Source organism: Zonotrichia leucophrys, chromosome 2 (genome assembly GCF_028769735.1).
Source record: "Zonotrichia leucophrys gambelii isolate GWCS_2022_RI chromosome 2, RI_Zleu_2.0, whole genome shotgun sequence".
Lineage (NCBI taxonomy): Eukaryota > Metazoa > Chordata > Aves > Passeriformes > Passerellidae > Zonotrichia > Zonotrichia leucophrys.
Window position 1 is genome coordinate 149,858,800 of NC_088171.1, and position 1,102,311 is coordinate 150,961,110.

At 41.5% G+C, this 1,102,311-nt stretch overlaps 1 protein-coding gene across 7 annotated transcripts; it reads right to left on the reverse strand.

Moving 5' to 3' along the window:
* Positions 1 to 448,803: 448,803 nt before the first annotated feature.
* On the reverse strand, positions 448,804 to 920,696 carry TSNARE1 (t-SNARE domain containing 1). Of its 7 annotated transcripts, none has more exons than XM_064703641.1 (15): positions 920,644 to 920,696; positions 905,433 to 905,526; positions 876,062 to 876,112; positions 837,155 to 837,237; positions 819,130 to 819,251; positions 765,363 to 765,440; positions 757,860 to 757,929; positions 706,355 to 706,445; positions 702,920 to 702,994; positions 700,881 to 700,937; positions 669,933 to 670,100; positions 634,197 to 634,269; positions 622,322 to 622,404; positions 509,232 to 509,347; positions 448,804 to 449,702 (listed from the first exon to the last, which is right to left on the reverse strand). In XM_064703641.1, exons 5-14 carry the CDS (start codon positions 819,212 to 819,214, stop codon positions 509,252 to 509,254), a joined length of 876 nt encoding a protein of 291 aa, XP_064559711.1. In that variant the 5' UTR covers positions 819,215 to 819,251; positions 837,155 to 837,237; positions 876,062 to 876,112; positions 905,433 to 905,526; positions 920,644 to 920,696; the 3' UTR covers positions 448,804 to 449,702; positions 509,232 to 509,251. The 7 variants fall into 7 exon arrangements, with proteins under 7 accessions (XP_064559711.1, XP_064559709.1, XP_064559708.1 ...); XM_064703639.1 differs by having other exon boundaries at positions 905,428 to 905,526; XM_064703638.1 differs by lacking the exon at positions 837,155 to 837,237.
* Between the last annotated feature and the right edge of the window lie 181,615 nt (positions 920,697 to 1,102,311).

Consider the following 1,102,311-nt stretch of genomic DNA (forward strand, 5'->3'; position numbering starts at 1 on the left):
TGGATGTGCTTCAGTTTGGGACCCAACTATTCTGGTCATTGCTTCAACACAAAAAACAGACAGACTCCAACCTCCTGGCCTCAGTGGTTCTCTCCATATCCTTCAAAGGCACCCTCTTAACATATAACTCCCTTCTAAAATTATGTTTCTTACCCCCTTTTCAAAGATAGTTGTTCAATGACCGTGGTTGACTTAGGAGGATTAAAGAAAATTTTATACATGCACCTGAAACTCTCAGACATAGCTGCTTATCACCACTCAGAGACCAGCCATCCACAAAGATAATTTTGGAGTGACTGAGAAATATTTTAGCTTTGTAAGGAATAGCTGATCCTTGTTGCTTACTTTATGTTTCTTTGATCATATAATGTCTGTGGCCAGAGCTTGTTAAAAATATTCAGAAGTCTGCATTCATAGAAGCCAAGCCTATTATTCATATTTTCAAGTCTCTGAATTATCTCTCCATAAAGTGTAGATACAGAGTCTAAGGATTTTTTGTTCACATTCAAACACTGAAGCCACTGTGGTTCTTGGAGATTTTAATTCCTTTTATGTTCTCAGATGAATAATCCACTCTAAATCAATGTGTTTGCTCTGAACCAGAAACCAGTGAGAGAAATCCTCTTTCTGTTAGACAACCTCAGCTGTGCAGTGTGGCAGACAAATGCCATTAGATATGCTCTGTGTAGCCTTCCCATTAAACAGAAGCCAATGGAATGGGATTATCTCCCCAGCTAAGGGTTAAAAACTACTGATGGCTGAAGATACCAGTGACTCAAGAACTCCTGGACACTTTTTCCTCCAGCCTTTCCAGAAGAAATGTAGTGATACCTCAGTCACCAGGCTGTGAAAGTGGAGGATATGGATGTACAGACAGGGCAGCAATTAACATCCAAAATCCAGGGTTCTGCTGTAACTTGAGGATCATTGGAGGATCCAACCTAATTTTAAACACTCTCTATTACATAAACTCAGCTATTTAAGATGGGCCTGACAGATATGCCAGAGGACATGAGAGATGTGGTTTTCTGGAATGGCAGGTGGAAAGAGGAATTAATCCCTTACAGCATCTACAATGGCACTGCACATGTGTGTGTAAAGCCACTGAATTTCATCCATTGGAGCTGGGCAGGTCATTCTGGATACGGAATCAAACTCAAACTCCTCCAACATCTGGCAGCTGTTTTAGGTCAACTTTGCTGAAGATTTTTACCAGTCTGTGGTTTGAAGACCTCAGCAGGTGAAATGTGTCTCCCTACCTTCTCTGGGCAGGAGTGCCGGGAAGGTCTCACCTGACTCTGTGTCATGGGTTATAAGAAGTATGAATTCTATCTCTTCTGTTAATTGGGCAGTTTTCTTTATCTCTTCCACAACCAATCCTCCCTCCAGGAGATAGCTGCTGTTAATGGCTAGTGAGTGTCCCTGCATGGCTGATAAAATTCCATCATCCCATTGGGAGAGGCTCCACCCAGGGGGAGGAGCCAACCATTCCTAATTGGATATAATCTGAGATTTTTGGACACCACAGCAGCCTTTTTCCCGCTGGATTCCTAGAGGAACAGCCGCCTTTTCCACTGGATTCCCAGAGGAAGACCAGGCCCATCTACACTACTCCTGGATCTGCAGAGTAAAAGTCCACCCTTCTACAGGATCCCTGCTCCAACAGAACCACAGCTGGCACTGCTGGAAGGCTGAGCCACCATGGAATGGGACTGCTGCCACCACCCTGACCCACAGGGTGTCAGGGCATATTCTGACTCTGTCAGTGTTGTTTTGTATTACTGCATTTTTAATTTTATTTTTATTTTCTTCCCTAGTAAAGAACTGTTATTCCTACTCCCATATCTTTGCCTGAGAGTCCCTTAAGTTCATAATTATAATTATTCAGAAGGAGGGGGTTTACATTTTTCTATTTCAGGGGAGGTTCCTGCCTTCCTTAGCAGACACCTGTCTTTTCAAACCAAGACACCCTGGGATATATTTTAACTGCCCAAAATCCTCAAGATGATCTTTATTAACTTCAAAACTTACAAAGATTTCTGTTTTCATTATAGACTATTCCCTAATGGATGATGTAATAGCAATATTATGGACAGGCCTGATCTTATGCAACACAGACCATTCCAAAATATTGGCAGATGACAGGAGAAATTAAAGAGCACTGAGAGAAGCCCACGTGATGCTTAGAAGAGCAGACTGTGAGACTAAAGAATTTGCCCACAGAAATGGTGTAGAATGTGAGTGAAATCTTAATGTGCCAAGAATTCAGATACCAGGGTGATAAGTGCAGTGTAAAAGTGGAACCAGAGCACAAAAAAGTGTAGCTTTTCATGAATCTCTGAAGTCTTCTACTAGACTTGCAAGCAAAACACATACTAAACTGCATTTCAAAATTGTTATTTACAGTAAAAAGTACCAGATGAATTTGGCTGTTAGTTGTTGTAGATGCACTATGCTGTGCCAATTTCCCATATTTTTTTGAAAATAAAGAAAATTTAACCTTTGACTCCTGACATTTTTATGCTGTATCTTGCCAGATGTGTTACTTATACATTCATTTTTACCTCCCACCATCAACAACACAAGACTGTGACCTCCTCAGATGAGAATTATATCTTTTAATTTTTTTTTTTTTTCTGCTGTGGAAGGATTTTTCTTGTTTTCCTTCCATGAAGGTTGTAGTTATAGCTTAGTCCTTTCATGCTAGTGCTGGCACTTGTAATGTGTGCCCCCTGAATTTATGTGGATCTAAATGAACAATTGCACTGAAGCATCTCATAAGCTTCTATATTTTCATTTCAGATTTACTACTGGTAATTACATGCCATGCATATAACAGAGGATCTAAAATCAATTGTGCGCTTTACATTTTACTGGGTACTTATTAATTTCAATATCTATCTCAATTTAATTGACATTTCCTGCATAAATAAATGAGCTTTTTTTTCTAGGATGCAGCAATAATCCATTAGTGACATTTATGAATATTTTTTAAATGACTGGTGGTGCCATGAAGTGAAAAATATAAGGAAATATGGAATGATTGATGAGGCACGCATCGCCTTTGAGAACTGACCTGTCCCCGAAATTTCTTACTTCCACTATTTTTACATTATGAGCTACAGAACAACATGAAATGCACAAATGATGTTTTCTTTATCAGGGTGTGGAGTCCCCCCCTTTGCTTTCGTTTTGCTGTGTCTGAAGAATTTTGCCTGATGCTGCAATGGAATTGCTGAAGGTCCTGATAAGTCAGGAGGAGGATGATGTGTTTCACCACATGGCCAGGAGCTTTCTGTGGCAGTGCAAGGGACATCTGGGAATGTCCCACACACTGGTGACCACTGTCCTGCACAGGACACCCCAGCAATCCCACCCTGTGCCTGAGAGCATTTTCCAAACACTTCTTGAGCTCTGCTGGGCTTGGTGCTGTGACCACTGCCCTGGAAATTGTTCCAGTGCCCAGCACCATCTGGGTGAGAAAATTTTTCCTAATATCCAACCTGAACCTCCCCTGGCACAACTTTAGGGCTTTCCCTTGAGTCCTGTCACTGTCATCTCAGAGAGGAGATCAGTACCTGCCCCTCCTCCTTCTGAGGATGTTGAAAACCTCAATGAGGTCTCCTCTCAGTCTCCTCCAGGCTGAACACTCCAAGGGATTTCAGCTTCTCCCTGTCCAGTTTCCAATCCAGACCTAAACTGCTCAGAGTTTAACTCAGCACCAATGTCAGCTGCCCGCAGTAGATGGGGGTGACATTCCTCATTTCTTTGTTGAGGTGTGTGCCTGTTTGCTGTCTCGGGGGGATGGATGGATCCATCTGAACATAGGTTTGGATTTGTGTTTAATTGACATTGAGAACATAAATGTGATTCTTTGAGTCTCAATTAAAAGAGAAGCATTACAGTGTAGTAGGAATTGTAAATCATTAACAGCAATTCACTCCAAGAGCCCCTGAGTGAAGTGTGTATTTCTTTCTGGGCACATTTTTTTTCATAGATTCAGAGAACCATAGAATAATTTGGGTTGGAAGGGACCTTCAAGATCATCCTGTTCCACCCCCTGCCATGGACAGGGACACCTTCCACTAGACCAGGTTGCTCAGATCCCCATCCAACCTGGCCTTAAACACTTCCAGGGATGTGGAGTCCACAGCCTCTCTTGGCAAACTTTTCCAGTGCCTCACTATGCTTATAGTAAAGATTTTTTCCTAATATCTAATTTAAATCTCCCATTTGTTAGTTTAAAACTGTTTCCCTTTGTCCTTTTTCATTATCTGCCCATGTGAAAAGTTGCACATATGAAAAGTTGCCCATATTTTTCCTAGGAACTTTTCAGCTATTCAGGTAGCATTCAGGCCAAGGAATGCTATTACTCTTGCCAAGGTCTTCCCCCAAGTCTCTCCTGTTTTTCAGAGACCACCACACCACTGAAACATGGGCAATATCCAGACATGTGGCACCTGGGAGAGCTGTGTCTCATGGGAAACTGTGGCATACACATTCTCTGAAAAAAATCCTTTCACCCAGGATTTTTCTCCTAGGAAGCTGAGAGGTCTCAGAGAAAAAGGAAAACAATTCTTATCTCATTTACTTCTCCTGTGATGTGCTCATGTGGAGAATGTGTTTGGAGATTGTTTATCCACAGGTGATTGTTTTATTGGATTCTGGTGTGAGTTGTTTTGACTCATTGCCCAATTATGGCCAAGCTGTGTTGAGACTCTGGAAAGAGTCATGAGTTTTCATTATTATTTTTTTAACATTCAGTAAGTATCCTTTCTGTATTCTTTAGCATAGTTTAGTATAGTATTCTTTAATATAATATAGTATAATAAAGTAATAAATTAGCCTTCTGAGAACATGGAGTCAGATGCATCATTCCTGCCTTCCTCAGGACAATCCCAGCAAATACAATAGGAGACCACAGTGGGCTTGTCACACTGGGTGACCAATTGTCCCTCTCCTCAAGTGTGTAGATGTAGCACCAGTGGGTGTGGCTCATCTGCTTTAGGACAAATACAGTGTGGAAATGGAGCCTTATCACACTCCCCTTCTAATCACTTGTATGGGAAAGACTCTACAAGGTGCTATTTACCTGGTCTATTTTAGACATCTGCTGCTGATAAAAAGCTGAGTGATGCTGTTGACACACCTGAAGGATGAGATGCCACCCTGAGGGACCTGGACAAGCTGGAGAAATGGGCCCATGGGAATCTCATGGGGTTGGCTCCCAGTTCCTTGTCTGCAAAGAGGGTCAGTGCAGGTAAGTCAGGTGTAGACATCCATATTTAGCAGACAAATCCTGGTCTAAATGATGTAAGCAAGAGCACCCCTAGTTCTGTAACAGAGTCATAAAGTGAAATAATTTGTTCCACTGTCTAGATCTGGAAAGTTACAAAAATAACTATTTTATGTTTTATTCCCATGTCAGTAATTAAGAGATACATCAAATACGTTAATAATACCCGCTTTTCTAATTAAGTTGTCACAGATGACTGTAAGTCTACCTTCTCTACTCTTACACAAGATCAGTGAGATGATCTTTCACTCTTTGCCAAAATTATAGCTGTTCAGACTTTCACCTGCTATTACCAGGAGCAAGGGGTAGAACCTGTGAATTTTGTGGGGGGGGGGTGGAAATTCAAGCACTCAGATTTTGGAGTGGTTATTCTCAGCCAATTATAATTTTTGGCTCTTATTTCTTGTGGTTTTGTATTTTAATTTTTCAAATATTTGAACTCAGTTGCTTTAATGGCTGCAGAACACTTGCCACATGCATTCTGAGGTCTGGTCTCCCTACAGAAAATTCAGTAATGGCTGGCAATCCAAGCAAGTTCAGCTGAGGAATTATTAAGTTACATCTCAATTAGTCATTCATTAAAAAGCTGTCCTTGCCTCTCACTTAGCAGAATTAACAGAAGTCATTAGTTTCTTTCAGCTGTGGCCATATTTCCCAGCATATGTGGATGATACACAGTTGGCTTCAGAGGGAACTCACCAATATGAAAGTCAAGAGAAGGAAAATTTTTCCTGCAGAAATGGGGCAGCATCACACATCAGACAGGTCACATTTTCACTGATAGCAGAGAAGAGACTGAGAGAAATGGGAAATTTGTAGGTGTTAACCCTTATCTGCAAATTCCCCCTTCCCCTGTCCTGTTCTACCACTTGTTCCAGCCAAAGTTTGGGAAATCTTCACTCAGGAGGCTGAGGGGGTGAGCAGCAGCACTTCAAACACAGCGGGGATAGAGCCAATGCCTGTCTCAGCTGTTGGCCCTGCTTTGTGGGGTGCCCTGCATGGGCCAGAGGGGTGGCAGGACATGTGTGAGCCTCAAGACCAGGTACAGGTAGCAGGTTACTGCCACATCTGCTTCCTGGAATGAGGGAAAACCACAGGGAATGCTGCATCTTGAAAACCATCACTGCCTGGGCCACATGGACTGCCCATGTTCTAATCTCACACACTTCAGCAATTTGTGTGTGTGAAGTTCAGGAACCCAACTTGGAGCTCAGTTTGGGCAATGAAGGGCAGGTGTTTGAGGCATTATGGTCCTCTAAACAAAGACTGATTTTTTTTTTTTTTTTTTGAGAGAGGAATTAAGCTCTCAAATCTGTATAATGTTTTAGACAACTCCTTAAAATTGCTCCAACATCAGCTTGTCTCTTGGCCTCCCAGGCCTTAATCTCAGCTGAAACAGCTCAATATTTTGGTAAAAAAAAAAAAAAAAAACAACAACCATAATCAAGAATGTTTCACTCCAAACCAAGATGTCAAAGCCTGGTCATTCACAGGTAGTCTCCAGACAGCACCAGTGAGCTTCTTGGAGTATGACAAATACCACTGTGATTTCGGGAGCTGAGATCTCATTTATTTCAATTTACTGCCCAGCTCCTGAAGATCAGACACTGCTTGACTCCTCACTTTGTCAGGCAGCTTCTCTACTTGAAATTGTCCAGTGGGGCTTACCACAGGTTATCCAAAAGTCACTCTCTGAGGCTTTCATTTTAATCTTGATTTAGACAGAGAGACAGAGCATTGTCTGTGACCCACTTTGCTGAGTGGAGAGAGCTGGAGATACCCTTCATTGTGGAGGGAAGTGCAAAGGAACTGGAGACAGAGAATGGTTTCAAATTGAAACAGAGTAGGGTTAGATTAGACATTAGGAAGAAAGTTTTTCATGTGAGGGTGATAAGACCCTGGCAGAGGTAGCCCAGAGAAGCTGTGGATGCCCCATCCCTGAAACTGCTCAAGGTTGCAGAGGGCTTGGAGCAACCTGGGATAGTGGAAACTGTGACAGCCCATGCTAGGGGCTAGGATGAGATGATCTTGAAGGTCTGTTCCTACCCAAACCATTCTGTGATTCTATGATTCTGTGATTCTGCGACTATATGATTCTATGATTCTGTAATTTTGTGATTCTGTGTTTCTATGATATACATCTACACACAAATATGTTTATATATAGATATACACACATGTTGCTCTGCTGCAGGCCTGAAAAGTGCATGGCACTGGTTTAAAGCTGTCACTGTTGCAGCTTGATTGAGAAGTTCTTTTCTACTCAGAGACAGCAGAGTGACTTCTTACAGGAAAAGCAGAACACCAAAATGAGAGCTTTCCCTGTGTATAATGAGTTTTGTCTCTGTAAAGCAGGTTGCTATTTCTGTCCTGCTGCTACATCTGGAAGCCAAAAGTATTGCCAGGCATTGGACTTGGTGTTCCTTGTGTGTCCCTTCCAACTCTGGATATTCTATTCTCTGATTAAATGATCTTCTGTTTTGGAGGGCTGACAAACAGAGCATCACAAAACCCAGAGAAAGATACACAGCCAAGGGTCAGAGACCAGAACACAAGATATTTGCTGCTCTCTGGAAGCAGAACACAGAGAAAACCAGCCAAGTCATTGAGGGAAGGACTTTGTCATGGCTTGAGAGGTTGAATTGGGTGGTTTCTCCATTTCAGTCTTATGGAGTTGTGCAAGAGCATGTCACAATTGCCAATGGATGCAAAAATTACAAAAAGAATGTAGAATCACACTGGAAGTTTCCCTGGTACCATTTCTGCTGGTGAGTACCACCTACTCATTCCTTTAGGACTTGCCATCAGTTTTCACCTTTCTATTTCCCTCCTGGGGCACAACCCCAAACTTTTGCTGCCACCAGATCCAGGTTTGGATCAAAGCTGCTTAGCAACTCTGATCTGTGTCTGCTGCCTACTGTGAACAGCTCAGTTTGGGGAGAATCCAAGCTCAGCTGTGGTACCAGGCAGCCAAAACTCCACCAGAGGAATGTGGCAGGTGATGGTGGAAGATCTCAAGAACAGGCTCTGAGCAGGTCAGCACTGCAGGACTGACAGACCATTGGGAATATGCTGGCTCACAGGATTGTGCTTTTACAAGGTCTTTTAGTTGTTCTCATCACTCTCACTTCCAGGAGATTCATGGATTTGTCCTCACAAGTTCTCAGTGAAGGTTGTGGCATGTGCTGCTACCCCTATTCAGCAGGGGAACCAGGAGAGGCATTTTGTGGTGGAGAGATTTAACTGAGGTCACAAAATTCATTAAAGCCAAGCCCTGAGATAGAAGCTGACGTTTTTGCATCCTTTTAAAATGATTCCTTGAGGCTGACCCTGCAGAATCTGCTATCAAGGTTGTAAGATTATATATTTAAGCTTTGTACTGAAATGTTCCTTAAAAAAGAGAATTGTCACCAATAATTAAATCATCTTTCACATCAAGACATGCACGGCTGAAGACACGGAGCTAGTGCAAACATCAGGTGCCCAAATTTTGCAAATATAGGTACTTCTTTAATAAACTGAAAAATATGTTCTCATTATAAACCTAGGACTCTAAGAGTTTCAATGTATAAAATATTTCCTTTTGGGCAAAAAGAAATTTTATGAACAAAACCCCTTCCTTTTTCAAGGCAGAGTCTGATAGAGTTATGAGCAGGACAAAATGACCTGGTGGCAGATTAAGTGGGCAAGGAGAACATTTCCACTTGGAATGGTTCCTGTTTCTGTGCATGCCTCCTTCTGTTTCTGTGATCTGAAGAAAAAAAAGGAGAGGTACTTATCCATTGGCACCCCAGTGCCTTCATTCTTAAAGATGAAAAAAAGAAAAAAATTTTGGAACCTTTAAAAAATGTATTGTGAAAAGTTGAGATTCACTTCTGTCTATTTTTCGTTCAGCTAATTTAGATGTTGGAAATTTCTGAGAAAAAAAGCAGTTGTATCTGAATCCTGTCCTAAAAATAAAAAATAAAATTTTAAAAAGAAGGTATTAGTGCACTTAGTTCACTAGAAAAACATAAATTGTTTTAAAAGCAGTGCTTTTTTTTTTGTGTCAGCTTGAAAATGAGAAATGGAGAAATCTTTCCTCTTCTTTTGGGTAGTATGGAAAGCTCAACTCAGCAAGACTGAGCTCAGTTCTCAGCTTTGTTCATCTATTGACTCGTCTCTTAGCACTTCTGGGTGTCTTTTCCCCATCTGTGGAATTAGAAAAAAAAAAAAACCCTACCCTTCTTTTCTTGATGTATTTCATCTGCAACCTCCTCCAGGCAGGAATTTTTCTTACTTCTGTGGTTCTGTAAGTAGTAAATGGCTGGAGTTGCTTCCCCAAAGAGACATTTTTAACCCAAAGATTTACCTTTCATTTTGTACATTTCAACTATTTTATATAATTATTTTATTATATAATTCAAATATAAGTCTATGGGAGGAAAAGCCTGTGGTGGATGAGCCAGGCTGTAGCTGGAATTTGGGGGTGTATTTACCAGTCTGTCCCAGTATGGCAGCACCAGCTTTCTCCCAGTCCAAGATGTCAGGCATGAAATGTACATTAGCAATTTGAAGATGAAAAGCAGACAAAGCAAACCAGCCATAAATATGGAATGAATATGGAACAGCCTGGTTACATTTCAGACTAAAATAAAATTTCACCTGCTTTTCAATGAATCACAAAGTCAAGCCATTCCAGTAGCAGTCAGGAGTGACAATGAGAGAGCATCTCATGTTTGTCCAGGAATATTGCATTTTATGACCACAGCAATTTTTAATTTTTTTTCCAAATGGAAAATCAATGTTTTTCCATAGAGCTGATGGGACCCAGCCTTCCTGCAGAGATGCTGGGGGTGCACAAGAGGCTCTGAACACAACCATTCCCTGCTGACACACCCTCTGCCTCTTGCCATGCAGTGACTCACACTGGGATTTGCACTCATCAGTCCTGGCTGGTTTCACATCCATCTCTGGATGGGAGAGGGAGGGATCCCTCTGACAGGTTGATTTTGAGTTGCTTCCACAGCCTGGGCTGACACTTAGTTCCTGAGCCGGTTTATACAGTAGCTCAGTGAGTGGAAGCAGGTTTATAATGCAATCTGGTCTAAAATGATTTTCCTTGCATCTTGAGGTGAGCACCCATCCATCAATGCACTCAGAGTCACTCTGCTGGCCACTAAAATTGTTCCTGGCAGGTATCTTTGCTATGAGGCTTCTCCATCCTATTCATACATATTTTTCTAAACTGTTGAACTAGAATTACTTAGAATGCCAAGTTTTCAGTTGAAAACGCTCATCACAAAGGAACTTGGCTTCTGAATTCTTCTGGAGATGCATATTATCTGCTAGGGAAATCAGTGGAATGATATTTTTTGAAGTGTTTTAGGATGTCAAGGTGCCTCATCTTTGTACTAATTTTACAGATGTGCTCACAGGGAGAGATGGGCACAGAGTGAGACTGAGCAGGGACCTGGCTCTCAGAAGTGTTAAAACTTCTGCAAAGCCCAATGGATGTTAGACATTTGAGTCTATATTACATCTGAATGCATTTTTACAGACTTTCTTTTTCTTCTTTCAGAGAAAGATAAAAGTGAAATCAATATGTCTGAGCATGAAGATTGTAAGGTTACTTCAAAATCAACCAATTTACAGTGTGGTTGTTCTGCAATGATTACGGCCTGATGGAGTTCTTGTTGGCCATTGCTTTCAAGTAATTTGTGAGCATTTTCAAACTGAGTGTTTTCTAGGAAGGCATTGTCATGACAGAACATTGTCCTTGAACAGAATGACTTAGAGTTTAAAAAATAGTGAGTAAAAGAGATGGAATAAAAAAATAAATAAATACTCTCACTGTAAAGGCATCTTGTTGGAGTAAGTTCTGAGGAGACCATAAAGAGTAGAGGGATGGAATACCTCTCCCATGAAGAAAGACTCAGAGAGTTGAGATTGTTCAGCCTGAAAAAGAAAAGGCTATGGGGAGGCCTTGGAACCCATTTCAGTGCCCAAAGGGTTTAGAGAGCTGGAGAGGCACTTTGGACAAGGGTCTGGAGTGACAGGAAAAGGGGGAATGGCTTTAAACTGACAGAGGACAGGTTTGGAATAAATATTGGGAAGAATTGCTCCCCTGTGAGAGTTGTGAGGCCCTGGCACAGGTTTCACAGAGAAGCTGTGGCTGCTCCATCCCTGGAATTTTTCAGGGCTGGGTTGGATGGGGCTTGGAGCAACCTGGGATAGTGGAAGGTGTCCCTGGCCTTGACAGGAGGTTGGAAATGGATGATCTTGAATGTCCCTTCCAACCCAAACCATTCTGTGACTCTGTTATTTCTGTGGAACACCTGCCCTGCCAATGCTCATCTCAGCTGGGGTGGGATGCAATGGAATTTCACCAAGATCTGTGCATGGCTCCAACCACAAATATCACAGATTCCTGTCATCCTCACTGGATTTCTCATGCCCACTGAAGACTGGCACTACTCTTCTGATTCTTTGGGATCAAAATGCTCCTCCAGACTTGGCACTGAGCACACTGAAACTCCACACCTTAACTTCAGTTAAAAATGTGATGGTGAAAAGGTGAGAGGGAGCCTGGATAGTGTGAGATGAGTAGGAAAAAATTGTGCAGTATCTCAGTTTACCAAGAATTGAGGATGGGAGGAAATACAGATTAAAACAAATATTTTTTATGGTGCTTGAGAAATGTTGAAGCGCTGTGTTGAGGCAGGTACTAATTTGCTGTGCCAGGCTCTAGTTAGGGCAGAATTACATCCTCTGGCTGTGTGGAGAAGAAAGTCACTTTTCATGCTCGTGCATCAAGGGCTTCAGACTTGTGTGAGTAAGCACAGGAGGTTTACCTCTCTCACAGAGCTCATTTTGCACACAGAGCTCCCTGGCTGGGGCTCAGTACCTCCCTCCATTGTTACCTCAACAGGAAGAATCAGGGAAATATCCTTGTTCAGTTTTGTAGAGACTTTCACCAGATTGTAAGAAAACCTTTCTCAGGCCCTTTCTGAGCACTGTGGTTGTTGAGAGGATTGATGATTCTCCCTGAGAGATGCTGCTCAGTTTGTTTTGAAGATGAGGGGCATTTTATCTTTTACTTTTTACATTATTAGGTATTGTTGGCTGGGGGCTATGTACAAATCATGAACAGGATGGGATTGCTGAGGAATGTGCCTTGAGCTGTTTTATTTTCTAGCATCAGTCTCATTACATGGTTATGACAATGGGAAGATGCCGTCAGCTCACATCCCAGGCAGCAGACAAAGAACTTAATGTTATAACTTACTTTATAAGTTTTTTGACCAAATCACACAGAGAAAAAGCATATTGACAGTAGTTCTATCCAACTACTATAAGCACATGTACGTTTGGTTAAAACAATGCTTGCTTATTTCATGTACAATACCTGCTTGTAAGACTTAAAACACCATGCACAGAGCTCTATTATTAAGCTTAGAACTTCCTAATATCTCACTAGATAAACTTTTCTGCAACCTAGGGAGTTATTGTAGACAAGCGTTAATACACAGACCATTGTTCTATTTGTCCTTACTTTTCTACTTTTTAAATAATTTTTCTGCTGACCTATCTCATGGCGGCTGCTTAGCTCTAATCACAGTTCTGCTGTCTCTGAGTCCTGCCTTTTGCAGCTTTCCCAAACCCTCTGATTTTATGGATTCTCACATTAGGAAGATTGGTGCCCATTCACACTTACAGGAGATAGTTTAATCAGCACTTGTTGGCTGGGTAGGTAAGACTGACCAAGGTGTCTGGATGTCTTTCCCCAAATAAACTCAGATCCAGTGGAGGATGTGGCACAGTCACATTTTTCTCACTTCAGTGTTTCTGAATATAAGGTCACTGACCCCTTTAATTTTTCTGTATTCTCCAAGGTGGGTAACCCCAGGGAGCTGTTTGTACTTCCCACAGACTGAACACACAACTGGAAATAGAAAAGACAAAAAAAAAAAAAAAAGGAATAAACAACTCCCCACCAACACAGCAAGACAGTCAGGAAAAGTCAGGAACTGAAATTCATATGGCTAAAGCTCAGAGTCAGGACCATGTGTGGGAACAGACAAAATACTCAACTGCCTTGAGAAAACACTGCCAGAATAGCAGTGAAAATGAAATCTCTCTCTTTTTCTCCCTTGTGGGGGTCTGAAGGGGCCATTTCTGCAGCAGATGTCTTTTTAGTCTTCATAATTTATCCTGTCCCTGGTCCCTGTGTGGACACAGCTGGGAGGAAGCTGAGCTCAGTCCAGTTCCAGGGTAGAAAGGGCAGCTGTCACTTGGGATGATGCCTGCAATTATTCCTACCTCCATAGCTCTGCTTGCTCGTGAAGAACTTGCTTGAAAAATAATTTGTAATTATTCTTCTCCTGGCTGCTTGTGCTGTAATTATTAATCAATCTTCATTTTTATGTGATCTGTACTTGCTACCTCGTTAATATTTTAAATTGATATTGTGTTGTTTTTGTAATTATTAATAACGATATTGTTATTTGAGCATGATGACTGTGATTAGAGGTAAATGCAATTTCCCAATGGAAAATTATTAAGCTAAAAATACCAGCTTCATCAATTTCTATAATTTACAGTGGCATCTTTGCAATTAATTCAGAAAGCAATACTTCAGATTAAAATACAGGATTTATGTTCCAGCATTTTGCCAAGCATAAACCTCCCAATATATTCAGAAAATCTGGAGGAATGGTTAAGTGCACTGTTTTAAGATCAGTTAATTGGTCAAACTTTGGCTCACTGTTGCTAACTGATGTGCCTAATCATGTTTCTTCTTCAACAAAATAAGTTCCTAAAAGAAGCATCAGCATAGAGAGCAGAAAACTTTGGTGCACACAGCTCAGGCTCCGCCTTCTTTCAATTTTTTTACCACACTCTGGACCATCTGTGTGACACTCAGCATCGGGCAGTGACATCTCGTGTCTGGAACACGTACTGCAAACAAACCTCTGACAAATGTCTGCCCAGGACATCTGGAAAAGACCAGAATAATCACGAATCACAGGATGGTTTGGGTTGGAAGGGATTCCTTCAACAGTATCTTCTCCTATCCCTCTGTCATGGGCAGGGAAACCTCCACCATCCCAGGTTACTCCAAGCCCTGTCCAACCTGGCCTTGGACACTTCCAAGGATGGGGCAGCCACAGATTCTCCAGACAAAATGTGCCAGGGCTTCCCCACCCTCACAGAGAAGAATTTCTTTCTATTATCTTATTTAACCAACTCTAATTTTAATGCCATTCCCCCTTATCCTTCCAGTTTGCATCAAACTTGCCATGAAAAAGGAGAAAAGCTCAGAGCTCAATGCTCTAAATTAATGTTGCCTCCCAATACTTCAAAACTTTGTGTAAAATACCTTCCACCCATTGCAGACGCTATTTCAGGTGCTATGATTTACTCACCTCTAAGTCTCTGAGATACACAAAATATGCTTCACATTTTTGGGTCAAAGTACCCAAAGCTTTGGACAGCCCACACTTGGAGGAGTAATTAAAAGTAATTTTGAAGAATCTTCCTGGGTTGCTTGGAAAAATGTGATTTAAAAGGCAGAAGAGATGCAATATCACAAAATTATGGAATCACAGAACCATTTAAATTGGAAAAGACCTCCAAGACCATCAAGTCCAACCTTGGACTGAACACTGTCAAAGTCCACTAAACCATACTGTGAAGTGCCACATTGTCACCATCATATTTTCTGAAAAATCCCTTCACCAGGATTTCTTCTCCTGGGAAGCTGAGAAACCTCAGAGAAAAATGGAAACAGTAATTATCTGATTGATTCTCCTGTGTTTTGCTGCTTTGGAATATGGTTTGGACATTGTTTACCAACTGGTCATTTTTTGATTGGTTTCATGTGAATTGTTTTGATTTAATCACCAATCACAGTCCAGCTTTGTAAAGGCTCTGGAGACTCATGAGTTTTTCATTAATATCTTGTTAAGCCTTCTGTACGTATCTTTTCTCTATTCTTTAGTATAGTTTTAATATAATATAATATAATATAATATAATATAATATAATATAATATAATATAATATAATATAATATAATATAATATAATAATAAATTAACCTTCTAAGAACATGGAGTCAGATTCATAATTTCCTTCCTGCCATGGGGAACCCTGAAAATACCACACCACATCTACTCTTTTTTTGAATATTTCCAGACTTGGTGACTCCACCACTTCCCTGTGCAGCCTGTTCCAATGTTTAAACACTTTTTCAGTGAAGAAAATGTTCCTAATAGCCAACTTGGACTTCCCTTGAAATATGTACTCACGTGAATATAATTTAAATATTTAGAAAGTAGCAAAGACATCTGGCTGTTCTTTATATTGTGGAGTAGTTCTGCTGTAGTATGAAACAAAGATGAGGACCCACTTGGGACCTCTTGCAGAGACAACTACACGAGTACAATGTGCAGCTTTCCACCTTCTCAGAGGAGTTTGGAATTGAAATGGTGAGGCTTAATTAGTAGGCAAAGAGAAATCATGGTTCATAGAATAAATTATGTGCCCCATATAGAACAGGCAGATTGTTTTTGTCATTTGTGTGTAAAGATTAAAGTTTAGTTGATATTCACTGGCAATTAGACTTAGAAAATTCTTACATATTCCAGATTTTGTGGTGTCTTTCATAACTCCCAGGCCCTGAGTGGCTATCCTGGCTCATTCCAGAGGTCTGATTCACTTGAAGATAATCCTTGTTCCCTTCTCCTTCTACTTCATATTTGTATTTAATATTTTATAACAATTGACTATGAGCAAGTTTAAAATTTCCCCCTGCCACCAGCAGAATATATTATGTTTTCATTTAATGTGTCAATTAGCCAATTCTTTGCTTCATCAATATGCATTTTTCATCAGTGACGTTCATTGAGCCAGACCAAAACACAACAAGGACACCAAATGTCTAGAGAGTCTTTCAGCCTTGCAGCTGCTTGGGTTTTTTTTTTTTCAATTCCCCTGTAGGAAGCTTAGACAACATATTAGAGAAATTGGTTAATTAAAACATAATTCCCAGATCCATGGCAATAGATACTCAGCCTTGCTGTGCTACTTGTGCTTGTTGGGTTAATAAATCACTGAAATGATATAATTGTTTTCCTCAGCATGTGCAGAGCTGAAATGACTTCTGTGGTAGATTTGCTGAGAATTATTGCAGCAGAACACAACTCGCTTCCTTTGAATCCCAGGAACTTCCATTTCCAGGCACTGAACAGGAATAAAGGAAATTATGAATCTCATTTGGTCTTGTGAATGGAGGCAATATCTTGGAGAGGGGGTGAGGTTGAATTTATTGTGTATAACCGATTGTGTGATGCAACTACTGACACAATTGCTTTTTGTCAGGAGAGGGTGGTCTGGCTTTATCCACCTAATCTTCATTCAGAAACCTGCTGGAAGGATCCCCAGCATGCATAAGTAGCCTTTTACATGACACTTTCAATGTTTAGGTCTCTCATCCACAATTTATCACCTCCAAAACCCCCCACAACAAATGAGTAAAGACAATGCCTACCTTTACAGATGAGAGAAATGAAGGCATTGAAGGCAAAACAAGGACCCTAAAGTTGTTCACTGATAAAGCAGGAGAAAAGAAAGCAACTTATTTTTCTTGCTAAAAAGTAAATTCTCCAAAACCCCCACCTTTTGTGGTGACCGTAATTATTAGTGAACAGATTGACTTCGGCAAACATTACAGCATTCAAAATGTCTAAGGAGTAAAATAGATAATACAAATAGATAATACATGTAATTTTCACAGCTCCTGAAAGAATCTTTATTTTTACTTTTTAGCCAAAAATTATGTTTTCACTTAGGAATTGATTATTTTCTCCTAGAAAGAAAGGAAAACAGTTAAAAATAGTCTGAACATAAAATGCCATATTCCAATTTTGATCAAAAGGAACATCTTGTTCCTTCTGGCAGAAGAATATGTCATTTCATTTAGATTTTGTTAAGAAACAAAACAAAAGCTTTCTTATCCCTAAACATCAGCTTGAAAACAACATTTCATTATTTTTCTTCTTGTAACAACTCTTGCTCCATCGAAAGGATTGCTGAATGACAAGTTCAATGCTTGCTGCTAACAGCAGAAAAACAGATAATTCTTTTTTATTGTAATCTTCAACTTGCATCATAGAATGAGGGAATCATTAATGATGAAAAACCTCTAAGAGCACTGAGTCCAACCATTGACCCAGCACTGCCAAGCCCACCTTTAAATCATGTCCCCAAGTGCCACATTCACATACTTTGTGAATGGTTCCAGGGATGGTGGTTCTGCCATTTCCCTGGTCAGCCTATTCCAATGTCTGACCACATTTTCAGGAAAGAAATTTATCCTGATATCAAGAGAAGAAATTTTTTCTAATATCCTTCTAATATCCTAAACTTGAAACCTTCCATTGATGCAACTTGATGCCACTTCCTCTTATCCTATTACTTGTTACTTGAAAGAAAATACCAATTACCTTGCTAAAACCTCCTTTCAGGGAGTTGTAGAGAGCAATAAGATGCCCTCCAAGACTCCTTTTCTCCAGGATGAACCCTCCCAGCTCCCTCAGTTGCTCCTCATCAAACTTGTGCTCCAGACCCTTTCCTGACTTTCCCCATTCTGAAATGCAGAAGTGGATAAATTATTTCCACCTCTATTCTGTCCAGATTATCAGTTTATAGAGATGGATAATTCCAAGTCCTTCTTATTGGGTTGCTAACCCCTTAATTGCAAGCCATGTTTTTGTGTGCTGCCCTCACCAACCCCATTCCTGCCCTGGTCCACAGCAAGGTCTGTAATTCACAGATAAAGGTGTTCCATAATTCAGAGATAAAGATGTTCTATAATTCAGAGATAAAGGTGTTCAGCTGACTTAATATGCATGAAGGAGGCAGCGGGCAGATATTCATCTTGGCACTGACCAAGCGTGCAGCTGGGCCTGGCTGATCCAGCAGCATGACACTTTATTATTATGGATGAAACATGAATTATCCATCTTTCCCCTTCCTTCTGGTTCACAATTCAGTAACAAGGCTAGTAATGTACTAGAAGGGCTTGTCATATTTGCATGACCAGATGCCTTAATAGCATTGGGTGCACCTGCCTGGATTTTATGTTCATCCTCTTTCCTCTGTGTGCCTCTGGGGTATTGACCTAAAAATATATATATTTCTCCATCTTCTTTTCACTGTTTCTTTCTTCACATGCTTGGTTCTGCAAGAATGTGATTGCATGGGGAGATCTCTCCTGTAGATTAGTAAAGCTTTTCCAACATTTATTTATTGCCTATGACTAGAAGTTCCACAGATTAACCATGTGAAGAGCTATGTGTTGTTGTTGGATTTTTTCTTTCTTTTTTTTTTAAATCTGCCATTTACTATCTAAATTAAATGCTTCCTGTTGCTTTTACTGAAAAGAAAAGTGAACATCTCGTCCTTGCTCCCCCTCCCCATGTCACCCCTAATTTGAGGGGCCTACAAGTTGGTTGATTAGGAAAATAAGATTGGGTCTGTGTTGTTGTACACACAAGTGCTGTGTAATAGACCTATCATCCCAGGAGTGTGTCACTTATACCACTAAACATCCTTTTAACCATCCACATAAATAATGGAAAGCCTCAGAAGCTGCAGCCTGCTAAAGGAGCAGCACAAGAAACTCTGTAAATACATTAATTACTGAGCTATTTTGCTGATGTTATTCTTGACAGTGTGTTTTTGTCTGGGAGTTGTCACATAAGTGTGGCTGTGGCAGGGAGATGTACAGAATCCCTGCCAACCTGATTAATCTACCACGATTTTGGTGACAGGAGGTTTTTCTGATGTGTTTCCAGTTTCTTCCTTTTCCATTCTCCAAAATGATAGATATAGAACTAACCCCATAGACTGATGGATGCTGTAACCATGGAGTGACCGTTGTTCATTTTGACAGACTTATTCTCAGTTTATTTTTCTGAACTCATATTTCAAGCCCATCAATTAAAACCTGCTCTGCCCAGGGAGCCCAGGTTTAGCACGGTGGGTACAGATTTACCAGCCAGGCAAAAGGAGATGCAAGATGCGGAAAAAGTTCCACAGGTGAGCAGTGGCTTTGTGTGGTCAGAAGTTATAACAAACTTTGAGCAGCCATGCACAGCAGAGCTCATTTACAGAGGCAAAAGAGTGTAAAAAACCCTCATGACTATGCTACAGATTACTGAGGGACAGGAGAGTTTTGATCATTGGCCCAGTCCTCCCATATGAAATGGACTCTGTCATTTGCTTCTTTTTTGCCTTTGGGCATAATTTTTCTCTTCCTTGTAAGCTCTTAGTTGTTAGAAGTGTTAGTCAAAACAGTTTCTGTATGATTTTGTTTTATATATCCCTTGTCTGCAATTTTCTCTGGGAGATTAAATAAGGCCCATGGGAAAAGGCAATTCTGGTCACAGGCAGAGTGATGGGGGAATTACCAATGTGAAGCTTCACCTTGAGTATGCAGATGTCTGGGAGAGACATCACACTCTGCCTTACTACACAGAGTTTCAAAAGAACAGCAAAACTTCTTCTGAAATGAGGGAAATCCAGCAAATGGTTTTCTTTGGGTTAGGTGACATTTTCCAAAACAATGAAAAACTTCATTTTTGTGTTGTGCAAATGAGCCTCCATAGTGTTTCATTCTGAAGCAGCTCTTTTTCATGTGAAAATATACTGAAAAAAGAAAACAAAAGAAAGGGGAGGAGAAAAAAAGGAAGGAAGTGGTGGAAGGAAGTGGCGGAAGGAAGTGGCGGAAGGAAGGAAGGAAGTGGCGGAAGGAAGGAAGGAAGTGGCGGAAGGAAGGAAGTGGCGGAAGGAAGGAAGTGGCGGAAGGAAGGAAGTGGCGGAAGGAAGTGGCGGAAGGAAGGAAGGAAGTGGCGGAAGGAAGGAAGGAAGGAAGGAAGGAAGGAAGGAAGGAAGGAAGGAAGGAAGGAAGGAAGGAAGGAAGGAAGGAAGGAAGGAAGGAAGGATTAGATGGGAAGGTGAAAATTTTGAAAGAGAATTGAATGACCTGAAAATTTGGCTGTGAATGAATCAAAGAAGGACAAATCATGTTGATAAGCCATCCATTGTCCCTTATTTTCCATGAGACTCAATGAATTGCCCTTTCTTTTCTTCTGCATCATCCTTTGCTCTTGGCCAAGGATCATGACATTGTTTCCATTCCAGCATGGCACTGTGAAGACCCAGAGCAGGACACAGAACTCACTCAGCTAGAAAACAAGGCTCTGTGCATGACTTTGAGCTACAAACTTCTGTCTTTTTCTGTGGGATCTCAGGATCTGAGTCCTGAGATGCCGGGCCACCGAGACCACCCTTGGGGGGCCCGGGAGTCCTGGAATGTTGCCAGAAGTGTCTGGTGGCAGGACTTTGACCCTACACGGGAGACGACACCTGTATGAAGATAAGAGGACTTCACCGGGGTGAATGGCGAAAAGATCAGCTAATTAGAGGGTGAGACACAGGGTTTAGGATTTATGTACAGGGGGGTTTAGAGAAGTAAGATGGAGGAATTGGGGTGTGTCCTGTCCTTCTTCTTCTTCTTCTTCTCCTCCATCTTCTTTGGCCATGGTGGCACTTTTGGATTGGTTATTACTGAAAGTGCACCCAACAATAAGAATAAATGGTATTGGGGAAAAATGATAAATATTGTACACGTAACAATGGGTATAAAGATACGTGGCTGTCCGGAGGACGGCACAGTGTGCTCATGGCTGACTGCTGAGCAGATCTCTGTTCGGCTGAAAGAACATCTTTTAGATAAACAATTAATAAACATAAAAACCCAAAGAAGAACTGAAGCCTCTTCTCGTCCTTCGATACGCGGGCTGTCCCAAGGCCACTCCGGGCCTTTCTAGGCCCCTCAAACAGCCGAGAAAACCAGACATTTTTCCCCATTGTAACTCAGTGAACCACTAAATAATCTGATATCCAATATCAGCATATGATCTGACATTTGGCATCCCACCCACTGGAACTCCAGGAAGTGAGAGGCATTTCCAGCTCCTTATCCTTCTCAAAAAGTGCTGCTAAAATCATAAATATGTGGTAAAGTCAGGGAAAATACAACCATGAAATGGCTGGGTTTGAGTCTGTAAGCCTGGGGGAAGGGTCATCACTTAATCCTGGAACATGATGCATATTGGAAGGTCCCCCAGATCCATCAGCAGAAAACACTCATGATGTTAATAAACTCCTGTTTTCTCCTTGTCAATATGGCTTTAGCAAAACCAACAGCACGGGGCATGGAGCTCCAACTGTAGTGTGTAATAAGGGGGTTGTACATTGCATAAACATTATGATTTATTTTCAAAAGGAGAGAGATGCCACAGATCTTTGTGCTCTCAGGGACTCTAATTTATTGCCTAATTAAACACTTGCTGCCAAATTGTCCATCCTGTCATTTTTAATTCCTGGTCTAATATCCCAGACAAGAGAACACTTAAGGAGGCTCCCTTCTACAAGTGAGGCTTAAATGAGGAAAGATGTTAATGCGTGCTTCCTAATCAAAGTCAATAGGCTATCAGGAGCAATTATTCTTCAGCAGGTCTGTTCTTCTGACACCATGTAATGTGTATGAGTCTGCCAAGGTCTGGTGACACTTTATCCCCTTGCTGTGGAGGCAGAAGGCAAAGCTAGCAGCTCAAAACTGAGAGAAACCCTTGGGAAGACATGCAGGCAACAGGGAGAAGCAGAACATGTTTCTTTTTAGCCTAAAACTAGATTTTTTTCCTTCTAGAAGTGTTGTTTGGAATGAATGCAAAGGCATCTTGAGGCAAGAGAGACCTGAGGATATTTTATCTTAGACTACCAAGTGCTCTCACTGCCTTGTATATTTTTCCCTTTCCTCATTCCTCTGAGATGGGAATGCTGGGCCCTGTTGCTGGTAAAATGGGGGCTAACCCTGAGTTTTACAGATTCACAGGACTTCTCTAGGTCTGTCCTAGAAGTCTTACACAGGACTACAAAAAAGTAAATTTTGAGAGAGAAATAGATTTGAAAAATTCAGCCTCTCTTGATTGGAACCCCAGCTTTGTCCCTGTAGGTTGCTGACACGCTGCTTTTAAGTCCCTTCAAAGTCTTGATTTCTCCAGGCTAAAGCATCCATGCTCTCTCACCCTCTCCTCAGCAGCATGTGATGATTTTCTTGTCCTTTAGGTGTCTGGAAATAAATTGTATGAAGCTTTCCTCTGTAGTTTTCCCAGAAAATAATGCTGATCATCTTGTAATTCCCTGCATCCTCCTTCTTGCCTGTTTTGAAGGTGGACATAAGACTTGACAGCCTCTCGTCTTGCCTTTCCCTTCACTGCGCATCCCTTTGTTCAGTGTCTCAGTGGGTAATTGGGTTGGATTTGCCATGGTTTTGGTTGGAGGGTGGCTGCTGTGGTGTCCTCCTTGAGAGCCTTGCAGAAGCTTCCCTTTTGTCTGACATGGCCATGGAGAAATGAGGCCATGCCAGGTTTGCTGGCAGAACTTGTGGATTTGTGATGGATCTGTGCTCCTGAAGGGCTGACCCCATGGGAGGGACCCACAGTGCAGCAGTTTGGGAAGAACTGAAGCCCATGGAGAGGGCTTGTGTTGGACAAGTTCCTGGAGGACTTTCTCCCATGGGAGGAACCCCACATGGGGCAGGAGAAGAGTGTGAGAAGTTCTACCTGTGAGGAGGAAGCAACAGCAGAGAAAATGGGATGAGCTTACCATAACCCCCCTTTCCTTTCCTCTACAGCACTGAGGTGAGGACAGGTAGAGAAATCAGGAGGGAAGCTGAGGCTGGGGAGAAGGGAGAGATAGGGGGAAGGAATTTTTAAGGTTTTGTTATACTCCTCTGCTCTGACTGATAATAAATTCAATTTCCTTGAGTGGACTCTGTTTTGCCCATGACAACAATTGCTGAGTGATCTCTGCTTGTCCTTAACCCGATCCAAAAGTCTTTGTTATAATTTATCTCCCCTGTCTACCTGAGGAGGGAAGACAGAGAAGTTTTTGTGGGCACCTGTTATCCAGCCAGCACAATACTGCATCCAGGATGTCAGAAAATGTGTGCTCAGTTTCTGTGCCTCCAGATGTTGGTTATGCACTGTGAAAACCTCTTCACAGATTCTCCCACCTGAGCAGGAAAGTCTGGCAAGGTCATGGCCATGGCCTCATTTCTGTTTGGATCCAGCAGAACACAGCAACAGGGAAAAAAAAAATTGCAATGCTTATGAAAATGTCAGCAAGTTCAAGGACAGCAGAGTTGCAGGTAACTACTCAAATGTTAGGTTTTTGTGAGGCATTCATCTCCTCTGTCTCTTTTCTTATTCATTCCTCCCTCCTTATTTAGCTTTTGCTGTTTTATCCCTCAAATCTGTGACATGATGCTTCCTGTCTCTGCTTGACAAGCCAGCATGAAAGCTGAGAATATGCAGATGTGGTGTAAACTGTTATTATCACCTTTAGATAATCTCATGTCAGAATTTATATCCCTTTATAACCAATCTCTTTTCATAGAACCTCTTAACAATTGCTGTCTGTAGAATTTTTTGTCACAAAGGTAAGCAAAGTCATAAATATATATATATTTATTTATTTATATTTATATACATATATAAATATATATATTTGTGTCTGTCTATGAATTGTATATGTGCACATAAATACAAGTTATTTATCAGGTTTTCTTTCCTGTAATGACAATTCATTATATAATAAATTATCCCTAATATTTATGTTATTCTTTGTGACTTTCCCAATAAAAAATTGTTTCTTTTTTTAATCTTTTTTTTTGAAGCAGTATCAGAAAAAGCCAATACCACCATTACCTTCCTCACAAATGTCATACAAGGAATTGTTGAAATAATTCTTTATTTTGCTGAGAACTTTGGACATCCCTTTAGGTTATCAGTCTTTGTGGTCTCTTTCTGGAGTAGAACTCTGCAGTTTGTCCTGACCCATCCTGTTACCCCACATCTCCCTCCACCCCTACAACATTTAGATACAGGCCCTTCTGTTTGGACCTCTGTTTTATTTATGGACATAAGGTTTATGATTATGATGTTCTGTTCTATTCTAAAAAGTCCCTACAGATCTGTGACACAGCAGAGCCTTGACTTTAGGTGGCATTTCTGTAATAGACACTTTTGTGCCCATCTGAGTCTTTGTTTTTCCCAATATCTTCTCTGGCTCAGTGCAAGCTCCTCTGTTTGCAGTGAGGAGCTCATGAAACAAGACTTGACTTGTCTGCCTTGGGGACAAAAAGGTGCTATTGAATGAAAAATAGATTTTCACAGGGAATTTGTTTTAGCTTACTTTGGGTCAAGTGAATAAAGAAACCCAAACACAAACTCTTTTCCTTCAGCCCTGAGGACCTCATCCAGCAAGTTATGGAGAGACCAACTCTAAGGACATGCAGAGGAATTAACTGGGGAATTGTAAAGGTCAAGGTGAAAGAAGGGGTGCCATGGGGTTGGAGATAACCAGAGGAAGGTTACTCTGTCACTGTGTGACTTTATAGGAGCATTTCCCTTTGGATCAGCCTGCCATTCATTGAAATTTCAGTAGCTGAGTGCTCTGTATGGTTTGATTGAACCATTGCCTGTGCATCCCAACCAGCCCCTCGGCAAATGCTCCAAAAGACACCCGTGAAGTTCAGATGTTTCCTTCTCACTCCTTTTTCATGACTGTTGCTGAGAAATGCACTGAGCAGACACAGAGGTCCAGCCCTAGAGTGGATGGATGGATGGATGGATGGATGGATGGATGGATGGATGGATGGATGGATGGATGGACGGACAGGAGACTTCTGTGCCAATTTTTGCATCTTGCTGAAATTCCAAGCTGCCTTTAAAGCTGTTCCTTTCCCCACAGATGGTTGTCTCTGTGTTTGCACTTGCTATGACCTTCCTGCCTTCATCCTTCCCAAAAAGAGGTGCTAAAATCATAAATATATGGTAAAGTCAGGGAAAATACACCATGAAATGGCTGGGTAAGAATATTTGAGCAACCCCATCTCTGTCTGAAAGGTGCTGCATTACTCCATGTACATGAAGATGTGAATGGGATGGTATTTATATTCCCCAAATTCAGGTGCTTCCAAAGTGTACATTACATCATCCTAAATTGCCAGGGCTCCTGTTATAGCAAATAAAAGGACAGTTAAAATACTGAGTGGGGTTGGGTTCAAGGCAGTTTACCAAAATGTGTCAGTGTGAGGATCAGGGCTGATGTCACTCACTCTGCTGGATCTCTTGATTTGCTGTCAGATTTCCTCAGGTGGAAGAGCCAGCATTGCAGACCCCTGCATTTAATCAGTCACATCTTTCATAATGAATACACCCTGAGGTTTGATTTAGAAGGTGATGAAGACATGAATTCACCTGGAAAAGCCAGATGAATTTTCCTGACACCTTGCTAAACCCTCACAAGAGGGCTTTTCCTTCCCTTTATTGTCAGGTTGTGCTGGAAGGCCAAGATCTGCTCCTGCTGTGCAGTCCCTGAAGGAGAAAGAAATCCTTGCAGTGCACTGAGAAAAACCATCTTTCTTCAATTTAGCCAACTCTTTATGGTGTAACTGTCTTTTTTTCTTCATTCCTCAGACACAGCAGTTGGAAAAGGAATGCCTAAAATTGCCACTAGAGCCTGAAGTTTGTTTTTGTCTGGAGTACAGAGACAGGGAATGCTGCAGGCACCAGCTTCACTCTCTTATAAATGATCACTATTGAGAACTACATATTTTCCCTTGATATTTTTACCTAAATGATGGTCTTGAGGATAGGGACAACAGTTAATATTCTGGTCTGTTCCTCTAATGGCAGAAATGATGCTCCATAGACTTACAAGAAATAGGATAACATGAATTTTATAAAACAGCCAGAGTGCATGAAAGAACTGTGAAAATAGGTACATTAGGAGTTGTGAGGTACTCAGGAAAGAAAAGCAGCCATAGAAAGCCCCAAAGAAAGAAGGAGGAGGCTAAATTAGAATTGTGGTAAAACCTTTTTTTTTTTTTTATTTCAGGAACCCAACTGCCTAACAGTGAGAAAACAGGAGTTATTAGTTTAACTTACTTTTGTTTTATCTGTCCAAAGGAAATTCTTTTGTGCTAACAGATTGTTTTCATTCGGGACTGCTACAATAATTCACAAAAGTTTTAAGTATTGAAAAGTGATGATATAAACGAGATAATCAGAAATATTAATGGGGTCTAGAGATAGACATACAAAAGCAGGAAGGAAAGACTCAAGAGACAGCAATGTGACTGGAGAAATTAAGCAAGGGTATGGAAGTCTGCAGAAAGGGTAGAAAAGAAATTTGAAGCATTTGATATAAGATGCAGAGCGAGTAGCAGTAAATTAAAAAAAAAAAAACAAAACCAAAACTGTGTGTAATTGATAATTTTCCTTGGGAAATGCTAATTCTCTGAGCCACCCCAAAGACTCTCTCCCTCCTTCCAGTTCACATTGAAGTCCATCATCATTGACATCTCCTCTCCTCCCCACGGAGTTTCTCATTCAGGATTTCTTCCTGATCTATTTCTTCCCAACACTTTGAATCACTTGGCCTTTAAAACTTGGTTCCGTGCAGACTTTGGGGTGAATTTTTACGGATGTAAGAATGGGACTCTCACACACTTCACATCTTTGCAGTGACATTTTTAGACAGAGCCTCTCCAGGAGCTTGGCCAGGCACACTAGCAGGGGTAATTAGCTGATAGCCAGGCTGGAGAGCTCAGGTGCTCATAAACTCTGTGCTGACACAGTTTTGCCTCTTCAAGCCTGGAGTTAATTGGCCAGACCTTTCCCAGTGCCCTTTGGATCCCCAAGGCTCAGACATCTTTGCAGATTCCTTTGCAATGAAAATGACTGCACGGTGAAGATCTATTCCATCCCTTTTTCTTTGGTAGGAAACATCAGAGTGTGGGAAGTACCAGACTGGGCTTAAGGCAGTGGTAGTTTGTGCTGTGTCCTAGACACAGATTTCCTCCTAATTTCTAAACCAGGAGCTGGCCTTGTGTATGCTCTTGATTGTGCATTAATGATGATGATTTTCACTCATTAATTGAAGGACTCCTGAAGTATCTCCCAGAGTACTGCTAAGACAATAGAAAAACTTACATTTATTGCTTACAAATCAATGTACAGAAATTTGAAACCTCAACTGGCACTGTAAGAGGAGTAAAAAAGATCTTCTGGCACTATTCCTCCTGACTGACAAGTGCCACTTTATGATTCTTCATACAATAACCCTGGATTTCTCAGTTTTAGCAAATTCTCAGTGAGATCTTTTTTTCTACCACAAACTTTTGCAGACCACTCTTGAGCAGTGTTAGATAAAGATCCTGACTCAAGAAAAAGCCTCTTTGCCAGTCTGTCATGGAAGGAAAGCAGGTTTTGAGGCTTGTGGATTCAAACCACATCCTACCTTCACCTGAAAGCCCCATTTGGCAAAGCACCAGATTGGCTCCCAGCAGCTCTGGGTGCAAGCAGCCTTTGAGACCTCTCCTGACAAGTGGAGGAGGGCAGATTTCTCAGGTCCAAACCCCATTTCTCTGAAATCACTGACACGACAGCCCTGTGATAGCTGAAATGATGGCTAACCCCAATTTTGCCATGAAAATGCCACTCATTACACTCTACCAACTTCAATTTTGTGCTTTGTTCTCAGAGGCACGATGTGCCAGGGTCCATCTCTGCTGTGAAGAGCAAACAGTGCCATTACCTCCTGGCTGAAAATGAGAAGAAAATGAATAGAGGCTGAAATATGAAGTGCCATTATAGGAAATTGGTTGGTTATTAGACTGTATTTGCTGCTGCAGTTGCAGAGCTCAGTTCTGTACAAAAACAAAACCCACAAAGCCCAGAAACAGCTCGTGGCTCAATTTTCAGATGCATGCTGGCAGCCTTTGGTACCCCTGTCATTGTCAGCCAAGTCCCTGTGGACCTCCAGCCTTGGACTTCCTTGGCAATAACTTGGCTGACCTGCAGGCACTGTGGGTTGACTTTGATTTATGTGACTCTGGTTCAGTCCTTAACTTTGTAAAATAAACATTTTCTTTCTTTTTCCTGCGAAGTTGAAAAGAAGCTCCCTCTTTTGTTCAGAAGTTTTTTGGGACAAAGAATGTTTCTCATTGTGTAGTGAGTGCCACAGGCATTGATCTCAGATGGTGACTTGCTTTAATACAGTAATTAATGAAACAGTAACGATATTTCCTTTGTGCTGAGATCTGTGAGCAGGTTTCCCTGGCAACAGCCCATGCACAAGCTCCTTGCCTGTAGCAAATGTGAAGTTATTTGAATCATTCACATTCTTTTAAAGAAAGAGGGCTGCTGTGACTCAAATTAACTCAGATTTACTGCAAGATGAAAGTACACACAGGGGCAGCTACCTCAGGTCAGCTGATGCACAGGAACCTTTTACCCTGCACTAACTCACTCGTGTGTCTGAACCTTCCATGCTACCATAGGAGCTTTTGTCTCAGAATCATAAAATAGTTTTGGCTGGAATAAACTTTCAAGGTCATCAAGTCCAGTACAGGAAATATATGTATTTTCCTTAACTTTGGTTTTCTCTCTCCAGCCATTTTCTGCCAACAGAATCCATTCCATTTTATACTAGGATAGAATCAGATCTTCATCTTTATAGTCTTGAGAGGGAAGGAAAACATATTCTGGCCTGAATTCTTTTACAGCCTTTATTTCCCATAACCAGCTCCAGTGATAACAACGAGTGGTGGAGGTTAGGGATGTGTCTGTGGTGATGGATCCAGCTCAGAGTGGCTTAGAGGGAGACAAATAACAACACAACAGCCAAGGATTGGCAATGCTCCCTCACCCTCCCAGACATTGTGCTGGTCAAGGCCTGGCTCAAGCCAAGTGTGGGAGAAACTAAATTCTGTAGTCTGTGTGCAAATATGGAAATCAGTTATTTTCTGCCACAAATAGTGGACAGCTCAGAGCTTTTTGGGCTCTCCTGCACATCATGTCTTGGCCAAGACATGCAGGGTGCATGTCTTGGCTTTCTCTTGAGCAGGGACTCTTCTCAAGGTTACTCCTCTAAACTGGAGAATCTTTATTTTGTGAGACACTCAGTGAGTTTGAAATAAAAGCACTGAAACTGTGAAATCTCAGCTAAGTGTTGTGAAAGTCTAATTATGTACAAGTAGGGCTTCAGACATAAACAACTGACCCTTCTAGAACATAAGGAAGTCCTCTCTGAACCACATGGCTTAAGGGGAGGGTGTTCTTCACAGTTTTGTCTGACCTTGTCCTCTGTGCAGTAAAAAATCAAGAATATCTCCTCACCCAGTCTTGTTAAGCCACCATCCCATTTACTATCAAGCTCTGTTAAATTCCTGGTTTATAAAGATAAATATATTCCTATTCCTGTTAGTGAAGTGTGTCACAACATCCGTGACAAGGACACAGGACCCCAAGCAGCATGATCCCTTTTTGTTGCTGATCCCATATTTCTCTTTGCCAAAAGAGATGATCCTTTTGAGCATAATGGTGGGGCAGTTCCGAAGGAGAAAGTTTGGAATGGAGAGAAAATATTCTAGACCAAAGTTTTTTATAATTTATTTGCTGTATCAGTGAATCCTTGAATAGTGAAAGAGAGTCAAAGAAGTAAAAGCCTTCTGGAGCAAAGGAAAAGTATTATTTATCTTGCAGATCTTTTAGGTTTGCTCTTCCTAATGCAGGAGGAAGTGCCTCAGCAAATCAGGAGACAGACAATATCAATAATCACTTGCCTTCCTTTCCAGGGGAAAGTTGTGGTGAATTAATCTTTAAAAGGCTTTGCCATCAATTTTTAAGGAAAAAGATTAGAGGAAATATTTTATTCCAATGATATTTTCTAGGCATCACAGCCTAGAGCTGTTGCTTGGCTTTATGTTTAAGGCCTGTATGGACCTTACCTGATTCTTTGTGCAAATCCAAACTGCAAGGATGTGAAACATATCGGAAGTGGAATATTAACAAAATTCATAATTAGGACCTGGTCTGAGATAGAATATTAGACTTGGGCAGTCTAATACTTTTCATTGGTATCTAAAACAATAATGTTGGTTTAACACCTCGGCAACTTGGTGGAAGAAGGTAAGGACATTTTCAGCTAAGTATTGAATTTAAAAACAGATTTAGAAGAGATCAGAGAGGGACTTTTGAGAGTATCAGTTGATTTCTCCTCTGTGAACTGTCAAGGTCTCTTTTACACCTCTTTTGTCCCAATGCTTGAGTACAGATCACTCCTAGGGACAAGGCAGTGGGATAGAAGGACAGTGAAGCCAAACTATTGGACTCCTTCTTCACCTATGCAGTCTGGAAATGTGGCCTACTAAATCTAGGCCTGGAGAAGATCCATGTTGCAGAACCCCTAAAAAACCCCAGAAACCTGAGTTACTAAAAAGCTCAAGCATTCTTTGTTTTTCCAGTCTAAAAATACTTTTATATAAAAGACTTCAAACTGTTTTCTGTGCTAAACACAGAAATGGAAATCTCACTGCACTGCACACATTATATCACTAAAATAAATATTGTTGTCTTTAATATTTAAAGAGATTTTTGAAACAGCCACAGAGGATGAAAAATACAAGCCAGCAAAACCTTTCTGTGTCTCGGCGCCCTACAGAGGTGTTATTTCAATTCTCCTGCTTTAATTTCTTTAGCTCTCAAGGAATTCCAAGGCCTCTGAAATGGCATGCTGGGCATGGAAAAAGAGCTGTTCTCCCCAGGGTTCCTCTGGCTCTTTATTATTCACCATCACAGGAATTTTTCTCCAGTATGGGTTGAGGACCTGCATCATGCACACCTCAAAGCTGTTGGAGTGGCAAATACACAGAACCCAGTGCATCCCAAACACCATCAGGTACCTAAGGTAGGACAGGGGACATGGGGTTTCCTTAATTCTGACTGTGCTACCAGGGCTGAGTTCAGCCTCTTTGGAAGTTTTAGTAGGAACTTTGCTGTTGGTTTTTTGGGATGAGGAGAATTGACGTGAGCAGAAACTCTTCCCTCTGATTCCAGATGAAGTTCCTTGCCTTGTCCCTGTCCCAGAGCTCTGTGTCTGACCCTGTTCCTCCATTACACTCAGGACAAAGTCCTGCCATAAACAGCAAACTTGTTTTCCAAACATTCCTCCCTCCTTCTAGGTGGATTCCCTGGGACACTCAGATTTTCTGAGTGTTGAATTTTACAGGTGCATGATGAGTTTAGAAAGTTGTGAAGGAAAAACACAAACTAATTCTCAAGCTGGAGATGTCAGGCCAAATCCAGAGTGATACCAAGTGTTTTTGGTCACAGTTACTGGGACCAGAAGTGTGAGCAGAAAAGCAGTCACTTGTTCTCTGTTGGATGCCTTTAATTCATTTAACCACAGAAATTCCTTTGCCTGTAGTAAAGGGAGGGAGAAATTACCTAATGATGATTCTAGAGAGGGACTTATTGCAAGGACATGCAGTGACAGGACAAGGGGGAATGGTTTTAAGATGGAAGAGGGTAGATGCGGCATTCACATTCTCTGAAAAATCCCTTCACCCAGGATTTTTCTCCTAGGAAGCCGAGAGGCCTCAGAGAAAAAGGAAAACAATTCTTATCTCATTTGCTTCTCCTGAGTTTTGCTCATGTGGGAGTGTGTTTGGAGATTGTCTACCCAAAGATGATTGACTGAGTGGATTCTGGTGTGAGTTGTTTTGACTCTTTGGCCAATTGGGGCCAAGCTGTGTTGAGACTCTGGAAAGACTCATGATATTTCATTATTATCTTTTTAACATTCAGTAAGTATCCTTTCTGTATTATTTAGTTTAGTATAATATAGTATTCTTTAAAATAATATAGTATCATAAAGTAATAAATTAGCCTTCTGAGAACGTGGAGTCAGATGCATCATTCCTGCCTTCGTCATGGCATATCCCTGCAAATACAATAGGTAGATTTAGATTTGATATTAGAAAGAAATTCTTGCCTGTGAGGGTGGTGAGGCCCTGGCACAGAGAAGCTGTGGCTGCCCCATCCCTGGAATTGTCCAAGGTCACTCTGGATAGGTCTTGGAGCAATCTGATCATGTGGAAAGTGTCCCTGCCCATGTCAAGGGTTTGGAACAACATGGTCTCTTAGATCCCTTCCAGCTAAAACAATTCTATGATTCTGAATAGGTGAACTATAACAGCTTCTAGCATCAGAAAAAATCTGTTATATTGGAGACTCATCAAGTCAGGAATACTCACATGGCTCAAGTTCATGGATACATCCACATTTCTACATGTGCCTGGCCATTTCTGAATTCTGCATTTCTGGATTAATATTTTGAGATCTGACTTTTCTACTGCAGTATCCCAATATAACACTGGAGTCATGCTGGGATCAATCAGATCCTTTCTGTGCACAACACACACAATCAAACATAATTCAGATGTCATATCCAGTGGACTTAGGGCTGCAGTTCAATGCCCATTTAAAGCAGAATTCAGATGCCAGATGTTTATTCCCCAATTTTTGCATTTAATTGTAGCAGAGATTATGTATATTTCCTATGTCTGGCATCACAGGCATTCCTAAGGGTCATTTTGTATTTTCCTCTCCTATTCAACTGGGAAAGTTTTACTCTGTAGACCAGAGGAAAGATTGTCAACAAAGGCTCATGGGGACTGTTCTTCTTTATTTTCAGTGGATTTACACTTTTACAAAATCTCATCTTACAGCCAGAGAAAAGAGGGTTGACAGGCTCCTGGCATGATTATCTGCTCCATCACCCTGCCCTAGGGCAGGGTAGATTTTTATGGACTGGTTAACCACCCTTTAGTGTAAATTTTTCATAGAGTTTCATCACATGGAGCCAAGAGTGCCAAGCACACACTCCCTAAGTCATTCCACAGACACCTTCACCCTTTCCAACCCTTTGTAGGTTCTCCAGGCTACAGGGACACTCAGAAATCACACCTACCTAGAACCTTCCTCAGAGCACAGCTGGACAATGGCTGATACCCTCACCATGACCAGTCCAGCTGCCCAAAACAGAGTTGATGCAGCCAAGCTGCCTGTTGGGAACACAGTCCCTGTCTTGTGCCAGTGCTTCTGAGCTGTTTGGGAATTGTGCAGGATAATGAGCTACTCCAGCTGCAGCAGCACCAGGGACTGGTTTAGCAGAATAGGTAATTAACTTTGAGTGTTTAGCAGTGGCTCTGCCACTGTCTATTGCTAGTAGAGGTCCAGCTTTGGAATTTTCCTTCATTACATGCTGAGCTTGGTCCTCACATCATCATGCTTGGAGCAGTGCTGAGCTCACCCATATTAAGTCAGTGTGTGGCTTGGAAATGCTCAGATTTGATGGCTTCTCAGGTAATTTATGTTAAGAAATGCTAGTTTTCTTTATAGTTCTGGCCACATTCAGCTGATCTGATTTTTGCTGTGGGAAAAAAGGAGAGGTGTTCACTGTAAAACACCGTTTGAAAGGAAATTCTGTGGTTAAAAAAGCTGCTGTTTATTGGGATATTTGTGGCTGCCCTGTGCAATGATACAACACAAATTCTGACCTGATTACCCTGAAAAGGAGTATTTTTGCTGAAGATGTGACAGAAAACTTGGCCTTTTTAGGGCTGGAGATGTCCAGGCTCTGTCCCTTGTGCTGCAGCAGCAGCAGCAGCTCTCTGGCATGCAGAGTGCTCACTGAACCCTTTCTCAGTGCTTCCTGCATTACTATTTATGCTTTACTATTTATACAGCAGGCATGGCCCTGTCTCCTTGCCATTCTTCAATCCTGCTGCCACAAAATAATGCCAGAGTGGGGCTCAACTGGTTATTAAAAAACCACTTCGCAGTTTTTCTTTCCCAGCCTTCACCTTTCGTTTTAAAGGGGCCCCTCTGCTCTTGCTGAAATGCAATTAAACCTCCTCAGCCATCTCCTGACTGGCCTCTTGGTGGTACTCTTAACTCAGCATATTCACCCGCTGCTCTGGCTGCCTTTAAAGGCATCAATCGCCAGCCTGCTCTAGAGAACGTTTTTAAGTAGATACTAAATATATACAAACTTTATGGACACAAAGCACGATTTTTTAAAGGATTTGCCAGAGATACAGAAGCTCAATTCACTGATCCACGCTGACCTACTTCAGGGCTTCACCTGTTACACAAAGCCCAGTGCTGAGATCTGATATCCCTGGAGCACAGATGTTTGGATCCAGTGCTTACACTGGGGAATGAAGGCAAAATGAAAAGGGAGGTTGTCATTTGCATTCCCAGCAGTTTTTCTGGTGCCAGGCAAAAGAAAAGGGTCCCACTGCTGTCAGGAATGTGCTACAGTGAATATTGAGGCAGGTTTAATTCACTGTGTGTTCCCAAATGGCCAAGGAACATCCCCACAGAGGGAAACACTGTGTGGAGTCTGAGAAATTCAAGGTGCATGAGCTTTCCTGCAAAGAGTGACAAAATAGGGTTAAAACCTATCATCATATTTAGAAAATCCCCAAGAAGCACTTAATTAGGGGGAAACTAAGGATACTTTCAACTGGAGTGGTTAGAGTCTAAATCTAAGCCTGGGATCAAAAGTAAGAATTCCAAAATCATTAAGGGTGGAAAAGAGCTCTGAGATAATCCAGTCCATCCATTAACCCAGCACTGCCAAGTCACCACTAAACCCTGTCCACAAGTGCCACATTTACACATCTTTTAAATACCCCCAGGGATGGTGATTCCTCCCCTCTTCTGTGCAGCCTGTTCCAACACTTGACAACAATTTAGATGCAGAATTTTCCCCCAGTATGCAACCTAACTCTTCTTTGGCTTTATACAACTGACCCAAGCTTGGGCTCTCGATCACCAAGAAATTATTGGCAGACAAGCTGACCTCAAAGGTTAGTTCATTTGATCAGAAATAAGTAGAATTATGCATTGAAAATTAAATTTTCTAGTAGTCAGAATGACTTAATTTTCCCACTGTAGACCAGCCAATAAATTATCCTGCAAATAATTTATTTTGGTTTTGTCAATGGCTTTAGAGCCAATTCATAGCATGGATCTGCTGACAGCTCTCTTTGCTGACTGCCTTGGGTGCTCAGACTACACACAGATTCTGCTCTGCACTGGGTTGAATGAAGGATTTTTGAAACAGGAAACAGTTACTAAGGAGATAGCACATAAAAAAATATATACAGATATATTTGCTAAATACTTATCATGTACTGAAGATATTTATTGCAGCTGCATTTAGGCAAAGGGAAGAAGAATAAAAAGAAAGACAAGGTGGTGGCAAGAGAGAAAGGAATGAAGTCAAACATGACTGTAATGAAATAAAATCTTCACAATTACAGAATTAGAAGCAAAGAACACTACAAATATACTGCAGTTATGTCCAACCCCTTCTCTATTCCCACTGTCCCCATCAGGCAGAGGTTTAAATGAAGATAAGTGGTTCTTATATTCTTTGCCATTCTCTGAGACCACTAAAATAGAAAATGTCCAACACCTGCTGCAAGCATATTAATAATCAGATGAAAAATTAATGCCTACAAATCCTCAGAGTTAACTCTTCCCTTCAGACATCAGCAGTCAATAAGAAAAAAGAATGCTGCAGGAAGGAAACAGATACAAAATACCTGCTCTGGGAGGTCCCCTTAGGGATCAAAATTGCTGGCTGGGTAATGATTAGGACAGGAAGGGTAGTCATGAGGACATAGGGATTTTTGCTGGCTCCTCAGTGGAGCTTGGAGTGCTGTGTGTGAAAACACTGCTCTGTCCCTAGGAGAGGGACCAGGAGTGCAAAGGGGCTGCAGAGGGGCTGCAAAGACCCTTCTCCTTTGTGCATGGAAGGATGAGCCACCTCAGTAGCCCAAACATCACAAAGGGAAGCCAGGAGACCAGTTTCTTGTCCTCATTTTGTCCCTGGCTGGGTCAGGTTGATCAGTTGTCACATCCCGTGTCTGTGCCTCAATTTCGTTTGCTGTAAATGCCTCGGCTAGGACACAATTTTCTGTAAATGTCTTGAATAAGGGAGATTAAAGCAGCTCTCTCTGAGGCTTTGCCTCTATTATTTATCATAATCTATAAAAAGAAAATCAGTATTTTTGCTGGTCTTCTGTTGATTCTTCATTCTTCAGCCCATTCAAGCCTGCAATGTTTTAGCATGAGGCAAGCCCACAGGGTGGCTGTGCTGATTCCAGGGAGGATCAGGCCCTGTCCCCCAGGTCTGTAGGACACAGCAGAACCCCAAACATCACCTCCCCTCTCAGGATCCTCTTTCCTTCCTCCCACACAATTGCTGGCTGCACACATTTCCCCTTGGAGAGAGAAAGAACCATGGTGAGGAAGGAACAAAGCCACCAGGATCAGCTCAGCATTCCCCAAGGACCTTTCCTTATCTGCTGCCTCCAGTCTGCCTCTCCTGCCTTGGCACACCTTAGGCTGTCCAGAAATCAACAATGGCAGCTGGAGAAGGTGCCAGGGAGGCCTTAGAGCCCTTTCCCATTCCTGAAAGGATTCCAAGAGAGCTGGAGAGGGATCTTTTACAAGGGCATGGAGTGACAGAGCAAGGGGGATGGCTTCAAACTGATAGAGGGGAGATTTAGATTGGATATTAGGAAGAAATTCTTCCCTCAGAGGGTGGTGAGGAGCAGGCACAGGTTGCCCAGAGAAGCTGTGGCTGCTTCATCCTTGAAAATGTTCAAGGCCAGGTTGGAAGTGTCCCTGCCCATGGCAAGGGAGTGGATTAGATGGCCTTGAATTTCCCGTCCAACCCAAACAATTCTAGGATTCTGTGATGCCATTGGAGAAAAAGAATAATTTTTACTCAATTTTTTTCCTGAGATAAATCTCTTATTACTTAGAGCTTGTCATTCTCTTCTATATCTCTGAAACATAGAAACAGTTTGGAGAGGAGTTTAAAAGTACAGCCCAACTTTCTTGGCTTTTCCCTTGCAAGGACAACAGGGCAGCAACTCTCTGGGGCATCACTGGGAGTGAGAAAGGGCCTTTTGCAGAACTGGTTTGTGAGCAATATGGGACAGGTTGAAATCCAGGGACTTTGTCCAGCTGAACACTTACAGAAATGAAAAGTTAATCACACCTTTTTTCTTGATTCTCCCCTTCCACTTCTGCTGCAACCTTAGAGCTGAAGAAAATTGGTGCTATTTTGTGCTCCAGGTGATTCACAGTGACAGAAAGGAAGGGAACTGTCCATTAAGGGTTACAATTGCTGGAATACCAGAATAACAAAATGTTATTTTGCTCAGGTACCTGCTATCCCTCACTTTGTGGCAAAGGTGAGGTGGATATTTCCCTCCAGACTAACCCATCAGACAGCCTTTCTTCTCCATAGGCTGCAGAATTTTGGTTCAGGGGAGCAACAAACTGGCCCTGGCTGGCTTGGGATGCTGCTGGCAGCTGCCACTTGCATCTAAGCAAAATTAAAGGCAGTGAAGAGTTTCCTTAATCCGAGTGGGTGCCTGCTTTGCTGTCTGCAAATGGGATGAACTGTCCACATTTAGTTCTTGTCTGTCCTACAAAAATCTTTCTCCAACTTGGTAAAGGCAAGTGCCTCAGTTTGTGTCTTCTGTAGCACAGAGGTTTCTCCCTTAAAAAAGAAAAAAAAAGAAAAAAAGAAAAAAAGAAAAAAGAAAAAAGGAAAAAAGAAAAAAAGAAAAAAGAAAAAAAGAAAAAAGAAAAAAAAGAAAAAAAGAAAAAAAAGAAATAAAGAAAAAAAAGCAAAAAAAGAAAAGAAGAAAAAAGGCAATAATTCCCCCACAGTTTGCTGGAATGCTTTTGAAAACCCTTTCAGAGCATGAGCTGTGACTGTATCATCACAGGACTCCCTGTAACTGAGGATTTTTTGTTGCTTTGCTCTGTACTAGTTTTTGACTACAACAGTAGGAATTTCACATGAAGCCCGATTCCAAGAAAAGCATTATTCCAAGAAAAGCATTATTCCAAGAAAAGCATTATCTGTGATTTAGCTCACATTGGTTGGAAATGCAGTCTTGGAAGGTTCTGCCTGCACTGTACACTTTTCAAGTATTGTTATTTGGATGGATAAAAACTTTGCTGAAGGTAGGTGCAGCTCTGCCAGCAAGGTAGGGCCCTTAAACATTGCAACACTATTTTATTTTTTGTTCCTCAGCAACACTTAAATGCATTTTGTGGCCTTGGTTATGAGCTGCTGTTTGAAAGAAAAAAGAAAAATATTCTTATCCATGGAAATATAATTAAAAAAAATCAAAATTAAATAAAAAAATCAATAGCATAAAAAAATAAAATATGCAACAGACTAAAACATTCAACAGTGTCCCCGTTTAGTGATCAGCAGAGAAATCTCAGTGATGATAAGTCTTCCTTTTATGTTTGGTCTACTGCACTCACTGTATACACACACATAACTATTACCATCCAATTATAATCCATTAAATCAATTAAATCATCTTCTCTGGTATTTCCCATTCAGGGAAGTAAACCACTTAATCTGCCATGTTAACTGTTGAGAATATTGATCAACCTGTGCAGGGAAGACATTCCCTTATTCAAAAGATGGAAAGATTGTCACACTTCTGGGACTCACTGGCTTCTTTATCCCATTAATTCCCCCACTTTTGGGTCTCCAGAGGAGGAGGGTGAGTCCTTGCAGACTTCTAGGAAGGAATAGATCAGAAGAGCAATTCTGTCTGAGATTTGTGCTTTAGTGTGGGACGAGCCCTGGCTCAGCTGCTCGGTTGGCGATGCCCAGCCCAGCGGAGCAGTTCTCTCAGCAGGGTCCTGCTGCCTGATGTCAGAGGCAAACACAACACCCTGGGCTTGGCTGGCAGTTCAGGAGAAGCAGTACTGAAGGACATTCAAGCTTCTGGTGTCTGGCCCAGAGTGGGAGCAGCCATACTTTCTTCTCCTGTGCACATTCCAGTGACATTGACAGCCCTTCCTCCTGCAGACAGACCGTGATGCCCAAACCTGTTCCTGCTACACTCTGTGACATTTCTGTCCATCTTGACTTCGACTGCAGTCAGGACTTCCTCTTTTAGGTAAAGGGCCTTTGGATGAACCAAGAAAAATTTTATTTTACCCTAGTGCCATTGTCAGCCCCTGCTGACTCACAATGTGACCAAGGGGATCTGAACCCTCTGATGTTTCCTGCTTCAGCTCTTTCTCTGTGCCCTTGCCCAGCCATGGGTGAGGGAACAGGGTAAGAATTTTTTGCAGGCTTGATGACCAGCAAATTGGAGAATTGTCATCAATGGCAGCAGCTTCTGTCTGCATGGGTAGTGAAAAAGTCACGGCAGAAGGTAATTTGGATTCCATCCAAGTGTCCCACATGCTCTATGACCCTGCAACCCCCAGAAGGAGTGACAACCTTTCTAGACCAAAGGTAAAGAAGATTATAAAGTGGTTCAACTCCAGCATGGAAGATTGAATGCAGCTTGTCCCAGAAATGCATGTCCTGGCAAAATGTTTCTTAGGATGGGTTGGGATTCCATGAAGATAATGAACTTTATGTTCATCCCTCATCCTGACTACTGCATGGACAATATCTGTTTTAAATTATGAGGGGTTCTGGGACCTCTGTTCCAAATATTTATCTGAAAAATTATCCCTGGGATGGCCCCACAGATTTAGCAGTGATGCAGTGACAAGCTGTATTTCTGTCCTTACAGAGAGAATTTTTGTGATCCAACATAAAGCGAGATCAGTATAAAGTGTGATCCAGTCTAAAGTGTCTCCTGTGTTGGACCAGAACATGGAAAAGGAAGATGAATTCTTCAATTTAAAAGGCTGATTTGGCACCAGCCAGTTTAGTTATATTGGACACAGGATTTTTTTTTTCCATAAAAATGTGATGATTTCTTCACCCAAAGATTCATAAAGATTTTAGAAGGGAATAATCTTCCCTGTGGAGACATCCACTTGCCTTACTGACCATGGCAAGGAGCTGAGGGCAGCTTTTCCAAGAGTCTATTGCCAGGTGAACCTTCTCTGGATGGCAGGGTTATATATGTGCTAAAAAAACAATTTTAAAGCCTCATGGCCCCTAATTGTTAGGATCTGGTACTTCAGGTGATGTTTAGATGGCATCTTCTGAAGATAAAATGCAGTTCCTCAGCTCTTTTCAGGGTTCAGATAGGAGTGATTTGTTCCCTCTGCCTATTTTGATCTTCTTTTGGGTTAAGAAAAGTCTCCCCGTACAAGGAGCTGGGACAATGTCTCTTCAGTGCTCATGGTCACAGCATAGAGCCAGGGAAAAGGAAAAAAACATTATTCTTGGCAAAATTACAAAATCTGCAAGGACAGGATTAGGTCTGTGCTAAGTAATGCAGGCCTGGGTCCAGCTGTCTCTCATGTGCTGCTTTAGCTGTTTCTGGCTATTCTTTGCTTTTAGGTGGCATGCTGGTTATGATAAAGGTTTATCCTGTCAGCAGCAAGTAAAACTCTTAGAGCTTTTAAGTGCTTGGGTTTGAACGACTACCAAACTCCTCATTTGTTTATGTCCTTGTATTCTACTATTTTTAAAAAACATTTCTGCAGTCTTTGATGAATCTGTTTTTATTGCAGATACCAGTGATTTCTGTGATAGTTGTGTGTCCTGTTTTCCCCTGAATACCACAAAGCCATGAAAAATGGCTCAAATAAATTGTCCACATGACACATATGCAGATAAACTGGCCTGGCCTTCAACACAGGCAGGGAGAGATTGTGTAATTTAAAGGAAACTCAGAAGTTACTTGTAAACCCAGATGGATGCAATAACCACCAGCTAAAAGTTCATGTGCTGTTTGCACCTGGGAATTGTCAGTCACCACAGGCTGCTGGTGGGGTCACATGTAAGAGGGCTGTTTATATGCTATTTTCTTTTTATAGCTTAAATCAATAAGCTGATTGAGCTGAGCTGGATCGATCCTCTTGAGCTTTATTTACAATTATCCTCTAAGGGCTGATACAGTGGTGCTCTGAACATGCTACAGCAATTCTTTTTTGAGGCAATATATCTTCAGCTCAGTCTGAATCCTGCTGGACTCAAGGCGTTTGGAGCAGTGTAGCTGTGCTAAAGATCTTTCTAAACTGGGGCTGATGCAAGGATTTGCAAGATGATGAAGGTTAGTAACAAAGGCTGTGTTAGTCAAGGGTGAACAAAGACATGATGTTCCCTCAGTGGATGGAGATACATCCTCCTGCACAGTGCAAAGGTGATTTTCCAAAGGGAATTCCATTTGTTATTGTGCGACTATCAGAAAAATCCCCTGCATCCAAGCTTGGCCTTTTGTGATCACCCTTTTTAGCAGGCAGCCTCTCTTTAACAAACAACCTCTCCCCTCTTTTTGTGACCTCCTGCCCCATTTATCATAGAATCCTAAAACAGTTTGACTTGCAAAGGATCTTTGAGATCATTTAGTTCCAAAGCCCTCCCATGGGCAAGGACACCTTCCTCTAGACCAGGTGACTCAAAACCTTTTCCAACCTGGCTTTGAAAACTCCCAGAGATGAGGTGTGACAGTGTTCACAGGGGTTCTTGGATGAGGGAAGAGACGAGAATGTTGACTCCATGTTCAGAAGGCTTGATTTATTATTTTATGATATATATATATTACATTATAACTATACTGAAAATAATAGAAGGAAAGGTTTCTTCAGGAGCTAGCTAAGCTAAGAATAGAAAAGAAAAGAATGATAACAAAGGCAGCTTTCTCAGACTCTGTCTGAGATAACTCTGTCCTTGATTGGCCATTAATTATAAACATCCAAAATGGGCCAATCACAGGTGAACCTGTTGCATTCCACAGCAGCAGATAATAATTTTTTACATTTTGTTGCTGAAACTCAGCTTCTCAGAAGTAAAAATCCTAAGAAAGGATTTTTCATGAAAGATGTCTGCGACTATGGGGATTTTCCCAATTTTCCCAAAGCCACCCATTCCTGCAGTGCTGTGTGGAGATGACAGCAGTCAGGGACAAGAGTGCTGATGAGAGAAGGGCATCAAGAAGCAGTTGTCCTTTCCAAAGGTCCCCATTGCTCTTGGCACCACAGAAGAAGCTGTCCAGGATGTTTCTTGGAAAGGCTTTGGTGGAAGGTCTGGTGGAAGGTGTCCCTCCCCATGGCAGGGAATTGGAACAAGATGATCTTTGAGGTTCATTCCAACCCAAACCACTCTACGGTTCTTCACGTCACAATTTTAAAAATTGTCCTAATGTAGCCTTTATTTAGTAAAGTGCTAAGGCAGTAATATATTCCAAATTACAAAAAATTAGGTTCTGATCTCAGTTCTGTGCATTTAAATCAGAGATTCACCCACAGCTCTCAGTTCCATAACCATATCCTAGAGATAGGAACAGTGTCTGAACTCTCTAGATGAGTGAGGAAGATAATTGCCTAATGAATTTAATTAATATCCACCTACTTTTAAGAAGCCTCTAATTCCTCTGAAGGTTTAAACCAGTTTATTCATCCATGCTGTGAAAGCACAATAACACTGAGATATCAGGTATCAGAACCAGAGGGTTCCCTCATCACAGAGAATGAAACTTCAGTCTAATGGAAAAAAGAAACAAACCTCTTTAAGTTTCCAGCTGGAATTATATTCCCTTTTCCCAGAGACTTTAAGCTCCTTGCCAGGTAAAACTTACAAAACAATGTCAGCCAAGAAGAGACTCAGAAAGCCCAAATGTTGGGGTTTTTTTTCCTTTTTTTCATTAAATGTGATGTATCTCAGCAAAGGTGAAGCCATTCTTTATTTTTAGAGTGGCAAGAGAGATCAGTCTAAAATACAATTAAATCAAAAAGAGTCCAACACTCAGTGGAAAAGTTCCTGGTAAAGCCCAATCAAATTAACAGATGAGGGGGCTCACAGTGGTTAATGAATGTTTCTTGGCAAATGTGAGGGCAGTACCAATCACACTTCATGGCTTTGTATAGGGGAGGACTTAAAGAAAATCAACCTTGGTCGTAGTCCTGATGAATTCAGTGAGGAGAAGAAAAATCCCACAAAGGAGAACTTTCCCCTTCTGTTTCCTGAGAGTCCTAGAAGAGAATGTGCTAACTATATTAAAGTTTACAGGATGTTAATAAAGATTTACAATAACACAGATACATTTAATTTTGTCTTCATCATGCCATATAATACTTGAAACTACAAAATCAGGGCTAGAAAACAGCAACTCCTTTTTTTTAAAGAGTTGAATCTTCGCAGTTTGTTTTCAATTTTGCATCTGAACAGATGGCAACTTTTGCTGTTACAATTTTTCATCACAAAAGACTGATTGATTCTCTAGTTGTAGGGGCACTTACCTCTTATGGGGAAAACTTAAGTTCAGATTCCTGCTTTGAATCAAATATGGCAGTTTTTTTTCTATGCTAACTCTAAGCTATCATTTTTTAAAATGCTATTGATTTTTTTTTCTGAGCTGGCATCCATCTCTATTAAAGTTCTGTCCTGCATGTGAAAAACATTTCTTGAGAAAAATTTGACTGAATGTTGTCATACGCAGTCTGAAATTCCAATAATGGCTTTTTCTGATCAGAGGGTTTTGTTTTGATGATCATGATCCTCAGACCTCTCCACCTGTTTAATTGAAACAAAATCAAAATCAAAAATCTGCTCAATTCTATCCCACTTTTCCTTTTCCAATATCCAGAAAATAATTGCTTTCAATAAAAACGAATTTAAACATGATAACTATGTAGAAGGATTTCTGGCCAACAAGTAAGTTCCACTCTTTAATGTCTGCCAGCTCCCAGACCAAGGTCTGGAACTTATTAAATCTGGCAACTGGAGCTGAAAGAAAAAAATGGAAAGACCATAGCCAGCAAAATCTACAAGTGTGACTTTTTAATTTCACTCACTGTAACAGTTTCTTGGCTGTTATTTGGCTTTTAACATGTGAAATATCTGGTATTTAAGACCTAATATTACAAGAATTCTTTTGTCTGATGTTATAGCAAGTATTGTTGTCCTTCTGATGTTTTTCCAATATTCCTCTACTCTTTCCCTAGAATTTCTTCGGCAAACACTGAATTTTCAATTATTATTGTGTGCGTGTGTGCATGCAGTGACATTTTCACAGCTAAATATCACAAATTTACTTCAGTTCTTTCTTCCAAATACACCAGGAAATATTGAAATCATTTGCTCTTTCTATCTGCTGCATATTTAAGCAATTATTAATTCAATTTCTGAGTGTATTTGCAATCAGAAGAGCTAGAAATAGATTTTTTTCCTATTTGTAAAAGACGACAGAGATTCTTTTATAGCAATGTGGTTCATGGGAGCTGGGGTTTTATGAAAGCAATAAAGCCAAAGCCAACAAGGTAAGTCTTTCTACTGAGCTGAGAGAGATGCTAAAGCTGCAGGAATCTTTTCTTAACTGCTTTGGAATTCCTCAATATGTTCAAGATCCAATCTTTCTAAGAGAAGTTGTGTTCTGTCTTCTGATGCCTTTTACATAAATTGTCTAAAAAATCTGATCTATTGAGGAAGAGCCAGTGGAAAAGCCATTGGCAAAATTAATCCTTAAGGTCAGCTTATTTATTTTTATTTTTCCCCACTTCCCTTTGCTTTCTGGTAGCACAAGGAGTAAGATACAAACTTTCCTTCTAGAAAACAGCATTTAAACCTTGGATCATGTTTTTAAGCCACAAGGGACTGGTCTGACATGTGCTGAAGTCAGATTTTTCTTTGACTGAGCCCCTCATTGATGTGCAATTGCTTAGAAGCTGAGCAAAGCAGAGTCTGCCTCAGAGCATCTCCAAGAGGATCCTATTTCCTGACAATCTTTCAGGACACTCTGGAGGAAGCAGTTTTCTTTTTGATATCCCTGTTGTCTGATATTTTCAACACCATGCATAAACTGCCACTTGCTTCCTTGTTTATTTTTGGAATCTCTCGATGCATAAACATGAAACAGGACTGAGCACATGTGCAGATAGAAACCCAGTGGGGTAAAAACCTGCAATTTTTGGCAAGTTTATCTAAGTCACTTTTCAAGAGATTTTACTGACTCTGAAGTGTTGTTTCAATGGTTTTAATATGGTTGTACAAAAAAGAAAAAAAAAAGGAAGGAAAAGCTGTAAAGCTGTGCAGTCTGCAGGTAAACTCGGGAGATTCTGCCCTGTTCAAATGGAGAAAAGGAACATTTTTTACTCCTGGTTCCTGCCCTCTGATGAAATCTCCTTCACTGAGCTGCAGTTTTCCTGTGTGTGGAAACAACCTCACCTCAGACAGGATGAAGCAGCCTCTAATTCCTCCTGTTTAATTCTTGAGGAATTAATCTATATTTTTGTATTCCAGAGAGAAGGAAGGAAATTTGGGATGAACGCGTGCTTTTGATATGCAGAAATGGTAGGGAAGGCAGACCAGTAGGTCAGGCACCAGAAAGACCTCAAATAGGACCAAAGAATAAAGGAAAGTAACTGAGGGATTCTGAAGGTGTTGTTTCCATAGTTCTTCCATCCAATGACTCTTTGAGGTGCTTTGGGATTACAGCAATTCACCTGCCAGAGATTTGGGCTCAATACAGAATCATAGAATGGTTTAGGTCAGAAGGGACCTTAAAGATCATTCCAAGCCCCTGCCATGGGCACTCACCTTTCCCTATTCCAGGTTGCTCCAAGCCTCATCCAACCTGGCCTTGGACATTTCCAGATGTGAGGCTTCCTTTTGGGAATCCCTCTTCTTCTGGGCCTCCTGATATGTGTGTGAAACCAGCAGACTACACCTTCAACCACAAATCTGCTGCCCCCACCAACAATGGGACATTTCCTTTTGTGAGTAAATGTGAAGAATTGCAGGATATAACTCCTGGGTCATTTTTAATGCAGTCAATAAATCCATCCCTAGTGAACTTATTTTCTTCATCTTTACACATTTCTTGTGAAAGGGTTGTAATCCCTGTTATCACTTTCATCTTGGTTTTCTGTGGGTTTAGATCTTGGTGTATGAGGAAGCAGAAGTGAATCTAATTGACTGTACCAATAAATAGCAATATTATTTTTTTCCTGCGACACTATCCCTGGAAATGGTAAAAATGGTTGATCTGTGTCAAAAATTCCCTGGAATTTTATCATTTGTTTGTGGTTTTTTTTGACACAGATAATTGGAAATCTCAGATAATTTCTCCCAGCAATAACTTTACATAGTGGAAGTTAAGGTGTTTCTTGGTGCTAAAGAGTCTACTTTGTCACTTTTAAATGCTTTTTTTCCCCCACACTGGTGTTTTCCAAAGTGAAGCCACAGCTGAAGTTCTCTCCTTATTCCATTCTTCTTCATTTTTAGAGTTTAGTCTTTGATTTGGGTCTTTGCAGGTCTGGTCCCACATCTGACCTGTTTCTGCAATTGTGGTTTGTCATCCTTGAGGAACTCCTGATTGCATTAAAGATGTCTCTGATCCTTTTGGGGCCAAGACTTTACCCTTTCTGCCCTGTGAATGATAAAGCATGTGGACCCTTTTATCTATTCACTCTTTCACTGCTATGTGTGTGAGACCAAGTTCTGAGTTTAAATGAATTTAAAACGAAAAAGTTACTTCTAAAAAGAAGAAAACAAAAAAAGAAGAAAACTTTGTGCTTTTTTTTTAATTCCCTGATTTATAGAAAAGATTTTCCACTTTTGCTCTTTTACTTATCCTGTGTCAGATGTCTCTTCTTAGCCTTTCTTCTTCTTTAAGTCTCCCAGTGCAGCCCTGTGAAGTGCCATATGCCATGTGCAGAGCCATCAAGTATCATGTATTTAGCATAAAGTGTCATAATTCTCACTTTACTTGCTTGCTAACTTAGTGAATACAGATGGCTAAGTATAAAAAAGTGAACCCTTGCTAGTGCTTCCCAAAGAAAACTGCAAAGTGAATTCAATGTGCATAAACCAGAACAGAGTCAAGGCAAGAGACACTTCTAACCCATGCATTCATTTTATGGGACATGAGAAGAAATGTAACCACAGGACAGACATTTCTTTGTGAATCCCTTTCAATGAAACTTCTACTTTCATAGAAATATAAGGTTTTAGTTTTGCCTTTTTTTTAATTAATGAACATTGCTTGCTCTTGAACATTTTCTCAGCGTAAATGTTGCAGTGTTTTGCTCAGATTTTAGGAATTCTGAAATTGTTCTCTGGCTCCAGCTGCACCAGCTGAAGAGATAATGCCTTCAGCTGCCCCTTTCCAGGGTTTTCCATCTCCTCTTTTCTGCCAGATGTGTTGTCGGAATATTTGTAATCTTTTTCTAATAACATGTGCAGTGCAATAAAAGATGCTTTTAACCAATCTAGGGCTTTTAAAACAAAAATTTGTAGAGGAGCAGTCAAGTTAACTACTCTGTCAAGAGGTGGTTGGGACAAGGTGTCCTATGATCTTTGGGGCACCACAAAGCAAACAAGAGACAAAAGTGTGAAATACATTCCCACATAACGAGTTTGTGGTACTCAGACTGAACTCACTGAGGGATTATGGCTGAATGTGTTCCAATAATGTGCTGAATATCACTGATTAATCCCATTTCTTTCCCATTCACTACTGCAAGCAGCTAAAAAAAACCCAAAACAAAAGGGTTTGGATTATGATAATCCAGGCTGGAAACCAGGACAAGGTCGGGTGCAGGAGTAACAACAACTGTGAACATCTCTCATCAAATCCAGACTCCTACCCTATGCTGTTCTCAGAGCATCAGCAACAATAAAATTGAGCCAGACACATCTTCTGTAGCTCCGGTAACTGTTTTCTGCACTGGCCCTCTGAGAGCCCTTGCTGGAAAGCACAATGTATGTTTATCCTGTTTTAAATCCATGGGGAGAAATCTTGCTGATCCCTTCAGGATGTGGCCTCCTTTTCCTGCCTGTGATGCTATGTGAGACTTTGGATGTTGAAATAAAGGCTGCCTGTTGGATGCTGGCACAATCAGCTTCAAAGACTGATCAAGCTTATTTGCCTCCTGCTTAGAGGCTTATCCAAAAATGCCAAGAATTAAACTCTGGGATTAGGAAATCTGCCATTTCCAAGATTTGTGGCACCAGCAATTGACATCATGCCTTGGTGAGGAGCAGGCTGGAAAAGGATTCACTCATGTGTCAGCTCTAATTGTTTGTCAGGGAAAGGATTGCCTCAAATCTCTGTGAAAACCAGACAAAATATCACAGTGGACCAAAGCCTTGATTCAATCTGTGCCAAGGAATGCTCCAACACCCTCACTGATTATTGGATGCTCCTCATGCACATGGTGTTGTACAAAGACCAGTTTAATAACCTTCATGCCACATTTGTGAGACATTTTTTACTGTAATTTTTGGGAACCCATTTCCAGCACAGTGGGGCAGAGAGGTGCAGGATGAGGAAAGAGTGAGTTTAGCTGACAGGCAGTGGGTTTAGGTGCCATTGATGTGGTGACAGCCCTGGGCTGGGATTTAACTGCATTTCCTGCTAGGCCTTGCCAGCACAAGATACCCCCTGTCAGATTTTCATGGCAGCACTGCAGAGTTCCTTTGGACAGGACACTGGGTAGGAATACCCAGAGGAATTTTGGATGTCCCAACCCTGGACGTTTTCATCACAGCCAGGATGAGGCTCTGAGCCTCCTGCTCTGATAGTGGAAGGTGTCCCTGTCCATGGCAGGAGGGTGGCATTAAATCATCTTTAAGGCCCCTTCCAACCCAAATATTCTGTGATTTTTATGTTATATCTACAACCTCTTCTTGTCTTCTTCCTCCTTTTACCTAGCTCCTGCATCTCTTAGGCCAATCCTTCCTGTTACCTTTGATTGCACAAAGGAAAGGACTAAGAAAGGACATTTTGCTGACAGTTCCTCAGAGGAAGCTTTGTGCAGAACTGACAAGGACACCACGGGTTTGGTGGGCTTCAGAAAACCACTGAAATTGTGGGAGGTGGTTGGTTGAGGAGTTATTCTGCTCAGACAGCCATGGGGGAAACACATCTGAAGTCATATAAAGTCATATATGAACACAGAGGAAGGCAGCCTGCCCTTCTGCACAGGATTAGGCTGTGGAAAGAGGTTGGTGCAGCTGAATAACACCCCAAGTATGGAGCTGGCTGCTATAATTAGCAATTTCTGACATAGGCTTCAACCTACCCTGCATAACAAGGACGGTGTGTATCTCTCCATGAGATTATCTTACAAGGAAATAACTTTTGCTTATGTTTGTTTGGCCCCCTGAGTTTTATTTTATAGCAGAACCTCAGCAGATAAAAGTTAGCATAGTCCCACTGTGATGCTGGTTTACATGAAAAATTCTTTGCTCACATCCTCAGGGAAATATTTGTCCAAGGACAATAATACTCCTCATTCTCAAGGTTATTTTGAGGTGGAAATCGCTGATTGTAAAATTGTTTGAAGCTATGGAGTGAATTAGTGATGTCTGATTTTATGCTGTTTATTATACCTTGCATCCATTCTCTCTTGAATTGATGCATTTTACTTTTTCCAGTGAAAGCAAAAACTGGAGAAGGGGCTGAGGAGTGGGCTTGGATGTGGTGGTGGTAAAAATTGCACCAGAGTGAAGCCAAAGTGGACTTTAATAAATGATTTCAGTAAGAAAACATGAAGGGAAAGTTTGTTTGTGATATATGTGCCCAGTGTAGCCCAACCTCCCTGTACATAGCAGTAGATACACAAATCAATTTCTATTAATTTAATTGCTTTCTGCAGAGAATTGAACAACAGCGACAACAACAAAAAGAGTCAAAATGAAACAAACTACAAAGGAGGACAGAATAAATGTCTCCTAAACTGAGAGCCACTGAGAGTTTTTCTTCTTGTCTACACTGTGCGATATTTTTCTCCACGTTTTCTGCTCCGATTAAGAACACTTTCATCTTCTGTGAGGTCAGCAGTGCGTGGACCTGTACAAAAGCATGCACACAAATGAAGACTAAAGCTTCATCTCTGTTCTGCAGCACTGGCAATTTACCATCAATCCTGTTTCTGTGTAACATAGAGAGAGGGACAAGAAGAGATGCATCTTCTCAGCAATTCAAGGCGTATGCTTTCAACGCTCAAGTTAAAAGAAAGGCAAAGACATTAAAAACCTGGATCAAAACAAAAAAGACTACAAGCAGAAATTCAATCCAAAATCTGTGCATTGAATACTCTTACTAAGGTACAGAATCATTGCAGTTTCCTGTCATTATGTGATAATGTCTAAAGCTACATAAATACCTGGAATTTTAATTTAGAGACATAATAAAACACTGCAGCATTGATGTGCCTGTGTGCCTCATCCATCTGCTCACACTCATGACAAGTGGGACCTCAAGGGTGAGTGCTTTGCACCTTCACCTCGTGGGCGTCTGGGATTCCTCTTCTTGTGAGTCACTGGATGAAATAAGAGCAAGAACCAGGCTGGAAAGCCCTCCTAAACTCCTGCTTTTAGAGTGCTCACCCATTAAGAAGAAAACCAGCCTCTACCTTCACTCCAGCCTCCCAAGGGAGCACCTTACCAACGCTATAATTTAATTACTTGCCTCTTAGACACAGCTGATTAGGGAGAGAGTGGATTGTTCAGATTGAAATTGCCAACCTGCCTAGAGCTTCTTGTTTGCATCCCCTGCAGAAGGCCAGGAGTTGTGATTGCTCAAGGCATAGTTATACATCTAGGAGCAAAGAGGACATCCTGGCCTACAAGTCAGGGGAAAGCACTGGAAAACACTTGCTTGGCACAGTAGATGAGCCACTTATTTAGTGTTCCCTGGGCTGCAGAGCTAATGGGAAAACAGTGCTAATGAGATTTGGGTGCACAAAAGACAAGCTGATGTTGTTTCCCCACCCACAGCTGTGGCAATGAGGACACCAGCTCTGGAAGTGATGTCCAGACATGATTTGTAGTCTGAATTTAAGACTGGGCACTGACCAATGTTAAGTACTCAATTTGTTTCAGTTTGTGAAAGAAAAAGAGGGTAAAAAAAGCCTGGAAAGTGCTTTGTACGCAAGGTATAAAAGGCTTTTGTCAAGACAAAATAGTGGATAGTAAAGAGCACCTTCAGCCTACCAGAAAAACACATTTCAAGAAGGAGCAACAGGCAGAGACAGACAAGCAAACACTAATAACTGGCATTTTTTAGCAGTAGGGGCTATTAGTCACTGCAACAAACAAGCAAGGGAAGATGTGTGTTCCCTGTCTTTTAGTATTGTCAAATCGAGTTTGAACATTTTTGTGGAAAACACATTTTTGTCATGCAGAAGCACAAACCAATTCAAGTTTAAAGAAAAAAAAAGCCCAAATCAACAGCTAAAAAGGATGCAGAGGAGGACAACTTACACTGCTGATGGAAAGGAGAAGTTGCTTCATGGAGAGACAATGTAAAGTTGGGGAATCTTCAGTTTGGAGAGGAAAAATGTGAGGGTGGTGTCCCCAAGATTATTGTAATAAGAATGGTGTTGGATGAGATCAATTCAATACAATGAGCAGGGAAAACTCCTTGAAACTACAGATGGGTTTAAAACACACAATCAAACAAAAGAAAGTGCATAAATGATGTGATTCAGCTCCTCTACTGCACTCTCATGAGACCCCACCTGTAGAGCTGCATCCAACTCTGGGTTCCCCTACAGAGGAAGGAAATGGAGCTGTTGGAGCAAGTCCAGAGGAGGCCATCAAGGTGATCAGAGGGATGGAACAAAGGCGGAGAGAACTGGGATGTCTCAGTCTGGAAAATAAAAGGTTTGGGGATGATCTAATTGTGATCTTCTGGTGCCTGAAGGGAGCAGACACAAAAAGATGGAGAGGGGCTATTTACAAGAGCCTGGAGTGACAGGACAAGGGCTTCAAACTGGTAGAGGGTAGGTTTAGATTGGATATTAGGAAGAAATTCTTCCCTGTGAGATTGGTGAGAGACTGGAACAGATTTCCCAGAGTAGCTGTGGCTGCCCCATATCTGTAAGTGTCCAAGGCCAGGTTGGATGGGGCTTAGAGCAACCTGAGATAGGGAAAAGTATTCCTGCCATGGCAGGGAGTTGGAATGAGATGATCTTTAAAATCTCTTTCAACCCAAGGTATTCTATGATTCTATAACTCTATATGTATGTCCGGTTTATCTCGGCTGTTTGAGGGGCCTGGAAAGGCCCAGAGGTGGCCTTGGGGCAGCCCACGTGTCGAAGGACGAGAAGAGGCTTCAGTTCTTCTTTCTGGTTTTAATGTTTATTAATTGTTTATCTAAAAGATGTTCTTTCAGCCACCAGAGATCTGCTCAGCAGTCAGCCATGGGCACACTGTGTCTGCCCTCCGGGCAGCCACGTATCTTTATACCCTTTGCTACGTGTACAATATTTATCATTTTTCCCCAATACCATCTATTCTTATAACTCGGTGTACTCTTAGTAATAACCAATAGAAAGGTGCCACCGTGGCCAAAGAAGATGGAGGAGAGGAGGAAGAAGGAGGAGGACAGGACACACCCCAATTCCTCCATCTTGCTCCTCTAAACCCCCCTGTACATAAATCCTAAATCCTGTTTCTCACCCTCTAATTAACTAATCCCTTCACCATTCACCCGGTGAAGCCCTCATCCTTGTCGTCTCCTGTGTAGGGTTAAAGTCCAGCTACCAGACACTTCTGGCAACATTCCAGGACTCCCGAGACCCCCAAGCTGGTCTCGGAGGCTCAGCATCTCAGGACTGAAATCTTGAGATCCGACATCTCCCCCTTCTGTTTGCCCCAAGAAAACCTCTTTTACAATCCGATTCATGGCATCTGGGACGACATGGATGAGGACTAGGAGAATTATTACAACATAAAATCCTACCCTTAAAATTCTTCTCCAAATGGGAGAAATGTCAAAGAAATCTGCCCTTAAAATTCTTCTCCAAATGGGAGAAGTGTCAAAGAAATCTACCAGCTGATCAATATATGATCCTTTGTCAGTTTTCCCTATAATAGGTAAATTTACTCCATTGCCTATTGCAATTCAAGATCCCAAGGAGAAAACCCCCCAGTCTTTCGTTCTTATACAGAAATATTCAAGACCCCAAAGAGAAAAAACCCCCCAGAGTCTTTCGTTCCTCTTGTTTCTCTTCTGAGTTGTCCTTTGCAGTCTGAGTCCCGACTTTTGTCTGAGTATTCGTTTCTTCTTATATCTTGTTGAGGAAAATCGCTGCATAGTTGCAGACTTGTTACGAAATGATGCTGTAGCTCTGCTGACAACTGCCTCTTTGTTCCGCGATTGTTGCTGTTTGCAAGCTCACTCAGGGGTTACCTAGTTTTTGATTCAACTGACAATAGGGTTAGAAAACACACGCCTCCCCGGGAGGGGAGAGGCTTAGGACTCCACGAGGGTTTTTTACCAAAGGCACCAAGTCTGGAGAGGGCCCCTCCTCGCCCGAGACGTTACCGTGGGTCTGGCCCGCCCCCGCCCGCGCTCTTTACTCTGCGCATGCGTGCTTTCCGAGCCGCCCTCTGTCTCTCCCGAGGTAATTTTTTCCTCTCCCTTTTTGTTCCGCCTCTGAATTTTCCCCCTTCGGTCTGCCTCTGACTCTCTCCTCCTCCTCCGACGCTGTATGTGTGTGGCCTTTCGTAGGTGTGTGCGGCCCCCCCGCCGGCACCCGCGCCCGCCGCGTCTCGCTCCGGGTTTTTTGCGTCACAACCGCGCGCCCCCTGCGTCCCTCGGCAGCCTTTCTGGGATTGCGCAATTTCCCTAATTTCGCTGCATGGGTCAGATGCCCCGGCTTTGGTTTGTGGCTTCTCCCCCCCCCGGGTTTTTTGCGAGTTTTGCCAGCCGCGCGCGTTTCTGCTACCTTGCCGGCCCCCGGGGCCGCTGCACCCCCCGGCCCTGAGCTTAGCAAAGCCGTATCTGAACACGCGTCTCTTGTTTTTTCTTCAGCCGCGCTCCCCGCCTGCTCCGCCGCTGCCTGGCTGCCGCGAGAAAGCGCCTCCCCCGATCCCTTTTTCTTCCCCCCCTGCTCTCCCCCCTCCATGCTCTCTGGACTTTTTGGACGCTTTTGGGGTTTTCCAGGGTTTTTGGGTTTTGAGACCGGGTATTTTAATAATATTTCTTGCTCTTTTTCTCCAAGAGCATTTTCCTCTCGGCCTTTTAAGGCCAGAGCTAATAATTTTTTCCTGGAGCCTTGCTCCCCCCTCTCTCTCAGAGAGCCCCCCCCCCCGACATCTGCTGCGTCTGTTGGGTTATTTCTTCCTGGCCTTTTAAGGCCAGAGCTAATTTTTTCCGGAGTCTTGCATTGCTCCCCCCTCTTTTGAGGGCCCCCCCCCCGGACGTCTGCTGCGTCTCGGGGGTCTTCCTTCCTGGCCTTTTAAGGCCAGAGCTAATTAATAATTTTTTTTTTTGTATGTTTGTGTCACACCTTATAAGGTGGACAAAATTTCCCGTTGTTCCTGGGAAGGTGTGCCCCCATGTTCTTATTTTTCAGGCTTTCTTGCTTTCTTACCAAATCTGTTGTTCAGAGCAGTCTGGACGTCTCGATCTGTCCAGCAGATCACGAGAGGTGGACCCAGGGCGCCTTCTGGTTCCAGTCCGGGCTGTTCTGCCACGAATTCTCTTCGGCAGAAACTGAGAGATGGAATTCTCAGTGACTGCTGGTTTTTTGCAGTCTCTGTTGGCTTTTTTTTTTCTTCTTCTCTCTTTTTCTTCAGGGCTTTGAGGGTGGTGGTGGTGCCCCCCCCCGAAAGGTTGTGGTGGTCAGAGCTCACCCAGTGGAAGCCAAATGTCCGGTTTATCTCCCCCGAAAGGTTTTGGTGATTCTGGTCCGTCCAGGGACGCCAAGTGTCCCGTTTATCTCCCCGAAAGGTTGTGGTGGTGGAGCCCAGCCAGGGAACGCCAAGTGTTCGGTTTATCTCAGCTGTTTGAGGGGCCTGGAAAGGCCCGGAGGTGGCCTTGGGGCAGCCTGCGAATCGAAGGACGAGAAGAGGCTTCAGTTCTTCTTTCTGGTTTTATGTTTATTAATTGTTTATCTAAAAGATGTTCTTTCAGCCAGCAGAGATCTGCTCAGCAGTCAGCCATGGGCACACTGTCTCTGCCCTCCGGGCAGCCACGTATCTTTATACCCTTTGCTACGTGTACAATATTTATCATTTTTCCCCAATACCATCTATTCTTATAACTCGGTGTACTCTTAGTAATAACCAATAGAAAGGTGCCACCGTGGCCAAAGAAGATGGAGGAGAGGAGGAAGAAGGAGGAGGACAGGACACACCCCAATTCCTCCATCTTGCTCCTCTAAACCCCCCTGTACATAAATCCTAAATCCTGTTTCTCACCCTCTAATTAACTAATCCCTTCACCATTCACCCGGTGAAGCCCTCATCCTTGTCGTCTCCTGTGTAGGGTTAAAGTCCAGCTACCAGACACTTCTGGCAACATTCCAGGACTCCCGAGACCCCCAAGCTGGTCTCGGAGGCTCAGCATCTCAGGACTGAAATCTTGAGATCCGACATATGTATATTTAAACAGAGTGGCTGTGAAAGTCTGGAGCTTTATTGCCACAGGACTTGTGAAGACTGAAAATAGAAAAATAACATGGCCAAAATCATGTCAGGGAATATTTGGGAATGCAGTGAAGAGGCAGGAGTTATCTTCTTTACCATCTCTAATGAATTAAGTATGGAATTTGTGACACTACAGAAGGAAAGGACTGCAGACATTGGCCATGTTTGTGTTGCCTCCTTATTTGCATCTCTTCATACAGATTATTGGACCCAGTCTCTTTGATGTGTTTTATGTTCATATGTTCTTCTTTTAATTAGATGACAAAGCAATTAGTGGGGATTAATAGTGGCTTAATCCTATTTTCCTATTCCTACATTTCCATTCCACATTTCCTATTCCTATTCCTACATGGGGTCAGATGATGCCAGACCTCTGGAAGTGCTGGTTTTTTGGCCAGATCAGCAGAGTGAGGCTGAAGCAGCCCACCTGCCTCCTCAGGCTGTGCCACTGGCCTTTGTGCTGGGAGAAATTGTCTCCATACTGGGGCAGACTGTGTCATTCAGAGCAGAAGTGGGAATACTGATGGCTTGGTGCATGGATTTGGGGGAAGCTGCATGATGTGCATCTTCTAAAGGCAGCAGTGAATCCTGTGACCACCATGGGCTCCATCCTCAGGTGTTTCCCTCCTGTGAATCTGCTTCATCTTCAGAGGAGCTGTGGGTTAAACGAGTCAAAGGGAGGGACCCATGTGGGAGGAGATCACTCCAGGACAATGAATTCAGGAGACAGAAGGAAGGAGGAGAGGGAGGCAAAAGCTCTGTGAGGAACCAACCACACTTCTGCTTTAGATGCCAAAACCTCTTTCCAGTAACTCATGCTGAGAAGCAGATTTATTCCCTCACGTCAGTCAGAGCAGACTCTCAATTCCTTGCTAGTGTACAAAAGCTGTATCCTCATGTAAGGATTAAGGATTCCTTCTGATTTATAACTATACATTTGTATCTCTATAGAACTGAGGAATGGAGAGCTTTGTTGTGTGTTGAAGTCAGATACAGCTGGGAAGAGTTAAGGCATTTCCAGGTATATTTCTTTTTTTCCTTAGAAAAACCCATGTGGACCAAAAGAATCATGAAAGCAGAGGGTGTTCTTCTAGAAGTACATATCCCTGCAAAATTACATTATTCCTGAAAGTTTTTCTCTGTATTGTCTGCAGAATTTCAAGCACTGTTTCCTCTCAACTTTCTCATAAGCATCCAAACCCATTTCAATTTTGTTTCAAAGTCCATCAAGCCCAAGATTCACTGATGTTGTACCAGCACTGTGACATGTGAGGTTGGGATTGTTCTCTTTTGTCTGCCACAGAGCCATCGTGTCACATTTTGCTTCATGTTAAATCACTGAGATGAAAAATGAATGTTCCTGTGGATTAGAACAGGATGTAGCCCCAGGAAATGTTGGCTCAATTCCCATCTTGGTCACATAAGCAGCAAACCCATCACAAGCCCCTTGATCTATCTGGAATCAAATTCACTGGCAGAAGAACAGTGAAACCTGCAGGTCTCATTTCCCTATTTGTTAATGAAATGGTCATGATATCCAAGTCTCCTGCTGAGTTTGAGGATTATTTACCCAAACACCCAGAATACAGTGATATTTCCTCTATTGAGTATTATATAAGAATCTGGAGGCAAAAGCTAATCATACATGAGGGAAACAAGTAGGCAATGGATTATATGAGAGTAATTCCATGTGCAGCATAGTCTAATAAAATTAACATTTGAGTGGTGACAAATAGGGAGCCTTTGGGGATGAGTGTGCTGGAAACAGGGAAATAATAAAGAGATTTCTAAGAGGTGAGAAATAAAATGAGATCTGTTTTTGCTGCCCACCTGATGCTCTTGCATTCAAGATTTCCTTTCAGGTGCTGAACAATAAGTGATGCAGACAATACCATCTGTGTCTGTGCCAGATTTTATTAAATGCTGATCATAGAAATAAATAGACACATAAAGGAGACAGAATGGTAAACTAAATACAAATCCCTGAATAAAAGAAATGGCATTTTTTCATTGGCCACATCACAAGAGGTAGTTTCCTGTCTGGAGTGGTAATGAGAGCACTGACATCTTGACTTCAGATGTTTGTTTCAGTACAAAAATCCCACAAATTGACTTGTAGGGGAAGAGGGAGATTTCCTGGAGTCAGAGACCAACAAATACAGAAGGAGTTGTTGGAGGTCACTGGATGTGAGCTCACATTTGCGAATGGGTTTTGTGGATATAGAAGGAGAGGATAAACACTCCTTGCAGCAGTGTCAATTCTTGAAAAAAATTCCCTTAAAGACCTTCCCAGAAAGTTCTTGTCATGTGAAAATAATTTAGGGCACAGAATGAAGAGGTTAAGCCCTGATCCTACTTGAAGAAGAGCAGAACTTCCAGCGTGGTCAAGGCTGGCTGTGAAAATGGCTGTGTAAGGAACATTTCACAGAAACCATCTCTCCCCTGTTCTGTGCAAGGTCAGGTGCTGCCCAGAATGGAGAATTGTCTTCTGCAAAAAAGGTGAAGGCATCAAGGTTTGGTTTAGTTCCATATTAAAAATAAAGGAGCACCATTTGAAGTCTTGGAGGGAAAGGACAGTTTGGCAAGAAAATGCCAGTTCCCGTCTCCTTGTTAGAACAGGAAAGACTGCATTTCCTCCAGTGCTCAAACACTGTCTCTGACTAATCTGGAGTGCATTTAGACTCATTTTACAAAAAATAAATCCCTGAAACATAATCTTTTCCCATTTTCATATTTCATTAAAACATAACTATCTGAAGGAAGAAACAACCAAATAGACCTTTATGAAATTGGCATTTCTATCAAAGCAGAATTGACCAGTGCTGTACTGCCCTGTATCCTGCACTGACCTTGTGGTTTTGTCTTCGCCTTAGTTAAGTCATCTTAATTTATCTAAGCTAAGCTACATGTCTTTAAGAAGCTCCCCTACTCCCTGTGCAGCTTTAAATACCCTGAGGGGCTCCAGCAAGTCTCTGCTCCCTGCTGAGACATCTCCGAGCACAGAAGGAAAAATGCATTATCTGATGGGAAGATATTAATAGTGCAGAAAAAGGTAAAATTCTTTCAGCTCTACCGTAACATATCCAGGCTGTTTGGAATATTTGGCTCTGACTGTGTGCGTGTGCCCAGTGAAGCATTTACTTTGATCAAGTCATTATGGCAACAATCTCCACTGATAAAATGTGCTTCTGTTAATGAGATCACCTGGGCCAGTGACTGGAGAAATGACAACTGTGTATTCCTTCCTAGACTGTTCAGATATTCCCTGCTTTGTGCTCTGCCTCCAGTCACAAAGTCAAAGTAAATATCCATCAACTCCACAACACTTCTTTGCTGACTTTCCCCTTGAAATCACAGTTTATTTGCATTGGACAACTTGGCAGCAAATAAGATATAAGACAAGCCAGGGGAAGAAAATGTGCAATGTGCACTGTACCTCAGATTTCTCTTTGTGACACATGGAATAAATGAACTTGAAACAATCACTTTGATTCAGATGCTGATAAAATTAAGGTCATTATTTTACCTTTCCAAGGGGTGGGGAAAAACACAGGATATTCAAGGCCAAGAGAAGCTAATTCCCCATAATCTCACTTCTGTACAGGTTACAGGCCAGTTGAGAGTGAGAACAGCTTGGATCATCATTTAGAGCTGCTCTGAATTATGTCAGCAGCCATCAGAAAGCTCACCAGCAGCTGGGAATGAGACTGAAATAGAAATGCCAGTAGAACTCTGATTACAATGTTTACAGCAAGAAAATTGCCAGAAGGACGATGTTAGTAAAAGGTTTGACTCATGAAGTTAAACTCTTGGAAATCCATTCTGCTGCTTTAATGTTTGTGTTGTTACAACATCAGTACAACCCCTAGAAGTGTATTAAGGGATATAGTTCAGTATTAATAATATCTGTGGTGCTGGTTTCCTTCTATCTATTGTCCTTTTCCAAGAAGAATTCTATAGGCAGCCCAGAATTTCCTCCAAAGGCTCAATTGATTTTCTCCTGTATTTTTGTGGAGGAGGTCTGTGTTTTGAGAACCCTGAAAGGCACTTGGGGATTCTTATGCCTTGGTGGAGATCATTCCACAGTCCTTGACCAGATCTTCTGAAACCTCTGACTTTATTTGCATGAGAAGGTGAATATTGACTCAGGTTTTCTCCACCTCATGCTGTGCCAAGCCAGCAGTCCAGGCTCCTGGTGCTGAGCTCCTGATGAGGATCAATAATCCTGGAAGGGAAGACAAAAAGCTTTGGTTTAGCATGGCAGATAATAAGGATCTGATGTTTTCAGCTCAGCACCAGGGTAGATTGAGCCCATTTCTGCCTGTGAGTTCTTCTCCCTAAGTAAACTAGAAATTCTCCTAGTTACTACATAGTGAAATCATCAAGTATATTCCCTTTTATCGTGTACTGGATTTGCTGAGCTCCCCTCTGGAATTCTAGATATGAAGATAAAGACCTGGGAAAATGACAGCCGTTAATCTCATTCAATCTTATAAGAATAATGAGAATGCTATGATAGTTTTGTGTTACACAGAATTAATGCTGCTGCAACTGAGTCTCCAAATCCATTTTCATTTCTCTACTTTTTTTTCCCAGGACTTCAGGTTGGCAGAGATTTTCCATTCTAAATACTGATTGTTTATTATCTACAACAACCTCTTATTCTGAGGTCAACATTTCCCCTCAGCAGTTGCCTTAGCAGATTGTGTCTTTATTTTTGGAAAACTTAATCAAAGTGGGTTTGCCCATTTTCAGGAGTCAGGTTAGTAATATATTTCAGTTGCTTCAGCATTTCTGAAAAATCATGGGGATTTTCTATTCCTTTTGCTTCCAGTAAGCATTCCAAAAGAGCTTTTTCATCCCTGAAAAACCAATTTCAATCTGAACAAAATGCTGGTCCTTGGAGATTGGACTAACACTGAAAGTAGAATTCCCAAATCAAAAGCTGAGTGGGATTTTCTTTGCACTAAGAGTTCTGGAATGTAGCACGTTGAATACTGCAGATGAAGAGTTTTAATTGTGGTTTAAAACATAGAGTCTGTGGAATCTATAGGCCTGAGGAATGTGGGATCATGTTTTGCAGAATGGAAAGGGCTTACACAGCTTTAGATCCCAATATGAAAAAAAATATGGCTCAAAGTCTCACTGTTCTCCTCTCATCATCAAAAAATATATATGTCATCAAATACCAAGTTTCCTGGTGGAGTTTCCCAGAGATGAAAGCAAAAAGATATTTCTATGGTTAAAAACTATATGAATAATAGCATAAGTGTATGTGGGATCTAAATTATGTTGCCAGATTGGATTAATAAGTCACTAACAGTTAAAATCCATTGTAGCACTTCCAAAGCTGTGAGTGCTTGAGTTAGTAACTGTATCAATGTATTTTTATTGGGATTTTTTTTGGTGTGTAATTATACTGTAGGCAGATGGGAAAACAGGAATAAATGAGAGTTGTTGTATGATTCTTGTTCCTGCTGACCTCATTGATTTGCTTCATGGTGAGCAGAAAAACAAGATTTCTGTTCTCCTATTTTGAATTATTTCCTAGCATATAAATATATTTTCTTACAGACACGTAAAGGTTGTTTTCTATTATTTGTATTTAGAATGCTCCTGACCAGGACAGGAATTTAACATTTTAATAATGTCAGACATTAATACAGAGTTTTCGCTGTCTGTGTTGGGAAATGCAGTGAAGGACACAGAGAGGTGGTGAGATATTTCCACAGCTGGGTTTTTCCAAGCAGTGCCAGATCAGGATAATTCAGGTGTCCTGTCTGCCACCCTCACCCATGTACCCACCACATGATCTGATGGAACTCTGAAAGTTTGTCTTCAGTGGTTTCCTTCATCCCTGGTGGTTGATGAACGCACTGCATTTGGGCAGACTAAAAACATCTCTGCTTTTGCAATAACACTTATTTCTTCACAGAAAGGGCTGTCAAGCACTGGACCAAGCTGCCCAGGGCAATGGTGGAGTCACCATCCCTGGAGGACCTTAAAAGACACAATGATGTGGCACTTGGGGACAAAATTTTGTGGTGATTTTGGCAGTGTTGGGCTAATGGCTGGACTAATTGACCCAGCCTAAATGGTTCTGTGACATTATTTCCCCCTCAAGTCACACCTTCCCCTCAAGATAATTCTTCTCAGGAGGCTGGTAGGTTACTGCCAGTGAAGTTGGAAGCCTTTGTTTCCTGGTCTGAGTCACCAGCACAGCAGGTTTGGACTGTTCAAATACCTCATTATTCTCATAGTGCTCATCATCATCATCATCATCATCATCCTCATCATCCTTTTTTGCTGGGAAATTCAATAAGTGAATGTGATCCTGGGTCTCCTTCATGGAGTGCAGGGTTGTTCCCTGGCAGATGTAGGAGAGAAAAGGATTTCTTGGATATCCTTGTGGCTCCTAGCCCTAAAATAACCCTGTTGAGGGAGGGGGATGCAGGGAGAGGGGTCTGAGCATCCTGTCCGAAATATTTCTTCCTTGTGTCCAGGGTGGTGAACTGCAAACTAAAGTTGGATGATGTGTTCATTTGTAATATGAGAGAAGTAAAGTGATATTCCCTTGGCTTCTGGAGATAAAAGTCCTTGGGGGAGGATGAATCAGCCCTAGAAATGTTCTGTCTGCATATCAAAGTGAAACTATCACTGCTTCAACCAGTGGTGCTCCATCTGCATTTGTGGCAGACAGGAAGCAGCTGGAGAATTTGCAGAAGGATAAGGTTTCCTAAACTACAAGAGAGCCTGGGGAATCCTTAAAATCTGCTGAGAAGCTTCTGCAAAACTTAATCATAGACAGAAAAACCTTGAGTGACAGTGGGAAAAAATGTTTAAGGAGGTTGTCAATTCTGAATAGAAACTGTCAGATGGGAGAAGGGCTCCTGACCTTGGATCCCAGCACAGTGGTGTCCCACAGAGCAATCCAAAGTGGCAGCTAGAAAAGGAGCCACTGTAATATCTCTTCACCTTTTATTGGTTTTTGTGTTTCTCTGGTTATTTCCAATTTTGCTATCATGTTCCTAAAGCATTTTTGTTTTGGGCTAAGATAAATCTCTTATCTTCCTTGTGTTTGTCTGCTGTCAGGAGCAATCTCAGGTGAATCTGAAAAGCTCAAGGCCTTTCAGGAACTAGAAAAGAAAACCCAAGAACTGACTGAACAAACCCTCAAAGGAAGCCTTCTCCAAACCTTTCTGGTAGGATATGTTTGAGGCTGACAAATCTGGGGGAGAGATGTTCACTGCTGGGCATAAACCAATGGTTTTACAGTCAGTGCTGCTCTTATTGTAGTAGGCACATTCTAACCTAAGAAGAATTTCCAGGGCCTGAAACATTAGAGTCAGGGAATAATTTCCAGCTTAGGCAAAATCAGGAAACCCAGGAAATTATTGATTCATGGAAGCACTGCAACTTCAACACAACCACTTCAATAGATGTGCTTTTCATTCTCCACTTAAAATATTTTTTGTTCAGGTTTAATTGCAAACAAAGAATCAAGCTCTTGGTGTGGAATAAGGAAATCCTGACTGTGTGTCTGCTTCTGAAAATAACTCCCAGAGCCTTGAGCTCCTTCAAAATGTGGGGACCAGAAGAATTTCTCTGGGGAATAAGGATTTCTGATTAAACACCCTGGAGGTTTGCAATGACCAGCAAGCCTTCAGGAAAACATGAATTCCCAGCAGTCAGACAATATATGAAAAACCAGTGTGTTTTTCATATATTGTGCTAGAATGATATAAGTGAGACAAATAAGTAGAGTTATTCAGAAATTAGTTTCCCAGAGCTAATGGGGCACCAGATATTCCAGCTTAGCATTATTTTTTTAGGGAAAGAGTGTTTCAGAGCTCTCTTTTTGTCCCCCCCTGCATTTTTTTTTTTATTTTTTTTAATCTTCCTGCTGTTCTTTTCCCATTTTTTCAGTTATTTTCCCTTAGGACAACAAAATCTACAAAAATAAAGAAGTATTTTTCAAACTTCTTTTTTTTCACTGTTGTTCTTCTATCCATTAACTGTCTGTGCTGAGTGTCAGAGGTTTTATATTGTGTATTGTTCCTTGATTTTTCACCTGCACATCTTTTGTGTCATATCCTGATTCACTTCTTACCTTCTTACTTCAGGTTCTTGTCCATGCTTTGTTGCAGTGTGGCTTTTTTCTGCGGAATCAAAGTATTTCTGCCCTGGTTTTGTTTTACACAGAACAAGGACTGCACACAAAAAGGGGTATTTCAGTTCACTGACTGACCTACAAACAAATAAACAATTTCATTTCAAATTGACCAGAAATGAACAATTTTTCATCCCTGTAGAAATGTCTGTGTATCCTTATAATCGGGACAAAGTTAAGATAGGATCAGCACACAGGATAAATTCCCTGGATCAGACAAAGGATTTTAATCCCTGTTTCACATGAACAAGCTTCACATCCTCTTGTTTTGAAGGATATAATTTTCCATTTGCATACATGAACTCAGCCATGCACATAATTTCTCCAGCCAATATTCCTGAAGAATTTAACCTAGAATCATAAGTAGTCTAACTTATCCATTCCCAAATATATTGAGTTAGAAAACCAAAGATACTGAGATGGTATTTGAGCTCAGTCAGAAGAGTTACAAATTTAATTTCCAGAATGCCACTTGAATTGAACAGCTGTTGATTAACCTAATCATTTTTCTAATTAGTAAGTATGTTTTTTTCTAATTAAAATAAGTCTCAAGTTTGGAAAAATGAAAACAGAGTGATTTAAATAAGATAGAAGCAAAAGACACTTCAATTTTTAAGTCATGTGCTTAATGTGCATAAGCTAATCTGAAGATATGGCTTAAATTCACTCTTTCCATCTCTTTCTTTCCAGCTCTAAAGATGAAAATTTATTTTCAAGGTGGATATGGCACAACATTTCCATTTCACTGTGCCAAAGAGACTAGAAGAACAAGTCTGTGAACAAAGAAATAATTTGACTCTGAAATATGTAAGTATAATTTTTCAACAATCTGTGCATCAATTTCAGTTGGTAGTACCATCCACACCAAGATGTGTGTACTGGTTTAGGGCAAATTTGTTAAAGAATCTGCAAAGGAGGGCCCCTCAGAAAGCGAAACCCACACGGCCCTCCCCCCAACCGGTTCGGAAAAAATTCTCGGAGAGAGGTGGAAAGAACCTGTTTATTTGACTGGCCCCGCACCCCCCAGCACACAAAATGAACAATACCGATGACACCGCTCTGAGAAGATGGCAAAATCAGAAGTCTCTTTCGGGTGTTGCTCTGTTCTCAGTCCCTCCGGCGCTGGCCAGCCGCTGCAGCCGAACCCTTGGTGTTCCCGGTCCCAGTCCGGAGCAGGTTCGAGATGGTCACAGAACAGAGAGGAGAAATAGTCCAGGAAGCAATGTGGACTGTTTAGCTAGAACTAGCTAATAAGCAGGGCAGAAAGCAGAGCAGAAGCAAGAGCAGAAAAAGAGAGCAAGCAAAAGCAGCAAGCAAAAGCACAAGCCCAAAGCTGGAAGTAAAAAAAACCAGCTCTGTCTACGCTTGTCTCTGTGTCCTGATAAGAGAAACACAAACAAAACTTCCACTCTTCAGTGCCGTCTTAAGTACAGAACAGATGAATGGGGATATACAAGCATCATAACGTCACCCCAGGACAATGTGCAGTCTTTATCAGACTGATTTTTGAGGAATAAGTCAACGGAGAAGTTGGGAATATTGAGGACATGGTGTGTACTCAGCAGCATGAGGTACAATGGACGAGCTCCATCTCAGCTGCTCCTTGTCCTCAAGTGCCATGTGCCCTTACAAGAGGTGAATCACAGCCTGGAGATTCCTCAGCAACTTCTCTGACCACCTTCTCCTTTTACTCACACCACAATCAAACACTGCAGGGATTTTTGAGAGGAGTTCTGAGGTGATTAAAAGATCATAGAAAATGAGAACAGTTTGGGTTGGAAGCAACCTTAAAGATCAGTTAGTTCCAGCCTCCTGCCATGGGCAGGTACAGCTGTCACTACACCAGGTTCCTCAAAGCCCTGGCTTTGAACATTTCAAGGGATGGGGAATCCACAGCTCTTCTGGGCAGCATATTATCTTGCTATCAATCTCCCCAGATTCTCTTCTCTTCTCTTCTCTTCTCTTCTCTTCTCTTCTCTTCTCTTCTCTTCTCTTCTCTTCTCTTCTCTTCTCTTCTCTTCTCTTCTTCTCTTCTCTTCTCTCTTCTCTTCTCTCTTTCTCTTCTCTTCTCTTCTCTTCTCTTCTCTTTCTTCTCTCTCTTCTCTTCTTTCTCTCTCTCTCTTCTCTTCTCTCTCTTCTCTTCTCTTCTCTTCTCTTCTCTTCTCTTCTCTTCTCTTCTCTTCTCTTCTTTCTTTTCTCTCTCTTCTCTTCTCTCTCTTCTCTCTCCTCTCCTCTCCTCTCCTCTCTCTCCTCTCCTCTCCTCTCCTTTCCCCTTCCTCTCCTCTCCTCTCCTCTCCTCTCCTCTCCTCTCCTCTCCTCTCTCCTCCTCTCTCTCCTCTCCTCTCCTCTCCTCTCCTCTCCTCTCTCTCTCTCCTCTCCTCTCCTCCCTCCTCTCCTCTCCTCTCTCCTCTCCTCTCCTCTCCTCTCCTCTCCTCTCCTCTCCTCTCCTCTCCTCTCCTCTCCTCTCCTCTCCTCTCCAGTGACAGCAGCTCTGCAGAACAAGAGGAAATCTTCCAGCCTTTTCATCTGCTATGGGAATCTGTCCTGTTCCTCCTCTAGATTGGCAAATGAGGAGATCCTGGAGTCGAATTGCTCTGAGTTGTGAGTCAGCTCACAGCATAAATACAGCTGGAATGTACACAAACGATTCTGCTCATTCCAGTGGTGCAATTTCCCATTATGCTAATTAAAGTTTCCTCTGAAGAGATGAAAGCTTGTGTTCCTCATTGCTACAAAGGGAGTTGTGTATAGATGGGGCTGCCCTGATCCCACTGAATACATTTGGTCAGGCACTTCCCTTGCACTGCACTGTTCCCTTTCCAGGGTCTTGCTTGCTCCACGTGAGCAGTTCTTCCTCACATCACTTGTGTGCAGTGGAATTCCTAAGGTGAGTCCTTGTGTACTGTAAGGTTTGCAGCATTTCCTTTCCAAAGTGTGATTTGGTGAGGGGATGAAATGAGGAGAGAGAGAGGTTATGACTGGGACTTCTGATATATCTCTTGCTAAACAAGAAACCCCAAATACTTCTCTAGCAAGACATTCCTTGATTCTTGGTGTTGTATGAAATGGACTCCTTCAGAGAAGCTGACTTTCTTCATCCAGGTCTGTTTCTCATGATACACTTCGAATCAGTTCAACTGTTTTTGCTCATTCCTCTCCTTTCTGACACAGAAATACCAGACTTAGAACCACAGAATGGTTTGGGCTGGAAAGGACCTTAAAGAGCATCCAGCTCCAACCCCCTGCCATGGGCAGGGACACCTTCCACTATTCCAAGCCCTGTCCACACAGCCTTGAACATTTCCAGGGATGGGGCAGCCACAGCTTCTCTGGGCAGCCTGTGCCAGGGCCTCATCACCCTCACAGAGCAGAATTCCTTCCTAATACCCAATCTAACCCTGCCCTCTATCAGTTTACAAACATTCCCTGTTGTCCTGCCTTGAGCTCCTTGTGCAAAGTCCCTCAGCATTTCTGACACTGGATTGGTCTCTGAGGTCCCACTGGAGCCTTCTCTTCTCCAGGCTGAACAGCCCCGACTCTCCCAGCCTGGCTCAGAGCATCTTCACGGCCTCCCACACTCATCCTCATTCTATGAAGGTTCTGTGCTCTGTCCTGCCTTTTCAAAACTCACTGAGGCCTTACATTTTCCACACTGCCCCTGAAAGCAGCAGACATGGCCTCAAGATTCCCAATGGCCACTACTACAATGCCTCCCTCGGATTATTTCTGAGGACAAGGATATCAATTTCACCATTATTGGAAAAAACAGACTCTGTCCAGGTTGTACCTTTCGTTTTCTGCTTGGGGTAAAGACCCCAAGGAAAAGACAAGGAAAAATTATTGCCCTTTCTTCAAGCATTGAAGTAGTAATGATTTTTTTTTCTGTAAGGAGCTGTTGAGCATCTTGCTGATTGAAGTGAGAGCATTTAGAGATGAAAGTGTGATGTGCTGTTTCTGCCTTGCCAGGGCAATAACAGATCAAACTCTGCAAATCAGGAACACAAAGAAAGGTTTTGCAGAGCAATCCGTGGCAGGGACTGCGGGAGGGCTTAGCTTGCTGTGCATATCAAAGTTTCCCTGGTTTATGACTTGTCTCAGTTGCAGCTTTAAGAAATTCCTGAGGAAGAGCCTCTGCCTTAATAGGAAGTTGTACCACTTTTAAAGCTGCATTTGTATCGCTCACACAGCAAGAGCTCTTGTCACATGGAAGCCATCGAATCAAAACACTGACATGGCAAGAGAATAAGACAAGATAATGAAATGAGAAATTAAGAGCATGAAAAGTAAATGCTGTGGAAAAGCTGACACTTCATAATACTCCTACTGAACACTTGCCTGTATTTCAAAGTCAACCGATAAGAAATTATTTGCTTTTCTTATATAACAGAAATAGATAAAGGATTCCTTTTGGATAGGAGAAGATTCCACTAGGCTGCAATTTACGTATGAATGCTCAATATTTAAAGGAATTGCTTCTTTCACTTTGTCAACTGGCATAAATATATGCTAAAGAGGGATTCATTAGAAAAAGCCGTGCAATGCATGAGCTCAGCTCCAATAATCCTGATCTTGCCAGGCAGGTGTTTTACATCCTATTAGGATATGGCACATGGAGCTGCCAGGCAGGAGGCTTGCCACATGGGTTCTGATCTTCCTTTCTGGAAACACAGCAAGAGGATCTCACCTCTCTCCCTTAATGCAAAACTCCATTTACTCTCTGTGTGCTCATAGTGGAGATAGTCCGGTGGATTATCCAGAGGGAAATGCCTTCACTTTGTACCCCTGAGAATGAGAGATGAGCTGTGGGCTCCTCTCCTGCATTCTGACCTTCTCTGCCGCAGAGGGACTCAGCCATGCTGGGTCTGCCTGCAAAGCTGGGGCATCACAGACCTGCACTTTGTCATGGCTGGATTGCAGCAAACCTGCACCTGAGAGCAGCACCTCCACCCCGAGCTTGCCATGGCAAATGATCTCACTGACCTGCTGTCCTTGTTTAGCCCAGCTCAGGGTTTGCACTGTGCTGAACAGACACACCTCCCAGCACCCTGGCTGTAAATCAGTGGTAATTCTTCCTTACCTTGCTAGAGAACTGCAAAAAATAATGAGATATTTTCTGTAATGTCCCTTGTGCTAATATGCTTGTCATCTGCTTTCCTATGGTTGCTTTGATATAACAATTAACCCATTTTAAATCTCAGAATAAGTATTCCCCAAAACATGCTTATTTTGAAGGGATGTAGAAGTGAGTAAAACTCAAACCCAAAGGTTACACCTACTTTTCTTCCAGGAACAACAATATGAGAGACTGTGTGCTGCCTAGGTTGGTTAATCAAAAGACTCAAGAACTTTTCCCTTCTTCTTTTCCTCGTGTCCTTGCTTTCTCAAGTGAAGTTTATCATTCATGCTTGCTTGGGATTTGACCTGCTACATCCCTTGACAGTTGAAATACAAAAATTTCCATTAAAACCCCAATAAAAATTTCCAGCCATTCAAGGCACCTGAACTCAAGCGGTGGGATTTGGAGTACAAATATATATACATAAATATATATGTTATCGTGTTACTTATTTGTTGTGTGTTTTTCTTCTATATTTAGCACACATACTGCCTTGCCAGGTAAAGAATAATTATGTTTATTTTTTGGCTGCTTTCCTCTATATTTAGCATAGATACTGGCTTGCCAGGTAAAGTATAATTCACTCTCATCACCCAATCTCAACTGCAAGCTACCTGAAAAAGATAAAACATTTATTTGCCTATATTCCTGTGCATTGCATGTAAAAAATCCTGACCAGACCACTGGGGGCTTTTTAATTTGCTTTTATTTTTTTTCTTTTGCTTGGTTTTCATGGTATTTTGGTGGTTTTGGTGCATGGTTTGTTGTTTGTTTGGGTTTTTTTTTGTTTTGTTTGTTTTTTAGGTTTTGTTGTTTGTTTTTGTGGGGGTTTTTTGTTGTTTTTGTTGTTGTTGTGGGATTTTTTTTTTTGATTTTTTTTTATTATTCCATGCTTGCTTGACAGCTTTGGAAGCTGAAGATAATAATGACAAGGCATAAAACTTCCCATCTACTCCAAAGCTTCATGTTCTTCTTAATTGGTTTAGCATGTTCTGGATTGGTTGACAGGGAGAGAGGGAGGCTGAACGGGTGCCTTGCATGCTGGTTTATATTTTTCTTTATTGCACAGCCTTTCCTGGAGTTGTTCTCCAAGGGATCTGAGTGCTTGTTTACCAAGAGGCAGCTGTCCCCCATTGTAAAGGAAAAGCAAGAGAGAGACCACTTTAAATTCATTCATTTCCAACAGAAAGGACACAAACAAAGGATAGAAAGAAGCTCTACCCTGTCGGTGCACCTGTTTGCAAACAAAGAGTCACTTTTCAGAAATACCTGGAAAGTGAGTACATTGCTCTGAGAAAGTCAAGCAGGTGTGCCACAAAACAGTTGTTTATGCACTGTATTAGTATTGAGAAGAATTGAGTAGCAAAGTAGATAGGACTGGATTTTCAAAGGTGGTATTTCTAAAAGGATAATGTGCAGAAAATCCTAGTTATCAATAAATAATATTCCCATGTCTGTTGTTATGCATTCAAATGGGCTGCAGGATAAATGAGCATAGGAAGGCTGTTTTGAATGCTGCTGCAAGTCTCCCAGGATGAAGTGTCCCCTTGGTTTGACTATTCCTGAGCAAAACAGGAATTCTCTTCCCTCCAGTCTGAGAAGCTGCAAATAACCTTTGTACACTTGGAGTGCTGCAATCAGGAGGAATTAAAAATAAACATAGAGATCATAGAATAATGGAATAGTTTGGGTTGGAAGGGACCCCAAAAATTATCTAGAAATGTTGAAATAGATGTGGCATTTCCAGCAATCATCTCATTGGAAAAATAAATCTTGAAATTATTTATTTATTTTAGTTTATTTTTAATCTGAGTTTCTATCTCAGTATTTCAGGTTCTTTTCTTTCTTTTTTTTTTTTTTTTGCTTTCATCTTCTCCCTCTGTTTATTATCTGGATATCATGCTTTGCACTGAGCTGGGAAGTGAGAAAGCTGCATTTGACAGACCTTTCCAAGTGTGTGTGTTTGCAGCTGATGAAGATTTTTCAGGAAAACTATTTCCCCTCATTCATTCTCTCTCAGGGTTAGATCCAATATCACTTTCCAGCTCTCAGTCTTCAGGAGAAGTTACATCTCTTTGAATTTCTGATGGCTGTCAGCTTTGTGTAGATGCTGAGAAAATGAACACGGGGAAGTCAATGAGAGAATCATTTAAGGGTCTTGGAAACGAGAGACGTGTGAGTGTCAGGAAGTAATTTGTTTTCTCAAAGCATAATAAACCTGCAGGATAAACTTTCATCTCCAGCGATCACAGCAAGGTGGTGGTGGTGGTGGTGATATCTAAGAATAGACAAGCAGATTTCAGTGTAACAGCATTGCTGGGAAAGCTAAATAAAAAGAAATACTTGGCATTACCATCGAGGCCAAATAACAGGCCAGATCTTCACTCAGCTGCAAAGGCAGCAGAAGCTTTGACAGGTGCAACTGGAGCTAAAGCTGAATATTTATGTGTTTTATTCAGTTTGATTCTCTGCATCTCTCTGGTTTGCAAAAGCCATGGCTGAACTCTTAAAGGAGGCCTACATATACCATAAAGGCCTCTGTGCACATTTCTAGGGCTTCTACTAAGATGTTTCAGGGAAAATACCAATTCATCAACCCTGAAGTGTTTCTTCTAAATCTTGTTAGGCTTGATGAACTTAGCTGAATTCACGACAGGGTTTCCATGGAAACTTCTCTGTTTTATTTTTCATCTGTGCTGCTGAGGAGCAAAACTCTGAGGGAAATCATCCCTGTGGTTTAACCAAGGGCTCTTTCCCAGAATCAAGGAATGGTTTGGATTGGAAAGCATCCTAAAGATTATCTTTGACCCTCCCTGCAGTGGGCAGGGACAAGTTTCACTACCCCAGGTTACTCCAAGCCCCATCCAAACTGCCTTGAACTCTTCCAGGGTGAGTCATCCAAAAAGTCTCTGAGCAACCTTTTCCAGTGCCTCATCATCCCCACAGGGGAGAATTTCTTCCTAATATCTCATCTAAACCTGCCCTCTGTCAGCTTAAATTTTTTTGACCCTTATCCTTGTCTTTACAGGCCTTGTTTCAAAGCCTCTTTATCAAAAAGTCTTTTCCTTCGGGGTCTGAAACTCAGGGAGATGCCATCCCTCATGGAGGGTTTTGGGATGGAGAAACCAACTTTTTCTGGGGCATTGAGCTGTTGCAAAGTGTTGGGAAGGCATTTTTACTGAGTATAAGTATAGATATGGGAGTCAGGTAACACTTGTGGACTGGAAATAAAGTGAAAAATTATAGTCCCAGATCACCTTTGCATCCATAAACTTTACTGAGACATCTAAAATTTCACTTAGGTCATTCAGTACACGCAGTGAGGTCCTGCTCTCATCCAAATTTCCACAAGGTTGACTTTCCCAATCAGTGTTTGTCCTGGTGACTTTTCTCAGTATTAAGATTTCCAAATGAAAGCACAGACACTGAAAATAATGATTAAAAATATTAGTGATTATAGGTCAACTGCATTTGCAAATATGTACTTATTCTATGTATGTGTTAAAAACCAAAAATCCCATTTTTATCAGGCTATAATAGAGTCCTGGAGTCTATACAGAGCAAAAAGAAAATTCCATGGTAGAAATGTATTTCAATTTCCTCAGGAGAATTCATCCTATAAAGTCTTTCATTTGATGAAAAACTTTGAAGACTCCAAAGAAAAAGAGCAAAAAACAAAAATCTGCAGGAACAGAACACTTCTGAAAAAACAACATCAAATTTTTGCATCAAAGACAATAATTAGATTAAAGTGTCTGATCTGAGAAAATGCAAGTAAATGAAAATAGCCCCAAATATTTCTGTGCTTAATTTTTTCCTTATGTTCACTATGAAGATAAAGAGCTAATATCACATTTTACTCCTCAGTTATTAATTTGCTTTAAAATCTATTAGATTATAGTATTTTAATCTAAATATATATTTATATATAAATATATTTATATATATTTCTCCTTGTCAAGTTATAGATATTTCATAGTTTCAGTAGAATTGTGTCTACTTTGGATGTCTCTCTGATATTACACTAAACTCTATTGCAATTAGATTTGCATAAATAAATATTGAGGATGAGATTCCACTGATTTCCTTTTTTCATCCAGTTTAACCTGGACACCTCTCTAAGGAACATGGACATCCAAGGATCCGCAGGAGTCAGTGAAAGCAAATATTTCCAGTGATTGTAATGTCTGTCTACTGCCCTAATCACAGACCAGGAGCTGACCCTGCCTCTCATAGACAGGATAAATTCAGGATATATTTTAAAGGATCAACAGTGCTTAATGATATGTTAATCCATATGGAAATTTTAATCAGATTGTGTAAGTACCCCCAAAACTCACAATATCCCATTTGCCATGACATTCTTATGCTCCACTGGAAAGTGAATGATGACATTCTCAAACTGAAAGAGAAAAATAAACCTTTGAGTCTCCCTTGCACTATTTTGCCTGCTGGAAACAATGCCAGCGACTGACAGGGGAGTGATGAAAATTCTATTGATGTTCATTAAAATTGAATGTTAGAAGGATTCTCTTATCTTCTGAAAAAGGAGGGGACATGATTTGGATATTAAAAAAAGCCACACTGACTCAGGAAGTTCATTTTGCTCTTGTAGATACTGCACTCAGTAGCATAGAGGAGCGTTACTGGAGCAAGAGAGATTTTTGAGGATTCGTTTTTCCATTGAGGCTGCCATATATTTTCTCTTGGTCCAGTTCACTGTTAAGACCCAAAAACTTTGGTTTGGCAAAGCTAAAAAGCTGCTGTGTGTCAGTGGGGTGGAAGGAGAAGTAAAAAGTGGGGTCAAGAAAAATCTGAGTTTCACAAGATGTGAGGGTGGTGAGGCCCTGGCACAGATTCCCAGAGAAGCTGCGGCTGCCCCATCCCTGGAAGTGTCCAAAGCCAGTTTGGACAAGACTTGGAGCAACGTGGAATAGTGGAAGTTGTCCCTGCTTGAGGGGGTTGGAATGAGATATTTTAAGGTCCATTCCAGTCCCAATTATTCCATGACTCTCTGATATGTTTCCATGTTGCTATGATGCAAGAAAACACAATTACTCTTTTTCATTTTTATATATATACACATCAAAGTTCTACTGTGAAAAAGTAAATTGATGTGAATACTATAGGTACATCAGACTTTAAATTTCTGAAGATTTCTACTTTTTAATACAATGTCCAAAAAGTAATAGTAAAAAGGGAAAAAAATGGACTAAAACCTGTCATCTGATTCAATTGACGTCAGAGCCATTTTCCCAAGAGGGTAAAGATCACCACAAGGCCAAAAGCCAGCTGAAGGCTTAGCATCACTTCAAATCCCTCCAGAAAATGAAATTTCACTGATGGGTAAGTCTCAGAGCAGGCTTTTACACAGTGGGGATTTTCACAAATGTGGAGATTTTTATTCTTTTGTGCTTTCTCGGTGACCTTTGAATAAATGTGTCTTTTCTGCAGCAATCAAGCAACATTAGGAATAAAACAAGGAAGATAAAAAGCACCTTGAGAACATTTGTTTTTATTGCAATGTGTCCCATTCCCTGCCATCCTGGGGAAATGAAGCCTGGGAGGGATAGCAGTAGAAGCAGCACTTTATTGAATTGGCTCTTCCCACTCCCATTTCATAACAATGAGGGATGAGACACAAATTTTTAACACCTAGACAATTCGTTTTGGCATAAGTACACAGCTTTAAAAATTAATAACAAAGCTATATCAATTATAAAAGTGATTTACCAAGCACAATAAATTTTGTCACCTGTCACTTTTATGCTTGCATACCTGCTCTCTCTCTCTCTCTCTCTCATTGACTTTTATGCTTCCTGTATGCTTAATACTCTCATGATACTACAATAGACTTCACAGGGTTTGACAGCCAGAAAATTTTGTTGCATTATTTTATTTTTTTCTCTTTTTTTGGTTGCTGTTTAGGGAAATAATTAAACTCTCCATTTTATTCTGCATTTATTTACTTACATTCACAGTCAGTCACCTTGGATACTTGTCTTGTTTATTATTTATCATCACATGTGTGGTGATGTCTAAAGCCAGAAGCAGAGATGGGTTTGCATTTGCCTTTTTCACACACAGAATAAAATGTCTTAGTCCTTTTTCCATAAATACTGTAAATTTGAAGCTAGATTGAACTCCTGCGTGATAAAATTCATCTTTATACAGCTTGAGTGTTCTGTAATACTCCTCAATCTCAGCACAAATGATTTTGATCTTAAATTTTTGCAAACGGCTGCCATTTTTGGGTTTTTTTGCATTTATTTCAGTTTTGCAAAAAGAGGAATTTGGGGTGTTAATATTACATTGAGAGCTATTTTTTTCCCCAATAATGGAGCTAAGTGGTTTTGATGCTGGAAACTGTTCTCCCCGCCAGACAAAGCTTTAGTGGAATTTAATGGGGAAAAATTATATTTTTAAAATTAAAAATAACTTCTAGAAAAGCATCAGATAAGCTTATAAAAAATAATACCCCTACCATTAAACAGTGTGATGTTGAAATAAAAATCATATATGTTATAAAAATTATAGAGACCTTGACAGAAGTCATATTCATGGATATTTCCTCATCCTTAGTTGTGTCTAATATTATTCAAACTATGCAAGCCCAAACTCTGACTTTCTGTTTTGAGAAAACGATTTAGGAGCAGCAACAGCCTCTCTACTGTCTGTTAGGGATTTCTCAGCCAGCCCTGGCTGATGTCTCAGTGCCATTCCCCAGGATCTAGTTACCCAGAAGAGAAAAGTTCCATATGGAGCAGAGGTGCAGCAAGACCCCTTTGATGAAAATCTCATCTGAAATGCAGAAAAGGCATGGAAAAGTGTTCATAAGTGACAGGCTTAACAATTTCCTGGGTTCCAAAATTCTGAAAGCAGCCTGGAAGAGTTTCACCATTGCTGGATGAGCCAGTGAACTAATGGAAGCTTTTCCCAAGATGGTGCTCTCCATATCGCAGAAAACTTTAATATATTGGATGCACCAGGCTGTGCTTGGAGCTGGAATCTGCTTCCACCCTTGGATGCACCTTTTTGGGTTAGATATGGACAGGTGGCTCAGCATCAGGAATTCAAACGTGTCCTCATGTTGTCCTTTCTCATCCTCTCCTGCATTTTGCTCCCCCTCCACACTGCATTGCACCCCTGCATGCGAATTTGTGCATCACAATTCCAGCCAAAATCTTTGGATTTTGTTTAAAAAAATACCTGAAAGAAAATGTGAGATCCTGGAATCATAGGATGGTTTGGGTTGGAAGGGACCCTAAATGTCATTTAATTCCAACTCCTCTGCCATGTGCCTCATCCAACCTGGCCTTGAACACTTCCAAGGATTGGGAATCCACAACTTCTGTGGCCAACCTGTTCCAGCTCAGTTCAACCACTGCTAAGTAAATCCTCTCCTCAGCTTTTGTCTGTGCAGAGGTTTTCTGCCACAGAAGTTTGACCACCAAAAATTAGTCTCCAAACTTCATCAAAGACAGCTTGATGCAGTGCAAATTTTGTCTGTTTTGTTTCAGCTGCCTGCTTAATCCTAAGAGAGGCTGGGAAAAAGTGTATCTCATGGTATCACTTCCATAGCGTGACTTTAATTGTACCAAACCTCAAGGGATTAAATTCTAAATACTGAGTGCTGGAAGGAGACATTGACTGAAGGGAATCTGTACAAAACAAATACACCCCCCTGATAAAGAGCACTCAAGTCAATTAAAGGTTCTCATCACAGTTAGAGTTAAATTGATCATGTCCAACATATATTTTTGAGTCATTAACTTAAAAAAGATGGAGCAGGAAAGAGAAGATCATTTAGTCCTGGAGATAAAGGAAAATATTTCAAGACATGTTAACAGCAAAGAAGATGCTGCTCTTCCTTTGCATCTTTCTAATATCATTTAGGCATTAAAATTGACTAAAACTCAGGCACTGAGACTGATGAAGTCTGAACTTGGTATGTCAGCAGTGCCATTGAAGAAGATGGCGCTGCAGTGGAGTGGGACAGACCTAAATCCTTAAGCTTCCAGCACTGCCATCAATTAACCTCAGGGGATGAGATTAAAATGTAGGAAACTCTGGAAATTGGGTATTTTTCTCCCAAGCTTCACTGCAACTGCTCTTTGGAGGATGGCTCCCTGTGTGTTCTGAGGACAAGGATGAGGGGTGACAAGGACAGGGGTGAGGGGTACCATGCACAGGTTCTCAGATCCCATCTTCACCACCTGTGGTGAAATTGTGAGTTTAGAAAACTTGTGTGATCCTATTGGCTTGGATTCAATTGGTCTAACATTAACCATTTATAAAACTTACATTCAGTTACCAATAGCTTTCACACAGGCCTTTGGAAATTACAACTTGTTTATTGAGCAAGACAAATAGAGAACTAAGGAAGCAAAACACAACCCCTAGTTTTTTCCAGTTTTATATTTATAGATGTAATATATAATAATGGGAACAGTTCTCTGAAAGCTGACACCTGAATCTAGTGCACATCTGTGCTGAGATTTTCAATTTCCATAATATTTCAGACAAAATAAATTTTGCATGGGACTGTGGTAACCACTACAGCAGGAGCAGGAAGGTGTTATAACAGGTGATTTTTTTCAGGATCTTTATTTCTTAGTGATATTTAAGAACCCAAATATTTAAAAATGGGATGCTATTACAGTCTAGATTGGAATTTTTGTAGGACTTCTCTTTTTCATCCCGAGATATCTAGTGTTTTTACTCTGGACATATTTCATGGATGACATTAGCACTGCTTAGGCTACGAGACTCTCCAAAATTTTGTATTTATTCTAGTGATAGGTTGTAGATTTTCCATTAGAATCAACCTATAATGAATAGTAAACACCTAGAACTTACCTGAAGAGCAGACAGGGTCAAAGATGAGATGCCCTTATGGGTAATTAACTCATGATGAAATCATGAGCAGCTCAGGTCTCACTATTTTACACATTGGTCCTTTTATTTCTTTCCTGAAATAAACATTGTGAGTTTTTAATTCCTCAAAATAAGTCAGTGTGACAGTCAACTGCAGACTTCAGGCCAAAAATATTTTTGGTTTCTGTGGGTGTAGCCCCTGCTTTGGGGGCTGTAAAAGAACTTTTAGGCTGGTCCTGATCTCCTGAAAAATTTTCTCTGTGGTATTTTGCCAGACAGACTGCGGACCGTGGCTAGTGTCACAATAATAAATGCCAGACATTTCTCGTGCAGATAGCGTCTCATGGGAACTCTTTAACAGGAAAAAATGAAAGTCTAAATGCATGGGCACTTCAGCTGAGGGCAGGGGTGTTGATCTCCAGCAGAATACAAGGTGACTCTGCTTTTCTGATGGAAGTGGAGATTGGAGGGAAGCAAAGTGCTTTTCTCTTGGTTTTTCCCTTTTTTCTGATTTTTGATCTGCGTTTTAAGGCTGCAGTTCCAAGGCAGAAATGTAATTCTTGTGCATTTTCCACATGATTATGTGCTTCAATATAACCACAGATTTCACTAAATAGAAGCCATGTTCTTCAAATTGCAGCAATTTGGCAACCTTTCCCAAAATACTTTCTGGCAAGGATGAAGCAGAGGCTTTTAAGATTTATTATGAAATGTATTACCAAAAGGCACTTAGTACTGTAGAGTTTTGCTCCAGGCACACCTGAATCTGTGGAAAAATAGGGCTGCTATGAGGCTTTTATGATCTTAGAGGACAGAAAAATCTACAGCCAGAGAAACAGTGACTACAGATGCCTTGACAAGTAAATACCCCAATAAATACCATCAAGGTTTGTACTTTGTAAACATGTGCCACATTTTGTAACATGTATTAACACCATTTATTTATATTTTCTATAGTTTAATGTTCTTAGAGGAAGTTTTTTTGATCAAGATATAAAAGTGAGGTCCTAGCACAGTGAATTATTTTACTCTACTGTAGTTCCTGTAGGCAATCTAGGGGATTGTTGTCATCTTTGAGTAAATACTTTTTCAAGTTTGAAAAACTCTGCTGTGTAATATAGAGGAGTTTAATGGTTTCACATTCAGCCCATGGACAGACAGTACACAGCCACAGGAAAAAACAGTGTCTAAGATTATAATAGGACGAAGACATAAAAGAAGGATTCAAGCAAAAGGAAAAATGTTTAGCGTAGACACCAACATAATGATTACAACACCTACAAGAATGGTTCCTACCTACAAGTCATTTGAGTTATATTTCAAAGAAAATTGCATTTCTCCTCATCCCTCAAAGCAGAGCTAGGCAGGAAAAGAAATTCCACTTAGAGGAATTCCATAATTTCCAACCATTTTACCATTTGGAAATGCAGCAAATATATTCAATTTCAATAAAACTTCCAAGGAAATGAAATGGTAAAAGAAAAAACTTGGTTCAATATATGCTAACTTTTGGAATTGCTTTTTAAAAAATTCATTTCTTCTGCACCAAAAGCGCATTTCCAACTGTTTCATTTTCCCTTTCCAAACAGAATTTTAACTTCCTTTTTTTATTTCAAAATGTTTTCATTTAAATGAAAATTAAAGTGTATGATGAAAACATCTTATGACTAAACAGGCTAACCAACTTTTTCCGAGAACCTCGTTAAGGCTTTTGAAGGTTTTGTTCCAGCCCACACACTTGAGGAGCTTTGTATGAGCTCCATTTAGAGGAAGAAATGAAGAGCTTGGGTGAATAACAATAAATGAGATTTCTAAGCCCACATGTTTGCATCTTTCTCAGTAGGTTGAAACTATTTCTTCCAGAACCTGGTCCTTTCAGTCAGATCTCTGTTGTTGCAAAATGCTGCCTAGAGAGCTTTACCTTCCTATTAGCCAGAAAGTAAATCTCTTTTGAAGGAAACATAAAACTCGTGGTTGAAATGCAAGGCTACATCAGGATAATTGGAGGACTGTGAGTGCAAAAGTCTCTTCTGCAGTTGGAGATTCCTCGTCCCTGTCTGAGCCACAGCCTTATCTTATCACAGGGTTGTAGACACGAGTAACTTCCATGTGTTTGAAACAAATCATAGAAGTACAGAGAGGTTTGGGTTGGAAAGGACTTTCAAGATTATCTCATTCCTACCCCCTTCCATGGGCAGGGACCCCTTCCACTCTCCCAAATTACTCCAAACCCATCCAACCTGGCCTTGGACACTTCCAGGGATGGGGCAGCCACAGCTTCTCTGGGCAACCTGTGCCAGGGCCTCACCACCCCAAAATACCTCTTCCTAACATTTAATTACAATCCCTCCTCTTTTAATTGAAAAACCATGCTAAAAAGAGAGGTGTAGTAATCCAAACAAGGTCAGTGTGTCGTTTTTAGGAAAGTGTTACTTTTTATTAGACCTTGTGATAGTTGAGCCCGACTGGACACGCAGTGCCCAACAAAGCTGCTCCATCACCTCCTTCCTCAGCTGGACAGGGGAGAGGAAGAATAATGAAAGACTTGTGGGGTGAGATGAGGACAGGGAGAGATCACTCACTGATTGCTGTCATAGGCTAGACTGGGGGAAATTTATTTATATTATTACCATTCAGATCAGACTGGGAAAATAAAAAACAAAACAAAATCTTAAAAACTCTTTTCATCTTCCCTTTCCTTTTTCCTGGTCTCAGCTTTACTCCAGATTTCCCCTATCTCCTCCTCCCCAGTGGCTCAAGGGGGCAGGGAATGGGGGTTACAGTAAGTTCATCCCACATTGTCTCTTCTGCAGTTGGCTCCATCTCGCTTGGTAAAGGTGGAATGAAGTTTAGGGGTTCTTGGACATCTGGAATCCTGTGTTAGGACTGAGATGCTCAAGCATCACTGACAGAAGATGGGAAGTGTAATGAGGAGTGATTTTATTTAAAGTTGCCATCATGCACAAGAGGAAACCACATTAAGCAAAATCTGAGCTCCAGATTTATTTCAAGATGCTGACCAGCAGTGAGATCTGGCTTTAATATCTTGGATTTGCTGACCCTCCATTACATAGAAAAAGCATGACATGGAAATTCAGTTCCTGAATGGTCAGTGATGAGACAACCCACATATAAACTTTTTTTTTTTCTAGATTGCTGTTGCTTCCATTGATGAAAGTGGTGTTAAAAAACTCAGGAGTTTTTTTAATCATATGCAAAATTTTTTGAAAGTAGCAATTTATCAGAATGGAGACACATGAAAATTCTCAGAAAATAAATCTTTTGTCCAGGATATAATAAAATTCCATCAAGAGAGAGAGAGAGAAAACCATTGAAGGAAAAAAATGAAGGTGTATTTATCTCTGGGTCCTAAGCCCATTCCCTGTATTTGTATAAAATAGAATGTGTGAGATAAAAAGCAATCAGGAAAAAAATCCAGGGTAGCTGGGTTGCCTTTCCTCTCAAAACCAGCTCAGAGGGTGTCCAAATGAGGATTTGAAATCAAACCCCTCACAATCCAAGTAATTTAACAAAAAGTTCTCTTAAGCAGGACAGTGGCATTTTCTCATCTCTCATGTTCTAAACAGCAGATTGGCAGATATAAAATCAGTGAGCCACACCTAATCTCATCGTGTTTTCCAGTCTAATTTTTGCCTTCTTTAATGTATCAAGGGCTATTTTTATCTTTTTCCTCTGCAAAAGTATAATCCTGCCTGGCTCTGGGTCTGGAATGACACCCTGTAAAACAAAATAACGAGGCACTTCCTTCCTCTGCAAACTGTGCCCCGGTGGGAAACTCTTCTGCGATTTCAAAAGATTGAAATAGTGGAATAGTATTATTTTTCTCATACCTTTGTATGAGCCAGAGACTCTGCTTTAGGGACTTAAGCCCAAATGCTGATCTCCTCAGTCAATCTAATGATAGCTTCAAGTTCAAAGAGAGTTGCTCATTTTATTACCAGTCTTACTGCCACTGTTATAATTATTTTGTTCATCTCACAGTCTCTAGAAAATTTCTGACTTGTTATTAATATCTCAGGACACATCTAAAACCTCCATCAGCTTCATTTGAGAGGAAAAGTGAGGTTTTTGTTTTGCAACCGAGCCTGCCATCCTTTTCCATTTGGGTTTTAATTTCACTAGAAGGTGTTGGGTTGCCATGGCAAAGCTCATATCTTCCCTTGCCTCTCTCAGTAGGTGCTTTGGAGGGGGAGGTGGTCAGAACAAGAGGTAATTTGTGCTAACAAACAGCTGTGTCCCAAGAACGTGCTCATACAGCACTCACTTTAAAGTTCCTCCAGAAAACACCCCCACAATCAATCCAGCAAATTCACAGCCAAGGGGATGCACAGAATTGTATAGAAACTAAAGCCAGGCAGTAAAAGGCTTGGATTTGCTTTTCCATGTTCCAAGCTGGTAATGGGAGCAATAAACATGAGAATCAACAGACCAAACCCTTAAATCCTCACTGGTCTTTCCCTGAAATTAAGGGAAGAGCCTGTGCAGGACACTGAGCCATGTCAATGATCAGAGTTTAATGGTTCAGTGATGCAAAGGAAAAAATCCTTGATGATACTGGGTTCATGTGGAGTCCTTCTTGGCAGAAGTTTTGGAGTTGGAATTACATTTTTCAGTGTAAATTCCAGGATGCAGCTGAAAAGAGAAAAACATCAAACAACTTATTTCACACTTAGGAGGAACATCTGGGTAATGATTCAACTTATCATGTGAAATAATTCTGTGCTACTATTAGGTTATAAACTCTTGAAGGCACAGAATTGCATTTAGAACAAGGAACACAGAAATTTATGTGTTTTTTCATAGAATGGTTTGGATTGGAAGGGACCTTGAAGATCATCTAGTTCCATTCCCCCACATCATGGACAGGGAATATTTTGCTTTCTTTCAATAAAAATTTCCACAGTCTTGTTTTGGTCATTCAAAACCTGCCCTAAAACCATGGAAAATGAGGAGGCTCCAATGAGTCATAGGTTGGATTTGATGATCTCAAAGGTCTTTTCTAACCTGGTTAATTCTGTGACTCTGTGATATAAATTATTGCCTGTTCTGAGGATAACTTCAGAAGAATTTTAGAGGTGAAATGGGGATTTGTAGCAAAACTTTCTATTTAGGCCTATTTTTCTCCACTTCCTGGGTTGCCTTTGTTTCATTCACGGCTACAAGTATCAGGATTGTGAGCAGAAAAATATGTTGAGGGAGCTTTCAGACAAGTGGTGCCACTGCTATGAATGAAGTGCCAAATTCTAAGTAATGTTTATTTGCTGACTTACTCTGCAGGCCAGTGAGGAATCAAAGAATCACTTTGGTTGGAATGGGTATCTGGAGTTCCCTAATTGAAACTTATGCTGAAGACAGGGCTGATTTCCAAGGTAAACCTCCTTCCCCTTGGCTGTGCAGCAAAATCTTCAAGTATTTGAAATGTCACAGGCTCTCCAACCCCTAAATGTGTACTTAAACATTCTGCTGATTAAGAATTTTTAGCATATTTCCAAACAGCCAAAATTTGTGACTGCCTTTAGTGGGGCACCTCTGAAAAAAAACCACCTTTATCTACCTTTGCTCTAATACCACTAAATTTTGGGGAGATTGGAGTTGGTTACCCCTTAGCCTTCCCTTCTGGCTAAACAGGTCAAAATGTAAAGTCATCACTGTATATGAAGAATATTAAGCTATTAGAGTGTGTCTGAAGGAGGGTAAAGAAAATGATGAAGGGTTTGGAGGTGAAACCACAGAAGGAGCAGCTGAAGTCTGTTCAGTCTGGAGAAGAAGAGATTGAGGAGAGACCTCACTGCAGTTGCAATTTCCTCCTGAGGGGAAGAAGAGGGGCAGGCACTGATCTCTGCTCTGTGGTGACAGTGACACAACTCAAGAGAATGGCCTGGGGAGGTTTAGGTTGGACATTACAAAAAATGTTCTTCACCCAGAAGGAGGTCGAGCCATGGAATGGGCCCCCAGGGAAGTGATCAGAGCGCCAAGCCTGACAGAGTCCAAGAAGAGTTTGGAAAATGCTCTCAGGTACATGGTGGGATGTGGTATTTTTGGGGTCCCTCACAGTGGGGAGGAAAGATGAATCTGACTCCATGTTCTTAGAAGGCTAATTTATTTTTTTATTTTTATTTTATATAATATATATATATATTTTATATATATATAATTTTATATATATAATTATATATATTTTTTTATGATATGATATGATACATGATATAATATTGTATGATATTAAAGAATACTATACTAAACTAAACTAAAGAATAGAGAAAGGAGGCAGACAGAGGGCTAGAAGACAATACTGAAAAACTCATGACTCTCCCTTCAGAGTCCGACACAGTTTGGCCCTCATTGGCCAATAAGTAAAAAGAATTCACATGTTGGATAAACAATCTCCAACCACATTCCAAAGCAGCAAAACACAGGAGAAGCAAATGGGATAATATTGTTTTCCTTTTTCTCTGAGGCTTCTCAGCTTCCCAGGAGAGCAATCCTGGGAAAAGAGGATTCTTTCAGAAAATAAGATGGTGACAGTGTGACTCTTGGAGTTGTCCTGTGCAGGGCCAGGACTTGGACACTCGGTGATCTCCATGGGGATCACTTCCCACTCAGATTTTCTGTGATTTTTTAAGTCTCTTTTAGCTTCTCCTCATAAGGGAGCTCTGTTGGCCCATCTTCAGCTTGTTCCCCAGAAGAACGAGGTGAGAGAAAACAACCCTGCTGCCATCCTCTCTTTCTCTACAAAATGCTCTGTCCATCACAGTGCTCCAGCCCTGTGAGCTTCCTCCAAATCCCTGTAATTCCAGTGCCTCAGCTCTGCACCTGCACATGGCTTTCTCATTCCTCCTGTGTGTTTGTCGTGCTGGGTGTGTTCAGGTACTCAAGGGAGAGTCTTATCCTCCTCTGCCCTGTGCTTTGCTTGCTTCCTCTCATCCATAGTTTCTGATTACCCCAGGGTGCTGCTGTTCCCAGCCCAGCAAGCTGAGTTCAAGCTCCTCCTTGCCAGGTTAGCAAGTTCCTTTCCAAAATTGCTCTGCTCTGTCCTCACTTAAGCAGATCCAGTTACCACAGACTCTCAGCTGTTTAAGGAAGATTTTTTTTCCCTGTCTTTTTATAATTAAACCTCTCTAAAGTGCCCATGCAATTTCAGACAGTGGGGCTGAAGTGCAGTCATTAATGACTAATGAGGAACTGAGGGCTGACCTGCAGGAAACCTCCAAATTGAATATTTTCTTTTCAGATTTAGCATGATTAAACAAATTGCTTTTGTGTCCAATCACAAGCTTTATGAGAGAATTATTTTCCTGCTGCTCTGTCCAAACCCACAGAGACTAATTTAGATAGCATTAATTGGTAATTTCTCAGATCAAAGCCTTTAATCAAATCAATAACGATACACACTCTGCAGTGTGCTGATTATCATTCATAGACATAAAATATTATTTGTCATGTCTACCTTGATAATGACATCAGAGCAATACCAAGACCAACAAGGATAGATGTCTTGATACCTTATAATATATTGATTATGCAAATGGTTTTCCTAAATTATTTGCTTGCCAGGGCATGGGGGTTGTCCTTGCTGTAGGCTTCCTTTAGCTCCAAGATTTATTGGTAGCCTAAACATATATAAATTACTGTCAACACCCTCAGTGATTTTTTTTGGTAAAAGTTGCAATTCCTATGGAGACATTTCAGGAATGTCATTAATAATTATACCTTCTTGGAGAAAGGAGAGGGGCTAAAACGCTCAACAAGCAATCATTGTTTATTTTAAGAGTGAGTGCTGTGAAAAGTGACTCAATTTGCATGGCAGGACCAGCTGTATAGCTACATGGTTTTCCCATGTCAATTCCAAATCCTGATTTTTTCCTTTTCAAAGGAGAAAATTTGATCTAAAAGCTTTTGGTTTACTGCTTCTTGATATAAACACCAAACAGTTAATGAGATGATCCAACCCTCCAAGGCTTTTAGAGGAAAGTGAGTAGAGCTGTAGAGAAGAAAACAGATGAAAGCCATGTTTGCAACTGACCTATCTTTTCTGACTCCTTAGAGCTCTATTTTCCCACATTTATTCTTCCCAAACCACCTTTCCATGCCTTAGGGTGTTTCTCACCTCTAACATACTGTGACACAGCAGTGGAAGTTGTCCCTGCCCGGGGCAGGAGGGGTGGAATGGGGAGATCTTTAAGGTCCCTCCCAACCCAGGCCATTCTAACTCTGTGATTCTATGATAACGTCTTTTTCTAGATCCAACATCAACCATAATTCCTAGGGAATTATCCCATAATTCCTAGGTCCCAGAGATTGCTTTTCACCTGTGCGTCTCAAAGCACATCCAGAAAACTCCAACATCGAGAAACCAAGGGAGGGAAGAAGAGTATCTCATCCATGACACAAATCCTTAGATCCCAGCTCAACAAACCCACTCACACTTTTCATCATCCAGTTATCCATTTTTCTTATTTCTAGTCTCACATTTGTGAACATGTCAGTGAAATTCCCTGTTCCTTTGGCAAACCTGCACCAGTGGAATGAAATGTATTTTCTGCTTTGTTTTGCTTTGTTTGTGCACTCTACATTTGGGAACAGGGTGGGGAGAGCAGGGAATCAACAGCTCTGTGAAGACCAGCTGCTTGCAACATGCTTCCCTTGCAGCTTTCCATCAGGAATCTGACAGCTTTAGTTATTGTGATGGAGAAATAATGAGGTGAGAAAAGAGCTGTCAAAAAAAAGATCGGATCTCTCCTTCCAAGGAAGTAATTTACTTTTTGTGTGTTCTGCAGTTCCCAGAGACAAGAAGATTTAAGGACACCAGTTATAGGGAAAAAATTATGTATTTTCCTAAACCAAGGAAATTACCAAAATAAATCAGAAAAAAATGATGAATTGTCTACAAAAAAAGAGAGGCCTATTAGTTTTGTTATGATTAATTTAATTAAATGTGGGTATTAACAGCACTTGGGATAAGTGATTAGAGGTGATGAGATCACCATGGGTGCTTTTATGGTTAAAGGGGAAAGAATTAGCAGTGTTAATGGATTGTAAGGCTAATTCACCTCATCCTAAAACTAATTCCTCTACTTGGCCAGCTGAATTTCTCCCTAAATTTCCCTCTAAATTAAGCACCACATTAATCACCTCTATTAATCACCACAGATATCTGATGCCAACTAAGTCCTTTCATTGGGAAACTGGCAGATCTAGCAGGATCTCTGCACTACTAACTGAATCCAGGAGGGATACCCTAACACATCAAAAATGGAACTAAATCTTGTGTTTATGCATCTGAAACATGCACAAGTTCACAGCTTCTAAAGAAACCTGATGCTGCCTTGAATATATATATTTCTTTATCCATCCAGCCTGGCACCACAAGGACAGAAGTTTCAGGACCTAGGATATTTCCTGTGGATGTTTTTTATACCTCAGACATCCACAAGAGGAACCTCAGGGCATCTCACACAGCACCAGGTCACCTTTGCTTCGACAACTGAACCTCCCTCAGCTGATGCAGAGTTGCACTGGAGAACATTTCAGGTGCAGCGCTGCAGGTGGGGTCTCACCAGAGCAGAGCAGAGGGGAGGAATTACCTCAAAAGCAGATTTTTAGACACATTTATTATGTCCCTAGTGGTTTTCCAGATTACTGGATGCAGTGGGCTGCTCTGACTGATTAGTTCTCCACTGGCTACAAAAGACATTTAAGCACTGATGTATATCTACAGGTCAACATTTAAGTTTCAGCTAAGTGGGTTTCACTTAAGGTGAATTTAAACATTGAAAATTAGTTGAGATCACCCACACTATACATGACTGGAACAGCTGATTCACCAACACTTCACATGGCTAAAGAATTGTGAAATGCTTTAAAATTCCAGGACTAAATTTTAGCCACAGTCAAGTCAGTAAAACAGTCCCTTGATAAATCTGGTCATTTACATGTCTTAACTCTGGGATTCTCCCTTGAGAAGATGGAAATATAATTTTAAAGAAATAAGTCATGGTCTTAAATGGTGCTTGAATGTTGATTCACCCTCCATTGGATCATTACTGCTCCGTGAAATGATGATGATACTGAAGGTACTTAGAGCCACATTTGAATAGAAGGTTCAACTCTTTTTTAGATTTTGCAGCATTGGAAGTGCAAGACAGGCAGAGTTTTGGGGATTTTTTTGGATCCTCTCAATTTGACATGTTGCATATGGAAAGAAGATGCACTTTTCATTTGCAAATGAAGCACAGGCACCTTTGAACGTGCACGTTCTCCTACATATGTGCCTGATTTTTGCACAAGCATGATTAGCAGAACGAATCCACATTCCTTATGCTTTGCACACAAACCTGAGGCTCCCTCTTGAACTGCAAATATTCCCTGAAGCAGTATTTACACTTGTAAGACAAGGGAATTGTCACTCTCCTCCAAGCCTTATCCACAGTCAAGGGATCATGGCCAGTGGAAAGAATAAAATTGCTTCCTGTGCTCCACTTGCATGATAAATTCTGACTTGTATTTTCAGCTTCCTCCTCTATTTGTTCCCACACCCTTGAACTTTGTTTGGAAGCAAAATTCTACCCCTTTTTCTATTTTATTATCTTTTTCCTTCTTCATATATAATGTAGCAAAACAAAACATTGGTACCTATCCATTGGAAAGCCACTTGTGTGGACAATTTGTTGCACTGCTGGTGACATTTTTATCTCCAGTTTTTGCTTTTGCTCCTCCCCAGGTTCACTTAACTGCATTTTTGGAATATGTGTAATGAGCACAGGAGTGAGAGATGCCCTTAATATTCCAGCATCCTGCCTCACCACCCAGCAGCACAGCTTTAAGTGATATGACACTGTAATCACATTAGCAGCCATATTAGATGCTCATTATCATGCCTTAATTGTTCAATAATTTTGATCAATGCCTGATTTCCATGGTGCTGGCTGTTGTGACTGCAAAATGAAAACACAGTTTAGGAGCTGTTGTGAGTACATCTGCTAAGTGATTCCTTCACTTGTGCACAAATGTGTGTTTGTGTGTGAGAGACAGCGTGAGCAGTCAGGGCAGCTGCCTGCCAAAATGTTCCCTGCTTGCAGCTGCAGGGAACTGACAAAGGAGCCCTGGATAATCTTGCCTCAGTGGTTTAAGAAGTCACCTCTGTCAGTCACCAGCCTGTGATCAGATCTATCCCCTGGCTGGCAGCCTAGGGGATGGATGCCTGTGTCAGTGTGAAATCTGGTGATTTTGCTTTGCTCCCTCTGAAGGGCTACAGGATGGGCTCTGACAGAGGCTTGTACTGCAAACCTGTGCTCCTCCTTGTCAGCCCTGCTCTGGGTGCAGAGTGGCAGAGCAAAGGAGTGACAATCTGCTGCAGGAACAGCTGCCAGGACTTATCTGTCAGTGTCTGTGGCCTTCCCAGGGAAAGGACTCTGTTCATTTGCTGTGCTTACATCCAGGGAAAACCACTGACAAGCCAAGGGAGGAATGGGTGGCAATCACAGAATAATTAAAGTTGGAGATGACCTCCAGGGTCATTGAGTCCAGCCTTTGTCTGATCTCCAACTTCTCAATGAGATCAGAACACTGAGTGCCACCTCCAGCTGTTTCTTCAACATCTCCAGGGATGGGGACTCCACCACCTCCCTGGGCAGCCCCTTCCAATGTCTGAACACCCTTTGGGTGAATAAGTTCTTCCTGAGGCCCAGCATGAACCTCCTGTGGAGAAGCCTGAGGCCATTTCCTCTCATCCTGTTGCTTGCTGCCTGGGAGAAGAGGCCAAGCCTCACCTGGCTACAACCTCCTGTCAGGGAGTTTTAGACAGGGGGAAGATTCTCTGAGTCCTCTTTTTAGGCTGAACAAACCCAGCTCCCTCAGCTGCTCCTCATAGAAGTTACTCTCCAGACTCTTCACCAGATTTGTAATGAATAATAAATGAGAGTAGACACTGTAATAGGATAGACACAGGACATTGACATGGAAAGACAAGAGAATCAAGCAGGAAAATTGGTTCAGATTCATTTACACTCTTTCAAAGGTGAAGAACACAAAGAATGCACGAATTGTCACCTGTTACATACAGAAAATCAGTGGTATCCACTGCATTGCAGGATATTCAATGGCAACAGAGCTTGAATGCAGCTTAAAAAGCATTCTTTCTTTCACAGCAGCACCGAAATACCACTCAGGGTGATGTTTGGCAAAGGAATACCACGCCTTGATTAAAAGATCCCACTTCCCTTTAAACTGAGGAGTCATCACCAACTTCTCAATCCACTTATTAGAGCTGAGAAAAATTCAGAATATCCTTTGTATGATAAATGATGATTTGCTTTGAAGAAAAACATCATTCCAGACTGGAATGAATATTTACAATGAGAAGTAAAAAATCCACAAGGAAAAAGAAAGTTTTGAAACTGTATGGCTTTTATTTTTTTTTCAATTTCAACTTTCCAACATGATAAATTATATCCTTACATGTGATAGATTATAACGAGCAGCACACATTTCAAAATGAGAAGTAATTAAAAAACAAAAACAAACAAGCCCTGCAATGAGCTGTTAAAGCTGAAAATCTCCCAGCACAGCGTTTTCAAACAGCTGTACTGCTAAATTGCCTGTTCCCTTGATAGCAAAGAACAGACAGAAAACTCCTGCTAGAGAGTTCAACTAGTACAGCCTCAGGTAATGTGCAACCACCAGAGAGAAAGTGGGAGAGACAGAGCTGCAGGAAACAGGGCAGGCTGTTCAAAACATGGATTGAGGTTCAGGTGCATGGGGATTTCTGGAGAAGTGAAATTCAGCACAACAAATGGATCCATGTAGGAAATCCTTTCAGGGAGGACATTACTGATATGCATCCAAAGATAAAAACAGCAGCTGATATTATAATTTTCGTCCAAGAAAAGGACATTTCTGGGTCTGTATTATCAATGGTGGTTTCCCTGTGGGTAAGATTTGATCTTCAGACCTCAGGCAGGTGTGCACCACCATAGCTGAGGATAAATCCCATGTTGGATATCCTGTTGCAATGACCTCATTTACTACAGGCCAGGAGTCTGAGCATCCTTTCTCATTCCAGAGTCCCCGGAGAACTCTGCTCAGGCACCCCAGCTCTGTTTGCACCATCAGGATTTGTTCTTGTGCCCACAATCCAGAAAATGCCAACACCATTTGGAGCACAGGTCTGATGAGGAGCAGCTGAGGAGCTGGAGGGGCTCAGCCCAGAGAAAAGGAGGCTTGGGGGAACTTATCACTCTCTAAACCTACTGAGAGGAAGTTATAACCAGATGAGGGTCAGTCCCAGGTAAGACGTGAAAGGGCAAGAGGAAAGAGCCTCAAATATTGCCAGGGGAAATTAAGATTGGATATTAAAATTTAAAACAAATCATCACTGGAAGGGTGGTCAAGCATTGGAACAGTTGCCCAGGGTAGAGTCACCATCCCTGGAAGTGTTCCAAGAATGTGTAGATGTGGTGTTTGGGAACATGGTTTAGTATTGGACCTGGCAGTGCTGGGTTAATGATTGGTTTTGATGTCCTTAGAGCTCTTTCCAACCTCAGTGATTCTGGGTTCCTGTGATCAGAACAAGTTTGATATGAAGAGGTTTGGTGGAAAACACCGAAGCCAATAAATGAGGGAGAATTAATAATGCAAAGACACCTGAGCTGGAATAGCTTCCATCAAAAACAGAGAGGGAGAGAGAGGGAAATCAAATCTTTCATTTCTATTGTCTCCCTTGGCAGAACCTCGGTTTTCAGCATGGGTTAATGTGACAGGCAATCGATGTAATGACTTCGTGGAAGATTATTTTCTTTACAACAACAACAATAAAAAAGAGGAATGTACAAAGAATGAGGGCTAAATTTTGCACAAAGACTCTTTGATTCATTTGCTGTTCAGGTTGTATTCATTCTTCTCCTCCATGAAATCCTGACACCTTTTAGGTCTTGCAATTCCTTCTCACAAGTCTGTTCATAATTTTCTGGTTTGTTTTTGATAGACTCATCCTTTGTTCTTCAGGGGTTCTCTCAAGTCTCCAAATGAGTTCACAGGATTCATCTGGCCTCTCTTTCCTTGGGCATTTCCACACCCAGTCACAGGAATCTCTTCTCTTTTCTTGGATTATTTGAAATTTATTACTCAAAAGATCATCCCCATGCTGTCACACAGCTTGACACATCCTTAGCCCAGCCCATCCTTGACATTTCCCTTTCAATTTCCAGCAACTACATTAAAATCACTAATCTCAGTTCTTTATTTATTTTATTTTTTTTTCACTTCTACTACTGATAAAAAATGACATTATAGTTACCCAAGACAACAAATCAATTATTTGGGTTCTGATTTTCTAGGAAAAGAAAAATGAAAATCTCACAACTATTTCCTCTGTTGCACTTTCATTAACAGCCTTTCTTATGTGTCTATATATCCTCATTTGTTTTCCCACCATAGCAACATTTTGCCCATAACAAACAAATCTCAGTGGAAAACAATTCTGGGGAATTAAATTTTCAGCCTAAAAATAATAAAGTTCAAGGAACTAATCTGGACTTTCCATCATTTCCTTGTGATTGATGTATTATTTTTGATATAATTATAATGGTCTATTTATAGATTGTATGAGACCAATGTACATTAGTGCATTATCAGAACAGGTTCACTTCTTTCTTGACCAAGTGAAAACAAAATTGATCTGCCTTTATCTCCTGATCAGGTTTCATATTTCCCATAGGTCACACACTGCCTAACTTTGTCCATATTTTCAGTACTTTGCACATTCTGGTCTCCAGCCAGGACAGATGGCAAGGTCTTGGAGTTCCTCATGATATGAAAATTCAGTTTTACCACCACATGAAATTACAGTCTTCTCTTTGACCTAACTATGTGGCACTTTGTCCTCTCAGCTTTCCTTAGACCCTACAACACCTCATTGCTCTGGTTTTCTTACCTCATTAGAGTTATGAAGGACCCTTACAATGTCCCCTGACTGTTTTCTCTCCATATCATTTCACCTTCTATTTGTCTTTGTCTCCAGTCATTCTCCATAAGATTCTCACCCCAATGCTGACAATAATCTCCCAGATTACTTTTGAGGTCTTTTAATTTTTGTACTTTTGCCTTTAGGTATTTACTCCTGTGGGAAAAAATAATAAAAATCTCAAATACAACTAACAAAGAAAAACACACGACTGGGATCACATTTTGAGGTAGTCTTTAATTGTGTGATCCCATTCACCCTCAGATTCATACTTTATTTTGTGCCCAGAACATAATGATAATTTAGGAAGAAGACAGGCGATATGTTGTTTCTGTTTTCCTGTTCAGTGACTGCAGCAAGTTTATCCCAGTTTATCCTTGAACCTTACTCAACCCTGTTCTAAAGATGAAACTAAAAATACCTTCTTGGGCTCTTCTCTTATGCTGAATATTGTGTCTTCTGAGGGTTATTCAAATTTTTAGGAGCCAATTCTCAAATGTTTCAGTTTCTGGGATCATGCTGACTAGAGAGGGAGATCTCTGATTTACATAATTAAAGGCAAATGTTTCCCCCAATTTTTGGGTGCTGAATTTCAGTGGCCCTGTTTTGACAATAAATGCAGCTGGGAACACAAATTGAGAGGATTTTCAGAAGAGCCTTATGGTGCCCCAATGATAAAATAGTTGATTCCTCTTGGATTTGTAGGATCCATGTAGAGAGCTGGCCCCAGAACCAGAGCTTAAGGACATTGGATGTGTCCCTTCCAATGAAGATCTCTTCCACTTGCTGGAACATCTCTGATATGCAGAAAATATGAGGTTATATCCATTAATCTCACAAACAGTGGGAAGGATTTATTATGCTGGGAGTGAAAAATCACCAGCACCTTGCTATTTGCCATGTCAAACTTTGGTTAAGACCTTGACATTTAAGGGCAGGTGAACCTTTCTCTGTCCTGAGCAGCTGAGCAGCATTTCAGATAAATGTTCCTGTCTGACCTCTGCAGGTGTGGTTTTGCCCTAGTTGGTTTATTGATCCCAGATGGGTGATGAATGAATGTCCACAGTGGCAGTATTTTGGTGCTGGTGTTCAGAAAGTTCATCCTTGGATTTTCTGGGTTAGCTTTCTTCATGGGAAGCTAGAATCACAGTCTCACATCCTTGGGAGGAGGAGTTGGAATGCCACTTGTGGATTTGCATTCTCTTGTCTTCAATAGATCCTAATGGATTATACACAAAATTTGAGCCCAGGCATATCACTTCATCCAATGACAAATCTAGAGCTTGAAATTTTCTTTTTTCAAATCACAATCTGAAGAACACTCTAAGGGGGAAGTCCCTGAGAAGAGCTCCCCTCATTTTTATGCCATTTTCTTTTCTGGAGGAGGTCCCCACTACCTTGTATCCCACATTGGTAAATCCAGAGGAAATTTCCCTAAACTTCAGTGCCATTCTGCAACCCCTGAGAAAGCTGAACTTTTCATAGTTCCAGTCCTTTGATATTCTAAATGCAACAGCTCTGCTGTGGTTTCAGTAACTGATGAAAATAGACAATTTGCAGCTTCTTGAGAGAACAATAGAAGGAATGAAAAGACTAATGACAACAGCCAAGATTTGTGGCCCAGGGAAAGGAGGGTGACATCATTTTCCCATATTCAAAGTTGGAAAACATGAATCCAATTTTCTTCTTTTCATCATCAGCAAATAATTCGGATGTTTCCGGTCCCTTAATTGGGCCTTTGTTTCAGTGATGAGGGGAAATCATTACCGTGGAAATCTGTTGGCTAAATTTTTCCCACATCTGTGGAGTTTTTCACCAAACGAGCCATTTGTCCATTTGCAGGCTAATGAACAGGAGGAATTTCAGATTCCTGAGATGGAGCCTACACTGGGAGGTTGGGAAGCATCATATTTCAGAAAACAGCTTGGGCTGGTCTAGGGGAAAGATTTTACAGATTCTGACAAAATATGGGCAAATGATGACAGACTCAGTCTTTGTGAATTCTGGGGGGGTAAATATCATGTGTTTTCAGGACCATGAGATCTTTTTGTTCCAGTTCTCACAACAGGTCATGACACCATTCCCTGTTGGAATAAAAGCCCTGAGGATTTCCCTTGGCTGTCACTTTCTTAAGGCTGATAGCCCCACTCAGAAAATCTTTGAACAGCCAGCACTGTAAAATATTTTCACAGCATCTTCTGCACTGGTGGTATCCAAAACAAATGTCTGCAGGTTTCGTTTTGTTCACCAAGGTTTGTGCACACAATAGCTTCTCATTTCTTTACTCTGTGACAAAAAGCTGCCTCGAGGTGAAATTTTGGGAAGCTGAACCCTGCAGCCCTTTGATTTTTATTCTCAGAGCTGCTGGAGAGACTTAGGAGAACACAGTATGAAAAAAAAAAAATTAAAAATCCGTAACCAAGAAGACTCAGGGAATTTGTTGTTAAATATTCTTTAAGGAGTTGAAGCTGTTCACATCCCAGACTTCAGGAGGAGGAACGTGGGATGAAATTGGGCCACTGGCCAGGCAGAGGGGTCACAGCCTGGGTGATGGGTGAGACATGTTCCTGTGGAGAGGAGGAAAGCACAGCCCTGGCAGCTCTGTGGTCCTTTACTGGCCAACATGGGGATTACACATTCATCACAGCTTCTTTTACAATTTTGGAACAAAATAACTCCTGATATATTTTGATTACTGGCCAAATTAGAGCTTCAGTGAGAAGGTCCCTTTCAGTCTTCTTCTCTTATCTGTCCACAAGCACTTCCATGTTGCAATCCATGTTGTGGGTTGCAAATAAATCACCAAGATATGCATCAGTGTGCTAAAATTGGAGGGATCAGGTCAGTCTCTGGACCAGAGTGATACAGGGATAGAGAAAACCAAGATTCTCTCTGGGATTGCTTAAAGCAGACAGAATTTGGTCACTCTTTTAAACTGTTTCCAAACCTGAATCAAAACCCATCATGGTTGAAAACCAAGGCAATAAACAAACTCTGTGTGAATTATGTTGTTCTGTGTTCTTTTTAGGGTGGTAGGTGGCTTTGAAGTCATAATAACAGGAATTAAGAATTCAAATGGCAAATACTCAAAAAACATCATCTCCATCTTCAAATGCCTGTATTTATTTTTTAGTCCAGGGAGAAAAAGGAGTATTTGCTGCAAGAAGATACTATGCCAGCCCCCTGCACGTGGCTTTGCAGCTTGGGTTACACACACTGATGTTATATTCTGATATTCTCTACAGGATATTGCAAATGTTTCCTGCTAGGTTTTTAATATACTAGGATATCTTGTATATGATTTCCCCCTCCTCTTTATAGACCTTGGGTATGTGTTTTCTCATCTCAGAGACTTGGATTGACATTTCAGCCAGGAGGGAAAAGTCATGGGAAGTCATTCATTCCAGAGGGAGTAAACTAATTTCCTTGCTGTTTCAAATTTCTGAGGCTCTTTTCAAGAAACCTCCCAGCTGATGTGCCATTTTTCAGGCTGCAACAATTCCTTTCAGGCATGTCTGGTCTCAGATTTGCATCTTGGTCAGGATTTGAACCTGGATGCCTTTACTGCATCACTGCCATAAAATTGAGAGAGCTGCTTTGCTCCTGTGGCTCACAGGCTGCTGTCCTCCAGCAGATTGATCACCAGAACTAACTATGCCACTCACTCTCATCATCTGCACTCTTAAATACATTCATCCTGATAAATCTCTTAGTGTTTATCTTTAAATTTAGAAATGGCAATATTAAGATCCTGGTTAGCAAGTTTTATAACAGAAAAAGAGAGGTAGAATTCAAGATTCGGTTCAACATCCAAGAGGAAATTTCATTTCACTATAAAAAGTCCCATTGCAATTTGAATGTGTCTTCCTGCATTTAGAAAAAGGAAGTCACAACTGTTTGAAGTAGCCTAATGCACAGAAATCTGAACTTGGTGGTACAGGGTTTGGTGGATCCAAGCAGTAATGGGAACATTTCAAGTATACAGAATTTTTTTCCTCTTCTTCTCAGGACACCTCAGTTCATCACAACTGGCATTATACAGAGTGTGAACACAGCCAAATGGCATCAGAACTGCTCAGCAGTTCTATGGTTCTATCCCCAAAAATCTGTCCCAAATGGAGGTCCTCAAATGACATTTCATTCTAAGGAAAATTATGAAAGAGTTTAGAATCATGGTTTTTTCTCATATTTTAAAAGAGACAATTGGAAAGGACATGATTAATGAATGAGGTGACAGAGTTTTATAAGCTTATGAATGATGGACAGAGTTATGATCAGGAAATAATTATTCACTGTCTTGCTCATTGCAAGTGGTGGAGTCACCATCCCTGGGAGCGTTCAAAACACTGAGCAGATGAGGCACTTTGTGGTATGGTTTAGTGAGAATGGTGTTTTTTTGGTTAAAGGTTGGACCTGATGACCTTTGAGGTCTTTTCCAACCTTAATGATTCAGTAATTCTAATTTAGGTCTGGGCAGTGGAACAGTCAGACCAAGCAATTTCTCAGGCAGTGACTTTATGCATTTTTATTCCCCAAAATGCAGAGAAATACAAAAAAAAATTCAAATCATTTTGAAGGGAAATGAAAAGACTCAGATAAATCTCTGACTGGCTGCTAAACACTAAAATCTCGATGTGAATTGTGCATGCAGGAGTGACCTGCCAGAAGGTAAGAATTATCCTGTTATTTGCCTGTTTACTGTGTGTTTTATCAAAACAGCCATTCCTGCCTTGTTGAAAGCATCCTGCCTAGCTGGACCATTGGCCTGTGAAATAATTTTATTTTTCGATGAGATTCATTTTGTCCAATGTGAATGTCTCCTACAGACAGGGATCTTCAGGAGCCACTGATGGGAAGTGTTGGACATCCACAACCACTGAGCCATTAAATTGTTCTGCTCTCTGGGGGTGAAGAGGCCAAACTTTCATTTCTATGACCTCAAAATGCTTGGAAAATATTCTGATGTGTAAAAGAGGGGGAAAGAAATGAGGCTGAGGAAAACAAAACTCGAGTTCCTCTGTCACTGGGAGCTAAATCATAATCATTATCATTAACTATCAGTACTTACTAAGTACTTACTTAGTAATGAATCATTTTATCAGGAGTGTTAGTGGGACGAATGGCTGAATGGTAACAGATCTTAAATGTGAACATCTCCACCTGTTCTGCAGTTGCTCCTTCCAGATTAGGTTGGGCTGCAGCTCCTGGCCATGCACCTTTGCTGCTGATAAACAGCAGAATTCTCCCTCCAGGGCTGTCAGTCCCAGGTCTTTTAAGCAGCATTGCATTAATTTAAATTAAAAAAAAAAAAAAAAGTAAAAAGGCCTAGAAGCTAAATCATGAAAGATAACAGAGAGGAAATAAATGTTTGGAGATGAGATGATTAAGTCAGGAAAGAAGAATCTTTGTGAATGTGTAGCCACCACTGGAAAAATACATGCACAAACACACAAACACACAAATAAATCTGAATTGCTTAAGGAATATGAGTGTTAATAAATGATATTTTATAGTGCACCAAACTGCCAGACATGCCATAACCCTGTGAAAACCACTTAGGCTTTAATGGCTGAAAGGAATAAAGCTGACAGAAGAATAAATTCCTGGTGCACTCTGACACCCAAATCCATCTCCTATGGAAATAGTGATGTTTTCCTCATTGACTTCAAAAAGCCACAGTATAGGGATACCTTGTGTAGAAAAGTTTGGTTTGCAGGTTCTTGGGATAAAATCTGAAAATGTAGAAGCTGAAATTCGAATTTATTCACACCAAAATAGCAGAAGGGTCTGTTCTGCTTACTGTGTTCAACCTCCTCTGCTTAATGGAAATTCTGCCATGGATGTTGGGTCCTAGAAAATTCACTGTGTGAACCCCCACATGCCACAAGACATGAAGTAGAACTTCCAGTGCTCATTACAAGCTAAAAAATTATATATTTAAATATTTTAAAAGACAAAGCCCAACACAAAACCAAAATGTCCAAGGGAGCAAGAAAGAGAGACTGAGCATGTTGATTTTGTACCCTCATTTTCAATAACTGGAGATTTGTAGGGTGGAAAATGGCCAGGTGGTCCCAGGATGTGGCTCTTGTCCTAAGGAAGAAGGTCACCCCTTCTTTCCATCTGTTCCTCAAAACTCAGTGTTCTTTGGTGTATGGTATGGACTTGAGGTCATAACAATATGGGCAGAGGAACAAAGGACATCTCTGCTTAGAAAAGAATATTCTTCAAATCATTAAACATTGACATCCCCATTAACCTAAGCTCTCCTGACAGACAAGGGAGTGATAATGAATATAATCCCTTGAGCTAAGGATGAGAGTCCTGTCTTCCTGAGGTCTAACACAGGTCACAAGACAGATGAATGGAACCCTTAAAACCCCTATTTCTGTCCATTTAGTACAGTCGAGGGTGATAAGCTCAGCAATAGATCCAATAATCCAGGCATCTAAACTTAGGTGAGATGAATCATACAGTAAATGCCCTAACAGTGAGGACACTCATTATTCTTACATGGAATAATTGACCATGGAAATGGGGAGGAACATCCCCATTGCTTCTCACCTTGCCTGGCAATAAAGCTGCAGACATCTACTGTACCATCTAGGTTTCCTTGATCTCTCATTTTTATTCCACTGTCAAAGCAGGTGAGACACTGTGTTGGCATTATATGAGCCCTACACATTGTTCTTCATATTTCCATCATTCTTGTGTCAGCTGAACCAATGCTGACAGGACCTGAATAAAAGGCATAACACAGTGTCAATTCACACTGAGGTAAACCAGCTGTAAAAAGGTTTATATATGTTTATACTTGCAGTGCTTCTTTGATCATCATGAGCCCTTGAATGTTTCTGTCACTGGGAAGATCTTATTTGGGATTATTTTATACCGTTCTATGTGAGGGCAGACTTCCTAAGTAATCCTGCCTGAAGTAAGAGTGTTTAAAATCTTGGCTTCACACATTCCCTGGCAGAGGTATCAGTGCTGCAGAGAGGAGCAGCAACAAAGCAGGAGGTGTGTTTTCTCCACCAGAAATGCACAACCCAGTCCCTCTTCTGATGAAAGATGCAGAGCCAGCACATCAGCACCTGCGTGGCTCCAGGGCTCTCCTCCTGCCATTCAGACTCACTGAGATTAAGAACACTGCCAAAAAAAACCCCAAAACTAAAGGCTTAAAACAGCCTTCAAGGGACTGAGCACACTTCTTTAATCAGCCCTTTTTGCCTTTGTCTTTCTAGCTGCAGGTATTACCCCTTTATTCATCTGTTCTCCTGCCAGGTTCAGGATGCTCACATCCCAAACTGAGGTTCTTATGTGGAATGGCTGTATGGATATCATGATTGGTAGAATAAAGCTTGATTTTAAGCACAAGACAGGAGACCTCAAACATGCCACCCTTTCCTTTTCAGTCTCTGGTGGGAAATGTGGTTTATCCTAAGAGAATCAGGTGGGAATTGCAGGAGGAATGGTCTGGATGCATAATTATTGAATTACAGAGATGAGGTAGCTGAGCTGTTGGTGCACATCAGCCTGAAAAGGGGATAAAATGCTGCTGGAGGCTGGGCCAGCTGGGCAAACTGGTGCCTCAAGGTTGCAGGTGGATCCTTCCCCTGGCAGAGATGCCCAGGATAGATCTGTGCTGAAGATGGGGCAATACTTTTGGATAGATAATAAAAAATCACTAAAATCCAGTCAAATATGGAGATAAAATATTAAAGTATCACCAAAGGTTGCTTTGTAATTGTGAATTCTGCTAGTCCAAAGACTGTAAACCTGTACATTTCTACCTGAACATGTTGTATTGTAACCCTGATCACCTTATCAGTGTGAGGGAGAACTGGTGAAGGCTGCTTGAAAATTGCAAGGGATCCAGGACCTAACAAAAGTGAAAATATGGCTTTTCTACAAAGCAAATGTTTTTACTTTTTTGGGATATGGACATTTGAGGTGGGTTATAGCAAAAAGGAAAGAGGTAAAGGAATAAGGAAAATCTTCCCATTTTAGTCAAGGTTCAGAGTGGATCCTCTTGCCAGACTCAGCCCCAGACTTGGGTTTAGACTAAAGGTTTAGTCCTAAAGGTTTCAACAGCACTTAAACTCAACAACACTTAATTTATAGCTTAAACTAAACAATTTAGCTCAATATTCTATAGAATTTACATTAAGCACAACCATAACTCACAAATCTCATGTGGTCAAGAGTCTATGAGGAGGTTCACTGTAATTTGCTATAGCATATTCACACAGCATGCACACAGACCTCAAGGAGTAAATACAAGGTACAAACCTGTGAATAATACCTCTCAAAGTCAGGGAAGGACTCACATTTGATGCTTTTACATCTTCTCAATAGGTGAAGAGTTGAGCTTTGGAGAGTGTGAGGCATCAGACCAGAATCCATCATTGTTCACTGGTCCTCTAAATACAGCAAACTTGAGAATTCACTGGCTTTGAGAGGTGTCCACTCACATGGAGATGCTGGTCACAGCCCTCTGTGGCCCAGGAGAACTCAAAAGGTCTCACTCTGAACCTCTCTTTATAGGGCTGCAGGAAAGAGGGTTTTAGCCACAGCAGTTTTCCATCCTGGCCATAATTTTCCATCCTGGCTGTGATTCACATCAGCAACTTTTCAAAGTTCCATAAGAAAAATGTTGTTCCACTCAGGTTGTTATTCAGGCAAGAAAAATAAGTTTCCAAGGCAGTTCATTAAAAAGCAGAGCTCATTAGGCAGCACAAGTTCCTAGGAGCAGTCTGTACTTCTGATAAGCTCAAGAGAAGCTCAGCCCAGGTGCTGTTTGTCAGTGCCAGAAGCTAATGAGGATTTCAGATCACTTTGGTCTGAGGAGGGTGGGATGCACCACCACAGCTACATACTGGCCTTTTAAAATTATTTTTTATTTCATTTTGAATGATCTAAACTCACATACAAAAAGCAGGGTGGGGAAATAAAATGTTATAAGAGGACCTGGAAGATAAATAGGATTGAACAAATGAGATATTCTGGAAGGAATTGAGATTGAAAGCAGGTTTGATATAAAAAAACCCAGACTATACAGTTACAGTAATCACTCAAAACAGACCTGGGAAATGGTGCCAGAGTACTTTAAGGGAGATTTCTTTATAAAAGCAAGCACTGAAACCTTAGAAAGGTTTTTCCTTCTTCTTTCCTGATCTCTCAGAAGAAGAATCTTGTAATGAGAAGTGAACCTCAAAGAGATCTTGGCTGAGTTATGGCACTGTGAGTTCCCACAGTAATTAGGGCTTTACAAACTTTCAGAAGTAAGACCCAGCTCACCTTTCATTTTCCTTTTCTCCTATGCAGTACCATTGCTACCAATGCTCCTAAAATTTCTCCTTTTTTTTTTTTTCCTGTCAGAGAACACTGATGAATTCAGTGACATAAAATAAGTGGCTGAGTGAAGACTGAAGGAATCAGAGAAATTTAAGGTTTCATTGAGGCAAGTTTCCAGTTATTGAGATACATTATGGTATTTTTGTGTTAGTGAGGCTCCTTCCTTCTCAGTTTTTCCCACTCAATTTTCCTCTCCATTTACTAAAAGGCTGTATTTTCAGACTTCTTTAAGAAGCTGAGACTGTTAGAATGTCAACATCTCTTGATTCAGTGTAAGCTAGAGATCCATGGAACAGTTTCCTGGTGGAGAGCTCTGCCTGCTGCAAATGATATTTCATGATAATACAATCCTCAAAAACCAGTTATGTCCATTCTGTAACTTTACTTCTGTAAGAAAACCTGTATTTTTCAGAATGAATGCTCATTCAGTGTATTGGGAAGAGTAGTGAACTGATACTTTTACACTTGCTGAAATATTGCAAGACTTGGTGCTATACAGAAAATCATTGTGGTATGAAGACACATCCTGTTTTCCTCCTGCATGAAAATGTGTCTTGCTCTGAGATAACAGGTTAATTCCATTCCTGAGGCCATGTTTGTCTGGAGAGCAGTGACTGAGGAAGGCACTGGCTTGGAGAACAGGCTGGAGCATTTTCCTGTGGGGCTGCATTGACAGAGCCAGAGAGGCTGGATAATGGGATGATGCTATCTCTGAGGATACCCAGAGAACGACAGAAGGGTGAGAGAGCCCATGCATCACTGTCCCCTGACTGCCAAACAAAGCCCTGCTCCAGAATTAGTCAGCAATCCTTGTTTTTAGTGTGGGTGACAGAAAGAAATATGGTTTGCTTTTATTCAGCCTCATGAATAGCAGTGGTGAAGATGACAGCCAGGACCAGGGCAGATCCCTGTGTGACGTGTCCCCCTGCGTCCCTACTGTGCTCAGCCATCCAGCAGCTAAATGAGTGTGGAGGAGGAGGGAAATCCTGCCTTGCTGAGTCTTTTACCTTCTCAGGGTCATGGGCTGCACACCACTCTTCCCTCTGAGGTGTTTGGTGTTGAGCAGAGCTCAGCTTTTGTCAAGGCTGTTTCAGACTGTGACAAATTTGTTCCCTGGATCCACACTCTTTTTAATCTAAATGTCAGGTAGGAAATTAAAGCCCTGCTGAAACGGAGTGTATTACCAGCATTTTATTAGATCACAAACAATTTAATAACCAGATAGAGGGAGAAGGTCATTTTGTTGTCAGTCCAGCTTATCTCATAAATTAGGCATCAGGTTTTGCACAAAAGCATCTCTCAGCAAATAAAATTATCTGGTTTGATGAAGAACCTCTGTCCATGGAAAACACATAACCCAGATTAAAGAGGGAGCCCTGTAATAAAATTATGATCCAGAAATGTATGAAAGGGAATGGGTTCTTCAAAATAACTTTTCACACATTTGCCCTATTAACAGCAAGTAAATGCCAAAGCAGCAAAGGATGTGCCTTCCTGATGAATCCATGTGAAATTCTTTCAAGGTCAGTAAACAAAAGGGTTGGCAGATGAAATATGGATGATAAATAGGGTAGCTCTTAGTGACCTCAGTGGCTGAAAAAGGAAGAAACCCAGAATATTATCTCTTCACTAGAAATATTTATAGCCTAGAAATTACACTTTTCTGAGCAGGAGCAGGGCAATGAGTGATGCAAAGCAACATGGCATCAATTCCAACATATCACTCCACAAATCTCTCTCTGGGATGAGGGAAAGGAGTGACAAGGAAATGGCTTGGTTGGAGCAAAATTTATTTCTGAGAATATTATGAATGTCTGGTCTTGCTGGGATTTGTCTTCCTGCAGTTCTCTGAGGCACAGCAATTTCTACACCCCTTTCTGTCTCCAACTGTGTTTTTTTGTTTAGCCCTCATTAGAGTGAAATTAGACTTGTGCATTAAGTGTCCCACTGCAGTGAGGGCAAATTGTGGGGCTTTATGTCCTGAGAGATGCTGACTCCTGAGACAAACGTGCAATGACAGCAGCAGAAGGTTCATGAAAACATTCATAGAATCATTGAAGTTGAAAAGGATCTTTAAGATCATCAAGTCCAACCATCGACACAGCCCCACCACCACGTTCATCACTAAACCATGTCCTCAAGTGCCACATGTTTTTTTAGTACTTTCAGGGACGGTGGCTCTACCAATTCCTTGGGCAACCTGTTCCAGCTCTTGACAACAATCTCCATGAAGAAATTTTTTCTGATATCCAATCTGGACCTTCTGTGGCTCAACACAAGGCCTTGTCCTCTTGTTCTGTCACTTGTTCCCTGGGACAAGAGATTGACACCCACCAACTTCCCACTTAAATTCTGCTGCCACCATCCAGCTGGAGAAACCAGCATAGTGAGAGTTGAATGGAGCCTTTCCCTTGTGTGAGAGGAGCTGACTTTTCTGTGCACAGTGTGACATTGACCTCTCCTCAAAACGCAGCCGCACAGATCTTCTGCCCCTTTTCCATGTGTGCATAGGGATGCTTCAAAAATGAGTGATTGAAACAAAGTTCTGCAGCAGAATGAGTTTTTAAGGATTCTATCACCCCAGTGGGTGGGTGGCAGCATTTCAGCAAAGCAGTGTTTGTGTTGGAAGGTTCATGGTGTCTGTTTCAAAGAGCCAGATCTGGTTCATGTCTGCACGGCCCTGATCTGGCTCTTGGTCATGGTCTCTAAAACTCCCTGACAGGAGCTGTAACCAGGTGAGAGTCAGCCTCTTCTCCCAGATAATAGGCCGCAAAACATAAGGAAATGACCTCAAGTTGTGCCAGGAGAGGTTCAGGTTGGATATTAAGAAAAACTTCTTTACTGGAAGAGTGATTAAGCATTGGAAGAGGCTGGCCAAGGAGGTGGTGGAGTCACCATCCCTGAAAGTTCTCAAACAAATGAGTAGACATGAAGCTTCCTGGCATTATGGTATTTGGTTAATCATTGAACTTGATGGTCTTTAAGGTCTTTTCCAACCTTAGTTGTTCTGTGTGTGCCAAAGCTCACAGCTCTCTTGATAATGCCACTCTGCTGTGATTTTATCCGCCCAAACTAAAGCTCTGACCATACCTGGGAGTCTAACCACATGCAATAAAGTGGTTCAGCCTCAGTTGCTACTCCTCCGTTAATGAACTGCCTCTGTTCCTCTTTCTAATTCTGCATGTATTCCTGGCCGTCCTTGCCTAATAATCACTTAAAACAGATTAAAGAGACACACACAGAGTCAGAGAAATGTTATAAAGAAAAAGAGAAGCCTTTCCAGTGCATCAGTGCATCAGTGTGGAACCAAGGTGTTCCAAACTCTCTGACTCTCTGTCTGTGCAGACAAATGTGGGACATAAATGCATGTGGTATTTTATGGGGTCTCCCGTGGCAGGAAGGAATGAATCTGACTCCATGTTCTTAGAAGGCCAATTTATTACTCTATGATCCATATTGCGTGGGGGCGTGAACGGCCCTGGAATCCGGCTATCTGGTGAGGGGCGAAGGCCAGGGCCCCTGCGCATCAGAAAGCAGCCCCCCTCGGCGTCTTGGCCTTGGGCTGAGCTGGGTGATAGCTCGGAGCAGCGCGGTGAGAGACGAATTAGGAGGCGACCACTTGCTGGGGGTAAACTGTCGGTTTATTACAGAAGAACCAACAAGGAGGGGAAACACCCAGCAAATGGCCCCGAACAAGGGGCAGGAGAGGGTTTTAAGGGAAAAGGGGGGAAGAAGGCAGGGAAACCTGGCTATCCAATAGAAATACATAATTGGAGGTACGAAACATAACTGATATACCAAAGTAACCAACTGTTATAAATCATAGGAGGGGCTCCGGGGCTACAGCCAACCATAACTCCCAGAGAAAAGAAAATTCTCGAAACCTGGGAGGAGAAAAGGAGTGATTGACTGACCCCAAGGAGGAAACAACTTTCACTTTATAAGAGAAACCAAGGGAGGAGCAGTTTCATTTCCATAGCAACCTAACTGGCAGGGTAGCAGCAGGAAGTAATACAGAAAATGGGGGGAGCAAACTAACAAACTTAAGAACACACCACAGCACCATATTATATTAAAGAATACTAAACTAAACTGTACTACAGAATAGAGAAAGGATACAGACAGAAGGCTAAAAGATAATAATGAAAACTCGTGACTCCTTCCAGAGTCCCAACACAGCCTGATCGTGATTGGTCATTAAGTCAAAACAATTCACATGTTGGATAAACAATCTCCAAACTCATTCCAGATCAGCAAAACACAGGAGAAGCAAATGAGATAATTATTGTTTTCCTTTTTCTCCGAGGCTTCACAGCTTCCCAGGAGAGAAATCCTGGCGAAGGCATTTTTCAGAAAATATGATGGTGACAAATGCATTCCTAGAATCTGAGAATCACAGAATAGTTTGAGCTTGGAAGGGAGCCTAAAATCATCTTATTCCAATACTCCTGCCATGAGCAAGGGTGAGAGATGAACTTGGTTTAACTTTCTGGTTTGGAGAAATAAAGCAGAAGAAATTTATTTTTTTTTAGAGAGGAAGAGTATTGTTAATTCTGATGTGATAAGGGCATACAGACTACTTGATGAGTAAATAGGAGAGCTTAACTCACAGCTTCTTCTTTGGATAGTGGATTTCCAGTTTGACTCCTGGCTGAGAAAACAGGAGCTGAACCTACAGCTACCACTGGGTTTCTAATGCTGTTGACCCAATGCCATCCTAATTTTGTGCTGCTAGTAAATTACAGCCTTGCTCCTCATAATAGTTTGGACATGATGTATGGATTAATGGGGTGCAGAATACCAGATTGTTTATTCACAGAATATGGGATCTCAGGATTTTTATTGCCAAATGAAAAGGGATTTGCATTCCCAGGACATGGAATGGTTTGTGATTCTAAAATGAAAGGAAAGCCATGTCTCAAGAGAGATTTATGGACCATTCAAGGTTAAAACCAAGAAGAGCACACAGCATGGTTTTACAGCTGAACATCTAATCCAATGTTTGGATTTATTTACTGTCTTTGTATAGATTATTTTAACACTGGTGTCAGCAAGGCTCTAGACTTCCACAAGACTTTATAAACCTATTGCTGATGAAGTGAGTGGTTTAAAAAAAGACTTCTAAGAAGAAAGTAAAGATTAGGATAAGGCACTTGTGTAGTCTGGATCCATTGATAGGTAGAATTCATGTAAAAGTGATTTAAGATCTCCAAATGCTGAATCCTGCATGTTGGCAGCACAAATACAACCCTTGCTGGATGGACAGGGGTCAGCACAGTTTCCCAGGAGAGACTGAGGCAGGTTGCTGTGGTTTAACCTGGAACACAGCTAAACACCACAGAGCTGTTCACTCACCCTCCCCTAGAGAGAACAGGGAGAGAAGTGAGAGAAAAAAAAGGGTGAAACTTGTGGGTTGAGAAAAAGATAGCTTAGTAGAGCAGGCAAGGTAGGGGAAATGATAATAACAATGGTAAAAGAATATAAAAAATAAGAGATGTGTAATGCAATTTCTCATCACCTGCTGACTGATGCCCAGCCAGTCCTTGAGCAGCGTCTGCCACCTAAGTCCTGCCGGTTTCATTGATTAACATGACATCACATGGTCTGGAATGTCCCTTGGCTCACTTGGGATCACATGAACCAGCTCTGTCCCCTCCCCGTTTCTTGTGCACCCCCAGCCTTCCTCTCCAGAGGAGTGTGAGAATTCCTTGACTTAGTGCAAACACTGCTCAGCAACAACCAGCAGCGTGTCTTGAGCATTATTCTCATCCTAAATCCAAACCACAGCACTCACCAATCACTAGGAAAAAAAATGAACTCTATCCCAGCTGAAACATATAAATGCACATTATATATTATTAATATATAATATTAATTATATAATTAATATTATATATCAATAATATATATTGTGCATTCCACATTATGGAATAATGTGGATAGCACATTATATATTATTAATTGCCATAATTATGAATATGGTATTTCTAAAAATAACCCAAATACAGAAAAACAACAACAAAACACTGAAAAAAACCCCTAAAAAAAATCAGCTGCTGTAAATAAAAATGTGGAACAAAATATGTTCCCAGTCAGATGGTGATTGAAGGATAACATCATCCATGGCTTTCTTGAAAAAGTTTGCTTAGTTGAGGTAGAGAGGGGACTTTACTGTGTTCTATGAAACTGCAGATACTGGGATGTCACAGTTCTGGGTTGCCAGGCAGTCATAAAGGATGTGTAATCATGGAGAAAATGCATGAAGGAGTCACAAGGTGTTTCTCTCCAAGTGAATACCAGTTAATACCTGTAAATACCAGTTGGCTTATTGCAAAGCTGGTGAGAACTGACTTGATGGTACTGGGCAGAAAACAGCAGGCTTAATAGGGATGCTTAAGCCATGGAAAAATCCACAATTTTCATATCAGATGGCTTCAACAGAGGGATACACTTCTTTTTGTAAAGCGAGGAGGATTTGTTCCAGTGGTTAAATCACTACAGAAAGCAATAAAATTTCCATTTCTTGATATCTTTTCAAAAAGAGTGCAGCTTTCCTATGGGGCTGTGCTGCAGCTAAACACCTACTTGCTTTTCTGCAGAAGAAACTTGGCAAATAGCTGTGCACGGTGTGATATGTGAGGTTAGATTATGTTGTCAGTGTGTGCTCCTTCTGGCATTAAAATCTCTGCTTCTAAAATCATTGTCTGATCCAGGACTACTGACTCTACATCCCACAGAGTGTGATGCAGCAGGAAACATCCCCAGAAGCTCATCTTGTGTGAAACAATTCCTGTTCTTCCCCATGTTATCACCTTGGCAGGACATCATACAGTTCTATTATCCTGGGTTTACTCATATTTTCCTTTATTTCCACATTTTTCTTTATCTCCACATTTTCCTTTATTCCTTCCTAGTTTTTAAAATAATTTTTTAAAATTTATTTCTCTGTTGGATGCAGCCATAAAGGTGGTAGATAATAAGGTATTTAAGCAGATGACTAAGCTCTAGTCTGGCATTAGCTGAACAGACTAGAAAATTTGGGCATGACATGAGAAATTGCAAAAATAAAACAGAGTGAGAAACTTATAAAAGTTACAGGGAGCATCATGATGAATGGCTAGGTTTCACAGGTGGAGTTAAGTAAAGGACAATCTAAGTTCAGCACTAATTGGAACAGAATTCTGGAGACCTTTGGGACCTTACAAGGCCAAGAGATCCATATTAGTAATATTAAAGAAGGCTGGGATTATACAGGTGAGAGTGTCAGAAATATCAAATTTGAGTGTGGCTTTGGTCAGACTGGGACAAATGGAGAAAAAAACCCTTAAGGGTGAGTTGTTTATCTGTGAGGGCACAAGGGCAGAGAGAAGAAGGGGCCAGGATGGATTGGGAAGAAAAAACATTGGAGAAAGGAGAAGAGGTGAGGGTGAAGGGCTGTCATCTCTCCTCTTGTCCATCACAGTCTGCTCCTGATTGTTTTCCTCTCTGAAGATGCATTTGTGGGAAGCAGTCAATAAGTCTCAGAGTACCAGAGAAACCTGTGTACTAGAGAAACCAGAGGTCTTGGAGTGCATATTTTGTGGGGTTTTTTCAAGGACATTAAGCTGGGTCATTGAATTCAGCCCTCAGCTTTCATCTAGAACAGGAAATGTAAAGAAAAAAATCCTGTGAAAAATGTGAATTCCTGTATTCTGAACATGAAATCAGATGCGTTGACAGAAATCTGCATCAGTCTTTTTTACAGCTTTTCTGAGGAAGAATTCAAATAAAACCCAGCCACGAGGTCACCTAGAGCCAGTTACAACCACAAATAATCTTCAAGTCAGATGCCAATATCCAAACCCTGACAGTTTGGGAGAATTTTAATCCATTAAGCAATTAGGTCATTTCTCTAATTGAAACCAGGCCAAGATCCAGTGTCTGACATTGCATAATATTGGGAAAGGCTGTGTTCTGACCAGTCACAAGGGCCATCTAATTAAAGGCTAATCAAAGTAATACTGATGAAAAGTTTTTTATTTGTTCTACGACTTTGGGCAGCACTTTGATTTAGCATAGTTCCAGTAGTGGAGCTGGTTAATCACTGGGGTTATTGCTACAGATGCTTGATGGAAACAGAAGGCAGAACTTGTGCTGTATTTATGAATTACTCCTTCACTGTTTTTGAAAGATAAATACAGGAAAAGATAAGGAAAATATGGCTGGATGATATTTAATAAAAGAGCCTTTTCAGAGACCTGAATATCCATTACTGTGGAGGCAAGAGTTAACAGGATCAACAATTCAATCCATCTCAATCTGTGCACTTAGGCAGAGCCATATCCCTGTCACTATTTACCTGCTCAAATTTATCTTCTCATTTGCCTTCTTATTGATACATAGATCTCTCTCTCTCTCTCTCTCTCTCTCTCATGTTTCCAGAGCTCTTGGCACCCTGTGGTCTGATTGCTCAGCTTCTGGTTTTATGGTCATCCTGTGCAAAAGGGACACAGAGGCTCTGGAAGTGATGGCTGGAAGGGAAAGCTCCATGATGCCAGTAGAGATGAATCTTCAAAAGAGAGTTCTGAGGGTGTTTTAAGCTTGGGATCCACAGGATTAAAGGAAGGTGTGAACCCTGGGGTCATGTTCAGTCCTTTCTGTGGCAAACACAGCAGAGAAACCCCTCCAAAAGTGAGCAAGCACCAGCAGAAAACTGGGAGCTGGGGACTGGAAATCTACAGAGAAGCTTTGCTTTAATATTCAAAAACATGACCTGTGCAGTGTGCTCAGGCTGCAGCTCTCTGCTTTTGTCTATCTCCACTCTCTTATAATCTTATCTGTCTAGTTATGCATTCATCTGTTTGGTTTTTTTAAATCGCCTCAGCAATTGTATTCTCCTGTGATCTCATGACTGTTTTTCTTTTCTTTAAATACTTTCTTCCACTACAGAGACAACTATTTATCCACACAAGTACAGCTCAAGGAGGAGGGAAGTTTCTTTCTGCATTTATTTGCCTAAACAGTTTGCTTCAACTATCAAGTGAAAAAACATTACAGGTTGGTTAATGGGATAAGTAGATGAAGCCATCAGGCATCTCACTGGTGTTTTGTAGCAGAAAAGGCACTTTATAGTCATGGGAGCTTCTTAATTTGCCTCACTATGGTAGGCTGCAGTATTCACCTCCAAAATGACATTTTTGTGCATCTGAATCTCAAAAGATAACCCAGAGGAGGTCTAGATTCTTTATAAAAGGTTTATGGTCATCATTGCCTACTGAAACTTCCCTTTGGGGTCTCCTTTTATCACTCAACCCAGGCACCAGATTAATTCTCTCCTAAATGTAAAATCTGATGATATTTTTTCCATAAATCAAGACAGTCAGAGGATTTACTCCAGGGCAATGTCTTTCTCATTTTACAAAGATTTTAGTTTAGAAAGGGTTCTAGCAGAACCTGACTCTGCCCCCAAAACCTTTCAGCTGCTGGAAGGCAGTGCCAGTGAGATGCTGTGCATGGCAGTTTCTCCACAGCTGTTTTTAGGGTGAGAAATGAGAACAGATGGAGCAGCTGTGGCAGAAACAAAATCTCCAGGGTGGCAAACTCATGTCTTCTTAGTGAGAGATGATGAGCTGAAGCTGATGTTTGTGAGGGATTTTTCTCTGCTGCATAGGTAGAATCAAGCAGGGGATATAAATATGCAGTTTCCCAAGGAAACCACTGAAGTACCAGATAAAAAAAATGAAGATGGAGCAATGGATTCAGATGATGTGGTAAATATCACTTTTAGGCAGTGTCCTAAATACTTGAGAGGATGTTTTTGGATTTTTATGGATGTCCTCACCTTGGAGCCTCAGCATTGCTGTCACTGTGTTCATCCTCACTTGTAGAAAGTGGAAACACATGAATGCTTTATTGAGCATGAAGGTTTTACAAGAAACCTGCCTCCTGAAACATTCCATTTGATAAAACAGAGATGATGGACAAGTTTTCAGTGACTCCAGTCTTCTGCTATCATTGTTCTGAAGGACAGATCTCTTCTAGGAATTGCTGCAGCTGTGAGGACAAGCACAGCTGGGGAATATCCTGGTGGCTGCCTGTCTCCATCTGAGGATAACCAGTTTTGCAACATTGCAGCTCTCACCCAGGAGGAGCAGAGTGCCTGGGACAAGGAATTATTCAGCCTGACAGCCTGTGGAAGCTAATTAACTCATACAAATCTTTGAAATTACATTTTTTATGGTCAAATCCATTAATGCCCTATGTACTTCCATCTTACCCTGTACAAAAGATGCTGTACAGCAGCATCACCCCAGGAGAGCAAAGCTAGCATCCTCACCCCTCATACAAGTATTGCTTTTTGTTTCCCCCAGCTGACACTGATTTCCCACTCGTTTCTGGTTTATGAGTGATGGAAAATTTGAAAAGAAGCAGAGTTGTGCCAAGCAGAAAGAAACTCCCTGTTCTTTTTAGTTGGGCTGATGTCCCATGAGGGCATCCCTGGGTTTGAAAGGCTGGGCCTCATCAGCTGACCGTGTCACTGAGAGCAAACTTAGGTTTGTAGTGAGTTATTTCTGGGGTATATTTCATCCAGAATAGGTAAATATACTCCCAGAGCCACCATTACTCAATATTCTGACATCACACAAAGCTGTGTTCAAGCTACCACCACTACTAAAGCAAAAATTAAAGAAACACAAGAAGAACTATTTGAGGAGGAGGAAGATTTCTGACTCTTGTTTGATGTCAGCACCAAATAAGTGTCTGTGATGAGCCAGAATGCCACAGGACAGGAATGGGAGCTGAAATGTGATTGCCAGAGCAGGTTGTGTCTGGTTGCTTCAAGTTCTCATGACTCCTACAAGCAAAGCTGAACTGTCACTAGCCCAGCTACCAAAACTCATGGCCAGGGAACCTGATAATTCAGTGTATTTTGCTGAAGAACAGCTGACATGAAGGGATCTTAAGGCAAATTAGTGTTCAAATACAAATCTCAGCAATTTCAGAACTAAGAAGGAAGTTTTGTCTGTGTCAACTCCGCCATAAACAAAAAAGAGGAAATGCCTGCAGTTATAAGGAATTTTTTATTTTTATGGTTGCTAGAGAAGGATAAATGTTTCTTTCTGGATATATTAAATGTTATTTTAAACTGATGAAGTTAAGGAAGGTAGTTAAAGAGAAGGATTTATTTCCAAAAAATGAAGAAAGTCAACCTCCAAAATAATTTTTACAAGTATGTTACAAAGATCTAGAACAAATGCAGTAGAATGAGCATTTTCTAGAATATCACTGAAAGCACAAGCAAAATATCTGGGATATGATCTTAAGTACAAAGTGATTATCAATTCCTTTTATGTTTCAATTATCTCAGACTCATTTTCTCCATGATGCCTTTAGAATAAATGTACTAGGTGAAAGTCTTCTGGGATTTAATGAATCTTGAGATCAACTAATGTCTGTAACGAGTGTTTTCCTTTCAGGACCACCACCATGGGCAAAATTCATAGAACTGAAGAAGGGAAACTGAGTTTTGTTAGAGGAACTGGTCAAAGAAGATAACACATTCACTTTGCAAAAGTAATGAGGAAATAAAATAATTAGTGGTATGTGGAAATTGAGGAAGTAACACAAGTTCAAGTGTAACCACTTGCAAATGACATTTCCCTAGAAGGATTTAGATGTGCAGATAGAGCAGTGTTGAGATGGAAGGAAAGCAGGTGGCTTTCAGAGATACTGGTGGCAACAATATTGATGGATGGATTCATGGATTCATCTCTGATTTCTGTTAGTGTGACAAATAAGATACCTTTGCATGGTCACAAAATTATAAAATTAGTTGGGTTGGAAGGGATTTAAAGATGTCATTCCACACCTGAGTTGTGGGCTGGGACACCTTCCACCTGATCAGGTTATTCAGAGCCCTCTCCAACCTGGTTTTGGACACTTCCAGGGATGGAGCAGCCACAGCTTCTCTGGGCAGACCTGTGCCAGGGCCTCACCACCCTCACAGTAAAGAATTTCTTTTAACACCCAATCTACCTTCTTTTAGCTTAAAACCCTTCCCCTTTTTCCTATCCTGTGTGTCCTTGTACTTTGTTGCTGCAACCAAACTTGTGCCCAACTTCTGCATCGTGTGTGTCCAAGGCAGCAATCCATCTTTGAGGGCTCTGCTGGATTAGAGTTTGTGATTCCCACATGAAAAGCACCAAATGAAAAATTTGTTACATGAACTGTCACAGTGTAAACTCCCATAATTTTGTCAATCAAGAATTTACAGCTTTGTTAAATCCCAGCTTTATGTAGGACTTTTAATCACATTCAGGAAAAATTTCAAGGTTTCTTCATCACAGTGTGTTTAGAGAAACGTTTATTTGGTATTTGGTGGGAAAAAGAAGACAGAGACTCTAAAACAGGATTTTTCAAAACAGCAGATTGATGACATCTTGTCTATAAATGGGCAAAAGCTTCTCTTGAATTAAAAGCTCAGACAAAGCAGGAATTAAGAGATGCTGCCTTTCTTGGATGCCTTGAGAGGATATTTTATGTATTTAAAATCTACCCATTTACAGCAGGACACTGGCCCTGGCTTTCATAACTTGGGATCAGGGAGCAGATGCAGGATGCAAGCTAAAGGAAATAAGTAGTAATTAACTTTCCACTTGGGTAGCGCTATTTGGACTAATCTTTCGTATTGGGGAATTTTTTTCTGTCCCAAGTATTGCTTTAATGGATGCAAATAACAGGAACTAAACTCCTTCTCCATATTTGTGAAGTATTCCCTGGTAATGTGTTTCTCCTGCTACCCTCAGAACCAGGATAATTTCTTTGAAAATCTAAAATGGAACTGATGGTGCAAGGAGTGCATCCATGTGACAAAGGATATTCTGGTGGCTTGATTTCTCTGGCTCCTCAAGGGAAAGAAAGAAAAGAAAAGAAAGAAAGAAAAAGAAAGAAAAAAAGAAAAAAGGAAGAAAAAAAGAAAGAAAAAAAGAAAGAAAAAAAAGAAAGAAAGAAAGAAAAAAAGAAAGAAAAAAGAAAGAAAGAAAGAAAGAAGAAAGAAAAAGAAAAAGAAAGAAGAAGAAGAAAAAAAAAGAAAAAGAAGAAAAGAAAAGAAAAGAAAAGAAAAGAAAAGAAAAGAAAAGAAAAGAAAAGAAAAGAAAAGAAAAGAAAAGAAAAGAAAAGAAAAGAAAAGAAAAGAAAAGAAAAAATTATTTCCATTCCCATGACAAACTGTAAAATATCAGTCATTGAGGCAGACAGAATACACTTGGGAACAATTTGGATCAAATCTTAAAGCTTGGCAGTCCATGTACTCTCCATTTCCTACCTCAACTGAAATACACACTTTGAAGGAGAAGGGGTTAAATCTTATGGTTCAAAAATAAATGAATATGATCTCAATATATTTTTTATCCCACCAAAGTGGATAACTGGATGGGAAATGAATTTGCAGAGGGTTGCAACAAAAGAGCTTTTGGGTTGAGGGTTTTTTGGAGTCCAGAAAAGTTGGGGTGTTTTCTGAGATCCACATCTCAAACCAATTTTATTTCTTTTTTGGAAAAGCTAGCATTCTTTGATTTATCTTTTTATTATCTCTCTCTTTACTGAAATTGTAAAAGATGCATTCTGCTTAAAAATTATGACCCACAGCATAGGTGATTTAAAGACTGACTTTGATGTTTGGAATGGGAATGATTGTTACAGCTCAGGGATGGAAATTTTATTCCAGTCCTCCCCTCCCAACATGGACTATGTACTAACAAACCCCTCATGCTTTTGTGTTTTTTGAGAAAACTTTGCAGAAGCATAATAAATGAGTGTCATGATAATAATAAGTAAACAAAGAAAATGAAACATCTGACAACTGTGCACCATGGCTTTTGAAAATAAAAAAAGCCTTCAAATAGCCCAGGCTTCAGCTGCGTTATTTCTGTCAAGAAAAATTCTGCCCTTCTCTTTCACCTTTCTTTTATTAAAAGGAAACTGAAGTGCATATACACCCAGATAAACATTTTCAAAAATCTTTGTCTTGCTAACTCTGTTTTTTAAGGTTTTTCTTCTCTGTCCCACATGCAACAAAGTGCTTTGAGAGACTTAAGTATGTTCTTGAAGTTAAGTGTGTCTTAAATGGAATTGTGCTCAAAGGAAGGGAAATAAACTTGTGTTCATGCTGTCTTGAATTGGATCTTTGACTATCCATACAGCAGTGTAAAGTAAAAATGTCATTTTTTACAGAGTGCGAAATGATTAGCAATTGGGAAGAGGGTAAGGGTAGGAGAGGGGATCTGTTATAAATTACCAGTATATAAGAAATAACACATTCCTTTAAAGCATTTGCCTCTAAGACAGCTCCAGCTTCTCATTTTCTAAGAATCTTACAGGGAAAAAAGCCTATTTGAAAAACAACAGAAGCAGAAAGAAATAGAATAAGGAAAATAAAGATCTCCTTTTAGATTATTAATGTTAGTAGGATAAAAAAGTGCTTGGAGACATGCTTTGAAATGCTGTTTCACTACCTGCACTGCCTGCTTATTACCTAATCCATGCAGTTATTTATCTGGATTTGAAAGAAGCTGACAAACTCAAGGCAATATTAGAATGCAACAACACCCCAATTAGCCCTGACAACATTAATAACAATGATGTGCCACCCATATCTGTTACATATTTTGCCATTTTAGATTAAGTTAATTGAAATTTATCAGCAGCACAGTAAGGTTAGCAAAATCTGTGAGAGATTTTTTAAGGTCTGTGATGGATTCATGCACTCACAGACTTCAGCCAAGAACAAAGCATGCATCTACATATACATGAAGTGACCCAAGACAATTAAGAGCCAGGAAAACTTTGTTTTTTCCACTTGTTTTAATAAGATGTAGAAAGAAACATGGATAAATTGTGCAAGAATTGGATTGATTGCTTCCATGCAGCATCCCGAGGGAGCTGACTATAGTATCTTTCTATCCACCTGCATAAATATAAATATCCAGGAAAGAAAAAAACATTTGTCTGTGTCAGAACTTAATTAATGTCAGCCCTGGATAGCAAAATAGACTGCTTTGTTCTCCAGATTTTACTGGGCTGTGCATTTTGAGCAGGGATTTTCTTCCCCATCTTTCTCAGCAGCTGACACGTGCTGCTAATGGATGCATTTTGCATGATGTCTCTCTTCCATTCAGAAAGAACATCTCTTGGCTAAGACCTCTTAGATCATAAATTCCAACCATTAACTCAGCACAGCCCAGCCCAGCACTAAACCATGTCCACAAGCACAACAACCACATGGATTTTTAATCAGGGATGGAGATTCCACCAATTCCCTGGGCAGCCTCTCCCTCATTTTACATGTGGAAGTTCCTAGACTCAGCATTATCTGTCTTAATTAAATTACGGACCACAACCTTTAGAGTCAGAACTGGAGCTTTTCAACCTCTTTTAACCTGTTATGTCAGGACACTGATCCCAACCTAAAAATACCAGGCCAAAAAACCCCTAAAGAGTGACTGAAAAGAGAAATTAGAATTGCAGTAACATTCTTATTGGCTTTATCCTGATGCCTCTTATTCTTCTGTCTCCATTTCATCTATTTTAAAAAGCTGCACATGAACTTTGGCTCAGTCTATTTTAAGCAGCCACGTGTGCCAGCAGTGTGAGTGCTCAGGTCAGCAGAGGAGCCTTTCAAAACTGACATGGTGAACTCTAATGAGACCATCAGAAGCAGCTCCACTCTCTCCTGCTGATGTACAGCGTGCTCAGCTGAACTCGACATGGATTACGAGGTTGTAATTCATTTTGGTGTTGATCAAGGGGTGATTTCCAACATTTAGAGAAATAAATCTTCGGAAATTTGAAAAATATCTAACATAAAGCCAGCAAGGCATGAAGGAATGTTTGTGTGCAAGTGGATATAGTTTAATCAGGGTGGGGATGCCAAATATCCAACTGGCCTGGAGCAACAGTACTCTCTAAGTTGGTGTGACTTCGGGGAAAGAGTAAAAAAATATCCATATTGATTTTTAATAAACCCTGTGAAAGATGTTCTTGGAGCTCCATCCCTCAGCACGCTTTCCCAGAAATAGATTCAGATGTTGGGGTTTCACTTGTTTGTGTCTGAAGGCCAATATGTTCTTGAGCTAAAAATGAAACACTGAGCAGATGCTGACTCGAAGTGACACGTTCCTAAAATCAGGAGAGTTGGATGTTGTCAGCATTCGGTAAAACATGCAAACAAGAAAAGAAAAAAAAATATATGAAGGAAAAAAGGAAAGACACTGATTAGACATTACACTGTTTGACAGGCCATTTATGAGCATGATTGATTTAACAGATATTATTAACTCCTCACACCCAGTTCCCATTTCCAATTTACAACACGGCACTAATCAGTGTCACCACATCCCCACTGCGGGGTTGAGATGTTTGCCCTCCACCCCGTCCTCTGTACACCCAAGTTCTGTAGGGATTTTCTTCTTTTCCACTGAGCAATACCCAGATTTACAGAATTATAGGATCACAGAATGGTTTGGGTTGGAAGGGACCTTAAAGATCATCTTGTTTCAAACCCCTGCCATGGACAGGGACACCTTCCACTATCCCAGGTTGCTCCAAGCCCCATCCAACCTGGCCTTGAACACTTCCAGGGATGGGGAGCCCACAACCTTTCTAGACAACCTGTACCAGTGTCTCACCCCGCTTGCAAAGTATTTCTTCCTAATATACAATCTAAATCCTTCTCCAGTTTAAAGCCATTCCTCCTTGCCCTTCCTTGTCCTTGTGAAAAGTCCCTGTCCAGCCCTGGGTGTTGCAAACCTGTGGCTGATGCATGTCAGGGAGTCAGAAATCAGATCCAAAATACAGCAAGAGCCCATTGTATAAATAGACATAGGAGAGAAATGGAAAGAAAGCAAAAAAACAAAATTAAACCAGGGAATGATTGTTTCGTTTTCTTTCCTTCCTGCTGGGTTTTCTTCTCATTTCTGTCTTGATGGGAGGATACTTTTTTGGACACAAGACCTTTCTCCTTTTCCTTTTTCTGAGCAGTGAACTGTACAGGAACAGTGTGGGCACAGGGCATCAAGGACCAGGTGGTGTGAAATAATCTCCTAATTGTGAGATTTTGGAAGAGTTAGTATCAGAGGGACAAAAAAAAGGACATGAATGTCATAAAAGCAGATTTTGTAAAAATTCATATTGTTAAGGATACCTAATAGGAAAATTGGAAGGTATGTGAAGCTCTCTTGCTTTTTTCCTTTTATACTCTTGCAAATTTTGTTGATGCAATAATTTCAGACCACCTGTGTGAAAATCACCCGACATCTCACCTATTATACACTTCTAAAGGAATTTTCTTCCAGGGACTGCTATTAGTTATTTTTAAAGATTAGTTTTCCTCTTTTTCAGGAAAAATCTTTTGCTTAGGTGGTTACTATATTTTCTTATCTGCTCAGTATAGTTTTTATGTAAGCTTTATATAAGCTGTATAGTTTTATATAAGGAAGACATTGTACCTTCAAGGAAGTTAAAATTTTTATGAACTTTTGTGCTTTTAAAAATCTATTTCTATTGCAATATAAATTCTTCCCTTTTTGTTTGTGTCTTAGAAGGTAAGTGAACAGAAGAACTCTGATTAGTCTGAAATTTGTTTATTCCCTGAATGTCGGATCTCAAGATCTCAGTCCTGAGATGCTGAGCCTCCGAGACCAGCTTAGGGGTCTCGGGACTCCTGGAATGCTGCCAGAAGTGTCTGGTAGCTGGACTTTAACCCTGCACAGGAGACGACAAGGATGAGGGCTTCACCGGGTGAATGGTGGAAAGATTAGTTAATTAGAGGGTGAGACACAAGGTTTAAGATTTATGTACAGGGGGGTTTAGAGGAGTAAGATGGAGGAATTGGGGTGTGTCCTGTCCTCCTCCTTCTTCCTCCTCTCCTCCATCTTCTTTGGCCACGGTGGCACCTTTCTATTGGTTATTACTAAGAGTACACCGAGTTATAACAATAGATGGTATTGGGGAAAAATGATAAATATTGTATACGTAACAAAGGGTATAAAGATAGGTGCCTGCCCCGGAGGGAGACACAGTGTGCCCATGGCTGACTGCTGAGCAGATCTCTGGTGGCTGAAAGAACATCTTTTAGATAAACAATTAATAAACATAAAACCAGAAAGAAGAACTGAAGCCTCTTCTCGTCCTTTGACACGCGGGTGCCCCAAGGCCACCCCAGGGCCTCTCCAGGCCCCTCAAACAGCCGAGATAAACCGGACTCCTGAATCTCATCACTATAGCATTTTCTAGCAAATGTGTATATACAGAGAAGCTATTTTTCTTTGTGCTTTTTTTTTTTTTTAATTACTTCAGCATTGTTAGCGTTTTGTGTCCCCATGACTTCCTGTAATTATACCAGGGAAATTTAATTCCATGAACTTTTTTTTAAAAGAAGGTATTTATATAATTTGAAACAACAGCCATCTTTACTTGAAAGAAGAAAACTCTACAATTTCTGACTGATTTTCTCAAAATCTTTAACATCTCTCAAAAGCCTCTGTAAACCTAATTCTGATATGTTGAATTTTGGACTCTTCTCTAAGGAAAGAAAAGGATCAGAACTGTTAGATTAGTTTTGAAAACAAAGATACTCTTATATAAGCTGGTAAAATTATCACAAATTTCTTTTGAATTCATTGTCAAAAGTGAAATCCAGCAGAAAAACTTTAATGTTCTGGACATCTTTAGAGAAAAGGAACAACAAGGTGTGAGATAAATATGTCCTAGGATCAGACATGCTTAACTCTTCTGTATAAAAATTATCCACTTTCTTCAGTTCTTGCACACTCAGAAAAATTTTGGATATATTTGGGCATAGATGGCATAGATTGAGCAGTTTGTAGCTTGCTTACAACAGCAACAACAGAATTTCAAGGACTGCACATATAATTAAATACAGAATCACACAATGGTTTGGGTTGGAAGGGACTTTAAACATCTTCCATTTCCACCCCCTTTCCATGGGCTCCTCTAGAAAATCATACTTGACCTGTTTATCATGGTCAGTCGTTCTCTTTTGTACTGGGGCTGGTGCTGCAGAAAGGAGTTTGGGGAATCCTGGATGATGGAAAGTTGAATGTGTGTCAGCAGTGTCCTGGCAACCAGGACCAACCCTGTCCTGGGGCCATCAGGCACAACATCACCAGGTGGGCAAGGGAGGGCATTGTTCTGCTCTGCTCTGCTCTGCTCTGCGGTGGCCTCACCTTGAATATTGCGTGTGGGTTTGGGTACCACAATATAAAATAGAAAGCTATCAGAGAGCAACCAAAGGAGGGTAATGAAGATGCTGAAGGGCTTTGAGGAGACAAGGAATAGAAGAAATGGCTGAGGACACTTGGTCTGTTCACCTGGAGAAGACTGAGGGGACACCTCATTGCAGTCTACACCTTGGGGATGGGTATCTCAGGATAGTGCCTGAGATGACTTTGGGATGGAGATGTGTGTCAGCCCAGAGGGATTTGTCATGATTGCTGATTCAACAGCAGAACATCCTCCTTTGTATGCCTTGGTTTCCAGCTGCTGTGTGTGGTTTATCAGCTCCCTCTCCTGCAAGGGACCAGAGTCTGGCTGTGGTGTCTCCACTCTGCTCCACCTCTTGTTGAGGATTGTGTTCTTCCCCCTTAGATTGTGTTTGTGGGAGGTTGGGTGTGCTGACCCTGCACCATGCAGGGAATACAAACTCTGTTTTCCACTATATATTCTTCTCTTTTTATCCCCAGTCCTTTTGCCACATGCTTCATGCCTGAAGAAGCCTCTGGTATCCAGACCAATGCCTTAGATTCTTATATAAAATTTTTGCCTTTCCATTAAATTGCCTCCATGGTTTTTTGGAGACAGGTGGGTGGCAGGGGAGGAAGAGACAGCAGGAAGGAGGTGAAGTCAGGAGACACACACAGACAGTGAGGAGAACAGGATTATACTGATTTGGCAGCAGAGAGTTAGTGAATTGAAAGAAATGGCATTAAGCACGGATTGATTAATGGCAATGACAACAGAGACAAACAGCTTACAGGCTAAATCCTCTCCTCTGTGCATTTCACTGCTCTGTGCTGCACAGAGCGGGGATGTCACTGCTTCTGCCTGGTGGGTCTTTTTTGCCTCCTTTTCAGCTGAAGAGATAGCAGCTGTAGGCAGAGACAAAGTGGCAGCAGTCACTCAGCAACAGCTCCAATGTCCATGTCACCATCAGAAGGATTTTGAAGGGCTAGACTGTGTCCAGAGAAAGACAAGGGAGCTGGGAAAGGGTCTGGAGCACAGACTGGGGAAGAGTCTGGAGCACAGGATTGATGAGAAGCAGCTGAGGGAGCTGGGGGGGCTCAGCCTTGAGGAAAGGAGGCTCAAGAGGGACCTTGTCACTCTACAGGTGGCAGGAGGGTGCAGCCTGGTGAGGGTCTGTGGGTTTCACATTCTCTGAACCTGAGAGAAACAGTGAAAAGAATGATCAAAACAATTCTTCTCTCATTTTTTGCCCCTGTGTTGTGCCAAAGTAGAATGCAATATGGGAATTGTTTACCCCAAGTGATGGTGTTTTGTTCCCTTGGCCTATCAGGGCCAAGCGCACGTCCAGACTGTCGGTCAGGAGACAATCACGAGATTTTGTTCAGTTGAGTGCTTGTGCAGTTTCAATTTAAATGTAATGTAATATGATATAAAATAACATAGTGTAATAAAGTAATTAATTAGCCTTCTGATATCATAGGGTCCTCCTCATCATTCCTCGCACCAATCAAGTGAAACTTCACCGGTAGGGATCAGGCTCCACTCCCAGGTAACAAGAGATGAACAAAAGGGCAAGATCCTAAGCTGCACCAAGAGGGATTTAGATTGGCTGTTAGGAAAAATTTCCTCACTGAAGGGTGATCAAGCATTGGAACAGGCTGCCAAAGAATGTGGTGGAATCACCACACCTGGACATGATCAAAAAACATGTGGATGTGTCCATATGGATGGTTTATTAGTGAGCATGGTGCTGGGTTGGCACTTGGACTTGATGATCCTAAAGGATTTTTCCCAACCTTAACAATTATGATTCTGTGATTCTATTCTCCACAACCACCTTCACATCCAAAGGAGTGGTGGAAGAGGATAAATAAAGTCATAAATGGGAAAAATCACATGGAGCCTTCCAGTGTCCCCCTACTAAAAATATATTTCTGTTGCACTTTGATTTTGTCTTTTTCTTTGAAATTTATGATGCAGTAGCTTGAAAAAAAGAGAAAAAAATTTCTAAACCATAGAATGTATCAGAGGGAGGAGGTGCCTCCAGCTTTTCAGCTCAGCTGCAGGTGGAAAGGTATCTCTACCTGCATCAGACACATACATGTCCATGTTTATATTCATAACTGCATTAGATATTTATAAGTAGCAATAATAATAATAATAATAATAATAATAATAATAATAATAATAATAATAATGTAAAGGATATAAGCTATACACACCTAATGCGGTTGCTAAAATTAATGTCAATAAATATAAATATATAAAAATATAAAAATATGTAAATATATAAATACATAAATATATTTAAAATTTCCTAATTATTTAATTCCTGCACCCATAATGCATTTCACTGGAGTTTAGTTAGAGTGTGTTGCATTTTTCAATCTAAAAACCACTTATACTAATATTGAATCAGGGGCTATTTATCACAAAGTAGTCTGGATAGCTATAACTGTTTATTACATTTGTGGTATTGTGGCTTAGAAAAAAATAGTTAACATCAAGTCAGGATAATATTTAGAAATTAAATTATTCATTAGAAGTCAGCAGAATATTTAAAATCCCTGAGAATTCTAATTCTGGGCAAGATCTCTCAGCAGGATTCATTTAATTAATTTTGGCAATTGAAAAGTAGAGTGTCTCTTGCAGCTACTTGTCCTCACACCTTTGGTAAAGAGACATAGAGATCTACAGATCAAATTCTGCTGTGTCCTTTCTGTGGTTATAATGTAAAAATTAATTAATTTTAAAGGCTACATTAGTTGTAGTACCTCATTTTCAGAGTGTTAAGTAGTGGTCAGAAAAATCCTACCACAAATGAGGAAAATGAAAAAACCAAACACCAAAACACCCAACCCCTCAAGTTTTAAGTTCTATCTAAAGAAATTATTTGAAGTCATAACAATTTTCTCTTAATAAAGTAGTTGAATTTATGTACCTGGAGTTCAGTTTTCTCAGCACTCACTCTGTATTTTCTGTGAGTCCGCCACAGTTTAAAGAACTGCCATTTTCCATGGCCGTTTATGGAAGCATGTGGAGATTTTTCTTAAGAATAAATTTTCTTAAGAATAAATAATTAAAAAGGAAAAAGGAAATTTAAAATCCATCTGGCCTTATTGCCTCCTGGAGCTCCTTGAGCTGAGAAACATTTCTGCTTTGTTTAGGAGCCTTAGACTTTAACTATTTAAAGGTCCAGTCAAACAGATCCATGGAAAAAGGACAACAGAGTTAGACAAATTCCAAACCCAAAATGCTTTAATGTTGAAAACACTATAAAAATTAAATTATGCTGAAGAGAAAAAAATAAAAAACCACAACATATTTTTGGACATTCTAAATATTTTAAATATCTATAAATATTCATTATGCATCCATCCCCAACACATATTTTAAACCCAAAGTCTCTGCTTTCATTAACTGAATGCGACTGGAGATAAAAGTATGCTTAAAAGAAACAGGACAATTATCATTGGACCAGCTGTGGTGATAAATCACAGCCAGGCAGAGAGATTAGGTTCCAAAAATGGAAATAAATGCACATTCACACTGGAGTTCCTATGGAGAAAGGAAAGCAAGGCAGAGAACAGAGGTTTGAAGTCCAGTGCTGCTCAGCTAAAGAAAAGAAAGCAGAATTGCAAAATGATGGACAGATTCTCCTTCAGGCTGCTTTGGACTTTGACATTTTTGCAAACAGAAAGGGAGGACAACAGTTTAAATTAATTAGCCCTTTAAATTACAATAGCAGCTCAGGGCTGCAGGCTATGCACTGTGAATCCCTTTCTTGTGACAGGGATTTTTTTTCCCTTTCCTGCCAACCACTGTCTCTTGTGGGAAAGTAATTTGCTGGCAGTGCCCTTTGTTCTGTGTTAGAAAAGAAAACTTTCTAACCCACACACGAGTTTCTGAGTAATCACCACTTAGTAAACTTTTCACCACTTTCACAATACTGATTAAAAGTATGATATTTGTAAAAAAGAAGAAAAAAACCAAACCCCTGATGCAAACAGAAACACGGCTGCTAAACATGTTGGAAACCACGGAAATTTGTCTCAAAATCATGATTCTTCCTAACCATCTTTTTCTCTGCCAAAGTTTCCACTTCCCACAAGCTCCTTTAGCCTTTTTCATGGTGATCTTGGTTTGTGTTTGATAAGGTGCAGGTTATTTGATGATCACATTATCTAAACCAAACTGTGGTCACAATATGTGTAAAGCATGTACAGCAAGGCGCAGAGTTGTCCGAATAATGATCATGTCTACATCAAAGAAAAAACAACAGTAAAAAAATTTATGGATTTGGTCCACTGAACCTCCCAAAAGATGTGGCCAACAGATGCAGAAGTTGGTGTCAAAGGACGCAAAGAAGGAGGAAACTTTGATTGATTGTGGTGGCTGGGAGCTGTGCTGAAAGACCAGGAAAGAAAATATCATGCTTACCTTCAAAAAGGGTAAAAAGGAAGGCCTAGGGAACACTGTGTTGGCCAGCCTCACCCCAGTTCCTGGGAATGTGGTGGAGAAGTTGATCCTGAAAAGCATTTCAGGCAGATTGAGGAGAGGGAAATGATCAGGGGGAGAGCATGGCTTCACCAGGGAGAAGCTGTGCTTGATAAAGCTCTGTGATGAAGAGGCTGCCTGAGGAGCTGAGGGGAGAGCAGTGAACAGAGGAGGGAGGAGAAAAAGCACATTGCCTACCTTGGAGGCCAGTGAATCTATCTCACACCAGATCCTCCCAATAAAGGTGTTGATACATGGGCAGAGACGTGGATTGGAAACTGGCTGAGTGGATGTGGAGGGTGGTGGTCACTGGGGTAAAATCTCATTAGATTGTGGGTCCAGGCCTGTTTAACAGCTTCATTAATTACCTGGAGGATGAGGAAGTGTCCAGCCAGCACATTCAGCAATGACACCAAACTGTGGAGTTCACTATTTAGTTTCTAGTCATATCTAATAACAAATACCTAGAGAAACATAAATAAAGTTATATTTCCCTCTATACTTCAGCAGTTTCTTGGCACCTGCAACTATGACACTGCTTATTTTGGTGAAATTCAGATATCGAGATTTCCTTTAAATCTGGGCCTCATTGGTTTCTTGAAAAGGACTTTGGCCATGAATTTGATTCAGGAGTATGAGTTGGAAAGGCTCAAAATGACACAGTGCAGATTTATCAGCTCACCTCCACTTCTGGGGATCTCCATCATTTATGGGATCACTGGGATCTCCATCATTTACGGGAGAACTGACAAGTTTAGGAAGTGCCAGAGAAGCAAATGACTGTGAAGAAAAAAATCTGGAAAAGTGCTTTTCAAACTCTCTTGACACTTGGATTCCCAAGTTACAAATTTTATTAAGACACAGTGAAATGCTGTCACAGAGGATTAAAAATAAATAGCAGTTTTCATCAGGGCAGTTCTCTCTCAGAAGTTATGATTCAGATGGACTGATGTTTCTTTTCTAGAACCTAATTACTATCATTAATGCTAACAATGATAATTAACAAGCAATTTTCTCATCTATCTAATAGATTTTTGCTGCATCTGGAGATACTGTGAAAAAATCAAACCATTTTTGAAAGCAGACAAAGGTCATCTGTAACTCAAAAGTACATGTTTAATCAGAGTATTTGGGATTTTTGTCCTGATCAGATATTTTTAAAACACTTGATAGTATTAAAGGCTTATGATAAGCACCTTAAAAGTTGTGGCAATATGGATTGCATCCTGAATATTATATTAGGCATGTGATAGGTCAGTAAATAAATATATTAAGAAATATAATCAAGTAAATGTTACTGTAAGGAAAGGAGATGTTGAACAGCTTGTTAAAGAAGTACAGGCTGCTGGTTTCTTTACAGGAAAAAACACTGAGCAATATTTTTTCATGGTAAAAAAATAAATTTCCACGTTCCAAATCAAATAGAAGCAATTCCAGGAGGTTCATTTTCTTATGTCAAGAATGGCTTGAAAGCTACAAAGTTAGTAATGCTTGAGTTCCTTTTTTATTTTCTTGATATCATAAGAATCCTCTATTTGCCATATTTTAATATCTTTCTCTTCAGAGATTCGTTCCTGACACACATAATGGAGACCTTGAGAATTACTGTCATAGATAGTAGGGTTAAAAAGTGAAATAAGGCGTCTCTTCATACAATGCTAGGAAATGAGTGAGTCCGATTTCCCTTAATGAGAATGTTCTTTTTAAGCCACAAAATAAACACCTGCTGCCAGGTGTGACTCTGACACCATCAAAAATGATGGAACATCTTGTTGGCCTCCAGTGGTCCCTGTGGTGCTGGCCATGGGTCCTGTGGGACAGGGGAATGGGATTGGCAGTGCTGGCCACGGGTCACAGACTTTGGGCAGCCTTGGTTTAGGTCCTTTAGCTCTAACACCAATTATTACCTGGCCAGGTGTCTGTGGCTGGTCTGATCTTCAAGTGTTTGTCTCTGCATGGAGCAACCTCTGTTCTGAGCTTGGTGATGGTCAAAGTCCTTCTGGATGCCATCACTTCCCTCAAATCCCCTGCTCCAGGTGGTGTTTGCAGGGTTGTAACATGTTGGATTTACTCCCAACAAATAGAAATTTGTGGTTCTGTTTTGTTGGGTTCTGGGGGAACCTTGTAGGTGCCTCTTTTCTCTGAGGATTGTTCATTTTGGGGGATGTGAATCCTCTGCAATGAGACCACTCACTGAAAGGTGAGACTATCCTTTACTGAAAAGAATGTGAAGACATTCTAGAGCTTTCATTGCAGAAATAAAAGCAAAGCCCAACCAGTCCTGGACTGTTAGCAAATATGGCAACAAAAAATTCTGCTGCCTTTGCTAAATTTTCCCATCCCCAAATATATTTCTGTCAGATTTGGGGTATATTTTAATTTATACATCTGTTCTCTCTCAGAAGTACTTGTGCAACTGCAGAAGTTGGCTCCTTGTAATGATCTACAGTTGCACCTTGTGAAAATACATTTTCAATTTGGCTCCTGAAACATGGATCAAGTGATCCTGCCAACACAAATATCCTTTGCTGTCAAATATTTTCATCCTCTGGAGGGTGGAATACCTGCAGAGCCACCCAGGGGGGGAAAAAAAGCTTTGTAGTGGTGTTGCCTTTTGCTTTCAATTTTTCACTTAAATTTCATTTAGCAATTAGTTGAGACAGCCATAAAATACTTTTAAATATTGGCATTATGTATTAATTTGTACATTCAGGGGCAAATTCCCAGCTGGTGATTTACACCTGCTGGATGAGTGGCCTTGGGCATTGTCTTATTAAAAGGTTCTTGTCATCTATTTCTAGATCTGTGGTCTAGAAAGGGATGACAAGAGCCTTTTAATAAAGTCCTTTGACATAACCCCGGCTGGCAATGTGCCTCCTCCTGGCTTTGTGCTGAATCAGAGACTCAGGTTAGTGACAGAAACCAGGAATGTTGAGAAACACTGTGAGAATTGCAAGTGATAGTTGTGAATTCCCAAATTTTTTTTCAAAATTAAACCGTAGGGCAGCCATATGTAAACTCCTGATATGTGAGCTGTAACTAGTGCACCACTCAGCTCTCAGACTTGGAGGGCTCTTCAAAACAGGTGAAAAGAAGGGATTATGAAATATGATAGATCAAAAGCCCCTATGGTGAGAAAATATTGGTTTATTCTCACAGAGAATTCCTTATTTTGCTGGAGTTTTATTTATTGATGTGCTATGCATGATATATGTATAGATATGTGTATCTACATATGCGCACAGAGACACATTAGTAGTATATTATATAAAGCAATATTAGAAATAATTTAGTATGTTATTTATATCTTATGGTGTATACCTGGTGTATGTATGACAGAATCTAGAATGACCGAATCTAGAATAACGGAATCACAGAATTATATAATGTTTTGGATTGGAAGGCACCTGAAAAATCATCTTATTTCAACCCTCCTCTATAGGCAGGGATGTCACCAACTTGGTCAGGTTGCTCAGGGACCCAAACAACCTGGACTTGGAGGTGCATCCACAGGGATGGAGCATCCACAACTTCTCTGTTCCCATGTCTCACTGCCTTCCTGCTCTGGGACTGCAGGGAACAGATCCAGAGCTGTTGGTGAAACTGGAGCCAATATCCAAAGGAGAACCAGGGAGGGGTGGATTATACAAAAAGGATCTACTCAGTGCTAATTTTTCCACAACCATCTCTAAATTGGGTAGGATGAGGCAGGCTGGGGGGCTGCAGGACAATATCACAACCCATAAACCTTTAAATGGGAGCAGGGCTGTACACACATAACCAAAACATGCCTTTATTAAGAGATTGGTGGGGGCTGGTGGCTATTGTCCCTTCAGTTTCCTTGACAAGGAGACAGGAGTTGGATTTTGATGGTTCCTGTGTGTCCCTTCCAACTCAGGAAACTCTATGATTCTGTGATTACATGAAAATGTTTGTCTTGAAAGTTTATTTTGCCATCAGGAAAGACAGAATAGCACTTTGCTATAATATCATGTAAACATTGAAGACTAAATTCTCAACTCATGAATATTTAGTTAGGTTCTCTTCCATGCCTGAAAGTTCTCTGTGGCAAACTGGATTTAAGTGATTTCTAGCTTTCCCACTCCCAATCATTTCTTCCTGTCCAGGACTGTATTTTTCAAACTTATTTTACTTTTGTCAATGCAGCTATAAAACAAGTCAATGAAATAAGCTGGCTCTGAAAATCAGAGATTGCTGCATTTGTAGGGAATATGTGGGTGGGTATTTTGCTTGTTTTTCCTCCCTTGCAGATGTTTAGTTAACTCAGTTTGCAACATGGCTCCATGAAGAATGAGAATTAATGTGCTGCCTGCTGTCTGAAGAGACAAGAAATTCTGCCTTGTGAGGGTGGTGAGGAGAAGTTGTGGCTGCCCCATCCCTGGAAGTGTCCAAGGCCAGGTTGGATGGGGCTTGGAGCAACCTGGGATGGTGGAAAGTGTCCCTGCCCATGGCAGGACGTTGGGATGAGATGGTTTTTAAGGTCCCTGCCAACCCAAACCATTCTGCGATTTTAGGTTTCTCTGTAGAGACATGGGTAGGATTTTTTAAGATGTTGTTCACGTCTCCTTTCTGCCCTTTACTTCAGCTTTTGAACCACAGTCACAATCCAGCCCCTTCAGCAGGAAGATCTACCCCAATAACCTGGGCCTTTCAAATCCAGCAGTGATGATCTGTTCCTGTTGGAATCAGGTGCTGCAGGCTTCAAGTCTTCACTAAACTTGTTCTGCTTGATTTCATTATCTCTATCTGATTTCTCATCTCTTGTTACAACACCATAAAAATGTTCAAAATTTTTCCTCATCTTCTATTCAAGCTGTGCTGTGGCATTACTGACTGCCCAAAAACATCCTGCAGAACTAATAGAGAAAAATCAACATTACACCCAATCTGCTGTTGTTGGGAAATAACATAAAAAATATTGAGTGACACTATTGGATCTTGGCCTTCAGCATCCTGCTCCTGAAGCTGATCAGTGCCAGTGGGTTGGGCAGGAATTTAAGGAGAAATTAGTCCTTAGAAAGTGCTGGTTTTCCATACATTTCCTCCCTGTCTCTAGTGGCTTGTAGCTCTTAGACTGCCTGAGGAGAAGCCTCCTGTGGATCTTGGTAGATGTATTTTTCATAAAATAGATTCACAGAAAGCAATCATAGAATCCCTGGAGTTGAAAAAGACCTCCAAGATCATCAAGTCCAACTTTTTATTAATTTCTCCTTCTTTCTGTTAAAGATGGCAAAATGGACATTCACCTGTGTACACAGCAGAAGCTTTCATTTGATGGAAGGTGACTGAAATAAAACTGAAGTTTAAATTATTTTTCTTGAGTTTTTCTCTATCTTCACTAGTTATTTCCTTGCTTAGGGAACAGACAATTTCCTTTCAAAGACAGGGTTTGACTGTCACAAAAACATCATCCTGACTGTTCTGGCTGCTCAGGCTAACCTAGAGCAGAGGCAGTGGATTTCAGGGGGAAGTGAGAGAGAAGGTGAGCCTTTCATACTCATTAAACTTCCCCCAGCCTCCTGGATCTGACATAAAATCCCATTAAGAGTCACCCTACACACACCAAACCAGGAAATCAGCATCCCTGCTGCCTCCTGCAGCCAGGTGTCCTTGAGGAAGGTCGTGGCTTTAGACACTCATTTAAAGCTGTTTTAATGATATTTTGTGCTCCAGCAGCCCAGGAAAGCTACACCCTCTCTGCTCTTCCCAGCACTCCCAGTGGTGAGGAACATTTTGCTGAATAAACACCAAGGATGGATTCCTGTTAAACACAAAGGCTGTCTCAAGCAGAGGAGATCAAACCCAGCTCCTTCAGCTCATGACTGGATACAGACTGATAAGCGTGAGCAGTAAGGAGAAATATTGTAATTTGCAGTAGATTTCTCCTTCCCTTTACCCTGTAGCTTGGAGATATATTTAAAACAAATAAATTTTTGTTGTTGTTGTTGTCTTTAATTACACTGATTCCCAAGGGCTTCTGTTTTACTGAAAAATGGCCCTGCTTTGACAATGGAAGCTTAATAGACTGGTGGAACAGATTGCAAACCATTTCCATGCCTGGTTTAACTGCTTGACTGCCAGTCTGTGGAAATAATTTTCAGGAGAATTACTTGTACAACTGTCTAGTTTCCCCTTGCTATTGGGCTGCAATGACGTCAAAGGAAATGTTTTGGTTATTGCTCTGCACAGGCACAGATGAGACACAGGGAGAGGGTAAGTGACTGCAGAGAAGATGGTTTTGGCACTCTTCAAGTGGAAAAAGTGTGAAAAGATAGGAATTAAAGCAAAATAATACTAATAAAACACCAAACCAAAGCGTGTTGTCTTAATTATTGCTCATACTTCCACATTCACTGAAGGAGGTAGAAGCAAAATGTCAATTATAAGGAACAGGTTTCATGCAAATCTCTTGAATTTAGGTTCATTACATTGAACTTTGGTCAGGTGAAAGATACATGGCCTGACTTAAACCTTAATTTAGTCCTCAGCAGCAGCTCACTGAAGGATAAGAAGGCTTCAATGGGGGAAATAATGTGTTTTCTGCTGTCTCTCTGCTCCAGAAGTGACTGTCTCTCCCCACTGACATTTGTGGGAGTTTCAGCTGCCCAAACACTTTGCATGAAATATTTTAGTTCTGCTAAAGTGAAGGGAGCTGAAAGTTTCTGAAAGTTTCTATGATCACCTTGTGCAGCTGGGTAAGGGAGAGTGAACTGGCAGCAATAGCCCAGCCTGCTCCTGGAGAAGCACCAAGCTTCATCTTCACTGCTGTGCTGTGGAAATTGTGTCTGCCTGTTGATTTCAGAGTGAAAGATGAGAAACAGGTCGACATGGTGGTGGAGAAGTGATTCTGGCTGGGCTGGATGTGTCAAGAAACTGATATTTGGTTTATTATCATAAAAGCAGGGCTGATGTCAGGGATGGTTTAAGAGTATGTGAAACTTTCTCTAAACTCTCTGATGTTCTGTCTATCACAAAACTTTTTATTTTTAAAAAGTATGTATGGATGTATGTATGTATGGGTGAGGCTTAGATTTGGACAGAGGCCACACTCGTGAAAACCTTACACAATATTACAGCAACTTGATGGAGACAACAATGAGAGGGATTCTGTGAAACTATTGCTTTTGAGGAGGAAAATAAAGTTGGGTTTGTCATCTTCTCTCAGAGTACTTCTCTTCAACTCTTTCTTCTTTTGTCTTCTCAAGGACAGCAAAGTTGAAGTCAGAGGAGGTAAGAAAATCTAACTGCTGTGCTGTGTGAATGAGGTGATGCTAATACAGATTTCCTTTGGTTTTTCAATAAAAGAAAATATTCTTGCTCTATTCCACTTTCCTCAGCACCACAGCACCTCTTAGGACCTTTATCATGGATGGCAGAATGCTGGTCTCTGAGAAGACATCACTGAAACATGATATAAAATTTTGAAACCCACAGGTTCTTAAGTCCCTTATCAATTGGTTTCAAACCCTCCAGCATGTGAAATGTGAGCACATGAAGCAGGAAGAACAATAATTTCTAGTGTAAAAATAATCAGAAACAAGGTGAAAATGAACAAGAGCAATGCACAAGTGTGCGAGCAAAGTGTGTGTCAAGGGAAATTTCTGCTTTCTGATACCAGCCCCAAACAATCCTTCCATTAGCTGTAAACACTCCAGCTCCAACAACTCTCAATTTGTATTTATTTGTTTTCATTCTTCCTTGTGCCCAGAACTAGGAGAATATAAATGCAGCATGTCCTTTTGCTGGGTCTTCCCAGTGCAAAGCTGCTTTCTGGGTTATTTTCTTTTTTTATTTTCTCTACCTAGATATTGCTTTACCTTCAATAACCTCCTTAGTGTTCACTGCTTTTTTTCAGGACTATAACAGGCTTTTTAAAAACCTGCATAATGAGAAGATACCACTGGACATGACATACACAGCTATCATGACTCATGGATTTAAGCTGAAGGAGGGTAGATTAAATCAGATTTTAGGAAGAAACTCTTCCCTGTGAGGGTGGTGATGCTCTGGCACATTCTGCCCAGAGAAGCTGGGACTTTCCAATCCTTGAAAATGTCCAAGGCCAGATTGTATGGGGCTGTGAGCACCCTGGGACAGTGGAAGCTGTCCCTGCCCATGGCTGGGAGTTGGGGGTTGGAATCGGATGATCTTGGAATGGAGGTTGGAATGGGATTCTTTCCAACCCAAACCATTTTATGCTTCCAATTCATCAACAGTTTCCAGAGACTGAACATATCATAAAAGCAGGGCTGATATCAGGGCTGGCTTAAGAGTGTGGAAAACTTCCTCTAGCCTTTTTTATGTTCTGTGTACCACAGAATTTTTATTTAAAAAAAAAAATATATACAGGTATACAGGGCTGTGGTTTAGATATGAATCACTTTGTCTGGAAATATAAATAGGGCTCCTAACTCCTAAAGACTTGAGATTTTAAAGGAACTGTCTGGATCCTATGAGTTGAGCAATGAACTTCTATACATCTTTATGAAAATCTAGAACTCCCCAAGGATATAAATTATTGTCAATATTGCCTTTGTTACGTCCCTGGCTGCAGGGCTCAGGTGAGCTGCTGCACTTCTCTCAGCTTGCACACACAAAACTTCAGAAGGCTACTGCCTCAACTTCTTACTTTTAAAACTTGCAAGAAATTATAAATGAAGATGACAATATCTCTTCCTCAAAGGATTATATATTTCTCGTTAAACTTTAACTTCATTTAAAATCCATCCTTGATCCTCTTAAAGTATTTGCGTAAGTGAATGAGGGCTGTAAAACACGACTGAAGCTTTCCTCCTTGGGGAAGCAGCTTGACCAATTTACATATTTATTAAATATTTTATATTTTACCAGATTGTATGCACTTCGAAATGTCACATCTTATTTTTGGTCTGAGCACTGCATAACCATAATGGCTATTTCCAGTCCCAGAAGAGAAAAAGAAAATAATCTGCATCTTTTAATTTGACCACTTCTTAAGGATTTAAGTTTTTTATTTCTATGTTTTATTCTGTTCTGCAAAATTTTAACTTTTACTGTTATGAAGTTTTACTAGTTCTGTGCAAATTAATCTCTTGTGAGGCTACATGACCAACCTCTCATTTTTCCTCTGGAATGAGATTCAGCTTTCTAAGCATCCAAACTGAACTTCTGAACCTGTTTGATGGTTCTTTTAGCTTTAAAGAAAATAAACACAAGGCTGTTGCAAACCAGAAATGTACATGAACTGCTTTGTGGTACAAGGATCTATCAAAGCAGAGCTGATATTTCTGGTGTAATTCCTCCCCTCCCTCACCCTCACAGTTCAGTTCCCAGCATCTGGAGCAGAGATTTTTCCTTTATAATGATGCACAAGACCAGAGTATGCATGAGATGTCATTACTGGGGTTTCCTGTGAGCACTTTGGATCTGGAGACAATGGATTAAGGCTCCAACAGGATGCACAAGATGAAGGCACTTGGCCAGTGCTGGATTCCTGAGTGCTGAGAACAAACCCCTTTCCTCTGCATGTCCCCATTTCTGATGGAGCCAGCCTCCCTCACAGGATGTTTGAGGTCTAGCTGCTGAGAAGAGAGTTGGAAAAAACCCCAATTTTATTTAGAAGCCACGGAGAATGTCCATTACTCTCTTTTCTGGTCACCTCTAAAATGCATGACTTCCATGGGCAGAACTCTGAACCACAGAATCATTGAATCATAGAGTCATAGATTCATAGAAACATAGAATAGTTTGAGCTGGAAGAGACTTTCCAGATCAGATTGTTCCAACCCTCTGCTACAGGCAGGGAACCTTCCCCTATCCCAAGCTGCTCCAAGCCTTGTCCAATCTGGCCTTGAACATTTCCAGGAACGGGCCAGCCACAGCTTCTCTGGGAAATCTATGCCAGGGCCTCACCACCCCCAAAGGGAAGAATTTCTTCCTATTATCTCATTTAAATTTACTTCTTTTCAGTTTAAAGCCATTTTCCTTTGTTCTTTCAGGCCATGCCCTTGTCTAAAGCTCCTCTCCAGCTCTCTTAGACCTTTAGGCACTGGAAGGGTCTCTAAGGTCTTCCTGGAGCCCTGGAGCCTTCTCTTCTCCAGACTGAACATCCCAAACTTTCCCAACCTGTTTCCATTGCAGAGGAATCCCAGTCATTGGATCCACCTCCTGTATCTTCTCTGGACTCACTCCAACAGATCCTTGTCTTTCTTGTGCTGGGGATCCCAGAACTGGGTGCAGTGCATTATGTTTTCAGGATACATTCTTTAGGGAAAAGGAAATAAAACCCAAAACCACAACACACCAATAGACAGATTTGTAGATGAAAATGTCTGATGAGAGAGAACTTGCCACACTGTCCAAGTGATCAATTATTGTAATACCACATTGCCCTTGTCTACATTTTCAGGCAATGGTTTTTTTGCATTATCCTCCCTGCAGAAGTCAGCATTACTATCATAATTTTTGGCCCCATTTGAATTTCTGCATGGCCCTGTTATGCCATTGCTTTCCTTTTCTTGACAAAATAAAAAGACCAAGTTGCTCCTTGAAGGAAAAGCCAGGCAAGGGTGAGACCCCATAACTGTTTCTTTGGCCTGGGTGAAGTAGGGAGAAATCTTTTTCAGAGTCATATCTTCCCTGGGGAGAGTCCACATAATTCATCCTTTCCTCTTCATAGGTCCTCTGACAGCCTTATCAGTAAGAATTTCTTCCAGGTCACTGCACAATAAGCACAAGAGACAATCTTTAAGACTCCACTAGAAGCAGACCATACTAAAAATAATCCTGCATCCTAATTGCTGGTAGGAACAATCTACTGACCAACAACTGCTCCATCTGATCTGTGCCGTGTTGATTTCTTATTAAAATATTAAATATCTTACAGGAATTAGATAGGGGTGTGCAAAAACTCCTGAAGGCTGATATCAGTGTGCATTCAGCCCAGAAGTGTGTCTTTAACAGAGGCTGATGTAATTCCAACACCTATTGGAGATTAAGCTCTATTAATTTTCTCAGGTTATGACCTCACATTAAATTGATGGTATTTCTTTTCCATAGATTTATGGCTTTGTTATGGCTCATCTTTAACTACAGGTGCTGCATGACTGTGACTGGAGCTGACATGCATCTTTTAGTGCCACTGTTAGCCAGGTGTGGATACACACCCATAGCTTCTTCCAGCAATAAAAACAAATTATATCCAACTGGGCACAACTGGACACTCTCACAACACCAGAGCAAGTAAAAGAAAAGAGCATTTCAGCTGTTCCTTTGCATCACCCCTTAATTTCCTTCAAGCTGATATGATGTGTTGATTCCAGGAGATGGCAAAGGACAGGATGAAAATTTACATCCCTTTTGAGGGCATGAAGTAATGAAGCAATTTTTGTAATGAGGAGCCATGCAGGTACTTGAAGGGTCTTGTGAGTAGTTAGAAATGCTGTTTTCTAAATGCCATCTCTGTTTCCAAGTCAGTATAGAGAGAAGCACAGTCAGAAGGGGATATTGGCAAAGATCTCCTCCTGGGCAGCACCTGTGTGGGAAAGGCTTAGAGGAAAACTGCTGCCTTCCTTTTGGAGGAGAGACTACTGCTGTTCTGAGGTTAAATTACCCTGTAATTGTGTTCTGCACCCTCCAAACACATAAAAAAGTTCTACCATGGAGATTTATTGTTTTGGGTTTTTGTTTTGTTTTGGAGTCTTTGTTTAGTTGGGGTTTTTTGGGTTGTTTGTTTGTTTTGGGGTTTTTTTGTTTGTGTGCATTTGTGCATTTTGGTTTTCTTTTGGGGTTGGTTTTTTTTTTTTTGGTTGTTGTGTTTATTTGGTTGGTTGGTTGGTTTTTTTGTCTGTGGCAGTTCCAAAAAGGTCTCTTCCAACATATCTGTCCACCATGCTTAAAAATCCTTCCCATATGATATTTCCAGCCCACTCCGTGGGCAGGGGTGACCAGGTTGCTGAGGGCCTCATTTGACCCAATCCTTCATTGTTGAGGAGCTGACAAAATCATGGGCAGGATGTGGATAAATGGCATTTATGAATCTTTGGCCTCCCCTCTCTGACAGAGGGAGCAGCCTCAGCCTGTGGGCTCAGGACAGGCACCACAGCACTGCTGGAGTCAATGGAGCTTCCCCTGGTGCTGTCTGAGAGTTTTTCCCTTTGCACATAATGTCAATAAAGGAGGTGTAAGGATGGATTTTCTTTAATTGCTGAGCATGCAGACAGCACAGTGTCTCAGTGAGCTGTCATTGACCTTGTCCCTGTCCATAACAGGGACAAGGTCACATCTGAATTGTGATCCTCCCTGGTGCTACATTTGGCACCCAACACTGACAAAAGGGGGGGAATTTGTCTCTGATGGATTTTTTATGGCTCCCATACAGGATTATTTGTGCCTCTTACTCAGAAGATCCTCAAAAGGTCCTGACCTACCAGCCTTTGTGTGTGGAGTGTTACTGATTTTTCTGAAAATCAGCATTTATTGAGTCACATTTGGATATTTGAGACATCTCTGCAAGGCTGCAGGTGGAACAAGGGATGCAAGAGAGAAAAATCCTTCCGGAGCACCAGTAGGAAGAGAATCAGGAAAGCTGGAGAGTAGATATGAAAATAGTGTATAAAACATAGAATTATTGAGATTGGAAAAGATCTCCAAGACCATGGAACCATTAACCCAACACTGTTAGGTCAACCACTAAATAATTTCTCAAGGCACCCTGCTTAGATGTTTTTTAACATTTCCAGGTTGGTGATTCCATCTCTTGCCTGGGCAGCCTGTTCCAAAGTCTGATCACCCTTCCAGTGAAGAAATTTTTCCTGATATCCATTCAAAACCTTCCCTGGTTCAAATGGAATCTATTTCCTCCAATCCTGTCTCGTGTTATCTGGGAGAAAAGACTGACTCCCCACCTGTCTATAACCTCCTTTCAGGTATTTGTAGCAGTAAGAGTTGTAGCCATACTCAGAAGGGATGAAAATCAGTGTGGGAGTAATATTGCACCACTTTGTACACCTCTGATGGGATTCATTTCAAAATGAGGGTGTTGGAAGTTTATTATTTCCATCAGCTGCTTCTTTAAAATAACTAAAACCCCTTGTGAACTTGATCCAGAGTAATCTTAGTACTCAAAACTCAGCACTGTTATGTGGCTGATGAACCCAAAGTGCTGCCTTTACTGGAAATAACATAAAACTTTGCAACCTCAGGAATGATAAAGTGATCAGAGCAAGTACTTAAGGTTGTTGCTGTGATTCATGGCTCCCTCTTCATTTACAGCAGCAGAAACCTAACTCAGGTTTTAGATTTTACACAGCTGGCATTGAAACTGTTCTGACTAGCAGTGACCACAGGCTTTAAAAGCAGAAAAAGCAGAAGAAAGCCCACAGAGGTACAATATATCAATAGTAAATTAAATTATAATCCTGAGTTAGGAGAACCATTTATACACTTGTGTGACAACAACTGTGCTGAAATGCCTGAAAGAGCTGAATTAATCTAAAAAGTGTAAAAGCATGATCAGCATTAGTTTGGTAAACTATCTTCTCTACTCTCAGAAGCTTTATTTGACTTGGATTTCTCCTGCAGACAGCAGATTTCTCAGATTCTTTTCCTGACTGAGAGGTTTAATTAAACTTTGCCATGTTTTCCAGTAGAACAATGACACATTTACACCCAATGGTGGAAGATACAAACTCCCCTTAAGTTCCCCAGGTATTTCTGGATAAATAATACAAAGAGATCTTGTATTTCCTCTGGCCCTGGAGAGCACATGAATCAAATGTCAGTATATCATTTGATATTTCTTCACACCCAACAGAATGAGAGAAAAGGCTTTGATAAAGAGATCATTGTCTGCTGTATGAGGCCTCTTCAAACACTTCAACCACGAAGTCAGGGGATATAAACAGCATGAACTATTTATCAAGCCTCACTATTAGCCTTGAGGAGCAAAACAAACTTGTGAATATTAGGGGTGAAAATGTTCTTGCCTTCATAGCAGCTCTCAGATTCTATGGTGCTGTCCTGAGGTGCCCCCAGGCTAAGTCAGATTTCCTTCACAAGCTACTCCTCACCAGATAAACCCTTTTGCCTGCTTCATTTTGCCTTTCTTTCAGGCAATGAAGTAGAGATCAACAAAATAAGACTGGGAACTTGATCCTGTTTTAGCTAGATTTGGGACAACAGTTTCTTCTAGGACTCTCTTTAAAGTAAACATAATATTCTTGAAAAATACAGTGCCCTGGTAGCTATTCTTACCTAGAATGTTTTAAGATACCAGTGTCAATTATTTCTGTGTATCTGTGTCTTTTTTAAATTTAAGCTAAATCCAAAATTTGCATCCCAGTTTCATTGCAAGGAGTGCTCAATTATTCCTGTGTATCTGTGTCTTTTTAAATCTAGGCTAAATCCAAAATTTGCATCCCAGTTTCATTGCAAGGAGTGCTTTTTGTGCCTGGAAAGGCCACGATGCAGAGGTGTTAATGCTCAGAAAATGTGCATGCAGGGTTTTATATGTGTGTGTTCAGAAAACTGGCCCCAGATATTCTCAGAGTGATTAATCTGCCTGCTCTTCTCAGTTTCTTTAGTAAATGTTCTGTGACACACTCAATTAAATCTGGTGATAAAACATCTTCCACTGGGATGTCTGACATGCTTGAAGTTAACCCCACACTGGAGAGTTTCTTCAGCTCATGGACCTGTTACAAATTCATGATTCTGAGAGTTTTCCTGTGATAGGTGCAGGAGCTCAGTATTTCTTCTCATGTGGCTCCTGGCATTTAGAGATGCACAATAAACACCCCTAAAAATGAAACAGAAGTTACCCCATAGCAAAACACTCCCCTCACTAACATCACTAAGCCATGTATTTCAATCCTCAGTCTAGTCTGGGATTGTTTCTGCCAGAATATCCCCTGGGCTGTGTCCAGATCAGTTTTAAATGCTTTAAGTGGTGATTGCTCACTGCTTCCATGGGACCATCATCATTCAGGCTGATAGATCAGTCTAATAGTGCCTAATGCCTGTCAGCATAAGCCTTGCTCTCAGTTTCTCAGCCTTATCTCTGCTGGAAAAAATAAAAAGTACTTATCCTTTTGCCTTGCTAGTGGTTGACAGAAAGCTAATTAGAGCGAGGAAAAAAAACCCAACTTCTTCCACAGAAAGTTCTACCAGAAGTGGTTTTGGCTGAGGAGTCAGGCTAAAAAGCACTTTTAACACTGTCCACACAGGCAGAAGTGATGAAGTTTCTGATACTCATATTTTTGAAGGAAAGCTTCCCTTTCAAAATTAAAATGTGCATGAAATTGCACGTAGCACCTTGAGTCCTCCAGGAAAGCAGGACTCTGCAGAATCACTCTTCACACAGCAGCATGGCTGAGGCTCAGGTTATTTCATCTGCCTCTTCCAGCTGCTGAATTGCATTTTTAAACTGTACATTCAACTCTTCAACTCTAACCAGTTGGGTTGTGAGCTTCATGCTGACACTGCAAGTTGTGGATGAGGAACTCAGCGTGACCTGGCTGTGTGCACTTGCAGCCCAGAAAGCAAAAAATGTCCTGGGCTGCACCCAAAGCAGGGTGGGCAGCAGGTGAGGGGGGATTCCACCCCTCTGCTCTGCTCTGGTAAAACCCCAAACACCTCTTGGGCTCCCAACACTGGAAGGATGTGGAATTGTTTGAGCAGAAGGGCCACAAAGATTTTCAGAGGGATGGAGCAGCTCTCTGGAGACTGAGACAGCTGGGGCTGCTCATTAGTTGGTCATGCATGGAGGATGGATCCATTTTCATGACATTATCTGAACTTTTCATAGACTTGGAGCTTGCCCAAGTCACTCAGTACCTGGATTTGTATCCCAGCAAAGGTACAGCAACAACGTAATTTTCTTCTTGTCTGTTTTAAATGGTTTCAAAGTATTGTGTCCCAAATAGAGTTTTATACTAGATACTTTCACCATGGATGTTGTCACAGAGCAGAACAGAGAGCACCTCTCTCCTAGGCACTAAAACAACCCTGATGCAACACCTCCACTTTTGGGGACCATGTACACCCTCACTGGAGATATTCCAGAACTGTGTGGACACAATGCTGTGTCTGTGCTCTGGGATGGCCCTGCTGGAGCAGAGGTGGGGCCAGATGACCCCACAGTGGTCCCTTTCAAATTGGATCATATTGTGGTTCTGTGATCCTGCAGCTGAGAATAGTTCTGCCAAACTGAAAAAAACCATTATGTGATAGGTATAAAATAGGTAAAATTCCCATGAATTAGTATTGTATTTGCTGGGACCCCCGTGGCAGGAAGGAAGGATGAATCTGACTCCATGTTCTCAGAAGGCTAATTTATTACTTTATTGTACTACATTATATTAAAGAATACTTTACTAAACTATACTAAAGAATACAGAAAGGATAATACAGAAAGCTAAAAAGATGATAATGAAAACTTGTGACTCTTTCCAGAGTCCTGACACAGCTTGGCAGTGATTGGCCAAAGAATGAAAACAACTCATAGCAAACACCAATCAAACAATCACCTGTTGGATAAACAATCTCCAAACACATTCCACATGAGTAAAACAGAGGAGAAGCAATTGAGATAATCCTTGTTTTCATTTTTCTCCGAGGCTTCTCAGCTTCCCAGGAGAAAAATCCTGGGCAAAGAGGTTTTTCAGAAAATGTGAATGTGACAAATTAGGAGAGTGTAAGATGTCCTCATCACACAGAGATGCCACCCCAGGGTACATTCAGAGGTGTTGTGCTGCAATCCTGGGTTGCTTCTCCCAACAGATCTGCTTTATTAATTGTCACCAATGGGGACGAGGGCTGCATTCCCTTCACTTCTCCTGAGGAAGTCTGTGATCACCTAGGGAAGCATGGATAGTTCTGGGAGCTTATAAGATAAAAAAGGTCCCCGTCAGAGTTCTGACGTTAAAGACCTTCCCATGGTGGCTATGCAACCTCCATGACGGCGAGGGTCCACCTGAGGCACATCGCCCATGGTATCTTGCTCTCATTTTAGGCGGATTATTACTTACGGTTTCACTTACCCCAGTCGGTCAGCGGACCACAAAAGGACTGTTGGGTATTTTTCATACCCCCCATCTCAGTGTCTTCCCTATGTTGTAAGAGAGCACAGCCTCGGGGGAAGGGTCCACCTCACCCAGCCAGGCTTTTTACTAATACAAAAGAAGAGATAAGCCTTAACGACCCAGTATTACAATAACAAAGCACTAAGAATCCTGGCAGCGCCTGAGACCTGGCTGCCCCCCTGCAACTCTTTCTCACAAAAAAAAATATTAACTGAATTTTTGTTCATAACATGCTGCACTCCTGGGTTGCCTCTCACCCAACAGATTCTAGCTGCTTCCATTATTTGCACCAAGGGGAAAAGAGCTGCGTTCCCTTCACTTTCTCCTGAGGAAGTCTGGATCACCTGAGGGAACTGGATATTTCTGACAAAGAGAAGAAAATTACTTATAAAATAAAAAAAAATGTCATGACAGAGGCATCAAAATGACAGTTAAAGACCTTCTCCATGAAGTGGTCTAATGCAACCTCCATGCCTGGTGTCACCTGAGGAAATGCCACTGGTACCTGTTCTGATTTTAGAGGCAGGGATTATTACCTTACCGCATCAGTCACTCTACCCCAGTCTGGACTCAGCTGAGACCAAAAAGGACTGTTGGGGATTTTTTCCCCCCATTCTGAGATTTAAAGACTTTTTTAGCTCTTTATCACTTTCCCAGATAGAAGAAATATCAAAGTAATTGTAACATAAATCTCTGAACAAAATATTTAGGTCAGCTCCTGATAAGCACCTGACAATAGACTTGTTCCCTAATGGGTGGTGTTTGAAGCAGGTTTCCAGTAGATTTCCTGAGTTTCAAATAAGATACTGGACAAATTTAGTACTGTGGATTACTTTCTGTGCTGGTTTGGGAGGAGAATGCAGATTGGTGTGTGGTTGAATAACCCAGATCCAACTGATGGATTCACTGGTGACCCAGAGAGAGCCAAGGCACCAACACTGATATTTAGAAGTTCAGGATGAAAAAAATAAAAGGACAAAAGAAGACACGCATCTTCCATGTGTTCTGGCTGGAGATGAAGCTTCAAGAAAGTTTATTAAAGAAGCCCTGATGCTGGGTTATGAGTTGTAGAGAGGATTCCCTGGCTTTCTAAACTCCTCTCCAGAGAGAGGAACCTGGGGGCTGCTGGATCTTGTCTTGGCCTCAGACTGTCAATGGTTGAAGTTTTGAAGCTTTGTCCCACAGTTTTTAATGATGGCAGATCAGATAAATTAGTATAAAAATGACTTATTGTGATAAATGACTAGACGAAGAAGATCTCAATCAGAATTATTTACAACACAGTACGAAAGCTAAAACCACCAGTAGAGAATAGCATAATATAATGAAGTATATTAAAACAATTATATTAAAGTAAATATGCTAAAGCTAGCAAAACAAAAAATTAGGTAGAGATTGATTTAACTCACCATATCAACATTTGTGAGCAGGTCTTTTTCTTTTCATTTTGAGAAGTATCCCTGGTAGGTGTCTCCAAAATCCAAGAGAAATATCTCCACACACTCCAAGAAGGAATATGTTAGAAGAACATAACAGTATGAAATAGGACCAGAATTCAGTAGTCTAGAGGGGTTGACTGCCAGTCATGTGTCCCCAGGTCAGTTTAGCAGCCCATCTGCCAAATCTTTGCCTGTTTATCAGGATGTTCATTCAGGGTTCGTTGCCAGAATTTTAGAATGATCAACACCAAGCCCAGCTCATGGTGCCCCTGCTCAACCCAGACCTGCAGACAGGACATTGTCTGAGCTGCTTGACCACATTCCAGAGCACCCAGGGTGAAGCATCCTGACACACCTGTGCAGGGCCAGGAGCTGGACTGGGTGGTCCCTGTGTGTCCCTTCCAGCTCAGGATATTCTGGGATTCTGCAGCTCTCTGCATGTGACTGTCCCATTTTAGCACATGTTTAGTTGCCTCTTGGTCCCCATGCAGACAGGCAGAGATTGGTGAAAAGTTTCTGTTCAAGCGTTTTTTCTTACATTTAAAAAGCACTTTTGTTGAAACACTGTAATTTTGAACTGTAAAAACAGATCAAACCCTGACACAATTTATTTTTATAAGGGTTGTTTCATTTTGCTAAATGATTTTAATTGTTCTAAATTTGTCTCAAAATTATATTTAACATAATTTCTTTTTCTGGATTAGCTGTAATATTCAATTTTGCAAATTGAAATGTTTGAAGGTTGAAACATTTTGGATGGGCAATTTAGACCATGGGGTAAATTTTGAAATTTTCTTTGACAAATGAAAACTGCTTTCTGAGAGGATAAAACTTCCCAGAGGAAAAAAATTCTATTTCCCAGAAACCTCTGGAGGAAAATTCATGTGAAAATGACATCTTTCCCTGCACTGTAATAAAACATGGTCTCAGCTGAGTGCTATTTATGGCCAAGCCTACAAATTATAATTATTTGAAAAGCATATATAGCATCAAAAAAAAACCCCAAAACTCTCATTTCCTTAAAAGTGGAAAATTTACTCCAAGTGTTTTGTGGTTTTTTAATAGAATAGAATTTTCTTTTTTAAAAGAAAATTCGTGCTCTGATGTGAATGAAACTTTAATTCCCCTGTATCTAGTTTAACTGTGTGAGATGATCATCGAATCATAGAATGGTTTGGGTTGGAAGGGACCTTCAAGATCATCTAGATCATCCAAGATCATCTTCAAGATCATAATTCCAATTCCCCTGGAATGGGCAGGGACACCTTCCACTAGACCAGGTTGCTGATGGAAATTAATTTCAGAAAAATGGCCTTACTTAGGTCAGATCATGGACCTCAGTTTTGTCCAGTTTTCAACTTTTCTCTGACATGGGCCAGTAGTAGCAGCTCCAGTAGAGCAGGGAGCTGGAGATCTTAGAATCACAGCATGGTTTGGGTTGGAAAGGACTTTAAAGATCATCCAGTTCCAACCCCGCCACTTTCCACTATCCCAGGTTTCTCCAAACCCCATCCAGCCTGGCCTTGAACTCTTCCAGGGATGGGGCAGACACAGCTTCTCTGGGCAGCTTGTGCCAGGGCCTCAGCCTCTTCACAAACAAGAATTTCATCCTAACATCCAATCTAAACCTTTTCTCTGTCACTTTGAAGCCATTTCCCCTTGTTCTGTTACTCCAGGACCTTGTAAATAGTCTCTCTCCATCTTTCCTGCTGGCTCCTTCAGATACTGGAAGATGGATGGCACTTAAGTCCCCCCAAAGCTTCTCTTCTCCAGGCTGAGCAATCCCAATTTTCTCACCCTCTCTTCAAAGCAGGGCTGATCCATCCCTCTGATCAGCTTAGTGGCCTCCTCTGTACTTGCTCCAACAGGTCCATGTCCTTCCTGTGCTGGGCACCCCAGAGATGGATGATGAAAGCTTTTCAACCTTCTAGCAACAACCAGTGACTTGCACCAAAGTTAAACTAAGAGAAGTTAGAAAGAACATCAAGAAACTCTGTATCTTCTTCCTTTCCCTGAGCTCCAGTTGCTTTATTTCTCTTTTTTACGCCCTTTTGGGGTGAAACACTTAGTGGAGAACAGTTTCTTACCTTTATTGGTACAACCCCACCATTTAAGGCTTCACTTCAGAAGGTGCCTAAACACCTACTGAGGTCCCAGTTGTGTGCTCAGAGTGGAGCTCCTGCTCAGAGAAGGTTTCTCTGAATGCTGCTCAAAACAGAGGGAACATTCATTACAATCTCTGAACTAAAAACAAAGTCAAGAAGGGATAATAACAAGAAAATAAATGCAGAGACAATGTTTGTAGAGGAACAAAAAACGACTAAACTGCCCATGAATAAATTTAGGCTGGCAATTAGAAGAACATTCCTAATCATTAACACACTCATGTTCTGGAAACTGATTTTCTTCAGTGGGAACAATGAGGTAAAAAGGAGCCAAAATGGGGCTTCATGAGGCTTGATAAATACCTACAAGAGGTTGGGTGATACAGGCTTGCACCAAGAGAATTAGATTCTGCTACCCTGAGGATCTCAGGAAACTGCCAGAAACTTCACACTAAAGCAACTCTTGAAGCAAATCAAGGTGGTGCAATGTGGTATCTCAGTATTGAATGTGCATCAGGTGAACCAAATCTCAGCGGAGCTCTAAATGGTGACAAATCACACAAGTTTACAACAGCTGAGGGTCCGATTCTACAACTCGAGAGTTTACAGATCCAGTAACAAGTGCATTGAAGAAGAAATATGTGGAAGATATTTTGAATCTTTATTGATCTGCAATGTTTCTAAATTCAGTGGCCAGTAGAAATATCTCCTTATTGACAAACACAAAAGAAATCAAAGGTGGTTTCTTGCTCAACTGTACTTTCTTAGCTCTATATAAGAAACCTTTGAATCCCATAATTTACCTCCCAGGCTGGCTCTCTCTGAAGTCAGTGATATTTTTTTGGTCAATGTCTTCTTTCCCCAGGTATGGGACAGTAAGGAAGAAAAAGTGTCATTTGGCTTCATTTGTCATATGCCTTTAAGAATTGAACAAGGATTTTCAAAGCATAAAGATAAAACACTGGGGTTGGAGGTTTGCCTAATGACCTGTCAAAAAATAGCCCACTCCTGTTTCCTCATGAAAGGGAAACAAAATAAGGGTGGTTGCATGATTTCCATTAACAGTAGAGTTTACAAAGCCACAAAAGAATGGGCAGATTGAGTAAAATCTGTTCAGCTTATTCCTTTGTCTCTGACAGCATCAGAGGAGCACACACTTGAAGCTGTTTCTTCTCAGGAAATAGTATTCAGGTTCCATGGAATGTTGGAACAAGTCCAGAAGAGGCCACGAGGATGCTCAGAGGGCTGGAGCACCTCTGCTGAGGAGACAGGATGGGAGATTTGGGGGTGTTCAGCCATCTTCCAGTACCTAGAGAGGCTCCAAGGGAGATGGAGAGGGGACTTTTCCGAAGGGTGTGGAATGACAGGACAGGAGGGAATGGCTTCAAACTGACATACAGTAGGTTTAGAATTGGATATTAGGAAGGAATTCTTTATGGTGAGGGTGGTGAGGCCCTGGCACAGGTTGCTTAGATAAGCTGTGGATGCTCCATCCCTGGAAGTGTTCAAGGCCAGGCTGGATGTGGCTCTGAGCACTCTGGGGTAGTGGCAGTTGTCCCTGGTCATGGCAGGGTTGGAACCAGATGGTCTTGAAGGTCCCTTCCAACCTAAACCCTTCCATGATTCTGTGACTTGCCATATGGAATGTGGTTTCTATTATGTATGCACTGCTTCAAAATTGATTATATGAATCTTTTGTAGTGACATCCTATGTCAGGCCATACCTTTGAAGAACAAGGTATGTATGTAAAGAGGGCAGTGTCTGGTTAAATTAACACAGTGCCCCAGTCCCAAACTCAATCTCTGACCTGAATTTCTCAGTGTGAATCTCTCAACAATTTTTTTTCCAGTCGTTCACCATTAGAGAGTTTGTAAAGATTCATTTTTGTTACCCTTCAGAGAGTCATAGAATCATCAAGGTTGCAAGATCATCAAGTACAACTTTAAAAGTTTTATGTGCAACATTCCTGGGGTCCAGATGTCTTAATGGTGCTGTTTTAGATTCTCTACTTTTTCACAACCCATGTAGTCAAATGTCTGGTAAAAGGGAGTATGGAGAGATTTTAGAAGCATCTGATCACACTGCCCTCAAAGTGACTGGAGATCCATTATAAAATCTACCACAGAGGGTCCTGCCCCAAGTCGCTTAATGAGCCTGAGGAAAAACCCTGCTGCAGGCCAGGGCTTTGTCCTCATTGCTGCAGCCTCTTTCTCTGCCATGAAAAATCATTTTGTTCAGGATTAGAACTAAATCCCAGGGTTGTGTGGAATAAAGCTGTCAGGATCACAAAATGAACACAACCTTTGCTTAAAATCAAAACCATAGCAGGTTTCCCCAGAATGGAATTATTTTACAGGAAAACACAGTACTGGATAAAACCTAGAAATCCCTGTAGCCTCCCTAGCATAGTTTAGATATAATTTCTCTGCTGATTAGTAGAGTTAATAAAAAATAAAAATGTCTTCCTTTAATGCAGTGAGAGACTCACATACTTGAATATACCTATCTCCAGGATAAAGTTTTAATTACCTTGAGAAAAAGTTGGAAGAAGGATGAAACTCAGGCACCTGTTACAGCTGGGAAGAAGGCAAAGAGGGCCAGCATGCAGTAATTAAATCTTTATCACCCAGAAAGGAGCCTGCAGCCTGCGGTGTCTTCCTGGTGAATATCACCATGTTTATTTTTAAAACTGTTCCCTGCCGGCATGTCCCAAAGTTATTCCATATACACAGCTGGCTGGGAAGAGGCGGGCTGGAGCTGGGAAAAGCAAGATCTAAAAGGAGAAAGACAGAGGCTAGCAAAAATTTAGCAGAAAAAGGGCTGGGATGGAAACCCTTCCAAGTCCAGCAATAGGTGACCTACATTTACAAATCTCTTTGAAAAAGTCAGGTCTTGGTGTCCCTCTTTCCTGTAGGTGCTGTGTTTACAAACTCTGTGCTTTTCAGTTCTGGAAATCTTACTTTTCCAGATATAGTGATAAAATATGGATTTAAGGACTGAGCCCTCCGAAAGGAGAAGCAACATGGCCACAGCTGGTGAGTTTTGTGAATGGTGGAAAACTGGTCAGAGACCTTTAGCCACAACTGTGAGGGATGGCAGCGGCAGCTCAGTGCTGCCTTCCCCAACCCTCTAATCACCCCTAAAAATCCACAGGGTTTTGGTCTGTTGGTGACCCTGGGCTGGTGAGGGGCGAAGGCCAGGGCCCCTGCGCATCAGAAAACAGCCCCCCTCGGCGGCTTTGGCCTCGGCTGAGCTGGGGGATAGCTCGAACAGCGCGTGAGAGACGAATCAGGAGGCACCACTTGCTGGGGGTAAAACTGTCGGTTTATTACAGAGAAACAACAAAGAGGGGAAAACACCCAGCAAAATGGACCTGAACAAGGGGCAGGAGAGGGTTTTAAGGAAAAGGTGGAAGAAGGCAGGGAAACCCGGCTATCCAATAGAAATACATATTTGGAGGTACGAAACATAACTGATACACTAAAGTAACCAACTGTTTAAATCATAGGAGGGTCTCCGGGTACAGCCAACCATACCTCCCAGAGAAAGGAAAATTCTCGAAACCTGGGAGGAGAAAAAGAGTGATTGACTGACCCCAAGGAGGAAACAACTTTCACTTTATAAGAGAAACCAAGGGAGGAGCAGTTTCATTTCCATAGCAACATAACTGGCAGGGTAGCAGCAGGAAGTAATACAGAAAATGGGGGGAGCAAACTAACGAACTTAAGAACACACCACAGCACTGGGCCATCCCAGTCTCTCTGGGCTTCATTTGTAAAGAAAATCAAACTGTGGCGAATTATTGTGGTGTTGATGTGTGTAAGGATAAGTGAACAGGCATTACAATTACTTATTTATTCATTTATTTATGCAGATGTGTCCATCCATGCTCAGATGTATGAATTTATGTCTGTGTGTACATTGATGTGTGCAAATATTTATTAACTTAAAATCACTGCTGGAAAAGTCAATCAGCTGCAATAAATAACCAAATACCTCTCCAAAGGGACAGAGTATTCCCTTCTGCCTGTATTTAGGTCTTCTTATGGAATCAAAATGTAACAAAGAGGGATTTGAGCTGCACAAAACCTCAATGGTGTCCCTACTCCATGTGACACGTTGAACCAGAAACCTCCAGAAATCCCTCACAACTTAAGCAATTTGAGTTTCTGGCTGTTTTTTTATCAAATAACTCTGTAATAATCACAAGAGGGACCCTCATGAATCTTCATGGGCTGGAGGGACTGCAGAGTAACTCAGGATTTCCTTGGAGAAAGATGCACCCATGGCCTGAGCATTGGAATATCAGCCAAGAAATCAAACCCTAATTCCTTCCTTCCTTCCTTCCTTCCTTCCTTCCTTCCTTCCTTCCTTCCTTCCTTCCTTCCTTCCTTCCTTCCTTCCTTCCTTCCTTCCTTCCTTCCTTCCTTCCTTCCTCTCCCTTCCTTCCTTCCTTCCTTCCTTCCTTCCTCCTTCCTTCCTTCCTTCCTTCCTTCCTTCCTTCCTTCCTTCCTTCCTTCCTTCCTTCCTTCCTTCCTTCCTTCCTTCCTTCCTTCTGCCACTTCCTTCCTTCCTTCCTTCCTTCCTTCTGCCACTTCCTTCCTTCCGCCACTTCCTTCCTTCCTTCCTTCCTTCCTTCCTTCCTTCCTTCCTTCCTTCCTTCCTTCCTTCCTTCCTTCCTTCCTTCCTTCCTTCCTTCCTTCCTTCCTTCCTTCCTTCCTTCCTTCCTTCCTTCCTTCCTTCCTTCCGCCACTTCCTTCCTTCCGCCACTTCCTTCCTTCCTCCACTTCCTTCCTTCCTCCCCTTCCTTCCTTCCTTCCGCCACTTCCTTCCTTCCGCCACTTCCTTCCTTCCTTCCGCCACTTCCTTCCGCCACTTCCTTCCGCCACTTCCTTCCGCCACTTCCTTCCGCCACTTCCTTCCTTCCGCCACTTCCTTCCGCCACTTCCTTCCTTCCTTCCTTCCTTCCTTCCTTCCTTCCTTCCTTCCTTCCTTCCTTCCTTCCTTCCTTCCTTCCTTCCCTCCTTCCTTCCTTCCTTCCTTCCTTCCTTCCTTCCTTCCTTCCGCCACTTCCTTCCGCCACTTCCTTCCGCCACTTCCTTCCGCCACTTCCTTCCGCCACTTCCTTCCGCCACTTCCTTCCTTCCGCCACTTCCTTCCTTCCTTCCTTCCGCCACTTCCTTCCTTCCGCCACTTCCTTCCTTCCGCCACTTCCTTCCTTCCTTCCTTCCTTCCTTCCTTCCTTCCTTCCTTCCTCCCTTCCTTCCTTCCTTCCTTCCTTCCTTCCTTCCTTCCTTCCTTCCTTCCTTCCTTCCTTCCTTCCTTCCTTCCTTCCTTCCTTCCTTCCTTCCTTCCTTCCTTCCTTCCTTCCTTCCTTCCTTCCTTCCTTCCTTCCTTCCTTCCTTCCTTCCTTCCTTCCTTCCTTCCTTCCTTCCTTCCTTCCTTCCGCCACTTCCTTCCTTCCTTCCGCCACTTCCTTCCTTCCTTCCTTCCTTCCTTCCGCCACTTCCGCCACTTCCGCCACTTCTGCCACTTCCGCCACTTCCGCCACTTCCTTCCGCCACTTCCTTCCTTCCTTCCGCCACTTCCTTCCTTCCTTCCGCCACTTGCTTCCTTCTGCCACTTCCTTCCTTTCGCCACTTCCTTCCTTCCGCCACTTCCTTCCTCTTTTACCTCACAGCTCCACCACAAGATGCCTGTGTTGGGTTTTGGTGGGATTTGGACAACCATTTCTGTATCTTCCAAACAGAGTGGTAAAATTGAATATTTTTAAATGTATTTAAAAAAAAGCAATGGGCAATTTACAACCCAGAGGGGTTTGCTGCAATCCTGAGTGTACATGTCAAGAATTCAGTATGTTTTTAAGTGTAGCTATGTTGCTTCATTCTTTATCTTTCACTGTGTGTGTTTTGCAGGGATTAGTCATGGATTCACAAAATGGATTTTCTCAGAAAAAATTCTTTTTGAGACTTATTCTTTTGATACAACTTCAACATCTTTTTCAGTATAATTTTTTCTCCTCCTCCCCTCTGTACATTCGTGTGTCTGTGCTGTGGGTGTGTATAAATATGTACATATATTCTGGTTGGCTGGAAGTAGAAAAATTCATTTTCTTTAACAGTCATATCTCTGAGAAGCAGACTTACAGGAATGCTTTTAAATACTAAATTAAAATACTTTAACTGCTTGGCTTTTCTGGTCAGCTTCTCCTTAATTCTTTTCTTTCTCCCTCTTGCTCTCTCTCTCTCATTCTTACCCCTGTACTGAGTTTTTTGCTTAATTAAAGGGAAAGGGAATAGTGACATCAAGTCAAGGACATAATCTCTTTCCTAACAGGCAAAGTCAGAGTTTAATCCTCCTGGCATAGTCCTGTCCAGGAAAAGGAAAAGTCTCTCCTAAAATATGAAATTGAGCTAGGTCCTGATGCAGCACCTGTTGAAAACTGAAAATTTTTGTGGGAATCCATAAAGTCAGAGGGTTTTTAGGAAATGGTTAAAAAGGAGTATTTAGGCCTCAGGATGTGGCCCGAAGTTCCGTTACAGCAGAAAAGTTTCCCAAGCAAGCAGAAAAGTTTCCCAAGCAGTAGACGTGACAAATAACAATAGGACTTTGAAGATTTGGCTTTAGGATGGCAACGAGTTTATTTAATGTATATCTTTAGAAGGTTACCGTGAATAGAGCTCTGTTCTTTGTTTCTTATGAAACAGTCTTTGTTTTAACTACCATTACATATGTTTTATAAGGTTGGATGGAAAGCTTGTCAATATGTCTTGTTTTTGTGTGATTGGCTGAAAGCTAAACTGAGATGATTTTATGTCATTCTGTTTTACCCCACCTTCGGGGGGCATTTCCCATTAGGCCAGCATGCTGTTAACATCTAACAATGTTCTGAGGCTGATGTAATAATAATAAAAAAGGCTGGTCTAAATTTGTCCAGTGTGGTCCATATTTGGATTTTTTGCCGCGGCAAGTGGGTTCCTCTCTTAAGACGTGGGTTCCTGACACCATTGGATCTATAGCTACCCTGGTGCCCCGACAATTTTTCCTGCTGTTTCTGTGTTTTGCTTTGGCGCTGGATCCCTTTGTCTGTGGTAAAAGTCTCTGGAGGCTGAGGATTGCCACAGCCAGAGGTTTTTGCTGAACTGTCTGCAGGACCTTGGGATCAGAGGGCACATTTCTGACTCAGGAGATGATTTCCCTTAAGCAGACTGATAAAATGCTCCATGATTCAGCCACCCAGGGCAGGAACATAATTCTGTGTGGTTCCCTGTCTTCAGAGTCAGAGACAGCTTTCATCACCATTTACTCATGCTGTCCTACAGCATAACCTTTATTTCATTTTAAAACCCCATTTATTTCATTTTATTGTTTTGATTCACTTTCTAGTTTTCTCCATTCTGACTATAACTCACCTCAGCTGCGTTCAGCATCTTGTATAATTTATCTACAATAACTTCAAGGGTATTCATATATTCATGTTGTTAGGGACCCCTTTTTGGGAAGGATTGCTTTGCTGATGGAGTTTTGCTCTCCACTGATGGCAGAGTAGGTCTTCAAACCTACTTCAGATGCAGATCTTTTAATTGCTTACCATCAGACATGGTGCTGCCACTCTGTGAGAGAAAAAACTGTGCAGATGAGGAGTAGAACTTCCAGCTTGAATCTCATGGAGGCAATCTGAAAAGGCACAGGGAGATCTCCTCTCATCCTGCTCAATGTGAAGCAGACTCAGCTCCTGTGACAGGAATCAAAGATAACATCATGATGCACCTTATGTTTATAGAAAAACATTTTTTTTCTGAAGTTTCATGGCCACTTTGCATTTTTGAATCATTCATTATAACATTTTATCCTAGAGGAAATTTGTGATGTAAGCTGTCAACTCTACTTACCTCTAAATTCCTTGCTGCAAGCTGTGGCAACCATCAGATGCCCACCTACAACAAATGACTGCAGTTGTTGTTTTGTGAAATGCAGTGCATTATTCCTCATTCTTCCTATAGAAATCACCTTTTTTGGCATATTGAGGGCTTCACCCAGGTGCACACTGGGAGCAGCTTTTGGAGTGTGGATTGGCCTCAGGTGTGCAGTGGGGAGTCTGAATGACGGGAGTCTACAGAAAACACTCACTTGCACTAAAATGCAGCTATTTCCTGCCTGCAGTGTGGCAGCTGAGATCATGGAGCAATTGTTTCCAGGCAGGGAAGTGTGGAACAGTGTCTCCAAATGAAATTATAGCTTGAGGAAAATATTTCTTTGAGGCAAGACGGAATGTAATTACCCAAGTTGGACTTCTGCCAGGACAGTGATGTTTAAAACACTTCCAGCTCTTGTGGAAAGTGCCACAGGACCTTTTAATGACTGCAAAGGAATGGGCTTTGGAATTTATTTTTTTAATTTTTTTTTTTGTTTGAGCATCTCATCCAAAAGGCAGGATAATAAAATGAGAAAGAAAAAACTATCAAAGAAAGAGCTAATCTTTGCAAAGTGTTGGAATATGTAAATCCCACTTTGAAATGGTAATTTATTAACTTCTTTTTAAGATAAAAATGCAATTAGTTCATTCTTTCATTTCCCTCATCCCCGAAAAATGCACATATATTGTTATCATGTCTTTTGCTCCTGTGTCAAATCTGTATCATTTAATTTTGTTGCAGTGAAACTCGTGGGTTTTATAAAAGGTTTTGGTGAGGGTTTTTTCCTGCCTTGTTTCAATCCTGACTGTAAATAAAAGAATACATTACTATATTCAGAAACAATTGCTGTCAAAAATCTTCACTTTGTTGAATTTTATAAAAGCTATGGGCTATTTTTGTATTAGATGCCATATCAGTAAAGAATAATCAGAGAGTGAAAGGGACTTTTTATCATTCTCAGTTTATTCCCAGAAATACTCTCTTGAGCTCTGAAGGAAAAGAAATTATATATTATCTGTGATAGAATTGTAAGCTTGCCTTATTTTTCACTTGATCATTTTTGGGAAGGGAATGAATGTAGCTGCATGTCTATCTATGCATCTCTATCCTCAGCACATGATTATTCCTGGCTAGGCAATCCAGCATAACTTTTCTGATTCCATGGCATTTTTATCACATTTAATTAAGATTATGTAAAGCTGGATTTAACTGGCTGGTCATCTAAATTTAGGTAAGTACCTGTAAATGTCAAGCACAATATAGAAATAAATAAATGTTAAGTGAAAGAATTATTGTAGCTGTGGCAGACTTTATTTGATACCAGTGAAATCTGGATATGGCAGTGCATATTAATACACAAATTTGGATCTTCATGGAGGGTGTTCATGGAATTCAAACTATTCAAAACACCCCATGCTACTCCAGCTCTCATGAAACTTGGCAGAGCTGCTTCATGTTGCTTAAAATATTTAAATATGTATGAGTCTAAGAGAAATAGAGTGAGAAGGAGTCACTTCTAAAGAATGAATAAGATCCTTTGGCAGTGAAGATGAGAGGGTGGGATTCACCTCCCGTTTTTAGGTGCCTTTGGAGTAAATGCCTCCATCTGGATTATGTGGGAATCATAGAATTATAGAATATTCTGAGTTGGAAGGGATCCACAAGGATCATCAAGTCCAGCTCCTGGCTCTGCACAGGACAGCTCCAAAAATCCCAAAAATTTGGATTTTAAAAGCACCAATGGGTGCTCCAAAAATCCCAGAATTTGGAATTTAAAAGAACCAGTGGGTGCTTTATACTCATTGCAAAGATAGATTTGGATGTTGTACGTGGTGATGGAACTGTGGTGATGGAGCTAAAGCTGGAAATGTGTCTGTGGTCAGAAAGAAACAACACATTGAGGTACAAATTAAAGATTTCTTCCCCGTCCTCTGGAGGTGTTGTGTCATCTCATGAGCAAAGGAACCCCTGGAGGATGGTTTAGGATGCACAACACCTCTCAGGAAGAAACCACACCAGATTCAAGTCTTTAGAGTCTCTATTCCCTCAATTTCCCTCCATGAAGTGGAAAATCTGCACCCTCCAATCCATCGTGCTGCTGCTGGAATTTCCTGATCCTTCCAACCTAACACATCCTCATTGCCATTTCACAGGCAGGATTTTTATCTTTCCTCACCATCTCAGCACCTTGCTGGCTTTCAGTGCTGAATTTCAGGCAGCAGAGGAGGAGTCTGGGCATGGAGGGTGCAGTGATGATCCCCAAACCAGGAGTGAATCAGCTCCACTCCAAGGGCTGTGCTGGTATTTCAGCAGTTGCCTCGCTGAACTGGAGATGGAAGCACACTTCTCGAGCAAGGATACAAATCACTGATTATCCCTCCAGCCCTGGTGATGATGAAATCCTGGGGTTTGGGCTCGCCATGCCCATGCCCAGCACTCCTGGTAACCATGGTGTCCAAATGTGTGCATCCAGAGCTCCTGACACGCTGCCTGCCGCACCAGCAGCCTCACCAATTAAGGATTTGCCATGGTGAGCAGGGATTAAACACTTTTCATTAGCAAGTTTAGAGATTCTAAAGCCCTGTTACAGACATCTGCCACCCACACTGAGAGGGGAACAGCTGTACGAGTGATTATAAAGCAGGAAGATGAAGTGACATTTTGGAACTTTATTGTCTCCATACCCTGAGCCCTAAAATCCCATGGAAACAATTTTCTTTAATACAAAGCATTGCTGTTACCTTCTGGGTGGGTGGGCTATATCTCCCTCTCCCCACAGAGGTCAAAAATAACAATGCATGGCTCACTTTGTACTCTGTTAAGATTACCTCACATTTCCATCACATTCACAACAAAAAAATCACATAGAATATTCATAATATTGTGCTATTTAAAGCTCACCACGCAGGAGAGAGCTGAATTGTTATTGTATATTTTCGTTATTTAACAATTATCACCATGAGAGTTTCTAGAACATAATTTTGTGGAGGAAAAAGAAGAAATAAAATAAGCAGCCACATTCTTTCAAAGTTTGACTCTGCAGAGCTTTAATTCCAATCAGCTATAACAAAACTGATGACAGAAGGGGCTTTCAGCATGTTAATAGCATAGCAACATTCTGGGTGCACTTGCAAATCCATTTGCTCTGAGATGCTTTGATCACTTAATGTTCTACATGCAAAAAAAGCAGTGTTTTTTGAAGGCAACACCCAGTGTGTCATGCATCTATAAAACAAAATCACCTCCCTCATTCCTCAGAAATTCTCCATTTGCCTGACAGAATTTACAAGAGCTCCTGGAGCCCAGAGTTTTGTAAGAATCAGAGGCCAGCACTGCTTCTTTTGCATGAAAACTCAGCTTGTTGTTGTAACCACTGTAAAATATTTATTTACAAACAAATGTGGAGTGTTAGAGACCACCTGCTACCAGGGTGTCCAGAGCCCAGGTCCCCACACAGTGAGGCCATAAAGGGACTACTGCTACACTAGGAAATAAAACTGTGTTAGGAAACACTGTTGGGCACTGGAATTTGCTGATAAACATTTTTACAATGATCCCTGGTGGGGTTTTCAGCTAGGCAATGACTTTACAATTCCTGGATGCTGATGGATAGCTGGCAAAGGCCCAAACCCCTTCCCAGTGGTCAGTCTGGATGCAGCAACTTCAAGTCCCAGTATAAAAAAGGTTTAGTTGTACAAACATAGCTCATTTCTGGCCTCAGAGCTGGAAAATGCCCTCAGATCTCCTTAATTTATTTGTGGGGATGCTGTCTTATCATAAAAAAAAAAAAGTGGTTACTGGTTTAGCTGCATGCAGGACACAGTTTTATCTCCAGCCTTTGGCACCAGGGTGTGCAAAGTCATTACAGCTGGAGCTGGCACAAAGGAGGGGCTGTAAAGTGGCTGTTTCCTGGCAAAAGCCAGGGTTCAGCCATGGATGTTGGAAAAATGATCATTTACTCAGTGCAGGGTCACAAGAGGAGCCTGTGCTCACCCTCACAGCCGTGAGGGGTTTCTCAGCCAGGTTTGTTAACTTGGGCTTAGCGATGGCAACGTGGGGGGAACCCAAAAAAGAGCTGACTTGTGTTTGACCAGCCTGCCGTGAAGTAAAAATAAATACTCAGTTCTCAAGAACTGGAGTCTTAAATTAGCCCAAAGCAGGACTTTTTACAGAAAAGCTTAAGCATCTCATTTTAGATGTGACACAGAATGTTCAGAAGGTAGGGAGAGATCTCAGCAGTTCATCCTGTTAACCAAAAGACCAAGTTTTAAAGGGTTTTATTCTTAACCTCCTTAGTTTTCCATTTCTGTGGTCATATAACTGCTCAGAAGACTCATAATGTTCTTTATTTTTATAAAGAGAATCACAGAATAGTTTTGGATGGAAAGGAACCCAAAGATTATTCAGTTCCAACTCACTGCCATATGCAGGGACACCTTCCACTGTCTCAGGTTGTTCCAAGCCCCATCCAACCTGACCTTGGACACTTCCAGGGATGGGGCAGCCACAGCTTCTCTAGACAACTGTGCCAAGGCCTCACCACCCTCATCATAAGAAATTTCTTCCTAATATCCAATCTAAATCTACCTTCTTTTGGCTTGAAGCCATCGCCCCTTGTGCTGTAACTGCATGCTCTAGTAAAAATCCATCTCCAGCCTTCTAATACAAATAATCATTGACAATAATATAATTAATCACTAAAATCAATCTAGATTTTTAGAATCAAATACATGTAACATGTATAATGCATCCTTTGCAAAGCCTCAGAGCTGGGACATCTTGATCTCTGTAAATATTTCCTTGTTCCTTATGTAAGGGGATGGGTAACACTCATAATCTGATTTGAGGTGTCTAAATCTAAGTTCCCATTTTAGTTATGATTAATTAAATCACCAACAGGGTGATTTTATATCTTGATAACACATGCAGAACTACTTATGGAAACCAGGAATCTCTCTCTGGTCCCTGCTGATGAAAAGGGTGGACTTCAGTTTGCTGTTGGCTGATCCTGAGGGGTTTGTGGACATTGATGATTTTGCTGCAGACACCACATGTGGTCATGTGAGAAACAGCCAAGGTCCTAAAACTGTGCCCAGATGGCCACAGCTGCCTGAGATGGATTTTACAGAGACTGAAAGATCACTAATTCAGTACCAGCTTGGCTTTGCATCATGTGAGAGCAGCAGACATCAGCGTGGCCCTCTGGGTGCAGCACTCACAAGGCTATCCCTGCCTGTGGCTGGTGAACCATACTGGGGGAAAAATGTGTGGAAAACAAGATATGTTTTTAGTATAACATTCCTTTCCTAGTGTAAAACTCCCAGCTGCTGCCTGCAAATGGCTTGGAAAATTGTGAAGATAATGATTTCCTTCAGAATGTGGGGTTTAAGGGAGCCTATTTAACTTGCCCTTCACCATATTTCCTTTTTTTTCATCCAGACATGGATATAAACTGATTTTTGTCAGCCCAAAGATGCACAGTAACATATGTTGTGTCCTTGTTTAGAGGGGTAGTAACACTGACTGCTGGCAAAAATTTTAATGCTGTGAAAACCATGATTGTTCAGCCTGGAGAAGGCTTCTGGGGTGATGTTATTGTGATCTTTCAGGACCGGAATGGGAACAAGAGTAATGTTGAAGAGGCACTTTTGACATGGCAATACAGTGATAAGACAAAGGAATGGCTTTAAGCTGAAGGAGGGTAGATTTGGATTTGATACTTGGAAGAAATTCCTCCCTGTCAGGGCGCTGAGGCCCTGGCACAGGTTGCCCAGAGCAGCTGTGGATGTCCCAGCCCTGGAAGTGTCCAGAGTTAGGCTGGACAGGGCTTGGGACGACCTGGGATGATGGAAACTGTCCCTGCCCATGGTAGGGAGTTGGAATGAGATGATCTTGAAAGTCTCTTCCAACCCAAACTATTCTATAATTCCATAGTAAGGAGAAGATCATGGGAATGAGGGAAGATGGGGTGGATTTTGAAGCAAGATGAGGGTCAAAGGCTAACAAAGACAAACAAATATTTTGGATTTTATTCTTTCCCATCTTTCTTTCTGCTCCTAGAAATGCTCTTTCTTCAAAATCTCACTTCCACATTTGACATCATTTCCAGTGCCACAGGGACCTCCTTCATCAACAGATCAGTTATAAAATACAAAAATATGTCTGTTTGTCGAGTCATTTTACACAAACACTTTGATTTGTTGGTCTTTCATTGAGCTGACTTCAGAAATCAGAAATGCATGGCCTTAAATGCCAGGATTATTGACAGAGTGCATGGGGCTGGAGGCAGGTGCAGGGTTACACCTGAGTGTTTGCTCTTGCTCTCAGCTTGAGTTCAGTGTCCCTGGGTAGAATGTGCCCGGTGCCTTCACTGTGTTTGCTTCTTACTTTGTGCAGCAGCATTAAAGAAAGCAGTCAATACTTCAGCAAATAGTTGGGAAGGTTTGCAGTACTTGCAATGTGTCCCATTGCAAGAACAAACGGGTTCTATCCTTCACTCTGAGAGTTTAAACAGTGGATCTACACTTTGGGTAGATAATATCTCAGTTCAACATTATTATCTGAATTTTGCTATCATTGCAGGCATTGTCTGTTGTGTTGGATGCAATACTGATAAACAAGGAGAAAAAAAGTAACCTGTGCCAGGAAGGTTATTTCCAAAGGCATTTTCACTATTGGAAATCACATTCTGAGTTATTTCCATCCAATCAGAGGACACAGGTAATGCCATGTTAAGCGTGCTATTGATAAAAACAAATACCTGATCCTCTCCCAGCCAGTCACATGAGCCTGAGATGTCACTATCAGCAAAACTCCACAGATAGTTACACCACTGCAGCACACAGAGCATGAAAAGGCTCTGAATTATTTATAACAACTGTGTCAGCTTCTCAGCAGGAGAAAACTGGCAGAGCTAATTAACTGATATCCCCCAACTGATCTTCCAGCTCGTCTTTAAGGAATAACTCCAAATAATTCACAGAAGTCAGGAGCTGCTTTGCCTGCCACAGACAGTTTTGCTCCCGAGCTTGCAGGAGGAGCACATGGCAGAATGTACAGAATGAGTTTTTTGAGTGGTTTGTAACCAAAATGTGCATGTGTGATTCCATGCTGGAGCAAAATGGGATATATCCCATTTTCTTTCCTTGCCCCACTAGAGAATAAACCTCAAGTGCTGAAATAAAGGCCATATTTTATGGCAAGTATAGCGTGAGGGTCATTAGCTTTCCCATTCAGCTTCATCAGATGGCTACACAGCAGGATGCATTCCAAATTTATTTGATAGCTTGTCAATAAGCAGCTGCCTTTTAATAGCTCTTAACTTCATGGACTTGAAAAACAAAATGCCTCATGCTCACATTAAACCAAGTGGTCCATCACAGGGATCTCAGCTTTTTCTGATGTAGAAGGCAGAGCAGAAAATGACCTCTGACTGCAGCTTTCGCTGTAATTTTGTGAACACTCATCACCAGGGAACAGAGTCAGGGAGAGTTGCTGGGCTGGGAATTACAGTGAGGAGAAGAGAAGTGAATCCTGCTGGCTGTAGCTAGGGAGGGATGTAGGAAGGGCATCAGCAGGGAGCAGGGGCAGCAATGGGGACTCCAGTGTGTCCCCTCTCTAAGTAGGGACAGAGGGTAAAGTGATGAGCTTGTCAGAGGTAATTCTAATCAGCAGTCAGCTGATCTTAGAGCTGCTTCTGCTTGGCCACCTCCTGCATATTCTGGAAACGCTTAAGGGTGATCAAAACTCAGTATTTCAAGGGAGGATGGAAAACTCCACTGTATCACACCCAATCATAGGAAAGAGAGTCTATTCTGCAGGCAATGCTGGGCTGAGGTGCTGGAGCATCACAGGCATCTTATCAGCTGGGAACTCATGACCAAGGGTCAGTCCTTATGAGATCAAAACACAGAATCTCAGCAGTTTGTTATAAAAAGGCCAAACACTTGCAGACCAGTGCCAGTATCATTGTAAGATGTACTGCTTGCAGGCACTTCTCAGTATTAAATTGCTTCCTTTTGTTGTCCCTCCAGTCTCTGATTTCTTTGAAGACACAAACTTCTACTGTTATGCAATAAAAAAATCTCTATATTGAATTTTTCTCCTTATTTTACCTCCAGAAGAACCTGACAGATTTCCCATCTGTGTGATTGTCCAATCTCTGTCACCAGAGTTTTACCATCCTCACACATCTCATGGAGAAGAAGCAACACTTAATTGTGTCACCTAAAAGCTGTGGAAGTTCAGCAGCATAATTTAATTCAGTGTTGCTTGGTCCTACAGGGAAGGCAGGGACACCTTCCTCAGGACTAAGATGCTCAGAGCCCTATCCAACCTGGCCTTGAACATTTCCAGGCATGAAAAGCCCATAAACACTCTGGGTATCTTCCCTCTACCCAAATGTGCTTGGCCAGATTTTCTCCATCCCACTGATGCAGCTTCTTCCATCTGCAAAGACAACAATTCCTCAAAAGCCATTTGCAGTCAGCCAGAAGGGAATACATGGCCACAAATCTGTGATTTTCAAGTGCAGATCACATCCCCTTCCAGTGGTCTCCAAAAATCCCTTATTTTCTCCAGAGGTTCAAGGACAGTGTGGTGTGACCTGGTGGTGTGGGGCTGAGTGAGGCCTTGGCAGGTACAGAAGTGAAGAAATAAACTTGAGGGTGGAATTCAGGATACTGATGAAACCAGAGGAGGGGAATTACCAACATCTTGTAAAATGGTCAGTGATTGTTCTTTTTGTTCCCCCTAAATCTTCACCTAAGATTATACAGATTGTGTTTTTCTTCTTAGCCGTCCCTCACCCCAATTTCATTCTACTTATTCTCTCTTTTTCTACCGTGAACTTTATTCAGCCTGTTAGACTGACACTGAATAGTGTTTAGCTGAGGGTCTAAACTTCTTACCTATGGATTTATTTGTAGCTGTATTTTATAACTCAAAGCATCAGTAAATAAAACTCAAGTTTCAAAACAAAGTCTGCTGTCTCTTCTGCTTTGGTCAACTCTCTTTCCAGTCCTTGAGACACACACAGAAGCAACAGGGACTCTCTTGTTCTGTCACCAGGCTTAATTTAACTTTTAGTTCTAATGGAATGATAGAAGAAGAATCATATCAAGAAAGTAGGCACTAACAAAAGAAGAAAATTACAATTATTAACTGCAATTTACACCATGTCTTACTCTTTTGAGAGGGTAAAACCCAAGCCAGGCACCAGATACCCACTGTGAAGAGGGGTTAGAGGAACTTTTTGCTTGAAATCAAACTCATTACTCCTTCAGCTGTAATGGCTGGAGGAAAATGAGAAATATTCTCATTAAATTTCCATCTAGAAGCAGAGGTTGACCATGGGATTTTCCCTCTACATTGTGACACAGGCAACACAGGGAGGCATCGTTGAGCTGCAAAGTGGAGTTCTCAGAAGGCCCTGCCAAAGAGAAAGGGATCATGTCAATATTTATTAGACTTTGCAGCAGCTTGTTAAGTCAGTAGGAGAGCTGAATCCCAAACAACCTCCAATTAGATTTAGTTTCAAAGTGAAGATTTCTTCCTAAACTATCCAACAGGGAAATGTCACTGGCACTGGTGTGGGCTTCTCTCTTACTTCTGTCTTAACTCTTTGTAATCTGGCATTATCCCTTTGGTCAAGGTTTTTGATGGTGCTGGTATAGGGAGCATTGTTCTCCAGAAATGGAAAATGTTGGGCAAACACTTATAAAGTGTTTGTGTAAAATGCCCCTATTATTTATGTAATTTTGGCAAAAGATAATGTTTGTGTTGAAAATGAGCAGAATGAGGGTAGATGTAGATTAGGTATTAGGAATAAATTGCTTATTATGAGAGTGGTGAGGCCCTGGCATAGGTTTCCCAGAGAAGCTGCCCCATTCCTGGAAGTGTCCAAGGACAGTTGGATGGGGCTTGGAGCAACCTGGGATGGTTGAAGGCGTCCCTGCCCATGGCAGGAGTTTTGGACCTCAATAATTTTTAAGGGCCCTTCCAACCCAAACCATTCCCTGGTTCCATGAAAATCTCTTCTCCCAAAGAGGAAAAGCAATTTCTCCATAGATGGTGATGGGTCTCATGGTGGCAAAAATCCTCACAGCATCAACTTCAGCTGATTCACTCAGAATGAATGAGCCTCAAGGCAACCAAAATGCCCCTGGTTTTGAGGGCAACTCAAGTGCAATCCAGAAACGTTTAATATGAATTCCTTTTCTGGTCCTACAAGGGGCAAAGCATCTTTCCTGGAGATGTATTTTTAGTGCATGATGGAGGAGTGGAGCAGGGAAGTGGTGGAAGGAAGGAAGTGGCGGAAGGAAGGAAGTGGCGGAAGGAAGTGGCGGAAGGAAGTGGCGGAAGGAAGGAAGGAAGCGGCGGAAGGAAGGAAGGAAGGAAGTGGCGGAAGGAAGTGGCGGAAGGAAGTGGCGGAAGGAAGGAAGTGGCGGAAGGAAGTGGCGAAGGAAGGAAGGAAGGAAGTGGCGGAAGGAAGGAAGTGGCGGAAGGAAGTGGCGGAAGGAAGTGGCGGAAGGAAGTGGCGGAAGGAAGTGGCGGAAGGAAGGAAGTGGCGGAAGGAAGGAAGGAAGGAAGGAAGTGGCGGAAGGAAGGAAGTGGCGGAAGAAGGAAGGAAGGAAGGAAGGAAGGAAGGAAGGAAGGAAGGAAGGAAGGAAGGAAGGAAGGAAGGAAGGAAGGAAGGAAGGAAGGAAGGAAGGAAGGAAGGAAGGAAGGAAGGAAGGAAGGAAGGAAGGAAGGGGAGGAAGGAAGTGGCGGAAGGAAGTGGCGGAAGGAAGTGGCGGAAGGAAGGAAGTGGCGGAAGGAAGGAAGGAAGGAAGGAAGTGGCGGAAGGAAGGAAGTGGCGGAAGTGGCGGAAGTGGCGGAAGTGGCGGAAGTGGCGGAAGGAAGGAAGGAAGGAAGGAAGGAAGGAAGGAAGGAAGGAAGGAAGGAAGGAAGGAAGGAAGGAAGGAAGTAAGTGGCGGAAGGAAGTGGCGGAAGGAAGTGGCGGAAGTGGCGGAAGGAAGTGGCGGAAGGAAGTGGCGGAAGGAAGTGGCGGAAGTGGCGGAAGGAAGTGGCGGAAGGAAGTGGCGGAAGGAAGTGGCGGAAGGAAGTGGCGGAAGGAAGGAAGGAAGGAAGGAAGGAAGGAAGGAAGGAAGGAAGGAAGGAAGGAAGGAAGGAAGGAAGGAAGGAAGGAAGGAAGTGGCGGAAGGAAGGAAGTGGCGGAAGGAAGGAAGGAAGTGGCGGAAGGAAGGAAGGAAGGAAGGAAGTGGCGGAAGGAAGGAAGTGGCGGAAGGAAGGAAGGAAGGAAGGAAGGAAGGAAGGAAGGAAGGAAGGAAGGAAGGAAGGAAGGAAGGAAGGAAGGAAGGAAGGAAGGAAGGAAGGAAGGAAGGAAGGAAGGAAGGAAGGAAGGAAGTGGCGGAAGGAAGGAAGTGGCGGAAGGAAGGAAGTGGCGGAAGGAAGGAAGTGGCGGAAGGAAGTGGCGGAAGGAAGTGGCGGAAGGAAGTGGCGGAAGGAAGTGGCGGAAGGAAGTGGCGGAAGGAAGGAAGGAAGGAAGGAAGGAAGGAAGGAAGGAAGGAAGGAAGGAAGGAAGTAAGTGGCGGAAGGAAGGAAGGAAGGAAGGAAGGAAGGAAGGAAGGAAGGAAGGAAGGAAGGAAGGAAGGAAGTGGCGGAAGGAAGTGGCGGAAGGAAGTGGCGGAAGGAAGGAAGGAAGTGGCGGAAGGAAGGAAGGAAGTGGCGGAAGGAAGGAAGGAAGTGGCGGAAGGAAGTGGCGGAAGGAAGGAAGGAAGGAAGGAAGGAAGGAAGGAAGGAAGGAAGGAAGGAAGGAAGGAAGGAAGGAAGGAAGGAAGGAAGGAAGGAAGGAAGGAACTGGTGTGAGACATCTTTCTGCAGCACTTGGGAGATCTGGAGGCAAATGTGAGATGTATGAAGATCCTCTTTGCTTGCAGCTGGGGTGGGGCAGGGATTATAACCCAAATTCATTTATTTTGGAGACCACTGCAGACTAATTTGCAGAGGAAAAAGTTGTGGAAAACAGGAGAGAGAGATGAAAGCAGCTGCTCCATGAAGATTTATCCCCAGAGAGAGCTTCAGGGTGAAAAGTTCCCACTTTGCTAAGGAACTTGGCAAAAGTAACACTTTTCCCCTGAGTACTCAAGAGGCAACCTGGGCTTCCCTGGGGAAAACAATAAAATAAAAACATTAATTCAGATCAGCAGGCATTTCCTCTGATCCTGTGGATCTTGTCACTAAACCCTTATTAAGTGCACATCAATAGTCAAAGATATTCCAGTGAGAATTCCATGACTCACTGCCTAAAGAAATAATATTTTCTGCCTAAAAACTGCCTAGAACCTGCAAAACTGCCTAGATTAGTGCCCCTACCTATTTTTTTCCCTTGGGGGTTTATCCCTAAGTTGCTTTTTAAAGTAAAATTCTGCCAATTCAGCCACAGGACCTTGCATTGCCATGAGGAACTGTTTACACAGTGGGCACTCCAGTCCCTCACACTAAACACAGACCAGGGATCTCTATTCAAACTCCTCTTTTCCAGCCTTTCATTTACATTCCTATATCAAAACCACTGCTGCAAAATAGAATAAAAACCTGTATTTCTGTTCCAATGCTCCCATTTTGCAATTCAAGACAGTTTTACTTTACCCCGGGAGCAAGTATTTAAAACCAGATTGAAAACCATTTGTTTGAAGTGTGCTTGTGGAGATTGCTTTACTCTGTTCCCTTTCTGGGAGCACAAATACAGAATATAATCCACCTGGGAAAAGAAGATTTCTATTGATAGCTTTATTTACCAGCCCTTTTTGCAAAAAACCTACTTCTTTTACAAATCAGGTCATGCTCTTTCATGAAGTTTCCAGTTTTTATGTTCAAAATTCTACATGTGTAAATAAACAAACGAGGGATTTTTACTTCCTCATGCTCTTCATACTTCTCTTTTCCACCTCTGACCTTTTCTTGCCTACAAATGTGATTATTGAAAAAACCTTATTTAAGTACACTATTTCCTCATAATAGTAAGGTTATTTTTAAGAGGAAATTTCCACATAATGTCATGTTCAGAGCAAAGAAATTACTGTACTTCCTCCCCCTTTGGACAGAGATTTGTGAAGATAGATGAATAGGGAAAAAGTAATATGACATAAGTCTTTCTGGAAAGAAAAACAACAGGCCTGTAATCCTGGTACCAATCTAGTAAATCTGAATTCAATTTAGCAGTTCCAGATATTGCCTGTGGGAAACATCAGGTTGAATTTGAGCTGCTTGATGGAGTGAAAACCCAGATTACCTGCTCTCTAAGGTTATTTTAGCCTAAGTTAAGATTTTTTTTCCTGTTCCTCATAGCGTTCATGACCTATGAAAATTCATCTCTGGCATGGCAAAACAGAAGACAGCAAATAACAGAGCTTTGCCAGCTTTTCTATAGGGGCTAATCATTTTTCCTACTATCACCTTCTACTTTTGGTACATTTATTTCCTCTCCAGGACTTTTGTCCCATCTTTCACTACTGATTTCCCTGAAATATTATAGAGCCTGGTAAGTTTTCTTTCTGTATTCTCAGTCTGCATCCCCTGCATCCCCAAGGGCTCGCTGCAGCTTGAGATGGACTGGCTACAACCCTCAGAGCACTGACAAAACACAGCTTGAGTAATTTGAAAGTTGGCTAAGGTCTAGAAGAGTCAATAAATTATTCCAAGATAGACTCAAGAGAGAGAGACAAAGACAGAGGTGCAAAACCTGGCACAGAGGAAAAGCAGAACAGCTGATGAGGAAAGCAGCTGAGTTGCAAAACTCCTGAAGGTCCCAGAACTAAACCAGCAGTGAAACTGTACAGAGAATTGCAGCCCCCTACTGTATCAAGTTACAGAGTTGCAAAAATAAATATTGAAATACCCCTACAATATGTTTGTGCTAGGGATTCACACCATGGTTTGGGTTGGAAGGGACATTAAAGAAATTCAGTTCCACATCCCTGCCATGGGCAGGGACACCTTCCACTATCCCAGATTTTTCCAAGCCCTGTCCAACCTTGCTTTGGACACTTCCAGGGATGGAACAGCCACAGCTTCTCTGGGGATCCTGTGCCAGAGCCTCATCACCCTCACAGGGAAAAATTTCTCTTTAATATCCAATCTTAACCTGCTCTCTTCACCTTAAAGCCATTCCCCTTGTCCCATTACTCCATGACTTCGTAAAAAGTCCCTCTGCAGAATTCTTGTAGCCCCTTTCTGGTTTTTTATCAGGTGATTTAAGTTTCTGGAGGTGTTTAATCAGAGTATGATGCTATTAATTATCTTGAATGCTGTAAAGTTTATCACTCTCATTTGAAATGGGCAAAGAACCTGTGTCAGCTCAGCAGCATAATTCTGCAAAGCCAGGATTGATCCTCCTTCCCCATGGAGCCCAGGACTTAGCAAAATCAATTGTTTTGTTTTTCCAATTGGCCATGGCTGTGCCAAGCTCTCAGCATGGAGACTGACCACTCCTCTAGGCTGCAGCACAGGGGCACAAGAGGAGCCCACCTGGAGAGCAGCACACTGAATGGATCTAAGGTAGATGATTATAATTTGCTATTTGCTCAGCACTATAAATAGCATGACATTTTTCAGTAGGTAGCTGAGCAATAATCAGCTCCCCACTCTGAGCTATTGTAGCTCGTGCTGATACAATGCAAAATTATGTTCATCTATTTATTTTTTTGTTGTTCTGACAAATGTGTGACCCCAATCCAAAGCATCCTCTGGTGCCTGATTCTCCATGTGCTGTTGGCTTGTGGGATTTCTTTTCCAGTGTGCATGAGGGGGGTGCCAGCCCTGGGGACCTGCTGTGCACATGTAATAAAAGGCTGAATAACTCACCTGAGACCTGACCTGGGAGTAGAGAACAGAGCCAGGAATCAGAGGGAAAACTAACAGCAACCACAGTGTGGTTTCCTCTGGGCAATGTCCCAGGTTCTCAATTGACCTGTGCAGGTGAGGTTTGCAATGCTGAGTGAGTCCAATGAGGGTTGTTTTGGCATGCTTTGCTGAGATAGAAATATTTAACACAAGCAGATGTAGATGTGGATAATTTGTATGCTGCAAATGTACATGGAAACAATTATTCCCTGTGTTTCTACCTAAGCAGGATTGTGTAATAATGGAGAAATTGACCCTGAATGTGCATTTTCACTCCAATGGGCCACCCTGCAACAGCAAACTGGTGACATTTGTGAAAGAGCCCCAGGACTTTACTGAGGTGGTCCCAAAGAAGTTCAGCCCCATAATGGATGCATCAAACACTTGGGGACACAGAGCTCCTGGGAGTCACAGACAAGGTAAAACACAATGGTGCCATGCAGATGCCACTTTCCATCCCAGATTTGTGCCCTCTACTGTTTAGTAGGGGAAAGTAACTTTATTCTTTATCTGGGGGAAATAACTCTCTCTCTACACTTGAAAAGCAGTTTCTTTGAGCTTCAAAATTCTTCACTCCTATGAAACTTGAAAAATTTGACATGAGGAGTTTGTCAGCACTTTATAAATCTCCTGTCTCCAGATAAACATTGGCTTCTCATCCTTCCCTGGTCTCCATCTCTACTTATTTGTCTTTTATTACCTACTTAGTCTATTTAATTCCCAGGACTGTAACCTTCTTTTCAACTGGTGATTGTAGAGCATCTTGCACAAAGACTTTGTCCCAGGGTTGGGATTCTGAGTAAGTGCAGATAATTTCTCTTGTTTATTTTACCTGCAACATAAGGGATAAAAAAGGATTTGCCTCAAGACATGCATTAGCTGTGAACTTTGCTCATGATACAGTTCCTCACTCCTTCTCCACAGCAGACATTTATTGGTAAATTCCAGATAAATGAATTAACATTACAGTGGAACTGTTTCCAGTTCTGGTCTGGCCAGCACAGAGGGAAGCTCTGCATATCTCCTGATGTATTGATTTGCTATTGGAGATAACTTGGAAATAACATTTTTTTTTCTTCTTCAATGTGTGTCAGCAAAATAATTCCCTGAATTCATCATTTTCTGGGGGAAAGAAGTGCCTTTTTGGGCATCAAACAATAAAAGTTGGTGTAAAATGTTTTTATACAGATATTTTCAGTCAGGTTTATCTCATTTAGGAGATTTCTGCTGAGCCATCCAGTGTGGATATCTGAGTCTGTAAAATTCTGTTTTGGGATATCCCTGCCTTCCATCTGTAAGTCTGGAGAGGGAGAGAGCACAAGAGAAATATTTGGCCACAGAGACTTTTAGAGACATAGAATCGTTGATAATCCCTCTAAGATTATCAAGCCCACTTGATCATCAAGCACTGCCAATCTGCCATAAAACCATGTCCCTAAGTGCAACCTAAACACATCTTTAAAACCCTCCAGGGGCTCTCACTCCACCACTGCTCTCAGGCAGATCTTCAGCCAATCTCCTTTATTTTTTTTCTTTCATCTTGCTGCTGTTCCCTGCTGAATAAATTGAGCTGAAGATTGTCTGATCAGAGCAGGCTCAGAACTGCTAAGGCCACTCTGCTCATGGCAAAAAGATTCCAAATTTCACAACAAACCTCTTGGGATAAAGGCTCAGACCTTAATTAAATGTGGTTTTGTCAATGAAATAATTAGACTTATAAAAGAATTTCTAAAGAAATATTTAGAAATAATAGTATTAAATTGTTTCTTTCTACTTGTTTTTTTCAGCTTAATTTTTTGTAAGAAATTAGAAGAATCTTAAAGATGAAAGTGTTTTGCAGTTGAGAAATTGTCATTAACTTTGTGAGGATAAGATCACAAAAATGCTACTTCAGAGAATAAGGTTTCAGTTTTGTTTTACACTTTAGGTACTGAGCATTGGTTTGATTTCCTTTGTCACCTTTGCTGATGAGGTGACTGCTTATGTGACTGACTTCAGGTATCAAACCAATTAATGTTCAAAATTAAAAAATTGCAGATTTTCAGCCCTCTGCCTCAGACTTAAATTCAGAGTCAGCATTAAAAGAGAGATGTTCAGAAAGCTAGGAAAAGATACTGCACACCTAATTGTAACATTAACCAGTGAAATATTAGCAAATTTATTGAGCTTTTTCTACTCGAAAAAAAAATTTAAAGGAAGTTCATTATGCTCTGTAATCCTGCTTAAATATTCATCATGTTGTTAATGAACCACATTCATTTTTAAAATGTTCAACCTGAGACGCCGTCTAGCATGATTTGATAATAATATAATTTCTGTATAAGCGTAAAAAGGGACAAGAACAGTAAAAATAATTGTATCTCTAAACACCCTAACCAGTTTTCTCCTGACTAATGAGCAGCTGTTTTTCATTAGCAGCATGGTTTTATCTCTTGCCTATCAACCTGCACAGCTGGGCATATTAGAAATAGCTCAGTGCACTGTGGAACGTATGTTTCCAAAACTGCAGAAACAAATGAGAAGGAGAAAAAATAATTTTTTTTCTTTTTTAAAAAAAAATGTTTTGGAGCTGTTTTCTCTCACACTATTATTCACCATGGTGTCATATCTGGAGGCTTGATGTGGGAATGGGATATTACTGCTCTGCCTGCTGTACAGTTGCAGAAAATAGTTCATACCTTGCAGAACTTGTGCTACAATGAGCAGAAATTGAGTCACAGGGAGCTGAAACCTTTTGCTTGCGGTTACAAAGCAAGGAAGGAGCAACAGCTAAAGCAGAAATTTCCAGCCCTCTAACTTGTCCCCTACTCTGGATCAGACAGGAATCCAGCTGAAAGATGAACAGTGGGAGAGTTTGGAATATGAATGGTGCAAAATAAAACAGACCCTGATCCTAAATATTTCTTTGTGATCTTGCAACTGTCAAGGCAGTTGCAACTCCAGGCCAATAGATATGAACTCAGTTGGATTTTTGACTAGTTCTCAAAAAATACAGAAATAAAGCCTAGAGTCAAGCTTAAGATGAGGAAAAAATATTTTTTGAAGCAAACAAAGTTAGGAGATCATAGAATCATTAAGGTTGGGAAAGACTTCCAAGATTACCGAGCCCAACCCTCAAATTCCACAAATCCACGAAACCATATTGTAAAGTGTCTGCTTGGTTTGTTTTTGTGGTTTTTTTTTTTCTTTTTGAACACTCATATGAAGATGCTCCATCACTGTTATTTACTTCATTTATATTGTATTAATTTGAGAATCACAGAATGGGTTGGATGAATCTTAAAGCCCATCCAGTTTCACCCACCTGCCATGGGCAGGGACAACTTCCACTATCCCAGGTTGCTCCAAGCCCTGTCCAGCCTGCCCTGGAACACTTCCAGGGATGGGACAGCCACCAAAGCAGATGTTTTGCACTGAATGAAGTGGAATAAATCCAAATAAGTGGAATAAATCCATAAAAATCCACCTCATGCCAGCGTGGATGTGATTCTTCTGTAGATCACAATGTTCGAGGGAATCATTGGGACTCAGGAATTTAGATTAAAGAACTAATGCTCTGTTTAGAAGCTACATCTGGGTATTCCTAGTCATGTTTAAAATAGGATTGTAGCCAATACCAAGTGTGGAGTCAGATGTAGACAGGGAGGGAGCCTTTCCTGTCCTTCCTGCAGAATGAGGTACACTTATTTTAATTGCAGTGCCAAACTGCAGTATTTGGGTCCAGAACCAATACACAAGTCATCTTCCCCATTAAAATAAAAAAAATTATCTCTTCTTAGCAGGCTCTACTTGTTTATTGCAGCTCAGTGTGTGAAGTTAAGGCCTCATTATTTACTTAAGCATCACTTGGTATTCCTATCTTTAAAGATAAATGCAATTAATGAAAACCTTGAAATAGGTCTTGTGCTTTCACTCACAAGTATAATGTACATGTCTCCCTGTACACTCCCCTGCTGTAGGAAAGCAATCAAAATCCTATTATACTGACTTAACTACCTGCTGCCAGCTTTGTTGACCTTGTTTGTTTGGAAATTAAAAGGGAGGTCATGGCAGAGCTGAACTGCACAACCTGGCAGCACAGAGAGACAGAAGAGAGGTGCTCTGCTTATTTGCAGGGCGTCAGGCAGATTACACCACACTTAGGCATCAATTTTGGATGGGAGCAGTCTTTGAAACTTCTTCCAAATGCAGAAATCTTGAATTTTTGTGTGCTTTGAATGATTTAGATTCGTTTTGTTTTGTTTTCCTGTTTTTCCAAAGAACTTGTGAAGCTGGGTTTCTGCTGGGCTTTATTAGTACCCACTGGTGTATTTATAGATGGATAAATACACGTTCTGCTGCTAGATGTCAACAGCTAAAGCAGCTGCTACACTTCCACTCTCAGGAGAGAAATGCACACAGCTCCTTGAAACAGTGGCTCCCAGAAAGTCACAACACTGTCTTGAGAATGGGCAACTGATGTAGAAAGGAGATTTAAGGAGGTAATTTATCATGGTAAAGCAGGATAGTTAAGAGCATCCATAACTTACCCTGACATAAGAAATTATCTTCTTTATTTTGTGGGGAAAAAAAGAAGAAGTTGCCTTGATTTACAACAAAGAATCCACAGTGTCTCCTGAAAGGAAATACAAATCCTAGGGTGGATAAGGTATTAGTTTGAGATAGAAAGAAAAGAAATTTGGGTCTGTATTGATTAACCCTTCACCCACCTTGTCTTGGGCCATTTCCCATTGGGTAGGACACATGGATTGGTGTAGGGCTTTTCTACTTTTCAGGGATCCTGCTCAGAAAATTCCTGGCTCATCCCTGTCCCAGGACCCCAGTCCTAACCCTAGCCCCAAACCTGGCTAAAAACTTGCCACAAATCCACCAATCTCTACAGAAGACTAATTTGAATGAAGTGAAATAGGGTAAAGCAAAGAGGCAAAACAACTCATATAATTCTACTCTTTCCCCTCCTTTTTCAAATTTCACATTTTATTTACCATACAGCAACAAGAGCCCTTTATGCAGAAGACTCATGCCAGCCAAAATTCCTCCCAAGACCACTGTAAATGGCTTTCTGTCCATCTGTCCTTTACTCTCTCCAGTCACATCCATCCAACTAAATGTGGAATTCAGTAAGTGATCTGGAATCTGATTCCCTTTTTCATGGAATCATGGAATAATTGAGGTTGGAAAAGACCTTTAGGATCATCATATCCAACTGCCAATCATGTCTCCATTGAACCATGTCCTCAAGTGCTACCTCCACATGTTTTTGGAACACTTTTTGTCAGAGAGGTGCAATGATATGAAATTCATCCCAGTTGAAAGTCATTGTGAAAAAGAGTTCAGCCGAATTTCACCCTGAAAGAGCAAATTTCTCTCTGTTGCTTCATAAAATGAATCAGGGATGACTGGGTCAAGAGGAAATATCTGTATATATTCATATATATATGTATATATAAAAGCAAAACTGTCCTGTTTGGTTTAAGTGGAGGAGAGGAAGACGGCTCATACCTAAAGATAGAGGGAGGGAAATGAAGCAATACATCACAGAATGAAATCTTTCTGGAAGAGCAGTTTCTCCTAAAAATCTGGAATGATATTTTCCAACTGAGACTCAGAAGATTGGCTAAATCCTCCTTATAACTCCCACACTCGTTTTTCTTTTAGATGAATAAAACTTTCAGTACAGGAAAAGCTCAATGATTAAAAATTACAAATGTACTGAATATGCAGCACTTTGATGCAAACATCTTTGCAGTAAAAGGCCAGGTGTTATATTAAACAGTGTTTTTATCTGATCTCTACGGAAATATTCCCTCTGGAAATGTGGCAAATCTTTCATTTTAAAGGAATCTGTGAATTCTGGGGCATTACACAGTTGCAAAAAGTGCATTCAAATGCTAATACAGCTTTGGATAAAGCTGTGGAACTGCCTCCTGCTTGACAAGTTTACATGGAGAGGAATTTTCTTCCGATTTTTCAGAATTCCTGACAATAGCTGAGTACAAAACCTGAAATTCAGCACTGGTTGGATTTGTCCAATGATGATTGGTTGGAGGTGATGTCAGCTCAGTCTTGGCTGGAAGAACTGATCATATTTATATATATGGGGGCTGAAACTGGCAATGAATCTGTTCATTGTTTGAGATAATTCTGTCCTTTTGGTTCCACCACATGTGCATTTTACAGCTGTACCTACCAGAAGAGCAATTGCCTCAAGCAACAACATGAATGCTCCACAAAAGATCTTTCTAAGTGAATTACATCAAAAAGCAGAGTAATTTATGATAACTTCTTATGACATGTTGCCTGGATGGCTTGCTTAGCTTCAGAGAAATGTAATTTTCTTGCCTTATTTTCTTTTTCTTTTCTCTGTTTTCCCTCCATTTTCTTGTCAGTAATTCAGAGCTAAGATTGGCAGAGGAGGGAGAAGGAGGCAGAGGAAAGCTCAGCACCATGGCTCTGTCTTTTGAAAGGCCTCCTCTAAGCAGGGCCATTTTTCTTATTTGCTCTCTTTGGGTTTTGCTCCCCTCTATTGCTCGTCACTAAAAATGATCAAAATTCAGCAGGCACGATGGATCTGATTGCAGCATCAGCTGTGAAGCTGGGACTGATTGCAAAATCATCATGAAAACCTGGCTGGGGACTGACCTGTCACCATCAGGAAGGCTTTGATCTCCAGACTGTGGCAAACATTTGGAGGGAGATCACATTTTTAGTAATTAGTCAGAGGTCACTGCTGAAACCCCTCTCCATCAGTCCTGCTTTGCACTTGTCTGCCTGATTCCCCATCAGAGCTGATCAAAATGTAAAATTAGTGACATCCAGCCAGTGACATTCAAAGGGACACCACAGCAGCCAAAATCAGCCAGGATTTAAATCATAGAATCATGGAATGGTTTGGGTTGGAAGGGACCTTAAAGATCATCTCATTCCAACCCCACTGCCATGGGAAGAGACACCTCCCACTGCCCCAGGTTGCTCAGGGTTCCTGAGGTGTTTTTAATTAGCAAGAAGATCTTTAAATAACAGAACCTCTTTAAATAAGGAGGTTCAATCACCTCCCCACACATGCAAGGAGGGGAGACATGCATGCTAAATAAGAGAAAATCCTCTCCTCTTTAATTGAATATGATAGTAGTTTGCTTTAAAATTTAACTAAATAAGGTGTTTTTAATGATTTTCCTTTAAATTTATTAAAAGAAGAAAAAGCTATAAAGATCTGCTTTTTTAATATGTGGGTGTTTGGGGATTTTGTTATTCTTTTGGATTTTTTTTTTTTTTTGGTTCATTTTGGAGATTCTCTGGAATATTTTTTTTTGTCTGAAGTGTCTGAAAACCTCTTGTCTTGCTGCCTTCTGAAGTCAGTCACTCGGAGGGAGATCCAGGCTTTTGGAAAGTCTGCTTTTCCTCAGCAGCTCTTATCTCCAATTCCCAAACTGAGGCACAGGCTCTGCAGCCACACAGATTGCAAGGGAAGGTGAAGCACTTCCTGATCCAGTGGAGGAACTCCTGGTGCAGATGTGCACATATTGTCTACTTTATTCCTGGGTATGTTCATAAAGGCTTTTCAACTAAGAGCTCACATAGGTGGAACTTGTCTGCTTTTAACAGCATTTTAGCAGGCTTAAGAAAATTAATTCAGTTTCACTCTTGGAAGTGAAGTGACAGATGGTAAAAGAGCAGGAGGGTTAGCAGGAAGAATATTGTGGGAGTCTGTGCAGATATAAATACTTAACTAATAAATAAGGTGGAGGTAATAATGCCTGTGAATATGTACATATATATATGTAAAAATACAACAAAACCTGGAAGCAAGCTTGTTGATATCTCTCTTCTTTTTAATAATGATTCCTAAATCTAGCAAAGCACTTTTTGAGAGTGTATTTGATGGAGGAATCACTGTGTGTTGCCATGGTGTTAGGTTTTCTTTTTCAGAGTGGAACCACACATTTTAAAAAGAAACCTTTACCTTGTTGCTATGCAAACACAACTTGGTGTTATTACATCCCCAGAAAGCAGAACAACAAGAAAGTCAATATTCTGATAAGATAAATGCTCCCTCTCTTTGCCCTTTCACTCAAATGCAATGCTGAAGTAATACTTAAATCTGATGAATTCTCTGGAGGCCAGGCTGCAAAATCTCCAGTGTGCTTGTAATTTCTGTAAAAAAATTGCCCACTAATATCCTACCCATGGCTCTATTCAGACCCAAACTCCAACCTTGTGACATAAAGGTCTGCTCCCAAGCAGAAAGATTTAGTTCAGGCTTGATAGGATTTTGTTCCAAGTGATTGGGAAGCATCTCTTGCTAAAAAGGGATCAAAAGTCCTTTTTAAGTTTTGTGTTTATGCCACTCAATGCTACAGCTGCCTATTTAATCCTACAAGCAGTGATGTGGCTGCTGCCATATCCATCATCTCAGGGTTCCTCTTCCATCCACTGGAATGTGTGCAGTGCAGGCAGCACCTGGTTCTGACTGAGTCCTGATTCCCTTTTCCTACAGCCCAGTTCTGCTGAAAGATAAAAGATAAAGTCAGTGATAACAGTGATAACAGCTTGGGCAGCTTTTCCACTAAAAAGGTCCAAGAGAATCATAACTGTGGAATCACCACATGATTATTTGAGTTAGAAAGGCTCTTAAAGATCATTTCATTCCAACCTTCTGCCATGGGCAGAGACCCCTTCCACTATCCCATGTTGCTCCAAGCCCCATCCAACCTGGCCTTTGACACTTCTAGGGATGGACCAGCCACAGCTCCTCTGAAAAACCTTTGCCAGGACCTCAACACCCTCACAGGGAAGAATTTACTCATAACATCTAATCTAAGCTTCACGTCTTTCAGTTTAAAGCCATTCCTCCTTGTCCTGTCACTTCCCATTTGTTCCATAATTCCTTGTCCCTGGTGCTGGGGAGGTGGGTGCCTGTTCCAGTTCCTGGGATGGAGATCACTGTCTGAACAAGGACTGTTGAAGCAGATGTAATTGAACCCCATCCTCATTTGGACTCAGCTGCATTATTGCACCTTTAAGCTCACACAGATGAGAAAATTATTTGCAGATTGGTTCAAATTCTTAATTATCAGAAATGTAGAATGGCAACAAACATGCAGTATCCATACAAAGAAATCAATTTAGCACAGATACAAGAAAACAACTCCAAACATGATCACAGGATAGTGCTTCCAGCAACCTTTTGTGACCAGAACACAATGGAAACTGGAGCATTTCTTCCTTTTGTCCTTATAACATCAAGAGCTGTGTCATACTATGATTGTGGTAATCCAGCACTGTGCTACATCACAATGTGTCTGCCAGGGCAGCCTGTCACAAAACCTGCCACCAATTAGCCCAGACACTAATTGCATTTTTGCTCTTGCTTTGCACAGGGTCTATAACCAGGCCATGAAAAGAAACATCTCACCCTGGTTTAGTAGTTAAAGCAGTGAATGAGATTGGTTCCACAGCCAATCTCCTTTGATTTACTTCATTAACCAATGAACTAATTAGATTTCTGGCTCCTCAAAACACTTTCTGAGAGTCTTATTTTGGCAGTTACAAAGTCTGACATGAATTTTTCTGTGAATCTTTAACCCATTTAATAATGGATTAACATTGAAAGGACAGGAAAGAATAATTAGTGCTTAAATGTAAAGTATTTAGAAAAAACTAATCAGCTCTAAAACTTTAAAGCTTGTGTTTCATCCAACTCTTATTTTTTTTACCTTCAGGGTAAATGTTTCCACTTTGATGTGTTTATTTCTTTTTCACATTCCTCTGAAGTGTCTGTTCAGACATATCATCAGGTTGTTGGGCTGCTTTTCTGAGTTTAAGTGGCAGCTGCTTTCCTAGAATAAAAAGATTGCAAAAAATTATAGATTGAACTTAAACCTCTGAACTTCTCAATGTCTAGATCAACTCTCTTTTCAAACAGGCTGCATCTTGCCAGTCCTCAAATGAGCTACTCATTAAAATGGTACTTCCAGGAACAGCATCCCAGGGACCATCCCTTCGGGTAATTTCATGCTAGAAAAACGTTCTTGGAGGTCATTGCTGTTGACAGCTCAGAAATTCTGAATTTGAGACAAGAGCTTCAATTTCTCCCAGCTGAAAGCAAGGGCAAGGCACAGCTTTGGTGTGTCTGGAAGGGCTCGTTCAGCCCTGGAGCCAAAACTCTGTCTTGGGGAACTTTGTATTTACAGGGATTCAGAAGAGAGGCCTCAAAATTCAGACAGTGCCCTCCCAACCCAGCTGGGCACTGAGGGAATTCACTGCAGGATATGTGGTGGCATTTAACCCAAGACATTTCAGTGTCTTGTTTTTCCCTGTTAGGACACTTACAGTGGTCAATATCCTCAAGCAGATGTCTTGGGGCAAATTTTATCTCTATAACTGAAAAACTTTTCCAAAGATACCTCCTTCTAGTCCAACGCCAACATGATCATCAGGCAAAGAGATTTTTAGTCACATTATTCCAGGTGGTATCTACTTCTTTGGTGAATATTCAATATTCAACACTTTTTTTTTTTTTTTTTTCCTGTGGGTGGAGAGTTTTGGAGTTACTTTTCCTGCCTGCATTTAAACTAAATTAACTGCTGGGAGATGATGAACACCAGAACACAGCTGCTTTGGTGTATGCTATGCATTGCAGTCTGAGGAAGAGAAATAGCATTTGAATGCGTTTTTACAGTCATCCATGTATTAATCTCTCTGATAATTTCTGCTCAATATTCTTGTAATATTCTACAAGGGCCCTTCTCTTTCTTTTCTTCTCTTCCTACAAGCAGCCTGTCCTGAGAAATTTCCTTTCACAAGGAATGCAGAATGCTTTAAGTCTTGGATATCTTCCTAAACTGAAATAATCTATCCAGAGAGAGTGTGAAATAAAATTTCTCTTTATCTATTTTTAATAAACAATTTAGAACTTTCATCTGGGCTGCCTATAAATTCAAGGTTTAATTTCATGGTCTCGATTCCCTAAACTTACTGGAAGATGAACAATTATGACTGCTTTCTAAGTTCATTTCTTTCTTCAGGACAAGTTCTTTTGGGGACTGTTTCTCTTGTGACATTCTCTCTGTTTGCCCTAACAAAGTCATAGATCTCATATTGGCTCTATGAAGTAGCAGAAGGGGTTAGGGTTAAGATCAGTATAAGAAAACAAAAGCAAATGCTCTGAACCTCAGTTCTACTTCTGTGTCATTGAAAACAAACCTCCTTGAACAGGTCCCAGCAGAATCTCTCTGCAAAGAAGAAACACCCAAATGCACAGAAAATCTCTAAGTATGGTGAACAGTTGAATGAGCTCAGCAATTTCCTGAGCTTTTCTAAAAGAAATAGCTATATAAATGTAATTGTGATCAAATCAGACAAACTTTTGAAGTTCTTTTAGGGATTCCCTAAAAGCCAAAAAGCCAGTTCAGTCAGGTTTTCTTCTAGAGTTTTCTTATGTGCCACACCAGCACTTCTAATGATGGTAGCTGTTTCTATCCTGATGCTTTATTTTTTAATCACTTTAATCATCCAGTTGAACCTTCTTTGCCAGAGTAGAACAGAAATACCACCCAGCAATTAACAGTTTACCCTTTCTGTGGGAAGATTGGAGCAAAAAGATCCTTGTATATTGATGTTCTTGAAACCTGTGATATCCATCACTGTGGGCAGCAAATACCCATCAGTGATGATCAACCCATTAATGGACAGAATGAATTTTTACACTACTTGCATCTGATAGCTGAAGGCTAAGATCACTGCAGCTGTGTTTTTAAAAATCCTCCAAACCTGTCATATGAGATCCTTTGCTCCAAGCAAAAGGACCCTCCACTCTGTTGCAGACATCTTTTATGAAAAATCCTTTCCTTAGGATTTTTCCTCCTGAGAAGCTGAGAAGCCTCAGGAACAAAACGTAGACATTGATTATCTGCTGCTGTGGAATGCAACAGGTGCATCTGTGATTGGCCCATCTTGGATGTTTATAATAAATGGCCAATCACAGCCCAGCTGGCTCGAACAGAGAGTCCGAGCCATAAACCTTTGTTATCATTCTTTCCTATTCTATTCTGAGCTTAGCTAGCCTTCTGATGAAATCCTTTCTTCTATTCTTTTAATATAGTTTTAATATAATATATATCATAAAATAATAAATCAAGCCTTCTGAAACATGGAGTCAGATCCTTGTCTCTTCCCTCCACCTAAGCCCCCTGTGGGCACCATCACACCACTCCTTGCAGCCATTTTCCTCTTTGTGATATTAAAAAACATTTTTCTTCCTGGAATGTGGAAGGGCATCACTGGATAAGCAGAGCTACATTTAGAGGAGCAGATTTTAGTACTGTGGCTCTATTTACAGGACCCTGTGACCAGGCACAGAGGTTCCCAGTGCTGTGTGAGAATGCAATATCACAGGATTGCTACTGCACATAGAGAGAGCTCCCATCCCCAGTCTGTTCTATCAGACACAGTGAACTCAAATGCCCCAGCTCTTCATCCTAGTAAACCTTCCTTATGCTGGCTGCTAAGAGATCACATCAATCCTGCTTTTACTGTTGTCACACATGTAACCATCTGGCACCAGGACAAGTGCCAAAACATGACTTGCATATTTGCTGGATTGGGGGACAGACGTGTTTGACTGTGAGCTGAACCAAATTTTTTGTGATCTGCACAAATATTGCTTCTCCCCACAGCTTGGAGAACACAAGTTTTCACAGAGCTTGTTAACTCCAGTCCTCATCCCCTGCTTTCTGCCCCTGCTCTGAGCTGTGAAAAGTCTTTATGTTTGGCAGGTCAGTAAAAACCAGAGCATCATCCTGTTTATTTTATAGCTAACTTCATTAGCAAGAAACAGCAAGGACTGAAATAAAGGGCTGTAAAAGCCCAGCTTAGGTTTATAACGAAATGTTATTCAAGTAATTAGTCCACTTAAACTTTCTAATGCAGTCTCTTGGTTTCCAAAGTGCTAAAATGCTTTTTAATGGCTTTTCCATAGTTTTTTCATTGCTTTGGCATTCTTGTTCAGCATGAAAGAACAGGCCATATCTTAATATCTCTGCTCTTTGTGCCAGGATCTCAGATGGTACATGGTGACGTGACACCCATGGAGCCAGCTGAAATATGTCACTTTTCACCAGCTGAACCCTGCCGTGCTTTTCATTAACAAGTCTCAAAGAATTCAGATGTACTTCCAGTTCAGTCTTCATTTTTGCCGAAAGATAAGGAAAAAACCCCAGACAACTAAAGAAACAGGTTCATAACTTTACAGTGAATTGCTTTACACTTGTGTTGTGCAGCTCCTCTTCTTGTGCTTGACCGATCTGAAACTAAGATCTCTCGGGGCTTCACCTGCAGAGCTGCCTCCAGCTCTGGGGTCCAGCACAGGAAGGATGTGGAGATGTTGGAATGAGCCCAGAGGAGGCACCAGGAGGGTCAGAGGGATGGAGCAGCTCTGCTGTGAGGAAAGGCTGAGAGAATTGGGATTGTTCAGCCTGGAGAAGAGAAGGTTTCAGGTTGACCTAATTGTGGCCTTCCAGGATGTGAAGAAGACCCTGTAAGAAAGATGGAGAGGGAATATTTAGAAGCACATGCAGTGACAGGACAAGGGGGAATGGCTCCAAATTGAAAGACAGCAGGTGTAGATTAGATATTGGGATGAAATTGTTTACTCAGAGGGTGGTGAGGCCATGGAACAGGCTGTGCAGAGCAGTTGTAGTGGCTCCATCCCTGGAAGGGCTCAAGGCCAGGTTGGATGGAGCTCTGAGCAATCTGGTCTAGTAGAAGTTGTCCCCACCCATGGCAGGGGGTGGAACTGAATGATCTTGAGGAATATTGGACTCAGACCACGTATGCTAAACATTCTGAGGCCTACTTTCATATTAGAAACCATAATTCTAGCTTTCTTCTGAGTTGTTAATGAGTTAAAGGATGATGGAATCACAGAATAATGAGGTTGGAAGAACCTCTAAGATCATGGAGTACAACCTATGCCCTAACACCTCAGCCAGACTATAGCCATGTCCAGACTTTCTTTAAACACATCCAGAGATGGTGATTCTACCACCTCCCTGGGAAGAGCATTCCAGTACTTTACTATTCTTTCCATGAAAATTTTTTTCCTAATATCCAACCTAGACCTTCCCTGATGTTGAATATGTTCTTTGATGATTTTTTCCCCTGATTTTCTTATGCTGTTTCCTTAAAACTGGACAGAAAACAATTTCCATTCTGTGGGGGAAGGGCGAAAAAAACAACAAAGCAAAGGCATTTTATTTTTAATCGGATTGAATCTCATGGCAATCGTATGCAAAGCTTGATAAGAAATGTTAATGTAGCCTAGACAACTTTCCCAGAAAGAAAACTAATCAGATAAATGTTTTCTGTATCAGAAAAACCCTTAAAAGTGTTAAAAGCAACCTTTGTTGACTTTGAAAAAGTATGTGTAACTTTTAGACAAAAATTTGTGAAAAGTTTGCAGAGAATTCATGTCACTTAGCTTTATCAATGAGGACAATAAGTCTCTAAGCTAAATTGAATTCTCCTTCCAGAACACAATGTTATCACTGCCATCATGCTGGTTTGGAGACATAAGCAAGACAGAGTTTGCAAGGAGAGGTAATATTTTTTTTTTTGTTTTGTTTTATACAGTTGGAAAAACCTAAACACCTCGTTCAGTTGCTCACACTTGAGATCTGAAACTGAAGATGGAGAAGCAAATGCACTTCTAGTGGGTGATTCATCCCTTCTTAAGATAGATTGGGTGACTCACCCTCTGTAGGTGCCTATTCATCTCTATTGACCAGAGAGGGATTCTGGCTGACAAGGAACAGTAAATACCTAACTTTGAGACAGAAAGAAAAATAGAATAGATGATATGGGCTCCACCTTGCAGTTATAAGGGTTTATCACATGAACTTCATTCTTCCTCCCATTTTTTGCATTGATTCATGTGCAAGTTCTGAGTACAATTACAATTCTTATTTTTTAGATACTCACAACCCATACATTGTCCTGTGAAGACCAGTCAGAAACATTTTGGGGCTCAGAATTATTAAATTATCTATCCCCAGGAAGGCATTTTTGCTCTCTAAATAATTCAGAGCACTCCTGGCAAACAGATCTAGGAAACTTCAGGGATTACAATATCTCACATTAATAACTGGTTGATTTTAGTTGATGATGAAATAACAATGTAGTATTGGTATGGAATGTTGTAGAAAAACATCCAGCAGCGGCTGAATGTGTTCTCTTTGTCTCTCTGAAGTTCTCAATACATTATCCCACATTTTCCATTTGACATAAGCATACAAATACCTTTTCCTATTTTGGTCTCCCACTGTGATTAACAGTGAATTTTAATAATAACCAGTGTAATTAAAGGTCAATACTTGCTGGAGACCATTTCTAAATCATTCTGGTAAAGGACAAGTGTTCATAAAGGGTAAATAAATACATCAATGTGCATGAAATGCCAATCTAACTGCAGACTTCTGTGTGTGAGGTAGGGCCACCCAAGACTGAGTGACAAGGTGGGATGTATTGTCAGAAATAGTATCAGTTGTTCATTTAGTTGGGATAGACACAAAAATTGATCAATTTTCTCTCTCTGATGGTGTTGGGCCTTCTGTAAAGAGTAAGGTCAAGAGGAAGAGCCCTCCAGCAAGGCCGAGAAAGAGCAACACAACTCTGAAAAAAGACCAAAACCATCTGCCAGGCACGTTGCCCACAGGCATCTTTAACAAACCAGAGTGGCCTCCAGAGGCAGATCAGGCTGAATTGATTCAGGAGAGACTGGATATCGAAATACAGTCCTTGAAACCTGGAAATTTACATCTTACCTCTGTTAAATCATGGGACTTTTCCCCTGTGACCATTTCTGCCCCTGGCTGGTGAGTGAACACTAACAGCAACATCCTCTGAAGTCCCAGCAATTCTTTTACAAGATGCTAGGTGGGTAATTGCCTTACACTGCTTTGGGTCCCTTCCAGGTGTCTTTTCCTACTCTGGACATGCACAACAGAGACAAAGACAGAAGCCTGGGGAGATGACTTCCCTCTGGATGAGAATGAAGACTGGATTGCATTTGCATAGATGCCACTGGAGGGGAGAGAGGCCAAAGCAGAGCAGCCAGAGTTCTGTTTCTCCTCATCTCTCATGAAAGTCAAATATCTCCACTCTTCCAAGCACGCTTCCTGGTGTGCATTCCCTCCAGCTGATGAGGTTCATCCACCCTGACTAATGGACCTGCTGAGAGGAGCCAAATGCTGCGGAGCATTATGTGGCTCGCTGGAGAGCCAGGACTGGCATGCTCTGCCCATCCTGGACCCGTTTGTAATTTGCTTAATACTGTGAATGCTGTGGATAACTGCCAGGTGATTGCTAGAGGTGCACATATATTAGAGGCTGACGAGGGTACGGATGAGAAATTTGTGAAAATTCAGTTAGATTTTGTCTTATGTTCTTTATAATTATAGAATTTACTACTAGGTACCCTGATAATTGCTTTTATTTTTTTTAACATTTTCCCACCCTTTCCAGCAAGCTATTAAACTCTGAAATGGCTGAATTTTGCTTCTTGTGTGAATTTCCATAATGTTTAGACTGTGTGCTTTGCCAGGTGTTGCAGAGGCAAGCAAATCTCCAGGGAAGTTATGCAAATGGTGGGATGCAGAGCGTGGCTGGGAGCACATGACTGTGTGGATACAGCTCTGGCCGTGGTCTCAGCAGGGTATTAGTGCTAACCTTGATTTCTTTCTGCTTTGTGATTATTGGCACATCACTCCAGGCTGTCCTCTGTACCCAAAGCAGTTGATTGAAAAGTATATATTTGTCTAAGCTGTCTCTACTCTCTTCATCTTATTTTCACAGAATTCACAGAATGACTAAGTTGGAAGAGACCTACAAGATCATTGAGTCCAACCCATGCCCCAACACCTCAAATAAACCATGGCACTTAGTGCCACATCCAGTCTGTTTCTAAACACATCCATCACATCCCTGGGCAGACCATTCCAGTACTTTATCACTCTTTCCAAAAAATACTTTTTCCTAATATCCAACCTATATTTCCCTTGGTGTAGCTTGAGACTGTTTTCTAGTTCTGTCAGAACCTGGTGAAAGAGACCAACCCCCACCTGGCTACAATCACCTTTCAGGAAGTTGTAGATGATGAGGTCACCCCTGAGTCTCCTTTTCTCCAGGCTGAGCACCCCCAGCTCCCTCAGTGGTTCCTCACAGGGTTTGTGTTCCCAACCCCTCTCCAGCCTCATTGCCAGCTCTGGATGTGCTCGAGTGTCCCAAGGTCCTTCCCAAGCTGAGGGGCCAGAGCTGGACACAGCACTGCAGGTGTGCCCTCACCAGGGCCCAGAGCAGGGGCAGAATGACCTCCCTGCTCCTGCTGGCCACACCATTCCTGACCCAGGCCAGGAGCCATTGGCCTTTTTGGCCACCAGGGCACTCTGCTGGCCCGTGTTCAGCTGGCTGTCAACCAGAGCCCCCAGGTCCCTTTCTGCCTGGGCCCTGCCCAGCCACACCATCCCCAGCCTGTGCAGGGGGCTAGTGTGGTCAAATCCTCTTATATTCAGTAGTTTCTTGTCTTTTCCCTTTTTTAGTACCCATATTATTAAGCAATCCCCTCTTACCACCACCCAAATCAGTGTAATATTTTCTGCACTCCCCACAGGCTCTCAATGCATCCTCTTTCTCCTGCAAAGGCCGTATAAGTGGCCATGGCCTACTTGTGCCTACTCCTTTAGGCCTCATCCTAAAACCCAGGGACAGGATTAATCGATTTGTTCCACTCATGACCTTCTTTTCCACAGATTTCAGCCTTTTCAGGCTGGGAGTCCTCTTTACTGTGTGCAGTCACCAAGTCTTGCATAGATTAAATTCTTTTATGTAAGTGAAAAGTCTTATAAGATATCTCATCTCAAGCTTCATGTAGATAAAATTAGAGTTTAGGAGTTGGATCCTTTGCTGAAGAAATTTAACCTTTCTCCTACTACACCCATTTATCCTTTTTCTATTTACTCACTTAACACTATCAAAACTCCCACTTTCTCTGTGTAGACTATGGGAATATAAGGCAAGTGATAACAAAAAAAAAAATACATATAAATGGGAAAAAATTAGGAAAATCAAGCCTTCTGGGTTTTGTGTCCTCCAGATTAACTTTCAGTTTTGAATAAAATCCATGAAAAATCAATATCTACAATCAAGTTAGCAAAGACCAGTCTTAAATTCTCTCTGGCTTCTTTCAGAGACTCCCTTAAGTTGTGCATTTCAATTCACATTTGGACAGAAAGTCCAGATCTCATGGACAACTACAGAATCCTACCTTATCAATGTTCATTAAAGCTGAGGGCAAAGCCTCCACCTGGGGACAAAGTCAGATTACTACAATTCACTGATCTGCCCTTTATCCCTCCATCATCCCAATGAGGTCACTGCTCAAACGTGTTTTGGGTCCAGAGAAATGCAAACCCCACTCATGAATTTGATCCTGAACATCCTCCAGAGGATCAGCCCCTGTCAGCTGAGGACTTGTTTCCTGCAGCTCCTGTGTTTGACAGAGACTTAGGAACACATAATTTGTGTTGGATGGGGAAAATGTTGATAAAACATGGATAATTTATTTGGGTTTTTTTTTTTGCCCTAAATCAAGGATTGTTCGGTTTCCTGTGTTCTGCACAAGGAGCTGAGAAGAAGAAGGTCCAGGATAGCTGACCTGAGCTGGCCAAAGGGATGTTCCACACCGCACAACACCACACAACATCACTCCCAGTAGATAAAGTGTGGGGGAGCTGGCCTAAAGGGGTCAATTGCTGCTTGGGATGGTGAGTAATTGTACTGTCCACCATCTGGTTAATTTTTATTGAGTTTTATTGTTATCTTTTTAATATCTCCTTTCATAATTATTATTATTAATTATCATCACTTTGTTTCACTACAATTATTAAACTGTTCTTTTCTCAACCCACAGGTTTTACCTTTTTCTGATTCTCCTTCCCCATCCCACCCAAATGGGATGAAGAAGGGAATGAGCAGCTGCTGGTGCTTAGCTGTGGTCTGGAGTTAAACCTTGGTACCATAGAGGGAAAAAAAAAACAACATAAAGACCCCATCCTAATATTTTATGAACTCTTGAGCACCAGTTTGAAAAACACAGAGATAAGGCAAATAAATGGTTAGATGCAATGGTTAAATGTATGCTATGCAGAGTTTTGCCTGCTCTTATGGGTACTTGCCTGTACCAAGGAATATTGATTTTTGACCCAGCCAGACCATCCCTTGACACTTGGACTTTCTTGCCACAGGGATCTGGAACAAAGAGATGATCTTGAAAATCAGGAGTGCAGGGCTGAAATGGCTGTTTGAAAGGCAGAGAATGAGAGAGCCCTGAACAGAGAAACACTGACCCTGACTTACAGAGACAGAAGTTGCTACAAATTTCTCAATGTCCCAGGACCCAGCTCTGACAGAGGCTCAGTGACCCTGGTGTCATGATTTGAGTGCACTGCACATTATAAGGGAGGTGTTCTGCTCCTTTGATTTGGCCCTCAGGCATGACAAGCAAGAGAAAGAAAATTATTTTATTTAGAGACATCTGTTCTGAGATATTAACTAGTAAATAATGCATAAGTTGGGAGGATGCTTTGGCACCACAGGGCTGTGTAGCTGATTAAAACAGATAAGAGAACCATGAAGCAATACTGAATTTTACACTTGGTCCATTTCTTGCTGGATAGAGCTAAATAAGTCTGGAAGACTATAAGCAGAGGGGAAACAGAATTTTGTTTGGGGTTTTTTGTTTGTTTCCTTGTTTCCCCAAGGTTAGTATTTCCCTAAAGCAGTGCATGGTCATTCCCACCAAGCGATGTGAAGGTTGTGCTCTGTCTGGTCAGGGGGGAATGAGACCATGGTGTGGCTAATGGAAAACAACCCTTGACTCAACCATCCTTCCCTCCTTTCCTGCTGTGCAGCTCAGTCATTTCTAAGTGGCTTCAGACACCAGCAAGAATTCCAGGAAAGTCTTCTCTGATTTTGGATTACATGGAATTTCTCTGCTATAGCTGGTGGAAGTTCAACCTTATCATTAACTCAGCTATTCATCCACTGGGAAGGAGGAAAAGGTGAGGAGACAGTTGGAAGAAACATCCCCACCTTTCTCTAGCCAAAATGTAAATCAACATTTCTTTTATTCCATTTGTTTTGTGCAGGAATAAACTCACTCTCTTTGCAGGAACTAACATTTCATCTCCATCTCCTGTCTTGGCAGGGGGGTTGGACTAAAGGATCTTCAGAGGTCCCTTCCAATCCTAAAATATTCTGTGATTCTGTGATCTGTGTTGAAGTCACCAACTGGCTCAAATGGACATAGCGTTTAATTTTGGATCAGTTTTTTAGTCAGGAGGAATGAAAACTTCACCATGTTCCCTTAAGAATTTGGAACTGAATGAAAATCTGGGGGAATTGTTGAGTTCCACAATGTTGTGTAGAACCCAGATTTGGTTGTTTCCATGCATTTTAAGGCTGTTTTGCAAACTTACTGAAGTGAGCATGTCCCAAAATGTGGCTTCCATAAAGATTTTATCTTTTGTCTCTCTGAAGAACATGTGAACATCTAATAATGGGAGAGGATAGGCTTTTCTACCTGTAATTCAAGGAGAGAGAGCTCAAAGAGAGAGCAAAGAGGGGTCAGCAAAGCAAGACTAGGAACTGATTTTTAAACCAAAGTTGGCTTCCCCAGGGCACATCAAAGGCACAGACACAACTTAGAATGGATGAAACTCCAAGATTCACACTCCTCATTGTAGCTGAGGGAGGCCCTGATGTGTGTTTTGCACAGGCTTTACTGGGTATTAATTAATTATTGATTTATAAGGAGAAATTCTTTCCTGTGAGGGTGATGAAGCACGAGAATAATTTGCCCAGAGAAATATTGGATGCCCCATCCCTGGAAGTGTTCAAGGCAGGCTGGATGAGGCTTTCAACAAAATGGTCTGGTGGAAGGTGTCTCTTCCCATGGAAGGCAGTTGGGATTAGATCATCTCTAAGGCAAACCATACCATGATTCTGTGATTCTGTGTTTTCATCATTCTGTGATAGGACAGAGTAGAAATATTAGCAAGTTCATTAGCTGAACATTTTATGTCAGATGTTCATCTTGATCCAGCAGAAAATTTGAACATTGATGATGATGGTGGAAGCTGGGAAATTTTCTTTTCAACCATTGTTCAGTGGTGTTTCTCAGCTCAGAGACATTGTCTAAATCTTGTCTGAATGGATTTCATTCAGGTATCCATAAATTCATAGAGGTTGTCATTACAGAAAAAACCTGTTCAAATCCCCAATATTTCTAAAATAGGCACAGTGTCCCACCCCAGAATATTCAGTTAAACCTCTAGAGGCAGGTTTAAGGTCACAGTGAAAAGGAAGAACATCACAAGTTCTTAACTCCAGTGAGACACTGATGTCATGCTAAATGTTATTTATTTGAGATTTTTGTCCTGTATTTGTAAATAGTTGCCTTTCACTACATTATATCAATGTTTATAAAATCTGATGGGCTTTAAAACACGCAAAAAAGGATTAAATGAATTTAGCAGAGATCTGAAGAGTATTTAGCATTTTGTACAGACTTAATATATCCCCCTGTGTTTAGCATCTCTCATCCAATACCAATGAAGTTTCTACTAGAATTAGTAAATCTCTTTCATTTACTTACTTAGAAGAAAATATTTAATAGATGCTACAGGAATTTTGCAAATTGCTCTAGTTCTGGTTCTGATTAATAGGAAACCATGTCAAATGTATAAATAATTTAAAGTCTTAAATTAGTGCTCTTTCATACTTAAATCTTGGGAATAGATGTAGACTCAGAATATTTCATTATAACTGTTTTAGTCATACTTATTTCTCAGTTGAGCTTCATATTAAGGTGAAATAGAAGCATATTTAGGATGGAGATAAGAGTTTCATTGTCATCATCTCTAAAGGACAAAATTTTTCTAGTCTGTAAAAGTATTTAGTCAATCTCAAGTTGCCTTGATTAAACAAAAGTCTGACAAATTATTTTAGGCTTAAACACCTAAAATCAGAGGATGAGGAAAACAATCTATTAAACTTAGTGTGAAGTCTTAGTGTGAAGTGGAATATCTCCTAACTGTGACTGAAGGGTGACCAGTTAGTCATTTTCTGCAATGAGTTAGAATTTAAATTAAGAGCTTGTTCCTTTGGAGCTTGATTCATCTTTAAGATTACCTGAAATATATTTTAGAATTTTTTAAGAACAGCTGCTTTTTATCTTGGTGGTGCTTGAGGGCATTTACTTGAGTCATTTATTGCAATCATATTGATGCTGTGGGCAACATTTACTGAACTTGAGTTGAGAGATAAGAAATTTCATCAGAGGCATCTGATTCAAGCCCAGCCCAGACCTAAACAGACTCAGAATATTTATCACACATCAACTTTTTCACTGAAACAAACCTAGGAACTGCAGGAGAAATATTCACAGCATAAAAGCTGCAACTGTAAATTGGCACATAATTATCCTCTTGTTGGTAGTCTCAGCGCAAAGGTGAAATCCTAACTGTGGAAATGGTACTGAATTTTTGTCCACTTTGTTTACAACAGGCTCAGACACTGGTGGGGCATAAATGGGAGGTTTGATTGCTGTTGCAAAAAGCCAGTTATTGTGAGGACAGTTTTTTAGATTTTTCCTCAGGATTGCTAATTTTCTTCCAAGACCACAGAAGGAGAAAGTTATTTGAGATCAACTATAAGGCCTGGTAAATCCTTATTTACTGAAGATATCTGGTAGTTTTTAACCTCTTTGGGAAAACACTCCAACAGGATCTGCTGCTCCCTTCCTGGTGAGCTGTCAGGTGCTATCAGACATGTCCATGGTCAGTTTATTTCTAAGGAGAGGATGAGAGAGTAAAACACAGATCTTTCTATCTGATGCAATCCCTTTGAGCTTGGAAGGATTGCAGGCAATAGTAGGATGACACACATGTGGCTGCAGCCCATAAACGTTCCCCTTTAGGTGGACAACAATTCCCAACAAGTTGTTCAAACCTCCTCAGCCATCACACAGGAGGGAAACTGTGGGGAAAAATGCCAAAAATCTTACAAAAACATTTTTAGTGTTAGGGAACCAAGGCACTGCGTTATTCTGGCCAGGATGTGCAACGGAAATAATTTCATCCACACATTGCCTGGGTTGTGCAGAGAAAATCCTTCCATCACACATGAATTTTAGTAGGTTTTTCACATATTTTACACAGTCAAAATCCTGAGAAATTCACTGGTTTGATGTTCATTGATCCTAAGTAGCTCAGTTCCTAATGTTTGGGTTCCTATTGGATCCAGATTCCTTTTCCTTCAATGTTAATCAGATTCTCATTTGTATCTCTCTTTACCCAGACCAGATGTCTCCAGCCATGCCAGGGGTGATGTTTGGAGTTGATGTTCATTAGTGGTCATTAATGGTCATTACTGTATCTTCTGTTCTACCCCAGTCTGTTGAGATGTCCAGCTCATCAGACCTCGCCTGGTGGAACAGTCCTCTGAAAAGGAACTTGAATTCCCTTCCTCTGGGGCAAAGAACAAAACTGACTTGAGTTACATAAATAAAATTAAATTTTATATAGTTTCCAACAAGTAGAGTGAACTCAGGCTGGTGGTTGAGACAAATCTGCATCCTAAGGTGCAATCAGGAACTCAGGGATAACAGGAAGCAGGGACATTTCACAACATCAAACCTCACTGTTGATCAGCAGCCAGTGCTTAATTACTCCAAAAAGGGTCTGCAAAACTTGCACAAAAAGATGCAATTTCAGAAAATAGGTTTTCCCAGTTGGTGAACAAAACCGCAAATATCCATATATGTACACAGAGGCTCTTAGAGTACACCATTAATGTGGCAAAAATCCCCCTCCACCCAAAAAAAAAAAAAAAAGCAACTTAATTATTCAATCTGATGTCTGAAGTTTGGACATCAGGAAAACTTGTTCACCACTCTTAAGGACTATTAGTGAAATCTAGGGATTGAGATCTAATCTATACTTCTGTCACTTCCAGTTACTCATACATTTCTTTGTGTTCTCCTCTAATTTCATATTAAAAAATGAACCCATTTGCTGCAAAGCCTTTTTTCCAGATAATGAAACAAGCTATGGTTAAGTTTTCTTGCTGTTGGTCATAAAATTCCCTTTAATTTGTTTTTGTTCTTCATTATTCACTACAGAGTAAAGGATTATTCCAATATTTTACAGTCACTATCTAAAGTAGAGTGATTTGTCTGTCTCACGACATGCCATCAATCATCCAAACAGTCCAACTCCTCAGGTATTCTGTCTGAATGTGAAAATAATTAGTGCAAATAAAGTTATATGGGTAAAAGTTACATGGAGTGAATTCCAACTCCAGGTTTTATATCTTTTCTTTTAAAGTTAGCAGCAATATATTCCATTTAACTATGTAAAATATATTCTGGTGGACGCCTACAGTTAATGGCAATATTACATATATTTTTTTACTATGTTAACTCTTGTTATATTAAGATTAGTCATCCTGTTCCTGTGCCTGTGAAGACATTTCTCAGATGACAGGATTACCTGATTCATCTCTGAAGTCTCTCCACTTTTAGCAGTCAGAGTCACTGAACTCATACAAACATAAATGGATTTTCTGCACTTTTTTGGCTCTAATTGCACTGCTCATCTTTGCTGCTGAATGGTTTCGTCTTAGAAAATCTTTTCTGACTGTAATAATGTGGCCTTTGAATCAGTTCTCTTGCCCACTTTTCACTCAGTACTCAGTGTACTGTGCTTGATCTCCCAATGTCCAAAATTTGTGGTTTGAAGACAAATAGGAAACAGAAACAAATGATAAGCTTCAGATGAGACAACAAACCACTGAAGGAAATGTGGAAATCTTTATTTCTGTGCACATCTCTGGGCATCCAAACTTCTCTGGGCAATCTGTGCCAGGGCATCACCATCCTTTAAATAAAAACTTTTGTACGTAGATGTTTGAAATGCACTTTATACAAGCTGAGAAAATACTTGCTTTCTTCCTTTTCCCTCTTTTGTCTAAAGCCTGTTGAATCTAGCAGCCTTTACAACTTTACATAAGAGAGTTTGGTATTGTTGCTGCTTAAATAGGAACCATTTAATCATCAGCTCTATTAGGAGACTAACTGGAACTTGCTATTCTTTAATTTACTTGCAGACTTTTTGCTCTTGCTAAGTGTTTTTGGTTTAGTGTTCTGGAACTAAATCATTAGCAAATGTGCTCAGTAAGGCCTGGAGGAACAAATTACCTGTTGAAGTAATTTGAATGCAATTTTTTAATGCTTTTTATTTGTGTGTAGGAGGATGTACTAAGCGGGGGCTTTTAGGAGATTTACTTACTCCTGAAAGTGTCACTGTTTGACTGTTTGGTCTCAGATAAATTATTTCAGCCAATATTTTCTAATTTGCATGACTAAATCAAAGTATGTAAAAAGGGCTTTGTTGCTTCAGGAGTTCAAACACTGCTGTTCTTACTTCAGCTAAAAAGTAATTAATCCAGGAAAAAGTGTGACTTGCAGGAGAGGAGACCAATGGTGTGATTTTATGTCTCTGTGTGTGCCTATAGTGTATAAAGTCAGGGCTACAAGCTGTAATTCTTTCTTTAAACCCCAAAACCTACAGGATAAGCTACACTTTGCTAAAAAACATGCCCAAGTTTAGAAACATTTCTATCACTTCAAATTCAACCTGGAATCCATCCAAACCTTTTCAGTTTTGTAAAACTGATGTAAAGCTGTTTTCTACTGTTATTTTTCCCTGTTAGATGCAGTTGAGTTTAGGATGCTTGGAGATGTTCTTACACACCAAAAAGAAGAGTGGTTTCCCCTAAACACCTTACCCAGCAGTACCAGAATTATAACTCTCTTTTGATTTCCATGCCCAAGGGATTCCAGCCAGAATAAACAAACATCTTAGAAGGTATCTGTGCTAAAATTGTGTTACAGATTCAGCTGGCAAATTTAAATGCACCCAAACTGCTTCCATCCTTTTCTTCCTGGTGTGTGCAGCCTGCTCTGCTTGTTTTCCCAGACAACAGAGATTCCATTATATTACAGTTTTCACAGCTCTGAAACCCTCAAAGACATTTAGTAAATCATAATCTCCACATGGCAAAAATGGGCTGCATTTCTGTAAGAAGAGTGAAATCCACCTTAGGTACAGAAACTCATTGGACAGAGAATTAGATGTAAGATTTAGATAGGGAAAATCAATCTGGTAGCACTGAATGGGCCAGCGAGGGTCTGAGCCTTGTAACAGGAATGTCTTGGTGTTCTTATTTGTATTCCAACCCTGAAAACAGTTTAAGGGTTAGTTGGGTGCATTGTTATGGGCTTATCTGAGTGAAAAATGGAGGGACAGAAATAACAGGAGGTGCCTCAGAGTTCCAGGAAACAGCCTGAATAGGGGCCTCTAGGGTGCTAGACCAGTGTATTTACTGTACAGTCATAAGCCCACTCATTAAAAGGCCATTAAGCAAATTAGAAAGTGGGTAACCACTCCTCACAGCCTGTTGTTTATTTGCAGGTCAGTGCAGGCTAATAGAGCTTTTTGTTCTTCACAAACACTTCTCACGACATTAACAGATTTCAGTAAAAATCTACTTCATTTATTACCATTTCAGGCTCACTGGAAGAGATAAATAGGACATTAAACATGTACAGAAGTTTAAATTAGCAAAATCCCATCTGTTCTCATCCTTCCTCTAGAAAAGCAAGAGCCTACAATCCATCAGTCTTGTGGCACCAGCCAAGCAATTAAGGCTGCTGACACAGTCCTTTCAGAGTGACACGTTGGAGCTGAATGCAAAGTGAGATTTGGAGTGCAGTGCACGCTCTGGGGAAGGGGGATGGAACCTCACAGAATTTTTTCAGCCCTTTTCCACCTCAATAGAGCATTGAAATGGCAGTTGAGAGGCAAGGAAGATGCTGGCTCACCCCAAAAATCCAAAATTACCCAGTTTTATAGCTGAAGCCAACTCTGTTGCAATAATAATGACTTTTCTATGGAAACATAATTGTGGGGTAAAGTAGTTAATATTCCCGACATTATAAACCACACACCAAAATTATCATATGAATGAAACCCATGTGTCAGGTATCACACATGAAGGAGGGTTCAGGACTGAAACAGCTGCAGGAATGGTTTTAAGATGGGCTCTGATAATGATTTACTGCAAACCCAGCAGTCCTCAGAGGGATTATGCAAGATTTGAGCATGCAGCAAAATCTCAAGGAGAATAAACCACGTCCATGGTATCAGGTCCTTGTTGGCTTAGTTTTTCTGACAGCTGGGAACTGGGATTGACCATCAGCACCTTTCCAGCCCTTGAGAGAGTCTCAGGAGCTGAACTTGAACAGCTCAAGTGCTAATATATTTCATTTCAGTCAGGAAACAAGCAGTGTCACGTAGAATTATGATTTCTCAGAATGGGAGCCTCTATTTCACATTCTATGGAAATTTTGATGTATTCAATTAAATAGTCTTTTCCTAAGAACAGGATTATGGATCCTAATGCAGTTCTGTTAAGAAATAAATTATATCAAGATGATCTGATTTGCATAGATCTGATTTAATTTAGATATTTTACTTCCTCCAGTGTTTTGAGGGAGGACTCAAAATCTAGCAGGTCACCTCTGTCAGAGATTTGCCTGCATTTCTCAAAGATGAATTAAATTATAAGTCTTTAGGTATTAGGACAAAATGAGAGGAGATAACCTTGAGGTAGGACAGGCTTAAAAGCAGAAGAGGACTAGGAGAGTCTGGGGGAGATGGGCCTGGTGTAAATCACAATAAATTTCATGTGGAACTGCAGTGACAGGACATAAGAAATGGTCTCAAATTGAAAGAGAGTAGGTTTAGGTCAGATGTTAGGGAGAAATTCTTCTCTCTGAGGGTGGTGAGATTCTTGCATAGGCTGCTCAGAGAAGCTGTGGCTGCCCCATCCCTGGATGTACCTAAAAAATTAAGATGACACTTGCAACATTTGAAATACCTGTAATTTTTTTTTCATAAAAATAAATTTTATGGTAGCCCCATTGTAAAGGAATGTCAAGGTCAATAGTCAGGGATTTAGTAGCTGTCAGTACCCCAATTAGTAGTGCTGCTGGGGTATTTTTCTCTTCTGAATCTGTTTCATGATTTCCTCAATAACACAGTCACGATGTTGGTTCACTCTCTCCAGTGCTTTCTTAAAAAAGGAAAGTTGGAAACAGAGAAATCTCTGACTGTTTCCAGATCTTTTATCCTGACTCACATGAGAGAATGATAATTCTGCTATTTGGATCTTTCCCCCTCCAGAAGTTCCAACTATTTTACAGTCCAGCAAAGAGAGAAACAGTTCCTCTTTATAAAACACCAATAGAAAAGTCAAAATTTCATGGACCAAAACTACTTTGGGCCACATTTGAATTGCCATTCAACAGAATGATTGTTACAACAATGATATAAGAGGAAGGCGGTGAGTAAATCAGGTTGTCTTGATAATTAAAACAGACAAGCTTTGTCTACCTGCAGAGGAAAGGGAATGGGAGAGAGTAGAAGGCATTTTATTAAAGAATCATGGAAGAATTGTAATTTTTTCAACTTCACCCCTATTCACAGGAAGTATTAGGAAAATATCCATCATTCTTATTAAGCTACACACATAACTTCCATATTTTTTCCTCTTTGATAGATTGGAGAGAAAGTAACATCCCTATGGGAAGTGGGAGATACAAAAACTTCAGTCATGCCCTGACAAAAGATGTGACAATATCTCTGATGAAGGAGAAGGTGAAACCCATTTTTTGAAGCCTTTCTACATCTGAACCAATCACCCATAGCTGCATTTATTGCCACTGAAGAGCTGGAGTTTAAATCAGTTGTGGAAGCACTGGCACCTGGTAATAATGCCCTAAAGTACCCGAGACCTCAGATTGATAAAAAACCAGGCCCTTAAGAGACCCAAGATCTTTTGGACCACCAAATAGACCCCCGAAGGGCTATTCCAGGGCATCCCCAGCTGCACTGAGGTTTTTGTTGAGCTGCCTTAGTTGGGGTTGTACACAAGAGAATCGATAGACTTAATGTGTAATTCAAGTCCTCCTGAGGCAGGGAGTGAATCAGAGGAATTGTTCTGCTGCCATTCTGTGGACACAATGCCCTCCAGCTACAGCAGAATCTCAGATCACTCGGTTCAGCACAGACACCTGCACTGTAGGCATCTGAATTTAGTGTGGATGAGCCCTGCTAGGATTGAATTCAGGCACCTTGAATTGCTGAGTGATGGTGGAGCTCAGCTCTAACACCGCCATCCTGGCTCTGGCCTGCTGATATTGGGCTCCTTTGTTTTTCTTATTGCCTGTTATCCTTGGTGGATATCCTGTGATTAATATGGAAGAGTATAACCACTGCTGTGATTAACTTTTCCAATTCTAAGGTTTGGCTCAACAGTATCAGTTTTTCTGCCAGCCCCAAGCAAATATAAAAGGCGTGCTGGAAATGATGACATAGCCCATAAAATACTGGGCTTCTGTTTCATATAAACCACATCTGAATTGAAAATATTGGTCTTCTTAGATAGACACCATATTTCTTCCCTCTGCCTTGTCACAGGCAGGCTCAGGGAGATAATGACCCTGGCCTTAGAAGGCCACATTATTCACCTTGAACAGTAGCAAGTAATGCAGTTTCAGTTTGCTAACAGTACTTTTTCCCAGGCTGAAATTACCTGGCAAACATAGATGGATGAGCAAATGGTCTTCAGCAAGAATTGATTCTCCCTCCTGGAGCTTTGCATATTTGTGTCTTTGCGTGTTTGACTCTTCCTTCTTCCCACTGATTACTGAAAAAAACTCTTTTTCCCTCCACACAATGGCACAGTTCTGCAATGAAGTGAAAGATGGATACCTAATCTAAGATGAATGCAATGCTAAAGGGAAAAACCTTCTGATTATTTTGTGGAAGGAGAGAGAAATGATTGAGAGTGTCAGAGTCCCTTCTCTATTCCCCCAAGAGCAGGTTAAAAAATCCATACTCCCTTACATCATTTGAATGCATTTTTTCCAAGACTTTTTCTGGTATTCCCACACACTTAAAAAACCCAGAGCAAGAACCAAAATAGTAAATAGGGCTGAAGAGAAAGTTTGGAAGGGGATGCAAACTTAGGAATTTCACAACTTGCAGGCACTTTACATTTCTGTGCATGCACCTCAAATACACAGACTGTTCTTGGAAAAGTCAGGGCCTGAGTAAGTAATGATAACAACAATAACAATAACAATAACAATAATAATAATAATAATAATCATCATCATCATCATCATCATCATCCATTAATAAATGGTTCTTATCCCAACCCTTTACCTTTTCCTGATAATCCCCATCCAACTCTGAGAGAGAAAGTAAGCAAGTGACTGACTGGTAGTTGTGTCTGGGATTAAACCACGGCAATCAATTCTTCATTTTTCTCCTTCATAAGTAGAAATATGCAAAGAAGCATCTTCCATGATGGCACTTATTTTTGGCAGCTTGCCAGGCAGCTCTGAGACTGCAAAGCAGGGTCTGCACACTGTGAAAGCAGAACTCCTCATGCCAGTGCTCTCAATCCTCAAAAAAAATCATAATTCCCAACAATTATGCCCAAGTTGCCACCCAGCTCACCCTTGGCAACTCAGACTTGCAGCAGGAGTTAAATGCCCAGCCTGCTCAGAGGTTGGTTTCACTGCTATAACTCAATGATCTTTTCATCACATTTATTGCAATTGTCTCCTTCAGATTTTCTCTAAAAATAATGAGAACCAAATTGAAAATACAATGAGAGTTGTGGTTGTCAGAACATCCCTCTTATCTGAGAGCAAGCAGTCCTATGACTACAAAATCTGATGTGTGTTGAAAACCCAGTGATTTTATTTATAACTGGGGGTATCCATATAAATCCCTGGCTCCAATAATGTTCAGATAAACAGCTTGAGGCTGCATTATTTTATTTTTAAAGACATGGCTTTGCTGTTCAAACACAACCATCAAAACCTGTCCTTGCTGCTTGATTTTCCTCCTTTAACTGCCAGGAATGTTTTAGCAGGGCTCATATTTGGATTGCATTTGTTATGGGGGCAGAAGGAAAGGAGAGGGCTGAAGAACAGTCTGGGAGCACTTTTAGAAGACTGAGGTGAAATGTCTGTGCTCTCTCCCTTGCTGTGAGAAGCAGAGGAGCCCAGCACATGTTGCATTAACCTTTCAGTGCTGCTGGTTGAGCCTTTTGCTCTTTACATGGGAGGAAAAGCACCTCTGGCATGGAATCAGAGAATCTCGGGAAAGACCTTTAAGACCAAGTGCAAACAGCACAGCACCAGCTGCTGTGCCCACACATGTTTTCAACATTTTCAATGATGATGACTCCAGAACTTCTCTGCACAGCCGGTTCCAATCCTTGAAGTTTGTTCTGAAATCCCATCCAAACCTCCCCTGGTGCACCTTGAGGCCATTTCCTCCCATCCTGTCACTTGTCACCTGGTAGAAGAGGCATCCTCCAGCAGCGTGTTGGTTCATACCTGCTTAACACCACTAGCAGATCAAACCCCAAGCCTTTTTTGCCGGAATTTCAACATGGGAAAGTTTGATATCTAAAAATGAAAAAAACCTGTAGATTTTTCCACATGAGATAAAAACACTGTCAAGTACTATTAGTTATATTTCATTAGTGTGAAGTGTATTTTATTCAATACTTTCTGCACAATAGTAAGGACTCCATACAATGGTAATGTTAAGATATTCATTTAGAGAGAAATTTAAAGGAGTGTTTTCTTTATTGAAAGGAAAACATTTTGACTTTGTCAGAACTATAAGATGAAGTGATGATAGTTCATTTTATCATTTTCATGTTAAAAATGCCACAGAAATAGGGCACATTTCTTTGAAGTGTTTAGATTAAATTGCACTTTCTGCTGAAAAATTGTCTTGTCAATTTTACTCATGGCTGGTTTTTCTCCTCCTTTTCATCTTTTTGTCCTATGTGTGTAAGGTTGCCAAACCATCCTTTCCACTTAAAACTATCCAGTTTTGGGACATGGATTTCAGGGGGGATAAAGGAATTGTTTCTAGTGCTGTGACTGACAGAGCAGCACATTGCATGATGTGAGCAAAGACTTGTACTCTGCTTATCCTCACTAAATTTTATCAAATTCTGGGCAAATAGACCAACTCAGATTCTTAATTTACAGTGCCCTGACGTGGACCAGGAGCTGAGACTCAAAATAAGAATCACAGAATATTTTGGGTTGGAGAGGGCCTTAAAGATCACTTGGTTCAAACTCCTGCCGTGGGCAGGGACACCTTCCACCATCCCAGGTTGCTCCCAGCCCTGTCCATCCTCGCCTTGGACACTTCCAGGGATCCAGGGGCAGCCACAGCTTCTCTGGGCAACCTGTACCAGGGCCTCACCACCCTCACATGGAAGATTTTCTTCCTAATATCTAATCAGAACATTCCCTCCTTCATCTTCAGGCCAATGTAATCTGTAAATAATGTTGTTTATACCCACTTCAGCCATATTTGCAATATGGGCCAATTTCAGACAAATTTAACAGAGAGGCAGAAGTCACAAACATTATAATCTTAAACACTTTGTGAAAATAGCCTAATGAAAGAGAGAGAATTGTTAATGTCCCTGCTCAGAGAGAAATTGCTCCATTAACTGAATGCTTTGCAGACACCAAGGGATCCCTTCAGGACCCATAAGTCCAGGAGGAACCTTTGGCACTTTGGTTTTTTACGAACCATTTACCAAAAATCATAAGACAAAACAGTTCCCCAGATGCTTCTATTTATACAGCAGACAGGCTGGCTAACCCTCAGAGTGTCAGGAATCTCCTATTTGCATTTCCACAGTTGCAGAAGAATATAATTAATATTGAACTATAAAGTTAAACAATAACACATGCCTAAAATTGCCTGGAAAATTAAGGTATTGCAAACAACATTCACAAGTCCATTATGGAAAGTTAGGGAAGCCTCAAGGGTGCCAAATAAACTTCAGGATCTTTCCAATATTCACAACCCTTCCAGATTCACCAGGATACCAGTTCATCCAGTGAGATCCTGCCATGACCAGCACCCCTCAGTGCGTGGAACACCTGCCGCACCCTCACTCTGATGAGTTAAAGATGCATAATTTAGCAGATCAATATTACTTTGTTTGCCCAGGCAAACTGTGTGAACCATGATAATGGAAAATCCCATTAATGTGCCAGAACAAGACTATGGCATTGCAAGAGTAATATAAAATTACAGAGTGGTTTGGGTAGGAAGAGACATTTAAAGATTGTCTAATCCAACTTCATGCAATGGGGGTGTATAAAATCATAAAATCTTAGAATATTCTGTGTTGGAAGAGACCCACATGGATCATTGAGTACAAATCCTGCCCCTGCACAGACAGTCCCAATAATTCCTCCCTGTGTCTGAGAGAATTGTGAAGGCTGTGGAGTTGTGAGGTCCCCAGGATGAGTTGAGAGATTGGAATTTGACTCCATATCCTTAGAAGGTTGATGTATTACGATATGATATGATATGATATGATATGATATGATATGATACGATACAATACGATATGATACAATATGATACGATATATATTATATTATATTATATTATATTATATTATATTATATTATATTATATTATATTATATTATATTATATTTATTATATTATATTTGTTGTATTTATTATATTTATTATATTCTAAAGCTGTACTAGAGAAAGAGAAAGGATACATCAGAAGGCTAGAAAAGAATGAGTAATAAAAACCTGTGACTGACCAGAGTTTCGACACAGCTGGACTGGTATTGGTCATTAAATTAAAACAATTCACATGCTGGGTAAACAATTCTCCAAATCACATTCCAAAGCAGCAAAATATGGAGAAGCTGAGGCTTCTCATCTTCTCAGGAGAAGAAATCCTGGTGAACGGATTTTTCAGAAAATATCATGATGACAAAAGGCTTCTGATATGAACCATAGGAAAATGAAAGTTGATGGGCAAAGAACAGTTGAAGGTCAGAAATCTTTGTCCACTGGAGCAGATGCGTTTGTTCACAAAAGGGAGTTATGGAGCTCAACAGATTGTTCTAGGTTTCCTGGAATATTCTGAGATTGCAGAGGGATGGCACCAAGACAAAAAAGTGGGTGAGAAAGCATGATAGAAAGTCCTAATTTTAAATACATTTCATGCACATCACTCACAGGACACACACTCCCAGGAAATCCCAGTGCAGATCTCACAATGGCAAAAATCATCAGACATTTCTGCATGTACTTGGACATAGCTCCCCTTCTCTTGTGTGCAGGTTTCTCCCTCACTTTGGCATAAATTCCTAAGTGATCAGGCAGCAGACCTCAACAAACTGAAAGAATTTCACGCAGTTTTACATAAAATGAATAATTTACATAGTTTTACATGAGATGCATGATTCAGTTCTGGAGTTCATCATCAGAGGCTGTTATGTAAGGCAAATGTACATAGAGACTCAGGAAGAGTTAGGACCAATTCATAGAGAAAAGGTGATTCAGGAGTTGTGAAGTCTGGTGACTCAGATCAAATCAGCTTCTTGAGCAGGTGTAAATCTCTGATTTATACAGAGGGTAACATTAATCAGTACTTGACTTGTTTCTGATGCTGTTTCCATCAGCATCTACAACATTCTGCTCCCAGAGACTGAATGATGGGCAAGAGGGACTGCTGCCTGATCCAGTTGAGCAGCTCTCACAGTTTTATTTGCAAATGCAATCCTTGGAATTAAGAGGAAGAAGCAATTTTATGAGCAGAGGCAGCATGACAGCACTAGGAGCAATTGTGAAATGTTTTCCACTAAAACACTGAAAATTAAGAGCTCTGTTGTTTGCTTTCTAGCAACTAAATGTTCACATTTCAGTTGGAAGCTAATTAAAGACAAAAAAAAATCAATACAATTTTGCTGGTGAAACAGTTGTTTTCCAAAAAAACACACATTGTCCCAAAATAAATAGCTTTTTCTTGCATAAAATAGGAAAGCCCAAATCAAATCAAACCAGAAGAACTACCACACACATATTTTTCATGTAAATACCATAATGAAGTGATGGCAAACACACACTTCACGCCCCTCTCTAAATGAATGTTGAGAAAATATGCAAAAATTGCATAATCACTTTTTCCAGGCAACAGGGAGGTGATGAGAGACAGCCAAAATGGCTTCATGAAGGGCAAATTGTGCCTGACTAATCTGGTTGCCTTCTTTAATGGAGTGAGTGGAAGATAAGGGAAGAGCAGCTGATTTAATCTGCCTCAGCTACTGTGAGGCCTTTGCCACAGTCAAACACAGATTCCTCACCATTAAACTGGAGAGATTTGAGTTTGGTGGATGGGAGTCTGAGTTTGAGGGGTTGGGAGCTGCCTGGATGGCTGCATCCAACTGGAATGGGTGTCCCATGAAGAAAGGTTTGGGAGCTGGTCCTGTGCCCTAGAATGGAGAAGGCTCCAGGGGGACCTTATTCCATAGAGTCATAGAATAATACAGTCATGGAATCATAGAATTATGGAATCACAGAGTCATGGAATCATGGAGTCACAGAGTCATGGAATCACGGAATTATAGAGTCATGGAATTATGGAATTACAAAGTCATGGAATCAAGGAGTCATGGAATCAGAGTCATGGAATCACAGAATCATGGAATCATGGAATTACAGTGTCATGGAATCATGCAGTCATGGAATCATGGAGTCATGGAATCACGGAGTCATGGAATCACGGAGTCATGGAATCATGGAGTCATAAATAGGCTGAGTTGGAGGGCACCCATCAGAATCAGCAAGTCCATCCCCTGGCCCTGCACAGGACAATCCCAAGAATCCTGCCATGTGCTTGAATGTGTTTTCAAACACTTCTTGAGCTCTGTCAGGCTTGCTGTAGTGACCACTTCCCTGGGGAGCCTTTTCCTGTGCCAAAAAACCCTCTGAGCGGAGAAACTTCTTGTAATATCCAACCTAAACCTTCCCTGACACAACTTCAGGTCATTCCCTTGGGTCCTGTCACTGTCACCACAGAGCAGAGATCAGTGCCTGTCCCTCCTCTTCCCCTCAGGAAGAAATTGTAACTACAATGAGGTCTCCCCTCAGTCTTCTCCAGGCTGAACAGAACAAGTGTCCTCGGCCACTCCTCATGTGGCTTCACCTCTTCTTTGAAGATGTGAAGGTGTGAAGATGAAGGTGAAGGGCCGTCTTCTTTGCCTTCCTTTGGATGCTCTCTGAGTTTGATGTCTTTTTTACATTGGGGTGCTCAAAACCTCACACATATTCAAGGTGAGGCCACCCCAGAGCAGAGCAGAACAATGCCCTCCCTTGCCCAGCTGGTGATGTTGTGCCTGGTGGCCCCAGGACAGGGTTGGTCCTTCTGCCTGCCAGGGCATGGCTGACCCACATTCAGCTTTCCATCTATCAGGAACATTCTCACTGGTCTTTGGGATATCTCAGATCTCTCTTTTGCCTTTCAAACAGCACCTACTGACTCTGCTAAAGAGCCATTGACCACCTCAGATACTCACAAATTTTTTTCTATATAAGTAGTGTTATAGAGTTTCTCCATTATAAAGGAATTGATGCTATTTGGGGTGCAGGGAAGAGAGTGGATGTTTAAACTGGAAGCACCTTGATTGAAAGTGAGCAATTTTTATTTTCTAGATGTCTGGAAGAAAACAGAATAATCTTTTAACAATTTCTATGTTCTTTAAAACTTTCCAAAAGTCAGCAGCCAAAGAAGCCATCCTAGGAATTATTCAAGCTCAGATGCCAAAGGCATCCATTTCAATACTTAGTGAATCTCATTGTTTAGGAATTTGCTCAGGACTTTGTGCTTAATTCTGTATGAGTAAAATGCACAAGAAGCAAAGGCTGTGCTGGACTCCTGCTGAGGTGGAGTTTTACAGAAGATGGATAAAATTAATAGCTAACACTGTGTAGCTAAAATGACTTGATGAAGAAGCATAACTGTGGGATCTCAGAGGCCACACCAGATAGAAGCATTCAACCACCCAGTTTGACAATTAGTAACCTAAATTTTGCATGTTTTGCACACTCACAGACAAGATAATGCTGCAATGACAACAGCAGAATTTTTTTTTAAGTCTCTCATCATATGGTTTCCCTATCTGGTCCTTGCTCTTTCTACACTGATGCTCAGTTTTAACCTGCCCATGATTTAACATGCCCCAACATCCAAATTCCTGGAAAATATTTTTCAAAGAGAGGCAATTTTCATGTCTCAAAGCCTGCTGAAATCTAAACCTGTGTCTCTGTGGAATGCCAGGCTCACTCCAAGATTAATCACTGTCATTCCTAGACATGGACTAACATAGAAAACAGAGACAAACATGGGAAACATGAACAAACAGGCTATGCCTAGAGCAGGGAAGCTGTTGAAGCTTATTTTCTACTTCATTTGGGTCCTAAATTCTTGGTTATCTAATACAGCATAAGGGCTGATGAAGTCTTTTTTTTTTTGATGTTTGGGATTTTTACAAAGCCCCTTCCCTGCATGGATTCTCTAATTAAGAATGAAAACATATTACATCCTTTTCTGAACAGGGACACTGATAGGGTCTCTCTTCTCTCTTGACACATTTTCCTGTGAATTTTTGAATGCCTATCATTTTGGCCTCTTTGTCAAATATGTCTGGCCAAATTTGTTAATTGTGGAAGTAAATTGGTCAGGAAGACAGAAAGAGGAGAATTAGGGATACTTTTCCAGCCTTATCCTTGGTGTTTCCTGATTTGTGGAGGTCTGAATTTGAAAGAAAAATATTTCTTCATGGAGTAGATACCTGAGCTGATGCACAAGATCTAGCAAGAGTCAGACATGGAAGAGGAAAGCTGATGGAGCTGGATTCCTTAGGTGATAAATTCACATTGTTCCATTAAAATCAGTAGTCTGGGAGCTTCTAGCTGTGAAACCTTAATATAACTACTAACTCCCACATGCCCAACCATCTGACAAAACCAAGGAACAATCTTTCTTTAAGCTTTGGGTGCATTCCCAGCACACTCTAGGAAATAAAGTAAGATGTCTAAGTTGGTTGCCTCTCTGTCAGGCATCTCCAGAGGATAACTTAGATCAGCTGTGCTAAAACACCTGCTGGAAGTGCTTTTCTTTCTCCTCTGAGTATTTGGGAAACCTAGGTAACTAATTTAGGCTAGGCACATCAAAATTAGTTGTCCAAAGTTAGGTGAGACAGCTCTCTCCTAAAGCAGTCCCCGTTTTATAACAAGCCACCTTAGTATGCACAGGAATGTGGATCCTTCAGGGCAAGAAATTCAGTGCAGGTGCTAAGAAAAAACAATTTATCAGCCTGTTATCTGTGACTTAGAAGGAGTGAACGTTGCTATTTGTGTCTGAGTTCCCCTGAAGAAAAAATTTATAAGCAATTTATTTTGTACAGGGAGAAGTGGTGTCCTGGCACAGCTTGAGGGGATGACAAGGATCGTAATATATAAATAATACAATCTATAAAGATGAAATATTTAGAAGGATTAAAAATGCAATAAAAGCCCAGAAATAGCCATTTTTCGGGCGTGAGATGGGAATTTTGCATTCACCTTTTTTATAGATACAGATTAAATGTGAAACCTGATTCACCACCCAATTACTGAGGTTTTAGTCTCCTGTTGAGTGGAGTCCTTTAGCACGCGGTGAAGTTAAGAATGTGCGTGATAGTACTGATGGAAAGAGGCTCTTGTGTCTTTATACTGAATCTAACCTTGCAGAAAACAGGTTTAAAAGGCTGCTCAAGGTGTCCTGTAGTCCAGACATGTTGTTCAGCCTGTGGACTCTGGTTTCTGACAACCTTTTTTCTGAAAAACAAACACAAGTAGTTTAAACACTACTGCAGACCCTCCTGTACACAAGGAAACAGAAAAACAGGCCGAAGGGAAAGAATATAAAAGTAATAAATGAACATTTAATAATAACACATCCTTAATTGAGTGGATTGATAAAAAACTTTGGCAACACAGCATAAAGAAAACTCTGCTTCGCTCCCCAGAGAAGAAAATCCTCCAAAGGCATCACTGAACTGTTCCACCTTATGATCTCATAACCAATTTTTATGTAGATACCAAATTTATCAAAATCACCAGTGATCAAGATTCACCTTATAGGCAGCATTCCCTGGTACTTAACTGTCCTCAAAACCTGCAAGATTTCATTTAGGTCTGACTAAATTTTTGCTATCACATCTTTTCTCGTGATTCTCCTGATTTTTAGCAAAACCAATTCCATCTCTTTCAATGCTCCCTTAAAGGCTGTGTGCTGTAGACCTCTGATCACTTCTGGTGCTGCCTCCTGGCCCTTCTCCAGTTGATTTACATTTTTATTGGATTTCAGTGGCCAGAAATGAATGCAGATGTTCACCTGACAGCTTTCCAGTGCTAAGGAGAATGGAAGGACCAGCTCTGATGTCCTCCCTTCCTTGTGACAGCCTGAAACAGACTCCTGTTAAGCCCTTGATCCACTCTAATCCCCCAATCCTTTGCTGACAAACTGCTGCCCAGAGTTTCACTTCTCTACTTATATCTCCTAAATCCTAAACAATGGAAATTATTCACTCTGTCACCATCAGCTTGAGAGCAGACAGAACCCAACATCTGCTTTAACAAGCTTCATCCTGGAAATACCTTCCCATTTTAAAGGCCTGCTGTTCCTTCCTACAACAAGTAACTGAAGTGGGAACGTTGATTCAGCTCCTGGAGGAGTCAGTGTTCATCTGTTCCAAGGGATCCAGATGATCAAATGAGACCAAAACCTTCACCCTCTGGAGATTTAGGCAAGGTCAGAGCTAAATCCAAACTCAACTGAGTTGTTTTGTTCTCACTGTGACAGTGCTCACAGGGGTTCTTGAATGAGGGAAGAGTTGAGGATCTGACTCCATGTTTCAGAAGGCTTGATTTATTATTTTATGATATATATTACATTAAAACTATACTAAAAGAATAGAAGAAAGGATTTTATCAGAAGGTTAGGTAAGAATAGAATAGGAAGGAATGATAACAAAGGTTTGTGGCTCGGGGCTCTCTGTCTGAGCCAGCTGGGCTGTGGTTGGCCAATAATTACAAATATCCAACACAGATCCAATCACAGCTCCACCTGTTGCATTCCACAGCAGCAGATAATCAATATTTACATTTTGCTCCTGAGACCTCTCAGCTTCTTGGGAGGAAAAATCCTAAGGAAAGGATTTTTCAGAAAAGATGTCTGTGACAGAATCACATCCTTTCTTTCTGGTGCTGGTTCACACCAAAGGGATTTGGAATTCTAATATTGGTCTCCAAAGTATTTCCACCCTGATCTTAGGAAACTTGCTCCATTTTAAACCAACCAACAGAAGAAATGGTCAAAGCTGAATGACAGACCCAGCAGATGACTACAGTCTGCACCCTTTGACTTTGATAAAGAATCACAGCTACCTCTTTCCACTCTGCAGCAGTTTGATCAGGGGTTCTCCAGGGAGAGGAACATTTCTCTGAGCTGATCACACAACAAATAAAAGTTGACTGCCCAGGATACACCCTAGAAATGCTTTTGCTCTCTCTGTCTCCTTGCAGTTGACGCCTGTGGCAAAGGGGAGTGTGCATATCATAAACACAGTGCCCTGGATTTAAGCCCTCCACAAACAATGCTGTTCCTTTAGAAGGGAAAATAATAGCCTTGCCACTGTCAAACATATGTATTTTAAACCAGTCGCATAGAAATAAATCTCACTTTATCAATCCTGGAGTCTTCTCCTGTGGCACTCAATCATGGCCCTGTGGCAGCTCTGCCAGCACAAGGGCTGCAGAGCTGGGCCCAGGGATGGCAGGCACAGGTTGGTGCTGTTCTATTATTCATTTTTAGGCAGTCAGTAAATTACAGAGGAGAGATAGGAGCCCCATTTTATAAAGCAATAACAGCCTGGATTTTAGCACAGAACAAGTCACTTTGTCTGGATTTCAGGCAATAAATCAAGGCCCAGTTGTTCAGCTATTATTTATAGTATTTTATGGATATTGCCAAATAATTCAAAAATGTGATTAATGCAACCCACTCCAGAAGCTCCACATTGTGCCAGAGCAAATTATCAAGGTTCTCTTTGAGCAGGGAAAGATGACACAGGAGGCATATCCATACACCATTTCTGCTTTCTAGGGTAATAGATCAATCTTAAATATCCAAGTCTCCTTGCATGTTTCTTCTTCAAAGGATACTCCATCCAATAGTCCTAAAAAAATTGGAATTCTCATGAAGACACTGGTCAGACACCTACTGAATATTTGGCCTTAGAAGTTAATTTTATTTGACTTTGAAGTTATTTCTGCTTTGAGGGAGTAACTAATTCTGTTGCTTCCAGTGGCACACAAGAGGTGTGCATCTTTTCCTCAGCCTTCCTCAAATATGTTTGCAAGTGTCATAATTCCAGTCATTCTTTTTCTAGCAGAACTTTCAGTTCTGGAGAGAAGTGCAAAATTTATTCCAAGTCCCAAACACACACATGCACAGGGTGATAAAAATCTTGTAGAAATCATGGGCAATCAGTCTTGCTGCAGACGACAGCAATACCTGGATGAGAATATCCTTGGATGATAGAAGAACTACCCTTTATTTACTGCTTGAAACTTGCAGATCCAGGATAAATTTTAGCAAACTGGCACCTGGTCTGTCTTCTGTCAAAATGTTTAGAGAGTTCTGCTTGGATATGTTTTATAGTCAGTACCCATTTGACCTCTGAATTAAATATTTTTGTTTTCACTTCCCAGTTCACCTCAAAATGTCTTCACTGCTCAGATATGCACAGATTTTTATCTGCAGGAAATATTACTTTAAAGACACTTTCCACAGCCACTACACTTACTATTTTTTAGTGAATACTTCTAAGAGGGAGTGCTCTCAGTGTTAAGGCTTGTGCATTGACTGAAAATGCCATAATTACAGCCAGTAAGTAATTCCTTTCCCTTTCCTCTGTTCTTCCTCTTTCCTGATTCATAAATCAGAATAGACAATTTCTTGATTTAAAAATTTCCCATGTAAAAGAATCATTATTTTAATTCAGTGTTTTTATGGCCCCTCCATGGTGCTGGAAATGTGGAGGAGAACCCAAATGGAAAAATAAGGATTTCAGGCACATCCTGATGCATAAGTCTACCTCATTATCAGAAAGTATCACTTCAAACAGGTAACTTGAACAATTTGAAAAGTTACCCATTGTTTTTCTCCCTTTTAGTCAATTTAAGCAAAGCAGTCTCCCTGTCCTGCAGCAGGGACTGTGATCCCTCCTTGGCCACTGAGGAGGAAATCAGCAGCTGGAAAACAATTTCCCTCTGGTTGTTTGGACATTCTGGAGAATAAACTGGCAAGATAGAGGGTGTCCAGAGAGGCTCCAGAAAATCCTGGTTTTTGAGGAATTGCAGTCACTCACTATTTAAGGTACATAAATAAACAAGACATTCCTACTTTGAGTGCATGAAGTAGTTTTATTCAGATTAAATTTAGCCAAAATTAATCAAAACTAGATCAAGTATCTGTCTCACATGATACTCACTTCAGTTTCTGAAATATTACAGAAGGGAGTTAAGAAGATGGGATTTTTCTCTGTGAGTTATAGATATGTATAGATATGTATATCTATATATAGATATATGTATGTATACATTTTAGATTCTTTACAATTATGTATATATCATATATAAAATAGTCTATGTATTGCATATAAGTATACATACACATTATGTAACATTGATATATTCTAAATGGAGATGTGATATAATTATATATAATATATTATACAAACATACTTAAGAGTATTCATGTTATAGATGTGTATTTTTAAAGAATCATAGCATATTTTATTAGTTTATTGCCTATTAGAAGCTTTTCCCTTGGAGCATTTTTCATTTTTGTTTATTTAGGTAGATATGAAAATAAATATTATTATTCCTGATGTTAAATTCCTGCCTGCATTTTTCCTCTAATCAGGCTAAACACAATCATCAGTGCAGGGACCCCATGGCACCAAAGCCTGCAAAGAGAATCGAAGCCTTTAGCAAGAGTAATTACAGTTGTTCCACATTTCCCAGCTAATGGCTTAATTGAGTGCCTGGAACATGTGATGCTTACAGGAAAAATCATCATTCTTACAACTGACTTTTCCATCCAACTCTTTCTCTCATTTTGTGTGTCCTCCTGGGCACAGAAGTGGAAGTCACTGCTTTTTGTCTTGCAGAATTCTGTGCCATGTTTAAGCAACAACTGCAGATTCTGTTTCTGTTGGAACTGTGTACCAGTTGTTAGCATTGTCCTAAAATTACAGACATGAAATAGAATCACTGATTTTTGCCTTTACTTATCAGCATAGAAGAATTCTGGTATGCGAGGTGATTGGCATTTTCCCCTAATTTCATACACATGGGGCACATGGTTTCTTTTGAGCAAGTTTGAGCTGCACTAGCAGGAGTTTGTCTGCCTTCCTCTGAACACCTAAACTATCTGTACATAACAGATAAATGTCCCAGAAAAGACAATTTTTCTTCAGAGATACTTTCATTGACTCCCAAGAAGATTTAGGCATTCAAATCAGTCCTTTTCTCAATTTTTAAATTTTCTTCATTTTCTATCTTCTTTTGTTTTGCTTTCACCATCCATTCAGTTAAAAGAGAAAGTGAATAACAGGGGTTCGAAATTTTCTGATGGAACAATTTTCCATTTGAAAATGACAACACAACAGAATGTATATGGAACTGTAACCACTATAGCTATTTTTTACAGGTTATTACCTACATGCTTTGTAACAGGATTTTTGCTTTGACTATAATAGAGGTGCCTTGGGCCCTGACCTAATATTAACCAGCCAAGCCTGTTTTTCCTTGTGGATTGGAGCAGATGACCTCATGAGATTTCTGTAACCGGAGTTAATATAGATATATCCAAGTTTTATGCTATTGCAATAGGAAAGCAGTTAAAATATTGGAAGGGTTTTCTCTGGAGTCATAGGATTTTGATTTTTCAACGGATTACTTTCTTGAAGCTAAATTTGAAAATGTCCTAATCCTTGTGGTACTCAAAATCCATATTGAATAGGTTTCATAGACAAAGCTAGTGCTCTTTTATTCTTTCTGGGTATTATTCCTAGCATAAATAGACAGATGTCATTTAGCATTAAAGGATTTAGGGTATGGTTTATCATGACCTTTGAGAACATTCACAAGGAGAAAACACAGGATGTTAGATTACATTTTAACCTAACAGAAAGCAGCAAAACTCAGTGCACTGAATGGACATCAACAACAAGAAAATTGAAGCTGTACCAGGTAAATGGAACAAAAATGTATGATACTGGTATTTAACAATATTCATAACTTCCACAGGCTGTGGATTTCAGCACCATTCTGTGCCCTTAAACACAGATCATATATATTTCTGTTTAAAAATACTTCTTCCACCTTAAACTCATACTGGTGGGTTATACTCAAGAACTATAATATTTTATTTTTTATGTATAATATATTTTGCTGTATGATGTACCAGAGAGTGGCTACTTATGATTATGATCTCTGTTACCTCCACAAAGTGCTTTCTCCTTGAGACATAAACACCTATTTGCTCAAATACATGGCCACCATTCATCTATCTGAAAAAAAGTTCATGCAAAAAGAAGAACACTTTGGGGGTTTTTTTGAGCCATTTCTCCCACAACAACTTCTCTCTTTTTATAGCCTTTCTTCTGCTCCAAGTTATTATTATTCTCACACCGTGTTGTATTTCACACCACATCGTGTTTATTGGCAGTCATGTGTAATGTCCCAGGCAGCACAGGAATCCACAATTTACTGACTCCCTTTCCCTCCAGTGAGCATTAAAAGATGTCCCAGTTCATCTCACGAAGTTCCTGGGTGGATTTTGGGCTGACCTGAGTGGCACCTTGTCCTGTGGATTACCTGAGGTTCAGGGTAAAACACCAAATTGAACTTGTCCAAAACTCTCTGGTCTTTTCTGGAACTTTTAATTTATGTGTGCTCTGCGCAGATTGTGTCCACACTTGGGAAAAACTCTGACTTTAATCCTGAGTGCCATCCTCAAGCTATCAGGTCGGTTGCCTATTTATATAAATTCTCAGGGAGCCCCTGCAATCAGAATCTCCCAGGGACTCTGATGATGCTTTCAACCTTCTGATTTTGCAAATGGTTTTCCCCAGGACCACTTGGTGGAAATGGGTTCAGAAAGGCTGGTGTGTCTTGGGTAATTTAGGGACTGGTGAGGCTGTCTCAGTGATAGGGAAATTCAAATATATCTCCTGTCCCCAGAAGCTGTCAAGGTCAGAATTCAGTCCAGGTGAGCAGGCAGTGACTGTATGCCCAGGGCAGAGCTGAAGTGTCTCCTGGACTCTATCTGATCTATCATAACTTATTGCAAAAGAGCCATGAAGGTGATTAGAGGGACGGAACACTTATATGAAGAAAGGCTGGAAGAATTGGGATTTTTTATCCTGGAGAAGAAAATTATTCAAGGCCAGGTTGGGCAGGGCTTTAGGCAACCTGGTCTAGTGTAAGGTGCTCCTGCTCACAGCAAGGAGGTGAAATGAGGTGACCTTTTCAGTCCCTCAAAGCCCAAACCATTCTATTATTCCATGAATCTACACCCTTGAGGGCAAGACTGGAAGCTCAACAGGACAGCACAGGACATCAATGCAGTCCACAGGAGAAAAAAATTCCTCTGACTAAATGCAGGCATCCCGCATGAGATAAGATAAACTGCACCTACAATTTGATGATTTCACAACTCTCTCTCCTTAACTCTAAAAAGGAGCACATAGAAACTTGTTTAAAAATGGTGCTCAACAGAGAAAACACCCACGTTAAACCCTACCTTGGAGCTCTCCTTGCAGGCAGAGAGGAGAGACCGACACCTTGCCTGGGACTGGAACACGCAGCCATCTGGAAGGGCTCATCTTTCTCTGCATTGCCTGCAGAGACAGCCTGGAAACTTTCTTAGACTTTATCCATGGTTCTAAATTAGACAAGTTAGACTTCACCAGCAAAAATACTCTTTTTTTAGTATCAGCTCTCCCATTCTGAATCTATTAGAAGGATCCATGTCCTTAAGGTAGATCAAATCCTAGGTACAAGGGTAATGCACTTCACCAGACAGATGAATTTTAACATGCTAAATGTACATGTAATGTAAGAAGATATTTAATGTTTTTCTTCCCTATATAAATATCCTTAAAATTTAGCTGTATTTCCTTGCAACATTTAGATTGAGAATATTGTGAAACACCTAGAGATGTCTATTAAAAGTATCAAAACCCAGTTCTGATCAATGGGGTATCACTTGAGATAGAGGATTTTCTGAGCAACTTAAAAAATCCTGAACATTTTGTGTCAAATTATGAATATTGATTGCCATAACTGTTAGGGTTACTTTAGAGGTTTGTGTACACAGCTGAACTATCTTGTCCAAAGAGCAGGAAAACCTAAAGAAAAGTGGTAATGTTAATTTAAGAGAATGTTGAATGATTTAAAATTCCTTTTATCTGTTATGCTGACAAATATTTATCCTTAAGCACAGGACTGTGAAGGAGTAAAGAAAAATCAATTAAAAAATGACAGCATCTGTCTTGGAGAAACTTCTTTCTGTCCTTCTATTTTATACTGTCTTCATCATGTGTGCTTTTCCTATTAAAAGTGAAGTAATATTATTTTTATTTGGCTTGTGGTGTTGTCTAGCCTAAATTTGCTTTTTTTGGTGGTATTCCCACCAAAACTGTGGGATTTTCAGCTATTTTTCAGTTCTATTCACATAGAATTTAGAATACAGATTTTACAAACTGTACAAAGAGATAGTCTCTGGAAGTATAAGCATCACTAACATTTTATGCAAAACGTTCAAGGCCAGGCTGGATGGGGCTTGGAGCAACCTGGGATAGGGAAAGGTGTCCCTGCCCAGAGCAAGGGGGTAGGAATGATCTTTAAGGTCCCTCCAAACTCAAACCATCCTGTGATTTTATGATAATTGTATGAATTCAACTTCATTCTTTATATCTCTGACAGTAAAACATTTGTACTCTGTTTACATGTATTGCTATAAAATTATCTGTATATATGGTGTAAGACTATCCCATATTTTTCTTAAGCTTTGATAAGCAGATTATATTGACAGTACCTCATACAATGAAATTCACAGCTCAGATATGCATTGAGTAAAAAATGTACTTGATCAGTTCTAAATTTTATAGCTTTCAGTCTTCTGAAAATTTTCCTGTCACATATGGTGAAGTAAGAAAAATAAACTACCACTGTCTGCCTTCTGCATAATGTTCACAAGCATATTTCATCACTTTTTCCTCTCATATTTGTCATATTTTAGAGTAAAATAAGGATTAGGGCATGTTTCTCAGTCTTCCATGTGAATTCTGCTCTGTTCTTGCACTTCTCTGTCCACTGATCTCTGTATCATAAATATCTCTGTTCCAGAGTGCAGCTGCTGACTGCACTGCTCTCTTGTGCTTGAGTGGAATTTATGTTTCTTCCCCTCACTGGAATGGAAGGGAGGGAAACACAAAGGGAATTCCCATCTCCTCCTTGATGGTCACTGTATATCTTTGCACCACTTCATAAATTAAACAATAAATGGTTTTTTCAAGTACAATTGTTTATTTTCCCAAAATTTGATACCAATACTAGAGACTTGGGATGCTCATTATTAGTCAAAGAGTGATTTTTTGAGGGGTCTATAGTGATCTGCATTCACCCAGTTAAAGAATCCTGACGTCAAAAGACAAAGGGCAAAAAGAAGCATGGTTAGAAGCATTCTAACCCAGTTTAGATAACATGATTCAGACCAATTAATCTTGGAATCTGACAGCTGGAAATGTGATGTTGCACCGTCAGATATTGGTGGGGTACTGGCCTTTACTATGCAGACAGAAAGGGTTGAATTATTTGTCAAATGCAAATGTGAGAAGCATTTTTCTGTGGAGAACATGATAGAGCTAATAGATTAATTTCCTTGCAGTTTCACATATCCTTTCAGTAACATGTAGATTTAATCCAGAATTTCTATTTTCTGCAACCTCCTTTGCAGGCACTGGATGGCTCCTGTAACACACTAACTTCTCCCTTCTGGTTTTGGTTTGGTAGGAGAAAGAAGAAAAAAATTCTAGTCCAACTTAGCTCTTTCAAGATGAAGATTATCTCCAATCTAATCAAACAAAGGAGGATAAATTATCTATTTTCTTGCAAAGTTCATATTTTATAGCCTCTGATATCTAAAGAAAGGAGCTCTTAGTGATGTGGTGAGCTACTGCATGATTTGTGGCCACAGATGTTTATTAATTTAGGGACTGTGAAAAATTGTGAAGTTCTTGTTTTTCCTTTATCTAACAGAGCTCCTTCCTTGGCCAGGAAACAATATTCTCAGCTCATCAGACACAGAAAACAAACATTAGCTTATAGCTCCCAAATTTCCTCATTGATAAAGAGAAGATTTGTAAGTATTCATTTACTCCTTTTATGTCTGTGTTTTGTGTCTATTCCCATTGTACATGGAAAAAAAATTGAAACAATTTGTCTGATAAGGAACAGTTCTGTAAGAGGTCTGGAACCCATTTGCATCTTGTTTCACAGCATGTTCTCAGAAAAGCCAGATGTCCCCATGTATTGCAGCAGTTCTTGTCTGCAGCTTCTCTATTTCCCTCTTATCTAAAATAAATTATTTGAGGGACAGCCAAGGTGCACATGGGAACACAGCAACATCTCAGGGAGGGGTGAACTAATACAGATTTGGGTAACATTCACAATTGCACAGCAGAAAAATCCTCATTGCTTTGGAAGAGGATGGGATTGATATTCTCCACTGTAGTGGGACAGGTTTTCAAGGTCAGGTTGGTTTTAAGGCCAGGTTGGATGGGACTTGGAGCAACCTGGGATAGTGGAAGGTGTCCCTGCCCATGGCAGGGGGTTGGAACAAGAAGGGCTTTCAGGTCCCTTCCAACACAAACCATTCTATGAATCATTCTATGACTCATCCTGTGATTTTACTACTCCATCAGCCAATATCTGTATCAAAAAATGCCTGGGGTAAAAAAAAAAAAGTCTGAATACAACAGCGCAATAATTTCTCCCCAGAATGCCCACAACAGTCACAGCTACTTTGCACATGTAGCACATTCACTTTTCCAAATCATTGTCCATCTAAACACAGGTTGGCGCTATATTTTCTAGCAGTAGCCACTTGGTCTCTTTCATTTAAAACACTTTTTCATTCTTAATTGAATTTATTAGAGCCAGAGGTTTCTTCTGTGCCACAGGCTACTGAGTCCATGAATCAACATTAACAAGGATACTGAAATTCAGTTTAATAATTGCCACACTGTAAGAATCCTGTTTTTTTACTTCATCAGTTGATATAAATCACCATGGCTGGTTTTTAGATTATGCTAAATATATACAAAGTCAAATATCTTTCTTCCCACCTCCCACTCATCTCCCTCAAGAAAATCATTATTTCCTCTATTCACTCTGAGCTGCTGAAAGACCACTTAGGTAAAAGTTCAATGAAATTTTATTGCCTTGATTATTACAACAATGCAATAAATTTATGTAATGTTGATCCCTAGTGTGCTGTATATTTTATCATTTTTCTCAGTTCAGATCAAAGTTGTTTCACACACATTAGAATTTTACCTTCAAAGTGTTAACCAGTTATGTATGGAAAATATAGTGACATCTCTATACTTCATTGATGTCCAGCAGTTGTCCCAGAATAACTTCTTAATTATTTTTCTGGCAATTATCTTGAAATCTAATTATAAGATTTAATTTGCTGAAGTTACAGAGCTGCTATTATTTTCAGAAAGAAAATCAGGCTGGCTGGTAAAATTCTAATGACAGATGAACTTATCAGAAATTTCTCAGTTACAAAAACACAAAAAATAAAAACAAAACACAAACAACAAAAAACAAACCCCCAAAACTCCCTCCCCCAAAAAATCCTAATAATTCTGAAAATTATCTAAACAATTATTGAAGTGTATAGTCCTTACTGCACATTGAAAGACACTTGAGAGGAAATTTCTGAACGATGAATAGGAAGTTAGTTTTCAGAAGAGAAAGCTGTTACACTATTCTTTTAAATCATAGGGAATTTCCACTGCTTAGGGCATTTCAGACTGGAACCTTCACACTGCTTTTCTTAACCCCAAGCATGGAAGTGGGACCTGAGTTAAAAGATCAGGTTCACCTCCTACCACCAGCTCTGGAAGTGGAGTTGAAGCTATTGCTGGATGCAGACTTAGAGTGTGGGAGAAAAAGAAGAAAAATAGGCTTGAAAAGAGGAATTTCCTTCCCTTGTGACTGTAAAATCCTAAAATGCTGTGAACTCCTACATCTATAAATCTGTGCATTTTGCTGAAAGGTGGTGTTTGCTCTCTGTGTGGTGTGGGTGGGTTGGGGTTTTTTTTGTTTATTCATTTTGTCTTCTATTTCTGTGACTATTTTTTAAAATTTTTAATTTTTATATTTTCATGGTGATATGTAACCAGGAACTGCTTTGACAAAGTTGTGGGCTTGAAGTCTGTTAGCAAAAATCTCTCTCTGAACATTTAATCAAGCCCACTCACAGGGACTGAAATATTACTGTGCAGTCTCCAAGTTCTGAAAAGAGGCAAAACCAGCACACTGAGTGTACAGCTAAATGGCAAAATAAAAATCTATTTCATAGGAAAGTTTTGTGTTGTTTTTTTTTCCCCCTGTTTTTATAAAAAGGCAGCTGCTGGTGCTTTCTATTTTAAACCAAAAAAACCAAACCAAACAAAAAAACCAAACCAAATACTAAACCAAAAAAACACACAAAAAATAAACAAAACCCAAACCAAACAAATAAAAAACAAAACAAAGCAAAACAAAACAAAACAAAACAAAACAAAACACAAAAAAACCCCCAATAAAAACAAAAAAACGCAAAGCAACAACGACAACAAGTTATATAAAGAAGGGGAATAAAATCAAATGACTTTCTGAACCCAAACTGAAAATGGCTATTTTAGAGTACTGCAGAGGTATTTATTTTTTGAGTGGCCCCTCGTGACAACCTTTAGCAGGCAGGTAATTCATCAGCAGAGGTCTGTGCTTGCAGCAGCACGTCCATGCCAGAGATTGCTTTGGAGGAGCAGAGTAGAGGAGGGAGTCACAGCCATCAATTACAGCTGCTCCCAAGGAGTCAACAGGCTCTCAACTGAGATTCCTTGGAAAGTCACAGTGGGAAAAGCTCCACCAGCTGTAACTTCAGTGCCTTTTACACAGCAGGAAAAAAATAGAATTTGCCCAAAGTTTCTTGCTGAAGGCCAGCATTAATTATGCAATGAAATACATTTGTTACTTTTAATATGACTAAACATAAATTTGAGATGATGGGTTTTAGTGATATGAAAATGGAGAGTCTTGCTTTGCCTACAACCTTTGATGTGTTTTGGCATAATTCTTCACTTCCCTAAGGCTTCCTGAAATTTGTAACATTATTTATGTTGTGGGGCCTCAAGCAATACAATATTTTCCTAGACAGAGCACAAGCCCTGAGGAGAAACCAGGCATATCTGGGGAGATGTGAGTGAGGAAAAGGGAATTTGACCCAAAGCCAGTTGAAGGCTGTGGAATGACAACTCTCCCCTCTAAGTTTTGGGTCATGTCTGTGGCCAGTTCAGGTCCTTTTGTGCCTCCCAGCCCAGGGAATGACCACTGGAATGTCTGTGATGGTGGCAAAAAGTTGAAATTCTAGTCCTTAATGAGGCAAAAGTATTTTTTATTAAGTTGGATATTCCTCTAACTGCAGTGAAACTCCAGCTTTTGGCACTAGAATAAAGGATACATTTTATTCTAATGAAAGCAATCTTAGTGAAACCAGAGTGATTATTATTTGAATTAAGAAACTCCACCTTTCATGAAAAAAATGCCTGAATTAGGTGCAGGACATGCTGAAATCCCCTGCTAAGTCACCTGGATTTTGCACAGTTGGGAATTCCAGTGCCTTTTAAAGCATTTCAGCTCTGCCTTTCAGGTCTCAGCCTCTGAGTGGCTGGAGACAATGCTGAAGAATTCAGCATATACAGAATTGGAATTTGTGAGTGCTAAAAGAGCCACTCAGAAGACATTTAGAACACGATCTCTGATGAGTAAGGAGAATTTGCAGCTAGACAAAGCTCAGAAAGCCTCCCACCATAAATATGAAAAACTCATCCCAACGTGAGCACCACTGTGGCTGATCATTCTCTGAAATAAAAGCTGTGTTCTCCCATTGCTTTTAATGGAACCAACTCAGAGGATCAGAAAGTCAGAACTTTCCACTTTACTTTAACCAGCAGGACACTCTGGAATGAGCTTTTAAGCTTAGCTGGAATGAATCTACAGAGAAATTTTCATTTTACTCTGAATTACCAAGGCACCCGTGCTTCAAACACCATTCCCTTCCTGGTGCATGGTAAAGCAGTTTTCCTTGACTTATTGAAAAGCTCTGTGCTCCCTGCATGCACTGGAAGGCTGATTGAGATGACCTTACATATCTGCAGCCCATCAGTCTTTTCTTCTTTCTCCCAGGAAGGAGAATTGTTTATGAAATTATGTTTTCTATAGCAGTAGCAGGCAGAATTCTGATCAGCAGAGTGGTTTGCCCCTTGGAAAAGGATGATGCAGGAGCCAAAGTTTTAATTGCATTGGCAATTTTCCCCATTCATAAATGTTCAGGAGAAAGAAAGATTCAGGGCAGGGTCATGTGCAAGTGTGCTGTGCATGTGCAGAGCAGTTGTGCACTCTGGTATTTAACAGACTATTGTAAAGTCCTTTATTTTTGGGGTGTGTGCACTTGTATTACAAGAGAAAGCACTTCAGTAATCCAGCCACAGAGTAACCAGTTATTCTCCAACATTTTGCTCAAGAAGGTGAGCATTCCTGCCCTTCCATGTATTCCAGATGAATGAGGCAAAGTGAAAATTTTCCAGGATAGAAATCCATTTTAATTTAGGTGAAATGTACATTTTTGAGTTGAGTCTGTGGTTAGAAACCATAGTTATTTAGCCAGACTGCAAGGCCTAAGCTCAGTGAAGTTACTTCAGTGAAGGACAGAGATAGAGTGGGGGAGACAGAAGATGATAGAGAGAGACAGGGACTGCTGTAAGGGCAAGTCAACCTGACCTCAGAATTTTTTCTGATAAAAAGGAACTAGCGGTAAATGTCACTCGAAACCCACAAAAATGAATATGTATGTACCTATTGTGAAACTGTATGCATATGTATTTGAGAGAGAGATAAAAAGAGACCTGAAGTTCTCAGAAGTACGCATGCCTTTTTTGAGGAGAGCCATCTCCGCATGCGTCCAGCGCTGTAATAAACATACCGGCTTTACAACTTTCACAGAGTTGTGGAATACTTTTTCTTTTCTCCGCAAATCATGAACATGGGTGATTTAGCTGAGACGAAAACTCAACTCATACATTGTGTTGTGCAACACTGTCCTATTTCAGAATATCAAGTCTGTTAAGGCAGCTATGCCAAAAAAGAAGGTGGGACAAATGGAGAAAGAAAATGATTCATAGAACTGTAGAATCAAAGAATACCCTGAGTTGGAAGGGACCCACAAGGATCATTGAGTCCAACTCCTGGCCCTGCACAGGACTCAGCAAGAATCCCACCATGGATCTGAGAGTGTTCTCCAAACACTTCAACTCTGGCTGGGGCTGTGACCATTTTCCTGTTCCAATGTCCAAACACTGCAGCAGAACTTTCAGACTTTAGGCATCCAGCATCTCCCTTGAAACCATGATGAATCAGTGAATTACTGCTGCACTTGCTGTTATTAATAAAACATCAACAACCAAGCATCATTAGATAAGGTCTGAAAGCAGCAGAGTGTTTTACCCTGACATGAAGACTCCAGTTATTTACAATATATTTAAGATTCCAACATGGGGCCTAATGCAATTAGTCAAAATCATTTTGAAAATAGCTGGGAATCCCTAGGATGCCTCAACAGGCAAAAAGGAATATAAGTAGAGCTAAAAAGATGCTACTAATGACCCTGCTGTGATGGAATAAAATAGAAGCTGTTACTCCTTGCTAAGCAAATGAAACCAAAGATATACTACTGATCTCTGCTTCCATGGACTTAATTCCCAGTGGAAATTTTCTGATTTCCTTTCCCATAAATACATTTTCCTCCAGGAATCTGATATACATCCTGAACAAATGCCAGATTTCTTCAAATAGCTCAGTGCTGGGTCCAGGTTTGTCTATAATTCAGTCAGAGCTGATATAAATTCCACTGGGTATTTTTCTAAGTTTTGTAAAACGAAAACTTTATTTGTTGCTGTATAAATTTGGGTAACTGAAAATGTCACACATTTTAAGTATTTATTGTGAGGGTAATTAGGGAAAACAATGTTGTGTGCTATGTTCATTTGAGAGTAGTCTAATGGATCAATTTATAAAAACATGATTAAGGTCATTAAACACATTACATTGTGTACTGCATTTGAGTTTTTTTAGTGTCTTTTTAAGATTTCTATTTAGTGTGGAGGTTTGGGAGGTTTGGTTTTGGCTCATTGATTTGCTTTTTCTGGTTGCTGTTTTGCTTCTCCAGATCTCTACCTCAAGATGAGATATTTTGTTTTGTTGATTTTTTCTGGTTGGTTTTTTTCAGATTTTCACCTAAGAATGCAATAATAATTTTAATAAAGGAGGTTGGGCAGAATGCATTCTATTTTTTCAACATTAAAAGAAAGATAAAGTTTTATTTCACTGCTAACAGGTTTTTGCAATCTTTTTAGGGGCTTGGAAGTTGCCAGGAGTTTTGCTGATTTCGTATTTGTGAATTTCACTTGAAAGCCCATTGAAAATTAATTATGTTCAGACAATTTCCTAGCTGCCCTGGAGGAGAAGAAAACGGACAGGTGCTCCATTTCCACCGAGTCAGCAAATCCTCACAATCCCCACATGAACATCAATGAGGTTGCAGGTGCCCTTTTCATATAATTATTACGAAAAAACCAGAAAATAGTATTTTTTCTGTGGTTTTCCCAATATTTTGGTGGCACCCAGCTCCTAGAAGAAACAGAAAGAGTCATGAGTAGGAAAACCAGAACTGGAGAGGGATTGGATTAAGTTTGGGGGTACATCAGGGACAGGTATTAATGCATTTGCTGTCTGTAGCATCTTTGTGGTATTATTTAGGTGCACAGGGTAAGAGAGAGGCTGACTTTCATGTACAGGAAAGTGGAAGATACCCTGAAGGACAGAATATTCCTCCTGTCTGTGAACCTGAGCTCCTCACTTGAATTGAACAGTCACTGCTGGCTGCATCTTCATTTTCTGAGTGGAGGAGAGTAAGACATCCAAGGAAAGAAATGCTTTGGATTGAGCTCTCCCAGCCACAACAGGAGCCCACTGGAATTTGTCTCTGATTATAGCAGAGCACCAAACACCCCGGAAAAGCAGTGTCAGCTTCCCAGGTCCATTATGACAGTGTTGTGTAATTTTATAAGTATTATATTAATATTATATTTTTATAAGTATGATAAAAATAGTCCATTCCCCCTTTGCTCAGAAGGGATCTGGGGAGGTGAAGTCAGGAATAGCTCTGAGAAGCTGCTGAGTGGAGGGGAAAGGAGTTAAAATGAGCACAGGATCCATTCAGTGAGGAGGAACCAGGTAGGCTAAGCCTTTGCCTCACCCTTGGTTGCCAGAGAAACATTTCAGGATGTGAGATCTGTCAAGTATTTAGTTACAGAAATATTTGGGTCTGCCAGCACAAAAAGTGTCCCAAATATCCCCCAAATCCACATCCCATATCCCACCCTGTTCTTCTCTTTCTTTGGCTCTGCACTCTTTGTCTTGTCCTAAACTCCTTTCCCAAATTCCCATCCATTTTTCTGCATTTTTGACCTGGAAACAACATCCCCATCACCAGTTCTGGCTCAGGATGAACTCTCTCCCCATTTCAGTCATCCAGGAATTCAGGCCACAGATTCATGTGTGTGCCAATTGTTTCTCAGTAATTGCCTCCTCTGGAGTGTTACATGTCTTTCAGCAGAATTAACAATATTTCCTGGGAGCCTGTAGATCTTCCAGCAGAGTCAGCTCCTTCTCAGGGTGGTTTTCTGTCTTTTATCAAGTGTGGGACAGGTTTGGTGCCACGATGGCAATGCTGGGAATGCTGAAAGGGAAGAGAGGATGCCGGGGGAAGCCACATCGCTGTGTTTTCATATTAAACACCAAAACACCACCCAATACTTTGTTTCTTTTATTTCTCTTCTTTTTTTTGTTTTTTTTTTTTCTACCATTTCACTCACCAAGTTAGCAGGAAGGCATAAAAACCTTTAAAATGTAATCAACTCACTAATTCCAGGGAAGCTTCAGCTTCTTGTGTTTTTCACTTCATGATGCCTGTAAGGAGAAGGCTGTTTTGGGTGCTGTTGTCTCACAATGAATAATGGAGTGAATTTGTAAATTCAGCTGTCAGCTGGAACTTGGCTGTGACTCCCACTGAACCCTGGATCCAAAGGTGGCAGTAAATAACCAGCTCCCTCTCCACTTTTTTTGTCATTTCCCATGAGGAGCTGTCCTCCTCATGGTTACAGGACCCTACTTTCCATCACCACAAACTCCCCCTTCCAGTTTCCAGGTTCTCCACATGCAAATATCAATGTACAGATGAGCTTCTTCCTTAATATTTTTCCCTTTGTTTGCTCTTTATTTTTTCTCCCACAGGAAGCTCAATGGCTTTGGAGCCTGGAATCCCAGAATTTGTGCCCAGTGAACAATCAGTGGTTAAATTTTGATGTCCTGGATTTATTTTTGTGAAGTACCTCCTTTAAATCCTCCTGTTTTTGTAGCAAACCCCTGATTTCCAAAGCCATTAACCTGGTGATCAGGAAAGGAACTTTCATGGACAAGCAGCCACAAACAAGCTGTTCCTAAAATGGTTCTCCAATTTATCATCCATGTCTCTGACTATACTGACTGTGTATAATCCCACAAGGTAACAATGCTACTGAAATTATATAAATACAGCTATCTGAATTGGTGCATTATGCTTTTCTGACCACACTTCTGTTAGTGTGAAAACATCCATAATGCAGATTAGCTTTTTGCCACTTTCTCCTCTTTGTAAAATCACCTCATGGACAATGGGGATATTTCAAAAGTCTCTAAAAAAAATAAAAACAGATTAAAAGAAAGTAGGGAGAACAAACCAATGATTTTAGAAAGGACAGTGTGTAATCCAATTTGTATTAAAACTAAGAAGAGTTCAGAATGGAGAAATAAAATAATAAAACCTCAGAAACAGCTTAGAATAAATGAGCAGATTAGGCATCTTCAGCCTGGAAAATAAGTGACTGAAAGGAAAAATGATACAAGACTGCAGACACATGAGTGACACACACAAAAGTTGTGGAAGGGATGAGAATGAAATCTGAGGATTACTCTGTTTCTTTTGTCCAAGGACCAAGTGAGTCCTCTGGAACACTTATCACCATTTGTTTGCCTGATCCAGGTTTGTGATAAGGGCAGAATTAAAAAAAAAAAAAAACAAAAATCATAATATCTGTGAAAGAGATGTCAGTAGGTACTGACCACTTCTCACTGATTTCATAACCAGAGGGAGGAGACATTTACTGAATTTAGACATTTACTGTAGATATTTCCAGTGAAAGTGGCTACATCTGAACTGTGTCCCTCCAAAATTTCCTTTATAGTGATGGAGAGTGAGTCAATCAACTTAATGAAGTCTAGAACTTCCTCTTACCTTAAAAGAGATGAAAGAGACCTGACTGATTGCAACCTCCACAGGCCTGTGTCGTTCCATGGGCTGCAGAACAGAGACCAAGGTTCAGGTGTAGAAATTTACACTACAATTAAAATAGTGAGATCAACCTTTCCATTTTGTCTGGCAGCCCTGGAGATTGATTTTGGAGACCGATTTATGTGGCTTTCATTGGCTGCTTGGCAGTGATTCCACCACTTCCCTGGGCAGTCTGTTCCAAATCTTGACCATCTTTTCAGAGAAGAAATTCTTCGTAATGTCCAACCCAACTGTGCACTGAGGCACACTTGGAGTGAAGCTGACAATGACTTACCCAGCTTCACTTGCAGCATGGCAGCATCTCTGATCTTTGAGTAACTTGTCTGTATTTTGTGTCTTTTTAATGTATGTGTGAGCACAGCTGAAAAAAACTAGTCGAAAGCAGTATCAGCACCAGAGGGAAGTGACCATCTGCTGTCTTTAGAGAGAAATCTGTCTTGAAAAATATTATAGAAACTGCTTCATATGTGTTCTGGACAACTTAAAAAGCACAGAAACCAAATGTTTTTGAGTATACACTCCTGGTAGGTAAGAAATGTGCTGCAAGAAATTGTCTTGTAAAGGCTTGTAAGAAAGACAGAGAGACTTTTTACCAGCTCTCTCGTGGCAGAAAAATGGATGATCATTTTAAACTGAGAGTAGATGTAAATTGGAGATGATTTTTTTTGTGGTAAGGGTGGTGAGGCCCTGGCACAGATTGCCCAGAGAAGCTGTGGCTGCCTCATCCCTGGAAGTGTCCAAGGTCAGGTTGGATGGAATACTTGGCTTGGACAAACCTGAAATAGTGAGAGGTGTCCCTGCCATGGCAGGGGGTTGGAATGAACAGCATGAAGGTCCCATCCAACCCAAACCATTCTGTGGTCCTATAACATTATTTTTCAAACCTTGGCTTTGTCTAATTCCATGTCTCTGGGCTTCTCTCCCAAAAAGACAACAGATTTGCCCAAGAGAGGATATCTAAGGTACTGAATGACTGCTGTGAAGTGGAAGCAGTGTCTGGTATCAGACAGTTTAGCTTCATAGCAGAGCCCAGTTCTGACAAATGGTTTTTTTCTCTTTTCAGGGTTTTCCCAATAGGATTGAGTAGACTTAGTTCCCAAACAGGTCAGGACCATAATGAACAGGAGCTAACAAAATCCCAACCCTTCTCTTCCAGAGAAAGGATGATCAATTTTTAGTCAATTTACCTATTAATAATTTCTTATCTTTTATTGAAATCATAAAATCTTAAAATTATTTGGGTTGGAAGAGTCCTTGCATACCATCCAATTCCAACCCCTGCCATGGGCAGGGACACCTTCCACTATCCCAGGTTGCTCCAAGCCCCATCCAGCCTGGCCTTGAACACTTCCAGGGATGGGGCAGCCACAGCTTCTCTGGGCCACTTGTTCCAGTACCTCACCAGTATTACAGTAAAGAATTCCTTCCTAATCTCCAGCTCAAATCTATCCTTTTTCAGTTTAAAGCCATCCTTCTTATCTGTGATGCCATGACCAGAGAAAAAGAATAGATGGCAAGTATCTAACTTTTAATTCACTTAATGGACACCATTATGTGCTCATTTCAGTGAATGAAGGACTCAGGTTCCACAATATCTGAAAGCTCCTCCACCCTGCACTGAATATTTTGAGGATGGAAATGTTGCAGTATTAGGAATCAATGACGTATTGCACTGACTGTTCCCTGTAAAAGACTGCAATGATGGATCCCCAACAGCTTTTTCATTTAATTCATCCTGTTCTGAGGAGGAGGAATGATATACTCTGAGACACTTTTAAAAATAAACTTCCAATATGCTGAAGCCTCAGTGCCTTTCCAAACTTTGAAATTAGTAAAGCTGTGTGCAATATAGTAGCTCTCATATCTACTCTAAAAGCCTTTTCTCACCTCAAATTAGTCAATAATTGCAAAGTGTCAGACAAAATCACTACCTGCTTTTTCTGACACAGCCTCAAAACAAAGCTTTCAAGCCTGGTAATTTGTGTTAATGGATGATGAATGGAACCACTGGGGCAGATTTGTGCCTGGTGGAGGTTTCAGTCATGCTTCACTTGATTTACACCTACTGAAGTTCTCTTCTCCATGCCACAGATGGGTTCCAAACTTTTCTGAACATGTCTGGAGTGGGTGTCTGAACCCCAGAGTGGAGCTCAGTGCTTTATTGGCCCTAATAGATGGAAGTGAATGACTGTGGTATTTGTTTGCTCCTGAAAATCTCTAAAGAAGATTCTCCTTGAGAAAGATTGAGAAGATTTCTCCTTGAGAAACAGCATCCCTGTTTTTTGGGATCTTCATTCTCAGCATGTCATAATCATAAAAGTGGGGAGTTGCCTTTTTCTTTTTTTTACTTTTTTCTCATGTCTTTCTTTTTTTTTTTCCTGTGTGCCACCTTCCTCCACTGTGGGGGTTTTCCCCATCCAGAGAAAATGCTTTAATCTCTTATCCCAAGATGTGATCTAGATTGTGTGTTAGATTTCAGCATATATTTTCATATATTTTCATATCTTTTCAGCTACGTTCAGACTCTTCCTAGAGGAAGATGATAACAGTTGATGAGAATAGTTTAAGACCATATGTTGCTACAAACCAGAAGAATTAGACACAGCCCATACAACTGTGCTGCATGGAGTGCAGGCTGAAAATAAAAACTGAGGTATAGCCCCAGACAAAAGCTGCAAATACTGATTAGCATTCCCTAGGAAAAACAGACTTTTAGCTGTTAATTGTTAACCATAACTTGCCTAATGGTCACTACATGAGGAAAAGGGAATATTGGAAAATTCAGGCTTGTGATACCCATATGTATTGGAGCAGTGTGTCCAAAGCTGTTGCATTCAGTAAGAATTTCATCCTCCTTAAGAAGAACAAGTTTTGGCCTGGAATCTGTGGGTTGCTTTGCTAAAGAAAACACCAACAGAAGGCTGCTTCCCATTGTGGGAGGAGCACGAGGGGGACATTTCACAGTTTAGGCACCATTTAAGGGTCATTCCTCCAGGTTCCACTTCTGCCCTAGCTCAGCTGCAACACTTTATCCTGGTTGTGCAATGCATTTTTAACTAAACAGGTGTCTAAAAATATTAAAAAAAAAAAGAATCACCCTATAGATCTTAACAGGCCTTGGGTCACTCTATTTTAACATTGAATAAATGTGTATGCAAATTGTTATTATTAACATTAAATCTGGCATCTTTTAATTAAGTATTAAGAAGCATTCAAGTGTTTGTGGCAAGTCCTTCTGTTGTGTTTCTTTTCTTTGATTTAGAATTTATTATTCAACCAGGCGTAAATCCTTTTTTGTGTGTCTTGTTCTGCTCTTAAAGAATCATGGATTGGTTAACTTGGAAAAGACCTGCAAAATTAACCAGTCATTAAAGTGACCCTGCCAGCTCCACCACTAAACCATGACCCCAAATGTCACATCTACAAACTCTCTTTTAACATCTTTTAAACCCTCGAGGGATGGTGACCCCACCACCTCCCTGGACAGCCTGTTCCAACCACCCTTTCAGTGAGGAAATTTTCCCTAATATCCAATTCAAACCTCCCCTGGAAGGAAGCATTATGCATTTTTCCTTTGCTGCTTTTTTCCTCCATTTAAAAATCCTGGAAATATTGAATTTGCCTGGGAAAATCAGTATAATTTCACACATTATCCTCTGTAGAGATGAATCTATTTCTTTTTCTGTGGCTGTGTCATTAACAGTAAAATATTTTGTATTTCTCACTGTGTGTATATATAACATAGATATACTCCCCAGCTCTCTGTAGTTATAAAAAGCTCCACTTGCCCCATGTGACCTTGTCACCACAAATTGCTTTTAGATTCTGTGCCATTTAAACAAACACAGCAATTCAATTTCATGTTCTTGTAACTGCTAAGAAAGGGGGAAAAAATTGAAAAAGGGGGGAAAAAAGGAAAAAGGGGAGGAAAAAGGGTGCTAGAGTATGCAATGTATGTCCAGGCTCATTTTCACTTTGACACACACTTTTCTTCACCTCCCTTTGAGGCTGAAGTTCAGGAATTCATGCCACTGACATGGAACAGTTTCTATTCAATCACACTTACTTGGAAACGTGTTCTGCTGGGGCTCAGAGGATGAGCTGAGCTGTGCTCTGGGAAGGAGAACAGAGGTGGATTTGCTCTCAAGTGAAGTTATTTCAGTGAACTGGTAAATGAAAGGGCCCTGAACAGAGCAGTTACATCCCTAAACTGAAAACGAGGCCTTCAATGTCTTGTTTTTCTGTCCAGACATCTCCTTGGACATTTGTAATATACTACTAGGGAATTAGGAATTTATAATTTACTACTGGGAAATATTAGGAAACAGCTTTCCCAGATAAATTGTGGCTGCCCATCCCTGGAAATGTTCAGGACCAGGTTGCAGAGGGCTTGGAAAAACCTGGTTTGGGGGAAGGTTTCCCTGTCCAAAGCAGAGGATTGGAATGAAATGATCCTTAAAATCTTTTCCAACCCAACACATTCTGTGATTCTATGACAGAGAGGATGGACCCAGACTTCTCAGGGGTGTATTATGAAGGACTGCAGGTAATGGATAAGAGTAGTCAGAGGAGAAATTTCTGTTTGGTATAAGGGTAAAAATTCTCTTCAAATACACAGTCAAATATTGGAACAGGGGCCCAGGAGGCTGGGGTCTCATCTCATTTTCCTTGGAGATTTTCAAAACCGAGCTCATGAGACCCTGAGTGATCTGATGTATGAACTCAACCAGGCTTTCAGTAGAGGATTGGTCCAGTGGGGTCAAGACAATTGCAATTATTTCAGAATTCTGCATATTAGGAGAAATTAATACCTTTACTTAAAAGCACTGGCTCTAGGGCAAAATGGACCTCTCCATCAGCCGGAGGTAATAAATCTCCTCAAGACTTGGAGAGGAAATGACCCTTCAAGGAAATGTTTCTCCATTATGCTTCACAAAAGTGAAATGGAGACTTCAGTCAGGGAACAGCTTCCCTGAGCACTGAGGTAACACCTGATAAACCACCATCTTATCACACAACACGCTGGATTCTTCTGGCTTTCCTGTCTGTTCCTTGAATTTCCGTCAACATGTGATGTCCTTACAGGCTGGTTTGTCACTCTAGTTGTATGTAAACTCTCTTTGTAAAAAATTACTTTAAATATATTTCAGAATTCATCAAAATAATAATCCAAAACCCTTCTTCCAAGTTTTCTTTCAAATAAAATTTAAGGGAACGATATCGCTTAAAACACTGCTATAAATAAAAATCTATTAAAAAGTCTTTCTGGAATTGGGCTTTCAAAGCCCATGACAAAAAGAATTCTGGCAGGTATATATTGCCTAATTTAGAGAAAAAGAAATATTTCTTTATGCTCATGCAGCCATAGGGTGTCTGTTTATACATCCCTGCTGTGTGGATGTTGGAAACTGGAATTGGGTTGGGCATCAAAGATCTCCTCCATTGTCTTATGGAGAAAGTGCATTAATTCCTCATCTAGGAAAAAAACCACCTTTTCTGGCTAGAACAGTTTCCCTTTGCCTATTTTTCTGGCTAGAATTTTTAAATTTATACTCCAAGAGATGCACACCAGGGTTTGAGTCTTTCAATTTTCCCACCATAGTTTAAAATATTCATGGTCTCCCCTTGTGATTGCACCTTCCTGCCTCAGGCAAAATTCCCTCTTTTGATTATTTTCTGGCCCTTTAGCACTCAGGGGTTGCAAAAAGGGTGAAGTTCAGCCCCTGTTTTTGGGATGAGACATAGAGCTACAGGTGCTTGAACGAGGCAAAGCCAATGCAGATGCACCCAAGAGTATCCTGTGGCTCCCATCAATATTCTGTCTAACCCTATACTCTCTGTGAAAGGGGAAATAGGAAATGATATCTAGGGAAAGCACATGTCTGGGTACTTTTTGTCATTCATTCCCCTTGAATTCTCTGAGCGTGATCTGTTAGTGATGCTAGAGGGTCTGTCTCTGCCTAATCTTTTTAGTATCTATTTATGGACCTGCTGTCCATCAATTTATTTAATTTGAATTTGAACTTCGGGTCCTGTCTGCCTCTGTTCTGTGGCAACAAAGTACAGAATTTCACTACCCTTTGAATAAAAAAAATATTTTGTTTTACACAGTTTCCATTGTTTTATTGAGTGTCCCCACTCTAACATTATGGGATCTAACATTATGGGATTCAGCTTATCCACCACCTTTATGGTTTTGTAAAGGTGAATTTTTTCCCTTATCTGCCTTGTGTGTTAGAGAGAGAAGGATTCTGGGCTTTATAATCTCTCTTTTTAAGGCATCTATCTCTGCAAGGCTTCATTCTTTTATCCTTTCATCTCCTGTTCTCTGTGCTTTCCTCAGCTTCACTGAGATGCTCAGACAAGAATCAGAGGCTCAGAGTAGGAGGAGAGGGAGGCACAAGGTTAGAAATTCCTCTGTATGCCCAGTGAAGACCTGGTCCCCCTGCAGCCCATGAAGAACCATGATGGATTCAATACCTGCTCATTCCAAAATCTTCTCTTTTCCAGGCTGAATAAACTCAGTTTTCCCATCCTTTCCTTGTGGGAGAGCTGCTCCATCCCTCTGATCATCTTGGTGGCCCATAAATGGTTTAAAAGGTAATTACAAATGGGTCTACCCTAAACACAGTTAAAAATATCACAGAAAGAGACAAAAATGTTATGAAAATCAAAACCATTTGAATTTTCAGCAATTTCTTTCATACCAGTGCAAACCCAGAGAGGATTCCATGTTCTGAGCCCTTGGATGAGGTAATGATTAGTGCTTCAAAATAATCATGCTGAGGGAAAATCAAATTTAAATGCAGGCAAGCAGTGGGCAATGGAATGCTCATACCATGAAGGCTGATAGAGGAATTAGCCATGACCAGCAAGGAAAAAGAAGAAAGATCAGATTGTGCAAAAGAAAGTTAAGCCCCATCTTTTCCATTTTGTCCTGTTTCTTCCCATCATCTATCCACTGCTCTCTTTTCTTTCTTCCAAGGCTTACCTCTAGCTCTTATTCCAGTTTTTTATTGTAGGACAGAAATATATTTCATTACAACTTGAACTCATTAAATAGGTCAGGGAACATAAATGATGATATAAATTCTAACACCCACCCAGCCTGCAAAAAAACCAGTTAATTTGCTTCTCATCAGCACTTAACACCTGAGGATTGTTGTAGCTAAAATTCTGATATTGGAGACTAATCTGGGAGCCCTTGATACTACCCTAATTCGACTTAATTTAAGTAGAACCTGTCAACTTTTTTGAGCATTAACCTTTGACTCTGTTAACATAGTTAATTGAAATATGAATGCATGGATAAATCTCTATGGAATAATATTTAGAAAAAAATAAAGAGATATTTTTAACCTTCTCTAATACACCAAGAAAATATCTGGATCATGTTGTCCCTATGTTATTTCTGAATTTTCTAGGAGCAAGGACATTCTTATGGCTCATTGTGGTGGCAAGTGAAAGGATGACCACTCTGTGCTGGACCAGATTCCCCACATCAAACTTCACCTTTGATGTGAATATTTTTGTAAAACCAGATTCTCTGGCTCCTCAGTTACAGCAACACTTGCAGCTCTATGACAGAAAAAGGCAACAAAATAAGTAATTATTTGCTAAGATTGCAGCTTGGATTAAAAATTAGGCTCTGAAATTTATTTAAAAGGTTGTGAAGAACTGAGGAATTTTTCTAGAGAAGGTTCTCTCCACATATGCGCTCTGCTTATACTCACTTTCTAAAAATCAGCAGCTTTCTAAAAATTCTCTCTACCTGGAGATTAGGTTGAGTGCATCTTCAACCTCCCCCAGAATTCCTGGTATTGCTCTAACTTCAGGACAGCTTGTGCTTCTTGACTATCTTAGGAATGTGTCAAGGATAGAAGTTTGAGCAGAGAAGAGCACACTCTCCAAACTGTCATACCCAAAGGAAAATGGATTTACTCTGCAGTCTTGTCTCAGATGTGCATATGAAAAGTGTTCAGAGCTGTTGAGACCAAGAGCAAGTCTGAGGAAATATTTAGAGAGTTCCCCATTTATTTAAGAGTGGGGGCCTGGAATGTCACTGCTCTAACTCCATTTTAACCTGTACCTTGAATTTCTCTTCTAAAATGTAAAATATCCTACTCAGAATATTGTGTGTGGCAGGAGGGAAACTGAAAACATCCCCAGATTTTGCCATCCACCCTTGAGGTGAATGCCCTCCTCCCTCCTCAGTGGAGGATGGAGAGGTGGTATAAAGTCACATTATTAAATTTCTGCCTAAAGTTGTTCTTTAGATACCTTCCTCACTTTTGGAAATATTTTGCACATTTATTTTTTGGGGTGTTATTATGAATATTTTTCTTATCTCTCTGTCCGTGATATCAGCTCCCCTCACAGCCTTGAAAATTGTACACAGTTCCAGGAAATGGAAATGTTAACCAATAATTTTTACAAAACAGTAAAAGCTGCCTCATTTTCTTATCTGCATCTCTAAACAACCTTAAAACAAATTGTGTAGCTATAGAATTAAGGGGTGCGGGATCTGCTTCTCTGTAATTCCTTTCCAATGTCTTCTTTCATCACCTGTCCTTTTTTCTCTTTGATCTCATTCTTTCTTTTATTTCTTTTTAAACTCTAAGATTGCATTCATTAGCCTTGTAAGTTAACTTAGGATATTTGTCCAAAAATTGTTGTGTAGAATATGATGGCATTTTTCTACAGTCTTAGTGTGCACAGAACTTCATTACATGATTTATAGACATAACATTACAGACAATTTCAAATCCAAGGCCTATTCCAAACCTTTTTGTCATTTATGATCTTTTTAGGAAGCAATGTGAAGTTTGATTGAAAATGACAAGGACACAAAGCTTTGATCAAAGGGCTTTATTTTTCATTCTTTTAGTCATCAGAAAATAAGGGTTTAAACAGATTCCATTTCCCAATCCAAAGTTCTGATTTAAGCAGCAACTTTTTCTTGTTTGTGATGGCTAATTTTGTGTTTTTTCTTTGACTGTTTTCTCTTACTCTCCAATCCCTCAGGCAGGTTCTTGGCAGGAACACAAAAACCCCAGATACATCTTCCTTACAGGTGTTCACAGATAATCAGTGTGTCAAGCTGAACAAAAGACAGGAGTGTCGGATGGATCTGTGCAGACCTGCTGGGCAGGGAAAATGAGGATGCTATGAAAATCAGAAAAGTGGGAAATGTTCAACATGGAGCTCTCAGCTGATGGGAAAGTGGCTCTAAGGTATCAGACCCGTCCTCAAGGGAGGGACAGTCTCCAGCTCATTCAGGGTTTGTACAAATGACTTCAGAGAAGTGTCCTTGTCTCTGGTGGGACTTAATTTCCTGCAGGTGAAGTTGAGATAATAACATAAAATCTCTTCCTTTCACATGGCCATGTTTGTTTGAGTATCTTTAATTACTAAACATTCATTGGCACACAGCACACTTGGGCTGCAGTTTCTCTGGGAAGGAGCAGTGAGATTCTTCTGTGTCGCCACAACAAAAACAAGTAAAAATGAGTTATTTTAGTTAAGTACTAAAGATACAGTAATTTGATCTCCATGTGGAGGCCCAAATTCTGTCGGGAAAGCCAAGAGGAAATGGCTTTAGGATGAAAGGAGGTAGGTTTAAATTTGACATAAAGAAGAATTTTACTTTTTTTTGGTGAGTGTTGGTAAGACACTGGCACAAGTTGCCAGAGATGTTGTGGATAGCCATCCCTGGGAATGTTCAAGGTCAGATTGTACATGGATTGGAGCAAGCTGGTGTGGTAGAAATTGCCTCTGCTCACAGCAGTGGGGTTGGACTGGATGATCTTCATGTCCAAAGAAGAGCAATGAAGCATTGAGAGAAAAAGGAATCATGAGGAGAGGCTGATGGAGCTGGGAGTGTTTATCCTGGAAAAAAAAAAGAAGTTCAGGGGAAAGCTTCTTGCTCTCTACAAATACCTGAAAGGAGGGTGTAGTCAGGTGCAGGTCGGGCTCTTCTCCCAAGTAACAATCAACAGGACAAGAGGAAATGGCCCTAAATTGCACCAAGAAAGGTTTAGATTAGATTTAGGAATATTTTCTTCATTGAAAGGCACTTTAATTAGTTTTAATTAAGCATTAAAACAGGCTGCCCAGGACAGTGGTGGAGTAATTCTATGATTCAATACATTACAAACTCTTCTAGCCTAAACCATTTTATGATTCTACAATTCTATGATGTCTCCCTAATGTTTGTTTTCTAGAAAATTACAACAAAATCTATGTGAAATCCCCCATTCTGCTTTGTTTGCTGGCCTAAATCTCAGGGCTGGCATTGAGACAGGATTTCTTCTTGTTCCAGTCCTTTTAACCTTTTTTAACCTTTAAAACTTATTACCTCACCGACCATTTCCTGGATTGCTGCAGTGATTAAAGTCAATTTGGGGAATATAGGATCATGAAACATGTGGAAGAATGAGAGAGTCAGGACATGGTCACAAAGAAATTTTCTTAGATCAAGGCAAGGAAATTGAAGATTATTTTAATATGTGGAGGTAGCATTGGGAACTACTCCTTGCCATTCTCAGAAGCCCCAAACACAGACAAAATAGGGATACAGAAGAAATGAAAAATTAAGCTGAAAAGTCTTTTGTGATGCTGTGGTGAGACAGAAGTCTGAGCAGAGGAAGATAACCCTGTGTTATCTGAACCTTGAGGGGAGTGTTTCAATGAATGTAAAGCTCCAAAACCAAAGTATCACTACCTGGAGTGTGATATATTTGTCTTGGTTTGAAAAGACAGGTGTCTGCTTAAGGAAGGCAGGAGCCTCCCCTGAAATGGAAAATGTAAACCCCCTCCCTCCAAATTATTTTAATTTTGAAATGAAAAGGCTCTCAGGCAAAGATATGGGAACAGTAAAAACAGTTCTTTACAAGGAAAAACTAAAAATATAAATGCAATAGTACAAACAGAAAAACCCAAAACACTGACAGAGTCAGAGTATGTCCTGACCTGTGGACCAGGGTGACCCTGTGGATCAGGGTGTTGGCAGCAGTCCCGTTAAATGGAGTGAATTAAGTGCAGCCCTCCTGCAGTGCCAGCTGTGATTCTGTAGGAGCAGGGATCCTATACAAGGGTGGAGTTTTCCTCTGAAGATCCATGGTGGTGAAGATGGGTTTGGTCTTCCTCTGGGAATCCAGTGGAGAATAAAGCTGCTCCTCTGGGAATGCAGTGGGAAAAGGCGGCTGTGATGTTCCAAAACCTCAGATTATATCCAGGTAGGAATGTTTGGCTCCACCCCCTGGGTGGAGCATCTCCCAATGGGATGATGGAATTTTATCAGCCATGCAGTGACACTCACTGGCCATTAACAGCAGGTATTTCCTGGAGGGAGGATTGGTTTGTGGAAGAGATGAAGAAAAGCTGCCCAATTAACAGAAGATGATTACCCCACATCTAACAGATAGGAACAGAATACACACTCCCATTTCCGACCTAAGACAGTATGGAAAAGCCATTTCCAAGGGAGTAGTTTTAAAGCTGATTGGAATCTGCATAATTCCAGTGAAATCAAGGTAGTGAAATGCTGAGGAGTGAGAACAAAGCCTTAACCTTCCCTAAGAATAAACAGAATCTTTAAGGTTGAAAACGACCTCTAAGATCATCAAATCCAACCATTAATCCAGTGGTGCAAAGCTGAAATAAGCTTCTCTTTCTTTCTGCAGAAACTGAAAATGTTTGGATGCATCAACATGTGATCAGGTACCCCCTGGACCTGCTTTGATATTTGGAGACTGAATTTCCTGCAGGAGCAGAGAAATCAGAATTAGTTGGGGGAGCAGAGGCAAAGCCCTGCGTCTAACAGGCAGCTTGGGGCCTCATGGACTGGGATTTCAGAAAAAAGGAAAGGTCAGTTTAATTCTAACCCTGTGTCCCTCACTTACAAACAGACCTTTACAGAGGGAGAGGAGGGTGGGAGTGCTGCCTTCTTCCCCTCCAGTAAAAAATTCATCAGTGGGGATTGAGGCCCTCTGCCAGCTCCTCTGCCCTATCAGAATTGTGCTGACAAAAACTCACTTTTAAAGATACTGACTAAATAATTTAAAATTTTCCATTGGCTTAAATTTCTTTTAATACCTTTCTTCTTCTGAGGCACTTCCTAATTCCTGAGCTTACAGGACTATGTATTGTAGCATCAAATGTAATGTTCAAATGTCTGGAACACAGGATTTTCCATACTGGATCAGGCCATGAAGTCACACCAGTCCATATCCTGCCCAGTGGCAGGGCCATTATCTCATAGTTCAGAGGAGGAAGAAACCAGGCAGAAAATCTAAATGCTGAATTTCCTTCTTGCCTGGAAACAGCATGGACTTGCCTCTGGGCTTTGGAAGTGGAAAATATTTAGTGATATTTTGCTTGCCACTGCTTTTGAATTTCATTATTACCTATCTTCTTCAATTCCATTATTAACCATTTAGCAAAACAAATTAAAAAATAAAAGTTTTCAACTCTTTTTTAATGCTCTGAAATTGGAAAACATCCAGTGACATTTTGCTCATGACTGCTTTTGAATTTTTATTATTACCAATCTTATTCAATAAAAATTTTATACTTGAGTGTAAAATTGAAAGTTTATTATACTCATATATGTAGATATATGTATGTGTGTATGTTAGGTAACTCTCATATGGATGTTTCAGTAGCCTCCTATTTCTTTGATTAGTTTCTATGTTGGATGCTGGGCTATAAACATTTAATATTGCAATAACTATAGAAAAATACATAGTAAAATATGAATATGTGCATGTCTGTAGGTGTCTATGATGTCACTACAAAATCTAAAGCTGTGTTTCCCAGTTTTAAAACCAGTATAGAGTATCCTGGATAAAATATATTTATTTTCAAAGAAATATCACAGGGATTTTGCTCTTCTAGTCACTGCCTTTGAAGGATGTAAATATTTACTTACCAGCTGTGGGGCTTGAACAGCAAGAAAGCATTTAAATGCTTTGTCAAGTTGGGATACTGATTTGATGTTAAAAAAGTAAGTAGGCTAAAAAAGAAAATTAATGAATTTATACAAGATTAAGATGTTGTAGTGTTTATTTGTAATGATCTTCCTCTTTCAAAAGTTTTTATCAACAAATCAAGAAATAAAAACCCCACATCCCTTTGCCTGTGGTAACCATTCACATGGAGAGCAAGTACTGGCAGGAAACAGCACCAAAAAGGAAGATGTTCCTTTGCAAATATGATCCAGGAAACTTCCTTTTCTGCATAAACCCTCAGTGTACAAACAATTCTTGTATAATTTGGTCTGACCCAGACTCAGCTGAATTGTGAGGGTTGGGACAGTCAGCCCTTGTCAGCTTTGCTGCTGCCTCTGACCACATGGGCAACTCCAAGCAGCCAGGCAGTAAAAAATAAAGCACATTAGTTTGAATCTCAGGGAGACAGAATCGAGTACAGTGAGTCATGAGGCTTTGTACAAGCAACAAGGAGTGTCCTTAATCAGTTTTCCAGGCTCAGCTAACACTCAGCAACTTGCTGAGCTGAGGTTATTTGAAATATTATTATAATTAAAATCCAAGTGATCCAGACTTTAAAAAAAAAAAAAAAAGAAAGTGTGGGTATAAGAAACCCTTTTTTTTCCCAATGAGGACACTCAAGCAGAGGAACAAGATATCTAAAGTGGTTTTGCACTCTCTGTTACAGATTTTCACTGCTCAAAGCTCTGAGCACCCAGGTCTGGTCTCATCACTTACAGGGTTTGAGTAGGAGTCCTGTTTATTTATACAGCACTTTTTCATTGTTGTTTTTTTTGGGTTTAATCTTGCAATGCACTGAAAAAAGTTCTAGCAGGAATGGTATGAATCTGCAAAGTTACACTAAAGTCAGTAGAGAGGAATCATTTTGCATGAATTGAAACTCTTTCCCCTTAATTTAATTTCCATATGCATTTATGAAGTTCTGTGCATGTCTGTTATATTTTTAATTCTTTTCTGGAATAAAAAAATTTGCCTGGTGTGTTTTCATTAAAATCCAATATTCTGCTTCTGTCAATATTAGTCTTTCAAAAGCTTATTGATATTTAAAGTTACTGTCTTTCTTCTCTTTTTAATTGACTCAATTTAGAAAAATGAATTAAAAAAATAGAAGTTTCTAACTCTCTTTCTTGAGAAGAAAATTGTAGTGCACAGGGTATTTATTTAGTCAAATACTGCTATCAGCTAACGCTGCCACTGAGAAGAGGTGGCTACATCTACTGTGGAAATTTCTTCCCTGATGGATGTGACCTTTGTTTCAATTTTGTTCAAGTCAAAAGAAATAATTCTTGATTGTTCAAACCAGCAGTGGCCAGAGGTTGGCATTAATGACACGTGGTGGTGCAGCTCTGGAGAGCACCTTGCTGTACAAATGGAGCACAGTTGTTAAATTATTGAATTTCCTGTATTTTACCAGGTTCAGCTCAAAGTCACCCCTAATATCCACCACAGGTTGCTCTGTGGGCTTGAATCCAGCCCTCATCTCCACTTCCAAAAGAGACTTATTCAATTATTTTCTTAAAAACTGCCCTGATTTCAAATCCTGAATTAAAAACCCAGTGCCTCAGGCTTGAAAACTGAAAGGTGTCTTCCACTGTTCTGCTTTCTCTATCCCAGTGTTGACTTAACAATTAAATCCTGCTCATAATTCTTGCCAGATGCACTTAGACAGTCTTGGCTAAGCCTGATCAACTCTCAGCTTCCCTGCAAAGCTCTTCAATAGGTTTCTCTTTTTCTCTTTTTCTCATTTGTTGAACTCCTATCCCTTTCAGGATAAGTTCCATGATTTTATGGGGCAGTCTTACTCACTGCAGTTGAGTGGCATTAGTTAGGTACCCTGAGTCTTATGCTATAAAATGAAAGAAATAAAATAAAATAAAATTAAATAGTAAAATAAAATAAAATAGTGTATTCAAGCTGCATACTGGGAACAGCTTAGGTCAGTCCAGAATGGTCATTGCTGATGATTTTCTTTGAGAAAATTGATTTTTTTTTCCTTATGACTAATTAAATATGGTACTATGAAGATCTCCACAGCTTTGCTATTTCTTTGATCCACAGCTGAAAGTTTTTTGTTCCTACTGCTTGAAGAAGTAACATTTCTCAAAACTGTCTTTCTCCAGGCAGTGCCAAGCATGATGCCCAGATTTGTTGCTCTCCCTGAATCCTCTTCAGCTTTCCTTTGTCCAAGACCAAGTGTTGTGAACTGAACATGATATTTTCTCCCTGTGCACTTCTTGCAGACCGACTCTGCCCTTTCTCCTGTTCCGAGGTCCCATGGGTAATGTTATGCATTATCTGGACTCATTCTTAATTAATATGGTCTCACTTTCCAAATTGTTTCACATCTTTAGATGATACGAAGCTTCTTGAACACTGTCTCATCCCAAGATCTTGAAAAGCAAAAAAACCTTTTCCTGATGCTTGAGAATGCCCAGCACTCCACAGAAAAAAACAGTGCTAAAGGATTGATTCATTTCCATCTGCACCCAAAATACCAGTATCCAGGCAGGAGATTGGGTATTTGATTATGTGAAGGTTATGTGAGAGACTATTTCAGTATGAAAATTGCAATACAAATATATTATTATCTATCTCAGAATACACTGGAATAGTCAGTCCCACACTCATCACACCACAGTATCTGAACACCTCAGGGATGATATAATAATCTAATTGATCTAAAAAAAGGCAGTGTAATTATATAATTATACCTTTGCTGCTATATTTCTCACTTAGAGACTATTTATAATGAATACTCTTTTACTTTTGAAAGGATCTATTTTCTTCAATGGGAGACAGTGGAGTAATTAATAGACAGGAGAGGTCTTTGATTGGAGGAAGTATTAAACCTTAAATGAGAAGCTCAGTGTTTGCATTTGAGCAATTGATTGCCTCCTTGCACCTCAGGGCTCCTCAACAAGAAAAAAGAATGAGGCTTCTTCTTACCCTATTGTGTCTTCTCTGGGGGGATGCTCAAGAGAAATGATCATTATTTGGGTGTTCTTTACCCAAATTTAGCAGCAAAAATGCAAACTTTTAGTCTGGCATATTCATCCTGGCTCTTCTGCAGTCAATAGGAAGAAACTGGAACTACCAAGAAGAATAATTTATACCACCAAGGGTGTCTGATGGGTGGGACAACAGACCATTACTGGAATTCTTTAACAATCAACAGATCCATGGAATCACAGTCATGGAACAGCCCCAGCTGGAAGGGATCCACAAGGACCTTCAAAGCTCAGCTCCTGGCCCTGGACAGAACAATCCTAGGAATCACACCATGTGCCTAAATAACCTGACTAACCAGTTCCTGCTGGTTCTGGATGAGCTCTTCCCTACACTTGTGAAGTTTGGCTGTCATGTGTTAGGGCACAGATTTCCCCTCCAGCACTGCATTTTCTCTTACTTTATATGAAGCCCAAAATACCTACAAATTCCATGTGGCATGAAAGCACAATTTTATACTTATCTCTCCGTATATATAAATATTTATAGATAAATGGTATAATCGCTATTTATAGAAATAAAGTTATGCTACAACACACAAACTGGTCTGGCATTGCGGTGCTGAAGGCAGCACAACAAAACTTCTGCATCTTAAGCAGCAGAAACAAAAGAGAAACAGAAATTCCTTAGCACATAAATATGTACCTCTTTCTGCTGTTTACCTGGGATTTTTTTTTTAAATTAGGGAAAAAAATCTTCAGTACAAGATTAAATCCTTTTTAGGGAAGTATTGAATGAAGGGATTTTTTAATGCATATATTTGAGTCTTGCTGCCTTCAAGAGGACTGAGAAACCCGCTAAAGTTAAGTAAATGTCATCATAGTAAAATAATGCATCTCTTTAAATTGGGAAATGTGAAAGGATGGCTGTAATTGATTGGACTTCTCTCAAAGGTCAAATGCTGCCAAGAATTGGTATTTGGGGTTTTTCTTATTGCTGTTTCTTCAATTGACTTTCCTTTCTGTAACACAAATGTTAAAAATTTCTTTGCAACATTTTAATTCACAAATTTAATTATAGCTCAAACACCTGCAAGCAGTTATTAAAATTTCCCTTTAACCATATTCTCTTATATGATCTTCATGCGCTCACAAAACCCTAATTAAATTTTGTTTGTTTTCATGCCTAATTTGCAGTTTCTGATTTTCCCTTTCTTCATTAATTAGATAAGGAAAAAGTGATAGGGTTTTAATTACTCAAGATATGCGTGAACACATCTTCATTTTCAATTAAAGGTGAGATAGGATGCTTGAAGAGAAATTAACTAACACAGTAATTTTTTTTTATATTATCGTGACAGAAAACATACATATCACGAGATGCTATCAGCAGGCCTGTTTACTCTTCTTGGGAATCTCTAGGGTATGTTGTAAATGGAAAGAAATTCAATTATAGGAGGAAGAAATAAAGGTCTAAATCTCCAACAAAACCAGTGAATGCAGCACCTCTGACTTCTTTTAGCAGGATCATTTCCACTTAGGCATTATCTAATTTCTCCTGAGGATTTTACTGGAGCAATGTGGCTCTTGGTGTACCAACCCTTCAGTGAAGAAAATTGTGATTTCAGGGAGTTCAAAGTCAGATTTAAAACACCTGGTAGTCCACCTTCCTAATTTTATGAGCAAAATATGCATATGAATTGCTGTTAAATGATGCTCCTAAAGGGAAGGAAAAGTCAATGGAATGAAAAATGCCAGTGAGTAGAGCATAAATACACTGGGAAAGACCACAGGCAAATCAATAACTCACTGCTCATGCTCAGTACTAAAGAAATGAATGACTTGGGTGGGTATCTAACACACCTTTGATAAAGACAGCTCCTAAATCACCAAATATCAGCTGCAGAGTCTCCTAACTCACCCTTGGGCCCTGAAGAGCTGCAGCAGGCAATGGTGGCCAGTCCTACAGTGACTGCTCTTAGCCATTTGTCAGGAATGACAATGCCTCTGCCTTGTCTTCTTGTCCTCTTATCCCCAGTGCTGTGCAAAGCCCTTCAAACCTGTCATTTGTTCTCTGCTCTGAATAATGTAGAAATAGATGTCTGAACCAAGGTTGTCAGAAACATTTAGAGATAAATAAACTACAGCATAAAGGGAACTATTTGTGTATGCTTTGGATTAGCTTAACCTGGTTTTAGGAAATTGCAGATATACCCAGGACATTAAATATGTTTTCTTCCTTATAAATTATGCAAAGAAAGTAATACCAACTTTAATGGAGACATTTCTCCAAAAATGAAGCAATCTCAAATCATCAGCTCTGAGTATGTCCCATTGGTCCCTGTGATTTCATCACATTGCAACATTGGACTGACAGTCTGCTTCAAAATTAGATGTGCTAAATCACAGAACCATGGAATCACTGATGTTGGGAAAGCCCTACAAGATCATCAAGTCCAAACATTAACCCAGCACTAACAAGGGCATGACCAAACTATGTCCCAAGTGCCACATCTACACATCATTTAAATCCCTCCAGGGATGCTGACTCCGCCACTGCCCTGGGCAGCCTGTCCCAGTGTTTGAGAGCCCTTCCAGTGAAGATCTTTTCTTTATATCCTATCAAAACCTGGTGCAACTTGAGGTTGCTTTCTTTTGCCTCATTACTTGGGAGAAGAGACCAACCCCCACCTGGCCACAACTTCTCTTCAGGTGGTTGTAGAGAGTGGTGAGGTCCCCCTGAACCTCCATTTCTCTGGTTTGAGCCTCCCCAGCTCCCTCAGCTGCTCCTCCTGGAATTTGTTCCCTGCTGAAGGACCTCAAAGCAAACACCATAGACATATTTATGAAGCTGTCACAGTTTGGAGCAATCCAAGGGCCCCTGCTGTGTAAAGAAGCCATTGTTCTATAACTGTGTGGGCTCTGGATATTGCTCCAATCCTTCTAAATTGTGACTGAACCTGAGAACTACTCTTGATTCTAGGTTTTAGCTAAAGGCAGCCCTGTTGCCTACACAGTACTCAAAAACCCAATATTTGAAACAGCCAAGACAGAAAATTCTAACCAGTAGCACATTTCTTAGCTTTCTGTTGTCACTGTAGTCCAAAAAGATTTAGGATCTATAAAGTCTTAAGGACAACACTGGTCAGGACACAAAGGCTGTGTAAATTTAACAGTGTTTGGGCACAGACCCAAGAGGTGAAGTGCACCATTGACACTCTCAAGAGTCCTTGGCAGCCTTTGGGTCTCATGTACCTTGCAGTCTTTTAAATAACAGTAAGGCAGAGCTCCAGAATTAACCCAGTCCCAGGACTAATTGGAAGTTTGGAAGTGACCATCATGTTGAAGGCTTGGAGAGTTTAGTAGGGTGCATGTGGCAAGATTATTTGAGTGGATATCAGCTGGAGGCCAGGCTGTGTGAAGTCCTTAGCTGAGGTGTAACTGGGGCAGTGACAAACATTTAATTCTGTCTATGCTGGACACTTGCCTTGGATCACAGAATCACAGAATGGTCTGGCTTGAGTGGGATCTTTGAGATCATCCAGTTCCAACCCCTGTGTCTTGGGCAGGGACAAACACATCAGGGTGCTCCAAGCCCTGTCCAACCTGGCCTTGAACATTGCCAGGGAAGGATGGGAATTCTTCACTTTGAGGAGTGCTTGGCACTGTCAGCTGACCCTGGGTGGTTTGCTCAGACTTGCCAGGTGTGCTGAAGGCCAAGGATAAAGGGGGCAAACAACACCACTTGTAGAATTCCTTGGGTCATCTTGCACAAATCCTTTAGACTTTGTGTCATACATTTTCCCTGCTTAATGGAAAGGGAGACTCTCTGGCAGAATTTACAAATGTCTGGGTTTAAAGGGTTATGAGGCTTTGCTGTGTCTGTCATTGCTGCTTTTTAAAATGGTTTGGGTTTTTAAAGATCTAAATTCCAGTAGAGATAATTAAAGCTTTTTCAAATCTAGTTCAATAGCACTGTGCTACCAGTCCTAAAGGCTGCTTTTGCAATGAGGAGAATATTTTGCCTAAATTTCCTTCAATAGTTCTGAAATCTCTAAGCAGTCACCTAAAATACGTGTCCTGCTTCTGAAAGGAGTGGGCATTCAGCACTGCTGCTTAAATGAACTGCTGAATCCTCTGTGCCATGGGAAATGAGACCACTTGTTTGTCAGGAATTACTTTGGCTTTGAAGAACCAATGAACCCAGGCTTTCTGGAGTGATTTTATGTGCCTGGATTTGTAAGGTGGGGTATTCAGACCCAGACATGACCAAGGATGTTGAATTGTGTAAGGTACCACATGGCAGCTCTAAGAAAATGAGATCTTTTTAAGGTGTTCCAAGCTAGACATGCAAAATGAAAGGTCACATTTAAAAATTAGCAATGATACCCCCAGGCAATTATTGCATTCAGAATTCTACAGCTTTAATTAGCAGAGAATGAATCATTCCATAGGGGGTGAGTCAAAAAACAAAGAGTTGCACGGTGGGAGCTGTGGGGAAATCAAACTAAATTTCAGCAATAGACAAATACTAGTTGAGGTCCAGGAAATATGAAATGAGACCCAAAGTGAAAGATAATGACACAATGGAAGTTGTTTTCTATAATGATTTTTAAACTTTAGGTAATCAAAAGCTTCTTTTCTCTTTCTGTTTTTTTTTCTTCTCTTAATTTTTTTAACAAGGCAAATATATGAACTGCGTGCTTAACTATCATTAAATGCTGTAAAAAATACATATGGATTCATTTGGCAGTTAACAACATGGCCTATAGCAATTAATATTTTTTATTTACAGAACTCAGTGCTGATAATGGAAAACTGATAGGCATGTTTAATTGGCTTTTAACTACCAGTGTCTTTTTATAGTATTTTCTTCTTTGCCCAATGGCAGCAATATTCCTGAGGATTTCAATGTGAGTTTAATATGTTGCTGATTTTTAATTACATTTTTATTGCTTATGCAAATGCGTGCTCATTTGTATGGCAAGCCAGGGGTCAGTAATCAGGACAGTTTTGTCACATTTCCCTATTCAGGGCCTGCACTCAACAGCATTGCAGCTTCTTCCTGTTCAGTTTTTCCTAAGTGTGGGAGAATTGGCCCCTTCTCCAACTCCTTGCAGGAGAGTTCATGTCAGGAGTGCAGATACCCTGACTGGTGGATTGTGATCAAATCTTTTATTGAATTATCACTCCAAAAATTGTTCTCTTTGCAGGCAGCAGCCCTAAAGGAAATCTGGCATCACCTGGAGTTACCAGTTTGTGTTTATGAACTTTCCTCTTGCTGGGGGATATTGACTCCTCATCCCTGGAACTATCCAAGGCCAAGTTGGAAGGGGCTTGGAGCAACTTAGGACAGTGGAAAGGTGCTGGAAAAGAAAGCAACAGGAAGACCTTTAAGGTCCCTTCCAACTTACCCATTTCTGTAGTTCCGTGAAAATTTTTGGCCACACAGAGGCAGGAGCTCCATGGAAATGGATTGTACATTCTGGCCTCGGAGATGGAGGAACTAGCGCCATCATTTTGGAGCTTATTTCTCTCTCCTTTTTCCCTGCTTTCTTGAAAATAGAAATATCACTGGAGACAGCATAACTCAAACAGCAAACTATACAGAGAACCAGTTTCATAGAATCACAGAATCATTAAAGTTGGAAAAGCCCACAAGATTAACAAGTCCAATCTTCTACTGAGCACTTCCATGGCCACTAAACCACATTGCAAAGTGCTGCATCTAATCTCCTTTTACCTGATTTATGTCTCCAAAGCCTTTGAAATGTTTCAAAAGCTTGGACACAGAGCCAGAAGGGAGAGAGAATGAAAGTTTAATATGTAACAGGCCATGTTTGGGAAGCTGAGTCAGGGATCTCCATAGCCATGAGAAGATTCAAGCCAGCTGTCTTGTCTCCTACTCTCTGCAGTATGTACTCTGTTCCTGGGAACCAGATTGTCAAAAATTCTTCCAAGGGACCTGTCATCAGTGATCCTAAATAATTTAAGGAAAAAAATTACTTGTTCTGACGTCAGTAGATGGCACTGTTTCTATGAACTATCGACTCACACCCCCAGAAATGCAGCTGCATCTCCTGCATATTCTACACAGGGAGAAATCGAAACAAAACCAAGCAAACTAACAAAAAAAAAAAAAAAAAAACAAAAAAAAAAAAAAAAAAAAAAACCCAAACCAAAACCACGCTCCCAGAAAAAAAAAAAAAAAAAAACAAAAAAAGAAAAAACAGCAAAATAACATTTTAAAATGTAAGATTAGTACCCTGAAGTTCAAAAATGCCTGAATTAATGTTACTCATTATATTTTATCTTACCCTTGCAGGCTTTATGCAGTGTGATATAGTCTTCAGTCATATGCTCATATTTTCCATTTCCAGAGGACTGCTGCCTTAGTTAATACGAAGAATAGAGCTGATTTGAAGATAAGACAACTGTGCAGGATAAAGAAAAATATCCTTGATGAAATTCCAAGCTTCAGTAGTCTTATGGGTGGAGGCACAGCATTTGTGTCTGAGAAAGGAGGTGTGTGGATGGTCACTGAGTTACACATGAAGAACCTTCTAGTAACTAAAAGGGACTTACCAAAAGGATGGAGGGAGACTTTTGACAAGGGTATGTAGTGATGGGACAAGGGAGCATCTCTAAACTGAAGGAAGGTAGATTTAGATTTTATATTAGGAATAAATTATTTACAATAAGGGAGGCAAGACTCTGGCACATGTTGTTCAGAGAAGTTGTGGTTTCCTTATCTTTAGAAGTGTCCAAGGCCAGGTTGGATGTGGCTTGGAGCAATCTGGGATAGTGAAAGGTGTCCCTGCCCATGGCAGGGGGTGGCACTGGATGATCTTTAAGGTCCTTTCCAACCCAAACCATTCCAGGATTCCATGATGATTCTGTGATTCTCTGATAAGAGTGAACTTGTTGTACCCAAGGTGTTCTGAATGTGTTGATGCAGTGACCACTCACTTGGCTATCCAGCCACACTGAAAATATCTGGAAAAATCCAAATAACCAAATTCCTGAAGTGCACACTGAACAAAGTTTCTGCACAGGACACAAATGAAGGCACATTGACAGAACGTTTTGATCTCATGGACATCCTTGACAGCAACACTTGACAAGATCCATCTCATTAAGATATCTGTGGAATGGCTTCAGGGTACCTTACTTATAGTCAATTCATGTGTTTTTAAAATATGATTCCCTTGTTTGTTTTTGAGTCTATACAGCAATACAGAACAAACACATATTGAACATCTGTCATGCATCTCCCTGATCCTGGTGATGCTGCTATTTTCGTCAAATTTGTCAGTTGTCATCTTGTCTTTTTTTCTTAATTAGTCCTGATCCTTACTTCCTAGCTCAGTTCCTTGCCTCTGTCACATTGTCCTGCTAAATTCAATCCCCCTTTGCTAAAACTTGTTTTTCCTTCCCACTGAATTTTCTTAGTTTTAAACTTCCCTCTTTCAGCAGCATTCCCCATCCTGTTGTCTACATGTCTTACACCCCTCTATCCTACCAGAATGTTATTTCACCTCACACTGTAGTCTCGGTTGAACTTGTTATTTACAACTTATCCCTCCCAAAACTGGTTTTACTTCCAGTCTGTCCCAGCTTAATGTATGCACCCAGTTAGTCACTCTCATCAACCCCAGTCTGGTATTCTTCACTCCTCTGTACATCATCAAATTCTGTTTTAACCAACTCTTGTGTGTATACAGTTTTATTCTTCCCTTTCTCATCCTTGGTTTTTTGTTTGGTTAGTTTTTTGTACTCTTGCATCACAGTTTTGTCCATTCTGTGTCTATTCCCTGCTATTTCTTGGAAGTGTACAAGGATGGATGTCAAGACAACATGAGAAGTATGGGCATTGGTGTCTTTTGATATGTCCCTTTTTCCTGACATGAAAAAGTGTCTCAGAAATACATGAACCATTACTTACAAATTTTCTATGATTATCAAAGGTAGATAAGTTGTAAGACAAGTTGTAAATATTTGGCAAATGAGAAACTTAGACAAAGTCACCAGCAAGCAAAAAGTGTAACTTTGAATGGAACAAGACAGGCTGCCTTATTATAGGTAGAATTATAATTTTCTATGGAAAATAGTAATTTCCTGAACTTTAAAAATCTTCCCAATTTCTTATAATAATTTTTCATGCAATTGAAGTAGCAAAACCAGGGATACCACAAGGACAGATAGAATGATACTCTCCTGCCCTTCCCCTCACCAGTTGTCATTCTGACTCCTGTAAGCAGCAAAATTACTTCAACCTCAACATTTAAACCTCTAAAGTGTCTCACTGGAAATTCCTCTTTTCTTTAACCTGTACAGTGACAAGGAACTGGAGAGAAATGAGTCACTTCACCTGCTGGCTTCCAGCCCTGACATTCAAAGGTTTCTAAGGGTCAACAATTTTCTATTTATCTTTGGCATCCCCTTTCTGTTTTCTGGGCTTGCTTTGAGGTGCTGGCAGCCCCTTGAGGAAGTGTTTCTCTGGAGAGCCACTATCACAACCTGGAGTGATCCCAACTATTCCTGGCATCCCAGAAGGTACAGATCACCTCTGCAGGAGCCTCTGTGAAAGCTGTCACAGCTCTGCTGTCAGCCTTTTTCCAACTGAGTTAAGGAAATCACATCAGGAAAAGGAAAGGAAAGATAAATCTGAAGTCCTTGGTGATAGCTTTGAATGTGAGTTCCCATCTTTGCTGACAAAGCAAGAGCAGAACTGAAGTGACACCACACAGGTTTGCACTGTCTGTATGGTCCAAATTCCTTCAGGCTCCTCAGACTCCTGGGAGACCCTGAATCCCTGCTGGGTAACATGCTCAGAAGCCACCACAGAAAATATTAGATTGAAATTATCAACCTGGTTAATTTTTCTAGAAAAAGCACTTCTGATTGCAGAAGAGATTGAACACAATCTGGGGAAATGACATTTGCCTGCTTTCATGTGAGGATCAGCTCTGGTTTTCTCCACTAAACTCAGAGGAAGTTATTGCTTATAGTTAGATAAAAAGTAAGTGATTAACCTGTGGTTATTACCAGTATTTATTAATCTCAACCCAAATCTTGCTCCCCAGAAACCCCTGAGGCTTCATATATTGTACACTTGATGCACAAAATAACTGTGAGACTGTACTTCCATAATATCTTACTTTAAATAGTGCTTGAAAGCACTCTGGGGTTTAATAAGTTTTCCTGTAGAAATGGAATATTAAAAAAATAAAAATTGTGACCACTGTATTGAATATTGCAGTGGCCCCTTTTTTTTTTGCATTTTTAAATACAAACTGAAAGAAGGCAAAGCTCTGTATTTTCCACAGTGCAACAGACTTTGGAATTTATGGATTTACAGAGCTGTTGCAGAGCTGAGTATTGCTATTATCACTGTGGATTGTTATCAGGGAAGTTATCATGTAACTGATCTCTTTTTAATGTTGTTGTGCTCAATTACTACCTACTCTTGTCTTTCTTCTTCCTGTGTTTCTATTTCTGGATGTGTTCAAAAAGAAGGTGTGGGTCTAGGGAAAGGAAGAGGCATTTTCCCTGGTAAATCAATTAACTTCTCCAGTCCAGCAAACTGTGAAAAAATACAATAACTCTCTTTAAATGTTCCATTAGGGTCCAGTAACAGCTCATTAGATTATACAAGGTATGTGTAATTGCCCAGAAAAGATGCACTACCTTCCTGCAATGCTTAATTTAACCTCCACTCTTTACATACAACTATAACCACCCACTAAACAAGATTCATGGCCTTGTGCTAGATGCTATGTGTGTATGTGTCTAAGTTGTAAACCTAAGAATGTGTTTAAAAGTCAGAACTAGCATGGCTTTTTTTCCACTTGCTCTCTATATTCTTACAAAACAAGGCTGTGGAGGTTAGGCATTGTCTTTACAGAACATTTTCCACTTGGTTGGAAACATCTCACCGTGTTTTGTGTTTGTTGCATGGAGGGATTGATGCCCTGTGCTGGGCATGGGGAGGCCACATCTTGACATCTTGAATACTGGGGTCAGTTCTGGGGCCATCACTACAAAAAAGACATTGAGGTGCTGGAGTGTGTCCAGAGATGGGAACAGAGCTGGGGAAGGGGCTGGAGCACAAGGCTGATGAGGAGCAGCTAAGGGAGCGGGGGGTGCTCAGCCTGGAGAAAAAAAAAATCTCAGGAGCATCTTCTTTCTGTCTACGGCTCCCTGACAGAAGGAAATTGGTCTCCCCTCCCAGAAAACAAATGGCAGAATCAGTGGAAAAGTCATCAAGGTGCAGTAGGGGATGTTTAGATTGAATATTAGAAAAGTTCCTTCACTGAAAGCATTTCCAAGCACTGGACCAGGCTGTCCAGGGAAATGATACAATCACTGTCCCTAGAAATTTTCAGAAGGTGTGTGAGTGTGACGCTTATGGACATGGCTTAGTGATGGACTTGGTGGTGTTGGCTTGGACTCGATGATCTTAGAGACCTTTACCAACCATAAATTATTCTGAGATTCGCTGGGAGGTCTTGAAGTCACTGAGCTCTACTGGTAAAGGACAATAAATCGGTGAAAATAACTGTTGTATGTATAATTCTACTATTGATGCAATAGAAGTAAATTTTTCTTAGCTGTCATGGTAGAAGATGCAGCGACTTGAATTTCTCCCACAAAGCCTTGGCTTTTTCTGTGTGCTTTCCCTTAGTATTACAAATGAATTACTAAATATCCTTCCCTTCTCCTCCAGCTCAGAAATGTGATCCCCATGAGCAGCTCTGCCTCTGTTCACCTCTGCAGCCTTCACAAGTGAGTGCTCGAGCACCCCGGAGTCCTGCCAGGGCTGTTCACTCTTCCATGCTTGAGAGTTGCCACACCTCCTGAACCCTGATTACTCAAGTTCTGCCAGGGGAGGTTTAGATTGAATATTAAGGAAAAAAAATATTGAAAATATTTCTAAGCATTGGAACAGACTTCTCAATGATGTGGAGGGATTACCAACCCTGGGACTGCTCAAAAAACTTGTGGATACAGCACTTGAGGACATGGTTTGGTGATGAACATGGCAGTGGGTGTAGGTTAATCGTTGGACTTAATGAATGTAAAGGTCTTTTCTAATCTTAACGATGTTATGATTCTGTGATTCAGTCTGAGAGGGGTCATTGGGATGAATTCCTGTTTTTCCAATATTAATAATTCTTTCTTCATCTTCAGGTGAATCAGGATAGCAGGCAGTATTTTGTTCATTATTATTACAACTATTTTCACTTTTCTGCAAATGGAAGTGCTCAACCAGCTTGCTCAGCGAAGTTGTGGCTGCCTCATCCTGGAAGTGTCCAAGGCTAGGTTGGATGGGGCTTGGAGCAATTTGGGATAGTGGAAGTTGTCCATGACCATGGCAAGGGGTTGGAACAGATGACCTTTAAGGTCCCTTCCAAATCAAAGTTTTCTATGATTCTATGAAATCTCTCACAAGAAAATCTGTTTTCCTATGATTAGATGATAAGAAAAGGAGAAACAACTAAAGCTTTGGATTTCCTCTATTTCTGCACAATTTTTTTTTTTAAAGTAAACATATTTTTTAAAAGTAAGTATATTTTACTAAAAAAAGCCTTCCCCCTGCTCCCCCCCTCCCTTTCATATTTGACTATAGCTATAAAGAATAATTTTTTTTTAAAACCTCATTGGTAAAATTTTGAGTGGTCTGAGCTCCAAGTCAGCAAAAGATACTGGAAGGGATACAGCACTGTCTTTCCAGTCCCAGGTCTCTAAAAAGTGTCTTCTCTACTGCTCTGCATGATTCCACATTTTTCCTTTCCTGATAAAAGGCCATTTTTCTTTCTGTGCCAGACTGTACAGCACATCAATTCTTATTTGTAGCTCCCATGATTTCCAGACTATTGGTTTACAACAAACAAATAGAGGTTTCAAGTTCTCCCTGATGAAGCGCCAATTGGACAGCCATTGATTTTGCTGGGATTAAGGAAGTTAAAATGGCACTAGGGCAGAAAATACAGAGCTTTCCAAAGTGACATGGTAGGCACAGATCAGACACACAAGTGGGGCAAATTAAAACAGGCCAGAGAACATTGTTTCACTGCCTGCAAAAATAATCCCGTGGAAGCTTATACTCATCCTACATTTTATCATGTAGTGATTTGCCCTGGAGTTTTCACCATGAAAAGTTTCTTCTGGATGGTTGAGATTTTCTGAAACAAAGTGAAGCACCTGGACAGTAGTACACACTCCAGTTGAATTAAAGCAAAATGGAGTAATTTTGCACCTGGAGTAAAGATGAACACTTTATTATTATATATTATTATTATTATTATTATTATTATTATTATTATTATTATTATTTTATTTTATTTATATTCATGGCTCTAGCCATGAATATTACCAGATACTTCTGACATTTTAATCAATGTTGAGAGGTAAGACATAAAAAAGAGGCTGACTTATAGACTCTTGTTTTTATGTCTGGGAATCTCAAAAATTTCAGATAGTTCAGCAAGTACAAATGTTTTTAAACCTCCAGTCAAGCTGAAAATATTGGAAAATAGAGAATATATTGAAATAGACCCCTGAAATGAAAAGGCTTTGCTGTTAAACAGTCCCACAAAATGAGCTTCCTGGTTTCACAGAACATTTTTGTTTGACTCCAATAGAAGCATCTGGGTTTAGTGTTGTTTTGGAGTTGGTAAGTTTTTAAGTTAATTTCGGAAGGAAAAATAATTTCAGACGTAAATTACTGAAGAACTTCATTATGAAAGTTCTTCTTTTCCTTCCTTCCTTCTCTTCATCCTCCTCCCCTTCCTTTTATTCTTCCTCTTAATTTCTCTTTCACTTTATCTCTTTCCTTTGCTCTTTCTCTTAATTACTATAAATTTGTAAGATCAACACAGAACTTTTCAGCCAAACTAATATGCAACAGCAAAATGCTCTGTGGTATTATGTGGAAGATAATTTACAAACTCACATGCAATGCCAAAAAACAGAGCCAGTAAAATTCACAGAGTGAAAAACAGAGAGGCTCAGTTCTTCCCAGTTCCAGATCTATATTTTCCTGCACCTCTTTTCACCATTTCTACACAGTGCAAAAGCAGTATGGAGACCACTCAAGTGGGGTATAATTTTGGAAATTAGGTTTTTTGTGTCTGCAGAAGTAAACTCCCTAAAACTGCACAAGATGAGATAAATGACACTTATAAGTGGAACTTGTCTCTGTATGAAGATGGTGAAGGACACTGAGGAGAAGCCACTGGCAGAATGACTGAGGGTTCTTGGTTTGCACAGCCTGGAGAAGAGAAAACTTAGGGGAGACTCATCAGGGTCTGCAGCTTCCTCATGAGGGGAAGAGGAGGGGCAGGTCCTGGTCTCTGCTCTGTGATGACAGTGACAGACCCAAGGGTCTTGAGTTGTGTCTGGGGGGGTTTAGGTTGGATTTCAGGTAAAGGTTCATCACCCAGAGGTGACTGGACTCTAAACAGGCTTCCAGGGCAGCGGTCACAACACCAGCCTGACAGAGCTCAAAGAGCATTTGGACAACACTTTCAGGCAAAGGATGGGATTGTTGGGAGCTGTCCTGTGCAGGACCAGGACCTGAACTTTGAGTATCCTTGTGGCTCCCTTCCACCACAGGGGATTCTATCAGTCAATGATTCTATGTAATTTTTTTGCTACAACACTCTCCAGAAATCACTCGTGCCTAAGAAGTCCCCAGAGTGCCTCTCCACAGGGTTACCAGAGAATTTCCACTGGAATCACGTAGTGCCCACAGGTCTGCTGTGATGAAGCATTCATGAATGCCTGTGCTGTAAAATGCAGAGTTACAAAGAGATCTTACCTAGTGGGAGCTTGAAAATTCAGATATCACTGGGATACAGGAGAAGGCAGTTTTTCTATTCCCAAGTGCCATGGCTTTACTGGGCTTAGTAACAGATATGCAGCTTCCATGAGATGTGTGGGTCTGAGCAGGTTTCTGACCCTTGCATTCTTGGCCCTGGAGAAGAGAAGTAGAACCAATTCCTATTTCTTTGAACAGTGGAGGTATAAATGGCTCCAGAGATCATCCTTTTTTCAGTCTATGTTTAAGCATATTTTTTAAAGGCAGCAGAATCAGACAAATGTTAAATTGGCAATGAAGTGAGTGAACGCCATAAGAAATAACAGAATAGTTTTCTTTTTTTTTTAATTGAGTTCTTAATTAATACAATATTTTAAGTCTCCTCACTAAGGCATAGATATGATTCTACTGTGTAAACTGATTTAACTCCCACCTGACCTCTTTGAAAGGCCAAGGTTACTCTGTCTAGGCCAAGCTTTGGCAGTTTGATACTGGTTACAAAATCACTCTTAATTTAATCCTGGGCAAATGTAAATCTAATTTCCTGTAGTGGATGTTAGTGGTATTGTTTCACACCAGCCCAAGTCTCATCAGAAGTAATCAAGCACAGCAATGGAGAGATTGTTCTCAAGAAGACAAGTGACAAGCAATCTCTGAACAAAACTTATATTTCCATGCTTCGTATAAAAACACTATGATGAAAAAATGATAAATATTGGGAGCACAGTGGTAGCAAATTGAACTGCATTAGGAGTTAAATGGTGGTGAGAAACGGGAACTGACACAATTTAAATGAAACTTTAAATACAGGTTTATTCACTGTGAGAGGTGTTGGGACATAAACCACTTCTTTCATCTTATTTGACATCCCCCTCCCTCTGAAAATTTTTGAGAGTGCTATTTTCCACTTCTGTGGGAGCATAAAAATGCAAAGGTAGTTGTGTGCAGAAGAAAAATTTACATCTGTGTTTAAGCAAAGTGTTCTATATCACCTCAGCAACTTAATCATTCATCCAAGTGTGAATAAGCGGTATCTTCCCTTTTTTTTTTTCTTTTTTTCTTTTTTTCTGGGCAGAAAACAAAACCCATACATGCTGGTGATTTGAAATATTATTTGACCTAGGTTGAATGGACAGATGAACAAACTACCTTATGGGAGCAGTTCTAACAATTACTGAAACTTGTAACCATTCTTCATAATAAGCCCTATCATCTACTACTAATAATACTAATACAAGCACTCAGGGAAATAATATCCCAAATTTAATAAGAACGCAGCAATCGTAGTTTGCTCTGTGTGTGTGTTCCAGCCACTTTACATACATTATCAAGTCATGGATCATTTGAGAGTGCCTCAGGGAAAATAACATGGTAAATGTTGTATAAGTATTATCTCCAAGCTCTGGACCCATTTGCTATGAGCTGATGCCACTTGCAGCTCCAACTGAAACTTAACTGTTAAAAAAATACAAGAACAAAGAATTTTAAGTGGGACTTGCATTACCCTGTCTGGGTGTGCATGTGCAATTTGGACACATAATTAGAGCACAGGAATGCCACAAGTGACCCTTGTCTCATCAGCAATGCAGACATCTCCGTGTTAAACATGAAGCCCTGGCAGTATTACTCCCCAGTGAGCCAAGTGCACATATTTCAAATCTTACTAAAAAACATTGTTCCAGACGTAGAATACCTTTGAGGTAGTTTAATCACAAATTGTGATGAGAAGAAAAGAGAAAATCCAAGCTTCAAATAAAACATTTGAATTGGGATTTGTTGCTATATTTTGTGTAGGTAACTTGTGAGGATGGGAAAGCTCAGATATTTCAAAGAGGGCAACAACACTTCCAGGGCTGTGCTTGGGTGACAGTCCTGAAGGGAGATCTGCTGGGGTCTTCATCAGAAACAGAAAATTCTTTTTAGCATCAGTGGAGAGCAGGGAGTTCATTACAAATGTGTGGCCCAGATCTCCCAGCCCTTCACTCAGTACATCAATTACAGGAACAGGGTGCTTAAGTCAGTCCAATTATTTCCATTGAGGTCCTTGAGCTTGATTAAGATCTGAATTATTATTTCATGCCTTGTCTGCTCAGTGGGGGAGCATTTAAACAATCAAGACCGGCCTTCAAGAGTAAATGGATGATACTGTGAGAGTGGAGACTGCTTTGCCTGGGGAGTGGTCTGAACCCTGAGTCTACAGTACATGAACTACTGTTCTATGCTCTGTGATCTCCTCCAAGTGGCATGGGTGCAGAGGGAGCAAAGAAAAGCATTTCCCACCTTGGCTGTAAGCTGTCCTTCTGGAGTGGGTGGGGTTTAAGTCCATGAACTAACAGGAGAATACAGACAGAACAAAGCTGGTCCAGCAGCATGGATTTTGCATTTGAATGTGTTTAAAAATAAAGCTTATCATTGAATTCAGGGAGGACCTTGCTGTGTCTTGGCTGTGTTCTGAGGAATTCTGAGGTGCACAAGTCCTGTTTTGGATCTGACCCTTCCTTTCCAGCTCATCTCAGGACCAGGAGATGGACTTGATGATCCTTGTGAATCCCTTCCAACTCAGTGTACTCTGTGTTTCTCTGGTCTCCGTAAGTAATCTTTCTGTTCAATTTCTAGCAAAATTGTTTGAACAAAAATTTGTCTCTGGACTGAGGTGCTAAATGTATTTGCAATCTTTCTCTTGACAGTTTGCATCAAACTTTCATTTTAGTTTCTCCTTAAGTGCAGATGAGGGCACAGAGGGTAACCCAAACTTGTGAATGGGGCTGTGAATAAGCTTTTTGACCATTTCACACACTCTTCCCATTCTAATTTAACTAAACACTGCATTTTCTGATTGGCTGCAAAGCTGGTCTCTCTCTCCAATCTATCCATGTCTTACTGTCCTATCCCTGCAAATTTAGATGTTATTTGTTTGCTTTAGGGTGTTTTGGGCTGGTTTTGTTTTATGTTAACCTGAAGAGAATTCCTCTGAGTTAACCGAAAGTTCCAAGGAATTTCATCCATGTCTGGGGCAGAATTCAGGTGCCTACACAGAAATGTCTAGAGGCAATTTAAAAGTCCTTGGTGTCAGTGAGTAGACAAGAGTATGGAAACTGCAGTGCTGTGTTGAGGTTGAGTTTGAGCTTGCAAATGAATGTCAGGCAGGATACACTGAGATATTTCAAATGGCACCAAAAATTAAAGTTGTGGCACTCAAATTGCTTTCTTGGAGGAACAGACATAGAATATAAATTTCTGGTTGTTTGAGGAAAAATAGAAATAAAATTAGTGTTTCCAGTAAAATGTGGGAATTATTCCCATGGCAGTGTTGTCTGTAAGAGTCACAGAGAAGACAAATTTAATGAATCCTACAGCTTTGTTGTTTGAGAAGTTCATTGGAAAAGTAGACAAAGTGAAATGCTAGGGAATGGCTTAATTCCCTGAAAACAGGTGACAACTTTAAGGATAACCAGAACTAGTTGCTCTGGTTATTTAGTCCACATAAGCAAGTTTTCCCATCTTGGAACAATTAAATATCCAATATTTAATTTCATTAAAGACAATCTGATGCAGATTTTGCCTGCAGAACCTGGAATCTACCTTGTTGTGATCTGTGACCCAAGCTCTGCTCTCTGACTGGCTGAGTTTTGGGTTCAGGGTGATAAGCTGTAACCACTTCATGATCCTTGCCTTTTTTACATCAAGTAGCAACAGTTCCATCAGGCAGTGAAGTATTTATTTGTTGGTTAAAAGAAGGCAGTGATAAGAATAGAAGTGTTGGAGAGTGGCATGGTTATTGAAGGAGGTTTTCCCATAGGATTTATTTGTTTCTTTGTTTGTTTACTGTTGCAGAAACCTTTTGTGAGACAAAGTGAAAGCAGCTAGAAATGAAGAGCTGGAACGGGGTGAGCATTCCTGGAAATGCCACAACCACTTAGGATGACAAGGTCAGTTTATGTGTGCTCCCTTTCTCCTGTTTTTGCTCTGATCTAATCAGCTGAATCTAGGCAAGGGGAAGGAAAACATCCCTGCCACAAACACTCAGTCTGTAAACTCCTCCATTTTCCCTGAGCCAACAGGAATGCTCTCTGAACTGATCGGGACTTTTCCAGATGCCAGGAAGCATTTTGTCATTGCAAGGTTTTAGTTTTCTTTTGTCCCATTTTTATGGGGAAAAAAAGAATGGAGCATAATGAATGGAAATATGATAGAGATGAGGAGCCCTCAGTGCTTGACTACAACCTTGCTTTCTGGAAGTCAGAAGATATTGAGATTTCTGCTCAGACCATGGTAAAATGCAACTTGTTCCTATTTTCACCTTGTAAAGCACAGTTTTAGAGAAGCTGGGCAAGCAATGGGCAAGCCCATTTGAACTTAATCGAGTCACTACTGTGAAAGACTTGAAAAAGAATTATAGCAAAAGAAAGCCAAGGAAAATTTCCATTCTTAACTTACTAGGAGGGGAGTGGGTAGAATTTTGGTCAGGAATATGCCAGCGGCATCCTGGTATTCTGGGTCAGCAATAGTGTGGCCAGAAGGACCAGGACATTTATTTTATTTCTGTGCTGGGCACTGGTGTGGCCACACCTCGGGTGCTGTGTACAGAAGTGTGCCTCCATTCAGGTGTGACTAGTCAGAAATGCCTCTGTGTGAATGAAGGTGCTCAGGAGATCATCTACAAACATCAACAACTGGGATTTTATTTAACAATAAATATGGGCTAGAGAGATAGAAAGGGGTAGGAAATAGGGAAGTGGGAAGGGGGAAGATGGGGTGGGGAGGGGAAGAGTGGGGTTGGTGGGTTGTGGGGAACAGCACGGCTGGAGTGGGGAGGTGAAGATATCTGATAGAGGACAGTCCAAGATGCTTGATGGCCGTGGTATCCTGTCTGTCCTTCCCCTCTCTGCGCTTTTCTGCACTGGTGTCCCAGTGTTTCTTGTAGAGCTGAAGACACCAAGTCAATCATCTGGAATTAACACCTTTGTCCAGTCCATGTTACAGGTATCCAGGCAGGTGTTTTCCTATTTGCAATGTGAAAGAAGAATGGGTTTGCCTTCATTTACCTGCAAAGCTGAGGCCCAAATGCGGCCGGAAGAAGGGTGGGGATGCACCCTCACAATGCAGCCTGGGCCTCAAGTCAGCTTCTGTGGGATTATAAAGTGCAGTGTTGTCATCCTTCCTCAGCCAGCTCTCCCTGACCAGGCTGCCTTGCTGGTGTCATGGGCTGAGGGGCTGGGGCCAGCATCAGGGCCTACCTTTGGCAAGTGGTTGCCTTGGCCACCATCCACCCATCCATTCATGCATCCTGCCTTTTCATCTCCCTGGAGCCGTTCCCTCTGGGACCTGCCACTGCCCCAGAGAGGAGCTGGGTGTCCCCAGGGTGAGCCATGGCATCTTTGGCCATCATCCTGCTGCTGGCCCCATGCTCACTCCTCCGGCTGCCCCCTGAGGCAGCTGAAGGAGAAAAGGCGGCGCAGAGCCCGCCGGGCCCTCTTGGCCATGGAGCGCCATGGCGCCGGGGGCTGCGGGACAGCTGCGCTGCCAGCGGGGCAAGCAGGAACGCTGCGTGCCAGGGGCTGGGCAGGCACCGGGCAAGCTCCTGCTGGCGGCTCATCCCCACAGGCCTTTTCCTGGGGAGGAGCGGCGTGGGTACGCCCAGCCTCCATGCCTGCTGCCTCGGCCTCATCCGCAGCACTGACAGGTGAGGGGCAACCTGCAAACCCCGCTGGCTCTTGGGGCAGTGCCCTGGGCTCGCTGTGCTCCTGGTCACTGAGGTCACTGTCTGGAGGAGTAGGTGCTGGTTCCAACTCTTCATCTCGCGGCGGAATGGACAATGGGCTCTCTACCTCTCTGTCCCACTCTCCTGCCTCTTCTTCTTGCTCCCACTTCTCCAGGAGCTCATTCAGAAGTGTGTTCAGGGACCGCGAATCCTCAGAGTCAGACCCCGAGTCTGCCAACAGCTCAGGAGACAAAGGCTCTGAGTAGTTTTGTGCATCTCCTGCAGCCTCTTTGACCATGCTACAAGTGCTGAGTGGCACTGAGGGGTCTGCAGCTGGTTCTTGGCTGGCAATTGATGGATCCCTGAGGACGCAGCTGGATGTCATGGGGCTTTCTTCGCTGTTCATGGAGGAGAAGATGTCTCCATAGAGTTCTGCATACATTTTCTCTTCCTCCACCTTCTCCAGCTCCTTTCTCTTTTGGCGCATAAGATGAAGCAAATTTTCAGGCCTCACCCACTGCTGCTTGTGAAGTGCAGTGTGCTCAGCTGGATGACAAGTTGCCTGCTCCTCACACGGACCTCCAGACAAAGGAGAAGCTGAGAAACCTGAGGTTTCCTCAGGCTCTGGTGTGGAGAAAAGCTTGTTGCGCCCCTCGTCCCAAGGATCTCCAACCAGGGCACAAGCTTCTTCCTCGTTCTCCTTCAATGGGGCAAGCGACGCGCTCTGCAGGTCTTGGCCCCACTCTCCTGCAGCCTGTGTTTCTGGGAGCTCTTCCTTTTCCTGCTTTTTCTCCAGCTCCTTTACAGAAGTGTCCACAGGCTGTGGGTTTTCAGAGTCATGGCACCACACAGGCTTCCAAGCTGACCATGTCCTGGTGCAGAGCGGCATACTGCATGCAGATGCCATGAGTGGCCGTGGATGCGCTTGCCTTGCCCCTGACCCCTGCCAGAGCCCTTCCATTGTGCTCTCCAGGGAAGGTGTTCCCTGGGCTCTGCCCGCAGCCAGAGTGCCCCATGGAGGAGATGGCATGTGCTCTGGCTGGCCCCTGGCCATGGGGCCCACAGCATGAGCTGTGCCTCTAGGAGAAGACCCAGAGGCTGCTGATGCTGGCAGATGGGGCAACTTAATGCAATCAGTGGATGCTCTTGATATTTGAGCACTGCGCTGGCTTGGAGGAGCCAGTGTCAACTGGGGGCCATGGAGAGGTGGCAAGTCCCACACAGACAATCTCTGTGGATCTGTGACACGGCTGCAGGGCACTGAGCGCCCGCCCTCCTGGCTGCGCCTGCGTGTGCAGGACATGGTGGGGCTCCGGGACGGGATGGGGATCAGAGAGGGCCTGTCCCCAGGGATGGGTGTGATGGTGTTCCAAGTGACCTGAGGTGCCGCCTGTGACTGCCTGGGGGTCACCTGTGGGAAGCAGGAGGAGGCACAGGATGGAGGTGGCTGTGTGAGCACAGTGTCCCCCATGTGCCTGCAAGGCCGGGCCTGGCCCCAAGGCAGGTGCTGGCCACAGCAGCCAGGCTGGGCCGGGTTCCCAGCTGGGCTCGCTGCCTCTGGGCCATTGCTGTGCCTGGGCCATCCTTGTGCTGGGCCCTGCACAGAGCATGGCCTGGTGCCAGGCCTGGCTGTCCCTGCCCCAGGGCTTTCCCCAGGTCTCACTGCAGGCTATGCCTCCTTCCCCAGCCCTCACCTGTTGCCGCCGCCGGTACAGCAGTGGCTGCCCCTCACGGGGCAGGCCATGAGCATTCTCCTCCTGCTTGTTCGACATTGTGGGAGTGCTCTGATGACTGCTGGCTACAACGTCCCAGGTGAGCTGCTGCCTTCAGAGAAGCTGCTGCCTCTTCAGAGAGCTGCTCTCCTGGGAGTGGCTACTGCAGGGTATTTATAGCCCCAAGGTTCATGACATGCACCAGCATCACAATGGTGTCTGGGCACGATATCACTGATGGTCACAAAGGCCTGGTGGCCATGGCTGCCCTTTCTTCCAGAGGCCTGGTGCTTGCTGTGCTGATGTCCCTGGTCCCAAATAACTTTTTAAATGTCTTTTCCCCTCAACTTTCCCTACGCTTCTTCCTCTCCCTTTGATCTGCAGTTTTCTCTTGTCCCACCTTGTGTTCCTCCCCTAAACATCTCCAAGGAAGCCCTGTGCCAAAGTGCCAAAGTGCTTTGTCCACCCACATCACCATGTGGCCCCGACCTCATGTAGAGAGATCATCAAGAAGGCGAAAACTCCATTTGAATTTAATCTGGTGGGTGCTGTGAAAGATTATAAAATGTGTGTTTTTTAAAAGTGAATAATATCAAAGGATGGCCAAGGAAAATATCCATTCTTTGCTTCAGCACTGGGAGGTGGGCAGGATTTTGCACAGGAATGTGTGGGCATTTGCCTCCTGCTTCCTTGACATTGTGGGACCGCTCTGATGAACACTGGCCACAGTCACCCAGTGGAGCTGGTGGCGATTATTAGAAGCCTAAATTCGTATTGTTTCATGGCTCAGTTCATGGAAATTTTGGACCCTAGTTTCCATATGGAGCCTTCCCAACAAGGAGGGTTGAGATTAAATACCAGGTAAAAGTTACTCACTGAAAGGGTGGTCAGGCATTGGAGCAAGCTGACCAGGGAAGTGATGGACTCACCATCCTTGAAAGTGTTCAAAGAACATGTGGATGTGTTGAATGTATCTCTGCGGGGTGAACTGTCTGACTTGATAATTTTTGAGATCTTTTCCAACCTAAATAGTTCCATGATTCTAAATCCAGCAGAACTGACTTTTCACTGTCTGTAGGAGATGATGATGAACTCCTGACCTTATATTTCCTATCTTAGGTTAGTCACAACTAAAATAAAGCTATTCTGTGTTGAAGATATCATTTACAGCAATTAACAATTTATTTTTATAAGGTCCATGAGTAAACAGGAGATGAGGGCTCAGACATAATCCTCTTCCTTCAGGCAAGCACTGATTCTGCCAACTCATGTCCTTTAATATCCTTTAATACCTCAGCCTCCATCTTGGGGGCCCCACCTTTGGTACCACATCATTAGCATCTTTTTTGCATGTGAGGGGTGACCTCAATTTTCTGATCAACCTGCTTCAAAAGTCTGAGTATAAATTCATGCTTTCTTCCCACTCAGGTCTTGGTCCCCACACCAGATTCACAGCCTGTATGTGAGTTCACTCCCTGGTTGTTTTTGCAGTAGACAAATTATTTTCCCCCAAAAGAAGGGCCTACACTGGTTGTGGGAATAGGCAGCTCTAGGGACCCTTTATTATAGGTACTGTAGTAAAGCTTGCACCAGTTATAGCTCTTACACCTCTGTAAAATCCTCCAAAACTAATCCAAAAATTTGCAGGTCTCCCAAATACCCACCAGATCCCTTCATGCCCAACTCTAAGGCAAGCACCATGTACTTTTTATGTCATGCTACAATAATGTCTGTCTAGTAGGTTGTGACATATTTTTACACTATCACAGGCACTTCCAACAGGAAAACCATACACACACACATAAAAATATCACTTTATTTGAGTACCAGAGGTATGCAACTATTTGATGGTCAGATGAGACACTCATCTGCATGTTTATGTCTCACTGTTTTAGAAGACAAACCAAAACCTTGCATTAAAATGTTTACATTTTACTATGAGTATGCTCAACTAAACAGGATGAACTGAGAGAAATTGATAATGCATCTATGCAGAAGACTCCTCTGGCATACCATGGGTACTGCTTGTAAAGAATGAGCATGTCCGCCCATGGGAACTTTGTGATTACAAACAATGACAGGCACAGAGACAACCTGGTGAACAAGAGAATTCAATGTCCTGGGAAGATCCAGAAACACTGGATCTGAATGTTGGAGCACCATCTAGTGAACACAGGAGCTCACCTTGATTCTGTGTTGGTGTCTCACTTAGCAGAAGAAAAAGATGTGTAAGCAACAGCCCAAACTGTGCTGAATCCCCAGTTTATGCTAACTTCTTGCAAACTGCAAATATTCAAGAGAAAGAAATTCTCCTCTTAATGATTCTTTTGGATACTGGAATGTCTTAAAAAAATCTTCTCTTCTTGTTCTATACAAAATATTTGGGAAGGTTGTCTGCACTCTGAGGGTGGTGATGGAGAGACCTTTAGAAGGAAACTGATGTTAGACTACTAATACTAAATGCAGAAGCCAATATATGAATTCCAAAATAATTCTCTCTGAGGTATAAGGTACCACTCTGCTCATGAAGAATTTCTCTGTAACTCTTAGATGACCAGATTCTGTAAGGTCTAACCCTAATCTATAGAGTTTTCTCCTTTTCCCCTCCTTACCTTAGAGATGTAGAATTTAATTCCTTGTTCTAGATAAGTTGAAAAGAACATCTGGAGGTGAACTAGGATAAAATATGAGCAACTTCTCAAAAGTTGAGCAACTTTGGATTTACACTACATTGGTCTGGATTTATCTAGTCAGTCTTTTAAAAATGCTTCCAAGACAGTCTGTGCCTCAAGAAGAAAAATATAAAGTTAATAACATCCTGATTATGGATTCTTGTGTCAGGATCTTCCACCTAGTGCAGGTTATGAGTTAGTCATGGAGACCAAAACTGAAAAATAGCAGTAGAGAGTTGTTCTAGAGGAGTCTCTTCCTCACAATTAATTCATGAATACCTTTTCCTCTCCTACACAAACACCTTAATGAAAGATGACAACACTACACCTCAACCACTGGAACAGGAGGTAGGGCAGATGGCACTTTTGGAAGAAAATAAGAAGAACTTGAGTAGCAGAAAGATGAGCTTTACATCCTATTCCAAAACATGAGGATGTGAGAAAGTTTGTGCAGGTAAAGGTGGCTCAGCTACTGTGTGAGGTAAAAAAAATCAGAAATACTCAAGATGATGATGCAACAACTACAGTACAAGAGTGAGATTCAGCTCTTACTTCAGGGTTGGGATTTGCCTGATTCAATGAAGGCATTGATAGCACAGACTTGAACAGGTCACTATGGATTCCCTTTGCAGTCAGTAAGAGTTTAATTAATAGAGTAAATGCAGTTTAGGATATGATTTGTGTCACCATACAGAGAATCCACACTTGGTCAGTTGAAGTCTAAGTAGCACAGATCCTGCCCCCAAGAGCAGGACTGGACAACCTGACACCCCAGAGACAGACATTTATGTTGTAAACTAATAAAATATATTAATTATAGAAATAATATTTAATTTAGACTATCAATGGATACAATTAAAATAAATTTCTTGATCTATACATAAACTGTGCTCCCTTTCTGCACATGAAAAAATTTTAAGATCCACATATTGTATGAAAGATTTGCTAGATTTTTGCCAGTCTTCTTTTCTTAAATAAGATGTTTTGGAACAATTGCTGACAATTTTCATCTTGTTCGTTGATCAAATAGCACTAAATCTTAAGATATTTTTGGGCTCCCTTACTGATTTAATTGCAGCCTCCCAAAATCTTTGCCATTCTGCCTGCCTCATTCTTCTCACACTTTGACTCATGTCCTCTTCTCATTGTCTGTTTTGTGCGTTTAGGTAATCTTATGTCAATCTTTCCCCTTTTTTTTTCCTTACACTCCTCCATCATAAACCCACAGAATAATTTGAGTTAGAAGGGAGCTTAAGGATCCTCCAGTTCCAACCTCCTGCCATGGTCAGGGACACCTTCCACTAGAACAGGTTGCTCAGAACTTCTTCCAGACTGGCCTTGAACATTTCACTTCTTCCAGACTGGCATTGAACATTTCCAGGGATGGGGAAGCCAAAGCTTCTCTGGGTAACCTATGCCAGGGCCTAACCACCCTCACAGAAAAATATTTCTTCCTAATATCTGATATAAGCCTACTCTCTCTCAGTTTGAGGCCATTCTGCCTTGTCCTGCCATTCCAGGTAAATAATCTCTCACCATCCTTCTTGTAGGCTCCCTTCAGGTATGGGAAGGACAATTAGGACACCACAAATCTTTTCCAGGCTGAAGAATTTCAATTCTCTCAATGTTTCCTCCTAAGAGAGCTTCTCCATCCCTCTAATCATCTTGGAGGCCTCCTCTGGACTCACTCCAGCAGTTCCATATCCTTCCTGTGCTGGACCCCCAGGCTGGACCCAGCTCTGCAGGTGGGGTCTCACCTGAGCAGGATCCCCTCCCTTTTCCTGCTGCCCACACTGCTCTGGATGCAGCCCAGGACACAGAGGTTTTCTGGACTCTGAGTGCACACTGACAGCTCATGTCCAGCCTGTTATCTTCCAGCACCACCAATTCCCTCTCCCCAAGGCTGCTCTTGATCTGCTCATCCTGATGCCTAAAGAGTTTTGCTTTTTATGTATTTTGCATATATTCATGGCTCGTAGAATACTATTACATGGTTATGTAGCTCCTAATATTTTCTTACCCTTTCTCTTAGATTTTAGAATAATAAGTTAACTTTCTAATACATTCCTGAAATACTGTTTAGTCTTATTTTCAAGAAGAGAACCTAGAAGGAGTACAATCTGTTTTCCAATCAGAATGTGAGAAGACACAAGAAAATGGGGCAAATAAGCCCTGGAACAACTCCAATTGGGCAGTATCCTGGGAAAAGTTATCTAACCAACTGCTCTTCGAATTAGACAATATCTGTTAAATATGCTAATTTTTTAACTAATAAAATTGTAGAAATCCAGTGCTGTATGTGCCCATGACCACTGGGACACTTGGAACCTTCCAAATAAAGATCTGCTTTTTATTTTACTGTTTTTATTAACACTGTAGCAAGACTTTTCCCTTTGATATTGGACAACAATCCCCTCATCCTGAAGTGACACCAGGGTTTGCCCTGACCCAGGTACAGAACCAGCACTTGGCCTTGTTAAACCTCATGAGATTCCCATGAGCCCATTTCTCCAGCTTGTCCAGGTCTCCATGGATGGCATCCTGATCCCTTTGGATCATCCTGAATGACTTCTTCTCCACGTGACCTCAAGAAAAAGCTTCTAATCCTGAGCTCCTCATCAGCTGAGAATCCCATAATACCACTGACCAGGACAACTAAATACAGCACAGGGAACTCTATGAGCCATTCTAAGTCATCATAAATGTATTAGTTAAACTCATAGTTTCAATGTCTTCATGGCATTGTTGTCTAGATGATGTGTGGGATAAACAAGGCCATATTTTAATCCCTGTGACAGCATTAAAGAAACTGAAATGTAATTAGAAGAGAGTGAGTTATCAGCAATTCAGGCTGCTGCTAACAACAAAGGGCAATAAAAAGATGGCTTTGATTGACCTGATGGAGAAGAGAGGACCCATTTTACATGTGTTATGTAAATGCCACCAGTAAAGATGAGAAGGAATGAGGAGACAGACTTCCCTAAGGTTCTCAGTTTACAAAAATTAAAAGGAAGAGACACATTCATGAGTCACGTTTGGTGGAATGAAGTGGAAAGGATCAGATTTCCTGTGCCATTTGTGTATTTTCAGCTATACTTCACAATACTTAAGTTTTCTGCCTAAATAAATCATTTTGGAAGTCCCAACAGCAGGAGAGTGATGAATGGGAAGGCAGAAGGAGAGTGAAAATGAGCTAATCTCCCCAATACATTAGAATAATAACTCTTTGTCAGGCCTAACATTCAATGAAAAATGACTCCTGCTAGCGCGTTAGTCTGGAGAAGAGGTTTTGATAATACCGTAGTGGAAAGCAAAGATTCATCTCTGAATCGAAGGGAAGTGAGGGGATTAGAGGATTGCTCAGAATAATTCAGAGGCACAGAAATACAGTTCATGGCAAGAGAAGCCCTAACACAATAGTCCCAATCAAATAGGATTTAGGCACAGTTAGAAGTAGTACTCTAATTACTGGCAATTGATTTAGCTGAAGAGCTTCCTGCAACTCTGTAGGAGTGAAAGAAGGGATTTATTTGGGTTTTTTTTTGGGTTTTTTTTTTTTTTTACAATGAAACCCATGCTTTTTCAATGGTTTTTTGGTTCCAAGGAAGAGAACTAATAGTTCAGCTGGGAAGTTTTTATGGAATGAATTAAAGATACTTTGCCATCATTAAACCATCAGGCATGGAAATCTGTTTCCTAGAAAGTGGCTTGAGATTGTGTGTGAACAAGAGTGTCCTCAAATGTCAAATCAGTGTTACAATGAAGATAAATGGAGTATACAGACTGGTTTTAGCCACTTTAAATCTCTTTTTTTTATGTAACACAAATTCATGGAACAAGGTTGGGTGTTGAGACAACTTCCCAGAGATTAAGTGACTTGAGTCAGGATTTTGTCACTGCTGACAAAAAGTCCCCTGAGTTGTAGGAATTCCTCCAGGAAATATAAAATATCTACAGGGAGACAGGCAAGAAAACTGGAAGCCTAATTGTGTAGATCTTAAACAAACATGTCTTGCTTGATTTGTGGGAGCCAGGCTGATGCAGCTGTAGGTCCTCACCACGAATAAAGCAGTGAATCTTCCAGAAAAGGATAGGGTAGCAAACAGCTGTGACACTTTCACCTCCATCCTGTGTCAGCAATAGTGCAGTCAGCAGGGCCAGGACAGTGATTGCACCCCTGACTCAGCACTGGTGAGGCCACATCCCAAATCCTGGGTTCAGTTTTGGGTTCCTCTCCACCAGAAAGATCTTGAGGTGTCCAGAGAACAGCAACAGAGCTGGGGAAGGGTCTGATGAGGAGCAACTGAGGCAGCTGGGAGGGGGCTCAGTCTGGAGAAAAAGAGGCTCAGGTAGGACCTTCTCACTCTCCACATCTCCCTGACAAAGGGTGCAGCCAGCTGTGTCATTCTCTTTTCCCCGGTATCAAATTACAGGATGAGAGGAAATGTCCTCCCATTGCACTAAGGGAGGTTTAGGGTGGATATCAGGAAAAACTTTTCACTGAAAAGGTCATCAAGGATTGGAAAAGGCTGTCCAGGGAAGGGGTGGAATTGCCATCTCTGGAAGTCTTCAGATAACACACAGATGTGGCGCTTAGGAACAGAGTTTAGTGCTGCCCAGCTGAGGTAAATATCTTGAAAGTACTTTGCCTAGAAGCAGAATTTTAAACACCTGGAGCATTATGAGCTATGAAACCACAATAGTAGTTTTTACACAGATATAATAAGAGTTATAGGATTTGTTGTGTGTACATCAGATCATGGAGTTACCAAGATAATCAACAGGATGTGTCTCCTTGAGCTCCATTTTCACTGGTTTTGCAAGCTCTGTGAGTTTTGGTGATTTCATCCTTGGGAAAGGCACTTTTTGCTAATCAGCCTTCATTTCAGATTGGCTGTGGTTTTTGTCATTGGAAGTTATAACAGCCACTCTGCACTCAAAGAGTTGCTCTGTCAGTTACCCCTCCAAATCATTCCTCTGCCAGAAGCCACATAAAAATGGCACCATTTCAAGGCTTATATTAACCTTAAGTGTTTCCTTTTAAATAGATAGGGAGGTAGGTAGAAGAGATGGGCATCTCTACTTTGAACACAAGATGAAGTAAAGATCAAGATAATTTCTACATTGTTCTAATTTCATGCCTCAGTGCTTTAAAGGAGCCCTTTAGAGTCAATTGACTCTTTGATCATTGACTAAAATCTAATAACTTTGGCAGCAAATGAGGTGTGAAATGCTGTCAAAATCACTTCAATAATACCTGTGTGGTACTAAACATTTTCATCTCTGTGGTAACAGTTTGTAAAAAAAGCCACAGTTAAACAATTGGTGGCTCTAGAAATCAGCATGCTTTTGCATTGAAAAATATTTGCAATGTCCGCCTTAGATTTCAAGTCCAAATCAAGGGAGACTCCTACATGGTAACAAAAATATTGATGGACTGTTATCAATACCCAGAATATTGTATGTAGACTGTAATGAAGCTGTTAAAATGCTTTGTAAATGTCATATTCTTTCTATTTAAGAACTTCTAGATAGATTTTTAGAGTTGACACTAATAGGTCAAAATTTTTTGCTTTACTTTTCATTTAAAGTAGATATTTAAATGTTTTTTTTTTCCAAAAGAGGTACCAGGTAATGGTCTGTAGGTAGCAAATTCCATGAGCCTGTTTCCAAGTTTTGCTCTAGAGCAGAATTACCTCTTGGGGCTGCAGCAAACAATGTCAACCTGCATGTAGTGTGGAGGAAGATTGATTTTTGTATTCAGGACTCCTACATTCTTTCTTTGACCTTTTCCTCAAATTTTATGTGTGACTTAGTGCATTCTCAGATACAACCAGTTTTCAAAATCTCTGTAAACTGACAATGACAATGTTCTTTTGTGAATTAATTGGATGATGTATATAAATACAGATGATTGCATGCTTTCAAACAGATAATGTTTCAAAATCAACATTTTTGTATGTCCTTCAAGTTTAAAATTACTTTTTTTCATTCAGAACAAAACCATACTTTTTTATTTTTGTTTCCACTGAAATGAAATACTGTCTCCTTTCTGAAGAACCAAAATAAAATATGGTTACAAATTTACTTCCTTTTCCACTCTTCTTTTCATTTTATATTTCCCCTCCTTTTATACAGGTCATTAATACTTTATGCCTCATTCTGAATTACTATGAGATCTTTGAATGTGAGGCACAATGTAAGCATGAAGTACTAGCTCATGTATATTACAATTACAGATCCAGGCAGAACTCAATAAGCAGAGGGCATATCTGATAATGTCTCATATTCTGTCAGAATAAGGAAAAAGTACATGATAAAAAAAGCTTAGAGGTGACCCACAGGGAAAGTAATGACTTCTAACAAATCTGGCATTTTTTCCCAGTAGAAAAATAATGAAGTAAAGAGAAAGATGAAGAGAAATGAAAGAAAAAAGTTATGTCGTGTAAAATATTTAGAGAGACAAGTTCAATTGATAGTAAAGCAGACAGGCACATTTCGCAAGACCAGAATTGTTCTCTTAGTCTTTGGTTTCTATTCAGATAAAACCTGGAATTACAGGATGAACAGAAATCATATTTCTCCCTCTGTCAGCAAAGGCAACAGAAATTTTGCGACGGAAATTGAAGCATAACTGGGGGTTTTTCTCCTCTTTAGGTAGTCTCCATATCTGAATGAATTTAAATGGTAGGTTTTGGAAAACACTGAACAGTGCATTTCTTTTTGTATTGAACATGATCAAATATGTCCAAATCAAGATGAGAGATAAATGGTACTGCTGTGCAGACCAGCCACTCATTTTATGGGCTGTATTTCAGTCCATGGACCTGGCTGCCAGCATTCATCCTGTTTTGACAATCCTACTCAAATCACCTTGAAATGGGGTTTCAGCATTTTTCATCCCTATTATTGGTACATTTTGAAGTTGATTCAGCTCATGCTTTGCTTTTGAGAAGCTGGCAAGTTTATTAAGAACCGTTCTGGCGCACTAGATAGAAAAGACCCTTTAGGTCAGGCTGTCCCCTCCTGTTTCAGTTTCCCAGGTGGTTACACTGTCACTGATTTTCCAGTGAAGATGTTTTATAGTCTTCAGATCCCTATCAGGAACAATTCCCAAAATTTAGGTGACATTTTCTCTGTTCCAGATTCCTATCTCTGATTCCTTTTTTATTTCTATTCCTATTTCTAATGCATGACTTTTTTTTTAATATAGCTGAAATAATTTGTGTCTCTTTCTCTCTGGTATATTCCCCTCTCAACTGAGTAGCTTTGAATGATTAATCCATTACACATACTCTGGTTTTGATCTTGCTAAGCAGTTAAGCTACAGCTTGCATATGAGAACATGAATAGTTGCCAGATCTTGGAATGTGAATAATTTCTTACAAGCCTGGTTAAATTTACATTCTGAGGTGAGAACTACTAATTTAATTTTTTTCTCAGAGATAACCTCTTTTTTCCTCAGAGATAAGTGCTTTTTTCTAATAGCTTTTCTTTTATTTTTCTCTAAAATCCCTTTATTTTGATTTTTTTTCAGATAGACATCTCAGCCTGTTTCCTTTTATGCAATCTGTTCAAAATTTTGTAAAGTGGACTTTCCCTGTGTCAGACACAAATTAAAATCTAAAACATAGCATGAAAAATATCATGTGATCCCATTGTAATGATGGAAGAAAGATCTTCTAACACTACCTGACTCCTGTATAACTCTTATTTTTGTTGCTGCCCTGGGGGCTGCAAACTCCTGCATCTGCTCTTTGCTTTTCCTTCTTAACCTTTTGAATTCCTTGAATGGTGCACCTGTCCTGATGGAAAATGTGTGTTCACCTCCTGTATACCCATTGGTCAACAAAATTGTGCTGTTTGCTCTTCTATCTCTTCCTCATAAAGTGAAGTAGAAAATAAATAAAACAGAAATAACAGAAATTTTTACACTGTTCATTAAATGCCTCCCCATAATCTGACACAAAGGGGACTCACCAGTGTGAATGTTTTTTTGGCTGTAAGGTGGTAGTGAGACACTTTATTAAGCATGAAATAGGACTGCTTATCATGCTTCTCTCATGCATGAACATACACCCAGACAATCCTGTGCCTGAATAACTTATACCTCTCTCAAAGAAACATTTAGTCACTCAGCCATGCATTGCTTGCTACTGTTCACATTTGTCATGTGAAGGCTGGTCTCTTCCTGAAGGTCTCCTCATGAAAACCACCAGCCATGGCAGTGTTTTACTTTATTATGAGTTTATTTTTGCTTTACCTGTGTGCAGTACTCTGTTTTAAAAAGAGGCGCTGGAGATAAAACTTCCCTGAACCTATTGGGCGACTGATCTCATTTTTTTACCATTACTCAACTTTTGTAAACCTGTCCTCCACAACACAGGAGAGAGTGAGGAGCTGTGCTGGACTCTGCCTCCTTGGAAATGTAATTACTTTGTCTTTCCAATTTCTCTAGCAAGGGTTGTCTCTTCTCTTTTGAGATTAACTCCTGAAATAGAGATGTCTGCTGCTCCAGGTTGAGAATTACTGCCTGCAGAGTTATTGACATTGCTCCACAGGAGCTGTGGAAGGGTCAGCACAATGCCAGGAAAGAGGGTGCATGTTAAGAATTGTGTGAAGTAATAATTTTAATTATATGGTTTAACTAACTTGTTCATCTTGAAGAACCTCACGTCACAGCCTACACCTTCCTCAGGTGGGGCAGTGGAGGGGAAGGCGCTGATCTCCTCCCACCAAGGGGCACATGGAATTGTTCTGAAGCAGCATTGGAAAGTTCAAATTGGGCATTAAGGAAAGATTCTCCACTGAGAGAGTGGTCAGCCGGTGGAACAGACTCCCAGGAAAGTGGCATTATTATGGCACTAATGAGCTCCAGGATGATGCTCTCAGTCACAGGGTTTAGTTTTAGGAAGTCCTGTGAGGAGCAGGGAGTTGAACTCTGTGATCCTTGTGGGTCCCTTCCAACTGGAGATTTTCTATGATTTTATTTTTGTTGCTTTATCTGTACATAAGCACTTCACCCATGATTTTGATTTAGACTGTGAATTATTTGACTGTAAGTTAGATGTAAATCCCACCAACTAACTGTTGGTATTTTCTAATCTATATGTAAGGTGTGCTTCCTCTCTGCCCATATGCAAAACTTTGAATTTAACAACCATGGCTGGTCTTCAGACTTGAATATCACGCCATAACTTCCAGGAGACACATATAAGGTAGGCAGCCAGTTTGGATTTGGGCCATAAAGCATCTCAGAGACAATTCCATAAAACTCTTGCACAGCTTGGTATGTAGCAAAATATTTGTGTAGAGAGTAGAGGGAAGGTTTGATGTCATCACAGTATTTTGTGTTCCTAAATGAGGGGTTTAGTTTGAATCAGGAGAAGGAGAAAGATCAGTTAGTTTGAATCAGAAGTGCTGAGAAGGATCTCACAGTAATTCTCATGTGTTGCTCTTTGTTTTCTGTCACAGAGCTTGGCAGACACCAAACTCAGCTCCATTTAGAAGGAATTAATTAAAGTCTGGGGTTCACCCAAACCAATCAAGATGTAAGTCTGCAATAAGACCACATGACTAGGTTAGGTCCAGTATTAAGTCAAAAACTTGTCTATAGTATGGATACATGATCTTTAAAACATGCAACTGCTCTTCTTTGGTGCAGACTCACTGCTGCTGGTCTGAGTTAATTCTTAAGGTAGGAACAGCCTTTATTTCTGAGGAAAAATGGTGAGCTGGGAATCAGAATTTAGATAGTCTGAGTTGGCACAAGGAAGATTTCCCAATGAGTCAAGCTGCAAAGTGACAATGGAGCATCTCTCACCAGCGCTTGAAGGCTGTGCTGATACTGGAAGAAGTGGAGAATCTTTCAAACCTTCAGCCATGCCAGGGAGTCCTAAAAGCCTCTCCATGTTCCTAGAAAGCTGGATACTTTCAAAGTAACACTAGTCATGAAAGTTCAGCTTGAAAAACAAAACCCCCGGGTTCCTGAGATGGCTTTAATTGTTTCCAAAACAATGTCAGCACTGCAGCACTTTGCAGAGGAGTAGAATATTCCCCATGTAAACTTTCTCATGAAAACATTCTGCCAAATACTCTCTATTTGATTTCAATCTTATCTGAAAGCATTTTTAAGCTGCAGTGTTTTGGAAAGGGAAAATATCACTGCTCTGACTTCAGCGATCGAAATTACTGTTTTGCCATGGGGATAAAGAAAAGAGGAACTATTTCTAAACACACAGTGGAAGTAGGATGCAAACGTTGCTTTGCCAGTAATACTCAATAATTTTCAGAAGTTTCTTGAAAAAAAAGGAAAAAATGTCTCTGAAATAGAAAGAGAAATGAAAATGTCACTAAGCTTAAATTAATTTTCAACATTGTAAAGATAAAAAAAGTAACAATGAAGAGGCATAATTATGTTAATTCCATCAAACTCAGACCCCACAGATCTGGCCCCAGAAAGCAGTGCACATACATCTACCCTGAATATGCATTTGAGCAAAACATTTTTATATATGTTGAAAACCAAACAGCATTAGGACATGTTGTCATTTTGAATAATATTTCTTGCGAAATACCTTGAAACTTTCTTTATCTCTGACTGTTTATAAACTTTTCATTATCCTCCATTCAAAAGAAATTGTTAAGTAATAAATTTTATATTTGCTATATTAATTTTGTAATGTGAAACATTAATGCTTGGGGTTCTTTTTTTTTAAATGCATAGATCAAACCAGTTTCTTACAAATATTTTCAGGCCTTTTATTCTTGTAGGTTTGGTGCATACATGTCAAAGTGACCAAGAAATCTATTGATACAGTTGTGTTTGCCTTACATGCCAGTTAAATTCTCTTAATCCAGCTAAATTGTTATATGAATAAAGAATGGGAAGTTAAATTGTTGATACAGAGGAGCTAAGCAGAAGACACTAAATATTTAATGCATTGGCAGAAGGACTTTGGTAACATTTCCTTCATTGAACAAACAAGCTGGCCCACCCCATATGGAATCACACACATAATTATTTCTGAAAAATCTGTTGCAAACTTCTGATTATCTGCATAGCTCTTGGAAAGAGCTGCTGGGGAGATCTTAGGCTAGAAGTGTCCCGCTTCATCCTCGTGTCTGGAAGAAAGCCTTGTGCTCAAGAGGATGATGAATATCAGAGATTTCCCAAAACCAGTCCCTAGTCTGTCTTCCATGGGCTGAAATTTGCCCTTCAGATTCCTCTGGTCACATGAGTTGTACTGATGGACATTTTGGGAGATTAGATCCCATGTTTCCGCTCTGTGAGCTCAGTTAAAAGCTCGATATGAATTCCATCTCCTGAGCCTCCCCTCAACCTGAGGAGCACCGAGTGTGTTCCAAACTGAAATACTTTGGGTCACACAGCATTGTTCAAGCCCTGTGGCAGCACCTCTACATTGAGGTTAGATGCAAAATAATGGATTAATGGTCTGATCTGCTGCAGCCCCAGATGCAACACATTTTGATCTCAGTGTGGAAAATGCACAAAAATTCCCCAAGGCTGATGTTTTCCCATCTCTGCATCAAAGCAGTGATACAGGATCTCCTGGGAATTTCAATGCAGCTGCCTCATATTCTCATTATCTTCTAGATGATGGCTGAACCATCCAGACTGCAATTTCTACACTGCTTAGAGTTTCTTCTGGGGTACTTTGTGGGAATCCAGCAGGTGCTTTGCACCCAGGAAGAATTTTTTTGGCATTGAGTAGCTGCCAGCAGGATGCCAATTCCCTTGGTTGTGCAAGCACCTAAGTTGGGACCTTATCAATCCTTCGAGGTTTGATCTTTTTTTCTCTTGCTGGTATTTATTATTCAATAAGTATGTGCATGTTCAGACAGTTTGCATTCTCCTAGTACTATCATTTTCCCATAAATATACATTATTGGTCACTGCCAGAGGCAGGAACTATGGGCTGGATTAATATTTCATCCAGTCTTAGTATTTATGCAGTTACAGCTCTGAAGTTTCACAAATCTGACATCTGTACCTCTCTTCAAAGGTGGTAAAGTCACATCTTTACCATAGCTCAGGTTCTGTATCTTCTCTGAACCTCTTCCTACAGCCAGAAGTGAAAGGAGAATGTTTCTTTTTGTGTAGGCTTTCTTTGCACTCATTTTTGGTTTTTTATGAGTAAGGGTGAGAGGACAAATAGAATTATGTTTTGTTTGGAGCAGAAAATGATGAGTTTTGTGTGTGTTTTCTGTCAGCAGCATGTAATCCTGAAGAAATGTGCCATGATTACTGAGTGCTCATCAATCTGGATCTCTGGTAAGGAGTAATAAAATAAATCATCATGAAGTATAGCCACATTAGTCCTGACTGTGTTAGTCTTTAATGATAACAAGAAAAAATGCAGCATTTTCAATTAATTAGACCAAGAAAGGTTGAGTTTCTACATTTTGGTGGACACCTTATGGATTGTGTTCCAATGAAGGTTTTGGATAAAGTTTTCCTTATCGTTTCTGGAAGTTCTGTAGGTATTTAGGATCAATGCCATTAAATAACTGGCAAATTGGGAATTAAACTTTCATCATTAGATATTTAGGGACATGAGACTCCTACCCAAAACACCTGAATTGGGCTCACAAAACTAACAGGCATTATGAAAACATCCAAAGCAGTAATTCTAAACCACAGGCTTGTGTAAATACTCTTACTCTGAAATCAGTGCTCTTTAATTTCCACTTCTCTCTAAACTCTTTTCTAAATGACACAAACCAAGCTGAAAAAACAATGTAATTTTCATGCCAGAATAAAAGCACCTATTAGCATAATTATCCTGCTTTCCTGAGAAACCAGGGCCTGAAAGGGAAGATGAAAATGTCCAAAAGACAGAGAAAAAATTATCAGCCATGGATTTGTGGGTGTTCATGCTCTCTCTTGTCACAAGCAGGTGAAGGTGCTGCTCTAAACAACTGCACTGGATAGGCCTCAGAATAATTTATATTCAAATGTTTTTTTGTTCAAAGATTTCTTGTGTAGAGGATTATGCAAAGTAGGTCTGTGCCTTTTCTTCACTGAGTAAATAGGTTATGTAAAATTTCAGTGATATTTCACTATGCATTCCATTTTGCTGACCAATAACGGGAGTGCATGTGCATATTTATTTGGAAGAGACCTGAGCATATTGTCATCCAAAATAAACTCTGCTTTGCCAGGAAGAGACAAAGAAACATTTTCTTCCTCAGTCGTGACTTAAACAGGGGGAAAAGGACCCCAGTAATTTGTAGTCTTTCATCTCAAGGCAGTAAATGAACTTGACATTTCTTGTTTTTTCTTGCATTTTTGTCTACCTTTTTTATCCTGGAGAATAAAACTGGAACAAATCTTTCTACACAAAACTTCACAATATATTGATTCAATGGCTTGACATATAAAACTTGGATTAAAACAGAATTTCAAAAAGTTTTGAAAGCTAGTTAAAACTGTATCCTACCTCCACTGCCAAGCTGATAATATCAGTTTGGGATCCCATTCCTGGAAATCAGTTATCTGAGGCAGGTTTTGCTTTATTTTTAAATGGACATTTGTAGTCTTCCCTTCGTGACTTGACTGAGCAGTGAAATACTTCATATTTTGACTTGACTTTGATTTTCTCACTCTCAGTCATTGATCAAGTACCAATGAGGAGACATACAGTAGTTTTGTTTTCTGGACATTATTTCAGCCTCTATTTCACCAGGTTGTCCAGAGAAGCTGTGGAGGCCCCATCACTAGAATTTTTCAAGACCAGATTTGATGGGGCTCTGAGCAGCCTGTTCTAGTGGGAGCTGTCCCTGCCCATAGCAGGGGTTTGGAATGAAATTATCTTTAATGTCCATTCCATCCAAAACTATTCTGTGATTCTGTGATTCAGACACCTGGTTGAAGTGGCCACAGCCAGTGGTTGAAGTCTGATATTTCCCCACCAGTTCAAGCCTGGGACATCATCCCTGTGCTGGGAGCTGTGATCTTACATCAGAACATCAACACCACTGTGAGGAAGGGCCTGGCATTTGGAGCACAGTGAGTAAATAACCTCATATCAAGTTTTTTCAGAGAATTTAGATGGATGCACCTTGTTTGTCATGCTGTGTGCAGGAGCATACAAAAGCCCATAAGCAAGTATTGAACCAATACTTGAAATTATCTGAGAAAAGTTATTTGGGATTCTGAGCTGTGGCTGCAGCTCCTGACCCTGCCACAGACACTTCACAGAACTTGGGCAAAGCTCTCTGTACTCTGCAGCTTAAAATGGAAATATTGGATCTTCATTTCCTTTCTGTTTGTCTTCTTTCCCTCCACAGAACAGGAAGATTTTTTATGATTCTGCTCCACAATGTCTGAAAAGGAGATTAAGGTTTTTCATGGAGCTGCCTGTCTGTTGTGAACCGTAAATAATAAATACACAATTCTGTTCTATGAAACAACAAGCTTTATCTTCTATATTATATTGCTGTTCAAAAAGTCCTATTGCTATTTCAGCTGGAAAAAGCAAGCATCAATTTTCTCTCACTAGTGGGACAGGAAATTTTTCTGCATTTTGAAAAAAAAAAAAAGGGAATATGTGGCACCCTAAAGCCACCTGCACATTTTGATTACTGAATGATTTGGAATGTGCATTGACAATCTCCAAAATACTCTTCTACCTGCTAGGCTAACTATGTGCAAGAAGGCCATAAATGCTGAGGTTTAGATAAATCCATGACATTTCCAGCTTAATGGCAGTGTTCAGCTTGCTGTTCCCACTGCCAGCAGTACTTCTGGATTTAATTGTTGAAGTGCTTCTGCTACTGAACAACTGATGTGAAGTGACATGTAAAATAAGAACTTTGCAGATGGGGAAGGTTTCATTTTGTATTTATTTCCCTCCCCACACACTAAGACTATCCTAATGAATGTGGTACCAAAATTCAAGAGCTGTGAATTTCCTCCCCTCTCGGAATCTCTGCTGGTCAGAGTGACCCTGAGATACGTACAAGTCTCTTTTCCCAGCCCAGCGCTCAAAGAAGGAGTTAGAGCTCTTCAGTTCTTGGTCTCAAGGTTGTTTATTGTTCCTTATCTATAAAATTTTTTTCCTTGGCCAGCTGAGGTCTGCTCAGCAAGACAGTCTAAGGCATTCTGCTTGTCCCTGGATAGTGTTATCTTTTTATACTAAAAACTACATGTACAATATTTACAATTACTTTACTATAACCTATGTTAGACTGTGAGCTTCTACTCTAAACCAATCTACAAGTGCCAACATCACAGCAGAAGATGGAGGCCAAGAAGAAGGAGAAAGGCTGGACATGCTCAGATTGTTCCATCTTGCCTCCTGAAACCCCATTCTAAAAACCCCAAAAATCTATTTTTCACCCTGTAATAAATTCACTATCATTCTGCTTAAACTTTCGTGGCTTTTAATCCTTCATATAAAGGTTAGTAGCTATTTTTTCCAAGGGCTAAATCGAAGGCACGGGGTCTTGAGCTCTGTGCTAAGGTCTCCAAGCCCCCTGAACAGGGCTTTGAGTCCTCCAGGGCAACCAGAGGAATTTCTTGGGTTCCCACACCCCCCAGGATTTTCCAGCTGGACAAGAGGACTGCAGGATACCCAGCTCCTGCTTAGAGGACACAGCTCTGCAATTTTACACCTGGTTTCCTCTCCCTCCTTCCCCCACAAACACATGGCATCAGTTCATGCTTCTCTTCATACTCACTCCTCCCCAGCTCTGCAATTTAAAGACTCAGAAGTTTAACTGAAAGTTGCTCTGAAGCTTTTTGCTGCTCAAACTATCAACTAGCTTTTGTCCAGACCCAAGTCTAGACAGAGGCATTTGGAAACGCAGGGCTGTGCTGGGCTGGAATTCTGTCACAGTCAGAGCTGAGCTCAGCAGGAGAGCAGAGGAGCCATCCAAAGCTGTCACTCTGGCCATCCTGAGCTCACTGAAGAATTATATACTTTATTTGCCTCAACCAGCAGCTCTCTGCACATGCTTGATACCAAACTCCCTAGAAATTTCCATGGCAACACTTGGAGATGTCACAGTGAATTCAGCAGCCACCTGTGCCTAATTTTCTTTTTAACAGAGAGAGCCTCACTTTACACTGGTGTTGCCTGTCCCTGAGCATCCCTGGATCAGCACATGGTTGGGGGGGAATGGAATATTCTGCATGCCACAGTCAGGAGGAATTGAGCATTGCTTCTGGTGCTGCCACTGGTTTCTGGGGTGATTGGGACCAAACTTATTTGAAGACAAAATCATTAGTGTTGAAAAAGACCTCCAAGATCATCAAGCCCAATCTTTGAAACACCTTTTTGTCAACTAGACCATGGCACTAAGTGTCCAGTCATTTCCTGAACATTTCTGGGGATGGTGACTCCACCACCCTTCTCTTCCAATACTTAACCAACTTTTCACTGAAGAAATCCTTCCTGATGTCCAGCCTGAGCCTCCCCTGGCACAACATGAGGTCACGTCCTTTTGTAGTGTCACTTGTCACCTTAGAGGAGACACCCACCCCCATCTGGCTACAAGCTGATACAAGCTGATATCAGGGAGTTGTAGAGTGGGATGAGGTCCTCCCTGATCCTCTTCTCCAGGCTAGGACACAATAAAAATTATTTTATATTATTAATGCAAATTTATGTTATAGTTAATTTATAAATTAATGAGCTATTGTAACATTATTTCATATTAATTCCTGACAAAATCTGAAGTTCTCTAGGGCAGTGGCTCCCAGTTCCAAAAATATGTGCACATCCTATAGGACCTTTGTCAGGTCTTCCAAACCCCTGTGAATGTCTCAAGTACCTTGGGGTATCTCAAATCACACTGGGTGCATCATTAGGCAAATGAACTAAGCTCTGCTTCTCTGTTTTCCCTGCTGGCTTCAGCCTGATCAGCAGAATGCCAAGAACTACAAAATGCTGCTGCAAAGCACATAATAAGGCAAGGATCAAATGCGTTTCTTCAGGAAAAGTTGCATGCATCAAGATATTAGCTCAGCCTTGTCTCCATCCATCTAGGATTAATTATTCTCATTTGTGTACTTGTCATTGTTGCACGCAAGATTATTTTCCTTGAAAATGGGACCACATAACTGCTTCTCCTTATCCCTTCTCCTCTTAATGAAAGCCTTCCCATCCCCTAAAGCTCCAGAAGAGAAAATAATGCCATAGCATCTGGATTTTATTGGTGGGAGTGACAACATGCTCCAATCTTTCTTTACACTCAATTGCTCCCTGACAATTAAAAAAAATAAAAACAGGATTTCTGCAGCAAACAGGCAGTTTGACTGTGAAGCAAAATGCACTTGTGAGAGAACAAACTCACCTGGATGATTATCCCTTTTCCAAGAAAGGATTCAATCAGGGCAAAGAGAACTGAATTCTTTTCCAAAAGGAACCAAAGACAGAGGCAGAACCAAGGCTGAACTCATGTTTTAGAGTGTGCTGATATAGTTGAACACAGTTTGTGTATTTGTGTCACATTTAAAATGTTTTAGAGAGACGCAAGGTTTGTTTTTTCTGTGAACAGTTCCACATGACCAGGGAAGTTTGTGGGGTTTTATTCTCCCAATGCCCCATCCTTCAAGAACAAGCAAAGTTTTGGTTTTGTTTTTGGGTTTTTTGAGGTGTTTGTTTGTTTGCTTTTTTGTTTGTTTTTTATGGATGCATTTCAACCATAAGGCAGATCTTGCCAGTTGTAGGAAAATTCATTTTCAGAAGGATCTCCTGGAGCTCCCATGTACCCCTCCAGGGAACACAGAAACAACAGTTTAACAATACCAGATATAGATTGAATTCTCAGGTCTTTATAAAGGGTTTTCTTGGTCCTAAATATGCTCTGAAATTGAGCATTTCTTGGTCTCAATATTCTAGGTTATGTCCTTTATATCTGGAATATTACCTGTCTTGTGGTGATATTTTATTCCATTATTTTTCATGTAAGTATTTATCATAGCAGGAGAAGATTTATTTATTCATTTATCTATTTATTTATTTATTGAAATATAGTGCAAGGTAATTAGGAGAACTTTTGGTTTAAAATTATTTTTATATTGAAAATAGGGAAATGAAGACTTAGAAAATGAAATGTGTTTCAGAAGACTGATATTTTCCCCCAAACCACCCACCAGCTGGATTTTAGCTGAAGTGTTTTTGTAGTATGGAAACTTAAATGCAGTTGGGGAAGTCATGGAGCAACACAGAGATGATGCAGAAGAAGGGGTTTGGAACTACAGCTTCTGCCATGGTGTTCTACAGCTTCAGATGTGTTTGGAGGGGTGAGAACACACAAAAAAAATCCACCCATTCCCCTGCAGCAGCCAACTTTTCTGTGTGGTTCAGAGCATGAGCCTTAGAGCAGCTCAGACCTGTACTCCTCTTCAAGCTGAGAACAAACTGCCCAAGGACACACACATACTGCTTTTTACTGGGGTTTCACATTCCCCAGGTAGTTATGCTACAGTCTTCCCAATCAGTATTTCCATATTGGGAATTAAATTCAAGAAGAACCTAAGTTAGTGCCAAACCAGGGTTTTATCTTGTGACAGAGCCTGTCTTTATTTCATGGATGTTGTGGGCACAAGTCCTGATCTGAGGTGTGAGATCTGGGATATCACAGTGTTGTAATATCTCCATTGCAATTCCTGCTGCTCATTTCTGCTTTCCAATGAGGATTCACCAGGAGCAAAAGGAACCTCTGAAGAAAACAACTTTCCCTGGTTGTTAAATAAGAATATAAGTGCTTCTCAGTAATTCTCTTACCTATATTGTGAGTTTAAGCAGCTTATGTTGTTCCAATTTGTTCCTATGCAGTCTGGATTTCTGAGTAGATTTTTGGGAACATTATACCTATATATTATACAGTTTACTAATTATTTCTGTAACTGACACCTGCTTCTGTTACACTGTTTCTGGGTCAGAAAATATAATTACTGCAAATATTATAAATTTAATTGGAAATGTACAGAAAGTCATGCTGTGAGAAGCCAGTGTCCATAAAGGAGACGGAGAAGTCCTGCAAGTTTATTTGAATGAAGGGAGAGAGTCCACCAGGGCATAGCCCCCGGGGTTTTCTCTCTCTTGTTTTGGAGGGCACAGCCTCCTTTTTTCCCAAATTCCCAGCTAAAGGAAAAAATCACATGAGATTCCATTTTCTTCATGGTGGAAAAAGCCCCTTCTTTACTGACATAACTCATTCTTACACAGTTTAACAGACCTCATGTGTGACTCCAATTGGTTAGTAGCTTTCTTGCCAGTTACTTTATTGATTAGTTAAAGGTATTTTACTTGTCCATCAAATCTCTCTTAAATTGTTTACCCATTTTCTTCTCATGGGACAGATTTAATGTTTCTGCGGGTGCTGGTTGTTTTTCACCCAGGAATAGATTGTTATGTTAACAAACTGTTCGCACCAGGATCAATTTCACATGGGAACTTGCAAAGTGCTAGCTTGACAAGGCCAGCCACTGATAGAACAGAGAAGGTCTGATTTTATGAAGCCTTTCTTTTATAATTTTTCTACCTTACTGCAACTTCTGGCTGCATGTTGCACTCTTCCTTTCCCCATTGGCTGAGGTACCAGGAAGGTGCAGCCTTCTCAAACCACCTACCCCATATTCCCCCTTGAACTTGGCATTTTACCCAAAGTTCAGAAACTCAGGCTTGTGCAGACCCCCTTGTTTCAGGAGTCAGTGTCTGGGTTCTGTAACAATCCTTGAAGTTGGTAGAGACATTAAGACCCATTCCAAAGATGTAACATCCATCCCCTCATCCATGCCATTTCTCACATTTGTAAAGGCATTAGCACACATCTTTCTGATCAAAATAATAAAAAATATTCAAATAAGGTAAATATGTTAAAGAGAGGTGACAGTACATCAGCAAGATTGCTTCAGATACAAACCACCAGGATCAATTTCTCTTACCAGACTCGGTTTTCCTTTTATCGAAAGTAGTGATTGGCATTGTTAGTGATAGACTGTTTTTCAAATGCTGTTTGTCCGTTTTCTAGGCAAGAAATTCACCATGGTGGAGGCAATGGGAGCAGCTTATTAAATCACTGGATGTGTGTTCAGATCCAAATAGTTCACTGGTGACTATGCTTGGGAGAGGGCCCGGAGCCCAGATCTCTCATGAGCAGGGGTAATAATTGTTGAAACATTAAATACAGGCAGACAAGCAATACCAGCTCCTCCCTCAGTGTTATTTTGTATAATGTCCCTCCCCATAGCCGGGGATTTGAACTAGGTAATCTCTAATGTCCTTGCAGTCCAAACCATTCCATGATTCTGAGTTCCTGAAGCTGTTTACTCGGAAGAAAAGACAGATGTTGGGATCTAAAAACTACAGACAGAAGAAAAGACTCATCTTGAGACAACTACTGGAAATTAAATGCTCCCAGCATTCAGGTAATTCTGGCCTTGTGCACTGCAGACCCGTAGGAGGAGCCTGAAACCTGGGTGAAGTCTGTGCCTTTTTGCTTAACGTCAGATATCCCAGGCTATCTGGCTGTCCCTGGGCAGAAAAAAGGGCTTTGGCTTTAAGCAGTTCTAGGCAAGACTCTTCATCATAAGAAGTTTGTGGTAATTCAAATGAATCACAGTCTAAATGTGCTCCTCAATTCATTACAAAACCAATTTGGGCAACCAGTTCCAGTGCTGAACTCTTGTTTAGTGCATCTCTTATCTGAGACATGTGCCTGATTGCTCGCTGTTTTCAAAGCTTCAAAAACTTCCAGGGTTACTCAGTGGCAAATCATAACCAACAAGGCTCTTAATTCCACTTTCAGTTCTGTTGAAATGGTAATTTGGCCACTGACAATCTCCCACGTCCTTTCATGTACCCAACTCCTGGTCTTTCAAAGCTTAAGCTTTTGTTAGAATTATTAAAATAATCCAATAGTATCCAGGACCAGAAAGATGCTGTGAAGATAGTTACAGTCAAAACTGAAGGTGAATAACTGCACTACAGAAATGGAATCATGCCTTGAATGCTTTAGATCATCAGTAAACAGTTTGTTCTTCAAAAACATTTATATGATGTCCTGGAAAATCCTTGTGGACATCCAAAACGTGACTTTGGTCTTTTCCCTCTGGCTCTCAGTCTCTTTTAAGACCACATGTGCTCTGCTTGTTCACTGCTGAGCACTGAACTAATTTATTCCAGCCTGCCAGTTCCATCATCATGCCAGTTTCTTTCTCATCCCAAGTCCCTTAATTATTTTATGCAAACTGGGGTTGCCCAGTGGAAATACTTTATTGAATCAGGCCACCTAGACATGTCATCTGCTTTGAATGTGCTTTGTCAGGAAGTAAAGAGAGAAAACTGGGACCAGAATTAGGAAAAAAAGAGAGAAAAAAAAAAGCATTCATATTGCATCTGGTTGATTTTGCAATAATGTAAATGAGAAGGAATTAAAAGGGCTTTTTACTCGTAAAGGGGAGAATGTGAGAGAAGGTCATGTGCTGTTTCACGAGTTCCTGTTTGTCATTAGCACTGCACTAATTTCTTCTCTCTCTTTTAACTTTGTGTTTGCTGTTAGCTGCTCCCTCAGCTCCTCAGACTGCAGCAGTGGATGATGGACACGTTTCCCATTTAGTCATGAAAGACCTGTGTCTATCTCCCATTAGATTAATGTTTTCCAATCATATTGCACGGAGTAATAACCATCAGCCTGCTGGTAGCTTTTACACATTTTAAGTAATTTTTCTCCCTTGACAAGACATCAGATTAACATTGCGAAGGAGAAAGTTAATGCCCATGCAATATTTAGACAGACAAAGAGAGAAATTACATCTAATCAGGCCTAGTGTGAGTGATTTAATTAATTCCTGTTCTAAGAGTTCCAGATTTTTTATGTTGTCAATCATTTATTATCTTTTCTGTTAATAAACAAGTTAATTTGCTCTGGTTTTTCACCTCTTCCAGGAGCACTGACACCTTTGAACTACACTACTCTCTATGAAAAAAATCCCCTAAAATCTGCTTGAATTAATCACCTGTGATTTTTAGAATTTATTCCAGACAAAGTGCGCAACAGAGAATGCAGACCACTGCAAATTCGTGGAATCACAGGATGGTTTGGGGCTCCAAACCCCATCCAACCTGGCCAGAACAAATTGGTAAGTCACTTCTATAATGTATATTAATATAAAAATACCTTCAGATTAATATATAAATAGTGTTGATGGAGGCTTACAACTGTGGGGCACAATATGCTGAAAGCAATTTAGGAAATTCAGCTGTTCACAGCTGTCTAAGACATTTCTGCAGTATCTTAACGAGGTTTGGGAATCATAGAATCACAAAATCACAGAAAAGACCTCTGAGAACACTGAATCCAGCCTTTGAAGATGAAAACAAAAGTGTAAAACTGTCATTTAAAAAGGACATTTAAAAACAACATCTGAAACAATCTGCTGGATGCTCCAGAATTCATTATTCATTGCGTCTCAAGGTAATAAATTTTTTGGCAGAGACAGTTGGAGTTTTCATTTTTCTCCTTGCACTGTTCTCATGTTGTCCACTTCTTCCCTTGAGTCATTTCTTTGTTTTTCCCCATTCTTTCCAAGGTCACCTGAAGGTTTTCCCAGCTGATGCAATAAATTAATTCACTTTGTTTTATTTGTTCCCTCAAAAATAGCCAGACCAAGACTACTACATCCAGCAATCAACTTGTCCCTTCCTTTATCCAGACTGAGAAGCAGAGTTGCTCAACAAATAGCTCCAATTTATGTCCATCATCCTCAGTGTAAGGTAGTTGTCAGTGTGGGAGAAGATGATATAATACAGCTCTGTCTGCTCTGCTTCCCCAGCTCCAGGGGCCTTTTTGTGGTGCTATTGACCTTGGCAGAGCTGGGAAGTTTTATTTAGTGTTGCTGTTTTTCTTCACTGAAGTTTACATATTTTAACTGGCATGGGAGATGTGTGTGTGTGTGTGTGTTCAGACAATAAATGACTTCAGGCATTCTGATTCTATCAGTCAGTGAGATCTATCTTCCTCTGCTCTGAAGGCTACCACATTTTATACTGAAACAGCTGAAGATGTACTATTGAAAATGCATATTATTTCAACTTTTTTATTTTATTTTATGAAAACAACTTCATCATTTTGTTGATACTTTGGAAGCCCTGCTTTGTGAGACTACATTGACTCAGTGCACAAGTTTAATTCTTAGAATTAATATGCTGAAATTTATTTTTGCACTAAAGGTTTGTAATATTAAATGCTTAACCTATAATACTTTTTTTGGTCAAGGACTGGAAAAATAAAATTTAAAAAAAATAAATACAAGAAAAGAAGTGTTTGTGTGGAAAACATCTCTAAAATAACAAACAACTGAATGCTAGAGGTGAATGGTGCAGCCATCTCCAAGAAAATTCTTGTAAGATTCAGCCAGAAAACACTTTGTGACAATGGTTTGTAGTAACACTTTAAGATTTAGAAAATCTGAACATAAACAGAGATGAATATACATAAAAAATAAGTAGTTACCTAAGTAAATAAATGAAAAATTGTTGCAGTATTTGTGTATCATCTCTGCAAAGAAATATCCCAGTCAGAGAAAAACATGAGATAGTTATCTGTAGATCTTGGATGTCTTTCTATAAAATCTCTTGTATTCTTAGGTGTCACATCAGAGATTTACCAAGTACTGAGCACAGCAGATCTGGAATGGCTTTGAGAAAAGCATTTGTTCCAAAACATGAATGTGACTGAATTAACATTTCTGAAAGAGGAAGGGCTTTTGTGGCTGATTTTCTTAGAGCTGTTGGCAAATTATAACTTCCCAAGCTGTTTGCAGGCTATGAAATGCACAGTGAAAATAATCAGGAAATGGATAACGGTTAAAATATTTCTTTTTGTTTCTTCTTGATTTTTCACAGACAAATGTTTGGTGTGTTCACGTGTGAGCCAATGAAAGACCAAACAAACACAAGCATTTAAGCATTCTTTTCTTCCTGTGCAAGCATGATTTTGGTTTGATTATAATGAGTGCATTAAAAATTGTCTGAGGCAAACATTTCGACCTTTTGTGACAGGTAGCATAGCTCACAGCAGAATTGTCACCTTTCCTAAATTTTTATCAGAATATTCACCTTTGGGGATCATTATTTCTGAAGAGGAAAGATGGTAGAGATTTTGCAAGGAAAAATTACTGTTCTGACACTTGTACAGGTCCTTTTGTAGCTGTGAACAGAAGTGAGGCAAGGTCAGGGGAAATAGGAAACATCTTTTATGATATCCTTGGAAAAAAAAAACCAAAACCACCACAGGTGCTTTTAACACCTTTCTTCAAATCTCTGATAGAAACAGCAGCTTTCAAAATAAAATCCAGCTTGAAAACAGTTGCTTTGAATTTCCCTTGATCTTTCATTTCTCAGAGTCTCCAAGGCTTTCCTGTGTAATTGTACATCATACCTGGAGAGAGACATGGTACTCAACAGTTTTTTACTGTAAAAACTTTGGGGTAAAGGTCTGTTTTTCTTTTGACACCCAGGGCAAAGGGTTTGATATTTGAGTGCTTGGATGCTTCTCCCACGTTTAGTTTTCTCTGTTTACTTGACAACTGGAAACACATCTCCTTTCACTTTCTATTTCTAGGGCACTGATGTTTCCATCAGAGCTGAGTCATCTCAGACAAAGCAGAAAGAATGGGACTTTTGGGTGCAAGCCTTCTTACTTGGATGTTTCTTTGGGGATGAAATGAGTCACAATTGATGGGTCCTATTTTTCTCCATTTTTAGAGGGAGTTCAGGGAAATTTATCAGATAGAGGAGTCAAGATAGAAACATGTTTGACTACCATCCTAGGTTTCTTATCTATCCCTTCAGATCTGGGGTATTGAATTTGTTCAGTGATCACTCTAGAGGACTCAAGAAGCCATAATGCTCAAGATTCACTTTCAGGAATTGGGAGAAAATGCAATTTATTTTTTTTTATTTTGAATATTTTATTTGTTACTATAGAACAAATGATAAATATTATTCACTATCTGCTTAAAATAAACTACTCATAGTATAGAATGGTTTGGGCTGGAAGGGACCTTCAAGATCATCTCATTCCAACCCCTGCCAAAAGCAGGGACACCTTCCACTAGAATAGGTTGCTCAGAGCCCTGTCCAACTTGGCCTTGGGCACTTCCAGGGATTGGGGCAGCCACAGCTTCTCTGGACACCCTGTGCCTGGGCCTCACCACCCTCACAAGGAAAAAAATTTATCCAAATATCTAATTCAAACCTCCCCTCCATTAATTCCATTAACCAGGAGATTTGCTAGTGGCAGGTGCAAGGCAGATCCCATTCAAAACATTCCATGATGTGCTCAGCTCTATCTGTGAGCCAAAGAATCTTTGGAGATGTTTCCTAAGTAATTTCACCAGTTTGTGGATCATCCTAACACTTTTTGGTAACACAGATCATGATGCAGCTGAAGGAGTTCTCAAGATGCCTTCCAAAAGTTTTTCCCCTTTCCTGTCACAGCTGTTTCTCCACGATTATTGACTCCCTTGTCCCTCACATCCCACAGTAAAATTCTGAGCATCCAGAGGTCAGATGGGCTCCCAAGCACTACACATGATTAAATTTGCAATTCAAAAGAAACTATTATGTATCCAACTGTTGTTAAGAATCAGGCCAAGGTTTAGAGCTTTCCAGGATGGGCCACAATAGCAGGAACCAGATCCCTGCTGGGTAACTTGCACATCTTTCACCTCCATTCCCAAGCCTTTATTTCCTTAAGATCTTGAGATAATGTTACTTCTTAGCTTTTTATCAGACTGTTTGTGAGGACTGGAGGAAATGTTTTGCTATTAAGGCAGCATCTGATGCTTAAACACTCTCAATCTCTCCCAGGGAAAGAAGAGGGGAACAGATGTTAACATCTGCTTTGTGGAATCTGGCCTACATTTTCTTGTTGCCAACCCTCTCTTCTCCTCCCCACAGTGTATTGCAGTAACATCCTGCCTGACAAAAACCATAAAATTTCATTCTGCAGTTCTTCTGCTGAAATCAGAAACCTGTAATTGGAGCACAGACTATCTCTAGAACAGAAAGAAAGATACAACAACAAACCCCTCAACTCCAAATTTGTAAAGTTCATGTGACAAAGTACTTCAGGCATCTGTTTCTCTGGCTAACTTACTGCCAGTGTTACCTTCCCAAAGATTAAATAAATAAATAAAGATACAAAAAGGGCAAGAGTTATTTTCATCATGAATTCTGCTTGCTCTGCCTCCCCACAGCTCAGTTTTGTACAGGAGCTGTCTGCTCAGTAAAGAGCCTTGCACCACCATCTCAGAGAATATCTCTCCTAGATCCAGATTTTGCTGTAAATCTTTTAGAACTGCACACAGCAATGACATGCTTCATCCCAGATTTTAGCAGCCCACAATCTTGATGTTATGCTTTAATTGAACTGAAATTACATTTAGTCAGAGCCTGAAATTTCTGATTTACTCAGATGCCATTGTTTTCACACACAAAGCTCTTGCTCTGTACTTTTTTCCCCTCACCCTTTCCCTCTTGAATTATTTAACACTTAGAAAGCTGAGCTTTGCCACTTTTATTTCCATCCCCAGTTTTATTGCTATCTAAGTGATTTACAAATCAAGCCTTGCATCTAATGGCGCTGTGTATTTCCATTTCCAGTGCTCTTTTTTACTGTCGACTCTTGTTGGATGGGGCAAACCTCAGACACAAATAACTGAAATTAATGTCAAGTTGCATCATGTGCAGCTTGAATTTCAATTATGGGATCTGAGTGAAAATGCATGTTTTCAGCAAACAGCAATAACGCTGCGACTCGCATTACTAGAAAGCATCACACGCAAGACAAAGACACAGGAGCTCAAAAGCTTAAAACAAATCTGCTTGGCATTTAGTTAAGACCAATAAGCTGAGAGAATGAGCAGTCATTCCCTGCCCTGTGATATGTCTGTGCCTGTTTAGAGCCTGGAACTGCAATGTTTTCTTCCAGAATAATAGGAAGTGAGCAGGGATTAATTTACACTCCTAAGCCCTAGTGCATCCTAAATAAATGGTGGTTTGAGGGCAAGGCAAGTGGCTCAGCCCATCTTTAATTCTGTATTCAGAGACCTGAGGGTGCTGGCAGTGGCTGAACATGATCCAATGTGTGACAAATGGGCAAGGAGGCCAGTGGCCTTCTGGCTTCTGTGTCAGCACCAGTGTGGCCAGCAGAACCAGGGCAGGGATTGTCCCTCTGCGCTGGGCCCTGGGGAGGCCAAACCTCAAATTCTTGGGTCAGTTTTGTGCTCTTCATGACAAGAAGGACATTGAGGTCCTGGAGTGTGTCCAGAGAAGGGAACAGAGCTGGGGAAGGGGCTGGAGCACAAAGCTGATGAGGAGAAGCTGAGGGAGCTGGGGGGGCTCAGCCTGGAGTAAATGAAGCTCAGGGGGACCTTATTGCTCTCTACCTTTTTCAGGAGGGTAGAGCCAGGTTGGGTGGATTTTATCTGCCATGTCTTAAGTGAAAGGATGAGAGGAAATTACCTTAAATTGCACCAAGGGAGGTTCAGATTATGTATCAAGAAAAAAAATCCACTACGGAAAATGTGGCTACTCATTAGATTAGTGCCTAGGTGTTGGAGTCACCACTGCTGGGAGTTTCCAGCAGGCTTCAGAATGTGGCACCTGGGGATATGGGTTAGGAGTGATTGTGGTGGTGCTGGTTTGATGGTTGTACTGGATGGTCTTGAAGGTCTCTTCCAGCCCTGATGATTCTGTCACTCTCTGTATTGCCCAGAGTGTAAAGGCTCAATGGGAAGACAGTTTTCTCTCATTTGTTTGTGATCCACCTGGTGATACAAAGCTCAGCTTTGTTTAGTTTTCTGGAATGGCTGGAGGAAAGAATTAAAGGTATTGAGGACAGATATATTTCATATTCATGAAGATGTTGAAGTGGGTTGAAGGAATCACATTCTCCCCTGCCTGTTTCTCTCCATTGTCTTCATGTTGAGGCACAAGGTTTTATTTAGTCTACAAAGTGCAGTGCCCTGTCATTGCTGAATTTTGTGTGGCTTCAAAAGCTTCAGCCAATGGAATGGCCAATATATCCCCTCCAAACAGAGGTGTGGCAATGCAGCTGCATGTTTTGCCTCTTGTGGAAGAGAATATGTTCCTTCCATTAGAGAGTGACTGCAACATTTGGACATTCTACCCAGGAGTAAAAAGCCATCATATTGCACCCCTGCTGTTTTGCAAGCACTTCCCTCAAAGAAAGAAAAAATAAACTTCTAATAGCCTAAAATAATATGATTTTTTTTTAATGCTATAGTCCAAGTGAAGCTAATGAACGTGCCCAGATGGCACTTCAAAAAGCCAGATAGATACCATTTAACTTATTTCTGCTAAAACCATCCAGAACCTGATGTCCTGGCTAAAATGACAGCAACCTGGAGTATTGGAAAGCTACTTGTTTATAATCTGGTGCAGTTCTTGCTGTCAAGATCAGCTCTAAACAGAGACTGAAGAGCTACTCAGTGCAATATTAATCAGGTGAACTTTAAAAGAGTTATGACTTTAAAATACAGAGAGCTTGTGAGGACATTTTTCTAGGGGACTGGGATGTGGGTTTGTGTTAGATTCTTAGTGATTATACCTTCCCTTTATCTGCATAATAGAAAGTGCAAAGATGGATTTCTATAATTATTCCTCTGAAAATACATTTTAAGCAGGAAAGAGATAGCAAGTTATCTTTCACTGTTTCTGCTGCTTCCCAGCTAAGGGTGCTGGCTTTGGTCAGACACTCAGATCCAAACTGAGGTCACAAACCCCATTTTTATGCCCCAACAAATGCTTACACGACTGAACTGTTAATCAGGGCTTTAGAACTTGAAGGGATGAGCCAAGCCAATCCTCCTATCCCTGTAGACCCCACATCACCTGTGCTGATGCTTCTGACCACATTAGGAGTTCCCAAATGTAAAATGTCGGCACCCCCACCCCCTGACAGGGCACTGAAATTGCTTTGGATGAACTTGGGTAAGATGCAGCTGCTCCTATTAGGGCTGTGTTTCAGGAAGCAGATTGTTTTTCATTGACTGTATCTGCCCCAAAATAATGTGCTCAGTCTAAGCTGATGATTTAGGCTCCCTTTGTAGCTGCTGGACTGACAGATTGAGCACCAGAAGTCACTTCATCCCATTGGGAGGCAGAGCTGTGGTGTCTCTAATAAATATAAAGGAAGTTTAGACATCTGGCTCAGATTCAGCATTGAGCTTTTAGATAGTTAAGTTAGGTGGAAGCAAATTCAGCTACACTATGAGCCTGAAAAGTTGCTGACAACCAAGATTAGGCATGTCAAACTCAAGGCATGTAACTTAAACAAAGAAGATCTTATTTTGGAAGAGTTCCTGCAGAAAAAAAAATACAAGATGCAGTCCTTTGTGGGGGAAGATAGAGGGGGCAAAGCAATATGTGAGAGCTCTTTTCCATGGGCAGATAAAACCCAGTGTCAAAGGTAAAACAAACCATTTATATTTCTGTCAGCTTCCCTGGTTTATTGTGTGCAAAAGCTTTTGGAAGTCAACAGAAAGGTCAACCAGCAGGGTGGAAATGTTATTAAAAATATTTAGACTGGCTTTTATTGCCAAATGTAAATGGAAACCAACTAGATAATCAAACTAAAAGTAGACAAAGAAATGGCATTAACACTCCCAGAATGTAATGATCATTGCTAAGGATGGGTTTTGTCCAATTACTTGCCTTTGGTGGTGGTGGCAGGGAGAAATCAATTATGTTTCACCTTTTAACTGCCTTTTAGAGCCTTGCAAGATGATTTCATACAGCATCAAAGATCCAGCAATAAAACAAGGAAAAAGTGGATAAGAGAGAAAGGATGATGTAAACAACGTGTAAATGCTGGCCTGCAAAATACCCTAAAAAAACCCCAAAAAACCATGGGGAAATGGGTTAAATAGGTACTACTCCATTGCAGCCATGAGTGCAAAAGAAAATTATTGTGGCAAAGCTTTGTATCCATGGGGTGAGAGCTGGGATTCCTTCAGCTCCCCCTATGGAAAACTTGGCATTTGTATTTGCAACAAAAAAGCAATTAACATCTTCAGCTCGTGACCACCCAAGTCCAAGCCATAGCAGTCAGGCCATCACAGGGTTGTGACTGAATCATTGAATTACAGAATGGTTTGGGTTGGAAGGAATTTAAATTCATCCAGTTCCACCCCCTGCCATGTGCAGGGACACCTTCCACTGGACCAGGCTGCTCAAACCCCCATCCAAACAGGCCTCAAACACTTCCATGGATGGGGTGTCAGTAACCTCTCTCATCAACCACTTCAAGGGCCTCATCACCCTCACAGGAGCAATTTCTTCCCTGTATCTAATCTAAACCTACTATTTTTCAAATTAAAGACATTATACACGTGCAGCAATGGTGTGTGATGGTGTTCACAGGGGTCTTACGTTGAGGGAAGAGACAGAGATCTGTCTCCATGTTTCAGAAGGCTTGATTTATTATTTTATGATATATATTACATTAAAACTATACTAAAAGAATAGAAGAAAAGGTTTCATCAGAAGGCCGGCTAAGCTAAGAATAGAAAGCAATGATAACAAAGGCTTGTGTCTCAGACTCTCTGTCTGAGCCAGCTGGGCTGTGATTGGCCATTAATTACAAACATCCAACACGGGCCAATCAAAGATCCACCTGTTGCATTCCACAGCAGCAGATAACCATTATTTACATTCTGTTCCTGAGACCTCTCAGCTTCTGAGGAGGAAAAAATCCCAAGGAAAGGATTTTTCATAAAAAGATGTCTGCGACAATGGTGTACTTTGGGTTAATCCCCTGGGAGCCCTTCGTGTCTTCTGCATTTTTTGCACAGATAAAGGTAGACAAGATAAGTGGGGTTCAGAACCTGGTGTGTTCCTCCCATCCACCTGTGAGGCTGCTGTGACACTGTGACCCCAGGTCCAGCAGAAAAGAAGCTGAACATGTGTCCCCAAAAAGGGCACACACAAATACACACACAAACAGAAACAAAGAACACAGAGAGCACCTCATAAACTCACCCAGCACTCACACAAACATGAACATGCAATGCCTTCCTCCTCCCCAGCCAACTGGGGTGGAATTTGCTACAGGAATAGATACAGTAGGGATTTTTCCAGCAGCTGGACTAAGGCAGATTTTGGAACAGCTGGTCTTGAGGTTGCAGTCCTTGCCTGAGGTTTTTACCAGGACTCTCAGGCCCCTGGTGACACCAGTCTGGCACCAGAGCTCCCATCCTGCTCACAGCCAGCCTGGCTTGCAGCCCATCACCTTTATGTGCTGGCTCACAACAGCGAGTTCACTGGCACAGGAGAAAGCAGCAGGGTTTGGGAATAAGACAGGGTAAGTTGTGGTGAATGGTTCAGCCAGACAAACATCTTGCCCAGCAGACAGTTTGCCAATAACCCTTTTTCATCTATTTTCCCATTCTTTTTTTCTTCCTGGTCCATCTTGATCCCTCCCTTCTGTTGCCTTTGCTCCTGCTAAACATTCAATTTTTGCACATGCCCTCCTCCTTTCTGCTTCTGTCCCCTACAGTAAGTCCTGATCCTTCTCAGGCAGGAGCCCCTCCAGTTTTCAGGGCATTCCTGAGAAATTCTGATTCACTCATCTGGACTGGATTCACTGATCAGCTTACAGGGACACAGACTCATCCCTGAGTCTCTGAGTTTGGAAAAATGGCCCTTAATCACATAACCCCCCAAAAAGCACATGACATTCCTTTCAGACCTCTTCCCGTGCTTTATTTCTTCTTTTCACTTGCCCTTTGTTTTGTCCTCCATTCCCTGCCTTGTCTGCCAAATAATAACCAAATGTCAGCAGTTTCTGCAGCAGGGAAAAATTTCCACACTGGTTAGTCCAGAGAGAGAACTTTCCCCCTGTGTCATGGATCATTGTGACATCCAGTTTTGTCTCTTCAGCTCATGAAGTGGTGCCATTACCCCATAATGCCATATTTTGTTGTGGCTTAGGAACCGAGGGAAATATATTTTGGCTATTGGAAGCATCCCCTACAACAGTAACTCATTTAGATGAAGGCACATCCAAGTGAAATTGGAAAGTTGGAGAGAAGTTTGTGAAATGTCACAGGGTGCTTTGTGTGGATCAATGAGATTACCTTGGTCCCTCAGCTCTGGCCTTATGAACTGCCAGCACATCAGCGAGGCAGCTTGGCTGGGCAGGACCCCAATTGCACTCCCAACTTTTCCCAAAGAACAGGAAGGGTAAGGAAAATGTCAATCTCTACTTTGTTGTGATTTGGAGCCTGGTCTGGCCTCCAGACTGGGGTAATCCGTTCCGCTCTATTAAAGCAAAGGGAAAATCCATTCCATTCCCACTAATACATTCCATCCCTTTTAAAAGAAATAAAAACTGGTTAAACAGGAAGATTTTTATCTCTGTCTGATATGGAGCTCTTAGACAAGCTTCTTACTTTGGCCTGGGGTAGCACACTGAAAGGTGGGTTCTGTTATGTTTCACACTCCTTTTTTCCTTCTTTCCAGTGCTTATAACTGCATGGAAATCCTGTAACATCATGTAGTTAATGGCAGTAAAGAATATTGGTACCAGTGTCGCTTTAAATCATGAGAGCTCTGCTTAAACAAATTATCATCTTCTACTCTTCAGAATACATGTGGTGCCTGATGAAAGGTCAAAGACAAAGCTTTTAAACCAAAATAGAAAGCAAATTTAAAGACAGTGCAACCCTATTCCTTTCATATTACCTTTGACTTGCTTTATAGGCGACATGAAGGATGCAGGTCAACTCTGCAGTCTGAAAGAGTCTTATCATGTCTGATTGCCTTTCAAACCCTTTCATTTGTGCAGAGTTATTTAATTTAGCTAAGAAATCCTGTAAAATTTCTGCGAGCCATAAGATTCTTTCACATGGAAAGAGAGTCTGGCTCATCCTGTGCATCCCATCCTTCATTCCTTCTTGTCCTGTCCAGGACTAACTGAACCTTTCCATGTGTTTCTCCTAAATGCTCACCCTAAACAACAATAAATCTAATTATCTTCAGTGCTTGGGAACTTCACTGCTGCTGCTGGAGTTTGCCTCTGTTTCTTATAAGAACTTAGCTTGAAAACATCCTTCTTCTCTTTTCTCATACCATTACAAGTTGCATTCTCTACAAGGCAGTTAAGACTCTCAGGGGCAATTAAAACACAAATGCAGAATATTTCCATGGATCCACTTTTATTTTCCTGGAGACAGTAAAACAAAGCTACAGCCCTAAAGGCTAAAGAGAATTCATTACTGTGCATGTTGTTATCCTCTAATGTCACCATAAATTAGTTGGAAGACTCTCCTCCCAAAATAAGGATCACAAAGATCCTTTGAGGTTAAAGTTTTGTTACAGCAAGAAGATGTCCTGAAAGCATCCTCATATCAGAGACACTGCAGGCTTGGAAATACTCATACCTTGGAGGGTCTCATTTTGAATCATGCACATTTCCTTAGGCAGTGGGGAAAATAAATCAGTATTATTGAAAATGTCCTTTCTCACCCTATTTCTAACTATGTTCCTACTGATGAGGAAGGAATTTGGAGAGCTCATCTTCTTCCTTCTATACCAAATACTCATCTATTATAATGCTTTACACCAATTTAATAATTATAATAATAAAATATTATAAAGCACATACTTATTGTAAATTTCCTGAGAATTGATTTAATTTTCTGTTTCACATCCCCTGCATTGTCTCTTTCACTCCATGTTCTTTAACATTTTGGACCCAAGGAATGAGGTGTCATAGCTACAGAAAATCCTTTCTCATAAAGGCAAATAATCTAAGAAGACAGAGGTCAGAAAAGGACATTATGAGCATTTCCAAGAGCCAGGGAATATGAAAAACTGCCAGATTACCTGGTGCTGTTTGAAGCCTTCAAAGGAGTCCCACCTGAGCTCCAGCCACTGCTCCAGGAAGGAGAGGCTCCCTCCAGGATCCACTGTTGTGTTTTCAGCCCTATGGAGACATCCTGGACAGCCTGGAATGCACCAGATACAACTGGGAAGGGAAATTTCCCCTTTGGTGAGGTGAAATTCCACTTTAATATCTCTAAATGTAGCTGTTTATGTGAAGTTACCTTGTGAAATCTGGTCAGTATAGTCAATAATAATTCAGCTACAAACCTCTAGGTATTTATTTAATGATAAATACAACTTTCAATACAACTTTCTTTAGTCCTTGTTGTTGATTTTTCTATTTCTTTTCCTCTGGGACTTTATTTTTTTTTTTCCCAAGTCATTAATGTCCTCATTTAAGTCTGTGTCTAAAATATGATTTTGGAGGTGGGGAAGTTTAAACCAATCATTTCAGTTGCACCATCTGCTATATTTTTGGGTAATTATGACACCCAAAATATACTAATTTTTCAGATGTTTTTCAGCTGTTATTAACAATCTAACCCCTGAATGTGTGAAGGTCATTTTAAAGGACTGATGGTTTGTTTTGCTTCTGATGGTTTTCTTTGGTACTTTTTTTTCAGTTTTTTTTTTTTTTTTAATATATAATGTAAAGCAATTTAGAGAGATCTGATTTTCAGAAAGAGTGTGAAATCCATCCATGTCTCCAATTTTGATAGCAGCATTATTATCTTGCTGAGATCTTTGATGGGCCCAGCATATCAAAAAGGCACTGAAAGAGTTTCCCATGCTTCCCATTGGCTCAGGGGATATTGGCATTCACTTATTCTGAGGAGTGTTTCTGTTCTGAATTAAGATCTTTTGCCTAGAATTTCAGATAATATCTCCAACTGAAGATAATTTTTTATCCCAGAAAATGTCTTTAGGGTTACAGTTTCAGATCAGGAACTAATATAGAGGATAATGTACTGAAAAAACAAAGATGAGTTTTCTGCAGCTGTATCAATCACATGAACAAGGAACTTCTTCTAGACTTTCACTCGGGAATCAGAAAGGTTTTTTTTACTTTTTTATTTTACCTTTTTTGCTGTTGTTGCTATTGGTGGTGGGTTTTTCCTTTCAAATTTGTGAGAAATGCAATATATTGTGATCAACCCCTAGAGAAGTAATTTATTTCTTCTGAAATACTGATAGGAAAGGTAGTACAATTAGCTTCCAGGTACTCCTATAAATAATTGATAGTGTTCTATGACATCTGTAAAAAAAATTCTCCTTCTCCTTCTCCTTCTCCTTCTCCTTCTCCTTCTCCTTCTCCTTCTCCTTCTCCTTCTCCTTCTCCTTCTCCTTCTCCTTCTCCTCCTCCTCCTCCTCCTCCTTCTCCTTCCTATTTATCAATTATTATTATTGTTGCTGTTATTATTATATAAGGTCTCATTGCTATCACTTTATTATAATGTATAAATCCTTTGGTCCCCCAAATCCATGTTCAGGCACCAGAAATTTAATTTTCAAGGTGTCTGGCTACTGATGATCTTGCTAATAATGCCCCAAGTTCGGATTTCTCCATGATGTTAGAAAAGAATTATCAGAAGCTCTCCCATCAACTTTTCCTACAATGCCCTGGCACTGTATTTGAAGAAACTCCAATATCTTGGACAGAAACAAGGGATTCAAAATGGTTCATATGCCTGGTAAGGAAAACATGGATCTTTTATAGTTTTCCATAATTCTCTGCTTTGTAGATTAATTCAACTCAGCATCTGCTGGACGTCTGAATCTATTATTGCCACATATGCAGAATAAATCAACAGAATAAGGCAAAATTACTTGTAAATTAAGAATGCTTTTTTTTCCTGCTTCAATACAACTGCATATTTCTGAGCTACAAACCCAGATTTGTACTCTTTTCCCAGAATCAAAGGAATCAACAGAAAGAAACAGACATTTCTGGGATGAGATATATCTGACATCTAAAATAGATCAGATGTGCCACGTCTGTTCCTATCCAGTGACTCCATAAAAGGAAGGGAGCTGACTTCTCAGGCTCCTGCACTGCAGAATTTGTTTCAACTAATTTGGCAGTGTAATCCATTTTGAGATGCAGTGAATTATGGGGCTGTGGTACCATATCACAGTGAAGTTGGGGGTGTAGGGTAAGGGAAAATCTTATATAAGAACACCAGATTGGGAAAAGACAAGACTTTCTGCATGTTCCCATTTTTAGGCTTGCAGCAGAAGCAGCAAACTCCAGGCTAAAGAATAAATTGCTGTGACAACATAATTCTGTTAATCAATTAGACAACTCAAGAGAGAGAAAAAAGGTGATTACTGAAAGCTGACAATGAGTTGCCTGCAGAGGAAGACATAAAAGCAAACAAACAATCCCGCCTGCCAATTTAGCCTGGAGGGAACACTCACATTCTCCTCTGACCCCAAATCTAAGCAGCAGTTGAACTTTGAGCACAGCAGCAAGAGCTGCTTTCCATTCCACACAGGGTTTCGCTGTCCAGCCTACTGCCTCCAGCCTGAAAGATGTGAGGATGTGCTTCCAGCAGTCATTCATCAATTTTTCTACTCTGCTGCAGGGATGCACAACAGGCTGGAGGTGTGTCATTTTTATTATTTTTATTTTTTTATTCCATAGCTACCCAAAATAGAGAGAACGAATGAGCTTTGTTCAGCATCCATCCTGCCAGAACACCAACCTGGCCCGGCGTTGTGACGATGAGAGACAGTTATAAAATAACACATTTTGGCTGTTGTTTACCAGATAATAGAAGCCATCAGGGAGAGAGGAAATTCCGAGTGGCACTTTGCTGACAGCTCATCCCTGGCAAGCTGTCAGGTGCAGGCTGAGGAGCTTCCCCGAGCAGAGCAGAGCCCAGCACACCCCAGGAGCTGTTCAGAGCCAAATCCTGACCTGCAGGACAGGCTCCCATCGACCAGCCTGATGTGTGCTAATTGTGTACCAAAAGGATTAAATTAGCGAGGCAATCGTCTGCCATTTGCTTTTTCTCCTTCTCCCTCTCTCTCTCTGTTTCCTAATTTGCTTGAATCATGCACTCGAGAGGAATTTTTAGACTAGGAAGCTTGTTAGCTAAAATATACTTCTCCATTCACTTGATTTCATCTGCCAAAAGCCTCAAGCAAAAGTGCAAGTAAGGACAGATAAAAGGGTAGTAATTAGAGCATATAGTGATTAATTTTTTTAAAAAATCATTTGTGTGATAACGACTGCGTTTTTGTTGCCACTTATCTTTCATTATGGAAATTAGTGAGGAATGAATCCATAACTTCTGACCTCAGGTGCATGAAGACTGCAGATCCTTCTCCTTGGTGCATTTCCCCTTGTGATGTTAATGAAATAATTTTACTGTCAACTGTTCTCTCAGTTGTTGAAGAACAGGGCTCCAGCAGTGAAACAAAATTTCCTGTGGATTCAGAAAAATTTTGGATCCTCTTCCATCCTTTCTAGAATCAGATCAGAGACACACCAGTATTACATTATGGTGCATGCACAGCAGACTTTGCATATATATCGTATATAAGTTTGTGTATATATATATGTGAAGTTTCCAGTTACAATCTTAATTTTGTTGCCTTTCTTATTTGAAATTCCAGATGAATATGGATTCTTCCACAGATAAATGAAATGCAGTGGAACAAGAATATTAACTTAAATGCAAGCAAATATATAGACTTGGAAATCAAAAAGGAAGAAGAGAAAAAACTAAATTTCATATTTGTAAATAGACCTCACACCCCTTGATTCACTGTCTTGATTCACAGTCTCCTACCTGTGGGGTAAAGAGTGATGCTGAAATGCTCCATTTTCCCTGTAAAAAAAAGCATAAGAGGGAAAATGAAGTGAAATCAAAAGGAAAGAATCCTTCTCTTGATACTTTAGCTATTTTGTCTAGCTCAAATTTGATGAGAGACTCTCAGTAAGCAGAGTCTGGAGTACTTGAAGCACAGAGACTTTTATTTGTGTGGAAAACAGCTGTGAAACACTGAGAGCAGCCTGGGCTGGAAGAGTCTTGTCTGAGACACTGCTCCCTGCATTCCACCAGGGTTTTTTCACACATCCAGCATCAGAAAAGCAGATCAGCACTGGGAAGATGTGCAGGGACTTTCTGAATGGTGCTGGTCAGAGTTTATTTATACAAATCCCAGAGGGGCCAGTCAGGGTTGATGCTGTTCTTGGACTGGGAAGAGTTGCTGGCAACTGTGGCCACAGAAGTGAAGATGAGATGATTGAGTTGATGGAGTGGAAGGCTGGGAAGGAAAGCAAAAGAGGCAAGAGTGAGTTTAGGAGAGCAGATGATGATTCCTGGCAGAATTCCCTAAGAAACTTCAATAGGAAAAAGGTAAGAGTCAGAAGATCTGCAAAGAAATCTGAGGAACAGGTGTTCCATTATGTAGGAAGTTTGGGAATTCCAGCAGGAGACACTTTCCAATGACCAAAATCCATCCTTGAAGGTTTTCAAGGCTTGGTCAGAAAATATCATTCTGTCTCTACCTAGAGAGTATTCTCTTGGGAGTATGCTGAGAATATTCCAACTTCCAGTGAGCTGCTGGACAGGAGGCCTCCACAGGTCCCCAGTTAGAAATTTCTAAGGAAAAAGAATCACAGAATCTTTTAGTTTGGAAAAGACCTGTATGATTATCAAGTCCAAGTGTCAAGTCCACCATAAACCATGACCCTTAATGTCACATCTACATTTGTTTAAAAACCTCCAGGGATGGAGACTCCACCACTTCCCTGGGCAGCCTGTTCTGATGCTTGACAGACTTTTCAGTGAATAAATTTTACTAACATCCAATCTGCCCTCCCCTGGTGTAAATGGGGGCCTTTTCCCCTTGTACTATCACTTGTTACCTGGGAGAAGAGTGTGACCCATTTCCCTTGAGCCTCCTTTTCTCCAGGCTGAACCCCTCAGCTCCCTCAGCTGCTCCTCGCCAGCCTTGAGCTCCAGAACCTTCCCCAGCTCTGTTCCCTTCTCTGGACATTTTCCAGCACCTCAAAATTTTTCTTATAGTGCGGGACCCAAAACTGAGCCCAGAATTGGGGCTGAAAACAACCCAAAATTAGTGATGCAGCCTCAGAAGTGCCAAGCACAAATAAAAGATTATTTTTGTTTCTCTAGTGTTGGTGTTAATGACAGCACTAATTTAATATTGGAAAACCAGGAAGACATCCAGAAAATATAATTTACATTTTTGTGGTTCTATAGGAACACTAGATTGATAACTGTGTTGATTAAGATAAAAGAGAAGTAGATCTTTAGACATTTTATATGGATAAAAGTGTGCCTATGGTTTTTCTTTATTTGCTTAATCCTCAGTAAATTGTCCTATAGTGGAACCATGGTGTAATCCTGAAAATCCAGGGCACAGCTCAGGACAGAGGGTGTTCAGTCAAGCTTCTCTCCATCTGCATAACACAGAGTGTCACTGTACCTGGAACTCTGGTTGCCTTTCAGCAGGCAATTATTTGGTTCAACGAATGCTCCTTGGGTTGAACATCAGGGAAAAAACCTTCAGCCAGCCAGAGGAGTCACCCCTGCACTCTGCTTTTGTGAGCATGAAATCTCCTTCTGCCCTGGCTGTGAATGGGAGAGTCAATCACACGTCAGGAATGATTTAGATAAGGTTTGACCCTGCCTTACGTCAGAAACCTGGCAGAGATGGTTTTTGATTCCTCCTCCAGAGAGCTGCATCCATGAATCTCAGTTTCCACCATTGCATTCCTCTGATTTTCTATGAATATTAAACTGCTATCGAGGTCCAAGGCATCTTGAGATAAAACATGACATTCCTGGAGGGTGATTCAACCCATCCCAAACAGGTGAGCATTTTTCTAGAGGAAGTGGGTGAGGGGGAAGAGATCTGAAAAAGGTTCCCCAGAAAATTGATTTCTCAGTTCATTTTAGCAGGAAGCCATGAAGATGGATTAAAACATTGGGATAAGTTATTTTTTGTTTTTTTACCATTGCAAGTCTTTTGATGTACTGAAGATAAAAAAGGGGCCTTGTGACTAAGAAACTTCTCCCAAAACAATGAATTCTCAGGCAGCAGGAAGGGTGGGAGCTCCACAAAGAAAAAATAAATCAGTGTTCGTCATCTTCAAAATAATGAAATAGTGGGTTTATGGTATTAGAATTACATATTAGTTTGGATTTTTCAGAAACAGAATGTTTTATATCTCAAGTTTTAACAGTTTCTCTGGTAATTGATTATAGATGTCCACATAATTTCACATTTGGGTTAGCTCTTCACCTAGAATTTCTTCTTTTAAGCTTTTTAAACATGTCTAAAATAACCTAGTTCTTTTAATTATTATTAAAAGGAAAGAAGAAGGTGACACACACAAACAGAGTTATCTGCCACAGTGTTTATTGGTTAGATTTTCTTTACAACACAAAGCAAAGTCACATTTTGACACCATAAGAGAGAGGTTATATGCCAGAGTAGGAAAGGTACCAGCAGTGTCCTTACCAAACACAGGACTCATGTAAAATATTACTCAAACTTCTATGATGATTTTTACTTTCTTCAGCAATGAAAGATTTGCATTGCTTTAAAAAGATTATATTCTCAGAAGTTTCTCCTCCCAGACTAACACCTTACTATCATTCATGCAAAAGCAGTTTTTAAATAAGGCAGTCCATTATTTCGGGGTGCGCAAAACTAATCTGCCACTGCTTGTGTAAGAATAATTCTATTTTGAACAAGTTGAAAAATCTTTTAAGAATTTTGCCTTGCAAATCCAGCTGCTGCCAGTCCAGGTGCCATACAAGTGAATTTTGTGGTGCAGCCACCAAGATATTAATAATTTCTGTAAGTATAAATAACAATCTCTTAAATTTCAAAAATCTATGAATAATTTTTTAATGGATGTGGACTCAAAAAAAAAATCTTTCAGCAGCTACATCTGTGTATATTTGTTTGGTCTTTGAGAAATGGTGTCAGACTCTCCCTGCAGTCAGAGCAGACACAAAGGGACATCTAGAATGGAATATTTCATTTTCCAAAAAGCTGCTAACAAAGATGTGGTGAGGAGTTGGTCTATAAGTCAGGGCAAAGGTATTTTAGAGGAACTCCAGCTTTGCCCCCAGTTCCATTTGGTAGCTACTGAGGCATCAGGTGGAAGTGGGAGCAGCTGGATGGGAATATCTGCAGAGAGAAATGTCCCATCTGTGTGTTAACTTCAGGCTCCTTGAGCTCTGGGACTTGTAAACACACTGGAAATAAATTCCTGTCTTAGACACTAATCCCTGGCATTATTTCCCTTGTATTATCTTGTCTGGAGTGTAAAACTCAATCCTCGATTTTTTCTCCCCACTTGGAGAATATCATTAATGCTAATTGTGAACTTGGCTGTGATTGCATATTGCTTAGTGTGATGCTAATGAATTTGAATAGTAATTTGTACTATATTGAATTAGCATCATATCTCAGAGACCATGGAGAATTGAACCCTAAAGCTTTCATCATCCCTTTCTTCTCCTTTTACCAGCCAGGCCTCGTGGCTTTTCTGCTTTTTGAAAATCATTTAACAGGTTGCTCACTGCCCAGGTGAGATGAGATCAGCACTGCTGACAAGAGCACTCTAATACCTTATTACCAGCTAAATATAGACTGGTTTGAAATCAGAATGAGTTAAGGTTAGTGATATCTTTTAGGATATCTATTTTTTGTTATTTTTAATTAATTTATTTACTTATTATGTTATCACAGAATGATGAGGTTGGAAGGGACCATAGTGGGGTCACCTGGTGCCACCTCCCTGCTCCAGCAGGGTCATCCCAGAGCACAGGCTCAGGATTGTGTCCAGACAGTGCTGGAAGATCTCCAGGGAGGGAGACTCCACACCCTCCCTGGGCAATCTGTTCAGTGTTAAAATATAGATCATGCACAGAGCTCCAAAACCTCCCACGTCCTCTGGGCTGCTGAAGCCAAATCCAAGTTAAGTGCAGAGAACATCAGAACAAAATCAGTGTAAAGGCATTTTCCAGTGAAGGAATGAGACCTCCATGCACACACCAGTAGTAACAAAAATTCCATGCTTTGGTTGGAAATTTTAGAAGCATAAGGGAAAGAAATAATTTGGTAATTTAAAGATTTTACTCTTTTATTTTAAACCTAATTATCTACATGAGAATAAAAGCTTAGTCATTTTGATCTGTGACCCTCTACAGGTTTAGGTGAAGAAGAAAATTTGACAAAGATGAGAATATATAAAAATCAATTATAATCAGATATAATTTACAAAATTTCAATATAAATTTCAGTATCTCTGCAAGATCTTGGCAACAGAAAACCCAAGCAACCCTAGCTTTCAAGATCCTAAGGAAGTAGACTTAATTATTTGCAAATAAATATCTTCAGAAGATCGTAAATACTTTTTCAGAAGATCTTATGATTGTGTCACAGTAACATAAATGTAAATGTACACAGTAAATGTACTTGAATTTGAATTATATGTATTTGAATTTTCACAAATGAAAATAAGCTCTGATTACAATTTAAAATGTCAGAATAAGATTTTAAATATTTTGGGTTTTTTTTCTTTTTTTCCCTGAATTAATAATGTAATTCATTATACACAGATTCATACACTCAGTAATGTAGTATCTAAAATATTTTCTACAAAAATCAAAATATTTTATTGTCTTGCTATTTAACATTTTCTAACCCAAACCTTTCTGTAATCCCAAGATGGTTTCTTTAGGTCTCACAGTCCTACTGGAGAATTATCTGTTCCTCTTTGCCTTTGTATGCAAGGACATGAATATTTTTGAACAATTCCTTCCTCACTGTTTTCTCAGATATATGGGACATTTCATACATGAATATTCTACAGGTTTCTCTGATATTCTCTTTGACAGAGAGGAGCTTGAAAATAAGGCAAAAGAAATTTACTGAAGGGGTTAAAGCCATTTTTGTATCATATATATATGTGTGTAGATTTTTAAACAATTTTTTCTACTGGCTAGAAAATAAAGAAACCTATGGGCACTGGTGAGATCTGTGCCCATTCCTTGCTAAAAGGGGGATTTATTACAGAGTCAGTGCTTTCTCCAGCTTCACTTGCCTTGCATGGAACACACCATGATATTCATTCTGCATTCCCTCACCCTGACTCCTCCACCTGACTTTGTTTTATGACCTTGAACCAGTCTAAACAGTCTCTGACAAGCTCATCAGTGATTTGTGATTATTCCAACAGAAGTATAAATAGCAGCTTAGTAAAAAACTGAATTAAATAAGTAAACTATGCAATACTTTCCCAAGCTTGAATTGCAGCAGCAGGCTGGAAAAAATACACTTTATTTTTCTAAAAGCTCCTACAAAATTCCTGATATAAACAGTAAAATTCAATATGACCAAATGACCTGTGATGTTACTGTAAATTTCTCCTGCCTAGAATCACATAACTCATTGAATTAAACCTTCAAAGGATGAAAACTGAATTGAGCTATCTGAGAATCTTGCTTACATACCCCATGTGAGTTCAAACATCCTCCTGAACAGCATTTGGCTGTTTTAACCACAAATATTTGATTCTGGTGCTGTGAGCCTGAAAACTGAGTAGGACCATTTCAGGGAAGGGGATGGAGTTCAGGGAAAAAGGATCTAAAACCAAGAGAGGAATGAGGGTTCCTCAAAGGTCTGATATCAGGTTGATGTCCCCAAGCCATTCTGTCAGAGGGGTGTGGAGGTGTTACCTATGGGCTCAATAAATAAAATTCTGATCGATGAGGGACTTGCAAAGACCCACAAGAAAAATGAATTTGCAATGCAGCAGCTCCATTATAAGAGGTGGGAAATGCTTTGGTCCCTCCAAACTCTGCTTGTCATCCGCATGGAGTTTCAGACCACCCCTTCAGCTAAATGTAAACTGATGTGTGAAGATATTCTGAATTGCCTTTTCCCATTTACCCCAATTACAACACCATTCTCTCTTATTCTGTGGTGCAAAGGGGTTGCTGGACATTTCTGTGGTGGAAAGTGGGGTGATGTGTGCCCAGGTCCAGCCCTAACACAAATTCCCAGCCTGGCTGACACATGTGCCCCCAGAAAGCAGAGAAGACATCCTGAATCCCAAAGTTTAGGAATATTTTTGTGTTGTTGACAGTAGAATTTGCTCCTACCCTGATCAGCCATCCCTCCCTTTCCCGATTTTACAGCCCTGTGAATTGAGTCTGAGACATATATGCCAATTCCCCACAATAGTCTTGCCTGAGTCTTTCATATTAAATTTTCCAATATGATTCTCTTACCTACTTAAACGACTTTCAAGGATTACGATTCTTTTTTTTTTTTTACTTTGCTTGTGTCTCAGTTCTGTCTCAGTAAAAATGGGTGACAGTATTGCCTTGCTTTGCAGGACTGTCATGAAGATTACTAAGCTGAAGTGTGTGAAGACATATTTAATGTATCATAAATGTGTTCAGAGCTCGTGCTAATTTAGGATTGGGGAAATTAACCTGAAGTGCAGAGCACATCTGCTTTGCCCTGATCTCCAGTCAGCACAGCTCACCAAGTCAGACTGCAATATGGTGATAAATATAATCACTGGAGATGTCAAACAGCAAACTGCTATTAGCAATACAGAGATAATGTGGAAGCACTTCTGAAACCCACACTGAAGAAAAAATTAGATTACTACAAAGGGCTTAGGAAACATTAATTCAGCTTCCTCAGAGTGTGAAATGCATTGATATGTTAAAGAGGAGATTAGCAAGGAACTTAATTAGGGTCTATGTGTAAGTTTAAAGATTTTTTTCACTGGTAAGAGAACAGATTATTGATAAGTGACAGCTTGGTACTGCACTCAACTCAATGGAATAGTCAAATGTAGGAGCTGTTATTTGAAACAAGATAAATTCAGATTATAAATAAACCCCAAATATTCAACAGGGAGAACAATTTACCACATGCAGAGATGCAATCAACTCACCTTTACATGAAGAGATCGGTAATGCACACTCTCAGGAGCAGAATGGGGATATAAGCACCCTGGTTTGTGTTATACAAGAACACAACTTAGATCAAAACGATCCTGACTCATAAACATAAATATCCATTGCCTATCAAGACCATTTATTGTCACCTGTAACAGGGAAAAATGCAGAAATCCTGTTCAGGATTGGGATCCCTTCCTTCCAGGCAAGCACCAAACCCTTGGCCCTGCTCCTGCCACCAAGGAATGTCCCTCTGGAAAAACATCTTTAAACCCAAGTGGCATCTTTCTGCTGCAGATCTCCTGCATGGAAGAACAAGAAGTTTTTCTCTGATACATTTCAGACCCAAACATGAGATTAATCTCAGCTGAGTCTCTGTCTGCAGGCGCATTTCAGCGATTTGACTGTGTATGCCTTTTGTCAAATACATTTGTCATAAGATGGTATTTTCCACAAACCTTCCAGAATAAACTTATTTTGTTTACAGAAATAGCCTTGGGTTTAAAGAAAAAAATACCCTGATACTTTGTTTTCAATATATTTTTTAAAAAAGAACATTTTTAACTGTTGGAATTTTCTGTAAAAGCTGCATTTTCAAAAATAGCAAGTTGCAAAGAAACCTTGTAAATTGTGCTTTGACATAATACTCAGGAAAAATTTGGAAATCCAAGCCACGAAGAAGTGGTTTTTTCTTAACTCACATCCCAGTTAATCTATAATTCTGTCCTAAACCAAATAAAACTCCTAAATTCTTCAATATAATGAAAAGAATAAGAAGAAATATTAAGAGATGCAGATAATTTTAAAAGGTATTTAAAGAAATGCAAAACAAGAGAATGGAATATGTCTGTATAAATAAGTCTATCAGAATCAAGGTCAAAATTTCATCTGGGTTTAAACCAATAAAATTTGTCATTTTCCACACCAAAGAAGTGGTGGGTCCATCTGGTTCAGATTCCCAGGGAGCCACGTGGGGATGCAAACTCTGTGGCTGGGCCTTGATGCAAAGCTTAAAACTCCTGTTTCCACCTTTCAGCTGAGATCTCCGAAAGCATCTTCAAATACATCCTCTACTTTCAACATAGGTGTAAAATCACAGAGAAATCTCTTTCTATTCATCCATTTATCACACACCTTTACTCAGTGACCCACCTGCCATTGTCAATATAAGGTGAAGGAAAAAACCCAATTCTTTCAAATTAAAATTAAATGTGTTCTCTACCATTTTTTTTAACCCTGGGTAATGTGATCAGACATGAAAGCACCACACACTCTCAATAAATAAATTATTGTTGACTGCAGTTTTCCATGACTGTAAGACATTGAGATTGTTCCTTAGGAGCACCCAGTTGCCATCCATCAGTCTGTGGCTAGGTCATGAATCACTACAGAAATGGATGTGCAGAGTTGTCTCTGTTCAATAGATGTCCAAGATTTCAGATGTTCCCTCATGTGCTGTGGACTTTATTATGATGGTAAAGCATTTATCAACAACGACCAAAATAAAAAATCACTTTCGAGTGGACTTCAAGGCTGGGTATTCACAAGCAAAAAAACCCAGCTCATAAATCACCTTTTAAAATATCACCATTCTTCTGAGAAATAATTTCTTTTCTTGATGTATCCAGGGAACTTGTTGACTTCCTTTTGCAGAGTTGCAAGAGAAATATTGCACACTCCTTTGTCAAAGTGAGAGTTTTTACTGGAATGAGTTTCATAGGAGACACTTGAAGCCAGGGTGTTGATTTGTTTCTGACTAAATATATTGGGACCACATAAAATATTCCTCAAAAAGACCATCCCATCCAGTGATGCCCTAATGCAAATCAGTAGTGCAGCATCTGTGGGTCAGACCTTTCAACTGGCAAAATAAAGACAGAAACTATTTATATAAAGAGTGGGGGCTGGGCTGAACCAGTGAGAATGATTAAAGGACTGCAAAAGCAGTTGCATACTGGAAGTGAAGGAAAAAAAATAAAATATACCAATATAAAAAAAAATTTGAAAAAAAATTGTTGAATGCAGTAGATATTCAGGAAAATAATTAATGGCTTAGAGAAGGCAGATGTGTTCTGTTCTCATCTTAGACTGTAAGAAAGAAGGCAGCAGAGGGAAATAAAAATAACAGTTTGTTCTTTTCTTCTTATCTCAGATGCTCCTAGAAGTTAAGTCCATTCATTCCCTGGTTCTGCTGTGGAGCTCTCACTAAGTAACTCCTCAGGGACAGAAAGTTACAGGATTAGACATACAATTGTAATTTGTAAAACAAATAGCTTCAGCTAATTAATGGCACTAATTCTCAATTGCTGCAGCCATAAAGCTCAGGAGACAATCTGGGCTGGTATTTTAATACACTGGATTCACTCTGTTTGGCACTGTTGTGTTGCTGAAGAGACAGGGCTTGTTTTTATGTAAATGCAATTTCCTTACCCATAAATTTAGTACAGCAACAATAAGGAAAATTCCAACTTTTTTTAACTAGGTTTTTCTGACTGCTGCTTTCTGCACTGCCATGCATGTCTGTCTTATTCTGAGCTCAGAAAGTTTGAGCCACATCTAGCCAAAACATGCACAAAATTAAATAACATTGTGATGGATTTAATGGTCTATTATTTTCTCTACGGAATGGAGCAACCTGGTGAAACTTCTCAATATTGGTTAAAGCATCTCTTCCTCATCCCCACTTCATCTTGCTAGTTTCTCCCCTCTTTACCGGTCTCTCCTCTGATTTTCCTGCAGGTTGACCACTGGAATTTTCTAGCTCTGTGTGTCAATGCCATAGGAAATTCATGCAATGCAGTAAAAACAATTCTTCTTGCAATCAAAAGGAGCCACTTCTTCCTGAGTCAAATGGAAAGATCTTACAGATATCCTAGGGGAAAAGTATGATCATAGAATCCCAGAATCACCCAGAATGGTTTGGGTTTGAAGGGATCTTAGAGATCATCTCATTTTAACCCTGACATTTATGCTTTAGGTTTTAGCTTTTATATTTTTCTGATTCTGTACTGCTTTATTGTGAAGTTCTGAGCTTCATATGAGGGGATGGTGAGCTCTCTTCACAGAGTAGGGAGAGAAAACAATTCCTTGTCTTGCTGGGGACCAAGGACAACTGATCCAAATCTCAGGCCCAAGAGCACAAACAATGTGGAATGAAGAGAGAAAAACAAGAAGGATGGGACTTCATAACCTAAAGGTGTAATTGGACAATTAACTCCAATATGCAAATGGATCAAAACTTACAAAAGTGTGAGACCTCGTGACCAGTCATGCATTTTGTGACCATTTTGGTTCATCTTGGGTGTAGCCCTGGCTGAGCTCTTGTCCTGCCCAAGGTGTATCCATTATGCCTTCTAATAAATCCCTACTTTATTATTTAACTGCATCCAGTCTCTGTTCTAGGCCAGACTTCACAAGGCATCAACATGGACAGGGACACCTCCCACCAGACCAGGTTACTCAGAGCTCCATCCAACCCAGCCTTGAACACTTCCAGGGATGGGGAGCCCACAACATCTCTGGGCAAGGAAGTGGCAGGAAAATTGAATTCCTGGCTCTCTTTCCCAGCTTTGTCCTGTATGTCAGAATGCAAACAGGTCCTGGCTAGCAGAACAGGGAGTTCTGAATTCAGCCACTACATTTCTTCATCCAAAATCAATGGGGATAATTAGCAGATGAAAGATCCACTGGAAACGGCTAATTTTCCGTGTCAGCAGGTAGATAAGGAATCAATGAGACAGTCTTGTTCCTCTCATTTCACTGAATTTGTTTCTATTATAGGTTGTAGCATGTCTAATGAAAAACATGTTTGTTTGTTTGGGATGCTCCTGTCTGTCTCCTAGGCAAAACCACACAGGATAAAATATGTGGAACAAATGGGACAGCTTCCTGGACATAAATGCTCACTTTTCCAATTATCCCAGACCAGGAGTCTGGTCCAAGATTCACTACTCAGGCATATCCAGCAGCCTTAAAACAGACTACAGACTGGGGAATGTCCTTATTTCTTCAGCAGAATCTCATTCCTGAGAGCTTCCATTGTGGCTTCCATTGGAGCTACAAAAGACTCAGTCTGAACTCACAACTAGATACCTAGAAGAAAAATGTCTCCAAGTGTTCCAAAAGCATGAATATTCATTAATCCTCTTTGGAAAGTTGCAGTGGAATGGCCACAGGATGGCAAAACAAAGGTTTTGGCTGAGCTTCAGAGGAAGTTTTTTGAGACTTAATTAACCCAATGAGCCCAAATGGGTGTGGCAGCTGATGTGCTGCAGCAGTGACAGGAAGAGGCAGAGGAAGAGCAGTAAAGGAGCTAGAAATCTCAGTGTGGGATGGAGAAGGATTTGGTACCTAAAAGTCAGGGATGGGGTAAATTGAGAGTGTGACATAAACAGGATGAACTGGGGCACTCTTCCCTGGTCAGCTTGGTTGTGATTTGGAGGAGAATTTCCTACCATTTGTTACTTTTTTGGCACTTCCTCTCTTCCTTCTCCATCCCTTCTCAATCCTCTCCTTTACCTGAAAGAAATGTTTACATAAGAAGTTTAATGTATATTAATCCAAGCACTCAGTGTTTCTAGTCATTAAAGCAGGCTTGGAAACAAAGCTGTTCAACTAAATTTGAGCAAGTTTGACTCCCTTTTGTGTCTGCAATTCCATTTGAAGTATGAATTTTGTTAGCCCATAGAAAGTGGTCCTATCTCCCTGCATCACTGCTCTAACTGCAGTTCTCTTTCATTGATCATAAAAAGCTCAACTTATATATATAGTATATAAATAATTTAAATAGTCGAAGATGCTTTGTGTTCACAGTTATCCTTTGCCTTTGCAAATAGGTTTCTTGTATATTTAGTCCCTCTTTTTTCTCCCCAAAGCAACACATAAATACTTAAATAAAGGCATATGTTTATTAAACGGTTACCAAAATCAGATTTTAAAAAAGACCTATTTTGCAGTTCACTCACAAGTTTTTAGAAAGGTCACAGGAAACATAACTTGTTATTATTATTTATTTATTTTCATTCTGTATTATTGCTACTGCCAGAAGAACAGAGCTTAATTGTGATTGTCATCATTACAAGCAGCAAATTTAAGCATGCATATGCAATGTATTTAAATTTACATAAATTGTTTATTAAAAGAAATGGAAAGTCTGAGTATGTGTCTCATTTTCTCAAAGTAAGCCCTGCCCTACTCTTCTTCAGCAAGGACTTTGCAAATAATCATGAACCACTATTTATAAAAAGTCTGAGCTCACAATTCAATCTCCCTCTGTGACTTAAAGGCAGAAGATATTTTCTGGTCAATAAAAATAATTTTTTAGTTAAAAGATTATGTATTTTGCTATGGCCCTTGCTCTTTCAAGGCTCATCTTGACCTTTATGCAAAACTCAACTCTTCTCTTCTCTTCTCTTCTCTTCTCTTCTCTTCTCTTCTCTTCTCTTCTCTTCTCTTCTCTTCTCTTCTCTTCTCTTCTCTTCTCTTCTCTTCTCTTCTCTTCTCTTCTCTTCTCTTCTCTTCTCTTCTCTTCTCTTCTCTTCTCTTCTCTTCTCTTCTCTTCTCTTCTCTTCCTCTCTCCTTCCTCTTCCCTTCCCTTCCCTTCCCTTCCCTTCCCTTCCCTTCCCTCCTTCCCTTCCCTTCCCTTCCCTTCCCTTCCCTTCCCTTCCTTCCCTTCCCTTCCCTTCCCTTCCCTTCCCTTCCCTTCCCTTCCCTTCCCCCATGCCCCTTCCTTCTTCCCTTCTTCCCTTCCCTTTTCCCTTCTCTTTTTCCCTTTTTTCTCCTGTATCCAGGTCTGGAGTTCCCAGCACAGGAAATACATGGACCTGCTGGAGAAGGTCCAAAGGATGCCACAAAGTTGAGGATTGAGCATCTCTTTTGTGAAGACAGGCTAAGAGAGCTGGGGTTGCTCAGCCTGGAGAAGAGAAGGCTCCAGGCAGACCTGACTGGAAATTTTCAGTGCTTAAAAGGGGACTACAAAACAAATGGGGACAAATTTTTTATACAGCCTGTTGCAATAGGACAGCCCAACAGCATTTTTAAACTAAACCAGGGGAGATTTAGACTAGATAAAGGAGGATTTTTTTTTTTATAATGAAATTGTGAAACACTGGACCAGGCTGTCCAGAGAGGTGATGGATGCCCCATCCATGGAAACATCCAAGGTCAGGTTGGATAAGGCTCTGAGGAACCTGGTCCTGTTGAACTTACTGGGAGTTTTGGACTAGAAAACCTTTGAAGATCCCTTTCCCAACCTATTCTGTGATCTTATGATACATCTGACAGGTTTTTCTCATCATTCATGGTACCAGACACCTTCTTATATCAGCTGTAATCTGTTAAACTTTAAGGTAACCCATAAATCTTGTGTATTTAGCAGTGCATCTCCGTATGTGGATACCTGGACCCCTAACATTCATTTAACAAGGATAAATTCTTGCCTTTTTCATAGATCTTTTTCATCAATCAGGAAAAATTCTTGCTTGTTGCATTAGAGCCATTTGGTGGGATCTGGAAGGGACCAAAAGAGGAGAAATAAAATGTTTGTGAATGGAAAATTACTTATTTTTTATTACAAACACACAGCATGTTTAATGTTGGTCAGTACAATTTATTATGATCTAGAAGAGGAAATGACACTATTTAGCTAAATTGAGCAGGTTGGTTGTTTTTGTGGGGTTTTCTTTGTTTGTTTTTCCCGTTTGTTTGTTTGTTTTGTTTTGTTGGTTTGGGGGGCTTTTTCTGTGTGTGTGTGTGTGTTTTGTTTTGTTTGGTTCTGTTTGTGTTGTTTTTTCCCCTGAGACTTGATCTGGAATTGTATTTTAACTCCTGATGACCATTTTAAAAACCCCATCATGCTAAATAAAATACATGCTGGCCAAACAGCAGGCCTGTAAATGAAATTGGGGCTGCTTTTCCATAGTGGGTGGATGAATCACAGGAGCAGGAACTTTTTGTGCTTGTCAGGAGCAAAACTGGCTTGAAATATTGGCTACAAATATCTCTGCAGGACATTTTCCATATAAATGCCACTCCAAGAGTTCCTGTCCCTCCCAGTAAGGCACTGGGCAGCAGCTGAGGTTGATGATGAGCTCAATCCAGCATTGGATCCACTGTGTCCTTACATCCAGAACAGTTATTTCACATTCCAGAAATAGTAATGACTGTTGAAACAAACCTATTGACTTTTAATCAAGGCACAATCTGATGGCAGTCTTGCATAGTCATGTTTTAATTTTTTTAAATGTAATTCAGAACCCAATGAATGATTTCTCTACTTTAAATGAAACACTTATTCAATATGCTTCATTTAAAATTGCTCATGCAGTTTTTTGTTCTCCCCCTGCTGGATTTTGCCCTTTCACTGGGAGTATGAGCTGTGCTTTCTGCTTACAAGTTGGTAAATTTGGACTGAGTGGAAGAGATTCTGCAATTCTGATAAATATTATGAGTCCCAAAGTGGGTCTGACAAGGTGCTCTTAATGCAGGGATATGAGCTAATCTAAGCTGAGCCTTTGACATTAACTCTGGTGGAGACTAATGGCTAGAAAAATGGTTTCTGTAAAATTAAATTTTAATTGGAAAATTCAGCAAATTAGATCAATCCAAGTGTTTCTATTCAAAGCAGAGCAATAAAAAAGGGTAATTTAGATGGTTCTCTTAGCCTTGACAACCCAATACTGCAGTGTTGAGAGATCTGACGATCAGAGAGTGAAACTGGACACAGAACAAGCCCAAAAATAACAAGGCAGTGCCTTGTTTGAAACTTCAATATGGAAATGAGAAACTGAGTCGATGAAAAAGAATTATCAGAGTATTTATTTTCTAAACAGCTTCAGTATTTTAGTGCACTGCCTGGTTGGCCAGGAAAACACACAGCTGTACATATGGATGCGGAGCAGAGAGAAAAAACCTGTTCCAACCATTGAGTGAAGCCTGCTGAGTTCTGCTCCCCTGCTTACAGCAGCTCTCACCCCTCACAAACACAGACACATTTGTCTCCATCTTCCTTCCATCAGCCCAGGTTGTCAAAACTTAGATTCAGGCTGTGGTGCTTGGCACTTTCTGTGCAAGCACACACATTCCACTGCTTTGTGCTTCACTTCCCTTACCCCCTTCCACATTTATGTCAAGAACTCAACAATCTGTCACTGGAGTTGTCAGTCATTATCCTGAAAAAAAAAAAAAAACCAAACCCAGCTTGTTCCTATACTTGTAGTGAGTTGCTGGGTAGAAAGGACAAAAAGTTGTCACAGGAGCTCCTGCAGCAACAGCAACATTTCACCAGAAGCTCTTTGGGCACTGTGTGAGCTCTGCAGAGTGTCCAAGCTGTGCTGAGCCCTGTCTGCCTGGGAGGAGGCACCTGGAGACCTGGGAAATGCCTGAAAGTTACTCTGACTGAGAAGAGACTCTCCTAAGATAACATTTCTGCCCAAGAAGTCTGACAAGATGCAGTGGCAGGTCTGAGCAGGTTGTCAGAGAGCATTTCTGTGGCTTGCTTGCCTTTTACAAGGAACATTCTTATACTTGCAGACGTTCCCTCAGAATCCTCTTCGAGCTTCTGGGCTTTTTGCTGATAAGTGCAGCACAAAGGAGCAAGCAAAAAAAAAAAAAAAAAAAAAAAAAAAAAGAGAAAATAAAAAAGAGATTGTCCCCAAAGCTTGTTCAATGCAAAAACAGACAGGCACAGATGGCGGAAGAGACAAGGCTGACACCACGACTCAGCCCAGCTCCTGGAACTGAGAAGCAGCAGAGCTGAAAACAGACCTGTGCTTAAAGAATCACTTCACTGTCCTACCCTGGGCACATCTTCACCTCCAGAGCACCATCCCCTGGTATCTCAGCCCTCCTGGTGGCCCCAGCCCAACTTCTGACACCCCAGTTCTGCACTGCGGAGCACTCATTGCCATTTTATCTGTGTGATGGGCAGTGGCGACTGTGCTGTTCTGCACCAAGGGACACCTGTGCAATGTGTTATGCTTGTTCCATGAGGAAATAAAGACTCCTTCCTCCAGAGTTTCTTTGTTTTTAGTCCTTTTTTTAAGAATAAAAAAGAAAAAAAAGAAAAAAAAAAAGAAAAATATGCATTTCCAGCATCAGCTCTGATACTCAGACAAGGTTTGTTAAAATAACCCTTGGTCCACACCTACAGGCACAAATGAACATTTCTAAGACAAGCAATAGATTTGGTGACTGGCAAGATTTGTTTCATTTATTTTGGGCTTGGCAAGCAGCAGCAACAAGAATGACACAGTGAAGTGAGTGAAGAGTTCTTGATTTTCAAATTCTCTCCTGGCTGAATCACAGAAGGAAAGGAAGAGAGAAGAGAAGAGAAGAGAAGAGAAGAGAAGAGAAGAGAAGAGAAGAGAAGAGAAGAGAAGAGAAGAGAAGAGAAGAGAAGAGAAGAGAAGAGAAGAGAAGAGAAGAGAAGAGAAGAGAAGAGAAGAGAAGAGAAGAGAAGAGAAGAGAAGAGAAGAGAAGAGAAGAGAAGAGAAGAGAAGAGAGAAGAGAGAAGAGAGGATTCTTTCCCCTGACAGCAGGTTTCATTTTTAATAATATTCTCCCAGGCTGTGATTACCATCAAACTTTGGATAGGACTCTTCCTGAATTATTCAGGGCAATTTGTACTGTAATCATATGCTTGTTAATATGGCTGCTTGGAACTTTAATTCAAAAGAATTTTTCTTCTGTGCCCTGGAGCTGCTGCCATCAAGGTTAGAGATAGTCTCTGTTTAACAATCTGCTTCTCAACATTGTGCAGAAAGCTGCAAGATGCTCTGGAATTTGCTGTTCAGAGAAAGATCAATAAAACCCCTAACAAGATATGGGCAAATGTCAAGAAATTCCCTTTCCATGTTCAGGAATGTAGGGGCATTTGTCATATTGGATCACTATAAATTTTAATTTTAATTTTAATGAATGACCTTTGGTTGGTAATCAAAGACAGGGGATACAGTTGGTTTAATACCCCCCAAATGGGCAAGGATGGAGGTTTGATCAGTCGCTGGAAGTGGAACCCCTCTGTAATACCCTTACAAACCATTCTACACCCTTCTCCCTCTGTAGAGTCAAGCAGGAATTGACCCAAGGCTGCCCAAATCTTGATTCTGTCCTTGTCCTTATTACTTGTCCATCTTCAGGACAGGGACTGAGGTGAAACATTTCGTAACTCAGAAGATTGCTAAAAAGCATTCCATTTGTTAGGGTGCCTTTAGCAGTTCCTCGAGAAGTCATTTCTCTCATTGGCAGTGGCTCTGCATCCTCATCCTCATAAAATCCACGAGATGTGTAAAGGAAACACCGCAAAGATTTTCAGTCTTGGAAGAAAGGGCAACTTTTATTTTTTTTTCTTTCTGATCAGAGGCATATATTATAATTTAATTCTATTCACTTGAGGAGTGATAGAACACAGAGCCCTGCAGCAACCTCCAGCCATTCATTTTACCCCATATTTTCTGCTGCTGTAATCCACCAGCAGTTGACACAGCCAAGCTTATAAAGCCCTGCACGATATTTTGCAAATCTAAATTGTTGAGCCACACAGGGAGCAAAGCTCCCATTGAAATGTCAGCACACTGAAATTACAATTTAATGAGTAGCTTTCCAGCAGCAGCTTTCACATATCACTTGTGCCTCACAGCAATAACAGAGAGTGGGGGAAAAAAATATATATTAAGAAATCTGTGTCTGTTTGAGATAAAGGTCAACTGCCAGGTGACACTGAGTGATGCCTCCTAATCGGTTTTGGTTCCCAGGCACTGTGTTTATTATTGCTCCTCTCACTATTTTACTATTTCTGCTGCAGAAGTAGTTAAAGATTCTACTTGAGATTAGGGAGCCATTTCTTCAGGGGTTGGCAGAAATTCTTAAAAAAAATCAGTTCTGATCCTAAGAATTTACAGTCCAAGGAGATTAAGAAGCAGAAACAGAGAAGGTGAAGTGATATCTCCCAAACCTCTGCATGACTCCAAGATAAGAATTGTGCAACTAATGGAACATCTGGTTTGGTGGACAAAATGGAGAAAAACCCACCCAAACCCACCAAGAAGCCACATTATCCCAACGCACACAAGTAAAACTAAATAATTTAAATAATTTGGGGTCCAATTGTTCATATTCAACTCATGTATTTCTTGATGAAACAAATTAACACAATGAAAAAGTTTTAAAAACTGTTTGTAGAAAAACATGTTATTATCTATTATCTGTCATAATAGATAATGCTAATTATCTGTTTTTAAAAAAAACTTAGTTTATGCTCACTTCAAAGAAGAAGAAACATTTCATAATGAAATATTTTGAGCATTTTTGTCCAAAAATAGTTTTCCCAGCTTATTTTGTGTACAGGGTTTTCTTTAAACACTTTTCCTTGTGTGACCCCCATAATTTTCATATTTTACAAACCTCATGTGTCGTACTCTTCCAAACACAATTTTAATGCCCTATGACATCTTTGGAATTCTGATGACCTTTGACATAAATGGTCATAGAAAATACTTTTAAACTTTGATTTATTTATTTCATACCTTAAGTCCCAAACAGAGCCTTGTCTTTGCAAAACTTTCACAACAAAAATAGCAAATAAAGAAATCTGCTGTTGCTTTGGGAGAGCAAAATCCTGTGTTGTGTTTGAGCTTTTTGTGACCATAAATGTACAAATAGATAAAGGAGGGTTGAGCTGGCTCAGACTTACTGTCTCTAAATACATTAGAAATATTGTAAGGCACTGTTCCACATTTGGAGACACTCTGAGTTATCAAATTATCTGCTTTGTTATCCCCAAATCAACAGATACTCCTGGGTTATATTGGATATTGAAAGCTTTCTCAGGCTTGCTTACACCATGGCTGGGTTTGAGGTGATTTCTCAGCATGGGCAGAATACAGAGGTCTGTTACAATTCTTTTTTTTCTGGCTTTTGGTTTATAGTTCAGTATCTATAGAATGAAAATGGCCTCAAAAATCATCTTGTTGCCATGGGCAGGGACACCTTCCACCATCCCAGGTTGCTCCAAGCCCCATCCAACCTGGCCTTGGGCACTTCCAGGGATGGAGCAGCCACAGCTTCTCTGGGAATCTGTGCCAGAGCCTCACCACCCTCACAGGGAAGAATTTCTTCCTGATATTCAAGATAAATCTACCTTGTTTCAGTTCCAAGCCATCTTTATGGTACATATTTTTTCCCTCCCTGTATCTTTCTCATGCTGCAGATTACATGACCTGTTTGTCCATGGCAGTCAACAGACACAATAAATTACTGAATAAATGAACCAGTTTTATGTCTTTCTGTGTATAATTTATGCACAAGAGAGGACCAGACCTTAAACTAGTGTAGTAAAGGATAAAGATACCTTTATTCTTATGGGTAAAATGGGGGGGGGGGTGTGTGCTTATTTTTATTTTCCTTGAAAAAAGAAACAAGTAAATGAACAAAACTAAAAATATCCCCTAGTTTCCCCCTCAGAAAAAATAAAAACTAAACCAAACTAACAACAACAACAACAAATACACACACACAAAAAAACAACCCAAAAAGACCAAACATCTGTGAAAAACCTGCAGATTTTTCTGGAAAAAGAAAAAGGAAAGAAGGAACAAGAAGTCACTGCCTTGTTCTTGGCAGGAAAAAAAATTCCTCCTAGTATTTAATCTAAATCTACCCTCCTTAAAAAAATATCCCAATTTTAAACACTGTTTTCTTCATTTTAGTTTTTCTTTTTTCTTTTCAATTGAAATAATGTGACCAGAAATTAAATGAAGAGATTTTAAGGGGTGGGGAACATAGAGAGACCTTCAAAACAAAGTGCAGAACCACACAAGTGTTCAGTAGGTAATATATATTTAAAAATCTGATTGCTATTAAGTCCCATTAATTTTAATGGCTTATTCATTTAGATGGGAATTGTCAGCTTAAATGTGCTTGAACATCTCTGCCTTTGAACTTTGGCCCATGGGTCAGGAATAGTCCTGTCTTATTTTAGGGAAGGATTGTCTGCTCCTGCCCTGGCAGTCAGGGCAAAGTCACCCAGGTCCTTTTTTCTGCTCTCCAGATCATGATGTGTAACAGGGATCTTTCACTGAAGGGCAGCGAGGACAAATGCACACAGACAGCAAAACATGTTTTATTCATGGCACTTCCCAACAGATAACCTCCATTATTTGGCATTTAACTGCTTTTTAAGGCATTCCTACAGGCAGCAGGGTGAATTGTGTTTCCCCCTGCTCAGCCCATCAGTTACCTCAAAAGTAAAAGTGGAGAGGGACTAGATGGGGTTTATCAGCAGGAATTCTTGGCTCAGGTACCTCTCCTGGTGAGGCTTGTCTGTGTAGGAAGGTCGTGAAGCACCATCTGTGATGGGAGAATCTGATGAGGCTGCAGTGCTAGATCTTGGTGTCTGTTCTTACACATTTACTCTGGTTTAATGTCTGCTTGGCACTTCATGGCTTTTACAGTTCAGTAATTTCTTCTCCTCTTTAGCAAATCACGAAATCATCTCGCCCTGTGCTGTCACATTGTTCTTGTCAATCAGAGCTCTCTGAAGGCCGAAGGTTTCCTCTTGCTGCTTGAAACTGAGTCTGCATTTAGCTTGGGAATTACAGAATGATTTCCTAATTTTAGTGCCAGCTAAAATATGAACTTAAGAATCAGGGTATACTGGATACTGGAGCAAATGGTGCTGGAAGGACTTTGTAGCAGCCAAAGGCTGCATCCCACAGGCCATTTATGGACTGCAAAATTTATCAGATTTGTTTCTGAGTCTTGCCATTCAAGTCTGTGACTGAAAGTACATTTTTTTTCCAAAGATATTGATTCCAAGTGAAGTGGTAACTTTGACAGAATGAGATGTTTGGGCATCCTGTCTTGTTAGGGCTGTCTCAGGTCGGGTTACTGGAGGTCTAGAGGAACTACAAACCCTTGAATTTGAGGTCTCACTTTACTTTCTAAGATGCAGTGATTTCTGCTCCAAGAGAAAGACTGGACACTTGAATTTATTACACTAAGCAGGACTTTTTTTTTTTTTCCCCAGGTGCAGCTGTGATTTTGTTTTCAGTGAAAAGAAACAGGAAAAGATTACACTGGAAAGTGAGACCACTGCCCTTTGCCAGCAAGGTCCCCACTCCCAGTGGCAGCTTAAATGACACAGTTTGGAGAGGCAAATGCTCAAAAACTCTCTCTGAATTCTCTGCATCATTCCTGCGCTGATCTCTGTGTCCTTTGCAATCATTGGATACAAGATAGAACTTTTGTTGGAAAACCTGTCATTAGCAATTAGGCATAAACATATCTGATTGATTTATCAATTTACCTGATACTCTCAGTTGATTCTTCTTTCTCTCACTCAGCCAAAGAGGCATCAGAAGAAAATTTTAAACCCCAGATGGCTACTCAGTTATATCCTCAAGTCTTTTATTTTGTTTTCATCTGCAGCAGGATCTCTGCGCACATAAAAGCTCCATAACTTTCAAATTTCAAGGTCGACCTCCACGTATCCAAAGAGCTCAACATTTCAGTCAGGCTTATTGATGGATAGCTTTTCTTTTGTTCTGCCACATGTACATCTATACTTACATCTGATGCTCAGATAGGTGATCTTTTCTCCCACAAATAAATACATTGCCCTAGGCTCCCATTTGCAGCACTCTGGAGGAAGCAGAAAATTTTCCTGGGACACAGAACTGACAGTGCTGCATAATGTTATTTGAAATTGAGACATACTTGAACCTTGCACTAAAGTACACAATAATATTTGCTTTTTGATTATACAATTTTTTTTACCATGTCAGGATTTATTTCCTCTTGGCAGCTAAGTCACACACAAGGTCTCACTCCCTCCACTCTTCCTTGGATGGGTCAATGAAGAAAATGGGATGGTAAATGTAGTACAACTTGTGGGTTGAGATAAAGACAGTTTAATAGGGAAAAGAAAAGCTGTGCCCACCAGGAAAGGAAAATAAGAAATTCCTTCCCACTTGACAAGGGCAGGAAGGTGCTCAGCCACCCCAGGGAAGCAGAGGTCCATCATGTGTGGCAGTGACTTGGTAAGACAAATCCATCACTGAGAACATCCCTCCTTCCTTCCTCTTCCCCCAGTTTCCTACTCTGAGCCTGCCATGGTTTCTCTGGAATATCCCTTGGTCACTTGGGGTCAGCTCTCCTGGATGTGCCTGTCAGATTTCTTTGTGCCCCTGCAGTGAGCGGCAGAAGAGGCTTTGATGTTGTAAAAGCACCAACACAACTTCCACCACAAATCCAAAATGCAGCCCAATATGAGCATTGTGAAAAAAATGTAACTGTATCCAAGCTAAGTCCAATCTACTCCATCATCATGCTTGATTAATGTCCAGATTTGTTCAATAATTGCTTCCTAATAAACACATCAGAGGAGCCTATTTGCCTGCACAAAGCATTGATGGTAAAAGCAGATGAGCTTCCCAGGATGGTGATTGATTTCCCAGGAAAACTAGATTATATTTTAAGAATTCTGTGTAGTTAGTGTAGCAAATACTAATCTGATTGGAGCAGAAAGGGTATTTGGGAACTGCAATCTGTGTCAAGCAAGGGTTTGAGTACTTTGAGATAGTTTTGTGTATGCCATAAAGTTGCCACACAAAGAAGGCCAAGAGATTGCAGAGACAAAGGGGGAGAAGAGAGTGAAGCATTGACACTTCCAGTGACAATAATTGATGTGGTTCTTTCCCAATTCATGGCACTTGAACTCCTGAAGGTTGAGCCTTTTTCCTGTAGAAGAAAGGCACGAGATTAGAAAGACAACAGCAGTGGTGGCAAATTAAAACCAGAAGACCCAAGGGTCAGAGAAGAGGTTCTCTGCAAATAACTCAAGCCAAGGAAATGCCAAATGTAATTTAGATGGATTTTATTGCTTTTTCCAGCACAGTTCCTATCACTGAGGTTTGTTTCCAGACTCCTTGGGCTTCTGTCTCTGCTTTGGGTGTTACTTTTCCAAGATTCAGAAAAAAAACATTTCTCTCCACATCCTCATGCACATTTCTTAACAGAGGTACAATGACAATGACAAACCACTTTTGTATGCTAAGCAATTAGCTGGAGAGAAGTCAAAGCAGTTTGAGAGGCTGCTCAGTGGGACAATCTTGCCCAGGAATTTCTCCTAACTTGGCTTCTCTGCTGCTAAAGGACACAGAGTCCCTTTGTGAGGGCTGAGCCTGGTGTGACTGCACTGTCAGCTCCTGGTAAACTCATATATATTTAAGTGCATTAAACATCTGCTGAATTAGTTCTGGGAGGGCTGCTCTGGCAGAGGAGCCCTCCTGCCCTTGAGAAGGAGATCAGGAGGCAGCCGAGCGCTGACGTTGCGTGAGAGCAGAGGCAGCATCGAGGAGAATCCATCCTCAGGAACAAACTGCTGACATTCCCTGTCCCAGGCAATAGAACGAAGCCTTAACCTTGCAAAGCTGCTTCCCCTGTGATCAGAAACAGATCCAATTCAACCCAGCTATGCCCTCCCTTCTGGTGAGGTACTCCTGAGCTAAGCATTTCTCTTTCCCTCAATCCTAGGTGGAAGTGAGCTACAGAGGATAATTTTGGCAAAGTGTTTCCCTGCCTGGGAGCACTTGAACAGCCCTGGAGATGCATTCATTGCTCCAGGTCTGTTTAAACCTACAAGGCTGATGTGTGGATTGCCAGGACACAGCCTGCTAGAGAGTGGCTGAGAGAGTTGAGGAGAAGAGGAGGCTCCAGGGAGCGCTCAGAGCTCCTTCCAGTTCCTAAAGGGGCTCCAAGAGAGCTGGAGAGGGACTTGGGACAAGGGTATGGAGTGACAGCATGAAGGGGAATGACTTCAAGCTGAAAGAGAGTAAGTTTAGATTAAATATTAGGAAAAAGATATATTTCTTGTGAGGGTGGTGAAGGCCTGGCACAGAGAAGCTGCCCCATCTCAGAAGAGGGACTTTGGACAAGGGTATGCAGTGACAGCATGAAAGGCAATGACTTCAAACTGAAAGAGGATAGATTTAGATTAAATATCCGGAAAAAGATATATTTCTTATGAGGGTGATGAAGGCCTAGCACAGAGAATCTGTGGCTGCACCATCTCAGGAAGGGTTCAAGGCCAATCTGGACAGGGCTTGGAGCAATCTGGGATAGTGGAAGGAGTCCCTGCCCATGGTAGTGGGGTGGAACTGGACAATCCTTATGGTGCCTTCCAACCCAAACCATTCTGTGATTATTCCATAACATTGTTCCTCATTTCTGGCTTATTGTTCCTCAAGAGTGATGCTGGATAGATACTTTCAGGACTTTCCAAGTTTATTCCTGTGGTTCGTGAGACACAAAATTCTCATGAGGTGTTCATAGACATGGTGGAGCTGCAGCTGGCAGAGAAGTGGCACCAGCTGGAGGCAGACCAGGCAGGACAGAGGAGGGCAAACCAGAACTGGGGGTACTGAGGGGAACATGGCAATCACTGAGAGTTATTTTACATCTGCATCCTATCACAGCAAAAAGAGAAGTTGTGCAGGATGATAAAATTAACAGCTGGTTGAGATTCCTTTGATTGAGAGGGCAGTGGCTTGCCAGCTGTTTCCAACATCTGCACATTCTTTAACAGCTGACAATTGAAGGCCTTTTTTAAAAAAACTTAATATTTCCAAAAATAAATTATAGAATTAGTTTTCCTTATTGTTTTTTTTTTTTTTCTGTAGAAAAAAAGCTAATTTTGGGCTCTCTTCAGGACAGGCCATAAGTGCATATGAATATTCCATTGGTAACTCCTTGCAAAATTCATCTTTACACCCACAAAACACCCACAGAGGAGCAACTGGGGGTAGGTGACCCCAAAAAAACCCTTCCCTGGCTGATCCCAGGAAAATCTCCCCACACACAGAGGAGTCAAGAGGAAAATGGCAGTGGTGGAGCTCTCAGTGATGGGTCAGAACCAGCCCCAGGCCCATGGGTGGGTGTGGGGACACCCCCTCAGTGGGTTGGGGGAGGATCCACTCACACACTGAGAGGGGTCAGTGCCTTAGGGAAATGGGAAAGGTCATGGGATGGAGTAAGAGAGTATTATGTGATTCCACAAGGATTATTATTGGATGTGGAAGGGAGAAAGCAGTGGCAGGGAAAGGAATAGGTTTAAGTGATTTGAGAGGGAGCAAGAATTATGAAATAGAGGGAGCAGGGGTTAGAAAGGTGTGTCTGAGTTACCACACAATTCACACTCTGGGTGTGTTTTTGTTGTGGGACACTGTGGCCTCAAGGGTTCATCTCTCCTGGTGCCAGCAACTGGGAATGCCATGACCCAGGGGAGTTGGATCCACACTCTGCAGTTATAGTTATAGTTATAGTTATAGTTATAGTTATAGTTATAGTTATAGTTATAGTTATAGTTATAGTTATAGTTATAGTTATAGTTATAGTTAGTTATAGTTATAGTTATAGTTATAGTTATAGTTATAGTTATAGTTATAGTTATAGTTATAGTTATAGTTATAGTTATAGTTATATGTGTATTTATATTTATATTAATACCTGTATTTATATCTATATCTATAGCTATATTTATAGTTATAAAATTAATATATTTATATTTATTATGTATAAATAAATATAATATTTAGAAATGAATCTATTATATAAATATATAAATTTTATTTATATTTTATTTATATTTATGATTTTATATATATGTGTGTGTTTGTTTATGTATGTATGTATGCATGTATGTATGTATGTATGTATATATGTGCACACACATTTATCTAATTAAACAAATAAAGAAATATCCCTCTCATTAACAGATCTTAATTCTGAGATTCTGAGCTGCCAAACAAGGGCAGCAGGACAAGGCTATGAGTGAGGATGTGTCTCTGGATCAGTGTGACCACCATGGATAAATGGATTTATGAGCTCTCTATGTGCCTGCTGGGAATATCTGCTCAGTTTCACCACTGGGCATTTTTTGGGCTAGTGAATTTGCCAAGTCCTAAAAAGTAATTAGGGGGCTCCCAAATTTCTCTGTAAAAGATTACAAAGACCATACTAATATCTGTCTCAAATTATTCAGTGCGTTTTCCTTTCCTCATGTCTTCAGTCTATTATTATCTATCTGAAAAGAGAAAGCCCAAACTGGATCATTGTTTTTTTATTTTTTTTTCCTTTTTTTATTTTTCTTTGGTAAGAATGAGAAATATTTGTCTTGTCTTTGGCCTGAGATCTACTATATTCCCTAGATCCTCTGCAGAACAATTCCCACTTTCCCAAATTTTACCAAAATTGAGAGCATGTGCCAATCTAGAAAAATATGTAGCCACAATTTTCAGACTATTTCTCACACTTGTCAACACTTGTTGTGTCTTGCAAAATATGAATGGTCCTCAAAAACTTGACATGAACAAACCTAATCCCAGTTTTGGCACTGTGAAAAATGCATATTTTATGATTGGCTTTTCACAAATATTAAAATGAATATTATATGTGTTATGTTAAAAGTTTTGCTGTATTAATTTTTTTAAGTAGTGTGCTAAATATAGTTTAGGTTACAACATGAAGTTAAAATAGAAACTAGGTATGTGAGATATTTTTTAAGAAAGGAATGAGGTACTCACACCAGATAGCAGCCACAGGACACCTAAATCTTTCAGAGAAATGGAACTTATTTTTTTTATTTATTTTTCATTTTCATTTTTTTCATTTTTATTTTTCATTTTCCTTTTTCATCAATTTATTTTTCATTATCAGAAGAAACGAATATTTTTCCGCCTTGCTCAGAACTTCTTCCCACCTTGCTCAGCCATTAGGATTAAGAGGAAGAAGTTGATGATGACCAGACAGAATCCTGAGTTTGAATGGAATTTATGCATCATGTATGAGGTGTATGAATATGCAACAGGTTATTGTTTTTAAGGGTTAATCCTCTGTTAACGTGTGTCCTTTTTCGGGCCAATGGTGTCCAGAAAAATGTGCCCGGACGTCCATAACTCTTTGTTTCTATTGTCTCTTATTGTCCTAATCCAAACTGTCCAAATTATTATTACTCTAATTATATCGCTATTTTTATAACCATTTTATTACTATTAAACTTATAAAATTTTAAAAACAAGTGACTGGCGTTTTTCACAAGCACTGAGGATATAAAGCGAGCTCTGCCCAGCACAGAAATCTTACAAACCTGATTTGATACAACCTTCACTTGTCAGCACAAGTTTGTTACATGGTCTGGACAGAAGTTATTGTCAGGTTTGCCTTCCCTCAGAGTAATTTTGTTTAGTTAATATTTATTTTAGTGATGGGATTGTCATGTCCTACAGTGACAGAGCTTCACTGCAGACAGGGACTGAAGGCTTTTCCCCCTTTTACCATGCTCCACAATGTTTATTATCTTGCCATACAAGGAAATCACATTGTGCTGCTCTTGACAAATCCATCCCCTTGTCACCCTGTTTGTTTAAATGTTGTCTGCTCAATGTTGTTCACTAGGGACTGAATATTTATTTGTGGTTTGTTCTTTTTTCTTTTCCATTATAAGACATCTTTTGTGGATTTTTTCTCTTCCAATTTCCTTTTCTTCCACAAGGTCTTGAAAATCTGAGATAGCATTAGCCAATTAAATAAATGACATAGGATGAAGTTAATTGGAAGAAGGTATATTTTAGTTGATGACTATTCAATGTTCTCTTCCTATTATAATCTGTGAGTTTGGCTTCTCATATTAGTATTTTTTGGACCAGTTATTTCTCATTGAAATTTGTTATGAACCCTGATAACACAATAAGGATCACCCTAACTTTTCTAACAATTTTTCCATGCCACAGAGTGATTTGAGCCCACTGAGTACCTCACTTCTCACCAATGATGCACTCTCATGGGGTTTCTTTTTTCCCCAGAATGTTCTTTGGAAAATTAGCTCAGTTTATCACTGACCTTTTCCATTTACCCTCCATATACTCACATCACAAGGAGTCAGATTGCCTGAGTGGTGTCAATACTTTTTCTGTAATAGTTTTATTTCAATAATTTTCTCACAAAATTTGATTGTCTTTACTGTTCTTTCTGCTGTGCTTAGTAATGTGTCCATAAGCTCATCCAGGCCTTGCTATTACTGGCATTTTCTATTCCCATACTAGAAATCGAATATGAACATATTTTGCCTGAAAAATGGTCAGAGCTCCTTGCAAGGAGGGACAAATTAACATCAGAGTATTAAATTAAATACCAGAGTGTTAAATTTGTTCCTTAATGCTGTTGTCTTCATGGACCATGCAAGATCTCTGAGGCCATGGTCAGGGAGGAGCATGCAAAGAACTCTTTTATCTCTATTTGTGCTGGAATTAATTAGATTTATTTAGTGGCTTGGGAGAAAGGAAAGTCTCTTCGGGACTGAGCTGATGGGAAGATGGGATGTGATTCATCTCATCATGTCCTTGAAGAATGAATTTCCCTGAGGAGTGAATTCATTATCAAGCATCATCACCAGAATAGAGATGTTTTATTATTTGAAAAACTTGATGGTCAAGACTCCACTCTTGAATCGTGATATGAGCCTCCAAATGGTGCCTGTCCCTGACTCCAGTTATAGGGAAGGAAAACTGGAACTTGGGGGTTTGCAGTTTGGAAAGATCTTCCCAGGAAAGCACAATACTTGGGATGCTTACCTTGTAGTATCCATAATTATTACTACAACCAAAAGAACTGTAAAATCCTAGGTCATGGCCAGAAATTTGAAATGTCATAACAAGACAATAAAAACAGGAAAGACAAGTTATTATGTATGTTAGGCTTAAAAAGATACAAATAACAATGAGACTTCAAAGTGTGAAGAACATGAAACCAGATTGATTGATGATAAAAAATGATCCAATATGGATGCTTAGAGGATGGCAAGTAAACCATGATATTTCCTCAAATACCTCTCCCAAACTCCAGCAATTTGCAGCTTGTGAACTCCCTGAGCCAGAGGTCATTCTTCTGTGTTTATTGGTCCTTGGTAAGTTATGATTCTATGAATAATTTGAGATACTATTATTGCTCTGCATTGCTACAGCACAGCAATATTATTTATTAATAATAAATGTTTATTCTTCTTGACTCATCAACAGAGATTCTGTAAAACTACACAAATGACTATGTATTATAAAAAATAATGTCCATGTAATCATTTCCATCACATTTTGTTTCTTAGCAGGATGTGGACAAAGTGCCTATTTTATAGAGATGTTGTTTAGAGAGAAAGAAAGAGCGGGATATGTTTCCAACCAATCTTTTAGGCTTTTTCCTGTAGCACTCAATTCAGATTTTGTGCTACTCTTGTGCTAATAAATCATGGCCCACATCCCCTTCTCTCCACCAGAAAATCTTGCAAAGACCAATCACAAAAGTACATCCAAAAACCATCTTTATTTCTCCTCGCCCTGTAATCATTTGACAAAAGAGAACATTTCATATTGATTCAAAATCATCCTTAGAACTCTATTTTGTCTGAGCAGAATCTGATGCATTTTCACATAAAATTGATTCTTTTCCTAAACAAAATGAAAAGTCAATCATTGTTCATGCAAAAAGAGTTGACTATTTTCAGATCATCTATAAATGCCTCAGCTTATCTGGGAAGGGAAAGTTTTTCATTTTTTTCTTTTTTTTTTTTTCTGGCATTGCACAGAGTCTGAAGAATCTTCTTGTTCTTCCCCAGGAGACCTTGAAAGGCTGGAGGGATGAATTGTCCCCAAACACACAATACATGTCACAAGTTCAATGTGCACAGTGTGTGCAAAGGGCACAGCAAAAGGATTAATTTGGTTTTGTCAGAGCTACTCACCATCAACAAGTTCTGAGAGCCCAAGGAAAACTCTCCAGAACCTCACTAGAAATTTTGAATGTAGAAAATCCATGGAAGTGTTCCAGGCCAGACTGGATGGGCTCTGAGCAACCTGGTCTAGTGGGAGATGTTCCTGCCCATGGCAGGGGGGTGGCACAAGACCATTTATAAGGTCCCTTCCAATTCAAACCATTCTACAATTCTATGATTCTATGCAAATTCCATGGCTGCTTTATCTCCAACATCACCACACAATTCCAGTTAATCCTGCCATATCTTCCTTCCAGGCTAAGTCTTTTTTAATTTCATACTCACTATTTTACAGGACAGAAGGACTGGGTTCTAGTCTGATGGTTTTCTCCAGTTCTGATCTCTGGATGTTCTCTGGTTTTAAACTATTTCACAGACTCTGCACTCCCATAGCTGATCCCAAAGGAATTCATTCCTGATGCATTTATGAGCAGCTGATGCACTTCGCAGCAAGTCAGTGAGAGCATGGCTTTAAGATCTCACAGACTTTTGTTTCTTCTGCTTAATTTTCCCCGTTTCCCTCAGCCCATATTAAAATGAGTTGTTATTTTCAACAGTGAGCAGACAAGCAGGAGTAAAAGAGGACTGGAAGCTGAGGAGGATCAGAAAGGGAAGGAATTAAATAGGACTTGGTGACAGGCAATAAATGAGCATCAGACAGGAGTCATCCATGAGGGAGAACTCATTTTGGAGTTTGCACCTAGTCTCCTCAGACAAGGGGTTGTCATTCCTCCTTCACAGAAAAGGTTGAAGACACCCACTAGACAAAATGCTTTTAAGCCCTGAAATCAGTGTGAGAAAACAAGAAATTGTGTGTGTGTACTTCCACCATCCCACCAGCTCAGCACCACTCATTTTCTTGGGAATGTCCTCTCTCCCATGTGGTGTTTGTGCTTCATTCTGGCTTTGTTAGGCTGGGAAGGCAAAACCACTACATGATTATATGGGGAGTGAGGAAAAACTGAACACCAAAGCCAGAGGAGGAGGAGCAGGTTTAGCCCACCTTAGCCACAGGCAGCTGCCAGCCCTGCACCTCACTGTTCTCTCACTCCCACTCAGGTTGGAAAAGGTGAAGATAAAGGCTGAAAACCGTGTCTGACACAGGGGAAATCCACTTTCTTCTCCCTGGCTGCCCTGCAGCCCTCACTGCCAGCACCTGGGCACGGCCAGCGTCAGTCACCAAAATACGGAATTCACAGGTCTTGCAATGCAAGAAGCCAAAGGAGTCTGAAATAAACACGGGCAGGAGATCTTTCTACATTTTAACACCTTTATTAAAGGTGATCAGCTTGGGTGGGGAGAAGCGACAGGTCGCACTCACGCCACCCCTGCTCCCAGGAATAAGTTAGAGGAGGAAAAAGAGTGCAGCTTTGTCTGCTGGTCTGTGGGCAGAGCTGGAGATTCCATCCTCACAGGAACATCAGAACATCCCTTTATATTCCAATTTAGTATTTGAGCTACACTGTCTAGCCAACTCCTTTAGATTATGGTGAGGGGGCAAAAAGGATCTTAGCAGATATTAGATTCTGTTCCTCACATCTAGACATCATTTTGATTTGTCCATTTCGTGTTGGCTCATTGTTTTTAGGGGCTTTTGGCTAGATTTGGTGAGGGGTTTCTCCCGTTGCATGCTGGTTCTGAGGTCATTTGCATGCTAACTCAGAGGTCCCCTCCTCTTCACCATCTGGGTGCCATCCTCCAGGAAGCAGCAGGGTGTCACTCACAAAAGGGGGAATTCTTAACCATCAACAACAGGTAGTTAATGAAAACCACAGGTGCTTACAATAACAAACAGTTAGAACTCCGCCCTGGCAGCAACTGGCCCAACCTGTGAACTCTGCAACCTTTTAAAAAATGGGCAGCTTTTCTACTCATAACAAGTCTCTGAGAGGCATTTCACTGGGAGAGTGCTGGGGTAGGAAAGGCCAAAAGCTGAATTTCCCCTGCAGCTCCTACAACTGAATTGTTCCTAATGTCTGCCCAGAATTAACTGCATTGGCTCTCAAGGCAAGCCAAAGTCAAAAGGAAGGCTTGATTAAGCAAAAATATGTTAAACACTAAGCTAGAGAGTTATCTCTCCCCAGAATACTGAAAACAGAAATTTTAGTCTAGATATTCTTTCTCTGGATTTCTATTGCAAATTTCACTTTGTATTTCTAAAACTTTGTCACCACATTGCTTCTGTGACAATAGGCCACGACTGAAAGACTTTAGCCACTAAAGATTTTGCATGCAAAAGCAGACTCAAAACTACTCACCACTAAACCAGCAGACAAAAACTGCCCCATGCTGCTGTGCCACAGCTAGGAAATAGAGTATATAATATATATATATATATAATATATAGTATATAATATATAATAGGGTTTCTTCACACCATAAAAAGGGTGTGAAGAAACATTTGATTTCTGTACCACAGTGATAACCAGTAAAAGAGGAAGAACTGAGGCTGAGCTCTGTCCTATACATCACCACTGTAAAATCAATCTGAAGAATTAGCCTGGATTTTCATTGTGCAGATTTGTCCAGGTATTAGGATGTACACTCCCTGACCAAGAGAGTTTTGTGGGGAGCATGTTCCAACCCAAAAAAGCCTTACCTGTACTGGTGGGATTACCAGAGCAGGGTAGATTTACTCCCCTGGTTCAAAGCACAGTTGGTCTGCACAGCTGCATCCTGCTCTCAGAGCTCTTTGTGAGTCCATCACACTCTCAAATATTCCCTTAAGTGCTGACATTATCATAGATACATAGTTTGGCAGAAGGCAGAATTCACTCTTGGTTGGAGCTGCGATTTGTCCTGACCTCCTCTCCTCCCTCCTGAGGCAATTCACATCCTCTCCACTCCCCACACTTCAGGAGAGCACCCAGTTAATGATTCATTGAGATCCAAGGCCTTTAAACTCCATTGATTTCTTGCTCTGGCTCTTGACTGCATCTGGTAAATTCATTTCTGTTTGATGGTATTAAGTATTTTGAATAATTAATATGGTAATTTATCCCAGGCTGAGGAGTAAATGTTACCTTCTGCTGGGAGCAGGGTTGGGAGGGGAATACTCTTTAGGGCACTTTTCCCAATCCCTTTAATGTCAACAGGGTACTTAATGTAAGTGCCTGTCTGACAGCTATTGCTGCTCTGAGACTCCGGGGCAAGCTCGACTGGGAGAACAGGCACTCCATGCACAAGCATCCATTCTTGCAGCTTGCCTTTAATTGTCTGAAAAACAATCAAAACGCCTATGTGACATCAAACAGTAGTAGGGGGAAAAAATTTCTGATCTATCGTGATCTTCTCAAATCAATGGAAGTTTTTGTTGTGAGGTTTTCAGGAGTCAAACTGAACTTCAGAATCCAAATTTTGGTAAGAACACTCTTGTAAAGAACAGTCATGGAAGCTTGATCCATTTTGGATTTAGCAGACCTAGTAATGACTTCTGGATCTTCCTGTCCAATCCACAGCAAAGTAATCCCTTCCTTAATGGAAATGAGCTTTGGGACATAATGGAATTTTCTCATTATTTCCATTGTAATACACCTAATAATCAGAACCATTAATGTATGGGTTTACTTTCTATTCCATTAACTTCTTTCCTAGACTGGTATTTATACATTTCAGGTATCCATATCATAATCCTCAGACCCTGAGGTCATCAGTAAACCAACAGCTACGCAAAGCAATCAATGCTTTAAATCAAAATAACCCTTCCTTTGACTTACCTCTGATGTGAAGATTCTTTTTTCTTGTGAGATCATGCAGTACAAAGCATTCAGACACTGGAATAAAAATCATAAAGGTGAACTGCTCAGTCACTTTTCATTACAAAGGTATTTCAGAATCAGGATTCCCCCTAAGCAACACATAGCCAGTGGTGGTTATATACAAGATCAGCTTAATTCCTCAAAATATTTTCCATTGTTTCATGACTTCTCTTTGAGGTTTGAGACTTCTACCAGACACTGATTAGTTTTGGGTTTGTTTCCTTTTATTTTTTTTTTTTTTTTTTGGTCTAAGCTGATCTTGTCTTCTCACATGTTTTATACTGGGACTTGAGTTTATTTCTGATCTATTTTCTCCAATGCTGTGTGCAGCTTTTGAGGGCAGAAATAAGAAGTGAAGGGACAATTTATTTTTGCAAAACTGTAGAGATGAAGGTAATTTGATTCTCTCTACTGATTGGATATGTTCATCCAGAGAGGGCTTGAGCCATATTATTTCTTAGTTTTAGACAGAAATATTTTATGACCAACTGCAGAGCCTTCCTGTCTGACACTGCCTAGAGAGCAGCTTCGGTCCCAAGGCTTGGTTCCAGAAAAGCAAAACCCAGAATAAAAGCTTCAGCTAAATGATGGGGCTCCAAACCAGTGCAATTGTGGATTAGAGGTTACAGCTCTAATTTGTGGGGGTTTTGTCCTTGTTGGGCTCTTAAAACCTTGATATCTTCCTGCTTGTGCAAACTCCTTTCTGTCACTGCCCCTACAATCTCCAGGAGCAGAGGGATACAACCAGTGACTAAAATATGTAGCACATTTGGGTACATCTGAAGCAATCTGTGCTTGTACACATCTTCCAGCCCTGTTTCTCCACTACAGGGTGTCCCTTTTTTTCCTGGAATGCCCATTTTCAGCTTCAGAGATGGATTCCACATTAAATAAACAGTTAGTCTGGGAGAACATATTCATTTATTAGCTAAAATGTCCGGGGGGCTCCCATCAGAAGAGGGAAAAATTTGAAATGCATCTATTTGGCTGTTTGCCCACAATTCAAAGCATTTAATATCTAGTGCTGTCTTAAATAATTCATTACTGCTCAATATGCCTAATACCTCTGTTGAGAGCGCTGATAAATGAGGTTAAACAGGATTCCTGCTGATTTCTTCTCCTTCTGTTGGTTTAAACTTTAATAAATATATGTTTTACCAGACTTGATAATAACATCAGGGAACAAATGCTTTTCAGTCAGGGAAATGAGTCAGAGGCATTTTCCTCTCTCTGTGGCAGCAAAGATAGTATTTCCTCTTTAACCTTACAAGTTTCTTTGAATTACAGCTGGTGAATTTGTATGAGGAACTGGTCCTTAAGGACCAAGCTGTGTGGATCAGCTCAATAGCTTTAAATTCATGATTAAAAGAGACTTTTGGTGGTATATTAATCTGTGTGTATGTATTTGTCTGTGTGTTACTAAGCAGCTAAATCAAATAAACAAAATACAAGAAAAAATTAGATAAAAGAAATTTCAAATATGTCTGCCTAGCCTCAATTTAAGAGCATGTGCCCCACTGGGAACTTAGGATATGTGTAAATGAATATCCAGACATTAACCATGAATCTTGCAAATATTCCAGCCTGTCATTTGGAGCTGTTCAGGAGCGTAATAACTTTACAGATGATGACAGTGTGAAATGTTTCCTCTCTCTTAACCTGTGCCCCTCCTCGGTGTTCTTAGAGCTTTCCTAATAGGCAACATGATTCTTGCACAGGAAATTTATTAGCTCAGCATATTGTTTCTGACTTGCCACCTTTTGCTTGCAATTAAATCCAGCTGCAGACGGAAAGACAACAAATCCCTGGCAAGGTTCACCAGGAGGAGAGAGAAGCACGCCATGTGGGACAATAAAGGATAACAGATAGTGGGAAAGACCTCTAATCTGAGGTTTCCTGATCCAAAATCATACTGAAAGCTGAATTACAGTCTGTCCGCCTCCTCCTAGAGCTCCTTCACTTGGCAACTCAGTGTTAAAACTGGGGTGCATCTCTCACAGGTGAAGCCACCACTGCCTCAGCAGTGACGCTTGGGCCTCCATCCAGAGCCTCCCTGAAGCCAGGGATATTTCTAGGAAGACGATGATGCCCAAAGATTTTTACCTTTTTATATAATTTTCATTTATTTATATCTTTGTAGGCTGTTAATACCTAGTTATAACTTCTAGTACTTTTCCTGCCCTCTACCATGGTTTATCAAACCCTTATAATACAGTCTTGAATTCTGTTTTGTCTTGCTTTTAGTCGAGCAAGGACATTTTGTTTTGCACCATACATTGTAGACACAATAAAGTGTAGGAATAAAAGTTGGGGAAGAGGGGGGCTCCAGTGGGGCAGAACCCTGGAGGGAAATTACCTAACCAACTGCTCTCCTAATTGGACAACATTTGATAGTTATACCAGTCAACTAACCTTATAAAAATTTCAGAAATACTGTATCACTTCTGCATATTGCCATATTGTGCACCTTGGAAGCTTTTAATTAAACATTTTATTTTATGTCATCATTTTAACACTGTTTGGAAAGGTTTTGTGATTTATTATAGTCATCAAGGACATTGGAGCAGTAGTTCCATCTGGTACCAGAGACCATGTCTGTGCAGACTCCCTCAATCCCACACTGTCTTAAAACCAATTCAAAGCCCACCTCAAAGTCCCTTTGAGCCAGTCCTGAGAGCTGTTCTAGATTTCCTTCCCAGTAACACCTGGATAAGAGCACTGATACTGCCCAAAGAGGAATTATCTCAAGTTTAAAAGGATGGACATTCCTTAATCAGAAAATTTTCAAGCAGAAAACAGCTTAGGAACATTCAACTCTATAACTCTGTAAGTTGTTATTTAACATTATTTTTAGAAGGAAATGATTGCTGAAGTCCTTCTTGGCTGGTCTTGTTCATCTGTTTTATGAGATGTGGAACACAAACTGTGGGAGCAGCTGCTGTGTCACAAGTTACTGAACAAAAAACTCCAAGTTGCATTTTAAATCTCAACAAACCAGGACTTAAAGATACCTGAACACTTCTGAAGCATGAATGAGGAATCACAGAGAAGATTTAAAGTTTGGTGTCTTCTCTGTGGCACTGAATATTATTCTATTCAAAATTGCAGTGTTGTTTTTGATGATTCTCTTATTGGAAAGTCCAGTAGAGAGAATGTAAGCTACAGAATTTTGACAATTAGGAATCTTGTTCTTGGTTGTTTGGGAAAGAAAATTTGCACTGTGAAAACAGTTCTTTCACAGACATGCTGTCATGTTTTCACGGCATAGTTCCATCATATTTTAGTTCATAACAATTATAAATATTTAAATACATATCTGTGGAAATTTAGGTCTATATATACTAAAGAATTAAGACAGATACAAGAAAGCCCTGCATCATAGAAACATGGATGAAAGTTTCCTGTGAAGATGATAAGACCCTGGCAGGTTCCCAGAAAAGCTGTGGATGCCCCTGGATCCCTGGAAGTGCCAAGCCCAGGCTGGATGGGGCTTGGAGCACCCTGGTCTAGTTGAAGGTGTCCCTGCCCATGGCAGGGGGTTGGAACAAGATGATCTTTAAGATCCCTTCCAACCCAAACCATTCCGTGACTCTGTGATATACTATTCAGAAATATGTTATGAAGATTTTAGTGTTTCTTTAATTATTGTTCTTACAAATATATAAATGGTATCCATGTCTCTTGTCCATAATCTGTGAGTGGTTTTCTGATTTTTGGTAATTCCACCATCAGAATGGTGGTGAGACAGCTGGAGCATAAGAAAAACAATTTGGGCAAGTTTCTTATTGTCATTTTTAAAGTGGTACAACTTTTGAGAAGATAACCTGAAAATTGGGAGATGCCATGTGACACCAAGTGAAGAATAACATTCAAATTCTACTTTTCTAAATATTATACTCTGAACAGAGAAGTCAAAAAGAGAAACACACTGTGACTGTATGACACTTCATAGCATTCTTGAATTAATTATGCTATATGTCATTCCAGTTCTATAGTAAAACAGGAAAACTGCTTCTGAGAACAAAATGAATTCTGTGTCCAAGAACTGGAACATGGAAAAGAGACAAGCATTAATGTATTGTTACTTTTCAAAACCAATAAAGAAAATAAAATTTTACTTAATTTTGTTGCAAATATAAAGTTTATTTGGCACTTGCAATGATCCAATGAAGTGATTTTTTTTTTTGTCATAAAAAAGCTTTTCCTATCCAAACAAAAGTCCCATTTCCTGGGCTATGACTACAGTGCTTCAAGTAAAACATGCCAAGAACAGGGATTGGATAAAAATAAATAGCTTCTCTCTCATTTTACAGATGATAAAACTGACATTATGAGAGACTGAGTAATTTATACATCGCACTGAAAATTTAAGATGGGCTTGAACTAATTCATGTCTTGAATTCTCATTCACTGCATCACTAGTTTAAAGATAAATAAATAAATAAATAAATAAAATCTCTTTCAGGAAGTCATTTTGTTGAAGGTTGTTTAGCATTGAGAGTAACGAAATTATTAAATGCTATTAAGAGCATGATTGAAATAACAGTCATATTTAAATGTTTTAAACATCACTTTATAAGTATACTTTTAAAAGATATAATTTCTTTGACTAGCAACTAACCATGCAGCATTTTTATGTCTTGTAAAAAATAATTTTAACAAAAATATGTGCAGCATTTAAATGAGATGCAAACCAGCTTTATGACCCCATCCAAGAACAGTGAAATCTTCAGTCCCTTTGCTGCTGCACTGGAATAAACAGGCAAATTTATATCCCTTGAAAAAGCAATTTTTTAGCAAAAATGCTGATACTGACGCTCCACTTCCAGAAACTCAACTGTTTATCTGCCTCGCCCACAGACACCATATGTAGGACACACTGAGTGGCTGGAATTAGCAGAGTCATTTATGAACTGCATATAAATACATCCTTTGCACAAATTTCTCAGTGATAATAGCCAAATTAGGGAAGGTGATAGCACCATCATTTTTTTTTTCTCCCCCCAATTTAACATTTATGGAAATGATGACTTTATCCAGTTCCTGTCCTTCTCAGAGCTGAAGTTAAATCAGAAACAAGATGTTTTAGGGCATATTAGAAATAAATGGTCAAAGCTTTCTTTTTCAGTGTATATTTGACTTATGAGAAGTTTCTTTTATGGTTTTTGAGGACTAGAGGGATATTTTGCTCACACTGGCAGCAGTTTAAAACTCTGATTAAGCACTTCTTTAACCTCATGGATGTCAGTGGATCCAAGTGTTTGCTGACCTGTTACCACAGCAACTCTTCCATGCCCTCACATACATAAATGTGGCTTCGGTGCAAGCTAAAAATCACTTCCTTGCCTTTGAATTTTGGAGTCTGAATGCAACCAGAACCCAGCCCAGGGAGGCCAGACCATCAGTGCAGGGAAATGAGTTGGATAAAAGTTTAAAGTGCCAGCTCAAAGAACATCTGTTCTTGCTTTTCAGAGAGAATTGAGCAATTTAAACACAGTGAAGTCCTTTGTCAGACTTCTTCCTTTGCCCATAATTGATATGTAAAGGTTTTTCAAAGTGTCATCAGAAGAAAGAGACAAGCAGGTTCAGAACTTTTAAGGTGTTCTGGTTCCTCTGTTAATATTTGCCTGAACCTTTTTTAGAAACAGAAACAGCTGCACTCCAAGACTGGTGTTTTCCAAATTAAGATGAAAATATGGAAGTGGCACTGCCTTTCCTCTTCATCCCACATCTCAATCCATGACCAAGGAGTTCAAAGGGAGGCTACAGCATCACAAACAGCAGTCAACAACAACTCAGTTTCTCCAGGGACCAGATGTAAGAGAGGAGCAAACGTAGGCTTGATTCTTGCCTGACCAATTTTATGCCACTTTTACTTTCTGGCAGCAGCTCAGTTCCTTGTGGGAGGGGATGAGTGTCAATACTTGCTGAAGTCAGTTATAATTTCTCCTCATCCTGAGTCTTGAAGAAACCAAGCTGCTTCTGAGAAAAAATGCTCCACAGACACAGATGAATGAAAGGGGCTTCTACTTCCAAAATTTTGAGAAGCACTGGCATAGCATTAATCACTGTCATTTGCCAGTAGAAACAATCACAGAGTGCAATCACTTCTTGATTGCTAAAGAAATTTTCCTTTGCCTAGAGTACTAAGGTTTGAGGTTTTTTTTCAGCAAAAATATCTGTTGCAGCTGCCACTGAAAACCACGACTGACAGCAGAAGATATTTGAGATATTTTGGTGTTTCTGTTTACAAACAGAAGCTCATAAAGTTAGTATATTTATATATATATAAATAAATGAATATTTCATAGATGTGATGGAGGTTGTTCTATCCATGAGTATTTCTCCTCTCCTTGAACCCATAGCCCATGAAAACACCAGCTACCACTCACAAAACTCCTGTCTTCATCTCAACCAAGAAATGCAGCGTGATAGCTTCCAACTTTTCACAGGATATCTGGAGCAGAGGTAGGACTGCCATTGGGATAAGCATCCTTTGAAATGAGACTTCCACTCTCTGCTCTGTTTCACTCAGTCATGGCTGCTAAAACAATTCTGCACTGCTGGGCAAGTAATGCCTTTATGAGATATTTTATGTAATGCCTTTATGTGATGTTTTATCCTGAGTCTTCACCAGGCAGCAATTAATCTTAAATTATACTTTTATCAAGTATTCATTCTTTTATTCCCTTTGGGCTGTGTGATATCAATGTCATACCTGTCCCAAACAATGACAAATGGAAAATAAACTGAAATATACTGAAAATAAAGATGCATGAGAGGATGTAACTTGGTAAGAATTCAAAGAGATAACACCTCATCTGGGAATAAAGTGAAAATGTCCAGGAAACAGGTGTTAAAAAACCAAATTCACATAGATATCTCTGTGGCAAAGAAGAGCAGAGCAATTAAGTTTTGTTGCCCTGAAAGGTGGCAGGTGCCCCATCCCTGGAAAGATTCATGTCTGAGCAAGCTGATCTATGTCCCTGATCATTTCCTTTGGACTAGATGACCTTTAAAAGTCCCTTTAAACCCTGATCACTCCAGTGGTTTATTTCAGACTTTTGAGGACTAGAGAAACACATCTGAAATTATTGCATCACAGAGACATTTGCATCTCACCTACAGCAAGTCATCCCAAGCACCTGAGAGTCAATAACCTGCAGCTGAGGGACTGACTGATTCCAGCCTTAAGAGTATTTCCATCTCCATTGTAAGGAATTAACTTCCTACAGAGACAATAATAGCAAGAACATGAAGCTTGATCTGGTTGTCAATGAGTTCCACAAATGACTCACAAATTGATGTGTCCTTCTGCTTCCTTTCTCTGAGATGCAAAGCCAATAATTGGGATAATAGGTGGAATGGAAATAGGTTTATTCCTCATGAATTTTCTGTTATATTGGTCAAACTGCAGTGTTCAGAATGGTTTATTTTCCTTACCACAAGTTTAACCTGGCATATATCCTGAGCAAAATATCCTTTATTGAGGAAGAAATTTAATTTATCTGCTGTTCTATTGGTTAAAGAAAAAACAGCAACCTGATGCACAGACTCATCTCTCAAATTAAGAAAGTGAAAGGGAGCACAGCATAAACAGAAAGCAGATATAATTGAATATCAATAATCCAGTGGCAATGGCCATTAGTCTCTATGGGAACTTGTAATCACATAACAACAATTAAAGAGGCTGAATGGGTGATAACGAGCTAGAGAAATGCTGGCAGTGTCACTGGCCATGAACACAGGACTCAGGAGTTATACAGGAGAATGCAGAGCTGGGCAGAGAGAAACCCAGTGAGGATTAGCAAGGGCAGGTGTAGGGTCCTGTTTTGGGGGAGGAATAACCCCAAAGGCTGGGGCTGACCTGCTGGAGAGCAGCTCTGCTGAGAATGACCTGGGTGTCCTGGTGGGTGACAAGTTGTGCATGAGCCAGCAGTGTCCCCTGGGGGCCAGGAGGGCCACTGGGATCCTGGGGTTCATAAAGGAAAGTGTGGGAGTTGAGGGAGGTGATCCTCCCCTCCCCTCTGCCCTGGGGTTATTTTGGTCTCCATAAAGATGAGGAGCTGCTGGAAAGGGTCCAGCAGAGGCCACAAAAATGATGAGAAGCCTGGAACAACTCTGTGGTGAGGAGAGATGTGGGAGCTGGGCCTGGTTAGTCTGGAAAAGACATGGCTGAGAGGGGATCTCATCAATACAAACATCTCCAATATTTTATGACTCAAAGGTTGGTGTCAAGAGGAGGGTGCCAGACTCTTTTCGGTGGTGCCCAATAACAGGACGAGGAGCAATGGCTATAAACTAAAACACAAGGTTCAGCTGAATAAATGGAAGAACTTTCCACTGAGGGTAGCAGTTCCCCCTCTGGAGACATTCCAAACCCAGCTGGATGTTCCTTGTCACCTGCTGCAGGGAACCCTGCCTTGGCACGGGGGTAGGACTGGATGATCTCCACAGCTCCCTTCTAGTCCTAAATTAAGGATTCTGTGAAAATTCTGTGATTTTGTGATTCTGTGATCCTTTAACAAACAGAAAATTACAAATATATTTACATTTTTTTTTTTTTGGCTTTAATTTATCTTTCAGAAATCCGACTTGGGATATCGTTATGACCCGTGTGTTTCTCCCAGAAATGTTTTAGCTATTGGCCAATTTCAAAAAACAATTAAATAGGGAGACATCTGGAATACCTTTTGTCATTAAATTGATATGAAAAATAGATAGGTAAGGGAACTGAAATACCTAACAGAGGAAAACATCACAATGTGACCATACACCTTCTGAGGGACCAGAAAATTCATATGAACATTTCTATAGGTGGCAATATTATTATTTTGAATATAAATTGTTATAATTCATATAATCATAATATGGTTTAGGATTGAATGGACTTCCAAGAGATCTCTCCTCCAATCCCCCTGAACATTTCTATAGGTGGTAATATTATTATTTTGGATACAAATTGTTATGATTCATATAATCATAGGATGGTTTGGGTTTGAATGGACCTCCAAGAGACTTCTCCTCCAACCCCCCTGCAATCAGCAGGGACATCTTCAACCAGACCAGCTTGCTCAGAGCCCAAACCCATAGGGAAACAACTTCATGAGCTCCTGTGTTTGCAGTGAAATTTGTGCCCCTAATCTGTTTGTCCAAGCAAGACTTTAGAAGGAGCATCTCTTCCTGCCTCTTTCTTTCAAAGGTCACCTCACCTCTCCTAGACTTCTCCCCTTTTCTGAGCTGTCTTGATTGATCAGAAAAAACATTTTCAATCTGCTCTTAATTTTCTCAGGCCTCAGTCCTAATTCCCAGTCTCAAAGACTTTTACTGCCCCCTTCCACTTGAATTCTAGCTAGGGAAATTACTTTGGAAAAAAAAGTGAGAGCAAAAATTTAAAATTCCCTATAAACCTTTGGTTCAAATTCGGTGTGCAGCAAATGAGAGATGGATGGCATTACCGATCACATCCATTATATTTTCATTATGATGACAACACATGAAGTTCTGACAGTTCTGGACTGAAGTTCCTACATTAATCAAATGCTGTCTTCATTGTTTTTCTGGCACTTCTTCATTAAAACTGTAGCAGCTGAGCTATAGTCCTGTAAGTTATTCCTAAATTGACTCCTTTTCAAGTACAAATGTGATCCAGCCTTGGAATATATGAGTATTTCCAGGCATGGAGATTTCAAAGCACAGTAGGGGGGAGATAAAAGTAATTATACCTCTGTTTTAAGATAAAGACTGACAGAGGATGCTACCCAATGTGTCTGACAGTTGCTTACTGTAATTTCTCTAATGTATGTGTAAGCAGTCTCTTACCATTAGCTCACAACTTTCATAAATTCATCCTCATAAGAGAAAAGATTTTACAGGAGAATTGGTGAACACTTTTCCTAGAGGGGAACTGAGGTGAGACAAGAAGGGAAACACACTTGTGGTTAAATCTAACTTTTCTCATGTATCAAATTATTTCTTTAAAGAAGGAGGAAACTTTTTTTCCCCAAAGTCTGACAAAACATTCAGAAACATCCTAGATCTAATAATATTGTTATGTTCATTGATAGTAACAATAAAAAAAAAAAAATCCCAACTTTTGCACTGGTATTTATCAGTTCAAATTTTCTGTATATGAAGAGACCTTCTCTGGTCAGGCCAGCACTCATCCCCTGGAGTAATTTGTGTTTAGGCCTGTAAATAGAGAGCCAGTGTCAGGACAAGTGGAAATGGCATCAAGCTGTACCAGGAGAGGTTTAGGTTTGGCACCAGGAGGAATTTCTTCACTGAAGTGGGTGAAAAGCTGGTCAGGCATTGGAAGGGGCTGTCCAGAGAGGTGGTGGAGTCCCATGCCTGGAGGTGTTCAAGGAATGACTGGAATTGGCAGTCAGGGGTCTGCTCTGGGTGACAAGGTGGTGTCTGGGCACAGGCTGGACTCAATGATCTTGGAGGTCTTTCCCAAACATGATGATTCCATGGGTCTAAGGCCAGGAATGTGATACAGGATTGCAGTAATAGTGCACAGAGTAGGGTTGAGTTCTGTGCTAAATCAGGTTTTCCACCCAAAAATGGAGATTGTGCAGCATCTCTGGGAAACCTCTTCTAGTGCTTTACTCCTGCTTCTTTTTCTTTCTACATAATGGGATGTCATGGTTTGACTTTCAAATCTGAACACTGATTGGTTTGACCACAACCTCCCAAAAAACTCACTTCTTTATCAAACCAGGACACAGGAAAACATCCTGCTGAACACCACCAGTGTCACCTCCTGTGGTGACATGAGGACTCAGCATCCTCTTAGATCCCACAGACCACTCTCAGCAACAACACTGACCAGGATATTTCCCCAGGGTTTGCTGGACAAAGGAATTTTTCAGCAGACTTCTCAGATATCTATCTTCAAATTTTTAATGAATTTTTAGGAACACTCAGTGTTTATGGTAGACACTGAGCATCCACTTCAGCCACTGGTGGAGTAGAATGAGGTGTCCTTTGTCATCCTTTAGCACTGCCTACATTATTTAATTATATTACAAATAGTTCCTTACTTTTACCATTAATTCTTCCTCTTTAATTCATAGAGGGTCCAGTAACACCACTTACCTTTATTTTGGTTTTGGTATATTCAAGATTGACTATACCTAACCTATAGTTCTTTTAATCAAATATTTCCCTGTGTTTTGTTTCCTTACCACTTATCCATTTTCTCACTTCTTAATTATATTGATTGTTATAATTCTTTCCTCCTTCTATTTGTTCATATATCTATTTCTATGTCTACCTAGAAATTGTCATCCTTTTATACCTTACTTTCATTTTCCTGGCAGCCCAGGCTAGCTAATCATCAGTGTGGCCTTTCTTGAACTGCAGTTTCCTGAGTGTCTAATAAAATACACTTACAGCTTTTAATTTTTCATTTTATATGTGTTTTGTTTTTCATATTTCTAAAGCTGATTGAAGCAAAGGAGACAGTGTTTACCTCCTTCTGTCCAACAGGTCAGGTCATAAGTCCAGAATAAATGCAGACACACTGACCTCCAAATTTTCCTTTTATGTATTGAAATAATTTTGTGACAACCAGCTGCCTCTCTTTGCCTTTGGTTGGAATATTTCTGGAATATTCCACACCTACACATGCAGCTGTTCCTTGGACACAGAATTGGACGCTGCTCTGCCTTCCAAGAGAGTAAATAGTGAGCTAAATATCCTACTGACTTTGCAGGGTCTTTTTATAGATCCTAATATTAGCCATTGCAGGTGTTCAGTGGCACAAGTTTTATTTTCAGCTCAATTTTGTCAACAGCATTTGTTGTGCCTGTGATGCAAGAGCTCCTAAGTGCAGGAGACACACAAACTTCTATCTGTCAGGTTCAACTTGTTTTGAGCTAATAATATGAAAAAATAAGGGAAAAATATTGTTATTTTAGTCACACTACCACCCTGAGTGAGCTCACTTTGCATTTAGTGCAGAAAAACCATGAAAGAAGCTTTTTTGGATTGCCATTTAATACAGCATCATAATAATTGTCCATCCCAAGGATGGCTACTTCCATCTGGTGACATGTGAAGAAAAGGAAGTGCAAAAAAGGCTTCTCAGATCCTTTGGAAGCACCTCAAAAGCATCACTTATTCTCTGTATGTGTTACTACAACACCATGGGGGAAAACAGTGATAACAATTTGGGGCATTTGTTTAAGGTTCAGTCCTGTTGCTCCCAAATTTTGTTACAGGAACTTGTTTTATTCTAAGGAGCTCTTTATGCTTTTGGTGAACATGGGACACAGAGCCCATCACAAAGTGGAAAATTTCCTTGAAGGCACAGGTATAGACTTATTCCTTACAGCTCAAATTGTACATATCCATGTCTGTTATTATTGAATGAAATGCTCTTAACCACTAAAAATATATGTAACAAATCATTAAAATTACAAATAAATAAATAAAAAAATAAATAATTCTCTATGAATTAGAGAATAAATATATAATAAATAAAGATGCCAGTTATAAATATCTAATAAATAATCATATGTTATAATTATTTATAATTATAATATGTAAATATAAATATTTATAAATAAATATAAATAAATAATTCTCTATGAAAATGACATCTCTCTAAATTTCCAGAAGTTAAAGCACAGCTTTCCAGAATTTCTATCAGCAGGACCACAGTGGCTTGGCTATTTCAATCTTTGCCTCCCAGGGTGCTACAGAAACCAGCTGTTCAGGCTTTTGTTTCTTGTTCACTAGGATTTTTTTTTGGCCTGTGGTATGGATGAAATCTGGTTTGCAGCAGTTGCTTTCACTCCTAAAATTGAATTATCACCATGTAGCTTCCTGAAGGGACCAAAATAAATGCATTGCAAAGAAGGGCAGTGAAGCTGGGGTCAGTCTGGAGTGCAAGTCCTGGGAGGAGCAGCTGGGGAAACTGGAATTGCTCAATCTGGGAAAAAAATAAAAATAATAATAAAAAATGGTGTCTCAGTGGGGGAATTTCTTGGTCTCTACAACTCCCTGAAAGGAGAATTTAGGCAGGTAGGGGTCGGGCTCTCCTCCCAGGTAAGAAGTGTTAGGATGAAAGGAAGTGGATATTGGGAAAAATTCCCTCACCAAAAGGATTGTCAGACATGTGGACAGGCTGCCCAGAGACGTGATGGAGTGACCATTCCTGGAGGAATTTAGAAGAGGTGGCAATTGGGGACATGGATTAATGGTGGACTTGGCAGTGCTGGGTTAACATTTGGACTTCATGATCTCAGAGGTCTCTTTTCCAATGGAAACCATTCCCTGATTCTCTGGAAATATTTAGGATAAACTCAGAAAGGGTGGGGAGCTACAGGCAGAGATTTGAGATGTAAACCTTGCTCTGGAACACTTTTATCCCCACACCCAAGAGCTGTTTTTTCCCTGACTGCTTTTGAAGCAGCCACCAGCACTGCCCCAGGAGCATCCTGCCTCTCCTTGGTCGCTCCCACTGGAGATTGCCCAAGAACATTCCCTGTGCCTGAAATTGTTCAGTGTTCAAAGAAATACCCACTTCAGTTTTCCTTAAGGAGGCAGATATTATAAAAACTTCCAGGCAAATACATTTGGTCTTACCTGCTCCAGGTCTGCACTTGGCACAACAGGAGCTCAGCTCAGCCTCTGAGAGATGAGAGACTCCTTAGAAATACTGTGAAACTTTGGTTTTCATTTTACCTGCCAGGACATTTTCCATTTCCTCCTGAAAAACTTCTTTAATCTTCCTGTCTCCCTTCCCTGCTGCTTTGGGAACTCCCTTCCTTATTTGTTCCCACGTAGCAGAAAACTGAAAATGGCCAGCAATTTTCCATGTAAAAGAGGCTGGTTTCCTTAAATCTGCCTTAAATTTAGTGACTTCACTCCCTGGGTAAGGAGGCTGAGCCAAGTGTAGCTGCAAAGAAATATTTTTTCTGCCTTTTCTCTAAAGAAAGTGCATTTGCTCAGATGTGTTGTCTGTCTGTCCATGCTGATGCTCACTCTCCTTATCCATCAGAAAGATGCAGCTCATTAAGGTAAAAAGCATCAAAAATTTTAAAGAAAATAGATTATTGAACCCAGTGAGAAACTTGAATTAAGGTTCTCAACATCCTGTGAGATCAATCATCTCAGCAGATGCTGGAGAATCCACAGAGCAGAGCAAAAAGCCATCAGACCTCCTAGTTCCTCTGAACATACACAATATATTTAAAATTTCACCTAAATTCCATTAAAGTGCATGCCTTTAAGAAGAAAGACTAGTTAGGCATGAGTATGTTTAGGCTGCTATTTCATTTAATTGGTTGATATTGAAGTTTATGTGTTAAAGTGGTTGTTCAGTGAGCAAACAGCCATAACAACAGTTTTTATTCTGATATTAATTGGTTATTTGCACAGATAACTCTCTTTATCTTCTCAGCCATCTCCATGCTGCTGGAATCTTTTTTCTCAGAAAGAATGGAATTGCACTTCACATTCCAGTTTGGGATGGTGGGTACTAAAGGTTCTCATGAAATTGCTTTCCTGCTTTCCTCAACATTTTTGCACAAAAGTAGAATTAATCCTACAAGAGCCTGTCAGTTTTGTAAAATATTGACAAAGCGACTCTTCAACACTATTATTATTATAATTATTATATTGTATAATTATTATATTATATAACTATATATAATAATAAGTAGTAGTAGTAGTAGTGGTAGTAGTAGTAGTAGTAGTAGTAGTATAGTAGTTTCATATATAGGAAACTTATTGTAGGACAGCATAATCCTGTAAAGAGAAAAAAGACTGATTTCATTTAATTTATATATTTATAAAATCAGTGATTGAAAAGTTGCTGCATCTTATTTTAAACATTTTATTCCTCATCTCAGACCATGGAGAAATGTGTTTGCACAGGAAAACATATTAAAGAAATAGCAGTATCCCCTAAACAACCAGTAAACCAAAAAGTAATTATTGATAAAAATATTTTTCTTCCTAGCATTAATTTGAGAGGATGTCTGAGTTGGATTTTGAAATATGCATTATATAGGGAAAAAAATTGCTCAGAAACACAGAAAATGAGGTACTGAAGCAGAACACCCCCTGCTTTACTGCCTGAACTGGCATCTTGAATCTGGTGGGCTAAAAAAGCCTCCATTACAATATTGATTGTACTTTGTTATTCTGCTTTAGTGATTAAACACCTCAGCCACACCATCACAGCATTAAGTCTTGATTAATCATTCTCAGAACCACAGGAGTAATATACAGAATATTGATTTAAATTGTAGGTAGAGAGATCAATTTATGATTTATTCCCAGGCCAGCTTGAAGCTGTCCTTTGACTTTTCTTGGGCTTCCATTTGTTTTGCTTTGATTTCTCCCAATCCCCTACAGTTCAAAGATTCACAGAATATCCTGAGCTGGAAGGGACCCACAAGAATCATTAAATCCAACTCCTGGCCCTGCACAGGACACCCCAAGAATTCCACTCTGTTAACATCATACTCCCTAAGGACCTGACTGAGAGTTGGGCAACATTAGAAATCTACTATTAATACCAATATTAATATTATATGCCTTTCTGCTTTTGTTTAAAAAACTTAAAATATTTTGGACGTGAAACAAAAAACAAAGCAGAAGGCAACATCCAGTTATTTTCTAAAACAACAAAACAAAAAAGACAATTCAAATAGAAAAGCAGAAAAATTCATACATCATTAAAAAAAAAAAAGTTCTGAGCTAGTTTTTTCTGTCCTTCAGGCCACTAAGATATGACCAAGCTCCAAGCTGCTAAAAATTATTATCACAAGGCAGTGTTGCAACTGATAAATCCAGACTCCCAATAGGATTTTATGACCTCCAGTCCATTGTTTCATTAATGCAAATACAAGCTCAATATCTGAGTGAGGTCTAGGATCCTGTGATCAGAGAAAACTTAAAGTTCTGGCTTTTCTTACAAGAAAATTTGTAAAAAGAGGGGGGAAAGTATCATATATTTAAGTAGAAATTATACAGAAAAAAACCTATGCTGCATTAAGAATATTTTTGCTCATCTTACTGTCTTTTAACCTTCCTTCATAACCCTCACTTGAAAAATAATTCTTGAACAAAATAGAAATCAAAAATCCTATTCATTATCAGTGTATGATAAAATTACAACAAGGAGGAAGAAATGTTTACGTAGAAGAGTTACAGAACAAACAGCCTCAATTTTCATTGCTGTCTCTGAGAAATGTCTTTGGGGGGATAGCCATCATTTTAGACAAAATGTGCTTAATCCAAGCTGTAAAAGACAAAAAACTTCAAGTAGATTTTCCAGACAAGTGAGGTTGTAAGAAATCCAGTGTCGCAGACATCTTTTTATGAAAAATCCTTTCCTTAGGATTTTTCATCCTGAGAAGCTGAGAGGTCTCAGGAACAAAATGTAAGCAATGATTATCTGCTGCTGTGGAATGCAACAGGTGGATCTGTGATTGGCCCATGTTGGATGTTTATAATGGCCAATCACAGTGAGCTGGCTCGGACAGCTCTATTCTTAGCTTAGCTAGCCTTCTAAGATGAAACCTTTTCTTCTATTCTTTTAGTATAATTTTAATGTAACCTGTATAATAAAATAATAAATCAAGCCTTCTGAAACATGGAGTCAGATCTCCATCTCTTCCCTCAACATAAGACTCCTGTGAACACGGTCACAGTTCAGAGCCACTAAGGACTTCTTGTTTGTCATATTTCCACACACTCTGGCATTTTCACAGTGATGCCTGCAGAGCTCTGTCTGAAGAGTTCATATTTTCATATTTTCAAAGAATATTTGAGTGGCCTGGGTTGGAAGAGACCTTAAAGTTCATCTCATTGCAGCCATGTGCAGGGCCACTTTCCATGAGAGCAGCGTGCTCAAAGCCCCAACCAGCCTGGCCTTCCTCTCCCTTGTTCTTTTTCTACATGTTCTTAAAAAAGAAATAAAAGAACTTGTGAGTTATTCTAGGCTTGCCATTCATGATAATTGCACATGGCTGAATTTTGAAGTTGGTATTCAATATAGATTCCAAGACTATTTCTGTACCATGTGAGGGAATTGTCCATATTATAAATCACATATTCCTGGCACTCTCCAGTTTCTTCATAGTCCTGGAACACCCTGAGTTGAGAGGACCCATCAGGATGAGTGAATCCAACTCCTGGCCCTGCACAGGGCACCTCAAGAGTTACACTGTGCCTGAGAGAATTGCCCAGATCTTGGAATCTCTGCTGATCAGAATAACCCCGAGGTAAGTTAGAAAGTCTCTTTTCCCAGCCCGGCACTCGAAGAAGGAGTCAGAGCTCTTCATATCTCGGTCTTAATGTTGTTTATTGTTTCTTATCTATAAAATTCTTTCTCCTGTCCAGCTGAGGTCTGCTCAGCAAGGGAGTCAGAGGCACTCTGGCCGACCCCGGGCAGTGTCATCTTTTTATTCTAAAAACTATGTGTACAATATTTACAATTACTTTCCAATACCTGTCACCTATGTTAGACAGTGAGCTTCTACTCTAATCGAAAAGTGCCAACATCACAGCAGAAGATGGAGGCCAAAAAGAAGAAGGAGAAAGACTGGACACACCCAGCTTCCTCCATCTTGCCCCCTGGTCCTAAAAACCCCCAAAAATCTTATTTTCCACCCCGTGATAAATTCATTATCATTCTACTTAAACTGTTCATGGCTTGTAATTCTTCATACAAGGTTGGTAATTGTTTTTTCCAAGGGCTAAATCAGAGGCACAAGGGTCTTGGGCTCTGTGCCAAGGTCTCTGAGCCCCCTGGGCAGGGCTTGAGTTCTCCAGGGCAGCCAGAGGAATTTCCTGTGTTCTGACATCCAGACACTTCTTGATCTCTGGCAGTCTTGGTGCTGGGAGAACTTCCCTGGAGAGCCTGCTCCAGCGCCCAGCCACCCTCTGGATGAAGAATTGTTTCCTAATATCCAACCTAATCCTCCTCTGTCACAGCTCCAGCCATTGCTTCTGGTCCTGTCGCTGCTCAGCAGAGAGCAGAGATCTTCCCGGTGAGGGAGATGGAGAGCAGCTGCAGACCTCCAAGAGAAGGGCTGATGTTCTCACACAGATAAATCTCTATATGAACATGGATCTGTTGAACGCCTCACACCAATATCTGCACTCAGGTCTTCACCCTGCATTATCCAAGAATCTGTTCCAGTGAGAAGTAAATAAAACATGGTAGCATTAGAAGTAGAAATGAGGTCCTGGGAATTGTGTTTTCCTCCTCACAGTACAAACTTGTTTCTTGTGTCACCTGCTCCCTGTTTTTAATACTCACCTTAAGTATCTCTTGCTTCAATGATGAGCTGAGTCTCAATCCATCCTGTGGTTAGAAACACTTTCTTTGACACATTTTGTTCCAAAAATCTTTGTTATCATCACCATGTAAATGTCTGATTAGTTATAACATTTACCTGGGATAAGAAAATAAAGTGTCATATTCCTGAAAATATGTACAAGGGCTACAGGAGACGGAGTTATTAAATTCCTGTAACTCTGGCATGCATTTTTAAACATGTAGCTTAGGTAGCTGCCAGTTTTTCATGCTGTCTTCTTCTTGTAGGATTTCAGGATTCTAAATATCCCTCTGTGGCATAGGAGAGCCTCAGTAGCCAGCCTGAAATCATGATTTTCTCTAGGGAGGAAGGTGTGTGCCCTATTTCTGTATGTTTTGCCCTTATTATCTGTAGACAATGTAGAAAAAAATTGAAACAAAAAACTTATTTCTATTTTAGTCCTTAAATTGATTAAATCTAGAGACTGAAACAGGCAGAGATTATCACACCTTGAGCAGGTTTCATTCCAAATAAACTGAGAGGATATAAATATTTTTTAACATCTGATAGCCCATTACTTGATAATTCTATACTTAAATGGAATCTCAATAGAAATATAAATAACATCCCTGTGAACAGCAGATGGTTTTCCATGATGGATGCCATTAAAATAAATGATGGGAACACTTCTGCAAACAAATAGGCATTAATTAAATCCGTTATCTGTATTGCAATATGGGTGTGTAGAAAAACATATTACAGATGTCTGATGTGTTGAAAGTGTTTTTCCTACCAATTAATACAGTGCTAAATATTATTTTATTTATTTATGATTTTTTGAGTGCAACTAACTTAGAAAAATAACCTCCTGAGTGTAGATCATTTTTTTATTAGCCTCTGGAGAAAATGGCTCTCTCTCGGGGCAAGAGTAATCTATATTCCTTCCATTCTTCTTTAACTAGATTGTGTTTGCAAATACAATTTCATTAATAAGACTCCCACTTTCTCAGTCTTAGATAAGTTTAAATATAGCATTTTGGTAGTGCTCTCATGATGAATGTATCTATTGCTACAGGCACTCCAAGACCAATTTTTCAGAGCTATCTACACAATTATTCAGGGAAAACTTGTTCACTGTGTCCTGGGAGAGTTTAATGCATAATGACTGCCTTTCTTGTTTCAAATTAGGTAAATACCTGAGCAGAGCAAGTTGGAACTGCGGGTAACTATTTCTGTAGGCAACGTTTTCCTGTGTTTACACTGAAATAATTGTGTGTATAACCCAGAGGTGTCGTTACATCTCTATTGCATGAGCAACTGCATCAGCCCTCACAGTGCACGGAATAAAATCCTATTTTCCTGCAGTATTTTGATCCATCAGGCTGAGCATGGACCACTGCACTGCTGCTGGGTCCACTTATCCCTGGACGCTGGGGGTTTTTGTCCCAAAGGAACACGTGCTATGTAAAATGCTTGACAACAGCAAAACATCCTGGGAAATGGAAATGAATCTGTAAGAAGGGTTTCTTCATTTATCAGTGGTGTTCCAGGGATCATTACGGACTGGAAAAGGCTCCCCAGGGAAGTGGTGGAGTCACCATCCCCATAAAGGTTCAAAAACCAAGCAAATGTGGCGCATTAATGGGCAGGGTGGTGTTTGGTTGAAGTTCAGACTTGATAATCTTGTTGGCTTTTTGCAACCTCAGGGATTCCATGATTTTATGATTTGGTGTGACCAAAGCTTTCAGAAGGATCAAACTTTTAAAAGTGGGAAAATGAAGGTTTAGAGCCCCCTGTGTTTGTTGTGAGCTTCAGGCCTGTGCATTAAGGGCTTTCATTTTATTTTTCTTTTGGTGAAAGGAGCTACAAAGCGACCAAAGCAGAGCAAAAGGGAACAAAATATATAAAATTGAGTGTGACCAATTTAAGAAGCAACTTCACCAGGATGAATTTGAACTTCTTTCAATGTGACATTTGCCAAAGTAAAGAAAAGGAAATTAAGACTAGGTGAGATTGTTGTTGGCTCATTTCTCCTGCAGTAACTGTCTGTACAATGTCTTTGCATGTCAGCAAAGCATTTCATCCTAAATCTGAGGTGGTTCTTGATTTATCCAGGTTCTCCTTCAACCTTGAATGAAGGAGAAATATTTACAGATTAGCAGACAAAACTGCAAATTCATTCAAGAACTTGCTGCTATTGAGATCTCTAAACATCTACAGCACAAAACTTTGATCTTCCCTTTCTCCTTGTTTTTTTTAGCAAAATATGGCTAAAACTGACAAGGCAGCGAGCCAGGCCCACACCCTTTCATTACCAGAATCCTCTTGAAGTCTTTAAAAAGGGGAATATGCATTTTCCTTGTAACTACTGTAAAATGAGCGTGCAGCTGGCTATAATGATGTTGCAGAATTTAGGAGAAAAATCAAGTAGCAACTGCTTCTGGATTTTATATTTTCCGTATTTTCACCAGAAATGCAGAAGATGCTATAGGAAAAGCACTTCAGGCATTAAAAAGAAAGAGGTTATTAAAGGATTTAAAAGGATAGGATTAACATTCGAAATGATCTTGAGAAATTAACATGTGGGGCTCAGATTGATAGAGCGAGTCTCTTAAAGCAAAATTAGAATCATTCTTCTGTAGAAAATGCAATCCAGCACGAAAGTTTGGCATTCAGGAAAACTGGGAAAACAGCCCAAGAAGAGGGAAGGATGATCAAAGGGTTGGAAAACCTCTCTCCCATGGAGAAGAGAAAGCTCAGGAAGACCTCAGCAAAATATTTCAGTACTTAGAGGGTGGCTCAGACAGAACAGAGTCTCTCTCTCCATGAGGAGCTTCTTGTAGAACAAGAGGAGAAATGGGTAGCAGTGGTCTCATCTTGATATAAGGGAGAAAATATTTATAGTGAGAACAATCAACCAACAAAACAACCTCATGAGGGGTTCTCAGGATGGGATGGGATGGGACAGGGTGCTGGATGACCTCATCTAAGCTCCCTTTCCCATGGAAACTTGGACCAGATGGTCTTTTGAAGTCCCTTCCAACCTAGGCTGTTCTGTGAGTATATGAATTAATATCTGTCCTACACTATTTTTTCTTCCACCCACTTATATCCAGAGTGAGATCTGGGAGCAGGATGGCCCATATGCTTCTGTGAGGGTTTTTTCCTCCTCAGTGTGCCTGTTTCTATATATTTCTGTTAGTGAAGACAGGTTCTGTGTGTATGTGTCACACAGAAATTAAATTTGCTCTGACCCTTTATACATCAAGCTATCTGTCTCACAACTAAGTTCCCATCCTGCTGTTGTCAGTTTTTTCTTCTAATATCCATAGCAACAGGATTGTCTTGTCAATCAAATATTTCACAAGCTCTGAGGCCCAGAAGAATTATTAAAATATCTTCTGTAGCTTTCTGAAGAAAAAAAATCCAATATTTTTTTCCTGTTTATCCTGTGATGAATCCAAAATGCATATTTTTGAGAAATACCTTCCAGAAAAAAAAAAATAAAAACCACCTGCATAGAGCCTGTAAAGCCCAGGAAGGTGGAGCATTCACCAAGATCATTGGGAGTTTTAGCCTATGTTAATTTTTTTCACATGTTTTAGAATTCATGTCTGGTTTCTAATTTGAATTTATATGTTTCTTGCTTCTGGGTTCTGTTTCTTGTTATGTCCTTCTCTACTAAATTAAAGATCTTTTTACTACCTGGTATTTCTCCCTGTGGAGATATTTAAACCATAATAGAGTCACCTCTTGGTTGTCCTTTTTTAAGACAAACAGCCCAAGTTCTTTATGTGTGATTAAATAAGTCTTTGAGCACATGAAAAACCTAATAACTGAAAACAAAAAAAATAAAAATTTCTTCCTCTGGCTTCCTCAAACATCCAAAAAAATTGCATGGCTGCTCAAAAGGGAGTGCTTACAAGAAAATATAATAATCTGTACAACACTAACGAGTTGGACTACAAATGCTGAATTTATCCCAATACAGTAGTTCTTTAGAAGAGACCTGAGAGGGGAGATATGAAATAAAGATGAAAATTTTGTATATAGGCTTTTGGTAATTTAAAATAAGTTGAGCAGCCTCTGTTCAGAGAAAATGATGCAGCCATTCCTAAAGAGTTATTGTAGAAGGGCTCAAGCATCTCTTAGAGTCAAGTGGAGCCCATAAACAGAACAAAGCAGGGTGTGCAAAACTTGGGGGACTTCACTAACGAGGACGTGAAAGTAACATGAAAAGAAATATCATAACGTAACAATCATTCTGGGATTAGAAGTAATTGTCAATGAAAGTTGTGGAATTGTCATCAGAGGAGTTATTCCAGCCTTGTTACGAGCTTTTGAGATAAAACAAAGTGCTGAAAAACTATGGGGAATGATTGGGGAAACCTACATGGTCCCGTTTGAAGCCAGAAATCCATAATTAGATATTTTAGGCCACACTGAGGAAGCTTCCTTCATTTGGATATAAATAGAGGGATGGTGGTGAAGCATCTAATGAGTGTTATTAAGCCCCACTAAAAGTCAATGTTCCTGATGATCTGAAAGAACTCTTTTTTGTCTTTAATTAAAGCCCAGCAAATCAGCACCAAAGTTGGACAATTAGACTGGGAAGAAAATGCAGTCCCATCTTCCCACTGTAAACTGGGCAAGTTGGATTGAATCAGAAAATATCTAACCTTGACCCAATAGTGGGAGAGCAGCAACTGCCTTTCCTTTCCCCTGGACATTGCATCACTGATAGCTGGAAATCACTGGAACTCAATCAATCAATCAATCAATCAGTCAATCAATCAATCAATCAATCAACTACTGGAGACCAGCAGGACAATTCTAGATCCCTGTGCTGTAAATCAAGATGTTGGTGAATGATAGGAAAGGGGATGTTGCTGTTTGGGAGCTCTACTTTGTTGTGAAGAGAGAAAAGGCATTTCTTGCTCTGAGGAGGGGATTCTCCAGGCTGATGCCTCACTGTCCTCATCAATTATGTCACTGACTTGAGGACTTATCAGTTTGTCCACGCTGAACATGTAACTCACCCACCTGGGGTGTGATCCAGTGCAGGATACCCCCAAGAGTGAAATTTCTGAGGCAGAATTGTGCTGGGTATTAGGACCAGAAGAGCACTGACAACTGAGAGAATTAAGCTAAAATTCCAGATTGCCAGAGACTCTGCAGGTCTGTGTTCAGTGTTTACTGTCGCCATCATATTTTCTAAAAAATCCCTTCACCAGGATTTTTCTCCTGAGAAGCTGAGAAACCTCAGAAAAGAAATGCAAACATTAATTATCTAATTTCTTGGAATGTGGTTTGGAGGTTGCTTACCAACAGGTTCATCTTTGATTGGTTCCATGTGAATTGTTTTTACTTAATGACCAATTCCAGTCCAGCTGTGTTGGAGTCTCTGGTCAGTCACAAGTTTTTATTATCATTCTTCTCTAGCCTTCTGATGTCTCCTTTCTGTTTCTTTAATATAGTTTTAGTATAATTATGTATATATAATTATACTATATAATTATATTATATAATTTATATAATATAAATATATAAATTATATAAACATATAAATTATATAAATATTAAAGATATAATTATACTATATAATGATATTAAAATATAATTTATTTTAATATAATACAATATCATAATATAATAAATCAGCCTTCGGAGAACTTGGAGTCAATTCTCATCTCTCACCTCGTCTGGGGGCCCACAACTCTGAAACAATTGGTGACCACAATTTACCAACATTTCTCTCTTTGTTCTTTAGGATGATGCTACAAGATTAAAGGGTAATTTGTCTTTCCTTTGAATCAAAGCCTTGTTCATTCTCTTACCATCTGTGATTGCAATACTGGGAACTCTGGACAAATCTCAACCAATTTAAAAACAAGTAGAAACACAGACCTAGAACCATTTATCTAATGACTTAAAATGGGACATGGCTTCCTGAAGGTGTGAATAAAGGTTTTTAAAACTGAAGCCACCTATGGTCATTTTTCCAGTAAGTGTAGGCAATAAGCAATAAATACCAGTAAGATCCAGAAGGGAAGAAATTAAAGGATGTGGGATAAAAATGCTGGATGTTCTTTCATCATGGATGAGGATGTCTTCCAACATCATGTTGCATTCATATATTTGGGATTTTAATCTAGTTGACAATGGCTTAAAAATGGGAAATTCATGTGCCCATTCAAGAAATACCTGAAAGGAATTCTAAAAAAACCCCAAAATTCGAATTTCTTGTGGAATACATCCCTTTCAGCAGGAGTCACAGTGTAATGGTCTCCCACAGTGCAGACTCGAGCACTGGGTTAGATAATGAACATTCATAGGTGCCCTGTCACGTTCTTGAATCAAGACAAGGCACAGCAAGGATGGGGTCTATTTTCCTGTAAGTGCATAAATTTCTATTTGGACAACTTAGAATCAATCTGGCTGTGAATGTCTTCGTTACTAAAAATGAGCAATTTCTTGTTACAGGCAAGAGATTCTGCAACTTAGAGAGGAATATTTTACTTAACATAATTAAGTTCTTCAGAGCACCATGTATCATTTTGGAAGACTTGAGGGCAAGATAAAAAGACAAACACCTCTAAATTTTTTTTCTCTCTTAGAATTCAACTCACCATTAACTTACTTCTATACCTGGTCAATCCCCTTCAGCCACATTTCACTCCAAAGGCTGCAGCCACAGCAGTGGATGTTGTTTTAAAGAACTTTACCTGAATATTTCTGCTTTTTTATCCCAGTGACTGAAAAACATTCAGCAGTTCTTCACCTCTTGCTGCTTCTTTGTCAAATCTTGCATCCACATTAAATTTATAACAGAGGAACAAAATCAAATTATTACTTTTATTAAGTATATTTTTGCTATTGCAAGATCATAATTTTCATAAAGCATTTTTAGAAGGACCAGAAGAAGCTTAATCTAAAGTCAACAGTCTTTTTAATCTCACCCTGTTCTTGAAATCTCACCATTTCATCTTGACGATGAAATAACTTGCCTGAAAATAGAAGGAATAAACCTATTTGAAATTCCAGAAAATGTTGGTTTCAAGTGCTTCAAGAGCAGGTTCTGTGTCTTTGACTTTTATACCACAGCCAAACCCAAAATGAATGACTTCAGCCATCTCTTTTTTCCTTACAGAAATCCTTCCATGGTCTACATTCCAGAAGTTTGTCATGTTTCATTATTAACTTGCTCTCTTACTTAGGAAACATCAGGAAAAAAATATTGTGTATCCATGAATATTGGGGTGATAAAGTAAGGGGAATCTGACAAAATCTAATATCCCTGAAACAAATTAGAACTCTTTTATTGTTATTATTTTAGGTAATTAATGGGTCTCCGTTGTCTGCAGCTGTAGTTATGGCAATTAGTTCAGCTTAGCACAAGTCTCTAATTTCCTACATCAATAAATGTAAGATCAGGGCAGGATCACTGTCAAGCACAGTCATTGTTTACAGCAAATTCATCTTCATAAGTGCCTGACTATAAACAGAACATCTCTCCACTGAGGTTTGCCTAAAAATATCCTTAGAAATGCTGGGAAATACTGGAGGGAGGGAGGGAGAAAATGCAATAGATCTTCTGCAAAATTGTAAGCCAAAATGTCAATGTAAGGAAGATGTTTATTTTCCTCTACTCCTTAAGTGCTACATGAAATAGAAACTCTATGATCTTCTCCAAGCCAAGGGAAAAATGCTTTCTGAGGGATCAGGAGCTGGACTTAAAGGATCCTTGGGGGTCTCTTACAACTCAGGATGTTCCCTGATTTTCTATGATTTACTAAAGTTACAAAATGTGGTTAAATGCGGGAGAAGTGTGAAGAGGGAATGAGAGAAACAAGGATTTAATAGGAACATAGTGGTGAAGACAGGACTGAAAATCAGGTGCTCACGTACAAACCACAAAGGGACAAAAAAATTTGGTCCCCATTCTTTGAGGAGGGATTTTAGGGAGGAAGAAATCTGAGGGAGTTTTCACTTGGACTTCTAAGGAAAGACCTTAAGGAGAGATCCTTCCTCTGCTGTAAGAAGACACAGACTCTACCACTATTCCCTAGGAAGGAACAGCAAGGATAAATCTACTCCAGCATGACCAAAACTCATATTGAGGGCAATGAAACCCCTAACGCATTAATTTCCACCATGAAGTCTGTGCTCCTCAAAAGGGGCAGCACTAATGAAGCAAACCCAAGGAAGAACCTTCTACATCATTCTATGGGATTCCTGCCACAGGCCAATCTGGTATAAATATTTGTATTTATTTTTAGATACACTACCTAGATTAAAAGTAAATTTTAAAATGTGTAGGGAACATTCAAATTTTTGTTTTTTATGGGACAGGAAGAATATCCAGTGTTTAAGGAGGCAGTTGTTAACAATAAATAAGACCTAGAATACATTTCTTTCAGTGGTTTCTGTAGCAGACCTGGGACATCACAAACTGGCTCTGACTCCCACAGATTTGCTGTTTCCTTTTGAAGAGAGGAGTTCTGCTTCAGTTAACAATTTTTTAAAGCACCTAAAGAAACCCAAAAAAATGTGTGAGGCACATTTGAAGACTATAATCTTCTATCTCTCCTTGAATTCATTAGATTTGGGCTACCAAACACATTGGAGGTTTCAATAGGTTCTTACTCCATATATCTGTATTAGGAAAGTTGCTTATTACCAGAAGAGTCTCCAGCAAAGAGGAAACAAAAACCCCTTATGAGCATACAGTTTCCTCTTTCTCCTCCCCAAATGAGCAAAAACCCTGTTGAGATGACATTTTTGATAATGTATTATGGCAGGTAAATTAGGCAAAGAGTTAATTAAAATCTGAGAGTTAATTAATGAGATCCACTGCACATTAAAGATCATTACTCCATCTGAAAAGAGTAATTAGAGAGCAGTTGCTGGTGTGTTTTATTCTCCTGGGTGTTTTGCTGACATGCTACATAAGTCATTCGATGTTGAGAAAATAATCTGCTGATCTCCATATTTACTGTGATTATTAGATAATTGTGGCAAGTTAAGCTGTAGCAGGGAGAATCCTCTTTCTACCAGATTTCCTCTGAACTACTTATTCATCCATCTATTTATCTGGCCTCTCATGTCCCATAATTAAGTCATTAGTGATAATAATAATTTCCAGTCTCCATTTTAACTGGTTGTTTTCACCTAAAAAGCTCCTATTCTTTAAAACACTTTAGATAATAGGCTGGAAGTTCAAGAAATCTGCTCTGTTGTGCTGCTGGCACTGCTGGGTTGTGTGGCCATGGGCAAACTTGACTCACTTCAATTCCCAACCAGTTGTCAAATGAGACTGTGAACTTGTGTGATGAGACATCTGATGGCTGGGATGTCAGTCAGCAGCTGTGGTAATCGCTCACAGGGATAACACTGAGAAAACAGATAGGGGATAATTCTTCTTGCCATTTTCTAAGTAGCAGATCCTTGAAAATTTACAGAATTTCATCAGCATTGATTGCAATTGTTGCTGCTGAAAAATGCACAGTTGGTTGTCATTGTTTCCTCTGGTTGCTTTAATTCATTGTGGATTTTTTCATCCTAGAATGGTTTGGGTTGGGATGGGCCATGAGGATCACCCAGTTCCACTTACCTTCCATGTGAAGGGAACCTCCCACTATCCCAGGTTGCTCAGAGCCCCATCCAGGTGGCCTTGAACACTTCCATGGATGCGGAATTCACAGCTTCTCTGGGCTGTGCCAATGCCTGACCACCCTCACAGTAAGCAATTTTTTCCTAACACCCAGTCTAAATCCAGCAGAAAGCCATTTCACCTTGTCCTGTCACTGCAGAGATGTTTTTGGGGAAGCCTTTGAGAAATCAGTTTGTGTTTGTCTTCACGCACTGGCACAGCAGCTCACTCTCAGATCCATTAGTTTTTTGCCTGATTGTTATTTGTGCTGCCTTTATTCAAAAATGCCCTGGAGCAGCATTTCTTGCTTCATTTCAACTTTAATATTTCTTGTCCTGCCATCCCAATCCAAGAGAAGTGTTCCTCTTTCCCTATAGGATTCCTTCATCAGCTCACATTTCAGAACCACATTTTTCTCCATCTCTCCTCCACCTCTTTACCCCATCCCTCTTCCCAGCCTCACTCTGCCCTTCACCTCCAGCCCTTGCAAGCTGTTACCTTTCTAAATCCATCCTGCACTTCTGAATTTGCCAGATGTTTTCCATCTAGCAGTACCCCAGGTCAGGAACTGTTGGCTGCAGGACTCTGAAATTGCTCATTTCATGTTTGGCTTCATTAGATAATCTCAAGGTTTCTGCTACAAAGGAGGTGGATGCCTTCTGCAAGTTTGTTTTGTTTTTTGTTTTTTGTTTTTTTTTTCTTAAGCTAAAGATCTCTTCAGAAATCAAATTAAGAATCCATAGAGACCAGACCTGCGTGATATCTTGCAATGATATTTGAAGTGAAGTTGAAGAAAAAAATTGAAAAGTGTATTTTGGGTCCATGGAGTAAACTCCAAAACACTCTCTCCTCTCTTTTACTTTCAACAAATATTTTTTATTTTCTCTCATAGAAGAACTAATAATTTAAAATGCTTGCTGCCTTCTCTGTAGACCACTGAATTATAATTTTTCAGAAATGGTTGACCCCCTATAAACTTTCAGCTGGCAATGCAGTGTTCTGAAGAGCCAATGTAAGTGTGCTTTCAGCTGCTGTGTTTCTTCTGTGGCTTTACAAGGATTTTTTAGAGAAAGTTTACATTTCTTCATGCAGCCCTTTTATCTCCCAGAAATTCACTGTCTGTAATTTCAAAACCTTTCCTGTGTGCTGCACCTACAGTGACAAAAAGCCTTTTTCCACATCTGGTGAAAACCCCAATATTCTTCACCTGTCCTTCAAAAATCATTATTTAGGTCATGGAAACAAAATGGAATAAAATCTCAGGTATGATATCAAACTCTGAGGTTTTTGTCTTGAAATTTTTGTGTGACAAAGTTTTCCCATGTCTCAGAACTGGGCTTCCATTTTTCCAAAGGAAGTTCAGGTTTTATTCTTGTTCTGCTTCAGGAATCTGAGAGCTTGTTTTATTTCAGATCTAATAAAACACACCAGAAGGGAGAAACAGTAATATTTGCTGGTTAGTAAACATGTGCAGGTCTCAGTGTAGCTGATGGCTCCACTGAACTAGAATCCTCCTTTCATCCCTCCTCCCTGGACACATCTGATGATAACTCTTTATTAAAATGTCAGGCCATTCTGGGAATTGATTAATAAAAAAAGAACTCTGGAATTGGCACAACACTTTATGTTAGAAATTCTTATTAATCCACAAACTACATCCACAGAGCAGGATGACAGCTCCTCCCAAATGCATTGAGCAGACACACGACACAGACAAATGGTTCAGAGAATCAGAGAAAGGTTTGGGGCAGGGGGGACCTTTAAAGATCACCTGGTCCTGCCATCCTGCCATGGCCCAGGACATCAGATATCAGATCAGGCTACTCAGAGATTCTTCCAATTTATCTTGAACACTGTAATATCCCAAGATTTTCCCCAATGTCAATGTCCCTTCCTAGGCAATTTTCCCCTGTTTCATTATGATCATGAGTTCCTTACTCAGCCATGCTGGTCCCTTTCCTTCCTTGTATGTTAGAATCAAGAGTTCTTGTGCTCTATGGAAAATTGTTTGAGTTGTTGCCATTTCCCTTCTACCCCTGGGGTACTTCCCCATTTCAACTCACATCTTGTCCCAGGATAGCTGAGAAGCAGCCAGGACTGGTATTCAATCCCAGAAAAGATGATTTTCCCAGTTTTCCCACAGGGAACAGACAGACTCCTTAAATTAAAAATCTTTATTGTTCAAATGATTTAGTACTTGAGGTTGTTCAGAGGATTTAGTGCTACATGAAAGTTGATTTACAATCAATTAGAGTTAAGAAAGGAAGAAAGCTCTCCCAAACACAATTGTACAATTCTATATTCCTATTCTATATTATGCAATCCTCCTGTACACAATTAGATTCCAGTGAATATGGATGATTACCTTTTAGCCTGAACTATCATCCTAACTTCTAAGCTATAAAGCAGCAGATAAAATATGTTTATTTTCTATCAGATAATTTAAAAAATAAACACCTTAGTGACTTTCACCATCACTATTGGATCAGTGATGCTTCTGATTACATAGTGAGGTACTATTAAAGAGCACTTAAAATCATTATTCTGTTATGTTGCTGAAGGGTATTACAGGCAATGAAGACATCTCTGGATTTGGAAGTTCCTTCACAGCAAGTCACCACAGGCTGAGATGCTGTTCTGGAGGGGTATGGCTCAATTCTTGCTCGGTCCTTGTAATGTCAAGGGGTTGTCCCTAAAGTGTCCCCTTCCCAGGGTACAGACACCTGATTTAAAGACTCTGATAAATCATATGCCTAAGATAACTAAAAAAATATTGTGTAAACAATAACAGAAGCTTTGTAGGGCAGGGATCCAGATTTCATGCAGTCCATGTGGGCCAAGTTCTGATTTATCATAGAAATTTTCCTGAAAAAGTGGGGCAGAGCAAAGTCCTGCAAAGGCTTTTTCTTTTTCTTTTCTTTTCTTTTCTTTTCTTTTCTTTTCTTTTCTTTTCTTTTCTTTTCTTTTCTTTTTCTTTCTTTTCTTTTCTTTTCTTCTTTCTCTTCTTTCTCTTTTTTTTTTTCTTTTCTTTTCTTTTCTTTTCTTTTCTTTTCTTTTCTTTTTCTTTCTTTTTTTCTTCTTTTCTTTCTTTTCTTTTCTTTCTTTTCTTTTCTTCCTTCCTTCCCTTCCTTCCTTCCTTCCTCCTTCCCTTCCTCCCCCATCCCTTCCCTTCCCTTCCTTCCTTCCTTCCTTCCCTTCCCTTCCCTTCCCTTCCCTTCCCTTCCCTTCCCTTCCCTTCCCTTCCCTTCCCTTCTTTTTTCTTTTCTTTTTTCTTTTCTTTCTATTTTTTTTTGATTTATTTAATTTATTTGATTTTTAACCTCTCCACCTTAACATAGGAATTTTTTATTGATCCAACACACCTCATAAATCATCAATTGCTCTCAACCATTTCTTAAAAACCTTCAGATTCTATGTTTACAAAGTAGACTATTTACCTTCCAAATGTTTCTCTTTTTGAGCCTCTTTTCCCATTTTACTTCTTTCTTTCTTAACTTGTAGATGGCTCAAGGCATGAATTAGTTATAATTTTCTCATCTCTTGCATCTTTATTTATCAAATGGAGGCACAGCTCTTCCCAAGTGCAGGGGTTTGTACACAGTGCCAATTAGACTCTTGTTCTGCTCCAAACTGGGACCAAGCAGAGAGAGGCACAGGGATGTGCTGCCTTACAAATGGGACTTGCAGAGTTATGCATGCCAAGACTCTGTAAAAGCTTTATCAAACAAAGTCAGTGAGGGGAAAAAATAAAGTAGAGAGATAATTATCAGGCAGCACTAGTAAATAAAAAAAATGTGTTTAAAATTCAGATAATTAAGCCTTGGTCTAGGAACAGGGGGATTCCTCCCTGCATGTTCAAGTCCTTTTAAACCTGAATTTGAAGACAAAAAGTAGTGTTGTTAAAGTTACTTTTATTATTTTTCCCTCTGGTGAAGAAGAAGAAATCACAGCAAATTTGCTTTATTGTTTCATAAGAGGAAATCAAACAGGTAACAAAGGGCAAACTACCATGTTGATTGCCTGACAACTTTTTAATGAGCAATGCTGGCAAACATGTTGGGAGAATTAAACAAAATATTTTCTTCTGTGTGATATTCCAGATGCAATCCTGTTCTAGGGTGACCCTGCTTGAGCAGAGGGGTTGGATCAGATGAGCCGGGGTGGTCCCTTCCAACCTATGGCTGGAATTCTGTGGTTCTGTGTGGCTCTTTGTTCTGAGAAAGCATCACCTTTTACTGAGAATAGATTTAAAATAATCAGGAAGAAACTCTTCCCTGTGAGAGTGGTGAGGCCCTGGCACAGGTTGCCCAGAGAAGCTGTGGCTGCCCCATCCCTGGAAGTGTCCAAGGCCAGGCTGGATGGGGATTGCAGCAGCCTGGGATGGTGGAAGGTGTCCCTGCCCATGGCAGGGGGTTGGAACAGAATGGTCTTTAAAAATGAGCTTCCAACACAAACCTTTTCATGTTTCTATCTTTTCTGATGCAGGAGACTTTGGAAAACCCCAGTTTGCATATCAAGGTCAATATGTTCCCTAATCACCCAAATATGTTTCAATACTCCTAAGAATCACTAGCTGTGAGAAGTGGTATGTGAACACTGATAGTTTCATTCCATCCTTTCTCTCTGGATGGTCATGGGACATCATGGAGAACCCCACCTGCTTATGGAAGACTGGAAAAATCCAGAAAAGAGAGATTGAAAAATGCCTGTAGGAGAAATTCTTCCTTTTGAATTTATCAAAGCTATCAATTTCCTTAGTCTAGACATACAAGAATACCTTGGAGCTCTGCATCCACCACACAGCCCAACTGGACACACAAGTGTCACTGACATATTTCCTGAAAAATCCCTTTGCCAGGATCTTTTCTCCTGAGAAGCTGGGAAGCTTCAGGTTCTCCATGTTTTGCTGCTTTGGAATGTGATTTGGAGAATTGTTTGCCCAGAATGTGAATTGCTTTTAATTAATGGCCAACTACAGCCAGCTGTGTCAGACTCTCTTCATCTGTCACAAGATTTTATTATGCATACTTTTCCAGCCTTCTTATGCCTCCTTTCTCTTTCTTTAGTATAGTTTTAGTATATAATTTTCATATCATATCATCATATCATATCATATCATATCATATCATCAACCTTCTGAAACATGGAGTCAAGATTCTCATCTCTTCCCTCCTCTCATCCTGGGGACCCTCGAATGCCACCACATGTGGTGACCCCCAGTGAGTGACACCCCACACACACAGTGACACACATTGTGTTCATGATAATAAAAACTGTGCCCTAAATCTGGGGTATTTTGGTAGCAATGGTCAATTTTCTAATGTATTTCTGATTTCTTGTCCAGGAGATTGTGCTGCTGTCATGGAATGACACTCAGGGGCTGGAGTGTGTCCAGAGAAGGGAATGGAGATGGGGAAGGGGCTGGAGCATGAGTCTGGTGAGGAGAGGCTGAGGGATCTGGGGGGGCTCAGCCTGGAGAAAAGGAGGCTCAGGGGGGACCTTCTCACTCCTTCAATTCCCTGGCAAGAGGTTGTAGCCAGGCCCAGACAACAAATGGTAGGACAAGAGGAAACTGCCATTTTCTGAGGTTTCTTTTCTCTTTTTTTTTCATTCTCAGATCAGAAAGTAAAAGGACAAGCTTAGCTCTGATGCCTGTCTTATTTTGCCAAGTAAAAACCCTGAAAAGATCCTGAGTTCTGAGGAACTAAATAAGTCTTAAATACAAAACATTCTCCTGCTGCCAAGACAACTTTGACTATAGATAAAGTTCTTTAAGTGACAAGTCAAATATAGGCTAAGGCAGGTGGAGTTCAATGGAAAGAGAATGAGATTATAAAACATTACAAGGAGTAGTTCCAGAGGGTTTTCTCTTTTTGTCTGAATTCACTTTATTTCACACTCCTGGATTTGGCTTTGCCCCAAAAGCAAGTCTGTGGCTGTGTCCATACCTCTGTGAAATTCACAATCCCTGTCCAAGATCAAAAACACAAGTCTTGTATCCAGATTTCCAATAATGAAACTATTCATGGCACAAGAACTTCTTGTATTAATAACCTGTATATTTCTCCTCTGTTCTCCTCCTGTTCCATCCCACCTCCATCTCAACATGCTGCTGATTCTCTAATTCAATCTTTTAAAGGTGCTGCTGCTGAACAGGTAAATCACAAAGTTCTAAGAAGGAAAAAGAGAAGTGAGAACGGGAGAGAAGAAACAAAGAGAACTTCCAGGTTTCCTGCTAAAAATGGATTAAATTCAGTGAAATTACTAATTTTATAATGCTTTTTGTCTATCTGTGCTACAACGACAGCTATGTTAAGGAAATGAGGGAAGAAAAAGGACAATTTGTACTTTCACTGTCCAGGCTTTAGTTCATAAAGGGGAGGTAGAAGGCAGGAATTTAGTTGCCCATTGAATCAAATTTCCCTAAATTTCCTCAAAAGAAAATACACAGCAGAAATTTTAATTTGCAGCCCTGCTGCAGAGCACATACTGAACTTTCATGACGCAATTCATTCACTGGCATTGGCAAAAGACAAACTCAAAGAAACTGAAAACCTCTTACATTAGAGCAAAAGTGACTTGCCTGTTTGTTTTTCACCTCCATACAGACAGAAAAGGAGAAATTCCTGCTTACATTTTGTATCTGGGCTGGTTTTAGCACTGCTTCAAGTGGTTTGTGTCTGGTCTTAACTGCTGCCCCCAAATTCCTGGAGGGTGACATCTCATATGTCAGGTTAAGGTTTAAGAAATCTGGAAACCAAGTGTTTAGCACTTTATAAAGTTCAAGAATGGGTTGAGTACCTGTGTAGCCATAATCCCAGAGAAAATCCTTCTGCTGGAAATGATCTCTATCTCTGCTCCAGCTAAAGCACAAAGGCTTTGTCACAGCAAACCCTTATCAGCTTTGAGGGGAGCTCAGCTCCTGTTCTTTGTGTGCACTCAGCATCTTCCCAGGGTGAGCACTGTTAATAAAAATAATCACCACTGAGGTGGACTCTTTTACAATCCATGATAACACATTATATATGAGATGTGACCACCAGCTAGGTGGAGGCATCCAAATCTCTGTTTCAAAGAGTAAATAACAATTCAGTGGTACATGGAACAAAAGAGCTACGTGTGAAAACAATCTTCAAAGAGCCAGCAGAAAAATAATGAAGCCAGGGAAAATGAAATTAGAAGATGAAGCAAAACCAGAGGGAAATATAGCAAGGAACTATAAAAGGGATGGGAGATCACAGTTAAAATAAAATAGACAGCAATTTAAAAATAGTTTAAAGCTCCTAGAAAGTTGTGAGAGAAAAACATTATGATGCTAGAAAAAAAATGAGAAGTGATAGCACAACGTAGGAACTGTGGGCATAAAATTAATGTATTAAAAGTAATGATATGCTTACACTGCAGAGAAAGAAAGTCCATTTCACAAGTGATAACACAGAGATTCTTCCCCATCTCTGTCAAGGTCATGGACAAAAACCTGCATTCTACATGTAAGTGGGATAATGAAGGTGCAAGGCATGATTTAAAACTCCTCCTTCCACCCTATATGGAAGGTGTCCTGGAGCACATTGTTCATCCCACTGCTCAGCAGAACTGTCAGTGGTTAATAATCACTGATTTGGTGGAAATAATTTGCAAATCTGAGCAAACAAGTGGATGCAGAGCTCATCTGGGATGAGGAATTCCTGGCACCCTGAAACAAGCAGCTGTGCATGAACATGGAAATGGTCACTGGGATAATTATCATGCACTTTGCCTGCAGCATTATTGTCATTCTTCCTTCCACTGGACAAATTGTAGAAGTCAACCCAGCCACGTTGCTGTGACAGCGTTTGAGCCATGGCATTTCTCCAGGCAGCCCTGAGTAACACACGTGAGTAGCAGAGAGGTGGGGAATTGAAAACACAGATCTGTGCTTTGCTTCCCCTCTTCTCTATCTCCCTCCTAGCAGATGTTCCTTTTTGCATCCCATGTTTGCATGTTTATCCAGGAGAGCTGGGATGGCTCCCACTGGATTTGCTCTTTGCAGAGCTGAGGAATGCTCCTTCCAGCTGGATGGAAAGTGCTTTGGCAAGAGGCTGCTCCTCAAGAGACAAATCTGGAAACTTTTTCTGTCCACTTAGTACTTATGAAGACTAAAGTATTAAATACAAAGTCCTTAGTGCTTATAAGTGCAAGACTCATCACTGAGTATCTCTGGAAGGCAGGAACTCAAGTGCTGAATTCAAATTTCAAGAGAGCCTGTGTCTCCCCTGCATGTTGTAAACAGATTTTCACAGACCCTTTTGAGCTGAAGCTCAGGGAAAATTTATGTGGTGACTGCCATAATAGATGTCTTGACATTTCTTGCAGTTTTGAAAAGCTCCATTCAGAGTGGGATGGTAAAATATCATAAATTGGTTTTGTAAGATATTTGGCACGCAGTAACAGGGCTGCTGCTGTAAACAGCACAGAAGGAATCTGGGAAGATGACTGTGTCAATCAAGCACTTTTCCATTAGGAATGTTGCAGTCAAACAATGATAAGCACTGGGGTATATATAATTTACATCTTGGATTAATGATGAACCTTCTAGTCCTAGACAACCACCTAAATAAAGTTTATCATCATAGTCTTCCAAGTTCACTATCTTATTATATACCACTGGCAACCAACAACCAAAAATGAAATAACTTAGAACTAGCTAGAGAAGAGGAGCATGTGGGAAATCTAATCTGCTTAAAAATGACAAGTCAGACTGATAAGAATGAATCAGAATCTTGTCAAGCATGTCAAAGCCAAATTCAACATATTAAAATTAATCTTTGCTGTGGTAGTTCCTGTGACCACAACTCACTGGCTCCTGACCATGTTGCTTTCAACATTGTCTGTGTCTTCTTTGCATTTGTCATTTTGACAATGATTTAAATTGGATTAAACGTGAACTAACGTACAAGAAGTTCAGGAAATCATTAGGTACAAAGTGTTTCTGGTGTACAGGAATAATTTAAAAAGCATCAGTGTATGTGCCAACATAATTAACAAAGTAATGCCATAATGTCAGTGAGTACTTTCCTCGAGTGAGGATTTTATGGTACTGCATTTCGGTGTGGAAAAAACTAATTTATGGTGTGTCTGCAGCAAGCAACAATAAAGCTCTTGTTTGTTTACAAATAAATCTTCCAAGGAAATGAAATGCTTGGGAAATTACAGGTAATGCACTTCCATTTTTGACTGCAAAATGAAGGCTGTGATTTCTTGATTTTCATGGCCTTACAAAAATAGCACTCATAATGGAGCAAGAGTTAATCATCTCGAACAAAAACTGAGGGATCAACTCTGCAGCAGGGCTTGGGACAGCAGGAGATTGTTAGAAAATACTGGATGGCCAATGCTCTGTAGGAGTCAGAGGTGGTGGTCCATGGCAGGGTTCACGAGGTAATGCTGGAAATGTAAAGCATGATTGAATGCACTTCTGGGAAAATGTATATTTATCACCCAGACACATACACATTTCACTTGGCAAAAATCCTCCCTAAATAAGAGGATAGCAAAGCCTTCCAAATACAGAGCAGCAGAGGGAACCTGCTGTCCCCGAAGTTTGATTTCCCTTCCCTTCCCTTCCCTTCCCTTCCCTTCCCTTCCCTTCCCTTCCCTTCCCTTCCCTTCCCTTCCCTTCCCTTCCCTTCCCTTCCCTTCCCTTCCCTTCCCTTCCCTTCCCTTCCCTTCCCTTCCCTTCCCTCACAGACTTTTTTCCATGCTCTCAATTCCTCTAAATTTGCACTATTAACCCACTGCATGTCTGGAGCTACCATAGAGTTAAAAAGCTATGCAGGTTTGAATATTTTGAATATTGAATATTTTTGGTGCAAACAGCTTTATCAAAGGCTATCTCACCCTTACTAAAGCAATGCTTAAAATAAAGCTTCTTTATTTTTTAAAAAATTAAAACCTGAAGGGAAACACCTGCTTCCAGTGGTGCAGGCCTGGTAAAACTGTACTTGAAGTGGATCTTTACTGCAACTTGGGTTGGCTTGACCAAGAGATACCTCCAGCCTCTGTCATCACAGAATCTAGTCCCTAGAATGTTTTTAATGTCCTTAACCTCACAACAGCCATATGAAGCAGAGCATTTATATCCCTGTTTGATCCTTAAAATATCACTTTCATGCATATAAGGGCAACACAGAAACTAATGAGGATACTTGTTATAGTAAGGTAAAAAAATCATAAAGAAAGGCTTCATCAAATCAAGCCTGCTCTCCTGGAATCAGTGGCTGGCCTTGTCAAAGCTGGCACTTTGCAACTTCCCATGTGAAAGCAATTCTGCTGTGAGCAATTCATTAGTATAACAATCTATTCCTGGGTAAAAAAACAACTTGCACCTGCATTAACTGCTTTTGCACCATTAGACAGAAAACTGAAAACTCTCTTTCACAAACAACATCCCTGCACCAAGAGTTTGGGTGATCAATCAATACAGAATACCTTGTTATTAACCAATAAAAGTAATTAGAAAGGAAGCTACTAACCAATTGGAGTCCTGTTGCAGTATGACATAAAATGAATGACATTCACTCTTTAAGATGTCTAATGCAAAAAAGGCACACTTATCTCTGGACTTTGATGTTTATAGAATTTTAAAACTGATCCTGCATTGTAGGATGAAATTGCTACTTCTCCAACCACTCTGGTCAAACTAAGAGTTTATTAATTTTTTCTTCTTCTAGAAAGGAATGCAAAACAATCATTATTTCCATGAAAAGTGCACGAGAAACTCTATTACAAAAATGTAAACATCAGAAGACTTAGAAGAACTTTAGAAGAGCAGGGAGACAGAGTCCCACATGAGGTCTATAAAGCTGTATAAAAAGGAGCTTTTGAATAAAGACTAGGCCTTTCTCCACCATGAAGAAGATGGAGTCCTGTGTGATTTATTCCCAGAGATATTTGCATAACAGGCATGGAATGGTTAAGGCTGGAAAACACCTCCAAATCATCGGGTTCCACCATTAACCAGCAGCACCATGTTCACCACTAAATCACATCCACAGGTGCCACATCCACAGACCTTTGGAGCTCTTCCAGGGATGGTGACTCCACCTCTTCCCTGTTCCAATGCCTGGAAATGAAAGTTGGAGCTCTGCTGAATGACTTGTCCAAGGACTCGGAATTTTGGGGTGCAGGAAAATCCCATTCTCTGGAACACCTTTGTGTCATTTTAACCCCTGAATCAGCCTTCCTACTACCTTCAGAAGGATGATAAATCAGCACACGGAGTGATCAAATAAAATAATTGCTTCTTTGATTTCTGTTGTGGCTCTGGGAAGATTCTTTGCCTGTATACCTGTATATATTTCTGCATTTAATGCAGAAATCACCATTGTAGAAGCCTCATGGTTACAGTACCAACACCTATGGAGCCTTCTTAAGGGACCATTTAAAAATTCCTCTCAAGTCCTTTGAAAAACAGGCAATCCTACTTAATAAGCCCAGAGACAGCAGAGCTCTGCCTACAGTTTAATCTAAGGGTGTGACTACACTTGCTGGTTTTTCCTTCCCTTTTTTTTTTCCCAAAATCCACCGCTAAATCTAGAGAGGAAAAGTTTCATACTGCTTACATCTATGACCATGCGAAAGAAGAATCCCTTTTATAATGGAAATAGATCTCATTTTATGCATTTGCAATTTCTTGCCAATGTTTCAAATCTGGTTGTTTAGGAAGCATTAAAAAAAAAAGGCAACAAGAGGAAGGAAAAAAAGAAAGTCAAAGAAGGAAGACTATGGAAAGGAAATGACACTGAAAATTGCTGGTTTTGCTGTACAAAACTAAAATGCATCTAACATACATTATCTTAGCAACTCCTTCATCCCATTTAATTTATCACTAGATCTCTCTGGCAGTATCAGTGTTCCCTCTTCCTCCTTTCAGCAGTCATTCTTCCAAATCCCAACAAAAGGGAAGGAAAAAAAAGTTATTTTCGGTCTCTTTCAAAAAATCTAAGCAAGGTTGTGTTGTCCAGACTTCTTTAGGAGGCAGAGGAGGATGCAGGTCCAGATTGCACACACTCCCTGCTGTGATGGTGTTCACAGAAGTCTTAGGATGAGGGAAGAGACGAGGATCTGATTCCATGTTTCAGAAGGCTTGATTTATTATTCTATGATATATATTATATTAAAACTGTACTAAAAGAATAGAAGAAAGGATTTCATTAGAAGGCCGGCTAAGAATAGAAAAGGAATGATAACAAAGGCTTGTGTCTCAGACAGAGAGTCCAAGCCAGCTGACTTGATTGGCCATTAATTAAAAACAACCACATGAGACCAATCGCAGATCCACCTGTTGCATTCCACAGCAGCAGATAATCATTGTTACATTTTGTTCCTGAGGCCTCCAGCTTCTCAGGAGAAAAAATCTGAAGGAAAGGATTTTTCAGAAAATACATCTGTGACACCCTGCATTTGCTGTCGCCTGAGGAGTGGTTGCAGATGACCTTGCTATATCCAATCAACCCCAAATTTCCTTTATCTGTATTAAAAGACAGCCTAATTTACCCCAGGCAGACTTTCTGCAGTCATGAATGGCCTCCAAGCCACCTGCAGACTGCCCAAAGAACACAGTCTGTCCATGAAGACGTAACAGTGGTCTCCAATTTTCCTTTAGTCTTCCCTAAATGTTGTTACACCTGATAATGTCCTGCACGAGTACAGGCTGCTGGAGACACCTGAATGGGAAGGACCTGGTGGTCCTGGTGGGCAACAAGCTGCCCAAGACCAGCTGCAGTGTGACCTGGGGGCTAGGAGGGTCAGTAGGACCCTGGGCTGCATAGGAAAAGCAGGGCCAGCAGGTCAGGGGAGGTGATCCTGTCCCTCTGCTCAGTGCTGGTGAGGCACATCTGGAGTGCTCTGTCCAGTTCTGGTTTCCTTAGGAGAAGGCAAAGCTCCTGGAGCAGCTCCAAGGCAGGACTGTGATGATGAGGAAGGGACTGGAACATCTCTCTTACAAGGAAAGGCTGAGGGAGCTGGGCCTGTTGATCCTTGAGAAGAGAAAACTGAGAGGGGACCTCATCCCTGTGTGTCCCTGTCTGCAGGGAGAGCTCAGAGCAGGGACCAGGCTCTGCTTGGTGCTCCCAGCAGTGGCACAAGAGGAATGGGCAAGAAATTGTCACTGTCATTTTTTCTGGAAAAATCCCTTCACCAGGATTTCTTCTCCTGGGAAGCTGAGAAGCCTCAGAGAGAAATTAAAACAATAATTATCTGATTGCTTCTCCCTGTTTTGCTGCTCTGGAATGTGGTCTGGAGATTGTTTATCCAACATGTGAATTTTTAAACTTAATGGCCAATCATGGCCAGCTGTGTCAAGGCTCTGAGGAGTCACGAGTTTTTATTATTCATTCTTGTTAAGCCTTCTGTCTGTATCCTTTCTCTTTCTTTAGTATAGTTTTAGTATAACATTCTTTAATGTAATATAAGTACATAAAAAAATAAATTAGCCTTGTAAGAACATGGAGTCAGATTCATTCATCTCTCACCTCATCCTGGGGACCCCCTGCAAATACCACAGGAAATGATGCCCAGGAAATTCCACCTGGACACGAGGCAGAATTTCTTTAGTGAGCACTGAACTGATTGCCCAGAGAGGGTGTGGAGTCTCCCCCCCTGCAGATATTCCAGAACCTTCTGGACACAACCCTGTGCCTGTGCTCTGGGATGGCCCTGCTGGAGCAGGGAGGTGGCACCAGGTGACCCCACTGTGGTCCCTCCCAGCCCGACCTATCCTGTGTGCCTGATTTCTCTGTTTTGAGAAAGCATTTTTGCTCATAGTGTGGAAGAAAATCATCCTGAGGTTTCAGGTGCACTCTAAAAGGAATGGATACAAAGGAAACTACACAGAGCTGAATAAATTGAAGAAAAATTCAAACACAGCCACTTCTGGTTTTGGTCAAGTTAAGTGTCCTTGTGCTGTGTATCAACAGATGAAGTGGAACACTTTTCTAACATGAGGCAAATACAACTGCAGAGCTCTCAATAGAGTTACCCTGAAGTTTTTAAATTATTACAATATCCACAGCAACCTTTTTAGAATAGTAGACCTATATTTTTGTACCCATCAGTGCAAGAATAAGACGTATTTTTTTGCCTAGCATATACATATCTCTTCAATGTCACCCTGTACAGTGGCCATTCATTTTCTTGATGGCACAGACATAGGATATTTGAGGATAAGAACAGTATTTGAATCAGAATAACATTCCTACCCATCAGATTCTGGTCTTACATAAACGTAATTGTCTTGGAAAAGTTTCTGAAGTGAATAGGAGCTGCTATTACCAAAAAAATTGCAGTTATATCAATTACTTAAAATCCTTAATTACTGTTATTACAACCTTTATTTCTTGCTATAGCACCACAGGTATATACTGCACACACAAAAGCTTGGTTTTAAGCCTTTTCTGAGAAGTTGATGATGCAAAGCACCATGTTGTCTTTTCAGATGATGGTCAGATTAATTCTTATTTTTCCTCACTACATTGCTGCAAAACCTGGCACTGCCTCTCTCCTTAGGAAGGTTGCCATGAAGCAAGAGAATTAAGGAGTCTTTAGGAATTAAGAATAGACTTTAGAATACACATGGAATCAATAGCACTCTATAAATTCACCCCAGGAAATAATTTCATGCTCTGCACTTATTGCTATTGCAGAAATCATACACTGAGAGTTGCTTTAAGCCCATCTGTGATGCCCAAAGGGCAAAGCTCACGAGTCTCTGATCTTGCTGAATCTGTGTGAGCAGTGGTGGTCAGTGTAATCAGGGTTCAGGTGGGGTGTGCCCCAAATGGAGCAGCTCACTGAGCTGTTTCTGCTTGCAGTCGATAAATTCTGCCTTTTACAGAAGATACCTGGGGAAATTTAGCAGTTCCTGCAAGAGGAGCTCATGAAACATCCCTGCCCCAACCTCTTCCTTGCAGGTAGTTCATCTCATGGCCTGAAACCCTTGGAGGCACCTCATTGCTTGCTGACTCCACTTCTTAATTTATCTTCAATACTTCCTAAATCGATACTAATGAGCTAAAGAAGTTGTCAGGGAAAGAAACAAGCAAACTCTGGTCTCTGCATCAGTGCCAAGATAAAATCGTGATGTGGATCTTAAGGAAAACAGATCTAGGAAGATGCATAGAGGGAATTAAATACATAACTTAAGAGGAAACGTTCTTGGAGGAAAGGAAAAAAACATTGAAACCTACTGCTCAGTATTTCTAGTTCATTAAAAAGTAATTGCTGCATTTTACTCTTCTTATGGCTGAAAATTTTAAAGCACTTTACAAGCATTAGCAAACCAACTTTTCCAGCATCCCAAGCAGAAAGTTGAGGCTTTCGATGTGCAATGTGTGCATGGAGAAACTAGTCATCCTTAGTATTTGAAAATAATTCTCTAAGTCCTGAGAACCAAAAACATCTTTTACCTTTATTTTACTTCCCTAGAGGTAGAATCTTTATGAAGGATAATTCTTTATCACTTTTCTTTTTTCTGGAAAATTTTGGCTTACACAAATAATCCAGAGCCATCAGCCACTCCTGTTAGAAACTTCAGAATAATTAAATAATTTTTCCCTTGCACATTTTCCGGCTTTGACAACAAGACACTGAAAACTTACAAAAATTGAGATTGACATGTGACAGTTTTTATTTAGAAATTGTTGTCAAAGTTCAGACATAAAATACTTATTTATTCCTGTGGAGGTCCTAGGTCAGCCTTGGCACAGGTTGTGCACAAGCAGCAGCAACAAGACCATGAGCAGTGGTTGCACTGCAGAGACCAGAAACTTTTTCACTCTTGTAAGACTGTACTGTAATACACAAAATCAAACTGCCACATGTTGAAGCAAAGATAATCTGAAAAAAAAAATTACTTTTATCCTCCAGCTAAGAGCAGCAGAGGAGAATTTTAGCTCATCTTCAGCATCCCTTTAGGTATTAAAATAGAAAAGAAAGAAATAAGATACTCTATGAGGGTATCCTGAGCAATTTTTTTAATGATAGTTATTATTAACCAAACAAATCTGTGATTGGGGAAGATACTATCTATGAATAATGAAAGGTTTCCTTTTGTATTCAATTTCTAGATGCCTTGTGATTAAATGAATGTTGTTCATGAAATAATAATAAAAAAATGCTGACACCGTAAATCAACCAGAACCAATCTTCTACTTTCCCAGGCATTCCTGTAAGAAAATTAATTCTCTGCACCCAGGAACAAGCTCTGTATCTCAAAGTAAATTGATTAACTGTGTTTCAGCTTCTGTGTAATTAGGAATAATCGTTCCCATTGTTTTGGGTGAGTGGCAGAAGCAGGACTGATGAGTTTGCAATGTCTGCTGGTGAGATTTTGTTGAGGCCTTGTTGCCTCATTGCTTTGTACTTTTTGCTGTGTGAAATCTCATAGAGTAAAGCTGCATCTCTTTGGGATTTTTTGAAAGTGTTTAACCTTCATCAGTCTCTTCAGCTGCCTTGGCTGTGATGTGCACTGGGAGGACCTGGACCTGTTGGATGGAGCACCTCTCCTACAAGGAAAGGCTGAGAGAACTGGGATCGTTCTACCTGGAAAAAATAAATCTTTGGGTTAACCTGATGGTGGCCTTTAAGTACATAAAGGGAGCCTACAGGAATGATGGAGAGACACTATTTAAGGAACCTGAAATTACAGGACAAGGGGAAATGGCTTCAAAATGAAATAACATAAATTGGATGTGAAACTTCAAACTGAAAGAGAGGTTTAGATTGGATATTAGGAAGAAATTCATGAGGGTGGTGAAGCCCTGGCACAAATTTTCCAGAGAAGTTGGGGATGGCCATTCCCTGGAAATGTTCAAGCCCAGATTGGACAGAGCTTGGAGCAGCCTGGGATAGTGGAAGGTGTCCCTGCCCATGGCAGGGGGGTTGAAATTGAATGATATTTAAGGTCTCTGGCGACCCAAACCATTCTGTGATTCTGTGATCCTGTGTCATGGAAGACACTTTCTGTCTTGGTCATCAGGACACGATTAGAAGGCATGTCCCCAGAGAAACAGCAGAGTTTCTTCCTCCTTCCCACTCTGAGCCCCAAAACTCCTGTGCAGAGATCCCATGGATGGGGAAATCCAGGCATCTGATGACCTGTACCTTATCCCCATGTTCATGAGGCAGGAGAAGGAACATGGCACCACGCTGACAATGCAGACATTCTGGCTGATCTGAGATGGAGAATAAGCGCTATGTTCTCTCTTTGTCAGTCTCAGAAATTTATGCTGGTTTCTGGCACCTGGATACCTGAATATGAGACAGATGCTGAGGGATCACATTTACCCAAATCTTCTTTCCATCTTCATCTCCACCCCAATCTTTACACTTGATACCATGTGGGACACTGCCCAAACAAGCTGGGCTGATTCTTCAGGTGAAGCTTCACAAGACCCTGTGGCATGTGCTCACTTCATCCTTCCCATCTACATATTTAGAAAAATTAACCAAATTTTGCCCTCCATTGTGACGATGTTCACAGGGGTTCTTGGATTAGGGGAGAGACAAGGATCTGACTCCATGTTTCAGAAGGCTTGATTTATTATTTTATTATATATATTACATTAAAACTATACCAAAAGAATAGAAGAAAAGTTTTCATCTGAAGGCTAGCTAAGAATAGAATAGGAAAGAAAGATAACAAAGCTTCTGTCTCGGACAGAGAGTCCAAGCCAGCTGACGGTGATTGGCCATTAATTACAAACAAACCAATATAAGCCAATCACAGATGCACCTGTTGCATTCCACAGCAGCAGATAACCATTGATTACATTTTGTTCCTGAGGCCTCTCAGCTTCTCAGGAGGAAAAATCCTAAAGAAATGATTTTTCGTGGAAAGATGTCTGCGATACTCCATAATTATTGTTTTTCAAACCCAGGAAGCTTTCCCTCTCCACATCTGTTTTTGAGCAAAAAAATATAAAGGGTTTTCATCATTCTAGAAATGAAAGTGTAGCATCCGAGGAACACAGAGCAACAAAATCTATGGGAAACCCATGAATTCCAGACAATATTGAGATCATAAATCTTCACTAAACCATTCACTTAGCTAGTAAATTCCAGCATGAGCATGGGGAGTTTGGACTGGGTCTTTACATTTTAGTTTCTTTGTAATGTGTTAAAGTACATTTATGGGATTTCTCAAATCCACAGAGGCCTTCTATGTAGTAGTCGAATTACTGTATATCACTTCAAGGCATACTTCCTATGCTGTTTGCACTGTTTTTCTACCTATTTTGTTTCGAGGATCCCTGAACATTTTCCACTAGAGGTTGTATGCCTCTAAAGATGTCTTAAATATAGATAATTTCAAGGCAAAATAGAAACTGAATCTCAAAATACCCTGCATTTTTTAATGTTATCCCCAGTATTCATCTTTAGTCACGGACTCTTGGAATGCATAAGCCAAAATCCACAAAAAGTGCTTGAAAACCATAGCTATTTGGTTTATTTTTCATTGAAAACAACTTGAGATTCATAGTTTTACAATTGTTTTTATAAGTGATTTTAAGAATTTTTTTTTGCAAATTTACTAGAGGTTAGTTATTATAATAGCAATAAAAAATTATTAAAAAATAACCTGAGGGATGAGCTCATTGCTGTGTAGAACTTTTCTATAAGAGGCAGGAGAGGGAAAAGTGCTGATCTCTTCAGTGATTGCATGTGAGGGAATGCTAAAAGGTGTGTCAGATTAAATATTGGGATAAAGGTCTTCACTGAGAGCTTGGTCAAGCTCTGAACCAAGCTCCAAAGGAATGTGGTCATGACTTCCAGGCTGTCAGTGTTCAAGAAGTGTTTGGGCAACAGCCTTGGATACAGCATTTAACTTTCCAGTTGTGTGTTGCCAGGAGTTGGACTCATTGATCCTTCTGAGTCCCTTCCAATTCAGGATATTCTACAAAAAATTGTGTGATATTTTCACCCTAAGTGAATACATCTGTTTCTGTTGAAAGTAGAATTCAATTATGTCCTTTGAAACCTGTGGCATTTTGTCATTTGTCAGTTGGACTGAGCTCTCCTGCAAATCAGCAGTCAGCAGGCCTGCACAACAATTCCTTCCCAAAGCCTTCTCTTCGCTCATGAAGCTGCTGGGGATGGCAGCTGTGATTATGCCCAGTGCTGACGTCCAAACAGGCAGAGCCAGCAGAGATGAGAGATAACTGAGAGCAGCTTTTTGGATACATCTGTGCTGTAATTTGTCTCACTTTCCATCTGAAGCCAGCTCAGCCCTGTCTCTGACCTGAGCATTTCCATCTGGGGATTGAGATCACAGAGAGATGAAGAGCAGGGAGCTTGGGTTCCAACAGCTTGAACAGAAAATGAGACTGGAATTAGACCTGGGAAAATGAAACTGGAATCAGACCTGGGTTTTATGTACAACACACCTCAAACACATCAAATGAGGCCAAAACCCAGCAATACTGCCAGGCTGCTGGGAACCAAACACTTCTGAAAAATGCCACAAACATTTGGTATGTGACTCTCACTTATGGTGCAGGCAGTGAAGATATTAGTCAGTGGAATGAAACAAAATTCCTGAGATTTACTGGTTTGGGTTGAGAAAGTTTTCCATGGGGATTTCTCAGGCTGTGATGAATAAAAGCCCATTAGGTTTCTCCTGGTGTCTGGGAGAGATTGAGTGATGCTGTGCAGTGTAATGGAAAGCTGGCTGATCAATACTGGGCTATTTTTCAGTTTAACTATATTAATTGTGCATAGTGTGTTCATTTGTGTCTGAAAGAGAAATAAACAGGTGTGAACATCGATTCCTGCTAAATAACAGCATTATGAAAGAACATTATTTAGGCATGTCTCACCTCCTCACCATTGTTCTAGGGAGGCAGAATTATGTAGAGGCCTGTTCTGCTCATTACCCATGAAAATGAAGATTCACTAACCATGACATCCATCATGTTCTAACACCATGGCAGTATTTCCATGCATCCATGATGTCTGAGTGATTGAGACAGGTAGCAGGGTGGAAAATTAGGCCATACCTCAGTGGGCAGTCATTGGTTCTTGGCTGTAGGCACAGAGAAACTTCCAATCCATGGAAAATGAGCCCAGCAGCTTAAAAGTGATGATCTCCTTTTCTCCAGAGGGCAGAGTGATAGAGTGGAGAGAGCAGCACCTGCTCAGAGACTCCTTCCAGCCCTTTCTTAGTGCTTGTCGAGAAATATGCAGAAAGTCTTGATTTGCAAACCTCTCCCTCCTACCCCTTGCCCAAATCCATCACATCCAAGCCGGAGACAAAAGCAGGTGCCACAACTCATCCTCCTGCCTCAAATTACAGCCAGAGAAAACTCTTGAGGTTTGGCAGATCAAATTTCATGCTTTCCATGAGGGATTTGTGCACGTGAACCCCACATCAGGCACTGATGTAAGATGAGCTTTTGCATCACTGTAACCTCTGACAGTTGCTCCATCACGAGGCATCTCCAGCCTGCTGCCAACTCCCTGTGCACCAGATGGGTCCTGGTCATTATCCCCAGTCTGGCACTGCCTCTCCATCAGTCAAAGATATACAGCAGATCCATTATATCACAGCTTTTTGGATGTGAACTAATTAGGTGTCTTGAAAATATCATCTAAGCTTCTTCATATTTCCATCTTGCTGCCTTGGGGGTGTAATGTATGTCTAAATCCATTTATGTAAGGAGGATTCATCATGTCTGAGGAAACAAGCCTGATAATAAATAATAGTAATAATGGTAAATTGAAAACTGATAACAAAAAATTGATACTAAATAATGTCTAATAAGGTAGATGTTTATCTAATGTTGCCTTTATTATCCTGACTTTAATTGAGGTTTGCTGTTTTTCACTGCTGGGAATTCAGGCCACACATTGTATAAAAGTTGGTAAAAATGCAAGGTAACATTATAACTTGGCAATAGCAAAGCAGAGAATGAATACATGGAGCACCTTCTGCAAAACAAAACCCTGCTGCCTTCAAAAACTTCAAAAAGTGGTGAGGATCCTTGACCTTGTGGTACATCAAACCTGCTTCAAACACTTACCCCCTCACACATTTTCTTGCATGAACAAAAATAAAGCAAAATCAGTTTGTGGATCTATTGGCTTCATACAAACATCCAGCGGGGAAGAGGAAATGTAGCAGCAACCACACAGGAATAAGAAATGGTCACTTTTCTCTACATGCCAGTGATCATGACAGAGAAGGCAGAGGGATAAAGAGACAGACCAGGACTGAGGGGGCTGAGGCACAGGGTGGCTGAAGTGCCTTGATTCCAGCAGGCAGCCCATGATGTTGAACTGCAGCTGAGTTTTTTACTGTCTTGGTTTAGAAAGACAGGAGTCTGCTAAGGAAGGCAGGAGCCTCCCCTGAAATGGAGAATGTAAACCCTCCCCACCCCTCCGAATTTTAAATTAAGGGGCTCTCAGGCAAAAATACTAGAGCAGGAAATAACTGTTTTTAATAGGGAAATAAAAAAAAAGGATAAAATAAACAATGCAGTACACTAGAACAACACTGACAGAGTCAGAACCCAACCTGACACCCTGTGGGTCAGGGTGTTGGTACCAGTCCAATGGGAAATGTGGCTGCAGTCCTCCTGGAGTGTCAGGGGTGGTTCTGTTAGAGGAGGGCATCCTGTAAAGAAGGATGTATTCTTCCTCCAAAGATTCAGTGGAAGAAGAGGCAGCTGCTGTTCCTCTGGAGAATCCAGGGCTGGTGTCTCAAAACCTCTGGATTATATCTGGGTAGCAATGCTTGGCTCCTCCCTCTGGGCGGAGCATCTCACAATGGGATGTTCTAGTTCTTATCAGTCATGCAGTGACATTCAATAGTCTGTTATCAGCACTCCTCCAGAGGGAGGAGTGATTGTGGTCACTCAAAGAGAGAGATAAGGCAAACTGCCCATTTGACAAAGGTAATCTGCCATACAGATGGTAATTGAAAGCATCTTGCATTGCAAAGTTCAATATTTATGCACTCTGGGATTTTGCAGCCTTGTGCTCTGGCATTGCAGCAGGGGCCAGAGAAAGCCACAGATTGCACTGGAGCCACCAGAGATCCCAAACAATGCTCTGGGAGAGTGGGTTTTCTGGCAGGCTTCTCACAAACAGTTTTCAGGCTCCCTTCAGGCTCTGAGAAACTTTTAGAGTAAGGAAAATCGTGAAATTTTCCCATATATTAGCATAATTCCCATCATTCTGGCAGCTTTCCCTGCTGTGACATTAACACAAAGAGTCACATCCTGTACTGCTCTCACCTTTGATAAACTTATAATTTATGCAACACCTTGCTGTAGCTGTAGTAAGAGTTGCTGTAGGAGCTCAGGATTTTTCAGGTGGGTTGGGAAAATTCAGTATTTCGCCATTCCTGCCAGCAATTCTAAGTCCTGTTATTCAAAGCCTCTTGTGACTGACAATATTCAGACCAACAGAAGAACTAATTAGTCTGAGGTAGCTTGGGAGTCTTTCTGCTGAATTCAGAAGGCTTTAGGATCAATCAGCTGGGCTTTGTGCTGCCAGGAATGAGAGACACTTGCCCTGGGCTGCTGTGACAGACTATTTCAGCTCCATGTATGAGTCATAGCATTAAATTTCTTCTCTTTTTAATGACATACAGGTTAATTTGACAGCCATTTCTCATTGTTTTTCTGCTAAAAATTCTTTGGCAGGCTCTTATGAAAAGACAGGTGTCCAAAATACATATTTTAACACCTAGTTATATGAAATTCTCATATTAATATCTGGCTACCACTTGAAAAATAAAGTTTTCAGTTCCTGAGGCCTCTCTAACTGTATAGTCATGACCAGCAATCTTCTTCCCTCTCAGAGGGCAGTTGCAAGTACATTCATTAATTAATTTTCTGGTTTTCCCAGGAGAGAAAGAGGTCATAGATTATTACAATTATCATCCCTAAATTTAAAATGTGTAAACCAAGGCATAGCAACAACAATGGAACTGCTTAGCAAGGACAAGATTAAACAAAAGTTAGGACAACATCTCTTCAGAAAAAAGAGGTAAAATCAATGACATCAAGTAAAAATCTGCAATTCAACTCTTCAGAACCTGTGCAGAATGAGATGGGAGCTCACTCAACAAATTATTTGCAAAAGCCTTTTGGTTGTTTATTCCTAGAAAGAAATTATGAAAAGTCAATTGTCCCAGGCTCTGTATGAAATCACTCTGTAGAGAAACTGTGATCAAAACTGAAAAGGGGAGATCATGGTAACTTGAGAAGAAAATGAGAGAAGTCAGGAGCAATGCTAGGGATTTTTAACCTTCCCCTGAGCAAAAAGGATTGCCTGAAGCATGCAATCTCACCTTTTCAAATTAAGATAATAATAATAATCTATAGTAGTGATTAAATTGCTATTTCTTCACTGGTGTCATCTTGAAGAGCAGCACTGCCTTGGGAGTAATATAGATAGATAGATAGATAGATAGATAGATAGATAGATAGATAGATAGATAGATGGATAGGTGGATAGATGGATAAAATATACCTAATAATATGTGTGTGCATATATATACATCATATAAATATAATAATGAATAAATAATTGTCTAAAAATGATGTTTACTTTAATCACAATGACTGAGTCTAAATTCTGTGACCTGTGTCTTTGTGCTATGGCATGTCCAGAGAGCCTTTTCTCTTGGTCAGCTCATCTCTTAGCCAGGTATGGGGGATTCTAGAACACCTAAGGGAAGGTTTAGGTGATATGGGATTGGTTGATCCTGTTTCTAAACCCCACAGAACTGGGCTACATCCAAAACACAGACACAGGAGCCTGGGAGCTCTACTAACCCAGTTCTGATGTTGATGAGTGCATTTGATGAGTTATATTCCAAGCCTGAGGTGCTCTGAGAAACTCAGCCAGCTTCTTGCTAGTCAGCCTTTTCTTCCTCCTTTCCTTTTGATTTTTTTTTTTTGCTGAAAGATGCAGGCAAGTGAGAGGAATTCTTTTTAAAGGACAGCCATCAATGAGCAAGGAACCAACAGAGCATGAACATGCAGAAAGAGAGACATCAAAATACAGTGAGTTCAAGGAAAAGAGAAGTGTGGGGCACAACACCTTTATTATGAGTGTTAATCCAGCAAACCCTCCTTTTCAGCACTGTTATTGTCTGCTTGAGAGGGTAGGCTTAGGGCAAGTTACATTTCTGTATGTACCAGCCTTGTTACAAGGTGCATTTTTACGGTTGATTGAGGAAAGGGAAAGAGATTTTCCCAGTTTTGTTCTCCAGACACGTTTGGACAATCCAGTGTAAACTGTTTCACAGAGTTTATTTGCATAGCTGTTACTGCAGCTGCTTTCAGTTTAATGCCACAATCTCCATTGCTGAAGTGTCTGATCCCACATAATCAAGGATTATCTTTCTAAGTCATATAATATGAGATAATTTGTATTTTATAGAAAAGGAGCAATTGGCCAGAGCTGAAGCATGGATAAATCAATGATATTCAAATGGAAAACTTGAACTCTTGCACACCTTGAAAGACAACATCTATTTCCACTAAAAGAGAAGTTCAAACCCAAAAGTTGCTGAAAGCTACTCAAAGATGTCCCATTGAACCATTGAATGGCTTGGGTTGGAAGGGACCTTAAAGAGCATCCTTAAAGAGGACCTTAAAGAGTTCCAGCTCCCTACCTTGAGCAGGGACATTTTCCACTGGATCAGTTTCTCCAAGCCCCATCTACCCTTGGTCTTAAACACTTCCAGGGATTGAGAGTGACAACTTCTCTGGATAACCCATCCCAGCTCCTCACCACCCTCACAGCAAAGAATTTCTCCCTATAACTAATCTTAATCTTCTCTCCTTCCATCTCCCAACCTTCCTTGTCCCAGAAAGCTACTTAGGATTGCGAATCACCATTTCCCCTTTGATATACAGGTTTTGGTGCTAAGTTTCAAACATGACTCTTGACTTTGGGAGAACTAACATTAATTAAATCAATTATACCTCTGTGTGGGTTGGAGTTCAGTTCCGACATTTGACACATATTCTGTCATGTCCCAAAAAACCCTACTTCTCTCAAGCCCTCTGCTTGAGGACAGGGATATTTTGTGTTGTCTCTTTACTTGGACAATGTTTATTTCCTTTTTGGCCTTTCAAAGAGAACTTTTTTTGTTGGAAATCCTGTGTCACATTGTGGACTATAGGCAGGTACACTAACATTAATCAATTAAAAGATAAGCAAATGTCCTTAAAACACTGTAACCAGAGGGATACCATTTTCTTCTCCAGACTCTCATTTCCAAACACTGCCTTAAAAACCTTCTTGGCATTGTTTCCTTTCACCATTTCCATTTTTACAGAAAATTCTGAAGGGGAGAGAAAATGCTCTGTTTGTAGGCTTAAATAAATTAGCTTAGAAAGTGTTTGCTTCAGGTTTCTTAATGTTCTTTCCCACAATGTAAAGATTTATGATTTGAATAAAATGAAATAAAATTAAAAATAAAAAAGGAAAGAAAAGAAAAACCCTGAAGTTGCATTTTTATGGATTTGCATATTGTTTTTTCCAAGAAAGATTCACACTAGGCAACAAAGACTGAATAAATCATTAGGTAGAGACAGAGGAATGCTTTAAAAGAAATGATTTGCAACAGATCTACTGTAAAACATTACCCACGGCAAATGTAGGATCAGCATTATATATAGAGCTGCCACCTAGGAATTTTATGGGCTTCTTGGGAGGTTACTTGTGAAGGGAACTGTGCTCTCTCCAGCACAGGGCTGTGAACCAGGAGATCTGGACTCTATTTTCAGCAAAGTCAATGCCCCCACAATGTCAGCTAAATAAATTACTCCATTTCTCTGTTTGCCCTTGCAAAACGAAAGGTGAACTCTTCATACACACGAGCTTGGAATCTTATTTAGGAATATGCTACAAGTTCTTCAGGTGCTACAAAAATAGAAAATGCAATTTCTATTATGGATTTTGGATTGTTTCTTGGACAGAGAAAGCTGGAAATAATTTAGGATTGTATGTGCTACATTGAAAACTAGTCCAGTTGTACTGGGCACAAAATTACAATTTTTTGTAGTGGAACAGTCTTTCAGAGTGTACAAAAGTCTGTGGTTTGGTTTATAAACAGATTATATGGATAATATTGCTTGGGTTCATTTTTTTCTCTTAAGCTCTATGAAAACCAACAGCAAGAAACTTAATCCAGACTGATATTTTTGTTCCCCTTTCCATTTGTTTTTATTTTCAATGAAAGCTTTGAGGAAAAAAAATTTGAAATCTGAGGTCATTTTAACTTGACTGCCCATAATTTCTCATCCACGTAGGCAAGAGTGATGAGGAAACCTGTAACATGCACGTACTGAAGCTCTGAGGGAGTTCCCTCAGAAAGTCTAAGTAAATTGGACACTGGTTTTATAAGATTGGTTTTATTTTTGTAGCAGTCATTTCTGAGAGGTCTGTAGCAGCACTAAAAGTGATTGGAGTCCCTTTTCACCTTGGGAGCACATTATTATTTGAAACCTTTCATCACTTAGGTGTGTGAGCTAGGTGAGATATTTCCCTAGCTTAAAAAACTGAGCTGAACTTAGAAGTCTGCCTCTGCCTAGGTACCATCATTAGATTATTTTCTTCATTACAGGATTTTTAAGCAGGTAATTTTATATTTTAGAAATGTGAGGCTATTTTGCTTCTTAATTAACCTTTAACTTTATTGTCCATAGCTCTTAATCAAAATTATAGGATCAAAGATTGTCCAAGTGAATGCTTGGCTGCTTTGTGCATTTAATAGTTTATACTTTTTCTGTGTTACGTTTCCCTAACTCTGGTCACGTGTATAGGATAGACCCCTAAACACTTTCTGCTGTCACACAGATCAGCAAGACATTCTCCCAGAAGGGGTTATTGGCTTTATCTCATCACCCTGTAAACAGTGAGGGGACTAGAAAATTTCCTCCTTGCTGTCAAACAATTGGAGGTCAAACACAAGCCCAGCACTTCTGGCATTTTCATCATAAAAAATTCCTCAGTGTTTTTTAGTTAGAATATTTAAATATAAAAGAGGTAGGCAAGACTTCAGATGGTTGCACCTCAACACTATTAAGTCAGGAGAGGTTTCTGTAAGAGGGGGGCATTTGAAAATTTCCTTCATGTCAACTGCATAGCTGAGTGCTGTCATCATCATCCACAAGGCTCTTGTAGCTCCATATGTCCAAGTGCTAAAGCATGCCCTTGCCCTTATGTTTTTATGTAGGTCAAATCTTTGCCTTGCCATCATTGGCAACAGCTCCTTAAACCAAAGAGAAATGGCCTCTTTGTGATCAGTGTTATTACAATGAATTTCAGGAGAAATTAAAATAATGGAGCACTTAAAAGTAAAGAGCCAGCACTTGAGTTAGCTAGCTATTAATTATAAATGCCAATCTCTATCAGGAATTCCTTTTTATGTAAAAGCAGTCTGTTCTGAGTACTTATTTTAGTGTTAATTAGAGGGAAGTGAAGATGAAGTGTTATCCAAAGATGAGCATTCATTACAAGGTCTGCTGGCCCCTTGTGCTTTTCCCTGGGGTGCTCTGGTGCTGCCCTGGCAGGAGCAGATGCATTTGAGACATCGATGCCTTGTCCTAAGTAACAGTGAAGATCTGTAAAGATGAGACCTGAAGAAGACTCTTGTTCCAATAAAAGCATTTGTAAGGGCTGAGTTGGAGCACAGAAAGATTTAATTCTAAAATAACCACCTAGTGGAGGCCACAAAGGGGATGGAGAGTGTGGAACTTCTCTGTTGTGAGGACAGACTGGGAGCTGATTAGAGAGAAGAGAAGAGAAGAGAAGAGAAGAGAAGAGAAGAGAAGAGAAGAGAAGAGAAGAGAAGAGAAGAGAAGAGAAGAGAAGAGAAGAGAAGAGAAGAGAAGAGAAGAGAAGAGAAGAGAAGAGAAGAGAAGAGAAGAGAAGAGAAGAGAAGAGAAGAGAAGAGAAGAGAAGAGAAGAGAAGAGATCTTGTCAACCCATATAAATATGCCCAAGGCAGGCACCAACACTCTTTCCAGGGGTGTCCAACAACAGGATAAGGAGAAAGCCATAAATTAAAACACAACATATTCCACTTCAATATGAGTAGTGACTTCTTTCCATGAAGGGTGGCACAGCCCTAGAACAACTGCGCAGGGAGGGTGTGGAGTCTCCCTCTCTGGAGTCATTCCAAACCCACCTGGACACATTCCTGTGTAAACTTCTCTGGGTGACTCTGCTTTAACAGGAAGATTGGACTGCAGGATCTCCAGAGGTCCTTTTCAATCCTAACTATTCTTTGATTCTGTGGTAACAACATTCATATTTTCAGTGAATATAGAAAAAAAATTAAAATTGATTGAAAATCCTGAGAAGAAAAAACACTGAAAGCATCGACCAAAGTTTTAATATATTTTGACAGTGCATCCATGAGCCAGGAAGGAGGGAGATATTTTGAACATACTTGAAAAGAACCCTCCTTGAAGTGTCTCTGTTGTCAGAGGAGCTGACAGGGGCATTCATTGAAGGCCACAGATGCCAACAGCCAGTCTGGTGCTGCTCCATGTCCATGGAGTCCCTGGCCACTCTTTCCCCATGCACTCCTCAAGACAGCCCAGCCAGCAGAGACTGTGGGTCAAGATAGAGCAGAAACTCACAGTTCTTTCCAGGTCACTCCTGGGAAGGTTGGTTTTTTGTCCTGCAGGATATGAGATTTCCAAAGATCCCCTCCAACCACAATGATTTCTCTCATTCTCTGATCAGTGAAGGGTGAGGTTTTACAATTTTTGTTTTACTGATGTCTTTACAACCTGGCGTAGGATTGCATTGTTTTTATCAGCTGCTGTAGTCCTTCCAAAGGTGAGTTAAATTGATTTGTATGGAATAAGAGGGATGAATTTTAAAACAAATTTTGTCTCATTTATAGAAATAAAACAGTCAGTAACCTTTTCTTGGGGCAAATAGACACTAATGAGAACCATCAGACCCATCACAGTGAATGAGAGTGATCACTCATTTGGTACAGGACTCTTTTGGGAATCTTGGCCACTTTCATATTGGTCACTTGAAGGTGTAAAACAGACCTAAAAATGTCCTAATTATGAGAACCTACAATTAAAACCTTTTTCAGTTCCTATGACATGTAAATCCAATTGTTTCCAAAAGTTCTCTTCTATACAAATGCAATCAGATACCCTTATTAACTACAGGAAAGTGAGCTATTATTCTAAAAATGTTGTCTACATCCAGAGTCCTGAAGACTGGAATGTGACCTTTCCTATTTCCTGAATTTTCCTAAGTGTTCCTTTAATTTTTACATGCATGGGAATGAGCTTCCTTTCTTTGCCAACTGTTGCCCTTATGCCTCTTTTCCTGCCATTAGTGAGCTAAAAGTTTGGAGAATGTAATTGTAAAAATCATGCTTTAATGTAACAGGCTCTAGAGACAAATGTCAGATTTTATTTCCGCTAAAGCCGATAATGGCACTTGATAGAACCATTTATAATTTCTAAAGAGGGAGAAATAATTCTCTTTAACTGATTTATTCATATCAAGCCATTTACTCTTTGCCTGTATGTAGTGGATCAAACTGAGTTATGTTCCCTAATTGGCTATTGATATGTGTGGGGCAGTTTTAACCATGCCCACCCACCTCCTCTTTTATATCTGGGGATCATCAGAACGGGCCTGGGACCTGGGATAAACCAGCTGGAGACCTGCTGGCATCTACACTCATTCCCCAGCCTCTTAAAATAAAGTTGTTCCATACAAAGGAGCTATAAAACACACAGAGGAGTTGAAGGCAGAATTCCCTCTTAATCCCACTGGGATATGTTCTGCTTTGGAGGATTGAGGGTTTTCAAAGTCCACTGGGTGCTGACCTCCTGATTGCTGGCTCACCCTCTCTAATGAAACCACTGCCTTGAATGTCCTGACTGGGAAGACCTTTGCCAGGCAAAATAACCCCTGGCTCTAGGTCTGAAAGGAATGGAGAGGCACACTTTGACATCTTCCCTTTATAAATAGGCACAAAGCATGGCAGGGAGGCTTTAAAAATAACATTCCTCTAAGAGAAAGGAAGATGAATGCTGAAAATGAAATTTTGACCCCGCTGAAGTCAATGGAAGTTTTCCCACTGATTTCTGCTGGGCCAAGGCTTCATCCAAAGCACTGATCCATTTAATGAGCTTACAATAGCTACACAAAGGTGGAGAGGGCCTTTGAAATTTGTATTCAGTGCTCCAATGTGGCTGGGAAATCACAGGGTTTAGAAATCAGGGAAAATGCAACGATAGTGTCAATTATTTCAGTATTTACAGAATTATTAAGAGAAGTACCCAAAATACATTCACTAATTCCTGCTTTTGTTTGTCATCCTAAACTATAACAACGCTTTGTGTAGGCTTGGATATATGTCTACATCACTATAATTTTATGCTGTTCTTGTTTTTCTGGGTGTCCTCAGAGTTTTTCTGCTGCATTTTACCAAGAAATCAATGATAAAGTTAATAGAGATTTTTCTTTGCCCCAAACTGCTTATAAAACACATTACCACATGCAAAATTTGTAAATACTGTGGATTTCTTGGAACAGTGCCCCCCATGGTAAGCAGAATCTTTGCCTCCTGAAAAGTATGAACAGAGTAAATGTGAAAACTAACTGTTTTGTTAAGGAAAGACAGATATTCTTACCAAAAGTTATCAATTTAGCTTAAATGGGTTTATGCTGATTTATACCAGCTGGGGATATTACTCTTGTAATGCATCCACGTTTTTATAAATGTTAAAATGTTTTTATTGCTTCCTTTACTGTTTTACTTCATGCACAGAACTGTCACAAATGTAATACACAACTATTTTCACCCGAGAAGTTATTCCCACACATCGCTGTACTTCATACACACTTGTACCTTCAAATGACTCCTTTTCCTGTATTTTATGGGAAGATTTTGCCCTTCTCTGATTTCCTGTATAGCCCACTGGTTCTACCTTATTAAACTCAGTGATCCTCAGACAGGGTTTGCACCAGGACAATATTTAACTCTAATGGAAATTCGGCAACAAATTCCCAGAAGTATCTTTGAGAATTTATCCTTTGGCATTATAATTACTTTCTGCTCTTCATTCTACCCCGAGTGCTTTTGTTTGAAGTCATTTCTGGAGTCCAGGAGTAGTCAATCTCTGTGTGTGCTCCCAGCAAATGCACAGAGCTCTTCATTTGCACTTTGATTTGCCAAATACTTTTTCTAGCTTTTCTCCAAAAGGTTGTAAATATGGAAAAGAAAAATACTTTTCCTAATTTTTGATTTTTTTGAAATTTGATTTTTTTTAAAGACAGGAACCAAATGAGAAGAAATGAAAAAGGAAATTGAACTGGTTCAAAAGATTTCAATTAACAATTAAAATTTTGTTAATATAGGAATTTATCCATGTGTGGGCAAATCTATATTCCTGTACTTATCCTCTCTGCCAAGCCCTCTTGATTTAATAACCTACTGCTCACACTACAACTCACATGTGCTCCACATTTCAGATGAAGGGATTATGGCTCTTATTAATGATGCAGACAAGGCTGGATACTTGTACATTTTACATGCCTGGCTTCCATTTGCAAGATTTTAATTAATTTTAGCAGCTAATTACATATCCTCTATCCATGGCAGTGGAAGATTACAGATCTGTTTTGTACAATATCATTGAATCTGTTGCAAGCAAATTTCAGCCTGGTCATCATCACGATTTGGGACAGGTTTGCTGCCTGTGGTTTAGCCACAGAAGTTCTACCTGAAATCCAGTTAGCTCCCAAAATCTAGAATGGGAACAAGAATTATTGTTATTTCTTCTGTTGCTCTATCCTAACTATAGGGATATGAACTTGTAGAAATAATAGAAGTGGGGAAATGCTATATCAGGCACATTCTCTGTGGAATACTTGAAATTAAATCCATACCTGCATCCCTGGAAACAAAATCACAGAATGGTTTGGGTTGGGTTGGAGTTGATGTTTAATGTCTCTTCCAACCCTCCTGCCATGGGCAGGGACACCTTCCACTAGTTCCACTTATTGCCTGAATGTGACTTTGGCCAATTCCTTGATCTGTCTGGTACCTTGAGTCACTTTTACAGATAATGTAAATTTTTATGTCTCCCTGGTTCAAAGAGTTGTTTGGATGTTTGTGGGGTTTTTTTTAACATGAATAAGAATTCAGATGGTACAACTTCTACTGTGAGGAAACAGTGAGAGAGTTGGGGTTGTCCAGCCAGGACAAGAGAAGGCTCCAGGGAGACCTTAGAGCTCCTTCCAGTGCCTAAAAGGGCTCCAAGAAAGATTGGGAGGGATTCTTTATCAGGGCCCACAGTCCAGAAGGAAGACTTGTTTTAAATTGAAGGAGGGTAGATCTATTTAAGATATTAGGAAGAAATTCTTCCCTGTGAATGTGGTGAGGCCCTGGCTGCCCAGAGAAGTGAAGATGTCTCATTCCCTGAAGTGTTCAAGGCCAGGAAAAGGTTTAGACCCACACTGCCTTACCAGTTACATAGAAAATTGAAAAAGGTTGAATCTGGGCTTTTTTGAGCTGCACTTAGGAACTGCAGGTAAATATGTGTAGAATGTGTGGAGGGTAGAAATAAGACAATGCAGAATGGTGGCATATAATGAAATCAGTCCTGTTAAAAATGTAAAATGGATATGAGGAAAGGATTCATAAGTAACACACCAATGTCTGCAAATGTTCCTTTTACACAGGGTGATAGAAGTTCAATGATTTACCTTGAGAAGCCTGATTTTTTACCTGATTTTTTAATGACTTAATAAATGTTGCTTTTCAAGAATACTTACTGTAAACAACTAGAAACTGCCTGCAACTCAAACTGAGTTCTGTGGCTCAGAGAAATCTCTACTGAATAAAAAAAAAGAGATGAAGTGAGAACTAATAGGCCTATAAACATTGAAACATTTGAGATAGTTCTGATAATTTCCCCAGATAAAAAAACTTAATATGCAAGGGATTAGGAGGTTCAAAAGAGGGAATTACTTTGTAAGTAAGTTCTGGAGAATGGGGAAAAGTAAGTAATTTCTCAGGATGTTAAAAAATATTAAAGGCTTCTGTGCACTACACAGCTGCTAAACTCTGCACAGCCAACCAGTTCTTAAACCAAATCAGCAGAAACTTTTCTGAGTTCTTGGTAAGAACACAAACATCAGCAAATAAATAAGAACAATACTCTGAAAGTCATGAATAGGCTGTAAATTGTTATTGTGAAATACAAGGTCAAGTCAATATTGGAAAAAAGGCAATTTATTGGTTCTGAAAACAAACAGAATTGAAAGGACCCTACAGCATGCATGTTGCTTGAAGAAAGAAAAAACCGTAGCCCCACAGCATAAGTATCTTTACAAATGAAATTTGAGAGCAAGCAATGAAAAAAGGCAGAAGCTTTCACAGTCAGAAAAAAATAGTTTTCAAATCCTTTGGGTCTCATGAATTTCATGATAGGGTACTTAGGCTGAAAACTGAGGTAACTGAAGATTTCTTCATGGACATTTCCAAGAACTTATGAAATGCAAAGGAATTTCTTGATAAATGGCAGAATGAAATCTGAATATTTATCTTTGAAACTCAGAGAGAAGAGAAACCCCAAGAAATTCTAAACCAGTGAGATTAATTTCAGTTCCTGGCACAACACAGTGACAAATAATCAAACTATCTGTACAAACTTAGAAGATAACAAAAGGGTGAGTTAAAACCAAAATAGATTTGTCAATACAAAATTGTTCCAAGTCCTCTAAAATCATCCTGTGAGAGTGTAAAAGCCTCACAGATATAGAAAAGCAATAGACATCCTCTGTAATAGATTTGGAAAGTATTTGACACTTCGGGTATTTTTATCATGAACGGGATCTAAACAGAATGACTGTGATGTAGATGTATAACTGGTAGAAATATCATGTTTGTGGTGTGATTATCAGGAGATCACTGTGGCAGGAATCCCCTTCTGAACTGGCAGGAAGTTATCAGTCCTCAGAGCAGTGAGTCAGAACAGAAAGTAAAAGATATTCTTATCTGATCTGTAGGTGTCACTGTGATGGGTGGGACTACCAGGAGGACAGGATTAGCACAAACTCAACAAAATTATCTTGACAAAGTGGACTGAAGAAAGTATTACACTGCAATTCACTAAGGGCAAATGCATATTTTAATCTAAATTGTTGAATGAGCTTTTTTTTTTGTAGATACAGATGAGAAATGTACGCCAGACAGTCACTCTGCAGCAGAGGATTTGGATTATGACTGGTTCACAAGAGTTTTGGAGCAACACAGTTTAACCTGATGACTCCATCCAGAGTTCTGCATCCACTGCTGGTGTCCCCAGCACAGGAAGGAGATCAATCCCCTGTTGGAGCAAACCCAGAGAAGAGCACCAGGATGATTAGAGGGGTGGAGCATCTCTCCTAAAAAGGCCAAGAAAATTGGGGTTTTTCATCCTAGAAAAGAGAAGACTTTGGGGTGACCTAACTACAGCCTTCCAGTACCTGAACGATGACAAGAAAGTGACAAGAAATTGGAGAGGGACTTTTTGCAAGTGTATGGAGTGACAGAAGAAGAGGAAATGGTTTTAAACTGAGGGTAGGTTTACATTAGATATTAGGAAGAAAATCTTCCCTATGAGGGAGGAAAGGATCTGGCACAGAATACCCAGAGAAGCTGTGGCTGCCCCATCCCTGGAAGTGTCCAAGGCCATGTTGGGTGAAGCTTGGAGCAGCCTGGTCCAGTGCCCATGTCAGAGGGTTGGAACAAGATGATCTTTAAGGTCCTTTCTAACCCAAACTACTCTGTGATTCCATGAAAGTACAAGAACAATGAAGAAATAGTTCAAGGACCATGAAGTGCTCTGTGCTCTGTTAGACATGTGAAACAGCATTTTAGTTTTGGCCACAGCTGGTAGGGAAAACTCACTTTCTGCTCTGATATTAAGCAGTTTAGATGCCATGCATAGAAGTTTTCATGTTTCTTTTGTTTCTGTTTCTATTCTGTTCAAAAAACAGCAGAATAACACCGTCCAAATTCCACAGCTCAGATTCTATGACAGGGGAGATTTCTCCAATAAAGCATAAAGGGTGATTATCAAATTCTACAAGGAAGATTTAGATCAGATTTTAGAGTTCCAGTTCAGTGAATTGTATGGCATTTATCACCACTCACACAATCTGACACTTCCTACAGTGTTTTGTCTGGCCTCACTCCCTTTCCAGAAGGGTGTGAGTCTTCTGTGGCTTCTCTGTCATATCTGTCAGTCCATGTGGACATTTGGACACCTCAGGATCTCTCAAACAGTGCTAAATGTCTCTACTCCAGTAACTGAGTTGACAGTACCCTGACAGTTGAATTTCAGCAAATGCTTAGGGGGAAAAAAGAATGTTTCCTGTGGAAGGTGAAGGTGCATGGAAAATTTCACTTAGCTGACACACCAATTTCATGGCTGGGTGTGCCTAGAGATGTGGTCAGACAGACATGTGGTCAGATCTTTATCTCAGAGAGTTTTTACTGCCTTGTGGCTGAAAGAAGGACTCCTTGGCAGGGTTTCTTCCAGCCTTGCTCTTGGTGTTGTTGTGGGCAGAGCTAAAGGTTTATGTTGCTCCTCTCTTGCTTTGGGAATGAGCTGGAGAATGTCAGACTGTTCACTTGCCAGCTGAAATGTAGTGTAAGCTGACTGAGTGCAAAGTCTGTGCCCTGCCATTCATGCTTGTTCTTTTTTGTTTTCCCCTCAGTAGTGTCTCATTGTGTGAGTCTCTGTTTGGGTTGTCTGAGGATGTGTGAACTCCTCTTAACAAAAAGGCAATGAATAGTTACGTGCACTTTGTCATCTGCACTCTTCCCTGAATATCTGCCTGTTACTTGCAGCTCTGTGGCTCCTATTCTGTCTCTTTCCATGCCTGTACAGGACTCTATCATCTCCTTGCTCCACTTTGCATAATCTACTTTTCATTTCTTACAATGATCATCCTTTGTTTTTCACATTTATCAAAAATACTTTAAAAATCATAACCATCAGGACATCCTCCCTTTCATATGACAGTCTTCACAGGGGTTTTTGGATGAGGGAAGAGGCAGAAATCTGACTCCATGTTTCTGAAGGCTTGATTTATTATTTTATGATATGTATTACATTAAAACTATAAAAATAGAAGAAAAGGTTCTCAGAAGGCTAGGTTAAGAATAGAAAAATAAGAATGATGATAAAGATTTGTGTCTTGGCTCTCTGTCCAAGCCAGCTGGGCTGTGATTGGCCATTAATTAAAAACAAGCACATGAGACCAATCACAGATCCACATGTTGCATTCCACAGCAGCAGATAATCAATGTTTACATTTTGTTCCTGAGGCCTCTCAGCTTCTCAGGAGGAAAAATCCTAAGGAAAAGATTTTTCATAAAAAGATGTCTGCAACACTTTCACAAAAATAAATTCTCAGTGCCCAAGGCTAAGCAAGACAGACCTGGGGACTCTGACCTGCTGAAATGAGCCCAGAAGAGGCTATCAAATTGATGACAGGGCTGAAGATCCTCTCCCATGGAGAAAGGCTGGGAAAGTTGGGGCAGCTCAGCCTGGAGCAGAGAAGGCTCAAGGGAGAATTTAGAGTTCCTTCCAGTGTCTAAAGGGGGCCTACAGGAAGAATGGAGAGAGACTTTGGGAAGGGCATGGAATGTCAGGACAAGGGAGAACGGCCTTAAGCTGATGGAGGGTGGAGTCAGATTGGATATTAGGAACGAATTCTTCCCTGTGAGGGTGGTGAGGCCCTGGCACAGTTTGCCCAGAAAGGCTGTGCATTCCCAACCCCTGGAAGTGTTTGAGGCCAGTCTGGATGGGGCTTGGAAAAAGCTGGTCTAGAGGAAGATGTCCCTGCCCATGGCAGGGGTTGGAACTGGATGATCTTTGAAGTCTCTTCCATCCCAAACCATTCTGTGATTCTAAGATGTGCACATGAACACATGAACTCTCTTCTCTCTTTGCTTATAGTCTCATCTTTCACAACCCCTGACATGACCTACAACTGACTCCAGTTATATGTAAATACATCAGTTACTGCAATGTGGTTTGTGCAGTACTTGCAACCTAGAGCTAACGTGGTGATTTCTTTGCTGTGATTGAGGAATTTTAGAAATTTCTGCATTCAAAAAGATGTTAAAACAACTTTTCACTAGAAGTTTAATTACAAAGCATGTTGACCAAATTCCAAAACCACAATCCTTTAAAATTTTCTTGCTCATTTACATTCTTATCTGAGATTTTTAAGGCACTTATACTGCATTAGAAAGATATGTCAACAAATGAAAAAATCTGAACAAACTGAAGAGATTAGATAAATACTTTGCGGATAATGTACAAATGCTTCAATTAGATGAATGAAATGACCACTGAGTCATCAAAACTTTTAATTCCCTTGTTTGCACCATCATATTTCACCAGTAAATGAGAACAGAGTTGTAGCTTGCCAAAGTCATTTCTGGTCTCTCTGTTTCCCCTGCATTAAATGCATTGCTCACGAAAAATCCATGCATGTTGAAATCGAGGAGTTTCTGGTGTGTTCCCAGGAAATACAGAGGTGGCAGCAGCATCAGTGTCACCCCTCCTTCCCACAGTGGCCTCCAGTCTGCCCAGTCTGTCAGCCCAACTCCTCTGCCACCCTAAGCAGCGAAGCCATGACCATGGTGACAATGAGAACCCTACGAGGAAACAAGCCAAGATCCACACCACAGAAGGAGGGATAATTACACAAAGTGAGAGGAGATCAAACCTGAACCTTTAAAGATCAAATTCACTCAGTCCTGACCTCCTCTGTCCTGTAACTGTGGCAATCCAGATCATTTGGAAGTGGATCGGGTCCCACCGAAGCTGCAACCCTGACATGTGCCTGAAAGAACTGGCAATAAAAGCAGAGAAACCCCCAAAATATAAATCAACTGTAAAACTCTGCATCTCCTACATCTCCCTCAGTTAGCAGCTCAAGAAGCTTTACTGCTGAAATCATAAAATTAATTATTACTAAGGATTTTCTGTGTAATACTCCAATCTTGATGTTTGAACAAAAAGCCTTTAGTGTTTTGAATGCATATTTAAACCAGTAAAGCATAAATTTTTTAAGTAATACCCACAGCAGATGACAAATATGTCTTGTTGTTGTAATAACTTCAGATCTTTAAATTAAAGATTGTGGTTTAAAGGAATAATATTAATACTTCACATGCAGAGAGGTTTTTCATCTACAAGGAAATAAAGTTGCCTTTCATGGCCCAAGCACACACACGCAGGTGTAATTGCAAATACTTAGTTTGATTCAGTGGTCATTCAAGTAAATTGAGGTTACTGGTGCTTCTGCAATACTGACAATTTGGAGTTCCCAGCCCCAGCAAACTGCTTGGAGCTGCAGGAATGAATGTGTGCAAGCAGTAATCTGCAAGCAATCTGGAAAAAGAAAAGGATGGAAGCAAACTGTGCTCCTCTAACATACACTTAGTAGTGGTGTCAAAGTGTTTGGTGATAATCTGGAATCACAGAGGCAATTTCATGTCTACTTACTGATAGAACTTGGAAAAATTAGTGTGAATTTTTAAGCCGGAAAATAGAAGAGATGTGTCCCAAACCCATCCTTGCTCGTTTTCAGGCTGGGATGTCTGACAGAGTAAATTTCACCTAAGTCCTACCTGATGGCTTCTTTCCCACGCAAGGTCAGACTGAGTTGTGTTTTGGGATTCATCAGTGTTTGATGTCTTGCTCTGCAATTCCACACAAGGTGAACAGCAGCAAAGTAAAGAAATTCACTTTCCCACATTGCCATGTTTCTTCAAAATATAATTTACTTGTGACTTTTTCCATGGCAATAAACTCACCTGGAGACAGTTAAAACTGACCTGGATGTTTTCCTGCACCACCTGCACAAAGTGAACTTCTCTTGGCAGGGGGTTGGACCAGACAATCTCCAGAGGTCCCTTCCAGCTCTAATTATTCTCTGATTCTGCAATTGCCCATTGGTTTGATATTTCAAGAACAATATTCTGCTGTTGATCAAGATCCACCTTTCTCCTTTAATATCTTACTTTATTTGAGAAAAATCTGACATTAAATGTCAAGCCGACACTGTAGGATATTCTTCTTTAATACCACTTATATTTAACTTTTCATCATCTATAATCTCACTTACCTTCACTGTTCTTCTGCATTATCAAGCCAGCATTGATGAAGATATGCTGATTCTCATCTAAACTAGAAAAAGGTCTATGGAAAGTTTATTGAATGAGCATGATCTGACATCTCCAATATATGAAGGGTAAGTGAAAAAGCTTTTTTTGTTCCATTGATTTACTAAAGTGAGACTTGGACATTTTGAAAAGGGACATTTTGGTGGTGGGATGTTTTTTTATCAGGAACACTTTCACACTGGTCCATAATATCACAAAATAAGCAGTGTTAAAGTCATAAAATGGTTTTGATACATTTTCAGAAATAAGTTTTTGCTGAAGTTCTGGTTTTCATAGACTGAAGGTAATACTATTTGAATGAAGGCAATTAAAAAACAGCTAAACAGATCCTACAGTTTGTTTCTGTGTGAGGAAAAGTGGCATTGTTGCTCAAGAAGTCATGTGAAAAACCAGTCCAAAAGCACAACTGACCAAGCATAACTTCATTAAAAATGTTTGTCCTTTTAGCTCCATGTAGCTACAGTAGAATTTGACGTGAAAAAACACACAGAAGAGAGGCAGCCCTGATTGGACAGTCACCTTCCTTGGTGTACAGGTTTGAAAAGACAGTTGTCTGCTAAAGAAGGCAGGAGCCTCCCTTGAAATAGAAATTATAAACCCCCTCCCTCCAAATTATTATAATTTTGAAATTAAAGGGCCTTCAGTAAAAGATATGAGAATAGGAATAACAGTTCTTTATAGGAAAATTTTAAAAATACAAATGCAACAGTACAAAAAAAAGAAAACAAACCACTGACAGAGTCAGAATAGGAGCTGACACCCTGTGGGTCAGGGTGGTGGCACAGTCCCATTCCATGGTGGCTCAGCCCTCCTGCAGTGCCAGCTGTGGTTCTGTTGGAGCAGGGATCCTGGAGAAGAGTGGAGTTTTCCTCTGAAGGTCCAGTGGTAGTGTAGACGGGCCTGGTCTTCCTCTGAGAATCCAGTGGAGAAGAAAGCTGCTCCTCTGGGAATCCAGTGGGAAAAGGCTGCTCTGGTGTCCAAGTGACAGATTATATCCAGGTAGAAATGTTGGCTCCTCCCCCTGGGCAGAGCATCTCCCAAAGGGATGATGTAATTTTTCAGCCACGCAGTGACACTCACTGGCCCATGAACAGCAGATATCTCCTGGAGGGAGGATTAGTTGGGGAAGAGATAAAGAAAACTGCCCAATGAACAGCAGATAACTGCCCTAGCTCAAACAGATGGGAAATAGAATCCACACCCCTAGTTACAACCTAAGACACCTGGGTGTGTTCAAAAAACTTGTAGCAATGGCACCTGAGGGCATGGTTTAGTGCTGAACAAGGTGGGTTTGTTGCATTGGTGGTTGGACTTCATAATCTTACAGGTCTTTTTCAACCTCAAGAATTCAATGATTCTCTGAATATAAAGGGAATAAAAGTTGCACTGTCATGGTTCACACATTGAACAGTCTTTATTTTCTGTAATAAAAGGTAGCAATTTTTCTAAGGGTTCTTTAGTTACCCCAGACGTGACCCAAACCTGCACACAGCAGTAGCATCAGGCTGGAATCCTCAGACAAGACTTATAACACTGATGAATTCCCCTCACCTAACTCCAGATATCTGCAGCGGAGCATCTGCTTCAGAGATGGTTCTTGAGACTCTTAAAATAGTCAGTAAAAAGCTGGTCAACAGAATTTATATTGAACTGAGTGCAGGTGCCTATTTAAGGAGATGAATCACATCCTGAAGTCATTGACTACACAAATGAGCTCTCTATTACCTTTGACAGGAACCCAGAGTGATTTCCTCAGATGTGCACTGCAGATACCAACTCCTGAAGATCCTAATTTAGTATATTTTACAGTCACACTGATTTCTCATTAAAGCTCTTTCTTCCAGTCTAAGCTGTTACAAAACCCATCCAGGCTTCAGATAGGAGCTTGCAGCTCCCCCAGGCACAGGATATGAATGAGTAATTATTATTTCATAGACAGAGGAAATTTGGTGTGTAAGATATATGTTGGAAAAGCCAATGCAGTTGCATCCATTTATGCCTGCACCAAGTAAAATAACTAATGTCCAATATTATTATTCAGCAAATGCATCCTGTAGCCTCTGCAGACATCAAGATTACCTTGTAAAGCAGCTGTGTTAAAAAAGAACTTTTTCTGACCAGTCATTAAGTCAGTACTAACTCCCCTTCAGTCAATAGGGGCATGACAGTGTAAAATTTATAGGGAGATGGGAGTTACAAGAATAAACTTCTTTCATGTTTTGTAAACTCAAGGTCTTTTTCTTCTTGTGAAAAGGGAGTATAAACAGACTGATAAGGGAGTGAATAAAAGGGATTTGTTTTATGTTTCCTGCAGTCTATCAAGTCCAGGTAAAAGTAAACAAAACTGTATTTATATAGAATGTTCTGGTGGTATTGCATAACTGGAGCACAAGTGATGAATCACACCCAGACATATTTGCTCAATGCTGCAAATTTACACCAGTGGCAACAGGGGTTTTGGCAGCAATATTTTATGATGAATTACTTATTATTTATAGGCATGAAATCTATTTTTGTCACCTTCACCTCTATTTGAAATTCATTTAATGTATTATTTTTTCAACTGAATGTGTACAATCATTAATACGCATCTTACACATATGTTATTAAAATGTGCCTCTGAAGAATGTGAGATGCTAAATGGGAGTAGAGAAGGCAACATGTTCCATTTCAGTCCATGGACCATTCTGCAAAAGTTGTCCTGTTTCCCTTAACTCCTTTTCAAAAAGGAAATATTAAATTGCTTTTATGTACACTGGATCCAAATTTTTGGTTTTCTGATGAACACATAGAAATTTTCTTTTGGCCTTTCTTTGGAGTAATGAAGATATATTCTTTTGTTTTTTTCTGATGATAAACACATATGACTTTACTCACGCCATTAAAACAGCTGTGAGGATTTAATGGGTAAATTAATTGTTCTGTGCAATGAAGTAATAGCACAATACCTTTGTTAGGTAGAAACAATTTATGAAGAAATTCTGTACTGTGAAGGTCTGGAAACAATGGAAGAAGCTGACAAGAGAAGTTGTGGCTGCCCCATCTCTGGAAGTGTTCAAGTCCAGACTGGACAGGATTTGGAAAAAGTCCAGTTGGAGGTATTCCTGCCCATGACAGGAGGTGGGACAAAATTATTTTTAAGGTCCCTTCCAACCCAAACCGTTCTATGATTCTGTGGTGACTAAACAGCTGGTGGAATGTTAAGTCCTGGAAAGGACAGTGTTGAAAAGAAGGAAAAAAAACCCATTTTAAGTTGCATGTAAGGTTGAAATGATAGTTGGCTGACATCCTGGAATCCCTCTGAATGTCTTGGCACGAGTTCCCAAGTCTACAATAGGCTTTGGTTGCTAAGAGCTATGAGAAACAGGTAAAAATTGAAAACATGCCAAAGGAGCAAAATTCTGCATAAAGCAAAAAAAGAAAATGAGGAAAGTGATGAGTTTGCACTGCAGATATTGTAAAAACCACTGAAATTCTGGTGAAAGAATTAAGTACAAAACAGTCAAGTGCTACCACTGGACACAAGGCAAACGGTGACTGTGTATAAGCACAACATGATGTCAGGATGTAAGAAAAGCCAGAAGTAGTCAGAGCAGGCTTCACCTTGCTCAGTATTGCCCTGTTCTCACCTGGAATAGAGTCAATTTTCTTTGTAGTAGCTGGTACGGGGTTGTGCTTTGCCTTTAGGGTGAGAATAATGTGGATAATACACCGATTTAGTTGTTGTTTAGTGCTTACTCTAAGTCAAGGACTTCTCACTCATACTGCCCTGCCAGTGAGGAGACTGGGGATGGACAAAAACCTGGGAGGGGACACAGCTGGGACATTTGATCCAAAGTGAAATTCCATACCTTATGGCATCAGGCTGAACAAAGAAACTCAGAGGAGCTGACCAGTGAGTGACAATTTCTGCTCAGGAACTGGCTGGGCCTCAGTCAGAAGGTGGAGAGAAATTGTGCATCACTTCTTTGTACATTCTTTTGTTATTATAATTTCCTTTTATTATTATTATTTCCTTTTATTATTATAATTTCCCTTCTTTTTCTGTCCTCTTAAAGTGCTTTAACTCAACCTATGAGTTTTGGCTTTTTTTTTTCTTTATTTAATTTTTTTTTTCCTCTGGGGAGGTGTGAGTGAACAACTCCGTGTAGTTTAACAACCTGCCAGGTTAACCAGGAGTGTCCTTCCTTCAACTGAACCAGCTTCCCAGAGAAGGAGGGTAAAACAAGATATTTACTAAATTAACTTTGCTTTTACCACTCCACAGGAGTGTCTTGTGCAATTTAACTCAGGATAGGATTCAGTGAAAGATTTATAGGTAAGTACCCACATGTGAGCATTCCATGGAAACCAAGATGAACTCCACGTGATACACAAAAACTAGAAAGAATTTAGCTGAACAGCCAATTATTTTTAGGATGAGCTCTTTCACTTTCTAGGCTCCTGTAATTAGATGGACCTGATCTCCCCAGAGTGTCACAGGAGCTCTGACATCTCCTCCTTCTGTACACAACTATAAGCAAAGTTCTAAATTTACAATCACAGAGCCATAAAATGGATAGGGTTGGAAGAGACCTTAGAGGTTTTCTGATTCCACACCCCTGCCATGGACCAGATCAGATTGCTCAAAGCCCCATCCAGCCTGTCTTGACCATCTCCAGGACTGGGGAGTCCACGGCCACACAGGTGTCTTCACCTGTGGCTCACTCACACATTTAGCAGTTAATGACCATGGACAATGTATATGCTCATTAATGAGAAATTTTCCATTAATATTTAATTTTTGTGGTAACTGTGCCTCTGAATCACCACTTTTTTGCCTGATTTCATGTGAGCAGGTTCATCCTACAAACAGTAGTTCTAGTCTGAGCAAACCTCCCCTACATGATCTTAGACTGGATATTAGGAAAAATTTGCTCATTGAAAGGGTGGTTGGGCATTGGAACAAGTTGCCCAGGGCAGTGGTGAATCACTCCCCTTGGAAGTTTCAGAATATGTGTAAAATGTGGCACTTGAGGGTATGGTTTAGTGCTGAACATGGAAGTGCTGGGTTAATGGTTGGACTTGAAGATCTGAGAGTTTTTTCCCAATCTTGAGGATTCCATGATTCTGCACATTTCATTGGGGTTTTTTTTAGCAGGTAGTAAGCAGGAAGCAATTGCTCATTCATTTTTAACAATGATCCAGTATTGAGATGAACACTCCATAGGCTCAGCCATCTTCTTAGGGGATGAGATCATAATTTTTCACAAGACATCCATCTTTTTGCATTTTTCTCCCAGAAAACTTCCAACTCCCCTGACCAGGAGAAGGAGCTGCTGCTTGAAAGAAAGGCAGCTTTCAGCCCACGATGCCAGCTCGTGCCACTGAATCTGAGCTTTGTGAGCATTTGTTTTCTATTCTAAAGTAATCCTTGAGTTCCCTCAAGGGAAGGGGAGAAGTGCCTGCAGTGTGAGATGCATCTCTGCTCTAGAGACCTATTTTAGGATGGGATATAGGAAGCAGGAGCCTGCACATGCTTTGCTTTTAACAACTCAGCCTGTCTGTTTATCCTAGGACTATCATTATGGTCTCTGCTTTATTACATTAACTCAGCAAAAGCACACACATGTGTCAAGTGCTTCAGTGAATAGACTTAAGCACATGATTAACTTTAAGAGTGTGCTTAAGTACTTTGCTAAATCAGGACTTCTATGTTTCCCCTCTCAGTGCATCTGGTCGATTTGCATATATTTTCCATATAAAGAAGTTAATTTTCAGAGCAAAATGAAACTATTTCCTTGCTTGCACATTCGGTGGTACTGCTGCTGTAGCCAGCTTAGATAAATTTAGTCCCTCTTCCCTTCCCACAAGTTTCCAGCTGGTTTTTCCAACAACTGCAAGCATTGTGCTGGAATGACTCAGATTGGCAACAGTTTGGTGAACTGGATTAAGGAAATATTTAATATGCCAAATAATCATTCAGTCATATAAACAGTACAGTTTGAATTGGAAAGGACCTTATAGGTATTCACCTTCCACCAGACCAGGTTGCTTCAAGACCCATCCAGCCTGAACTTGAACACTTCCAGGGATAAGGCATCCAAAAATTCTCTGGACAACTTGTGCCAGGGCTTCCCACCCCCAAAGATATTTTTCCCTAATATCTAATCTCATTTTACCCTTCTTCATCTCAATGTCATTTCCCCTTTTGCTATCACTTCATGCCCTTGTGAAAAGTCCCTCTCCAGCTCTGTTTTATCCCCCTTTCAATAAATATGTATTCATATATACTGTAAGTATAATTTTGGTGAGTTGTTTTATTCTGGATTTGTTTATGATATGCTGTGAAACCTGGCTGCACAAACAGTGAGTAAAACAGATACAGTAATATGATCAGATTTGGAAGGTGTTAGACATCAGCCAAAGAAATCTACAAGGAACTTCATCTTAACGTTGGGGGCTATGATAAATTCAGAAGACATTGCACTCTATATTGTTTGCAGGACTTTTTTCCTGAAAAATCTATATTTAGGTGTTTCAATGAAAATAATCAATAGGTTCATTTTCAGGCGTGTCATTAAACTAACTGAAAGCAAAATATTAAGCAAAACAACTTGTAACTATTGTGATTCTTTGAAATTATCTAGAATGAGAAAGAAGTGTGAAAAAAATCTTACTTAAAGCCAAATTAACTCTAATGTTAAAAATTATTTTTTCTGGTTTAGATGAGCCAGTTTTCCCATAATAATAATCTTCTTGTGTCAGCAAAGACAGAAGAGCAAGAAATGAGCATTGTTAAAGGTTAGTTTTGATCCCAGGACATATGTGACAATACAAACAACATTAATCATCACAGAAACAGAGGAACACTCAGAACCAGAAAATCCCCTCTTCTGCTGGGTCTTTTGGATCAACAAAATATTCTTGGACTGGTACATTTTAGGAGAGTTGGATATGTTTAAAAACCTGGCATTATCTGCTCTCTTTGTAGGAGTAAAAGGACAACATGCAGTGCTGAGTAGTTTTAGTACCTTGAACTATGGTTTTGTCCCCCCCATAAACTGTTAAAAGACAATCTAGCAGACAAAAGTGTGCTGCTTTTAATAAGAACATTTATCCTTGTGAAATTTCTTCTTCTTCTCAAAAAGAGAATTCATAAGATTAAATGTGAGGCTAACAAGAAAAAATTGTTGTCCAGTTCTATTGCTGAGTTCTACTAATTAGTGTGTGGTCTAATAGCCCATTACTGCTTAATGTTTTACTTTTCTACCAATTGAAAACCAAGAGCCTCTTCTTCTATGACACATGAACTTACTCTAAGGCCTCATATAGATGAGACTTGAAACTCAGAATATTTGTATACAACTATTATATTTCAGTTCTATTGAATTATATATATTTAATTATTAACTCAGTTGTTTAATTTAATATATTTTCATTCTGGAAAATATTTGGAAGGACCTTATTAAACATGATTCCCTCAGGAATCTGTGTTATAGACTAGGAAATGTGTTTCTCCATCCTCTGTCCCAGATATTTAGCTGAATTTGAATTGTATTCTCATGTTGGAAAAGTCACTTAGGTCAAAAATGTAAAACCTGAGTAACTTTTTGGAAACTTGAGTTCCAGAATCAGCCCTTTAAGTTCTCATTTAAAACATTCTGTGTCTCAGAAATTCTGAATTACTTTTTCTCCCCCAAAAAGTTGACAGAACATTTAGTAACAGGCTGGGAAAACACAGCTTTGCACATAATTAACAGATTATAGCAACCAAAACCTGGGAGTATTCCCATCTACTTATAATTGCTCTCAGCTGAATGTGATGCCGATGATTTTAGCTGTTACCTTTAATCAATGTTCTTAATGATCAGTTATTGTATTGTAATTCATGTCAGAGCTTGATCTGCAGTTTGAGAATTTTGTACCCAACACTGTGCAACCTAACACAAAATTCTTGCACTCATAACTCAGAGTCTAAAGAGAAATTATGCCTGAAAAAGGAGGCAGATTGATTAAACAATATATCCTTTCTGTGTGCTTTCCAAACAAGTAGATAAGCAGATAATGGGCAAAGTAGTTTAAGCCTCAATTACTGTCTACAAACCCATTTTAGACAAAGCCTACCAAAGAAAATCTTGAAAGGTTTTTCTGCTCTTTTCTTCAAACAACACTTTGATGGCTCATGATACAGAAAAAAAAAATTGATTTGAACAAAAATAGTTTGGCTTCTTTATTTGAGAGTGTGGTCAAGTGGATTAGTCATTGTTACAAAATTAACATTCATGAGCCATTGCCTACAATGAGCCAAGGTTTAGGTATAAACAGCTGCCTTGGTTTATCAGTTACCATTGTTTGATACTTATGGGCAACCATTGTTCACACTTGCAAACTGGAGGAAAATAAATTACAAACAAAGCTGGATATTATCCCTATTAACGTACCTTATGAGATGATTAAGCTCACAGTACTATTGACTAAATCTCCCTGGATTTTTCATTTTTGTTTGCACAGCATGCAGAATTTATCTTCTTTGCTGGATTAATTACCTCTGGCTATGTTTACACTGACATCATTATGAGATGATAGAAGAATAAAAAACAGTGTCAATTACTTCCAAAGACAATGAAGTTAATTTACGTGGATAATGGAAAAGGTGATTGAAAGATGCATTGTTCAGGAAAACAATTAGAACAGGCACCTTGAGCCCTAAATGGGTTATCTTTTGTAAATCCTTGAGTCATAGCAAGCAAACCAAGTTAACACATCATTGTTCAGTTCAGCTCAATTAGTGTCCAAAGTAATTGGGAAGAATATGTTTTCCATGAGGCAACATGCCATGCAAGCTGACATGAACTTCCAACTCTGCATCTCACCATGAGCAGAGAAATAACCAGAGGGGCACAGATATGAAATCACATAATCACTGGAAAAGAGGCTGGAAAAGGCTGGAAAACACCTCTAAGTCCAATTATTAATTTAACATTGTCAGGTCCACCACTAAACCATGTCCTGAAGTGCTGCACATTTATCTACAGTCTATACATTTATTGAACACTTCCAGGGGTGGTGACTCCAACACTTCTCTGGGCATCCAGTTCCAATGTTTCACCATCCTTGCAGTGAGGAAATCTTTCCTAATATCCAATCCAAACATCCCCTGGGGCAACTTGAGGCCATTCCCTCTCGTCCTGTTGCTTGTTACCTGGAAGAAGAACTGTGGAAAGGGAGGCAAAACCCTGACCCTGTGTGAGTCAGTTGAGTGAAAATGGGTGTGTTTTCATTCCTCCCACAAAGCAGAATTCCTTTGAGTTTCTCTGAGACTTCCTGGTGGCAGCAAAGTCATGCAACTGTAGGACCTCTACTTTTATAGCCAAAAAAACATCAAGAAGGTTTTTTGTGAAGTATGAAAAATATGAGTGAAAATAAGAGTTTCAGCTGGGACATCCCATGCTACTTGGCATTTTGGCCAGATGCAGACCAGGCAGATCTGGGAGGCAAGGCAGGTGCAAAGGGAAGAGATGGTGGCACTTGTTCCCTGTTCAGAAAAATACATTGGTCAAAAAATCAATGGGGATGTTGTGCAGATGTCACACATTCATTGAAAAAAGAATATTTACTTGGTCAATGCTATCTTCATCCTCTTACTTTGTGGCTTTTCCTGTTAGTTCATACCTGGTGGGCTGGCAGGAAAATCTTTAAGAATATTTTATTACTCATATGAAATGTGTAATTGTCTCAGGCAAAGTGAAAAGGGGATTCCAGGGAAGGGCAACAGAACTTGTGAAAAGTGTTGAGAACAAGTCTGTCTTAGGCTGAAAGATTTATCTGGGGATGTGCATTCTACTTCCCATCTGTTAGAGGTGGGGCAGTTATCTTCTGTTCATTGGGCAGTTTTCTTTATCTCTTCCACAACTGATCCTCCCTCCAGGAGATCTCTGCTGTTCATGGGCCAGTGAGTGTCATTGCATGGCTGATAAAATTACATCATCCTGTTGGCAGATTCTCCGCCCAGGGGGAGGGGCCAAACATTCCTAACTGGATATAATCTGAGGTTTGGAACATCACAGCAGCCTTTTCCCACTGCATTCCCAGAGGAGCAGCTTTCTTCTCCACTGGATTCCCAGAGGAAGACCAGGCCCATCCACATCACCCCTGGAGGTTCAGAGGAAAACGCCACCCTTGTCCAGGGTCCCTGCTCCAACAGAACCACAGCTGGCACTGCATGGAATGGGACTGTGCCACCACCCTGACCCATGGGGTGTCAGCTCCTATTCTGACTCTGTCAGTGTTGCTTTTTTTGTACTATTGCATTTGTATTTTTAGTTTTTCCTATAAAGAACTGTTATTCCTATTCCCATATCTTTGCCTGAAAGCCTTTAATTTCAAAATTATAATAATTTGGAGGGAGAAGGTTCAAATCTTCCATTTCAGGGGAGGCTCCACCCTTCCTTAAGCAGACACCTGTCTTTTCAAACCTGGACAAAGTCATAGGAAGAGTGACTGAGGGAGCTGGAAGTGTTTAGCCTGGAGAAAAGGAGGCTCAGGGAAGATCTTATCACTCTACATCATCCTGAAAGTGACACATGAACTTACTCTTTGGACCCAGGTGGGATTCAGCCTCTTCTACCAGGAAATTAAGGGCAGGACAGATGGAAATTCCTCAAGCTGTACAAGGGGAGGTTCAGGTTGGACATCAGGAAGAATTTCTTCCTGGAAAGGGTGGTCAGGTATTGGAAGGGGCAGAATACCCATCTGTGGAGGTTTTCAGGAAACAACTGGATGTGGCATTCAGTTCTCTGGTCTAAAAGTGGTGGTTGGTCAAAGGTTGGACTTGGTGGTCTTGCACGTCTTTTCCAACCTAAACTGCTCTGTGATTCTGTGAAAATAATACACCTAAGATCATAATTTCATCCGGTTTATGTAGATAAATATTCTCACTGTAAAGACTACTTGGTTTTTAATTTCCTGCAAAGAATCAGGCTGCCCATCATCCTCCTGCTTGTCTGGAAAACACTGTTATTCTGAAGAAATCTAATTTCAGACAACATTAGGCTGCTAAATATACTTATGTCTGCTTGTCAAGTTACACAGCACTGTTGCAGGTTGCTGTTTAATTCTGAATATTCCTTTCCTTTGAACAGACGACTGAGGAGAGACAAACACAAACTGTCACCAGAATTCTGTGCTTACAGGTTGTCATTCTCAGGGGTTGTGCACTGCAGGTTCATAACATGAGGAGGAAAGTTCAGAGGAACAGTACTGAAGACAGGAGGTGTGAATTACCATATAAGTCAAAGATTCTTCCTCTTTAGGGAACTGGTATCCTCAAGGTCTGGTGGAGACTGATACAACAGAGTAATAAAACAGAAATAGAACATTAATAAAATGCAATAGATGCACCTCAGGCTGTGGTATGCAGGGAACCTGGGCAGTGTGAGTGCAAGAGCTCCAAAAGGGAAATATTCATGTCACCAAGACTAATCAAAAATCTTGGGCTAATTATGGAAACTAACACCTCTACAAAGCACTATTCAGTTCAACGTGGACATTCTATTCTACTTAAGCACCTTTACAACTTACCTCACAACTACCTTGCAGATTTTTTGAGACTCGCCTTTAATTTTTGGAATCTTTACCTCTTGAGACCTAGATTCAGTCTTTCCTTCACAGAGGAAAAATTATACTCCATCACCTTACACTGTTGAGTGAAAGCAACAATTTAAAGTGTTTCTAACCACATATTTGAAAAGTCACATATGAATCTGGTTTTTACAAGAAACATTTTATGGGCACAAATGTTACCCCCTCTCCTTTTCTTGCATGGAGTTTGTCCAAAAGATGAGATGCCCAAGGAAGGATCAGGCAGGTGAATACTGATGCCAGGATTTGAGTCCCTTAGAGTATTTCAGAGGTGGTAAATCTCCAACCTAAGTACATCCCATAATTAATAATTTTATAATTACCACACACAGTGCTGTAACAGTGAAGCTAAAGTTAAGAGGATCCACTTTTATGAGCATAAACCTCCAGTTTAGTACAGAGCACAGAATTTCAGACATCCAAGAACAGGCATAAATCAAGAACAGAAGACATAATTATTCCCTGAAATAAACAAATAAACAAGATCAGTGCAAGAACTCTTTGCCAAATTAGAAGTGGAAATACTGACAGAACTGGAACGAGGTAAACATCTCTATAGACTAATACAAACCCAATCTCTGCACTTTCTGCATTTTAGCTACAAAATAAAACCGGGACTTAGTTACATTAAAAGAGTTTGCCATATATTTTATACCATGCATTAAGAAAAGCTTTCACCGGAGGTTTTAAACAGCATATTAAGAAGTACTGAAATCACTCATATCAATTGGCTGTGGTATAATTGAGCTCTATAAAAATTATTGAAATACATTTGCAACTATAAGAAGTCGTATAAATAATAAGGTGTAATAAATCTTCTTTTCACTTCCCACTCTAGAAGAAACAAACTTTTTGGAGTTTGCTTCTGCATTTTTGCCAGCCAAAATCATCAGGGCAAAGAGAAAAAAAAACTTTGTCTTATTCTCTTTATTTAATTTCTTTGCAAAAGGAATGTAACAACACTTTTTTTGTGCTTTCAAAACTCTCCATTTCCTACTTGTTCCTTAATAGAATTTGTTCCTTTGCATTTTCTTTTTACTGAAATGTCCATGGAGCACACTCACTATACAAGGAAGTTTTTTAGGGGTTTTGGATGATTTTGGGGGATTTCTTTGGTTTGTTTTCTTATTTTTGTGGTGGTGGCTTTTGATGCTCCTGAAAAAGAGCATGCTCCAGATTCAGACTTGAAGGAAACTTGATGTGCCAAGGTTTCCACCAGCAGATATTTTCATTTTGAGGCTGACAAGGCTGTGAAAGGTGTGACCATGAGCTTGGCTGGAGACTCTTGACTCCCCAAGGGACAGACTCATCCTTTCCCTTCACCCGTGGCAAGGGCACCCAGGGACCTGATGTGTTGTGGTGCCAAAATATTTCCATAAATGAGCCAAGTATCACCTGTAAATTACAATTACACCAGACAAACACACACAGACACAATAACAGAGGTTCTTACACCCACAAATAAAATGTCACAGTGGCCATGAGAATTCAATACACCACCTAATGTGCTGCTGCAGTCCAGTGTATTTCATTTACCAGGTAATATATTCCCCAATTTATAACCAATCTGTCATGCACATGGATCAATACAAATCATGAAAACACACATACATTACACACTTCCCATAATTGAATTTTGTGCTCCCTGGACTCTCATTACCCTGCCACAAACTGCTTCAAATGAATACCTCTTATTACCTTCAAGGTAAACACCTCAGGGACACCAGGCGGGTGCTGCACAACTTTTATGTATAACCCAGTATCAACTTTCAGGAAGACCACACAGTGTGGAAAACCTAACTCCAATTTCCAAACTGTATAAAGGGTTTTCTCCACGTATCCTGAAATATCATGGATGAAATGAACAAACAGGTAATTTAAACTGAAATAGCCTCCAGTCTTTATGGTCTAGAAGAACATAAGGACTTGCATGGTTGCACTTGGTGTCCCTTGGAACCAGACCTGACTGTGTCACATCCATGTGAATGTGATCAGCATCTTTAAGAGGACATTACATGTAGATTGATGTTATTCTTATCAGTCTGTCCATGTAGGTCTTGGTTGGGAAGGAAATAGGAATTCCTAACCTGCCTCTGTCATAGGCTGGCAGAATGTCCATCAAAAAGTCTGGCATTTTGGCAAGATGAAAAGAGCTCAGAGCAATTCCTTAGTAAAAAGTTTGATTTTTTTTGTAATTAAGTGAGAATATCATAGTGGGATTTTAGGCATGCATATGGATTTATTGAAAGCAAAAACTATTCATTTCTCTTTAACAGTAATTCAGATTTGAATTTACTTCCTTAATTCTGACTGCATTTTCATTGGAATTGTAACTGTCTAAAATGTGATGTCTCTTTAGCTGCAAGTTAAAGGTGAGAATAGATTTTAGAGTACACTTTTTTCCTCATTTCCTTTCATGTACATAGAACAGGCTTAGATAACTGAAGGAAACTCCCACCCATTTTGAGGATCTCTTGTGCACTCAGACATTCCAGCTAAGAAGGACATCACATATCAAAAGTGTTGTCTATGTGCTGGCAATTGAGAATGAAGCTGTTATCTTCTCTTTAGTTCTGGAAGAACTTAGCTACTCTATATACATGACAGGCATTTCCAGGTATCTGATATATTCATGTTTTTTTATCAAGTTTTGTTGAAGCTTTTCTCTTGATTACAGGTGTTTTGTAGTCAGTTCAGTTGTATATGTTTATTTATTGCCTTAAAAATGCAAACTATGCTTAAAAATCAGAGATATCAAAGCTCCTTCTGACAGGTTTACATGTAACATCTTTCAAAAAAATGATTACACAGCACTTGTGTGTATGTGGTTAGAAGCTGGTGCACAACACTGGATTGACAAGTGTGAAAATTGAAATTTTCTATTTGAAACCCAATAAAGAGCAAGCAGCAAAAGCTGAGGCCTGTATGCTACCCATATGGTGGTGTCTAGGGTTGTAACATGACATTTTTGAGTTCTGCACTATTTTTTTACCCAGTCCTTACACTTCTTTTGGACCATTTTTAAGTTCATCTCTTGGTTTTTCAGGTTCTCCTACTCTGTAGCAGGACATAGAAAAAAAAGATCAGACCTATCCACCCTAACTTAATGTATTCCTTTTAATTTTTTCCTTAGGAGTGGTCTGTTGGAGAACATGAAAAATAAAATCTTGCCTCTTCCTTGTTCCTGTAATTGTCCCAGTCTGTCATTATGATGGTCATTTGCCAATCCAATTCTGGCTTCCTTTTCTCTGTATTCTAGGAGAATTAAAGGCTATAGCATTTTATCTGCTGCTTTCAAAGGCTCCCAAAGACTATTCCAAATGTCTTTTTTTTTTTTCTTTTAATCCTAGAATGCAGTTTCAGTCTCTCTGAACAGTCTGGCAGAAGATAACTCATCCACTTGGCAAAGTTCTACATCACTGGGGAGGGATTCATAAGAGCTTGTGTAAAACAGCTTCTTTATTTACGTTTAAATCTTATTTTTGTTTAATCTGCCACGGCGACCATTCAGGAAGAAAACAAAACTCAGGAATTATCCCTAACTGCATTTTCTTAATGGTCCAGTAATGCTAAGAGCAATAAGACATTAATGTAAAGAGATGAAAAGTCTATTTGCTGTAGTTATTTTAGTCATTCACATATTTGCTGTAGAATTCTTTACTGGTAATAGTCTGAGATATTTTAGAAGATTTAACAACATTTAGAGGAAAACTTCTTAGTTACCTCCTGCAGTCACTTAAACTAAATATGTCTAGAAGGGCCTTTAGTTCAGCAGGCACAATACTGGAATAAAATGGAAAAGGTAACTCATCTTCTTCTACCAAACCGGTTGTGAGATCTGGGAATCACTCTTCTAAAGTAATTATTCTGAAAATCAAACCAAATCCAATCTTTGATATAAATACATTCCTATTGGCATCAAGAATTATGAGGTCTTAGTATGTTCTTAGAAAACGTGTGCCTGTTTCCTGCCCCATTAATTTATGATTAGATCCTCTCTGATTCACTCACACAAATCCCAAGCCAAATGAATCCTATGGCAATGGAAATATTTCTTGGACCTCTAGAGATCTACACATCACAGGAATGTGCCCAGCAGTAGATCAGATTTTGTCTCACCAAATCCTAAAATCCTCCATGGCTGAGATCCCACCAATTTCTGGATGATCTGTTCCAGTACTGCATTAACCTCCTAGTGAAGTGTTTTCACTTTTTTTCCCCTAATATAAAATCTGAATCTGTTGAGCCCACCCTGCACTCCTCATTAAATCAGAATTATTTTGTGCAAGACTGAATCTCTCGAGAAGGAAATGTAATGCAAACTTTGGCCACAATAACCCAGAACTCATCGTGTGTCGAATGCTTATTCAAGGAGTGGGAGACAGGAATTTTAGGATGTCCTTGGCTTCAGGTGTTTAAAACTCTCTCACATCCTAAGAACATGATTTGCCCTCCAGGCTAAAGAATGTTCTTTCCATTCAAAGCATTTCCAAGCAGTTTATTTGTCCTGGGGTGACGTTATGATGCTTGTATATCCCCATTCGTCTGTTCTGTGCCTTTAAGACCGGCTCTGAAGAGTGGAAGTTTTGTTTGGATTTCTCTTATCAGGGACACAGAGGAAAGCAGTACATAAGGCTGTTTTTTCACTTCCAGCTTCAGCTTGCTGCTTTTGCTTGCTCTCTTTTTCTGCTCTTGCTTCTGCTCTGCTTTCTGCCTCTGCTTATTAGCTAGTTCTAGCTAAACAGTCCACATTGCTTCCTGGACTGTTTCTCCTCTCCTGTTCCTGTGACCACCTCGAACCTGCTCCGGACTGGGACCCGGGAACACCGAAGGTTTGGCTGCAGCAGCTGGCCCAGCGCCGGAGGGACTGAGAACAGAGCAACCACCCCCCGAAAGAGACTTTCTGATTTTGCCATCTTTCTCAGAGCGGTGTCATCGGGTATTGTTCATTTTGTGTGCTGGGGGATGCTGGGCCAGTCAAATAAACAGGTTCTTTCCACCTCTCTCCGAGGAATTTTTTCCCGAACCGGTTGGGGGGAGGGGCCGTGTGGGTTTCGCTTTCTGGAGGGGCCCTCCTTTGCAGATTCTTTAACAAATTTGCCCTAAACCCCGACAAAGACTGAATCTCTCGAGAAGGAAATGCAATGCAAACTTTGGCCACAATAACCCAGAACTCATCGTGTGTCGAATGCTTATTCAAGGAGTGGGAGACAGGAATTTTAGGATGTCCTTGGCTTCAGGTGTTTAAAACTCTCTCACATCCTAAGAACATGATTTGCCCTCCAGGCTAAAGAATGTTCTTTCCATTCAAAGCATTTCCAAGCAGTTTATTTGGCTGAGCTGGTTATGTGAGGTCAGAAATAGGCAAATAAAAAGCAAATGATGAATATGATTAATGTTATTAAAAAAAATAAAAAAGAAGAAACATACCTTGAATAGTGCCAAAGAGTGTCCTGCTGGCACTTCAGGCTGATTTCAGATTGATTCTGTTTAGGTGGGTTTTTTTTTGTTGTTGTTGTTTTTGGCTTTTAATAGTAGCAGACCAAGTTTAAATGCAAATGATCTTTGCTTTTTTATTATCTACACAAGGAGTCAAGGAGTCATGCCACTGTAGTCATAGCCAAAGTGAAAAGTCGAATCTCTGATGTGATTTACAGCTTAAAACTCACAATAAAGGTGCTGCAGCCCTTCTAAAATTGATTGTGTGTCAGGGAGAGAAAGTAGCACCTCATTTGTCCTTGTTCATTTCAATAAACTCAGAATTAGTCCCACAATTTGGGCTCAAATTTCAATGTGTTCACCCATCATGCTTATGGCAGGAGTGGTTTGAGGGTATATTGGAACAGATCTGATCAGATTACTCTGAAATTCCCATTATAACCCCGTGAAACAGCTACATATTCATTTTGCTTTGCTTCCCAACCCCCTGGCTCATTGTGCAGGCAGCAGAGAGCAGGGGGACTTCTAACTCAGTCGAGCTGAATGAATGAATCAGAACAAGATAAAGTTTTTCTTAGGATTCAGGAGGTGGTTTTTTGTGTTTTGTGACCTTGGTAGACCCAAGGGTGCTTGCTTGGGGCTGTGTTTGGATGAGGAACTTCTCAGGCAGATCCAAAGTAAATGGTAGTTTTACAAATCATATTTAATTATAGAATCATGGAGTGGTTTGGGTTGGAAAGGGCCTTAAAGTTCATCTCATTCCAAGCCCCTGCCATGGCCAAGGAGTCCATCCACTGGATTCAGATGTCTCACTGAAAGCAATATGGCATTGCACCCCCAGAATTATTCTGCTGAGACATAAACAAGAAAATGGGATTTTTTTTTTTTTAATTTACTTTATTTCCTCATGCAAAGAAAGATTTCCTGCACTCGTTGCAAATACAGCATCAGCAAATTTAATCCCCTGGTCAGACACAGTTATCTCCAGTTTGCCCTGCCTAAATTCTCTTTAAAATGTCAAATGGATCTCGTATTCTTTGGTCTCAGTCTATTAAGAAATATTGCACCACAACAACAAAGAGCCAGAAGAAGTCACAAATTAAGGTCACAGGTGAAAAGTGAAGATCTAGAGCTGTAATCTTCAGGCTCCCTGCCTTTAATAAAGACTCATGATTAGCTCAGCTATCTGGACACTTGGCAGAATTACCTCCACAGCCCAAGGAAAATCTATGAGTTGCAGAAAAACACCCAAACCAAGCCCAAAGTGGAGAAAATCTGTGTAGTTTTAGAACAATCTAGGTAGCAATAGCTTAGACACCCACAAAAGGAAAATTCAGTGTTGTGATACACAAATTAATTTCTTTTCTTAAAGAGATTTATTGGGGTTTTTTTTTAATTTAAGGCAATTAAGTGGTTATTAAAGTGACCTGATTAATTTATTTATTAGCATTTTTATATGTCTTATGTTACCTTCTTGTGTATTTCTTACTGGACAATGGGGAACAACAAACTGTGTTTAGATAAAGTGATTAAAAGAGCCACCGTACTCCTAGAACCACAGAATGTTTTCAATTGGAAAAGACCTTAAAGATCAGGTCCAGCCTTTAACCCAGCACCACCAGGTTTTTACCACTAAACCAAGTCCTCAAGTGCCACACTGACACATGCTTTGAACACATCTAGGAATGGTGACTCCATTGTCACCTGTCGTTGTCACTTGATCTATTCCAATGGCTACAACCCTTTCTACGATTCTTTTTCACTAATATCTCATCTAGACCCCCACTGGTGCAACTTTATGCCTTTGTCCTCTTCCTATCACTGTTTTTCTGGGTGAAGAGACTGATCCCCCAGCTGGTTCCCACTGAGGTCTTTCCATAATGTTTCTACAGACTGATCTTTGAAGAGAAACTTACATTTCAGGCACTAATACAATAGAAAACACCTGGTATTTGAATAACACATGATTTCAAAAAAAGCATTGGTTCTTGGGGTGTGTTGACTCAAGAAAGACTGAAGAAACAGCTATTAATAACCATTTATCCTTTTCTTTCCCCTGAACATTTCAAATATCATCAATATTGTGAAAGGTTTCTCCCCAGCATCACCAAAATATGGAATCCTGACTAATAAACCAGCAACTAATTTTCATATTAAACATTTCCAGTCTTCATTGTATGTCCTGCATGGGACATGACATGAATTAGGAGCATTAGGCTGGAGAAATTGCCACTGCCATCAAATCCAGAACCAATTAATGCAGGCAACTGCCTCATAGGGCCCTGCTGACAACTCTTCATTTTCTGTCTCAAGGCACTCAGATCTTTTTCCCCCATGTCCCTGATCAAATGTCACACAAGCTGAGAAGACCAAGATCCTTCCTGACACACAATCCTGACACAAGTTCTTGCTTCTGGATTTACTGTTCCTTGACTTCTTCTTTGCATGAGCAGATTCCTGATCTTCTGAAGACCCTGGGGAATATATGACCAGATGTTTCTAATCCCCTTTTCAAGCACTCCATGAACAAACAAGTGCCAAACAAACACCAAGTTCAGTGTGTCAGCCTCTAGGACACGTTGAATAGTGCAACAGAAAACTTTAAAGATAACTAAGTCCATACTTTCATGAAAAATATACTTTTGGTCACTGCTCTATATAGTGAGAGAGGGGAACTTAAAAAAACCCATGAATTTATATTTCCTACAGGCACAGCAAGGGGCTCCCTTTGTCTCCATTCCTTTTTGTGGTATTTAAGTGGTTAAGGAGGTACCAAATGTTCTAATTAAGAGTTTTTTCAGCACAGACTAAAGGAATTTGAGCTATCCATGGTGCTAGTCCTTCATTCAATACTCTTGTGGGTGGTCTGTTATATAGAAACATGGAAGCCCAGAATGGTTTGGGTGGGAAGAGATCTTAAAGATCATTTCATCACCTTCCTCTTGACCAGGTTACTCAGAGCCCCATGTGGTGGTTTATCACAGCAATGATTTCTCACATCTGGGGGTATGAGATGTGTCTGAATGCCAGGAGGTATGGAAAACATAAATAAAATTAAATTTAATCTTGAAGTAACCGCATTTTGAATTTGGTTAATTGCTTTTAGAAATAAAAAAACCATCAGGTCTTCTTTCTCGGTGCTCATGCAGTGATTGAGAGTATAATTTCAAAAATGCAGTTTTCTCAAGGAAAAAATACACTCCAATGGCAGTTTTTAGTAAAGGAATGTTGAGGGATTTGTTTGAGTTCTACCTGTTTTATTGCAGAAGGAGAAAATTTAAGTAATAGTTTTGGGAATTAAGTGTCAAGCACACACAAAAGTATTTTTCCATCCTCATGATATCACATTTTATTATGTGAAAAATTCCCAGCTTGCTCTGGGGATGCAGCAGGATCAGGTAAAGAGGAAAATGTTTCTGGGATTCACTGAAGCCTTTGAGGGAGGTGAAGTTTATTAGGAAAGGAACCATGGGAAATCTGGCAGTGGCTTTTTCTCTAAGAAAAAATGTGGTTTAGTGCTTGGGGTTTTTGTCTGACAGGTTCAGTTGTGGTCAAGGCAAGGGGTTGGACGCAACAATCCCTGCAGGTGCCTTGGAACTGAGATTATTCTGAAATTCCATGAATTTAGGAGATTCTATGACTCTATGTAAGTAACTTCTAAGATGCCAATTCCTTTTATGTTTCTCATTTTATTCCTTGTGAGTTTTTCATTTTGTGGGTACTGAACTCTTGAGTTGTGCTTGAAGCCCATGGCAGAATGACCCCAAAAGCTCAGAATTCCATTGAGTCTGGCTCTAACTCTGATCCATTCTTCTCTCCTGAAGGCTGATGGTCAGGTGAGCCTTAAATTAACAAATTACCTCACAGGTGTGAAACTGGAAATCTCACAAACCCAGAATTTCAGCAAAGTATTTTGTTTGTGGATACTGGTGCATCAAGACAGTCATGATGAAATTTTTCTTTCTCTGCTCTGGATTACAGTTTTCAGTCTCAACCTCCCCATCAGCAATTGGAATTAACACTTATTTTTTCTCATTAATTTTAGCCAGAAAATTCACCTGGAAGAGGGGGGAAAATTACATTATTTTAATAACTTCAGGCTAAGAGAAAACACACTTAAAAAAAACAAGCCAAAGAATAGATAATTTTGGAGACGTTCAGCATGAGACATTTTTGTAAATAGATTAGGAAAATACTACAGGGTATTTGACATTATTAACACTACAAATATGAAGAGAGTCCAATCCTGAAAGATGCTGAGTCTATGGGAACATGCAACATTTGGCAGCCCTCAGGAAGCTCTCAATAACTCTTAAATTCAGGCATAAAGTGCTGTGATCCTGAGTCGCCCATTAAAGATGCACTAAATGTTTCCACTAAGGGAAGTCCCAATTATGTGGTTTTATATAGAAAAAGGGAAAGTTAATGAATGGAAATGTAACAGCTCTGACACTGCTGAAGCACTGAGCTGTCATCCTCATAACTTTCTCAGGGAGATAAATATGCTCTTTCCAGCTCCCTCAGAAGTTATTATCACATCTGATTTACAAGCAGTATAAAGGCAGAGAAAGGGGGAAATTAGTAGCAATTTTTGGAGGTTTTTCATAATGAAAATTTTAAAGGCTTTTCTTAAATGAGCAGTAGGGAAAAAGCACATTTTTCTTAAAGAAAAGAAAAAAAATCCCCCATGGATTATTAACTAGTTTGTATCTAATGAAATAATCATGTTGGCTAACATGCCAGCATATCATGTTAGAAACCTCCTGCATTTAAAAGCTTTTTTTTTTTCATCTCAGAGATTTGAGGTTCCAACTGTCCTGTAGAATGCTCCAAATCCACACAGCCTTTAAACATTCCATATGCAAAAGGCACCAAGATTCACTAAAGGCAGCTCAGATTGGAGGCTGCATTTTAGATAAGTTCTTACTGCAGGATGCATAATCCATACAATTTTAATATCTGTAACTAAGTGAAAATATTTACTTTATTGAGGCTCCACTGTGTTTCAATTGTGCATTGAAGAACTTGTTTAAGATAGAAACCCAATTTTTATGCTGTTGGAGTGAATTAGATTAATGCTACTTATGCTGTCTGCTGTTCCCACCATCTGTCTCTGCTTGTTTCACTCTGTTTTTCCATTCCTGGTAGAAAACACAGAAGAAAAAGCTGCTTCCACAGCTTTTTGCTGTTCTGATGGCAGCAGCTGGCACTGTCCCCTGACAGCAGAGCCCTGTTGAGCTACAGGTTGCAGATGCATTTCCTAAAAGGCAGCTTCAGCTCTTCAGGACTGTCCTGCCCAAATACAGCAAGGAAGGATGGATGAAAAAGTGACTATGGGAGGACAGGTGACTTTGACATAATCCTCAGCTTCTTTTCATTGAGAACCAAACCTGAGTTTGTTGCTGTCAAACTCTGCATGAAAACAAATAAATCTTCACTTCTCTGTGCATTTTCTGGGTTTAGCCATTTTCTGGTTTGGACATTTTGAGAGTGTCAGTAGAGATGCAGATGAATGCCATAGCAAGAGACAAGAGGCAATTCATTGAATCCCAGGCAGGCAAAATCTGCACCCACTCAAAGCAGGCAAATCCTCAGTGTTGTTTTAAGGTGGGTGCCTGCAGTGTGGGTTTGTCCCAACCTAAGGGTGTGAGCCAGTCTGGACTCCTGACACACACACAGAGTCCACACAGCAGTGGTGAAACTCTGCTTAAAACAAGATGTTCATCTTTATTGGGATGAGTCACATCCTTGCTGCCATTGACTCTGCTGGTACAGAGCCTCCTGCTGTTAAACGTGAGAGCCTAAACCCTCAGTCCATGTGGAGATGGCGGGATTGTGCACTTCCAAAAAAGAGTAAAAAAGCACATTTTAGTTCTTTTATCAGGGACCAAACTGTACTCTACAGAAGACCTTGGTATTTCCATCTATATGAGATTAATTGTACGAGTTCAGCTGGTTTCTGATCTTCTGGAGAAACTCAGGGATTTCAGCTGCTTCTTTTAGAAATTTCTTTAACACCTCAGGTTCTCAGATCACTTGATAGCTGACAGATTTATGCCCTTTAACTTTCTCTGGGAGAGTGGCAGGTGGGGAGTGCAGAAGAGACAAGAGGTGTAAGCAAAGGAGTTTGGTTTGTCCCATATTTTGCAGAGACTCCAAATCAGAAAATTGAATTGTTCAGGTTTTTTTGCTGCTGATATCTCCAGAAATATTCCAACTGCCTTCAGCAGAGTGACCTGAAATACATTGATTTTGCAGACTCAGCAGCAGAAATGGAGCAAAAGTTGGGAAAGGAGAATATTCACAACTACTCCATATTTCCAGTTATTATTTTTAGGCATCGAGCCTTGGCACAAAAAGGGAGAAACAGTTACCAGCACATAAAGAAGTTAAATGTTCAGCATCCCAGTGTTTGGTGAGTAACAAAGCCAGCATGCTTGGCAGGGAAATATGTTTATGGATCTGATCAGGCTCTTAAAGAACATAAAATATCTCTCACACCATCGTTTGAAGTGCCTGTGTTTGACAAAGAGATCAAAATGAGTTCAAAAAGGAAATCTCAGTGAAAGAGGATAATCCAGAGTGGTTTTCAGTAGGAGAGAAACAACAGGACTGCTTGTTGTTGTATGTGTTAAAGCCATTACAGATGAAACAGCACAGATCAAAAGGGGAAAAAAGCCCCAAATGAAGAAAAATCAAGAGAAGTCAAGGTATGCTTTCAGGTATTTTAAACCAATATTTCACAGTACAATGTTCATGAATACAAAATGTACCTTTAATGTTGAATAAAACATCCGACAAACAAGCATGACTAATAAAAATTGAATATTCAGTTAAAACTCTTATAAATAAAACTATGCATTAACAAAATTAGTGTCATAGATAAAGAAAATAAGTGTTTTATGTGGAAAAAATTCTGACATCTGCCCTTAGTCTTGTTTCTACTATGCTTGAGAGAGGCTGAGATAAGAACAGCTAAAGTCTTGTTTTCTTAAGGAACTTATATAGTGATTAATAATTTCATAACCTATCATATTTTAGTCTATAAAAATACATTCTTTTTGAAAACAGTTTTCAATAATCCATGTGACTGTTTAAAAATATTAAATTACTTCAGAAGCAGTTATTTACTAGTGCTAGCTTTGTCTGTTTGTCACTTCAGAGCAATTTTTTGTTGCCCATTATTTGACTATTTAATGACCTTCATCTATTCATCCTCTACAGTCTGCAGTGAGGTAAAAGAATGGTCTTCCTCTTAAAGAAAGGGGAATTAAGGCAAAGCAAATACAAGAGCATTTCATGACATGAAGGAATTTTTAACTCTCTGTAATTCTCACCTTCTGTTTAAATTGCAAATCCAACCTTCAGGTTGGAACTGGATTTAATAGTCTAGTGGAACCACCTTATCTTTATATTATGTTATTTTAATGAGCACAAATCTAGTGTATATATTTTAGAAACTACAGAGTAGAATGCAGAAACTAGAGCACAGATATCGCATTCTGTGCATGTAAAATTCAGTAAATATCACAAGAAAGCTGACTGTTTCAGTTTTTATACTGCATTACTTTACATTTCATGAGGAACTATCCTTACCCAGACTTCATGCAAGCCATGTGCCTTAACCACATTGCTGAATATACAATAGATAAAAATCAGTGGTTTTTGCAGTTTCTTGGTGGTTTTTGGTTGTTTTTTTTTTTTAGTGAAATAAATAAATAAAATCATGAAATTAAATTGTTTGCTCTGTGTATAAAAAGTTATCCTTTGGGATACAGTGTGGTTTTCACATAATTATGGTGTGAGCCTGAAGGCAAAATGCTGGAATGTGGAAGATTTTGCCTGACAGGAGTTGTTTTACAGCCTGTCAGCCTGACCTCAGCGTTGGAGCATGTTTTGGAGTAAATCACCTGAAGCAGCATCCCATGGCTTGTGCAGAGCCCCCAGGGGACCAGGGGACACCAGGGGCTGTGAAAGGCAGGTCCTCCTTGGCCAACCTGATCCCATTTTATGTGGCAAGGTGACTTCAGGTGATGATGGAAAGGCTGGAGATGTCTCTGTGGATTTTAGCCAAGCTTTTGTCACTATTTTCCCAACATTGTCATGGATAAACTCTTTGCTCAGAGCTTGGGTGGGTGCTCTGTTAATTGGGTAAAAACCAGGCTGAGTGTCCAGGTGGGGAATGGAGTTAAATCCAGCTGGGGCCAGACACCAGTGGTGTCCCCCAGGGTTGGGAATTGGGGTCAGCCCTGTTTAATATCTTTGCAAATGACATGGATGAAGGAATCAGGCAGTGGTGGAGTCACCATGTTTAGATGGATTTAAAAAAAAATTTAAAAATGTGTGACTTTGGGACATATTTTATTGGGATCGGTTGCATTCGTGATCCTAAATGTCTTTTCAAACCAAAACAATTCTATGACTTAATGAGGTTTTAAACACATATTTTGAAAGGTCCAGCCAGCCTTGTGGTCTGAGACTTTACTGCAGCATCCAGGCAGTCCCAGCTACTCAGTTAAGGAGATATTTTCTCTGTCCCAGAGAGAGTTTCTGTCTGAACCCTAGGGGTTCTGCACAGGCACTTTTTGAACAGCAGTGGCTGCGTGTGCCTTCCAGGAAAGGGAAGGCACTCTGGGAATACAGAGCAGGCAGTAACAGCTCTTAGCAGGGTGGAACTAAGCCATTAATTGTTACCTCAGTGGTGTGTTACACCAGGGAGACCCAGATGAACTAAATCGTGACCCGCAGAACTAAATCATGTGGGAAGACAGATGTTTGTTCTGATGAATGAGGTCTTCTCCCTAAAAGAAATAAACTGCTTCCTAACATTATGTTACACATGCTAATGCATCTTGCACAGCAGTGGGAAGAGATTTGCTTTGGGAAGACTCAATGCATAATTCCTTGTTCCCTGTTGTTATTCAGTTCTTTATTATTGGGATAATTTATTATTTGTAACTAAAGCCCTTTCTAAAAACCTCCAGCCTCCACTGTAAGCAAATGCTTCCTAACTGATCGATTTGGGGATTTCCTCCAATTAAAGTAAAACAAAGAATATATCACAGCCAAAATTAACATTTGATTGCTTGCCTATGTAATGGTTGACATGTGGGGCTGCAATTCTTCAGATGGGTCTCCAAGAGTGGAACTGTACTGAAATAGGTCCATATAGACAAAACATGTTATTGAATACAATTTTTCCAGGCAGAATCTCCCAGTAAAAGTGGAGCTGGCTACCAAGGGAAATGATTAGGATTAGACAATTTCTCTTCACAGCCCATTTTGGGATTCACCCGTTATTAGTTCTGACAAACCCTTTTTCTCCCCAGCTCCAGGGAAATTCAAAATTAGAGGCTGCTGCTTTGTTTGGTACATTCAGGGAATTGTACCCTTTAAATATGCGTTAGTGTTCATACATAATGTCAAGCCAAAAAATGAGAAAGCAAATGAACTGGTCCTGGAGGGAGTTCTGCAGATCCTGGTTTTTCCAATCATTGCTGATAGCACACAATCAATGCTGGTGGATAAACAGGAGGGCTGAACCAAATGACAAGTACTTCCAGTCACAGATATTCTTTGGAGTGTGTGTTCCACAACCCACTAGAAATATTGTTGACCTTGCATTTTATTAATTTGGAATAGATCTGGAAACCCAGTTTGGTTCAATCCAGTCCAGCAAGACTGTTCACAAGGGCAGATAGTGACAGGACAAGAGGGATGGGTTCCAACTGAAAGCGAGTAGATGTAGATTAGATATTCACTCTGAGGATGGTGAGGCTCTGGCACAGGGTGCCCAGAGAAGCTGTGGCTGCCCCAGCCCTGGAAATGTCCAAGGCCAGGTTGGATGGGGCTTGGAGCAACCTGGTCTGATGAAAGGTGTTCCTGTCCACGATGAGGGGTTGGAAGTGGGTGATATTTTAGGTCTCTTTTTACCCAAACAATGGTTCCTGTAAAAGCAGAACTGATTTCAGTCCCATGCCAGTGCGGTGCACCCCCACATCTCCCACCTTAGTGTTTGCTTATTGACACAGAAAACTTACAAGATAAAGCAAGGAAAGTGAAAAATCTACATCCGTGCTCTGAGTGACCAGACAGTGAATTCTCCAATCTCACACAGAAACTTTGCCAAAGACTCTGAACAACAGCCTCAAACTGCAAACAAACCCATTTACAATCGAACTTAGTTAGCCATGGAAATTTTGACAGATGGATCTTTGAATCATAGACTGGTTTGAGTAAGAAGGGACCTAAAATTCATCCAGTTTCAACCCCACAGCCATGGGCCAGGACACTTCCCACCAGACCAGGTTGCTCAAAGTGCATTTACCCTCTTGACAAGTTTGGTGAGTTTTTATTGTGAGACCCTAGATGCTTTTTGAATTATTTATCTCATCTGCCTCAAGTGATGTACAAATTAGTCTGAACAATTTATCAAAATTTCCAGTCTATGTGATGGACAGAGATAGGTAGCTACAGAAATCTCTGTAGAAAAGAGGAGGGCAAAGGAGGTTAATTGAATTTCATTAATAATGATGGAAGTGTTTGGGGAAAGAAAAGGAGATACTTGTGAAGAAATGGTATTTTTCCCTCTTTTTCCTTGAGCTGTACTGGATGTGACCACATATTTATTTAGCCAGTGACTGGATTAAGTAGTTGCTTTTTCCCTTCAGGGAAGGTTTAGATTGGATATTATTAAAAACACACAAACAAAGAAAAACCCCACAAAAACTCTCAGCAACCTGGAGGTGCATAGTGAGATGTGGGAACAGATTACATTTTGGGGTTGCCTCTAAGAGTTCCACTAAAAAGTAATAATTTGCATCATCTGGTTGGAAAGATAAGGGCTGGAGTCCTTTGTGGCACAGCTATCTTTGGTGAACTCACCCAGCTGACACCACCAATTGAAAATTCAGGTTGAATTGAAGTGAGGTTCATTAAATCATAGAATCACAGAAACCATGGAATTGCCTGGGTTGGAAAGGATCTTAAAGATCATCTCAAGGGACGTTTCAAGGTCCCTACTATGAGCAGGGACTCCTTCCACTATCCCAGGTTGTTCCAAGCCCCATCCAACCAGCCTTGAACACTTCCAGGGATGGGGCATCCACAACTTCTCTAGGAAAAATGTTGAACTCAAACAATCTTCCTACCTATTCTTTCTTGGACAATGCCATTGACTTGCTGAAACCTCCCTCAGACTCCCAGGAAGAAAGCCTTGTTCAGGACAATTTCTTAAATTGTGAATTTCCTCCCATATGACATTAAACTGCTGAAAGCAATCCTGGAAACCCCTTTAAATATGTGTTTCTGTTAAACACAGTTTGCAGTTCTGTTTTCTGCTTCTCTGTCTCTTGGTTAAAATCTTTTTGACAAATCTGTCAGTCCCAGTCTTCTCAGGGGATCAGTCCTGGAGCCACATTTAATGCAAAAGCTGGAGGGAGAGGAAGGAAATGCCTTTTCTCACTTATATGGGATACTGAGAAGCCCAAGGAGTAGTGGTTGGTTTTGGTAAGTGTCGGAGGACTGCAATGGAAGAGAATAAATTTTACAAGGATTCAGAAAGTCATTAGGTCAGTCCCTGAAATGTCTGGCAGGTTTTTATCAATGTTCTTTAAATCACCCAAGGATAGGAGTTGCCTTTACACTCCTGAGGGGAGACCATCTCTTCCAAAGCCTCACCCTCTCTCTTCTATCAAAAAGTTTGATGTAAGACTACATCCCCCCTGGGAAGTGTGTGTAACATTCCCCCCTGGGAAGTGTGTGTGTTGCTTTCTACCTATGTTGAAAACAGATTATTTCTTTTTTCTCCATAGTATCTTCAGCAAATTTGAAGATTGTTTGATTATCTTTGATTAATTACATAGCCCAGAATATTGCTGAATTTTGCAACTTAAAAGAACTCTGATTTTTACCCTGCTAAGCACACACAGAGTTGTCTGTGACACTCAGCAATCCCATTGTGGGCTTATTCATCCTTCCTGACACAACTTCTGCTTTCTTAAAACTACTTTTCACACCTTAATTTGCCATGTCAGAACACAGCATTTAGGGGGCACATTAGGTGGTAATGCTTGGCTTGTCCCTCTTATTATTTGTTTTGCTTTTTGAGTTTCAGATGAGTCACTGCCCACCAGTGCTTCTGATTCTCTTGGGTTTTGTTTGGAATCGGATGGGAATCCTGCCTTCATCCAGCTGAGACTGGAGCTGTCTGTTGGGTGAGAAAAAGTGGAAATAAGTCAAGATTTAATCTCTTTTTTACACTGGTATATCACATAAGTTGAAGATACAGAGAACATTTCCAACTTGGAGCAGTTTTTGCCACCAGGAAGATTTTTACATTCCCTCTGCCCTGAGGGTTGTGGAAGCCACTGCCTCCTTGTCCAAAGGAAATGGAGAGGATGGGAGGATATGGATACATGGATATTAGTTTTGGAAATAGAGTAAAATATCAAACTTTCTACAGGCCTGAATGGTTTTTGTCATTCTTTAAATACTCTTTGATAATTTATAAAAAATCTTTGTTGTCAGTATCCTTCTACCTTTGAAGCTGAATTTTTCATCTTTAGGATACCTGGAGGCTTCAGTCTGCCCACGCCTTGATCCTAATTTTTCTGAGGAAACGAAGATTTGGGTTATTTTAGTTTTCTATAAATGGGGGTCAGGAATCCAAGCAGGAAAAGATAAACATCATATCTTTATTTATCTCTTTAGAGATAATGTTGCAATCTAGGAATATCAGTGCAATAAGTCACTCACTTTTATCTGGTGATATGTATCAGGCCATTCAGACCTTTTGCTATAAAAAACCCACATCTTCACAATTTTCTTTGTAGAAATCAAATGAAATAAATCATTTAGGGGTAAATTTTCAAATGTTTTAAGGACACGTTTTTTGCTTTGGTTTGGTTCATTAGTTGGGGTTTTTCTCGTTGCATTGAATTGCCATTCAGAATTAAACTCAACTGGAGGTTAAAAAAAGGACATGTAGGTGTCCTTTATGATGAATAAAGCTACAAAAGGTAATAAATAAAACATGGCATCACTAACCACCAGAGACATCTTGTGCTTTTATCTGCACTGTAATGAAATACTTAACCAGTGAACATATGTGATACTTGAAAAAAATGACCTTTGCCAAGCAACAAGATTTTTTTGTTCTCCCTTGTCTATAAAAACCCACAAAACTCTATAGAATCTTACAATGTTTGTAGGTTTATTAACTCTGTTTTTTTCTGTTTTTTGGTTTTTTATTTTTGTGGGTTTTTTTGTTTGTTTTGTTTGGTTTTTTTTTTTTTGTTTCTTATGCAGCAGTGATGAAATACTTTGGGGGGGCAGCCCCAGAGGCTCTTTTTGACCACACACCTGTGAAAACATCCCCAAGGCACTGGACAAAACCAACGGGCTCCTGATGTGCCCTTCAGGGTCCTCACCAGATATTTATTTCACCAGAATAAAAAGAACTTTGCTGTTTGTTGAAGAATGTGGGCAGGACAGGTAAAATGCTAACAAGTTAGACTTTGTACCATAAAAGTGCTGCTGGTGGGGAGTCACTCCAGTTGTCCTGGTGAGAAATCCACACAGAATTAAAAAATAATTAAAATATATATATAATCAAAGAATGGTTTGGGTCAGAAGGGAGCTTAAAAATCATCCCATTCCAAGCCCCTGCCATGTCAGGGACACCTTCCACTGGATTAGATTGCTCACAGTTTCATCCAGCCTTGCCTTGAACACCTCCAGGGATGGAGCAGCCACAGCTTCTCTGGGCACTGCCTAAAGGTTTAATAAAGTTGTAATCTGTAGTTTCAGCATTCATCTCTTTGCCCCCACGGCATATTTTGAAAATACCAATGAATGCTGAGATGAAATCCACCAGACTCTGAGACTCTACAGCCACCCAGGTTATCTTGGGGCTGTTCCCTGAAATATTGCACAGAGGAATCATTCTGAGGTCTCATTTTGGAGCTTGCTCTGCTGCTTTTGCATCTCCTGTCACAATGGTCCTGGTGACATTTTGACCTTATCCTGTCTTTTCTGTGACAGCCATTCAAACTTCATAAAAAGTACAGCTTCATTCTTTCTCCATTTGTCAGCCACAAAATAGTTCAAAACATCAAAATTACATAAAAATATTGATGCATCAATAGTCACTCAACATCTCCCTGATGTGAATGGGACAGGTTTTGTTCTTCCATGGCAGTTTTCAATGACTCTGCAGACTCAGCTATTCTCTCCTTGTCCCAAATTATGTAGAAAATGCCAAGTCCAGAGTGACAATTCCACTTTTTTTGATTCAAGCAATAATCCAACACCTTAGTAGTGCCTAGGTTTTAAAAATAATCTTGGTCTTCATATTTTCTCTTCCTAAAGGTGCTTTTTTTTCCTTCATAACCCTCTAGTTTTCTTAAGGGGGGCATGAGACTGACCTCAGGCAGCAATTATTATTCTTTACCTAAATTTATGTGCCTCTAACCAGCAATGGAAATATGACAAATGAGTATCAGTGGAAACTGTAAACCCCAGACTCCCCTGGGATTTAGCAACTATCTTAATGAGAAAAACAATAACCATCCCAGTCCTGGGAGGGTTGAAGATAAATGACTGTCTGTTGTTGATATTTTGATCTATGGGACAAATATGGTGTTTCTATTGAGAGAAAGAGTTTATATAAAGGCAGTTTATATACAGAAACCCATAGGCTGTGTTTTTTGCAGGCAAATCCACTTGATATCACTAACAGAGAAAAGCAGAAATGTGTTTTTAAATCACTGCCTTTTCCCAGGCTCTAAGAGGAACATGTTTCCCCCTTCTCTTTTTCTTTCATTCCTTTTTTTTTCTTTACAATTTCTTGAACTAAAAGACCACCCAATGAGTGGAAAAATACCTGGAAGGTCACATTACAAAATTCACAGGTCTCTCTTAAACTGTCCTTTGGAGAGCCACATACAAAGGCTCTGAAGGCCAAAGATGTTATTTAGTGTCAATGAAATATTTAAGCAAGGGGAAAAAAAAAAAAAAGCACATGTAAAGAAAAAAATTTTAATGCATCTCAGAGACAGAATTATTAGAAATATTTCACAGAATTTCCAGTAATACTGCTATTTTTCCCTTAGTTTTCGGACTGTATTGTCATAGTCTGTGATGTAATATCATTATATTTTATGAAGACTGTATATCACACTTACTTTAATTAACCCAGACAAGTCATTTTCTGTCTGATGGGAAGTTTCTTGGTGTCAAAATAAAAGATGGTTTTTATCTTGAAGAGAGCATTGTGACTTTACTGATACAATTCTCTCATTGTTTAACCCCAGCTGAGAACTCAGCCCCACAAAACCACTCTCAACTCCCCTAAAAATGAGAAAACTCATGATTGAAGATAAAGAAACTTTAATAGGTAAAAGCTGCTCACATCAGCAAAGAAAAACAAGAAATTCACTTCCTGCTTCCCATGGACAGGCAGGTGTTGAGTTACCCCCAGGAAAGCTGGGCTCCATCTTTGGGAAAAGAAGCGTGGCAAGAAAATTATCAACAGATTGAGTACAATTCTGGCAACTGGAAACATGGAAACTTTCAGTAGGGTTGAGTTTTTGTTATTTTATTTTTATTCTTTTTTTTAATTAAGGAATTTAGCATATGAAACAATTCATCCTATAGGATTAGCCATTTTCAAAGAGTTAAAAAATCCAGATTAGCATTGGTGAGGACAAAATCTCCTGAGTAGCAGCACACCTCTTGTCAGGCCCTGAAAAAGCATAAAAAATTGAGCAGAATCTGGCTTAAAGTTTCCAAATTCTCAGGAACTGGAAGCCACAACAAACCTGACACAGTGAAGGGGGTGTGTCATTTTGGGGCCCTGCAACTAGAATTTGACTGAATGCATTGACTATGCCACAAATCAGATTAAAAAGGGACAGCAAAGAGAAGAGACACATTTCCACAGTGGCACACATCACATTTTTCTTGTGAACTGTATTTTTTAGAGCTCTCCTATCACATTTCACTCCTCACTTGCATCATTCCCTCCCCAAACTTCTGATTCTTTCTCTCTTGGGGTCATTTTATCCTGTGGATCTTTGCCTCCACCATCTGAACTGAACAACATCTTTTTTTCCAGATTTTTCCTCTCTGTAGCTCAGATGTCAAGAGATTTTGGCAGCAGGGGCTTTAACAATTGTGATAGATCTCAGGGATTTTATAACTGTCCATTAAAATCAAGGGGGAAAGATGACAGAAAAATAAGTGGCTTTTAAAAACTTTATTTTATAAAACTGTGGCAGCATAGCTTTTGTTACAAAAAATGCAAAACCAGCCTGGTGAAACCAGCAATGGATTGATAAGACAAAGCAGGTTTTCATTACACATGAGCAGTGGTTGTGTGATCATGGAATAAACACTAAAAGCTTTCACCAACCCCACTGAGGCTTTTGTGGCTCACCCTCCAAATTACCTCTCTTTCTCCTGTTCCACTCCAGGGGTTTTGCCTCACCTGCAATCATCCCTTCAGACCTTCTGACATGGCCCAGCCACTTCCCCTGGCTCATATTTGTTTTTGTGAAACAAAATTTCTGTCACACTTATTGGCTGTGATAGAAACCAGCAAGGGGCTGCTCTCCCACCCCCATCTCCTGCCCCCAAGGAACTGAGCACTGAGTTGTGGCAGGGGAACATTAACTCTCCAAAGGAGCATGGAAATGTTTGCTCTGACTGGTGATCTGGGAGGTTTTATTGTCATGATTACCATTCTTGCTCTTCTATTCTTAGCTCCAGTTCTTGCTTTTAGTGCCTGCCATATCTCAAGGGGTTTTGCAGAGACAGAAGTAATTTTCTGGAGAGGAATGTGGAAGTTTCCATGTGGCAAAAAGTAGGGAATGGGAGTGTGGTCAAGTGGGCAGCAAATCAGGATATGAATCAAAGACTGCTGAAACTGAGAGGATCAATAATATGAACTGCAGGGTCTTTGGGTCCAATATAAATAGATATATAGATCTATCTATCTATCTATCTATCTATATCTATATCTATCTATCTATCTATCTATCTATCTATCTATCTATCTATCTATCTATCTATCTATAAATCTATATATATCTATATCTATATAGATATATATCTATATTTTATAATGCCACATCTTTGTGTGGGATAAAAATGGAAAAATATCACATTTTTTTGGTGAAAAACTATGTTTAATAATATGTAGGAGGGACTGCTGAGAGCAGGAGAGCAATGTATTTCTCAGTACTTCTCTATAATATTTTGTCCCTTTAGTTGTAAAGTGTTTTACTGGGAGATTAAATACAATCCTTAAATCCTTTACTGTCAACACTGTCTGAGTCCAAAGCAAACAATGCACACAGCAGCATCAAGCATTTACTCCTGATCAAGAGGGAATTGATGAGCTCAGAAGGCAGTGCCAGGGTTGCCTCTCTTGGCCACAGGTAAGGGGAAATCTCTGCTCCGAAATGAGCATCTGTGTTCTTGCTTTCACAGATCAATCCCCTGTTTATACTATTGTGAGTTTGGGAGAAATCCATGAGAGACTGTGAAGAGAGAAAAGGTTTCAGTGCTGTGGACAGAGACGTGGAAGGGGAAAAGTGGCTTTCTGAATCTTTCCAAACCTCCTCACCACTCCAGACCTCACTGGATTGTCTTCCCAACTCATCATCTCCCTTTATTCTCCCTCTTTTTTTTTAACCTTTATTTCTTGGAGGCCTGACATCATCTTGACATTCTTCCCCTGGAATTCTACCACACTTTTGATGCCTTAAGGGCTGGAAATGAGAGTGAGGATCCCAGAGGTGCCAAGCAAGTGTTCTGCCTTTTGGGGCCACCTCACAGATATTTTTTTTTTTTACCACTTACAGCTGACAGAACAATGGACTTCTGATTCAATTACAAACTTCCATTTAGCCACACCAGGAAAAAGGAAGCAAAAACCTAATGCGCACTTCTCATCAGTAAAGCAGAGAAAAATCAAGCTTGTGTACAGGCAATGATTAACCAGTTGTGAAGAATAACAACATACTAGAATGACAATTTGGCTTCTCAGTGCTTTTCTGTTCTCCTTTAGTCTTTGGAAACTGCCTCTGCCCTTCAGGAGAGGGCAAACTTAGATGAACTGAGTGGCTGGAGAAAGGCAGAAACATTCACCTCATGTAAGAAGCTGACAAAAGTGATCTTTCCTTTCTTGTTTGTTCTTCATCTTGTAACACAAGAGAAATATTGATGATTTTTGGCCCATGGACACTTCATAGAAGTTGTTGGTCATGGAAGAGGGGTGGCTGACTGCTAGGATAGCATAATAGATCCTGTTTATGTTTTAAAGCACAGACTATTTAATGTCATTTCTCAGTAGGATCAAAGATCAGAAACTGAATTCTATTGCTATAGATCCAACATGGAATAGGTCATACCTGGAATTCACCTGACTTGGAGGAACAAAACACATTAACTGAAGAATTAGCATCAGTTTCCACTCCTGCCTACCTTGGCTCAAACATGAGAAGCTGTTTTGTTTTTACTATATATCCATATCATCTGAATTCTCTTCAGCTGGTGTTCAATTTCCTCCCTGTGCATGTGCCTTCTTCCTCTGAGTTATCCCAATAAATCCCTTCACACTATCCAGTGCCAGAGTTTTGTGACCATAACCCACAGATATCATTTCTCAGGTGTCATCTGCAGTGAAGTTCTTCACAACAAAGTTTTCTGATTTTAGTAATATATAAAGCCATTGGTGAATCCTCTAACGACTTTAGGGAATGAAGAGTGACCTTTTTTTCAGTCTTTGCACTGTGCTTGCATTTTCTCCTTGGGGGACCTTAAATATTTCAGGGCATTTATAAAGGTTGACTTCTTCTTGCCTGCCTGCCTACCTCTGCGGAGTATTTTATTTGGTCTTATGTCAAATGAAGATGCAGGCTCAGAAGGTTAGTAACACTTAAAAGCACAGGAAAGATCAATATGGGATTTGGAAAAGTGGGAAGAAGCAGCCCTGATGGAACTTTATAGCCCACCAGAGAGTGTTTTTATCTTGGAGCTTTGTGAAGGGAAAATCAGTCTAGACTCACCCTACCTAACTGAGGCTCTAAATTTTGAACACATCAGCCCTTGGGAAACATCAGAATCTCCAGAGGGTAGTAGAGTCTATCCCAAGATCTTTTCCCACTGACTGTAATAGGAGCTGAAAGTGGCTGTGCTCATTTTAAAATGCTTAAAGTAAGATAAGGTGAACCTGGGCTCAGCACTGAATCCAACTTACCTGTAAAGAAAACGAATGCTAAAACCATCCTGCAGATTGAAGAATTGCTGAGTCTGTGCTCGGAATGTGCAGGGCTGGAGGATGCTGGCAGAGGCTTCTCAGCACTTGGCCTTGCTGCTGAGCATGTCAGAAACACCCCAGTGGAATCATAAAGCCAGGAAACAAAAGGCAAAGGACACCCCAGAGCTGTCTGGTGTTTTCCTGCCTGCTGCTGTCAGCACTGCCTCTCATCCCAAACCTCTGCCTTTTGCTAACTGCCTGGTCGTCAGGAATTCCAGGAGCTGCTCTGGTGCATTAACATTCTCCATGAAGTCTTTTTTAGCTTTGCTTCCTTTCTTTATCTTGTGTGCCAGCAAGCTGGGTACTAAAAAGTTAGTGCCACAGTTAGACAGAGGTTTGGAGTACTCACTCCTGGGATCCCTTTTTAGCAAAATCTACCCTGCTCTTGTGAGACCCCTCCTGCAGTACTGTGGCCAAACTTCAGCCCCCAATACAAGAAAAATGCTGGAATGAGTCCAGAGGAGGACACTAAGCTGATCCCAGGGCTGGAACACCTCAGCAGTGGATCCAGGCTGGGAGAGCTGGGGTTGCTCAGCCTGGAGAAGAAAAGGCTCTGAGGAGACCCAAGAGCCTCTTCCAGTGCCTGAAGGGGATCCAAGAGATCTGGAGAGGGACGTTTCACAAGGGCATGAATAGCTAGGATGGGGGATGATATTCTTAAGCTGAAGAAGATTGGGTTCAGATATTAGGAAGAAATTCTTTATGGTGAGGATGATGAGGCCCTGGCACAGGTTGCCCAGAGAAGCTGTGGCTGCCCCATCCCTGGAAATGTTCAACACCAGGCTGGATGAGACTCTGAGTAACCTGGGATAGTGGCAGCTGTCCCTGTGCATGGCAGAGGGGTTGGAAATAAATGACCTTTAAGATCCCTTCCAGCCCAAACCATTCTGTGATTCCTTGATCCTGCTTTCATGTTTTGCAGCCAGCACCAGCCAGAGTCCCCTGGGCTCTCTGGTTTTTCTCTCAGGCACTTCCTTTCTCCTCCAGAGTTCACATCCTGCAGGGATGTCACTGCACTCAGCATGGAAGCACCTCTGCAGCTTCACAAACACAACCAGACCCTGCAGGGTCTCTGAGCTGTGTCACCTCCTGTGACACACAGTGCGGTGCCAGTAATGACCCATATAAACCCCAAGTTTATCCAGTAAATGCCTGCTACAAAGTCTTTCATTTATATCCACAAGCTGTGTGAACAAAGGATGGAAAATTATGCTCCAGCTACACCTGTCATGAACTTTTTGGCTTTTCCCCCTTGAAATAAAAAGGAGGCTTAGGATGGGGATGATTCACCATATCCTACTGTACTCTTGTGATTCTTGAGCACAGGAAGATCCTGTCAAAGGGAGCAAAGCAGCCAGGCAGAAGTTGCAGTAGGAGATTGAAAATTCAAGCAAAATATTTTGAAAAGTGATTTCAAGATGGGATGTTGAGGAATTTCCCCAGGTGTTTGGTAAGAGTTCCTCAGTGGAGGTGAGAATTCATTTTTAATAGAGTTTACTTCTGAATCTTCAAATATTCCACTTCAGGGGCAGAAGAATGTCACTTTAAACTTTTCAGAAGGAAGGAAGGAAGGAAGGAATTTCTAATAGAATGTCTTTCAGATATTAATTTTCCTACACATTTTTCCAGAAACCCCCTATATGACCTTCCTTGCTCTGTTTATATCAACCAAAAACATGTTCACCTTGGAGGTAGGTTCTAATTTAATTTTTACATGTATATATATGATTTCTAGCTGTGATGGTTAGAGATTTTGGCATTGGTCATTACTCCATTACACTGAAACAAAGATCACAAAGCAACAGTGTCCTATTTCATTTTCTAAATGCTACCTGATACTCTTAAACCTGATATTCCTGCTACTGACAGCATCCAAGGATCAGGAATCCCCATATTTTATTGTGAAACTCAGCAATTTCTGCCATCACTGTGTATAATCAAGAACCAGATTTCTAATCATCATCATATTTTTATTCATCTGCTTTCCATGGCAAGGTGAGTTGGAGTTGGCCCAATGTCCAAAGCAAATGATAAATTCTAGAACGAGTAAAACAAAGAAGAAGCCAATTAAACTTCCTTATTACGTATTACTGAGCTGCCCCAGACCAATTACAACCATATTTCTTTGTGGTCTAATTAGGTTCAGCTCAGTTCCACAGTGTGGAAGGCTGTAATGAGTGAGCACATGAGAAGCACAGCCCAGACTCCATGTGAGGGATCATTAATATGCTCTGGGCTGCTGCCTTGGAAGAGACTGCACCTCATTATGTGGGTTAACACACTTAAACTAAATGGATGAATTGCAGCCACTTTCAGTGTTTCAAGTCCCCTTGGACTGACAGAACTGCAGATTAATAAGTTGTTAGAGAGTGATCTGCTGACCTGCTCCATCGTTCTTGGCTTTCGCTCCATCCGCTCTTGGAAGCGCAAAACGCTCAAGTGTAGGAATGTGTCAATCTCTGCATTTTCATTTTTGTGTCTCTCTCTGGTTTTTGACTAAGAAATTACCAAAATAGGTGAAAGAGAAAAATAAAATGCTTGACGTGTCCAATAAGTTTAGTTGGCTTTGGACCAAATTGCAGCATGCACAGGAGATAATGGTCCCCTGATAGCACGAAACTCTGGGTAAAGGCTGAACTCCTTCCAGCTGGATGGGGCTGTCTAAAAGTCAGCATTTAATAGAATCAGAGAGAGGTTTGGGTTGGAAGGAACCTTAAAGATCATCTTGTTCCAATCCCCTGCTGTGGGCAGGGACATCTTCCTCTGGACCACATTACTCCAGCCTGGACACTTCCAAGGATGGGGCAGCCACAGCTTCTCTGGGCAGCCTGTGCCAGGGTCTCACCACCCTAATAATAAATAATTTCTTCCTAATATCTAATCTAAATCTTTGCTCTTTGGGGTTTATATCCTCTGTTTAACAGGCTATGAAATTATGTGGAGGTGGAAAGTGTGTATTGAGACAGACTGGCAACGTCTTTTATCAATGGAAGGAAAAAATGGATATGGAATTATAGTAGTTGGAGCCACATTAAATGAGAATAAAATAAACAACAAAAACAAACCCTGGGATTTTGGGGATTTCCTTTTTTTTTTTTTTTTTCCTGTTGGCAGTAGATCTTTGAAATTTATTTTCAAGCCACACCATCACCTGGAAAATGGAAAAATTAAGATTGAAGACTGTGAGATTATTAGAGAGAAAAGACTGAAGGTACTTTTTCTGCCTCCCATTTACTTGTTTTTGCCACTGCTGGAGACAGAATACTGAGTGATGTGTAGCATTGAGCTGGGGCAGTAGAATTGTCCTCATGTCCTACCTTGTGCTGATGAAGGCACAGAAGGCTCCTCAAGGCTTCCTCCTGCTTAGTTCAAGCAGCTGTTTTCCCAGCACAGCAGATGTCACAGAATCATAGAATCCCCTGAGTTGGAAGGGACCTACAAGGTTCATCAAAGTCTGACTCTTGGAATTGTAAACAGTAAAATTTTTCATGTATGTCCTAAAAGGGGAGAAAAAGTCACGAAAATTGTTGAAGAGTTGATGGTATGTGCAACACTCTCAGTTTTGAGATCTGTCTCCTTTTGTAGACTCAGTTTTGGCAAACAGTCATTTCTGAAGGTCTCAGAAGCTGAGGATATTCCCTGGCTCCTGCATGGTTTGTCAGCAGCAGCACGAGGCACCCAAAGAGGTTTCTTTTCTCATGTTCACATTTATCCTGAAGGCACCAGAGAAAAAACTGCTTCCTATTCCACTCTAGACTAAGAGGACCTGACAACTTAATAATTGAACTGGGTACTTAGCTCACCATGCCTCTGATGTGCCTCTTTTTAATTGATTTTGTCAGGATCTTTTTAACTTCTCTTCCACTGTTGCCAGCATGCTCTCACTCCTTGCAATGCCTTTGCAAAGAGGTTTTATTAGAATTTTCCCCTGTCATATCCCATTCTCACCTATTTGTTACCAATTAACCCTCTACACCATGGTGGTTTGCAGGATCTGCCAAAGTGAACTGCCTGCTGTTGGAGATCTTTGAGCTCTGTGTCTCTGCCAGAGATGATGTAAAGAGGAAGGAACTGTGCCTGTATTTTCTCTCAAAGCATCAGTAATAAAAACAGCTGCTTAATGGCATTGTTAGATATTCTATTTTCCGTGAGGAGGGCAAAGGAAAATGTACCTATGGAGTGAGTGAAGAAATAGAAAATAAATCTTCACTTGCAGCTGCAGCCGATGGATCGTTGTCCAAATGGGGATTGGTAACAAGTTGTGTCCATGTGGAGCCAGCATGATTTAATATGATTATAAATGACACAGACACCAGGGCTGAGGGCAGCCTTCTTCAGGTTTGTGAAGGAAAGGATGCTGGGCAGGGGGACTTTGACAGGCCTGGGAAATGTGAATTGTGTGAAGGTGAACAAGGCCAAGAGCAAAGTCCTGCACCCCATCAGGTGAGATCACTCAGCAGTTCCCGCCCTGGGCAAAACACTTGGGGAGGTTAGTTTAATGTGTTACCAATGAAATCAGAGCAAGATGATGAGAAATAAACCCAAATGTTAAAACACATTCCCCCCATTTCTCCCTGACTTTGACTTCTCAGTCTTTTGTCCGTTCCCCCTCAGTGGGGCAGAGGGGCAGGGAATGGGCCTTGCAGTCACTTCCTCACCATCTTTGCTGATCCTTCTTCCTCAGGGGGAGGTCTCCTCACATTCCTCCCCTGCTGCATTGTGGGGTCCCTTCCACATGAGAGTTTTCCAGGAATTTCCCCAGTGTGAGTCCTTCCTATGGGCTGCACTTCTTCACAAATTTCTCCAGCGTGGTCCCTTCCATGGGGGACAGTCCTTCAGGATCAGGCTGAGCCCTTCTGGGCTGCTTGTGGGGACAATCAAACCTGCTCCAGTGTGGGCTCCTCTCTCTGCAGGGTCACAGGACAATCAAACATGCTCCAGTGTGGGCTCCTCTCTCTGCAGGGTCACAGGACAATCAAACCTGCTCCAGTGGGGGTTCCTCTCTCTGCAGGGTCACAGGTCCTGCCAGGAGCCCCCAAGAGCTGCAGGGGCTTGGGTGCCTCACCAAGGGCTGCAGGGAAATCTCTGCTGCAGGTCCTGGAGCAGCTCCTGCCCCTCCTTCTGCCCTGACCTGGCTGTCTACAGGGCTGTTCTCTCCCATTCTCACTCCTCTGAGTGCTGCTGGGGTTCCACTGCTCAGCCTGGAGAGGAGAAGGCTCTGCACAGACCTCATTGCACCATCTCAATTCATGAAGGGAGCTTATAAGAAAGACAGAGATTCTTTTCACCAGGGCGTGTAGTGACAGGAGAAGAAGCAATGGTTTTAAACTGAGAGAGGGGAGATTTATATTGGATAAAAGGAAAAAAGTTGTTGATAGTGAGGGTGGGGAGGCCCTGGCACAGGCTGCCCAGAGAAGCTGTGGCTGCCCCATTCCTAGAGGTGTTCAAAGCCAGGTTGAGACAGGGCTTGCAAAAACCTGGTTTAGAGGAAGATCCCTGTGGCAGGGACTTGGACTACACAATTCTTGAAGGTCCTTGCCAAACCAAACCATTTTCTAATTCTATGATTTGCCATGAATATACTGTTTTATAATGACCTTGTGAATAGCTTGTATTTTTTTAACAACATTTACCATTATAACCAAATCTCTAATACACAACACCCCATCTTTGTTGCCACTTGATTTCCTCCTTTCTTGAAGCCAGGCAACCTCTGTAGTTTCAGCAGAGAAATTCTTTACCTGGGTCATCAGTGCCAAATGATCTGCTGTGTGAGTTGGCCCAGGGAAAGCTCAATCATACTAATGAGGTAATCACTGAGCTCCTAATGAATGGGATTAGTGACTGGGCAAGGATTGTTTGTCCTGGATCCCTTGTTCAAATGCAGCTCGAAGCTCTCAAAATATTTGCTTGCAATCAGCCACGAGCTGGGTTTGTTTCAGCTCTCACTAACTAGATGAAAATTATTTTCATCTCTGCAGGATTTGCCAAATGTGCTGATGGAGGCAGTCTGCAGTTTGTGGGGGAGAGAAAAGGGGAGTTCTAGTTCAGAAGTAAACTCTCTGTGGTAAGGTAAAGCCATAGGTGTCATAATTTTTAATTTCATGCCAGCAAGAAGCTCGGCTGGAGAAAAAGAAGAAGAGTGTCACTCTATTCATTAGCTTTTCTTAATAGCAATTAATGAATATTTAATGTAACATATACCAATCCAGTTAGGTAGATTTTATATATCTAAAGATAAGCCACCAGAAACTGTGACTTGTGTTTCTTCTCCAAACCTGACTGTGCTGATTTAAGAAGTTTCAGTTTTGACCCTGAGTGAGCTTAAGCACCTGCAAATGCTCTCTGTGCTCAACTTTACTGATGAAAGACTGTGTCAGCTCTTTGGAAAGGGAGCATGTAACTGATATCAGTGCAGGTGAGAATCCAGTTTAATATTTGTTATTCATTTCTAAAACTCCAAAGCACCCAACCCCCATAACCTAGAGAGGTAACATTTTTTTTCTTCTTTTTTTTTTCTTTTTCTGGTAATAAATATTTTTCGAAATCAAAAGATTTTGCTTTTCCCAAAGAGTAAAAAAAATATATAATTTTGTTAAATTCTCTTCAATAATTCCTATGGCATTTTAATTAAAACCATTTTTGAAATGCTTTATTTACTGGAGGAAAACTGCATTTATAACACACAACACATTTAAAGATGAATTTCAATGGCATTTTCAATCATGTTGTCAGGAAAAAAACATTATGGATGAAAATGGAACAAACTCACAAACGTTGGTTGCAGTGAAACCTATTAAATGAAGTCTGAAGTAATATTTGGCATTTTTCATGAGATATCTTGCTTGGGTTTTTTTTAAAGGCCACCAAAAAAATCATAATGTAATGTTTTCTTTATTTGTCCTGCTCTTTCAGGGACGTTTCTCATGAATAAATATGGTGTTCTGTGCATACAGTGGGATCAAATAAGAATCTAATTGATGTGTTGTAAACAGCACATGAAATTGTGGAAGTGCTTAGCTCAGATCCAGCAGAGCAAATTCTAAAGCAGCAGTGCACAGCAGGGGAATCTGAGCTAAATTAATTTTTAAACATACAAAAAGAGTAACCAAAAATAACAAAAAAAAAGAAAAAAAAAAGAACCAGACAAACATCTTGACTTTCACGGTTTTAAATGAGCAGAACTGGAGATCAGGAGCATGTTAAAAACACAAACAACAGAGATGAATTAACAGCTACTTGTCTTACAGCACATTGTAGAGCAAATCTGGAGGCAAAGAAATAGAATTCCCCAGATACAGGGGGCATAATTAAAATCTGTAACATAAGGTAAAACATGCCTGTGATGAAAGGGGAAAAATTAGGCAAATTATTCACAATGATACCAACACACAGTATAAAACTTGGCTTTTCTTTCATACAATTAGTGCTTGTTGGTTATAGCAGGATTAACATGACGTGATCAGAAATGCAGACACAGACGTGGGGCCTGAATGTGCAGTGCCTTGAGAATCCATTCCAGGGTGACCACAGGCTCTGTAAAACCAAGAACAGCTGGTGAGTATTCACAGGACCCCCAGAGAATTTCTGGTGCAGAGGTGTCACTGGTGGAAGGGTGGCTGCTCCCAAAAGGCACAGACAGAAAAAAAAGCAGATTAAGCTCAGGAAAGTGTATTTTCACTGATTCCAGGCTAAGGTAATTGTGGAGATGGAAGGGATGAGAAGACTGGGACAGATTATCCACAAAGGTTGTGGGCTCCTCATCCCTGGAAATGTTCAAAACCCAGTTGGAAGGGGCTGTGAATAAGAGGAAGAACTCCGTGCCCATGGCAGAGGTTGGAATAAGATCATCTTTAAGGTCCCTTCCAACCCAAACTTTTCCATGGTTCTATGACTGAGAATACAGAAAACCCAAATTCATCAAGAAAATACAGCATTTAACCTCCTGTAGCAAGGAAAAAAGTAAATTTTGTGTTCCCTTCAATGCCAGCAGTTCCCATACCTGGAGAAAAGTGCATTTAGTTTTAAAAATATAATTTTCTGCAAAATGGACAAAGAATAGAAGACAGAGCATGGCACTGGCGCACTTTGCTGGACAGAATAGAGCTGGGAAATTGTATTGTTTCCCATTTTTCCATGCCATGAAGAAACTAAAACCTTAGGCACTTCCTCTGACTAGGAACAACTCATTATGACTTGTAGATGTGTAATTAGAGATCAAAAACATGTAGATCTAAACCATAAAATGTTTACACTATTCATGTAGACAAGTTAATGGAATTAAAAAGAGAGCACTTTTTGATCAAAGAGTCTGTTTCTCTCCAATTACTGTAAAAGAAACTTCTTAAGAACGACATCAGCAGCAGGATAGCACCTCCAAGATCAGCACTTTGCACTTCTGAGGTTACACAGATTGTATTTTTGCACTCACCACCTATGAAACAGCCCTGAGTGTTTGTAGGAGGCATCACTATGAAATATATCAGCAGGCTTTTGTGGTGTTTGTGTTTATTCTACCTCTGCTTCCTCAGTGACTGTGTTTGTGTGCACATGCAGTCTAAGAAAATCGAGTTAAACTTGTTATCCAGGGTGAGGATAGGAATGAAAAACTGGATTGTCATTATTATTAGTGAAGGCGTAACTGATAACAACTTCTTTTCTTTTTTCTAGATCTTTTTAATACAGGTGAAAGCCTCAGAAACACTGTTTTAATTATGCTTTGCTGCAAACCAACAAGGTGTTAAAATAGACCATGATCAGACACAAAGCAGCTAAATATAGACACAAACATATTTTCATTTATGCTAATTTTTAAACTGCTCATTATAAGATTGTTCAGATAATATTTTTGAAACCAGATGTCCATTATGTGCTGTGCTGCAGATACAAAGCAGAGATGAGGGTTCCTGCATTGTATTCACAGAAACACCTCAAAGAGGCAATAGAAACACTCTAATGGAAGGGTACCCTTCTGAAGATGACATTCATCCCAGCTAATTTAAGGTCTAAGCACCTCCATCTGAGTAGAATGACTCCCAGGCTCCAGGCTCCTATTACAGTAATTACAGATCTAATCAATACAGCCAAAGATTTTTAGGGTTTTTAGGGTGGGGATCATTTGAATAAAGTAATCAACTCCATATTGACCTAAATTTCACTGGCTGGTATTGACTCACATTAGCTGCAAAGGGATCTTCAGGATGACTTTCCCAGATGCAGAGAGGTTCACTGTTGGCATCTAAATTTAGCTGCACAAATTCAGCAGCCAAAGTCCTTTTAATGTCACAAGAGGAGTTGCTCAAGTCACTCACACAAGTAAAAAAGCAGCTCTGGAAAGGGGATGCACACCACTAATCATTCAACCTTTCCTTCCACTTGGGAACTATTCTCACTTTTCTGTTTATTTAATATTTCCCAGCACTTTTTAAAGAGGAAAGGCTCTAAGGTGAACCTTGAAGGTCTCTTCCAACCTAAACCATTTTATGGCATTATAGAATCCTATCCTATTTCTGCAGGTGCCAGTCAACAACATTCACCACCTGTTCAAGTTACAGAATCACAGAAATTCACAGATTCTGGAGATGAAGCAGGGTGAGCAGGGCTGTGTCCAGCTGGATTTTGAATAGCTCCAAAGCTGGAGGCTCCACAACTCTCAGCAACTCATTTCCCCATTTGGTCAATCATATTAAAAAAAAAACAAAAAAAAAAAAAAAAAAAAAAGTGTTTTCATATGCTCAAAATATTTTTCATTTTTTTCAGGTTGTGATCACTGCCTTTTGACCTGTCAGCAGAAACCACTGAGAAGAGCCTGCTTCTACCTTCTTTATCCCCCTGCCTCAGGTATTTATAGATGGGAAAGCTCCTACAGAGCCTTTCCTTCCCCAGACTGCAATCCCAGCTCTCTCAGCCTCTCCTCACATGTCAGAGAGCTCCTGTGCAGGCACACACATGCCTGTGTCCAGGAGAACACAGATCCTCTGGAGCTTGGACAGAATTCTCCAAGCACTGGGATGAAGATGCGTTGGACATGAAACCAAACCCTATGTCCAGCACAGACCCATTGCTCTTAGCAGGCTCTGCAGCTGCTGGGGATTCTGAATTTTGATTTGAAATCAGGGAAAATATTTATTTAAATATAAATATTTAAAATGCAAAAGCCATTTGGATAAGAAATAGGTAATCTACAAGGCTTGGAGTGCAGCAAGGGAGATTCTCCAGGCACAAACTGGCTAAAAGATATCCTAGGCCAAAAACCCAACAGACTTCATATACCTGTCAGGTTTGCTTGAGGATAAATATGAATTTAAGTTACTGAGAGAGAGGTTGAGTTCTGTCATACTCTTAGGTTTTGATTAAAGATCTTTTTTACTTTTTGTGTAGTAATACTTATGCTAAGTTCAGCAGTTTTACTCATGGACCATACAGTCTTATCTTAGTTGCTCTACAAATAGAGAATTAAATAACAATCTTTGGAAATAAATAAATTAAAATTATGCTGGAATATACCCTAGGTTTTCTTTAATGTCTTGGGAACTTTATTGGTATAAATGTGTCTGACTTGAGGCTTTATCTGTCTTTATTTCTGTGATTATTTTCATGATCATTAAAGGAAACAGATATATTTATCTTGATTTTTTTTTTCATGAATAAAGAGAGAGGGCAAATAAAAAAAGTACCCTGCTGCTATCAGGGTGCTAAAATTATGCTTCTATGCAAGCTGACAGATCACTGAGAAGTGTAAAAGCAGCCTGTAAAGAGCTGCAACAAGAACCTTAGGTAAGGATTCATCCTCCAGCCCTCCTTAGATCAGAGAAGAATCTTTCCCCTCTTTGAGGTTTTCAGTGTAGACTCTGCTCGTTTATTTAGTCTGGGCTATTCTGGCTGTGAATTAAAGAGGTGGTCTCATGGGAAGATAAATTATTCAGAGTAATAAATAATAATTTGTCCCTACCTGCTGTTGTTCCAAATCAAGTGAGATCTCTGCCTGGGCAAATATGAAGATGTGTATCACACTGTGTAAATAAGCTGTGATAATACAACCTTTGACATTTGCAAATTTACATGGATTTAGGACTTTCTCATAGATACAAATCTCAATGGACTCCTCTGTTGGAGAAGGTTCATCAAGACAAATCATAGTCCATTATTAATAGTAGGTGACCATTATATATGCAGAGGTTTTGGGTGGTTGAATGTTTCTTTAAAAGTGTGAAACAATGACAATCATTGGAAGCTGATTGAGATGACTGAAGGTGGCCCATGAAATTACCAAGTGGACTTTTGCCTCAATGAAAGGGGAGAGATGACCCAAATCTCATTAAAGTCCATGCAAACACTCTCGCTGACTTTATCCAGCCCATAGGAAAGGTCTTGCAGCTGCTCTGCAAAGTCATAGAATGAACAGATGGAATTTGGTGGTGAGCACTGAAAACATGGACATGGAAACATCTCTTCAGAGTTATTTAAAGGCCCTTCCCAACATTTCAAACTCAGGCAGGGAGGGAGCCTGTGCCAGTGCTGGACCCTCAGCACAGGTGTCTTGAAAGACAGATAACCCACAGAAAGGAAATGTTAAGCCCTTGACTTGAGCTTGCCATTTTTTTGTTTAATTCAGTTTTGTTTCTTCTTATTTTGATGGTGAACCTGTTTCCAAGGCACTACTGCCTTTTGATATTTTCAAACTGAAACTTTCCCATATGCATAATTTACACTAATTAAATCCATGTCAAAACTTTATCTGCTTTCCTCTAAAACTGTTGCATACTTTATAGTTTCAGATGCACATTGCAAAGTAGCTTCCAAATATCACAAAGCTGAAATCCTGTGACATCATCTCATTCATGATGTGAATGTAGAACCTAAATTAATCTGTGAGGCTGACAGTGGAGACAGCATCTTATAACATGAGGATCTAAATTGTCTATTTCTGAAACCCCTAAGAGAGTATTAAAGGGAAACCAGGAAATCTATGGTTGTTTACATTTTTCTGGCTCTAGTTCCTTGTAGCTGCTAATATTCTGATTTTCATTTCCTGACAATATGGTAAATATACTTTGCTTCTGTGTTTAGGATTCAACAGATCACCAGCTTTGGACATCAACATCAAATTTATCCTAAGTCAGATAACCTTTCTCTGCAGTTGGGGTGCAATTCGTGGCTTAACTCATTCAAAATTAATCTCTTCCATCTGTGGTGGCAGGGAATGGCCTCTGCAAACCCTTCCTGATCACTCTGATTAAGGTTTCAAAATGGACTTGATACAACAGCTTTATTTTATACGTAAATTTTAATGATGTATTTTTAGGATAGAAAATAAAGAAAATACAAGGAAAGGAAGAAAAAGGTCATAATGCTAAGAAAACCTGTGATGTTTCCTGCCTCTTTGAAGCTGGAGTTAATCAGACAGCAGATTAGTCTGAGAATTACATTTCTGACACTGTAAACCTTCCAGGCCTTTAGCTGGACCCTTTTTCAAGTGTAGTAGGCGATGATGAGATTTTGCCTTCAGGAAAGACTGTTGTTTCATCAGTTAAAGTTCATCTCTTTAAAGAATCCTTCCCACTAATTTTCTAGGGGAGCAAATGATGTCCACTTTTCATTGCAGAATTTCTTCAGTGCACGACTGCCCACAGCAGGAAAGCTGCTGCTCTTATTCAGCCACTCTGGTCATTTCTGCTTATTCTGGAGTTCTAACAGCAGCTTCTTAATATAGGACAGGCCTAATAACCCGAGAGTCTTCTGTCAGAAAAAAAATGAGATGGCAGGGTGATGATATACCCCGTGCAATATGGCTTAATATTCACTTACACTTTTATTTCCCCTGTGCTTTCTCTTAATTGCATCAATGGTTCCCAGAAGCCACCTTTGATTCAACTTCACTGAAATAATTTCTTTTTCTGCTTAGAAAGATGGCCCAGTAGAAATCCAGGCCCTTTGGAAGACTAGGGTATTTTGGGCCCTGATATGAAGTTCTTAAAATTTGGCAGCTGCAGCTCATTGTTAAAATAGGAGTTCTGGATAAAGATATTAAAGATATTAAAGCAAGTGCATGGGTATCTGTCAGGGACCACCACAAGAGCATAGGTGTGTTTTATGGAGAGTATGGGTTAACCCTAAGGCAAAACTAAAACAAGGGATTAGATGATACTGGGAAAAAAACAAAACAAAACAAAACAAAACCCCAGCAACAAAACCCAAGCCCACAGTCCAGACACTGTTTGGGGTCCAAGAAGGGTGTTGTCTATCCAAGTCAGTTCCTTGGGATTCACTACACTGAAAGAAATCCCAAATCTTTTCCATCTTCATGTTTAGTCATGTTCCCCATGGGAATTTACCCCTAAATTTACCCCAGTGCATTTCAGTCTGACCCCTGAAGATTTGTCTTAGCAGTGCACAGTACATGGCAAAGCTTTTAAGAAACGTGCAACTGCTACTCATACAAACATGCAAAAAAGATCTGCAGCAGCTCAGAATTTGCACCTGGGAGGCAAAACTGCAGAAGATGACATAATAATGGCCAGAGATACAATGGGTGATATCACATTTCAGAAGTGAATATTGCTAGCTGAACTTCGGGGATCATGAGAAAATTCATTTCACAGAGGTGGAATGCCCAGAGCCTGGGAGGTGACACATAATGAATTAGAGTAATTTTGCCCAACCTGTTAAAAACAAATGCTGTTATAGAAGTAGCAGGGCCATTTGCATAAAGATTTTTAAATTACCTGGTGTTGAATATGTGAAACATCAGGTAATGACATTGCAAACTCAGCTCTGATTAAATGGCAAGTGAAGAGCGAATCTCAGCAGCATTGTCTTATCACATTAAAACAAGGGGAAAATCTATTTATGAGTGAGCTGACCTCATTTTTTTCTCTCATAGCCCGCTGTGCGTGGCAGAGTTCGAGATGATTGAAAAGTCATTGCATAGTTCTTTAACATGACAATGTTTAATACAAGAAAAAGTTCTTTTTCAACATCCAGCAACCTTTTTTTTTTGAGTGATGGACCTAGTTTAAGTCCCAAATGAATTTTTTGAGGTTTTGTGAGGTTTAAAATTTGGGTTCTAACAAGTTATCCCAGAAAGTTCTGAGAGGAAACCTCAGGAGCTACTGAAGCACAAACTTCATTCCTGTACTATAGTAAGTCAGGAAAGAGAAAGAGTCAAACCCACTTAATAATTAGGCCTTGCTTCTTCTCAAGGTCACAAGTCACAGGAGATGCTTCCTCCAAAGAAATGTGTACTCATTTTCTCTTAATATTACTTTTCTTGTAGAAGCATTGCCACCCTGTTTAGCCTGGAGGAAAAGGGGTGACCTTATTGCTTTCTACAGCTACCTTAAAGGAAATAATAGTGAGGTGGGTGTCAGTCTCTTCTCCCAGGTAGCAAAAGACAGGAGAAGAGGAAATGGTCTCAAGTGGTGCCAGAGAAGATTTAGAGTTGATTTCTTTCATGGAAATGGTTGTAAAGCAATGGAGCAGGCTGTCCATGGAAGTGGTAGAGTTGTCATCCCAGGAAGTAGAAAAATTGTGTGGATATGCACTTGAGGATTTGGTTCAGTGGCGAACTTGGTGGTGGTGGTGGTAGGAGAACAGTTCAACTCAATATTTGGAACCTCAACAATTCTATGATTTTACTTCTCAAAAAAAAAAAAAATCCTTGGAAATTGGGATTTCCTTCACAACATCCCAATAATAAACTAAATAAATTTATCTGAAATCATCTTTTTCTGAGGGCTGAAACTCAGAAGAGTGAGGGTTGAGTTACAGAGGAGGGCTACGACTTTATTTTATTGCCTTGACAAGAATGTTAAAATTTCCAGCAATGTGTGATCTAAGTGACTGAATGACCAAAAAGATACCATTGTTTGATCATCATCCATGGGTTCACTTTGCAATTTATGCTGCAGTAACTTTGCTCATTTGCAAGAACGTTCTGTGAAAGAGGCCACATCTCCTCTGGTCTAAGCAGCCACTGCCTTTCCCTAGCAGGACAGGGCTCCCTGACTCACATTTGGCAACTCCTGCAGTGTGGAGGGAGGAAGGACAGAGAAAAGCAGCTTCATGAATATGTGGAATTATTCTGGGAAGCACTCAGGATAATGTAAAAACCAGAGACATAAAACACTGGCCAGCTGAGACACTAAGAGAGATTAGATAGCAGACCTGGCAACTCATCCATTTGCACCAGTGTGGCAAATTTTGTGGGTTTTTTGGGAACAAACAGAGTTCCTGGCATTTGACTTTCATCTTGGATTAAGCATCAGGAGGAAAAATGCTGACTTATGTTAAAATGTGTGTGGTTGCAGGACAGATTCAAGGAGATGGATGCCTCAGCACTGGAGCACACAGTCAAGGCTGCCAAGGACGCAAATCTCTCAGTGCCCATCCAGTGCCTCGTTACTGTCCCACCATCCCTGAGAACCTGCCATGGGGAAATACCAGGCTTTCACCTTGCAGCTGCTTTTAACTACAGAGCAAGCAAATCACAGCTGTAAAAGGTGACAGAAACCCTTAAATTCTCATTCACGTGTTACTGGAAATAAACCTTAAAAAAGCCCACAGAAGACACACAAAATGGTTGGCATTAAACTATTCCAGCTAAGGGAGCAGGAGCTGTATGCTCCAGTTCTGCTGAAAGGGAGCTGGTGGCAGAATAATGTGGTTTGTGCAGAACTAGGGAAAATGAGAGCTGAAAATGTTCCCTATCAGGAAAGAAAAACACACTTGCATAGCAAGAGTTGCTGTCTCACACACTGATGGGTGTTCTCAGAGCAGCAGCAATGCATATTTAAACACAAGAAGTACCTTCCTCAGATAATTTTTTTTAAAGACTATTTAACTATGAAGGAAACAAAACTGGTTTTAGTCAATGAGGACAGAGATGGAATGGACAAAACTCTTAACACTGGAAATAGAACTGCAACTTATAACTTTTTCATTAAGAACAGCACTGGAAATAAATTGCTGCATAGAGAGCTAATTAAAAAAGAACTAATAAATTCTCTAGATGTAAATATAATGCAATTTTTTCATCCATCTGGGTTCTAGCTGTTGTTAACTCTGGGTGATGCTGGTTTTACATGCATATGCTGGTGTTATTCCTACAGATGGTGCCAGGGCTGAGGCACAGGATGGAAGGAAGCTTCATGTTTGCTTTGCTTACATTCTAAGAGTCAGCACTGGATTAATGCAAACCCTAATCCCATCAGAAAAGAGATATTTTTGTAGACACCAGGGAGACTAATGCAGCTGATCCCTGCTTATGGCAGGAAAATGCACACATGTCAGGGATTTCACTCTGATATTTGTAGATAACCTTGGTAAATCTTTTGGACACCTCCTCATTTGGATCTTAGTGGGCTGTTCATAAATAAGGGTGAAAACAGCTGAGTTGACTTTCCTTTTGATCTCTTCCACCATTCTTCCAGTGTGGGTGGGTGAAATATCCTGCCTAGTGGATGTTTATTCCCTTTTCTACTGCTCCAGATTAGTTAATATGGAATATTATGGATGAGATTCTTTGCATTCAAATTCAAATGTTCCAGATCAACACAAATCACTCTCATTTCTCTTTAGAGAGGACAATCTGGCTCAACTTTAATGAATCCATTCAATAGCTGAAAAAAAAATTTATGCCTTAGCCTGAAAGGGAACATCAAGTAACAAGTTCAGATTTAGTTGTCTAAACTTCAGTGACACTAATATAATCTTTCTTTTTTTAAAATATTCTAATTCTGGATCAAATATTTCTGTACTACCTTATTCTGTTCACAGGTTTTTATGGTTTACCTTGTATATTTTTTCTGTAAACAAATCTTCAGTGACAAGATTGTTGCAACCACTAGGATCAGAAAGAAGCCTTAATTCATAATGTGCCTTGTACATCCTTCCTTCCTTCCTTCCTTCCTTCCTTCCTTCCTTCCTTCCTTCCTTCCTTCCTTCCTTCCTTCCTTCCTTCCTTCCTTCCTTCCTTCCTTCCTTCCTTCCTTCCTTCCTTCCTTCCTTCCTCCTTCCTTCCTTCCTTCCTTCCTTCCTTCCTTCCTTCCTTCCTTCCTTCCTTCCTTCCTTCCTTCCTTCCTTCCTTCCTTCCTTCCTTCCTTCCTTCCTTCCTTCCTTCCTTCCTTCCTCCCTCCCTCCCTCCCTCCCTCCCTTCCTCCTTTCTTTTTTTTAATGTACAGACAAAGAGTTCTCATTTTCATATGGAATCCAGAGTATCTTCATTTTCTTGGGTAGCATTATTGGAAATAAGGATAAGTATCAACTCTCATGTTAGATCTTACTGAGACCCATCTAATTAAAGCCTTATAAACTCTTCAGTTACTGCATGGATACAACTCCCATCTTGTTTTCCCCATAATATTCTTTGCGTACAGAAAGCAATCCTATCCTCCACTATGTATGCTCTCCTACCATACTCACCAAAAATGAATAAAATAAAACCTACAGGTTGAAGGGAAGAATAGAAAAATATTTCAAAGAAAGATCTCTGAGTTACTGAGCAAGAAACAATGGCAGAACTCCCTGAGTAGGAAATAATCAGAAGCTTGGACAGTGCCCAGGGAATGCTTTATGTACATCATTTGTTGTTACTCTTCCTTGAGTGCCTGTTCATGGGTACTGCTGGAGACAATGAAGGGGTGAAATATTATTTTGTGCTGGCCAGGCTGGGTGTCCTAAAATCCCCAAAATCAGCTGTGTCAGATTTATCAGGGTGCTGCATCCATTTAACTCCTCCCTGTTTATTATCACTGCTGGGAAGACCAGCACTAAAGAGACTATGCAGAGTTCCAGAAGTGTCTCCATTTTCTTTTGGAAAGAAACAGGATTTTGTTGGAGAGGGAAGACAATCATGAGTAATCACTGAAGAGTCAGCTATACATTATATATTCTGCATCGTGCCTCTGGTTCCATTTCTGGGAGCAGAAATGATTAAGATTTTACTTACTCCTTAGCATGTAGTGCTATAAGGGATTAAGAGAGAAAAGAGGGGAGATGAAGTATTTAAGGGCTCCAGTAGACAGAGAGAAAGCATTTAGGTATCAAAAAAGCCTTTTTACAGCTCAAGTCTATTAGACAAGAGGTAAAGGAACAAAATAAAAGGGATCAGTTTTAACAGATCTGGTGTACTACAGTGACTGAGGTGCTTAACATAAAAGTGAAGAACTAGTGTAGACACAATACAAGATAGGAAATTCCAGGGAGTTACTGTGATTCCATGGAATGGATAGAGATTTCTGAGTTTTCTTTATGTCTCTGTAGTTTGAAAAGCAGAATAATTTTGGTAGTTGATGCCCAGCCTTCTCTGTCCAGCACAACCAAGATCTCCAAGACAATGGTATTTAGCAATGAATTTTGGGACTTCTCATGGACTTTTTCAGAGGGCTTTTACTGCCCATCAGGTTTTACAGGTCTGAACAAAAGCCTTCACCTCACATGCACCAAGCAAGCGGAGATCCTTTCCCCTCAGATACTGAACTGTCACAGACATCTTTTATGAAAAATCCTTTCCTTAGGATTTTTCCTCCTGAGAAGCTGAGAGGCCTCAGGAACAAAATGTAAACAATGGTTATCTGCTGCTGTGGAATGCAACAGGTGGATCTGTGATTGGTCTCATAGAGTTGTTTCTAAGTAATGGCCAATCACAGTCAGCTGGCTTGGACACTCTGTCCAAGACAGAAACCTTTGTTATCATTCTTTCTTATTCTATTCTTAGCTAGCCTTCTGATGAAATCCTTCCTTCTATTTTTTTAGTATAGTTTTAATGTAATATATATAATAAAATAATAAATCAAGCTTTCTGAAACATGGAGTCATATCCTCGTCTCTTCCCTCATTCTCAGACTCCTGTGCACATGGTCACACTGAACTTTCCTCTTAAGAAGAATAACAGCAACACTGAAAACCCAAGCAAACAATCAAACTAAAAAATCAAAGGAATAATATTTATTGTTCTTCACCTGCAGCTGGCAGCAGCTGGAAGAACCAGAATAAACTCAAAGTTGCCAACACCTTGCCAAGTGTTTCTTTAGATGTCATTTGCCTTCTCTGCACTGGGTTCCTAGTTAGGAATTCCTTCTTTGGAGGTAGCAGATTCCTCCAGCACCGAACCCCAGTGGAAGTGATACTTCAAAGCACACAATTCCTCTCTGTATTTCCCCCTCAATAAAGCTGTAGTGCAGCTGCATCTGGAAATAAAGAATTCCCTCCTCCTCTGCAGCAGGTGGAGCCCAGAGCACAGCCTTGTCTGCAGCAGCAGCGATGAGGTTGGGAAGATTCCTCCACAGTAGGAGGGATCACACACATTTGGGAGACCACTTTGCCTGTTATCCCCAACTCTAAGGATGAAGGAGAAGGAGAGGAACACTCATTGAAACAGGTCAGGCTGTGATTTAGACCAGCTTCATCCTTGTTCTTTGGAGAGGAGTTATAAATATTTTAAGGAGAAACAGCGATGCTACTTAAAAAGCACTTACCTAATTAAACCTCAAGTGCAGGAATCTTTATTCTGCAGAGCTGCACTCTGTGATGCTCAGCACCTCAGGCTATACCTCAGCCATATGGCACTTTAATAGGCACTAGCAGAGGGAGCCCTTTTTATATTTTAACAGATGGGTGCAAGCTACTGGGGTTGGAGCAGAGGGCAGAATGAAAGGAAATGTAAGGAAAGAGAATAAAGAAAAAGACAAAGTTCAAATAATGAATTCTTATTGAACTCTTCCACTTCTGCTTGAAACAGCTTGAGGTCTTGTTTCTTTCCTAGAAGGAGTTTCTGTTGTTTGGACTCAGACTCACTGATCACAAACCATTTCACAGCAGATTTACCGTGTGAGGCTTTGTCCTTGCAGCAGAAATACCACTGCTGATTTCAGAATTTCAGAGTCTGCTGGCCCAACAAATACCTGTACGAGTTTAGAAGCAGGATTGAAACTTTTACAGTGTTTCCTCTGCTGTACCTGTGTCCCTGTATATCTCAACAAGTTTGGGCTGTATCAGAGAATTACTGGAAGACCTCACAAGGGAAAGTCAGTACAGACATGTTGCTGGGGAAACAGAGTAAAGAGAACCCAAGAAAAGAGTCAGAAATGGGAAGCCTATTAGAAAATAACTGATTTCTTGAAACATTTAGCTTTCAGATAGATCCTGATCTTGTGGCCAAGAAGATCAATGGGATCCTGGGATGCACCAGGAAGAGCATTGCCAGCAGACTGAGGGGGGTGATCCTGCCCCTCTGCTCAGCCCTGGTGAGGCACATCTGGAGTGCCCTGCCCAGCTTTGGGCTCCTCAGGACCAGGGAGGCAATGGAGCTCCTGGAGCAGGTCCAGGGAAGGGTGATGAAGATGATGAAGGGACTGGAGCATCACTGATAAGGAAAAGCTGAGGGAGCTAGGGCTGTTCAGCCTCAAAAAGAGACAACTGAGAGGTGACATCATCCCTGTGTGTCCCTGTCTGCAGGGAGGGGTCAGAGCAGGGCCCAGGCTCTGCTCTGGGGGGGCCCAACAATGGCACAAGATGAAGAGGCAGGAGCTGATCCCACAAAGTTCCACCTGGACATGAGTCAGAATGTCTTCCCTGTCTGGTGACCAAGAACTGAACAGATTGTCCAGAGAGGGTGTGGAGTCTCCCTCTCTGCAGACATTCTAGAACTGTCTGGACACAATCCTGGGCCTGTGCTCTGGGATGGCCCAGCTGGAGCAGGGAGGTGGCACCAGGTGACCCCACTGTGGTCCCTCCCAGCCTGACCCATTCTGTGGTTCTGTGTGATCTGGTAAGACTGAGGTTTTAACTGCAGCAATTGCATTCAGCAAACAAGACTATCAGCTAAAGGGACCACAGGGCTAAAGGATCATTATTCCATTTACATTGAGGTTGCTACATGGTTTAATGTTTCCCAAATCTGCCATTTCATAGCTTTGTTGCCTCACCCAAAACATTGTGTGATTCCTTTCTCACCTTCCTGTCTTTCCTTGACTGTACTTCCATAAATACCATTCCTTTCATCCCATGCGTTTGTCTCCCACTTCACAGGGTAAGTTTAATTTGTCCCAAAAGTCCTGTGGCACGTTTTTACCCTCTGGGGATTGCTAGGGACCCCATTCTAGGGAGCTCTGATGGAGAGTGACAGCATCATTCCATGTGGCACTGCAGATAATTCTGCCTGCTGATATTCCTGCACCAGTTCTGGAACTGCATCACCCCGGGCGAAGCACCTGCAGTAGCTCAGTTTTCCTTCTGCAAGGGTACAAAACATGCAAAGTATTTAATGTGTGCTTTTTATCAAACACTCTGTGTGTTACCTTGTTCTACAAAAACTGTGAATCCATTAAACATATTAAATATTTATTTAATCAGTGATTTTCCTCTATTTGTTCTGTCTTCCAGTGTCTATCAGTGTATCATAAAAAACAATGTTCTGTGAATGTGTTCTCAGAGCATTAATTCCTTTATTGAGAAAATCTCTTGTTATTTTAATCCTCCATCTGAATTCCTTATGAAGAAAATTATAATTAATGTAGAGTTTTTAATTTCATTATTATTCATCATTCTCTGCAATAGCTCAGTATTTTAAAAAGGCAGAACTGGATGTTTCCAACAAAGCACAGATTTCATACTAGATTTCTACTGAATTTTAACTGCTAGGAATAATAAATGGAAATGTGTTAAAATGTTTATATGTGTTTCCAATTGTATTTCCCAAACAATCTGTACATCTGTGTCAGATTTGGATGCCTGCATGAGAAAATTAGATCTACTTGTGGCTGTACCATTGGAAGTTTTTTTGATGGGCCTAGCAGGTTATGCCAGCCATGACATCAAATTTTATTCTTAGACCATTATCAATTCTTATATTAAATTTTCCTTTTATTTAACACACTTGAGATTTTGACTGGAATTACTTTGTTTATATGTTTAGAGGTGTTTTTTGTTTTTTGTTTCTTCCTATGTGGCCAGGCCTGTTTTGGTCAGGTTTTACCCAATAATTGAGAAGTAATTCTCATGGATCAGATGTACAAAGGGGTGGGATATTCTAAGTCCAGCACTGGGTTCATGTTTATTGACTAATAACAGAGTTTCAGCAATGCTTCTTTTTTTTTTGGAGGGGTATTTTTTTAAAAACATTTCTAGCTAATCCAACACTGTGCAAACTGAAAGGAAGAAGCTCTTCCAAGTTGAAAGTCAGAAAACAGCCATGATGAACTCTCTGTTAGGAAACTGGAAAGGGTTGCACCATCTTTGGGAAGTTTGTTGTAAAACTGCTCAAACACAGTGGGTCTGGTTCTCACATTAGAAACATTTTATGCTTAATGTAATTCAGTTTATGGCCCCAGTGCACTGCAAGAGTGGTGTAAATTGGCATTAAAGTTAATGAGAATTAGGCCTAGGGAGTCTAATATTTGCTTTCTACAGTGGTTGAAATTACTTCTGTTGTTTTATAGCAATGTTTAAAAGTCAGCACAGAGACATTATAAATAAAAAACTTGGGTCACATCCATCCATCCATCCATCCATCCATCCATCCATCCATCCATCCATCCAAGAGAAATGCACTGCAACATTTGATACAGAGCCCAAGCCTTGATTTAATTACAAGTAGGATTAATTTGGCCTTTTAAATGTAGATGTGGATACAGTAATTTCTATAAATCCATGTCTTTCAATCATTTAAAACTGTCAGCATTTTATTCAAAGGTAAAAGTTTTCATGAGCCTCATTTCACATTTCTTCTGCGAGTAAAAAATGATGCAAGGATAACAATGATAAATGAAAATAGTGTACCATGAATAAGTTTCAAAATGCTGACAGAAAATATTTGCCCTTGCATGAAATAAATGCTTTGGGAAAACAGAAATAGAGATTTCCTTTACCTTCAAATGTAATAACCTTTTTAATGACTTGGGAGCCATCTGATTGTTTGTTATGAAGCTCACTGTTTCTGCTTATGTAGGGATTTTGTTTATTATTATGGTCGTATTTGTCTTTCTCTATTCGAAATTGGTTGGTGCCCAAAGGAAAGCATTAAAAAAGAATTCACAAATTTCTGATATTTCATCATTTCAGTTATATTTTAGCAAATATTCAGATCTCTGAGGTACTCTCAGAGCTGTGTTTTGCAGTGGTGTTATATTTCTATGAGGCAAGAGAGAAATATCCCAGAAATCCAAGACTATAAATGCATCAAGACTGCTCTTTTTAGGAGGAAAAAAATCTGTACAACTACAAAATAGCAATGGTATACTCTGCATTTTCTCATTAAAAATTATAATTTTTTATATATATATTCTCACATAAACCTAAGTTCTCTTATGTGTTGAAATTTCATAGATATTCATGGTTTGTGTCTCTATGGTATAGAAGTCCTGTTGAAGAAACATTTTTTACTTAGACTATTTAAATTTGGGATAACTGAAAATGTGAGAAAATATGTCTCATGGGAATCTCTGCAAACCTCATTGACAAAATTATATGCTCCAGGCTTGAGGTTTCTTCTGGGTAATTAAAAAAGGACACATAGGAATTCCAAATCCAGTATAGAAAAGGTCAAGTTCAAAACATGACATCCAAAATACTTTGAAGCATAGTCAGAAAACCATACAAAGGCTTTAATATAATCCTTTAACATAAAACAGGAGTATGTGTTTTGGAACCTCGAGGAATTCTGACTCAGTACTCACAGAGTTTGAAATCAAAACACACATAAATAGAATTTTTAGCTCAGGCTATTTTTTTTTTTTTTTTGGGTAGTCATTACAGAGAATGTCTTAATAAAGGACTTGAAGATGAATGGGGAAATAGATTTCCTTCTCTTTCCCTATGCAGGGATCGAGAAGGCAGAAATGCCAGGGTACACTTACTGCCTTGAAAAACAAAGGCTGGCAATTAACATTTCTGTTTAGAAGTTGGTGTAATTTTCTCCCCTCCAGTATGCACTAATTAGCTCTGGAAATGCAAAACATGTTTGTGTAATTTTGTGGATTCTCATTTTCTAAACTTTGCAATCAGGAGGACAGAAATTCCTATTAATGCCAATCTTTTTGCTTAATGCTTTTCTCTTTGGATTCTTATTTGTTTGTTTGCTTGTTTTGTTTTAAAGGACTGCCAGTGAAAGATCTACACTTTGTAGAATCTGTTTCCAAATTGAATAGAGGGATTTCCAAACTCTACAAAATCACACTTCTCAATGTAAAGGAAGAGAGAGAAAAAAGAAGCAAACAATCTCTTGAAAAATGCAGAACCACATAGGTTACCCTCAACATCAGTGTAACATCACATTTCAACATAAATATAAAAGATTCTAGAAAAAAAACCCCTAAATATTCCATCACCAGCACACCCATCTTCTGTCATATGCCATTTCCCTATTTAATTTAAAAGTCTTCTACTGCATTTCCTTCTTATCATATTTGGGGACAAGACCTCAGAAGAGATGGCTTGAAAGGAAAACCTCTGTCACAGGCCCTGGTGTCACATGCTAGCAGTGCCTTTGTGGAGGTGACAGCTCATTTGAAGGGGACAGTCCTGGTTCTGCTACTTTCTCTTGCTTTCTATCTCTGCTCACACTGTGCTATGAAGCCCTGAACCCTTGCATTTTTAGTTTATGGACCCTAAATATGAGCTATGTTCACAGAATAAGAGAATCAGAATGGTTTGGGTTGGAAGGGACCTTAAAGATCATCTCATTCCACTCCCTGCCATGGGCAGGGACAGCTTCCACCATCCCAGGTTGCTCCAAGCCCCACCCAACCTGGCTTTGGACACTTCCAGGGGTGGGGCAGCCACAGCTCACCACCCTCTGAATAAAGAATTTTTCCCCTATTTAATCCAAACCTGCTGTCTCTCAGTCACAGGTTCTACAATTTTGAAACCACATGTTCTACAAGTTGTACAAGCCATGTCCAAACATAAACAAAAACTCACTGGGAAGTTGGGCTCTTGACTTATCTCTGAAGAATAGAACTCCCTATCTTGCTACTCTTGCTTTTAGGATGAGATGGGATGGGATGGGATGGGATGGGATGGGATGGGATGGGATGGGATGGGATGGGATGGGATGGGCAAAAAATGCAGAAGGACCTCATGGAGCCTGAAGTGAAAAACTGGAAAGTCCAGGTCTCACTTAAGTGTTATACAATATGGAGCACTTTGAATGATCAAAAAGCTTTAGTGATGTTCTGCCACGAGGTACTGACCCCAAAATTGATTTAGGATCATGGACTATCTCAAGTTGGAAGGGACTCATATTAAAACTAAACCATCTCACTAAAAGCTTTGTCCATACCTTCCTTGAACTCTGATAGACTTGGTGCCAGGACCACCACCCTGCTGAATCCAGCAACTGACTTCCCTCTCAGTGAGCAATCTGAAAATGTTTTTCATCCTAATGGAAAACCTTCCAGTCCTGCTGGATGAGGATGTGGTGTGACTCACTGGGTTTCCTTAAAGGCTATAAATAAATGCAGATTGTGGGGTGCTTTCCTTTTCTTTTCATAAAACATTTGGAAGGCGGAGAGAACAGACAGTCTAATTTTCTGTTGTAACAGCGGCTTGTTATGTATGAAGTCATTAGGAACAATTAAGTGATAATGCTGAACAACTTAATAATGGAATTAGAAACCTGAGAAAGTACAGGAAATGTATAATCTACGTAATTTGGGTCCCAATTCACCCAGTTCTGCTGCTGCTGCTGCTCTGTGCAGCTTCATCACAGCAGACTGTGCTCTTTGTGACCTCCACCTTTTGGCACAGGGAGGAAGACTTTGGAATTCAACCCCCTTTGTGGCAATAAATAAATCCTCCATGAATTTTAATACTACATCCAGTTGGTTATGGGCTGGATTTGGTTTGTGTTCAGAGAAAAAAGTCACAATTTTTTCAAAATCACAAAATAAAAAAAAAAAAAGAGAAAGGAGAGAACAAAAAACATTATTTACAGCTTGAAATAATTTTTTGGGGGTTAACTTATTCAAATTCCTTTTGACTATTGAGACAGGAATCTTGTAAAGATGGGAAAAATTTTGTGTCACAAAATTGTTATCTTTTTTATCCCTATTCTGGTAGCTGCAGATACTTTAGGTACTTTGGCACCTAAAGCATCAAGTGCAGACCTGAGCAAACTTCCTAAAAATATGAAAGACTCAGGATTGCAGGTACTCTGATCAGCCTTAGTGGAGCACAGGACAGGGATCTCTGGGTTGTTTTAGATATTTTAGAAGATGCACGGAAGTTCAGGGGTTTTTTTTGAGAAAAAAAAAAAAAAAGGAGTTCATTTCTTGTGTCCACAGCATCACTCAGTCCTTCTGGCACCAAACTCCAACCAGCTGCAAAGTTCATTAAAAAACAATATTCTGTCATGAATGGTTACATCAACACCCAAGCTGAAGCCAGTCAGCAATGGCACTTTTTTCTTTTTTCCTATTTTATTTTTTGTAAGCAAAACAACAACAACAAAAAACCTCAGAAATTTAGTCAGATGAATATTTCATCGCCCAGTTTACTTCTCCACTTTGAACACAAATTGATGTTTCAGCAGGACTACAAGGCAGGCAGCCACCTACAGAACTTCCCCAGGCAGAATTATATGTACTTTTTGGAGTTAAACAGAAATAAGACAGTGACAATTTTTTCCGTTTTGTTCCCCTAATTGCCAGACAAAGTGCAATTTTCTGTTCTGTTCTATCAACCAGATGCCCTTGTCATCCACCATCGAGCTACAGTAATGGAACTTGACGTCCTCTTTGTTGTTTCTCTCTGCGTTTGTGTGACTCACTGCTCAAAATAAAAATGTACTAAGAATACCAAAGGTTGTTGTCATAGAAAAGTTATGAAATTCCTTTCATCTAATTGCTTTCAGCTGTTTTTGGGTTTTTTTGCAGGGCTGGGGCTTTTGAAGTTGTCTTGATATGCTGTGAGCACTCAGCCATGGGGTTATGTACCAGCCAACACATCAGTTTTCAGCAGAAATCTTGCTAAAGGTAAAGTTTTCCAAGGTACTTTGGCACCTAAAGCCCCAAGTGCAGACCTGAGCAAATTCCCAAAAATATGAAAGATTCAGGATTTCTTTTGAATACTTTACTCAGTTGAAAAGGTGTCCAGAAATGACAAATGCCCACAAATTACCCCAGAGCACTACAAATCAGCTGAAGTTGTGGTGCTCAACACTCAAGGCATTGGAGCATCACAAAAAGTTAAAAAGAAAGGAAAGAATTGTGCCATTGGTTCTTGGAGTCAGGACACACAGGTGAGTGTCAGTAGGAGAAATTTGTTAAGAATTAAGAAAGCAAATCAACCATTCCATGACTGCTTTGCAGCTCCACATCAGTAAAAACCTCAGACCAACTTTCATTTGTGAGGCCAATCCAAGACTGAAAGAAGAGTTTCACTTGGAAAGATAATGATATATTAAAAAATGGAATGGAATGGAATGGAATGGAATGGAATGGAATGGAATGGAATGGAATGGAATGGAATAGAATAGAATAGAATAGAATAGAATAGAATAGAATAGAATAGAATAGAATAGAATAGAATAGAATAGAATAGAATAGAATAGTTCAATAGGAATGAGGCTAAAATGACCATCTAGCCCAAGGGATTTATTTAAAAGTTCAGATCACTTTTCTTTACCAAAAAAGTAGATACACAAAAGTCAAAGCAAGGACAACAAGTACTGAAACAAAACTGAGGAACTGACTCATGGGAAGAAACATTAAAATTTAATGTAGTTAATTTTCCTTAGTGGTTTTGGAATATGGTGAGAATTTGTAACAATGGAAAATATAAAATTAGAAATGGCAGGACAAAAATTTAGAGTCCAAATGAGAATGAGGTGAAGAGATGGTGAGAATGGAATGACTGGTAAGAGGAAAATATTCTCCCAAACAAGAGGAAAAAATTGGGACGTTTATTATGCAAATGCAACAACATGGTAATGTAGTTAAAAGCATGTAAAATAATCACATTTTACCAAAGTTGATTTATAACCCAGACCTGGTCCAGAATTATATAGAATTATAGAGTAGGAATAAATTGAAAAGCTGTATTCCAAACGACTGACAAATCCCACACATAAACTCACATCTGGACTGTGAAACCCACTGCCCTGTGATGCATTTCAGGTTTCAGTAGAACAGTTCCTAGAGGTGTTGATAATAATGCTATCAAACTTCATCCCAAATTTTTTTTAAAAACTGAGAGGATATCACAGTGAAAGCACTGTTAATAGTTTTAAACCCCTACTTTGGGAACTAGAAATTAGTATGAAAGTAGAGTTTGGTCAAGATGAGAGAGGAAGTATTTTCATCTGTCTAAAGTAATTTGCATTTTATTCCAAATCTCTGCACCAGAGCTCAGGGATGCTCCTCTCCGGTGATTCCAGCCTAACTGAAGCCAAGGAGGTTATGGGCTGAAGAGTAAGAGCAGAAGTAAATCAATAACGTTCTAGGAAGAGGGGAGAGGTGAAAGTCCTGAAGTGAGATGCATTTAGAACAAAACCAGACAAATTACTTCACCACAGCACCTCAGCCAGACAGGAACCTCTGTCCCCAGCATCCCAACTGCACTGTGGCAGCACAATGGCCTTAAAGATAATTTTGTACCTTCAAGTCTTGGGAAGTTTGTATATATTCTTATTTTAAAGGATTATTTTTCTGTATTCACCTGTATACCTGGCTCTCACAAGATTTGATGCAGGCCTGAGTGATTCAGAAATTACATAAAATCATTCTAAACCAGAATGGGAGTCACAGCACAAGGAAAAGATACAAATTCAACTATTTTAACAGTCAAAGGAGTTTGAATAGGCAAAATTCTTAAATCTAGAAATAATAACCTCTGTTTCAACAGAGGCCAGAAGGACTCTGCCACACTCCTGCTCCCATAACCAATGTCTCACTCCAGGTACAGTGAGCTGTTAATAAAACTTTGCTTGAGTTAGGGAATTACATACAAAAGCTTTCATCCCAGGGGAATTTTGTTGTGTTTTGTGTATCAGATGGTGAATGTAAACCTGAATTTAAGACTCCTTGCAGGCATTTTGAGCCACAAGGAGTTCAAATGGCTCACCAAGAGCTGTGAGATGAGCAGATGACAGAATTCACTTTTCATCACAGAAGTGGATAATATAAAGCTCAAAATTCTACTGCAACAGCTGTTGAAGACAGTGACCCATGTGCTTTAGTACCATTTGTTTTGCATGTATTTATCCTATAATTAGACAGCACAGTGTTCCCACCTTTCTATGCTGCAGTCGCCTACATTTATTTCAAGCTTTAATTTCTGCTCCCCGAGGATTTATCTCCATTGTCACACAGTTTATCGTGGATGTTCCATCATTGGTTATCTCTGAACAGCAGTAGGAAAGAATTGGCTTTGTCAAAATCCTGTTGTTTTTTTTTTCTCTACTTCTTTTGCTCTCTGTTCTGCTGACTTCTTTTTTTTTCTTTTTTTTTATTATTCTCTTCTTCTCCCAAGTTTGCAATGTGCAAGTGTATCCATTGCTGGAAATAACCTTAGCTTTAATAGCCTCATTGATGAGGCCATAAGGGGGCACATAACCATTTAAATGAGCTTACCCAGAATGACTCGCTGCCAGAAATGCTTGAAACATCCTGTGCATCTCTGCCTCCCTTTCAATGAGGGTCATTTTTTGCTTGCTGATTACCACAGATCACCTCATACAGCCATGCAAACTCAGTAAACTGATTAAACTTTGCTCTTTTTTTATCCACAGCCCTAAAATATTCTTCAGATGCCTTGCTGAGAAATTCTAATGTAGCCATTTTTCAAACAGGGGACTGATACTGGCAGTGGCACCCAGAATATTGCTTTGGTCATTCATGTGAAAAATAGATACAGGGCTGCATTTGCCTGTGTTTACTATAAGCATAAGGATGTCCACTTCTGAATTCTTCAGAAATTTTAAATTCTTTAGAAATGTCACCTGCATGATCCATCCAGTTGCTCCAGTCTTCATCCCACAAGCTCTCAGGAAGTGCAGGCAAAGGCTTCCATGCTTCCCTTGACTTTCACTCACAGGGAAACAACCATCCAAAGACTTGGGTATCTGCAAAATTCTGGGAATGCACATCTGCTGATAAGACCTGCGGTGAGCCTACAGGCTGTCCTATGGCTCATCTGACAGAATAAAAGAGGCTGTAAGCATGAATAATTCAGCATCCAAATGCCACCAATCACTTTTGATAAAAACATCTCTGCACTTCAGGTCCTCATTCATAAAATCTGATCAAAAAAGGGTGATCCTACATAAAAGGGGTGCTCTTGATATGCAATGGTTAAGAGAGACATGGATGCTCCCAAAGAGGAGATTAACTTTACATTTTTGGTTTGAGTGGTGTGCAGTACATTATATCTGTGACCACATGGTAAAATGAGACGGAGAAATGATTGTTCACTGGCCACTCACCATTCTGGGCCTAATGTCATGCTCCTTAGATGAGTGAAATTTATATCATACCAGAATATATACAAAAGAGAGCTGAAACAAATTATAGAAGCAATATTAATTTTTATCTTTGCTCACAATAGTTTAATTTTTAAATATTTTACTCCTTTTAAAGTTTGATATCTTTGCATAAATAGTTTGTACTCATTTCACATAAAACATGCTCCTGCTTTGTTGCTGAATCATGTGATTATTTTTTCTTAACAGATTAAATTTAAGTTCAATATATGTGGAAAAGTGGTAATCCATACAAGGCAAGTGTTGTTTCATTTTAAAATACCACCAGACAACACTGAAAGTCAAGCACCGAACTCAAAATCCTTCATTCAGACATGACAGTTTTCTTTGTCTCTTTTTTTAGGTGCTTTGCCGCACCATACCACACATTTTTTGGGGACAACCTGTTTAAATACAAATGCCACAGAATTCCTCTCCTGTTAGGTTCCAATTAGGATTAGCCCTAACTGCACAGCTGGCTGCTCCCCTTTCATGAGGCTCATCTTGCTTTGCAGCCTGGCTGCTGAAGGCTCATTGCCTCTCCCTGGGTGTCAGATATAACTCAATGGGATGTGCCTTCAGGGGGTTCTTTACTCCCTGTTGGAGGAGCCAGTTGCCAGTGGAAGTTACAGATTCCAATATATCCGTTTTGTCAAGGCTGTGTTAAAAATAAAACAATCCCTCCCTTAGTGTGGAGAGGCTGAGGTGCCTTTCACATTCATGGCAACTTCCTTTTGATGCTTGCAGGAGGCTCCCTGTGATTTCAATATCATTGTTCACATTTCATTGAATTTAATTGCTCAGTGCAGGACTCATTACTGGCCTGGTGCTTCCCTGTCAGTGCTCTGGACTCTCCTCCCTGGGCAGGGACAGCAGAAGCATTTTGCAGTAGCTGCTCACAGTGTCACTGATGGAGAGCCCAGAGCAAAGGAGCTTCCTTGCTCTTTTCATAAATTATCATAGTCCAGGTGTGACTTAAGATTGGTGGTTTTAGGTTGTTTAGGGCTGATGCTGCCCAGCTGTGGTCTGCAGCTTTCTCACTGATCTCTTCTCTCTGGTGATCAGTGACAGAACCTGAGGGAATGTCCTGAAGTTTTGTCAGGAGAGATTTAGGTGGGATATTAGGAAAATGTCACTCAGAGGGTTGTTGGGCACTGTAACAGCAGTCACAGCAGCAATCTGATGGAGCTCAAGGAGTGGAAAGTGTTTGAGGCCAGGCTGGATAGGGCTCTGGGCAACCTGGTCTGGTGGAACATGTCCCAGCCCATGGCAGGGGTTGGAACTGGATCATCTTTGAGATCACTTCAACCCCAAACCATTCTGCTGTTCTTTTGACCCCTGGAATTGGACCTACCAGCATCTTCAAGGGAGCACTGCTGACTATCAAGGACCACACAGGCTCTGCTCTCAGACTGTCTCATCCATTACAGCTCTCACAAAAAGAACAACTCAAGCCAGGATGAACTGTGAGAAAATCCCCATAAAAGTGAATCCATTACAGCAGAGTTTGGGAGCACAGCAGTCGAGACCCTACCGCCAATGGGAGGTCCCACCAGCTAACAAGAGCCTTCAAAGATATCTTCATATAAAGAGATGGTTCTTTCATCTGTCTCCTGCCAGAGAAGCAGGTTAGGAGAAACTTAGCAGCACTTTTTTTCTGAAGATGCTCAACAGGAGCCTCACTGCAGAGATTGAGATGAAAATGGTTTCAGCTTCTCAGTGCTGGAAGGTTCAATTTGGTGGCAGTCACTTTGCAGCCTCTCCAAAGAGAATCAGTGGCCTCATCCCCATTCCTGGAAGGCCTTGATGGTTAAAGGTACCAATGATTGTGGCTGTGCTGCTGATATTGTCTGGAGACGTGCCAGGGGATAAATTTATGTGCCTCTCAAAGGTTTTAGTGACTTTGAGAGACAGCACAAAGTCTTGTATGACCTTAGGCGAGAACTTAATCACTCATTAATTTCTTGAGTTTTGATAACACTTTCTCCCTCACAGATGAAATATATGTACTTATATATGCATATGTGTATAGGGAATTTTACCCAAACTACATAAATTAGCAGATCAAATTCAGGATATAAAATGGGGAGGATATGACTGAAGATGTGAAATAGACCCACCATTCATACATTGAACAGGGATCTGGAACAAAACTTTTCTCTCAACCATGAACGATGTCCTTCCTGCCCATTTTTCATTTTCCCCTCCTTTTCATGCAGAATTTCTCATAACCCATCACTTCAGCCAGCTCTGTGTCCATGCAAAAGAGCCTGGGGTGAGTTCAGGTGCTCCCACTGTGCTCAGGGATGGTTTTTGCAGGCTGTGGACTCCTCCCATGTGCTGGGTCAAAGATCTCACCACAGCTCCCCAGTAAAATCAATACTGCACCTCCACACCACAGCATGAGGTGTTTGTGGGCAGAAAGGTAAGGCCAAGGTAATAAATACAAAACTAACTTTTGATTCTTCTTGTTCTGCCTCCCCTTCTGATTTTTCTTGAGAGAGTTTCTAAAGTCTTTCAGAATGTAATCCTTAAATGAATTTAGTATGACAATTTACAGTCTTAATTAACCTTATAACTCTGCCTCTCCTGATGTCCCAGCTTAGATCCCCTCATGCTCTGTCCTGTTTTGAGAGACTGGAGAAGGGTAAAAAGCTGAATAAACTATTCTGCTAAGAGAGTGCACTTTTAAACAGACAGACACACAATGAGAGTTAAAGTGTCAAATTTTCATCCTGTTGTCTGCAGACAGAACTGGGAACTGCAGGATCAATCAAGTTAATGGGACAGAATCACAGAATCATTAGAGCTGGAAAAGACCTTTAAGATGATCAGATCCAGCTGTCAACCCAGCATCACCACCATGATCACCATTAAGCAATGTCCTCAATGCCACAGCCAGATGTTTTGGAGCACTTCCAGGGATGGGGATTCCATCACCAAGTGGTTTGGCTGGTGAACTTCAATACATATTGTCTAAATAGCCATGGATCTGCTCTAACACTGGGAAAAGTTATGGTGACCTAAAATGAAGGCATTTCCAGGTCTTCTCCAAAAATGTGAAACCTGTTGGGTTTAATTTCCAGACACCAGTGAGAATTTTTTTTTTGTGTGGTTTTTTTTTTTTTTTTTGGTTTGGTTTTTTTTTTGGTTTTGTTTTGTTTTCCTTTTTTACAGGTGAGATAACCTAGAGCAGGTGATGGCAATGAAACCATGTTTGAGCTGTTCCATGGGTAGCCTTCAGCTGAGACGTGAATTATTTCATACAGACATGAGAGGCTCATCTTGTTCCCATAGATATTCCAAACTCTAATTGTTTCCAACCAAAATGAGGATCAGCTGAGGGCAATGATGGTGACATTTAGGTGTGGGGAGGAAGATTTTCAAAGGTACAAAAGCACAGTCTCCTTCTCACTGTACAGTAATGATTTATAACATTTTACACTTGATTTGGACCTTTGAAGTTCTCTCTTTTTTCTCCATTAAAAAAAATTATACTCCTGCTGACTCATTCTGTCAGAGAATAAGAACTAAAACTCATAAGAAATCCACATGGCTACACCAACCCATGTTTATGCATCTTCCAAAATAACTGGGACCCCAGATGATAACTTGAAACCACAAGCATAACTCAAACAGCATTGAGATAAATGCATCAGCTTCAGATTGAGAGGAAAAAAGATTGTGAGATCCCTCCTGAACCCCAACACCTTTTAGGCTGCAACACCCTTCCATATTTCCATTCCCTCTGTTCCTACCTGAGGTATTTCTGAACTTAAGCAGCTCTGCAGGCAGCATAGCAGCAATAACCAATGATGGAGAGCTACAAAGTTCTGTGAAGAGAGCACTTGCAAAAGCCATAATCCTGGAGAAATAAAAGAGTTCCCTTGTACAGCTTAGTAGACTGAGAATTCATGATTTTAGGTCCTTTTTTTTTCTCTCTCTCTCTATGCATAAAGAAAATGCACGTTCTATAGTGAGGTTTCATTGGCTTGCACTCTTCCCCCAATTCCTAAAGAGTGTGCTTAAAGTGAGAGAGATATTGCATGAGTGGAGTGCTGGCATTTTTCCCAGCAAGGATCTGAGCACTGGCAGTTTTCCTGAGCTAAGAGGGACATTTCTATTTTGTCCCTCTCTGTTTTATTTGAAGAAGGATAAAAAAAATGTGCAGCAATAAAAGGAATCAAGAAAGCAACCAATCCTGCAGTTAAGTCTACTTCCATGTCCTCCTATTTCACTCCAACACATGCTGCAGTGTCCAAAGCCACTCTCTTATTTTCTCTGCACAGCACACCTCTCTCAGTGTTGTATTCCAGGTGGTGCCTGCGGAGAGCAGCTGTTCCCAGGCCTGAATCTGAGCAAGCAGCTCCACAATCAAAAGGTTTTTCATGAGAACCATTCCATATCTGTGATCAGCATCATTGCCTCCCTCTATATTTTGTTCCATGTTTCTATGACTTCCAGAGGCAAAGCAATTAGTCTGGCATGCAGCTTCTGTATCAGTGCATCCTGTGAATTTTTACAGGCCAGCTTAATGATGTTTTCTGGTTTGTTCTCAAACAGTTTTCAAATAATTCCTGTCATTATAACTGCCCTTTTGGCTGCCACTGAGCTGGCTTTTTCAGGTGATGACTTAACAATTTCTCCCCTTAGCTGGAATATATAATTTGAGTTCTGACAATAATTACACAGTTTTCATATTTTTTCCTATGCACCCATTTTTGTTTTTGTCAACAGTGAATTTTATTCTTTTGTGCAGTCATTGAGATAATTTGAAGACTCTTTAGTTCTAAATAACCTGAATAACTCTCTGTCAGCAGTAATTTTACCAGATCATTACCTCACTTCTTGAAAGAGCATTATGCACAGCACAGCCAAGGCTCCTGTTCATAATTTCCTCCACCATGAAAATTAATCACCTTGTTTCTGATCTCTTCTGTTTCTGATCTTTTTCTCACTGTTAGTTATCAACCTTCTCTCTTACAATGTGACAGCTTCTTTAAATGTGGATGTGGAAGCATTTTTTGGTGCAGGACTCTGTAGGAATCAAAGCCCCCTGTGCTGACCACTTGCTCTTGCCTGTGCACTCTGGGCTCGTGCTCTCTGCATCTGACCCTCTGCTCATATAAAAAAGAAGAAAACAACTTTGTTTTTTTTGCTGTGCTTCACTTACCCAGCAGTGCTGAAGATTCCTTTGAGACATTATCCTGCTGGATTGTCATTTAAAGTTTGTACCACTGAAATTGCACCAGCCAGGCTGGGAGAGGCTCACAAAAGGAGAACAGGCACAGACAGAATAAGAGCGAAGCTCTGACAAAACCCTAGATAACGAACAGCATATGGAACTGCAAACTTGTGCTGGTATAAAACCAGATAAACAGGCAGAGATGCATTTCCAGTAAATCTCCAAGGATATGATCTCCAGTTCTGCAGTCCATTCTGCTTACACTGCACACCCAGCTGTCTGAAAAATACATTGTTTTGCTCGTCCCAATCTTGCCCTGAAACATCTGACGGGTTTTATAACATCAAGCTGAGTTTATTTGTCTGCTGGGCAGGAGCCCCTTTGGAAGTCTAACAAGCTGAGTTATGGGGACTGACTGGGTCAGTGAGATATTCCCTTTGCCTCAGTGCTATCAGTGATGGAATAATAAGAATTTCAATAGGGCACAATGGCAATCAATGTAGGACTCATCACTTGAAAGGGAAGTCACTGAGAATTAAACTCTGCAGTCCTTTATTCCTAAAAACATCTGCTTTCACTTCTTCCAAAATGTTTTAATTTGATTTTTTATGAGTACAGAGCTGTTATTTTCCTACTGAAGGAAAATAACTGTACTGAAGGTACAGTACTATAAATAAAAGGTGCAAAACAATACATACTATTTTCTTCCTGGTTGTCCAAAATCTGGGTAGTTTGAGTGCCTGGCTAAAAAAGACACAGATGTATCTTGCTGTTTCCTATGTATGACATTTTCTTTTACTAAAATATAAAGGTAATCTTCATTTTTCAGAGGTAACCATCAACTTCAGAGGAACAGGTCTCAGCTTTTCTGAAGAGGCTTTTACTTCTTGCCATAACACGAACAAGTATAAGGCATGCATAAGGAAAAATAAAAAATTGAATGGGACTTCTGAATTCTCTTTGACAACAAACATATGATAATTACCTGCACATCCAGCTCTCTGCTATTTTAATACATTTATTAGATCTGTGGGACTATTGTGGTAAAGTACACAATGGACTTTCAGAGTTTGTTGTGTTTGCAGTTGTGTTCAGTTGTTATTTCAAAACTTGAGTATCATATGGTTTTTACCCTGGGATGGGCAATACTCAGACAAAGCTGGTATAAAAGCAGCCTTATTTATTAATTTATATGAAATTATTTGGAAGACTGTAGTAATTATAGTAACTCAAAAATATATTTTTTGTTACAGGTCTATATCAACCACTAGAAATCATTTTCATGTGTCATTGGACTCACTGGATCATAGAACAGCCCAGGCTAGAAGGATCCTCAAAGCATCATCTGGTCCAAACTTTTCTGGGAAAGGGAGCCTTGGTGACTCCATTTGGGACTCTGTCCAGGCACAGATTGAAAGTTTTCAGGGACAGGGACTCTTCCACATCCCTGGGGAAGTTTTCCCAGTGATTGGCTTTTCTCACAGTAAAAAAATTATTTCTTCTCTCAAGATGAAACCTTGCTTTGTCCAACTTGTCCTGCCCATGGGCCTCCTTGTGATGAGAGAGCCTCTGCCCTCTTTGTAGCCACCCTTTAATTTCTAGAATACCATAAAGAGCCTTTCCCTCTCCAGAAAGAGCAGGTCTAACTCCTCCAGTCTTTCCCTGCTAGTTTCCTTATTATTTTTCCACTTTTATAAGGGTTATAGTAAAAATAAGACTATATTTGATATTGTGCTGCTCCTGTTGGCACCTCTGCCAATCTCCCACCATTACTGCAGTCTTTTTTATCCAGACTTCCATCCTGATCCCACAAAGCTGTCCTTGATTCACTTCCACAATTTCCCACCCCAAGTGGATCTCTCCCTTTCCTTACAGGACCACTTTACCATGAAACTCTCCTTGCAAACATCTCCAGCCCCTCATACTAAGTGAGATAGATGTGAAATTAAGAACACTTTGGGGAGGGTTTGTTCAGCCTGTACGCTCTGCAGTTCCATTTCTTTTTTGCATAGAATGTTACACTTATGCTAATTAAAGCTGGAAAATGGCTTCTGCGGCAATTGAGTGTTTGCAGGATCTTTTATCTCCTTTTTATTTTGGAGTCAGAGAACAAGTTTTACTGAGGGAAAAGCTGGAAAGGGCCCCATCAAGGGTAGTATGGGTGTTCCTGAATTCCTTGGTGCACCAACCAACCTGAATATCATGACATCACCGAGCTTCTAGTCTGCCAAATTGGAATCAATATCACTTAGGACAACATTTCATTAGAATTTTATGCCCCTAATTATAATATATACTGCAGCTCGTGGAGGGCCTGTTCTCTGCTTGTCGATTCAAGTGCCCTTGCCAAGGTAACCTGTAAACTGCATTATATAGGATTTATTACATCATTTCCTTTGTGAATATAAGGTGATTATCACCTTCATTACCAGTCATAGATGTATGCACTATTGTATTTTAAGTGTATTAGTGCCTTCCACGTGGCACAGGGTAATTTACAATTACAATCGCTTCCCCTTAATCGCTGCACTACAGTCTATTAGCAAATTGCATTTCCTAAGGCCTAGAAACATTTTTTTTAAATCATCCTTGAAACACAAGAGTTTTGGTTTCTTGATGGTTGATCGCTGTTTTACTTTTTACACTGACTTCTAAATTGTTTTTCCTTGTCTCCTATCACCCTTGAAACCAGTGTGCTGACAGTATTACCCAGCAATCCTCACATTCTTATTCTGGAAAACACAAAAATACCCAGGAAGACACTGAAAATTACCAAGAAATAAATTAAATTACCCTTTATCTTACACTTCCAAATGCATTTCTCAATTCTCTGCCAAAATCATCTCAACTGCAAAGCACCTCCAGAGCAATTTTTAAACCAAACCTGGATGGGAAAGGAGTTGGTACTTCAGGGCCTGAGGTATTTTCTCAGTGTTTTAAAACCCAAGGCTATCAATTAATCATCACTGTCAAACTCTATCCAGAATGCCACTATGCTGATAGCTAAAAAAACCCCTCTTCACAGTGAAATAGAGGAATAAAGGATAATATTATACAATCTGTGTGATTTTTTTTTCTTCAACTTCATCTTCAGTCATCTCCCTATATCAGACAATGTTTCAGATATTTTTATACTTTTCTATAACTAAAATTTACTGTTTACTCTTAAGTTTATCAGGCCAGATTTGACTTGTCTGTAGATTTTCTGCCCCTCAGGGGATTGGATCATATCACAGAAGCTAAATGAAAATTTTTGTAACTTCTAAATGAAAGAAAAATAAAATAGAATGATCTGTCCTCAAATTTGGGAAAAACTGCTAGAGTCTCTTAATGACCAAGAGTTTGACAACAGAATCTGCAAAACATGTATTTCCTGAGAATACCCATTTCATGTTGATTCAGAAGAGAGGAGACTGTATTTTGAATATAAACCAACACTCTTCCATCCATCCTTCTCAAGGCTTCTTGGCCAACAGCAGCAAGGAACAAAGAAATATTATCTAATTTGAGGCACCATTGATTAAATCCCTGGTGGGCATCCCAGCTGAGTGCTTGAACCCAAGAACCCATCCTTGGGAACTTCAGCAGGGCAGAGGATAGATCTTCACTTGTGGGAATGGTTTGGAAAGTGACAGTGACAGAGATTTGGGAAGTGACAGTGACAGTGGCTCAGGAAGTGACAGCAGAGCTGAATTTTGTATTGAGATCTGTGTTTCCCCATCAGAAAGCCTCTGGATGAGTGAAGTTGAACAAATGAGCCCAGACTAGATATTCTGGTTCACTTATCTCTGAGCTGCAGTCTGCACTTAGCTGTGTAGAAGATTTTCTAATCTCTGTTCCCCCAGCATTAGAGTCGGGGAATGATGGGATGCTCAGTCAAGATTGCAGCACAGACTCTTCCTTTCTCTCCCTTTGACATTTAGAGATTTAATCCTTCCTAATCTCTGTGTGTCTCACTGCCCACTACAAGATGGTTTAACCCTTTGTTAGTCTCAGTCAGCATTTTTGAAACAGGACTGAAAAAACCCAAAAAATGCTCCCCAAAAAAAAAAAGCAGTTTGAATACAGACTTCTAAACTGTCTACTGATCTGCATCAGGGACATGAAAGGGAAAGGAGGAAAAATTACATACAAAAGAGAACTTTGGGACAATGCATTGGTTTATTCACAGTTTTAATACCTGTGAATATTTCTTAGCTGGATCTTTGTGATGATTTGTGATGATTTGTGATGAATTTACAGTGAGGGGCTGCATCCACTGCAGATTCCCTTTTGCAAAATGAAGCAGCACAAGCCCTTTGTGGGCTCTGTCTCATTTCACTGCACACAGGAGCACGGGAGTGCTGGAGGAGAACTCACAGTAAATTGGGAAAACCATTGCAAGTGACCTCCACTACCTCTAAACAGGATCAAGTGCCCCAGCCCAGGAATGAAATAGAGCCCTGCTCATGGCCAAGCTGAGCTGACTGGGGCTTCTCCAGAGCTCAGCTGATCATTATGACTTCATTAGACACCTTTTGTAAGACAAAGTTGTGAAATACAAATCTGTGTTTCATGTCAGGTACATACAGGAAACGTGTGTATTTTTGATTGCAATATGTGCGGAAACCAACCATGAAACAGTTATAAAGACAAATTCTAATAATAACTGAGAAAAATAAAGCATTGAAGAAGGCCTTTGAACCTATCCTTTGTTTGCAATTAACCTTTATAAGTCTTAAGTCGATTTAGGAGCATTTGAATTAAAGCTTTAAGGATGTTGCTTTTTGACAGGAACTTTCTGCTTGTAAGCCTTAAAGAGTTTTGCAATAATAACCTTTTGAAGTATAATTTTAGAATATTGCTTGTAGTAAGGATCTTTTGAAACTATAGCTTTAGAATATATAAAAAGGAAGCATGCAGCTAGAGAAAGGAAGATGGACATCAACTCAAGGACTAAAAGGTTTGACCAAGGGAAGCTGGACATCACTGCTATGTGATTTATAGTCCTTGCAATCAAAAGGTGGACCCACATCTGGAAACTGGACTTCACCAGATGAAATACTCTTTCCTTCTTTTGGAAACTGGACTACCACCACCTGGGATATTCCTTTGGGGTTGTACATCGTGAGAAAAACGAAATCACAATACTGTATAGAACTGTGACATAAAAATTTGGAATAGAAACTGCTGATGAGTAAAAATTTGGAATAGAAACTGCTGAGAAAGCTGATGAGTACCCCTATAAACACCTGTAAGCCCCAACTCTTGGTGTGCAGTTGGAGGGAAAACTTCCCCCACGGTACCCAGCGCTATATTGCTCATACTTTACCATATTAATCAATAAATTGATTGCTGCTTGAATATTGTCCTAGTCAAGCTTCTTATTTATAATAAGGTCTCCTTGCTGTCACAACAAGCCCCTGCAGTGCTCCACGGACATTTCCAGAGTGTCTGGAAATCTGCCCAGCAGGAAAAGCCCTGGGGGTGCTGGCCAAGAGTGGCCAAACCTGAGTCAGAGTGTGACCTCCTGCCCTTCTGTGTCAGAACCAGCGTGGCCAGCAGGACCAGGGCAGGGATTGTCCCTCTGAGCTGGGCACTGGGGAGGCCACACTTCAAATTCTTGGGGCAATTTTGGGCCTCTCACAAGAGAGACATTGAGGGTCTGGGGTGTATCCAGGGAAGGAAACAGAGCTGGGGAAGGGTCTGGAGCACAGGTGTGAAGAGGAGCAGCTGAGGGAGCTTTGTAGGGGCTCAGCCTGGAGAAAAGGAGCCTCAGAAGGGACCTTAACTCTCTCTACAACTCCCTGAAAGGAGACCATAGCAAGGTAGGGGTTGGTGTTTTCTCCCAACTAACAAATAACAGACCAAGGGGAAATAGCCCCAAGTTGTGTCAGAAGAGGTTGCTATTAGGAAGAATTACATGGTCAGACACTGGAACAGACTGTTCAGGGAAGTGGTGGAATCACCATTCCTGGAAGTGTTCAGAAAACAAGCAGATGAGGAACTTTGTGATACGGTTTAGTGGGCGTGGTGGTATTTGGATGACAATTGGACTAAATGTGACAATTGGACTAAATGATCTTGGAGGTATTTTAAGCCCTAATGATTCTGTGAGTCTATGAATCACTGAGCAGTAACTGCTTCTCCCTCTGCTCCACCTTCCCAGTTTGAATTTAGATTTCTAAGCCGTAAGTATGTGTTGAATTCCAGAGGGAAACCCTGTCATTGCCTGTGCAATGCCATAATTGTTTGTGTGTCCCTCCTGGAAATGATGAATTGAAAAAGGCCTCCTGAACATCCCACATCAATGCCTCACCCTCCAATCAGCCAAGTCCCTGGATAAGGAAAGAATTGGCTTCATTTCCCTGAGTGTCTCTGCACTTTGCTGGTGAAAATCAGCTTTGTTTCTCTAAACTATCACTGTGAGGAAAATGAGATGGGTCCTACTCTGCCTCCTGTATAATGCACTCTATATTTTGCCTGAGTATCTGTGACAGGGTGTACTATTAGCAATGATAGGTGATTCAGAAAGAATAGGGGGATTGTCATATCCCAGGCATGATCTGGTCTGTATCGAAAAACAAAACTTCCAACTGACATGTAGAAATGTCAGTTCATTTTGTAGGAGTGATTTCCCTTTCTGTTTCCACTGGAGATGTGCTATCTTTGGATTTCACTGCAGTGTGATGTTACACTCATTGTAGTACTGAAGAAACAACTGCTCTTGTGAGCAGGAATGGCAAAAAAAAATGCTGAATGTCCAGTAATCTTGAAATTCTGATGAAATTTTAAAGAAGAGGAATATTTTAAAATATTTTAAGCTAAAAGATTAGTGTCTTGGTTTGGAAAGACAGGAGTCTGCTAAGGAAGGCAGGAGCCTCCCCTAAAATGGAGAATGTAAACCCTCCCCACCCCTCCAAATTGCTATAAATTTTAAATTAAGGAGCTCTCAGGCAAAAATATGGGAGCAGGAAATAACAGTTCTTTAATAGGGAAAAGAAAAAAAAATAAACAATTCAGTACACTAGAAGAACACTGACAGAGTCAGAACCCAACCTGACACCCTGTGGGTCAGGGTGTTGGTACCAGTCCAATTGGAAATGTGGCTGCAGCCCTCCTGCAGTGTCAGGGGTGTTTCTCTTGGAGCAGGGGTTCCTGTAGAGAAGGATGTATTCTTCCTTCAAAGATCCAGCTGCTGTTCCTCTGGGGAATCCAGTGGAGAAAACCATGCTGGTATCCCAAAACCTCTGGATTATATCTAGGTAGCAATGCTTGGCTCCTCCCTCTGGGCGGAGCATCTCACAATGGGATGTTCTAGTTCTTATCAGTCATGCAGTGACATTCAATAGTCTGTTATCAGCAGATGTCCCCTCCAGAGGGAGGAGTGATTGTGGTCACTCAGAGAGAGAGATAAAGCAAACTGCCCACTTGACAAAGATAATCTGCCATACAGATGGTAATGGAATACATCTTGCATGCAATCTTCAACAATGAGAGATTTAGATTAGATAATAGGAAGAAATTCTTCCTTGTGAGGGTGGTGAGGCCCTGGCACAGAGTGCCCAGAGAAGCTGTGGATGCTCCATTCCTGGAAAATTCAATGCCAGGTTGGATGGGACTTGGAGCAACCTGGGATAGTGGAAGGTGTCCCTACCTATGGGATGATACCATGAGATGATTTTGGGCTTCCCTGCAACCAAAACCATTTTATGATTCAATGATTTTTATTTTCTTTATTCTAAGTTATGTCTTTTAATCATTAAAAAACGATAAAGTGGGATTGACAGAAAGTAAAAACCTGTTGTCTCTCTCAATTACTTTGTGTCTTTATGTGAAATGGGAGAGATTCACATGTATTTTCTAAAGGTAGGGAAGATAAAAGGCCCTACAGAACACGTCTTGCACAGCTGCAACTATTTCAGAATATGCAGATGACCACCATGCAAACAAATTCTTGTTTGAGATCCCAGAAGCAGGAGAGAAGATATTAACAAAGTATAAATCTGTTTTCTAACATTCCAAGAAACAGCATTAAGATCTCACTAAATCTGAAGTGAGCCAGAAACTGATGTTCTTTTTCACAATAATGCTAGAAGTATTGATGAAATTCCTAATAAATAAGTAAAGTTGAGTTTTCCTAGTCACACATAAAGAAAAAAAAAATCCAAAATCTTGGTGGAAATGTAATCAAAATTAATCTTTAATGTTCCAAGACCAAAATCCATAGCTTTTTCCACAGGAGAAGGAAGTCCTGTGCTGACTGCTCTGACAGAATAGCAAATATAAAACAAAAAAGACCAGATAATATATGAGGACAAATGTTAAATGCTTCATCAGGCAGGGGCAAGGAATTATCTCTTAACAGAAACAGTTCAGCCCTCTTTGGTTTGTTCTTGTAAAACTGAACTAAATAGACACTAAAAACAACCTTTTATTTTAGAGTGCAATGCAACAGATGTTCTTTTTTTTTCACCTCTGATGCCTTTTCAGAACAGGGTTGTGTAAAGATAACTTTTAAGTAATGGAACATCTAGTGCAGTAAAAATACCTTATCTGGAAATACATTTTTTAAGAACAACACAATATATAGAAAGATTATAAAGGTATTTAAGTTTGCATAGTTTTCACTGTTTCTTAGCGCAAAAAACAAAAAAAGGGGGGGGAGCATTTTTGTAATACAAAAAAGAATCTGTTCTCACCCTTTCAAAATCTAAATTTTGTCCCTGTACAGTTTTATTTTTGAGTCCCAAAATCCTGTTTCTCTGATAAACCCGTTTAAGAGATTAATTTCTTAAACTACTAAGAATTAATGACAGAATTTCAAAGCAGTCCTGACTTCAGCAGATCTATCATTGAGGAGTGTGTCCTCCCAATATTTGTGCCCCTGTGATTCTCTCACTCACAAGTTACTGATTACTCTCTCAACCTTCTACAAAATATGCCAGAAAGTTCATGAAAAGGAAACAAAATCTGAAATAATTAGATTTGGTTGCAGTTGTGCAGTTTTCTGAAGGAGATGGCTGACTCCTAAGGAATTACTGGGGAGGAAAAGGCGATTACAGCAAATCTGAGCTCTTTGAGCCAACACATTCTGCTGGGCAAAAGGAACAAGGTAGAATAATTTCTGTGCATTCATGAATTTATTTAGATTATGCAGACTGAAGGGCATTGAAAATGCTGCCCTGGTTTCCTGTTGGCAGGCAGGACCATCCCAACACAATTAACTCCCAAATCCATTTAATAAATCCACAAATCACATATAAAAACAGCAGTAGGTCTCCCAGACATCCATGGAGTCAAATACAAAGCATAAAATCCAAACAGAGCTAAGGGGATTTGGTAAAGGAAGTTCATGTCACTCACTATCTACTTGCTAATGAAATTTGTGAGAAGCTGCAAACTTGATCACACCATTGTTTGAGGATGTTTGGCTTGTCCAGGCAACAATGTTCCAGTTTTCTCTAACTATCAGCACCTGGAATCAGAGAGTCTTGGAATGGCTGAGGTTGAAAGGGTTGATGTCAACAGGGAGCCTCTTGTGCTTCAGTTTGTGCCATTTCATCTGATCCTGTCATTGGCAACCACTGGAAAGAGCCTGGCTCCATCTTTGCTCCCTCCCTTCCTGTATTTTGGGAATGAATTAGATTCCCCTACAGCTTTTCTTCTCCAGACTGGCCAGTCCCACCTCTGGAAGAGATGCTCCAAACCTTGATTTCCTCTTTGTGGCCCTTTTGCTGGACTCTCTCCATTATGTCCATATGTCCCTTGTACTGAGGAGCCCAGAACTGGGAACAGCACTTCAGGTGTGGCTTGGAAGAGCTGAGCAGAGGCAAAGATCACCCCCCTCGCCTGGCAATACATCCAGTGCAGCTGAGGATTCCCTCTGCTGCCTTTGCAGCAAGGTCCTGCTGCTGGCCCCTGCTCATCTTCCTGTCCACCAGCACCTTCAGGACATTTTCCACAGAACTTTCCAGAGAGCTTTTCATTAGTAATAGGATCAGTTTTTTTCTGAAAGCACCAACATTTCCCTTAAGGGCATCCAGACCTTGCTTAAAAAGTAGGATAGATGCAGAACTTGAGTTCCAGACTGGGCAGTAACACAAAGTGCTCAACCATGTGAGGACATCAAGCTGAGTGGGACAAGTCTTAAATCAAGGGAGAAGACAATTTTAAGGGAGACAACAGGATGGTTGGTTCATGGATGTGGATCATTACCAATCAGAGAATCATGTTATAGAATTATGGAATGGCTTAGGTTGGAAGGGACCTCAAAGATCACTTTGTTCCACCCCTGGCCGTGGGTTGGGGCACATTCCACCAGACCAAGTTTGTCCAAACCGTGTTTCAACCTGGCCTTGAACACCTCCGGGGTATCCTTCTCTGGATAACCTGTGCCAGGGCTTCACCACCCTCTGAGTAAACATTTTCTTCCTAAAATCTTATATAACCCTGCCCTCTGCCAGCTTAAAACTACTGCCCTTGTCCTGTCACTACAGGTCCTTGTCAAAAGGCTTTTTTTTTCCCGTAGGCTCCATTCAGGTACCCGAATAAGGTCACTCAGAAGCTTCCTTTTCTCCACTCCATCAAATAATATTATATATATATATTTTAATATATATATATTTATATATTTATATATATATATATATTTATATATTTATATATATGTGTGCATGTGTATATATGTATATGTATATGTGTATAAATACGTATATATACACATATATTCCTGACTTGCGAATTTCCAGCAGTGTGTTTGTAGTTTTGATCTACCAGTTCAGGAAAATGCTGTTGACTAAGAATGCCACAGCTTCCTGCACTCAAAGTGGGAAATGACATTGATAATTTGACATTATTCTTCCACGACCCCGTTAATATTATACAAACTTTGATGAACTTTAAACTACAACTTTCTGGCCACAAGTTTCAAGGGTTGCTTAATGGGCATGAACTCTCCCCACAAACAACACCAAACTGATAAAAATAGGTTTTTAACTCAAGTAGTGCAATCTTTACTCAAAAATACATTGGTTCCAGTTTTAATACTGGCTGCATTAGCACACAGGAGCCAGCAAGTCTCTCTGCTGGGTAAGGTACTCAGTCATTTGATGAAGACTGTTAAACTATTTAGCCATTACTGATAATATAATTTACCTTGCTATTAAGGTCATTATTATCAGTATTTATGTTGCTCCTGGAAGGTTGAATCAGACAATGCATTCACTAGCCTGGACTTCACCTGAAAACACAGTAATTGCTTCCCATATGTTCTCCAAGCATCCTGCAGTGGATCAGAGTGGCCTTTCCCCATTCACGGAATTATTTCTATCACGATTTTGGCCTGGGTCAGCTTTCCTGCCTAGAAAACTTTCCTTTCATAGAAAACTTGTAACTGTGACTGAATGGTAGCAAGGACTAAGGACAATGGACTATTCTCTACATGGATACAGGAACTCTGCCAACTGAGCCTTGACACCTTTTCTGCAATGGATGTCATAGGAGAGCTCTGCTCTTCCCAAATCAGCAGAACATGGGCAAGACAAACTAGATCTATTAATGTTATTGACCTCACTGCCATGTGATGGTGGCAGACACGGGGCTGTGATGTGTCTCAGGAGAGGCAACTTTGCTAAAAAGGCTTGGTAAAAATACCTGGCCTGATATCCTTTATTTTACCATTTTTTTTTTTCTTCCTCTTAAACAAAATCTAGATGCTTTTTGAAAGCTGGGACTGCTGAGCAGGACCCAGGTGAATTCACCTGAGCTGGTGCAGGGCACTCTTCTGCAAGCTGGCTGATCACAGAGATCCCACTGTGGGTGGCCCCTAAAAAGCTCCAGGGATACTTCAAAGGAAATGCATTGAGATGAGGGGAGGACAATGGGAAGGAATTTGCATTTTAAATATGACACTCACATGAATGAATAATAAGGGATTTGTAAGGCTGGCCACCAAGAATTAAAATCATTGGTGCTACAGTTAATTCTTCAGGCCTGTTTTCCAGTGATATTAACTCACAGTTGCTTCCAGCAGAGGCTTTAGGCAGCCAAAACGATTAAAGCAGTCCATCAGTTAAATACCAGACTACTCTGGGGAAGGTGGAGCCCAGAACTAAATCTCATGACACTTGAAACCTGTCTAATTGGCAGCTGGACTTCTCCTCAATTTTAGGAATGATCTGTACACCTTAATTATATGAAAATTAGCATGAAGCAGTTTTCCTAGTATTCCTTTAAAATGGAAGTAATGGTGATTTTTTTTATTTTAATTTACACTAGATTTCTCTATTTTCAATACTTCATCTGTAGCAGGTGGTGATACATATCAGGAGTAACTCAGCTGCATCTCCTCTGTGCTTGGGCCCTACAGTGTTGTGAGAGAAACTGGAGAATGGAGCAGTACATTCATCCTTCATTAGTCCTGGCCTCATTATTGTGAGCAATTTAATGTCCTACAGGATTCAGAGTCATATCTCATTTATAGCCCCCCAAACATGAGCCTTCCAGCAAGATACGTTTCCTGTGACACTGAACATGCTGAGAAACCTCAGGGATGAGCACAGCACAGGACTCCCATCAGAATTAATTAATTATTAAAAAATAAACAGATAAATAAATAATTTGTTATTTATTCATCTCCCAGTCTCAAGCAACTCCTCCTCTCAGTGACCAAACTGCATCCTAAGAATGATCAGTTTGGAAAGGAACAGATTCCTTCTCTCCTGCCATCAGAGTAACAACTAAAACGTGGATTTATCATTAAATCACATCTAACCAAGCACAGCTGGGTGCAAGAAATTCAGCTGACAGAGGATGGGGAAGATGATGCAGTTGAAATAACCATGTGGCAATAAAACAGGAGGAGTTGGGGTCCTGTGCTTTAAAGTTCTTTATTGTGGACTTTCAGTGTGATACTGGAAAAATTGGTAAACTGTGCGCTGCTGTTTCCTCAGTCACTAAAGCAGAGTTAATATCATGGGCTTTCAAAAGCATCTGGAGGTCTCCAGATGAGAAATTGTGCAGCACAGCAGACAGAATGCTTCTGCTTTTCATTATTGTTATTATTACAGGGGGAAAAAAGGACAAAACCAGGGTTGTTTCCTCCTCTGTAGTTTCCAGTATCATTTAGAAAGGAAAATAGAAAGCTATTTCTGGAATCATTCAAGGCATAAAATAAGAGCATAACTAGTATCTCACCTGAATATAAGAATTATTTTGAATTTTAGATTATTCAAAAAAAGAAAGAATTATCAGAAGACAAAACACTCTGCTTCTGGTAGCTGAAGGCAAATTATATATGATGTCATTGAAGCTACATTTTCAAGGTAAATTTCAAAGAAAGAGGTCTGAAGAATAAACAAGAATTTAATTTTAGACATCTTATACTAATATTTGCCTTATTTTTATCTTTCATATACAAAGGAGAAAAAAACCCCTATTTTTCTGCAGAAGCACCACATTATTTTTGTGGAGTTCTGTCCATTTTATTGAGCAGATTGTGGCTATGAATCACATTACAGTAAAAAAAAGGCAGCAGCCCTAGCTCCAGGTACAGGCTTCCTGAATATGGAGCTGGATTCTTTAAAATATTTAGGCATTCAGTAAAGATTAAGTCATTTTGGAAGGTACTAAAATGCTGCTCCTTCTCTCTGGTTTTTTAGCAAAGCCAAAAAGAAATGAACACAAAGAGCTGGAACAGTTGGAATAAAGCAGGACAGAAATCTGAACTCCACACTGGCATGTTGCAAGTTTTTAAGAACTATTTTGAAGTAATTAATGATTTTTGTTCACCTGATGTCCTATAACAGCAGGGTTGTTATTTCCAATAGTTTGGAAATAACAATAAACCAAATATAAACTTTTGTTATTTGAGATTGAGCTGTCCCCTTGCCTACACCCATGACCAGTTTGTCCTACTCTGTATTTGTCCTCAGTTTTAGCCGTGGGCTCTTCCCAAACACATGGGATAAAGCTCCATGTACTTCTCCATCTTCACTGTCTATTGGAGTGAATTAGAGCAAGTAAACAGAAAAAGTTGAGTTAAACTCCATGGTGATTTTTTTTTAACTTAGCAATGCTCTAATTGGCTTCTTTAAATGCTTCTTGTTCTTTTTTTTTTTTCCTCATATATTTCCTCAGTGTCCCTAAATGGGTCCCATCAAAAATCATGGTTGTGGACTGGATAGACTTCTGTCTTTAAATTCTCTTCTCCTCTCTCTTTCTCTTTCTCTTTCTCTTTCTCTTTCTCTTTCTCTTTCTCTTTCTCTTTCTCTTTCTCTTTCTCTTTCTCTTTCTCTTTCTCTTTCTCTTTCTCTTTCTCTTTCTCTTTCTCTTTCTCTTCCTCTTCCTCTTCCTCTTCCTCTTCCTCTTCCTCTTCCTCTTCCTCTTTCCTCCCCTTAATTTTCCAAAGGCCATTTACCCAGATCTGTGCAAAGCCATCAGGAAGGAGCAGGCAGCTCCCAAAGCTGTTTCATCATCTGAGATAACATCAAGAGAGGCAGAACTGCTCAGCCTGTATTTATAGCTACAATTTTGGCTATCCAAAGGAGAGTTCAGAAAGCTCACTGAGGCTGAAAAAACTCAGTGAGTTTTTTAAATGGACAAGTTCAAGATGATGAATTTGACTTTCTTCATTTGACTTCAGTCTGCTTTTCCTTAGGAATCCTTACAGCTGGCTCACATGGGAATTTTTTTTTTCTTTTTTGCATGAAACGAGGTGTAAGAAAGAAAATTTGATGTTAAATATCAACACCTTCCTCATGCAGGGGTCACAATCAATATTTGACCCAAAGACAGCAGTGGAATTATTAGCAGAGGTTGGTGGTGGGGAAATACATTTACACCTGAAATCCCTTAGATGGTGAAAAATACACTGGACTGGAAAATAATGAAACACTACTAAACCCAAACAAAATTATCAGCATGAAGACAAACGACCTACTGCAACCCAATAAAATCAATTCCCCAGCAGCCCCAATAGGTGGGACCAGTGTGCTTTAAATACACACAGCAGAATTCCTGGTACCTACCCAGAAATGAGCAGCTCAAATTAATCCCCAAAGCACTTCTGCTGAAATCGCCAGATTTATGCCACAGATATTTTCCCTTCACTTATCTAAACACGTACTTTGTAAAGAGTGGGGTGCAAATAAAATCTCTTTGAGCTTGAATGGTGAGAGCTTGGGAGCAACTCACAAAATTGAGCTTCTCTAACAGCCTCCAGCAAGTGACTTTAATCTCTTTACATCTCAGTTTTGCTGCCATTAAAACAAGAATATTGAAAGTTCTGCCCCTCAGAGGGGTGCTCAGAATGTAAGCTGAGACCTGCTGGATGAAAGGCATGCAGGGCTTTTATTTACATTTGTGTTACAGCATCTTCAGTTCAGAACACAGGTTTGTAAGAATGTGAGGCAAACAACACTGTTCAGCACTAAATGCTTCAATTTCTATTGATTCTAACAAAAAGGTGTACCTGGATTCCCGTTGAATTACAGAACTGACAACCTGGGCTCACTTAATGCCAGCCTCCACAATGTCCTTTTAGAAATCCATTTTTAATTTTTTTTTTTTTTTTACACTTGGATACATTGCAATTCTGCTGCCTCTTGCTCAGGAATCAAACCCTTGGTCTCAGCCTTTGCAAAACCTGATAGTGCATTTCTCATTATGTCCATAGTAATTTCAATTATTTTCCTTTGTCTAAGACTTCTGTTACGCTTTGGTGCCTGTGGACATTTTAAGTAACTACCTTTTTTATTAGCTGACTCAACACATGACAGATTATTCTGTCCAGTTCTTCTTCTTAAGTCCTTTTATCAGCCTAAGTCCTTATGTGACCTCTCTTAATGTTCCTGTATTATCTGTGAGGAATACTCAGTGATTTGACATAAAAACACACCTTTAGGTCAGAGATTTACACCCATTTTTAGAAGAACTGACCTAAATGACCCAAATGATTGAAACAATTGGTCCAAACACCACTATCCAAATCTGGGAAAGAGAAATGAGCACAAAAATGGGCTGATTTCTCATGGAAAGGGACAGGTCAAAATCGAGATTTAAGCTGGGATTGTCACTTTTCCATCCAGTTCCTTATCAGTCATCAAATTGGTCCTTCAGTCCAAAGGAATGAAAACAAAATATAGATTTTGTGCATTCTGGAACCTAATTGTTTGATTATTTCTTGGGGTTTTCTTCTGTTGAAAGAGAAAGGCTGAAGTCCCTCAGCTGGAGTTGCTTTTCTTGCAGAAGTGTTTTCACTTTTGTCAATGTCTATGTCCCCAACAACATCAGAGCAGTCAAATATTTAAAATCTGTGCTACCTGAAGGTTTCTCAGGCAGAACACACCATTTTCCTTCTGCCCCAGGGTCTTCCTAGGGGTGGATGACTCCATTCCATTCCATTCCATTCCATTCCATTCCATTCCATTCCATTCCATTCCAATTATTGTATCCTCTCCCTTTGCTGAACACCACCACCCCTTTGAGAATCCTTACCACAAATCCTCTCCTTGCTGTCTCTCTGGAGATGACTCAAACACAGAACTTTTAGGCACAATCTACCACAGCTATTCCAAAACTTTTCCCAACTGAAGCTAAAAAATCTCTACACCTCTTACAGCAAATTCTGTGGAACCTCTTGGCTTGTGCTCTCATCCTCCTTAGCAGAGTGTAATAATGTGGGTACTTCCAGAGACAGAAACACAAGTACACACTTATGTATAAAAATGTCTTAGGACCATAAAAGAACCACACAGGACCCAGAGAAGACTCAGAATTTAGGAATATGAGATGCTACCCTAGACTGTGGAACTGCAGGATTTGCTGAAGTAACAAAGACTTCTAATTTAGCCCTGAGGCCAGAGAAATATTCTTGGTATTTTTAAAATCAGCAACACACCTGAGGTCCTGGAGGTCTGGCCTGAGCTAGAGCAGGGGCTGTGAATGGAGAATACACAAAAGTTTATACTTAAGCATCATTTAGTCTGCTTTTCACTGGCATGGCATGGCAACTTTCCTGTCTCTACCACCATTACACTGAGTTTTCAACTCTTCTTCTGCCCCAAGAAAAGCAACAGCAAGCAAAGTTTGTGTCTGGAGAAAAATCCTCATTAGCACTCTGAAAGAAGTTGGGTATATTGTGACATTTTCAAGCGATCTTCCTCCCTCTAGGATTCATTTCTCCAGGAATTTAAGTAAAAATGTACAGAAAAGAGACATCACTTCCAATGAGTGACTCTTCTGTCAAAAGACAAAAGGATGAAATAAAATTTCCCCTAACCCTGAAACAACCCCCTTAAAAATCAAAGCCTTCCCTTTCTTCTGACATAATATTCTCACCTGAAAAACAGGCTCTTTGATGGAATTGTTTCTGCTGTCTCTGGTTCTGGATACTGTGAGTTAAAAAAGAAAATAATTCGGAAACTAATATTAAGTTCAGAACAAGTCTTAGTGATCTCACTAAATGCTAATTGAGTTTTAATGCTGTTTTCATTAACTTTGTGCCCTTTCATATAAAGCTGGAGGGCTACTCAGTGATAAGAGAGCCCCACCAATAGAGTCATATGAATGGATGCTAAATGCAAATTCTGGAAGCACTGGGCAATGCTCACAGCAGGGCTTTGACAGGATAAAGATTTTATGGAGTGTCACATCAGGACTTGAGGAAGCTGAATGTCAAGAGTAAAAGCAACAGCAGGGAAAAATGAAAGCAAGAAGGACTCTGAAGTGATCAGGGTTTTTGTTAGGTCTTTTTTTTTTTTTTGGTTGGAAGCCACAATTAAAAAATTAACTTTCTACTGCAAGTAGCTAAGAACCCAAGAAGAAGGAAACTCATCAAAAGGAGATTAAAAATAAAAATCAAAATCTGACAGAGAGCAAAACCCTGCCTTTCACTGAAAAGCCCAAGACAGGCTCACAGAATATTTCTGGCAGGCCTAAACTTTCCAAGCATGTTTCAGCAAGGGATTTGGTTCTCTGAGTGTACAGCTTGGGCTGATTATTTTGTGGCAGGGGTTGGATGAAGAACTCGTACTAAGGCTGGCAGGAGAGGAATTCTCATGAACAGGAGAGTCTTACAAAACCAAAATGTGCCTTGCATGGAACTGCAGAGACCCCAGAACCCCTTCCAGTGCCTAGAGGCTCCAAGAGAGCTGGGAGGATCTTTTTCAAGGGCATGGACAGGAGGGAATGGCTTCACACTGCCAGAGAACAGGTTTTGACTGAATACTAGGAAGAAATTCTTTACTGTGAGGGTGGTTAGGCACTGAAACTTCTCTGGAAGTGTTCAAGGCCAGGCTGGATGGGGCATTGAGCGACCCAGTCTGGAGGAAGGCGTCCCTGCTCATGGTGGGAGGCTGGAACAAAATGGTCTCAAAGGTCCCTTCAATTTCAGTTTCACATGGATGAGAGAAGAAAAGTGATGCAGTGCTTTGGAAGACGAAAATCTGCCCTGGAAGATGAAAATCTGCTTTCCTGTCTACTGCAGCTTTTCTCCACTTGGTGCCTGTGTGCACCAAGATCTTACCAGGAAAAATGCATTGCATGGACTCACAGTGGGATTTTCTGTTCCCATGGAAGTAAGCTCATTAACTTCCCTGGTGTTTAGACAAAAACAGCCCTCATGGCCACTCATTATAAACAACACAAAAGAAAGAATGGCCACCTTTTTCACTTAGAAAAAAATCTGTCAAAGGGAAAGCATTCAGTGCTTATTCCCAGAAATGGAGAGTAATCTTAAAGACATTTGTTTTGTATTGAAACAACTGAAACTAACAGTATCCAATTTGTATGATATTTCATGGTGCAAATGAAATGAAACTAAATTGGTTTTAGCAAAGAAAGTGATCATACAATCAGAATGGCATGGGTTGGAAGGGAACTTTAAGATCATCTCATTCCAACCCTCTGTCATGGGCAAGGATGTCACTCACTGGATCAGGCTGCTCAGAGCCCCATCCCACCTGGCTCTGGACACTTCCAGGGATGGGGCAGCCACAGCTTCTCTGGGCAACCTGTTCCAGTGCTTTACCATCCTCTGAGTAAAGAATTTCTTCTGAACATCTCATCTAAACTTGCTCTCTGTCAGTTTAAAACCACTTTTCCTTGTCCTGTCACTGTACAAAAAAAGTCACCATCCCTTCTTTTTATCAGCCCCTTTAAGGTACTGGAAGGTGCTCTAAGATATTCCCAGAACCTTTTCTTCTCCAGGCTGAACAACCCCAAATCTGTCTGTCTGACACAGATATGAACAGAAAAACACACATACACACGCAGATTCATGCACATAATACCCAATCCTGTTAGTACTTATTCCTTCAGCTACAAGAAAATGTAAGGGAAAGCTGGCTGTGTGTTAACCTCTTGCACTTTCATTCCTCTTCATAACTGGAGCAATCTCTACTTTTATCCTTGACTGTAATAATTTCTGTGAGTTTTTTCCACACACCAAATTTAGGATTTTTGTTAGTTGCTGATAACCCCAGATTCCAGGTTTATGTGTGTGTGCATATACGTCTGTGTGTGATCTAGCAAAAAAAATGAATGTTGAGTTCACCTAAAAAACAGAAAATTGAACTGAAATTGCCACACCAAAATGGCACCAGATGTACTAAAATTCAGTATATCCACAATTTTAGAGAAGAAATCCTGAGGCCATGGTCTTTCCTCACCCACATTTTTCAACAGTTGTATGAGACTCAAATTTCACTTTATCCCTGTGAGAATGAAGGACAGGAATGGCTCTGCCTTTGGGTACTCCTGAATTCTGTCACATTGGTTCCTTTAATCCCACAGGAGTGAAGGAGAACAGTTTAGGGCTCTGCACAATATTCTTTCTAGCTTTATATTTATAGGGTTAAATGAGAAATCAGACCTAGATCTTGCCTTAAACCCTGAGTAGGGATTTTGAACCGGATTCTGCCATAAGCCAGGAGGGTATGAGGCATGCAGGAGAGGTCACCATTTAATCTGATTTGTAGTTGCTTCACTGTCCCAAAATTGTAAATGGCTGCTGAGACAGACATTAAAGAGGCACAGTCCCGTTGTTTGATGGCAAATACAGGAAGGAGAGGCAGTGCATTCAAATTCGGGTCTTTTCATCAACAAATACTTAAGTATTCATTAAAAGTGGAAAAGACGTAAGGAGAAGAAATTGATTTCCCCCTCTCCTTCCCATGTCTGAGCAGGTGTGAGTTCCCTTTACCAGACTGAGCATTGTTCTGCCTCTGAGATAATTTGATTAGATTTAAGGTAGAGTTGCTCTTTAGTTTCTCTTCAGATCAAAATCAAGAATGCATCAGAGATGGAGAACCTCTGGTGATCTCTTGGAAAACCTGAGCCATGAAAAATCTGCCTCTCTCTGGCAGATATCAAACCCAGATGGGCCATGGATGAGGAACCCTCTGTCTCAGCCAGATACTGAGCAAAAGTCACAAAGAAACTCAGTTTTCCATATAACAGCTCATTACAAACAACAAAACAATAAATATTTAACTCAAATCCAGACTGGAAAATTGCCTCTCCAATTATCTCTGGAAAACTGGTGAGTTTAACTGCATGTGAAGCTACTGTGATATTCTTTGTTTATATTAAACAATAAACTATAGCAGCCCTTTTTGACCCAAGAAAAACACAGATGTAAATTAACACATGCCCAACTCAAGATCAGCATTTGCTACTGCCCAGAAAAACTGTTGATTAAAAGCCACAACTAAGTAGTTCACAGTAAATACAGTGGAAAATTATCCAAGACCAAAGAAGAAAATCAGAAACTATTGCTAGCAGTAGATGGCAGAGAAACATTAAAAAAAAAAAAGAAGAAGAAAAAGTAGCTATTAAAATATATTTTGTACTGATAAAATTAGTCTTAATGAACTATAAAATAAATAAGCCTTAATGAACTATAGCAGCCACTTGCAATTATTTCTGTACTAATAAGCTTGGAAAATACATTTGCCATATACTGGTCATTAACAAGATATTCTTTGAAATATGTAATTCAGTAAAGGAGAAGTTGTTACAAATTAAAGGGATTCCAGGAAATTTTTGTGCCTATTACTCCACAGAAATATTTGAGTGTCAGAAGAGAAGATTTTCTAGGCCAGTGAATGCCCAAATTTGTTCAACAAGCTGAAATGGAGGTTTTATAGCCCCTCTCTTGCATTACATTTCTTCTCTATTGTCTTTTCAATACTGTGCTCTGGAAAAAATGTAAATAAACATTGGTCATTGGGATCTGCCTTGTAAGAACATTTAATAGGAGTCCTTAATTGCATGTTGTAAACATAATACAAATGGCAGTTGTAAAACTGAGAGCAATTTTGTTCCAAATAATCAACAAGAATGCCTCTTTATAGAGCAAACTCTTACCAGGCACAGTGCTATATATCAAAAAAAAAAAAAAAAAAAACCACCCAAAGAAACCCCACAAAAAAACAACAACAAAACAATCCTTGCAGGAATTGAAGTAGAGGAAATTCCAATTTTGGCTAAAGAAAGAAACTCTTGTTGATTGGAAAGGATTTTATGAAAAAGCAGATGCCTTGAAAATATTCTACAGATGATACAGATTTTTTATTTTTTTTCTTGAGAGGAGGCAGACAATGGAAAGGGATCAAATGATTGCTGTTCAATGAGTTAGTGCTGGTCAGCTGAGAGGCAGCAGTGGCTGGGATGTTATTCTTGGCAAGTTTTGATGACGTGGCATCAGGACTAATGCATTTCACCCTGCACTCTCAGCCGGCTGTGCATGGGCAGCCAGGCCGTTCAGCTAACGAGAGGTAATTCAATCAACATCAGAAATTGCTAATTGAAGTCATCTCCCTCCACTCCACCTCGCTCTATTTCAGTGACAAGGAGCTTTGCCCACTTTCTGGGCTGGGAGGATGAGATCCGTGTGAGGTGCACAGCTGGAAATGTGGTGGCTCTTTAAGACCAACAAATGCAGAGATTTCTGGTGGCCTATTTGTGAGAGGAATTAAATGGTTTATGGGCTATGCAGCAACACTGTAATGTGAAAAAAAAAAATCCTATTTTAGTGTCAAAATATGGCTCTTGAGGAATTAAGAACCTGTCAGAGCTCAAGCAATGTCCATACCAAACTCAAAAGTAAAAAAGCCATTTCTCCAGCAGTTTCTTAGGAAACAAAGACTGAAGTCAAAAGTCTCCTTTTCCAGATACACCTCAAAAGCCTATTTTGGGAGCTGAAGAACATTCTGTAAATGAGTGATCCTTGTGAAGCAGATTTCAACTCCTTGTAAAGCCTGATGAAGCTACAAGGAATTTCTGAAGCTTCAGAAAATTCACTGAGTAGGCCGGAATTATAATTCTCTTTTTAAAGTTGGTTTGAAGAATCTCACATCAGAGAGATGATTGCAATTAGGAGGTCATGATCTACATATTGAATATATGATATATTCATATATCATATTCATTGATATATTACCAAAATGTGGACATTTCTAGTTCTACTTGAGGAGGTGGAGAGCTACCAAGGACATGGTTACCACTACATGAGAAAGAACACAGTAAAGTGGGAATTTAAGAATTTTTATCTTATTTTTTTATTTTTACAATTTTTATAACTTTATATTTTTTATTTCCTAAGAAGAAAAGGAGGCCACCAAAACAGCATGGAAGGAGCTCTGATTTCACTCTCAGTTTGAAAGGATAAATCCCAGATCATCGTGGTGGCTTGGAAAGATTCGCATGGCTCCAAAGGAGAATTTAACAACCTGCAGCACATTGTGGGATAAGGCCATGTCCCAAAAAAAAGGTTTACCACCTCCAGGGCTTCAGAGGAAATGGCTGGCACACAGGACAGCAATTCAAAGAGTACATTTAATTACTTGCAGTGATTTTTCTCTGACACTAAAACACTTTCCAACTTGTTGAACATCCTTAGACAGCACTCGAATTTTGGAACTGAAGAAACAGAACAATCTTCCCATCTACCTCACTCTGAGAGTCACAAGACCAGACACACTGTCCCCTCCAACATCTTTCTTCACAAAGAGATAATCACAGATTTATTGCCTTTCTAAGAGTCCGCCCTGCTGGGACATGAGATTTTCCAGCAAAACTGACAAAATATTGTTCTTTAACAGACATTTAACAAAGAAAACCTCCTGGGCTGATTTTCAGGTTTTCTTCCAGACAACACTGATCCAAAATTACCTTGTGTTCCAGATTGCAAGGCAAGATGTATTCTATTAACATCTGTATGGCAGCTGCCTTTTGTCAAGTGGGCAGTTTGCTTTATCTCTCTCTTTGAGGGACCACAATCACTCTTCCCTCAGGAGGGGACATCTGCTGATAACAGACTATTGAATGTCACTGCATCACTGATAAGAACTAGAACATCCCATTGTGAGATGCTCCGCCCAGAGGGAGGAGCCAAGCATTGCTACCCAGATATAATCCAGAGGTTTTTGAGACACCAGCACGGTTTTCTCCACTGGATTCCCCAGAGGAACAGCAGCTGCCTCTTCTTCCACTGGATCTTCGGAGGAAGAATACATCCTTCTCTACAGGAGCCCCTGCTCCAACAGAACCACCCCTGACACTGCAGGAGGGCTGCAGCCACATTTCCAATTAGACTGGTACCAACACCCTGACCCACAGGGGGTCAGGTTGGGTTCTGACTCTGTCAGTGTTGTTCTAGTGTACTGCATTGTTTATTTTATCCTTTTGTTTTTCTTCCCTATTAAAGAACTGTTATTTCCTGCTCCCATATGTTTTGCCTGAGAGCCCCTTAATTTAAAATTTGTAGCAATTCAGAGGGGTGGGGAGGGTTTACATTCTCCATTTCAGGGGAGGCTCCTGCCTTCCTTAGCAGACTCCTGTCTTTCCAAACCAAGACACCTTGCTTTGACACCACCACCAAGGATAACAGTCCAGTAGCACTTTCAAGGAGCTTGGATAACAACAGGAATCAGGCCCTGTCATGTAGGGAATGGCTCTGATGAACTCTGCGCTGCCCTATTCCCAAGAAAACCTCTGAGACTTTGTGGTGGGTTGACCAGGTGATCACCAAGCTGCTCTGTCTCTCCCCTCCTCAGCAGGATTCCAGTGGTGTAGGTGGAAAAAATAAGATGAAGCAAATAAACACATTTGGACAAGGTAAAAAAAGTTTAACAAGGCAGAAGTAAAGGCTGCACATGGAAGCAAAGGAAAACAGAAGATTTATTCTCTACTTTTCATCTACAGGCAATATCCAGCCAGTTGAGACAACTGGAATGATGATAAAACACTCAGAATTTTTGGTTTTTTCTTGGATCAATACATGCTAGAACAGAACTGGCCACCCCTGATCCCCCAAACATCAAGCTCCAAGCAGCAACATCACCCACATCCCCACCACATCCGGGACAAGAGGAATTGCTCTCCACAGAGGAATTCACTGCTTTAGCTTTATCAGAAAGAACCTCACACCCTCCCATGCTGACTTCACTGCAAGTCCACTCACTCCTCAGTCCATGGGCACCTAGATGAATGAGGGACTCCCTTGTGCTGATCTTTGCTCTTCTCCCTCACTACAGCACAAGCTCACTGCATTTTTGGGGCTCAATGAGACAGATAATTCAAGCATTGCCAACTGAAAATATCAGCTGATAGTGCTGCAGTGATGTGACAGCAGTTCCTGACTCTGTGTTGCTCCTGTAAAGAGTTTAATCCTCCCTTCTCCTGGGGCTACAGATTTCTGCCTCAGAGAGCCCTCCTGAGCCATTAATCAGTGCAACTGCTCCCTGAGCTGAGCACCAACTGCTCCCTCAGACATCACTGCTCCTGAGGAGCTGACACTGCCCATAGGGAAGAGCTCACTTGGCACTGACTCATTCAAATATTTTAGACTTACAACAATCTTTTCCAAGTCGAAACTGAAATTTTGGTCATCTAAAGCCTTACTTGGGCTGGTGTTGTCCACAATTCTAGCTGAAATATCAGCTTTTCACATGTTATTTCCTTAAACATCTGTGAATGGGACAGAAAGTGAGAGAATAACCATTGGTCTGAATCAGTGCATCCATTTTTGTGCTGTTTCACAGTTCAAGCTAAATGTGCTGAAAATCACCCTCTTCTGCCAGGTCCTTAGAGGTGTGTCAGGATGGTTTAAGTTTAAAGGAGTTACAAAGCATAAATAATTAATATCTTCAGAGTGCTTTGGGAAGCTCAGATCACAGACTTGGCATCCATCAGAAGGGTCAGCATTGCGGAATTCACTGTGAGTATCCCATTTTCCTACAGATGGCAAAGAAACCTGAGATGGGATGGAGAAAGCTGCTGGCTGTTCCAAAGTCCTCCTGACTTTGGAATCAAATCAATGAGCTCAAGTTAATTGAGCTGCAGGAAATGTCTGCACATCGACTCTCAAGCAAAAGTAATGTGATACATCCCCCCTTCACTCTCTCACAGAGTTAATGACCTGGCATTATGTGATACTTATAAAGGTCAAAGACCATAAGATGGGCAACAACCATAATCTGAAATACATTAAAACACAGTAACCTGATTGTGTGGTGTCCCATCAAAATATTAATCTGTTTGAAAATGTGTCTCAATAATAAAAACTCAGAGAAATTCTTAGAAATGAATCTGCCTATTTCCTGGCACTTCTGTATTTCTTGCCCTGTTATTTTTTTTCACAGGGATTTTTTTCACAAAGCAGACTCTTGTCTCTTAAAATTTATTTTTCTACTAATGGTAATATCTTTCTTCTGCACATTTGTGGCAGCACATTGTGCTGTCAGGGAAATAATTTAGCGGAGTGAAGTGGAGACATGGCCAGTGGAATCAGGAAAATCTTAAAGAATACAAATGTTAGCCTAATTTAGGAAATAGGGCCAAATCTTAAACCAAGACCCAGTACATGTTATCCAGTGAAAATCCAGGTCTCATTTCGCAGATCTTAAATTTGAAGCAAAATGTTTCTGCAGCATCAGGATGTACCTCAGCCTTCTTGTCAGAGCAACAATTGAGCAGGGATGCCAGGATCTGAGCAATTAATTATAGGCTAAAAGACAAGAACTGAAATGACAAGAATTGACACCTGACTCTAAATGTAGGAACTTTTTCAAAGTAATAGGATACGGGGGAAAAAAAATATTACAGAGCTATTGATTCCTGATTGTGCTGCACAGCAAACACAGCAGCAGTGCCACAGCCAGGGCAGAGGGGTGAATTATTTTAGGATTTCAATGACAGCTGCCAAAAATATTATGACCCTTAGAGAGCTTGAAAGATTGAAAGAAGGTTGAAAACTCAGCCACTCACACATTAAGCCACATATAGATATGTGGTGAAAATAGAGACACCAAGAAAAGCCCTGTGATAACAATTTGAAAAGCAAAAGCAATACCACGAAACAAAACTCTCAGTGCTTTGCCTTTATTTACAAAGTTCCTTAGGTTAAATTATTTCTCTGTTCAACACTGAGTAGGAGCTGCTGTGCTTTAGCAGCCTGACATAGCCAGTGAGAGATGAAACGGGCAAATGTCAGAATTTCTGCTGTGTGTGTCAGCAGAGGGTGCCCAGATTTGTCTCCTGCTTGGAAGGAACAAGAGACCTGCACATGCCAAGTGCCACAAAGCCACTTGTCAATCTGTCCCTCTCTGCCACCCTGACCCTCATGACAAGGCTGTGATGCTGTGACTGCATTTGTTGGTGGCAAGAGGAGCAGCACACAGGGACAGTGTCATGCACGAGGCACTAAAATAATCCAGGGAAATCAAAAAGCAAAAGGTCTGAAAGAAAAACAAACACCAAGGATGGGCTGTGTAAAATCAGCTGTCTGAACCTCATCCTCATTGATCAGGTTACATAAAACACTTAACCACATTAGAAACCCATAAATGAATTATGCAAGGAAAGCTGTAACTGTGAAGGAGGGGAAAAATAATCCAAACTAAACCAATATTTTCTATTTTTTCTATGATAATTAAATTTAAATTTAAAACAAGACAGTTGCATATTTTGGAAACACATACATGGAGCCTGATTATTTCATTTTACATGGACTACAGCCCAATTAAAGAGACACTGTCCAAGACATTAAGTGACATATTAGAAAGAAAATCTTTACAGTGAGAATGGTGAGGCTCTGGAATGGAATTCCCAGAGAAGCTGTGGCTGCCCCATCCCTGGAAGTGTTCAAGGGATGGGGCTTGGAGCAACCTGGGATAGGGGAATGTTCCCTTGCCCATGGCAGGGGGTTGGAACTGGATGATCTTTAAGGTGCCATCTAAACTCAAACCATTCTGTGATTCTAAGGATTTTATGTCTGTACATTCAACATTACATGGAGACTGTAATCAGAGTGCAACTCCTTGCTCAGGATAGTCAACATTTTACAAGTTTAGGATGGTTCAAAGTCCAAATGGTCAAATTATCAAAAAAAGAATGAATCAATGTCCATTAAAGATTTAATAACTTGTCTCCTGTATCAGGAGGGCTTTGAGCTTCAAGCTGCTGAATTCTAGGAGAATCTGTTGAGTCACATCCCACAGGATTTAAGGAATCTACATGGTAAAATGTGTGTGCTCAGTCTAGTACCCTTTATCTGACAGAAATGTGTCTTGGTAAGAGTGAAGGCACCTTCTGCTGCTTCCAAAAACAGGGCTCAGTCAAGTCATCATTGATTCTCTCAGTCTGGCCAATGGGATTGAGATGATGAAGTTGTTGTTGAAAATCATATTTTCCAGCTGTCACACACACACAGCATCTTTCTCAAAGTTTATCACCCCTATTTTCCTATAAATAAGGCTTAAAACTTAAGATTTCAACAGTGTTGATTGTCACTTTGGATAAGTGTGCATTCATGCAAATGAGTCAAAAGAAGGGCACAGAAGATCTGCCTAGCTGAAATATTGACACTACCCAAAAAAGCTATTTTCAGACTGCTCCTGCAATCCTGTCCTTTTGAATGGTTGCTGATGTTGATGGAACAGCAAGAAAAGAGCAGCTGCAGCGTTGCTCCAAGATGCACACAACGTGACCCAAAAGTTCCTGGGCTATTTTCCTAAGGTGTCAGCAAACAAATGTACAGACACAAGTCCTCAGGAGTTTCTCTGCATTCGCTGTAGACACTTTCCTCTCTCTCTGCCAGACAAAACTGCCCCAAGGGAGCAGTGACACACTTATGGCAGGGCCCTGACAGGCAAAGCCAGGGCTGGGAGCTCTCCTGAGCAGCTGCTCTCCCTCTGTGATGGCACAACTGCCTGGGAAACTCACAGGGAAAACTGCTTTTCACTTTGCAGGACTCACCAAGTGATCTCCCCTCTGGAAGGAATGGGCTTGTCTGTCCAAGCCATGTCTGATTCGTGGTGCGGGGAAAAAAGTTCTTCTTTTGAGAAGAAAAAGTTCATTTGATACTGTTGATCAGTATCATTATATATATTATGTATTTGATACTGTTGTTCAGTATCATTATTGCAAAAGCAGAAACATCAAGCAATTAAAAAAAAAAAAAAGAATACCTTATCTGCTAATGATCAAAACAAAAACTACTAATCATAGATATTAATGACACAATTTCTTTAATTCACTGAATAGTGACCTTCGTATTTCTTCTCACCAGCCATGAAAGTTAAAGAAGCCTAACTTTAATATCCTGCAAATGGGATTTAAACCAATGGAATGGAGTCGTTGGGGCTTTATCTTCGGGCCCCTTACGCATCCAGCATGGAACAAACATTTTGAGGAGATGTCAAGTGGAAGTTCTTAAGACCAATTTTTGGATTTTATTTAGTGATATGTCCTGTGCCAACTAGAGTATTTAGTAATTAGTTCCCTCACCTGCTTTCCTCTCTTTATTTTGTCTGAAGTCATGCAGAGCTGTTAGACATTAAACCCCAGCTGTTCCTTATCTCCCTAAAGTGTGTAAGAAAGTTTTATATGAACCTGTTTCTTGAGGTAATCTTTATATACACTGATATTTTACAAACCATGGATTTTTTAAAAATCTGTTTGCATTAAAATTCTGAATAGAATTTCCTCTATCACTATGGACACAGAAACCCTGAAAACATCCTGGTTTAGAAGTCCTCAAAGCATAAATATGAAATCTGCTGCACATCGCTAGGGCTAAGCCAGACTTAGAACCATTTTTAAAGATCAGAAATCATCATTTCTCCTGTATAATTCAATGCAGGTCCTGCCTCCAGTTCTTCTGCTGCAGAGTAACTCTTGTTTTAGAAGCTCAATAATTAGTTTCACAACTGATGATGAAAAGTAGAGCATGATATTTTTCCTGGGGCTTTCATTAGTATCTCTAGGTTCACTTCCCTCAAGACATGGATCTCATAACAGGAGATTAATTTTAGTTTTCCAATGGAGTTTTATTGTAAGATTATTATGTTCTCTGACTTTCTCCACTAAAGGGGTTTTGATTAAAATGTGCCTAGACGTAGTCAACTGATGATAAGATTTGTAATTTCCAGTAGATAGGAATATTTAACTATACCAAAAGAAATTGTGTTATATTACAGATTATCCTGATGGAACAAATTTACAAACTAATGCAGACTAAAAGCAGAGCAATGCAATTGAAATTATTGTAGTTGCTCTAGATTTAAATTACCAGGACAGATCCTTGTTTGCACCCATAAGAAGTGTCTCTTCTGTAAAAATGGGATTAAAAAATATAGAAATGATAAATAAATAGAAAGATAGATAGATAGATAGATAGATAAGATAGATAGATAGATAAGCTGTAAGAACATCAATATTCAGTCAATTAAAGGTCCATTTCACCAATATCATCCTTGCTTCAGAGCTGGCCAAACACCTAAGTAAAGATTCAAGTGTAGAAAAATATTTCTACCTATTTCCCCTAGCAATGATGTAGGGCTTGGGATCATCCTCATCCAAACCAGTGAGATGGTTCTTGACCTCCTTCAACCATTTTTTTTCTTTTTTTTTTGATTTGTACAATTCTGTATTGTACCCAAATTGTCATGACCACAATGTCATGGCAGAAGAAGTAACAAAACTCAAGAAGTGTGAAGAATCATCTTTCTATGATGGTTTTGAACCAACTCCTTTTAGTTCTCAGTGGAAAGAAGGCACTTTAGAAGCCTCATTCTCACGTGGAAGGAGAGCATTTTCAACTGAACCCTCGCTAAACAAAAGAATTAACAAAATTTCTCAGTCCTTTGGCTTTCCCAAGAATAGTTCCACAGTAGAGTTAGTGTCTGCAGGATAAGTCCCATTGCTGCTTTTGGGTTCTGACTTTACCATGATGCCTCAGGTTTTAGCTTTTATATTTTTCAGATTCTTCACAGAGTAGGGAGACAAAACTATTCCTGCTCTAGCTGAGGACCAAGGACAACTGATCCAAATCTCAGGCCCAAGAGCACAAACAAGATGGACTGAAGAAAGAAAAACAAGAAGGATGGGACTACATGGGCTAAAGCTGTTATTGGACAATTAGCTCCAATATGCTAATGAACCAGAACTTATAAAAGTGTGAGACCCCGTGAATGGTCATCCGTTTTGTGACCATTTTGGTTTTATCTTATGTGTAGCCCTGGCTGGGCTCTTGTGCTGCCCAAGGTGGATCCATTGAGGCCTTCTAATAAATCTCCATTTTATTCTTTAAGTCTGTCCAGCCTCTATTCTAGGTCAGAGCCTTCCTTTGGAGGGCAGAAAATCTGTAAATCTGATATCTGTCCTTGAACAATGGCCTGGCAACCTTCTAGAGAAGGAGAAACCCAGACATGCTTTGCATCAGAAAGAGAATATCAAAAATAATTGATGAGTCATTCTCCCAGGCCAATGAGGGACAAGAAAGAAAATTTTTTTTTTTGGTGTCTTATACTTTACATTTAAAGCACATTTTGTTTCACAAAATAAACATGATATAGATGAAATTTCACTAATAGTTGCTTTGATATCTCACCTGTATTCCTAAGGCTACACCCCAATCCTCCTACTAGAGACCAACATTCCTTCTAGGTGCAGATCCAGAGCAAAGATCACCAAAAATCAATTTTTATTTTTCACCCCTACTGAAATCTCCAGTTGTTTGTCTTCCTGCTCCTCAGAAAGGTCTCTGGAACATCTCAGAAGACAAAAGCACTTGGGAACACCTCTGGGCTTGGATTGCCCCTGACCCTGCTCCAGCCTGGAGTCTTTAAAACTGCTTCTGCACCTCTAACTCCTAATCCTAATAATTAGGATCCATTAGTCAGTATTGCTATGAGATTTCTGTAAAATCAAACACGGCACAAACAGCAGAGGGAAGGGTCATATGTTGTTTTGTTGCAATAACACTTTGGCTTAATTTTAAGGATCCATTAAGAATATCTCTAACACCCTTTAAAAGAAAATATTTTAGTATGCCAGACCTGACTCTGCTGGTGAAGATTTTTTTTTTACCATGATCAGCTTCCTAAACTGTCTTTCAGGCACCTTACAGAGAATGATAAAAGACTTGGCCAAGGGGTTTTACCTGTGGGAAGCTCAGCCAGGTCAGCGCTTGACGGAGACCGCGATGATGATGACAACGAGCAGCAGAACAGCCAAGGCGATGGACAGAAGGCAGCACTTCATCTTCCTGGCTCGTAGCTGAGGGGAGACAGACAAGAAAATTAATTCATGGAGGTTAAATCCACTAAACTGTTATTTTTTTCCATTGAAAGAATGGTTTGGAACAAGCTGAAGCAACATAGAGAATTTCTTTATTTTTTCTGGACTGACTTATCCTTCTGGATAATCCAGATTTCCCCTTGTGGATACAATCCCCTTTTCTACAGTATTTTCTTCTTGCTTAAATCACTGTGTCACACTAAATTTCTAGGCTCTGCTTGGAGGGCTGAACTTTCGTAAGGCCACTCAGTTTGGTTTTGGTCTGGGGGTGTTGGAGCTGCATCTGGCTGCCAGGTATAGGAATGTGCCCCCTGTTGACGGAGTGACAAAACTTTCCTTTGTTCCCTAAAAAAGGAAATAAGCCCAGAAGTTTCTCTCCTCAATTAGGTGAAAAGACATCTCATAGGACCTGGGGGACTTCACCTCAAACTTAAGGATAACTAATTGGACAGAAGCCAAAGAGTCCCGCCTGAGCAATTTACTAGAAAAAGAAGAGAACAAAGAAACTAATCGCTTTTGTGAGGTGTTTTACCAGGGGCAGGAGGGCCTCTTGCACCTGGCTCAGTTTTTCTCTGTAAAGAGTTTTGTTATTTTGCCTTTTATTAAAACCTTTTTGTTTCCAACACTACCACAGAAGCCATCCAGCTGATTTTATGGCTTCTAAGGTAGCTGAGCTATCTTGGGAACGAAAAAGATCTCCAAGAGCTCATGAGACCTGGCTCAAGGAGACTCATGTTTCAGCCAGGAGAAAACTGTCCCCTGTAAGAGGAGAAGTTCCCTCTCCACTCTGCTGTGTAACAGAACTGAGACAAGCACTGACATGGGCCATTCACAGGGCAGGCAAATGTGATCCCAGTGCTAACCACCCTGACCTCATCCACTTTCAGATATGGTAAAAGAGATTCTATGGAGTTTTAATTTTGATCTCTGTTTCTACTTCAACCCATCAGTCTTCCTAGTGACCTCTGTAGATGCAATGTTGTTTCTTCCTATTTAAAATATTTGCAGATATTTCAATTCCCCTGTCTCCTTTTTAGATGGACTGGAAGAAGGATGTTTCCATGATCCCACAGTGTAAGGAGTCCTGTTATCCAATACACACACAAAAAAGTAACCTCAGTGAAATCCTAAACTTGGACATTTTCCTTGAGACTAGATCAACCAGTCATCCAGCCACCAGAGTTGATAACATCATCTTCATGTGACAAACCAGTTTCTTTATTCCAGAGTCCTTTACCTTCCTTGCAACTGAAGCAAAACTCTCACAGGAGAGATGATGTTAATGTTACTGCTGTTATCCACTCTTCCTCCTTTCCCTTTCCCTTTCCCTTTCCCTTTCCCTTTCCCTTTCCCTTTCCCTTTCCCTTTCCCTTTTCCCTTTTCCCTTTTCCCTTTTCCCTTTTCCCTTCCCTTCCCTTCCCTTCCCTTCCCTTCCCTTCCCTTCCCTTCCCTTCCCTTCCCTTCCCTTCCCTTCCCTTCCCTTCCCTTCCCTTCCCTTCCCTTTCCTTTCCTTTCCTTTCCCTTCCCTATCTGCTGCAATCAGTTTTCCCAATCTGTCTTGGATCCTTCTCTAACTGCTTTACATCACTCTGCACTGCATTTCCACAGAGCCATTGCTCCCCAGCTGCTTTGTTCTGTTCTGGGGATGTTTTGGTCTCCTACACTGCAAAGGAGACTCATCTCCATTGGTGCTCCAAATCCTCTCCCTCATTCCCTCTCAGTGCCCAAACAAGCTGGAGAAGCACTTCCAGCAGGGAACAGTGATGCATGACCTGCTCTCTCTTTCAGAATCAACCACCAATCAAACTGTGGTTTTATAAAAGTGTGGATTTGAAGATCACTATTTTTTGCACCTTAAAATGCTGCACTGTCCTGCCTCCCTAGCAGATAATCAGTGAATCATCATTGCTCTCCATCAGCTTTTCAATCACTCAAATAGGTAGGTTTTCTTTGATTTGGATGAGATAAAAAAAAAAAAGTTTTAAATATATCATTCCATGTGCATTTGTCAAGAGGGATCCTGTCAGGCATGCCAGGAGGGAGTGTGAGAAGGGACACAATTCCACTTCCCAAAAACCCTATTTTTGGAGCATAGATTTTTTCATGCTTTTCCATCAGTTTACTGTGACTGTGGGGGAGAATATGAGTGGGCAAAGGCCCACAGAAATTATTGTGATGGAGGTGAGTTCCTGGCAGAGGCTGTCTAGAGAAGCTGTGGCTGTCCCATCCCTGGAGGTGTCCAAGGTTGGATGGGGCGTGGAACAATCTGAGATAGTGGAAGACGTTCCTGCCCATGGCAGGTGGTGGAATGAGATGATTTTTAAGGTCTCTTCCAACCTAAAACATTCTGTGATTCTCTGATTTTCTTTAACTTTTTTTTTTCATTCACATACAAAGGAGGTATCTTCATAGCAGATCCTCACCTAACACTTCAATTTCTTCAGAAGAAACTGCAATGCATCCTGAAAGCTCAGCCCATGAGGTAACAGACTTGCTACTGCTTCCCCTTTAATTTTAACCTTCATTAATTCCAAGTCAAAGCAGGAAACCTCTGCTTCAAACTGCAGACTTTCAAAGGCACTTGGGTGTCCTTGTCCACTTCTAAAGTCAGAGCCTGTGTTTGGTCAGCAGAGGATGCTAATGGGTCATTTAGCTTCATGCAGAATTCTCAAATAGTCCATTAAGAGCCTCAAAATTATCACTTCACATGGCTTTTCCATCATTCCCTTTGCAGAGAGATTCTCTTATTTTCTTCTTTTCCAGCATTACAAAGTCCGAGCCACTCTTATTTTAGATTTGGACGGTCTCTTCTCCTTTCCCTTTTTCCTTGCTTTTAAACAACTAAACCATAAACAGACTGAGACTGATCAGAGGACAGGAGAGCTGCAGCCCAGTCTGGATCCTGGGATTTGGCTCACATTTTATGATCTTGTCCTGTCTGGCAAGTCAGGGCAATGATTCCTGCTCTTTAAAATATCTCCTAGCATATTTAGTATACCTGTCCTTCACAGCCACAAAACCCATGGCAGGATTTTCCTGTCTGTTCCTAGTTTTGGCTTGTTTTTTTCTTTTATCTTATTTTACATTTCAATAAGGAAAATGTTGAATTCTTTGAGTTGCTTTAGTCTCCAGCCATAAATCTGCACATGCTGGTGGAGCAGGGAAGCAGCTTGTGATCCCTTCCTGGACACACCACCTTTCTACAGATCCTGAGGAAGACTAGCAGGATACCAGCACCCCAAGGTTTTGTCATTTTGTTAGAAAAATACTGAAATATGAACAAAAGCAGCATGTCCCTTCACTGGACAGGTGCACACTCTGCTTCAGGAAGAGCCTTGAAAGAATCACTTCAATGAGACTTGGCATGAGGATTGGACTTGATGACCTTGGAGGTCTTTTCCAACCTTAATATTCTATGATTTTATGATACCCTGTGGAGCTCACCAAGCCTGTCCTGTGGAGAGCACCAGCCCAAATTTCTGTGAGCTCTTGGGACCCCTTTCCTGCTTTTATCAGAGGAGAAACATGCAAGAATAGAATGTGTTGAACAGATTCTCTTCCTCAGACAGGATCTGATCTGTGCTATGGGCACCCTCACTTAAATATTACATAAATATTCATTAATAAACAACATAAATAATAATATTACATCTAACTAACTCTGCTATCATCCCCTAGTTTAGGTTAACAGAGCCTGATTGCCAAAGTGAAATTACAAATGGTGCCTTAATGCCCCACTGCCATTCTTGAAGGGCATTGAGAGACAAAAGCAAACACATCTCTTTTAATGAGTTTTTCAAAGAGATTTTTTAAGAACCCTGAGGTAACATTGCACACTGGAAGCACAGAAACCTCAGAAATGTAAGCATTGAGCAGTGAAGAAATTCCATGTTTTACATGTATGCATTTACAGGGAGCAATCTTTGCCTCTCTCTAAAGTAGGATTTCTGCCTCGTTCAGTAAGGGAATAATTATTATGCTGTGTACATCATACATGTTTAGAAATTTTACTGATCTACTCAGGTTTTCTTAGGACATCTATCTAAAGTCATGTTCACATGAGACCACGCAAAGCTCTCACTTAATGTAAAGATCCTGATTTTTTTTCAAGGGGTTTCCATGACAGCAGAATCATATAATTAATGCTTTCCATCCCAAACATCAATGCAATGATGGGGTTATATCCATTTTAAGTGGAGGAAGTAGAGACACATTTCCTTGGGTGAAAGTACAGCTGATCTCAAGAGAATTCCAGTTTTTCCCAATGCATAAAAAACAAGAATAAAAAGCAAATGATGCCACCCTTTTCATCACAGTTAATCTACACTGACATGGAAATGGAAAACTGTTTCCAAACCTGTAACAGGATTTCTCACCAGGACAAGTTCCTTTCTGCCTGAGACAGACACTATGAGGTTTCTGCCATAATTTTAGCAGTGTCAGAATAACAAAACCACAGCCACAGAAAAGTTGAGGAAAAATTTTAAAAATACAAAACTGAAACAACCTACAAGAAGCCAAACCCACTGTAAAATGAATCATTCATATTACAGCATATTTCTTCAGGGAGCTTTGCATTTTTGCAGCATTTCCCACAAATTCAACTAAATTGCAGTGGATTTCACTCATTTTTCCCCAATTCTTTCTCCCCTCAGCTGCTGAGGCTCCTTCTCTCACATTCTGCATTATTCCTGTTCCTGATCTTCCTTGACTTTCCTGGAAGCTCTGAGGCAACGTGACCTCCTCTCAATTCCTGCAACTATACCCATGATTGCTCACAGGAGCAATTTTTAGGTCATTTTGCCCAGAATCTTCCACTTGCCCTTGGAGTCAGATGTTTGCAGACAAGACATACCCAAGATCATTGGCACAGCAGATGGATCAACAGCTAAAGGGCATTTTTGGTGCAAACTAAACTTGGATGGTCTTTACCTCAACTTCACAAAGTATGCAGAAAACCTGAGGAAATAACTGTTTTGTTGGGGGTTTTTTTCCCCCCAGGGACCTGGAGGTTTTGCCAAACACTCCTGGAGGTCACAAAAATCGATGGCTGCTTTCTCCACATTTTTCCTGTTAAACAGCAAAACTCTGTCCACAAACAGGAGCTGCTTGAATTTAACTAAACCTCCCAAAAACCATATTCCTCTCAGGGAAATGAATCCTGGAACTCCACCTTGGAAAGCACTGACTCCCTTTAACTATCTCTTAAAATAAGTATTTAAATAGAGATAGAGAAATCAACGCAACAAACAATTTCAGGCTGAATCTGGGAAAAGTTCAAAGCTACGAGATTATCTTCTGCTGGAAAATGTATGAGAAATAATTATAAGCCCACTATCTGATTTCATTTTAATTATCTTAGCTTATTCTAAACCTTGAATGCTATGCTGCAGCACTGCTCTAGTTTTATAGCTCTGTCCCAACCTGTTGTAAGTCCATTTCCTTTAACACCTAGAATTTGTTGATTAAATTGGAGCTAATCTATTTTCATTGTACACATTTTCCCAAGATGAAAAGAATGCAACATGGGACCAAAAAAATTCTAATCCTGTAGCAAGATGTAATGGCTTTTTACAGTTGTTTTTTCTGGGCTCTCAGGGTTTTTTAGCAAAATAAGTAAAGATATATTTTAATCCTGACAGAGGCTCTTTAAACACACATGTGAAATAGGAGTGAAAAGCAGGGAAGGAATGAGCAAGGCTATTTAGGGACACAGCTGAGAAGCACTTTATATTGACAGGCAAACTGGATGTGACTGAGCCTGGAAGAAACCTTTCCCTCATCGTTTCAGAAAATTAAGCTGCAAGTCATATTTTACAGCCTAGAAGATATTTATTTCTTGGGGGTGAAATGTTGAAAAATATTTTAATTATGTCACAACAGATAGTTAAGTAATTAAAACCCATTAAAGCCCATTACAGCCCCGGGCCCAGAAGAGTAAGTTTCATCTTGGAAATTCCTAAGCAAACACATTTGCAAGGTGGAAAAAAAATGCTTTCTTGCTGAGGATTCAAAAACTAGCTGAGGCCAAGCATAAATAATAGAAGAGGCTAAAGGAAACTGTTTTTCCTGTATTTATATTGAATGGAGTAAAACAAACAAAAATGCACTTGATTCACATATAGAAAAGCAGCATTGAGCTTCCCCACCCTTGGTGGATTGATTACATTATGGAATGTAAGGCAGGGAGGAGTAAGGCAGTTATGGATTGTAAGGCAGGAGCTGAGATTTCTCAACTGCCTCCACAAAGGAGGTGAAAATCCCTAGAAACAGGAATTTTAGTTCAGGCAGGGATTTGTACTAGAGCAGCTGCTTTATTCTGGGAACATCAGAGCGTGTGACACCACTTCAGAGCAGTCACACCCTACAACTCCATGGCTGGGGAGTTTTCTGGGTCTTCTGCAGGACAAAATTGGGCAGGTTGTTCTCATTAGAAATTAATTAAATTAATCTCTCCAGTATCCCACCTTTGTTCCATCACTCCCAGGTCTCAGCCCTGGCACTGGGATGAAGATGATGACAGTAACCAAAGAGCTTTGCCTTAAAGGGTTAACCCGAGACCACCTGACTCTGCCTCTCCCTCCTGCAATGTTAAATAATAGAAACATTCATAGAAAAATGGGATTGTTGAAGCTGGAAAGGACCTCTAAGATCACCAAGTCCAACTTTCAACCCAGCAAGCACCACCATGTTCACCATTAAACCCTGAGTTTCATATCCACAGGTTTTTAAACACTTCCCTGGGCAGCCTCTTCCAATGCTTCCAAAGCTCAGGAGTGAGGACAAGGAACAGGTCTGGAAATGCCCTGAGCTTTTCAGTTTCATTGTTAGGGCAAGAATCTGTCTCCTAGTGAAAAAGGACCAGTGTTCCATTATCATTTCTTAGGTTATTATGGTCAGCAAGGAAAAAATCCACCCATGTACTCAATGCCAACGGACTCAATAAGACAATCTGTTTTACTTACAGAAATGCTTACTCATGTTTCAAACACATTTTTAAAATAAAGGACAATTCATTAAGCATCTTTGAACAGAGCCAGGAGTGCAAAAACTTCTGAAAGTACAATTCCAATACTGGAGCAAAGAAACCATTGCAGATTAATCTGCTCTGGAAATTTATTTCCTGCAAACCCATTCAGCAGATAAAAAACAAAAATTATTAAATTTAGCAACCACACAATAACAGCCTCCAGTTATCAGGTCAGGTCCTTTTAAGGGCCTCTGTTGGGCAATGAAAACCCATCCTGATTAATTTTCAAGTGCTGCTTCCTTTATTGTAAGATTAACAAATCTGTTTGACATAAAATGGTTCATTCTATATGCAAATCTCTGTAGAGAGTTTTGTGACATTAAAGAGGTTCATACAATTTTGTTCACCCTGACCTCAGAGGTCGTTTGGAATTTCATGAAAGCATTTGTCTATGCTCTTAATATGCATTTTGAAAGCTAATTTGAGGTCTGCTGGATTGAGAGCCCAGGTTCTTAATTACGTTTGGACGTGTTTATACAGAGCTGGTATTATAAATCTGAAACTGCTGTCATTCCAGTGGACAATAGCAAAAGATCTGCTGAAGGCTGGAGAGGGAGAGGAAAAGAAAATATTGGAGCTACGCAGTGGAAAGTCAGACCCTGTAGACGTGTGGTTACCTCCAAGAATTATGTAAACATACAGAGGGGAAAAAATCCCCTTACACTTGCAACAGCATTATTATTATTATTATTATTATTATTATTATTACTATTAGTAGTAGTAGTAGTAGTAGTAGTAATAATAGTAATAATAGTAATAATAATATTTTTTTTCATATTCCATTTGCATTTATAAGCTCCCTTAACGAAGCCATACACAATCAGCTCTGATAAGAGAGTAAACACTCTGTGTTATTGCAGTGGAAGGGAGGAACATGACCTTTAACGTGTGTACAAATTAAAATGCACTGACCAAATTTGGTGACCTTTATGGTATGGCTTCCTTATAGAGCTACAATGAATTTGCTATCAAATATCACTGCTTCTGCAGGCAGGCTAGAAAAGGCCAGGAATATTATTAAGCACTTACAGTGTTTTTAAATGAGAACAAAGTAGACAAGTTGCAAATGAATAAAACCCACAAGATATGAGAGCAACAGGGAAAGGCCAGCCCACAGCAGCAAGGAAATACATCACTTGGCTTTGACATATTGTTTTTGAGCCTTCACTTGCATGTCATTTGGACTGATTCCATGCTTTCCATGATGTGTCCATGTATTTTCTGCTTTCCACTAATTCTGTGCAGTTTTCCCATTCCCCATAATTCTCTTCATGATCCCGTCCTCATTAATTAATTTTCTTTGCATACATCTCTGGAAGTGTTCAAGCACAGGTTGGATGGGGCCCTCAGCAACTTGGTCTAGTGGAAAGTGTGCCCATGGCTGAGGGGATGAACTGGATGATTTTTAAGGTCCTTTCCAACACAAATCATTCCATGATCCCACATGTTTGTATGATATAACCCAGGTGAAGCCAAATGCCATCTACATATATGATTCCTCAGCATAGCCTACTGCAAAACTCTATTTTCTCCCACTTATTTAGCCAGGGATAACCATCCAGGATTGGATTCTCCATGCCTGGAATCTACCCCAAGATATTTCTTTTAAATGAAAATATGCCAGCCAAATAAAAGGAGAAAACTATTTTAAAAATGTCCAAGTATTCCATCCTGGAGAAGGTAATGGAAATATTTTCTCTAGTCTCTCCCTGCTTTGAAGAAAAATCACAGAATCATTGAGGTTGGAGAAGACCTCCAAGATCAACAAGTCCAACCTTTGGCTGATCACCACCCTGCCCATTAAACCATATGGAGAAGTGCCTTATCTGCTTGTTTTTTGAACACTTACAGGGATGTTGAGTCCACCCTGCCTCCAGGCAGCCTGTTCCTTGATCACTCTTTCAGTGAATAAATTTTCCCAGATATCCAACATGAACCTCCCCTGGTGCAACTTGAAGCCATTTTCTCTTGTCCTGTGCAAGGAAGATTAGGGAGAAAAGGGGATTGTCCCTTTGATGAAGGTCCTCATTTTACTGATTCTGGGAAATTTGGCTCAGTTTAGGAAAGATATGACTTCTCTCAAACCTTTGTTCATGTACATTCTTGACTAGTTCAAAATTTGAGATAATTTTCACCATCAACCACATATATCAGGATGAGGATAGCAGCACAGTGCTTTCTGTGCTGGCTTGCCTAAAAGCTGACAGGGGCTGATGTTGAGCCTGCACACACAGATTTAATTGCTGCATTTTCTACCTTCTGAATGCTTGAATTAGCAATCTTAATATTCTCCTAATACACTTGTTTTTCTAATGGCTGAGACATCATTTGTAATAACACATGATAATGGCTTACATTTCTAGCACGCCTTTCAAGGCAGCAAACCTCCAACGTGATTTACAAATTCACTATAAAGAGGATTATCTTTTTACCAGCTCTGGAATGAAGCCACCTACCTCTGGCAGCTGTTTTGAGTTCCACACAGCAGACCCAGCCAGCAATTTAAAGCAGGTAATGACTGGTGTGTGCACCTGAAACACCAGAGACTGCATTTCCCAAATCAGAATTCACCCAGAGTAGCAAAACAAACACTTACACTTTTGTAGAAACCACCCTGAGATGCTTAAAAGCCCCACACAGGCAGATTCAGAGAGAATTTAACTCCCCCAACAATTCAAACCCAGAAACACTGCAAGGGAGCAGTGATTTGACCACATTAAAGCTGTGCAGTGCTCGAAGAAAACCTTCCTGCTGAGCTGTGTTGATTAGTTAGATTATAATATTTTATGAATGGGGTACTTGGAAGGATTGCAAATGACAGATTTTGGCTCATTGTGCTGCCAATCTCAGCATTTTGAGCCCATAAGTTCATCCACATTTCGACCAACCTCACTTATCTGGTCTGTACATCATCAGTTTCTCTTTCAGGGCAGAAAGATTTAATTCTTGAACCAGCTCAGTCTCTGCTCCCAAAAACACTTGAACCCTCCCCAGAATGGCTCCTTTTGCCAACAATAACCAGGTCAAACTTTGCAGAATCTTAAAAGGACCAGAGCCAAAAAAAGCATTTAGTCTGGCTTAACTCCAGTGTACTCTGATGAGACTCTGGACCAAATAATTCTAAGAACTTCTCCTCACTACTCTGTATATAGGTGTAAAAAATAATATAGATGAAAATTCTAATAAAGATTAAATGCTTTACAAAAGAGTGCAACATCAGCCATGTAGGATCTTTTGAATATCCTCAAACAAATACAAACAAAGAAAATAAAGAAAACAAAGGAACTTGCAGGGGGTAGTAAAGAAAGAATCCCAGAAGAATTTGGGCTGAGAAAGACCTCTAAGATCATCAAGTCCAAACATCACTGCCAAGACCACCACTAAGCCATCTCCCATTTACACATTTTAAATCCTTCCAGGGATGGTTACTCCAACACTTTTGGAGCCTTTTCCAGGGCTTGACAACCCTTTTAGTGCAGAATTTTTTCCTAATATCCAACCTAAACCTCCTCTGGTTCAATTTAAGGCCGTTTCCTCTTGTGGTACAACAATATTGTTCATGCTGGGAGTGAAATAAAGGTTTTCTGTCTTCAAGGCACCATGTTCTTGAACCCAAAATTGCCTTCAAATCTCACCAGCAATAAAGATAAATTAGGATTTTTTTTAACTATGTCCATTGATTTAATATAGAATGTTACTTCCTACAAATTTTGCTCACCACTATCACTAACATCACTACTATCTTTACTACTACTAAAATACTCCTGTCATTAGCATGTCAAACAGTGGTTGACAGGCAGAAACTACCCTGAATTATTTTGTAACATCATAGAACAGAGCTGAACTTGTGCTGCACTGAATTTTAAATAGACCCCTAATTGTTTGCAGTTTTTTTTCCTGGTAGTTAAATCCAAAGAGTGCAGAAAATATTTACAAGCACCCACCATGTCCCTGCTGCTCCTTTTCAGAATACCTGTGAGCAGAGGGCTAAGGAAAAGTGAGAAAATTACATGGAGACCAGGCATTAAAACCTTCCCTTTGAAAAGTGACAACATGTCTGCTAGGAACTCAAGGAATGCAAATCTCACATCTTGCCTAATAGAGATTGAAATCTATTTTACTGCTTCTTAAACCCATATATACTTTTACAAATGTGAGTCTTCACCTGTTCAAAGTAGAGCTGAGACATAAAAGCTGAGAATCTTAAATAATTGCAAAATGACAAAGGATATTTCCATTTTACTACTTACTTATATGTCTGTCACAAAAAAGAAGTGGATAAAGTCACATCTAGTGTAGCACCAGTAAAACTAAGCAGAAATAGAGCCACCATATCATTTTATTGGGTGGCACAGAATTAAATTTGAGGCAGCTTGATTTTCCTTAGAAGCCATGGAGAACTGGTTAGGCAGCCAAAATACCCGATCTGAGCCTTTGGTTAAACCCAAACAACTTCTTCAAGGTTTGAAGAGGATTTTGACTCTCTATTGTGTTTTCATTTTCATTTTTCTGGTGGATTAAATGCACAAATGGCATGAGGTAGACTGAGTTGATACTGAACTTCTGACTCCAGGGGAAAGCAGCAAGTACTGGGAAATCTTGTGTGAGACAGTTTTCTCCTGAGGTTTTCTGCTCAGTTTAACAGCTGAAGATCCAGAAAACGTCAAAGAGCAAAGTTCAGGACTGGTAAGAAGAGCATTTCAATATAAATACAAAAAATAAATCTGAAAAGAGCAGGCAATGAGGGGAACTGTACAGGGAGATATAGCACTATTCATCCTTTTCTCATTAAATTGTAATGTGGCTATTTATAAGTCATTTAATTTCTTCATTCCTCATTTTCCATGTTGTAACATCAGGGATGTGACTTCATTAAATAAATAGAGCAAAAATAGTGACCCCTGTGATGATGGAGCCATTAGTTGCCAAGACCAACACACAAACATCATATTTTTAACTATCTGGTTTTTATAGGGATGGGGTTTTCTTGGTTTTGTTTTAGGTAAACTGTTTGAGCCATTTCTAACTTAAAACCTTTAAAATCTTCTGGGATGAAAGCATTTCTCTTTAATTATTTAGTCAGACAGTAGAGTTATGGATATGACACTGGAGCTTATCTTACAGAGGAATAAGTTTTTGTCCCTTCCTTCATCTCTCAAACAACCCGTCTAAGCAGCATCCTTAAATTGTGGTGGTGTTTGCAGGGGTCCCAAGGATGAGGGAAGAGATGAGAATCTTGACTCCATGTTTCAGAAGGCTGATTTATTATTTTATGATATATATTATATGAAAAGAAAATTATATATTAAAACTACACTAAAGAAAGAGAAAGGAGACATCAGAAGGCTAGCAAAGAAAGGAAAGGAATTGAATGATAATAAAATCTTGTGACTGACCAGACTTTCAACACAGCTGGTTGTGATTGGTCCTCAAGTAGAAACAATTCACATGAGACCAACCAAAGATGCACCTGCCACGTTTGACAGCAATAGCAGATAATTATTGTTTACATTTCGTTTCTGAGGCCTCTCAGCTTCTCAGGAGAAGAAATCCTGGCAAAAGGATTTTTCAGAAAATATGTCTGTGACACTTAAATACATCCTAAAGTGGAGCTTGGTCTGATCTGAGCTGAGGGGGACAATGAATATGAAAGCTGAGAATGACCAGAGGTCGAAACGTTTCACTGTTCCTCAGTCCCTGGCAATGAGACAGCATTCAGAGCATCCTGAATTATTCACTGCCATCAAAGCTGAGAGTTTCCTGCCTCTGTGTCAAAATCACGGCGCAATTGCAAATTGCAGTGGATTCTGAATGAAAGAGATGATTGTAACAAACAATGGAATATCAGCACTGCTTCACAAATGGCCTTGGGGCCTGACCTTGCTGGTCAGAATCACAGCTCCCGTGTCTGGGCAGAGTCTTGTCAGCTCTGCCAGCACAAAGGGCTCCTTACGTGAAGAGTGTAGGAATAACTGGACTGTGATAGACAACATAATAGAGCTCTGGGAATGTCACAGAGCACAGTGCCAACAGGCTGTCCTACAGAGCATATCAATCCCTCACAGCAACGGGAGGACAGGCTGGAAGAGAAAGAATTAAATTAAATCACGGGTCTGTAAGGGTGGAAGTGAAAACAGTCCTTGTGCTTGAGTTTTATGTCACTGCAAGCATGGAAAGGGGCAGAAAGCAATGAAATGTACTAAATCCAACATAACTTTGTGTTTATGGTTTCTGTCATGGTGCCAGCTTGGAGCCAGATTGACATTAGAAAGCTCATCTACTCCATCCAGCTATGCTGGGTAAGGAACAAACAACCTGTAAGCATTTCCTCCAATTAACAGAACAGCAGAGAGATGGGATTCTCCAGAATGGCAGAACCCAGGACATGCAGCCAAAAGGCCATGTGTCACTCAACCATAATTAACTTTTAGCCAACAAAAACAAATTTAAATTACACATGACTAGGTGTAACTTAAGTTACACATAACTTACAAATTTAAGACTACACATGACTTCTTTACCATCTAAAGAAAATATTCTTAGAGGTGCACAGAAAACAAATTCATAAACTGCCAACTGAGTTAAAAAGGGATTTATGTAGTCCAGTTTGTTATGACATAGTTTTCCTAAAACATGCTGAGTGGTTCTCCTCCACTGCTGAGAAGATGAGGACATTAATCACTTTTTAGGATAAGGCTGATCTGAAAATCCTCCCAAACTTATCGACAAATTCTCCCAAAGTCCTGAAAACTGGACTGAACGAGTGGCTTGAAGCTCTGAGAAAGTTTCTAAAGTAGTTCTGAGCACTTCCACCTAAACTGAAACCTCCATGGGAGATTATGCCCTGGTGCTATTTGGAGAACAGCTCAAAAAGAGACATCTCCAGGGAGGTCCTGCTTATGGAATTTTTTGAGGTTGACATTGAAGTAACCAGATATTTTTGAAGAGTCTGGAGAAGTGAAGGGAACCTCTGAACTTGTGAAGTGTCCCAGCTTCTTTTACAGGCAGCTGATCAAAGCTTTTAACTCTCCATCCCTTTTCTCCTGGCATCTATGACAAGAGCTTAAATAGTTGAGCTCCATGTGGGGAAAAGCCCATATAGATATCTGTAATGATGTGTGTATATTTTCCCCTCACTGCTTGTCAGAGCCTCTGTACTTAACATATTAATTTACCAAGTTTAACTTTTTAATGCTAGCTCCTTTAAGTCATTAGAGATCCTTTTCTCATCATAATCCTCTTATTTGGTAATCAGTCTGAGCCTGTCTGTATTTTTTAAGAATATTTAAAAGTTTCTGGTGAAGATCAAGGGAAGTTTTCTCTTGCTCTACTTCACAAACTCCAACTTATTATTAGCAAGTGGTTCAGTGCAACACTTACTCCACAGTCAGTTTTTTCCACTTCTATCTCATCCTTTATACAACCATATTATCATAGAACTATTTAGGCTGAAAATCCCCTCAAGAACCATTGAGTTACAACCATTATGAATGGAAGTGTTACTTTTAAATGCATTATGGCTGTTGAAAGCTGACCAGAGGAGAGATGGAGGAATGGAAATGGACGTGCCAAAGATGGTGGTAATAGCTACTGTAATGTGCTCCAACTGGAGGAGCCACCAACAGACCCTTTTCCTTCATGAGTCATTCCTAAAATTAGTCATGATGCATTTCTTAATGCTCCTTTATTTGTCATGCAGGACAGTCTTTGCACAAGAGGTCTCAGAAGATAAACTAATCTCAAGGCACCAGCCAGATATTACACCATGAGCAACAAACCCCCAGCCACCTCTGACTCAAGTTTCTATTTCTAAAGACAAATAAATCCACCCCTCACCATTACCACCCTTCCTGCTGTTAACTAGATGTGCTTTAACAGCCAGAAAAATCATGAATTCGTAACTACATCATATCCCAGTTTGAATGCATCAAAGAAATTCCTCATAATCCCTTTGGATCTCAGCAAAGGGGCACAGTGAAACTCACTGAAACAAAGGCCCACAATAGACTTTGCAGAAGTTTAAAAGCTCCCCTACACCCTCTGTGAGCTTCCAAACTGGGTTTAAAATAGAACTTCATTTATCCACTTCAAGCAAAAGGCTCTATACAAAAAGCTGTTTATGCTTTTCCCTCATATTTAATGTTCACAGGGGGAGGGGAGAAAATAAGAAAATCAGTGTAAAGGCAGTCTCACATCAGCTAATCTCTGCAACCAATTAATTAAACAATTATATTAGCCAAGCCTTCACTTCTGACATGGCACAGCTGACATTAATTGGGCCACAATCAAGATAGTAATTCAGGTTAATTGGATTTCCACTGTCAGCAGCTATCAGCTTGTTTCAATATGCTGCTGTCATTTAAGAATAATTAATCATGGATGACTTTATTGGATGGCACTGGTTGACAGCTGATGGTATGGTGACGCTTGAAGAAGTTGGTGATAGCTGCAGGCCTGGGGAAGGGGAAATCTGGATTCCTTTGGAGAAATTATTGTGCTTCCATTGCATATTGAGGCCCAAAATGTGCTGCATGAGGTGTTGAGCTGGTGATAAAGAGGGGGCTGGAGAAAGGAAGAAGAGCACAGCAAAAGGTCAGAGGGATGGACAAGTTCCACCACCTTCAGGCACTCAGGGATTGTTTGGCTCTCGCTGCAGCAGCACAGGATTCAATAAAACATCCATTCACGTGCTGCAGGAGCAGAAATGCCTTCATCTGGTGTTGCTTTTCTCCATTCATAATAGACCATTACCCTGGCTAACATTGGATAATATAATTTATTCAATCCGTTGTCAGAATGTCTGCAAAAAACGTCAAGGAGCTGATGGAGCCAAGTCTTTATTTGTTAATAACTTGAAGCAAGAAAAAAAAGAAAAGGGAAAGAAAAAAGGTGATGAAATTGTTGTGGGGAAGCAGGGGGAGAAGCTAGAAATGAAAGTATAAGCTGAAAATAGTTTAGAGTGTTCCATGAGGGGTAATAGGAATACATTATGCCTCTGAAGAAAAAAAAAAAAAACGCTATTTAAACTTGAGGGAAGAAAAAGCTTTAGCACCAAGTTCTATTAGACTACATAATTATTCCCCAAAGGGGAAAATATACATATATATTTAAAAGTAAAGTACAATTTTAGGTTATTCATGACAGAGTGCTAAAAAATCATACCAGAAGTGGCAACACTACTTTGACAGCTGGACGGCAAAAATTTTCCATCAGAAATATGATGAATTTATTGTGTAACTGCCAGAAACCAGTTCAAGATGGATGGAGTACACAGAATCAAATTTCTAAAGGAAAATTTGACACCATGGCTGATGAATTTGGCTCCCTCCTTTTTAGCAAAAATATTGGACAAAAGATGATCATGTGCACTGCTCAGTAGAGCACAAATTCCCATTTTGGAGATATTTTCTTGCTGTCAGAGAAGTCTGATGAGGCAAAAGCACCCATTAACCAAAGATGGGCAGAAGAAGCCATTAATTGTGACTTCTCTCTAAAATGGGTCTGGCACTGCTGTAGGTACAAGAGAGCAGCACACAGGAGGTTTTTGCCTTCTGGGGGTTTCAATTCTGTGAAATTCTCCAGCATTTTACCCTGTATTATAGCCAAGACCTGGTTGCTTCCTTTACCTTTTTTTCTTAGGAAATTCCTATATTTACAGCATATTTCTCTGCCAGGATGCAAATAAGCAGGCTGTTGGAAGCTAGGAGAAATCCTTGTTGAAATCCAGTCTAGACTGAACAATTGGAAAAACCATCTAAATTTTTTTGTGTTTTTTGTGTTTTGCATGACTGCCACATCAAGGCCTGAGCCCAAAAAAAAGGTTTGGACTTGGAGGAAGCCCAGAGGAGGCCACAAAGATTCTCTGAAGAGTGAAGCACCTCTGCTGTGGAGGAGGTTGAGAGAATTGGGGTTATTCAGCCTGGAGAAGAGAAGGCCTTTGGGAAACCTCATTCCAGTGAATTAAGGGGCTTTTTAAAAGGAGGGATAGGAGGGACTTTTGAAATGGACAGGTAGATCAAACAAGGGGGGTGGTTTTTAACTGAAAGATGAGATATTTAGCATATTTAGAAGAAATTTGCTAAAGAAGTTCTTTACTGTGAGGTCTCAGGTGGTGAGACCCTGGCACAGGGTGCCCAGAGAAGCTGTGGCTGCTCCACCCCTGGAAGTGCTCAAGGCCAGGCTGGATGGGGCTTGGAGCAACCTGGGATAGGGGAAGGTGTCCCTGCCCATGGCAGGAGGTGGAACTGGATGATTTTTAAAGTATCTTCCAACACAAAACGTGGGATTCTGTGACTCTGTGTCTCTTATTCAATCCATGCAGTAGCTGGCTGCCATTTAAAAGATGAGTGATTGGGAATGTCAGTTAACTGCTTTGCTTAGTTCATTGTTGAGTTGTTGGGATTTTTAGGGTTTTTTTTGGTTTTTAATCCATAATCCTGCTAAATCTTATCAAAATTCCTTATCAAATTGTGGGTGTAAATTACTTCTCCAGCTGGGGAAGCCCTGAATAAATAGCCCAAAATGCTGCTCTACAAGTGAATGTTGCAAACAGTTGATGCTGATCAGATTATCTGTGGGATCATTGCTGACAGATAAAAAATTGAATCTGAAGCTACATGTTTTTTAAATCTTTTTTTTGTCCTTCTACACATATCCTTTTAAAGCAGGATTGATGTGCTCTGTCAGTAGCCTGTAATTTGCAGGAAAGCAGGTATTCTGTTTGTCAGTCCTTTTCCTGCTCCCAAGTGCTCCAAAACTTCTTTGCCAAATTCAATCACATCTGAGAGAGAAATGAAGCATCTAAAGTACTTCTGTTCTCAGGACACTTGATGCCTTGTAGAGAAGATAACCTCTTTCTTTGGTTAGGCAGAAGTTAATTGCTTAAGCAGCAAATAATGCAGTTTCTGGAAATACAATATTCTTACAATTTATGTATAGTGGAGTATAAAGGGGAGAATGCAAGAAAAAGAGAAAATTTGGGTGAGAATGGCCACAGCTGACAGCAAATTAGAATTTTTTAATTCTGCTCTTTGGAGAAAAACTTGGGTTTCAGTGCTAGAGCTTCAGGAAATGCTTCTGGGACACAGTGAAATGCAATGTCCTGCTCCCCATGACAGCTGCAGTCTGTGGATCCCTCTGCAGATCCAGCAGATCATCAGGGCAATATTTTGGGCAGGGTGATCCCAGTGGGTCCTTCCCAACTCAGGGTTTTCTTTGAGTCTGTGATTCTATTTGCGGAATAACCTGTCACAGGCAAAGATATGATGGAATAATAATTCAATTTTTCTGTTATTTTCTCTTTATAAGGCAAAGGTCCCTTTTGGATCTGGTCTCAATTTATCCAGCCAAGAAAAACCTGAAAAAGCAGGAAACAGCAGCAATGCCTCTGAAGCAAGCAGAGAAAATTCTAATGAGATCAAGAACAAACACTGCTCCCAGCCTTTTAGTAGCAAGGCCAAAGATGAGCTGACCATGAACTTTAGCCTATGCTCACATCTCCACATCTAATAAAAAAATGAACCAAGGTGGAAGCAAAGGTTGCCTTTACAGGCAGCTGTTTCTTCCCTGGAGGTTTTGCTCTTGAATAAGAGATTTTCTGCTTTGTAGTCTCAGCCCACCCTCTTTCAGGAGCTCTCCAGTTACTAAAAGCATGTGAAAAACAGGAGGAAAAGCCTAAAGGTGAGCTCAGCTGCACCTGTTATGTGAACCATGTGAAGTGAACCATCAGAGTGAAGCTGATGGTGGATGGCCATGAAGGATGTCAGGGAGCTGTAAATCTGGGACTCCTGTTGCCTTCCAGCTGTTCACTAACATCTGATATCTCATCCTGCAAGGAACATTGAGGCCATGACGATATTGCCAGGTGTTGTCATCTCTACAAGGTGTCACTGGTGCCAAAGGATGGGAGAAAGGAATGGCCAGGGATGTTGGAGCTGTGGCTTCAATGATGCTCTGGGCATTAAGCTCTAAACCTTGTTCCTTGCCAAGTCTTCCCTTCCCTTCCCTTCCCTTCCCTTCCCTTCCCTTCCCTTCCCTTCCCTTCCCTTCCCTTCCCTTCCCTTCCCTTCCCTTCCCTTCCCTTCCCGGAACCTTCCCGGAACCTTCCCTTCCCTTCCCGGAACCTTCCCTTCCCTTCCCGGAACCTTCCCTTCCCGGAACCTTCCCTTCCCTTCCCGGAACCTTCCCGGACCCTTCCCTTCCCGGAACCTTCCATCTTGGAACTGTTTTCATTTTTTTTTTTTTTAAATAAGGCTCAGAAAACAATCCAGATGGCAGGCAGGTGAATGTAGTGTTGCTATTTTTTCATCTTGGAAAGACACAAAGATGATGTTTCCAAGAAGAAAAAAAAAATCAATGTCTTTTTTTGCTCCACCTGCTCAATTGAGCAGAAATTATATCAAAAGGTTTGTGGGGAGAATTATTCATGATTTGTTTGTTTTACACAGCTAAACATAATGGAATATTTTGGGGTTTTGATAATTGTCTGAACTAGCAGCTTAATCACTCAGAGCACATTGCCATTAATAACAGATCACAAAGACCTCACAGCTTTTAGGTCTAAAAACTGCAGAAAAAAACAAGGTGTTCCTCCTTGGGTGCTTGTGTAGAAATACCATCTGATGTAGCTTATACTTTAGAAAAAAGGTGATTTTACCTCTCAAGTTTAGCAGTACCTATCACCTGGATGTTAATGAAAAGATAAAAACAGGTCCTTCCTTTTAACCTCCTGTTGGAACAGCAGCTTACAAGGAGAGGTGGGTGGGGATCTCACATGTAGCATTTTTTGAATTTCTCAAATTCACACAGTCTGTAAAATCCCTGCAACTGGAGCCTTTTTGGATGCATCAGCCTATGATGTTCAACGCAGTGGAACTGCAATAATTACCATCTCTCTGTAATTAGTTCTGCTAATTTCATTAGCTGGGCTCAGGTGTTGATCTGTTGATTGTCAACTTGTAACTGCCATGAACCAATAAATGACTTGTGTGGGTGTGGTGGTGAGAGAGGAGTGAGAAACTGTGTGGTTTTTAAAGGAGGTTTCTGTTTTTCTTAGACCTCCACATTTTATTATTTGCATCTCCATTCAGTGGATGATTCAAATATTATAATTTTTTTTTTAAGAGCATAGAAGTTCTGGGTAAGCAGGCTCCAAAAATCCAAGTATTTCAGAAGAAAAGCCCCACAATATAGGCAAGAGCATTTTCACCTATCCCTCATCTCTTGTGACACTTTGGAGTGGCATTGCAAGAGAATAACACTTCAAAGGAGAGGTTTTCTGAGCTCATGGCCTGTTCAACACTCCATCTTCACCAGGACAGTCAATGAGGATGCTCTTCTTGACCAGATTTTTCTGGTTAAGAAACTGGCTTGATCTTTTTTGAATCATAGAAAATTAAGGCTGGAAAATAAACAGATCATGAAGACTTTTGACCCAAAACCACCACACTCACCAAATCATGTCAAGAAGTGAGACATGGACTCATTTTTTAAAATAAAATACTTCCAGAGAAGGTGACTCCATCACTCCTCTAAGAAGTCTGTTCAATTCTTGACCACTCTTTTCAGTAAGTAAGTTTTTCCTAATATCAAATGTGAACTCCCTTGGTGCAACTCAAGGCCTTTTCCCCCTTTTTTCCTGTTTGATTCCAGCTGTTCCCCCAGCAGCTCAGCTGAGATAATTTGAGATACAGCAGCTGTAAAACACTGCTAAATTCTAATATGCTTCTGGGTGGGTGACAGAGACTGATGTAAATAAAAGGACACGTCTGAGGTCTCACAGCAGAACCAACACTGTTGTGTGGGATGTGTGTACAGGCATTTCTGCCATGGAGATTCATAGTTCTTTACCTTGGCAGATGCTGATCCCTGTCTTTGGAAGGGAAGGAAGAAGCCCATGAGGAGAGGAGGGCAGTGGATTTAATGTCTACCTGGCATTTAGTGAGCTGGGAGCACATTTTGCGAAGCTCACCCCCTCAGCTTTCCCAGAAAGTCAAACAAACCACTTCTGATGTTTAGTATTTATTTAACAAGACTCAAAAAGGTGAGAGGAGTGGAGAGGACAGCAATAAGAACTCTTCATCAAAGATACTGCTTTTTATTAAATAATTATTACTAATTAAGAATTTTATATCTGAACCACTAATGCAAAATAATTCACATTTCTGAAATTCAGTCCTACTAAGTAAAGCCCAGGAGCAGACACAGATTAGGGGATTTGTTATAACTATCAAATAAAAGGGAGAAAATGAAGTTACTCCTTAAACACCTGCCTGTTGATGAGAGAAAGTTAAAAAATTAAAACCAGAATCTGTCTTGGGAAGAAAAATTTCAGTTTGTGAGGAATATGATTAAGGTTGCAAAGAGTCACTATTAATGCATAAAACCAGCAGCTGCTACTCCTTATTTTAGGCTGCTGTAGCCACAGCAAAATGCCTTGGTTGCACCTGATTATGAGGGATATAGATGAATTACTTACTGGGTTGGAAATCTGTAGGCACCCAGGGATGAGTGATCATGATTTGATTACATTCAAGATGAAAAACAGAATCAATTCTCAATCAGTACCATCTTATGTATGTAATTGGTGCCTCTAAAGGGCACATCTCCTGAAGCTGAGAAAGTTCTGAGGAAAAAAATCACAGCAGAAAGCGTGTAAATAGGAAAATAAGAAGGAAAATTGAGTGTGCTCAAAAGAACAGCCCATTAACTGGTGAGGATGCCTTGATCTCGCACCAAAAAATTGAAAGTTTTACCTAAAACCTCATCCTGATTTTGTGATAAATTCTGGGCAGCAACTAGAAGTTGAAGGATTTGTCCTGTGAATGGGGGAGGTTCTCTGCAATTCTCCAGTTCTACATCCAGACTGGAAATGTCCCTGCAGTGGTGACAACAGCTCTTGGAACTGAATGATCTCTAAGGTTCCCTCAACGCAAACCATTCCATGGTTCCTTAATTCTCTTACAATGAATGATGCCACAAATGGCATATCCATAGTCTGGAATCTCCACAAGGGATACCCAAACCCCACCTTCCTCTGATATCCCCAAGTCTCAGTGACAGACTGTGACAGAGATTGATTAAATGCACCTCATTTCCTTAAGAGATGGAGCTTAAAAACATAAATGTACTATAAATAGGTAAGGTCACTTGTAATGGGTAAGGTCACATTACAAAGAGAAGCTAAAAGCATCAGTAGGAACAATTCTTGGCCTGGCTAAAGAGAAAAGTTTTGGGGATCTGGAACAGAATGAAAGAAAAGAAACACACGAGCAGTGAGACAACTAACTACTTGTGCTGCTTCACCCCAAAAGAATGCAACAGCACAGGACTCAACTGAGAATGAATTGAAGCGTGAGGCTGGACCAGAAGTAAACAATAGATACATATATAAATATTTAATTTTTAAAAAACATTAATTATTCAGATTATTTGCCCTGCATTCTGAAATTAGAGAAAAAACTGAACTGATTGCTGAAAGTGATTAACAATCCAATTGTCAAGTATGAGGTCCTTGACTTCCACAGCCAGAACACTCTGATGGAAAATGCAGCACTGAGAAGTTTCCATGGAATCATAGAATGGCTTGGGTTGGAAAGGACCTTAAAGATCATCTTGTTCCAACCCCACTGCCATGGGCAGGGACACCATTAAAACATCTCCATTTCAAATAAAAGTGTGGGCATATTACCAGTGTAGACATCATTAAGGAATCAAGTTCAGGAAAGGAAAGCGAAGTCTGAGACCATCAATTATCCCTCATGATCCATTTCCTGGGACATGGTCATATCCATAAAGCTTTCCAATTCTTGATGCTGTTGTTGAGGAACTCATTGAACAGAACAAGTTCTAAGGTGATTTTCTGAAACAACCACTGGATCTGACATTTCTGATCTTTGCACCAGTGCTCAAAGTGCCTCAACGAGCACAAGGCAATAGAGATGATGAAAGGGACCCAGTCAAACAAATTAAAGCATTTCAATGCAGATAAATGTAAATCTAAACATCTGAGAATTGCAAATATACACACTGGAAATGGGAAAATGTATTTTAATATGTAGAGAGTGCAGAGGATTTAGGAGTCAAAGCAGATAAACAGCTCGAGATGAGCTCTTGGTGCAGTCATGTGGCCACGGGTCTGATGCAAACCTTGGTAGATTTCATGGCTGTGAGACACTGAAGAGATTGGGACTAAAATGTTCAACACATTTCAGTACTGGGTTAAAATGGATGGTAAGTAACACAGCATGAGTCAGAAGACAAAAATTATTTAAGTTTTCTAAAAATCTTTTTCAGCAAAAAGACAGAACATTAAAACCTTTAAATAAATCCAGGGACAGAAAAACAAAAGCCACCTATTAAAAGATCCTTTAAGCTAATGGGAAAGACAACAAAACAGAGTGTAATTGGAAACATCGATTATATTCTAATTAGAAGCAAGGTGTGGTGCTTGGGAGGTTGATTAACCACTGGAACAAATGGTCTAATTCCTGAATCTGGTTTGCTGGTTAAGCCTGAACATGTTGGAGTAATAAATATTTTTAAATAAATAAAATGCTTTTTAAAAACACAGTTATGAGATTGAATGGACAAGTAATTGAGCTGATATATGCAATCTGACAGATCTTCTAATTACTTTTGAAAATCAACGCATCATCAATGACCTACCCATAAATTTTGTGAAGTTTCAGAAGTATAAATGTCACCACTTTAACTCAAAAAAGGGAATATTTGATGCAGCAAGGCTGTGTGCTTCTGCCAAGTGGAAAGCATCTGTATTGCCTAGATGTTGCACTTGCCCTGAACATGAACTGCACCATTTCCAAACAGAATTATCTAAACTGTGTAAATGCATTCTATGTAAATATATCCATAAAATATATAATTCAGGATAATTTGTTTATATTTAGACTACATGTCAGATAAAGTACTCTAGGAACACACCATTTAGATAGATCCAGGTGGAATGTGTTTATTTTTTAAGTGGTGCTGCATACAGTGCTACATTTAATAAAAGAGTGCATTGCACTGGGGAGAGACATAAAAAAGGGTACCAAAACACATGGATGTGTAAACAACAAATCTGCTGAGAAATTATAATTACAAAAAGCATTTATTAGTTCTCTGGTAAAGGTAGCTAACACAGACCACACTATTTTCTTTGAAGGCAAAGTATTCATCTCATGAATAACATGGTGAATCACCATGAATAACTTCATGGTGATCTCATTAATAACTTCTCCAGTTATGATGATTTCACCATGATTTCATCACACCAACCCTCCCTGACTTCTGTGAGGACCCAGAACCACAACCCATTGTCACCCATATTTAATGGGTGACATCCCTTCCCATTCAGAGGGGTTGGAACTAAATTATCTTCAATGTCCCTTCCAAGCCAAACCATCCTGTGATATCCAAGAGGAAAAGCTTTTGTCACCTAGAGTGCAACAAGGCTTAAATGTTCTTTATGGTCTTTGTAGTTATGAAGAACTTTGTGAAAATATCTAAATCATGTCTACAAAAATCTGGAGTACTTCTGTGCTCCTGGAAATTATCACTATTTGCCTTCCAAAACGCTTCTGTAGTGTCAAACCACAGGCACATTTTTCAACTATTCAATTCCCTGCTCTGAGAAGGAATGGTGTGGTTTCTTTTTCACTCATTTAAGTGTCACCTACAGCAGCTGAGGTGGGAGGTAAGGAGACAAACAGGCCCCTGTGAACTCAAGTGATCTACACTCCAGATTGTTCCCAACACCATCACCAGGAATCCTTACTGGAAGGCAGGTGGGATCTGCCTGTAAATGCATCATTAGCATTCCCCATCTGCTCTTGCAGGCAGCAGAACCACCTGTTGTGAGCAGCATGGCTCTTCTTCCAAGAATCCTCTCCCATAATAAATAAATAAATGAGTAGGGGGCCCACACAAACCCCTGCAAAGTTCTGCACCTGGGATGAACAACCCTCAGTGTCACGAGGCTGGGGATGGGAGTTTGAGAGCAGAGAAGGATTTGGGGATTCTGGTGAATGGAAAGCTGGCCAGGAACCAGCAGGGTGAAGGTGCTGTCAGTGGTTTTGTGGTGTGGCAGGATGGATGTGGGTGTGGCAGGATGCCTTACCCTGATAAATCTTACCTGCTTGCCTTGGAACTCAGTCAGGAGACACAAACAGTACAAGCTGTCTGTGGTGAGTTACCTGAGGCACCAGTGGGGAGGTTTTGGTGTTGAATCTGCTAAAAAACCACTCTGGCTGATTTTCAAGCACATATCTGTCCCCCTGAGGTTTGACAGATAAGCTGTTAAACTGCTCTGAAGGGATGTGACTGGCAGCTCTGTTACCCTACAAATCCAGAATATATTCCATACTGTCAGATTCTTCCATATAAGCATCAAAGAACATGGAGATTTTCCCTGGGACAATTCTTCATGGTTGCTTCCCAGGGATTGAGAGGAAGAGGGAGAAGTACCCCAAAAACAAAGGGAGAGTGGTGACATATATACACACAACACATCACCCTCTCCTTAATGTTTTGGGTTTTTTTTGCTAGTTTTAATATATGATTGCTTTAATGTTATTCCTTTAATATAGTGCACTTTGCCCTTTAATGTTATAGCCAATTATTTTTTTTAACATTGTACTGTGCAGCAATTCTGATTCAGATCTTCTGTCTGTTCATTTGTTCTAATAAATAAATCATCTTTCATAAATATAGCTGATTTATCATCATCAAAACTTGCAGGACAATGTTTCAAAACTTAAACTGTTGGGGCTAAGATTGGATCCAGCTGTCTCTAAACTCCTCTGAGGAGGGTTTTGAAAGCCAGGAAGTCTTTTTAGCACCTCGTGACTCAGCCTCAGGGCTTCTTTAATAAACTTTGAAGCTCCTACTATACCCATGATAGCAGGAGAGGTGGGTGATTCTGCCCCTCTGCTCTGGTGAGACCCAGTTCCTTGGTCCCCACACTTGGAAGATTTGGACCTGTTGGAGTGGGCCCTGAGGAGAGCCACAAAAATGACCAGAAGGATGGAAGCATCTCTCCTATGAAGAAAGACTGAGAGAGGCTGTGTTGCTCAGTCTGGAGAAGATAAGGCTCCAGGGAGATGTTCTGGAGCTTTCCAGTGCCTCAAGGGGACTTGGAGAAAGATGGGGACATACTTTTGGTGTCACTGTAGGGATACAAAATGAAATGGTTTTAAATTAAATGAGGGGGCATTTAGGTCTGACAAAAGAAGAAACATTTTTGCAATGAGAGTGGTAAGACACAGGAACAGGGTCTCCAAAGAAATTGTGGATGTCCCATCCCTGGAGATCAAGGCCTCGTTGGATGGGGATTTTAGGAACCTGGTCTAGTATAAGGTGTCCCTGTCCATGGCAAGGAGACTAAACTAGATTTTCTTCAGAAGTCGCTTCCAACCCAAACCATTCTATGATTTTATGATACAGAATCACTTTGATTATGCCATAACCACATTAAAGAGTTTTATGTTTCATTTGGTTCTTCTCCAGTGCCATTTATTATTTTTATATATATAATATATACTATATAATAGATAATAGAAAATATATTATATATTATACATTATATATTATATATTATATATTTATATATTATATATTATAATATAATAATATTATATATCTAATATTATTATATTGGTAAGTACTGACTGCATCTGACCACAGTGTACCTGGGAATATTGTGCCCACAATTCAACAGCTGGTTTCAACCAGCTCCGGAGAGAAGAGCTGAGCACTTCTGGAGAGAGGGAGTTTGCAGTTCTGCTCCATTAGCCATTTCCAGTTCTTGCCTTCTCAAGAAAAATCCAATGAAATAATTCTCTTTGTGTCAAAGTAATGAACACAATTCATCACAGCTGAGTCAGACTGAAATATCCCATGCTGCACACAGAGAAAAACTGTTCAGAGGAAGGAAAAAACCTAAAATTTTTACTACTTCAGGAAGATAAGAACTGCTGGCAAGTTCTATATTTTGTTTAAAACCAACCCAAGTTCACAGTGATTCAAGAAAAGGGGTTCAATCATTTGGTGTCTGAAAAAAAAAATCTCTTTACTCACTTTTTTTTCAGTTTAAGCAGGAGAAGGAAGAGGTACTGACTTGGCAATTTTTAAGTGGTGCACTCCTTTCAAAACTGGTAGTGTTCCCTTTTTAAATGGAGTTTGTGCCACTGACGGTGTTACTACATCATTTTCCACTCTGCTATTCCAGACCAGCATGGGTAATCAATCATTTACTTATCACACCAGCAAAACAGACTTCTCTTGGAAGGAGTGTAAAAAGTACCACAATAAAGCAATTTTGCCAATTTGAGTGTTCCACTTGACAACTATTTGCATAATAAGGTTTTGCCAAGATAAGAAGATTGGTAATTTTCAGCAGTATGGAGGGGATTGAAGTTTTTAAGCTTTTTTGCCCACTATCTACACACTCACAGACCTCCGCTCTTGATGTATGGTTCTTTTTAAAGTACTCCATCTGTCTCTGTTGTGTAATGAATTCTGTCACTCTCAATTGTGCTCCTGAGCACTGAGCAGTGGAAGGGAGTTTGCATTTTGATTACAAAAAGGTACCGTCAGCTCTTATTACAATGGAAAACCCATCTCCATGTGAAATTTTAAGGCACTTATAAGCTTAGTTTCCCCCTCAGAAGCTGCCTGTAGATCACCCTGTCACCATCTGACAGTGAGAGCACAGGGATGGGCTGCACTGCACAGAAGAGAAGTTCAGGGAAATGGGAGTCAATCCAGTTTCTCCCCTAAGAAGCTCATGGGGAGGGATGCTGTCATGTACAAGTTGTTCCACGTGCAGCTTGTGCTGGAGCTCTGAGGGAAAAGGGTGGCAGGAGGAGATCAAGCCTGTCAGCTTAAGTCTCTTTCCATCTCCTCACCCTCATGAGCCAGTTTATCTCATCCTGAGACTTGTCAGCAGTTTTCTGCTTGGGATAGTGGGAGGGCAGGAGAAAGATTAGCAGAGCTTTTACAGGTTAAGCATTAACATACTTTTAGGGGCTTTGATAGCGAAATGCTCAAGGAGGATTAGGATGCTGGGGAAAATGTAGAAACACTCTGCACCATGCAGAAAGAGCTGCACAGATCCTGGGCTGAGTGAGAATAAACCTCCTCATTGTGATGCTGTGTGGAACTGAGACTGTCACTCCTGCTAATGGACCCAGTACAGAAAACCACCATAAATTGGCTTTTTCCTAAACACTCTGGAAGCAGGTTTGCAGATTCAAAATGTCCACTGTCCAGCCAGCTCAATGGGCAACTTTTAGCCCAATTTTAGCTCCAGGCGTGGTGCTGGTGTGTTATGAGTAAAAAGTTGTCCCTATTTTTAAAAGTTGCAAAATTCACTAGTTAAACCAATTGCTGCCAAGTTGGAGTTCTAACTGTTTATTGTTAATAATTTCATGTTGTAATCTCCCTTTAGCTGTATGAAGCAAACAGGTGATAATCTCATGAAGTCTTGGCTTCATCCTTTCAGGATCTTGAGCCCCAATTAGTGTAGCTCAAGATCCTAAAAGGATGAAGAGGAACCCAGTGCAAACCCCAGACTTCAAGCAAACATGTTTTAATTTGCTGAGGGAACCAGTCAGTGGATCCTATGTGAGGCTATTCTGAAGAGGAATGAATGGAGTTCAGAAAATCTCGCAGATTTTAAAACTAGCAGATTCCATTTAAAACTAGTTTTAAAGTCAGCATCACCTAAGCACAAGAATGGTGGGAATGGGGCATCCCAACACTTAAAATACAATCAGACATATCAGAACATGAGTTTGGCTATGAAGAAAATTCCTGACAGGCTCCAATGCACAAAGGCAGGACTCAGGGGGCAGAGGCAGCAGGTTTGGAGCTAGAGTTTGAACTGCAGAGCTGTAGAAGTCACTTTCAGCCTGAATTATCAACCAATGTTATTCATTCACCTGGAAAAAATCATCACCTACCAAACACAAACTACGAGCTAAATAATGTGGAAAATAAAGAAAATTAACCCTTTCATTGCCAGTTCTGGATCTGTGTGTCCCAGGTCTGTAGTTCTACATCTGGGGAGGAATAGTCCCACACACCAGCAAGGGCTGAGAGCTGGGATTTCTCCTAGAAAAGTCTCTGGTGTATTTTATCCATGTGTTCTGGTACCTGAAGAGAAACCCTAAAGGGTGCCAGATGAGAGAACAAGAGGCAATGGGACTCTTAAATTAAAATAGAATAAATTTCCTTTAAACACAGGATTTAACATTCTTGTTTCATGAAGGTGACCAAACATGGGAACAGCTTGCCCAGAGAGGTAGAGGAGTCTCCATCCTTGGAGATATTCAAACCTCAGCCCTGAGAAACCTCCTCTGGCTAACCCTGCTTTGAGAAGAGGTCTGGACGATGCTTTCTCCAGAGATGCCACAAATGGAATTATTCTGCAATTCCTATTATTTATTTATTATTATTATCATTATTTTATATTGTTTATTATATTATTTATTCTTTATTATTCCTATATATATGGAATTATTCTGTGACCCTACATTGAGAAGAGGCCTGGATGATGTATTCTCCAGAGATGCCACAAATGGAATTACTCTGTGACTCATATTATTTATTATTTATTTCTTATTTATTATTATGTATTATTATTTAATATTATTTATTACATTATTATTATTATTATTTATTCCTATATATATGGAATTATTCTGTGACCCTACTTTGAGAAGAGGCCTGGATGATGCTTTCTACAGAGATGCCACAAATCAAATTATTCTGTGATTCTGTGGGTGCATTCCTCGCCAGCTCCCAGACATGGCCCTCATAGTCCTGACCTGAGTCTGTTTTGCTTTGCCACCCCTCTTTCCTCTCATTACAGTGTCCCAGAGAATGCCCCTGACTGCAGAGAGCAGTGAGAAGAGCAGGGCCCAGTTAAAAAGCAGTGGTACCCAAAAAGCAGCCGGTGCAAGGTCACAGAACCCACGTGGCAAGAAAAACTCCATCCAGAGGCTACAGATGCTGCTCCTCACTGCTCTCCAATCTGGGCTACCAGCTGTCATATTAAGGTAGGAGCTGGCATGATAACAGTGTTAAAACTCCCTGTTAAAATTACATCTGTGCCTCCAAACCGTTCCTCCACCCCTCTCTTTTAAATCCCTTTGTAAAACCCACTTTATGGCTGACAGCCTCTTAGGCACTTAGCAATAAAGAGGTTTAAAAGAAATAATCACAATAACTAACTAATAAACATTCTTCATTATTTCGAAGATGATAATAATCCCTTGCACTTGCATTGCACTTTACATATTCAGGCACTTTATAATCATTAACTAATTAGTCCTTGCAAAGCTCATCTAAATATTATTATCCTGTTAATGCAGAAAGAGAAGCTGTAAGAGAGAAGGTAGAGAATTTGCCTAAGGGCATACATCAAGCCATTTGCAGAGCCAAGATTGGAGTTCAGCTCTTCAGCATCCTAATCCTTGGCTCATATCCCTCTTGCTGTCTCTGATAATATGGGCTAAATTACATGATAGTAGGATCATTTTCTTTAATATTCATCCCCAAATGCATGACGTGGGATGTTACATTCCACCTCTTTGTTGTCCTCAGGATCACTAATTTCTTTCTCCCTCTCCTTCTGTGCTGATATTTCCTCCTGCATTTTATCATGAGGAAACACCCATGGCCTAGCTCCCATTTCTGCACTGGGATATTGGAATTGGTCATGTTATCCAGGAATAAAAAGAGCAAAATTTGGGCATGAACCTTTGAGCAAGCATAAGAAACTCCAATTCTTAAGGGAATAACGTTATTGATGGTTCACAGACAGAAACTCCATCATCAGCCCTTTGCTATTCCTCTTGTGAAGCCTCAATTTCACAAGGAGAGGTACAGGCTGATTTACCCCAATACCTTTTATACCCCCAAAATAAGTGTGAGGATCAGCCTCTTTCCATAATTTTTTAGATAAATTGGGGGTGGTGGTAATCACAGAATCATAAAATGGTTTGGGTTGTGAAGGATCATAAAGATCATCTCATTCTAATCCCTGCCATGGGCAGGGACACCTTCCACTGTCCCAGGTTGCTCAGAACTCCATCCAACCTGGCCTTGGACACTTCCAGGGATGGAGCAGCCACAGCTTCTCTGGGCAGCCTGTGCCAGGGCCTCACCACCCTCAAAGTAAAGACTTTTTGTTTTAAAACCTAATCTAAACTCACTCTCTGCCAGTTTGAAGCCATTCCCCCTTGTCCTGTCACTCCAAGCCTTTGTAAATAGTCCCTCTCCATCTTTCTTGCCATCTCCTTCAGGTACTGAAAGGCTGAAATTAAAACACCCCAAATCCTTCTTTTCTCCAGGCTGAACAATCCCAGTTCTCTCAGCTTTTCCTTGCAGTGGGGCTGCTTCATCCCTCTGATGCTTTTGGTGCCTCCTCTGGACCCTTCCAACATCTCCACATCCTTCCAGTGCTGGGCCCAGGGCTGGGGCAGCTCTGCAGGTGGGGTCTCACCTGAGTGGAGCAGAGGAGCAGAATCCCCTCCTTTAACCTGCTGGTGTTGAAAGGAATTTAGGGAAAGAATTTTTTTTTTCTTTTTTTTTTTGTGGTTTATTTTTCCCCCACTCAGATAATTTACACAAGAAAACCAGACCTTCACATGAAAATATCATATGGTGACTCTGAAACACAATGATGGATTTTACTTTTTTTTCCCTGTCATAATAATCCAGACTGTGGAAATTATTCCTATGCAAGAGAGTAGATGCTAAATGTCTTCATGGTTGCAAAATATGAATAAAAGCATAGAATCATACAGCATTTGGGGATAGAAGGGACCTTAAAAGGCCATCTAGTTCTTACGCTCTTTCCTAGGGCAGTGACACCTTCCACTAGAGCAGGTTGCAAGATGGAGTGGGAAAATAATGGAAAAAAATAAATATATTTCCATCAAAGAGTATTAAGCACATAGTTAGCATGGTTAAGAAAATGCCTGAGCTAGGGAAAGTGGTGTCAGGGAAGTACCATCATATTTCTGTCCCTGCTGTTCTCCCCAGTGAAACTATGAAGTAAACTTTTTCAAAACATGGCCATGCAACCCAAATTTGAGGCAGGTCCTGATCTCCTGCTGTACTCTCTCCGTACATTCTCATTCTCATTTTATTTCCTGCAGCTGTCATACCAATTCCCTGAGGTAATTTTGGTTAATTGAAAAGGAATGATTGCCATTGAAGGCACTCTTCCTAGCGAGGTAAATAATGTTTTTCCCTTAATGTGCCATTGGATTTTGTTTAAAAATTTAGTTCATTTTAATTATATACCTTTTTATAATTGAAAAAAAAGGGGCAATAAATTAAATTATTATTTTCCACACCAGTAGGGACAATTTTCTCAAGGAAATTAAACTGATTTGTGCCTGTGACTGTGCCTTCCATGTCTGCAGTAACACTCAATGTGCCCTTTAGCCTCCAACGTCCCCTTTTGCCACTGATGAGGACAGAAAATCAGAGTGTGATTCTGCAGCCCTAGAGATTAAATCTGAATTAAAACACAGTGGAATCACCATCCCTGGAATGTTCAAAAAATGTGAAAATGTGTGGATGTGGCACTTGAGGACATGGTTTAACGGTGACCATGGCGGTGATGCTGGGCTGGTACTTGGATTAACAATCTTAAAAGTCTTTCCCAACCTTAATTATTCTGTGATTCTATGAAATCACCAGCCAATCATCAAATTTGAATGGGACATCATGTTTCTGTTGAATTATTCAGTAAAACAGAGTTCAGGCTGTATCTTTATGTGGTATTTGCTTTTACAGAAAATTAATAGAAACTTAATACAAACCCTGGCTGACCTACAGTCTGTCATGGCAGGCTAGTCCAGCCAACTTGAACAGATTTTAACATGCAGCATTTTAAATTCATTATTAGTCATTCAAATCACAAATTTCAGAGCCTCATGAGCTTTTTAACAAAAAAAATTATATATATTCTTTTCTTTTGAAGCTCATGGATGTATTAGTTTTATTCCAGTGACTGACTGTAACAACTGTAACAAAAGCAATGGTGAATTCTCAGATAAGCTTTTCCATGATGTGGATTCACACCCAGGTGTATCCAACAAAGCCAGTCTGGCATTCTCCATGAGCCAGCACCTTCAGACATCTCAGCATCCACTAAAAGCAGTTACATCTGAGGTTAAACACCTTCTGTCCATTTAAAAAATGGGAGTTTATTGTTGCTTGGGTCCTACTTGGAGCCTCCTCAGCAAGATGCTGTCCCTGCTACTTTTCCTGCTGGAACAGCCTGGGAACAGTGAGTGCTCATTCACAGCAGCTCATCTGAAAGGTGTTAATTGGAAGTTGAGGTGTGGAGGCTTTTTCAGCTGCTCTAACTTGACTGCAAGATTAGATTAAATTTGTATTCCCTCCAGCCCAGGAGAACATTTGGGCTAAGAATTGGGAAGGACTCAAAACCTCCTGATGGTTCCTAGAACTCAAGGTCAGCTCCAAACAGATTATGGGAAATGAACCTCTGCTAAGGAACAGTAGATAAATTAGCAAAATAACATTATTTTGGGTTTGGTGCATGTGCTTCCCACAATAATGGGATTTTAATTTTTAAATATTTTATCTCAGCTGAAATCCACATTCCCTTGGGGAAATTTCCCATCTCAGTCCTGTATCACACACCCTTGGTTTGCAGTGGTGTTCTATGACCATGGAAGCCTTACAAACCCAACTTGGTTCATCTTGAAGAGTTTTTTTATAGTGGAAGGAGCTTGTGAAGAGACAGTGGAAATCTGAGGGAAGCTTCAGCCCAAACAAAGCTGCAGCAGCCACTGCAGCAGAAATTATTAATATATTCAAGCCAGAGGGGCTTCTGATGGCAGGTGGAACAAATTTCTTTCCTGAGTGTCTAAAGCCTGTGTGCTGCATCACAGTCTGCAGTGATAACCAATCTCAAACACTTATCACTGAGGGGGTAGGATGAATTCCTTATTGAAGGAGCCTTTCTTTTCCCACTAGGAGCCCAGATGACTTAGTTTAAAGCAGGCAAATCATATTTGGATGGTGTAAATTAGTTACAGCAAATCCTGATGCTTTTTACAGACAACTCATAAACTGTTTTTTATACTGAAGTGCCTCTCCACTCTCTTCTAGCATGTGTGAAGGCTGAGTGTGCTTTGCGTACTGTGTCCTGTGTCTGGACCTGCCTTCCTTGAAGATATTTAAGGTGGTCACAATAACCACAGGAAATTTCCCATCTGTATTTCTGAGAGATAGATTTATTATCCCATTTCTTTTGCTCAGGTTTCTTTTTTTTTTATTTATTTTTTTTTTTTTATTTTTCATAGCAGGCTGCTAGGATTTAAAGACAGGTATTTTATCCAAGTGGGCTCGTTACAGATCAGCTCTTTAATTACACCTACTACAGAAGTAATGCATAGTGATACCCTGAACTTGTCCCTAATTAAAAATACTGTACTTAAAGCTTGTGTGATTCCCTTCTGCTGAAATCTTTAATCAGGAGATGAATAAGGCTCTGGAGCCTTGATTAATAACAGGACCAAGTGCTGTGCAGCTGAAAATGCCAGGGTATTAAATTTCCTTAAGTCACCTGGTGTCCCCATCTAATAGAGATCCTGGCAATGTTACTTATGCAACAGCACAGAATAACTGAGGTGTGAAGTTAGTGGTCCCAAATGAGACAAATGATCCCAATTCTCCTGGAGACAAGTCTGACATGGATGTGTGCACTAATTTAATAAACACCATCCCTTTTTAATTGCATCATTAAATAAAATAAATGGCCTTCTCTGAAGTAGTGCCCATGGAATCCAATGCACAGGTGAAATGCACTGAAATTTGAAAAAAAATCTAAATACAAGGGAGTTGGGAAAGCACAGAGAGAAGCATCCTAAACAAAAACAAAACAGATATGACAGCCAGGAAAGTAAGATGAATTTTCAAAGGAACAAATTATGCAAAGAAGAAAAAGGTGTCTGATTATTTTACTACAAGTGCTGGGTTTGGATCAGGCAAAGAAAACAAACCAAACACAATCCAAAGCTCATGGATATGTGCTGTGTTTTCTCTAGGCTGGTTCAAGAACAGCTGGTGGCAGAACAGATTCACAATTCTCAGGAGCTGTGAACAGTTAAAACTAAAATAAGGAGAAGAAGAAGGTACTTTCCTAAATTTTTAGGTACAATCTCCTCCTCTTGAAGAGAACTGTGTCATGTAATCATACTTGGCTGTTTCACTGCACTTAAAATAATGCAATGCTATTACTTTGAAGTCATATAAAGGAATTAAAGTGCTAAGAAATAGTTGCACAACAGGTCCCAGGTACCACTAAAACTAAGTTAAAGGTTGGGCTTTATGATCTTAGAGGTTTTTTCCAACCTTAATGATTCTATGATTCTGTGAAATGAGGAGCACAGGAGCAGTGTAGAAGTGTAGAGTCCTGAATTAGGAACTGCAGAAGGGAGGCTGCAAAACTTTTCTTGAAATGTGCTCATTACTCTGATTTTTTTTATTTTATTTTATTTTTTTGGAGCACATACTGAATCAGGCATCTGCATTGGTGCTCTGACCCCTGCAACTGATCAGAATAGACCTAAACCTGAGTCAGATTTTCTTGCCTGGCAAGTCTCAATCCAAATTTAGCATGAATTTACTCATGGGGATGGTGTTTGTTTCTCCAGTATTAGGGATCTGAGGGATAAACAGCTCCCCTCAGCCCTTCATTAGCTCTGCTCTCATATCATAAAGAGACAAACTCAGCTCTGAGTAACTTCACTGAAGTGTCAGGTGCAGGAGCTCTGGGTTTGGTGTTTGGGGGGTAAACAGCTAATTTCCAAGCTGGAACTTTGTCCATGCACTGCCAGTGTCTGCAATATCTGAGCAAGCCCATGCAGAGCCAGAGCACATCTCAGTGCTGAGCTGCAGATAAAAATGAATTTATTCAGGTAACACCCCCCTCTCCCCATCATGTCCCCTTCTGCTCTTGCCTGAACTCAGATTTTTGCTCAGAATGACCCCAAATCCTCCCATTGAAGTCCCCACAGTGTCTGGTACAGTGGCAATAGCCCCTCTTAACACCAGAAATATCTTGTCTAACACATCTTATGGCCACATGTGTCTTTTCAGGAACCTGTACATTAATAATTTATTCCCACCCTGGAATGCACAAGCTCTTTTCTTTCTCAGTTTCAGCTGATATGATTCCATTTTGCACTGAAAATTATTAGTCCCTAAGTGAATAACCTGGCACTTTCTGTTAGGAAATGTATTTGCAGCTTCACTAGCAGGGGTAAAAGTATTCTCTGTGATATCCATTTCTTCCCTTAACTCCCAATATCTCCTGACTGAGCACCAGGCTAGGATAACATGTGAAAATCCTGAACAAGATCAGTCCCAGTTTGCACTGCCAATTCAAATCCAGCAGCTACTGATCATATCTCAGCATCTCCCCTTAAACCAGCGCTTTATCCACTTCTAAGTGTTTCCTGTAATCTCCAGCTTTTACAAATTAAGTATTCACTTTCCAAGTGATAATATATCAAAGAGCTCACTGAATTTTTACATGCATGCCATCAGCTTAATTTCCTTATCTAAAAACTCTTGAATGTTATCATAAAATAAATATTTTTGTGGCTGATTTAGCGAATAGACGTTGGTCTCTAAAAACAGATTACACAGAAAAATACAGATAACACATCCCTACAAGCTTTTGACCTACAGTGTCTAGTCTAGTAATTTCAATATGGAACAGCACAGGAATTAAAAGCTTCTGATTTCCACTCCATGCATTGCCTGCATACCCCTAGCAAGGGTTGTAATCCTTGCACATAGAATCTGAATATGATCCCTGAAAGAGAGATAAGGGGGAAATTATAGTGAAAACAGTTGTAGCCAAATAAAGAAAATTTCTTGTGACTCCATCTGCAGATAATAACGTGTCATTGATTTTTGAATTTTTTTTTGTGTTGTAGTATAACGATTCTCATGTTGTTTTGGCATAGGTAGAATTGGAATCTCTGGCATAGGTACTTGGAATCCATGTTTTAAAGACTGTGGATGTGTAGAAGCCTTGTAAAACACATAATATAATGTTCACTGATAATAAATACTGTTAATCATGCTCATGGCAGTACTTAAAAAGGGGCAAGGAGTACCAGGCATGGTACAAATTCACACACACAGAATCACTGGGTTGGAAAAGACCTTAAAAATCATCAAGTCAACCCAACCCCAACACTTGAACTAAACCATGGCACCCAGGGCCACATCCAGTCTTTTCTTAAACACATCCAGGGATGGTGACCCCACCACCTCCCCAGGCAGGCCATTCCAGAACTTATCACTCTTTTAATAAAAAAATCTTCTTCCTAATATCCAGCCTAAATTTCCCTTGGTGCAGCTTGAGACTGCATCCTCTAATTCTTGTTGCCATTGTATTGTAAAAGTTCCATACCTCCTCAGTGATTTCTCATGGGCATCTCCTCACAGCTCTGACTCCTTCTTCTTCACAGCACAGCCAACAAACTCCAACTCTCTTCACAGCACTAACAACAAACTCCAGCTCTTTTCACAGCCAAAAACACCATCATCTCTGGACCAGCTAACCCACTCTTTTATAGCACTCTTCCTTACTAGTCACAGCTGCGGCCTATCAAGGGCAGGCCTGTTCCTAATCTTTGGTAGTTAGTACAGCTGCAACTCCTCAGAGGTGAGATTACGTTTTGCACTATCTTTATTTTCTTACATTCTATCCCCCCCACAGGTTCTCAGTACCATCAGTCCTTTAATGAAGGATTGGAGCTGAAGTGGTTCCATAGAATAGGTGAAATCAGCAGAGTGCCAGAGGTCAGATTGGTGTGAGGGACAGCAACGGGGAAGAAAAATCTTCATCTCCCATCTGGTGAAAGTCCCAATGCCTGGACAGAAAATGAACCAGGCTCTGGGGATGCCTTTTCCACTCTGTGCTGTGTGCCAGGCAGGGCTCAGACCTGGGGGGGGATATGTGGACCTGCCTCCCACAGCATTCCCACCCTTTTCCTGCCATCCCCCCCTGCCAGGCTGCTCTGGCAGTCACTTCCAAGATGTCCTGCCCAGCCAGGCAAGAAGTGATCAAAGAAGAGGAATTGCAGAAATGTTTCTCTCCAAGCCTCGCTTATCGCTTTTAATAAGCGGATTTTATGTAAGCAAATTCATTTGTGTTTCTTCACTTATATTTTCATTGTGAGGCTTAAATCAATGCCATATTAGAGGCTGAAAATAATCCACTCAATGGTTATTACATTTATTCCTTCCTTTTTTTTTTCCCTCTTAATGCAGGCAGCTTAAACACATAGATCACTGAGGAATTTGGCCAGGTTTTAAGACACTAAAGTGCATGAAAAGTGAAGTAATTCTTCAAATGGATATGATGGCTTGGATCAGCAATAGTGTGGCCAGCAGGACCAGGGCAGGGATTGTCTCTGTGCTGGGCACTGGTGACTGAGGGCACACCTTGAAACCTGGAGACAGATTTGGGCCTCTCATGATAGAAAAAAGACATTGAGGAGCTGGAGCATGTCCAGGGAAGGGAACGGAGCTGGGGAAGGGTCTGGAGCACCAGGAGGGGCTGAGAGAGCTGGAGGGGCTCAGCCTGGAGAAAAGGAGGCTCAGGGGGGACCTTCTCACTCTCTACAACTTCCTGACAGAAGGGTGAAGCCAGCCTTCTCCCACATAACAGGCAACAAGACAGAAATGGCTTCAAATTGTACCAGGACAAATTTAGACTGGGTTTAAGGAATAATTCCTTCACAAAAGGGGTTGTCAAGCATTGCCACAGGTTGCACAGGGAAGTGGTGGTGTCCCTAGCCTGGAGGGATTTCAAAGATGTGTAGATGTGGCACCTGGGGACATGGGTTAGTGGTGGACCTGGCAGGTCTGGTTGGACTCAAGGATCTTCAGGGTCTTTTCCAACCTAAACTGTCGCAGACATCTTTTATGAAAAATCTTTTCCTTAGGATTTTTTCTCCTGAGAAGCTGAGAGGCCTCAGGAACAAAATGTAAACAATGGTTATCTGATGCTGTGGAATGCAACAGGTGGATCTGTGATTGGCCCATGTTGGTTGTTTCTAATTAATGGCCAATCACAGCCCAGCTGGCTCAGACAGAGAGTCCAAGCCACAAACCTTTGTTATCATTCTTTCCGTTTGTATTCTTAGCTAGCCTTCTGATTAAATCCTTTCTTCTATTCTTTTAGTATAGTTTTAATGTAATATATATCATAAAATAATAAATCAAGCCTTCTGAAACATGGAGTCAGATCCTTGTCTCTTCCCTCATCCAAGAACCCCTGTGAACATGGTCACACTAAACTATTTTGTAATTCTACATCGGAAATAGATCAGATCATAAGATGGAAACCTACACCAGTATGGGCCAGTGAAAAATGGACAGAACCACAGGAATGTTTTCCCCACCGCTTTCCATGTTTAGGTTAAGATTCCTTATGGATTCTCCTCTTTGTCCCTGAATTTTCTCCTTTGACTTGGCCAAATGTGAGTGAGTTCTCCTGCACCAGAGAAAGGGCTTCTTCTCTTACCCAAATTTTCTCAAGTAATCTGCAAAGCAGCATACTTTAAGATGCAGATATTTCCTTAGAAAGGTTGCTAAAATTACCGAAGACTGTCTGCATTAAAAACTGTGGCTCCCAAATCCCAAACCAAGCTCAGGAAAATGTCTGCCCCTAAAGACAAAGCTTTGGCATCACCCAGATGGTGTTTCAGGCCTTTCTTGCATTTGGGTTACAACATGATAATGATGATGCTAATGCTATTATCTTTTGCTTCCTCAACACATCAACGTTTAGAGGGAAATCATGACATTTCCTGATGGGGGAAATCCTGACATTTGAATGACTTTGTGACAGTCTGGGAAGTGGAAATTCATGGATTTTTTCCTGCAAAGCCTAGCCAGGGATTATGGATTTCACTCAGGAGGCAGTCAGTCTGTGGACCATTGTTAAAGAAGTTGGGCTGAATTTTGGTTGGCAAAAATTCTCCCATTTTGTCTTAGTTCAGATCATAATTTACCATAAGATTTTTGAGGCCTAATTAGACTGAACCAAACAGCAATTACAATTCCATCACTTATGTTATTCTGCTGTCAAAAAAGAAGAGGAAAAACAGTCAGATTTTGTTTGATTTTAGCTTTGTATGCTAACTAAGGCTAACATGAATTTACATACTTGTGTCATCTTGTCACACCACCCCCAAAGAAATTACAGTTTAATTAAAGAGCAAACAGAGTGAATCAGATTAATTGCATCTTCAATTTGCACAGAAGATATTTGAACAAGACAAAAGTAAAGAATTTTTCCCAAGATTCACTGGACATAAGTGACATCTTTCAACAATGGAAAACAGAATTCCAGTGTCCAAATTGTAGTCCAAGTATCCAAGTGTGCTTTCAAGCAAATATTGCATGTTTTTCTAGAATGTAAAACTCCCCTTTCCTTCAGGAAGAACAGAACTAAAACATTCCAAGATTTGGCACTGTAGTTTGCAGGGATGAGATAAACAAAGAAATTTGTAATGAGAAATCTGTCTGTTCTAATATAATCCCATATTAATCATTTAACAAATTAATAATCTCACCATAATTAAACTCTTCATAAAGAATACACAAGTATTAGATAAACTGATTAAATTCTAGTTTTAAATCCCACCATTCATTTTTTAAATTTTTTTTTCCCCTCTCTGTTTTGTAATATTGAACTTGGTCCTGTCAGGAATGTTTTATCTCTCTGCTTGTTTGCTTCCCTGACTTTTGGAAGTGAATTTCACAAACCTCTCCACTTATGAGTCGCTGTCTCCCCTGAAGATACAGGGCAGATAATGTCAACACATGGCTCTCTGTGTGTTCAGTGAACTAGAAAGCAAAATTTTGTACCTTAAGAATGTTCTTGTTGCAGCCCAAGCTCCTGGAGGACTGTGGAAGGTTAAGTAAATTGAGAGAGACTCAGTGCTAAGGGAGCTTTGCTTTCAGTACCTGGGAGTTCTACTGAAAACACAGCACTGAGATTGGTGATAAGGTCAGGTGATTCCCTTTGAATTTTAGCCTTGCTGATAAAAGTAGAAAGCAACATGAATAAGGATCTGCTGTGCTTTGCATTTTGGTTTGAAATCTTGTGTGTGAGAGGAAAAAAGTGACAACTAAATCTACACTGCATGGTCCTTCCCTTCCCTTCCCTTCCCTTCCCTTCCCTTCCCTTCCCTTCCCTTCCCTTCCCTTCCCTTCCCTTCCCTTCCCTTCCCTTCCCTTCCCTTCCCTTCCCTTCCCTTCCCTTCCCTTCCCTTCCCTTCCCTTCCCTTCCCTTCCCTTCCCTTCCCTTCCCTTCCCTTCCCTTCCCTTCCCTTCCCTTCCCTTCCCTTCCCCCTTATTTTTCCTTCTCCTCTTTTCCTTTTCCTTCCCCTTCTCCTTTTTCCTTTTCCTTTCAATTCTCTACCCTGAATTGCTTTCATTTTTTGGATGGATTTCTCTCATCCACATTTCCTCCTGTTCTTTGCCACTTCACAGACTCACAGAATCCCAGAATGGGTCAGGCTGGAAGGGACCACAGTGGGGTCAGCTGGTGCCACCTCCCTGCTCCAGCAGGGTCATCTCAGAGCACAGACACAGGGTTGTGTCCAGATGGCTCTGGAATATCTGCAGGGAGGGATATACCACTCCACACCCTCTCTGGATGATCTATTCCAGTGCTCGGAAAATTCTTCCTCCCGTCCAGGTGGAACTTCCTGGGATCCATTCCTGCCTGTTCCTCTTGTCCCATTGCTGGGAACACCAAGCAGAGCCTGGTCCCTGCTCTGAGCCCTCCCTGCAGACACTGACAGGGATGGGGTCCCCTTTCATTTTCTCATTTTAAGGCTGAACAACCCCAGCTCCCTCAGCCTTTCCTTATTAGAGCAATGCTCCATTCCCTGACACTATTTGCAGCCCTCCACAGGACCTGCTCCAGGAGCTCCAAGTCATTCTTTTATTATCTCTATTACCCTGCCATGAAATCATTAAATTCCTGCCTCTTAAAATATGGCATGGAAGCACCCCAAGCATCTGTGCCTGTAAAATACCCCTGAGATCACAAAGACAGCATCTGAACATGCAAGGCAGAGCAAGACTCAACCAACAGCCTGATATCAGATGGTTACTGAGTGCTGGAGAGAAGTTATGAATAAATGACAAAAACTGTGCCTGCTCTCCTCACAGAGCAATCTGAAATGTGCAACTTTGCTTGCAGAATGTTGTATTTCCATCCCCTCTTGCCAATTACTGAGTTAAGTGGTGCATGGAGCCTTTTAAAGACTAGAATTATTTTCTAAAGAGTAAGAGAATGTGAATCAAAGCTGCTCATTACATATTCTCCTAACTTGGATGGTGTCCTCCACAGTAGGCTGCAGCTACTGGTTATTACACTTTTTTTTTTTTTTTTCTGTTAACAACAAGAATAAAAGGCTTTGAGCCAAAACCCAGAAATACCCAACAAGCAATTATAAAACCCCATCAGGAAATAGCTGCTGGTTGATTCTGCTTATTATAGCAACTCCTAATAACAACAATGTACTTCTAAAGTCAATTTGGGCACCTCGTGCTGGATGATGATATTTAAAAACACATTTTGGAATTTTCCAGGATGCTTTTCATTGTTGGATATGGTCACAGAATATCCTCCTGAATTAACAACCCTTTCCTCACTTTTATATCTATTATGGATGTATGGGGAGACTTAATTCTACTAAAATAGAAAGTACCTATCTATCTATTCTAAATATATATCAAGGGAGGAGGAAAAAAAAAGGTTTCCTCTGTTAGATCGTTTTCTGGGAGAAATGTACTTTCCCTTTACATTGAGGAGTAGAGTTGGTGATTTATTATTGATCTTGACACAGAGAGCAAAAGTGTAACACAGTAGTTCTGCAACAGACTGCTCATTGACTTGCTTAAAGCTGCACTATTAAAAAAAATCTGTTAATGTACAGTTCTGAAAAGAATTCAATAGTCTGATACAAATCCTGAGCTGGAGGAAACAGTCATACCTCCCACAGACTTCAAAGGCTGCTTCACATTCCTGCACCAGACATACCTTTTTTATCTCTCTGGGATGTATTTAATCCTGCCTCATCTCTTTAGCTCCAGCAAAGATCCAACAACAGAAAATCAGCATATTAAATACACGTCAGTTATACTGAGGATCCCTGAGACGCATCTGGGCTGGACCAAATGTTCAGTGGACATATTCTCCTTGAGGATGTGAAACTTTGAAAGCTGACACATTTCTCTGCCCATCATTCCCTTCTTCTCCCTTTTTCTTAATAAAATCCATGAGGAAACTGCTCTGTTGCACTATTTCTAATCGTTACAGCAAAAAACATCCATGGTAGAAGATACCATGAATGTGGGTATAAATGACATGATTTTGAGATTTTCCTGTGAAGAAGAAATGGCATTGCAAGGATCAGTTTGCAAAAATGGTCCTGATAAATCAAAGCAGTGCTACAAAAACAAACAAACAAACAAGCAAAAAACAAAACAAAACAAAACCCCCAGACAAATCTGTTGGCTTCTGCTTTATTGTGGGTTTTATGTTTTTGTTGGTTTGTTGTGGCTTTTCCCCCAAAACACTAATCAGGAGGACTCTAATGAGAAATTTGACTTGCAGTCCCCAGGTCTAAAGCACCTCATGCATGTGCAGCTAAGAATACCTGAGTTCCCAACAGCTAAAAATCTCCTCTCTCCTCAGAAGAAGAATCTTAACATTTGTGTTACCGCCTGATTCCCCTTGAAAAAGGGTTTTCCTCAAAGGCTTTACTCCCCTGAGAGTCTAAGATAGCAGCCCCTTTAAAGGCACAAGCAAGACAAAGTTATGTAATGTCCAGGGTAAAAATATGAGAGTTTCAGTCACGATCCTGGTTCATGCAAAGCTCCCAGTAAAATCCTGAGGAGCTTTGCCTCAAATATCTTCAGTGCCTTGTTGTGCTGGCATCACATTCAGTTGTTAAAGCTGTGGACCTAAGCAAGCTTCTTCATCCCCAAATTTATAGGCTGCTGGATTTATATTTGATCCCATCTCTCATTAGCATCAAGCTAATGAGCATAATTGAAGGTCTTGGAAAACTTATTTACACTGCATTATTTGTAATTGCTGATAAATCCCTTGAAAAGAGACATCTGTTCCATATGCCCGGTGGGAATCAGAAAGTAACATTCTTTGTGTGTAGGTAAATCACAGGATATTAATAGATCTCGAGAAGGAACTGGATGGGGTGGAGGGAAGGAGTGGGCTGGTGAGATACAATGAGAGTTTAAAACCAAGAATACTCAGGAATTGTTGCTAATTGCTGCTTCAGGGGCTCAGTGCTGCACACAGATTAAAGACAGGACATGTGGGTGGCTGGGCAGCTCTGGAATGGGGAAAACTCTGATTCCAGCTCCCAGAAATTGCCCCATGACCCAGCAGTGCAAGCAGAGTGTTGGTCTTGCAGGAGAACTGGGCTGACTGTGGGGTTTTATCTGGGAAGCTGCACAAGGTGAGAAGTTGGCCACTGGCAGGAGTAAATGCAGATTCCCTGGGTCTGAGCTGCCTACAGCTTGTTCAGATACTCCACACAATAAAAGCAAAGAGGAACAGAGGAGAGAGTATGAGTATGAACCCATACCAGGATGAGCTGGTGATTGTCTCACTGTGCTCTGCAGTGGGGCAGCCTTACCTTGAGCACTGGGCACATTTTTGGGTACCACTAAATCAAGAAGAATACAAAGTTATTAGAGACTGTCCAAGGAGGGCTGTGAATATGATGAAGGGTTTGGAGGGGATGTATGAGGTGCAGCTGAGGTCACTTGGTTTGTTCAGCCTGGAGAAGAGGAGAATGAGGAGACCTCAGTGGGGTCTGTAACTTTTTGTCAGGGGAAGAGCAGGGGCAGGCACAGATTTCTTCTCTCTGGGCATCAGTAATAGGACCTGAGAGAATGGTTTAGGGGATGTTTAGGTTGGATGTTAGGAAAAGGTTGTTCATCCCTGAGGGTGGTTGGGCACTGGAACAGGCTCCCAGGGAAGTGGTCACAGCACCAGGCCTGACAGAGCTCAAGAAGTGTTCAGACAATGCTCTCAGAACATGGTGGGACTCTCGGGGCTGCTCTGTGTAGGGCCGGGAGCTGGACTTGGTTCATTTTAGTGGGTTCATTCCAACTGAGCATATTCTAATCCTCTATGATGCCATGAGTCTGTGACCAAACCATCCAGCCTTCCCCCACAGTCCCAGATTTTGCCCACTCCAAAAGAAAAAGTCTATTTACATAATCCAACACCTGAGGAGTGACAGTGTCCCACATCCCGTGCTGCTGTGAACACCAGGGACTGCTCCACAGTCATTGCTTCACCTTCAAGCTGTGGAAACTGCCAATTCTAACATATTTAAATTCCCACTGATGCACAAACTCTTCAATTCTACCACGTGATGCCACTGACACCATGTCCCAACATGATCCTATGTCCTCCTCCACCAGAAACACCCATTTTCCACCTCAGTGTGGAGAAGATATCTCCTGTTAAGCTCTGAAAAACAGCTTGCTGAAACACCCCCAACCAAGATTTAGTGCTGAGTGCAGCAATTGAAATTCTGGTTCTTGATTTTTATTATATTGTTTTGATTGGATTTTTAATTTTCTTTAACATGTTCTTCCAGGCCCTTCAATCTCTAAGTTGTCTCTAAGGACATCTGGCACCCAGAATGAGATGAGTGGATGATCAATTGGTCAACATTTTTCTGGAGCCATTTACCATCAGGAGAAGATCATGCTTCAGGATGAGGAAAACCAACAACCAGCATCTTGGTCAGTGGCAATCAATCCTTTTATACACTCAAATACATATATATATATGAATATACATATATATATATATGTATATGTATATATGAAGGTTTAATATTCTCCATCTGTTAAAACCCCAGAGCTACAGCAGAAGGCTTCTGTATTTCTCACTGAAACATAACAAATTCCCTCCTTGTAAATTGTCAAAAAAATAAGCCAGAATCAAACCAAGAGCAAAACCTCAAAAAAAAAAAAAAAAAAAATCAAAAACCCCAAATCCCAAACAACAACAAAAAAAACTAAAAACCAAAAAACCCAAAAAAGAAAAAAAAACTCAAATACCCCAAAAAGACAAAAATCCCCATACTTAAAATAAAGAAAACCAACCCACATGACCCAAAGGGGATCCTGTGACTAAGTGTGTGTTATACTCATAAAAGCCAAAGGCAAAGGACTATTAGTGCACACTTGAGATCACTTAGAGAAGCCCAAGGGAAATGCTCCAGTATTACTGTCAAAGTAACACACAGAGAAACTATGTCTCTGAATACCCTGAAGGGATGAAAAAAAAAAATTAATAAATGAGTTCTTTTCAGAGGTCAAATATTAATGATTTGTGTGTGTGTTTTCTATTGAAATTTCATTTTCTCTGTTCCAGCCTGGACAAGGAAAAATATCAGGAGACGAAACTTTGATTAAAATAAACGAATCAACACAGAGCTGCGTGCCTGGGTGAAGCTAATGCATGAGATTATAGAGTGAGACAGCTGCAATATTAATAAGGTAAAGAAGAGAGGGGAAAAAAATGATAGAAACCTCACAGACTGATCTTATTTGGCTTGATTTTTTCATGCATTATCTCTAGGAAAAGAGCCAGAACTGGACAAAGAATGATCTTTATTATTCTGAATATTCTTGTTTTCTGATTCTGTGGTATGGTTAAGCAGAAATGGAGAAGGAGGGGGAGAAAAAAATTAAAAATAGACATAATGGAATCATATAATGGTTTGGGTTGGGAAGGATCTTAAGATCATCAACCATGGGACACCTTCCACTAGAGCAAGCTGGTCAGAAAGAAAAAGAAAGAAGAAATAAAGAGAAATAATTAAATAAAGAAGAGTTAAAAATATAATTAAATAACTAATCTTGGAGGGAGTACAGTGGTAAAAATGAGGTTGGAAAGGAAGAGAGGGACACTGCAAATATTAAGGCAGACAGGCAGAGAAGGGAGGGATGCTGTGTCTGTCAGGTAATCCTTCCTCGGTGGTGTGAGGAAGGATTGATCCTGGCCAGGCTAAGGTACAGCTCCAGGGTTTGTGGCTGCACAGGGCTGACAGCAAAGCCTCCCTGTGCACCTGGCTCTGCATTATTATTTGTAATAATTATATCCATTACAGCCTCGTGCTCTGCTGGAAACACTTCCAAAGGTTTAACGGGAGCCACACAAATGAGTATTTACTTAGGCAGCTCTTCATTAGCTGCTCCTGCCCTGCTGGGCAATGGGGGATAAATTATAATTACTTCCTGGTGTGGCCAGCACCACACCCAAACTGCCTGCCCTGCTCATTGTGCAGGGGATTCTGCTTTGGAGCTGAAAAGATACCACTCCTGGCCAAAAGAATTCAAAAATATGTGCAATATTTCGATTTCCAGGCACTGCATTTATGGTCTAAATGTTGTATGTGCCAGAGAGGGAACCAAGTCTCCTCTCTAGGTAACAAGTGGCAGGATGAGAGGAAATGGCCTCAAGTTACACCAGGGGAGGTTTGTGTTGGATATTAGGAAAAATTTATTCCTGGGAAGGTTTGTAAAGCCCTAGAAGAATAGACTGCCCAGGGAAGTGGTAGATTCACAGTCCCTGGAAGTATTTATAAAATGTGAATGTGGCCCTTGAGGACATGGGTTATGGGTGAACATGGTGGTCGTGCTGGGTTGGCAATTGGACTTGTTGATTTCAAGGTCTTTTCCAGCCTCAAAGGTTCTATGAATAATTTGGTATGCATGGCTTGAATTTTGTCCCAAGCCTTAAAAATCCACAGACCCCACAAAACAAAAGTGCCCTTTGCAGCCTCTCCTGCTTTCACCTGTTATGAGTAGAAAATCTGCTCATTTTTTTAAAAAAGTTGCAGAGTTCACAGGTTGGGCCAGTTGCTGCCAGGGTGGAGTTCTAACTGTTTGTTATTGTAATCACCTGTCCTTTTCATTAATTACCTGTCCTTGATGGTTAAGAATTCCCCCTTTTGTGAGTCCCCCCTGCTGCTTCCTGGAGGATGGCACCCAGATGGTGAAGAGGAGGGGACCTTGGAGTTAGCATGCAAATGACCTCGGAACCAGCATGCAACGGGAGGGACCCCTCACCAAACCTAGCCAAAAACCCCTAAAAACAATGAGCCAACACAAAATTGACAAATCAAAGTGATAACTAGACACAAAGAACAGAATCCAGTGTCTGCTAAGACCCTTTTTACCCATCACCCTAACCCAAAAGATGTTGCCTAGACAGAGGACCTCTAATGTTGAACCAAAAAGGTGGGATTCACCTGGTGCTCTTATGAGGATAGGACCCCCAGCTCTGCTCACTTCTGTCTTTGCTGAGTCACTCCTGGGAGCAGCAGCAACACGAGTGTGGACCTGAAGGTTCTTAATAAAGGCATGAGAAAGGAGAAAAGTCTTCTGCCTGAGTTTATTTCACTATGATTCTACAAGTAATTTGATATGCATGGCTTAATATTTAGTCCCGAGCCTTAAAACTCCACAGAGCCCACAAAACCAAAGTGCCCTTTGCAGTCTCCCCTGCTTTCATCCCTTTTGGTTTTCACCATATTCTTTGTGGAGATTCCTCTCAACAGCACCAAGGTGTTCAAAGCAGGAAGAAACCACAGTTCAGGCCAGGAGCTCAGAGACCCAGAGCTTGGAATTGGTGTGGTTTGGGGGACCTGACACCAAAAACCATTTGATGCTGGGGAGCAGAAGCAGGATGACAACACCCCATAAGTTTAAAATGCTCCCCCAGTTTTAAAAGATACCACTCCCAGCTGCTGAAGCCAAAATCAATCTGGTTTGTTAAAGCTGGATGTTAAGCCTTATATTTTTTATTTCTTTGTTGAAGTGAGGCTGTTCCTGTGTCTGTGTGGAGCTGACACTGCACGCTCCCAGCCTGTGAAGTGTGGCACATTCATTGTCATTTAGATTTCAAGGCAAATGGTGGCAAGGAGGGGTCTTTGCATGAAGATTTGGGCTAAGACAAGTAGAAACTTGAAATCTTGCAAATTGCTTTCTGTGGGATTTCTAATAGCACAGTCTTCTGCAACCGCTGAAACGCGACGAGGCAAACACAGACTTTATTATTAATTAAGCCTGTGAAATGCAGGTGGATATTTTCAGCTCATGATGATGCAGGCAGCAGTTTTCCCTCCCCTGATCCCACAGAGATGCCCTGGCTGTGCTGGCAGTGGCCTGGTGGACAGACAGGCACTGGACCTGCATTCCTCATGGGCTGCCTTCTCAGAAGGTTCCCTGGGTAAATTCTCTGTGCTCCAGCAGCTCCTGGATCCATTAACCTCCACATTAGGCAGGAGGAGAGGTGGCTGTGGAATCCTGATGTGTATTGAGCCATTTTCCCCACAGCACCAGCTAATCACCCCATTTTTACACACAGCTACTCAAGCATAGGACTCAAATATTTCCTGAGGCTCTTCCATCCCAGTAGCAATTTTGATTTACATTCATTAGTTGGATAAGAGGAGACCTCAGGACAGCCACAAGCTGCCAGAAAACTCTTTAGGATACTTCACTTAGCTCCCAAGACCTTTAATTTTGTACAGTTTGCACAGCACCTTTCAGGCTGTCTCTGAGTGCAGCACAGTCTCTGAAAATTATTTTATAAGGAAGGGTCACAGGCATCAGATTGGATATTGGAAAATTAGGAAATCAGATTGGATATTAGGAATAAATTCTTTGTTGTGTGGATAGTGAGGCATTGGAAGTAGTTGCCCAGAGAAGCTGTGGCTGCCCCATCCCTGGAAATTTTCAAGGCCAGGTTGGATGGGGCTTGGAGCAACCAGGGATAGTGGGAGGTGTCAATGCCAGGGGCTGAAATGAGATAATGCCTAAAGTCCCTTCCAACACAAACCATTCTACCTGAAAGACCTGGGGAGCTGGGAAGATCTGAAATAGTATATTCAAAACCCCCAAAAAAGGAAAGTGGACAAGCACTTTTAAAAGTTGTAGGAAGCTGGTTTTCCTTAGTAGCCTTCAAAAATTCAAACTCCTCTGGCTTCAAATTTTCTCCAAGCAGAGCACCATGATGACCAAACCTTCTGAACAGAAGTCATGAAAACAAAAATCAAAATTATTTATTTTCTTTAAAAAAAAAGAAAAAAAGCAGATATGGCAGTAAAAAATGAAGCAACCATGGCCAAGATTAACACCATCAGAGGAGGCTTTCAGAGTTGTTTTCCATGCTGTGGGTGTGAAAATTCCAGAAATTCCAGAAAATCCTTAATAGGCACCACATCATGCCACTGTCCCAGGTTCTCACCTTGCACAATAAATCAGTTCCAGTGCAGGCCACTGACTTCAGCAATATCGAATCACACCACAGAGAAACCCAGGATGCCGACACAGATGGAAAATGATGTGTGATAAATATTCATAACCAACCACTGGGATTTCTCCCGAGCTTTGACCAGACCAGTAGAATCCTGGACTTGACTGGGAAAAACAGTGATCATTATTTCCAACCCAGAGAAGCTGCCACAATCACCTAACACCTCTCAAGAGCTTCCCAGGGATCTTTATAGCCCATGTCTGCCTCAAAAATGTAAATAAATATCCAAGGATTTAGCAACGTGAAGAAGCTGAGCATCACATTCCATGAACACCTTCCTATGTCTGGAAAGTAATTTTTCTCTCCCCCATCTCTTTCTCATCTTACAAATATATTTCCCAAGATTCCTCACTCAGCCAAAGCACTGCTCCATGCACAGACTTTTATGCAAATTATTTTGTTTATTTTTATGATGTATGCAAATGAAGTCTTTACTCTGAACATTCTTTATGGTGCTATAAACATAAGAACAGATCTTGAATTAGCCCTTTTCATTGTTAGAGTGGCATTAAAACCAGCTGAGGGATTCAGAGGCTTAAATGTGTAAGCAGTTGGGTATAAAACAACTTTTATATCTTGTAAAAATTAAGGGTCTGGGCTGAGGTATTTGAGCATTAAACAGGATCTCTAAGAAGATCCTGTTTAAAAAATACTTTTTTTTCAGAGCTAAATGGAGATCAAGACAAGAAACCAGTGAGTAAAGTAACCTGTGGTTTAACAACCTCTTTCCTTTTAGTATTCCTTTTCCTATATTAACGGGTGAACTTCTAATGGGACCCAAAGATGGCAATTCCAGCAGGAACTGAATAAAAAGGATGATGCTCTATCACTTTTTTGCTGCCTTATACCCTCCATTCTCTGCATTTTCACATTGTACTAAATAGCCCACAGTACTCTAAAAATAGGTTTACTTGGCAAAATACCTCATCAGAAAAGCTCCAGTTTTACACAGCTGGGACAAAATGAGGTGCAGAGGTAGGGAGGAATCAGAAATAGGGAAGATGAGGAAGATCAGAGGCCAAGGACTCTGATGAATAACAGGAATAACAGGAGTAACAGGAGCAGATGAGGGAAGATCAGAGGCCAAGGACTGCTGGGCAGCTCTGAGGCAAACACTTGACTTTGCCTCTAATTGTGTGTAACTCTGGCTGCTGCGCAAATACATTTCCCTCCTTAATCTGACTGCCCTCTCAATGGGAAAAAAAAAGGAAACCATATCCCAGCCTTTTCCCACAGAGAAGGATATAAATTCCTGCCATTGGGATGGTGGAGGACAAAAAGTCAGTTAGGAGAACACTCCCACATTGCAGGTGATCAAGATAAATATTTTTGCCTGCAGATATTCCACACTTAACAAATGGCTCTGGTGAATGAAGGGAAAAGGTGTAGGAGATGCTGGACTTGCACAGTTATTCCCCATGGTTAAACAAAATCTCTAAATTTATAGAAATGAATAAATATTTTCTCTTACTCTACTGATTTACAGGAGAATGTTGAAATGTAAAGGTTATTTCATTCAAAACTTCCCCTCTTTTAAAAGAGCCAAAAGAACACTGTTGATTTCTGTCCCATGGCAGGGGGTTGGGACTGGGGGATGTTTAAGATCCTTTCCAACACAAACCATTCTGTGATTCTATGGTTCCATGATATTTCTATAATATCAGCATTCTGAAATCTGCTAACACTGGAAAACAAGAAATTCACTGCTCTGATTTTCTTGAGGAAACCCAAGGCTATCATATTTTTGTATCTCTGTATTTTGATCAACACAATACAAAAAACCAAAAAAAACCACCACCTAACATATGTAGCAAGCAGTAGAAGAGACAAAGGGAATTTACTTCTATAAACTTTGTTCTCAAATTGTTTGAGTATCCAGGGAGGCTTTGTGAAGACAAAATTCATAGTTGTGCCTAGGATTTAACTGCACATGCCAGCTGGGATAAAACTGATGCTGTGGGAACAGGTTTAACACAGAGTAAGAGGGAAGGTATAGAGAAGGCTGGATGATGGAAAAGATCTGAAGAGCTTAAGTGTTTAAGTATGAAAATATCCACATTGACACAGTGCCAGTGGCTCCCTGTGCCACTTGCAAGAAGTAAATACAACCCAAAGCTCCTGTGAGCAGAACTGATCTCCCTGCCAGGTGCACGGCTGGCAGGAACGCGCCTCTGTGCGTTGATAAAGTCACTTTGAGTACAGTGAATATAGTGTGAGCACAGGCTTCTGCACACAGCAATTCCAGACCTTTCTAGAATGCCCAGATTGTCATCTCTGCTTCCACTGGACCATGGAATTCTTGGGAACCTTGGCTTTCTTTGCAGCAGCCCACAATGCTAAACAGAACTCAGCACGCTCCTGCTCATCTTCCCAAAAAACATCTTTTGCATGGGGAACACTGGAAGTTTATGAAGAATAATTTAGTCTTGACTGCATAACCAGTTCCTGTCTCCAACTTCCCTAACCCAGAAGAAGAAATTAACGAATCTTTTCTCACAGAGTGGTTGTTTCTGAGGCCAGTCCCAGACCAGGTCCCTTGGCAAGGTCCTGTTCATATTCTCATTCTTGGAGCCCAAGATGCCTCCACTGTGCTCACACCACATCTACCCTGCAGTGGCTACAGCACAGGACAGAAATCCAAAGGCACTGAAGAGGGAAAAACTCAAAGATCTTCTGGAAAGAGTCTCATGGAGGAAATAGAGGCTCAAGGAAGTTGATGAGTATTCAGGAAATACCTCTTCCAAGTTCCTGAGAGCTGCCACCCCAGTGAATAAGAAGTTAGATTAGAAAATGCTGTTTTATTGCTGGAGAATAAAAACTCAGTGAGACAAAACATCTTCTTCATTATTTTTTTATGTCAAGAACTGACCTGAACTCAGATCCAAATTATTTTTGTAGTGAAAAGGAAACTTCCTTCCCTGGACCTCCACCTCCTCTACAATGAAAACAAAACAAACCAAAGTAATTCAGCCTAAGGTTTCTTTACAGCCAGACAAAAGTTACTCTGGAAAATAAGTGAAGAGTTTGCCTGCTGAGCTATATCTCTGAGCTTGCAGTACAGATGCCTGCAGTAACCTCTGTGGGACTCTCAATTCTTCCATTCAGAGTCCAAATATGGATATTTCCATGAATATATTTGCCACATCCACAATGGCAGTTGCAAAAGAAAAGAAAATCCTATTGTGCAGAAAGCATGGAAGTGAGAATAACAGTGGAAGTGGCACCATTATAGCATTTAATGAGATGCCCTCACCTGGAATATTGTGCTCAAGTTTCACTGTACTGCCTCAAAATTGAAATTAAATTAAATGAAATGAAGTGCCATGAAATAAAACACAGTAGGTAGAAGGGGAGGAGGAGGCTGGAAGAGGTAAAAAAAGTGATCAGAAGCTTAGGAGAAGAGAAGAGGAGGAGAGGAGAGGAGAGGAGAGGAGAGGAGAGGAGAGGAGAGGAGAGGAGAGGAGAGGAGAGGAGAGGAGAGGAGAGGAGAGGAGAGGAGAGGAGAGGAGAGGAGAGGAGAGGAGAGGAGGAGAGGAGAGGAGAGGAGAGGAGAGGAGAGGAGAGGAGAGGAGAGGAGGAAGGAGAGAGAGAGAGGAGAGGAGAGGAAGAGAGAGAGAGAAGAGAAGAGAAGAGAGAAGAGAAGAGAAGAGAAGAGAAGAGAAGAGAAGAGAAGAGAAGAGAAGAGAAGAGAAGAGAAGAGAAGAGAAGAGAAGAGAAGAGAAGAGAGAGATTTCATTCACACAGGAGAATTGTGATTGGCACAAGGAAAGCCAGGCAAGTGAGAGAGAGAAAAGAGAGAAAGGATAGGGGGAAAGGAATCTGGGAAAACTAAGACAGCACAGCCCTGTGAGAATAGGAGAGGAGACAGGACAGAAGAGATAAGCATTTTGTGTCATAGATTACTGAGTAGATTTCCTGAATTTCAACTTATGCTTTTGTTTTGTGAAGCTTTAAAAACACCTGCATCTTAAATAAGCAGGTGAGACAGAGGGAAGTTGTTTTACAAGCATGAATTCTTCTTGTAAGAAAAGACAAACGAAATTAATGAAATAAAGTTAATTTAATTAAGTGAGATTAGCAGCAAGGAAGAGAAGCATCTGTCTCATGGCCATGGCTACATGACTCACATATATGTGAAATGAAGTTTTATTACAAATGATAATAATACAGCACCATGAGGCACATAATTAACTCTTCCAGCCACAAAAAATTCCAGATTTCCTAATAGGTCTCCATAAAAATCAGAAAAAAACTGTCTTCCTAAGCCATCCAACCAGGTTTTATCCTTTGCTGGTGCAGCTTTTTACAGCATTTCAAGAGTTTAAATCAAGACCTCACACAGTGCAGATCATCCCATCCCAAAACAGCCCTTGAAAGGCGTCAGCCAGGATCTACAGAAAGCTGCTGGGTACAGAGGGCAAGGAAACCTGCTGTAGAGGATTTTGGGGGGTTTTGAGTAATTCCTGGGCTTTGCAGAAGACCATCTGATCAGAAGTGAACACCTTACCCTTAACACACATAGCATTATAAGGCTTTGGGGCTGGGAGCATATATGGGATGTAGAAAAGCAGGCTCTTTTTTCCTTCTAGTGTTTCCATGTTCCCACTGCTCAACATGCTCTGATCATGTTGGGATCACCCCTTGCAAAGAGGTTAGGCTTAAATCTTGCCTTCAAACCCTTTTCCCCAAGCTGGGCTCAGTGGCAAGGAAGCTGGAACTGGGAGAAAGGCACTGGGAGTTGAATTAACTCTTCTGTCACAGGATTATCTCCTGTTTATATTTACACTGCTGCAAAATGTCTGCTCTGGAACTCTGACTACAAAGGGCAGAGCAGCTTTATCTACCTCATCCTGGATTGGCTCCTCTGGGATGGATCAGGTCTAACTGAGATGCCTTCACAGCTCCAAGATATGGGATCACAGAATCTTTAAGGCTGGAAAAGGCCTCCAAGATCATCAAGGTCAACCATTAACCCAACTCTGTCATGTCTGCCATTGAAATCAGTCCCCAAGCACCACATCTACAGGTGTTTTGAACACTCCAAAGAAGGGTGATCCCACCACTTCCATGGGAAGCCTGTTCCAATGCCTGATCACCCTTTTGGGGAAGAAATTTTTCCTGATATCCAATCCAAACATCCCCTAGTGCAACTCATTACCTGGGAGAAGAGATTGATCCCACCTGGCTCCTGTCAGGTGGTTTAGGAGTGAGAAAGTCCCCCCTGAGCCTCCTCTTCTCCAGGCCGAGCCCCACAGCTCCCTCAGCTTCTCCTCATCAGCCTTGTGCTCCAGCCCCTTCCCCAGCTCCATTGTCCTCCCCTGCACATGTCCAGCACCTCAAAGTCTTTGTTGTTGTTGCTGTGAGGGGCCCAAAACCAATCCCAGGTTTCAAGGTGGGGCTTCACCAGTGCCAAGTACAGTGGGAAACAATTATCAAGTTTTATGTTTAGGTATTTTGATATTTTGGGGTTTTTTTTTTTTCATGTCAAAGCTGCCTGAAACACTTGAAATCTTCACTGCTACCCACCACAGCTGGGTTTTATTACATGATTGTATGAGGATATTGGAGGCTCACAGTGAAGTGAAGTGTTGGAGTGCTCTGGATGGGGCAAGAAGCTAAACCTGGTGTGTTTCCATTCACACAAAGGGGATTCATCCCAAAATCATCCAGGTTTCACTTTGGTGTAGACTATTTGGTTCACACACACAAAAAAAAAAAAATGAACCCAGGGAATTAATATTTATGTAATGTGGATGATCAGGGGACCAGGGTGTGGGAGTTATTTGATAGTGTAGATGCATCTTCTGCTGTAGCCCTTGTTTATTCCTCCATCCTTTATCTCATACTGATTTTTACAACTTAAGGTTCCTGAAGCAGGAACAAATTTTCCCCATGGATTTGGGTAATGCCTGGTATGGGAGGTCTGCAATCTCAGCTAAAAATTACTGTCATATCAATACCAACATTCCATCTTCTAGATGGAAGAATCTCACAGGACTTTATAATTTTAAGTGATTTACATAGGCTGGGGTTGCTCTGTCTGCTCCTGAAATGCTGCAGTCTCTGGGGGAGAAGGTTTTGGCCTATAAAGAATATACAGACTGTGCATGAGGGAATTGGGATTGAGTAGTGATCTCTCTCTCTCCCTCTCTCTCAGAAACTTGTTCCTCAACTGCTTGCACTTAAAGGAATTTAAAATGCAGCCCATAAAATAGATGTTAAGTAAGGAAACCAGCAGTCTGCAGAATAGGTTGTACACATTCTACAAAAAGCTATTGAGAGAGAAATATTGTCATAAATTGTGTAAAGCACAGTGTGTAAAGTCAGAAGCACGGTTCTGACAGAAATTACAACAGCAGTTCGAAGACAAGTCATTCTGGGCCTTGTACCATGCTGAAAAGGTTTTACAAACCCTTGCTTGATGGGGCTGGCAGCAGCAGGTCCTGGTGTTTTCCTCTGCATTCCCTGGAGATGCACCCCTGTGGGGAGAAACTCTTGCACAGAGAGTTTCTGTGGGCTGCCCATCCCTGGAAGTGTTCAAGGCCAGGCTGGATGAAGCTTTGAACAATCTGGGAGGTGTCCCTGCTCATGGTGAAGAGTTATAACTGAATAAACTTTAAGGTCCTTTCCAACCCACTCTGAGATTCTATGATTCCGTGAAATTTGGCCCAGGTTGAACAATCTGAGCATCAATATTGTGCCCACTGATTACAAAGAATTGTTAGAGCACTTTTTGGCCTCACTCCTCACAGGTTGCTCAGGTTTGGATTTGAAACCTCTAACTCCTTGCCCTGCCTCCACCAACTTAAAGGCTGCTTGTTTTTAGGATTTTAGAGCACCTGGCAGGAGTTCGAGCATCCATCCCTTCCTAAGGACACAGTAGTTGACATAAATCCTCACCAGATGGTTGGGTTTAGACCATTTTGAGCATCAAAGCAGGACTTCCATGGCTTTCAATACACATGTTTTGCACACACAGGTAAAGATGAATTAATAAAACACCTGGCTTCAACTGGCTTGAAAATTTACCAGCTCAGCCTCAAACTTGATTTGCTTCCCTATGCTGTATTGATGATAAGGGAAAAATATGTAGAGTAATTTGCAGTTAAAAGGTAGGGAGCTTAGCAAGCTCAGAGCTTCCTGAATACAGAGAGAATTGATTTTTCCCAGAAATAGCTGATGGGGAATTTCTCTGCCATTTATACAGCTCTAGTGCCAGATGACTGCTCCTAGCTTGACACAGGAAATCTGCTAAGGAAGGGACGAATGGGAGTGTGACAAAATAGAGCCCTGCTGTTCTTCCAGCAGTGTCAGCATCTCTCTGTGAGTGCAGCAAACATCATTTTAGGATTCATCCCCATGTTTCCTGACACTGCCCATACTGCTGGGTTCACTCCCAGACCACAAGCAACCCTTCCCACTGGTGAGATTCCAGGTGATTGTTTGGATTTGTCTGCCCTGTACAGAAAGTAGGGGATGGGCATCAAACTGGGAGTTGTTTCCTAAAGGATGTAAGAAAAATAAACACAGAAAAGTGTTTGGGGAGGGTTTCATACCCAGGAAAGGTCATGTTGACTCAGGAGTTTCTGCCAGATCCTAGAATGTCACCTTCCCTGAGTTATGGACTCAGTGAGCTATTTTTGGAAGCCAGAAGCAAACAATGAATCTAAGTCAAATGAAAATGGATTTTTCTTCTGATTTTGAGTCAAGAGAAAGCCACTTACAAATAAAACCTAATTAAATAAATAAATACATAAATAATTTTGCAGTCACCTAATTTTTAGTCACCAAAATTCTTGAGTGGCTTTTCCTCATGAGGACAAACTGGATCTGCTGGGAAGGAAGGCTGCTAGGAAGCTTTCTTGCCCTTTGTATGAGTAAGTTTTTACCCTGAATTACCACCCAAACACCATTTGCATTTTTCCATACTTCTCATTCACATCTTTTTTTTTGTTTTGTTTTTCCTTTAGCTGTCAGATCAATACAGAGAATTCAGAAGCTGGCAAAAAAAATGCATGTGCAAGAAGGATTCTGAATCATAATGTATAAGACATGTGTTTGCCCCCTGAGCAGCAGACAGTGAGGATATAATTGGCAGGTTTTTTTCTTCTTCATGCACTCTAACTTTGCCAAGAGCAAGCTGACAGGGAAGCTGAGAGAACAGCAGAAGCTTCTCAGGTTTCAGAGGGAATGATGGCCTGCAGCTTAGCCCCAGCTAACAGAGAGCAGCTAAGTGGAATGTTAGTTAAATGTGGAAGGCCAGAGTGGTCCAGAATTCCTCTTCCTTGGCACTGCTGTAGGGAACTAAATGTGAGTTTCTCCTTGCCTTTGAACTGTGACTGCACAGATCTGAGACCCACAGGAGAGTGAGCAGTGGAATTCCTCTGGCAGGGATGGCTGGGGAATGCACAGGATGAGGAAATCATTCAGGGCCAGTGTCAGAACCAGAGAATCATAAAATGGCTCAGGTTGGAAGGATCATCCTGTTCTGACTCCCTGCCATAGACAGGGACACCTTCCACTATCCCAGGTTGCTCCAAACCCCATCCAGCTTGTTCTTGAACACTTTCAGGGATGGGGCAGCCACAGCTTCTCTGGGCATCCTGTGCCAGAGACTCCCCACCCTCACAGGGAAGAATTTCTTCCTAATATCCAATTTAAACCTACCCTTTGTCAGTTTGAAGTCATTTACCTTTGTTCCCTCCATCCCTTGTCCCAAGTCCCTCTCCACCTCTCTTGGAGCCTCTTTAGGGACTGGAAGGGGCTCTGAGGCCTCACTGGAGCCTTCTCTTCTCCAGGCTGAACAACCTCATTTCCCTCAGCCTATCCCCCATAGAAGAAATGCTCCAGTCCTCTTACAAGGCATGGCACCTAGCCAGACAATTTAGTAATTAGCCCTGTAACCTTCCTAATGTAATTCCCCAACACAGGAATCAGTGCTGTGACAATGGATGACAGGACAGTGGAGGAGGACATCCATGGATAAACATCCATCACATCCTTTTATCTCCTGTGCTAAGCCCAAAATTCTCCTAACATATCCCATAAGCAAGGAAAAGTCAGTCAGATCCTGTATGACACCCTGCTCTAGGGTTTAACCCATAAGTCCCTCATATTTCTGCACATTAATGATATTTTCCACAGAGGAACTGGATCTGATTGTCTGATGTCAGGAGAAAGTGTTCCAATTAACTCCATAAAAGTCACTACTGATTCTGAAAGCCTGAAAGGAGCAATGTCCCTCTCAAAAAGTAGAACTGTGGAGTCTTACAGCTGCTCTGTGGCTTGGGAGGTTTGGACAAGGCTGTTTGTTCCAACAAAACCAAGTTCAAACCCCATGAGAGTTGTTTTGATGATTGTGTGTTTCATTTTGGGTGTGTGTGTGTTTTTACACCACCCATGGCTGGTTCAGAGCAGGACACCAAAGACTGAGGAAGAGGATGGCCAACCTCTGAATAAAACAGGAGAATCAACATCAGGGAGGGAGACAAGCTACATAACACAGGAATCAGTGCTGTGACAATGATGACAGGACAGCGGAGGAGGACATCCATGGATAAACATCCATCACATCCTTTTATCTCCTGTGCTAAGCTCAAAATTCTCCTAACATATCCTATAAGCAAGGAAAAATCAGTCAGACCTGTTCTAGGGTTTAAACCATAAATTCCTCATATTTCTACACATTAATGATATTTTCCACAGAGGAACTGGATCTGATTGTCTGATGTCAGGAGAAAGTGTTCCAACTCTATAAAAGTCACTACTGGTTCTGAAAGCCTGGAAGGAGCAATGTCCCTCTCAAAAAGTAAAGCTGTGAAGTCTTACAGCTGCTCTGTGGCTTGGGAGGCTTGGACAAGGCGGTTTGTTCCAACAAAACCAAGTTCAAACCCCATGAGAGTTGTTTTGACAATTGTGTGTTTCATTTTGGGTGTGTGTGTGTTTTTACACCACCCATGGCTGGTTCAGACCAGGACACCAAAGGCTGAGGAAGAGGATGACCAACCTCTGAATAAAACAGGAGAATCAACATCAGGGAGGGAGACAAGCTACATAAAAACAACTGAAAAAGTTGTCACAAGGACAAATTTTTATTAACTAGCCACAAAGACACGGAGACTAAAAATTAGAAGGCTGTCAACATAAGAGTTGTGAAGCTCTGGAACAGCCAGAGTGGGAAGTGATGTGGGAAGGAACAAACTGATAGGTACCAAGATAGAAACTGATGCATTTATATTCCTAAATAATGAATAAATAATGCTGGTTGCATGCACTAAGTATCAACCAGCTCTCCTCTCCCTGTTAGCACACAAACTTCGGGGACTCAAGGACAGTTCCAGTTTTAAATTGCTGTATTTTCCAGTTTTTGTCTCCTCCAGAGAATCAATAAATAAATACTCACATAAATTATAAATCTGAGCTGGAGACAACAGAACAAAAACAATGAAAGCACCTAGGAAAAAATCAGAGAATGAACCATCCTCCAACCCCAGAAGAATTAGGAGCTGGGCTGCAAAGAAAGCCACCAAGCACAGGGACTGCATGTCCCTGAAGCCCTGGCTGTGAATGTTTCATCTGTCCTTACAACTTAGAACTGAGAACATTTAACAAACTACACAGTGCTCACAGATCAGACCCAGTGACATGTGACTGACATGTGAGAGATATTTGGTTCTGTTGGGAAAACACTGAGAAATTGAGATTCTTTCTTCCTGCTTTTTACTTCAGAAGAAAGGCTTTAAAAACCAATCTAGGCAAGCTCCGCACAAAGGAATTTTCTTAGAAGAAGACTGACCCACTTAGGTTTATTTTTAATAGATCTGGATGACCTGAGATATTTCAGAGACTGGAAAAATAAAAGTAAATAGCACAAACCTGTTTTACTCTGTAAATGGTGTAATGAGAGAAATACTGCTGGAAACCTGCTGTCTTTCAGGAAAAAAAAAAAAAGGCAAAAGAAAAGAAAAACTAAACAGTGTGCGGGAAAAATTAGCAAATATTATTTTAAAGCTGAAGGAAAAGCTTAAAGGAGTCAAAGAGATAAATTGATTTCTTAGGATAGCTTTCTCTTTTATACAAAAAAATGAGAAAGGTCAAGGCATGGGCCTGGGACTGTGACAGAATATTGTGCCACACTGGATATTAGGGCATCTGGAGCTGAATTCAGGCCCTGCTTTCTTATCTGTGTTTACTTGTAAAATTCAGCTGGGTGAGTACTGAGATGTACTGGTTTGGTCCAAATAACAACAACTTGATCCTGCAGCATCACCTTCACCCTGGCTGTATCCAAAGTTTCTGTGTCCTGTTAAAGACATTGATGCCAAAAATTTTCTACCATTCTTAGACTTCAGAAAACAAACAAAACAAGATCAGTGAGTTGTCCAAAATACAGAGAACTGACAATAATTACAGAGACCCAAACTGGTTTTTTTTTATTTTCTTCTGATAATGGGAATGCAAATCACCCACTTGGTGGTTCTTAGAAGCATAAGATGACAGACTCATTAAAATTGGAATAGACCTTTAAGATAATGAAGCCCAACCATCAACCCACCACCATCACCATGTTCACCAATAAACTGTGTCCTCCAGTGCCATATCCAAGTTGTTTTTGAACATTTCCAGGGAAAGTGATTCCACAACTTCCATGGGCGGCCTGGTTCAGTGATTTATAGCCCTTGCCATAAAGAAATTTCTCCTAATATCTAACTCAAACTTCTCCAGTGCAACTTGAAGCCATTTCCTCATGTCCTGTCATTTGTAACTTGGGAGAAGAGCCTGACCCTCAGCTGGCTATGACCTTATTTCATGCATTTGTAGTGAGCAATAGGGTCTCCCCTCAGCCTCCTTTTCTGCAGTAGAGGCTAGTAACTTTCTTTCTAAGATTTTATTCCTCTAAACTTTCTTCCTAAGATTTTATTCCTCAGGTTGCAAGCACAGAACAAAATCCATGTCTCAAGGAAAACCTGGCAGTGTTTGTTTCTCCAGCAAAATGCAGCAGTACAGTCATTGATGGTCAAAAATAGTGGAGAAGTGGGAAGAAAAGAGCCATAAAGTTCCTTCCCAGTGATGGGGAAGTGGCAGATAACTGAATTACCTGATAGGAGGCTGTGGTGAGGTGGGGATAGGGATCTTCTTCCAGGCAACTTGTTGTAGGAAAAGGGAAACAGCTTCAGGTTGCACCAAGGGAGCTTCAGGTCAAATATATAGAAAAAATTTCTTTGTTGGAAGAGTGGGGAAGGATTGGAACAGGCTCTCCAAGGAGGTGCTGGAGTCACCATACCTATAAATTTTCTAGAAAGGAGAAGACATGGAACTTTGGGGTATGGTTTGGTGGTGTGGTGGTCTTTGGTCAAGATTGGACTTGATGATTTTGGAGGTGTTTTCCAACCTCAGTGATTCTGTGATTCTGCCACAGCTTCCAGATCCCATCACTGGCTCCTTACTGATTCCTGCTGTGACTGATACAATATTTGTGGCAAAACTGGTCTCCAAATGCAAAGAAATTCTCCTTCAAATATCCTCTCTCCCTCCTTTAGAGGGGGATGATAAACACACTTCAGTCTTTACCTTTCACACCTGTGTTTCATTGCTAAAATTGCAGCTGGTTCTGTAGAGGTTCCCTTTGTTTCAGAGTAATTATGCATTGTACACAACAGCAGAAAGAAAAAAATTAAAAAAGGCAAGAGGAGGCTGCAAGAGAAACTCTGCCACATTTATTATCATTTCATGGGATCCTAACCAAAAAAAGAGACTTCACAAAGCTATTAATTTGCTCAATTATGGCTGATAGATGTTAGCTCTTTCATTCCTGGGAATCCATCTCTTTCCTCAAAGCTTGTCAACGAGTCCCTGAGTGACACTACAACCTTCACCAGCGACACATCTCAGGGCTTCATTATGGAAGATTTTTATATTGTTCAGTGATTTGTGTGTCAGTAGGTGCTGCACACTCACAAATCTGCATGCAGAGACAAGAGAAAGAAAGACAATGTGACAGTTTGGTTTCTTCAGCATTTTATGCCGTGTAATAATGGAGTGTGTTGTTCAATCTTCATAAAAAAGAGAGATTTGGTAACACAGCCTGTCCTCAGCAACTCAGCCCAATCAGATCCAAAGTGCTCATTAGCTGATGTATCCCATGACAAACTGCCTACCCAAACCTACCATGATATGCAGAACCTCTCATACCAATTGCACCCACGAAATAGTCTCAAGTTAAATAAGATCATTACAGCTAAATTATAAGCGAGGGAAGGAGAAATTAACAAGCAGGAGACGGGGAGAGATGAGCTGTTTTCAACTTCTGTTTGAAATGAGTCAGAACAAAGGGACACGAGGATAAAGTCAGAGCTGAAATAGCCCAGGAAATGCCTGCTGATAATGGAAGAGGGCACAGTTGTGGCAGAGGCTGGTGTGCCTCTGTGGTGGGTTTTATAACACAGAAGGGCCATTTTAAACTGGAAGGTGTCATGAATGAGGGAGTTAAATATCTAAGACAGGAGAGTGTGGACTTTGCCTTTTAAATATGTAGAAAGTGGCAACAGCATCTGTGCTTACCCTTGATGAACTGCAACAGCAAATGATGCTGATAGTGGTAATGCAGACCAGAGGAGAACTAATTGAATTCAATTTATTATTATTACTCTCTATTTTTCTGTGTTCCATGCTGATTATTACATATCTGTTTCATAACCAGGCTCCTCCTGCTGTGCTGCTTCCTAAGTTGCTCTGAAAAGCATTTGGAGTTTCCAGGATGCAGCAGGTAAAGCCACTTTGTTTGGGGTAAACATTTTAGATTGGAAATTAAATGCTGATTCCTGCCAACAGAAATCTAACAGTCCACAGGGAACTTCCCAAATCCTAAATGAATGCAGAAATTAGAAGGAAACAAATTTTAAAGTCTCTATCTGGGCCACACAGCTGAGGAAAAAGGTGAGTTTGTGTTGCAAAGGAGGTGTTTTTGTTTTTATTGCAATAAAAAAAATATTGTATTGTTTTTATTGCAAAGGAGGAGGTTTTGGAGGGTGTTTGATGGGTGATCTCATACTGGGAGAGGTTGAAGCCTGTCCTACAGAGATCCCAACAGATTCTATCAGTCCTCAGAGCAGGAATCAGTGAGGTCCTGGAGCATTACACAGCACACAGGAAGGGCCAGGAGGAGAAACTGCCTACCCTTGGTGAAAATTTCGTAATGCAGACAGTAATAGTGAAGTTGGAAGAAAAATAGTATGAACCATAAATTTACATGGGAAGAAAATGGCTACAGTACACCTGGATAGTTCACTGTCACACTTAGCTTTTATTTTTCCTTCCTTTCTTTTTTTTTTTAATTCTGTTCAGCAAAATTCTTATATGAAGGAGAAAAACTCCACGGGATTCAATAAATCTGCTCCACTTTATCCAACCTAGGATTCAGTCTGACTTTCTGCTATGACCTACCATTATCTTTCTACTTCGCTACTTTTTATTACCTGATTCATTCCCTGTAGACACCAACACAGAAGTTCTCAAGGAAGGAGGTGAGTGTGATTTATGCAGCAAATCAATGCATGGTTCACAGAAGGGGTGGGATTAATTTAATTTGACTTAAAGGATCTGATAGGGGTGTCCCACCTGAGTCTCTTGTCTCCCATTGAAGACACTGGAGGTACAGAAAATGCAGTAAATGAAGTTCAGTGTGAGTCATCTGGCCAAATGTGGGTGCCTATTTTGGGATGGGAAATCACACCCTGAGCTCCATTGACTCTGCTGACTCACCCTCCATTGACTGTGAGCAGAATCCAGGGCGATTTGCCCAGATCCTGACACCCACACTGCAGACAATCACAGCTGATGAGACAGCTCCCACCAAACCTGCTCCAGGTGAAGAGCACGACCTGCAAGGTGCCAGGTGAAGGGACAGAGAGACAAAAGTGGTCCTTCCATAGGGGACAGGGTGTGGGACAGGGAGTTTTGTTGGCTTGAGAATGAAAGGGAATGGGTGGGAAAGATGTAGCTGTTAAATATTTCTGCAATATGCTGATCATTGAGAGGCTGATTTTCAGAACTGCTGAAAACAATGGGAGCTCAGCACTTCCTAAAATCAGGCTCTTGATGCTTACACTGAATGGAATCTTTAATATTTAAAGGGATAAAAGGGTCTGGGGGATGGGCTTGCAGGAAAGTGAATGAGCTTCCTCCTCAGATGCTTTGCAAAGCCCTTTCCATCATTAATAATAATGATGAAATTCTGTTCTAAGGAACACTACAGCTGGAGCATGACGTGGGAAGGAAGATTACAGAAGGTTGGGCAGACTGGCTGCTGTGCTCCAAAGGCTGATCCAAAGATTAATAAAGTCTAAAAGAAAACATCTACTGGAGTGACAGAACAGAGGTTTTATGTGGTTGGAAAGAGGTTCTCAGTGGTCCCTCTCTGTCAAGGCACTGGGGCTCACTGTCCCTTCAGAGTGAAGCTGTGTCACTTGGCTGAGATGATATAAAAACACATCTCTCAAGAAATGTGAGTTTGCTCTTTAACTCCTGTCCCTCCTCACCCACCCAAAGTGCCAGAGTGTGCCAGCTCCAGTCCTGGACTGAGAACTGCAGCTCCTTTCTGCTTTTGAGGAGTTTCCCTGCTAGGTGAATAACCTGAACTGGTTCTCCACAGCGCTGGGCAGACACCAGAGCCAGCGCAAAGCAAGGTGAAGCACGAGATTTTGGGAAAAGGGAAATGTGTCCTCACCCTTTTACAGATGGTCACATGAAGCTACACCCTGCTGTGCTTTGCTGGAAGCAGGATGGAGTGAAGGGAGAGTTGTTCTCTTCTGACATGTCTCAAATAAAAGAGAAACCAATCTCAAGTTGTGCCGGGGATGTTTAGATTATTTTTATTTCTTTTTTTCCACTGAAAGAGGGATTGTGCATTGGAATAAGCTGCTGAGGGAGGTGGTGGAGTCACTGCCTCTAAAGGATTCAAGAGGTGTCAGGATGTGGCACTTGGGGATGTGGTTTAGGGCTGATCATAGTGGTGCTGCACTGATGGATGGACTCAGTGACCTTGAAGGTTTCTTCCAACCTTGATCATTCTGTGATGTGCACATGCTCTGAAAGAATTCATGAAATCCCCACGTGGTGCTGGGAAAAACAATAAATTTCTTTCTGGTTTATTACTTTCCTTGTAAAAAACCCACCTGGATTATTTTCCCAGCATGGTTTTTAGTGTGATCAAAGTGAAACTCATGCAGCATAATAGGGATGAGGCCACTTTGCCACTTAATTGCTTATTTCAGTGGCCAAGAATACACAGGAGCCCTGGTAAATCCCATTTCCAAAGAGAGAAAGCAACTCCTGGGCTTCAGTTCCACCATCAGAAAGATAATAATGCTTCTAGAAATCAGAAATAAAATAGTGATGGTTAATAAAGGTGCAGAGAGAGCTGAGCTACCCCAGGGACGTTTTGCTTGTCTTGGCAAGGATGGCAACCTGTAAGTGGATGCTGACAGAGTTATTCTTACCCCATGAGACTGGATGGATGTTGTGTCACAGGAAGAGTGGGTTTGAAATATTTCATGATGCCAGAGATGTTTGAATCAGTTGGGTCTTGAAGATTTTGCAGGAAACCAGCTAAAGCAAACTGAGTCATTAGTGATTATGTTCAAGAGTTTGTGGAAGATTCAGAAGTACCAGAGGACTGAAGAGGGACAAATATAGAACCTGCCTGCAAAAAGCAGAGTTGATGACTGAGAAATTACAGACTGCTAGGCCTAACTTCAATTTGTGGGCAGATGCTAGAAGAAATTATTAAGCAATCATCTGCACATACTGAGAAGATAATCACCTTCTTAAAGACAAATAAATAAAATGCAAATGTACTATAAGAAATAATTCCAAAAAACCTAATTTAAATTCTCACTTAGAAAAAGCCAGATGAGAGAAAGATGGCAAAATAAGATGCTACATGAGCCTAGAAAAAGTTTTCAACAGCAAGGTTAGGAAGAACCAATTGCAGTGAGGAAGGGATAATTGGCAAATCACTTTAGAAGAGTAATTGTCAGAAGCTTCTTAGCATCAGAATAGAAGGGGATCTTAAATGAGATATCTTGGTGATGTTTTAGACCTGCTTCTATTTCAAATACAACCACTGACTTGTTTCAGTAAAAAAAAATATATATAACTAAATGCTTGTGAATGTCAGCAGGGTGGGGTATATGTAGGAACATTTCAGTGAATAGAGGTGTGTCATGGTTTGAGCCTGGCACAGAGCCAGTGCCCCCCATGAAAATGCCCTCACCCTGGTGTCTGCTGTGAGATGTGACCAGGAATAAGCAAAACAGGCTTTAGCTTAAACATAAAGAACACTTTATTACCTAAACTACAGGGAAATAGGGAAAAACTATAAGGAAAAGAAAAAAATTGAAGACCTTACAAAAAAAACCACTTTCCTCCTCCCCACTACCTGACTTTCTCAGTCCGATACATTCTCCCAAATCACCAACTGCCCAGCCTTGGCACCACACTTTAGTATACTCAAACTGCAGTTCATGAAGAGGAAAGGAGTCCTTCTTGTTCCATAGGCTTCCCCTGGAAACACACTGAAACCTCGTGTGCTTCCCTGTCACTTCGGCACCGCCCGGAAAAAAAGTCCTTTTGCCGCTTGTGACATCTTCCTTCCATGCCCAGTGCTCTCACCACCGTGCATGGCCAGAGCTGCTTTTAGGGTTGTCTTTCAAGGATGCCTTGTCTCACTCCAAAAAGGCACAGTCTCTGCTTTGGGACATCTGTCCCCCCCATATTTTTCCAACCCCCTGGGGCCGGGGGGTCCTCACGATGAACCCTCCTGGTTCTGAGCCACTGCTTCCCCCTAAGTGCAGTCTCTGTGTCACAGGAACAACTGAGTCCATGGCCACAAGAAAAGTCCAGCCAAAAGGCCACTCCAAATCATCTCTCCCCATTCAATCATCTCCACGTTCTTCGGGCCAGGTCCTTGTCTCATCTCATCTCTTATCTCCCTTCTTATTCAGCTTCGAGGAGGATTAGCATTTTTTGCAAGGCCCCAATCATGAAAGAAAGGGGTTAAAACTTTCAGTCTCTGTCCCGGAGCTGCGGCACTCCCACACACGCTGCCGCTCCGGCCGGGCACTCTTCCCCCCCCTTCTCCTCCTGGGCCGGCTGCTATCACATTCGGTGTCGCCGTCTCTCTCTCTCTCTCTCTCCGGGGGGGGGGGGGGGGAGTGGCTGCCCGAGGGCTGACTCCCTGGGATCTTCCACCCTTCCATCCTCGAAGGCCTCCTCACCTCCCATCTCTGTCCAGGCCCAGGGCCTACCACGTGGCTGCCCCTCCCCCGCCCAGCAGCAGCGGCTGGACGGGGGGGGGAGATCTGACCTCTTCGCCGCGACGTCCCAAGAGAGCCTCCCAGGGCCAGAGCCCTGCTTTTAACCCCTGTGTATTCTCGGAGGTGTGTCCAAACCCCACTGGCTACACCAGGTGTCAGTATCAAACTCAGAACACCCATTGGTTTGACCACAGCATCCCAGAATTCCCACTCCTTCCTGGTCAAACCACCACAAGGTGGAATCTAAAATGGTCTTGAAAAAATGGAGAGATGTGAATTTAGGAGGAAAAAAATTAATTTGCAGACATACAATATGTTATGCCAAGGACTAAGAAGTTAAATCACAGAACCATAAAATGGTTTGGGGTAATGACCATTCAGTTCCAATCTCCTGCATGGGCAGGGACAACTTCCACCAGACCAGGTTACTCCAAGACCCATCCCAGGTGGCACTGAATACTTTCAGGGATGGGGTATCCACATCTTCACAGCTCTTCTGGGCAAAAAGCACAAATGTGAAAATGTTTGGCAAGATATCAGACACAATTCTGGTGCTGAAAGGGGATCTTGAACTCCCCATAAAGCAGCAGTGTGATGTTGTACAGAAGAGAACTCCTTTGGGAATTCTTGATGGAACATTATCAGTCAGGCAGAGCAGAATTTTCAGGGATCTCAGTGCCAGCAGGGTCAAGAGCTGCAGCTGACTGTGGACTCTGCACTTCACAAATTGTGGATATCACCAGGTAATAGTCCTGGTGGTGGAGCAACAAAAATTACAAAAGGGTTTGAACATTTGTTATATCAGGAGAGATTGGGTAAATAACCCTTTTCTGTTACAGCTACTGCAAACACTTCTCTGCTTCTCAGACAGTTCTCTGATTCCCAGAGCAAAGCAATGCTCAGACTCCACACTTGATGTTTTGACCATCCTGACTTCTTCTTTAAAGACCTTCCTCAGAACAATCAGGCAAAATTCCTTCTTGTTGCTCTCTAAGGTCTGCATTTGCTGCTTTTCCACACTCATCTTCCAGTGCCTCACTGAATTTTGGATCCCCTCTGCTCTGTTCCTCAAAGGATGAGACTCCCTTCTGCCCAGCTGACACCCTCATCCCTTCAGGGAGATTCCTCTTCTGTGTTTGCTGTTGGCCCGACTGAAAAGCTTCTTAACTTGAGGAATTAAAATCAACCATCTTAATTAGACCTACATTTACCAAGCAAATCCTTCTCAGACCTTCTCAGTTAAAAGAAAATTAATAATTACTGTCTTCTGCAGGGCCAGGAGTTGGGCTTTGATGATCCTAATGGGCTTCTTCCAGTTCAGGATATTTATATGATTCTGTGATACTCCAGTAGATGATTTGATACTTCAATTTCATATTTCAGAGGCCCAAGCCCTAATTTAGGTACCTCAATGAAATGCATAAAGTCAAAGGCTGTAACTCCAACCCAAAATGTCCTGCCTTAAGTCATCCATGTGGAATTCATCCTTCAATGGAAACTTCAAAAAAGGTTTTGTTTATGCTTTTTGGGGTTTTTTTTGGTTTTTTTTTTTTTTTTTTTGCAAGGATACTTGTAAGAAATCTAGCATGTCGTCATATGTATCAACATTTTCCCCAACTCTTTTAGAAAAAAGAAAAAAAATATAGACTGTTCCTACCCTAACATCAGTGTTTTTTCATTTAAATAATAGGACGTCCTCCAGATAGGGACTTTTCAAGAACTGACATCTCACAAGCACTATAGAAATATTAAATAAGTAATACATTTCAAAAATTCCCATTTCTCCCTTATCTTCAGTGTTCTTGTCCACATAATGTATAAACTGTCTTCTATTTCCATTCTTCCTCCCTCTAAAAGCTTATTTTTCCTTACAAACCCAGAATACATGCAATTTGACATGTATTTCCAATATTTCCAGAATAACCACTCCAAGTCACTGTAAACCCAACCCTTTAAGATAACCCCCTGCTAATCAACCACGAGCTTCCTTATTTCAGAAAAGACTCCAAAAGAATCCCACAATAATATTTAAGGAAAAGTATTTTCAACCCAAAATTTTGAACTAAGTGCAGTGAAAAGACATTAAGTGCAGGCAACACCTCTTCCTATGTGAACTTTTCATCTTCAAGAAAAAATGTAGCATTGTTTACAGGGAGAAGTCAGGTTTCCAGCCCAACTCTGCAAATGATTTACTGTCCAGTCTCTTGGTTAATTCAGTTATAAACTCTGCTTATTTCCTGCCGTGTAAATCAGAAGGGAGATGAACTTAGAATCTCATCAGAAGTGGAAAGTTCTCCATGGTAAAGGGATTAATATTTCCACACTGGCACTACTCATGCAGTTTTCTGTTTAAACTGTTGTTGTCTGGATCTGAGTTAGATGCCAATCGAAAAGTCATAAGAATTAATGATAATTCTTCATAGAGTTGTAAACCAGAAAATTCAGCACTGGAATGTAAAAGATCTGATTCTGATATAAAATGGTTGGAATACAAAACTCAGAAATGTTATCAAAAGAAAACAAGCAGTGGTAGCTAATCATGTAACTTAGATTTTCCTAAAATTTGTTCTTGAATGAAGAAGCATAAATTGTAACTAAATTGCATTTTATACCAAATTGTCATTTGGCATCTTTGCTCTAGAGGACTTATTTCCCATGCTAGTCTGTTCTGTAGGGTTTGATCAATAAAAATCCCAAGATATTTTACAAACAGGGAAAAAAAATAAGAATGTGCTACAAATCAGAGGATAGAAAATGAAGAAAATTCATTCAGGTGAACTACAGGGCACATGAAAAAAACTGTGTCTGGCAATAGTAGGGACAATAAAGAATAATTTTCCATATATGAGAAAAAAGACAAACCAAAACCATCTTTAGCTAGACTCTATTACTGCAAGTGAAACGCAAGAGTATCAATAATAAAGCTGAGGGGGAAAAAAAAAGAAAGGTGAACGAATTCAGTGACATTTAGGTCCATTATTTGTGAAGAAGCCAGATGATGTAGACAGATCAAAATAAGGGATGAGTCAGGTAATTACAGGCCTGTCAATCTAGCATTGATCTTAGTCAAAATAGTGAAGCAACTGATATAGGACTCTATTAATAAAGAATTTAAGAAAATTAATATAAATCTGTATCAATCAACACTGGCTTCTGGAGAAGAGACTTCATTAAATAAATGTTATGTCCCTGTTGGTGATGATATAGAACAAGTTGGTGAGATGAGGCTAATTATGTAAAATTAATGTCTGAACTGGTGCAATGAATCCCCAGGACACAAATGATACCAAAGGATGGCCAAGCACTCTGTCTTTGGCTGCTCCAGTAACCAGAAAAATATCCCACAAAATATCCCACAAAAAAGTGTTGATATGGTTTGCCTTCAGACAAACTGAGTATTTCTATCAGCAACTTGACAAATCTATCACATTAGACAGATTATTGCAGGATCCTCATTACAGAGGTATCAAAGGATATCCAGAAGAACAAAACAGTCAGTGGGGACAGATGGACATCCAGACATGGATTAAAAAAGGATTTGAGATCCTGCAATGTGGGACTCCCCAGCAGGAATGAGAAGAGCTCATTTTCAGAACTCATTATTGAAGTACTGAGATTCACATCTGGGTCCACAAGCTACGAAAGATTTTGAAAAATAAGAAAATAAAAACTAAACAGTCTTACCCTCAAAAAAAAGAAAAAAAAAGAAATAAAAAGCCAAGCAAACAAAGAAACAAATAAAAACCCACATGGGAAGGGAATGGGATCAGGAAATTGAATGAACTGTCCTTATCAAAGAGAAATGGCAGCCTCTCATGGCACCAGGATATGGTTGGTTGGGGACTATGACTTTGTTAATGAGGGCTTTGATAGATGATGTAAGGGAAAAGTAAAATACCATGGTAAGACTCATTGGATGGACAAATTCACTTTGGGAATCTGGGGTGGGATTTGAGCACTGGAGGGAATTTCCATCAGAGAAGCAGAATGCAGGTTATAGTCAGGCATCTCATCAGTCAAAATTTCAAACTGTCATTCCTCCCTCTATCTCTCTTTGTCTCCAAGGTGAGCTAGTGGAAGTCAAAACTGATTTGGGTGAAATTCACTGGCTAATGGTCACTTAATGTAATCCCAGAAGTTCCTTCTGCTTTCATCATTTAGGATACCATGGCTGAGTCCAGTAACTGATAAAAGCTTCCTGGTACTTCCACACATTTTCTCCCTCTGCAATGTACTTACATATTGCAACATATGTTCACTGAGTGCACAACACAGTATTGTTGTTACTAAAAAGCAAAATTAAAGGAGGGAGCCAAACAGACCTTCCCAGGCTGTATTTGCTTCACACTGATGTGTGTTTTCCATCCCATAAATTTGTTATGGCTTCAGCTCCCAAGCTTGAGTGAACATTCATCTTTCTTCCTTTACATATATACCCAAACAAAGCCGAGCTGTGGGCTGGCAGTAAAGAAATGAGACACACATTATTGGCTTTGCATTAGGTTTGTTTATAAAAGACAAGGCAGATTAATCATAGATATCTACACTGGGAGAAGCATGCAGCAATGCAGGAAATGTATTCATTCCAGAAAAGCAGGATGTCAAGCAGACCGGAGGTGCTGTGGATTGATGCACTGACTTCTCTCTCCTAAAGAAAACTAAACAAGATTTTGCTCCAGCACAGGCAGAAAACACAAATTAACCCTGCCTGTTTCTGGCTCCCTAAGGGACATTTTAAAACAGGCTTTTTTCCTTGGAGCTGCCAATTTGTTTGCACTGCTGTGACACTCAGTAGGTGATGTTTAAACAAGGGTTTGCTCTGAAACATGGTCATTGTCATGCTCCCACAGAACATGCCTTGTGGATGAGGTGATCTGCTGCTGAAAGGACAGGCTAGCAAGTCCATTTGCTTCAATTCTGGTTGCTTCAAATCGGAAGGCTAAGTCTGTCTTTAATTTTGCAACACCATGCAAAAATCAGCAATACTCCATGAGGGAGTGATCCCTGGGGTTGGTCCTGCGCAGGGCCAGGAGCTGGACAGGATGATCCTTGTGGGTCCCTTCCAGCTCAGGATATTCTGGGTTTCTACCATGCTTCCCCTCCTATATCCTCCCTCCAGCCTTTGGCAGTCACTGAGTTTAGAATTTTCTTGACCCAGAGACCCACATGAACAGACAGCACACATGACAGCCACCTCAGCAGGCCCAGCCACAGGGCAGGGTGGTGGAACAACCAGAAGAATGAGTCACACCCCTTTTCCTTTACACCCTGTGTCATCAGCAGCAGCTGCAGCCCAATTCAGCTCAATGGTTTACAGGTGTCTCCAGGAACAACTGTCGTAAAAAGATCCTAAAATATGCACTTTTTTATTTCTTGTTTTGTTTTTTTGGTTTTTTTTTTTTTTACCACTCTTAAAATCTTGTACAGCAACAGTTACCCAATGAAAGCAGGAATTAACGGAAACTAAAGGAAATGAGAGACACTGAAGGAAAAACAAACATAATCAGCACCAGCTGCAGCTCAGTTAAACAACCGCTCAGAGAAAACTACTCATTCACAATTTACTCACAGAAATCCACTTTCTTACATTTTTTTCAGGATTTCAGAAGCACTCTAAGACTCCTTACAAAGTAATTTAAGGCCCTCCAAACTGCAGAGGCAAATGGCACCTGCTACACTGGCCACCCTCAAGGAAGCTGGTGAGAGGTGAGGCCAAGAAGTGATGTCCCACTTGTGCCTTAAGGAACAGGCCCAGAGCCTGCGCTCACAAGGGTAGAAAGAAAGAAACCTGAGTTTCTTCTCTTCAGGGTCCTGAGCTCTGCCTGCAGCCTCATCTTTGTGATTTGGTTGGTTTGGGATTTTTTTGCAAGCGTGTGCACTCACCATTTTTCTCCACCCACTTCTCCTTACCTCACGTCCTCATTGTCTGAGATGATCCCAAATGTTTCTAATTTACACAGGAAATGTATTATGTGCCCAGTGCACAGCTGGTGTCAGATGTCCCAGGAGCCCAATTTAAGATTGAAATACTTTTTCTTCAGACTCTGACATTGAAATGTTGATCCTTCTTCCCAAGAGACATGCGCCCTCTCTTCATGTACTTGTCTCAGCCCAGCAGAAATCAGCTTTTATTCCAGCATGAGCTGTGCAAGCAGCAGTAAGGAAAACTCTCAAACTGGAGAAGGGATCAAGTGCAATATTGTGCCTTCTTATTTTAAACCCAGCTCCAAGTGTGACTAAACAGTGTCCTGAAAACACTTCTCATATTGCCCCCTCTGTGGGAGAGTAGCTGATCCAGTGTGACCAAAGCAGACCGTTGGAATCTTTCCTTCAGCATTTAGGATTTGTGGTTTTTTTGCAATGAACCATGGTTTGTAAAAGCATGAATTCAGAAAAAAACATGGATGCAAACAAAGTTCCTCCAAATGTTTCTCAAACGTCAGCATTATATACTTTATCTTAGGATTTAAAATATAAATAAATGCTATCTTGAGTTTTAAAGGATGGATAGGTAATACAGAGAGGTAAAGAGAGAAATTATCTTGTCTGAAATCTTGCTGTTACTAAAATACCTGTCAAAGCTCACAATACAATTTGTGTATTTAGGAAAGGTGGATATCACTAAACCACTGACACGCCCTTAAAGTCCAGCCTGGGAAGACCAAGACCCACTGGCATTTTCAAGGTGGTACTTACCTATCAAGCCTTCATTCTGGACAGTGGATACTGCTATACTTTCAGCATGTGATATTCTGATTTTCTCAGGCAAGCAAAACTGCAGTGACACTGCTTTCCTGCTGCTGCTCACAGATAGTAACTAATGAAATTTTATCCTTATATTTTTTATCAGAGAAAAGCCAACCCTCCTGTCCACTCGCAATGGTAAAGGACTAAGGTATTTATAAAACATGAAAACAAGACATTCACTGCATAATAAGTGTAATTACCACTATTTGGAACCTTGGTTATAAAAACATATTTGTGCGGCTTTGAATGTCTGAAAACCACTGAAGCCTGAACTCTGCTCTTCCTTCAGACCTCTCAAACCATTGCCCTATGCTGAATCACACAGCTCTTCCAGGAGTGAGTGAATTCTCTCAATTATAGGGCAGAATGTGGGAAGAAATATTGTGAGTAGTCTCCCCATTTATTAATTCAAGTTTAGTAGTTTAGTAGGGAATGGTGTTGAGGAGCACAGTCCCACATTGATTCCATAGATGGGCAAATCAAGAGTGTTGGGTTAAGCTTTTTTTTCACTTTGAGATGGGGTAACTGAGAGGCATTTTAAAAACTTTTATTCTATTTTCAGTCTCACCTGAAGGCTGAGATAATACAGATGTTATATTACAATCATTAGGTAACTATTTCTTAATTACAATCCATTATAAGCATTTCTTAGCCTATCAGCTTTTGGTACACCATACTGTAAATGTCTTAAAGCTAATCATCTAAAATTACCTTTTGTAATTTAAATAAAATTACCTTTTGTAAGTCTTAAAATTCATTTTTTATAGTTCTATTTCTCTAAAGTATCTAGTCTTATTTGTAAAGCTATCTTTTGAAACTTGTTTCTAGTTCTATTTTCTCTTAACAATATCTTATTCTACAGCATTTCCAAGTCAACATTTCTTGTCTCAACGTTTACATACAGATACATTCTATGTGAGCCTTCTGTCAGGTTTTGAAAATTCTCTACAAATTATCCTTAACCTTTCCCATAAGGAGGATCTGTCCAGAGAGGTTCTGGACTCCCCATCCCTGGAAGTGTCCAAGGCCAGGTTGGATGGAGCTTGGAGCAACCTGGGATAGTGGAAAGTGTCCCAAAGTCCCTTCCAACATTTTATAACTACAACTCTATGATTCTGTGACCTTCCTCAAGGTGACATTTTAAAATATGCTACAATGCTCTGTTTTCCCCTCACCAATACAGCTTCTACCTCTCCTACTCAATCCTCTTCAGTGCACACCACATTTAATATCATCCTGAAGTGTCTGTAACTGATTCAACCTCTGGTGAGCTGCTCTGCAGCTAAAGAATGTGTGGATGTCCTGCATCATGACCTAACAGAGAAACACAAGGAAAAGGTTTCAATAAAACAAAGGCCCCTGAGGAATGTGCTGTAAATATCCCTGTCCTCAGTCCAGCTCTGAGCCTTGAACTGATGGAGCCCCATGAATTTCTCACCAGCAGCTTTAGGCTGCTCTGGGAGAGCTGCTTTGTCTTCCTCTCCAACACTTTGCAGCTCTGAGGCTGAGGGAGATTCTATCCATCACCAGTTGAGTAGGTAATTAATTCTTTATTAATTAGAGAGTAATTTAATTCTTTACCAAAAGAGAGTATTTAATTCTTTACCAAAACCTCTCCCTGGTGTAATACCAGCTCTAATGATCAGGCTTTTCTCTTGGGATACTCAGAAAAGGGAAGAAATGACAAGACCCTGGATGACCTGAGCCCATGTAAGAATGTTCTGAGCATGGGCATCTTCAGCATTCTGGTGCTGAGAAAAGAGTTTTTGCCAAATTATTCTATTCATTGCAGTAAAATAGGAAGAAAACCCATAAATGTGTAGATGTACTCCAGAGCAAATTTGGTATAAGAAATTAAATATTGGAAAATTTCCAAGGGAGAAACAGAACCAAACCAAACCAAAATACTTCCTGGCTCTAAATCAGAGTCCTCTGTCCTACACATACCTCTACATAACTTTATCTTCCTTTTCATGGCTAAATGAATTTTCCTTTGGTCAAAGTCTGAGACTGAGAATTGTGTTCCTATAAATTTGCATGTGCTCCTCCTATCCCCATTTTAAAAGCCCAAAAAGGTTTGTCAGGACATTCAGGGCAGAAAGTTCCATGGGATTGTTTGAAGACATTTCTCTGATTAGAAAATGTCTTTGTCCTGTATTTACATATTTACAGCTGCAGTCCTTGGGAAAGCTGTTGTGTTGTCTGGCTTGCTGAGCATCACAAAAGTGCTGTGAACACCTTTTGGGACTCTGTAAATGACAGATAAATTTTAATAATAATGTGACTTAACAGCTGATTTTTCTATATTTTACTACCCTGCTTTCCATGCAGCAAATTGCAATGCTATAAAAATGATTGGAGTGAAGAGAAATTTTAAGAGGCGTTATCGATTAATATTTCGGCATGAAGAGCCGAGTAATTCTTGGCAAAGAATTTTACTGAATTTATTCTCTCTAAATTGCATACAGCGCCAGGAAAAGGTGACCAGCTGACATCACTGGAGGCAAAATTTCTGAGAAGCAGATCTTCTCTAGGAAAATCATCTGTGCCTAATGGGACTTAGCAAACCAAAGCAAAAGGGAAGGTGTGGAAGTTTCCAGGTTTTAATCTATCTAGAAGGACATATTAAACCCAAGATACTTTGTAATCACTAACCCAAATACACACCTGACTGTTGTGATAAGATTTTTTTTTTTTTTTGTGATTAAGTGAAGAATTTATGCCTTTTAATGGGAAAGAAATTAATGAAAGTAAGCACAGAACCAGTGCAGTGGGCAGGGGCGGTACAGGCTCCTGCAAACATTTTTGTGATACAGAAGGATAATGTACAAGGATAAAATCACAGAATCATAGAATGGTTTGGGTTGAAGGAACCTTAAAGATCACCTATTTCCAACACTCCTGCCAAGATCTGGGGCACTTTCTATTACACTAGGTTGCTAAAATCAAGATACAACCATGACTTGAAAGATTCCAGAATAGGGCAGCCACAGCTGCTCTGGGCAACTTGTTCTAGGCTCTCACCACCCTCACAGGGAAGAATTGCTTTCTAATATCTAATGTACCATTCCTGGAAGTGTTTAAAAAATGGCACATGAGGACATGATTTAGTGGGGAGCACAATGGTGATGTTGGGTTGACAATTGCAGCTGATGATTTCAGAATTCTTTTCCAACCTAAAAAATTGTATGGTTCTGTGAAAAGAAGTGTGAGACACATCCAAAAGAAGTGTGAGACACATCCAACAACCTTAGGCTGCCTCTGTGTTGTGGGTTGGGAAATTGCCTCATCCTGTGGCACAGAGAACAGGTTGCAAATTATGGGATATGTGAAAAGGAGCTTTAGCCCTTTCCTTACTAAACTGGCACTTCCAATTTACAAAAAATACTGCTTGAATACAAAAAATACACAATTCTATTTCAAGCCAAATTGCCACGGCCAAACAGAGCACCTGTGGTTTCTGAACAGGGATTAAATATGTGGAAAACTGTGATTTTCAGGTGAGCTTCTGAAGAGTGTCTCATGTAAGTGGCGAAAGTCAGCCTGTGAGGAGATGCCAAGCCACCCAGCTCTTCCAAAAGCTTCAAGAAGGTGCCTTAACCTGAGCTAATAAACCCTTCCAAATATCTGTGGTGTTCCCACAGTAGTTCAGGTGGTCAGTTTGTTCCTGTATTTCCATATAATGCTGCATCATACCATGGGTGCATTTTGCTCAAGACACACAGAAAAGTTGGGAAGACTAGTGGATCATGGAGTTTATAAAAACTCCATTAAACACAGGCAGAGTTTCTAAAAATGCTCCAAAACCACTTTTGCAAATATTATTTCCAGAGGTCTGAGATGAAAAAAGGCAGAGACCAACACACATCCCACTGCATCCAAGGAACAGTTCAGCTGAGCAGCCCCTGTGCAAACATTTTCAAACATTGAGCTCAGAAAAGAAAAACACAATTTGGGAACATGAATGAATGAGAATGGAAATTACACGGCTGCCTTGCAAAATAAGTGGAAAACAATGGAGTGAAAAATAAGTCGAGTAAGAGAGAGAGAGCAAGCACAGCACTAATGATAAGGCAAACTTTTCCAGATGTGAAATTCAATTTTATTCCAAAACTTCCCAGCCTTTTCATTTACAAAGCAATAAAATTCTATTTGTCCCCTGTTCATTTGCTACATAAAATGCCACTAAGCTACTTGCTCTCGGCAGCCACACAAAACGTAATAGGTTAGGACTGCAGCCTTAAAATATATTAGGGTTTTTTAATGAAACCAATTTATATCAGTTTGTGCCAGTGAAAAGGCTGGAGCAACTTAATTTAGTTTCATTTTCCACACATTTGTGGCCAAAGCTAGGATTCACTTATTTCTAATTCAGCCCTGCTTCCACATGCCTGCCTAAGCCGTTTCTAACTGATTTAGCTGGTGACCTCTATTAAATAGCCAGGTGTTGGGCTCTATTAAATGGAAAATCTTTTGGTACCTACACATAACTACGGCAGCCACCTCCTCATTTGCATGGTTTTGATTTGTGTGTGTGCTCAGTCAGAGGGCACAGGACTTTGTGCAAGTGAGGGGGAAAATTATGGCCATAAAATTGAAGGTTGTTGTAGCTAAAAGCTGTCTGTGTCTGTCCATGCTGCATGCAACAGCATTGTAATCTGAGATTTAAACATTATAAAAGCCCCAGATAAACAGATTTTCAGGGCTTGATTCTCTAATAACGAAATAACTTTTTTTCTTATCATTATTATTTTTTTAAAACTTTCCTTGTCTGGACACTGTTACTTCACTTCATAATATCATTGAATCACAGAATGGTCTGGTTGGAAGGGACTTTAGAGATCACCTAGTTCCAATCCTGCTGCCATGGAGGAATTGTAGCTAATTTAGATCAGTGTGATGTCACTCAAAAAAGCTTTGTAGGAGGAGAATAAATCCTTTATTAGAGAGAGCAAATATAATTGAGGGAAGAGGCAGAAAACTTCAGGCCACTCCAAGGTCTGTACTCCTAAGAGAATCTCTGGGGTTTTTTTGTCCCAGATATCTGGGTGAGTGTCATGGTTTGACCAGGAAGAAGTGGGAATTCTGGGAAGCTGTGGTCAAACCAATGAAGGTTTTGGGTTTCATACTGACACCTGGTGTAGCCAGTGGGGTTTGGACACACCTCCGAGAATACACAGGGGTTAAAAGCAGGGCACTGCCCTGGCACTTCCTCTTTGGACCTCGTCGGGCGAGGAGGTCAGATCCCCTCCCCCGCCCGGCCCGCTGCTGCTGGGCGGGGGAGGGGCCAGCCAGGCGGTAAGGCCTGGGGCCTGGACAGAGGGGGCTTCGGGGGGGGCTCCAAGGATGGAAGGGTGGAGGAGCCCCAAGAGACATCGAGCCCTCGAGCAGCCAGCCCCCCCCCCCCCCCCCCCCCCAGGAGAGCAGCCAGCGAGAAGGGGGAGGACTGCCCGGCCGCAGCGGCAGCGTGTGGGCAGCATGCGTGGGAGCCGTTCCGGGACCGACAGACAGAGACTGAAAACTTTTAACCCTTTCTTGCATGATTGGGGCCTTGCAAAAAATGCTAATCCTCCTCGAAGCTGAATAAGAAGGGAGATGAGAGATGAGATGAGATGAGATAAGGACTTTGGCCCGGAGATTGTGGAGATGATTGGATGGGGAGAGATGATTTGGAGTGGCCTTTTGGCTGGACTTTTTCTTGTAGCCATGGACTCAGTTGTTCCTGTGACACAGACTGCATTTAGGGGGAGGCAGTGCCTCAAAACCAGGAGGGTTCATTTGTGAGGACCCCCCGGCCCCAGGGGTTGGAAAAATATGGGGGGACAGTTGTCCCAAAAGCAGAGACTGTGCCTTTTTTGGAGTGAGACAAGGCATCCTTGAAAGACCACCCTAAAAGCAGCTCTGATCCATGTCTCGGTGGTGAGAGCACTGAGCATGGAAGGAACATGTCACAAGCAGCAAATGGACTTTCCGGGCGGTGCCGAAGTGACAAGGAAGCATCCGAGGTTTTCAGTGTGTTTCCAGAAGCCTATGGAACAAGAAGGACTCCTTTCCTCTTCATGAACTGCAGTTTGAGTATACTAAAGTGTCGTGCCGGGCTGGGCAGTTGGTATTTTTGAGAGAATGTATTGGATTGGGAAAGTCAGGTGGTGGGGAGGAGGAAAATGGTTTTTTTGTAAGGTTTTCAATTCTTTTTTTTTTTTTCTTTTTCCTTATAGTCTCTCCCTATTTCCCTGTAGTTTAAGTAATAAAGTGGTCTTTATGTTTAAGTTAGAGCCTGTTTTGCTTATTCCTGGTCACATCTCACAGCAGACACCAGGGTGAGGCATTTTCATGGGGGGCACTGGCTCTGTGCCAGGCTCAAACCATGACAGTGAGTCTAATAAAAAACATAATCTTCACTACAGATCCTGTTGGATTTTTATCTCAGAGCACCACAAACACAGACAGTCCATTTGTTCCATGCTCTCTGTTGTAGTCATGGTGGATCCTTTTGAAGTTTAATTCAAAATTTAATAACTCAGAGAGCACCAACACTGCCAGAGTTGTTTTTCTCAAGCCTTCTGTAGTGTAGGGTATTTCACATCTAGCAGGGAATGAACCTGCCCTATACCCATTCCCCTGGTGGAGTTATTAATAGTATTTCTCCTCTACCTAGGTAGACATTTTCCCAAAATTTTGTAGGAATGTAAAACTGAAGACTTCTGCTTTGGCCAACTTGATAGAAATCAGCTAAATAATTGTAAATTTATGCTTAATAGAGAGGACACACAGATGCAAAGACCCACAAATGGCACATGCTTGGAAACAACAAGTCTGCAGATTAAATGGAAAGGAGAAGAAGGGAGGTTTAAAAGAAAAAGAACCATCCTGGTTTCTAAAATTTCAAATCCAAAGCCAAACTGTTGGAAAACCAATTTGGAGAGAGGACTTTCCATCTGACCTCATCCCTTTGAAAACCCTGCCTTGGCCACGGGGATTAAGGGATCTCTATCCAGTGAATTCTGTGGACCTGTGGAGGGAGTTTCGTTTCACATTCAGTGGAAAACAGGAAAACAAACTCCTGTGGTCATTTCTCAGAGGAGTGATGAAAGGCTGAACTTCTTCTCACCTCTCTGAGGATATTTACTTTGCCATTACTCCCTAGAGAATAACAGTGGGACAACACAGCTAACTTGTACAAGAATATCATCCTGCCTGAGGTATCCCACAAATGAAAGGGTTGGAAAAAAGCTCTGTTTTCCCCAACACCTGGCAGCATTAAATATGAGAATAAACAATGCATTGTTGTTTTGGGATTTCATTTTTTTGACAATCCAAAGTTAATATTTTCTAGTCTGGAACTATGAGATCAAACTCGATGTTAGAATCAAGGAATATTTCATACCTTGCTTATTTACACTCAGACAAAAGGGAGGTGATAATTTTTAGTGTTTGGGGTTGTTCAGCCTGGAGAAGTCCCTGGGGAGACCTCACTGTGACCCTCCAGTACTTGAAAGAATTTTATGAAAATAGGAGAGCAGCTTTTTAAACAGGCAGATAGTGATATCAGGGGGAACAGCTTTAAACTAAAAGAGGAGAGATTTAGATAAGATACTAGAAAGAAATTCTTTACTCAGAGGGTGGTGAGAAACTGCAAATGTTGCCTAGAGAAGCTGTGGCTGCCTCATCCCTGGAAGTGCTCAAGACCAGGCTAGAAGAAGCTTGGAACCCCCTGATCTCAAGGAAGGTGTCCATGCCCATGGCAGGGGGAGTTGAAATGAGAAGGTCTTTAAAGCCTTTCAACCCAGGTCCTTCTATGATTCCATGATTCTATTATAATTCTCCTTTCCCGTTTACAAAACAGGGATGCTTTAGTGGACTAATTGGTTACTGCTACACAGACTGAACTGTGGCCATGTCAAAGTGTTAAGAGATTCATTCCACACCTGATGGACTAAAGTGACTGTTCAGTGTGTTTGAAAAAGCAATGCCTCACATATTTGCCTCTCCTTAGACTGATTTTCTATGCAGAAAGTTATTTTTAGTAGTTTTCTCTCGCTCTCTTATTGCTGTTGCGATCAGAAAAGCAACTGTGAATATTAATCATTTCACTTTCCACATTTCTCTCTTCTTCTAGTGTGAATTTCATCAGTGTGTATGCCAAAAGTTTGTTTCTGAGAGCCAATGTTTCAAACTTCACCAGGGATTTGATTATCAAGATGTCCGTCCTTTCTCCTCTGCTCATCCTCATCATTCACAGAGATTACAGAAAAGTATTAAATGACTGTGTTGTTGTTGATGCACGAGGCAGAGCACCACAACATCCACCCTGCTGTAGCTCCATCAGTCTGCCAAAAAAACGAGTGAGATGAAACCTAATGTGTTTCAGTAAAATCCATCAGAGTCAACGTCACAAAGGACAAGACTGGCAAGAGGTGGAAGTTGATGCAGTGCAACAGGCTGGGGCTTTGCCAAGTTCTGCAGCTGAAAACACAGGCCAAGGGGAGGAAGCTTCAGATATTGGATTAAATATTGCTTTATCTTATAGACTCTAGTGACACTTCATTAAGTATGAAGGCGCAGGGGCGAGGATGTCAAATCTGACGTGCTTCTTCATTTGCTTAAATCTATTTGAAAAGTTGAAAATCCTAGACTTATTTTCCCTTGAAAATTAAAGCTGTCTTTTAAAACTCTTCTGGTGTCTCTAGCTGTACTGGTAAAATACAGACATTCAGAAGCTCTGGTTTGGTTTCCTTTTGTGCTTATTTGATCTTGCTTGTTACCCCTTCTCTTCACAGTACAGCAAATCACTTCAATTAAAGCTTCATTAAATCAACATTGCCATAATCACCATATGTTACTTATGTATTTTTAAAGCATAACTGTTACCAACCGATCAAAATACAAGTGGGCATTTTATATGTCTGTATTCCATAGTGTACATACACTATTTATGGTACACTTAAATTTTCACTTCCCTCAGCATGGACCAGAAGGAATTGCTGAAATAATTTCTACATTCACTTTCTATGAAAGTCATAGGAGTCTCTCTTGATAGGAGGCTGTAGCCAGGTGGGGGCTGGTCTCTTTTCCTGTGCAGCAACAGGACAAGAGGAAAATACCTCAAGTTGCACCAGTGTAGGTTTAGATTGGATATTAGGAAAAAATTAATCACAAAAAAGATGGCCCAGCATTAGAAGAGTGTGCCCAGGGCAGTGGTGGAGTCACCATCCCTAGAGGGATTTAAAAGACATTCAGATGTGGCACCTGGGACATTGTTCAGTGGTGGCCTTGGCAGTGCTGGGCTAACAGCTGGACTCAATGATCTTCAGGGCCTTTTCCAACCTAAACAATTCCATTATTGGAATCCATGGACAATTCCACTGGAATCCAGGATCATTACTTTTCAAAAGCCCTGTGCCCCTGTGATAATGGCACCCATCATCCATGGCCTTGACCACTTGCTGCTTTTTGAGTCTTTCAATCCCTCTCCTGTTTTTCTGCCATCAGTATTATGGAATCCAGAGGGAAAGAGAGGCATGGAACTCTCAGTGGGGTAAGGCTGGGGGACGCACAGGGCTTTGAGCAGAAAGGAGGAGCTCCAGCAGCAGCAACAACCTCACCACAGCTCCACAGTCTGTCCCCACTGGCAGGAGCAAGCTGGATGCTGTGGCACCAGTCCAGCAGCCCTTGTGATGGCCACAGAAAATAATTCTCCCAGCAGTGAAGTCCAGATGAAGAGGAGCTGGTGGAAATGCGCGGGGTTTTCCTGGCAGGCCTCTCCAAACAGCCTGTGGTTATGTGCAGATGGACCAGCTGATCACATCATGCATTTCACATGATGTGAAAGACAATCATGGAAAACAGTAGTTGTCAAAGCACTGTGTTTATACCTGCATTTATTTTTCATTGTCTTGGAGCCTGACTGAGTTTGAATCAATAATATGATTCTGATGCTTTATGGAGCAGGGAACAATTTTGGATTCAAGCCTCTCCAAAGAGTGATGGCCACATGGATCCAGGACCCTGGCTCAGACCCTTGTGTGATGATGTATCACTTCTAAAGCTCAAAAAGGAATAAAAGCTGGGCTGGGTACTCAATTATGAAACAAACGTGCAATTATCTCTTTTTTTTCCCTCTCCCCAAAAAATTCATTGACAATCTGTATTCAAAAACAGTTAATACCAAAGAAATACACTTTTTTTTATTTACTGATGAAGGTCATATAATACAATCCTGACTGCATCCTGCTGGTCTTCCAAAGATTCACTAAATGACACATATGAATTATTCTACTGCTAAGAAGAGTAGATAAAGGCTGGGGGATTTTTTATAACCTGATAACTGACTCTAGCAACTGTTGAAAACTGGTACTACGTGCTGTATCTTGATTTGTTGCTGGTATATGGAAAGATGTATTTTATTCAAAGAGGAAATTTCCAAAGATTTCTGGTGCAGCCAGAGAATACACATGTGAGGAGACAGGCAAAGAAAAAGAGACAGACAAAAAATCCAGGGGAAAATAGCAGGTATATAAAACCAGAGAATACTGGTCCTAGATTTATTAGCTGTAATTGCATTTAGGCACACATTATTAGTACTTACTATTTGTGTTCCAAAGGAAAGACTAATAGATAAATTAACACTTTGTGTATCTTCCAAAAATGTATTAAACAGATGAACAAGGTACTTACTAAGAAAACAAAGCTAATTAAAATTGCCCTTTTGTAAAGATCGCTCTGTAAAGATTAACTTTACAATGCCAAATGATATCAAGGCATGTGCATTTTTTTTGCTGGTCTCTCTCATCCCAAAGACTCTAAATGCAGAGTTTGATGTTGCTGTTGGCTTTTCCAATATGCTTCTCTCTTAGGAACAAACTGTAGTTTTATACAGGGTGAAAAGGGTTTTTTTCCTTGTTCAGAGAAACAAGCTCAGATGCCTGTCACATTCAGCTGTTAATCCATATTTATAGTCAGTGTGAGAGGAATAAAAGCCCTTCATGACCAAGCCACAGCTCTGAGTTCATAGTTCAGAAAGGGTCACAGAAAGACAACAAAGGGAATAATCGATGTAAATCCAACCCTGCACTTTCAGACTGGCTCTCATCAGAAGGCAATGGGAAGTCAGACAGAAAAGAGAGTTAAAAGGACAGTTCCACACAAATCAATGCAGAGAGACAGAGGAACAACTCTTAAAACTGGATTAATGTCTCTTTTCTTTCCCCTACTGAGAAGCTATGATGCCAGCCTAAGCCAGGACTTCAAAAGGTGTTTGGGTGCCAGTTGAAGAAAAGTAAGCATTTAAAAATTGTATGATGGATACAACGAAAGCAATTCCAAACCTCTGGAATGTAGTACAGGAGAAAGTAACTATCCATGCCATTAAAAGTGGGACAGCAGAGCATCAGGGCAAGGTGTTTCCTTAGTGAGGTGTTTGTTGGGTGGCAGAGAGGAGCACAAATCTGGGTAGGCAGCTCCTCAGGCAGAAGCAAGAGGGAAAGAAGCAGGATTTTAATTTGGGGCCTCAGTTCAGATGTCTCAGAGCCCAGTGCCGTTGAGAACTTTGGGACATTCCAAAGGGCCTTCAGCTGATCCAGAATGAGTTTGTCCTGTTCCTGTATCTCACATGAAACACAGGATTTAATTTGGGTTGTCTTGAAGCCACTGAAATGTCACAGGCAGCACTGAAATTTTGCAGAATCATTCCTTGGTGCTCTATGCCCAGGAGAGTCTATTTAAACTGTGAGTTCCCTCAGGAGGAGATTTTATTTTGTGATACATCTGCCATGATGGAGGTCCAGATTAGTTTCAGAGGCACTAACATATAATAGTATGAAAGAAATGGAGAGAAAATGAGCATTTATTGTATGGTGCAATGTGGACAGCAGGTAAAAATGGCAAAAGCTGTTGTTTGTCCAGTTCCTCAACGGTAAATAGCTCCCAGGAATCTCAAAAACATCCAGCATCAAAATAATAGGGAACTTTCCATGGACTCGCACTCCAGGAAACCTCAGAACTCCAATATCTAAGCAAATTCATCTGACAATCCCTCAAAACCTTATATAAAATGATTTTGTTTTCACTGTAGTTCTCCATTCTGCTCCAACAAAAATCAACACTTTATCTTTGCTTGCTGTCCCCCAGACACTGGAAGCTTCTGGAAATGCTGTGGTGATGTCAAAGACCTCACTTAACCACTTAGAACGCAAAAGATCACCAGGGATCACAACACCCCCTCAGAAGCGGTAAACTGAGGCAATTAAATGACATCTGAGGACATGTGAACTATTGACAGACCTTGAATAGATTCTCTCTCCACTGCATTGGCCTTTTATATAAACACTCCTTTTTTCTTTGCAGAAGGACTTGGTGATTTCAGCTGATCTCTAAACTGACAGGGACCAGCCCAAACTGTACTCCAAAATGTTTCCAACAGCTGCCAGGGCTGTCAGCTTGGCTTGAACCCAACTGGCTAAAACTCAGCCCTGCAGCTTTTGGCTACGACAGAATGTATTTATTTTGTATTTAAGGAATAAAGCTAATTAATTTTTTAGACCTTGTTGAATATATGAGACTCTTCCCCTTATTGCTGGCAGTACTTAAAATGGTTTCTTTAATGCTTTTTATACTGACCAAAAAAAAAAAAAAGAGAAAATTAAAAAAAACATTCACAGCTTTAGCTGAATAAGGCATTTCCTAATGGTGGTACAGGACCTGGAAGCATTACAGCTAATTGAACTTACTGTTCTTAGAGTAGACACACAAAGGTCAGGTTGTCTTAACAGCTTGTAGGCTGTCAAGCTGTATTTGTTCCTGAATACATACAGCAGTCCTTTGCACCCCGAGCAGGAATGACTCAGTGCACCCAGCTCCAGGAGCCCTGCTGGGGAGCCAGTCCCTTCCTTCCTCTCTGCTAAAATGGGAAAAGGCAGCCAGCAAAGACAGGGGGTGTATCCCACAAGTTCCCATAGGCTGGGGATGAGGAGAGCAATTATGTCACCTTCATTAACTCAGGCTGTGGCAGGCTGTGTCACCCCCCACAGAACTTTATCTCTTCATTGTTACCAGCCAGAAAACTCAAGCAGGACAAGGTGTCTTTTAAGGAGTTATTTTGGTGCCTTAGGGTAACCACTGGCCTGGCATCTCCCAATTGCCAATAAACATCTTGCTTTTGAAGTGAAAGCTGGCAAATTAAGCTGGATTTCTGTCTGACAGACACTCTCTTGACAATTTTAAAAGCCACACCAAACTTTCACAAAGTAGAAATCTTCTATGCATTTCCCTGGAAATATGTAGAGTTTTTTCTCTGAGTGGGTGACATTGCTTTGTAGTTACTCCCAGGGGGAGAGTGAAGGAATTTGTACATTATCGTCCTTTTGTTGTGCATTACATTCAACTCTGTCGCCCTGATTTTTTAAGATTTTCAAATCCTTCTGATGTTGACATTCTTGTAGCAAACTTTCTCACACACTTTCTGTAAATAACTCATTGTTTTGCATTTTTTTATGGAGGAGGAGAAGTTTGATGGACTGTTGGCTTGTCCAGCGTCTTTGGAGAGGTGGCACTGTCACCCTCCAACCCACTGCCACTTTTGGAAAACTATAAATGTTAGAGTCAGAAAATAAACTTCCCCTTTCTTCTTCACCTTGAAAACAGTGGTGTGCACTTGTGTTCTTTCGTGTCCTATAGTGACACAACTCCTAATCAATACTATTCTTTTTGCTGGCCTAATTATAGGTACCTAGATATAGTGCACTGTTTTATGCTGTGTTGTGATCTACCAGAAGTTCTATCAGTTTATACTGTGCAGTAAGTAATTCTGATTAAGATCTTTCCTCCATTATCTCTTATCTGCTTAATAAATAATTAAGTTTTACAAACAGATCCGATTTGCCATCATTAGAACTTGTGGGCCAGAGCGATTCCCTAAAGTGTTGTGAAAATTTGAGTCCAGGGCAGGGCTTGTCTGAGGCTGCCACTCTCCCTGTGACAGTGTTTCACAAGCATCAGGTACAAACAATTCCCTCAGAGAAAAAGCCAGCCCTGAGGAAGGAAAGCAGAGTGGATTGCAATGCAGCAGAAGATGAAAAACCTTCTCCTCTTTTAGTAATCTCCACCAGTTTTCTATTACCCTTTCTGTTAGAAATAATGAAGTATAAAGTGCCTGGCTCCAGCTTCTGGGCATTGATTCTTGTTGTGTTTTCTCACTGCTACATTTCAGAGCCCTCAATGCTCAGTATTCTCCTGCAAGCACAGTGCATGTACAGTGCAATAAACTTTGCTCTAAGTCTTCATTCCAATAATCTACACACACTTCTAGTTTTTTCATACATGCTATTCTTTACAACTTGGGATTTTTCCATATCCCTTTTGAAATGTGGCAGAAAGAGGTGTCTATTTTCGACCATTCAATACATAATTAAATCCTTCTCCTACATCCTCAGGGGAACTCACCTGTCCTGGATTTCTATTGGGTGGAATTGCCACTTGAGAGTACTCAAAGGATTACATCTAAATATATAGGTCTGAAGTTAAAGTAATGTAATAACAGGTATAAAAATGGCAAGAAAACACCACAACCATGAGATTCAATAACAGTGTTAGGGAATCTTGGGAAAACTTATTCTTCCCTTTTACTACATCACAGTCACAGAGACTCATCCCTGAAGTCTCTCACTGAAGGAGGTGCTTTAGCTGAGCAGTAATTAATCCTCACACATCCAACATTCAGGATCAGGACAGATCACTGGCAACCAGAAGAATTTATTCCGCTCATGTTTAAGCCACTGTTTCATTGGGGCTCCCTTTTAAGTCCCAAAGTCCCTTTCTCAGCCCTTTTGAACCCTTAAGCAAGATTGATCTGGTAACTCAATCTCCACTCTTGCAATTGCTAAGTTGATTATCTTCCCTCACAGGTCTGCAAAGGCATTATTTAGCTTTCTTCAAACTTTAACTCCCTCAGATTGTCTGAGAAGCTGCCCCTTTCTTGAGCTATTTCTGTTCCAGCCTGACAGGAACAGTAACTAAAGCACAGGTCTATTGATTAAATATCCTTATTTTTTTCCCCTGCAACAGCCTAAGGCATTTAATCAATATGGCAATGCCCCATATCATGGACCAGAGATACAATATCCAGTGATCATAAACTGCTCCAAGAAGTGGTGTAAAGTGATTTTATGACCTGACACCTGCTAAAACATCCATTCTTAGTGGAATAGATACATGCATTTCCTTCTGCAAGCCAGATACATAAAAAGACCTGAACGTCACATGGAGCAGCTGAATCACAGAAAAGACCCCTACAAGATTATGACTTCACATACATCAAAAGGAAACCGATTTTGCTAAAGCATTTCTATACAAAATGCCATTTATTTCTTGAAAGTGATGCACAAACACTTCCCAAGAGGAGAAGGACATGGCAGTCTATCGAACATTCTTTATTATGAATCTTCCTCCTATAACCTCTGAACTGCTCACAAGCTTATTCTTTTTTGAATTTAATTCTCCTCACAACCTTTTGGAGGAACTGGCTGGTATATTTATCCTTGGGAATGTAGAGCTGATTTTTGTTAAAAGAGTTTTTCAATACAATAATGCTACTCAGGGTCATTATTCTTAACTCTGTGTAGAAATCAGTGAATGCCCTACTGCAGATAACCTGTTTGTAGTCAAACAAACCAACAAAAAACCCCAAATTAATTAAATAACTTCCCTAATAACTTGGAAGCAAATAATGGAAATAGGGCAGTGGCAACTGTTACAAATGAAAACAGCTATGAACAAAATAATGCAATTTTTCCACTCGGGGCATAGTTAAAAAAATTGATATTTTTTGAGCCACTTTTTAAGAGCATGGCCCATGTGGCAAGAATTGTAAGTGGTCAGAGGACAAAGTCTTTGTCAATGTCTTAAATGCTTGGTTGGAGTTTGGCAACTGAGACTAATTATAAAAACTCAGTGGTCATCAGCAAAACTCAATATTCATCAGCTCAAAGCTCTTGAAAAATTAAAGGGCCAATCGATTTCTATGGGAATCTTAGGAGACAAGCCAGGGTTATTCATCTTATATAAGACCCATGCAAGACTGGAAACAAAAATTATGCTGGTGGTCACTATGAAAATCTGCTTTTCCCTAAAGTTTGTCAGTCATTTTTCCAGTAAATCCATGAAAAATAAACTCTGATTCTCAGTCCTGACCACACTCATGACCCTGTTCTGAAAGAGAAAAAAATTTAAAACTCCTGCGCTTAGTCCTGTTTACTTATGGGGAAAGATGGATATTTACAACATTCCTCATTCCCCACCATCTCTTATTTCAGCCTTTCAGGGCAAAAATCTCACCGGGATCAAACCTGATTTGTTTGGTCACAGCATGGAGTGTCTGTTGAGGTACCTCTGGTTAGGGAGCACTTTGGGCTACGAACCAGAAGGTTTAGTGTGTAAAGTTCAACTCACTTGGCATTAAAAATGTAAATGCCATGTGGTTAAACAGCCAGGGTAAGTCACTGAATCCTGAATTAGATCTTTTAAAAGGGGGAGGATCTTCTACAGGCAATGATCTTTCTCAAGTGGTGATGAAGCAGAGCTTGAGAATTCAGCACGGGTTCAGAGAGAGATCCTTGTAGCCAGCCAAGCCCTCCTCACACTCCTTACAGCCAGGAAAAGGATATTGGATAGCTGCTTTTTAGGATATTTAGGATATTGGCTTGCTTGGTTGGTTTTGCTTTTGTGGTTTTTTTTGGTTTTTTTTTTTTTTTTTTAATTTCAGCTGTCTGCTGTAGGATAATGTGATTGGTATCCAAGTACAGGATGAGTGAGAAACAAAATAAATCGAATGAGGGTGACTTCCTTCAGATTATTCCATATTTATGCAGTTATTATGAATGCTTAAGGAAATATATCTACACCTATATATGCAGTTCTCAGGCTGGTGGGATAAAAGGTTGAAAAATTATGTAAAATGTATTCACATTTAACTTGGAAGACTCTTTTTACCGTTAGATATTTTGCCATAGCTCAATTTTTTCCTTTCTACCCCATCCTTATAGTTATTGTGAAAGAACACACTGATTAAAATTTTTTCAAGGTCATTTTCATATTTTTCATTAACGTTTGCATATAACAGAAACAAATCAACCACTGCTTCTGAAACCAGGGGGACAAAGGCAGGGAGATTTGAAGAGACTTGACAGGAAACCAGCCCTCTGCTTTTAAAGAGGGGAAAAATCAATAATTAAATGTGCAGTTCTCATAAGCACAGCAGGGATGGTACATAATGCCACAAAAGTACAAATTTATAAAAATCTGATCAGCTGAATGACATTTGCAAAAATGCTTCTTTCAGGGGAGTTCTGATTTGTTAAAGCCCATTGTAGATTTTTGTGAAATATGCTTCCTTATAATTTAGTTTGATGCACCTGAAAATTAGAAATTTTCTGGGGGTGGCTGCTGCTGGTAACAATAAGTGAAGGTCTGCTTTCACTGCCCTGAAAACACACTTGGACAAAGTTCTGATTTCAGCACTTAGTTGAGTTTATAGTGGAGTAAGTTGGAGTAAATATTTTACAATAAAACTGTAATTTAAACCTCCAAAAATCCACTCTAAACAGAAGGAAAAAGAAAAAGGGAGCAAAGCAAAACCAATTATAAAATAGTCTTGTTACCTGAATTTATCCCAGTGTGAAACTGGGAAATCTGAGACTGAAATTTACCTTTCTTCATCTCCAAAAGTAACTACAGAAACCACCTGTTATTTGATTTGGTCACTAGACCTGGATCCACAACAGCAAATACCTTTTTAGGTAAGAAGAAAATCTATTCTAAGTTGGATTTTCTGGACCATTCTTTGTTAGAAGGTGAGCTCAGCCGGAAGCAGAGACTGTTTTTAAGATATGAATTGAAATGCAAAGAATCACAAACAGATATAAATATGTAATTTCTGTGAAGAAAGAAAGGACCTACAGGATAAAAGTGAAAGGAACAATTGTTTTAATCCTATTAAGGGCCTGATTAATGCAATTAAAGAAACATATTTCAATTAGGCCATGTTTCAAGCTGCTTTACTCCAAAGCACTTCTCCCTGAGGTACCACCCTTTAGCATCCCAGATATGCCATCGAGGCTGGCACTGGCAGTACAATCCTTCTGTCCCATTTATCCAGCAGGAATTCATTTTCTTTTCATAGTTTTAATAATTTGGGCCTGAGGGATTTAGACATGTGGAACAGGGATATAGGTAGGATAAATCACAAGTTCAGATTTCTTCATTTGTGGCAAAACAAACACCCTCTGAGTTCTTTTGTTAAGAGGCTGCAAAGCAAACAGAGGAATAATTTTTATGTTTTACTGTTTGAGGGAGAGGAAGGAAGATTTTTGAGGGCTGAAAACCCAGACTTGATAAACTGAATTCATTCTGGGCAATGATGGCTGTGGCCAGGGTTGGTGTTATGGGATGAAGGAGCAATGGGCACCTTAAAGAGAAGCAGGTGTTTGTTTTGCTCAGTGAAACTCTCAGGAAGATGGGGGAAATGCAGAATATTTGTTTGTCAAGCTCACTGCCAAACCTTGGACTATGGAAAAAATAAGGCAACTGCAGGGAGAGGGAATAATTCAGTCTGGATCCATCCTGGGTCCATGAAAATCCTAAAACCACCCCAAATCCACAGAAAACACCTTTTCAATTCCTAATTAATTTTGGTACTCTGGACATAATTTGGTAAAAGATGTCCTTAACTTTTCATGATGTAGGGAGAACTAGAATCTCCTGAATAGGATTTTCCTATAAAATTAAAAATGGGATTTCAAATGTGAAATGTTGACTTTCACATTATCACCCCTGAACTCTCCCTGAATATGGGGTAAATATCTGTAGAAATTCATAAAAGAAAAAATAAGAAATATTGATTGTGAATGAGGGGAAAAAAATCCAAAACAAACTTAAGTGATGAAGCATCAAGTTACCGCCTTTTTTCCCAAATGCTTCAAAAAGATTTATTTTGCCATTGACTCATCCTGATCATTCCTCACTTTGAGGCAGATTAAAAGAAAAAGCATGAGGGGAAGGCAACTTTTCACCCTGAAGAGAAATTTTCTGTTTGGCTTGGAAAAAAAAAAAAACCAAAAAAAAAAAAAAAAAAAAAAAAACACAAGAAAGAAAGAAAGAAAAGTGCTATGCAATAAATGAAATAAAGCTACATACAAGTTCAGTCCAAGACACCTCATAGACTTGGGACCGAAAAATTTTAAATGAAACACTGATGTGCTCTGATGGAGAATGCTATGGAGGAGAAATAAAAGGAATATAAAACAAGCAAACAGGAGTGAATTTCAATGGAAGACTGGCTTGTTGTCAGGAGCAGCATCTGCAGAACAAGAATTACAGGGCTACCTCACGCTCAGTGCTTCTGGGTACCAGATGCTCACCAGCTGAGGACATGAAGACATCCTCACCACGGGGCATGGATGTGCACATCTGATTCTCACTGGATTTTCATGCCTTAGTCCAAAAATAAACAAAAAGAAATCCAAAAAAACCCCAAACAAAACAAATCAAAACCCCATAAGAATTCCACAAAGGAATTAAATGTATTTGCTTGTTTTAGGCAATGCAAAAATGCTGAGAGCTGAGCAATGAAAAATTCTCCTCAAATAAAGGAAGAGTTCTAGCAAAGTTAGTCCTGCTCTCCTCCCTTGTCCTGGTGAAGGTAGAGATGGCTAAGCCTTGATGTACAAAATTCATGTAAATGCAAGAAAGACACCATAATTCACTGCTGCTGTTTCCTTCTGCTTTCATTTTGAGCATCACCAGGTCACAGATTGACTTGCTTTGCATTTGGACAAATGAGTTTGGAGGGGAGGATCTACACCTATGTTAAGGTTGGTAAAAAAAATCAGCTAAAGGTAGAATGTTTAGGAAAAGACTGGGAGAAAATATGGCCTAGGGAGACAGGTTAATTAATAAATACCAAAAAAACTCATAAAAAAGGATGGTTTTTTAGTAGTTAGTGAAATCAAACCAAATGTGTTACACTAACATCATGGCAAGGGATATTTAGTGCTTCCCAAAGAAGACCAAAAAACTACTCTCAAAAAGCCATTCAAGTAAATGATCAATCTGACAGGAGTGAATAATAATTCTCACAGGAGTATAGAAAATCCTCATATTTTTCTTTGAAACATGGAAAAAACCAAATCTACAAAAAATGAAAGAAGAATGAGACCAACTAATATGCAGGAGTGCTGCTGAACCATTCCCAGCTGGAGGTGACACAGGGCTTGCCCAGATGTTGGTGGGATGGATGATGAGCTTTGCAGCACAGCCCTCCCCATCCAGCTGCAAAACAGAGCACAAATACAAATGCAATCTAAAAAAGAATCAGTAAAATAGTGCTGAGGGCAGGGGGATTGGAACTAGGTGATCTGATCCTTATGGCCCCTTCCAACCTAAACCATTTATGATTATCACAAGAAAAGTCACAGGAAGTTTGAAATGAAATGGTTTTGGTGATTGAAAGGAAACTGAGCAAAATGCAAGTAAATCTTGGTTTTGGTTAAAAATCCTGTGTTCTTGACTGTCAATCAAATCCAGCATGGACATTCCATGGCAACACAGGAGCAAAGGAACTTCCCTCCACCTGCCACCTTTGGGGTGCAGATGTTGGTATGAATTTATACATTCAGTGCTGCAGCCTCTGTTTTGCCAGCAGTCCCTGCCAGCAGGGACATCCACACTGGGAAAAAAACCCAATGTATTGCACTGCCACAGCAGGGCTGGATCGATCTACAGCTTTTCCCAGGTTGACATCTGACAGAGCTTTCAAGGGCCAGCATGTTTTGTTAGCAAGGTGTCAAGCCAGAGGCAGCTCAGGGTGCAGCTTAACCGCACATAAATGCACTCAGCGTGCTGACAGACTGAATGAACCTGCAGGGAGCTACAAAGGCTTTGTCCTGGGGAAAAGAGGCTTGGGGGGGATCTGACCACTTTCCACACCCCGCTGAAATGAGGATGTGGCCAGCTGGGGTTGGTCTCTCCTCCAAGGCAACCACAGGACAAGGGGAGATGGTCTTAAGATGCACCAGGGGAGAACATCAGGAGAATTTCCTCACTGAAAGGGGGATCAGACACTGGAAAAGGTTGCCCAGGGAGGTGGTGGAGTCATCATCACTGAAAATGTTTAAGGAAAGGCTGGATGTGGCACTCAGTGCCATTATCTGGTTGACAAAATGCAAGGTAGTGTTTTGTGATAGGCTGGATTTGAGGATCTCCAGCCTATTGATTTTGTGATTCTGAGGTTGGGGAGTTTTGGGGACTTGTGCTGAAGCTCTTCTAATATAAGTTGTTGTCTGTGTGTTGTTACAGTTGAAGTTACTCAGATTTTTCAGGCTACTCAGGTCTTTTCCTGATGCTGCTGTACCCCTGACACATCCCTCCCCTTCTTCCATCTTGCTCCAGGTAGGTTCAACAACTTGGGATCAGCCCTCTCTCCCAGGCAGTTAGGGACAGGACAATGAAAACAGCCTTGAGTCATGCCAGAGCAGATTTAGGCTGGATATTAGGAAAAAAATCTTCACTGAAAGAGTGGTTAAATATTGGAACAAGCTACCGTGGGAAGTGGTGGACTCACCATCCCTGGAAATGTTCAAAAGATGAGCAGATGTGGCACTTTCTCATAGGGTTTAGTGGGCAAGGTGTTGATCAGTCAAAGGTTGGACTCAGTGATCTTGGAGGTCTTTTCCAACCTCAACAATTCTGCAATTCTGTGAAAAATTAAGTCTTCCCTCCCACCTTCTGGAAGTGAGTCCTTTTCTTATTGCTCTCCATCAATAGATCTGAAATTATTTTGTTTTGATTTTATGATGAAGAAATTCTGCTGACTCCTTACCTGGGCTGCAGGGATTTGAACTGCATTTAGAGAATGAAGCACAAAAACCCCAGCCATGAGGCAAAGCTTTGCAAGTTTATGCCTGTTTCTCCCTGAAGAGCCATCTGTGGATGGCTACACAGGAGCCAACATTTATTCATTTGTGCAAACAAAGTAGGTACACCAAAATTGATTGATCTGCTGGAGAACACCAATTCAACAACTTCTTTCTGTTGTTCAATCCTAACTAGCTTTGGATGCTAAAATGCAAGGAAGACCAGGGAAAAACAATAAAACAACACCCACACTGCCTGTCACTGAAGGCAGGGCTGCTGAAAAAGGCTGGGGAACATGTTGGGGATGGAATCCAAACCCTGGTATCCACTGGGTGTTGGTGGCAATGGCCATGGATGCAGCAGGTGAGTGACACAGCCAGCAGGCACAGCAGGAATTTCACAATCTCTGGGGCTGGAGAAAGCAGACAATGTTGGAATTAAATAACAACAAGACAAAATCCCTCAGCTGGTGCAGAAGCAGCATGGTCAGAGTGGGGGCTGTATTCTGCTTTCTTTCTGCCAGATTATTCCTGTCCCAATTCCACAATGATTCTCCAGATTCAAGGCAATGGCACCCAAAGCAGGCTATGACTTGGTGGCTCTTTTGCTGAATGCTGGAGAGCACTCCAAGTATTTAGAGAGAAACTTAAATTAAAAAAAAAATAAAATTAAAAGTAAGCTTGACTTTGTCTCCCACATAGTTCTGCTGCTTTGTATTTCTCTGTGCTCTCATTTCCTGCTGCATAGATCAATCTGCTGCCTGGTCTTGGGCATGCTGCTCTCATTTCCAAATCCTTGGACTTTCAGGTCTTACTTTATGGCTTGCCGCTGATCCTCTGCTATGTTTAAATCCTCTCTAAATGCAATACCCAGAATTCAATGTCTTCCCTGCCAACACAATTCAGCTTTATGCAAGCAGTACCTATATTCAGCATTCTTTTACTCTCTACAGTGAATTTCCAGGTTGATACAGAAATATGTCATCTCTCCTTTGTCCTCCAGCATATCTGTTCCTAAAAGTTGTGAGTTCTAGTTGCCATTTATAGAGGATTTCAGACAATTAATGACCATCATCTTTGTGATCATGGTGGAAAAGATTTGTTTCCGTGTGTTATTTGGAATTAGCCTCTATCAGAGCCCAAGGGTCCAAGTAGAGCTTCAGTCCCCTCTTCACTTTGACTCTATTATCTCTTTTAGCACCAAAAAAAGCCATGTCTTATCAAATTAAGGATTTCTTTTGGCCCTGGAAAAGTAGCATCAGTAGTAAAACAGCTATTCAATATCCTCACTGATCACACCAGAGCTATTTCAAAATCTATGGGTCAAAAAATGTTTCTTCTGTTTATAATTTTTTTTCTGTTTATTCTGTTTTATCAAAAAAAAAAACAATAGAAAAAGCCAAAACAAAAAAGCACTGAATTGAACAAAGAGCACACCAAGTTCATCTCTGACTGGACAATCAGAAATAAAATTTAGGTTTCTTGTGACCCACAGCACAACAACCAGAGGTGGTGAACACTGGGCTCAGCTTTCTTAAAAACCATTCAAAGTGAGTAAGTTTATGCACCCCTGAGAGAACTTTTGAGTTTCCAGGGAGCTGCAAGCCCAAGCTGCTTTTACAGGGAGGGCAAACCAGGGTAGGGGGGGCAGGAAGGGGAGCTGGGGCAGCACCCTCATCACCAAGGGTGTGACAGTGTTCACAGGGGTTTTCAGGTGAGGGAAGCAATGAGAATGTCGACTCTATGTTCAGAAGGCTTGATTTATTATTTTATGATATATATTACATTAAAACTATACTAAAAAGAATAGAAGAAAAAGTTTCATTTTATAAGGCTACCTAAGCTAAGAATAGAAAAGAAAAGAATAATAAAGGTTTGTGTCTCAGACAGAAAGTCTGTTAACTGAGCTGTGATTGGCTATTAATTATAAACATCTAAGATGGGCTAATCACAGATGCACCTGTTGCATTCCACTGATAACCATTGTAAACATTTTGTTTTTGAAGCTTCTCAGCTTCTCAGCAGGAAAAAATCTTAATGAAAAGATTTTCATGAAAAATTGTCTGCAACACAAGGGTTCAGGATCCAAAGCAAGAGCAGAGCAGGTCCAGTGGCAAAAATCACGGTCACCCTAAGGGTCAGGGACCTCCAGAGAGGAAATAAAGGAGATCCAAGGCCAAGACAGAGAGACAAATTAATAAGTTGGGTTCAGCACAGAACATGGGCAAGAGGGGCAGAATAATGGCACAGCCCATGCAGGGACCAAGAGCAAGGGGCTGAATTTCAGTTTATCTCCCAGGAAAAGGTGCTGCTCCCATGGAGGCACCTCACAGCTCTGCAACCCAAGGATGCAGACGGGTGTGTCCCAGACCTGGCCTAAATTATGGTCATACAAAAACCCTGGGGCAAAGGGAAAATAAGCAAAGAGTGTCTGTGCACAAGCTTTGGCACAAAACAGCTGTTTCTGTACTCATAACTCAAAGAGGGATGAGGCAGAGGCACAAATGGTGGCTCTTCATCATCCATGCATTCTGCTGGGTGCAGCTTTGTCCTGTTCTCCCAGGAATGACCCAGGTCCTGTGTAGCACGTGGCAGGGACCATTCCCAGTGGAGTGTTTGGATTCTGTCCCTTTCTGCACAGGAGATGTCCCTGCACATTGCAGGGATTTGGATTAGGTGACGTTTAAAGGTCACTTTCAACCCAAACCATTCCATGTTTCTATTTCATAATTTAATCATGAGGACATAACCAGGCCTTGGATTCACAGGACAGCCCCCGGCCTTATTTAATTCAGCAGTAGGGATACATTCCCTCCTGAATTCTTCCATCACATTCATTTTCCCTCTTCCTATAAATCCTCCTTATTTCCAGCCCTGATGCTAATCAAACATAACCAGAACTCAGAATTCCAGTAGCTTGTTAAAGTGAAATGTGGTGATTATCTGTTACCCTTAAAAGAGAGTACAATGCCAGCTCCCACAAATGTCAAATCAATGCCTGTGTGGCTCAGCTGCCTCATCCAAAGGACTGCTGAGGACACCCACCAGGATTTTATTGACCACACTTCTGTGGAAATCTCTTGGACAACAAATCTGGGACACCTGAAAGCCACATAGAAAATACTGGGATAAAGGGATTTATGGAATTTAATAGCTTTAAGTTGAAGGAGGGTAGATGTAGATGGGATGCTAGGAAGAAATTCTTCCCTGTGAGGGTGGGGAGGCCCTGGCACAGGCTGCTGGTGTGGCTTCCTCATCCCTGGAAGTGTCCAAGGCCAGGCTGGATGGGGCTTGGAGCAACCTGGGATAGTGAAGGTGATTTGGAACTGGATGATTTTTCAGGTCCCTTCCAACCAAAACCATTCCATGATTCTATGATTTGTCCCCAGCACCCATTCTAAGCAGAGCTGACAGAAAATGCTCAATCTCATCACCTTTGTCAAACCAAATCAGCAATTTTCGCCCCTAAAGCAGTTTCCAAACAGGAACTTTGGAGAGGAGAAGGCAGGGGATGAGGAAAGGATGACAATGAAAATCAAAGAATGATTCATGGCTGCAGCATTTTCTGATTAGATAATGATGCTTTGTGATACAATATGAACATGTCCTGTTTACACTGGACCTTGCAGCGTGATCTGACAGGCAACAGTAAAAGCAATTATACAAACACCATTCCTGAAATATGCTTCACCAGATACTGTTACAGATATCCAGTGCTAGAGACTCTAAAATCTCCCCAGGAAGTATTTCAATCTCCTTATCATTAAACAGCTTTTCTTAATATCAGCCCTGATTCTTTCCTGCTGCAGTTTAAGTCCATTACTTCTTGTTCTTCCCAACTGTAATAAACAAAGAAAAAAAAGCAGTGATTATTCTTTTCCTCTATGCAGCAGACTTTTATGTACCAAGAGGCCTTTATCTTCAACTCTATCTTTTCTTTTTTAGCTTAAGCAACTCTTTTTGTAATCTTTCCTCTGCAGTCTGGTTTGGCAGCTCTCGGATTCCTCCTGCTCCTTCCCCATGCCCTCAGTAACTGTCCCAAAGTGCCTCAAAGGGAGTGCCCAGCACCAGAAAGAAGATTAAAGTGCCCTAATGTGATGAAGACTCACACAAAAGCCACATTAGGATTAATTATTTTAATAGAGAATTAAATTAATTGAAGCCTCATTAAAGCAAAATTAATTAGAGAATTATTTTTTGTGAGGGAACGAAAGCTTGTGTTCTCAAGCCAGGCAGAATAAACTGCCCTGAAATGGGATCTCTCCTGCTCAGTGTGGCTCACTCCCATCTAAAGACAAAAATCTGGATATGAGATGTCCTGTGGGGTCTGGCACATCCACACAGAGCTGAGGGATGCAGCACAGGCCACGTTTGGGGCTGGTACAGACCCCATAGTCTGGGGCACCCTATGGCATCACTGATCCCAGCTTCCAGCAGCCATATGAAATCAAAATGCCTCCTAAATCTTTGGTGAGGATGTAGGGCACCTGGGCAGCACAGCCAGTGATTAATTCCTGATTTGGATACACCCAAAGTTGGGTGAGATGGGTCCCACCCCACGCATCAGCTGAGCTGCAATGATTCCATGCTCATGCTCATTGCTCGTGGCAAAGAAAAGCAGCACTTGGATTTTCTTCTTCTTGAGATGTAAGGAAACCATGATGATAGTCACCAAAAATTAGGCTTAATTGTTTCTTCACCAGTTTTAGATCTATTTAAATCTTGCCTGGATAGGGAGAAACATGGCCTAGTATTAACAAGATTGCAATCCCTCAAACTAGAGCAAGATTAGCATCCTTATACTACTCAATATTCAGTAATAAACCCTTTTAAAGGCACAGCTGGGAAGAGTCAGGGAAAGCTTGGAGACTGTGAACAGAATTGAATATTTCTCTGCTTAGAAAAAAAATAAACTTACCTTCACACTCATGAATTCTCCCCAGTACTATTAAATCAGCAAATGTGATCTGTACAGTGAATAAAGCTCAATTCTCCTTCCCTTAATGTGCCTTTGACATCAGTGAAAGGCTGAAGTTACAGATTATTCCCTTTTCTTTAAACTCTTAACCAAAAAAAAATGTTTCAGAAAAAAGGTAATATCCACTGGGACAGACTCTAAAGAGGAAAGATAAATACAAATAGAGTTTATTTTACTTTTTATATGCTTCAGGTCTGTGTAAAAAAAAATGTCTTCTACAGTAAAAAAGAACTGATGCAAGAATTGTTTCTTGTAAATGGACAGCAGTGTTGTCTGTAAAAAGGAAGAATGATACATCATGGCTCACTAGACAAAACACAAAAAACTATGAAGAATATACCCAAGGCCACTAAAAATGGATCAAATGCAGCACTTACTGTAACATAAAAATCATAATGAATTTTTGACCCACCTTGTAAATTGTTTTTCCTAGAGTCACTTTAAAAAAAAAGGAAAAATGAAGTTGTGCTATGTGAAGGGGAGCAGGTTTCTGTAGATGTTTCCCGGTCTCCTAAATTCATTCTGCAGAAAACCTTAATCCCTTAATTCCCCAGCAGGGAATTTAGGAATGACTGAACCTTGTGAAAGGCTTGAGCTGCCAATCCTGAACTCATAATAGGGTGTGAGGTAGAACAAAATTAAGAGACATCAGAGCTGGCCATAGAAGAACAAGTTTCTCCTACAAATCTTCTAAACAAGGACAATCCTCATGTGATGGAACTATAGAAAATATTTCTCTGGAGACCAGGAAGTCAAGTGTCTCTTTGTCTAAGGAAACCCTTTCTCCTCACAAAGAGAGATATGCAATGATCCTTTCAAAGTGAAATGAAATCCCAAATTGTCCCACCCTGCACAGAACTCCATTGCTTTTCATTCCTCATTTCAAAATGCTTCCAAGAGCTTTGCGTGTTGCTGAAGTCAGATTTAGAAAGGCTATAATTGACTCTCTTTTCTCCTCTTGAGCACAAGTTGAACTTAACAATTCCCATTCTCCACTTCTGATAGTGCCAGGCCACGACCCCAGAGCTGTGCCACAAAGGTGTCCTACCAGGCCTGTGATTTCTTTCAGGAATATGGAAAACACCTTTGATTAAAGTGCTCCCAGGCTTTGTCAAAATGGAAATAAATGCAATTTCGTTTTCTGTAGCTTTTTTCTCCTTACATATCATTTTCCCTTCATGATCAATACAGTTATTAAAGCACACCAGGGGAAAAAGCATTTACTTTTTCAGCTGCTTCCTGACCATTGGAGATATCCCAGGTTCTTTGCAGCATTTAAACACAGCTAGCACAGGTGAAAGTGATTTGGGGAGGAACAACAGCCTTCCATGGCAGAAGCCAAAAGGGCAGCAGGATTCCCCACTCAGCTCCAAAGGATACTAAATATTAATTTTTAGGCAAAGAAGTCAAACTCTCACTGTCTAGTAAAGTGTTTTTTTGAAGGTGCTTGCCTCCTGGGCACTGTTCATCACAGACTGAGGTACAATATCCAAGAGAAACAGAATGAACAATCTTCCTGAGGCATGGGAAAGGAAGCTTAGCCCATTTTCTTCCAGCTGCCTAAATTTTAAGTACCAAGTCTGATGAGATGACACTGTACTGACTGCAGATCCCTTACACTGTCCCTTTGTAAAGATGGACTGTTAAACTGGCGCTCATCAAACAAATCAAGTTAAAAATCAAGACACAGAGACTGGAATATAAATCCCCAGAGTATAATTCAACTATTAGTTTCACTGTGGCTTTGAAAACCAATGTGGCATCTTTAGAGTCAGCTGGTGGTTTGGGTTGGACTTCAAAGATCATCGCCTTCCAAACCCCCCACCATGGGCAGGGACACCTTCCACCATCCCAGGTTGCTCCAAGCCTCATCCAAACTGGCCTTGGACACTTCCAGGGACGGGGCAGCCACAGCTCCTCTGGGTGATATGTGCCAGGGCTTCACTCTCCTAGTGAAGAATTTCATCCTTATATCTAACAGAAATTGACCCTTTGTCAGTTTAAAGCCATTGCCCCTTGTCCTGCCACTCCAAGCTCTTCTTAAAATTCCCTCTCCAGGTTTCCTGTCTGTTCCCTTTAGGCACTGGAAGGGGCTCTAAGGTCTTTCCAGCGTCTTCTCTTCTCCAGGCTGGACACCCCCAGCTGTCCCAGCCTGGCTCCAACCCTCTGAGCATCTTTGTGGCCTCCTCTGACATTTTAGTGACTTATTGATGATATTTTCGCCCCCGAAGAGGGGAGAGGAATGATGCATCCTGACTCTATCTTATCAGAAGGCTAATTAATCACTTTATTACACTATTTTATTCTATATTATATTACACTATGTTACATTGCATTTAAACTGAATTTGCTAAGAACTGAACTGCACTTTATTGCACATCTTTTGATTGTCAGCCAACAGTCCCAACACACACACAAGCTTGGCCCTGATAGGCCAAGGAAACAAAACACCATGACTTTGGGTAAAAAATCTCCATAGCATTCTACTTTTGCACAAATACAGGCACAGCAAATAAGAATTGTTTTGATCATTCAGAGAATGTGAATCCCAGAAATATTCTTGGGAAGATTGCCTTGCTTTTCTCTGTGGAGGAGAAACGTGGCTACAAGTGACTTTTCATGAAATACTTGAGGAATGGTGACACTGCCTGGACAGAGTCCCTGCAGCAGACAGGAAAGCTGAGCAGGAGAACTCTGCTGCCTGCTTGTGCAGATTTTCAGCAGAGCTTTCCAGTGCAAACACTGACCAAGCTTGACCATTTTGCTGCTTGATGAGATGTGACAAGCTCACAGCCCAGTGCAATAACACTTCAGGCTACACAGCTGGGACTCAAGGATACTTAAATTCTGTTCCTCATTTCCATGGATCCCAGCTAGGTATGCGTCTCCAGTGATAATATTCCTAACTCCTTGGTATCTCTAGCCCATTAAGAGGTAAGTTTAATACAATTTCTCAAAGCTTTGACCTTTGAGCAGGGCAATTTATTATATCTGCTGCCACTGGGCACAAAGAGGAGTCTAAGTGTGGTTTTCCAGTCAGTAACCAAGGATTTCCATTCACTCCTCTGTTAAATGAGGCCATTAAGAGAAATGTAACTCACTAGTTTATGCTGCTGCTAGCAAGGGAAAATTGCTTTTTAATCTCTGACCCCTCAAAATGAAATTGTACCCTGGAAAGAGATTCTGTTAAACAAATGAATTAGAAAAACAAAAGACAGTCTGTGATTTCCTTCTGCCATCTCTGATTCATCACAGATCAGACTTGTTCAGAGCTTTCAAAGAGAAAATTCTTGCCTTTGAAATGCTGAATGCAGACCACCATAATCAATGTAACTGATATTCTTAAAATAAGAATATTCTTGACTTGGAACAGCCCCAGAGCTGCATTCCACCAAGGTGAACAGTCAGTAAAATCTGCATTCTACCTACTCATCTTCTCACCAGACAAAACAGATTGATCACCACTGGCTCACCACTAAACTTGCTCCCAAATCTTTCATATCACACCAAATCACAGAATAGTTTGGGTCAGGTGGAACCTTAAAGATCATCAAGTTCCACCCCCTGCCATGGGCAGGGACACCTTCCACCATCCCAGGTTGCTCCAAGCCCCATCCTTGGACAATTCCGGGGACGAAGCAGCCTCAGCTTCTCTGGGAAACTTGTGCCAGGGGCTCACCACCCTCACAGGGAAGAATTTCTTCCTAATATCCAATCTAAACATGCAATCTGTCAGTTCAAAGCCATTCCCCATTTTCTTAACACTCTGCCCTTGTAAAAGTTCCTCTCCAGATTTGTTGTATCCACCTCCAGGTACCTCAAAGGCCACAATAAGTTTACCCTGGCGTCCTCTCTTCTCCAGGCTGAACAATTGCAATTCTCTCAGCTTCCCTCACAGCAGAGCTGTTCCATCCCTCAAATCATGTTCATGGCCTCCTCTGGATTTTTTCCCTTCTCTACTCATCCCCTTTCCACTCCCTCCTTGAATGGTTTGTGCTTAAATAAAAAATGAGCTCGTGGTGCATAATTATTTTTTTTTCTCCCAAAAATTTCACAGTTGGTGTTTTATAATAAAGGGAAGAAAAATAAAAAAACAAACTAAGGTACTACCTGGATCAGGCATCTCCCCCTTTTAGATGGTACAAATGAAGAGATGATCTGCTGTGATTAAAAACAGCCTGAAAGATTTTACCTTTACACACAGGAACACACGACATCCAAAAGCTCTAAACAACCCCTTTCTTAATAAATATTTGATCACACAGATCCATTATTTACAGAAAACAAAGAGAGTTTTAAATAAATGTTGTGGCTCAGACCTTGCTGAGGTTAAGTTGCTGGATTCTCACAGTTCATTTATCACACGGACTGGCGCTGACTCGAACACCACTTCCCACGGAAAGCAGCTGTTTTGTAAATGGCTGCATTAAAATACAGTAAAAAAGCAGGCAAAGGCAGAGGCTGCTTCAAAACAAAGCACTCTACAATCTGAAAACTCAGTCTGCTGTTTAAAGGGAGCCAGTGAGCAAGGAAAAAAGGAGGCAGAAGTTTTATTCCAACCAACTGCTGCTGGTGAAGGGTCTGGAGCACCAGTCTAATTGATGCCTTGTGAAGGCTGACCTAGAGCAGAGACTGGACAGAGCTAAAGAATAAAGTAGGGATTTATTAGGAGGCCTCAATAGATCCACCTTGGGCAGCACAAGAGCCCAGCCTGGGCTATACCCAGGATGAACCCAAAATGGTCCCAAAATGCACAACCAGTCATGGAGTCTCACACTTTTGAAGACCATCTCCTCCTCTTCACTGTGGATATGCTCTAAGACCTTGCCTTTTGCTGCCACTAAATAATTTTAACCTTAGTTTTATAATTAAGAGCCAACTGGCACCATTATTGCATCCTGACCTGTTCAGGAGTCATGTAGCAACTGCAAAGTCATGAGGGACCAGCATGGTTGGATTCTCTTGATGCAAATTGAGGCCATTTCCCCTTAACCTGTCACTTCTTACCTGGGAGAAGAGACCGACGCCCACCTGGCTACACCTTCCTTTCAGGGAGCTGTAGGTATTTATTAGGAGGGATTTATTAGGAGGCCTCAACAGATCCACCTTTGGCAGCACAAGAGCCCAGGGCTACACCCAAGAGAACTCAAAATGGTCACAAAATGCACAACCAGTCACGGAGTTGCTCCCTTTTATAAGTTCTGGTCCATTTGCATATTGGAGTTAATTGTCCAATTACAGCTCCAGCCCATGAAGTCCCATCCTTTTTGGTTTTCTTCTTCATTCTGCCATTGTTTATGCTCTTGGGTCTGAAATTTGGATCGGTTGTCCTTGGTCCCCAGCTAGAGCAGGAATTGTTTTGTCTCCCTATTTTGTTAAGAGGACTTGCTATCCCCTAATATGAAACTCAGAAATATACACTAAAGCAGCTCAGAATCTGAAAAATAAATAAGCTAAAACCTGAGGCATCAAGATGAGGAGCAGCTGAGGGAGCTCAGCTTGGAAAAAAGGAGGTTCAGGGAGAACCTTCTTACTCTCTACAGCTCCCTGAAAGGAAGATGTAGCCAGGTGGGGTCACTCCCTTCTCCCAGGTAAGAAGTGACAGGTTAAGGGGAAATGGCCTCAATTTGCATCAAGAAAATCCAACCATGCTGGTCCCTCATGGCTTTGCAGTTGCTGCGTGACTGCTGAACAGGTCAGGGTGCAATCATGGCGCCAGTTGGCTCTTAATTATAAAACTAAGTTTAAAATTGTTTAGTGGCAGCAAAACACAAAGTCTTAGATCATATCTACAGTGAAGAGGAGGAGATGATCTTCATTGTCACAATATTTATAAGCAACAAGAGCTTTGAGAGGCTACCATGCCAAAAAACTTCAATGACTCTGAGAAGGTGATTTTTGAAACTCAAATTTTCTTTTGTTGTTAAAATACCAATGAGTTACTTGAGTGAATGTTGAAGACAGTCCCTTATCAGTGGTCCCCAGGCAATAAGATTTCTGCAAATATCACAGATTTCTGAGGCTTTTTTTCCTCAGAGCTCCAGCCTTCAAAGTGCCCCTCTGTGTACCCATGAAAGCCAGACCCAGGAATTGCTCCATTACTGGAAAAAAACCTCATTGTTCTTAGACTACACAAGTGGGTCACTGAATTGTTGTTTGCCTTTCAATGCCAGGGACTCCAAATTAGCTTGACTTCCACAGAGGATATAGGGAAGGAAAGCAACCAGCATGAATCAGGGCAACACAAGCAGCTCTTCCAAAACAAATTAGCTTCAGCAGTCAGCACACAGAGTCCTTCAGTCAGTGAGGCCAAGCTGAACTTGGGCCAAACTTTGCATGAAAAAAAAAGAGCAACTGGTTTAATGGGCACCCATGGAGTTTGTGTTGGTTTCTTCTCCTTCCTCTCAATCCATCTGCACGAAGCTCTGAGCAAACTGAGGAAAGTCAAGGTGCTCATCTCCACACAACCACCCCTTTGGTGTGATGTCCAGCCCACCTAAACTGTCCTCAAGGGCAGGTCGGGTGTCTAGATATTCCCTTTTTCCCAATAAAGAGACAGGTGAGAGTCATGGGATTAATTTTCCATGGAATATTTGTAGTATAATTGATATAATCTCAATTTAATGGCTAAAGGAGAGAACAAACTTGTCCTAAGAGACAGCCAGCAGACGTCCCTATGTCAGACATCTCCTGTGGGATGAGACAAGCTGTGCTGAAAGCAATTCCTCCTCACGGATCATGGAAAGGAGGTTTAGACACTTAAACACCCATCACCACCAAACACAGTCATATCTGGTCCAATAAATCCTTATCTTCCAGAGAGCAGTTTGACCCAAGTTAAAATTGGTGTTTTGAGATGGGTGGGATGAATCATTTTCTCTGGGGGCAGGGAAAAGGAAATTTCAAGAGGCAAATCTAGGCTGTTGGTATTAATGGCAGGAGTCATCATTCCTGCTCAAGGCCCAAGAGAAATGAGATTCTCACTAAAAACAAAGACATGGAAGCAGGACCAGTGCAGGTGAGAACTTCTACTGGCTTCTCCCAGCCACATTTGTCTGCCTCTCAGTCATTTTTCAAACTGAGATTTTCTACTGAAAGTAGTATAAAAAAAGTCAAAATTGTCACAATTCTGTGACCAACTGGGTTTTCATATGGAAAAAAAATGCTTCCTTTTTGTATCAGAATTCAACTCTTATTGCTTTCATCTGCATTTTGACCCTGTGTGTTCCCACAGATAATGCACTGAGGCAGCTTAACTGTGACTTGTAGTAAAAATAAGTTTAGGCAGAAACAATTATTTTCCAATTATAATTTAAAATTAAAGAAAAAAAAATCTGCTTTTATATAAGTATTCCAAAGCTCTGACAGCTCCCACTAATCTTTTAGAGTTTAGATGGGGCACATGAGAATTCACTCAAAGTAATAAAACACTGCTGTTAGCACACACATCTCAAGAGGAAGGAGCACCTTACCAAATTTAAAATGCAGACAAAGGAGCTCCTTGTGAAGATATTTACTTCTTTTTTAAACATTTCTAGCATTTCAGGGAAATGAAATGTCTTATTTTCTAGTAGCTAAGTAAAAAACTATTTACTGATTCTTTGTTATGTTAATGTGCAGGTTGGGACTGGTTCTCCAAGTTGCATTGTTGAAGTGACTGCATGGGTTACATGCAAATATTATGCTAAATAACCAGCTACTGAATCATTATTCCTGACAGAAATCCCTCCATTAAGTTCTACAGCAGGTCTTAAACTCAAATGTTTCAGTGGTGTTGACATTTCTGATTTCTCAATTTATGCATGCATTTGTTGGTAGACTAATAAAAACACTACACTGACTAATAAAAATACTGTATGCACACACACACACATTTATATACATATAAACAGCAATAAATAAAAAATGTTTGTAAGCCAGGCTGCATTTACAGGATAATCACACCGTAACATAAGTAACAAGCAAACATACTGATGAATTAGCAGTTTAACATGAGAAGGAAAACTGCCCAGTAAGATTTAGGAAACAGTTTGTGCCTTTGGTCCCTGAGCAGCACAGATGAGCACAGATGGAATCTGGAGCATGGAAAGCTCTGGCAGGTCCCTTAAAAGCATCTCACCCACAGGGCCATCTGGCTGATGGCTCTCCCAAACCCATCCCAGATATTTCCTAAACATCCAAAACCAGGAAAAACACCAGGAAGGACGGCCTGCACTCACACTGCATTATCCAAATGTCTGCAAGGGGCACCAGCCTTCCTCCCTGCAGCATCCTGAGGGCTGTGGCACCAGGGACCCTCCCGTCCCACCATGGGGACCATGTCCCTTTGGGTGTAAGATGAGCAGATTTTGTGGCACACAACACATGAGGCAACCTGACCAGCCCCAGGCCAGCAGTGGAAGTGACAAAAATGTCACCTCATTTTCTGTTCATGGTGATAGAGAGTGAGCTGGGTTTATGTTGGAACCCTGGTTGCTGCGAATTTTAGACTTTCTTTGCTGACAGGCACTGACCCCCAAGAGAACACTGCATTTAAACTGAGGCTGTGGAGAAGGCTTCCAAAATTGAATGGTAGAACTGAGATTATGGGTGTGGAGTTTGAGTAGAAGTGTAATATCTCATGGTGGAAAACTTAGAGTTTAAAGTTTTAGAATGCAGTAATACATTTATAAAGCAAGATGGAGGTTTTAGGGAGGAGGCTGGTCCTTCTTCACCTTCTTCTTCATGGGCTTGGGTGGTTTTGTGCAATTGGATAAAAAATCCTCATTTCGAGCCAGGGTGGTTGGTTATTGGGTTAAAAGTAAAAATAATTTAGGTGTCATTTCTTAATTAGAAATTTATCCTTAAAAGGCCTTGTAGAAAGAGAGATAGGTCTCCAATTTGTTATAGTGAAGTGCTGTAGAACTGAGGGTTTGTGAGACTGCAACATAAATAAGAACTAATAAACACCTGAGTCCGAACAAGAAATACCATCTCACTCATTTAATCCCAACCCTGGCAAAAAAGAAGCAAAGACTCTGCAGGTTTACACATATTTTTCTGGTGATCCACATCCAGTAGGGCACAGGACAGTTCCCTGTGCTCCACAGGAGATCTGGATTGCACATTTCCTTTAGCAGCCAAAGTTTTTAAAGTGATATTTGTCGTTATGGGCTTGTTTCAAGTGCAAGAGAGACTCTGTTTTCTCATGTACACCAATCAGTTCATATTTATGCCCCCGGCAGGGGTTGCCTCGCTAAAACTGGCTTTATCTTTTTCCTGATGAACATATCTGAGGAAAAAGGGCCTCCTGTCTGGGCAGGTTATTTCAGCAGCTCCTGCTGGCTGAAGAAAGCAGAGCCTTTAGACTGTGCTGCATTCATTTTCTGCCTGACTCCTCTTTGACCTTCTTAGCCAAAGTCATCATTAACTCATTTGCAGCTTTGCAATCAGCTCTACAGTCAGGTCAAGTATTAAATCCATTCCAGTTTCATTTTAGACTTCATGTAACAAGTTATTTTCAAAGTGAATGCAGGATTACATGCAGGGCGACGCACATTATCTTAAATATATATACATTAAAAACCAACATGGAGCTGAAGACAGCGCTTATTTTCTGCAATATCAAAGTTCTACAAAACTCACCCTTATTACCCCAAACTGGGACAATGTGTTTCACCAGAAAATGAGCTGTAGATAATTTTAAAATCACGTCACTCTATTGCATCAGAGTAGAATGCCTGTGAGCTTTTCTCCTTTGGTCTGAAAGCGACCTCAGCTAAATTTTGTCAAAACTCCAGGCACATGGAAATCACCAATTTATGCTTGAGGAAAAAAGAAAACTAGCAGGTTTTTCTTCTGTCAGTCAGATAGAAGATAACAATTTTTTGATTGTTCATTTCCCCATCCCCCTTCATCCCCCTAGAAAGTACTAACTATAACCATCAAAGAGTTCTTTCTGGGCAAGCTGTTTTCAAAAAGATTAATGTTTGTGTGTGTATGTGTGTGTGTGTGTTTATGTTTTATTCTTGATCCAATGAAGGAAAAAAAAACAATTCACAAAAAATTCCCTCAAATTGCTTTTGAAAAGTGCTGAACACCACCACCACAGCCATTATTCACCAACCACATCGTGTTGTTTGACAACTCAACTTGTTTTCTTAAAGTACTGCTGCCTGATTATAGGGAAACACACCAAACAGAAGCACATATGCACTTAAATGATGTGCTTTTTATGGTGTCTTTCCAAGAACAACAGTAGCTAATTGTTGACTTTCCTACTGGCAAATGTCTGTTTAATATGCAGATTTCTTAATGACTACTCTAAAGCAAATTGGCTGTGCTGTGGTAATCTAATCATATATATATATATCTATATTTATTTATAAAAAAGGTTTAGAATACTTAGAATGTGCTTTATAATCTTTCAAGGTAGCACAAATCCATGTGCCCAGTGGTTCACAGCTGCCAGGTGTTTTGTTTATTGTAAATACTATCACTGAAAGCATTTGTAGGGTTTTTTAAGCCCCACTTACTTGGTGCTGACTTGCTTTTGCCAACTGCTCATTGGCTGATTCTACGTTGGAAGAAGAGGCCTCAATGTTGGCTTCAATGCTATCTGCAAATTAAAAGAAGACAATTACAGGGTAATTAAACCAAATTAAAAAAAAATACAAGTGACAAATTAAACCAAAAAACCAAAGGTTTTACACCAGCAGCAATTCAACAATTTACTCATGGGCATAAAGAGAGGAGCAGCCTCTTGTTTGTTGTATTTCTGCAGGGAAGTAGGACCAAAACCCATTTTGATGAACATTCAACCCATCAGTCAGAGGCAGGGTGACGGACAGCTCTCCTCTGATGGGATGGAGGTTGCCTCTCATCCCATTCCTTCTGAAATCAATGGGAAGAGTGACAGGGAATCCAACAGAAAGTGTCTCAAGACTGACCAATTTACTGGATTAAATTACAGAAGGATCATGGCAGTTGAAATTATCTCGTTATTAGAGCTCAGGGATAAAATTCCCGTGGGTCCATGTGGGTTATTGACCATGCCCAGGTGTCTGCTCTTGATCAAATCATCTCAGACAATGCCATAGAGAGTAAATCCATGACGTGCAATTCCTCCCACTCTCCAGGAGTGGATCAGATGAAGCAAACCACAAGCCAAACTCCTGGATCACATTTCCAAGCTGCAGTAGAAGTCTGGAAAATGGCTCAGAATGAGAAAAATTGCTGGAATCTACAATTAAGGGAGAAGAATCTCACCCTACATTGCTATGTTTGGCACTGGGGGAAGCCTGGATGAACCAGAGGGAATTAAAATGAGACTGGAAAACAAAGATTATCAGCTACCCATCACAACTGGCAGGTCCCCAATTCCATCAAAATCAAGTATTGACTCCTGACACCTATGATATAAAACCTGCAAAAAATGTTTTGTTTTTCCAGCAGAAATCTTGGAAATCTCTACCCTCAAGAGATGTGCAACCAATAATTTCTGCTCATAGTGGTAAAGGATGTGCCCTTGGTCTGTTTCTTGATCAAATGTGGTGGTTTTGAACACAAAATACACCACAGAGTGCATGAACTCGATGAGCAGAACTTAGCCTCAGGTAGAAATTGGAGAACAAAGTTCCAGGGATTTCTCTAATCCTTAATAAAATCAACTGAAATTCTTTAATTAATAGTATAAGGAGTTGGATTAAGACATGCCACAAAAGATTAAAGCAATTTATTCTTTAAGGTTCTAAAGGAAAGAACAAGAATTAATCTTGCCACTTTTGTGGTGGACAAAGAAATGAGGGTTTGCAGATAATTTGTGGAAAGTGCTTGCATTCACATTTTTGCCATTTTAAAATGAAACAGTGTTAAAGTCCGCTAAGGTAATTATGCACTTAAAATAAAATACATTTTTAGAAAAGCAAAGAAAAGGAAAAAAAGAACCCCACAAACAAAAGAGAAAAAGAGCAAAAACCCCAAGTGCCTAATCAATGTAACAAAACTTGGTCATGTATAAAGTTCCTTGGGATCTTAGTGCAGACACCCTTCACTGCTCAACATCTCTTAAAGGCTGATTTGCCTCAGAAAATGAATCATTTAGGCAGAGAGGAGCTACAGAGGAGAAATGTATTAAATATATCCTTCTAAAACAAGAGTAATCTGTCTGCACATCTCCTGGGGAAGGAGGAAATCATAGAAGCAGCTTAATTTAGCTCCCTTAAAAGGCCCCCCAGAGGAACCCAACACTTTCCTCTGCCTGCAGGGAGGCCTGAGGAGATTTGCCTTTGTTAGATAAAATTAAACACTGTGCACACCCCTTTAGTGCTCCCTGGAATGGGAGAACCACACATTGGGCAGAGCTTTTGTGAACATCATCTCTGTTTTTCCCAGCACAGGCTTTCCCAGGTTAGAAGGATGTGCTCCTTGTCCTGGGTGAGTTGATGTCAAGTCACAGAGGGAGTTTGGGCCCTGGTGGAATTTTTTCTGCTCACTCCTTCTGCCAGTGGGGGAATACCAGCCTTGGAATAAGTAAAGCTCCCATTTAAATCCTATTTTTTGAAGCAACTTGTAATCCTGAGGCACAGGGGAAAAACTAAGACATACAAAAAACCCCACCAAACCAGCTTTAAAACTCTACAATAATGAGACATAAATATGTAAAGCAATTTAAGCAGATATTTCTGCTGATTAACACAGGGAAGCGAGGAGAGGAAAGAGAATTTGGCTGAAATCACAGAGAAATAAGCAATAATTCAATGATGTTAATAAGTCAAGGATGGATATGTCACTGACAGACATTTCAGTGAATCTTTGCTGAACAAGTGATGGTTCACAGCCTTGCCTTGGCCACTTTCAGGATCCTTCCCAAGGTACTTTACTTGGGATGGAGAAAAAAGGATGGCAGGATCCTCAGCAGGCTGAAAAAAACTTGCTGGAAGGATCTGCCTTTTCTTTTCCCTTTGGCATGAAGGGACTGTGAGTTTGTTCCCAAACAGATGAGATAATCCAGCCCTGGGTCCAGAATTTCTCAAAGAAAGTGAATCCCACAACAGCTTTCTGCCTTCAGACTCTGGTGACAAATTTATTTTACAATTTGAGAACAAAAATCCAAAGGGGATGCAGTCAACATTTTGATAAACTCAGGGATAGGGTTGCACCAAAGCAGATGGTGTTTGCAACCAAACACATCAGAGAATTAGGAAAATATTTGTAATTTTTCATCTAAAACACAGTCTTGCATAGCAGTAGTGAAAATGACAGAGCTAGCCAGGCTTTAGATTCAGTTTTTTATGATTTTATGACACATTCATCACACAGAGATGGATATAATGATGACCCCAAGAGGTATCTTTCAATTCCAGCTATTTATCTGTGTCCTGAGATCAAGCCCTTCTAATGACAATTTCTTATATGGAAAATTACTGGATTGGCAGTGGCTGGAGTTTTTCCCTAATCTTTCAAGGAATCACTCACATGGCCTGGATTTTTACAGCAGCAACAATGGATTGGTTTCACAAGGCAGAATTTCAGCTAAATCACTTGAAAGACAGGAAAGTGAGAGCTCATGAATGAGAATTTTTAAATGCTCCCACTTGGCAGTAACCAAAATGGGCCCCTTCAGGTTTTCATAGTATGCTTTTATTTTTAGCACTTTAATAAGCTTAACCCTCTTTTATGGCTACAACTTCTGGCTAAAAATAATCAACATAGCACACTGAGAGGCACAATAAAAAGAAGAAGAAAAAATTTTAAAAAGTAGTATTTTGGTAATGCATAGAGGTTTCTTTCCTAATTAAAAGCCAAGTTTGGAGGGAAATTGCTTTCAGCATGAAAATGAATTTTGCCCATTTGAATTGCCATGTACTTGGAAAGTTTTAAGTGTCATTCCACGAACAAAAGGCCCTCAGGCTTAGTGAAGACAGAACTGTGGCAGTTAAAGGGAAGGAAAACCATGACAATTCTTCCAGAGCAAAGTTTAAAATGGCTCAGGGTTAGTAATTTGCAAACTTCAATGTAAACATCGAGTTGTAAATTCTGCACACAAGAGGATTTATATAATAAATGTGCTCGTATGTTAAATTCAGGCTAAATGGGTCACACTGGCTTAGACTGGTGCAAGAAAATACAATTTTCAGCACTGTGAGTCATCAGGAGCTGTGGTTATTGCTTCCAAAAAAAGGCAGATAGAACTTACCTTCCCATCTGATTTTAGCAGAGCTCTAATTCTGCCACACAACAAATCACAGCCCTGAGAGGAAGGACTGAGGCACTGAACAACCACCCAGCACCATTTTCCAGGCAGGCCTGGAAAGAGTATTCAAAGTAGCCTAAAATGTCACAACCAGCTCTTCCTGTTGGTTTTTTTTTTCGGCCAACAGCCCAAACCCCTTGGTCTGAATGAATAAAAGTGCCTACAGGGCAGTGGCCAAACACCAGCATGAATTCACAGCACTTTTTCTCCTGAATGATTTATACTGTCCTTGAAATGCATCTTGGAAATGTCAAGCATCTGCTGCATATGGATGTGCTGAAAAATGGTACTGCCCTGCCAGGGGTTTGCCATGCCTGCCAGGATACATCTCCCAGAGATTTAAAATTCAAACATTTTCCTGTTGGAAAACAACACATCCTGTAAGAGAATGAGGCCCCTCCTATCACCTGCTCGGTGCTAAGTGGCAGAGTGCAGAAATATTTTCACTTTGGCATCTACAAAATAATTTGCTGTTCTTTTTTACAGAGAAAAGTGGCCTCAAATTCCTGATGTTTGCCACAGGAGAAGGGTCAGCATATGAGGAGTGTCCTGAGGGTGCAGGTCCTGCACTCAGTGACCACTGCACACTCTCAGTCACCCATCCAAGGGCTCCTCAATTCCCACAGGATGCTCTCACATGGCCTGGCATAATCAATCCTTTAAACCCACAAAATTAGCACATTTGAGGCTATAATATCACAACAACACCCCTGATTAATTTTTTTCCCTATTTCCTTCCTTTGCTGATCAAAAAATTTTATTTCAACATGAGGGTTTTTTTGTGAAGTAATTCAGATTTTTTTTATTCCCTTAATAATCTCTGAAAGTAATATACAGGGCAAAACAGCTCAAATAGCTTTGAAAGGGAAATTCCACAGAGCTGCCTGTAGCACACTCTTTCTTTTCACAGAATCAGAGAATCATGGACTGGTTTGAATTGGAAGGGGCCGTAAAATCATCTTGTTGCAATCCTTTGCCATGGGCAGAGACATCTTCCACTGTTCCAGGTTTTTCCAAGCCCTGTCTAACCTGGCCTTGAACTCCTCCAGGGATAGGGAGTCCATAACTTCTCTGGGCAACCTTTCTCTTGTGATTTACACTCAACACAATTATTTTTTTTTAAATTCTGTAAGAGATCTAAGTTAAAGAAAAATAAAATATGTTTCTTTAAATTTACAAATAAAAATGAAGACCAATTTTTTTTCCATATCCAGCTTGTGAATTCAAAGTTTGAATAAATCCTTTAACTTCATTTGTGTGCAGCATTTGCCAGAAGTCTAGTTTTGTCTATAATTAACACAAAACTCACTTTCCATCACACAGCTGAGTTATCAAGTCCTGTTGCTGATTAAAGTAGTTTCACTCTGAGCTTGTCACTAGAATAAGAAAGTTGGTAGGGGTGTGGATTCATAGAAATAAATATATTTTATATCTGCTTGCTGTCTTGGAAATATCATATATTTTACCTACCAAGTAAGGTCACTGATATTTACAACTTGCTTGACCTCTTTTGCTTTACATGGCTCATTTGATTTACTTAAACTGCTCAAGCCACGTTTCCCAAACAGTCTGGCAGAGAATTGCACCTCCCAGCAGAAATAAACCACCCACCTGAGCAGCTTCTGCCTTTCTGACATTTACTGCTCAATTGCAGCATTATTAGAAACTGAGACCACGGCAGTTCTAACTTCCCCAAAAAACTGCTTTGGATAAATTGATGTGAGAAGAATCCTACGGGTGGCAATAAACCTCGTGGAAGGAAGAGCTTTGCTTCTTGTACAAAATTAGCTGGCTCATTAACTGTAATTATACCAGCCCAATCACATTATGAGGGTCAAAAACAGAAATAAACACAGCAGACAGATCTTTAGGCGTTAGGAAATTTGCAAGTGTAGAGTTGCCCATCACTCTTCTCCTTGTAAACCAGCATGGGCTGCCTTAGCAGCACTGCCAGCACAAGAGCTGTGTGAGAGTCCCCATGCAAAGGAGGACACAAAAATCACACTCACAGAGCGCAGGAGGAAGAGAGAAACATAAAAGCTCATGCAATTTTTGTGTTGCTTGTAATCTTCAGTAAAATGAGTTGGTCAGAGATCACAGCAGCCCACACATGGCTCAAAAAACTTTGTCACAGCAGAGGTGACCCAGCAGTGCCTCACATGAGACTGAGGATGTCCATCCCTGTCCAGAGAGCTTCAGTGGAGGCCACCACTGCTGCAGTCCAGATAAACAGGGAGAGGTGAGTGGGATAGGACACACCATGGAATCACAGAATGATTTGGCTTAGAAGGTACCTTAGAGATCATCTCGTTCTAACCCTCTGCCATGGGACACCCTCCACTAGACCAGGCTGGTCAGAGACCCATCCAACCTGGCCTGGAACACCTCCAGGGCTGTGGGGCAGCCACAGCTTCTCTGGGCAACCTGCGCCAGTGACCCACTGACCATGTCCTTCAAATTGTCACCTACAAGGTAATTAAGGGTAATAACACCATAAAGGTAATAAACCCATACAATTTCAGCAGCTGTGGTGGTTTGCAATGAAGCTTTGTTAGACTTAGCAGAAACACAACTGATGATAGGGAATAAACTGAAGATGGACCAAGATGTGGGAAGTGGAATAGATTCAGGAACACCCCAGTGTACCCTTCCTTCATGGGCTCTGCTCTGTACTGACACTTTACTCTGGGTCTCACCAAGTGGCTGAAAACAACACAGCCAAGAGAAGATTTCCCAATCCATCAGGAACCAATAAGAACATAAATGTACATTTACCATAAATGTACATTTAACATTCCCATACCAGCTTCCTCTGAGATCACTAGGGATCTCAACCAAATGAGAGACTTTTCAGGCCACATTCAACTGATCAGACATATTAAAGCTGTTACATTCAGGTATCTGGGGACTGTTCTCGAGATGTGTTCATTTTCTGCAGATGTCACAACTGAGGCACATAACTTGGGAGGGTTTAGTTAACGATCCAGTTGAATGATTTCCCAGCTCAGTTTGCAGTCTGACAAGAGACTCCTGACTGTGCCATCCAGGCAGTCAGACTGGAGGAGGATGTGCTGATGGGCCCTCTTGACAGTGTTTACATTCGAAACCAGCCTTCAGGTCAGAAAGGCCTGATTGGACTTAATTTCACAGGAAAAAAATATAACAAAATTAAAAAGAAAAGCAAATCCCAAACTGAAAAATCCTCCCTGCATTTCAAAGCTTCCAAAATAAGCAACACATTTGCATTCATGCAAATCCCTTTTCTTTTGAAAGAAGTTCATTGCCATTGTTACCATCACTAGCTTGTGAGTGTCAATGTGGCACTTAAGTGAATGGCAGCATCACTCAAGGGCTGAATTCATGGACCCATCAAGAAGTTCCTCCTGACCAAAGAAAAGCAACAGCTGCCATGTTTTTACTTCTTTTTCCAGGTCTCTGGGCTCCAGCCTGACAGATACCAGGCAGAGATGTTTGTTAAGTGAAGGACCATCGACTTTAGATCATGTTAAGAATTTTTTTTCACCCAGTTATTTTTAGATATAAAAAGTCCAGACTTCAAGACTGAAGTGAAGTGAAAGCCAGGTAACACCAACATCTAAGTCTGGATAAGTATTGGACTAAAAACAAAGTCTGAGGAAATCTTAAGCTTGACACAGTAGGACATTGATCTGTTCTGAGGAGGCCACCAAGTTAATTAGAGGGATGGAGCACCTCTCCTAAGAGGAAAGGCAGAGACAATTGGAACTGTTCAAACTGGAAAAGAGAAGGGTTTACCAATCTAATTGTGGCCTTCAAATACCTGAAAGGAGCCTGCAAGAAAGATAGAGAGAGATTATTTGCGAGAGCCTGGAGTTACAGGACAAGAGGGAATAAATTAAAACTGAAATAGAGTAGGCTTAGCAGGAAGAAATTCTTCCTTGTGAGGGTGGGGAGGTCCTGGCACAGGTTTCCCAGAGAAGTTGTGGTTTTCCAAAAAAGCCTCATCCCTGGAATTGTCCAAGGCCAGGCTGGATGTGGCTCAGAGCAGCCTGGGATGGTGGAAGATGTCCCTGCCCATGGCAGGGGGTTGGAAGTGGTTGATCTTTAAGGTCCCTTCCAACTCAAATTCTCCTATGATTCCATGGTTCTTTCAGGCAGTGAGATTTGCTGTGCACAGAGAGATTTGTGTCTATTCATTCTGGACAAAGAGGTAAATTCCTCTAAGAACTGGTAAATTCCTTCCTGTGTTGCTGCTCTTGTGATATTAAAATAAGTGGTCACTGTGGGATCTTTTCCCATTTTAGGGAAGGATACAGATACACAAAGCTTGGTTCCAAAACTGCTCAAGAGTCAGAAATGTGATGCTTTTAAAAGTGTGAAATGTGTTCAGAACAATGTGGGTCTTTCTTTGTGGCTTTGTGAAATGCAATGGAGCTGTAAACAGTGATAGAAGTGGTGGAAGTTGAATTGGAGCAGTTTTGATAAGGGCTGTAGGTTTTGAGTGTTATTCTGGCACAACTATTAAGGTTCCATACACAGGTGGCATGGAAAAACAGCCTTTCTAAAACACAGATAATTTCCTTTTGCCATGGGCAAAAAAAAAAAAAAAAGCACTAACTCCTATTCAGGTCAACTTTCTTCTCACAAGACAAACAGAAGCCTACAAATTAGACAAATATGCACTTGCTTTCATCAGCTTCCAATACAAATATTGGCTGCAGTGTTGTTGACACTTTCTTCAGAGGAAGTGAGGATTTAAGGATTCTCTTGTCCCTAACAGCAGACACAAAACTGATTCAATGGAAGTTTGCATACACATCCCAGTGCCACCAATCAAAGTACAAGCTCGCAAATATAAAATAGAGATGCTCGGTGGGAAACACTGGGAATATTTCAGACTTTTGGGGAACTTACAGCTCAGCTGAGTGGCCATCTAGGAGCATGGAAAGGAGTGATTGTTGCTGTTGCAACCACCTCCAACAGAATTTACTTCTTACAGTTCCAAGCCTTGAATCCTTGGATGCTTTAGCTTTAGAATCCTACTGCTACCATGACAGTAAAATTTATTGGAGATGAACCTCTGCTGGTCATCTGGAGATCTCGCCATTTGTACATCAGATCCCCAAAGCTATCCTCAATGCATGCCACAATGTCCTGGAAGATTTATGCCCTGCTGTGTTGTCCTTCCAGTTGATACTGAGGTGGCTGAAATCCGCCATGAGGACCAGAATCTGAGAAGATGAGGCTGTTCTGCAGAGGGCCTCATCCATTCTGCCTGTCCTCCTTTTAATTCTGACCCATAAAATTTCCATCAGCTTCTCATCCATCCCCAGGCATCATCCCATGTACTCCAGCTGCTCTCTCTACAAAGGGCAACTCTTCCTCCTCATTTTCCTGCCCCGCCCTTCCTAAAAGAGCCTTCATCCCTCCAAGGCAACACTTCATCAAGGGCCAACCCATCTCCATGATCCCAACAAAACTGTAGCCCTGCAACTTCGCACAGATCTCTGAACACCTCAGGTTTATTCCTGATACTTTGTGCATTTAGCACCTCAGAGTGCTCAGCTCCTGCAGAGGGTTTGGGATATTTGTCTATGACGGTGGTGCCTGGTAGGCACTTCCCTGCCCACACCTCATTTTGGTGGCTTTGGGAACCCTTCAGGCCACACCACCCCATGTCATTTTTCCAGCAATCCTGTCCTCTGCTCCCACAGGACTGCTAGTCCCACCATTATTGAAATTCTCCTTATGTGCTGGATCCCATCTCTCCAAAGCAGCTGGAAATCCCCACACAGGCTCCCATTGACCCCCAACCATGTCACCAACACCAGATCTACAGCCAATTATGGTTTTCTTCTATTAGCATCCTCCTCCTTGCCCTCTTTCCCCTCACCAGCAGCCCATGTGATGAAGCTGCACTGGGATGTTTTTGCCAAGAGCTCCTACAGGATTCTGCTGGGAAGATTCTGCTAATTCCCACCTAACCCAGGCCATTGGCTTGTTTTGGTTTCAAAGGTTTGGGCTCACAGACAGGGTGATTTATAATTCAATATTTGTAGCAAAGAGATGCCATGACCAGGAACTTGGCCACAGAGTTTGTTTGCAAAAGACACAAAATAAGAGAAATATCCTCTCCCAAGCCTGCATTCTATTTCTTCCCTGCATGACAGAAATTGCTCTGTCAGTGTTATCAGCGTGTTCATTAAGGAACTGGCCCACATGCAAGGAAAACTCCTTTTAGATTTTTAGATTTTTGTAAGAAGCAAGGGTTACTCTGCCTGTGCCATGCACAGACCACACAAACTCTCCCCACAATTCTCCCCAGCTCAGGTGAACCAAAGAGGGATTTTCTCTGTGAGCATTTCGCTGAAGGGCTCATCTCATATTCCCTGGTTTTGTGTTTTCCCTGAGTTTCCTAGACAAGCACACACAGAGCTTTCATTCCATGCATGTCAGAGGAATGGACTAAAAAAAATAAAACAAGTGCCAAGAGAGCTGTCTCTTGTCATCATGGAATTTTCACTGTGGGGGTTTCAGCATCTCTTGCCTCCTGATTCTTTATCTCCCTTACTTTTGTGCAATATGAATGTCCCAAGATAAACAGTGGGACCCTGCAGCAATTGCTTGGGAAGATACCTTGATTGCCTGTCAGGATTAAAAGACAGTCCTTAAAAAAAACTGTTAAAAATCTGCTGAAGTGTAAGAGAGGAACAACAAAAAAACCCACAAAAACCTTATGCTGGCTCAAAGACAAAATGTCCTACTTAGTCTAACAGCTTCTCACAGGGAAGTTAATACTGGGATGGCTTCTATGCATGGGTAAAGTCTTAAAGTAATAAATATTGCCTGAAGAAAAGGAGTTGCGAGGATCTTGAAGCTAGCTGATGTATGTTGTCATGTCCCTCAAGGCATTAGCATCTGATGTGCTTTTAGAGATGAATCAGGCTCCAAAGCTATCCATGCAAAAAAATAAGCTTTCAAACAGCATCAAGAGGAAAAAAAAAAGAAAAGAAGAAGAAAAAAAAGCTATACAAAAACTCTGATTTTAAATATAATTTTGATTTTTTTCTTTTTGCTGCCCCTGTGAACCTGAGTGGTGTTTCTCAGAGGGGTGTAGATCACTCATTTCAGTGTAAAAGGAAGTATCTTATGGTAATGGAAATTTGAAGAGATATGAACTCAGCAAAGAAACCCAGAGTGGTTAACAAGCAGCAGAGAAGAGTTTCTGCTCTTAAAATCTGCATATGGCTGTCTCAGGACTTGCTTCTGCTCCCAGGAGCACCACTGAGAATTCCAGCTGAGCCTTTAGGTGAGAAATATCCCCATAAATCCTGCTGCTCTGGAGTTTAGGTCCCTCAGCCAGCCTTTAGGATAATTAGCTCCCAATTTTGGAAGTGGACAATTGTTTCAGAAGTACCACATATTATTATTGGGCATATAAAAAACAAGAGATAGAGGAAAAAATAGTCTGATTTTTCTTCACATCAGCAGAAAAGAGCAGTGACTAAAGTCAGAGAGAGCTGATCTAAAGTGTATTTTCTCTTTGTTAACAAGAACTGGTGGCCCCCAGTGATGGGCTGCTCCTAAAGATAGGACTAGGAGTGACTCTCATCTCTTTTCCCAGTTTTCTCCACCCAGTTTTTTCCTAGTCATTGGTAGCTGCAGAACAAGAGCAGATCAACTAATGGGCAGAAACTTCAGACTTTATATGAGCACATCTTGATGTCAGGCTTCTGTAAATTTAATTAGACACACCCTGCTATGTGGAATGAAAATTCTATTTGGAAGCAAAAAGCTCCTTAATTTTCCCTAATGTCATCAATAATCATCATAATAATTGCCACTACTATTGGTTTTTTTAATTACAATTCCAGGTAGAAAGGAAGAATTGGATCCCTTTCCAGTTAATATTATATATTCTCCAACTTCCTTTTTTGCAGTCAAAAGGGAATGGATTCATCTCCCTGTGAATTCTATTTTATGCTAAATATACCAGCAAACTGTCCATAACATAAGAACATTATTGCACAGGGCAGCTTGTCAGATCCAGACATCTCTGGATGTACAAAAGGCTCAAAACACAGGGAAAATGAACAAAGAGCTGCTCGTGAGGGACAAGATCATGTTGGAATGGTGGAAGAGGGTAATAAAGCCCATAATTTTCATGTGACACCTACCTATTGTGTCTCCTTGCTCGTGCACCATGGAGGCCAGGTCTTTGATGATCTGGTTCACATCCAACATGTCACTCTGGAAAGACAGAAATCCGAGTTACCATTACCCAGGAATGGGGAATATCCAAGTACAAAAGGCACGTTCCACAGTCCAGCTTGGCAAAGAAAAACACAAACCCAGAAATCTTCAGTGGTGTAGAAGTAAAAGGGAAAGTTATAATGCTCCCATAGTAAAAAATTCCCTCATGGAATTGGATCCAGCCATGGTTTGCTGGATCTAAGTCAGGCAGCTGACTCCAGCTTTGTGAGAGGAGCAAGTGGAATGATCACGTTTTATGCTTGCTTTTCAGAGTTGTGGAGGACTAAGGAAAAACAACAATAAAAACAACAGTGGCAAACCCTTCCCTTTCTACAAAAGTTATTGGTGATGCAGGCCATTCCTCCCAGACTGTTTTCTCCTACACAAAAAGAGGCCATCTCTCAGCACAGCATCCATCTGATGCTATTCATAAACTGATGGAGACAATCAAAAACTCCCTGAATTTGAAATTACCTTATTGGTAGGGCAATAAGGAAAGAGCTGCTTGATGAACTGATTCATTTATATGTTTTCAAGTAGTTAAAAAAAAAAAAAAGTAACTGCATTCAGCTCTGAAATTTTCTCTGTGAAAACACAGCAAATTACCCATGGGTTTGTTTCCTTCATTTCTGAACACTTACCATATAAAAGAGCAAATGTGAGCATATGTTGACATCATATGACACTGTCTCTTGTAAAAAGAATTAGTTTAGCAATAATAGACATAATAATATAGACACTGCTAAATGCACTACCAGTAAGGCAGCACTACCAGAGCAGAAAAAGACACTAAAAAAGGATGGATTTTTTTTTCAGCCTTACTAGTCAGAGAATCATAGAAACATTGAAATGGGTAGGAACCTGTGGAAATTATTTAGCCCAAAAGCCATTTTCAGAGCAGACAACTAAAGTAGGGTGCTCAGGGCATGGTTTGTGTGTCTCCAAGGATGGAGATTCCACAGACTGTCTGGCAAACTGTGAGTTCATGGAACCCTGTGAGTTGTTTGAGCATGGCTGGATGACGGGCACCCACCAAATCTGCTCTACCCTGCCCCTCTGTGAGTAAACAGAGGGCTGAAAATATAATGAAGGGCTCACAAATTAAGGGCCAGGATACCTCACTCTCCAAATACCATCGTGGGCAAAACAGACAGATATTAATTGAATTTATTACCAACAAAATCAGAGCAGGATAATGAGAAGTTTCAGAACTGCCTGGACATAATCTCTTTTGCTTTATTATGATTTCTCATAGCTTTTGCTCTGGGATTTTCTCTCAGCCTGTGCTCTGGGATGGCTGGAGCAGAGAGGAAGGGACCAGATGGCCCCACTGTGATCCCTTCCAGCCTGGCCCATTCTGGGATTCCATGCTCATCCCAAAAGATCCAACTGCCTCCACCATGCTTTTTAAAGAACTCCATTTCCCCACTAACAAAATCAGAAAATGGTGCAAAATGAATCCATGTCCTCCTACTGAAGTTTGCTATGAGAATATAACTGGCAAAACACTTCAACACATAATGCAATAGAACTGCATCAATTTAAAATGAGGTCTGGGAGTCCCACTGTGAGTGCTAGAATAGACCAAATTGTTGAATAACTGAAGATGGAGGAAAAGCAAAAGATTGAAAAAGCTGTGAGAAATCATAATAAAGCAAAAAAACCACTCCCCCAAAAAAGACTGGGTAATGCACCACAAAATGTGCTTCTTTCCTTCATTTGTCAAGCATAATGAAGCTTTAATTATGGATGGTATTACTCCTAACTTGTAAATACTGCAGAATATTTTGCAAAACAATGAAGTTTAAGTAATTTGAGATTGTACTTGCACAGTGTGTTAGTAAATCATTACTTGGAAATGAGGAAAAATTAGCGGTGATTTTTTTTTTTTTGTGCAGGGAAGTTTTCTGAGCTTTTTGTAAAAATATTTTAAGGGAGAAAGTTAAAGTTTAGCAAAATATGAAGAGCTGAGAATTAACTTGAATGTCTTGCTCTGCTCTTGTTTAATGACTTTGCAAAAGATGATTAAGGAAAATAAAAACAAAAAAAAAATAATAATACTAAAAACGCCCAGAATGCTAATTTTTCTCTCTTGGCTAAATTGTCACTGACATAATATTTTGTGTCTGTTCCTTGTAATATAAACACAATCCTTGCTACACTTCAATCTGATTTGTTTTGTTGATTGAAGTGAAAAAGGGCTTCTTTTTCAGCACTTTAAGTGAAGGTGGCTTAAAACTCACAAATTTGTTTTTGTAAGTACATTTGCCGAGATAGGGTTTATTGCAATATATTGAATTACACATGCCCCCACCCATCCCAAGCATTTCCACTGGAATAAAACAGATGATACATTGAATTCATAGAGGGTCCTTCCCAGCTAATTTAGCCATGAGGAGCTGGACTGTGTGTGTGTCCTAATGCCCAGATATTGCATGAAGTAGAGAAGAATGAGGAAGAAAATCAACACTGTGCAAATGGTGCTGGTTCAGCTTTGCCATTTGTATTCAGGTACTTGAAACCAACCATCTGCAGCTGCAGAGTACAGATCCTTTCCATAATGTTGCAATAACACTTAAAATTACTGTTTAGCAAATATGCATCAGTGAGAGCCAGCGCTGAGTTGTGAGGAAGGAAAAACTGCACTTGAGGAAAACCAAACAGGGGTGAGTTATAAAGCACAGAGCACAAAAACAACCTGACCTGAAGCAAGAAATCTGCTGAATAATTTAACCTGGCAATGTGAAGTCTCAAAGTCCTTGATATATGTAAGAAAAACAAAGGAAGAAATAGAAGAAAGAAAAATACCCAGAAATAAAGACCTTCCATAATCGAATATACCTTGGAGCTACTCTCCTGCTCCTTCTTGCCAGGCCTGCTCCATCCCCAAGTATCTCTGAACTTGCCAGGCATCAGAGTTTGTTAGAAAATCAGATTGCCTTTGGTTCCCCATGTTTGCACACACTTTGCAGAATTCACAATGAAATACAGCTCCTCATAAATCTCTGACTCCACAGAACCCAGGAGTGCAGCAGCCACCACCATTCCTAAAATTCTGTCTCCCTGCCAGGTAACTAGGCTGGGGCTCCCTGGGTTTTAATTAACACCACTCTTTCCTGGCTGGCAACAATTCATTCACTATATTCTGCAGCAAGAGGAAGACAGATTTAAACTGTTCCAGATAAATCCTCTTTTGTTTTCTTTTTTTTTTCCCTCCCCAAAAAGGAGAAATCCATTGTTCAGATTAGTAGCCAGGATTTAATATCACCCATTCTGGAACAAAAAGAATTAAACTAGTCAACAATAAAATGAAATGGCAGCAGCTAAAGATGGTCAGAAAAGGAGAGAAGTGAGAGAGGAGAAAAGCGGAGATGCAAAAGAATGAGGCCCTTAAATTCCAGAGGATTAACTCTCACTAGGGAAAATTAGTTTGGGAAGTTCTTAACAGAAAGTACTAGGTTAAAATGGCAGGACTATTTGAGTCACTTAACCTGACTCAATAAGTGAATAATGTCACTGCAGAGTACTGAGATTTCGGGGGAAAAATTAAATTTCCAAACCTGACACAAAAATGGTTGGAAATATGATTTTACAGATATACCAGAAATTTTCATTTCCCAATTCTTGATTTAACAAGATAAAGATTTTAACATTTTTGAAATTAATTTGCTAGCAAGTCAGGTTATAAAACCCAGACATTGTCACCAATGTGGGAACAATAAATCCCAGCAGCCCCTTTCCCCACAGAATAAGCATTGCTGAAGTGTTTCCAAGACAAAAAATAAGCAAACCTTTCCTCTTGTGCTGGTTTAGGGCAAATTTGTTAAAGAATCTGCAAAGGAGGGCCCCTCCAGAAAGCGAAACCCACACGGCCCCTCCCCCCAACCGGTTCGGGAAAAAATTCCTCGGAGAGAGGTGGAAAGAACCTGTTTATTTGACTGGCCCCGCACCCCCCAGCACACAAAATGAACAATACTCGATGACACTGCTCTGAGAAAGATGGCAAAATCAGAAAGTCTCTTTCGGGGGTGGTTGCTCTGTTCTCAGTCCCTCCGGCGCTGGGGCAGCTGCTGCAGGCCAAAACGGTGCAAACTCTCGATGTTCCCAGGTCACAGTCCGGAGCAGATTCGAGATGGTCACAGAAAAGGAGAAGAGAAACAGTCCGGGAAGGAATTTGGACTGTTTAGCTAAACTAGCTAATAAGCAGAAACAAAAGCAAGAGCAGAAGTAAGAGCAGAAAAGAGAGCAAGCAAAGCAGCAAGCTGAAAGCAAGAAGCCAAAACAGCCCTATGTACTGCCTGTCTCTGTGTCTCTGATAAGAGGAAACCCAAACAAAACTTCCACTCTTCAGAGCCGGTCTTAAAGGCACAGAACATATGAATGGGGATACAAGCATCATAACGTCACCCCAGGACACCTCTCTTCCACTCTCATGCTTTGTGGGGTGAAGATTTATTCACACTGAAGACTTCCAACATTACCCTGTGTTGAAGGTTGCAATGCAAGTTGTTTTCAATTATCATCTGTATGGCAGATTATCTTTGTCAAGTGGGCAGTTTGCCTTATCTCTCTCTTTGAGTGACCACAATCACTCCTCCCTCTGGAGGGGACATCTGCTGATAACAGACTATTGAATGTCACTGCATCACTGATAAGAACTAGAACATCCCATTGTGAGATGCTCCGCCCAGAGGGAGGAGCCAAGCATTGCCATCCAGATATAATCCAGAGGTTCTGAGACACCAGCACGGTTTTCTCCACTGGATTCCCCAGAGGAGCAGCAGCTGTCTCTTCTTCCACTGGATCTTCAGAGGAAGAATACATCCTTCTCTACGGGACCCCCTGCTCCAACAGAACCACCCCTGACACTGCAGGAGGGCTGCAGCCACATGTCCAATTAGACTGGTACCAACACCCTGACCCACAGGGGGTTAGGTTGGGTTCTGACTCTGTCAGTGTTGTTCTAGTGTACTGCATTGTTTATTTTATCCCTTTTTCTTTTTCCTTTTCCCTATTAAAGAACTGTTATTTCCTGCTCCCACATTTTTGCCTGAGAGCCCCTTAATTTAAAATTTATAGCAATTTGGAGGGGTGGGGAGGGTTTACATTCTCCATTTCAGGGGAGGCTCCTGCCTTCCTTAGCAGACTCCTGTCTTTCCAAACCAAGACACCCTCCCCTTAATGATATCCTAAGGACACTGCTATATTCCAGACATGGGAATGGTGTTAAATAAACCAGAGAGGGGAACATATTCTCCTCAGAAGGACGCAGAACAAATCTGTGTAGTCAATAATTCCTCTCTCACATGGAGACAGATCCCAGCCTCCCCTATCAGTGTCAGCTCAGGTCCTCAAGGGAAGGAGCACTCATTTCTAGGAATGTTTGCCTTAGGCTTGTATAAAAATGGGATCAAAAGTATCAGTGGTCTATCCTATTTAGCACATGTGTTTACTCACAAACCAGCCATCCATTTTTTAAAGGACTATAAATTAGCATTTAAATTAATTGCTGCCTCAATATTCAGGAGCTGCTGAATTTTTACAAACGAGGTCACATTCTGACCCATCATTTATTCTGTAGCAAGCAGCCAGGAGAGCTGTAAAATAAACCCCAAGGAGATCCTGAAAGATGTCCTAGAAGGCCCATGTGTGCATTTCTACACATGGAAGCACTCCAAAACAAAATAAAGCAAAACAAACCCCTTGTGCTTGTTATCTTTGGGGAAAAAAAATAAAGAAAGAAGAAAAAAAAGATCAACCAACAGCCCTTTGTAGTTTCTGTCATGTTTTAGCAAAGAGATGTTCCTTGTGTGTTGTCCCTTCTGCAACAGCCGTGGGGCATCTCCTACCCTGTTGTCCAGCATGTATGGACATGGAAAAACAAATCAGAGCATGGTGTTTGTCTGTCCTCATTCCTTTCTGAGAGGCAGGGGAAGGAAAGGAAAAGGAAAAAAAAATAATATAAAACATGAGCAAGCTTCTGATGCAAGATAGGCAGAAACTAAATCTTGCTGCAACAGCCTTTCAACAAAGATTTTTCTCTTGTCTATGGCTGGGGAGAAAAAAAATGACATTCAATAAATCAACCTGATTCAGCCTAAGCAACAACAGACCAGCAGAAAATTGTTTTGAGGGCAGAAGCCATCCAGAACAGCAATTACAGACTGAGTTAGATCTCCTCTGGGACTCAACAACAGCCAGAGTGTGGAGTTTCTCTCTCCCTCTCTTGCCTGTGCACGTTTCCTCTTTCTTTTGCTGTCTTAGAGGCCTGTGTCATCTCAGGGAGTGTAAAACCATGTTGCATAATTAAAGTAGTCATGCTGAGCTTGGGGATGCCAGTCCTGCACCTACCTGGGGATACCAGCCCAGGAAACACAACAGGAAAAGGGTTCCTGCCCACCAAATCCAAATGGAGAGCCTGTGGGAGGTGAGATGCCTCAAACTCATCAGAGAGAGCTGAGGCCACCACAGAGGGCACCTCAACAGGGATGAGAACAGAGATCCTGCCAGCTGCCAGCTGCTGTTTTATTCATTCTGCCCCTGGCTGGATGTCACATGCTCACCAAAGCTGCTCTGTCACTCCCCTCCTCAGCTGGACAGGGGAGAGGAGATACAACAAAAGGCTCTTGGAGTGAGATAAGGACAGGGAGAGATCAGTCATCAGTTACTGCCACAGGCAAAATAGACTTGATTTGGGTAAATCAGTTTCATTCATTACCAAACAAAATCAGAGTAGGGTAATGAAAAATAATATCAAATCTTAAAACACTTCTACCCAGCTGTCCTAGGTTGACTATATGATGCTTTTATCCCCAATTGTCTGTTCCGTTTATGCTGAATAATAAGTTTTGCACCTTTAAGACTTGTTCCAGAGAGTGAAGGGGGAGAGAAGAAGCAGCTGTTTGTTTGCAGACATGGCACTCACTCCTCCACATTCCTGCTCCTGACTGTGTTGTCTGCGATGGACAGACAGCAGGACAGAGCTCTCCTTTGCTTTTAGTTAGTTTTAGCTAGCTGAGACAAAGAAGTTGCCTGCACTGTGGGGTTTTTTTTGTCTTTTCTTTGGACCTGTTTAAACCTGCTCTGGCCTGAACACCAGCAGAGCACCAGCACCTCACATCTGAGGCCCACCAGGCCGGGCCTGGGCCGCGGCATTTCCAGTGCTGGAGGGGGGACTTTCTGAGTTTGTCATCTCTTTAGGAGCAGCAAGGGAATTTATTGTTTAATATTGTTTAGGTTTTATTGTTTAATAAACAGCTTTTTTCCACTTTTCTCCAAGGAGGTATTTTTCTCCCAGACTGGCTGGGGGGAGAGGCCAATAGAATCTGCTTTCCAAGAGGAGCCCTTTGGGGGATTCTCTCCAAAATTTGCCCTGAACCAAGACATCAGCCTTCCCTTCTTCCTGGATTTCACTTCCATGTTCTCTCCCTCCTCCACTGCTGTGGCACAGGGCAATAGGGAGTGGGGGCTGTGGTCAGTTTGTCACATATTTCTTACTCCTCACATTCTTCCCCAGCTCTGTGGGATCCCTCCCAAGGCAGAGTCCCCCACAAACCCCTCCAACCTGGTCCTTCCCAGGGGCTGCAGTTCTTCAAGTGGATCCCCCACAGGGTCACAAATCCTGACAGTTCTATCATCATGGAATCGGAATAATGAAATCACAGAATGGTTTGGGTTGAAGGCACCTTGAAGATCATCTCATTCCAACCTCCTGTCATGGGCAGGAACATCTTCCCCTTTCCCAGGTTGCTCCAAGCCCCATCCAACCTGGGCTTGGACAATTCCAGGGATGGGGCAGCCACAGCTTCTCTGGGTGTGCCAGGGCCTCCCCACCCTCACAGGGAAGAATTTCTTCCTAATATCTCATCTAAATGTGCCTGCTACTGGTTTAAAGTCATTCCCCCTTGTCAGGGCTGTCTAAGGGAAATATAATAATACAAACATAGGAAGAGTAATTTGACCTTTAAAAAACCCTTTGGATCTGGAAATAGGAGATGTGTTAATGGAGGAGGTCATCAATAGTTCTGGTTTTATGTAGATATCTTCACGGTATATTTAGAAATTATAATAAAACATCAAAGATCAAATAAAGCATTATTTTTACCAACTTTGATTCTGATCTTCAAATAATTAACACCCTAAATTTCATTTAAATTCATCAGTTTGTAAAGGTCTGTGAATTCCCTTATGTATGTTCATGTGGGTATTTATACAGGCACATAAACACAGGTATTCTTATGTACCACAAACACTCCCACCTGTATAAACAGCCACTGTATAGAGACAGAAACTAATAATTTTAAGATTAACTTGCCCTGAACATACACCAGGTGTTAAATGAACATTTGAGGCTTAGCAGATTGCAGAGATATAAACATAGCCTATTTCTGTCTACAGTAGCAGAAAACAGACCTTAAATCTCAGGCTTCTTTTTCCTGGCTAAACATTCTGATGTAAAATAAGCATGAACACTGATATGATCTGATAACAGGCAAGTAAACAAAAAATAAAAGAAAAGAAAAATTTGTTTGCCTTGCTCAGTTTTAACCAAAAAGAAAAAAAAATAAAGCTGTGTTGATTCCATTTTGTCTTCAAGTTAATGCTGTGAAAGTTTTTATATCAGGGAGAGCAGGAGAGATGGGGCACATCAGAAAACTGAGATGCAGCAGTTGTGTCATCATGAAATCAGAATCATAGTCACAGAATAATTTGGGTTTGAAGGGACTTTAAAGATCACCCAGTTCCAACCCCTGCCACGTGAAGGGACACCTTCCACTGGAGCAGGCTGCTCCAAGCCCCTCCAACCTGGCCTTGAGCACTCCAGAGCTGGAATCAGTGTTCCAGGTGGGGCTTCATGAGTGTGGAAAACAAAAGAATTATGCTACAAATTCGAGGTGTAGAGCAAATGGAGAATGTTTCAAATTTCACCCACGATGGAGAAGAGCATGTGAATTTACATATTTTTCAGTGCCCTGCCCTTCCTTCATCCCCACCACTCTCCTCTTCCACCAGACACTCAAAAAATCAACTGAGTGAAAGAGGAAGGGAAATGAACAAACTAAGGAAATGAAAAGGAAGTGACTTCATTACACTCCAGAGTGAACATCAGCTCTGCTCTCCAAATGGGAATGTGTCTCAATTTTATTTTTCTTTACTGTATGTCTGATGTTCCTGTACCTTGTCAGCACAGCTGGAAGAAGACTGGGATTTTACAATTCATATGTGGAAGCAATAACCCTGAGCAATCTGATCCATGGCAGTGGGGTTGGAACTGGGAGATCTTTGAGGTCCCAACCCAAACCAGTCTATGATTTTATGATTTATTTTCTCATGGTTGCAGAAGAAAGTTTCTACACCCTCACTATGAGTCCAAACTTTTGCTCTCCTACAGCCAAGTTTCTATCTACTTTACCACTAAAGAAAGATTAATATCTTTGCTTTTCAACAAACCCTTGGGCTGGATATGAAAGAGACTCACAGATCAGAAATATTGCTTCTGTTTTCTGATATGCTAGAGAGGTTTTTGTGGGATTTTTTGCTTTCTCACCTTTCCCAGCTCCCTGGAGTTGAATTAAGGAGTTCCTTCTGGGTTAATTCACATATGTATATAGGCTAATCAAATGGCACAAAAGTAATTACATGAAGGACCCAAAATGAACAGAGATAATGAAATGCCTGACATTGTGGCCTTTGTAGACCAGGAATAAAAATACTCAGTGAAGATGAAGGTTCTCCCAATAGAGGAAATCCATTTGTATTTCAAATATAGATTGTAGCTTAGGGTTTGTGAAATTTCCTGGCCCGACACACTGAAAGCAAAAATTAAATATAATACAAAAGGTAAACATAAAAGCCATGCAAATGAGAGCAGAATTGTCCACCAATAATCCACAGCCTTGTCCAAGAAAAGGCTTTTATGGGCAACAGATCCCTTTTCTTTCTTCAAGAGCTGGGCAGTAACCACAGTGATTTGATGCAATTGTCACAGAGTGTTTCATGTGGTGGGTACCTGTCCAACAGGAACTATTTGTCTGTATTGCACATTTATTTTGCTGTCCAACAGCTCGAAGGAGCCATTGGTCTTGACTGCAGAAAGTGAGATATACGAGTTCTTACAGCAACCTATGAAAAAAAAAGTTATTATTTTTTTATATGCAATAAAAATGCTTGTTGGGGACACTTAGTCTTTTTAAAATAAGAAAATAAAATGCATTTAATATTTACAGCTCCACTTTTTTTGCAGCTGCTCAGAAGAAGAAGGTCTCCTGAGTACCAAGTCACCGAAGAGATGGAAATCCGTCAGCAAATTCCAAACTCAGTTTGTTCCATGCTGACTTTTCCTTTAGCATCTCCTGCTTCCTGCCCCAGGCTGCAATGTATAAACTAATAGCAGCAGTGAGGGAAGTAGTTGTAATCTATCACCCTGACTGATACCAGCCCCAGGAAAGGCAGTTTATTGCAGGTGGTATGTTATCTTCAAAAATAGAAACCGTGCAAAGATTATGACAAAAACTTCAACACTTTCTACACTTTGTTTGCAGCACTATTAATTCTCCACTCTGGATTTATTTCCATGAGGGTCATGCAGCCAGAAAAAAAAAATACAATGGAGGAATTCATTTTCTTTTTAAGAGTGTTCTGGGAAGCCAAGCAATTAGAGCAATCTTAAGCTGTCATGTATTATCAATTGCTGCTCAATTATTTTACTTAAATAAAACACTGATTGCAGAGTCTGATCTGCAGCTATCAACAGAGTGATTCATTTAGGTGCACTATTTATTCTTGACAATTTAAAAGAGATCTAACTGAAAGGAAAGAGACAAAGGGATAAGGAAATGCACAGCATCTTTTTACAATTCATTGCTATGCTGCCAATCCTCTGTTTAGAAAAGGCTGAAGCTGCTGTACCCTGTGCAGACTCACTCAGGCTTTATTACAAATAGAGTTCATGGATTTGGTGCAAGAGAGGAAGGGAGTCACAATCTCTTACTGAGGTCACTGAAGGTTGGAATCATAACATCATAGAAGGGTTTGGGCTGGAAGAGACCTTACAGAACGTCTGGTTCCAACCTCCTGACAGGGACAGGGCACCTAGACCAGGTTAATCAAAACCCAGTCCAGCCTGAACCTGAGCACCTCCACAGATTGAGCTTCCACAACTTCTCTGGACAACCTCTTGCAGTGCCTCACCAATCTTGTAGGAAGGAGTTTCCTCCTAATATGTAAATAATATGTAAACTAAACCCACTCTCCTTCAGCTCAAGGTCATTTCCCCTTCTCCTGTCACTCCACTCCATCCCATGTCTCAAGTCCCTCTCCAGCTCTCTTGGAGCCCCTTTAGGCTCTGGAAGGGGCTCTGAGCTCTCTCTGGAGCCTTCTCTTCCCCAGGCTGGACACCCCCAGCTCTCCCAGCCTGGCCCCAGAGCAGGGGTTCTCCAGCTCTTGGAGCAGCTCTGTGGCCTCCTCTGGAGTTGTGGTCAACATCTCTCTTGTGTTGGGGGTCCCAGAGGTCCAGGTGGGGTCTCTCCAGAGGAGAGATCTTGTCCTCTCTTCCTTCAGGAGACTGAAGAGGCACAGCCAAAAAAAGGGGAATGGCTGTTCCGGCCATCAAGTGCTCCACAGAGCACCAGCTCCATGAATAACTCCATATCCAGTCTACCTAAGATTCACCTTCTCCTCAATGGTACAAATTATGCGAAAAGGAGATACATGGTTCACACAATTAAAAAAAACTCCAAACCTCTCTGCCCTGTGCATTTCAAAGCCAAATGCTGTGATCTTTGTAGGATCTTCCAGATTTTGTCTCTGTGGATTGCAAACTCTGCTGTTGACACTTTTCTTACGTGTTTTCAGTCAACAATGCAGCTTACTTTAAAAGGCACAAATGAAAGTATCTGAGGACAAATTAATTATGACTGCAGCTAAAAGGCTCAGAAAATAAAGGTTGATGGGTATCACCTCCTGCAAGTTGACTCTCCCAAACACTCTCACATGGTTTTATTCTCCACTCTATACAGAAGAGACTGCCTATTTTTAAAATATCCATTATATCCAAAATGAGTCATCTCATTATTCAAGGATTTTTTCTTAATATTTAATTTATTTCTCTCTGTCCTTAGTTACTACTTGGTAATTTGTTACTACCTTCAACCTTAATATTTTAAATTATTCTACCCTTTTTTTCAATGCTACTATGCATCAAGTATTTCTACACAGTCATCATGGCTCAACTAATCACTGCTGCACTTTCTGAGCCTGCAATTGGTAAATTCCTGTAATCTCTCTTCATAAATTATACTTAATACTTCTTCCTCATTTATTTCCTTCTGGATCACCTCCAAATTTCTAATAGAAAAAGCAGGCCAAAATGCTCTCATTTCTCACACACCTCCTTATCATACAAAAGGTGCCAAAGTCTGGGGCAGACACTAAAGGCTGTGTGACAGTTCACTTTATTTTCCAGTTGTCTGTGCTCAGTATCCAGTTGAAAATTTCCAATTTCTGTTTAAAAGTACCCAACAGGTCCAGTGGCACAGCTTCTTTAGTAGGCTCACTCACCAGCTATGTCAAGAATTTATCTCCTACACACTCCAGGAACATCCAGGACTGTTTCCTCTTGGCTGTGTTGTATTTCCAGCAGACACCTGGTTAAATTGAATTCCTCCATGGGGACAAAGGCCAGTGATCATGAGGCTTCTCCTAGGTACTTCTAGAGCAATTTATCTATCTCTTCATCCTGGCTGGGTGGTCTGTAACAGATTCCCACCAGGATTTCTGTCTGCTTTGCTGCCTTTCCCATTATCCTGGCCCATAAACACTCAGCCCTATTGACACAAGGGTTACTCCACTGCCTCTCCTGCCTTGCTGTCCCTTCTGCAGAGTTCACAGAGATCCATTGGAGCACTCTGGCTGTGTGAGCAATCCCACCCCATTTCCAATCACAGTTTTCCAGTGGCACAATTGGCTTCCAGCTCCTCCTGTTTGCTCCTCGTGCTGTAGGCATTGGAGCTCTTATGTTTGCAGAAACAGTACAATACCAGCTGCTGTCTGCCACCCCAAACCCAGAAATCTTGTGTTCGTTCTCAGATCAAAACTGTGGATTGCAATTCCATCCAGCAATTAAAATGATGGGTCTGAACAACAAGCAGCTTGCTCTCTGATCAAAGGATATACAATTCAAACAATTGATCATCCATTTTACTTTGACAGTTTTGCTTATGTGTCACTGGCAGATGGGGGAGATGCTCCCAGAGAAAAAAGTCTGGGTCATTTTAATCTCTAGAGAAAGAAGGAGGAATTATTTATAGTATTGAGTTGGTGAATTATATGTTGATGTCTTCTACATTTACTGCTCAGCAATTTGCCCTGGCTCACTTCAGAGTCAATGGGGAGCCAACACTAGGACTGAGGAGCTCAGATTAAAGGTGAAGCGTTTTCAAACTGTCTGGGGCTCATAAATACTAAGGTGAGATTTTTAGAGAAATAGTGAGACAGCCTTGGAGCTGTAAACTGAAAATTCATGGGGAATCAAAAGAGAGGAAAGAGAATGAGCAGTGAAAATCCAAAAGTCTGGGAATTAGAGGCCAGATATTTAATGCCAGCCCTGTGCTGCCCCAGTTGCACTGATGATGGGGGGAATAATCCAATGTATGATTTGTTGCTGCACAAAACACAGCAGGAGAATGAGCATTTATCAAAGGTTACCTGGTGCCTTTCTAGTACAGGGCAACACCTGAGGAGGGGGAAAAGCAGCAGATGACAAATACACAGTATTTGTCAATACAAAGTAGAGCAAATGAAGTCTAGGTGAAAGTACTGTAAAACTGGCTCAGAAATCATAGTTTAAAACTAATTTTTTATCACTAAATTCTCTTTGGTAATGGACTGGAAGGATGCATGGAAAGGATTTCAGCATCACAAAGTTCAACAAGGACAAATACAAGGCTCTGCTCCCAGACTGGGACAATCCCCAGAATTTGAACAGTCTGGGAGATGGAATGGGAGCAGTTTTGCAGAAAAGGATGTGGGAATAGCTGGTGGATGAAAAATTGACATGAGCTAGCCATTTGCACTCAAAGTCCAGAAAGCCACCAATGTCCTGGGCTGCATCAAAACCAGAGTGAGCAGCAGCTGAGGGAGGGGATTTTATCATGCCCTGACTTTGTGTGGTTTTCCTGGATCCAGGATTAACCAATATTTTTCAGGAATGGTTTAGGTGATGGCACAGAAAGGACAGGTCATAAATGAGAAGGTGTAGAGAAGCTCAGAAATATTTTGTAGCCTGTCAGAAGACATTATTAGAATTCAAAGGGATCTTGTTAAAATGAGAAAACACAGTAAGGAAAAAGGATGAATCCAAATAACAAAAATACAAAAGTTCTACAGTTAGACATAAAGAATAGTAGGCAATTTCCTGGGCAGAAGTCCTCAAAAGGGAAATAAGCAAACAAGAAAAGGTGCTGAGGGTAGCTGGAGACAAAGATAGCACTTTTGAGATGAAATATTGTGTCCAATTTTGAGCAACAAATCTCAGGGGGACCATCTGGAGACAGCTCAGAGAGAAGCCATGGGAATGATCAAAAGTGTTAGAAACACTGCCTGATAGGGAAAAATAAGAATTAGTGTACTTTTTAATGTAGAAAAAGGAGGATGTGTGGGGTTGGGGAGGTGGGGGGGACACAACAGATGTGATAATGCTTTTCTGACAAGTGGAACTGTTACAAATAGGAAGGGAATAACCTGTTCTCCACATTCCCCCTCCACATGACAGAAATTCATGGACTGAAACTGCAACAGGAGACATCTATATAAGAAGTTAACGATTCAGGTTGTTGATCTTGTCTTAGAGCTGAGAAGAGGATTTGATGATGTTTAAAGATTGCTCTTTATTCCAGTTGTCTAATATTCAATGCAATCAATACAAACCCTGGAAATCAGAAAGAGAGGGGGATTGTTTCAGAATGCAGCCACAAACTCCCCATCAGCTCCAGTCACTAAACTGATTAAGTCATGCTCCTCTCCCTCAGCCTTTCCAAGTTAAGACAAATTCAGCAAATCTCTGCTCTGTTAAACATCCTCGTGCACAAAAACACAAAAGGTGAAGCTCAATAAGCTTTAACCAACTTATCAATAGCCACAAAGACACTTTCTGCCATTAAATAGCAGCAGATAATCAGATAACAGCAAGGAACAGCAGCATCTGCAGCAGGGAATCCTGACAACAGTGTGCCATCTATCAGCTGTGTGTGACAACAAACCAAAGCCAGCCCCTGTCCCAGGGGCTGCATTAGAAACCATCAAGCACATCTGCAGTGACAGAGCAGATACTCCTGCTCTTATAAACCCACCAGTCACTCAGCAGAGAACTGAGTTATCCTGCCTTCCTTCCCACCTGCATTGCCCCTTCCCCAAGGAAATGCTAATTTAGGAGAATTTGGATGCAGCTCTCCAGTTTATTAGAAAGTTTTAAGCATTTATATTAAATCATGCTCAGCTTGTGCTCCCTGAGTTCAGATTAGCTTTCAATGGGCTATTTTAATTTTGTTTTAATTTGCAAATGAGGCAGATGAGAGTCTAGACTTGAAGGGGGGATGGCTCAGCTCATTTCCAGCCACCTAAAGCACCGGAAAAGCTGGATGGATCCAGGGGGGTGGGGTGAGAACTGGAGGAATTGGGGAGCTGCTTTCAGACTGAACATACCTTGAAAAGGCTGCTGATTACTGTTAACACTGCAGGTAATTAATTGCTTTTTCCATTCAAGGAATTTCAGATTGGCAAAAGAAATAATTGTCCAGCACAGAGGACTTTAGACCTGTCATGCCTCACATTATGATTTGTCATAGAGTATGATGCAGAATCATAGAATCTTTAAGGCTGGAAAAAAGCAAAGATCATCAAGTTCAATCTTTGACCAAACATCAACATGTCCCCAAAACCATATCATGAAATGCCACATCTATTCAGGTTTTGAACATTTCCAGTGATGGTGACTCCTTTACTTCCCTAGAAAGCTTGTTCCAATGTCTGATCACTCCTTCATTGAAGAATTTTTTCTTAATATCTATCCTGAACTTCCCCTGGTGCAACTTGAGGCCACATATATATTTGTAGAGAGAGACCACATATATATATTTTTAAATACTCAGTAATATCAAAATACTTTTATCAGGCCTTAATGAACAATGCTGAAAAGTCGCTGAAGTAGTTCAAACACTTCTAAAAGCAAGAGGAAACATTCATTTTTTAGGGTTTTGGCTGGCGACAATAAGTCCTCACTGTTTGGACTCTTTGGCATAAATTCATGGGTTTTCCTCTCTGTCCAGTCCTTACCAACCACAACTGCAGCATTTCTTTGGTTAGTAATACAAGGAGGCAATTTAGAGCAGAAATGGAATAAAGTTTCAGTTACCATAACCAAACCCAAAAAACATAGAAACATAGAACATCCTGAGTTGGAAGGGACCCATCAGGATCATGAATCCAATTCCTGGCCCTGCACAGGACAGCCCCAAGAGCCACACCATGTGCCTGAGAGCATTGTCCAAAGGCTCCTTGATCCCTTAAATCTGGGCCACCATCATGCCCAGCCAGCCTCAGCTCAGCAGAAAACTGCACTAACATCCCTTTGCATATTTTGCCCATGAAAGACCCCAAGCCTTGCCTGCAGAGTGGCTCCTGCCTTTGCAAAGTGTGAAATGTCAGAAACCAGCCCCCCCTCCCTCCCTCAGCACCATCACACCGTGCCACATTGTGATTTATTGGGCTCTCAAAATGGTTTATTACAGGAGAGTGTTCCTGCCCTGATTCCCACCTTTACACAGGCACTGAACCCTCACCTCTGTCTGAAGCCTCTCTGAGTTTAGGTTTGTGTCTCTTCATTGTGGCTTTTTTTTTTTTTTAACAGAAAATAGATTGCCATAAATTTTGCCCTTTCAAGTGTTTAGTGACAGAGTGGAGTTGCCCTCAGTCACATCTGTTTATCCTGGTAAGCACATTTATAAAGTGATTTCCCATCCTCGTTACTCTGTCAATGGCATTTCACACTGCAGCTGCTTTAATGCAGCATTTTATCACTTGTCCTGAGGGCTGCTGACAGCTGCCAATTTCAAGGCTTCATTCCAATCTTAATTTTCTTCTTTTCCTTTTCTTTGCCCTCACTCCCTTTCCCTATCTTGCCCTTTATTTCCAGAAGAAAAGGGAGTTAGATGAGTGCAACGAACGCTGAGGATTTCCTCTCCCCTTTAACACAGAGACATTATAATCCCATAATAATCCCATAATGTGAAGTGTGTTAGCAAGGAAAAGTAAAAATTCAGGACAGTTCAGCTACATTTCACTTGACTATTGGACTTCTTATCTTTTTTTTTCTGACAAATTCTCCATTAATGCTCCTGGGATAAAATTTCCCTGCTCCCTTGCTATGCAGAAATTGGACTGTTCATCTCCCAGGGAAAGTACTTTGTGTTCTTGATTGCTGTGATCCTCCTGCCATCCAGAAATACCTAAATCAAACCAGAATAGGCTACAATCCAGATCAAAGCACAGGAGGAGAGAAATTTTACTCAAGGGATGCTTTTTTAACCTCCTTGAGACATCTCCCTTCTTGCCACAACACTTGTATTTCATAAAACCATAGAATCATTTGGGATAAAAAAGACCTTTAAGACCATTGAGTCCAACCATTAACCAAGCACTCCCAAGTCCACCACTAAACTCATGTCCCCAAGTGCCACATCAATAACAGCTCCAGGAATGGTGACACAACCACTTCCCTGTTCCAGTACTTGACAGCCCCTCTGTGAAGAGTTTTATTTTCTAATATCCAATCTAAATCTCCCCTGTCACAGCTTGAGCCCACCTCCTCTTGTTCATTTGTTCCTTTGGAGACGAGACTGATCCCCTCATCAGTCTCTCCATGATGATCCAAGGAAAAATTTTAGGGTCTCAGTCTGAGTTTGCTCAATGGTTTTGCTCAGTGTTCCAGCAAGGAGACTTTTAAATAGCAAGAGGACTCCACAGGAGCCTGTTCCAGTGCCCAATCACTCTCTGGGGGAGGAACCTTCTGCTAATATCCAACCTAAACCTTCCCTGACACAATTTCAGGACATTCCCTCAGGTCCTCTCACTGTCACCAGAGAAGAGATCAGTGGCTGCTCCTCCTCTTCCCCTCACAAGGAAATTGCAACTGCAATGAGGTGTCCCCTCAGTCTCCTCCAGGGTGAACAACTTGCTTCAGCCTCTTCTTGTATGGCTTCCCCTCTAGAGCAAAAATAATGTTTTGCCAGCACCAGAAATGTTGGCTGGGATCATGATGCTGTCACTGGTTTGCAAGGTCCTGTCAAAGTGGGTCTTGCATCATTCTGCAAGACCAAAAGACAAATTTTCTTCTTTACAAGGCCAACCATACTCCTAGTTGAATTTTCACTTAGTTTTATGAAACAGTAGAAACAATTTTCTTCTTCTGAGCTGCAATTAACAGGAGATTCAATTACTGGGGTTTTCTTCCAATGGAATTGATTTTTTTGCCCATATTGTTGCTGGAATGTACAGTCACGTTGGTGAAAAAGGGCAACGTGCCAGAATATTACTTAGATAACCCTGGCATGCTGAAATGGAAAGCTTTTCATCTGTTCAATTAAAAGTACACATCAAAATCAGGACATTGTTTTTCTCTGATTTCATTATCCAGACTGATGGCTTATAAATGCATTTACTCATGGGATCAGCAGTCTGTGATTATCAGGAGAACTGAATCATAGAAAGGTTTGGGTTAGAAGCCACCCTAGAAACCATCTGGTTCTGCCATACTTTGAAGAAGAAGCACAAAACAAGTAGGACAAGAATGGTCTCTGAAAAACAAATACTTGTTATTCCCTTGAATACTTCCAGGGGTGCCCCATCCCTGGAATTATTCAGGCTCAGGTTGGAGAGGGCTCTACGAAACCTGGCCTAGTGGGAGGTATTGGTCTAGGGGGCAAGGGGCTTGGAATTAAATTAACTTTAAGGTCCCTTGCAACCCAATTTTTTTTTTTTCTCTGATTTTTATGATTCTATAGATGCAAGTTCAAATTTTAAAAAAATTCAGGTGACAAAAATCTTCCCAACTTAGACAAAAAGGGAGAAAGTGCTCTAAGACATTGGGGTGACAGAATCTGGGATGCATCACTACCACTCAAAGAAAAAAAAATCCACAAAATATTTTGTCCAAACAGTCTGGTGAAGAAGCAGCCTACAGGTATCACTGATTATGGATGTATGTTTGAGGTCTTGAGATAAATAACAGGAAATTCCATACAGTACATTAAGAGAAAGATGATCATGGGTCAGCTCATGATAGAACAGATGTCTAAAATCACAGTGGATGAACTGTGTTCTAAAAGTGTGTTTTCATAGATTATTTTAAGACCTTAAAGTCAGGCAGAGACATCTACACCCTGGAAACCTCCAGTTATGGGAAAAGTAACTTGCTCTGGGAGACAAAGAATCCTAATGACCTGCAGAATCCCCCTGAGCTGCTAACAGGAACATCTAATCCCTGTTTAGGAACAAGCCCTATTGCAGATTGCCAGTTACAAACAACTGAGCTTTACAAAAAGTCCTGGCTGTTTGAATGATGAATAGAGTAATAAAACCTTACACATCGTGGTGAAATGACTAAAACAGAAAAAAAAACCAAAGCACATGCAAGGCTGGTCCTTGTAAGGAAAATCACAGCTCACTCAGCCCTCACAATTCTTAAAACAACTCCATACCTCAGTGGAAATGAAAAGGAAAGTGTAAACCAGCTGCTTTAATTTATTTTGCTTCAGATTGTAGAGGTCTGTGATGTTGTCACTCCTCAGGTGACTACTGAAGGTAACTACCATGGAGAGAGGTACAAAGCAATGTCAAATGCAAAAGCAGGTCAGGAGAAAGAAGAAAGAAAGAAGAAAAAAGAAGTAATAAAAACCAAACAAAAAACCAACCCAAAATTAAAAGTAGGTCAGTTTTCATCCTGACAAAAGGTTAACAGCCAGCTTCCTCTAGGCATTTTGCTGGATGCCACATTGTTAAATGTATATAAGTGATGCAAGAAGGTGAATCTGTGGTTGGGAGAAGAAATTAAAAAAATCCTAAAAAAGAAGACTAAAACCAGTTCAATCTGTCATGATAATCCTGCAAATTCCATGTTAACATGAAAGCTCTATTCAGGTGCAGAAGAGTGTAACTTTTGGTGAGCTCCCTTGGGGCAGAATTGGATACAGAATTATCAACAAACCCAGGACCACCGGACCAATCTCATCTGGAGGCCACACAGGTGAGGCCGACACAGTTATTCAGGGGTTACAGGTAAAGCCAAAATCTCCAGGCAAGCCTTGAGACTGGAGGATGGAAAAACCTGCCAGGAAAAATGGAACATGGAGCTGAGTCTGGCTGCCTGGTGAGAAGCAGGGTGAACCCAAAACCTGGGGAGGACCTGGCTAAACACCACCAGGTCTCAACATACCCTAAGAGGTGCCTGAATCCAACCAGACTGAATTTGGGCAGCTGAGTTTGGGCCTTGTGCCAGCTGGGTGTTAATGCCAGGCTGCATCCACAGCAATGCCCAGCGTGCAGGGCATGAGAGGACATTGTCTGGAATGGATGGAATCATTAATTGCGTGGACTTGGTGTCAATGTCATGTTTTCTGGAAAAATCTCTTCGCCCAGGATTATTCTTCTGGGAAGCTGAGAAACCTCAGAGATAAATGAAAATCATAATTATTTGATTGCTTCTCCTGTGTTTTGCTGCTTTGGAATGTGGTTGTTTGATTGGTTTCATGTGAATTGTTTTTTTTAATGACCAGTCATGGTTAGGCTGTGTCAGGACTCCAGAAGCAGTCACAAGTTTTTCATTAGTATCTTGTTAAGCCTTCTGTAAGCATCCTTTCTCTATTCTTTAGTATAGTTTAAATATAGTAACATAAAATAATAAATTAGCCTTTTAAGAACATGGAGTCAGATTCATTAATTCCTCTTTTGTCCTGGGGACCCCAAAAATACCACAGACTTGGTACACAAGAGATGTAGAAGACAATGCCTGGGGTCAATCACAGGGCAGAACCAGACTGCATTTCTGTAGTCAGGCTCATCCAGACTGGACAGGGATGTTGCAAACATCAGAAGGTGCTCAGAACTTTCAAATTTACAACTGAGAATGATGTTCAACACTGATTAATGCTAGTGTGAGAGGGGGAAATTAAAACTCCTCCTGCCGTGTTGCAAAAGTCTCTGGGACGAAGTGAGAGATGAGAATTGACTCCAAGTTCTCAGAGTTCTCTTTTATTTTATTATCATATTATATTAAAAGAAAATGATATAATAAAACTATATTAAACCATAGAGAAAGGAATACATCAGAAGGCTGGACAAGATTGATAATAAAAACCTGTGACAGAATCAGAGAGTCTGACACAGCTGGACTGGGATTGGTCATTAATTAAAAATAATTCACATGGATGCACCTGTTGGTAAGCAGCCTCCAGACCACAGTCCAAGCAATCAGACAATTATTGTTTACATTTCCTTTCTGAGGCTTCTCAGGAGAAAAATCCTGCCAAAGGGATTTTTCATAAAATATCACAGTGATACTTCAGCTCCTGAGACCCCACATTTGGCACACAAGTCCAGCAGAGAGGCTTGAGCAGACTAAGGAAAACTATTCCTTGATGCACTGGTGCCTTCCAGAACAGCAAACAATGTATGAGGACACAAAATGCACCAGGCACCAAGTAACACAGGGCTGGCAGCACTTCCCAGCTCCAGCCTATCTCAGGAGGAGAGGATTCATTTATCCCTGTGCCAAAGCAGCACAGCCAGAGACCACCAGCACCTTGGGGCTGACAGAAACAATGTGGCTGAGGCAGGGGGGTCTTCAGTGATGCTTCTGACCCCAGATTTCAGATTTTCAGTGGTCATCTTGTTGCTAAAGTTCCATATCTTCTTGGTGATTTCTCACGGGAAGCTCCTCACAGCACTGACTCCTTCTTCACAACAGCCAACAAACTCCACCTCACTCCTCACCCAGCTAACCCACTCTTTTATAGCATTCATCCTCATTGGACACAGCTGTGGCCTGTTAAGGGCAGGCCTGTTCCTAATCTCTGGTAATTAGTACAGTTGCCACTCCTCAGGGGTGAGATTACCTTCTGCACTGTCTTTATTTTCTTACATTCTAACCCCATACAGGGGTCTTGCCTCACCTCATTTGGAGGTCACCAAGCATCAGAGAGCCTTCAGTACCATCTGAGATGGCTGAGCCCATCTGCTCAGCCACCCACATGACCCAACAGAGAAAACCCATCTGGGAAACAAAGTGCTGGCTCCTCACAGCTCCTCCCAAGCTATTGTGGCAGCCTGTTTGATGGCACACAACAATAGGTGCTCTAACTCCATAGGAATTGGGAGAAAAGGAATAGCAAGAGGTATTTATGTAATAAATAACCCAAACCTCATTGCTCCTACACAGAGTGCTGGAAACATCATCAACACCAGGTTTAGAGGGCTTGTAGGGCTTCTCCCTAGATGGAGAAGAAGAAAAGAGAGCTCAGATGGAGCTGGATTTGAAGCCTAGACTGTTCCTCATGGTGTAACAACTGCATGGGCTTGTTGGGGATGAAGTGGTGCCCTGGGGAAATCAGAGCAGTAAAAACTCCTGATATGGCACTGTCTCCAGTTAGGAGATGATTTGATATTGGAGAATTTCATCTTGCCCCTCAGCCTGCTCCTGGCCTTCTCTGGGTTTCACAGATTCCAGCCCTAATATCCTTCTGCACTTCCTTCTCTCTGCAGCAATAATGGTGATTGCTCATGATCCCATGAGGTCATCTCAGCTCTGGGAGCACACAGCAGCAAGGAATCCTAAAAATACTCCATCTGCCTGCTTCCCACCCCCCAGCAAAGGTCCAGGGCAAACAGGAAAGAACCACTGCAGCCTGAGATTTAGGGGATAACATGATACCTTGAGGGAGGGACAAGGACAGAGAAACATTGAAAGATGATCTAGTGTGGCAAGATCTGTTTGAGTGTGGCTGTAAAATACCTTGTGCTCCTGCAAAAACACCCAGGGGAGAGGAAAGCTGTGCATGACAGAAATGCTGTTCATGCTTTTCCGTGGAGGAGTTTGAAAGTCATTCAAAAGGAGAGACCAGTTCATTGGCAGCATGGAAGTCAGTGGATCTGTAACAATTCCCCATACCTGGGATCCACTCTATAAGTAAATTACCCACTCACCAAATTCCTGAACTTTATTTAGGGAATACCAGCCATATTTAAAATCTACTCTTTTATGAGAGACTCTCCTTGGATCTCTCCTCAGAACAAGCAATAATCTTCCTCCTGCCATCCAAATGAAAGGAAGGAAGTTCCTCTAAATCTTAATAGGCAAGCTGTAAAAAATTGTGACATTCAGCAGCACCTGGAGCTGAATGGGAAGATGCAAGACTAAAAGACACAGAGTCCTTAATCCTCAGATAGGGAGACAGGTGACTGGTGGAGAAATGCACAGCCAGTTCCCTGCTTGCATTTAAAGCTCTTTATTCCCTGGCTCAGCAATTCCGCTGCGGCGTTTATTTTTAATGCTTTATTTTTGCAATTTGACTTTCTAATGGCAACACCTGAAGTCACCTTCCTTAACCCTTCTCAGTGATGCAAATTGGAAAGAACATCAGGGGGAAAAAACTGAGGGAACACGACTTAGCCCTGTCAGACTTCAGTAGGAGGTGACTCCCTCCTAAGCAACAAGCACCAAAGGTGCAGGATTTCCTTTTATTCCCTCCAGAAACACTTCAGGATAGAAGGATCCAATCCCAAAAGTCTTGCATCCCAATGCTAAGACTTATATTCACAAGCATGAGCTGAAATCAGGGAGGCAGAGGAGTCATGGGGTTTGCTCTCAATTTCCTTCCACCCACCCCTCCCATCCCCACTTTACATTTTTGGATGCATTTAGCAAGGAAAAAAAAGGATGGGGAGAAATACCTTGTATTACAACTGAAATGCTCCAGAAAATTCATTTTTAAGGACTGTTTTAAAGGATCCTGCCAAATACAGGGGCTGGTGCTTACAGAATGACTTTTGGATCTGGGCTGCTCACAGCACCCAGGAATCAAATCAGGCTGAAGGACTGAAGTTTGCAGCAATTTGCAGGATTTTTATAGAGACTGTCAAAACAGGACTAAAGATGAAATTCTGCTGAATCACTGCTGATCAAGACATCCTTCACTTTGCCTCTTTACTGATCTCCCACTCCTGACTGTCCCCACCTCATGCTAAAAATACCAAAAATAAAGAGTCACTTCTGCTCTCACCTGAATTTTGTTGAGAAAGACACAAACCCCTGGAAACCACAGGAGGAGACTCTCCAGGAGTAGCTGTGTCTGTTTTGAACAGTGGGGAGAGCACATGGGGTGCTTTGTGCAACCCCCTTGAGCTGCAGTGATTCTGGGCAGGTGCTTTCTTGTCTGAGACTGAACCATCAAATTAATTCAATCCCTGTTAAACTGAAGTTTTCTGAAGGCACTTTGGTTCACCTGTTTGGTACAGATGACAGAGGAGCTGAAAAGACCCCATTCTAAAGGGAAAATAAAGCCCAATGTGCAGACCAGACCCACTTAGAACAGAGCCTCCCTGGGCTCTGGGCTAAAGATGTGAAGAGAAAACTTCCTATCCTGCTACAACCCTCATATTATTGTCCATTGTTGATTTTTTTCTTCTAGGTAGCAATGAAGTTGCAATAAAAAAGACAATCAAGAGACTTCAAGGGCTTGGGGTGACTGATTAAGGGATCAGGGGCACGAGCACTGCTGTCCTCTGTCCTCCCAGGAGGTTGCAGTGAGGTGGGGTTTGGTCTCTTCTCCCAAGTAACAAGCAATGGACATGAGGGAATGGTCTCAAGTTGCACCAGGGAATGTTTAGGTTGGATGTAAGAGAAAAAGAATCCCAAAAGGGTTGTCAGGTCCTGGCACAGCTGCCCAGGACAGTGGTGGAGACATCATCCCTGGGGGATTTAAAGAGGTTTAGATGTGGCACCTGGGGACATGGTGTAGTGGGGAGTTTGGCAGTCAGATCAATGGTTTGATTGATGATCTTAAAGGTCTTTTCCAACCTAAGCAATTCTATGATACTGTAATTCTTCAAATTCATTGAATTTGTGGCCAATTCCTAAAATTGGTTAGGCAAAGAGAGAGTAGCTGCTACCTCCAAACACTGGTCTCACAGATGGAGTGAGTTTTTTCCTATATGAGGAACCAACAGCCTTTTCAAAGAGCGTGTAAGAGCTCTCACTGCTGCATGAGATTCAAAGTTGCTCCTCCTCAACACCAACACATATCTGGGCTCTCACCACTTCCAGGAGAGAAAAGGGTCTGCCAAGGACCATGAGAGGGGCAAAATGAGCAAAGATTCCTTCTGCAATAAAGCATAGTTCAGAAAATCAGCACATGCTGATCAAAGTCACTATAGGTTATGAAATAACACAACGTGGACACGCAGCTTTCTGATGATAAAAAGAGAACTTTTTTTACTCTAACATTTAAAGATTTTCAATAGTGACAGTGGATTGGAGGGTGACAGTGCCACCTCTCCAATGAACACTGGATAAACTAACAGTGTATTAAATTTCTCTTCTTCTATAAAAGAATGTGAAACAATAAGTTATTTACATAAAGCGTGTGAGAAAGTTTGTTAGGAGAATGTAAACATTAGAAGGCTTAGAAAAACTTAAAAAATCAGGGTGACACTCCAGCACTCAGCTCTAAGCACTGAGTCCCTTATGCACATCTGTCTCAGTCCAAAAACACCCAAAAACTCATCTTTTAACCCCTCAACACCACTTTGTCTGACACAACTGACATTCACCTGTAGGCTTTCCCTCAGGTGTGTTTCATGTCTAAGAGCACAGAGCAGATCTTTCCCTCCTGCCCTCACTCCTGCAGCCCCATCCTCACATCTGAAGATTTTTCAGAGGTTCTCTGTCTCTGATAGAGCAATCTGTGCTTTCAGAGAGGCTGCTGTTCAGCATCTCCTGATAAAGTCATGATATCATGGGTGAAACTTCATATCCCAGCAATTCCCCCCTGCAGGGAAGATCTGCCTTCAGTTACAAGTGAGGATCAGGGTTTTCCTTGAGCTTCATCCAAGCTGAGTGGATGACTGTGTTTTCTGAAGAGCACATTCCTTCTGCCTCACAATTCAAACAGGGAGAAATATTAGAAGCTAAATGTGCCAGATCTTGTGTTTGCATCTCTCATCCCAGCACAGTCTGAAGAGAATTGGGTATGGAAGTACGAAACAAGCAGCATTTTAATCCTGTCACTGATCCTGACTCTTTCCCAGGTCTTAAGCAAGGCATTTACATTTCTATGAAGCTCCAATGGCAGAGAAACAATCCACAATGTCTCAGTTTCTCCAGCTGTGAAGTAGGAATAGGAGCACAGGTGAGAAATCCCTGGCAGCTTTTATCCCTCGTGGGAGAACTGACAAGGAAAGATTAAATTCAGGAGCATTTGTTCCAAAAATCAGCAGCTCCAAAGGCAGAGTTAAAAATAAGCAGATGTTTGTTGCTGTAGGTACAGCAGGGAATGATGGAATAGTTTTGGTTGTAAAAACCATTAAAGTTTGTCTTGTTCCAACCCCCTGCCATGGGCAGGGACATCTTCCACCCTCCCAGGTTGCTCCAAGCCCCATCCAACCTGGTCTTGGACACTTCCAGGGATGGGGCAGCCACAGCTTCTTTGGGCATCCTCACCACCCTCACAGGGAAGGGATTTTTCCTAGTATCTGATCTAAACCTGCTCTCTTTCAGTTTAAAGCCATGGACCAGTTTAAAACCTGGAAAGAAGGAAGTCTTAGACATTCCCAGGAACACTTGGAGTGATCCAGAAGTATCCTTTTAGTCCTGACAGCTTAGTAGATGTTAAGAGTAAAATTACAAAAAAACATCTGGACTTGCATTGATCTTGGATCTAAAATCCTTCTACCACACATCCTTCAACAGCAATACCTTTGCCTTAAATTAGAAGATATTTCAACTTTATATCTTTATATCAACAAGAGTCCACATTTTTAAAAATGCAGATTTTGATGCCAACATGAGCAAACCACATCTGCATTCCAGTTATTGCTGGACAAGAGAATTATGAATTCTTCTGAAACATGACTCCAATTATATCTCTGCATCAAAATCACAGAATGGTTTGGATTGGAAGGGACCTTAAAGATCATCTTGTTCCAACACCCTGCCATAGGCAGGGACACCTTCCACTGTCCCAGGTTGCTCCAAGCCCCATCCAGCCTGGCCTTGGGCACTTCTAGGGATGGGGCAGCCACAGCTCCTCTGGGCAAACCCATACAGAGCCACTGATGGCACAGGGCACATCAGAGGACTTCTCTTCCAGGTACACCCACCTTTCTGATGGGTAAAATATGCTAATTATTTCCCCAAATAAATTGCAAATGTGGTATGAACAGAGGAGCAAAGTGTGAACTCCTGCCCATGGTGACAATGGATGGAAGAGGAGGGAGAATGAGGCTCAGGAGCTCACACAGGCAGGGAAATAGAGATGTTTTGTCTTTAGACTGAAGCAAGATTAACAGGTGAACTTTTGGTAGCCCTCAGTGGTGCAGTCAAAGGAGGTGGAGAGATAATGGGATCATGAGCTCACAGGATAATTCAGGTTTGAAAAGGCCACAGGAGAGCGCAAGCCCAGCCTCTCACTCACAGCAGGACCAACTCTGAGGTCAGACCAGGTTGTTCCTGGGTCTAGCTAAAAATTTGCACTGAAGGAAATATATTATAACACTAAAATTTGCAATTCTCCACGGCTCCTAGGTGAGTCTAATAGTCTTTCTGCCTCAAGTGAGTCATCTGAGAGCCTCAATGCAGATGGGAAGAGGTGACTTCAGGAAATGACAACCAGAGGAGACACTGGGTAGATAAACGGTGAGCAGGGTGGTGAGGATAGACAGTTCAGTTCTGCAACATCCTCTTTCATAAAGGAGCAATTAAAAGTATTACAGAACACCTGAATTAAATGAGCCTGCACAGTGCAGAGGGCATAAACTAATACTGTCTTTGTCATCAGCCTCTAAAATTTGACATTCATTGTTAACAATGTTAAGAATGTGATTTTCAGTCTAATTTCTGTGAGGATGTGGGAGAATATTCCTGTCAGGGATAATTTATAAAGGACCAGGCACCTTTTGGTAAATAGGAGGGAATGGGAGCAGGTCTTGCTTGCTGTGAAATGTGGATTTCATTGTCCTTTTCAGTCATCTCTTCCCTTGTTACCTCTGTGGGGTCTTTTCAGCATCCTTGGTTCACTTCTCTCTCTGCTGAGCTCTAATGAGGGAGGGCTGACTCACTCTCCAGTGGTTCTTGAGATGCTTCAGGGCTTTGCCAACAGGAACTTTTATATTTCCATGACTTAAGATTCACCTGCTGTTATTCCCCCCATCCTGACTGGGGAAAATCCTGATTTCCCCACCCAAAATAATTAAAAAATAAAGCACAGCACTCAAGTCAGAAAGGTAAGAAGCCAAACCTGCTGGGACAGCTCTTTAGAGCGCTGCTAGAGGATCTCAGCTGGCTGATGTCTATTGATGTCGATTGTTATTAATTAGCATCAGAGAACAAGAGAGTGAACCACTCTAACCTGATAGGTGAGAGGGTAATTCCCCTTTGAGGCAGCAAATCACAGCCACAGAAATTGCTGTGTGGATGAAGCATTTGATGTTTGTACTGTCTGTGCTAACAGAAATAGGGGCAAGATGTTGCCTTTGTTGAGACAGTCATCATCTGGTGGCAAAAACTTAGGCAAAAGTGCAGTAAATGGAGAAGGAAAGTAACACATTCTTTTCACCAAAGAAATATTAACACTTAAGTAGGAGGATTTGCAGAAGAAAACCAATATTTCACCACCAGCACTGGAGGTCTCTCTCTTTCCAGCTCTCTGCCTATCAATGCACATTGACAGGTCATACAGGAGATTTTAACTCAGCTCAGCTTCTGTGGATATAAATATGCAGATGTGTCTTCCTAAAATTCAGATTGTTAGCAAATTATGTGTGTCTCAGCACTATTTTCTCCTTCTGCAGAGGAAATGCTTCACTTTTAGTAGGTTCTAAAGTCCATCCCTATTCAGCAAAGCTTTTAAGACACACATAAGGGATTTGCTGAATCCAGGTTTTCATTACTGCCTCCTTCATGCAAGCTCACTGAAGGAATAGGGCATGAAGGAAAGGGTTTAGGGCAAGACTCCCTGACACTAACAGGCTTTGGATAAGGCACTGGGAATGTAAGTGAGAAAGGGAAAATTATCTCTAGCACACAGTGGAAACCTCTCCAATTTAGTTGAAAACACTTCACTACACACAGTTTAGTCATAAGGCTACACCTGAGACATGAGAAATTGCCTGGGGCTAAAAAAGATTTGTGATATATTCCTGAAACCTGGCTGTCTTGCAAAGGGATATCCAAGGCTGCACACATATCCCTGATGAAACACTGATTGCAAAAATATACAAGCTCTAATCATGTCCATGAGGAGAGAAAGAAATACAGTTTTAGCCAGGCAAGAAGAAAAAGTTTGGACTTTTGCATGCAGTCACAGCAAAAGTGATGTGTGAGCAGAAAGGAGATGATGAGAGAATCTTCACAATGTGTTACCCAGTGGTATTTAATCTCTTCCCTCTCTTGGATATACTGGGATTACAGAATGGATGGATGTGTATTGATATATTTATATAACAGTAGCACTTAATAAAGAGTGGGAAAATGGAAATAGAAGGAAATACAGCATGGGATGTGTTTGCTGTTTTAGTGATAGAACCTGGAGGACCAGTCTGGAGTTGTGTCAGGAGAGGTTTAGGTTGGACATTAGGAGAAAGGTTCTTCCCCCAGAGGGTGGTTGGGCACTGGAGCAGCTCCCCAGGGCAGTGATCACAGCACAGAGTTCAAAAAAATTAACTTTTTTTTGGGAAAAGCTCTCAGGGACATTCTTGGGGTATCTGTGCAGGGCCAGGAGCTGGACTATGTGATCCTTGTGGGTCCCTTCCCGCTCAGGATATTCTGTGAGCCTCACAGAACCCCTGAATATAAAAAGAATGAAACTTTTCAGATGTGCCTGGCATGACAGTGGCAGTTTGAAAGCAACATGCTAAAGATGTGCAGATTGAGTGGTTTTGACATGAAGGGAAGTCCCTTACAGCAATGCAGGAGTGTTGGAGGCCACAGGGGCACAGAGAGGGAGGCCCAGTCAAATCAACATTCAGTGGAAATGGCCACTGCAGGATTCCACTGGGATAGGCTACTCTTTGTTCTCCAGGCTTGCTAAGGCTTCTCCACATTTTCAAAGAGGCCAGCTGCTATTTTCACTACACCTGATTTCGCCCTCAGGCTTGCACAGTTTCCCACAAAATTCACCCTTAATTCACCTTGCTCTTCCTCTTCCCTAAATGTCAGTGAGGACTAGAGGAAATTTTAGTGATCAACTCATAAATCAATAGGGCTACAGCTGTGCAAGGGCATGGGAAATGCCTGTTCTCAGGCACTGAAACTGCACTTCATTGCATGCACATATTAAATCCCCTTACCCTCTGAACAGTGTGCCTGCACCAAAACTGCCTCTAGAAAATGTTACCTCTCAAACTGTGGCAATAACTGGGTAAGCACTGGCTAATCTGGGTCAAAAGTCTGTCTGGGTCAAAAGCATATCTGTTAAGATATGCTTAGCTACTAAAAAGTGTAATGAACACATACTAGTGTCTTTGCTGAGTTTAATTCACTAGTGCAGAAATTATCTAGAAATCTTCCATCAGGACTTGTAATCTCTGAACTGGATCCACAGGGCTTTTTACACATTTTTTCTGCTCAGCTCTGGTACAACACCAAAATCCTATATACAGTCTGCTGCTGCAGGAGCAAAGAACTAACAAATGGGAAATAATTGAGAAGAGAGCACTGAAGTGACTGAAAGGCCAGGGAGACCAACTTGTGAAGAGGAGGATAACTGCTAGCATTTGAAGAGTTTAAAAGCCAAAAGGGAAGAAGAATTATTTGCAGGGTCCAGCAGAGTTTCACTAGGTGTAAAAAGCCGAGAATGAGAAAGGGATCTTTAGCAAGAACAGAGGGAAGAATTTCATCAACACCGAAGCCTGCTGGACCGTGAAATAGTCTCCCGAAATAAATGGTAGCAGTCCTGCAGCTCGGGTCATTTTAAATTAGACTGGGCAGCATACTGGAGCTGGTTCTTTAGGGAACAACTCAATACCAGTCCCAGGGATGGCCATGTCAACGTGGCAGGCAGCTCTGCAGCTCAGGATAATTAGGGTCCCCAGTGCTGTCACAAGGAGAGCTCGACACTCACACAGCACCGGATTGTTCACGGATGGTGCTTGTCATGATCTTGTGTTATTTATACATTACTGTGAGTCAAAAGAGCCTCTGTGAAGAGACAGGCAGAGCCCTCATAAGTCAAAGCCCTGGACTACTGAAGCTGATGAAAGGTATAAAATAGCTTCCACTAAACTCTCTAAACTGCAACCATCGGTGAGAGATTTTACCAAAAACAGCCCTCAGCAAGGAATGATACGTGGTAATGAGGGAAGAAGGAACATGTTTGAACTAACAAACACACTCTGCCAGACTCTGTGGGGCTTTCTTTTGTTTTATTTTTATTGTGCTTCATTTTCTGTCTGCCTACAAAGGCTTGAGTGACAGGCGTGGAGGCTGGCATCTATCACTTCTCTTCAAAACAGATAGGGAATAAACATCAACATTTCTCAGCAACGACCCAGAGGGAACAACCTCTCCTAAAAATAAAAGCATTTTCCTCACACCTGTTGCCACAACCTATCCATCTCTCCTTTTTTGCCGAGGGATGCATCAACTGAAATGCAGTTCCTGGGATGTGCTTTGCTTTCCTCAGGATATCATGGAATCACAGAGTGGTTTGGGTTGGAAGGGACCTTAAAGATCATTTTGTTCCAACCCCTGTGCCATGGGAAGGGACACCTCTTACTTTCCAAGGTAGGAGAATGCCCACTCTGGAAGCAGAGCATGGGGATGGGAAACTGCTGTTATTGCAGTTATGGTTATTGCACCATCCTGGGGGAGGTTTTCCTCATTTTCCTTTCTCATCACCCCTGTGGAAGCTGTCTCCATGAGGGTGATAATGGGAGGCTTTCTGAATCAATACAGCGTTTAGAATCTTTTTTTATAGGTCTTCCCAGTCACCAGCTGAAATCCTGTGAAGTTCCCCATTCAGTGCTTATCCATTTCTTCTCAAACTTTTATCTCCTCCCATTTTTCAGATGACCACAGGTGCAAATGAAAGGTATGGGATGGTAAATTACATATATTATATCTATATATTTGCTATGACAGAGCTTGTGCCAGCACTGAGCACTGACAATGCACATTACAGTTCAGCTCATGTATTTCTGATGGCACATTTTACAGTGCTATATATAAAGCTGTTATGGCATCTATTATTCACTGCCAATACAGTTCAAGTTAAAATAGGTTTTATATAACAGTTCAAAGCAATATTTTAAGAAATAACACTTGTGTCAAGGCTGCTGTGTCCTACCAGATTTTGACATTTCCAAGCAATAAAGATCTTTATCCAAAATGTAAGGTTTTGGCGAGACATCTCCCTTGCAGACGTCTCTGGTTTTAATCTGCAAGCAATAGCAAAAGGAACACATTTAAATAAAATGAACAGCCAGGTGAACTTTTGACTTGGCTGTTATCTGTCTAGGTGGAAACTGTGAACTGCAAAGTGCCTCAAGGGATGTTCCTGACAGAGAACAATGTCCCATTAACCCAAACCTCTGAAGAGATTTTGGAAAACACACAAGTGGGAAAAAGTCATTGGAACATTAAGAAAATGTCTATTATAGGCACAATTTTATATCTGTTTTTCAGGACACAAGGTGAAAAGAGAATTTATTTCCTGATTTCTTCAGCAATGAAGAATGTTTTTCTTGCAAAAAGGGCAAATTCAGTGTCTCCTAAGAAAAACACCCATGACTGGTACCAGCACCATGAGCTCATCTAAAGTTGTGTGCAATCACAAGATGTGATGTTTTTTCAATGTCTCCCTCCTGTGCTGCTCAAAATCTGCATGTTTCTGGTGCTGGATATGCAGCAACATGGAAATCCCAGTGAGACCAATCTACTTGCACAAAACAAATTCTGCACGGCTCTGTTCTTCATTCTGGTCCCCAAAGAACAAAGGACAACAAATGCTATACATCAAATTGGCAATAAATTTGTTTTATTAGTTACGTTTGACAGTTAGGAATAATGTGTCATTTTAACCTTCTTGGCTACTCACTGGTTGTGAAAATATACTGGAAAAAATTTGTTGTGGTGACTGTGAGCTCAAGAAATCCTCTGTGTATCCACAATTTCTACAGAAAACAGGGAAGTTTTAATGTGCAAGATGAGTCCTTTCACAAGAAATATGCTCATGTGGGTCAACAAACAGAAAAACAAAACACAGTGAAAATTATTTAAAAGCACCATCTGCTTATTCAAATACAGCTGGGGAGAGGAACAATGCTGTCCAAAAAAACTCATTTTCATTATATTTCTTTCAAAAGAGATGTTAAACAAAATACCATCGGTCCTAAATATTTTCCCCCTGAGGAGAAATGTTTAAACTACATTTGAAATAATGTTTGTAGAATGTAGCCCTCGTTAGAGGATGAACAGGTATCTTTGAGAGCAAAGCAAAATGGATAGAGGAGATAGGGAAAAAATGGCTCAGGAAGCAAAAGCCTAAACATCATTAATTGCTTAAACTGACTGAATAATTAATTGCATATATTAAGCTATTCAGAGGTGAATTCATATTAAGCAGAAAAGTATCCAGGATCAAATCAACAGATACAAACCCTGAACAATACATGAACATAGATCATTTTTTTAAGCATTTAGGATTGTGATTTTGTTCACTTCATCTCCCTCAACCATCCCATCATGGTCATGTGGTCCAGTGCAACTTGGTGCAGAGACATGAGATTATGGCACAGAAATGGGATTTAACCAGCAAAATAAATAAAGATCTCTCCAAGTAGACACAACTGGACTTCTTGACTTTACAAAGCTGGTGGGCTTGAGGCAACCTTGGGGGTTGTCATTCCCCACTGCCTAATGTGCAAATACTAAATGCAGGGTTTTTTTTCTCTGAGGAGGACAGGAGTAATGCACAGACAAATCAGAAAAGGCTCAGATTATATTTGAAACAAAAGAGGTCACAAAATCACAGAACCACAGAATGGCTGAGGCACCACAGTGGGGTCATCTGGTCCAACATCCCTGCTCAAGAAGGGTCATCCCAGACAACCCAGCACAAGACTCTGCTCAGACTTTTCTCACATATCTCCAGTGAGCTGGTGGCGCTGCTCAAAGGTCATGTCAGAAATACATTTGCTACCATCCCTCCTGAACATCAAAGTGCAGGAACACCCCAAAACATGTATTTTCCCGACAGTTTGTCCTGCTGGATGCACTCGAAGAGCAAAATGACAATTCACAGCCAAAGATACTCAGTGTGACAATATTCATTGACAGTTTCATCCCTAGTAATGGACACAAGTCCACAAAGCTCATTCATCTCTGCTCAGTGAATCAGAACAGAAATTAGACAAACACTGACCTCGACCTGCTGCTGTAAAACTGTCAAAATTTCTGATTGGAGAGCTGAGTCATATGTGGCCATCACTGTTTGCAATCAGAGGTCCCAAGCTCAAAGCACCAGCCCCCAGCAGGAACTTTTGTCCCCTTTTTGCACTGATAACTCAATCACAATTCCTGCTCTAGTGCAACCCAAAATCTATCCTGATAAAATTAGCCCAATCCAATTAAAGGACAAAGTATAGCCCTTAATTAAATGTTCTGATTATTCTGAAGCCCTCTTTTTTTGGTTCATCTTGAGTTTAGGTCTGTAAAAGCATACAAATTAGGAAGGTTTAACATGTTCTTGTTTTACCCATTTATCACTTAAATTTAACTAACAAGAGATTCCCAAAAGCGTAAAAAGGGAAGTATAAAAAGAAAAATGTGGGATGTTCAACTTATTCAGGCCTCTTTTTGTTCCTTTTATTGCATATTTTTACAGCACTTAAAAAAAAAAAAAAAGGAAGAATAAAAATAGTATGTCCTCTTTTAACTACGTCAAGGATGTCCAAATACTTTGACACAACAAAATACTGAATAATTTGAAAAGGTTAACAAGTTATTTCCTTTTGCCTACCTATTATTTTCTCTAATGGTAAAGTGGAGTGGTTTTTGCCTGTGACAAATTCCAGTTGTTGAAGTTGCTTTGCTGCAAAACCCAGCTCAATTAAAGCACCGCACCACAGACTCTGCCGTGGAAGACTCACTGGGAAGAACCCAACCATCAGCTCATGAGCATTAAATAACTCTTGTCATTTTCATCACAAATCACACAGTTTTCCAACTTTTCCTTCTCTCACCAATTCCCATGTTTAGAAATCCTTGCTAATCTCCCATTTTTAGTGACGCCGTACCGGCAGCGATGTAAATCAGGATTTCCCTCACATTGGACGAGGCACAACGCAAGGATTCTGCACTTCCAGCTCACAAAAGCTGGTGGTGGGAGGAGGTTACTGACCTCAATCTGCTGGATGGCCTCTTCCCGCTGGCGGATGGCTTCCAAATCCTCCTCCGTGATTTCCGAGAGCAAGGCTTGGTCCTGGCCCTGGCTCTGCCACACGCCATCGCCTCCATTAAAGATCTTCTCATCATCAGGCAGGTCAGAGAAGGGGGCCTTGGGGCTCTGCTGAGATGGGAGAATGGAAAGAAAGCAAAGGAATTGTAAATGTTTTTCAGTTTTACACAGCTTTAGTGTGGGGAGAGGAAATATTGATATAAGAGATGGCATAAACAGTGGAGGAAAGGTGAAGAGGAGAAAAGTAAATTACATGAGAGGAAACATTTCAAGTCTCAAAGGAAATGTCAGGACCTGAAGTCAGCTCTCCTGAGCTACTTTAGGGCCTGAGTACCCAAATTCAATTTTCCACAGTTCTGACAGAACAAAACACTGATGTGCAGCTGAAAAAATAACGGATTTACCTTGTTTAATTTCCCTGGAAATTCTTCCTGAATTAGACACTTTCTCAGGCACAGAGAAATCCTACTCATTTGTATTGAAGACTTTATGATCCAACTTGTAACATGCAAAATACAAAAGTTCCAGTCTTCTCCATTTATGAGATAAACAGCTTAAAAAGGGGGAAATCACTGCAGTGATGTGAGTGCAGAGTGATCAGCTTGGGCAACTCATGGGTTTGTGGTGTTCACTCTGTGGAGTTTACCTGGTTTTTCTGACACACCTGATCACAGTCAGAGTCACAGAATGGTTGGGGCTTAAAGGACCTTAAAGATCATCTTAACCTGGCCCGGAGCACTTCCAGGAATGGGGCAGCCACAGCTTCTCTGGGCACCCTATTCCAGTGCCTCACTACTCTCTGAGGAAAGAAATTCCTCCTAATATCTAATCTAAATATCTCCTCTTTCAGTTTAAAATCATCCACCTATGGCCTATCTGCCTGTTTAATAGGTTTCTCTCCCTTTTGTTTTTTTTTAAAGCCTCCAACTTGTTTTATAAGCCTCAAGACACCTTGTCTTCTGTTTTGGGAGCTGCACTTATATTCAGGTCCAGATTTTAAAACCTTGTTCAAGAACCGGTTGGATCTCCACAAAAAGTAGGGGCAGAGGTTTAAAAAGGTCTTTTCCACCCAGCCTTTGGGTTCTGAGCCTGTGTCAGGTTCAGTCCTGACTGGACTTGGAGAATTAACTGAGTCAAGGTTGGTTTGGAGGCTGAGCTCAAGTTCTAAACCAAGAGGTGCTGCTGAAGGCTCCAGCCTCACAACTGCATGAGGATTCCACTTCAAACAATGTTCATGGTCCTCTAACTTGGTCTTGAGCTGAGCTTTGACTCCTAATCAAAAGTTACAAGAAAAAAGAAAACCAAGTGCTTCTGATGCTCTGAAGTTGAAAGAAGAAATGGCAGTGGCCACAGCACATCCTTGACCTAAACATCCCCAAAGCTTCTGAAAGCTACAAGAGAAAACAAGTACTTGGGGGGATCTGGATTTATCCGAAGCCCAAACACTGGGATTGATGCCCAAAAAATAAAAGCCTTTGCTGTCTTTCTGTGACTACATCTTCAAAATTATGAATTCCCTGGAATTCCCACAGCATGAACAGGAAGTGAGGCCATGGGGCATGTAGATAGAAAAGCACAGAACTGGAGAACTGGAAGGACTGGGAGAACTTGAGTCTGGAAATGTTTATTTAACTCTCTAACTCTGCTTTAACTCTTTAAACGTATGAAATTCCTGTATTTAGAAACAAAATATTTTTTGCATTTGCCTACACTTAGACCTTGTCTTATGAAATTAATTCACTATTATGAAATTATTATCACCATACCTTGTTGGAGACAAGGAAAATAACACAAATGGTGAAGGAAGTGGGGTGATGGAAGAAGTAGAAGGAAATAGGAAAATCAGCATCAAAAGTCAAGTATCTTTCAAAATATGAGGAGAAGATGAAAAGCTTTGACATTAATGTCTTACATTGTTTCACCTTCTGCTTTCCAGGGATCTACTGAGAAAGGGTGTGTTACAGGAAGAAAATCATCATTTAAAATTAGGTTAAAGATTAATTTACACTTTATAAGACATATTTTATTAGGATTAAGATACTCTGGGGGTGTTTTATTCACTAATTATTACGTGCTTTGGACACTAACTTTCCTGGTAGAGTGTTTCAGTGCCAGAAGAGTGTATTAATGGACTCTGGAAAAAAAAAACATTGGGGTATTCTAATGCTTCATTCAGTGATAAAGGTGTCCTCTCATCTTCACCAGTGGGCTCAGACAAGCAGAGGCAAATTGCACATGGCCAAGTGGGCCAAGTGGAAGATCCAAAGAATTTTCCTTATGGAGACACAGGAGATGTGTTCTGATGAAATTTGTGGGCTCTGGTCGCAGCAAGGATGCTGCACCAAGGACCTCAATGCCCACAAATGGACACTCAAAGCCATGCTTGTCCTATGCAGGTCTGAATTTCAGGGGAAGATGACAAATTTACAAGTGGTCAAATGTTTCCTGTTCTGATGTGGGAGCACAGGGATAATAAGGGAGGCAGCAATCAGCTCTTCAGATTAGGTGAGTTCCATGGAACAACACAGCTGCACCATAAATATGCTTTATCTTGGCCTGTGTCAACTTTATTTGTCATCCTCACTGGCTGGGCCTGGTATCTGTAAATTACCCTGCAAATTACTCACAAAACACAATGCAAGGGCTGCTGCTCAGTCATCTTTTAGAAGAAAACCAGCTACCCATGTGTTTAAATAGGTAAAGGTCTAGACACAGATCTTTTTCTCTAAACAAAATAGTGACCTAAGTTAATTTCAGAGCTGCTGAAGGCAATTACATGTGTTTGCATCCTTAACATCTTCCAAAAAAATCCAACCACGGCCGCTGAATGAGTAAATCAGTAAAACAACAGGATGCAGAGGGACTGATATTTCCTTCCAGACATAAAAATGGCTCCATAATAATGTTAAATACAGTCACCATGACCTGCTATCAGGGTCTGTACGCTGTGCTGACAAATAAAAGTGATCTTTTTTTTTTGTGCTGTCCATGGTACTGAGCCCCTCATTTCTGTGATAAGGCAAAAAAAAATCTTAAATCTGAAACTCTGAAGAAATCTAATCACTTCTAATGCTTCTGATTGAAAGCTGCATATAGCTGGGCTTATCAGTGCTCTTCATTCCCTTCTGAGTTATGTTCATTGCCATGTCTGACAAAACATTTTATTTATAGCAAGAAAAGATCAGATGGAGGGCACTCGCTGAGCCTCCACAGATAAAGTTCCCTTTGACACTGCACTAGAAGGGGCCATAACTCCCTGTACAGGCATTTCCACAATAAATTTGATTTAGTGCCAAATTTTATGCCCTGTGAATCTCTGTGTAATTTTCTGTCGGATTTCCTTTCATAAATTGTTAATTGGATGTGTTTGAAGTTGTTCTTTTGTTGAAATTTGCCTCTGGCAGATTTTTGTCAAGATGTATCTATAAACTGAGCTCTGTCAATGAAAAAAAAAATTATAGCAGAGGAAAAAGTTGAATATATCTGATATGCTCAGTAGTTCTTTTAACACGAAATCCTTAGGACTGAGGGTCATACCATGCTGTTGTTCATCATATCTGAAAAATTATGCCCAGGCACAACATTTTTCTTGTCGGATAAAATCTTTTCACCAGGATAAAATCGTTGCTGCTTACAACTACATTTTTTTATCAGATTTATTCGACCAATGGGGAGATGCTGTATGCAGCTGCTGATAGGGGAAAAAAAAAGGTTTTATCTGGATGGTGACAGCTCCTGTCAGTGCCTGTACTTTATCAGCAGTAAAATCTTTGCCTCAGAAGTTGCATGTCAGAGACCCCTCTGAAAATAACCCCCTCCCAACCTTGGTCCTGCCTCACTCCCCATTTGTCTATCAGAAGGGACAGAATACCACAAATCTGACAACTCTTGTCACACAAAATCACCAAGCAAGGCATTGAAATGACCTCTCTTCTGTCTCCCATATGGTCCTTATTCCACAGAGAAGCAGAAATCTGATGGGAACTCCAGCTAACATGACACCAGCCAGCCCTCACAGTCCATCTGCAGAGATCTGGGAGTCTCCTGAAGCAGTGAGAGTGTCCTGGCACCTCCTGCAGCTCTTTTTTACATCAGTAACTTCAATTATGACATCCCTGATTGCCAGTTACAAGAACTGTTCCCTTACCATAAATTCAGGGCATGAAATATAGACTGGAGTCAGATGAGAAGTGTCCTTAAGTGACAGAGAAATGTTTAGTGATTTCAAATGAAAATTTCCTCTCAAAAACCTCAAGATATAGACAAAAATTGTACTACAGAGGACAAAAATTATACAACTCCCTCCAGGGAGTTAGTCCCTTCAGGTTAGTACAAGATGGATAATAAAGGTGAGAAATAAGATGGGCCTCTCACAGTCTTGTCAAAAATAACTGTAAGAGTTGTAAATGACCAAGATTTATTTAAACTGTATTTACAGACTGCCCACCAGGTGATTGACAGACACCACAGGGACAGGGGAATGAAGGGCTGAGGAAGACACTCACAAATTCTCCTTTCAGCCTCAGCATGGAGACAGTTGAGAAGGGAACTTGATTAAGACTGGAATGAGACAACATAAACCCATTTCTACATCACTTCCTTCCACTTCCACTCCAAACTCCATCAGGCTTGTGTCCTGGGAAGGAGGGTTTAACTTCTGTGTGTGAAAGTTTGGGAAGATGATACAAACCCAGTATCTTGGGATGGATGTGGCAGAGCTGTCGGAGTGGGGAAGGACAGCAACAGGCTGGAAAGCAGCACTTGCAAAGGGATCTGGGGGTCCTGGTTGTCAGAAAGTTCAATTTGAGCCAACAGTCCCCCACCTGGACTGAAAAACTAATTCTGAAGAATAAGAAGGTGCTCAAGTTCCTTTTTCTCTGACCACTCATCCATTCACATTTCAGGCATCTGGAGCATGGATGGGGCTGTAAGGCTCTGGAGATGCCTTTGAGATGCACAGCACCATCCACAAATTCCTTATTATCTCCCAGTTTGTAGGAGCACAGGTAAAACCCGTCCCACTTGTCTGAGCTAATTTTGCACAACAGACTGCAGGCAGTTCCAAGGAAGGAAATCTTCTGGAACCGTGAAAAAAGAGCATTTCAGAGCTTTTCCATGGCTCAGGGAGCAAACCAAGGAAGGTTGCTCTGTCTTCTCCAATCTCCAGAAGCCTCCTGCACCTCTAGCAGGGATATGGCCAGCTCCAGCAGCAACCACTACACCTCCCACAGCTCCTGCAAACTCTCACATCTCCTTGGGTAACGTTTGGCTCTGGCTTTCAAACCAAATGCAAATGCAGAGATGTTTATCTCTTGCTTTATAGTACATATAGACACATAAACAGCCTTTATGAGGATCTCCTATTCTCAGCAGCATCCAGGCTCAGAGATTCACATTTTATTGCATGTAGAATAATGAGGCTGGAGTGTCTGCATTAGAGATCAATAAAACACTGTGCAGGGAGGGCCACAGTGCAGAGCACTGCTGGAGTTACTCTGCCTGACACATTTTTAATGGCAGGTTGGCACTGCAAAGCTGCTTGGGACAAAAATGACACAGAGCAGCCAGTTTGGCCCGACTATCCCCAGAATACAATCAGGTTAAGGCTGGCAGATAAATTGGATTAGATGGTGTCGCTCAAACCATCCTTCCAAAACAACTAACCTTGCAGGCTCAATGAAATTTAGAGCTGTGCCATGCCAAGCAAAAGCCCAAAGCAATTACAGGTAGAAAGGCCTCAGGCAGGCACAGAACAAGCAGCCTGGGACTTCTAAATCTTTTAGAGGGGAGAAATAGTGATATTACAATTTTGCATTATCTTTCACACAGAAGATCACAGCAGTGATTGGTAATCTGAGCTCTGTTGTCTTAGGAGAGGAGCTTCCCACAACAACTGGGAAAGAAATGCATCACAAGAAATCACAAATTAACCACCCCTTGCTCTTCCTTTTCACTCAAAAAAGGCCAGATTTAAAACTGTCACAACAAGGATAACTTTCAAGTGAAATGTATTGAACCCTTCCTGCATGCATCACTGACATGGGCAAATACAGAAATGGATTCAGCATTTTCTTCAACTTAAGCAAATTTGATTATTCTGCACCAATGTAGCATGAGAGAAACCAGGATAGGGAAATCAGCATAATGGGAAGGGCTGAAGTGCATTTTTATTTAAATTAACTAGAATCCTTCATGTGTTTCTGTCTTCACTCTTAATCAAGGTGTTTACTTTTGAATGAAAGGAATGTGAAATTGAGTAAGAAAACCACCTTTTCCACCAGTTTCCAACTACAGAATCTGCAAGAAATTACTAATTTCAGGGAAAATGTATTAACAGAAAGTATTTTGCTAGTTTGCTTTTCAGCATTTCTAAATTTACTCATTCAGGTCTCTGCAGTCATGAGGACTGAGAAAATCTTTTCAGTTTCCTGGAACTGGAAGAGACTTAGTAACAGAGTACCCAGTTCATACCTCCTACTGTTTTCCTCTTCTTTAGCTTGCCTTCAAGACTTTATTACTCCACCAAATTCATTCTAAGCAATCCTGACCTCATCACCCAGGGCTGCTTGAGTTCAGAGTCGATCTTACTGTACTCAGGGTGGGAGAATTAAATGACCTGTCTGTGGTAGATGAAGAAAAAGAAAATAAGCCAGGGGCCCGAGGTTTAGCTCTCTGATAACTGATGTGCTTTTAAGAAGCACAGCACATTTTCTCCCCACAGTGAAGACCGAATTTAGGAGGAATGCCCTTCCTACCAGGCTTAGATGGTGGGGCTGACACTCACATTTTGCTCATGGAGATCATCAGCTTCTAGGTCAAACTTCAGTTGATCATGAGGGCTACGTTTTGCCACGTTCTTTCACCCTGACTGATTGAAGGAAGGAGCAGCTTGTTCTGTTCCTATTTCCAGTCCTTATCCTTCTTTTTTCCCTCTTGATTTGGCAACTTTATCTACCATGCAAGTAGACGTTCCCACAGCGATGTGAGTGACACAAAACAGCATCAGTGAAGAGAGGCACATCTCCCCTCTTTGTAACCCAAAATACTCTGCTTTTCAAACCTATTTCACTGAATAACTTCAGCCTGACTTCACCCATCCTCCCCAAAGTCACCTGCCTGGGCTGCCACCACCTTCAGGTGGCATCTCCATATGTCGCAGACATCTTTTCATGAAAAATCCTTTCCTTAGGATTTTTCCTTCTGAGAAGCTGAGAGGCCTCAGGAACAAAATGTAATCAATGGTTATCTGCTGCTGTGGAATGCAACAGGTGCATCTGTGATTGGATCATGTTGGTTTATCTGTAATTAATGGCCAGTCACAGTCAGCTGGCTTGGACTCTCTGTCCGAGACAGAAGCTTTGTTATCATTCTTTTGCTTTCTATTCTATTCTTAGCTAGTTTTCTGATGAAACCTTTTCTTCAATTATTTTAGTATAGTTTTAATGTCATATATATAATAAAATAATAAATCAAGCCTTCTGAAACATGGAGTCAAATCCTCATCTCTTCCCCAGTCCAAGAACCCCTGTGAACACCGTCACATCCATACACACAGAGCAAGTGGATAAACATTTTTCCTTTAAGGCTGTCAGGAAGGAGGGCATTCACTGGTGTTTTTATAGCATCACAACACATTCCTCAAGCTGTTCCTGCCCTTTCCTAGCTGTCTGTGGTGTATTTCTCAGCATTCTCTGTCTCTGGCACCACGTTTTGGCTGGCAGAGCTGTCTGAGAGCTGAGCTCTGCTTTGTCCCTGGATCCTGATGCAAGGCAGGGACCCCCTGCTCGCAGCTCCCTCTCTGAGCAGCTGAAAGCCCCAGCATTTGTGGAACTGGGCCCTGCTTGAAAGAGCTCACAGACACATCAAGACTGTCTAGAAAGTGTCGTGATGTCTCTGCCTCCCAACATATGTGCTGCACAGCTGGTGAGCAGGTTCCTGCTAGAAAGGCAAACAAGAGGGAGAATGAGTCACTGGCTCAGCCATTAACACCCATCTAGTACCAAAAAACATTAAAATAGTGAGGAGTCTTTTTTTCTCCTGGGTTCACACAGAGTCAAGAATCAAATTCAGCTGGATTTCCTGCAGCAGAGACAACCCCTAGCACAGGCACAATGCCACTCTGGAGCAGTGGAAAAGCAGAAAGCTGCTGGAAATGAAAATATGTCCCTTTCTTAAAAAAAAAAATAAAATAGACTGCTTTTGTATTTTGCATTTTGTGTTTGGACTGCTCAACCAGCTTTATTTTTAGAAACATGTTTGACTCCTGCAAAACTCCATTGGCAACAATTTTTAAATCTCTCTTTGTTCCTGGCCTTTGGCAGGGTTTCAGTGGACTGTTCAGTGTCCAAGCAAATGTTCAGAGCCTGATATTGAGAATCACTCTCATTTGGAGACTCTTTAAAAAATATCTGCCCATTTTACAGCCCCTGCACTGCCAGGATGATTCTGTTACTGCCCAAATGCCTGATCCCAAGTTAGGACAAAAATCAGAGGAATCTTGTCACCACATAAGATTCTTGGGGGGTGGGAAGTCAGTTGATTGGGATGGGGCTGGGGACATAGGGCAAAGTGACAAAGTGACAAAGTTCCTGCCTCCCTGTGAGAGTCAGGTCCCCCTTTGTGGGAGAGAAAGATGAAAGCAGGAGCTGAGCTTTGAGCAGCAGGATGGGACAACACATTGTCATCCCCCCACAGCTTTTGGCACCATCCAAAAAAAGCCTCATTTTGAATAATCATAGAACCAGAGTAAGGTTTGGGTTGAAAGGGACTTTAAAGATCATCTTACTCCAACCCCTGCCATGAGCAGGGACACCTTCCACTATCCCAGGTTGCTCCAAGCCCTGTCCAACCTGGAAAACTTCCAGGGATGGGGCAGCCACAGCTGCTTTGGGCAACCTGTGCCAGGGCTTCACCACCCTCATATTAAATAATTTCTTTCTAATATCCAATCTAAATCTCCCCTACTTCAGTTTGAGGCCATTTGCCCATTTCTTGGCACTTCAGACCCTTATCCAAAGTCTCTCTTGAGCTCTCTTGGAGTCTCTTTAGGAACTGGAAGGGGCTCTGAGGTCTCCCTGGATCCTTCTCCAGGCTGGACACTCCCAGCTCTCCCAGCCTGGCTCCAGAGCCAAGGTGCTTCAGCTTCCTGAGCACCTTCATGGCCTCCTTGGGACTCACTAAAAATTATCCATGACCTTCTCATGTTGGGGAGACACAGAACTGATTTCCTGTTATAATCTCCCCATGCTTCAAACCAATCTTTTTTTTCCCTTTTCTTCCGAAGATCAGATGTTACAGCTCAAGGGACATGATCATCCCAGTGGCAATACTGGGATGAAATAGAGACACTTGGAAATTTGGATTTGATTACAGTGTTGTCTTTTTAAGTGCATAATTATGGAAGAGCACTGCATAGCAGAGCCCAGTTAGACAGGAACTTTTACAATTAAAAGGTTCTGTAGGATTTGCTCCTAAAGAAATACATTCAGAGAAACAGAGATCACATTTTCTGCTAAATTGGTGAAATGGCTTCTGTCCCTCTAAGTGTTCCCAGAACATCAATAAAACTTTCCAGTGCCAACTTGTCCATACAGGAGGGGTTGATGGTTTTTTCTCCTGGCCAGTGATAATTCCCACCCAACTCTGTCTAATCTCCCAACCTGTAAACAACATTAAAAAATGAGTTTAAATGAATGGAAGGAAATGCTTGCCCTGATTTCTGTGTGCTCTGACAGCAAGGACTGACATGGACGAGAGGACATTGTTTTACTGGAAATATTTAACAACAGACAACCTTATTCAGAGAATGTGAGCTTCAATCTCCAGAAAATGAAGAGTGACAACTTGAATTTCAAGTCAAATCAAGTCAGAACATTTACTGGTTTAGAGAAAAACACAAGAACAGCAGAAAGAAAATTATATTCTTCCTCAAGAATAGTGATAGAGTTATTACAGATCTAGGCAATGTCTCAGGGAAGAGAAGCTAACACTATTAGGGAAATTAGGACACAGAGGTGTATTTGGCACCAAAGTGCCTGCAAAGTGAAATAATGAAAATATGAAGTGTAAACATTGCTAAAGGGAACAAAATCTTGCTCTGAGTTTGTCCAGGGAGAATGAAATAGGGAGAATTTGGCAGTTTGCTAATTTATCCTGTGTGAGTTCTTTACAGGGCAGGATGGAGTGAATTTAACCTTCCAAATGGTGACAAGAAATAGGAAGTTTCAGGAAGGGAAGCGGTGCAGAGCAGCTTTATTATCCTCAGGTGCTCGGTGCTGTCTCGGTGATATACACTCACAGAGATGTTAACCTTTCCTCATTCAGTCCCACACCACCCCATTAGCATACAGGCTTTCATGAGGATTGAAAAGCTTCCTAAACTGTTTCCAAAATAAAGCATTCAGCAAAAGGATTAAGATAAAAAAAAAATGCTGAAAGGTTTTCAGCTCAGCGCCTCTGGAACGTGACATGTAACAAAATCGTCCATAATCTGCCCATTTTTCCAGTTAATATCAGGACAATGTCTTAACTGTGTCACAGGCAGGAGAGGCCACAGAAAAACATTCAGATAATTTCTACCACAGATTTTTATTGCACTATCATTATTATTTATTTTACTTCTGTCTTTACTGTGCTATTGACTTTGCAAACTGATGGGGGTTTAACCATCCACACAAGTGTTCTTTATTAGTTTTAGCACTTAACCTACATGTTTCTTTCCTACCATCAGACTATCCTGGCTTCTATCATTTAACTCTGAATAATTCACCTGGTCTTCATTTGTATTTTCACCTTGAAAATATTTATAGGCATATAATCATGTCTCTATTGATACCTTCTTTAAGACTATTTAATTTAGCTCCCTCATTTTCTCATCTGATATTTATAGACTATATACCTCACGCTATTTTACTTGCCCTGTTCATGTTCTTTTTTATTCTCTCTGTACATACCAAAGCCCTTCCCAAACCATAAACTCCAAGATTTCATTGCTTGTGCCATAAAAGTATATTTCTGTTGGAAACTTCCACCCAAACACAGGAGAAATTTTGTCACATGCTGAAGTCCACTCTCAAAAATGCTGCATGGAGCTTTGATTGGTTGACTTGTTGCATCTTGATGATTTTCCTAACTATGTGACTCACTCCCAAAGGACTCAAATCTGATAATTTTCCACTCCTACAGTCATAAAAAAGTAATGAGCTGATTCTGAAAGGCTGGGACACACTCACTGAATTAAAATCATATTTTGCTCCCTGAAAGAGACCTCTATCTGCAAACCCACATTGAAACAGGATTCTCTCTCTGGAAAGGCAACAGTTTGCTGCTGTTCCTCTGAAAGTTTGTGGGCATGAAAATGAGATTTTTATTTCATAAACCCAGGTTTTCACTGCACAAGAAGCTCCTTACTAACACACATGGGTGCAAACACTGCCATTGAACTCCTGAATTCTGGAGGGACAAAGGGTGAAGTACAGGAAAGGTGTTTGCAGCAATTTATTTCCTTCTTTTCCTTGTCTACTCAAAACTGTGAAGTGGGTTTCTCCAGTGGGAGATTCAATCCAATAAAGTTCTGCCCTTCATTTTTTTGGCCTTTTCTCCAAACTGGCAATAGAGACAAGGAGCTTTACCCTGTTAACAGAGCTGCCACTTTGTTCCATCAGATATCAAGTGTCATTCAGAGAAGGAGGGATAAATTAGGCAGGTGCTGGTTCAGGACTGATGGTATTGACATGCAAGTGGGATCCCTCTTAGCATCAATTTCAGATGTTTGCACAGTGGATATCTTTGTTTGAATTGATCAGGCAAATTGAACTGCCAGAAATCCACCTCTCCAACTTTACATACCCACAGTGGAGGCACTGACCTCCAGCTCCTGATTAAGACTCCCACTATAATCAATGGAGACATGGTCAATAAAGCCAATGGAGATAAGAGCCCTGTTCTCCAGATTAAAAAGATTGACAGCTACTTAACACAAGACTGTGCCACAGACTATAAAGGGAGCCTTGAATGTCAGGCTCAGAAGTAGAGATTACACTACACATGCCCAGCTGTGGCCAAGGGAGACTATGGGGAAAAACCCCCAAACAATCCAAAACAACATGAAAAAAACCACATAGATTTTTCTTTTCAAAAAACCGTGATCAAATGTTGCAGGCAAATTTTATGAAAAATCCTTTCCTTAGGATTTTTCCTCCTGAAAACCTGAGAGGCCTCAGGAACAAAATGGTTATCTGCTGCTGTGGAATGCAACAGGTGGATCTGTGATTGGTCTCATAGAGTTGTTTCTAATTAATGGCCAATCACAGCCAGCTGGCTTATATTCTCTGTCTGAAGCTTTTGTTATCATTCTTTCCTATTCTATTCTTAGCTAGCCTTCTGATGAAACCTTTTCTTCTATTCTTTTAGTATAGTTTCAATGTAATATATATAATAAAATAATAAATCAAGCCCTCTGAAACATGGAATCAGATTGTCGTCTCTTCCCTGATCCAAGAACCCCTGTGAACACCGTCAGAACCAAAAGCCCCATAGATTTTATTTTTATTTTTATTAAAAAAAAAATGCTGACCAAAAGCCACATAGATTTTTTTTTTTTAACTGAAAACAATATATCATACTCAGCTCAGCTGAGTACATTAAGATGTGTTTGTTTCTCCCAGCTAGCTGTAGAAAGAGTCTTGTTGCCTCCAGAGATAGAAGTCTACACTGTGGAGGAATTAACAGAGATTCTTTCAGCATGCATGGTTTGAATTCCCAGGAGATTTGTCAGGAACTAGGTGAGGATAGAGAGACAAGACAGGTCTGGGGTGATGGCCTAGAAGCTGCCTCTGGGATTCCCTCTTCATGGAGAAATCCTGTTTTCCCTCACATGGCACATTTAAGAGTAGAAAACATATTTGAAATTACCTGGTTAGTGTGACAAAGAAATGACAAAACCACCTCTGGTTTACTGATGTGCAGTTTGTTTATTCATCTGCCTTCACACAGAAGGCAGAATTATGTGAAAAGTTCAACTTCTTCTGACAAATTTCCCCAGCTGGTGAAAACAGGAGGCAACCAGCATCTCCCTCACAGACCAGGTCTTTAAAAGACTTAACACCACGAGAATATGAAGTGATCTAAGCTATATATTCACACCGTATGAGATCAGACTGCATCAAAACTTTGATAGATGCCCCTGCTGTTTGCTCATCCTTAAGGAGCAATGACCTGGACATTAGCATGTCTAGTAAATTGTTCTAATGTGTGCTGAAAGGGGACTAATGGATACAGTAATTGATTGTTTGATGGATAGCTGGGGAGCCCTTTGATTATGAGTTTTTGCTACGGTCCAAGACATTTTCATTCTCCAGTTAACCCAGAGCTGATTGCTTGCATGAATTATCTCCTTCTTTGACTGCAAATATCATTCACTTAATAAATATTTCATTAGAAACAAACCAGTGGTGGGGAGAGAGGGGGAAGCAGACACTCAGGGCTGTCTCTGTTGCAGATGCTACAGAGTTTAGAGAACAGACACAGAGATTATCCATGAAATGTGCTTGGGTCAGACAGGAGATCTCTGTGTCTCCAGGATTTAGTGCTCAGGAGCAAGAAGAAGCCTCAAGGCCAATTTAAATCAATCAAGGGAGGCCCAATATGGACCAAGAAGGATGTAATGCAATGCTGAAGCCACTGTGTAGAAGCTGGCTTCCTCACAGATCTCACCCTCCTCTCTCCCAAACTCCAGGCTGAGCATTCATGCTATAATGAGGTATCCTGATCAAGAGATAGAATATCATCAAGAAAAGCTTTATAATTCCTGAGATTTCGTGGGGAGGACAGAATTTTGATCCTAGTGAAGGTTATAGCAAAATTTTCCTGCTTATCATTGCTGTCTTTTTTGATCCTTTATTTTCCCATGATAAAAGTCTTCTCAAAAGTTATTTCTACCTCTATTTGACTTTTAATATTTAATTATCCAGTGACACCTGTACTGAACACATTTGTTGCATTTCAGATGGTTACTTTCCAGCATGACACTGTACTTTTTAGTTATGAAGATCACTACTTTTCTCTCAAGGAGAGCTCCAAAGGGCAGTGCAGAAATCAGGCAAAAATCGATTTTTTTTTTAACCACTCAGACTCTCAATCCTGGATCAACTCTCTTTCACATCTCTTCAAATTTTCAAATAAGAAGAGAGCAATATTTGCTGAGGACAATTTGGACTTCTACAGGCTCCAGAGAAGTGAGGAACTTCACAAACTAAGCTGGAGTCACAAGGAGTTTGTTCCAACACAGAGTCACTACAAAAGCTAATCCCAATTCACCTCACACTCTTAATATGCTGAGAACTGCAGCAGTTTTTAAATCCTCTTTCATTGAAAAATTGTTGATGAGCAAAATACATAATGTTCCCCTATTACTCTCCACCTTGTGAACGTCCCCTGGGCACTGAGACTCTCTTATCTTGTTTTCCTAGCTGTTCCTCCAGCATATTTATATTGTTAGCCTCACAATGGGTATCATTATGTCAATAAGCACAATTTAAATATTAATCCTATGGTTATGGGCAGAAATGTAACTGATCATATCATATGCTATAAAAGGGGAACACATCACAAGGAAATGGCTTCAGTGCTGTTTGCTCTCACATGTTTTGTCAAGAATTTTACAGAGGGGAATGACATGAACAAAATATAGGGGGAAATGAGAGAAGGTGACAAAGGAAGACAAAAAAAAAAAAAAACAAATGGAGCAGGGACTGTCAAGAGTGAAAGAAGAACACAAAAGGTGCTCAGAAAGGGGACAAAGATTAAAGAAAGCTTGGAAGTGAATTGAAAGGAAGCCAAAGGCAGATCCAGGTTACCTCCAAAATGCACAGATCTCCCAGTCAGGTATGACAGGAGCTGAGATGGGACCCTGCCAGGCACTGGAACCCTCACTAGTGCTGATATATTTCAGCAGGAAGGGTGAGAGAAGGAAGGCAGAAAATCTTTCCAAAAACAGAATAGCCATTATAATAATCTACATATTCCTGTTGTTTCTCCTTCATTACCATACACAGACCAACTACTGGGGAGGAGGAAATCTCATTTTTAGACAAAAATATCTCTTTTCTCTTGAAGAAATATTTGTCAGTTATTTCTGAAGATAAAACAACATTCTGCCCACATTCTGGAAAAGAATTGGCCACAGGGTACTTCTAATAATAAAGAAAAAAATGGGTAAAATAAAGAATTGGAAAAAACTGCTTTTCCAGATAAATACTAAGCTCTGTATTTTTCTGAGATCAGACTGAGTGAAGAAACTGGCACATTTAGTGTTAGACATATATTTTCCACACCAAATAGTGGAAGGTGACTGAGTCCACAATATCCCTGCATATTTTATCATAATCATGAGGCTGCACACCAGCCTTCTCCATGGGAAGCTCTCCCTGAACCACTGACACTGCCTGCTGAGGGAGGTGACACTTTCCATCAGCCAAGGAGCATCGATCTGGCTCAGCATTTTAAAGTCCCTGATGAGTTTACATTACCTTTCTGCTGGAGTCCTTTTATTTGCATCCACTGCCTGTGCTTTTACCCCTGCTGCTGCTCAGCTCAAACACAGCTGTGCTAATACACCAAAGCCACACAGCTAATCCATATACCTCTCATCTATTTTCAGGTCTCATTTGGCAGATGGACGGGGGTGAGACCAGTGGGAACACAGAGGAGAGACAAAACCTTGAGGTGTGTCCTGGCCAAGGCTCCAAAGGACGCTGATTAAGCTTTAGTTTTGTGAGGATCACAGAATCTTTGAGGTTGGAAAAGACCTCCAAGATCATGGAGTCCAACCTTGGAACTATCACCAGTTTGTCAACCAGTGCCAAGTCAGTCACTTCTTGAACACTCCCAGGGATGGTGACTCCACTACCTCCCTGTGCAGCCCCTTCTGATGCTTAACCATCCTTTTCATGAAGAAATTATTCCTGATGTCCAACCTGAGCCTCCCTTGGCACAGCTCGAGGCCATTTCTCCTCATCCTGTCCCTTGTTCCCTGGGAAATGAGAGAAACCCCCACCTGGATACAACCTCCTGACAGGAAATTGTAGAGAGCAAGAAAATCCCTCTTTTTTTCTCCAGGTTAAACACCCCCAGCTCCCTCAGCCTTTCCTCAAGGACTGACTCTTCAAACCCTTCCCCAGCTCTGTTGACCTTCCCTGGGCCTGCTCCAATCCCTCCTGATCTGAGGGACCCAGAATTGGACACAGCACTTGAGGTGTGGCCTCACCAGTGCTGAGTACAGAGGAACAATCACTGCTGTCACAGACATCTTTTCATGAAAAATCCTTTCCTTAGGATTTTTTCCTCCTGAGAAGCTGAGAGGCCTCAGGAACAAAATGTAAACAATGGCTATCTGCTGCTGTGGAATGCAACAGGTGGATCTGTGATTGGTCTCATGTGGATGTTTATAATAAATGGCCAATCACAGCCCAACTGGCTCAGACTCTCTGAGACACAAACCTTAGTAATCATTCTTTCTTTTTCTATTCTTAGCAAGCCTTATGATGAAATCTTTTCTTCTATTCTTTTAGTATAGTGTTAATGTAATATATATAATAAAATAATAAATCAAGCCTTCTGAAACATGGAGTCAGATCCGCATCTCTTCCCTCATCCTAAGACCCCTGTGAACACCATCACACACTGCCATGGTCAAAAAAAGAAACTACACTTGGCTGAGTTTCACAAAAGGTTCTGAGCAATGCACACATTCTGAAATCACAGGTGTTTTTCCAAGAGGAGCTATGATAGCTCAGTTGTCCTGGATAAGTGTCACCATTGGCAACTCCATCCTGCCAACCGAAACGTGTGGATTGTGATGATGGGGATATTGCTCTCCTCCAGCCTCACGCTGTCATGCAGTAACAGTGCTCAGTCCAACATTCCTCAGAAGAATTTGGCTTTCTCCAAAAGAAATGTGAGCCCTTCCACCCTGACTTATTTTAAATGTTCCTGGTAGGTCTCATGAGTAATGTACCTACACAAAGAGATCTCAGAAAACGTACAGATTGTGCAGGAACGTAAATTTGACTGAGCAAGTGATGAATAGAATGCAGAGCAACATCCTCAAATTTTGGGCAAAGAATATATAATCATTCAGTGGTGTTTGCGAAACATGTCAGGCTCTGTCAGGAAGAAGGGTTATAAATAAATGTCAGGGAGATACTTTAATAATGCTATTTCATATACACTCAATAATGAACTTTAATTATTTCTTTGGGTTTCTTTCTTCTCTCACTGTAGCTGATGAGTCAAGCCCAGATGTGTAATGAAACTCATACTGGCATCACAGCATTTTCTTTAGAGGTGGCTGAAAGAGCTCTATGGATCAGCTGTCAAATCATTTCTCCTCCTGTGGGGTTTCCTTCATGCGTCTCACCCAGCATTTAATTCCTCCACATATGGTATGAGTGAATCATAGCACAAGGAATTTTCTTGATGGAAAAGATTTTGCAGACAAGCAGTCTTCTCACATCACTGGTCCTGAAATGAAGCCAAAGTCATCTTTATCATAGGCAGTGGAGGAACCTGCCAAGAGGAACCAGTTGCCATGGTGTGTAAGGCTATAACATCTACAACTTTGCATTCTGAAACTATGAGAACTAATTTAGAGCTTATCAGTAACCCCATCACCAAATATTTGCAGCAGAGAACGAGGAGATTGATTTGTTTCCTGCTGTGATGCTGGGAATTAACAGAGGATATCAAAAGGAAAGCTCTGAGGTGTTAGATGCAATGATGTGGATAAATATGAAATATCCCACCAATTCCTTGGCTTTTCAGTAGAAACTCAGGGAAATGAACAGAGGAAAGTGTCACATCACTCCTGTTGCAAAATGACTTCCTGTCAGCCTCTGCAATGACTACACAACTTTCTTGAAGAGGAAATCACATGTGATGAATCTCCCTGAAATTTCATTTTCCTTTCCACCTTTCCTGCTCTATGAGCAAGGAAAATGACAACACAACCTACTGAAAGAAAGAAGATGTTCCCCAAATCCCCTCACCATGAAGAGACCATGGCCCGATTCTTCTGCTGAGACAGGAGTGTTGAAACTCACTGAAGGGCCACACAAAAGTGTATGACTTCACTTACCAGGTCTACTCCCAGTCCCATCCCCAATATTCCATGATGAAACCCAGGAATAACATCAATTCTGCAGACTCTGCATGTAAAAAGTCCTTGCACTTGGCATCTACTCAACCTATTCCTCCTCATGAACACATCCAGACCACCAATTTCCATTTCCTTCTGGGAATCATGAAAAAAAAATAGAACAACAGAAACGGAACAAAAGCCCCAAGACAGAGGAAGGCAGAGAACCCTGGCAGGAGCTGTGTAATCGTGGAGGGATGAGCCTGTGCTGGAGCAATTTTACTGATGTGACTTAGACCCCATGGAAGGGCCCCACTCTGGAGGAGGATGAGGAGGAAAGAGCAGCAGGGACATCTTGTGATGAATGGTCCCATTTCCTACCCCATTCCCTCCAGGATGCTGGTGGGAAGGAGGGAGAACTCAGAAATGAGTTTTCCTGGGAAGATGGGAGAGGTATGGGAGAGATGTTTTAAGATTCTGTTTTATTTCTCATTATCCTACTCCGATTTAATTGGTAAGAAATTAAACTAATTTCTCCACACTGAGCCTGTTTTGCCTGTGACAGTAACTGGTGAGGGATTTCTCCTTGTTCTTATCTTGACCCATGAGCCTTTCACTACATTTTGTGTCCCCTGATCAGCTGAGGGGGTGACAGAGCAGCTTTGGTGGGCACTGATATCCAGTCAGGGGCAACATGCCACAAAAGGGGATGGATTCTTCCCCCTGTAGACAGAAACACTCCAGTTTGCAAAATGTTTGTGATATGCAGGGGCATCTACTAAAATTCAGCATTGGGAGGTTTCCCAACTCACCTCCTCTTTCGAGTCTTATTTTCAATCACCAGTTTGTAAACAAAGCTGTTCCAAATAAAGCAGTTCCAAAAATAGCCCACACAGCTCCATACCAGGCTTTCAAAACCCTTTGTTTTGGTGGTCAGTTAATAATTTGCAATGTTTTCCAACTCCTCACAGCACAGAAGAGGAAAAAACAGCACTGATGAGCTCTGAGACCTAAGAGGGTACAGGGGGAGAGTCAAGAAGGCAAAAGGATGATTAAAGGGATTTTGTGTGAACTCAAGTCTACAATGGGTCAGTGCCTGCAGGCCTGGAAGCAACAAGCAGTGTAAGGAGAAGAAAAAGGTTTTTCTAACACTGGATGTCATCAAGCTCAAAATGAAATGCACCTCAAAATAAACAGGATTGGTGTAGGACAAGAAAACAAATGACATTCTATCTATGAAGAATGCATATCTCTGTAAAGTGAGTCCTTTTGGGTAGAAACATATAAAAACTTATTAAAAAAATAAAAAAGCAGATGCCAAAATATTTAAATTAAAAATATGGTTCTCTATAAACAAAGAGCCCTTTCTCCCCTTTACTTTTGTGCATAACTCTCTCTCATACCCCACTTTTTCCAGGCTGGGACTGCCTGGCAGCTCTGACCAGGCAGGCAGGGGTCCAACAGATCACCACCATTTGCTGTCACCTTTACCTGCTCTCACACCCATGAGCTGAGGTTTCTTGCTCATTTAAATAATCTTGAACCTTTTAAACTCCAAAACAGCAAATTACCACTTCCCCATGCTACATCAGAAGTGTGTCACCCTCTGCCATTCATCAGATGGCATTACAGACCCTAATGTGCCTAAGGCAGATGTGCTGATGAGCAAGACCTGTGCTCACCTTTGGGTGCCAAAATTACATGAACTGGGTAGGGAGAGGACCTGCACAGCCCTGTGGAATTTACTAAAGACCAGAACCAGAGAAGCTGAGACTAAAAACTGCCAAACTTAGAGCAGATGTGACCTAAAGCTCAAATTCCTCCTCCCTAGGAGCCTCAGAAGTCATATATTTATACACAAAATCATTAATATTATACCTATTTAAATTCTATTTAATATGTTTGTTCTCCTTAGTACAGAGAGGGGACATGGAGCAGATTTCCACACCTGAGCAAGGTATTCTCTCTTCAGCAGACACACAAAACATCCTGATTCACCCCAACTCTTTACAGAGTTTATTCTCATCTCAGTGATTCATCAGGGCTTCCCTGACACCGTTTTCATCCGAGCAGCGTGAAACCCAGCTCCTGCATCCCACCGGTCCTGTGCCAGCAGATGGCACTCCAAAGCGTGCAGCATCCACAGATGCTGGAAAAGGTGTTATTTTGTTTTTTGTTTTTTTCCTGTGCCTGGCTCTTCACTGGTGTTTTTAATCATGTTTAAATATAGGGGTCAAGTTAGGAGCTCCCACCTCAGCTCCATCAAACTTCCCAGTGCTCAGCTTCCAGAAGATGTCACTATGTCCTGCTGCACATAAAAGCCACATTCCCATTCTCCTTCCTTAAATCATCCAACCAGTTACAAACTGCTGGGCACAGGAAGGGAGAAAACACCTTCCCCACTCACCAGAAATCAGCTGTGATTGCAAGAAGATGCTTTGATTTTTTAAATTTTTTTTTTTAATTTTTTTTTGCTGGGTGGTTTTTGGATTTTTTCAGGGCAATCATCTGTGTTTCTCAGCACATCACTGCTGAGCTCTGCATGTGAATGTAACCCAATACAGAAAGGAGAAGGGGAAGGGAAAATCCTTCCTAAAGCAAGAAACGTTGCAGATCAAGAGATTCAATTGTGTCAAGTGTAATATTGAGTCAAGGTTCTAGGAACCACCTCAATAGTTTTATCACATTCAGGACTTTACAGACTCAGTGAAGGTAGAAAATAAAACACTGAAACTTTTCATTTAATCCAAGTGAGGTGTGCAAACCTCAGCTCACAAAAAACCCACGGCTTGCATGGACTGGAAACAGAATCCATGGAAAACTGGGTTTATGGAAATAAACATTTATGGTTTCACCCAGTTTCTCCATACAGCCACTGTAGGTTTCTCCATGGCAGTCTTTGTGCCAAGGAAGACCTTGGGAACCTCCTGTCTGTGAATTTGGCTTTGGTAAGTTGCACAAAAGGGAGCAGAAGATCAACTTCCATTGCCCATGAGGAAGAACTTTCCTTGCTCTACCATTCCCAGCTCCCTTCCAGCATCTGGAGAAGACAGTGAGACAAGAGGTGAGATTGAGACCTTAGCAGGGAAAAACTCCTCTTGCACCAAAGCAAATTAATCCACTGGAGTGACCTAATGCTCATCCCAGGGTACCACGTGGTAGCACAGCTTTAATTACAACAAATAACAAAGGGGACAGTGCAGAGCTTTGCTGTGTTGTACTGCAGGGGACACAGCGAGATGCAGCCCTGTCAGCTCGCTGCTGAAGTGACAAACTGCCCATTTGAGCACCCACAGGAGGAGAAGATCTGTGGTGGCATGGCTGCATCACTTCTCCAGGATAAATCAAGAGCTTACAGGGATGAGCTGGGATGAGGGTGATGCTCAGCAGGTACCAACCTCACAATTTGGATTTGCTCCCAACAGTGGCAGTGATGAGCAACACTCATAACTCAGTTTTTCCATTCATAGAAACCACAGAATAACTCAAATTAGAGAGGAGCCCTGAGGACCATCAAGTCCCACACCTTGCCATTCTTAGCTACAATAGCACATCCAGGGAATTTTTTATCAGGGCTTGCTCATGGCTCTGAACCATCACCTTATTTCATATTTGGGACAATTGGGTGAAAAAGTCTCTTAAACTTAAGGGAATTGTTTGCTTCAGAGGCATCTTCGCAAACCAACAAGTTTGTGAGACTGCAGTGGAGAACTTCCATCTGTGTTTAGGTGAACACATTTATTTTATTTATCACACAGGCTGTTGCTATCAGCTCAGAAATAACTACTTGAAATGTTATCTGCACCACATGCCTTATCCTACAGATCCTGTTGTGTTTTATAATGACACTATATATAAATTATGTCTCTGATGTATGTCCAGCTTTATGAGTTAGCTCCAAAGGAATTTCCTGGATTATCATTAAAAGTGAGGATGAAACTCTGTAACAAACAAGTACATCACTGGAAGTACGTCACTTGGCAAAAACAACAAAAATATGGGTTACAGTTTTCAGCTAATGAACAGAATAAAGAATCAGAATTAAAAGTGTGACTCTGTGTTTCCTCATGTTTTTATAAATCAGAATTAATTGTGACCAATTCAAAGAGCCTGAGAAACCTGGTCTAGTGGAAAATGTTCCTATCCATGGCAAGAGGTTTGAATAAGATGGTTTTTAAAGTTTTTAAGGTCCCTTCCAACTCAAATAATTCCATGAGTCTATGATTTCATAGGTGAGATGAAATACAGGGAAGGTATCATTGCCTTCTACACAGGAATGAAAGGGGTTTAATATTATTAGGCTTTATGGTGGATATATTTTTGTTTATTTAGACCTTGAAAACAAATAAGATGTGCCCTACAAAGGTCAATAAATACCATTGTTGTCTTCACCCTGGTGCAGCAAGGGTTAATGTATTTCCAAACACATTTTTTGTGGGAAAATACCACTGCTGTCCCCATTTAATCATGTGATAAATGCAGCCATCAAAGTGGGTTTAGAAGAATACAATTTCCTTCCTTTCAATAATTCATCTCCACAGGGGGGTTTAAATGTATTAAATAACACTGCATTCACTTTGGAGCAAGGTGACACACTCGGTAAGATCTCACATTTGTTACTCCAGTTGCTGCATGTGATCTTTGCCAGGGCAAAAGTCAATTTAGACTCTTGCAGGGCACCTTAGGGAGGTGGGTTTGAAGGGAGGTGGATGGGGTTGTATGAGCAGTCCCCTCACCCCAGCAGATCCACTTTCACTGGGCAGAACTATATAATTATGCTTCTTTAAAAAAAATAGTCACATACAGAGGAGTCAAGCCCAAAAAGTGAACAAAATTCAAGCTTTTAATTCATGTTTTAATAATTATAGTACTGCCACTGTGGTCACACACATCCTGCAGACCCAGCCCACGTTTCATCAGCTCTGGGATCGTGGCCTGTGTGTGCTCTCCTCTCCAGCTGCTGTCACACAGATCTGACAGGGCTGCCAGAGGTGACCCTCACTGCCCAGAAAAGCTGCATGCAAGGACAAACCTCTCTGAGCAAGGTGAGTGTCCATCCAGCTGCCTCTGTATTTACACTTATATTTTATTTTTTATTTGTATTTATTTATATTGATGTAGGCATACATCAGTGCACATATATATTTATAGATATACAAATCTGTGCCAGCAGTGCTGACTGCAACCATGAACTGCCCACACTCACTGGGTAAAAAGCAATGCTCAGGAGGAAAAAGGATTCAGAATTCCTTGAGACCATGTCTGAATCTCATATAATAGGTGAGAAATGTTGGGGTTTTTTTTAATGAATCTGATGTGGCAGAGATGTGCATTTGCAGCATTCTTTAAATTTAGGAGCTGATGTTACTTAAGGGGGTAGAAAGGCTGGAAAGGATATGGAGTGACAAGATATGGGGGAATGGCTTTAAGCTGAAGGAGGGTAGATTTAGATTGGATGTTTGGAAGTAATTCCTCCCTGTGAGGGTGGGGAGGCCCTGGCACAGGTTGCTCAGAGAAGCTGTGGCTGCCCTATCACTGGAAACATTCCAGGCCAGTTTGGATGGAGCTTGGAGCAACTTGGGATGGTGGAAGGTGTTGCTGCCCATAGCAGGGAATTTTAAACAGATGATTTTTAATGTTCCTTCCAATCCAAACCATTCTGTGACTCCACAAGACACAAGCACACCAACCACCCAGGCAGCCACCACACGCAGTGGGTAAAAAATACATTACAGAGCTATCTCTGGCTATGGAAGAACAATAACATGGGCACCAGCTGAGTGATCTGTCCCAGCCTCTGGGCACAATATGGATTTTTTTCCCTGTCCAAGTGCTCTCTCTGCCATCAGCAGAGCTGGCTGATGGCCGTGTTTTCATCGCGTGGCCCCAAACGCCTCCACGCGACCCCGGTGTCACCGTTCCCCAGCAGGGGCTGTGCCAGCCTGGGGTGACAGCAAAGTGTCTCCCAGCACTTGGGAGCATAAAAGCGAGTGGTAGCAGGGCTGGGGGCGAGGCTGGCACATCCCAGACTAAACAAAGCTTTGGTTTGTGGCTGCAGCAGTGAGTCAGAGCCGGGCTAGAGGAGCCAGCGGAGCTGCTCTGGAGGAGGCTTCGTACAAAAGAGCCCCTTCCCTCTCCTTCATCCTCTGCCCACACACAAACCTCTGTCCTTTCTCACTCAAACAAAAAGGAAAAGTTAAAAAAAAATGAAAAAGAAGAAAAACACACAGGGAACAAACAAATGTAAAAAAAACCCTTAACTAACCAAAATCCAGCTGGCAAAAACTCATTTCTTTGCCTGGGTGCTGATAGAGGCAGCTGCAGTCTCTGGTTCTGTCAGCAGACACAGGCAAAAGTGGGCTGGTCCCTTGAAAGGCACTTAGTAGAGGATTGCCAAGGAAAATGCATAATGTTCAAGTTGTTCAGGCAATTTAGGAAATGGCAAGCTCCCCCTAAACCTGATAATACACATTCCTTTTTTATAAATGTTTGGTCTTTTCTTCTCTTTTATGGTAAGGAGATTAGAATGTTACTGGAAGCTCATACCTCCAGCTTTTGACAATTCCTTCAATAACAGCTACAGTAGCATTTGGGGTAGTTATTATATGTTTTTACTGAAGACCAGAGCATTCCTGGTGTCCCATAAAACCTGCCACCAGCAGCATCCAGAACCTGGATGTTCTCCCAAAGGCTTTGGTGCAGGAGTCTTCATTTAAAGTTTTACAGCTGAAAAATGCTGCCTCCCTGACAAAAGGGGAGCTTAATGGTTACTTAGAGAAGTTCTGTGCCTATAAAGCCCACTGGAAATTTTTTTTCAAGATCGTGGGCATGATGAGAAGAAAAGACCTTCCCTTCCCAGACACACTGGAAGCAGAGCAAGAATACTTTGGGACATTCAGAATAGATTCCACCTCCCTTGAAAACACAGGGAACAAATTAAAAGATTATGTGTGAATCTATTTCCATCCACTTATTAAATCCCTTTATGAGAACCTACTTCTCTACCCCCAAAGAGGCAGAAAAAGAAAAGAAAATATTTAAATTTTCTCAAGAAAATTGCTTTAATGACTGCCTTGAAAAAAAACCAAACCCTTTAAAACCAAACAAAAGCCCACACTTGAGTAAAGTCAAGAAAAAAATAACTGTGTGATTTAAATGCTCCATATTGACAACCCTAGGAACAGGGGAGTGGGTTGATTACAATATGGCTTTTAAAGGATGCACAGTCATTTAAAACAAAGTTGACATTATTGAAATAACACTTTTTACAGAAGTAGCTGCATCCCAAACGACCTTGAAAAGACACAGCAATTACTACCACACATGCAAGATAAATTATTACCAAAGCTAAGGCTTGATTTCCTGAGATACAGCAGCCAGACTGGAACATTAGGAACTGGGATGAGTTCTGAGATAAGATGGTAGAGTCAATAAGACAAATGTGTAAATAAAAAGCTCCATTTGTCGGGGCAAAAGCTGCATTTTGATTGTGAGAAATTGGAGTTTTGCATTTCAGGGAAATACACACCATGTCCTCTCACAAATGTGGAAGCTGGTTTCAAATATGAGGAGCATCAGGAGCATCCACTGCTTTAAAAACTCATCATTAATTATTGTTCAAAATAAGCTGTTGGTGTTGGCTTAGCCTGTGAGATCCTCAGGGTGGCACAGTCTTGTAGCTGTGCTTATACAACACCTACCATGACAAAGGCCTGGTAAAAATAGAAGCCCAAATAACCAAAGTCATTACACACTCACGTAGATATATGCAGTTTATGCAGACATTACTGCCAAAAAAAGTTATTCTTCCATAAAGCCAAGGACTGGATCTTGCTGCCCCCAAAATGAGAATTTTACTCTAATCACATAAAAAGAACAACTTCATAATCACAGGAAGAAAGGGAGAAATGATGCTTCCTGTGGGAAGGAAGTCCATTTAAAGGCAGAATAAACTGATGCAGTCAGGAGGGGAAAAAAAAAAAAAGCAGCTTGTATATGCAAATAGACATTTATTACCCATCTTTGTACTCCTAAGAAATATAATTTACTGACCTTTGAGAGATGGGTCAAATAGGCCCACAGAATAAGAAACAATGGCATCTTTTTGGCAACTGCCATGTTCCAAAGCAGTAATTATCCTTTCCTCTCTCCGTGAGCAGCAGGAAATGAAGAGGGATGCCATTACACCATGACAATTACTGTAATTTTAATTTCTAAATATTGCTAGGAAAGTTTCCTCAAAAAAAAAAAAAAAAAAGTCTGTTCAGATTTTTTATGTGGTTTTAGATAAAAACTCATTTCCCAGCTAACACAGAGCTGTGCTTCCCCTCCTCCCACTCCCTTGGGGGAACCACCCACAAAGTCTGCAGGGTGAGAAAAACCCACTTTCCTCCCCATTAGTGGAGAAGAGAGAATTGCAGAGAATCACAGAGTGGTTTAGGTTGGGAGGGACCTTCAAGATCATCTTGTCCAACCCCTGCCATGGGCAGGACCACCTTCCACTACCCCAGGTTGCTCCAAGCCCCATCACTTGAACTTGTTCAACCATGGGCACAAAAACAGATTCTATCAGAAGCTGATGATGTTGGATGCACAATAATTATTTTTTAAAAAATTTAAAAATAAGGATTCTTTTCATCTCCTGTGCTCAGAGACATTATTTGCTCTATTGTGGATTTTCCACAGTCTACCATTAATTATTTTAATACTATGGATGATCAATTCTGTGTTATTAGAATATCATATTATATCCAGTTGTTGCACTGTGGGATGGATTTCACCCTAGAGGACACATCTGGTCAGCTGTCCAGCCTCTCCCTCACTGACCACCCTGTCCCAGGCTCCAGGGGACACCTGAAACCCTCCCACTGCTACACTGGACTCTGTCTGAGAGGAGGAGTTTGCACCTTTGTGCGTCTGTTCAGGGGGAGAGGTGGGATTTGAAGCCCATCTGCCCCAAAAATAACCAGGAGCAGAGATATCCCCAAATCTCTGCTGTAGGCTGCACCAGCAATTCCCATAAATTGGAAATACCTTTCAAAATTCCCCTTAATGAGCCTTTTGAGGTCTCATTTTGTCACCAGTAGGTGAAGACTTAAAATTACTTTCACAGACTCAAGGGAAAGGGCTTTTTTTCTCTTTTTTTATTAATTGTTGCCACAAGGCACGTTCAACAATCATCATTTAGTGTAGTAAAAAGTTGTGTCTTCCAATATATGCACCTATAGAACTCCATTGATTTGTCTATACACAAACACATTCCTACAAACATATATTTGATTAAGAATTTATATAACTTCAGGCTTCAAAGAGTTTTGGATCAATGCCTTTATTTTGCCTTTATAAACAAATAAACTCAATTAAAGAGTACTTACAACAAACCACAATGGGCAGGAAACTAATTTTCCCAAGGCTTGCCATGGCAATTTTTACCTGTTACATGGGTCTAGGGAATCAATTACTCCCTAAAGGGAAATTATTAGGGCTTGTGTTACCCAAAATCTCACCTTTCCCACTCACCAGTGAGAGAAAAGTATAGGGACAGGCATCCAGAAAAACAAGTATTCTTCAGACCTCTTACAATTTGCTGTAATAAATTAAAGTATAAATAAAAGAGAACAAAGCCCTGCAGGCAGGCAGTGTTTGAATCAAGGCTGGATCTGCACCAAGCCACTGTGCAGCTTCACAAGGCCCATAAATCAGCTCTCCTGAACATATGTAGTATTTTGCATTACTCTATAGGGTGTTAACTTTAATGCCTTAATATATTCACATAGTGGTCAGGTTACAGTTCCTGTGGGAACCATAAATCTCTATGTCCTGGCCAATCTGCTGCTGGAAAAATAATAATAATAAGTTAAAACTATCCACTGCACCACATTGCCTTCAGCAGGTTTTACACCTTTAATTTTCTTTCTTTCAGTACTTGAGGGAGGAAGAAGAGAAGATGTGTGAAGCTGCAGACGTACAGGGAGGCTGAAGCAGATGCGAATTAATTTTCATCCCTTTTATGCACAAAGGCTTGTGTGTCCCCAGCCCAAGAAAATGTCACTGCATGAAAGATTTGCTCTTGGGTGTGATCAAACCTTTTTCTGAGTCAGAGCCCTCTCAGCCAGGACATGCTACAACCCCCTTTTTCATAATGCACCAAAACCTCTTCACCTGCAAGCAACAGCTACAAGGAGAAACAACCTGAGCTGATCCAGTTTAACCCAATTTCTGCTGATTCTGCCTGACCCCCACCAAACTGATCCTGCCACAATCTCCCAGTGGTTGGAGATTTAAGTCAGGAATTGGATTGGTTGGATTCCTATCTGGTTTAAGGCAAGGGGGGTGTCTCTGTCCCATTCTTCCTCCAGCCTCCTTTTGCTCCAACCCCACCATTACTCACTTAAAAATTGGAGTATTTTTAGTCTGGCATACTATTTTTTCCTTTCCTATATTAAAATTCTGCTTCCAAAGAAAGTTGGTTTTGGAGTCATCAAGCAATTTCAACACACCAAAAAATCTGGTTTCATCCAGGCTTGCTCCCAATGCCAACAATTGGCAGTAATTAGCATTTTTCACTCTGTTTGTGTTGTTATTATATTTCTAGAGTCCCAGCTCTCAGCTGTCCACTTAACTACATCAGGTCCCTGATGTGTTATCATGTTGTTTACCTTGTTGTATTTCATATTTCTAGAGTCCCATACTGTCACAATCATATTTCTAAAGTCCCGTACCTTCTCAGTGATATTTTTTGGGGGCAGTTCTTCAAAGCACAGATTTCTTCTCCTGCTTGTTGTTGTTTCTCAATCAGGGCTCCTTCCAGGCTCTCCCTGACTAGCCAAGCCCACCCCCTTTTATCACAGTTATCTTCACTAGCTACAGTTGCAGCCCAATTAAGGACATCGCAGCTGCAGCCCATCAAAAACAACCAGGACTTATCAGGGCAAGGCCTATATACAGATATTCAAATACAATACAGATATTTAAATACAATACAGATATTTTACTAGGACTCCTACTATATGTTTGCACTGGTTAATGGCCAGCAGTGTCCTCAATCCTAATGGCCATGGTAGTACCAGACTTGGTAGTCCAGGCAAGGACAGAGCTGTTCCCTTCCCTGCAACCCACTCCACCAACAGCAGTCAAACCAAAATTGGTTAAAAACCCAAGAAGTGATGCAATACAGATGGCATGAAAACAAATCAAAGTTAATTTGCACAAAATGACCCAATAAATATTTAATGTATGTAGGATTTGACCACAGTTATAAGATGTGTTATTTATGCCCCTGCTCAGCACAGATCACCAGCTGGTGGACAAATCCAGACTGTTAATTTTTATAAACACAGAGCTGAAAAGCAACATCTGTGCACAATCTCTCCACAGGTAGCAGTGGGAACCCTCACTCTGGATAAAGGAATTCATCAGCCCTTTGGTACCTTAATTTCATTTCACTGACACACCTACACCAACTAAGCAGCAAGGTCTAAGGCAGAATTGTGATTGCTTGAAACTTAGTTAATATTAAAGCTTTGGTGCATTGATCTGCACTAATTATGGGGTTTTCAGTGGTACCATTTCACTCTTTTTTACAGAGAATGAAAAATTCAAAGTTACAAAGTTTCTTACATACATTAAGGAAGTTGTAGAAAACCAGGTGGCACAAGGTAGGGAGAGAAAAGTCATTAGGAAAGCAGAAAACCTGCTGACTGTCCCTTGAATGATAAAAAGTATCAAAAATATCAGAAATTATCACTGAAATTAGACATAGAGTTCTGGGTTTCGGTGGCACAGTACCATCTGAAAATGCCTACAAGTTTTTAGCATGTAGGATTTGAAAGGACAACTTAATCTCTGTTGGACCCTTACTTCAGCCAAAGGATCTCCTGGCATCCAAACTCTCTTGGAAATTTGTGGAGATTTCTTAAACACACACACACACACACACAGACATACAGATATTGAATCTATAGTATTTTGCATTACTATTTATGAAAGACTACACATTTTTCTGTATCTATACATATAGACTTACACTAAAATATCTTTATAGTCTTAATAATTTGCATATGTTGATAGGCACACATGCATCTAATTATATTTATTACATATATTCACATACATGTACATATAAATTAAATATGTGCATCATATATGGAGTAATCAGAGTATATATGAATATGTATACACAAATTAGAATAAATACATATACTCTGATTCTATATAGTATTTATTCATTGAAAATTTTCCTAATTTGGGCTAAAAAAGAAGAAAAAAGGCTCAGTTTGCATATGTATATAGTAGTTAACCACAGTGCAATGTAGACAAAGAAAGCAGAATACATAATCCCTCTTAAAACTGGGGACAGGTTTGATGAAAACTCTTCTTAATTTCTTCTATGAAATTGTCCTTGGAATGTGATTTTACCACACCTACAGGCCCAGCTTCCAAGAAAAGGGGGTGTAGGACTGCTTTTTGATATATTTCATAGCAGACAAAACTCCCCTCAAGAATGGAAAAACAGCCCCACAAGGACAGAAAAGCAGAGAATAATTAAATAAGTTAAGTCTTACATAAATCTTTTTTCCTGAGTCCTGTTATCTTCCACCTCCAAAGACATCACACATCTCTATTGGAAAATCACTTCACTGGCTTCAATGTGGGCAGTGGAGGAGCTCCAATCTCTTCAGCATCATTAATGGGGTTAGAAAACAGCTTTTTTTTATCACTTTATTTACTTCCAAACACAGAGACACACGTGAACTTACCTGTTTGGTGCTTCTCTGCCCAGTAGGAAGCAAAGATTTGGATTTCTCTGCTATTTTCTGTTAAAAGGAAAAGAAAAAAAAAATCAGAGGGAAAATGGCTGAGAAGAGTCCAAATATTTAGGGAAAGAGTCATATGAAGCTATTTTCTTCTACTTTCTAAAGAAAAGGACACAGAGAAATCTCTTACTCTTTAGAAAAAAAACAAGGCAGTATAAAAGCATTGAAAACTTCAGTCTTGCAGGCATTAAAAGTCTTCAAAGCTTCCAGAATGACAAGGTTATCAAAACTGAAACAGGCATTTAGGGAATGACAGCCAGGACGTGGATAAGTAGCAATTTATCACTCAGATTGTTTTCCTGAGGCAGCCGGGCATTCACAAACTGCAGTGGTTAATTTTGGCACTTCTGAATTGATGACAGTTTTTAAAATAAAAGAAATCCAATCCTGTACAGTTCACATGGACTGTACTCATGAACATTAGGGGGAAAAAAAGGCATTAAAAAGATGTGTGTGTCTGTATATGGGGGTGGAGCTCTTTACCCAAATAAGTCCAACTTCACATTTAACACATAAAATAATTTTATTTAAAGACCCCCACACTCAGTTTCTTGAATAGAGCAGGTAAATAATTTAAAATATGAGGCAGCACTAGAGATGATGCAATTCTATTACACAACAGACACGCTGTTGAACTGCAATTTTATGTACACCTATTTATTTATTTAATTTTTAAGGCACAGGCAGCAAGTGCTGGGAAATCAATCAGTCCAGAGTGTTTCTAATAGAGACACATTATTAAGTGCATGTTGCCAGCCAAATTTCATTACACCTCTATAATTACAATATATCCTTCCCATTGTTGCAGGCATGCGTCAGACTCATTAAAGTGATATAGCAAAGCCACCAGAGTTTGTCCAGGTTGTCTTTTCATTAATCCAGATATATCTCCTAACTTGCACTGCCAGGGAAGGAGGCAGTTTGGGGATGCTAAATTCAAGTCATTACTACAGTGTTTAAAAGCAAAGCAAATCTGCTCATCAGCAGAGCCTCCCCAGGGTAAGGAGGGTGAGCAAGAAGCAAATTAAGGTACTGGAGTTCAGGTTTTGTTTGTTTTATTAAATAGCTTGATCTTGGTGACAGATCCCTGTTGGAAAAATGTTCCATAGCATTCCAACAGATCCCAACCACAAGATGTGCCTGGAAACTTTCTGGCACAGCCAAACAGCAAAGCAGGGCCAGAAGCTGGGGTAACATTTGAATTATCCGTGCTGCCTGCACATTTTCTGCAAGCAGAGAAGGTGAACTGTGCAATCCCCTCTCCCCTGAGAGTGGAGGCACACAAAAATAATGGTGGAGGCACACCAAAATAATGTCATGGCTAAGCCAGGGGAAATCCTTTCCCCTGAACTCAGCACTGGGGAGGGCACACCTCAAACCCTGGGGTCAGTTTTGAGCCATCCACAATGAGAAGGGAATTGAGGGGCTGGAGGAGAGAATGGAGCTGGGGAAGGGGCTGCAGGACAGATCTGAGCAGGAGCAGCTGAGGGAGCTGGGGAGGCTCAGCCTGGAGAAAAGGAGGCTCAAGGGAGACCTCAGTCTCCCCAACTCCCTGACAGGAGGGTGTAACCAGGTGAGGATCAATGTCCTCTCCCAGGGAACAAGGGACAGGACAAGAGGAAAAGGCCTCAAGCTGCCCCAGGGGAGGTTTAGATTGGATATTTGGGATTATTTCTGCAGAGAAAAGCTTGTCAAGCACTGGAACAGGCTGTCCAGGGAAGTGGTGGAGACATCACCCCTGCAAGTGTTCAATAAATGTGTGGATGTGGCCCTTAGGGACATGGCTCAGGTGCATGGTTGGATCTGATGATCTTAAAAGCTTTTTCAAACCTTAATTCTATGACACTAGAATTTCTTGCTGATAAAGAAAGAAAATAGGGAGGAAACCATGCATTAGCAGCCCTGTGGAGATGCTCCAGGCTCTGAGGAATTACATTTAACACATTCCCAGATTCCCAGATGGAAGCAGAAGGGACACTCACTTTCTGCACAGCTCCGTATCTCTGGATGGCATCTGAGAGTTGGTTCTTCAGCCTGTCCAGCTGAAGCCTTTCTTGCTGTATTGGGGAAAAAAAAAAGGCTTATTAGCAGGTCTGTCAGAGATAAATCCTATAGTAGGCTCTGTCTGTGACCACGGGAAATTGTCCTGGTGGGAGACACCAAATAAATGAGGTGGGCACCAATGATATCCTAAAAGAATCAGTCACACCAGGGCTGCCAGGATGCAACAGGATTTTATTTTAGGAAATGTGATGCTTTAGTCTTGCAGGCCAGGTTAAATTTAAAAAAAATGCCACTTTGGATATTCAAGATAGCACTGGAGAAAATACCTGAAGGGATCTTTCTATAAAAAGTTATTTTTCCACAGGATAAGTCATGATAGAGTTGATCACCTCATTTGGGAAATTTATTGGACTTGAAAAGTCAAACAGCCACAATATCCCCTCTCCTTGGTCTGACTGTGAGAAACCAGCTTATCTTCATGTTTTCCAAAACATGAACCCAAATGTCACTGCCTTTATGGCTGGAGCTTGCTCCTGCAAGGTTTTAATCTATGTTTTAAGAAAACCCTAGTGTTTAAAAAATCCTCTAGTGATAGAACTTCTGTTCTTGGAAGGAAGAAGACAGCTTGATGTATCTAACATGCTTCCAAATCTCTGCTCTCAGAGGGAATGACCAAACCCAAGCAGTTCTCCTGGAACTGTTCTACACCCTGGATTTGAGATTTCACATATGCAAGAGCTCACATGTCCAGATTTTACAGAGGAAAATGCTTCAAGGAAGTGGGATGTCACCTTAAAAAACAAGTGGAAAGCAAAACCCAATTTACACTAAAGCTACTGAGTAGAAATGTTCACTTTCCAGCCATTTCAGCTGTTCCAGAAAACTGCCTGGGATTACAAAAGTAGGTTTTTTAAAGGATGGAATAAACATTTTTTAATTTTAATGGTAGTTTTTTCACACAGAGAAGAATATCCCAGTTCTTCATCTAAAGATTTAAAACCATTTTTAGAGCAGGGCAAGTGTCATTATTCCCATTTTACAGATAAAGGCCCATAAACCTTATGTTTGTTCCACATGCAAAATAAGATAAGATTGTCACCCTGGAGAGCAGATCTTATGCTCCAGCACTCCCCTACCAAAAAATGGAATTCCAGCTCTACCTCTCTATTTACATCCTTTGAGGTTAGCTTGGAATGAAGCCCTAAAAGAGCCATTTTCCATCAGTCTCCCGCCTTGTGGCACACTGATCCACTTAGAGCAGCATCTTTGCTCCTGCAATACCATCAATTTGCTCAGCTGGGCATCCTGACTCCAATATCTCCAGCAGCACTTGGAGATTTATGGGAAGGCAGAGAAAATCCCATATTGCATCTCGTTGGCAGTGTGTTACTGGTGGAAAATAAGGAAGAAAGAGGGAAAAAAAGCTTTTTTTTTTTCTGTGTGTGCATGCAAAGCAATCCACAGAAAAATGGATCGGTGAGGACTAACTATAAAGCTCTGTAAGGCTTTTCATGCTGTGAGTAATTTTATGGGAGGAGAGTTTTCAGTGCTACCCGATTCCCATGAGGGACTTACTGACCAGCAGCCAATATCCACCAGAACAATTTCTTCTGTGTAAGGGATGATGGCTACAGGCTTTCTATCAAAATTTGTAGGTTTAATTACTAAAATTCTACTGTTAAAAAGAAGAATTAAAAAAAAAAAAGTTAAAATAATTGACCAGTGAGAAGAAAAATGTTATTAAACAATTTAATAGAGAGCAGCAAGTTTATTCCTCGTATTACTAAAATGATTTCTGTGTCTATTTCCTTAGCTCTTAAATATTTTCCCTTCAATTTTCCATTTTTCTCCCCATGACAGTAAAAGCTCTTCTCCTGAGAGTCCCCATGGGCTTCAAGGCCAAATAATGACATTCTTGTGTGGCACTGTAATTGAGTTTAATGTGACCTTCCCTGATTCCCCTTTGGACCCAATTTATGTCACAAAATAGAGCCTGGAGATCAGCACAAAAAAAGAAGAAAAAAAAAAAAGCCCAGATCCCCATATCTCCAAGGCAGCATCTTCTGTTTCATCAAGCTCAGATGTAATTATGCAAGAAAACAAGAAAGAAAAAAAACAGTCCTTGCCATCCATCACTAGTCAAAGCAACATGTTAAAAATTATTCTTGCATTAATCTTGATGTCTACATGTGGAAACAGTAATTCCAGGCTTCCCTCCCCATCCTGTGGAGTACCCCATCACCCATTCATTTTTTTTAGGCAGGCTGAATTGCACATGGTCCTTCACAGGTTACCAAGGTGGCCTCGGGTGATCCAAGTCTTAAATCCTCATCTCAACTGCCTGCTGGCAAGTGCCATAAATCCAGGCTGTAAAAACCACTTGGTCAGAGATGAGTTGTGTGTTTAGAGCAGTCTTATTTCTAGGTGGAAGGGCAGTAAGAGCAGAGTTGAAGTAATGCAGGACTTTGGAAAACGGCAGGTAGTGAGTGAGAATAAAACATGAACTCAGGAAAGTTCCTGACTTAGAAACCATATGGATGCTGGAAGCAAGAGTGTAGCAGAAATAAAGTAAAATTGTCCTTATTTTCATTTCAGGTGCTGAATGTTATGTGGGTGAAAATTCTCCTTTAACTCTCACACTAGCTGGCCTCTGGACCCCAGAGTTTTCTTTTGTTCTTGCCCACGATGCACATCATGGGCCAAGTCAGCAGCAACATCTGGGGTATAAAATCATTTTTGGAAGGTCAAAAACCTTCTGTTTGTCCATTCTTTGCACTGGGAACAATGGGATGGGGATCATTCATGCCCTGTGACACTACTGCTGAGTTGAACCTAGAGATGACAGCCCGGTCTGCGTACAAAAATATGGGATTTTCAGGGATAAACTGGAATTCAGAGTGGGGTAAATTCTAATTTAAAATATTGCTCTGATCTGGCCACAGCCTGGATTTATCTACCCCCAAAGTTGCCTTTGCACTGAATCAGTGTCATATCCAGATATATTCAATGGCTTTGGCCTTTCCAGACACTTAACACACTCCCCAACTCACCTGCACCCCACAACTGAGGCTTTAACCAATGCCAAACTCATGTGATGTGACTCAGATGATTTCTGCAATATTTTCACCCAAACTGAGACCCTGAGATAGATGTGAACTGGCCAAAGGCTTTGTTGCTGAATTCTTGATTTCCAATTTTGTGTGGTCCAGTTTTGGGAGGAGAACTGGTGTCTGCAGCCGCTTTCCCCTGGGTCATTTATAAGTGAAAACTACACTTCTTTGAGAGGAAAGAAAGCTATAGCAAGACACAGAGCTTAACAGCTTTAAAGCACCCACTGCCACTTCTTATTTTCATTATTCCTCCTTCCACAAAACCCATCATTCTCCCCCAACAGCATCTTGAGTGACACATACCCTGGATGAGCCTCTGACAACCTCAGACAGTTGCTTGATGGCTTTGGTGCTAGTCGTGATGGTTTTATTAGTCTCCTGCTGGGTGGCATGCCTGCAGAAGAGAAGAGATGATGGGAATTGCAATTGAAATTAATTGCATAATGAGACACTTCGAGAAATCTATCAAGCTGCAGAGCAATTGAGACAACACAACAACAGCAGCACAAGGAGGCTCAGGAGGGCTGCAGGAGTCCTGTGTCTTCACCAGCCATGGAAACCAGAAGGAATTACTGGGAAGGAGATGTCCAAAATATTCTTCCTGCTGTCAGCACCAAGACAATGCCTGTGAACCATTCAAAGGGAAATGATGAGGTGAGGACAGGGGGTGGACAAGGAACAAGGCCATCAGAGATGGTTGGTAACGCAAATTTTCAAAGAAGAGTTGTACAGCCAAAGGAGACAGGACAGGGGAGTTGCCTGATTTTTTGCCCAGGAAAAAATATTGTTCTCAGGAGAGAAATCTGAAATGGAGCAGGACAAATTTACTTACCCTGGTCATCTGCCCCTTAATGACACAGTATCTCCAGGAAAGCACTGGGGATGTGAAGGTGCAGAGTGCTTTTTCCAGTGCTTCTCCAGCACTGAAACAGGCAGGAATGGAGGCAAACCAGTCACCCCTCCAGTCATGGGTGTCCCTCCCTTTACACCCCAAATTCCTGTACCATTATTCCTGCTAAGCACTGGTTGCTGGCCTTGCTCTTTGGGACTATAAAAAGGAATAGGAAGAGACATAAATGCTTCCCAAAGGTATTTATTAGCTCAGTCCAGTAGTTCTCAAGCTTTCTAAGGTCAGCAGAGCACTCTCAGCTTCTAAGCTTCTCCAGAGAGCACTTCATAACCTTTCATCAGAAATAAGTGGTTTTCCATGAGGTTTCATTCAAAACCTCAAGAAATACCTGGAAAAGACCTGGAGAAAATTTTGTTTTTTCTCCCTTAGAGGACACACATGAGCATGAGCCACAGTTGTATCAAAAAGACTCATTTGTCAGTGCTTTTTTTTTAGAGTAGTGAGATTTGAAGTGAATGGAGGTTCTTTGATTAAAAAATGTCAAAATGTCCATTCATGGTCCCTAAGTCCTGAAGACCCATGGCTTGTGTCTCCAGTTCTTTCCTTTTTCTCTGTCAGTTCAGAAGGAGAGCATCTCTTTTGAGAGCTGGGTCAGCTCTTCCAGCACCTCCTTTGAAGACCAAGGCCAGTCACCAAACACAACCAAACACAGTCAACCAAACACAATCTTAACTACAAAAACATCAAAAACTCTGTTGTTGAGGTCTTGATCCAAAGTTCAGCAGTTTTTTCCCCACTTCAATGTTCTTGTGCAAACAACTCAGTTGGGAAAGATGTTCAGGATCATGGAACCATAGGATGGCCTGGGATGGAAAGGACCTCCAAGATCATCCATTTCCAACCCTCTGCCATGGGCAGGGACACCTTCCAGTGGACCAAGTTCCTCCAAGCTCCATCCAACCAGGGATGGGGCAGCCACAGCTTCTCCGGGAATCTGTGCCAGGGCCTCCCTATCCTCCCAGTAAATAAAATTGGGTTCATACAAGGTATCTGCAAGTGAAAGCTCAGTACACATGAAGACAACATCTCTTAGCTGCAGAACAGAAATTCACGTTTGTCAATGGTTGAACACTCACACAGAAGGCATGGACTCCTCTGGCACCACACAAGAAGAAATAATTCCATATTATGACAAAACCAGATGGAAGGGTCTAATAACAAGTTATTACCTCTGTTTCTTTAAATTAAGATACAATTTCTGTGTTAACTCATCAAAATGCACTTCATTTACTGATGATCCCAGGACTCTGCACACCAGCTGAGCAATTACATCACTTTTAATTGGAGATGGAAGAGGTCATATCTATCACAGACAGGTATTCCTCACTGCCATTGCGAGAGAGGGAGCTGGGAATTGAATCCTGTCACACTACTAACATTGAGGAGTGCACAGTCAGCCTGATCCCCAATCTCTTAATCAAGTATATCTTGCCACCAAATGCATTAATTCTACAAGCAGCAGATTCAAATCTCAGATTTCCATACCTAATTCCTCTTAACAGAAAGCAAGATGCCAGAGTTGACATCCCTTTTGCAGACCTCATTAAATTATCTGCCCACAGAATAACTCAGGGATTTACATACCACTAATTCTCCATCCCCAAAGTAAAATGGCTTGTTAGGCTCTTGCATCTGATCCTTCCCAATCTCTAAAGTTAAATAAAGCCTTCTTCATTTGCATTGTAATGTAAATTTTGTGTTAGATATCTTATGTAATAAATTCGTGCTGGGCACGAACTTTACTCTGCTAGAAAAATAAGTGGGAGCAGGAGTACAAAAAAATCAAAGTTCTGCCTTCCACCTCTTAATTCAAAATGCACTTTAACTAACATGCTGGTGCTTGATTTTGGCACTTCCCACTATGTTGTCAGCACAATTAACTTCTCATTCTTCAGTCTCAGAGATGTGCTCAGGAATCAGACAATGATTATATTTAATTTACATTAAATGCTATTAAGACCTTAATTTAAAAAAAAAAGCCATCTCAAAACGCTGCTTCCTGCAGTATTTTATTTTAATTTGTAATAGTAACAAGATATGTTGCTGTTGTTGTTGCTTTTGTTGTTGTTTTTATTATTAGTATTAACAGCATTATTAGTATTATTATCTGTCTTTATATTCTACTCCCCATGGAAGTGTAGAAGTTAATTAAAGGGGTGTCTCTCACGAATAAAATTTCCTTCTCAAAAGAGTCCTCCACACACAACAGCAAGTTAATACTCCATCTGTGGAGCTGCCAAGCACCTAAAATACAAATGCAGTAAAAGATTTACCTGCCTACAGCTCTGCCCTGAAAACAAACCCTGGCAGGGTGAGCACCAGAGAGGGCATCTCTTAGGAGGGGTGACATCCCTTGCTGGGCACAAACTCTGCAAAGACAAAGCACTAAATAATCCAGGGCATGCCAAACTGCTGCCTACGAGCTCCCCGTGGCTGCTGTTTCCTCTGCTGGAGGAGCATGGTCCAGTGAATCCCTGATCCCCAGCTGCTCACAGTTTGTTCTTTGAGTGATCATCTCTCTAATTTATTTATCCAGTTTTAAAAGGAGCTCTGCGGAGAGGCTGCTCCCCTCCATCCGCAGGGAGCACCAGGAAGGAGCTGAACTTCTGCCTCTGCTGCTTCTTTGAGACACTTGATGAATGGCCAAGCCAGTGGAAAAATAATCAGGCCCCATGTGCAACAGCAAACACCAGCAAGGGAGGGGGTTCTCTCTGCCTCACCGTGCCTGATGAGACTCACAATAATCCCAAAGAGCTTTGTGTTCCAGCTCCAGCAGGAAATGCCATTTCCACTCATAAAACAAGATACAGCGTATTTTATTTTCATCTGATCCCTAACGGAACAGCAATAATGTGTTTTTTTGGGTACAGATCAAAGATACCTTTGCTGTAGTGGTTTGAACATCATTAGATTCAGAATCCCCCTTTTTAGCACAGGGCAATTGCACAGCAATGGAGTCATTTTTGCACTTAAGAGTGGTCAAGTAGAATTGGCAAGAATTAAATCAGATAGCTCAGCATAACTCAAAACTTGTCTTTTTCACAAGCTACTGTAATATTTACTGCAGTTTTCTTATCCAAAAAGAGGTAAAAATCAGAGTACTTTAAGCAGACCCCTGAGCTGCAGGATCTGTGGCTTAAGCAGAAGTGGGTTGAGCAGCTGCATTTACATTTATTCCATTGCTACTGGAGACAGAGATGCAAAAGGGACCATTAAATATGCAGAGGGAGATTGGCACCACAGGACATCTCCTTCCTGTGGTACAGATGGATTCTGTGCAGGACTGCTGGCTGTGGGAATGGATAGGACCCAGCAAACCTCAAATACATGTAGATAAAACATCATGAACTGCCCACAGGGACAGCAATGGATCCTAAGGATCCTATTCCCTTTTCTCCACCTAATAAAGGTGTTCAACTACAGAGAAAATCCAGTGGAGATTCTTTGAAGTTTGTGGTTGAGGGGGCACCTGTAGCATGAAGTTCTGTCCTGGAATATGGTCAAAAACCTCGAAAAATGCCCTATTTTTCAAATTATTAGGGGTGAGCTGAGAGGGGCACCATGTGCTGGGTTTTGGTGTTGAATTGTATTAAAAAAGTTGAATTGTATTAAAACCCATCTGCCACACCAGCCTCAAACCAACACCCTGAGAGTGAGGCAGAGATTTGGCAGATGAGCTGCCAAGCTGACCTGCAGGCACATGATTGGCAGTCAGCCCCTCTAAACTACAAAAGTTTAGTCCAGTTTTCATACATATGAAAACACATATTCACACATTTTCTAACCTATTCCTCTTTAGAGTCTGTGTGGACATTCGTCCTTTGGGTAAAGGATGTGCCCCAAGGACATCCCTCAAGGCTGAGTGAAAAAGATTTGCCTTCAGTTATAGGCCTGGGTGAGTAACATCAATCTCTAATAATTGTTTGTTTTGTTAGCTTTAACATAATTTCTTTAATATTGCTTTGATTTAGTGCACTATCCTGTCTGATACTGTAAGTTGTTTTTAGCTTTTATGCTGCGTAGTAAATAAACCTGATTGAGTTATTTTGTTCTAATCATTTATCATAAGAAATAATCCATTTTCATAGACATATATCTGATTTGCCACCATTAAAATCTGAGGCACAAAGTTGTAAAACTCAGACTGTTGACAAAGTCTGGGCATAAGCCTGGTTCCAGCTGCCCCCAGGCTCCTCTCTGAGGAGTTCAGAAAGGAAAGGGATCCTCTCTGCACCTCATGACTCAGTGGGAGCTTCTCAAACTTTGTCTGAAGCTTCAACAGCACCTCCAAAATGATGCAGAGAATCCTCCCTGGAGAGGTGACCCAGCCTTGCAGTGTATCCTACACAGCCAGGATGATTCCACAGCAGAACCAGAGAATATCCTGAGCTGGAAGGGACCCACGAGGATCATCCCAGCCCAACTCCTGCCCCTGCACAGGACAATCCCAACAATCCCACCCCAACCCTGAGAGAATTGTTCCAATGCTCCTTGAGCTCTGGAAGTCTTGGGGCTGTGACCAGTCCTTGGGGAGCCTTTTCAGTGCTCAATGACATTCTGGGGGAAGAACTTTTTCCTGATATCCAACCTAAGCATCCCCTGACAAAGCTCCAGCCATTCCCTCGGGTCCTGTTACTAGTCACCAGTGAGATCAGTGTCTGCCTCCCCTCTTCCCATCATGAGGAAGCTGAAACACTCATCTATAGGGTAGAAGCATTTTCTGCCTTACATCACTGCACTTTACAGAATCACAGAAATTCGAGGATGTTTGGAAAATCACACTGTGAAAAGCTGACAGAGGAGTTCAGCAAATTTATGTGAATGAAGGGAGAGAGTCCACCAGGGCACACCTGTGACGGTGTTCACAGGGGTCTTAGGATGTGGGAAGAGACAAAGATTTGACTCCATGTTTCAGAAGGCTTGATGTATTATTTTATGATATATATTACATTAAAACTATACTAAAAGAATAGAAGAAAAGGTTTCATCAGAAGGCTAGCTAAGAATAGAAAGGAATGATAACAAAGGCTGTGGCTCGGACTCTCTGTCCAAGCCAGCTCATTATGATTGGCCATTAATTAGAAACAGCCACATAAGACCAATCACAGATTCACCTGTTGCATTCCACAGCAGCAGATAACCATTGTTTACATTTTGTTCCTGAGGCCTCTCAGCTTCTCAGGAGGAAAAATCCTAAGGAAAGGATTTTTCATGAAAAGATGTCTGTGACACACACCCACAGGGTTTTCTCTCTCAGGGTTTTGGAGGGTGCAGCCTCCTTCATCCCAAACTCCCGACCACATGTTGCACTCCTCCTTTCCCCATTGCCAGAGGTACCAGGAAGGTGCAGCCTTCCCAAACCACATACCCCATATTCCCCCTTGAACTTGGCATTCAACCCTCAAGTTCAGAAACTCAGGCTTGTGCAAATTCACTAGTTTCAGGAGTCAGTGTCTGGGGTCTGTAGCAATCCTTGAAGTTAACAGAGACATTAAGACCCATTTCAAAGACATGAACACCCATCCCCTCACCCATGGAATTGTTCATAAAGACATTACCACACATCTCCCCTATCCAGGACTGGACTTGTGGATCTGTTTCTGCATGATGAATTCAGGGGGCATCTCTCACCTCTAAACATTTACTGCAGATGCAAACAAAGCAGGAAGACAAACTAGGAGGAAAAGTTATTTTTTGGAATTACAGAATCACAGTCTCACAGGATGGTTTGGGTTGAAAGCAACCCCAGAGATCAAATCCTGTGCCATGAGCAGGGATGGCACCCATCAGATCAGGCTCCTCAGGATCCCATCCAACCTGGCCCAAGCTGTTGCACCAATATTACAATTACCTCTGGTAATTACCATTGACTGAGATACCAGGAATGTGCAGCCTTCCCAAACCACCTACCCCATATTCCCCCTTGAACCTGGCACTTTACCCCAAAGTTCACAAACTCAGGCTTGTGCAGACCCCCTTGTTTCAGGAGTCAGTGTCTGGGTTCTGTAACATTCCTTAAAGTTAACAGAGACATTAAGACCCATTCCAAAGATGTTAACACCCACCCCCTCACCTATGGAATTGTTTGTAAAGGCATTAGCACACATCTTCCCTATCCAAGACTCGTGGCTCTGTTTCTGCATGATTAGTGCAGGAGGCATCTCTCACCTCTAAGCATTTATTGCAGATGCAAACAAAGCAGGAAGACAAACTAGGAGAAAAGGTTATTTTTTTAGGTTTATTTTTATCTAGAATCACAGAATCACAATCTCACAGGATGGTTTGTGTTGAAAGCAACCTCAGAGACCAAACCCTGTGCCATGGGCAGGGATGACACCCATCAGATCAGGTTCCTCAGGACCCCATCCAACCTGGACTAAGTTGTTGCACTAATTTTCCCCAAGCCCTGAAGTATATTTACTGTGTTGTTACAGTCATCAAAGGAAGAACAGTTAAATATACCTATTCTGGCTCCAAACTGACTTTCTCAGCCATTTTTTCCCCCACTTTTTCTTCTTCGAGACCTAATTGTGCATGTTGAGGAATAGTTTACAACAGAGCAAAATAAGAGCTCTAATTCTGATCTGTCAGCAAACCTCTTTGCATAGGTGTAAATCATCCAGCAGAGTAAAAGTCAGGAGAAATATGGACTGCTACGTCCAGGTTTCAAGCCACACAATATTCTAAAATAAAAGCATCATGGATTTCCAATTTACCTGTCACTTGAAAGTATTAGGAGATGTGGCACTATTTTTCTTACAGGAGCTCAGGGGATGGTCTGTGCCTGTGTGGGAAAAGGAGGGGAGGTATTTCAAACCCCCCTGACAAGGGTGAAATACCATCTCTAGAGAGGAACATGGTTTGCACTTCTGCTGTTCAGTGGCTCTGCATTAAAAAGCAGGAATTTCTGTCAGCAGCCCTCACAAATTTCATCACAGAAGTGCAAACCTTAGCAAAATTTTTCATGGCTTTTTCAATACCTATTTTTAAATACCTTTTCTATCATGGCTTCTTAAAATTAAATAATCATAAATAAAGAAGCAGTTATTACTGAAATCAGGAAAATGCTGGCTCTCCTGCAGGATTTGACCAGCTGCAGGCAGCTAGTTACTCATCAACCACTACCACCAATTCAGATTTGTGCTTTTCAATGAAATTATGTGCCAAACAGTTTATGAGACACCCCCTTAACCCTGCATCACCTACAGATTAGCTCAGCACCGCCTCAGACTCCATCTGTCAAGTCATTGCTGACAGCTCTCAAAAAGGACCCCATGGGAAGCAGCTCAACAATGTCACTGCCATTAGTCACCTCTCACTTTGTTTCTCTTTCTCCCACCCATAGTATTCCCAAGGAAGTTTTATTTTTAAAAGTTTCACTTTCTTTCCTAATGGGAGAGCCCCTTAAATCTTTGGAACCACCCTGTTAGCACTTGAGATATATTACACCTCCTTCTCCCTCATTATGCAGTAAGCCTCTTAGCTTATGAGAGGCAGAAATTAATTTAATTTGTCATAATTTCATTTTGATGAACCCTGATGCCTACTGATCATGATATTTATATTTTTTAATTTTTTTTTTCTTTCCAGGTGCTGATAAACTGCTTATTTCTTTTAACCTATTCTTGCAACTTTGCTTGTACTGAGGTAAACCATCCTCCTGCACCAGATTTCCACAAAAAGAAAACAAATCCCTCCCTTCCCAGCCCAAGGACCTCATCTGCCCTCTGTGAGCTCTAAATATTCACCCAAATTTCCAAAATTGCCCCAAAAATCCTTTTAGCGCCCCAAGATAAACAGCACCAAGGCTGTGACCGCTCTGATTGCTTTGCCTGTGCTCTCTAATTCTGCCCTGCCTCTCACATTCCTGCATTAACCAGGGGACAGCAGCTCCGCATCTGTCACAGAGAGGTCACAGGGATGCAGGGATGTGTTCCTGCAGCAATTCCCAGCGGCAGAGCCGGCGGTGCCTGCAGCAGTCACCGAAAGCAGCTGAGCAACACTCAACCTACAGAGCTGCTATCACGCCTTCCTTCCTGTGATTTGCTGCAGCTCCTTGCTGAAGCTTGGATTGGAGCTGCCTTTCCAGGTTTTTCAGGGTTGGGACTCGATGATTTTTAGGGTTGCTTCCAGCCCAAGACATTCTGTGATTTGGTGATTCTGATTCTGCGCAGGGAAAGCTCAGGGTCATTGCTTTTGGGGCTCTGTAGAAAAAGTTAAGTCAACTTGGAGGGGAGAACTAAAGACTTTCTGAGTCCTGCTTGTAGTTCAGAATAGAAAGAAAAAAATTATATACTGTAAAAGAGTTTTAGAGACTGGTGAAAGGTGCCCCTGCCCATGGCAGGGAGGTTGGAGCTATATAATCTTTATGGTTCCTTCCAACCCAAACCATTCAATGACCCTGGGATGAAAAATTCCCCTGACCTGGAATGGCAGAGATGTGGATGTTGTCTTAATTCCATCATCAAATCTTTCTGTGTGTGGACTCCAACAAATGCAAACTCCCTCTTAACAAAATGCTCGTTGCAGTACATGGGCTGGAAGCTCCAGACTCAAAATCCAAAATAAAACAAACCCCAAGGACTTCATGAAGATAAAAATGATGACTTTTGAAATAAGTTTACTCATAATTTATGCTCCTGTAGATTAGCTTGTGTGCTTCAGCATAAAACCACAGAGATTGCTCTGAGGGTGCACAAATGTGCCAGAAGGTGCCCTGCACACACACACAGACACGTATGTGGGAAAGACAAATGGACAGGAGATAAATGGCACTGCAGATTAATGGAGTCTATTATACTTTCCATGCTCCCTCTCTTGGTTTTAGCATTTAACATGCATTCAATACTCCACAGGGCACTGTGAAAAGCAAAGATGAAGGGTTCTTTGCTGATGTGAATGAATGATTGCTTCAGCTCTCCTTGAGAAATCACAATGGAACCACTGTTAATAAAAGAGCCAGCACTTGGAGGATGAAAAGTTTTGGTAAAGAGAGATGTAGATTTTTTAGGTTTTATTTCCATTTTTAACGTTGCTTTTGCTGGTTCATGTGTTTTGTTGCCACCAAATTTTTTCAGTGGTGAGAGCATGCAGAGCAAACATCTGCAAAAAGGGAAAAAATCACATCAATTTCTGAGATGTAGGCATTTTCATCCCAGAAAATACATGTTTCATTAAAAAAAAAAAAAAAAAACACCAAAAAAACCCAACTTTGCTTAAACTCAGGCAATTTTAATTGAAAAATGAATCCATTTCACTCAAACGACTGCAATGAGTTTTGTTATTCTGTGAAGTGAGCAAGAAATCAAAGGCAAACAAACAGCTTGAGACACTTTTCAGCTGGCTGTGGTTATTTGTGTATTTCTAGTTAGGGGCAGTAAAGCACAAATGCTCCTGTGTGTATGCTTAAATTAAGAGATGTGCCCAAACCCGGTTCCTCCATCAGGATTTAAGTGAGAGGGAAAAGGCATTAGCAGCAATTGTGCCCCTGGAATTGTCAGTGTGGAGCAAACAGGCTGTCTCATACAGCCGTGAAAAATGTCCACCCTTGGACTAGCAGGAAATCTAAACAGAAAGGCAATGACCAAGCAATTCTTCTGCAGTCCAAAGAGCAAAGCCAGGTGGTTTATCATCTCCAGGAAAGTCAGCTTTAAGAAGCAGCAGACAAATATCCAGAGCCCTGCAGGGACACGGTGGCTTCGTGCACAGCCCTGGCAGGAATCAGGTGCTGTGGGGTTCAGAAGGAAGCAGCTCAGAAAACACATTTGTTACCCTGGTCCCCAATTTCATCCCAGGTTATAAATGAAGGAAACCTCACCATAAAGTTCACAGACCAAACTGGAGGAAGGTTTGATTAACACTGGTTTTCTTGATGGAGAATATGAAGAAAATGTTTCAAAACAACAGCACTGGGGACACCAGGTTGGTTAGAAATACTTTTTAGACACTATAAAAAGACTTCATAAAGCTCCACACTGATGTTAATAAATAGCGCACTGAAAATATCAATTATTTAACCTATCTGTGCAATGAAAATGGATTGGTATTTGCAACAGGTGTTGAAGATGACTCAAACTCCACTAACAGTGACACAACATGCAAAGAAATCCAATATTTAGCCAACTCCTGCTCTATTTGTTTTTCTTTGGTACCATCACTGGCAGAGGCAATGGCACAGCTTTTGGCTTCCAAGACAGATGTTTATGGATCCCACAAGTTGGGTTTCTCCTGCCATCTCTTTCTTTTCCATCGGGAAACTCCATTCAGGAGGGACAAGATGATTTTGGGTTTATTCACCTAGGATCTAAATGCAACTTCACAAACAAGTCCTGCTTCAAACACGGCTCATCCATAGAGTCCATGCCCTTCTAAACAGAAAAGCATCTTTTGAACCTCTCATTACACAGACAGAACCCTTTCTGTTCTCCAAAAAACCCAGTCTTATTATGCTTTATTTATGTCCCATATTTCACCTCCCTGGTCCCAATCCTCTCTCATACATGTCCTACAGAGAAGGAACTAAATTTTCCCTCCACACCCATTTCCACACTCCCAACAATATGAACTTCACCAAAACCAAACATCATCCACAAGTTCTCTAATTCCTAAAAAAAAAAAAAAAAAACCAAACAAAAAACCAAACAAAACAAAAAACAAAACCCAAACAATTTCACACCAAGAGTTTGCTACTATCCTATTTTTATATCAATCTCCCTAAACTCAGATGCTCAATTCCGAATTCCTGTGTAAATCTCCTCAGCCCTGGTGAGGAGATGAGGCACATCAGGAGTGCTGTGGCCAGTTCTGGGCTCCTTAGTACAGGAGAGACACAGAGCTCCTGGAATGGGGCCAGTGAGGGGTGATGAGGATGATTTGGGGACTGGAGCATCTCTGATAAGAAAATGCTGAAGGAGCTGGGGCTGTTCACCCTCCAGAAAAGACAATGAGAGGAGATCTCATCCCTGTGTCAGTGTCTGCAGGGAGGGCTCAGAGCAGGGACCAGGCTCTGCTTGGTGTTCCCAGCCATGAGACAAGAGGAACAGTTAGGAACTGATCCCATGAAGTTCCACCAGAACATGAGGAAGAACTTCCTTCTGAGCACTGGAATCTTCCATAAAGGCTGTGGAGACTCCCTCCCTGCAGATATTCCAGAGCCATCTGGACACAACCCTTGTCTGTGCTCTGGGATGGCCCTGCTGGAGCAGGGAGGTGGCACCACGTGACCCCACTGTGGTCCCTTCCAGCCTGACCCATTCTGGGATTCTGCATTCCCAAAACATTTTCCCAGCCACATCACCTGAGCTAGGACAGGACCTCCTGCCCCATGACACCTCCACACATTTATAAAGCACAGCCACTCCCAATCCTCACCTGTCCAGCTCCAGCAACTGAGGAAACCAACCAGGACTTCTCCCTCTGGTGCTCTGATCACATTTTCCCTGACAGGGGATGTCCAAACTACTTCCTCACCCACCCAAAATTCATCCCACATTTATCCCCGCCACCATGTCCTGAGCCAGACCTGCAGCTCTCAGCCTGCCTGGTGCAAAAATATTGGGACCAGAATGGGAAGCTGCAAACTGCTGCTGCTTCAGACAGAAAAATAAAATTACCTTCATAATTCCTTCTGAAGGTGATCACTTCCTCTGCTGCTGAGAATGACTTTAACTGCTCCATGTCCTGTGGGCTGGGGCTCTCTGCTCTCACCAGTGCCATTTCTGCTCTCTCTGAACCATCCTGAGCAGATCCCTTAACTCCCCAGCAAGAGCAAACACCAAGTGCTCCATAACTTTGTTTTTCCTCTCTCCTCCACCTCCTCCTCTGCTGGAAGGGGTTTTGGAGTACAGTGCTATGCAGAGAGGGAGGTCAGCTGGAGCAAAGAGACATTTTAAAGTACAAAGTGAAGCGTAAAAGTCGATGTTGGTAACAGTGCTGGCGCTTTCTGAACACACTCCCTTGAGGCACTTGTGCCAAGATCTATTTTTTTCTGATTTTGGGGTTTTTTTTTGAGCAGAAGACAGGAGAACAGAAAAATGTGAACATAATATAAGGCAGGAATCAGCTTTAAAATATGTTTGCTTGAGAGCAGGATTTTTTTTGTTGTGGTTTTATTTGTTTTCATATTGCACTTTGTTCTCAAAAGCGCAGAGATAACTGGAAGGAATTGTGCTGGGAAGAGAAATGGATCTCAGCAGCCTACTTGCCACCTATTGCTTCATCCCTTATACTTCATATGCCTCTTTAAATCTGACATCTCTGCAACTTTCTGAGCATAAGGGCAAGCTGTGAAGTACAAGGAAAATTAATATATTTATCCCGCACAGAGTGCAATGCACTCAAAATACAGAGTCTAAATCTCCAAATACTTTTCTTTCTCCTTCACTGTCTTTTCCATTCACCTTACATTTCCCTCTGCCTGGCAGTGCTTTTCGAGCAACACTTTAATTTAGCAGGCAGATAGATGTATCTGTCTCTTTTCAGGAATGATTACCTTTCCAAAACAGGCAAAAATCTTAAAAGAGATGCCACTGGTGAGACTCCTCTGCTCATCAGCCCCACATTTCATTACTTTAAAGATCCTTCAGGCTCCCAGGTGACAATAATGCATAATTTCCAGCGTGCCAGAAGTCGCTCTTCCCCACCACCCTGCAAGTGACATCAGACCATAAAGCAGACGAGCACTTAGATTACAAAAACACAAGGCACTTTATTGGCCCATAAAACACCCGCTAGGGCGGCCATGTGAATGAAGACCCCATTTTGTGGGGCAATAAATTTTGCACCAGCACCCAAAAGGCACTGTTATTACAGGAGTTGTGCAAATCACCACCCTGGTCCATGACAAAAAACCCCTTAGACTGTGGCCAGGATGATTTGTGCCTCCACGACAATTAAAATGCACCACTGGTCGTCCAAAAAATTAAACTTCAAAGAGACCCTGCCCTAGTAAGAAACGAGTACAAATAGATAATAAAAGGATAAACAAACAGAATGAAAGACCTGAGGAAGTCCATTACAAATCACCAGGCTCTGAGGTTTGTTTCAGGTGAGGCAAGGCTCTCTTTCTGCTGGCAGGAGCATTTAATGAACTCAGATACAGCAACTCTCTGTTTACAGGGAGGGCCAAGGGAAATATCCAAGCTTTCCAATCCATTCAGATGTGAAAACTGTGAGCCCCGTTATCAGAAACCTCTGCTGCTGATAGCAAATTTGTTCTCTAGGGGGAAAATGGATTCAGCTTAAGAACCACTGTTAAGAGTCCAATGCAGGTGCTTAAAAGAAAATTACCTGATGAAAGATCAATAATGTTTCTCCTCTCCCTGAATCGAGGCTCATGTGCAGAATAAAAAATCACAGGGACTGAGCCTCTGTTGCCTTGATTCAACACGAGCCATTGCAAATGCAACCAAGGTACGAGATGACATTTATTTAAATATTTAAAATAATGTGTTGAAAATCACATTGCATTTGTGCAGGTAGGGACCCAAAAAGAGAAGAAAACAGAGAAAGTCACACTCAGTGCACTGTAAAACCAGATGGAGCAGCCCAAACGTGTTTCCTTGCAGCCTCAGTGCTTAAAACCAGCCTTTCATAAAAAATGGGTAAGTGTGCTAAGTTTATGCAACAGCTGCCAGAAAGTTGAGCACATGGATCCAGCTGAGAAGTTCCCTAAATGAATTCAGCAGCAATGTCCATTGAAGGACCAAAGCACCACATGAGAGATGCTACTGAAGCATGTGACTGACCTTTCTTTTTAAAATAAAAGGATTTTACATCAAAACAGGGTCAGGCTGAAATGCAAGAAGCTAAAGGGAGTAATCCTAAATATAATTTTTTCCTTTTCTTTCCTGAATGAACAGAAGAGTTTGTTCATCTGAAAATGGACTTCTGGAGTACAGTGAAAATCTGGGGAATTTCAGACACATGATCTTTGGATAAATGGTGATGGATTAGCTGTTATAGAGCAGAAAGAGATTTTCTTCTCCTTGTCAGCTGGCTAAAATCTTGCAGTAGATGTGTGCTGTGGTAGCAACAGGAGGCGCATGTCAATTCCAGATTTCTGAGCTACTTTTGAGGGATTTGAATCAATAATTTTTTTAATAAAACCATTGAAATAAAAAGTTTGGGATAGTTTATTATATGTAGAACCCTGCCCTTGGGTCACAACAATTCCCTGCAGTGCTGCAGGCAGGGGGCAGAGTGGCTGGAGAGGGATCCCCTACTATCCAGTGTTAATTCTTTAATTGAGAGAAAACAGTATCAGATATCCAAAATCCCAAACCAGTTCCTGGTTTGGTTTTTTGTTTCAGGACTTCTCCCAGCTGAACAAACCACAAACACTGGGCGAGATCCAGACTCATGACCATTGATGCGTGTGACATCCAAGCCACCCTTCCAACCACCTCTTCTCAGGGCTGCACCACCCTGGAGGCACCAAAACACAGACTGTGGCTCTGTAGTTACTCAAAAACCTGTAGGAATTGAGTGTCTGCTCCTTCCATGGGTTTAAAAACACCAACTCCCTGGAGACAGGCAGATTTCCTTCCCTTAAAGCTCTTTCGCTCTCCAGGCTGACGATTCCTGCACAGAGAACACCACAAACCAGTTCTGCTCTCAACCCACAATTTGTGCACTGGCTTCTGGCTGGAGCATTCACCTGGATCCCTCCCCCTCATCCCAAAATTGCTGAGAAGGTACAAATATAAGGAAGCTGGAGGCATGAGGTCAGCATGGGTAAGTGATAAGACAGGAACGAGTCCCATCATCTCCCTTAACTGAGGTCTACAGACACCTGAGGCTGCCAAAAGCCTGAGCAGAGTTGGTCTTGTTCTTCTTGTTGGTCCAAATGATACCCAGAAAACTATCCCAACCAACACAATTTTGTGATGTGTTGAGCTCTGCTCAGATTGCTGGATTGATGCTTTTCCCCAGAATTCATCACCCTTTTCCTTTCACCACTTCATTCCAAGGGTAAGTGAGGGCTATCTCTGGTCAAAAAAACCCCAAGAGTTTATCAAAATGTTTGGAAAGCCCTGAAGGATCCACACAATTTAAATAAAATAAAATTTAAAAAATAAAATCAGTGCTTCCTGATTATCTACCTTTCCTCATTAATGACAAAAAATTAAAAGAAATTAAGTCATCACTGGGTGGAACAGCTAAGAGAACTGTTGATATTTTTAGCTGCACTGCCAAACAGAAATGTTCTGCCCATACATTCCACCCTGTTAGACCAACATTTAGCTGGGTATTTTGGGGCTCTCTAAGCAGCTCCATCAGACCAGAGTGCCCACAATGGTCCTGGCAAGGCTGCAGCCATTCCCAGCCCTGCCTGTCCCTGTCACAAGCAGTTCAGCAAGATTTCAGCAGATTTTACACCCTTGGTGAGATAAAATTTTGTGCCATACTCTCTTACTATCTCTTACAGAAGATAAAAAATCTCTATCAGTGCAGGATCTTATCTACCCTAAAAACTCCCATAAGGGAACTTGCTGAGTCAGCTGTATTCCTTTGAGTACTCCACATCAATCCCTTGCATAAATGTATTAATTTAATGCCACTTCAGAAGTGTGCTTTATTATTATTTTGGAGGCTGGAAGATGTCAGAGATAACCACAAAGAAAGGTCTTGGGTGCTGCCTCACTGAGAGCAGAAAATAAAACCAGCAATCCATAGCAGTAGCTTTCTAACAATGATAGAAAATCAAATTGTCAAATGCCTGGATGTTTGTCAGATCACATCCAGAATCAGATCAGGGAACTCTTTTCTTAATAGAAAGAAAATATTGCAGAAATATCCTCTTCCCTTCTGCCCTCCCTCCCTCCCTGGAGAGCTGATTTTTAACACTCCTTTGCTATTTCCCAAGCAGCCTGGCACTGTCCAGGACAGTAAATTGGAGATGATAAAAAGTTTACCAGAGTTTAGACAGCATGCCTTGTTAGAAGAGCCCAGCAGTTCAGTAACAGCTGTTGTCTCTTGAGAAAATCTGTTTGCAGATGGGATGGTTGGGGAAAATCCAAGGTATTTCAGTTTCAGTTAATTGTTAAAAATTCAAAGCAGCTTAGAAGCCATCTCTGAAACCACACAGATGTTAAGCAATAATAATAAAAAACTAATAAAACTGTGGGTTCAGGAGAAAGCACTGACCATATCAAAGCCTATTTCATATATGCTGGCTCTTTCTATGTTTCCTGTTCAGCAGAATCAATTTTTCCTTTTGTTGTTGAAGAAAATAACTATTCCTTACCTGCACAATAAGATGAAATTTAACATTGAGACTGCAGTAGCTGATTTGTTCGGATGTTGAGTGGAGGAGCAAAAAGATTTTTTAAAAGCTTGAGGAAATAACTTTAAAAAGGAGATGCTTTCCTACCCTGCATTTTCTATTGGATTGTCTCTTATTTTTTCCTGCTAAGATCAAAAAACTGAGGTCACCCAAGACTGCTCCTTCCCAGCCAAATATCCAACAGTCTCACATCAGCTGCCCTGTTCAAAACTTTTTGTTTTGCTTTGTTTTTTATTCCACAATTGACTCCAAGGACAATTTTTCCTCTGCACTGAAAGCACTGGCCAGGTGCACACTGCTCCCACAGAGAGCACAGCACTTGCTTTTCCTTTTACAGCACTATTTTAAAAAGTGCATTAATGAGCCAGGTTACTTCTGTTTTAACATTTTGGCTTCTTTCCTGCTTCAGTTCCCCTTTGTGTTGTACTCAGAACTAATTTCTGCTTCTTTCCTCCTGTTTTCTCTGCCTTGTGCATGGGGCTGGGAGGTTCACCCAGCACAGCAAAGTGATGCTCTCATTCAGGCTCTCACTGCACTACAAATGCTGGCAAACAATATTGAAATCTCATTTTAGGACCAAGATGTAATTGGGTCTGAACTTCCCTCCGGTCCTACCCTGACGTAATTCCATTACTTTTAATGGAATTACTCTCGATTTGCACCGGTGTCTTGAATTGAACTTTTGCTTTTCAGGATTTATATATCTTGTTTTCCTACCATTTAAAACAAGAAGCCAGCCAAAGTCATTTCCAACTCATTTTCCCCTCCCCAATAAATTCAGGCATTATTACAGTTTATCTCTGTGACCTCCACTTGCTCTTGTACATCATCCATCTCATTATTCACGGTTCCTGCAGGACTTTGCATTCCATTATCTCCTATTTATAAACCCAGATGTCTGAGAACAAAAGGGGGCAGGGTTCTCCAGAATACACCTTTCTGGCCTCTTTAAAAATTTTCTTATTCATTTCCAGCTGCTCTCTGCCTACAGCCTCCTCTTTATCCTCCTGAAATTTGTGTTCTGTCCTTTAAATACAGCTTCCCATGACCCACCTTGTGACTAAGAAAAGGAAGAGCCAAAGAGGCGTTGCAGATAATTTGTGAAGCAGCAGAAACATAAAGAGACATTTGACATTATCCAGTTTTTAGTTCAGTCCAGGTGGGAAACCATAATTGTTGATGTGGTGGGTGATCACAAAGTGAGAGGTGGGAAAAAGGCTTCCAGTTCATCATCAAAGAACATTATTCAGCCCACACTCTGTAAATAATACTAAATTATTCAGCAATGTAGTGGTGGATAAATTTTGCAAATTAAAAAGAAAGTGGAGAAATAAAAAAAAAAAAAGAATTAATATATCTGGATACAGTCACCAAATAGGAATATTCCAATTAAATACAGGCAGCTCTATGTCTTGGCTGACTACAGAGCATTTTTGTGTGACCAGCTCAGTGAAAACACCTCTGCTGCAAGGTGAGAATCCCTCTCAGGAGAAGAGGAGACCTTCTCACCCCCAGCCTCTGCCCATCTTCACAGGGTGGGAGCATTTCCTCCTGTTCTGGGAGCATCTCCTCAGAAAAATACAGTTCAAAAGGCTTTGAGACACCTGCTCAGCCTCTTTCATTTCACAAGTGGAGTCAAATGTGCACAGCAAAGCCTTGGTGATGGGCTTCCCCAGTTAAGCACACTCAAGTCTATTTGTTAATTGTATTTTTTTCTTTAAATTTTTCTAATTTTTCTAGTGTCAACCTTTTACCTTCTTTTCTTGTCACTCCTCCTTTCCCTGATAGATTTAAGAACTTTCCCCCCTTGAAGGGGCTTGTACTCTGTAACAAGTCACTTCTCAGCCTCATTAATTAAAAAAAAAAAAAAAAAAAAAAGAAAAAGAAAAAAGTTAAAAGAAAGAAAAAAGAAGTTAAAAAAATAAAAATAAAAACCCAGATTTTGTTACAAGGTTCACTGAGAAACACCTTTTTTTTTTTTTTTTTTTAAATAGATCTCGATTATGGCTTGTGTTTTCTCAGGATGTTTTTTTATACTTTAACCACAAATTGTGAACACTGAAAATATTCCACTCTGTCCTGCTGCATAATTCCTGAGTTATAGAGAGCTTTTACAGAAAAAATCATTTTCCTTCCTTCAAACTCACTTGTTAAATGGTCAAACCTGGGAATGCCATTCCTGGGAATTCCTGATGAGTTTCTTGACCTACATCCGGACTCTGCTTTGCAATGTCCATCTCTGTTTTAAAAATGGTTCAGATCATTTCCTTTTTGGAATAACTTTGTGCCTGGCTCTACAGAAATGTGCTGCTGGGAAGGGCTCAGCCTCATTCAGCTCCTCCAGACTTCCCTGGACTTTGTGCCAGCTCTGAATTTCAGCAGAAATATTTTCACACCCACTTAGCACTGACAAGAGAAATCACTTATGAGGATCAGGCCTGATAGCAAGCACAGAGAAAACCCATTAGAAATGCTCAGTTTTGATTCCAGTTAACTTTGCAGAGAGCTGTCACACTCCTTATCCTGCCTTTCAGACTCAGTAAACCGTGGAGGAAAACTCCTCTTAGGTGTGCCTGTGCTGGGAGAGGAGCAGAGAGATTTGGGTAATAAGAATGATGTTTTTAGGTGATGAGGGAGCGTTCAGTTCTTCATCAGAGTGAGACCTGGGCATTCATCCTCCTCCCTCTTCCTTGGAAAGTGAAGCAGGTTGTATAAGCCAGAGGAGACACAGGAAATCCCAGCCACATCCCTGGAATTCTGTGTCATCAATGTGTGGCCACAGGAGCAGGGCAGGATTGTCCCTCTAGGCTGGGCACTGGTTTGGCTGAGCACTGCTACCGTGGACCACCAGCCCAGCACAATTAAAGCACCTTAAGAATCCTAATTAATGTTGCTCAAAACCTTAGGTGTTAAAAATCCATCCCTGGAATTCTGTGTCACCAATGTGTGGCCACAGGAGCAGGGCAGGGATTGTCCCTCTGGGTTGGGCACTGCTGTGGTCACACCTCAAGTGCTGTGTGCAGTTCTCAGCCCTTCATGGCTAGAAGGACATTAAGGGGCTGGAATGTGCCCAGAGAGGGGCAAAAGAGATGGAGAAGGGTCTGGAGCACCAGAAGCAGCTGAGGGAGCTGGGAAAGAGGCTCATCCTGCAAAAAGGAGGCTCAGGGAGGACTTTATCCTTCTCTGCAACTCGCTGACAGGAGGATGCAGCCAGGTGGGAGTCAGGCCCTGTTCCCAGGTAATGAGTGACAGGATGAGAGAAAACAGCCTCCAGTTGTTTCACTAAAGGTTTAGATTGGGTATCAGGAACAATTTCCTAACCAGAAGGGTTGTCATTGTTAAACCAGCCCAGGGCAGTGGTGGGGTGACCACCCCAGAGGAAGATGTGGCACTTGAGGACTGGTGGCTGTTATGAGTAGAAAAGCTGCCCATTTTTTTAAAAGGTTGCAGAGTTCACAGGTTGGGCCAGTTGCTGCCAAGGTGGAGTTTTAACTGTTTTTTATTGTAATCACCTGTTGTTTTCATTATCTGTTGTTGATGGTTAAGAATTCCCCCTTTTGTGAGTCCCCCCTGCTGCTTCCTGGAGGACGGCACCCAGATGATGAAGAGGAGGTGACCTCTGAGTTAGCATGCAAATGACCTTGGAACCAGCATGCAACGGGAGGGACCCCTCACCAAACCTAGCCAAAACCCCCTAAAAACAACGAGCCAACACGAAATAGATGAATCAAAGTGATGTCTAGACATGAAGAACAGAATCTAGTATCTACTAAGACCCTTTTTACCCTTCACCCTAAACTAAAGGATGACAGCTAGACTGAAGACTTCAAATGTTAAACCAGGAAATTAGAGAATCTCCTGATGGTCTCATGAGGATGGAATCCCTAGCTCTGCCCACAGGCCAGCGGACACAGTTGCACTCTTCTTCCTCCTCCTCATCACTCCTGGGAGCAGTGGCGTGAGCGCAGACCCGTCAGTTCTCCCCACCCGAGCCGATCACATTTAATAAAGGCATTAAAAAGGAGAAAAGTCTCCTGTCCATGTTTATTTCAGTGACAGTTGTGGCAATGCTGGGTTGGCACCTGGCCTTGATAATCTGAAATCTCTTTCCCCATCTGAACTGTTTGACTCTGTAACACCACACCTGCACAATCCATGCCAGGCTCCTGACACACACCTCACCACTGAGGCACAAATGCCCTCACAGCTCCAAAATGACTCTGCCATTGGCTAAATGACCATTGGCTAAAATGGCAATGCCATTGACATTGTGATTGGCTGAACATCCTTCACGAGGGCTCAGTTTCACAGAAATCATCTTCTGCCTGCACAGGAGCCAGGGATTAACACCTTGACAGTGCATCTTCACCTGCAGCAGGCACTGAGGAGCACTGGCTCTTTGTCCCCTCCACAGACAAATTGTCATCATTCCTGGAACTAATGAAGAAAGTGGAAGTGTCTGCTGTGGGCAGGACATGAGAACACACAACACATCTCATAGTGCACAGCTCACTGTTAAAAAACTGCTACTATGGTCCACCAGCTGTCATGGTTTGACCAGGAAGAAGTGGGAATTCTGGGAAGCTGTGGTCAAACCAATGAAGGTTTTGGGTTTCATACTGACACCTGGTGTAGCCAGTGGGGTTTGGACACACCTCCGAGAATACACAGGGGTTAAAAGCAGGGCACTGCCCTGGCACTTCCTCTTTTGGACATCGTCGGGCGAGGAGTTCAGATCTCTCTCCCCCGCCCGGCCCGCTGCTGCTGGGCGGGGGAGGGGCCAGCCACGCGGTAGGCCTGGGGCCTGGACAGAGGGGGCTTCGGGGGGGCTTCGAGGATGGAAGGGTGGAAGGTCCCAGAGAGTCAGCCCTCGGGCAGCCAGCCCCCTCCCCCCAGGAGAGCAGCCAGCCAGGAGGAGAAGGGGGGAGAGAGAGCCCGGCCGGCCGCAGCAGCAGCACGTGTGGGAGTATTATCTCGTCCCAGGACAGACAGAGACTGAAAACTTTTAACCCTTTCTTGCATGACTGGGGCCTTACAAAAATGCTAATCCTCCTCGAAGCTGAATAAGAAGGGAGATGAGAGATGAGATGACTTGGCCCGGAGATTGTGGAGATGATTGGATGGGGAGAGATGATTTGGAGTGGCCTTTTGGCTGGACTTTTTCTTGTAGCCATGGACTCAGTTGTTCCTGTGACACAGACTGCATTTAGGGGGAGGCAGTGCCTCAAAACCAGGAGGGTTCATTTGTGAGGACCCCCGGCCCCAGGGGGTTGGAAAAATATGGGGGGGACAGTTGTCCCAAAAGCAGAGACTGTGCCTTTTTGGAGTGAGACAAGGCATCCTTGAAAGACCACCCTAAAAGCAGCTCTGATCCATGTCTCGGTGGTGAGAGCACTGGGCATGGAAGGAACATGTCACAAGCGGCAAAAGGACTTTTTTTTCTCCCCGGGCGGTGCCGAAGTGACAAGGAAGCATCCGAGGTTTTCAGTGTGTTTCCAGAAGCCTATGGAACAAGAAGGACTCCTTTCCTCTTCATGAACTGATGTTTGAGTATACTAAAGTGTTGTGATGGGCTGGGCAGTTGGTGTTTTTTTGAGAGAATGTATTGGATTGGGAAAGTCAGGGAGTGGGGAGGAGGAAAAGTGGTTTTTGTAAGGTTTTCAATTTTTTTTTTCTTTTCCTTATAGTCTTTCCTATTTTTTTCCTGTAGTTTTAGGTAATAAAGTGCTATTTATGTTTAAGTTGGAGCCTGTTTTGCTTATTCCTGGTCACATCTCACAGCAGACACCAGGGTGAGGCATTTTCATGGGGGCACTGGCTCTGTGCCAGGCTCAAACCATGACACCAGCCCAACCCAATTAAAGGAATTTAAGAATCTTAATTAATGTCACTCACAACCTTAGGTGTTAAAATCCACCTGCAGAACAAGGGTGAAATTGCTTCATTTAGTCAGAGTTTTTATGTTAATTGTTTCTGAGCTCAACTTCCCATTAGCTGAGAGTATCAATCCTTGCCAACTTTGCTTGGCTTCTTCACCAACTCAGCCAAAATTGGAGTGATTTGTCAAAAAAACCCTACAAAACCTCCCTTGATGTCTGTGTTTCCCTGGATTTTGCAGGGATAGGCAGAGTGTTTCCTTATTCTTCTTTCTGAAAAGGGTTGGTTTGAAGAACTCACGTGCTGCTGATGTAATCCTGTTGATTTAGAAAGAAAACGCATAAAGACCTGATCCTCAAGCTCAGTAAAAGGAGGAAAAAATGCACCAACAAATAACACTAAACCAAACACCAGTTTTTTTCTCAAGCTGCCCCTCTGGGAATGTCTGTGATTCTAAAGCCTCCTGTCCATCCCAGTGCTCCCACAGCCACCCCTCCAGCCCAGTTCCTCTGCATTCTGCAGGGTGAGAGCTTTTATCAGCTGCAGAATGGAGCTAAACTGTTCCTTCTGGTTGGTCAGAGGAAAAAGCAGCCAGAATCCCATCAGCTTTGGGAGAGGGAGATTATCTCTGAGCAGTTGCACTTGTGGGACCCAGCCACATATTTCTAAATACTCCAGAAAATAGAGTGTTACCCCTGGAACCTTTGCTGGCTTTTTGTTGCTGCAATTACTGAGTGCTGGAATAAAGGTGCTGCTAACGCTGGGGTGAAGTGTGATTCCACTTCTGACTGACTTCACATTTCTGCTTTGTCTTTTTTTTTTATCTTTTCCCCTAATGTTCTCCTTTATGCAAGACCTTGAGTATTTATTTTGACAGTTTACATTATTCAGCAAGCAATTAAACTTTCAAATGTATTGTGTTCTCGTAGCTTAAAATAGCTTTGGCAACATCAGTAGGGTTTCTCAATCCCCCACACAATGTAGATAAAGAACTTCTCTGTTGAAGTTTTTTTAATTTTTGTTTTTATGTTGCTTATTTTAAGCAAGTACAGTATTTTAGAGAGCCTTCATGTTTTGACGTTCTTACACAAACCAGGCAAATACTACACATGGAATTTCCCACAAAAAAAGTTAAAACTGGCAAATTGGCAACAGGTACATAAAATGTGATATAGGATAATGGAAGTAAACAAATGGAGTGTGAAGAAAAAAACAGACTGATCAGCTCCATGAGTTCCTCTTGTTCATGGTTCTGCCTGTCCCCTGCACTCTCGTGTGGAAGGCTGGGAGGGGTGGGAGAGGGAAAAATATTTCCAGGATTCAGTTAAAAGCGATAATTAAAATAATTGTGAACACCCCCAGCTCTAAAAGCAGAGGTTTTCCAGCTCTTGGAGCATCTTTGTGGTCTCTTCTGAACTTGCTCCAACAGTTCCACATCTTTCTTGTCCTGGGGGCCCAAAAAGCCAAATCCTTAGTTTGAAGAAGTCCTTTGAAGAACTCAAGGAAACACAAGCTACCAAACACAAACACTTCCAGTTTTTCCACATTTCCAAGCACAACTCCAATTCTGGTTTTATTCTTTTACTGTTTCTCTAAACCTCCACATTTTGCCAGCTGAAAACCAAGATTTTGCGTCATCCAGTCTTCCCTTTATGCTGGCAATGCTGCCCACAGAGGAGCCACCTCTGCTCACTGCCAAGTGCTCACATTCCTGACCTGACAACCTGCTGGAACTCTGATGGCTGGAAAGTACAAGCTTTCTGAATTTAAGTAAAGTAAATTTTAGGTGAACACCTTGTTTGACCTGAGACCTTGGAAAAGGCTTCAGAAGTTGAGTGATAGCACAGAAAAATTGTGTGTGTAGTTTGGATAGTACTGTGTGACCTCACCGGGTGAAAAAAACTTAGATTTGAGGTTTTTGTATATGGTGATATATGGGAGCCAAGATGGAGAATTTTGGGTGTGGATTCCATTCTTTTCTGCACCTTCTTCCTTCTTCTTCTAGAATCTGAGTAGTTTTCTCTAACTGGGTGAAAGATGTCCACATTATGGGTTTTGGGTGATCATATTTGGGTTAGAAGCATAAATAATACTGTTTATTGGATAATTGGGACTTCAATAGCCTTGAACAGACACCATTTTAGCTCACTTTCTTGACTTGTTAGAGAGAGCTCACATCTCAAGAGTTTATAATAGAGAAGGATAATAAACTTCAGAGTGAGATTTCAAAAATAAATCTCCTGAGTTTTATTCACCCTGACCTTGGAGCAAGAAAGGGCCTGAAATTCCAACACCAACCCACAGGGAGCCTCCAGCCAGAGATTTCCTGCTCAATTCCAGGACCATGGCAAAATGCTCCTCCCATCAGATGTTTCCTAAGGAGGGCTAGGATGGCTTTGAGACATTCCTGAGAGCTTTTGAAAATAAATGGGGTGGGAGGCATCAGGCAAAGTGCAAGTCCAGATGTAGCAGTTTGGGTTTTGGTTTGTTTGGTTTTGGTATTTGATCTTATACCAATACCAGATGTTTTGGTGTTTGGTTTTGGTTTTTGGTTTTGGTTTTAAGTTCCACATTGGTGTGGAGAGGAGGAAGGGAAGGGAAGGGAAGGGAAGGGAAGGGAAGGGAAGGGAAGGGAAGGGAAGGGAAGGGAAGGGAAGGGAAGGGAAGGGAAGGGAAGGGAAGGGAAGGGAAGGGAAGGGAAGGGAAGGGAAGGGAAGGGAAGGGAAGGGAAGGGAAGGGAAGGGAAGGGAAGGGAAGGGAAGGGAAGGGAAGGGAAGGGAAGGGAAGGGAAGGACATTATGACATTTATGGTTATTATTATTTCTTACACCGTTCAATATCTTGGTGATCCTGGACTGAAGGACTCATACCTGCAACTTTTTATTACAATTGTCACCACACTCTGTGAACACACCTCAGCTGTCTCTGCTCAACAGAGCAAGGATCAGCTGCTATTTTTTTTTTCCCTCTGTCATTTAACATGAGACAATCTCCCTTTCCTCCCTCTATTAACCCCTGCTCCCCAGTAATTTATTGTCCTATTCCTCTTGGCTTCAACCACCCAGTGCCAGAGGACAGAGGCAGGCAGTGCTTCAGCTGACAGCCTTCAAATCTAAAATTTGCTTCGATTTTCCACTCTTTAAGTTGCACTTTCAAGTGAAGGGATGTCTCTGCAGAAGAGCTTGCAATTTCTGCACTGCTATCCAGTCCCACCCAGGAACCACAGCAGTCCCAACAACCTGCAGAAAAAGGAGTTTTTTCTTCCAGAGCACTCAGGACAATCTTCCTCCTTTCCCCAGGTAACAGAGGGTAAATTGCTGTAGTTGTTCTGGCCTGAGAACAAATGTAGGACATTTTTAGGCAAAGGTAACCTTTTTTCATCAAAACAAGTGGTAGAGCTGGAAGAAGCTTTAGGCCTACAAGCGAGTCCCTGTACAGCTGAAGGAAACTTATTTATTTTTACAACTCTAACACTGGGTCTAATAAAAGATGCCGACTCTTTAACACCCAGACTGAGCTAGGCCAGGTCTCTCTGAAGAGCAAAGTGCTGAAATACCTGTCTTTACATGGCAGAGCCTAAGCTTGGTCTGCTCACACAACTTGGTCTCAGACAAAAAATACTATATATACCCCCATATATATAATATATGTATATGTATATGTATAATGTGCATATATTTATATTTATATATTTCTATTTATATTTATATTTATTATATTTATATTTATATTTATATTTATATTAACTTATATTTATTATATTGAGTTATTTATCATATATAAAAATATGTATATGTATATGTAGTATATATAATATTATAATATAATTATATATATATAATATATATAATATATATAATATATATAATATATATATAATATATTTATACCCCCAGACAAAAAGTGGTGTTTTTATGACTTGGTTTACAAGGCTGCTGTCACACACAGCATCACAACTCTTCTTTTCCTTTCCATTAATACAAGAAAATTAAGGGAAAAAATAAAAGCCACCTCTAATTTGAGGCTCACCAGAGGAAACTCATCTGCAAAACTGGCAGGTCCCCCTCACTGCCTTGTCCCCTGTGTAGGAGGAGGTGACCACAGGGATGTCACAGCTGTGTGTGGAGGGGAGAAAGGGGCACAGCAGGGTGGGGACCTCCAGTTTGGTCTCTGAACGGCAGAGCCACCAGGCAAGGTCACAAAACCTCGGCATTCTGGATGAGCCATGAAATTTCTGTCCACCCCTGCTGGTTTGTCACAGCCTTGAGATGGTGAGAGATGTTTTGGGGCAGCCTGGGAATGTGAGGAGGGGATGGTTGGTTGCTTGAACCCTGCTGATTTTTCTTTGCTGTATTCACCGCTCTGAGCACTTTGAATTCCTCAGCACCATCCCTAAATCAAAGGAGCTTTGCTCAACCAAGAGCTGTGCTCAGCCCCCAGGGCTGGTTTAGGTAAAGAACAGCATTCCCATGGCTTCTTTAGGTAAAGAACAGCATTCCCAGGGCTGGAGCTGGCTGTTTGCAATCCCTGGTTTCCTAGGAGACATTTTCCTTGGGATGAAAACAGTGACTCACTGGGCTGCAGGAGTGTCCCTGCTCCCTCCTCCTCCTCCTCAGAGATCAGCCCCATGCTCTTTGTCTCCTGTGAACACACCAGAGCTCCCATTTCAACACCACATTAATTCACACTTGTTTTGAAGTAGCCCCTGGGGAAAAAAAAGCCTTTTCCTCCCATCTCCCTCAAAGACTGGATTGTGGGGGTCAGTCGCAACAAACCCATCCCAAAGTGATTGATCACCACCCAGGCTGTCCTCAGACATTAATGAGCAACCAGCATTAATCCAATGTTCGTGACGGAAAAAGTTTAATTAACAAATTGTGGTTTTATGTGGAATTTAAGATTCAGATGATAAGAGGGAGTTTGAATACCACCCTGCCAGGCAAAGACAAAATGTTTTAACAGTCATTAGTTTAATCACCACCCAATAGTTTAGTTCAGTGCCAGGACAAGCAAAAGACTTAGGACAGAACAATGGAAGGTCTTTTGAGGCAAATCGAGGAATGCAGGAGGAATTGGAAGAAGCACGAAAAAAATGAAGGAAATTCCAGGAGACTCCAGAAGGTAAAAAAACCAAAAAAACCTAAATCAAACCAAACCAAACAAAACAACAACAAACCAACAAACAAAAACCCAAACCCAAACAAACCTAACCAAACCAACGGACGTCCCCAAAAAACCCCAAACAAACAAACAAACAAACAAAACCAAAAGAACTCCAACACAACACTCCCCCCCACCAAAAAAAAAATAAAAATAAAAGGGGTGAATTAGAAGCTGTGAAAGGGAGAGGAACATTATCTTTCCCTAAACCCTGACACCCCCATCAATCATCTCCATCACTTCAGGTCTGTTTGCCCCTTACAAAAGCAAAGGCAAAACCCAGTGTGGGAAAGATGGGACAAAACACACAAAAGCACAAAACTGAATCCACAACAAAGGGGTGGGGATAAACCAAGTTAATACTGAAAGCTGCACATGAGCAGCATAATCCTTTGGGTAGGAAAATCTTTTATTAAGAGGAGAACAGGAAGGATAAAGAGAATCTTTGCATGGAAAAATGACAGAGCTGATGTTTTCTGTTTGATATTTCCCTTTAATGGGAGTAATTTCGAATTTATCAAGCATGAAAAAATAGTGGCCATTGCCTACACCACGAATTAAAAAATAAAAATAAAAATAAATCCAATCTAATTATTATTTAAACTATGCAAGTCCTCAACACTCTTTCTCTAGAGCACATCCTTTTTGTTCAGGGACACACAAATATTCAGTATTCTTTATACCCACTTGAAGAAGAAGAAGAGGAGCTTTTGCCCATATAAAAACCTATAGAAGACCTTTGGGTAGCTTGTGCTACACATTGAATAGTAAATCCCATTTGTTGCTTGCCCTCAGATTAAGTGAGCAACCCTGGAAAAGAGGGGCTGCACTCCAAACCTGTCACCAGAATTGCACCTTTTTAGAACTATGATGCTGGGTCCTCAAAAGTAAATTCTAATTAGGGACACATTGGTCACTCAGCATCATTCATTCCCTATTCCGAAATAATTTCCCAAATCTGGAAGGACTGGGCATAACACAGGGTCATTTCTCACACTGACCTCAGCTCTTAACACATTTAAGCGTCAATCCTCTTTTCTAGGACAACATGGGTTGTCACTTTTTTTTTTTTTCTTATTAGTCACACCAAAATTTGTTGTTTCTCCTTTCTGGTGTGACCAGAAAAGCAGTCAGAAAATATGATTTTGCCATCATTTAGCAAAAAGCCACAGTTTTTGGCCTGACCTGACAGTGCAGGGTCTCAAGGACTGAACTTGTCTTGACCTGAGCTCATCTGAGTTTATTTCAGCTGCTGTAACAATGGTCTGGATGATTGCCACTGACTAAATTTGCTCTGGTTTTGTGTCAGCTCACAGAAATAACAGGTGACTGCTCTGTGTAAAGCCTGGATTAAAATGAGGAGTGCCTGAGTGCAAGCACAGGGGAACAGCAGCAATCCCAGTCTGTAACACAGCAGCGCTGCTCTGTGAACCAGGTAAGAATTTTGGGGAGGGTAAGGACTTTTTATAGACAAAAAAAAAGGCAGAAAACCTGAATAACTGGGAACCAGAAAAACCAAAAGTACCAGCAATAACAATTTAAATTATATTATTAATTAATCAGCTGTAGAAATTAGATAATTTGGACAGTAAGAGTGTGAAAAAATTCATTAGATTAATAAGAAAATTGGACTAAAACCACTGTGAATAAAAGAATAAAAACCACTGTGAATAAAAAGAATAAAACCACTGTGCTCCCTTTTGACCCCAACAAGTTTTGGGGAATAACAAAATGTACCACCCTGTGGTGCTGCAAGGCTGGGATGACTGGAAGATTCCAGGGACTCACTGCCAGGAAAATTGATGGGATTGATCTGCTGGATCCTCCAGTCCCCAGAGCACCTGCCCTGAGAGACACAGCCCTGCTTTGGGAGTGAAATATTGATCCTGACAGTGACCAAAACACCTCCCTGCAATCTCTCTCATCCTTGCCACTGTCACAGCTGCTTCTGGCACAGCTGCTGCCCCAGCAAAGCAAACACTGTGGGAGCTTTGCACACCGTGTTTGGCTGTTCAAAGGGCTGCTGACTGAAACCATCATAAATACCAGCAGCTCGGACATCCCTGCAATGGAGGCAGGGTGGGGATAAATTTAGGTGTGTGCCAAACCAAATGCTCAGGCTGTGATGAATTATTATAAGCCTTGCAACTTCACTTGTAATATTTTACCCAGAAACATTGGCTTTAGTCAAGAACTCAAGTCAAAGAGCAAATTTAAGCCTGGCTACTTCCCCAGGGTGAAGGGTAAACCAAATTAATTTTATAGAACATTTGTTGTCACGTTATGATATAATTTATTTTGCTTGTTTCTTCTAGAAATGCAGATTTACAGAACAAACTATTTGGCAATAACGGAGGTTTTTATCTGAGGAATAAAACCAATAAGAACCATAATGGGGCAGGGACACCCCAGGAGGGCTGCAGAAATACAAGCATTGAGTTTACACATTTTCAAACAAGTCTGGTAATTTATCAAAGCAAAGAAATGAATAAAAATAAGTAAATAAAAGCCAGCAGGCCTTTTTTAGTGTGTTTAAATCAGGCCATCCCCTAATTACCCCATTAAGGAGTGCTCTACACTCAGGATGTGCAGTAATGCTTCTGTCAGAGGACAAACCTGGAGACTGGGAATGAGCAGAGGGGTGGACAACAGGCTTGACACATCCTTTTTATCCAAGCATTCCTGTTTTCCTCCTCTCTTGGAGACTGGATGGCTAAAATAACTTGGGCAGTTGTTCCTAGGTCTTTAAAAAGGAGGTGCCAACATCATCTAAAAGCTTAAAGCCTCAAACAATGTCCATGTCCCATACTTTGTTATGGGGCATGGGGATGCTCAGGGCTCCTCTGTTTCACCCTTTGAAAACCAAATTAGTCATTCTGCATTACTGCACTCTAAAGACATTGCAACAAATTGTTTAATAATAAAATATTTTTGGGTTATATTTGAAGCATGAGGTTGAAGACATTCTAGAGGAATTGTTTTACCACATTCCAGTACCATGGATGTACAGAATATTTTTTTCTTAAAACATTTCCTCTGAATAAAATTGGGATTGGGATGGCTGTGGAGTCAGTCTTAAGGCTTTATAGGAAATAAAGGATTGTGCTTTTTAAAAAATTTTTGCTTGTCTGTCCTTATTCTCACCAATCTGGATTTCAAAAGCCAGAGTTTCACATTCCACCATACACACAGCTCAGACTGCACAGACACATGTTAACAGCAAAAAACTAAAGAGGGCAAAATTATTTAAAAAGGATTAAAAATAATCTGTTCATTGTTATTTTGCATATTGAGTAATCACAGCTGTGACAAGTAAATTGAATTAAAAATCACTCCAGTCCCTAAAAAAACCCAACAAACATTCCCACAAAATAGCCTGAACCCACTACTGAAGGAAAATAAAAATCATCACAAATACTGTGCACCTTCCCCAAGGCCTCAGACATTTATGTATCAAGCAGCACTTCTTTAAATGCTGAAAAAAACCACAAATGGCAGCATATAAACATCATATAGACAATCCCCAGGTGAGCAGATTCCTACTTACAGGTGTGTGCTAAGATCTTACAGCTCCAGTCAAGGAACCTTTTATAAAACCAACCATCTGTTGTCACAAGGAAATGAAGTATCCATGAAATCAGCATTTAATTAAGAAAGTCATAATATGGGATTGTATTAGATCACAGAAATAGTGAATTTTTAATGTTGGAAAGGACCTTTAAGATGATTAATCAACCAGCATGATGTTCACCATTAAACCACATCCTCAAGTGCCACATCCTCTGTTTTTTGAACACTTCCAAGGATGGAGACTCCACCACTTCCCTGGGCAGCCTTTTCCAATGCATGACAACCCCTTACATGATGAATTATTTCCTAATACCCAACCAAAACCTCCTCTGGTGCAACTTGAGGCCATTTCCTCTCATCCTGACGTTACCTGGGATAAGAGGTTGGCACTCACCTCACCACAACCTCCTTAGTTAATTGTAAGGTCTCCCCTGAACCTCATTTCCTCCACACCAACACCACTTCCAGCTCCTTCTGTGCTTCTTATGACACCAAATCTTTGAGCCAGCAAAATATTAAGAGGAGTGCCCCAGAAAACACAGCAAATTCACAGGCACAATAAATAAGGATGCACAGGATACAAGGCAAGCAAGCCAGAGTGTAAATCTGCTGCTGCATCCACCAGCATGGAAGGAATCGAGCTATAAAAGCCATAGGAAAGGTCATGAAAGAAGGGAGTGATTTTTATTAACCCCATTGATGAGAGAGGGAAGGGGCTGAAAAGAGCAAATATGATGCTTATGGGTACAAACAAAAGGATGGTGTCAGCTTTCTGTGTTTTATCTGACTTCATTATGTACAGCATTCTTTTGAAGCCAATCCCGTTCTTGTTTCACCCAGGAATTATTCTGAGTTTGTGTTTTCTAGGCATCTTTGCAATTTTACAATCATCCTACACTGTGCCAAGGGTAGTTTAAAATGTCATATGAGGTTCTTTACTCACGTTATTTATTTTTTTTCCCCCTGGTTTCTCTGAACACTGTTTTGTTTCTGCTTAGGCAAACTTTGATTTCAGCTAGAAACTCTATCCCTCCATGAAAACAGAAGGCAATGGGGAAAACAGTGAGCCATTCACACGCTCATCATAAATCTCTCCTCTCTCACAATAAACAGTCCATCATGTTCCAGCTCCCCCTCATGCTGATGATTTTCCCACTCCAAAAATGCCAGATTTAATGCCTCCTTCAGCTCCTACTCCCCTCTTTGTGCCCTCATCTGCACCATCATTTATGAATAAAAGGCTGCCTGGATCATCTTTTATTAAGCTACCACATTTTCTCCATAGGTCCAACAGCTCCTGCTGATGTTAATAAGACTCTGTACAGAGAAACCTCACAGAGGGATGTCACACCAGCAGCTCTGGAGCCTCTCACAGAATGGTTTGGGTTGGAAGATCATTTAGTTCCAATCTCCCTCCATAAATTCTCCTGTCCAGGTGTTAATCAACATGCAAAAGCAGCAGATTTGGCCATGGTCCAGCCAGGAGGGTTCCTGGTGAACTGTTCAGAGAATCCTGCATTATACAACAAAGAGAGAAGCTCTTTGCACCACAGCTTTATTCTCACAGCTTGTTAGTTTTAAGCCTAATCAGCATTGAATAATTTCTTAATGCTTTAGAAGATAATAAGAATTTAGAGATGAGCAATAAAAATTACACCTTGATTTTCACCAGTCCCCTCCAAAATCTAGGGAAAAGATCCACTTGAACACAGTCCAAGGCAAAATCCCCCATGAGCAGCAGACCTGTAAATAATGGAACCACACTCTGTGCAATTACCAGCAATAAATGACTTTTATCCTGGGTAGCTGTCGCCTGCCTTGAGGTGTAAGAGGAGGGATGAGAGAGGCAATCCACCAAGGTGCATTTTTCGGGAACACTGCCCATCTGCACAGGAATAATCTCCTTTTGCTGAGCAGGCACAGCAGCTCATGCATAAACCAGATCTTCCCAGCCCTCTCCATGTCGCAGCCCCTGCTGAATGCAGAGAGGGAAGCAGGTGCTGCTGTGGTTTTGTGCATTTCATTTGGATGGGTGGATTGGGAAAATTGCTCAGACCAGTCTAGGAAAAATGCTCTTTCTCTGAAAAGGAAATCCGGGCAATGGCAATAAAGAGATGCTCTGGATTTCTGAGTATAAACATAATGATAATTAATATACGTATACTTATTTTAATTTTTTTTTTCTACTTCACAATAACTCTGTGGCCTAGCAGCTGGATTCAGGAATACCTTCACAAGAAAATATAATGTGGTTTGCTTTTAACAGAATATAAGCATCACTGACAAGACCAAGCATTCCTTTTTTTCCTCTTTATTCATCATTTTGGCAGTTGACAAGCGTGAGAAGAGTACTCACCACATACTTATTTCACATCTAAACAATGAAGGAAAAAAACCTGGTCAGCAATCTTGAATGAGAGAGGAGTCCAATACTAAAATATTCAGTATTTAGTGAACTTTACATACTAGAAATAGAAAAGGAGGTGTATAACTGATCATATATTGTTGCTATCCAAATAAAATAATCTCTTAATTAGAATAATTAAATAATTTGGGTTGAAAGGGACTTTAATGATTGTCTAGTTCCAATCCCTCTGCCATGGGCAGGGAACCTTCCACTAGGGCAGGTTGTATCCTTACAGCTGTTACCTCTGTGTTGAAAGCTGGAGCAGGAGGAAACCTTCCAGTGGGAGCAAAAACTGCTGCAGCAGGGTCAGGAAACTGTGTCCCTGAATGGGGGTTTAGATAAATGAAAATCCCAATTTTTTCTCCACTTCATCTTTTTCCATGCCTCAATTTATATGTCTTTATAACAAACACACCAACACACAAGACACTTGAAAATTAAAAAAAAAAATACAAAGTGATTATTTTATATGGATAACAAGATGTTTTACATATTTATTTAAGAATGTCTGTGTAGTGTACACATATATATGTCTGTGTATATAGACACATATATATGTACACCTATATAAATAATTTATCTCTAATTATATATCTGGAAAAAAAAAACTCAGGTAAATGCTAAAATAATTCTTGTTGGTTGCACTGCTTGAGCAGAAAGAAAATGAGCCCCAGTGGCTTCATAAAAATTAGGATGAAACACAGCTGACATTTCCTTGGCTGTGACTAATGAGCCCTGAGCAGCAGCAGTGACGTGCACTGGAGCACTTCTCCCTCAGGCAGTGGCCAAGGCTCTGAGTGGGACTGGGATTACTGGGTGCCAGCATCACAGCCCAATCACAGCCCATCTCCCCAATTCTCCTGGCTCAGCACGCAAAGTGAGCTCAGATTTGGGAAGGGATGAGATCCAAAAGCCCACACCTGCCCATGCAGAAGAAATCGTGGTGGGAAGTGATGCGTTATTGGAGGTGGGTGGGTTTGGGAATGAATTTTGTGGGGAGTCAGCTAAAGCTGAGATCAGCTCCTGGAATTAGGGTGTCTCATGTGCCACCCATCCAGCCCAAAGGCTTTGGACACATCAAAATACTCAACAAATATTGTCCTGTATATTTCAGCTTCTATTTCCTTCCATAGCAATGAGCCATGTGGAATTTCCTACAAGGCAGGACAGGGAAAAGCAATCACCCTGAATTGCACCACCTCTGTCTAAAGCATCAATCCATCCCTTGCTTCTCCAGGGCTGGAAGGTGTGACAGTGTTCACAGAGGTCTTAGAATGAGGGAAGAGACGTGGATCTGACTCCATGTTTCAGAGGGCTTGATTTATTATTTTATGATATATATTACATTAAAACTATAATAAAAGAATAGAAGAAATGGTTTCATCAGAAGGCTAGCTAAGAATAGAAAGGAATGTAACAAAGGCAGCTGTCTCGGACAGAGAGTCCAAGCCAGCTGACTGTGATTGGCCATTAATTAGAAACAACTCTATGAGACCAATCACCGATGCACCTGTTGCATTCCACAGCAGCAGATAACCATTGTTTACATTTTGTTCCTGAGGCCTCTCAGCCTCTCAGGAGGAAAAATCCTAAGGAAAGGATTTTTCATGAAAATGTGTCTGTGACAAAAAAGGATCCTTCCCTCCTCAGGCAGGAGCTCTGTTGGGTGACACCTGCCTGGTCTGGTGCCCAAAAACATTTCCAGTGCCACAATCCAACCTCTTATCCCAAAACCATCAGTTCCAAATGGACCAGCTTCCCCCCAGCCCTGCTGTCCACCCCTTTGTCCAGCATTTTGCTGTGTTAAAACCAGCCAGGCAGCTCAGGGGGTGCACACCCAGCCAGCAGCTTGGAGAAGAGCACTTTCAAAGATTTATTTTTCTTTTTTTATTTCCTTATGACCACGTTTTCCATCCGTCATCTTCCTCCCCTAGGTACAGACCCGCCATGGCACATAAAATGCCAGAGGCAGCCGTGCTCTGCTGTAAAAACAGATGCTTTTTTAATTGTCCATCTCACAGGCATAATTGGTGGAACGAAGAAACTCATAAAATAGGCTGCAGCACACGTGCCAAGGGAGGCAGCTTTCCTCAGCTGCTGCGAGAGGGAAAAAAAATCTCCCTCTCCCAGCCTGAGAATGTAGCAATTTGCACAGATCCACTCAAATTCACTTTTCAGGGCTGTAATTAGCATGTTCTGGCCCTGTAATGCAGCAACCTTTACCCTGTGACCCCGCTGTCTCTTTTTATGGCTTGTTAGCAGTGTGGTCACTCAGGCATAGCCAAGGAAAGCAGATTCATATGGAGCCATGGGGCTGCTGCCATCCAGGGATGGGAGTGCCTGGGTAAAGTGCATTTCCTCACCTACCTAAAACTAACATTTCTTACCCTATTCAGAGCATTTCTATGCAGGAGAAAAGGTTATTTTTTTTTTCCTTTTTTTTTTCACCCTTGTCATTTGCTCATTGCGGGAAACCTTTTCTCTTGTCAGCTCAGTCAACTCTAGAATTAACCAGGATGCAAAGAGCCTGCACTCCCAGGTCTGTGTGAAATCATATTCAATAAAGATGATTAACAACCAGAATGCTGGTGAAAAAAAAAGAATTAAAAAAAAATTAAAAGGATCATGGCTTCCTTTTATTTAAACTTGGTTTGGTGTCTGACTTTGAACCTTTCATAATAGACTGCTACCCAACTTTGTGATTAATTCACTGTAGAACCTTAAAAATTCACAAGGCTTCTTTTCTCCATCTGTAAAATGAAGAAATAAAACTAGGACCTAGATTTTCAGCATTTCTACTGAGGCTTTTAAAATGCCTGTTGCTATAGTACTGTGAAATCTTTTTACAAATGAGTCTGAAATATTACCAGCATTCCAAGAGGTAATTACAAAAGAAAAAAAAAGAAATAAATCACTATTTTTTCTTGTGTCCTTTACAACCTTTAAACCTGGATTTGTAATTGAAGTGCAAACTGACCTTTATAAACTGTACAGCATCAGTAAAATACATTATTCTGCAAGGCTTGGGGGAATTTTCCATGCTCAGCAATTCAATAATCTCACTTGCTTTCATTTCTGCTCTCCAGACAATGTGACATAGCTGGATTTTCCTTCATACTCCAGTGGCAAATCAAGCAGGAGAGACTGAGGAGCTTTATCAATGTAATAATCTAAATCTCCTGTCAACCTGCTGCTGTCACCTGCTTTTTTGGCAAATAACTCAGCTGTCTTGCCCACCTTCTCAAACATCTCAGCAGTTAATACGAACCCATATTAAATCCCATTTGCAATCTGCTACCTCAGAAGGTTCAGTGGTCTATAGAGAAATGATCCATCAGCACCAGCTGAAACAGCTGAGATGATTTTATCTCTAACCTGGCTGTAAAATTACACAAATGCACTTGTGTGCAGTACCATGAGCACAGCCAAAACTTCAGGCACAAGGCTTTGCTACAGGGTAATTCACTGAAAGGGAAAGAAAAGGGCACAGTGGGAAAATCACTGCAATCCTGCACTGAACAGGAAGGTCCCAAAGTGGTGACTCCACCAAACTTTCAGTTCTTGGGAGCCCATGCACAGACAATCACTGAAACCCTGCTCTGCCCCAGTCAGCTCTGCTCCCTGCAGTACAACCCCAGCTTCTGCTGTTTCAGAGGAGACTGCATTGTCAGGGCTGCAGAATCACAGAATTCTAATTGGAAAAGACCCCTAAACAATCAAGTCCAACTCTTAACCCAGCTCTGCCAAGCCCTAAACCAAATTCCCAAATGCCACATCTGTGTGTCCTTTGCATCCCTACATGGGATGGGGAATCAGCCACTGCCCTGGGCAGCCTGTTCCAATTCTTGAAAATGCACAATATTTTTCTTAATATCTAGTCAAAACCTCCCCTGGCAAACCTTGAGGCTGTTTCCTCTTATCGTATGGCTTATTTGGGAGAAGAGATCCCTCACCTGTTTACAGCCTCCTGTCAGACAAGGTGTGCCCTGAGCCTCCTTTTCTCCAGGCTGAGCCCCCCCAGCTCCCTCAGCTGCTCCAGAGCCTTTCCCAGCTCCTCCTTGGACACATCCCAGCCCCTCAATGTCTTTCTTGTTGTGAAGGGCTCAGAAATAAACCCAGAATTTGAGGTGTGGAATCTGCACCCATGCTTGCAATTGCAGTGCAAGGCTCTCGCTCTCTTCTCATCTCCTTCTTTCCACCGGGGACAAATTCACCTGAAAAAGTGACACCAATTTACCTCCCCCCATCCCACAGGCAGCATCCTTTGTGTTGACCAAACAGTAACTTGTGCCACCCCTTTTTGGTTTTTTACACCTTTTGGTCAGTCCCCTCCATCAGCCTCCTCTGGAGCCCTGAGGTCCTGCCCAAAGCCATGCTCAGAGACACATCCAGGAGGAGAATTTTGACTCAAGGGTGGCACAAGCTCACCAGATCAGCTACATTCTATTTTTGGCCAGGATTTTTCAGTTTGCACCTCCTGGGATTCAGCGTCAGAAACAAAAGCTGCTGCTCCACCTCCTGCTGCTGTGTTTGTATTTCTCCCCAGGTTTTGCCTCCAAGAAGCAAGACTGGACTCCAGCCATAATCACCTCCTCTCAAGGCAACAGATTTTTCCATTTTTTGCCCAGAAGGGGGTATATTATAATTTATAACACCCTCCAAAAGGGTGTTAGACAAGACTTTGGCACACAGGGTTAACATTTCCTGCAGCTTAAGGGAAAGAAAAGGAGAAATACAACAGAAACAAAACACTGGTGAATGTTGTACCAAGTTTGCCTTGTCTGCACCTTTCATAGCATCATTGTTGCCGTGGGACCAAGTGGCAGAGCACTCATGGCACTCAAAACCACTCAAACTTCATGGAACTGTTTACTGCTGCAAAGAGCAGGGATTCAAGTGTGCAGTTTCAACTTTCTGTAACTGTTTACTGTATCAATACTAAAAAAATAACTTCAAAAGGAGGTTGAAAATTCCCCCTCAGCTAGTTTAATCCCTAAGGATGTACACTGGGGAAGTAAGATTTTTTTTTCCCATTCATTATCTTCAATCTAGAAAGAAAATTCCTATTTTTTGACACTGTAATCTAGGAAAGAAGCATGACATTACTTTTTCATTATTCTGCAAGGCTGAATGCATGAAGATCACAGGATGCAAACAGGGAAAGTCTCCATGTACAAATTGCATCTGTGTTTTGTGAACAAAGAATATAAGCAGACAGCAATAAAAAATATCCTGGTAAACACATATAAATCCCCTTGAGGTTTCAATTATTTAAAAATAAAACACATCTGCTTGTTGAACACTTGACCTTCAGCTTTGTTATTCAAGAAGATGTTGTGGACCCATGGCTGATCACAATTATTTTCTGGAGTAAATCTGTTAGTTCACATGTTATATGACAAAAAGCTGTGCCATTAGTAACAACCAATCAATATTAAAAATCTTTTCCTTTTCCTTTTCCTTTTCCTTTTCCTTTTCCTTTTCCTTTTCCTTTTCCTTTTCCTTTTCCTTTTCCTTTTCCTTTTCCTTTTCCTTTCTTCTCCCTCTTTTCATTCTCCTTTCCTCTTCTCTCATTTTTTTCTGTTTTCACCTGGAATTATCCACTTCGATTTCTCCAATACATTTTCCCAAAGACCATCCTGATCTGCCTTACCCAGTTTCACTTCAAACAAGGCAGGGAAAGGGGTTTAAACCAAATTCCCTATGAATTTCCAGCTCTAGTGCAAGGTGTCCCTGCCCAGGGCAGGGGGTTGGATCTGGATGAACTTTAATGTCCCACCCAAGCCACTCTATGGCTCTATGACTTCCCTCTGACCTCACAGCAGTGCTGAACTTGGAAGTGTTATTTGCCAAAAAACATCTTCTTGCTCGGTTTAAGCACCCAATGTCCACAAAAATGACATAAAGATCTGTTTAACCCCTGGTGTGCCTCCTGCAGGGGGCAGATGTGGGGGGTTTCTGCTCCAAGGGTTTATTCCTGATGGAGCAGAGTGTGAAAGGAGTCAACCATTAAATGACTGCAGGAAAAATGCAGATATTCATCCCAGAATGACTCCCCCAGCAAGCAACAGATTGGCAAATCCTTGTAATCTGCTCTGAGATTGGACTCTATTTTCTTTCTTTCTTTCTTTCTTTCTTTCTTTCTTTCTTTCTTTCTTTCTTTCTTTCTTTCTTTCTTTCTTTCTTTCTTTCTTTCTTTCTTTCTTTCTTTCTTTCTTTCTTTCTTTCTTTCTTTCTTTCTTTCTTTCTTTCTTTCTTTCTCTTTCTTTCTTTCTTTCTTTCTTTCTTTCTCTTTCTTTCTTTCTCTCTCTCTCTCTCTCTCTTTCTCTCTCTCTTTCTCTCTCCCTCCCTCAAGCACAGCAGACCTTCCAGAGGATGCCAATTGCTCCCACAGACATCCTGCAGAAATGTGGGATGGCTCAGTCACCACAAACATCACTCTGCCATTGCTCCCAGCTCTGTGGGCAGCACCAGGCTCAAAGGATAAACCAGACCTTACACAAAACCAACACAAGGACCCCAACAATCATTATTACACAAAACCAGCAGAAGGATCCCAACAATCATCATTACACAAAGCCAACAAAAGGATCCCAACAATCATCATCATGCCTGGGTTGCTGTGCCAGAGCCCTGGAGGAGCCCCTGGAAATGCTCAGCCCTGACAAATGCTCACTCCGGACAGGAATTCCCAAACAAACCTCATCCCACAGTCCCTCTGGCCAATCCACATGAACTGCATGGCTCAATTTGGAACTGATGGCATTAAAAACTCACCATAAACATGGAGTTGTCCTATCCCCCATTCAAGAATTTTTTTTTGGCCTGAATAAAATTTATAACACTTGTAAATACTTAACCAGAGGGAAGTAGCTCCAGTCAAGATCTCAAGTCATTAGATAAACTTCCTGCCTGTGGATATTACAACCCAAATATAAAATTATTTTCCCTCTGCAGGCTATGCTAACTGAATGTGATCTTGTCTTGCACTTTCTATAACTCTGCAGGAGGAGAGAGGCAAAATATCTGAAGCTGGTTTGTTTTTCAAGGTGAGGGAGGATGAATTTTTCTCTATTCCTTGAAACACGAATTTTTACCTAATCATATCCCACATTTCATTGCTAATACATGAAAATGTCAAAAGATGTAAACTCCAAATTAAAAAGCTACTATTTTGGTAATATTAAGAAGGGAAATTTGCATACTTTTTAATGATTAATCTCAGAAAGGCTCCTGAAAAATTAGCAAAACTATTGTGGTGCCCAAGAGATGAGAAGGAACATTTTATTCTATTTATTTCTTCGTCCTTCTGTCACCCACAAAACAAAAAAATAAAAACAACATCAGTGTGAAATCAGCTTTTCCCAGATAAACATCTAAGAATAAATTTATGAAAAAAAAACCCAAACATGACAATATTGTTACCCATTGCCACACTTCTGGTAACGTAAAATTTTCATGCCACAAATAGAATGCTCACTGGGGGATGCAGTTGGCTTCCAAAATGCAAAATAGAGGAGCACAGAAGATAGAGGAGATAAAGAGAATGTCTCAAAAACTGATAGCTGGATGGTCGTGGAGCCAAGCAAGGATTGTTGGTAATAATATGCTGTGAGAAAGAAAAGGATGTGGCTACAGAAGGAGCCATGCAGAGGCAGGGCAGCACTTTTCTGGGAAAAATATCCTGGTTTTGGCTCCTGGAGATCAGCAAAACTCAGCACAGTGCAGGCACAGGAATGAGGTTGGGAATGGGGGACAAATTCTGGGGGGGGATCAAGACCATCCACGATCCCTGAAGGCTCTGACCCATTTCCAGACAGGTCTAGAAGAAAAGGCTGTGCATGACAACTGATTTGCATAGAAAGAGAGAAAATAGCAAGGAAAACTTATCTATAAAAGGGAACCCTGTGAAACCTGAGCATGGACACACCCCAGGATCCTGGACATTCCATCAGCTGGATCAAAGCTGGAGCCAAGATTGGTGATCTCTCTTTCTCTTTATCCCTTTCTCCCCATGTTTAATTCATCTCTCTTCCTTTCCACCCTACCCCCTTATCCAAACCCACTGCCTTTTGCTTAGACAGGAAGTCAGGGATTAAGTTATACTGATTTCCATGCTAAATTTACAATTTATTAATGAATCTTTGTAAGCTTGTGTGGATCCTCTGACTTTTGTCGTTCCTTTTGGCCACAAAGATCCACAAATCTCAGGTATTCCCTTCCCCTTAAGGGTGGGATGCCACAAGAGCAAACAATTTTTAACCTGGGACACTAAAGGGGAGAATGGGGTGAGAAGAATTATTTTTCCAGTATCTAGTCTCTGGCAGAAGGCAAAAAATCATCTCATTGTTTACCCAGATCTGTGCTCCAAATGGCATAAAGGCCATGGGACACTGCTGCAGATCCTTGGAGCAGATGTGCAAGGATGTGGGCTCACACAGTGGTAATTTCTGCTGCTCCTCACCCCCCTTGGAGATCTTGCAGCCCTGGTGTTCAAGCCAGGGGGCAAATCTGCAACCTGGAGATGGGAACAAGGATGTCTGGGCAGGCTTGGGCTCCAAATCAATGCAGTTTTCACCAGCATGGAGTGTGCTGTTCTCCCCTTGACTCTGCAGAGCTCTGAGAAGGAAAACCAGGAGGTCCTGGTGGACAAGCAGCTGTCCATGAACCAGCAATGCCTTGTGGCCAGGAAGGCCAATAGGAACCTGGGGTGCAGAGGGAAGAGCATGGCCAGGAGGTCAAGGGAGGTGATCCTGTCCCTCTGCTCAGCCCTGTGAGGCACATCTGGAGTGCTCTGTCCTGTTCTGGGCTCCTCAGGACAGGAGGGACGTGGAGCTCCTGGGGTGGGTCCAGTGCAGGGCCATGAAAATAATTAAGGGACTGGAGCATCTCTCTTAAAAGAAAAGGTTGAGGGAGCTGGGCTTGTTCAGCCTCAAGAAAAGGCAGCTGGAAAGGGGATCTCATCAGTTTCTGTCAGGGTCTGCAGTGAGGGGTCAGAGCATGGACCAGGCTCTGCTCTGGGATGCCCAGCAATGGGACAAGAGGAACAGGCAGGAGATGAATCCCAGGAAGCTCCACCTGAATGTGAGGAAGAACAACACAACCCACTGTGGTGCCTTCCAGCCTCACTCAGGCTGGGATTTTCTGTGATTCTCTGACCCACCACTGCACTGAGGAGAGGACAGAAACCATAAGCTGAGACATGAAAGCATTAAAAAATTACATCAAAGCATTAAAAAATTACATAAACAGCAGCAGCAGCAGTAAGAGACCTTCAAGACATTATTGATTATCCCCCAGATGCCACCATTCCTTGTCATCTCCTGGAGGATCCATCCCTTGCCACAACAAATAATTCCTCCATTACTAAAGGGTTTGAAATTCCCAGCCTACATCCACAACCCATCTTGACGTGGGAAGACACTTTTGCTTTGACCAAGGTTTCTGGGCACCTCAGAACTCTGGCAAGGACAATTTGGGGAGAAAAACACTGAAAAGCAAAACTTTGCTGACAGATTGATTTGTAGTGGCCATTAGGAACTGCTCGAGCATGTGAAGGGATACTCCAAGGACCTCTCTAAGCAGGGCAGGCAGTTCAAAAGTGTATGAATTTATCATCATTGGAGATTCTGCAGTTCATCACCAGCTTTTGTAATTTATCACAGGGATGTCACATAGCTGGAGCTCTGGGATTCTTAAGGGTGAGATCTGTCACATAAATACAGTTATTAAGGCAGAGAGTGTATTATACAGTTAAATGCAAATGTTGCAATCTGGCAACCCATTTTTACTGCCAAAACCTAGAAGGTTTTTCCTGTCAGAAATTGATGCCAGTAGCGATAAATGGGGGATAGATAAAGTTAATCCCACTGCTTTGAGTTGAACAGGGAAGGTATTACTTTGAAGGGTTTAACATATTAACGGAATCAAAACGACATTTCAAAATATTTATGGAAATCTCTTTTTTTTTTTTTTAAATCTTTTACAAGCAGTATAACAAAACCATATAAAACATTATTAAATTCTACCCTTAATTAAACATGCTGACACTTAAAAGCTTCTGTCTGATTTACTTTAACAAATCTTCTTTCCGCAAATTATGACTTTAAAACATCATTCTGCTCTAAATGAATCTGAATGCCAGAGGAATTTAAATCTTTTTTACAGATGCTTTAAAAAAATAATAAATTTAAGCTATACCTCCAACTTATCAATCATAATGGTGAAAGGAGAAGGAAAAAAATACTCATAAATTATAAAAGTAACTGAGGAAAAAAAGTCTTTACTGTTTCATGTCAATTCAGAAAAACTGAGGGCCATGGATCCATCCACCTCTGCAACAGGTTGGTGAGGCTTCAAACCATGAGGAGAACTATTCAACCTCCCTGGAGCATCCAGAGGAACAGGGGAATGTCCAAAGGTCCCTCTGGTCCAGCTAAGGTACAAATGACCCCACAACTCCCCCCAAAATGGGTTATTAGATTTCTTAGAGCAATATGAGTTGGGTGGGAACAAACTGAGTCACCTCAATTTTTCACCCTGAAGGTGAAATTCCAGTGCCACTTCCCTCCTTTGAATCAGGGGGTCACAGAGTGCCACCTGATTTTCATGTCATATTTTCTGAAAAATCTGTTTGCCAGGATTTCTTCTTCTGGGAAGCTGAGAAGCCTCAGAAAAAAATGGAAACAACAATTATCTGATTGCTTCTCCTGTGTTTTGCTGCTTTGGAATGTGGTTGGAGATTGTTTATCCAGCATGTGAATTGTTTTTACTTAATGACCAGTCATGGTCCAGCTGTGTCGAGGCTCTGAAAAGAGTCACGAGTTTTTCATTATTATCTTGTTAAGCCTTCTGTCTGTATCCTTTCTCTATACTTTAGTATAGTTTATTACAGCATTCTTTTATATAATATAATATCACAAAATAATAAATTACCCTTCTAAGTACATGGAGTCAGGTTCATTATTTCCTTCCTGCCATGGTGGACCCCGAAAATACCACACACAGAGTGCCATTGAGTTGTCCCAGTGTGCCACCACACCTAATGCTGCCATTTCAGAAGGGAAAGAACAGCAAGTCTTGTGCCAAAACTGCCAACCTGTCTCAAACACTATGGGGCACCCCAACAGCTCCAAGAGTCACCAATCACATCCTGGGTTGCATCATGAAGAAGTGTGGCCAGAAGGTTGAGGGAGGGATTGCTCCCCTCTGCTGTGAACTCGTGAGACCCCACCTGCAGTGCTGGGTCCAGCTAAGGGGTCACCAACATCAGGAGGACGTGGAGCTGCTGGAGTGAGCCCAGAGGAGGCCACAAAGATGCTCCGAGGGTTGGAGCTTCTCTGCTTTGGAGCCAGGCTGGGAGAACTGGGGGTGTTCACCTGGAGAAGGCTCCAAGGAGAGCTCAGAGCCCCTTCCAGAGCCTAAAGGGCCTCCATGAGAGCTGGAGAAGGACTTTGGAGAAGGGATGGAAGGACAGGAGAAGGGGGAATAACTTTGAAGTGAGAAGGGCAAGCTTAAATTGGACACTAGGAAGAAATCCTTGGCTGTGAAGGTGCCGAGACCCTGGCACAGGTTGCCCAGAGAAGCTTTGGCTGCCCATCCCTGGAAGTGTCCAAGGCCAGGCTGGATGAGGCTTTGAGCAACCTGAACTCATGGAGGGTGTCTCTGTCCATGGAAGGGGAGTGCTGGAACTATACAGAATTCAAGGTGCCTTCCAACGCAAACCATTCCATGATTTTCAGACTTTAACAGAGTCCAGAGACCAAGAAAATGTAGGCAATCACCTTTAGGTCCTTATCCATAAGAGGTTGTAACAACCTGTGCCAGGCAAGACTCACAGATGAGTCCAATCTGTCACAAACTTTCTGATTCTATCCTGAATGTCAACAAATGTGTCAAAAAATGCTTCTACAAATCCAGCAAAGCACCTTAGACTGAACCTGAGAGCCCTGAAGAGTTCGTGGCTTCAGTCTTGGACAGGGATGTCTCTCTTCCCAAAAGCACCCCAAACTGACAATACTTCACCCCAAACTGACAATATTTCACCCTAGGTTTCCATCAATTTTAGGGTGGCAAAATAAACTGATTAATTGATTTTACTGCTCCCTAAAAATCTGCTGGTGATGACGCAAATTTCCTGGGGAAGAGTGAGGAAGATGGAATTCCCTTCAATCCCAGTGGAGAATATGGCAATCTATATATGCATGCCCAAGGAAAAGAAGTGCTCAGTGAAGTTAATATTTGACCAAAAAACAGATAAGAGCAGCAATGTAAAAGCTGCACTTTCAGTCTCTTCCAGGACTGTTGAGTTGTCTCACCCTGAAGCAGCTCAGATCTCAAACTCACTTTCCCCACTTGGAAAATGCTTTGGAACTCCTTTGTGGCCATAGGAACTCTCTGCCATGCATCACGTTAACCAAGATTTCATATCATTTCAGCCAGAAAAGCAGGTTTGTTCTCTCACACTGTACAGATGTAGAGCTGAGCCTTCTCTCAGGTGCAAGAAAAAAAATCCTACATATTTCAATAATGTGCACTTAAAAAAAAATAATGCCAGTGGGAAAAGTGAGGTGAAAGCTAAAAATCTTTTTTTTTTTTTCAAATCAGGAGAAATCAACACTTTTTTTACTAAATCTCATCAGTGCTAAAAGCCCCAAAAATATCCCTCTTATAATTCCTACTTACACAGGCAAATTCTTCTGCTAGTGGCTAGTCAAGAAGTGAAGACTCATGGGTTACATCCCAGACACACCTGAAAATGGTAAAATGCTGTGATTGTGACTCAATGCTCTTATTCCTCTTGACCTTGCAGTGACACAAGGTGAAATGTCCAATAAGGTGACAAACTCAGGTGACAGTCAGCAGTGCAGGAGCCTGGTTTGGAAAGCCTGGATCTCTTCTGCAGCCACCCAGTGTCCAAGGAAAAGACATCAAGGACCTTTCACTGCCCCTTCAAGCTCAGATTCATGGCTCCCAGGTGGTCAGCAAAGGCCTCTTGCAGCCTGCATGGCCACTTTGCTTTTCTTGAGATCACAATAAGACAGGATCAGGTTGTGTGAAAATGAAAGATTCCTAATTTTTTTTCTTCTTCTACCTCTCAGAGAGCATTATCCAGGTTACAGGGAGGCTTTCATTTTCACTTCCACTTTGTGGAAGATGTTGGGAGACCAAAGAGCTGCACCAGTCAAAAGGAAGGAGATTGGTTTTCATTGTCTTTTGGAGACAGTGCTCTACCTGGCTGTTTAATTTGATTTGCCTAAATTAAAAACTCATTACCTTCAGTGCCTGATGTTGGAGAACCCCCTCATCCCACACACTCTGGCTAAGGAAGCAGATAAATGCCTTTGAAACCTGGATTATTAAACCAAAGGTCAGAGAGAAAACAAATCAGTCGATTTTTCCTGCATCACTGGAGAAAGCCTCAGCTTTGCCTCCTGGCCTTAGCTCCTCGTTCCAGTTCCATCCACCTTTTTTCCCTTTGCTCCCACTCCGTTCCCAATTAATCCAGGGTCAGTTGCATTCAGCCAAGAGCTTTGTATGGGCATTTACATTTCACTTGCCAGCACATCCAGCTCCAAGCATGCAGCACACAAATATTTGTGCTGGCTCTGGGAAGAGCCTCGACCAGCATTATTCACTTTGAGTCTGATGTATACCCTGCTCCCAGCAGCAGCCAAGTCTGTCTCACTGACCAGAGCTGGCACTCCATGTGGGATGAACTCTCCCAAATTTACTTGCCACAGATACAATCCTTATTCTGGAAGACTCGGCTCTCAAAAGCAGAGAAAACATTTCAGAAAAGGGAAGAGACCCAATTTGACAGTAAAAATCCTGCCCTCATCTGATGCCTTTGTGAGTCCTGTGCTTAAGAGGCAGAAAGTCTGACTGAATTTGGCAAGGAAACAGGTAACTTTGGGGGATTTTTCTGTTTTATCAGGACCCTGCAGCTAGGTAAGCAAACACTTCTGCAGTTTGCAGCCCAAAGTAGCTGAATGTCCTGTGTGGCAGAACAATTCACCATTAATCCCTATTCCCAAACACTCTGCCTTCCCTCATCTGCCTAATTTTAGGCAGCCTCATTTTAGGCAGAGTGACAGCCACTTAACAAGGAAGCAGAAATTGTGGCAATTTTACTACTTAGACACCCAAACCCATTATCCTTCTCCTAACAGCCAGGGCTATAAACCTGCCAAATGTTCCCTCACTGCTCCCATCTCCAAAGCTAGAGGGTGTTCAAGGAGAGCCATGCATCAGCCTCTGAAGGAGAGGGGTCAAGAGGCAGAGGAGGAAGATTAAGCTGTGATTTGCAGCCGTGGAAGCAGAAAGCACTGCCCCAAAGGTCTCACCTGAAGAGCTGACCCTCCTGAGCAGAGATCTATGCAGCCCTGCCAGCTCTAGTGATTCATGGCACGCTGATTTTTGCTGGTGCAGCTCTCAGGAGGGACAAGCTGAAGTTCTTGTAGAGCACTCGGGGATGTTTTGCCTGGTGGTGAGAAAGGGGGGCAGTGGAAGGACACGTCAGGGTGTGAGAGTCTGTATGAATTTTCCCTCATCTGCCTCACCATCGTCATTTGGGGACCACTGAAGAGAAAATCCCCCCTGTCTGAAAAATCTCTGGCTCCAAAGAAGAAAGTTACACATGCCAAAGGCCCCGAGAGCTGAGAGCACAGTGCTAGATTATTGTTTTCACCGGTGTTGTTTGCTGTATGCTACACTGAGCCCAATGAGAAGAAGAAGAAGGCACCGTGCCCATTTTGCACATTAGGTCTGGAATCCTCCCCACCTCTCAGCCTGGCTGGTCTCCTCCTAAGCTTCAGGGTGGTCCTCCTCTAAAGGAAGACCCCTCTCTCCCATTCATAACCACTGTGACAGACAAGTAGAGATGTAAGAAGCCTCTCCATCAAGGACTGAGACATGACACCCCCATGTGAAAAGGCCCCTCTGCTCCTTCCAAGGACTGGGACTGAAACCCCCAACCCGGGGCAGGTGTGTGGGGGAGGCAAGCTGGCCAAACCAAGATGTTTGCCTGAGATGTTGTGACCACTGGACCAAGAAAACAATGGCTCTGGTTTACTGCAGAGAACATGGACTACCTGTTACATCTATTCCTTATTGTATCTGTTGCCCCTCTACTTCAGAATCATCATAATAAAAACCTCTGAGTTAGCTAGAGATTTTGAGATCTCCCCGACGTAACAGGCGGATCCTCGACTGGACTGGACCAAAGGATTTCGTCTCTACGTTTGGTAGCTCTATCTCCCTCTCTCTCTCTCTCTCTCTCTTTCTGTTTCTCTTTTCTCTCTCTTTCTCTATCTTTTTCTCTCTCTTAATCCCTCTATTGCATTTTGCTGTGGTCATTCAATAAAGGTGCATTTGTTTTGAGTATCACTGCAAACCCCCTGTGCCGTGTTGGTTTTTTGCACCCTGAGATCAAATCCACGAACCATCACAAAACCTGTTCATAAGGACAGATCGTGACACAGGGCAGGATGACAGACAGGGAGGATTGAAGGGAAGGGAGCTGCTGGTCCTCCTCAGCAGCGCACCCTGGTTCTGCTCTGTATGGAGATACAAAAATCCAAATGGGAGAAGTGGGAGATCCATTAGGCAACAGGGAGAGGGGATGAACCAGGAGACAGCTGGAGGAATTCTGGGGGTGATGGCAGGGGTAGGGAAGCGCAGTTAAAATTTTAAAAACCTGCATTTAACTATCTGGACAATTAACAATAATTCCAAGATCAAAAAATAATTAGTGCAATTAGTGCCTTATGCAACTGTTTATGTAACTGCTCAGGAAAGAAGAAAATTATCCAGGCATGCTTCTGGAGTGCTCTGAAGAGTCAAGGAATTGATTCTTTAATTAAAAATAAAAAAAATTAGTTTAGGAGAGCAAACACAATATCTGCATGATGCAGAGTCTTTTCTGGGTTAAGGATCTCCAGCAGTTATTAAGGTGCTTCATGCTGCAAATTATTTTGTACATGTAAACATCTTTCCTGATTACATCAATCTCCACAGGCTGACTTTTTACTCTTACATCCTCTCCAATCTCCTAAATTTACTTTCAAATCTTCTGACTATTACTATTTTTAATCCTCTGGTTTGCAAAACAGGGTATATGTGAATTAGGGCAGATCTGATGCCCTGATGGAAGCAATGGATTGGAGAGAAAAGGAGAGACATTGCAAACAGGTCTGAGAGTTTCTATTGCATAGAGAAGGTCAGTCAAGTCCATCAGGCAAATAAAGAAATAAACCCCAAATTCTCCTCTTTCTTCACAGCCAAATCTCAGCAGTCACAGCAGCCACACACATGAAATCAGAGACATATCCCAAACAGTTGATTTTTGCCTGCAAGCTGCTTGAAGGGAGGCACCTTTAATAAACTGTGCTGCATTTGGAGAAGTCATTTGAATTCTGTAATTAGCAGACATACAAGGAGAGCTAACTGTGTGTGTTTGTGTGTACACAGCTCTGGAAGAGGGAGTTTAATGAACTGTGTCCCCTGCAACTGCAAATCAAGTTTCATTTTGTCAGTGCTGAGCCACGTGATGCTGTGATGCAGCTTCCAACACCACAACACACTTTTCCTCCTGTAAAATATCCTCTCCCTCTTTTATTTTTTCATAGAATCATGGAATGGTTTGGGTTGGAAGGGTCCTTGAAGATCACTTGGTTCCAATTCCCCTGCCAGGAACACTTTCCACTGTCTCAGGTTGTTCCAAGCCCCATCCAACCTGGCCTTGGGCACTTCCAGGGATGGGGCATCCACAGCCTCTCTAGGAAACCTGTGCCAGGGCCTCACCACCTTCATAGGGAAGAATTTATTCCTAATATCCAATCTACATCTACTGTCTGTCACTTTGAAGCCATTCCTCCCTGTTATATCACTACATGCCTCTGTCACAAGTCTCTTTTCTCTTTCCTTTTGAGTCCATGGACCTTGGCCAAGTAGAACTGGTGGGTAAAAGAAAAGGAACAAGAAAAAGCTACAGAAACATCTGTTTTGGTTTAACTCCAGCCAGCAGCTAACCTCCCACAGCTGCTCAATCACTCCTTATTTGTTGATGGGGTGGGTGAGAAGCAGGAAAGGACTTGACTCTGTGTAAGAACTGCTCAGCAGTAACTAAAATATCCCTGCATTATCAACACTGCTTTCATTACAAATCCAAACCACAGCCTCATACTGGCTACTGTGAAGAAAATTATCTCCATCCCAGCCCAAACCAGCACAGTTTCCTACTCCAGCTTCACTTTAAAAATAAACAACCACAGCCCCCAACAACAAAAAAAGCACCAAACAACAGAAAAATAACACTCCAAGACCCACCAGAATGCCCTCTTTCACCGTGGGCCATCTTTTCTGTGTTATTTCCACACCATTCTCTGCCACATGAAACCAGCACAAGCAAAGCTTTACACGATCAATACACATCCTACCGCCATTAATCACCAACAGGAACGGAAAGAACCAAAGCAATCCTGACAAAAGGGTGTCCAGCTATAATAAAAGGATGGAAGAAAAGGTGAGGATAGATGAGGGGAAAAAAATGAAAAGGCTGGGACAAAGAAAGAACTGCAACAATTTAAAATAAACTCACAGTCCATCCTGCAGCTCTTGAGTATCGTTTGAGGTCCCCAGGGATCGAAGACTTCTCTCCAGAGAGGTCACTGTCAACAGCAGAGAAAGAAAAGATAAAGAAACAGCACACCTTTTCAGAGAGAGAAAAATATACTGGATCTTAGTTCAGATGTTTGCCTTTTAATTTTTTTTTTTTTTTAAATACAATTAAGTACTTGAACAAGCAAGCTATGAGAGAAAAGGGACAACATCTACCGGTGGCCACTGCCACAGAATGATAAATTGAGTTCTTTGGAAGCCTGAATGGTGAATCCATGTAAAACTTGCCATGACATGATGGAATATGATCCCTTGTCAGGAAAACCTCAGTTCCATGGACCTTGCACAGATCTCTGACTCTTCCAGCCTTGAGGTGACACAGAATTGTGCACTGAGCATTTCCAGCTGGAAATGTGCCCCTGGTGAAGAGGCAAGAAATTGCATAAGAACTGTTTATTGCTCTGAATTATAATTAAGAGGCAGAACACTGATGTCTACTCTGGTATCTTCCATCTCCTCGTTCAAGATGCTTAAACTCAAAATGCTTTCTATCTTTTGGCTCAGAAAATATGGAGATGTGATTATCTCCTGTGCTTGTGCTCAACAACTTCTTGGGGTTTTTCATCAGAAGAAGAGAATACTCTAAAAGCAGTTGGAAGGTGAAAACATGGTTTGCTTTGTAATTTTCAATTACTTCAGATTTAAGAAATATCTATATATATATGCATGTGTATAAAAAAAGCAGAAATCTAGGAATACTGTTGTCTTTTTCTATCCTTTAATTTCACTGTCTCAATTCACTTTCAAATTAACAACAGGTCACTACTTTTGGACTTAGCACAGCCAGCAAGCAAAGCACTTCACGATTTCCCACAATGGAAAATGTTAAATAAATTACATTCTTGATATTTACATGTGGGATTTCTTTCAGGATATTTCCAGTTGTAAAAACCCATAACCCGTTATCAGTCACGCTTCAATATTTAAGGATAGAAAGAAGAACAGATTAAAAACATGGTTCAATTATTTCTGCAGAAATTTAAGAAATCCTCTGTTTTAATGACTCTGCAGACTTGGACTTGGCCTGTAATTTTGAAAAAGTCACTTAATTATATTTCCACTGTCAGACAAAATCCTCTCTTCTCTTTTGGGCTCTGCTGGCTTGACACCAAAAGTCACTAAACAGCATAAAAAGTAACTAATGTGCCTGAACTACATGAATATTCAAAAAAACTTTGAATACCACCACATATTTCCATCAATGCTAGTTCTCAATAACAGATTTTACTGCAGAGCTTGGAGATTCAGTAAGATAAAGCCTCAAGGAATTGTCTGTAACTGAGGTAATAATTATTTTTCTTTGCTGGAAGCACAGTGTTCTACAGAATAAATTGGAAGTTTTCACTAATAACCATTTGCTTCTGTAGAAGGACACCACTGACCCTGCAGAGATCTCATGAATACTATAATTCCCTCTTTCCCTCTCCACAATCCTAACAAATCAATTTCCCTTGGAATCCACAAGCTGTACAGTTCAAATACAAAATTTTGCATCTACTAAAAATACTTTTTGGCCCATGAACCCGTTGGAACAAAGCAGAGTGTGGTCCTTGGAGAATGGACAGCAAGCCAAGGTAAATAAACAACTTGTGTGGACACTGAATTTGTAAGAACAAGTTAATGGCATGTGTGCAATTCCGGAACAAAACCAGCAGCTACAGCCTCCATGAACCTTTCTAACCTGACCTGCAAAAATAAAGACAATTCAAAGTGAGTTTTACTGCCACTGCTTGGGAGAAGACTGGAGTGGGAAGCAGTTTTGCTCCTGAACAAAACACTTCAAGACTTCACACTCAAGCCATTTTACACTGAGGCAAATCCAGGAGCTGTCAGATTTGTTCAGCATTTTGGAAAACCTACAAAAAGGTGAAAAGAATATGAGATATGAATGCGAGAGGTGAGGAAAGCATTCATCAGTTAGATGAGAAAGTGATCTGTGATTAAGGTCTTATCCAATAATTTTACCTAATATTCCAATTCAAACACAGTATTCAGACAACTCAATAAATGTCAGTTGTCCCAGAATGACAAGATATGCACACTGGAGGAGCCAAAGGTTATAATTTGATATAGCCCTTAATTGGAAAACAGCAGGACTAAAACTCCAACGTGACTTTCCTAAATCTCAGGAAAGCCAAAAGAATCCTGGGCTGCATCAAAAGAGTGGCCAGAAGCTCAGTGGAGGTGATTCTCCCCCTCCAATCTCTTCCCTCACTGCATCCAGCTCTGGAGCCCCCATCCAAGAAGGATGATGACCTGTTGAAGAAAATCCAGGTGGCCATAGAGATGATCACAGGGCTGGAGCAGCTCTGCTCTGAAGCCAGGCTGGGACAGCTGGGATTAATCAGAGAAGAGAAGGCTCCAGAGAGGACTTAGAGCACCTTCCAGTGCCTAAAGGGGCTCCAAGAGAACGGGAGAGGAACTCTGGACAAGGGCATGAAGTGATAGGACAAGAGGGAGATGATTTACAGGTTCAGACTGTATATTAGAAAGAAATTGAATTTCCCTGTGAGGGTGGGGAGGCCCTGGCAGAGATTTTCCAGAGCAGCTGTGGCTGCTCCATCCCTGGAAGTGTCCAAGGCCAGGTTGGATGGGGCTTGGAGCAACCTGGGATAGTGGAGGGAGGATGTCCTTGCCCATGGCAGGGTGTTGGAACCAAGTGATCTTTCAGGTCCTTTCCAACTCAAACCATTCTATGCTTCTATAATTAAATCTGAGCTACTCTGGGCTAAATCTAACTTGCTTTGACCAAGAATGAATTTATCAAAATCTATGCAGCTCTTGTGCTGGATGTGGAAAATCTCTCTCAATGTACCAGTTCTGGTCATGTGAGCAGTAATTTGACCAGAGGAGCAAAACATCAAGCTCAGCTGGAGGGATGTGTGAAGCCATTCTTAAAACAGGAATGTCGCAGACATCTTTACATTAAAAATCTTTCTTTAAGATTTTTTCTCCTGAGAAGCTGAGAGGCTTCAGGAACAAAATGTAAACAATGGTTATCTGCTGCTGTGGAATGCAACAGGTGGATCTGTGATTGGTCTCATGTGGTTGTTTCTAATTAATGGCCAATCACAGCAGAGCTGACTCAGACAGAAAGTCTGAGGCAGCTGCCTTTGTTATCATTCTTTTCTTTTCTATTCTTAGCTTAGCTAGCCTTCTGAGATGAAACCTTTCCTTCTATTCTTTAGTATAGTTTTAATGTAATATATATAATAAAATAATAAATCAAGCCTTCTGAAACATGGAGTCAGATCTACGTCTCTTCCCTCATCCTAAGACCCCTGTGAACACCATCACATAGGAATCTTATTTTAAAAGTCTTGTTCTTTTGTCATTAAAAGGCACGCCCAAGTGCTCCAGAATGAGGCACACGTTGGAGCTGCACTGATTTACTACACGGAGAGCTTGGCTCCCAGTTGTCTGTGCCATTGCAATCCTCAGATCAATGGGGGATGAGGAACCATCCTGAGATGGCAATGGAGACTCTATCACACCTGAAGGATCCAGGAAAATCCTTTGCTCAGCCTTTAAGATCAAGGTAATGGGACTGCACATGGCACCAACCAGTTATGGGCAGTCATTAAAGAGTGAGGAGCAGGAATTAGAGAGGCAAGAAAGCCATTAGAGAGTTCAGGTTCTCCATCTGGCCAGCACAGGCCTGATTCCTCCAGGATATCCTCCACTGACCAGGCAAGATGCACCAGAGCAACTCCATTTAGGAGTGTTATTTATTGTACTTACTTATAAGATACTTACTAAGAGGCAGCTAAAAGCTGCACATGGAAAAAAAAAAAAAAAAAAGGTCTAGATAAAAGTATAGATAAAAAATAAAGCCATAAATGAGACAAATTCAGCCAATATTTGAATTCCTTTTTGTGTGCTGATAGGAAGATCAACTTAACAAAAAAAAAAATCCCCAAATATGAAAGTTGCAAAAGTCAAGGCACTATGTGACAACCTGGTCTACTGGAAGGTGTCCCTGCCCACAGCAGGAGGTTGGAACAAAATGACCTTTAAGGTCTCCTCCAACCCAAACTATTCTATGATTCAATGAACCTTCCTTATTTTCAGCAGGGACAGCCCCAAAAGATTAAGAGAAAGAAAGCAGGTGCAAAACTTAGGAAAAATCTCCCTCTACCCTTTCATACTTCCATAATAGATGGCATTAAAAAAAGTCTATAAGCTCACGACCTGGCAGGAGAGTGATCCAGTAGCATATAAAAAGAACTAGCTGTCCTGGCTAAAATTTTTATTCAACAAATGAGGAAGATTTCCATTTTCATGGCAGAAAAAGGGAGCAGGAAGCATTTATAGGTGAGAATAATCACAATCAACTCAGAGCTGTAAAATCCCCCTTGGTCAGGAAGCAAGTCCTGAAGGGCCCAAGAAGAATTTAAATCACCCCAAAGGCTCAGAATTCTGTAAAAAGAATAAGGACAGCAAAGAGGGACAAAGCACACTGTGTTTATTACTTCTGCAGTGTTACTCAATAAAATTCAATGGTGCTTTAAAATCCTGGTACAAAGTTGACTCCTTGTTTCATTAAAAAAAGTCATTCCCCAAAGACATAAAAGGTATTGCTGAGATTGGCCTCAAACCTGGGATTTTTAAAATCTAAACAACAAAATCATAACATGGCCAGCTCCTGCCAGCTTGGAACAGCCTGGCCAGGGAAGGGGTGAATTCACAATTCCTGGGAATGTTCAAAAATAAACTGAAAAGGCACTTCCCAAGGTTTAGTGGCCTTGGTGGCATTCAGTCAAAGCTTGGACTTGGAGTTTTTGGAGATCTTTTCCAACCTTAACGATTGTATGACTCCACAACTCTATGATCTTCAGCACCCCAAAAGGGACAAGAACATTTCAGGAGCACACTTAGATCTCCAAACACAACAGGGAACCTCAAAAAACCCAGGGAGGCTGCAGCAAGCCAGGAAAAGGAGAGAAAGAGGAGTTGTGATAGGATTTATGCAATTTGTAGGATGTTCAGCACACCATGCCCAGCACAAAAGGAGTAACCCCATCACCTGGTGAGCATCTGGAATGTAGCTGCCTGTTCCTTGCTCAGCCACAAACAACATCACTGACTTATTTTCCATGCTCCAAGCCAGAGCTTCCTGAGTTTTCTGAAGGAACTTTATACTACAGGAAGAATCATGGGCATTCTTCCCCATTTTCTAAGCCTAAAAAGTTCTTTACCTAAAGTGAATTAGCTCTGCCAAATCTCAGCACTACACTCAACAGATTTCTCCTGAAAATCTCCCCACTTTTTGGGGGAGAGACTATAAAAAATAAACTGAATGAAGCTGATTTTGTCAGACAAAAAAAAAATATGGGTAGTGAACAGAGCAACAACAGTAAAGTATCTTATGGACATTTCCTCTGCCTGAAAGCACTTTAAAAGGTATTATAGATTCATTGATTCATAGATTTTAAAAGCCATAGAGAGAGCAATTCTGAATATCCAACCTGATTTCCTCCCATAAAATTTTGTCCCATCACTCCCCATCAAGACTGGGGACTGCAGCTGGACTAAAGTATATCTTATAAAAAAGACATTTGAATCTTGATTTAAAGGTTCCCGGCAAAGCCAAATCCATCAAGCCCCCTCCACAAGCAGTTCTAATGGCTGGTTATCCTAATACAGAAGAATTGTATTTATCTAGCTTTAACTCTTATCTCCTGATCTCCTCCTATGTGAGAACAATAGATTAAGGAGCCCCTTGTTATCTATTTGATATCTTTCTTCCTAGAGAGGTACTTGCACACCATGATTGAGTCCTCTTGGATGTCTCAAACAGAAATTTGGATGGCACAAATTTTAAAGTCTGAGTTTTAGACATCAAACAGTTTTGGCTTTTCTTTGCACCCTCTCCATTTTTGAAAAATAGTTATAAGTGCAGGTATTGTCATTATCTGCTTCACAGAGCACTCAGTTCAGGCAACTCTTAAGAGAAATACATCATCACCATCTCAAGAGGGGAAATAACAACAACAGTGGCTGTCAAACACGAATTGAAGGGGTTAAGGCAATTCTAACAATGAATTAAAACAGAAATTGGGTCGCGGTATTTCAAAAGTGATGTGCCATTCACCTTTAGGTTTTCTCAGGATAAAACTCCACTGTGGAGGGAGTTGTGCTGGAAGCACAGGGGCACATCAAGTCAGCCCTAATCTGACCAGTTTGAACAGGAACAACACACACACTCATGAGAAGGCTGCACAAATTCAGTCTGAGCCTTCAGTTTGGAAGCAGAAGTGCTACTACCACTCATCACTGGCATTGTCAAATTAAAACTATTGGTGCTGGAGCAGCTAAAATTGGTGCTAATGCAGGTGATTCTGTATTTTATGGTGTGGTTATTCACCCACCTGAAAGCCAAGTATCACAGCTGGGAGGTTCAAGCTCCCACATAATCCCTTTTTTACATGGGATGTGTGTCACCAATTCAAGGGTCACCAATCCCTTGTAGTCATAGAAAAATTGGTGCTTGAATTTTCCTGGCAGATGAAGCACACACAACTCATCAAAAGTGGAGACAACTACATTTTAGAAGTTTTTAATTCTTAGAACATCCCTGTTCTAAGAAGGATCCTTTGCTACAACAACCAGGGCTTCACCCCTAGGACACACTAGGGGAGAATTACACAAATAAGGAGGCACTAAAATCCCTTCCCTACACCTAGGTCAGGCCTGTCTGTCACCCAAGACACAGAAAGAACAGAAACAGAGGCTGTCCAGATGATTCCAAAGCAATTTCCAGGTCTATTGTAAAATCAGCACTGGTAATTTCAGATCCCAGCCTGACACTGGCATGTTTTAGAACTGGGGTACAATGGCATTACCTTCCACCCAGCAATTTCAGTTTATATCTGTCTGCAAGATAAATTCCTCCAGCCTAACCCACCAAAACTGATGAGCCAGAGCTTGTTTCAAAGGAGGGAGGACTCTGCATCTCTAGGAGCTGGGGAGATACCCCTGCCCAACCTAGAGACTGAAGAACAGCAGAATTTTGGTGTTTTTCTAAGGGAGATATATGTTTTGCAAGCTCATGTGACAGGCTCTGAGCACAGCAGTGCTGCAACATATTTGAAAATGAGCCTCGCTTGTTCCACCTTTCTGAGCTCTCAGCTCTCTATTGTAACAGATGACACAATTAAAAATAGAAAAAAAAAAAAGGATGTGGTCTCAGCAAGGATTGGAATGTATCTGTGCCTGTTGGATGGAACATATGGTGGAATATTTTTACATCTTTTAAGGAGCTGTGTGTTGGACATGTGCTGCTGCTCGTGAGATGCAGCAGCAGAAAAGCTGCATTAATATTTGCTCCCTGACAAGAGGAGCTGCCAGGGGCTGTGGCCATGCACAGGAATCATCAGCAGGACAGCACAGAAGGCACCAGGAAAGCTCTGATTTTACTCACCATTGGAATTGATTCGGAAGACATTGGCTGAAGTCTCCTGAAAAAGTTCCTGCAGCTCACTGGGATCAATCTGGGTGGCTGCAAAGAGAAAAACAGAGAAAAAATGAAGTGTTAATACTGGACACCACCAATCACTTTGAGAAGGGGGATGGTGGTTTGAAAAGGGATGTAGATTCCTGCTTGCTGCAGAAATTTAGCCCAGGTAGGGTGGACTGATGCTGCTTTACACAGGGCCTGGTGGTGGAACTTGCACAGGACAGACAAATCCAGCACCACCAGGAAGTGAAGATGCTGCTGCAACACAGTGGATATAGCCCACATGGACTGAGATGGCATTTGTAGGGATTATCAGCAACCTGAATACAAATAATTCCATAAATCCTCATTTATCAAGTGGGAGTATCAGAACCACGAGTGAATGAGAAGCCCCAATGCCAAGTGATGGCTACCCAGCACTTTCCAGAGCAGGAGAGCCCACAGCAGGTCCTGCTGTGGAAAAGGCAGTGAGCAGAGGATACCTGCTCTGTGGGGTCAAAGCTTTTGGGGCAGGAGGGAACTGGGAGCTCAGTGGGATTCCTCTCCTAACCCCCAAGAGAGGTTTCTCTTCTTACCATTCCTTCCTGATAGCTCAAATGCAAGGGACAATGTATCAGTGCCAGGAATTTTTACTGCTGGTGCACAGAAAAATTCTCGCAACTTCATTCCCAAGGTCCTCACTTTAGCCAAGGTATTCAAATCTGCCCTACCAGGAGAACACTGAAGTGAGGGTTTGAATATTTTGGGATTTCAGGTTTGGTGGAAGGTGGAGTGGAGTTTTTTTTGGTTGGGTGGGGGTTTTTTATTTTTGTTGTTGTTTTTTGGCGTTTTTTCTTTGTTTGGTTTTGAGGTTTTTGTTGTTGTTGTTGTTGTTTTGTTTATATAGGATGTTTATATAGGATGTTTTTGTTTGTATGTGTTTTTTTGTTTCTTTTTTTTTTTTTTTGGTTTGGTCTGGGTTTTTTTGCTTCATTTCCCAACTTTAAAATCCCTGAAACTGTCCCCAACTTCTCCACAGTTTCATCACCCCCAGAGAAAGAGTCATGTGATGCTGGACTGAGCTATACTAGAGAATCACAGAATATTTTCGGTTGGAGGAGATCTTAAAAATCATCCAATTCCATCCCCTGCCATGGGCAGGGACACCTCCCACTATCCCAGGATGCTCCAAACCCCATCCAACCTGACCTTGGACACTTCCAGGGATGGAGCATCCACAGCTTCTCTGGGCAACCTGTGCCAGGACTTCCAGACCCTCACAGGGAAGAATTTCTTCCCAATATCCAACCTAAATCCACCTTCCTTCATCTTAAAATCATTAATTATGCTGTATTAAGTCCATCTCACAGAGCAAGCATACAACACACAAATAAGCTTTAACCAGGCATTTCAATTTTGATTGATCACAGTCACCAGAGAAACACTCATTTGTAATAATGTCTTTGTCACCAGTTTCACGTCAGCAGCTTTCCAGATGATTTTTTTTTATTCTGCCCCTCCCACCTGTGTCAGCTTTTGTGGGTTTCCCAGAAACTTTGGTCACATCCTGAAGAACCCCAGGGCTTGTCCACCCAACAGAGCCCAACAGCCCCTGTTATCACCCAGCTGCTCCTCTGAGGTGAAGCGTCTCAGGCTCAAACAGGAGCTGAGATTCATTTATTTAAGTCAGCAGACTGGAATTCTGATTTACTCTGCATCCCTTCACCAAATTTCCCTAAGCTGCTAAAGCACCACACACCCAACCTGCACTTGGCAGAGCAGAAAGATAATGATGGAGCAAGGCAAAGATGAGGAAAACTGGGCAAAAGGAGAAGCCTGCTGGGTGCACAGCTCAGGTTAGGGCTGAGAATGCATCTCCCAGTGCTGGAGGAGCAGCTGCATGTCCAGAGAGCAGAATTTCCTCTGCTCCTTGCACTCACTGAAATGGCTCAGCCCCGTAACAGCTGTAAATAAAGTCATGGATCAGCCTGTCAGCATGACACAAATCCAGGGTATTAAATGCTGTTTAATCCAAATGCACAGGGCCTCATTGCTGGAGATTTTCCCACTCTTCTCTTCCTGCAATTTCTCCTAAATCAGCTGTCCCAGACACTCCTTTCCTTTGTTCTATTGTGACCGGGTTCACAGGGATCCGAGGATGAGGGAAGAGATGAGGATCTGACTCCATGTTTCAGAAGGCTTGATTTATTATTTTATGATATATATTACATTAAAACTATACTAAGAGAATAGAAGAAATTATTTCATCAGAAAGCTAGCTAGGAATAGAACAGGAAGGAATGATAACAAAGGTTTGTGTCTCAGACAGAGTCCAAGCCAGCTGACTGTGATTGGCCATTAATTAGAAACAACCAACATGGACCAATCACAGATGCACCTCTTGCATTCCACAGCAGCAGATAATCATTGTTTACATTTTGTTCCTGAGGCCTCTCAGCTTCTCAGGAGAAAAAAATCATAAGAAAAGGATTTTTCATGAAAATGTGTCTGTGACAGTTCTATAGAGGAGGCTGCAGAAAAACAGAAATTAGTGTGGGCTCTCCTGTCCCACAGGAGTTTCACTTGTTACTAACAAACTCGCATTAAATCCCTGGTGAAAAAGCAGCACAGGAAAAGATCTTTAGGTCTTTACAGACTGTGATTACCCCCATTTTAGGAGTTTTTAATTGGATTTTTAGGGTGCTAACATGTTCCAGAGAAATCTGGTCTGCACATTTTGGGATAGAACTCATTTTGGATGGGTGGGGATTTTTTTTAACTTTTTTTTTTTTATTTATTCTTTCCTTATAAACAATAAATTTGCCTCAAAAGATTTGTATCCTGGCCCAGTGATTCTGAATCTACATGCACTGAGGTAATGAACAACGCCCCAGATGAACCATGAAGCAACCAAACCAAGGGTTGGGAGTTCAACTGGAATCACAGCTGGGAATTAAATCCCCAAATAATCCAGACTGCAGACTCCAGTGTGCTCCCACATGGGGACACTCCTGTCCAGCCTCCAGCAGGTGCCTCTGGAGTCATTTCAATGCCAGAGTCACAACAAGAGTCAAAATGAAACATCCCAAACATTGCAAAAGGAAGGAGAAGAACCAGTTTCACTGAGAAGAAAACCCAGAGCAACACTGAGAGCCCAGAGTTGCCCCATGGAGTTAAAAACTACCAAAGAATTCAGGTGCTAATTTGGGAGGGTGAGATTTATTTGTATTTGTTGGTGCAAGATCAATTTTCTCACCCTGTGCCACAATTCCCTAATGGGAAAGAGACAATGCATGTGGATCGCACTCTGAAATCATGGAAATAATTCATTTTTTAAGCCTACACGTATTCATTGTAGACAAAATTATATAAATGGAGGAGGACTGTGAGGTTATAAACTCCTCCTCAAAGGCCTCTCAGTCCACACCTATCCAACAGCACCCACAATCACTCTCACATCAAAAAAAAAGCAAATTAAACCCAAAAAAAACCCCAACCAACAAAACAAATTTAACTTTTGTCCAAAATTTCCAAACAATTACTTTGAAAATGCAATTCAAGGAGAATGTTTTTTTCCTGAGAAGATTGCACTGTATCTGGCTTGCAGTTTCCTGCCCCTAGACTTTTTATTTCACGTCACAGCATGCTGCCAGTTCTGGCTTTTATTTCGTTTTTATTTTGCAAAAAGAAAAGAAAATAGTAACAAGGAAGGCAGTTTTAACTACTCCAATTTCAAGCTCCAACACATCAAGCCGAGATGTTGTAACTATTCATGGAGGATGCAGCAGCTCAAGCAGACAAACAGAACAATTTAAAAACAGCAGCAGAAAGCAAAGCAAAAGTGCCTCTGTGCTACCAAGCCAAAGAAGAAAAACCAAGACTGAGAAGTAAAGTGGATGTGAAGTCTGATGAAAAATTAAATATCTTTGATTACATCAAGTGAATACTTAAATATTATGATTCCCCAAGAAGGATTAGGAGGTTTCTGATATGCAATAAGCGATGTTATGCATTAAATACATGCCCTGACACAAACAGAGTTCAGGGACACAGCTGGGAAAAAATGACTTTTATTTGCACTGGGATTCCTCAAGGCTGTGAAGGCTTTACAGTGGATGAGTTACAAAATCCCAGATGCAAATGGTTTCTCCTTTACTGCCTTAAATGGATAATTTAAAAAAAAATAATTGTACTGTTTCCAATTATTTTTCCAGGAAAATCACCTTGGATCCCAGGACAGCCCAACTTCCTCTGCTAGCAGTTCAACCTCCTCCTTGCCTAGCATATACTGATTTCCTGCTATATTCATTGCTGTTATATTTATTTTTATTCGTAGAAATCACAGAATGTTTGGGGTTGGAAGGGACCCTAAATATCATCTGGTCCTGCCACCATGGGCAGGGACAATTTTCACCAGACCAGGTCACTCAAACCCTCAACAACCAGCTCCTAAAGCAGCAGCAAACAATGGCATTTCTGATATTTGCCTATTTAATTTTTCTTTCGTTTGCCTGAAACCTCCCCAGGCACCCAGGTAAGTGAAAGAGATGGAAAAAAGAGTTTTTCAATACCTGCTCTGCCAAAGCAAAGTGTGTCACGAGACCTCAGCTGTGAGTGGGACCTTGAGGAAATTTGTGACTTGGGTGTGGAGTTTTAGCTCAGAAATTGCAAAAATCTGGACAAAAATCTGTGAGGCTGCAGCAAGTTTAAATCCATCCATGCAACATAACCTCACACCCATCTGCTGGGCAGGGGTGGCCTCTCGCACCTCTGTGTCACCTGTGACACTCTGGATCAATGCAAAAAAGGAGAAAGAAAAGAAAAAAAAGGAAACTGAAGCATGGAATCAGGCTGGAAAAAAACCTTTGAATCCAACCATTAACCAAACTGTGTGCCTTGAGTGCCACATCTACATATCTTTCAAATATCTCCAGGGATTTTGACTCAGTCACTTCCCCTGATATCCTGTTCCCATGACTGATGACCCTTTCATTGAAGAAATTGTTCCTAATATCCAATACAAACCTCACCTGATGAATCTTGAGGCAATTTCCTCTTTTTCTACCATTTCCTACTTGGGAGAAGTGACAGACCCCAGCCTGGCTGCAATCTCCCTTTAGGGAATTGTAAGGAGTGGTTGAGAAGCTTAAAAATCCAGGCAAGCCTTACACGTGATTTTTGCAACCACTATTTCAGAGAACACTCAGAATGCATCACTTTCCACGATTCAGAGCAATTATAATTTTTAATTCACCACAATTCTGTCTACAGGAGACAACTCTGGCTGAGGAATGGCCAGTGGAGGGATGTGGTAGAGCAAAATAGAACTCAAGGACTAAAACAGACCCAAGCACCACCACCAGCATCTTTGGTAGGGAAAGAAGAAATCCCAGCAGGAATTTATTTCAGTTCCTCTTCAGGACAAGCCAAATAAGATGCCTGACCAGGCTTATAAGGTCCTGTCTGGAGTGAGCTGGATAAAATTAATATAAAATTAATGTAAAAGGGAATTGCTGGAAGTCCAGGAAAACACTCATGGCAAAGGAACCTACAGGAACATGCTTTCACTTAATGTTAATGAAAAGCACCCGTGTTTGCCACGTTAATCTTCCTTTCCTATTAATTATTTCACACTAATTTGGAGCTCCTAATGGCTTTTCTGCAGCCAGGTGAAGTCAATTCCCTCCCTGAACTCAGTTTTGCAGCAAACTCAAAATAACCTAAAAGTTGCAGAGAAGAAGCAACTGTAATTAAAGTAACTCAGGTAAAATGGGGGAAAAAAGGAAAAACAGGACAAGAATTTGATCTTTCTATTTACAATACCTAACGTGGCTGTAGCAAAGCAACTCAGCACCCCAAACTGCCATGGATTTATCACCAAAGCACCACCAAGAATTCTATCTATGGTCTGGTAAAGAAAGTCACAGATTTCCTGCATCTCCTCTCCTTTGAAAGCTTTAACTGAGGTTACAGAAACTCCCACAGAAAATTACTTGGTCTCCAAACTCCTCTTTTGTGCCATGAAACACCTGCAAGGAGTGAAAAAAAGCAGGCAGGAAGCAACCTGCTCACTCTGATTTCAAACCATCCACCCCAAATCCTGAATTTACCTCCAGCAGTGTGGGTTCAGCCCCACCACACCCAGCACTGTGGATTAACCCTTTCACAGCTGAGTTGAGTGGATGAGTCTCACCCATCCAGCACCTTGTTCCTCCTCCAGGACCACTCAAGGCATTGCAAAGCTTCTGTTCCCCTCTTTTCACACCATTATCCAAGAGAATAATTCCTCATTGAAGACTGAGATCCACAATGAGAGCCATGAAATGAACTCCAGGGAGAGGAAGAGATTGATTTTTTGGCAGCTGGACAGAGAGGAAAAGAGATTCGCTCTGGAGGAAAAAATGTGGTAAATTCATGTCTTTATTTTAGTTTTTACACAACAGTTGGCATTAAAGTGAAAAGGTGGAAGAAGGTGAAGGAGGCTGAGGACAAGAAAGAGTAAAGAGAAAGAAGCAGATTGTCATGTAAGGAAGAAAATGCAAAAGGCAAGAAGTGATGGGGGTACAGACACCTGCACCCACCCCAAACCTTTCAGCCCTTTAGTCCCCAATACTCAAAAGCTTCCCAGGGCGTTCCTCCCTGTGGATTCTCTGGTGTCTGATCCCATGTTCCACACAGCCCTTGGTTTCTTCCACTCCCAGAACACTGTTTTGGTCTTCCACTGCCTTCCCCTTTCATACAAACCACAGGAACCTTGATCCTCCTCATCACCTCTGCTCTCCTGTTGACATTGGTCAAAAAATTCTTCAACAAACACCAGGACAGAAAGGATTGGCCAAGGATGTGTTTGAACAAAGTTATTTTCCTCAAAACAACTAGCTTAAAATAGAAAAGGAAATGGAAGAGAATGAAAGAATCATGTGTACTGTGAAGTTGCTCCTGGTGTGCAAGCTTGGGAGGTTTTTATTTCCTGCTGATGAAATTTGAGTGAAATAAGTGATAAAGGGAAATGTAAGCAAAAATCACACTCATCAGGCAATGTGGCTTTCATCAGTGCTGTAAAATGTGAGGCTGTTTCACATGGAAAATCTCTGAGGCTCTTTGCTACAGCTTTGTCCAAAAGGGCCTGGGTCTCCTCAGCATGGCCACAGCACAAAGAGGGGGCACGTTTGGAATTACAGGTGTGAAAATTGGGATGAAGCTGGTGTTTGCACCAATCCTCCCTCAAAGCCCTCCTCACACAGCAGGGTCAGTGTGGTCAAGAACTCAATTCCCCACGGGTTAACTCAAGGTCTCTGTTTGCATTAACACTTATAAACTCTTGTTCTCTTTTCTTTTTTTTTTAACTTTTTTAATCATCTTCCTGATTTGTCCAAGTTCCCTCAAACGTACAAAATACATTTTTCCTGGTTTTAGAAATGAAGTTTTATCTGAAGGCAAAATTCCTCTCAGCTGGAAGAACATGTTTCATCCCACCCATCTAAAAGGGAGAGGTGTTAGGTAGTGAAGTACCTGCTTTCTCCTCCTCTCCCTATGGGAAAACCAAGACTCATAGAATTGATTGAGTTGGAAGAGACCTACAAGAATCACTGAAGTCCAACTCCTGGCCCTGAACAGGACAATCCCAAGAATTACATCAAATGTCTGAGAGCATTGTCCAAAAGCTTCCTTGCCTCAGGCTTGGAGCTGTGACCACTGCCCTGGGGAGATGTTCCAGTGCCCAACCACCCTCTGGTGAAGAAACTTTTCCTAATATCCAATAAACCTCCCCTGACACGATTTCAGACCATTCCCTCAGGTCCTGTCACTGGTCACCAGAGAGGAGAAATCAGTGCCTGCCCTTCCATTTCAAGGACATTGCTCCCACCTCACTTCCCCACCAGATAACACTCGTAGAAAAAATACAGAGAAAATGAAAGTAAAACCAACACATCTGCTTTCACTGAATAGATTTTTTTTTCCCTTGAAAGTCCTGCCACAGCTACAGCAAGTTGGCCAGAGGAGACAGAGGTTTCATAATCTCTAGGCCAAATTAAGTTCAGGGCCTAAATTCAACAAGTGGATAAGGCCAAGGAGGCAAAGCAGGCAGGGAGAATCATTTCATGTTGGTAAGGATTCTGCCTAGGGTCCCATTTTTGTCTTGGGCTCTCTGAAACAGTTTCAATACCTAAACCTTTTCCAAACCTCTAAATTTACACTTAATTAACACATTCCCAGAGAAGTTGGTGCAGTGTCCTCAGAACAAATGCTCCTGGTAGAACTTGTAAGTTTTAACTGGAGCTCAACATGGGTCTTTCTAGGAAAAGCCTAGAAAATAAAATATAAAAGGAGCCCTGAATACAGACACAATACACATTTCTGAGAGAAATAAAAAATACATTGCCTATCCCAAGGGAAGTCTAGGAAGCCAAGGAAAAGGGCTATTCAGGCAAAAGTTTCCCATGTAATTAAGGCTAGGGAAGTGGGACCAAAACTTGGCAGCTTGGCAAGTGTATGTGCCCTTGGTGGCAGAGCAGGCACTGCAAGGGACACTCCAGCCATGGAGAATTATCCCTTATGGAATTCCAGAAGGTAAATGGTGAGCATTAATTAGCACTAAAAGTCAACTTCAGAAATTAAAGAAAATACAGGATTTAGAAAGTCTGTCCTGCACAACCTAGCTGAGGAAAAAGGCTGCACACAATTCCTGCACTTCCATTTAAATCAGCAAAGAGATGATTTTTGTCCTAAACCACTAAGAAGAAGCATTAAACCCAGAAGTGCTTTGCCTAATTCCCATCTCCCATGAGGGAAACAGCCCCATGCTATTCCAAACACAGCACCAAGTCCTCTGCCACAAAAATACAAACCTCTGTGTACCCAAGAGCTGGTTCAAAGAGAAAAGGAAACATTAGGAAACATCAGAGATCCATGAGGCACTGGCATAAGTTGCCAGGAGAAGTTGTGGATGTGTCAGCCATGGAACTGTTCAAGGAAAGTTGGATGGGACCCTGAGCAACCTGTTGTAGTGGAAGGTGAGTTGGAACAAGATGATTTTGAAGGTCCCATCCAACCCAAATGATTCTATGGTTCTATGATTAATTATCTTTTCACAGTGCAATCAAGATTCAGTCAGATTTACTTTGCATTATTTCTGGGGAAGATGTTTTTGTTCACTTTGGTTTTCTTCTTTAGCAAATGTGCTAATAACAAACTGCTGAAGAAGAAAGGAAAAGACTCTCCAGTGAATTGCACCTCACCTGGTGTGTCCAGGACAGCACAGACAGTGCCAGAGTCCCAGCTCAGGTATGAGTGTGGCCAAGGAAATCTGCAATTGTGTTAAAATCATAAAAACCATAGAAGGGTTTGGGTTGGAAGGGACCTTAAAGATCATCCAGTTCCAACCCCCTGCCAGGGCTGGAGAAATGTGTCAGCAACTCACTGTTCAGCTTTGCCAAACCTTTGGATCCATGTCCCTGAGGGTGCATCTCCAACTTTCTCACAGCAGCCACAAACGGCCTCCCAAACCCACCCATGTGCTACTGAGGGAATAAAGAGAAATATCCAGACTGTTCCTAGAGCCAGCCCTGAGACAAACGCTCTGCCAGACCATGCCCTGACTCTTGGTTATGTGGAGAGGCTCCTCCTTGGGGACATCACACATTCCATGAGCCCAGAGTGAGCAATCAGCATCCCTCCAGTTCTGGGGGTGGATTTTGCAAGTGAACGGCAAATCCATGACCAAAATCCTGGAAAATCAGCAAGCACAGTCTTGACAAGGTGCAGAGAACTCCCAGAGAGGATCAGAAAGAGCACAAGAAAAAGCTGTTGGCACAAGGTGTCACTCAGAAGATGAGCTACACTCCGTTGTAAAAGCAAACTGCTGGATAAAGCAGACATGCTGCTTCCAACTCATGATGGGGAGGAAAACACTCAACAAAACTCAAACAAAACTTCCAACCAAACAACAAACTTTGCTACATTACTAAGCTAACTGTTTATTTCAATTTATTATTAACAAGTTCCCTGCTTTTGAAAAAACACTAGAAATATATCAGATATTTTTCCCAGCAGAAAGTGACAGTTTGTGCTCCTCACTCTTTTCTTCCCAAGCTTGTTAAAGATGCCAGACAGCAACATCAGCCTTCAGTACAAAACCTGACATTCCCTACATCTGCATTAATGCTGCCAGAGAAATGTGTTCTCATCCTATGCTCCTGCTTAGGCAGCAGGGAACAAAAACTAAAAGCAAAAAAAAAAAAAACCTAAACCAGCATGGAAAAAAAAAAACAAAAAAACAAACACACTGCCTTCTAATTTCTAAGAAAAACAGCAGCTCCTGTTGATTTAGTGGAAGGAAATGTCAAAGACTCACGAGGCTGTTACTAAAATAAAGAGCCCATCACTTCATGGGGGCAGCACAATGGCTAAAAGTGATGTGAAGGTCAGGCGAGGTTGGCAGCCCATGGGGACGGAGCTGGTGGGATCCTCAGCACTGTTCCACCTGCTCAAAACCTCTGTAAAATGAACAAAATAATTCAGAGAACTCACACTTTCACCACGGGAATCCATACAGGCTGCAGTGCTCCTCTCCAGATGGGAGAATTAGGGGAAAAGTTGATTTTCTGTGATGGTTAAATGCAAAATAGACTTCGGATTTTAAGCAAAATTTTATGGAGAATAAATGCAGAGCAGAGCTGGGTAGTGAATTTAGAAGCTGCTAATTTTGGTAGTGTGGAAATTTTGGTTTTGGTTGGACAGTTTTACAATTAAGAGTTTTTCTCCATTTTAAAGCAGCAGAGAGACAAACTTTAAAAGATTTTGCATAATTCTGATGTGCCACCAAGATGCAGTTAAGTCCCTTCTAAAGGAAAAAAAAAACACTTTGTTTTTGGTTTTTTTAATTATTTTTGCTGGTAGTGGATTAGGATATAGTTAAAAGGACAATTCATTTTTGATTGAAATAAATCAATGTACTGGAAAATAGCAATTAATTTTTGAAATATCCCTATCAAATCCTATTGCTTCTTGCTTTTCAAGATGGAAAGTCTAATCATGTTCCCTCCTTCATGCTCCAAAGCAGTGGCAAAAGCAAGCATTAAGGCAGTGTCTGCCTGTATTTTTGAAAAGAATACCTAAGTCATTAAAAAAACAAAAAATGCAATTTAAGGTATTTGACAGTTTGTTTCATTTTTTAATATTGATGCTGTATGAGGATATAAATCAAACCTGAGTGAAAGCAAGTTTTATTTGTACTGCCATATTCCTGGGATAGTCTGCAGTCCTGTGTTAATGCAAACACAAACAACAGCACCAACAGGATGAGAAAATGTAAAGGAATTGACTGGAAAAGCAAAGTGGAAATGATTAATCTTACACTTGCTGCCCGAGCTGTTGGGAGTGTAACGTGAAAACAGCCAGCAAAAAAGATGAAGAATCCAAATATTTTTGAAATGTCGTTATTTAAAAATTTATTGGTGATATAAATCACAAAATACTCTTTTTATTTTTAAACTGGCACTTAATCAGCCTCTTTTCTGGTCTTATTAATGAACTCAGCACTAATTGCCTTAGAAAATATCTTTTTAAAGATTCAGGCTATTAATGACAAGATGGAGATGATTTTTTTTTTCCCTGATTAAGTCCATGTGATGCAAGTGAGTGGTAGCAGAAAAAGCCATCCCTATGAACAAAAGGGAGAAAGCCAATAAAATATTACCTTGCCATGACCTTCCAGATGAACAAACACATCCCATTGGGATGGACACTGTGAATGCTCCATCCCTGGAAGTGCCCAAGGCCAGGCTGGATGGGGCTTGGAGCAGCCTGGGACAGTGGAAGGTGTCCCTGCCCATGGCAGGGTTTGGAATTGGATGATTTAAGTTCCTTTCCTGCCCAAACCATTCCATGATACAGGTAAATGGATATTTCTACACAGTGGAAGGTGTCCCTGTCCATGGCAGGGTTTGGAATTGGATGATTTAAGTTCCTTTCCAACCCAAACCATTCCATGTTCCAGCTAAATTGATATTTCTACACTCCCTGTAAATCTGATGCTGGACCCTCAAGTTTGTTCCAGAGTCAACACTTGTTGCAGCACAAAGCTGTAGAATTTCAAGTGCAGAAAATGCCTTTTCTTCCCATTTTCTTCTTCTTCATAACTTTCTTCATAACTCAAAATTCAGGCCATTTCAAGGACACAGAAGAAAAATTGTTCCCACAGTAAGTAAAACCAAAAATCTCAGAGAGACCTTGCAGAGTAATTGAGACCTGCATGAAGAGTTTTCACAAACTAAAAGCCCTGGAGAGATGGAGCGAGATCGGGGATGACAGGACAGCAGAAATTGCTGAAACAGAGACAAAGTGGATGCAATGGAAAATAGCAATGGAGCAATGCAACAGCTGGCACCCAGCTATGGGAAAAAGAGGTTGTGCATGGGTAATGTTTTAAATGCTGGAGAAGATATCCCAACTCAAAGTTCCAACTGATGCACGCTCCTCTTTTGGAGAGCTTCAACTCTCCATAAGAGAAAAAAAAAGGAGCAAGGTAATTTATTAGACATTTTAAAAAGAAATGAAAAATGTTAATACACCCCTTGCCATTTATTGGGAATCTTTATCAAGTTTAAATAAGAAAACCATACTGCTAATTTATGCATCATACTTTATATACCTTCTCAGCATTACTGAATAAAGGAAGGAAAATTACTCTTGTTTGCTTAAGATTAACCATAATAGAAACCATCTGGCTCCAAGAATCAGCTCTTTTGGAAGAAATCATAAAACCTATACAGGGTTTTATAATCCATATGTACCAGACCCCATACATCGTTCAGGAAGATGAAGTGCCATCTGCTAGAGCTTCTGGAAGTCTCCTGGGCTTGTTTCTGTGGGACATTTTAGGTGGATCTGGTCACCCACAGCTCATGGAATCTGCAGCTGGTCAGCAGAGGTTGTAGCAGTGGCCATAAGATGTTTCTTGTTACACAATTATTGCTGTAGTTATTCCCTGGAAAGGAAGGACTGGCACAGGAGGCACCAGCTCATCTGCCTCTCCCTGGGATTCACATGGATCAAATTTTGATTTCTCAGCCCCTGAGCAAGCTGCTGGTGAGCCCTTTTATTGTTCCTCACAGTGAAATGGTCAATGTGGGGAAACATTACAGGATTAGTCATTTATTTTTTGTACACATTCACTCAGGAACAGAGAGTCCCCATCTACCAAGGGAGGAGTAGAGGAGAACATCATCTTACTGCCATGTATTACACAGAAAAAAACATTACTTTGCTGTTCTACAGATGATTTCAGCTATAAACATTGAGTTGCAGAATGATTTGGGTTGGAGAGGATGGTAGAAATCATCTTTTTCCAACACCTTGCTATAGGCAGGGACACCTTTCGCTATCCCAGGTTGCTCCAAGTCCTGTCCAGCCTGGTCCTGGACATTTCCAGGGTTGGGGCAGCCACAGCTTCTCTGGGCAACCTGTGCCAGGGCCTCATCATCCTCACAGTAAAGAATTTCTTACTCATGTCTAACTTAAATCCATTCTCCCTTGTCCTCTACACACCCTTATAAGAAGTAATCTCACAGACCTGTTGCTGTACAAGGAAACCTCTAATCCAGCACAGCAACACAGCCCTAAAAGGACAGAGCTAAAAAGTAAAATTCAAGTAAAATAGAAGTTCATTAGAAGTTTGTGCAAAGCTACAGAAGAAATGGAGTTTCTGCATGTGTGATGTGATTTGGACAATGAGCTTTATGCCCACACTTGTACACAAAAGAAAAGGACTCAATGGGCGTTAGCATTAATTTGACATTATTAAAGTGTCCTCTGCACCTTTGTAAAGCAAAACTATCCCTTCCTCATGGACAAACCCGCAGCATTTACACTGCACTGGGGCTCAGCCCCATGTTCAGGAGGACTGATCCACCCTCAGGGTCAACTCTGCCTTCAGCTGCAGGACAAAAAGTGGCTTTTTTGCTGTTCAATTCAGCAGAACTTTGCTCTGTTCCTCATTCTCAGCAGGAGTCATTAAATATCTGCAGACCAGATTTTTGCTCTCCATCTTAATTGAAAAGACTCTATTATGTACTTGAACACAGACTTTCTCCCTTTCTTTCAAAATAAAACTGAGACGTGGCTTGAAGTATTTGCCTAAAAAAAAAAATAAATAAAAAAATTCCACGGCACAGTGATACTGATGAGTATGAGAAAGTGGAAGTGACAGGAAACTGATGAAGAAAAGGCTGAGTTAAATTTTTTAGACAACTGGTTTATTAGCTGAAGCATTCTGGTTTAGATCAACAGATACAAATGCCAAACCCAGTAAGCTGGTTTCAGCTGAAAGACTTTTTCCTTCCTCCCTTTACCATCGCTGAAGCAGCCCCTTGCAAGCTTTCAAAGTGAAATGTTTTGACATTTTGAACTGAAATATGATGTTCTCAAAATTTGCCCATATTTAAAAAAATGAAATAGCAGAAAATTAGAAAAAAAGAGGCTTTCCCCCAAATACTTTAGTTAGTGCAACTCTTTCTTTTTTGTTTTTTTTCATTTGCAGATAAGTTCTAAACATAATTGGAAGCCATTGGGAGGAAAAGCTTAACAAGTAAATAAAAATCATTTACATCACCCCCCTGAGTACCAGCACCACTGCTCATGCAGGGAAAAATGCATAAATGCATGTACAAGACATATTAAACAGGTGAAACCAAAATATATCTGAAAGGTTTTGGTTCCAAGAGCAAATCTCGGGCAGATGTGCAACCTCCACAGGAGGGAATCCTTTAGTCCCTTTGGAAGATGCCAAGGAACCCCCAGGCAAATAATCATTTAAGGGTCAGGGAAGTAATTCTGTCAAAGAATCCAAGAAATGCCATTTTGAACTATTTCATGTCTCTTTTCCTCCTGTAGCCTCTCTTCAAACATTCTTGCCAGGTGCTACAGGAATTTTCTGACACTTTTTCCATGACAAGTGATAGAACCACAGAACCACAGAATGGTTTGGGCTGGAAGGGACCTTAAAGCTCATCCAGTTCCAACCCTCTGCCATGGACTGGGGCACCTTCCACCAGACCAGGTTGCTCCAAGTCTCATCCAGCCTGGCCTTGGACACTTCCAGGGATGGAAGCCACAGCTTCTCTGAGCATGTTGCTGCAGCTGAGGTCAAAGAAAACCCTTCCCCACACCTATTCCTATCAAATGCCCATAAAAGGGTTTAACACCTGATTTCCAGCACACCTACAACCATTCCCTTCTGTGCTCACCTCTATAAATAGTAAATGTGAACGTGTGAGCAGGGTGTGGCCAGCAATGACTCTCTGGAGTTTTGTCGACGTTGGGATTGCAATAAGAAAATTCAATGTTCCAGCAGAGGGAACAGGGCTGCTGCCAAATCCCTGCTCCACCACCTTCCCTTGTGCTGGTTTTGCATCCACCAGCATTAAATGGTGGGGACAAAAAGTGGGGACAGCCTCTGGTTGGGACAGGGGACTCATTTACCCATGAGCCAATAGAGGCCACCTAATGGGGACCTTGGATGTGAGTCTGGGGATATCCCATCCCTGGAAGTTGTGGGTGTCTCATCCATCCCTGGAAGTGTTCACAGACAGCTGGATGGAGCTCTGAGCAACCTGGTCTAGTGGAAGGAGTCCCTGTCAAAGGCAGGGGACTGAAATCAGATGATCTTTAAAGTTTCTTCCAATCCAACCTATTTCATTTGTCCTTTTACCTCTTTTTGCCTCCTTTTCCTTTTCTTCATTCCCTCAGCCTCTCAGTTGCTTTTCCCACCCACCACTTTTGAAGTCAGCGGCAGCTGCTGCCATGCAGAGCTCACAAAGCAGCTCAGGGAGACTGAGAGGTGTCACATTCCTCCCTGGGAAAAATCCCTTCCTTGCTGCTTCTTAGGAAGAGAAGGTTGAAACAAAGGGATGTCCAAAACTGCCTCCATCTCTGTTGCCAGGATGGGGCATCCCCAGGGCCTGTGTTCATCTACAGCAAATTTCAGCCCATCCATATCGCCGGCTGGGGGCTATTTACAGATCACAAGCGGGACGGGGCTGCTGTGGAACGTGCCTTGAGCCGTTTTATTTTTCAGCATCAGTCTCATTACATGGTTATGACAATGGGAATATGCCATCAGCTCACATCCCAGGCAGCAGACCAAGAACTTAATGTTACAACTTACTTTATAAGTTTTTTGACCAATCACACAAAGCAAAAGCACATTGACAGTAGTTCTACCCAACCACTATAAGCACATGTGCCTTTGGTTAAAACAATGCTTGCTTATTTCAAATACAATACCTGCTTGTAAGCCTTAAAACACCATGCACAGTTGATTATTAAGCTTTAACCTTCCTAATATCTTGCTAGATAAACTTTTCTGTAGCTTAGGGAGTTATTCTAGACAAGCGTCAATACACAGATCATTGTTCTATTTGTCCTTGCTTTTCTACAGTTTTAATAATTTTTCTGCTGACCTATCTCATGGCTGCTGCTTAGCTCTAATCACAGTTCTGCTGTCTCTGAGGCCTGCCTGTTGCAGCTTTCCCAAAACCCTCTGATTTTGTAGATTCCCACACATCCATTCTGGTCAGGCTTGAGCAGAGATCTTGGAATTTATAAACTCCAGAGGTTCTTTCCAACCTTCCCTCATTGTACAGCTCCTCAACAAATCATTCCTCTTCTTCCTTGTAATAAACAGTGATGAAGATCCAAGGAGCAGGAGTGCAGTGATTTTCTTGTCAAAGGTTGGATTTGATGATCTCAAAGGCTTTTCCCAGCCTTGATGATTCTGTGATTCATTTGTGGTCATATCCTTCCTTTCTTCTTTCCAAATCCTTGTTCAGAGGGAACTGGCACTGGGCAGCAAAACAATCTGCAGGAAATCTGCTGCACTGCTGCTGAAATGGGTAAAATTGTGCTTTTTAGAGGCAATTATTGAATCCTTAAGTGGTCAGAAATTGCCTCTCACAGGTTTTCCATCATGATGCAGCTCCCAGGTGTTATCCCACTAGGCAACCACAAGAAAGATCATGTACACCAGGTGGGACACATGGATCTGCTGGGGAAGGAGATGCTTTGCAGGTCAAATTCTCCACTGCTGGCCTGCGCTGGGTGAATGAACTAAAGGAGAACACTGAGAAAACCACACTGGGTGTGTAAAAGTCACAGTAGCAAATTCCTCCTGAAAACAGAAAATATCTCCCACTGGACACAAAGAAAAGACATCTTGAAGCTCTTGAAGGCTTGTCAAGAAGGGGGAGATCACCCCCTAACACCCATCCAGTTCCAACTTCACAGCCTGCTTGAAAAGTCCAGCATGAGGTGATTTCCCCCAAAACAGGTGGAAACAGGAGTTTGGCAGCCTCACTCATTCTCCTATCCCACTCCCTGTGCTGTGCTAATTCCACACTTGAGATGGTTTAACCTCCCCCAGAGATGTGAGGAGGTCAATCAGCACTTCTGCTCCAGTTCATTGTACCCAGCAGCCTGAGCAGTTAGCAGCAGCTCCTTTGAGTGAGTTGATTTTATCAGAAATTCCTGCTGCAGCCTCCATGCGTGCACAAACGCAGTCAAGGCTTCTATAATTAGAGCACACCGAGAGAGAAAAGCAATTTGTAAGGAGAATTACATCTCTAAAATGTGTCTTTCTCAGAAAGGTGCTGCCTGCATGTCTGGGGGGAAAAGCTTGAATATTCAGGAGGAAATTCTCTGTACTGGTGCCACTAGACATTAACTAAAAAGCTAATTGTTTTGGGTTTTTTCTCACTGTGTAACAGTCCCAAGTCATAAAAAAAGCAACAAAACCCCACATAGGTACACACAGGTGCAAACTTGCACACACCTCTCAGTCATCTGTGCTTAGTCAAAGACAAGATACACACAAAATAACCAAAATATCAGCCAACAAGCTGAGCACTGTGACTGTGGATCTGTTTGCAGTGCAATGGCACAACACCTACAGGAACAAACCTGGGGTAAATTTATACAGGTTGAGATTTACAACAGCAGAGTACGTGGTGCTTTTCACCACGCTGGAATTGGTGTTGCTCCAGAGAAATAGAATTTTGATCTACCAAATCCCACAGCATTTCTGTTCCCAAATATTTAAATGTGTCAAGGTGAGCTTGCTGGGCAGTTGTATCTACCAACTGCTGCTGGGTCCTGGGGATGTTCAGTCTGGAGAAAAGTGGGCTCAGGGGAGACCTCACTGCTCTCTATAACTGTCTGGAGGCAGGTGTGGTGCTCAGGTGGGGTTGGACTCCCAGGAAACTCATGATAGAACAATGCGAAACGGCCTCAAGGAGGTTCAGATCAGATATTAAAAAACATTTATTTACTGAAAGAGTGGTTCAGCATTGGAACAGGCTGCCCAGGGCAGTGGTGGAGTCCACCATCACCAAAAGAGTTTAAAAAATGAGTCAACGTGGCCATGGTGGTATTTGGTCAAAGGCTGGCCTTGATAATCTTTGAGGTCTTTTCCAACTTTATGGATTCTTTGGTTCTATAATTGCATGAAAATGTTCCCACCCACAGCCAACCCAAGGCTGTTTGCTGGTTTGGTGCAGCCAAAATCACCTGTACAGCCCTGATTGGGCTCTCACGTGAGTCATTTTGGCTCCGTTTGTGTCCCCTTCCCTCCCCACAGACCCACAACAGGCACCCACAGCACCATGAAGCAGAACCACCCCTGTCTCTGGGCCACCACACAAGAGATTTTGGGTTATTTTGGCAAAAAGGAGGAAAACAAAACTTTACCAGACCGTGGGCCATGGTCTGTGCAGGCTGGAGGGCAAGAGCAGGGGAATGGTCCCGAGTCCTGGTCCTGACCCTGCAACATCTGAAGCTCTCTCCCTTCTCCACTAGAATTCTGTCCCCTATTTCTATGGAAAATCTCTGTGATCCTGCCTGCAAAACTGAAGGGAAATGGCAACTTTGGGTCTCAGTTGCAAGGATGATGCAAGGAGTTGAATATACATCAAATAATACTGCAGGAAGTTCTTCGCATGCAGGTAATTCAAAAAGACTGACAAAATAATCTCATGATCCCTTCCAGCTTTAAAATCCATGATTGTGAGAGCTGAAGGCATGCCAGAAAAATATTTATCTAATGCTACTTAACTGTTAATGCCAAGGTTGGATGCATTTTCACCCAAGATGGCTAAATAACAGAATTTCAAAACTTTCAGTGAAGTTTTGCACCCATAGACTGAGTAGGTGGAAAACAACTCTTTCAAAAGGAGCATCTTTGCATCACTAAAAGCACTCTCTGTCTAAATGGGCTGGAACTACATCTGGGGACTTCCATGCCATTGTCTTGAAATATTGTAAAAATAAAAAATTTAAAAAAACAAGCTTCACAGACATGGAAAGTTAAAATTTTTGTGCTGCCATTAAAAAGTTGGAGGCTTCTATCTTTTAAACAATAGTCGGCTTGTTTAAAGAACAGAGCTCAAAGGACATTAGCAAGATTCATCTTGTTAATAATTCATTATCATTCTTTTCCTCTTTCATCAAAATGTAGGTTTTTACTCAGAAGGTTGCAATATACAGAGTTTTTGAAGATTATTTTTTCTTACCCTGTTTCCCTATTGAAAGTACACTAAGATGGTATTTTGGGGCATTTGTGGTGGATTTGGCAGGGTTGGGTTTATAATTGGACTTGAAGGTCTTTTCCAATCTTGAAAGATCTATAATTCTATGATATTGGTCATTGGGTACAAATAAGTTGCCCAGAAAAGTCATGTCTACCCCATCCTGGAATTGTCCAAGGCCAGGTTGGATGGGGCTTGGAGCAACCTGGGATAGTGGAAGATGTCCCTGCCCATGGCAGGGGGTTGGAACTGGATGATATTTAAAATCCCAGGTCATTCTAGGATTTTCTAATTAAAAAAAAAACCCAAATGCTCCATGTATGAAGGAGACACAGTCCCACATGCCCTGGGTGCATTTTGGTAGTGCTAGAAAACAACTTCTGGCAGCTGATGAGCTCTGAGATAGCCAGTGACACAAAAAATCTCTGTAACCCCTGCTGGGATCTGAACCCAGGTCAGATCTTAGCTGTGCCAGTGTTGGACAGCCTAAATACAGAGACCTGGTACAGCCCACAAAAATATGAGCATCAAGTACTGGTTTTCTGAGAGGAAACCTATAGTGATGCTCTAAAAAGCCTGCAAATATTTCCTGTTCCTTGCTAAACTCTCATCTGACTGCTCCACCTCTTGACCCATCTCATGGAGGGCAATTTTCTTGCAGACACAGCTCCCCTCAGACAGGGGATGGAGAATGGGGATGGAGGGGATCCCCACCAGGGGATGGAGGACACACCTTAGCTGTGGAGAGCAGCACAAGGGAAATCTTCCTGAGTCAGGATGTTCACACCAGATGTGGGTCTGGAAGTGCACCAGGTTGGTCTGGAAAGCCTTTCCCTTCTCCCAGGGGGTCAAGAGCTGCCCCCATCCCTCCACCCAGCCAGAGCTGCCAGCGCTGCACTGAGCAGCATTCAATTAGGAGAGCCCTCTGCAAGCTGAGAGAGAGCTGAAGCACAGAGGGAGGAAGAAGCCAGCTCAAATAAATGGATAATTGCCATTTAATTCCCACGTATTAGATTTGGCAACACTCGCATTATGGTTAAGTCAATAAAGCAACTTTGACTCAAGCCTGATTTGAGGATGGGACAGAGCAATCAATCTGTCTGAGAGGAGATGCCAGCCCTCCCAGGAGCCCTCGGGATGGGGACAGAGGAAAGACCACTGCCCCACTGCCATGTGGGCAGGGAAATGGTCCCTTGTGTGCCAACATGAGTGTTAAGCAATGTTCCCATCCATGCTCTCCCTATATTAGGCAGTTTCCCTCATGGACAATGCATTCCCCTCTTCCTACACCTCAATGAGGCTGCACAGCACAACCCAGGACCTTGCTGGGAAGGTGCTGCTGTGCCAACCTGTGGGTGGATAGACCATAAGTAAATAAAAGTAGTATAGAAAGTAATCTTACCCCCTAAAGAGTTGCAGCTGAGCCAACTATTAAGGATTAGGAGCAGGCCTTTTGTTAACAGGCTGCAGCTGTAGCCAATAAGAAGATTGTTATACAAGAGCGGATTGGTTAGTTGAGGAAGAACTGGAGTCAGTTGGCTACTGCAAGGATGAGTCAGTGCATAGAGGAGATGCCTATGAGAAACATCAAGGAGGTATGAAACTCCAGCAGTATGGAACCTTTGTAATATAATGATAACAAATACTGACCCCGACGTGATTCAGAAGAAAAAGTATTTAAATACTAAGCTATGTGACCCTGTGGATTTGGGGAAACAGCACTTGACTATATAACCCTGTGGATTTGGGGAAAAGGACTTGAATACTAAACTATTGGTAAAATATATCAATTGCAGCTATTAGTGTTTGTTAAATATGAGTATAAAAGATTTTGAAGATAAGTACTTTGTAAACTGAGAAAAGCTGCAAAATTGAACCAACACTCAGAAATACATATATATTTGTACTGTAATATGTTGTCTGAACATCTAGATAACTGTTGGTTCTGAATGAAATATATGAATGTGTCATAATGTCAATTTATTTGAACATGTCCTTCTAGAATGCTGCAACTCTGTAATTAAAAGAAAAAGGGGGAATTGTAGGGGGATAGAGCATAAGTAAATAAAGGTAGTATAGAAAGTAATCTTATCCCCTTAAGAATTGCAGCTGGGTTAATTATTAAGGATTAGGAGCAGGCCTGACTTTACAGGCCACACCTGTAGCCAAAAGGAAGAGTGTTATAAAAGAGCAGATTGGTTGATTGAGGAGGAACTGGAGTCAGTTGGTTGCTGCAAGGACAAGGAAGAGTCAGTGCCTAGAGGAGCTGCCTACAAGAAACATCAAGTAGGTATGAAACTCTGGCAGTATGGAACCCCTGCAATGTAATGATAATAGAACCTTTGTAATATAATGACAACACCAAGGCAGTCTGTCCATCCTGTCCACATGAACACAGCTCAGGAGGGAAGCCCATGCAGGAAATTCACTGGTACTCAAGGGAATGAGCTAATTACAGCTGCAGCAGAGAGAGGAAAACTTCCCAGTGCTGCCTCTCAGCTTTGTCATTCCCACCTGGCTGCACATCAGTGAGGGGAGGGTGTCCACAGAACCTGCCAGTGGAAACAGCAAAGGGAGCAGCCCTTGTAGATGTGTTTAGTCCAAATCAATACTAATAAATGTTTCCTGGCATCTGACATCAATAGATATAAAATAATTCATTTACAGGTGCAGCTCCCTTTCACTGAGACAAGTGAAGATTTTTTTTTTTTGGTGAGCTACGGTTTCCCTTGGGAGGGACAAAATCTGCCTCTAGCACAACACAGAGTTGCTCCTAAGAGATGAGGGAAAGCAAGTAAAACTGTGGAAATTTAAGTTCAGCAGAAAATATATAAAGACAGAAATTCAACAAAAAATCCATTTTTTATTATTATTATAATTCTTATTATTGCAGCCAAGATGCATCATTTTGCATTACATGGCACCTATAAAACAGAATTCTGCATTACACCACTACTCTAGTGGTGTGCCCTACCCAATATACACAAGAATCTGTGAAAAGCTGAAAAGAAAACTGTGGCAAATTGGTTTGGGTGAGCACACAGGCAGGCACTGCACAGGCTCCCAGGCTCTATATTGTGATAAACCTGGAAATCCCTGGAGATATTGCCATTAGTTTCAGTGGATTTAACACATACAGGGCACATCCAACAGCAGGATGCATTATAAGAGTATTCAGCCATATAGACTGAAACTTCACCAGTTTGAAGTAGGGACTTGTGCATCCCTTGCTGCTTAAAAGGAAAAAAAGCAACAAAAAAAAACCCCAGCTCACAACTAAAATAAATAAATTAAAAAACAGCAAAGACCCTCCTAAAATCAACCTAACACCTTATTTTATGAACATCAAAGCAGGTAAATTAAAAAAAAAATCTAAATTCCTCTGTACATTTGGTACCATTAGAATATTAGTGATAATTCTTCACCTTACAGTATTTAGATAGATGTGATGTGGCTATAGATATACATAAAGCACATTTTACAGCATATTTCTGTTCCAATGTAAATATTTTCCTGAGATGTCCTACAAGGCAAGAACATTAAAAGCACCTGCTATTAAATCTTTGCTAAAACCTTGAAATTTCTCATGAAAATTTGAAGTGTGCTGTTAATGAAATTGTTGAGTTTTTAATGTACGTGTCATTCTGATGAATGTAGAACATAATTTCTATAATGTCTTACATGTTTCATGTACTTCTAGGTATTACACCATCTTCTGAATAACCCAGGGAAATAGATTATTAGCAGATTATTAGGAAGAAAAACAGAATTAGGGAGCCATATCTGGTTACAGAGAATTTGCTTCAAGGTAAGAATCACTGCACAAAACTTCCCAAGTGCTTGCTCACTTTTCCAACCACCAGATTAATACTTTGCAATCTTTGCAATAATTTAATTAAAGTGATCAGAAGATGAGAAGTAATACTGCATCACTGAATATAATTAAAGTTTGTCCTCTAGAAATCAAGAAAAATACATATTTCTTTAAGGAAAGACATTCATTTTATTCTGACATTGGAGAGGATAAAAGTAAAAATCCAGTCAGTTTTGTTGATAACATCTCTCTCGTTTCTCTCTCTCTCTCCAAATGACAACTCTTGCCTGGCTAAATAATCAAATAATAAACATTCTGCAAAGCTAATCTTCCTTTTCTGAGCTGTCTGAGCCATTTTATCCCATCCCACCCCTGTCATTGTATGGCAAAAACAGCAGTGCCTGTGTAAAAATGGCAACAAATAACCGTGTTGGAGCCCAGACGAGAATCATGGAATCACAGAATATCCTGAGTTGAAAGGAACCTGCAGGATCAGCAAGTCCAACTCCTGACCCTGCAGCAATCCCACCCTGTGCCTGAGCTCTGTCAGGCTTGGAGCTGTGAGCACTGCCCTGGGGAGCTGTTCCAGTGCCCAACCATCCTCTGGGGGAAGAACCTTTCCCTGAAATCCAGCCTAAACCTCACCAACACAACTCCAGGCCATTGCCTCAGGTCCTGTCACTGTCACACAGAGCAGGGATCAGTGTCTGCCCCTCCTCTTCCTCTCATGAGGATGCTGAAGACCACATTGAGGTCTCCCCTCAGTCTCCTCTTCAGGCTGAACACACCAAGTAACCTCAGCCATGCCTCATATGGCTTCACCTCCAGACCCTTCCCCATCTTTGCAGCTCTTATTTAGATTCCTGTCAATAGCTTTACACCCTCCCTGTGTCGTGAAATATTGTCTATTTATTAAAACCAACACCTGAGCATGAGATGGTGCAAATGAGAAAGACTCTGGGGGAGGCTGAGACCACTCAGGTCTCTGATGAGAACTTAAATTACACATTCATGGAACCAAAGCCACTTTTCGTTATGACATAATGAAGGATAAACACCAGAGCATTAGTCAGCTCCCGGCACTCAGAGCTTGAAGGACACTGAGTGGGTGGCAGAGAAAAGCTGAAAGCAAAGGGAAAAATCAAACTCTGCTCCATGGCATTATTTAGAGCTGGTCTTCTGTTCAGGCTTTGGCTAGTGGCCTCTTCCTGATAAATCATATTATGACACCACAATGCCACCCTCGGGGGTCACCAAATGCAGATCAGCAGGGCTCAGCTTTGCTCCTCTCAGCTGAGCATCTCTCAGATGTTGCTCTCACCCTGGTGAGGCAGCTGTCCTCCAGCAAATCCATGGGGGAGCAGAGATCCACCTGCAGCCCAGGGAGAATCCCACACTGGAACAGCGACAGGCCTGAAGGGGGCTGGACTGAATGAGAAGCCCAGGCTGGAGCAGGTTTGCTGGCTGGAATTGTGACCCCATGAGAGATCCTTGCTGAAGGATTACATCCAATGGGAGGGACCCACCTTGGAGAATTCATGAAATCTGCAGCCCATGGTGTTGGAAATGTTTATGGCGCACTGTCTTGCATGGGAGGAGCAGGGGAAAAGTGCAATGTCACCATTATATTTTCTGAAAAAATCCCTTCACCAGGATTTCTTCTCCTGGGAAGCTGAGAAGCCTCAGAGAAAAATGAAAACAACAATTATCTGATCTGCTTCTCCTGTGTTTTGCTGCTTTGGAATGTGGTTTGGACATTGTTTACCAACTGGTCATTGTTTGATTGGTTTCATGTGAATTGTTTTAACTTAATGACCAATCATGGTCCAGCTGTGTCGAGGCTCTGGAGAGTCACTATAGGACACGAAAGAACACAAGCACACACTGTTGTTCTTAAGGTGAAGAAAAAAGGGACTCTTAACATTTATAGTTTTCTAAAAGTGGTAGTGGATTGGAGGGTGACAGTGACACCTCTCCAATGACACTGGTCAAACCAACAGTCCATCAACTTTCTCTTCCTCCATAAAGGAATGCAAAACAATGAGTTATTTACAGAAAGTGTGTGAGAAAGTTCACTACAAGAATGTCAACATCAGAAGGCTTAGAAAATCTTAAAAAAACCAAGGTAACACTGGAAAGTCACTAATTTTTTGTTATTATCTTTTAGCCTTCTGTCTGCATTCTTTCTCTTCTCTTTAGTATAGCATAACATAACATATAATATAATATAATATAATATAATATAATATAATATAATATAATAAATATAATATAATATAATATAATATAATATAATATAATATAATATAATATAATATAATATAATATAATATAATATAATATAATATAATAGCTTTTAAGAACATGGAGTCAGGATCATCATTTCCTTCCTGCCACAGAAAATACCACAGCGTAAAAAAGCCCAAGCCTTGAGGAGGGAGCAGCAGACACAACCTGTGATGAACTGACCATAAGCCCCATTCCCTGTGCTCCCACACCACTGGAGGGGAGGAGGTGATAAAAACACTGATAGAATTTGAGCCTGGGAGGAAGGCAGGGGTGGTGGGAAGGTGTTTTAAGATTTGTTTTTATTTCTCATGACCCTAACCTGACTTTTGAACAGCAATGTTAAATTCATTTTTCCTAAGTTGAGACTGTTCTGCCTATGTCAGAAATTCTCTCCTTGCCCTTATGTCAAACCAAAAGCATTTATTAATTTTTTTTCTCCCCTTCCCAGCTGAAGAGGGGAGTGAGAAGGAAGTTTGGTGAGAGCCTGGCATCCAGCCAGTGTCACCTATCCCAGCCAGGACCACTCCAGTACCTTTATGGGCTGTGCTTAATGCAATGGAAAGTGCTGTGGAACATTGAATTTCCACCTTGAGGACAGAAAGCTCTGCAGGACTGAAGATGCTGGCTGCTGTAAGGCTGGATCCAAAGAACAAATATTAATATAAAAAAAATTATAAAAACTAGACAAAGTGAAGTTTGTGCTGCCACAAGAGAATAAACACAGTAACAACAAGGAAAGGCTTATTTTTCTCTATCAATATTGAAGAATTTAAAAGCGATTAAATTGATTAATTAAATGCTTGAAATCACCAAGGCAGAGAAAATCACCACCTCGTCTTCATCAGTGTGCCTATGTTTTTAGCCATAAATTAAAAGCCAGAAACTTAAAAAAAAAAAAAAAGCAGAGGCTTAGATTAGATTTTAGAATAAATTGAATTTCCTGTCAGGGTGGTGAGGCCCTGGCACAGTTGCCCAGAGGAGCTGTGCCCTGGAAGTGTTCAAAGCAAGGCTGGATGGGGCTTGGAGCAACCTGGGATAGTAGAAGGTGTCCCAGCCCATGGCAAGGGGCTGCAATGAGATGATCTTTAATGTCCCTTCCAACCCAAATCATTCTGTGATGCTACCACCATCCCAGGAACATGACAGCAGCTTTTCCACATCTGACCAAAACCTTCCCAGAAATTTCTCCATTTAACAAAGATACCCTTTCCCAAACAACAAAACCCACAGAGACTGCCAGGATACTTTTTCAGAAAGTGCAACACTTATATCTGCAGGAATGATGAGAAAAAAAGTAGGTGGAAGTTCTAATCTTAACACAGCCGTGTCTGAAAAACAAAATATATTTCCAAACCTCACTTTCCAATATACCTCAGAATTGTGAGGAAGGCAATAATTATCCCTAATTTACAGAGGGAGCAATAGCAGAGAGAATTAAAGGCTCTGACTCACCTGGACTAAATCAAACAGTGGCAGGAGCACACACTGGTTTTCCCTCTGGGCTGATGGGTGATGCCAGTCACTGCCAAAAATATTAACACAAACTCTTTTTTATTGGTCCTTTAGGAAAACACAGGTTACAGTGCTCACTTGGGGGAGAGCAACCTCCAGATCTGAGCTGGACTCCAGGTATGAAAACAGGGCAGAATTTCTCTGAGGTCAGCCTGAGCCCAAAATTACATCATTTGGGAGTAATTTAATTAATTATGGAGCATGGCAGTGATGAGCACCCCAAATTTCCAGGCTCCTCCAAGGGTTTGCAGGCCTGTCCAAAATGCACTTCAAGCCTATGGAGGTGCTCACCATGAACTCTCCAAGTGGCAGAAAAAATCAAAGTTGGGAATGTCCACAGGTGTGGGAGCAGAGGTGTTTGACACACACAGATCCCCAAATGTGGCTTGAAATATCTAAATGTATTAACCAGGTGCTCAGCCACCATGAAAACTGACCTAATGGGAAAAGGAGAGAAAGAGCTCTGAGGGAAAGTAGATAATACAAGTTGTAGAGTTTCTTTTGTGCTTCATTGATTGAACTCAGGTGATTACCTATGAAATAATTATGTAGGCATAACCTAAGCATAAAAACACACTTTGATTTTTTTCAAAGGATTTCACATTACTTCAGAGCTGAAAAGCACATTTTTGATAGGTTTGCCTATCACTTCAGACTTTAAAAATTCCTTTTTTTTTTAATTTTCTTCTGTAGAGCAGGCTTTTATGTCCCTGAAGCTGCCTGTAAAAATAGGCTGAATTCCATGGTGCTGGTCATAGGCACAGGTTAGGAGGATGACTCAGCCTAATCAAAAGTCCTGCCAGGGTCTGCAGGACTAAAAAGAGGAGCCCTCATACAGTGTTCCAAGGAATTGGACCTAAACAAATTCACAAAACCAAAAAATGTATGACAAGGGGGAAAATAATCATATATCCATGCCCCTTATATACCCACAGAAATGCTCTGCAATGTCAGTTTTGGGAACAGATTCACTGGGAACACCTTTGTTGAAGATTGCAAGGCAAGATGTTTTCAATTATCATCTGTATGGCAGATTATCTTTGTCAAGTGGGCAGTTTGCCTTATCTCTCTCTTTGTGTGACCACAATCACTCCTCCCTCGGGAGGGGACATCTGCTGATAACAGACTATTGAATATCACTGCATGACTGATAAGAACTAGAACATCCCATTGTGAGATGCTCCGCCCAGAGGGAGGAGCCAAGCATTGCTACTCAGATATAATCCAGAGGTTTTGAGACACCAGCACGGTTTTCTCCACTGAATTCCCCAGAGGAACAGCAGCTGCCTCTTCTTCCACTGGATCTTCAGAGGAAGAATCCATCCTTTTTTACAGGACTCCCTGCTCCAACAGAACCACCCCTGACACTGCAGGAGGGCTGCAGCCACATTTCCAATTGGACTGGTACCAACACCCTGACCCACAGGGTGTCAGGTTGGGTTCTGACTCTGTCAGTGTTGTTCTAGTGTACTGCATTGTTTATTTAATCCTTTTATTTTTTTTTCTTTCCCTATTAAAGAACTGTTATTTTCTGCTCCCATATTTTTGCCTGAGAGCCCCTTAATTTAAAATTTATAGCAATTTGGAGGGGTGGGGAGGGTTCACATTCTCCATTTCAGGGGAGGCTCCTGCCTTCCTTAGCAGACTCCTGTCTTTCCAAACCAAGACAACCTCACACATATTAAAGGAGATAATGACAAAAAAGAGCTGTTTGTTAATAATTTGAGAACTGCAAGGAGAGGGAGAACAGCAACATCCCACACAGACAGACAGACATACTCAGCAGCAGAAATGTCTCCAGCATTTCTCAACAACGAGCACATCGACTCCTGCTCCACTTGAGACCAGACCTGCAAAAGGCACCTTCTCTGCTGGGAACATCTTTTGCTGGCAGAAACAAGACTGATGTGTATTGTGCTCCTACAAATAACTTACTTTCTCATAAATGGGTCAAATTAACCCTGATTTATAGAACTGAAGTTCCCACTCAAACTCTTGCACAAGTCCAGGAAGACAAATTCATTCTTATTAGAGAGTCTTAAACAACTCACCTTAAATTTCTCTGTTATGATGAAGAACCTGATATTTTAAACCAGAAGAGACTCTTGATCCTTTCTATTGCAACATTTTTCAGAATTTGTTAAATAGGATAAATCACTGGCTGGTTTGGGTTGGAAGGGACTTTAAAGATCACCTAATTCCAACCCCCTGCCATGGGCAGGGACACTTTCCACTATCCCAGGTTGCTCCAAGCCCCATCCAACCTGGCCTTGGACACTTCCACGGATGGGGCAGCCACTGCTTCTCTGGATAAACTGTGCCAGGGCCTCAGCATCGTCATAGCAAAGAATTTCTTCCTAATAACCAATCTAAACCTGGCTTCTCTCAGTTTCAAGACACGTCTCTTGTCCTATCACCACATGTAGATGAAAAAGGCTCCCCTTCAGCTTTCTCGTAGACCCCCTTTAGGACTTGGAAGCTTGAATTTGGATGTCTACCAAAGGTCTGAGAAAAAGAAACTTGGTCTTCTCAGCTCCCCAAAATAAATCTGAGGCTTCAGAGGAGCAGCAATGATGCCAGTGGCTTTATTATCAAAAACACATCTCTTCCCTTACCAGTAGAATTTGTGACATCTTTTCCCAAGGTTTGACTGGACTGAAATATCAGAGAATCATTAAGGTTGGAAAAGACCTCCAAGATCCACCCAGAACTGGTCTTAGTGTCTAAAATACCATGCAGAGGACATCCCTGCACACTGACAAGCCTTGCAACCATCTTTGTCTGAGAGAGGAGCTAAACCATGGAATGGTTTGGGTTGGAAAGGATCTTAGAGACCATCAGGGCAGGAATGTCATTGACTGGATCAGGCTGCTCAGGGCCCCATCTAACCTTGGTAAGACATATGCACAATTCCACCATTAATCAAATTTCAGCTATTCCTTATATTTAGTCTCCATACAGACATTACTGATCTTGCAGAAAACTACCAAGAAGGCAAAACTGTTATTCAAAGACTATCAAAAATACTCTCAATGCCTATGTAAAAGTCTTTTTTTTTTTTCCTTTTTCTAGATAGCTTCCTTAAAATTCAGGCAGTCTTTGTCCATAATTAGTAAAAGAAGCTATTGTCTGTTCTTCTTAACACGACACTTATCTTCCCAAGTCTAGCAGAGTATTTCTTAAATACTGACAAAGTTCCTCGCTTTGTATTCATATTTTTCTACTTAAGCTGTATCCCAAAATAGCAGCCAATTATTTCTTCAAACACTCTTATGACACTGGCGAGCAAAGTGCTTGTTGATCCAATAATGCCACAAGGATGTTGCTAAATCCAGCCTTATGTTCAAAAGAGATTTCCAAATATTTTGCATCTCAAAAGTAGTTTGCATCAAAAGTGAACTTCTGAAGGCTGCTGGAATCTCCTGGCTCTTGCAGAAGGATGCGCCATCCACATCTTGGACAAAGCTATATCCAAGCATAAAACACATCTGAAATTTAATAATCCCACCATAAACACACATCTGAAATTTAATAATCACTCCTGGACAATCAGATTCAGAGGGGATGTTTGCATTTTGCACTTTTAGACTGAATTCTTGGTGAGAAGTGAGAATGATTGGTGTCACTGTTTCGATGACTGTGATGCACAATCAAATCTCAGCACTGAGCCCATGAAACCAATGTGCTCTCAGTCAACAACACACCAACATAAATCTGCCCTGCTTACACCCATGTGAAAGATTTAAGTGTGTGGGATTTATCTCACATTTGCATCAGGTTCACTGGACAAACCACAGCAACTTGTTACCCTGATGTGGCTTCTCTGCGCCTCAAGGCCTTCAGGGGAAAAAATCCCACACTCTTTGATCTCAGCAAAGAGCACACCCATTCCTTATATTCACTCAGACCTTTCTTCTAAATCAGAAGTCCATTCCCTTGAGGCAGAGGATCCACATTGTGAGAGCTAACTACACCTTTCCCCCCAACCTTTATTCTACCTTTATTTACCATATTTGAGACAGCAGAATAAAAAGGCACCTGTGAGTCACACCAGGAGTAACACAAAGCTGTTTTATTCACCTTTCCAAATTTTAAAGGAAAGTCACATCTACTGTTTCAACTTTACTATAATACTCAAGATTTACTATAATATTTAAGATACATTACACAGCACACACTGTTGCTTTCTGGCTTGGATTTTTTTTAATAGCAAAGAACAAGTTGTCTTCTGAAACACTTGGCATATTCCTGCTTGACAGAGGTAGGGGTTTCCCCAAGTATTTCTTAAACTAACTTGACATTTCATATAATTATATTGGAGTAAGCACTTGAGCTATCACATTATCCAAGTTTTGCATATATGAAAATAATTGCACCATCTCCAGAATCAGGGAGAGGCACCACCAGACTAGTTAAACCCTAGAATTAGAAGGATAAATGGTTATAATTTTATTAACCACCATTTCTGCACTTCTGCTGGGGGTGAACTGCTCCCTGACATTCCATCACGAGCACAGCACACACAATTAAACCCTTCCTCCCCACAAGAGCCCACTGTAGATGTTTCTTTGTTCAAGCCCAGGACATGAACTTGCCAGGCATGTTAATTAATTAAATCTGCTCATTAGGGGTGGGCCTGATCCCACAGACATGTGTCTATTAGCAGCCTCTCCAAGAACAACCAGCTTGCTGGGGTGTGCAGCAGGGCTGGAGCCCCAAAACAGTGGCTGGGATGAAAGGCAGGTGCTCAGCACTGTGGTTCCCATTCCTTTCAGGCAGCCAGGCCTGTCTTTTCCATCCAGCCCATGAATCCTGTTCTCTCAAAATGGAAATTATGCTCACACCACACTGGTGTCCTTGGCAGGAGATATACAACCCTCCCCTGGAAAACACAGCTTGGAAGAAGTTTGGAGACCTTCTCTATTCAGTCCTTCTGAGCAAAGAACAAAGCTTGGTAATCATAATACCTACATCTGATAGACCCAAATATGTGCATTCAGCATTAAAGGAGGCTTACAGAAAAAAGGGAGAGGAACTTTTTACATGTGGAGACAGTGATAGGGCAAGAAATTAATGTTTTAAACTAAAAGAGGAGAAATTCAGGTTAGATATTAGGAAGGAATTTTTCCCTGTGAGGGTGGTGAGGCCCAGGCACAGGTTGCCCAGGGAAGCTGTGGTTGCTCCATCCCTGGAAATGTCCAAGGCCAGGTTGGATGGGGCTCTAAGAAACCTGGTCTAATGGAAGGTGTCCCTGCCTATGGCAGGGGGTTGGAACTGGATGATTTTTTAAGGTCCCTTCCAACCTACAACTACATATATTTATTTGCATTTGTCAGCTGTGGGAAAATTGCAAGTAGCAGCAAATTTTCCTCCCCCAGTGCTGAAAATAAACCAATAAATATATAAATAAATAAATAGCTGTTCTTTTGGCCTCTTGTTTCTTTTGTTTGTTTGTTTGTTGTTTTTTTTTTCAGATTTCTGTGATTAGTGTCTAACCATTCTTTTTGCATTGCTAAAGCATTGGGAAGCACCCTGCCCAGCTCTACAGAATCCTCTGGAGGCTTCACAGGCAATAATTGAATTATCAGCACTGGTACAGACTGTGAAGAAGCTGTCTGGTCACTTTTCTTACCCCCTCCCTTCTTTTTTTACAATACACAAAAAAATTACAGAGTCACAGAATGGTTTGAGTAGGAAAGGATCTTCAAGATCATCTCATTCCCACTCTCCCTGGCATGGGCAGGGACACCTTCCACTAGACCAGAGAGCCCAAGAGACCAAAGCCTGGCAGGCACAGGCTGAAGCCACACCAGGACAGGGTGTCTGAGCTAAACAGCCCTGCCAGTATCAGCTTAGGAGCAGCACCAAACTAAATCCAGCCATCCTAAACTGGCAGCTGAGCTGGCGGCTCACAGAGCCTCGTGCCCCTTCAGGAGAATGTATTGAATTATCCTCTCCAGTGGCTAAAGACATGAAAAAAGAGCGAGGGCTGTAGGTTCTGCCATTTCTTACAGCATCCCTCCAGCAAAGTGCACAAAGTGACTTCAGATTGCTTCTCATAAAGGCACTTTCTCCCCTGTTCCCTTCTCTCCAGAGGGAGAGATGAATTTGTAACACAGTTCCTTGCTTTGGTTGCGTGCGTAAAACCTCTGGTTTTCTTAAGAGTTAAAAAATGCTGCTGAGCATATTTACAGCCGACATAAATAGTGTTTGAAAAGTAAAAAAAAACCAAAAAAACAAAAAAACGCTTTCACCCTCTCTTGCTGTGGAGCTGTGGAGCAGCACTGGAGGAGCTAGAAGAGTAAATTCATCCCTAAGCTCTCTTTACTGCAGCTGTCCTTGAAAAGGAGAAAAACTTATTTTCAGTACACGAGTATCAGTTATACTGGGAGAGAGAAACTGTAATTCCCTCCAGAGGAATTCAGCTAAATCCACTCTATGGTCCAAGAAATACCTGGTGGAACAGATCACACATATTGCATTCCCAGGCTTTGCTTTACCAGCCCCCAGTGTCACAACTGCACACCTTGAGCATCAGCAAGATCTTTTCTGTCCTTGCCTTCCCAAAAGACAGCATCACCTGTCCTACTCTGTTTCCACTGCCTGTCCCTCTGTGGTGGGCAAACACAACTTGGAAATGTAAGTTTTTCTGAGAATATAAAGCAATGTATTAATGCACAAGAACCACAGCTGAAACTGGATGACAGAGACAGATTTAATCCTTATTTTTCCAGGGAAAGAATACTGATCCCCCTCCAGTAGCTTTTGGAACCAATATTCACATAAATATTAACAGTTTTCATTTACTTTTTTCCCACCTTCTGGCAGATACCCCTCTGAGGAAATTATTTTTCCGCTTTTGAACTACACCCGAATTTCCCAGCTGAAGCTTTGATGCAAAAGCAAGAAATTTCCCAGAAAGCAAATAGCTCACGGTTTTCCTTTGTGTTTTTGTTTGTTTTAACCCTATAGAACATAGCCACACGAGGTTTCATGTGTGAGAAATTACATCTTTGCCATTCATTTCACTTCATGTGGGACAAAAGACGAGAGAGGGAAGAAATTTACTGTCCATGTTGGATGGCAGCTAAACCATCTCATCCTCCCCTTTGTCCACACAAACAGCAAATCAAATACAACAATTTTGCACCTTTTTCTGCACCTTTTTCTGCAATTGGTACCTGTTGGAAGGCCAGCAGCAAGAGGTCTTGATGTCTTTATCTCTTTTTCAGAAATCTGAAGGTTTCCTTGTCTTCCATTAGGAATCCCAGACCAAGTTATCCCTGCACTGTGCCATACAACAACAATTGAATCACAGAATGGTTTGGATTAGAAGGAACCTTAAAGATCATCTCATTCCAACCCCTGCTACAAACAGGGATGTCATTCACTAGACCAGGTTGCTCCAAGCCCTATCCAGCCTGGTCTTGAACACCTTCAGGGATGGGGAGTCCACAAATTCTCTGGGCAACCTGGAAATCCTCTCTGGGCAACCTTCTTACACCTGAACAGATCCAAGTGGACGAAGATATTCTCAACACATCTCATAATTTGTGAACAAAGAAGGAAAATTGGAAATTACTACAAAATGGCAGGAAGCTCAGTAAACACAAGTGAATTCACCAGCATCCACATTCCAGAAAAAAAAATAAAACAAAACCCTGATAAAGGCATTTCCCACTCTGGAGAACAGCTCTTCTCTGTGGCACAGGTGGTGGATGGTCAGTCCTGTCCTCTCCAAAGCACTTCTGGAGAAACAGAAGGTGCAGGAAGGCCTTGGTGCTGTAAATTCAGCTCAGACATTAAACATCCATTAGAAATGGATAATTAAATTAAGAAGGAGACAGCCAATGGGAAGCAGTGCATGGAGGGGAGCCCTGCTGGTGCTCAGCAATGGGGCCAGCTGAGCACCGACAAAGAGCAAATTGAGTGTTAGGAGGAGGGAAATAAAGCAAGTGCCAGAGCTCGGCTTGGCAGGAGAAGTGTAATAGATTCTGTCTCGGAGATGTATCAGCATCTGGGGCTTTTAAATCACAGAGGAAGGCAGAGGGGAGCAAAGCTTTTAGCACTCAAAGCAAAATCTGCAATGAGACTTTTACGATGATGAAATGCACTCGGGAGTGAGGGAATTAGCAAGAGGCAAAATGTCTGGAAGGACACTGGACACCCAAGCTCTTCCCCCATACTTTACCAGCATTTTGATCCCTAAGAGGAAGATGGTAAGATTTTTCCTCCTTCCTTGTTGCCCAGTCTGACAGCTTGGAAACAAAAAATTATTCCTTTGCAATTTCAGTAATCACAGAGAGATCCTCAAAATAGTTCAAAATTAGAAAGGAAAGAGCAACTTGTAACACAAATTGCCAACATCATTACAGGAAGAAGTGGTGTGTCAGATTTTGCCCTGAAATGCTGATGGATTCAATGTCAGGTCTGAGGTAAGACCTTGGGGTATCCAACTCTTCAGTCTTGTCCTGAACACTAGGAAAAACAAGTTTCCACAATTCCCACATCCCTTCTTCCTATGGAGAAAAGGTGGAGACCTTATTGAAAAATGGGGGAACTTCTGGGCCCCATATATTTTCAGAAAAGCTTCAGATCTAATCTGAACACTTTGGAAATACCTAAAAGCATCTGATTAAGGAATCACCCATTCCAAATAGTTTATTTTCAGTGACACATCACTGCTCAAACAGAATTTACTGTCCATGTTGGATGGCAGCTAAACCATCTCATCCTCCCCTTTGTCCACACAAACAGCAAATCAAATAGAACAATTTTGCACCTTTTTCTGCACCAGTATACCCCTAAAAGAATAAACACTTGCAGATTACTAGGCTGGTTGTGTCAGTGGACAGTATTACTGGAGATAAAAAGAGTGCATATTTATATTGTCCACTTTTACAGTGGGGGGAAAAAAACCCTCATTTGTCCCTTAAAATACCCTTGAATCACTGAGAAAGTGGAATTGGTTTGTGTACCTACAAATGTACCTCTACACACCCTGGCTAAGTGCAGCTGCCCCTGGCATGAGGTGAGAGAGCTGCTTAACCCCAGAGCTAAAAGCCCACATGGAGCTCTCCATCAAAGACTGATCAGGACCTTGAGAGGGAAATAATTGATACAGACCAAAAAGCACAAATTTATGCTTCAACAAGGCCAGGAAAGGTGAGGCAGCATCATTTTCCAGTCTCACGCAAGGTAGCTCGCAAGTGGGGAAAGGTGTTAAGAGCCTACAACATTAATTAAGTTAATAGTTTGGGATTTAAGACAGGACATCAAACATGCCTGCTGTATTACAATCCATTTGTGTGTGCCTGCTCCAAAATCCCAGAGCAAAATTATGTCACTGCAGAGGCAAGGACACGGGTTCTGCCTTGCAGATTTCAATCAGGCAGAATTTACCATTCAGCTGGGTCCTTTCTGGAACACAAGAAGTTGACCTTGAAGAATTACCATGAAAGCTTCAAAAGACAGTCAGTATTTGATCCTGCACAAAATGCAATCACCAGGAACGTCAGGAGATCATGTCCAAATGAGCACTCTGCTCTGTTTCACCATGGTCTTGTTTTCCTATTAACAAAGTCACTGATACATTCTTGCTCCAGTCTCAAGAGTGGGAAACTCAGCATGCACAAAATATTTCTCCTCCGATCTCACACTAAAACTGGGCAATGTTTGTAAAGTTTGACCAGGAAAGTTACTTTCACCCAAGTTGGGGTTGCAACTTTACCTTGGCCTGTCCCTAATTACTGTGAAGAAGTTGAAATATGCAGATTGGGAAACTTTCTGTTCTCCATTTCTTCTGCCCTGAGGATGGTAGTCCCATTTCCTGAGTCTTATCATGGAATCACAGAATGGTTTGGACTGGAAGGAACCTTCAAGATCATCTCCTTCCATGCCCCTGCCATGGGCAGGGACACCTTCTACTATCCCAGGGACACCTTCCACTTCCACAAGCCCTGTCCAACCTGGCCTTGGACACTTCCAGGGATGGGAATTCCACAGTTTATCTGGGTAACCTGTGCCAGGGCCTCACCAACCTCTGAGTAAAGAATTTAGGACTGCACTGCCATGTGGGATTGCCACACCCCTTCTCTCCATCTCTCTCCTCCTTCCCCACTTGTTTCCTCTCCCACACATGGCAGTGATGTGAAATCCTTCCAAAACTTTTTGAGGACAGCAATGAGTCTCATCTTGGCCAGGTTGCCTGAGAAGCTGTGGCTGCTCCATCCTTGGATGTGTTCAGGGCCAGGTTGGACAGGGCTTGGAGTAATCTGGGACAGTGGAAGGTGTCCCTGCCCATAGCAGGGGGGTGGAATTGGATGATCTTTAAGGTCCCTTTCAGCCCAAACCATTCTATAGATTCTATAAATCTGTTCATTCATTCATAAAGTCTCTACCAGATACTGTAACCTCATCTGTAAGAGATTATTATTTTTTTTTTTTGCCTTGTCCCTCATCTCCCTAAATTTATACAGTGCAGTTCTACAGACATGCACTGACTCTTTACCCTCTTTATACTCCCTCCCTTCCAAAACTTCTTCCAGCAGAAAATTTAGAAGACTTTTCTCCAAATAATTTTTTTTCCCGAGGCAAGTACAGGTATTAGACAAGATCTGAACCAATGGATCAGGACAGAAATCCATGGCCTCCAGGACCTATGGAGAAGTCACAAAATGGAAAGATAACCCACAAGGGAATGGTCTGTCAAAGCCTTCATTTTTAGGAGGTTTTTATAATTAAAAGAAGAAGGGTTTAATCTCCTTACCCTTTACCACAATCACTAGAGCTGCGTATATGCTTTGGGGTGACAGAAATAGTTGGTCCCTCTTTGTGCTCAGATGAATTTTTGGCCATGGTGATGCCTTCCCACAGCAACTTTCACTCGCTGATGGGTAGCAACTTTGGACCAACCAAAAAAAACGCCTGTTTATGTCAAAGCATAAAAATTAAGTTTAATTTTTTAATTAAGCACCCTCCTGAGTGCAAACCATGAAGGAAAATCAAGGTTTTGATTTTCAAAACAAACACATTCAAGCACTTGATCTGTTTCTCAAGCCTCAATGCTCCAGCTCAAATGTAGTTTTCAATCCTGAAGCAGCAAGTTTTACAAGTTATCTGTGAGCAGAGCAGTCACAAGTTTGATACACTTGCAGGTATCAATAAGCATTTTACCTTTTCTAACTTTAAACCTGGAAATAGAAACATCCTCTCTAAAAAAAGCAAAGCATTTAGCCTACCAGAACATCCAAATGGAAAATTAGCTTTGGACTTCCTCTGAATCACTGAAGTTTGAAGTCTAGTTATCAAGTATATTTAAAAAAGGAAAATGAAAAGGAAAGGAAAAAAAAAGGTGCAGAACAGCTCCTGCATTAGAGTACACCAACACAAACTTGTTTATTTTTAAATGATTCATCTTCAAACCTGGCGGCCCTCCTCCCAGAAGGCAAAGCCAATATTCTGATCTATTTTTTTGATCTTCTAAATGCAGGCACAGCCAGAGGAAGCCAAGCTGGAGCCCAGGGGGAAGCATTTCTGTGCTGCAGCCCAGGAACCAGCCCTGCCACAAGGAAACTCCAGTTGGGTCCCAGCCTTGGGTTAATCACGATTTCATTTCCCGGCACTTGGCCAAGCTCTGTGCACGATTTTTGCTGCAGAGCCTTTCCTCCGTGGGCTTGTGCTTCTGCCAAGCTGCAGATAAAACTGATCTCGGCCACTGGGGGTCATTAAAAGGCCTGTTAGAGCCTCCTCCCAGGAACTGAGCTACTTCTCATGCTGGAATCTGACACCTTCGCTCCTTTAAGGATTTCTCAGGACCTCAGCATTAAAATCCTTTAGGACTGGCAGCCACTAAATCATCTTCGTTTTCTGACACGCTGTACAGGCTTCCCCTCCTTTCCTGCCTCACTTAGATCTGACACAGTCATTGTTGAAAGGCAAATCAGCTCCCAAAACTCATCCTGGGTGAATAAATATGACTTAGAAAGCAACAGGAGAAGAAATTTAACAGAAGACAAATTCTCCTGACTCTTGAGTTGGTCTCCTGAGTGCTGTCCTGTCTGCAGGCTGGGCAGGAAAGGAAATCTTCCAAGGAAGTGGTGATAACACTCTCCTCCCTTCCCTCTTCCATGTCAAGGAAGCAAGACACACATGAGGATCCTTTAGCAAAGCCTTTGGCATTGTCTCCCACAATATTCTCCTGGAGGAACTGGATGTTCATGGATTAGACAGGTTTTCTGTGTAAAACAACTGGCTGGTGGTGCATGGAGTTAAATCCAGGTGGTGGCTGGTCACAAGTGGGTCAGGATTGGGAACAGCCCTATTTAATATCTTTATTGATGATCTGGATGAGAGGGGGAACTTCAGCCTGGAGAAAAGGAGGCTCAGGGGGAACCTTCTCACTCTCTACAGCTCCCTGGCAGGAGGGTGGAACCAGGCAGGGTCTGGGCTCTGCTCTCAGGGAACAAGGGACAAGCCATGAGAAAACAGCCTCATGGTACCCCAGGGAAAGGTTAGATTTGATTTTAGCAAAAATTTCTTCACCAAAATGAAGCATTGAAACAGAATGCCCAGAAAGTTGTTGAGAGCTGTGCCCATGTAGGTGCAGATCAGAGCTGGAGCTCCAGGAGATTTCAGGGTAAGGGTTGGGTTTGAGCACAAAGCCATTCCTCAGTCTGCACTGAGCAGGATGTGGATTTAAATATGCTCGTGCCAAACTAGGGAAAGTATTTATACATCACAAAAACCAATGTAATAAACAATGGCATTGCCTTTGCTTTAGGAAACATGGTCAAGGAAAGCAGCAGGAGCAAGAGAGGGACTGAGAGATGGAGGATGAAAACAACTGGGGAAAAATAGAAAGAAAAAGATGGCAGGGAGAATAAAGCTGAATTCCTGTTGTGTCTAAACCATCAGATATGGAGGGGGTGGGATTTTTAGAAATAGGAAATAGAGGGACAGCAAATCAAGAGGAATACCAAGCATTTCTCCCCAAAATCAAGGCTGGGTTTTGTTTTCAGCCAAAAGGGGAATTCACAGGGGGTTCCTGCAGTAAAACCCTCCTGCTTGACTCACAGCCCCCTGATGCAAATGCCAAAGAGAAGAGATGCTACCAGGAGTTTTCCTAAGGTTTTCTACTGCAGGCAGGCACTGCCACTGTCTAGGGTGATGCTGAAATGCTGGCCTTGTCCTCAACCCCTCTTCTTCAGTTCTGAGGACATCTCAAACATGCCTGGAAGAAGTAAAACACAGCAATAAAAAAAAGAAAAAGGCAGAGGGAATGGTCCATTCAGACCAAAAAGGACAGGATGTTCTACCAGAAACAAAAGAACTGGAGAGCAGCAGCAAGACAAGAAGCCCTCTGCCCACCAACTAGACATCATCAAAATAAAATAAAATAAAATAAAATAAAATAAAATAAAATAAAATAAAATAAAATAAAATATTTTTAAAATAAAATAAATAAAAATTAAAATTAAAATAAATAAAAATAAAATAAAAACTAAATTATATAATAAAAATTAAAAATAAAATAATAAAATAAAATTATATAAAATAAAATAAAATAAAATAAAATAAAATGGATTTTTACCAAGTCAAATCTGAGCATATGGAGGGCAAAAGAAGCATTAAGACACACAACAAGTCAATTAAAATCCCTCATATAGTGGGACCACAGGGTGCCAGGTATCCCCCAAATATAAAGTAGCCCAACCTCTCTGATCTCCAGGAATTTCAATCTCCCAAAAGGAAGCTCTTGTTAGTCACAGTGGCTATTTTCTTATTGTACATAAACATGAACTTTTTCTCCCTGTCAGGATGTAAATATGGCCTGGTTTCTTCTTCATTAATGAGCAATAAATGTGAAAACCCCATGGAGTTGAAAGAAATTTTGAAAAATAACTGAAAATACTGAAATTGTGTTAACAGATCCAAAATTTAAAAGTATGAATCAACAGCACTTTGGTTGAGCAGTAAGACTATAAAAGGAGAGGTATGAAATGACAGAAACCTCCAAATATGACTGAAATGTCCAAATTACATTTCAAACAAAACCCACACACACACTGCCCATCCATTCCCCCCAGGTATGCACATCTTGTATATTTTTTTTAGTGATTTTATTGTTGTTAGATCCTGGCTTGGAATTATCTGTGTGTTGTTCAAAGTCCCAACCATCTGGCTGCAGTCTGGCTGGGAAAGCACTTCAGGAAAATCAGCTGACATCTCCTCCTTCCCCACCTGGTTAACTCCTGCAGTACCTGAAATAAATCTAAAAAAAAAAAGACTACTACAGGTGTGCAATAAAAGGGGGTTTTTGCTGCATTTTGTCATAAACCCAAGTTCTCTGCAAACTGTATTTTACAGCAAACTCTCTTTCTAAATCTCTGCTTTACACCCTCTTGCAGAAGTGAAAATAATAATAAAAAAGAACTCAGAGGAAGGAGTGGGAGAAAGTGATACAGAAATCTTACTTTGCTCAGCCCATCACTTTGGTTGCCTCCACACAGGTGGAAAAGTATAGGAGGTCTGAAATTTCCAGACTCCCAGGACTGTTTTTTCCCTTCAAAACCTCTTTTTTAGGGGAGAATGGGATGGTTCCCAGTGGTCTTGCTTCCACACAGCTTCATATGCAACAGACCTGTTTTACATGCCAAGTTCAAGTCCAGCGCTATTCCCAGCCCCAAAAGATGGATTTATGACTTTAAAAATCTTCAGAGGGATTTGTGACTTCAAAAAACCTTCTTTACATAACTTTGTCCCTCTACTTTGCCAGCTGTATCCCTGTTTCCATTTCTGTATCTCTGTTAGAATGAGAAGGAATAGAGAACATTGTATTTTATGCAGCATGGTTGTGATCAGCTCTTCATTCTTCTGCTCCCCACTAAGGACCTGAGAAGAGCATTTAGAGAAAAAAAAAATAAAATAAAATGCCCCAGCTAACCAAATAATGCCCTGTGCATTCACATGTATGGAATATTCTTTGTCTTTCTGAAAATCCACTCCCAAATCTCTTGGGTGAAGATTTCAAAGCAAGGAATGGCCAAACACTCAGAAGTATCCATGGGAAATATTCCACTTTAGCAGATTGCTGGGCACCAAGGGATTTAAGAGCAATCAGGTTTGGCTGGCTGTAAAAAAAAAAAAAAAAAAAAAAAAAAACCCAAAAAAAAACCACCAAAAAACCTGCCCCAAAACCCCACAAAAAAACCCAACAAAACGAACAAAAACACCAAACCTACACTGGTTAAAATTTCAAGAGATCCTTAAAAGCCTTCCAGAGCAGAAAGGGGAACCTTGGATTATCCATTCCCACACCCACAGCTGCATCATCAGGTACCTGGAGATCACTGAGGTCTGACCTTAAAGAGATTCTGAAAATAGGACATAAACTGTAAAAAAGCCCATTGGGAATATTTTAATCCCGGTACTGTATGTCCCAAGAATCACCTGCCTACCAATTCAAGTAGATTTGAGTTCCACTTGATTGATTTGATTTCAACTTGATTTCCACTAAAAATATTGGCTTTAGAAGGAATTATAGAATTTGTAATGTACTTAGCATGTGTTCATATAGAAAAAATAATAGTATCATCCTCCCATTGCAGCCCTCAGCAGCCAGAAAAAAAGGTGAGAAACACAGAGACATCCCCAAAAATTTTTTCCAGCTTGAGATTAAGAAATAATTGGAAATTTGTTTTACAAACACCTAAACAATGACTTGTACATCTCAGAACCTCTTGAAGCTGCTTCTCCACACCAACAGCCACTGAATGCGCTCATAAATCCCAACCATTAATATCCAAGTCTAACAGAGAAATTCAGGGAAGATCTGCAATGCATACATGCTAACATCCAATTTAAAACCCCTCCTTGCTCCTAAATGCTTTCCATCCACACTAATTCACCCTAATCCCCAATCCACCTGCCTACATCTGTCGAGTCCTTCCCCTGCTGATCTTTAATCCCTGCCCACTTCTAGCTGCCAGTGTCAGTCCCCAAGCCAACATCACCTGGAAGAAGAGATATTCACAAATAATATTTCTGGACTGACAGCATGGATAAAACCTTTATTCCTTTTTTTTTTCTTTTTTTTTTTTTCTCTCCACTCAAATTCTGTTTGTGTGATACGTATTTGGGTCAGCTGTGTCTACCCCTCTGTTATGTACAGAAGTGAGATTTGTGTGCGTTCTGCAAATAAATACATCCTTAGAGTGGGGCTGCAGAATAGAAATCCACAACTGTGTTGTCCCAGGGTGACTTTATGATGCTTGTATCCACACTCATCTGTTCTGTTTATGCTGGATATTAAGTCCTGCACCTTTAAGACTGGTTCCAAAAGCAAGGGGGAAGGAAAAAGAGCTCTCCTTTGCTTTACACACACAAAATAATCTCTCTTTGATCCACAAAAAGACTTTCTGAATTTACCACCTCTTCAAAACAGCAAAAGGTTTTGTTGTTTAATATTATTCATTTTTAATGCTTATGAATGCTTATTAAACAAACAGGTTTTTCACACTTCTCTCAAAATAAATCTTTTTCTCTCGAACAAGTGAAAGGAAAGGCTACTAAATTTTGCTCTTTAAAAAATTCATCCCTTTAAAAGTTCCCTTCCAAATTTGTCCCAAACTAAAATTTGTGGTTTTTTTCAGTATCTCTATAAATCTCCATCCCCATTTTCTTGGCAGAAGGTAATGCCATAAAAACTCCACTTGCATTTTCAAAGAGAAAAAGGAAAATTCACTCACACAAAGAGAATGCTAAATTCTTTTATTTCTAATTAGAAAATTATTTCAGTTAAGAAATTCTATGTCCTCAAACATTTAATTAATTGGATAATACTAAGTATAGGAGGGGAAGGAAACAAAAAAAGAGGGAATTTAAGAGATTTGCACCTGACCACACCATGGAGTGGTGACAGAGGGACCAAGACATGATGTGCTCTCCAAAAAATCAGACACTTGGTAAGCTACAAGCTGCATTCACGCACAGATATTTTGTTGGTTTATCTATTATTACTTTAAATAATTATATTGTTAATACAAATAGTATATTAACATCTTGAACATGCAGAGCTCAGTTTCACCCAGCATGTCCTGCAGCACCCATTGTCCATATCACAACAGCAGCACAGACAACAGAGATGTTTTTCCTTCCTAAACTTTATCCCAGGTTTTAGACTTTTTGGATTAGATCTCTTTCACAGCCAAAACCCTGAGTGGAAATTCTTCAGCAACAAAAAAAAAAAAAAAAAAAAGACCGACCTGAAAAAATAATTCTGGAGCAATTCAGTTAATATCAACTTTGCTTTGCAGCCAAAGATCAGGGTGAGGTAGCACAGCCTCACCTGGACTAAGAATCTGAGCTGAGCCAATGTCTCATTCACACCTGGGGAATTTTTGGGACAAAGCAAATTCCTGCCAAAAACTATTGCAGCTCTTCTTCTAATGCCCAGGAATGTCCACTCCCAAATTTACTGGGGTTATTATAGCAATAGTGGAGGAGACAGAGCATCACTGTACATGGATATCCAAACTAGGGCAGACCAGGCTGAATTCAATTTCAACTTCATTTGGTTTCCTGATGAGCACATTAATAAAAAAGCCAAAAAAGCAATAGGAAAAAAAAAAGGCCTTTTAGCAGCCATAAGGGCAATAAAAAGTGTCATCACCTTCCCAAGAAAGAAATACAACATGGAGTGGATAAAGCTGTGTTAGAAATGGCAGTCTGTTTCTGGACACCACCTTTTCCAGTGAAGTTTGGGGTTTCTTCTATTAATATTGCAGGAAAGGAGCTGCAGAAGCTCAGGAAAAAATGCTGGCTGGAGTATTTGAGTATTTAGCCTGTCTGGATGCTGATTCTGCTTCCTCCCTGGGGAGACAGCTCGATGAACCAAACTGGGATGCAGTCACCACACCAGACACTGGAAATATTCCAGCAAACCTGGAATAAGCTCTGATCTGCTCTACCCCTGATTTCAGAATGAAACCATCCTGGCAGCACATCTGCCTGGCACAGCAGGACCCTGGGGAGCACTGGGATGTGCAGGTAGAGACAGCTCTGATGGAAAATCAAACAGCTGCAGAAGGGCTGCTCCAGCCTCATCCCATTTCCCATGGATCCCCACTCAGCAAATATGGACAGATGTTCATGCAAGGTCAGGCAGCAATCCCACTGCTCATTTTCAGCTGTATCTTGTTTCAGGTGGACTTTTTTGCAGGCACAGATCAAGAAAGGCTGCAGATCCTATCCAAGCATTGGGAAGTGCCAGGATGGAAAGAACAGGATACAAAGCACAGGGTGGAAGCCCAGTGGTGTAGAAAATGTTGAGGAAGACTTGCAGCACTTGCAGGAATTTCATAATAGAGCCAAGCACTCCCTTATGGCTTGTTGGAGAAGCACTCTGCTCTCCTGACCAGAGAAGTGCTCTTGAGAAACTGAGGAAGTTTCAAAGCCACACAATTGGATTCAATCTACAGAATTAAAGAATCTTGGAAGCATTGATCAGAGAATCACAGAAATATAGAATGGTTTGGGTAGGAAGAGACCTGAAAAATCATCCAGTTCCATCCCCCTGCCACAGGCAGGGACACCTTCCACCATCCCAGGTTGCTCCAAGCCCCATCCAGCCTGGCCTTGGACACTTCCAGGGATGGGGACTCCACAACTTCTCTGGGCAATTTGTGCCAGAACCTCACCCCACCACCACAGGGAAGAATTCTTCCCAAATCCCATCTAAATCTTCCCTCTTTCAGTTTAAAATCACTGATGTCTTGTCCAGATCGGAACAGCTCAAACAAGAGCTGGTACAAAGTTCAAATGAGGCAGTAGCTGAGTTTTCTTTTGTTAATAAAATGTTTTTTCCCTCTGCCTCCAAAACCAAGAAAAGGTTTTGAAAGAGCAGCCAGAAGGGAAAAGACATTTGGCTAAATTCATTTCAGGAGCTGAAACTAAAGCACAGGGCAGTCTCTTCTCCTTTAGGAAAATACACCCATGTGGAAACACATCCCAGAAGGGCAGCCCCAGGTGTGGGCACACATTGGGAAAGTAAAGGGACCATAAGCACATTCATGGAATCACAGAATCACAGAATCCAGGCCTGGGCTGGAAAGGACCTTACAGAACATCTGGTTCCAAACATCTGCAATGGGCAGGGACACTTTGCACTGGACAGTTTCCACCAGCAACATAAATTCTGTTTTGCTTTCCCTACCAAGGCACCTCTAGCACACAACAAGCCAGCTCTGGGCAGAGGATCTTCTTAAACTACTTCTAATTCCACTGTAATTGAGTGGAAAATGAAGCAAGCTGTTCTGAGCTGTTCTGATATTTAAATGCATTTCCAGCTGAAATGCCTAAGGAAAGGTGAGTCTCTTACATTTTTGATTTTCTGTCAAAGACTGGGACAGCCAGCATGAGGTTTATATGTTTGCATTAAAATTGCTTTGGATAACCAAGACTAGCTAATAAAATTAGTAAAGAAAAAAAAAAGTTTATTTTCCCCAAGAGGTTTTTGTATTGGTTTGTTGGTTTTGTTGTATTTTTGGGGTTTTTTCCTGCTAAGAAGTTGTCACCTCACCCTCACATATTTCATTAAAATACTTATTTATTCCAATGGTGTCTTCTGGTTTTGCTAGTTATATAAATAAATGCATAACCATTTCCAATTCCTGAAATACTGAAATTATAGCAAAACATTTATTATAACGTTAAAAGTGCCAAAAGGGATAGGACAAAGGTTTTCAAAACAAACAGTTTCAAAGTCAATTAGTGTTTGAAAGTTAATTCCCCTGGCAATTCCTTTTGCTATAAAATATGCTGTTCATTATTCTTTAATATGTTTTCTTAATTTAAGTCTTATTAATTCATTAAATCATTGCTAAGATCTCCAAGAACTGGATGTAAGGTAGAGAAGATCTTCTAAATCTAGTGAAAATGGACTAAGAACATGAATATATAACTTTTGGAAGTTTTGCACAATAGCAGATAAACAATATGAAATAATTTTGTAGATACCACAAAAATGTTTTTGGGGTTGTCTAGTGAGAGAGATCATCTTATGATTTTTTGTATTGTTTGCACTTAGACTTTAACTTGCACTTATTAATGACTTATTAAATATGACACCCATCTCCTCAACTTCTGTGGGACCATAAAGTCAAGAAATACCATGACACCTAAGACTTAGAAGCCAAAGTCAATCATTAATACCCTCAGAAATGTTTTACACAGCATTTGACAAGCCACATTATTGTTTAGAGCTTTCTAAATTAGAGACAAGTCCAGAAGGAAACCTTGGAGCAATGTTTGTGAATCCATCTAAGCATGACAGAGAAAAACTGCTACAGGAGGTCACATCTTCAGTCGTTCCTTCTTTGAAGCTTGGACTTGATGATCTTGGAGGTCTTTTTGAACTTTAATGACTCTGTAATTCCACACTTTGACAGTTTGTTTGAATTACTGAATGTGATCTGGCCCAGCCCTTCAGTTTGAGACTTCAGCCTTTGGAAAAACCACTCTTAATATTGCATAGTAACTTTGAACGGCCCCCAAAAAATCAACAATTTTTTTCTTGCTTTCTTTCACTGTTTTTAACTCTTTCTAGCACTCTTTCCTGAGGACATTTAAATGCATGATTTTGGATGGTGTTGCCACAACCAGACCTGGACCTCCTACCAGCCCCTCTTGACAATGCCTTTCACTGCAATGACCACAGGTTTCAATTCCCTTCAGCAAAGCATTCCAAGTACTGGAATTAATTTAGGAAGCCAAAGCAAAACCAAAGCAGTGCTCAGACCCCAAGAGAGCAGGATTAACCACCTGCTCAGTGTAAATTAACCCCAGGGGCACTCCTTGTGTACCCAGGAGTTTGTTCTGTGCTTCAGCCCTTTGCAGCCTCGAGATGTGGGGCTGGCAGTGGATTCCTTCCCATGGTTTGGCACCAGACCTGGGGCTGCAGTGAGCCCACATGGTGCTCAGGTGTGTTGGGGTTTTTCACAAAGAGATGGGACTGCTGGGACACCTTCCTTGAGCTTTATGGCAGCATGAGCCTCATAACATGTTTGAGACAAGAGAAAGATGGCAGAAACTCATGTACAGCCAGCAGCAGCCAAAGATTTCTTTGTTACAGAGCATTTTAAAAACTTTCCAGCCAATAGCTAAAGCTTACAGACAATTGTTCTAGCCAACCACTAAAAGTACACATGCACCTGAGTCACACAATGCTTGCTTGTATTCTTTCTATTAAGAATTCACAATACTTCACTATTAAGCTTAAAACCTTCTACTATCTTGCTAAATTTATTTTTCTGCAGAATTAAGGTCTATCTTAGCCAAGCCTAAAACTCAAGCTATTGTTTCATGTCCTTGCTTGCTGTACAATTGTAACTATTTCTACTTTCAGACATTGCAGCTGCAGCTAGCTTTAAGCTTTCTGTTCTTTCTAAGTTCTGCTTTTGCATCTTTCTGGAAATCTTCTTACCTTTACTGTTTCCCACATTTCCCCCTCTGGGTACAACCACAAAGAAACTCTCTTAACTTTGCTGCTTATTGACTACCTTTCTAGAAATCTCCTTACCTTTGCTATTTCCCACAGTCAGGCCATGGTGCTGGTTTTCACCTGAGCTTTTGAGTGAGTTTTGCCCCAAAAACAGAGCTTCTGCCAGCCCCAGCCCACCAAAGGGCACACCATCATCTGAACATCCCCTCCCATGGAGCACAGGAGCTCTGTGACTCTGCCAAACTTGGAGGCAACCATGAACTCCATGGTGTGTTTTTTAAAGACAAATCATTTTTCTGAACTGCTAGAAAAAGAGGGAAATAGGATGGGGAATGGACAGAAGGATGGTTCATCTGTAAGGAGTATTGGATATTTGGGAAAAACTCTTCACTGAAAGTGCTGTCAAGCCCTAGAGCAGGGAAGGGGCTGAGTCACCATCCCTGCAGGGATTTACAAGATGTGTAGATTTTGGGGAATTGGCTTAGTAGTAGACCTGGCAGTGCTGGGTTAATGGCTGGACTCAAGGATCTCAGAGGGCTTTTCCCACCTAAACAATTCCATGACAAGTCAGTGACATCACTGGCACATGACTTTCCACCCAAGGGCTGGTTGGTGCAGCACAGAGGCAGGTGAGTGGTAGAGATGGGAGGGAAAATAAAATTATAGACCTGATTCCAGGAAAAAAAATGGTAGAAAAAATCATTTAACAATTGCTAAGTATTAAAATGATAATTAGGTGATTTATACCCAGAGAACACTGCCAAGGACAACTTGCAGGGACCAATCTCATTCTGTTCAGTGACAAGATAACCAACCTTATCCAACCAGGAGAAAGACTCACATGTGATATATCTTGAGTACAACCCTGGCCAGAGTCCCACACAAAATCTTCAGGACAAACTGAGGGGGAAATGGTGTAAATGAAGTCACAGCCAAATTAAGCACTGACCCAGCAGTCCCTTGAGCTCACCTGGAAGCAATGCACTGCTGGAATATGAAATTAACCTTACCTTTTCAGAGCTGGCATTTAATGTCCAGGTTACAGTAAGGTTAATAAAAGCAGTGTTAAAAATTTCCTGTCTTGTGGCATTTTAATCCAAGCTATTTAAATTCCCTGACCTATATGCCTCCTCATGTAAGGCGGGTTTTGTTCATTTTCCCCACAAAAAGATGGTTTTGGGAAGGTAGGTTGAGGATGGTAGAGAGTGCAGGTTGCACATAGGAGGATCCAGAGTTCTCTACTGCTGTGCAGTGTTTGCTCTCTGTTTATCTTAGACATCTCACATTACTTAAAAAGTAGTATTTTTGAAGTCAATCTTTTCCATTTGTCAGGTTTAAACTTAAAATAAAAATTAAAAAAAAAACAACCAAAAACAAAAAAAAACGGAAACAATAACTTTCTACTACCTGCTTTCTAATTTTTCCATGCAACACCAATGCCCAGATGAAGCCCAGAGAAGTTCCTACAAAGAAACAGGGGAACACATGGATTTACAATGATTTTGGGCATCAGAATGAGGATATGAGAAGCAGATGTTGCTGGAGGAGGTTGTAACTCCCAGCTGCAAAGCAGGGACATGGCTTATGCCTCCTCCTGCCACTCCTGGCTATCCCTCAGTGGCTGTGGGACAACCAAAGTCCCCAAGTGCTCTACTCCAGGTAATGCTGGTGATCCTGCTTGTGACACACCTCAGGGTGCTCTTTGGGTAAGGCCACAGAACATCTGAGCTCTGCTGAGCTTCTTTCTCTCTCCTCCTAAAACTTGTCAATATTAAAATAATAATATTGAAAAAAAACCTTGGTTTTGTTTTGCCCAAGAAATCCTGGATATCCACCATCAAAACCAGAGTCTGAACTAGAGTTTTCTGACACCAAGGTGTCCAGGACAAACCAAATTTCTGAAATCACTGCCTCAGGATCCTCCCCAAACTCTGCAGATGGAGTCTGTGGATCTCCCTAATTAGGCTGGTCAGCAGCATTAACCTCCACATGGCCTGAGGACGGGCTCTGAGTCCATCCATCATCACACCAGCCCAGAGCCAAGGGGATCACCTTCAAATAATTAAACTTTCCCATCCTGGCTGCACATTTGGATTGAGCATGGAAGAAACAGAGCCAAGGCAAACAGATGCATAAGCACAGAGGAAACCCCCATGGCAGTATCACCCCTCATTAAACAAAACCAAACTAAACCTGAGCCCTCTTTTTTTTGCTGTCTGTATTACAGATGAAGCAATTCCACCCCCAACACCTTTATTGCTGCTGGATCTCAGGGTTTTCTGTTGGATATTGAATATTATTACTGGACCACTGTCGGACATTTACCTGCAGGGACACCTGGTTTGATTTATTTATTATCGCCAAAGACAGGGAGAAGTTTAAAGCACACACAGAACATTCCCATTAAGGTCTGTCCCTGCTGAGAGCAGAGACACAAATGCTGGTGGGAAGGCCATGCTCCTTTGTTCCAGCCACACCATGATCTAATACAAAAGGCAATTTTTCTTAGCAAGGCAGTCAGGCATTGTCCAGGAGCAGGAGGCAGATAATTAGTGCTGCATTACTCTCTCCTGGCACTTAATTAATGGAATATTTGGGGATTCTGTGACAAAAGGCATCCAAAGCGTCCATCTTCCGTGGCAAAGGGACACAGGTTCAGATGAGTATGGAACAGAATCACAAGATGCCAAGTTGGAAAGGAACCTCAAGGATCATCTGATCCAACCTCTCCTGGCAAAAGCACAGCCTGGACAAGATGGCCCAGCACTCCATGCAGATGAACTTTAAAATTGTTCCAACATTCTGGAATTGTCACAGACATCTCTTATGGAAAATCCTTTCCTTAGGATTTTTCCTCCTGAGAAGCTGAGAGGCCTCAGGAACAAAATGTAAACATAGATTATCTGCTGCTGTGGAATGCAACAGGTGGATCTGTGATTGGCCCATGCTGGATATTTCTAATTAATGGCCAATCACAGCCCAGCTGGCTTGGACAGAGAGCCGAGCCACAAACCTTTGTTATCATTCCTTCCTATTCTATTCTTAGCCAGGCTTCTGATGAAATCCTTTCCTCTACCCTTTTAGTATAGTTTAAATGTAATATATATAATAAAATAATAAATCTAGACTTCTGAAACATGGAGTCAGATCCTCGTCTCTTCCCTCATCCTAAGACCCCATGAACACGGTCACATGGAATCCACCACTTCTCTGGGGAGCTTATTCTAAAGGCTGATTGCTCTCATGGCAAAACATTTTCCTCTTGTCTGAGTCTCTGATAATCTCCCCAGGAGTAACTTGCACACAATACTCCACATCTTTGCCATGTGAAAAGAGAGTCTGCATCTCATTTGTGGCCACCTGTAAATGCTGGAACACAATGAAAAGGTTTCCCCTAAACCTTCTTTTCTCAAGGTTGAACAAACTTCTGACTGAGACACAGAGAAAGGAAACTTCTCCAAGGAGCCTTGGCCAGTGCAAACAGGCCCCTCCCCTTACAGTCTTTTCCACAGGGATGCTTAGCTAAGGGACCAACCAATTTTGGCTGGCTGGAAAATCCATGCTTGGACAACCCTGGAGATGCACCCATGGCAATGCCACCAGACAGGATGTGTGCAAGCCTGGAGGGGAAACCAGCTCTCAAGTCTAAGCCATAACCCAGAGCACCAACAGGCTCTGCTGGGCAGCCAACATACCATGGCAGTTTCAAAATAACTGAATTTTCCACACCAGCCCCTCTTTGCCATCCACTAAGGGTGGCTTCAGCATCCCAGCTCCAACTGCCAAGCTGAGGACAAGATGGGAACAATAAGGGATGTCTTCAAATATTTAGAGATTTCAAGTGTCTTGAGTTATTCTGTGAATTCACATTAAAAACAGAGGCTCTTTCATGCAGCACAATAAACATTCTTTTTTTATTATTTTTTTTTAATCTAAGGTGCAATGCATTGAGATCCATTGTTCGTCTAATCCACATTTCAATTCTGTTTTCTTACAGTTCTTCGATTGTGCCCAAGTATCCCATTCTTCCTTGCTTTTATGCCTTTAATCTAGCCTTGCAGAATAGCCTAAAAAATCACTATTTACAACTGAACAGACAACTTGTACTTAATTCAATACCCTCTTCCTATTCAAAGAAAAAAAAAATTCAAAATTAAACCCAAATTTCTAAGAAGAGAGAAACCCAAGAGAAACCTCTGTTTTTTAAATATATATATATATATATATATGTATATATATATATATATTTCCATCCAGGGAGAACATTTGCAACTCTCAAAACATGAACACCAAATCAGGCTGTGTTAGTGAGTACTGAAATCAAAGGCTAGTGGAGAGCGTGGTGATGTCCTTCCCTAGTGAAAAAAGGAAAAGATACCCTTTTCCCTTGTTACCACAGCAAGCCAGATCCAGGAACAAAATGAAGGATAAGTTCCAGATAAAAATACTTGCTCAAAGCCAGACTAGAGAAGCCCAGATCAACCCTAGAGCTGGTCTGGCCTCTGCTTAAAAAAACAACACAAAGAGAGAATCCAGGGCCATTTTCAAGCCACTGTTTAAGGTTTCAGCATTTCCTGAGTGAGTTTTTGATCCTGTTTGCCACATCCAAGCATGTTTTCCAAATTCAAGCAGCTTCCACATCAAAGTTATCCTCTGGGAAAGCACAGCCCACTGCATTTTGTACATCCTCTCATCTACTCCTTCCATCTGCCAGCCTGAGAACAACCACTGAGACAAGCTTCTTGTAAAGGTGATGGGGAGATGACAAAAGACAAAAGCCACTTTAGGGAATATTCTGCATTTCTCCTTCTGGTTCCCCAGAATTCCCCCCAAAACCCTCATTAGTGCTGCTCTCCCATGCCACAGCCTCAAATTCTGAGCGTGGTCAGGCCTCAATCACACAGATCAAAATGCAAAAGTTTGGGTTTCACCTTTGAAAATCGGTGTCAGGAATGACCCCTGGGGAGGGTGTGACATTTACACAGCAGCCACTGTGAACCTGAGCAAGTCAAACTTCAGCCCTCAGGTGGAATAAATTACAGCAAGGGATCAATACTTCACCTAGAGGTTGATAGCCTTGTCTGGAAGGGCCTCCAAATGGGTTCCTGCTCCCAAATCCACTCCCATCAATGGATCCATAAGACATTTTCTGGAGAGTGATGGATGCTGGATTACACTTCAACCTAAAAAACAGAAAAAAAAAAGACAGGCACAGCCCTGTTAAAAGTCAATTAAACCCCAGTAGCCTAAGAAAAAAAAGAGGACTGAGAAGGAAAATAAAAGACACAGAGCAATCTCCAAACTTCAGCATGCCCACCTGCAAAAAAATTAAAAGCACTAAAATCCAGGTGTTCTGCACTACAAATGGTTTTGAGGGCAAGCAAGTCATTTGACCTCCCTGCGTCTCATCTTCTCCACTGATAAAGGGCAACTTTTAATTCCTTGCTGTTCACAAAGTGCTTTGAGATCCTGAGCTGGAAGGTAAAGACTTAAGCACTCGATCAAAAAAAAGGTGATGCTGTCTCCTGGAACATTACCAGTACACAGCTGGCTGGAGTTTATCCATCACACTGCAGCCCTGATGAGCTCTCAAAAGAGACAGTTTGCTGTTATAAGCTCCTGGGCCTCCAGCAGAAATATTGGAGCCAGATTTATTTTGTCTTGCTGGTTAAAAAAAATATAAATAAAAAAATTAAAAATCTGCAAGGCCTGAGGTAGCAGCAGCAGAATGAAATAAATGCTGCAGTCAGAGGAAGAGAACTTCTTCCTCCTTATCCACAGAAATGCCTCACCAGACATCCTCCAGCATTTCAACAGTGTCCAGGGCTTTGGTATCAAAATAGTTCAGCTCAAAGGCATGGGGATGATGGCAGCAAAGGAAGAGAGGAGATAAAGGTGCTGCATGAGCTGGGAGATTATACAGGACCAAACCAACTGCTGCTTTCTTACACCTAGAGTATGAAAAAACCACCCCAGACTGGTGCTTCTACCACAAAAAACAAGTTACAATCCTGCAAGAATTAGCAACACTTTTGGTGTGATGGCAAAATCAGAATGGTTTGGCTTGGCAGGGACCCTTAAAGATCATCCAGTCCAACCTCTTTGGTCTGAAATATTTCTAGTGATGTTCCAGTATTTTACTCACCTCATCATAAACTAAAATTCTTCATTATAACTACTCTGTATCTACCATTTTTCTTAGTTTAAAACCATTGTCCTATCACTACAGGTGCTGCTAAAAAGTCTGTCCTTATCTTTCTTACTCTAAGTTTTGAAAGACCTCATCAAGGAATCCCCAGAGCCTTCTCCTCTCCAGGCTGAACAACCCCAGCTGTGCAGCCTTTCCTCACAGCAGAGCTGCTTCATCTCTCTGATCATTTTGTGGCTCCTCTGGTCCTGCTCCAACTGTTCCATGTCTTTCTTGCACTGAGAAAGATGTTGGGGTGTTAGACTGGATGACAAGAGCTGTGATGCTTCATTCTGGGCTTGGATATTCACACTTCTCATGTTCTGGACCAGACGTTTTCCCTCTGACAGAGAGCTGGCAATGGTCTCCACTTTCTCTGGTACATGACCAAGTGTCACTTGATGTCCTAATTGACAGATATCTGAGGAAAAGTCTCTTTTGGGGTGATACTGACACTTGCTATTCCTTTGGTTTGTCCTCCATGCAAAGCTAAGCACCAGGAAATCCTAGTTTTGCACTGTACTGGGAACAGCCTGATGGCCTCAGGCACCTGTTGTACTTCATTCTCCTTTTTTTTTTTTCTTTCAGACTTTCAAAACCAAGCAAAAAAAAAAAAAAAAAAAAAAAAAAATCAGTGCTGAGATTCACCAGACAGCGGAACTCCAGGACCAAAAGAAATCACTCACCATCCTCCCTTAATTGGGCCAGACACATGAAAGAGGATGAAAGTGCAATTGCCTTGACAGAGCAATGGTTGGGAGCTAAATCCATTAAAAGTGGAGAAAATCCAGAGTGCAGCTTCCCCTGCCAGCCTCAGTGTGCCACGGACACGCGTAATTGGCATCCCAGGCTGCAGGTGCCCCCAGAGCAGAAATCCTTCATTTTAGGGAAACAGCCTTCAGCCCAAACTTGTGGAATTTGAGCTGTGAGAGCCTGAGCAGCCAGACAAAAGGCGAGGGTGTGTGTTGGAGTGTGCTTGAAGGAGAAAGGAAACGGAGCAAACAGGAGGAAGCAAGGGGCAAACTTGTAAACCAAGACACTCAACAGCAAAACAATCCATCAAAACTGCAAAACCATGAGCTCCATGGATATACACCCTACAATTGTACTTAAACCACGAGCTCCATGGAAATACACCCTATAATTGCAATTAAACCATGAGTTCCATGGAAACATACCCTACAACTGTACTTAAACCACGAGTTCCATGGAAATACACCCTACAATTGTACTTAAACCGAGTTCCATGGAAATACACCCTACAATTGTACTTTCTCCCAGGAAATCCCAGAGCAACTTCCAGTAACTCAGCAGGGTCTGCAAGAGAGGTGGAGGGGGCTTTTTAGTAAAGCATGGAGCGATAGGACAAAGAGTAATAGCTTTGAACTGAGAGTAGGATATTTGGAAGAAATTCTATATTCAGAGGGTGGTGGAATAGATTTTCCAGAGAAGTTGTGGCTGTCTCATCCCTGGAAGTGTCCAAGGCAAGGTTTGTGAAATAAAAAGCTGTGTTTCATGTCAGGTACATACAGGCAACGTGTGTATTTGTGATTGTGATATGTGTGGAGACCGACCATGGCATAGTTATAAAGACAAATTCTAATAATAACTCAGGAAAGTAAAGCATGTAAGAAGGCCTTTGAACCTACCTTTTGTTCACAATTAACCTTAGTTGATTTAGGAGCATTTGAATTAAAGCGTTAAGGATGTTGCTCTTTGCTCATAGTTAAGCCTTAAAGAGTTCTGCAATAATAACCTTCTGAAGTATAATTTTAGAATATTGCTTGTATCCTTGAAACTATATCTTTGGAATATATAAAAGGAAACATGCTTATCTCATGCCTTAACAAAACAGAGAAAAGCAGCTTGAGAAAGGAAGATGAACATCAACTCAAGGATTTATGGTTTTGACCAAGGGAAGCTGGACATCGCTGTTACGAAATTTATAGTCCTTGCAATTAAAAGGTGGACCCACATCTGGGGAGCTGGACTCCGCCAGATGGGATTCGTCTTTCTTCTTTCGGAAACCAGACCATCACCATGTGGGGATTCTCCTTTCTGGGATACATCCTGAGAAAAAATAATCACAATAGTGTATAGAATTGTGACGTAAAAATTGGGAATAGAAACTGCTGAGAAAGCTGAAGAGTACCCCTAAATACCTGTAAACCCCAACTCTTGGTATGCAGTTGGAGGGAAAACTTCCCCCACTGTACCCAGCGCTGTATTGCTCATATTTTACCATATTAATGAATAAATTTATTGCTGCTTGAATATTGGCCTAATTAAGCTTCTTATTTATAACAGGTTGGTCAGGGCTTGGAGCACCTTGGGATAGTGGAAGGTGTCCGTGCCTATGGCAGGGGGCTGGAACAAGAGGATCTCTAATGTCCCTTCCAACACAAACCATTCTGTGATTCTGTGGTGTCTTGGTGGAAATTCTTGATCACAACCACTAAAACCTACAAGATTCAGCTGAAGATTCAGCTGGGAAGTCTGAGATGGACTTGGGAACAAAGCTCAGGTGAGCTCAGAACTACCAGCACAACCTTCATCACAAAATGCAACCCAAGATCCAAAATTTACCTGGGAAAATATGGGCACATGGAAGACAGTTATGAGAAAGTTTTTGGGCAGAGATAAGGAATATTTTCTTTATCTCCCACAGTTTAAGATCACTGCAGGGATTTGGGACATCCAAAGAGCTTGAAAACAGCCTCTGTACAGAGATTTTTTCCTGACCCACCCTCTCTCTTTAGAGATAAGCAAGTGGAAAGATTTCTTGCCATGACTTCCCCAAGGCCACAGACATCAAACACGGAGTGAAAGTCTCCACCCTGTTGTAAAATGCCTTGATTACAACTGGGCAAGTGTTATTTTGGCAAACATTGAATGCGTCTATTTTTTTCTCCAGCAGAGTGGTGTGAAAGGGGGAGAGAAGGGGGGCTTTTAGAGCACTCCAAGTGTTTAATGTTGATTTATCATTTTCAGGACGTGTTTCCATTTTAAAGCTTTTTCTCCTTGTAAGAGAGGAAAAATAGAAAGAATTGAAAATGAAATATTTTGTTGTAGCTTAACCAAACCTTTTTAGCAGCAGCCACCTCCCACCCCATCCTACCAAGCTATTGAAATATCCCTTATTCATACAGCTCTGGAGCCAAATTCTTACCCCACACTAATATATTTACAGGAAAATTTAAGAGCAGATCTAAATGCCTTTAATTTGATTGGCAATAAAAGCATTTCCCTCCCCATCCCCGTGGCACTTCCCAAGTCTTTTGTCTACTGCTCCTCAGGGAAACTTGTCCAATTTACTGTGAAGGCAGTTTGTACAAATTGGAACAAGCATTTCCTAACCTACTAGACACAGAAAAAAAAAAAAAAAACAAGAATAAGAAAGAAGAAAAAAAACATTTTATGACAGCTTTATCCTCATCACTTGAAATACAAATAAAAAAATAAACACATCCAAGCCAGACTAAAAAGGGGCATGAATTTGTTATTTTAATAAAATTAAGTACTTGCTTTGTATATCCTGTACAGGTCAAACATGCCATGATTAGAATAGCAGGATGTAGAATCTCAAGGAAAGAGTTTGTCCATATCTCTTGGACTGGGAAAGATATTGGCAAGTAAAACCATGCAGGCAAAATTAAATTTAAGAGCTCTACATCCATCAGTCTCCATTTAGAGACACTTGGGTGGGCAGCATTAGTGGTGGGAATGAAAGGTGAGATTTCAGCATGGAAAAATAGGATTATTATTATTATTATTATTATTATTATTATTATTATTATTATTATAATACTATTACATCTCAATAATGAAACCATTCTTATTTAAACCTACAAGCTTTCTCACTTTTACTCATCCAGTTCATTTCCACCAACAGGCTGGGGACTGTGAGGGAGTGGCTGTGTGGAACTTATTTGCCAGTTGGAATTCAACCACAACAGCACTTTAGACTATTTATATTTAAAGTTGAGATTGGCTGAAAAAGACATGAGCTGGAACATTTATTTCCAGACAATACTGGAAAAAAGTGGGAAAGGAGGAGAGACATGGACATATTGGAGAGAATCCAGTGAGGGACCATAAAGATGGTGAAAGGATGGGATGAGGAAAGGCTGAGGGAGCTGGGGCTCTTCACCCTGGAGAAGAGAAGGATGTGGTGGTATTAAACTGTCTCAATATCTGATGGAAATAAGCAAACATGATGGAGCCAGACTCTTGGCGGTCTTAACAGGACAAGAGGTAAGAGGGATTGAAATACAGAAAATTCTACTTCAAAAAACGAAAAAAAAAACCTGCTTGTTTTGGGGTTTGAGTGGCTTTTTTGCTTCTTTTGTGTTTTTTGTTTTTTTTTTTTTTTTATAGTAAGAGTCATCAAACATCATAAGGCTGCACAGAGAGGCTGTGGGGTCCCCATCCTTGGGGATGTTCAAGCCCTGGCTCATCATGTGCCAGAGAAACCTGCTCCAGGTGACCCTGCTCTCAGGAGAGTGTTGGACAAGATGACCTTCAGATGTTCTTTCCTACCTGTGGGATTCTGCAATTCTCCTCCTGTGATGCCTGAAACAGCATCAGAGCCATTCATGGCCCTCCTGGCAGACTGGAGGGTCCTTACTGTGCCTATTTACTAAACAGGTGGAGAAAAGAGTAAGAAAATTGCAAATCCACCAGCTTGTTTTTTTTTCTAATTTCCTGTAAAGACAATGGAATAAAGCCACTGAAAGCATGGTGAAAACCAGAATTGACAGCCACTATGCAGCTGGCAAGAAGTCAAACCAAGCTTCAACTGTTTATAGAACTTAGCAGGCAGTGGGTGCCTGTTGCAGACATATTTCATGAAAAATCCTTTCCTTAGGATTTTTCCTCCTGAGAAGCTGAGAGGCCTCAGGAACAAAACATAAACAATGATTATCTGCTGCTGTGGAATGCAACAGGTGGATCTGTGATTGGCCCATGTTGGATGTTTGTAATTAATGGCCAACCACAGCCCAGCTGGCTTGGACAGAGAGCCGAGCCACAAACCTTTGTTATCATTCTTGGCTATTCTATTCTTAGCTAGCATTCTGATGAAACCTTTTCTTCTATTCTTTTAGTATAGTTTTAATGTAATATATATAATAAAATAATAAATCAAGCCTTCTGAAACATGGAGTCAGATCCTTGTCTCTTCCCTCAACCTGAGACCCCTGTGAACATGGTCACAGGTGCCTGTTTATGGTCTCATGTTTGTTATGGCCAAAGAAATTGATAAAAGCTGCAGCATTTTTTTTTTAATTAGAAAAATCATAGAATCACAGAACTGTTGGAAGGACCCTAAAAATCCTCTACTTCCAACCCCTTGCCATAGTCAGAGACACCTTCCACTGGACCAGGTTGCTCAAATCCTCCTCCAACCTGGCCTTGAAGAATTCCAGGCATGGGGCAGCCACAGCTTCTCTGGGCAACCTCTGCCAGGGCCTCATATCCTTCACTGTACAGAATTTATTTCTAATACCTAATCTAAACCTACTTTCTTTCACCATTAAACACTCCCAGTGAACTGTTGTCCTACCCAAAGAACAGTCTGGGTGGTGTCCACCAAGCTCTGCTCTCTCCATGTGTATTTTGAGCAGTGAGCTGGATGATGGAACAGGAATTATCCTCATCCAACGTACACACAGCACCCAACAGGGGAGTGAGATGACAGCTCCAGCCTCCAGAACAATCTTAACAAACCAGAAGGAATGTTCAACAAAGAAAATGAGGCTCTGCATAATCCAGGTGAACTGCAGGGGCTTGAATTTAGGAAGAGCAAAGGAGAGCACCAACAGGGGATGGGGAGCTGCTGGCCAGTGCTGCATGGAGGGATGGATGGATGGATGGATGGATGGATGGATGGATGGATGGATGGATGGATGGATGGATGGATGGATGGATGGACGGATGCCACAGGCTTCCAGCTGAGCACGGATCTGCAGTGACATTTCCTGTAACAGGGGCCGTGCAAATAGGATTACAATCTTCTCAACAAGGGAAGCAAACCTGCTTGACCCCACACTGCGGATCCTCAGCTGTCAGCAACAACTTCTGCAGCAAAGACTTTTATTGTCAGAGACTGAAGAGAGTCTGGAGGGAGCTGGGAGAATGACAACAGGTCAAGAAAACATAGCCTGATAGGAAAGATTGAGTAAATGGGGTTGCTTTTCCTACAGAAGTGAAGATTGATGGGAAGACTCAATCCTTCAATTCTGCAAGGCTGCTGCAAAAAGACAGGGAGGAAAACATTATTTCTATTCCTTTTGGGGCAAGACAAGGGAATAGATCTAAACCAAAGCTGGAGAGATGAACAGAGACATTGGGAGAGCTTATGAGGAAGGATAGAGAACCTCTGGGAACAGGCACCATGGAGAAAGATCTTCTTGCACCTGGAGGTGATAAAACCACTCAATAATGGGTCCAGTCCTGTTTAACATCTCCATTGATGACCTGAATGATGGGGCAGTGTATCCTCAGCAAGTTTGCCTATCCCATCACACTCAGAGGAATCGATCCAAGCCCAATCCAGCCTGACTGTGGGCACTTCCAGGGATGGGGCAGCCACAGATTCTCTGAAAAACCTGTGCCAAGGCCTCACCACCCTCTGAATACAGAATTTCCTTCTAATATTAAATCTAAGACAGCTCTCTTTCAGTTTGAAGCCATTACTGCTGTCCTGTCCCTTCAGCCCGTGTCCAAAGTCTCTCTCCAGATCTCCTGGAGCCCCTTTTGGCTCTGGAAGGGGCTCTGAGCTCTGCCTGGAGCCTTTTCTTCTCCAGGCTGAACAGCCCCAGCTCTCTCAGCCTCTCTCCAGAGCTGCTCCAGCTCTCTGATCCTCTTTGTGGCCTCCTCTGGACTCAGGCAGCTCCACATCCTTCTTATGTTGAGGATCCCAGAGCTCCAGGTCTCTCACCAGAGCAGAGGGGCAGAATCTCCTCCCTCACCTGCTGCCCACCCTGCTTTTGACACAGCCCAGGACAGGTTTGGCTTTCTAGCCTGCCAGGGCACCATTGCTGGGTCACACTGAGCTTCTCATCCACCAATACCCCCACGTCCTCAGGGCTGCTCTCACTCCATTCTCTGCTCAGCCTGTGCTTGTGTTTGGGATTGTCCTGACCAAGGTGCAGGAACCTTGTTGACCTTCACCTGGGTTCACACAGCCCCCTCTCTCTGTCCTGTCCAGGTGCTCCATTCCCAGCTCTAACACCACCTTGCTGATGGAGAAGTACCTTCCCTGGGGGCTTCAGAACTCATAAATGATGAGGACACCTCCACTTCTGGATGACCCACCTAGACATATTTTTTCTGAGGCTTTTTAACCAGATAAAATCCTTTGACCAGCCTGACCTTCATAAAGAGCTTGCAGATAATTTCACATAAATCATCTTTACACATCAAACCCTACAGCCTCTGGCCAGCACAGGTCACTCTTTCCATAAGAGCCTCTCTGAGGCTCCAGCTAAGGAAGGATCATCCCCAGCCACTGTTAGGAGAGCTGTGTCTTCCCAACTCCTGAACTTTGCCGTTTGATCTCTCTTTTGCCTTTTAACCTCCCTTAAATGAACTGAACAGGTTGACCTCCTTTCATTTCTCACTGGGAGTTTTGTTTACACAGGAGCCACAAGGAAGAATACTCAGAATTTCCTTGCTTTTCCATAGAGCTGCCTCCACTTCCCTGCCTGTAAAACTGACAGAGCTCTCCTGTTGGCAGAGTACTAGTGGCTCAGAGAATAATTATAAAAAGAATAATTATAAAAATAAAATAAAATAAAATAAAATAAAATAAAATAAAATAAAATAAAATAAAATAAAATAAAATAAAAAACTTTTAAAGGTCTATAACAACCATCCAGCAATGAGCAGGGACATCTTCAGCCAGGAATAACTTGATTAATATGGAAGTTTTCTGAAATCATGAGATCAGAGGGCATATTTGCAAAGCCTTCTGCTAAGGGTTGACTCTGTCACTTGTGTCACAGATATTCTGCTTTCCAGCTTCTTTCCTTAGGGCTTTTTTCTCAATTATTAAAACCAGAACTCAATAAACCTGGAATTTACCTGGAAAAATGTCTCTTTCCTCTTTTTCCCAGAGCCTGAACGTATGAACAAGATCTGCTGTGGAATAATCTTGTTTTGTTTTGTTGGGTTTTTACTCAATGTTTTTAGCTTTGCGTTGGTGTCATTGCACAAATCCCCAAGTGCCTCATAACACAACTGTCAGAAGTCAATCAGAGTGGCTGGAGGGGATGACTTTGAGGTAATTTATTCCCTTCTGGATCTTCTGTGGAGTTTGTAATATTAGTGTCAGGTCCCTGGGTGGCTTTGGGCAGGCAAGGAGAGGAGAGCAGGGCTCAGGAGCTGCAGAAATGCCTGGCAGGAGGGTGGTCAGGAGCAATGCCCAGCCTGAAGCAGGGCTGGGAGTGCAGCAGCAGTGCAGATATTCCCTCACACTTTGCTTCCCAACTGAATTCTAAAGCTGATGGAGGGTCCTTGGAGGATGAAGTCATCTCCGTCCCCACAGCCTGAGGACCTCACTGTCTAGCCTAGGTTGACAAGATACAAAATACGACAACAAAAAAACAACAACAACAAAACCCCCAGGGCATCATATCCATAATCTTGTACAAATTAAAAAGGCTTCCAGAAGCTTCTAGAGACACTTCTGAGGTGCTTGACTGGCGTGACATCAGCGATGACTGTGAACAGCCTGACTCAATCCCTTGAACTGTGCTCTTGCCTCCCCTCCTCCAGTGAAGCTCACGGCAGAGCAAAGCGAACGCCCACGGAGGCACCGTGGAGTAGCTGCAGAGTAAAACCAGCAGAGATTATCTCAGGAATGAGCTGTTCCTGCTCTTCTCCAGAAAGAAAGACGAAAATTTGTCTTGCTCAGAAAGAATGACAAAAATTCTCTTTTTTGCGTTCTTCCTCATCAAAACCCTTATTTGAGGAAAGCACCTGATTGCTTCCCAATGGATTTGATTTCTCCTCCCTGCTGCCACTGTAGATGTCTCCAGGAGCAGAGCATTCTGTCCCAGGAACAGATAGGATCAGGACAGGCTGCGAGATAAGACACCCATGACATTTTATGGAGATATACGCCGAGCCACAAGCAGAGACAGCTGGCTCACTGTGCCTCTAATTGCAATGACACCAAGAGCTCTGGCTGCTCTCAGCACATCTGATTGCAGCCTTTGCTCAAGCTCATTTTTCACCCAGCTCAGCAACACCACACAAAGCCAACAGGAACAGTTCCTGTCTAACTCCTTCTTTCATCACCCAGTCATCCCCAAGGTTTGCAGCCATAGCAGCTCCCATCAGGTAGGACAGACCCTTTCCTGCCCATTGGAGAAGGATCTCCAACCCCACCAAGCTCTGGATGCCTTCACCCAGGACCTCCTGTTGATGTCAGAGGGCTTCAGAGCTGATGGACTGACCAAAACATAAAGCAGAAGGAAAACACAAGCAATAGAGTTTAGAAGGGGTGGCTGCAAGTTGTCTGCACACATTTCACGTTGCACCAATGTCTGCACATCAGACACAAAGACAGAGGCAAGGAAAGCAATCTGGAGGCTTGCTGTCCTCCTTTCATGTCAGTCCCAGCTGCCACTTCAATGAACAGACTCTCCTTCCACATCTACCTGTCTTCACGTCTTCTCACAAGAGAACAGAAGACAGGCTTCAAATCTTGCACCAGAGACAGGCTGGCCTTAGGCAAATGCCAAGAAGAAGGGCTGGATATGTTTTGCTTACCTTGGGAATTTCAGATTCATAGACCCTACCACTCCCTCCCCTTTAAGGTATGTAAACTTCTGGAGAGCAAAACTACCTGCTAGAAAAAGTCTTCCACCAAAAGGATCACAGATGCCATGGAAAGATGGATCCATTCCACCCTCAGAGCACAAGGCAGAACACCCTGAGACAGTTTGGTTCCCCAAAGCAGCAGCTGAGGGTGATAAATGACAGAGGGTGGCACAGGCAAGGCCAGCTCTCAGGACCCAAATATCTTCACTGCTGGAGAAGCAATCAGGCTTCCCTGATACTGAGGAATTCAAGATCAAGAGAAAAGGAGCCCCCTGAGTCTTTGGGAGACCAGAGATCTTTTGGGCACTGAGCTGTGTATAATGTTTTCTGCTGTTCCAGGCCTTACCATGGCAGTGCTTTCATGACTTAGTGCCAGGGCACTCTGAGATCATTTTGATCAAGATGTGATGTCACCCTTCCTATTTTTTAAACTGACATTATTACAACAGTTAAACATTTCTTCTGGCTTCTGAAGAAGATGATCTAGACAACTTCAAACTCTGAACTGCCCGAGTACAAATGCTCCAAAACTCTGTTGCTTCTACCTCAAGGGTTTTTATTTCTATTTTTTACCTGTATTGCCTTCTTCTATTTGCTTTTTTGTGCCATGCTGTCTATTTTTTGTGAACCTTGCATGTAGAACAGTCTCAATCTATCCATATGCTAGACAAACACAGAAGTATTACATATTTCAGTGAACAGCAAAATTAAATTTCCAGTCAGTTCAAAATCCAGGTTTCATCCGCCTTTTCACTGGTTACAAAAGATGAATATTAATGTCTATTTGCTGTAATAAAAAACAGGGAGGAGGAACACAGGGAAGAGGGAACTGGTGTCTTGTTTGCTACTCTGACGTTAGAGTAAACTTATTAATTATAAAAGATGTACACGCACGAATGGACAGAGACCAACTGCACCACACTAGGTCAGCTTAACAAAATTAGAAATGGCATTTATAAATTTATATTGGATTTCAACAGAATAATGAAAAATGCATCTGAGGATGGCAACAAATTCCGAGTCCTCGGGAACATCTTGATAGACAGAGCTGCAATTGCTTAGGGAAGGAAGATGCAGCGCAAAATGGGTGAATTAATAAAGTAATAGATTCCTAAATCCCAGGATCCTGCTCCGCCATCAACAAGCATAACTCGTATACACTTCCCAAAGAAGAAATATTGTTATTCAATACACACAATCAGAATATGCTCTCACTTCCACCAGTGTTCACTACCAGTCACATTATAAATAAACCTTGCAGAAGGGTAAATGAGAAGCAGCATGGTCTGGTGAGGATACAGTGCCCAGTGGGAAATAAAGAATCTACTTCTACCTTTGGCTGTGATTCATCAAGAGACAGAAAACAACTTGGTATCTTCATTTCAGGTTTCCTACCAAGATCATGGAAGAAGATCCAAGTTAGTTATGTCCAGTGTAAATCTAATCAACAGATCACAGAATAATTATGGAAAAGACTTCTAAGATCATTGAGTCCAACCATTAACCCAACACCACCATGTTCACAGCTACCAAACCCCCAAGGGCCACTTCCACAGGCCTTTTGAACAATTCCCTGGTTGGTGATTACACCACCTCCCTGAGCAGCCTGTTCCAGTGCCTGACAACTCTATTGGTGAAGAAATTTTCATGAATCATAGCCCAGAGTCAGTAGTGGCTGTGAGCCAATTTTCCTACCAGACTAAAGTGAATTTGCTAAAAAACTGACAGTGAACCTTCCATTGCACATATTTGAGGAAACACAACTATGGTCAATTTTCCAGCTCATTCAGTTTTGCCACAACCTCTCACTAACAGAGAACGTGGTTGTTCCCTTAATTATTTCAGGTGGTTCTTAATATTCCACCAATCTGATGTTCACAGAGAGACTTTCTGCCTGTGTTTTTAAACCACAACACAATCTCCCTAAGCCAGGTGTGGGAAGTTGAGCACCTTGATTATTTCAACTTTTCCTCTCCTCAAAAACACTTTTAAAAATTTTTTTTGTAAACTAAAGGAATGCTCCACAGCAGAAGCAAAGTCACAGGGAGGCAAGGAATTGCTGGGGTTGCTTGCATCAAGGCAACAGGATGAATATTAACATGGACTGAAGAGGAACGAGAAGTAGAGGTGTTTTTCACCACAGACATTCACCAGAGGGACAAAGCAGAAAAACACAGCAACAAATCCTTGGAAATCTACAACTAACACTAACAACCAACCCTCATTAGGTGAGGATGCTCCACAATGGAGCTGAACCTCCTGCCACATCTTCTGCTTTCAGCAGAATGTGGTAGGAGAGCAGAGGATTAGCATAGCAAGAGAAAAGAGATTTCACCTTGTTTGAAGGCTTTACAGGCCAGGACAACAAGACAGTGAACACAGAACATCTGGATGTGTAAATATGTGCTGTCAATGGAGTTCGTGTTCTCCAGACCAGCTGCACTCACCAAGCATTTGTGAGACAGCAGAGACAGCTACCAGCCTGAGGCAGCCTGTGGAGAGGTAAATTCATCCCCTTCCCATCATTCTTTCACCCTAATGACAGTGCCTTAGGTTGAAAGATGGAGCTGGGGGTGTGTATTCTGTTTGTCATCAGTTAGATGTGGGGAAGTTATCTTCTGTTAATTGGGCAGGTTTCTTTATGTCTTTATCTATTCCAACCAATCCTCCCTCTGGGGAGATATCTTCTGTTAACGGGCCAGTGAGTGTCACTGCATGGCTGATAAAATTCCATCATCCCATTGGGAGATGCCCTGGCCAGGGGGAGGAGCCAAGCATTCCTACCTGGGTATAATCTGAGGTTTGGAACAACAGAGACAGCCTTTTCCCACTGGATTCCCAGAGGAGCAGCTTTCTTTTCCACTGGATTCCCAGAGGAAGACCAGGCCCATCTTCACCACCACTGGACCTTCAGAGGAAAACTCCAACCTTGTCCAGGATCCCTGCTCCAACAGAACCACAGCTGGCACTGCAGGAGGGCTGAGCCACCATGGAATGGGACTGTGCCACCACCCTGATCCACAGGGTGTCAGCTCCTATTCTGACTCTGTCGGTGTTGTTTTGTTTGTACTTTGCATTTGTATTTTTAGTTTTACTAGTAAAAAACTGTTATTCCTATTCCCATATCTTTTTCTAAGAGCCCCTTAATTTCAAAATTATAATAATTTGGAGGGAGGAGGTTTACATTTTCCATTTCAAGGGAGGCTCCTGCCTTGCTTAGCAGACACCTGTCTTCTCAAACTGAGACAGGCAGATATTTTGGGGTACATTCACCCTCATGTTGAGAAAAGCATCGGTCAGGTCTGCTCTGACACAGCCTCCAATCAGTTACAAACCAGACGCCCTAAAAAGCCCCATTTCAGCCAATTTCGCAGTTCACCAGGCACTGGAGGACTCCTCCTTCCTGCTGAGGAGCTCTTGTAGCACATGATGGCACCAAAGGGAACCGAGAGCAAATATCAAGGAGGAGAAGCAGCTCGGCTCCAGCGCGTGACTCATGCGAGAGCAACGCCAAGCCCCGAGCGAGCCGAGGCAAAACAGCTCAGTGGCAAACCCTGAACAGGAGAGAAGAGTTGCCCTTAAAAATGCAGACTGCTGGTTTTTCCACCAAGAAAGAGGGTGTATTTTTCCTCTGTGAACTGTATGTAAGATCCTGGTGAAGACAGGTCGCACAGTGTGGGGTGCATTTGTCAAAATGTGGATGCCAAAATCCATCTCAGATGTCCTGTGAGGTTTGGGTGGGGCTAGGACACCTGGGCTGGCAGAAGAGTAGGAAACAGCTGCAAATTAAGGCACCTAAATCAAAGAATTTTTTGGGTTGGAAAAGAACCTTTAAGATCATTGAGTCCAACCAGATACTGCCAAGGCTACCACTAAATCACACCCCCAGGTGCCACATTTATATGTCTATATTCCCCCAGGAATGGTGAATCTACCACTACTCTGGAGAACCTGTTTCAATGCTTGGCAAGCCTTTTGGTGAAGAAATTTTCCTTAATATCCAATCCAAACCTCCATACCAAAATTTAAGGTTATTTCTTCTTTTCTGTCACTTTTTACCTGGGAAAAGTGACTGACCCTCACTTCTCAGTGTGCACCCAGAGCTACTGGGAGAAACTTCAGTCAGTACAGCCAGTGAAGAGTGGAGATCCAGTCAAAATACACAGGAGGTGCCTACTTTTCAGTAGAGAGAGAAAGTGGAAGAAGTCTGTAGCTCCTGGGAACCTTAAATATATAACAGATTTTTAGAATCCCTGAAAATTTACCTTTAAATGTATCATTTTCATCAGTCTTTTCAATGTTTTATCCAATTATACCACTTTCTTCCCAACGCTGTAGAAGAACTAAAAATGTAATGTCTCATCAGACTGGGAAAAGAATGTTGGAGTGCAGGGAATTCCCATAAAATAACACCCCATGAATTCCTGAGTCACCTGGAAAAAGCAAACCTCCCTCTTTTTTTTCCAGTGCAAGAACTGTGGGGTAATGAAGTAAATCCAGGAGGAGACAGGAATGAAAGTAAGAATGAAGATAACCCTCATGTAAAATCTAATTGAGCAAGAACTTCATGCCACAGGCTGTTGTGCATCCTGAAACCTTACACAGGCTCAAAAATGCAACAGGAATATGAAAAGAAGGAAGGAAAAAGAGAAGAACAAAAATACATTGTGTGGTATTGAATGCACCACCTCTGACTGAAGAACATGGGAAAACACTGGGAGAAGCTTTGACTATTAAACAGGGTTAGACCCAGCCCCAAGAGCCAGGTTTGAAGATAACCAGATCTCCGTCACCCAAGAGAGGAAAGAAAAGAGAAAGGAGAAAGGAAGAGCATTGACAGAGACATATCACATACCAAGGGCTCATGGCTGGGCATCCTTCTGTGTCCAGGTAGATAAAACATAATCCATATGTGAATTTATGAATTTATTTAAACACATTTTGGAGATTAAAGGCAGGAATGGGTGCAAGGAAGTAACTGCAGCCAAGTTCACACCTGATGAAGAGCACAAGATGCATCTGTGCTGTGCTTCATTTTGCTGCTCTGCACAAAAGAACTGCAATTATGTCATATAATTGCATCCCTGTTAGGGATGAATGTGAATTAAGGTGGTTATAAGGTATAAAAATATTTAAGTCCCAATAAGGTGAGATGAGGTGAGGTGAGAGACAGACTCTGCTCTGCTGTGCCTGCTCTCAGCTGGTGACAGCAATTCCTGCAGAACTTCCACCACCCAGGAATTCCTGTCCCAACATCATTACACAGAGATGCAATATTGAGTAGAAATGCAGACACCCACACTTGATTTTTTATATCCTCTACCCACACTTGTCAAATCTCAGTGGTCCCTTACTTTTTTTTTGTTTGGTTGTTTTTAGCAACTTGACTGTACATAAACAATAGGATCCACATTTCAGAATTGTTTCCTCCTGCCCTTTGTAGACATCAGACAGGTTTTTAACTGATTTTTTTTTTACTCAAAAGCCATTTTCCAGCTTTAAGAAAGCACCATTCTGAAAATAAATAAAGCACAAAAGGAAGGAGACCTCTGTAATGGAGTTGGGACATGGACCAAAAGAACTTGTATTTCAAATGTTCTATTGCACCATTTACTTGTGCTACATTCAGAGCTTTGGGAAGCCATCCAAACCTGCACAGGCACAAAATAATGCATGGAAATTACAGCTGCAAGGTGCCAGTGGCAGCAAAAAGTGTTTTGATGGGGAAAATGAAATTGAAGAATTGAGGATGAGGTGAAAAGCATGGAACAGCTTATGTAGGAAGAGTCCAAACATATGTCCAAAATAAAATAATAAATAAAAATAATAAAAATAATTTTTAAAATATAAAAAAGAGTCCAAACTTTATGTCTAAAACATAAAGGGTGAACTGAGGAGCTTTGTCACCACCAAAAAATAAAGTGACAAAGACACTCAGAAGAAGAAAGACGCCCTGTGCAAAAATTAATTGGACAAAAGCTGGAGGAGTTTTTGTCCCATCCAGAGGTTTTTGCTTCCCCTCCTATGTCACTGGAGGATCTAAAGGGTTTAGAAGGGATGAGGGGAGGGGATGTGGTGGCTGCTGAGTTCCTGAGCACATAAAGCTCTGAAGAAGAAAAATCATGGTAAGTCCAAGGACACCTCTCTATTTCCAAAACCACTCACAAGCTCATAGCTCCTCTGCAACGTTTTTACAAGGACACGAGGTGATAGGCAAAGGGGGAATGGCTCCAAACTGAAGGAGGCAGGTTTAGATTGGACATTAGGAATAAATTCTTCCCTGTGAGGGTGGTGAGGCCCTGGCACAGGTTGCCCAGAAAAGTTGGGGATGCCCCATCCCTGGAAATGTCCAAGGCCAGGTTGGATGGAGGTCTGAGCAACCTGGTCCAGTGCAAAATGTCCCTTTCGGTGGCAAGGGAGCTGGAACTGGATTAGTTTTTAACCCAAATAAACCATTTCATAATTTGCATTCCCCTTGGTAAATAACCTGATTAAGTGACATTTAACTTGAAAAAAAATAATGCTCAAATGACACATCAGCTATGCAAAAACGCAAACTGTCTTTAAATTTAAAGAGGATAGAAAAGCTTATCTGTTGTACCTTTCAAATCAACTACTAATTTCACTATTAAGAGGAAAATACAAACACTGCAACTGAAGCATAAAGGAAATAATTTAAGGTCAAACAAAATCACAAACAATTCAGGCAATTAAGATCATGAGAGCACTGGGAGGGTGCAGGGAATTCTGTCTAATGGGTTCCACAACAAGACCAGAAATATTAATTCAAATTGAGCAGTGCCTCCTTCTTTGTGCTGCTTCAATCCAAGGATTAAATGTTTTCCATGAAAGAGATGAGAATCTGACCCCTAATGATCACATGCCCACAAAAATCAGAAGGTATTGCTGTTATTTCAAGTAGGTATCATAAACTGCATCAAATAAATTTTGCCAGGCACTGTACACATTGCAGATCTTTCAGAATAAATCATTTCACTGCAAAAACAGAGGGTGTGCAGCCCCAGCAGGGAGGGGTAGTCCCACTTTAAATTGCTCAAAAGAAATACCTACCTCTACCAGGCCATTATTTTACAGGGAAACATTTTAAAATCCATCTTCAAACACTCAATTCAAAAAGTTGAGGTAGCTGCTCTCTGCAGATAAAATTAAGACAAATTATAAGAGAACGAAACGCTAAAAAAAGAAATCTGGTCCAGATGGATTCCTGTCTGAATTCTATAAAATATTTACAGATCTTCTGTCACCAAAATTTACGTTTCTTTTTGATGAGGTGGAAACCAAAGGCTCTCCACCTTATTTTTATTTTTTGGTTTTAAACTCTCATGGAAGATATAATCAAGTTATTTAGAAAAAAAAAATAAAAGAAAAAAAATTAAACACCAAAAAAAACCCCAAGACAAACAAACAAAATAAACTACCAAAACCCAACTGACTTTAATCAGTGGGTAATTACTGCAACTCCAATTAATCAATGTTGATTCTACAAATCCTATACAAAAGAGAGATTGTCCCTTTGCTTAATTTAGTCAAAAACTTTTCCTTAAATTCCAGGTTCAAGGTTTTGATCATTAAAATAGGCTTAGCTTGGATAAGCACAGCCCGATACCACCATCATTCACATAATAAATTAACAGCCTAGTCCCCTGACAGTGCTGTCTCTAGATACCAAAAGATACTTCATCATGTGTCATAAGGGTAAAACACCCACTTTTTCATTTCAGGCCAGCCAAATTTTCTGCTCCTAAATCTGTACATTCCATTTTCCAACAGCCAGGCTGACAGAGCTCAGCTCCCCAAGGAGGAGGGGGCAGTTTATATGTACATGACTTGCTGATTGACTTTCTGTTTGCTGTGGTCCCGTGGGTGACGGAGCAGAGGGAAACAGAGCAATCCTTTAAACTGATGCCAATTATCCCATCAGTCCTGGCAGGACTTTTGGAGAAAGATCTGACTGAACATCAGCAACTCAACTCTTTTGTTTCAGAGTGTGGATCCAGGCATGGATTGGTAGCTCTGGATTTGATGTTAAAAATAACAGTGGGCTAAATTCAAGGGATGAAGGTCCAGGTCATGGCTCTAAGATTTCTTGCTCATGGCTCTGCATCTTTATTCTCCCCACCACCAGTAAGGGAGCCAAAGGTGTTAAAACATGAATTTCTACCACAACAATCACAGAATCATGGAATTTTCATTGATTAGAAAAGCCCTCTGAGAATATTGAGTCCAATCTTTCCCCCAGCACTGCCAAGGCCACCACTACCCCCTGTCCCCAAGTGCCACATCTGCACATCTTTTAAATCCCCCCAGGGATGGTGGCACCACCACTGCCCTGGGCAGCCTGTGCCAGTGCTTGTCAGCTCTTTCAGTGGAGAAATTTTTCCTGGTGCATGTGCTAGCCCAAAATTTCTGTCTTTGCTGGCTGTTTTCAGCTCAGTGCAGCACAAAGAACTATCTCCACATATCTATTTGCAGATTAAAAGGGGAAAACAAGCAAACAAGCAAAACCCACCCCACTGTGGTCTGCTTCCAAAGCCATTTCACGTATTATGAGATAAGAACTTTAAATGTTTTAGATGTTGGAGGTGTACCCCTTTTTTTCAATCTGACCTTGGATTCATTACTCAGTTATTATGCTTTTTACAAGCAGAATAAGAGACTACATAATGATTTGGTCTCCACTGGATGTTGACTTGATAAACACTACAATTAATTCAAATTACCATGCTGCCCTTCCTTTCCCTTCACACTTTCAGAAATGTCTCTCTAAACCAATCTATGATTACCAGTCATACATAAAAGCTTCAGAAAAACACTCCTCCACAAGCATATGGCAGAGCAAATTCATCCAGCACTGCCGGCTTTCCATGGCCTTTATCTTGAGGAAGGCATTACACAGAGATAGAGATGTCTCCCTGTGCTGGCTTTCCTCAGAAAGGCACAGAGATATCCTTTATCCCATTCTGGAGTGCACCATGTCCTCAGGAGAGCATCCCAGAGATGCTCCAGGCAGATGCAGGCTGTAATCAGCCACCCAGGATCTCAGCTGTGACATCCACGCTCAAAGTCAAGCCTGTGCTTTCTAGGAGCTGCACCAGGCTTCAGGCACACGCCATGGCAACCAAATTCAAGTGCACTTGTTCAAAACCATCACTTACACAGAGAGAAAATAAAAAAAAAAAAAAAAAAGCAGTGATGGGGGAGGAAAAATATAGCAGCAAGTTTAACTAGGTATTTTATGAACAACATAATTCACAGAATCACCGAATCATTTAGGTTGGAAAGGACCTCTGATATCATCAGGTCCAACCTTTGACTGATCTCCACCTTGTCAACCAGACCAGAGCACTGAGTGCCATGTCCAGTTGTTTCTTGGACACCTCCAGGAATAGGGATTCCACCACTTTCCTGGGCAGCCCCTTCCAACAGTTAACAACCTTTTCCATGAAGAAATTCCTCCTGCTGTCCAACCTGAACCTGCTCTGATGCAGCTCAAGGTAATTTCCTCTCATCCTGTTTCTTGTTCCTTGGGAGAAGAGACCAACACCCATAATATGGATGCCTTTCTTGTCAGGGAGCAAGAAGGTCCCCCCTGAGCCTCCTTTTCTCCAGGCTGTGCCCCTCCCCAGTTCCCTCAGCTGTTCCTGACAGGACGTATTCTTTAGACCCTTTTCCAGCCCCATTCCCTTCTCTGGACATGCTCCAGTTCCTCACTGTCCTCAAGAAAGACACATTTCAAGTGTTTTTCTTGAAATGAGGGGCTCAGAACTGGATAGGGATTCCATCACTTTCCTGGGCAGTCCCTTCCAACAGTTAACAACGTTTTCCATTAAGAAACTCCTCCTGTTATCCAACCTGAACCTGCTCTGATGTAGGTTAAGGTCATTTCCTCTCATCCTGTTCCTTGTTCCCTGGGAGGAGAGACCCACATCCATCTGGATGCCTCTCCTGTCAAGGAGCAAGAAAGTCCCTCCCAAGCCTCCTTTTCTCCAGGCTGAGCCCCCCCAGTTCCCTCAGCTGTTCCTTATAGGATGTATTTTTAGACCCTTTTCCAGCACCATTCCCTTCTCTGGACACAGCTCCTCAGTGATTGAGGGGCTCAGAACTGGACACAGCACTCGATGTGTGGCCTCACCAGTGGCCAGCACAGATGGACAATCACTGCCCTGGGCCTGCTGGCCACACTGTTTTTATACAATCCAGGATGCCCTTGGCCTTTGTGCCCACCTGGGCACACACTGGTTCACACCCAGACACAGCAGCCACTGTTTAAAGCACAGCAATAATCAGCACATCCCCACCACAGACCCACTGCTCCTGGAATTCCCCCATGCAAGGGAAGGATGAGCACAGGGAACAGCACTTCAGCTGTCAAACATAGCAGGTATGAGTTAACCTGAGCCATTACAGCCTCCCTCCTGCATCAGGACATTGTCCCAGAGCACACTGAAGCAATTCAGCCTCCCAGATTTAACAGCATGACACTGGTGCTCAGGTACAGCGAGATGGAAAAGCTCTTAAAATAACAACCTCAAACAGTGTAATTTCATTAAGGCAGGCTGACCCTTGCTGCTTCTGCTCGTGTTCCTCCCTGGTATTGTTACTCTGTGATTTAGTTCACTCCCTGGAAAAAGCTCCTCTTTCTTCCTGTCTTCCCAGTCGTGTATATATTTATAAATATAGAGGAATAAAGAGAACACAGATAAACCCTCAAGGTGTTTCTTTCCATGTTGGTCCGAGTGAGAATACAAGAACAAGATATTTTGTGTGTTACAGACAGTGGTTTGCAAGAGTGTGCACAGCCTTCCTTCAGTGCTTATTTAATCACCAAAAACAGCTCCAAGAGCTAACAATGCCTGATGGAGACATGGAAGACTCTTCAAGCTCAGCTGATGGTTCTGCAAGTTAAAGGCTCAAAAGGTACTAAAAACTGCAAAATCCACAAACCCAAAAACAAACAAAGGAAAAAACCCAAACAAACAACAAAGCCTCAAAAGCATAGGATAGTTTGAGTTGGAAATCTAGCCCTGCCCTCTCTGCCATGGGAAGGGACAGCTTCCACTATCCCAGGTTGCTCCAAGCCCTGTCCAACCTGGCCTTGGACACTTCCAGGGATGGGGCATCCCCAACTCTTATGGGCAACCTGTACCAGGTCCTCAGCACCCTCACAAGGAAAAATTTTTTTCTAATATCCAATCTAAGTCTCCCCATCTTCAGTTTGAAGTCATTTGCCCTTGTCCAAGGCCTTGTCCCAAGTCCCTCTCCAGCTCTCCTGCACTCCTTCAGGCACTGGAAGGGGCTCTGAGCTCTCTCTGGAGCCTTCCCTTCTCCAGGCTGGACATTCCCAGCTCTCCCAGCCTGGCTCCAGAGCAGAGGGGCTCCAGCCCTTGGAGCATCTCCATGTTCTCCTCTGGATTCACATCAACAAGTCCATGACTTTCATATGTGGGGGATCTTGGACCTGGATAAATTACACAAGGGGGTCTCACAAGAGTGGAACGGAGAGGGGGAGCTGAATTTCCTGCAAGGAGAAGAAAAGGAGAGAAAAGAGAAAGCTGCATTTCCTGCAAGGAGAAGACCTGATAAGTTCTCAGACATTTCATTCTCTAGTTCCTCTCCAGGAGTTCTGCACAAGTTTCTCCATCAGCAAAAAAACATTTCAATTTTGCATATATGTCAATCTCTGTATTTTAAATTCGTGTCCCATCCCTGGAAGTGTCCAAGGCCAGGCTGGACAGGGCTTGGAGCAACCTGGTCTAGTGGAAGGTGTCCCTGTCCATGGAAAGGTGGGATTGGGATTAGATGATCTTTTAGATTCCTTCCAACCCAAACCATTTTGTGATTCCATGAAAATTATAAAATACACCCTTACAGTAATTTCAATTCTATATTTTGATTAGCTTTTAAAATAACTCAAAAATTAGACAACTAGAATCTCTTTTAAATACTTTGATTTGTCAAGTGAGTCTCAATATGTAATTCCATGTTATTTGATCCTCTCTGAAACAAGTTTGTAATTAACCAAACAGAGGAGTGAGAATCCTGAATAAAGATAAGGACTGTCAACCTCCACCCAAAATCCTCTGGAGAGGGTGAACACCGATCAGTAATTTCAAGCTGTGGTCCCAGGAGAGCTTCTTCCTTTCCTAAATCTGTCAAAACTCTCAACTATCACAGTCCAGCCCAGCCTCTCATGCTGTTTTACCCATGGGAGAACCCAGAAACCACATTCACCAACCTTTGAAGAAACCTGTCAAACTTTTTACTTAATGAAGTAAAATTTAATAGCATTTGAATAATTCTTTGACACATTTCATGACCAAATCAACCCAGACCTTTTCAGACAGTGAGGAAGACAGGGATGTAAACTTCATTACAGTTCAGTACAACCACCAGAAAAGGATATAACTTCATAAAAAGGGTTGGTTCAGTATATCACTGCCAACTTTTCCTACAGAAATGAGTTACTTCACCACCAGCTCCTCAAAGAGCATTTGGTGGTCAAAATATTCAAAGTCTATCCATTAGGGGAGCTTTGATAGCCACATAAGGATGGATATCACCAAAAAAGGTGCTCCTGCCATGGTGGGGGTTGGATAAGATGATCGTTAAGGTCCTTTCCAACCCAAAACATTCAATAACTGTATGCCTGAAAACCCATAGAGGCCTTGGCATACTTGGGACATGACTTTTCCATGTTTGTTGGTCACTTCAAGAGTGACCAACAAAGCAAGAGAACCCAAACCCACACGTGACAGCACTTCCACACCACTGACAAACACACCAAAGACCAGCACTTATTTATGAAATGTTAAGAAAAATTCTTTCTTGAGGGACTTCAGTCTAAGTGGCATCTGCTTGTAGCCTCCTGCTGTCAGTGCTGAAACACCCCTGGAATTATTAAACATCACAGCTGACAAGTCTCCTACCTCAGAAAGGTTGTTCTTTACTCCAGGGAATTTAGTGATAGACTTCATCTTGATACAGAGGAATTGATCAAAGAACTGAAAATTAGTGGCTGCTTGGGTAACCATGACTCATTCATTAAAAAAAAAACAAAAAACAAAAAACAAAAACCCTCAAAAACTATTAAAGAAAGATTAAGTCTAGAACCTTGCTGGTTTTAAAGGGCCTGTTTTAAAAAGGTATTTAATTATAAAAATAGAAGGGTGTAAGAGATGATAAAAATAACAACATGTAGAAATTTCAAAGGAATCCACAATTCTCAGCTAGGGAAGATGGCAGCCCTTCCTACAGGGGGTAAAGAACTGTATAACACACTACAAAACCTTATGTTGGCATATGTATTTGGGAGAAAAAAAAGAAAACAAATCAACTAGAGAAAAAATCCAGAAAATCTTCCCTACGCCATCACAAAAAAATGATACAAGAAATCTACAGCCAAAAAATAAAAACCCAAATAACTAAGAAAAAAAAGTTGGAGGCAAAAATTAATTTTCACAGTGCAGCTCATACAGGACAGGAGACTGAACTCAGGAACAATTCAGATAAATCAGGAATGTTTGTAAATTATTTCCACCTTTGGAAAATATTTGAAAAACATCCAAACACAAAATTTCACTAAAAGTAAGAGGAAATTAACGTCCACCCCATCGGTTGCTCAGGAAAGCCCAAAAATAGCAGCTCAGATGTGATTAAATCCAGCAAGCCTGGGTAACACAAGCACCAAATACTGTGAAAGAGCAGGGCAAGCAGCGATTTGGCTCATTAGTGCTGATTTGTGACACCATTTGGAGAGAATCAAGGGGATTCCAGAAAAAAAGCTAACGTGGAATCAAAGTAAAAGGGTAAAGCAGGCAATGCTGGGCTCATTAATGGCCTGCCAGCCCAACAACAAATCCAGGAAAAGAAGAGGAAAAAATAAATGAAAGGAAAGAAGAAAAAGAAGAAGAAACAGCTGATGTTGGACACAATTATTAAAGAAGAATTATTTAATTTTGGGCTGCAGTAGGCAATTTAACACTTCCTTTCTCTCCAGCAAGGAAGGGACAGCTCAATGCACTGATCCTTCATCTGTTGGAAACTTCAGTTGTGAGAGAGTTATTAAATATTCAAATCAGTATGGATTTATGGAAACTGTGGTTTATTGAACCCTAGGAAATGTTTTCATCCACAAGATCACACTGATGACATGAAACCTGTGGGACAGAGCACCACTTTGAGTGACCAAAGAAAATGGATGTGTCCCAGAGTTAACAAACTCATCCACCACAAGGTATCAGACTATAATTGATGAAAGCCAAATCCAGAGGTGGGGTGAGTTTGCAAAACAGTCCAACAGGGATAGATTAGGCATTGGAATAGTCTTCCCTGTCCAACTCTACTGCCATCAACAAAGCATCAAAAGAGAGCCCAGAGAAAAGAGGGCCTACAAGAGAAATGGAGGAGGACTTTGGACAAGTGCCACAGGACAAGGGGGAATGGTTTCAAACTGAAGGAGGGAAGGTTTAGATTGGATATTAGGGGGAAACTCTTCCCTGTGAGGGTGATGAGGCCCTGGCACAAATTGCCCAGAGAAGCTGTGGCTGCCCCTGGATCCCTGGAAGTGTCCAGGGACAGGCTGGATGGTGCTTGGAGCAACCTGGGAGAGTGGAAGGTGTCCCTGGCCATGGCAGGGAGTTGGAACTGGATGATCTTTGAGGTCCCTTCCAACCCAAACCATTCCATGATTCTTAGAACTTGCTCCCTTGGCATGCAAAAACTGAAGCTCCTGAAAGAAAGCAGCAGCAAAGACAATTCGAGTGGAAAACTGATGTTCAGCAGTAAATGATGAATTTAGGTCACATAAATCCAGGAAAAGAACTCTCTCTTGGCACTGAGGTTCTCAGGGTTTCCAAGCCATCCTCCCTGGATCAGTAACCTCTCATCTGGAGGTCTTGAGCCAGTGGTTGGAGTCCACAACAGTGTCACCAACACCCCAGCTTTGCTGTCTGAGGTCCTTAAAAAAAGAATCATCCTCTTCCCCAGGAGCTATTTACATTCCATTTTTGTTTCGCTCTCTGTAGAAGTGTTTAAATTATACAGATACATCACAGCCTCACTCTTCTCCATTAAATATTAAAAGGATTTTTTTGTTTGTTTATGGCCTTTTTTTTTTCCTGTTTGATCCTTTTTTTTTTAATTTAGAAATAGAATGCAAGGAAACAACCGTGTTCAACTTTGCATGAGTACTGCTCTGCCTAAATGACAGTATTACAAACATTTATTTCTTGTCTTTGCACAAAATTTTGTTTGATAATGGGAGTTTAAAATGTTCTTGATATCTCACCTAGGAGGGTATTTCTTCCATGAAGAGAGAACTACAAAGAAATATATTTAAGGCAAGAATACCTAAGACCATTAACATTATGTAGTGAAGTAAATAGAGCACTTGGAGGAAAAAAAAAGAAAATAAATTAAAAAAAAAAAAACACACAGTACCCAAAACAAAATATTAGAATAGGAGACTTACATCTACAGAAACTAAGAAAATTTGGAGAGACATGTTTTATTCTAGGTAATGACTTGAAACAGCTCCTGGGTTTCTTCATTACAGGGAAAAATCTGGGGTATGGAGGGAAAGTGTGGGTTTAATTTCATCTTTATTTCTCCTACCCAAATGCATTTTAATTTGCAATAAATTAATTTTCCTCAAGTCAAGTCTGTTTTGTCCATGAGGGTGATTAGTCAGTGATCTCCCTGTCTGTATCTTGACCCACCAACTCCTTTATCCCATTTTTTCCCCTCTCATGCAACTGGGAAAGGGAGGAAAGAGCAGCTGGGTGGGTTTGCAGAGGCTGATCCACCCCAGGCAGCAACAGGTGTAAAACACAGCAGCCTAAAAGTGAAATTAGAAAGTTCAGGTTCAACCACATCCAAAGGCTTGGCCCTGTCCCTGTAACTCTTCTCCTGACCTGGTCCTGGCCTCACACATTCATGGAATTTTTCCTTTATCCTGAGATTTGGCACTGCTGTTCTTCCACTTGCTCTGCATTTCCTTACAGGACAGTATTTCCCTCTTGCAGAGCTATTTTCCAACCTATCCTTTCCTCTCTTGCTACACCAAAATATTTAACACATGAGCACCCTTTAAAACACTCCTCCAGAATCTGAAATTAATAATTCCACATGTAACCTGTTTCTATTTTTTTCCTGTGTTTGTGCAGCACCTGGGATCCCCAAATTCCTTATTAAAAAAAAAAAAAAAAAGGCAAAATGGAGCTACAAAGAATTGGACACCAAAAAAAAAAATACTGAAAGACTGTAACAGCAGAAACCAGCAGATCTGATAAACAATGAAATTAATTCCACCAATCTGCATTCACCCCAGCTTTGATTTCAGCTATTAATGTGGAAATGATGACTGCTCAGATCTGCTGTGCTGCAAATTGCTCAAGTTCAGATTCACCCACCTTAATAGGAAGCTAATAAGGAATATGTTATTATTAATCTCTGTTACATTTCCTGTAAGTGATGATATGGGCCATGATACAAATGCACCCAAAATCACCACTTTGGATTCTTAAGACATGGACATTCAATAAGATATTCAAGTGCCATTTTAGCTACATGCAGGACAATGCTCCAGAAAAGTAAGTCCAAGCATTTTAACTTCAGAATTTCATGCATTTAAAACAAAGAATTAAGTTTCTTCTCTTCTAGAACATCAAAAAGTTGTCAAATTCCCATTTACTGTCTTTTAACTTATTTATGTGACCACAAGATATCTTCCAAAGAAATGTCCATGTCCATGCAAGAGTACCAGGAATTATTGAATCCATTCATTCCTCCTGCAATTTCTCCTACTGGTTTTCATGTCCATTTGCTGGAGGTGCACACATATTTTTTTTACATTTTTTCTCCTGGCAATTTATTGTCTCCCTGTTCCAAGACACCACTATCACCTTTTTTTATTTTTCAGAATCCATATTTCTGTGTAATTTTATGCTTTGATTGTGTCTCTAGCATGAGGAAGCACATGATTACATGTGTGGGTTGTAACACATTTTCTCTATTAAATGTGGTAGCCTACAGTCTGCAGAAACCACTGAAAATTATTATTGGTTACAAGAAGATTATTTTTTGGGTTGGGTTGTTGATTGGTTGGGGAAAGTTTTTTTTGGTTTTTTGGTTAGTTAGTTTGTTTTTTTTCTTGCAGATCATCAAAAAAAAAGACTTCATAACCTGTTTTGATTTCCCTGTTCTCAACAATCTCCAGATGGGAAAGAGCATTAGGGAAGGCTGAAAAACCCAACTCATAGCAAACAAAACCTTGTAATTTTCAGCTCAGACTCCACTAAAAATTCTGACTTCTCTGACACCTGGTACCTTCCATTCACCTTTTATCAGCTCACCCTGTGCTGAGTAAATGAGTGCAGTGGTTTTAACATCCCCATCAAGAGTTTCATCCATTAACACCAGTCCTCCAAAATTCCTTGTCAAAACAGATTCTCCAATTCCTCCTCTTCCCCACACTGAGCCTCCATACACCACCACAGCCTGACAGACACATAATGGAGTAATTTAGGTTGGAAAATCCTTTAGGATCATCAAACCAACCATTAACCCAGCCCTGCCAGGGCCACCACTAAACCACATCCCCATGTGCCACATCCACGCATCTTTAAAATTCCTCCAGGGATTGTGGCTCCACCACTTCCCTAGGGAGCCTCTTCCAAGGCTTTTTATGAAGACTTTTTTCCTAATATCCGATAGAAATGTTTCCTGGCAGAACTTGAGGCTGTTTCCTCTTGTCCTTTTTGCTTGAGGGATGTGCAACACATGGCTCCATCCCATGTCACTTTAACCAAGAGCCTCTAAGTGCACAGCCTTCTCCATCCACATCTGGCTTCCCATGCAGGAAAAGAAGAAAGAAAGAGAAAGGGAAACAGAATAAAAGCAGGATGAAATCCCCCTGGCAATACTTATCTACTCTCCCACTTGGCCCTATAGATATTTTCTCCACCCCAGAGCCACCAACCAGGTCACAGAGCAGAGGAAGGAAAAGGGGATTTAATGATAACTCTGATCATGAAGATGCCACCAAACAACACCATGTGTGCAACAACCTTTCAATCAAAATTAATTTAATTGCAGAAGTTCAAATAATTAAGCACATGCATAAAAATTAGTAGTTTTACCACCCTTTAATGCTCTAAAAAAAACCCAAGACAGCACTGTGGAAATTAAATGTTCAGCTAAAGTGAATGGTTTAAATCTGTAGAAAGGCTTTCACTTGGATGAAGCACTCCAGAACAGGGGAAGAGAAGGGAAAGGAAAAAGAAAAGGAAAAGGAAAAGGAAAAGGAAAAGGAAAAGGAAAAGGAAAAGGAAAAGGAAAAGGAAAAGGAAAAGGAAAAGGAAAAAGGAAAAAGGAAAAAGGAAAAAGGAAAAGGAAGGAAAAAGAAAAAGAACAACCCTCCAGTCTCCCCCGGCTGTCACTGTACCATCCCTCTTTCCTCTCTGTCCTTGAAAAAAATCACAAGTTTTAGTCATACTCAATAAATTCATGATTTATAAAACTATCAGCCTTTCTACGTATCATACTTAGTTACCCAGGAAAAACATCAAACCAACCCACTGTATTTGGTGGGAAGATGCAGTAGCAAAATAATTAAAAAAAAAAAAAACAACAAAATCTCCCTATTTCACTTCCATAAGAACCTCTCCAGAACTTCAGACCACCTCTACTACTGCTTTTTACTACTGAACAGCTCCATTTCACAGTCTCTGACTGTCTGTACACTCCTTGGATTCCCACATGGCCATCCAGGAGCTCAAAAATGTCACTTCTGTTATTAAAAATAACCTCCAAACATTTTTTCCTTCATTCATTCATAGCAAGAGGTGCTTCATTCTGGGTGAACTTCCAGCCTGCTTCAGCAAGCAGAACTGACTCACTTCTCCCACAAACTACTGCATGCCTTTTACATTATTCATACTCCAAGTTGTTATTTCTCTGCATTAGCAAACAAGAACAAAATATCCAGGGTTTCATTTTTATGTCTTTCAATGAGGTGAAAATGCTGTCAATGGTTTTCTTCCTCAAGCAAAAACTTTGCTGGACCAACAGCCTGCTGTAATTAAGGTTAGACACCTCAATTAAAAAGAAAATCCAATTTTTGGTGTGTTGTTTCTTTCCGTGACAAAATCACCATTTCTGAATGTGATACGTGAGTTGCAGGATGCTGCCAAATAAAATGTAGCACATAAATATAAAATGATAGAGATTATTAAAGGTTATTCTGAGCTAAATAATAAATACACTGCAGCAGAATTTTCTCAGAGGTGCTGGACCAATATGCAAAAGATTGGAGATGGAAAAGAAGTAATTAAAGAGGTAACTCCCATCCCTGGCCCAGCTGCTATCCCAATCTTCTGGGTGTTTTTCATGGCCTGAAGCTGTCACCAGTTTTAGCTTGATAAATGGGGAGTGGGAAAAAAAAAAAGAAAAAAAAAGCCTTATTTAGGACCTTTTCCATATTAATTAAAACTTGCTGATGAGACAGAAGAAACAATGCAAGCCATGTTACTGCCCAGAGAGGTTGTGGATGCCTCATCCCTTTAAGTGTTCAAAAACAGGTTGGATGAGGCTCTGAGCAACCTGATTTAGTGCATGGCACTTCTTCCCATGGAAAGGGGTTGCAATTAAATGGTCTTCAAGGTCTTTAAGGTCCCTTCCAACCCAAACCACTCTATGATACCCTATATAGAACACATGAAATGTCTGCAAATATAAATACATAATTTGGTAACTTCCAATTGAACATATTTGGTTTAATTGTTTGAGAACCAGGTGGATCAGATCCTTGTTCCCCACTCTCTCTCATCCTTGGTCACCTGGGATGCTCCCACAGAGCAAGGGAACATCCCAGCTCTCTTCCTACCCCATTCACTGGCTGCGTTTAGAGGGCTCTGCTCTGCAGCTAAAAACAGCAATGTTAACTGCAAGATTTTACATCCTTTCTCAAAATATGGGTGGGGATGATGCAAAGAGCAATGGGATTCCCTTCCTGTTTCCATCACTACTTATTTTTTTTTTATTTTATTTTATTCTGAGTTTCCTTTGCATAAATTAAACCCCGAGGAAGGGTGGAAGGAGCAGAGAGAGAAATGGAAGGGGTGGGGAAGTGTAATGCAATTATAACACCTAAACCAATCTATTACAGAGCTGCAGGGGACAAGGACAGAGAGATCCTGTCGTGAATAATTCCTGCTGCTCCTGAGGGCTTCACCAGCCCAGCTCCAGCCTCCAACACCTCCAGCACCAGGATCAGGAGCTGCCTGTGCTGAGCATCCATCTGACTGGGCAATGGAAAGATGTCCTGCTCCCCCTGGCTAAGAGGGATGCAGGTGAAGCACAGCCAGGCTTTAATCAGAGAAGAACTGATAAACTGATAAATAAAAATTCATATCAAGGTGAGTTTTGCAGGATTTAGGGCTGGCTGGATGCTGGTGTCACTCAAAATATGTGACCAGAAGCAAGGCTGTGTAAAACATATTTACCAAATGCACTTGCCCCTCCTCTGAGTCAGAGAAATTAACTTTTCCTTTGAAAAAAAGGCAGGAAAAAGTGAATGCAACGAAAGAGATGGGAAATTCCAGGTGTTTTTCCTGGAAGTTCATGGGAAGAACCACCAAGATCTCAGGGTGGATGTGGAGATCATTGTAGAAAGGAGTGGGGAAATTACAAATCAAATTTGAATTTTCATTGCACAAAAAAAGAAGGGAGAGGGATGAAATCCTTGACTGTGTGCCACCATGTCACTTTCAGAGAGAGGATTTTCTGACTGCCACTATACTTCACGTGGCAGCTTTAAAGGTTATGGCTGAAGGGGCTCTTCCAGCAAAGCCTTCAATGAACTCCGAGTGAAATAAAAACACACACCAAACAAATCAACAACAAAACCAAGGCAAGGACAAAATTTCTGAGCAAATATCCCCAAGGGCTGCTGCCTTGATCTGGAAACCTTCCTGCCTCCTGCAACACACTCCCAAATTAATTTAGTAGCAGGATCATGCATAGCAACACCCAGGTTCAGTAAACAGCAAAGCACATCCTACCACAAGGTCAAGAGCAACCTAGAACTGCAATTCCTGTCTGTCCAGCCAGGCAACACAAGTGTGCAGCATCCCTCTCATTTCCAGGCAAAATGTTTCCATTTTCAGATATCTGCTACCGGCAGTGAAGCGCTCACAAATAATGGATCGTGATATGAGCTCAGAGAAATTTTTAGAGGAAGCAATTGAGGATAACCAAGTTCAAAAAAGGCTTAAAGAAAAATCCTGCCAATTCACACTCAGGAAAACAACAAACAAACCATAAATGAATAAAGTACACCCAGCCAATCATACACAATACTTGTCCCTATTTTGACTTGAACAATAAAGTCCTGAGAGCTCGTGATGTTGTCCTCCAGCAATCACCATCATCTTGCTGGTGTCTAAATTGGAAAGAAGGCTCAGGGGAGACTTTATTGCTCTCTAGAACTACCTGAAAGGAGGCTGTGGTGAAGTGGGGCTCAGCCTCTTTTTCCAGGCTTCCAGTGACAGGACAAGGGGTACTTGCCTTAAGTCATGCCAGAGGAGGTTCAGGCTGGATAAAAGGAAAATTTCCTCACTGAAGAGTGGTAAAGCATTGGAACAGAGAAGCAGAGGAGTCATCATATCTGGAAGTGTTCAAAAAATGAGCAGATGTGCCACTTTACCATATGGTTTAGGGGGTGTGGTGGTGTTTGTTCAAAGGCTGGACTTTGACAATCTTAAAGGTCTTTTCCAACCCTAAAGATTCCATGATTCTACAATTCCATCTCAAGACTCTTTTCCCTGGACATGATTTACCCCAAGGGCCATTCAAGAGCTCTACCAGGTGAGAACAGCAGTGGTACCATCACAGTTGATGGTTACAGAACTGCCCACAGACAGCAGAAACCAAGCTGGAAGCTCCCTGAGAGAAAAGCTGATGTCCACAAACACCACCCAGCTGGAAAGTCATGGCAATCAGAGGACACACGCTTGGCCTCAATCCTATTTCCATCAGAAATATTTTGACTTGCAATGGGTGCCCTGAAGTTGAGATAATTTCCCACCAAGGCAGCAGTTACACCACCTAAAAAACACAAACTGAAAATAGAAAAAGATTGTTTTCTATTTTTCTTCCTCAAGCTGAATCCCACTTGGATGTTATCTCTGGAGTATCAAGGATACTGATGCAATAGGAACACCCAAAACCAGAACATCAGAGTCCTTATTCCCTAAAGAGTCAATAAATACCACATTGACTTTTAAGCTGAAAACCATTTGTTGTGGTTGTTCACTGGGGCTCTGCAAGTGTGTGTGTGCTGGTGGGGGTGGGATGACCATAAAAACATCCCACATGGAAACAGCATTTGCACATTCCTTTTGTAGACATTTTTCTCCTTCTATCAAGGAACTATTTCACACAATAACCCCTCACGTGCACCACCCAGCACAAAAAATTATAAATACATTAGTCTACAACTACAAGAGCAGAAGGTGAATAGTATCAGTAGTTTAAATCATGCTTTCCTTGCTTGATTCCACTGGTTGCAACCTTTGATGGAGTCAAGCACCTTATTTAGAGTATCTGCTTTGGAATAAAAGGAATCATTTTCCAGACCATAGAGGGGCAAAGAGCTAGATGCACTTTAATCCCTTCTGCTGTGGAGAACAGCTGGCTATGTTCAAGTAAGCTGTTTTACTTATTTCCCATTTTGATATTTATCTACAGGTAGATATTAAAAAAAAAAAAGAGACAAGGCAAAGAGGTGGTGGAATAGCAGGTGAAGGGCTCAAGAGCTGCATCTCCCAAAGCCCATCCATTATCAATTTGATTTCCTCAGCAGAAATCATCTCATTACCAAGTGGGAAACAAAATCTTCCTCATAAGCACATGAACACCCATAGACCCAGGATCACATTTTGAATACAAGTGAAATTTTTGTCCACAGGAAGCCACGGAGATGCTCCAAGGGCCGGAGCCAGGCTGGGAGAGCTGGAGCTGCTCAGCCTGGAGAAGAGAAGGCTCTGGAGAAATCTTAGAGACTCTTCCAGTGCCTAAAGCAACTCCAAGAGAGCTGGAGAGGGACTTGGGACAAGGGATGGATTGACAGGACAAGGGGGAATGGCTTCAAACTGACAGAGGAGAGATTTAGATAGGATATTAGAAAAAAATTGTGTATTTCTGTATGAGAGGGTGGTGAGACCCTGGCACAGGATTCCCAAAAAAGCCCCATCCCTGGAAGTGTCCAAGTGTCCAAAGCTCCAAGTGGATGGAGCTTTGAACAGCCTGGTCCACTGGAAGGTGTCCCAGCCATGGCAGGGGGTGGAACTGGATGGTGTTTAAGACCCCATCCAACTCAAATTGTTCTGTGATTCCACAATTTTTTGTAGGATGAGAATATTCTGGGGAGCTGAGAGCAGCATCTGTTTGCAGTAAAGCCTCACTACCTGCCCTCAAGGTTAATTTGCATTCTGTTACACCAAAACTGCCAAAACCCCACGTGCTTAACTGGGGGAACAAGCCTTTTGTATTATGAATTTAAAAATAAATATATTATAATTAAAATATATTATAGTCAGTCACCAAACCCACCTCCCTCCTGACAGACATTCCTGCTCTAAAAATGAAACAACTCAAAGGGACTCTCTCAACCTCCCCCTTTCCCCAAGCACAAAGTGGATGCTATTTAAATCCAGTGACAATCTGCAGCACACAAAGGACAGAGAAATTGAATTTTGTGGAGAAATGACGTAATATGGTGAAAAATAATAATCAAAGGCTGAATTTGTGCTATTTCCAACAGGCAGCTCAGCATCCATAGCTGTGTTCCTTAGCTGTGCTCTCCTACAAGAGCATCTTGTCAAAAAAGTAAGATTAACTTTCCACAGCCCATATATAGCAGTGACATTTTTATTCTGCTAATTGATTAAAAAAAAGAGGTAAAAATAAAATCAACTTTTGAACTACCTAAGAGCAGTAGCTTTTTGGCTTGGAATGATGCTATTTGAGATGAGTGCAGAGTCTTTTAAACAGCACTTTTGCCATGGACAAAGCTCTCTGCAGGCACCCTCTCTTGCCTGCAAGGATGATAATTATTTTCAGAGGAATAAATCCTAACTTGTAGTTTGCAACATCTCTTTCAGCCCTTCAAAACAGCATGATCTGAATTCTTTTCAGTGCAGCACTGCTGACCTTCACACATATAATGTTACATTCATTAAATATCCCTTCTAGCCTTGTTGCTGAGATCTACCACTCTGGACAACGTTTCCTGTCCAAAACTGTAACTCCACACCATGGAAGGAGAGGACTGTGGGTAGTACCCACTCCAAAAGAGTCTCATGCTTCTATGTTTTTTATTTTCATGCATTAATTTTCAAAACAGGTTAGGAAAAACTGGAAACTTCTTAATTTACACTGCTGGCAGCGTCCAGTCCAAAAGCAAATACAACTCTGTGGCAGAGAAAAGCAAACTACTTTAGATTTAATTATTTGCCATTTAATTCATGAACAGAGTTGTAGCTGTTTACAACTCTGTAACTCTCTGAAGCTTTTTGATATTGAGGGAAAAGGGGAGAAGACCAACTTTAATGCACACATCCAAACAAAGCACATTTTAATGCTTAACAGGGACATTTTGATGCATCAGTAGATGTCACACCTTTGGAGTCCACAGTAAATACAAGCTGTGGGAATCAACACATCATCACTGCTTCTAGGAGCGGCAGAAATGGACCAGAAATGGATTAGATGTTGATGTCTTTTGGCTGGAAAATAAAGCAGATTGCTTCTCAGGAAGGCACTCAGAGCCCAACTTCCCAACCTTGCTGCAAGCAGTGGCACAGAGTTATTTACAGGCACCAGGGGCCTACACCAAAATTTATTGAGAGCATTTGATGCTTTCCCCTTCATTTCCAATTCCTTCTGCTCAGCATTTTCCTGCCTGCGCCCTATGGAGGACTTTGCCTTTTACTGAGGGCATCACAACCCTGGTTTTTTTTTGGTTTTTTTTTGCCAAACATGACATTTTAAAGGCATCATGGACTGCAAGGGACTTCCACACAGCTCCTCCAGATCCCATGCCAAGTTAAATCAGAGAAGATCAATGGTATCCAAAGGTATAAATCCTCTCTGGCTGCCAGATACGGAGTGAGACACTTCACAGACAGTGAGAGATGGGTGGGCTGATTGCACAATCCATATTCTAAATTCACCTGAACACCTTAATCTAGCAAAATTTCAGTTATCACAAAAGCATGGGACCCTTAGAAATGCTCGTGGCATTCCTTTTCCAGGGTAACTGCGTGGTTTGTAGCATTTAGTGGGTGGAAAAAGGACAGAATGAGAGTAGAGCCACAGAAGTAGATGATATTGTGCATGGCTCTTACAGAAAGCCATCAAATGTCTACAAAATGCCATAAAAGGAGCTTAAAATGGGATACAGTGACCCAAATCTGCTACAAAAATCAGCCTAAAGTGCTACAAATTGCTTGGAAGCCTTTCTGTCTGCCTAGTCAAGGACCACTCAAAACCACTCCTCAAAACACCATGTATTTTGCTTAACCAAATTCCAAATACACCAAAATGCTGTTTTCCAGTTGCTCATCCCAGAGACCAATGCCGAGTGCACCACAGATCTCATCTTTCAATAAACCAAAGCCCCCCTACGCACATCCATTGGGATTAAAAAACATTCAGGGATCACAGAAGCTGCAGGGATCCAAGAGAAATTCAAGAATATTGATCCTTCTGGGATGGTATCTGCCACAAGAATGGTATTTTCCAATACTTCACTGTGATCTCCAAGGAAAGGCAATTACTGGTTTATTTCATGTATAGAGACAGGGAACACCTGATTTTAGCTCAGATAAATCAAAGGACAACCTGGTCTCATGGGAGGTGTCCCTGACCATGGCAGGGAGGTTGGAATGACAAGACCTTGAAGGTCTCTTCCAATCCAAACAATTCCATGACTCTGTGACAAGAGCACTTCAAGGTGTGAATGTGAGGGAAGCAGAAAGCTTCTAGGTAAACCCTCCAAAATTATTTTTGGAACACTTTGTTAAAGGCAATGAATTCAATTTCAATAAATTCAATGAATTTAATAAGAGCATAACAGGGACTGATGGTTTTTTGCCTCCCACTCTTGGATCAGCCTCTCCTGGGAAATTCTAAGAACTCAAAAAAAAAAAATTTAAAACGCTAAACTAATAATAATGGTATTGTAAAATAAAAAATAATTGTAAAATGCTAAACTAAAACACAAGAAAAGGTCAAGTTGAATTACTGCATTGGAGATAAATTTTCACATTCATCTTCCCACGGTGCGCAGTTCTGAGCTTTCCTGGAGACACAGATGAAGGGATTTTGGAAAGGAAAATGAGAGTGGTGAGGCACTGGAAGGGTTGACCAGAGAATTTTTGGCTGTTCAATGCCAGGTTGTTTGGGGCGTGGAGCAACCTGGGATAGTGGGAGGTGTCACTGCCCATGGCAGGGGGTTGGAATAAGATGGGATTTAAGGTATTTTCCAACTCAAACCATTCTATGGGCAAAAGGAAAGCTCAACATGGAATTTTGGGATGAGCAATACCAGCAAATCTCTCTCATCATCCCAGAAGTGGTTTTGTAGCTGTACAGGGAAAGGAGGGGGAGGCTCAGAACTGCAAAGTGAAGAGGAAAAGTCAGCAACTTCTCCACAGCCAGAACCACTTGCGAGCAACAAAAAAAAAAAAATTGGTTACAGAGAAACCCAAAGACTCAGCCTCTATTTTATAAACGAGAATAACACTGACCTACTTTCCAGCACACTTGCAAAGCTGCTGGAGATGCCACAATGAAAGGCACTACAGAAACCTAAACACTGCCTCAGATACACAGCAATAAGGTTATCACTGAAATGCAGCAAGGCACTTTCTACAGTGAAGGTAACAGATAAGGGATCAAATAATACAGAGAGCTGGAAAACATTTTTTTTTTGAAAATAAGTTTCTAAAAAGTATTCAGGACATACTCTTGCAAATGGTGCCTCACATCTTTTAATAATCACAGAAAGCAAAAGGAACTTCTTTACGTGGCAAGGTTCTTCTCTGGAAGAGCCCCAAGAGATAACCTCCATGGAGCTCAGATTATTAGCTTGAAATACAAGGAGGAGCTTATCCAGCCAGGATTCACATCTATATGGGATAAGGAATTAATCAGGTCTTGGGTGATTCAAAGGAAGCCCTCTGTGGTAAAATGGAGGAATGTAAAAGAACAGAAATTTCCCTGGTGGAGAGAAGAAGAGGTCTTGCACCCTGCACAATACATGTAGCTTTTCTACGGGAAAAAGCAAATTTGGGCTGTTGAGATTTTTAGAAATAACTTGGTTTCTTGCTTGCATTCGTACAGCCATGCAAATGAAGCTCAAGCCTCCACCAAGATGTACATTAAAAATATTATTTCTTTTCAAAATGCTGAATTCGCCCTTACCATTTATAGAGACAAGTTTTCAAATCTTCTGCTGCAGCAGTTCCTCCCTACATTCCCACTGCCTATGAAAAGACATTCTTTCCTCCAAAATGGAAAAAGAAAGTCAATCTTTGCAGGATGGGGGCTTTGGTAAGCAGAATGGGAGTGTGTCTGCAGCTTACCATAAAAAAAATTTAGAAAAAAAATTTGAGATAAAGATAGCAGGTCCATCAAGAAAGCTTTCAAAATGTGTAAAATAACCATCAGCTCTTGATTTCAAGAGCTTTATTGCACCAATCAGCATTTGGTCCTTTCATTTTCATTTCAGCCATAAGACCACCACCTGCTCAACCCCTTGTATTTCTTCAGGAGTCCTATTCAGACCTGAAAATGAAATCACAGAATCACAGAAAAGGTTGGGCTGGAAAGATCCTTTTAAGGTCACCTAGTTTTAATCCTCTGCATTGAGCAGGGACTTCCTCAACCAGACCAGTTTGGACAGAGCCCTGTCCAATCTCACCTTGAGAGTTTCCAGGGATAGGGAGGCCACAGCTGGGCAATCTGTGCCATGGCCTCACCATAAAAAAATTACAAACTAAAGATTCTTAATCTCTAGCCTAAATCTACCTTCCTTTAATTTAAATCCTTTACCCCTTCTCCTATCATTATGCACCCCACATCCCCTTTTTATGAGTTCCCTTTAGGTACTGCAAGGCCCCAGTAAAGGAGAGGGCAATTAAAGCTTTTAAACAAGTGAGAGAATATCTGGAATTAACCATTCAGAAGCCATCAGTATGAAGAAACACAGTCCAGTAACACACAGAAACTTTGGCTGTTTCATTGGAAATGCATCTCAGAGATGTTTTAAACCCACAGAGTCATAGAGTGTGATGGTGTTCGCAGGGGTCTTAGGATGAGGGAAGAGATGAGGATCTAACTCCATGTTTCAGAAGGCTTGATTTATTATTTTGTGATATATATTATATTAAAACTGTACTAAAATAATAGAAGAAAGGATTTCATCAGAAGACTAGCTAAGAATAGAAAAAGAATGATGACAAGGGCTTGTGACTGACCTAAACACTCCAGACAGCTGGACTGTGATTGGCCAGTAATTAGAAACAACCACATGAGACCAATCACAGATCCACCTGTTGTATTCCACAGCAGCAGATAATCATTGTTAACATTTTGTTCCTGAACCCTCTCAGCTTCTCAAGAAGAAAAATCCTAAGAAAGGATTTTTCATAAAACACGTCTGTGACAACAGGGAACAGCCAATTCTGCTCCCAGCAGGACCCACCCACCCTGTGGAAAGGTGACTCCAGCACGGGTTAATCCATCCCAGCCAGGTCACCCAGGCACCATCACCTCCAGGGGGGATTTTCCCAACCTCTGGGCTGCCTGCCTTGCAATAACTCAAGCTGTGGTGCTCCCAGTGGGCCTCCTCAGGGCCCATTTCACACCTTCACAGATCTCACTCTGAAGGCATTTTTCCTCCCAGTCTAATCTTTGGAAAAATTTGACAGCAATAAAAATGTAATAAACCAACCAGTCGGATTATATATATATACTGCAGTCTGAGAAAAGATGAAAGGCTGCATTGTTCAGAGATATAATTCCAGTGGCTCCCACAGTGTAGCCTGTGCCTACACAGAGGAAGAAAAGGAGCTGAAGCAGCTTATATTTTGTCTTATAAGTCGCCTAAAATAAACCCAGCTTCTGATCCTCGGCTCACATCAGGAGAACGGCGCTGAGAAAGCCAATAAAGAGCTGCCAAATATCTCATGAGGACAAAATACCTGTTTGTTCTACCCAGCCCTCGCCAATGCATCAAGTGAAGTGACATGAGGAAGGGAAAGGAGGATTGTGTGCCTGGGAATCAAATATTCAAGAGCAGAGGGAAACACACCCAGAGTTATTCTGGGTCACTTTGAAGAGAAATCGCTGCAGTCAGATTGTGATGAGCAGTAACTGTGTGGCCACAGTACCTCTGCAAATACTCCTAATTTCATTTATATTGATAGACATTAAAATGCTCTTAATTTAATTTCTATTGGTAGACATTAAAAAAAAAATTAAATCTACCAAGCCTCAAGGAAAACAAAATAAAAATTAAAAAATTTAGCCATGAGGCCTGATCAAAGATAAATTGCAGCTTTTATAACAACAATAATAATTTATGCCACTGTAGCACTGGACAGCAGATGATTAAAGATGAGCAAAGGTCTCCATGTGTCTGGATTTATACCAGGCCACTCCATCCACTGGGTTATAGGAGCAGCAATTAATCACTGCTGGAGAAGGGAGGCATCTTAAGAAAATCTTGAAGTTTCAGAAGTGAGTTGTAACACCTTTAGGAGAGCAGTTTGTCTCCTCAGGAGCTGAGACATCTTGGAAAAAATGGTAACTTACAAGATTTTAGCTTGTCTTTTTAGAGAAACTGCTGTCACCCTTTTGTGTTAGGGTAAGACAAAACAAAAACCCAACAAACCATCATAAGAAACTGTTTAGACACATAAATTCAAATGTGTCAAACAGCTTTCACCAAAAAGATCAATGGGACACAGCTGAAGATAGCATTAAATAGAATTTTACTGCAAAACTCTTGGAAGAAAACATCTATATTTTTGTTCATAATTTTCTGACTATTGCCTCATCAACCTAACAGCCAAATTTTCTTCCCAGCTTCCAATCCTACTTAGAGAAATGAAAATTCCCATCTGAGAACAGCTGTTCAAGAAATAAATCTCTTCAGCAGCTTAATGGCAGAACTGCAAGGGTAATTTCACAGTTGCCATCAGAGGTGTTCTGGAAATCTGCAATTTCCTGCTGAACTCGGGGTAAATCTGTGCAGATCCACTTCAGGGGGTAGGAAGGAACTCCCTGATGTTCTCCCCTAAGACAAGACAAACTCACAGTCAAAGAGAATCACATTCAGATTTATATTTACATCCTTCACTAAATTTGAATTTAAAATTTCACCAGTGTGTATTTTTGGGCAAAGAATGATCTTCCAGTAAATGAACTGGAGGTTGAATCAGCAGCCTCTGTCCTCTCACTGTTGGGGCTCACCTTGGCTCTGAGTCCTCCTGGTCATTACTCTTTGCCATTCTCAATACTCTCTGAACAAAAATAACTTTCCCCAGTCTTTACAGACCAGTTCCTCAGATCATGGAACTCATAAATCACCTTTATTGTGTGGGAGGGAGGAAAGAGAAAGCTTTGCAAAGTTTTGACTACAAAAAATATTAAAAGTTCATTCGATTCAGATTAGAAGCTCAACTATGTCCATATGGTTTTATTTTCTTTTTTTTCCCCTCTGAATCCAGAATTCTACACATATAAAGGTTCTAAAAAAAGTCTATTTAAACCAAAAAAATTATAGTATGAAAGAACTTGTGCTGAACTAAAATATTCAGGAAGAAAAATAATTTCACCACTGGAACAGTAGTTTTAAAAATCCATATTTTGGTTCATTTCACTTAAAACCAGGCAGCTGCTTTCACAGTCACCCACAAAAATGAAGGAGAACCAGAAAAAGTGAAGGGCAGCATGATGGGGGAGAAAAGTTGAGAGAATCTGAGCACAAAAAAAAAAAATATTCAGAAGAAACTTCCACAAATGCATTGTTTGAAAAAGATCATGGAAACCACATCCCACTCCACAATATAATATCCTCATTCTTCATTCTTGACTGGCACTCAATTCCTTCCCCTGGTACCCCTTCTGTAACAGAACAGCGTGACATGATCACAGAAGGTTAAAAAAAGGCCACACAAATTCACATCTGCACTCAGACCTTCAAAGGGAGGGAGGATCTCAACAATTGTTATCTGATGATGTATTTGAAAACACATTAAGGAATAAAATGCAGCCAAACAAAAAATAATGATCGCTGAGCAATAGCTGCCAGAAGAGGAATGACGACGCCAACCCGGAGATTGATTTTGTGTCATCTTTTACACAGAGAAGAATATTACAAAAAGGAAGTTTGACAGAGCAAATAAATTTGTGTTGGTTTGACTCTTCCACCCTCAATCAAATGCTCATGATCTACAGAGAAAAAACAGATAAGGGGAGAACAGAAAGAGAACAGAAAAAAAACCAACAAACTGCCACAGCACCAGCCCCAAAAATAAAAATCTGTCCTAATAAATATCTGAAAAATGAAAGTTCTTTATAAAAACAAAAATAAGGAAAAAAAGCCTTTACACTAGATAGAGAGATAGCAAGTAATGAAGGAAATTTCATCCTACACCAACTAAGAAACTCTGTTTTCCCAAGCCCTTGGAGGGCATCTCAGCTGGGAAGCAAAGCTCAAAGGTCTCAGCTTAGTCCTTCTTGACAGCACTTCACAGCAAAAGCCCTTGGGGAGCCAGTTTCCTTCTCTATGAATTGGTAACATCAGTACTTGACAGTCCTCCAGGAGCTCCATGAGAAAAAAAAAAAAAGGAAAAAAAGCCGATTTTGGTTGCATCATTCAGCAATACACCAGAAGAAATCCTACAAGTCCATGTGGAGATCCACTCCCACATGAGAATTTTGTTTTGCAGCACACTTAAATACCATCTGCAAGAGAGATAAGGAACTGGAAGACACTCACAGAGCTTCAGAACACGATCATCAGTCATCCTCTCTCTAAAACTACCAAGTGCTAAAAAGAGCCACACCAAGAGGGTGCAAGCAAAGATGTGGGGCTGATTAATGCATTAATCAATAAACAATTCCCTTGGGTTGACAGAGGAAGAATGAGCCCATGGGACAGAGGAGAGCTCTGTGTCATGGAAGGAAAAGGGTGAGCAGTGCAAGGTTAACACACATTTTTATGTTAACACACATTTAATAACAAGGTTAACACATTTTGCCCACAAACTTGACACCTACATATTGCTCCAAGCCCCATCCAGCCTGGGAATGTTCAAGGCCAGGTTGGATGGGGCTTGAAGCAGCTTGGTCCAGTGGAAGGTGATCCTGCCCATGGCAGGGGGTTGGAACTGGATGATCTTTAAAGTCCCTTCCAAAACCCAAACCATTCTGTGATTGCAATGATTATGTACAGATGTACTTCAGAATTCACCCAAAAGCCTTTACAACATTAGGTAATTTTTTTTTCCCTTTTATCTTCATGGAATCTGCATTAGATTCTGTGTTTTTGGGCCAAAAGCTTTGGTGCAGAATTTATTTCACAGCTATTACAAGGTACATTACACTAATTAGGACACACATTATGGCCTGCTCTGTGCCCTGTGATAAATCACACAATGCTGTGGTCTGGGGTAAACATTGCCATACATCTCTGGACACTACTGCATGTTTGACCACTTCCATAAATACAACTATTTCTGTGGTACAAGTAGGATTGGCTACAGGGACTAATTTATCACCATTTTCTTTCAGCACATAAACAGTGTAGTAAATTCTGTAGCTTCCAGGGGGAAAAAAGAAAAAGAAAAAAAGAGGCAGCAGCGGGATTTCCTTCAGTAAAGTAGCATCAGTTGTATTTTTTCTTCAGTAACACACCAATTGTTCTTCATTTTCCAAAAATATACTCGCTGTGTCATGCCTAGTGTGCAGTCAGAGACAGGTTTCTGGCTTTCAAGCTTGTCACACCTGAGAAATTGAGGTGAAGAGAGGACAGCAGGCTCAGGCTCGTAGCTTTTAAAGACTTTGGTGGTATTATGAGCTTTCCTTCCATCTATCCCCACACAGGTTTGTTCATACACAAAAGCTCCATTTCAAAGGTAAATCTTATCATTCCTCAAATGTGCTGAATTTCACACACTGCTCAACAAATAAAGGGAGGGGGAGAAATCCTGACAAAATATTTCTGCAGAAGAGCAGCAGAGGTTGGATGCTCAATGTCCCCCACACACATCAAATGTGCCACCATGAGCCTGACATGCTTTCCCTGGGGGGGAAAGCTTTATTCCAACGTGCTCAGGCTCCATCCAGAGCAACTGAGACAGTTTTATAGGCTGTGACCTCTCTGGGATAGAAGAACCAGAGCTGGAGCATCACCTGGGAGCCAGATCATCACCCAACTAGAGCAGCACGGATGGGTCCTGGGACTGCAAGAATTTAATTTCACAATTAGATATCCAAATTTAGCATAGTGTTCCAAGCACACAATATCCATTGACTCATTTTCCTCCAGCCCATCCATCAAAAAAGCAGTAAAAAAAATGCAAGGGCAAAAAAATAAAGTTCCAGCCTAGATGATATTGCAGATGAAGCCCCTGTTCCCCTTCCTATGGCAGAACTCAACAGAATGGGCCCTCACTTAACCAAAAGCATTCCCTGCTCCCCCAGCAGATACACCAAGAGAAAAACCATCCTGCAAGATGCTGGTTGGGGTTTTGTCCTTCCTGGACACTCCACTCTCACCTCTAGCACAGGAATCTCTTCTGCATTGAGATTTTCCTCCTCCAGCAAAGCTTTGCCCTATGGACCACACAGTGATTCCCAAACTGCTTTGAACAGATAAATGATGCCAGCATCATTTATCTAGCTAAATTTTCAGGGATAATCCCACAGGCAAGATAGCTCTGGTGCTCTCCACGTAGCATGGAGCCAGCAGAATGCCACCATTTACAAACATGTCCTGGATAAAAAGGACAAAAAATTCTGAAAGCAACAGCAACTTTGCCTCCAGGTCTGCCTTACCCAGAGTGAATTGGACTTGAGACAACAGCAGAGTCCAAGCTCCCAGGAAAGCCACCAAAAAAAGAAACAGCTTTAATATCATGCAAATGACAAAGGGAGAAGGAAATGAGGTGTTTTGAAAGGGGACCAGAAAATCTTGTATCAATGTAGAACCCCAATTCAGCAGGAGACAGCCTGACAGGCAAATGTGACAGCACAGAGAGGAGAGCATATAGAAGGAGACAGAGGCTTAAAACTTCAAAGGATTGTGATTATGGCTTAGATCCTACACAGGTATGGCCTGGAAATAAAGGACATCCCCATGTTCCAAAGTTTTGAGTGGAATCTCAGAGAGGTCTATGGCTTTTGGCATGGTTAAATATTGGGATGTTGGTTAGCCCAAACTGGAGATGTGGTGGGATATGCACCATTAAAACCCCCTTGATCCCAGTGGGAGCCCTGTTCCATGAAATAAGAAAGAGGAGGATCCCTGAATTTGTCTTGGGCAGGAGGAGACATCACCAAGCAGCTCCCACAGGCTGCTGGGATGGGACTTCACAGCACAACATGAGCAAACATGACCAGCATCATGTACAGATTTGTTCTTCAGACCTAAACAGATTCCTAAGAAGGCTTCTATGTGTGTTTTCACCTGAAGATGCTTCTTTGCATTGTGGCTGTGGTCAGATTAACATTTCCACTACACTGAATTTGACAGTCAAGAGAGATGAATGTCAGCAGCCCAAGCAAGCACATCAGTCAATGCACAAAACCCAGATAGCTCAACACAAACAAAAGCCAAGAACTGTTAAGCTCTGCTGCCACTCTATTTCCACTCCTTTGCTTCTCCATGGCATTTCAGAGCTCAGACATGCCTTGTATTGCCATTAAATGTGAATATTTCAAAAGGTGCTGCATCAACAACTGACAGTAGAGCTGTGTGGCACAGCTATAGCAGCAAAGCTGGACCCTTGGCTTGACCAAAGTCCTTCAGAAAGCACTTTTTTCAAATAGAGCTCAAGCAGGATTAAACAGCAAAGCTCATCCCATTAATAGCCAGAGAAACACCCAGCTGTGAACAACCACCTGATATCCTGGAACAATTCTGCTGCAGACACTCCCACGTGTGATGGGTTAGCAAACCCCCATATCCCAAATCAAGGGAGAGAGCAAATTCCACATTAAACCAGTGGGAGACAATGGAAATTAAGGACGGGCAGCCCCACCATCATGCCCAGGTGAGGAGCCTGGACCACACAAGCAGCAGCCATAGCAGCAGAACCACAGAATCACAAAATATCCTGAGCTGGAAAGGACCCACAAGGATCATCAAAATCCATCTCCTTGCCCTCCAAGAATCCACCGTGTGCCTACAGATGCATGGAAGAACTGTTGAACACACACACCAGGTCCTGAAAAACCAGCACTGAAAGTTAAGGCAGCAGCTTCCATCTTCTCTTTCCCAGACACCCCAGAGACTCATATTACTTCCTCAATTACTTTGAGGGAAGAGCCAAGAAAAACAAGGCTGTGGTCCAGACATCTCTGCTGAGCCCACAGGGAAGACTGGACAGTGGTCAGAGGATTGCAAACCAGGAATTTGTTCAGAAAGAGAAAAATCCACAGCCTCAGACCTCCCACAGGAGTTGAGTTCTTTCCTCCTCTGTACAAATTTATGTTGTGTCCAGCTGCAAGGCAGAAGTGGCCAAATTGTGATGTGCAGCAGGAAATTGAGCCAACAAGACACCACTGTGCACTGTGCCTTTGTCTGAGGGAAAGAATTAGGGCTGGGCAGTCCTTCCTGTCTCCAGCAGGCACTCAGAAGGTTCCTGGGTGTCCAACTGCATGTCCAGCTTGAAAAATCTCCCTCAGCATCTCCAACTACTTCACTCAGCCCGTTCTTGCACAGGTGAAGGAGATGTAAAACTCCTGACATGGAGCCTACACATGGCAAAGGCTAAGCAAACTTCAATGCCACGAGCCAAAGGCAAAGGAGTTCATAAAATAACATTTTGCCAGAGACAACCAAGCAGAACGAGATCAATTTCTAATCTCCCTCCCAATCTAAACCATTCTGTGATTAAGAGCCCAATTATTTCCCATGAGCTGGGATAAACCAAAAAGAAAGATATGGAGATCTGGACCAGGAGATGCAGCCCCAACAGCATAACCTGAAATAGCTGTGTCTTCATCATAACCCCAATACAGGATATCCAAGGTGCTGGCTGAGGACACAAGGGAAATTGAGACTTTGCCAACAACTTAAAAAATTCCCTAATAGCAATTCCAAACTCCTGCCAACTAAAAAATAAGAGTGGGTACTCACTAAACATCACAAATTTCTTTTCCTGACTCACATGCTCCTTGTTTTCCTTCTGTGGAGGATAAACCCTCCCAATTTTCCATTTGAGCAGTGGGATTGAAAAATTTTATATAACCAAGTTCATGTACAAACAAAGCAGCCCTGTAGTTACACCTCAGCTCAGAAATGAGATTAATTGCCACCAGTAAAACTATGATATTATCTGAAGATCTGCAGGACATATAGGTATTTAATGTATTAAAACAAAGGTGCAATTACTTTAAGTAAAAAGGGGTAGAGTTTTTAAAACACAGAGTTATATTTTATATCAAAGCTCAGGATTTCTTCAGAACATCTGCAGGCAGAAACAGGACCAAAAAAAAGACCACAGGAGAACTTAATCACACAAGACAGAAAAGCCAAAGTTAGTTTTATCCAGGTCAGGACTTTTCAAAAGTTGGGATTTTGTTTGTTTTGCCCTCATTAGAGGGAAATGCTACTGCAGAAACCATGAAAAAATTATGGGTGGGTTCACAGCTTGTGTCTGTGGCAGTGCACTTCTCCTTGGATAACATCAGATCCTTGCAAACCCTGTCAGAGCATTGCCAAAGCTGATCTAACTGGCAGTGACAGAGTCAGAAATCTCTTCCCCATCAAAATCAGTTAAGACATAATAGAAAGTCTATCAACTTCCAGTCCTGTAAATATTAACTTTCAAAAGCTACTGAAAAACACAGCCTTTTGGGTTTTTTAAGGAGAAAATTGTTTATCGCTTCAATATCATGAGTCAACTTCTCTATCACCCAACTTTTTTCCTCCTCTTGTTGTCAAATAATTATAAACTGAAATTTTTAGAGTACATTGCAAATATCCTATCAGTCTGTAGAATGTCCTCCCCCCACCCATATCCATCTCTCACCATATTTAAGTATCTGCTAAATTAGACAGCAAAGTTTTCCTTTGAATTATGGCTACCCTACAGCAGCAGTACAGACTATGTAAGGTATTATAAATACAGAATTTTAATTCTTAAAAGGCAATTTGAGCTGCTTATCAGAAATGCCATTTGTGAGAGAAAAACCACTTAGTCCAGTCAAGGCAAATAGCCTCTGCAGGGCAGGTCTGGGAAAACTTCACCTCAGCCAAGGAACAGCATTTAGAACCATGGAATGGTTGGGGTTGGAAGGGACCTTCAAGACCATCCAGTTCCATCCCCTGCTATGGGCAGGAACACCTTCCACCAGGCCAAGCTGCTCAGAGCTCCACCCAAACTGGCCTTGAACAATCTAAGAACCCTTTTCTTCTAAAAATCCCCCACTTTCCTGAAAATAAATGTGGGGAAAACATTTCAGCGGGGCTTGTTGCAATAGGACAAGGGGGAATGGCTTTAAGCTAAAAGAAAGTTGATTTAGATAAGATATTAGGACAAAATTATTTACAGTGTTGGTGGTAAATACTGGAAAAGATGGTGGATACCCCATCCCTGGAAACATTCCAGGTCAGGTTGGATGGGGCTCTGAGCAATGGGATCTGGTTGAGGATGTCCCTGATCATTGGACTTGGTGACCTTTAACAGCTCCTTCTTGTCTGAACTCTTCCATGATTTGTGTCTTGTAAAGATTTCCAGCACTGAGATTCTTTGTTTAGCCTGCTTTCATTGCAGACACAGTAGGGCAAGGAAAAGGAAGGAAGGGGAAAAAAAGAAAAATGGAAGAGCAAGAAGAAAGGAAAATGGAAAAAAGACAGATCTGTAGACACTGAGGGAAAGGAAAAGAAAAGAACAGGAAAAGGAAGGGAAAGGAACAGGGAAATGGATGGGGAAAGGAAGAGGGAAAAGACAGGGAAATGGATGGGGAAAGGAAGAGGGAAAGGACAGGGAAATGGATGGGGAAAGGAAGAAGGAAAGGGAAAAACCCAGGGTTTTTCTTGTCCAATTTACAGGTCAGAGAAAAATGGAAATACCATCTTTCCTTAACTGGCACTGGGAGGGTATGGAGCTATTTAAAAATACAGTGATATGCCAAATTTACTAATTCCTACAAAAATCAATGTCCCCAGCCACTGGTTTTTGTTTCCTAATAGAGGCCCTGCATGTGCTTAAGTTAACTGAGCTCTGGTCGATACATGATGTAATTTTATGTATTTTTATTATAAAAATGCCTCCAGTGTGACAAAAGGCTGGTTCTAAGTGCAGGGGAGGATACAGACTGTTCAATGCCCCTGGCAACAGCTTAATGGGAAAGCACAGATATTTTAAATTGCTTTTTAATCACTTCTAGATATTTCACCCCCAAAATTGTAACTTACTGAACAACTACACCTTATTGGGAATGAGCAATGCCAGCAGGCACAGACAATATTTTTCATTTGGCAAAGGTGCTCTGATCCTTTGGAATAATATTCACACAGAACAGCACTGAAGTTGAACTTTTTCAATTCTCTGCTTGCAGGTTTCCTTTATTTACTTCTGCATTTATTTATTTATATGTTCTGTTTAAAAACCAAAATTGATAGATTTCTTTATCTGCTTCCCAGCTGCTCTTTCAAAACAGACAGAGAACACTTTTTTCTAACTTAAAATACAGTCCTAAATCAAAACTTCCAGATCCTTCCTGGCTGGCCAGCTTGAGCCAGAGCAGATCATCTCAGGCAATTAAATTGCTGAGGAGACTGGGATTGATGGCATAAACCAACCTGCAGAAGCAACATTAAAAACACAAACATTGATTCAAAACATCTTGAAATGCTGAAATGCTTTCCCTATGGGACAGGCACTGTGCCATGGCCTCTGTCCTTCATTATCCTGACCCTCCTTGACTTTATGATCTCTACTGCCCTGCTATGGGTTGTAGCTATCCTGGAAAATGAGAGTGGGAAGCAGAACTGAGTTGGGAAGTCACGAAGAATTTCGAAATTTCATCAACATTTCAAATTTTATAGAAAACCTGTCATTTCAGAAGAGAGTGATGTCCTTTCCCTTGGAATTCATACAACAGATTTGGATAGTGCTACAGGGTTTCCTCCTCTTACTGCTTGATGCTGGGTGAGTATTTTTTTGGGCTCTGGAGATCATTCCTGTGCAATCACTGCTTGTTTGCCTTCCTCTGCTCTGTAGCTGCCAACACAATCCTCTTCCAAACCTACACACAGCTCAACATTGTGATCCATCTCCAAGGGATGCTGATCACAATGTTGAACTGTGTGTAGGTCTGGAAGAGCATTTTGTTGTTGGAACAAGAAGATCTTTAATGTCCCTTCCAACCCAAAGCATTTCATGGATTCTGTGATTCCCAGAGTGGCTGCTCTAACACCACCCCTTACATGGTATCTGCATCTTTACATACTGTGAGAGGACAGGGAAAAAGAGGAAATATCCCAACCATGGCTCCACAAAATAACCTCAATTTTGCAGCAAGCAAGCTGGAGGGCTGCCATTTCATTCAGCTGAAATAGAAATGCATTCGGCCTTTTGGATCTCTAAAGGCAGAAGTAACTCACATCAGCTTCTTCCTCTCTGCTCAGGAAAATAAAGGGACATGTGGATTTACCTCTTTTGCTGGTACCTTGCACAACAACAGCTCTAGGCTGTCATCCCAAACTAGCACAGGAACCTGCCTCTGTGAGAGGGAGATGTTTTTAAAGCACACCAAAAAAATCCGAATCTGGCAAATAAGGAGCAAACAGAAAGCTGCAAGGCCCAGGGATGCAGATAATTCAAAATATACTGATGGGCCCTGAAAAATGGAGGCTGCAGCCAAAAGGTCTGGCCTGACACAGGACAGATTCACTGGCAGCTCACTGCAGAAATGAAGGTGGTTTCACAGATGTCTCTGCCCTAAGACAATGAGGCACCTGCTCTTGATTTTGGGACCTGAGTTTCTGTAAAATCCAGGTCAAAAGAGGAAAATTAATCCTCATCCTTTAAAAACTTGATGCATAAATAAATCAAATTAAATCCTCAACTCTATCACAGAATCTCAACCATAAATTGGCAGCCATTTGATAGAGGGAGGGCAAGGATAGTTTCATCTTTCCCCCACCACGCTTCAGAAGAAAAAGAGAACATTTTTAGGCTGGAAAAGAGGTCACTTGAGCTGCTGCCATAGTGTGAGATGTGGGAACAACATTAATTTCTATATCCATGTGTTTTCAGGTGCTGGTGCTTGATCCAAACACCTGCACAGCACAGGAAAGCTTCCATCAATCCCTTAATATGCAGTGGAAATTAATCCCATTTTTTAAATATTACAAAAATCCAGGAGCTGCCCTTACCTACTGCAATAACTGTAATTTCACTTCCCTGTATTGCCCCATATTGCAAAGAAAAAAAAATCATAAAATCATAGAAGGGTTTGGGTTGAAAGGGACCTTAAAGCTCATCCAGTTCCATCCCCCGCCATGGGCAGGGACAGCTTCCACTATCCCAGGTTGCTCCAAGTCCCATCCAACTTTGGACACCTCCAGGGATGGAGCAGCCACAGCTTCTCTGGGCAACTTGTGCCAGGGTTTCACCACACTCACAGGGAAGTATTTCTTCCTAATCTCTAATCTAAATCTCCTTTCTGTCAGTTTAAAGTAATTTCCTCTTGTCCTGTCCCTCCATCCCTTGTCCAAAGTCTCTCTCCAGCCCTCCTGGAGCCCCTTCAGGCACTGGAAGGGGCTCTGAGGTCTCACTGGAGCCTTCCCTTCTCCAGGCAGAACAGCCCAAACTCTTCCATCCCATCTTCCTAGGAGAGGTGCTCCAGCCTTCTGATTCGAAATCCTTCCTTAACACCCAGGTTTTCCCCATCTGAGGAGCATTCCCAAATCACAAGAAGCCCTCTTCCCATGTGGTGCACAGCAGACACCTCCCACAGCCCGACAGCAGCACTGGCATCCAACAATGGAAACTTTCCTTCTATTTGCATGCTCGGCTCTGCCAAAAACAAAGCACCCTGCTCAAGTGGGAGAACACCTTCCTACTTGTTCAGGGAAGGCCAGGGAATTTGTGCAGATCCCTGGTTACTTGGAGGCAGCACTTCTCAAGGAAGACAACCGAGGGAGCTCAGAGCAGCAACTCTCAGCGCTAAGGAGATTAGGAGGGCGGCCCAGGGAATCAGCAATCCCAGCACATCACAGCCACACAGCCTTGCCCACGGCTGTCACTTTGAGGAGAGTTTGCTACAAAACCAGCACAGAGATTATCTTGTTCCCTTGCAGGAATGCAAGGATTGAGATGCAGGGGGGAAAGCAGCAGGACGGGAGCCGCAGGCTTTGTGGAGGCGAAGCCAGCTCCGCTCACTGAGCAGGGACCACCACATGGAGGAATTCTGGCCAGAAACCACCCCAGCGCTGGAATGCTGGCCAAGAAAATGGTTTGAGAAAACACAAAATGTGCCAGCAGCCTGATGACACTGCCCATTGCTCTGAGGGAGGGGGTGCACTGAATGCCAGGACATTCCCATGAAGGCAGGCGTGGGTAGTTATCAGATTAACCCATCACCCAGGGAGAAGGGATTTTGGGTCACCACAGGGCTCACATCACATGCTGGCAGCTGGGACAGCCACACGAGGGTGTTGTATAATGGCTCTTTTTCCTTTCCACACACACTCAGTGGCATCCCACAGAGCAGTGTCACAACTAGGGATCTCCTGTGTGGTGAGCACACAGAGCAGCTCACTGTGAGCCAAGTCCACCAGGAGTCCACAAAGAACCATGGAATTGTTTAGGTTGGAAAAGACCTTTAACGTCACCAAGTTCCACCATTAACCAAGCATTGACTGCAAAGGCCACCACTCTGCCATGTCCCCACGTGCCTGTCGCAGACATATTTTATGAAAAATCCTTTTACCGGGATCTTTTCCCCTGAGAAGCTGAGAAGCTTCAGCTTCTCCATGTTTTGCTGCTTTGGAATGAGATCTGGAGAAATGTTTACCCATCATGTGAATTATTTTTACTTGATGACCAATGACAGCCACCTATGTCGAGGCTGTGAACAGTCACAAGATTTTAGGATCATTCCATTCCTTCCCTTTGAAGTCTTCTGATGAAATCCTTTCTTCTATACTTTTCGTATAGTTTTAATATATCATTTTCTTTTAATATAATATATATCATAAAATAATAAACCAGCCTTCTGAAATATGGAGTCAAGATTCTCATCTCTTCCCTCATCCTGGGACCCCTGTGAGCACCACCACACGTGCCACATCCACACACCTGTTAAATCCCTCCAACACTTCCTTGGGCAACCTGTTCCAATGCTTGACAACTCTTTTGGTGAAGAAATTATTCCTAATATCAAATCTAAACCTCCCCTTGTGTCACCGTCATATTTTCTGAACAATCCCTTCGCCAGGATTTCTTCTCCTGGGAAGCTGAGAAGCCTGAGAGGAAAATGAAAACAATAATTATCTGATCTGCTTCTCCTGTGTTTTGCTGCTTAGGAATGTGGTTTGGACACTGTTTACCAACTACTCACTGTTTTATTGGTTTCATGTGAATTGTTTTAACTGAATGGCCAATCATGGCCAAGCTGTGTCGAGGCTCTGAAAAGAGCCAAGAGTTTTTTATTAATATATTTTAGCCTTCTGTCTGTATCCTTTCTCTGTTCTTTAGTATAGTTTAGTATAGCATTCTTTAATATAATATAGATCAAAAAATAATAAATTAACCCTCTAAGAACATGGAGTCAGATTCTCAATTCCTCCTCTATCTGGGGAACTCAGAAAATACCCTGACACCACTTGAGGCCATTTCCTCTTGTCCCATCACCAGCTTTGAGCCCTTCTGTGTGCCCTTGAACAAAGCACCCAGGTCCTTCACACCCCTGAAGACAAAATCAGCATGTGATGGAACAGTTCAGGAAAAGCAGTATTTGTGGGCTTCACCACTGACACCTGAAGAGATCAGAAGGATGGGGACAAGGATAAAATGCAATGAGATCTATCAAGGACCTGGGCACAATGAGGACATCAACACATGGATGTTACATCTCCATTTGTTTTAAAGGCTTATTTTATAGATAGTTGTGTGCACACAGATGTACATTTATGACTAATAAAAACACAGCTTTTCCAATTACTGGACCTATAACTGAAAGCACCAATGACCAGCCAGAAAACCACTCAGTGAAACACAAAAAGTCTGAGCAGTAAAGCTGATGCTGGACACAAATCCAGGCACAAGCTTAGCACCAGTCAACCTCTCTTACTTGCATCACCTGAATGGCTGAAGCACGGGTCAGCCCAGTTGAACGAAGTGCCCAGGGGAGCCTACTGGTCTACTTAGCAAGGAGTGGCCTCTCCAGACCTCAGCAGCCCCTGGCAAACACGTGGTGATGTGGATGAAGGGCTGGGGCCAGGGAGCACCTTGTGCTTGTACCCTGTGCAGCCCTTCCAGCACAAGTGCCTTCACCAGTGCTCACCCAGCACAGAGCCTGAAAAAGCTCAAAACAACTCCACTGCCTGGACTTGCAGGGTATCAGGAGGTGAAGAAGAACAAATCTGAGCAGGGAGAGATTTGGAGTCTGCCCTGCAATGATGTCCTTCTACAGCTTTGCTCCCAAAGCACCACCTGTGGCTAACAGTGAGGTTTTCAGGAGCATTCCACACCCAACTTAGAGTGTGTGACTCTTCCCAAAGGGTTTCCACTTTTCTCATCATGCAGCAGATAGACAGGGAGAGCAACAGACTCCTGGTACACATGGGGAGAGGAGAGGGCAATCAACAAGTGTGCAAGAGCACAAATTCAACATAGGGACCATGACAGGACTGGACAGGTCAACAAATTTATGGGGACTAAAATGTTGTCAACAGAGCCAAGGACCACCATGACAGCTGGGGAGAGACATCCTGAGCCCAGCCTGGCTGGCACCATCAGTGCAGCTCCCAAAGCCCCACAGGACTTTCACATTCATCACACTTGGTGTTCTTTACAATTCACTCCACCACCACCAATGCCCTGCACTGGGTGACTCCAGGTCCAGCAAGAGCAAGACTGGTCAGAGACAGAGAAATGCCCCAACAGTTATTTCCCCCCTCACTGCTGAAACAATCTGCTCCACCACCTGGCTGATTACAGTTTGTTTTTTGGTTTTCTTTTTCATTGTCCAGGTTGCTCCCAGAGGCCACACTCCCCTGTACCTGCTCCTTTCTGCCACACAGAAGAAACTGCACATGAAAGTAAGAGATGGGAAGGGAAAACGATAAAGCTGAGAAAAGCTGCCCTTGGCAAAATTTGTTTTAAGGCACAACTAGCTGGTACTGAAAGCCAAATCCTCTGGTTTTCAGTCCAGACCCATGTGGGAGGACAATTTGTGTTCTCTCTCTCCAGCCAGAGGTGGTGCTTGGGGACTGTTCAGGAGAGCAGTAACACCACTAAAGCTCTGGGCTCAGTCCTGTTGGGAGCAGATCCAGGGGAATAAACACTGGGATTTAGGGAAACATCACCTGTATCAAAGGAGACACTCATCACACTGATCCACAACCTGGGGACAGGAAAATTACACAAAGCACTGCTCCCTCCCCAAACATGAGCCTTGTGGGGAATGAATCAGTTTCTGTCTCCAGAGTCACTGAGGAGGAGTCCTATAAATCTCCCTATGTCTCCAAGGGGAGGTAAACCAGGTGGGAGGGACAGAATAATCCCAGAAAAAGCCAGTGGAACTTGGCTGTGGCTCTGCTGCCCACAAATGGATCTGCCACAGCTGGATCTGCTGCTGGAGCAAGAAGCAATTTCCCTGGGAGGGGACACATGAACATCCCAACAGTGTGACATGGACCAGATCTCCCCTGCTTGCTTTTCACACTGCCCAGGAGACCAACAAGGCTTTACCACCTTGGCAGGAGTTTCCAAGATGAGGAACATGAAGTTTAACCTGAAGACCTACAGAACAATGCAGTTCTCAGTGATTTCAGGGAATTTGAGGATGGATTATTTAGTAGGGCTTGTAGTTTCAGGGTGATGGTTTCAAACTGAAAGAGGGTAGGGGTTCAGGTGAGATAAAAGATTTTGGAAAGACACAAAAATGTTGCCTACAGTGATGCCCCATCCCTGGAAAGATGCAAGGTCAGGTGGGATGAGGCTCTGAGCAAGCAGATGAAGTTGGAAATGTTCCACCATTGGACATCTCACTGCTCATTGAAGTGGATTATATTTTATGACCTTCCAAAGTTGTTCCCAACCCAGACTATTCCATGATTCAAATTCTGCCTGGCATCCTTAAGCACCCTAGTTTCAAAGCACTGCATTTTCCACATTTATTTTATTCCTGTGCATGGTTTGCTCTAGAGATCAAAGACATGGAACCAGCAAAGGATCAACACAATGAGAACACAGGGAGAACATGAAAATATGGCCAAAGCTCTGAGACAACTTCTGGATAAGGTTGCTTTCCATATGAGTGAAGATAAAGCAACTCATTCCAAAAGGGAGTGAAACTCCTATAAAATGAAAGTCATGGGAAAAAAAAAAAAAAGTTTCTCAATGGAAAAATTTTATTTGTATCTGCCTGATCCCCATAATTCCACATTCAGGTGACCCTCTCCTGAAGAGATGCTCTTACCAGTTGCTTCCCAAGTCCTGCTCTCCTGGGCACACAAGAATTTCTTCTAATCTGGAAGAAAAAACAAGACAACTGATAAGTACTTGGAAAAAAATTTATTTCACTGTCATGGTTAAGGACATGGCAACCATCAGCACACCAAAAGCTCTGGTATCCAGGCACATCCTGAACTGAGCTGCAGGAACAGGTACAAAAACAACTGCTGATTCCTCAAAACATCACAGCTGAGCATGAGGAACAGCACCTAATTTCAAAAGAAAGTGGATATGAATCTTTAAAATTCCTAGAAGGTTTCAATATTTCCAGATTAGCAACAGTACTAAAGTAGGGGGTTAGGATTGTTTGCAGAACACCTGCAAAAATAATAAATAACATTAAAACCTTCTAAAAATATTACAAAAAATAATAAATAACAAATTAAAATCTTCAATGGAAAAGGAGAATCACTTGTTTAAGTGTCCAGTCTTGCTGTGGGAGGAGCACTCTGGCCACAATCCAGTTGAGCACTTCAGTGTGTCAGATCTGAGAGAAGAGGGAGAACCCTGCTGAATCAAGGTCTTGGCATTTCTCACCAGCTGCTTGTTTCTCTCTCCTGCTGGCCTTCAAACACGTACACACACTCCTACCTTCCAAGAATTTCCAATTTTAGCTTTTATTCTAGAAACAACACCCCCTGGTTACAAAAGCAGCCGATTTTGCTGCCAGGAAAAAGCACTTGTAGAACCCCAAGGGGCAGGTCCTGCATTAGATGAGCACCAGGCAGCTCTCAAGAGCTCACAAAAGGCATTTTAATTAATACTCCTGCTTGCTTTGCTCAATTAACACCACTGAGGAAGCCCTTCACACACTGCCCTCAGCTCTGGTCACTGTGGGCTGAACACTTTAATAATCCTTTTGCATTTATAAATACTTCCTATACAAATGGCTTATACTTCCTACATGCATGCTGTCTACAGAAAGCTCAGTTAAGAAAAAAAATCTAAAAAAATAAAAAAATAAAAAAAATATGCAATTTCCCCAGAGAGAAAAATTCAGAGATAAAATTGCAGCAATGATTTATATCAGCCCAGAGGAGCAGAGCAGCAATCCCAGCCCTTGGTGACCTCTGTGCAAACACACCAAGCCAATTACACACTGTGATAGAGGATTTTCTTGTTGCTCGGAGTGAGAAACATCAAAAAGTGGTGCAAGTAGTGAGTGTGTGCTACTGAGCAGGCTGGGGACAGTCAGCCTCGAGGTTTAATCAACATTTGATTCCAGTTGTGTGAGGGGTTTTGTAAACACTGATCTTATGGAGTTGTTACATCTGGAGGATGTAATTCCCACTGACCTGCCCGTTTAACCTATGGAAATCACCACGGGGTAACTCAGCTCAATTCTCCCACTCCTTCCCTTCTTGTTTCCCTTCAGATGAGTGCTAATCCACCTCATCCTTCAGTGTCCCACACTTGGGACATGCCCAGCAGCACTTCTATGTCCTTTGGCATGATAAAAGGCAAAACACAAACTTTTTACAGCCACCGGTCATAGCCAGCAGCTGACAGAAAAAATGCTCTCAGCTTCCCAGAGTTAGAGAATAATTTAGGTTAGAAAAGACCTTTCAGACCCATTAGTTCAACTACTAAGTACTGCCAAGGCCACACTAACCTATGTCCCCAATCGCCACATCCACACATCTTTAAATACTTCCAGGAATGGTGACTCAACCATGTCCCTGGGTAGCCTCTTCCAATGCTTGAAAAACTTCTCAGTGAGGAAATTTTTCCTTAGATCAAATCTAAACCCCCTTGGTGCAAGCTGAGACTGTTTCCTCTTGTCCTGTCACTTGCTGCTTGGGAAGAGTGGCCAGGACATGGTGATGTGCAGACCCCTGGTTTGGCCCAGGACATTCTGATTCCAGCTTCTTGTTGAGCCACACCATCACTGCTCAGGTTAAAAGGATGCTTTTTCTCCTGGACATCCCAGAGACCCTTTCCTTCACCCTGTACCCTGTTTCTTTAGGAAAAAAAACAAAAAAACCCCCCCCCCCCCAAAAAAAAAAAAACCTAAAAACAAAAACCAGGGGCTGAGCTGGGAATTTGTGACTTGACAGGTCATTCTTTTCTGGTCCAGAAAAAAAAATTAAATAAAAATATTATAAGAGGTGCATTTAGGTCTGGATTTTAACCATCATAGGCTCACTGCCCTTACTTCCTGCAGGACATCACTCAGAGTAGCCAAACCCCAGGTGATTCCAGCAGGAGAAAGAAATACAGCAGCAGGTACTTCAGAGGATTCAAAATTCAGCTCATCCTACCAGTGCCCACAAGGACACTGAAATTCCAGATCCCATCTGCTCCCCAAAAGAGGAAGTTATCCCTCCTCCTGAGATGTTTACAAGGGGAAAACCACCTCAACTTCCCAGCTGGTGCTTTGAGTCTGCTCCATCCATGCTGTGCATTCCATCATCTGCTTGGAACTGGGATGGGAGCATCCTTTTCTAACACCCCAGCTTAATAATTAAGCACCAGCTTAATTCTTATACTTTGTGCATTTTGGGGAGTTTTGCCTGTTTTCATATTTGTTTGAAGAATTCAACCATGGGGCAAAACAATTTCTGCCTGCACTGAGAGAGGAAACACTCCTGACTGTTTAGGTGAGATTAATTTCAGGATTGTGGCCAGACTGAGGAAATTGGTGGCAGAAATCCTTCATAGCTGGATAATGAGGTTGTGGCTTTATGAGTAATTCTCCTGAGTTATGTGCCTGGCACCTTGGGTGTGGGTGACACATTCCTTCCTCCCCTCCATTTTTTGAATGGGAAATGTCATCCAAGTGCACAAACACAGTATTTATTAAAAAAAAAATAAAAATAGCAACAACACAGCTCATGAGGTGGAGGCACAGATTGCATCTCACTTGTACAATGTACAATCAGCTGCTGTGTGGAGGAATTTCCCTGCTGGGTTCTCCTGGGTTCTCCAGGAATATCCCCAAACCATCACAACTGTGATGTACCCAATATTCCAAACATCTAAAGAGCCTCTGGGGTGGAAACCAGGACAGTACCAAGACAAATCAACAAAAACACTCCCCTGAACACCTCTGTTGTACCAATATTTTTGATATGGAGAGATTAATCCAGGTTTCCTCACTCCCTGCTGCTGAGCCACCTCACATCCACACCCATGGTCCTGCACTATTTCTCCTCCCAGCCCAAAATGGCATCCCTGGATTGCAACCAGCTCCCACTTTTTAAGCAACCAAAGGCTTTCACATGGAGGTCACCTGAAGTTTTAATGCTGTCAAAGCTGAGCTGCAAGGAAATTAGAGAGGAGGAAGAGCAGCATTTTTGTGGAGATGCCTCTGAACCAGCTGGAGCCATCACCTTCCATTACCCAGCTCCTTTTTGGGAATTCTCCATGCCCTCCCCTCTAATGACAGTTCCTGCTGTCTTTAGAGGGGAGAGCATGGAGAATTCCCAAAAAGGCACATCCACCCTGCTTCTCCTGGAGGATGAATGAGCAGATGGGACCAGTGGAAGATGGATGAACTGCACAACTGGAGTCCTTCCAATCCAGTAACTCCCACTCAAAAGATGCAAAGATCCTTCAGGGGTCAGAACCTTTTTCTTAGAGGTAGGAACAGGATCAAGGAAGACAGGCAGGTGGTTACTGAGAGGCTGTGCAGACTAACTCATGTCTGCATGGTTGGTTTTAACATTCCCCAAATTCCTGCTTTGCTTGCTTATTCCCCAGCCAATATTACAGCAAAATAAGCACAATCCTGAAGAGTTTTGAAATTAGTATGATGGGCTTGCAAGCATCTTCCATCATGCAGAGCTAAAATTAAAATGTACACCTGCCCTCGCCTCACTCTCTGAAATCCACCAGGCAAAAACTTCCCTGTGTCACATCAAGAGACTCCAACAGCTGAAGGAGTTAATGGATAACTGCATTTCAGCTGCTACCAGGCTTCAGAGCAGGGTTCCAGCCCCATCACCATGTCTGTTCCAGCAGACCAACCCCTGCCTGAGACACAGCAAAGATGATTTAGAGCAGCTTCCTCCATCACAGGGCTGACAATCATCCTCCAGTATAAATGGCTATGAGAGAAGCAGGGGAATGGTGGTTTCCAGATATTTTGGAGAAGGAAAAGGCAAACATGAAGTTTTCTCAGGAAAAATTTGCTGAAGAGCTCATGAGTGTTCTGACTGTGCCATCACATTGACATGAGAGAAGTAAAATAAAGAAACCAGAAGAGAATTCATTTAATCTCTGCAAAAACCTCAGGTGGGAGAAAACACAAAGTTCAGGGACAACAAACACAATGACACCTCAGCAGGCTGGGCATCCCTAAGGAGAAAAAGCTTCCGAGAATCACAGAATCACAGAATGGTTTGGGTTGGAAGGGACCTTAAAGAACATCTTGGTCCAAGCCCCTGCTATGGGCAGGGACACCAGACCAGGTTGCTCAAGCCCTGTCCAACCTGGCCTTGAACACTTCCAGTGATGGGAAATCCACAGCATTTTTGGGAAACACGTTCCAGTGCTCCCAACCCTCACATGGAAAAATTTCTTCTAAATATCTAATACAAACATGGCCTTTTTTTCAGTCTGAAGCCATTCCCTCTTGCTACTCCATGCCCTTGTCCAAACTCTCTCTCCAGCTCTCTTGGAATCCCTTTAGGCACTGGAAGGGGCTCTCAGCTTTCCCTGGAGCCTTCTTGTCCTCAGGCTGAACAACCCCAACTCCCTCAGCCTGTCTCCATAGCTCCAGTCCCATGATCAGATTAGTGTCTCTCCATCTGAATCACCTGGGGAAACATCTCCACCCTCAATGCAACATCAGCAGAGAGGCCTGGGGCAAAGACCTAACACTGAACTACCAGACCAGGGCAAGCCCCTGATATCTGAGCTACAGCTGGTCCTACACTGCAATTCCAGCTCAGATGAGCAGTTCCATCAGAGGGACAGACCCTGACTCACAGCCCTGAAATCACTGTGAAAACCCAGTTCAGCAGCAAGGCACCAACATGACAAGACATTCCCAAGCTCTTCCCAAACTGATTTTTCTTTTCCTCATGCACATGGCTGACATTTCCTTTGTGGCTCATCACACCATCAGGACCACAGCAAGAAAACCAACACCCTCTCAGACACCTTTTGGGAGAGCAAACACAGCTGCCTGCCCTTTATGGCAGTTTTGGGGTTGAAATTGAGATGCAGATTGCTGCCAAAACAACCACCTTGGGGGAGCTGTTGCTTTTTCTCTTGAGATGCAGAGACACTTTCCATTTCTTCCCTCCCCTTACTTCTACTGATTTTACCAGATTTCTTAGAGAAGGGAACAGCAATTGCATGACTCAGAGGGAGAATCATCTTCTACCCAGCACAGAAATGCTCACGTGCACACAAGGAGATGGGTGAGACACAGACTTTTGTCCCAGGCCATGGTATCAGACTGGCAAAGCTCTGTCACCTGCCCAGAAGAAAACACAGGCAAGAGAAGAAGCACCAGCACCAAGAGTCAGAGGCTGAAATTGCAGGGATGTGATGAACAGAAAGAGGTTTCCTCCAAGAAACCACCAAGCCAAACATGAAAGTCCTCATCCCATGGGCAGAGGAGGTCACAGGAGAAAAAAATCTACAACTTTCTGCATGGAAGAGGCTGTGTGGGATCAGGACAGGATGATCAATGTGGTCAAGGGATAAAAACCATGCCCAGGAGCAAAGTGAAAGCAACAACCCTTAGTGATGCCCACAAAATCTCATCTACCATGCTGATTTACCTTCCTCATATGCTTTAAACTTTTGGAACAAACCTCCAGAAAAAGTTGTGATTGACTGGAATATATTTTCCATTGTCTCCACTTTTACTGGATTTTTATGGTGGTGCCCAAATATTTAATTGCTGAAAAGGTGGAGTGAGGGTTGGCAGGGTACATGCTCAGAAACACCAGGAGAAGAGATGGCTCCTCCGACACAAGAAGAGAGGTCTGGAAACAGCTTCTAGAATTAAACAAAAGTCTTGCCATAGGAACAAGAACATGATCCCCTGCAAAACTGCAAAATTCCCTTGATGGTGTGCAGATATTTACAGCCCCCAGGGCTGTTTTCACAGTTATGGTTCCTCCTTATCCCTAATACAGCTGGCAGCAACACGTGTAGGATCTGGAGACTCTGTGCAGGGGAAGACAACTCATAAAGGCATCAGTGCATTTCAGCAAGGCCTTCAGAGTCAGTTATCTGATGTTTCAGACTTCACTGATGGCATTTATGAGCTTAAAAATGTATATAAGGCTTCAACATCCTCTCCCAGCCACTCTCTTTAGGATGCAAATGCAGCTTAACACAATTAGGCAGGACAGAAAGCCCAGACATTTTACAGGATCAGCTGCATTCCAGTTGTCAGGGGAAATAAAGAGACACCAGCTCAACAGACAGGCTGGACAAAAGCCTGTTTTCATCACTGGATGGTTTTCAGATCAGCACAGGACAGTGCAAGGAGGAAGAGCCTTTTTCCAAAAGGCATCAAGCCCTGCTACAGCTCTGCATGGGGGAAAAATTGCTAAAAATAAATCAAATAATCCAGTATTTGTTAGCAAGAAAATACAAATTAAGAATTAATTTTTTTAAAACCTCATCTTTAAAACTGGTGAAAACCGAAACTCAAAGAAAGTTGCTTGAGCAGGGCACTTTGCTCCGTTTACAGATGTAAATAAAGCAGGAAGTAAATGAAGGAGGGCGGGTTTGGATCAGATATTGAGAAGAAATTCTTTACTGTAAGTGTGGTGAGGCCCTGGCACAGGCTGCACTGAGAGGCTGAGGACTCCCCATTCCTTAAAGTGTTCAGGGCCAGGATGGACAGGGCTTGGAGCAACCTGGGGTAGTGGAAGGTGTCCCTGCCCATGGCAGTAAGATTGGAATAAGATGATCTTTAAGGTCCCTGTCCACCCAAACCATTCCATGATTTTGTGATTCTCTGTGTTATCTGAAACTCTCAACATGAGGACAGAAAAGAGAGAGGAGAGAGAGAAAGAGAAAGCTCTCAGTGTGAGGCTTCTGGAAGCTCAAGGTTTTTATTTCCACTGCTCAAGATTCAGAATTTAGAAGCTGAGAAAGTATCTGGAGGTACCTAGAAACACTTCCGTCATGACTGCTCTTTCAAAGGAGAAGAAAAGTGAAATTGGCAGGAAATAGATATTTCTATATAATTTGTCATCTTTCACAGAAAAAAATCAATCATCCCTAATTCTAGGTATTTATCTTTTTTTTTTCCTATTAAAATACCTAAATAAAGCATTTCTGTTATTGCAGACTGCCATTAAAAAAAATTTAAAAGAAACAGATTAATTAATTAAATCCTCTGGAGCATCTCCGCTATGAGGACAGGATGAGAGAGTTGGTGCTGTTCAGTCTGGAGAAGGTTCCAGGCAGAGCTCAGAGCACCCTTTCAGTCCTAGAGGAGCTCCAAGAGAGCTGGAGAGGAACTTTGGACAAGGGCATGGAGTGACAGGACAAGGGAAAATGGCTTTAAGCTGAAAGCAGAAAGATTTGGATTATATTTAGGAAGAAATTCTCTACCATGAGGATGGTGAGGCCCCAGCACAGGCAGCCCAGAGAAGGTGGGGCTGCTCCATCCCTGGAAGTTCAAAGTCAGGTTAGATGGGGCTTGGAGCAACTGGGGATAGTGGAAAGTGTCCCTGCCCATGGCAGGAGGTGGAACTGGATGATCTTTAAGGTCCCTCCCAACCCAAACCATTCTGCGATTCCATTAATGTTTTCTGGACCTACCCCTCAACTCCCCAGTGATTCTAGAGAACCTTTAGGTGGCAACAGAAACATTGACAAGATTATTTCTAGGAAAAATTCAAAACAACTTGTGCTTCTCTTTGTAAACAACAGGATCAGGAGGCTCTCAGAAATCATCAGTTTGGCAGCTCTATCACTGCATGAAGTGAGATGGAAAACCACCTGAGCACAGATACAAGGTGCCAGGTGCTGATTTTGCACACCTGACATGCTGAAGCTGCTTGGACCACCCCTCCACACCTGAGTGCCTCCATCTCCCACCCTAAATCCTGCACCACAGCCCTGACCTTTGGGCAGTGCTTTAAGACCTCTGGGTGTGTTACACAAGCTCAGGTGTTGCCACCTCAAGCCCAGGTAATTCAATACAAATCACTGCAGAGAGATAACAGCATGGCCTATCTGAAAATAGACAGAAATCCCCATCAAAAACATCTAAGTCGTCATGATAGAAAAATAAATCCAGGCAGATTGTTGCTCTCATTGTATGAATCATCATGTTGTTATAGCAACTTCATATCTGCACCCAATCTGAAAACCAAGCACAGCTGAAATAATATAACAGCATTAAGTTAAAATGATATATAACAAGACAAAAATGGATCGGCTCGATCTCCGAGGAGCACCCACACTTCTTTCTCACCCTCTTCCCTGCCTTTGGAAACATTGCTTTGCTGTATTTAAACAATAGGAAAAAAAACAGCCCAGACTTGGAGCTCATGGAGAAGAGGAACCCTAATGAGCTTTTGAATTCAGGAAGAGTCTTCAAAATGAAGAATCACAGAATCCTGAAATCAAAGAATCATTTAGGTTGGAAAGGACCTTAAAGATCATTTTGCTCCAGCCCCTCTGGCATAGGCAGGGACATTTTTCACTTGTTTTAAATAAAAACAAGTGCAATTCCCAGTTACAACCACTAGACCCAGCCAAATGCCCCTATTGCTCCCACGCACTCCAAAATTCATGCATTGAATGAATTACATAAATTACATAAATTTTATAAATTTTTAATCTTTATTTTTAATTCATGCAATGCAGGACATATATAAATATAAATACATTGTGTCCTGCTCTGTTCAGGAGTCCTGAGCAGAAATTCCAGCCTGAACAGAATATTTAGAAGCAAGAAAGGAGATGCACAAGTTCTGGCTTTAAAACTGTAGGTCTGTGAGGTGCTTTTATTGCAGGAGAAAAAGAGAAAAGTGTCACCAAGGTTCTTTCCATCAGAGCAGCAAAGGAAGGAAGGTAAATAAACAGAATTGTTTCAGGAACTTGGCAGGATAGCACAGCTCCTCTGCAAGGCAAGGGGAGCCCACCAACCTCCAAAACACTGCAGGTGCCTCAAAAAACACTGTTGTGCCCCAATTAGTGCCAAAGATGAGCAGAAAGCACCACAGGGCACTTCACTGCTCCTCTTCCCATGCAACGCTGCCAGCAACAAGGTTTGAAGGAGAAGGGAAAAGAAAGAGGCTTGGGAGATTTGCAAATTTTGCTCTTGATGTTTCAAGCAAATTAAGACCAAATAAACCCCAAAATAGAAAAAGCAACCCACAAACCCACAGTTCTAGTCCCAACAAAGTCCTATTAGTCTTCACAACAGCACAAAAGTGACTCAATTAATTAAAAGCAAATAAAAAAGAAGCAGCCTAACTTATTATTTCAGAGTTCAAGACAGCAAAAGCACTAGTCTGCCCCAGACAGAACTCTATTTTTTCTTTTCTTCTTTTTTTTAAATGCATTTATTCATTAAGGCTTCCTCGTAGGCTGTGTAATGAGTCACTTCTTGCTTCTCTATGAAGTGCAAAGGGATGGAAAGAAATAGGATTTAAATGGAGGATGGAGACACTCACAAAGCCTGTTAGAAAAGCTGGAAAGGCTTTTGAAGGAACCACAGATAAAGAGAGGCAACTCCTCACATGGACCCCAAACCCTTTTCTCTATCACCAGAGCTTTCCCAGGGTCTAAGCCTGGCTGTCTCCTCGCTCTCAGCCAGCACAGAAAATCACCCCCTCTCCTCCACTGAGCTTTCTTCCTCCCCATGAACAGAGGAGGGGATGAGAAACCTGAAGCAGGAGTGATGCTGCTCCTCTCATGGACCTGGTGGCTCAAAAGTGTGGATGTGGCTTTCCCTGCACCAGTGAAATATGACCAGGGGGGATTGATACCACTTGGTATCAACAGCACAAGGCATTTCATGGCTCTCACCCCAGCAGCCTCCAGCTCAGAGTGAGCCACACACCTCCAATTATTCTGCAATTGTTTTTCTGAGAATCACAGAAACACAGAAGGGTTTGTGTGGGAAGGGACCTTAAAGAACATCTGGTTCCAAGTCTCCTGTCGTGGGCAGGACACCTTTCACTAAACCAGGTTGCTCCAAGCTCCACCCAATCTGGATTTCTAGTGGAGAGGAAAAGTCTGTCCAATCCATCAGATCAGAGATTCCAAGCTCAATGAAAAGCTCAGGAGAAAAACTCTCTCATTATCAGTCTTATCTCAGACTGGATCTGGAATATCCTGATTTGGTCTCCCAGCTACTGTCAGGAGTTTCCCCTGGCTTTCAGGTCCTTTGAGTCCTCCCACCATAAGTTTTGAGGAAGCAGAGCCAGCACAGAGATGTGACACGAGTCTGCAAAGCGGCAGAACAACAGGAAGGGCACACGTGTTACTGCAATAAACACAAATCCCAAAAAAGCACAACCTGTTCCCAAATCCACTGCTGCCAGCCTTCTAGCAAGGACTACCATCTTGAGCATGTGCAGAAGTAGAAAACTTGAAATAAATATTAGGACAAAATAGATATTGGGGAAGAAATTCTTCTCTGTGGTGGTGGTGAGGCCCTGGCACAGGTTGCCCAGAGAAGCTGTGGCTGCCCCATCCCTGGAAGTGTCCAAGGCCAGGTTGGATGGGGTTGGAGCACACTGGGATAGTGGAAGGTGTCCCTGTCCATGGCAGAGGTTGGAGTGAGTTGATCTTTAAGGTCTCTTCCAACCCAAATTATTCTATAATTCTATTTTTCTGTGAAATTGCTCTAGTGACAGCCATGATCATGTGTCATTCTCCATGGCAGAGATCTTCTATCTATCTTCCCTAGAACGGTGTCTCTCACTTTCCTAACATTTATTCCATCTGAGAAAAAGAAAATTTAAACCAGAAAAAAAAAAACAACCAAAAAAACAAAAGCAAAACTAAAAAGTGACAAAATCCCCCACAGAAATCTAAAATAAATTAGAAATCCTCCTAAATACAGAATCTGGAGGAACTTTTTTGCTGCCACCTAGACCCCTTCCAAAGGGTTCCCATGCCAATCTAATAATAAAGCTGTCGTATGGGGGGATGTGATTTTAGCTTTCAGCTGAAGGTTGCTATGGGAGGCTGTTCCCAGCAGCAGCACTGTGCTGCATTTGTAAAAGCTCTTTCCAGCATCAGACACTGATTTTTGGGTAGGAAAAAAAAAATCTCTACTTTTGTTTTTAAAAAGTTCCATAAAAAGCAGCAGTGCTGGAGAAAAATGTAGAGAAAAAAGCAAAATATAAAAGGGGGCTGTAATTCAGATGCCTGTAGAAATGCAGATGCACTAAAATCCCCTTCCCAAAGCTAAAGCACCACGAAAACCTATTTTTTTTTTTTTTTTCAAATCAGTGCACATCAGCTGAGTAGCTGCATTTGCCAACACCAGGTTTGCTGGGATGTGGGAGAAGTTAAAGACAATGAGATGATCTCAGGTGCTGTATAAATGAGGTGCAGAAATGGGAACAGGTATTGCAGTGCCTCTGTGGGGTCATCTGCCGTGCACTGAGATCTTGACTGGCATAAAAATAAGGCATCACTTCACAACAGGTTGAGGAGCTCTTTAGAATTTAAAGAAAAATATAATATATATAGGGATTTGTGCAAGGAATGAAGTATTATGTGTGTATATATGTCTATACACACACAGAGTTATGTAAAGCTGGTCAAATACAAATGACTCTCTTAAAACTAACAAACAAGTAAGCACAGAAGATATTTTCTACAGCAATCTGCAAGATTTAAGAGACTGTTACGACCTGCAGGATTTACAGAGGAAACACAGGAAGAAGGAGGATTTAAGACAAGGACAGAGCCCTGAAGAAGCAGCAGAAGGAGACACAGTCCCTTTTTACCTTTACATAGTGAAGACCACCAAACACTGATTTATAAAAGGCTTTCAATTCATGCTGCCAAAGCCTCCAGCCATTAAGTGCCTTAAATCTTTGCAGGTTAAGCAAAGGAGAGTTGGTAGATGAGATGTGGGGATGGGGGGGAATATCTAGAGAGCAAACACATCCCAGCTGGAGATGGGAGAGCACAGGAGAGCACACAGCCACACACAGCATATGGAGAAGGGTGAGGATCAAGATCATCCAGTTCCACCCTCTGCCATGGGCAGGAACACTTTCCACTATCCCAGGTTGTTCCAAACCCTGTCCAACCTGGCCTTGAACACTTCCAGGGATGGAGCAGACACAGCTTCTCTGGGCAATCTGTGCCAGGGCATCACCACCCCCACAGGGAAGAATTCCTTCCCAATATCCCATCTAACCCTGCCCTCTGGCAGTTTAAAGCCATTGTCTCCTGCCCTGTTACTCTGTGCCTTGTCCCAAGTCCCTCTCCAGCTCTCTTGGAGCCCCTTTAGGCTCAGGAAGGGACTCCAAGCTCTCCCTGGAGCTTTCTCTTCTCCAGCCTGAACTTCATGATTTTTTTTGCCTCAAGTCTTCAGTGGGAAGTGCTCCAGTGACACTACTGAGATGCTCCTTCTTCATCAAGAGCCAGGAGGCAAGAAACCCTATAGACAGACCCACAACCAGAAATTTCTGTATGTCAAAGATTCCAGACCAAATTTAAACTCTGATGGAAGTTATACACAGGTGAAATCTTAAGACAGAGGAAGAAAAACTGATTTGAGTTTGACATTCAGATAAGCAACTGAGATACTGCAGAAGAGATATTTTCAAAGCACAGATCTGGCCTGGGTCCTGCACGCCACTGATTTCACAGCTTCTGAGAAAAAATCTCAACAAGGAACAGAGATCTTTTGCCATTACAAGCTTTTACCAGAACATACAAATAACCCAAACAGAACCCCTGATCAACAGGTCAGAATTTGTTTAAATGCCCAAACTCCAAACCAGCAACAATCAGGAGCCCACAGTACCAGGCAAAACAAGAACCATCACTGAGATGCACTGACTGCACTGGCAGTACCAGGAACACAGCATTCCATTAAAATTATTATATTAAATTGCTAAAACCAGACCGAATTATTGCAAAAGACTTCACTATCAGCCCAAGGCTTCAGAGCCCAGCCAACCCACCCTCCACATTCCCAAAACTCCTCCCTCCCCAGCATTCTGCTAATAAACTCAGGGATGTCCTTCCCAGAGGTCTCAACGCCTTGTCAGCAGAAATTCAAATCAATCCAGCCCTGGAAGCAGCTGCAGCAAATAACTCAATCACGTTCATCATTTTAACTTATCCTATTTATGAATCAGGTCAAGCTTGAAATCTCCATTTACATTATCAGCCTTCATGATATTAAGATAATCATGCAGAGGACTGATCAAAGGTTCCTTGTAACTTTGGAGTACAGGAATTACCATACAATAACACTTTATCTCCTCCAGTGTCCTTTGTGACTGTCAAGAATATTTTTCTTCCCTAGAAAAAAGGACAAGGAATAACACACTGAAGAAGAAACTGCTGCCAATACTAAATCTAAAAGTAATAGGGCAGTGGGTGCTGTACACTCATCTCCAATAAAACCATGAAGATCACCAGTTTTAAAACAGAACAGGTTGGGCTGGGCTTTGAGTATCCTGGTCCTGACCCTGCCCATGACAGGGAGTTGGAACTGGATGGTGTTGAAGGTCCCTTCCCACCCAAACCATCCTGGAATCCCAATTTCTGCTGAAAGTCTCTGAGAAAAACAGAGAGATTCAAGCTGCCTTGAATTACCTCTATTTTATCTCTCCTGTATGGAAGGACATTTTGATTTTTCCAGACTTGATACTGAAAATGACCTGAAATGGTTCTCTAAAGGGCCTCAATTTCTCTGAGCCCTGCTTTGATGGGAAGATGAATCCTGCAGCCTCCTGACACCCAGAAATACTCTGCTGATGCTCTCACAGCCCTCTCTGTGTTGTGCCTCCAGCAGCTGCAGCACCTGCCCAGCATCACCAGGTCACTGCTGCAGATCTGAAAACAACCACCAAAACATAAGAAAAAAGAAAAAAGCAATTCCCATCTTCTCAAAGAACTTTCACTCTTTTGTTCACCTCCAACTCACTGTTTTTCTTCCTGCAACAAATAAAGTGCAACATCATTCTGCTATTTTTGTGAAGAGATGTTTTATCCAGAGTTTGGGCAAAGGGAAACAATTTCTAACCTGATTTTTAAGATTATTTAAAGAGGGTAAAAAAATAGAAGGACATAAGCTTGTAAAACAGTCTTATGTGGGAAGAAAATATAGGAACACTTTATTGGAAGTGCTTCACTTCTGATACCAGCTATTAAAAATGTAGATATAATCCTTTATTTATCTCATTTGCAGCAAGAAAACTCTCCACACACAGAAAGAAAAATCACATGGGATATAATCCAACAACAATCTCCCCCATTAACTCCAGAATGATGTTCTATTGAATATTTCAAGCGTGATTACACTGTAACAAAATGGCACCATGCCACCAAGCCCTGTAAATTATTTTCTCTCAATACCTCCCTCCCTTGCAAAGATGCCAGGAGGCTGGATAAATAAAAAAAAAGTGCTCCCACATCAAAGTAAAAGGCAGTAAAGAAACAAGGAGGATCCTTCAAGTGACAATCCCAATGTTTGTCCCAAAGTGGAAAGATGACCTTAGCAGTTGATGTTGCACCTTCTAAGTGGGATCTGGGCTTTGAATTATTGTACCAAGGGGATGTTTCTGCAAAGGAATTAAATACACAGGATTCAAAATGATGGCAACCTGCTCTGAGTCATAACTCTGAATGCAGTTAATGCTTCTGCTTTGATTTTAGGGCTTCCAGTGGTAGAAAAATTTCACCTTAGCTTCTCTAATGTGGAAAAACCACCACGAACAGCAAGAGATGAAAGCTCAAAACAGCTCCCTGGGTGATGCACAAGCTCAGAGGGATCCCAGGTCCAGTGAGCTTTGACTGGGATGCACAGCTGTCTTTTTTCCAGTCATGACTTAGGAGGAAGCAAACACAAGCAGAATCACAAATATTGCCAAGTCTGGGCAGCGAGGCTCTAACACAGCTAATTATCAAATACTTTGTCAAAGATTTTCTGATTGTTCAAAGGATTGGGACGTGCAAGAAGAGGCTTGTAGGGGTGTGAACAGCAGCCAGAGTGCTGAGTTGAGCACATCTGAAAATGGTAAACACTAACATGGATTCAACTTGAATTCCCTGAATGTGTTAGGGAACAGGGAAGGGGGAAAAAGCCAAGTTCACCCATGCAACTGAAGTGTTGTTTCTATGAATCCAGCTCTACAGCCAAGGGACCAGAGCCACCCAAAGGTGCTCCACTGACCATGGAAGGAGTCACAGGGCTCTAGGAACTTCTTCAAGTCCTTTGGGACTGCTGTTGTCACTGTCTGACCCCAAAATTAACAAAATCAGGATCAGCAACCTGGTCTGGTGGGACGTGTCCCTGCCCATGGCAGGGGTTTGGATCTGGATGACCTTTAAGGTCCCTTCCAACCCAAACCATTCTGTGACTCTGTGATTACGGAGGACATCAACTGATGGGCAAAGAAGGGGGATGACACCTTAAGACCCTCACAGCAGCTCATGGTCCTCAAAACTCCAACTCGCTGCCTTCCTGAGCTTGCAAGTTGATTTTCCTCTCTTATTCAGAAATTTTACTTCAATAAGGCTTAGAATTATGTACACCAGGCCAAATAAATGTGAAACAAAGATGGAGAGGAAGTGTTGTAGCAGGCACAGTCCTAGCAGAAGCTGAAGCCAATGAAAGGAACTGGATGTCACCACTGGCACCTCAAAAGGAAACTTTGCCCAAAGCTAATCCTTTCAGGTGAGCAATGGGATGCATAGGAAAGGAGACAGAATAATATCAAAATTATTTGAAGGAAAAATAGAATTATTGTGGATGACTACCACATAAAATTCACCACCAGAGTGGTGAGGCCCTGGCACAGGTTGCCCAGGGAAGCTGTGGCTGCCCCATCCCTGGAAGTGTCCAAGGCCAGGTTGGATGGGGCTTGGAGCAATCTGGAAGGTGCAGGGGCTTTGGAAATAGGTGATCCTTAGGTGCCTTCCAACCCAAATCACTGTAGAATTCTATGAAAATTGTAAGGTAAAATTGGTGGTGCCGTTTAATTTGATTCTTAATCTTTTTAATAGAGAAGCAGCCACTCAGAAAATGTTGAGAGGTGAAGAGCTGAAATGCTTCTTGCCCCATGGAGACTGGGGAGAAGAAAGGAGACACACTGAAGGAGTGAGTTTGATTTGGAAACTGCACCAAACACAGCAGAAAAAGCTTCAACAAGGAACAGTTTAGAGAAGAATTTCTCAGCTTCCTACAATCTAGTAGAAAAAAAAAACCACTCAGGAAATCTCCCTCAAGAAAAAAAAGAAGTCTGGAAATACTCGAGAGATAAGAGAATTTTTTGAATAATTGACATACAGCACAGGTTTTAGAGGCCAAGAACTCCAGGATCCAAAGGCACAGGGAAGCACATAATGAGACCAGCCAAAGTTGTCATAACTAAGTTGCAACATGAAATGCTGAAGCCAAGCCTTAATGATTTACCATCAGGAGAAACCCAGGGAGGATTCATCACCACATTTGCATATAAGGACACTGCTTGCTCTTCTTTTCAGCATGTTTTTCCTGATCACCATCCAAAAGAGAGATTCTTGAGCTAAATGAAGCCTGTGGCTCTCTAGGCAATTCCTAGACTACTTATAATTAAAGGCACCATTAAGCCTTCAGAGAAGCAGATGCCAATCCATGTCAAAAGTTACACAGCTGAGCAGGGTCTAATTACACTGAATTCAAGAGATACATCACATCCCCAACAGATGTCATTTTACAGAAAGCTTTTTCCATATCTCACAATCTTAAGATCCTTTGAGAGTTTCTCGCCTGTATTATCCCTTTTCTTTAGAAAAGACCATCCAGAGTCATCTGCTTGCAAGCTTAAGATGAGGTAAGTGGGAAACAGAAGAAAAAGACATTGATGTGGTGAGGAAGCCAATTAAAAAATAAAAAAAAGAAAGTTTACATGGAGAAACAATTCCTTCCTTCCCATTTCACACTTTTTTGATGGCAGGATTATATTTTGGGCTCCCTTTTTTTGCATGTTTATTCAGGGTCTGTACAGCCAAGCAACTGCACATTCTTGAGAACTGGTAAATGCTACAGGCAGAGTTCATCCATTCCCAAAAAAAGAGTTTTATGAACAATGTAAAAAAACAATTCAGAGCCATGAAAAGGGTTCTTGCACAGCCTGGCCCAGGTGGCAGAACAACCCAAAATATCTTTTGGATTAAGACACTGATCAAGTTTTCTCCTCTGCATTTAAATGGTAAAAGAGAGTCCAAATAAACTCAGAAGCAGCCATCATAGAAGATACTAAAAATATTATCATCTAAACACAGAAAGGTCAAAAAATAAATTCTTAACTGCCTTCTCAACATAACGCAGAAAGCACATCTATTCTTAAGCATCCACCAAGGCCAGTGAGTTTGGGAAAAAGACAGATGGGAGAATATGTAGGAGAATATGTTCTCTGAATACTTCTACAAATAGGCTACCAAAAGTCAAGAGAGATGCTGTGTCACAAGGGATGCAGAAGTCACAGGAGATGCATTTCTCGACACTGCCCTCCAGGAAAGAGATCTTCTTGAGCTGAGAGAGAAGTCTTTACTACTTGTTCCCATGGCATTGCCTCCAGACACTCATCCTGTAATTTTCTGATATGTTTAAACAAAATGGCCCCATGGCTGTGCAGTGACAGATGCCACTTTTTCACCCTTTCCCAGCAACATGGTGATGATCATCACAAAGAATGACAGAGATACAAGAATCACCAAAGGTCTGTGCTGAACTTCCCTTTTACTGGTCCCATTTCCTGCCTTTTCAGCTGCTGCTGTAACTTGAAGCTGTTGGAAAGCTTAAATAAATCAGAGAAAAAAGAAAAACAAATTTTAAAAATCCTGAATCATAACTATCAGCCTGAAAATCAAGGGAAATTTTAAGCATACTTTTCCTGTGAAGACAGACTGAGACAGTTGGGGCTGATCAGTCTGGAGAAGAGAAGGCTCCTGGAGACGTTAGAGCCTTTCTCAACACCTAAAAGGGGCCTACAGAGAGGGTGGAGAGGGACTTTTCACAGGGGCATGAAGTGATAGGACACAGGGGAAATTAATTAAATTGAAGGAGAGTGGGTTTAGATTCATTATTAGGAATAAATTCCTCCCTGTGAGGATGGTGAGGCCCTGGCAGATTTCCCAGAGAAGCTGTGGATGCCTCTGGAAGTGTCCAAGGCCAGATTGGATGGGGCTTGAAGCAACCTGGGATAGTGGAAGCTGTCCATACCCATGGCAGGAGTTTGATCTTTAAGGCCCCTTCAAACCCAAATCATTCTGAGATTCTATGACTCAAGGAAAGAAAGATAATTAAACACCAGGGTGGAGAAATAGACCAAAGCACAACACTTGCAGCAAATACCCAGTGAGTGGATTATCTGTGTGTAAACAAGTGGGAAACCAACCAGGTTTATGGTTTCTTCTGAGGTGGAGGGGCAAGTAGACACAGCAAGTGGTAGATGAAGTGCCAGGAGGTGAAAGGAACTTCTGTGGAAAATGAGGGGCCTTCTACTTGCTCTTCAGCAGATGGAGCATGGAGAGCAGATGGAGATGTTCCTTCTCAGCATCGTGCTTTAGCCATTTCTTTTGTGACATCCTGGCTGGTGTCTCCATCAACAGCAATGCCAGTCTTGGTGTTGTAACTAAAAGCAATGGAGTCAGCCACTAATGCTCCAGTTCTCCAGTCACTTTCATTTCACAGCACAATGTTAAGGGTTGTACTCGATCATCTAAAAGGTCCTTTCCAACCAAAATGATTCTATAATTCTGAACTGGGCCATGAGGAGGGATGGAACACCTGTCCTGTCAGGAAACACTGAGAGGATCTGGATTGTTCAGCCTGGAAAAGCAAATGCTTCAGGGTGACCAAAACTGGGGCCTTTCAGTAGATGGAGGGGGGTCTCCAAGAGAGCTGGAGAGGACAAAGAGGAATGGCTTCAAACTTAAACAGAGCAGGTTTAGATTAGATATCAGGAAGGAAAAATTCTTAACTATGAGGGTGGTAAGGCCCTGGCACAGGCTGCCCAGAGAAGCTGTGGCTGTCCCAACCCTGGGAGTGCTCAAGGCCAGGATAGAGAGGGCATGAAGCAATCTGGTCTAGTGGAAGGTGTCCCTACCCATGGCAGGGGGTTGGAACTGGATGATTTTTAAGGTCCCTTCCAACCCAAGCCATTCTGTGATTCCATAATTTTTATATACATACTCTGACAAGCAGCAGAATATCAATGTACTGTATCCCAAAACCCCCATAAAAAGCAGGTATCCCACAACCAGAGGCCAAAAGACTCAGTTCTTGCTTCCCAAGTATCCTGTGCCCAGCCAGCAAATGCTACAGTTTGCTTCCAATATAAATCTGTTGTGCTCCAACCAATGGATCCGCCAGATTAGTCTGCCATTGTTGAAGAAATTTGGACCATAATTAACAGAAAAGTGTCCTTCAGTTAAACAGTGGCCTGATTTTAGTCACTTTAATCCAAAAATTAAATCTGTATCATTCATTGCATGAATTTGCCTTTCTATTTTAAGGATTTTTCACCATCTTGACTGCAAACAAAGCATAGGGTCTTGTTTGCAGTCAAGTCAGAGCAAAACTGATGAATGCCAACACAGCTGGATCTCAACAGCCCTTCTGCTAAACTGCCGTGTAAAAATCAGGGGAGTGTCAGAGATTACCAAGGAAAATACAGCAACACACCTGTAGGTGTCCAATCAAAAGTTATTTCATGGAGAGGGAAACAATTCCAGGTGCAGAGGAAGCATGCAAAGGAAGGCACAGATAGCAGAGTTGGCATTAGTGCAGCTGCCTTTACTGCAGTGACCCTAATTGGCATTTCCAGATGTGAGGCAGGAAAATCAGCTGACAGGAGCATCTTTGCCTATAACCCTAGAAAACCTAAGTTGAAGAAGATACAGGGCTCTATACAAGTCATGCATGAAGAAAAAAAAAAAAATTAAAAAGCCATTCTTCTTTCTTTTCCACATATTGAGCTGGTTAAAGCACTCCACGTTCTCCCGTTGCTACCAGCAGCATTTATTTATCACCATCCTCAATTCTGAAAGCAAACTCCAAGTGATAACACACGATCTCCCTGCAAAACCAAACTGAGATGGATGGAGGACAAGGGGTATAATTTAAGACAGTTTACATTGCTCACAGTACCAGGAGCACTGCATTCAGGCTGCAGGAAAGGTCATTAGTAAATTGAAGGCAGCAGAAGATAGGAGAAAAGTTTACAAACAACATTTCAAGGGGAAAAAATGTGCTTATTTGGCCACTCAGGGAAAAGAGCAAACAGAGAGAAAGTCTGGGTGTGCAAAGAGCCTCCATCACTCCAGGCAGAGGAGTGAGCTCATCTCCAGTGCTCATGATGGAGCAGACAAGATCTGCATCAGTGCCATCAATAGTAGCACCCAGTGTGACAGGAACCTCCTCCTTGGCAAAGTCATCCATACCAGCAGAACAGTCTGGAGTCATCTCCTGCCTCCCAGATGGCTCATTCCTGTTGGTGCAGAAGTCTGGGGAGCCAGGATCTCCCTGCAGCAGAGTGCAGGGGATTGCTGCCCTGAGCTGGCTACACTTCAGCTTTCAGCCTTTTTGTGACTGCTTCAGGAGATAAGCACTGAGATACAGGAGATAAGCAACGTAAAGAGTTCACTTCTTCCCTCCTGAACACTATCACCTGATGAAAACACAGCTTCTCAAGTAAAGGAGAGGCTCTTTAAGCTGTTTTTTTGGAAGAACACGATGGAAGTCTGTACTGCCTGTAGCCTGGTCTAGTGGAAGGTTCCCTGTCTATGGCTGTGGGTTGAAAGGGATGTCAAAGACCATCCCATTCCAACCCCAAACCATTCCATGATTCCATGGTTCTATGTCACCAGCAGACATCTGATACACACTGGCTTCAGTGGATTCTCCATGGTTCAAAGTCCAGCTGGGAGAAAGGTCTTTCTTGTGAGGAGACACTGTGGGAGCCAGGCCTGGTTAGTCTGGAGAAGACTGAGAGGGGATCTCATCAATCCACACAAATATCTCAAGGAGTCAAGAGGATGGTGCCAGGCTCTTTTTATGGTGCTCAGCAACAGGACAAGGTCAATGGCCATAAACTAAAACACAGCAAGTTCCAACTCAACCCAAGGAAGAACTTCTTTTCACAGAGGGTGGAACAGCAGCCCAGGGAGGGCATGGATTCTCCCTCTCTGGAGACATTCCAAACCCACCTGGAAGTGTTCCTGCATCACCTTGCCTTGGCAGGGGGTTGGATTGGAAGAACTCCAGAGGTCCCTTCCAACCCTGAAGATTCTGTGATTCTGTAAATATATGAAGAAGCTCAACGTAGCAGGACAGGCTGAATCTCACCCTACTTTCCTTTCTAAATTTGGACTATCCACATGAACACACTTGCCTTGAAACACCTGAGGATCTCTAAAACACAGGCAGCCACCCTGACCTCACAGAGGTGCTAGTTTTCACAATCAAGTTCCTTGACATACTCATCAGTTCTAGGGGAGGAGAACGCATACACCAAATATATGGAATGTTAAATAATTCAGTTATTTTGCATCAGGAAGATTATGGACAATGTCCTAAATGTTTCAGAACATACTGAAAAAGAAGATATCCCTTCTACTCTTTTTTTGGTCAATACAAGGCTTAGCAGTGATAAACCCACACATCCCTTTTGTGCATAAACTGAGGACTGCAGAAATCAACAGTGAATCCCCACCTATGTCCCCTACAAAAAGCTTCCTGCCATGACAACCCCTGTTCTCCCACTCCATATTATCATTATGCTTCTCTCACAACCTCTCCACACTCTCCCTGTACCCATGGATCCTCCTCCTCCTCAGCTTCAGGATCCATCCATGCCTCAATTTGTTCTCCAAAGCACCCAGAGAGGCAGCAAACAACCCACATGGATAATCTAGACCTGGACACATCTTAACTGATTGACTGTGTGATACCAAAAAAATAGATAGTCAATGAATTTGCCTGAGTTTTCCTTGAGGACACTGAGATATTAAGTCCTTACGTGCTTGGTGAATACACACATTGATGGTTGGGTGGAGGAGAAAATCAGTGAACTGTATTTTTTCCCTCTGATGTGATTAACTCAACCAACCTACTTCAGCGGAAGAGGCAGAAAGACACCAACAGAAGAAAGCCTTAAAGGAAGTGAGAGACTTCAAACTATCAAAAAAGCAAAAAAATATTTATGTAAACAATCCAGTAGTGCTCATCTGCTCTTACTTTTAGGCCCAGGCCCCAGATATTCTGTTTGTATTTAATTTTCTGGCTCATCAAGTAGAAAAATCACCCACTCCTGAGGCTTTCAGCTTTATTTACACACTTGGTTAGGACTGAGCTGAACACTCAAACCTGTCACTGAAGGTTTCAGGTGCTCCCAGCTCCCATTTACACTCCCTGAAGGCTTTGCTCTCCACATCACAGACAACCAGAAAATCATTAAGGTTGAAAAAGACCTCCAAGATCGTCGAGTCCAACCATTAACCCAGCACCACCAACATGTTCACCACTAAAACACATCCTCAAGTGCTATATCCACCTTTTTTGAACACTTCCAGGAATGGTGACTCTACCACTTCCCTGAGCAACCTTTGCTAATGCTTAACAACCCTAGCAGTGAAGAAGCTTTTCCTAAAATCCTATCTAAACCTTCCCTAAACTTTAGGCCATTTACTCTCATCCTGTCACTTGTCACCTGGGAGATGAGACTGATACCCACCTCACTACAATCTCTTTCCAGGTAGTTGTAGAGAGTGATAATGTCCCCCCGAGCCTCCATTTCTCCAGGAGAGAATGACACTGCCTAGAAGAAACCACCCTCCATCCTACCACATCAGCCAAGGTCCCACCATGTCCCAGTTGCTGAAACTCAAACTCTTCAGCTGAGAATGCAGCAGGATTAATTTAACCCAAGAGAAAGCACAAGCTGCTTCATAAGAGTTGAAATTGCATCTTGTTGATCCAAAATCTAAGCATTTTTTAAAATTATTCTTGGTAGGGTTTTCTTTGGAATGCATCAGACTCTGGTGTTGTCTTAATGACACCAAGACCAAAATGTTGGACAGAGCTGAACTCCATAAATTCACTTACAAGAGAGTGGAGCCCTGACTTTTACTGGCCTAAAATTATGCAAAAAGTCATCTTTAGGCTGCAGCTCTGTGATGAATTAGCTCTGACAAGGGAGGGAACTCACAACCTTCCCACAGCACTCCCTCCCTGCCCCACACCACGGCTGCCTCTCTGCTCTCTTGCCAACACAGGGACCAGCAGCGAGTGCTGTAAATGAGATCAATGAAACATTCAGTTAAAAATAACAGCCCAAACCTCCTCCATTGCAGGAGAGCCTTTCGGATCACAAATGATGAAAGCACATTTCTAAAAAAAGCGAGCTGGGTTGACAGCGATTTCTGAGAACGTGGCAAAATAACCAGCCCCAAGCCCAACAGCAGAACAAGGGCTGGGCTGCTCCAGGCATTGCTGGGGCTCCAGAATAACCCTGGCAGTGGGAAAAGAGGTCTCAATACCCCCAGTTAGTGCTTACCTGTGTCAAAGATGGTGCCTGGCTCCCATCCCAGTGATGCTGTAGGAGCAGGACATTCAGAGGACACCACCACCCACTATTGTGAGCTATTCCTTGGGCATCTCCTTGCCCACTGGGCTGTATATTCCTGCCTTGTAGCTGATAGGGAGAAAAAGTCGGGATGCAGCTTCTGGGGTCAAGAAACATCATCCTTGTGGTACCCACAAGCATTTTGCCTGTGGTGCTGGCTGAAGCTGTGAGGGAAAAGAGAAGCAACATCCCCTAGGTTTCTTACAACTATTTTTGTGATTGATACTGAGAAAGAGGAGAGGGAGTGGGGAGTAAGCTTTTTTTCCCCATTTTTTCATGTCATCTAAGCACCAACTAACAAAAAAACAGATGTTTTCATCCTGCAATCCAGATGGATGTCCCTCTGCAGCAGGGGGATGCACCCCAGCATCTCACCTCACATTTCCAATGCTGGGATTCAACACAGCCACTGCAACTTTTAATGCCTTTTCCAAACATCTAATTCACTCTGTATTAATCCCTCAGAGCAGCTACTCCTTCATTTTACCCTTGGAGACATCAAGCTAAAATATTCATCGGCTTGAGCACAAAAACCTACAGCTCTAAGCAGTTGTTGAGGACAGAGGACGTGCTGTTACCCAGTTCTCTGATATATACAGCAGTATAACACCATCCTTGCAATAAAAGTACAGAACGAGCCTCTAAAGATGCCTATTTACTAGATGTTTGTAAGTGGATTTAGGTTTAATGACAAGCTCCTCTAGTTTATTTCCTGCTTTTACTCATCCTTCTTTTGGGGGGGAGGGTGGCTGACAGGGGCTGTTCTTTCTCAAGCTTAATATTTAATAAAAGAAACCCAAAAATATATTGAAAATGTCCTCTTAAGTCATGGCACAAGGCATATTTCAAATGAATGAAGCTGAAAACCTCCAAACTATCAAAAAGCCATTTCAATAAGGGATTTTCACTTACTCGAGACATTCAAGGCATTGACACAACTTCTAAAAAGATGAATCTCTTCCAAGTATTTTAACTCATTTAAATTGACAAAATCTCCAGCACACGAAGGTGACAACAACCCCATGGCCCACATTTCAGTCTTCCCAGGCTACAGAGGGCTTTCCAAAGCTCACTATTTCAGGGAGAGCTTTCAGGCAGTCTCTCAGTTGACTCTTGCAGGCCATGTCCAGATATGCCCAGAAATCTTTAGTATTGAAGGAGCAAACCACAGAAGTGTGCATTAACTCGTGTATGCATTCCACATCTCAGCCACAACAAATCACAAACACGGAACAGAACCTGACACACACTGTTTAATTTGACCTTTGACTACAACAGAGCCAAAGCAAGGTGATTCCAGCCCATAAATACTCCTGACTCCACCAGCATGGAAGATGTTCAGCCTTCAAACCTTGAAGGGAAGCAAACAACAGCATCGAATCCCTGCAGTTGTTTCACCTAAAACAGACAGAAGGGAGGTGCTGACACTGAGGTGATGCTTTGCAGTTCAGGCAATCTGTGCTCAAGTGCCAGGCTTGACTAAGCTCTGGATGCAGCAGGAGAATTAAAGAGAAGCCACAGTCCTCTCACCTCATCCAAAGCATCCTGGAGCTGCAAAATACATAGGAGGGACTCCTGGTTGAATGGGATGTTACTGTGCTTCAGTACAGCACAGCAAGGAAAGGACCTGCATCATTTTCATTTTTAACGTTCAAGAAGATTAAATTAAAATAGTCAAGGAAATCACAAATATAGAAAGATACAACAATTGTAATCAAGGTGGCAAGAAACTGGCAATGTGCTCACCACTGGAACAGTTCGGAGTTACCCAGAACCAGTTCAAACCCTTGATCAAGGCATTTCTTTGCATCAACCTCCTGCAGTAGGCAGATAAAATGTAGCTGTTCCATCTACATAAAACGTGTTTAGATACATAAATCCTTGCAAAGTGGCTTTTTATTTTGAGGCAAAACCAGAAAGAATTATATGCTGCATTAAATATTTTCTTCTTTGTCCTCTTCTTGACTGTCTGAAAGATCAATTAAAGTGCTTTTGCATAAAACAGGCAGAGAGGAGCACGTTCCAAAAAATAAATAAATAACAACGCCACTCTTTGCTTTCAGTATGATGCCTGAAGAAAACAAGCATAACGACTTAAAGATTCCCACAGTGAAAAGGAAGAAAATGATGAAGGTTTAATCATACACTTACAAGGCAGCAAAACACATTTCTCAAGTCTTAATATCTCTTGTGAAATTTTAAGCACTCAGACACAAATATTAGCAACAAGCTGCAGCAAGCTGAGTCGTTTCCCCTGCTCTCACACAGAAATATGTGCAAGTCCCTCCCTTGCACTCACACACACACATTTGCTGTTTCCATCACATTTCTATTTGCAGAAATATCCCAATGAAACTATGGCCATTTAAGACGTTATGATTTAACATGTTTCTTTACTTATTGCTGTCCTGGAGCTCAGCAACCTCTCTGTCCAGCTGCATTGCAACATCTGGAAGCACCAGCAGGATTTCCCCACAGGCTGACCAGCAATGGGAATCATGGCCTTGGCATGGAGAGACAACACTCAGATCAACTGCTCCCCCAGTTACCAATGGGGAGCAGGGGAAAAGGGAGTGAGATCACCCCACCAAAAAAACCTCAAGATCTACTTTACTCTCCCTCAAAATGCCCTTTATCATGTCTGCACAGGGCAAGGGAGGAACTGTTACCATCAAAACCCCACCATCATAGGTTCTAAGGAAGAAATATTTTATACTGAGGGTGGAGAAACATTGGCACAGGGTGACCAGAGAAGCTGTGGATGCCCCATCCCTGGAAGTGTTCAAGGCCAGGATGGGGCTTGGAGCAACCTGGGACAGTGGGAAATGTCCCTGCTTTTTGCAACTGCTCATGGCAGGAGGGCTGGAACTGGATGATCTTTAGTATTCCTTCCAATCCAAGCTATTCTATGATTCTGTGACTCTATGTGGCCCCAGGGATTTGTGGTGGCCTAAGTGGCACAGCAGGTCCCTGACCATTTCCCCTTGGATTATGGGGGCTTCGTTCTGCTCCCTCTCTCCAGCGGTGGGACTCATCCCATCATGTTTCTCTCATGGCAATTTTGCCATATTTTTCCATCTGCACAGGGGCTTCCAGCTCCTCCTGTTTGTTGCCCATGCTGTGGTGCAGATGCACTTCAGCTGGGCTATTGTTCCCATATCTCTTTTTGGGGAAGGAGCCCTAATTCCTACATGGCCATTCTCATGGTTTCAAACACATCAATAACCCTGGTGCCTTTGCTGCTGCAGGGATCTCCTTCCCTGAGGAGATCCCTGCAGCAGCTACCTGCACTGAGACAGCAGAACAAAGGGCCTCACTCACACAGCATCCCATAAGAAAACCCAAAAATCTGCTAGTGACACCAGGCTCAGGGCCTGGTATTGATCTGCTGGATCTTCCTGGTTCTTCCTCATTATTCCCTACAACTGGAAGGGTAGAGGAGAACACGACGTGTGCTCCTGATCCCTTAACCAGTCAACTTCACAACAAAACATGAAAGAACTGAGAGGAGAGAGAAATCACTGCACTACACAATTGAAACAGGAGAACAACTTGCAATAATAAAATAAATCTAAAAAATAAGCCCACACGAAAAAGAGGAACGAATAACCAAGAAATGAAAACAAAAGCTAAGAGGTGAATAATTCATTTAGGCAATGTGCAGCGCACCTATTCTACCTGAATTGTTTACATGGAAAGTTCATGGTTTAATCAGAACTGCCGGAACAAGAAAAACCAGAGTCATAAGTACAACATTTATCTTGAGTAAACGAAATAGGTCTCTGGGTAAGGCATTTTCATTTAAAACAGAAAAAAAAAAATAGGTTGCAGTTTGTGACGTGACCAGCAAGGGGAGTCGGTGCCCAGAGCTTCGAGGGAACCACGCAGATGCAGTTTTGGGTGGAGAAAACTCAAATAAACAATTCTGAGATAGTGACATTGATAAAACATTGAAGACTGCCAGAGGATGCTGGAAGATGATGGACAGAGAGCAGAAAACCCACTAACCTGGAAAAGAGAGAGGGCTTGAGGGATACTAGAGTAGAAAAATAAAAATGTTTTGCTAGGAAATTGGACTTTCTGTCCCTGCTAGACTTACTGGAGAGCATGTAATGAAGTGCTCTTAGAGGGAAAAAGGCACAGGACAAATGAAATCAAGCCAGGATGGATCTTAGGATAAGAAAACAAGGGTTAATCTCAAAGTACTTCTGAGTACAATATTCTGACAGTAACATGAAAAGACTGGTCAATTCCTCTTGGTGGCTTTGAGGAGACATCCAGGAGGGTACCAGATGTCTGGGAGAAGATGTCAGAGAATGAGGGCTAACCAGGCACCTTATTACTGATCCCCAGAACCAGAGCAAATGGGGGAAAAACCAAAACTATTAAACACAACTATTAAAAACAACCCTCACAAGGAGTGGGATTTAATAACATTATCCAGCATTTAAAGCAGAATGCCAGCAGTAGGAACTCATTAGGCTCTGTTTGGGGAACAGCAGCAAAATCACTGCTGCAGCTCCAGCCATGCTGGGCTTGTCAACAGAAACGGGGCCACCCTGGGCTCCGGGGCCACCGGGAGGGGCACTCAGAGCTTTCCTTCCTCTGCCCCGTTAATCTCATTAACCTCGAATTTACTCTGTTGTTGGTAATTACTCAGAACGCTAATAGGCACAATTTATGCATATTATTTACTGAATGTTACAAAATCTCTTCAGCTCTGTGTATGAATTGGGGCTGGAACAAGCCAACGATCCAAGGGCTATGGAAAACAGGAGTAGAGAAATGAAAAATATTTTAAAAATTTAGAAAACCGTTTTTAGGATTTGTTTCAAATTTCTTCAGTATCTTAGTTTCTTCATGCAAGATAACCAATCAATTCAGATAAATATACCCATTTTAGATATATCAGAATCATTTTAGATACACCATTTTAGATATATCAGAATCCACTCATTTTACTAATTCTGTTATAACATCCTAACAAGGAAAAACAGACACTAAACCAAAAATACCCAAGAAAATACTTATTTCCTCCTATTAAGCTGGAGCCCATGAAACAACCATTCCAGCCATGATACAAATTACCGTTAGCGATATTCCAGGTGGGAAAACCAGATGCAGTTTAAGAAAACTGTTATTGCTGTTAAAGAACTCCATAGGCTTTACAGACACAGTCTGCTGCACCTTGAAAAATGGAACTTTCACTGACCATCTGTTCCTAGCAGAGAACACCCAGCAACTCTGGCTTTGGCCAGAAAGCCCAGCTCAAAGTCAATATTCCATGAGCAGGGGGACATCCCAGAGCTTAATGTACAGCCAAGATCAAAGGTCAGAGGGAAAATTTGGATGGAGATCACCCAGTGGTAACCAGTTAAAACAAAGAAACCACTGCAAGAGCAGAAAATGTGATCCAGAGGTGAATATCTGCAAGAGCAAAGCCCACAGCATTCCTACACCCCTACTCCCCTACAACACGCAGCATCACCTCCAGTGAGATGAAAGGATGTGAAGAAAACCAACCAAAATCAAAGAATAAAAAATGAAATGAGAAGGATTATCAAGGAAAGAAAGCAGCAAACATTACCTCACCCACAATTTTATTCTGCTGTGCTGCGGAGCCACTTGTTGGGAACTTGGCAGCAATAACCCAATGGACCCAAGGCCCAGCTCAGCAGTATTGTTCCTGTTTAGATAAAAGGGAAAATAAAAAGAAAATCAGATGTGAAAAGCACAAACAGGCTTTTATCTGCTCTGTTTCCCTCAGCCTGAAGCTCAGGGATTCCCAAGACTGAGGTTTTAGCTGTATCTTTAGATTCAGCTGGGAGTTTTCACACCCTGTGAATTTGTTAAACATATCCATATATTAGGCAAGCTTTGCTTTTGGCCTACACAATGTTGACAATGGAACACACACACCAAAAAAAGGAAACAAAAGAACATTTCTTCCTTTTCATTTCAGGGTGCAAACTTTAAGGGATGCCTAGTGAAACACAGCAAGTAATTTTCATTTTCTGCAACTTGTGATTTAACATTATTGTCATTTCTCCCTGTTTAGAGATGTCGTAGTTTATGCTCAGTATAAGCCAGTTAAACTGATTTTATGATGTTTTTACTATATTTTTACTACATTTCCTACAAAAAGAAAGCATGTGCAAATATAGGGATTGCTGAGAGAGAACCACATCACTGAGACAACCAAGTGGACCCAGCACTGGACTTTTAAATATTTCCAGGGATGGTGATTCCACCACTTTCCTCAGCACTCTGCCCAATGCTTGACCATGCTTTCAGTGAAGAAATTTTTCTTATATCCAATCCAAACCTCCCCTGGTGCAACTTGAGGCCATTTCCTCTCATCAGGAACAGCATCCATAAGGATCCAGAAACTCAGATAACTCTGGAGACTGTAGTGACATCATAAACGCATTTCCCACACACACTTTCACAACTGCTTGTGAGGGTTTTTTGCCCAAATTTGGAAACTAATGCTCCAGAAGGAACTTAAGATACTTTCAACGCAGTTTATTAAGCTTTAATAAAAAATAAAAGAGAAAGGAAGAAAAAGAATGGCTTAGGCAACTCAGGTAAAGGCACTTATACACTGGGCAAAGTACTGAAATAAAAACATTACAGACTTTTTACAGCAATTATTCCTCAAAGAAAGTGTTTTAATGAAAATGCTGATATTTTGGGCTTGTTTTAAGCAGGAGGAGGATCACCACACAGGAGACAGCCTTCCAGACTAACCATGAAATCCTTCTATTCCCTCCTTATGATGGGATGGTGAAGTAAAATCACTGGGATGACATCAGGGCTAAAGAGAGCAGCAGCCTTGAGTTTTTCCACCCTTAGAAAAACCATCCAATTACCCTTTCCTCCTCTTTGATTACACAATCGACTTCAACACCCTCAAAAGTCAACACCTCCAAAACATGGGGAAAAAATAATGATTAAGAGTCTTTAAGTTAAAGTACAGTACCCAGAACCAGCTTTCAAAGACAGGGTAAATAAGGAAGACCTTTAAATTTTAAGATGTTGCTCAGCAGCACCTTGTCATGCCACATCACACAACACTTCTTCCTTGTTATTTCTCTGGCCAAAGGTCAAAATTCCTCTTCCCAAGAGACAAGCCTTCAGATTAAGAGTGGTGAAACTTTTACATCCAGCTAATTCAGGAACAAACCACATCTCCATCCTGGAGACTTTCCTACATATGATTTATTGCAATTGAAGGTGGGGAGAAATAAATGACAAAATTTGTCTCAAACTGAGGCAGTCCTGCTCCAAATGAAAACAGAATTATTTGTGCAGCACACAGAGTCCAGCACTGAAATCTCAGGATGTTCCTGGATGCTAGATAGGAGTTTTTATCACCTTCACATAGCCTTGGGGCAAGCATTTTTAAGGCATTTTTACTGCCTGTACAAGCAACAAACCAATGGTCATTGCAATTTTCCAGAACAAGCTAAGCCATGGTACACCCCATCCTGCCAAGTGGGGATTCGGGTCCTTAAGTGTAGAAACTTGGTGGTCCAATTTCCCAGAAATATCATTATGCCCTAAGAGCACCCAGGGCAGCCCTAGGAGGATGAAAACCAATACTGGAATGATCAAAACCCCCCCACATTGCACATGAGACTTCTTGCCCATCCATCTTCTCCTTATCTCATCCTCCCACCAGTGCCATCCTCCGAACTGATGTTTTCTTCTCCAATTCAATCTGTTTCTGGTGGTTTTTCCTCAGCAGGGCCTCCTTTGTGTCCCTTTTGCATTCTCCATACAGGAATGCAAGAGGGATGTGATCCTTGGTTGGCATCCACTGGGACAATTCCATTATAGGGAGGAATTAATGACAACTCTGCCCACCTGCAGGTTTTGGGGTTTTTATTTTAAGCCATCGTGTATGTAACTCACATGATGTCAGTACAGGAATATCACTCTAAGGCTCTGGAAAGTAAGGGGCGGGTTTTCCTCGTTTCTATGGTTATGAGCAATTTTAATGACCAACCTAAATAAAAAGGCTGGAAGAGAGAGAAAGTAGGAAGGAGTGAGGTGGGCGTTTAATTTTGATTGACAAGACAGAGCAGATCTAGTTAAGATCTGTCAAATGCTTGCTGAGGATCACAAATCCTCAGCACATTCTACGGCAGACAGAATTAGTCTAAATGCACAGCTTTACAAAAATATTTCTTATCTGCTGAGATCAGAGTTCAGCATTTCAGCTGCCCCACAGAAAGCAGCTGGTGTCGTAACTACCAAAGGAACTAAGGTAGGGCCAGAAAAAAAATACATGTATATTTTAATTATTTGTATTTGATTTTTAAGTATTAACATCTACAATGTCTTAATATGTCTTAATTTTTGTCTCTGATCTATATAAATAAATATGTTTATGTAAGATGACAGCATTCTCAAGATTTTTAACTACTAAGACAACAATTTTAAAGGTATTATCAAAGGCACCCCTTTGGAATCACATCTGCATCACATGAAATGTTGTATAAATACAGACTACAAAGATAATTCCTGCAATAAAGACCTTAAAATAGGAGACTGAACGCAGAAGGAGTTGAACACAGATTTGATGGGAAATTTCAGGAAACACAATCTGGAAAGACAAAAACACTGGCATGACAGTCAGCTGTGATGTTCCCTGATACACCACCAAAAAACAAGCTTCGGGGAAAATTAAGAACATTCCTGAAAATGAAATAATCAAGAAGGAACAATAATGGAGAGGTGGAAACTTGGAGCATTTCAAAGTCAGGAGCAGAGTTTCATCACCTTGAAGGGAAGAATCAATATCTCATCAAGGCACAAGGAAACATGAGAAGACTAAACCAGCATCTTGTGTTTAAGGCCAGGGAAAAGCAGGATGCACCAGAGGACAGACACAAACAAGATTCAAGATTTGCCTGAACCAAACTCCAAAGATGATGTTCTTGTTCTTACTCGGCTCTGTTGGGATGCAGGCAGGACACAGTGATCTTCACAGGGCTACACACCCATGAGCTTGGCTATTTTATCAAAAGATGTTAGAATTTTAAGGAGGAAAAAAACTCGGCAAGAGAGGATGAGGTTACAAAAGAGGGAAGTCAACAGCTCCTGAGATGCCTGCCAACAGGATCTGCACTTAAAGCGTGCAGTTTTGGCAGAGAACATTCTCAAAATCTGATATTTAAAAGTCTCATGGTGTTGGAACACGTAATTAAAGTAAAAGGATACAAGTGAACTAAGATCTGATCAACACAAGTTTGTATCAAAGTCAGAATGTGTTCCCACAGAGTCTCAGCCACCTGGTTCTTCCATGCTTCGTTCAAAGTGAGAAAAATTAGCTACCAACTACTTTTATTCCCACTCAAAATCATCTCTCTCCAACCTCTAAAAGGGATGGATTTGTAACAGTCTTCAAGAATGAAAAAAATTCAAAAAACCACCAAAACTCACATGTTGTTTTAATTTACTGCCACTTTTCAATTCTAAAGCAATATATTTGTTGTGATATGAACTTTTCCTTTACCTATCAATGCCCAGGCATTGATGGGTGAAGGAAACAAAGAATAATGAAAACACCTACAATTTCATCCTTGCTCCTCAAGAACTGGAATAAATGAAAGAATTCAAATCCTCCATTGAGAAAAGCCCTGAGGAGAGGAAAGACTTGGGGATGTTGGTGGATGGGAAGCTCGACATGACACGAATGGCAATGTGGCTGCTCCATCCCTGGAAGTGTCCAAAGCCCGGCTGGACAGGGCTTGGAGCAACCTGGTCTACTGGAAGGCATCCCTGCACACAGCAGAGGGTCAGAACAAAATGATCTTTCAGATCCCTTCCAACTCAAACTGTTCTAATATACTACAAATTTACTGCTGTTTCCTTCCTAGTAGTGCCAACATGAAGTCAATAGCCAGGAAAATGAACCAAAAAAAAACCCAACAAAAATAAGGAATTCATGTGTGATCTGATTTCCTATTGCAAGGTTTCCAACAGCCAAGCCATCCACCACCAAGTTGAAGATAAAAAGTCCAAAAAATGTGGAATCAGCTGGCAAAAGCTCATTTTTTTCACCAGGTAATGCCTCAAAACCTCCCAAACCAACTCTGCTGCCATCAGAGCCGCCTCTTCCTTGGACAGCGCCCAGGAACTGCTCGCAAATGAAATCCAACCAAATTTATTGCTCCTGCAAGCCTGGAAATTTCAGTTACAGAGGTGACGTGACATTTTGTTTCACCAATGCTAATCTAATACCTTTTTAAAGGTGCATACGTTTCACCCTGTTGGCTTCCAACACTGAATTACCAGCTCTGCTAAGCTTCAGAATAAATGAGACGAGCGTGGCCTCCAGGCAAAATCCCTTTGCTGTAATCTTTATTCAAAACACACCGCTCTGGAGCCTTGCATGCATTGCCAAAAATCGCCTTGAGGTTTGCTCTTAAGATGGCAATTTGCATATCAACATTTTGCTGCACAGCTTACCCAATGTCCCCGCTATTATTTTAATACTCTGCTGTGGGCGGCCCCCTGAGCAGCTCACAGAAGTGCAGGCTAAAAATATTCCTGCCTTCCCCACCGGCTCCACACATGACCACAGCGAGCACCGGCATCCATCCGCTTCTCCAGGAGGATGCTCAGGCTCCAAAGGTGCTCAAGAAAACATGGCAAGAAGGAGAAAAGTAGCTCTGCATGGATGGAGGAAAAATGCACAGGCGCTGGAGGAGGAAGAGCGCAGAAAGAACTGGTTTTACAAGGGCAGCGGGAGAGGTTTATCCGCGTGCGAGACATTCTTGGGAAAACACATTAAGAGGTAATAAAGCAGGTGAGGGAGGCACCGCCTGGGATATGAATTTAAGATGATGCTGAACAGAGGAAGGGGAAGAATTCTCAAGCACAGAAGGGGAGCGATGCCGGGTGGATGCGAGCACAGCCTGATTCATGCCCCAGAAGGGAGATCCCAATCCCGCTGGCAGCACCACGTTGACGACAGCGCTTGAAAAAACATGGATTGCAGGTTTTTCTCCTTGCCCTCCTCCCCCTCGCCCAGCAAACCCCAGGCTCAGAGGTTGTAATTATTTCTGGCAAGGTGTAAACAGGTCTGGGAAATGAAACTGAAAACTGGAGCTATTTATGAGATGCCACGCAGGGAATCGGCATCGGAGCCCGGCTACCAAATCAGCGAGTGCAAGGTCACCCTGGTCTGTTCAGGAGAACAACTTTGCAAAGTGGTTTGCAGCCAGCCAGGCAAAATATCCAGGCTCAGTCTGCCCAGGATGGTGAGTTAATGGAAACAGAGGTTGGAGAACCACCAGAGGACATTGCTCCAGCCAATAACAAGGGATTTATCATGATGCTGGTAAGCTTTGAGATGATGTCCATGGAGATGACATCCACTCATGATAACCAGCTGCCTCTCTGGGGTGTGGGAGAGAAGCAAGGAGGACATCAAGTCCAGAAGTGTCCCTCAACCAAGTTGTTGTAGAGGAAAGCAGCCAAGGGACTCATCTGCCTGGAACTGTTCCAGGCCAGATTGGATGGAGCCTGGTCTAGTGGAAGGTGTCCCTGCTGACAGCAGGGGGATTGGAACAAGATGATCTCGAAGGTCCCTTCCAACCCAACCCAAACCCTTCTATGACCTGCAAGTAAATGACCACTGGAGACCACTCATCCCCTTACCCTGCAGGCCACCACTTGCTTCCAAGGACTTGGATTGTTGCCCCAGCCCAGGAAGAACCACAAATTTTGAAAAGTAATTTCCTTTCTGCTGGTAGAGGAAAGAAGCAAAAGCCAAACTGTCCCAGCAGGAGGATCTCACACCCTGATGGTGCTGAAGGAGCCAGCAGCATCTCAAACCCACAAAACAGCCACAAAGGAAAATTCAAAAACTTTTTTTGGTCTCACCAGGAAGAAAAGGAAAAGAGATGCTCAAATTCAGGAAGTACAGGCAGAGAGGCAGTGAGTGCCCCTGGGGATAGGAGGATCTCCAGACTATTTTCTGTACACTCTTTATACTCTGTGCTCAAATGCCACACAAACAGGACTAGGATGCACAACTCTGTTTCCGAGATTACACTTAAATTATAATTATTTTTTAAATGGAAGGCAAGCACAGTGCAGTAGGAAAAGAACTGGCCAAAGAGAGAAGTGCAAGCCTGAAGACTTCAGAACCTGTGTGATATCTTTAGATATGAAAGGAAACAAAGGTACACCTGAACAATACGCAAAAAATAGAAATTAAAAAAAGAAAATAAAAAAGCAGACCTTGGCTTCCATGCACAGGGAAGAGGATCTTGACAATTAATTTGCCAGTATTCCCGTAAGAGGAAAAAAACCCCAACCCACCAGAATTCCAGTCTCATGATTGCCCTATGTTTGGGAAAAAGGAGACAAAACCAGATCAGTTGTGGATGTCCCATCCCTAGAAGTGTTCAAGGCCAGATTGGATGGGGTTTGGAGCAACCTGGGATAGTGGGAGGTGTCCCTGTTCATGGCAGGGGGTTGGAAGAAGGTCTTTTCCAACTCACACCATTCTAGGATCCTATGAAACCCACCTGCCTCAGCTCTGAAGATGATCAACAGGAAAATATCTGTAGTGAGAGTCTCAGTTTGCTTTTTCAAATTAAAAGGTGTCCTGTTTTACACAAATATTGCAATCCTGTTTTCACCACTTGCTAAGACATCTCTCCAAGGGGCCGGTTTGAGTACTAGGACAGAACCAATTATATTTTTAGAAAACCAACCAATAGCTATGAAACCTCCCCATGGTGCATGATCAAAACTTAGGAGAGCTTTGGAAAGCACACAGTTTTTCTCTAAAAGACAAGTGTCAAAAAGCTTTGGACAGCATTTCTCAGGCTTCCACATCCACATTTTGCCACCTACTACCATCTTTGAGCACTTGCTGTTAATGGAAGCTGAAGGTCTTTGACACTGAGAAATTGAACCTTTAGCATGCAGTAACCTCAACACAATTTAAGCACCACTATTTTAATTATTGTAGAGTTTTACCATATTTATTATTAGTAAAAGTAGATTTAGTAAAATGACTTGATTTTTCAGCATTACTGCAGCTCTGGATAGCTTTAAAACCTGCATGGGATTTTAAAGCAAGAGGATGGGGAGGATCAAGAGGTTGGACAAACTTCCCTGATCACAGCTATGAGTATTCACCATGGCCTCATCCTGCCCACATCAATCCCACAGCACTTTTGGCAGAGAAGAGACTAAAATTTTAAATTCCTTAAAACAAAGGCCAAAAAAACCAGAACAAAAAAGCAAACAAAATCACATCCAGTATTATTATATATATTTGAGTTTTATATATATAGTCTTATGCACTATATTACAGAAATCAGTTGTTAATTCAATAACATACGTATTTTGTAAGGTTAATTTTTCATACTTTTTCCCTGAGCATCCACAACCTGCAGCAGAATATTTGATGGGACTGACATCAGGGTCACCCCAGCAGCAACAGGCCCTCAGGTAAGAGAGCAGCTGGAGATTACCAGCACACAATAGAAGACATTTAATACACTTGGGGAAGGTAAATCACATCTCTAGCTATGTAACACTATGTCTAAATTTGTATAAATCAGGTATTTAGAAATTAGGAGGCTCTCATGAGAGTCTAGGAAGCGAATTGTGTCACAAAGGATCACAAATCAATTGTTTTTGTGGGGAAAAATATAGTAAAAAGCTGTATTAAGGTTTAGCTCTTGGTTCAGTTCACACAAAGGGAAATCTGAAGCCCTGCAGCTTCCAACAAGAATTTCTGTCACGTACAGGGTTATATGAAACAAGGTGCTACCCAGCACTTCTGCAGTCTCATCAACCTCCCCATCTCCAGATGCACAGCAGCATTTTTATCTCCAAAATCAGAAGAACTTGGAACATGGTGAACATCTCCATGCTGGGATATGGGATGCTGTAAAGCATTTGCTAATAATTCAGCTCAAACCTAATTGCAATTACCTACAGTGAGTTGCAACCACTGGTCCCTATGATCCTGAGCATTTCCCATCCCTGGAATGCCCACAGCCAGGTTGGATGGAGCTCTGAGCAGCCTGGTCTGGTGGAAGGTGTCCCTGCCCATGGCTGGAGCTGGAATGAGATGATCCTGAAGGTCTCTTCTAACCCAAACTGTTCTATGATTCAATGGATCTAAAATTGAAGTGACCATTCCACAACTCGTAGACCCAGTGAGACATCATTCAAAGCTTCCCTGAACAGCCCAGGAGGATTTTGTTCCTCTAAGACACCCCAAAAACTGGGGCACAGGAGCTGGGCAGGCAGCACCATTGTATGAGGACTGTGGTGACAGTCATGAGATGTCACATGTCAGTAAATCACAGAATCACAGAATGGTTTCGGTTGGAAGGACCTTAAAAATTATCTCATTCCAAACCCCTGTTATGAGCAGGGACACTTTCCACTAGACCAGCTGCTCAGCTCCTTCAGCTTAAAGCCATTCCTTCTTTTCCTCTCACAAAAAATTAGGGAATTTCAAAGTTGGGGAAGAAGGACAAAGAAAAACAGAACTCCTGGCTTTGTATGGGATTTTTTACAAAGCAGCCATTAATAGCAAGTTTGGGAATTCCCTCATACCATATTTGAGTCTCTGGCATCTCACGCAGCCCAGAAATGGGTTAATCCAAAAATCTGGGTTATAACACCTCCAAATCCGCCTGATTTTTCACATGTAGAAAAACAAAGGAGGCACCTCCCTCCTCCACGCAGAAGCATCACAAGAAGATTCATTAAAAATGGGGGAAAAAAGCAACAGGTTTCAGCAATGAGCATGATCAAAGTCTCTCGAGGAAGAAGAAAATGTTTTATTTTACAGAAATAAGAACTATGGCAACAGCTCTGGAATAAAATCCTACAGCACGGCTGTCTCCTGCACTCCTTTACTCCATGCACCAGATGATGGAGGAGTCCTACAAGGGGAAAAAAAATACATGGCCAAGTTATTCAAGACCAGAATGACAATAAATGTATGCAGAGAGGAGAAGGAGGACTAATAAAGTCCTCAATAACCTCAAAAAAATCTTATTTTTGCGATGTCTGGCATTGCAGCAGGGGGGACAGCAGAGCAGGAACAAAACAAACACTATGCAATGAAAAGCATCAAACATTTTGCAGTTATTTTCTGCTTTTATTTAAGAAAGAGATGACAGAGAGTGTGAAGAGATCATCACCTAACCCAACATCAGTATTTAGTTCCAAAAATAGGAATTTTACCAAAAAATAAAAATAGTAAGTATAGATATTGCAGCCAAGTTTGACTTCATTCAAGGAGTAGCTGGGAAATATTTTCCAGATTTTTCTTGCAGCATCCCAGCAGATGAACTGACAAATGGTCCTTGGGAGAGCTTTTCCCCACACTCTGCATCCCAGAAAAAAAAAAAAATTCAAAACCACCTGCTGACACACCATTTCTTCTTATTTTTGTACCAATCTTCCGGATATATTCAAAAAGCAGCTGATTATCAGTGCAATCTTTGCTTTTCTAATGGACACAGAAAATGGACATAAAAATAAAAAAGATAATCCATCCTGTCTCTTTTTTATTTTAGTTAAATGCTATTTTTTCCATCATCAGAAACACTGCAGAGATGTGCCCATGCACTGCAACAAAGAGATGGCACCTGCCTACTGAATTTCCTGACTAGTGACACTTCGAAGAAAAAGAGTTTTAAATAGAAACCTCCCTGCAAGTGTTAAATCAGATTAATTTAACTCTTGCTTTATTTTAATCTTAGACGCCACCATTTGCAAGGCAAGCAGAAAAAAAAAAAAAATAGGAAGTAGGATTCTTATCTTGACCATATTCTTTGGGAAATACAGTGTATTATTAAAAACCACAAATAGCCTTTCTGACAGCAAAATACAGACACTTCTGGCTGTTTTGCAGTAGGAAAAAAGCACCAATATTTTATGAAGCTTTCTGTTCAGCATCAAGTGGAAGGCAGAGCTTTCCTCCAGGCTTGTGGTGCCCTGTGCCAAAAACACCAAGACCAGTTTGGGGCCACACTTTGGATTTGCACATGGTAAAAAGTGTTCTGTAAAATACAATGCACATTGAAAGGTTGGTGATGCTGCTGAGGAAGAAGTTTTGCAGCACGTTCCCCACAAACACCATCATGGAGGTACCCTCTGATCCTCCAGTTGTGAGTTAGGCTCATGCATAAACAGCTGGATTAAATTTAGACTGAGGGGATCATGTCATAGAAAATACACAGCTTCTAATGGTCAGGAATCATGGAATGGTTTGGGCTGGAAGGAACATTAAACATCATCCAGTTCCAGCCCCCCTTCCATGGGCAGGGACACCTTCCACTATCCCAGGTTGCTCCATGCCCCTTCCAAACTGGCCTGGAACACTTCCAGGGATGGGGCAGCCACAGCTTCTCTGGGCAACCTGTTCCAGGGCATCCTCACCTCCACAATAAGGGATTTCTTTCTAATATTGAATCTAAACCTGCTCTCTGTCAGTGGGAAGCCATTTTCCCTGTTGTATCACTCCAGATCCTTGTCCAAAGTCCCTCTCCAGCTCTCTTGGAGCCCTTTTAGGCACTTTGGGGACTTTATATCCTCCCTGGAGCCTTCTCTTCTCCAGGCTGAACATGCCAGCTCTCCCAGCCTGGCTCCAGAGCAGAGAGGCTCCATCCCTCTGATCCCCTTGGTGGCCTCATCTGGACTTGCTCCAACAGCTCCATGTCCTTCCTGTGCTCTGCAGGTGGGTCTCACCTGAGAAGGGGCATAACAACCCCATCAGCTGCTGCCCACCCACCCAGCTTTGGATGCAGCCCAGGACACGCTCGGATTTTTGGGCTCCAAGTGCATGAGGATGGGTCATGTCCAGCCTCTCATCCACCTGCACCCCCAAGTCCTTGTCCACAGAACTGCCTTCAATCTCTTCATCCCCCAGCCCAGACACCAGAGGTGGAAACACAAGACCAACCATGCCCTGGGTGGAAAGATTCATCCATCCATCCATCCATCCATCCATCCTCACTGGGACCAAACCTGTCCTTTCCAGTGCAATCAGCCTTTGCCCCGACAATGACAATTCCAACTCTAAATAAAACAGAGGCTCCTCCTGCCCACCTAAACCCCTCAGGTCTCACCAATTTCCAGTCCTCTGAAGTACCAGCAACCCTTGGAAGGTCCATAAAAACCCAAATGAGAGCCACCCAGCTCACCCCACTGCACAAAGCAGGTGAATTGTAGGAAGGAGAATAATAAAGATGGGAAAAGTAAATTTCAAGTTTTTAACAGTTCATTCCACTTTCATGGAGCAGAATGTGTTTATGGTACAGGCAGGGAATCGAAAGTGTTATTTTTATCTTGATATTATTTGCCCTTTCACACTTGGTATTTAAATATTCCTGAAATCCTAGAAGAACCAACAATTCAAAATACCATTTTAAAAATATATATATATCTGAAGGGGAAGCACATACTCTCATTCATTTTCAGCTTCCCTCTTTTATTTTTCTTTTCAATCACATTTTAAGTGCTGTGATATCTATGTGCAAATTTATCAAGACACCGAATATTTATTTTTCCTCCACTCCTGGTAAAGATTCTCCAGACCCAGAGCAGGAAGGGAAACCTGGTCACACCAGAGGGCTGTGTGATGAGGAGTAAATGATAAGAGGTTTAAAACATTTTAAATAAATAAATAAATAAATAAATAAATGAAGAGAGCTGTGAGAGGATGAATGGGGTTGCTTGCACAAGAGAGGATGGGAATAAAATATTGTAATATTAAAATCTCTGTTCTACCAGTATCTTTGGCCAACTAAACTCGACCAGTCTCAACTAAATAATTTACAGAATCACAAAACACTTTGGGCTGGAAGGGACCTTTAGGTTCATCCAGTTCCAACCTCTGCCATGGGCAGGGACACCTTCCACTATCCCAGGTTGCTCCAAGTCCCATCCAACCCAGCCTTGAGTATTTTCAGAGATTGGGCACCCACAGGTCCTCTGGGCAGCCTGGTTCATTGCCTCACCACCCTGTAACTCTTGCTTTAGACACAACAACAGGAGGAAACAAGGATGGAATCTGAATCAGAAGCCTGGATCAAGCAGGACACGTGGCTGCACTGATCAGCCTCTCCCACAATCATCAAAGCTGCATTACTGGTCAAGCTAATTTTTGGTTTCATTAATAAACAAAAGCAAACCAGGAAGGTGGGAGGCCTCAGAGCACAGGAAGGGTGATTTGTTCCATGGATGACCACTGGAAAATGGGAATCAGCACATTTAACACCCTAGAAGAAGTCTAGAAACCAGACTGAGGATGAGAGAGAAAAGAATGTTGCAGCTGGCAAAGCAGGAGGAAACAAGGGGTAGGACAGCAGTGCCCTGATACATCAGGGATTTAAAAACCTGCATTTGCATCAACACAAAGAAGAGGGATTTTCCAGAAGGGCACAGGGTGATAGGAGAAAGGGGAATATCACTGAGCTAAATGAGAGTAGATTTAGATTGGATTTTAGGAAGAAATTCCTTACTGACAGAGTGGGGAGGCCCTGGCAGAGGCTGCCCAGAGAAGCTGTGGCTGCTCCATCCCTGGAAGTGCCCAAGGCCATGTTGGATGGGGTTTGGAGCAACCTGGGACAGAGGAAGGTGTCCCTGCCCATAGTAGGGGGGTGCAACCAGATGGTGTTTAAGGTCCCTTCCAACCCAACCCATTCCATGATTCCATGATTAAGACTCCAGACAACACCCAGAGCTCAGCCTGGAGATGAGATGGAAAAGGGCATCACAGCTGGAGCAGACAGCAGAGCAGGAGAGCATCAAGGGGTCAGAGAGCAGCTGGGCTGAATCAGTGGTGATTTAAAGAGCAGAAACACCTGGACAGGGACACCTGGACCTCAGCAGAGCCCAGCAGGGCAGGATTGAGCACTGTATTTTCACAGCCCCACTGCAAAGGGAAAAAAACAGCCTAGAAAAAGGGATAAATGCTTGATAAAGTATAAACCTTATTGCTAACAAAAAAAAAAAAAAAAGGATGGGGGAAAACCCTTATATTTTAATCAATCCTTCCCACTCCACAGCACACAGCTAGTAAAAATTAAGGATTCAGTCAGCTGAATCCTAAATCCTCTGTGCAGAATAAAGCACAAAGCAAAACTTGGAGCTGCCACCCCACGCAAGGGTTTGCAAACAAACATCTCCTTGTTCCTGCAGCACTCCCAGACACAAGGATGCACCTCAAGCTCCAAAATGTCACAGACAACTTCAAATGCTAACAAGAAGAGGGTTCTGCAGGGCGTATTCAGCGTGCTGGTGGCAGAATGAAACGTGCTTTTAGCTCTGCAAACTCTCTGCTTTTTGATATGCACACAAAGACACCGAGCACTTCCATGGGAACACGAGGTTTCCCCAGCAAAGTCCACTCCAGCGCCAGATGCCGGAGGTTAATTGTACCCCACAGCTCGGGGGAGCTTTTATTAAAAGCTTCAAACCACAAACACTTTTCCAACTACAAAAGCAACCAAAAAAAAAGTTTCTGCAGTCAGCCGAGGGCCACCGCAGAAAGCAGCGCTTTGTACTTTTAAAAGTGGTTTTATTTCCTCTCCTTGTACTTCCAAAGCCATCCCACTGCCTCAAGCTCCTGAATTAGCCTGGAAGGAGGAAAAAGTGATAAATAAACAACATCATGGCCTGTGTGAGGCTAAAATTGAGCAAAAATGGGGCAGGTGACAAGCCAGGAGCAGTTCCCAGCGTTGTCATTGTGCTGGAAATTGATAAATCAGGGTTTTTTCCTGAGAAGCTGTGGGACAGTGACAAACTGCATGCAGGGACATCCCATCCTCAGCCAGTCACTGGTGACATGGGACACAGCACCCTCACAAGTGTCCCTCCCTGCTCACAGCCTTGTCCCCAAATCACTCATTACACACAAAAAATGCTGTGCAACAGCAGCCACAGCCCCCAAGCTTTACCCACAGACCCTGTGCCAGCCCCATCCCTGTGTCACACACCCCCTCAGCTTGTGCCAGCCCAGTTCGGTCCCCATGTTACACATTGCCCCCTGTGCTAGGGCACTCCTGTCCCCATGTCACACCCCCCTTGTGTTACCCCTGTCCCCAGGTCACATGTACAACCCAAACTCCTGTGCTAGCCCTGTCCCCATGTCACATGCACACACCAAACTATGCCAGGCTAGCCCTGTCCCCATGTCATATACACACCTCCTGTGCCACGCCTCATGTCACACACGTGCCCCCTGTGCTAGCCCTGTCCCTATGTCACATGCACACCCCAAACTCCTGTGCCAACCCTGTCCCCATGTAACATGCACATCGCAAACTATGCCAGGGCAGCCCTGTCCCCATGTCACACACATACCTCCTGTGCCAGCCCTATTCCCATGTCACACACATCCCCCCCATGCCATGCCCTGTCCCCATGTCACATCCCCCCTGTGCCATGCCCTGTCCCCAAGTCACACACACCTGTGCCCGTGTCGCACACCTCCAGGCCAGCTTGTCCCCATGTCACACACCCTCAAAGTGCCAGCCCAGCCCCATCCCCATGTACACGCCCTCCCCACCGAACCTGTGCCAGGCCAGCGCTGTCCTCATGTCGCACGCCCACACACAGCGCCAGGCCATGCCTGTTCCCATGTCACACACACACACGCGCCTGTCCCCGTGTCACACAGACCCCCAGTGCCAGCCCAGCCCGGTTCCTGTGTCACACAGCGCCAGTGTCACCACTGTCCCACGTTCCCAGCCCATGTCACCCCCCTGTCCCCTCAGCGGCACCGCAGCGCGCCCCTCACCTGCCGCCGCGCGCCCGTCACCGCCGGCACCCAAACATCACGTGACCGCCGCGGCCCCGCCCACCACGACCACGTGTGCCTCCCTCCCCCCCATCGTTGTAGTCCACATCCCGCTGATACCGCCGGCCGAACCTCCCCTTTGGACTACAACTCCCAGAGTGCATCGCGACGCGGCGCTCCGTCCCATTCACCCGACAACCAATCGGCGGAGGGGACGGCCCGAGGGGGCCCCGCCCATCTCATAGCACCTCCCTCTTCAGGGCGCGGCCCGGGGCCGCCCCTCAGGAGCCGCTCCCCGCCTGCCGCCGCTCCGGGGGATGTTCCTTGGTCCACATCTTCCTCATTCTCCTCATCCTCCTCATCTTCCTCCTGGGAACCCCAGGAATGGCTGAGGGAGCTGGGGGTCTTTAATCTGTAGAAAGGGGTCTCAGGGGGCTCCTCATCACTCTACAGATCCCTGACAGGAGGGTGTAGCCATGAGGGGAGTCGGTCTCTTCTCCCAAATAACCAGAGATAGTCTGAAAAGAAGCGACCTCAAGTTGCACCAGGGGAGATTCAAGTTGGATATTAAGAAAAATTATTCACTGGAAGGCTGGCCAAGCATTCTAAAGGGCAAGTAGTGAGTTCACCTTTTCCCTGGAAATGCTCAAATGAAGTGTAGATGTGGCGCTTGGGGACAGGGCTGAGTGGTGAGTTTGGCAGTACTGGGTGAATGGTTGGACCCAGTGATCTTTCAGGTCTTTTCCAACCTTAATGATTCCGAGATTCCCTGACAGGTCCATGCCCTCCTTCGTAGCCTCACAGTGCCCAGGGCACTGCTCACAGAAATAAATTAATAAACCCCACCAAGTCACTGCTCCTAAAGCCACTAATTCTCTCCAAAACACCACAAATTGCAGCCCGAGACTGGAGGTTCACCCAGCCCAAGTGCTTTGATAGAGCAATCTGGAGTACAACTGTACCTGCGAGGAGTTCGCTTTTTATTTGCCCAGTGACAGCAGCTTTACGTGGTGGCTGGCTTGCAAAAGGAGTTATAAAGAGGATTTTCTTGATAGCGCCTTTAACCAACAATTCATTTTAACAAGGGACTGACAAGCCAGCTGCCTGTTCAGAAATGGAGTTCTGCACCAGTAGCCCTGCTAAAAAAAAGCTTTAAAAGGGCTGAGGGGCCACCTAAGCCTCCATAAACCTGAGGGTTTTACAGCACCAAGCTGCAATTGGAGCAGTTGCCTCCATCTTTTGCTGCATTGATAATCATTTATTTCTGTGGACTCTGAGGAAAATCCCTTAGGAGAGGGGACATAAAAATATACTGATAACGAAATACAACTGTCTGCTTGTCGTCTGCAAAATCCTCTGACTACAGCTGCATGTGCAATGCCCTGTGTCTTGCTGGGTGGTTTTTTTTGAGGGTGGAGGAAGAATGAGTTAATCCTGCAAGAAGCATAGATTACATTTCAAAAACCACTGTGAAAATTTTGCAGTAATTTTCAGTACAAATCATATTTACCTCCAGCGTGAGCCTCATGAAAGTAAATAAGAAAAGAAATATATAAACACGTGCCAATATAAAACAGCCCAAGTATTCCAAGGGACAGCAATCATAAAAATTACAGTGGGATAAATCTCATATGACTGCTTTGGTTTGCAGGCTGCATCTTGCTGGTTTTGCATTTTGGAGCTGGAGAAATACTGCTTAATCAATACGTGCGTTATTCATACAATAATAATGCTGCACATTCTCTTGGGACATTTTTCTTCTGAGGAATTTGAGCTGTTGCAAACCTTCTCATTGTGTGCAGCAGGGCTGGTCCTTGTTATTAGCAGCTGCTTATTGATCAGTAACAGCTTTTAGAAAGACTGAGGGTGGGTTTTTGGCATGGTGTGGAAGTCAGGTCTTTTACATAAGCAAGGCATTGTGCGTCATTAAGATGTTGCTTTCTCTAAATTCAGGGAAAAACCCCATATAATTAACAGCTTTGTTCCATCCCACAGTGATAACATCTATAAATCTGAAAAATATACAGTCAGCTGTATGGGAACCAAAAGCTCCAGGGGCCAAAACTTTATTAAAACAGCTTAATCTTCGTGTTCCTCATCTTTGAGTGGGAGGAAGTTGCCAGTTTCCCAGATGCTGTGTGGTGTTTCCCAAGGTGGGAGCAGCGATTTCATTCCACACGAACAAAACTCCTGGAGGTCAGACCCTGAACCTGGAGTGGTTTGGGAAATGTGACTTGGGGGTGAAGTTGTCAGTGTGTTTCTGCTTTGGAAAATTGCCCCTATTCCTCCATAAAGATGAAATGGAGGATCTCTAACAGCATTTAGATAAAGTCAGCTGTGATGCTTTCACCTCATCCCTGCTGGGATGATTACCCACTTAGGCTGGCTGTGTCTTCAGGGAATTTCTTCCACTCCTTGGAAGGAGTTTCCTTTTGGCTCACAGGTTTCTTTTGTGAATCATCTTAAATCATAACCTCTTAATAGCTGGGCTATTGAAGTATTTATGGAAAGGTAGTCCAATTGTCCTCTTGCTTTTTCCCTGAGCTGTGTGGATTTGGCCTCCCTGTAACAATTTGTGTTACACCTTATTACATCCTTACAAATAACTCACTGGGACTTCATTCCTATACCACAGGACTTTTCTACAAAGCAGGAAAACCCAGACAAATAACGTGCATTAAATAAAGTGTGGGGTTTAGGTTATAATTTGGATTATGTTGTTAACACCAGGTATATTGTCTAAGGTGCTATTTACTTCTCTCCTCTATTGGATTGACTGTAAGTGTTGATAAATTCAGGAAGAGTGAGGTAAATAAAAAATATGTCACAAGAAAGTGTCAGAGAGTGCCTATTTTATCCCATTAGGGCACAGATGTAAACATGGCAACAAAACCATTGGGGAAGAAAAAAGAACAATTTATCATTCCAAACAGATGAAGGAGACAGCCTGGCTATTTGTCCAGAGTATGTACAAACACATTTCTCCAGATTTTAAAATGTTCCAGGAATTATTTATTTAGGGTACTTTTACATTTGTGCTTAAGGAGTCTCCACTTTAAGAAAACCAAACAAACAAAAAACCAAACAAAAAAAGCGCAAGCAAAACCAACAAAACCCCCCATCCCAAGCAAACAAACAAAACCCTCCAAAAAAACAGCAAAAGCCAACCAAACAAAACAAATGAACAAAAACCCAAACCAAACCTGACAAAACTTCTTTTCAGAAGTTTCTTTCTTTGTTTGGTCCAGGTTTTTTTCAGATTTAAACGAGTAATTATTCTCCCCTTTCCTTTCCAGATTCCTACTTTCTTTTACTATTTCTTTTCCTACTCTTTTCAGTTATTAGGCTGGGCTTGTGGCTTTCCTGAAGACTGCTGGAAAAAAAACCCCGATTTTTTTAGCAGTACTCAACTTTTCAATGCTGAATTAATTGGCCAACCACACAGTAGGAAAAGCACTTTTTTCTGCGATAAAAATGCTGTTTTCCACTCAAATGCTTTAAACACCAAGCCAGTCAACTGCAAGGAGCACGGCAACAAACACAAGTCGGCCTGAATGCTTCACAAAACCAAGGCTGACTCTTATTTCCTATTTCCAGACATTCATCCAGTGACCTGAGATTCCCTGAAAACAGCACAGCTCAGAGAGCTTATCACAGCACATCCGCATGTTGCTACCTGTGAGCAATTTAATAAAAAAGATATTATAGCAACAGTAAAAGGAGTCTGGAAAAAGCCAGCTAATCCCTGAACAACCTTATTTCAGTCTATTTAAAGTCCAAGAGAGACTTGAATTCCAGGACCGAGCAAAATCTGGCATAAAACAGATGTTTTCATAAAGTGCTTCAGTGGCAGCAATACATGTCCCAGGCCAGTGACCACCTGGCAGGTCTGGTAAGTCACAACGAAGAATCACAAGCCATAAAGAAATGATTTTCAATACTTTGTGTATTCCTGCATCAGTTACATCTGGTTATAGCTGTGGATTAATAGCAATAGCTTGGGATTTTAGTGGCATTTCACTCGGATTTATCTGAGCGTTGCTACATCTGACCCTTCCTTTTCTGGAGACATCTGACTGCATCTGAATTAGGAAAATAAAAGCCACGAGCCAATGTAAAAAACTTTGTCTCCGAGGCAGTGATAAGTCAATCACCTCATCAATAAAGTGTGTCCAATACTCTCAGTAATCCTGGTGATCAGCTTTGCTTATGGAAGCTGGAGATATTAAATCGAGCTCGGAGCAGGGATGACAAGTGGCAACTGAAAGTGATGTTGACAGAGCTAAAGGAGCCCATGCTGAGAGCAACAGATGTAACACAACGGTGAGGGAACGGGGCTGGTGGCAAGGAAAACTGAGAGGTCGGAACAAATCCCTCACTCCACTTAACTCCATGACAAAACACTGGCGATTTTTCGCTGGGTTCAGCAGTGCTGCACCTGGATAATCAGAGGGAAAAATTGGAGGGAACAGAGGAGCTGTGGCCCAGGAGCTGCAGGTATGGAGAATGCAAGGAAAGCACAGCAAAGAGTGAATGTGTCGGGATCTCCAGCTGATCAGAGTGACCCCGAGAAAAGTTGGAAAGTCTCTTTTCCCAGCCCGGCGCTTGGAGAAGGAGTCAGAGCTCTTCATTTCTCAGTCTCAAGGTTGTTTATTGTATCTTATCTATAAACTTCTTTCTTCTGTCCTACTGAGGTCCACTCAGCAAGACAGAAGCATTCTGCCTGCCTCAGAAGTGATGTTATCTCTTTTTATACTAAAAACTACGTGTACAATATTTACAATTACTTTCCAATACCTATCACCTATGTTAAACAGTGAGCTTCTACTCTAAACCAATCCCAAAGTACCAACATCACACCAGAAGATGGAGGCCAAGAAGAAGAAGGAGAAAGGCTGGACACGCCCAGATCCCTCCATCTTGCCCCCCTGGATCCCCATTCTAAAAACACCAAAATCTACTTTTTCACCTTGTGATAAATTCAGTGTCATTCTACTTAGTTTGTCGTGGCTTGCAGATCTTCATTTAAGTTTGGTAACTTGCTCCACGGCTCATAATCAAAACCACAGGCATTTTGGGCTCTGTGCCAGGGTTTCTGAGCCCCCTGTCAGGGGTCTTGTCCATCCTGGACAGCCAAAGGGATGCCCTGGGTCCTGAAATGAATGGAGGGAGATTCAGGTCTGAAAATCTCAGTGCTTCCTCCTTCCCTATGATAATTCTTGTCCAAGGCTGGCTTGGATGTGGCTTTGAGCAACCTGGTCTAGTGGAAGGTGTCCCTGCCCATGGCAGAGAGGGTGGAATGGGATAATATTAAAGTCCCTTTCAACTCAAACCATTCTAAGGTGTCGCCCTGATTTTTTAAGATTTTCTAAGCCTTCTGATGTTTACATTCTTGTAACAAACTTTCTCACACACTTTCTGTAAATAACTTGTTGTTTTGCATTCTTTTATAGAAGAAGAGAAATTTGGTGGACTGTTGGTTCCTCCGGTGTCATTGGAGAAGTGGCACTTTCACCCTCCAATCCACTGTCAGTTTTAGAAATCTAAAAATGTTAGAGTCATAAACTCCCCTTTTTTGCCTTGAGAACAACAGTGTGTGTGCGCCTCGTGTTATTTCATGTCCTATAGGGACAATGGGGCATCTAAAGTATCCAGAGCATAACTGAAAACCTCCTTTTTGTGCTGCACTTGTGAAATAATGAAAAAGGAACCCCTGAAATATGAGTGGGTCTATAGGAAAATAAGAAAATAGGAAAAAAAAAAAGAAAATAAGAAAAACATCTGGATTTAAAATGTCTAATTCTGGTTTAATTAATCATCTGTTTTTAAGGCTGAATTTCCTCTACCATAATCAAGTCTCTATTTGGTTACTGTTATTAAAGCTGCAGTTACTACCACTCATTAGTCAGGAATTGTTCTTCCTGCCTCTTCTCTCGTCCCATTAATAGGTTTTTTTCCCCTGAATTACACATTTTCAAAGGTAAAAGGTTTTCTATACATTTGTGCTACATAATGGGGCACTTAAGGACATGGTTTAGTGATGGACTTGGCAATGCTGGCTCCACGCTTGGACTCCATGATCTTGGAGATCTTTTCCAACCTTGATGATTCTGTGATTTTATGATTTTATACATCTCTCACAACAGATTATAACTCTGTTCAAACTGCAAATGCCACTGCAGAATCATTTTTAAACAGTAACACTGGTCTGAGACATGTGAGAAAATCTTCCATTTCCTAAAGAAAATTTTAAAAATGCCCAAAGATAAAACCAAATTTTTGGGGATTCAATGCCAAAAGTAAAAGTGCTTTTTCCAGTGTTTATAAGGACTGAGCAAAACTTATGTTGAAGTCTCTGTCCACACTATAAGACAGTGAGAGAAAAGAACAAAAAGCAACAGCAAGAAAGATCCAAGATTTAGACAATGTAATTACTTACAAACATTGAAAGAGATGAGCTTAGGGAGTCTAGAAAATTGAAGATCTGGGGAAATGGGAATAACTTCTCTGATACATTAAGCCTTGCTGCAAAAAGAAACAGAAAAACTGTTCTCCATGTCCACTGAGGATAGGTCAAGAAGCCATTTGCTTAAATTGGCATGGATTGGTGGGAGAAGATTTAATTTAGATATGAAAAGCCACTATCTGGTATTAAGGTTTGTATACCACTTGTACAAACTACCTGGGAAGGCCTGGAATTTTGGCTGCTGGAAGTTTTCAAAAACAGAATTAATCACAAATCATCGGTAGAAGTGGTTTTTTTGTGATGGTTGAGATGATTTGGGGATGGACCAAACAGTCTCCTGAAGCCTCTGTATTCTGTAGGACAATCTTTCTATTTGGACAGTCAATGCCCTCTTCAGTGGGATGGATTGGATAGATTAAGCCCATAAGAAATTTTAACACCTTCTGTTTTAAAATGAACATTTATTAAAAAATCAGTGTTGTTTTAGACCCACATATATTTGACCCATCTTCTCCCCTCACCAAAAGTGGGTGCTGAAGGAGCACAGGATGATTCTGATGAGCACTCTGCCAATCTCCAGCTGCTTTCAGTTCCAAGATTTCCTGGCCCTGTTGTGATCCTTGCTGATTCCTTCCTCTATCTCCAACCCAGATTTTAGCCCATGAAAATGTCCATTTATATTTTTCATGACTGACACCTGCTCCATGAAGAATGTTCTTTGTTTTATTTTAATTCCCATTACTTTCATTTAAAGACACGAGTCTTTGCACCAGAGCAAACCAAATTGTTGCTTTCACCCTTTTCATCCAGCCTTTAAAAGATTATTTATATCATTCAAGACCAGATAAGAGGATGATCTTATCCCAAGTCTGCTTATTTCCTTTAAATACCTTTTGTTAAAACTTTTTTTGGACATCCAAAATAATTTTATTTTCTGGACTATTGACAACTTGTTAGTCCACTAAAAAAACCCAAGAATTCTTTAAGGTGCAATTAACCAGAAATGAAATCTTTTTACCTTCCTTCATCAAAGTTTCAGATAATTTGTCTGGTTCAGATGTCAGGTTTATAAGTTTGCAGTTCCCTGGATCTGTCCTGGATCCTCTCCAGTCTTCACATACCAGGGACACTTTAAGTGAAACATTGCACATTGTTGTTAATAATTCAGATATTTAATTTTTTATTTGCTCTAAAACTCTTGGGTAAATATATCCAGCCCTGCTGTTTTGTCTGTGGTTATTCTGTCTTTTTAATCCAATTTTTTTTTTTCAGGCATCCTCTCAAAGCAGGTCTGTGATTTTTATCAACCCTGTTTCTTCCATATTTCTTTCTTATTTCGAATATCAGTTTTACCCTCCTGTTCAACCACACTCACTCATTTTTTTTGTCCAAGAGCAAACCAGTAGCACACCAGTGACTTGTTTCCTTCTCAACACCCTGATGGTACTGTCAACATCTGTAAGGATTTAATTCCTTTAACTTCCCTTTTTTAACTTTTCTTTAAGAGCTTTTTTTCCACCCAGTCCTGCTGCTGGATTTGAGCAGAGCTTTGGTGGATGCTCCCATTGGGATGTTGATACACGGTATGTGGTGGAATTTGCTGCAGGATGCTGACTTCATGATGAGATTTTGAACTAGATTTCTATAGCAGCCCAGGGGTTGTGTATCTTCTTGTGGGATCAGTCACCAGCTGCTGCTTCAGACTCAGATGTGATCTTTGCTCAGTCTCCATGGAGGGACCTGAATTCCCTCAGGATGCTGGTGGGTGAGAGGCCATGTCCAGGGCTGCAGCAGAAGTATAGCTGGTGTGTCAACAGATGGGATTCTGTCCCTCTACCCAACTCTGGTGAGACCCTACCTGGAGTTATATTTCCAGCTTTTGGGACCCTGAGATAAGAAGGTAGTGGACCTGTTGAAATGAGTCCAGAGGAGGAAGTGAAGATGCCCAGAGAACTGGAGCACCTCTGCTGTTGAGAGAGTTGGGAATGTTCAGCCCAGCTGAGCAGAGAAACCTCTGGTGAAACCTTAGAGCCCTTTTCAGTACCTAAAGGAGCTTTTTATCAGGGCCTATTGTGATAGAATCTTTTTAACAAAAAGATGAGACATTTAGACTGGATTTTTGGAAGAAATTCTTCCCATGAAGGTGGGGAAGCCCTGGCACAGGTTTCCCAGAGAAGTTGTGGCTGTTCCACCCCTGGAAGTGTTGAAGGCCAGGTTGGACAGGGCTTGGAGCAATGTGGAATAGTAGAAGATAGTCTCTGCCTATGGCAAAGGGATTGAATGAGATGATCTTTAATGAGATGATCCTCACAACCCAACCCATTCTATGATTTTATGATTCCCCTTCCTGCCATTCCTACATTTTTGGCTTTTTGACATCAGTCAGTACCACTGTACAGGTGTGTAGGAATGTCTTTTGGCCCAAAGGTGCATTGTTCCATCTTGGCCTGGAGTTTCAGTTCATAGAGGTTCTTGTTGATCTGTTTTCCTCTCTCCTGACAGCATCTGGCTTACCTGATACAGTGTCCCTTTGGTTGTTTTCCCTCCACCAAGTTTTTTATGTGTGTATTTCCATCTCCTCATTCAGGCTCAGAAATGCCAGTCCCATCACCTGCATTTCTGAGGTTTCCAGCATTTACATAGTAAAACTGCCGCGTTAGCTCCTGTCTCCACAACCTTTTCAAATGTCAAACGTTTTGTTTTCCATTTTCTGTTTGAGTACTTACTTCCCATGACCTATTCTTCATTGAGAGGCACCTACCTTTGTGTCTTCATCTTTAGAAATGTCATCCCAAGCCGTATGCTCTGGTTTGACTTCCCTCACTCCCCACTCCCTCACAGCCTCCCTGATTTTAAATGACCATGCCTCAGGTGAACTCTGCCTCTCCTGTGCTGGATTTTGACACTCTACACATGTCACTTGAACCTGAAGTTGTCTTACATTCATACTCAGCCTCTCCACCAGTCTCTCTGGACCTGCAAGAGATAAGGAAGCACTTCACAGAACATCACCTTCCTTTGGGTTTCTAATTTTTGCTTCCACACACAGGACCTCCCTTACCTGTGTCATTGATGCCCATTTGGGCTGTGGCCCCAGGCTGCTCCTCATGTGTCTCTTCTAATCTTCCATCTGCCTTTATGTCTTCTAACAATAAATGGCATCATTTTATATTTCTTAATATCTTTAATAAGTGATAGCTGCTTTCCTGATTAATCCGCCAAGCATCTTAATTTTGCTGTCCTCTTGCAAATGGTCTTAATATCTTATTGCTAGGGGTTTCTGTATGATTTCTCTGGAGGAAATAGAGAAAAAATATTGTAGTGAAACAAAAACCTTTCAATGTGGTTTAAACTTAGTAATGACCTGGAAAGGAGACAAGGTAAGGGGGATTTGAGGATATCCCACTGCAGAGCTCAAGAACATATGCTTTAATTAAATTTAGCAGCCTAAATCAGCTCCTCCCCTCCCATCTGAATGGCTGGCAGATAGTCTGTGATCAGGAAAATATGCTTTCTTTTGCCCTTATTTATGTTGCTAAAATTCCTCCTAAAATTTCTCAGTGTCGTGACTGCATATAGCAATAGTGGGAGCAAGAAATCAGACAACAAGATATCACCCAGACCCACACGAGGCACTTTGGCTAACAAGGTGATTGTAGTACAGGTTGCCAATACTGATTGGATCTCTGGTTGCTTTCTAGCACTGGAAATGAGATCCAGATGAAGAAATTTTAGCAATTAGGTCCTGTTTCATGGAGAAGATTGGGATGGTTACTCTGCAAAACTGTCTGAGAAAAGATTTCTTAGAGATTTTTTTAGTCACCTGTGTCCATAAATGCCAATGCTTTTCCTGTTAGAATTGCATAATGTTTAATGTTGGAAGGAAGTGTGACATCTCATCCTTAAGGGAAAGGGAGCTCTCAGTCTTTGTAGATGCTCCTGGGCAAAAGGAACAACAATAGTCAGACAAAGTTTACAAAGCTTTATAGGTAAATTGCAGACTTGGTGTGGAAGTTGATATAAGTTACTCCCTGACCTCCTGTGTAAGCACTGGCAGTGGGTTCTGGAAAAATGGATAGAACAGAAGAGAAGAGGGTGAGATGGATTAAAGAAAGGAGGGGAGGGAGGGAGGGAGGGAGAAGGAAGGAAGGAAGGAAGGAAGGAAGGAAGTCATGCATCAGTCCTGTCTTGATCCAGCTTATGGGGTGCCCATGTGCCCAGGCTTTATGAAGGTACATTTTTATAGATAAATTTTCCCCATATTGGAGATAAATTTCATTTTCTAGGCAAATCAGTTGTCATCCACAGCCTGCTCTTCTAGACCTGTCTGGAAATGGGTCAGATGCTTCTGAGATCTTGGATGGTCCTGACCCTCCTTACACGTTCTCAACCTCATTCCTGTGCTTGGGCTTTGCTGAGTTGTCCTGATCTCCAGGACCCAGAACAAGGATATTTGTCCCCAAAAGTGCTGCCCTACTTCCATATAGCCCCTTCTTCCAGCCACAAAAACCCTTGGCTGGCTCCACTGTTTAATGTTAGAAGGAAGTGTGTTTGAGTTATTGGTGTTTGAGGGATAAACCTCAGCCCCCTTTATCTTCTAGGCCTCTACAGACACCTTAAAGATCATCTCATTTCATGGGCAGGGTCACCTTCCACTAAACCAGATTACTCAGAGCCCCATCCAGCCTGATTTTACACAGCCCCAGGGATAGGGATTCCAGGGACAGGAAGTATTAAATGTTGGATATCTAAAATTTTCTCCACTGCATATCCAGAGGTGCTGCTTTCTCAGCAGAGCTGAGCAGTTCCTTCCCAGTACTTCATAAGATCCAGAACTCTGGTTCTTTTCTCCAACACCCCAGGAAAGCTCATCTCAAAATCATGTTCTGGGTGCATGTAATGATCACCAATGACACAATCCTGACTGTCTGGTAATGCAAAATCTGTCTCTTTTGCAGTGTAATAGAGATTATCTTCCTTGCGTTGGAAGTGGGTGGCTTGGACTCAAGTCTCACAGGTTGGGAAGTTTCCAATCCACCATTCCCATGTCCTAGAAAAATGTGCTAATCATGCAGCTGGGTTAAAGCTGCTTTCTATCTGGCTAGGCAAAGCTGTGCTTTTGTGTGGAAAAAGGGCCCTAAAGCTCCATAAACCCAATGAAGGAACAGCCAAAAAAGCAACATGACATTGCAGCTCATGAGAGAGGGGATTCTAGGCAACCTCTTGGGGGAGAGCATCAAAAGGGTGTAAAAAATATACTGCAGAGGACCTTTAAGGTTAAACAAAACACTCATGTCTGACGTGATAAAGAAAGGGAATTTGTTTGAATTTCCCTAATCCTCATATGGAAGAGCTTTTTCCTAGAGGGTGTCCAATGAAATAATAGAGGTTACCTCCCTCGGTGGATGGCCTTTGTAATGTTGTTGAGCCTCATCCCTGCTCTCGAATAGATTGCCCAGGGATTGGAAAATTACTTTGCCTTTCTTCTTAAAAATGAGCTTTTACTAACTATTGTAGTGAGCTACAGCTGTATGTTTCAGAGGAGAGGTTTTATCACTGATTCTTTTCAGCCTGAGCATCCTTTTTCTAAAAGGAAATAAATGCTAAGTGCAAATACACCCTGCTCTCATTAGGACAGCTTTGTTCTTTGTGTTATGTGAGTGGGAGAGATGAGCACAGGTCTGTGAAGTGCTTCTGACTGGAGAGGACACAGAGCAGCACTGAGACTGGCACTTCACACCTGGGTCTGTGCTGTGGTCTCTGGGCATCTTTAGTGCCTCATCCCCACCTTCAGTACATCTACTTCCTTAAAATATCCTGGTTATTCAGCCATTTCAAAGCTGTCATTGATGGCAGATCTCCAAGGAAGAGGCTGGATGGTGCAAAAGAGGCATCCACAAGGTAAAGCTTTCTCTGCTTCAAAGCTGAACAGATGTTGCAGTTTGTGGCTGGAAGGATGCTGCATTATAGGGAATCCCTGGATCCCAAATTAGTTAAAGTTGCCTCTGTCCAAAGCAGCATGGCCAGCTGGTCGAGGGAGGTGATTCTCCCTCTCTGCTCCACTGAGACCCCACCTGGAGCACTGTGTTGACCCTGGGTGACACCAGGTGCCCACCAAAGTCCCTGTGTCACTCCCTTTCTTTAACTGGACAGGGGAGAGATAATGCAATGACTCATGCTGTGAGATAAGGTCAGGGAAAAAAACACTCACCAAAAGCCATCATGGGCAAAACAGACTCAACTTGGCAAAGAATAATTGAATTTTTTACCAATTAAATCAGAGTGTGATAATGGGAAAAAACCCCAAATCCTAAAACCACCTTTCCCCCACCCCTCCAGGCTCTGGTGTGACCTTAGAGAACCCTTCAGTAGCTAAAGGGGCTACAAAAGGGCTGAACAAGGCATGGAGTGCCAGGACAAGGGGAAATGGCTTCCCACTGTCAGAGGGCAGGGTTAGGTGGGATATTTAGAATAAATTCTTCCCTGTGAGGGAGGTGAGGCCCTGGCACAGGGTGCCCAGAGAAGCTGTGGCTGACCCATCCCTGGAATTGTTCAAGGCCAGGTTGGATGGGGATTTAGTAACCAGGTCTAGTGGAAGGTGTCCCTGCCCATGGCAGGGGGTTGGAAGTGGAGGATCTTTAAGGTCCTTTACAACCCAAACTATTCCATAATCACTTGTAGTCAGGAGAACTGATGAGGGTAGTTGAGAAAGGACATTTTAGTCTTAGGCTGAGTGACAAGCTGAAGAGTTTTATTCTGCCCACTAAATTTCACCAAGAATTCAAATCATGACATGACTCATTAAGATAACACGCCCCAAAATTTTACAGAGCAATTGTTGTTATGCTGTTGGGTAGCACCTCCACCCTGGATCAGAATTGGTTCACCTCAGTCCTGGATCAGCTGCATTCCAGTCCTGGTCCAGAGTTAATGTGAAGTCAATGGAAGAACTTCTACTGAGTCAATAATCCCTGGATCAATTTCCTATGTCAGTTCACAAAGCGCTTTTGAATAATGTATCCTGAAGGCTTTATATAAAATCGAAATTAGTGTTTTCATTCACTTGCATATCATCAGAATAAAACTTTTTTTGGAAATTGTTTTACTTGGTTATTTATCTGTTTGGAGATTGGAGCTGAAGTCTATTGATCAGCCTGATTAAAGAATGTGAAATCAGAGTGAGGCCGGCACTCTAATTTTAATGAGTTAGTGTATTCTTTTTATTTTTCCCAGACAGATTTGATAAAATGAGATACAAATCTACACACCTGCAGGCTATTGAGATAATACAGTGCTGGGCTAGAGAAATGGAGAGAGGATACCTGCATTCATCAGCATGATAAATGCAAAAAAGGAAAATGATTAACTTTGGAAAATGTTTTTCATAGTCCACTAGCTTAAGATATTAATGAATTGGTGCTTGAATGAGCCAGAGCTCTTAATCTTAAAGTGATATAATTTCAAGCACAACAGGATTAAATGTGAGCTGAAAGGAACATTGCATCCATCTCCTGGCCCTGCATGGGACACCAAGACCCCCACCATGTGCCTGGGTGTCATATTTTTATTTTCTGAAAAATCCCTTCACCCAGGATTTTTCTCCCGGGAAGCTGAGAAGCCTCAGAGAAAAAGAAAAACAATAATTATCTGATTTGCTTCTCCTGTGTTTTGCTCCTTTGGAATGTGTTTGGACATTGTTTACCAACAGGTGGTTGTTTCATTGGTTTCATGTGAGTTGTTTTAACTTATTGGCCAATCAGGGTAAAGCTGTGTCAGGACTCTGAAAGGAGTTACAAGTTTTCATTTTTATCTTTTTAGCCTTCTGTAAGTATCCTTTCTGTATTCTTTACTATAGTTTAGTTTAGTACTCTTTAATATAATATAGTATCATAAAATAATAAATTAGCCTTCTGAGAACATGGAGTCAGATTCATCATTCCTTCCTTTCACCCTGCAAATAGAACACCTGGGAGTGTTTTAAATGCCCCTGACTTAGTGTTACACTCTGATCTGTGTCACACTCTGATCTCAGTGTGGGCTGCCACCACAAGTGCAGCTGGTCCTGCTCCTTCCATTTCCCAGCTGGCCCTGGCTGCTCATTCCTGTGCCTTCCCATGTTTGGCTGGGCAGTTCTCTAGGTGGGGGCAGCAGAAAGGGCAGGAATCACTTCCAGCAGCAGCCTGGAGCTGGACCAAGTGAGAGTGACATGAAACCTGAACTCTGAATGGCACCATAACCCCCTGTGGTTATGGAAACTTCAGTAATTAGGAAATCCTCTATGGTGCAGTGGTATTTCAGGAAAAATAAAAAATTATGCATTCATAAGTAAAAACAGGGGTTGCTTTCTTTTTGTCTTCAAGGTGATTCCTGCTACTGAAATAATTCATTGGCAATGAAGATGGTGAAGGGTCTGGAGCTGAAGCCATGTGAAGAGTGGCTGAGGTCACTTGGCTTGTTCAGCTTGGACCAAGGACAGAGCCTGAAGGAATGGCCTAAAACAGAGGAGGTTTAGGTTGGATATCAGGAAAAATTTCTTCATCCAGAGGGTGGTTGAGCACTGTAGCAGGTTCCCCAAATAAATGGTGACAGCCCCAAGCCCGACAGAGCTTAAGAAGGGTGTGGACAATGCTCTCAGGAGCAGGGTGGGATTCCTGGGGTGTCCTGTGCAGGGCCAGGAGTTAGACTTGGTGATCCTTGTGGGTCCCTTCCAACTCAGGATATTCTGTGATTCCATTTTAAACATTTGAATAAGACTTTAGTGAAATCTAAGGGATAATATAATGGGAGAGAATGGAGATGTGTCCTTTAGGCAACAATTTCAAGGTTCAGTAAAATCTGTTTCCTGGCAGGTAGAAAAAACCAAAAACCATCACAGGTGTTTTGCAACCTGTGTTTTGCAAAACTGAGATTTATTAGGCTTCTCAAAAGGGGAGCTTCTTCTACTGAATTCACCTTAATAGAGAAGTGGGATTAAACAGAGATCTTACAAAAAGCAAAAACCTCAGAAGAGGAAACTGCATTTTAGAGCTCAAAGGTGCAGGATAGCACAAGCATTCCTAAAAGTTAATTCAGATTAATCCTCACAAGGAAAATTAAAGCACAGAGCAAGGATTCTTCAGCACTTAAACTTGAAACCAGTAAGAAAACATTGAATTAGAAATACAGGGCAGACATTGAAGAAAATGGAAAAATGACCCTGCAGTTTAAGGTCTACTTCAGCTCTGTTTCCTGTAAGGACTCTGCTGTGGAACCTGCTAAGAAAAGACAAGATGATTAATGGGAAGAAGACTGTGGACATGGAAATTTCTATTACCAAAGTGGAAACAAAACTCTCTAAACTCGTTTCATTTAGCCAGGGAGAAGGGAGGAGATACAGAGCTGGGTAATCAGCATCCTTGATATTTGAAAGAGCTGGCTCAGGAAATCAGTGCTCCATCTCAAAGCTCTTTAATAAATGTATGAATTTGGGGGTGGCTCCATCTGTGTGTCAAATAATAAATATAGCGTCCATATAGGAGTGCAGAAAAGCAACCACCCAGACCCAGAAATGTGCAAGCTTTAGAATAAATCTTCCCGAAAACAAAAATGAATGAATAATTAAAGAAAAGGAACGACCAAAGGAGGTGAAAATAAATCAAGATGGGAGGAAATACAGATTTATCAAAGGCTGTTTGTGTCTGATATCTTTCCTTAAAAAGGATAACCAATTCTTATGGATGAGAAAAATGCTTTAGACATAATCCACTTAGACTTCAATGAATATCAATATTGTGCCACATGGGATATTATTAACTGGAGAAAATATGGATCATTTCCAAAATACTAATGTAGTAAGTAACTACTAAAGAGAAATGACCTGGGATTCTGAAGAGAGGAGAACTTGTAGTTTGCAGGGCAGTTTTTAGTGGAGTTTCACAATGCTCTGTCTTCAGACTAATCTTATTTAACGTTGCCATTGGTGACCCTGCCTTAAAAATAGAGCTTTACTAATGACTTTTGTAGACAGCACAAAGCTGGGAGGTACAGGCAATTCAGGAGAGGATTGGAGTATTAGTGAGGTGAATTGGATGGAGAACTGAAAAATATAATGGGACAAAGAGTAAGGTCATGTGTGTGGGGATTAATAACAAGAGAATCAGCTGTGAAGCTGGAGCAGTGGAAAATGAGGGAGTAAAAAGGGCACGTTGTGTTTGCTGATCACAGAATGATACAGCCTTGGAAAAGCAAACATCCCAGGGCTGCCTCAGCAGAGGGGTTCCCAGGAGACGCCTTTGGAGAGGCTGAAATGAGGCCTCTTATAAAGGGTACAAAATCCTTGGCTCCCACAAACAACAAATGTGACTTCCTGAAGGACCAACCACCAGTGGCATGGAGAGGTCACCAGGTAGGAAAACTTCAGGGTGTTTGTGTTTTGTACAGCCTGGGATGGGGGCAGCTCAGATGGAATATGGCTACTCTTTAATAAAAGTGAACTCCAGGAACACAGAAGGATTCTTTAGGCAGAGGCAGAACTGTGATTTTAAAACTATACAATCATAGAAAGGCTTAGGTTGGAAGTGATGTTGAAGCTCCAAACCCCATCCATGGGCAGGGATGCCACCCGCAGATCAGGATGCTCAGAGCCCTCATGCAAGAATGGTGCAAGAATAAATTGTTATATATTGGACATGGATTAATTTAGTCTGGGACATCTTAAGAATTGAGATAGAAGGGTCTGGGACAGTGTCCTAATGCCAATAATGGAAACAAAAGACCTTACTTACAGGTAGATTTATAAGGCAGAAACTGGAAGATATCACCAGCTGTTGTAACAGAATGGGTCTTGATTGCCCAGAAAAAAGCCTGGAAGCTCTGAGCTCAGCTGTGTCACCCTCAGTCCCAAAATAGGAAGATGCTGCATTGACAGTTATGAGTCTCTGATAGAATCACAGAATCAAAGAATATCCTGAGCTGGGAGGGACCCACAAGGATCACTGAGTGCAGCTCCAGTCCCTGCACAGGACACCCCAAGAATTCCAGGCAGACCTTGGAGCCCCATCTGGTACCTAAAGGGGCTGCAAGAAAGTTTGAGAGGGATTTTTCACAAGGGCATGGAACAACAGGACAAAGGGGAATGTTTTTAAAATAAAGGAGATTAGATATAGATTTAAGGAATAAATTCTTTCCTGGGAGGGTGGTGAGGGCCTGGCAGAGGTTACCCAGAGAATTTGGGGCTGTCCTTTCCCTGGAAATGTCCAAGGCCAGGTAGGATGAGGCTTGGAGTAACGTGGGGTAGTGGAAGGTGTCCCTGCCCATGGCAGGGGGTCAGGGACTGGACCTGGATAACCTTTAATATCCTTCTCCACCCAAACCATTCAATGATTTTATCATTTTAATGACCAGACCAGGCCTATGTAAGGAAGGAGGAAAAAAAAAAATTCTCTCATTTGTACTGTGCATTTCTACTGAATTGAGACAAAGCATTACAGGACTGCAGCTACAACTGGGGAACATTTCTGTGTGGAGAGGGAAGGACATGCCCTTATCGAGCTGTCCTTTCACAGCTCCTCTGAGTAAATGTTTTAGCAGAACACAAAGTTTCCCAGTACAAGGCCAACCTGCTGTACTTGCACAAAGCCATTTACATGCTCACTCACATCATGTATCCTGAGGAAATGTTCAGAACCAGGCAGGACACCTTACTCAGCAGTGACATTGCTCTCTGGTTCTTGTAAAGGATAATTTACACAGTTTACTGAGTGAGTGAAATACAATAGAAGGTTAAATGTCTCACCTGAAACCAAATACAACCTCCTCATTGCCCTCCTGAAATTACAAAAATCCCTGCAATGATAAAGGAAAAACACATTTCTTTAAGGCTCTGAGAGTTCGCTCAACAATAAAATGTAACAATAACAGAGAATTTTATAAAAGAAGCTTCTTTTTCTCTTTTAGATCATTTTAATGCATGTCTCCTTACACTGCAGTGTCTTATCCACATCAAAGATGTATTCCACAGGTTAGTTAAGAGCAATGTGCTGTTCCTTGCTCTTGACAGTTCATCCCAGTCAAGGAGTCCTCCTTGTGTGGGATCAGCTGTGAGAAAGGAGGAGGCTTCCCCCCGTTGCAGAAATCAGTGTCACTTTTTGACTCATGTTAATGAATGCTCTGCCGTGTTACCTGAGGCTTCTTGAGGGGAATTATCTCTCTTGTAGCTTCTGCAAGCCGGGTGCTGCCAGGTCACTGTGACCTGACAGACACAGCCATGGGGGAGTGAAGTGGGAGAGTGACAGCACAGTTATCCTGGGAAGATCTGAGGAGGGTTTATGGAACAGTCAAAAGAAAAAAAAAAAATCAGGATGTATTTTTAACGTGGAGTGCGAAAAAGGAAAATGCTAAAAGGAAAAATAATAAATTTAATTCCTTATTTAGAAATTATCAATTTATTTCTTTTTTTTCAGAAGCCCACACTCAAGTGACAGTTGGTGATATTAATACAGCCTGTATTTGGGACATGTCACATGGAAAGAAGTGATCCACTGAGCAGTGGGGCTGGAAACAATGAGGAATATCAGCCCTTGTTTGGAGGAGAAGGTTTGTGGAGGAGAAAATCGTCATAACTGCCTTGTATTCCCATAGTGACAGAGGGAGAGGACAGCCCTTGGTATCCATGGTGTGTGTGAGCAAGGAACGCTCGTGATGCACAAAATGCTGAGAGCCACTATCAGAGAGTTTTAGTAATTTAAAGGGAATGATAGAAATTCAAAAGTGATTCAAAAACTGTCCACACATCTATATTTATTCTCGTTTTGGTGAGTCAAACTCTGATTTTGGTGAGGGATGCTCTTTGGTGGGAGGACTTGAAGAGCTCAACTCCGTTTTCCCCTGGTTCATCTCCAAGGTGGCACCTGGTTGCGAGCCAAGAATTCTCTGTAGAAGAGGAGAAAAAAGAGCAGAGGGTAGAGAGGTGATCAAGACCAACAGAGGATAGAGATTTAGTGAAGAAACAGAGGGATGTGGTAAAGAAAGGAGAAATTTTTCCATTCATAGCATCAATATAGCTCCAACATGATGCTGCAGCAGAATTGAGACTGACACAAAACATGCCTGTGCCCTTGGTAACTTTGAGCTCATCATTGGAAGCAGTGATGGATTCTTAAATTTAAATCATTAAAATAAAGCCAAATCAAAGCAGCTTCTGAGAATCCATTCAGAGAAAGCTCTCTTATTGTGCCAAGAGTAGCCTGTGTGCCAGAGCTCTAAATAAGCAGTCTAAATATACAGGTTCATAAATCTTGTGTGAGAAATTAAAACAAGGGAAAGGACATTGATTTATTATATGTTTGCTGGAAAGCTTAAGACTTCATCTTTCATTATAATAACAGTGTCCTCCGTGCTCCGTAAGGGGGCAGAACTGCTTGACTTCAATTGTGCTCTTTTTTGTTGTGTTTTTTTTTTTGGTTTTTTTTGGTTTTTTTTTTGTATGTAATTATAAGGTGAGTAGAAAGTTTTCCCAGAACACCAATCTTATCAGTTCCACTTTTAGGTTGTTTCTAGATTCCCATTAAAAGTTTACAGCTCAGTCTGAGTTCCCCAAAAAGAAACCAACCCTCTTGAATTTGCAGTACAGCTCTTGTTTCTGGGAAAGGATTTTGTAGGAATTGCCACAAAAATTGGGAGAAGCATTTGAGAGCTCAGGTGACTGATGGACATCAAATAAATGTTGCTTCTTATTAAGGATTAATCATAGAATCATAGAGTGGTTTGGGGTTGGAAGGGACCTTAAAGATCATCCCGTTCCAATCCCCTGCCATGGATTTCTGCTATCCCAGGTTGCTCCAAACCCCATCCAACCTGTCCTAGAACTCCTCCAGGGATGGGGCAACCACAGCTTCTCCAGGTAACCTGTGCCAGGGCCTCACCACTCCAATATAGAAGAATTTCTTCCTAATATCTGATCTAAACTTGCCTTTTTTCAGTTTAAACCCATTGGCAAGGCCATTAATGAATGAACAGGAATTTTATACCAGATGCAGATACACACCGATCTATTAAAAATTTATTTTATGGATAATTCCTAAAAGTGTGGTGGCTTTTATTTTTTCTTTTTTTTTCTTCTTTTCCTTTTATTTTTTTTGTCCCTCACTTGTAGTGCCTTCATAACCTCCATACTTGAGTAGCCCCAGTGCCCTGTGCTGTGTGGAGAGAAGGAGGTTAAATGGTTAAATCCCTTCATCTCTGTGAATCACAGCCTTGGGCTGTGACTGGGGCTTGTCATCTCTGAATTTGGGATGTACACTTATTTTCCAACTCTGTCACTTTTCATGATCTTTATCTCCCTAAAACTTTCATGATCCAGATGTTCCCTGCTGGCTTAGGTGGCTGTGCTGGAAACCATCCCCACTTAGTGCTGCCTGATGCCTGTGACACAAATCTGTGTCCAGTAATCAGAGGAAGAAAATGGTATCTGCAGAGCATAGCTAGATTTAATTAGAAGAATAATAAATATCTCAGACTTTGGCACACAACATCTCCATCATGGTTCACTGCCTGTACCAACAGCTCCATGAGCAGCTATTCCCCCTCTCCATACCTCAAGGCTGACTTTACCTGGATAATAGTACTCACTGCTGAGGCACTTAATAAGGAGAAATATTGTGTCAGGCTGGAGGAAATCAAAGAAAAATTATCTGGGCAAGGAATTTTATTAATGTTGCTCAATGTCAGCATCTGAGAGAAGTTTTAGGATGACTGTCTTCAGTGCTGTAAATAGCATCCTCCTAGATTGATACCTTAAAACAGCTGGCACACCTGATTTTTTAATTTTTTTTTTCCAGATGGCTGAAGAAAATCTTCATGCCAGTCATGGTCAGGTTTTTCTGTAAAGTTGTTTTTCTTTTTCTTTTTTTTTCCCCTCAAGGTAGGGATGGAATTTGAAAATCTCCCTTCTAAAACTGACCTACTCTTACATAAATTGTTATAACTCAAAAAAGACAGTGAATACAAGGGGTGGGCTTGAGCCAGCAACCAGCAAAAATGTTCAGGACTTTAACTGGAGGGTTATATTCTCCTCCATTGTATCTCAAAGGCAGTACCAAACAGGATGTTCTAGAAAAGATGCCTATCTTGGAGAAAGAATTGTCTTCTATTTTTACCCTCAACATTTTCTTTTACTCCCCTAAAGATTTCTTCTAAACCTGAATTGCTCAGGGAAAAATCCTCATTTCCTGGCATTCCAGCTTGTCTGACTCCACTGTGAGATGAGGCTTCTGTTGGCACAGGGGCAATGGGCACACGCACAGCTGGGTTTAGCAGTGGCAGGATGAGGTTGTAGTTGGCTTTTCCCCTTTAAAGTCCTTCAAATGGGCAAAACATCAACTTTTTCTCCCATGGATTGTAGGTTGCCTCCTGGGTCTAGAAGCAGAAGTGGATCTGGGCTGGAGTGCCAAGTAACTCTACTTTCCACCCAGATTTTGCTGCTGCAAAGAAAGGGAATCTTCAAATTTGGGCAGGTGCCACAGAGACTGATATCTCTGCCTCAGTGCAGCTATGGATCTGGTCATCAAAATGCAGAATAATTCCTTGCACTGCCTGACCTGATGGCCCAGATGGCTGTTCCATTTCACATGAGACCCACCAAAGACCTCAGGTCATTGGCTTAGTAAATCCTGTGAGTCCCTCAGCCTTTCTCCAGGCAAAAAAGTCTTTGCACAAAGACCTTGAAGGGCAGAAGAAGGAGGAGGGTCAGAATTTCCATCTCACTCACTGGGCACAGAGGGCACTGGGAGAATTCACAATGGGCACTGGGCTGGAGAACTCTGCCCATATCCCAGCTTTGCTTTGCTTCCTTGCTGGAGAGTGGAAAATAATTTCCCCAAGACTCTTGAGCTAAGCAGATGGGACAGTTTGATTTTTTGGGAGTTTAGGGGTTATTTCTCTTCAATCTCAGCCTAATTTCCATGTTCTCCAGGGAAGTGGTCATGGCATTAAGTCTGCCAGAGCTCAAGAAGTGTTTGGACAGCACTCTGAGGCTCATGGTGGGGCTCTTGGGGCTGTCCTGTGCAGGGCCAGGAGCTGGACTCAATGACCCTTGTGTGTCCCTTCCAGCTCAGTTAGGCCAGTGAGATGGAATTATCTTCTCTTTCCTTAGAGGTGATTTCTAGGAATTAAGCTTCAGAATTCCCTGGAGGTCAGTGTGCCTTTTTTTGCTCCTTGCACTGGATAATGGAAAAGCCACAGACTTCAGCAAGCTGATGAATTTCAGCAGTGGCTGAAAAGGCACAGTACAAATACAGAGTCCACAGGTACTGAGAAACCTCTGGAGAATAACAGCGAAAATGAGAAGAGGATGTGAAAACAACATGTGAAGAGAAAGTGAAACAGTTGGATTTGTTTAGCCTAGAAAAGAGAAACCTAAAGGAAGCCAGGTGTGTGTTCTTCCAACAAAGGAGAGGGAGGCTGTGAAGATCAATAGTTCTGTGCCCTTGGTGACTAAAACAACATGAAATCTGTTCCACTCCCAGCAAAGAAAAGAAATTAAATGCCATAGAAGAAAATGAAGAGTGAATGTTGTCTGGAGAGGCTGTGAAAACTCCTTGGATGTTTACCAGGAGACCCGAGGCACACAAACTGTGGAGTGTTGTAGGTGTCCTTGATTCTGCCTTGGTGCAGAGGAGGGGTTTAGGATAGAGGTTCACAATTTGGGGAAAATGAAGGTACCTGAGAAGGTGAGAAGCCCCAGAAAATTACTTTCAGCCTTGTTTTTTGCTGCTTCTATGCCCAAAGCCTCTATTTTTGAAGCTGTAGGAAGAAAAACAAACACACACCACCTCCAGCCTCCTTTCTTTTAACCAAAGCAAACAGCCAGACTAGAACAAAATAATTTTCAAGGGAATTTGGGAAGAAGAGTGAAGCAGAGAGGTTACTCATCTGCTCTAGAAAAGAAGGATAGCTCAGAATTAAAAAGTCCAAAAGCTTCAGAAGTCGATGACCTTTATGTCCATTGCATCCCTTGGAAATCCACTTCTAAATAAATATTGCTGGCTGACGCATGCTCTAATAAAAACGGCATATTGCAGTCATTTGCTGGTTGGTTCAGAGCCTTGTCAGCTCATTCACAGCACATTTACTGCCAAATCATTCCTTTAATCACAGAACAAGAAATGTTACACACGCTGAGCAAATCTCCCTCATTAGTTTGGGTGGGTTATCACTGCAGGATGGGAAATCTCAGCTTCTGTTTTCAGAGGAGGTCGTGTAACCCATTGTGTGTGTCAGTCACAGCTGGCACGTCCAGGGCTCTGCCAGGATGGAAACCACAGCCTTGGGCTTCCATAAAGCTGATTGTCCACCTCTGAAGATGCTTCACCACCACTGCCCTGGGTCAGACACACCCGTGCTTTCACTGAATGTGAAGAAATCTTGTGGAAATAATTAAAGTCCTGCTCAACCTCAGTATAGTGTTGGGATTTGACCCTTTCTAATTGTGATACACCAGTGGAAATTAAATAAGTAAAATTAGTCAAATAAATAAAGCAAGTTAAATAAATAAATAAGTAAAATAAGAGGTGTGGCTGCAAGTGTCCCTTGTGCCCACCATCCACAGCCTTCTGAAGCACATGGAGCTGTTGGAGCAAGTCTAGAGGAGGCCACCAAGATGATTAAAGATGATCTATTTCCATCTTCTCCTGCCACAGAAATTTCATATTTATACTGTTCTGGCAAACTCAAATCAAGACAAAAAGAAGAAAGTATTTTGAATCTGTGTGTGTCAGTCACGGTTGGCACATCCAGGGCTCTGCCAGGATGGAAACCACAGCCTTGGGCTCCCATAAAGCTGATTGTCCACCTCTGAAGATGTTTCACTATCACTGTCCTGGGTCAGAAATACCTGTGCTTTCACTGAAGGGTGTTTTTTATTCCTAGAAGTCTTGTGGAAATAATTAAAGTCCTGCTCAACCTCAGTATAGTGTTGGGATTTGACCCTTTCTAATTGTGATACACCAGGGGAAATTAAATAAGTAAAATTAGTCAAATAAACAAAGCAAGTTAAATAAATAAATAAGTAAAATAAGAGGTGTGGCTGCAAGTGTCCCTTGTGCCCACCATCCCCAGCCTTTGAAGGACATGGAGCTGTTGAAGCAACTCTAGAGGAGGCCACCAAGTTGATTAAAGGGATGGGGAAGTTCCCCTATGAGGAAAGACTAGGAGAATTTATTTTTTTCAACCTGGGAAGGAGAAGGCTTGGAGTACCTCATTGTGTCCTTCAGGACCTCAAGATAGCCTGGAAGAAAGATGTGGAGGGATTATTTACAGGAGCCTGGAGTGATAGGACAGGGAGGAACAGCTTTGAACTGACAAAGAGAGTAGGCTTAGGTTGGATATTAGGAAAAAAAATTCTTTCCTGTGAGGGTGGTGAGGCCCTGGCACAGGATGCCCAGAGAAGCTGTGGGTGATGAGGCCCTGAAAGTGTTTAAGCAAAGTTTAAAGAGGGCTTGGAACAACCTGGTCTAGTGGACGTTTTCCCTGCCCATGGCTGGGGGTTTGTAAAAAGATGACCTTCAAGCTTCATTCCAGCCCAAACCATTCCATGATTCTGTGATTCTCACACCTTAAGTATTACTGTCAGCTCTTGCAGGGGAAAAATAATTCAGGTTGCCATTAATATGTAGGAAAAGGTTAGGTAATGCCTGAGAGCTTTAACCTGTACGAGCTGTGGGCTGGGGTTTTACACTGCACATAATGAGAAGCTTTCCTGAATTAGGGCCCCTTGCAGATATTTGCAACCAGCAAAGCAAGAGCAGAAATTCCCATTGGCTTGCAGAGGCAGAAGCTGCAGATGCAATGTGCTCTTTTTTTCCTGGGAGAGACTGTCTGTGCTCAAAAATTAAATATTCTTGGAAAATTTCCTGTGCAATGAGGGCAACTGGCACCTCCGGAGCTGCCTCTGTGCTAGGAACTTGTTGAGATGCAAAAGTGCCAAGGGGGCCTGAACCCTGGGATGCACTGATGCAGGAGTGGGACTGGGAAGGGTTTGGAGAGCCCCAAAGGCTCTCCAAGGGCCTCTCCAAACTTTTTCTGAGATAGATGGATGATGTTCTGCTGTCTGAGGACATTCGCAGACAGTTGAATATAGTGGTTCACAGCCATCCAAAAATGCTGTCCCAAAACTCATCTTCATCTTTACAGTTCCAGCAAAGAGAATTTCGTGCCAGCACATGCCATTTTCTGATAACTCAAGAACTGTCATTCTCATTTTGGTGTTGGTATTTTTTTTAACACCCCTACTGTCATCTGAGGTCACCAAATAAAAGTCTGGTCACTTTTTTTACAGAATCACAAAATCCTAGAATGGTTTGGAAGAGGCCTTAAAGATCATCTAATTCCAGCCCCCCAGCCACAGAAATTTCATATTTATACTGTTCAGGCAAACTCAAATCAAGAAAAGAAAAAATATTTTGAAGCTGCAAATGCAATAAAAAGCAAAGGTCTCTTTAGTTTAAGGTTATCCCATGGTGCCACTGGCCTTGGCTCATATTAATAAGTGTTACCACACCATTCAGTCACTTTTGACCCTCCAGTCCAGGTTCTCATTTTCCATGTGAGTTAATTAGTTGCCTGGAAATCCAAAGGAAACTGAAGTTATGCTTGAAATTCTTTTTTCCTTTCTTTTTTTACAAGATGTTAATCTCTTAAGGGTGTCTAGAAAATTTTCATTTCAGAGAGCACAGATAGGCATTGATGTATATCAGAATGACTTATTCAGTGGTAAGATTATATCAGTTAAGAAAAAAAAATTGTGAAATGCATATTTTCATCTTTCTAACTCACATTGTCTCTCTGCTCGTGCAGTATTTGCTGATCTTAAACGTTATCATCAGATTGATTCCCTTCTGTAAAAACATGGCTTTTTAGCACCTGACAATATTTTTATTTCTCATCATGATTGTTTCCCACATGGATATCAGCTTTATCTGGGGCGTGACTGCACATTTCTGCCAGGCTCAATGCCTCACACATTAACTTTCCATTGCCCTGCTTGGATTCACTCCTGGTAATTTCACTGAGCTGTGGAAATCCTGACCTGGGAAAGACCTGTCCAGATCCAGCTGCTAGAACCACAACATCAACCTGCTGGATCTCTTTTATTCAAACCGAGGAATTTCCACGCAAATTCGAGATCCAGGAGGGTTCAGAATGGCACATTCAGTCCCCAGCTACAAGGGGCATTAAAATGAAAATGTTTAGGTTATTTGAGTGATCTTTTGTCCATGAGAGTTGTTAAACACACCCTGATTAAAGGCTATATTATACACGTTCATAGTTTATGATACCAATGTATTTGCTTCTATTTTTGTTTGTTAAAGGGAATCATAGTTGGCATATGAGCTGGTTTGTTGACAGAAGGGGGAAAAAAAACCATCAAGCCAAGCCAAACCATTCCACCTACAATATTAATTAGCTCCAGCATGAAGAAGTCATTCAGATTTTATCATTTTTTTTCAAATATATATTTATATACTGATTAGAAGAACAAGGGCCCAACTACTGTTTTTCAGCTCATTTGAGCCAGTTATATTATTAATATACTTAAAGTTTAGATGCCCTGTAATTTAAATGTTCACATCCTCCATCTTATTTGTGAATCAGATCCAAACCCCATTGAGCACAGGGGCTTTTATTATAAAAACATTGCCAATTGTCGAGATAAAATCCTGCCTCTTGTGAGATTCAAAACCAAATTATTACATACTCAGCTTCTATTGAATAAAATAAAAACAAAAGCAGTAATTTTAATTGTGGGTGAAAGAGGCTGGAAGGTGGGACCTGAATTAATCTAAAAGCAAAAACAGAAAGCCCAGAAGCTGAAGAAGGTTTATTTTTGTTGCTTCTTTTATCAGAGGTTTTTAGTCCTGTTGGATGAAAATCAAAATGTTTCTAGTCATGCCAGGGTTCCTCAGCGCCTTCCTCTACAGATCAGTCACTGGAAGAACTTGGCAATGAGTGTGGGTGGTCTGCAAGGCACTCTGGAATATGGCAAAGGCACAGAGATGATCTCATCCCACGCCAGTGGAGCCAGGGGCTCCCAAACAGAGCAGGAACTGCCGAGACAGACACGGCCAGGGCTGCATCTGGTGAGGGCTGACCTAGAACACAGGCTGGACAGAGATAAAGAATAAAATAGGGATTTATTAGAAGGATCTCCTCAATGGATGCACCTTGGGCAGCACAAGAGCCCAGCCAGGGCTACACCCAAGATGAACCAAAATGGTCACAAAATGCATGACTGGTCATGGGGGTCTCACACTTTTATAAGTTTTGGTCCATTTGTGTATTGGAGTTAATTGTCCAATTACAACTTTAGGGTTATGAAGTCACATCCTTCTTGTTTTCCTCTCTTCAGTCCACGTTGTTTGTGCTCTTGAGCTTGAAATTTGGATTGGTTGTCCTTGGTCCCCAGCTAGAGAAGGAATTGTTTTGTCTCCCTACTCTGTACGCAGAGCTCACCATCCCCTAATATGAAGCTCAGACCCACACTCTAAAGCAGCACAGAATCTGAAAAATATAAAAACTAAAACCTGAGGCATCAGTGGGAATTAGAGCCTTACTGAGAGGCTCCATGGCTTTCCTGATGCTTCAAGGGATCTGTGGGAAGGTGCTGATAAAGAGGAGGGCTTAAGGAGGTTCTATGTCACAGACACATTTTCTGAAAAATCCTTTCCTTAGGATTTTTTCTCCTGAGAAGCTGAGAGGCCTCAGGAACAAAATGTAAACACTGATTATCTGCTGCTGTGGAATGCAACAGGTGCATCTGTGATTGGCTCATGTTGATTGTTTGTCCAATCACAGTCAGCTGGCTCGGACTCTCTGTCCCAGCCACAAGCCTTTGTTATTCATTCTTTCTTTTTCTATTCTTAGCTAGCCTTCTGTTGAAATCTTTTCTTCTATTCTTTTAGTATAGTTTTAATATAATATATATCATAGAATAATAAATCAAGCCTTCTGAAACATGGAGTCAGATCCTCGTCTCTTCCCTCATCCTAAGTCCCCTGTGAACACCGTCACGGTTCTACATCCTCAGAGCCCTCTCAAAGAAGCAGTGAACTGTGATGGTCAAGGCCACAAAGATGATGAAAGGGAGCACCTCTCCTGTGAGAAAAGCCTGAGGGGATTTGGATTATTTAAACTGGAGATGAGAAGGCTCCAGAGAGACCTTATTGAAGCTTCTTAGTACCTAAAGGGGCTCCAAGAAAGCTGGAAAGGGACTTCTAACAAGGCCATGGTAGTTCAACGGGAAACCATTTTAAGCTGAAAAGAAGTAGGTTTAGATTGGATATTAGGAATAAATTCTTCCCTGTGAGGGTGGTGAGGCCCTGGCACAGGTTGCCCAGAGAATCCATGGCTGCCCCATCTCTGGAAGTGTTCAAGTCCAGGTTGGATGGAGCTGTGAGAAACCTGGGGTAGTGGAAGGTGTCCCTGCTTATGGCAGGGGATGGAATGAGATGGCCTTCAGGCTCCCTTACAACCCAAACCATTCCATGATTCCGCGATTCTATATTTTCAACTATGGAATGTCCCCTGAGGTGGGACTCTTGTGAGAAACATGTGGGTACAACACATCGCACAGGCTGTGAGCCTTCTTCTACTCCTCCAAGATAGATGGTATTTTAGAATAAAGACTTTTGTTACAGGTTTAGGGAGACTTTAGTAAGGGAAAAGACATGAACTTGACTAACTATCCTGTGTTTAAGTGGGTATCCCTTATTTCTGAAAGATTTAAACATGACAAGCTCTTCCTTTGTTGAAATAATCATGGAATCACAGAATGGATTGGGTTGGAAGAAAACTTAAAGATCTTCTAGTTCCATGGACAGGGACATCTTCTATTTCATCCATTTCTTTTAGGTAAGTAAAAGATCAGCTAAATCATCAACCACATTTTAGCAGGACAGAACTGAAGCAGAGTGGCTGTTTATGGCACTTTTCAGTGCAAAACCTGCCTTGAGAAACCTTTTAACAAAAGTAAGCCCAAGCCTGGACAAATTAGTCTTAAGAAAAGCCCATTCATGTTGCCCTCTGCAGTCCTGAATTGCACACTTGAAATAAAAATAACGGACTTTTCCTGTCAAAATGTGCTATTACCCCATAAAAACTCCTCCTTTTCACTTTTTACTCACGTAGAGAAATTGCATGCAAGGAAGCAGATCTGTGGAAGGCCCATCAGCAGCTCAGCAGGCAGCAGTGCTCACCAGAGGTGCAGATCAGTCTCTCTGCAAGGCTGCAGTGAGGTTATCTGTGGGTTAAAGCCTCCAGAGGTGATGGCAAGAGAGATCTTCCTGATGGGTGCTGTCTCTGGGAACAGCACCCATCCCTTCCCTAGCCCAGAAGCTGCTGGGTCTTCACTCCAGTGTGGATGCAACGTAAAACGTGTCTGACTCCAGCCTGGATCAGCAGGAACATCTCTGAACTGCATTAAGAAGTGATCTTGGTTCAAATATCTGAGAAAGTCTGGACAGAAGGTCTGGCATGAACATTTGAGAAGGGCAGCAAAGCTGGAGAAGGCCCTGGAGCACAAGTCCGAGCTGAAGAAGTTGGGGATGGGGCTCAGACTGGAGAAAAAGAGTCTCAGGGAGACTTTATTGCTTTCTACAACTCCCTGACAGGAGGGTGTAGCCAGGTTGGTCTCTTCTCACAGGGAACAAGTGACAGGATGAGAGGAAATGGCCTCAGGTTGTACCAGAAGTGGTTTAGATAATTTTTTTTTTTTTGTTAGTTTTCTCATGGAAAGGGTTGTAAAGTATTGGAGCAGGCTGTCCAAAGAAGTGGTGGAGTCATCATCCCTGGATGTGTTAAAAAATGTGTTCATGTGGCCCTTGAGGCCACAACTCAGTGGTGAACATGGTGGTGGTGCTGGGTTGATGTCTGCACTTAATGATTTAAAAAATAATTTCCAACCTTTAATAGTGGTGGAGTCATCATCCCTGGATGTGTTAAAAAATGTGTGGATGTGGCCCTTGAGGACACAATTCAGTGGTGAATGTGGTGGTGGTGCTGGGTTGATGTCTGCACTTGATGATTTAAAAAATAATTTCCTTTAATAGTTCCTTGATCCTGTGGCTGAGAAAATTCTGATGACTTGACCATCATAAATAAGGCAACACGAAAGCAAACCAACTTATAAACAATTTTCGTACAGGGCTGAAACACTTGAAATGTTTTCCCTAATGAAGATGTGAAGAAAATTACACATTCTCACTTTGACAGGAGCAACTCGTGTGATACAATTGTATCTACCATCATTCCTATGGGTCATTAGATTGAAAGAACAAATTAAAATGAGTTCTTCTGAAAAATTCACCCATTGTTAAATAATATATCTTGGCAGAATAAAAGCATTGCCTGTTTCAAGTGATATGCTAGCTCCACTTTCAATCAAAAGAATCATTAAAGGCTTGGTTGAAAAGGGCGTATTTTCCTCTGTGGCCACTGGTGCTTTAAGCCATGGAAATGTTAAAACGCTCCTGGCAGATGCTCATTCCTGTACAGGAGAAACAGAAATGATCTATTGTCTGCTTAATTATTTTTAATAACAGAGTAAAAATTCATTAGAAATGCTTGAAATTGCAAGAAGTGTATTAGAGTTAATTGGCTTCACAACGTGTCATCATTTGGGGATGACAAAGCTCACACTGACTTCCACGGGACAAGTGCTGCTGTTGGTCCTTGGTCATAGGGAAATTTGAAATAAACAAAGTTCTTAGTCAGAGGTCAAATCCCTTCTTAGACAAGCTGATATTTTTTGTGCCCCTCACTGCAAGAAAGTCTTTGAGGAGCATGTCCAGAAAGGGGAATGGGGCTGGGGAAGGGTCTGGAGAACCAGGAATTGCTGAGGGAGCTGGGAAAGGGGCTCAGCCTGGAAAAAAGGAGGATCAGGAGGGACCTTCTGGCTCTGCACAAGTCCCTGATGGGAGGATGGAGCCAGGTGGGGATCAGGCTCTGCTCCCAGGGAACAAGGGACACGATGAGAGAAAACAGCCTCGAGTTACTCCGGGGGAGGTTTAGACTGGATATTAGGAAGAATGTTTCATTGGAAAGGTTGTAAAAACAATGGAATAAGTTGTGTTCCCTGGAAGTGTTCAAAATGTGCAATTGAGGTCATGATTTAGTGCTAAACAGCTGGATTGACAGCTGGAATTGATGATTTTAAAGGTCTTTGAATGATTCTGTGATTCTGTGATGTAAATGAGGAAAAAGAAAAAGAAAGAAACAAAAAACGTGAGTTTTTTGTGCACCAAGTCTTCAAATAGAGAGTAGAATCAGCAGCCTGCCAAGCTCAATAAAAGGAGGGAATCATTATTAAAAGTTAAATTCATTTGTTTTTAACCAATTTTGGGATGAAAAGCTTGGAAGTGTCAGTGGAGCCAGAGTGATGTGGAAAGCAGGACAGATCATAAAGTGGTTGGCATCTCCAGGACATATGGAGAGGATGTTCATAATTCATGGAAAATGCTGAAGTTTGAGTTCTAGAAAATTTCTGAACAGTGAAACTTTTGAAGATAGAGACAGCAAATAGTATGATATGTCAAGTGAATATTCAACAGCATTACCAATCATACTTGTGAAGTTTTACCCTAGGTTAGTTTTTTGGGAAAACTTTGTTTTTTAAGGCTCTCACCTTCATTTTAGTCTTGGATTACCAGAGAATTTCACAGAAAATGTTGCTTGGAGGGCACTCATGGAAGGCATTTAGTGCAGCCTCCTGCCTGAAACAGGGCTGTTGCCAATGTTAGACTGAGTCACCAATGACTTGTCCCAGTTGGGTCTTGACACTTCCATGACCTCTCTAGCGAACAGGTTCAATGCTTTTTTAAGTGCAGGTGATACCTCAGGTTTTAGCCTTTATATTTTTCAGAGTCTTTACTGCTTTAGTGTTTAATTCTGAGCTTCATATTAGGGGATGGTGAGCTGTCTTCACAGAGTAGGGAGATAAAACAATTCCTTCTCTAACTGGGGACCAAGGACATAAACAAGAGCATAAGCCCAAGAGCAGAAACGATGGTGGACTGAAGAGAGAAAAACAAGAAGGGTAGAACTTCATAACCTAAAGCTGTAACTGGACAATTAACTCCAATATGCAAATGGACCAAAACTTATAAAAGTGTCGTCCATAACCAGTCGTCCATTTTGTGACCATTTTGGGTTCATCTTGGGTGTAGCCCTGGCTGGGCTCTTGTGCTGTCCCAGGTGTATCCATTGAGGAGATCCTTCTAATAAATCTCTATTTTATTCTTTATCTCTGTCCAGCCTCTGTTCTAGGTCAGCCTTCACAAGGCATCACAGGGGTTATTTTGGGGTTTAGTGAGGGCCATGCAGTGATAGGACAAGAGGAAATTGCTTTAAGCTGCAGCAGGGTGGGTTTAGGTGCGATATTAGGAAGAAATTCTTCCCTGTGAGGGTGGTGAGACCCTGGCACAGGCTGTACAGGAATTCTGTGGCTGCCCCATCCCTGGAAGTGTTCCAGGCCAGGTTGAATGGGGCTTGGAGCGCCCTGGGATAGTGGAAGGTGTCCCTGCCCATGGCAGGGGTTGGAACTGGATGATCTTTAAGGTTCCTTTTCCAACACAAACCATTTGATGGTTTTCTTAGTTCAATGCCATCCATAAATTTGCTGAGGGTGCACTGTGCCACCACCAGGGACACTGAGGAAGGGGAAGGATGAAATCAGCCCTGGCTGCTCTTGTTATGAGCTGCCTGACAGACACTCAGCCCTTGATCCCTGTCCTTTGAACAAGGTGATCCAGCCAATTTTCAACCTACTTGACAGCCTGTTCTTCCACCACTGCCTCCGAAGGAGAAAGCAGTGGGAGGTGATATCTAAAGTCACATTAAGCACAAGACATGACATTTACCAATCTTCTATCACCCACCAGCCATCCAATTCTGTCATAGAAAGCAATTAGGGCCCTCAATCACACTTTGCCCTTCCTGATGAACTCCTTGATTTTTCCAGAGAGACGAGTGACTTGGAGTGACTTATACTTTCTAATATTTTCCTCATTATAATATCTATTGTTGTTGCTGTGTTTTACTTACTTTTGGTGATTTATTAGATCAGTCTTTTTCAGTTAGCGGGGATGTCCCATATCACTTAACTTTCCATCACATTGGCCTGGCCTTGAATGTTGAGCAGGATTTCTTAATGACCTTTCTCAATTCTTCAAAAGGAGTTTAAAATTTACAGATCATATTTCATGGTGTGGTTCATGAAAACAAGAAAACGTTTACACACATCCCCAAAATGTGGGGTTTTTATGATTTGTGATACATTTCAATGTGTTTGCCTGCCATAAACCCCTTCTTTTGCATGTTAGGGTAAAGTAGCTTAATTTAATTTTCTAAGTTCTTTAAAGAAGATAAAAGTGAGGACAGACTTTCTCATAGTCACTCTAAATGTGTCTTTTGAAATGTGTTAAAAGTCTATCTGAGTTTTATGGTTCAACATTAAAGCTTAGAATTGCACTGAAGTGTAGACAGAACATGGGAACTAATAGAAAACTTAGGAATTATTCTGAAAAATTGGTCATATATTTGTATCTTACCTGCAATGACTCTGACAGCCAAACAGGAAATAAATATATAAATAAAGTTTTATTCAGCAACATAAACTACTTCTGAAATACCCAATGTTTATTTTTTGTGGAACACTGTGTTCTTAACCTAATTTATTGATGTTCTTTAAAGAAAAAAGTTTGCTGTTTCAGGATGTCATAAACATTATGAAATAAGTGGGATCAGCAAAAGGATAGAATGAAGTGAAAGATCAAGTGGAGTGTGTTTACATGCCTCAAGAAACATCCACTCAGAAATAATAATGTTTTTTCTTCAAAGAACCTGTTTTGCCATTTTTTAAAATATTGTGGAATTTGATTTATTCACAGCATCTATGAAAAGCATCTTTTCTTTGTGCAAGCAAACAAGTTCCTGAAGCTGATAAATACATATTCTTTTAAAGTTAAATCCATAATTTCTGTAAAAAAAAATTGTAACAGATTGTGAAATTAATGTTTTATGAAATATCTTAGAGACCTTTTGTTATTTAGAAAAGTGAAGCTTGTAATCAGTCAGTGGTCTATTTCAGGGCAATGTGAGGTTCACTTTAGAGGAAAATACCTGATATTTTAACAGAAGCAGCTTTTTCCCTAAAATACCTCTTGTAACAAAGCACTGTCCTTTATTCTGAGTGCTTTGCCGGGAGCATTGATTAGAACATGTAATTACAGACAAGTTTTGCTGAAATCATTATTCTAAACAGGCTCCACAGAGGCTGGGACCAATAGTTCACACACAAATATACAAATGACGAAGGGAGGTGGTACCTGAGGAGCAGCTCTGTAAAATCCTCCAGTTGGGTGCTGTGGGGTTTGTATTTTGCCATACACATCTATCAGGAGATAGGACAGAAGGAAATGGCCTCAGATTGCTCCAGAGGAGGGTTAGATTGGATCTTAAGAAGCATTTATTCCCTGAAAGTGTTGTCAGATGTTAGAACATGCTGTCCAAACCATCCCTAGAGGGATTTAAAATTTAAAACTCCATGGATGTGGAACCATGGGCTGGTGATGGCCTTGGCAGTGCTGGGTTAATGGTTGGGCTTGGTGATCTTTAAAGGACTTTTCCAATCAAAATGATTGGAAAATAATTTCGATGATTCCATTTTAGCACCTTGGCTGCTTCATCAGGAGCACTGGGGCCATTCCTTACCCAGGGTTAACTGGGATGATGCTCTGATACTGAACTGGGAAGGGGCTCTTCGTTCACTGGAGCTTGTGCACCTCAGGTTCATAAACTGGTGAGAAGAAGAAGGAGATGAAAACTCTGTTTTTTTATGGGAAAACTCTCCTAGGACACAAAAAACTGTGGAGGTGAGATGAGATGATGCAGCACTGCAGACACTTCAGCTCTCTCTCCAAATACATGATTTCAGAATATAAAACAAGGGGACATGAAGGAATAAACAAGTTTGGAGTAGAAAGGAGTTGGTCAGAAATCCTGGAGAAGGAAAACCTGTGGGAAGGGGCTGTTGTGTAACAGGACAGACTCATGACAAGAAACAAGCTGCCAACACATGAAAATAAAATATTTTTGTTATAGATTGACTTCTGAAGAGTCTTCTGTGTCCTAGGAAATATTAATGAATTGTGCTCCTCATTTCTTCTGCCTGCATCTCATCTTTTGTCCTGAACAAACTCCCTGCTGTCTCCCCTGCCTCTAACTTTGACTTATACTGGGTTGTCCAAGGGATTTTCAATCATTTAAAAAGTGCTGATTTTTTTCGGAACAGCTCACTTTTTAGGTGACTGATGTGAAGTATCCTAAATTGTTGCTGGTTTAGGAGCATGAGACCTCAAAAGTGATTTACATACTTAGCAATACAATTCCAATTATTTTCTATACCTAATTTTTTTCATCATTGACTTATCTTAGGAAGCACAAATAAATTTTTTTTCTTTTTTAACAAACAAGCTCAGCTATTTTACTGGATGCCAAGTTGTCTGTATAAGGTCATGGAAAATAACAGCTCTTGAACATCTTTTGGGGTTTTTGATTAATGTTTTCCAGACATTTTTCTGGAAACCAGGTGGGTAAGGTAAACAAGTAGTGGCATGCTCAGAAAACAGAAGAGCCATGCTGATCCTCAGGAGTCTCTCATCTGGATGCATGAGGGCAGATTGTACAGACAATTGTACAATCAAACAGTTGACTCTAGCAAGGAACAGGGACTGACAATGACAATATTGGACTAGTTAAGTGATGCTCATACTTAGAATCATAGAATGGGTTGGAAAAGGGACCTTAAAAATCATCCAGTTCTAACCACTGCCATGGGCAGAGAAACCTTCCACTGTTCCAGGTTGCTCCAAGCCCTGTCCAATCTGACCTTGGACATTTCCAGGGTTGGGGCAGCCACAGCTTCTCTGGGCAGCCTGTGCCAGGGCCTCACCACCCACACAGGGAAGAATTTCTTCCCAATATCCCACCTACACCTACATTTCCCCTTGTCCTGTCACTCCAGGTTCATGTAAAAAGTTCCTCTCCATCTTTCCTGTCAGCGCCCTTTGGGTACATGAAGGCTGCCACTAGGCCATCTCAAAACCATCTCTTTTCCAATGGGTTGAACATTCCCAATTGTCTCCCAGCTTTTCATCACAGCAGAGCTGCTCCATCCCTCTGATCATCCTGGTGCCTCCTCTGGACTCTTTCCAGCATCTCCACGTCCTTCCTGTGCTGGTATCCCAGAGCTGGATGCAGCATTGCAGGTGGGGTCTCACCAGAACAGAGCAGAGGGACAGAATCCTCTCCCTTGACCTCCTGCCCGCACTGCTTTGGATGCAGCCTAGGATAACAGAGCTAAAGTTAAGGGAGTTTAATAAAAATTATAATTTTTCAAGCCATCTGCAGCATCATATTGTCCCTCATTTCCTCCTCCAAGCTGTGTTATTGTCCTCTGGAGTCAATATCATCTTCTGCTTCCTCTTTCCCTACCTTCCCCCACATTCCCAAATACTGGGACATTGTTTATGCCAGTATTTTCTGAGGTTTGTTTGTTTGGGTTTTTTAACAATGAAGTAATAACCTCTGAAATCCCATTTTTTCCTACAGTTGCCGTAACTGCCTTCATTAATGATACTTCTCTTTGTTAGGAGGAGCTGATTTATTTAATTGTATTTGCCAGGAATGTATCTGGAAGGAAAATAAACTGTGAGAAATAGACCTTATCATGCCATGCACGCCTGAATTTCAAACTGATTTTACTGGAAGCTACATTATGGGGACAAAGCTGAGGCACTGTCGTTCTCCTGCACCTCAAAGGCACAGCAAACCTTGACAATCCTCCAGGAGAAGCTCTGGAGCTTTAGCAGAGTGTCCATTGAAATTCAAGGAAATGCCTTTCCTCTCCTTTCTGGCTTCAAACTTTGGAGTTCACAGGAATGTTAGGCAAGCCTTTTGCTTTGAAATGATCTTCCCCTCACAGAGCTGGGAGTCACCTTGGGTAGCCAGACTCAGGCATTCAGCTTCAGCACATAGCTACAGGACATTTGTGTGCTCAGGGAGAAGAGCTGAGCAGAGCAAAGGTATTAAAGTTGGTCCCATTGCCTGCCCATTTCTACTCGTCAAAAACTGCAAATCCCACTGGAAAACATCTCTCTCTGTGCTTTAAATTTTAAAAAATACAATAAAAAAGAGTGTCTGGTTAAGAATGTAAGGCTGTTTGGAGGAATCCCAGCAAGGGCTGATGCAAAATAAGGCAGAAGCACTGACAGCAGCCTGTCCAGGGGGAATTTCATCTGGGGTCAACAGGATGATCTCCAGAATGAGAGTGGAGTTCAAACTTTCCAGATTGTCTCTGGGAAATGGAGAATGCTGGTGATGATGTTTTTGGGTGTTGTGCCACTGAGGGATTTCCATTTCTATAACAACCTTGGGATAACTGGGAATTGGGAAAGGCCGTCTGCCAACAAATCTGAGGGTGTCATTTGCCAGCTGTGTCCTGGGCTGCATCTAAAACAGAGTGGCCAGCAGGTCAAAGGAGGGGATTTTGCCCTTCTATCTTGGTGAAACCCCACCTGGAGCTGTGCTCAGCTCTGGAGCTCCCAAAAAAAGACTTGGACCAATCCAGAGATGTCTTTAGAATAACAGAGGGATGGAGCACCCCTGTTCTGGAGACAGACTGAGTGAGTTGGGATTGGTCAGCCTGGAGAAGAGAAGGCTCTGGGTGTTGAGTTTTATCTTCTTTTTTTGCCAGGATCAGGATTAAATGTGTGAGACAGCATTTCTTGTTCAGACTCAGATGTTTATTAGTTCTTATCTCTATTACAGTCTCAGACTGTGAGTTCTACAGCCCTTCACTCTAATAAACTAAAAATGGAGACCTATCTCTCTTTCTACAAGGCTTTTTAAGGATGAACTGTCCAATTAAGAAATGACACCTAAATTATTTTTACTTTTAACCCAATAACCAACCTCCCATGGCCGGAAATGTGAACTTTTTTATCCAATTACACAAAACCACCCAAACCCATGGAGAAGAAGAAGGATCAGCCTCTGCCCTGAAACCTCCATCTTGCTTTATATATTTTACTATATTCTAAAATCTTAAACTCTAAGTTTTCCACCATGTGATATTACACACTCCTATTCAAACTCAACACCCATAATCTCAGTTCTATTGTTCAATTTTGGAAGCCTCCTCAGGTCAAATGCACTGTTCTCTTAGTGGTCAGTGCCTGACAGCACAGAAAGTCTAAAATTCTCAGCAGCTACCAGGGTTCCAGCATCTGGGGAGACCTTAGAGCCCCTCCATTGTTTGAAAAGAGGTGAAAAGGGATTTATTTTGTGAGAGTTTGATGTGACAGGACAAGGGGGAGTGGCTTTAAGCTGAAAGGGGGAAGATTTAGATGGAATATTAGGAAGAAATTACTGTGAGGGTGGTGAGGCCCTGGCACAGGGTGCACAGAGAAGCTGTGGCTGCTCCATCCCTGGAAGTGTTCAAGGCCAGGTTGGATGGAGCTTGGAGCAACCTGGGACAGTGGAACGTGTCCCTAATCATGGCAGGGAATGGAACTGGATGATCTTTAAGGTCCCTTCCAACACAAACCATTCCAAGATTGAAGTCTCCAAAAACACAATCCAAGCTCTTTGGTTTCCCACTCATCTTCCCCCAGTCCCCTCTTTGCACAAACATCCACCTTGGCTGAGCTTTTTCTTCTAGAAAGGAATTTCTGCACTTTTATGAGCAGAGGGTTTGTGCTTAGGAGGGATGAATGTGTTGTGTTTTCAGCATTGCATTGCTTTCAATTCTCACAGGATTTTCTACTTAGGAAAACTGCATGGGATTCTCATCCAGAGTGTTGGACAATACATTCCACACTTAGGAACTGATCTACAGCCATATTAAATTTTGAGCAGTGACTGAGAAATATTTGTTCCTGGTTTATTGGGTCTTCAAAAGGAAGTTTAAGTCCAAAGTTTAAAATCCCCAAAAGGAGAAAGAAAGCTGGATTTGAAATTTTTATTTGAACCCTTTAAGGATAACTTTCTATAAATCAATTCTGATTCCTAAAACATGTTCTGCCAAATTCCTATTATTGAATCAACATTAATTAACGTTGCTTTTACCATGTTCTTTGCATTACCATGACTTTCAGCCATGACTTTTATCACTGATATATTTCAAAATTATCATTCTAAACCTTTAAATATCAAAATTAGTCAGTAAGAGGCTGCACCAGCGCCACGCAAAAAGTGATTCACCTGTTTCACCATGACTCAAATACAAATAGTTGGAATTTTTTCATGGAAAAATAACTTCCAATAGCAGTGTTATATGGGAGAAGGATTCTTGACTAACCCAAGGTATGCTGTGCCAGTGATGCAGCAATGACTGAATTCAGTTATTATTTAAAATTGCAGCTTATAGATTCAATATTTCCTCTATTTTCGTTCTAACTGACCACCATGTGGGCTCTGTGTTTGAACTTGAGCCATGTCTTCATCATCCAGCACAAGAGTTAAAGAAGTTCTGCTGAAATAAATGTCCCCATGGCCAGACCCCCAAGGATCTCCTCCTCCCAGCAAACTGCTGAGCAGAAGATTGGCAGTTCTATTATCTTCGAATTTACTTATTTATTTTACTTAAAATTGGTCTGGAACCCTGATCAAGATTTGTAAAGCTTGTCAGTGTGAGACCAAAAGTGAGATGGGCAATGTGTAATGGGGATGAAGAATAAGCAAAAAGCCAATCAGTAGGTACAAAAGACTAAAACCAAATTAAATTAAAATAAAAATTGGCTAGTCCCACTTATGGTGTCTGCAGTGTCCTGCACGCCAACACCTCTGTCTAAGTTTGAACCTCCAGAGATATTAATATTGTGCTAATAATAGCCAGCTCTGTATCTCTGTGTATTCCACATATGCATAAGATGTTGGTTGCTAATTTGTCTGCAGGAAGGTCTGAAATCCTCTCTGAAGATTTCAAGTGTCTTACAAGTTTTATTTTTACATCGAAGTTGCCGAAGGTGAGCCCAGTTTCACCACCCACTCATGCACTGAAAAAAAAAAGCTTCTAATTTGCTTGGAGAAGGTCCTCCAGTCCCCACCCACAGCAGCATGGTATTTTAAATTTTCTCAGAAGAGTTGATCATGGCGAGACCCTTAAATTACCACCTACGTCCACACACCCACGGGTAGATGCACTTGGGTTCCTGTAACGTGGAGCCCTGGAAAATTGACTTTTTGAGAGATCTGGATGTAGGTTTCTCCGTGTTTGTTGACAGAGAAAAGGTGAGAAATACAAATCTGCTTGCAAGCTCTGCACAGGGGAGTTTTCACCACCAGAAAACGGTGTCTTAACACAAGCTGGAGCTCGTCTTCAGGTTTGCACAGCTGTAACTGGTTTTTTTTCTTTGGATTTAGTCTGGAAATTAAGTTAATTTTCTGTGCTGCTGCTGCCTTGTATCACGGTAATGTTTCAGTCTGGGTAGAGAATAGAACTTGTCTGTTCGAAAAGGAAAAGAGATCACTCAGATTCATATTGAAGCTGTTGACAGAGCATTCCATCAGGGGAAAAGTGAGCAAGCAGAGGTCCCCTGAAAGACCAGCACCATCCCTTTTTGCCAGGCAGGGATGCAGAGGCACAGGAGGGATGAATGCCATGACTGATTGATGCTCACTGCCTCTTGCCAGGAAAGAGTTAGGAGGAGATGCTAAATCTCCCCATTAGCAGTTTGCTGTCTCAGGTACTTCTGCAGATTTTATCCCCTCCTGTCTCTCTGGGACACTCCAGTCACTTTCTCTTCCCTGAGCTCTGATCTGCTCCCAAAATTCAATCCTGTGATGTCTCTCCACTCTTTCCTGGCCAGGGATCTTGTTTTGGATCCAGGTCACTTTTAGGATTCCACACCACAATAAAAGAAGTCTATAAAGCTGTTATAAAGCATCAGAAGGAGATTATGAAGATGATGAAGGTCTGCAGGGGAGGGCATAAGAGAAGTGGCTGAGGATATTTGTTTTGTTGAGCCCGGAGAAAAGGAGACTGAGGAGATCTCGTTGCAGTCTTCAACATGTTCACAGGGGGAAGTAGAGGGACAGGTACACATCTCTGCTCTCTGCTGAGCAGTGGCAGGGTCTGAGCTGTGCCAGGAAATGTTTGGGTTGGATATTAGGAAAAGGTTCTTCCCACAGAGGTCTGTCCCTTCTCCCCAGGGAAGTGGTCAGAGCACCAAGTCTGAGCTCAATGAGTGTTTATACAACACTCTCAGGCTCATTGTGGGATTCTTGGGGTTGTCCTGTGCAGCATTTGGACTTTGATGTTCCTCATGGATCCCTCCCAACACAGGGGATTCTCTGATCCCAGGAATCACACAACTCTCAGTTCCTAAACAATACAGTTGTTTCCCTGGGCCTCCTTGCTGCATCTCTGCAGAGCTGCAGGGATTCTGGCTAAAAAGGCCCAATTTCCAAAAGCAAGTGAGGTCATTAACATCCCAGCTGAGATTCTCAATATACAAAAAGCCAGGGCAGTGAGGGATGTTCAACAACCTTTTAATATCAGTAGATTTTGTGTTCGCATTTCAAAATTCACGGCTGGATCTTATGTTTAGAAATTGAAATTGCATTATGATTTTTCTTTTAAAAAATCAAGGATGTTTTTAAAGAATCATAGAATATTCTGCTTTGGAAGGGACCCACAAGAATCATCAAAATCCAGCTCCTGGTCCTACTCTCCAAGAGTTACTATGTGCCTGAGAGCATAGTCCAAATGCTTTTTGGGATGTGTATACAATTGAAGAGAAGAGACCTTGGATCTACCAGGACTCATTGCTTTGCTGTACATGTATTATACACTTTTTTCCCCCATCTGTTTGCAATTAGAAGCAAAAAACTGATTGCAAAAGTATAGAAATTACTATAAAAAAAGCAAAGATAACATGTTCTATGTTCTAGGTCTGAGATTTGTCCTCATGGTGTGGTTCTCACCAGTCAGAGTAGTAAAATGTCAGACAATGAGTGTTTTCCCCATGGTGGTGTGTAAAAATGCCCAAAGTCACAGAGAACAATCACAGATGGAGTTCAGCTTCTCTTCTCCACTCCAAGGAGGTCCAAAACTGCAATCAGAGATGGATGGAGAAAGGAACTTGTTCCATTTTTGGCAGCAGCTTAGAGAAGAATCAGTGATTCAGGAGCTGTCTTTAAGACAGCAATATGCAGTAGCATGAGCCTTAAAACTGGAATTTGGTTAAAAGGAACCTTTCACATGCCAATTCTGACAGGTTGTGAAGGGGACTTGAACTTCTTGGACAGTGATCTCATCCCAATGGATCCAGAACAGCCTTGAGGTTCATGCTCCATGGCTTGGTGGAGGTCCTGTATGTCCATTTCAGTGTACCCCTTGCCTAGTCCTTGGTGGCACTTAAGAGCTTGGCCAAGCTGTGCTGGTGAGGGGTATCATGTCACATCCCTAGTGACAAGGTGTCTGTGAGAACAGACATCCCCAGGAGTGACAGCTAATTGGGCTTCTTGCTCTGGAGCTGAATAATGAACTTCCAGGAAGGAGCAAATCTTGTGGTGCAGGACTTGGTGAGCTCAGGGAAAAAACAGTGAACTTTGAAGCCAAAAAGGCTGATACCTTATGAATGCTGAGCAAAGAAGTATCCATCTGATCTTGAATTCCTCACAGGAGAGGGAGAATTCAGAGGGAAAAGTGGGATGATGAAATTGTCTAGGAGTTAGTGGTTCTGAGTTGTCAGGCTGGGGCTGAGCGACTGCTGGGTAAATGTGACCTTTCCTTTGCTCCCTCTTCCTCCACATCACTCCTACCTCCTCAGAGGTGACAGAATAATATCTAACAGCCAGTTTCTCACCTCTGCAGGCTATGACTGACACTGTAAGGAAATGAGGGAATACATGTTGAGGCTTTTTTCCTCTTTTGATTCGAGCCAGGAACAGCAGATCCCCGCCAGCCGCGTGATTCGGAGTCATGGAAATTTTGCTGTGCTTGTTCCTGCTGTGCTCCCCAGTCATATGAAATGGCCTCTGGACTAGAAAATGCACAGGATGGGGGGATTTCTCCCATCTCTGGGAGAAAGCGGTAACAGAAGTACCACTTCTCAGTGAAATCAGCCAAATTGATCCAATTTTGACTTTAAGTGGCACAGGCTGTGGACAGATGCACCTTCTCTTATCTCTGGGTTTCACCTTCCATTAATGACAGATAAAAGGATGCACATAAGCACCCAGCACATGTCTACCTTTCAACTGCTCAATCTGAGCCCACATAATGAGCTAGGAAGCTCCAGCTGGGGCATGAGACCTTTTTTGGGGGATGACCAGGATGTTTGGTGACTCAGAATATTACTACGACCCCTCTGAGCCTGAGCTAATGCCAAGGAGCAGCCAGGAGGGAAATGAAAAGGTGATAACTGCATCCACAATAAGCTTCTCTAAATTAGCACTGACCCCTCAGGAAAGAGATCTTGAAGTCACTGCAGATAATGCTTTTATGTGTCATCTCAGTGGTCAGCACAAGCAAAATATGTGAATAAAATCCTAGAATTTACTAGGAAACAGATGGAAAACAGAGCTTCTGTTTAAAAGTGTGTGTGTACATAAATCCCTGGTGAGCCTAAATCTGGGGCACTGTGTGGACTTCCATTCATGCCATATTAAAAAGCATGTGGTAGAGTTAGAAAAGGTAAAAAGAAGGATGATCAGAGAAGTGGAGTAGTTTTAATAGGAGGAATGGCTAAATAGTAATTCTCACTGCAGCTGAGAGTCATTCTGTGCACCAGCAGCCATCTACAAAGTGATGAGGAGCACAAAAAGGCTGAGTAAGGAAAAGCTATTCATTATTTCTCGTGCCATGACAACCCAGGGACACTAATGAAGTGATCAGATAGCAGGTTTAATGCAAACAAAAAGAACTTCCTTTACACACATCCTAGAACTTGTCATGGGAGTTAAAAATACAATGTTTTTCAGAAAGGGTTTAGAAAAATCAGGAGTGAAAAGTCTCAGGGATAGCAACTAAAGACCAAACTGTGCAGGTGTTGGCTGAGATACACTTAATTTTCTTCACAGTAGCATTCATGAGCTTGTGGTTTGGATTTGTGATGAAAACAGTGTTGATAATACAGAGATTTTAGATATTGCTGAGCAATTCTTACACAGCATTTTCTGCTCCTCACCACACCAGGGACTGGGCTGGGGGTCCACAGCTGTTTGGGAGGGGACACAGCCAGGACAGCTGACCCCAAATGAGCCAAGGGTGATTCCAGACCCTGTGACATCATGCTCAGCATATAAAGGGGTGAAAAACAGGGAAAGGGGAGCATTCAGAGTGATGGAGTTTGCCTTCCCAAGTCACTGCTGTGTGTTCCAGAGACCAGATTTCCTGGGGATTGCTGAACACCTGCCTGCCCATGAAAAGCAGGGAATGAATTCCTTGTTTCCTTTCCTCATGTGCATGGTTTTTGCATTACCTTTTCAACTGTCTTTTTTTCACAATCCTCTCTTTTTCTCACTTTCACCCTTCTGCTGCCTTCTCCTACCAGGGCAGAGTGAGTGAGTGGCTGGGTGGTTCCCAAGCAAGGGTTCAAGACAGCACCAGGTTTGATGGGGTGTGCTGGACTGAATTTATGGCTGTTATTACCGCTCAGCTGTTAATTGGCAGCCCCTGTGTTTGCCTGAGTGTCTGTTTGAGCCCGGTGCTTGTCAGTGGGTGCTCTTTTCTCTCTTTTCTTGCACTGCTCGGCTCCTTATCTGCCTGTGCCGTGCCTGGGAATGCTCTGATAACAGCAGCAGGGATGTGCCTGCCCTGGCAGATGGCCAGGGAGTCACTGCTGCTTCTGTGCTGCTTCACTGGACGCCCTGGACTTCCAGAGTGAATTCAGGCCAAAGAAAACATGACCTGTTGTGAGAGTCTGTCCAAAATATCCCTCATCTGCCTCTTGATCATCATTTGGGGACCACTGAAGTGAAGACCCCCCTATCTAGAATCTCTGGCCCTGAAGGAGAAAGTCACATGCCAACAAGGCCTCGAGATCTATGCACAGTGCTAAGTTATTGTTTTCACAGGTGTTGTTTGCTGTATGCCACACTGAGCCCAAAGAAGGGGGCACCGTGCCCTTTTTGCAACAACAGCCTTTGGAGCTGTCCCACCTCTCGGCCTGGCTGGACTTCTCCTGAGTTCCAGGTGGTCTCCCACAGAAGACCCTCACCTGTTTTACAACCACCGTGACAGACAGACTGAGATGCAAGAAGCCTCTCCATCAAGGACTGAGACATGAAACCCCCATGTGAAAAGGCCCCTCTGCTCCTTCCAAGGACTGGGACTGAAACCCCCAACCCGGGGGAGGTGTGTGGGGGAGGCAAGCTGGCCAAACCAAGATGTTTGCCTGCAGATTGTGACCACTGGACCAAGAAAACAATGGCTCTGGTTTACTGTTGAGAACATGGACTACCTGTTATGTCTATTCCTTATTGTTTCTGTTTCCCCCCGCCTCACAATTTTCAATAGAATTATCATAATAAAAAGCTCTGAGTTAGCTAGAGATTTTGAGATCTCCCCGATGTAACAAGCAGATCCTTGACTGGACTGGACCAAAGGACTTCGTCTCTACGTTTGGTAGCTCTATCCCCCTCTCTCTCTCTCTCTTTTTTCTCTCTCTCCCTCTATCTTTTTCTCTCCCTTAATCCCTCTATCACATTTTGCTGTGCTCATTCAATAAATGTGCATTTGTTTTAGGTATCATTGCAAACCCCCTTTGTACCGTGTCGGTTTTTTGTACCCTGAGATCAAGTCCATGAACCATCACGAAACCCGTTCATAAGGACGGATCGTGACATCTGTGAATGAGTCCATGAGAGAAAAGGAAACATCTGAAACATCTGAAACTCTGAAACATCTCTGGCTGTGATTGTGCCACACCAGAGCAGGTTCTTCTTGAAGGGTCCAAGACAGGGTTTTTTTCTGTGCCACATTTCTGAAAGGATTGTGGCCAAAAAAACCCTCAAGGCTGGAGAAGGAACATCCCAAAGCATCATGGTTTTGCCACTGGAACACCTCAAAGCTTGTGGCCATGGATAAGCCCATGATGGAGCAGAAACATCCTTGGATGGACCTCAGCCTGTGCTGGGACAGGTTTTTGTCCAAAGGGACTGTAGCTCTGGATAAATCTATACCATAGAGAGATTATAGCTCATGGATAAGGTTCCAGCTGGAGCAGGTACATTCTTAAAGACTTCAGCCTGTGGATAAATCCAAGCAGGATTAAGAGCAAAGGCAGGAGCTTATTTCAATACTAAACCCTTTAATTTGACATAAGAGGAACAGGAGTGGGAATTATAATGGAAATACCTTACAATTGTTGTGACCTGTGTTTTGGGGCGCATATTTTTAGGAATTATTCTGGCAGGAACCACCCAAATCAGTGGACAAGCTTTATGAGCAGCAAATACAGCAGTGAACTGGGTTTGGGGCACAAAAACTCCACACCACACATCTCCTTTCCTTTCCTGAGTGACCACCATCACAGCTGGAGCCCAAAGTCATGGACTCAGTGAACTCAGTGGACATTTGTGGATATATGTAGGCATTTTAAGGGCATTTTATGAACATGTTACAGGGTTGTTCCATAGAATAGAGGAGTGGTATCTATGTATTAAATGAAGTGATTGGAAGGGGACTGAAGGGTAACAAAATGTGTTGGATAATGCTGGACCTGAGTAGGCTGTAAATGATATGGAATAATGGGTGGGGAAGGTGTTGCTTTAGGTTGTTAATTTAATTTTATTCACAGTAGCTGATGTGAGGCTATGGTTTGGATTTGTGCAGAGTCCTGCTCTCCTGGACATGGCTGAACTCTTGTCTGGCCATGGGAAGTGAGGAATGAATTCCTTCTCTTGCTCTCTTTGCATGTGTGTGGCTTTTGCTTTAACTTTTAAACTGCCTTTATCCCAACCCACAAGTCTTCTCACTTTTGCCTTTCCAATTCTCTACCCCTTCCAACCAGAGAGGATTAAAGAGCAGCTCTGTGGGGCTTCATTGCTGGCTGGGGTTAAACAATGTCACTAATTGAGAATAATCTGGAAAAACCACTGTGAAAAGATGAAATTCCCTTTGTACCCTCTTTCTTACTTTCCCCCAAAGTCCTGTTATCAGTAGATCGGTGACTGGGCAAGGAAAATTCAGGTCTTGACCATGATGGTAAAATTTACAGGAAGGAAACAAATGTTCCTATACTCACCCTATAGCCTGGTTTCATTCCATCATGGCCTTAGTCAGGAAGTTTAACTTCAGTAATTTCCTAATTCATTTCAGGGCTGGGAACAACTGATCAGACATCAACTCTCAGAAAAAATAAAAATAAATAAACCCACATCTGGAGTCTGTAATGAATCACAACCTGCCCCTAAATCAACACCTTGGGCTGCCTTGAGAAAGATGAACACAGTTCTAGGCTGTGTAACCTGGCAGAGATGCTCTGCTCACCCCTGGGGACCCCTCACTTGGAGGAGATTATGTAAAGTGGGGCACTCCATTTCCAGAAAGATTTGTCCTACTTCAGGAATACCTAGTGGGAGCCAAAAGAGTGGCCAACAGGGAAAAACTTCCTGTGGGGAAATATTGAAATAATTATCTCCTTCAGAGGGCTGAGTGGAATATGGTAGTGCTGTTCAAATCTGTAAAAGGATTTTTTAAAGAAATCCAGGGGAAAAGTTCAAGCTGCTTTGGGCTGTGTTGGGTTGTTTGAGCAGATGAGGAAAGTGAAGGGGCTCAGCCTGGAGAAAAGGAGGCTCAGGAGGGACCTTCTGGCTCTGCAGAATTCCCTGACAAGAGGGGGCATCAGGCTCTGCTTCCAGAGAACAGGAGGAAACGGCCACAAATGGTGCCAGGGGAGGCTCAGGTTGGACATCAGGAGGAATTTTTTCATGGAAAAGGTTGTTAAGCATTGGAAGGGGCTGCCCAGGGCGGTGGTGGAGTCCCCATCCCTGGAGGTGTCCGAGGGACAAATAGAGATGGCACTCAGAGCTCTGGGCTGGGTGACGAGCTGAGGATGGGTCAAAAGTTGGGCTCAGTCTCAGAGATCTTTTCCAATCTAAATAATTGTGTGATTCTGCAATATCAGGAGAGATTTTCCAATGGTCAGGACTGCAGAATACTGAGATTAATTGCCTGCAACATCTCCATCATGGGAAGTCTTGAAAAAAAAAGGTTTAAACAAAGATCCATCAACAGTGACCTAGAAATACTGTGTCTTGCTTTGGAACAGCAAAATAAACTATGCAACCTCTTGAGTTCTCTCCCAGACCTATGAATTTGTAATGCTGTCACAAACCTCTCCCATAGGCTTGATAATTTGTGTGAAAACACTTTGGGTGTCTTGAATTAATTACAGAGCCCTTTACTAGATTGTGGATTGGGACTGGCAATGTCATTCCAGCCAGGTCCATGAAACACAGCTATTTTAGCTTTCTATTCCTATGGAGACATCTTCATTTCTTTTTCCTGCAGTAGGGTTCAAGAAGATTTCAGGTTTTGCTGGGTTTTTAGGGTAGAAATTGGAGGAGCAACACAAATAATTCAATCCTTATTTCTTTAATCACAGCTGACAGGAGCACAGGGTGTAGTTTCCCTCTCCTGGCTTCTTTCCTTCCAGAACAGGGTGGGCAAAGATTTCATGGTCACCCATGAGGAGTTGTTTTGGGGGATTAGAGAGGAGAAGGTTCTGCCACAGAGGTGGTGGCAGAGGTTGCTCAGAGCATCACAGCGTGGGAGGCAGCACAAATGGATGTATGGATGAACACAGCCACTAAAGAGCAGGACTGGGCTCTTCCAAGCTCTACAGAGAGGGGATCCAGCCCTGTCCTTCAAGCCTGTGTCCCCATCAAAGTTGAAAGACAAAATCTAATTTTATACCATGGAAAATGCTTGGCTCAAAAGTTTGCGGTGGAGGGTTGGAGTGAGCTGCCTGTGACAGTGGTCACAGGGGTTTTCAGGTGAAGGGAGAGATGAGAATGTTGACTCCATGTTCAGAAGGCTAGATTTATTATTTTATTTTATATATATATATATATTACATTATAACTATACTAAAAAGAATTAGAAGGAAAGGTTTCCTCAGAAGCTAGCTAAGCTAAGAATAGAAAAGAATGATAACAAAGGCAGCTCCCTCAGACTCTGTCCGAGATAGCTTGGTCCTTGATTGGCCATTAATTGTAAACATTCAAGATGGCCCAATCACAGACAAAACCTGATGCATTCCACAGCAGCAGATAACCATTGTTTACATCTTGTTTCTGAGGCCTCAGCTTCTCAGAAGGGAAAATCCTAAAGAAAAGGATTTTCACTAAAGGATATCTACGACAGCTGCCTTCTGTCATGCACTGATCACTGCAGCCACCACCAAGTGACACCTGAGGCAGATTTTGGCTCACACTGGTGCCCATTCAACTCACAGCTGCTGGAGGATGGGGGAGTGAGCAGGACCTTCACATCTGTCTGTCTTATCACGGGGATGAACATCTCCCAGGTGTCTGCCCTGGCTGTGTAAGATGTAAATGTCAGCCCTGTTCATCACTGAAATCAGCAAGGAATGGCTTGGAGATGGCTGTGATCATCCAGATCTGTGTGTTTTATGTAGCTGATATTGTTGGGGCAATGCCTTGTACACAAAAATTAAGTGAAAAGAATGTAATCTTGTTTATTTATCAGATTATTTCTCAGTGCAGCTGGCAAATATTTGCTACAGCTTGTAAGGAGCAGTCAGTGAAAATTTCTACAGTGTCTGGAAATCCTCCCTTTCTCAAGCAAAACATCTGGTTGGACAAAGTATTTTTTTCCCCTGCTGCTCACAGAGTTTTTGGTGTGGTTGTCTGGGATGTTCTCTGTGCATTTTTTGCCAGATGAGCAGATTGTTTACTCTACCCACTGCCTTCAGCTTGTGTTGTCAGGCAGGGCTGCTGCAGGCCCCTCTCCATGAGTCTGCTGGTTCCTCTGTCTTGCACTGGCTTTCTGGCATGACTGAAAGGCAACAGGAAATGTATGGGAAAAGAGTTCCCTGAGAAGATCTGCCAGGAGAAGGCTCAGGATTCACTTTGTTCTGAGCATCCCCAAAAGTCTGGAGCATCTCTCTGATGAGTGCAGGCTGAGACAATGGGGCCTGTTCAGCCCTGAGAAAAGACAACTGGGAGAGGAACTTATCAATGCCTAAAATATCTACAGGGAGGGGTCAGAGAACAGAGCAGGCTCTGCTCTGTGGTGCCCAGAAATGGGAAAAGGGGAACAGGCAGGAGTTGATACCCAGGAACTTCCACCTGGTCATGAGGCAGAACTTCTTCCCTGTGCAGTGACCAAGCCCTGAACAGATCCCAGAGAGGGTGTGGGGACATTCCAGAACTGTCTGGAGACACAATCCTGTGCCCTGTGCCTTGGGATGGCCCTGCTTGAGCAGAGGTTGAACCAGACAACCCCACTGTGGTCCCTCCCAGCCTGACCCATTCTGTGATTCTGTGTCTTCTGTGGAAATCCATTTATGAGCTGCTTGGCTTTGCACTGGAATTAATGCCTGCAGCAGTTCCTCTATGTCCTTCTCTATCCCTTTCCTCCAGACTGTGTGAAAACACTCCAAAAACTGAACGAGGACCACCCAGATGCTCTGTGTGGAATGTTTCATGCTGTGACATCGGATGCCATCCAAGGCCTCTCGGTGCTGCAGCACCACACACGGAAACTTGTGTTTCCACTGCACAGGAATGGGGAAGGAGATCATTTCAGCACAGCTGTTGTTGGCTCTTGGTCCCTGACAGCCTGGGATGGCTTCTCATCCAAAATGTACCCCATACTGTATTTTAATTAAACTGAACAAACAAACGAATCATGAAGCCATCCAGCAGAGCTAACTTTGCTTTGTGGCTGAGCTGGACTCTGCACCACTATGAGGAGAGAAACTGGATTTTTGGCACAGCTCCTGCTGTCTAAATACTCCCAGCCAAGAACTAGGATAGACTTTCTTACAATAAAAAGTTGCTGAGGAAAAAAAAAAAGAAAAACAAACCAGAACAACACAATAATCCACAAAGAAAATGGCTTCAGGACTGCTCTCCTCTCGCCCGTATTTATTCAAGCTGTCTTCCTCTCTCCGCAAATTTGGCAAACAGAGCCTGGCATCCCAGCTCAGGGGACACCTGTTAAATAAATAGGCTCAGTCTCTAACTGCTGCATTCATGGCAGAGTTTCCTGGTTCCCTTAGGCAGCTAATTTTTGTTGATTATCATACAGTACAGAGGGATGGTTTGTGCCTCTGCAGCCCATCCCGGCTCTGCTGCTCGTGACGGGCATGGCCGCGTGACTCAGGCCTGCTGCCTGCGTGGAATAAAGAGTGGTTTGATTCTAAGATTCCATGACTTTTTAATGCAGAAAGAAGCAGCCAGGTGGGGTTCTTGTGGAGGTGAACTGAGGCCCTGTTGATTTGTTCGGTTTTCCCTTACCAACACTTTTTTTTGAAGAAACCTGAGAGCTGGAGCGAGGCTTCACTGAGAGCAGAAGTTGTTGTTGCCTGAGGTGGAGACAAATAATCTCCCCAGGAGGCAACAAATAGGCTGGAGGCCCTCAGAGAAGGGCTGAGAAACAGAAGGCATTGAGGGTGATAATTTTAGTGCTGAGGCCTTCAGGATACTCAGAGGGATTTGAAGTTGTGGCCTTCCCCTCCCTGGCAGTGCTCAGGGCCAGGTTGGATGGGGCTTTGAGCAAACTGGTCCAGTGAAAGGTGTCCCTGCCCATGTCAGGGGGATGGAAAGAGATTTTATTTAAGGTTCCTTCCAACCAAACCATTTATTTATTTTGTGATTCTGTGCATTGAACTGTCCCAGAAAATGCCTGCACACAGAAGGAGATTTTCATACACACAGGCAGCATGGAGAAGAGGAGCGTGGAGCCACACCAGCATGATGCTTTACATAGTCTTGGGTCTTCATTTCCTGAGATGGGCGTCAAAACTTACATACAGTGCTGCCCTAGGATGTTTTCAGAGGAGAATTTTTCCCCCACCAACTACAAATACAGGCAGAAAGAGCTCATGCTCTATTACCTCCACCACACAGTTGGGTTGTGTGGAGGAGCCACCTCCAGCAACCCTCTCTGAACATAAGTGGTAGGGTTCATGGGCTTATTAGTGGTGTTTTTAATTCATAAAATCATAGGAACACAGAACAGTTTGGGTTGGAAGGGACCTTTAACATCACCTTGTAACCCCTGTGCCAATTTTAGGGACACCTTACACTAGACCAGGTTGCTCCAATCTCAATCCAATTTAGCCTTGAGCAATTTGTGGGTTTGGAGGCCCAGAGCATCACTGGACAACCTGTTCCAGTCTCTCACTACCTTCACAGTGAAAAATTTCTTCCTAATATCTAACCTAAATCTACCCTCTTTAAGCTTAAAGCCTTAAATTGTAAGGTATTGAGGGTTTAGAAGCACAATGGTTGGACTCGATGATCTTAGAGTTCTTTTCAGCCTTAATGATTTTAAGCTTCTTTGCTCTTTCTTGATAAGTTTGGGAAGCAGATGGCACTGCTCAGTTTTACTTCTTGCTTCTCCATATTTTGTAGTCCCCAAATTTCAAATCCAGCAACTTCCCCGTCCAAATGGAGTATCCCAGTATTGCCATCCTTGTTGTAGGCAAGGCATAAGTAGCACGTGGAGGTGGCACCCTTTGTTAAACCAAGAAATACACTGAAAATGGAAGAAAGTTGTGTTCACACACATATACTTTTTGTCAGCCAGATCAGCTCTGCCCTCTTGAGAAGTCTGGGATCTAGAAAGGGGTGGATTCACTACAAACATTTTTGGAATAAGGGTGGGATTTCTGCCAAGGATTTAACTGAGAGGAGCAGCCCATCTATTTCTGTGGACTCTTGTATGAAGTTGGAGTCTTGAGGGATTCTCCATACTGGCTAGAGAGATTCACAGTTTATTTCTGATCACAGAATAAACTGAGTCTATCTATAGATTTGGCTCAAAACTGGAACTCCCTGGGAATTCCACTGAAAAATCCCCTCTGTTTTCTTTTTAGATATAATTATTCTGAGATAGAATGAAACTCTAATCTCCTGTGGAATGGGAACTCTCACATTCAGTTTAGAGGAAGTTGTGAAGGGCTTCCCTCTAAATCTTTTTCAAGCATGTCTGAAGCTCTCTGACGAGCCTAAAACCCAAACTGCCAGCTCTGGAAAAGATGGGAACCCAAACGGTCCTGAAAATCCTGAATAAAAGCCAAATATGATGTTGCAGAAAACCAGAGGACATTGCTTATTTTTTCTCAGAGTAAAATAGTTGATATTCTATAAACTTAACTTTCTCAGATAAAAAAAAATTCTTGTGAAAATATCATTTGCATATATATATATATATATATATATATATATATGTATTCTAAAGCAGTGCATTAAATGGAAATGTTGCTGCTATTCCGTGTATAGAATCAGAGGTTGGTTTGGATTGCAAGGAACTTTCAAGATCATCCAGTTCCAACCCCCTTCCATGGACAGGGACACCTTCCACTAGATCAGGTTGTTCCAAGCCCTATCCCATTTGGCCTTGGACACTTCCATGGATGTGGAGTCCACAGTCCCTCTGGGTAAAGATATATATGAAGATTATTCAATCCCACTCAGGAGGGTGTCCAGCTTTTCAAAAGAAATTATTAAAAATTCCTAGCCCTGACATTCATGATTGCATCAAAGAGACAGAGAAAGCAGAAGAAAACTCACTTTTAATGCCCATGTATGTGTTGAATGAGACACTCATTGATTACTTCCATGGTTCTAACAAACCATCCCTAAAACAGATGCACAACCTGGCAACAGATCTTGCATAACCCACTCAGCTGCCTTAAAACAACAATTTTTCATCACATCCAAAAGAGGAGTGAAGATTTGTTTGCAATTCCTGAACATGGATGATCCAATCCCTCTTTTCTTCCAAACTCTCTGATCCCTCCAGTTTTTGAGGTCGTGCCTTTGAAGACCTTCAGCCTGAGCCCATTTCTGTTTCTCAGCCTCTTCTGCAGTGGGGAGCAGCACGAGCAGACACTCTAAAGCAGATGCTTTAGAGATGGGTGCTTTAATAATTGTCTCCACTCAGGGTTTCCCTGCCCAGACATCCAAGATTGCATTTCCCATTTTAGCAGGGCTCTGCTTCCCTGGCTGAACGTGTTTTGCAAGGCACAATCCCCTTCCCTGTCTATTGTTGTCATTGTTTGTTAAAACCTGACCTTGCAATGAGACAAATCTAAACACATTGTACTGGGATAAACCCAGCTTGTCTGGTTACTCCCCAGCTTCAGCCTCAGCTGAGAGCTGCAGGAGCAATCCCCTATTTTTCTTGTGTTCATGACTGATCAAAAAAGATCAATTCTCAGCTCTAGCTGCAAGAGAGAGTCTTAAAATGCCATTACTCCCTGGGCCTTTTCTTTGCTTGAGGTCTATCAGTGGATCAGTTATGGTGTATCTGAGTAGCAGCTGAAATCCCTGTTTTAAAAATATTTGCTGTGCAGCCTCAACAAAAACTCAGGTACCAGGAATTCTTTTCTCCATTTTCTCAAAGTTGCCCAACTTTCATTCACTGTGATTTTGCCTATTTAATAATTCATTTTCATAGAATCATAGAATGGTTTGAGTTTAAAGGAGCTTAAAAATCATCTTGTTCCAGCCCCCCTGCTATGGCAGGGACATCCTCCACTAGATTTTAATGGGAGTTGATTTTTTTAATTCACAACAATTTTAATGTTCATGTCAACAAGTTATACACACTTTTGATTCAACACCTAAAAACAATATATCCTAATCTGCTTATTTTAATGGTGTCATTTGTCTTAATTCTAGCAGGGGCAATATTGCTTACGAGGATTTTGAAATACAATAAACTAATTTTATTTACTGTACACCTGGTAAGTCTGAAATATAACCACACTCTTTTTTTTCATCTTATTACAAGAATGACACATCTGGATAACTAGAACTTATTAAGTCATCTCTTCATTTTAATATCTGCCACTCATGCTGCATATGCAGGGTAATTTAAATAGCAGTAATTACCTAGAAAACATCTTTGTGTTAGAATAATTTGCAACGTGCAGCACTGTTTGGCTGCCTCTCCTGAATGAGTAATTGTGGAGATTTTTGGGTATTAAGTAACTACATAGGAGCAGAAACTTCAGATGATTGCTAGACATGCCCATTATTTAGTAGGGTTGTGTCTTGCTTTGCTTCATCTGAAGTTTTACACACTGAAAATTGGCATAATTTGTTTGCTGGAGTGAGATCAGAAGTCTAGCTGTGCTCATGAACACCAGACATTATCTTCTCATGACAAAAAGTAAAGAAAGAGGTAAGAAGTGAAACATAACCAAGGAATATTGACCAGGCACTGGTTTCAGATTTGGGGTTTCTTCCCAACTGTGCTCAGACACATCACCAGACTGCATAGCTGAGGAACATTTTGGAAGCCACTCATTTAAAAATATCTTTATTTAAAGCTCTGTCTCAACTTCCTCTGGACCTATTCAGGTGAGAAAAGTTTCTCCAGAGCTCACCAGCTCAGGCTTTGGTGTCACTCCAGGTTTTTTTTCATCACTGTTGAGTAGGAATATCCTCCAAAGCCTGTTTGGGAATGTTTTGGGAATCTGTCCATGCAGCCTTTCTTCCACACCACTGAAGGGGTGGATGAAGCACTCCAAGGAGTTTCTTTACTTCTTTTTGGTCCCTTTTGAAGCTGGATAGTGATAGACCCTCCACGCATGTGAACTGTTGTTAGCACTGGGGTCTTTCCACTGCAGTGTTTGCATCACTCCATGTCATCCAGATGCTGCTGCTGCTTCCACATGGATGACTCAAAAAGCTGTAAAATTACTGGATATCCACCCTGAGATTCTCTCCTTTCTACACTTTCACAGTACAGACTAATTTTAGCTGCTGCTTCTGAGCCAAGTCATGCAGATTTTAGATGCATTGGCTGCTCTGGATCATTTAAATGTGCCCCAAAATTAGAGGGGGCAGAGGAAACACTTCCAAATAGAAAGAAGAGGTATCAGGTGTACTGGGAGTGGGTGTTCTGTTCTGAGCATGGAAAAGATGATGCCTAAGGGATGAAAAGATTGATTTTGGGGCTGGGGGGGTGGGACCTTGAGGAGTGGGATGTTAAATCTAAGCTGTGCTTGTTACTGGTCTAATTATCATGAGCACAGTTCTTGAGCCTTGAAAAGAGGCAATTTAGAGGAGATCTCATCCCTGTGTGTCCCTGTCTGCCCGGAGGGATCAGAGAGAGACCAGGCTCTGCTCAGTGAGGCCCAGCAATGGGACAAGAAGGAATGGGCAGGAACTGATGCTCAGGAAATTCTACAAGAACATTGGGATGGTGTTCACAGGGGTTTTCAGTTGAGGGAAGAGACGAAGATCTGACTCCATATTTCAGAAGGCTTGACTTATTATTTTATGATATATATTACATTCAAATTATACTAAAAGAATAGAAGAAAAGGTTCTCCTCAGAAGGCTAGCTAAGCAAAGAATAGAAAAAGAAAGAATGATAAGATAAGCAGCTGTCTCGGACTCTCTGTCCGAGCCAGCTCAGTGTGATTGGCCATTAATTACAAACATCCAAGATGGGCCAATCACAGATCCACCTGTTGCATTCCTCAGCAGCAGATAACCATTTTTTACATTTTTTTTCTGAGGCCTCTCAGCTTCTCAGGAGGAAAAAATCCTAAGGAAAGGATTTTTAATGAAAAGATGTCTGTGACATGACATGAGGAAGAATTTCTTCCCTGTGCCTCCAAGGTCAGCTGAAGGTTGTGAGGGTGGTTTGGTTCCACAGAGTCAGACCAGAGATCACGGAGTTACAGAATGGTTTGTACTGGAAAGAACCTTGAAGACCATCTCATTCCAGCCCCCTTCCATGGGCAGGGACCTCTTCCACTATCCTGAATTGTTCCACATCTCACCCAACTTGGCCTTGAGCACTTCCAGGGATGGAGCAGCCACAGCTTCTCTGGACAAGCTGTGCCAGGGCTTCCCCACCCTCACAGAGAAGAATTTTGTCCCAATATCCATGCTCCCTCTTCAAAGTGTTTAGATTTCATTGAGGAAACTCCACAATTGCCATTTCTGGACTTGTTTACATTTTTCTATTAACAAAAGCTGTCAACAACCTTGTGGGGCTCAAATCTGACACCTGAAATCTTTCATATTTTATAATGATCTGGCCTGGGGCAACAGAGGCAGCCAAGACAAACTTCCTTGAGCCACCATTTCCTCTGATCATCCCAAGGAGCAGCTCATGTCAGGAGCGTTTCCATGGTTTCTGTGCCTGGAACAGACTGTGTGTGGTTCCATCCCATGCATTACTCATGACAGACACTGGTGTTGGGGTGTTTCAGGTGGGCTCTGGGAGCTGGGAGTGACTATCTGGAATGAATTTTTGTCCTGTTCCAATGTGCATTTTGAAGCAGAGGGTCACTGGGAGGAGATAAAGCATGAAGGAAACAAAAACATCGTTCACAAGAGCAGGATGGAAATGATGGGAAAGTTCTGAAGAATTCTGTAATTCCAGTCTTCACCCCACAGCTGTGGGAAGAGCAGGTTGGGGTCAAATACTTGAAACTTGAAGGTTTTCCATACTCAGGTAGGAAAATCTGGCTGAAACAAATGGCCAAGGTACAATGATGCATCCAGAACGTGCTCCTCATCCTTCATGTATGTAATGGAATAAATGAAGGACATGGAATTGCAGGACATACATAGATTTCTAAGATCTGCTGGAAATTGAAAGATTATTTTCCCAGTAAAGTGCTCAAAAATATCCCCTGCTTTATTTCCCCGAAGTAAGCAATTCTACAGATCTCCTTTTAGCCTTCTAGATACTGTGGTTTTGTTTGGTTTGTGTGTTTTGGGGGTTTTGGGGTGTGTGTCAGGAGGAATTGTTGTATTTTTCCACGAAACATTAAAAACATTTCAGTGACAGGTTCTTACAGGATCTGGCCTGTGTGTTCCAGGCCATGGACTTCTTCCTTCTTTAGAAATCAGCTCATAAAAGAACTTTGAAAAAATATTTTTGAGAGAAAATTTTTCTAGCTACAGTTCCATTTTTTCCCAGAAATAACCCAAACAACAATAAGAAAAATGCTTACCTCAAATCCTACCACCTGCTTAAGAGTTTTTCAACCAAAGGGCCATACTTTTTTGAAGAGTTCCATTTTTACTTGTTGTAATAACATCAAGTGGCTTCTTGTTGTCATGGAGAATGAATTCATTGCCTAGAATGAATTCATTGCCTAGACTTGGATATTATGACATAAAAAGACCCCAAAAACATTTTTCTCCAGGATATCAAGGGCCCATCGGCAACTTGAATTGCATCTGGCTCCAAGGCAGGGAGAAAATTCTGTTGTGCTCTGGATTCCCCTCCTGGATAGGTCCAGTTTTGTATAAACATAAACCAAAGGAGGGTAATAGATGTCCAAGGAAAAAATTAATCTTTTGTAATGGTCTGGGGTTTAAAAATAAGCTGCCCAAAGCAAAAATAGTCAGAATTTGCAGCCATTTTCTAAGTTTACCCATTACTGTGATGGCTTGTTGGCACCTCCGAGACTCACTTCAAGCTCAGATGAAAATATCAGAAAAAATTGAGTTGTTTGAGTTGAAAGGGACCTTAAGCATCATCTCATTCCAACCTCCTGCCATGGACAGGGACACCTTCCACTAGTCCAGAGTGTTTCAAGCCCCATCCAACCTGGCCTTGGACTGCCGGGGATGGGGCAGCCACAGCTTCTCTGTGCATCCTGTGCCAGGGCCTCACCACCCTCACAGGGAAGGATTTCATCCTAATATCTAATTTAAAATAATATAATAATTAAATATTATTATATAAGAATATAATACTGTTACATAAAATATACATTAAACATATATATCATATAATATATAAAATATATACAATATATAAAATTAATAAAATATATACAATATATACATAAAAATAAAATATATAAAATATATACAATAAATCTATAAATGTATAAATCTATAAATGTATAAATATATAAATAAAATATACACAATAAATTAACATAAATTAATTCTATAACAATTAAATTATCCTGACATCTAATCTAAAATACCTTCATAAGAGATGTCTAATATTCATTTTGAGGATTCTCCCTCACATCTGTTGGCATTAAAATTGGATGTGGCCTTGCTGATGTTGTTGGGAATGGAAGATGCCAACTTGAGAAACAGCTTCAGGTTGTACCAAATATTGAGATCAAGCTATTTGGTGCTCAGCAATCCAGTATTTCTTTTATGTGGTCTGATAACACTCCTGTCTTTCACCTTCTACTTAGAAGGGGTAGAAACATTTTTCTGATTGGGGCTGGAGCTTTGTGGCCTGATTTTGGTCCCACACACAAAGCACTGGTGGCTTCATGTGTTTCCTCCCAGGCTGGATGTGACTGAACACTTCAGTAAAGTGTAAGCAAGAGGGAAAGAGAGTTTGTTTCTTTCTGCATCTCCTGATCTGAGTGGCACCATGTGATCTTAAATAACCATCTGTTGATTATTTTTCTCCTGAAGATTGATGGATGTGATTCATGGCCCTTTCAAAACAGAGCTGCTCCCTGAAGAAAAAAAGTGAGAGCTCTTGTGAGAGAAAAAGAACCACAAAATCATAGAATGGAAAGGAACCCTGAAGATCATCCTGTTTCAACTCCCTGGAGCATCCTCCAAAGCAAAGAAGGGAAAAAATAGCAGATAGATCCAGACCTTCTGTATATTTTACAGAGGAACTTTGGGCAGTCTCACCAAGACCCCTGGAGTCTTACTGGGGTTTTCTGGGGGATTTTCTTATCTTTCCTTGAACTATTCATCTGAAAAAGAGTTGCACAAAGTTATTGCAGCTGAGGTTGGCAGTGAAATTTCAGGACTTCTTCAAGATCCTTACAGACAGGGAGATTTAGATTAGATAACAGGAAGAAATTCTTTATTGTGAGGATGGGGAGGCCCTGCCACAGCTTGCCCAGAGAAGCTGTGGATGCCCCATCCCTGGAAGTGTCCAAGGCCAGGTCAGATGGGGCTTGGAGCAACCTGGGATAGTGGAAGGTGTCCCTGCCCATGGCAGGAGGCTGGATGTGGATGATCTTTAAGATCTCTTCCAACACAAACTGTTCTGTGATTCTAAAGGAAAAGAAAATCAGATTTCCCAAAGCAATCCCAGCAGATTCCTCTGCCTGAGATCTCAGTAAGGTGTGAAAAAAATCCCCTCTTGCTGGAACCTGGTCAGAACCAATAATTTCACTCACATTGAGTGCTCTGAGCTGGACCTCCCAAGCAGCAGCTTCCCCTCTGAGAACCTCTCAGAGACTTCCCCTGGAATTTTATGCTAGAGATTTCAACTACTCTTTGACAGCATTTCTTGTATTTCTAGAATAGATATAATACTTCTTGAAATCACTGAAATATTACAAAGGTGAAATTGCAAAAGAAAATTGAAAAGGGGAATTGAAAGGTAAAACCAACAGGTAAAGCTGAAAGATTTTATTTTAAAAAACAAAACAAAAAAAAAACCCAACAAACCACAGAACAAACAAACAATCAGAGAAAAAAAAACCAACAGGAAAAACACACACAAGTTAATTTCTGCTGAAAGTAACTTTTTTGCAGCTCAAGCACATGCCTCTATTTACTCCCAGAATGGGTGGAGGATAAGCAACAGCCGGATAATCTGGAAATTAAAGAAAGAAAAGTCAACAAGTTGAAATGATGTATTGTAGTCATTAGTAACAGCACTGCAATAACCCAGCTTTCAGCACATTTCCAAATGCCCATCTCCTTGTGCACTTTCCTATGATAAGAACAATTTCCTTACCTGTTCTCCCAAATCCCCTTAAACAGTATTTTAATAGCACTTTAAACAGTGCTGGGGCAATGTTGTTCTGCTTCCCCTGGGGTGAATCTTGGGTTATTACTAAAGTGGGAACAATATGAGGTTTTTACAGAAGCAAATCTCACTGGCTCTTTTTTTCCCCATGGAAGAAGCTCTGACCATTATTTGTGCCTCTGTTTGCTAAAGCTTTTCCCTGCTGGTCTGGAGTGGTGGAGCTGGTCTGGAATCCCTGCACCAAAGATGAGAGGGCTCCTGTTAACACAGAATCACAGAATGGGTGAGGCTGGAAGGGACCACAGTGGGGTCACCTGGTCCAACATCCCTGCTCAAACAGGGTCATCCCAGAGCAAATGGCACAGGATTTAATCCAGGAATTTCTTGAATATCCCCAGTGAAGGAGACTCCACAATCTCTCTGGGCAGCCTGAGGGAAGTCTTGGTTGTATCTCGTTTTTGGCATCCATATCTACCCTGTGACAGTGTTCACAGGGGTTCTTGGACCAGGGAAGAGACGAGGATCTGACTCCATGTTTCAGAAGGCTTGATTTATTATTTTATGATCTATATTACATTAAAACTATACTAAAAGAATAGAAGAAAAGGTTTCATCAGAAGGCTAGCTAAGAATAGAAAAGAAAGAATTATAACAAAGGTTTGTGGCTTGTCTCTCTGTCCGAGGGAGCTGGACTGTGATTGGCCATTAATTATAAACATCTAAGATGGGCCAATCACAGATGCACCTGTTGCATTCCACACCAGCAGATAACCATTGTTTACATTTTGTTCCTGAGGCCTCTCAGCTTCTCAGGAGGAAAAATCTTAAAGAAAGGATTTTTCATAAAAGTTGTCTGTGACACCTACCCCACCTTCCAGCTTTTCAGATGGATCTGCCTCCAAGTGAAGACTTTATTTGAACCTCTGGCTATGCCATCCAGAAAATTTCATGCCCAGCCCTTCTTTCAAGGATTCCTGAAGTCCAAACTGGAAAAGTCTTAATATAACCTGTCTCAAGCGGCTAAATTTGTAAGGAATAAATTTACACACAACTTTATCTGGCTACATGAGAGGATTTTCTACTTGTCTTGGTTAAAGAGTTGGGAGCATTCAGGTTTTTTTTTCTGTAACACTGTCTGATATGAAAGTATCTCTGAGATACTTTAGGAGAGACACTCTGGGATCTGGTGCATCACTTTGAAAGGAGCTGCAAACTTATGATGCCAAATCATTGCTGTCAGCTGGGTAGGCTGTAAACTGCTCGATTAGACTGCAAGGCTCAAACACCCACCTTTAAAAAAAGCTGCACTAGCAAAAAAAAAAGGAAGGAATGGTTGAACCAGAATCATACCCCAGCTCTCTCCCCAAGGGAGAAGTGAGGGGGCAGTGTATTCTGTTCAGAAAATCTCACATATAGGGAAAGAGCCTCAATTTGCTCCAGGGAAGGTTTTATTTGAGTAATGGAAATTTCTTCACTGAAAGGATGGTCAAGCATTGGAACAGGCTTCCCTGAGAACTGGAGGAATCCCCATCCCTGGAAGTTTTCAGGATATGTGTAGATGTGGTGCTTAGGGACATGGTTTAGTGATGGACCATGGTTTAGTGATTGATTAATGATCTTAGAGACCTTTTCCAATCTTAATAATTCTATGATTCTCCAAAACTCCTTCACCCTGCTGGAGAAGTCCCTGCCTTGCCTTGCTGCTGCCCTTGTGTTTCATTTCACCTTCTCCTGTAGATCAGCCCAGATTTGGAGCTTCCTGACACCACCCATGAAGAATTTTTGATTGCTGGGTAATAAAACCTTGGGTGGAATTCAGTGGCATTAAATCCAAGCATTGCACACAAGGAAAAACAACAGTTCCAACTCCGTGCATGGTGATGGGCTCTGTGCTGATTATTGCTGCCCAGGAATGGCATTTGGGTCTTGTAATGAACAGTTGAATGAAATTATGAGCTCATTGTTCTGTAGCAATCAAAAGAGGAAATTGAATGTTAAAGATTATTAAGGAGGGAATAGAAAACCAAACAGAAATCATCATAATGCCACTGAAGAAATGCATTTTGGACCTGCAGCTTGAATATTGTGTCTGGTGCTGCTTGTCGTCCCCTCTCAACAGGCTTTAGTGGCCCTGGAAAAGGCTCTGAGAAGATGCCAGAAGGATGATAAGGAACAGCTGCAGCAGCACAGAAAAGGATTAAATAGATGTGCACACTTCAGTCATGGAAAAGAGATTTTAGGGATTTTTTTTTCAGGCTAAAGTCACAATGGGTGTGGAGCAGGAATGGGGAAATGGATCAGGTTCTTCACAGGCAGTGTGGATGAGCTGTGGCATTCCTTGCCATGGGATGGGGCTGATTCCAGGGAAAAAATAATGGAGAAAAATCTGTTGAAGTTTATTAACACTTTGTTGAGCTGTAGCATTGCTTGCCATGGGATGGGGAAGGGAAAAAATAATGGAAAAAATCTGTTTAAGTTTATTAACACACTGTTTAGTATCAGAGTCTGGCTGCCTTTCTTTTGCACTCTGTTACCACTCTCAGTCAAAACATGGGCTGAAATTGTTTTTTGATTAGACACAGTATTTTTATTTTAGTGTGCTCATATTTGAGGTTTTCCTGCTGAATTTTTACAGATTTACACAGCCACAGCTGACTTTATTAGGTAAGAGAGGAGAGGAAAGTCTCATTAAAATCACAAAAATTATTTATTTGGCAAGCAGCAAGAAACAGAAATCCCACAGAAAAGTCCCAACACGAGGACAGAAGTGCATAGATGACTTCTAAAACTGCAGTTATTGCTGTGAGAGGACATCATCCAATCTTTGGGTGATAAATAGGGGAGAGAAGAGTCAATGAGAATGTCAGAGCAAGCTTCTCCCATGAAAAGCTCCAAGGAATTGGTAATGCCTGTAATATGAACTGGTGCCAGGCCTCTGCAGCACAGCCAGTTGCACGCAGAATAACCTATTTAAATAAAAAATCCTCTCTTTCCCCACTTTGCACTCTGTTAATAATAACAATAATCATTCAGGTTGACTTGGACAGGCTCAGAACCAGTGAAGCAAAGATTTAATAGGGTTCAAACAAGTCTAGATTTTTTTTTCAAAAGTGCTTTTTCTGCAGGGTGCTCAAGGCTGTACTGCAGGTTCACACTTTTAATAACATCTTACATGTATGGAAAGGTGGGGGAAGAGGAATTTCCTGGATCACTGTGTCAGCTTCTCACCTGAACCACCACATATTAAAAACCAGGCAAAGGATCTCATTTCCCTTGCTCCCTCTTTTAGATTTTCTTTTCTGTTTCCATTTGGATGCATCTCCCTGAAATGTGAGTTGCCAGAGCTCAGGGACTGGGTGTTTTCTTGATTCTTTGTGAAAGGGCATCAGCACCTCTTCCCCTCACCTGAAATAAAGGTCAGTGAGTCACAGCTTGTCCAAGGAGGCTGTCAGGGACACAGATATGCACCAGGTTAGTGGATCTCTGTTTTCATGTGCATGCGCACGGATAACCTGAAAGGAAGACAGTTCTGAGTGGTTTCTTGCTAAATTATCCCCTCTTTGATTAGATGATGCTTTCCAGCTTGATTTGCAGTTGCAGATCTGGAGTTTGCAAACAATAAGCATCAAGTGTCAGGCAGCAAATTAATCTTCAGCTGAAATATATTGCTAAGTGGAAAATGCATATTTTCCCCTTTATTTTACACTGGTTTATGTCTCTTGCAATTTGCAGATGGCAGCCCTCATAGCTTTCCTTGCTCGTGGCTCTAAAACCAAAGAGTTAAAATTATAATCTCCTTTAATTTCATAAGTGAATCAACCAGCAGATAAAGTAAAATTAAAAAAAAAAAGGAAGGAAAACAAGATATGCTTCTGGCAAAAGAGTTGTGCTGTGTTGGATTTGAGTTAGATGGGAAAGTCTGCTGGCTTCTTTTGAGCAATGACTTTGCAAACCCTCCTCATGGGGGAAATAATTTCTTTTTTTTTGTGTGTGTGCTTTTATGGAGCTTTTCATCCATCAGTTTATGAAGGAATAAGTACAAAGTATTGTTAATGAGGATGGCTGGGACTCATTTGTAGACTAGACATTTAACAGAAAAATTAGAGAGCAAGTTCTGTGCTGGGAAGAATTTACAGCGTCGGAAAGCAGCAAAGATGAGGGATGGGAGGTGACAGAATCCAGCAGCAGGAAACAAACAGTGGTGGCATAAATCGTCCATCCACCCAGCAATGATCACACTCACTCTGTTCCTTTATTGACATGCCCTCAAGGACTGCAGAGCTTTCCAGTAGGGGCTAAAATATGAAGGAGCCGGGAATGTGAGGTTTGGGGAGGGGATCTGCAGTGAGACACAGTGGGGACAAAACCATTTCAACATTGCAGCCACCACCATGTGCAGCCCAGGGTGATGTCCCCACAGCGGGTGCTCCAACTGCCCTTCCAGAAGGAAAACTCCTTTATTTTGGTCCATTTATCTGTTATATCAGGCTGGTTGAGTTCAGTTTATGTTCACTGGGTCCACAGATGAGGATTGTACAGATCAAGCTCTCTGCCAGCAGGAGGAGAAGATGGATTTTTATTTTTATTTTTTCCCCATGTCAATGTCTACCAATGTAACCAGGCCTTTGCCAGAGCTGAGGGAAGCAAATTGGATGTGTAAGGGTGGATAAGTTCTGTGTGGGTGTGGAAAGAAACTGGGTGAAGTGAGCTGGACTTGCTTAGGGCAGGATTTGGGTTAGTAAAGTGTCTGTTCTGGAAGTGCCAATGTCTGAGGCCATCAGTGCTCCCTTTAAGGTCAAGGAAGAGTGAGTCAGCAGAGCCAGGGGATTTTAGGGCATTGATCATCTCATCTCCATCTTTATTTGATCAAACAAAACCCGCCCCATGTGTCAGGTGGGATGAATCCCACCTCAGGCCAAGCCTTTGCAGCAGATTGTACCAAAAATACCTGCTCAGCTACAGACACTGCAGTAGTTTTTTCTGGGAAAACCAAATTGATTTCAGGGGACAAAACCCTCACTGAGCTGCCTGCTACCATAGACACACTCCTGGCTGTAGCCACATGAGATAATTTAATGATATTTTGGAAAAGTCTTCCTGATCTGCAACAGAAACTGTGTTGGCATGTGTGGCTTGTGGCTAGGATAAGATTAAATTTTGATTGCACATGTAGTTTTAACCAAAATTTTCAAGTTGGAAAGGAAAACCTATCACTTGGTTATGTATGGAAAACCTTTAAATTATAGATTCACCTCTATTTTTTCTAGACTCTTGATTGTGTACACAAATAATTAAATATTCCTTTGCATGACAGGAGGGAAGTGGTGGGGACTGGGTTACCACAGCAAGGTCATAGGAGTATTTTCTCCACTGGGACAATCCTAAATCTCCAGGCTCCTGTAGCTAGCAGGGCTGGAGGGCTTTGGGGCCATTTCCAGAAGGCTTGTAGAATTTTGGGGAATGTATTACGAAGGCTGTCAGACCCCTCCTAATGGAGCTTTCTTGTTTGTGCCTATCCCTTTCATTATTTTTTTCCCATAATCAACTGCATTTAGAACGTGAACTGTGTTAATCTCACATCTTGCAATTAGTTGGCACAACCAACACCTGGGATGACCAGTTCCAGTGGTTCTACACCCAAAATTTCATCCTCAACCTCATCACCCACTGCAGAGCCAATTTCAGTAACATCTGCCCAGAAAAGAGGCCCAGAAAAGCTCTGAGCCAGCAGCCACTTGCAAACCTCAGCACTGGTTACCTAAAATAGAAGGAGTCTAATCACTGTGATTGTGGGTCTGATGGTTCCCACCACCTCCTCTGGAGCTTCCCAGATTTACTGCTCTGATGTCAAGGTGTGTGATTGGGCTGATCTAAATATAGATGAATGGTTCATTCTCCATTATCTACCAGACAGTTACTGAGTTATTTCCTTTTTTTTTTTTTTTAGGTCTGAAACTCCTTGAGTTTACATGAGTCCTGCTACTTGTGCATAACCAAGTGTCACAAACTCCAAACTCAATGCAGGATAACTTTCCCAAGGTTGTTGAGATAATTTTAGGCCAGGAGTGAAATTCAGAATGTCCTATAAATTCAATGGACAATTATCCACTGGCCCAATCATTTTCTGTGTTCTAACCTTTTAATACAAGCTTTCAATTTGCAGAAAAAAAATATCAAACACAACCAAACATGGCCAAACTTTCTCAGTAAAATAAAAGTGCTGACTCACAATTTTTTTTCAGTGAAAATTCAGTTTAATCATTTTGTTTTGCAGGAATGGGGTGTAATTAGAGAACCAGTGAGCATGTAACTCTGAATTTATTATGCAAGCAGCTATGAAAATGACTGTCTTCAGCACAAAATGATTGAATGTCATTAAGGAGAGTGAATCCAAGGGTGAGCCCCCAGTGGGATGCCCTCGCATGGGGAAGCATAATTGGATAAAGTAGCATGGGGCCATGAAAACCCAATTTGCCTCTCTCTGATGCATGCATGGACTTCCTCCCCAAAATCTTCATCAGCTGTGGAACTGGGAAGTCAAATGAGGCCGATCAATCACTAGGATGAGCTCTGCCATATGTAGGAAAGCTGTTCTGGGTGCAAAACAAAGCACAAAAATGCAGTTACAGCCACATATTGATGCTTATATATCCTTCTGCAGCCACCAGCTCCTTTTTGGGTGTTTGGGTGTTGTTGAATGAGGTGAGTGCTGGTGAAGACAATGGGATCTGGGCACTTGGGAATCACTAATTCCTTTAGTGAGTCACCTTCCAGCATCTCCTCCACCACTGAAGGAATCTGAGACAGCAGAGGGTCCTGAGCAGGCCTGGTCCCAGGGCAGAGAGCCCAAGAGCTCAGCTGCAGGGACTGGTTTTAAGTGTGTCCACAGCCCAACCCACTGGGATTTTGTGTGATTGAGCCACAGTGAACACAGAAACAATACAGTCTGATAGCTACCACAGCCAGCTGACAGGTGGGACTGCGCTGAAAGAGCCACAGATCTGAGCCTTGTGCTTCTGAAAATTAGCATTTCCTTTAACTATGTGAGTTGAAGGACGTGGCCACTGCTGTCCAGAGATGAGCATCTTGTTTGTATCCTTGCAAGTTCTGGAATTTGCAGACATCTGAAGGAATAAGCCTGAATAGTTATTAGGATAAATAAATAATAACTTTTCTTAAGGAAAACCATCCCATATTCTAACAAATCCCCTTTTTTGAGGAAGTCATTGGTTTGGTTATTGCTATTACAAAAAAGGTGATTCTCCACAGCCTGGCAGCTGCATTGCAGTTGTTTGAGATTTTGCATTACTGATTTCCATGTTTATCCAGGGATTTACCCTTAACTGTACAAGGCCTTTGAAATGACAGGACAAGAGGTGATGGCTTTAATCCAAAAGAGTTCAGATTTACATTTACAGACTGGGTATTAGGAGGAAATTCTTGACTTCTGAAACTGAATTCTTGAGTTCTGTGAGGGTGATGAGATCCTAGCACAGCTTGTCCAGAGAAGCTGTGGCTGCCCCATCCCTGGAAATGTCCCAGGCCAGGCTGGAGAGGGCTTGGAGCAACCTGGAACAGTGGAAAGTGTCCCTGCCCATGGCAGGGGGTTGGAATGAGATTATCTCGATGGTCTCTCCTTCTACAAATGCATTTCTGGGGGTTTATCTCTGGTGTTATGCAAATATTTCAATATTGACATGATTGCACTCTCACATGCAAGTGTGCATGGATGCTTGTGAGCCAAAGTGTGAGAGCTCTTCGTCTGCAGAGTGGAATTTACTGCTGAAAATAATAAGGTGCTTCTCACCAGCACATAAATTCACTGCTTGCTTGTTGCCTCTCCTGCAGAGTGAGGACACAGACACTTGTTAGTTTGAGCTACTGCTCCAAACTGTCAAATTTCTCCCTGGCCAAGCAGAAGGCAAACAAAGCAGCTCCTGGAACTGCTGTTTTTTTTTTTTTCTGAACCTGGGCAGGATGTTTTGGCTGATTTAGGGCATTGATTTTGCAGGGCTGGGGGCACCTTGTACCTTCATTTTATATCACTGCTGTCTTATCTCCCCTGTGCTACCTGCTCCTGCTTCCTTCTCCTGAAAGTCTTTGCCTGCCCAGGAAATATCAGGTGGAAAAAGCTTTGTTGAAAGGGGGTGAGGGAAGACCAAAGATAGTCTCTCTCCCTGGACAACAAGTTTGGGTGTTATTTCACACTCCTCCTTAAGGCATATACTTAAAAGTGCAAGGTCAGTGTTTCCCCAGCCCTGTAATAATCTGGAATCAGATCAGTTTTCTAAAGACTTTTTATTTGAGATATGAGAAAGTTGCCTGAGACCCTGCCTGTAAAGAACAGAGTTATTACCTTTGTGGAGAGAGCAGCTGGAGCATAATTGATGTTCAGCAATATGATAAAACTGGTACAGTATTAAGCTCTTTGGGGAAGGGTTTGTCCTTTAGCAGGATGTTGATATAGTGTCTGGATGCTGCCGCAGTCTGAATGCAATGAATTAATATAATAGCAATGAGAGGCAATAGAGTTCTTTTCATGCAGAGTACACTCAAAGAACGTTTCTGGGTTCCAGTTTGCCCCTGAAATTACTAATTGTAGTTATTCTGGCATGGATTATTGTCCAGTGGTAGGTTCACTTGCCCCATGGCAAGAAGGTTGGAACTGAATGATGCTTGTGCTCCCCTCCAACACAAACCATTGTCTAATTCTATGATTTCATTATTTTATGAAATGTGTAAGTTCAGTATCAAGGTTTAGCTTTATAAAGGCATCAAATGACCCTGGTATAAAATATTTTTTAATTAAATACAGAATTACAAAAAAAAAAAAGAAAAAACAAAAAACAAAAACCCAAAAACACTGAACAAAAAACTACATTAAAAGAAAGGTATCAAAGGTCCAGGAAGGCATCATTTCCATAGAAGGAAAATTGATTGCAGTGGTGCAATAGAGAAAATAAACAGTGTCCTCTGGAGGGAAAAGCCATATCTCAATAATCAGCAAGAATCCCTTGCAAAGCGTTGTGAGATGAAGTCCTGATGGATTTATTTGGATTACCAAGAGAAGGCTAAGGCCTTGAGGTAGTGTAATGCATGAGATTGCTAAGACCCTCTGTGGCCTTGGGAGAAGAGTTTTGTGGTCCTGTCATGGGATCAAAGATGGCTAAGAAAGCACATCTGCCATGGAGCCAGGCTGGGAAAGCTGGGGGAGTCCAACCTGGAGAAGAGAAGGCTCCAGAGAGACCTTAGAGCCCCTTCCAGAGTCTAAAGGGGCTCCAGGAGAGCTGGAGAGGGACTTTGGACAAGGGATGGAGGGACAAGAGAATCGGGAATGGCTTTAAAGTGAAAAAGCATAGACTTGCATCAGATATTGGGAATAAATTCTTCCCTGTGAAGGTGCTGAGACTCTGGCACAGGTTGCCCAGAGAAGCTGTGGCTGCTCCATCCCTGGAAGTGTCCAAGGCCAGGTTGGATGGAGCTTGGAGCAGCCTGGGATAGTGGAAGGTGTCCCTGCCCATGGAAAGGGGTTGGAATGAGATGATCCTTCAGATCCCTTCCAACCCAAACCCTTCTGTGATTCTGGCTGTGAGTGTGCCCAGCTGTGTTAACGAGGGGTGGGCTTCAAGAAGGTGGATGCAAAAATAGGTGCCAGCAATGTGACAAAATCTGCAGTTGCACAAGCTGGGCTCGATGAAAAAAACTGCAAAGAACATCAGAGGTTTGAATGCTTTGCTGAATAAACGCCTGTTCAGTAAAAAAAAAAAGAGGCTCTTCTTCACATATTTTTGGTAAACAAACAAGCAAATGAGCTTTCACACTTAAAACTACTGAATACTTCTGCACTCTGATTTATGAAAGATGATCGTAGCTGGAAAATATCAACAGATAAAAGTTTGGAAGATCTCATATGGGATTGTCTGGAGCAATAATTCTCATTAAAGTTGCAGTTAATTTGAAAATTTAGCAGCAACAAATGACATTTTAAAAACTATTTTCTGTCACAGGCACTTTCACAGGATGGAGGTAATTTAGAAAACAAATTTTATTGGATATTTTTAGTGGGAAACTCTTTATGGGGAAAAAAAGTTAGATCATTTTTAGCAGATAATTATGATATCAGGATATTCAACTGTTGGTATTCAAGGAAACACATAGACTGGAAGAGATATATCTCCTAGGGAACCCACTAAAAATACCTTTAGGATTATTAATGTTATAGATAAAGAAAATTAAAAGAGCGGTGACAGAATGAGAGCAGGCAGTGAAAAAAGAGACCCATTCTCTGGTGTCTTCTACAAAATATTTAGGAAATGACCAGTTTCTCTGGTAGATGAGACTTTGTGGGTCTGTGAGGCCCTCAAATGTTCTCTTACCTGTGATTACCAGCTTTAATCTCTGCATTGCCTGGGCTCCCACCCCCAGCCAGAGCACAAATTGTGCAAAGCAGCCAAAATGGGTGTGATGACATCTTTCACTGCTTTTTTAAGCTCCACAGAAACCCCCATTCCCATCCCCTTCCCTCTCACTTCATTCTCCCACCCCCACAAAAGAAGCTCTGGCAGCTACAGGGTCATCTCAGGTTCATCATTTCACACTGGTGGAAGGCCAAGCATCACATGGCCGCCACATCTTGAAGGCAATTTTATGGCTCTTAATTCTTACTGAATTCCAGAAGGTTTTGGGTTTGAAGGAACCTTCAAGATCATCCCATTCCACCTCCTTGCCATGGGCAGGGACAATTTCCACTAGACCAGGTTGCTCCAAGTTGCATCCAACCTGTTCTTGAGCAGGTCCATGGAGTCCACAATCTCTCTGACCAAACGGACTTCACCCCCCTTATAATAAATAATTTCTCCCTAATGTCTGTTCTAAATCTCCATTCTTCCAGTTCAAAACTATTCTTCCCTGTGGTGTTACATGTCCTTGTAGAAAGTCCCTTGCCATCCTTTAGGTACTAGAAATTGCTCTAAGGCCTCTCTCTTCTCCCTGTTCTCCCCTAATCAGCCTTTGCCAATGCTCCACATTTTTTTGAGTGACATTCTCAGAACCATGGCTGGTTTAGAGACCTTTCCAGGGGTTCAAAAAGTGGATGGGAGTCTGTGGGCAAAGCTGAGTGGGTGAGCTGTGCAAGATTTGTTCCTGCATGGATGTCTTGGCAGGTTCCTGAAGGTTCCCCTTGGATGCACACGTGCCCTGTGACAGCGTGACAAGCATCATCCCTCTGCCAGTCCCAGCTGTTCCACGTCCATCTTCAACAGCTTCCTTATCTTCCTGAGGAAAATGTCATGTGAAACACTATCCAGAGCCTTTCTGTCGCCAGCTCACAACCTCTGCTGCTTCTCTCTGCTCCCAAGACCCATCACCGTGTCCTGGGAAAAAAGTCTGACATAATTGGTTCTGATAAACTGAATATTTGGAGCTCGTGCAGGAGCCAGGATAATAACACAAGTCTTGAAAATAAGCTGGGGTGAGGGGAAAGAGTGAGGGAATTTGAGTAACAAACACAGGCTGAAACAGCAGAAATTCCTATCCAGATTCACCTGGAAGGTTACTACACCTGTGCTTTTATAGAAATCACCACCAGATCTCATAGGGCAGCCTTTTGTACCACTATTTTATTCCAGATGGCTTCTGTGGACTTCTTCTTCTGCTGCTTGTTAGAAAATCTCACCTGAAGAAAGGCTGAACAGAAATGAAAATAAAGCAGGATGCTTTCCTGTGGAAAGGAGACCTTTAAATGATTTCTCTGATCCATCAGCCTTAACAGTTCTCCTTCCTCCCTCCTCAGCTGTTTCAGGGCTCCACAGCAGTTTTGCCATAGGGGCCATTACTTTCACACAAGAGATGCCCCCAAATTTTCCTCCTGGGCATGCCCCATTTTTATTTAGCGACAGGATTCCTGAGTCAGATAATGCCTCCCTTTGCCAACTCTCCCAACACAGACACCCCCCAGCCATCAATCCTGCAGCTTCCCCCGCCTCCACCCGCCGATCCTCCTGCCAAGAGCAAGAGCTTCCCTGTTCCCGAAATCTTGCCACTCTAATTTAGCAGGTTTCTCACAAAGTCTAGACATCTCCTGAATCGCATGCAAAAAGCTTCAGCTCTGCTTCAGCTCCATTAATCCTGCAGCTCCAGGCCCACCAAGGCTGGTGCTTCTCCAGTGGCTCTGAGTGAATTACACTTGAAATGACAACCGTCCAACTTCTTGGCAGTGGCTCCGTGCCCTTCATTCCTGTGTTTTTCTGGATGGAAGGAAAGAAATGATAAATCTCTCTGAAGCCTCTGCCTGCCCCATTACAGCAGGAATTAACTGGGCTGGGAGAGCTCAGTGCAAATTGGATGGTTTGTACCACAGTTAGTTGATAGCATCCCCCAGCAAGCCACTAAAACCCCTGCTCTGAGACTCTCAGGGTGTCTCTGTTGGCTGTGTCATAGATGGAGAAGATGAAAGAGGGCTAATGGAGCAGTTAGAAAGTCTTTTGGTGCCTCATTTACTTTCTACAGAGCCTTCCTTGGCATTAAGTTCACTCTTGCTTCCAGAGTCCTAAATAGAGCTATTTGCAATATTTTCTTTTAAAGTTTTCTTTTAGATAAAAACAACTTTTTTCCTTAAACAAACACAAAACACAGCTGTTTGTAATTTTCACATTTTCCTGGTTTTAGTGATATCTGGTGAAACCTTTTGAAAAATCCATCAGCATTCAATATGCATTTTACCCATCCTTTCCTCCTTTCTGAATTCCTTTTTTGCCTTTGCCGAAAGATAAAAAAAAATTAAAATAAAGAGAAGCATGAGAGAAACAAGGGACATCAATAAATTTCTATTCATATTCACCACTCTAAAAGCAAGAACTGAATTAATTCTTTTTGCCACAGTATTGCATTGGCAGTTCATGGTCAGTGTCTTATCCAGATGTGGAGGGAACAATCTCCAAGGCTGGGTTGATCTTCTTCATGAAACATTTCACTGAATCATTTTGTTGAAAATAAATAAATAAATAATCATATTATTTATCTGGTTTTTATACATTTTTACTAATGCCATTGTTGGTGGTGTACATGTTGTGTAGATCAGGTGAAGAAATCCCCTCTCTGTATCCATCTAAAACTCCTCTTTTCCCCACTGAGGATTAATTGTTATTGATTACCAGTTTCATTTATTTGCCATGTGTTTTACCAATATCTCCATCTGCTAATTTTGTCATCGCCGCTACATCAAATGTTTTAGGAAGGGTTGTTCCTCTGCAGAAGAATGCACAAGGCATCTTTGCAACCCCAGATCAGTTTAATTCCACTTCATCAGCCATGTGATATCCACACTCCCACACTTTCTGCATTTTCTCCCACATTTAAAGGTTTCTCAAAAGCTGACCCCAAATGTAAGGCAGCCATTTGCCCCTGCATTTCAGAATTTCAGGGTGCAGATCACTCTGCCTAAAAAATCCAATGTATTTCTGTCAGCAGATATGTATTTCAATGCTCTTGGTTTCTGAACAACTGCAAAGGCTTTGACACCCAAAGGTGATATTAATTTTCCACTGTTATTGTTATTCCAAAGGGATAAAAAAGAAACATTCACTGTACACTTTTTCTTAGACATCATAAGCCATCTCCCTCTATCACTGGGTCACATACCACTGCTATTTTTCCCTTTCTTTCCCAAAGTGTGTGGCCTTTTAATTGATGCCTTCTTTTTTTTCTTGAATGGCTTCTCAGCACTTCAGATATCATTATTCAGCCCAGTTGTTATCACTTTCCTTTTTCATCACAAGTTATTACACTGCTTTTGAGTCTCTAATCAGCATTTTTCAGGTCGCTCACAATGAGGGGTTTATTGTGTTTTACTGAACATCTTGTGCAATAGCAGTGGCTTTTACAATGCTGTGTCATTGGGAGGAAAAAAATAAAGGCTGTTACCTGACTTGTTCTGCAGTTCAGTCTCTCAGTCTCTCCTGGATTGCTGCCTCTGCCTTCTCCAAAGAGAGGATCTGGGGATGTTCTGCAAAGATTCTCAAGGTGGGCTCTTCCCTGCAGATCTTTTTCCACATGAGCCCAACACCTCACCTGTAACTCTTGTGCAGAACATCAGGGACTTGTTTTTCTCACTTTTTTTTGCACATCACCAACACAAGAAAGATTTGGGCCTGTTAGAATGAGTCCAGGGGAGGCCACTAAGTTGATCACAGGGCTGGAGTTGATCACCTTTGCTATGGAGACAAGTTGGGAGAGGGGGCTGGAGGAAAGAAGGCTTCAGGGAGACCTTGGAGCTCCTTCCAGTGTCTAAAGGGACTCCAAAAGGGTTGGAGAGAGATTTAACACAAGGGCTTGGAGTGACAGGACAAGGGAGAATGGCCTTAAACTGAAGGAGGGTGGATTTAGATTAGAAATCAGGAATAAATTCTTCCCTGTGAGGGTGGTGAGCCCCTGGCACAGGTTGCCCAGAGAAGCTGTGACTGCCCCATCCCTGGAAGTGTTCAAAAACAGTTTGGACACAGCTTGGAGCAACCTGGGATAGTGGAAGGTGTCCCTGCCCATGGCAGGGGATTGGAATTAAAACCCAAACCATTCTGTTCTCCTACAATTCTATGATCTTCTCCACTAACAGGCCTCCTGACAGAACTTTAATTCCTGAGAAATTAAACCCATTTTGGTGTTTCTTCCCTTTTGAGTGACTTCTTGATTTCTGTACCAGTTTCCACCCCACAGCAGCCATCAGGATTCTCCAACTCCTTTCTTCCATACTGCTAATAAGGCTTTTAAGCAGATTGATCTGACATTGATTCACATTGTGATCCAAGTGACAGCTCCTTGTGACTCACATGTACCTTGTATCCCAAAGCAGGACATGCTCCTATTAAAGCATTGGATTTGGATTTTGGAGGTCTGGCGCTTGTCCATCTCTCTCTCATTTATCTTCTTGCTGTGTTTGCACAGGGGATCTATTTCCTTTGAACTGTTTCTCCTTTGGTACAGCATGCACAAGGTCACTGCCCTCCCACAGGGAAGAGTTTTTAGGATGTACTAATTAAATTTGCTATGGATGCTGTGTTATCTGTGGCCACATGAAGATATACACACTGAGGAGTCTCTGGTTGGCTGAGCTGGTTGCCAGTCTGGAGTTAATTTTGTATATCACAAAAACAGAGATTTTGTTATCCTGTGATTTCTCGGGAAATGGCAAATATGAATTTTTGTCATCTCAAGTACTTGTGTGAGGCATCTCTTCCAATCACTAGAGCTAAAGGGACCAGAGTTGAGGGATCTCCACCAATCTTCTGCTGTGATTGTTTCCTCAGTCACTAAGAGAGGGCAAATATTGCAAATGCGGTGCACAGTGAATTACTTTAAGTTCCCGGTATCTTGATTTTTCTATTTGGTTAAAAAAAAAAAAAAAAAAAGGCAAAAGAACCCCTGGATTTTAGCACTTAATTAAAGACACTATTAGTCCTTTTTACCAAAACTGAAGTTTATTGAGACCTCTCTGTGGGTGCACACCAGCCTGGATAAAGGTTATCCTTTGTTTTCTATGCTCCCACCAATTTTAGACTCAGCAGTCCTCTCACAGACAATATCAATTAATATCATGAGCGGTGCTTTGTGTGAGACTGTTTCAAATGTCAAGTCATTAACTGGCATATTAAATCTGCAAATTTCCCTTCACCCAATAATTTTATAATTCTGTCAAAGAAAGCAATTTTTCATGCTGTAATTCCTTTCACCCTTTTGCATCCATCCCCTGCTGCTCACCACTCAAAAGGTGGCACATTTTATGGTGTCATTATTTTCCTCACCCCACACTTCTGTGCATGGGGCTTTCGACAGAAAGGCTGGACTGGTCCTGGCCACAAACTAATCAGGGTGGCAGGTTTATGAGTGAAATTGTCCCCTTCTTCCTCTCCCAGCCCCACATTCCAAGGAGTTTTCTGCTCTGAGCTGGGTCTCCTGCTCTTTTGGCTGTTTGAATGGGGAAGGAAGAAGACCTCTGAAGGATGAGGAGTTGTGACCATTAGAAAATGCACTAAGATCATTCCAATTCTACTTGTGTTCAAGGCCAGGCTGGGTCAGGTTCTGGTCCAGTGGAAGTTATCCCTAATCATGGAAGGGGATTGGAATTAGATGATCTTGAAGGTCCCTTCCAACCCAAATGACTCTGTGAGTCTAGAATTCTATAAGTCCACTTTGAACATCAAAGTAAACCTGCAGAGTATCTGAAGTGGAGATTCCCACGTGGGATTCTTCCACAGAGTGCAAAACCACATGTTCCTGCTGCCAAAACGTGGGGTCAGAATCTCTAAAGAGAGTGAGCATAAAACTTCCACTAGACTCATCCTAATTACAGTAAAGCCTTCCAGGATAGGTGGCCTTGCTCTGCTCATGCCCTGAGAAAAAATGAGTTTTGAGATAGTTTGGTCAATGTGTGATCATCCCATCAGGAACCTGCAGCTACAGCTGGGAATTGGTGGGACTTGATGATCTTTTCCAACCTTGAAGATTCTGTGATTCCACAATGGTTCTCTGGAATATCTTTGATGAGATATTTGTGAGCCCAGTTCTGGTTTGGATTTGAATTAACAGAGAGCCATTGTGGAAATGGAAACTGGGACTCTTGTCTCTGCTTCTCCACAGAGAAGGAATTGTCTCTTCATTGGCACAATATCAGATTTCCAGATTCTAAATGTAAATGACTTGGTGGTGAATCACAAAACCATGGAATGGTTTGGGTTGGAACAAACTTTAGAGATCACCTTATTCCAACCTCCCTAGCATAGGCAGGGAACCTTCCCCTCTAGACCTTGTTATTAAGAATTTGAGCTAATTACTCATAAACATGATTTGAAGAGGTTTGTCAGACCTGTTCCAGTGGATCAGCCTGTCCATCAGTCCCACTCCTCTGTCCGTGACCGCTGGATCTCATGAACAGTTAGGCTAAAAGCATGAAATGGGAGTCATAAAGAGGTAATTTCTTACATTTCCTGGCTTGGAGTACATCTGATTAAATAAACATATTTGTCAAAACGAATGGAGAATAAATTGAGTCAGTAAATGGACAGCTAGTCAACACAGACAGTGGAATTTAGGACATGATTCATTGGATCATGAAACAGATTTATAAAAAAAGGTCAGGTGACTCACTGCTTAAAAGTGCCTATATCTCTTCATTAATTATAGAGACAACTTGCTTTGACATGTTCAGTCTCACTCCTGTAGACATCCACAGCCACATGGCCTGAGCCAAACTCAAGCTCTGTGCTAAAATCCTGCCATGGAGAGTTTATGTGATAAAATCCTGTCCTGGTGAGCATATCCCTGAAGGGATATTTTGGTTTTTTTCCCCTACCCATGAAATCTTTAAAAAGTCTGTGCTTGCTCCCCTCTCCCCCTCATTTCTGAAACTGAGAACCTTGGGTTATCTTTCCATAGACTTTCAAAACGAACAGTGCAAAAGTGTCATTTAATTAACAACTTGCCATCATCAGCAAGAGTTAGTTTGAGCAGAGACCAATTCATTTTGGATTTGGATATTTCTGTTACAAACAAGGCAGCAGCGAGCGTGATCTATGACGCTTGTAAATTTTACTAGTAATAATTTTTTGTATTCTTTGAAAATCAATTCCAAATTCTATTAGTTTACTCCTCTCTTCCCCCTCCCCCACCATTCAGATTTAGATCTGAGTACTTGGAATAGTTTTAATCCATTACCTGAATAATTCCAATTATCATTTCACACTACTTTATGGCCTTTAATTTTACTGTTGTTATTTTTTACCCCCCTCAGTTACAAGACATGGCACATTAAGTGCAAAAAAAGTGGATGTTCAGGAAGATTTCAAGTATGGACTAACCCAACTTTTCCAGGTGTCTTTTCCAGCTACCTCCATCTATTTTTCCCTCCTGTCCTTCTGTCTGGTCCTGACAACTCCTCTCTGCTGCAGGCATGAGGGGAGTTTGCAGGTTGAGGAAGGATTTTGGACAAGCACTGCTCCACCTGCTCTGCTTTCCCACAACAGGGGACCAGCCATGTGTGAAGAATGATAATTACCCACTGTAAATCAACAAGAGTCAGTTTGATGTACTGAATTTTTATCACCACTCTCTCTGCCTTTCTTTTTTCCCCTTTTCTTTTGGCGGAATTAATGTTCATGCGTATGGATATGGAGACAGGCACAAGGAGGGAAAGTCTTTTTAGTAAAATTGTAAGAAATTGTGGTTGTTGGCTATAATAAGGTGCTTCCAGGACCTCAGAAGAGCTCAGGGTTGTACTTCTGTACATCCTAAAGTAACCCAGAACATTTCTAGTGTGAGCAAGCAGGACAAAGGACAAGTTTTACACCTGTTTAGCAACTGGAAACTGAGGTAGGTTGTTGTTGATAAATTTAAGCTGATACTACAGGGAATTAGTGGCAGAGTCAATGAGTGTATTCTCATAATTTTGCTCTTGAAGAAGGTCATCAATGACAAGAACACTGTTAAAAACTGTCTCCCTAAACTATTTAAAATATATTCATAGAATCACAGGATAGTTTGTGCTGAAAGGGAACGTAGAGATCCTCTTGTTCCTCCTGCCATGGGCAGGGACACCTTCCACTGGGTTGGTCAATGTCCCATCCAGCCTGGCCTTGAACACCCCCAGAGATGGGACACAACTGATGACACCCACATTAGGGACCACTTGCACAAAGCTGTTCTGATAAATTTGGAAAATCCAGCTTATGTTTGTGAGGGTATTTCTGCCTCGTCCTTACCCAAGTCCAGCCAATATTCCAGGGTTTGTTCATCGTCTGTGGTATCAGTGATTTTCAAAAGGTGAGCTACTGAACAGAAAGATGATGTGGAGCTGACCCCACTTTTATTTATTTACTTATTTCACCATTTGGGATAAAGGATTGGAAGGCTTTATTTTATTTATTTTATCAAAAGAAAAAGTGACTTCATTTGTCACCTCTCATCTTTAACCTCTCTGACCATTTGCTTTCAAGGTATGGATCTCCCCTCTGCCAATTCCACCTGCTAATCTATATTCCATTTCCTGCCCCAAGCACTGGAATTGCTTACTCAGAAACCTCCAGTGGCCTTTCCCAAGCCAAAGCTAAGATCAGCACTCCATTTTCCCTTTACTCACCATGGACTCTCCTTTTTCTCTTTTAATTTCCATCCTTGGTGTCTTCTACCCTTCCTATGTCACTTGTGAGGGATTCTCCTTATCCTCCAGCTAGCTGGAAATTCCCACTACCTCATGGCCCTGCTGCTGTCATCTGCCCCTTTAATTGCCATTCCTGTGTAGCTGCTTCAGGAGTTTCCCTTTCATCAGGTATCTCCTGAGATGGGATTGATCTTGCCTTGGCTTTATACAGCTGCAAGAGACACTTCTGCATCTGAGCCACTGATGAAAATTCTTTTTGTAGTTAATGGGAATTAACAGGTACTTTTGGAGCATGGTTCTTCAGGATCTCCCAAAGGATGTGGTGAAAAGCACTGAGAAATATTTGTGTCTCTCCAGTGGCTGTTGGGATTCTCAGTGTTGAACTGAAAGGAAGGAAGTCTGTAGTACAGAAATCTGAAGTTAAATGAGAAGAATGTTGGCCTTTCTGTCCAAAACAGTAACACAGTCAGTCTCCCACTGGCATCTCCTGGTGGCTGACCTAAATTGGTCTAATATGTCCAAAAGTTTAAAATATTCCTCAGCCACAACCCTCCTCACTGGCTGCAATTTAGTGACAGATATCAACATCCTGCAAATCCTCCATATCCAAAATATGAGCATCACCACCAGCTGGGACCTTGCAGGTTCTCACATCCCAGCCCCTCAGTTCTCCCATGGAACTTCTCTTTTCCATATAAACTGGACATCCCTACAAGTCCCACATGTGTCAGAGGATGTCATATTTGATTCTCTCCTTTTACTCTTCACCTTTGGGATATCCCTGCCTGAAAGAGCAGGGAGATTCTGGAACATGGGGAAGAAGAGGTGATGAGGAGGACAAAACAGCCCAAGAAGGGTCAGGGGGTGTCAGATGAGGTGCAACATTTGTGTTAGACCATGTCTGGATCTGAGCAGGACATCTCTGTAGTGCCTTCTCATTCTTGTTGTTTCATTCTAGTGCTCTTACGTAGCTCTGGCAGTTTAATCACAGAGAACACCCATAAATTCTCCTGAGCACTCATTCAGCCTTCTGTTGCTCATGAAGCAAAATGATTGACAGCACCTTTTATCTGCCTCAATCTGTAAACACACATCACTCCACTGCAGTTCTGCTTCCCTTTCCTTCCTGAACACTCCACCAAAGCAACAACAACAAAAAATGTAAAGCTAAAAAAAAAAATTAAAAATATTAGAAAAGTTCTCTTATGATCAACACTATGTATTTTTCTGAACAGAAAAAAAATTTATATAAAAATAGAAGTGTGCAATGCAATGCAGACCCTGAAGAAAACATTGCCATTCATCTGCTTGAGCAGAGTTTAAGTCTCAGCTGGTTTCTTGTGTGGCTTTCAGCTGATGAAGACAGAGCAGTGTGGAAAACCTCTGCCTTCTGTTGGCATGTAGGGTGGGCAGAAACCCACCTGATTGCATCAAATATAGTTACCTTGCCATAGAATCATAAAATCATGGCATGGTTTGGGTTGGGACGCATCTTGAAGATTATTTATTTCAAATCCCCAGCCACGGGCAGGATGCCACTCCCTAGATCAGATTGCTCAGAGCTCCATCCAACATGACCCTCCCAAGGATGTGGAGGAGCATCCAAAAATTCTCAGGGAAATCTGTGCCAGGGCCTCACCACCTGCACAGGGAAGAATTTCTTTCTAATACCTAATCTAAACCTGTTCTCCTTCAGTTTAAAAGGAACCCCCCTATCCTACCACTCCATCCCTTGTCCCAAGTCCCTCTCTAGCTCTCTTGGAGACCCTTCAGGCACTGGAAGGGGCTCTGAGGTCTCCCTGGAGCCGTCTCTTATCCAGTTAAATACCCCCAGGTCTCCCAGCCTGATTCCAGAGCAGAGCAGCTCCAAACCTCTGATCATCTTCATGGCCCCCTCTGGACCTGCTCTAACAAGTCCACTCCTTTCTTGTGCTGAGGACTCAGACCTTGTTGAAGATTGCAATGCAAGATGTTTTCTATTACCATCTGTATGGCAGCTGCCTTTTGTCAAGTGGGCAGTTTGGTTTATCTCTCTCTTTGAGTGACCAAAATCACTCCTCCCTCTGGAGGGGACATTGCTGATAACAGACTATTGAATGTCACTGCATGACTGATAAGAACATCCCATTGTGAGATGCTCCGCCCAGAGGGAGGAGCCAAGCATTGCTACCCAGATATAATCCAGAGGTTCTGAGACACCAGCACGGTTTTCTCTGCTGGATTCTCCAGAGGAACAGCAGCTGCCTCTTCTTCCACTGGATCTTCAGAGGAAGAATACATCCTTCTCTACAGGAGCCCCTGCTCCAACAGAACCACCCCTGACACTGCAGGAGGACTGCAGCCACATTTCCAATTGGACTGGTACCAACACCCTGACCCACAGGGGGTCAGGTTTGGTTCTGACTCTGTCAATGTTGTTCTAGTGTACTGCATTGTTTATTTATTTTTTTTTTTCATTTCCCTATTAAAGAACTGTTATTTCCTGCTCCCATATTTTTGCCTGAGAGCCCCTTAATTTAAAATCTTTAGCAATTCAGAGGGGTAGGGAGGGCTTACATTCTCCATTTCAGGGGAGGCTTCTGCCTTCCTTAGAAGACTCCTGTCTTTCCAAACCAAGACAGACCTGGACTCAGAGGAAGGATCTGGAGTGGGAGAATTCTTCTTCCACAAAGTATTTGTCCCCAAAAGACACCCAAATGTCCAAATGAATATATATATATTTAAGTACAAAGCAGGTAAAGGGAGGGAAATCCAGGCCTCATGAGACACAGACCTGTGGCTGCTGTCTTGTTTCATGACACCTGCCTGTCTCTCAGGTCTCTCTCCATGCCCTGTTCCATTTTCTTGGATTGTAAAGTCAATCTGTTTCCCCTTCACTCCCTCCTTCAGCTCTGCTGGCCATGCGAAATTGCTTTCAGAGCTTGCTGCAGGGTGAAAGTGCTTTGGAGCTTTGGAAAACAGGCAGGCAGGAAAGCACAGAGAATTTAGCAGAACAAAGGAGGGGAACAAACAAACCCATTTTCATATTTGCTGCTAAATGTCTTCCAGCCTCCAGCCCTGTTATTCTTCCTCTTAGAATTAGAAAAACCCTGTTAGCAGAAAGTGTATTTGCTCTTTGACAGTTACCAGCATATTATTTAGATGGATACAGCAGTTCTCTTCTCCCCTTAATAATAACCACTTTGCATTTATATAGTAGTTATGGATGTATTTAGATATATAATTCTGCAGTACACAGCTAAACTGGGGTTTGCAGGAAGCTCTCAAGGAAAGTGAATGCTATATTTAATAGCTCTGGTACTCAGTGATCAAGCAGATCTCGGATCTCAGGCCTAAAAATAAGAGTTCTGGAAAGAAACACCTGCCAAGAGATACTGAAGGAGCACAGAGTCAATGAAATCTACTGCCCAAGGCAGTGATCCACAGTATTAAAAAAAAATCAAACACAAAACACTCAGATGGAGGATTTAAAAGGGTTTCTGTAGGAGTATTTTGTTGAATCACAGAATGGTTGGGGTTGGAAGAGACCTTTAAGACCATCAGATTTCAAATTCTTTGCCATGGGCAGGGACACCTTCCACTAGATCATGCTTCTCCAAGCCCTGTACAACCTGGCTTTGAACACTTCCAGGAATGGGACAGCCATTGGGTGCAGTGGAAAATGTGATTTCAGGATTTTGTAGCTACAGTAGGAGTTGTGAAAGGTGAAAATGCCTGCTTGACAGGTGGATGAAGTAAAAATCAGTATGGAAGGCCCATTCACTGCTTTAATCCAGCTCATGCCTCACTCAACAGTCTCTAAATCTCCTCCACTGACAGCCCAAGCCTCTGCATGGAAATTATTTTTCCCTTTGAAAAACTAATCCCAAAGAGATTTGATTTGGTTGTGACCAAAATATTACTGCGCTGAATTGTTCAAGGAAAAAAAAATGGAGACCATATATTTTAAACATGCATAGAAATTGAACAACCACACACATACAATGGAAATCAAATTCTTCCCTGTGAGAGTGGTGAGGCCCTGGCACAGAGAAGCTGTGGCTGGAAGTGTTCAAGGCCAGCTTGGATGGGTCTTGAAATAACCTGGTCTGGCGGGAGGTGTCCCTGCCACATTAACCAGGATCCTCCTCACATCAGGAATATTTGTGTGCTCTGGAAACATTTTCAGTGTATTCACCAAAAAATCTTGTTTGCTCTGCATTCAGGGAGAAGTTCACCTGTCTGGGACGAGATTCTGCAATATGCTGAGCATCTCTGGTTTCCAACAAGCTGTGAATAATGTCCATGGCCAACTTTGTCTTCTTCTCCTAGAGTTTTTGGGAATTTTGCTTGTTCCAAATGCATCAAAATTTGGCAGGATGCTGCTCTGGGAGTTGCCTCTTCTCCCATTGGCTTTCCCCTGACTGCAGCAACCACCCTCCCTCCCTTTCCATTTGCTCCTGGTTCCATCCCGAGCATTGTCCAAGGGAAGAGCCTTCAGCTCTCATCTAATCCTTCTTCACACCCAGGAGCTTCATCTCACCTGGCAGGTGCTGGGAACCCAGCCAGGTCAGGAGGTGCCAGGGATGGATCCAGGCTCTCCCAGAAGTGCAGTTGTGCAACTGAAGGAGCCACAGCATTCATGTGTTACCATTAACACTCCATCCTGCCTGCTTGAGACTCTTTCCCCTTGATTACCTCCCTAAATCAATACTAATGGATTTTCTCAGAGTTAATTTTTTTTTTCTTTCTACTTTCAGTCCTTTCCCACCCCCCATCCCCACCACTCTCCATCTCTGGAATCATTGCCAGCTCCCCTCCCTTGCATCAAAGCCCTGTGTTCATCACAGGACTTTAATTCATACAATTTCTTCTGCTCGCTTTGCTTAATTGTCTCATTTGTAATATTCTGTCCTTTTTCCTTTTCAGTTCATTCAGAATACCCAGGCTGGCTAAAATAAATATGTATTTTTAATTTTAAGCAGCCTGATTTAATTTGGTGAGTGCAGGATGAGTATTAATCGGGGCTGCTTCTGAATCCAAGGCACATCAAGTCTCAGCCATGAAAGCAGCATGTGTGGCTCATTTTCACACCACTCCTGTCACTTTTCTATAACATGCAAAGCTCTGAAATTCTCTGTCTGAGCTGCAGCTGTCCAGAGGACTTCCCAAACTCCCCAAGGGTGATAATAACCAGGTAGAAGTGGAGGCAGACTGGAAGACAGAGGGTTCTGGCAGGGTTTTTTTCTCAAAGTCAAGAAACACCCAGTTTTCACAGGAGGTTGTAGCAGTTCCATTTAGTGTAAATCTTTTTTCCCCATGTATCTCTCATGGACCATTTGCTATCCCCACCAGTCCTTGTGTCTTGTCTTCATCACAGGCTTTATTCCACCACTTAAAATAGGTCCCCAAACTGTTTTTTTGAGAGTACTACTCCCTGTGGATCCCCACCAAAAACTGCCTGTGTTACAACCAGAATCATTTAGGCTGGAAAAGATCTCTGAGGTCATCAAGCCATTTCAAGGCAATTTCAGTTTACAACAGGCTCAAAGTTTATTTCCAGCTTGGCATCAAGATATTTTTTAGGAGTTTCTCCCTATCTTTCATCTACATGTGAGACTTCAGAGTATTCAATGCACACCCAAAGGGGGCTCAAACTCTTCTGGCTGTTCTCTGGGTGACTGACACCTCACTCCATTGTGTAAACGCCCTCCAGGTTTTCAAATCACATCAGTCCTTTGCCAGAAACGTCCAATTGTTCGTGTCTGGAGGGTCTTTATTGGTCAGGTACATTCAGACCCCATCTCAAAAACCCCCTTTACAACTGACAGTTATGAAGGAACTCCCCTTTGCAGAAGTCTTGCTGGAAAATTCAGAATGAGAATATGAGGGAATCTCAGGAGACAAAAGATCCCTCCCCAAAATGTCCATTTCTCTATCCAACAACCCTGAAGCTTATTTCAGCCTTCTCTTATTTCTGCTGATGCAAGAAGGGAGGAAGATGCTAAAGCGGAAGGGCAGGATCAGGGCTCAGGTACCCAGATTATGATAATTTGGTGTCTGTTACTTCCTTAGCAGGACATATTCCACTTTCCCTCCTCCCTGCTTCTATTCTTCCTTTGATGCCTTAACTTTTAGCTTTCATATTTTTCATATTCTGTGCTGCCAGGTGTAATTCTGAGCTTCATATTAAGTGTTGGTAAGTTCTCTTCACAGAATAGGGAGACAAAACAATTCCTGCTGTAGCTGAGGACCAAGGACAGCCATTACAAGTTTCAGACCAAAAGCATAAACAATGGGGTCCAAAGAGAGAAAAACAAGAAGATGGGACTTCGTCATCTGGAGTGTAATTGGACAATTAACCCCAACATACAAATGGACCAAAATTTATAAAAGTGTGAGACCTCTTGACCAGTCATGCATTTTGTGACCATTTTGGGTTCATCTTGGGTTTAGCCCTGGCTGGGCTCTTGTGCTGCCCAAGGTGGATCCATTGAGGCCTTTTAATAAATCCCTACTTTATTCTATAACTCTGTCCAGTCTCTGTTCTAGGTTAATCTTTACAAAGCATCACCTTTGTCTTCCCAGTAGTAAACCCCAAAACTGATTTCCCAACTAAAAAATACACCCCTGAGATGTTTCCAACCAGTTTCCTGGAGTGTCCCAAAGCTGTCATTCTTGGTGGCAGTCCACCCTGAGAACCCAAGGTGTGAGACAGGGTCTGGGCAGTGTCAGATTCACAACAGGAGCTGGAATGATGCATTCAGTGCCTGATCCCATTGGGAATTTCAGGTGGGCTTCACAGCACTCAGGTAGGGGCTGCTCCAAAAGCTTTTCCTGGACACCTGTGTGCCCATTGCCCAGGGATTCACACACAGCTGCTGAGCCGTGGTATTTTGTCTGTTTTTACCTAGCTTTGTCCTAAACTTGTATAATTTCATATCAGTCCATGATCCAGTGAGACAAGCTGTGACCGTGTTCACAGGGGTCAGAGGATGAGAGAAGAGACAAGGATCTGACTCCATATTTCAGAAGGCTTGATTTATTATTTTATGATATATATTATATTAAAACTATACTGAAAGAATAGAAGAAAGGGTTTCATCAGAAGGCTAGCTAAGAATAGCAAAAGAAGGAATGAATAACAAAGGCTTGTGGCTTGGACTCTCTGTCCGAGCCAGCTGGGCTGTGACTGGCCATTAACTAGAAACAACCAACATGGGCCAATCACAGATCCACCTGTTGTATTCCACAGCAGCAGATAATCATTGTTTACATTTTGTTCCTGAGGTCTCTCAGCTTCTCAGGAGGAAAAATCCTAAGGAAAGGATTTTTCATGAAAGATGTTGGTGACAACAAGCACAAATTTATTTTAGAAGTTACAGCATTTCTGTTTGCCAGAAAGTGGCAAACAAAAGTTCCTCTGGATATATCCCTCTTTTGTCCCCACCCTCTTCTCCCCAGGACTCCCCCCAAGCTGTTTTAGCACCATTACCAGCAGGTAATAGGAGCAGCCACCATTAAAAAAAGCAGATGTAAAACCAAACTCAGGGAACCACTTCAGCTCACAATAATAGTGCCCATAATTTTTAGGGCTGCATAAATGATGCCACATATTTTTGGAACAACACTTCTTACCGTGTTATCTCTGTGCATTTTATTTATGCATTTTATTTCTCTTTTTATTTTATGTTGTTTTACCGTGCTGAACACACCTGTAGCACAAAGGAGTGGAAGTATCTGAATTCTTTGTTACTCTCTCCTGTGAAAATGACCCCTGAAGGGTGTAGTGGATTTGGGAGCAGCATCAGTTCCAGAGGGCTCCTTTCCCTGCTGCAATGAGTCCACATAAAAAGGCTTTTAAAGGCAAATATTTGTCCTTGTGTTGTTTCAAGGATGGAACAAGGATGGACCCATTTGGAAGGGGACATGATTCTTGGTAGACTCCCCTCTCTCATTCAAAACATTGGAATGTTTTGAGAAAGGGACACATCCAGCTCTCTTCCAGGATTCGGGAGTGTTTGGGATGTGATAAATCACGTTCAGATAAACACTGGGGCTCTGAAGTGTTCCTGGTAGGGGTTATTGGGGATTACAGCAATGCAATCCCAGAACATCAGTCTTTAGAGGGATTGTTCCCAGTGATGATATCAGGAGTGTTTCTACTCTGCTCTGGGAGAGAGCCCTAACAGAAATAAATCTTGGAGTTTTTTATCCCTGTGCACAGGTGTCCATCCACAGGGAGGCAGCAGGAAAGAGCTGCACTCAGGGTTTGCACTGCCCCCTCTCTATCCCAAGAATCTCTTGCTCCTGAGAAATGGTGATTCTGACGTTGTTCATCTTTTAGTCACTTCACTTTCAAAGGCAACACTTTTATCTTTTTTATCCACCTCCACTAGCATCTCCATTAGATGAAGTTGCAATTCAAGCTACATTTGGGAGAAGGACACTTTTCCTCTCCTCTCCATTTGGGAACAAAAATATTCACAGGATCACAGCTACTGGAGGACAGCACATTAAGGAATGGCTTGGAAAGGTTGAAACCAGCACATGGTTGGAGTTAAACATCAGAAATGAGGCCAATACTGACAGTTCCTTCTCAGGCTGAGAGATCCTCTTCCCTGGAGTGTTTTGCACTGTGGGTGGGCCGGCAGGCCCCAAGGAGGAGGATTGTTTGATGATCTCCTCAACCCTCCCTCAGGAAGCATTAACAGCCTCATGTTCTATTTCCATCCCTGAGGATGAGATGGACAAATCTGTCTCAGGCCAATGCTGAGGGACAAGGGCAAAGCACTGGGAACAGTTTCTGGATCTCTTATATCAGGCTGAAGGAAATTTGGGGAATCCCCAGCAGGATAAAAAGAGGAGTCAGAAGGAACAGAAATGGGCAATGGGTTAATTAGTGTTCAAAGCTTCACACTTTTAGCCCCATTCCTTCTCTTTTTCGCCTCTAGAACATACGCAAGATGTTTGGAGACACATCAATTACACTTGGAATGGCCTTGACCATCACTGTGTGTCTGTGGGGGTGAGACAAAGCACAACAAGGCAGGACAGAGTTCTGGCTGGCCAGAGCTGGTGTGGCCGCCACAAGAGAGTGTGCCATGAGGACAACAACCTCATCCAGCCCTAGCGCACACCTGGAAAACTCCTGGCCATGCTGAAACATCTCCAAGACCAGCTCAAGCAGCAGGAGGTCCATTATCATTGGGAATATTTGATGGATGCAGGCTTGGTAACAGCCAGGTTTGAAGGATATTCCATAGCTCCCGACTGTGTCTGTGCCCAGCCATGGACGTGGGGATCACTGCAGCTCTCTTAGAGATGGTTCCAATGGGATTTGTGGAACCCCAGATTTGCAGGCCATGGTCCTGGGGAACACACACAGAGATCACCACTAGACATGGGCCTGTAACATCCCACAAAACCTTTTCCATCTGTTCAGGAAATTTCTGAGCTGCAATGGTCAGTGTGACAGCTGGGAACAAGGGGTGGCTGATTAGGCTGGCATGGGTGACATGAAACAGAATTCACATAAAGCAAAAAGGGAGGGAAAAAAACAAACCAAAACAAAAAAAATAGACCTTTTTTCCCTTCCTCTGAGTATTTTCTGCAGGGCAGTGTGACCTCAGTGCTCTACTTTACAGACTGCAATAATGGACACATTTTATTGAGTCTATGGGCAACCTGCCATCGGTCTGGTCTGGAGGTCTGGAGTCAAAGGGCAGAGATGGCAAGTATCCCTTATTTTTGTTTATTTCCAGGGACACATCTTTGCACTACAGGGACACTATTTATTTCCTCGTGCTCACGGGGAGCTGAACTAGAACTTGGATTTTTTAAATAGCTTTCTCTAAATAAACTTTGTAAAGCCCTAGCCCAGAAAAGGCTATTATGTCCGTGTATTTTGACGAGACTCTTACTAATTCCACAGAGCCCTAAGGAGGGAAACCTATTTAAAAACATTCGTTAGGAGGGCTGTGACTAATCTGAGCTGACCTAATTAACCCAAAATGTCCTGTGTGGATGCTGAATAAAAGGGCCAGGCTGAATGCCCATAAATTTTCCGTCTGCGCTTTCATTCCCAAGGAAGCAGTCAGTTCTTTAAGTGTTATTTCTGGATTGGTATTCAGAGCCTACACCTTGCCAGTGGCTTGTTCCTGCAAGGAAACTAAATGCTTTCACCTCACTGTGGAAAATAAAATAAAAAAAATGTGGCGCACTTGACAGCAGCAAATTCTTTTTTACACTTGGTAATATAAACAGGTTTCATCTAAGTGTGATGTCTTCACAGGAAACACCTGCCCTCAGCTAACTGGGAGAGATCCACTCAATTCAGGCAGTGGAGCTTTGTACAGCTGTGTACAATGCCTTTTGTCATTAGGAATAGTCATCCCAAAATAAAGTGGGTCAGCTGAACCCTGGAGTATCTTCTTTTTTTTTTTCCCACTGACTGTACAGGGAACCTCCAGGCAAGGAGCTGTGGTGTAGATGTTTCTGTGATAGGCTTAGCAGGGGTGGTGAGATGAATCCTGCCCTGAATCCCAGGGCTCTGTGCCTGCTGGGCTCTCAAACTGATGCTCACACCAGAAAAGGGCAAAGGTTTACTGAGCAGGGAGGAATCTTGTCCACGAGGAAAGTTTTGCACCTTGACAGCAGAAGATCAGGGAGGTGAGAAGCAAGACAGTGTTTAACAAACTGCACAGTACCTTTATGTACACAGGGAACTGCTGGAGTCAACAGAGATGTGTAAAAATAGCCTGGGGAGTGACTTTCCCAATGTTACCTGTGAGGGACACAGGGAAAAATGCCCAGGGGAGATGTGAAAGACCTTGGCCCACTGGTTTGGCAGAGGGATCAGAAAGGGGAGGTTGTAGAGTTATTTGCCAGGGTGAATCTACAAAACCCAGGCACGATTTGGATGGATGCATCAGAGACAAATCTATTCTGGAGCTGATGAGCATTCAGGGCGTGTAGGGCAGTCAAGGAAATGCATCGAGGAAGGAGCCAAAAGAAAACACTGTGGTGGCTTGCAGGTGTTTTGAGTTTTAATCTGTATCATTAAGGAGAAGAAGGAAGGCAGAGAATCATAAAAACATAGAATGGTTTGGGTTGGAGGGGTCCCTAAAAATCATCTGGTTCTAACTGCTGAAGCACAGACTCTGAACAGACAACAGGACATTTATGTATCAGTGTCAAGGAGAAAGAATGGGATTTCCATTTGGAATGTAACTGGTAAAGATGAGTATTATTATGGGGCCTTTACATAACAATGATGGATAAATGTGTGTCTGTGGGTTAATTTTCCTGGAGAAATGTAGTGACAAGGGGGTCTAGAGACCCACCATCAGAAAAAAACAAAAAAACTCCCAGAAGTTAAGATCAGATTCTAGAAAGTGAGAAGAAACAAAATCTTAAAAAACAGAGAATATCTTAACTTTGCAATTGCAAAGTTTGCACTTTAAATAGTACAAAGAAAGGAGATAGATGATAAAGAGCAACAAATAGGCAATCCAGACCTATCCATTCCTAAAAGGTATGGGACATTCCAAGTTTGGAATATGCACATGAACTTGGAACAGCCCTTATTTTTTTAGGGAGAAATCATTGATCAGGATAAATTGACACCCACTGCTTTTGGACTATCTGGCAGAAGGTGCAAGTTGAAATTACCTTTTTTTTTTAAGAAAAGAAATTATATCCATACTATTCTAATCACTGACTGGAGGAAATTGCAGTGCTGGGTGGTCCCTCCCTGGTGTAGGACAACGTAATGAATGATTGTTTGAGCAGGAAACAGTAGAGAAGACACTGCTGGTATTGATGCATCACTGGTGTAGGCCTGCAGCTGCAGTTCCTGGATATTTTGGGACAGATACTCTTGAATCATAAAGTTATCTATGCCTTTACAGGGGCATCACCCACAGATAAGAGGAGTTGATTCCACAGCCAAACTGTCCTATTTATAGATGAGGCTTGATCCCAGTCTGCAGATATCACTTCACATCTGAGCTGGGCTTGTGTGAGTCAGGCTCCCTTGAGTTAATTTTTCCCTTCAGGGAGAAAATCACAGAGGATTCCTGAAGAGAAATCCCATTCCTCACTATGGAGTGACAGGGATGGGAAAGGGAACTGTGGGTAAACTCCACTGTCTTTAATATACATGAGCTTAATTTTTACCCCTCCAAAGCTGACTGGGTAAAAACACCTGTCAAGGAAGGCAGAAAGATGAGATTCTGGGTTAAAAAGTGTCACACACCACTGAGTACAGCACTCCCAGGTGTCGTGTGTGAGGCAGGATGAGTTAAGGGATAAATCTGAGCACAATATAAGGATCAGAAGGGAAGCAGCACTTTTTCAAAAGGTACCAACCACCCCATCCTTCTCCTGTTTCAGTGTGGAAACAGCATCTGGAGGGGCTGGAGGGATGCCAGGGAGAGCAGGGTAGTCCCATGTTGTGGAACAAAACAGGGGACAGAGGCAGGCTTCCTCTTATTTATATTTTTATCATTTTTGTTTGGCAATAGTCCTTTAATCTGTGCTTGGGACAAAATTACAATAATGCTTAATTTAATAGTACTAACACAATTATTTTTTAGTAATAATCATGAAACAACAGCAATAATAATAACAGTAACAACAGCAACAGGCTTCTTCAATGTTTGTGAGAAAATGGGAAATCCTAACCCATAAACTCCACTTACAAGCAAAAATAATTTTTTTTTCTTTTTTTTTTCTTCCTTTTTTAAATGTCTAGAAAGCCTGCTCTCAGAAAGTTTAGTCCATTTTGCTATTTTGAGAAGATGCAATGGTTGTGTGATTGTCTCACAGTTGTCCAGTGCTCACCTCTCCTTCTGGGTGCAATCTGTTACCTTTGCAGGGACACCATCACATAACTGGTGGCATTGCTATATTGAAAATGTATTGGTTTTTTAATTCAAAATTATTAATAAAGGCACAGAAATGGAGCTGTGCATAACCTGTGTATCATCTCTCTGCTCCTTGCTGCCCAGGGACTTCAGTCTGTCAGAAAGCCTAAACACATCCCAGCATGGGGAGCTGAATAATGTAACTGCAACTCCCAACAACTCTGTCAGGAAGCCTGGAAATGCCTCCTTCTGGCTTCCTTGTTTGCAAAAACATCTCATCATACAGTTTTTCCAGGTGACATGAGGTAAATCTGCTGAAAAATAAAAAGTAAGCAACTGGTGTTTATCAAAAGTAGGATAAACTGGCAAGGTTTTTATGCAATCTGATGACCTTTCCCCTTTTACTCCTTTCCTTTCCTTTCCTTTCCTTTCCTTTCCTTTCCTTTCCTTTCCTTTCCTTTCCTTTCCTTTCCTTTCCTTTCCTTTCCTTTCCTTTCCTTTCCTTTCCTTTCCTTTCCTTTCCTTTCCTTTCCTTTCCTTTCCTTTCCTTTCCTTTCCTTTCCTTTCCTTTCCTTTCCTTTCCTTTCCTTTCCTTTCCTTTCCTTTCCTTTCCTTTCCTTTCCTTTCCTTTCCTTTCCTTTCCTTTCCTCTCCCCTTCCCCTTTTCTTCCCCTTTCCTTTTTCCTTCTTCTATTTTTTCTTTCCTTTTTTTTCCTTATTTTTTCCTTCTTCTATTTTTCCTTTCCTTTTTTCCTTCTTTTTTCCTTTTTTCCTTCTTTTTTCCTTCTTTCCTACTTTTTTCTTATTTTTTTCCTTTTTTCCTTTTTTCCCTCTTTTTTCCTTTTTTTTCCTTTTTTCCTTCTTTTTTTCCTTTTTTCCTTTCTCCTTTTCCCTTCTCCCTTTTACCTTTCCTCTCTTCCATCCCTTTTTCTCCCTTTCTCACTCTTCTCCAAGGCTAGTGTGGGTGAAGCTTGGCTGCTCACTAAGGTCAGTTACCCACTGGTGAGGTCCAAAAGAACAAAACCTTACACTGGGAGCAATTTGGGGCAGGAAGTGTTTATTCAGTGTCTCCCATCCAGGATGTCACACAGCGAGGCCCTGACCTGGTTGAGACTGTCATGAGTAATATATAAATCAGTATTAATCATCGTGAGCAGCAGCCACCTTGGGATGAGAAAATGATTCATTACTCCAATCTGCTGAATTATTCACTCTTCTGGTGCAAAAATGGCATGAAATATGAGCTCTGAGGATGTGGAGGCTTTTATCATGATGGGGATTTCATTCTGGTACCAGAGGTAAGCTACAGCTGGCATTAAAAAAAAAAAAAAAAATTCTATCTGAAATTTGTGATGAAAAATGTGGGAGTATTTTTATGGAATAACACATTTTATTAAAAATATCACTTCTTTTGTCTACACTTTTTTTTTTGCATTCTAACACAGAAACAGCTTGTTTAAATCTTCACCATCCAAAATTATATTCATCACCATACAACATAAAAAGAATTAAAAATATTTTAAAGTTGAAATTTCAGTTTTATAAAGGATGTGTTGTTTGAGTGTTTTCTTCAGAAAGAGAAGTAAATATTTACTGAGAATAAGAGTTTCTCTCAAAACTGAGGCATTTTTCAATTGACTGTATGAGCTTCTGGGAATACTGGTTTCTTTAAAGGTATTGACAAATGATGTGAATAGGAAAATTTGGGAGAAATTCAATAAGGTGAATATCAGGGAGCACATGACTTATATTTAATATCTCCTGCACTGGTCTCCAAACAAAAATTCTGCAGAAAACTGTCATCTGCTCAGAAAATTTAACTGCACCCAATGTTGTGATCTAGTCAGGGAGAACATGAAGCACAGAAACATATTTTGAGAGTTTTCTTTTTGAATATAAAGTTTAAACTAAATTCCCCTTTCAGTTTGCCACCATGGATCTCCTGGAGCACCACGGCAACACATTAATTTCTGGAATGATTCTTTTCCCTGATCCTGTTATTCTGGTTGTTGTTGGTGGTGATTGTTACCTTTGTGCGTCCTGCCGAGCAAAAAAAGAGAAGAGAGTTCCACGGAGTGAGAGGTGTAATTTAATGCAAATCAAAGAGACAATATCTCGTTCTGAGAGATCAAAACAAACTCAGTGAATACCTTTTCTCTGCCAGCCCCTTTTCAATAGCTGGAGCAGTGGCAGAGATGACAGCTACCAGTGCTATCAGCTCAGCTATCTCATACAGAGAGGTTACTTGAGCTCTGAAGACAGAATTATTTTGAGTAAATTATTGCATTTCCATCATCTGATTCTTGCATCATAATGGCCATAATAATAATTCTGGCCATTTGATATCTATTTCTAATTCTAATATCATTTTTCTTGAGGGCACTTTCGGCTAAACAATATTGGTTTTACTGCCTGTGTAGGAAATAAAACCACAGTACACAAAGAGCGACATAAATTAAATAAACCAAACCAATAAAGTGCTTTAAAACCTTTGCCTCATTGGAAGTATTTAGGGATGTGAATGAATTAGGATATTGGCTTTCCTTTTCCATCCCAGTCTTCCCAAAGACTGCCAGCAGGGGATACACCTTCGAGAATGTTAATGAATGCCAGCCTAATGAGATCCCATTAATATTATTAAATTACCCAGAAAACACTATTCATCACTGTAAACTCATTTAGCAGGGAAGAAACTCACCTGAATTACTGTAGGGTCCTTGGCAGTTCCCCAAACCCTGTGATGAGCAAGGCAAGTTCCTGACAGTTTGCTGACACTGATGCTGTTTTTGGAGCTCCCCAACACCCCATCCTCACACTGGACTTCTGGAGGATGGTTTTGTCTCCAGGAAAAGTTGTGTGGAGAGAGGAGATCCCCTTCCAGGATGATGGAGAGGAATGGGCATCCTCTCCATCATGCCCTTTCTACTCCACCAAGCAGTTTCTCCTCTCCTTTTTCCAGCAGGTCCAGCCCTACCCACCAGCCTGTTCCTCCAGCCTGCTGGGGCTGTGGGCTGTGGAGTGAGGAGGATGGACACCCAGCTCCATCCATCCATCCACTGGAGCCCAGATGACGGATGAGCCCAGCCCTGGCAGAATGATTAGCATATAACTCATAAAACCCAGTGAACTCGCAGAGCAGGGCAGGGAGAGGAGACCACAAGGGAGAAAGAGAAACGTTAAATTAAAATCAGGCTGTGTAAGCATGAAGGCAAAGTTCACCTTCCAGCCTGGGTGAGCACCCCAGCATCAATCAGCCTGCTATTCAAGCAGAAATTATGGCATGGGAGAGAGGGAAAGATGGGGGTTTTTGTATGTTCTTGTGTCCTATATAGTTGGTGTGATGGTGTTCACAGGGGTCTCAGGTTGAGGGAAGAGATGTGGATCTGACTCCATGTTTCAGAAGGCTTGATTTATTATTTTATGATCTATATTAATTAAAACTATACTAAAAGAACTGAAGAAAAGCTTCTCATCAGAAGGCTAGCTAAGCTAAGAATAGAAAGGAATGAGAACAAAGGTTTGTGGCTCAGAGTGTCCGAGCCAGCTGACTGTGATTGACCATTAATTACAAACAACTCTATGAGACCAATCACAGCTCCACCTCTTGCATTCCACAGCAGCAGATAATCATTGTTTACATTTTTTTCCTGAGGCCTCTCAGCTTCTCAGGTGGAAAAAATCCTAAGGAAAGGATTTTTCATGAGAGATGTCTGTGACATAGTTGGCTTTCCAGGGATTGGGTTCCCCACTGCCCTTCCCAAATGAACTTCCACGTAGGTTTTGCTTCAACTTATTCCCCTCCAAAGTAAAACTCATCTAAAACTCCTGCGGCTGGAAAGCTTCCTGGTGGTGAAGGATCTGGAGGTGCTGGTTTGGTTGAACATGAGCCAGCACGTGCCCAGGTGGGCAAGAAGGCCAAGGGCACCTGGCTTGGATCAGCACTAGTGTGTCACAGGGCAGTGACTGTCCCTCTCTGGTGGGCACACCTCGAGTCCTGGGGTCAGCTTTGGACCCATTGCAACAAGAAAGGCACTGAGGTGCTGAACCATGGCCAGAGAAGGGAGCAGAGCTGGGAAAGGGGCTGGAGCACAAGTCATGAGGGAGAACAGGAGGCTCAGGGAAACCTCAGCCTCTACAACTCACAGCCAGAAGGGTGCAGCTGGTGGGGGTTGATCTCTTCTCCCAGGGAACAATGGACAGGACAAGAGGAAACAGCCTTCAGTTGTACCAGGGGAGGTTTAGATTGGACATTAAGAAAATTTTCTTCATGGAGAGTGTTGTCAGGTGTTGGAAGAGACTGCCCACGGAGGTGGTACAGCTCCCATCCCCAAAGGGATTTCAAAGCTGTGTGTGGCACTTGAGGGCATGCTTTAGGGGTGGGTTTGGAATTGCTGGTGGAAAGGTTGGACTCAATGATCATAAATGAGTTTTCCAACCTAAACTATTCCATGAAGATTTTTGTTGGAGAGAAAAAGCTCGCAGCATATGTGTGGCTGTCCATCCAAAGTCTTAAATTGTGGGATACTTCCCTGAATTCAAGAGTGAAGGGGTAAAACTTGAAGTGAATTAAGGAGCACAAATCTAGAAAAAAAATTGCAGAAAATTGTGATGGAAAGCTGAAGTTCCATCACAAGAGCAAGGATACTCTTCAAGCATGGCAAGGGATGATGTGAATCCACATCTGTATTTAGCACAGGGACAAATCTTTTTCCACTCTTCCTCATCTGACTTGCCATCAATGACATTGTGGTGGCCAGCAATCACTGCAGCAATTGCAGTGGTCACTTTTATGCCCACACACAACAATTCCTCTTCACAATAAATATTTCCTGCAACCTGGGACATAGAATCGAGAAATACAGGTGCTCATTATCAGCACAGGAGTTCATTAGGAACAATTTGATATCTGGGCATAATTTGATTTAGCTTGGCAAGGGTTTAAGAGCCAGCAAGCTGAAAATGCCTTTCCAAGCTCTCCTCATCTCCAACTTGATAACTAATCATTGCAGACCGGTGGTTTTACACTGAAACACATCTGGTGGCATATAGAAATGGTGTGTATAATTCATAACAAGCCATTTGGTCCGTTTATCTACTTAAAAGTGGCTCACAAAGAGATCACAGTTTTCTGAAGAGCAGCACATTTGCCATACGCTGCCTGCCAATAACTCTTGGTGTGTAGACAGTTCATGAGCAGTTGGCTGTGAGTGTTGAATGTTTTGGCCTATGCCCATTTTGAAACAACTGTGCTGCTTTCATCTCCTCTTTGGAAATGAACCCATTCAAAGTCTGGCAGTATTTAGGTGGGAGACTGCTTGGGAATCCTGGATGCTTTACTAACAAGCCAAAGAGAAGTAGGTAAACAACAGAAACCAGATCAGAAAAAGAGGACCCAAGCTGTGTTGATGAATGGGAATAGAATAAATCTGAATCCTGTTACTCCTAATTAATGTTCCAGCCCCCAGAATCATTCTGTTCCCAGCCTGATAGACTTTGCATTATATTTTGTTACAGGGCATTGTTCTGGGGGAAGATTAGCTAGTTAAGGGAAGAAAATGGCTTCAAATGCTAATTTTGGCATTTTTTAATAATGTCATAATAATAATAACGCAGTGATGCTATAATTTTGGACTGTGTAATTCTCTCTGAGATCATGTTAACATAAACCAACTCCTGCACAGACATTATATGACAGCCCTTAATATTCGTTCTGTTATCAAATACCAATCTATGACTCTCTTCCTTTAGTCATCTGAATATCCACTACTTTTGGGTGGCCATATGGGACATCTCCTAAGTGGTGTTCTTAAGCAGTGTTGAACACTCAGACTGAAGAGAAACTCAGGGATTGCATTCAGCCTCTGCAACAAACATCAAACTGGGGAGATTGTACATTTTGAGAAAATATCAATTTTTTAAAAAGGTTTGCAAGCAAAATGACAGGGATGGAAACAACCAGACCAATGTCCAGGCCAGACAAATTCCCTGAGATAAAATGAGAATAAAGACAAATGGAGCGGAGAAAAAGGGTATTTGCACTCCTCCCATTGTCAATTGATAGTAAATTTTTGTCTGCAGACTTTTGTGCTTGTTTGGAGGTGTTTTATGCAAATGATCTCGGTTCTGATGTAACCAGGGTGTTCTCATTATCTCTGTAATGACTAAATATTGCTAATTAGGTACAATTCATAGACTCATAAAATCTTTGGAAGAAGAGATAAGAGAATAAGGGTCATTAAGTCATATTTTTGAACGCTTCTTAAATTCTATTGGCTCTTCCTGTATCAAGATCAATAACATATGTTTACTGAAAGCATCCTGCCTGAGAAAGCAAATACATTTGCTCTGAAAACATCAGGAGATGAGATTCTGTTCTCCTCCCTGGATAGTTTGTTTCAGTGATTAATCACCGTTAACAATGTGTGTCTTTCCTCTAATTTGGATTTTTCATCTTTTGGTATTTGTTTTGCCTTTCTCTGGTAGAATGAAAAGCTTCAACAGCCACAATTTCTCTGGTGCAGGTAGGTCTGTGCCACAACATAGGCACTGCTTTTCCTTTTTTATTATTTTTTCAATAAACAGCATGACCTCTTTATGTCTCATTTGATAAGGAAACTTTCTCTTCATCTTAACTTCTAGTGCACTATTTTCCAGAACCTCCAGTGACCTTTTGAAAAAGATCAGCCGCAAAGTGACGCAAATTCAGCAATACCAGCTTGACCAACTCTCTCTGTGAATAGAGAATTGCTTTTCACTCCCACTCACTTCTCTCTTGGTCAGCCAGCCAAAGGCTGCTCTTGCCACAGTGTTGTGTTGGGAGGTCATGGCTGGTTGCCATTCAGCTCCAAAATTCTTGTTTGCAGCCCCTGTGAGCTGGAAATTCACATTCTGTTCTGTGAGTGCAGCCCGTGCTCCCTGTTCTTGGCATTTGGCTGGATGAAGCTGCTGGAATGGGCCAGGTTGTCCTAAAGGACTTCTCCATCCCCATGACCCATTGCTGTGGCCATAACTCCTGCTGACTCCTGCCCTTATTGCCTCTGGAAATGTCTCTGGGATCGCCAGGTGTGTGGAAACTTAACCTTGCCAAGGCTGAAAATTTCAGCAAGTTTTGAGATGTCCTAAAACAGAATAGAAAATGTTTGTTCAAGGCTTCAGGAGGAGCTGAGGTCACTTGCGTTGTTCAGTTTGAAGAAGACAAGACTGAGGGGAGACCTCATTGTGGTCTTCAACATCCTCATGAGGGAAGACACTGATCTCTTCTCTGGTGAACAGTGACAGGACTCAAGGGAATGGCCTGAAGTTGTGTCAGGGGAGGTTTAGGCTGGATATCAGGAAAAAGTTTTTGCACCCAGAGAGTGGTCAGGCACTGGAACAACTCTCCAGGGAAAAGAGACTTCACAGCTCCAAGACAGAGCTCAAGAAATGTTTGGATGGTGTTGGGTAATGATGGGACTGTTGGGGGTGTCTTGTGCAGGGTCAGGAGTTGGATTTTGATGGTCCTTGTTGGTCACTTCCAGCTCAGGATATTCCATAATGGCATTAATTGGAGACAGTGAAATTTTTGGCCTTTCACAATCTTGACTTCATTCTTTTCTCAATGTTTTGACAATTTAAGATTTTCCTACCTTACTTATTCTCTCTTAAAACTTTGTCTTTTTTCTGTTTGCCCTCCCATCTGAGATTTCTAAGAAACACCAAATAAAGTAAAAAATGAAAAAAAAGTGCATAAAAAGTCAAATTCAAGGTACTGCGCTTGTGTTATCAATAAAGACTGGGGGATGAATGGATTGAGAGCAGCCCTGAGGAGAAGGATGTGGGGATACTGGTGGATGAAATTTTGGACAATGCAACATGGTGAGAGACTGGGCCAGGCTGCCTGGAGAAGTTGGGGATGCCCCATCATGGGAAGGGTTCAGAGCCAGGTTTGCTGAGACTTTGAGCAAACTGATAACAAAGACCCAGGTAACAAGTGATAGGACAAGAGGAAATGGCCTCAAGTTGCACCAAAGGAGGTTCAGGTTGGATATTTGGAAAAATTTCTTCACTGGAAGAGAGGTCAAGCATTGGAACAGGGCACCCAGGGAAGTGGTGAAATCACAGTCTTGGTTCATAGTTCAAAAAACCTGTGGATATGGCACCTGGGGACACAGTTTAGGGGTGAAGATGACAATGTTAGGTTAACAGTTGGATTCAATGATCTTAGAGGTTTTTTCCCAACCCAAACCATTCTCTTATTCTATGAAAAACAAAATACATGAATGCATTTTTTTATCTGCATGAAAAAAGTCCAGTATATACAGAAGAAGTAAAGAAGCAAATAGCCATAATAAATGCCCACAATGATAACAGGCCTATATATAGAAACTTCTACTTGAGGCTTTCACTTTATCAGGAACTTCTAATGGCTTTTTAGTCAAAGTTATCCTGTCTTGATTGCAGATGCTTGGCTTTGGGCCATCTAATAAATTATTCCTAAAAGACTCTCAATTTTCATTCACAATTTCCTCTCTACACTTATGTCAATTTCTCTCAAAATTTTTCTCAGCTTTGAAGAATGAGCCCTTTTAGCACACAAAGCACATATTTCATGTGTGAGACTGTCCTTTCCATGCCCATAATAAATGTGATCACCATGGGGAAAGTTACACCACGAAGGGAGATGAAAATGATAAGTCCACAGAATGGATTTTTTTTTTCAACTTGAGATGAAATTTTCAAGTTTCTAAATCATCTGAAAGAAATTATCAGATCTCTATTTCAGGGAAAGGTACAGCACAGTAAAAATACCTAAAATTGTGTGGCAAGGCTGGTTTTGTGTTTTGTTCTTTGTGTATAACTCATTGATGATAAAATTAGGTTCAAATTTAAGTGGATTTTAAAGAATGCACAACTGAAATGACTTTGTCATTTCTTACAGTCAGGTAATATTTTTTCTGATGTTTAGGGAATTCTGAAGCACACAAGAAATCATGAGGAGACAAAACATGAAAACAGAGTGAAATAAAGCTCTGAACAGTGTGAAAAATTTTTTAAAATGCCCAAGTCCCATTGCCTCTTGCTGTGATCTGGCATTCAAAAAATCTCACCAAAAAGTCAAGCATGTGACCAATATTTTCAGATATCAGCTGGGGGGTTTCATGTAGGAGTTGCTCTCAGATTGACTTGTTCTGTTTCTCTGTTTGCTGACAGAGCTCTGGACAAACCTTTCTGTTTGAATTGACAACATATTCAGCAGTGTATGCAAATGATCATATTATCATATTATTAATATTTTCCTCAAGGTCACTTGAATGGAATTTATTCATGCAGATTATAAGCAAATTGCGTGAAGATGAGTCTCTGAAGTCATCTGTGTCTTCCCTCATTCCTCAAAGTTTGATATCCACATAACACACACCAGCAACCACTGGAAAAAACAAGCTTTGGCTTTCACATGGAAAATGTTGATGACTTTTTCTTTCCTGCAGCTCCAAACGATTTCCTGTCAATATAAAGAGATTTGATCATTTGTGACAGTGAGCTTTCAGCTGGCGTTGGATAAAGTTGTGTTATTCCTGCAGAGATGGGGCTCTCTTTGAATTGGAGGCTGCTCCTGCCACCTGGAATACTGCTGTGATGGAGAAATCCCATCTCACAAACCCAGAAAACTCATGCCCCAGAGGGAGAGAAGCCACAGCAGCGACCAAGACATGCTCTAGGCTGGATTTATACTTTAAGCCAACTGAGAATTGTACCATTAAGACAATGAAGTAGATTTCCTCAATATCTATTGCGGCTTGAGTGATACTTCCATAGGGTGATTCATCCCACCATAATCTGGGAGGGGGACCAGGTGTGGGGAGAGAGGAAGATGAGTCACCTCTCAAGGTGCTGATCCTGAGGGAGGAGCCAAGACCAGCAGGTTTAGTGGGTGCCCATTTCCGAGGTAGGTGTGACAGAACCAAGCCTAATCACAGGTTGTCTGCAGGCAGCTGACACCTCTGTTATTAAAGTGATCCCAGTTCTGGGCATAATTGGTTGTGGACAACATGAAGGATTCAGTGTGTTATTGTTAGAGGAGACCACTGGTTACTCCTTTAAAATGGGAAAGACAATTTTAACACCCACAAATTTCCCATTACTTTCTTGTCCCATGGCATAGCAGCCATTCCTCCCAGTTGTGTGTCTTCTTCAAACTTATCTCCTTTTCAGATCTTCCCCTGCACTTCAGACTACTTACACACATATTTCTGTTTTATTTTTTCTTTTACCAAATACGAGCTCTGTCTCAGTGCATCTTCCTTGGCTTGGCAACCTCCACAGCTCTGGGTGTCATAACTCAGCACTGATGAGTTCTGGACTTAATTAGCTGATGCTGCAATTTGAGCCTGTCAGTTGTTCCTTACTCATGACTTTTGGGTCTGCTGGCTAATATAGGTGAAATCTGACAGAAGGAAAATATTAAATTCTCACAAGCTTGGGTGAAAATGGTTGGATTCCCAGGTAAAGAGATGAAGACTGGGTCCACTGGGAGAATGGTCCTGACTATTGAGGACATCAAAGTGTGATTTCCCTCCTGCTCCCTTCTGCTGGGCATTAGGAAAATCTTTCTGTCTGACCTCCAATAGAGTTGAATTCAAACTACAATTTTAGCATAATCCTCTACAGACAGGGTGAGATGCAGTTTCCCAAGAAACCAGGTTTTAATATTTCCCACATTCATGGGACCAGTGACTTTCTCTTCATACAAAGTTTTGAGTTTGCTCATTTATGAAATACATTTTTTTTCTTCATATAGAAGAATCACAGAAGGTTTTGCATTGGAAGGGACCTTAAAAATCATCTACTTCCACCCCCTGGAACCATAACTCTTCCCTGTGGATCACAGACTACGAGGCTCCACAGCTAAAGCATTGCCTTTTTCTCTCATGCCACTGACAGCCAAATCCCAACACTTATCAGTTTTGTGTTTGAGTCCTTGCTGCTGCTACAAAATTAATTTCATGGTGGCCAACCTAAAATTCTGGTGGCCATTGACTTGTTCACATGATTCCTTCAGAGTGGACAACTCACTTGTCCATTTTCTTACATGTTTTATAATTTTCTGCTCAACTTCTCACTGTCCCCCTCAACAGACAGATAAGCAGCATTTACTTTCACTGCAGTGTTTAACATTTGGGTTTCATCAGAATTAACTCGATTTTATCACCCTTAATTGCTTCTCTCAGTTCATTCCACCCTGGAAGTAGATCAGTCTGGGCTACAGGAGGACAAACCAGTTTTAAAACCTGTTTTAAAATTCTGTTTTGCTCTCTTGAAGTCTTTTAAGGAAAATCTGCTACTGAGAAGAAATTAACCTTACCCTGGCTGAAATCAGGACAGATATCCAGTGATATATCATAATGTTTACAAAGGGAAAAAATTACAAGTTGTTCCATGCAGAGAAGGAAAGAACTAATGATTTTTAGGGGGAAAAATGGTACCTTAACTTCATGGAATTTCTGAATATTCAGGCCATTAATCTCAAAAATCAAGGAATATTTTAAAACAGGCACAGATTCAGGATTCATAGGTTTTAGATTCGAACATTGTCAACTTCATTCAATGTTTTCAGCTCCTGTGGCTGGGGAATAGTTTAACCCACAAAGGCTAGGCTGGCATGAGAATTCAATTTCCTCAACAGACAGCATAATTTGTTAACACCAGCATCATTTGGTCTTTGTAGCTCATCAGTTGAGTTCAGTGGTATGTTCCACTCCTGGATGACTATAGCTAATTAAGGTGCCTTTTGAGCCCCCAAAATTACATTCTGCACTTCTTTTGGAGCCAAAACCACCATATGGTGTCCCTTGAAAAATACAAGTCCTTAAAATTCCCCCTGGTCTTGCCAAAAAAAAAGGGAGTTATTTATAGGGACTGAGGGGTAACATTTCTCTACACTCCTGAACTCAGAGTAGAGGCATTGCCTAGTGTGAACCTTCTCCATCCTGGAGAAGATGTCTACAGTAGGTTTTTCTAATACCTTTAAAATAATTTTTCTCCATGGAGTGTTCAGATCTTCTGCAGCTCTGTGCTAACAAGTGCCTAAATGCCCATTTTTTCTAGCTTCTTCCTACAACAGCCTCTTCTGTCAAGTCTGGGACTTCTAAAAGAAAGCTCCCACTTAGCAATACGGAATAATGAGATGTTTCCAGCATCTGTTTTTATTTCCTCACAGGTAAGGACCTGTGTTTAAGGTAAAGTTTCCCATGGTCCTTGTGCCCTGGGCTTTGCTGCTTGAGCCTTCTGCCGGCGACATCTCTGATCTGAACGCATTAAGATCACTTCTCCCCAGATGCCTACTGGCTTCTGTTTTATTTAGCGCGCCTGGATGGTTTTCTAGGACTGCATCCAAGGTAGTCTCTGACCTTGCTGGTCCTTTAGTCAGCTGTGGTGTACGTGGAGCCCTCCAGAAGGACGTGGTCAGTCCCTCCTGTGGGATGCGATTCCCGCCGCGCTCGCTCCTTCTGGCAGGGCACACAGAGGGATAAAACAGTGGCACATTTTTCACAGATGCCTGTGCAAGGCCAAGAATAGGTTCTCACATTCATAAAACCAGCACAGCCTGCCCTCAGGGAGGCGAGTAACTCATTTATTTTGCCTTTTCTTATCATTATTTCATCTGAGCTCTCCTTTTTTTGTCCCTGAGACAGTAATGTGCATTTCAGCCGCGTCTTCCATTCTGGGAATCTCAAAGTACTACACAACACTAGTGATTTCAGCCTCCTGCCTCTTCAGCAAGGGATGTTGTTTTCAAATTTCTCTCTCTGTATTGCTAGGTTTGCTTGGTGAGCAATACGTTTCTTCACATTGAGACACAATCTACTCATTTTTAAGGAGAAATAGATGTGGGCTTGAAAAGAACTCAATCACAGTGGAAGCAGGAGATATTTCAGACAATATTAAAAGTCCCCAACCCAGTTACTGACATCAGGGCAGCGCCACAAATTCTGCCTGAGGTCATTGCAAAGCCTCAGAAATTCATGGGGCAATTTAATCTGCATTTTTGCTGTGTGAGCCATTGCCCAAGAGCCAGGAAGAGTCTTTGGGAAGGATTAGTGAAAGTTTCCCTGGCATGTGGCTACTTTCCAGTAGTCTCAGAGCTTTGGGGAAACTGAAAAAATATTGTACCTTAACCAGTGTATTTTGTGGATGCCACATGCATTCATACCCTGTGCTAGGTGCTGATTATCACAGAGGAGCTGTAATACACAGCATGACAGGATCTGCCTTCATTTCTGAGCACTAAAGGAGAATTCTACAAAAAAAAACAGGAGAAAATGAGCAACATTATAAATCCTAGAGAGTTTCAGTTGTCCTATGTGCCAGGCTGCACTTTGTTTGTTGGGAATAAGAAGTACCCAAGAACTTGTTTCTAAACTTGCCAGTCAGTGTCTGCACTGAAAATTTAGGGGGCCAGGTGAAAAATAAAAATAAAAATAAAAATAAAAATAAAAATAAAAATAAAAATAAAAATAAAAATAAAAATAAAAATAAAAATAAAAATAAAAATAAAAATAAAAATAAAAATAAAAATAAAAATAAAAATAAGGAGGAAAATTTGAGATAGCTCTTTACTGGGGCCAGAATTAGGTTGGTTAGACCTCTGTGCTGACAATGCCAAGGTTGTAGGTTTGACCCCCATATGGGCCATTCACTTAAGAGTTGGACTCAGTGATCCTTGTGGGTCCCTTCCACCTCAGAATATGCCGTGATTCTGTAGTATTTGCTTACTCTGAAGCCAAATAAAGGTTAACAATGTGTTGATTATTTTGTATGTGAAATGAGCAAATTGAGAAGCTCTATCAGGAGCCATCTGCATAAGCGAGTTCACTCCTGAAGTGACACCTCTAATTTTCTCCTGATGATTTTCACCCGTGGCCCTTCATCATCTTGACTGTAACGGGCATGACACAATCTGAGCCTCACCTGCTGCTTCCATCCCTTCAGATCAGGAAAGGCTTTGTGATGGCAGCCAGAGCAACGAGGGCTGAAATGAGATCACTGTGGTGGCTGAAGGGCGTTTGCAGCTGGAGACCCAGCAAAATCCTTCCCCTGCCAGGAGAGGAGGTGCCCTCCATGCAAGGCATTTCTCTGCTTGTGTCTCTTCCCTGCCTGTAAGTCACTGTGTAATCACATCATGGCTGGAAGTATTCATTAAAAAGCTGGAGCCATTAGCAGAGGCAAGGCAGCCTCCTTTGTTTTGTGCAAAATTAGATACCAGCGCGAGCCCCAGTCCTAGCTGCATTCATGTTCGTAAATCAAAGTCAAGTATTTCATTAGAGTGTCTGCAGTGTATGTATATAACTCAGCAGCAGAGAGTCTGCTAAGCCTAATGTGTTGCATTTAATTAACATTTAATTAGAGGGTTTTTGTGGGAGGTGCGTGAGTATTTGCCAGGCGGCTCATAAACATGAATCCACATCTCGCTGGCTGGACATCAGTGCTCAGTTCTAAATAAAGGCTGCAAGTTGAAATCATCCTCTCCATCCATGCAGATCTAGTCCCATGATACCTCAAGATTGATATGTAACTTCAAATTTCAGAGTTTAGTTTGCTATTGGATCTCTCCTTTGGTTTTCTTTTACTGATCTACATAAAGTTGCATTTGAATGATTATATTTACTTCTCTCTTACTCATTTGTGTAGTGAGTAGTTAGGTCATACTGGAATAAATTGCATGTCTTGTAAAGGAAAAAAGAAAAGGCTTAATTTCAGGAGGGAAAGTCTTCCCTGTCAGATTTATGAGTCTGAAAGCTTTTAAGGTGCTGTGGCAGATGCCCTACAATTTAGGCAGCACAGTCATTTCCATTTACAAAGAGAGATCTGTGATAATTTTTCCCAGTAAAATCATTATTGGCAGGTTTTTGATGGCCTGTTCTAGACCAGATGTGAGAAGAGCTCTGATTTTTGACTATGTCTGCATGACAGTCCTTTAGTCAAAACAGGAAGCCAAGTGATCACACGAGGTCTTCTTTGGAGTCATTGGAGTGAACTCCAATAAAGTACATACAAGACAGAAATCTTCTCCAAACACTCCCTTATAGGTGAAATCTATCTGACCTGCATGGATACCTTCAATACAGGTGTCTCCATCTGAACAAGTCACCCCAGGTTCTCTTCAGTGAGACAAGTTCAGGGCATGATTTGTCTGACAAAATTTAGGAATTTGTTTGAGTATGAGCAGACCTGTGACATTACTGACTCTGGTGACTTGGCACCTACTTTTACAGGAAGCCAGAAATCCCATGCAGACATAGACACCTGAAGACAGGCAGGACAAATCCCACCTACACTTTATCACTGTCAGGTGTAGAAGGAGACCCTGAAAATCTGTTAATTCAGGTCAATAAAGGGTGGCGAGAAACTGAAACAGGTTCCCCAGAGAATTTGTGGATGTTCTATCCCTGGAAGAGTTCAAACACAGGATGGACAGGGCTTGGAGCAACCTGGTCTAGTGGAAGGATTGGAATAAGAGGATTTTGTCCAACCCAAACCATTCTATGGTTCTATGATAGAAGTGAAAATCTAAAACTGGTGGTTGTGGATACTCCTCCCTCAGCTGTGACATGGCTGAAACAATCCCCAGTGTAGTGGCTTTTGCAGGGACACACTGAGGACTCCCAGTTCAGGTGACACTTTTCTATCCTAACACCTGCCACCCTCACAGCAGACTGAACTCAGCTCTGAGCCTCAGCCCGGACTATCTCAGGGCACAGATATGCCCAGTATGGCAGCAGAGCAAAAACAACCCAGAGCTGCGAACTCCAGGGCTCATTGCTGCAGCTGTGGCTGCAGCTCCTGGAAGATTACAACCTAACCCCCCTCATTTCTCCCACAGCTCCGTTTCAGAGCAAGGTTTCACCTCATCCTTGTCCTACATGGCTTTTTCCCCACACTGTTAATCAGCCCTGCTGTGCTCACCCCGTGGCTGATGGCAGAAGTGACCCATTTGGAGTAGCTGTCCTCTTCAGAGTGGTGCTGTGGTGGGGACAATCTCACCAACATGACAGATTTTTTCATCCCAGACTAAACACATCTTCTGGCTAAAAATAAAAGGAAAGGGAAAAAAAAAAGGAAGAAAGAGGGTTGGTTGGTTATTTCTTTTTCTCCACCTGACCAGCTGCCCAATGCTTTGCATTCTGAAAAGCTGTTTGGGAGGTGTCAGCTCATTACTTCTCATTTCTGTGGATGCTTCTGAGAGAAATTATCTCTTTGATACTCTGCAAGTTTGCTGTCTTTTCCTCATGTGCCCTAAACCTGAACTGTTTTTATCATCCCCAATTCAGAATGCCAGGATAGCACTGGGCCTTCGAGGGATAGAAAAGGAGACAAAACAAATAGAGGGATGGATTTTTCTTCCTCTGGCACAACAGTGTAAATCCATTATGGTGGAGGTGGTGTTATATAAGAGAATGGCAGATGAGGAGTGAGATGGCAGTGGGTCTGGTGTAGGAATATTTTCCTACCTGGGTTAGGGGGCTAATGGACTATTGAAGGCTGAGATCTCTCAGCTGGCACAATTTGTGTAGCTCCCTGGAATTTAATGGAAGTCAATGCTAAATTTCATCCCTTATGGAATAAAAAACCACTGAGCCTGAGGGTTTTTAAATGCTGCTGTTCAGTGAGGTGGAGCCATAGATGTTTGTGGCAGGAGTCTATAGAAAGCTACAGGTTGTAATAAGCTCTCCATACCCTTCACCAAGGCTTTTCTCTCCTCTCAGGGAGTAAATTCACGAGCTCAGAATTCTGAGCCTTCCCCTCTGGTTGGAGATTTTGCAACTCAATCTCACAATTCAGGTCGTGTTCCCTCCCAGGGAACATGGTGGGCTTCTGGTGGGCTTCTCCTGGGAATCAGAAATGGGAGGAGGTGGAGGAGAAGGAAGTCAAAATCACAAAAATAGAAGGGATTTGATTCAGTTTGGCGATCTCTAAGTTGCCACTGATCAAATCCAAGTGCTTTCCTTGTGTTAAAAAAGATTGCTTCCATCAATCTCCAGGAAGGCTTCAAGATGAATCTCCTTGTTTTTGGTGTCTTCATCCTTTTGGATCTGGGACAAAAACATATTTAAAGTTACTTTTACACATCTTTCTTCTCCTTTCAGCTTCCTCGTTTGCCACAATCTGCAGGAGAAGGCCCAAACACAGATGCTGAGTTAATTTTCAAAGGACTGCAGCAAGGTTTTTTGTTCTCTCCACTTTGTGTCTCCCACTTTACTTTCCAGATCAATAAGAAGTTACCTCTGTCTTTACTGTTTCATAATAATACTTGACCTGCAGATAAGAAGGAAAACATGACAAGAATACGAGGGAGGGAAGTGTGAAGCCATAGGTGGCATTTGAAAAATGTTCACCTTCCACAGCATCTGCTTTCCCTTGGTTTGGGCATCATCCCATCTACAAGTAAAGTGTTAAATATTTCAGCTGAGCACATTTTATGGTTGTTGTGGGATCAAGAAAGGGCAGAGTATCACTATTTTGTTGCATGATCACTTTTTAGAGCTGAAGGTCTCCACCATGCACTTATAATGCTCTGCCAGCATGACTTTGATCAGAGTTTGTTTTCACTCCACACCTCAATGGTGACTACATTTTCATATTTCTGACTATGAATTTGTGGATCACGAGTTCCTAGTCAGAAATCATGGGGTCAAAATCACAGAATGGGGATCATCATATCAAAATCCTTGACACAGCTGTACCCAGGGTGGAGCCATCATTGGACACCAAGAGGGGACTGTGAATGCTCAGCCACACTCATGACCATGTTCAGATTTGACCCTTTCATCCTCTATCTCTAAATCTAATTTTTTAATCTAAATCTAAATCAAATCTCAATCCTGCAGTTGCCTCTGCCCAGAGGACAAATCATTCCCTGTGATCCACGCAATGGGGGAAAAACTCACCTGGGATGATTTTCTAATGAAAATAATATTTTGTATTTTTAACATCAAAATTTTCATGTGATCATTTTTTACTACTATTTTTGCAACAAAAACATTGTTTGCCTGTCAGCAAATATTGAAGTGATGGTTCTTGCTTGCCAACCTCCACAATTTTGTCATTTACACTTTTGCCTTCAGGCAGGGAGCTGGGCAGCAGGAGTCAAGAGTGGGAGGAGAAATCAGGTAAGCAGGTATTCAGCCATGTGGGCAGTTATTCCATTTTAGAAAGAGGTCTATGTTAGCTGATGAGCTAACACAGATCACTTTCTAAAATAGGATAACTTTGTAAATGCTTAAAACAGAAAAGGAAAATGGAACCAAAAAAAGGGGGGGGAAAGAGGGGGAAAACTGAAAAATAAAAGAAAGAAAAAGAAAAATAAGAAAGAAAAAGAAAAAGAAAAAGAAAAAGAAAAAGAAAAAGAAAAAGAAAAAGAAAAAGAAAAAGAAAAAGAAAAAGAAAAAGAAAAAAGAGACAAAATAAAGAAAATGAGAAAGGGAAAAAGTGAAAAGCAAAAGAGAAATAAAATGGAAAAGAAATGGGAAAAAGAAAAAGAAAATTCAAAAGGAATAGAAAGAAAAATTAAGAGAAAGGGGAAAAGAGGAAAAGCCAGTTTGGTTCTAGGGCACCATGACTTGTTACTCTGCCAGATGAAGCATCTTACTGGAGAAGGGATTTCCCATTTTCTGTGATTTCTTCTGCATTTTTTGGCAATCATTTCTGCCCAGTGCAACCATCCTGGTGTCCTCTGCATCCTCCTGAGTTATTCATGGCCCCACTTTCACTTCAGCCTGGAATTTAAACCTCCTGACTGATTTTTGGCATCAATCCTGGCCCCACAACTCTTTGGTGATGCTTTGGGACAGACAGAAGTTGTTTTCCAGCCTCTCAGCTGGTTCAGAAAATCCTATATGTAGTTTTCACACTGGCTTTTCAGTTATATTTTCCTTTGAAGCGTGGTCATCCATTCAAAGAAACTGATTTTGCTCCAGTTTTTCTGGACAAGAAAAAGCAGAAATGCTACAGAACAATTCGGTCACCTCAAAGAAAGGAGCTGTGCACAGGGATTATTTTTTCCCAATTTGGGCCTGTGATTTACCTGCAAAAGGCTCAACTTCAATTTCTTTTGCATCATCCTGAGAAACAGCAAGGTGAAATCTACCCCAGGCTTTTGCTTCACTTCAGCCCCTAATCAATCTTAGCAGCCATTTATTGCTCCATATTTTACCAAGCAAAAAAAGTTTGTGCCTTAATTATTCCCTCCCATGCCTCTGAGAGTTGCAGGAATAAGGCAAACAGAGGGCCAGTACAAATAATCAGTAAAATGAAAATTAAAACATCAGTTTTCTCTTCTGTAATCTAGTAATTTAAACCCTGTTTGTCTTTTTCCAGCCTCATGATGGTCACACATTTTGTTTCCCTGTGTGATGGGTGAACAAGGATGGAAGGTGAAGCGGGAAGTGATGTGCAGAGGAGCCTGTTTCTCCTGATTGTTGTAGAATCCTGGTGTAGAATCCTACAGTTGATGCCTAATTACTGGAATTAGCTGCAGGAAATATGCCCTTAAAACTGAATCTCACTCTTTTTTTCCCAGTGTAACTCACAGATGAAAAGATGCTTTGAATCCCCTACACTGATATTTCTTTACAGGGTAACTGGGAAGTCACGGCCCTAAAACTTTGGAAATATTGCAGTGAATTTATCCCAGTGTTCAGCTGTTCCAGATTTACTGCCATATGTTGGCCTTTAGTGCAGCTCCCTCCCGTCCCCCACGTTGTTAGCAGCCTCAGGTGTGCAGAATGGCTCCATGAATCCGTGAGTGTGATAAATGTTATCCATTACTGGCAGGGCTGTTCCTCCTCTCACTGCAGTTGGTTTCACTACAGAAACACCTCCAGTAAAGCAGGGATTTTATTTATTTATTTATTCCAGGGATTTCTGTGGTTTCCCAATTTCTCTGGCCAGCGCACTTTTCGTTAGTTATTGGTTATTAAAAAAGTTATCCAGTGTTGTTTTCAAATTAAATCCATTGTCTGCTCCCCTCACTAGGGAGATGAGATGTGAGATGTGTTTGAAACCCTTCATCTTGGCCAGGTGGATGCAGAGCAGGAGAGCAGAGGGAGCTCCTGATCCTTCAAATCCTTCTCCCTCATGGTCTCCTAGAGAGAGCATCATGTGCAAGAAATGGCCTTCGATGTCACAGACATCTTTTCATGAAAAATCCTCTGCTTAGGATTTTTCCTCCTGAGAAGCTGAGAGGCCTCAGGAACAAAATGTAAATAATTATTATCTGCTGCTGTGGAATGCAACAGGTGCATCTGTGATTGGCTCATGTTGGTTTGTTTGTAATAATGGCAAATCACAGCCCAGCTGGCTCGGACTCTCTGTCCCAGACAGAAGTTTTGTTATCATTCTTTCTTTGCTATTCTTAGCCTAGCCTCCTGATGAGATCCTTTTCTTCTATTCTTTTAGTATAGTTTAAATGTAATATATATCATAAAATAATAAATCAAACCTTCTGGAACATGGAGTCAGATCCTTCGCCTCTTCCCTCATCCAAGAACCCCTGTGAACACCGTCACACTTCGAGGGGTTGAGGTAGTTCCTAGAGTTCCTAGAGTTTCTAGAGAGGATAAGTCATTCCAAGGGCCATAATTGTTATTTTTCAGTGTCCTCCAGCCTTCCCTGCACTGGTTAATGTATCAGTGTATCATCAACTCTCCCATCCTTGTGTGAAGTGCTCTGGAACTGCTTCAAAATCCACCAGCCGCTGTTTCCTTTTGAAAGTCTCTCTGCTACAAAAGTGAGAGCATCTTTCTGATTTCAAAAGCTCCTCTGAAACTCCCAGAGCCCCTTATGCCAAAAGCAATCATGTTTTAAATGCAGGTAAGTACCAGCTCTGGCTGAAATTCCAATGATCAGGCTGTGGAGGCAGGAGGGAGATGAGAGAGATGAGAAGGGAAGGGAAGGGAAGGGAAGGGAAGGGAAGGGAAGGGAAGGGAAGGGAAGGGAAGGGAAGGGAAGGGAAGGGAAGGGAAGGGAAGGGAAGGGAAGGGAAGGGAAGGGAAGGGAAGGGAAGGGAAGGGAAGGGAAGGGAAGGGAAGGGAAGGGAAGAGAAGAGAAGGGAAGGGAAGGGAAGGGAAGGGAAGGGAAGGGAAGGGAAGGGAAGGGAAGGGAAGAGAAGAGAAGAGAAGAGAAGAGAAGAGAAGAGAAGAGAAGAGAAGAGAAGAGAAGAGAAGAGAAGAGAAGAGAAGAGAAGAGAAGAGAAGAGAAGAGAAGAGAAGAGAAGAGAAGAGAAGAGAAGAGAGAAAAGAGTCAATAATATAATCTACCTGTGACCTTTCCTTGCCCTAATCATAGTTACTCTGAGTTTACAGCCACCTGAAGCAACAAGGAAGCCTAAAGCCCTTGTGGGGGAGATATGAAGATGATGTTGTTCTGTAAAGGAAAAGACCTAAGAATTTCTAGCAAGGAAATTGCTGATGAACCCATGAATCATAGAATCATAAAATCTTAGAATGGTTTGGGTTGGAAAGACCATAAAGATCATCTTGTTCCAAAGCCCAGCTTTTAAATGTTAATGATCCTTCTGCAGGTTCATTCATGGCTGTTCTAGACTTAGTGATAGCACATCTTGTCCCTTTTCTAGTGATTTGGTTAGGCCATGTTCATTTAATTTTATTTTCAAGGCTGAACAAGCTGTAAGATCCCTGCTATGGGTTGGAAGAATTTATCTCACATGGATTTCCATATTGCAGAAACTCACCCATGTGTGATGAACTCTGCAGAGAAAAACCCAAAGTTTGGAGGAGTGTGCTCTAGGACCTGTCTGGGGCTGCAGCAGGTTCAGGTTATTTCCACTTGTCATGGTTTGAGCCTGGCACGGAGCCAGTGCCCCCATGAAAATGCCTCACCCTGGTGTCTGCTGTGAGATGTGACCAGGAATAAGCAAAACAGGCTCCAACTTAAACATAAAAAACACTTTATTACCTAAACTACAGGAAAATAGGGAAAGACCATAAGGAAAAGGAAAAAAAAATTGAAAACCTTACAAAAAAAAAACTTTCCTCCTCCCCACTCCCTGACTTTCCCAATCCGATACATTCTCCCAAAACACCAACTGCCCAGCCCGGCACGACACTTTAGTATACTCAAACTGCAGTTCATGAAGAGGAAAGGAGTCCTTCTTGTTCCATAGGCTTCTCCTGGAAACACACCGAAACCTCGTGTGCTTCCTTGTCACCTCGGCACCGCCCGGAAAAAAAAGTCCTTTTGCCGCTTGTGACATCTTCCTCTCCATGCCCAGTGCTCTCACCACTGAGACATGGCCAGAGCTGCTTTTAGGGTTGTCTTTCAAGGATGCCTTGTCTCACTCCAAAAAGGCACAGTCTCTGCTTTTGGGACAACTGTCCCCCCCATATTTTTCCAACCCCCTGGGGCCGGGGGTCCTCACGAAGAACCTTCCTGGCCTTGAGGCACTGCCTCCCCCTAAATGCAGTCTGTGTCACAGGAACAACTGAGTCCATGGCTACAAGAAAAAGTCCAGCCAAAAGGCCACTCCAAATCATCTCTCCCCATCCAATCATCTCCACATTCTTCGGGCCAGGTCCTTGTCTCATCTCATCTCTCATCTCCCTTCTTATTCAGCTTCGAGGAGGATTAGCATTTTTGCAAGGCCCCAATCATGCAAGAAAGGGTTAAAAGTTTTCAGTCTCTGTCTGTCCTGGGACGAGATGATACTCCCACACGTGCTGCTGCTGCGGCCGGCCGGGCTGCACCCTTTCCCCCCCCCTTTCTCTTCCTCTCTTCCTGGGCCGGCTCTCTCTCTCTCTCTCCTCTCCTGGGGGGGGGGGGGGGGGGGGGGGGGGCTGGCTGCCCGAGGGCTGACTCTCTGGGATCTTCCACCCTTCCATCCTCGAAGCCCCCCGAAGCCCCCTCAACCCCATCTCTGTCCAGGCCCCGGGCCTACCGCATGGCCGCCCCTCCCCCCGCCCAGCAGCAGCGGGCTGGGCGGGGGAAGAGATCTGAACTCTTCGCCGCGATGTCCAAAAGAGGGAGTGCCAAGGGCAGTGCCCTGCTTTTAACCCCTGTGTATTCTCGGAGGTGTGTCCAAACCCCACTGGCTACACCGGGTGCCAGTATGAAACTCAGAACATCCATTGGTTTGACCACAGCTTCCCAGAATTCCCACTCCTTCCTGGTCAAACCACGACACCACTCCAGGGTCCCACTGTGATGCTGAGGGTGCTCTTGAGCTCAGCAAAGCAGGTGGTGCTTTAAATTGGATTAGTGCTGTTCCAGGAGGTGCTGTGATCACACACTGCTGAGAAATCACATCCTACCTGCTTCACTTTTCCCAGGCATTTCACGTCTCTGCAGAATTTCTGCCTGGCACTGATTTTGGGTGTTGCTCTGCGTTGCTAAACAGCTGCTCTGTCCCACATCTAAGTGGGCCTCCCTCCATTCTAGGAAAAAAAACCCCAAAAAAACAACACAAACCCCTGAATCAGAAGAGGGTGTTTTATTCACCCAGTGTGAAACATTGCTCTCCTCGTTTGAGACTGCAGGGGTCACTTAGAGAGGTCTCTCTTGCTCCTTTTCCTCCTCTGTTCCTGCATCAGCAAGGATTCACACCCATTCCCATCACATTTTCTGCCATTCAGTGGGCACTGTGGCTCTGCCTGCGTGAGTCCTTTCTGCAGAGCCACGGAGAGGAGGGGAGGGAAGCTGCTGTGTGTTCTGTCAGATGGAGTTTGGTAAATAAGTGTAAATAAGGCTTACAGAGCCATCCACAAGTTTAAAAAGGATCCAGCCAGAAATAGCAAGCTGGCAGGGCGGGCTCTGCTCAACAGCATCACCCTTGGCCACCGAGTTTCTGTTTGTTGTTTTCCTTTTCTTTTCAGTGACTACAGCAAAAGCTGATGGAAGAAAATGTGCGTAAAGGTCCAGGAAGCGACCTGGAAGTGAAAAAGCAAGAAGAAAGGCTCTGAAATTGTTGTATCTCAAGCAGGGGCTGGGCAGCTTTCTTCACCCCTACATTTCCTTTTATCTGTGTATGAGATGTCATTATTTTTGTTTGCAGGAGAGCAGGGAAGCTCATCTAACACTCAGATCCATTGTGTGACATCTTTTTCATAAGTGAATGACTGAGGATTTTTTTTTTTTTCCGTCACAGAGAGGGCTCCCAAAATGGGTTGGTATAAACTCCTCCATTCCAAAGCTTTCCATGAAGATTTCTGGGAGTATGAGGGATCACTCTGGACACTTGCTGGATCAAGGGGGCTTTGATCCATGATCCCAGCTAATCCAAAACCTGGGTCCATCCCCGTGGGTACAGTGTTATCCAGCAAGCAACAGAAAAAGACACCTTTATATGGTGCTTAAAGAATAATGAAGGACATTTTACAGCCTTCCTAGACCTCTCAAAAGGCAGGGATTTCTTTGAAGAGGCCAAGTAGTTGTCAGAGTGAGTTTGCATTGAATTACAGACTGTTTGAAATAGCTGGGACTGGAGAGGTTAACAGATACTCTCATTAAAATTCAGTCCTTTAAACTGAAATATCCTGAAATCTGCTGCACTTCACACCACATGAAAGTGGGTGTAACAGCAATGAAATAAGTTGGAGTTCTTCTCTGCTTTAAGTGTCGGGCAATTTGCAATGCAACGTGCAATATTTTGGTGTGAAGACATCAACTGGCCCTTCCCAATGCAAACTGGGCAGAGATTTAAATTTACACTGGCAAAACACCTGGTCCCAGGAGTTCAACAGGTATGGGAAAATTCCCAAAAACTACAGTGCTATTGAAGAGTGACAGAAACCATCAGGTGGGGTAAAAACCAGCTCTGAGCATCCCCTTGCAACTCAGTTTCTTGGTTCCTGCCAGCCCCATGTATGTCTATTTATAACTGCAACTTTGCTCAGTTAATCATGTCAAAAAATGGCATTTTCACCTCTGGGAACTGTATCTGATGTAACAATCTTTGCAAAATTGTTAATCCCCGACGTGAATCCCCAAGTAAACTGATTACGGCGCCGGCAGCACGAAATAAGCTCAGACCTTTCCATTAATCGCTGCACAAACCATGGCAAATCTTGAGCTGAATTTAGATGTATAAGAACATTCCTGGTACTTCAGGGAATAATATACACACAGCTTCAGACATCATGTGAGTGGGTAGCTGCTGAGCACAGGAGCCATCCACTAGTCGGTGGTAATTTGTGAACTAGAATTTTGTCATTTACTCACGTGGAAGCAGTTCATGCAGAAGCAGTGGGGCCAGGAAATTGGAAGGTGTTAAAAAGAAATGGCTCTCAAGGAATATTTTGCTCGTGGTTGTCTTGTCTTTCTCTCCAAAGGCTGCCTGGACAGGTCCTGCTCTCATGGTGCTGCAGATCAGCACCCATTGGATACAGGGCTCAGCATTTCCACTTCTTCAAGAAATAGAAATGACTGGAGATGTCAACTGAAATAACAAGCCGACTGCAGAAAGCCCAGCAGTGCAAAGGATCATGTGGAGAAGCTGAAATGACTGTTAGATACCTGGAGATTTCAATTTGTTCCAGCCTTGGCCTTCTCCAGTCCACTTTGGCAGGGAGAGAGTATTTTGTGAGGAAAAAAAAATAATATGAGCAGTTTCATGTTACATCTCACAGGGAAAAAAAATAATTAAAAAGATAGGTAAAAATGTTAGAGTTTTACAATGTCCTTGTTCTCAAGGTCAAACCTTTCTCCTGTGAGATCAAGGGCAGGAGGAACCTCTTCAGTTCATACATGAGCCCATGTTCACCTACCTGCAGACCCTCTTTCTGAAAAATCAATCTGAGTCCTGCCCCTGATTCATCTGTGCTGGTGCTGGCACAGACTTGGGAGTAAATTGGAGAGCTCAGTAGTTTGATAGGGGAGAAGGAATCCTATGATCCCAGGTGATTTACACCTCCAGACCTTGCTGTACTCCCAGAGGGTGCTGAGGCCCTGGCACAGAGAATCTGTGGCTGATCCATCTCTGGAAGTGCCCAAGGCCAGGCTGGATGGGGCTTGGAGCAACCTGGGATAGCAGAAGGTGTCCCATGGCAGGAAGTTGTGACTCCATGATCTTTAAGGTCTTTTCCAACCCATTTTATGATTCCATGACTTTCCTCTCAGGAGAAACCCCATCTGCTGCCTCCCAAATGTAGTTCAAGCAATCCCTTCCTCCAAGAACTTCTCCCAGGTGATGGAATGGGGCTACAGCATCGGTCCTTCCCTGGAAATGGTGAATTTGGAAGTGGAAACACTGAAGCAGCACAAAGGCATCTGGGTGGAGTCATCAGCAACACACAGGAGTTGCCTTCCATCTGTTCATGTTTCAGGAAACAGTGCTGCATCCTTGAATATCTGTCCCTGCTGGTCCTCATTACACGCTGCTCAATTACTTTGGAGACAAAATACCAGTTTCTTAATGCTCCATCTCCCCTCCTCCCCCCTTTTTTTTTTGCTGTATGTGTCTGAAATTAAATTCAGATTTTAAATCACAGGATGATTTATCACCTTTTTCTAAGGGGCAGCCTTTCCTTGGTTAAACAGATGATTTACCTGTAGCTTCACCCCTCAGGGAACAAAACTCTCCTGCAGTGAATGGAGGATTTGGGGGTCTTTTTTAGAAGCTGGTGAGCAGTGGAAAAGTCCCCAACTCATATTATTTAAAACTCAGTATGCACACCAGATCAGGGAATTTTTACTTTTTCCAAAGGTATTATGGACTGTCCCTGCTCTGTGCTGGGTTAAGAACTCATTATGGTCACTGTGGTCCAGGAAAGTGGCATAAATCCCTGGAGGTATTTAGGATCTGTAGATGTGGCACTTGGGGACGTGGCTTAATGGTGGACTTGGCAGTGCTGGGGTTGGACTTGATGAATTTAAGGGTCTTTTCCAACCCAAATGATTCTTTGATTTTGCCTTGTTATCAAATCCATTTCCTTTGGAGAAGACTGCATCCAAATTGCACCTCAATGACCAGGACTGCAAAGTAACCTGAGAGCTCAGGATTGCTGAGAGATTGATTGGCTGTGTCCCTGATCCAAATACTCTGAAATGTGAGGGAAACCAAAGCAAAGGAGGAGGTAAGAACCAGCAAAAGTGTTCTTATAAACTCAGTGCAATGGAAACACCTAAAGAATCATCGAATCATTAAGGCTGGAAAAGACCTCCAAGATCTCCACCTACCAATCCATGAAATCCATGAACTTACCACTGTGGTGAATTCAAAAGCAGGCTCAGTCTTCCTGAGAAAAATAGATTAATGTGATTCAAAGACATTCCCACCATCCTGGGGCAAATAGAAAGGCAGCTCTGTGAGGTGAGGGGGGATGTAAATCAGTGTTCATTGTTCTGATCTGTTATCGTCCAGGGCACCAGCCTGGTCCAGCTTGGGACCAAAGGGAGCAGTCCCACAAATTAAAGCACAGTTGAATTTGTTTTGTGAGAATTCCTCCTGGGTTACCTTGGGCAGGTGACTCCAGTTTGCCCTGGGGAAATATGGCCAGTGGAGCAAAGAGCAGCTGGTGGGAAAAACTTGGCTTTGAGAAACAGAAATGTGTCAAACATGTTTGGGGTTTCACTCCCCAGGCTGCAAAATGAGATTGAAAGAGGAGACACAAATAAAACTTTGCATTAAGCAGTTCTTGCTGCTGCTGGAATCTCCTGCTGCTTCTCTCAGACAGCCTCTGATGAGCCTTGGAGCTCTGCAAAGGTGTTTCTGCAGTGGGCACATCTGGTTCTGTACAATTTCACTCCTGCCTCGAGGGACTGGTGCTTGTTTTTATGATTTTTGCTGTCTTTTCCCATTTCCTCTCTGTCTAATATAGAAGATACTCCCTTCTAAATATCTTTAAGAAGAAATCAAGCAGAATATGGACATTTTTTTGGATTTGGTTACTTCAGAGGCAGCTCTGTGTTACAATTTAAACCCTACATGGAAGCTGGGCTTTGCTGGAGAAACTGAAAAGTTGTGTCTGCTTATGCCCTGAGATTTACTGTGGGTGTATCAGAGCCTCCTTCTACTCTTTTATCCAATTCATGCTCTTCCTCTGAGCCAGATAAAGTCCCTTTCCCCATGATGTGGGTGCAGGAGCTGAAATAAATCAAGAACAGCTCTGGATGATGCTACTGGTCCAGGCTCAATAAAAGAGCTGTGCAATTCCAGTGTGAGGTCCTACAAAATGTCTCTGGTGGTTGTCTGTGCTTCTCTGCCTGTCTGAGATCCTCACTGGAGGACTGACTAGATGCTGCTCTACTCAGCAATTTCAGGAATAATGAATTTCATTGGAAGGAAGAAAATAAACAGAGGATTTATTAGTGCATACAGAAAAAGGAGAGCGACCAGGAGAGCCCTTGTCAGGTGGAAATGGTTTTCCTGGACATCTTTCTGCATCAGTTCTTCTCAGTATTCGACTTTATTGGCCTCTCAATATCTGCATAAAGTTTAGTGTTACATGAAACAACGTTCAATATCCATAAAATGAAAGCAAAAATCAACCCAAAGCAACCCCAAAACAATCCCTCAGCACTGAGGAACATAATGAAATGATATGGTTTTTTTCTTTTGCCTCATAGAATATTTTTACAATACAAACCCACTTGTATAAATACAACCAAACTTCCTAAATCTCTAATGGGAGGGAAACTGATATCAATTATGTGTTCAGTAATCCTCTCAAAAGATAACAACAACAGCCTTAATGACGTCAGGCCTATCTGCTGTAGTGAAAAGACATTAAAAAGCAATCACAAACAAAAGCAGATCTCTACCTAATGCTCTGTTCACTGCGAGAGGGGAAGGCAGGTTATTGTGATTCAGGGCTTTGCTGGGAGCAGGGTGAGGAAAGACAAACTGGAGATGGGTTCACCACACATATTTTGGTTAAAACACCGGTGATGTGTGAGTCCTGGCTCTCACCAAATGCATTTGTCAGCTGAAAACTTGCTGAAGAACTGCAGGCAGAGGGAAATCTCACACAATTTTCAGGACTTGGTCCTTCTCAGGTTTTTATTTCTCCGTCTGAATTTGCAGTGTAGGGATAATTAGCAAGATCTGCAGTGTTCTGCTGCTTGTCCCTCACTGTGAAAATCAATGTTTCCAGCCTGAGGATAAGGAATAGCACATGCCACATATGCTTAGGCAGGATCTGTGTGCTCTTTAGCTCTTCTAATGAGAAGCAGGATGTATCTAGAGTCAGATTGAAGAGGATCCAAACCCAGCGAGTGTAAACAAGCAACGTCAAATATGCAGGAATAATAATGATGTAATTCAAAAAAAAAAAAAAGGAAAAAAAATCACAGCAAGTGGAGTGTTTATTCAGAAAAATGAAAATATTTGTAAATCAATTTTTAATGACACGAGCAATGTCAGTATTAGGAAAAGAGTATTTTATATTTGCATGATTGAATTAATATATCAGCATGTATAGTGAGCCAGGAGAGTTATTGAGACTCAGCTTTATGAGAAATTCAGTAGTTCTGATATTTTTTTTCATTGCAGTGTGTAATATAATGCTATATTTTGATTTTTGCTTCTTGTGCATTTAAAAAAGCATCACATTTTTTGGTCAATGAGAATATATCACTGAAACTATTCCAACATTTATTTTTGTTTGACTTCCAGTATTTCATTTTTACTAGATAAAGCTGTGGAATATGGAATTATAATAAGAAAGTGAATATAAAATTAAACGTGAAGATAAATGCTGAATAAAAGAGAACATAATAAATAAGCTTCTAACATAAAATAAATCAGAATAAACAATGCATCCTAAATATATATTTCAAATGGAATAACTCCACCAACTAAATGCTGAAATATATTATGTAAAAGCTGCTTTTAAGCAACGTCAAAATGAAATCAGCACATTCCTCAGGAAGGCTGAGATTTTGATGACTTTGCAAACCATGATGGGAAATGTTTTGCCAAAACCCTGCAGAACCAAGCTAATGTATTTTGAAAAGCATATGCTGAGCAGGGGTTTGGGATGACATGCTTGGGCCGAGTGGATAACAAGACTATTTGCAGCTAATTTCAGATGGGAAAGCAGATGGGGCTGTTCCTTGCTGTTAGACTTCTGTGGTCACAGTCTCTCGAGGGCTGAACTTAAACATCTGAGTCCTTGTGATTATTATTATTATGATCACAACTAAAAATACTGTGGCCAGGTCTGCATTCCCAATTTATATCTCACAGTGCAAAGTGCAGGGAGGTTTTATCCTTGCCTGAAACATCTGTAACCCATCAGAACTTTGGGTGCCACACAGAACTTTGGATGTCACACCTACATCCAGAGCTGGGCTTTGCTTGCAAATGGGTGGAAGTTTTGTACTCTGGGAGCTCCCAGGGTGTCCAAGGGATCTGAACAGGGGTGACAGAGGTGACAGAAACTACAGAAGATCTGTTCTCTTCTGGATTATCATCAGTGTTTGAAGAGTGAACGTCCATGCAGAGGTGATAAAATCCCACATTTTGTGTTTGGCATGTGGGTCTGTCTATGAGTGAGAGGTCAAGGCTCCACATGCAGGCAACAAGGATTTTGTGAAATTCATCAGTGACCTGAGCTGTTACAGGCAGCTCTAGGAACAATTTATACCCACACTCCAAGTCCTACATGGGGAATATGAGGTGACTCTCTCACATTGAAATGTTGAGTGATTTGGGTTGGAAGGGACCTTCAAAGATCATCTTGTCCAACTTCCACAACATAATCAGGGACATCTCCCACTATGCCAGGTTGTTTCTAACCCCATCCAGCTGGCCTTGAACACTTCCAGGGATGGGGCAGCCGCAGCTCCTCTGGGCAATCAGGGCCTCATCACCCTCACAGTCAAGAGTTTATTCCTAATAATTGAGAATTTATTCCTAATAATTTGTAATCTAAATCTATGCTCCTTCAGTAGAAAGGCATACTCATGTCCCCTCTCCAGCTCTCTTGTACCTCCTTTAGGCACTTGAAAAGGTCTAAATTTTTCCTGCCACCTTCTCTTCTCTAGGCTAAACAATCTCAACTCTCTCAGCCTGTCTCCATATAAGAGATACTCCATCCCTCTGATCACATTCGTGGCCTCATTCCAACAGCTCCATGTCTCTTTTATTTTGGAATGCAGCACTCCTGGCCAGGTAGAAGGGCAGAATTTGCTCCCTCAACCTCCTGCCCATGTTGCTTTTGATGCAGCCCAGGTTACAATTTTCTTTCTGGACAGAAATATCATATTGCTAGCTCATGTCTAGGGTTTCATCCACCAGTGTCCCCAAATCCCTTTTTTTCCAGGGCTGCTCTCAAGCAATTTATTTTTAGTCTGTGTTGATACTGAGGTTTGCCCTGGGTACAGAACTTTGCATTTGGCCTTGTTGTATTTCCTGAGGTGTTCCTGATACCTCTATTCAGGAGGACAGCTTTCACTCACAGGTTTTCTGGAATGGTGATCAGATGTTTATCTGGATCCGGGACCTCAGATAGCTCAGCCAGGAATGACTCCAGAGCAGAGAGCATGTGATATTTTGGGCTGGCTTTTTTCATATGACACCATGAAAAAATGCTACCATTGGGTGATCAGAACCAATGACCACCTGAGAGATTTCCAACTTCGAAATGCTGCTTTTGTTTTAATCCCTCCTTTCCCCTGAGATGTCCTTCTGTGGGAGTGGGCTGCACATTTCACTGCCTGCAGCTGGAGGGATCACACCAACCAATCCCACTGGAGATTTGACTGATTCAAAACCATTTAGCTGCACTTCAGGATGGAGTGACAGGTAGCTAAACCTCTGGATACATTTCAGAAATGGGTTTTTACCTTGATTTTCATTTTTAACATGATCACACTGCAACTGTCCGTCTGTCTTAGCCGACTGTCAGTCTTGCTTCCCCCTCCTAGAACCGTTTCTGTCTGCTTGCCAGTTTCAATGAGACTGAAAGAATTACTCAAATCCCCAATAATTTGTCCCTAGAAATGAACAGAAGACTTTATCTGTTAGCCTTAGCAAGGCAGGGTTTCAGCATGACAACCAGAATGACCCATTCCTCCTGCCCTGGTGGCACAACAGTCGCTATGTGTCTGTTGCTGCTTCTTCTGCTTTCTGATAAACTCATCATGAGGGTACCTGAGAGGCACTGGAGACAGTGTGGATGGGAGTTCAGGGGCTCTGAGGATGAGCTGGAGGGATCTGGGGAGTTTGAGGATGTGGAGGCCTGGAGATACAGGGATCTGCAAGGCTGATGCATTGCCAAACTCAGGACTTGGAAGGTCCTTCTTGTATCTCAGTAGGAGGAGATGGTTTTGTACATGAGAGGAAAGCTGGGGATGTGGTGGCAGGATTGTTTACAAAACATTGTGCTCACAATTCTGTAGAAAATCTGTCCTCTTTTAATTCTGCTGCTATGAATATTTGGGTGGCTGATTAGCAAGAACATTCATTGTTCCCTTCTCAGAACTGAGCCCTGTGTTGGCTGTGGCATCCTCTCCACAGGCATGTCCCTGCTGATTTTCCTTTGGTGTTCATTTGTGCAGCTAATGGGAGCATTTTCCTAATCAATGCTGGTAGATTCCTGTTTAATTAATATTGATGAGTTGGAGAAAGAATAGAATGGGCCACTGGTAACATTTCCCCATGGCTGAGTGTTTGAGGGGGAAAAGGCAGAGCTGCCAACCAGAAATCACCATCAAGGGCATACAATGAAAACCTTCAGCTGGACCCTGTTTCCATACAGAAAAGAGGAAAAAACAACCCAGGATCATAATGTGAAAATGATAAAGGTACATTACTAAACCACAAATACTGATGAAATATAGGAATTGTAAGGTTGAGTGAATCTGTATGAGTCAGATGATGCTTCACTTTATTCCTGAGTGTCCCCTGACCTGCACTGGTACCAGTGAGAGCTCTGCTGCGTAACTGCTGCTGGGATAGATCCCTGGCTCTGGAACACCCCTGGACACCAAGATACAGGTGGCTTCAGCAGGCTTTGGTGGGCTGCCCATCCACAAAATGCTTTAAAGCAGAAATAAATCCTGCCCAGACTGCAGGAAAACTTCATGTCAGTACATCCCAGTCTCTCCATAGTACAGGGTTGGCAAAATAACACTGATTTTCCCTGTTGGCTTCACAAAGAGAAGATCTGGCAATGTGTCATGGACAGAATAGATCTGTTTAAATGAAACCACCCTGACAAACAGCATCCTTCTTAAAATTTAAATTAACTGTTTTTCCCCGCCTAATAATACCAGTAACTGAGCCAAATTCTTATCTGTGCCTTCCCTTTGCTTCTTTTGTTTATTTAATCTGATTTAATTTAATCAACCATTTGTTTTTGGAGCTGTGTGTATGAATCCATTAAATCACTGAGTGCTATTTTGGAAATAGAGATTTGCTGTCCTTTTTTTTTGTCTCTCTTTCCTTCTGATTCTCACTGCTCCTAATGAGGTGCAAAGTTGACAGTTGAGAAGATTCATTTTCATGTGTCTTTAAAGCAAACAGTCCAGTCTACTGGATAAAAAAAAAAAACTGTTCAAAAATTAATTGAGGGCTTCAGGATTTGCCTTGATGCAAAGTGAGGCTCATTCAGTGACCTAAAGCAGGGGGAAAAGAGGATTATAGGAAGGAAAGGTTTGCGTCCTGTGCCCAGAGTTGAGCTACCTTTCCTGGGAATCAGAATTTCTCTCTAGACTCTCATGGCTACAACACCACTGAAAATAGTCATGATAGAGACAGATCTGCTTGAGCGCTGTGAGCAAAATCACAAAAACATCAAATATAGAATGGTTTGGCTTGGAAAGGACCTTAAAGGTCATCTTGCTCCAGCCTCCTGCCATGTGACATCTTCCAGCTTTCTCAGAGCCCCATCCAGACTGGCCTTGAACACTTCCAGGGATGAGGAGTCCACAGCATCTCTGGGAAGCTGTGCCAGAGCCTCACCAAAATCAAAGGTTGTTATTCTGTTATTCTGACTGATAATGAGTGGTCTGGGAAGAGCTGAAGAGGAGATTCCAGGAAACAAGGTGGAAAGAAGGGCAGCCCTGGGCAGAGGGCTGAAGGGATAGCCCTGCATTATCAGCCTTGTCTCAGCTCTTTGGAGGGGTGGGAGATACAGGGATAGCAAACATTGCTGCACAGAGGGGATGAAAAGGAGAGGCTTTGGCCAAGCTGTTGGGTTCTCCTTCAGCAGTACTCACTGGGGCTTTTCATAGCTCTGGCACAGAGGAAAAAAACGTGTGTTCAGGGATGTCTGATCAGTCCTGCTGTCCATCCCACTCTCCTGCTGCAGGCAGGGCAGGACGGCACAGCTGGGCATGCAGAGAGGGGTCGCAGACATCTTCTCATTAAAAATCCTTTCTTAGGATTTTTCTTCTTGAGAAGTTGAGAGGCTTCAGGAACAAAATGTAAACAATGGTTATCTGCTGCTGTGGAATGCAACAGGTGCATCTGTAATTTGCCCATCTTGGATGTTTATAATTAATAGCCAATCACAGCCCAGTGAGCTTGGACTCTCAGTCCGAGACACAAACCTTTATTATTCATTCCTTTCTATTCTTAGCTTAGCTAGCCTTCTGAGATGAAACTTTTCCTTCTATTCTTTTTAGTATAGTTTTAATGTAATGTATATCATAAAATAACAAATCAAGCCTTCTGAACATTCTCGTCTCTTCCCTCACCTGAAAACCCCTGTAAACACCATCACAGAGAGGATCTCAGCAGCAGCAGGGAAGGGAAGAACATTTAGAAAAGCTCTGCTGAGCACCTTGCCCTGCCAGCTGCTGCCCCCCTGCTCTGCACCATCATTTGGGGACTCAGGATGGCTGCAGGGCAAGCAGGACAGTGCTGGGAGAGAGTTTTGCACAAGGAGGAGTCTCTTATTCCATACAGGACTTGACAGGTCTGAGAACGCCCCAGCCACAGCCTGACCCAGGTCCTGTCAGCTGGCCCAAAGTGAAAAATTGGGTAGGTTTGGCTGGATATCAGCAAAGCAAATGGGGATTATCAGAAACTCAAAGGTCAGAGCTTGTCACTTAAAAGATTAGGTGGGAGCAACTTGTGAGCACCACAACTGAAGCTGTGTGATGAGATACAAAAGAAATAATTTGCAGTGTTGCCTGCAGAGTTTTCCTTGTCTAAGCTTGGGACAATCATCTTCATCACCCTTTTAAACCTGGGGGGGGATCTAAACACAATAGCCTAAGGGGCTGGTGTAAGTGGTGACTTTATTATAACCATTAATTAACATTTTAATATCTTTTAACAATTCTAAAACATAACTGATTCAAACCACCTACAAACATCTTTTTTCACAGTGGTATTTATTGCAATTTAATCATCCCAGGGTTCTCAGACCTGCATCATGTTTCTGCAAAGTGCACTGAGTGACACAGCAGAATCTCAGCAGAAATTTTCTCTGTGTGCATTATGCTTCACCTTCTGCAGAAGTTATCAGGCTGTGGTGTAATAATTCCAATACTGTGGGGCTGGACACAGTGCCCCTACAGTAACCCCATTACCCTTCCCCATTATGTCTGGTAGAGAAAGGAGTAGAGAAACCTTAGGGATAAGATGGAAAAGGTGTAAGGGGGCAAAGGATCTTTGTGAGAGAAGCTTCTTTCTGCTCTTTCACTTCCCCACTCCCTGCCTGATTCCCCTGTGGGGCAACCTCAAAAGAGATCAGATGTCCCTTCTTTATTTTCAAAGATTTTCACTTCAAGGTCTCAGGCTGCAGCTGTTGGTCACCCCCAGGCCTTTTAGTCAGGACAAGGACACAGGGAATTGGGATAAATAGGGATGGAGATTGCAAGGACACTGGGAACTCAAGAAAACAGTTGGAGGGACTGGACTGGTGTCATGGTTGACAGGAGAGTGGAATTCTGGAAGCTTGGTCAAACAATGAGTTTGGGTTATATGAACTGGTGTAGCAGTGGGTTTGGAAACCTCCGGAATACAGGGTAAAGCAAGGCACTGCCCTGGCATTCCTCTTTGGAATTCGGAAGAGGTCAGATCTCTTCCGCCCGTGTGGGGGGGGGAGGCGCCATGCGGTAGCTGGCTGGACAGAGGGGGGTTGAGGGGCTTCAAGGATGAAGGTGGGAGCCCAGAGACATCGAGACATCGGCACCAGGGTGAGATTTTATGGGGGATGGCTCTGTGCCAGCTCAACCATGAACCTGGAAAGACAGACCATACGTTTTAAGGTGAAGCAGACAGGGAGGGCAGAGAGGAATTACTTAAAGGTTCAAGAGGACCAAATGGGGTGGGGTAAATGGATGGGAAAGAGGAGAAAATATGTTGGGCAAATGGGAGACCTCTGTAACCTCTGTATCCCCAGGGGACTCCATCCTCATATACTCTGTTTTTTCCCTTGAAAATCCTGTAGCTCATCCTGGAAGGTTATTCCTCGAGGAAAGGGTGCGTGCAGTATGTAATTTTCTTGTGCTTTGGTGTTTTGCCTGAGCCTAATCTACATGGATACTGTCCTTGGAAAAAAGACAAGGGGAACAGGAGCTCTAAGCAAATTAAATTTGGGACCAGAAATGAGACACAAAGGAAGGTGGAGTCCACTCCTCCTCTGGATTCTCCAATGCAGTCTGTCCCTCTACCTGTTTGTAAATTAGAGAAATCCCTGGGAAATTCCTGGAGCTGTGGCTGCCCCATCCCTGGAATGTTCAAGGCCAGGTTGGATGGGGCTTGGAGCAACCTGGGATAGTGGAAGGTGTCCCTGCCCATGGCAGGGGGTGGGACTGGATGGTCTTTAAGACGCCTTCCAACCCAAACCATCCTTTGTATCTATGATTCTCTTCCAAATTAGACCAAACCTAGCTTTTAGCAGAAAGCCAAATTCGCCTTTAAAGGTATGCTAGGTGCAACAACATTTCAATTTTGATATTATTAATTACAGCATAGATGTGTTCAGGTGGTCCCTGGTGACCAGTCAAAAAGGCACTTGACAAAAATCACTTGTAAAATGTGTTCATTTTAGTTAATGAGGCCCAGCTCTGATTAAATGCATAGAGAGGAAAGCTCTGTTAATAATGAATTCATTCCTTATCATATGAGAAAAGTAAGAATTTATAAAACTCGCTCACTATTTTTGGAGGATTTAAAAAAAGTCACAACACTTGAAATGGTCCCAAGTCCTGTTTCAGGAATGTGAATGAAGTATTTCATTTTCCTAAAGCAGGAACATGCAGTACTTAGCATTTCCAATTGGAGTTTATTTTAGTCTAATTTATTTTCAACAGCTTTCCCGTCATCTTGAGTGCTCTGAGAAGAGTTAAAGATAATACATTCCCATTAGAGACAAGGGATGAAACAACATCAGCAAAAAAAAAAAAAAAAAAAAGAAAGAAAGAAAAAAAGAAAAGAAAAGATGTGTATATTGAATTAATCCTCTCAGTGAGCTGAGATTTCAGCCAGAGAAAGAAGAGCAGGAGGGCTGGAGACTCCAGGTGTCTGAGGTGTGTTCTCCTTGGCACAGGAGCATGATGGTCACGTGCTGGAAGCTAAATTTATATTTCGGTGTCACCCTGCAGAAGTTGAAGCTCCTTTCACAAGTTAAGGGTTCAACATCTCCAGTCAAATCTTTGGTATTTAGGGCAGCACCTTTTTTATTCATGTCTGATTAAAAGGGTGACAAAATAGAGAAAGAAAATAAGATGTTTTCTATGGTTTTTGTTTTGTGGGGTTTTTTTAATTAGATAGAGATTAATTAGAAACTTTCACATAATAATTATCTGTAAGGAGCAGATCAGATCCAGACAAACTTTGGCTAAAAGGGTGTTGTGGGCTGTTGGTCACAGTCACATTTGATACTTTGGTAGCCTCCCTGTTTTTAGGAGTCTCTTTTTCAGTGAGAGAGCTGGAGCTGATATTCAAATCCAGTCTCGGTGTTTCTCTGTGTTCTGTCTCTGTCTGGCCCTGTCTGTTAGGTTTTTTTCTTAGGAGCTGTTTTTCTGGAAATACTTAAAAAAATTCGACAGCATCCTTCTTTGGTTATTTGCTGTTCCTCCTGGAGGACTGCTCACACTCCAGGGTTGATTATGATAAATGTTCCTGGTGTAACTAATTTACCTGTTATGTCTGCAAATTGTCAGCTTCTATCAGCTTGAAATCCAGCAGTTAGGCCTACTCCTTGTAAATGTTTTGTACTCCTGTGTCTTGGTTTTATAAACTCTTCCAGGATTGCCTGGGAGAGCCTGGCAGATGTTGGCAGTGAGAATCACAGAATGGTTTGGGTTGGAAAGGGCATTAAAGATCACCCAGCTCCAAGCCCTGCCAAAAGCAGAGACACATTCCCTGCCCAGGAGGAAATCTCATATTGTGCTTCCTCAAACATTCTAAGATTTTGCTTCTGACACAAAAATTTACATGCAAACACTTTGACCACTCACTGGTCCCCTAAGTTGGCTGATATTATTTCTCCTTTATTTCTTCATTTTTATGGAATAATTATTTTTCTACTTGTGCTTCCTCCTTTCCCATTTGCCTGAGCTCAGCAGCAATGACTGTTCTAGCACAAAACCCCTCTCCATAAATTGCATTTTTAAAGACTGGCTCTCCAAAACTCCTCAGCAAGGACCAAAGGCTGCTTACTCACAGTTCTTGTTGGAGGTGTTTGAATAGATGCAGCATCTTCCTGCTCCTTAAAGACTCTGCAAGCAAAGCAAAGAACAAGCAGTCCAGGGTTAGTGGTGGGATAACAACTTCTGGTTGCCTTAATGTGATTAATAGTCAGAGACAAGGATTTGTCAAGGCAGTAAGAATACATCAAGGACTCTGGAGCAGCTTTTTAGAATGAGTTATTTGAGCTAATTTCTGCTGCTTCTGTCCTCTCCTGGGTGTTTCATCTGTGTAGCACACAGAGGTCAGTGCAAACATCATCCAATGAGCTGGTCTTGATTTAGGTAATTTCAGGTTGGTACCTGTGCTGAAAACAGAGATAATTGGACATCCTGATATGGACTGGATGCTTCCCACCTACCCAAATTTCTGCTTAAACAAGACCAGGTCCCTACATTCCTCTCTCCTCCATGGTCTGCAGGGGGAGATAAGGACAACCAGGCTCCAAACCTCAAATTGAAATTAAGGTTTTCAGATTTTGCCAGAGTTTTCTCTGCAAAGTGACTCATGGCAGAGAATAGAAGTTCTTAAATCATCGCTGTCTAAAAGGCATGGTATGGAAATGCATTTTGAGACTGAAAGCTCCAGCAAACATTTCCATCTCGCAGAAATGGGTGATATTCTAGGCAGGAATTCATGGTGTTTGCTAGTGAGCTGTCCATGGAATCCTTGAATCATAGTCACATAGTCATGGAATCATGGAATCATTTAGGTTGGAAAAGATCTTTAATGCATGGAGTCCAGCCATTAACCAAGCACTGCCAAGCCATCACTAAACCACATCCCCATCTACATTTCTTTTAAATCCCTCCAAAAATGGTAACTCCACCATTTCTTTGGGCAATTCCAGAGCTTTGCCTGGAAAAGTCTGTTCTTTACCTAGGTTAGCTACATCCAGTGCAACTTCCCTGGAAGAAATGTTCAATAAGAAGTAATTCCAAGGTGGTCAGGAATGTCCATCCAAGTATAAATTTGTTTCTGCAATCAGGCACTGCTGCTCCTTGTTGGCCTGGCAAATTTTGGTGTGCTGGAGTAAAATAGAATTGAAGTTCTGTAGCAAAACATGGAAGAGTCGTGAGTTAGAAGCTAAACTCAGCACAGAGACCCTTTTCCACACTGCTGGATTCCCTGGGGACAAAATACCTCTGCAAGGAACATCATGCTAACAGGGCAACCTCTTCTAGCACTGCTTTTAGGAACCTTACAGCCTTTTCTTTGGGGTTGGATCAGGGGGTTTATGGACATCTTGGAAAATGGGACTGCTGGATATGTCAGAAGCCTGGTTCAACCCAACCAATCCAACCCCTGTGCTTCAGTTCCATTGCTGTTACATCCACCACTGCTTTTTGAAAATAAGGGTGAGGATAAACCCTGGTTGAGTGGACCCTGATTGTAGCAGAACTGAATTTAAACAACCTTTTACTCCCCCCATCTTTCAGGCTGGTCTGTGCTGACTTTAAATCCAGGAAGGATCCCAGAGCTCTCTCCAGGCTCTTTGGAGGATTTGGAGGAGCTCCCTCCTCCTTTGGAGGATTCCTGCCCTACTGCACAGCAAAGCTGGGGTGGTGCTGAGCCATGCCAAGGGCTCCTGTCTGCTTTGTCCATCACAAGGACCACCCTGATGCTGTGTTAACAAGGCCTCTCTTTTCCTGCCATACTGAATCTCCCTCAAAGTCCTGCACAGAAAATGCCTCATTCCTACCCCACCTCCCTCTCTCCACCCCCATGGTAACCATCAAAATGCTGTTTTGGTCACCAATCAGCACTTCTTCTTTTGGGCGAGAATAAACAATCCAACAAGAGGCTTAATTGCTTAAGTGGTCCAAACCCCTCTGCTTTGCACAAGATGTTTGTGTGTCCTTTATTATTCCTGACTCCTTTTTCCCTCCCTTTGGTCCTCCCCCATTGCTTTTCCACCCAGGCAGCTTGGTCCCTTTTGTACACAACATCCTTCCCCTTTCACAATTCCAGAAAGACCCAGTGGGAAGGCGGACACAGGAAATGCTGCAAGCAAGGAAAATGCCTCCCTACCCTGTGATATTGAGCTGCCAGGGAGGGGAGGTATTTATTTTACTTTTTTTTAAGTGTGTGTGGGGTGTTTTCTGTTTCTTTCCCTTTCTTTTTAAAGCCCTCTTTTCCACATTTCCTTTCTTGTTGGCTTGAAAACAACTGACAACAAAACCTGCAAGCAGAGCTTTGTCTTCCCCCACTTCCCAGTGTTTCCTTTACTTTCACAAGCATCACACACAAATGCTCCAAGAGGAAGGGGAAGGATTTCATCCTGTTTAGTCTCCTGCATTCCCACTGAGCTCCACGCAGAGGGAACCTCAACAGTCTTGCTGTGGCTGAAATCGCAACCACAGAATGTCCTGGGCTGGAAGGGACCTTAAAGTCTTATCCAGTTCCAACCTCCTGACACCTTCCACTATCCCAGGTTGCTCAAAACTTTGTCCAACCTGGCCTGGAACACTTTCAGGGATGGGGCAGCCACAGCTTCTCTGGACAACCTGTGCCAGGGCCTCCCCACCCTCACAGGGAACAATTTGTTCTTAAACACACCATAAAATAGTTCAGATGTTTCCTCTGAAAGGCTTTGAGGCTTCCCAAATGAGCTCATTAGCAGTGCAGTTGCACTCCTGTGTTATCCCTGTGTGATCCATGTATTGATTGGATCCACTTTTCTAACAAGGATTTCCCTTTAGGGAGGGTTGTGCCATAAACTCATTGCTGCTCTTTTTGGGGCTGGTTTAAAAAGACAGAGTCTGGGGTGAAGTCCAGCAAGAGAAAAGCCATTATTGCTATGGGGAAACCTGAAAAAAAAAAAAAAATTCAGGCTACATCTCCTGATGGATTTTCCCTCAAGCCCAGCTGTATCAAGGACAAGCCTTGGTGCAAAATCTTGACCAGCTATGAGACCATGGGGGGGTGTGACCAGCAAAGGCTGGATCCGAAACCTGCAGGCTGGCAGCTGGTAAGAAATCAGAGTCAAAGCATTTCTGTCCATCTCAGAACTGTGTTTCAAATTAAAAAATAATAAAAAAAGCCAAAAAAACCCCAAAAACCCCGAAAACAAACAAAAATAAAATCCCAAAAAACAAAAACAACAACAAAAAACCCAACCAAAATTAAAAAAGCAACAAAAACAAAACAAAAAAATTAAAAAAACCCAAAAAATATTCTAAAACCCAGTCTCCCACTCCCAGCTGCTGCCCCTATCACAGCATTTCAGCCCTTATATCTCAGTTTTGATCTCTTTTGTCGCTTTTATTTTCTCCCTCCCCAGTCCTGTGTTGTCCTGCATCTCTCCCGACTCCTTTCCCAGAGCCTTGTGATAAGCATTGCCTTGGTAACAGCATCCTGCCTGGAGTGTCTGCCTGCCTGCAGTGGATGTGGGGGCAGGTGCTGTGCCTGCATTCCCAGTGGGATAAGAAGTGGAGAGTTGAGTGCTGTGTGTGGGAGAGGAACTCCTTGCTCTGATTCTGACACCAGCAGGGGAGAGAAGGTCAGCTCCTTGCATCCCTCTCTGGGGTTTGGGAGCTGTTGCTGTGGTGGGTAAAAAGGATTTATTGACCTCTTGGTGAGGGGGATGCCAAAGGAGAGACTTGGAGGAGTTTTTGTCGTCATGTTCATCCAGGACATCCTTATAAAATGTTGTTTATGCATGGTTAAAGCTTTGATTATTCACAGGCCAGCTGGTGAGGAATCTGACTGACACTTCATTCCTACCCTGGGCTTCCTCTGGAAGCAGTTGAAAATCCAGCAGAAAAAAAAAAATAAAACCACCACAAGATCCACCTAACAACAAAGATCAAGAGAAGGAGGATCAGCAATCCAGCAAATTATTCTAAGGAAGATATTTCTCCTTCATTACAGGTTAATCAAGACCCAGAAAATGTCAAAAAGCCTTTGTGTCTTCACCAAACTTACTCAAAGCATTAACTTAGGGAAGTTTGGATTTATTTCCACTAATGGTGGACTGGAAACCAGGTAAAAAACCTGCAAGTAAAAGGTCAGGCATAGCACAGAGGATGGAATAGAATCAGGACCTGTAGAGGTTTTAATTATCTTAGTTAAAAAGTCAGTTCTTAACATATTCATGGCTTTTTTCTTAAAGGTGCCTGAAGCACTAAGGGTTGAACCAATGAGCAAAGGAAGAAAAGTAGAGGGGATGGCTCATAATTGAGAACTGGTGGCAGAAAAGACTGAAATGATTCTGGATGTGAGGAGATGCAGAGGAATAAATTCAAATGTGACAGTGTAAAAGAGTCTAAGAAGTAATTCATGCTGAAAGAGATCTGGAAAAAAGGATGGCAATTAGGTTCCACAACTCAGAACCTGGGTCAGAGAAAAGGAGAAGGGAAAGGCATTCCTGCTTCCCTGCCACCTTTCCATGAACCTGCTGCTTGCAGGGCTCCTTGGAAAGCTGTTAGTCAGTGGATTCACACTGCCAGACTCAGCAGTTTATTGGAGAATGTCAGAGAATGATAGAATGGTTTGGGTTAGAAGAGACTTTAAAGATCATCTCATTCCACTCCCTGCCATGGGCAGGGACACCTTTCACTATCCCAGGTTGCTCAAAACCTTGTCCAGCATCACTTCGGACAATTCCAGGGATGGAGCAGCCACAGCTTCTTTGGGTCAGCTATGCCAAGTCCTCACCACCTTCACAGCCAAGAATTTCTTCCTTAATATCTAAAGTAAACCTACTCTTTTTTCAGCTTGAAGCCATTCCCCCCTTGCCCTGTCACTCCATATCTTTGTAAAATGCTTTCTCAGAATTTTTTGTAGGCTCCCTTCAGGTTCTGCAAGGCCACTGATGCTTTCTCTTCTCTGGTCTGAGCAACCCAAATTCTCTCAGCCTTCCCTCACAGCAGAGCTTCTCCAGCCCTTTGGTCATCTTGGTGCCTCCTCTGGATTCCAGCATCTCCAGGTCCTTCCTGTGCTGTGTCCCAGGGCTTGGGCAGCTCTGCAGGTGAGGTCGCACCTGAGTGGAGCAGAGGGGCAGAATCCTCTCCCTTGAACTGCTGGGAGGTCAATTCCCAGAATTTCCATGAAGAATGGATTCCCACAATCCCACTCTGGACAGCTCATGGCAGCAGAGCCAGGAGATTGTTCTGCTGGAGTAAGGATGTGGGAAAAGTGCCCAGCCAGGCAATGAAGATAAATCCATGACTCCCAAATCCACTCCACTTCCATCTGTGTTGCTGTTCCTTCCTGACCGGCCTGGTATCTGTGAGAGTCTGTCCGAATTTTCCCTCATCTGCCTCACGATCATCATTTGGGGACCATTGAAGAGAAGACCCCCCTGTCTGTAAGTCTCTGGCCCTGTAGGAGAAAATTACACACACCAATGGCCCCGAGACAGTGCTAAGTTATTGTTTTCACAGGTGGTGTTTGCTGTATGCTACACTGAGCACAAAGAAGGGGGCACTGTGCCCTTTTTGCAACAACAGCCTTAGCAGCTGTCCCACCTCTCGGCCTGGCTGGACTTCTCCTGAGTTCCGGGTGGTCCCCCCACAGAAGACCCTCACCTGTTTTACAACCACCGTGACAGACAGACTGAGATGTAAGGAGCCTCTCCACCAAGGACTGAGACATGAAACCCCCTCTGCTCCTTCCAAGGACTGGGACTGAAACCCCCAACCCGGGGGAGGTGTGTGGGGGAGGCAAGCTGGCCAAAGCGAGATGTTTGCCTGAGATGTTGTGACCACTGGACCAAGAAAACAAAGTCTCTCGCTTATTGCTGAGAACATGGACTACCTGTTACATCAATTCCTTATTGTATCTGTTTCCCCTCCTCACAATTTTCAATAGAATTATCATAATAAAATCCTCTGAATTAGCTAGAGATTTTGAGATCTCCCTGACGTAACAGGCGGATCGTCAATTGGACCGGACCAAAGGACTTCATCTCTACGTTTGGTAGCTACATCCCCCTCTCTCTCTTTTCTCTCTTTCTCTATCTTTTTCTCTCCCTTAATCCCTCTATCACATTTTGCTGTGGTCATTCAATAAATGTGCATTTTTTTTGATTATCATTGCAAACCCCCTTGTACTGTGTTGGTTTTTGCACCCTGAGATCAAATCCACGAACCATCATGAAACCGGTGACAGTACCACGCCAGGAAAATGCCTGACCTGTGACTCCCTGAAGAAGAGTACAGCTCTGCTGATCAAATTTGGCTGTTGGCATGAAGAGCTGAGCAAAGGGAGCTGTTCCTCTGCCAGCCAGAGTCTTCCCTCCACTAAAAATAAATTTTCATAGATGAGAAAGGATTTACAATATCAACATGGAGGTATTGGCCTCTGGTAAAAACCCTGGAGTAAAAAGCCTGGAGTTGGCACAGGAAAGCATGGACAGCTCCCATCTTCTCAATTTGGGAAGATGAAAGCAGAGCCTGGAGAGGAAAATGTCCAAGCCATCATCCAGCAAGCCAAAGACACCAACAACTGTAGAAAATAGCCAGAAAAATAAGACCCAAGTGAAAACCAGCTGAGTTCTGGACACTAATCTACACCTCCCAGCACAAAACCAACTTTTTCCTCTCCCCTTTCCATGTGGCTGCCTCATCTTCCCCCATTCCCTCTTTTTGAAGGGTTTCTCTCTACTTTGACTGTTTGCCAATGTTTTTAATTCCATTTTCTTCCCTGTGCAGAACTTCCCAGCTTTGTCAGAGGTGGAAGGAACAGCACCAGTCACCAGGAAACATCTCTGAAATGATTTTCCAGTACAAGCTGAAATTAAATAACTCAGTGCAGTGTGCACATCCATCCTGGGGAGTTACTCCCAGCTCAGCATTGATCGGATATGAAAGGAGCAACACTTGGAAATGAAGATAGAGCTACCAACATTTCCCCAAACTTTTAAACTCCTTTGTGGTGTTCCCTACCTTCTTTCCTCAGGGTTGTTTGAGGTTTTTTTTCCCCTCTATTTTTTTTCCTTTTTGTTTCTTTTTGTTTTGCCAGGAGTGAAACCAACTGTGAGCTTTCCCAATCACACTTGTGCCAGTCAAGTCTGATTCAGGAGCCAGGCAGCAAACAAGGCCTCAGGCTAGAAATCAAACACTGGAGTGCTCTGTGCTGGGAGAAAGGAAAAAGCTTCACCTATGTGCTTACAGTATTGGAAGGAGGAACAAAATTCCCTGGAATTAGTGGTTTCTTTCCTTTCCTCTCTCATTGAGTTTTTGTTTGCATTGGATGGAAGTCCTGTGCTTTGCTGTTAGATTTCTCCTTTGAGGGTTTAATGTCCTGAATAATAATGTTCTGGGGATTCTGGTGCTTTCTGGCTTGTAGAAGGACTGGAAATGAGAGAAGTTTATTACAGTGTACAGTTACTAATTATCATTCAGAATTCTTATTAATCTGGAAGCATTTGGGAGCTGAAAGCGCACATGGAAACCTCACTGTGAAGCTGGGCTCTGCATTCCAAGGTGCTTTAACCAGTCAGGTGGTGGAATCCAAAATACCATCCTGGTTATCAATCCCAATTTTCCTGCTAATTACCTCCTAGCCACCACCCCTCTGGACCACTGATGTTCCTTTCCCTGGCCCCAGACCTGGAGGCATTTTTTCCTCGTCCTCCCTTACTGATTTCTTGATAACCCCATATCAAAGCTCTCCCTTTCCACTCAGGGATGCACTCACACACCTTCAGAGCAGAGACTGAATCCTTTGAGGATGCCATTAGTGGTGAGGTGAGTGGATTGGGCTCTGAGCAATCCACTCACCAGTGATAAAGTTTTAATGCAGAAGGCACCTGCTCATGAAATAAATTGATGAAAAAAATATAGGAGAACTCCCCATTTTCCCATTTATTTTCTGATAATTTGTCAATTCAAAGGCAGATACTATGGTGTCTTTTTTTCATACAGGGGACTTGCAAAAGCAGGAGGAAGTAACAAGGATGGGGGGATTAATGCATGGAAATGGGCTGGGGTGGCCAGACATGGCATGAAAATTATTAAGGGGAAAAAGAAAAGAGGAATAAGATATCAGAAAGAGAAAGAAGCACCCAAGATAGGAGGAGGAACTCACACCATGGTCCTAAAACACTGGGGAAATTCCCAAAGAAAAAAGGTAATTGGTATTAAAATGAACACTGATATTATCCATAGAGTGTTATAATCACTTATGAATATTGGAAAGGCAATATTCATAAGTGATGGAAAGGCAAGTGTCTTGGTTTGGAAAGGCAGGAATCTGCTAAGGAAGGCAGGAGCCTCCCCTGAAATGGAGAATGTAAACACCACCCCTCCAAATTGCTATAAATTTTAAATTAAGGGGCTCTCAGGCAAAAATATGGGAGCAGGAAATAACAGTTCTTTAATAGGGAAAAGAAAAAATTAAAGGATAAAATAAACAATGCAGTACACTAGAACAACACTGACAGAGTCAGAACCCAACCTGATGCCCTGTGGGTCAGGGTGTTGGTACCAGTCCAATTGAATTGTGGCTGCAGCCCTCCTGCAGTGTCAGGGGTGGTTCTGTTGGAGCAGGGATCCTGTAGAGAAGGATGTATTCTTCCTCTGAAGATTCAGTGGAAGAAGAGGCATCTGCTGTTCCTCTGGGGAATCCAGTGCTGGTGTCTCAAAACCTCTGGATTATATCTGAGTAGCAATGCTTGGCTCCTCCCTCTGGGCGGAGCATCTCACAATGGGATGTTCTAGTTCTTACCAGTCATGCAGTGACATTCAATAGTCTGTTATCAGCAGATGTCCCCTCCAGAGGGAGGTGTGAATGTGGTCACCCAAAGAGAGGGATAAAGCAAACTGCCCACATGACAAAGGTAATCTGCCATACAGATGGTAATGGAATACATCTTGCATTGCAACCTTCAACAAGGAGTTCGTCCTGCAGAAGCTCAGAATTTGTCTCCTGACTGTGTATTCAGGGCAAAGGGCTGCACACTGACTCAGCAGGGATGGTCATGGCCAATCCCTGGTGAGGGGAGATTGCTCCAAGGCTGGGTCTAGCATCCAGAAAAAACAGTTCTATGGGTCCCTGCATAGAAAAGGAAAAAAAAAAAAAAAAACAAAAGTGACATTTTGGTGAAGTGAGGCAGCAGGTGAGACAGAACAATTGCCTTTCTCACTTTTGAACTTCCTCAACGCCACATTATCCTGTGACGTGGATGGGGCGCTGAGAAGGGGCTGAGAAGCCACACAAATTTTTGTCCTGCTTCCAAACGGAGGAGAGAGACACATGAGAGGCTCATGTGCACGTCTGGGGTGGAACTGGGAGGGGAGGGAGCAGAGACCCCTCCTTCTGCAGGTCTGTGGCCGTGTGCATCTTCCTCCCTGCCCTGCCTCTGCCTCTCCCACTCCTGCCGAGGAGCCTTTGAGAGCTGCTGCTGCTGTGGCAGGTGAGTCAGTGAGACAGCTCAGGCACGGGGCAGCCCCCTCAGCTGCTGAAATGCCAGCCAATCTCCCAGCAGCAGCCTCAGAGCCCACTATTATAAATGCATTATTTTCCTCCCTCCCCTCTCTCCTTCAGCTGGCGTGGTGAGTCAGTAATCAAGGTTCCTTTGTCATTTTGTGGGGTGTGGGGGAAGCTGCTGGTGGGCACAAGGTGTGCGGGGCAGGTTGAGCTGCATCCTCACATGGATCTTCCTTCTGCCCCTTCCTGGGCTGAGAAAGCCCCACCAGCTGCAGGAAAATGGACAAAAATGAGGTAAAAAAGGAGGGGGGAGACAGCCCCACTCTGAATTTCAACACTCTTCATTCTGATTCACAGCACTCTGAATTTCAACATTCTCCACTCTGATTCTCTTAAATAGAGACCAAGATCCTTCCCTGTTAATGGCAATTGTTCAGCAAATTCCAGGCGGGGTTTTAAAAGGGAATTTCAGAATCCCAGCAGCTCTAATTCCAAAGTTCTGGCAGAACTTGGAGGAGCTGGTGGGCAAGGAGCATCACGTCAGCCCCTTTGTTTGGCATCTCTCTGCTGGTGTGGGATGCCTGCTGTGGAAAACAGAGCAGCAGCAGGGAAAGTTGGGAGGGAAGGGGAGGACAAGGCAGGGGGTGCAGGAGGGGCTGAATTTTCACATCTGGCTCAGTAAAGAGAGCCCTGAGGAGAGGGGAGAGAGAGGGGGTGTCGCAGACATCTTTTCATGAAAATCCTTTCCTTGGGATTTTTTTCCTCCTGAGAAGCCATGAGGCCTCAGGGACAAAATGTAAATAATGATTATCTGCTGCTGTGGAATGCAACAGGTGGATCTGTGATTGGTCTCATGTGCTTGTTTGTAATTAATGGCCAATCACAGCAGAGCTGGCTCTCTCTCTGTCCGAGCCACAAACCTTTGTTATTCATTCCTTTCTATTCTTAGCTTAGCTAGCCTTCTGAGAACCTTTTCTACTATCCTTTTAGTATAGTTTTAATGTAATATTTATCATAAAATAATAAATCAAGCCTTCTGAAACATGGAGTCAGCTCCTCATCTCTTCCATCATCCAAAGACCCCTGTGAACACTGTCACAAGGGAGATGCTGCCAAGAAGAAAGAAGCAGCCCCAAATGAGATGGGAGCAGAAAATCAGCCAGTTCCCACTGTGGGATCCCTCAGACATCTGGGCAGGAGCTTTTCCCTGGGATGGCACAACTGCAGTGATGGATTGGAGCAAAGGACGGGGCAGCCTTGACCGGCCAAAGCAGAAGTCAAGGGGAGGGCAAGAGCTGAGCAAATGCACTGAAAATGCATCCCTGGACCACCCCAAGCTGGGCAGGGCTCAGATACCTCCTGAACAAGAGCTGGAGTGAAGGTGCCAGCCATCATCATGCGGATTTTCCCCTGTGAGTTTATCCAAACTCTTCTTAAATCCATGCAAGCACCAGCAGCATCATCCAGCAAAGAGCTTCCACAGCTCAGCATGAAAGGGTCTCTCCTGCTGTTTGTGGTGGGCTCCTTGTTTTAGAAGGGAGTATAAATTATTATTACCTTATTCAGCATCTTTTGGACCCTCATGTTTTCCCGCAGCCATCAATCATTTTTCCAAGCCATCCTTTAACACATCATGAGGGCCTTCCTTACACTGCAGGACACTTCACAACAACTGAAGCATCAGTGATGTTTGCTGTGGTCTTGACGTTTTTGTGGTGCCCATGGGGTGGGAAAGCTGGCAGAGACCTTCCCTTGGTGCTGAATCCTGCACAAAGGTAATTTCTCCACAGGAATCAGCATGGGAAAACTGCAGAGAGGGAGTTGAGTAGATGGGATGCAGTCAGAGAAGGTATGGAATGAAACACCACTGGTCCTAAGATCATATTAATGCTCCTTCTGTACCAGCTCCACCTTCAAGCATTAATTTCCACAATTTTCCCAGTGTGTGTGCACGTGGCTTTGTGCAAAACTTCATGGCTTTTAGGAAAAAAGGGACCAATGGCTGTCCAGGGCTCTCAGGAAGCTGCCAGTGACTTTACATTTGGCTTAAATTGCTGCCTGCCAAGCCAAAGGCACAGGATTCCCTCCATGGATGTGAGCACAGATGGGATCACCTTTCCCTCTGCCTCTTCTTTTGGAGAATTTGTGTTTTTCTGCTGGATCAGGGAGTGGAGCAGTCGTTGTGTGTGACCACAATGCCAGAGCAGACACATGGGAGGCTGTGTGAGCACATCACCAGGGATGCCAGAGGAAGGGGCACTGTCCCTTTTGGTGGCAGCACAAATCAGTCTTTGATTTTCTTAATCTGGCAGCAGCTGCACCTTTCGAAGGGGTAGAGGATGATGTTGCAAGCCCAAACCTGTTTGATCAGTGAAATCCCCTGGATTTGTCTCTCTTGATTGACCCAGGGTATGATCAAAGCTTTCCTTTCAGTTGTGAGCATTCAAAATACCTTTCTGATTGTACCTCTCAGACGTGGGCTCCTTATTATCTAATAAAAGCTGACATGCAACAGCCACTTCTCTGCATGAGGCTCTCCTCCAGCTTCCTGTGTTTGTCAAGAGTTACCTGAAATTAGCCCAAGAATTCAGCAGCTGTTGGGGAGAGGAATGGGATGAAACAATTTCAGTTTTCCCAGTCTCAGATGGATTTCCTGGGAAGCTGAGTCTGAAAATGTTGATTAAATGTTCAAGGCTGGTGGATGAGGCCTTAAAGAAACTTGGTCTAGTGGAAGGTGTGCCTGCTCATTGCAGTGGTGGAACTGGATGGTTTTAAAGGTTCCTTTCAACCCAAACCATTGCCTGATTTTGTGATGTTGACAGCAAGAAGAAAAATAAGGCTGGAGAAGAGACAAGTGGACCTGCTGTACCAGCACAGACTGCCCACAACAGTGACCACAGGAGCAGCTCAGAAAGAAGAAGGGGACCATAAAATCATGTTGCTTTTGCTGGAAGTTAAGAGGTCTTTGACTCTCTTCCAGAAGGAAAATTGTACTTCAACATTTCCCAGCACTGAAAAGAGTATTTTTTATTACAGCATATTTTTTGTTAATTGTGCATTGATTCGCTTTTTATTCCAGAGAAAAGAAATTAAGACACAATTGATAGTCTGCTTGCTTTACTAACTTCTGTAACTGCTAAATTGCCCAGAGCAGGAGGAAGGTGCTGATGAAACATTCTCTTTTTATATACCTGGAGTACAGGTGGGGTTTTTTCATCCTCTATAAAGTAATTCTAACATTTAACCTCACTTGTTGATGGCAACCGGCTGGTTGAATTATGCTGAATACATCCCTGGGGCACCTGGTGGGTATCAGTGACACCATGACAAAGGCAGAATCAAAGTGTGAGTGACACATCTCAGGGGTGGACCTGCATGGATTTCTCTACAGATTGTTCCCTCAATTAATTGTCTCTTTTCAGACCTACTGTGTGTATTTTTCCTCCACTCTTTCATCTCAGATGCGCCCACCTGAATTGCTTCCTTTGTTATTTTGCTGCAAGTTTCTCTGTGGGTTATTAAAATGTGGCCATAAATGTGCAGTGGAATTGGGTGGTTTTGTTTGGATGTAGGATTGGGTGAATGCACCCTGCACCAAAGCTTCTCCAAGGGTCACAAGCAGGTTTTCAGGCCAACTCTTCCAGGACATAAAAACTGTTAAACTTCCAGGATGTTTGTTGCTGTTTTCCTAATTTATATCATTGAACAAAATGTGATTAATTGCATTATGCTTTGTGCCACTTGAAAATACTCAGAGATAATTCCTTCCCGAGAGAGCTGCCATCTGAGACAAGATGAACACACACAGAGGCAAGGGTGGGGAGCTTATTATCCTTTTAGTGATGAGGATTTGAGGGATTTTTTTGTGGTAAAAGAGCTCAGCATCTTTCAGGAGTGACTCAGCCCAGCTTAAATCTGAGTCATTTCTCATGTCCATGCCTCTCTGTGGAACACAGAAGAAAGGACAATGTGGTTCCTCACATGGACGTCTCCAGATGGATCTTTAAAGGTGTTATCCTTGATATTTGTGTGCAATATTTCAGGTGAAAACAGGTCTGAAGTTTTCTCCAGGCATCTCCACGTGTCTTTGGGCATTCGAACAGCATCAAATCTCTCTTCTGAGCCACCAACCCACTCTTAAGAGAAGCATGGAGACTCCTCAAAACCTGGTAACAAGAGAATGAGCTTGGAAGTTGATGTGTAACTCTGGTTTTGTGCATTTTACCCCACTGAACAGTTAAAAATTTTAAACATTATTCCTTTCATTTTTTTCTCCTCCTCTGGCTGGAATCATCATTTGTGTGCATTCATCCACGTAACTCCCTTAAACAGAGCAGCTGAGCTTTTTATAGAGATCAATAAAACTTAAAAGGTGGAACAACTCTGAGTTTTTCCAGCCCTTTATAAAAGGTTTGCCTGGAGCTGGGGTTGCTGACCCCTTTGGGGTGATGGTTAGGAGAACAAAAATTCAGGCAAAGATAAAGGGCAAGTGAGTACGGCACAGGAAAGGGGATTGTGGAATTTCTAATGCAAGGAAATGCTATAAATGTTCAAGTCACTGGAAAGGTCAGAGCTACAAGTTGCATAAACACAGGGGTAAGTCAGGCTGGTAATGAGCAAGGGCATAAATTGATTTATTTTTGTCCAGGGAGGAGAATGAAAGGATTGGGAGAATACTTGGCAAAGCAGCTGAGGGGTGGATCCAGAGTTGTATAATGAAGAGTGTGCATGTGTTGATAGTGAGGCTTCATTTCCTGATGTATAGGGATCCACTTTCTCCAGGCACTGATTTCATGAGGGGAGAAATCTTTCTGGGAGCCTTGATGTGTTCAGCAAAATCAGGAGCCAGCCTGGTTTCCAACCCAGAGAATCCCAGAATGGTTTTTGTTGGACAGGACCTTCAAGATCATCCAGTTCCATCTCCCTGCCATGGGCAGGGACACCTTTCACCAGACCTGGTTGCTCCAAGCCCCATCCAACATCAAACCCCAGCCCAATGAGGACTGTGGCTGCCCCTTTGCTCACCAGCTTTCTGCTGATCTATTTCCAGCTGTATTTTGGGAGCCTTTTCCCTTTCATTCATTTCCCTTGGTGGCAGATGCATGGTTGGATACGTCTTGTTCCTATTTCCATGGAGTAGCTCTGAAATTCCACATCTGCCTGTGGCCAGAAGGTGCTGTGTGAAAATTAGAGCTGTGATTAGCTAAATGACATTTGATACCATGACAGTGAAATCAGATTTCAGTCAGGCCCCATGAGCCGGCCCAGGAAATCACATTGACCTCAGCACAAAAGTCACATCTATCCATGCACTCCATATTTTTATGCAGAGGAACTTGGAAGTGCACACCCAGAGCTCCTGGAACTGAGGAGAAACACAGGTCCTGCCTCCAGACACCCAGACCATGAGTCCTTCCACATTATTACAGGGAAGGTAGAGAAGATAATAGACTTTCCAGAGGGGCAGATGGCAGCCAGAGCAGGCAGCTTGATGTTGTGCAGGAAAGCAAGTTTGATTAGACGAGTTCAACTCATCATTCAGTCCCAGTTCTCAGCAGCACAGGCACTGTTCCTCACCAGATTAAAAATTCATATGTGTATGGGAAGGAAATGAGAATGAGCTTCAGGACCTCCAGCAAAGGTGAGATGAATCTCAGGCGGTGGTTCAGGCTCTTATTTTTGGCTGAAATCTTTTTGCTTCCACAGCGCAGAGCAAAGCTCTTGGAATGGAGCTCAGCCTGCTTGGGGCATGGTTTGAGAAGGAAATTCAGATCACACTTTCCTGAGAAGTGTAGGCCTGGGTCAGAATTGCAAATGCCAGATCTAGAGTTCAATTTTTCTCAAATCTCAGAGCTCTTGAATTCGAGATTCTTGCCTTCATCTCTTTTAGAGAAAACATGTAAGGCTGAAGCTTCTGCTCCCTTCTGAATTGACGCATATTTGGAAATCTTTCACTTTTTAGGGTTTTGCAAAAAGTTTTGTCCTACCAAAATATTTGATCATAATTTTCTCACAGTTAACAATGTCCAATAATTTTAAAGCTTCAGTTTTATTTTTTTGTTACTTTTGCTCATGTTGGCAAAAATAATAGTTCCAAATCTGCTTTGAAACAGGTTCATTTGAAAATGATAAACATGGTGGATTTTGAAAGTATATGAAGCAAATCTATGTTCTCATAATCCCCTAAGAGATTTCTCTGTCTGTAACACTTCTGAGACCACTTTTCATGCATTTATTGCTCTTCCATTCTTCCCTCCAAACAATGAACTAAGTAAGGTAGGTCAACAAAAATACATCCTCCAAAGAGCTGATGGCCAGGATATGCTCTTATTTTAATTCTGGAAGGATTTTTTGGTTGTTGTTTGATTGTTTTTAAGTTGACCTAGATAACACATCATCTTCTTAGATACCAAATGTCACAGTTACCTGGACACTCACAGAGAAATATAATTACATATTCATATGCCAGATGTGGCCTGCCCACAGAGACTTGCACCAGCATTTGGTCTAATGAAGGAGCAGCTGGATTGAAGGAAGATGTACTATGGAACAGAAGAAATACATAAATTATGAAGCTTTTTCATCAGCTGAAGTCCTGCTGACATCCCACATTTCACTTGGAACATGGAAGCTGGTTCTTCTTCTCCAACTTCATTGAAGGCAGTATCTGATTTTCTCCCAGCTCTGCCATTCATTTCTTGCCTACCTGTAGCCAGTCCCCAAAAGGTATTTTCAGAGAATAACACTTCATTCTGACACATAGCGCCCCAAAGTTAAAAGGCAAGATGGAAAAAAAAAAAATTTAATACTACTCTTCGACTTCTTTCCTCTGACACTTATTCTTTGCAATTGTACTTCAAAATACTTCTATTCGTTCTGCTTACCATTTTCAGGAGTATCCTGAAGCTCTTCAGACTCTGATTTGTGTTCAGAATTCCAGATTAAATGCTCTTTGGAGTAGTGATTTGGGTAGTGATTTGCCCAGGGATGGTTCAGATCATTGCTTGCTTACGTTGTGTGCTACAGGTAACAAAATAAAGCACTCAGCAGCTTCCCTCAGATCCCCCTGACAGTGCAGTGTCCCTCAGGGCAAATTGTGCTTTCCCAAAATCTTTCAAGCCTTCTCCTGAATATTTTGATGAGAAAAAAAAAGGCCAAAGGTGAGCAGGCTGCCTGTTGCACAAACAAGGGGGATGCTTGTGTCCCTCTGGCCAAGGCAAATTTTCAAATATGAGTGGCCTTGAGTTGTCCTGGAGTGTTGAGCGTTCCCCATGAGCAGTGGGGAATGGGTTGAGCTGGGTCTGTCTCTGTAGTTTTCACACTCCCATCATTATGGGACCTGAGTAACCATCCTATAAATCCCATAAATCAAGAGCAAAAGTGTGGTTCTCATGGCCCAGACATATCCTACATGCCTGGAGACACTTCCCTGAAACAATTCCCTGATGATCCCAGGAAATGCTGCAGGCAATGGAACAACAGAACAGTCCTGCATCCCTAAGAGATATTTTTTTCTTGAGTGTGTTGGAACCTCTGGGTTACTAAAACAGAAGACCAGATTCCTTGTTTCCCTGTTTCCTTTTGAGTTTGTTTGGGTTTTTTGTTTTAATTTTGGTTTTTTGGTGTTTTTTTTTTTTAGGCTTCTATAGTATGCTGCAGAAAAAAATATTTGAATATTACCCTTATCCTCACTACAGAAACTCCAAAATTCCTTCACTTAATTAGCATCTAGCACAATTTCTGGCAAACCATGATGTGTCCTTTCCCTTCAAAAAGAAAAAAAAAAACTCTATCAGAGTTGTTAGTGCTGTTTTATAGAGCCCCAAGGATCAGCTGGGAAGGGTTGCCACATACTCAAGTGCTAATAACTGGATCATCTGCTGCTCTGAAGGAAAAGTGGGATTTTTTTTTTTTTTTTTTTAAGAAAGAACAACCCTCTAGGCTGCCAGACATTGAATTGATCTGTTCTGGTCTGAGAAATTGTCTGTTTTCCCTCCTGATGATGAAACCCTCACAGCAGTTCTTCCATTTCAATTAATTCTGATATAAAATGCTGACTCTCTGAATGGATAAAGTTGACACTCCAATGGCCAGGATAGCAAAGGTGGAAGTTTTCCACTTTTTTTTTATCATGTGGGAACAAGTTTGATCCTGGTGTGTTTCTCGATGGGAGTGTGTGCACAAGTCTCTTCTTCATATTCACATACAGATAAAAAAGTGTTGTAATCTGAGGATGAAAAGACCTAATTTTGTGCATATATCAAGCTCCAGCTTGACTAGTAAAAAAAATGAAAAAAAAAGATATTTCTAGTCTTTAATACTATGTTATGTGTTAATATCTGTCTCTCTTCAGTGAGGTCAAGTCCTGAAGAATAGACACCTAAATTATTAATGGATACATGTTTTTAGGTAAGAATAAAATGTCTTTTAGCTTCTCCCAGCATCACTTTTCATGATTTCTGCTGGAAGTTTCTGATCTACATGGAAGCACTTAACCCCCCTTAGTGTCTCTTCAAGTTTTTAGATTACTTTTGCTTTGCAGTTTTACTATTCACTCAGTCTTCAGTGAATGCTTTTACACCCTTTGAACTAAAGAAATTAAACTTGTGTTGCTGTTTGTACTGGAAAAGGAGTGGTTACTGATGGCAAAAATTGAGTTCAGCCTGTGGAAAATTTAGCAGTGCTTCCTCTCACATAAGCACCTCTGCAAGGCTTTAGGAAGTGTTTCAATTTAATCTCGACACCCTCTGGGGTTTTGCACCTGTCAGAAAGGTGTGAGGTTATGAAAGCAGGAAAAGATCCAGTACAGAAAGTTCATTTGTGCTTGCCCTTCCCAGCAGCATCTCTGAGAGGGAGTGGGCCAAGCAGGAGGAACTTGCATTTTGTACAGGAATTAAATGGGTCATCAACCTGTCAATATGAATATGCCTAAGAAAATTTCAGAAGTGAGTGTTTGGGGGCATCAGGGAAAATGAAGCCACTCTATTTTCCAAGTGAAGTAAGTATTGTTCACTTTTAAAAATGTACTTTGATGAAGCATTAATTGATTATTGAATTGCAGCTCCTCTATTCCAACCTGGACACAGGATCAGCTCAGAGATGGGTGCAGACAGGTAAATCTCCCATGGATGTTTGTGAAGAAACAGCTCCTGATGGGTTGATCTCTCTCATCATTGTGTCACCAACATCAACCATCTGAAATAGCTCACCCACCTGCAGGTCCCTGGTCTGGCCTCGTTCCCACTGACTGGAAAAGGAGCCCAAAAAACCCACATGTTTTAAAAGGGGAAAAAAAAGGAAGATCCAGGCAATTACAGCCTTGTCAGTCTCACATCTTTTTCTGGCAAGATCATATACCAAATCATCCTGGAAACTATGCTTTAAGAAACAAGGAGGTGATTGGTGACAACAAAAGTGGCTTCACATGGCTTTGAGACGAAGGGGGGAAGGTTTAGGTTGGATAGTAGGAGAAAATTGTTTACTCAGAGGGTGGGGAGGCCCTGGAATGGGGTTCCCAAAAAAGCTGTGGCTTTCCCATCCCTGAAAGTGTCCAAGGCCAGGTTGGATGGGGCTTGGAGCAACCTGGGATAGTGGAAGGTGTCCCTGCCCATGGTAGATGGTCTTGAAGGTCCTTTCCACCCCAAAAAATTCTGTGATTTGCTATTAAACCTCTTGACAGTATATTAGTCTTTTACAAAACATAAAAAAAACCCACACCGAAAACCACAAAAAGCAAACAAAAAATTTTAAAAAAACAAACCCAAAAATACAAAATGCAAAAAACAAAAATACAAAAACCAAAAAACCCCCAACAAAAACAAAAACAAAACAAAAACAGAAACAAAAATAAAACTAACCAAAACCAAACCAAACCAAAACATTTCACAAACAATGAAAACCAAAATGAAAACCAAAACCACAAAACAAACAAACAGAAAAACCCACAACAAACCCCAAACCACCAACAATCAGAATGCACACAGAACAGGATAATAGCAAAAACTTCATTCTTCAGTCTGAAGAAGAATCAAGAATTCATCCCCACCATCTCCCATGATCTCAGAATGTGCCCACAGATCTAAAGGGAAGGTTGGTGCCAATTAATGGCAACCTCAAGCAAAGCAGCTGAATTGCCTGGAGGTGGAGGAACTCCATCTTTTCCAAGATTTTCTTGCCTGGATCCTGCCCCTCACTGTTCCCCTGGTGCTGGTGGCCCCATGGAGAATCTCCAAGCTGTTTTTTAAGCCCAAGCAGCAGAATCAAGCAATGTTTAGTACAGAGGTGATTGTCTTGGAGCTCATGGGACATGTCCAGCTGTCCTTTCTCACAGCACTGATGTTACTGCACATTTTACAATTTTCACAATGGCACAAGGAGGGAAGGATCCATGGTTCCTGATGGAACCTCCCTCTCTCAGCAGATTACTCATAAACCTTCTCCTAGATTGACTACTGCCCTGCTGAAGAAAGTTTTTCATATCTAGTGATTTTTTTTTATTGCAGCTTGAGTTTCTTTTCTCTTTTAGACCTCCTGGGAGGTTCCTGCTGCTCTCAACCATTTCTGGTGGAAATACTGACATCCACGGAGCCTTGTCAGTGCTGGGGATGGACAAGAACCGAGAGAGACTGCAGGTGGGATTAGAAAAACATCTCAGCAGAGATGTACTCTGTGTAGGATGTAGGACTTTACTGAGTTCTGGAACATAAGGAGGAAAAAATATCCTCTTTCCTCTAGCCCAGAGATTCCCAAGCTGTGGGAGTTACGGCACACCTACCTCTGAGAACCTTCCCCAAGCATCTGTCTGCAGAAATTAGTGCCTGCAGAAAACTGCAAGGAGGAATATCTTGAGCATGGTGGCACCAGATTGTCTCATGACTTCCCTGCGCTCTGCCGTTGGTTTTTATCCATCTGTTGTTTCTTCTCCCATCTTTCATCTAAAGAAAAGGACTTCTCAACGTGTCCAAGGGATTTAGACCTTCGTGTAGGGAAGAGATAAAAGCAAAGTGTAATGAGAGGCAAGAAACAGAAGTTGAACGTTGTCAGTCTGAAATGTTGTTGGAAAAAGAACCAGGTGAATTCATCCTCTCCTCCATTGCTGCTACCAAGGCGTTGGCTCTTTCTCCATCAGCTGTTGGATCACACTGGTGATTTTCTCTGATTTTTGCTAACATATTGAAAAAAAACCCCTACCTTTAACACTTGTATTTCTTGAGCTGCCTGATCAGCACTCCATGCTCTGTCCCCTGCTCTGGAATGTGTTAATGTGTCGCACACATATTTTTATTAAAAATCCTTTCCTTAGGTTTTTTCCTCCTGAGAAGCTGAGAGGCCTCAGGAACAAAATGTAAACAATGGTTATCTGCTGCTGTGGAATGCAACAGGTGGATCTGTCATTGGTCTCATGTAGATGTTTTAATTAATGGCCAATCACAGCCCAGCTGGCTCAGACTCTCTGCCCGAGCCACAAACCTTTGTTATTATTCCTTTCTATTCTTAGCTAGCCTTCTGATGAAACCTTTTCTTCTACTCTTTTAGTATAGTTTTAATGTAATATATATCATAAAATAATAAATCAAGCCTTCTGGAACATGGAGTCAGATCCTTGTCTCTTCCTTCAACATAAGACCCCTTGAACACCGTCACATTAATGAGCGAGCAGCAGAGTGGGAAATTCCTGTATCAGGGTTTTTCTAACATGTTCTGTCACTCTTGGTGTCGTGTTCCTAACGCAACAAAGCCTTCCTGTCTTTGGGAACACAAACATTTGTGCATCTCAGCATTAGGTGAAGATTGACTGATGATATTAATAATGTCAAATTATACTCCTCTCTTCTGTAATACTCTCAGGTTATTTTACAGATAATAAGGATGAGACAGACAGGTGCAATGAGTCTTAGGATGCTTTAATTTCATCTGATTCCTTGCTTCTACCGCATTTTATTGCTTCCAGGAGTAGAAATTTGGAAAATGTAGACTTACGACACTAAATTAACCTTGGTGGCAATTCCACAGAGAGTTCAGGAAATTGTTTTGACACGTCGAGAAGGAAAAAAGGTGACCTCCACACTTGTGTCTCCTGAGAAATTAAAAAAATAATCTGGTTATCATTTCAAGGCAATCAGCCCTCTGTGGTGTTGTCCTATATATAATTTTTTTGTTTCTTGTTCAATCCCAGTCTTTGATCAACCACAACCCTGGATAATTTCCAGCTCAGGGCTGACAGGGGATGCCATGGTGTTGGATCAGAGACTACAAAGCCTTCATGGGGCTTTGGACTATGGATTATATGGACATGTCAGGGTCATGTCCATACAGTCCATTAATCAGCTCCTGCTTTTGATTCTTCTCTGGAGGAGCCTGACACCTGAATTCCTGTTTGCAGCCATAGGAGAAAAAACAAGAACTGATAAGGTCATAGAAACTTGACTTCTGCTCCCCCAAATGATCAGCAATAGGACTGTATAAGGGAAAAAATTGTCTTTCTCCTGCTGTCCCTACCAGAAATATGGAAAAGTATGAAATTTGTAGCTTTTAAAGCTGTCCTGGAAAGAATTTTCTGTAGTAGAATCACAAAGTCACAGAATATTTTGGGAAGGGACCTTAATGCTCATCTAGTACCAAGCCCCTGCCATGGGCAGGGACACCTCCACTCTCCCAGCTTGCTCCAAGCCCCACCCAAGCTGTTCTTGAACACTTGAAAGGATGGGAAAACCACAGCATCTTTGCACAATCTGTTCCAGGGCCTCCTCAGCCTCAGAGTAAAGAATTTTTTCCTAATATCTCATGTTCCAGCTCTGTAGACCTGGTGGAAGTACAGGCTGTATCCAATGTGCTGTGGATCTATGGGAAAACACTTTGCCACCAGAAATGGCAAGGAGTTGATGCTCAGCCTCTTCAGCAGCTTCTGCTTCTCATATCAGCTAAAAAGGAGTGGCTTTGAAATTCTTTCCATTTGAAACATGAAAGACACAGGAAATAAGGGCTGGGATTTTGTGAGGGTTTAAAAATATCTTGGCAGGTTTTTGAATGAGCAAAACAAGTTTGTTTTCTGTAAGTGTAGTGAAAGGGAATGGGAGCTAAACAATAACCTGATTTTTTGTGTTCCTACTTATATCCTGAAGCCTTGGTTTCCAAAGGCACTCAGGTCCAGGAATAGCAGGGGGAAGTAAGGCACTGGGACATTGCAGTGAGAGCACTGGCTGTTCCTGCAGGAAATGTTGTTCGTTTACATGCAGAAATCAGAAGTGAACAAAGACAAGAAATTCAGCAGAGAAACATCCAAGCAATCTCCGTCTTTCTTTCCTCTAGCTCAATAAGAAAGCTAAGAAAAAAAAATCTCAAATGAGTTAAATATTTAAATGTGAATTGCCCCCTCCTACTCCGCCCCGGAATTTCCAGAGTACGTAGCTGTGGAGGTTTTACTTTTGCTACCTGTCCAGCTAATTAATACCTGCCAGTTTACTTTTCCCACTCTTGCTATTTTTGGACTGCTATTTTATTGAGAAAAAATAAAAAAGAGAGAGAGAAAAGAGAAAGAGAGGAGGCTAAAAAAAAAAAAATTGGATTTCATCTCTTCTGATGAAAAGAATATATGTCTGAAGTTAATTCACGTATTGAATCTCTTTCAAACTTCCCCACATTTTTTCTCCTCATTTAAAGATTTTTATGCTTTTTAAGCCATGTAATGTGCAATGAGGATTCCATTCATTTTCTCCATAGCAACATGTTTGCATTGGTTCCTTTTCCTTCCCTTTTCCTCCTAGGTGCTCTTGTCACTGAAGGAAGCCTGTCAGTGACCAGATTGATGAAATGTCTTTGTAGGCACTGTTAAATTCAGGGATGCAGCTATCAACTAATGTTTGCAGTAAATTGCAGACACAAACAGGTCCTTGGGACAAAGTGATAAAGCAAATTCCTAAAAAAAAATTAGTGACAAGGGGAGTTTCTTAAGTTCTTTTTTCAAAGTCAGGATGTGCTCTGTCTTGCTAGGCTGAGTGGGAGCCAGATGCTTTTCCTTGTAGGCATCCTGACAGATTACAAGGAGGGTGGAAGCATCACTGCAAGGCACTGGAGCTCATCAACATATTGCTGACAGCAGTGCTTGGGTCCCTCTCCATCTTCCCAACTGATCATCTGTAAACAAACAATAATAATCCAGGGTTGAGTTCACAGTCTTGATTTATAGGCCTGAACTAAGAATTCATCACTGGTGGAGTTTATATTTTTTTCCTGCTAAAGGGGGAGTAGCCAAAGCTGTGAAAGAACAATTAATATTGATATATCTGGATGTGCTGACAGAAATAAACCCCAGCACCCAGCCAAGCCATATGTGACCCTGGAGTAAATCACAGGAACAAGAAAACAAGCAGCTCAGATGAGAGGATGGCTGCTGTGCCAGACCATGTCAGGCTGGTGAGCTTGGTGGCACTCCTGACAGGTCCACAGAGTCAAGATAATCCAGGCCATTCAAGTGCTGTGCACAGAAGGGAATCTCTGACCCCTGCTCTCTCCCCTCTTCCAGTCAGATGAGTCTTCAACTCATGTTCACCTCCCTGTTGAGATGGTGGACACACAGGAATGACACTTAATATTTTAAGGATCTCGTAGGTCAAGTCAGACCCATAGATCCTCTTCAGAAGTCAGGGTGGACTCAAGACAGGTCTGGGGCATGCTTCAATTTAATTTCTATGCTTATAACTTGGTTTTCAAAAGTCCAAGAGATCTGTGGCACATAGACCATTCTAGAGCTTTCCCAAAATCTTTTCCACAGCTGTGGGATGGAGTTCTTATTGTAAGGGGAATTACTGCTTTTGTAATAGGAATGCCTTGCAGCTGAAACAGAACAAGGATTTTCAGTAGATTGGTAACATCATGGCCAGGCAGTAAGACTGAGCTGTTCTCAGACATTCAGGATGGTATTCACCTGATTTATCTTCAGGGATGGGATTTATCCTAATAGTTGTGCATTTCCAGGGAGGAAGAGCCTACTCAACAATTCAACCCAGGCTCTCTTTCTTCTCACAGGAGAGTGAATCAGTGGCATTGAAGAAGTTCAGGACAAGGTTTGGTTTATCCTGAAGGAGATGCTTTTCTGAGGTTTGATGAATCACATCCCTGCTCCCACTGAATGTCTTGACTTATTCTCCATTACTACAGTGGGCAGTGGATGGAAATACTAAATATGGGCAGCTCAAACTGGAAGGGTGGGTCCTACAAAAGTCAAAAAGTGGAAATACTTGTAAACAACTCCTCCTTATCTTTAGCTCAGAATGTGATCAAACCCATCCCATGATAAATGTGCAAATAAGGGTGATCAGCCACCTAACAGAAGTGTCCACTTGGTTTAGGATTTAGATGGTCTCAGTTTTAGACAACCAGACCAACTGGGCCATGAAAAATGTATCCTCACATCTCTGTGTGAAAAAATATCTCTTAACACTGGCAGTGCTAAATCCTCATTGTCCAGTCTGGGACTATTCTTTATTCCAAAATTTCCTCAATATGAAAAGGATCCAGCTCGGTTTTTCCAGCATTAAAACTCAACCAGATTATGTAGGATACATGCTTTTGACTCCACAGACATTTTTAATCACTGGGACTTTGCAAAGATGAAGGACAGCATCCAGGGACCACTGCCCCTTGGCTCTAGGCACGGTACCAAAGCCATGCCATCATGATGAAGTTGTCCTCTTCTTTATTTTCCATAAACTGCATTGGAGAAAACAGTGCTGTTTGCAATCATTCATACATTTCCCTGTCCAGGACAAAAAATGAAAGGAAAAAAAAAACAAACCCCTCCATTCTTATTATTGGAGAGTTTATTTTTAAAATGTTCCTATTCCCACAGCAGGAGCTGAAACCCAAACTTATTGACTTCCTGTTGGCCTGAAAACTCCTTGTGGTTATTACCACTTTGCACCAGATTCCTGCCACTGACCTTGATGGGAAAACTCCTTAACCCACTTACTGAATCCCCCAAGTCATCCTGGAGCCAGAGAGCAGCAGTTAATAAAGTGCTTGCCAGGTTTCACAGTGTTTTTAGCTGACCTGTATTCTGACTTGTTACAGGATTTGCAGTGTGAGAAAAACCCAGGGGTGACAGTCCCAATGCTGAGCACATCAAGGTGGCTCTGGGGAATGAGACTGAGTGTGGCCCTGCCCCTGATCTACACCTGTAAACATTGACAGAACTCACAGGGTAAGGGAGGAAAGAAAGGGTAAAGACAGAGAAAAAAGGTAGGTGGGATGTGGGGGGAGGATTCAGCCTTCTCAGGAATAAATGCACTGAATTTCTGAGTTCCCATCTGCAATAAGACTCCCGAAGGTAAAAAACAACAATACTGATTACCACCTCAACAATACACCGCCAACAATACCAAACAAATCAAAATACCGTAATCCCCATCCACAAAATAATCTGAAAGCTAGAAAGCAAAAAAAAAAAAAAATTGTCAACAAAACCCACTCACCTTTCAACAATCCCATTTAACCTGTACATAAATCTGAAAAAAAAAAATCTCTCCAAAATTTGCCCTGAACCAGGACACTCTCTTACTTTGAGAAGGGGCTGAGTTATGCTGAGTTTAGTTGTCTTGCCATGTGTAGCACAGGGGACACTGAACTCATTCAGTTTAGGGAGCAAGTGACACATGGAACCACAGAATCACAGAATGGTTGAGGTCAGAAGTGACCTATGAAGTTCATCTGGTCCAACTTCCCTGCTAGAACACGGTCACCTACAGCCAATAGTCCAGGATGATGTCAGACACCTCTTTAAAATCTCCGAAAATGGAAACTTCACAAACTTTCAGGGCAACTTATGCCAGTTCTCAGTCACCCTTAACACAAAAAATGTTTCCTGCTGTTTAGAATCAAATTCTTGTGTCTCAGTTTACGCTCCCTTTTCCAAAAGAGCCTCTTCTCACTCTCCCTTCAAACATTAATAAAATCCTCCCAAGTCTGCTCTTCTCTGGGCTGAACAATCTCAGATCTCAGCCTTTTCTCATAGGAGAGGTGCTCCAGTCCCTTCATCATCCTCATGGCCTCTGATGGACTCTCTCCAGTGCTCTTGTCTCTCTTTTACTGGGAAGCCTGGAATGGGACAGAGATTCCAGGTATGGCTGCTCAGTGCTGGCTCAAGGGCACAGATTCAGGGAATTACAGAGTCACAGAATGGTCTGGCTTGGAAGAGACCTTGAACATCCCTTCCTTCCAACACCCTGCCATGGGCAGGGACCCCTTCTACCATCCCAGGTGGCTCCAAGCCCTGTCCAATCTGGCCTTGGACACTTCAAGGGATGGGGCAGCCACTGCTTCTCTGGAGAACCTGTGCCAGTGATTCACCATCGTCTGAGTAAAGAACTCATTCCCTTATTCCCATCCATCCCTGCCCTCTGGCAGTAGGAAGCCTTTCCCTGTGTCCTATCACTCCCCAGCCTTGTCCAAAGTCTTTCTCCAGCTCCCTTGGAAACAATTTTGACACTAGAAGTGGCTCAAAGATCTGCCCAGTGTCTTCTCTTCTGCAGGCTGAACAACCCCAACTCTCTCAGACTGTCCTCATAGCATAATTTTTAAATTTTTTTAAACATTTTGCCCAAGCTGGCATTTTCTGTGGGTGTCCCAGCCAGCTCCTCGTTCCTGGTGCAGCAATGAGAGCACCACCAGCTTTGCACTTGCAGTTTGTGACTGCCACTGCTGCTACCTGGCATTTCCATGCTGCCAGGCTCAGCTGAAGTGACAGTGTTGGAAAGGCAGTGTAAAAGAGAAAGAAGAAAGCTGACAGCTCCTTAAAAGCCTCTGTACAAATAGGACAGTGCTTGACATAATAATGTTCCAAAATCAGTCACTTGGACTTGATCTGCAAGGCCTGAAAAAAGCTGCTTGTTGCCTGGGTTTTGCTGGGAAAGGTGGTTTGATTTGGCTCCTCTGGGTTTAACATCCTGAGCGAAGCTGGGCAGATGCCATCAGTGAAAAAAACAGCTTCAGCTGGGAGGAAATAGAGCTGAAGAACAGAGATTTGTCTGAGAGGGTCTGGCTGCAGAATTTTCAACTGCAAATGGACATAAACAGGGATTGAAAAAAACTCACTTTGTTAGACTGAACAGATCACCAGTGAAGCATGTCCCAATGTCCTTCATTTGTATATTAAGAAAAAAAAATTTTTTTTATTTTTCTAAAGGCTCTGTTTGCCTGACCTTGTTCTTTAAATGGCTCCAGTTAAATATACAGGAATTTGAGATCTTTCTTCTCAGCACCACTTTGTGACACAGTACAGGCCAGCTGTCCCATCACTGCACCACCTGAGCAGGAAGACTTATGTGACAAGAAAGTCAAATGAATCATCCACTGGGAGTTTCAGCCTTCCTCTGCCCACTGGGATGAGATACTCAGGGAATAACCACAGGTCAGGTGAATCCTACACTAAAATGACACCATCACCTGAATTTTGAGACCCCAGACCTCTGCAATGCATTTGGTGCACACTCTGAGCACTGATGTTCCCCAAAAATCAGTAAAGGAGGTGATGGCATCTCCCTGACGTGTGCAGAAGAGCAGCCAGTTGGAGCCACCACATAACACAAGGGATGGCGGAGAATCATGGAACCATTTGGGTCATAAAGACCTCTGGGATCGGAGTCCAACCCTTCCCCGAGCACTGCCAAAGCCACCACTAACCCACACCCCCAAGTGCCACATCTGCACATCTTTTAAATCCCTCCAGGTATGGGGACTCCATCACTTCCTTGAGCAGCCTGGCAACCCTGTGGGTGAAGGAATTTTTCCAAATATCCAATCTAAACCTCCCCTGGTGCAACTCAAGGCTGTTCCCTCTCATTCCCTGTGAGGTGTTCTCACTGTGAGTTGCTCTTTGCTGAACATGTTGATTTTGCTCTGATATAAACCAAGGCTTCTCCCACACTCTGCAGGGATGCTTCCCTCTAGGAAGACTGAAACTCTCCATCTGTTTTCTCAATCTTCCCTTCCCTAGACTGCAGAAATGTCTAAACCAGTTGTAGACAGCTAAGAAAGAGTTTCTAGTGATTAACATGAAGAGATACTTGGAGCTGGGCTTTTGCAATGGTTTGGGAAACCCTTTTCATTGCTATTTTCCAAAACAACTCTTCAAGATTTCTAGCTCCAGGGATGCTTTGGGATCAGTCCAGGCATGGGTGATAGACCAAAATGAGCTGAGGACTGTAGATACCAGAACTATAAAAAAATGATAAAAATATTTGAGTAAAAAACTCTCAGACCAGGCACACTTCCAATTAGGAGATAAGACAGCAGCAGACAGTCAGGGTAATTTCCTACTCTTGAGGCCATGGCACTGGTTTCCCTGAGGAGTTGTGGCTGCCCCAAATCCCTGGAAATATTCCAGGCCAGGTTGGACAGGGCTTGGAGCAGCCTGGGACAGTGGAAGATTTCCCTGCCCATGGCAGGGGATTGGAACTGAATGGTCTTTATGGTCACTTCCAAACCAAACCAGTCTATTTTTCCATCATAAAGGGATGTTATAATGTTGACCTGGATCAATTCCTCTGGTCATGTCATGAGAAAGGAAATAGATTCCCAGGGTGCAGCAGGGGAAGCACCAAACCAAGGGTGGCTATTGGAATATTCTCAAATAATGGAGGAAATTTCATAAATAATCAGTGCCAAATAAGGCAGAGCTGCCTTCTGACCTCACAAGAGGATAAAGAGAGGGCCCTGGTTTTGCTTAGGCAGAGATTGGTGGTCTCCTTGGGCTTTGAGTAGCCCTGGATGGAAGAACCTGAATTTACCTGAATCCCCTGTGTCAGCAAGAAGCAACAGGCACCCTCTGCAGGACTCATCTCCCTCCAGGGTCTCTTCCAGAGGGCAGATGAGATCACCCCCTCATTTCTCAGAGCAGCAACTGCTGACTAAAAATTCAACTCTTTTGTGGCCTCCCATCCTCTGCCTGTCAATGTACAAACAGGCCAGGCCTCAGCAGCACTAAATCATCTGTGTGGGAGAGGGCTGCGAGGGAAAACCAAACCTTGTGGGGCACAAGCACATGTGGGCAAGGAGGGAAAAATAAAAATACTCCCAGTCTTGCTGACACCTTCACCATCTTGCAGAAATCTCGTCTCCCTCAGGGCTTCAGCCTCCCCACCTGGGAAATACTGAGGCCAATGATTCCTGTACCTTCTTGCCGTGCTAAATAAGCACTTCCAAACCCACTCTCTCTTCGTTGGCATCAGGAGCTGGGAATGGGAGGCAGAAAAATGCTGGGAGCTTCAGGCAACTGTCTTCTTCATAGTTGGGGAGCGATTAAACTGCACATTTAATTGCTTTGATATGTATTTGTTTTACATGAATGCAAGACCCAAGCTAATCAAATCGGCTTATTCGCTAACAATGGACCCTAAACTGTACATAAATGACCATTAAATTATTAGCTATCAGAGAGATCTGCAATTGCATTTGGAATGGGAAAGAAAATGAGGGCTTGGAGAGGCAATTATTATTTTTTATTTTTGGGTTTTTTTCCTTTTTTTTTTTTTTTGAAAGCAGCCTTATTATCTATACAGGAGCCTTGCTTGGGAAACAAGTGTTGCTGTTGGAAAATCAATAACAGAGCTGCTGTGAGAGCAGCAGAAACCTGTTGAGTTTCAATTAGTGCTTGGGAGAGGTTGATCCTCTTCCCTGAGCTTGCCACTTGCTAACACCAGGGAAATTTTGGAGCTTATTTATTGTTTGGAGAAATTTGAGCTCTCAGCAGTAAGAATTTGAGGCAGCAATAATTGCTGTCATGATCTGCAGTTAACCCCATCTTTCTTTTTGTCCTTTTTTCCTTGGACTCCTGAAGGTGCCTGAGACCATGAAAGATTTTACAGTGTTTTGTGAGAAATGAATCAGTAAAGAGATGAGGGCTGTAGTCTCTTGCTCTCACAATTCCAGCTCTTTCCCTACAACAGAAGACTGGATGATTTTTTTGGTTTGTGTTCATGTTTTGAAATTAAATATTTATACAACACCTGAAACACTGAGAACTTGATATATGATGGAAAGATGATTTCTGCAGTCAAAACACAAAGTGTCCTGAGATGTTTCCTTGAGTCTTGGTCACCTTTTATTTGGCCATGTCCACCTAACCTGCTTTCCCAGGCTCAGCTGAAGCTGGAAAGGTCCAGCAGGAAAATCAAAGTGGGAATCCACATTTGTGGACTATTTGATGAGATCACACAGCAAACAGAAAAGGAGGAAGGAAAGTAACACTCCTCAGGACACAAGGTTAGCCAGGTGTATCCCAGGCATTATTCTGTAGGACATTAATGTGAATTGTTCTTCTTTTCTTGCCTCCTTGAGAAGCTCTGCCAGTTTTCCAAGGATGAAGGCTCTTCAGGATATCAAATTATCTCACATCTTTCATGTCCTCTCACAGATTGACCACTGACCCTAATGTCCACTCATGAAACCCTCACCTGATCCATCTTACATCTCTTCTCTCTCCACAGTTTTATACTCAGCTTGCTTTTTGCTTCCGTCCCTGAAGATTTCTTCTCACAGGTCAAGCTTTCATGTGTGAGCAGCTTCTCCTGCCCCTCCTATGCTGTGGACAATGTCCCCAGTTGTCCCTTTGACCAACTTTGCTTTGCAAAATTCGTGGGCAGTCAGGGCAGCCCTTAGGAAGAGATGGCAACCCAGCTCTCCTGTGCTTTACTCAATAGAAAATAGGGGGATTTTACACTTATAGCAGGAATATACCTTTGCTTTAATCAGCAAAGTCACACACAGGTAGGAACAGGCTCACTGCAAGAGTTGCTGTGGTTTCATGCATCTTGGCACATTCAGGCAGAAATGAACTCAGAGCAGAACTGTGCTGAAACAAGAGACACTCAATAAGAGGGAACAGCTGGTTTGAGAGCAACACAGAGCTCAGCTCTTCTTGATGGTGATCGCAGCCAGACCATCAGGGTGTGTGTAACACTTACGTTTCAGAAGAGATCAATTTCTTCATCTCTTCCCAGCTTGGAGAAGAGAAGCATCTGGGGACAGCTCCTTGTGACCTTTCAGTACTTAATATGGGCTTATAAAAAAGGGGGAGAGTGATATTTTACACAGTCAGATAGTGAAAGAAAAATGGGAAATGGTTTTAAACTAAAGGAGGAGAGTTTTAGATCATATATTAGGAAGAAATTCTTTACTCAGAGGGTGGTGAGGCCTGGCACAGGGTGCCCAGAAAAGCTGCGGATGAGCCATCCCTGGAAGTGTCCCAGGCCAGCCTGGATGCAGCTTGGAGCAGCTTGGGACAGTGGAAGGTGTCCCTGCCCATGGCAGGGGGTTGGAACTCAATGATCCTTAAGGTCCCTTCCAACCCAAACCATTCCATGATTCTTTCCATTGATTTACAAGGGTTCCTACTGAGCAACTTTCAGGAGATTTTCAGACACTCAAAGTTCAGTAAAGAACTCCAAGGTTGGCAGCTGGATCAAAACTTTGTATCTGCACTTCTTTATACATTAAAAAAAAAAATCAAAGCTTCCTCTCCCTGTCATGTGTCAGCACTTGGTGGATTGACATGAAAGTTCCCGATCCTCCAGTGCCCCTCACGGAACAGATGTTTGGGAGAAGGGAGTATCAATATCATTTCACAGGAAGTTTATCAGTGGAGTTCTGACAAGATTAATTTCCTACTTCAGACAGTGATTCATCTATTAGGAGGTTCTTGAATACTTAATTATTAATATAAATTATTAAAGAACACTGCAGGATTTGTGGATACATGCTGGAGTAAGGCACACCCCTAAAGTTGCAGTGTGTCTGACAGAAATATTCAGAATATTCAGACTATTCATAAATATTGCAGAAATATTTAGAATTTTTTAAAATAGCCCTGAATTTATGAATAAGTGAATTTTGCAGTTCACTACCAGTTACTTTTCTCTGATATTAGACAATTGCAGAGCAAGTGATTCCTTTATTCCATGCCAGTGACTTAAAACTTGGAATCATGACTACGATAAGGGGACTGCTATTCTGAAGTACAGGTTTGCACTTCCAGCTCCCCAGACACAGATTTGCTTATTTTGTGACTTGCTCTAAAGCAGTCCAAAAATTTCCATCTGAAAGAATTTTGGTGGAAAAGGTAGATTCTAAACTGATAAAAACTCCATGTGAATTTTTGACAGAGGGTTGATTATTTTTTAATCTTTAGAATAACAAACAAAATCAAAATATTTCATATTCTTCTTCTTCTAAAAGAAAAAGATACTTTTATTTTTATTTCTTTTAATTTGAAAAGATATTCCATTTAGATATTTTTTTCTGCTGTGCTGAGGAAACAAATTATAAAGCTTGAAAACAACATGAAAAAATTCACCGTGGGTGGAAGACAACATTCACTTAAACTCAGATGTGCCAAGTTTGTTTGTCTGTTTGTTTTCCATTTTCAGTCAGCTGATTTTCTTTTATTTTTCTTAGTTCTATTTAAGATCTTCCTCCAACTTATTCATTTATTTGCTTACCTTGAGGAATTGGAAGCAAAAATGGAAAACCTGTTATTCCTATATTTCAGTTTATGAAATAGCACATCATGATCAGTGCCTCAAGGAGTCCAGAAATTGCTCTAGATCTCCAGATAACATTTTAATATAAATGAGAATAAACAGCAAACAAGAAACAACTCTAGAGTAACAGACAGAAATAACTCTAGAGGAAGAAAGAAGAGAAGGAGAAGGAGAAGGAGAAGGAGAAGGAGAAGGAGAAGGAGAAGGAGAAGGAGAAGGAGAAGGAGAAGGAGAAGGAGAAGGAGAAGGAGAAGGAGAAGGAGAAGGAGAAGGAGAAGGAGAAGGAGAAGGAGAAGGAGAAGGAGAAGGAGAAGGAGAAGGAGAAGGAGAAGGAGAAGGAGGAGTTTGTTCAGAGAAGCTGTGGCTACCCCATCCCTGGAAGAGTCCAAGGCCAGGTTAGATGGGTTATTAACAACCTGGTCTCATGAAAGGAGCACGATGTGAGGCAAACATCCTTCATGGGCATGAGGACATGGCTTTAGTATCAGAGAACAGAATCATAGAATGGCCTGGACTGGAAGACACCTTAAAGATCATCCAATTCCAACCTCCCTACGATGGGCAGGGACACCTTCCATTATCCCAGGTTGCTTCCTTTTCCAACCTGGCTTGGACATTTCCTGGGATGGGGCAGCCACAGCTTCTCTGAGCAACATGTGCCAGGGCCTCACCATCCTCACAGGGAAGAGCTTCTTCCTAATTTCCCATCTAAGCCTACTCTCTCTCAGTTTGAAGCCATTCCCCCTTTTCCTATCATTCCAGGCTCTCTCAAATGGCCTCTGTCCATCTTTCTTGTTGGCTCCCTTCAGGCACTGGAAGTCCACAATTAGGCCATCCCATCTCCTCTTTTCCAGGATGAACAATCCCAATTCTCTCAGCTTTTCCTCACAGCAGAGCTGCTCCAACCTTCTGATCACCTTGGTGCCTCCTCTGGACTCATTCCAGCATCTCCACGTCCTTCCTGTGCTGGGCACCTAGAGATGGATGCAGCTCTGCAGCTGGGATCTCACCAGAAAGGAGCAGAGGAGCAGAATCCCCCATTCACCTGCTGCCCACCCTGATTAGGATTGCCTTTCTGGGCAGCAAATGCACATTTAGAAAACACCTTTCCACTCTGGCTTTGGGGAAGAGGAATATTCACTGCTGACATCATTGAAATCTCTGCTGCAAATACATCAAACCAGCTTAGGGCTGGATTCTAGGGTTGGATTTGGAGCAGGGCACTTTGTTAGGCTGAACGCGCTCCCTCTGTGATGGTGCCCACAGGGGGATGGCAGTACCTTCTGCAGATTCATCTCTCTGTGCTGCTGTGCCTGACAAACAGCACCTTAAATGAAAAACAGGCTCCATCCTAGCATCTTCCCCAGGTGAGGATAACCAGGGACCTAAGGGATGGAACAATCTCTTCTTCCTCCTTCCCTGTGGGCAGAGGATGGAACTGGCTTCGTCTTTCTTTTTCTTTCTTTCTTTCTTTCTTTCTTTCTTTCTTTCTTTCTTTCTTTCTTTCTTTCTTTCTTTCTTTCTTTCTTTCTTTCTTTTTTTCTTTCTTTCTTTCTTTCTTTCTTTCTTTCTTCTCTTTCTTTCTTTCTTCTTTCTCTCTCTTTCTTTCTTCTTTCTTCTCTTTCTTTCTTTCTTTCTCTTTCTTCTTCTTCTTTCTTTCTTTCTTCTTTTCTTCTTTCTTCTTCTTTTTTTCTTTCTTTCTTTCTTCTTTCTTTCTTTCTTCTTTCTTTCTTTCTTTCTTTCTTTCTTTTCTTTCTTCTTTCTTTCTTTCTTTCTTCTTTCTTCTTTCTTTCTTTCTTTCTTTCTTTCTCTCTTTCTTCTCTTTCTTTTCTTTCTTTCTTTCTTTCTTTCTTTCTTCTTCTCTCTCTCTTTCTTTCTTTCTTCTTCTTTTCTTCTTTCTCTCTTCTTTCTTCCTTTCTTTCTCTTTTTTCTCTCTTCTCTTTCTCTTTTCTCTACTCTTTCTCTTTCTTTCTTTCTTTTCTTTCTTTCTTTCTTTTTTCCTTTCTTTTTCCCTTTCTTTTTTCCTTTCTTTCTTCTTTCTCTTTCTTTTTTCTTTCTTTTCTTTCTTTCTTTCTTTTTTCTTTCTTTCTTTCTTTCTTTTCTTTCTTTCTTTCTTTCTTTCTCTTTCTTTCTCTTTCTTTCTTTCTTTCTTTCTTTCTTTCTTTCTTTCTTTCTTTCTCTTTCTCTTTCTTCTTCTCTTTCTTTCTTTCTTTCTTTCTTTCTTTCTTCCTTTCTTTCTTTCTTTCTTTCTTTCTTTCTTTCTTCTTTCTTTCTTTCTTTCTTTCTTTTTCTTTCTTTCTTTTTCTTTCTTTCTCTCTTTCTCTTTCTTTCTTTCTCTCTCTTTCTCTCTCTCATTCTTTCTCTTTCTCTCATTCTCTCTTCCTCTTTCTTTCTCTCTTTCTCTCTTTCTTTCTTTCTTTCTTTCCTTTTTTTTCTTTTCTTTGAGCAAGCAGAGATGGTTAGACCCAAAAGACAGACTAGCACGAGTCCTAGTCCATTTTACATCAGCTAATTGTGCACTTTTCACCTCTTCCGCAACATTTTTTGGTACAGGGACATGTTTTTGCAGGATCCTTCCAACCATTTATCCCCATCCTGAGTGTTGATGGCTCTCTCATCCTGGGACAGGGACCCAGCTGTAGCCCAGCCAGGTTCTGTATCTAAACCAGCTTTTCACCACCTACTTTGGTATTTTTCCTGTTGTTTTTTTTCTGCACTGGAGACATTTCCACCAGGCACCCAGTACTCTCCATGTGTCTCTCAGTTATATTTAGCCCAAAAGTATCTGACTCAACAAGTAAGAAAGATTGCTCTTCACAGGTATGTGTTATTCTGATGAAGATAGACACTGAAAATTGGTATAAAATCTATTGTTCCATAATTCCTTTGGAAATTGCTAAAAAGCCTAACCCAAACCCAAACTATTTTTGTGACCTAGTTGTGCTTAGAATATTTGATGAGCTCAGGCTGATTTGGGTTCTCATCTCGTTTAGTGATCAGCCTTCCCTTTTAAATGTCAGTCCCATGCAAACAAATCCTAGAACAATTTCTCCTTTCTGTGCTGGAATTCACATCCAAACATTGCTTTAAATATGCTCTGGTGAACTTTTTCTTCATAGATTTGTCTAAATCCGTGTCAGTGGAGAGACATCCACTCTGGAAAATGGGGAAGGTGCATCACCAGCTCCTACCAAACACCTGTGTAGAGCTTTTATGTCAATTTGACAAAAGAAAAGGTCATGCTTGTGTTCAAATGTGGGACTATTGCTACTACAGAGCCATTTGTTTTCAGGTAAAAGATTGTATTCTTCCTCCATTTATGCATCACTATCAGGTTTTTATCTGTGAAATGTATCTGTGAAGACACAGATATCTGGGAAACCCAGGAGCAGAGTTGTGCATTTTAAAATAACGATATAAACTATAAATTTCTGTCCTGTCTACGCCCTTCCTCCTCAAAACCTCAAGGAAGGCAAAGCAGAAAAGGGTCTCTGCCCCAGAACCTTTACAATGTGCAGGGTTTGACACCATCAACTGGCTTCAACACCATCACAGATGTAAAAATATTACAATTCTGCTCTTTGACTCAATATTTTAGGGACATGAGGAAAGAAATGGTGTCTTCCAAGTTTTCCATGCAGCTTGAAGCAAATCAGCTTACTGAGCAAAAAGAAAGTGGATTCAGGGAAAGAAAATGCAGCTTTATTGAGTAGCATGTTCTGTGTCTCTTCCAATTATTTCAAGCCATTCCTACACTCCTGTGGATTTGCTGATTTTGTGAGTTTGAGCCTCCCTGGAGATCTTTATTCCCATTTCACTAAGACTTTATAAGCTCCTGGGCTTTTCCCAGCAGGGTTACACTGGAGTTGGGGGTGAAGTCATAGAATTTTAGAATTCTCAAGGTTGGAAAAGACCCATGAGATCGTCAAGTCTGTAGGAGTTGAAGGAAAATCTGGATGGTGCTTGGGACAAAATATCCAGACACAACTGTTCCCATGTCCCTACACACCAGTAGAACAGAAGAACAAGGCTGTGCCTCCCTTGTGTGAAAGATTTCTGCGTCCCTTGATATGGGACATATTTCTCACCCTCTGCTCCAAATAAAAAAAAAATTGAAATGAAGTTTCCTTTGCTTTCTCCTGTCTCCAGCACCAATGGATGTCTCAGCTTGGGCTTTAGCCTTCTCAGCTGATCCCAGATTTACTCCAGTGGATGTGGCACTCTGCAGTTCTGAGAGGCTTGTGAGGAGAGGAATAGAAAGACAAGGCTTGAAATTAGCATTATCTGACTCTAAATGCAAATTTTGATGTAAAAACACTACTATTAGAAAGGAAAAAAGAAAATAAAAGAAAAAAAAAAAACCAAGCAAACAAACATGGTTCATTATGTTCTAAATGAGCCTCTGGATAGAGCAGCCTTCTTTGAGGGAAATGTAAAAAGAAAATGTCATTTATGAAGAGGGAAAGGACAATCCAATCAGCATGGAGGCTTTTAGGCTGTGTTGCCAGGATTGATCAAAGTGAGGCAGAATTCGGGGTCTGGAATTAGCCCTGGGGTCATCTGCTCCATTGACACATTTCTGGACCACAGCTGTTCTCTCTGCCTCAATTTCCTCAAGTCCATGTTTCCAGAGCAGATAAACAGCTTTTCCCTGCATGAAAGGTACATTATTGGTTCTAACGTGGCTCTTGGATTGCCTTCCAGATTTTCCAGCACCCTCCAAAGGCTGTGCCTAAACCCAAAACCTCTCAAACCAGAGGAGGAAATGGTTTCTAGAGTTCTGGGTTGGATGAAAAATATCTTTGAGTAAAACTGGTCTTGCTTTCCACTGAAGTACATATGAAAATAATGAGCCAGGTTTTATTCAAACCCCACCAATTTCTAGCACTAAAGTGGGCTATAAAATTTGAATGTCATTCAAAATAAGAACTAAAAAAAAAAAAAAAGCAAACAGAAGAGAAAACCCATACGAAAGTCACACTGGTTGCATATTTTGAGGTTAACATGACATGACTGTCTCTTAAGCTCATTTAAACATTTAATTTTGTTCTCTTGTTCCGTCCCTGAGTACATATGGATTTCACAGAGGTTTAAAAGGACAGAAGAAAGTTACCCATAATTGAAACAGGCTTTATGCACAAGTCACGATGTTGTGTTCAACACTCAGAGGGAGAAAAACCTGTTCTTTCTGTCTGAAGTGACTTATTTTCAGATTAAGGAAAACAGCTGTGAGAAGAGACAGAACTGCTCCTTAGAAGAGCACCATCAACAAACGATTTGCTGAAATCTGTTCAAAGAGATTAATCTTAGATTTAATAATGCAGAGTAAGTAGGGAAGGACTCGTGCAGCATAAAATAATGGAATGGTTTGGACTGGAAGGGACCTTAGAGATTGTCCAGTTCCAAGCCCCTGACTTGGGCAGAGACACCTTCCACTAGACCAGGCTGCTCAGGGACTCATCCAACCTGGCCTTGAACATCTCCTGGGATGGAGAGCCCACGACCTATCTGGGCAACCTGTTTTGGTGTCTCCTTGTCGGATCTCAAGATTTCAGTCCTGAGATGCTGAGCCTCCGAGACCAGCTTGGGGTCTCGGGAGTCCTGGAATGTTGCCAGAAGTGTCTGGTAGCTGGACTTTAACCCTACACAGGAGACGACAAGGATGAGGGCTTTACCGGGTGAATGGTGAAGGGATTAGCTAATTAGAGGGTGAGACACAAGGTTTAAGATTTATGTACAGGGGGGTTTAGAGGAGTAAGATGGAGGAATTGGGGTGTGTCCTGTCCTCCTCCTTCTTCCTCCTCTCCTCCATCTTCTTTGGCCACGGTGGCACCTTTCTATTGGTTATTACTAAGAGTACACCGAGTTATAACAATAGATGGTATTGGGGAAAAATGATAAATATTGTACACGTAGCAAAGGGTATAAAGATACGTGGCTCCCCGGAGGGCAGAGACAGAGTGTGCCCATGGCTGACTGCTGAGCAGATCTCTGGTGGCTGAAAGAACATCTTTTAGATAAACAATTAATAAACATAAAACCAGAAAGAAGAACTGAAGCCTCTTCTCGTCCTTCAATACGCGGGCTGCTCCAAGGCCACCTCCGGGCTCTCCAGGCCCCTCAAACAGCCGAGATAAACCGGACACTTGGCGTCCCTGGACGGACCAGAATCATCACAACCTTTCGGGGGAAGATTAACCGGACATCTCCTGAACCTTATAGTAAAGAATTTGTTCTTAATACCTATTCTAAATAAAATCTACCTTGTTTCTATTTAGGACCATCTCCTCTTGTCCTGTCACTCCTCGTCTTTGCTCAAAGTCCCTCTCCAGCTCTCTCAGATCTCCTTTGGGTACTGGAAGAATCACAGAATTCACAGAATGACTGAGTTGGAAGAGACCTTATCATAAAGTCCAACCCATGCCCCAACACCTCAAATAAACCATGCCACTGAGTGCCATATTCAGTCTGTTTCTAACCACATCCAGGTGTTGTAGTGTGTTCATTAAGTTCATTTCATTCCTCACCTATTTTATGTATCTGCTCCCCCCCATTTTGTGCAAAATGGTTCTGCCCTCCTCAGTTTTCCCGCCACAGCCCTGCCAGTTGTATTGTCAATCTTCTAGGTTATATAATTCCTCCTCCCCTTTTTCCCTTATATGAATGCTTTTTCTCCTCCCTGGGCCAAGTCAATCACCCCCCCCACTCCACCTAGTATTCCAGAAGCTTCTCCTCTTTGGGGGTTGTGGCTGGCTGTGGTCCCGGGACCCCTCCCATACCTAGTACCTATTGGGCTCTCCACTATGTCATTTGTGTTAAGCTCATCCCCTCTTCTCCCCCTTTTGGTCTTCTGTAAACCCCTCCTGGGTCCACTCCTTCCGTTTATAACCCTTAAGCACCCTTTGTTCTTGGTCATTCACTGATACATTGTGGGCTTTCCAATAAACCAAGTTAAGCCTCTCCAGTGAGTGTCCAGCTCCTTCCTTCTCGTCGTTTAGCAGCGATCCCGTCCACAACCAGCACAGCCCGAGGCCTTACAACGCCAAGGGGTGCTGGTAGACTATGCAGCTAGGTGTCGGCCTTAACCTCAGCTAGCCGGACCCTGACTTTCTCTGCTCCAGAAGGCTAAATACACATCGCTGCATCCAGGGATGGTGACTCCACCACCTCCTTGGGCAGATCATTCCAGTACTTTATCACTCTTTCCATAATTTTTTTCCCTAATATCCAACCTATATTTCCCTTGGTGCAGCTTGAGACTGTGTCCTCTGGTTCTGCCAGTGCTGCCTGGAGAAAAAGACCAACCCCCACCTGGCTACAACCTCCTTTTAGGAAATTTTAGAGAGTGATAATGTCACCCCTGAGTCTCCTTTTCTCCAGCCTGAGCACCCCCAGCTCCCTCAGTGGTTCCTCACAGGGTTTGTGTTCCCAGCCCCCCTCCAGCCTCGTTGCCTCCTCTGGATGTGCTCGAGCATCCTAAAGTCCTTCCCAAACTGAGGGGCCAGAGCTGGACACAGCACTCCAGGTGTGGTGTCACCTGTGCCCAGAGCAGGGGCAGAATGACCTCCCTGCTCCTGCTGGCCACACCATTCCTGACCCAGGCCAGGAGCCATTGGCCTTTTTGGCCACCAGGGCACTCTGCTGGCTCATGTTCAGCCGTCTGTCAACGGCAGGTCCCTTTCTGCCTGGGCACTGTCCAGCCACACCATCCCCAGCCTGTGCAGGCGGTTATTGTGGCCAAAATGCAGGACTCGGCACTTGGATTTATTAAACTTCATCCTGTTAGACTCAGCCCATTGTCCAGGTTTAGAGCAAATTTGGGGAAGAATCCCCCAAAGGAGCTCCGGTGGGAAAAGTAGATCCAATCGGCCCCTCCCCCCAACTGGTCTGGGAGGAAAAAATACCTCCTTGGAGAAAGGTGGAAAAAAGCTGTTTATTAAACAATAAACCAAAACAATATCACACAATGAGACCCCTTGCCACTCTAAAAGAGATGACAAACTGAGAAAACCCCCGTCCCTGGGTTGCAGTTCACTCAAGTCTCTGGTCAGTCCCTCAGTGCTGGAATTGTCGCAGGCCAGGCCTGGCCTAGTGGGCCACAGGTGCAGCTGCTGGTGCTCCCCTGGGTGTTCAGTCCCGAGCAGTTTCAAGAGGTCCAAAGAAAAGGAAAAAAAAAACTGTCTAGGGAACTTCTTTGCCTCAGCTAACTAAAAACTAACTAAAAAGCAAAAGAAGAGCTCTGTCCCGTTGTCTGTCCACAGACAACACAGTCAGGAGCAGGAATGTGGGGGAGTGAGAGTAGTGTCTGGAGGAAAAAAAACCTGCACTTCTCTCCTCCCTTCACTCTCCGCAATAAGTCTTAAAGGTGCAAAACTTACTATTCAGCATAAACAGAACAAGACGATTGGGGATAAAAGCATCATACAGCCAACCCAGGACACCCATCCATTCAACCATTTCAGGTCTCTCTGCAGGGCCCTCCCTACCCTCCAACAGATGGACACACACTCCCAGCTTAATGTTGTCTGCAGATTTACTAATGAAAGACTCAATCCCCTCATATTTTGTCATCAATAAAAATATTGAACAGAACTGGCCCCAACACAGAGCCCTGAGGGACACCACTGGTGACTGGAAGTGACTGGAATGGGATCTGAGATCTCCCTGGAGCCTTCTCCAGACTGAGCAGCCCCAACTCCCCCAGCCTGTGTCCAGAGCAGAGATACCCCAGCCCTGTGACCTGTTCAGTGGCCTCCTCTGGAATTGTCCCAATGAGTTGATCTCCTTCCTGTGATGAGAACCCCAGGGCTGGATGCAGCACTCCAGGTGGGATCTCACCAGAGCAAAGTAGCAGTGGAGAATCCCCTCCCTCCCCTCCTGGTTTTTCTGCTTTAGATGCAGCCCTGCATCCAGGTCATGGCATTTTGAAACCATCCCTGCACCTGCAGGACTTCTGAGCTTTGCTGGAAGCCTTTGCAGAGCCTTTCTGAACACTGAAGGATGAGGTGTGTGCTGGGACCACCTGGCTCCAGAGCCAGGCTCATCCCAGCTGCTCTGGGGATTTATGGCAGGAGGCAGAGATAAGTTCTCTGATAAATGACGCCTCCATTATCATAAACAGACGTGTCTCAGCATAGATTATAATTACATCTGAGGGAAAATAGAACAAACACAAAGGTTACAAGGCTGAGATTGGGTGAATGGCTTATTTATTCTTAATTGTTTTTAGTTCCCTTATTAGATATTAATCCCACCTTCCACTGAGGGACTTCCAATTTCAATAGGCTATAAATTATGGGATCAAACTTGTTTTACATATGCTTATGTCAAATGATTTACACAGCTACAGGATCAGCCTTTGATTTCAGGATGCTCAGGTCAAATACAGATATTGGAAAACCACAGATTTCCATTCAAGAGAGCATCAAAGGAACAGATCCTTAAAGGTGCTGAGCACTCCCCAGCTCCATTGGTTTCTGTGGAGCCTGGAAGCCCTTGGCCTCACAAGAATTAGATTTGGGAGGCGATTCAAAATGTCTAAATATGAAAAATTATTTTGGAAACCACCAATGTGTGAACTTTTGGAGGTCCTTTTTTTTTGTGCTTATTTCTTTTGACATCTGTGAAAAGCTGACTTGGATACTTGGATGTAAAGAAACCAGCTGAGATTAAGTGCCTGGGTGTTGGGAACACAGGGACAAGAAGGTGACTGTGGTGGATGGATGACAGGCATCCTCCTAAACTGCTCTGTCAGCTGGACAGGGGAAAGAAAAATTAATGAAAGGCTCCTGGGTTGAGAAAAGGACAGGGAGAGATCACTCATCAGTTACCTTTACCTAAGGGCCAAACAATTTGGATTTGGGGAAATTAATTAATTTTAATGCAAAGAAAATCAGAAAGTGCAACAAGTTGCATATTACTTCAATATGATACTTCAGGTTAGAAATGTCAGTTCATTGAAATTAGACTTCAGTGGGTGGAAAAGCAGTGTTTTACTATACAAGGAGAAAAAGAGAGAAAGAAAATCCTAAACATTGTTACTTTTAAATTATTTTAGATTTTTGAAGCTAACCTAGTGATATTAAAGCAATAAAAATAGTGGAAATGTAAGTTGAAATCAAAGTAACATATTTGTCTGGCCTGAATTAAATTCACATTCACACTCTCAGCTGCTGGTTTGTGAAAGTGAACCCAGAATTTTGAGCTTATTTCAGGCTTTTGTGACAGTCACTTGAGAGATCTTCAACTTTTCTCCAGTATGGAAAATTGTTTTCTTGTTCAACTCCTCAGGTATCATCCCTGTGAAAGGGGATAGAGAATCCTGTAGAGCACAGAGGGATTTTGCATTTCAAGCTCTGTCTGCTGGTGCTCAGGCAAGGAGGCTTTTCTTGCTTTCCCCATTGATTTAGGAGTTCTCATTCCGAGCGCGTTGTAACTACAAGGAAATGAAATTCTCTCGCTTTCTGCTAAAATAAGAAGATTTACTCGTGGAAATAACTCTGTAAATACCACGTACTGCCATCTATGGCTCTGCTTGGGAAGCACATTGAGAGCTCTGCAGAGGAATCTGCTTTTCCACTGTCAAAGAAACCTTTTGTGCTAACCAGGGGTTTTAAACGAGCAGCTTGCAGCTCCCAGCAGCTGCTGTGGGAAAGGAGAGTTCCCAGGGGAAGGGGAATCTCAATCCATCCCTCTCCTGCCAGTTTGGTGCCAGGGTCAGCAGCAGATGCCGAGAGCTTGGAGAGGGATTTGCAGGTCAGCAGGAAAGCACCTGGAGAGCGGCACAAAGGAATTCCAGGCACTCCACACAGGAAAATGGCTTCATCACTGATCCAGCTTAAATTCCTCTATTCTGACACCTGAGCATGTGGAATGAACCAGGGGATTGGGGATGTGAGTTCTGTAGGGCTGTGATCTTGTTGGCATCATGGAGATGTGATGAGATGGCTCCTTTGGGTTGGCATGACTCCTGGGACTGGAGGGATGGAATGGAAGGATGCAGGAAGAACAGGAATAGGAATTCTCTTTAGGAAGGACAAGTACAGGGAGATGAGGAGGGGCTGTGTCCCTCTATGTTGAGGGGCAGATGGAATACATGGAGCTTTGCCTGAGGGTGGACAAGGAGCTAAGGGAGAATTTATGGATAAGGAGGAATTCAAAGCACTCCACACAAGAAAATGGCTTTATCGCTGATCCAGGTTAAATTCCTCTATTCTGACACCTGAGCATGTGGAATGAACCAAAAGATTTGGGATGTGTGTTCTGTAGGGCTGTGATCTTGTTGGCGTGGTGATGTTGTGGGAGGGCTCCTTTGGCTGGCTTGGGATGACTCCTGGGACTGGAGGGCTGGAATGGAAGGATACAGGAAAAACAGGAATAGGAATTCTCTTTAGGAAGGACAAGCACAGGGAGATGAGGAGGAAAATGGCTTCATCACTGATCCAGCATAAATTCCTCTATTCTGACACCTGAGCATGTGGAATGAACCAGGGGATTGGGGATGTGAGTTCTGTAGGGCTGTGGTCTTGCTGGCATCATGGAGATGTGATGAGATGGCTCCTTTGGGTTGGGATGACTCCTGTGACTGGAGGGATGGAATGGAAGGATACAGGAAGAACAGCAAGAACAGGAATTCTCTTTAGGAAGGACAAGTACAGGGAGATGAGGAGGGGCTGTGTCCCTCTGTGTCGAGGAGCAGATGGAATACATGGAGCTTTGCCTGAGGGTGGATGAAGAGCTAAGGGAGAATTTATGGGTCAGGATTAAGGGAGGTGACAGGTGACATTAGAGTGGGGTCTGCTACAGGCTGCCCAGCCAGGAGGATCAGGGGGGCTTGGAGCAACCTGAGATAGTGGGAGGTATCCCTGCCCATGGCAGGGGGTGGAACTGGATCATCTTCAAGGTCCCTTCCATCACAAACCATTCCATGACTCAGTAAACAAGCTGTAATTATTAATAACATCACTATTTTTAGAAGATGTTCAGCACTTTCCCTCCTAAAGAAAGTTTCTAAACAGCGATAAGGAAGAACTGAGCACTTGTTAGAGAAATTCTCTTTATTGTGACCATTTGGCATGCTCCTGGTTTGACTTCATTGGCAATCAAAGCATCAAAGTGCACTTTGCCGAAGTGCTCTTACTCTTGGTTCTCAGCCTCTGGTCCCAGGATCTTCACCAGCAGAAGAACTTCATTAATATCTCCTCCTCACTCCTTCCCTTTCTGGGCAGGGAGAGGGGAAAGAGGAAAGTTCAGGATCAGTTCAAAGCTCTGGAAAGAGAGAGGAGCTGTGAACATCTAAGCTTGGGGCTCCATCATTCCTTCCTGCTGCCAAAGCCAGCATCACAAATGCTGTCAGAGGGACTTCCATCCTCTGCCCTGGTCATCCAAGAGCTTTGGGACTCTGGGAATAGCTTGGCTTCCTCAACAAAGCAAGAGTCACTCATCCAAGCTCCCTCCACCATCACTGGCCGTGGCCATACCTGTGCTGGCACTTGTTCCCCTCACTAAGGCCATTTTTGGGGCTCCATGGAATTGTCCCCTGGCCCTGGAATGCAAAACAGGCTGGTCAGGGAAGAGGGATGAAGTTAGGATTTCCCATGCTTGGGAAAGCTGGAACATCTGCTTTGCCTCACTTTACAAGTCTATAAACTGGGCTTGATGCTAAATTCCTATTTAGGAGAATTCTCTCAGAGTCTTGTCCAAAAATGGAGGAGTTTGAGCAAAGACATTCCTTGAACACAGACAATTGCTACACTTTAATAAATTCAGCCCATGGGAAGAGGAGTAGGAGTTTTCTCCTTGCCCTTAGGAGAGGCTGGGACTGCTGGGCTTGACCTGTGACACCTGAGCATTAACACCTCAGAGCAGCCACTGCCAGCAGAAACCACAGCTGGCAACAGCAATGAAAAGTCATTAAAATATATAAAAATTATCAACAACAAAAGTGAGGTGGAAAGCACAGCAGTCCTCTGAGAGGCAGGCATGGGAAAATCCCATTCAAGAGCTGAGTTATCCCATGTCTCCCTTCAGCAGAGGGATGTGGCTGCCTCAAAACTTGAATTGTTCAAGGAGATTTTTAACCAGACAAAATGGAAAGTGTTATAGATGTAAACACAGTGGTATCTGTTGCTGGAGGGGAAGTAAACTGATTGTTTACAAGCTGTCCTGCTTTGCAGTTATCCTTCTCAAACAGATCCCCTGGGAATCCCTGGCATTCCCTATCTTTTTCCCCTTGCCATCCTCATCCACACCTATGATATCTGGGGGTACCACTGGCAGGAGGAGACTCTTCCAAAAAAACCTAATTCAGTTTCTCTACATTGCAATTATGCTTCCAGCAGATTTTTGGGGCAAATCTATTATTCCAACAGCACAACCAGCCTACCTTTGCAATGTGGGAGGTGGGAGGACAGAGTTAACAAACCCAAACCAGCTCTGAGCTGCTCCCAGCCCAAACAGCCTTTTTCCGCCTGTATTCCGTGCTTCAAAAGAAGGTGGAAAAATTGGGCAGATAGAAAATGTTTTTTTCTGGCTCTTTCATGTCTCTCTCATGTACTTTGTAGTTTGAGACCAGCTTAGGCTCCTGAAGTATGCAGCTTAATTCTTCTCCCAAAATCTCTTTGCATATTTCCAGAGGTGCTACATTTAACCATTTAACCATGGATATTCCCATCCTTTTTTAGGTTTGTTTTTTTGCTTCTGCCAACAAGAGGGGTTTTCTGTGCAACCAACATGTTCTAAATTCAAAATGTGGGTAAAAGTTTTGTTTATCTCTCTTGAGTTTGCTGTTTTCCTTTGACAGGGGGAAGAGGAGAATTACAGCTAGATCCAGCTCAGCCTTTCCACCTCCAAAATCGAGACAGAAAACGAGAAGAGAGAGGAGAGGAAGAAGAGAGGAAGAGAAGAGAGAGAGAAGAGGAAGGAGAGAGAGGAGAGAGAGGAGAGAGAGAGAGAGAAGAGAAGAGAAGAGAAGAGAAGAGAAGAGAAGAGAAGAGAAGAGAAGAGAAGAGAAGAGAGAGGAGAAAGATACTTTACTCCTGTTTGTGTTTTTGGACAGCAAAGTTGGTGTTTGTTACAAAATTCACCCAGCATCTCACCAAGGGGAATTAGGGGTGGGTTTGCCTTTTCAGAACCACCATGATGTTGCTCTTGGGCCTTTTGACCTCTGGTTTTGCTGTTCTTGTCTGCTTCTTTTCCTCTGGGAATGACTCTGGAAAGTGCTGATGGTGCCCATATCTGCCCTGAGGAACTTCAGGAGTCCTCACACCACAATGTGATGGGACAGAGGTTGCCAGTTTGGGCTGAGCTGAGGTCTTTTAGTTATTTCTGCACATTTTCAAGCAAAAAAGGGCAGAGATCTCTGTTTCAGGGCTTTTTGTGTCATAAAGAAATTTTGGACTGGTCCCTGCAAGGGGAGCAGAGAGGAGAACCAAAAACACAAAAGTGTCTTTAAATCTGTTATGCTACCAGGATAGATCATTCTCCCCACAGATCTCATGTTTGGGTATGTCGGCAGGATGGAAGGAAGGGTCTGTGTCCCCCCAAAATCACATTTCTGGGGAGATCTGATGTTTTGAGAGTATTTCCTGCTCTGCCAATGGCCTTCTTTGCCCTCAGAATTATCCTGCTAGAGGAAATTTCACAGATCCATTTTATGCCAAAGTCATTTTGCCTTCATCACTTCACAGATGAAGAGAGCAGGTGAATTATTGCACTTGGGTACCTCAGACAGCTGCAGACCTCAAATCCCCACATCATGTTTGCTGTCCCAGCTCACCCTCAGCTCTCCCTGGAGGGCACACAGTGAGAAATGGGCACATCAGTGATATTGAGGGGCAGGCCATGTTTAACCTCTTGTTGAATGGGGGTCTAGGAATTCACAAATCTCTCTACTTAGAACTGGAAAAACATAGTCTGCAGTGACATTTGTCAGTATCTTTGAACAGTGCTCTCTGTCCCAGGGTAGGATTCCTGGTCCTGGGCCAGGAGCTGGACTTTGATGGTCCTGATGAGTCCTTTCCAGCTCAGGATATTCTGCAATTCTCAGATTCATGGAGCCCAATTCCCCATTCCCACAAAGATGAGTTTTCCATCAGGCCCCACTGTAACAGAAAACGGGTTTGGTTTGGTCAGCAGCACTTTTTGGTGTGTGCTGTGTCCTTCTGCTTGGACTTCTTTGCCCTGTAATACAGGAGAGAAATCAGCTGCACCTTGCTTTTCCTGGCCTCCCCAAACACAGGACAGTGAAGGTGAGTGCCCCCTCTGCTCCCAGCACTCCAAAAGAAAGGCAGAGCTGCTCCACGGGGCTCAGAGGGGCAGGGACAGAGTTAGGGTCAGGGTTAGGGTTGGGATTAGGATTAGGGTTGGGGTTAGGATCAGGGTTGGGGTTAGGGTTAGGTTTACAGTTAGGGTTAAGGTTAGGATTAGAGTTAGGATGAGGGTTAAGGTTAGGATAAATTTTAGGGTTAGGATTAGGCTTGGTGTCAGGGTTAGGATTAGGGTTGGGGTTTGGATTAGAATTAGGGTTGGGGTTAGAATAAGGGTTAGAGTTAGGATTAGGGTTGGGGTTAGTTTTACGATTAGTGTTGGGGTTAGGAGTAGGGTTAGGATAAGGTTTGAGGTTAAGATTAGGGCTGGGGTTAGGGTTGGATTTAGGATAAGGATTAGGGTTAGGTTTACAGTTAGGTTTAGGGTTAGGATTAGAGTTTAGGTTAGGGTTAGTATTAGGGTTGGTGTTTGGATTAGAGTTAGGATTAGAGTTGGGGCTAGGATTAGGGTTAGGTTTAGGATCAGGTTTGGGGTTAAATTTAGGATTAGGGTTGGGGTTAGGATTAGGGTTAGGTTTAGGGTTGGGGTTAGGATAAGGGTTAGGGTTAGGGTTAGGATTAGGGTTGGGGTTAGGGTTGGCGTTAGGGTTTTGTTTAGGATTAGAGTTAGTATTAGGGTTAAGTTTAGAGTTATGTTTAGGGTTACAGTTAGGGTTAGTTTTAGGGCTAATGTTACAGTTAGGGTTAAGATTAGGATAAGCGTTAGTATTAGCGTTTGAGTTCGGTTTAGGTTTTGGTTTAGGGTCAGGTTTCGGTTTGGGCTCCTTTTGCCAGGCACTCTCTGGCTCCCTTGAATGCTTTCCCCTCTCCTGCAGACACCTGTGATGGTTGGAGAGAGACAGTCTACAGAAACAGGGAAGAAATCTCTGACTCTGAGGAACAGGGAAGCCTTCCTGAAGGAAAACAAACTCCCAAAATGCTGCCGAGGGAAAGGAAGAGATTTCCATTCGGAGCATGCACGGTGCTAATCCAGCATAGCCGCCTGTCGGCTGAAACGCTGCATTTCAGGCCCCAGCTGCCCCTTTGCTCCCGTCCCCGTTTAACTGGAGATGTCACAGATGCCTTTGGCCAGCGATGCTGCAGTGCTGGCTGGGGATGAGAGGCTGCTCTGCTGCGTTCCTCCACTGCCAGGCTTTGCAGCTCAGCTCGGCTAAACGGAGATTTTCCTTTCTTTTCTCCTTCTCCCAGGAGTTTTTTAGGGATGCAAAAGGTTTGAAGGTGTGGAAGTAGGGGCTGAAGTGCTGGATGATGTGAAGGGAAGGCAGGAAAGGGGAAGAAGGCCAAGGGAAGGGAATGGAGATGCCCTGGAGAGTCCCTGGGGGGAGAGATGGGGTGTTCCTCTCCCTCCCTGAGGCAGAGGGACAGAGGGTGGTGCCAGATGGGATCTTTACCTCTTCCCCTTGGACAGGTCTGTGCCCCTTCCCTGGTGGGGGAGCA

Coding starts and splice junctions, on each gene's coding strand:
- TSNARE1 (XM_064703638.1), bottom strand. CDS start 819,214: ATGTCTTATGGATCCATTGATGGGAGTGGATTTGGGAGCAGGAACCCA. Junction 702,995..706,354: donor TTGTCAGAGGCTCATCCAGG/GTATGTGTCACT, acceptor TCCCCAATACAG/CAAGAAAGGCTTCAGCTGGA. Junction 622,405..634,196: donor CGAGCAAGGAGACACAATAG/GTAGGTGTCACA, acceptor TTTAATTTGCAG/ATAGCATTGAAGCCAACATT.